Below are 1,135,831 nucleotides of genomic sequence, written 5' to 3' on the forward strand. Positions count from 1 at the left end.
TGGGGAAGCTGCCGGGCTGCAAAGAGCAGCCGGCACGGCCGCTGTTCTCACTGTCTGCCCGCTGTGTTGATGAGATGCACGAGCAGCATCCTGAGCAGTTTCTCCCAGGCTCAGGGACGGTGGTGCAGGACTGCAGGGACGTGATTTACACCGCAGGGAGGGCGGCTAAGTCATTCTTTGGAGTGGGCACAGTCTGTGTGGTCCCCGCTCCCGGTTCTGCTGGAAAAGTACAGTGCGCTGGCCGGGCGCAGGGACCGATATAACCCGGCACAAACCCGCGCATCCCAATGAGGGGGGAGGGGCCCACGGACACTCCGCGCTGCAAATCCTTCTTTATTAAGACATAAATATAAAGCTGAACAGGAAAGGAGCAATGACAGGGTAAACCATGCCAGTACTGATCTGTACGGATGATCTTACGATGCTGGAACATCTGGTTCTGCTGCTGGCTTCCATAAAATCATCTTTAAAAGCTACTCGGGGTTATATCTCCATCAGCTGTTCGGTGCCCACAATGACTTCATTAACATGTTTGGCTGAAAAGAGAGAGGGAGGAAAAGAAGAGCAATTGAGTTTTGCAGCAGAACTTCGGACCTTGCATTTTTCAAATCTCCAACTTTAAAACAAATGAGAAAAGCAGATTCTGGGGAACTCAAACAGATTTGCTGAATCGTCTCTCCAACAGTATCCGACAGCATTTCTCCGACAGTATCCCACACACATGGTGAAAGCCTAAACAACTGACTAAACATCAGGAGATTTCTCTAATGAGAGTTTTCACATGTATGTGTCACTAATAAACAAGAGAGGCCCTGCGGAAGTCACAGCTGCTACTGACAGGTGTACACCTAGGTCAAGGCAAGGAACCATCAACATCTAACATGGAGATTAGACATAAAATTAAAGATCAGTAATCCACCCTGGCCCTAAAGAGCACTGTCTACCCCAAACTGCTTGGATGCTGGGGGGAAAAGGGCTGCTCAGCACCAGGGGGCCATCACTGAGGCAGTGTCAGATCCTCTCAGCAATCTCAACTCAGCCCTGGCAGCTTAAAAACAAGAATTTTTTAGTGTTTTATTTTCTTTTTTCTTTTTTTCCTTTTTTTTTGTTATTTAAACTTGACCCTCTTGTGGAGCAAATTTGTTGGAGGGGCAATTTCTGCAAGGTCTCTCCTTTGCCTGTTCCCAGGAGCTTTGCACAGCCCCAGTGGACACATTAATGTGCCAGTCCCTGCCCCAGTACTGTTAATGCACTGTACTGAAAGAACCTTCCCTTTAAAATGCAAAAGCAGCTTGTCAGGGAAGGACTGCAAATAAAGCCAAAATAATAAAAACACGCAACTGAAAGCCCAGTGCCTAAAAAACTCAAGCATGTGGCCTCAGAGCATGACACAAAGCTGGTGTGCTCAAAGTGGGTGTCCTCAGGGTACTGTGGGGGAGGTGGCGAATCTGAACTGCTCTCCAGGAGCTGGACATCTATTCAGGTAGAGCTCAGGTGATGCGTCCCATGCCCCTAGGCTCTTCATCTCAGCTCCTGCAATTAGGAACAACAATTGTCTCTGGAGCCCGGGATAAGTGTCAAGGCCTGTGAGGGGCTGGGATACACCAGTGGAGGCTCTGGTGCTTCCCACACCTTACACAGCAGTGGGGGTAGATAGCCAAGGATGATTGAAATGATGAGTTGTGTTTTATTTCCCTACCTAAAACTCCTCCCCTCAGGGGAGTGGATCTTGCAAGATTGCTGGAAAACAACAAATATGCCATCTTTGGCTAAAGGAAGAAATTCCTGGCAATTCCCAAAGTGGCTGGGCCAACATGGTGCTTCCCTTGGTTTAAAATTCAAGATGCAACCTTTGTACCATGCGAACCATTGCTCCAGTAAAGGTTTGATCAAACTCTGCTCTATAACCTTCTGCACTGCGGCAAGGTAATTTCTCACTACAACCTCAGCCCCACAACCATGTGGATCATATGCAATCTTCTCACAGCCTGAGAGACACACCACTTTCTTCAGAGACCCTTTGTGAAGGCTAAAATAAGGAGACCAAGGGGCTGCTTCTCACCTGCAGCATCAGATTGAGACATTTAGCTCTTTGCTCCGGGTATTTATTGTAAACTGGTAATTAGTCCTGGAGCTTCACATTAACATCCTGGAGCTCAATCTCCAGCATTTTGAGCAGGATGAGCAGAGGTGGATGCAATGCTCAGGAAAATGAGGGGCTGACTGTACAAGTGCCAGGTGCAAGCATGATGTAGGTAGCACCACACAACTTCTCCAGGATGGCTCTTGCCAATAGCCCCAAGTCCAGCCTTCAGCGCCTCTCTCCTCCCGTCCTGGACCCCACACAGCCTTGCCAAGGCACCTCGAATCCAACCTGCAGCATTTCTTGCTATAACATTCCTCACCCCCAACAACTTTCCCAATATATCTCAACAGGCCCTGTAGCAACTCCTGTGACTCCATTCCTGAACCTCCTCCAAGCAGACTATCTATCATGTTGATTTCTATGATGTGAATAAGACCCTGGCTACCATCCAGTGAGAGTAATTATATTATGCCTCTGCAGATTAAACATGCCTTCATCTAGGCTTATAGAGAGCCATGTCAATTTATGGTTCTATATATAGGTTATCTGTAGCAATACTTTTTAATAAGGAACTTCTTGCTTCATTTCAGACAGCATCCTCCACGGTCCTAAACGTGCAGAGCTGGGATGGGTCCTGTCACATACCTTGCTGCAGAGGTGGTACAGACTGTTTGTATTTTGCACTGACATGCATGCAGCAGCCTTATGGTGTCTTGCATTGATGAGTTCAAAATGCTTTTTGAGAATGGGTGAGTAAGAGCATTTCTGTTTTACAGATGGGGAAACTGAGGCAGCAGTGAGTTTAGGGAGCTTAAGCAGCCGAAGCTGCATGGGAAATTGGAGCCTGCATTCCCTCATCTCTCATTCCTCTGCCTGTTTCATCTCCTCCTTGATCCCTGTGGCCCAGATTCCTCAAAGTGGGCACACATGGTATGTCACTGCTACCTCAGACTCACATGAAATCACCAAACTGATTTCTTCTTGTAAAGGCTTAAAGAAAACACATGAATCTGCCTGCCTAAAATCTGCGAGAAAGTTTTTAAGCGATAAAGGGAATGGTTTTGCTAGAAACAAAGCCCCATGCCGCACCCCAAGGGGATGTGGAAGGCAGATAAGGATTCACCCTGCTTCCCTCTTCCATTCCCAAAGCCCTTCTTGAAGAGTGAAGGGAATTCAGACTCCAGTGTGTGTGCCAGAGAGCTGAGCTGTGGATAGTGTTTCATTATCAGACGTGGCTGCCAGTTGCCAGTGGCTCTGGCTGGTACCAGCAAGCTCAGTTCCCGCAGAAACTCTGCCTGAAACTCTGGGGGAGGAGGGAGAAGTACCTCACATGCTTTGCTGTTCAGCTCCCTTTCTCCTTCCCCAGCTCCCCATTACGGATTTCTTACCAGGCTGCCTTTTATCTGACACTGGCAGGGTTACAGACACATTCAGCCCACAGAGAAAGAAGACAGATTAGAGAAAGGACTTTGAGAAAGCCTTAAGAGTTGGACTCTTCAACCTTAAATCATGTTCAACTAGATCTTCTCAGATTGGGAGCATCTGGTGCTAAGCAAATCCAGAGCTGATCAACACATTCAACCTCCTGATTAGCACTTTGCTTCAACTTGCTGACGCAGCCCAGCCTGAAGTCTGCCTGGGTGCTTGAACCGAGTGTCCACGGAGACTTTACTGAGTGTAAATCAAAAACCTGTCACTCGTTATATATGCATTCCTGCTTGGGAAGACATTTGTTTACACATACTGTACACTAGCCCCTTAAAAACATACGCACAAGGCGAGCTAGAGAGCAGAGCAGCTTTTGGTGCTTGGCTAAAAACAAATTGTAATGCAAATAAACAGAGGGGCGGAAATGACTGCGCAGCCCAGCACAAACCCCAGCAGCAGGCTGGGGGCCGGGGACCCAGCGCTCCCCAGCCTTCCTGGCAGGTTCCTGCCAAGCCACTCACAGAAAGGGGATGCCGGAGCATTCCTTTAAAAGCCATGTGAAAGCATCTCCTTGTTGTTTGCTCAATTAGCCCCAGACAGATTGCTGCTGCTGCTGCTGGTGGCAACGCTGGGTTGTAAAGGAGGAGGGGAAGGAGGGGAAAGGGAGGAAAAAAAAAAGAGAGGAAAAAAAAGGGTTAGGGCCTAGGCCCAGGACCACCACGAAGTTTCAGCCCTCAGGGGCTCCAGAAAACGTTCAGTTTACTCACTCAATTACATACACTGTTTTATAAACCCTTTAAAATAAAATAGAAAACAGTCCCTGGCACAGAATTACTGCTCTATTATACAGCAGTGATGAAAGCCACTGCTGTGTATTTGCTCTCTTTAAAGCAAGAGATAGTTTAACTTAAAAAACTAGGTGGGGGGGAGGGGTGGCTGCAGAAACGCATGCACGAAAACACGCTGTGGGTGGTTCCCACCACATTCACCCAGGACAGAAAGGATCAGAGAGTGGGAGAGAAGAGCAACTTGTCTCTGCAGTGATGGTTGGCTCTGGAAAAGCAGCCAGGTTAGGGGGGGGAGAGGAACTAAAGGGGCTTAAGGGGATGGGAAGCAGCTGAAGCTTGACTTTGGGAGGCTGGAGGGTGTTTTAAATTACATGTACAGATAAAGAAGGGAAGCAGGTGATGGGGGCTGATTTGTTTGTGTTTACAGAGCAGTGGGACTTTCCAGTCAAGGCCTGTTCTCTCCTCAGCCAAGCTTTACTTACATGATCACTGGAGACCAGGGTGACCACACTGTGGCCCCAAAGGCCAGGCGTGTCTCACAATTTCTCCCAAGTGCCAGGTCAGCCCCAATGTGCAGGCATCACATGGGCCCATTGGTCCCCAGCAGCGATGATCCTCATGAGCTGAGTGTTCCAGCTGCTCCCAGGATTCCTTTATGCAGGGAATGAGGGATGTGCAGCTCACCCCGGGGGGTTGGTGGTAGCTTCAGGCAGATCAGTTCTGGCCCACAGCTGGGGCCTCCAGCCCACAGAACAAACAGGCAGCACAGATCTTACTTCTGCCTTACATCCAACAACCACCAGTTCTCAGTGCTGGTGGCCCCACGGTTCAGCTGAGGATTTTTTTCATAGTTCAGCCAGAATGAATCCTTTTGCTCTCAAACCCTTCTGGGGACTAGATGTGTCTTGAGAGTGTGAAGGTAAGAGTGATTTAGCCCAATGAGAGATGACTTTACTGTGGTTTGGAGCAGATACATTGAGGGAGTGAAGGTAGAGGACAGAGCTGTACGGGGAAGTGATCACACAGTGTCTTAGAAGAAAAGTTAGTAAAGGGAAAAGGAGACTTGGAGCTCGGGATGAGCCTAAGATAGCAAGCTCCTTGGGGAGAGGGACATGCTTGAAGTCCTCATACTGGGACAGAGTCCTAGCAAAGTGTGTGAGAAGGGACTGGATTACATCCATCAGTGCTCCCATGGGCTATCACTCCCTCACAGCAAACGCAAGCAGGGATCTCAAAGCAGCAGTCTGACTGTCCACATCTTAACTTCCTGATATGATGGCAGAGGTGCCATATTTGCCTGCAGCACTGGACACAAGTCCTCTTCCTTTCTCAGCATCCATTGGGGTGTTCTTCCTGGCTCTTTCATGTGCCTGAGCTCTACCAGAGCAGAAGTAGTTATTTTCTCTGCGTGCAGCATGTAAAAATATTTCCACAAGGTTATGAACTGCTGCCTTCTGGGTAGACTTCAATATCAGCATGCTGTGAATGTGGCAGCACATTTAACCCGCTCACTCAGGAAGCCTGAACTTCCCTGGCTGGGAATGACAGTATGCACAAGTGTGGCAGTCCCCAGCAGCAGAAGAGAGGACAAAGCATTGCTGGATGGATATTCTAAGGAAGCTTTGCGCCACTGCTCAGGCCAGAACTCATAAACCATTTTTATAAAACTTGGAAAGAAGGCTTATTAGGATTAGTTAGCAATATAGTCACTGCAACAAAAATGTCAACCATTTAAGAGATGCCTGTTTTAACTGCCAACAGTATCTTTGTCATGGGCGTTCAGTAGTTAAACTACTTTAGGGAGAAATCTTACCAATCTCTCAGTTTTGCTATAAATTCACACCATTCCTACATCACCTCCAGCTCATTTTGCACCCCCGTGCACAATATACATGTGTGCACTGTTTAGTCTGTGTCTGTTCTTCATGAGCTTTCCTAACTCCCATCTGCACAGCAGCATGCCTTCTGATCCCAACCCTGTGTCGTGCTAAGTGTTTTCAGTTCCTGAAGGCTGCACCAGGAGGTACTCAGCATCTTGCAAGAGCACATGCTTGCCCTTACTTGAATGCAGTGAGAGCATCAGAAAGTCTCTCAGCTCCTTTCTGTCCCTATCCTGTTAAATCTTGGCTCATGTGAAGCCTCCTCACAAGCAGGGAACCATTCACATGTGAAGGCTTCATAAAATGTACCTGCCTTCAGAGGATGACATTAGAGAAAAATGTGCTCTTTGGCCCTCATTAAAATAAAACAATCTTATTCTGTTTCATTGAGAAGTCCTGGGACTCCAAGCTTGGAACAGGACTTGGAAAATGATTGGAAACGGGAGCCAGTCCTTACTGGATATGTGCCTTTTTCTCTTCTTGTGAGAAACCACACAGTTTTGGCTATGTGATAAGCCTTTGAAAAAAATCTGAAGTTTGCACGTGTTCTCAGGAGGACAGCTAAAAGCTCCAGAGACTGCAGTGAGCACTCTTGACCATGGAAGTGCAGGAGGAAGGCAGGGCTTCCTCCAAGCTGGATGGACCAGTGGAGCACTTGGCACAGAATCAGAATCACACCCCTCCTATGCCCAGTATGAGCCTGCCTGGGCATGAGAGAAAGGGATAGAGTCCAACTGAAAGCAGTTAGGGAATGAATGCTAGATGAAAAAAGGAGCATGGGATTGTTAGGCAAGGGGACTGGAAATAGCAGCTATGGTCAGACCAGAGGAGGTGTCAGGTGGGTGTCTGGGAATAACCAAGTAAGAGAGAAAAACAAAAGTCTCTGTGGGAGAAAGACCAGGAGAAATACCAAAGAGAAGGCTAGGATTGGGGTGAGCCTGGTGCTGGGACAGAGCCATAGTGGAGAGCTGTGAAGCAGAGTCAGGATCAGGTAGGACACACATCTAGCTGGAGCCCCATGTCTGATGCTGGAAAAAAATATCCCTGCCCCAATGCCAACAGAGATGAAAGCAAGGGATAAGGTAGTGAATTTTATACCAATTTTGCTAGTTTTTGTTTGAATGTTTACTGCTTCTGTTCCTGGTGTTGCTTTGAAGAAAGGTTAGGCCACTTTACCTTGAAGAAGGGTTAGGCTGCTTTACCATATATGCTTGCTCCTGGCTAACTGATACCAGATGTACAACGCTCTCCCTGCTGAATCTGGCTGAGAGATTCCTTTGGGAGCTGTACTTAGTGACTCCTGTACTCATCTGACTCCTCAACTGGCCCATCACCAGCACTCCCTCTCTCTAGTCCTACTTCACTGAGCACATGCTGCTTTTGAGCTCCTTTTTAAAACCAGGTTTACCAAAAAGGCTGCAGTGTAATCTTAATAACTGTCTTCAAAACAGTGATTGAATGCTCTGTGCAATGATGTTCTTTCAGAATGCTGTCTGCCATTTCCTATTCCTCTAAGAATTACTGTCTTTTTTTTAGGTAACAACATGTTTCTCAAACTGCTACCTGGTGAGGTAGCTTTCACAAAGCCCATCTGTTAATTCTCTGCTAGCAAATTCCTTTCAGTATCAAAGAGGAAGGAAAGTGGATGCTTCCAAGGCATGGTAATAAAAGCAGTAGGAGAATAGCAGGGCTCTCAGGAGACACGGCTTGCAAATCCAGAAGTTAAATAAAACTCCGTATCTTGACTTCAACAGATACATTTAAAAATACTGTCTCTGGCCAGTGCTGTGACAGGGCAGAAGTCAACGCAGGACTGGGATGACACTGCTGACAGTTACCTGCACTCCTGTGTCTCCAGTTTTCTCTTTAGTTTGAAAGAACCAGGTTGCCTCTGATCCACCCCTGTAACCAGTGGTGGAGTGTTCCCTCTATTTAGGTGTCAAGAGATTTGCCAAGCCCATTATTAAGATGAGGTCTCCCACCATGTCCCCAGGGAGATTATCCCACAGCCTACCAGACCACATCGTTAGGAAAATGCTCCAGATAGCCAACCTAAATTGTGTTTAATTCAATCCCATTACTCCCAGCTGTACCACTTGGACCACCCTAAATATACCCGTATTATTCTGCAGAAGGAGAAGGATGAGAGCTGGTTTAAGTTACGTTTGCCTATCATTTGTGGTAGCTGTTCTCCTGCCATCCTCCTTGCATGGGACTGGAATTCATTTTATGAAAGGAGGTCAGTGCACCACTGGCTCAAAGAGCTCTTGTACCCCAAGCTGCCTGGGCAGTGTGGCCAGGACTCACATGGTAGAGCAGGGAGCATAGAGCCAGTTCTGCAATAAAGTCAGCTGTGGGATCTGCCTGGGGCTGTATAGGATGATTCAGGGATATTTCTACCTTTGATGAATCCTGGCTGATGTTCTGGAATAAGGGACTGCTATATTTTTATTTTTTTAATGTTTCTGGGAAGGTGTATGGAGTTTTGCTGAGGAGGTTTCTACTCCCAGAAACTGGAATGTGTAACTTCCAGACTAGGGTCAGCAGCCAGCAGCTACTGCTTATGTCTGCTGAAGGGTGATCAGCTTGCAAGAAAAGGTGGCTCCTACCCAAGAGAATTAGGTTTTTTCTTTACCCGGCCATGGAAGCTCAAATTTGAAGAAGGAAAAGTTACCAAACAGAAAAACACAGCCAAAGTCTTGATGGAATATGGAAACAGACTCACAGGGCCTCACCAAAAGCTTGGCACAAGATACAGGAAGTCTTGGGCAGGGGAAAGGAAGTCATGACATGATTTCACAGCGAAAAAGAGAAGACCCAGTCTACTATGGGATCAGTCAAGGTCAGAAGAGACATGCTGGGCTGGAAAGACTCCATGGTGCAGGAAGTAAGTCATGAACTTCACAGACAGATCCCAGACCACCAAGGCAAACCTGACCCCCAGCCCAAGGAAATTCTAGAATGGTTAGGAAACTGAGGCAGGAAAATGAATGGATTTACTATTTTTTCTTGCTCAGCATAATGGTGTATTTATAATCTACCTGAATATGTCTCTGCTAATGTCAATCATACATTTCTAAACAGTTTAACTAGAGGGCCCCCAGCCTCTAGTTAACCCAAGAAGTGGGTTTAAACTTTGGGGAGGGGAGCAGTACACTCTCAAGAATAGGCAAATGATCCATGGGTACAGCTCTGTTACTCTCTCTGCAAATACATCTACAGACCCTAAAAAATATTCAGACAAGGATGACAAGGACAATCAAGAACAAAGACCAGTTTTTCTACTACAATCAACCAGACTAGGATTTGCACCCTGGATCATACTTCCAAAGTGGTTATGATCAAGGTCAAAGGGTGATATTTCTGTTTGGTATCATCTACTAAAGAAATCAAATATATTCCTGTTTCCTAAAATATAGGTTAAATCTGTACCCTGTGTCCTCATAGTTCACACTGCAGGCTAACAATCAAACATGACCCAGTTCTTCTCTCCTGGTGTTTCATGCAGATGTGTAGATGCAGCCTTTAGGGACATGGTTTAATGGCAGACTTGGCAGCGTTAGGTTTATAGTCAGACTTGATAATATGAAAAGGACTTTTCCAACCTAAATGATTCTATGACAGCAGGCAATGAACCCCACAAAGGACACTGATTCAGACTGGTGTGTTGTGCAAAGCTATGAACAGACACAGCCACACAGAGACCAAGACCACAGTGAACTCACTGTGTTACCTACAGCATCAGAGACTTGCAACTGCAAGATCAATCAAAAGTTTTATGAGTCCTTTGTACTTTTAGTTTCAATTTAAGGAAAATTTGTCATTGAAGCTGACAACAGGTTGTGCTATACTACATTAAGTTCAAACCCTGCTCTGTATCAAGACACTTAGAATTGGGAATCCACCCACAAAGACAAAGCAAGCAAATAAATCCTGATCTGACTAAATAACTTCACATGAAGCCTGCAAAGGAACTCACTTTTGTCCTCGGTCTACACACTGGAGCAAGGATCTGCCAAACCCCAACCATAAATATTCATTAAAAAGCCTCTGCTTGGGATGCAGTCACTGAAACAGCCATTTCCTGCCCATTATCTCTTAGGGCAGGAAATCAACAGTTCCACTCATGCGGTTACCACCGAGCCCTCACCACGAGCACTCCCACTGGATGGCTGAACTTTGTAGAAATGAGGGCCACGTAGCTGGATCCTTTCTGAAGCCTCAAAATAGTACTTCATGGCAGTAAAGCAGATCTGAACATAGCTGCCCTGGTACTTCATATTGAGCACAGCAGGTCCTAATAAGATGCTCCACCTCAAGTTTTTGCTTGGAGCAAAGTGAATGGGAGCACACTGGCACTGTGGATTAGGAGCATCTCCAGAAAGGATGTTTGTGTGTTCAATAGATTTTACTGCTTTGCCCCTGTCACTGACAAAGATTACTAATCAAAATAATGGCTCCTTCTGCTGAGGACAACCTCAGCTGATCTAATTGTGGTCTCTGGGAAAAGACTGTCTCAGCACCCAGTCTTGTTCTTTATAAGAACAACAGAGCTTTGCTGCCAACTTCAGAGGAGAAAACCACTGAACTTATGCCAAGAAGCTGTACTTTCCATGAAAAAAAATCCTGATATTATAGGACACCCCACTGTAGAGCTGCCACAGTTTACCATCACTTCATGAAGAAATAGGAGTAAAATCTCAGGGAAAAAGTTCTGAAAATGATGACAAATGCACAGTAAATACAGCTTTTGTACTTACCTTTGGTTTCCAGCCTCTGATCACTTCCAATCAAACAGTCCTTGATGTCTGCACCCTTCTCTATCACAGCATTATGACAAATAACACTGCCCTGAAGACAGCACCTACAACATAAACACAAGCAAAGCAAGAAAATAATTTAAATGACAGATACAAAAAAAAGGTATCCACTGGAATATCTAATGACCCTGTAAGTAGGTTCAGTTCAGCTCCTTTCTCAAAAACTCCATTCTTCTCTTGATCCTCATACCCAGTTGCTGGAAAAATTTAAATGCCAGGTGTCAGATTGGCTTTGCAAAAAAGAGTTTTGCAGTTTTACCTCCTGTTAGAACAGCTTTCCTCTACATTTCCTCAACAGAATAAACACTTAACTGAATAAATAAAGACTTGGGACCTGGATCAAGTCTTGTATTTTCCACAGACAGTCTGGGTAACTGCAGGGGTGGCTTCTCTGTTCAGCTCCCCAGCTAAAAACAGGAGCAGCAGCACAGTCTTTCTCTGCAAATTTTGCTGAGCAGTTTTATGCATTCTAACTTGCCAGGCACTAAGAAAAGGTGGAGAGAAGGGGCAGATCAATAGCTCAGCTGGTTGGCTTTGTTCATGTTACATTCAAGCACCCAAACATAATTATTCTGCAGTACTAAACCAATGAAACCCACACTAGACCTACACTACTTGCCTTGGGTATCTTCATGTTCACGTTGCCTTTGACACCACTAGTCTGAAATACTACACAGGATGGAATTTTAACAAAAGCCACCTTATTCCAAAATGTATTTGAATCTGTAATAATCAGCTGTCAAATCTGCCAATCCCACTGTCCAGAGAGGAAAGGAGTTCAGAGTCCAACTGCTGGGTTTCTAACTCCTCTGCTGAGAGTTTCTGAGTTAGTGATTTCTCTGAGCCCCTTCTTCCAGTAAGCTGGAACTTGTCAATCTTAACTAGTGTCTGTGATGTGTCCTGAAATGCTACTCCCTCAGCACGATGCGTCACGTTAAATAGCATTAAATGGAATTTCTTTCAAAGCTACAGAGAAGAAAATAGCTGTGAATCAAATTATTTCTTTACTTATTTTCACATGTGCAAAGGTAGACAGGAGTCATTGAAGGACAGAAAACGCAGCTAAGATGTATTTAAAAATACTGACACTCATCAAAAGCAGCTGATTGGGAAGAGGGTATAAATGAGATCTATAACCCTGGAGAGATGCAGGTAATCTACTCCCCCTAGATAACCCAATACTAATCCTACTGTGAACCACAGCATCTCATATTGCTTCCCAGTATTTCTGTCAATATTAATTACAGTAACTGTGAATATTATCAGTCCGACATCTCTGCCAAAACCAGAAGTTTTTGGCTTCAATGACCTTCTGCACAGTGAGTTGCACAGTTTAATGACCTGCAGCCATTCCCCACCTTGGTTATGGGCACCACCACTACTCCCTGCACTGGTGAAGCATGGCTGTGGTGAACCATCAAGCTGGCTCGTGGACAGAACTGTTAGCCTGGAGTCTGAATTAACAGAGGAGTTTTGGTATCAGGTCAAAGCCCTGAGCCTCAATTCTGTATTGAATGGAGCACTAGTCAGCTGAGGTCCTCAGAAGTGTGAAACATCGATCCTCACTCCAGACCGCTGATCCCAAAATTAATTCATAGTATTTTCCTGCTCACACAACACTATTATCTAGAACAAAGAATTTATCATTAAACATATTACAATTCTGTTGCTTGTGTGAGTCAGAGCAGAAACCATCTGCCCCACAAAACCACCATTAATTCTGCAGGAGTAAAAGCAATAAAACTGGACCTCAGTTGCAGTGGTTCACAGTTACAACCCCCTGTGAACAGACTGTCCCCTCTGAACAATTATTCTTTTAACTCACTTAAACTCCCCCTCTGCTGACCTATAAGGAGGCAATGCGAGCAATTATTCTACAAGCAACCAGCTCAGGTTGCTTTGGCAAGGTTTTTACTAACATGTTAATAAGATAAAAAGCGGCAAAGATACACAGCAGACCCCTGCCTGTCTTTGCTCTCACACTGTCACGATCTGCTTCCTTTCCAATAGCCTCGTGTGCCCGCACTGCAGCTCAGGCCATCGTCCTGCGCAACAGCAGCTGCTGAGAGCAAGAGCAATTTGGCATTTATGCCAGGCTAGGGAAGGGATCACTGGAAGCAGGACTGCCCACTGCTGCCATCCTGACTTAGCTTTCAACAGAACTAGTGAAGGGAATGGGAGAAGTTGCTCATTTCCCACTGAAATGGCTCCTATCCAAAACGTGCACTCCAGCATACCTCCTCCTCCGTTGCTTTGAGCCAGTCAGATGAAAGCTTTCCCCTGCAAACTTTCAGGTTCCCACCATCTATCACCTCTCCTGAGCATGAGAGCAGCTGTGAGTGCACTACACCTCTCAGCTTTATCCCCAGGCAGGAGAATATTCCCCCAAAGAGAGGGGATTTAAGCTGTCGGTCTGGAGCTCAGGCTGGAGAATACTGCATGTGTGTTCAGAGCCTACTTGAGCACTGGCTTTCAACTCCCCGAGAAAGAATAGCATTGTAACCAAGAAACTGCTGATGACATTAACATCAAAGATAATGGGGGTTCTTGCCAAACCATTTTTTGGGAGGGACAGGCCAGGGAACCAAGATGAACTTGTCTGTGCCAGGTGCTTGCAAATCAACCCTTCCCTGGTGCCAGGGTAAAACAAAACCCAAGAACTCCACCACCCCAGGAGTTTCTTAAAACTTATAAACCCAACCAACTGCAGAAGTTTTAAAGCCATACTCAATGCTCAGATTACCCCAATCACACAAACCAGCAGCAAATCCGGCTTTTATTGCTCAAGTGGAACAAAACTTCAAGAGATAAAAACACAATTTGTGGGTGTTCCCTTCACCCGCTGACAGATGTAACACAGCCATTTTGAAACCACTTGTAAATGCCTTTTTTCTTAAAAAAAAAAAAGTTATAAAGCCTGCCAAGAGAAGTATTTTGTGTGTTTATTTAATTTTTACTATTTTTTTCAAGTTGAAGAGTAAGGAATAAACTTTTATTCTCTTACAGGGTAAATATCAGATCTCAGGGCACTGCTGTAGTCTCCTTGGCTAAACTGCCACCACAGTTCCTGCCTTCCATAACAATTAGGTGCTATTAGCCCTCAAAGGTGCTCTGACAGCACCCAGCTTCATCAGCTCTGGTGTGTGTGTGCATATGCACACATTGATGTACTGCTTTATAATGCAAACCATATTTATTTTTTCCCCTGAAAACGTAGTATATTTTTAAACTTTTCAGCACGGTGAAAACGGATATCTCCTGACCTTAAAATCCAAAGAGCATGTTCAAACCCACAAGAGGAACTAATTTGGGGCATTTGATTTACGGCTGAAATTTCAATTTGAATTTGTTTTAAGTGTAATCACAAACTGAAAGTCTGGCAGCTGGGTGTTTTTCAGAAAATAAATAAAAATATTCAGTGTACATCTGCATTCTAGAGAGAGCATTTTACAAGCCTAGTCCTGTAGTGGGAACAGATGTAGCTAAAGCATTAATTTGTTCTACAGGTACAACGTGTAAATGGGAGCATATGAGAGAGTGTGTGCCTACGTCTGTGTCTGTGTGTTTGCTACGTGCCTGCATCTGAGAGACAGAGCCCGACTTTGGGGTGGGTTTTTTTGAAAGTGAGAGAACAAGAGCAAAAGGAGTAGTGGCCAAGGAGGCATGGGGGGATTACAAGGATTTAGGTCTTTAAACTGCAGACCACCTAACAAGATCACTCTGAAATGCCACTAATTTCAGTTAAGGCCACAGACCTCCCTTCCTCTGCCCTCCCTCTCTCCCCCATTGTAAACAACTAATCCCAGCAGAAAACAACAGAGAGCAAAATGTACACACATTCTGCAACATTCCAGGTCCTTCTTTATCTTTTATTTATTTTTCTAAAAGGTCAGCGTATGTATGGAGGGAGGGGGGAGGGGAAGAAAGCCAAAAAAACCTCAAGTCCATCTCTTGTGTGGGCTTGAAGGAAGCGGGGAGAAAGCAAAGTCCAAGAGCACACAATATGGAGCTTTTATAGCACAGCAATTCCTGGACTTGGCTTACTTTCCCCTCCCTCTATTTGTGGCAAAGTCGCATAGCTTTAAACCAAAGGACAGGGTGGTCGATTACATCTGAAAGAAATGTAAAGAATTGGGAAAGAATTCCATCTCCTGTCGAAATTATAAATAAGGAAGTATTAATCCCAGAGACAGGCTGATTTATGCAGCCATGGAACTGCTGACTTTCAGCCTGAGTATCGGTCTATAAATCAAACTCTTAAATCAAGTGTGTCAATCGCTGCAGCACTGTGATACTGAGGCAAAGCAAGGCACCCACCACTGAAAGCAGGAAGATTGCCAGGGGACTGAGGTGCCGTACCCTTCTTAATTTTCTGAAGTGTAAATCTGAGATCAAACATCCTTTGGGGGAACGGGAAATCAAAATACGCAGTGCTCAGCACACCGGGAGCAGGCAGCAGGAGTCCAAGACACAACCCCCTAATTACAGGCTACCCACTGATTATTTAGGACTCTGTGATTAAAGTGATGAACGCTCCTGGGAGAAAGGGGCTTAAGTAACTGAGGTCAAGACCTCAACTGCAGCTCTCGCCCTGGTTGTGCAAGCTTAGGAAGGTATGAATGTCACAGGTTTGCCTTACAGCAAATCTCCTGAAATGCCAATGGAAGTTATCCAGGCCTGGTACTTTAATCCAATTGTGCCAAAACCCCGACATAATCTCTGTTGGGCAGCAAAGCAAATGAGGTGTCTATAATGCAATGCTTAAAACTGTAGACTCACAAGAAAGAAAGCCTGGAGCACAAAGCCTAGGACAGCCTGTTGGTACCGCTCTGCCGTGCCAAGCACTCGGGTCTCGTGCGCCTCCAGATGAGCTATGAGAGACTGACACGGGAGTTAAAAGCAAAGGGTGACATGCCTCAGCAGCTACTTTGCTGACTGAGGGGTAACAGATGTGAATTCCCCTGGGAGCAACATCCCCTTCTGCCCTGACCAAGGAGATAACAGCCACCACAGGCACCTTAACAACTCTAAGACGTGGCAAGGAGTCAGGGAGAGTTCTAAAACCTACCAGCAACCTCTGAAGGAATCCCCTGCCAGCTAGTGAGCTGGTGGCTGGGACTCATGATCACAGGGGTGAGGCACAAAGACCATGGAAAAAGCGGGGAGAGGCAAAACCATTATTAGGGAGCTTGGGAACCTGAAATATTGCCTTTGCCAACATGCTTTACACACCAACATATTTTTACACCAACACACTTTTACACACAAACACAAGAACTCTGGGCACTCTCACGTTATACATTCAAGTAAATACCAAAGCCTACAATAGATGCCAGCAGTACGTGCTATAATTTATAGATATATTTCAAAGCAAGCATTCGTAAGTGAATTTGGCCTTTGATCTCCTGTTTTTCCCCTTGGGGGTAACAAAATCATTCTACCCCTCTAAATTCTTCGCCCGTCTCTGAGGGTGTTTTCACTAAGGAACTTGTTTCATGTCTATTTTCTAGCCAAGCTCATCACTGTGGTATGGCTCCTTTACACTTCTTCCGCACACCCTAAACATTTTGCATTACATATTGCATATACTTGCCAGCACTCGTATTTTCCAGTGAAAGTTCAACTGACCTTAAAGGATTGCCTCAAACATACCTTAATGTGTTTTATTAAGTGAAACTTTGGGTGCGGGGGGAGGTCGCCAGGAAGGTCATGCCTCACCTCCGAAACTTCAGTCACATCCAGCTGATCTTGGAACAAACAAATTGGTGGCCTTTTATGTAGCTGCAAGCTCAGGGCTGCACACTTCAGCAAAAGTATGCTGCAAGGAGTTTACACTGGGAAACCCCACACACAGGAAAAGGGACCACCCTCTGGATTTCTCTTTTGCAGAGTGGGAGGTGTAGGCCAGGTCCTACACGATTTTACAGACACTTCACTGATGGCCAGGAAAAGCAACTTGTGTCTGTGTGAAGGAAACAAAGCAGGAAAATTACATGTTCACTACCACCCCTAGGATTGCCTCACTTTCCCACCAACTCACACAGAATGAACCAAGTAACAGGCACAATAAAAGGACACCTTCTCTGGGATTTTTGCAGCACAGTTCTGGGTTGAGAGCTATGGCTCTTCATAAGACATTATTGGCTAAATCAGTTTCCATATCATGTGAGCTAGGTTGACATGGAAAAGGTTTTTGTAAATGTCACCCTTAGAACTGAACCTGGCTTCTTAGATCCAAGATGAACTTGTTCAACCCTTGTCTCCTCAGGAACTTAAGAGGCACAATGTGACAATTTCTTCATCTTCCACACCCAGGTGGGAGAAGATTTTAAAGAGCATCAGAGACATTCACACCCAGATTTCCACCAAAATCCAACAGCAATCAGCTCTTTGAAAAATCTCCATACTCTTCGATTAGACCCATGTGGTTAGCAGGAGACAGAAGCTTATTTACAGCTCTGAAGTCAGACATAACCCTGTCCCCCTGAAGAAGCAAATCAGCAGAATGAGAGGAGATATTTCAAAATGCCACTTTTCAGGGCTCATCTCTGCTTTAAGTTCAACATTTGATGTACAAGATGTTTGGAAAACTGGGACGAGTTCCCTGCACTATCAGGGAAACATCTGTATCTGAGATTAAAGAACAGGTGATTTATTTAAGACAGATTGATGTACCAGGAAGCTGGCCAGAAGAAAATTTTTTTTGAGGAGCTGTTAGTAATAATGTTTCAGACACTCACAAGATAACAGGTATTATATGAGAAATTTCCTCAATACATTAGATACAGTAGAATCTTCAGTTGAAAGTAATTGAAAACCAGTTCTGCAAGTAGCTCCAGTACTTCCTACTTTGCACTTTCTTCCTCAATTTATCTTCCTGAAAGGAAACTCTGCTGGCCAGAGGTTGTGTCTATTCAGTATCTTACATAGCATGTGCAGTGAATTAAATAGTAGAATGAAAATTGTAATTCCTGACCAAAATGTACACAGTTTAAAACCAAGAGGTGTGACAGAAAGGACAGAACTGCTATATAATCAAGAGAAATAAGACCCCTTTTTACAGGCAGGGATTACAATACATATAGTTTATGAATTATATGTTATAGTTGAATGAATTTAAATTTTATCCATATCCATTATACAGTTTATCTGTATATTTAAGATGAGCATGTGCTTTTTTTGAATGAAGCTCTCACTTTTCATCTATTTTCTGCGATATCTATTCTAAACTTCTCCTTCTTTCTAGGGAAGCAGGGAGCCAATTGGCAGTGTGAGATAAAAGTGTCCAGGAGACAAGAGCCATCCTAAAAAATGGTTCAAGACGCAAAATGCTTGGGAATCTCAGCATAAGTGGACCTTTATTTTCAGCTTTGCAAGTGATGGTGCTGGAAACAACTTCACCTCTTAATTCTTTTTCATGAGGTTATGTACTGTAAAATATGTTGCCTTGGCAATAGGATCATTTCTTTGTACTGCCACTGTCCAAGAGGACAAAGACTACTTATGCACTGAACCCCTACAAAGACTCAATTCCACCCTGGTTTTAATTAGAACTTGCTTCAAACCACTGACTGTTTCTATGTCAGGTGCTGATTTGGCACTATTGAGGAAACAACCAATAAACTTCACAATCAATCTGCAGTTAGTAGTCAATCCAGCTTGCCTTGCTTGTTGTTTTCTTCCTTTGTACGTTTTCTCATACAAAGTAGCAATAAATTGAAGACATGTGGTAAACTAGAGTAGCCTTAACCAGTCACATGTGGTCTCTCTCCAGTCCCTTCACTGAGCAGAATTACAATATCTGTCCATCTACTTTCATACAGGTAGCCAGAACACCTTTAACAAAATCCAGTGCATAACTTACTGTCTTCACATGACTGAAGAAGGACAATGCCAGTTTTGGCTGATAAAACATTTTCGGTGCCAGTTCTTTCTTCACATATCTGGGTACTTTAGCCCTTCATACTAATTATTATTCCAGCCTATTCCTTCTGCCCAGGGAGTCAGAACCCCAAGGTTTACCACATCTTCCTGTGGGACTCTTCTAACTTTCCCTCTGTCCTCAACACTCACATCACCTCCCTGCAGTTTGTAACTGGAAGCCTTTGGTGCCACCTCCCTTGCATTCCAAGTTTCCTGATGCTGCAGCACTTTGCAATTTGCTGGCATTACAGTGCAGTCTGACCCAAAACATATCTGTCTTTTTAACCCCTTCCCTTTCCAAAAGGTGACCTTAGCTGTGTGCCACATGGGGAACTTCAGCAGTTCAGTTCTTTAGGGTAGAATGTTTGTATGTGGTTCCAACAACATGCTGCAAACTTTACAAGCAAAGATATAAGGCTATTGTTCAGTAATTCCTACCCCTGCACAAACTCAGTAACCTCAGTCACACCTGCAGCCCTACTCATACAGTTCCTGAACAAAATGCCCACTGCATCAAGGCTAACTGGCAACTATCTGCTGCAAACTCCTTTCTGGAGGGAACTCTCTCCTCTTCCCATTGCTAATCCTGGTTTGGGATACAGTTTTTCTGGTAAAATTACAGGTGAGACAGGTTTAGCTTCCTTGGTTTCTTTGTGAAGATCTGGTACTTTTTGCTGTGGAGGTGAAATCTAGAAGCAAATCTTGTGCCATTTGCTCTCTCTGATAATCAGAGCAGCCTATTTATGATCTCCATAAAAACATCCTTTGAAGCAGAATGCTTTCCTGTATTTCCACGAAAAAAGAAAAGCAGCAAAATACTTCATTTCAGACTATATCTACCACAGAGTCCTTATGGTACTGACTACCACCATGTCAACAGGACCTTTTCAAAGCGTGGCTTACAGCAGACTCAGTATTTATCCGAGCTTTTCACTCTTGCCTTCTCAACTAACCTCCAAGTAGTCCAAAGACCAGATTTTTTTCCCTACTAAACAGTCCCTTCCCCTGAATCTTTACCAGGGAAACATTAATTTTCCAAAACCAAGGAAAAAGGATATAATGTGCACATAAAATGGCCAAGCTCCTTCCTGTAAGTGTATACACTGGGATCGTTTTACTAACAAACAAGAGATTTCGAAATATTTATCAGGGGATGGAATAAAGGATTCAACATGTTTTTCCTGTTAATATTATTTGTAATGCTCAGAACACTTCAGCACAAGGTCCTGTGTGACCAGAGCAATTAAATGTTCCTGCTGCCAGAAGGTAGCAAACTATGTAAAACAACAAGACTGGTAAAAATAAGGCCAGTGTTTGATAAAAACCAACAAACCAACTGCTAAAACAAAAGCCAGAACAAGAACCTGAAACTAAATTAATCCATCCATACCTAGGTCTCATTTCAAAACACCTAACTGTGCCTAAGTCTACCAAATGAAACAACATTATAGAACCATAGAATAATGTGGGGTGGAAGGGACCTTTAAAGGCTATGTAGTCCACGCTCCCTTAAATGAGCAGGGACATCTTCAGTTAGACCAGGTTGATCAGGACCCCATTCAGCCTGGCCTTGAACATTTCCAGGGATGGGGCAGTCCCAGCTTCTCTGGGCAACTTGTGCCAATGCCTCAAAACCCTTACAGTAAGCAATTTCTTCCTTATATCTAGTGTAACTCTATCTTTTAGTTTAAAGCCATTAGCCCTTCAGGCTGGGCTGAAGTTTGTAACCATCAATCTTACAAGCCCCCTTTAAGTTCTGAGAGGCCACAATGAGGTGTCCCTGCAGCCTTCTCTTCTGACCAACCCCAACTCTTTCAGTCTTCACAGGAGAAGTGCTCCAGCCCTCTGATCAGTATTATGTCTGATCATGTGTATTATGGTCCATAAAGTTGAGAGGTGTGGGAAGAGACACTGACAGTGAAGAATGAGGCAAAAAAAGTGGTTGAGTACTTCAGCCTTCTCCTCATCTGCTCCAGCCTGCCAGCCATGCTTATCAGGAGTTAAACCTACCAGGCATTACTTTTCATTTGTAAATGGCACAATCCCCTGGGCAACCAAGCTCAGCCAGGCCTGTGGGTGTTACATGCTGTCCCTTTGCAAGAGAGCTACAATGAGGGGACTCCTGCACCAAAGATGCAGCAATCCAGGGACCCTCTTGTGCTCTTCTACCCCTGAGGAAAACAGAGCAAAGAGAAGGGACAGTCCTGAGCCACGACAGGGACTAAGGACACACACAGCTACTGCAGGAACATCCACACAGACAAAGCTTTCAAGCAACCTGCGATTTTAGCTTGATTAGTAGATTTTCTGCAACTATGTAACTCAGTGCAGTCATTTGTCACTGAGCTCTAGGGAGCCATCCAGAGGGAAAAAAAGAAGTGTTTTGCCACTGCAGCCTGTCACCTGGGCAGCCAGCATCTCTCAGCACTTGTGCTGTTGTATAAATTACATCCCTCCCAGCTTGGTCAAGTATGTCCATCATTCAGCACATATGTAATCTTTGCTATTTTATTGTCTCATTGATGGAAGAATTAGCTGCACAGTGGGAAACACGTTAAGAAAGGACTACCAATTATTTTGCCCTGTTACTAACTTCTTTAATCCCCTGTAATCTCTTCTAAGGGGGATTCATATCTACTCAAATCACTTCACAGGAGACATATATAATGTAACAGAAGCCCTACACACCAAAGCAAACAAACCCAGCTTCTGGTACTCCAGAGTATCAAACGCACCAGCCATTGCTGGAGGACAGATCATAATTTGCAAACAGTATGCAATGGACTGTCCAAACTAACCCCAGTTACTTGATCCATTCACCTGGGAAAGTTATCATCACCTAGGCCATGACCTCTGTTCCTCCAATAATGAGGCAACCACTGCCTAATAAGAGATACCTGGTTTTGTTCTAAGCACTTTGTGGTGTTCCCACCTACACAGCAAGAACTTAATTATTTCATAAGCTGGTATTAAATACCAGCTGTGAGGCTATTCAGAAAAAAAAAGCTTTTTTTCTGATTTGGAGATATAATTTGTGATCTTGATCCTGCAGCAATTATGGCACAGGATCCTCAATCACATTATAGGACAACTACCAAGAGATAAACATTTTTAATTTTGTTTTTGGTGAGTTTTGTTTGTTTGCTTGTTTTGCTTTTTCGATATTGATATAGTGAACTGAAGCTGCTGATCACTTTTTTAACTGAGATAGGAAAAAAAAAAAAGATTCAACCCAGAGAAGCTAGAGGTCATGGAAGAGGCAAGGGAAATACCAAGGCAGTGCCATGTAGCTCTTGATAAATGAACTTATAATACAGAGCAATTTTTGCATTTGGTTGTCACCAGTATCCCAACTTTAAAAGAAAAAAATTATATGATCTTTTTTTCTTCTGAGTTATTGATACACCTTTGTCCTTTCTATAATGAGTGTCCTACTGCAGTCTTCTCAGCTCTTCCTTCAAGCTGTTGTTACTGCAATGAACACTCCTGAGAATGGCCTTCAGTTACCACTCACATTTGACTTGGGTATTATTATAGTAGACCATTAGTCTGGTTGAGCTGCTCATATCAGCATAAAAATGTATATTCTTTAAATGACACAGTTTTTGTCACTTCTCAATGCAATTTCAGAAGTTTCTAATATACAATACCTTAGTTGGCAAAACTGCCTTACTTGTAGGACATCTGCTGTGCAATATAAAAAATGAATTAGATCTGTCAAGGCACTTTATTATGCTCTTTTTGACCCCTATCAGCTAACACATACTGACTTGCCAATTAAAGATGAAGACATTTTCTGAAGTTGTGATTAGATAAAGCCTGAGCTGTTTTAGAGACACCTGGGAGAAGAGGTGCTTAGAGTTGTCCACTGTGGACACTTTAAAGCAAAACCACATATAATTTATCCACCTGTTGCAAACGGATCCATCAACAGGATGATTAGCATTTTAACAAAAATCCATCAGATTTAACCAAAGTAATGAAAGAGATTCAAAATACATTAAAAATACATAGAAATCCTTCACTGGAAGCAAGGCTTCTTTCAACAAAACTCAGCAGCTAGAGTATTTCTGTTTCTCACTACCTGTGCATGCATGACTTCATGCCCCTCTAATCTTAAGACTTACCATGATGCAACAAGAAATAATTTATCAGCTCAGTATCTGTGCAGATCTACATAATATTAATTACAGTATGCTTTGCAATAAAGATCCAGGGTCTGTAGTCTTAATTCTGGCTGGAGAGGAATAATTACAAATTTGACTCCAGTGCATCAGAGGGCAGTAACGACAGAGCAGCTAAAGGGGGTAAAGCCCCTGGGACTGTGAGGTTTTTCCCTCTTTGGTGGCTATATTGTTTTCACCAAGAGTGACTGGGGATCGCATTGTTTTCTCGAATTCACAAAAATGTCACCCCAAAAGTCAGTTTTTCTCTCTTAAAAATAACCTATCACCATTACGATGCTTGTGGAGTTTTGTGAAATGCTTAACATAACAGCTCTGGGATCGATTTAGGATTTAGAGCACTACTAAATGCCAATGCAGACAAACACAAGATGATTTGGGACTCTTCATAAAAATAGTGCTATTTATACACTTAGCTGCCTCTGCGATTTAATGGTAGAGTTGCTGACCTCATATGCAATACCATACCATTATGATTGTGGCATCAATTCATTAATCAAAATGACAGAGGGTCTCATGATCAAATGAGAGAGGTTCCTCTACTTTTTATGACAGTAGTGCTTGTGATACAGCCATACTGGATCCATCTGTGATTGAACTGGAAACCAGCTATTTTCTATACTCAATGGAATTCTGATTTATGATGTGCTTGAAATTACAGTGGATTTCTATTAAAGACAAACACTTTGTGGTAAGGTACCATACTTACCTGTAATTTAGTTATGTAACAGTAGTATCCTCCATAGACCCCACATCCTTTGGGGTTTTATGTTTTTCAGATATGCAACTTTCAGAGCCAACTTGGCATTTTTTAAGAGTTTGGCCTTTTTCCTGAGGCCCTAAGCAAACCTCAAGCCATGAAGGAGCAGAGAATTTATACAGGTCTGCACAGACTCAATCAGCAGTTTCCTTTCCACTGACATCCACAGGAAGCCAGCATGTATGGAAAGATGGGGGCATGCAGACATCAACAATTACAGACAGGCCACTTTTCCCACATTTGGAAATGTATAGCTCAAGGCTAACTATTTAGTCAGTGTCTTTAGTGCATGAGAAACCTCTACTGGCTGGCAGATTTTCTCTTTGAAAAGTTTATTAATTTATTCTATTACTCAGCATAGGCAATGGTAAAGTAAAGGCTGCAGGATGAGAAAAAAAGGGCCAAAGAAAATGACATTTTAGGTGAAGCTGTGATGTTCAAATGTGAGAAGAATATTTCTAGCTGGCAAGCATACCACTTTAAAATATGCTTTGTACCTCAAATATTTTAGGGATACTCACTGATCCAGCCACTAAAATAACACTTGGAAGAATGACACACAAGCTCATACAGACTCATACACCCACCTAACTTACACATTCTGAAGATGAGAGGGTCTACTGTAAAAAGAAGACATTTATGTTCCAAGATTCTTGTTAGTTCATTTCACTTGTGCACTTCTGGACTGCTTATAGAGACTTATTTATAACTTAGTCTTTGGAAACACACCCCCAGTATCATCTCTTCTGGCTGAGGATTCTTTACAGGACAAAAATTACTGACTCAGGATCTATCTAGGAAAAGAAACTGCAAATTTAGGGAACTAAGGTAAAAAAAGGGAACTAAGGACCTACCCTTCCTCAATTGTAACAGAATTCATGATGATACAGTTTGTTATCTTAACTTTGTCTTTTATGGTACACATGCTGCCGATGATGGAGTGTTTGATGGATGTCTTCTCTCCAATTTGTGTGGATGACCCAATGATACTGTCTGATCCAACCTAGGGAAGAAAAGAACTGAAACTAGCAGAAGTACATGGAGCTCTTTGATATATGTTCTCCATACACCTCTCCCAAAACACGTCTCAAGCACTCATCAATAAAGTTTACTCTGCTCTACCCCGAGGGATCCTTGGCAGAGGAAAGACCTGAAAATTTAGGGCCCACCCCATAGGCAGACAGACAGTCTTCCCAAGGTCTGTTAGCTTGGTAAAACTCCTAAAAAAATCCAGTGGATCTGGCTCTGTAGGCTTCATGCAGAAAGGTAAGCACAGTAGGCACGTTCCTGCTGGTACTCACTGGTTTCACTCAGGTTTGCCCTGTGAGACCTGTTAAAGGGAGCCTTGAAGCTGGCATTCAACCAAAACACGTTAGCAAGAAGCAAAGCTAAAATACTGATCCTTTCTGGGTTTGGTGTCCTTAGGGAGGCAAACTGCTCAGCTACCAGGAACTGTCATTAGGGAACAAGAGGCTGCAGTGTCTGACTTGGGAGTAAGATAGACGTTTTACCAAACATTTTAAAAGAGGGAGACTGAAAGGCTGGAATCCATGGGTGAGCCTACAGAAGATTCTGGGCTGCATCACCTATGTTCCACCATTCCACTCTTCAAAACTTGGCTTCACTTCCAACAATGGACTGAATTTTAGCAAGCAGTTCTTCAAACAAATGATTACACACTACTGAAAGAACAGAGATGGGAAAAAGCAACACTTACCATGCCTCTATCAGTGATCTGTGCAGACCCATGAACCAATGACTCTTCCAGACCCAGATTAAGCAATAATTTGGGAACCTACATGAAAAAAAAACCACATCACAAATTAACATGGTAGTCCTGTACCCACAAGTTACATAAACAACTCAAAGATGGCTTTGGTTTCCATTGCACAAGTGTATTTGCCATACACATTTTAACTTATGGGAAAAGGTAGGTCACTGCATTTCAAATGTCCACCAGCTATGTGTCATTTATCATCTCTCACTTTTGTAAAGGAGACAGGTACACTGCTACCACAGTGCACTACATGTCTCCTTTCAACTCAGCTTCCCTGTCTGTGGAGAAGCAGTGGATCAGCAGCAGCGAGCAGGCTGCCTCCAGCTGAGCACAGTAACATCCTGTATGTTGCCACAATGTCCAGCATATGCCACTCCTAATGCAGCTCAGCCTCTTTTACACTGTCTAGTAAAGCAAGGGAGGGAAGCAAGTAATAACAAATATAAACCAGAAAACTGGCATAAAAAGATAACTGTGTACAGCCCACTCCATAAGACAGTATTTTGAGGCATGGGCAACAAAATTGTATTTCAGATGTTAAAGTAGAAAGAAACTACAGTTGATCAAGTGGCTATTCCAGATGATGGAAAGCTGCACATAAAAGGCTCTCAACAGGGAGAAGGCAGGTGTTAGATAAGCAGACAGAGCAGCAGTGGTAATAAAGAGAGACACAGCCTATGATGTAGCCAAGAATAAATCCATGGAGAGCAATTCTGAACTGGCTCCTGAAAGGAAGAGGAGCTAGCATTGTAGGAGGACGGGATATCACTCCATCATTCCTCCTTTTGTGGGTGAAAGAGCAGCCTGAGGCATTCTGCATCTCCTGGCGTCAGGCTGAAGCCAAGGTCCCACAGCACAGAAGTGATGACAGCAGGGACAGGGATGTCAGGGGAGGTGGGAGCCCTGCAGCAATGCACAGACAGTGCTACACAGTTACTGCCAGGGGTGATGCTCTGTATGATGCCTCTTGGTAGGACAGAGATGGCAGTCAAGGAACACAGGAGACAGGGATGTGTGAGGGCTAAGAGGTCTGTGTCACAGCAAATTGCATGGCTGAATGAGAGGCAGCATGTGCTGGGGTTGGTGTGGAGCTCTGCACATGCTGCTTGGCCAGCCAGGATGTGGGCACTCACTGTCCATCTGGGAGGTCATCTGGAGTCTCAGCACAGTGATGGTGCAACTGAATTTGCCTCAAGGGAGGAAGGAGCACTTACTAAGTCTTCCTTTTTTTTTACCCAAGCACCTATTTTTACAAAACTCTTAGAAAACCTTATCTCCAAGATCTCTATTGCTCTGTTAAATTTGGCTGAATGTTGTCAGCAATTTCCATAGCTGCTATTAAGGAACTGCTACACAGTACAATTGTGTAAAATGATTTCCTTAGAAAGCTGGGATAACAAGAGCTCATGGCTAAGGAGTGAACCTCAAAAAGCAAATCCCACAGATCTGAAGAAGATGGGATCAGAAGAGCTCACATTTCTGAGCTATCATTTCAATTTTCTTGTTGGCCCCAGTAGACATTTTCACATCTGTAGCTCTTTATATCCTGAAGTTGGCCCTTCCCACTAGACTTGGATTTTGTTTATTTTTTAAAAAGCAAGAGTAGATTAGATCCCTCAGTCCAAGGTGCAGGCACTACAGAAAACCACCAGGTTACCAGAACACCACAAACTAGGCAAATCCACCTGGATGATGCTGGCTGGGTGAAGAGATGTCCTGACATGTCACCTGACACAAAGATCCAGGACAGGAACACACACTAAAGCATACCTACAGCAGAGGTTGGAAAGATTCCTGCTATCCAGTATTGATCTACAGGAAGGGGAAAAAAAAGAAGAAAGGCTCTTGACCTCCTCAGTGGAAAGGTGGTGGGGTGAAATAAATAAAGGATTTTACTGGCCAGAGCAAAGGCCTTATTAGAATCAGTCAGTGGTAGTGCAGCCTGAGGGGTAACCCACGAAAGCTACAAGCTCAAGCATTTTGCTCTGAAAAGAAAGGTTACACTGGGGGCAGGAGTCAGAGGGAGTGCCTGGGTCAAGGGAAGGTTTAAGATGTGTTTGGATTTAATTCATCTTACAAAGAAACTATTTCCTGCTATTGAAGATAACTCCCTCCTGAACCCACCTGCCCACACACAGGCTGCAGGCATCCAGAAACCCAGCTGGAAGTGAAATGATGTGAGCAGTGTTTCCTCACCAGAAGGGCAATGGGTTAGGATGCCATTCCTTCCCACAGCTACTGGACTGGACTGCTACTGCTACGTGAGTCTGTCCTTTGGGACCTCAAAGTTATAGGTCCCGACTTTGCAGCAAGGGGATCAGAATCTGGTCTGTGAAGGCCAAGATAAGAGCAAACTAAACACCCAAAATCTTCCTTAGAGACCAACAAAACAGGTATCCCTGCCCCCCGTCATCAAATTAAATGTGCATCTTTTATGAGGATTAGCAAGAGAAACAAAATGTAGTGGCACTGAAAAAAGGAACTACTTTCTCACAACTCCTCATTAAGCTCCATTTTATGTTTTACCTCTACATAGTTTCCTTAGAAATTTTACCATCCTGGAAAAGTTCAAAATTCAAAGAAAATCCTTTCCAACGTTGAAGGCCCCAATGTGACTTCAAAACACTAATTCTTTGTACCACCCAGGAGCAAACATACTTCCTGAACTAACCAAAATGTAGAATATTTAGGTTAAAAAAAACCCAACCAAAAACAAAAAACCAGCACAAAAAATCCCACATGGAGTCTGACTGGCTTAACTCAATAACTTTTTACTGAAGTGGCTGCTGCCAAATGTACACGCACACTTCCCTTAGCAAGTGGTATTCTCCCTTAACCCTTTGGGCACACTTGTTCCTGCTCTTTTTGGGGAAGTTTTCTCTGACAGCAGTGCTGCCTCTCTTCCTCACCTCCCTGAGCACAAAGCAAATCACTTTATTTCTGTGCTCCTCTTACAAACATCAGGGAGAAAGAGCTCCAGTGTGTAAACTCATGCTGCCATTCTGCAATTCTGATTTGCATTAATTAATCCATTAATGTTGTCAAAAAGAAAGCAACTCAGTCTGAGAGTAAATGCAAGGCAGTGACCACCTCCAGAATTCCCAATACAACTTTATCACCTTTTCAGCCCCACTTCCAGAAATCCTGAGTCTTTCCTTACTGCACTCCTTACTGGTCTTTCAAAACTAGAGGAAATTGTCCATTCCTGACAGCAGTGAAATTCATCACTAGCAGAGCAAAGTACAGAGAACTTGTACACTGCATCAGCCATTGTAGTAAAAAGAACTCCAAAACCCTGCCCCACAAAGATATTAAGAGCTTTTTATCATCAGCTTGTTAGGTAGTACAGGATTTCCCTAATTCTCATCTGTCATTTTTTTCTTTTATGAATTCTCAATAGTGTGAAAGTGAAAGCTGCAACAGATGCTGCCTCAGATCAAGAGTTCACCTCTGTGTGTACCTGGAGTATCACAGTAGGAAAACCTGTTCTTAAAAGAATTCTTTTATAATGGAAATCATTAGGCAATTTAAATGAAAGGGTAGTTTGCATCTCTCTTCAAACTGTTAATAATCTTTGTTATTATCACAAACAAACATCTGCTAGGAAGAGTCCAGTCAGAACTGATCTTGCTTTTAGGACATGGAGAACATTGATTAAATGAGCTATCAAAGCTACTTCCATTCTTATTTTTCATACTTTGTGGCTCTTTGGATGTAGGTCTTGCTCCTCCCAAAAAACCAGAAGAGTGTGTATGGTGAGGGTTTTCTCAGCTAAATCAAATCTAGAGTAAATCAGCGACAGAACTGTTTCCTGGCCTCACGACCCTATCCAGCAAGTAGGGTGATGTGCCTGGATAACGTGGCTCTGGTTCAATTCCCACTTACTCCTCAGCTGTATCACAGGGAGTCACTCTGCAGGGTGAAACACCCTGTAAGCTACTGCTGTATTCCCAGGTGGAACCTCTGCATTCTCCTCACCTGTCTGTTGGCTTCAATGTACAGCCCAAGAGTGTTCACTCGGTAGCACAGCCCCTCCTTCATGATATGGACGTAGCAGCGCACTTTTCCTTCGTGGAGAGTTTCATTCATATCTCCTCTGTGATCATTCCAACAAGAGTTATCTGGTGCAGGTTTCAGCAAGCTATTATCTTCCTTTATGAAACTATAAATGTCTGGAGAACACACACATGCATGAAGTTAGACGGGGTTTAATGAAATACTTTCTGAAGAGGAACACCATTAAAATACTGTTGGTGAAGGGAAATCTTCACCTCACCTCATCTCCATGGCTAGATACTCAGCAATCATTAACAGATTTTATCACATGTAGTGAGTAAGTGCTTATTTTTATTCTGCAGGTGTGAATTAAAGAATCAGAAGAGATGCAATGTTTTGCCCAAGGTCACACAAGGAGACAGCAGAAATGCTAAAAATAAATTCCAGAATCTGACTTCCTGTCCAGTTCTCAGTGCAGGGTGGTTAAGGCTTAGGCTGTTGTCCTACCCAATTTTAGGAACTCCCTCCTAAAATGACATTTTCAACAATGAATCTAACTTTTTTCCAGAAAAAAAACCCCAAAACTAGAGCCCCTAGCTGATTTGCTAATTGTTTACACCAAAATAAGGGAGGACAAAAAAATATATATAGTACACAATATTGTTTGAAAAATAAATCTACTAGAATATTTGCTAGGGGAAAAAAGCTTCCTCTGCTGAGGAAAAAAAGCTGAATCTCTAAAATAGTGTTTCAGGCTACTTCTGTACTCTACTCCATAACACAGCTGTAGCATATAGGCTTTAAAACTTCCATAAACCCAAATCTTTGACATTGTACTGACCTAGGGATGCTTGCTCTTTTTTCTTTTGGTCCTCTTCTTTGTTGTCTAGTCCTTGCTGCAATGATGCAGGAGAAGAAAACTGTTTCCTAACCAGATGTGGAATCAGTTCACTCCGGAGAGATGTGATTGTCCTGGAGAAAGAGACACATGAAGTCTGTGAATGCTAAAACTTATGTCTTCATTTTCCTTGTGTAACACCATCAGAAATTTTGCACACTTCATGAGGATGAATCAAAATCGCAAGACATTAAGACAATGTCCACTAGTCACCTGCTTCTTTAATGCATTAAAATATAAAGAAATATTCAAAATGAGGAAAAAGCTTCATTTTCAGAACTATGCCCCCTCTATTTTAACAGACGTGACTATAATTTGTTATTATCCTATAATTCATACTTGTGTGCAGATGGAATGCAGAAAGTACCAACATTGTAATGACAAAAACTGAAGTCACTTTATGTGCCTTAAAAAATGGCATCAATTGACTGAAAAAGAGAGAATAAAGCACCCACAGAGGGAAAACCAAAGCAGCTCCTTTTCTTTGTGATAAAAATATGGAAATGCTCAAGGATATATGAAATATCAGATCGTTAAATTAAAATTTTTATGACGCATGCATTAATGATATTCCTGCTCAAATGACAGATCCAGAACATTTTAAAGATTCATTCCTTTAACAAGAGAAATTAGGACATTTCCGTTTAGATCCCAACACTTTCATCTTCTTTAGATGTTCCAACATAAAATGTGTAAGTGAACAGAAAGCTTCCCAACACGTTTCAGCTGGCAATACACCCATCTTCCCCTTGTACAGATTTCAACTGTTATTGTATCCATTCTGATACTGCAATACCAGGAGGGGTTTTATCCCAAACCACCTATGCTTTAAACAAGGGTCCCAATCACTAGATTATCTCTACTCTTGCATTAATTTATACATTGCAATGACTCAAAAAAAAAACAACCTCTCCCAAAAGACAAATATCAATGTAGAAAGTCTATTGTACAATGGGATTATAACCCTACAAATTTAATTTTGATTATGAGAAGAAAATTTTATTTTTCAATAAAGTATTTGGGGAAAAAACACAAATCAACAGTTTTTACAGTTGGAGTGCAGTCTTAAAATAGCTTTATTGCTGTTGTTTCATTATTTTAACAATCTCCATTTAGTTACTGAATTGTGGATTATTTAAAGTAGTACTTGGGAAAATCATGCGGAAAATGAACTCAAACTTGGCATGTGTAAGAGGAAGTGCTAAACTTCAGAGGAAGGACTGGAGAACTAACACAGTGAGTTTGGCTACAGGAACTCAACAAATAACCCACAAAGAAAGAGGAGTTGTTTAGAATGGAAGACAGCAAAACTAGGAACTAACAGATTAAATTAAGAAAGGCAAGTACTAGAATGAGTACAGTGAAAATTATTTTGGTTGGCAAGATCTCTAGCAAAGGGGGATCTTACACAGTTAAAACTTTAAGACCAGCTCAAAGCCCACCCAGGCCCCTGTTCAGGTCAATGATAGTGAAGCAGACCTAAGGACCAAAACAGTCTTTCCTGTCTCCAGCTTTGAAGGGAAGATTCAGCTGTGATTGCCAGTTCAGCCCTATGAACAAATACAGAGTGTTTCTTTTTCTTGACAAATTTTTTCTTCAGCCCTCAGTGCAGGTTGTGTCACATCTTCTGTCCCGCAGCCCAACACTGAAATTTTGCTTTTATGTTTTATTACAGACAAGAAAAAACTCTAGTCTTTAGTCTCTCCTCCTGCTCGAAAATAAGATTATAATCACCTTCAGATAGCTGTATTTCAGGAACTAACGAAGTGAAACACTTCATTCCTTAATCACCGAATTTCTGCCTGCTAACCACTTACAGGCGCGCTCGGCGCGGCCGCGCCGGCCCTGCGCTCCCACACACGTGGGGCTGTGCAGATGGGCAGTTTACTAGCTCACAATGTTTGCCTGCAGCTGTGCCATTCAGCAATGATTTCCTGCTTGGGTTTTATACTGCATCCAAAACCGACAATCCTCTGTTTCCCTCAGAGGCTGGCTATGGCATTTATAAGATATATTACCTATAAAATACCCAAGTATTTGGCAGTCTTAAATAGTCTGATGCAGAGGACAACACAACACGGTAGGAAATGAAAGCAGTGGAAAGGGGAAAAGACAAAGTTTTTGCAGTTTTGCCTGGTTTTTGATGGTTTAATCTTTCTTGGCCAAACTCCTGAAGCTTTCCTGCAATTCTCTGAAGTGCTAGCCACATTCCTTTGCCAAAGGTGGAGCAAATCTCTGGGTCATCCATAAGATGTGGCTCAGAAACACATCCTTCTTACTGGAAAAGGAAAACCAGGCAGGTTTGCCTCTGCTTGCTGTTGAAGCAATTTATATGCAACATTAAAGGAATTTGCCTTTGGAAAGCAGTAAAAATACACAGTAAGGCCCTCTGTGAGAAAGATTTGGGTATTTTTTGCAACAGATCTTGCAAATTAAGATATACAAAGTGATAGCATGAGACTATTATCTGACTGTAAACAGTGGGAGAAACCAAACATCTAGCTGGAACTAGGAAAGGAACTGAAATCAAAGGAAATGCAGAGGGACTGAAGACCCTTCATCAAAAAGGACAAAAATTAGCAGGAGTTTGGAAGAACCAACTGGCCTGTAACCTAGTGACAGAAGAAGATAAACCATAAAGGTTTCTGGTCTAGTGTATTTAAAATTCTTACAATCAAATCCCAAACTTCACATGCCTATATTAAGAAGACTGTATAAGTAAATAAGACTGTATAAGCTGGAGAAAGCACCTTTTTTGTTCTCTTCAGGTTTTAAAACTTGGAGCCTCCTGGTTTCTAAAGCTCCTTGTTTTTGTTAGCACCAAGAGTGAAAATGAAATATGCACTGAGATCCACAGAAGTAAAAATCTGCTACAACCAGGAGAAAGAAAGTTAAAGGGTGAGTGGAAGGAGAGGAGGGCACACAGAATTTTGGCAGAAATCCAATTCTAAGCCAATGTGGAGTAAGCATGCTCTTGACACCTCAGAGCAAACTCCAGACGGTAGAGAGCATAAACATGAACCTGCCTTTGAGAAACATTTGCCAAAATAAATATGTTTTCATAAAATCCAGCCCAAATGACAGGCCCTTTTTCATGACTTTTCATTCCCTAAATTTTGATTTTTGGAGTTCTATCTGTCTGTTTTCACGTCAACAGAAAGTAGCAGGTTTTCAAGGAAACCACCAAAGATGGAGAGTGCAGATAGATGCTTTTTGTAAATGAAGAGAGGGGGACACACTAATCCCTGAAACACCTTATGTGGCTCCAGTGTCCTGAGAACAAGAGTTGGCAGCAGTTTTGAAAGGGTTGATACTGATCACATTTCAAGCATGCAAAAAGAAATACCATCCCTGGCATGGACTCTGCCATTCATGCAGCAGGTCACAGCTACAGGGGATGTTGGCAAGAGATGGTGCATAAATGGGGGAAACAAGGACAACTGGCCAGCTGAAATTCATAGTGCAAGTGCAGGAAAAAAAGTGGGAATTCAAGTGAAGATGAAATATTTAAATATCAAAAGAACCTCCTGGAAAATTCAATATTACATGTACTTAAGAGTTTAGAGCACACGTCAGTTACTTGCAATCAGATATGTGGATTGCAGACTCAGACTCAGGCAATAAAAACTTAGAATATTCAAGGTTGATTTTATTTAAAACCTAAAACATTAAGGGGCAAAAATGGCTACTTGGTCAGACAACTGTTATTTTACCAAGTACTGTTATTACCAGCAAGACATAATTACACCTTTAGAATCCCTTTATCCCTGGTCCCTGTGCACTCTCTGCACTCCCAGTGTTTCTGGGATTTTTACATCTCAGTAAAGGCACAGATAAGGTTCATGCTAAATTAAAAAGTTTTACTTGTGAAAGAACGTTGGGTGAAAACACCCTAGGTCAATAAGCTTTATATTTAAACACAGCTATGCACAATGTTTCAGAGACTTTTAACCATAAATAAACTTAAAACAGTCTACAACATGGCAGAATTAAGTTTGTATCTATGGATGTTATATTATATTACATTACATTATGACCCACAGAGGGCCAACTTTTACTTGTTGCTGAAATGCAATTGCCTCTGGGATGAAGCTTATTGAAACTTCAGCAAGAAATGAAGAACAATGTAGCCAACTGAAACACAAGAAGAGTTTTGGGGGAAAAAACCTAATACTGTCCCCTTCAAAAAAACCAACAAAAAAAAAGATTTCACAATTATGCTTTAATGGGCTATGATTTGTGCTCTTAGATATATGTATTGCTGGAGATTCATAAGACATGGAAAATAATGGTTCTGACCAATGATGATAAAGAAAGGAATCTTATAAAATATTTTACAAATGTCTATTTGAATCTAAATTTAGGTGACATTGCACAAGTCTAGGTAATAGTAGGTGCTGTTTGGCTTGATCCACAGCAGGAAGAAGAGCATCCACAGCTTCTGCTTCCTGCAGCTCATTCTCACCAGCTTCAGACACCCTGAACACAACTGTCAGTTCCATTTACCGGCTGTCATTCATTTCAATTTTCCATGTTTAATGTTAAACACCATAAAATAGTATTAATGAGTATTAGCATTCTAATATCCTCCCTGTTTTATTAATCTGTGATGAAGCATGAAATCTACTGCTGCTGTCAGCATCCACCTGTGAAATCTGCTGTTACCCTCCATGGGTAGCTGCAGGGGGCTTCCCTTGCTATCACTGTCAGCACAATCAGCTACATCTACAGGTGCAGATAGTGTTTGTGATTCCCCACTACAAACAAGCAGATCATTAGCCCTTTCATACCTATTTGTATCCTTTTTTTTTAAAAAAACAGGCAAATGTTAGCTCTTGTACAGCTATGCAAGCTGCGTTGGGTTCTGATCTTAGCTCCATGGCCTTCAACAGAGGTTCTTCAGATCACATCAAAAGAACATGAGGCTGTATTTCAGACTGGTGCTCATAATTAATGTTAGAAATGTATACATAAATACAACTAAACAAATCCTAAGGCAACTTACAGTTTTGGCCAGAAAGGAGTTGCATGTTTATACAGAACAATGAAGATGTAAGAAAAAGGGAGGGAAGAAAAAAATAAAAGAGAGTGTGTTGGAAGAAAAAGAAAAGTTAATTCTGAACCCTGTAGGTACATAGTTCATGGTTCTCATCGTTTAAAGGATAAAGCCAAATAACATTTAAAAATTCCATGTAAGCTGGGAGCTCTCTTGTTGAATCTCAACGTTATTTTCTCCTGATCCTTTGATGGAGATTAAAAATTTCCATGTGAATACAAAGAAAGAAACAACAGTTACTCTGAGATTTTTTCCCTGAGCATTTAATGCTCCAAACTAGAGCAGCCAGCCACCATTCCCATCTCCTCCCCCCTCCTTCTTGAAAAAAAAAGTCAACTCACTTTGAAGAAAAGACAAAACAGACAAAACAGGGTCAGGGCAAGGGGGATTAGGGAAATGATATTTATATCATGGACCAAATTAAAATGTCAATGCAAGAGGCAGGCAAACAGCCCATGCCACATATATACACCAGGCATGTTTCCTCAAGGAAACAGGAAAGAGATTTGAAAAGAGTTAATGCAGTCCTGAGTTAATAGCACCTGCCTCAGACTCAACACCACTTAAAATACAGTGTTTGGGTCCATTTCCCACAACGTGGTTTTAACAAGCACAATGGAAAAAGGAATTATAGGACTTTTCCCCTTCTTCTCACTGATTCATTACTAAAAATGCTGGAATTTCTGAGACATGCTAAGAATGTGGAGAAAGCAGAGAAAGACTACATACAAAAGGAAAAAAAAATCAAGTGATAAATCTCTAGGGTGTGCCACATCTCTGCAGAAGGCTAATTCTGCCCTTACATCTTGCAATAATCCTTTTGCCTTTGTTTGATGTAACCAAGATCAATTATAATAAAGGAAAACTCCAAAGTAACCAGGCAAGCCAATAAATTACCAGGCAATTAATTGTGCCTAATTCAATAACCTGCAGCACTCGTCACAGCATTAAACATCTGTTATATCTTGCTATGTTCTCTTTCTCCAGTTCTATTCTCAAAATTTGGACCACAAAAAGAGTAAATACATTTCTCACACCCTGCCAGAATTTCATATTAATTGTCAGTGACTCTTATTTTTGAAGTTAAAAGCCTAGGGAGAAGACAAGGAAACTTCGAGAAATGTTCTACTAAAAGGTAATTCCACATGACTGCATTTGTGCTTCATTTGTCTTTCCATACTATTTTCTAACTAAAACCTTCAAGCCTGACAGCAACATACTCCCAAAGCTCACAAGAACGTGCATGACTCATTCAAAAGCCATTACACAGCAAGCCAGTAAAACTGCACAGCTTTGCAGGCTCAGGTTTATGAATGACTTCCCAAAACTGCAGAATCACCACCAAAACCCCACATTCCGGATGATGGAGGGAAAGCAGAAGACACACAAGTGACAGTCACAGACACCATAACACGGAGAGGAACCAGATCAAAGTATGAAAGGGATGGTATGGATGCAAACCACATAAAAGCTGTTCTCAAGTTCCACCAAGTCTGGATGTAGTTAAAGGAGCAGGGATCTAACTTCCACTTCTGCCAAAAAGCCCTTTGGGAAACAAGGCAGCTTTCTGAAAAATTGACCACAGAAATTAAAACTCCTCAATTACATACTCAAATCCTTTGAAAGCGTGTGCACACTCAGCTCAGGTCATCTAAGTAACCTTAACTCTGCCCACTTGCCAAACAGCCAGCAACACCCCACAGCTCCCAACTAACACAGCTTTTGCACAGGAATGCCAGCAAGTTTAGACATTTTTAGAACTTCTCTCTGACCAAAAGTCTCTGAGGCCGTCGGAGGCCACCCAGGGTGTTTGGCAGGTTGTACACACTGCTGAGGAATGGATCTCATTCATTCCCAGACAGCATCCCATTCTTCTAAAACAAGCGCACCTGCAACAAATGTGATTCCTTGCCAGAACTCATCTTTCCCGTTTCTCTCCCACCTCCGCCTTTGCAGCCATCTGTGTCTGAGTTACCAACTTTTTTCTAAGTGCCTTTGAAATTAGGCCCCTTTTCTGAAAAAGAAACAGGCATTCTGACAATTTGCCTAAACAAACACACATATACGATGAATTTGATAAGGCTGACATGTATCCATAGACCGATGAGTTATGTAAACTTTAGGTGCATAATTATGTATTTAGATAAATAGATTGAAACACTTCAGACTTGTATAAAACATGTAAGTGCCAGAAAATACAGACACGGTTGTAGCTTCACATGGGCAACCTCTTCCACCCCACTCCACTGGTATTGCATTACAGGCACTGGAGATGCCCACATGACTTTGCTCTTTCTCCATGCAGCTACTGTGTTTGGTGATCTGCAATCAAACTGACCTATCCTCAGTCTGACTGATTTCTCTCAGCAGTCTGGGAAATAAACTGGAAGCTCTGATGCGTAATTCAATCCTGCTTGCACCTATACAAGTACCATTTCTATGCCCTTCTCCCAGCAATCACTCTACCTTAGCTCCTATCCTCTACACTCATTGCTAATCCTTGCTCCACCCCTCCCTGTAGGACAACTCTTCTGTTCTTTTTACCATGGTGTTTGCAAGATGATCTGTCTGTGATAAGACTAAACTTTTTTTTGTTTTCGCTTTATCCTTTCTTGAAGAATTTTGAAAGCTTTTTGGCCAATAAATCCCATCTCCTCTTTTTTCACAAGACAGCTTTTATGCATAATGTTCTTTCCAGGTGGTATTAATCCACAAAAGTTTGGTATAAAATGCTGTGGGAGCTATAGTTCATCTCTGCATCTTTGATTTAGGGGAAATATCACTCCTCTTTATTCAGCTCTTGGACTTCTTCAAAACCAGTAGCTTAACTAGACAGCATTCAGCACTTCTCATAGACTATTTAAAATGTTATACTCCTTTTTTTTTTTTTTCACTTTAAGTAAAGAAATTCACAGTTGCTCCTCTTTGAGTCAAGATTGTTCTAAGATCACGCTCTAGGCTCCTTATCACATTCAAAATGGAACACAGAGTACCATTACAGATTGAATGATGGTTCACTAACTTCAGGAAGACACTTCTTAGCTACTCTATTCATGTACTGGTAGCATTTACTGTCCCATCTACAGGCAGGAAGTTAGAAGTCGCCCACAACAGTAATTCAATGCAATAATAAAGTCAGCAGCAGTGTTACAGACATATTTATGATTATTCATGTTTAATTTGCCTTGCTAAGGCACAATGAAATTTAACATTGAACTAACACGTAGAATATAAAAAAAAAAAAGATAAGAAAAAGCAAAATACTAGGAAGACAACAATTGTTTTCTCTCTTTACCCAAAATTCAACCTGTCAGTAAAAGGGGAATCAAGATTTCAGAAGGATGTATCAGTGACTGAGGTGTTGTGGAAGAACAGAGATTTAGAAGCAAAACAAAGAGGGGCAGAAAAGAAAACATTATCTTGAAAATAGTACATTCAGATCATCTGAATGAAGAATACAAGGGAATTATGTTTTTCACTGCAAGAGACATACATATGGTATCATAGTATACAGACTGTATCCTCACAGGGAGATGCCCAGCAAGGCAAGATAATAACTTTACCCAAAGTATTAACTTACATGCAAGTAGTGCTGGGTACAGAAATTGTACTGCATTGATAAAGGAATGTTTAGGGTGATTCTGCTCAAGTTGCAATGATTTAAGAAGAAAAAAATCAGTGAGAAAAAAGCATACAAAGATGGGTAAACTAATTACTTCTTGGCTCTGAAATCACATCTCGTGTGAAGACAAAAGTCAGCTTGAGTGAAGGTTACCCAAGGAAACTGAAACTGCATCAAACAGTGAAAAAACAGTTAACCATTTTTAATGTTTATTATCAGATCAGAAGCAGCCCAGCTGAGGCCACCAAGAGGGCCAAGAGCACATGACACGGGAGGAGAAGCTGGGGGGCTGGGTTTGTTCAGCCTGGAGAAGAGAGGGCTGCGGGGGAATCTGATTGTGATTTTCCACTACCACAAGTGAAGTGATACAGAAGACAGAGTCTTCCAAGAGGTGCACAGTGAGAGAGCAAGAGGCAACAGAAGCAAGCTGCAACAAGGGAAATTCCAGTTGGGACATAAAGAAAATAACTTTTCAGTGAGTGGTACAGTCCTGGGACAAGGCCCAGTTTCCATCCTTAGAGATTTTCAAAACTCAACTGCAAAAAAAACCCTGAGCAACACAAGAGTTAGACTTGAGCAGGAGGCTGGACTAGATCCTGCTAGACATTCCTCCCCAATCTAAATATTTCTATGATTCTATAATTGAATTACATCTTTCACGCCCTTCCTATATTTGTTTACAGAATCCAAAGGGTCATAATATGATGCTGTAAGTCACAGTAAGAGAAGAAATTTGACACATTTTAACATTTACCTTAGAAAAAATTTGCATTAGGAGCAGCTTGGGTGCAAGAATACATCTTGGTGCTGTCACCAAGCATGCTTTGGTATGTCAGGCAGGTGGCCACTATAAAGTGTTATGGTCCCACAAAAAGGTTTGCAGTTATTGATGAAGTTGATTAGCTCCAATGGAGCATATCCAAAGATATGTCTACTCCCAGGTAGTCTGCCAACAGGAAAAGGAATTGTATTTCTTACAGAAGGCATTTGCTGAAAATCATAATGTGTTTAAATCTAGTTTGGATCATTAGGGCTTTTCCCCCTGAGGTTTTAGGAGTAAGCTTGATCGGTACCATGGAAAGATGATAGCAGTAATGATACCCTGGAGGATGAGGACATCAACAAATTTTAAATGCTGGCATTTCTAGTAAGGAGCAGGGAAAGCTCCAACAGCTGGATATGTTTGACAAGGAAAGGAAATGGGGAAGATGAATTGCCATTTCACATTGTAATAGATTAAATGCACTAAGGAGGAGCCTGGGTTGGGTTGATTGTGGGTTGTTTTTCCCCCTTTTTCTCTTCCTTGTTTGAAAAGCTACAATCTATTTGCCCTGACTTCACACAGTATACTTCCTGCAGGAGCTATTTGTTTATTTATCCGTTTTAATCACAAGGAAAGTATTCATTATAAAATCTCTCCTTACAGCAAAGAGAAACCTTCCAGCCACACGGCTGACACATGTTAACTTGCAGGTATTCACAGAGCAGGTTCTGTTTTAAGCCATCTTTCAGGCAGCCACACAAAGACCACCAAAGCTGGGTGTTCAGCTCTGCCAGACCTCCCCCAGCCAGCAGCCCTTGCCAGGAAACACAGCACCTTAATATAAACCTGCAGGGGCCTTTGTGTACAGCATAGCACACAGCCATGCAAGCAGGAGCTCCAGAGACAGTCACTCACACCTCCAGCTTCCAAAGATCCCACACTGCCCTGCCCCTTTATCAACGGAGAGGGGTGGCTCTGCTGCAGCTCTTTTCACGGCCACAGATCTCCCAACACAGCACTGAGACAGCAAACCTTCCTCTCCCCCCTTGGTGCTGGCCCAGCAGAGGCTCTCTGGACACAGCAGAGGGGAGCTGAGCAGAGAAATGCGCTCTGGGATTGCAGCTGAAACAGTTTGGAAAGGCAGAGCACTATGACCTCACACAATTTGCTCTTATTTATTTCAGCAGTTAAAAAAAAAATACCAACCCAAACCCCAGTGTTTAACTTTGTAAACAAATCATACTGACTTTGGCTATAAAGTTTACTGCAAATTTGCTCAGTTCAGAAAAGAGTTTCTCTACTGGCAAATTCTGGCAGGCATCTCTCCAGCACTGGAAGAACTGCAGAAAGCTGATTTGTTTTCTTAGCTTCAGCTCAGACTCTCCCGGGGTGCACCCTGAGAGGAGGGCTCCCCAGGGAAAGTGGATTTCCCTGGTGGCAGGCGAGATGTTAGCACTCAGCATTCCCAGGATAAGGCACTGTGAATGGCTAACTCAGACCTTTTGACACGAGCACAGTGCTGCTGTTTGTCATTGCTGCCTTTCCAGTACCACAATCGATCCTTCTGGCCATAGGAAGGGTGGCTTTTTCTACATCTAAAACTTCAGAAGGACTAGATTCTGGACCAAATGGTGACTTGCAAAACACATTACTAAACACAGTAAAATTCCATGGTTTTAGGAGGAAGAGGGGTGGGGGAAAAAGGGGAAAGGACACCATAAAAAAATGTGAAATGTCCTACTATATAAGAGGAATGTGTGCTGTCAACTTTGTTTTACATATGCCTGCACAGCCTTTAGAAATTAAGTCTGATGATCTTATGTCACAAAGTGCATGTGACACTCAGGTGGAGAACAGAGAACCCAGAACATCTGAGCATACACACAGTGGCAACTGCCTCCACCAAATCCAAAATGACCAACCTTCAGAGGTGGTGCAACGAGGGTGCCTGAAGAAAAATTGCCCAGAATTTCCTATTTTAAGTCTCTGTTTTCATCTGTTTGTAAACTTTGCCAAAGTGTAACTGTTTTGGCTGAAATTACCCATGCCAGGTGTTTCCCTCAAGCTGATTATTTTTTGGATAGCGTCACCAAAAATGTCTCAGCTATTTCCAAGAACAAAATTATGGAAAAACCCCTTTGTTTTGATCATGTTAAAAATATTTAATCTGCTGTGCTGAAAAGCTCTTGCACTTCCATGCTTAAGAATTTGGCACAGCACAGGGTTGTCTTTTCGTCTGGGCATTACATTTGTAAACAGGAAAAGTGCCCATACTACATCAGGCTAAGTCTGAAAAAACACTGTTTGCACATGCTTGGAAGAGACCTGTTTGGTTTGGGTTTTTTTACTTCTAAAAGGTAGAAGTACTTCTAGCTTGGGTATGCTCCATTCTCTCTTTTCTGCAAGGCAATTGAAGTATTTGTGCACTGTTCCACGGAGTATGCTCTGGGCCAAGGTTATAAATGCTGAGATGGATATTCTTTGAGGTTTAGAGCATCCCATCTCCTTCTGGTGGCTGACATGAAAGGTGATAAATCTATGCTGGTAACAGCTACTCCATTAGCAAGAGTCACAGCAAGAGTCATGATTAATTCTAGAAGTGTCACATACATAAATACATATACACACACTTAAAGAATATCATGGTACTAGTTTGGGCACTCAAATTAAGAAAAGCTAGCAGCATGTTGCTTATACCTCAATTAAGACCTTGCGTTATTATGATTATTATGCTACAACCCTTAAAAACACACCTACTTTTCCTCTCTCGCCAATCTCAACCTCTTCTTCACCAAATGCAAAGATGGACTATGCCCTGGGGATGGATCACCTTTGTGTAATGAGGCAGAAGAATGCCTCATTTGTTAGAACATGTGTGTTAAATGTACAAGGCAGAGGGCTGCAAGAGGAGAAAAGAACTGCTAAGATGTAAGACAAATGAATGATGCCTGAAGAACTGATTTACTTTTTTTTTTTTTTGTAGTTCCCTTCTGTCAGAGGATTTTATGGATAGTGCTGAATGCAGAACATAAATCTAATTTCTGCAGGTTGCCACTGATTATCATCCTGCAACAGCTATCATCAATGGAAAAGACTTTTTCAACATTACGAGCTCCCTGTATAACATTAATAATTGAAAAATGGCATACTTAAGACAAAGTTGCTTCAAACCTCAACTCTTGTGTACCCTGGTTTCCCACTTTCAGAAAGGGAAAACCACTGCTTCACTAACAGACATGCTGGAAAGAGTTAATGGGCATTATAGAATCAGTGATGAGCACCAAGAGGAGCATATTTACTTTTACCTTTTCAAAACAAAGTATTTGACTTATCTACAGAACATGGTTTAAACAGGGATTAAGGCTGGAGGCCTCCACCTGAACTACAGAAGTTATGTACAACACTGAGCAGTGTCTCCTTCAGTAAACATCTCAGGCAATAAATGAAGCAATGGTCACAGATGGGGAAAAAAACCCCAAACAAGGTACAAAGTCATGTAACTGAGGCTGTACCATAATATGTGGGAAAAAACAAAAGCAAAAAGTTGCAAAGAGAGCCTCAGCTGTGGCACTATTATTGGCAAGTGCTACAATTAACAAAGCTAGTATTTTTAAATGTGGCTTTTTGTATGCTCAACCTGTAACTAAGGTTTGATTAATATATTCCTGATAATCTCTGCACTCATGAAATCCGAGAAAAATTATTTTGGAGACATTATTGATTAGGACCACATACTGCTTTGTTTTAGGCAGCCTTGATCTGGCTTTGGACTTTGTGGTCTACCTCAATGAGGGGTGAAAACAGCAGTCCCCATATGCCTACAGGTTACAGCTGCGAGCATGGTAAAATTCTAACAAATATAACAAATGCTGCCATCTGTACCTGCACAACTGACTTTGGGCACAATGCCATTCATGTGTACATGTGTTATAAATGCTTATTAGCTATGTTCTTAAGCATATTCACAGGATATGTAGAGACGTATCTTCAAGACTTAAATTTCCAAAGCAAGTTTGAATTTTCCATGTTAAAACTTCACAAGGAAAGGGGCTGCTTTACACCTATCTCCCCTCTGCCCTCCTCTCAATTATGTATCATACTTCCCCAGGCCAAAGCTTTAGAAATTTTCAAGAAAAGCAGAACACAAGCTACCCTGCAACCTCCCTTTGATCACATTTCTCCTGGTAGCAGCTTTGCTGGGATTGTTAGCAAGCCAACTGTCAGCACACAGCAAAGAAATACCAGCCCATGTCTGTGAGGCACGCGGGGCTCACACGGCACGGCCCGCGTCCTGCCCTCTGCTACACGTGGAGTTCAGGGGGAAAGGGAATAAGGACTCTCCTCTTCCATCTGCTCCGAATGCAGCAGCGAGGCAGGATTCCAACCTAGCACTCAGGAGAGTGCCAAAAAAGGGACTGGCTACTGTGCTGGCTGCCACTGCAGGGCCCCAGGGGTGTGAGGCCCGCCAGCTGTGGGGTGGAGCCGTGCCCCCAGCCAGCTACAGCCTCTGCTTCTGTCTCGCTGCTGGCTCAGCGCGTGGAACGATCGCTTTAAAACAGCAATATTGTGCAGCTCATCGTGTGCTGCAGGTGTTCACCTTCAGCTGTCCCTCCCTGGGCTGGCAGAGCAGCTCCAGCAGCACACACAGCCTCTGCTTGCCTGTCTTCCCACGCCACAGAGCGTGGCAGCTATGAGATCCATGGGCTGGCTTTGCTCTGAAAGAGGAATTGCTGAGGAGAGGAAAGCTCTCACCTAAATACAAAGAGCTCGTATTTTTAACTGACTTCCCTCCCATGGGCAGGTGTGATACAACTCCACACTCTCCACCAAGACTGACCTCAGCAACTCCAATTTTACTCTTGAAGAAAGAAACCTGGTGAAGAATCAAAGGCCTCTGCTGAAATAAACCCCAGGGCCAGGTACCACCAGCAGAAAATTCAGCCAAACAAGAGCTGCTTCACATTGAGGTCACAGTTCCTGTTCAGACAAGATAAATCCAGCTGGTAGCAGGGTATGGTCTGTGAATCCCACGTGGACAGACCCAGAAGTCACCAGTGATTGGGTATCCACTGCAGGTGCAGGGATGGAGATGTTCATCTGAGGCAGAGCTCCCAATCCCATACTGGCACCTCTGTGCAGAGGCTGCCAGTGCAGCTGATTAAAGAGCACTTTTTAATCAACCTACCCTTGTGAAGCACAAGTATGGAAGGAAGAGAAGGAACAAATTCCAGCTGTAGGAAACAAATTGCTATGGGCAAGAATTTCTTCAGCTGTTGCCCAAGCCAGCATGGAACCATTTGAGCTTGGCAGATTTGGACAGGGTAGGACCCTTGCACACTTGACTTCACTAGGATTCAGTGCTGAACTAGTGGATGAGTGATAGATGGAGATTTAACTGCCAATATGCATTTTTTCCTCCTAGGAGAGGAAAGAAAAAGCAGTTTCATTCCTGAAAAATAAATTCCCCAGGTTTAAATTACATTAGGGGCATGGTATTTTTTATTTTTGTCTGGACATACATATTTGAGGGTGTTCTAATAAACAGAATATTTCCTCTGACTTTTATTCAAAGGCACTACCAAGTTCTGCCTTTTAAAACTCAAGAATTTGATTTGCTATAGTGCAATAAAACTTCAGGCAGGATAATCATAAATTCAGGCCTTTAAAAATAGTTCATAAAAATGTACTAAAGGACTACAAACTGAGTTACAGGCTACCAAACAGTATTTTGACCTCTCCTAACATCCCTCATCATAGAATCTCACTGCTGCCAAGCAAATACTGATTATTTTCCAAACAATCCCACCCAGAAGAGGAAACAAGTGCATAGAAAAATCAACGGATCTGTCTAGTAACACAAAGCAAGCCAGTGATAAAGCTGATGAAAAAACCATTGGTATCATGGAGCTGAATATTCAGCCTTTTTCCAAAGCTGCCACTCAAAAAAGTTGTTCCAAATCCTAAAGCAAGATTTATGTACTTAGATAGAACCAAGGTTTAGCCATTTAATGTTTTTTCCCCCCTGTTTTCATATTAATTGCTTGTGACTTTGTACTTTATCTACAACACATATATTAAACTGAATGCCAATTACTCTTACAGGTACAGCTATAAACAAATTAGATTCACCCAGGCAGAGCTTGCTCTTGCCATTATCTTTGCAGCTAAGCTGGGACTCACTGAAGAAGAAACAGATCCCATAGAGATAACCACATTAGTTTTCACATAATGCTTCAACCTGGAAGTAATCATAATTTTCCTCTACAAAAGCCAGTTGTAGCAACTGAATTTTCTACTGCTGGGCAACATCTTTTCAACTTTTGTATGTCAAAAAAACATTTGAAAAAATGTAAATGCTTCACTGAGCTACAAACAATGAAAAAAGGTGTTCTGCCTGCCATCAAACCCCGCTGTTAAAATATTAACACAATGTAAATATTGTAATATTGAGGAAGTACACTGTGTCAGTACTTCCTGGCACTGTACAAGAGCTTCACTGTTCCCTTCAGTCCCTGCTGTTAGTTTTAAACACGCACAACTTAAACAAGGCATCTGAGCTTCTCCAGTCCTAGTGCAGAATTGCAGAGAGGCAAAATCTTACTGTAGGTTCTTTCTAGACTAAAACCCAAAGTATTAAAATGAATCCTTAAACCCAAACAATTATGTAGATGTCAGTACTTTTGAGGCAAAAAAAAAATCCCCAGAGTCTTTCAAAAGTCTTGGCATATTGCTGCCAAACATGGAAAGATCTTTGGGTATGCACTGTCCTCCCCTTCCTCAGAGAAGAAAAACAAGCTGCAAATGCCCACCAGTGCCAGAAGTCTGAAAGCTGAAGTTATTCCTCATGGCACAAGTCCCATTCCCCAGATTTGCCAGTTAAGCACATTACTTGCAATTGACTCTCTCAATTGACTGAATAAGCTGTATTTGTGCAATAAAGAGAATGAAGCAGCTATCTACCATCAGTAAGCCAGATGTTGCTATCAGGTCTTAAGAAATGCTGTCTAACTGCTGTAATGATCTATTTGTCATGGAAGTGTCACAGAAAAGCAGCACAGCTTCAAAGAGCTCACCAGTTTCCACTGAAATAGCAGAAAAAAAATTGAAATCTGAAGTTACTGCTATTTACACCTAGAGGCCTCTCTGAGTGACATATCTGATAAAGAACATCCGTGTCTCACAGATCTAAAGTCAAATCCAAATGAAATACCAGGGAAAAATAACTGAATATATGAAATGTCTAATATTCCAGAAATGTCTAATCCCAGCAAAACTAGGGGCTAGGATTTCAAGAAACGAGTTCTACATGCTGTATTATGACAAAAGAAAGGTGTAAACACTGCTTCATGCTAGCACAGGAAGCACAAGAATTCCAAACCCTCACCATCTTTCTAAAATACACTAAATATGGTTTATTCCAGGTTTAAAGCATCTGCTGCTCCTGAAACTTTCTCACCTTTCATATGTTTCTGTACACAAGTGGGAACTAAAATAACTTGTACAATGCCTCCATGTACCAAAGTGTTGGATAAGCCTTCTTCTTATGCATGGTAAGAACTGCCCTCGGGGTTAACACAGATTTTCCACTTAATTTTAACTCGCTCACAGACCCTTATTCTGGAAGAGCTCCTTCAAGCATGTATCCAGCTGTATCACCAGATTTGTATATGGTCAAGACTAACATAAATCTCCCACCCTCAATGTTTTTTCACATGTCAGTTTATCTGCTAAGAAAATGTACTATGAACACAACACTTAGCCCCTGTATCTTTTATCTTACTTAAAAGGGTAGAAAAACTCTTGAGAACTCAGTGAGCATTCCGTATTTGTAATGGGCATGAGAGGGCTATAAAAAGTCTAGGAACAGGACATAATTCCAAAACTGAACTACTTACTGTGAGGGGGAGTGTTCATTTGTTTGTTTTTAAAAGACAAACAGGAGGTTTTTTTTGTCTGTTTCATGAAATATTATAGCTAAGATCCTTCTCCGCTTCCATAAATGGATGTTTTTCTTACTCTCAGTGGGTGGTCTCAGAGTTTTGACAGAGGAATATCACAAGCTAAAACATAGGATGCTACAGAGATAGCCCACCTGCAGTGGTGGTGGATGTGAAGGGGCAGAGGGAAGGTGATTGCAAAGACCAAAACAGACTGTGGTGGGGGAAATCAAAGGTCAGAAATGTATTCACAAGCCTAACAATAAGGAAGTCCTGCTAAAATGAGCAGCCAAAAAGAACAGATACGTTAGAAAAAGAAGGGATGCATAAAAGAGACAAAAATGTCAGTGTTCACTTATGCTGGGGTTCTTTTGTTTTTCAAAAAGATCCTAATAAGACACTCAAACACAATGCTTGGTATTCCTTTTACTATAGTTAAAATATTTTGAAAACTGGTTTCTTTTATATTTCTATTTTATGCTAGCTAATTTAATGGGGAAAAAATTCCTGTAAAAGCTCTGGTGTAAACCATATGTCAATGCAAACGCCTGCTACCACCTTGTGCTTTGTTTGGTTTCTTACCTGTTTTCTACCAGAAAGTCTACCACATATTTCTTCAGACAGTAGAGATGGGCATCCATCAGCCCTGTTCTGATGTGCATTCTGGGATGCCTGGAAAAGAATAAAAAAAGGGAAATCATGGAGCTTTTGCATGGCTGTTTACAAGAACTTGACTTTGCAATGAGGTCAGGGGATAGTGACAAGCGGGCAAAGGTCTGTTCCTTTGCATGTATTGTTGCATTGCTGGAACAGAAGAGCTCAGGCTGCCATTATTGGCCTGTGTCTATAAACTTACACCTGCTGGCCCTGGGCTGATTTGCTGCAAAAGAAAACACCTCCTCCAAGGAGTCATTACTCCTGCTACATCTTCTCATGTAAGTGGAAATTGCACATTACTGGGCAGGAAGCCAAAGTAATGGGCCCAGAGTGCTAAAAGTTACAGTGGGTAATGTCAGGGTACAATAATTCAAAACTTCTGGCTAAGTGCCTGCCTTAATATATATGCAAGGCTGGGCATGTTCTGCTAGCAAACACAACAACACTACTGTATTTTCTCCAACACTTCCTGGAGGGGAAGAAGATGGGGTCTGCTCACCTTTCCTACACTACACATTACAAGTGATTGCCACAGCTCAATTACAAAGCATTTGGCTATCCAGCCCAGTAAGGTGGGAAGGATCAGTAAAACTCCCACTCAACATAAGCCAAACAGGGAAGTCTTTGCTTTTGGAGCAGTGTCAGGTTAATATTTCAGAACCTCAGGAATCTCTGGTAGCTTCAAAATTTTAAGAACAAAGTTTAAGTCATAAAGACTCATTGACTGCTTCTATTGCTTCTCTTTATGCTTTCTCTGTTCTTAGATAACAGAAACCCTTTTTGGAACCTGTTTCAAACCATCTAGATACTTTAGGCCAATATTACTTTCCCTTGTACAAATCTGTGGCCTCATTTGAGAGCATTCTGGCTGCCTGAACATTTGCCACTAGTTCTCATAACAGAAAAGCCACAAGAATATTTAGCCTGCAGATTAAAAAAGACAAAACACAATAACAGTCAAGGACTATGCTGAGCTGTTCAAGACATCCATAACTGCACTCATGGTCAAAGGCTATTAAGGTGAGAAATTTCAATCCACACCTGAAATTGTCTCTGTTTTCATTTTGCTTCCTTTGATGTCTGGATTTCATAATTAAGTTTGAATGAACATATTTTATCAGTGTACTCTATCCAACTTGGTTTGCTTATTCCAGAACATGCTAAAGTCAGATGTTTGTGATCATGATCACTTTTATTATGCAGTGAGCTCAGCAGAAGGATCACTCACCAATTGGGGCATGCATATAAACAGTAAACCAATACTACCACACCAAATATTTAGTAACACCAAAGCTACCAAGAACTTCAGGTGTTCTAGTAAGCCATTTTAAAGTGCACTTCACAATTAATGACTTGAACTACCAAAGTATTTAAGTCTTAACATTTCACGACTTATGTGGCATTTCTCAAGCATGCCATTCAAGCTACGCATATTTTTGACTATAACAACATTCTTTAAGTCCCATCTGCAAAAGGAAAGCTCCTATAATAGTAGTACAACACTTTGCAGTGAAGTATGTGGTACTAGAAAATGATATATGCACTTTCAGTAGATTACTTCATTAACAAAACATGAGCTCACCTAGCAATGCTCCAGTACTGATGTTATCAGTGGCCCAGATGTTGCTGTGGAAGGCAGCCCAAATAGCAATGTTCCTTATGCAAAGAGGATAGGGAATCCACTAATTTTAATGAGAACTTGCAGTTGGAAGTCAGCAGATTCCCTCCTGCTCTGCATCCTGAGAATGGTTTCCACATTTTGTGTATGTATGAGAGGGAACAATTTCCTATCTCCTCTGAGAAGGGTTCCTTTGCATTTATGTAATGAATATAATAGTTTACTGGGAAAATTAACAAATTAATGGAACAGGCAGTAAACATGTAAAAATATAGAAACAGATGGAACATAGGAAGGAGAGGCAAAAATGGGAGGAAAAAAAAATCCAATTCCTAACCTGAAGATGACAAACAAGACAAAATTTCTTTAGTGTCGGAATGCCAGTTTTTTCTCTTCCTATTCAAGATCTTTTACACACTCCCCCTTAAATACCAGGCAGAGGAAGGCTGCAGGGGCTAGTCATCAAGCAACACTGTAAAATAGGAATTCCCCAGTAAATGCTGGTTCTGTTGCCAGTGTCTGTGTGGCTCTGACACATGCAGTCTCCCCACCTGCAAACTGGAATAATGCTATTTAGCTACACCACAGGACACTGAGGATTTGTGGGCTGAAGTTTGTATCTGCATGCAAGCATTGTACCAAGTTTTTCTGTAGCTAAGCAACTTTGTTATAAAGTTATACAAAATCAGTGGAAGTGGAAAAATACTAGCATGGTACTATCCCAGCTCCTCCATCACACACACACAAAAAAAAAAACCCCACAAAAAGCAGCCAGACAGAAGATCTACTGAAACATCAGCCTGAGCTAGCTTTCAATGTAGAATATACTAACAATAATGGAACATCATGCTGGACAAGAGGGAGGTCCCACAATGAAATCCTCTAAAATACAGACCACCTAAGTGATTTGCAACAGAATAGTCCCATAGATTAATATTATAATCACAGCTTCAAAGGTCAAACAGGCAAGTTTGGGCACATGCATAAACAAAGCTGTGATTTCTGTAAACCAGGCTCAAGAAGAGAATAGCCACACTAAACCAGACTGATAAGAGCACTCTATCATAACAAGCCACTAAAGATGCTCATTTTCATTGACTAGTCCTTAAACCAGTTTATCTTCAGGTAAAAGCAAAGGAGCCAAATAATCTAACAGATAACGGCAAACCCCATCACCATTTCAAATGAGCATCTGGTTACTAATATGGAGAGCCACAGGCCCGTCTCATGCCTCTGATCTCCCACTCCATCAGCTAATCTTTACAACATATGAAAAATGAGCGCGTCGCAAGAGCAGCTGATACAGAGAGAATCGAATAACAAACAATGCAGGAGCTGACGCACCTAGACTCATTGCTTCGAGGGAGATAATGCAGAAGGCTTTTAATTATATCATCAAAGCCAGAGAGAAGGTACTAGGAGGGGCTGGCTGCAGATGGTTAAGTGTTAATGAATGCCGGGTTGGGTGGTTTATCAAAAGAAAAAGACTGGATATGTATCTGAGAGGGTCACCCTTGAGATGAAAGTTGCAACAGCCATTGTTGGAGCTCTTTAATGAGGGAGGAATGTCAAATGTGTACCCTGTAAGAATCATACCAATTACTAAATGAACTTCAGTTCAATCTAGCAAATGTAATCAAGCACAAGTCATTAAAATACACAGTAAAACTCCCTTTGGTGCTGCCACTATAGTGTCTATTACAGTCTCTGCTCCCATGCAAGGGAGGGGGCTGCTCCCAGTTATAAGCTCTGTGTGTTAACTGACGGCAGATTTTAGTCCTAATGATGAGGCATGGAGGGCTCCCTGGCAGAAAGTCGACAATTAGAAGTCAGGGAAAGATTAAAAGAGCAATTTCAATGTGTAAAATTAGCTTTTATTAGCACATAATTCCACAAAATCCTGACTCAGGATGAGAGTGCATAAAGGTCTGCAAGAGTCCTTAGAAAAGTCTGTGCCTGTAATTCCTGACACGCCATTGTGAAATAATAAGCAGTACTAACAGGATTGATGCATGCTTCATACATGGCATTGCTTTGAAAGTGGAGCCCAGAGCTTTTCTTTCCCTGATAACCCCCCTCACGATTTCCTCCCTCAGGGAAATCAACCACTGATAGAGCAAACTTCCCTTGTTTAAAAGCAAGAAGTTGGACAATTGTTTCAACTGTAAACTAATTAAGAGAGATTACCACCAAGAGCTGGAGGTTCCAACCAGCTCCATACTCCCACTGACAGTGTGATAATGCCAGGCTGGGGTCAAAATCATAAATCTGAAGGGAGCACACACAATGCTTAAAGCCAAAAAGCCTCTCTACTAAGCATGGGATATTGCCACATTAACCTCAGCACCTCACAAATAAACTAGCTGAGAAAGAGAAATCCCATGGCCTCCCTTTCCCTAACTTCATACAGCTGTTGACGGAAAATATGAAGGTCTTTAAATAAGCTCAAGACCTGAGGCTGTCCATACTCTAACACTAATCCAGGCAATGACACAATAAAAATCTAATCATACCTGCTATTAACCTGGCTCCTAAACCTACACCTGAATTACATCAGGTGGGCTCATGGGTATTAGTTAATCTTCCTCCCCATCCTTCCAAAGTAAATAAATAACAGCAAGCTATGTGCAAACTATGCATTCCACACTTGCATCTTTTCTAACTAATGGCATGTAGCTCACATAGTCCATACAGCCAAACACTGTCACATTCTTCCTATCCCCACGCCATGAACTCTGCTCTTGCGTGGAGCAGCGTGCGGTCCACTTCAAACGCAGTGCTGACCCCTGCCTGTCTGCAAGAACGTGGTGCTCTCGTGTTGATACAAAGCCAGTGTACAGATCAACATGAAGGGAAGTCTCACAGCAAAAGCTGCCAGACCACCTTTAATGTCTCAAGCATTCCTGCTTTTAAAGGAAAAAAAAATAATCCCTAAATCGCATTGCTCATTTACGGGACAGCTCTTGGCTGTAAACTCACTAATAATAAAAGACCACTGTTACACTGGCTCTTCAAAAATCCCAGACACCTTATGACCCTAAATTTTTTTTTTTTTTTTTACAGTGCTTTTGGCCAGAAAGATCCCAAAGCACTTATCCCCATGAATGTCCCCACTGTGTGCCGGGCTGCTTTGCCCACCGGTGAAATGCTGCCACCTCTGGGCTGCAGAGCCGCGGTGGCGGGGCCGGCCGGGTGGGCAGAGGGCAGGCAGAGCATGCTACTGCTTGGGTGGGACTGCTTCAGTGCTGGCTGAGGAGCCCCCCGGCAAGGGGACCCCAAGAGCTCAAGACACAGGATACTCTGAGGTGTCTCCTAACACATACCATGAGCCCTGGGTGACCCTGACCTCTGTTTCCCTGCTCAAGGGCATCCCCTCATCCTCTCATCGTTCCCCTCCCTGCAGTTTTGTAACAACCTTATTTAAAAAGGCAGGAGGGCAAGGTTTGCTTTGGTCCATAGAGGATCTGGCAAGGGAGGACAGGACACTGCAGCTCTGGTAACAACTACCCACCATCCATCCTCACAGCTGCTGCTGCTAAAGAGACACTGCACCAGAAATGGGAAGTACTTTCCAAATCAAAATGTTTTATTGATCTGGTGACCTAAGTTGCTTGAAAGCCTTCTGAATAATAAATATTTTTCACTTAAAACCTTCACCACATGCCATTTTTCTTTGTTGTATTATGTTATTAATATACCCATGAGACTATAATACAAACTCTGAACTCACTTTTGACAAAAACATGCTGAAAACTTTTTGGTAAAGGAACTAACCTCCACGGAAAGCCAAAGATTAAATCATTTTCTCTAGTATAAAGAGTATAGGTTAGCAGTCAGAACTTAGGATTAGTATTTGCTCAAGGTCAGTAATGGTTTACAACAAGCCAGTGTGACCTCTCTGTAGAAAGAGTAATTTTCTTGGCAACAATAACGTGTTTTAAAGTTAACATCTCTTTTGACTTTGATGCTGAAAAGCAAGGGTGCCAATGGCTGCACAGCCACCCCATCACGTGAACCTATAAAAAATGTTTTTCTTCATCCTGCTTCAGCTTTCCCATATGAAAAGGAGAACAACAGTAATTCCCCAGCCACCCCATGTCAGAGGAGTGCTCCCTAGGGGCTGCACGGCCACGTCACTGGATGCACGTGCATCCCCCTGAGAGCACACCAGACACAGCTGCCTGTGAAAGCACCTCCCTAAACTTTGTTCCAAGGGTCTTCTCTACCATACTGAGTGTGAACAGCTGTAGGACACAACACAGGGGCCAGGCTGCCCACAACACTACCACCCCTTTTCTCTTTCCCTGTCACTGGAAAAACAGAGTTCATGCAAATATTTTATACTAGACACTTTTATACTAGATACTATTCTGCCAGAATACCCTGATTGCTATGTATAAACTGGGAAAGCAAAAGAGAGAGACCAAAATGATAATAAGCCTGGAGTTTGGTGTGAACAGAAGAGAATACACTGTGAAGGAGGGCGGGGACTGCCAGAGACATTATTAATAGGTTTTACCCTTGAGCTCTGGCAGCTACTTGTTCTATACACAGAGGAAAAGGATTAATCAAGCCTTGCACGTAAAGGTTCTTTCTATGGTCTGCCAAAATATTTAAAGGGCTATATACAAAGTGTAAGCCTTATTATTATACACATTCAATGTAATCATCTTATGCTACAGTTAAGGCCAGGATGACAATAAAGTAGATTATTGTGTGCTATAACCAATTCAATTCCAACACAACGGGACATGGCTTAGTCACTTAGTTCAGATCTGGTGTTTGAGCTTATTTTTCTGTTGCTGGGCTAAACTGTGATTTAAGAGATTTAATCGAGCTTTGGGAAATGCTTTCTTTACTGAAGAAGGAGAAAGAACTAGGAGTCTGCACCTGGCAACCCTAATCATTTCCAATTTTCAGCTCATTTTGCTTCCTGCTTCATGGAAATTCACCTTAGTAAATAATTGTTCCCTAAAATCACCAGGCTGAAAGGATGACAACACTTCAGAGGAACAAGTTTTAAGAAAACAACTGAAGCTGAAGGATTGTATAGAGGCTACTGAAGAACAGCAGCTCCTGCTGATCCTTCCTACATCAGTTCCCTAAGGGCTAAGCAGTAGACATATGATATATTTTTTTAAATCAAATAATTACAGTAAATGCATGGGAAACGGAATACTAGGTCAAAGCTGCAGGTCACTAGCAATATGTAGCTTAAACACAGCAAGGCTGACTCAATTTCTTCATGCCACTGGCCTGGACTCAGAGGCAAATAAGACTGTATTTGCAGCGTGAGCCTTGCATGACAAGGCTCTGAAGACCTTCTACACCTCCCAGGTGAGGTGATCCTTACTTAGAATATACAATCCTCAAAATTTGGAAATTTAAGGAAAGGGCATCCCTTTGTGGTACTAAAATACATAGGCAAAAATAAATTCTTCCTCCCCTAACTTTAAATTGCAAGTAAAAGCATAAGCAGAAAAAAAAACCCTCCGAAGGTGAAATAAGCATAAATGTTTCCCTTGCATTTCACAGGGCCCAGGAGCAGAACAAATTGAAGCTGTCACACATATCCTTGGGGTTCACCATTGTGAGCTGCTATTCAAGTACCTCATGAGAATCACCTACTTTTGCACCACCAGTTTATTAAAATGAAAAATCTCCCTTTAAACCTGTTGCTATGCACAGGCCATAGGCTGATCACTCACTTCCCTTTGCTAGGATCTTTGCCTGACAAGCAAACGGGCTCTTCATGACAGAAGGTGCACCTTTGTGAGTCTTTCTGTAGAACATATTTGTATTCAAGAAAGTTAAATTTCACCAGACCGAAGAACAACCTGACAAGAGTCTGATAGCAGATCATCAGGGTTAGAAGGAAGAAGAGAAGTGGAGAAGAAAGACCACATGTTAGACAAAGCAGCATTTGGATCCCACCAAAACATACAGTCCAGAAAGCAAGAAACATAAGCTTTGAGTCTAAAGACGGGAAAAAATTAAGTGTTATGGTTTTTATTACCAAAATCTACTCAAATCCAGCCCATGCTGGATCCAGACTTTCTGCCTTAAACCTGGCAATGCTAATTTCCTTCATTTACTGTAAGCGAATTATACTTTGCTCCTGCTCCTTGATGGTCTGTAGCTTCTTCAGCTGATGCTTTGGCCTGTGGGGTTTTTGTTGATTTTTGGCAACTACTGCTTCTGCCTCAGTTTTGGTTCACAATAAGCTTTTACTACCATATGTACTCGCATCTCAATTCCACTGGAACCTCGACACTTTAGCACTTGACATGGTAATAACTCTTCATACTGACAAGATCCCAACAACTGCAAGTGTCAAAATATTTAATTAGGTAATGAGAACAGCTTTATCTCAGGCAGAAATTAAAGTGGGCACAGAACTTGGCTCTGGAGCCACTGTGGAGGAAGCCTGGCTGTGACTGCCAGGGGACAGGCTGCTCCACACCTTGGCAGTGCTGAAAAGGTACATAAAAGAAAAATACATGTTGAGGAAATTCTTCTAAGGAATCAGCACTCGGACTTCATGAATCCTGCTTCCCTACAGCAAAACAGAGGGGTTTCCTGACTTGGTTATACTGAAGTCATGACTCAGCCTGTGTATTCAGATACACCCTCAGAGACATGCTAGCTCAGATTTAAGGCTGCATCAATCTTGAGCTGTGAGATTTCCAGACAGGGAGAGCCATCAGAGCTTGGGACATCAACCACTTTAGAGTACAGCCCAGTCCTGCTATAAAATTCCCCAGGTGCTAGGAACGTCACACAAGAAATGCAGATATACTTATGCTCTTTTCTAGTATAATAGAACCTATATGATTTATCAACTAATATTTTGACAGTATAAAACAAGAACTTCATTAAAAGAATGTCTTAAAATTAGCAAGTGTAACATTCTTTTTGGAGAGTGACAGCAGAATTGAAAACCAAAGAAGAACTGAAGTCAGACTGAAACCACTGACAAACATCACTCATCTTTTCAGCCTAAAAGAACTTTATGATTACTTCTTTTAATAGCTAACTGGCATTTTACAAAACACCATTAGAAATACCATGGAATGAGGAATATAAGTATCAGAGGAAAAAAAAAGGAAAAAAGACTAGACACAAAAAAGTATAATCACCATAAGATGACCTTAACATCCACCCGAAGTCCAAATTTGCATTTTTTTAACAAGTAATTACAGTGGTTACAACCACACTGGATTAGTTTCTGGTTAGACCAGATTACTCATGATTTAATATTTTCAGACTTGTTAATAGCTATAACAGAAGTTGCTCCTTCTTATTACTACAAGAAACTGAACCTACAACTAAAACACATTCAGGAAGATGCTAAAAGTTGGAACTCTATAGCATTAAGCCCAGATGAACAAAAACATACTGCACTAAAGACAGAGCTCGATTTCCAAGAATCTCTCTCACCTTTCACCCATTAGTAGCACCTGAATAAAACCTTAAGGTTGAGCTGGAAGAATTTTACTCCTTTGGAACAGTGATCATACAGCAATTAGAATACTGCAGAAGAAAATCCTGGTGAATTCAATGCAACAAGAACGTACTTTGAGCAGGTTTCCTTCCTTCTCTGGAACAGTTATTGCTGACTGAGAAACTTCACATACACTAGAGTGAAGTATCTCACTTCAGCACATGCTAAGGTGGGAGCTGCCTTTATAAATAAGTAGGCAAAAAACCCCCAAACAAACAACAAAAAACCCCCCAAAACACATTCTTGAAAGAAAAGTTGTCAGGACAGCGAATAAAACACTGCTCATCTGTGTATTTTCACAATTCCAATATTGATTTTTGAAAATTTTAGCTGCAGTTATGCAGTCCAGTTTTTGGCCAGAATTACCACATATTTTATTGCTATGACACCCAGCACATTACTTGTCTGGAAATAGAGTGGCTTCAGCAATTAAATAGATAGAAGAAAAGTCATTAATCTAGACTTCAGTGGTCCCTCACAGTGAAAGCAGCAGTAGAGAATCATTTTCAGCACAGATCACAAGCTGGTATTGAAAAGCAAGTGAGAAGACAGCAACTGAATGCTCTGTTGTTTATACCACCTGGGGCAGTGAATTTAAACCTCACAGCCTAGAAGCAATAAACTGGCCATGGCAAGTACCAGAGCTCAGATGTTCCATCATTCACCCTTCGAAGAGCTCTCTGTACAAAAACCAGAGCAGCAACAAATCCAGTCCCTGTCCTTTGCAAGGCTAAACTCACGGTAGGACAATTGCCTCATCTTGAAACATTTAGCCTAAGAGAAAGAAAAAGAATATGGGTAGTGGATGACCTGAAGATTATCATTTACAATTTTACATCAACCTCAGATACTATTAAAACAAAACAACTTCTATTCCCTTCTTGCTTGGAAAAGACTGGGACCATTCTGTCTGTGGTTGTAGACTGTTTCAGTATTATCCAACTGCATAAACGAAACTAGTGTCAAAATTAAGTTTTAAATGGCTTGAGGTTTATAGGAATTAAAGAAGGAAAAATTAAATTTGAAACTCTGCTTGTTTACTAGCACTAATTAAATATGCCAGATTTCTGGGCAAGCTTCCTAGCCTGTGGCTACTACGTTACTGGCTTGTAAAACAGTCAACAAGTGCATGAGTACAAAGCACAAATACAATAACAGATTTCATGTACAGTCCTGCCCTTAGTTTATAAAGAAAAAAATGTATTAGAAACAATCTGTAACTATAAAGACCTGTGCTAACCTTCTAGGCTATGCTAGTAATACAAAAAAGGCCCAAGTCTACAATGGCTGCTTTTGCAGAGACAGTTAAAAAAAAGTAAACACAGAGAGAGGTAAGAAGCAATAAGCACAACAAAAATGAACAGGAAGCCTTTAAAGACCAGTTTACTTCTAAAAATTCCATGCTTCTGGGCTCTGCTCTCAATTTGCTATTAAAAAGAAAAGGGAGTTTTAGCACTGCAACAGAAGAGGTAGGTCTGAATCTTCACACCCCAGAAGCTGCACTCTTCACAAATAGATTTTATTACTAAATTTGACTTCACTAGAAAATAGCTTTATTCTGAAAAGCTGGAATTGCACATTTAATGGGAGCATGGACCATATCTTTAAGTGTATAGTCCTTTACACTCTATACTTTTAAGACAGGTAATATCTTTGTCTTCTACATTTTAAAAGAACCAGCACAATGAATTTATAGTCTGTGAGGAAACTACAACAACCAAGAAAAAACAAACTGAAGCCAATCTCAGAAAAAAAAGGGGACAGAACAAAATGCAGTGGTAGCTGTATCATGCCTAGGTAGGTAGAGAAGGAAGAAGGAGGGACAGTAAGAGCCCATCATCTAAACACTGTTCTTTGCACACCTTTCTTTCAGGAAAAGGTGTCCATTTACTTTCTGTGCCTGAAGCAGCTGTTTTGACAAAAGCAGCAAACAACTCTTAATAAAAAAAACACTTGTGGACAATTTGCTGCCTTGACAGCTTTAACGTGAAAAGCCTTTCACAGCAACTCAAATTAATGTGTGTTCCCAGTGTACAGTAGTCTTGCTCAGCTTTAAGGAAACCAGGAATTATGCTTCAATAAAAATTCAGCCACGCAAATATTCTGCTGTAAAAAGAGGCATAAACATATAACTCTTCACCTTCCAGAATCACATACATGAGGCAAAGGGAAATTATATAAAAATAACTAGGCTTTTGTTTACATCACTGATTTAGAAGAGCAATTCCAGAAACTAAATTGCTTCCACAGAGGTATTGATTTAATTAGTCTGCATAGCATGCTTTATTTGTGTTCAGACCTCTGACGTACATCGATAAAAAAAGAAAAAAAAATACACAGTGGACACACACAAAATAATTGCCTAAACTTTTTCCATGCCAGATACAAGTAGGAATTCTCAAACACACTTTCATGGGCTCTTCCCAACATGCAAATGATCCTTTTTTAATATAAACAATCTATGTGTGTTTTCAATTAAAAACATGACTGGATCGATTGGATCATATATTTTTGCAAACCAGCCAAAAATCAAACACAAACTGAAGCCACGAAGGAATTTCTGGAAGTAGAAACCATACTACAGTTCTACTTCTGGCAGCAAGAAACACCTCTCATTTTCAAACAATGGTAGAACTGACAGCAGTGCCCCAAAGCATGCTGTCATTCAGCAATGAAATAACTACATTAACAAACAGTACTCAGAAGCCTAAAAACCCCTAAGTGGTCAAATGGGCAAATAAGCCCACTATGATCAAGTAACAGCAGAACACTGGCTTCTTGCTTTTTGGTAACTCTTAATCTCAGTTTTGGGTCTTACTATTCAACAGGATGACAACGCGTTCCTCAGAGATGTGAACAATGGATTTTCACAAACAGTGGCAGAGAGGGTGACAATTCTGCTTGAAGTAACAAACAGGACTGCTAAGAATGGGCTCTCATACACTTTTTTTCCCCATTGCATTTTGATCCCCATGAGTACAGATATTGCTTGGCCTTCCTCACTATAGATTTAAAAGCCAAAATATCCCAGAATTTTGGGAATGAACATTCAACTGTGTGTATAAATAAGATATTATTCACTTTTAGAGACCACATCCAAGTTCAAGTCAGTGTCTACCTTGAATGAATACTTCTGAAGCTCAAAAATTTTTCTGCTCTTTATAACCTCATCTAATTTTCCCTATGCATACAGCACCCAGCAAGCAGGGATCAACAATTCTGACACGAGAAGTCAGATCAGCCTTTGCAAAGACACAGTCACAACATCTTTCCCTGGTTTACACTGCAGCTCTCTTTAACTCTCCTGTATGCACAGCACCCAGCTGGTGGTGGCCTCACATCACCTTCCCAAAATCCCTGCTCCTTTCAAGCTTTTGGATGATGAGCAATTTGGTTCAGCTTTCAACTCTTCACCATACAATAACTTTTCAGGCACTGCCCAATGATAAAAACATTCACAGGTCAGTGTATCTAGAACTTAGGAAACAGCCATATGCTAAGATACCATATCCTAAGACTCTGGATATTTCCACTGAGACATGAACTAACACTCATGGCCAATTTTTTTTACTGCCATTGGAAGAGCAGTGAAATCAGCAGTAGATATACAGACATATGGCAGGTAGCAGACTGAAGCCTCCCAGAAGTCTTGACTGCAACTTGTGAGTCACTTCCACTGCAAACACAACATGTTTTCATGTTTGAAAATTAAGAAGGCAAAGCACAGATATCAAAGTAAAACAAACTTAAATTATTGTGCTGCACTTTCCAATGATTTTTCATGCATACTCAGTACTAGCCACCTTTCTCATATTGAGAAGTTCATATCCTTTCATCCACTGCCTCCAAGATGGTGAATCAATCAGCTAGAACTTGAATCACAGAAATGAAGGAGCAGGTAAAGTGACAGATTTGTTTGCAGCAGGCTATTGAACTGCAAGGTTATATCAGCTCTGGAGGCTGGCATTTCTGCTGTTCATGGCATTCTTGATTTACAGGTTCATTATGACTTTGTTTATGCACACAACCTTTATGAAGCCACTATTCAGTAGCGCAGTATCACTTTGTTTTATTACTATAACCTATCATTCAGAAAACATTCACTCTTTCTATTTATGGATAAAACTGACATTAAAAAAAGTGAAGAAGTAGATCACACACAGCTGCCCAAATCAACTGGGAAGATGGGTTACAACAGATTGATTGCAAAAGTATCTGTCATGTTTTTAAAATGTTTAGGAGAAATGAAAGCAGTTAGTATTTGGAGTGATCACATTCTAAAGAAAATTACTTTTCTACTGTGAAAATAAACTATTTGAGGAATTATAAAAGATTATACTCTTGTTTGATACTTGTATTCTATTGGATCCTGGAAGTGCTGACCAAAGCTATACATCCAGGTAGCAAAACCACAGTTGACATCACAGCATTTTAAAGCTGCCATCAGGTGGCCAAACTGGAAGCGGAGAGCAGCAAACAAATGCAAGAACTGAGGAAACATAAACATCACTTTTTCTCCTTTATGCAGAACAATAGGGACCTGACAAAGCCCAGATGACACAAGGGTTTCTGCAGCAGGACTGGTTCCTCCCAGGGAGGACACACAAGCCCTGGGGCCGGCCCTGGCAGCCCTGGCATTTGCAGAACCAGTTCGTACGCATGCCAGGAGTCACACACCTGTACACAAATCCCTGCACACCCAGGAGGAGCAGCTGGTATTTATTAATGCAAAAGAAAATTTTTCGCTGCACGTCAAGTGCCCTTGTACAAATAAAAAGAAAAAAAGGAGAATTAGTACACTGAAAGGAAATTAGAGACAGTGGAGTGGTAAGAACAGCAGTGCATAACAATGAAACACACAACACTCGTCATAAATACAACAGGCATCTGACATGCAAAAATACAAGTGCTGAAACTGAAAATGTGGGTTCAAACATGACCTGTAGCTCAGGCTGGATGCAGTGTTAGATCAGCTGTTTCCTACAGGTCATTTTAACAAGTACTATTCTGACTCAGAGTGTGGGAAAGCCAACAGTTAATACCCTGTACTCAGGGCACACTACTGACATAAATGTTCTCGAGTTATCCCCCTATGAGACAGGAAAGAAATACTGCATTCATTTTAAAAAGCAAAGAAAGTGTGAGACACTGACATTAAATAGATTTCTCAAGGTCACAAAGCCAAGTGGAGAGGTGAGATCTCTTTGTGTATAAATTACAAGGCATCCTTATTGCAAACAGGTGATAACACACACCAATTTGTACGAAGCTTATCCCTCCCAGCATCAGATCTCCCAGAGAACTCTTCCTCTGTAAACACAAAGGTTGCTTATTTTAATGGTTATCTACAACAAAAAGATTAACACTTCTATTTTTTTCTAAAAGAAGAACAGATTAGGAAGAAGTAAGGTCAGACATTTCTGCAAATACTTTAATTCAACAGTTGTCTAGGAAAGTAAAAGTAATTTTTTACTCCCAGGCATAAGGTCACCCCTATCACATATGAAGGCCTGGAATCTACATAATATTCCTAGTATTGTAATATTTTTTTTCAAACAACTAATAAGGACATACAAAAAAAGCTAAAGTCTGTTTTATTCCAGTATGCTTCCTTCATATAGCAATGTAAATCAAAGAACACATACAATCCTGTGTTCTAAAGCCACACTACAATGGGGGTACATCTAAAACAAACACGTGCAAAGGACATATTCCTTAAATCTGAAATACAGACTATTTTCTCAAAGGGTAAGATATAGAAAAACATACCAGCAAGCACCAATTCGTCTCACTGATCTATCCCCTCAATAGCCAGAGGCTACTTTTAAGTGTGCTGACTTAACACAGGAATCTGAATTGTATAAATCAATGTCTCAATTAACATTTTGTTTAGGAAGAGTTACGGAAGAAAAACAGAACGTAATCATTTGCTAGCACAGTGGCTCCAGAGGTCTGGGAGTGTGTGCAAAAAGAATGGAGTTGAATGTGGGAAGGGTCCATTATTCTTTCAATAGCGTCTGGTGCTGCAAAGTATGTACTTGCATACTTTCCTACTGGAAAAGTTTAAGTCTTCAGTAGCTCCTTGCTCTGGGAAAATGGCAGGCACCCAAACGCTAACCCAGGGATCTAGGAACAAGATCTACCTGAAGAACAATATTTTTCAAGTGGCCTTAGAAGTGAAAAATGGCCATAAAGAGAAGTCTCATTTCCCAAGGGATTTTATTCCTTCTGTCTGGCTGCTGTTTGTCAGGTGCCGTTCCTCACACACATCCTCAGCACATTCTAAAGCAAGAATGGAGTGAGGGCCTCTCTAAAAATAATCACACTTGCTGAAAGACCAGCCCTGCATAAATATCTCTAACAGTACAAACAGAAATCAGACTTCTTGCCCAATACTTTAGTTGAAATTTATGGCACCAGTGGCCATGATTTTGTTATTACTATTCTACCTGGCTAAGGCTCAAAGTCACAGAAGTGGGAATTTCAGAGGTATTTTCAGAAATGATGTAGCTCATCTGGGAAAAAAAACTCAACAAAAAAATTACTTAGTTCTACAAATACTGTACCAATGCATCAGTGAACAAAGCTATATATTACACATATATGTATACATATATGAACACATACACCATAGAGATGGGACAGAGAAGTTAAGGACACACACAGCCTCTGAAATTATATTTAATGCTACACCTTGGGAATAATAAAGCAAAGGGGAGGGGGGGGAAATAAAATCAAAGGGAATATTAGAAGACAGTCTCTGGTGTTCTTGCAAATATCACCAGCTGCTGGATGATTTATATGCAAAAAAACCCTAGAAGTTGAGCTTTAACTTAAATTTCCCTGCTTTCTTACTGGTTTGCTTCCAACCCTAGGAGTTTAATTAAAGTCCATCAGCCAAATTTTTCTGAAGGATGTAAGTTGCTCCTTTTTTATATCTTCCTGTACTAACTAACCCAGATTTTTTAAACTTCTGAGTTTTCACCAACCTGATTATGAATACACACTCACATACACACACATTTTTAAGAAGGTTAAAGAATTTCAAGATGATCAACCCAAGAAATACCAACAGCTGCTGCTGGCCAATATGCAGATATGCAGGTACATGCAATTTATACTAAAATGAGTAACGGGGCAAGATACAGCATTCTGCATTGCCAGTTCACATGTCAAGATCTAACAGCCACCTCCTTCTTAACAGAGTACATAATATTTGGTGACTGGGGAAGGAGAGTTCTACAAGAAATCTCCTAGAAAAGTGGATAAGCAGTTTTACTGCTTGTAAAAGGAATCTCTCTCTCATCTTCCCTAGCTTTCTCTAGGGAAATGGTGCAATAAATTTGATGAAGAAAGGAAGGATTTAAAGCCAGAGAAAATTAGGATTTCTCAAAGGAGAAACATGCTGCCCTTAGGAATAGATCTCCGCTATTTACTTGATCTACTGGAAGAACTCCTGGGGAGCATGTCTTAGCAAGAGAAAGGAAAGTTTGCTATGCTCTTCATTTCCTGTGTAATTCCAGAAACTGCCAGCACAATGCTGTTTGGGGAGAACCACACTACAGCTATTCAACAGGGAATTCGGCATTGTATTCCGAATGAATGGAAACTTTCTCAAAGATATATATTTGCTGCAACTAAAGGAGAATGCAAACCCAGTAAGGATGTGAGCCCACATACACCTTCAATCAGCTAATTGCAAATTGTGACTCTTTCCATTATGACTTTCGCAATTCTTCGCAGTGTGAAACATCACAGTAAATCACCCGGGTTAGAGTTCACAGGAGCCACGGACTAAGTGCAATAAATCAGCACTAAAAATATTATGCAACTGCAGTTCAGCTGATACCAAGTGTAGCTAATTTTAATGGAGAGGCTATCACTTTTATGTGCCCTTCCAAGTTAGTGATTTGGGGTCTCGGTGACCGGGATAAAGGAAAGGCTCTCCAAAATCTGGATTTCTCAGAATAAACTGGATGAATGGTTCCCTGCAAAAATCGCAGGGGTATTTCCCTCCTGCCACTGCAAAAACCTTCTGTTAAGTATGACAATTTAAAGGACTGAAAATGCATCAGTAACACAGAACAGTAAGGGAACCACAAACTTTGGCCGGGTTCATGAGCCAGAACCTCATCCCCAAACAGAATCAGACCTTTTAACTGAAGAGGAACAGTCACATGCCTCATTTCACCCTTACTTTGCTTTAAACTAGGCTGTTTCCTCCCCCGCCATATTCCACATTGGCTGATAAATTCCCCAACGGCGGGTGTTAACTAACTCTGCATTCCAGTCTGCTCTGCGTCATGGAGTTCCACATCCCACTGATGAGGAACACATGCTGGACATGTGGTAGGGGAGAGCCTGACAGCGCTCGCACAAGCAGGGATAACTCCTCTGACCTTTGGCTTTTTTCCTCTCTGCACATCCCAACTGCACAGTGAGAACTCTGTGCCCCTCTGTCGCCTACTGGTCACTCCGGGATCACTGGACACAAGCTGAAACCCTAATGTTTCAACAGGCAGCTACACTGAATACACTCTATGGCTGAAAATGTATGTTGAAAGCAAGCAATTGGTTGTTCTGTGTCTCTGCCCAACGCAAACCATCCAGAGGAATTTTTGACCACACAGGATCAACTGGGGCAAGTATGTCACAAAAAGAACTACGGTTATGCCTCCTCATCAAGTCTGTGAAATAAGGTAACTCAAAGCCTTGCTAAAAAGTACACAGTGGCAACTGTATAAAAGCATTAAGATGTCTTTCTAAAATGAACAGACCATTTATCATCTTTTTAGGACCTGAGCCTGGCTTAGAGTAACAATGAGCTTCGACTTCAGTGTTGTCCAGACTGAATGACTCATGCAGAGTACTGCATTTACCAAGTCACATGGACTCGAGGGTGTCCAAGCAATACAGTCATCCCTTCCTCCTTTGAAACCTCTGAAAAGTAAAACCAAATCACAGGCTAAGTGCTGGTCTGAGACCGCAGCAGACAGACAGACAGACAAATGACTAATGGCAATCCATGCAACATACATTTACTGCCGATTAGAAACCGAATGCTGAGCCTCAAGCCCTCTGCTTTTAGCCTTATGTGTACTAGAACACTGGCCAGAATCCTGCAGTAAAATGAAAGCCATTGACAATAAGCCTTTCTATAACTACGTTCAAGAGAAGCTCCTGCTAATATTCCAGATTCTGAGATTCATGACCTCTTTCCTGTACACCTTTCTTTTATAAACAGGACCTGGATTTGCTGTACCTTCCTTTCAACCCCCCACCAATGTATGAATAAAATAACATGGCAGCAGCAAAACAATAAAATCCTATGGAAGCAACAGTATTAAAATCAGTAATAGCACTATGTTCTTTAAAATATAAAGTCAATGTTTCATTAACTGCTTTTATACTATGTTCACGTTTATTGTACAAGTGTAACATATAAAAGCATCAAAGAGTTTTCATTATATTTGGCTACACTGATTTTAGAAATAGTAAATAATTTTTAAAATACTCAATTTCTGAAATTAAAGGCTACACTCATCCCCAAGAAATTTACAGAAAAAGCAGAACAAGTTGAGTGAAGTTTAAATGCATAATAAAAAGGACAAACTTTCTTTGAAAAGGAATGTTTTTAGCTATAGCAGCTACTCTTAGTGAGCTGAGAAACTAAACAGGCATGCAAATCCTACTCAGGACATCCTGAGAACATCTACTCCAAGCGCATGTCTCAAACAACAACAACTCTTATGTCAGTATCTTTTTCTGAAATGTTCAGCAAAACCCTATTTTCTAAAGAAATATGATTGAATCAACATTTTTAAAGTGTGATTATAGTTTGAGAAGTTAGTGTGTAAAAGTCACACCCTTTTATTCAATAGACTTAGTTCCCTGGTTTTGATTCAGTCACATCCACTTACTTTACTGGCTAAAATAACTTTTTACAGCTTTCTAAATTCCTATTAGTACTGTGAAACCAATTCAATTCTGGGAAGGGGAACCAGATTCTTTTCTGGCTTATGCATCTGTAAAAGGATTATTACCTAAATGAACACATACAATTTCTATTTTTTTGATAGAGGAGCCAGAAAGAATGTTACTTATTTTCTGGATGCCAGTCAGAAAATTTTATTTTTATTTGTGAGAAGACCAGACCTGGACTAATTGAAAGAGCAGATTTGGATCAACAGAAAAGACATCACTCTATATAGGTCATATTTAGAGAAAAGAAGTTATATCCAACAACTTTCTATGGTATTTCTCAAAATATCACTTATATGCAAAGGAAGCTTAGTCAGAAAACTTTGCTAATAGTGAAAACTCCTGATTTTTTAAAGAAAAGACCACCACCAAAGCTAGCATGTGTATTCCTTCTAAACGCAGCTGAGACCAGCAAAGAGTTTTTGCCCCCTGGTCTGCCCTGAACTGCTCCTCAGGATTTTCCTATTGAGTTGCATTATTGGATCCCCCCATTCCCTGCCAGTGGCACTGCTTGTGGGGCCATCTCCCAAATGCACAAAGAAAACAAAACCAAGTTATCAAAGTCCTGCTATTTAATCTATCAGAAGTCATGAACCTATTTTTGACAAATGTGGCTTATGGAGCACTCAACTGTATGTCCAGCTGGGCATAAGCTCAGGGTGTTGGTCCTCTTCACCAGCACAGCTGGATCTGGTTCAGGACAGCTGCCCATTATTCAGTTTAGGATGCTTCACAGTGCAGAGCATCTGCCTATACCAGTGTCATTCCCAGCTTTTCTAAAGGAAATAGACTTTAAAAGAGAAAAAGAACCACTACAGGAGCAGCAGAGTATTTCAGAGGTGCCAATTTCCCAAGAATAACAGTTTTAGAAAGCAGAAACATTAAGGAAGATGCAGCATGTTTATATGTTTATATACGGTCCACTTATTTAAAACAAATTATCAGCAGGATAAAAGAAAAAAAAAGATAAAAAGAACGATATCCCAAGGCAACAGAAAGGAAATCAAGTGTATCAAAGCTGCTTCTGAGCTTTCTTTACCTACCCTCTTGGCAATGCTGACTTTTGGAATTATACTACACCATTCATTTTTACTTTCATATGCAAGGAGAAAAGGAAGAAAAAAACTCCCCAATCTTACCCCCTCTTTTTACTAAATTACCTTAAAAACAGATCTACATTGTTACTTCAAGGTTATTAATGTTAGTACTACATATATTTATAGATGAGGTATTCCTTTTTGTCTGAAGCACATGAGGTAATAAGTAGCTGGAATTGTCACGGTGATTTATTAACATATTCTCTAGGAGAAGCCCTGCACCTGCATCTGTGCAGACAGAACACCCACGAAGGCTGAACTCACCCCTACACAGCCCACAAGATCTTAAAAGGAAATGCTCCAAATTTAGACCTGCTCCAACAGGTGTCTTTTACTGTTTCACTTTGCATGACCATAAATATCAGAGGTGGAGCGAGAAGCTCCCTGTCCATTGTATTCGTGCTTTGAAAACAAATACCTCTGCCCCCTCCCAAAGGAGAGGCAGCAGCTATGGAATTCTCATCATTTCCTCACTCCTTCATCCTGTCAAGACCCAAGTCAGAGAGATGTCACTGGCAAAACCAGGCTCCAGGGATGAGCACATAACTTTATTTTTTTCTCTTCAAAGGGCCCTAAGCTGGCTCTGAAACGTCCCCAAACTGTATTTCTTTCATTCTAGTATCTCATCTTGCAGCTATTTGCCAAAGTGAATGACATGCACAGGCTGTTCATGGCTTTTTATAAGCTCTCATTACCCAAACAGGGAACCATTTCCTTGAAAATGCTTTCCCCAGCAGCATTAGTCTCTCTAGGCACCACCAATAAATTTGTCTTTTGGCTCAGCCTGTTGCACTCCAAAACGTGCCTGAATAGATGTATTTGATATTGTTTTCCACTTGTTTACTGAGGGAGGATGCTACCTGTGGGACTTGTCATCAGGGTGATTAACAACACAGGGAAAATAAAAGAAAATTTTACCCACCAAGTTGAAAGCTTTGCCAGACTTGCTCTGGCAAGCCAAGGAGCAAAATCCAGACTCCTTTCTGTGGTGTAACAAGGAGATGCAATCCCAAACCCAAAATGGCTATCCATGACTTACAAAACCACAACACAAATCAAAATAACAAATCTGGAAAAGAAATCCTAACCAAACTGAGAAAGAGAATAACAGGTTACACCATGAGCTTAGAAATTCCACTAAAATGTTTCAATCTGTAACACTTCCACTACAAAACACCGGGTCAAGAGCAAGTAAGTATTTAATACTCAAAGGTACTCAGGAGAAGGTGTTTTCTCCTGTCCCTCCTCACCAGCTGCTCTTTTATGGCAAGAAAGTGAAGAGCATGAAATCCAGTGATAGGAAGAAGGCAAAGGTCAGGAAAAAGGTTTTTCTTCAAGGATTTAAATTAGCCTTCTACAGTTTTGTATGTTTTGTCAACACAACTTCCCTCCTGTGAGGAGGGGAAGCCAAAGGGCCTTTGAACCATTTCTGTATGGGGTCTAGATTTTTACCAGTAACAAGATTCCTAGCTTTAAAGAAAAGCTCATCTTCCTTTTTCCCATTCCTTTCACCACTCCCTCCCTGTCCCTCCTTCCACTCCCCTCCTTAAAAAGAGACAGGAAAAAGAAAATAGACAAAGGATCTGAAGAACAAAACAAGCACTGGAGGAGTTCTAGAGTTCATGTAACGAGACCACTATAGCCCTTCAAAGGGACCATTAAAAGCAAAACAAACAAAAGCAACACCCTCAAGATGTCTATTGTATTTTACAGAGGAACAAATGAGTGTACTGGAAATTCTCCCACCATCTTGCCACAAAGTCTGTTATTTCATCAAAACAAAGTCCAGAGATCATGAAACAGACAACATGGCAGCTGAAAGTCAGTCACATCAAATGATCCATGAAGAAAATGAGATAGGGCTTGCTTTTTTTTTTCTCCTCTCTCTTTAGTATGATGTATTAAAAAAAGACTTCAAAGATTGTTTCAAGCGTCGCTTTTGTTTCTCACATGAGAAAATCAGGGGTTGAGCAGGTCTAGACAACTCAGTGGTTAAAACACCATTAGCTGCCAGCACTTTGTCTTCCTTTGTCTTCCTAGAGCTCCTGGATTTGCCTCAAATGAAATTACCTGATGATTTCCATATATATTTTACTTCCCTCAGAGCTTCCCAAAGATGGCAGCTGCAGGACAGAGAGAGCACACCAACATCCACAGCTGGCAGTTTCAGATGTCAGAGGCTCATCCAGGTGGGTACTGGCCCAATACTTCTGCTTGATGCTTCAAAGCATCATTTTTATTTATTTTTTTATTCTTTTTAACATTTAGCAGATCTCTTTTTGTTCTTCTACACTATCCTAGCATCTTTGGGCTTTACTTGGAGGGTGGCTTCACATTTGCTTTCATAGCTGTGCATGTAAGAACTACAGAGAGACAGATAGATTTTTATCCCATCTGTATATCATCAACACTCCATTTACCAAATCCCAAACAGCAATGCTTAAGATCTGCTGAAGACAATATAACTGAACAGGTGCTACTGAGGGCAAAGTTTAGCCTGCAGGATAAAGCCTGATAAATTTAGCTATAGGAATGAGAATCCTCTGGTTAGATGAACCTGTAAAATCAGGGGTCAACTAAGATCACATATGTTACAGCAATTTCTAAGTCATTATACCACAGCCACCCTCTAGTGCCAGGAGGAAGCCATAAAGACAAGCTTGTCACTAACAGCAGATAAAATATTCCTCCCCTAGCCCAAAACAGATCTATTAGCCTTCATATGCACAAACCCACAGAATGCATCAGTGATGAATTTCCTACTCTATACAAATCAGCTGCTGTGTTATGTACAGAAGGCTTGCCTGCAGCTTGGTCCCTGCCATGCTCAAGATGAGCCCAGGAGAGGGCCAGTGGAAACATGCTGGGACAGACTCCTTCCTTTGTGACAGTTAACAGGGCCCACTCTTGATCACCTTCCTTCTAGGATAATCCTTAAACTCAGGCAGAGGAGGTGTCATCTTTCCATGGGCACGGAGCATCTCCCTCACATCTGGTAGTGGGATGTTCAAGGAAAGATTACACTGAGCTGTGGCCTACAGCACACACCAGAGGCATTTTCACAGCAGAGATTTATCTGAGAGCAGACCCCAGATGTCTGCATCCTTGACTTAAAAGGTCCACATGGATGAATTCCCAGATCTCAAATGGCTGTTCCACAGGTGTCTCATCTCACAGAGGTGAAAGTCTGACTGTCAGCCTGGGACAAACTACAAAGGTTGGCCTCTCAAGGAGCCAACACAGCTTTGCACAGAACACGTCAGACAACGTGTGCCTGAGAAAACTGAAATCACTGTAGTGGAGAGCATAAAGAAGAAGTCATCTTTCCTTCTCCTACTAATGGATATGAATTACACAGTGCAGAAAGCTCAGCTTGTCTGGCATATTTGATAAATTTATCCGAGTCCCCAGTGAAGTTTAATGGTGGATATAGCATGGTTTCTGTAATGAATCTTTTGGGGCCTGGAAAGACAGCTGAGATTTTGTGCCTTAAATGCGTAGGAAGGTTATGAAATCCTGAGAGCCTCGCATGGATACTCCACAAATCCATTTGGGACTCAACCAGTGAGACCAGCATTTCATTTATGGAATAGGACCTATTCATTTATAGGCCTAACACTTCACAGTCTCTGAATCTAAACTCTATCTGACCTATTGCAATATAGGTTTCATTTCAAGAACAGCTACCTTTTCATGCATTCCTCTTCTTTCCCTGGATTTTTCCCTAATAAAGGTATAAAACAAGCCTATCTGTTGGTTCCAATGATGTAACAAATAATAAAATACTGCTCCTTTAATATTGCAAAAGTAGCTTTTCTTCTTCCCTCCTCATCCTACTTTGTCTTTAACCATCTGTCCTACTACACAATTATTTTATCTCATCCCAAGTTCAGTTTCTATTACAAGGACTCATGAGCTTACTTCTGAAGGATGGATCTTTTAATGACAAGTTCTTCATCCAAGTCAGCTTCATTAGCCATGAAGAGCAATCTTTTTCCTGTGTCATCCACTCCAATGAAGTCGCGCTGCTCCACTGAAGTAGAAAATCAAACACAATCATTATATAACCCCATTTTAATGCAGGCTGGAAAGACAAATGGGACCACCAACCACCCCCAAAATATGAAATTAGACTATCCCAGCAAATCCATGAATTTAATAAATATTGTTGATAATTTTCTCAACTTCTTGTCAGTTGGGGTAGCTGATATATATCATGGCATTCAAAACATTGGCCCTGAAAGGCTGAAAGGTTTGTGCATCCTTTTTATGAAGATGCCAACTACAGGTCCCGACATGCAACACTCAATTTTGAGCTGGGCTTTCCTTTTTTTTTAAAAATAAAAACCCCTGCTACCTGAATTAAAACAATAAACTCAAGACAAGCAGTGAGTTCTTCAAATCCAACTGCTTCTTCTTCTTATAATGTCACTCCACATTAGATTTAGGGAGTCTGGAGAGGATTATGATTTCAGTTGAGACATAAGCATTTTGCAACTTATCTATTTTGGACAAATACCAATATGTAAATCACAAACACACAGTAAAGATTCTAAGACTTCTACCATGGATGTTTCTGGGTGGGTCAGCTTGGTTTAAATCTCTTTTTATAAAATTGTCCAGCAAGAGAATACCTAACACTCACATGTATTATTGTGGCAGTCCGTATCTCCTGCAATCAGTGACTGTGCATCAGTAGGACTTTGGCCTACTGAAATGTAAAGCTTTCATTTTTTAACAGTTTTCCACAACATCTGAATACAGTGGTGGCAGCTCATTCTAATTTTCACTCTGTAGCTGAGCTACTGCTCTGGTGGCAGCCATATACTGATCTTTACAGACACAGGCTGTACAAGTAAGTCACAATATAATTTAAACAAAAATATTTTTTCTCACAATAAATACTATTATTTTGGGCCAAAACTGGCAAATATTTGATCTTCTAAGTTCTATGCCTTTAATCACAATGGAGTAACAACATACCCCAGAAGTAGCTAATTCTCTAAGATCTTTTTCAGACAAAGTATTTTTAGCTTTATTTTTCCCAGTTCAGGCCCATCCCTTGTTTTACCTATACCTGTTCTTTCAGAGTTACCACAGTAATAACTACCATTAAAGCAGTCAAATCTATGCAGCTGTTGAAAGTTCTCCTGTGCAATCTCTGATCCAAGTGATCAAGCATACCCTCTTCAGAAAACCCCCAACCCTTCTCAGAAATTCATTACACAGCAAATAGGCCTGAACATCTAACACCATGACAAAATAAGTACAATTATGATAAAGATGACTTGCTGTAAAAACTCAGAGTAAGTCTTGAAAGCAGTGCCTATTTTCATTCTGTGGATGGCAGTGAAGTTTAAGATTAGGGGTGAATGAGCCCTCACCTCTGCCACCTAAATGGGGTCTCCTGACAGGATGGAAATACAACGAGTGACTTTCCTGCATTGAGGCACCAACACTTCCCTAAAAGTTCAGGTCCTGCCTGCCCATCTCCTGGCTTTTCTTACAGGAACATATTACTCTGCTACAGCAAAACTCTATGCAACAAGAAAAAGGGAAAAAAACAACTTGAAGAGAGCAGGACCAAGTACATGACTGAGCACTGAACAGGTTGCTCTTGCTTGTATGGATAAATAAGAAACAAATAGTAAAACCATGAGAGTGCACTGTGGGATTTTTTGCAGCAGATGCCAGGTCAGGTTTCTCCTTGTACACTGGCAATAAACAACATCACTTCAGTAATTTAAAAAAAGACAAAACTTATATAGTAAAATCAATTATCCAGAGGTACTAGAGTGCTGTTTCAAATCCCACTGGCATCACTTAGGAAGGAAAAAACAAATGGAAGAGCAGACACACAACTAGCTTACAAAATCCCTGCAAGAAGTATGAGAAAGTGTTAAAGTGACAGTAACTTAACAAAATCATTTAAAGTATAAAAATGAAATGCAGAATGTGTTTTGCCTCCTCACAATAGATAAATAAGAACTTGACACTGCTATTGAAATATATTAATTATCTTACAAATTAGATCCCCATCAATTTTAAGGGCTTTAATGATATAAAGAAATTATAATATCATAAGAGAACGTTAAGCACTTTAGTGACAAAAAGAAATAAATCTCAGTCATATTTTTTAAAATGCTTTCTAATCAATCATAATTAACTGACTCAAGAAAAAGACACCTCTGTTAAAGACTCAGTATCCCCACCCTTTCAATTAAATGGAGAGGATTTCACAGGATGCAGCCCTTCAAGACCACCAACAGATCTTCTGGCAAACACAGAGAATACCAGTGATGAGATGCTTGCTGCTTTCAAGACAAGAAAAATAAGCAGGAAAGAGTCACCATCCCCATCTTTTCTGCCCTTCTTTATACAAAGAAAGGTTCAGACACTATTTTCCACTCAATCCCTTGCAGGTCATCTTTAAGAACACAGCTCCATTCTGGGTATCTGAATTCCTGACACTCTCTGTTTATTTGGGTTACTACCGCTGACTAGCATTTTCATGTGTTTTTTTTTTATTGCCATTGCTCTTACTGCTCAATTAAAAAAGCCAATGAGATTCTTATTGTCACTATATAATCCCCTAAATATAAAACCCAGTGAATGAGACCCTGTAATTTGCAGCTGAGTCAAACATTGCAGGAAACCATCAGGATGAATTTATAGCACTTAACACACTGCAATTCATGCTAATTTAAGAACTGTTCTTTATATCGCATTTCTTGAATGTTCAATAATAACCCAAAAGCAACAACTTTGTATCAGATTCCATGACATATGCGAAATAAAATCTTGTTGAGACTTCTCAAAAAATGAATTGCTTTGTAGGAACAGTGAAAAAATAAATCTAGTGACTTGTCATGGGATCCATTTTCTAATACAAACACTTGAACAGTAGAGTCCCAGTACATAAAAACCTGTATGTGTCACAATTTAGAGAAGGAGCTAATAGTGCCACCTACTATGAAAAACTGCCTAACATACTCCATGCTAATATCTTGTCTCTGGATGCTTATAAGCTTCACCAAGTTTTAACTGTCTGGGATGAAATTTCCAATGCCAGGTGCCTGGCTTAAGAAGAACATTTGAAAAACTTCAGCAAAAACCATTCAGCTGGTTCTAAGGCAAGTGTTTAGCATAAGTGGAAATGGGTTGGTGTCCCTTCCCTTGAAAAGCTCTAACCAATCTTAGAAAAACTGCAGGTTCACATGCTTGCAGTTCTTCTTTAGCCTTCTTTAACCTTCTATTTTTGCTGCAAATGTTTCTGCGTATTTTATTCTCAAGGATAGATGGTTCCAATTCCTCAGCTCCTAGGACTGATCAAATAGCAGGTGCTACCTAAGGTTTTCTGTACCATTAGGTGGTAAAGGCAAAGCACACAAGTTATGAGGCTTCACAGCCATGCTGCAATGTCTGTTCCAGTGGAAAGGTTTAATTTGTCTTTTTGCAGTCTGTTTTTTACGAGGAAGTAAAAGTCATAAACTCACAGAGGTGAGGGAAAATAAAAAAACATTAAAAAATGAGGATTCTGCAAGACAGGCTGGAAGGGACAGAAAGCAGCTCCTGAAAACTACTGGAAACTGTGACTGGCAGTTAAAAGACACTAGATGGGACAGAAATCAGAAAAGAACAGGTGACTACAGACAGATAAATTAACCAGATGAAGGCAAGAAGTCAGAAACGGGACAGAAGATGGAATTGGCAATTCCATCCATCTTCAGTGAAAAAAAAGAGTAATAGATGACAAAGGAAAACCAGGCTCTTGACAAGGATCCTTGAGGAAGGAAACTATGGAAAGAGAACACAAAACTGGTGGCAGCAAGAAGCCAGCATAGGCAAAGGAAGATGGATGAGCAAAGGTAATGTTGACAGCAACAGGGTAGCTTTAATCAAGTAGGAATGAAAGACAGGAGGGTCTGGTACTCCCTAAACTGCACTTCCCTCCTCCAGAACCTGGAGAAGAACCTAAGATTCCTGTCTTGGCCCTCCCCCGCTTTTAACAAATGACTGAAACAGGTCTGGTAGAGTTCATGCCTTATCAGAGGCAGTTCACAGGAAACATGTCACTACTGCTGTCCATGGCAGCTCAAGTGGTGCTTTGCGTGGGAGATCTTAGCACTGAGCCCCACAGAAGAACACCAGGGGTGACAGAACACTTCTACATAAAGGAATTTTAGTATTTTCAAGTTTGGTCTTTTACAGATCTGAAAAAACACACACAAATTTCAGCAAGTCATGTAGGAAGAGTTATGCTACAAAGTCAAGCACACCAACATAAAAAACAAGCAAAATAAGAATGCATGTAAAATCTGTTGTGTTTATATTTGCAATGAGCCTTCAGATAATCTTGTTTATCCTCACAGACCTCCTCACCCTCACCCTGTGTGCTCAGAGATCACATGCTGGGAAGCTCTATGATGTTTAACCACAGACCCATTAGTTTACAACTCCTGAATGCTCAACTCTCTGCTGCACCAGCGCTCTTGACAATGTTTTATGTGCCATTAGCACTTCACTTAGATTGCCTTTTCAAAAATAGGGGAGTTAGAGCTGTTTGAGAGTCCAAGTACTAAATGCTTTCAGCCCTACTAACCTTACATGTTGCTTCAGAAAAATCTTCATATAAAGTCTAAGAAGTTTTCTTTTAAAAACGTATTTCCTCCACTTTCAGACAACTGTTGGCTTGCATTTCACTCCTCTCTCGAACAGTCTGAAGCTACATTTTCTTACTTGTATTCCAGTAATGCCTCTGAGCTTTAATCAAAGACCAGGTCCCACTAAGCTGCCAACAGCCAAGGCTCAGCATTTTAACAGATATCATTAAAAGAAAATGAGAGGTATGGTGTGGGAACAACTGTGTGGTATTTAGTACTTTTAGCATATAACTAAAATGGGTATAATAGCCCTGCTCTGCCTTACAGCAGTGTTGTGAGAACAGATACATTAAAGATTACAAGGCACTAACTAAGATATTATGGTAAAATGGACAAGATAAGCATCTAATCAACTGCTTGAAATCAGTGGGAGTTTTGCCTAGCAAAAGGCTCCTGGATGTGATTTCAGAAGAGTAATTCACTACATACCATGAGAGGAGAGAATTTCTAGAAGTGCTTGCTACCCACCCAGTGCTGGTCCCTACAGTCAGTGTAAAATTCCCAGCTATAATCTGGCTGATGCTTAGTGCTCTTGAAAAACCTAACGGTTTTAATGTTCATATGTAACAAAAATTCAGAGTTTCATCCAAAACTCACTGAAGTCACCTGGAGCTTTTCCCTTAACTCTTGTGAGCTTTGGATCACAGCCTGCAAGATTACATGAGTCTAATACTTAATTCTGAGCTGGAAAAAACCAAGTCACACCCTCACCAGGGAATCTGAGGAAAAATAGGGTATCTGTGCCTTTTTTATTTCTTTTGCTCTGGGATTGATAACTAAACATATCATACATACCAGTGGTTTCTCTATAATTTTATTAATAATATGTATTCCTTCCTACATACCTGGCTTTTTTTTCCCTTTCTGTCCTGGTACCCCTTCTGTTGGTTCATGAGTTTTCTTCATCAACATGGAGAGAGTAGCATCATGTGTCCGAAAGAGGTCCACAACTTTATATAAATCAACATCTGTGATCAGATCGCAGCTTAACACCAAGACATCAGTCTGTCAAAGAAGGGAAAAAAACAGCAAACCTTTCAGAGATACAAATTACAACACGTGGACTAGCATTTGACCACCCAAAACCAAACACACACTTTAACTTCTTTCTTTTCTTTTTTAATTTGCCACTGCCAAAAATAGCAGTGGTGGCACTGGTTTTTACCAGTGTGCTTTTCTTGAGTCCTGCTGTTACTGTTATTTGGCTAATGCTTATCCAGATCTGAACCATAAAAAATATGTGACCATCTAAATTGTCTTCATCTGCTCCTAAGGACACAGAAGCCATGGCTTTCAAGACCAACAAGAAATACTGCAGTAATTTCAACAGCTACTTTTAGTTATATAATGAGGTAGAAAAGAAATCTTTCTGAAGAAGTCTTTTTTAGCTGACTTTGCAACTGGCTATAAAGTGCTGGAAAAGATATTTAAACTATGTTATTTTATCGGGGGACAAAAAAAATAAAGACTATCTAGGATGTGATTTACTCAGTAATTGCACTGTGATGGTGGGCTCAGTTTAGAAATACATTTCCTAAAACCAACAATACTCCATATTACAAAAAAAAAAAAAAAAGAGGACATTAGGTCCTATTTAACAGAAGGCTTGTACTTAATTTTGATCTCAAAGGATTCCTAAATACCTTATACAGTTTTTAAGAGAACTGCTTCACAAGTCAAAGGAACATTGTCATGTATTGAGCAAGACACAGCAGCTTCATTAACGGTGGACACTATCCATATGATCCACCTAAAAACACTTATTTAGAAAAAAATTTCTGTATTTCACGTGGGTTGTGGGATATGCTGCCTAAAACCTATGAGTTCAGCAATTAACTTAATTTAAACTAATCCTAACATAATATTTGTGCAGCATGGCCGACACAAAAGTAGCAAATTTCCACTTTTTGTTAACGATCAACCTTCTAAAGGTCTCTCCAGAAGACAGTGTTTCTTTTCTGACAATTACCATTTTCACTGTCTCTGCTGCCATTTTCCATCCTAAACCTCCCTGCAGTATGACATGTCTGCCTAATTTTGTCTTTTAAAAATACAATATTTAATGAGAAGGGCATTAGACAATACTTAAGAAAAAACCTGAGTTAATCCATGGAGGATCAATCAGTAATTCTACTCTTACTTTTGAAAACTTGGTTTAAAATAAACTATTTCAGGGTTGACCTCTCATTCCAGAAAGGTTTATTAAAGAAAAGCTTGCTTCTTTATCTAACATGAGGAGATTCCACATTATAATTGAGATTAGCTGAGGTCTGGTATTTACATTATTTGACAGGTTCTTCTATAACTGCTAGGCAGTTTCATGTGTTTACCAATAAGGTGTTGGAATTCATCATGTCACAAACCGTTGGAGCTGCTGATTTGGCATGCTGTGCAAAAGGTCAAGCTCTTCCATTGTCATGTGATTTGTCCCCACTTTACTAAGAAACACCTGGCTGCTTTACAGGAAGGAACAATCTGCAGGTTGAGAATTTTACACATTCAAAACCTTTCTTCCATCACTCTTTTTAACGTATTTTCAAAATGTGTATTTTATATTACAGTTTTGCCCAAGGAAAGTGTTTTAATTAGCACTTCTCTAAAAAAACCCAACATGCACACATTGGAAAAAACCCCAACAACCCAAACCACTAAAGTGAGTTGCCCAGCACTCTGGAGCAGCCCTGCTCCAACATTCCAGGGTGCACAAAGAAAATAAGAAAAAAATTCAGCTTGGTGTGGAAGCAAATCTCCCGCGTCACAACTGTAAACTGTGAAGAAACACATATTAAATATCCTGGAAAACCCTGCAAAATTTTCAGATATTCTGTTTTTACAAGAGCACGAATGAATAACAACGTTTACAGAAAAGACCAAAAGGTATTCAAGACCCATATAAATAGACCTGTACTTTTCAAACTCACTTTATAGAAAGAAGAGATTGCCAGCTTCAAATCTAGATGCATTCGCTCCAGTGGTGGAAATAAGAAATAATCAAATGAGAGAGACTGACACCCCAACAGTCTTATACTAAGAAACTACTATCTGGACTTGTAAAACAAACCTTGTAATTATTTCACATTTTACTAAATGCTTTAATCTGTCACTAATGCAAAAACCCAACAAGCGTTTCATAGTTCTGACCAGGCTCCTGGGTTTTTTCTCCTCCCTATAGGACAAGCTTTTTGCAAAAACTGAATGCAAGACCCCTGAGGAGCATACGGGAACAGAACCACCAAATGTCTGGTTGCCATCTGTTCTACCCATTTACTCTCCCAATATGTAAATAAACGTCAGCGAGCGCAGGGACCAGTGAAACACACAGTTGCTCTGTAAAGCCCACATTTCTGCCTCTCCTCCTGATGAGCAGAGCAGTGGCCTCAGAAGCACGCTGAGAATACACCATGAAAGGCTCTTTTGGGACTTGACAGCTTCCCCTTTGAAACACCACCCCCCTCATAAATAAAGCCCTCACTGTCTAATGGATGCACTTTTTTTTCCAGTGTACAACTCCTGAACGAATAAACTAATGGCTGAATGAAAAAATAAACTATCCTAGAACCTTAGCAGAAGTGTGTGTTTTTCTTTACGTTTTCGAGGTGGGCGTAGAAGAAAGAAAATAAATGGTAGAACTTGTGGGTTTTTCACATATACACACACCAAATAAATGCAGTGCACCTTTCCCAATGAGCCACCGATACAAAGAAGAGAAGTACATACTTACTACATGCACTCACGTGCTAACAAAGGGTATGTGAACATACTTGACTTCATGAATTATGCAAACGCCTAAGTACACACACATCTCTTAATGAAATACATGTAACAATGATTACATCAACCCCAAACTATTATACAGATGATAAGAATCAACACGAACTGATTAAAAAAACCCCAGCAAGCACACACCTCAAGCAGAACGACTGCAAAGGAAAAAAATGCACACACAAATGCACTCTCAACACGTATTACAACCACGGGCAGGGCAAGGCAAGGGTCTTAAATCAAGAAGGACCATCTAATGGATGGAGCATGAAACAAATACTTGGGATATCTGGTATTTTCCTGCTCTTGCAAACTTGACAAGTGCCATTTTGTCTCTACTACTTTTATGACAAAGAGTAGCCCTCATCACAGACCAGGGCTCTACCACAGAAGCTGCTATACAGAGCAGGTGAAAAGGCAATCAAGCATAAGTGAACAGCAAATGATTTTGGGTTGAGGAACACAGGAAAACACTGTATTGCTACTCTCAGGGACAACAGCCCTGCCCTCCTGGTAGCACAGCTCATGTTTTTGTGAGCATCACAAGAGCCACAGAAAAGACAAGGAGAAGTCTCCTTGTAAGTGTTAACTTGGGCCTTAGCAATCCCTTTTAACCTCAGATTTGCAATTCATTCACTCAAATGAAAAACTGAGACTAGGCTACTGACCAGTGGAGAAAAGTGGGATTCTGCAGCGATCACCCCACCTACAATCCAAGTTTCAAGAAGATCCTTCTGCATCCCTACTGACTTCATACAATATTGGAGCTCTGGGCTTTCAGTCCAACCATCCCTGGATACAGAGTATTCACTTAAGTCAAGTAGGAAAACATGGCACTAAGATGCCCACATCTCCACTCTACCTTTCTAGCACTGGCTAACAGCACTTCACCATCAAATGTTATAAACCATTAAATGGTCAGATATGAAGTAAGTTAAATACTTTATCCAGACAAATAAAACAGGGTAACATAAAACATGAAGAGATTTCTGCAAAATAGAGAAAACAGTAAGGAAAAAACACTGAAAACCAGTATGTCAACAACTATATTAAACCCAGCACAATATGGAAAATATACACAAAAACAAGACCAAAAAGCAGATTGTTTCAAGAACTCGGATCAAGACAGCCGATTTAAAAATAGAAAACATGTTTTCAATGGAACTAATTCATACCACAGATCAAAAGATGGATGCAATTATATGGTGTAATATACCAGCATAAATAAAAAGCCTTGGACTTTCTCACACCCCACATACAAAGGCAATGCTAAAAACCCTTTTATATTCAGCAATTATTGCTGGAACCCTTATGATCAAACAGGAGATGTCAAGGATACCACAGATAGCTGGCAGCAAATTATGAATTTTTAGTGGTATTCACTATGCTTTTTATATCAAGTATAGACAAGGGCAGGACCTCACAGCCTAAACTGCTGATGGCCTCAAAAACAGCAGACTAGAAAATGAGAAAACATGTGTTGCAAGGAAACTGTAATATGAACAAAATCAGCCTCAAGAGAAAGAGGAAAACAAATGTCAGATTGCATTATAAACAGAAAAGAAGCAAAACATCCACAAGCAGTAGAACCAGCTTCTAACAGAACTGAAAACAGACAAAACACTGAAGCTAAATGTTAAAAGTTTCCAATTGCAAGTATTACAGCTGAGACTTTGACAGGAAAAGAAAGAAAATCAAGAGATTAGATATACTCAACCTAAGTTAATACATGCACAAACAGAGAACTTTGCATCACTTCCTGTGGTGTCACCAAACAACAGGGGAGAGAGAGAGGAACAAGTTATAATTACTGCTGGAATTAGGACTCAGTTTTATACACAATAGCCTGGAACTTCACCCACATGTTGCATTAACAGTGGGGTTTGTGTGTAATGCTTTTTATTATTCTAAAGAGTGGAAAGGGAAAAAACAGTTTGGCTGTGGGCAAGCATTTTGATTGCTTGTTAGCATTCTCCAGGCAAAGTCAAAGATACCTCCCAGCAATTGCATTACTCACCACTCTTCAGATCAGAAACTTACATCCAAGGCTTTAAATAAACCCTTTTTATCTCAGTCTCCATTAAGAGACCTCCAATTTCCACACCTGTGACCTCTTTGAAGCTCTATGGCTGTTGCTGCAACTGGAGCAGGGAACCTCATTTATTTTTTGATGTCTGTAAGATCTTGTTAGCTACCAACTGAAATGGCTGCCTCTCACTGGGAATTCCCACTCTCCTTTTGTAACGTCCTTGATGGCAAGATTCAGAGGGAAATCATGATTTAGTACTTTGCTAGCAGACATGAAGCATTTACCTACTCTGCTGTCACCCCACAGCAGGAAGTTTGCTGTAGACCAGCACCTTCTCAACTACTCAGAGGACAGAGGGCAGTGGAGGCACAGAATGTCTCTCAATCTGAAATCCAGAAGCAACTTTCCTCACTAAAGGATGGAAGAATTATTTTTTTAAGATCTGTGTAATGTGAAAGAAGTTTTTTAGAGGCTTTAAAAAAAAAAAAAAAAAAAAAAAAAAAGAAAACAGAAAAATCTGATGTGGGAGCCAAGGGAGTCTCTTCTAATTTCCTGGATGGCCCTGAATTCATCAGGTGAGGATATCTTAAGGCAATGTGAATGCCTTCACATACGTAACCTGTCAGCATCACTGTTTATCTTCCCAAGGAAAGCTGCAAGAAAGATGCCAGAAGCTGGGGAGGAGACTTCACCCCAGTCCCATCATATGGCTCATCCTATGTTTTGTATCAGATGGGATCATACAATGAAAACACCATTTTAGGTTATCTTTTCATCTCACAAGCTACCATCCAAAATCAATATTTTTTAATTTACATACATATAAGCTAGGAACAGGAAAGATATTCAAGCCTAGAAGGCATCCTGTCTCCTCCCAGAAGGAAGTCATGTTACCTATGCTCAAACTGACATGTGAGGTGGAGAAGTGTAATTTACAGTTCTCAGCAACCAAACCCAGAACTATAGAGATGAACCAAAGTTCATACACTTATTAAGATACTTTCAAAGCACTAATATTATGACACTTACTGAACTGTAAAACTTCTGGTTTGGAACACAGGCTTTGCAATCCACCTTTTTCTCTGGTTTCAACTAAATCAATCTTGTCCTACTTACACTCCAAAAGCAATTTTCCCAGTTTATTCCTCTACCCACATCACCATTCTTCACTGGTTCTGTTTTCTATCACATGAACCACAAGCTGTTTACTCTCTTTTAAACAGCCTATCCCATCCACTTGTCACGCATTTAACAAATCTACTTCTACCTTTCTTCAATACAGGATGATAGCCCTATTTGTATCTTCTAAAGGTGTGGTTTCAGCCACTGCTGTCTTCTGTCTTTTTTTTTTTTTTTAAAGAAATTTGCTACCCTTCCACTTGCAGAACACTGACAATTGTCATGCTGTCTGTATGCTGGGGCATTTGGACTGACACAGTTGATCCTGTAATGGTAGGCTCTCTCATTTGTCTGAGATCAGGGTCATCTCCTGGGTTTATGTCCCAACCCTGAGTATGCCACAGAGAGTGTTTTTCCCCACCTAAAGGCATCCAGAAGTGTGCACTGTGCCCGCAAAGGCTCAGGAGAACACCCCAGAACCCAGACCCTGCATTTGCCAGTTCATGGAGGGTAAGCCTGGCAAGGTAAATTCTCTCTCTCAATGCAGTGCATGGACAGATCCCTTCTCCACAGGCAGAATTCCAGAAACAAATGGCACTCTCCTCATCACTCCTATTCCTGGAAGGCAGGTTTCCAGGACTACCTGGACGGCAGCACTGCCAGACCTGCTGTGCAGCTGATCTTGGACTCTGCCTCCCATGAACAGAAAGGAGAACGCAGCAGTCGGGCTCCAATCTCAACAGCAGCAGCGCAGCAGGAATTGCTGCCAAAGCCCAGAGCTCAAGCCCAGGCTTAACACTTAATGTAAGCAGAGCCTTAGGCAGTCAGGTGCTGCAGTCATACACACAATAATAATAAAAAGTAGTCCTAATGGAGCTCAACCGGCTCAACTTATTGAAGGGAAAGAAGGTCTTTGCCCACAGCCAGCAATCAGCTCAACTGCAGATCTCTCAGCAGCACAACAAAAAGCAGGAATGACTGGATTCAAGGGCTAGGAACCAGTGATCCACATAGGAATAAAATGTAAAGTGATTTAAGAGGGAGAATAAGTATAATCGGGAATAAAATATCAAAGTATGTAATAGATAATTCATACATTCTAGTAGATGAAGAAAGTCTTGCTATATTTCAGAAACACTTTTGCTATTTGTCGCTAAACATCCCTAACTTTTGGGGCTAACAGGCCCAACAAGTGGGTGCAAACTCCCATAAAGACTAGAGGATCGTAATGGTTCCCTGCAGTCTCAAACTAGACACTAAATAAAAACCAAAACATACAAACATGTGTCCTCGGGAATCATTCTGCCATCCTGCAGCTAGTATCAGCATGATCTTAAATTAAAAAAAAAAATCTTCTCAAGGTCAAAACAAGTCATTACACAACACCCAGTTTCAACACTGCTTCAAAAGAAAACCCAAATTCTGATGTACTTTGCAAAGCAGAGGCTCCTTGAGACAGCTCAGTGGAACTGCTACTGTGCACCAGCCTGCAGAAGAGTGGCAACCACCTGCCTGAAACCCCGTCAGCCTTGTTCAAATGTTGGGGCTCTTCTCTAAACACTTTTCATGCTATGGTAAATAAAAGCACTATTATAAACTGTAGATTCCTAAACTATCTTCCACACAGGATCATTTTCTCCTCTAGCGCCTTTCCAATTTTTCTAATGGTGTTCATTATGCAGCAACTGCTGTTTTAAGAAAAATGTTATGAAAACTTCAAGACCTTCACTGCTTTTTCCAGCACTATTAGTTTACATCCAGAATTTTCACCATCTTTCCAAAGAAGCTCATTGATTTCATACTACAGAAGAATATCTCAATTTGCTTCATGAAAAATCAAAATGCACGTTTGCTTTTCCATTTTCAGCACAGAACCAAGGAAAAATTAGATAACCTGTTTGAGTTTCCCAGTTAACACAGCATGACAAAAATGCAAAATTAAATTCCAGGCATCCTGAAGTTCACTGATCTTCACCATGGCTTTCACTAAATTAAGCAGTGACAGAAAACCAGTGCTGAGAAGAGTGACAGCCTCTGGGACAGCCCATGCTGTTCACAGTACCACATTCCTATTATCAGTGTTACACAACTGCACCAAGCTGCAAAACCAGACACAGGGGAAAACCCTCCCCAGCACAATTAAGGCCGTGCACTGACGTTTGGCATCTCCTTCCTCCCACATTCCCCAAAAACTGGAACTAGGCACTCAGGCTCCAGCACACAGTTAGATCAGCTGTGTCTGATCTGGACAATTCCATTTTCCCTTTCAGGGGCAGAGTATCACCTGCAATTATACCTTTTTTGGACATTTTTCTGGAAGAACATTCCTTCCTTGCTGCCTGCTGCGTGCAGCCTTTTTTACTTTGTTTCTAGGCTGTGGGATTTCTACTTGTGTATTTTCCCCATGTCTGGATCTTAACAGATCTTCCCTCATAGCATGTTTAGGCTTTTCATGGCAATTGTGGGCATTACAGCTGTCGCAGTGTCATCCTTAAAGCACAGTAAGTTATTTACATAGGGCAGCTGTATATACTTTAAATAGGGAAAATGAAAGAGGATTTACCAAAAGGAATACTACTATTTACTCCCCAAAAATGAAAACTAGTAGTGTCTGACAAAACCAGGAAAATATTTTTACCAGGATGCTTTTAAATAAATTACTTCAGCTATATGCCTGTGCAAAGAGCTTGCTGTGTCTGCAAGTAGAATAGGCTGAATTTGTGTAATTCATCAGAAACCACAGAGGGCCTAAATGAAAACACACACTGTAATACAGGAAAAGCAATGACCATTAACTTCTGCATGGGAACAAGAGGTAGTGGTTAACAAAATGAGCACAGGCCTGGAGTTCCCAGGAGCATGAAAAGGATAAGGACATGCAGTGGGAGATGCAACAATGGAAACTGACAGGCATCTCAGGTCTGTCAATGACTCTTCTTGCAAAACACCTAAGGTTTTGCAGCCTGTATAATGGAAGGCATCCTCTTTAGCAGCCCATGGGCAGAATAGCAAATGCCCTTATAATCATTCTTGATCCAACCTTCACAGCTAATTGCCTTATTCAAACTTCTGGTGTTTAAGCCATTATCCATAGTAAACCTGGGCAGCAAAATAATTTAATTTGTTAGAATCTTATAAAGCAGAGTAACATTAGAAAAAATAAAACAAAACAACAAACAAACAAAAACCCTCCAACAACTGCTGAATTCTTTCTTACCCTGCCAGAAAAAATAATGATCAGCTGAAAGTCCTGAACACATTCTTCAAGCACAGAGTCAGGCAGTGGTTATTGTTCCTCCCAGCCACCCAGCCTGAGCACCTGCCCATGTAGCTGCTTTCCACCAAGACAACCAGCTCTGCTCTGGGAATGGGACTTTGGCTTGCAAACTGTAATAAATGTTGGCTAGTGGCTTCAGTGATGGCAGTTTTCAGTAAGAGGCAGAGAGAGAGAAAAAAATACTACATACCCTGTGAGCTGCCATCTGATACATCTGCTTTCCCTACTAACAACATTGTTAAAGGCAGAAACAGAAAAAACACCAAGACAGCATTTTATTTGCATTTTAAACACTTAAGTAAAAAATGCTTGCTGTCAGCTGAGCTGGAAGAAAATGACGAAATTCTTTTTACTACTTCAAAACAGATTAATAGAATATTTAGTTCAGCCTTACTATTATATAGACCTTGTTTCTTACAAATGAATTTAATTTGATTTTTTTATTTCCACTGACAGTACAAAAAACCACATAACTCTGTATTATAGGGACCTAAGTTTTTCTTTCCATGCTCACCAAACTCTGCTCAGTCGTACCAAAAGGATTCGGATTCCATCTTCCAGCCGTTCCAGCAAGCTTACTTACATCATGTGTTTGGAAAGGAGATTTTTCAGCAGAGGAAGCGGAGCGCTTCGCCACGCTGGCCAAGACTCCACGGATCAGTGACCCTCAGCAGCACACAGACCACCACCGTGACATCACACTTTCCACAACACGGATCCCAAAGATGCACATACCAAGAGAATCTGCAGTTTCAATCTTTGTTTATTTGCTCAAAGAATGTTGGTTTTTCTTCTTCTTTTTGGTAGCTTTTTAGGGTTTGTTTTGCTTTGCTTTTTAAGAGCTATATTACTTTGTAATCTTAGTTTTGTAACTGAGAAAACCAGGTGGACCACCTGAGATGAAACATTTCTCTCACAAGCACTCACCAGCGATAGCAGCAGAATACAAGCTGATTAATTCACACCATATTATTCAGGCCTTCCATTAACACAGCTAAGGGCTCATCAAGGGAGGAAAATATGAAATTGTTCCATTGCTGTTACTCTGCTGGAACGCCACATTTTAATCACTGTCTGGAGTATAGTTGAGTGACACAAGGGAGAGAAATGCTTAATAGAAGATGAAAACAATACAGACTCAGTGAAGACAAATGTTTGATCCGGGCACACCCAATCCACCCAAAACACAGATTCATGAGTTAAGCAGTTTTTTCAACCTGCTGCCTGGAGAGCCCCAGCCTGGGAGGGGTGCCAGACAGCAGCTGTGTGGGTCTGGTAAAATTTGGCACAAGAAACAAAATGGTCAAATATTAGAGATGCCTAAATTTCAGAGGAACTCATTGGTAAACTATAGTGACCCCTTGCCATTACTTTTTTTCATCAACAGTAATCTACAATCTGCAAAAAGGGCTTTAACAGCCTGATGAATGGTACATGCAGAAGGTTCCAGAAACACAGTCCTCCAAGGGGTTTCCTGAGTCAAGAGATGCCTCCTGTCATTCCAGCTATTGATTTACTTAGTTTCTTTAAAAGCAAACAAAAATACAACAAGGAAACAGATTCTCATTCTAGGAGGAAATCGGGGGATTCTTATCTTGTTTACTCCTGGAAACTGTCTCACAATCCTATTCTGCTCTGATTAAAACCTTTCTATAATTTTCAGCCTGTTTTCTCCCAGCTCACAGCAAATTTAAACCCCTTTATACTCCCTTCTGAATAGTTTATCTCCTTTTCTAGTGTTTGTCCCACGTTTGATACATTTGAGTTCCACATCTGCTCAGTATTCCTGACAAACAACCTCTTCTCATTGCCTTAAGCAATACAACTAATTTCTCATTTCTACCATAAAGAATACTTTACCTGATACATTCTAGTTTTGCATCAACCTTCCTCCATCAGAGTGGTTGCTTATCATCACACTATTTCAACTAGTACATTCTGAGACACTGCAATTTACTCTTGGGCTTCTAGCTCCTACCACAAATTTCTTGTTATTATTTTCCCAAAATCACAAGTTCTGTGTTACCAGCCAAACTCTATATAGCTCTATGTGCTATAACATGGAAGGTCATGGCATACATTTTGAATGCTGGTCCTGTGAATCAGCCAAAGGAGGTCTACTGAACTGCAAGAGAAGGCCTTTAAGGATGGCAGAAGTCAAATAAATGAAGGTCTATATCTGGACTGCAAAAAATCACACTGGATGTACCAGAAGACTTTACAATATGACTTGAAAATTCATGTCCACTAATACCAGCTACACAAGAAAAGCCTCCCTAAGTGAGCCAGGGGATTTAATGACATAAAATTACAAGGAACATCAAAACAAGTTCACTTTTAAAAAGGCTGCTCCCCATAATAACAACAACAAAAAATAATTACCACTGAAAAACCAGTTGCTGACAAAACCAAACTGCATCACCTGCTACCACAGCCTGCAGCAGACAGCACTCAATCTTTTCTCTTGCTAGAAAGTGTTATCACATATCACCACTGAAATGGTCAAGACTTTTACTGATTTCCCTATTACTCAGTTTCAACTGACCTGAGTGCTCCAGCCAGTGCTGCTTACCAATGAAAACCACAAACAAGGGCTAGTAATAGTTATGGAGGAAAAAGCAATTATATATGATTTTAAAGAGAAGCTCTGTCTCTTACATAGGACCCCTTCCACACTGCTCCAAGCAATTAGCAAGTTTAGGATGCTAAAAAAATAAAAACAAGGTCATGGAAGTTATTAAATTACACCTTAACACCTGCTGTGTCCACCTGCAATATCAGCTTTACTGTTTTACTAAAAATGCCAAACACTGATCACATCTAAAACCCCCTTAATCTTGAAGCAGTACATATGAGGAAATTTGAGTACAAATCCAGAGCAAGATTAATGTTTTCTTATCATCTACGGATGAGGTATTTAGTTGTTCATGCCCAGAGCTAGACTAAGCCTTCCTTACATTCAAATTGTTTGCTCTTTCATCCTAATGGAAGTTTAGTTTTTAGAAGACCTGATCCCTAAGAAAGCAAATTATTTCTTCCCCCACACAGATTCTCCAGGCTGCTAGAAAAGTGTGCAAAGGCAACACGCCTCTCATGTCTATAATGGGTGAGACAGCAACCAGCAACAGCCTGACTGACTGATGAAAGATACTTAAAGAGTAGAATCAGAAAGCGACAGGAAAAAAAATCTGGGTGTGGCAAATGAGATTTCATAAAGGAAAGTTTGATTTCTTTCTTGTACAAAAAGAATTTTTTTATACCTATGCTAACTATTTTTTTTTTCCAAACACTTCCTGATAGGTTAAGAATATTCTTTAGTGCAAACAAGATATTAAGACAAAAGCAGATTGGCTCCATCAAAGCAGTGGACTAGAACACCACTACTTAACACAGTTTTTCAAACACTGATAGTCATGAAGTAAAACAGCCAAAAGCAGTGCCCCTTTTTGTGTCCTGCAAGTCTTGGTGGACCCACCTCACTTCCATGCTGCAGGGAAAGCAGTAACTCAAAAGGTACTGAAGTTTTTACTAAGTAAAACACTTCAGAATTACTCTAGTATAACTGCATATGTGAACAATTGAAAGAAAATTAAAGTCACAAGGCATAATAAATAAACAAACAAACAAAAACAGTGTTCCTGTAATGATTTTACTCAGCTACAGAAGCAGACTGTCATCTTCCAGAATAGATTAAATTTCTCTATACACCATGCCCTTGCTAAAGCCTCTGAAGCAGGGGAGCTTTCTTCACTCTTCAAGACCAGGAAGGTTAATCCAAACCTAAAGACTGACTTACTGCTCTGCCAAGGCTAGAAGGTGAGGTAACAGAGACCTCAAAACACCCCATGGGTGGTAAAGGTGCAGTTCAACAGCAGCAGTGTCACCATCAACTGTGAGTCTACACAGCCTATGTTCTACCACTTCTAATTCTACATATCAACATGAAAATAAGTCTTTGGAGCTCTACTTCCATTTTTGTATTTTGAAAAGCCATTCATTAGCAGTCATTCAAAGGATGAGGAGAAAACCAGGAACTTAAAAGGCCAAAAGAGTAAAACTGACAATGATATTAAAATTCTATCAAAGCACTAAGACTGGGTATTAAAATGATACTTATGAAAGCTGTCATAAGGCACACAGACCACAGCAGGATCCTAAAACAACTGCATTCCAGAAAATGCTGGGATGGTCCATAGGAGGGCAATTAAGGGATCTGATCAACTGTTGTCACAATGTTCTTTAACAAACTGTTTTCATATCCTGTATAAAACAAAAAAGTTAAGAAATAAATAGGTCCTATACCCACAGTTTTGCTTTTTGACAACTTAATTTTAAGTGCTCACTTAGTGTAAAACAAATTTTAAGTGTCTTTTTTTTAAACTTGGTAATATAAATGCAGGCCAAAGTATTCCTTTGTTTTCACTTCATATTAAGTATTTTAAATTTTATTTAAGTGCAAAAATATTGTTATAATTAGAAATATTTTTATAATTAAATGCAAAATTAGTTTTCAGTTACTTATATTCAGACTGACACATTCCAGATTGAGGACCTTTTTATATCATAGTCTAGCACACACTGAATAAACCACAACACTGGAGATTCAGAAACTGAACTACAGCTCTAATGAAGTGTCCTCAACTGTTTTCACTTAAAACAGCTTCAGCTTGTACTTATTGTCTTGTCCTGCTGGCTTTCTGAAGATGGGAAAACAGAGTATGCAATACTACACAGAATATGTAATATCATAAGGTTATCTTATGGATGAAACTGTAAGAGATTTGAGAGAGAAGTCCATTTTCCAGTACTGGTACAAATCTCTTCAATGATCCCAGGTAAATCACTTCACCTCATTATGCCTCAGTTCTCAGCTGGAGAGTTGAGAGGACAAACTGATTAATGGTGTTTGCTATTCAGACATTAGAACTGAATACTCAATAAAACCAAACAAAACAACCCGTTACATAAGCCAGTTAGAGAAGTACTGGTAAAGAACAGGCCAGACTGACACCCAGGCCTAGGAATACACAAAGTGAAACTTACAGGACCAAGTTTTCTGGTGTTCGCTCTTTTCAAGTAGGTGCCTTTAGAAATGCAGTTTAGCATAATATTTTTATTGTATGAAGGATCCAAGAAAAGGATATATTCAGACTTGTAATGAACATAAAAACCCTAATGAAGCTGCTACCTTGTCAATCAGGTGAAGGCTGGGACAGCCAAAAATAACAGGAAGACTTCCAATAGAGAAAGAACCTGCATCTAGAATATCAACTTTTGAAGCAAAATTGTCAAAAACGTTATTATGTGTGCAGAGTGGGCAAACAGCAAACAAAAACTTTAATGAGTTTCCTTTGCTTTCATGAACTTCTGAACAACTTGCAAAAAGTAAGACTGACAGTCAGATGCTTGTTACTGTGAATGAAAAGTCAGTCTTACCTGCCACCAAAACCACCAGCACCATAAAGAGAGAAAACAATAGAAACCAGCTTCCTTAGCCCTTACAGGTTTTGCATGTACGTGCTCTCCTGCTACTTCTGAATCCAATTCTGTAAATCTAATCTTGACATCTAAAGTATCAAGCTTCATTACCCAAGGAACAACACAACAAAAAGGCCCAAAACTGCAGGCACAGCAAGCAGCATTGAGACTCCTTCAGTCAAAGCTAGACAAGGCAGCAAGTCATGAAATGTTCTGCTTTAGAGTGCTTTATGCACATCTCAGAATTTGTGATCAGCAGTTCTGCTACCTTTAGCCATATTTCTTACAGTGCATTTATAGTCTTGGCTCTACTCCCTGTCACTTGCACTGCACACAAGCAAGTTGTCTATACTGTGCCACGTTACCTCGCTTTCACTGAGCATACTCGCTCTTCTGTCTGTGGGCAATTAACTCAATTTGTGACAACTAAGTTTCAGCAACCAGTTTAAACTTCTCATCAGACTTTTGGCATGGGCTGCAAAAAGCCTGCCAGCAAACTATGGCCACAAGAAGCAGTTGTTTTCACCAGGGAAACTCATTCTTCAACGTGATCACTCTCCCGCTGCACCGCAAACACAGCCAACATACAGCAGCTTTTCAGCTGCCTCTACTGTGGAGTTCTCTCACCTATATCACACAGGAGAGGGCATTCCCTGTAAGAGGTGCACCAGTGGTATGCATTTACTAGAGGAATGACTCCAAAATACACAGTGCAGCAATCTGCTCAAGGACTTAGTATAGGCTTCTTTCAAATAAGAGACCACTTTGTCCTCTGTGCCCAGGCAAGCAGACATGGAATAAAAAGGGCAGAAGCAGCTGCTGCCACTCATACAGAGCATCTGACTTAGGAAAACTTGTGTGGTTTTCAGGACTACCTCACATCTTCTCTAAGCCTTTTTTCTGGAAAATAAACAGAAGATCAACACTGCCGCCTGTGAAGACACATTATTTTCTAACTCACAGACACTCTACTTGCTGCCTCCCAGGGCCCCTAAGCAGACCTGCCTGGATTACCAAAAAGAAAGACATCCCGACATATGGGCTTGTCACTGATCAGACAATAAAACTGTAAGGTCAGGGTCCCAATTTGCAGTGCAGACACTTCATTATTCCATGCATGTATTTAAAAAATACTGCCAAACCGAGTTACGACAAAACGTGATTCTCCACATGACAGAAACATTCAGTTCAGTTAAACTGATTTTGTTAAATTTTTATTTTCTTTGTCATGTATTCTCTTCACCCTCTAAATACCAGTGTGTGCATTAATCCCTTGCCAGAACTGTCTCGTGCCATCCACACATCGGTATTTGCCTTGAAGTTTCACCTTGTCTCAAATGAAGTCTTTCTCTTGGGAGTATATAGCCTGTAACACTGCACTTTATTAGCTTCAAAAAGAAACCTCAGGACTTAAGCACTCATTGATGTTCTGTTGCAACATTTATTTAAACAGGCAATTTGGCTAAGATGGCCCAAACAGACAGAGAACAAATCCTATGATTAAGTCTATGACAGCAACAAAAACAAAATTCCGTCCCAGATCACAGCAAGAGCTCTGAGCAGCATTTCTGCCTTACATGGGAGTGTTTTAATTATGCAGCTGGAAATTAAAATTCTATAAACTGCTGGTTTTATTCGAACAGCAGCCCTTTATCACATCTGAGCACTGTTTACTGAAGAGCTTACTGCAAGAGCAAGGGAACAAAAGCAGAGGACAAGCAGAGAACTGAAGCCCAGCACAAGTCACTGACCCAAGAGTGCAGGCAGCCTGTGTCACAGCCAGCAGTGAGCCCAAACTCTGCAGCATCACTGCATTGCCTTAGACAGCAAAGAATGTTTGTGCAGAGCTGCTCCCCCAAGCACCCCGTAGACAGACAACAACTATCACACACTGTATCAAAAATCATAGAAACAAATACAACCTTTTCATTACCTCTCCAGAAAGCTAACACTGACCAAGGAGCAGCCAGAGCCCAGCCTGAACAGGCTCCAGCCTTCCCAATTCCAATCATTCAGAGTCTTTGTGTGAGTTCCCTTGTGAGGTGACCTTTACAAAACTCAGCTCTTTTGAAGATCAGGACATTCAGTTATGCACAGTATCACTACACAGGAACTCCTTACAACACAACAAAAAAATTATAAACAAATAAACTTCCATTTAAATTCAATAAAAGACAGTAATACCTTAATTTTCTGGTGAATATGCCTCAGTGAATCTGCTGTACCCATGTCCATGTTGTCACTGATGCACACAAAATCAAGCTTCATTTTTGTGTCCAGGTTTAGCATCTTCTGGATTTCCTTCCTTGTAATCACAATGACCTCTAGGACAAAGGAGAGTGAGATGAGATGAAGCAGAAAAGAAATCTAAATAATATTTATCACAAATAGGATACACCCACTTTTTTATTTAGAAAGGCTGATGGAACTGTCAAAAGGCTTGAGTAACATGACTGGGTTCTCCACCCAGTCAAGCTCTTTTGGCAACAGTAACTTTTCAAGAAAAGAATTAAACTCTAATGAATGTGAAACAATCTCCCCTGCTTTGCTGGGTGGAGGTTGTTACTGAGAGGGACACATGCATGTGTGGCATCAGTTAGCAAGATAGAACAGACACTTCTTCTATCATTAACCAGCAACCTCAAACCATATGTCCTCAAACAGACCAAGGGGACCCCGTGTTCATGTCACCAACACTTTGGAGCTCTGTCTTTTGCTGCCCTGATCCTGTGTAATCCTCTGTGGACAACACCAACCACACTATTACAATACAATGGTTAAACTATTTCTCAGCATCAGCTTGGCAAGAAAGTGGAGTAATATATGAGCAACAAACTCATTCCATCTACAAAAGAAAAAGGACAAATGCATATTTGAAGGAAATCAACACTGGCATGAAAGCATATTTTCCAAAATGAAGAATATGAGAACAGAAGCTCTGCAAAGAAAAGACTGAAGAAACAAGACAAGAAACCTTTCCCCCCAGTCTTAGGAATGGGAAGGAAAAGTAATAATCAAATTTTCCAGTTAAAATATCCCCTCAAAACACCTCAACACTATAACATTGTATTCCACATGGAATTTTAACAGAGAATACTAAGAAATAATAAATTATAATAATAGCATAGGCAAGATGAAAACACATCAGGAATAAATCTGCATCAATCAAAACTCAACTCATCTTGAACCTATTAAAAGAAAAGAGGAAGGAACTGTAAACATGGGAATTGTGTGGCATTTTGGTGCCAGAGACATTGCTGCTCTTCCACTCCCATACTGGATGCCAGCGTGGATTCAAAAGAGGCTGAAGAACCCAGAGAAAAGGACTGAAAGCACACCTTGAATTGGGCAAAGAATTAACTGATAAAGAGGGAACTGGTGTCAGGTGCAAGCTGTAAGCTCACACAGTTCAGCACAAACCTGGTGAGCTGGGCACAGGCCTCCTAAATATCAGGAGAGATGAAGCATTGCAATTAGGGCAAAAGAGGCAGTGAGTCAGCCATGGAACACCTACTTACTTACATAAGCAGGTATGAGGAACTAATCACCCAGGGTGAGAATTCTTGCCACTGGATCATTTAACACAGGGAGGTACAGCTTGGTCACGGGCCTGAAGCACAGGAGCAGGAAGGTGGCAGTTTGCTTACTGGAGCTGAACACATTTACTGAGTACAACCCTGCACGTCCACATTCCCACTGGAGACAGAGAAGCTGGAGCACTACGTGTGAGAAAGGAGAAAGTCTGACTGCAGCACTATCAGAGTCCCAGCACGGCTCAGGCTGGCAGGGACCACACTGGGTCATCTGATCCCACCTCCCTGCTCAAGCAGCCTCATCTCCAATCACACTGCACAGGATTGTGTGCAGATGGCTCTGGGATATCCCCAGTGAGGGGATCCCACACCCCCTCTGGACAGCCTGCCCCAGTGCTCGGTCACCTGCACAGCAAAGTTCTTCCTTATGTTCAGAGGGAACTTCCTGGGAATCAGTTTCTGCCTGTTTCCTCTTGTACCACTGAACTTCCTGGGAATCAGTTTCTGCCTGTTTCCTCTTGTACCACTGCTTGGCACCACTGAGCAGGGCCTGGTCCATCCTCTGACACCTCCCTTCAGAGACTGACAGACACTGGTGAGGTTCCCTCTCAATTGTCTCTTCTTGAGGCTGAACAGGCCCAGCCCCCTCAGCATTCCCTCATAAGGGAGATGCTCCAGACCCTTCATCATCTCTGTTGCCCTCCACTGGACCTGCTCCAGGAGCTCCATGTCCATCTTGTCCTGAGGAGCCCAGGACTGGCCACAGCTCTCCAGATGTGCCTCACCAGGGCTGTGCAGAGGGGCAGCTACTAGTGCCAGGGGTCAAGAGCATCAAGTGGAAATGGTTATATCTGAATAAAGAGCCCCACAAAGCACAATATTGATTGTACTGAAGATTTTAGCTACCTACATTTCCATTGCAGGATGAAAGTATTGGAAAAAAAATACAGGAGAACAGGCAAAGAAGGCAGACATTCAGAATGCAGATTTCAACAAACAAAAAACCAAATCCAAAGAACAAAAGTTCTTTAGGATTTTCTAATGAAACAGAATAAAGGCAAAGTCTGCTCTTGGTTTTGTTCCTTCCCACTGAAGTAGTAAGAGACTAACATGGATAATCATGAGCTCATCTTTACAGAACATAGAAGCAGACAGGAAGAAAGCCACAGACTCAAAATGAAGTACAGAATAATCACAGAGACAAAACAGAGAAACAGAAAGACAAAAAAAAAACAAACACAAACATAAAAAACCCAGATGCTTGAAAGGTGTTTAGGAAGAAGCTTTGTAAGAAGTTGGGGGGATGCCACAGAAAGATTTGGTCCAGCACTCAAAGGTGAACAAAAGCCTAACCTCAGAGGATACTGAGGAAGCTCCCCAGGTACTAAACAGCCCCTTAGTGTTGGTGTGAAACAAAGCCCAGGTGAGCAGCACTCTGCCCCTGTCCCTGCCCTGCTGGGGAGCAGGGTGCTCAGCTCTGCAGCCACGCTGAGCACTCAGACAGAGGCAGCAGCCTGAGCTGGGCCAGGCTGGAACAACAAACCACCAGCCATCCTGGAGAGCTGGCACTGCCCACGCTGCTGCCCCCCATGACTCAGGAACACGGGAGACTCGGGTTAGTGACCAGGGAACGGCACCAAGGCTGGGCAAGGCCTCGAGTCACAGCATCGCTGCAGTGCTGGAAAAGATCTTGAAGATCATCACGTCCAACCAGCACCACCACCACGCTCACACTAAACCACGTCCTCAAGTGTCACACACTCATGGTTTCTGAACACTGCCAGGGATGGTGACACCACCGCGTCTCTGGGCAAGCTCTTCCAATGCTTTAAAACCCCTTCAGTGAAAAAGACTTTCGTAATACCCAATCTAAACCTCCCCTGGTGCAACCTGAGACCATTTCCTCCCGTGTGAGAACAGACACACAGCTCTCTCCAACCTCCTGTCAGACACCCGCGGCCCTCGGTGGGCAGAGGGGCGCAGGGATGCGGCACGAAGGGATGCGGCACGAAGGGAAGTGGCACGAGGGGATGTGGCACGAAGGGATGTGGCACGAAGGGATGCGGCACGAAGGGATGCGGCACGAAGGGATGTGGCACGAAGGGATGTGGCACGAAGGGATGTGGCACGAAGGGATGTGGCAGGGGCCAGCAGCGCAGCGCAGCTCCAGCACCTGCCCGGCCCACGGGGCACCTGCGGCCCGGCCTCAGAACGGCGGAGAGCGGGCGGGGGACAGCCCCCAGTGCCCGGGGAGCCGCGGGCACCAGGGCCAGCCCGCCCGGACCCCGCCGTGCCTCACCTTCGAAGCCGGCGCGCTCCAGCAGGTTCAGCGGGTACCAGAGCAGGGGCCGGTTTCCCACCGGGAGCAGCGGCTTCGGGATGCTGGAGGTCAGGTCCGTCATGCGGGAGCCGCCCCCGGCCGCCATCACCACGGCCTGGAACTCCATGGCGTGGCGGAGGGACACAGGGCGGCGGGGCCTCGCCGGGCCAGGTGAGACACGGGCGGGTCACGGCTCCGCTCCCCGCGGCCGCTCCGGCACTGACAGCGCAGCAATGGCGGCGCGGCCGCGCTGCGCCTGCGCGCGGGCCGCCGAGAGCGTCGATCGCGGGCGAGCGCCGATAGAATCGATCCGCTTCCCTGGTGGGCTGCGGGCGACCTCCACCCAGCCAGGACGGCGAGAGGAGCGCCGAGCGAAGAGACCCCGCGCTGCCGAGCGCCGAGTCATGGATCCCGGCCCGGCGGCGGGGGGCGCTCGGCGGAACAGCGCCCCCAGGCGGCCGGAACGAGGTAACGGAGGGACACCGGGGCTGGGGGGGACACCGGGGACACCGGGGGCTGTGTGTGTGTGAGGGGTACTGGGGACACCGGGGGCTGTGTGTGTGTGAGGGGTACTGGGGACACCGGGGGCTGTGTGTGTGTGAGGGGTGCTGGGGACACCGGGGCTGGGGGGGACACCGGGGACACCGGGGGCTGTGTGTGTGTGAGGGGTGCTGGGGACACCGGGGGCTGTGTGTGTGTGAGGGGTACCGGGGACACCGGGGGCTGTGTGTGTGTGAGGGGTGCTGGGGACACCGGGGCTGTGTGTGTGTGAGGGGTACTGGGGACACCAGGGGCTGTGTGTGTGTGAGGGGTGCTGGGGACACCGGGGGCTCTGTGTGTGGGGGTACCAGGGCCACTGAGGGCTCTGTGTGAGGGGCACTGGGGACACAGGGCTGTGTGCGGGGACACTGGAGGCTCTGTGTGGGGGGATACTGGGGACACTGGGGGTCTGTACTGGAGACATTGGGGGCTCTGTGAGGGGGATACTGGGGGCTTTGTGTGGGGGGCACTGAGGGCTGTGTGTGAGGGGACACTGGGGGCTCTGTACTGGGGACACCGGGGGTCAGCTGGCAGCTGTGCTCCCCACACCATGTCCAGAGAAGGGACAGGACTCACAGTGCTCACTGTCCCCACACGGCACACTCTCCATCCCACAGGAGCCTGTGTGGCAGCACCCAGCGGCCAGAGCCATGCTGAGCCCTCCAGCTGCAGTCCCCGACCTCGAGAAGCACAGACACAAACAGCACCTGGGGCAGGACAGCAGGCTCTGGCCCTGCAGTTTTATTGAGTCCCGCGTCCCTGAGGCTCCCATGGGCACATGGGGGTGTCACTCATCCCAGGGGTTCTTGTCGGTGTCGATGGACATGCAGTTGTACACGGCGTAGCGCAGCAGCTCCTCGCAGACCTTGGCCCTGGCAGGGGGAACACCAGGTCACAGCCATGATGGCCACAGAAAACCTCAGGCTTCCCTCCCCACACTGCCTGGACATCCCCCAGGGAAGGCCTGGGCAGTCTTGATGGGAACCCCAACACCAGCCCCAGGGAGTGGGGAGCATCCCAATCCCCAGCTCAACTCACGAGGAATAGTTGGGCAAGAAGAAGGTGCAGGAGCACGTGCAGGCCTGTGGCATCAGGTCCAACGCATCCAAGCTTGGGAGAAAGGAGAGTCAGACCCCAGCACAGCAACCTGACATCATGTGGGGACCCCAGCCTGGCACAGGACCCCGGGCAGGATGGACTCACTTCGACCTTTCCGGGTAGACAGTGATCTGAACTGGGAGGCGGCTCCGGCCGGTGACGAACTTGAGGAAACGGCTGAGATCCTCTGAGGGGAAGGACAGAGCTCAGGTCTCAGGGACAGGACTGTCCCAGCAAGATCTGCCTTGCAGAATCACCCCAGGAGCACGGGGCAAAGCTAAGGGATCCTCTCAGATTCCCAGGAAGGGCCAGGTGGGATGACCCCAAGCCGCTTCCCAGGGAAGCACCTGGTGAGCACCCCTGGGGCACAGGGCAGTGGGTACCCCATACCCTAGCCTGTCCTACTGCACATGAAGGGCAAAGGTTTGGGGTCACTCACCACTGGTGAAGTTGTTGAGTGCCTCCAGGAAATACTGGATACGGGTATCATCAGAGGGGAAGTCCTCAAACTTGACTGCAACAAAGAATGTGAAATGGCTGAATTAGAAACTCCCAGCAAAGCAAAGGAAAGGAGGAGACCCTGTGCTCCTCAGTGAGCCCTGGCACCCTGAGTGGGACCAGCACCCTGTGTCATGGTGGGTGGAGAAACAGAGGTCCCAGTTTGCAGAGTGGCCACTCACCTCTGCCCACAGCAGCTAAGGACCAGATGGACCAGAGTGGGGTTTGCTGCTAAACCTGAAGCACCCAGGGACCCTCTAGCTTATCCTCCCCCAGGCTCTCAGGCACCCCGTGACCAGGATGCATGTGCAGGACAAGCAGGACAAGGGGATCCCCTGCCCTTGTGGAGGGCAGGGAGCAGCTCTGGGCTGGCCCTGTGACTCACTGAACTTCTGCAGCTCAGCCACCGTGATCTCCGGGTCCCCGCAGATCCTCTTCTCCATCTGCTGCCAGGTGAGCAGGTCCAGCACGGGCTGGGGCACCACACGGAGCAGCCCGGCACGTATGGCTGCAATCTGTGGGGACATGGATGGGCTCTATGTCACCACAGTGGGTCTGAGCCCCAGGCAGCCACCTAGGGCTCTGGGGACAGCAACCACAGGACCCCAAAAGGGATCACCAGGACACACGGACATTCTGGGCATGGGATACACAAAGAAACACCCAGCTGGAGCTGGCAACCACCAGTCCCACAAGTACCAGGACATCTTGCCACAGGAGCAGGGTCCCCTTGCAGCCCTGTCAGCCCTGGGGGACAGTGTCACCTGCTCCTTGCTCTCCTCCAGCCGAGCCTTTTGCACCAGGCGGATGAACTCCTTGCGGTCCTCGTAGCGCACAGCGGTGCTGCTGCCGTTGGGGATCAGCTCCACCACGCGCTGGTCACTCAGCAATGTTGTGTAGGTCAACTCTCTGCCAAACACGAACTCAAAGCCTTCCTTGTCCACCCTCTCCAGCACCTCCAGCCGCTTCACCTGCAATGCAAATGAGCAGTAGCCACCACAGTGGAGCCAGAGCAGCCACGAGAGAGCACAGCACTGCCCTGCCAGCACCCGGCCCTGCTCACCAGCTCTGAGTCCACAGTGGCAAAGTCCTTGCTCCAGCTGACCTCCTCCCCTGCCAGCTGCTTCCACACCAGTGCTGGCAAAGACAGCATCTGCCAAAAGGAGTGGACACAAGCATTGTCCTCCTGCCTCTTCCTCACCCATGGGTAGCCCCTCTGCCCAAGACAATGTGGCCCCTGACAAGCCCCTTCACTGGCCAGGAAGGCTCTCATGTGCTCACCAGAAACTCCTTGCTCCTCAGGGCTGCTCCCATCAGCTGCCCAATCCACTCATATTTGGGGAAGTCCTTGCAGGAGGGGTTGGGGACATACATGTCCCTGCTGTCACTGCTGCTGTTAGCCTGTGGGAGAGACTCTTAGGACACAGAGATGTGACGAGCCCAGCATGGTCTCTCCTGCAGCCTCCCCCACATTCACCCCTCCACCTGCCTCTCCTGCCCTTTACACCCCTCCAGGAGATCTCCACCACCCAGGTACAAGCACAGCTCCCCCAGCCAATAGCCCTGCAAGCAGGAAGGTAGGGCAAACACCCCTGGCTCTGCTGGCTGAGTCCCCCGGCCTGGACAGGCAGACTGTGGGATGCCAAACCTGATTGGAGGTGCGCACAAAGAACGGCAGGGGCACGGGCACGTCGCTGGAGCTGGGACACAGTTCCTCTGACACATCTGACAGGCTGTCCCGAAAGCCACCACCTGCAGGGGGCACAGAGGATAGTCAGTGCCTGATAGACCAGGGCCAGACACTGAGCCACAGGATCTGGCCAAGCTGCCCCCTCCCTGGGGCAGCAGCAGCACCACTGGTAGGGTATGGGAGATACAGGAACGATCTCATGTTTGCAGAGCAGGGCTGCCTCTCCCAGCGTGGGCACCCACTGAGCTGCACCCCAACACATGAGACACCAGGGGAGAGCTCTCACCATTATCAATGATGCCCTCAGTGATGAAATCGCACTCCCACCACTGGCTGTGGGTCAGGGGCCACCTGTGGGGAAGCAACAGCCCCATGCACATCCCTCCTCCGAGCATACCAGCAGCACCTGGAATCCCCTTGCACCCTGCTCTGGGGAAGCGACACCCCACAAATACGACACTGAAGACCTACCTGTAGTCCAGGGGCTGATTGTTCTTGGAAGATCTGAGGCCTTCATACAGCTGGAGAGTAGTAGAGCAGAAAGGGGATGAGATGGGGGCAAGATGCCTGCTGAAGTGACAGGTACCTGGCACAGGGCATGGTGCTGCCATACCTGGGTGAAGACGGCGTTCCTACAGCTGGGGTCCAGCGCGGGGTTGGCACGGTGCTCCCGGGCCAGGAGCCTGTTGATGTAGAGCTTTGGCAGGGTGTGAGGAGCAGAGCTCTCTGAGGACTGCAGACAGTGGGCAATGAGGGCTTTGCTCTGCTTGGACAGCAGCAGGAATGGCTTCATGCTCTAGCAAGGGACAAGCATGGATGGTTAGAGGTCTGATACTGCCACCACCTGCTGTCTTTTCCTCTCCTCAAGTCAGCCCTGCTGTCACAGGGGATGCTCTTCCATCCCTCAGGCAATGTCAAACATGGCAGCTCTCAGCCCTGAGCCAGTCTGTCCCCACTAGATACGGAGGAAACACTACAGCCCACAGAAAACCTGAACCTGTGAGATGCCACTGCTGGCACCATCCCAGGGAAGTCTGGCACATGCTCACCCTGAGTGCATTGAAGGTGCCAATGCTGTCCTCGGAGAGGGGGATCAGGTAACACAGGACACTTTCCAGGAGCTGGACAAATCTGGAGACAGGAGAGAAGCAGCGTGAGGCTGCAGGAGAGCAGCATTTCACCACAACCCCAGGGCACTGTGCTCCCTGCATGAGTCCTCTCCAGCCCATGGAGGGACATCAGACACCAGGGGAGCACCCACCCAGCACCCTCTGTCCAAGCACTTTATTTCATTTCCCTCAAAAAAATGCTGCAAACAAGGGCAGCCCAGCCTATGCTGCTGCAATGCAGCTGAATCACTGCAGAGGGTCTCTGTGGGGCCACTGCTGACCCCAGCCTGTGGCTACCCTGCAGGTCAAGGCATGATGATTCTGGGACTGAGATCACTGCAGGAATTGTGCCCTACCTCTGAATGAGCACAGCTCGCCGGTACAGCACGTCAACATCCACCCCTTCCAGGAGAGGGTAGCGAACCAGCCGGGCTGGCTGGAACATGTCAGCATTCAGGATCAGGTCCCACTCCCAGAAGGACACGATCTTAATCCCCTGCAGACGGACATTGTACCCTTGGTCTGCCAAGAAAGAACAGCGACGCTGCGTGTGCTGCAGCCAGCGTGGCTTGGATGCTGCAACAAGAGGCAAGGTGCCCCCAGCACCTGCAACATCTCATATGAAGCTCATTCCTCAACCTTCCCGCCAGTGGATCCCAGAAAGCAGCAAGTGTGGTAGGAAGAGCTGCAGGATCAGGACTAGCTGTGGGTTTAGGGCCTGGCTGGGCTGGCAGCCACAGTCTGGGTGCACAGGCTCACCCCGGCACTCCAGGAAGCGGATCTCCAGCACGGGCATGTGGGTTTTCAGGTCACGGAGGATGCAGACATTCTGGTAGCTGTTCCTGCACACAGCACGGAGGGAGATGGAAGAGCCATGAGGCACAGACAGTGGTGAGGTGGCCAGTGAGGCACAGGCCACTCTGGCTCCCCAGCCAAGGATGTGCTTCTACCCATGCAAAAGCCCCCCCACCTCACCAGGGCTGTGGCAGGAGGTGCCCAAGCAGAGAAGAGGCTGTCAGAGGCACAGAGACGTTCTGGAGAAGGTGGAAGCCGCATCCAAAAAGCCAGAAAAGAGCACAAATTCAAAGCAGTACAGAAAGACAAGATGGCTGAGAGCATGTCACTGTTCTTGGGGGGTCCCAGCACATCTCACAAGGGCAGAACCATCTTTCAAGCAGAGTTGGTCATGCAAGGGTGGTGTGTTTTTGAAAGAAACAGGGATTTGTGTAAATGAGCAATTTACTAAGTGTATTTTCAACGCCTTGTCAAGGTCCCATCAAAGTCCTGTGAGCCCATGGGGAAGAAACACTGCAAACATTCAGATGCAGTAAGGAGCTGGCTCCTGCCACTGCAAAGGACATCTCTGCAGTCTCATGGGTGCTTCTTCAGAGACAGATTTCACTGCTCAGCCAGAAAACATCAAACAGGCACATTTTGGAAGGCGAAGGAGATCTTTGCACTCCTGTGTAAGCCCCTGGCTGCCTTGCGAAGGGTGTTCAGGGCTCAGGTGAAGATGGAGAGATGAAGCACCCCAGGACTTCTTGGCTACAGCATGGCAGAGATACTCAGGAAGGTGGCAGCAGTGACACGTGTTCCAGAAGTGAGGAGCAAGAGGCAAGAAGACCACCAAAGTCATCAGGCAGAAGGAAGCATGCTGCAGACCAGCTGCTGCATCATGGGTGAGGAGCAGGAGAGGAGATTAAGGCATTTGACTGGCACATGGAAGCAAGGGACCACCACACTTGTGGGAGAAGATGTAGTCTGCACCCAGGGAGTTCCAACTCTTGGAGAGCCACTGGCACTGGCAAATCACTCAGAACCAGCCCCAGCCCCATCCTTAACATCTGCTCAGGATGCAGAGACAGCTCAGGAGTTTGGCACAAGCTGGGCACACTGCTCCTCACTCATTACTCACTCATTAATTAGGACTGTTCTCAGGTGCTGCAGCCTGCTTGGTGTTCCCCCATACACAGCCACTCGCCTCGGTATATAGGAGCTGGACTCGCCATGCAGCATCAGCCACAGCCTCCTGTGGGTGAGAAGAGCAAGGAACAGCCTCATCCTCCCCTCATGAGCTGCCTGGGCCCAGAGGTGCCCTCAGAGTTGTCCCAAGCCTGGAGCAAAACTGTGTCTTCCTGGAGTGTCTTTAGCAGCAGCTGTCCCCCACCTCAAGCCCCACCCCGGGCTGCAGCTGGGGGAAAGCTGGGTTGAGGAGGAAGACAGTGTTTTGCCCTGCACCCTGCCCTTCCCTGGCACAGCATGCAGGGGACACCCCGAGGTCTCACTTGACAATGGTGCCTTTCTTCATGTTGAGCCGCACCCAGTGCTGCCCCGGGGGCCCGTTGCTCTCCCAGAAGGTGTACGTCAGGTTGTCTGTCAGACGGGCTGCAACACAATCCTCCTGCAACAGTGCAGTGAGCAGAGGGAGGGAGATGAGCATCCTTGGAGATGCCATGGCCTCCTGAGATGTGTTTTGTGGGTCCAGAGGAGGTCAGGAGCAGGCCAGCCCCTTGATTTGCTAGGCTGTGGGTGGCTCCCTGACGTAGCAAACTGGGCATGGCTGTGGACCCCTACTGCCCCAGAGACACAATGGCGTTTTGCCCCCAACACCCAATAGCTTTGCTAGAGCAGCAAAAACCCCCCACCATGCTCTGCCCCTTGCAGGGACAGGTGGTGATGCTCACGTCTTATGCTGATTTTAGGCTGCAGAGGAACCCCACTACGCACCGCCTCTGAGGAGACCTCGATGCTGTTGATGTGTTCCTTGGTGCAGTCCATGCACTGCAGCTTCTCGCTGTGATCGTACATGAAGCGCCCCAGCTCCATGTCGTGCTCATAGGTCCAGCCTGGGGGCACAGACCTGCAGGGAGTCTCTGTGTTAAGAGGATGAGGAGACCAGGCTGCACCCCAAACCTGCCCACCAGCAGTGTTCAGGAGCCCCAGCCCCAGCCGAGACTGGCTGCAGTGTCTCATGGCCACCAAACTGACATGGTGCCAGGCCACTGTCCCTGCAGCAGACAGATGGCATGGCTCTATCTCATCACCAGCACACCAGGTATTAATGGCCACTCCAGCCCAGTGGGAATAGCAGTACACAGTCACTCCAGTGGTCCATGGAGCAAAGGCCATCTTTGCTTGAGCAGTGCCGAGGTACCAGTGTAAAAGGCATCTCATGGCACTCATCCTCCCCTCTCCAGACCCTGAAGCCAGTCTTGGCCCTGCAGGCATGTCCAAGCCCTGGCCAGCAGCCCCTCAAGATGCTACAGTCCTGCTCTAGGAGATGCATTCATACCGAAACTTCTGCACGGCAGCCTCATCCTGCTCTATGAGCCTGGGCATCTCTCCAAGGCGCATGGAGTACGTCAGGTCCACCACTTGTTCCCAGCTGGAGCAGCAGGGGCGGAGGAGTCACACAATGGAAAAGATGTGTCAGTGCTTAGTGTGTCCATTACTGCCTTAGCCTGTAGTCAGCAGTAGTGGGGCACTGGGAGTGATACCCAGGAACAGCTGTGGGAAGGATGAGTGTCCCTGCCCCCGGGTACCGGCTGGGACAGAGAAGGGGAATCCCGCCTTGCACGTGACCTTCCATCATGAAAATAAAATTTGAGCTCTCTGATCATTGCACTACCTCTGTGTCATCGCTCAGCCCAAATTCAAACGACTCAGAATTCCCCTGGTATCATTCTGTGCAGGCGCTGCCACAAGCAAACAGGATTCATCTACGAGGGAGCATCCACCTGCCCGCCGGAGCTCGGCGGGGATGGGCCCTACCTGCGCTGGAGGGAGTGAGTGGGCTGTGCTGGGCGTGCCCAAGGGATTTGGGATAGTTGGGCTGCATGTCCTCTGCAGGGACCGGTCACACGCGTCTCCTCCGCTCAGAGCTCAGTTCCTGCCCGGGGCCATACCTGACAGCAGGTTTGTAATCAACGCCCAGCGTTTGGTGCTGACACTGGATCCTCTGCACGGAGTCCACCGGGACTAATTTATCTCCTCCCTCTCCGAACCTCTGCGCCAGGACCCAGCCCTCCGCCAAGCCACGGGTGCCCGTGTACTCCTCCAGCTGCTCCTGAAGGCACATCCCGTCCTGTCACCGCCGTCGGGACCCGGCATGCCCGGCTGGTTCCCGGCGCCGCACCCGCGTTACCTTGCTGAGCTTGACCCAGAGCCCGGCGCCGTTGCAGTACTCCTCGCCGGTGGCGCGCAGGCAGCCGCCCTTCCGCACCTCGATCGTGGCCCGCGCCGCCCGCTTGCCGCCCCGCGCCGGCCCCGGGCTGTCCCACACGCTGAGCAGGCTGCGGGCGGCGGCGGCCGCGGGGTCCTTGCAGATCTTGTACTGCACCTCCCGCGGCACGTAGCAGAGCGCGGCGGGCAGCGCCCGGGCGCGGCGGAAGCACTCGCTGCACTGCAGCAGGAACCGCAGCCGGCCCAGCACCTGGTGCGGCGCCTCCCCGCCCGCCCTCATCGCGCTCCGGCCACCGGCTCCGCGCCGCTACGCTGCGCCTCGGGCTGTCCGGACCGTTCCCCGACCGTGCCCGCCCTGGAATGCCCGCCGGGCCGGGGCGCCTCCGGCTGGGCCGCCGTGCCCGCCTCCCTCCGGGGCAGCCCCGCCTCGGACAGCGCGCACTTCCCAGCTGCCGCCTCCGCGTCAGGCAGGCGCCGCTCCGCCCGTGCCCCGGGCACGCCCCAGCGCTTCTTCATCGCTCTCGGGCACCGGGCGCTCCGGTCCCCAGCTCCGGGCTCCCTTTGCCAAGATGTGACTCGGGCACGCCCACTTCAGTATCCGGCAGGAGCTGACCCGGGTCACAGGCATCCCCTTTCCCTGGCTTAGGACTGTGCTCTCTCCCGGCCTCCAACATCTCTGTCATTGCCTGCATTCCGACAGGCACAGAGGGAGGGAGTCTGTAGCATCAGGGCACAGGGCTACGCCTCTAGCATAGATAGGGAAAAGAGGTTAGTGGGAATTGTGGTATGGGAGAGCCAGCTTCTGGCTGTTATATCCCTCCCTGGGCAGGCCTGCAGCAGGTGGAGATGCTCCAAGCGGTGCTGGGGAGGAGGACAGGCTTCCCTGCCCAGAACAGCTTTACCCCAGGTGGCAGAGGCATCCTGGCAGCAGGAGTGAGGCCATTACACCCAAAAGCACCCAACCCCAGCTCCCCCACCCTGCCCTGAACATGGGGTGTGCCACCCCATGTCATGTCTGCTTGTTGCATTCCACAGCAAGGCGATGGCAGAGAGCAACTCAGCTCCACCCCACACTACCTTAATTTCTTCAGGTTGGGCACAAAGGGTGGAGTTGAAGGATCATGAAACAAGCAGGCTGGCAGAGCTCAAAGGTCCCCTGGTGCTTGCCTGCTCTCCTGGCAGGTCAGAGTCCAGCTCCATCCCTGCTCCAAAGGCACAGTGCAGAGAGATCCAACAGCTGTTCATCCCTGCAGTGTTACCTATTGAGCAGGCATGACTGTGCCTCACTGCAGCAATGGCCACCTGCCTTGCCATGAACCACGATGCAGAAGAAATTCAGGCTTGGACCTTGCTATTACCTGCAGTAACCATAGCCAGGAAGGTCCTGGGCTCTCCTTCTGCAGCCACAGTCACCCCGTACCACTGGTTTGCAGAGGTGCTGCGAAGGGTTAAGCCAGTTAATACTCTGAGTCACCTCTGTGACGAGACTTTGCGTGCAAGACATGGCAGGGCCAATTTCTGCCTCACCTCCAGCAGCCTCTCACAGCACCAGTCTTCATTGCTGCTTAGAATTACACAATCATTTAGGCTGGAAAAGACTTCTAAGTTCATGGAGTCCAACTGTTGACACAGCACTGCCATGTTTATGACTAAACCATGTCCCCAAGTGTCACATCCACTATTTAACCCAACAGAAGGACACAGGAACCCCAGGCAGACCTGAGAAACCATCAGGAAGGCCAGGAGCAGTTAGTTCATTCAATTTATTCTAGATCCTACACGAGGTAGGGACAGACAGAACTTGTCAAACTACTAAGAGTTTGTCACACTCCGGGGTAGTAGTAGCATAACAAAAACAGCTAGACTACATGTGTGTTATTAGTCACCTGAAACTATTCTATGACAATTCAGCAAGTTGAAGGCAGGAGAGAGCAAGTGGTTACATGGAGCCATGATGACATCACTCCCTGCCCCAGCTCACCTCTACCTACCCTGCAGAGCTGCAGTTCTGGCACATGGAGATGCTCCTCAGCAGCAGAGACAGCAGCACCTTCCTTAGGATGGCACTGGCTTGAAAATCGATCTCCACTGATTTGAGAGTGGTTGTTGGGGCAAGGACACACAGCTGTGGTTCCTGATACTCAGGACACTCTCACCCCAGGCCCATGCAGCAGGACTCCAGGGCAGGGGCACTTGATTTGTGCCTTGTCAGACATGATAGGAGACAGTTCCTACCCACAGCTTTAGAGATCAGAGAAGAAACGTGACCCAGCACTGACCTAACATCTATTTTGGGCCCCTGAGATTGGCCAGAGTAGAGCCAGGCTGACCTTTTCCACAATTCGCTGGGCTGTCACAGCAGACATTCAGCTTGTGATTGGCTTTAAAACACTGCAGATGAGAGGACCACGCAGAGGAGATCCAGGCCAGCTCCCAGCTCCCCCTTCCCAGCTTACCTCCAGCAAACTGAACAGCACAATCAGTGGGTTATCTTGGCATCATTCCACAGCAGCCACGTTTTTCCAGACCCTCTGACCATGCACGTAACCATCTCACTGCTGCAATGGACTCCTCCTCCTACTAGAGGGGCTTTCACAGGTCTCTCCACCCCAGTACACCACCTCAGCAGCAACTGCTGCAATTCTCCAACATGCATATGGTGACAACACAAAACAGACAATGTAAAACAATGGTTTATGTGGTAAAAAGATGTTTCAGTATGCTTGTAGGAATTAAATCCAGACCATCCTGGGTGATTCCCTTTCTGCTAGGACCAGGGTCCTGTTACTACAAGTATCTTTTAAACAGAAATCCCCGTCACCAGCTAGATCCTTTCCCCAGAATTCCAGCTAGCCCTTGGGCAGCACTCAGTGGCAGGAAATAAGAGGTCTCAGATGCTAAAACACCTTGCTGGAAGGAAGAGTAGAGAAATGCAGGAAACGTGGGAAAAACTAGTTGATAACTCCACAGTCATCAAGTGCTTCAGGTTAGGGAGGGCCTAGATCTAAAGCCAGCAGGATGAGACTGAAGGCTGATCACAGTGCCCAGGGCTGTACAAGAAGTCTTGAGCATCTCCAAAGATAGAGGTGCCACAATGCTTCTAGGGAAGGATCCCACCACTTCAGCCAGGTTCTGTTCTCAGTGTCACCTTGCACAGCAGCTCTCCTCATCATGGAAGGCTGGAGCTGTGTACATGGAAAATGAGAGGGAACAGAGCTGTCTAAACACATCTCAGTGAGAAACCTGAAGTGTTCTGGGTATACCTCTGTAATTGCCTCAGTTACTCTCCTCCAGCTGCAGTTGCTTCCAAGGGCAGGGCAGCCAGAGGTGCTTGCTTCCCCACAACTGATCACCCCAAGCAGCCCTAGCTGGCTCCTAACCTGCCCATTCCAACATCAGCTCACCCTACACCAAAGACTAGGGCCATCTTATCCATCCCCTCCTGAACTACTTACCAACCAACACCTGCCCAGCAATAAAGAGAGGAGTCTATTTTATTGCTGCTTCTAATTCTGCTCAGTAAATAATGTGGCCTCCTGCTGATGTCCAGCAGAGGCAAGAGGGCAAGGTTGGAAAAAGCAGTATCAGTTCCATCCCAGTGTCAATCCCTTTTCAGATGGCTTATTTCAAAGCCCAGCTTGCTGCTCCCAGGCTTCATCCTTAACACCCCTGACTGAGGGTGAGCCAGCAGATCAAAGTCCTTTCACCAGCTTACTCATGCCCATTTAAAACAGACACCCTAGGAAGTGACTCAGCCACCAGCACGGAAAAGTATGGCACTGGTTCCACTCCTGTTCCCGTTCACACTGGTGGTTGAAATCAGCCACAAAGCCACACAGATCAATTCTGGGACAACTCTAGGATTTACAGAAGACCTCCTCCAGCAGACAGGACTTCACACCCACCCAGGGAGCATGGAAGGCCCTGCTGCAGGCAAGGGCTGCCATAAATAGCTTCCCTAATTCACCCTGTGCTCTCTCCACTCACCGCGATGCAGATGGCAGCACATGCTCCTTCCTGGTCCTACATCCCTTTTAGTAACAGCTCTCCTCAGCAGATCTAGGAATACATGTTTCAAAAGAAACTCATGAAGGGAGGGACTTTGTTTACAACTGGAAGTGATTTCTGGATGACAGACTCCTTCAACAGAGGAGAAAAAGCCATGAAACATTAAGACAGGATAAATCTCAACTTACAGCATCAGCCCCCCTCCAGTGCAGCCCCAATGACTCACAGTAGTGGATGTCCAACAGGCCACACAGGCTGAAGATGGAGCTGGAGGTATAAATGTAGACTAACATCTAGCAGCACCCAGTGCTAGGCAATGGCCAGCCTTGCCCAGAGTTGGGAAGATCCACAAATACTTCCAAATCGTTGTGAAGGTTTCATTGCCCACTCCTCAGTCAGAACATGTCTCCATCTACTTAAAGAGCTCCAGCTCTTTGTATCTGGTTTCTACACTGCCCTAGGGCAAATGCTTTTCCTATTCACCTGAAACCTCCATGTCCTTTCCCATGGATGAGAGGGGAGGAGCAGAGCCTGGCACTGCCATAACCTCTGCAGTCTGGAAGATGAACTTGGCCCTGACAGCAGATCTCCATGAGAACTAGAATAGATTGAATAGATTAGTTGTAATACTGCCATTCAGGGGTAAACTGAGGCTCAAAGAGCCTGGGAGAACAGCTGCCAGGCCACCAGCATGCTGGATGCAGAACTAAAAGAACAAAAGGGAAGCAGACAGTTCCCACCCACTGTGAGGAAGGAGGTTCCCCAGCAGTCACTGTTGTGTAAGAGGTGCCAGGAATGACAGCAACTCAGATTTTATGTGATGTAAAAGCATGGGAGTCCCTTTGGAATGACACAGTCCTGCTGTGCAGGTCTGTTATGACACCTGGTGGCCAAAGGCACCCCTGCAGCACCTGCCACCAGCCTGCCCCATTCTTCTCAATCCTAGATGAATGATCTCATTTCCACTGACCTCATGTGATGTCAGGAACAAGGTAACAGAGTATGGTCAGGACACACTGAGCATCTTGGCCATCCCCTAGTATCAGCAGCAGTTCACAGTTCTCTGTCCTGTGCTGTAAGCTGCTGTGCAGCTTTATCTCCTTACCCCACTTTTGTATGAGCAAAGTGCAGCCTGGAAGAAGTGAGCATTGTGGAGCTACAAGAAGATGTGGAGAAGAAACTCATTACAAAAGCCTACCAGCTTTTTGATGCATGAGGGCTCAACCAGGGTTCCATCATCACAATCACATTTATAATCCAAGCTAGCTCCCGTCTTGCTGAAGACCCAACCCTTCATGTCAACTGCTGGGAGCCAGGCTTCACACCTATGTATTTATTATATATACACATCCCGTGGGGACAAAGGAATGCTTCCCACTGCATGGTTTTCTTGAACAATTGTCCATGCTGCTTGTTCAGGCTGCAACATCACTCTTCCCACGGACTCATATCGGTGTCAATGGCCACGCAGTTATAGGCAGCATAGCGCAACTTCTCTTCACAAACCTTGGCTCTAGGGATGGCAGGAAGGAAAAAAAAGATAAAGGTAAGGAGGAGTTGCTATTGCTGCATTTGCCAGTTGAGAGGACAAGATGGTTTCTGAAATGGAGGATGTGCCTTCACCAGGGGCTCACAGAGAGAAACTCGGCAGCCACGTAGGACAGGCATGGGATGTAACTCTGGCAAAGTGATGGGGCCCAACGGGTCAGCACCAAGGTTAAGAAGAGAGCCCACACAGTCCTCCAGACACAGGGAAGCACCAAAACTTACGTGGCATAGTTGGGCAAGAAGAGAGTGCTGGAGCAGGTGGATGACTCTGGCAAAGCATCTGTCGTCTCTGAGCTGGGGAGAAGGTGACAAACTGGTTAGAGCCAGCAGGCCAGCAAGGCAGGGAGCCCAGACAACCCACCCCTTTGGCATGGGATCTGTCAGCCTTGCAGTCTACAGAAGAATGCACTAACCCCATCTTGTCTGGATAGATGTAGATCCGTGCTGGAAGGCGACTTCTGCCAGTGACAAATCTGAGAAAGCGGCTGCGATCCTCTGTGAAGGAGAAGCAAAGACATCAGCAAATCCTACAGGGATGTGAGCTGCAGTACAGCTCCTTCTAAGAAGCCCCTACACCAGCGAGCAGTCCCTTCAGCCTAGCTGCCTGCTTTCCCTCCCAGCTCCCAGCCAGCAGGCAGAAGCTGTCATGGCACAAGATATGCACGGACAGAACAAATTACTCACCATTGGTGAAGTTATTGAGTGCTTCCCAGAAGTACTGAACACGGGTATCCTGTGGCTCAAAGTCCTCAAACCGGGCTGTCACAAAGGATACAGAAAAGAGTTTAATAAAGATCTGAGCTCTTCCCTCTTTGGCAGTGGGTGCCTGCAGGGTTTGACCACATAGACCCAAGGTGCAAGAAACACAGACAGTCAGGCCCCTCCCAGGAAGCATAGCCAGATCCACGTCTCAGCTCCACAGAGGCTCAGATACTGGCAGCCTAGGGATGCCCCAGCCTCTACTGTGAGGCCCAGGACAGAGTCAAAGGACACTCCTGTCCCCATCAGCACCCAGCTAAAGGCAAGAAGTACACAGGACCATATTCTCACTGTAAGAAAGGCTAATACTGGCTTCCCACACTTCTCCTTGTGCTAGCTCAGACAGAATACAGTCTTGCTTTCAGGAAGAGAGTTTTCAGCAAAGCCCTTCACTTACTGAGCCTCTTCAGGGCATCCACTGTGACTTCAGGGTCTCCACAGACCTTTTTTTCTAGTTCCTGCCATGTAAGGAGGTCAAGAACAGCTTGGGGTACCACCTTCAGCAGCCCAGCCTGCATAGCCATGATCTGAAAAGGAGACAAGGCAGGTAAGCAGCATGTCTTGCCCATTTCCCTGACTCAAGGTTGATACTAGGTACTCTACTAGATTCAAGCCATGTGACTGCTCAGCACATGCTCCAAGGAACCTGAAGAAAGAGGACAGGATCCCAGAGAGATGCAACCCCATTCACTGACAAAGCCTGTGTCAGAGCTGTGAATAAAACCCCCCATCACCCATACTACTAGAAGCCACTTTGCTTCTCAACAGCTTCCTAGGCTCCAGGACCCCACTGAAAGGGCTGGATACCATTGCCCTAATGAGCACAGGGACACTAACCCCAGTGCATTTTACCAGAAAAAGGCTGGGGGCAGGTCTCTGGGAGCCAGTGACCAGCCACAGGGTGGGACAGTGTCACCTGCTCCTTGCTCTCCTCCAGCCGAGCCTTTTGCACCAGGCGGATGAACTCCTTGCGGTCCTCGTAGCGCACAGCGGTGCTGCTGCCGTTGGGGATCAGCTCCACCATGCGCTGGTCACTCAGCACTGTCGTGTAGGTCAGGTCATTCCCAAATTTGAACTCAAATGTGTCTTTATCCATGACTTCCATCACCTCCAGGAGCTTCACCTGTCCAGGCACCAAGTAAGTGCAGGTTAGAGAGATGGCCAGAGAGTAGTGATGTGCCCAAGTCCTCATCTTCTCCCTTCCCAAACAAGTGACAGTGACACAACATGGGATATGCTGCTCTTAAGCTGTTTAGCAGACCTTGGGCCATTGCATGCTTGAAGCAACAGTCAGCATGGCTGCATCTCTACAAGAGCATTCGGAGCATCCTTATAGCTGAAAGCTGCCCTTTGTTGTGTTTATTTGACAGAGGAGGAAGCAACTACATGAGGACAGGGACACAAATCAGCACCTTGCTGAGCGCCACAAGGAATAGTATAGGCACAGCCTCCCAGTCCCTCTCACCAACACGGAGTCCACAGCAGGGAAGTCTTTGCTCCAGCTGACCTCCTCCCCTGTTAACTGTTTCCAAACAAAGCCAGGAAGAGCCAGGACCTGAAGAAGAAAAGAGATTTTATTGAGTCTGTGTCAAAGATGGAGATATGACTCAACAATGCAAACACAAAGAGGCTTTCCTACTTCTCCCTCTGCAGAGCTCATCGTAGCTGAGTAGAGACCAAACACTTTCTCCCAAGCTCTCAGCATCATCCCCCAAAACTCAGACTGTGAGTTCTCCAAACTGCTTGGCCCCAAATACCACTTTTCCCACTATGTGACCACAGAGCCTTTCCATGCTCCTGTTAGACAGGCTGCAGGAGAGGGCTATCAACTCCCTTTGCAGCAAACCTTCTCAGAGGGATAGGGTTGAAAACTTACCAGAAACTCCTTTCCCCTCAGAGCTGCTCCCATGATCTGCCCAATCCACTCATACTTTGGGAAGTCTTTACAAGATGGGTTGGGGACATACATATCCCTGGCTTCTCCAGTGCCATTACCCTGTTGGAGTGAGAGGCAAAACTCCAAGTCATAATTTCAGCACAGCATGAAACACCACAAACTACTCCTGCCATGCCTCTGGCCACTTCTCACAGCAGGAGTGGGCTAAGCCCCCCCACCCCTCTTGGCAATATTCCCAGTGACAGACTGGTATCCAGGCACCTGTCAGCATATTCTAAAATGAAATGCCACAAAGCAAACTACCCAACCCCTCACAAAGAAAAGCTTAAAGTATGTCTCTGGCATGCAAGGGCACAGGGACAGCGCTGCACTGCCAGGCATGGAAGGGTTTGCCCCAAACATCCCGATGCACAGCACCTGGTTGGATGTGCGCACGAAGAAGGGCAGAGGCACAGGGGTGTCTGCTGAGCTGGGGCACAGCTCCTCTGACATGTCTGCCAGGCTGTCCCGAAAACCACCACCTGCAACCCCAAAAGAAGGGCATTCTTAGTGATGCGATCTCCCCATGTGTGATCCTCAGAATTATGGAGCAAAGATGAGGATTTCTGGTCCAACCTGGCCCTGGGTTGAGCAGAAGGCTCCTGTTAGAGCCTTATGGCACTAGAGAAAGTAAGACAAGAGAAGTAACATCTCTGCCTGGCCTGTGGAGAACACCCAAAAGGATCACTAGCACTGGTAAAGCGCCTGTTAGTGACTAATGGAAGTTTGGTCCCCCTCCCAGCAAACAGCACTGTTTATCTGGAACACAGGCAGAGGTGGCAGGACAAGGCAATCTGCCTTCCCCCTCTCCTCCACAGGAATTAACACTGGAACCAAACAAAAGCACCTACAGCAACAGTCACCTCATCAGCCCCCGACTGCTCCAGAGGAACTCTGGCCTCCTGCAGCCCCTACCTTGGTCGATGATGCCCTCTGCGATAAATTTGCACTCCCACCACTGGTCATAACGCAACGGCCACCTGTGGAGAACCAGGCATCACCTGAGGTGCTGCTCAAAGCCAAGGGGGTGCTGGGACAGGCACAGCAGGGACATCAAGGGACTAGCATGGAACAGTCTGAGTTTAGGACAGGACTTTATCTCCAGAGACAGCTGCATCCTCAGTAGGGAGGTGACACCTTGGGGAACGGACCCTGACCTCATGGCTGAGCTGGCTCCTGTCCTAGCAAACCTTCTCCAGAGTACAGGACAAAGGCTCCCCAAACACCCTGCTGTAACAGGACACAGCTCCCAGCACTGCATGGTGCCTTCCCTTCCTGAGACTGCTTACCTATAATCTAGAGGCTTTTCAAACTTGTCTGAGGGTTTCAAGCCTTCATATACCTGCAAGAAGCAGAGACAATCAAGGCTGGTATTCCCTCTCCAGGGAAACTGGTGCCACATGAAGGCAGGTACATCAAACACATGAAGTCTCACAGCAGTTTGGGATGTTGTGCATGCACAGAGCCCAAGATCTGTTGGTGGTTGGGAGAGAATGTGTACAGGAAGATCAGAATTCTTCGCTGTCTTTTTAGTGCGACAGAATTGTTACACTCTCCACTAACAACATGCAACAGACAGCATCTAGGATAGAGTACAGATTTCAACTCAGAGGTCCCAAATCCCTCCTAGATGTTACTCCTGATGGGACCAACACCACATGTAATTACAGAGACTGTGAGTCACGTGAAGAAGCTTTGAAGGCTTGATCTGTCTCCAGCTCCAAGCTCCCCCTTCCACCCATCCTAATGCAGATAATTTTGATTTTGGGATGCCCCAGTCTCCCCAGAGCAGCAGGGACCCTTGCAGGAGAGACAGTACCTGGGTGAAGACAGCATTCTTGCAGCTGGGGTCCAGGGCAGGGTTGTCCCGGTGCTCCATGGCCAGGCGTCGGTTAATGTAGAGCCTTGGCATGAAGTTGGGCTTGCTGGTCTCCGAGTCCTTCAGACACTGGGTAATGAGAGCTGTGCGCTTCTTGGACAGCAGCAAGAACTGCTTGATGTGCTGCCAACAGGGACCCACAAAACGTGTCACCTACTTTCTGTTGAAGCCATCACACCTGCAGGTTTCTCCCTTTCCCAGGGCCTTCGCACACAGACACATTCTCATTGACAGTATTTGCTTCTCCTCTGCCTCTGAAAGATTCTGCATTCTGGCTTAAGGGAGACAACAAGCTCAGCCCTCAATCCAGCAGCTGTCATCTGATGCTGATACTCCAGTGTTGCTTAGAGTCTCCTTTACCCTCACTCTCACCAGAACACTGGTCTTACTATCCCTTTTAATTGTAATCAAAGCCAGCTCCTCTAAACAAACAAAAATCCCCAAATGCTTTGGGTCCATGTTGACCTGGCACAGGAATTACAGTGCTTTCTGACACCAGGCCTGGAAACACACAGAATAGGGCTATCCTGGTAATGTCCAGCATGTGTATTCTTGGAGAGGATACAAGGAAAACAGACAACTGGAGGGATGAACTCAGCACTATGTAAAGGATGAAAAGCAAAAGCTTATTAAAGCCAGGAAGAATGTTACTGGTAAAAGCCTTGATGTTTGGACAAGCCAGCTCAAAGCTGCTGGCAGGAAGTGCAGGAACAGAGCGTCCTGGGCTGAGATCTTGGAGGGGATGTGGATCCAGCTTGCATGCCCAGTGCTGCTGTGATCCAGACCCTTTGAGGGTGAAATGTTCTGGTTTGAGTCCACTTGTTAGCCCACAGCTACATGCTTCTACATCAGCAGTTTAGCAGGAAAATAAACAATATCACCTTTCACAGTGTTAGTGACTTGAGCTCAGGAAGGTATTTCCCTCCAGCTGCTTTAAAGGCAATAAGCCCTGGCTGCTTCCCTTGCCACAGCACAAGCACCATCGCCCTGCCAGACTGAGGCCCCAACAAGACACAGAACCAACTGCTCACCTTGAGTTTGCTGAATGTGCCAATAGTGTGGTCCCAGGCTGGCACCAAGTGATGCAGGACACTGTCCAGGAGCTTGATGAACCTAAATAACAAAGAACAAGGTATTGCAACAAGGAGTGACGGGGATCTGCACAAATCTATTCCAGACCATACATCCCTGAACACAAGCAGAAAAATAACTGATCCAAACCAAACCCAGCATAGTTTTTTACCTCATGGTTTTTTACCTTTGGTACTAAATTCCCACTCCCTGGGCACTGCAGTGATTTTGCATCCCTTACAAGTGACTCTGCATATACCTGCCCCTGAGACCGCACAGATATGTCGTGCTTGTGACGCACAAGACACTGTAAACTTGAGCTACAGAACTCCTCTGAAAGCACAAGGCAGCCACCCCAGAGAGCCCACTTTGTCCCCAAATGACTGCTATCTTCTCCAGGGTCCAAGACATCTTTCTCAAGAGGAGTGTCATAGTTTTCCAGCTTCCAGCCATGTGCATCAATCCCTGCAGGCAATGGCTCCTGTCTGCTCCCCTCCACACAGCACCTTTGAATGAGCACGGCCCGTCGGTACAGCAGGTCAGGGTCAGTCCCTTCTAGGCGAGGGTATCGCACCAAACTGGGCAACTGGAACATGTCAGCACTGAGGCCCAAGTCCCTCTGTCGGGAGGATTTGATTTTGATGCCTCGGATACGAACATCAATCCCATCATCTGCCAAGAAAGACCATGGATGATATGCTAAGATCACAAGAAAGCAAGCCTTAAATAAAGTGCACGAGGTCTATAAGCAAAACAGTAGGAATGTACCAGCTCCAACAGCTCTGGGGCTGGGCACTGAGAGCTTCAAATACCTCTGTGAAGAAGAAGCAGGGCATTTACAGGAGAAAAATAATTAGATTATTGAAGGCAGAGAAAGATAGGATGAAAGCTGAGAACTTGCAAAACTTCAGATCTCCCAGGAGTTTCCCAAGGTTCTTTTGAATCTCATCTAAAACAGCCCACAGGAAGAAGAAGTACAAATCACAGAACAAACTCTTAATGTACAGTATTTTACAGGTGCATTATGGATGTGGCCCCAACAGTTAGCCCTACCTCTGCACTCCACAATCCGGATCTCAATGACAGGCAGGTGTGTTGTCATGTCCTCAAGGATGCACACATCCCCAATATAGCTCCTGCAAACACAGAAGAGATGAGGATTAAAGGGCTGTTTCCTTGCCCATCCTGCCAAAAACCACTCAGGCACTTGTAAGGGAAGACAGTTTGCATCTTTTGAAATAGCAACCTATGGCAAGAACTCAGTTCTTGCTAACAATTACAGCTGATTACCTGAACCTGCTGAATGCCTGAACCTGGACCTGATGCAGGTGTAGGTACCATGATTCCCACAGGTACCTGATGTGTCCCGCAACTGGATGAGGAGATTCCTGATGACTGTACCATGCTATTGTAGGCAGAGTGAACCCACATCCCAGAGAGCCTGGCTTGTACTACATGACTGCTTAAGGTGCTCAGCAGCTTGGGCCCCTGCAAGAGCCATGACACCCTGTGCACCTCCACCACTCACTCATCAATGCCGACGTCGTTCAGTTTCTTCAGATTGTCCCCCTCGCCCCCATACACAGCGACCCGCTTGGGCATGAAGTTCTCATCAGTGGTATCCACTGTCAGCAGCAGCTTCCTGCAAAGGGAAGCAGGACATTAAGGAGAAGGCAACTGCACCTGAACACCTCTCGCTACTCCCTCTCATCACCTGGTCATGTTGTTACCAAGCTGGGATTCCCAGGTACCTGTGACAATGCTAAAACCACCTCAAGCCCAGAGCCAGCTAAGGGCTGAGGGGCAGGGAGGGCAGGGCAAATTTGGGCCATGACACTCAGGCAGAGAGGGAGTGGCAAAGCTTGCTCCAGTCACTAGCCAGCATGTAGAGCAGAGATAACTCTGTAGAGCAGACAGAAATGACTCACTTGACAATGGTGCCTTTCTTCATGTTGAGCCGCACCCAGTGCTGGCCCTGGGACCCATCGCTCTCCCAGTACGTGTCGGCATGGCTATCAGTCAGGCATGACACATTGAAGTCCTCCTGCAAGGGGGCAAGGGAATGCAAGGAAGATCAGATGAGTGCAGGATTAACTTCTCTTTAGTGGTTACTTTCATCATGACTCTCCATGTCAGAGGGTATCACATTGGCCTGTTCCCTTTGCTGGGCTGTGAGTAGACACTGGCAGTGCAGAGCATACAGGACACTGGGGTTGACCCTCTGAGGTGCTCTGGGGTCACACACACAGCACAGGGTATCAAACCCTCCCTAACATCAGCTTTGCAGCTGATATTAGCACTGGCTTCTCAAACCACTGTCCCTCCAGGGGCTGCAGTATATATACATACATGCTGCATGATACTCCCCAGGTTTTTCTCCCACATCCTCAAACAGAGCCCAGTCCAGAGCAGCACAGCAAGCACTACCCTTGCTCCCCAGCCCCACAGCACAGTGGGGCTGATGTAGCCTTGTCCCTTTAACCCACCGTGTAGGACGAGACATCGATGCTGTCCACGTACTGCTTAACGCTGCCCAGGTTCTCATCCTCCTTCCCAATGTGGTCATACAAGAAGTGCACCAGGTCCTCATCACATTCATAAGTCCATGTGGGGGGCACAAACCTAGCAGGGAAAAGGGATTACTGGGTCTGGAGAGCCAGAGGCAGCCTGGCTAATGGGTCAAAAAAAGGAAGGTCCACATCCTGCTTGCCTTGCTCGGTTTCCTGCTTTTTGCAGGCATATCTAGGACAAGACTGTGGTGTGCAGAGATGCCTGTCTTCCCCTGTCTCCCCCAGGTCTGCAGGAGACAGCTGTCTGGGCAGTCACAAGTGACAGGAGCTTGTCCCCCCACCACAGCAGAAGCCAGGAAACAGTTCATACCTAAGCTTCTCTACTGCAGCCTCATCCTGCTCCATGGCCCTGGGCTTTGCTCCGAGGCGCAGGGAGTATGTCAGATCCACCACCTGCTCCCATCTGAAACGACACAGAGAAGTGGAGTGAGAACATCCCAGGAGGAACAAGAAGTTGGTGATTGAGGAGTAGTTGTGAGGGGAAGATTTGGGTTTAAAGCCCCACTGTGCTCCATCCTCCATCACCTCCAGCATCATCTGTTGCCCTTTCCTTTCCAACCATGTCTACTCCTTCCACACCCCGCTGGGCACGTGACAAGCACAGTGCCCGAGCCAAACCAAATTCACTCCACATCCGGCATCCCTCTTGCCTCACTTCCATGAAACCTGTCCAAGCAGGCCGGGGTTCTCCAGCCCAAGGCAGGAGGGGCTCGGGAATCATCCCGAGCCCGCACAGAGGTGAGCACCTCCGAGCTCCCAGGGACCCAGCGGACACCGCGGCGGCCCCGCACCTGATGACGGGCTTGTAATCCACCCCGAACAGCTGCTGCTGCCGCTGGATCCGCTCCGTGGACTCCACGGGCACCAGCCGGTCCCCGCCGTCGGCATGCTTGCACACCAGCACCCATCCCTCCTCGAGATCGCAGCCGCTCCGGTACTCCTCCAGCTGCTCCTGCGGGGACAGCCGGCGGTCAGGCGAGGCCGGGCCGGGCCCTTCGCGGGCCGCCGCACCCGCGTTACCTTGCTGAGCTTGACCCAGAGCCCGGCGCCGTTGCAGTACTCCTCGCCGGTGGCGCGCAGGCAGCCGCCCTTCCGCACCTCGATCGTGGCCCGCGCCGCCCGCTTGCCGCCCCGCGCCGGCCCCGGGCTGTCCCACACGCTGAGCAGGCTGCGGGCGGCGGCGGCCGCGGCGGCCGCGGGGTCCTTGCAGATCTTGTACTGCACCTCCCGCGGCACGTAGCAGAGCGCGGCGGGCAGCGCCCGGGCGCGGCGGAAGCACTCGCTGCACTGCAGCAGGAACCGCAGCCGGCCCAGCACCTGGTGCGGCGCCTCCCCGCCCGCCCTCATCGCGCTCCGGCCACCGGCTCCGCGCCCCTCCGGTTTACGGCGAACCCCGCCCGCCGACGGGCAAGATGGCGGCGCCCGGCGGGACGGACGTAGAGCAAGATGGCGGCGCCCGTGCCACGTACAGGGGAGCAAGGAGCGGGGCAAGATGGCAGCGTACGGAGGGGCGGGAAGGCGGGCGAGGGGCGGGCCAAGATGGCGGCGGGAGAGAGGCGGGACTACGTCGAGATGGCGGCGCCGACGGGGCGGGACGGGAACGGGGCGGGACGGGGGCGGACCGCGCCGCGTCGGGAGGCGACGGAGAGGCCGGGGAGCGGCGCAGGAGCATGGAGGGTGGCGAGCGGCTCCTGTGAGTATCCGGGACCGGGCAGGCCTGCGTCCCTTCCTAGTGTGGCAGCGGGGCCGTGTTCCGGCGCCTGCACGGGGGGTGCTGGTGTGCCTCTGGGAACGGCGATCTGGCGCTGTGGGAGCGCGGGGGATGGAGCTTTGGCGCTGAGATCCTGTGCCGGGGACACTGGAGGGAGGCACTGGGGTGGCTCTGGGATTACGGTGCGGGCACAAGGGTCCGGTGTGGGTCACTGGAGGGCTCCGGGCGGGGAGCCAGGCAGGGGATCCTGCTCTGGGAGGGATCAGCAGGGCCCCTCGGGTGCTAGTGAAGTCCCTGGGCCCAGATGGAGGTTTTGGGGCTTTGTCCCCGCAGCCCCGCGGGTGCCGGGCTGCGGCAGCCCCCGGCGGGAGGCCGGGCACGCGTGGCCGGGCACGGACCGGGGCCGTGCAGCCTGCCCGCCCCGCGTCCCCAGGCTCCGGCGGCAGCGGCTGGTGGCCCCGATAAGTTAATCTCGCGGGCCCTGCGCAGCGCATCCCCTCTCTGCCGGGGGGCCCGCGGTCCTCAGCAGGGAGAACTCCTGGGCTGCGGTGGGGAGAGTTTATCGCATTTGTCACAGAAGGGCGCAAGCCTCTTCTGCGGTCAGGGAGCGGGGAAGAGCCGCTCACTCTGGCACCGCAGTCGTGGGGGACTGGCGGGGCACCCAGACCCCTCGTGGGTGACACCCCGCACCTGCTGCTTGCTCCGCAGCCCCAAGGGCTTCCCCAAGCTGAAGAACGACACGTTCCTGCGCGCGGCCCGCGGCGAGGAGACGGAGCACACGCCGGTGTGGTGCATGCGGCAGGCGGGGCGCTACCTGCCCGGTGAGCGGTGCGGGCTGCGGGGAGAGCCGGGGGCCTCAGCAAGCACCCGGTAACGTTTGTGGTGCTCCCTTGTAGAGTTTCGGGAGACACGGGCGTCACAGGATTTCTTTGCCACGTGCCGGAGCCCCAAACTGTGCTGTGAGCTGACACTGCAGGTGAGCACCACTCAGGGGCCTGTGTGTCCCCTCTCTCTGCCCGGATGGGGAGAAACCTTGGTTCTGGCCTCAGGAAATTGTGCAGCCCTTGGGGACTCCACTGCCTCCTGTGCTTGACCAGGTCCTCCATGGGTAGGGAGTCACAACCCCTCACTGATGTTGCCTCTTCCTCTGTGCAGCCACTAAGACGATTCCCCCTGGATGCTGCCATCATCTTCTCTGACATCTTGGTGGTGCCCCAGGTAAGAGCCACGGCCAGTGCCACAGGGAGCAGCAGGTGGTAACCGGGCAGAATTCAGAGCTGCTCCATTCCTGCTTCTCCATTCTCCCCTGTCCCCAGGCGCTGGGCATGGAGGTTGTCATGGTCCCTGGCAAAGGACCCACGTTCACAGAGCCCCTGAAGGAGGTGGAGGATCTGCTGAAACTGCGACAGAAGGTGGATGTCACCGCGGAGTTAGGTTACGTCTTCCAGGCCATCACTCTGACACGACACAGCCTGGAGGGCAAGGTGCCCCTCATCGGCTTCTCGGGGGCACCGGTAAGTGCTGTGGCCCCTCTGAATGGGTTTCACTGATGGGCTCCTCTGCTCTCTTGGGGTCAGACCAGCTGTGGGTGCTACATGGGTGTATAACGGGGGGCATTCAGTGCAGGGGCAGCTGTGCCCCAGGCTCTGGGGTGTTCACAGGTCCTACCTTCAGCACTGTGATGGGGACTTTGTGTCTTCTTTCATCTCCATCACTCTCCTCACTTCACTCCTCCCCACAGTGGACGCTCATGTCCTACATGATTGAAGGTGGTGGCTCCACTACAATGGCCAAGGCCAAGAGCTGGCTCTACCGTCACCCCGAGGCAAGCCACCGTCTGCTGCGCCTGCTGGCTGACGTCATCATTGACTACCTGGTGGGGCAGGTGGCTGCTGGAGCGCAGGTGTGTCCTGGGCAGTGGGGACAGGGCCAAGAAGGAAGGCAGGGACTGGGGATAGGGAGCAGAGAGGATCCAGCATCTGGAAGGAGGAGGAGAGACTGAGTTGCTGCTCTCCCAATCCCATGGGAAAGTGGTTGAGTTGTCATCCCTGGAAGTATTTGATAGACAAGCAGATGTGGCACCTGGGGACATGCTTTACTGCTGGATTTAGCAGTGCTGGGTTGTTAGACTCAATAATCTTAAAGGTCTTCCAGCCTAAAGGATTCTGTGTCCCTGGCAGGCGCTCCAGCTGTTTGAGTCCCATGCAGGGCACCTGGGCCCAGAGCTGTTCCAGGACTTTGCCCTGCCTTACATCCGGGACATTGCTCAGGCTGTCAAGAGCAAGCTGAAGGAGGAGGCACTGCCCCTGGTGCCTATGGTGAGTCAGGGCTGCCTGGACTGACTGACATCTGGGCGCTGCTGGAGAGGGGTGCTTCCCCTGGTACCTGCTTCCCTCGGTCCAGCCTCTGGAGAGGGGTGTGAGCCACAGCAGTGGCTGCCCATCTCCTCCCTCCCCAGATCATCTTTGCCAAGGATGCACACTACGCCCTGCGCGACCTGGCCCACGCTGGTTACGAGGTCGTTGGTCTCGACTGGACCATCCGGCCCCAAGAAGCTCGGTAAGAGTCTGGCTCGGGGCTCAGGTGTCTGGGCAGCATCCCAGACCAGGTACTCTGACCTCCTCCTCTGCCCTGAGGCATCCCAGGCCTGGACATGGCTGCTCCAAAGGTGGGGATAGTTGCGCCACCATGCTACAGCTTCTAAAGGCTGCGCTGAGGGGTCCTAGGTGTCCTGTGGTGGGGGCTGCAGGCTCCTGGCTGCCCTCAGTCTCTGTACCACATGCAACAACTCACCTGCTTCCTCCTTGCTGCAGTGCACAGATAGGAAAGGATGTCACCCTGCAAGGGAACCTGGATCCGTGTGCTCTCTATGCGCCCAAGGTGAGCCATGGCTAGTGCCAGCAACTAGGCCTAGCTCTAGCCTCTGTTAAAGGCCTTCTGCCTCAGCTTTGCCACCTGCAGCACTGGCTCATGTCCCAGCATCCCCTCAGGCTAGCTGAGTGGGACTGGTGGGGTGAAATACCCTGAGCTGGATTGGTCTGACACATGGTTTCCTACCCACAGGAGAAGATTGGCGAGCTGGTGAAGAAGATGCTGGAGAGTTTTGGGACCCAACGTTATATTGCCAACCTGGGCCATGGCCTCTACCCTGACATGAACCCTGAACATGTGGGTGCCTTTGTGGAAGCCGTGCATGCTCACTCCCGTCATATCAACAAGCACAGCTGAGCCTGGGGCCTTGGGAACAGGACTCTGGTTTGGGCACAGTCACCCATGTTGTCACAGGGCTCACTCTAGGCTGGGCTGCAGCATTAAACCAGGACCTTCTCTGCAGCAGCCGTGTGGCTCTGGCTGGGGGGATGGGGAACTAACGGCCCTGAAGGAGATGGGAAGTCATGGCAGGCTGCTAGAGGAGCATGTGTGGTGAGGGGGAGCCCCTGAGCCCCATCCTGCAGGTCAGAATGGGGAAACGGGGATGGCAACAATTGTGGAGGATGCCTCTCCCTGCCAGGCTGCAGTGTCCATGCTTGCAAGAGAGGATGTGAGCACAACAGCCATCTCCTGAGGATGGATGCACTCAGCCCTGCCGGGGAAGGTGGGCTGCCTGAGGCTGGCAGGGTCACAGCCTGGGAGCTTGGGGCTCACAGCCCTCCACAGCAGAGACTCAACATCAGCTGTCCCACAGTCCTGCTCAGGCTGAAATGGGCAACGTGTCCTCAACCCAGGGTAGTCTCAAGGGACTGGGAAAGCCAGCAGGACTCACTTGGGAGACAGCTGGCAAAATGGCAGGAGAACCTTTGACACAGCACCACCAGCACCCTGCCACACTGGCTGGGATGGCAACAGAGGCACCATGGCCCTCCTCCTCCAGCTCCCAAAGCCTCTTTAGGACCATCCCCCTGGTCCCAGAGTGTTCCCCCATGCACACCTCCCCATCTCCTCTGATCCTCAGGGCCAAGCTTGCCTGGGGTTCAGCAAACCCTGCAAAAAGCAGCCCAGGAACCCTGAGTTACAACTCCTTGCCACCCCATTCCACACTGCAGCACACTCACTGTGGTCCAAGTTGGCAGCAGGATGGATCAAGACCCGGAGAAACGCTGGTGTAGCTGGCATGGATAGGGCAGTTCTCCAGCGTGGGCAAGGACCTGCTAACATTGTACATGGCAGGGAGCTGCACCCAGAAACAACCAGGGTGCCTTGTCCCTGCCCTGTCCCTCTCTTTGGGACACAGGAACTGGCTACCACAGGGGGCTACGACACTGCTCTGCACCAGTGTGGTGACCCCCCAACTTCAGAGAAAGGCAGAAAGACACAGGCAGTAACGTTCATCCCTTTTATTATTAAACATCAGATGAAGAGGTCGCACACACACATACACGCACGCACGCAAAAAAAAAAAAAAGGGAAGAAAAAAAAGAGAGAAACAGACTGGTTGAAGACTGCTATTTCGGTGGCGACACAGACCGAGTACAATTGGGTTCCTGGCCAGAGCGCGGACACAAGTCACTTGCCAAAAAATTAAACCAGACAGCAGATAACTAACGCGCGTTCCCCAACTACACGTCACCATCCAGACCGGCCCTGGCCCCCCCAGCCCTCCCAACCTGCTGGCAAAGAAATGAACCAAAACTGAAGAGCCACTGGCCCGGGGCTGGAGTGTGCCCCCAGCGCCGGGTGAGCTGGGAAGGGCCGAGCGCTGGCTGCTCCACGGAGCTGGGAACGGTGCAGGAGGTGACGCGGCTGCCCCTCCCTCCCCCGAAGCCGGCAGCCCTGGTGCCCGCCCAGGCACTCGCACCCCGCACCTGCCCTGCGACGGGCTGAGTCCTCCACCGCCAGCATCCGCGTGTGTCCGAGTGAGCATCGCCCCGAGCGCCTTCCTTTGCTGGGCTGCTGCTCCTCCGTCCGTCTGTCCATCCGTCCATCCGTCCCAGGGCTGTGAGTCGAGTAGATGTTCGCCTCCCCCCCACACCCTTCTTGCTGCTGCCGATGCCATGGGAACCTGAGAAATGTTCGCGTGCCTCCTCCTCTTTTTGTCTGTGGTTTTGTGTGGGTTTTTTAAATAATAGTTTTAATAATAATAACAATAATAATAATAATAGCAATAATAAAAATAATCGCCCCAGCCCACAACAATTTCAAGTATCCCCCAAATAAAAGACAGAATTATAAATAATTATAACTTTACAATTTAATAATTGACACATATACTATAGTATTTACAGTATCATAAATGCTTTTTTTTTGTGTTACTTTTAGTAAGCAATCCCTGAGAACAGTTACTTTTACTTGTTTTTATTGAAGTATCTTCACAAATAGAGGAGTTTGCATGTCTCGGGCGGGCGGGAGAAGCGCTCTGCAAAGCCATCGCTTTTGGTGACGCATGAGGTTCTAGTGTCGCAGGTTTCTTTGCTTGCTTTTTTTCCTTTTTTTTTTTTTTTTTTTTTGTTTTGTTTTGTTTCATTAAATTTCCCACATAATTTTAAAGATTTTTCACTTTGCAACCTTCGTATCCCTCCAGCGACCACGTCCTTCAGGAAAGAGGTATTAGATTTCCAGGTTAGCTTTTGGTATTGGCAAGGGAGGGCAGGGGGCTGAGTAAACCATCCTTTTTCCCCGTGGTTGCCTTTTGGTTTGTGCCCAAGGAATCTCTGGATCCTCTCAGTGTGTGAAATGGTTAAATCCAAGAAAGAGTAACACTAAAAGGAAAAAAAAAAAAAAAGAAAGAAAACAAAACAAAAAAAAAAAAGAAACAGAAGACCAGAACAGAGCAGCCTCTGCCGATGGGGGGAAGCTGATCTCCACTTTCCTTCCTTCTTCTCTCCCGAGTCCCCGTGCTGTGGCCAGATCCTGCCAGTGAGCATGGCAGGAGCCGGGGCTCACCCAAACCGTTCTCGCACCAGCAGCATCAGTTTTTTCTTGCCTTTGTAGATTTGTTTTAGATTGTCAATGAATTGGGCAAACTGTATGTGCCCGTCCTGTGCCAGGAGGAAGGTCTCCCTGGCCTTGCTGAGGAACTCGATGAACTCCCCGTAGTGCCGTGGGCTGATGTGGGTGAGCCGGGAGTGGGTGGTGTTGATGTAGGCGCTTATCGTGGCGTCCAGCAGCTGCCGCAGGGGGGCTTTGTCAGTGGACATCAGCTTCCCCGAGTTCCTGCGCCCGGGGATGCCGGCCAGCCCCGGCGCTGTCATGGTGCAGCGGCGAAGGATGTCCGAGAGCACCGTGGCACAGTGCACGCTCTTCACCACCAGTGGGATGATGGCTGCCAGCTCGTTTTTGCCCAGGGAGTGGCTCAAGGCGCAGGCCCAGAGCACATCATTGATGGCTGGGTGCGTGTCCTGGTTGTAGGCCAGGTTGAGATGTGTCATGGCCAAGGAGGCCAGTTTGAAGGCTCGCAGGGGGTAGCCCCGGTGCTCCATGTAGCGGGCGATGGTGAAGAGCTGGGTGTAGGTCATGCCGGTGGAGGCGGCGTCAATGACGATCTGGTAGGCGGTCTCAAAGGCGATGTGGTCCTTCTCGCAGAGGGTCAGGGCAGACAGGGCGCAGTTCTGGGGGTCCTTCATGGCACACTGCAGGGCCAGGGTGCGGGCACAGCTGGCCAGCTCTTCCCGCTGTGGGTAGTCCAGGCTCAGGCGCAGGATGGTGTTGTGGGACATCACTGTGGCCGCCACAATGCTGGTGGCTTCCGTGGGAGTGAACAGTGAGTACCAGCTCTGCAGGATGCTCACCAAGGCCCTCACTCCTGCAAGAAAACATTGGGGTCACAGCGTATCCCTGGAACCTGACTCAGTTCATGGGGCTCCTCTGAGACCCACAGACAGGGCAAAAACAGCCCACAGCAGTGCTGAGCTGCTGCCTTTGTCCCAGGAGGGACAGGACAGAGGGGGACAGGCAGAGGCCAAACCGCACCGCCATGCTGCAGGGCACAGAGACCAGCACTGGCCTGGGCCAGGTACGGGGCACCCATCCAAGTCTTAAACCAGCCACTGCTGCAGTCCCAACCCTGTCAACAGGTGCTCTGAGGTAAATTTGGTTACCCAAGAAGAAATGAGAGACTCAGGATAACTCAGATGTTCAGGCCTAGGCATGACGCAAGGATCTCCATGCCCAGCCCTGCTCCCACAGGATGCAGGCCAGATCCCCCAGCCACATGGAACTCACCCACTTCAGTAGCACACGTCACCAGCCACCTCACCATCTCCCGCCGCCGCCAGTTGAGTGTGGACAGGGTCATGCGCATCACCTGTGAGGCAAACTTGGGGTGACTGGCTGCCCTGCAGGGCTCTAGTGAGGCCACCCAACAGAGCAGTGCTCCCCAAAAATCCCTCTGGTTCAACTGGCTACCAACTACCTGGCACTGCCTCACCTCCACCCAAACCACAGTGAGCACAGTGGCTTCCCAGGGCTGACGTCCCCTGCTCAGGACCCTGCAGGGATCAATTTACTCCATCCACAGGGGACACCCTGCTTGGTGGGAGACCACAACCAGCACAGCTGCCACAGCAAGAGGGGCAAAAGGGCCACCAGCATCCCCAGCATCATCATGTACCTGGAGCCCCAGTTCCAGTGCCACATTGAGCAGTGTCGTGTCAGAGTTGCTGTCGGCTGGCGTAGCAATCTTGAATGCATCCTGAGCCAGCTTGAAGATCAAGGAGGAGGAGTGGATGTTTTTCTGGATGGCCTCCAGCACCGTGCGTAGGCGCAGCATGTCCCCTGGGAGCAAGCAAGAACGGTCAGAGGGCTCAGGCATCCCCCCAGCTTGCCCTGGAGCCCAATCTCTTGCCTGCACCACGTGGTGAACAGTCCCTTCAGCACTGCCAGCCCCTCTGGACACACACAGAGGGACACACAGTGATGCTGGATCAGGCCCTGCAGTCCAACAGTCTAAAATGGAGCACCCTCCCCAGGAAGTGATACAGCAAGCGTCCTCACTCAAGTTCATCCTCTCACAGAGAGGACAAACAAACCTGAGTGATCCCAGACATGTCCTGTCTTTAGCAGACATCTCCAGGCACCTGGATGTTCCACCCTGGCTTCAAGTGTGACAGCTGTACAGCAGCTTCTTCCCAGAAAAGGAGGGGCTTGGGGAGATGCCTAGTACGGAATGGTTGCAGAAACACCAGTCTGCATCCAGGAACAATATTAGGAAGAAGAGGAAAAGCTGTTTGCTGCACACACTCTGTCTTGCCCAGCAAGTTCCCTCTGCAAGCCTGGGCTGGGGTTACCCAGACTTGCTGCATCTTGGTCCTTGATGTCCCAGGTCAGGCACACAGCACTCCCAACTGAGACAGGCTGAGTTATTCCCAAAGAGGGGAGCTTGTGGCACAATAGCCAGTGGTGCTGCAGGTCTCCTGCTACAGGAGGTTGTGGGTGCTAGGATAGATGATGGCACCCGGAGATGGGGCAGGATCTTGGAAGAGGGACACATCAAGGCATATTAATATCATGGTCCTGCACCTAGCTTGGGAAATCCTCCTATCGGTGCCTGTGGGACACAACGTGGGGAGTGGGACCTTTGGGATGTGCACAGACCAGAGGTGCTAACATGCCACATTAGGTTCCAGCTTCATTTCTACTCCTACTCATAGACTGAGCAGATGAACCTCATGCAAAGACAACCGAATCATGCAGAGCAGTGTGAAAAACCCAGTGCTGCACCTGGACACATGGAGACATCTCGGGTGACTCATAGCTAAAGATATCACCTGCCACCCACCACAGCCGCTTGCACTGCCACCAAAATGCAAGCCTCCCTAAAATGGCTCGTGGGGCGTGGGCAAGACAGGCTGCAGGATCACACTGGGACATGCTGCAGCAGGGCAACACCTGAGGAAGGGGACAGTTGGAAAAACAAATGCAATCCAACAGCCCTACATCCCCGGCATAAAAACCTCATCCCATTAGGCAATGGAAGGGAGTAAAATACCTAAAGCATAAGCCAAGTACCAGCTCTTCATCTGAGCACTGCAAATCAGGGAGAACACCATCAGCCCTGGTAAAGCAGCCTAGAGGAAGAGGCTGGAAGGAGAGAAGAGGCTGCCAAGGCAGCAAGGCTGGAGCTTTCTGACAGCTCATTTCCCTTCCCTCTCACTGGGGAAGAAAAACATTCCCTGTCAGGCTGGCAGCATCAGGACATCACAGGGCAGTGGTAACTGCTTGGCTCACTGACCCTCATGGGACACAAGACTCTTGCCACCCTGATGGGGCTGGTTTCTGGTCAGGGGGATGTCTAATGAAAAGCCTGTGCTCGCCTCAATAATAGTGCCTGGGCAGAAACTGAAGAGGCCCAAAAGAACAATGAGGTGTTTCACGAGCCCCTTGCAGCTGGGACCAAAGTGTCCCACCCAGCACTGCAGATTCCATGTCCAACAAAAGCCACTTTTGGTTTGTCACACATGGAGGTCTTTTCCTTCCCACAGCCCATGCAGGATCATTACTACAGGGTGGAAGAGACAAAGCAGAGGTAAAAGGATAAACAGCTTCAAACTAAACCGTGGCATGACCTCACAACATGCCTGGCAGGGACTGCTGGCCTGGCAGCATGGTCCTGCATCACCTGGGACGTACCCAGGACCTGCAGCACCGTGGCTGCACCCCACTGGAAATTCCCATCCTGCCCTGCTGGACCATGAGCCCTTTGGGACAAGAATCCCAGAAACCCCAGATTCTCAAGGCCAGCTCATCATGCTCTGCTCACAGTAGGCTGCTAGTGGGGCACCACTGGGGTCAGTGGGGCACCCAGCCACCCTCTGCCAGTGCCAGCAGAAGCAAGAGCTCCCTCCTCTCTCCAGGAAAAACTCTCCCATGCTTTTGTGCACCATCAGCCCATCAAGCCTGCCCCAGAACTGCCCTGGCACCAACCTTTGGCTGCTGTGAGCATGGTGGAGGCGAGCTCGCACTGCTGTGACTCCAGGTGGCCCAGGGTGAACCAGCGCGGGTACCTGCTGGGGACCACCGAGACCAGGTGGTGAGGGTGGGTCACGTCGCCGGACGGGGCCGTGGTCTCCAGGACAGGCAACCTGAAGGGCAAGCAGGAGGAGGCAACATCAGACCCCAGCCCAGCCCCAGCTTCACCTCCTCTCCCTGAGGAGCTGCCAAGGCGAGGCAGGGCTGCCTGCAGCAATGCCTTTGAACACGTCCTGCTGCTGTGCACGTGCGGGGCTCGCGAGGCTGCGTGCTCAGCACATGGGCACAGGGATCAATCTGACACTGACTTGAAAGGGGGGAGAAAGATCCTGGAGTGATTTATAAACTTGTGAGGAAAAGCACAGACCTCAGAGTAAAAAAAAAGGAAGGAAAAAAAGAAAAATCCCTCCTCCCCTCCTGCTCCTTTCATGTCAAAGCGCCCGGCAGAACTCCTGACTGTATCATCTGGTTCTTCTTAAAACGCCTGGTTATGATCAGAAGCAGCAGCACATTTCCCCAGGGCCTCTGCAGCCAGGTTAGGTTGCCTGTTTTTGTGGGCACATCCCAAAGCCTGGAAAACCTGGGGGAGAAGCCAGCCTAAAGAAGGGGAGCAGGATTCTCAAGTCACCAGCCATAGTGACAAATCCTAAACCCCTGAGTTGGTGCTGGTGTTGTTAACTTGACGGTGAGTTATGCAGGAGAGGAACTGCACCCTGGACACGGAGGGCATCCAAATGTCTCTGCTATCCTCACTTGCAGGCTTGAGGTAACCACAGGGCAGCAGTAAGTCCAACTTTTCCAGCCCTGGACATAGATACCCCAGCAAAGGGAGTCCTAGCTGGGAGCAGGGGTGGGCACTAACAGAGAGCATCCCTGGGGCCCTCAGTCCTGTTCAACAGCCAGAGGTCTCAGGTCTGGCAGGACATGGTGCTTCTGCACACCACAGAGGCCCTTGGCTGCTTATTAGAGCTGGTTGTCCTCCCGAGCAGCTCTTCCCAGAATAGAGGGATTTCAAACTTTCCCCCAGTGCTGGAGAGAGAGGACCCATTTCACTGAGGAAATGCTGCAAAAAAGGCGATGCTCTGGGTCAGGACTTGTAATGGTGGTAAGAGGGAGAGAGCACTGGGATGCTCTGGAGTTGACAGTGCTCCAAGCATTGACTTGTTTAGGAAATTCCAGCTTTTCCACGATGCACCCAGTCCCTGTCAAAACAGTGCAATACACAGGCTGATGTCTGAAGTGTGTCATGGACTGGGGAAAGAGATAGGGCAGCTCTCAGCATCAGCTGTTTCCCCAGTCCCAGAGACAGAGATGAGTTTTCCTCCGTCTCAGAGACAGAGATGAGTTTTAATGGAGAACAGAGTGCAACTGTGCTCTCCACCTGGCTCTGTAACACCCTGGAGCCCGGGGCAAACCATCCACCCATCTGTGCCAGGATAACAGCCCTTGTTGTAGGCAGGGAGGGCTGCAGGGTGCTTGAGGCCTGGCAGACAGAAGGCAGATGACAGCTCTGTGTGTGCCTGGGACCTGCTCTGGCAGAAGATGCCTGTCACAGGGGCAGGCAGGTGGTGGTCCGGCCTGGAGCAAGGGGCTGGGCCAGCAGGCATTTTTGGACCCATGCAAATCCATGTAAATGGAGTTTATAAACCAGGAATCACCCAAATGGAGAGCAGGAAACTCTTTGCACTGCTGCTGTGCCCAGTGGTCCTACACACCGCAAAAGATCCCACGGATGGCAAGCTCCAAGCCTGTCTCCACTCCCATCCCTGCTCTGAAGTGGCAAAGCATCCCAGCTTCCCAACAAGCACAGGAGAGAGGCAAAAAGGGGAGCAGAGACAGAATTAAACATGCACCAACCTCATGGCCCGCAAAGCCAGCTTGTATGCCAGGTCAGCATCGTGGGGCAGCAGGGCAGAGAACAGGTATTTGGCAAAGGTGTGCATGGGGACGCTCTCCCGGTGGATGACTTCTCCCAAGCCGCTGAAGGGACCACCTAGGCAGAAGCAGAGCCCATCAGCCACACTCAGCACAGCAGGATCTCTGGCTGGGGTCTGCACCACCCCAAAGCTCTGAGGATCTGCTGTTCAGCTCCCTGGCATGTTACTCAAGTTGGATCCAGGGATGCTCTTTCCTTTTCTAAAAGAGAATAAGAAACTGAAGCCATGTGCTCAGCACCCTTCTCCATATTGCCTCTGACTTGGTCTTTTTCCTAGGGATGCCAACAAACCCTTGCTTTTCCAGGTGATGGGCAGAGCAGCCATCCTACATGCTCTGCACCCCATCCAGAGAGGAAGAAGCAGAACGTGCATAAATTTTGAAAAGGGCACCTCAGAGACATTACCAACACTCAGCTAGGACACAAAAGTCAGCTAGATGAGCCAAGGCCCCACCTTCTAGCAGCAGGATGCACTGCTTCCTCAGGGTCTGCACCAGCACCGGGTCCAGCTCCAGGTCCTGCAGCCGGGCAATGATCTGCTCCTCATTGCGGCACACCTTGTCCTGGGCATAGAGACCTTCAGGCATCACCCTCTGCTGCCCCATCCCCATCAGGGCCACCTCTAAGGCCAGGGACAGGTAGGACTCGTCACCGTCCTGGCTGCTGGTCACAACGGGCACATGTTGATACACTGGTGGTTTGGAGTCCCCAGCGTCTGCAAGGAGGGAGAGGAGATGCAGTGGGGTGAGAAGAGTCTTCCCAGACAGCAGAATCACTGCAGAGAAAAATCTCTCACTTCAGAAACAAGACCCGCACTTCCCCTCCTGCCTGCTTTTGGTTACCCAGAAATGACAGGTGAAAGCTCCCTGAGGGAGACGTGGGTCTCACCCTCCCTTCCTGCTCTCACCAGGAGATGCAGGAGACCCAAGACATGTGCGACAGGGTGCACAGCTGACACCAGAGCCTTCCCATGGACCTGCTCTGCAAACCCTGAGACTGAGAAAACTCTTATTTCTCTCTACTCACTACCTTCTCTGTCTGCACTGCAGCTCTGCCCTAGTGCTCCTGCCAAGGCAGAGAGGGGGGACTCAAGAGTCCAGGTGTCCAGAGCCCCAGATCTGCACCCACCTCAGCCACAGACACCAGGGAGGGATCCAGGAGAAGCACTTGGTACCTGAAATTTCAAGGCAATTTTCCTCTTCTAATCTACAAGCTTCGGTGAGGGTGAGAAAGAGGCAGCCGATGGGGTTCAGAGGGTGGCCTACCCAGCCCTCCAGGTTGGTGATGGTTGTTGCTCCTCTCTGCAGCAGTTCTGGATAAAACAGAACAGGATAATGGTAAAAGTAAGGAATTTAAAGACAAGCTCTGCACCCAGAGAGGCTTCTGAGACCAGAGGACTTTTCTTATCCCACAACTTGCGTCACAGGAACCTCTAGGGCCAACTCTGACATGGTAGTTCACAAAGGCAAGGAGAAGCCACTCTGCACAGACAACTGAGGGAGCAGGCACAGACACAAAAAAAGGTGTCCCTAAGGCCACATAAGATGCAGCAACTCATTCTCTGTTCCAAGAGGAGCATGAGGGTCCGCAGAGTCCCAAAGATAAGGTCTATAATGCCAGACCTGCAGCTCATGGACTGATTTGCAATGGTAGCCTGAATGTTTTGGAAACACAAGCAGAAATCTCTCCTGAGATGACAAAGACTTCCAGTGAGTCTTAAAATTTCATCTTTTGGTGATCTGGAGCTGGCTGAGCTGGCAAGGACCAGGAGTCACTGACCTTCAGCAGCACTGCAGTAACTGACCCCGGCTCCCTGCCAAGTGCAACTGCAAAAGGAGGAACACTGGGCTTGTCTCCTGCTACATTGACTCAGGAATGCGAGGTGGAAGCAGCACACCCAGCCAGATACTGCTGCTCTGCAGTCAGGCAGCTCCTCTTTAATGCAGGCAGCTCTTGCCTGGGCAACCCTTACAGGCAACCAGACACAGCAACAGTGGGAACAAGAACATCCCTGCTGCAGAGCCTGAAGACAGCACGTGGGCAGCTCTGTCCTTAGTGTGTGGGTATCAACTCAGCTTGGCTCAAGCAACTCAGTCTGTCTTCCTAGGACATAAGCAGTGCCCTGCAGCGCTGCCCATCTCTGCCCCTCTGAATGGGGCAGCACAATTGTGTTACAGAATCACCAGGCTGGAAGAGACCTTCCTCCCACTAGAGACTGAGGCAAAGAAGATATTAAGCAGTTCCACCTTCTACTCAACTGCAGTTACTGAGTTCCCTCCTGCATCCATTAGAGAACACAGGTTGGTATTACCCTTCCTTTCACTGTCAATGTATTTGTAAAAACATTGCTTATTATCCTTTACAAAAGTTGCCAAATTAAGTTTAAACTGAGCTTTGGCATCTCAAATTTTTTTCCTACATGCCCCAGCAATCCCCTTAAAAACTTCCTGAGAGACCTGACCCTCCTTCCAAAGATGATACATCCTCTGTTTATTCCTTCAAAACATCACTGCCCATCCAGGCTGGATGTTTGCCTTGTCGAAGTGAAAAGACTTTTCCAACCGAGATACCCCGGCCAGACATCACAAGACACTTGTCCCGTAGCTCCACTCGTACCTTTCTTCTGGTGCTTGTATATTTCCAGCTGCCTTTGCTGCTGCAGTCGCAGGGTGTTGATTATGGCCACAGTGAGTCGGAGAGCTTCCCTGGGGTAGCCGTGGGAGCGCAGCGCGTCCACCCGGGCACAGGCAGTCGGGACGTGCTCTGCAAGGCAAGGAACAGGGCCACGCCTCAACCACGGCAGCACAGGCACTGACAGCATGGTACTCATGGGGCACCTTCCACTCATGTTCCCCACACTGAACTCCTGCTTCCTGCCTTGAGTTCATCCTGTTCTCCCTGCTCCTGGAAAGGATGCCTACCAGGAATACCAACAGGACTCCTGCCACACTCAACCCACAGCAGCCACGTCAGCACCTAAATCCCCACCTCCACAAAGCTTATCTAATGGAAGCATTTCCAGCACACCATTGCTGCAGTATGACAGCTCCAATGCAGGCTGTTACAACCCTGCCGCTCATTTCTCCTAAAATCTGCACGGTTTATCTTGATTTCTCTCACTGCTCTCAGGGCACAGGGTCAGGCTGGGCATCCAGCACTGTGCTGGGGGGCACTGGCAGACTTGGGGTGATGCTTTGAACTGACTCCTTAACACCTCCATGGAGCGAGCTCTGCAGACATCCTGTCTTCTGCAGTTCTCCTACCTGGTGTTTTATTATTAGGAACAGTTGCACTAAACCCCCTCCCAAGACTCACAGTTGCTTAGGAATTCATCTGCTCCTGCTGCTTATTGCTCACCTGAAATCACAAGCAACTGTGGAGAGGATTATGACTGAGTGAGAAATTAGCAGGAGCAGATGACATGACATGCTGCATAACAAGCAGCAAAAATCCCATTTTCTTGCAAAATGTCCTACCAAGGGGAGAAAAAAACCCAGGCAAACACAGATGATCTGAAGTTATCATAGAGGGATAATTTCTATTCCTGGAAGAGTTCAGAAAGCTCTGGAAATGCAGACAACCACCTCCACAAACGGGGTATCCACATCCCAAAGGTCACCCACAAGGAATACATGAGGAAGAGATTTCAGAACAAACACATCTGTAAAAGAGCTTCTTGTTGCTCCCTCTATTCATTTGCTAAATGGATGAAATATTCATCTTCTCACTGAATTCATCACTGGAAGTTGCTGACAAATCACCTTCCTCTCCCAGCACTGAGTCCCTGAAGAGGTGCCAAGAAAGCAAAAGCGCAAAATCCAAAAATCATGGCAAATACATCAGAAAAATAACATGCACCAACCAGCTGGGGGAAAGGGCTCACCAGAACCCAGATCAGGCTCAGGAGAGGGGAGCTGTGGCCACCACATTCCTTCTAGATGGAGTCCATGGATGCACTAACCTACCACTGCTGCCTGTGGCTGTATGGGAAGGGCACCTCCTGCCTGCAGCTGCCCAGAACTCTTTCCAGAGCAGAAACATCCTCTCCTGCTCCAGGTGAGGTGTACCAACAGCAGAAATATCCTCTCCTGCTCCAGCTAAGGTGTACCAACAGCCTACATATGAGCTCTTCCTATCTCCTGGCATTAACAGCAACTTAGTGCCTGCTACTCCAGGAACTACATCTCTAGACAACTTTAAATATTCTCTTTCCTTGTGGCAGCCCCCAGCTTCTGGAGTGGACAACAGTGCAATGGTGGGCTTTGACCTGTTCTGTGTTCATATATTCAACACTTGGACTGCAGGGGATAAGTAATCCCCCTTCCTGGAGGTGGGTGGGAACTTGTGTCTCCCATTTTGGGGTCTGTCTTAGGGCTGACAGCCACACCAGATTCCCCCCCAGGCCCTTCATGTCACTTGTTCTCATCCCAGACAAGGAACTGTCAAGGGTCCACAGATCTGCCTGGGGTCATCATGACTTCGCAGGAGAGAATTTGTGTGGCTTGAGGTACTTGGGCTAAAAGTCCACAACACAGGAGGCCTCTGGGCTTGCCTGGCCCACTACACCTTAAGCTCCGACTAGGCTTAATTATACTGACTGCCAATTGCCTTTAAGGGAAGACTAACAAGAAAGGGAGAGCAGGAAAGAGACAATCCAGAGGATACAGCTGTGCTTTGCAGTCAATTTTCAAGAGACTTTAAGTGTCCAGACCCCCTGTACTGGAAACAGTGAGAGGTTGCTCTGGGGACAGCAAAACACTGGCAGGATGAAAAGGGACATGATGAGCTTGGTCCAAACTGGCCAAGAGAAGGCCAGACTGTAAATATGTGGAGATTGTTCTAAGGATTGTGGCTGGAGTGTGGGTAGGCATTGAATTCTTCTGCTCCCCCCACTCCTCAGGGCCAGGGCAGCAATTCCAGTCTGGACGCAGGAACTTGCAAGGACCCAGCCTCAGGTGACCCCTCTCCACCAGCAGCCCTACCCACACAGGCCATGGGAGGAGCTGCTGCTTTGGGTGCTCACCCAGCCACAGTGGCTGTCCCTGGGAGTTGAAGAGGAGGCTCTCGCCCTCCCGCTGGTAGGAGGGGGACACGTAGAAGTCGCTGCTGATGATGCGCTGCAGGTGGCTGTCCTGCCAGTGCAGGTCACAGCCCTCGATGGCCCGCGTGAACACCGTTCGTCTGGGCCTGGCCAGTGAGTCTGCAAAGAGAAAAACCATCAGTGCCCTGCTGGGGCAGGGGCAGCCTGCTCCTCCTCCCAGACATGACCTCCCTGGGCACAGCTCTGCCTTTCCATGAGAGCAAAACCTGGCCTCACCCCAGTAACTTCTGGGATGGACATGGCTCTGGCTTTGGATACCTCTGCTGACTCATGTCTCCTCAGACAGCACTGCTAAGTAATTTGCCAGAATAGCTGACTTGGTCAGAGAGGTGAGAAAAGAGGCAGGCACCACCCACCCATTTGCTTTGTGACCACAGTCCACTGTCACACACAAGGCTGATGCCTTGAAACCTGGCAGTGTGCTCCCTCCCCTGTGACACTGAGCATGCAGGCAGCTGCCCCAGGGTCAGGACTGGGCTTCCTCAGCATTCCTGCCCTGCAAACTCCATGAGCTCTCCTCCTCTGCTCCAACACAGTCTCAGCTTCACTGAACTGCAGCTTCTTAGATCAGCAGCACATGAAACCATGAAGGGAATCACACGAGTGTGCCTGATCTGCCTCCCAGTGACTGGGGGAACCCACCACCCCCAGCAACCTCTGTGGGCCGTGTGAGAGGGCTGGAAGGGAGGAGACAGCATCATCTGCAACCCCACTGCTGCCCTGCACCGGACATCTGCTCCTCTTCAGAGCTGCTCTGTAACTTCATGGGCATTTCTGAAACTACCAAATTAGCATTTCACTCCATCCAGACCAATCAAGACAAGTGGTTTGTTATAAGGAAAAAACCTGTCCAGAGCAATCCCACTATCACTCCAGCCACACTGGATCATGAAGGCCAAACACAGCTGGCAGAACGGGAAGCCCCAAAGGGGGTGCAACGCTCCGTGTTAGGTCCTGCAACCCACAAGAGGGGCCGAGTTAAACGCATTCAAGGGTGGAAAACAAAAGGCACTGTTCAAAGCTGATCCAGGGAGGCTGGGTAAACATGCTCCGGAAACGATGGCAACAAGCAATTAGCCGGAATGCTGCAGGCACCCTGAGGTGGAGAGAAATTAAACAGGTGTTTGTATGTTGAGAACCAAGGCTGCTCACTTTACCAGGAAGGATTTCAAGAATCAGCTGTTCTTCAGTAATAAAAGAGGCTGTCAACAATCTGGAGCAGTATTTGCATACGCACAAACATGAACCCCAGGACACCTCCAGGATCCGTGCTGCTTTCAGTGCCCTTCTTGGAGAGGCAGGAGCACAGGGAGAAGAGAAGGGGACATCCCTGGCATATGCTTTGGGAATTCCCTGCAGGTCTAAAAAAATGACCTGTTCACCCCTAGCAACCTTCCCCAAATGCCAGAGCAAACCCTTGGGAGAGCTGGGAACACCAGGGGGGCAGTCCTGGGACTGATGCAGGACAGAGCAAGGCCAGGTTTAAATTAAGCTGCTCCCTGAGGAAGAGCCTAGGGAGGCCGATCCTGGCCATGGCTTGGGGTGGTTGGCAGGGCAGCCACGCTCCCAAACTGCTGCTGCAGGACTAATCCCACCCTGAAGAACGGAGCTTCCCCTGTGGCATGGCTGCTGTCCCCCTCTCCTCCACCCACCCTGGCCACACATAACACACCGAAGAGCAATTCCAGTGCAGCAGACAGAGGCATGTGAAGAGCAATAACTTTCAATTAATGTCTACTTCGGGCAAAAGGAAGGAGAAAGAGTGCTTAAATTTAAAGGGATCAAATGCTTTGTCAGCGGCTGAGAAACTATTTTAGCACTAAGGAACAACCCCTTAACTACATTGCTCTGTCTGCGCTCTGCACTTGAACTGCGTTAACATTCCTGGCTAATGACTTCCCTACCACCTGAATCACAGCCTTTAAGTGAGGCTTAAGGGCAGGGAAACGGGCTCTGCACCATCTCCAGCTCCTCACTCTCACATTACAGCCAGGACTTCTCAGCTCAGCTCTGCTCTGTTGCAAGCAGTACTGTTTTCCTGCATTACCCCATGCCCAAAACTGCACTAAACTCCCCCAAAGTCAAACGGCTTTAAAACAGTCTCTAAACTCAAAACACGGGCAACTTTACCCTGTAGCAAAGAAGCAAACATTTATATATAAAACCAGAGGCTGTGAAGGCAAATATTTTGTATTCCTATGACTCGCAGAAACATAACCAGCAACTGAAGCAGGTTCTCTCAGCTTTGGGGTGAGTTTTGACTAGGACCCAACCCCTGTGGCTGTCAGCTGGATTTCCATCCCTGCCCAGACTCACCTTGGCTGTGACCGGAGCTCTGCGTAAGCGCGTTAGTGATGTTGGGAAGCTCGTTACCATAATTGCCATCTTCCAAGGGACAGACGTCCATCTCACCCCACTTGCGCAGCTGCCGGAGCCAGCAGGATTTCTCTTCCAGCTTGCAGTGTGGGTTCAACACCACACACACCCACAGTGCCCCTAAACAAAGCCAAGAAATCACGGAGGTGCCACCGCCATGCGTGCAGGGCAAAGCTCTCTGGCCGCCCTGCAAGGCTCCATCGAGGTTTGTAAACTCATTTCAGCATAATGCAGAGACCCAGGAGGGGGATTTACACAGCTTCTAAATAAGGAGGAAATTAACTCTATCCCAGCTGAAACCAGGACAAAGTAAAACTCCTTCGTAATGAAGCTAAATTATAATCTCATGAGATGGGGGACAGTGGGGAGGAGGGAAGGGGAGAGCGACTGTGTATGAATTTGTGAGTGCTTCTGTCTGCCAGGACAAATCTAGTGTTTGAACTACACATCAAAGCATGCTTAAAAACACCCTGGCAAGCTGCAGAGTCTGCATCTCCAAAGACTAACCTGATTTTGATCCTACCCACGTTCCAAGCGCTTTAAAACCCGCTCTGAATGCTATTTCATCTGCTATTGTTCTTCAGGCCATTTGCATTCAACTATTTAAAAAGGAGATTTAGTGTATTTTCTTTCTTTTTTTTTAAATTTTTCAATCCCTAGTAGCCCCAAGCCTGCAGAGGAACCAGCAGAGGAACCTGGAGCTTGGCTTGACGTCTTGCAGACAAGAGCCCTCCCTGATGTGAGTCCTCCGGGTCTCACAAGCCAAGCTGCCCACCAGCAGGACACCCACGCTGACACCCTCTGGGTCAACCATGGGACCTCACATGAAGCTGGTGATGCTGTCTGCTATGTGGGAGACAAAACCAGAACCAAAGACATCTGTCATCATTAAGATCCAGCTCATCCTTTCATAAAACAGGGCTGATGCTGGTGCTGCTAACTGAGCCTTGCAAACTATTCCAGGTCACTCACTGCTCCGATAAGGGCTACAGCAACCTGAGTAAGTGTAAACCTGTGAATTTTTCTTCAGCTAACTCTATTTCTACCCAAATTTCCCTGCATGGCTGCCAGGATGTAGCATGTCCCCTCCCTTGTACTTCCCTGCAGGGTGGGATGGCTGTGGGCTGACACAGCTGCAATATGAGGTATCCCCAGGGATCCCCTCAGGCTGAGCAGCTCCTGCTGCTCCTCTCTCTCTATTCATGTCAAATCCTGTCACACACGTGGGACAGTTCAGCTTCCTGCAGAAACACCCTCCCTGCCTCTCTTCCATGGGCACCTTCCTTCTCCCTGCTGTCCCTCACGTCTCCATCACTCCCAGAGCCAAAGTTCCCATCCCAAAGTGACAGCCAGTGGCACAACAACATCACTCAACATGCCTCCACTGCACAACAAGGAGATTCCTCCACAAGCCCCAAGCACCTCCCTCGCTGGCTGTGTTTTGAGCAGCAGCTCCCCACCCCTGCCACTGATCCAAACAGCCCCAAGCGAGGCTGCAGATCCAACAGGAGCCAGAGCAGCTGGTCCCTCTGCCAGACAACATGAGGCAAACCCAGGCTGAGCAGCCATGTCCTGGCCCTGGCTCCACTCTGGTGCCTTTCTGCTCCTCTGCATTACAGCTGGTTTTGGGGTGCATGGCCCCTCACCAATCCTTTCCAGTTGGAACTTGTGGACATGTCTGGTTCAAATCATTAGTAAGGCACGGAGGCTGTGCCTGTCTGGCTCCTTGGAGCCTTGGCAGGACAGACGTCACCGCGTCACAACGCAGATGGTGGCAGCAGCATCACATCCAGGAATGGGCACGGGAAAAGAAATTCCAGGCATGAGCATCAGCAAATGTCCAAAGCAGCCCTTGCCCAGTTCAGCTCAATCTCTGTCCCCAGGAAACCCCACCAACACCTCACTTGTTTCTAACGAAGAGGGGGGATTAAGAATTTTGAGCTGCAACATTAGCAATTAATTAACGTGTAAAAGAGGTACCTCCTTAGGGGCTCATCCTTACCAGAGTAGGTCTATGTCACTCACTGCCAGGCTCCTGCAGGCTCCACAGGGGGATACTCAGACATGGCATCTTTTTAAAAATCAGGTCTCAGCTCCAGAAAATGAGTCTTCCTTAAGGAAGGGGACAGAACTTCCCACCTCCTCAGGTGAACATGAGATAAAACCTGCACTCGACTCTGGGTGTCGGGCATTCCCTTCCATCAGTGCTCCTGCCTGTTGCCATTGCTCTTCTTCGCCCACTTTGGGGTGCAGGTGTCAAAAGCAGCCTTGGGCATTTCCAACTCACGCCTCTGAGGGTGCACAGACCTTGGCTGACAGGCAGTAACAAGGCTTGGTGCTCCAGCTTCACCGCCCCCAGGAATGGGATGCACCCGCTGGATTTTTGGCTCCCACAGCTCTGCTAATATGCGTTCCTTGGAAGCCTCATGACTTTGCTGCCTATTTTTGAGAGCCCTCTGAGGCATCCTTTGCATGCCAAAACATTATGCCCCTGGGCTCTCCTGCAGAAAGACCGATGTGGTGGGGAGGTGGGAACCAGGAGGGAAGTGAGATTTGCATCTGTCTCAGTCATGCTAATTATCTGGGAGATATAACAGAGTGGTTTTCTGAGCCCTGTGGTCAAGTGACATCAGCTGACAGCACAAGTGACTCCTGTCCTGAGCCGAAATGCCACACCAGGTCAGACTCCATGTCTCTTCACATGCTGCAGAAACCTTCATCTGAACTTTCTGATAGCAGGAGGTTAAGTGGGGAACAAAGCGGCAGATCACGATTAAGCTAAGCCTCTAAACAAAAATGCTTTTTGATGACGGGGCTGGGTGCAGGGACAGGGGGGTCAGAGCCTTCCCAGACCAGTGGTCCTGGCTGCAGGCCCCAGAGAAGACAGCGCGCCGATCCCGCGCCCAAGTTTCCCAACCATCAAAGAGATTCTCCCGTTTCCCACAGGGTCGCTCTCCGGCTTAATCTGCTGAAATTCCCCACTGTAAACAAGTGGCCGAGATAAATAAACCCGTCTCCAGGCAGATTAAGGTCAGGCTGCACTTCAGCTGGTTTTTCGTCTATTTTTTGTAATTAGGCTTTAATCGTAAGTACTAATGCGCCAGGGCAAATACTCCCACGCTGCTGAGCTCTCCATCCAGCAGGTCCTTCCTCTGGCTCCCCAGCAGACGGGGCAATAGAGGTTCAGTTGGCAGCACATGCACAAGCAAATGATCCCGTTTTTATTTTCATTTCCTTTTTTTTTTTTATAACTCTGAAATCCTGCAAAATCCTTTACATTTTCCCCAGCATAAATCCACAATCTTCTTTAAGGCTGATCTTCTTCCAATCCCACGCAAGTCTGTGATGCAGTCTTTGCTAAAATCGATGATTAATTATTAAACACGTGCCCAAAATAATTTCCAAAAGGCTCATTTTTTGTTTCTAAGTGGTGGAGGATTGTGGTCTGTGCCAGGGCTTCCCGTGGCAGCTGGCAACAGGCCCCTCATCCCTCCCTTCAGCAGGAATACTGGCAGCTTTGGCATCCACAGCCCACAGGCAGTGGGATGTGGTGCTTCCACTACCCCATCTGCCCTGGCTACTGTTACCCATCCAGGGATGGTTTAGGACACTGCTCTGCATTCCTGATGTTTGTTTCTGATAAACACCCCCAACTCAGAGCAACTCTGGTCCCTCTGGACCTCCACACCTCCTTCAGAGATATGCTCTGCTCCTACAGTAAACACTGCACACGGCCGAATGCAAAAGGCTTCTGTAAAATGAAGGAATAATCCCTGTTCTGAGTACAGTCCATGCCTGTCTGGAGTTGCTTCCTGGAACATCACCGTGTCCTCTACAGGAGCTTCTCTTCAGCATGGAGATGCCCAGACCCTCACGTGTGACACGCCTGTGGCAGGCGAGCTGCTCTGACGTGTGTTGGCTGGCACCACACTTCCCCTGCTGTCGTGTTGATCCAGCACTGGAAGGGCCCTGACATTCCCCAGCCACTTTGCCATCTGCCAATGGGGACGTGCTGCCACCTCCTCCCACTCTGCCGACCAAACCTGCCTGCACCAGCCTGGTTCTTGTATGGTTAAGCCAGGACTGAAACCCAACCACGCTCCCCTCGCCTGTGCAGGAAGGGAGGGAGGGCTCTCAGCTTGGATAGCAGCTTGGAAACCTGGCCAAATAATCTGTAATTTTAAGCAAATTGCTTCCTGCGTCCAGGCCTGCCCACACACCCATTCATGTATCACCAGTGTGCTTGCTTTCTTCCATGTGGAAATTCTGGCTTGGTGGACTTGGCCACCTCTCCAGGATCCTTGCATATCCAATTGTCTAGCTGCAGCATCCCAAAATCCTGGAAATATCTTCTTGGCAAGCAAGTGCAGATGAGCTCTCCAGAGCTGGTGTGGTTATTTCCATCCAGGAAACTTCATACAGAAACAAGACATCCCACCCCTGCCCAGATCTTGTTTGCATAGTTTGGCCAGGGTTCCCAGCCTCATTTCAGTTTGCATTTGTTGGGCACTTGGTAGGTGGGTTTGTGATTTCCAGCTGCAGTTTCAGATGTTCCAGATCCCAAACCATCCTAATCCTTCTTCCAGCTCTACCATATCCCTTTGGTGCCAGCCCATCAGCCCTTGCTCTTGGCAGAGTATCTCCTACCAGCAGGCTGCAGAGGAGCCCAAACTCACTCATCAAACTATGGCTCAAGTCAAACTATTCACCCAAGGTCCCATATATCCAGGAGAGCCCAGAATTGCAGGGTTAACTTCTCCACACAACCCTACTGCCCAAGCTCACGTCATCTAAATGTTTTATTCTAATGATATTACAGTGTCAGCCAGCTGAGCTGGTGTCTAAGGTGCTTAGCTAGAATTACCCAGCACTGCATTTCCCTCACAGCCAGGCTCTGTGCTGCCCATCCTGCCCCCCTCACCCTGGAAACGTGCACAGCAGCAGGCAGAATCTGCCAGATGTGATGGGACTTGAGAACCCGCCTTCCCTCTCTGGATCACGGTTCCCCCAGGAACAGAACTTCCACACCCAGGCTACATCCAGCCCCTGGGGCTCACCAGCCCTGTGTCCTCCCTCGCAAAGGCTTTGGGGCAGCTCACCAAACACCAGCCTGCTGGAAGCACGGGACCAGCAACACACTGCACACCTGTCACCCTTGATCCTTTTGCAGGAGAGGGGCAGGTTTAAGGTTTTGAACTGTGTGGTTTGGGCCTGATCCAGCTGTCTCACATTGATTACCCAGCAGGGGATACAGTAAGGTCCTGGCATGTCTCAGGGTCTCCTTTCCCAAAAAAAGAGCCCCATAGGGCCTCTGTAATGATGCCCATTGGCCCAGCAGCCCAGGTAACTCTGCTCCTCTCTGCAAGGCAGTGACCCTTACCCAGCTCATCCCAGAGCTGCCGGCACTTCTCTGTTATGCCTGTCCCCTGCTGCCTCCAGAGGGAGAGCCGGGGATCAGCCATGAACTGCTCTGTGATCAACGTCAGCATCCTGGCCCCGTTGGAGTCCCTCATGCGCAGCATCTCCCGGACCTGGAAAGGACAAAGAGAAAGTCTTGGGTGAGACAAACCATGGTCCTTCAGAGCTGTTTAAGACATTCATCTGGCTGGCAACTCACAGTATTGTATATATGTATGTATGTATTTACAGTCTGAGGGTCCAGACTGTAAATACATACATACATATATGTGTGTGTGTGTGTGTATAATGTACAGTCACACATTATAACCCTCATGCAATGGGGGGGTTGATGAGGCTGTGATGAGGCTGACTGGAGCCCAGTTGAGTAGCAGTCACAGCAAGGCTGTGAAGGAGACTGAGATTAAGAATATGAAAGCAAAGCCCATCTGCAAAGAAAGAGAAAGGTCCACAGGCTGGGTGAGATTTGTGGGTTACGGTTCCACCTTCCCATGGTCTTGCTAGGCTCTGCAGGGCTGGCTTTTTCCCCACTGCACTGAAGAAGATGGGGGAATGCCCTTCCTTGCACAGGGATCATGGCACCCACCCATGGGAGGAAGGGACCTGCCAGGACAGCAGGTGAGACAATCCAGGCCTGACCCAGAGCCTGGATCACAGCCGCCTGCTCCGCGACAGGGCGAGAAGGCACTGGAGCAGAGATTCCCAGCTGTGATGGGCACCCTGCCAGGGCAGCCAGCGAGTGCCAGCTACGTGACATGCTGAGCAGAGATGGGAGAGAGCAGCCGGCTCCTCACCTTGGCAAACATGGAGTTGAGCTGCTTCCCCGAGCCGTAGTACCCTCCCTGAGATAGGAACAGCTTCACCTGCTCTCGGACCTGCTCCTCGTCCAAGTGCCAGCAGTTCTCGTCGTCGATGCTGGCCCCAGCAGTGGGGTCAGGAGCGCCTGAGAGGATGGGGGGGAGAAGAGAGACAACCATGTTTATGGCAGCAGGGTCAGCAGTCCCACTAGCAAGGAGTGGACCTACCTCTGTTTTATTAGGAACCCACCTTTACTCTGTCAGCTCAGATGACAGAAAACCAACTTGATTCCTCGGCAGTGAGCCCAGCTGGCAGCACTGTGCTGTCCTAACACAGTAGTGGCAACAGCCATCAGGAGGGATGTCCTGACCACAGCGCTAATGCTTGCATGGCCCCTCACCCTCTGCACCCCATGTGAAAAGAGGCTGAGGAAGACCAGGGACCTGCCTTCCTCCACAGCCCCAGGAGTGCAGGCAGCACAGCTGCAGAGCCCGAAGCGCTCTGCGGCTCCAGGGATTGCCCAGCGTGCTCCTGCTCCACATCACCGGTTTGTTAAAGCATCAGTAAAGCTCCAATTCCTGCAAGCCCTTCCCCATGTCTGGAACAGTCTAACAAAGGTACTACTGCACTTGGGCTCCAGAGCCCGGGGTTAAACACCTGGTCCTGCCCCTCACTTGCTTTAGGACAGGGGACCAGTCCCTGGGCATCAGTGTACCTGCCTGAGATAGACCCTCCGAGCAAAGAACAAAGGATCAATAATCCTTCAAAGAACAAACTGTGACCAGAACAGGGCCTTTGGCAGGCACACACATGCATTCACAGGCTGCATTTAATCTTCCAGAGAACAAAAGAAGGAAAGAAAACCCACAATTGAGTTAAACAAGTTGGACCAAATTTCCCTCACCTTGCCTCCTTCGATTCCCATCTTCCCGCCCAAGCACTACCCTATGTCCCAGCCACGGGTTCCAGAGCTCACAGGACAGGCAGTAGCACAACTCCAGTGGGCAGCCAAGAGCACAAAATGGAACAGAAAGCTGGGTTTTCAGCTGTCTGCTTTTGGGTCCTGCTCTACAGAAACTCCTCAGGGAAAACCAGTACCGAGGAGGGACTGGTGCAACTGGAGGATGCTCCACTGCACTTTGGTCTGCTTCTCCTATCTCCCTCCCAAGAGAGGAAGAGGGACAGCACAGAAAGAGCGAGGTGCTGCATGAGGAGCCATGGGATGTTGTAGGTGACACATTCCCAATTAAATCTTCATGATGTCTTTTCCAAAACTGGGATCTGGCTGGGGAGCAGACATCACTTTCCTAGAGACAGCCTGGGATGCTGTGCACACCCCAGCCTTGTGCATTGCTGAACCAGGAGCTCAAATACAATTCATGAAAATTGTGCTCCAGGATGCTGCTCAGCAGGGCAAGTGTCTCTTCCTGGCTTGTAAGCAAGACAACATCAACCTCAGGGGTTCTGCTCCTCCAGCAGACTGAGAACACTCCTGACCTGCTAAGATACAGTTATTTGTATCTAATGTCCTTTACAAAATTACTTTAATTTCTGCTAACAGTCACTGCCTGAGAGAAGTCCCAGCAAGCCCTAGGCACGCTGAAGGGACAGGATGCTGCTGCTCCCTCTGCAGAATAATTTATAGTCGACACAACCACATAATTGGGACGAGAGCTGAAGCAGCAGAAAGGAAATCACAGTTCCTGGATGAGTATGAGGACTTTTGCCACATACACCCTGACCCTGATCCCACAGCCCAGGAGAAGCAGTTAAACCCTGAGCCCACAGCAAGGGGCGAGTCCTCCTCAGTGTTCCACCAGAGTCAGCTCAGTCCTGTCACAAGCCACGAGGGACAATCACAGACAGGGACAGTCCATGCTGGCCCTCTGAGCTTTTCTGTGCCTTCTCCTTCCCTCCCCCAGCCTCATCCTTATCTCGCAGATAAAGAGCAGACAAGCCGGTGATTATCCCCTATCAGGAACCGATGACTAATCTGTCTACCAGGAGCGCTTATCCGGCCCCATCGCTAGGTATCCCAGACGCTTGCACTCTTAATATCCTCCTCGCCACCATCCTGCCCGCCACTCCCAGCTGCAGCCTCGACTGCCTCTACAGGGTCACCTGTGTGTCTACAGGCACCAGGAGGGCATGGTCACCTGGGGTGACCCATCCCACCAAAGCCCAGCTCATCCCTCACCATGGCCACATGTCACCACTGTGACAGATTAAGGAGGAGGAGGTCGCAAAATGCAAGAAGTAGGTTCGTTCTTTGGGGGTTCCCGGGGCTACCCCTGGTGCCTGCTGCTCACACGTAGCGTTAGCAACGGAAAGCCCGAGCAGCAAGGAAGGGAGCGTGCAGCTAAATAAAACCTCCTCCTCCCACGCAACACATTGAGCACTTCGCACGTTGGGGTTCGGGCCACAGCCAAATTAGCAACGCGCCTCCCGCGCCTCCAAATAAAGCCCAAATTTGCTTGTAAATGTATTTTTTTCTCTCCTATAAAAGATTCAGAGAGAGGGCTGTAATAGCAAATTCCCACACGTGCAGCACAACCCAGCAGATAACGGGCTGCCCAATTACGCTGGGGAGCTGGATAAACATTTAAGAGCAAACAACGGGATTTGTGCTGGGTTTAAATATTAATGGCAGGATTTGTCCACTTCCCCTTGCCAACGTTCACACCGTGGGGGCTTCGGCAGCGGCATGCCGTGACGCAGCTGATGAGTGATTCCATGTCTCAGCTCCAAAGGAGCTGGGAACGGCATGTAAAACAGCCCGGCGCCTGCATAACACATTTCTCATATAGCAGCATTCGTGCTCCAAAGAGCCCTGTTTCAGATGTGCTGGATCTTGGTCCTGCCGGATTCAGATTTAAGGAAACACCATTGCACATCTTGAGTGGAAAGAGTGTTTCACCAGCCCGTTTACACTGGCTGTAGAAACAGAGATAAAAATGCAATCCATCACACCCCGAGCTGGGCTCCCCCCTCACCGGGAGCTCAGGGGTTTAACTGTTTGACAGCCAAGTGAGACTTGGCAAATACAACGACCGAGGAAAAAGGACTGGAAAAATCTACAAATTAGAAAAGAGAGTGAAGTCAGGCACGGAAAATTCAACTCCTTGCTCAGAAATTAGCTGCCCAACATGAAGAAAACAAAAGGAGCTCCTGGACTGAGAAGCTGCAGATTTCCAGGGATCAGGAGGCAGTAGGACCTTGTGGGTCATGCCAGAGCATTGTCACATCCCAAACCCAAGCTCCTGAACCCAAGGAGGGGAGATACATCAGCTGAGTAGTGTGGAAAGCACTCCCAGAACATCTGACTTGAAGCAGGATTGGTGATACAAAGAAAAAGGCACGATTATAATTTTCAACCAGTATCTGGAGCTGATAAAGTGATGCTAAAAGCCACCCAGTGATAAGGGAGGCTGCTCCAGCATCTCCTTTATGGCCATTTCACCCGAGTGTGCCCAGCAGCCAGCAGTGGTTTGGGGCCTGGCCGTGCCAGCCCCGGGGTCAGTGGTGCTTGGAGCAGGGCTGGCTGTCGTGGTGGCCATTCACAAGGGCCATCTCATGACTGCACATGGTGGTGTTGCTGAATGCCTCCCGGCTCCTCTCCGGCGTCCAGAGAGAAAACAGATGTGAAGGATCAGCTCAGGGCGGGGGGTGGGGAGGACATGGACAAATAAGCAAACGGCAGAAAACCTTGAAGAGAAAATAACCAGGCACCAGAAAGGAAATGAACTCTAACAAGGGATTAAAAATAGCAGCAAAGCAAGGAATCGAGCTCTGCCAAGACTCCCGGTTCGTTTTCAAGTGGAGGCAAGTCAGAGGGAGCTGCCAGGGCAGCCTGAAGATTCACATACACCTGACAGCACCGGGGCAAGGGAATCCAGACTGGCTCCCAGCAGGGTGGACAGGAGCAATGTGGTCCAGCTGGTACCAGTATCTGGTGCAGCCAACTTTGGAAGCTGCTTGTCAAGAACCACTTGTGCTCTGGAATCCTTTGGCAACCCCAGTCGCTCTGCAAGACAAGGGGAAGAGCTGCCTTTCTCTCCAGCACTCAGGTGTGTTTTTTCCCTTAAATTCACCACAGCTCAGCAAACAGGAACATGAATGCCCTGGAGATGCGACCTTCTCCTCCTCCCCTGCGGGAAGGCAGAATTTCAAACAGATTTACTGGTGCTGCCCTCCAGACGCTGTCTCGAGATGACCTGAAAGTCAAAGAGTGCCCGAGGACTCCTCAAACATCAGCCTTGGCTCGGTGTGACAGGACAGGCAGGGACTTCCTGCACACTGACCTGGCAGCCAACTTGCTGTGCACAAGGAACAAGGTGGGACAGTCTTAGCCCAGGAGTTGAAGGAAAGCTTAAGGTGGTCAAGAATGCATGTAGGACAAAAGGGAATGGATGAGGCAGCAAGCTTCTTATGGATCTTGCATAAGGAGATCTGCTTCTCCCATGCCAAAGCCTGAGGGACCATTCCCTTTCACAGTTTCCCAAAAGTCCTCTCCTCCAAGGAAGCTCCCAAGACCCTGCAGGACCACAGAGGCCCCTTGGTGATTCACATGGCTTGTCCTCAGACAGAGTTGCCCCTGCACCTTCTGACAGCAGAAGTTTTGTGACTTTTCTCACTTCTGGTTGAGAAGAGCATCCCAAGCCCTTTGATGGCACCAGATGAGCACTGCAGATACAGTGTCATCCACTGGCATTTCCGTGGACCAGACAGACCACCCCAGCCACAGCTCCTGGACTGAGGGCAGCAGCACCCTCTGGCACGTCCACATGCTGCTCAAGCTGGGTGAGTTACAGAGCTGCAAACATGGGGTCTGCCAAAATCTACTGCTCCTTACACAAGGAGGGGGAAGAATTCGTCACTGATGCATGAAAGGTACCTCTAAGCCCCAGATCTGGGCCCACAGGCACTGTGCCATCTTTAAGCTCTCAGAAGAGTGGACAGAACAGGGTGCCAAGGTGGCCACCACCAGATGTTCCTCACTCCCTTGGAATCTCAGCTGTTGGATGCAAGCTTTCCAGCTGCAGCTTCTGGCTGCCCCCAGCATTCTACCCACCAGGAGAGACCAAGCAGCCACGAGTCACTTTTGCTGGCACAGTGACATCCTTGCAGCCTTGGTCTGTGCCAGGCAGCCACACTGCTGGCTTTGTCCCCTCGGGGAGGAGCATTGAAACCTACGCTGGTCTCCTCCCTCCAGCTGCCACTCCAGACGCCAAGCGCGGAGGTGCCAGACACGGGAGATGCTCTCGCTGGCACACGCTGCCCTTGGCGGCCCAGGCGCAGGAGCAGAAACGTGACCCACTTCAGCAGGCGGAGGTCAAGTGGGGAGCAGAGCGGCAGGCACACCTAGGCTCTGCTTGGACTGAACCCTCCGGGAGCACGCAAGCGCCTTGGCTGCGCTCCAAGACTCCATCATTACTGGATAGTTTGCATTTCCTTCTAGGAAGACAGCCGGGAAGATCGGCACGCGGTGCACAGCCCGCGGCTACAGACTCCTGCAAGGAACAAAGATCCAGTGCCCGGAGCTGAGCGCGCCAGACAATGGCCAGTAATTTTCTCTGCCATTCAGGCTCTGCAGGAGGAGAAGGAGCATCCATGAAAGCCTTATTTTACAAAACCAGACAGCCCCCTTGCACAAGGGGCATTCCCCAGCCAGCCCGGTGCAAAACCAGCTCCTCAATCCTACACGCTCACCATATAGACAAGGAAAGAGGAATCTTTTGGGTGACCAGAGGCAGGTGAGGAACACCTGATGCTGATATGAAGCTCAATAGACCTATCCTCAAAAGAAGGAGGGGCAGGCAAAAAAGATGGATTTCCAGAAAGAACATTCTTGCTCCAGGGTGTAATAACTTCAGGTGTCCAATGCCCACAGTGGGCGACTGTTTGGGTTGCAGAGACTGGCCTGACAAAAGACACCTTGGCTCCAACCCCAAGGCTGAGGTGTGACCCCAAGGGTCTGAAAGTGCACATAAAGCTCTATGCAGAGCACAGCTTAAATAACTACAAATCCCAGGATCAGTGACCCACTAAAAATACATGATCCACAGCTGGGAAGGGCAAGATGGGGGACAAATTTGGATCCACTTCACCTGGAGAGCCCAGAATTCCTCTCCCACAAACAGAGCCCCATGGCTGCAGCCCTTCCTCACCCTGGGGTCAAGCAGGTCTGCAGTGCAGCTGGTTGCATTGTGGCTGTGCTCCTGGCAGGACAAAACACTGTCTGGGATCAAGAATCGAAGCCCTGGACAGCATCACCATGAATTGAATGTGAGGGGTTTGGAGCCTTCCTTTTCACAGGATGCAACATTTTTGAGTTATAGATCACCTTAAGATCATGTCATCATATGAAGACTGTTCTGTATCCTCCCCCAGAGTGAGATAAGGCTGCTCTTCTGCTTGCAGTGGTGTTACTTGTGACCAGCTGGACAGCCACAGGGGTGTCAGATAGGTGCCACCCTCTGTGGGGTTGACCATGTCTCTGTTGGTTTAAAATCACACACTGGAGTGCGTAAATTTGCACCAAGTTTGAAGGGAGTGAAAATTTTTGCTTTGTGGTTTTTTTTTTTTTTAACCACTTGTAAAAACAAGAAGCAGATACTGAACTGGAGCCAACATCTGTATCTTTGTAAGACTCTCAACCACCAGCCTTTTGCTGACTCTAGAACAATAAATATTCAGAGCCTTAAAAGCTTTATTTCAATCTGCTTAGGAGAAAGCAGCCTCAAACAATGGCCAAGAAGGGATCTTGCCCAGCCTCAGCTTCAGTAGATCAGTTCAGAGAGGGAATGGCCCTCACCAGATCCTTGGCACATCACAGATCCTCATTCTTTTACAATGCCAAAAATTGAAGGCCCCCTGCAAAAGGCAGTTACTTAGAGCACAACCACCCATGTGGCAGATGTGGCCCAGCAGAGGAGACAAAGGCATCTCCCAAGGTAGGAACAGGAACTACCAGATAGAGAGAGAGAGATGAACACATCTGAGATCAGAGCTGCCATCACCGCCATGGTGACAGTGAACCTCTGGCCTTACTTTTCTACATGTGGATTCAACTAGTTCAGATGGTGTTTTAGGCTGCATATGGGGCTTTTCATCTTCAGAACACTTAACAGGCACGTGTTAATCCCTGCAACGCCCTTCCGTGGCAGATAAGTGTTTATTATCTCTGCTCTACAGCTGGTGGGACTGGCACAGCGGGGAGCTGCTCATTGTTGCAGACCCTGGGCAACCTCAGCTCCTGGGCTCCTTGAAAAGACACCGTGGGAGATCCCCAAGAGCCTGGGCCACATCCTGGGCCAGTGGAGCAGGGCTGGGCTGGGCACTGTCCCCCAGATTTCCAGGGGAGGAAGTCAAAAGCATTTTCCAAACAAAATGCCCCAGGACACATCGCCACTGCCTTTGTGCAGTAGGTAAAAACAGTGGTGCTCATTTATTATGGGCAAATTAACACCCACGGAGATCAAAGCTTTATCTCCCACCAGTTCAGCCACATCTGACTTAGTGCAGGGCTTAGGCCAACACCGTGTCCCCACGTGCTGGAGGAGCCACATCCCCACTGCGCCTCCCGCTCCACAGGGTCCCAGCACCATGTCCTTGGCTTCTCCATTCTACTCTGAGCTGTGCCTTGTGCACCACCAGCCCATCAGTTCTGCCTCTTCCTGCCTGTTGAAGCCCATGTTTGACAGACAAACACATAAAGAAGAGGAGAAGGCAGGCTGGGGACACCCCAGCCACGTGGTCCCAACACCCATGCATTAACTTCAGTGTGACACTGCCAGCTCTTTCTGTGCAGCAAAAGACAAATGTAAAATGAAGGACACCACTGTGGGCACCCAAACCACCACCCCAGCCCCAAACACAGAGTCAGGGTCACCCAGTGAGGAGGGAGGAATTACCGTGCACTTGGTTGATCTCAGAGTTGGATGACAGGATCTCATCGGCCAACTTTTGGGCGGTGGGCAGCACCTCGGTGTGGTGTGCTGTGATCAAATACTGAACAAACTTCTGGAGCTGGTCCCTGTTCATCTGGAAAAGGGTCTCTGAGATGGGAAGACGGAGTTTGACCTGGTCTGGCTTGCGGATCCTGTACAGTGAAAGCGCCACGACATGAGCGCAGTAAAAAATGTCCTTGTTCCCACAGCCGCACGTCACTGAGGTGATTTTGCAGCGGTCGAAGCTGATGGCCACCTTGTAGGTCATCTCTGGTTCTGTCGCAGTCGCTGGCTCCGTTACTGTTCCACTGAGGTGGAACCCTGGAGAGGGAAAGAAGAAGAGGGAAAAGGTCAGGTTAGCTTCCCTCTGACCACAGCCACCCATGCCAGCTCCGGCAGGAAGGAAAGGCAAGACTGCTTGTGTGCTTTCTCATACACCAAGGAGTGCAGCACCCAGCACAGCCCATCGCCGTGGCTTACACCCAGCAACACCCAGCCCGTGTATACAAACACACTTCTGCACCAACACACACACACAGCCAGACTCATCGGCGAGTTTATTTAACAGCCAAACCCTCAGGGGAAGAGCGAAGCTGCTCGGTTCCCATTTGTTTAAGTATCTCAGACTGTTTCTCTCCTGGGAGTCATTTCCATCCACGCCTCCTTCTCACTGAATTTGCAACTCACATGAGTGAGGGCTGGTAGAAAAAGACCACGTTTGCTTTTCTTTGATGAGGCAGACAAAAAAATCCACAAACTAAATGCAAAGCAATTCCAACTTTGGTCTCTCAACCAGGTAGAGTGCTCCAGGGCATGGTCACAGCTCTGAGCTCTTCCACACAGTGTAAACAAAGAGCAGGGACAGGAGCTATCCACAGACCAAACCACAGCTGGGGGAAAACCATTCCCTGAGTTCCACAAATCGTTCACACCAATGTTAAGGTGCTCCTGACAGTTCCCACCATGCAGAAAGGGGGTGCAGTGCTTTCAGGCATAAAGTGTGGAAAAAACCCCCAGGAAGTAGCTAACACAGGTGAGGAACATGAAACGGGCTCAGAAAGTCCCTTGGGTTGAAAGAAATGTGGATGTACCAAGCAAGTGAGGGACTAAATCAGTGAGATAAGACTGACTGACGGATGCCTATCAACCTCACTTTGAACGGGAGCCTCAGGGAGTCCTTCTCACCATCCAGCTGCTGAGTGGGTTCAACACCAACATTTTGCACTTGCTCAGCCACCTGGAAAAGGGATATCCTTGTTTCTCACAATCATCTGCCTTGTTCCTCCAAGAGAGTGAGGCTGCACCAGGAGGTTAATTAACATGGCCAGGGCAATCTGGTGTCCCCCTGTCAGAACGTGGTGTGGGACCTGGCACCTCACACTGCCCATCCCAGCCATCCTCCCTGAGGAGGATGCTCACTTTTCTCCGTGCCACCACAACCTATTAAGCCTGTGTATGTACAGGTCCCTGCAGAGCCTGCCATCCCCTCGGAGAAGGCAGCAGACAGCTGAGAGCCCTACAATTAGCGACAGAAAAGGAGAAGGGGTGGGGGGGTGAAGATTAAAATACATTAACTGCATCAAACCCTTGTGCGTTTGCCAGCTCTTACAAAGGCTTTCGGAGACAAATTCTACCAGAGGTTTTTAATAAATGGCATCAAAACCAGCTATTCACTGCCAGTCTCTTTAAAGCCACGCCAAAAACCACATTCAAATCTGATTAAGCGTCAAGGAGGTCTGCTTTTACTTTAGTGCCGGGGCGGGGGAAACGCAGACCTGTTCTGCTGCCATCACCCAAAAGCCACCCCATGTGGCCAGCAGAGCAGGAGGGGAGGCATGGACACCTCCCTTCCCTCCCTGCTCGCCGGGAGCAGGAGCAGTGTGGATCTGGAGGTGCTGGGCTTGGCGCCGCGGGAGCAGCGCGGCCAGGGGCTGACGAGCCTCCCCCTCCACACAAGCCCGTCCCCTGGCAGCCAAACTATATAAATCCAGAGGATAAACTCCAAAGTGTTTATGTTTTACCACTTCTCTGGTTTGCAATGCTTGGCAGGCGGCTCCGACTCACTGCCAGTTTCTCCCCTAGTTTACTTTTTGAACAAGTTAAAGGGACTGGAAACCGCGTTCCTGAGCAAGTATGTACGTATATCCTCATATGTATGCCTGCACACACATATATAAAACACTCTAGGACAAATTACTGGCCATAAACACTGCCTTGAAATGCTTACTTTAACGGGACTGTGGGCCAGACCCCACTTGGGGCTAACTGGTGTAAGGCTGGAGGAACTCATTTAACCAAATTATCTGTTTCAGACAGGTATAAGTCTGAAAATATATCAACTGTGGTCTGAATCAGCCTCTCAAGACAGAGTATTTGCTCAGGTATTTCTCAGGATATTCTCAGGCATCCCAAAAGCTTGCTCTCCCATCTGCTCCAAGAGCTGGTCTTCACAATTCAGATCTGGTCTGCACATCGAACAGGACCATTCATTATGTCAACAACGGCCAAGTTCATCTGGCACTCGAGCCCCAAGTCAAGTGTTGGTTTAGATTTTAGCTGTGGTGACAGCAGGTCTGTAGGATAAACTAGGAACTCTACAAAACATTTATCAGAAGTTGAGTCAGAAATTAAACATGGGGGAGTGGAAGAGAGATGAGCTGGCAGGAACAGAGGCATTATTTGTGAATATTTACATTAATGTGAGGTCAGCCTGCAGCTCCCACATTGCAGCCAAGTCTGCACCCCAGCTCCCATAGCTCCTGAGCACACAAGCTCGGCAGTGATGTGTACCACAGTCCCAGGGAAGAGTGGTGCCTAAAAGGTAGGTTTTGGTGTGGTTAGTTCATCATCCATTGAAGTGCACACTCCTGCTCCACACAGAACACTGCTGCTATCACCAAAAAGCTACAGGTAACCCTGGAAAAGCACAGCTGTCACGGTACCCTCTTCTCTGTTCATCTTGCATCCTAGAAGAAAGGATCCTGGGAGCTGTGATAGCAGCACTTCAGTAGAGAGAAACACAGCCCCGATCACTGACATAGGGTCTGGATAGCACTGAGAGCAAAGACATACTCTCCTCTGTGTCCTCCCTGTACATTCAATTTAAGACATTCCTACAGCCCAGTGCTTATCTAGGACTTCATCTTCTGTTCTTAACATAAGCTAACTTGATGTTTGATTTGCTGCCAGCAAAGTGACAGTGCCAAGGATTGAAAACCATGGAAAAGAAATAATTAAATACCATCTTTGTAACTACAGACTCATTATGCCCCTCCAGAGTCTAGCTTTGTCCCAAGAACATCACCTTTTCCCTGCCCCAGAACACCCTCTCCTACTTCTACCACAGAAGCTTCCCAGTGGATGTCTCTTTGATCAAGGTTGTAAAAGGAGCTGAGTGTTCATAACTGCCCCAGAAAAAGCACAGAAAGGTGCCATGAATGTTCAGAGGCACACAGGGCATGATGAGCTCATCTCTTTGTAATCCCCATCAAATTGGGACGAAACACTAGAGCAAGAACCTTCCTTGTTTTACTGTCACAAGACATTGCACCTGAATTGTTTTCCAGGAGTTTGTGAGTTCTACATTGGTGGGACTTACAAACTTGTCAGCTGGGCAGCACTCTCCTCTTCGGAGCTGATAAACCCTACAAGCTGGGAGGAGGATAGATTCACAAAAAATAAAATAAAAAATCCTGGGCTCTCAAACAGCTACAGAGGATCAAGCCTCTAGCAGGGATCCCAGTGCAGGAGACTTTGATATTAGGACAACAGTACTAACACCTCAACAGAAGCACCTTTAACCAAGATGGTGAATTCTTTGATTTCTAAACCTACTTGACCAAAAGAAGTTGTGCAAACTCTTCCAGTTCTGTGAGAGCAGAAAGCCTTTAAACAGGACATCTTTAACCCAGATATCCTCACGCCAACCATCAGGAGAAACCACTAGCCTGTCCTGCAGCTCCAGCCTACCATGAGGCCAGCTGCAAAGACCCCTTGCTTTGTGTCCTTCAGCAAATCACTGAAGATAAAGCAAATATTGAGGCTGGTGAAATACCTGGATGCCCAGATGGAAATTTATATCCCAAAAGCAAGCAAAATCCAAGTATAGCCCCTTCCCTTCTCATAACTATGGCACCAACACCTGCAAAAGAGAGGAGGACTCCTCCACACCTACCGCACTATCTGGGAGCCCGGGTGCTCAGCTCTGCTCCCTCTGGCAGCTGCTGCTCACAGCCGTCCCTCAGATTTCACACTGCAGCCCAGACTGAAGTCACAGTTGTCATTTGCTAAGTTGTGCCATTCGGAACAAATGAGCTCTTCCTTCCCAGGCGTGGCAGTCGCCTGCCTTTCCCCGAGTGCAGGCACAGTCCTGCAGGGGTGGAAAGCACCACAGAGCTGCAGCCACCTGCAGGACATAACCCTGAGATGCTGCACTGGCACTGCTGTGTGAGAGGATGGTGGCCAGTAACACACAGCTAACGTGGGGAACACTTCTCCGTGGCACTGTGTTCTTCTGTCTGCTCCACAGGCTTTTCTCTGTCTTTGTGATAACCTTGAAGGGGGCAAGGAATGGCTCAGTAGAGGGAAATGTGCAGCACATCTATGCCCTGAGCATGAACCACTGGTGGGATGTAGCTAGACGATGTACATAAAGAACTCACAACCACACCTAGCTGTCAAAACCTCAAATAACCTCCTAGTACCTGAGGCTGATATTTTGGGCAGCCTCTGTTAGGAGCCACGTGATGGAAAGTCCATCCACACAGCTTCCTGAAGGCACCAGCCACATCCCCTTGCATCATAGCCAGAGAGGGGTGGCTGTGGCAGACAGCAGCTTGGCTGCTCACTGCTCCTGTACTCCGTGCTCAGCTTCCACGATTCTCCACCTCCAGCCAGACTAACCCCACTCCAAATCTGTGTTTGGGGAGCTCTGTGAAACCAAACGGGAAAGAATAGACGGATATTTATGGGGCTCAGCAGATGTAGACGAGGTAAACTGAAATTCTCGGTGCGAGTTGTATACACTAGGTTAACGTGACCCAAATATGTTTTTTTTTAAATTTCCAAACCACAGCGGAAAGTTATTTTAAACTAAAGTGATTCCAAGCTCTTTAGTGATTAAACGGACTGCAGCTCCAGCTCCTAGTGGAAAAACCATTTGTTTTTCCAGTGTGTGAAAGCCATAACTAGCAATGAATAATAATTGCCGCACCCGAGTGTTATTTATAAGCCATTCTCAGTCACATTTCCATGCCTCGAAACAGCAGCTTTCTAAACATGAACTTAAAATCGGTCAATATTTGTAATGTAGACAACACCCACGGGAGGAAGGTGTCGGTGTACTCGGACGGTGGGAAGCGGAGGTTAGTAAAATCTCCCGAAGCTTTCCAGCTTCTAGATCAATTCCTGCAGCCGGCTGATGCTGACAATTGCTCAGTCCCTGACCTTGCAGTTGGAAAGGAGATGGGCTCATGAACTCATTTGCACATGACAATGCTCCAGCAAAGTGAATCATCTGCCTCCGATAGTAACGAGAGTACGGCGTGCCCCAGCCCTCCCGGGCTCCATTCAACCAGCACAGGGCTGGCCTTTTGTGCTGCCAGTGCAAGAAAGACTCTGCTGAAGATGTGTGCAATTAAACCCACTTTTCTTGTTGCTCTTTTGATTCAGCGGCTCAATGAGAGGCACCCTAGGCAGGTGTTGTCACACACAGATAAAATGTGCCTTTTCAGAGCACTGGCAGACAGAAAGAAAGAGGGTAAGGCTGAATCAATTGCCATTTCTCCCTTGCAAAATAGGGAATCCGGGCTTCCAGCGAGTCAATGAGCAGAGCTGCTATGAGTTTCCATCCTCCCTCCTCTCCAAAGCTATTCTGTTTTGTGACCGCAGGCAAAGGTGCTGCTGTTGAGACAGACTTTGGCAGGGATGAAGGAGGCAGGCGATGCCTGGCCAGGAGGATGCCGCCCCAGCAGAACACAGCCACACTTCTGCTGCTAAAAGATTTCCCCCTGCAGCCCTCCTCCCCGTCTCTACCATATTCCTTGTCCTTGCCCAGTCATTATCATCCTGGAAAAGCACCTCCACTTTCACAGAGCTAACAAAGACCATTAATATCACCCCAGGAAGGAGCCGTGCCCGCAGCTGAGCTGCCGCAGGAGGAGCCGAAACAAAGGGATATGGATGAGTTGGAGAGTATGCACCATGTCTGCAAGGGTCCCCACACATACCTATGGCCTCAGGCACCAACTACCACAGGTTTGGGAGAAATACTCTTCTATCACCTCTCCAGGTAGGCCAGGGAAGAAGCAAGAGCTGCAGCTGTAAACAGGAGATGGAACAGGGCTGTTTGTGCTGGAGGGAGCCGTAAGCTCCTCTGAGCAGCTGAGTAAGCTGGAGGGACGCTCTCTCTGCCATCTGCTCTGATCCCACAACACCTCCTGCAAATGAAGAGTCAATCCGCTGGTTTCTATCCCTGTTAACCTCTAATCAGCCAAGAGGACCGGCCTCTGCCTTGCTCTTTATCCGAGCCAGCTAATGCGTGAAGCACACCGCGCTTCCCATCTGCTCCAGCATTACTAGAGTTAAAGGACAAAGCTGTTTCCCTGTCCCGAGCATTCACTTACACAGATGCCCTTGTATTAACTCAATTTCTCAGTGATTTCCATTATTACCCTTACGAGATTTCTGGTGTTTGTTTATCTAGGAGCCTGAAATGGAGGTTTTTCCCCTCCCCCTACCCAGCTCAGGGGCTTGGCTGGCCCAAGGCCATGCTCCAGACAACCAGTCCTAATCTGTGATTTTACCCAAAAGCATTACAAAATGTTCTCCATTTTCTCCCCAGCCTGGAGTGCTCTTTGTTGCCCATACAATTCTTAAGAACCAGGTTTTTTGGGTCTTTGTTGCCAGCCCCAAAGGCAAGACCATCCTCCCCAGCATCACCTTGCACAATCTTCCAACACCTGCCCACAGATGGGTTTTTAATCTACCCAGATGTACAACCCTCGCTCTGAAGACATACGGTTTGGGCAAAAAAGAAAAAAATATAACCAGTTTTAAAGCTTGGACAGATTTCCTCTGCTAAGGTATAGCCTTGCAAGCCTAATTCCTCTGCTAGCAGGTCAGATCCAACCAATCTAAATGATGGTTCTGAAGTAACAGAAAGGGCTTTAAGAGAGGATGACTTCACTGCATCTTGATTAACATGTGCTGTCCACGCAATAACTAGTGGCAAAATGCTCTCAAGCCTCTGCTCTTTACTGCTACAGCTTAACTTACAGGCATCTTGAACATAAAGATTTTTCTTACAAAAATCAGAAATGTGATAAAGGTGAAGTTGTGCAGTACATTTTTAAGCAGAAGCAGTGAATGCAGCATCCCTACAGTTAAGGGAGAAAAGGCAACACATTCCTGTGACCATCCCCAAAGCATCCAGCCCTCTCCTCTTCTCCCTGTGCTTTTACAAGTGCCTATATCCTCCTATATCCTATGCCTCCTAAACAAGGAGCAACATGGTTCCTTGTTACAGCTCAGGTGTTTGCTCAACAGATGCAGGGTTATTTTCAAGCATGAAAGAGAATATCCACAGGGAGGAAATTCACTTTTGCCGCAGCTTCCGGGCTCGTGCGTGCCATCAGTTGGAACTGCCACAAAGCAAACCCAGCCCCGTGCTGTCACCACCTCGGCTGCCTCAAGGAAACTGATGGGAGATGCCAAAACTCACACACGAGACTCAGATGGGGTCATCTCCTGACTTCAATGAAGCCACCCAGATTTCCAACAGCTGAGAAGCTGGCTTCTAGCACATAAAAGGGTTCTAATTAGGAACTGCCTCTTATCCCTTCATGCAAGCATCACCGTGATGGGATCACTGAACTTCATCACAGTCAAAAGCAAACGGAGCAGGGCTCTGCCCTTCATCGCCTTTTTAATGTGGCGATTCACAGAGCTCTTAGTGCCACAAAAACATAATCCCAGCCTTAAAGCAAAGCCCTTCCTGTGCCAGAGACCTTAACCCGTTGCTCCTGGCTTAAGGGCTCCTTCCTGAGTGCCCTCTGCCTGTGGAAGAAGTTGATCCAGAGCCATGGACATCCTTTTCTCTCGAGGTATCTGCTTGCCTTGCTGACCTGCTTTTCTCTTTTCCAAGACACAACCTCCCTCCTGAATTGGCCGCTTTTCCAGGACTTAGCCTGAGGCTGGGGAGAAGCTTTGCATTTTGTCTCCAAACATGCAAAGATAAACTGCATTCAATGCATATTTTACCATTTAAAGCTGCCTCAGGAATGGGCCATCTTCAAATCAAAACACAAATTCAATTTACCAGTATCGAAAAACAAAAGCAAAACCAAGCCTGAGAACCTCCTAACTTGTTTTTTTCCCCACATTTTGGGTTTGCATAGGGCAGGACTAGCTTAACAAGGACCAGAATCAAACCAGGGCATCACACAGCAACGGAGGGAAGCAGGACACCACCCTGAAACTCCCTGAGACACCAGACCTTAAAATAGCAGCTCTACAATTTATAGGGAAGTTATTAGTTATGATTTTCCTGGCCCTCAGACGCCTTCCAAGGGAATGAGGCAGCCTAGATTCAATACGAAAATCTGCTCCAAATTCTTCCCCAAAAAGACACTTTTTCCACTAAGAATAGCTCTTTCATTTTTAAGAGAGCATAAAGTCTGACTTTCTAAGTCACTGGCAGTGTTGTTAAATGAGCACTGTATTTACAAAGCATTTCAACAGCATTTCTGGTAATGGTCTCAGTAACAAATTTGTTGAAAAGGTCAATTAACTTCCTTCCGAGAACCTCACTTCTAAGCACAGAAAATGGCTTTGCATTAAAACTGCCTCCCCAAAGTGGAAAAAACTCTAAGGTGACACCATTTTGCCATTTCCGCTCTCAGCTCCCCATTCAGGAGCTGAGCACAGACCCCCGGAGAAGGCACCAGGATGACTTCCCTCTCCTGCTGACTTTTACAGCCCTTATTTAGAATAAACCCACCTTTTTTTTTGCTTTTACATTTATATATATATAATTTCACTAAGGAGACCACAGACACACACTTGATACTGCAGAAATATTATTATACTTAAACAGCTTAGCTCACTTCAGTAACTTCACAAAAACTTAGCCGTTTCCTCCCCTCTCTGGCCCCCAAACCAATAAAGCTTAAATTTTGGAGCTTATTTGGGCTGCTCCATGTAGGGAAATTATCTGCTCATTGCAGAATAAATTATTCAGCAATTGCTATTCCAGATCAGCCTCCTCTGTTGACATTTTATTCCAGAATAATTTTTGGAAACTTTGTGAGTAGATTTCTGAAGAAAGGGACCTCAATTCCAGGACAGGGAGTTATCCAAATACCTGCTGGCACACCAGTGGCTGGTCATCATCCCATGGTGAGAGCCTTGACCAGAGCCATCCCAGAAGAGGAGGTGAGAGATGGTATCAAGTTTGGGAAGACTGACTGCTGTATTTCAACATCCAGCAAAAAGTGAGGTGAAGGAAGGTGCAGACCTTGATTTTATGTGAAATTTTTTTCCCAGCTTTCTTTTAATCTGTGAATTGCAAAGCAAGAGGAACCACCCAGGAAGAGGCTGGAGGACTTTGCATCACAAGGTGTAACATCAGGAGGGTGGCACAGCTTTTATCCATCATGCAAGTAAAGTGTTGAGGGTATTTGAGAAGCACCAACTTTGACAGTGGAGAGCCCTGGCAGAGCATTTACATTGGCAGTTTCCAAGCCCAACTCAGCCTGCTGGTGGATGTTTTCTGCCTCTTCCACATGGACCAGGGTTTTTTTGGGTATCCTCCAGTTCCACCAAACTATGCATCACATCCAACACTACTCAGAGTCAGCTCCATGGAGCCCAGAGGCCGTGCCTGAGCAGCCAAACTCATTGCCATTTCCTGGGCACAACCATTTCCACACCCCCCACAAACGGCTCCCTGGTACAAGCACCACGACACACAATCCTCAATACACTTCAGAGGGCAACAGCAAAGCAATGTGTTCATGCACTATAAGGAAAATCAAAGAGGGATAAGACCAACCCAAGCGAGGCAACCACATAAAAGCCCTCAGTTGCCAGCATGTCCTCTCTGGTGAGACCCCACAGCGAAGTTCTGGGTCATGGCTGATGAGCAGTCAAATTTCCCGATTCTGCAGGACCAAAACCCTCTGCAGAACAGTCAACACGCTTTAAATAACACTTTAAAACCCCTTTTGATCACATCAGTCTTCACATGACCTTTCTGAGAAGTCAGGAAGGCAGCGGGAGGTCTGCAGAGCAGAGACTTCCCCAGCAGTCCTCCTCGCTTGAAAGGAATGTGGTTGGGAGACAGATGCCTGACAAAGATGCTCTGCTCTCCTGCATCAGCAGTTTTCACCATCTTTAGCATGCAGGCATTTCAGGAAAAGCAGATTCCTGTGCAGTGATTTTAAGCCCCTCAGTACTACCCTTTCTCCTTTTGGACTACACACTGTCCCCAGCATCTGCCAGCCACACATCACCAACCTCTGCTTTAGCAAGGAGCAAGCAACTGGAAAGCTGTCCTGGAAGAGCCACCATGCACAGAAAAATATAAGCCCTCCTGTTTTTCAAGTCCAAGATGGCTCCACAGCTTCACAGCCTTCAGAAACACAAAGGGCTACAAAAGCTGATACCCAGGGAAATAGGAGCCATCGCTCTTGCTGGGTCAGGAGCAGTGTACAGGCTGCCTCTGCGAAACTCATGTTTCTCATTAAAAACTTCACAGATTTTTTTTTTTCCCCTGGAAAAACATTGTTATTCAACCCACAGCCTAGACTGCAGGCTCCTCCGTTTGCTTTTGATGCAGTGCAAACATCTAAAATGACACCATGTAATGACAAGATCTGTCATCGGGATGGCTGGGGCTACAGTAGAAAGAAAAACAAAGGAACGATCCTTTCCTTCTCCCCAGAATTCAACTCAATTAAAACAAAAGGAAACCTATATTGTGAAGTTAATGCTAAAATACAAAGGATTGAAGGGAAAAGGGGAAAGTGTGATGTGAAACATTTAGTGGTGGTTTTCTTCCATTACGTGGCATGAGGCCCTTTTGGCAGTGGATGGAGGGTCTCCAGCTCCTCTAAACATAGATCTATTTCAGTAATTAAGTTCTCTTACAAAGAGGGAAAGGGAAAGGGAGAGGGAAAGGGCTGCAATATCTCAGATAACTATCTGTGGGTGAAATTCCACCTCTGCAGCCTCCTGAAGCTCCTGGTTAGCCCCCATCCTCTATGGGACAAGCCAGGCACAGCTCCCTGGTAGCAGACACAGTATGTACCAAAGGGTTATCAGCACATTCATCACAATTTGGAACAGGAAGCAACCAAAGATGCAGTCAGCTCAGCATAATGGGAAAGAAATAAAGTAAAAAAGTAAAACCAGATGAGCAACTAGGAACAGACTCCTCTCTTCCCTTTGAAAAGGGAAGCCAGTAATTTGAGAGAAGGTGGTTTTACCCACAATCTCAGCAAACGGTTTTAGGAGTCGCCCTAATAATCACATAACCTAAGTATTACACAGTACTCCCACTTAAGAGATGGGAAAACATTGTGGGGAAATCTTCCCCTGACCCTTGAAAGCAGGTCCATAGGCACGCCCAGAAAAGGAGGAGCAAGTCTCACACTGTGAGTGACATGTCCTGCCTTGGAGTGGTTTCTCTTCTGGTCAGATGGCAGAGTGCACCTGAGGAGCTGCACCCTGCTATTTTTCCTGCTCCATGCTGAGCAGGAGCAGAGTCCCCCTTCCCCTGTCTGGGAAACCAAGACAGAGGGGTCTGGCAGCAAATGGAGGGCAAGGGAACAGTGGCTGGGAAGTGGTGAACAAGCATGCATCAGCCTGATGCACAGCCAGACTCCACCATCATGTCCACACTCCCACAGAAGGGGTATGCATGACACTAAGGCCAAGGTCACCTCCAAACCAAACAGAGCATCACCTCAGGTGGGTGTCTGAAGGAAGCAGCTGTGGGTTTCTGGCATCTGCAGGGGGCTGGCACCACACACTGCATGATGATGCTCGCCTGAGGAGCAACACTAGGATTGCCCAGTGATGCACAGGGAAGATGTGTCTATCCAGTTGTGCTGGGTTTCAAATTTACCCAGAGCTAAAGGAGATGAGAGCCTCAAAGTTCCCAGCAAGACCAATTTAATTCTCCCTGAGCCCTTGCTCAGAGACCTACTTGCAAAACTTCACACCCATTTCTTGTGTGCACAAGAAATGGTCAACCTTTATGGGCTCTGACACCGATGCACTCACCTCAACAGCAAACAGTCCTACAACAACACACACACCAAATTAAAATTATTCCAACCCTCAGCAGCATCTCTCTCTGAAGAGCAACTGCCATTACTTATTAATTTGCTTCCTCAAGATAAACAAGAAATTTATTAAAGTCTGAAACAGAGCACACAAGGCAGCAGTGGGGCAGGGGGTTGCCACTTGTCTTTAAAAAATAAATACTTTTATGCTAGATTACACTTTCCACTTGCTGCTTCCCCCAGGAACCAGTTTCCACTCTGTACAGGATGGAAACCCCACAGACTTATGTTATGTTTAGGGATCAGTCATTTTTGAGGGGAGAAAGCACCAAATTTTCGGACCTAGCAGGTGAAATGCAAATAAAAATAGACATTTTAAAATAAAAGCTAAATGCATCTGAGTGATGAGTGCATCTGTCTACAGGCTGCTCTCACAGATCATGACCTTGACATCTTGCAGAGGAGGTGCAATCTTTGACAATCAATTCAGTTCCTTGTTTAGAGAAACTGCTCTGTTAAACCTAGAGATGAACTCAGCATGGATGAAGAGACCAACACTTCCCAGGAGAGCTGAAAGCAGTCTCACTCCGTTCAGTCAACAAGCAGGTGATGCTCGTGGGTGGAACTGGAAGAACAAAACTCTTCAGTACAGTTTCCTACGTCATCTACAGTGAGAAGAAATGGCTGGAAGGATGATGAGGAGCAGAGTTCCCTTCATGCTCACAATGTACATTTGCGAAGGCAAAACATCATCTGTGGATTTTCCACCCATGCAACAGCCGCTCCAACAGCCTTGCTTTCAATCATCCCCCTTGTTTCTCCAGTCACAAGGGAAGAATCAAAAATGGCTGTTTCCAACCCAGTACAAGTTATCAACTGCATCACTACACCAGCACAAAGGAAATTATGTTCACAGTATATCCAGCATTTGTGCAGACAGGAGTACATGGGACATAAAAGGGAAAGAAAACTCACAGCAGGTAATGAGAACACCTAAAATACGAATGGTAGTAATGGTTGCCTTCAGTCCTGGGGGTTTGCTAAAAACCAAGTTGATTTTTAAGTGATCAATGCAGAGCAACAGCATTGAGGATGCCCCTGGGGCAGTCACAATCTCGGGACCTCTAGGATGCCATGGAGCCCTTATTCCTCAGCCTTCCCTTTAATGAAGGTGTGAAACCTCACATTAGCTTCCTATCATCTCCAACCACACTACTGTAAGAACCACAGCTTTGAGAGCTCTGTGCCACCAAGAGACATTGCTGGATTCAGGCAATGGGTATGAAGTGTGCTGGGGTGAGACACCCCCAGACCTGCAAGTCTGAGTGAACTAAACTAAAAAGAAATTAAAACCAAATCCCCTGTGACCACTGCAGACTCTGTGAAGTTCAGCCAATCCCAACTGTTGTTCTCTTCCCTCACTGACCCCTGGACCACAGCAGTCACGGGACTGTCCTGGTCACACCTTTGCAATCCTCAAGGCAAATGCCTGGGAAATGCTATTCCAGTTCAACACCCCTGGGAGATGTGATGACTGAAGGGTCAGTGGCTGACATCTCCAAGCTGTCCTGCAGCAAGTAGACAGATGAAACAGGGTGGTGGAGGCTGGTATAAGTGACAAAGCCAGCGTGGGGCAGTCCAGCCTCCTGCTACTCCACCTCTCACTGTTCACCCAGCTCCTGACACCCAGGGTGGGCTACAGCTATCACCAGTATCCAAGGCAGATGCTGGATCCAGCTACCACCACCAAAGATACCAATTAAACACACCTTGAAATTTTTGGCTTCCTGTATCTGTGTCAACTGGATAGTAAAGCTGACACCTTTGCACATTCTCTTTGTCTGGAGCCAACAGATCAATCTGCCTCAAATACAGGAGATCTCTTTTGAACACTCCAAAGCTAATGAAAAAAATCCCTTCTGGTGAAAGGAAAACACTGGATCAGAGAAGTTTTATTAGCCCTTAACCATGTAAAGTTGGAAGCTCGTCCCCTGTTTAATGCTAATACTCCAACTCTGTTAAACATTAACTGTATAAATAATCAAATACTTCACATGACAGAGTCATACTTCCAATATGGGGCAAATAACCCAGAGGGTAATGAAGGGTGTAGTCTTCTGGTCTGAAGGATTTCCAGCACTCTCCAAAAAGCAGAACAAAGACAGTCCCTTCCCCCTCCTCTGCCTTCAAAGCAAAAGCTTTGATTCACTTGGGGAGACCACATCAAGCCAGAGCAGAGGCATGCAAGTGATGTATCTCATCACCCCCTCTGCTCCAGAGACACACGTGAAACCACCAGCCACTGTGTGGTCTCAGCCTTCTCAAACAACCTGCATCCACTCCTAAAACACCCAACTCGCCCTGGTCCTGCTGGCTGGCAAGCACTGAGAAACCTTCTCACCCTTGCTCTGCACCACCTGGGGAGGTGATGTGGCCCCAACCAGCCAGCCCACATCAGTCCCAGACTCAGATCCTTCCACCAAACCCCAAGAGTGATCTCCTGGCAAGCAGGACTTGAAGCAGACAGGAGCTCCAGCTCTCCAAAAGCCTGTGGTCTTCCACCTGGCTCGGAGGGGCCACAGACTCAACCCCACTGAAAATACCCCTGGTCTCCATTGCTCGTAACATGGATCACAGCCACCTGGTATTCTTGAAATTAAGCTCTCACTTTCTTTGGGCTTTGGTTTCCCTGACTGCAAAGCTGGGATAATGTCCCTTCTGGGGTTCACAGAGGTATTTTAAGGAGCAGGATGAAGTTCAGCTCCTCAGGAAATGACCAGTGCATTTGCTGTGGAAGAGAAGCTCTATGAAGGAAAAAAGACTGTTTGAAAGAAGTTAAAAATTAAAAGTTGTATTAAAAGTATATAAAAGTGATGCTGACCACTCCCCTCATCCAAGGCCAAGCTAAGGTAATTTTTTGAAATATGTAATCATCTGATGCCCAGGACTGCCTCCGTTTAGACTGATGCTCTCACTTCACTGCTGACTGAAAAGCTTCAAGTGATGCTTGACAATCAAAGCATCAAGAGCCAAATGGGGACTTGTCTGACCCACAGCCCTGCCTAAAACTGCACTTTCAGTACTTCTGAGCTGACTTTAGAAAGCCAGTATTGGCTTTGGCAGAACCCAGGAGGGCCATTGTGCATTAATTATTGCTCTTGCTCTGCAGACAGACATACAAAAGATAAAGACAACAGTGAGGCTTGTTCAGAACAAGGGATCCAGCACCATCTCAACACAAGTACCTTCTCCTTCAAGTGTCATTCAACCATCCAGATTTTGAAGACAGCCCTTGACTGAAGGCCCTTTACCTTCACTGTAAGGTAAAGCATGGACTCACCAACACCCATCTGATTTTTGTCCACTTTGTTAAGTTTAGGCTCAGCACACCACCTGAGCTGTACAAAAAAATCACCTCTCCCAAGCACAGCCATTACAGCAAAATCTGCATTGCTGAAGGAGTCAGCAGGACTCCTCTCTATCAGTGCAGGGATAAGAAGAGACCCACTTCCACCACTGCACCCCAACCCATACAGCTGAGCAGAGCTGTATGGTCCATCATGACACCTACGTAATATTTCAACCAAAACTGTACTGTTCTGGGCTCCTCCCAGCAAGACCCCGATTTATCTCCTCCTCCTGCTGACAGCTGAGAGTGCAGCTGGCATCTACAAGAACAGAGAAAGGCTCTTGGTTTCTAGAATGTCAGCTGTGGAGGTGGGGAAAACCAGGTGCTGTATTCTTGGGGAAATGCTTTTCCTGGTCAGCCCATCATTTTCTGTTTGCTCCTCTCAGCACCCCCAAGAAGCACACACAGCATGTACAAGAGCATAAGACACCCCTCAGGGGCCCCCAACCTACCAGCACTGACTGGAATAGCTCAGGCTTAAGCCCAACTCTTTGCAGACACAGCCCATCCCACATGCAGAGAGTCTGAGAATGTACAGAGTGAACATGAAGGGGAGAAGGGTCCCAGATCCTTGGAACTTGGTCCCTTCAGGAAGCCACATCGATAAGGGCTTAGCATGACTTTACAACATCTGTAAGCAGGTTTCACCAAGTAACTCAGATGTCATTCAAGTTACTTCTGCAGCACCAAAGGAAGGACCCTCTGTGAGCCTTGGACACGAGCATCTCAGTCCCTCCTGGCTCCCTCACCCACGCTGACACACTTCACAGGCATGCTGCCCACGCCTGGAACAAGCAGTCTGCTCCAGGGCCGATTCCCACTGCATCTCCCATCCTTGTTTAAAATGAGAGCTAGCTGGTTTCCCTGTTGTACATGGTGCAATGCCAGCCACGCTGAACAGGCTTCATGCAAAACACAGCCCACTGCCTTTCCAAGCCAAGGGGGAGACATTCTCCCAGTCTGCAGATAGCAACTTCAGACACTCTTAAAGCCAAGCTCTTGGTCTTGCTTTCCTTCATGAAGCTAAAGCAGAAAAAGCAACGCAGCTCCCTGGCTCCTGCTTTTTCTGCCATCTCCTTCAGCAAGATAGACATACAGACCTCCTCCATCTCTGCAGCAAAATCTTCTAAACACGTCACACCCAACAGGGACTTGGAGATGCCAGGGACATTTCCGAAGGACAGCAGCCATGATGAAAGCCAGAGCTGAGCAGATTTCCTATCAGAAAGGTTAAACCTTGACGATCACTCCCTGAAACACTCATCCCAAAGGGAAAGATAAGTTTTAAGGTGAAACCAAAGAAGAAAATTCAGCCAAACAAGCATGTCCCAGCCTGTGGTGCCACAACTGACATGGCATCCTACAGAGCTGCACAGCCCTCCAGCTGCTGCCTGTCCCATCCTTCTCTATTCCTGCAGTAAAAAAGCACAGAGAACCCAAGAAAAGCAGATAAGGCTCCTTCTGAGGAAAAGCAAACCTGTTCCTCATGAAGCTGATGGAAAAGCCCTGCCAGGATTATGTCTGATGGCCAGAGAGCTCACGCACACTGAGGGCTCTGTAAGCTTTTCTTGCATGTATGCTCTCCCCCAGACACCTACCATCACTCTGCTTGGAGACACTCAGGTCACAGAGCAGCTGGAAGGCACAAGAAGCCCCAAAACAAGGCAGAGTCACCAGCATCACCCTGCGCACCTCTGAGATCTAGGAACCTAGGGGTTGGAGGCACCAAGGCAGCCAGGACGCTGTGGCAGAAGATCATCATGCCAACATCCTCATACACCAGCCACCCACTACTCCAGCACCACCAGCAACAGGTGGTCCAGACCTGGAGGTAAAGCCAAGAACCACAGCAGGAGAAGGGCAGACACAGAGACAGGAGAACCAAGGGCTCTCAGCCTCCCACGCAGCCATGTAGCTGCAGCCAGAAAGCCTTTTGGACTTACGGCTCCTTATGCTGACAGAAAATTCAAGCTGAGTTTTACTCCTGACTTGCAAATCCTGAAGAGGAGGAGGAAAAGGGATAAAAAAAAGCCAGGCCATCTGCTCAAGGGCCCTGCAGCAGAGAAGAAGGCTGCACATGGTGATTCTCCAGGTAGAGCCCTGGTACGACTTTCAGGTTGACTTGGCCATTTGATTTCTTTGGTGCAATTCTGGACCCAGATGTTTCATAACACACGCTATCAAGTGTGTACATGTGAGGAAACTACCTCCAATCTGAATATCCCTGAGAGCACATTGCTCTTATTAAACACTGCAGAGCTGCTCCATGCAGCATTAACAGTACAAGACGTTCTGGTAGACTACAAAAATTGGCCCATAAAAAATAAACACTTCTGTCTTACTAAGGGCATCTGGAAATGACCCAGAGAGCTTGTCTATTTTCATTGGTAGCATTTTTGTACAACAGAAGAAAGAAAGTGGTTGTGAGTTTTGAGCAAATGTTCCTCAAATGCTTACAAGGAATCCCTGAAAACACCAGCAAACACGCCACCCACCCAGCTCCCCACAGGCAGGGCTTGGAAGACCACAATGTGGTCCCATTTCATTCAGGCTTTACCCCACTAACTATCCTTCCTGTTGTCTCTCAGTAAATCACATCCTTGAGGAAAGAAACTTGTCTCGGACACAGGACCCACCCACTGCCACAAGCATCCAACTCCACCGCAGCACACACGTGGCAGGGAAAGATGGGCCAAAGGAATGGGCAGGCTGCCCTTTACTGGGATGCTCCTCTGAGAGCAAACTGTGGTTCTGAAAGAAAAACCCAGTAAGAAATCTGAAGTTAATACATTGCTACCTTTGCACTCCCCAGGGCTACAAACCTCCACCCTGGCAGCTGGACACACACCAGCTCAAATGCAAGAAGCAAGTCAATCCTTGGCATTCAGGGGAGCAAAGCTGAAACCCCCCTTTGTGTGCCAGAGGCCTGTGGTCAATCTTGGAGCTTCAGCACATCAGCAGACAGCAGCATGACTTGCCATGCTGCCATCATAGCACACCAGCAAGTCGGGAAGCAGGAGGTCCAAGAGCCCTGCTAACCTTGCTCTGCTGCAGAAACCAACCAGAAACACTCACACCCCATCAGGGATGGGGTCCAAAAGAGCAGACAGGAACAAACCACAGAGAGATAGCATCTTCCTCAGCAGCCTCTTGTCTGGAGACGTACTGCTGGTGACTGGTTTCTCAGGGCTCTTCAGATTCCTTCTCCAAGCTCAGAGCACTGGAAACAAGAATGGTGGAGTCACCCATTCCAGATCCCACCCAGGAACTGCTCTGATGACTGCCTGGCTCCTTCCTTCACAGCAGAACATTCCAAAAATGAACCAAAACAAACTCTAGAGTCATGACACTTCTCACAAGGCAGACTCCAGGCTCTCCAGCCAGGCCCAACTGCAGACGCCACAGAAGTGTATTTATTTTAAAGACTATTTGAGCTGGAGTTTGTGAGAGAAATTATCCCTTTTTTGAAGAACTTGTGGTTTTTGTAAAAACTGATTTTAGCAACAGTCGCATTTCAGGCTCTCTTTAGAGAAACCATCTGCTGATCTCCCAAACGTGGTGCAAGCATTTCTGCAGCCCTCTGCAAGGACCATGCACAGGAGACGCAGCACCCAGTGAAGGGCTGTGACTCCAGCTGCACAACTGGGAAACACCAGAGACAAACTGACCTGATGTGTCCTTGCACAATGCCATCCCATGCTTCTCCCTGACCCCGGGAAGTCTACCTCCTCTAGACACTGTGCCATTTTCTACCTTTGCCTAGAACACCTCCAGATTCCAATGTCCCCTGCCAGGCCCAGCTGGCTGCCCTGCTGTGATTAGGGACACACTCCCCACTCTGTGCCTGCTCCCCAAAGCAGCTATTAGAGGACAAGACACTCTAGTGACAGGAGTCACGGCTGGGAATGGCCAGCATCCAGCCCTGCCTCCCAGGGGAGCCATGTGGGAAGGAGCTTTGCCCATTGTGAAGGCACTTGGGTAATTAGCAGCTGCTGGAATCAAAAAAGTCTTTCCTGAGACCATGCAAATCCCAACTTTTCTTGGATTTGACCAGTCTGCAGAGGGACAGCAAAAATGTCCCGCAAAATGGGCACCTCTTCCCCATTTCCCTTGTGCTGAGTCTCACAGCAAGCTCTGAGAAATGATCTCTGGACTTCTTCAACAGGGTGAACACAATATTCTTATCCACTCTTACTCTCCAAAATGGCCACTTTATAATTTTTTCCCCCCTCCCTTAAAATCAAACCATTTGAGGTCAACATCCAGCATGAAAATTCAAAGCACGGATGTTTAAAACCCCAAGAAAATTACAAGCAAATCAGAAAACAGGATCTTATCTCACGAACTATGGGACAAAGCTTCATAATAGCTGGTACCACCAACCCCCACCTCCAGCAATCCCCATCCTGAGGCAAACTGCTCCCAGACACCTGCTTGGCAGCACAACAGTGCCCATCTCCACTCCCGCCTCGCCTCTGCCGCCGCAGAAACTGAAGCAGACTGACAGCAGGATAATTCAGGGGAAAATTACATTTTCTGTATAACTTTCATACGTGACTATATTTAGCAGATGGAGAAACAAAGTATATGTATTCAGTAAATATATATTTTTATAGCTGTAAAATTATAAACACATATGTATGTTCCAAGGAGATCTGAAGTCTATTTTAAGACGCTCTTCACATGCGGATCATTAAAGCCTACAATACAGTTCCTTTGCCATATTATAATAAATATGGAAAGTGAATACACACTTCTCAACTCTTGTAGGTCACGAGAGACCTAAAGATGATCTCGTTTCTCTTCTGGTCGCCCTCTTTAGTGCTGCTTCAAAGGGAAATTGGTTTCATATGTGGGTTGACTGTACCTCACAGCATCATTTTGCCTGCAAACCTAATTTAGTGAGCTGCTGAAACACTTACATAGGCAAGCATCGATTCCAGACCTCCGAAACCCATAGGGTCAACACTGGAAACTAATTCCTCGCCTGACAGGCTGCTAGCCTTGCATGAGCAGCAAAACTAGCATCTTGCCACCTCTCACATTCAGGAGGCATTAATCACACTTGCTTCACTCCAGCTATTGGAATTTCTGATCCAGGCTGATTAATTTCCTCCCCATGCCCATTTCAAGCTGCTCACAGGCTCAGGGCTCTGCCTTTGGGGAGGGATGCTGAATTTCTCTTCCTGCTCCCTGCACGGCCAAAGCCAGGAAAGAGGACAACGTTCTCCACCTTATTTCCTCAAGACTTCTGCCCCTGGGGAGTCAACAAGGTTTTAATCAGCACCTGGCACTGTATCTATCAGATATGCTAATAAGGTTCCTTACCTTAACAAACACCCTCAAGAGCAGACTCATCTATCTTAATTGGTAAACGCTTCATTAATAATGCAGCTGAGGAGTCTCAGAGCTAGAAATATAAATAGCAAGTTCTGATGCAAGGGCTTTTTTCTGTTCTCCAAGTACAGATTCAGAAGGAAGGTCTCTGTCGTGCCCTGCTGCAGACACAAGAGCCCTTTGCAGCGTGCACAAAAAGCCTCTTTTCTGTCTCTAAGGGGTCCAAGTTCAGAGCATCCCTTTCCAAAGGAGAAAAGCAGGCATGCTGGAAGGCATTCCTGGGCTGGGAGGCACCCAGAAGGACGGGAACCCATCAGGCACCAACACAGAGGTCAATGTGGACACGCTACCGAGACAGTGGCTCCCAGCCACTGATCGATGACAGGAAAAGCATTAAAACGCCTCTTTGGTTAAGTCACAAATTCCAGTCCCATGATTAACGCTGCTCTTAGCCAGGCAGCAAAGCAAAGGCTCAAGCATCACAACCAGAAGGGACGTCTGAAGAAAAAGATCTTGTGTGTCTGAGACTACACATTCTGCACAGAGATGACCCCAGGCCCACCACGCTAATCTCCACATCTCCATTTTAAGGACTTAGCCAAAACAAGGCAGGAGTCTCTGAAACCCAGCTCTACTCATGAACTCCAGGCATGTTAAAATAGTACACTTGGGTTCTCCTTTTTCTATAAATTCATTCTGCAGACAAAAAGCCAGACAATTAGGGATTTTAAGTATATTCAGTCCAGCCAAAGACTTGCTGATCTTAATCAAGTTTCTCAAAGCAATGGCCATAATTTCTACACAAAACCATTTTTATTGTCCTTTTTTTTAACGCTCTGCTTATCAGTTCCTACAAAGTCTCAATGGCTCAGACTGGGGGTTTAAATTTAAATGTAGAAGAAGAAATTATTGAAGTTTATGGATGCTAGATCTAGTAATTGTTGATAAATATCTTCCTCTGATGACATCTGGAGGATTTAAATAACAATGAAGTGTTAGATCAAATCTCAGATAAACAAGTTTTGGCAAAAATTTAAATATTTCAAGCAAGGAGGTTTCAGACGCTTCTCTGAAAAAGTAGGAAAAAAACCCAACAAAAAAATTTTGTTCCAGATTCTACCATCACATCCACATCTTGATTTTTTCTAAGCAACCCTTCTCTGACACCATCTCTGGTCTCCTTCTGCATTATTTATGGCATCTTTCTACAGCAAATGACTCTTCCAAACAGTAAGAGATTTTTTAAGCACCAGGCTTGGAGAACAAGACTGCTGTGCAAGTCCAACTCAAACTTCCAATGTTACTTTGAGTCCTGTGCTTAAAGCTCCTTTGGAAATGGCTCCTGGGCACATGTTCTCAATTGGAACAAAAAGGCGGGCCAGAGATTGTATTTCCAAAGGATCACAAACAGTCACACCTGGAAACACTATTTTTTTCCCCAAATCCCATTTAGCAAACTGAGCTGGATGCTTGCCAAAGGTATGTAACTATGTTTTGAGCAGCTCAGCAATACTCCTGTGACAGCAGCATCAAGATGGGATTTTGCAATGGGGTCTGCATGGCCACAACATCCACGTATCCCTGCACTGATCCCAGGCAGAGGGGCCTGGCGTTCCCCATCCCACACAGTGCCTCTGGCTAGAAGTGCCTCATCCCAGACAAACCCAGCATTGTGCAGGATGCTCTGCAGCGCCAGCCCGGCAGGACACCAAGGACACTGAAAACTGATTTCTCCAGCCAGCCCGAGCTCCCGCCCCACTGATTAATGGTTCTCCGCCACAGAAGCTAATAGGATCCTCTTTGAAATCCAAATAACCAGCATTAGTGACCTCAGAGCCCTGTCTGCTAACTGGACGTACAGCCTGCTTTTAATTCTCTTTATTTTCCACTGCATCTTCCCTACCAAAGCTTCCTTTCCCACAATGTTCTTTCCCAGCTGCTACACCCCTGCTCTGCTGAGTGCTCCCCACCACCACCCCAGTTATACCCCATGTGTGGCTGCACAGCAGCATCAGCCCAACCCAACACATCCTCCCCCTGATCCCCATGCCTAGGGAAAGGTCCAGGTTAGCTGCTGCAGCCCCACCGCATGTCTGCAGCCAAATGCTCCCCTGGCACAGCAAACAGCTAGTGTACCCCAGGGCTGGTTCTCAGCAGCCAACAATTTAAAGCTAAAATTCACCAGCCTTCCTTGCCATTCCCACACCTAGCTCAGCAAAAGCCTGTCTGTAAGGGACATTTAGGCAACCAGCTCTGACTACAGTAAATCTCCTTCTTTCCTCTCTCTCTCTCTCTTTTTTTTTTTTTTAATCCATAACCACCAGCTTTAAAGCTTTAAATCAATATCCCCTCTTGCGATCTGCATTCAGCAAGGAATTATTCACATTGAGAGCTTTAAAAATTAAGCTAAACCCTGCAGGGCCCAGGCCAAACTTATATCACAGCAAAGCTTTAAACACTGGATCAGGGACACAGCGTGAGCCATGTCCTGGTCTTAGATGCAAACTAAACGCAGAAAACAAAGCCGCCGTCACTGTGTTAAAAGGAAAAACCATAAACGGTCCATGCTGTGGCTTCTCCCAGGGACACAAGGGACAAAGGCCCTCCTTCCATGAAGAGGGGTCAGCCCATTCCAACCAAACACCTCGCAAAGGAAAGAAACTAATTGTCCCTGCAAAGGAAAGAGACTTATTGTCACTGTTTGAAAGAGAAAATGGCAGCTGATCTATCCACCCGTCTGTAATGCTGGCCAGAGGGAGGTCTTTGAGGGATGATGTGAGGACAAAGAGGGCAGTGCCATGTGCTCCCTCCGCAGAAGTACCCACATCCATGGGAACAGGAGGTTCTCAGCACTGCTGCTCACAGCCAGACACAGCTGGCCCCAGGCTGGGCAGAAGTGCCAGATGCCAAGCTGAGAGTCCACAACATTCCTAGAGGTGCCAATTTTAAGGTGCAATTGAAGAAGAGGTGGGAGAAGAAAAACTCACAACCTAAACCAGCTCCTGCTAGTGCCCCAGAAGACCACAAAGGCAGGAGAAGATGGATGAAAGAGCAAATATTCTCAGCCTCACCAGTAAAAGAAGCGCCCATGTTTAATTTGAGGAGGGGTCTGATCTGCTCAATGACAGGACTAGGTATTAGAGGGAAGACACCCTGCACCCCATCTCTCCTCCCACCATGGGGACAAGGGGCTGCAAGCCCTCTGCACGAAGATATCTCAATCCCACCTGATGCTGTGATGGTGCCAGAGGGTTGGGTATAACCAGTCCAGGAAACAGCTGGATTTCCACCACCCCCACAGTGGCATCTAAATGAGCACTGAAATCTTTCCATCTTCCCTGCCTGAGGGATGGCATGAAGAAGTCCATCTGGACTGTGCAGAGAGCATCCTTGATCCCACAGTCACCAGCCTCATCTAAGACCCAACAAGGACTGGCAAGGGTCAAGGGGCTGGACCAAGGCTAAGAAATTGGAACAGAACAAAGCAAATCGGGAGGCTCTCCTGGCCCCAAACATCCTGATGGTCCCACACATTGACCTCTTACAGCTATGAACTGCACAGGGAACTCGAATCTTGAATCCACCCCGGGGCAGAGATTATGCCTCACATTCAGCTCTTGAGATGCCCACACACAGCCACTTCTCCAGCTCTCAGTCATGGGGGTGACTGCCCAGGCCTTAATATTTGTAAAGTCCTTAGGAAATCCTTGGAAGGGAAGAGTAGAGTATTATTATGAAATAATAGCTTTTTATTCTGCTCCATCTGAAAGCTGCAGCTCTTTGTTCGGCCCCACGCTGTCTAAGCCAAGGGTTAAGGCTTGACTGGCTGGGCTGTGAGAAGCCATCCTCCAGGGTGGGGGAGAGGCAGACTTCGGATGGTCTCAAGAACAAGGTGCCTTTCGAACCTATTCGGACTCCAATAAGCAGCTTTAGATGTAACAATAGGGGGCTGAAAACCCAAATGCCCCAAAGCCTGCAGACAATCAGGACTGTTTAAGCATCCACAACTGACATTTCTAACACCACCTGAAATGTGTATTTTCCTTTCTGTTTCAAAGCGTTATTTTCCAATCAGATTATGTGCAGGATAAATACCCTTATGCGGTGACAGCAGGCACTGCACAAGAAAATTGGGGATAATGGTAAATGCAAAGATTTACAGATACTTATCTCAGCATCTGCAAGAAATATTAGCTTTGAACGTGCTGTTCAAACACAACGTCAATCACTAGAACCTAGAAAAGTGCAAACTTGCTTAGCTAAACTTAGCTCTAAAGTAAATTAAATAAATAAAATATAACTAGGCTTTTAGAGCCCATCTCTCGAACGGGAAGCAGCAGCCACATGGGTGAAAAGCCAGGCTGGTCCAAGGTGACAAAGCACAGTAACAGACCAAGAGGCTGAGAATAATGACCCTGAGACACTGCTCTTCTCTGAGGTCAGGGACACCCAACCATGGGGGACACAACAATCAGGGAGGAGACCTGGCCACCACCTGCAGACAGAGCAGGCACAGACACACTGTGGCTGCCGAGGAGCACATCAGTGCCACTCAGCCAGGCTGTAGGAACGGCCCCACAAGCACCCCGAGCTCACTGTAGTCAAAAAACAGCACCCATGTGCTCAAGACATCACACTGCATCCCTGCCTTGGGGACCATGAAGGCTCAGTGTCACCATCCCTTCCATACCCCCCACCCGGGAAGAGGACCCCAAGCTCAGGCTGCTGCCAGTGCTCCCTGACCAGCACCACCCAGGACAACACTCCTACACACAGATTTGCCAACCAGCAGCTGTGAAATGCCCACACAGGTCCTATGCATTCCCACATAAATAATCCATGTAGCAAGGAGATCTCTGCAACACACTTGCCCTGACACTGACCTACGAGGAAAGGATGTGCAATAAGGTCCTGAAACTTTAATGAATCACTGTGAAAAAGAATGTTACAGTCACCAGCTTAAAAATACACCAAAATCACAAGCAGTTTCAATGGAGATGAAAGACGAAGGAGGAAGATGCCTCTTCAACAGCCCAGATCTACTTACCTCTGAAGGTCCAACGCATACTGGTATTTCTGAAGATGTGGCTGGACCTCCCCCGGCTGGCCAGCCATGCTCAGAAAGCACAGGATCCACTCTCGACTCCTCAGCTCCTTCCCCTGCACTTGCTTTCAGCACTGAACATCGTTCACACCCCCAAAGTTAGCCAGACACGCAACTGATCCTCCAGATAAACAGCCCGACATCTCACAGCGCTTCTTGGGCTACAGCCACAGCCCATCAACAGCAGAAGAGGAGCTGTGATCTGAAATCTTATCTGGTCGCTGCAGAAACGCGGCGGAGAAGGTCAGCTTTCCATCATTCAGCAAAGACATTCAGCGCCAGCACACAAACACTAAAAAATATCACTGTTGAGTTAAGACAACTTTGGGGTTTCTGCTTTGCAGCCAAGTATCACTCAGCGGCCATTAAACAGATTTTTTAGCCATCAGTGGAACATTAGAAATTCCATGAATCTGAAGTTTATTAATTCCACAATACAGTTTATACTTTTTTTCACGATTTATACTCCTTGGCTTCACTCTTTCAGCTATAAATAAAACCATTTGCTAAGTTGGCTGATACATCGCAGCCCATGACTGGCACATTTATGCAAGTTGGCTGAAAAACAAGATGGTTCAAGGAATCGCCAGAAACACTAAATCCAGTTATTTCAAATCTATTTTGAAACATCTAATAAATCTGCAGGGATCACTTGAGATACAGAACTGGCTAAACTCGAGTAGCCATGCTTCTGAACAGCATCCCTGACATTTATGGAGTGGCTGATGTGCATTTTACAGCTTTCTCTCTCAAGTCCTTCACAGTCCATCGCATAATAGTCATGTCTTTGGAAAGTCTTCAGAAGGGAAAGAAATGGAAATAGGAGAAAGAAATTGCAAAAGAGATCCAGCAGAACAGACTTACAAGATCCCCCATGCCTTTCCACAAGCTTGAAATAGAAAAGAGACCTACATGCATGGGCTCCCATCTTGGTGGAGTGCACCTGGCAGGGATAGGTTCAGGGGTCTTTGTAGCACAGGGATCCCAAGCCAGAGGCCCATGAGGACAGTGTACATACAGGCTCAGCACAAGGAAAAGGTGGATCTGGTCTACCAAAAAGCTCCAGCAAGAAAGTGAGCCTGCACAGCTACTCCCCAAGTCAAAGGCAGCTGGAGAGCTCAGAGCCTTGTGAGACTGGGCCAGTGGTGACTAAATCTGCAGTTTTTACAGAGAAATTCTGAAATCTGTCCAAGTCTCAGAGCTTCCCTGGTTAGCAAGAGACAAGTGATGAAAGACCTGATCAGAGAAGAAAAAAATAAAGATATCCAACTCAAAATTTTTATCATAGCACTTGTAATCTGTGCCCTCAAAACTACTTGTGAACAGAGACTCTGGCCTCAGGATACATCAACAGATCTTACCCCAGAGCACCAAGGGACTGACAGCAGTTTTGCTCCTCCAGTAAGATGAGCAAGCCAAAGGAGAAGGCACAAAAATAATCTCATAGGAAGAGGGCTGTGTAGGAAAGGGTGGGACTAGGGGTGGGGCCTCAATACTCAATCCGAGCTTTTGCATGCTTATTTCCTGAGCCAAACCAAAACCCCTGGCAAAGCTGCTCAGACAGGTGATGATTAGCACTGCAAAACCAAGGCAGGCTCTCCAGGAACTCAAGGTGTGCAGTGCCCCCAGCCATGAGAGAGCAATCCGAGCCCTGGGGAAACTGCAAAACCTTTTAGGCAAACAGAGATGTGATAAAATAAATTGGAGTACTAATAGATGAGAGCCAAGGTCCAGGGCTTCTCTCCCTGCCTACCCTGCTCCAGGCAGGAGCTGATTTTCTCTCAGCCACCAAAGCCATACTTCTGAGTGTTGGTTTGGGGCACCCCAACCTCCAAAATTTACAGCCTGGGTATGCTCCCCAATAGCTACATGTTGGGTTTTCCTTACCTGAAATAATCCTTATTGCTTGAAAGTCCCTCCTCCCACTTTGTATCTCCCAAACAGCAGCAAGACATAGTTGCCAGCAGCTGTGTTTCATCCGTGGAAATACCAACCATTCTGGAGCGTGTAACACTTGATAAACATGAAATGCAGTGGGATGTTTTTATCCCTGCGCCCTGTCTGGCTGACAGGCCACGAGACTACAGCCCCTAACACACACTGCAGTGTAATTCACCTCCCTGCCACCCCCAGCCCCTTCCAGAGAACGCTGCTGACCAGCACCACTGCAACACCCAAGGCACAAACCTACCCCAGAGGTTTCCCCGCCTCTGCTTCGCTTGCTGGGAGCCAAAAAGCAAATAATTCATCATTGCCTGCCCCTCCCTGGTGCAACTGCTCAGAAATTGCTGAGTCCGACCTTACTTATCGCTGGATGCAGTGCAGTTCTGTTTTCTAATCCCCCACATCTGCATTTTGTACAGCCCTTTTCTAAGGCTCTTCACATTTGCTTCACAGTTTATCGCCCTGCTCAAGCAAGATGACGCATCTTTAAACTTTCCACTCAAAAGAAGCGCTGAGGAATGAAACCATTCAAAACCGAAGAAGCTGCCTCAGAAAATAGTCCTCACAGAAAACGGCCAGCAGGAGTTTTTTTTTGAAGTCATAAACTTAATGAGACAAGGGATTATCTCTTCTGTTGGAAAGACTCCTTGTTCCTGGTATCATAACAAAATAGTGAACCATTTGAGGGCTTTTCTTCTTAGTTTTGCTCAAAAACTAGGACAATAACAACTGAAGTCAGAGGGGGAAAAAAAAGTTTCCCTACGTGCAGACAGAAAAAGGCTTTCCAGCACAGAAGGAAGGAACAGCCCATTCTCTGTGCCAGTTCAAGAAGTCCTTGCAACTTATATGACCCTAAAGCAATATAGATCCTATAGGTCTACCCCAAAGTTCCCTCAGTGATACATCCCAGCAGCCAGAAAAGGCTTACCATGGTCTGTACAAGCTCAAATACACTGCAGAAATTTTAGGTTCCTGTATGCAAATAAGAAGATGGGTCCACTCTGGCAAAATTGTTTGTGCTGAAAAAGCCAAAGAGGAGCCAGGCAACACAAAACACAGAACAAGACCTACACACAGAGGTGCTGCTGCCTGGTAACCCATGGGGTTGACCTTTACATCCCTCCCCGTTAAACAAACCTCAGCTTCACACCCACCCACGGTCTCTGGGGACCCCCACCTCACAGCAGACAGCATTGGCTCACTTTATTTGTGTTTGGGGGTCTGGCACGCAGACATACACCAATCCAAGCAACAGGGACACCATCAACAGACAGGGAATCATTTCATCCCATGTCTTCAAACCACCAGCCCACTCCTCCTCTTTGCCCTCAACACCACAGGGAGCACTGATCCCAACCAGTCCCCTGAGCCCCCAGCGCCTCACAGTTCAGTACAGGGGCTCTCTGTGGGGGTCTGGACTGGGTTTCAAAGACAAAGCATTGCCATAAGAGGAAAACCCTGGATAAAAAACAAATGGGCAGCTCTGCAGCTCTCCATCAGGTCTGCAGGAAGCCAGGGATACCTACGAGCACCCAACAGACACAGTGCCCCAGCAGGGGTGCTAAGCCAGAAACCACACGGCCTGGTGGCCCCAAAGAGCACACGCTGCCTCCCACGGTCAGTCCTTGAAGGGGTATTTGTACACGAGGCCATGCTGAATCAGGGCAGTCAGGGACACTGCTGTGGCTCCAAGGAGAAGCATACACATGGCCTCCCCTCATGATGGAGGTGACTTGACCAGCTCAGTCAAGAGCAGCATCAGGCTGAGCAACAGCCCCAGCACTGGTGGGGCAGTACCTTCCAGGGGAGGGCTTGGGCAGGACAGAAAGAAGAGGGGAAAGCCAAGTTTGACTTGGCCCAGCAGCAGGCTGGGACTGCAGACGATGCCCTGGCCCGACACAACCTGCTGGGAGCAGAACCCAATGCCTTGCTCTACCATGGCTGGGCATACAGAGTTGGTGCTATCAGATCAAAGCCCTGTGGCCTCAGCTGAGCCCTGGGAAAATGTCGGGAATATCTGTCCTCCCTTTGGCTTGGTTTATCATCTGGAGAAGGCAGGACCCTCCACAGTGCAGGCAGATGCTACAGTCACTGCAATTTCAGAAGAACTCCTCGGATGCTCCATGTGTAACCATTTTTCTGCAGTCTGCCCCAGTGATGTTCCCACATCGAGCAAAAACCAGCCCAAACACTCTCCTTAATTAGGTTAAGTTAGCTGTTTTTACAGCTTGTAAGGTTCAAGCTAGACTGATTACCCATGTACCCATTGCATTAGCAGGGCTGGCTGCCTCAGATCTGAGTTCATCTTTCTTAGATCCAAAGAAAGGAAAGGGAAAAAAAAAAAAAAAAGACGAGCTCTAAAAAAGAAAAAAATGCTTTTGGTCTCCCATCAGGTGATTTCTTACTCTCACCTGGGTTTGCCACACAGATGCACAGCACCTGGGCTGATGGAAGAACCTGTTCACACCAGCAGCAGAAAAAGAGCCCAGCACATCTCCTTCCCTGGGCAATCCCCACGCAGCGCTGCAAGTTATTACAGATGGCTACACCAACAATAACCAAACACGACACCCAGTCACCTCGAGATCGCTTGCAGCCCAGCTGTCCTGGAGAAGGGACAACCCATCCAACTGGGCTAAAGCACAATCAAATATTTAAATGAACGTTTCTGCTTGAGGTCAGCTTCGCCCTCCTCCTGCGAGCGGAGAGCGATCTCCTTGCATCGCCGTGACAACCTGAGGATGGGTTACAGCCATGGCCAGGCTGCTGAATGGCAGCGCTGGGTACTTGACATGCCACAATGGGATACGTTTGCCTTTTTTCAGAAATGAGAGGCTGACATTGTGAGGCGGTTAAAGCCAGACATCCAAGCGAGGCCATCACCATACACGGGCTCAAAAGGCTTTGTCTGCCCTTCTAAGAGAAATTTCATAATATGCGAGGGTGAGCAGTCAGCAAAAGGCTTGGATAGCTCGACTTATAATCATCCCCAGCTTCCTCACAACGGCCCTGAATACATCTTTGATTGGTTATGTATGAGAGGAGCTGTCCCCAGCGTGGTGCCAGACATGTGCGACACAGACCTGGGTCGGACTCCTGAGCAGGAAGAATTCTGTTCAGCAGCAGTGCTTAAAGGGTGGGAAATAATAATAACAACAATAGCAATAGTAATAATAATAATATAATCACATTATTAGTATGAATTTGGACTTATTATTGAAAAATGTGGCAATTATTTAATCCCAAATGGTTTCAAGATATTATTGGTTTTATTGTCGTTCCCCCCCTCGGCAGGCAGGGTGAAGAGCCAATTCCCAGGCTATGGCTGCTGTTCCCAAGATGGGCACTTCCACAGAGCCCTCTGTTTCTCAGTCCAAGGGGAAGGGCCACCCATCCCTAACAGTGCCCTGCCAGCCCCAGCATTCCCCCAGGACCCCAATCCCAGCCCCTAAGAGGGGAGGGGCGTGGATCCCGTGCTCATTCATTGCACAAGTGACTTTCCTGTTGTTCCAGACGAACAAAAGCCGAGCGGCGCAGTGGGCCTGAGAAGAGTGCCTTCCCTTTAATAAACGTGATTTCAATCCCAGTGAATATTCATACAATTACCCTAGCTCTAATTTGTATAAAATGACAGCCTGCAAACCAGGGATGATTGAAGAGGACCAAAATCATTTTGTTTGATTACAATCTCTCCTCCCTCCTCCCCCCCCTCCCCACCTTCATTATCTTTTATGTCTATTTAAACTCTGGACACTGCATATTCATCTCAATTCTCCCTCCATCTCTCCTTCTGTTTGTGGGTTGCTGCTGCTTTTATTTTTTCTCCCCCCTCCCATCTCTCTCTCTCTCCTTTCATTGTAATTTTCTTCTTGCTTCTGTTGTGCATTCAGGGATTTGAGGAGGTTTTCAGGGGGAGTGGGGGTGGACTTCATTTCATAAAAAAAAAAATACTGTGTTGTCTGGATAGAAAATTACATTTGCATGCTCGAGGGGCCTGAGGGCTTCTCTGTGGGCTTGGCAGAGATCCTACCTCGGGGAGGGGGAGGGAGGTGGAAGATGCTGATTTGATTTCCTCCTCTTCCCACCCCTTCCCCCTTTCCTTTCCATATTATGTATGTCTGCCTGATTTTTCTTTTCTTTTTCTGCATGTGCAAACCACTTGAAGAACAATGGCACAGATTAGAGGCCTTCCTTAGGGCTGTTTATGAATGCAGTTGTGGAGTTCAGCAAAGCAGAAACATTACATACAGTAATTGGACATTTAATTACTAATGAAGCTAGCAACTGAATTTTTTTTTCCAAGGGTCTGAAGCAATGTGACAGACCCTCCAACTGCAGGTTTAATTATGGCTGGAGATGGGCTTAATACTCCCCATCTTGCACTCTATTACCCTCTCAAAAGCCCTTCTGCCTTTTATTTGTAATTTTTATGCCCCTGCCACATCCACAGGGAGAAACATCCTGATGCTGCATCAGACAGGATGATGCTTCTGCTGCTGCTCTCAATTGCTGTGAAGCCAAAGAAACCAGTCTTGGACAGGCTTTCTACAGAGTCAGCTCTCTTAAGAGCATGGAGGGAAGAGACCTGTTTTGGTGGCCAAGAACATCCAGAACAAATCTCTCCTTGATTATATTTCAGTTTTGGCCCAACCTAATTTTTGACATCTCAGGTTTCGATCCCTCTTTTTAAGAAATCAAATACTCAGGTTGTTTATCCCCACACAGGGATATTAATTTTCCTCCTAGAACTTAAAGCTTAAGTTTTCTTTTCCTTCCTCCCCCTCACCCAGCCACTGCCTCCACCAAACACCATGGGACAACTGGGAATGAAGTCTCTAATGGCAGAGGAACCAGGGCAGGCTCCAAGCAGTGTGAAAGCAAAGGTTTGACCCCAGAAAGTTTTGCTTCTGTAGGGCTATAATCAGGCATCAGTACAACACTGGGCTGGTCTCCAGAGGGAGAGGTGAGCAGGCCATGGGTCAGGGGAGTGGGGAATTAGGTACCTGAGGTCTCAGTCCTACCACGGGCAGCACATCACAGAGGATCTCAAAATGACAAGCCAATGTGCACTGGATCACAGCTTTCACCTCTATCTTGTCTCTGACAGGGAATGACAACCCCCAGAGAGAGCCTCTCCCTTGCTTCTAGCAAGAAGCAGCTTCAGAACTTCCTGAGCTGGAAGCTGCATCTGGACCATCTGGTTTAACACCAGTGAAATGGGGCTGGAATAGGGTTAACAAGCATCTTTGGAGTTCTCTCATCTCATTCTGCCTCACTGAGTTTCATTCATTGCAGCTCTAATTTCCTTCTTCAGGTGAAAGGAGACAAAGTGCCAAGGCAATCCCACCTCCTCGTGCAGAGTGCTAAGCTCCAGGGAACTGAACCTCCAGCTTCTGTTGATCAAAAAACCTTCTAATTGATTACAGATGAATGCTGTACAGCAGAACTGTTGGATTTTAAGAGCAAAGAGAGCACTTTTGTAAAATGTCATATGCATATTGGGATTTTTCTTTCCTGGTTTTAATGACAAAGTGCAAATTTGGGGGTTGGGGGGAGAAAAGACAGGAGAAAGAGTAACAGATGTGAAGAAATGAAAAACGTTCCTGAAGAACAAATCACCCATTTCTTCCTCCAGATCTCCCAGCACATAATACTGAAGACTGTATGCTCTCAAGATTTGTTCACACTAATCCTCACATGTGTTACAGAGTGAATGACCAGCATTCAGTCAGGACCCATGGCTTCCACTGGCCTGCACATTCTTACACCTCCTCTGGTCTCAGGAGGGAATGGTATCTATGAGAATGTTGTGCCAATTGAGCCAAATCCACTACAAAATGGAGCAGTCAGTATCCTGCTCGTACAGGTTATGGTGGAATTCATGCTCTATCACCAAGGGACTAAACCAGCAGACAAGGCTCCTCCAACACCAACTGCAAGAAAATCATCTACACACCCCAAAGGACTGGGATAGCATCATCTCCAGGCAGCCCCAGTGTCTCCAGCGACTATTAGAGACCTTGGAGGACTCTACTGAAAAAGACACACAACTTTTAGACAGTGGACAGCAGGCAGGATCCCTCTCAAACAGCATGTGCCTGGATAATAGATGCAATTTCCCCCCTGGATTTGCCTTCCAAATGTGGGATTCAGCAGTAAGCACATCAAAAGTTCACTGGCACCAGTGAGAGGCCCTGCTGCTCTGCTGCCGACTTGGATCCTTGACAAGTTGCCCCTGGCTGTTTTAGAAGCAGATACCATATTCCTTGGATTAGGAGCAAGAGTCTGCACCAAACCTCTTCCAAAAGTCTTCCCCGTTCCTCAGCTTTGACTGAATTCAGGACTTTTTCTGCTGCATGAACAGTTGGGCAGAAAATCTCTGGTGATACAGAAGCCTGGCCCTCATTCACCTTCCTTGCCTAGGGAAGCAGTCTAGAAGAAGACTATTTCCAAGAGCTATTTCCATGTCCCTTGATGTGCTTTTCAACCTGTTCTCCGCAGAGAGATGTAGCTGAAGGACTCAGTGCTTTAAGAAGTCCTTCCAGGTCCTTTTTCAAATCAGGCTAAATAATAGGGGTCCAGCACAAAGCTTGGCAATATGGGACATGGGAGGATGCCATCCATGGGGTCATGGGAGGACCCCCAGCCCTGGCAGTGCCAAGGGCCAGGCTGGATGGGATTTTGAGCAGCCTGGTCTAGTGGAAGGTGTCCCTGCCCATGGCAGGGAGGTTGGAACAAGATCATCTTTAAGGTCTCTTCCAACACAAACCATTCTATGATTCTGTGATTTAGAAAGGACAAAACAGGTCATACAAACTGACATCTCCAACCAAAACCTGCTACTGAAAACTGGATACAGTCAAGAAGAGAGATCTAGTGACATGAGCTCTGCCCTCACCTCCTGTCAGCTACTTCAGCATGTGGTGGCCACCTCATGTTTCAAAGGAATGCCAAATTTCACCCAGAGGCATCTCCAGGAACACTTCCAGATGACAAGCAGCATCCCCTGCCCTTTGGCAGCTCACAGTTGCCAATTCAGTGCTACAGAAACACTGGTGGCCAGACTCATCTGCTTTGCTGCATGTCAGAATTGCATGACCCATTAATTCATCTCACTGCCTCCACCTTCTCAGAGACCTTGTGGCACCATGAACACCTGCTCAGGGTCACCAGGACCCAAACTTCCAATCACACTCAGCAACTTCTATCCACATCAGCTGTATTTTAAACTGTTTTGAAGCAATAGTGCTGAATGTAAAACACAACCTAAATATAGATGATATGACAGAATGTAGCCTGGGTGTGAGCTGCCTTTGACCAGCACAGCTCCATGCACCCCCCACCATAAGGAATCACACTTTGCCCAAGTGACCTGCAACTGCTGTTGTACATCTGAGAGCCCTTAAATGAGATCTGCTTTACAGAAAAGGATGAACACCCTCCTGCTGAAGTCTGGGCCTCTTCAAGATGTCTCTAGTCAGATATTCAACACTTAATTGCTTTTGAAGACCAAAGAGCCCCTCTTCATTCTCCTCCCATGTGTTTATCTTCTGCAGAAGTCAGCTGCTGAGTTTGCAGGAGAAAGATCAAATAACAACTAAAAGAAGTTTTAAGATGCACACCCACTGCCATTAATCATATTTGTAATATCTTCCTTCCCTCACTGCCTTAAAAATGCTTATTTCCAGACCCTGGCCAGCCTGCTCCCTACAAACACAAGTGTGGCAAAAGCATGCCACCAGGTGTGAGAAAGTATTCCCTTACTCAACATATCCACTGATGCTGGGGCAAAGGTGCCAGCAGGAAACCAGGAGGACACGGAGGGTCAGTTCTGTCCAAAGCAGCTCCAAGGTTGGAAGGGAAAGGAGTGTGAGAGCCTTCTCCAGCCCTTGGCCAGTGGGAAGCATCCGTGGGAGGAAGCTGGCTTCTCTGGCAATGCTGGTGCTCCTTTGGAGACCTGGTCCTGGAGACCTGAGCTCACACAGCAGGAACTAGCTGAGATTTTGGGGCCATTCACATCCAGAGGAAGCTGCATTTAGACAGAGCTTCCCTGCTTTAAGGGACAACAGACCATTCAAACCACTTCAAAAGGGACACATCTGCCCAACACTTGCCTTTTTACCAGCTGTGCCATGGTCCAAAATATCCATCACCTTCCCACACATTGCCATACGCCACACATAGACTGATGTCCCAAACACCCTCCAGATCCTGCCATGAAACTAGCTCACATCAAAACCTGTTCACATCAGAGTCAAGATCAGAGGGGAGCCTGATCTCCTCCAGCTCTCCCACCATGCTCAAAATGTACCAGTACCCACACACTCCCAGGGATTTTTGAGCTTTAACTCATCTTTGCTCCCAGTTCAGGGGGTTCAGGGTGCAGGGCAAGGCTGGGAAGGCAGCCCAAGGCTCACACTCAATGAAGGAGAGTAGAAAAGCAGCAAGACCAGAAACATCAAGCCAGCACCACAGCATTGCTCAACACAATCTGGATGGAGACAGGGGGGCCCTGCCTCTTACTCACCATTGGGATGGGGGTAAACAAAACAGCAGGCCCCCAGGATCCTGGCTCCTCCTGGGGAACGTGGCACTCAGACCCCCATCCCAAACCACCCCTGCTTTGAACCCTGGCAAAACCCTGGTTAAAAACAACCGCCCCTCCCCGAGAGCCCGCTGTCATGCTGGACAAGGACACTGCTCTTGAGCTGGACTCCCTTTCAGCATCTCTAACTTGACACAGCTGTTCACTTCAACTGCTAAAAGCCAGTGTAAGCTGATTTTGCAAAGAGCCCGTCTATGTAAACTGTGCCGTTCCTCCAACATAAATAGTACAATCCTGGCTTATAATTTCAGCAACTTGATGTTTTCTTGGCCAAGAGTGAGCCCAAGCAACTGGAGATGGAAACAACTGCAGAAATTGTGGCCAACCACACAACAGAGACTGAAAAGGTCCCAAAGAGGACCTTGCTCACAGCCATGTGTCTGAACTAACACCCCATCACTGCAGGTCAAATCCACATGACCCACAGGCAGGTGAGTGCTTTGCACTGAGACACCACACCCTGCAATGTGCTCCTATCAGCCATGGGGTATCAAGGGAGATACACAGCAAAGCTGGCAGAGAATCAAACCAAATGCAAAAACCACTTAGGAGTCAAAAATATCCCAAATCAAATCCTGTTCCTTGTAAAAGCAGGTCCTGAATTCTGGATTTTTAGGACAAAATGTTCTTGCTGCTATAACACCTGGGAAACAGAGATAAGGTGTGCATGTTGGTGTGGAGGGTCTACAGCCTCCACTACCACCATCCTAGTTGCTCATCCTTCTGTCTTGGTCCCGAGCAGCCAGGACAGCTTGGTGACAGCCAGTGGTGGTCCTGACTTCACCTGGATGACACTCAAGATGCTGCATGCCCTATTTACAAAGAACCCACATCACACACAGCACAGTCCTGACAGACACAGGGACCTGCATGCCTTCAAAACCACAGCAAGGTTCTGGCCATGCTGTCTCTATGGAATGTCTACAGTGCACACAGTCACACACTGTATGTAAAGCAGTCTTTGCATCCATGTACTGTCCTACTGAAGCGATGCTGCTTCTTTGTTCCCTGGTGCAGAAAGCATCCTTTGAGCTAAGAAGATTTCAAAGCTCTCCACTGCTCACTGCAGTCAGAGATAAATACATTAGGATGCAAGGAATTAATAACTTAAGACAACAATTCTGAGTTTAATAGAAAATGTTCCTCCCACCCCTCTCTCTGAAGAGGAGGATGGCTGTTAAACCTGTGCAAAACTTGCATTAATTCACCAACTGTTTCCATGGCAGAAACGGGTGATGTAGTGAAGTCAGTGACTTCATTTCCTGAGGACACCAGATCTTGCTCTATGCTAAAAATAGAGATTTGTATTTTAGGTTTGTGAAGGGATGCTGATTTTTAAGCTTCCTTGGAAATCTCTGTGAATGCACATACCTGAGCAGGAATCAGTACCCAACATGATCTGATCTGCCACTTGGAGACAGCAAGACCAAAGTAGTTTGTCAGGAAAACCGATTCCTTGCTTCCTTCATTGCCCATCAGAAAAATATGATGCCCACACTGGCTGCTCACGGCTTGATACCAAAAGCAAGGAGATGCTAATGCAGCTCAGAGAGGAGATGGGCCCAAGTCTCAGGAGATTAATCTGCCACACATGGAAAGTACCTGTCAGCATGAAGCTGAGGAGATGACACAGACGTTAAACACAAGCGAGAAATCCACAGCGTTGTTTCCTGGGCAGTCGGCGTGAGACAGTGGAGCCATTTCACACACCTGAGCGATTTTCAGCAGCCTGCTGACACTCACTTCCCTCCCTCCCAACTGCGCAATTTGTTTTCAGAGTTAATTACAAAGAGAGATCAACATCGACCTGCAGAAATCAGGCAGCACCTCAGCTATTTTTGGAACAAAAAGCACAGGACAGAAGGTGATCTCCTTTGATGAGAAGATACCCAAAATAAATCTTTTATGCTTCTCTATAATTTTTTCCCTTTTGTTTTCATTTAACATCTTTAATCGTTTTAAAACAAGACCCACTCTCACGAATTCTCTCCTAATTAAATGTTCTAATTAAAATGCACCACACTCCATAAATTCACTCTCATTTCCAATGCTGGGTTTTAATCTGGAGGGCAAATAACTGATCTCAAAGTTGAAAGGGGAAAAAAAATAAAACCACCCCACATTCAACTGTTTCAACAACGTTTAAAAAAATAAATCTACCCCAAGACCTTGAGGGTAAACAGGAACATTTGCACCCACTTAACGTTGCCAAGATGACTCTGGCAGGCAACATGTCTCTTCCTGAGTCTGTAGATCAGCTGGCATAATGGTAGGGTCTATCCTAACACAAATATTTACTCTGATTTCTATTTATGTAAATACCTAGAAGGCAAGGTGGTATTTACAGATCACTACAATCAATTTAAGCACTGTCCTACTGTCCTGCCTAGCATGTCTCTAGTTTCTGTGCTGAAGATCCTCACAGACCCAGAGAATTCAGGCATCTACTTAAGGAACAAATGCAAGGCACAATCAAGTAAAAGTCGTCTTAAAAGCAAAGGCTCCAACAAGAAGAAAGCCCCTGAAGCCACCAAATGTGAGTTTGCCTGTTGTTGGGATAAGTATCCCACATCCACCCCAAGAGACAGGAAGGATGAGTCTTAGCACTGTGTATTTTCCCCTGGTTATTAAGCAGGACACCTTACACAACCACGTTGGATGCTGGACAGATGCTAAGTGTCAAATGTGCAAACTTAAGATGCAGTCCATTGTGCATAAGCTCTTCTCCTGCTTGAAACAAGAACTCTGCAAAAACCAACTTCCTTTGCTCCCAGCTGGGATACACGCTTCTGTTTAGTTTTCTGGAAAGGAAAAGGATCAAACAGGCCAATTTATGACATGAGCAGATTTCTGCATGCGTGATGACATCCTAACAGTGCAAAATGGCATGGATCCACTCTTCAACCTTCAGCTGGCATTTTTCCCTCTTTGCCAACGTACCTCTATGTATTTTACAGCAGTTTCACATCACACACAGGCAAAGGTTCTCCGCCAAGGGTTTTCCACTCCAGCATTTAATTGGTTTGTCGTCTTTCCCAGTGATTTGGGCCTTGTGAGGACATCAGCTGAGTATTTTAACACTCAATCTACATCTGCAGGAGAAGAGCATACTTTCTCACAGCCCAAAATAGCTTAAAAATTGGTTTTGTTTGGATGGGCTTCAAACAAAAGAATATTTATATGCAACCAAGCATTTTTTCAACCCAAAAGTGTCTTTCTTTCCCCCCACTCCCAGAACATTACGGTCATGTAACATAAACATTACCAAGGGCACTGATGGTGAGGTAGGTATGTGGTGGCAAACAAACAACTTCTGCTTCCTGATACAAGGGTTGCTATGAATCTTGGACCCATTCAACGCTTCACCACAGCTTCACCAGCAGATAAAAATGGGGTTTTAGGGAAAAAGGCCTTACTGTAATCACTGATCTTCACGATGACAGCTACGCTGCAAAAATAAAACACATTCATGAAGCCCTACAGGAAAGATCAATGGTTTTAGGTTTCAGGGAGATTAGACTGTATATTTTTGAAGTTCTGCAATATGAATTTGGTTTAGACAAAAAGTAAAAAAGTGGGGGAGAAGTGTAATCTATAACACTTGTTCATTCCGAGTTTCAAAGCCATTTATTATTTTGGAGACACTACTGCATCACAATTCCCAAGTGACCAAGAATGTGATTTTTACAGCAGCATTAACCATCACAAGCAGAAAGCCAAGCTCCTGGCTTCTTCTCAACTCTCCTGAGGAGAACAGAAACCACCTGGTACTGGTATGCTTGGAAAGGAGGAGCTGGTATCTTCCACTTTGCTGACATTATGGAGTTTGCCACCAGCTTTGTCAAAGCATCCATCATCTGACCCACAGAGGCTCCCCACACACTGTCCTGGAGTATTTGCCATCTTCTGAACTTCTGCATCTTAAAGAACATATTGGTGCAGCACTTGGTTAAAGCACAAAGATTTCAGGGGAAAAAAATTCCTTGCTACATTTCTGAGTGCTGGGTACTTTTCAACCTTGGTGCCACTTCAGGCAGCCCATGTCCTTCCCAGTTTTCACCAGGGCTATTCCCTGCACTGCCCAGCTGGACTGGTCACCATGGGAGGCTAAAGAGACAGGAGCATAATATCTTCAACCCTTTTATGTTTGCAGATCTCTGTGCTTTTTTCCCGTGGAGATGCACTCCCATAGCATGAACATCAACCACCTGAAAAAAGGTCAGCATTGCTTAGCCTGACTGCTTCTGCACATCCTTTAGGGGAACCCTCTAATCTTCAGGCCCTCAGACCACAGCCACTGGGACAGGACAGACAACACAAAGATGGAAAAGGTAGGAAAGGAAGTGGGAGGAGGAAATAGATATTTGAAAAAAGAAACAAACTACAAAAATAAGCAAATAAGAAGCAAATGAAGGAAGGATACTAAATCCCCACCACAAGAGCATCAGCAAAACATGCCTGTGTTCCTCTGATAGCTCCTGCCAATCAACAGCTGACAGGCCAAGCTAAAAGGTACTGCAGGAAGCTGATGTTGGAGACATTTGCAACTTCTTGTCTTCTAATACTCCTGCCAGGTGTAGGTTTTGTCTAAGCTAACATGCCACAGCAGGGATGCATAATTACAGGCCAGTTCTCAAAAATAGCAGGAGACAAGGTTTTCACTTTGCATTTATACAGGCTCCCTTTCTTTGTCCAATGGCACAGAATGGAATTCCAGAGCAAAATTCACCAGCTAAAGATTCTGGGGAATGGACTGTCTCCTCCAACCTGTTCAGTCACCTGATGGGGAAGAAAGCAGCTGGGACATAAACAAGTCCCACCAGCACAAGCATCCCAACCTTGAAGGGCAAAGTCCACCCCCTTCAACTCTTGGGTGGCTGCAATTAATAATACACATCAGAACATCGAGTGAGCATTAAATCAGAAAGAAACACAGGTTCTACAGCACCCCAAGCCACAGTGTCCCCCATGACTTTAAGTGGGGAAGCCTCATAGAGCAGCAGTGTGCAGAGCTTCACTGATCTACCCTTCAGCATGCTGCTTGCAGGAGATTCAGACAGCAGGCAAGGGCTAAACAACTGGCCAGGATCTCCCAATCCCTGAGTTTGCTGAGATGCCAGACAAGCAGGGCCATCCAAACAGATCCTCCTGCAACATGGGTCATGATTGCACGAGGGAAACTCTGCTGGGAACCCAATACCTACAGGCAGAGAGACAAGGACAAATGTTAAGAATCCGTCCCCAAAAAGAATGAGTTTCTCATAGAAATCCAGGAGGAGATCTAAAAGGTGAGAAAGAGAAACCTTAGGAAAGGCAGAGAAGGGCACTTCACTGAAGATAGAGTGTTCCTCTTCTCAAGCCTTCAGTGAGAAGAGCACCTTCCCTCTGCCCACAAGCTAGAGCAGAAAGAAAAGGAGCTGGGATCTGCATCAGCCCCCAACAGCAGCTCAGAGCCAAGCTCCAGGATGCTTCCCCCAGCACAGCAAAGACATCTCACTATGGTCAAAATGGAGAAGAGCTTATCTATTTTAGCTGCTGTGAAATGTCTGCATGGCAAAGCTGTTTAGAGAAGGGATGTCTCAGCTAGCTAGTCTGCTGTTCTGCTGGCAAGGGTGAAACATCAGCTCTGCTTGGCCTCTTACTAGGTTTGCTGCCCAGGCATCATCTAATTGTCACTCCAGTTTACGAGCTGAAGATCTGCATTAAGATAAGACTGGATGACTTTTTGGACCCAGAATGAAGGAAAACTAACTCCATCACCCTGAAGTGCCCTTCTGCCCACTGGCAACAGCACATCTCGAGAAACAGGATAGAGCAGAGAGGATTGTTACGGGTTCAAATAGGCAATTCGACCCCAAATATCAAAAAGCCTGCTCACTTTGAAATAAACACACTTGTTTAAAGTGCCAGATGGACCTCACACGCTGATCTCTTTTCAAAGCAGTAAAGGCTGCTTCAGCATACTGTTTATGTGAGTCTGGGGCCAGCACCAGGGTGGATGGTGCTCCCTTCCCACAGCAAGTGGACTTCCTCCCCTACCTAGAAACATCCCTACCACACTCCAAATCACTCCTGCTGAGGGACCACAAGATGGAGCAGAGATAGGTCTTTGAACCCTTGTGGGTCATACAGACAGAAGAAGTCTTGAAAGATCAACCACCCTGAGCCACCTCCATCAGGACTGATCTTGTCCTGCTCTGGACTAAAGCAACAAAAGCCTCTGTCCTAACTACTCATGGACCCTCCCTCTCCAGTGACATCACCCTAAAGTGCCCATCTTCATTCTCAAAGAGAACACATACAGTCTCCAGCCAGGCCTGGAACACAGCATGAGCCTACCATGGACATCCCCATGCACCTCGCACCCATTCCCATCACGCTGACAACCTGCTCCAAGCTGGCACACACTGAGGGGACTCCCCAAGCAGCCCACAAACCAGCAAGAGGACGTGACCTCCCTCCCCTAAGGAAACACACTGAACTGCTGGACCAAGTAAGGCCACGGTTTAGAGAAATGCCCACTTTCACTGAGTTGGGAAACAGCAAAGCCATTGGGGTTCAAATTTAGAAATCAAGCCAATCAGACTACTGCATATCTGTTCTTGTTCTAATTAGACTTCTTTCCTTTAAAAAAAAAATAAAAAACAAACCTCTGACTGTACAGTGCCCTAGCACCCCCACTCCATCCCAAACTTAGCAGGCATTTTTCTATGTTACAAATTCCAAAGGCAGCTAATTACTCAAGACTCAGCAAACTCAGGTTAAAAAAAGAAGCTGCTCCAACTCCATCAGGGAGGCAGATGGCAACGGCGTGTTTCAGACACTGCAGGCTGCATCAGCACTTTCTCCAGCCGATGGTGTCTGAACAGGGAGGGCTGCAGACTGGAGGCAGCACAGCAGTCCCTCTGCCAGAGGGCCACTAACAGGTGACTCATTGCCGTGAAGAATTCTTCCCTGGCCCGCAACTTGCAGCCTGGAGAGGCACGCCATTGATTTATTAACTTGCAAGAAGTGTTCACCTGCCATGGCTTGACCCTCAAGCAAAAGTCCCAGCCTCATACAGACACAAGCAGTACTTAGTGGGGTACCCAAGGCTGGGCATTTCGCCCTGCCTTTTCCCAGACCTGCTTCTCACCTCATTCGCTGGGATGCAGGAAACGATAGAGCAACTGACATTGGGGGGTGGGGGTGGAAGTGAAAATGTACGATTTGAAAACCTGTGCTGGATACAAGAAGCAGTGAGCCCAGAGCCTGTGCAGCACAGATGACTCTTCAAAGTAATCGCTTATGCCAGCAGGATCCAAGCCAGGTAGGCACAATTTAATTAAAATTACGTCAGCTCACACACAGGAGTCAGAGGTCCCACTGGACATAGAGCCCAGTGGTTCAGATATTAAGCAGAGGTCAAACTTGCTTGGACTCCATCCATTCATACTCCTTTCTTTTCTTTTCTCTTGGTTTCAAGCAGATCTTCAGTTCAGACACCCTTCCTTGTACTCTTCCAATGCCCTGAGCTCTCACCAACACCATAAACCATCAGGCTACATCATGAGCAGCATTTTCTGTTTGCAGCGTCTCCTGTTCCTCTCAATCCTGTCCCACTCTTTCAGGACCTTGAGGCATGTCTCAGCTGAGAAGGAATGGAGAGGGCACAGCAGCAGGGGATACTTTATACCCATTGGGAATGTCAGCAGAGTCTTCCTTGGACCCAGACATAGGAAAAAAAAACTACATATTGAAGGTGGGATGCTGCATTTGCAAGATCACTCAGCCTCTGAGCATGAGCAGACCACAGACAACAGGAAACTGTTTTTTTCAGATGGCCAGTTCAGCATTTGCAGGTTCTCCTGCTGCCTAGACACTATGAAAACCTGTACCATCTGCAAGCTCACTGCTGCCTTAGCTCAGTTACGGACTTGCGGTTGCACAAAAACATCTGTAAGGAGAACACACATCACATTCCCAAAGCATCTACGCAGAGCAACGAAGAGCAGGTGACCAGTTTCAGCTAGAGCATGACCACAAAAGACCAAGTTCTCCAAAAACACTATGGCCCAGATCCATGGAAACAAATGTTCTCCCTGCAGCTCTCCAGGGATGCAAAGAATAGCAACTCAGAGAATTCAGTGGCTAAGGAAGGTCCCACTCACTTCACTAGGATGCAGGACACATCGCTGACACGTTCACACCCCTGTGTGAGGACACCCTGACCGTGGGCTAAGGTACCTTTGTGCTTCACAGTGCAGGCATGGAGGGCAACTTCCAGCTGAGAGGGCGAGGGCACCCATGCCCAGCACACTTGACTGGGTTCTCACTTGGCAGGAACACAGCCTGGGTTCCTTATCTGTAAGTTTCAAAAGAGTCCAAAAGATAAGGAGGGACCAGCTGCCCTGTAAGCACTATTAAACTCTTTTCAAAACATCCGGCTGGAGCTCCCAGACTGATCGATCAATAGCAATCAATTTCTGCTCACCAGCGGGATTTTGCAAGTGCCTGCTGCTCTCTGGAATGGGGCCATTAGCACCTACAGTCTCAAACTAATAGCCAGTAATGAACATTTTACCTATGCTAATAGCTGGGTGAATGATAAACAGTGATTTCTCTAGCACTGTTCATTGGGGTGAGCAAACCTTGTCACAGCAAAGGAGAGAAGATGGAGGAAGAGATGGTGCTAGCACTCTGGGAAATTGGCTATTTAGAGGAACAAAGAAGAAACTGGTACCCAGAGACCAAGAAAAAGAGCCAGGAAAAAGACATTTTTGTTACATATAAGTAAATTACTAACATGGAAGTGTCCAAGACAAAAGGGACTGAACACAGTATAGCAACCAAACCCAAGAAGAAATACATTTACCCTATCATTTAATTTAAAAGCCTGAATATTTCCACTGGCACCAGAGAAGCACAGTTCCTGGGAAGCCATATCCTCACATGTCTGCTAACTTTGAGTGGCAACAGGAGTTTTCCCCAATTGCACCATTTCCCTCCCAGGTGGATGCCCTGATGTGTGGAAGAAGGTCTGGGCTCACACTGATGGTGCTTCTCCTTGCAGACCGACCAGGGCCAGGCTTCTCTCCCCTCGTGAGGCCATGCACCTGGTAAGAGTTAAACTCCAAGGCTGGTTCCAGCTCCTGCTTTGTGGGTTTAATACTCCCCGAGCTGTCGCAAGGGTGTTAAACTCCCACTCTTCCAGTTCAAAGGCAGCTTTGCAGAGCTGAGCAGTCTTAAAATGCGCAGCTTTTCAGAAGTGTGACCTTTTCACAAGGTTTCCAATTCAGTAAAGGTTTGTTTCCTCCCTCTTCAAGCACGTAACTAATGGTAGTCATGAAACACCTCCTCCAACAGCAGCAGGCAGGCGGGCCAGGCTCCCCACCAGCCTTGAAATGTCATGACCAGTTGCCTTTGGCTATTGCAATGGTGCTTCTGCAAAGGCTCAAGGGCACAGAAAGTCACTGCACCATCATCAGGCATCAAGCCCTTGCACACATCTGCACATCACCTGCTGCTGTCCCCACACAGGGAGATGCCCGTGCAGACAGGGAGGGCAGCAGGGATCTGGTCCTGGATCCACCCCATTCCCCTGCACAACGCAGGGTCAGTGCAGCCCCACGCACACAACCACAACCATCCGCAGCAGGAGGGGTCTCTCAGAAAGCTGTTCAAATCCCTAATTGCTCTCCCCAATAAATCCACATCTTCTTCCTGCAGATATCAACCTGAGAGACCCTTCCAGCCCTCCTCAGTGCCAGGTTGAGGTCACATCCACAGGTTTCACTGGCCATCTTCCTTCATTCTTGCTTGCCCTAGGGCTTCTCCAGGCAGAAGAACAGTAAAAGGAGAATTTTTAGGCATTTGCACCAACAAATCCTACAGCACACCAGCGGGGACACCTTCCACTGCATACCAGCCCTCACACTGCCCACTGCCCAGGTCATGGGCTCCTGCTCTTGCCCCTCTCCACCAAGACACTTGCAGTTCCACTGTTTTCCACATGGCAACCCAAGAATAAAAACAGTTGCTGAGCAAATAAAGCAACACTTCATGCTGACAGGATGGACTTCTCCATTCCAAATTCCTACAAACCCGCAAGTCCCCAAAGAGTCTTGGCACAAGGCGGTGCTGCTGGCTCCACCTGCACTGCCATCCCTCTCCTTCAACCCTAAAGAAAGCTAAACCTCTGTACACGCCGTCTGCCCTCTTCTTCCTTCTCTGTTCATGCTGCCTGGAAACCTCTTCCCATTCCTACACAGAGAGGGAGTTCTTGGGGGCAACAGACAGTTTTTCCACATCTGGGAAGTGCCTCCACCTGCTACCTAGCTATGCATGAAGCACAGAACCATTGTACTGCTCTGGCAGACTTCTTTTCATATGTCATTTATTTTCCTTCAAATGAACTCAACATTTGATATTTTGCCCCCTATTTCCTTGTTTACACTACAGGAATGGGGAATGTGCTGTTGTCCCCTCCAAGGGCAGTAATCCAGCTCTCAAAGGTTACCAGTCCCATTGAAGATGGCACTACATAGCCCCACCAAAACCAAATCTTACCCACAGCTTTGTTGCTATGTTACAACCAAGGATCCCCCCCCAGTTTCACCCTTATTCCAGGGTGTCCAAGTCCTCACCACATCAGCAAATAATCAGACATGGGTTTCTTTGGAGAGATTCTGTAGAAATATCCACACAGTCCCTACAGCTCAGGAGGTTTATGTTATCTTAAAATATCTGGGATTAGTAATCTAAAGGCAGGTCACACACTCTGGAGAGGTTAGTGCTGCACAAACTGGCCTCAAAACCAGGCCCAGTGAAGTCCAGTGCCATTAAAGTGCTGAGAGACACCAGCTCTGATGTGCCAGGTATTTCTGACTGGACACACTGCTGGTCCCAAAGTTTACAAACTCCTAAGCCAAGGCATTGCCAAGAATACAGCTGATGTTTGGAAGGAACACACTGTTTTTATGCTGACGTAGTTTCTCCAAATACAAGGCACAACATCACACAGACCAAGTTCAGAGTTTGGGTTATGTGCTTCCCAGAAAAACTTTGGGCCAACCAAGGGGGAACTCCAGCCTTACACCAGACTCCATAAACTTGTCACACAACTCTGAAGCAAGCTGTGGCTAACCTGCATTTTGGCGTTTTCCCCATACAATGCATATTTACCACATGGGTTTGTTTGGATGTGTTTTGCTCACGACTTGCTCTTTGGAGCAACTCCAAATCTGCCTCCCTCTTAAGTTGTGCTGCAGTATAGTCATTCAAACTGATTGCAAACATCAGAAGCGAGGGCTGATTTCTTCATGTGCACTAATTCTAGACTAGGTCACCAAAGTATTTTCATAGTTATGTCAGCACTGTCTAGACAAACCATTAAAAAACAGGATGCAATGATCATCAGAAATGCAATGTCAAGTTTGTGCCCAGAGATACTGTGGGAGCCACAGGGAGAGAAGAAAGGCCAAACCTGTCCCATTCCCATATGTTTGTCAGAGTTGGCTCAGTTGTCATGTTTTTGTTTAAGCAAAACTTTACCAGAGATGCCCAGAAAAACATATATTTAACTGCAATTTAAAAGAAGTAAGCTGACAACAAGCCTGGACAGCAGTAGGATATTCTGAATGACTCCCAGTGCAGTCACAAACCCATCTAAAACTGGCTTCTTTATACTACTGGATGCCCACACCTTGCTACCAGCACCAAACCACATCAGCATCCTCAGGGCACCAGGCAGAGCACCCTGTGCCACGAGTCCCAGCAGGATTTGGCTGTGGGCACTCACCCTCACCAACCTCCACCAGGCTCCCATGGTCACCACCAAACCCACAGCCTCTGCATCCACGGAGAGCTTCCTGCCAACATCGTGCATTGAACGGCTGCTTCCTGTTCCTTGCCACTCCTTGGCAGGGAACTCTTCCAAACTCCAAGAACATGAGCTGTAATCTCAGCAGAAAGGGACGTGCATATAAAAATCACCACTCTGTCAAAACAGAAAAATAATGCAGGAGCTGATCTGTGCACATTAATCCGCTGCAGTCATGAGGAGACAATTTCCCTGGAGAAAGTCATACATTAAAAGAAAAAAGGAGGAAAAAAAGGGAAGAAAAAAAAGATTAATGTGACTTTGAAATATCACAAGCACCGTTTATCTTCCTCCTACCACCACAGGTTTCTTGTCTATTTTTCTCTCTTTTTTTTAATACAAAGAGCCTTAAAATTCCCTGTGAATACAGCCTCTCTGCCTCCGATGTGCAAACATAGGTGCATTACAGTATAGCAAAAGCATAAATATAGTGCCACCTGTTCTCTCAGTATACAATGTTAACATTTTTAATTAATTCAATTTTAAAAAAACACTCTTGCTTTTCAGTGGCATAACCTTCTAATTACACTCAGAGTAGATTCATACTCCTCAGAGCTCCTACTTATGCTTGCAACTCAGTCACACACAAAGTTCAGCCCTTGGTACTTGTGTGTCAGCATGGAAGCTGAATGCAAAACACTGCTCCCCAATATACATTTAGGCACAGATAGAAAGCTCAGGCTGTGTCATGGAAATTATCAAAAATTTAAGAATGCATTCCTTTTCTAGCGTAGGACTAAAGGATTTTTCCAGCTAAAAAAATAAAAATAAATAAGGTTCAATCCATGTAACACAAAGATGACAGACATGCTTAAAACCGAGGTGAATTGCATGAACTCAGCCTTTGGCAATCCTGAAGCAAATGAGCTCACCATACCGTTTAGATTCTCATTTTCCCTTTACACATATCCCATAGATCATAAATACACATTAATAACTGTAACAGTCAAAGTTTACATTCGGCTGTAACATTTAGGATCAATACTCTTCAAATGACCTTTAGTAGTAATGAGCTGCCATAACACTGTCTTGAGGACATTAAATTTTTATTAGAAATACTTTACTACAAAGGTTCAAATCTCTCTATGCACTTGTGCACCCATACAAATATTCTCCTATTATATTTTTCCTTGACAAAAATAAAAAGGTCTTCGAAGGTTTTTGAAAAAATGTGCAGTGTGGAGGCTTTAAATATTTCACATTGTCAGATGTGGGGGGTTTCTTTCTTTGTTGTTTTTTAATCAGAACCCATGAGCCAAGGGTTGGAAAATCAACCACTTTTCAAAGTGATAAATAGGAATTGTTCCCACGTGGCTCAAACAGGACAGCACTGAGCTCCTGATTACCATAAGCCCTCAATTCGATGGGGGTGGAGGAGGTGAGAGAAGCTGGGGCTCCACCCCTGGAGGGGTGACCCAGAGCAGACCTGGGTCTGGCCCTACAGATCAGCCCCAGGGAAGCTATCCAGGGGCTCAGCTCTGCTCCTGCCCCTGGCTCGGGGGGGTCCTGATGGGGACCTGCCATCAGAACAGATCCATCTCATCCAGCTCTGGCCAAATGAAAAGCAAAAAACTGAAAGGTGAGGAAAAGCAGCTAGTCAACATCCAGCCTCTCTATTATTTCCTTTTATAAACAAGTTCAAAGTCAGATCATGTCCACATTTCACTGCCTATTTTAAAAATTACAAATAATTCACAGGTTGGGGGGCTTGTAGCAATTTATTTCTTCACCTGCAGGTCCTGGACTCAAACTAGAGAGAAATCTGATTTTAGCAGAACAATGAAACCGAGCGGATGGAGGTGAAGTCAAACAAAGGAGACACAGGGGAAAAAAAGAAAAATATTTCCCTGCATTGTTATTAGATGTCACCTCTAAGAGTTGCAAATTAAACACATTCAAGGCAGCACCATATACTGCAGTTAATGTCCTTTGAAGAACCTGCCTCGGCTCAGCACATCAGCAGGATGCTACAAAGAGCCCAGACCTGGCAGGGAGGGCAGCACGAGCACATTCCCACATTTCATTGTAAATTCCTCAGGTGTCTTGACTTTTAAAAAATATTTCAATCTTGCCTCTCTTGTTCACACTGATCTTAGTGTCTAAAAAACAATTTTGTGATTTCCATACTGCTTTCTAGACAGCAGCAATCATACTGAAGTGGGGCGCCCCTATAAAACCACCAGAAAAGAGCCGAAAAGCTGACCAATCAATATTTGCACTCCCTAGCCTCTGGATTTTTTGGAAGACACTCTGAAACCACAGTATGTGTGTTTCCATGCCTTTGGAGAGCATCCTTCTTTCCGGGGGAGGTACCAGGAGAGCCAGCAGCAGGCCTGCAGTGCGCACCCTGCCCACAGCACTCTCCTCCCACCTCGGCAGAAGGCAAATCACATCCCCCACCCTGCCAAACCCCTTATCTGGGTCATGGCAGCGGCAGCCCCTCACCACAACCCCCATTTCTCCCTCAGCTCCCGCGGAGGCTCATTAGGGTGGAGAAAGGCTCCGGCGCATCATCTCTGCGGGCTTGCGGAGGGGCTGATCCGCGACGGGTAATTCCCACTGCCTAATGACCGGAGACCGGCCCAGGCAGAGGTAAATGGCAAAGGGAATCTTCTCATTTGTTACCCATCCCCACGTCCCGATAAAAAGAATGATTACACTTTTAAGTTTGAACAATTCCCTGCAGTTGTAGCCATGTCATATCTAGATTGTCTAATTTACATGCATATTCATAATCCCTGTGTATTTAATTAAATTCTTCAATCCCTGGAGTGTCTTTCCTAAACAATAGTAATTTATCTTGCACAGATAAGGGTGCCCTCGATTTATTCCACTCTGTAGCTAACAGCATTTCCTACTGATCAAGGCTAGGAAGCAAACTTAAATAGAAGGAATCTTTAAATATATTTAAATTGCAAGATTAGGCCGCTTCTCTTTCTTTCTCTCTCACCCCAAGTTACCCTTTTAAAGAATAAACACTTTCTCCTGAGCTCCAAGGAAAACCTTTCACCCAACCTCCTGAGAGCAGGTGCATGTTCTAAATACTGTAATGCTGCCCAAAACCCATGAGGCAGAGATCCCACAGGATCTACTGAACATCAGTTCTTCCATCCAAAGTGGTCCATGGGACATCCTCTGGATGAATCTTCCATAGCAGGCTACTGCATTCCACTGCAACCCAAGCAAATAAGCCACACGTCAAAAAGTTGCAACCAGGAGACTGAAGAGCTCTGCTTCTTTCCAGCAAATATCCCTACACTAGGGGCTATTCCCCAATGGATAACCTTGGGCATCTCAGAGAGGGCCAGACACCCCGAGATGAGGCAGCCCTTCAGAGAGCTGCAGCTGCCTCCAGACCGCTAACCCTGTTGAAATATTAGCACTGGGAATTTAACTTGTCCTACAATTAGAGAAGTGCTAAAATATTTAGTGAAGTCAAACCATCTAGAAGATCATAATTAGAAAGGAAAAGAATAGAGACGGGTGCTACTGCATGGTTTTTTACTACACATTCCTCACAACCTGTTAAATCCACAGCTCTTAATAGCTTTGCTTCTCCTCCCAAACCTCAGCCTGCAGATCCAGGATGGCATTGAAGTGGGGTCTAGAAGTGCTGGTCTCTCCAAAAGCCTCTTTAGCCCCACCAGTGCTGCATCACTGCTGCCTCCCAGAGCAGTGCCAGCAGTCCCTGCCAGGGAGGGCCATCCTGACATCCACAGCAGGGATGCTACGCCCCAGGAGACTCAGGGATAATCCCAGTGCTCCAGGAGATGTGGGGCCAGGGCTGCTGTCACAAAACATCTCCTTCTTCATCCACATTGCAGCCGAGGGCCAGGGCAGCCCTTTGGCTGGAGAGACTGCTCACACCAGGGAGGCATCCCTCCGCTCCAGCCCTGCTTCTTAATCTCCTCCCCAAGCATCTGCTGCTGACCACTGCCAGACACAGGGGAACCCGGCCGTTCCATTCCCAACCAAGCCCTCGAAGCCTTTAGAGACGCTGTTACTATTTATGAAAATAGGGTCAGGATCCTGCTGTCACAGCTCCTTCCTGAGCTGCAGCGTCACCCGTGCTGTTGAGGCAGCTCTAGGAAAGCCCTCAGGAATGTGACCACTGGGACTCAATGACAGACAGGCTCCAAGTCCCCGCCACTAGCACAGCTCTGGAGTAAAATCAACCTCCCCCCACCAGGGTGTCCATGTGCACACCTCCCTAGGCAGCCTCGTCCTCCAGTTTAACACACACTGCAGCCACCAGGTCATCCTCTGAGCCACCCCCAGAGCCACCACACCCCTATTTCACTGTGCCACCACATCCAGCCATGGCTGAACAACCGCAGCCCCACACAGCCATGTCTGGCTGACACCACAGACCCCACCTTTCCAGTGAGGGGCTCCTCCCCTCATTGAACAACAGGAGAAACAATGGACGAGGAGGGCAGTGGTCTCCTTCAGCATTGGAACTGGACCTGGCACTGTCCTGAAGGGGAAGGGGCTCAAGCTGCCCTGCCCTGCTCCCAGCAGAGCCCACAGGACAGCGAGGTGCGTTCCCCATCCCCACTGCAGAGCCTGCCCACTAGACATCCTGCCATTGCCAAATCCTCTTCCCCAGGAATTCATAACTGGATTCAGACATTCCCAGCCTGTTACTTATTTCAATACTTTCAGCTCTCTGGAGTAAAGGGACATCCTGTCTTAAACCTGCTGAGCCTCAGGCCAAAACGACATCTGCTTGGAAGGCAGCCCCTCTGGCTGACCCAGCCCTGGAGGGTTGCCTTCCCATCTCAGCAAGATCCCAAACATACCCTTGCACCCACAGTCAGCTCACAGCAGAGCCAGGAGCACAAAAAGTTGCATAGGCAAACCACAGCTCCCATTCCCACTTCAGAAGCATTGCAAGATTTTTAGGCCTTGGAAACATTTTCTTCCTACTCAGGGCATTTTTAGGTTAACGGTTCATCAAACCTCAGTCCGGAAACCTTGGTGTGGCCTACCTCTGTGTGGGTGTGGGAATGGGTTGGGGAAAAAACCCTCCTGGGTATCAGGCCTTCCCACAGTGTTTGCACCACAGGCTCTGGGCTGAGCTGGGAGCCGCCAGAAACAAGCCAAAAACCAGGCAGGCAAGGGAAAACATCACCAGTGCCCTGTACCTCCTTCAGATACGAGGAAGGCATCATCCATCAATCCCCTTTAAGTCATCCTTCCACATCCCTCTTCTCTATAGGGAATTTCAGAAACTGAGCCATGACTAGAAACAACTACCCATTCACCTCTATCCTGTCTAGTTTTCTAGTTTTACTAAGTTTTTATGATTTTTCAGAGCCTAAGTCACGGCAAATTTTTATCACAACACAGACAGAAAGGTAACAGCAAAATTCCATTCTGCACCCTTTCCCAACAAGTACAGCAGCAGTTGTAAAACACCTCCAGTTCCCTTCCACCTCTGAGATACCCCACAGGGAAGGCAGCCCACTGTGAGCCACTGGCAAATAACTTCCAGCTTAAGCAAAGCACATGGGAACCTTTCAAACCACGTCACTGCAATGAATTTTAGAGACAATGCTTGAGGACTGTGACTCAAAGTGGACAGCAATGCAGACAAAGATATTCGCTCTTTCCATATGCCCCCAACAACACGGTCAGGACGAAATCAGCAGCCTCATAAACCACTGAATATACTTCTCAAGCTCAAAAAGCTGGCTGCTACCAAGCCCTCCTGAAGAGGGTTAGCCAAAGAACCTGAATGTGATGCAGTGGGATGGGTCCCTTGAAGGTAAAGCAGACTGAGTCAAGCTCAAGAGAAGGAGATGAAGAGAGCTCTATGAAGGGCAGGCAATGTACATTTCAACGTCATCCAGGGGCTCAGGGAAAGAACAGGGCTAAGCTCCACTCTGCCCCATTTCAGAGCATAGCTTAAAAGTACTCTAAAAACTCCACTGCTCATTCTTGGTCATCCTCACAAGCACTTGCTTTGTGCCTGTTTTTGGTGAGTAATATTTTCCACAGAGGTGGCAAGTGAGCAGAAGCAGCGCACTAGAAGCCACCCAACTTCACCATCATGCTTTCTTATACACTGGCTGCAGTTCTTCTCCACCAAAACTTGCCAGAGCTTTTGAGGTCTGACCTCATCATGAGCCAAAGGGACAGAAGAGCACACTCCACAGTCCCACTCATCACCTTTCCTAGAAGGTATCTGCTTAAAACAGGCACTTCTTCCCTCATCCATTTTCAAGTCTCCAGAAGTCATCTCCTAATGCAACAGGAGGCCAACCAAGGTGAAGCAACATGGCAGAAGCCACAAAAGAGGTGACTGGGGACAACACAGAGACTGGAGCCTTCTGAGTACACTAAAAGCATCTGTCAGTGACGCCAGCTAACCTCAAAGGCAGCCTATGAGAGCCTCAGTTTCTCAGTCCAAGTCTTTAGAGAGCTCAGCTGACCTCAACAACTTCCCAACATGCCATGACAACATTTCCAAGTGGAATTTACAGCCTGATTTTTCTACTTTCAGGCCAGTTGCTTCTTGTTTTAGTAAGTACCTCAAATATGGCAAGTCCACATCTTACAGATCAAATAAGGCAGGCTTAAAAGAGGGGAGGCTCAGTAAAGAAAAGATACTTCCCAACAGGAAAAAAAAAAGAAGTAACTTTTGCCTCAAACATACCAGACACAAGGGACAAATTAAAAAGGGAAACCATAAAATGCTTGCCCAGCTCCTTTTTTTTATCCTTACATCTGCTGCTTTACAGTGAAGTTCCATCTACTGTGTATAATTAGATATATGTTCCATGATTCTATTCTATACAGATTTGAGACTTATCTACATTTTTTTAACCCCAGAGAAGTTTTAATTGGACCAAAAGCTGCAGTTAGAGCACTGCCTCACTCAAAGTTCTAAGAGATGCTGCAATGTCAACAGATCAAAGTTTCAGCCCATGGTCTGCAGACTTGTGCAAGGCAAGAGGAACACAGCTTACTGCTGCCCACCTTAAGCTCCAGGAACATTTAAAGGCTACACAGCATCCCCTGACTACTCTCCAGATCCCATATTCAGGGCCACACTGAACTCAGGGCAAAGCCCAGTAGGTTCCTCAGAACAGCCCCAGCTCATCCTGGTCCAACTGCAAAACACAAACCAGCCTTTTTGTTGTTTGCTAGGAAAAGATGAAGCTTGGTTGGGTTTTCTTCATCAGTTAAAGGGTTATTTCCTTAGAGCTGGGAAACCAGACAGATAGAAGGCCACCAATTCCAGTGTCAAAAATCCAGCAGGCCAAAGAGATACTGGTACTGACCTTAAGAAACTCCAAGAGCAGCAGGTCCAGGAGATGAGCATGACCCAGATACCCAAGAGCAAGACAATGCCACGAGTGGGAGAAAGGGCTAGGGAGACCAGGCAATGGGGATGCTACCAATTTGCAATCACTGCCCCATACTAATTGCTTTGGTATAAAGGAGATCTCAATCTCATGCCCCTCACTTTGTAATTAAGCATATAAAAAGTGCACAAGGATGGAAGGAAACTGTCTCCACTTATAAGGGAAGGACTAAGCACCCCATGCTTTACTGGGGCAGGGAAAAGAGCATTACTACTGCAAAACACCCAAATGCACATCTCCCATTCCACTTATGACCAATGCTGTGGGCACTCCTGGGAGAAGCTGATCTGCCAGCATCTCCACCAACCATGAGGAAAATCAAGGAGATAAGCAATGCTAGACATCCACCAGCCGAGCTAAGAGGATGAAGAAGCATTTCTCTGGAAACAATCGGTTCTCTAATAACAGGGCTGCAGCAGCGGCGTGAAAGGGAGGGAGGAGGAGCAGGCGGGGAGAAAGGGACTAGCTGGATATTTATCCCATCCTCATCTTTGTGTTATCAGTACCCCGGTATCAGCATTGTTCAAAATGGCTGCTTAGATGGTTGCCAGCAGCAACAACAGAATCGGTCCATCTGCTGGCATTCTCCTTAATCTATCTCAAACACTCGTCTTCTTTTTAAATGCACACAGGGGAAAGAAGGGGAAAAAAAAGTCTGCCTTGTACAAAGAAACAGAATCCTCCTATAACAGAGCCTTTTAACTAGATTTTATGCCACCCCTGTTTCCAGGACACACAGACAAAAGTTAATTTTCCGATAAAAGAACCAGTGTAAGGTGCTTTTTTGTTATGAGATCAGAAAGCAAATGGAATTTGAATTGTCTGCAGTGGCATGGATCTGACAAAGATTAATTTAAACAGATATTGTCTCTGAAACCAAAGTCCATTGAGCGGCTTCACAGCCTATCAACCATGCGAAAGCAGCTCCTTAGCAGCACTGCTGACTCCACCACTTTCTTTAAAAATGGCTTAACCTATTTCTTGTAAGATAAAAGGTCATATATAGTTCTATTTTACAAACCCATAATAGCTAAAGCCACACCAAGCGAGGACAATTGGGAGAAAATAATAACGGGGGGGGGGGATTTCCTCCCCCTTCACAGACAGATGCTTGACACTTGCTGGGCATTTTTCAAAGCACACCGGTAGTGAGCGGCTGCAGCACTGCTGAAATGTTTTGACACCCTCAGAATAGAATAAAAACCACGGGGCCTCTGCAGGGCGCCGGTGCAGGATGCAGGAGCCCACCCCAGGGTGGAGATGCTGCAGCAGGACAGCCCATCACCAACAGCACGGGATGCTTCCTCACTGGGGTATAAACCACAAGGCTGCAAGGACAAGAACAGGGGCTCCAGCTCCCTTGGTCACTGGGCCAAACAGGCAGAGCAGGCAGGAGGAAAGACCCTCTGCTCACTCACCCCCCAGCCCCTCTCTGAACACTGGGGTATTATTTCTCCTTTTAATCACAAGAAACAGATCTGTGCATGCCATCAGCGGGCTGTGCGGACGGGGACAGCTGCTCAGACTTCAATGGGACACACACACATACAGAGGGGGGGAAAAGCTGCAGAAATCCAAATCCTGCAATTTCTTCCCTTTTTATTTCCAGTTTATACGGAGCACCGCAGGGAAAACGCTACCAGACAGTTTCAGAGCATTTGATATAGCAACGATCCAGCTTTGGGAAAAGAACGAAGGAGAAGCAAAATAAAAGATGACAGCCAAAAGCACTTTTAATATAGTTTCAGTACTTTCAAGAGAAAGCTTCTGTACACAGAGCAGCCAATGAACTGTTACCAAAATAAACACAACTGGCTTTAAAAAAAAATTAAAAATGTCTTTCTGATGATAAAGAAAATCAAAAGAGATGATAATTAGTGAGTGAGACAGAAAATGCATTTATTTTTCATCCTCCAGACACATTTCTTTTAATTTAGCACCCAAAGCCATTGTAGTTCATTAATGGAAATTTTATTTATCTCAGGAACTATTTGTTGCTTTGCCACTCCGGTGACAGAGCACTCATCTTCATCAAGGCAACCACACAAGGCACAGCACAAAGTATCTCCTGCCACCCCAGCCTTTAAACACCACACAGCACCAGTAACAAGGAATGTCTGTGACTGGTGTCCCAAAGCAGTCACCAACACGCTGGTGGTATCAGTCAAAGAACAGAGGCCAGGGCTACTGGTCAGCATCCAGAAGAGGGGCACAGCCTGCCCTGACCTTGCCAAGGTCCCAGACACCAAGGCTGAGGGTTCCCACGGGGAATCCCCCCGCTCCAGCAGCTGCGGGGACACTGGCACTGTCTCCAGGTGCAAGGACAGCAGCCAGGCAGATACCACGCTGCATCCTGCTGAGCACAGCTCAATAATGATTAGCAGCCCCGGTCAAACGAGCTGGGTGGCGAAGGTGCAGGCAGCTCATTACGGGCATCAGCAACAAGCAGGGCATGGCAAGGGGGACACAGACCCCCCTGACCCATTTTAACCCCCAGCAACAGCAGCAGGACATTTCCAGACAAGCTGGACCAATATATCCGCATGCAACCCTTCCAAGCTGGCATCCCAGCAGATCTGCTTCCTAAGCACATTCATGTCTTTGTTTTTAATGAGAAAAAAAAAAAAGAAAAGAAAAATCCCTGGCAACACGCACCTACAATGCGACAAGTAAAAGCCCAGGGTTTTATTAATTTGTGCATTACTTTAAATGCACCATTTTACAAGGACTAACCCCAATCCTGCACAAAATCCTAAGCCGTAAGCTTGAGACAAAAAAGCAAATGCTCTTAAAACGCAGTGCTAGAAAATCCATTTTGAGAGAAATGTGGTGGTGTTGTGCACAGGTGAATCCTCAGCATTTAATAAAACACACCCACCATACCAACCAAGAGGAATCTATTCATATTTAAACATCAGGATTAAAAGAAAAAAAGCCTTTGAAAAATTGCATTTTATTTCTGGGGCATATTATTTTAAAACCATGAAGATGCTTTCCTACCCCCATAAGCCAAGAAGGGGTTTTGAAGGACCTCTGTCTTTCTGTGTGATGTTATCAGGACCTTTCCCAACTCTTACTGCAGAAGCACAAAAGAACTTGGGGGTCAAGCCCATATATCAAACCCTTGTGAATACAGGTGAAAATGAAATGGGCTCAGCACTTCTCTCCTGAGCGTGGAGGACAGCATCTCCAGGGCCTTGGCAGCTCTGCGGGCAGACAGAGCTCCCCACCGCCATCCCACATCCTGCCTCCAGACGCTAGATTTCTCCTATTGCATTTATTAGCACAGCCAAGGTTTGGTGTCTTTGAGTTTTTGTTTTCATTGGAAAACAGATCAATTTCTATTGATGCTGATGCCAGAGAAAGTGAAAGCTCAGCAGAGGCTGGAACCAGTTACCCAGAGAAGTGACTTTCCTCCCCTCCTCTCACCCCCAGAAGACCAGGACTATGACAATGCCATGACACAATCTGTTCAAGACAGCAAACATACAGTAGGACATACCACAAGTTCATTTTTTTAACACCTTCAAGATATTCCACACCACCACCTACTTGCAAAATAAAGTCACTGGCACCAGCCACAGATGGAGAGATTGATAGAGAAGCAGATTCTGCCATCACCTGTTGAGCAAAGCCAGGAGGCCATCCCAGTACCCACCTGTCCAGGTGTCTTCCACTGCCCCACCAGCAGAAACAAGCCCTGAAAAGCAAAGGATCCTTCCCCATCACCTCACCCAGGATGCTGCACAAGTTTGGCTCCCCAGAGAACGGCCAAAAGAACAAAGTCAAAGCCTCACACCCCTGGGAGAAGCAGCACAACCCCCGCAGCCCCAGAAGAAAATTCACTCACTTCATGCACAAAGTTGCACCATGCAGCAACAAGCCTTGGCCTCACACTGAAAATCCCCAAGCATGGCCACCTTGAGAGGCTGAAGAGATGCTGCTGCTCCCCTATAAAACCATGCCCAGCTCCTCACGCACATGAGCTACCCCAGCCTCAAGAGCAGCAGAGGAAAACAAAGATCACTACTCAACACAAAGCTGTCCATGTCACCTAAATGCAAAACCCGTGCAAAATAAATGCAAGCACAAGGTTGGCCATGCTGGTCATCTGTCCTAACCCCAGAGGGGAGCAGGTCTCCCACTGGGAAAGGGGAGCAGTACATAACCCCAGGAGCACCAAGGACTCCATCTCCCCCATGGACCAGGTCCTCCTCCAGGGCAAGGTTCCAGTACATGCCAAGGAAATACATAAGCCCACAAACTCTTCCATCCTAATACTACCAAGATTTTTTTTTAACTTTTTTTCTTTTCAAAGAAAATTAAAAGCTGACACACCACAAGACAATTCACAGCTGAATGTGACTTTACAGAGCTATCAGATAGAGAAGCTCATTTAAGTTTTCCAAAAGTCCTATCTGAGGTTTGAGGGACTAATCATAAAACATCTAACATCAAAGCGAGCGTCAAATAACAGCAAAGCACATTCCCTCACACAAAGCTTCAAAAACAAAGCAAGCAGGCACATGTGGTTTATGTTATTGCAGTTTTAGCACAGTTAAATATTTCCTAAAATATTCACCCTAGATGTGAGCAAAATTAAAATCTGCTGTGAATGACACGCAACTTGGAAGCTGAAGACTAAGCTTTATAAAGCACAGGTGAGCTGAGAACAAACTCCTACTGCCAGCTCAAGCCAGAAACCAGGACTCATACTCTGAAAAATGTTTCAAACCTATTTAGTCTTAAAGCAAACACTAAATATTTTATTTCTTGTGCTTTATTTTTCAGGTCTCTGGCCTCTAAGTTAGTATCATTTAATTAACCACCTAGTTCAAAAGACATCCCAGCCTCAGAGGATCTGTTTATACTCCTTGAAAAAGACTCAAAAGCCAATAAATAAATCTGCTTAAAATAAAAGGTTAAAATTCCAGCTGTCATCCCAGCTCTCCCTGCACTACCAGCAAGAAACTCTGGTGGTTTTCATCATCTTCTTTTTCAGCTTCTATAATACAGTCTAGAACAGGCTCAAGAAACATCTCACCTATGAGGGAGCAGCAATAAACAGATCGTAAGTTCTAATGCCTAATAATACTTTGTTTTAATTATATATGTTAAGAAAAAGATAATTAGAATCCTAAAGAGCTTAATGTATATTTAAAATGTACAAGAGTTTCCATCATGATAGGGCTAATGAACCTCTGCCAGCTCCTTTTATGTGGTTTAAAGTATTTTAATACATAGGGTAGGATCAAGTAATCTACCCATAAAGAAAAACAAAGTAAAAATTAATTAGCAAATTGGATACATGTTGTACAACAAGCATCCCACACAAAAACTAAAAGGATACAAAAAAATTAAACTCCCTTAGCAGCACTCAGACACAGGACACCAGGATTTAACCTGAAAAAACCTTTCACATCCCATGGTGTTCCTTCCAAACCTGCTCCTGCCGGATACAGCTTTAAACCCAGACCCAGGAGGAGACCAATCTTTACACAAAACAAAAGCAACCACAATTCGCCCTAGAGAGCCCCATCAAAGTGTTTTCCCCAAAATAAACAGCTCTATAAAGCAACACACCACTGGATATAAATTTATACTCTGCTCCATACCACGTCACCAGGGCAGGAAACCAAACGCTTGCCTAAAAGTGAGCATTTTAAGGGGAGAAGAAAAAAAGAAGCTTAAAACCTAAAAATAGTTTGGAAAAAAAAAGCTAGAAGTGGTTTCAACCACATTGGAACTTGTTGGTGTTTTTACCTCCGAAGCTACATTTCAACAGGCATCATTACAAATGTAGACCAACACAAGCTGAAAACTGAAGCGTAATAAAAAGCTTCCAAATCTGAACTCGTCCAATTAAAATGCATTTGCAGATATCATTTACAGGTATCAGGTCTTGCTTAACCTCTGCCCAGTCAGAAGGCTGGTGAAGCAAGGTTAAAAAAACCCCAGCATCTACATGACCAGCATAGATACCAGACTAGGAAACATGGGAAGGTACTCATGACTGACCTGCAAAGCATCAGATAAAATATCCAGAATTAATTGCAGGTTTCAAAGAAACAGGCTCCCTCCAAGTGTTTACAAAGCCAGAGCATTTTAAAGCCCTGCTTCATTGTTATTCTAACAGCAAAAGTAAATTCTGCCTATGTACTTATGGCTGGACCGCATACCTTCCCATCGGGGCACAAAGGCTTATCTGTGGGTAAGGAGCACATACCGTGTAGGTTCCTAAGCGGCTGGTTACAATCCAAAGAACAACACAAAGCTCGATGCTTCCTCTCCTAAGTCATTGTAAAACCAATGAAAAAGCAGAATTCCCCCCTAAAACTACCCAGAACATTTGCCCACCCATCAGCATCCCAGACCACTCGAGGGCAAACCATATTATACCATGCTGGGGAGCACAGGCGAGAAACATGAATTTGTTCTGCCAGATCACAGCTTACTGTCAAAATCCACCAAAGGTCTTTTCTCTCTCAAAAAACCCAAGAGATAATAGTGTAAAAACTTTTGTTCATAAATATTTATGCAAGTGAACTTGTTAAAAATTAACCGCTGTCGTTAAAGGTTTTGTATCCTTTAGGATTCCCGGCATGCAGCGCAGTTGCATGCTTTATATTAAGCCTGGCATTTCTGCATTCCTTTCCTGCATGCTTTTGTCATTTGTCTAAAAATTAAAAGAAAAAAAACCCACACACCACACACACACAAAGACGGGATCTGTACACATAATAATAAAGCAGTTTTTAAGAAGACAAAGATGCCTGTGTTCAACATCCAAGATCTTTCTTTGAGCAGGGGAAAAAAAAAATCAATTTAATGACTCCAGTGAGATCAGGGTTTAAGCCTCGTTTAAGTTTTACTAAGCATGAAGGAATTATTGGTTGATAATGTGGCATATATATTTTTTTCAGACCTGCCAGCTTTATAAGCACGAAGGAGCCAAAGCCTGAAGTATTTTGTGCCCATAAGCACAACCCTCACCCCTCCACATCATCCTCCACTGCCAGAAGGTCATTCCTCCTGGATTTTGTCTGACAATTTTTCAAAAGGATTTTTCCAACCACACAGAGAAGGAATTTCACATCTGTACTGTCCCTATTTTTTTCACAGGTCTGAGTCAGAAACACAACTGTATAAACATCTGATCTTTATTAACAGAAAATCTCAACTGTGCAAACCTCAGGTCATGGCACCGGGAGCCGGTGGTGTCCGTTAAAGGGATCCTTAGAGGGGAACAGTAGTTTTGATTTACTGCTGGAGAGCATCAAGGAAGCCAGGGTTGGAGTTTTTATTTTTTCCCAAGACATAATGGTTCCCAAGTTCCTATCTTAATTGCAAACACACACAGCCACAAAGTGTTTGTGTCTCTGGTGGCTGGAGCTCTTCCACCTCACCTTCCAGAGGCATCCACAGGATGGATGTGGAAAGTTGGCAGAGGACATCTCAGCCTTGCCTCCCGTCTATAAACACACAGCCCTTCACAGCCTTTGTTTGATGTAAATTTTCCTCCTCCAGCTCAGGGCTGCAAGGCTGTGACGTGGCTGCTCCTGGGACAAAAACAGAGGTGTCTGACCCCACGTCACCCACCCACTGCCATGTGAAGAGGAGCCACACTACAGCCAAGACCCAAACCTTCCCCCCGCCAGCTCCAAAGGCAAATTCCCATGGCGAGCATCCCGCACGCCCCTTTGGGGCTGTGGAAACTGGAGATAAATCACCCACCGACTTTGCGGCGAGCGCTTCCAGAACGTGCTGCTTCATCTAAAAAGCTGACGGCTCGGAGGACAATGAGCGCGAGCTCTGGTTTCAAAGCTGGGGACATGGTTTACACTTGTCGGGGGGGACATGAAACACCAGAGCCAGGACCATCCTGTCCCTTCTCTGGCTCGCCCAGAGCAGCAGGGAGTGCAGGGAGACGGGGCAGATGGGATGCTGGATACCAGCACTGGACATCACTTTGGGATGGGACTGCTCTGCTTCGTGTCCTGCGTGCACCTGACCCCAGCGCTCAGCCAGATCCTTCACAGAACTGGATAAAGGCTCATCAAAGCCACGTTCCAAAGACAAATAAATTTAAAAACTGATTTTAAAAGAAAATTCCTTTGTACTGAACCAGTCCTGGGTTTAGGCAACCATCACATCCATCTCCCACTCCCACACCAGCTCACTGCATCCACACCTTGGTGGGCAGGTCATTAAAACATCACCCTCAGCAAGCTATTATCTTCTCTACCCCCTAATTTTAAAGTTCCTGAAGAGCTACTCCTCTCCTTCTAAAAAAATTATTTGGTTTTGAGTTTCACAGTATTTTAAACAGAATAATTAATCATCTTAACACGGCCCTTACAAAATATTAATTCACGCCAAAAAAAAGGGTATAATCATATCCTCAGAGAAAAACCTTTTGTGCTTCAGGAATTTTCACTGCATGTCCTCAGAGGTGGGAGGAGAATTCTTCTGCTGCCTCCTATTCTCACATCTCAAATGGAAAATGTTTTGATAATGCTCTTCTGAATGTAAACTGTACCAAATGGGATTTTTATTATTTTTTTAAGCAGCTTTTTTTTTCCCCAAAAGGAAGAACGGCTCTTTAAATAAACAGAGCTAACTACCCATTCCTTACAACAAAAACCACCCTCCCTTCACTCATTCACGCCATACCCTGGCACAAAATGAATTTACATTTCGCATTTGCAAAACAAATTCTCGCCTAATGTCATTTTAATGGGAACGCGCATTTCAATCCCTTCCAATAACAACGAGGAGCGGCTTATTCTATGTAAAACACCCCAATTTGTTTCTCTTTAAATATATGCGGATTTCAGACGGGGACAGGGGCTAGAAGGACGGGGGAAGAGGAACATTTCCTCTCCGGCAATCCCCCTTCCAACAGCGCACACAAAAGCCACCTGCCCATGGAGAGAAAACACGATGCCATTATTCCCATCGTCATTCCCACGGCCCCTTCGACACCGAACGAGCGTGAGAAGGCCGTGCGCATCCGTCCCCGACACGCGCATCCCGCCAGGTCACCGGTGGCACCCGCGGGTCCACCCAACTTGTCACCCCCACCGCGCCCCCCGTTCCCCCCCGCCGGCCCCGCTGGACGTGCCCGTGCAGGGGCTGCGAAGAGGAAAGCGGGGGCTTTGCCACCCCCAGAGATGTTCCAAGCAGGGAAAGCCCCCGATGGAGAGGACAAAGAAGAACGCTCGGAGCTGTTGGAGAGATGCATTATGCTTACAAGCCCGTCTCGCGGAGGAAAGGACAGGACCCCCGCGGGAGCGCGGGTGGGGGTGCTCAGGCGTGAGAGGGACAGCGGCTGAGGGGTCGGGGAGGGCAGCAGGGCTGCGTGCCCTCCACACAACCCCCCGACGGGCACTTTGCGGGGGAAGGGGGGGGCGAGGAGGGCTGGTCTTTATTTTCCCCCTCGGACTGGACGGACGGCGTTCAAGCGGCGGGCAGCTGCCAGTGACCCCCGGGCAGACGCAGCCCCCGAGGAGGGGGGAGGCCACCCTCGCCCTCCCACCCCCTCAAACCCCAAGCCGGCATCTTCCCGAAGGAGCGCACGGCAGTCCCTGCCCCCGGGGCAGGATTTTCCTGTCAAACCACAACCGCGCCAGACAAAAGGCTTAAGTGCAGGAGGGGATGGGGAGGAGGGGACGGGAACGGACACAGACGAGCCCCCGGGGGCCCCGTCCCGGCACTCACCGACTTGCAGCACGTTGTCCACCGCGCCGGTCTCCAGCAGGCGGATGCCGCGGCGGAAGGGCAGCCCCTCGCCCTGCGGCGCGGCGGGGGCGGCGGGCGGCGGGGGGCCGGCGGCGGGGCTCTCCTCGCCGGCCGGGGCGGGGGCGGCGGCGGCCGAGGGTCCCCCCGCGGCGGCGCTGGCGGGGGAGGCGGCGGCAGCGGCGCGGCCGGGCTGGAAGCTGGAGTACATGCAGATCTGCCGCTCGCTGCGGGGGAAGCTCCAGTAGACGATGCGGCGCTGGACGGGCTCGGGGATGCGCTGGAAGCGGCCCTCCACCCGCTCGAAGGCCCAGCTCCCCGCCACCCGCTTGGCCGCCGCGTCCAGCAGCGACTCGGGCTGCAGCAGGCTGCCGGTCCCGCCGCCCCCGCCGCCGCCCCCCGGCCCCGCCGCCGCCGCCGCCGGCCCCGCGGCCCCCGCCGGCCCCGCCGCCGCCGCGGGGCAGCAGCCGGGCAGCGCCGGAGGGGCCCCGCTGGCCCCCGCGCCCGGCCCCGCCGAGCCGGCCCCCGCCGCTCCGGGACGGGGGTGCACGGCCCCGGTGCCCCCCGCCGGGCAGGCCCGGGAGCACAAGCGCTTGGGGCCCGGGGCGCCGGCGGGCAGCGGCGGGCGGAGCAGCTCCTCTCCCTCTCCTCCCTCCGCCATGGCTGCGACCGACTGAGCCGGGCGAGGGGAGGAGAGACGCCGAGGAGGAGGAGGAGAGGGCGGGGACCGGGGGGGGTGGTCCCGCCGGCCGGGAGCCGGCCCCGCCGGGGCGGGACGCTCCGCAGCCCCCCGCCCGCCCCCGCGCCCGTCGGGGCACCGCCGCCTGTGGCACCTGCCCGGCTGCCGCACGGGTGGTGAGGGCACGGCCACGGGCAGCGCCCGGTGTCCTCCTGGCCGCGTCCCCAGGCGGGAGGGGGACGCGCCAGGGACGCTGTGTCCCCCTGCTCGGGGAGGAAAGACCCGCGGCTGCGGGTCCCCGCGGCGCTGGTGGGTGAGGGGCTGGCGCAGCCATCCGAGCGCCGGGAGCCTGCGCTGAGCCAGCGGGACAAAGGGGCACGGCGGCGCTGGAGCGGCAGCGCTCCCGCGGGGGTGTCGGCGGGACCGGCACCGCTCCTGCTGCGTGCCCGGCGGTGCCCGGTTCAGGAGCCCAGTCTGACCCACACATCAACACCCAGCCTCACCCGTAATTCACCTACGGCTTTACAGCGAGGAGCAGAGCAGACAGCAGTGTCCTGCCCTTCCATGGGCAGCAGGGTTTGCTTTTTGTTTAAAGCCCTCTGGAGAAGATGCTCGTCCCACACATCATAACAGGGTCCTCGGGCACAGGAACTGCCAGGTCCTTTAGTACCCACGGCCTTTGGGGGAGGAGATGAAAAACAGGTACTGCTGGCTTCCAGGAGCTCTCTTGTGCTCTCAGGTGGGATTACATTAAAGGGACATATGAATATATTCAGCACATACTGCCTGAGTTGGCATCCCAAAATCCAGGGAGCTGACTCCTCACCAGCCTCTGCTTTCAGCCAAGGGTGATTGGCAGCACCCCTGGGACCAGCATTGTGTGGGGCTGATGCGGGGAGGGCTGTGGCAACTGAAGTCCACTTCTCTGGGCCTCTACACCCTTACACATTGCTTTGCTGCTGTGTCCAGCAGGACACCATTCCAAGATTTTCCCCAGAAATAGATTCTGGTTTTGTGTCCTGTCTAAATTTAAGTGACAAACCTCTGAGGAAGAGCAGAGCTCACAGGTCTCCGAGTTCAGTTTTCTTGCTATTATTCTCAGTGCTTTGAGAATCCAAGACCAACTCCTTCCTATCTGCAGTTCAGTCACATCTAAACCATTACCGGTTACTCCCTTGTTGCAGAGATCTCCTATTTATTCTTACTGACAGAGCAAGAGTACATTTCCTGGAATAACAGGGCGATGCAATTAGGGAACAGGAAATAATTATGCGCCTTTGCTCTGCCACGAGATACCTCCAAGCCCAAGGTCTCCTCTGCAGGACACGGAGGGAAGGAATCAGGTCTCAGGCAGGTGGTGAGAGCAGGCAGAGCTACTGCAATGAGAGATCTCCATTTTAGAGAGTAAGCCACAAGCTAATCGATAAAGGTCAGGAAGAGGTTTTCCTTGAAGGCTGAGGTGTTCCTTGCTGCTGTTGGTATTGTTCAAAGTAATGAGTGCTAGCAGTGGCAGGGACTGGCCTGGGGCAGCAGCTGCACCCAGATTTGTTTGTACACAGATTTTCCACCGGAATCACATCCCCATTTCTTTAACCCTGAAGGCCATTTTGCTCTCTTTAAGAGTTTGTTGCAATGGAAGCACTTGCCACAGAAGTACGGCATTTTGTCCATCACCTCTGCTCACTGTTGTGATGACAGGTCCTGGGGTGACAAAGAAGGGCTCTGTCCACCTCTGCCCCTCCCTGGCTGCACAGAGGGACCTCACAGAGCCATCCCAAAGCACCCTCCAGGCCCAAGGTGGAGCACACCTTCCTGGCAGAGAAGAGTCCAGCAATCTCTGGATTTTCCAGTGCTGAAAGCTGTGGGCTCTGGTGTCACAGAATTTCTGCTGGCACCTGTGTCTCCCTGCAGCTGCCAGGGCCGCTCAGGCAGAGGGTGAGACTGCATGGGAGCTGGGACACAGCACCCCAGCTTGTCTGGTCCCTCTGTCACCAGTCGCTGCAGAGCTCACCTAGTGACAACCTTGAGTGTCCTTACTTACGTCGTCCCCAGACAGTGCCAATAAAGAGGAGTTTAGACTTCAGACCAAGCAGGGATGTTATTCATTACCAATAAGCTGACTTTTCATTGCATAAAACATATAATCCAGACTCAAATCAAAGCAAGGCTGGTGCAGTGGCTGGCCAGCCTGTCTCTGGGGGGTTAGCATGTTATTTCAAAGAAAAACCAATCTATTTTTCCTCTCTCTCTTCATTCTGAACATTTGTTGCTCCCCATTCCTCCCCATATTTCCCTGTGCCTTGCATCACTGCCTTGAATTTTGCAAAGGGGGGAGCTCTCCTCCTCCCAGGGAACGTGGACAGATCTCTTCTCCCTGGGGAAGGATGCAAAATGTCAGCCTCCAGCCCAGCCCCTGATGCTGCTCATTCAGAGCCTGGAACCAGGTACATCAATAATTCACTGCACGCTTTCCTGAGCCCAGCCATTTGCTAAGCCACTGGCAGCCCTGGTTCCCCTCCTGCTTTCAGGACTGTTTGGTCAGGGTCTGCCTGTGCTGCAACCCACCAACTCCAGCCCTTCTGGCCTCATCACTGGTGTTATCCATCAAGTGCTGATTTCTCCTGCTGGCTCCAGGAAGTATTTTATTTTGAGTCCCTGGCTAGAAAATTGACTGACCAAGGGGCTGGAGCCCCGGGGGCTCTAGACCACAATCAGGCAGCAATGCAATGCAATATCCTCAGAAATTCTTTGGGTGCCAGCTCAATCAGAAGTCCAGCTTTAAGGTGGAGGTGCTGTGGAGTAAGAAAACCGCTTTCATCTTCCTAGAAACTAAATTCAAGGACTATAAAAAGGAGAAAGGACAGGGGTGCTGATGAGATGCCTCTGTGGGTTTCCTGGCAGCTGTGCTTTGTTTTATGGCAATCAAGGTAAATGATGGCTGGTGCCACATCTCAGCCCAAGGGGATGTCACCTCCTTGGCTGCTCCCACCTGCACACCTTTGTGTAGCTGCTCTCCTCTCTCCCCATCATGCCCAAACTCCATCCTCAGCAGAAAGACTGCCTTTCTCTGGGCATCCTCCCCTCTCTTGGATGCCCCCATGCTGCTTTGACATTGCTTTGACTCCCAACAGTCAATGCTATGCCCTCACTAACACAAGTGACACTGTGGAGCCTTTAGAGATGACAGCAGAGCTTTGCAAGGCCCAGGGAGCACCAGAGAAGTCCTGTGGTGACAGATGAAGAAACACAAGGGCAGAAGAAACTTTATGGCCAATTAATGATGGGAAAAGAACAGGATAGTAAAGTGCAGGCAGACACCAAGCTCCTGCTCCAGCCATCCAGCGGATTTGCTGCTCTAAAGCAGCCAAAGACAGGTTTATCAGCAGCCAAACTGCCTGCTACTCTCCATTGTACAGTACTCACTGGAAGTGTGGCTGCTTCTGCCTTTCCTAAGTTGCTGATGCTGTTCAGAGCAGAGGCAGAAGGGAAATGACACAGCGAGTAGCTGCAGCTCCCCTGCCTTAATGCATTGGGGAGCAGAGGAATCTATTGGCCAGGACAGTTATTCCTTAGCACCCCCATTGATCCAATGTCCAGGATGAGACACAGAGCATTGTCTTATGAAATATTTGGCCTTGCAACCAAGAGGAGGGACACCTTGATTTGGTTGCCCATGGAGTTTAGCACCATTTTTAGATTTTCCAGTGCCTAGTAAGGTCTCCAACAAAGCACAGACTGGAGTTGGAGCTTTTTGCTGTCAAACTGTTCAAATCCCCTGTGGATTCTCCACTGATTCATTAGCGCTGAGTTATTGCTGTGCTCCTCTTCCAGCAGGGACTCTAATAAAGTGGCTTTTTGCTAGCCAGCCAGTTATTTTATGAAACTTTCCAGATCTGACAAGCTCAAAGACCTCCTTCAGGTGTGACTGCAATTGTCTGTGTACTCAAAAGAGAAATGCAAGGACTGAAAGTACCATCTCCCCTCTCCAAGCACAGGCTGAATTCCGAGATCAGGTGTGGGATGGCTGTTCTAGCCCTCATGTCAATCCAGGAACAGCTCGAATTGCCTGTGTGTCCCTGTGGTTGCTCAGGCTGAGATGATGCAGACCCAGACACCCCTTGTACCCAGACAGAGATTTCTGGTTGTCAGAAGCTGTTGTTCCCTTTCCCCCACACATGACATTACATCTCTGGCTTGCCAGGGCTGCTTTCCCCCAGCCCCTGTAAGACTGACAATGTGCTGAGCCTCTGTCTTGCCACAGAGATTTCAGCACCCTTCCAGCAAACGCATTTGCTGTGCAGACAGCAATTAAGCACAGAGGAGCTGCTGGGCGAAGACCCTTGGCTTCCAGGAGGAACAGCCACCTCTCCAGCACAGAGCTTAAAAGCACAGACTGCTCCAGAAAGTTACTCAGTCCCACACTGGAGAGATGTCCACCCCAGCCAGGCTGGCTGTCTCAGGGCTGAGCTCAGCAGAAAACAACCCTCCTGAGCCACCACCTCCCTCTTTCAGCCACTGAAGTCCCTACCCCTGAATTAGGGATGCTAAATTAAATGGGGGATAATTTTTTCAGGCTGCAAGAGTATGAATAAATGATGGCAAAGCAAGGGGTAAACAACACTTCTGTTAGCCTTTAGTATGGGGTCTGCCCTGGCTTTGGAACATGAGTGGATCACAGGGTCCAGCTGGATGGGAAATTGAAGTCAGGCATTTTGGCAGCTCTACCAAGCTGTGGTTCTTCAGCTGCAGTGAGGGCCTTCACTGTCACATCTGCCATCATCCCAGGCTGCTCTCAGCAGCGGGATTTGGGAAGCCAGCCTCACAGTCAACCTGTTTCCAGGAGAGCCGTGTGGAGAGACACACGGCAAATCACCCCTCACACAGCAGAAAAGTATTATCCTGCTGTCTGCTTTCCTGGCAGGAGAGCAGGAGGGAGCCTGAGTCTTAGCAAAGCTCCTACAAACACAAGGAGCAGGGCAAGATCCAGTCTCAGCCCTGGGCACCTGCCTGAGAATCCATGCATGAGCTGGCGTGGTGAGATGTCTCTCCCAGAGTGTGGGTTGGGCTTTTTCTGCTCACACTGGGCTCTTTCAACCCCCTGATCTGAGCTGTAAATAACAGAACCAGACTGTGCTGGGCGGACAAAGAGAGGAGGTGATGCCACAGAAAGCTATGCAGGGGTGAGAGCCTTGGTATCCCATGGGGCTGGGGCTCCAGCTCTGCCTCCCCCAAATCACTCTGGACCCACCAGGAGGGAGAGAAAGAGCTGGGATGAGTCTCTTGTAGGTCATCAAATGGCCATGGAGTGGCTTGAATGCCTTTGGAGGAAGGAGAGGTTACAGGAAGAAACAACAGGAGAGGCAAACCTGTTGTATGCAGCTTTGCTCCAAAGTCAGAGAGGCACCTCACCCTCTGTCCCTGGGGACTGCTTTGGGATGACTCTGCTCTCCCTCTGCCAGCAGAGAGAAGATGGGCCGTACCAAGCAACTGGGCCTTGAAAACATAGGGATTGGACTCTGTCCTGCTGGGGGCCTCCTGCCCAGTCTGGTCCCATGGTTGGTGCTGAAGAGGGACATGGGGATGAACATGGGCAAAATCTGACTCACTTCTGCAGCCCCTGCATCACTTCCATCAACCCCCCTGCACTGGGGGCCACGCAGGGACCACGAGTCCCTGCTGCTGGCTCATCCCTGCTGCTGTTTCTCTGCTCTGTCCCATCTCCTTGGGCAACGCTACACCAAAATGAATCTGGGCCTCTTCACCAGGGTCATCAGCAAGCTGGCCAAAGCCACGGATGACCTCTCCAGGTCTCATTCCCCAGCTCCTAACCCACAATGGAGATGGATGGCTGCCACCCCCAGGCAGCAGCAGCCACCCTGACCCCAGAGAAGCCAGAGGGGCCCGGCTGGGCTGGACTTGGGGGACAAAAATGCAGCCGCCTGCATTTATTTTGCCTAACAACAGTGATCCCTCTGTATATTTTCATTCTGTTTTCCTAGGCTCAGCTGCCTCCTCAATGAAATGTTTCCAAAGCAGCCTGGCTTGGCAGCACGCCAGCCCCGGCTGCCAGATGAATGGGCGGAGGAGGAGGGACCCATTCCTCTTCTTGACACAGCATCGCTGCACAAGAGGCCTCTGTTGACATTAGGACTGGCTGTTCCTCCTTTCCCGAGAGGATCTGCCCGGCCCTCGGCAGGAGCAGCACACAGGGCCAAGGCTTCATGTGACATGAAACTGACATCTGTCCTCCTCCAGGGTGGTGGCACAGCCATGGGTACCAGGGTACCATGGTGCACCCTCCTCCAGGGTGGTGGCACAGCCACAGATAACGGGGTACCAAGGACTGCTAGAACCTGAAGTCAGCCCTTGTTTCTGGCCCTTGACCCCCCAGCTGAGCCAGCCCCAACAGGTGAGGATTCCTTGGAGCTCTCTGACTCTACTTACACCATCACTCTCCAAGACACTGGTGATGTAGAGAGCCTGTTTCCTCCCCCAAAACCCCTCTCCACCCCACCCAGAGCAAAACTCTCCCTCAGCATCACAGGAGTACAGACCCTGACAGGACTTGCAAAGCTCCAGGTTTCTGGCATCTTTCAGGGGTGAATCCTGTCATAGGGGCCCCAAGCGTGGCACCCCAAACCCTTCAGGTCTTTGGACAATAATATATGGAATAGGATCAGTTTCCCCTATAGCCTTGCCCCTGCTTGATCATGTAGGACTTCATCCAAACAATGTGACAGCTCTTTCCCACACCTCAATATCTCTACCCAGGGCAAAATGCCCACCCAAGCTTTCAGGGCCAGAAATTTGTCTGCTAGGAGGTAACCAAATGGTAGCTGTTGCAGTGGACTACACACCCAGCACCAGATGGGATCCCTCTCTCTGCCATGGCTAATTGCAGCACTGGTCATCAGTGAGGGAATGCCAATCCATGTACGCCCCACTCATCACCTGTCACCTCCTTGGCAGGGACACCTTTAGGAGCTGTGCAAGGAAAGGATGTGGAATTTAATACAAGTGCTGATAATGCATCAGAAGGCAAAAGAAAGAGATTAAAGTAATCAGCATCCTTCCAATCTGCACCTCTTTCCCTGACTGGCTCCTCTAGCATCTTCTGCTGGTGGCCAGCACCCAGCTGAGGCGAGCCAAGGACCAGAGGCTGGATAAGAGCAGCACCCAGCAGCACGTCACAGGAACACAGTCTGCTCCTACCAGCTGTGGCAGGGAGACTGCTCTGCCTGCATCTGGTGGAAAAGAGGCCAACCATGCATCGATAAGATGAATTAGTTGTCTCAGCAGCACCAGCAAAATGAGCGAGAGGAGCCGAGCCCGTGAGGCCCGGCCTGCTTTGTTTCAATTACAGCAGCTGCCAGAAGAAAAAGATAACCTCAATATTGATGGCAGGAGCAGCAGACAGAGGTGCCCTTGCAGGCTACTGGGAGCAGGTAGAGGAGGAAGGGGGAGGAGAGATGGAGGAGGGGGAGCACAGTCTCAGCCAGCACCCCACGGGAAAGCCTGGCTGGTAAGAAAGACACATCTGATCCCATTGCTCTCATCCCTGTGAGGAACAGCTCCTTTTCACCCTGGTTCTTGTCCCAGTCACTGTGCAGAGCATCCTCCAGCGGAGACAGGGTGCAGAAACCCAGCACTGGGACACAGCACCATGAAAACACTGAGCAGAAAATCATCTCTCTGCTCCCCACGCAGGCTGCAGGGCCTGGAGAGGTGCTGAGTAGGGCTGTGTGGGACGATGGATGTAAAGGGCAGAGACAGGCCTGGGGCACCACAAGCTGCAGGCAGGTGTGACTGCCTGCCAGGGGCACAGCACCCACTGCCTGGGGTGGGGAGCCCCACGATGTGCCTGCAATGGGGACTGGTCTGGGCATTGGGGAGAAATGCCCATGGTGGCTTTGGACTGCATGTGGGAACCAGCAGCAGCCTGGGGCAGGCACCCCAACATCACACCTACAAGCCAGGTATGGAGGTGCCAAGCCAAATATCCTCCAAGCAGCACAGTGTTAATGTCCTGGACTCCCACCCTGGGAGGCAGCTAGAAGATAGGAAGAGATGGGGTGTTCTCTTGAAGAAGACTTCTCTTCAGTCTTCAACCCCTTTACCTCCAACTTCTGCTCGGGGGATGTAAACCATGTCTGACTGCTGCACCTTGGGGTCTGCATCCAGCCCTGTGTCCCTCCCTGTCCCAGGGCACAGACCGGTGCTGAGCAAGACCCCTCCCGGGGCCACCAGAGGCCAAACGGAGCAGTGGTCACTTCACAGAGGTTTTATTCGCACTCCGGACATCCACGCTGCCCTCCCACCTCGCTTACCCGCAGGGCAGACCTCCGGATCCTCACCGTGTCCTCCCCGAGCTGTGCCCATTGCACACAGCCCCTGGGTCTCCAAGAGGGGACAAGGCCACCATCTTGCGGCCACCCAGCCCCACTGCACATACCCGTGTGCGCGGTCTGCGGGGATGGGACAGCCACGGGGTACAGGGCTTGGTACCGTGGGGAGCTGCGACATCCCACCGCTCCTCGTGCCCTCAGTCCCCTGGGACCATGTCCTGCGGGGCACACGCTGTCCTTCCCCTCGCTCCCTGGCCAGGAAACCCAGGCATTCCAGCACACCCAGGAGTGTCTGGATGGGCAGAGGATGCCAGCAGTGCTGCTCCCATCCCAGCTCTGGCCCCTCCAGCCCCGCCCCGCTGCTCTGTGCAGTGTCAGCCAGCAGTGACCAGGGACCTCCTGGTTTGCACAGCGGGCTTCATTGAGCACAGAAAGGCAGGCAGTGGCAGATGAAGGCTCAGAACTGAGCCCTGGGGCTGAAAATGCAGCACTGAGCAGGGTCCGAGGGGAATTTCCATCCCTATCACAGCGTAGGAGGGCAGCCCACAGGGGGTTTGCTGGAGGGAGTTGTTAAACCAGCGCTGCTGGTGACCAGCAGCCCAAAGCAAGTCCTTCCATGCCTCTGTGAAGTGAGTTGGGGTCGTCTGCACACTACCGGGTTCTGCAAGGCTGCCCAGCCTGGTTTAATCCTCATCCCCCTCCTTCTGCTTCTTCCCCTTGTGGTGGAGCTGGCCATGGTCTCCGTGGTGGTGGTGGGCATGGGTAGCAGGTTTGTGGTCCTCAGTTGGGTTTGTGTCTCTCTCGCTGTTGACCTCATGATGGTGGTGAGGATGGAGGGGCTTGTGGTGGTGGATGGGGGTCTCTGACTCCATCCCCTCATGTTCAGGGAGGGAGCTCGGGGTTGCAAGGCCCTCCAGGGTGCTGTTAGCCTGAGGAAAGTAACACAAGGGCTGGCGTGGTATGGGAACACCCACAGAACCCAGCAGAAAGCCTGGGAGCACAGCTTGAACTGGGAAGAAGGCAGAGCAGCATTCATCAATCAGAAAACTGTGGGTCAGAGCAAATGCTCTCCAGCCCTGGCCCAGGGCACAGGGAGGACAAGAGAGGCTGGAGCACACAGGGCACAAGCCTCTACACTTGTGTCCCTTGGCTCAAGCTGCCTGTGGTCCAGAAACAGGAATTAGCATTCAGTATTTCTGGATGTATTTCTCTCCTGGGAAGTGAGTAATCTCCTGCCAAGCGCAGAGCTACAGCCTTTTCTTTGCTCTGAGCTTGCCACCTCTGCATCCACTGCCTGCCCTTTCTTATACGGGAACAGTCCTAGTTAGCATTCCCAGACATGGGATATGACCCCTTTAGTCAATTCCTTTTCAGCAGGAAAGCTCTGACCTATTTAAGTGCCCTTATTCCAGACCTTCCCTCACCTTCCCTCTGAAACACATCTGAGGGCAGCTGCCAACCCAGAGCCCATCCCCAGCATGGCGATAAGATTGGTTTTGCTGATGTGCAGTGCCAAGGACAGCAGGGATCCCAGCTGCAGCGAGCATTCCAGCTCTTACCTCCTGGGTGGTGTTGGGGTAGAGGGAGCAGTTGCCACAGAAGTCCTTGACGTGGCTGGAGCGGATGGCTGCCTCCACATAGGGGAAGTGGAGGAAGCTGAAGGGCAACTGGATGTGGAAAGCCAGGCGGCCACACCTGAGGGGAGAAGTCACGGCCTGGCTCCAGACGGGGTCTGGAATCCCCTCAGCCCAGCCACGAGAGGAGATTGTGGAAGCCCAGCAAACGCTCTGTAACGCCCAGTAAAGCCTCAGGCCAGTCGGGGGACACTCACCGGTCATAAACAAGGAAGTCGTCCTTGTCACCCCCCAGGACCTGCCAGACGTCAGGGTCCTCCTGCTCCGGCTGGAAGACGGGGACGCCGGGCGGGGCATGGCGCCGCAGCTCGGGCAGCATGGCGCGGGACAGCGGCGCCTTCTCGTTGACGATCATGTAGCGGACTTGGGCCAAGCCCTGCCGGGCCAGCCGCTCCCGCAGGCCCCCGAGGCTGCGGCAAGGAGGCGCTGGGAGGGGCGGCCGGGGCAGGGGCTGCCGGGGCAGGGGCTGCCGTCCGCCCCCGAGGTGCGGGGGTGGCTGTGGGGAGGGGGAGCGCGGCTCACCTGTGGGCCTGCCTCAGGCAGAATTGTCAGCTGGCCTTCAGCAGGGCCACCACCGTCACCTGCCCGGCCGCCCCCTCCATGGGGCTGGAGCCATTGATGGTCCAGGCCGGTGCCTCCTGGCAGATCCGGCTGCTGTTGGCCGTCTCCTCGGAGGCCGAGGCCAGCCCCAGCCCCAGCCAGGTGGCCAGGGCCAGCACCAGCAGCCCCATCCTGGACCCCGGCCCTGGCAGATGGGCACGGGGTGTTACTCTCCTCCCAGATCCACTGCAACCCCAAAATACCTCCCTGCACCCAGCTCCAGGACAGGCAAGGGCTCTGGGCAGTATTGGCCTGATGCTGGCACTGGGAGCCAGGACCTCCATCCCAGGGGGCAAGGAAAGGGGGACGAGGTGGGGAATTGGGCTCCTTGCTACTGTCTTTTGTGGGCACCCAGTGCCACAGCATCCTGTTCTCCCCTGGCTGTGAACACCCACTCCACATCTCAAGAGGTGAAGGTGCTCCTCCTCCCACAAGCCTTCTCCATTTCTTTGATCCCTCAAAACAAATCCAGCCATAGAGAGAGGTCTATCCTTGCCCCAGAAGAGAGCAGGGATACAGCCCTCATCATCTCATCTGCCAGTGAGCAGTCACTGGGACAGAGATGGTTTCACCTTCAGGTCACCTTGAGAGTCCTTGGTGCCCCACAAAGTGCTTTGGGGGTACACAGAGCCTTTAAAGCCCTTGAGTCTCCCAACATCTGAAGCCCTGTTCTCCAACAGCCCCCTAACTCTGCCCACCCCAGGATATTCCCATCCCTTTAATACCCAGCACACTCAATGGGCAAGGGGGAGGATATGGGTCTGGAGGGGATTGTGTGGGGAGGGAGCTGCAGGATCTGGTCAGGGTGGATGTGCCCCCACTCCCCAGCCCTCTCCCCGCGAGAACGAGCCCTCGATACCGCGCTTCTCCTCGCTGCCGTCCTCCCTCGCTCCGGGCCCCAGCAGCTTTCAGCAACTTCCAGCTGGCCCTGGTCCCCCTTTTATCTCCTGACCACTCTCCCCGCCCAGGAGGGAGGAGAAGAGCCTGGCTGGAGCGGGGACTGCTCCCTGGCCACCGCCGCCTGCCTCGACAAGGCAGGCTCTGTCCCCGTCGGTGCCATGTGGGCTCGGGCGCTGCTGCCCAGCCCAGCCCAAGCTGTGCCGGAGCAAAGCGGTGCCTGGTGCCGGGCTGACGCCGCAGGGTGACAGGCGGTGCTGCACGGAGAGATGGACACAGCAGCTCCAAACCTCGCAGGCACAGGAGGCCCGGGGACGTGCCAAGGACACTGCTTACACCAAAGGGTTGCACCACCACGGTGGGGTGACCTCCAACAGCGCCATGCCTGCACAGGTGCCACAGGAGCCACCAGTGCCGTCTCAGCAGACAAAAAGATGGTGCCTCCCATACACACCGGGGTGCTGGAGCTCCCTGCCCTGTGGGGTGTCACCTCAAAAGCCAGGCTGTTCTGTTGTGCCCATGGCCGTTCTCAGGCCAAGCTTGGCCCCGCAGCAACTCCCAAGTGTCCAGTTCCATGCCTCCTGTCCGGCCCCACACTGGTGGGGCTGTGGCAGTGTCGGTGCTTCCTTGGGAAATCACAGCGACACTGGAGTCCACCCCCCAACCAAACAAGAGGAGCTCACCACTCTGGCAGCACAAGGACATCTCTGCAAATATTTGAGCAGTTTATTGTACCTGGGATCTGTACAAAAACATGATAAGGCAGGGAAGGGCAAGCAGCCACAGTCACAGCGGGGGCAGAACATGATCCCAGGCACACACAGAATGGGAATTCGTCTGAAAGCAGCAGGGGGAGAGGGGATTGCTGCTGAGCGGCTTGAGGGGCCCAGCAGTGTCTGCAAGGATGTGGGGCCATGGGCTGGGCTGGTGAGCAGCCCCTCATGACCGACACCCGACTTTCCGCAGGGCTGTTCCCCCCAAGTCCCCACCGGGTACCCCAGCACTGAGCAGGGACACGTTTCCCCAGTTCATGTCCTGGGACTCGGGCTGGCAGGGAATGACACGAGCTGTGCCGCAGGGAGCCCAGGCCACGGCCTGCCAGGCGCTTCCCCTGGGCTCCTCCCGAGCCGCGGTGCCCGCGGCTTTCAGCCTGGCCGGCTTTTCGCCCGCAAACCGCGGCACCCGCAGCGGGCAGCGCGTTCTCCGTGTGCCGGCCCGGTCTCTCCCGGGGCGATCCCCCCGCTGCCCCGCCGGGAGCGCTCCCGCGGCCGGCCCGCAGCGCCCGGGCCGTGCCCGGCCCGCCGTGCCTGGTGCATGCCGGGGCGGAGCGAGCTGAACCGCCCCCGCGCCGGCCGCCGTCCCCTTCGCCCGCAGCCTTGACCCCGGTGAGCCGCAGCCCGAGGGCGAGCGGGGTCCGCGGGCACGGGGGTGGCGGGGCGGGCGCGGGGAGCGGGGAGCGGGAGCGGAGCGGGGCTCGGGCCGGTGCCGCGGGAAGCGGGGCCGCAGGCAAGGAGCGCCGGCCCCTGCCCATGTGCTCGCCGGGCTCCACGCGGTCCCTGGCTCTGGGCCGGGGGGAAGGAGCTCGGTGCACGCAGCCCCTTCAAGCGGGCGGGTGAAAGGGAATATTTCAGCAGGTGTGTGGCCCCCAGCCCACTGCACGCCCGTGAGGACTGGCCAGAGAGGCTCCTGCATGCCATGGGGTCTGAGAGGCTCAGTGGGTGCTCTGGAGAGGGGATTCCGATGGGGGTTTGGGCAGATCTTTTTCCCCCTTGAGCATCACAGGTATTTGGATGGGTGGGGAGGAAGGTCACTTTCCCGAAGTGTCCCTCCTCTGTGCCCCTAGGGCAAGGTCATTGTTCCCAGACTGTTGCGGAGAGCATGGTGGCTCCACGCTGTCCTTGTTGGGATGGGGAAGGGCACATGAGCCTGTCATGACTCCACTGCTCCCCTCCACTGGTGGGACACACCTGACAGGCGCTGGGGCAGCACAGGAGCCTTTTAGCTGCAACCAGTGTGTTGCTCCATGTTTACCAGTCCATGTTCCTGGTACAGGACATTCCCACCATAACCCTTGTCCCCATAATCTTGATTACATGTGCAGCACACCTCCTCCACTGGGAATCCCCGCTGACCTCCCTGCAGCACTCCCAAAGGACACATTGCTCCAGAGGGGAGCTGCAGGGCTGCATCCAGGACTTGGGGCTTTCCTGCTCTGGAACCTCAAGCATGGGGCGGGGAAGCAGAGTGGAAGGCTGGCAGGAAGGTTTGGCATCATCCTTGGGCAGCTCTTTGTAGCTGGTCCCGAAGGTGGGTGCCCTTTCACAGTGCAAACTGGCTCCTGAGACCCACTTATTTAAAATCACACATTGGAAAGGTGTGAGTTTGCACACACATGCATCTGTGCTTGCAAACACAGATGGGCTCTGTGCAAGGTGGGGGGAATGGCTTTTCCCCAGGGCCAGCAGCCCCCCTGACCCCCTGCGTCCTCCCCGCAGCCTGCCCAGCCATGGCAGCCTCGCTGAGCCGCCCCTGCTTCATCTCCCTCCACCTGCCCTACAGGCAGGGCTGGGGCCAGCACCTGGCCAACACCTTTCGCTTCCAGCCAGTGGCCGTGCGGGAGACGCCGCGTGTCCGGCAGCTGGCCTTGCGACGGGAATCTGCCATCTTCCTCGTCAACGAGCGCCTGGCGCCTGCCAGCACCTCATCCCGCGACTTCCTCTACGACGTAGATCCCCAGCCCACCCTGGGCACGGCCTCCAACGTCTGCTTCGAGGTGGATGATGTGCCGGGGCTCTGCAAGCGGCTGCAGAGCCAGGGGTGCTCCTTGCTGGTGCCCCCCACGGAGCTGAGTGATGACGCCGGTTCTGTCACCTACGGCGTGGTGAGCTCTGTCGTGGGCAACATCAGCCACACCCTTTTGGACCGATCCTGTTACCGGGGACTCTTCCTGCCTGGCTTCCAGCCCATCCAAGGAGCCCCCTCAGCCACAGGGGATGGGATCAAGATCACTCACTTTGACCACATCACGTACGTCTGCCCCCGGGGCGGGGCCCGGGCGGCTCTGGACTGGTACCAGCGCTGCTTCGGCTTCCACCGCTTCCTGCTGAACCCCCGGGAGCGGCCGGCTGAGGGGTATGTGCTGGGGGGGCAGGGGGTGGGCATGCTGCTCCTCGCACTGCAGGGCGCCCAGGGCACCCCAGCCCACGGCTGCAAACTGGTCTTTGCAGAGTCCCTCTCCCAGAACGGCACCAACCAGGTTGACACGTTCCTGGAGCAGCACGGTGGGGCTGGCATCCAGCATGTTGGCCTCTGCACCACTGACATTGTCGGCACGACCAGGGCTCTGCAGCAGCGGGGGGCACGGTTCTTCACACCCCCCACCACGTATTACAGCCAGGGGGGCAAAGCAGAGGAGATCCGAGGAGCTGGGCAGGACCCCCACAAGCTGGCAGAGCTTGGCATCCTCCTGGACACCACAGTGCCTGGGGACAAGGGCCGGCCAGGCTCTGATGCCACAGAGAGCCCCTCTCGGGAATATTTGATGCAGATCTTCACCCATCCCATCTTCTCTGAGGAGACCTTCTTCCTGGAGCTCATTGACCGTCGGGGAGCGCCCGGCTTCGGGGAAGGCAATATCCGGGCGCTGTGGAAAGCCGTGCAGGTCTACATGGACCAGCAGCACTAGTGCAACGCTGCAGTCCTCCTCCCTCAGCTCCCCATCTTCTCCAGTCCAGCCCCGGGGCAAGGACCGTAGAGATCCCATCCCTGGCATGGCCCAGGTGAGCAGGGACCAAGGGATGGCTCCAGATCAATCCAGAGCCACCTCAGTGTGGGAGCAAGATGCTCAGGGCTGAGTCCAGCAGGGGTGCGAGCATGCCCCAGGATGGGTGGGCTCCCCGGCCCTGGGTTCCCAGTAATTTATCAACCACATGTAAGGAACTTTCTGCCTTAGTTTCAGCTTAATTTATTGAGACTTGAGCCTGGAGCATGGCCAAGAGTGTGCTGGCACAGAAACACCCCCAGACACAGAGAGATGAGGGGCTGCCTGAGGGGAGTGCATAATCCAGAGGCCATGGATTATGGCCACTTACTGGCATTACCACCCACAGCATGACCAGCCCTGCAGGGCGAGTCGTGGCCTCTTCCTCCTCTCAATTAAAGAATTAACTTACAGGCACTGCTTTGGGTATTTAATCCTCCTGTTTAAGATGTGCTGAGTGCCAGGTGAGGATGAAATGGCCATTTCCATCACTCAAAGTGGGCGTATCACTAAAATTGAGATCACTGCACCTCGCACCCCACCAGGACTGTCCCCTGTCCCTGCCAGCCCCCAGCACTGTGCATTTGCAAGGGTGCACCACGCTCAGCATGAAGAGTGCTGAACAGCCCAATAAAAAATTATAAAAGTAGGATGAAACCCTACAAAAAGCCCTGGGGGCAGTTGTTCAGCCCCAGGGAGGAGCAGCCCGTGGGCAGGAGCAGCAAAGCCTTGGGGACTGATATCTGCCCTTGCAGGGGTGTTCTGGTGCTTTATTTGGGGTCAGTTAATGCAGTTAATACTCAGCCAAGGGGCTCTGGGTGCATTAATGAAGAAATCCCTGCTCTCCCCAGCCCAGATCTAAGGGTCTTGTTGGCTGTCTTCACATTCTACCACAGGCTGCCCAACACCCCCAGCTTAGCACAGTGCAACATAGGCAGTCACTTAAAAAACCCCACAAACTTAAGATTTATTTTCAGGTCCAGTAAAAACAAGGGAGGGTACAGCAGCATCCCCAGTCACTGGCTGGGGCATGAGATGCAGGCAGGGGACAGGGCTGCAGGAGCCATGTGGCTCCCACTGCTGCAGAGAAACCCCTGCTGCCCTGAGTCCCCAGTGCCAAAGTATGGGGCTGAGTAGCCCCAGGAGGGCTCCAGCCAAGGAGGGAGGGCAAGTCTGGCTCCAGAATTACATCAGGACCAGTGGCCACATCCAGGCACAACCACAGGGGAGGCAGGGGAAAGGAAGAGTGAGAGACCATTGTAGTGCCATGTCCTGGGCTTGCTACAGCACAGGGACAGCACTGCCAGGCCCCGGGCAGGACTGAGCCCAGCGAGGGGCTCTGGTGTCTCACATGAGGAAGGTCAGTGCCTCACGGGCCCGTCGGGGCCCGGAGAAAGGCGTGGATGGAGAGCTGTGTCCCAGGGCAGGGGCTGCCTGCTCCCTGTGCCTTTGCCCCCCGCTTCCGCTTGGAGCCCTGCAGGAGACACAGCAGGGCTCAACCAGACCCCCCACAGATTCCAGGGATGCCCCTGGGAACTGGGGACATCCAGTCAGGCAAGTTCCCCTGCCACAGGCTAGGGATGCTCCTTGGCCTGATCCCAAGCTCCAGGGCACCTTCAGCACAGCACACCAGAGGCTGTCCCACAGCACTGGGCCCCAGGCACCCTGGAGCACTGCTCACCTTGACAGGGCTGCTCTCCTTCCTGCGCTGCTTCTCGTGAGCTTTCAGCACCTGAAGGAAGAACAAGAGAGCCCAGAGCTGAACAGCAGCTGGGACAGCCCAGAGAAGTTGAGGGGATGCCAGGGGTTTTCCCAAGATAACTGAGGGAAGGGAGGAAAGGTCCAAGGGCCCCCCATACCTTCTTCATGGCTGTGGACACAGCAGAGGCATGGAACTCATCCTCTGTCACCCAGCGGGACGGGGACAAGGCAGGGTCCAGGGTCACATCCCCATCTAGGTGCAGGGAGTAGACCACGTACGTCTGGTGGATGTGGGAGAAGATGTGGATGACCTGTGAGGGGATGGAAAGACACATGAGACAGGCAGCTGGCAGGCACTGAGGGATGCCAAGTGGACTGAGCCTGCCAGGGTCCTGAGCAGTGGCAGAGCTTGGGAGGGCTGACAGTGGGAAAGGGAGACTTTTCTTCTGTGTGCTACATCCCCATGGCTGAGCACAGGGGACTCACTGCATCCCTCCAGCTCCAGGCTCACCTCTCCAATAAACTGCAGGCCTGCTGCTGCCACGGGCTGCCCTATCCAGGCCTGGAGGTGATCAGCCAGCTCCTCCCTCTCCTTCTCCTCCTGCAGATCTTGAGCCAGCGGGAGACTTGGGAACTCCCAGAGTCCAGCCAGGAGACCTGGGAAGGAGGCATGACAGAAATGTGACACAGCAAGGGACACATCCAGGGACACTGAGCCTCATCACAGCCCCAAAGGGCTCCTTTCCCCACCCCAGCAACCAAAGCTGCTCTCCCTGTCCCTCATGAGGTGGGAAGGGGCTGTGTGGTGCCTTCACCCCCCCTGTTCCCAGCCCCATTACCCGAGCTGGGTCTCTGCACAATGAGGTATTCTGGGGCCCTGTGGCAGCCCCTCCGCTGCAGCACACACGTGGCCGTCCGCATCGCCCGCGGCGGCTTCTTCGCTGCTTTCCGGGGAAAGTTGGTCACCCCCAGGCTGCTGTCCCACGGCTCCGTGGCTGGGGGGCACAGGGGACAGTCCCCAACACCTGCAAACACCAGTGTGACAGTTGCTGCAGGGCTCAGACCCGGAGCCACAACAGGGATCTCTCCTCATGCTTACCACAGTCCTCAACATCAGGCACTGGGGGGGCTTTTCCAAGCAGCTTCTGAGAGGCGAAGGGCAGCTCCTTCTCCACCTGCAAGGGCAGACAGAAGTGAGGACAGGCTCATCTGCCAGCCCACTTTGTCCCCAGGCACGGCAAACCCTCGGGGCCACACTTACTCTGCGCCATGCTTGGCAGTGCTGCTTCACCGGGCACTCCCCGCACAGTGGGGATTTGGGCACACACACAGTTGCTCCCAGCTCCATCAAGGCTTGGTTAAAATCCCCTGGGCGACTCCTGTCCACCAGGACATTGGCCATGTCCCTGGAGAAATGGCAGTGAGAGGCACAGGGATTTCTAGGGAGAGCATGCCAGGACCTTTGCCTGCCTCGTGCCTGTCGGGGGGAAGCCCCTAGTTGGGCACAGGCAACACAGTCCTTTCACCACTACTCCCGGCAGCACCAACTTCCCAAGAGTTCCCATACTCCACACCTGCCTCCCTTCACGGGCTCAGCTCCCCACGGCTCCTGGGTGATCCTCCTTTAGCACAGCTCCAGAGACAGAGCACTCCCCTTACCAGAGCCAGTCGATGACAGCCGGGCTGCTGGAGTCGGCACCGACGCATCGCAGGCGGCACAGGACCCGGGTCACATTCCCATCCACAACTCCTGTAGCCTGGCACCAGGAGCTGCCATTACCATGCTGGGATGGGCTCCGGACAAAGAAGGGAGCTGGGATGCTCCCACGATGGAGAGGGACACATACAAAGCCAACCCACAGGTCAAGCTGGGTGGGGGCTGTGATGCATCCCAAAGTGGAGGGAGAGCCAAGCACAACCCTGGGGAGCCCTTGGCTTGTGAGACCCAGCAGCAGGAGCTGTCAGGAGTGGGGCTGGGCAGCCGAGGGGCAGACGTGCCCGCTGTCACCAGCTCTCACCTGCCCGTAGGAGATGGACGCGATGGCTCCCGCCGTGTACCGGCCCACGCCCGGCAGCAGCTTCTGCAGGGCCTCAGCCGTCCTGGGCATCCGGCCAGCCAGCTCAGACACCACCTGGCAGGGAAGGGGCCAAGCTCAGAGAGGCAGCTGGGGTGGGCGTGTGCAAGGAACCCATTCTGCCCGTGGGAAGATGGGATCCCAGCCTCTGCAGCCTCGTGCCAGCAGCACAGCCCCAGCCAGGCAGGGCAGACATGAGCCCAGCAGCCACACAGGGCTTCAGAAATGCCCCTTCCCCCCACTCCAGCACCTTCCTTGCTCCTTCCTGCAGACGCTTCCCTCTGGAGTAGTAGCCAAGGCCAGCCCAGAGCTGGTTCACCTCCTGCTCCCAGAGACACAGCACGGTGTTAATGGAGAGCCACAGGGCAGGGAGAGCACCCGGTGCCAGCGATGCTCACCTCCAGGGATGCCTGTGCCAGAGCCTGCAGCGTCGGCCACTTCTGCAGGACAGGGGGAAAGGGACAAGTCAGGGACAAGCAGAGTTCTGCCACTGGGCATCTGCCACAGGCAGTGAACAAGGTCTCCAAAAGGGGCAGCCTGTGGGCACAGGACTGTGCAAGGAGCAGTCACCTGCATCCAGCGCGTGTAGTAGTCGATCACCGTGGCCACCTGTGTCTGCTGGAGCATGATCTCGGACACCCACACTGCAGGGAGCAGGGCAGGGGTCACAGCAGAGGCACCAACGCCACCCACACCTCGTGCTGTGGCCACCTCAGCACTGGCTACAAACCCTGCACAGCACCCAGCTCATGGGACACCCCCACCTGCCCCACAGGAGCTCCGTGGGCTCTCCACCCCCCAGTGCCCTGCAAGGGGAATCAGCGGCTCTCGTGGCCACCTCAGCAACTTGTTGCAAGGATGGCACACAAAGCCACGCCTGACACAGCCAGTCCCTGCTCCTCACCTGCATATCCCCGTCTGTCGGCGTCTGGCTCCGTCGCTGCCTGGAAGGGGAAGAAGATGAAGCGTGAGAAACAAGGTGACACAGGAGCCCACTGCAGAGGGGACCTGCGTGTAAAATACAACAATGCATGGTGTGTTCTGATCACTGCAATGGAATCTGAAATTTAAAAAAAAAAATTTCGCCCAAGCCCTCAGAAGTTCTGAGTTTGGGTTAATCAAGTGACAGTCAAAGCACCTTCTTGCTGATGAAATCTCACATGGAGAGTCACTTAGACTTAGGAGGTTAAAAATCCCACAGAGAGCTATCCCATACGCGAGCCTGCCTGCATAGGAAGCAACTGGAGGCAGATGTAAATCCCCCAGAGGGGCTGTGCAGATCCCAGCACTCAGACGTTGCTGTAAAGCTGATGCCCACACTTGTCTCCCCTTACCAGAGCCCTCCAGGGAAGGTCCCGCTTGCATCGGTCGTACCAGGCGAGCAGATTCCGGCGCAGGGCCTGCACCTCAGCGGGGTCGCTGAAGAGGTGCCGGGCGGCCGCTGCCGCCGGGGCCCCTGCCGGGAGAGCGGCGCCAGCTCAGCGGGGCACGGCGAAGGGCTGCGGGCTCAACCGCAGCAGAGGCGGGAGCCCGACCGAGCCGCTGCCGGGCGGACGCGCACCGAGTACCGGGCTTTAGGAGGACCCAGAACCGGAGACTGCCCGGGCTGGCGCTCCGTGCCCCGGAGACAGCACCCCACGCTCCCCCAGCCCTCCCGCTGCCGGGCACCTCCGCGGGGCGACGCGCGCTTCCCGCTCGGCCCCTGGGGCGGGGCCGCGCTCCCGGCGCTCCGCCGCCGCGCTCCCGCCGCTCCCGCCCGGCCCCGCGCGGGGCCCATGGCGCCGCTCCCGCCGCCGCTTTCCCGGGAAACCGCGCCCCGCCCCACCCCCGCGCGACAGCCAATCAGAGCTGGCGGACACGCCCACCTCCGCACGCCAGCCAATCGAAGGGAAGCGCGCGGAGCGGGCTCGTACCCGCCCTTCCCCGGAACGCAGCGGCGAGGGGCGGGGCCTACCGGCGCGCTGGAGCCAATCAGCAAGCCGGGAGCAAAAGGGGCCCGCCCCTGCTCCCGCCGGTCCGAGCGGCCGCTCGGGAAGGACCCGAAGGAGCTGTTCCAGCTAAACGCCTGTTGAGTAAATTCCAAATTTCGGTTGAAAACGGATTTTGAGAACGGTAAAAAACCCCACCGGGGCCGGCAGGAGCCGGGCCGGCCGCGAGGGCGGGCGGCGCTGGGCGCGGAGCGGGCACGGCGTGCGGGGCCCGCGGCGGGCAGGCGGCGGGCAGGCGCGGCGGCGGAGGCCCCGTGCGGGCGCGGCCATGGCGGGCCCGGCGCGGGTGCCGGTGGTGGACGTGCAGAGCGACAACCTGGCGGAGCTGTGGCCGTCCATGGTGCTGGCGCTGCGCTCCGCCACCTTCGTGGCCGTGGACACGGTGAGGCGCGGGGGGGCGGTGGCGGGGAGGGGCGCGGCCGGCGCCGGGAGCCGCTGACGGTGTCTGTCGCCCCGCAGGAGCTGAGCGGCCTGGGCGCCCGGAAGTCGCTGCTGAGCCCGTGAGTGCCGGTGGGGCGGGGGGCGGTTCTCGGTACCGGCTGCGCCGTGCCCCGTCCCGGGGCGCGGGCAGCCCGCTGACGGCCCGTTGTGCCGCGGCCAGGTGCATCGAGGAGCGCTACAAGGCCGTCTGCAGCGCCGCCAGGACGCGCTCCGTGCTGTCCCTCGGCGTGGCCTGCTTCAAGCAGCTCCCGGAGAAGGTGCGTGCGCGATCCGCGGGGCGGCCGTTTTGTCCGGGTCGGCCCCGGGAGGCGGGAGGCGCTGGGAGATGGGATCCCCCGGGGAATTGTCACGGCAGCTCCCTGTGACAGGAGTGCCCGGGCTCTTTGCACGCTCTCTGCAGTCCGAGAACACGTACCTGTGCCAGATCTACAACCTGACGCTGCTCTGCACCGAGGATTACGTGGTTGAGCCGCAGTCAGTGCAGTTCCTGGTGCAGCACGGCTTCGACTTCAACAAGCAGTACTCGCAGGGCATCCCCTACCACAAGGGCAACGACAAGGTACAGCCCAGTCCCTCTCAGACACCTCTGCCTGCTCTGCTCAGCGCTCTGGGAGCGTGCTGCCTTCCCCGCTCCTGCCTGCAGCATTATCCCTTTCACCTCCTGCTGCTCTAAACCCGCTCGCTGCAGTTGCTTTCCCAGACGTTTGTGCCTCTGTTCAGAGGGCTCTGCAGGGTGACAGCCAGCCGGGGGCCGAGGCTCACTGCCTGCTCCCTCCTGCTGCAGGGCAACGAGAGCCAGAGCCTGAGCGTCCGCACGCTGTTCCTGGAGCTCATCCGGGCCAGGAAGCCGCTGATCCTGCACAACGGCCTCATCGACCTGGTGTTCCTGTACCAGTGTTTCTACGCTCACCTCCCCGACAGCCTGGGCACCTTCACCGCCGACCTGTCCGAGATGTTCCCGGCGGGAATCTACGACACCAAGTACGCCTCGGAGTTCGAGACGCGCTTCGTGGCCTCCTACCTGGAGTACGCCTACAAGAAGTGGTGAGCAGCACGCTGCTACTCACGGGAGGACAGGCAAAGGGAGGGTCAGTGGGTGTTTTTCCAGGCAAGGGGGCTGTGTCCTTGCACTGTCCCACTGACTGAAGGTGCTTTTCAGGTGACTCTGCCCTGTGCTTTTGCTGTTGGTAGAATGTTTGTTTTTAACAGGCCATACCTGTTTGGTGGGCAGCAGCTGAAAGAGAACTTCAGAACTGCTGCCAGTAGAGGACTGACCACAGTGGCCTGATCTGAGATCTAATTGGGTCACTGCCTGGCTCTGGTCCAGCAGTGCCACAGGGCAGGAAATCACACAGAGAACAAACCAGGGCTGTCCTGCAAGTCTGCTAATTATGACTGTGTTTTGTGAGGGACACTGCAGTTAAAGGGTGGGTGCTCCCTGCACTCCTTGACACTGAGCAGCTCTGTCACATGCCCTGCACACGTGATGCCCATGGCTCACTCTGACTCCCATCACTTCCTTCCAGGCAAGGGTTGTGGTCCTGTTCAGGACACAAGTCTGTGCTTTGCAGTCTGGCCCCACACAATCTAAACAAGCCCCTGGCAGTGATAAAGCTCCTGGGATCTCCATAAAGCTCAAGTCATGCTCTGTTTTGAGGAGAAATGGTATTTTTTGTGACTATTTTATCTCAGGAAATGCCACTTTGACAGGTCTGAAAACATTCAAGATGGCTGTTCTCAAAACATGAGAGTGCTTTGTTTTGACAAGATAAAAATAACTTTCTAAGCTGACGTCTTAAATGTTTTAACCCAAGTTCTCATTAGGTAGAGCCTTCCAAAGGTTTTGGCCTTTTAACCAGCTCTTGGGACAAAACAGAGATCAGATTTTTTTCCATGAAATGAAAACCCTTCCTTTTTGCCTGCATTGCCCAGGTTCAGCCTGCCCGGATGGTGACTGCTGGATGGTCTGCACAGGACCTCATTTTGGGGTGTCATTTCCTTGTCCATTACCATTGTGAAGACAAACATATCTTAATGCCCTTTATAGTTAAAAGAACAAACTGTGCACCCCTTCTCCTGTAACTTCACCAGAGATGCTGCTTTCCCTTCCTCTATGTCAGCATAAGAAAAAAAACCCTTTGAATCAGCATGGAAACAACTACTTACTAAAGCTGCTCTCCTGGGATTGAATTCCTTTCCAGCATCTGGGGCTGGAGCTCAAGAGCAGGAAAGTCATGGAGAGCTGGTGGAGAGCAGTGTGTGCTCCGTGCCCTGGTCCCACCCCACAATAACTGTGCTCCTCTTGTTCCAGCAAGCGGGAGAACTGCAAGCTGAGGGACTCGAGCGGGCAGCACCTCACGGTGGAGTTCTGCAATTACCCTGCCAACGTGTCCCGCTACATCGACTACCGCTGCTGCTCTCTGGAAGAGGACAGCCACAGTGCTGCAGGGGGGAACAAGGTGCCTGTCTGTGAGAAATTTTCGGTAAGGAATGCAAATCCCCACTCCCTTCCTGGCTCCGTGGAAAGGGCCACACGTGGCCCGAGCCAGAAGTTGCAGGAAAGCACCTGGCAACTCCCCCTCACCTGCTTTACAGTACAAGGAACATTTTCAGGCTTCAGGTGGCTTCATGGCAGACAGGGCAGTAATGTGCTCTCCTTCGAGGTCGGGAATCCTACAGGCTTCATTAGGAGGATTCCAGCAGAGTCTGTGGCCCTAAACAGTGGGACAGGATGAGTTACAGTATCCCCAGTATGAGTTACAGTATCCTCCCCAGCTGTCTTGGGGAGGCTGCAAGTTCTGTTAGTTTGGCCTGTCCTACAAAAGAGAAGTACCACCTCCACCCTTCCCTTTATTTTCATTAGGTATAAAAAATTATTACCTGTCTGCAGCTTCTGGCACTGTAGCACAGGGTGGTCCACAGGAGCTCCACAAGGTCCTAGTGCAGCTACAGCAGCAAAGAGCCCATCTGGTCAGATCATAGCTGGCTTCAGGTGCTTCATGGAGAAAAGGAGCGCTTCCACCTGTTGTACATTCTGTCACACAACATAAGTTAGGGAAGTCTCTGGAAGTTTCTCCAACCACGACCTCAGTGTTGCTCAGAGCCTTGTTTCGTGAATTTTTTAATTGTGTAAGGACAGAGATTAAAAAACAACTCCAGGTCCCTGTTCCAGTGCTTGACCACTACATGAAAAATGTTTTCCTGCATTTCTAGTCGTAATTTCCCCTGACTGTTACTGGGTTCCCTCCCCCCTGTGCTCTGACAAGAGTTTAGCTCCATCTTGCCCATAACCTCTGCTGCAGGAACTTGCAAACACCAACTAGATACCGCCTCCCCTTAGCCTTGTTTTTTCCAGGTAGAACAAACCCACCTTCCTTGGTCTCTGCTATGCTCTGTGCTGCACCCAGTACAGTGTGTCAGCACCTTTCCCGTGTGCTGGGGGGCTCTAACTGGACTCTGTTCCTGCTCCAGCCTCACAAGCCCTCAGTGGAATGGAATCATTAGCTCCACTCCACATTATGGTGATTGCTGCTCTAAGCAGTAAGATGGAGGCTGCAGACCCCTCTCTCTTTCTCCCTAGGCCTATGGGTGGTGTCCAAAAGGGGTGAAGTGTCCAGAGTCTCATAACATCGACCTCATCATTGACGAGGACGACAAGCTTTGGGAGAAGAGGAAGAAACGGAAGCACAGATGGAAGCACCGGAAGAACATGAAAGTGCTCGTAGCAGCATTCCAACAGGAGAGCACAGGGGACAGCGTGGAGCAGGCTCAGAACGGGGAGGAGGGACCGCCGCGGAAGCAGAGCTGCTATGAGCCTGCAGCTGCTGCAGAGCTGGCAGAGATTGCACCCAACGGGGAGAGCAGGCCACTGGAGATCTCCATGGACATGGAAACGGAGGTCGGCTCAGACACCAGCACACAATGGGAAGAGAGTCTGGGGAGCACTGAAAGAACTGACCAGGGAGCAGCTGCCCAGAGCCCTTCTGCCAAGGGAAATGCCTCTGACAGTGACCAAGTGGAGAAGTCAAAGGCTGGGTTGGGCTCAGACAGTCACCCAGCCCCCCGTGAGACTGAAGCAGGAAAGGAAAAGGAAAGCCATGGCCCTCCTTCACAGGGGGGCACACACCGAGCCGGCTTTGATGCCTTCATGACTGGCTATATCATGGCTTATGTCTGGATGCTCAAGCAAGGGAAAAATACAGACACCAGTGCAGGGCCCTGGTTGCCAGACTGCCATAATAAACTGTACCTCAGTGGGAAATCGGTGCCACTGCAAATAGTGAAGAGCTTGTTTTCTAAATCTTCCAAAGCTCACAGCGAGAAGATAAAGTTGGCCTGGGACAGTGCATAAAGCTACAGCACTCCTCACTAAACTGTGCTTTTTTTTGTCTCCTCCAAGTTTTGGAGTTCTTTCGTCCATCAAGAACTTGCCAAAAAGGGAGCAGGTTTCATATTCTTATTTGTGTTTTACCATCTGACCGATTAAATTGCTCTCAGTTGGAGTTGCCAGTGTTCCTTAGTGGCATGCTGGAATGTGAAGCCAGGGATGAGGCTGAAGGAGGGGAAATGCACCTTTGGTTAGAGCATGCACAGATGAGACCTTTGCCCCTACAGCAGAGAAGGGAAGGAGAAAACTCCTCGCACAGGGGAATGTGCTGATTCTAGAGCCAGCTAACTGCATGCAGAACCAAGCCATAGCAGGTCTTCAGACTTGTTCCAAGGGGAGAGGCAGTGGGGCTGAAAGCCAGATATGTGATCCTGAGAAACTGCACAGCTTCCTGTGCTGCTGAAGCTAATTAGGGTTAGAACAGAGCAGCCACCATGGCAAGCACCCTGCAGGCTGCTATCAAAAGCCATCTTATCGGGTAGCTCACGAGCTACAGCCTACCCTTCAGAGCACTGTAACACAGAGCAGAAAAAAATATCCTTGAGTCTCATGGATTCAGTAGTGGAACTCTTCAATGAGATGCAGGGGAGAAATAACATTACTGAGGATGAGTTTTCCTTGGGTATAACTCAGCACTGAGTAATAGCAAATACAATCTCAATCCAGATATTAATGGCATTTCTATTTTAAGTAAGCATTCAAGCCAGCTTTTTTAACTTAAAGCAGTTGTCCTCTTAATCACAAGACTCAGGCCTTGATTTCATTTTTATTTTGAAAGCAAGTTGGGAAAGTTTACAAAACCTGACCAAGAAAAAAATTATGAAAATATTTAAGTGGATTCATCTTTGGTTACTTCTTATTGCAGTTCCAATAAAACATACACCATTTCTATAGTTCAAAAAAGTCAGAAGGTCAATCAACATAAAAACAAGACGTGCTTTCTTTACATATTCATAAATATCCACAATATTAGAAAAGTTGTTTTGCAAAGATTTTTCTTCTGGCAGTGTTAACTTACTATTATACACAGGCTACAAACTTCTTCCTAAGCCTTTAATTACAAGTTCAGCTATTTACAGACTGCAAAATATTAAGACGTAAAACTCCTTCATAAATACGAAAATAGATCATCTCGCAAAGATCTTTATACTTAATCAAATATCTGGCTGCCCCTCCTCCCAAAAAAAAAAAGGTTATTTGTTTTGCATAGAAATGTAGTGACATGCAATATAAACAATAGCATTAAGTGCAAACAGGAATTATTCAAGTGTCTTTAGTTGTACTGGCAAAAAATACCAACGTTCTGTTACACATAATACATCAATGCCTCTCCAACGAGTACAAGTCTGCTACAGCCCCTTGGCTGTGCTGCTTTTGAGGGGCAGCAATTCACATGCATTCTCTTGGCTGCATTTTATCAACCTGCAACCACAACAGAAATAGCTTATAACAGACATTTAGTTGAACTCAACATAGATTTAAAGTGAATTAAAAAACATCTTTGATCTCTTCAGGGAGACGTGTAGCAATGTGTAGAAAGTACTTTAAAAGAGCAAGAACTGCTCCTGTAAAGTCAAAATCACGGTAAAATCCAATCACGATAAAACTTTGTCACATCACTCTAAAAGAAGGAGCTTGCTGACCACATGTTCAAATTCATGTTTATCAGTAGCTGTCAGAAAATGGCCCTCTGTAGAAAAGCAGCCTCAGTAGGCACAAAACCTAGGAATTACTAGGTGCAGCCTAGATTCAGCTTTATACAGCCAAAGGGATGAGATGTTGTGACTTCCAGCTGGATCCTTGGAAACACTGGGTTGCAGCAACCACTCTGCAATTTTTAAAATGACCTTTTACTCTGGTTTCACACGTGTGCCTCTTCCCATGCAGACCAATCCAGGAAAGGCCTGAGCTGCCACTCCTTGGCATTTCTGTTTCTGACATCACCTCAGTACCAAGAGCCAGAAATGTTGATAGTTGTGCCCAATGCATGTCAATTGGTTGTGCTTAGAGCGGACATTTAAGGAAATAAAATTTTAGCTCTACTGCTTTGTAAGAGCAGGGGAGGGAAACGTGGTAAAGACAGCAGTGTAAGGGAACAGTGAGGTCACTGCAGTGGCTGCCCCGGGGTACCCCACTGACTGCTCAAGCTCACAGTCAGTGTCAGGGAGGGCAAGAGGCTTCATGATGGGGTGTCAGCACTGACAGCCAGGGCTCGCCCTCGGGGGCCCCAGGGCAGCCAGAGGTGTGCGTGTGCTCTCTGGTCAGGCTGCTGCACAGCTTCCCTCAGCCTGCTCACCCAAAAGTAAACTACTCATTATTGCTTGTTTGTCTGAAGTCACACACCTAGATGCATCTTGTGACAACAGAAGCTGGTGCTCATGGTTTCCCTCCCAGAAGATACGGTTGTAGCAAAGATAAAAATATTTTAAAATTAAAAAAAAAAAAAGGCAAGCAGGCACCAGGCAGGCAACTGTGTTCTGGTGTTTCTCTGTCCTCAAAGTTACACACACAGTGGCAGCCATACAAGCTGCTCTGCACTCTGCAGACACAATAGAGAAGACAGGCTACTCTGCAGATCAGCACCTCCAAGAGGCAGAGAGGTGAGGGCCAAAAGGGTGGTCTTAGTGAGCACAGGCCTTTTCTCTTTCAAGCTGCCAACAGCTGCCTAATCTAGCATGGACTGTATTAAATACCTCAGCAACACTGGGCTTCTCCTTTCATTCACAACAGCCACTGCAAAGAGAACTGCTCAGGTTAACACACACTTCACTAGAGGAAGTCACAGCTGGAACTCATAGAATAGCTACCTCCACCTCAGGGAAGATACACATCCCAGCCAAGAAAACTCCATCCTTTCTTTGAGATGGGAGAAGAGCAGAAATAGTCTGGCTTCCATCAGAGACTAGCTTACAGTATCCAGCCTTACAAGAGAGCAGGAAGAGTGTAACAGGCTACCTGGATGAAAATCTGGACTCCTCTGCATCACCATCTGCTCAGCAGGTGTGCAATGTTTAGCTCACTTAGGAATGATAATATAGGTTACAAAACCCCATAAAATAAAATTTTTTAAATCCCATGATTTTTGGGATGATAGTGGAAAAGGGCAAGATGTTGCACAAATGTCACAGAATGAGCTTTCCCAGACATTTCATCCCAGAGCAGGGATTGCTGATGCTGGTTCCAGCAAGCAGCATTAAAGCTCATGTTGCTGCTGCTTCTTTCACAGGTACTCACTGGTCAAGGGAAGAAAAAAAACAAACCAAACCAAACAAACAAACAAACAAAAAAACAAACAAACAAACAAAAAAAAACCAACCAAAAAAAAACAAAACAAAACCATCCTATTCAGTAACAGGAGAAACCAATAAAGACAGCAGCTTCTTTCTGTAGAGGAAACAAAAATTAAATTTAGGACAAGCTAATTTTCTTCAGTTTGACAATTCAAACTGTGAGTTTGTCCTCTCCAAGAGCACTTGTGGGGCTACAACACTGCTGGCAACTTCCTCTCAGCAGAGATTCCTGTCCTCTGTCAAGCAAGCTAGTGAGGAGCCATCATTACTGCAGTGAAATCAGTGAGATGGGATGTAGTACCAGAAAGGGAGGTGAATGTGACCCTTCTAGCTTAATTATAATAGTCAATTGTGATGTAGCTACTGTATTTAACTATTCTGCAGAAACAGATCATGATGTCCACTCAGCTCTTCAGAGATTAGGGCCCACCCCCTGCCAAAAGCTCAGTACAGCTGGTACTTTCAGGAGCAGCTTCTTCAGAAGCCCAGAAATGGTAATGCCTGGAATATGCTTCTCTGTGCCCTGGGCAAATCTTCCCCCACATTTGGGCTGAGGTACATAAAGAGCTGTACAAGGAAGCGAGCTTCCCTGCACAAATGTATTAAACATCATTACTAAATCCCAAGGGAAAAGGAAACCAGGGAACAGATTCTCCTTGTTAATCACAAAGTACTTGTCATGTGACTCAGCCTGCAGATTGTGACCAGCATGAGGGGTTTTGTTTTTGCTGCTTTTGAAAGAAGAGCTTGTTTAATGCTACAACAGCATTCAAAGCAGCTCTGGGACTAGAGAGCATTCCTATCTGCTCAACATAGCTCGGAAAGACTTCTGTGCCTGTTTCTGAAACAGAGGCTCTGACTCAGGTGCACTGATACAGAATGTTAATGAAAAATATGCAGTGGCTTAGAGCAGATGTTCAGTTAGAGGAAGAGGGAAAAATCTAAGGGTCATTCTTTCTACTCTACATGGAGCTTAAGACCTTAAAATGCCCCATGCTGGAAATCCAGGTCGAACTGTTTAATGGTGCCTGCTCTGGCTGCTGCCTCCAGGAAGGACTGTGGGACCCACATGGCCATTCTGGCTGGAGTAGTTCCCCCTCCTAATTCAAATCAGGAAAGGGAATAAGCACAATTTGAAATAAAGTTTTATAAAATAATCAGTCTCTTCAGACACTGTCTGCAGCTATCTGTCTTCCAGCCAGCTTGTTGAGTCTCTTTCAGATGTGAAGCCCAGCACTGCAGGAAAACTTCGTTTAAGCAGCTGGGAACAACTCAAGGACACATTCAGTTTGAGCCCTCTCTTCATATGTCACAAGTTGACTTTGTGCTGCCACTTGCTGAGATGTTGGAGGAGGTCTGAGACAACAGGGCAGGACTGTCCCCATCCTGCTCCCTGAAGGGCCATGCCTCTCTCTCCAGCTCAGTGGGAGGACTAACACTGAACAGAGGCTTTGTAGACTCTAACACAGTAATTTTCAGTAGGTCATCTTCTACCTCCATCTCTTCAGAAGGGGGACCTCCTGCAAAGACTTGTGGTGAGCCACGTCCCTCAGAGTTCACTGAATTCTCAGCTGGGAGCTTTTTGTAAGATAGTGACCCAGACTGGGCCAGCACTAATGGTTGATCACATGCTGGATCTCCACGTGTGTTCTCAACAGGGCAAAACCCATTTTCCTCCTGGGCCACTGGCCCATCTGAACAGTCCATATCCTCTTCTTGTCCTGGTGCAAGAAGAAACTCTGTTCTGTGAGGCTTGGCATGAAAGGGGGGAATCTCTGACACACCGTATTTAGTGCTACTCAAGAGTTTTTGCCGAACCTCTGCACCTAACTGGGCTGGGTCACACCTGCCCACAGTTGAAGACAGTCCCCCAAAGAGGCCATATTCCTTGTGTGGTAATTCAGGGGAGAGTGGAAGCGATCTGCATCTCCTCCCAGGAAGAAGGGAAAGGTCTTGCCAGTCTGTGCTGTACGCTTGCCGGAACTGGGACTGGCTGGCTTTCAGGCCTCCACCTGCCTCTGGAGAGTGCAAGTCAAACACCAGGGAGATCACAGACTTGCTTGGCATGTCAAAGAATTTGATCTTTCCCCCCTTGAGGTCCTCGCGGGCACTGAAGGGATTCACTTTCCGGCCTAACCCTTTGCTGGGTGTGTAGTAGGGGTCCTGCACGTTGATCTTCCTGGAGGGCTTGCGGGAGAAGATATCGGACTGGCTGCGTGACAGCCAGATATTGCGGCGCGGACGGGGTGACTTGGGTGGGATCTTATCATCCAAGGAACTCAAACGTTTTACTCCTGGTCCTTTGTCAATTGATCCTGAGTACAAAAAGAGAAACACTCTTAGCTTAAAGAAGCTCCATATAGCTGTGCACCTGCTCACTCACAGAGCCTTCACGACCACTGTAAAAAAAAAAAAAGCTGTTTCTGATATTCCAAACTATGCTCCATAAGCACATGTCTGCTCCTTCCTTTTAAGCTGCTGCACAAACAAGTACACCATTCTCTTCTCTTCTCCTCAGTGTATTTAAGGCCCCTGCAAACCTCCTTGCTGCCAGTACACTGCCACAGCAGAGATGGCACGGGGTGGTTGGAGAAGAACAATTTGCATGTTCTAGATTTATCATCCTGGCTTCCAGTAGAGGTTGCCCAGGCGCTGTTGGTGCTACTGACCACAAAAGAGAACCAGTACAAAACAGTTGCCAAAGAAACTGGCACTTTTTCACCCTGATGGGAAATGTCTAAGATTAAAAAAAAAAATCTCTCCTTGTACCATGCAGATTTTAAGTCATTATATCCCAGCCTTCTTTCAGTACATTATCCAGTACAAAACTGGAGATATGTGAGAGTCTGACCCTAATGAATAGGAGTTTAGAAGTTGTACATATGCCTGTGTATTTGCACCCATTGCACACACAGACATTTATAAATAAAAGCTGTATCACTAGATTAGGATGAGAAACTGGTAGATGTTAACTCCCCAGGTGTTTGGAACATGCATCTGTCGTGGGCTCTCAAGGTGCCTCTGAAGAGCCATGTTAGAGAGCAATAACAAATGGGTATAAAGAAGTGATTTCTCCTTTTGACTACCATTTCCAGAATAGCACATGGATTTTCACTTTTCCCCTGAAATACTGCCACAGTTTAGACTACAGTCATTCCATGTAGGAAAGACTATGCAGAACAGCATGTAACACTTCTCAAAGAAGTACTTGTTTTGTACATGTACTCCAAAGGGAGAATGCCAGAAAAAAAAAAACAAACCAAAACCAAACATCAAAAGAAAAATCCCAACCCAAACAAACAAACAAACTTCCTTTTTAACTCACACCTCTTTTAGATGCTTTCCGGGTGTGGGAGAACTACCACATGCACTAACTCTTTGTGGTTTGACATAGAGAAAAATTATTTCAATCTACAACTATATTACAGATCAATAATTATTTCTATATGTTGCATATTTGTATATCCACATAATATAAGAAACTATTTTAAATGTACTCTAAGTTTCTAATGCCAAAAGTGTACTAACATAAAACACCCAAGCCCAGGCTACAAGTGTTTGCTCCCCACACCAGGTGGCACCAGACAGCTTTAGAGAACACCTTTCAAGGCCAACATTCCCAAGCAGACCTGGGACTCATCTTTTCTCGTCTTTCAGAGTATTTCTAGGTACTTTATAATACTCTTGCATCTTCTGTGCTCTTCCTCCTGAAGGAATTTAAGAAGCTTCTAAATATTACAAGTAACATACACCAAAGAAATTATGTATATGTACGAAATATGGCAGCAATAAATCAAAAATTTATGGATTTTCATATACTATCAGCAATTTACAAACCCATTCCCAAATGAACTCTAAATTTCCTCTCAAGATCTTGGGCACAGAATATTATCAGGCACTTTAAGAAACCGTTAGCTGCTTTTTCACCAAAGGACATTCCACAATGCAAAGCATAGAGCATTGCTCCAATAATTTTCAGGGCTTGTGTAAAATCATTCATAAACCATAAATAAAACCATATATAGCCGAATACCAGTTTTCAAAGTATGAAGCTTTTCCTCCTCTTGCTGTGAGCACCCAGCAATGTTTGTAGAAGACACACATTTACCTTTTGGTTTTCTTTCATTGTTGTCAAGGTTCGAGAACTTTCTGTCTCTCTCCGAGTCCTCATTTCTCAGGCGGTTTAACATTCCCTCCAGTGTTTTGACAATATCAGCAAATGAAGGACGCAACTTTGGATCCATCTGTGAATGCACACAAATCAAATAAGTCCACGTGGGTTTGTCCATGCTATTCTGCTTATACAGTGACAGAGAGAGGGACAATCTGAGGAAACTGAGGAAATTCAAAATGGTTTTAAGTATGTTGTCATCGCAAAAAAAAAAAAAAAAAGAAGGGGAACAGCAGTATTCTATTACACCTCTCACATTTAATCATCAATTTGTAAATAGTCTATGAAAAGGAAAAATTTTGAATTGTAAAGGTGGGAAACTCTCAGATTCAGGGCTTGTGAGGGGGGTTGATTGGTTTGCTTAAAACAGCTTGAATAGTTCACGATTTCTTTCTGGACTCTGGTTACCAAACAGAGATTATATACCAATGTTATTTCAAAAGGACTACACAAAACAACATGGCTATGTCAGTCTTCAAAAGGTTGTAGTTATTCCATCATCTCCTCGTGGCTTTAATTAATACACACCTAAATGGCACTGCTGATCTTAAAGCTGAAAATGTTGTATTTTTCCATCTGTTAATGAGCCATACTACTCAGTGTACTGAAGCAAGGGTAGTTATATAATTTGACAAAGCTATAAATTAGGAAAAAGAAAACTCCATCTTTCTCAGGTAAAATATTCCCCCTGCTCATCAATATGTATTAGTCTGTATTTCTCAGTATGCATGTATTTATTCACTCTAGCAGATATAGATCTCTAAACAAAGTCCAACACTGAAATTGTACCACAGGGCAAGCAGCTTCCTTTAAGCAGTAACTTTGAAAGCATTTCATCATTTTGAGCATTGACTACGTATATATATCACAGGCTTCACTACTGTAGGTAGCAACACCTAATTCAGCAGCTGAAAGTTAACTTTATTCCAGTAATATAAACTGTTCTGCTTGACCTGATTTCTGTTTCCAGCCTGCTAAAGGCTTTTTCAGAGTGGACAAGCCAAGACAGATCCCACCTCTACAATGGGAACAGTAGTGCTTTGTACACAACAAACCCCAAAGACCTCCCTGATACTGCCCTGCAGGTTGTTTGAGATGAATGTTTCTGAAGACAACTGGTGTGATCAGGAATGCCAGAACATCTAGCAACAAGGGGAAAAGTGCTAAAAATTCCTATGAACAGTAACAAAAACCAAAGAAACCACACTTGAAGAACTCAACAGCAGCAAGAAAATTGTTCTAAAGCAGCAGCTGGAATTTACTGGCATTGAAAACATTTTTCTGCATTCCCTATTTCACTGAAAGAGTAGGGCAGGGGCAACACTAAAGCACACACTGTACTCTGACAAACTTACTAATTTGGGAATCTTACGGAGCTGTTGCAAGCTACAGGAAGTTAGAGGAAATAAAAAGAGCTCTCTGGCTATTTTAATTTGTGCTAGGTAAGATCTAAGGCAAGAGCAGCAATGGAAAAGTTACTCAGAGAAGTATCTGCCTCTTCCATCCCTGAGCAGTCCAAATTCTGCTCAAATGGAAGAGAAGATTCCTTCTCAAATCAGCAGTTACCAACAGCTTAGCTCATCCTGGCAAGCTTTTTGCATGATCATTTATGATTACATTTATTAAATATTCCCACAAGTAGGTTTATAATTGTTGGATTCTTGCAGGTGCTTATTTACAAACCCCCACACTTTCTAACAGTAAGTTAAATTTTAATCCACTACTCATACATGTCAGTTTTTACTGGTTTTCTTAGGGTGCCTTAGAACACATTTCCTGGCTGTAGGAAATCCCAGGGCTTTGCACATTAGTTCAGCTAGGCTATACAGTTCACACCTTGCTGACCTATTAAATAATAAAAAGGTACATAAACGTCCATGTCTCAGAGAAAATCACCACCCTGATCACCTCTTACTGAGGCACAGATGCTTAGGAAGATATCAGAAAGCCTTATCTGTTACTCTCTTTCCCTTCTAGGTGAGTGGTATGTGAATTCCAGCATGCCCCACACTGAAATCAGCATATTAATGGCCAGATCACAAGACAGTAATTTCCATTTCAATTCAGCAAAGGGACATTTATTATACAGGAAGCTGCATTTAACAATAATGAGCAGGAGAAAACCCTTCTTCTCTGAGCACACCAAATTTTACATGAGAATATAAGGTCACTGCCTCTTCCTTCATGAGAAGCTTTACTCCAAAGTTCTGAGCTGAAAAATTGCTTTGAATCATGCTCCATGTGTTTGGATGCAATACCATTTCTGGAGTCTGCAGGTGGGAGCTGAGCTTTTCCAAAGTCAAATCCTCCTTTAGCGCTCATGTAATCAAAGGGTTCCATAAACAGAGTGAGATGTACCCCTATCCAGGTGAAGCAAGCTCTGCTGTACTAAGGTGAAATAAGAGGAGTTAAATACCTCATCCATATGTAAGTTCCACAAACATCTTAAAAATTAAATTATGCTATGTGGTGCCAAGAGCAGCAGTCACTGCCCCCATTCTCACCTTTATACCACTCTCTCCTTGAACACGGGCTTTTGTACTAATACAAAGTAAAGAGAGACATCAGGTCAAAAATAGCCACCAAAAGCACAAAGAGATGAGACTTCTTAAAAGCACTCACTTGGACACAATGCTGGCATCAGTTCCAGCACAGTCTGGTTGTGAATCCAGGGCCAAGTTTTGTGCAGTAAAATTTTTTTAAGTTGCCTCTACTTAAGTTGAGCAAACTGGACATTCTCAACTTCAGCTGAATGTGGTGGAAGCTCGGGTTCTCTTATTTTATATAAACTGGTTAACATAAATTGGTACCAGTAACACTGTTACAGGATAACCAGCAGAAGAGATCTACTGCCCTGGAGTTTTCACAATAAGGAGCCAGAAAGGTATCTACTATCACAATTTTACTTGAATAATTGCCAGAAATTTTTTTCCATACAGCACATGGCCTATAGCCTTACAGATATTAAGTAATTTCAGTCCAAGTTTGGGTTTTGTGACACAGGCTAAGGATTTGGATGTCAAACCCCTTTTCCAAAAGGCATCATAGAGACACTTTGTAATAGTTTAATGCCTGCTCTTGGTTTGTTTATCCCCTCTGTTCGTAAGAGCAACTCAGTCCTTCCTTCATAGCTCAGTGGGTCTGCACACAACAGCAGCTGGATTTTGTCAGCCCGAGGGTTAGCCAGTGTCAATGGCATCCAACTGGTTATGGTCAGCCTGAGCAGCCTGCAAGAAGCTGTTCAGTGTGCCAGACCTGTTTGTTTGGCATGACAGAACACTGAATTGCAGAAACACAGAACAGACCTTTGAGCAAGGGGAGGGGAAGGATTATAAAAACTGAAGGGGACTTCCTGGGCTGCCAGAAGGTACACTGCTTCTAGAGGTAGGTTCTTCAAATCTCTCCTGTAAATGCTTCAAGCTTTTTCTTCAAAAGCCAGAGGGATTTAGAGTTAGGCCTCTCCCTTTCAAATAAGATACTCACATTACAGCAGTTGAAGGCCAGCTGGAGGAAGTCAGGAGGACAGTCTCCCACCATGTGCTGGAAGGAATCATAATCTAATCCAAAATTCTGTACAAATGACAACAAAGCATAGAGAAATAAATGAGATCTTCTATCTAGCTCAAAGCATTCATATTCTTTTAGGGGATCCCTATGTGAAGTTATCAGCAATAACCATGAACACCTTTCTCAGTAACCACATAACAGAGGAGTTAGAGAAAACTTCATGCACACTCCAAACTGCAGGGTCCCCAGTGGGGATTACTGACACAGGATAGCTGTAAAACAAGGGGCTGACATCAAAGCCCATCCTTTCTCCTGGAGTCAAATGCAATCCATTGCACTGGAAATGCTGCCTGTGTGGATTTGGAAACAATACCATATACTATGATGTTTCACTGTAGTGATTTTCATAGTGCAAATTAACAGCCTACTCCAAAACCAGAGGCTTTGCTCTGATGGAAAAATATCAGTTAAAATGGCTAACTTGTCAGTGGATGGTAGACTGGTAATACAAATTATCAAATTCCTTAAGTGCATATCTATAAAATCTGAAGAGCAGACTAAAAAAAGAATCTTTTATTTATTGCAGTTCAAGACTTAAGCAATTTTCCATTTTCAGAAATGGAGGGGGATAGACAATTTGGAATAACCCCACAAAGGATCAAAAGCTGCCCTGTAGATGGGACAAAGAAAGAAAAAAGTATCTTTAATTAGTCAATTATAGCTCAGATCCACTGTGCTTAGCAGAGTTCACACAAAAATGAGGGTTAACTTATTTTACTGCTGTTAGCACAGCTCCAGCCCCTTTGACAAGGAGGGGGCTGCTTAGTGCACACAGAGTGCCAAAATGTCTCGTTGTGAGCCTGGCAAGAAGTCCACATGAGCTATCACTCCACAAAAGGAAGAGTTTGCATTGCAATGCTCTCGATGCCCTGCCAGTTAGGGCAGAAAGGACTCCCATGAGGGTTGCAGATGCACAGTCTCTGAGAAAGTGTCTTCAATGGAGCTTCCTACAATAACAGCATAAAAAGCAAAAGCTTTTTACAGGCTATTTTTAATGTCACACCTATTCATCCTATCTTTGACAGCAGTGGCAGAAGTTCTAAAGGCTGAGCTGTTATCATGGCAGACTCAGCACCTCCCACCAAGGTTATAAACACAACCACTTACCTCTGTGCGAGGGAGATAGTCTGGGTCTGCCTGTATTCTTGCTATAATCTCACACAGAATTATGCCATAGGAGAACACATCTGCCTGAGAGAGAAAAAAATTAATAGACACATGGTTCAGCTATGAATGCTCAGCATTCTTATCTGCCACTGAGTTTCTCCTTACCCCAAATGGCTATCATGAAACAACTAAACAACACCACAGCCTCAAACACTGAGCAACTGCATTAAAGCTAACATTTTCCATGTGAAGAAACCCATGCTCACAGAAAGCATTCTTGTTGTACAAATAACAATGATAAATTCAAAATTCTTTCAAGAAAAAAAAAGAAAACCCCACCAAACCACTCTTAATTCAGCAATGCAAACATTTAAAAAAATAAAAAATCCTTCCTTGCATGAAGAATAGTGAAGTTCCATCTGATGTCCTACCCATGGGAATAATTAAAAATATGGCTAAAACATGGCATGCCCATATATCACTGTGGTTAGAAAAACAGGTTTAGAATACATGATTCACAGCCTAGTCAGAACAACAATGCTATTTTTAAGAAAAATTATATTTTCCTCTTCTCAGTTCAGTACCTCTGGAGAACTGTCTTCCCAAAGCTTGAGATACCTAGCAGCACTGCATATCAGGTTTAATTTCCATGACATTTAGTAACCACTTATCTGACTACATCTAGAGCTGCACAGTTCCTCAGATTTCCACCCACCTGAATTTTTCAGGTAATAAAATTCAGGAAAACGTGGAATACAAGTCTACAGGGCAGAAGCATGAATCCCTCATCCCTTATCAGGCTTGTTTATATGTCACCTTTCATGCTGATGAGGTACGACATCTGCTTCCTCTTTAGTCCTCCCTATGGTAGGGTCAATGAGGAATGTGGCATCAGAAATTTGGGTACTTAATTATTAATTTAGGTCAATTAAACTCTTTGAAATTGTAATTATTACATTCATTACTGAGGTAGTTACTGCTTTCCTGCAAGTTAAAAGTACCTTCAATTAAACAGAGTATTAATTACCAGATATAGAGAGGTACAGGATGTGGGCTTTATCACATAAAAGCTGCACTGGCAGAGCTGAAGTAATGGAGACAAAATCCTGTGTAAAGAGATTGATTGAAAACACCACTTCTAAAACCCAGTATGACCTGATCCTCCTCTGAAAGAAACATTTCCCAATGACATAAACGGGAAAACTTAGAAATACCTTTGGAGAACATTTTGTCTTCTCAAGGTATCTCACCTTAAGACATGCGGGTTTATTTTTTGTATTTATACACATACAGTATATATTTACACACACAGAATTGTGCAAGTTTACATACAGACCTTTTACTTCTACCCAGATTTCATTAGTGTACAGTCAGGGAAGCAACTTTGCTACATTTCTCAGACTTGGTTAAATTAAATTGTGTTAGGTTAACCAAACATTACTATATTTCAGTATGTGGAGTGTTTCAGAATGGAATTAGCATAACACAGAACAATCATAAAGCCAATTCTGTTTCCATACAAGATTAAACACCATGAATTACAAATATTGCTATTTAATTCTCACTCTCCCTTACTGAGTACAGAAACATCATAAGTGAAAAAACAATAGTTTTAATATGATGGAAATTCTAAATCTTGCATACTGCTACAGAAGAAAAACATTTTGACAACTAATTGCATTTATATCATGTACCTACCTTTTCATTGTAGGGCTCATCTCTGAGAACTTCTGGTGCCATCCAGAAAGGTGAACCCACAACTGGTAACTTCTCACTATATAGATGTGGGATAGGTAGGGATGGGAGGTGGTGGGAGAGAAGGAAGAATTATTAATTAAATGATCAAGCATTGCTATTAACTTTCCCAATCAATTAGTCATATTTTATTTCCAGTTTAAAGTGCACAGCCACTTTAAAAGAATGTTTTATTTTAAGATCACAGCTGTTCAATAGTTTTTATTGCCTAACTCTTGGCAGAATTGTCTCCTTCATCTACACATGAAAATGTTTGTAGACATCAGTTTTGGGCTAGAGGCCAAGTTCTCCATTCATCTAGCAAGACATGCAGGTATCCATCCCTAGATGATGTACATGCAGCTCTGAATGAAGTCACACTTACTATTAAAAAAAAAAATTAAAACAGTATTAAAAAAAATAAAAATCAAGTTGGACCAGACGAATCCTTTAGTATGGAAAAAGGTAATTAGAATAGATCCAATTTGAAAAAAATTGCAGTTTCCATAAAGCTGAATACTGGGGCTTTAAGAAAGGCTCCAGCCTGTCACCCAGCTGATCTTGAGGGAATACCTATTTAAAAAAGAAAAGGCCTCTGAAGGCCTCAAAGTAGCATGGCTTGTTACCAGCAAACTGGAAAGAACAAAGCTGCTTTTGAAAATGGAGGTAAAACTAGATAAAAACAAAATAGTGGCTAATAGTGCTAATGCAGCAATTCTATTATGCTGCTGGCTTTGGTCTCAAGCTACCTTAACTGTAATCTCAGTTTTCAGGGCATCTCAAAGCTGGGTATTAAGGACACCTTAAGGCACTTGCAGTGTCTTCCTGATTTTGTGATGGGTTCATCTGAAAACAGCTGAAGCTTTCAGCACCTCACAGGGTGCTCCACAGCAGCTACAAGACAGACATAGGCTGCACTTATCAGTAGCTTGTAAATTAAGATGTTTGTTTTAAGCTTTTAGATCCAATATTTCACCAATATTAATGCAAACTTTCATATCTCTCAATATATGGTTTTAGGATATGTGCTGTTTAAAAACTGTGCAGAGCCAAGATCAACTTTTATTGTTTTCTTTGCAGTCAGAAGTGCTGGAAAGCTTTTATTTATTTCACACAGGAGCACACGCTGAGAAAATCTGACAGGACATTTCACAGTCAGAATACTCTGCAATACACAAGTCAATATACAGAGAGAACAACGAAATTCTTGTCCTTGATCTCTCTAATGGAGGGATGACAAAAGGACTATTTTCAATTGTGACAATAGCTTGTGACAGTCCCCTGTGTATTCCTCAAATGAGTTAAGATTATAATTTCATCCTAGGGAAAAGAAAATTGTAAGCTAATGTTAGTTAGTAATTTAATAATTAATTTTATTTTACTCTGTTATAATCCTGGATCATAAAAACTAACCCAGAGGTTAAATAAGAATAATGCTGAAATGACAATGAATATTGTTTATGAAAGTGCAAAGAAGCTAAAGTTGCGTGAAATCAACAAATGACATTTATTACAAATAATATATGCCTAATCCAGAATGCTGGACAGTATTTTTTATTATTGTGTCTGGTTTGTGTTTTGGGTTTTTTTAAACCCAAAATTCCCAAGTACCACCTTAAAAGATCTACCAAAAAGCTTGAGCAAATGCTTTAGTGCTTGGAACATTTTTGAAGAATAAATATCACCACTAAATATCAGAATGGTCAGTAATAAAGGCTGGACCATTATGGCTATCCAGCCTGCAGTTCCAGACTGAAGGCTGAGGGTACTTTTTGGAAATTCTGTACCAGTGTGCAATAACAGTCTCAGGGATCTGGCTCACTAGAGCTTCTGACCTGCATTTGTCCTACAACTCTGACTTCATTTAGATTAGCTCACATACCTGTGATCAGGAATTTTCTCTGCTAAACCAAAGTCTCCAACTATTGCTGAGTATCCATTCTCATCGTGTTTGATTAAACAGTTCTGGAAAAAAAACCAACAAAAAACAAAAGCCAAACAGAAGAGTTATTATCTGGGCATGAAACCTCTGTGACATTCCAGATTAAAAATAGATAAAACAAGACTACAAATATAGTTTGGAAGATATTCATCTATGAGAAGCTTTTGTCTGAGAGCAACAACCCTTTTCCCCCACCCTCCCCCTGCACTATCACATGTCTATCAAACTTAAGATGCTGCAAACAGCCTTCCACTTAGCTAATAATCCACTTAAAAACTTGCTGAGAAGGCAGGCAGCCACAGGCAGCACATATCCTGCTAGGTTTTAACAAGAATTAAGATGATTTAGCTCCTTTATGCTCAAATATGCAATACATGCTGTTCACTATGACACCTTACATTTTCTCTTTACAATTTGCCTGTACCTGACGAGAATACAAGATCAGAGCAGACTCTAAATGCCTTTCTATGTTTTGTTGCATTAACTACTGAAAAGGAACTCACTGCTTTGCAGTAAGCTTCCACCAGAAAATATAAGATGTGACCAAGTCATATGTACTTTTAGAGTCTCAGATTTCTTTATTTTACAGTACATCATAAGACATGATTTAAGAGAAAAGTAATAGGGAAATGCTGTCAGTCTTTTCTTTTCAGATGTACCCTCCAGTGTCAGGATGGAGGGCAGCTTAAGGACACATGCAGATAATTGTGCTCTCACAGCATCACATCCCACACAGGGTATTATCGATTTCTTTTTGTTTTTTATTTACAACTCTGAGAAATATCCTTTGACCATTGCAGTAGCACATCTTTTCCCATTTCACCAAATGAATCGATAGCTGATTCGCTGCATTTTGTTCTGTCCTGCAATAGATGGAACAAGACAGAGAATTCCTTCCTTTCCCACGTGTTGTTCTGTATCCTCCTGCTGGCAGTACAATAGCAGTGACAGCAGCAAACCCACTGCTGACTCCTGCCGAGTGGTACCCTGCATTAATTAGCTAAACAGCAGGAAACACTTTCTGCCTTTCTTGTGCCTGGATACACAAAAGCCCCTTGCTGACCCCAGAGCATTAGCTTGTCTGTACAATGCAACAACCAAGAAAAGTGAGTCCCTTGTCTAAAAGATCAAGTTCAGGTCATCACTGTTTACATTATTCAGAGGCGATTGTGGCTTAGGCCATGAAGTGAGTTTTCTTCCTGCCAATTAAAAGGTTAAGCGAGCCACTCCTGCGATCATGTAAAGAAAATGCATGCCAGCCTCCTGAAACACATGCCAGGCTCCTGAGATGCAAAGCTTTATTTGTTTAGCATGACTCAAGTATAATAACTACAGTTAGTTTGGGGATTCATAAACATGTACCAAGTTAAATCAACTGTGCTTGCCCAAAGAGCAGCAAAGCTTCTCAGTTGCGGGCTTTGTTATCTTTTATCAAAGAGTGCATTCATTCAGCTTGCCTCTCTTTAAACATTTGGTCACAGTAAGTGGACTTAAAACTGAGAAGGATAAAACTACTGAAAAATCTTACTCAAATGATTCAGACAAGTGGAATTTCATTGTGTGCCACACAGAAACAAGTCCATGAGGACACCAAAGATTTTGCAGTGTTCAAGAAGGCTGATACTATTTTATAAAAAAAAAAAAAAATCAGGTTACTTTTCTGCCATAGATTTCTCAGTGACTAAAGATGATTCTTAATTCAACATTTTTTTAAAACCTCTATAATTTGTAAGCACTAGTTTTGAAATCTAAGTTTCCTTCTTGCATTATTCCTTTTATTCATTTTGAGAAGCAAGACAGCATTTCTTAATTTTACCTTCTGGGTTTTATGGATCATTGTCATTCTCCAATAACCCCTGATCTCCAAAATTTTGAGGAAACATTTACATCCCAACTAAGAACTATTTGCAACATAACTAAAAATCTGTATACTGATCTTAAGATCCACAATAATTTACAAGCCTGCTTTGTTACCAAAAGGAAGCTTAAATGAAACATCATCCTGACAGCAAATATTCCTTCAGGTTCTTACCAGGATCTAAACTCATCCCGTTAGACAGGGATACATCAATTGAAGCTGAACAATCCTACCCCCACCAAGCCCCAGGCAGTCTCAGCTTTCAGGTGCAGCACTGAACTGTTACACAAGTAGGTTATTCCTAGATAAATCATACATTAAATCAATGCTGCCTGACAGCTCTGAGCCCCTTCCCCGATGAGCAGGATTTGCCTGCAGCAGAGCCAGGCTCCCTTTCAGTGCAAGCATTTGGAGAGACCCAACAGCACAGACACCCCACTGCTGTGGGGTCCACAGGTCCCACAGGAGAGGCCATTCCACCAGGAGAAGGCACCAGGGGAAAGCCTTGGGCAACATTCCTGCTGATAGGAGCTGCTCTGCTGTGGTGGGCTGCACAAACTGTTCTCTCATTAGTGCACACTTGTCTTTTGTTTGCACATGAAGTGCTGAGTGTGAATTTAAATTCATTAGGTTATGCATTCCAATACAAGAGTGACTTTTTTATTCACACTTAAATCAGCCACAGGCAGGTGACATGTACCATACAATAAAATTCCAGCATCACTACAAATGCTCACTGTAGTGAAACTAAACTGATTTAATTCATCTGGAGCAAATTTTTACTTAGCTAAGCACTGACTTCCTGGAACCCAGAAAGAATGAAAGCCCATTCCTAGCAAAATCATTAGTAAACCCTTTCTGCATACACCAGCATGGTCAGATGTCACATCTCCAGCCTGTACTGCTCATTCAGGACAGGACTGCACAGATGGTAAAGCTGCATTCTGTGCTGAGATTCTCCAAGCAGTCAAGGTGAGCCCTCAGCACCACCACACTCCTTTTCTCCATGCTTCCCACTCAAGTAATGCCAAACCCACAGCACAGATAATGGAGTTACCAGATTTATGATGCAATTCATAAATAGGTGACATAACACAGCCCACTGTGGTTCATGTGCATTCAGTGAAAGACGGAAAGAATTCACATTCTACCAACAAGATAAATCAAGATCAAAAAGGGACAAAGCTTTGGTAGAGACTAAAAGGTTAAAAATAGCTTTTGAATTTTATCAAGAGGTGGTATCTTGGTAGGAACAGTACAATAGTACAAACTGCACTGTTTCTTCCAACAGTTTCACCAAAAAAAAATAGTATATTTCAGTGTGGTATGAAGTCCCATCAATGGATTTTAGCTCAGAGATGCAAGAGTTCAAACCCTTCACTAGTGCAAAGAGCCTCTCAACAACTGCCTATGAAATGAAATGCCAAGCAGCTTCACAACACGAGCTTTGAGAAAGCACTTTTGACTTACTATTGCACTATTTGTATAAGCTGCAAGGCAATAAAACTTGGTGACCTTTTCAGGCTTTCTTTGTGGACTTCTATGGACAGGGATGTTCTTCCTTTGGCAGCTCACACAGTCAAAGAGGGCAGTATTTGACTTCAGTTGAGTTTTTGAGGGTTTTTTTCCCTCCCAAAATAGGGACCTCATCAGTCCTTCCTGAGGCAGTCTCTTAATAGAAGCAAGGAGCTCTGCACATGAGTCTGAAAGAGTTAACAGAGCTGTTTATGCAGACAGATGTGAAAGAACATAAAGCCCCCTTTGTGTGTTACAGGAGCTTAACATCTGCTTTGCACAGCATAATCCTACGAAGATGAATGCAATATTCTACTCCCCCTTTTACATAAACAAAAATGAAAATAGACTCCAGAGTTTCAGAGTTAAAAATAAGTCGCTTAGATGAAGAAACATCGTAGTTTTATTTTATGATATTACATACTAGCTAAACTCCTCAGAGATTTTACTGCACTCCAGAAAACACAGAAATGCCAGGGCAGTGTCATTTGCAACCTTCTGATGACTGTAACCAAATTAAAATACTTAAAGGCCAATTGAGACATATCAGCTGTTTAAAAAGTGCTATTCTCTAGGAGAAACCCCACTGAGAATTAAATGTGTAACAGGAAGTTTACAGTACTAGTTACACTTTTCAAACTATTATGCTTAAGGGAGAGGTTCCATTTACTTCCCAAAGTATCAGTAGACTTTTAGTATTGAGACAGTCATTAGAAATAGCCGTCTGTAACAGTTAATTTTTTCAGTGCAAAATATCCAGACAAGAGCTTATTCCAGCACAAAGGGGACCTTGCAACTGCAGCACCAACTTTGAGACTCATCAGACAAAGGTGCTGTTCACAGCCTGGGGTTTATTTTGTTTTAAAGAAGCAAACAGCATAGAAGGTAGGAAGGCAGGGCGTGTCACTTTCAAGGCCAAAAGCAGTGAATTTATGTTACACCAGATAATCCACAGTAATTGCTTACACACATGACTCTGTCCCATAGTAACTGAGGTTGCTCCTCTCTCAGTGAGAGAAGGCTGAGCCATTACACACTGTGAAGTGGAAGCAGATGTTGACAGGAATACACACACATACACAGGTTTATATATGCATGTGCCCAGAGATTATCATTTCTTCATAGATTTTATCATCAATGGAGGTCACAATATTCCCCAAAACTGCTCACAACCTACTATTGATTATAAATTATGTATAATTCTGCAAAGTTAAAAGGCATTTGTTTGGAGGTTTGCCTGTTTGTTTTTAATCAAGAGTTTTGGTAGTGGATTTTTAAAGGGGGTGTAAACTGTCAAAATATCAGTCTATGGTATCATACCGAATTGGGCATGTTCTCAACTTGAAACATGGTGAGACCCCTGTATAAGATGCTTCTGTTGCCATCTCTGCAAAGAGCACACCGGGATAGAGTAGAACAGTATATGCTGTGTGAGGAATTTGAGAGCACGACTAAGGCAGAAAGAGCATAAGCCCAAGCCAGGGACTGGCAGGGACCAAGACCAGGGAAGAAGCCAACAAGGCTGGCTGTCAGAACCCATCTGTGGCTTCATTTCCACGTAAATCACTTCATGAAGAGTCAGAAGTGCAGACACCACATTCCTGGGCCTAAAAAAGTCCAAGTCGCTCTGCCCACACCCCTACTCTGTGCAGGCTGCAAATGGCCAGTCTGACCACTGGTACCTTCTGACAGATTCAAGCCAGGCTGTTGCTCCCAACGAGGGCAGCTCAGCCTGATCAGCTACAGCAGCCCAAGCCCAGAGCCCAGGCACTGAGCTGCTCATGGCATGGGGAAGCAGCAGCTGTCGGGGCAGCACATCCCTTCTAACCAGCACTGCCTCTCTTTTTGACAGAAGGCCATGGGGAAGGGCACCAGTGGGATATGAGGGCTGACATGCCCCTGGGCTGTCACATCGACTATAATGACCTACATCTCCTCTTCTCTACCGTTCTTCCCTCTGGCCTCCTGCAGTATCAATGCTGTTCTGTTCCTCTCCACATGGTGCAATTAGGAAGCGAGATCACCCTGCTATATACTAATGGCTCAACACACTTATTTTCCAATCTTAGATTGGCAGGGGACAGGAACTTTTCTTTCTTTAAATTGTTAGGCATCAAATACATTGACACGTATAATGCTAAGAGCAAGACAACTCTTCTGCTATAACTGACACAGTAAAATTTATGTATCACAGTAAAATTTATGTATCACACCATCCACTCCAGGAATTAGAGGTTTACCAGAAACAGAAAGGCAGAAGTATGGGTCTAAATTAATTAAAATTAGTAAAATTCATATTAAAGGGACTGTTTGCAGTGGGCTATCATCCCAAATGTAACATGTAAAGCATGGAGACATTCCTGCACAGAAAGTCTGTTTCATTCTGTTCACACTTCAGTCAAGGTGAGCAAGTTTCATAGAAAAATACTCCAATCTCCCACCTTGCAAACTCAGTCTGTTCTGACTTTTGCAGATGTCTAAACCCTTGTCTTTGCCTTAATTTGAACAATAAAGCCATCCCATCAATCACTGAAGTTTACTGAAGAATGAAGGACAATACAGAGCAGTATTGAATTTGCCTTTGTTCAATCCCAGTTCTCTCCCAAGGCAAGAGTCCATCACATCTTCCTTCAGCTTGTTCACACACTATTTACTAGTAAGAATGAAGACAGCCCATCCTATCACCAGTACAAACCTGGTAAAAGCCAAGGCATATTCTCAAGCAGTAGCCAAAAGCTGAAGTCTGAGAACTGAAAATTCTGGTGACAGGTTTTACCTGTGGTTATTTTCATTGCTTTGCTTTGGAACAAAGTTACTTTTTAAAAACTTAGCCTGCCAGCAGCGCAAACTTTTGCCCAAAAGGGGAGTAGTTTGCCCAACAGATCTAAAGTTTGTGTCATTAATACCTTAATATGCTAATAAAATACATGAGTTGTTTAAGGTGAGTGTTTAAGGCCAGGTGCTTCATCTACTTCCTTTCCAAACAGAACAAGGAAAGTGCATACATCACATTAAAAAAATTAATTAAACTTAAAAAACCAAAACAACACAAAACCAAACCAAAAATCCCAAAGAAATTGAAAAATACAGACTACAGCTGCCATCAGTTAAATTCTCTATTATTCTTAGAGCTGACAGCTTTCAATGTGACTCACACAGATACTATAACTTTAGTGCTAAGAACCATCCAAATACAGCATAACAGCTAGTGAATTCTTGGGGTTTGATTTGTTGTTCATTTGTTTTTCAATAACCTTAACCACTTCCCGTGGCCTCTGATGAGTTTGCTCTTCCTGGGACATCCTGCACCCCTCCCAGCGGGTGCAGCTTTCCAAACAATTGGCATTCAACAATAGATAACACTGAAGCATTGGCAGGGCAGCCCCAGAGAATGACATACAGTTATGTAAAGCTGGGAACAAAGGCATTCACAGGGAGCCCAGGAACTGGATTTTCATATGACTGACCATCACGGAATGTGTTACAATAAATGCTGCAGGCACTCAGTTCACCTTAGTTACTGTGGTTCCTTGCAGCAACTCTACTCTTAAACGCACTAAAATACATCCTGAACTGAAAAAGAAAAGGAAACACCAAGCTGTCTTTTCAGATATTTTTATGGATCTCTTACCTGCACACTCCAAAGTGACTGAAATGGAGCTTTCTGAGCATATCATGTCAAAGTGACATGACTCCAAGTCTGGGTATTTTTCATAAATTTGATATTCTGCCTTACAGAATTCAGTGCCTTTCACTTGAAAGAACAGCCAAGAAAGTATTTTATGACTTCACCAAAGTACTTCTTTCATCTACCAGCTGAACTTTTTTTTCACCTTGACTAAATGCAGACTCCACATCTGTTTAACACTGCACTAAGGAAGTTTTTAAAAACCCCTAAAACTGTAGTAGCCTCACTGGTAAACACACTCTGTTGTGGTTTTATTTCTAAAAATTGTTTCTAATCCTAAAAAATAATTCCCTTTAGACTAAATTAACATTCTTCTGGATGCTTCTGATTGAAGTGACATGGTGAAGCCTTCTCAAGAAGAGCTTTGAAAGACTTTCATGTTGCAGGCCCCCAGTGAGTTTGAACCAGCTCATTAGCACCAGACAACAGGACAGACAGGACAGCAAAGCCCTCAGCACAGGCTGCAGTGGGTGCTAAGAGCCAGGGTGAATAGTGGGACAATCTGCTCACACAGCACTGCTCCTATGTCAATATTTCTAGCTGAGCTTGAATTATCCAGCTACTTCAGCCAACTAAAGTCATGCAACATGCCACCAAAACAACTAGAAAAAAATAAATCTATGTCCGCTGAAAACTCTGCCACTCATATATTATTCTGGGGAAAAAAAAATCAAAATTTGAAAATTTTAGGCAAACTATATTGATCTTACTGACTTCAAAAATGAAAGAAACATAAACCAGGATTGCACTTAAGGCAGAATTAGTAATGAAAGGTCACTCTTCCTACAGAAGACTTGTGAAATACACAGGGAAACAAAAACAACAAGGAGATTTTGAAGTGCATTTGTAATAATCCCCTCAATTTGGGTTCTTTATACGATTAACCTGTTCCAAATGTTAGATTGTTGTGCTTAATTATCCAGGGATTTAAATACTTCACTGAACCAGAATTCAGAACTAGAAAAACTCTGCAGCTGCTTTATGAGAAATCCTAATCTGAACTCATTTAAGGGATGATCTTCCTTCATGACAACAATTTCTCTAGTTTCCATACAAACTATGAACATGTTTTGAGGAAAGCTTTAATTCTACAAAGAGCATTTCAATTTGTTTCTCAAAATGTCTTAGATCACACCTTATATAATAGCAATTCTCTGTATGGAATGGAAGAAGGGAGAAAACCCAACAATCAGTTTCAGTACCTTCATTAGTAAATTCCCTTAACTTTATAAACGGTACCTTGGATGTAAGGTCTCGGTGGAAAATGCCTTTATAGTGAAGATAACTGATTCCCATAGCAATGTCATAGGCCAGTTTCACCCTCACTGTCCAGGGCAGGTGCTGGTTGCCATCTAGTAGCTGTTCCAGGTTACCACAATTGATGTACTGAAAAGACAAAGAAACATTTGTAATTAATTATTTAACTTAATATTTTGTCAGGAATATAAAATTCATCACTACAACAAGTGACTTGAGTTCAGTTACACATTAAAACCTTTTTTTTTTATATGGGCTTGGCAGGCACAAAGTTTGCAGATCAAGAGAAGCTGAAAATGTCTCCCTGTACCAATGTCCTCATGTTAAAGATGCAACAGCCACCACTGCTTTAACTCTGGTATTTAAATAGACCCTTCAGAAACCCCTACAATATCATATCACCCTCTCATTCCAGCTTGAGGAAAATTAGGGCAAAAACAATGCAGAGCTGACTTTCATATAGAATTAATCAACAAAGGCAAAGCCAAGTATCCAAGTGTAGGTAATGGAGCCTGATCAAGTTCCGAGTTTCCTTGAACTGAGACGGCATCAAAGAAAAATATTACAATGTGCTGCTGTAAGTTCTATTTTTTCACTGCTGCATCTATGAGTTCTAATTAGCAATATGATTCCCCCTGTGTTCAGTGCTACATCAACCCCATCAAATGGTAGCCCTCACAAAAAGGAAAGCACAATAAGGAAAAGATAAATGCTACAAGAGACAGTGAAACAAAGCAGCACCTAAATGATACTAAGTAACATAGCCCAGGTTAAGACAAGGCAACTCCAGGGCTTGAAACATCACTACAGCAGCACAGCTTATGCTTTATGTATAGATCCTTTATACCACATCAGCAGCTACGTGGTGTTTAAGCAGCTTCTTGTTCCACTCCCAGCCCCAGTCCCCCCAGGGACCAGGCAAAGAGAGTAGCTTGCTCCAGAAGGAAAACCTGGCAGCAATGCAGTGACTTCTGTCAAGGAAACCCAAGTGAAGCAGACAGGACAATTTGCTCCCAAGCCTGGCCCACGCACGTATCCCTGTGCCAGACTGCACCAACTTCACTTCTTTGTGCCACACAGGTGTCCAACTCTCTCTCAAACCACTTTCCTGTGTCATTCACTCAGACAAAACGTGGCAACATTCTCATGCTAAAAAGAAAACCCTAAATTGCAGCTCATGTTGTTTCAGAAACTTGGAACCTGCTTGTATTTTGTAGCTCTTTGTGTCTTGGAGCCCGGGACACCAGGCAACATGAGCCACACACCCTGCAGGATGGATGGATGTAGCTGATCTCCCGAGGCTGAGCTACACCAAGGAAAGAACACACACACAAGTTGGAATCTGCTGGTAGGTCTGGGCGTCACAGGTCACCTCCTCAACAGTCTGCAAGAAACAGCTTCTTCCTTACAGCTCAGGTCCACCCACTGCTCATCTCACCAGTGAATTTTGCAAACCCTTTCAGCAGATACACAGGTTCCACATCTGAGGAGGCAAAATCATCGGGGCAGAGGAGGCACAAGGCGATTTTACCTGGCACAGAGCCCACAAAGCAGCTGGGGGCTCCTGTGTGCATCCCTTGGGAGCAGGGCTCATCCCAGCCCATGCACAGCCGCACATTTCACCGGCAGCCCAGGGCATGACCCCCTTCTCTCCAGAACAACCTGCTCCTTGTGCTAGGAGCTCGTGTGCCAGTAGGGCAGAGCAGCTCTGCAACAGGTCACTCCGAGGCTATGCAATCTCCATCCTTGGAGATTTTCAAGACCAACTAGAGCTGTAGCCAACCTGGTTCAGTGTTGGAAACAATGCTGCTTTGAGCTTTTCCAGCTTTGATCTTTCTCGTTTCTTTTATCTGAACCCCTAAGGGAACTAGATGACCTTATAGAGCAAGCAAGGAAAAAAAACCAAAAAACCCCAAAACCCAGGCTCAATAAAATTAGGATTTTTTTTTTCAACATAAGTTGCTATCATGCTTAAGGAAAAAACAGCAACTAAGATTTCTACAGTAACATGTTATATATTCCCAGCCTGCTTGAACCAGTGCAAACAACACTTCTCATCCAGTCATGTTCAAATTGGAACAATACTGATCAACCTGGCACAGAAAGCACCAAAGCACCTGGTTGAATAACTCAATTATAAAATGACACTTAGCAATTATCCCAAACCACTTCACCTTTCTGACAGGCCAGTAACAGACCATCCACATAAAGCACTGCCACACTCGAGTTCATTGGAAAGACAATGCAAGGGGGGAGGGAATCACTGACCCAGCTTCCATTTTCTGTTCTCTGAACTGTGCCATTCCATGACACAAATTGCTCCAGAAATGCTAATAAACAAGCAGCCCCTAGGAGTATTGACACACACAATGAAATGGGACAATAGCTGGCTACTATATCGAGCATGCTCTTGCTTTCCTTTTCAACACAGCAGCCTACTGATTTGATCCATTGTTGCCATATTAGTTAAGTGCATCCAATATATACATTCCTGCAGCACTCTTCCAGTCCAGTCAAACAGGCTTGCTGGGTCATTCACCCATCTTAACTGCAAGGACTAGATTCTAGCATGGGTGGGTGACAGCTGACACACACATTGCACACAGCATCCACAAAAGAGACAGTCAAACCTGTTTCCAGCATATCTCCAAAAACCCACCAGGCCTCCTTGCCACCCAGCAAGTGCACAGCCCTCATTTATCAGAGATGCGAGTTCTGCCTTTGGCTCTAATTTCTATGCCTATGAAGCACATGAGGAAAACCATCAAGTGAACAACTGAACTAAGATTTTCCTAGACATCTTAAGGCTTTAGTTAAGCTCAGGTTTTAGCTGGCCAGCAGGTAATATTTGCATGTAGAATTGTTCCTAAGGCAAGCACTGCACAGTGCTCCCTCAGCGTCATGTAAGTAATCCAATTCTTCCAGTCATTCAGGCTGATAATGCAAACAGCCAGCCCGATGGCCTATTTTTTTCAGAGGACTTCAACAATGCCTTTTCAGGACAGACACAAAACTATGTACATTACTTCCTAATTGACAGTGCAACTGAAAGAGAAAAATACTTGTTCTCCATCTCTTACTGGCACAAATCAGCTCTGTGTGGTAAGAAGGACAGAAAATCCACCTCTCCCAAAGAGAACACTGGATTTTATTCTGTCCCTGACACAGTACTGGTACAGTAAGGCTACAGCACACACATTATCTCAAAACATTATTCTACTACTACAACAACAACAACAACAGCCATCACATAAGTCTACAAGCAATTGGAACAGAGATCTGACTGAGCTATGACAATGAAAGCAAAGGGCACTACGTTTCTTAGAGACATCACAGCTAAATAGAGCAGTGTTCAGACCTTTTCAAGCCCTGTATCATCAGGTTGCAGTGAAACAGCTACCCATTATTCCTCATGCTACTTTTCTGTCATGTAACTAGACACCAAAAGCCAGCTTATCTGGTTGCCAGTCTGACAGCAACAGCTATAGGTTGTTTAGTTTTGCATTTACTACAACTTAACACAGCAAGATGAACACTGGTTTAAAAGACCTTGGCATCTTAGTCCACAAAAACATCCTTTTAAAAATCCAATGTAAGAGCTTATACTTTTGTTGTGAAAACAAAAGTTCAGCTAAACTGCACTTCTGGTACCTCTCCTAAATATGAAGAAAGAGGGCAGTAGCTCCTTTGAAGGACAAGTTACTCAGAAGCTCAGCCAAGCACAGATGATTGCTGGATCAAAGAACCTTGAAGAGGTTTCTGATGTTATCGTTTACTGCTACGAAATGCAGAAGCAGCAGTGTACAACTTATCCCTGTACCACAGTCATGCTACTTTAACCTAAAATCAGCATCATAGGACAGCTGCCGTGTAACACAATTGCAGTCACATTATCAGACTCAAGCACATGAAATGAAGAAATTCAGCACATAACGGTACTTAAGCACAGCCTTACATGCTTCATTTCAAGAGACTAATAATGAACTTCAGCTGTCAGATAATACCCAACTTCAGCTGTCAGATATTACTTCAAAAATCAAAACAGAAGCTTAAACATTAATATGAGAACTAGAAGCTTTTAAAGAAAAGGCACATCAGATTCATACAGTTCAATTCTAACAGTTATTTCTCAAAAACAAAAACTCCAAATACTGCCAAGTCTGAGCGAGGAGACTGATGGGAATTGCAAAGAATTTTCAGTGCTATTTTGAAAACCAATCCTGTTTCAGTGTGTAGGTCTGATATAAATAAGCCAACAGATAGTACACAGGAAAGCCAGAAAAAATATTGGCCTGCTATTTAGATGACTTTAAATGTCACTGGCTGTCATTTGAAAAGCAACAAATAACCACAAGACTCTCCTGTACCGTTGGCCAAATGTTGCCAAAGACAAGGCATTAAGTGGTTAAGAAAAGTAGGTGTGGAGAGTTCATTTAAGGTGACAAACCAAAGGAGGCAAGTAAAGAGTAAGAGCTCCAGGGATCTAGAACACAAGACAAACATTGAGATAGCAACAGATTAATATACTGCTAAAACACATTGAAGAAACAGGTAGAGATGCAGGAGAACAGAGAAACTAGAATTGTGGCAGTAGCGCCTTCTGCATGGAGAAGGAAGAGAGACATCAGAGCAAAACCCAGAATAAGTAGAAATACTCTGGAAAGCAAAATAAAGTATTGCAGACATGATTAACAAAAGCATGCAAGAGTGTCAAAACAGACAGAGCTTGCACACTTGTATCATTTCTAATGCTGGAAGTAAGAAGGTAACTCATGCCTAATAGAAGGAAGTAGAGAGCTTTTCATTAAGCTTTCTGCAGAAGTTTAAAACCAGTTTTAGACCACCTGTCTCAAAGAAGACACAACCACAACGTGGAAGACACGTTCTCCCACATTTAACAGTCATCTGTCACACGCTGCAGTCTCTAAGTGACTGCTCTGAAGGCTTCTGGCTAAGGTACCCTTCTGACACAACTGGCATAATCAGCTACTGGAAGTTTTGTCCTTTCCCCAAACAGTTTTCAATACCTTCAGCTGTGCAGAACTGGAAAAGAAAGACAGGATCACTATGTCCAAAACTACATTATGAGAATACAAGCTGATACAGTGAGATTGACGATGAGATTAAATTGACATTTTTTAAAATCTGAAGTTGGTTCCCAGACCTCCACTTGTTAAAAAACCCACAATTTAAAAATCTACAAAACCATTTGACCCAAGTAACCTTCCATTTCCATTGATTGTTTTAAACAAAATAAATTAATCATTGAAACAGAACAAGTTGGATATTGAATTTGGGGTGGGTGAGTATATTTGTGCTCAGCAGGTCAACTAACGTTGCCACGGAGAAACACACAAATACTGAAAGAGAACACAGGTGAAGCAAACACATTTCAGAACAAAGATCAAACTTTTTAATGAGGGATCACAAGGGCACAAGTGGCTTGGAAAAACCACTTAATTGAAAGAACAGAAGCAAAGCCAAAAGTCTTCATCTGAAGGCTCCTCAGTTCCTGAAAACTGAAGGAAAAGAATCTGTAACCCAAAATCAATTTTTCATCTGCTTTTCTACCAATACAAACAATCTTGTTGTTTAATAAAATATTATGTACTTTTTTAAAATGTGTTAACCGTTACAGGATTAAAATAAATTTAAGTGCCAGTTATTCACAGAGGAAAGGGTCAGCTTTGTCAACTGCCATAGCCTGGTCACTCTTCAGATCTCAGAACCAAAAGCCAAGAAATGCAATAGATCTACCTCTGTTTTCTCTTCTGTGTCAGTCGTGGCATTGATTAATTCATTAGCTCCTCCTTCTGAAAAGGCATGTACAGGCATGGCTTCTTTTATAAGGGCAAACAAGAATTAACATGCACAAACTCAGGAAGGAGCTGTAATGAAAACCATTTGTTGCATTCCAAACATTCAAGCGTTGGCATGGAAAAGAATTCAGCAAGATTTGTCTTCCTCTAATTCTCTAATTCCAACAGCTCTTATGGTCAGTGTGCTGAATTTAGCCCTTTTCTGTCATTCCATTCAATCAAAATGTAACGTTCACTTGGCTGCTTGCTGCTATAAACAAATTCTTGTTGGTAAGTCTTCAGCAGAGGCACATGGCAACAATGCACTGCTGCAACCCACATGGATGAAGGCAGTTTTATGGACGCTCACTCATACTCAGGTCTGAAATACTGCAGGAAATCAGCTTATTTTGTTGGAACCGGAAAACACTCCCAGTATATCTATACAAACTGACCTTGATAACCATTTTTCCTGTAATTATATTAGTAGAAAAAAACCAGAAAGCAAAGAAAGCCTAACAAAAAACCCTGCATTTATAATCTGAAGTCACAACCATTTGGATTCTAAGTGGAGCCCAGTCTCAGTGCAGATAAGAATCTGGAATATGGCATAAATTAGCACACAGGCATAGAAGAGAAAGTACCTTGTTGCTGACACAAGCAAGAGAAACAGCCTCTACAATAACACTTCTGTTAAGAGCAGAAGGCTCTATCCACACTGACAGCATTTCAAACATACCAGACTCAGTTCTGCTGAGAAGCTGCAATTCCTAACAAGGAGCTTCTCATTTAAATAAGGTCTTTCTCACCTTCCCCACATAAATAACAGCAGCAGCAGCCCACAGATTGTATGCCTGCAAGATGGCAGAAAAATAACCCCTTTGCTTCACTTTTCGAAGTCTGTGAAACAGGTACAAGGATCTACTGAGAGCAAAACTTAGAGCACATGAAGGCCTCTCATAGTACAAACTTTAAATTCTGCACAAGGAATACTCTATTTGAGCTGTTTCAGACTACTTTTCCAAACCTCAACACTCCCACGTCCACTCAACACATCCACTTATATTTGAGGGTGCTCAAACACTTTATTGCCAATTATAGAAGGCACCAAGATCCTTTATTAGTACTGGTGTGCAAAAGCAAATATTAAAGGAATTTTCTTGTACAACTCAGTTTCTGAATGTTTTGGATGGCTGATAAGTAAAGCAAAATGAGGAGTGAAACTACAAAACACTTGTTAATTCAAGAGTATGTTTCCTGGGATCCAGACTGCAAAGGGGGGAAATAAGAGAAAGCACTACATACAAACTGAATTTACTGAAAATATGTGAGAAAAAAATTCCAAGGCAAAAAGTGGCCAGCATCACAGTACCTAACTGGACTGCCTCTCTTCATATACAGAAGTAACAGGAAAATCTAGTGCTCAAGACAGTGTTCAGCTCTCCTCCTCTCTCTCTCCCCCATACCATGGCAGCTGAGAAGTTTACATCTCCTCACTCTAGTTAACATAGCCACCAATAAAAGAAATCACAGGTGGAAATTCAAAAATGCTTTTCTTCTTTGCTTGAGGCAATGGCAAATGGTCCAGTTGGCTTACAGTGAGTGTCAAAACAGAGATATTAAAAACCCCTCCCCAAAAACACCCACACAACCCACACACAGAGCACCCACCCACATGTGTGTGCCTCACACATGGGCAGAAGGGGACAAGGAATGACACAATGGAACTTGCTGTTTTCAGTTGAACATTTATCTGCCTCTTATCTTTCTTCTATCCTTGAGACATTCTAAAAAGGAGGAAGAGGTTAGCACCAGCAAGATATTTAGCAAGGCTTCCTCAGAACACAAAATATTTAGATGCACCTATCTCAAATAAAATAATGAATAAAAGTTTCTTGTGGACTATTACAGGCTCTGAAGTGATAAAACAAGTCAATCATCCTCTTGTGAGAGAGGAGGGGGAAATAATTAAAGCCAAGGTGTAGCCTGTGGAGCCAAGATTTAACTTTTAAAAATAGAGGAGAGGAAGGGAGAAAAGCTCAGAAGTTCTCACTGAAATAACTGGTGGCTCATCACTTCTCATCTAGCACCTGCATGCATAATATAGACTGTGCACCTCAAGTTAGACTTTTAGTTTAAAAATCTTGGCTTCTGCCTTTACATGAGGACTTCTTTAGTGTCTCTGATTATAGCTCTTTTTACATCTGAGCTTTCTTTCTGTGAGAACCCACCCTTCTCGCCTAACCACACAGTGCAGATGCATCTAAGCAGCTTCCCCCTGCCTGCAGCACAATGCAGGGCTCACACAGCTTTCACTGCTTCTCTGCTTTTGGTAAAAGCACAGCCTTGGTCTGCAGAGTTGTCTCCGAGTGTTTAATCTACCTGGTCACCACCAGCCCACAGCAGGTTTTTCCTTTAACTGATCTGCCAGCTTCCCTCCTCAGAGAGTGCCTGTCATGCCAGCTTGTGTCCTCCAGAAGAATGGTTTTGTCAGCTTTTTGCTTCCTGTAACTGAGCTTTTTACTGCAACTTTTTGAGAATCAATTCCACCTTTCTTTCCTCAGAATAATTCTCATGACCAGGTAGAGCAACATGAATTTCCTTTCAAAATGAAGGCCCCTGCATTCTGCATGGCCAGGTACAAATTACCCAAACAGATTTCAAAAAATTCTATTAAGAGTTTTTCTGGAAACCCAGGTCTTTGATCACTGCAATCAGACAAGATGGTCAGCTTTCATTAATTTAAAAAAAAAAAGTAAGCAAGCACCAGATGTAGGGGAAAAATATTTGAAATATCACCTAACTTAAATAAAGTCCTTTACATGCTTTCCAAAAACCTCACTTTTGATATTTAAGCACTCAAAACTGCAAAGCTACAAATCAGAGAGACTTAGCTGAACCTCCTGTGGAGACCTGTATCATTTTTGCTGGAGAAAGAACCGAAGGGTCAAGCACACCACATATGCCACAACATGAAGCTGCAAGAGTATGAACTGGAGGTGGAATTTCAGTCTGAACACTAAATTTCCTGCCTCCTGTCATTGAAAGCCAGACCCCCTTGTGTGATTTTAAATGGATTTTTTTTTGTATGTGCAGCACATCAAGCTCTGTTTGGGACTGAAGTCTTCTTTCTTTTTAAAAAATCCACAAAAATATCAGGTTCCCAGGGAAGTCATATAGGAGTAAAGAATATGTACTTTGTCTAAACCTCTGTGAAATAACTTCACTGTGTTAGACACATTGCTTTTTTTGTTACAAAATAATACATGAAGCCTTAAAGTTACAACATAAGACTTACGGTGGGACACTTTCTAAAAACCACGGCCATCCCCCTCCGTTTTCTGCAAACTTTTAAAACTCTACTTACTTTAAACAGTCTAATTTACTTATTACATGTACCATATTCAGATTTGATTTTGCATCCACTGATGTATTCAGATGTCAGGTTAATCCCTATTTTTAATCAGCCTGACTCAGATCTCAGCACAGGGTACACATGGGTACCAGAGCCTGCAACTCTTCAGCTGGTTGAACAAGCTCAGTGCAAGTGTCTACAGAATCATTTCAACAAAAATGAAATCTTTAGCTGATAAAACAGATGAGGGTGTTCAGATTCTTTTGACCTTCACTCAGCTTTCTCAGAGTTGATAACCTATACTGAACCATCACTGAAAACAGAATTTTAACTTTTATTGCTTTCTCATGCACTCTTTAAAAAATATAGTTAGGGTAGACATTGCCCCCCACTAAGCCAGTACAGCTGGTTTGTCCAGCACTCTCCAGTGAATCAGGACATGGCTGCTTCTAGAGGCACCTGTGCTTCTTGACAGCACCAAGGGACCAGCAATGGGCCTCTTCAGTTTTGCAAACTGCTGTGTGTCTTTCATATGGGGATGTCTCAGGTTGAAGAGAGACGTGCTGTACTGCTCTGAAGAGAATAAAACCAGAAGAAAAAGGACACTGCTTTGAAGATGAAAGACTACAATGCCTCGCATAGCACAGGGAAAGGATGAGGTAGAGCTGGCTGTCAAGGCACAAACTACATTTGCTGAGAGCACATTCAGCCACTTTTTATAAATTGAACTGAGAACCTAAGTGAACTGTTCCAGCAAAACTGAAACTGACAGTCCATATGCTGTGAAGAGTGCAAAAATAAGACCAAATATGGCTCAAGTGTTGACAAGTATTTTTAAAATTCTACTATGAACAACCAAGAGATGAAGGGAGGTGTCGGCACCAAACCAAGCTTATAAAAAGAATTATAACTGCATTTCAAAATGATCAAAGATACAGTAGAAATCATTTTGCAAGTGACACAGAAACAACTAAGCCCAAGATCTATATGTAGTACCAAACAAATAACTTGTCAGATACATACACAGTACTTAAGTACACATGTACTTAATAGTCACATTTATAGATATCTCTTTTTTTGTCACAATAATTAAGTAAAAGCTAAAAATTATACTTTGAAAAAAGAAATCCAAAACACATCCCAAAGCTTTTCACTTTAAAGAATCAGAACTTTTATCATTTCAAAAAGATAGTGCTAGAGACTGCTATCATCTATTGCTAGATGGTCTGTCATCTTATAAACACATTCATATTGGAATATAAACAGAAGCTTCCTAATTTTTCAGCTGTAAGAAAAGTCCCTATTGCCTATACCTTTCTCCTTTCAGTAGGTAGCTGCTGCATGCAACAACAAAGGTGATAAAACTTTTGAGTTCTTCCTAACTGAGTCCTGGTGCTCGTGTGCAATGAAGTAGAAAGCACAGGCAATAGGCTTGTCTTACTGTACAAGTTTAGTTGGTTGGGTTTTTTAACCCCAAAAGATAAATCAATATTCAGACGTGCCAGTAAGCAGGCACATGGTAACAGTTTTTTGCATCTTGTATGTTTACCTTATCACTATTTACCATAGTTTTTATTATTTTAATAAAGGATGATAGAATTAACAAGATATTTTAAAGCACCTACTAACTTGCAACAATTTTTCTGTGGCAAGATAAGTAATTTTTCTCAAGAACACAAATGTAACGGGCCATCAAGATGATCAGAAGGATGGAGCACCTCTCCTTTGAGGAAAGGCTGAGAGAATTGCGATTGTCCAGGCTGGAGAAAAAAAGGCTGACCTAATTGCAGCCTTCCAGTACCTGAAGGAAACTACAGGAAAGATGGAGAGAGACCTTTCAAAAGGCTAAGCAGGAATGCTTTTAAACTGAGAACAGGTTTAGATCTAGGATCTTAGGAAGAAATTCTTTGCCATGGGGGTGGTGAGACACTGGCATGGGTTGCTCAGAGAAGCTGTGGATGCCCCATCCCTGGAAGTGTTGGGCACCACACCGGATGGGGCTTTGAGCAACCTGGTTTATTGGAAGCTGTCTGTGTCCATGGCAGGGGAGGTTTGAACAAGATGATCTTTCAAGGTGCCTTTCAAACCAAACCATTCTGTGATTCCATGACCAGGTCTTGGCAACCAGCCCCAGCTGGCCCTAGGTGGCCCTGCTTGAGCAGGGAGGTTGGACCAGGTGACATCCAGAAGTCTCTTTCAACCTCAGCCATTCTGAGAAAAAAAATCAGTATACAGACAGCAACCAGCCCTAAGAGACTTCTCATGATCCATGCATCCTAATTTAGTGCTGGGAAAAACAGTGCCAATGAAATGGGATGATTTCTCACCTTTTACACTACAGACTAACCTAGTCTTCCTAATCCCTGAGCTATTTCCTCACGCTGTTTTAAACCCCACTTTTGCTGCCATGACCTCGCTCTTCCAGGGTCCTACAGTGATTGCTCACAGTCATTAATGGGGAGTGCAACTGCTGCTGCATCAGACACAGTCACCATTACTCTTCTCTAGAGGTCACATCCCTGGGCTCTGAGTGAATGGTTTTCTGTTGACCCTGAGGCAAGTACATGCAAGGTCTCACTCTTAATGACTCCTGTAAGGGAAAAGCTAAACAACCCAAACAACCAAATTAACACAGGAAATAACATGGATATGTGCTGGCTGGACTTCTAGTTTTACAACAAAAGCAGCAAAAAAGGCAAGTAAATAACAGCAACAGATACTTCTAGTTTTATACCACAGAGCTATTCCTGTCATCAGAGCATATACTCCTGGAACTAAATACATCCCGGTCTAAAACTCAAGTCCATTCCAGGAAAGATACAAAGAAACCACAGCTTAGCAGAGGACTCAATACCTCTGACATACTTTCAAACAGGGCTAAACTTACTCTCCTGGCGCTGGGGTTTTATACCTTTGGAGGCCCAGATTGTCTCTGCATGTTATTTTCCAGCACTAGCACAGCACCACTGAAAGGACCCTTCATTCATAAAGTGAAGCTGTAGCTCCAATTAATGCTACAAAAAGTATCTGAACCACAGAAAAAGAGGATAGAGCCAGCAAGCAGAGGTTTATTACAGCATTAATCCACAGGTCATGCTATTCATTGGCTGAGAGATCACAAGGATAAATTTAATCTGCAGAATTTTATGCATACTTTGAGTTCTTATAAAGTTGAAACCAAAGCCCTTCTGCTGTATCCTACAGCCAGGAGGCATTTAAAAATTCTGGCTGTCAGTTGCTGGAAGTCATCAGAAAGATCATTTGTCATCATTGCATGATATTTTTTTTTAAGTTACTCCAAAGTAAATGCCCTCTTTACACTGTTCTGTATTAAGACTCATTCCCCTAAAGAAAAGACATTTAGAATTAACAGATATATTCTATTTTCTGAGCTGTAAACAAATATCCAAGAGAAAGCTTGCACCATTGCTCATGTTGCTCCTCTAGAAAGTAAAACCAGTGACCAGTGCCACAAAACCATAGAATAACTTTACATACTGCCCAAGACCTTCATACATTCAAGGGAGATGCTTCATGTATGCAAATGAGACCAAACTGGAGTAGAATTACGTCCAAAATCCAAGGAGAGATAAAGGACAAAATTACCTTTAGCGTTCTCCCACCCTTCTGCTTTTTTCCTCCTCCTTTTGAGTTTTCTTTTTCCAATACTTCAGTCAGAAGGACTATATAAAGTGTCTAAGAAATATTTCCATAAGCAAGGGCAGGTAATGTACAAGCATTAGTAAGTACAAGATATCAAGGAATGCAAACTGATCTGGGAGCCTCTACTCAGTATGGCTTCATTGAACACATTAGATAGTACCTATCTAACATGAATTCAAGGACTTCCCTATATAAATCTCTGAACTGTTGGGTTTTTTGCTAGAAATTGGACAGGAGTATCCAGGAAATAAGTAATATTTTCTAACAGGATGAAAATGAAGTCCTTTAATTTCTTTTAATTTTCTACTTTGTGCTACCTTAAGCACAACAGTAATTTTCTCTTCAGTCGTTTCCAAGCTCAGACTTCACACCATACTTTGGGGTTTTTTTTTGACAAATACCACCAGAGCCAACTTATCCAGGAACTAAATGTCAGCTGTAAACAGGTAATACCTAAAGCAGGAACAATTCCTTTGCTGCATGAAATATTTGCAGAATGACTGCTAATAGGAACTACAGTTCCAAAGACACCAAGTTCTCCAGAGCTCACAGCCTACTGCCAGCACCAAAGCTGAGCTAAATATTTGTAGTGCTACATGAGCAAAACTAAAGTTACTCAAACAGTATGAATCACACTGGAGGAACAAAAATAAGGATTAGAGAGTCTTACAGGAGATGAGGCAAGGAGGGAGCAGGGAAGGAATGGTATTTCAGGCCTTTTTAAAACTTTCACAAGCGTGCAATTGCCATCTGGAAGGAAATGTATGACTACATACATTTACAACCACTATATACTACTACAATTTTAGCTGTAGCATAGAGCTTCAGAAGAAGAGAACTAAGTGATGTCTGTCTGGTTTTCTCCACTCTAGAGTCAAAGGCCCTCTACAGAAAGATAACCAAGAACTGAGGGGAGGAAAAAAGAAAGAAGAATGAAATACCTTTAATTATTTACTCTGCTTGTGAAAGCTGTATGTCAGAAGAACCTTCCCACTTTAAGAACTTACCTTCTAGCCCTTGTGTAAAAGCGCAACTCAGCACAATTGAAACAATTCTGAATTTTTTAAGCTTTCAATATTTTTTCTTTCTAGTTAATGCTATCTCCAAAAGTAAAAAAGAAAAAATGCTAAAAAAGGAAGGTCTCCAAAAATCTGAAACTCCACTAATTGCATTTATTGTTTACTTAAATTATTGCTGTTGAGAAGGAAAGCAAAGAAGATAAGTTCTCAGTTATCACCAAAGAACTTACTGAAAAAAACCCTCTCTCTTCAAAGGACATTGGCATTTTCATTACAGGGGGTTTAGCACTTTTCCCACTGAAAACATGAAACAGCACCAAAAAACCATGGTGCTTCTGATTCCACTCCAGCTATCTGGTGTGGTGTCACGTGTTCCATGAGTCTGACTCTGCAAGTCACCAGCAAGGATCAAATGTAAAAGACTTCAGGAGAGCATCTCGGGCAGCTCCCAGCTCACACACTGCTGGCTGAAACAATACTGTCCTACCCCTCCATCACCTGCCTAGCACACTGCAACAGCCCTGCTCTCTGCCTGAGAAAGTTCCAGTGCATGTCAGATCCCACGCTGAGCAATCACATTGTGGCAGCAATGCATTTGCACACATTTTTACTATCATTCAGTATGAATTAATAGTCATAAAACTTCTGTTGCAACAATTGACTATTGTCCCTGAAGCACTGCAATTTCAAGGTATCCCAATCAACACACAATAACTTTCCATTCTTATCATCTATACACACAACTGCCAAGGCTTTCATTTCCTTCCAGAAAGAATTATCAAGCTGTACGACTTATTCTGTGCATATATAAATATACATCTAATTATAACAAGATTTTAGCCTGACCCGTCTCTTAGAAATTCAGATAAACCTGTTTAACTGAGTTCAACAAACAATTCAAGATCTGCAAGAAGGTATTAAGTGGTTTTTATATGCTAGACTTTATGCTGTTATCTGTTTCAGTATAATAGCACAGACCTATAAAACCTACAACAAACAAATTTGCTTGTCTTCCATCTAAAATGGATGTTTGCTCACGCAGCCATTCCATGGTAGATGTGTATGGGATAAAATCACACACAATTGCTATTGAGCCATTCCCCACTGGCTCGGGCTGCATGTCCCCTGAGCACACACTGTCTGTCTGCCTCTGAATGCTCTGCAGCATCCCATGCTGACACCAGACACTCTGCTACTCTGCAAGTTTCTCCAGACTTAGGATACTGCTGTGTGCCAGGAAATGGAAGTGAAGAGAGTTGTCAGATTAGGAAAGTGGCTGGAAAACACAGAGAGGCCTGAGGGAAAGGCTGAAATTAGTTTGGAGAGGCATGCGAGTACAGCAGGAAGCACTGCAGATGCCTGTAGCTGAAGAAACAAATCAGCAGCTTCAGATTAGAGCTGAATGCTGAGAAAGGAATACCCAGTTTCTGGGTTTAGAGAAAACAAGCATGGCAAATCTGAGCTCATGAGCTCAACGTCAGGGAGGCAGTCTAATGCCTGCCAGCTCATTTGGGTGATACACCTATTAAAGCATTTACTTTGCTTGCCTTAAATGTTTCTTAACTTAGTGCTTGCAGGGATAGAGGTCCTTGGCAGCCTAAGCTGCTCTGTCAATCTAAGGATATTGAATTACTTCAGAAGAGGCATATACCATAGCTTCTGGCTTGAGAACTTAAAAAAAAAAATATTGGATTATCAAAACTGATAAGACTGTGGATTCAGAACAAGGCCAAAGTCTTAGTGCAGTCTATAATTAAACAATTCCATTCTTATTTTGAAAAAAGAAGAAACCAAAACAAACAGAAACTGCCTCTTGCTCAAGAGTTTTAAAAACAAAAACCACTTGAGAGAGGAAAATTAAATCAACACAAAATGCTGCCAAAAGGGAAAATCCCAAGGCATACATAGGATCAACACCTTCCTCAGGCAAAAACCTGCTCTGCATGATCCACTCCTGTGTTTAGGCCTCCTGTGTCTGTAAATATGCAAGAAAAGAAATCTGTAATGCTTCAAACTCTGCCTTCCAATAACAAAGTGCTGCATATTCCTAATGCAGCCCCTTAACAGGCTTACAAAATCCTCAGTGCTCTTCTAACACCATTTGAGGTTGCCTTGCCTTTTAATAGCACAAGTTGTCTAAATCCAGTCACCAAACATTTGGCAAAAGTTCTCAACTTCTTCTGTTATGGAAACATACACATATATAAAATAAACATGATTTCCCATCATGCTGCCCTCAGACATAAGCTCTAAGTGATGCTGTATCCCTCATACATAGGCACATCATCAACTGTACTCTCAAAACACAAGAAGGGATAATTAAACTCATTACAGAACAGGTCCAGCACAGGCAATTGCCAGAGGATTCTCACTACAGTGACTCAGACCCCTATTGACCAATGGGCCTCTGAATCAACAGTTTCACCTCCAAAGAACTGAAACCTTGGCAGAAGTTCTGAGCACTTGCAGTGCCAGGCTGGTGTCAATTATGCTGAGCACTGGGAGCAAGGAGACCACCTTTGTGGACCACAACCTGAAAAAAGCCACGAGACAGTGGCCAATTTGTTTATCCTCCTGGGCTATATTTGAACTGGTGATTCACCCTGTCTTACTAATAACTCCTTCAGCTCGTCGTTTCAGCCCCCTTCTCCAACCTCCAGAAGCCTTCAGAATTCAACTATTACTCTACACACACTTGAAGATGAAAAATGCTACTACCGCTGCCAGAAAGGCAATTCCACCACTTGGAACATTTACAGTTTTTGACTTTTAAAAGCTCTATAAAATCAAAGAATAGCTATGTTACTGGGCAAAACTGTGTGTGGATTTGCTACAGCATCCATTTCTGTCATGGATTTTCCTATTGAAGGCATTAAATGCTCACCTTTGTCCACAGAAGAAAAGCAGTAATCACTAATTATACTTTTATAATATGTCACTAAGCTTTCTGTTTCTCAAAGTGTTACAGTAAACTTCTTTTCCTTTTTGGTCTCAAGATGCTTTAGGAATCTCTTCTGTTATTCTGAATTATTACTATAAAAAGCTATTCTTTGAAGTCTTTCTTAGATTTATTTGCTTGCCAAGAACTCAAAAATAGCTGAACAAAGCAGCAGCTACAAAGTTAGCTCGCTATGAGGAAGCATCTGTGCTGTTTTCATTTTCTTGGCTTTTTGGGTGGGGAGGGTTATTTAAATGGTAAGCAACTGCTGTGAAGGAAAGGAAAAAAATAACCAAACAAAAAAACCCACATTGAGCAAAATCTTCCAAGTTTTAGTACAATAAAGTATTATGAAGCTCCACCTCTTCTACGATAATGTTTAGTGAGCGGAATGGCCGAAAACCTCCCTGTTTCAATTTACCAGATAGCCAAAAGAAATCAGCAATAATGTTAGCAAAGCCTGCCTGAATAACTTGATCAGCCATCTTAGGAATGTTTCTTCTACTGAGCACAGGGAGGAGGAGAAAAAAAAAAAAAAAAACAGAAAGAATAAATCAAATAAACTGTCCCTCTCATGGCAAAGTGCTCACACTCATGCTGTATCTTGAAATTTCTGGAAGTGTCTTTACCTTTGCTCTACTAGAAATACAGACACTGAACCAGACTGCATCATTGTCACCCCAGAAGGTGAAGAAATTCACTGCCCACATATGTGCATCTTTGCCTCAGAGTGGCTTCTGTAAGTTACAGAAAGTGATGGTGACACATATCCTGCTAATTGGCATACAGCTCCTCAGTCTCCTCATTTTACGGCAGTTTTTGGCAAGCACACCATACCAGGAACCTGCTTAAACTGCTAATTAATAACAGACTTGTCTTTGGGAGGGTGGGAAAGGGTTAATCTTTTAATTGAGCAGTTCCTACAAAACTGAAGTAAATAAGAAACATTAAATTTGCAAACTGAGTTCTCTTTCAGTCTGTACTCAAACTAATTCAACAGGCAAAGCATTTTAGCAATTTTGACTCAAAACAGGCAGCACTACTCTTAACAAGAGAATACTCTCCACTTGTTTTTCTGAGCAGTACAGGGGGATTAAACAAACTACCCAATAAAGCTGGGTGGGAACTCATATGAATGGAAACTTCAGCTTCATATTTGATACCTAGATCTTGGCCAGGGTACATGGGCAATGGAGTAATTCCTTTTTATGGGACCCAGATTAAGCTGTAATATGAAAGTGGCAGGGAGTGAATACAATAACGACCCAGCTGAAACGTTATTGATTCACTTGCGAAATGTACAAATGGAGTAGAAATAAGACTTAAATACAAGGCAATGTCACTGAAACAAATAATATTTATGGGCAGCTCAATGGTAATGCACATCTCTCATTTAGAACGTTATCAGTGAAGTCTTATGTTCTTACTGTGATTTTTTTTTTTCCACCTTAATAAGTGAGGAGAAAAGACATACAAGGGCCATAAGTGGAGTTCTGAGGACTGATTCTGCTGCCTTCCCTTAACACAGCAAATAGTGAGTGGTTAACTCACCAGTCACCACAGAAGAACCTTCACTCAAGGTGAATGGCAATAGCAGAATCTGCCCTGAGAACTGAGTATTTCATATTCAGTATGTATATCATGAAATAGTCTTACCTCAGTAAGAGCGTGCAGCTGTCCTTTATGCACACAGACACCCATAAACCTACAAGAAACAAGAAAAGAAAAGTGGTTTGGGCTTTTTTCCCCCCCTCTTTTTTGTTCTTTAAAAAACTAATATAGGATACATCTAAAAAAGGAGGAAAGATAAAAAATTCAGCCTCACAGACACTGCATACCTCACCACTGATTACTTAAACATCTCAGCACAAAAAATCATGTATCTACACTACAATATAATTTGAATTAGCAGCTCCAAGAGAGCACAGGAGACAGCTCAACCTCAAAATGGAAAGTTACTAATTTGACTATAAGCGAAGGCCAGCATATAATGATTTATGCAGAAAGGAACAGTCTCAAAGTCCTATTTTAAGGAAGTTTAAGCCAAGTAATCCACTGTTGGTCTGCATAAACAGAAAATTACTTCCCTTTGCATTTTGCTGTTTAAGCATAAAGATGTTTCTTCCTATCCCATTCTTAATGACTCAGGAACATGAGGGCACATATGCAGTGTATACTTCCCCTCCCCAACTCCTCTTTCCAACACTTGGATAGAAATTTCAATAGTATCCAGTATACACACATTCCACAAGTGTTACCTACACTGCACAATTTTCAGACTCCTGCTGTTAATAGCAATGATTGCCACCCTTGGTTTCTCTGGAAAGCAACAGAATGTGCCATAAACAACTGAAAGCTCATTTTTACCACCATACAAGCTGAACTGAAAAGTGACAAAATGTAAATTAATGCTACCAGTAAACATTTCCTGTAAGAAAGTTCAGTAAAGCTGAAATTTTAAATTCTTTACAGTCTTCCCTGGATAGTTCAAGTGTTTGTTCTTTATAGATTAACTAATTCTCAGTTTTAGCATTTAGATTTTGGTCTCAGCAAGAAAAAACAAGTTGTCTGTCATTTTCATAGTGTTCATAAATTTCCATTTTGCAAGTAAGACCTAAACATGTATGATCTCATTAAATGTGACAGGAATCTTGTGGACAACAACTCAAAGGAAAAGGACCTTTTATATCCTGAAACACTTCCGAATTTAAACACAAAATGATGCAAGACATGTAGTGCTGGTTCAGCTAAGCTGCTTTTGAAGAAATGAATGATCCTCACTGTTCTGTTGTCTAACAGCTGACTGGCAAATTACAAGCAGCCAAAGAAAAATAATATAGGTAAAGTCCTTTGCATAATCTGAGCTGTGGAAATCTGTTTTTATAACCTAAGAAGCAGCAAGACTTGAATCAGAACTTCTACTGCCTGCTCTTACCTCAAACAATATTCCCTGAATATAGGAGTTTTAATTTGAGAAACACTGAAAATCCAATTCCTCTTGTTTAATGTAGAATCATAGGGCATGATGAGACCCTCAGGAGAAAGGGAAGAAACTTCTTTTAGAAGGAGCACGTACACAAAGCATTGCTCGTTCTGACTTTCACTTCATACAGCAATCAGCATATGAGCAATTTTGTAAAGAAACTGACAAATTAAGCTTCCTAAGATGAGGAAACCCAGACTTCTACAGAGCAGAAATCTATTTCTTAGTGCATTCTGAAAGTCTCCAGAGCTATCAGGCATGGTGTTAATGGCTTTACTCACAAGCAAAAATGGAAAATACACAGTTCCAATATATTAATTTCTCTATAAAACAGCTTTCCAAAGTACTATCTTCTCTATCAATTACACAAAGTTAACCTGCTATGGCAATATTTTCATTCAACAAAAACTGAGATTAAGTCATTTAAAACAATAATGTTTTCATCTGTTTTGGTCAAGGGAAGTCTCAATGGAAACATACTCGTTGCCTTTGTGAACCCATGCTTAAGGCAGCAGAGACATTGAAACAAGTTACCAAGAGTAAGAGTTTAAAAATTCTCACATGCTTAGGATTTCTGCTAAGAATCAAAACTCAAAGCTCCACATCATGATCTCATGGAAAAAAATGTGGACATAAAGATACATTTATAAACCCCACATATTTAGAAACTATTACCCAGGAAAAGAGAAACCAACTACACTGATAAAGACAGAATTAATGAGCTTGCAAGAAACATACTGAAGCCATTTAAACTTTGTGTGAATGAATCTCAGTTTTCAGGCTCTGGAAAATAGATTGATAGAACAGACCTCTAGCAATCCAAGTTCCTGGAAAACTTCTGCTTAGCTGTTTTATCAAGCAATAATAAGGCACTTGGTTAAGCCAAGAACAGCTACAAGACATTGTTGGAAAGGATTTTCACTAAAAGATAATGCACCCAGCTGCTACTGGGAAATACAATTACCAAGCAAGATTTAACATGGTTTCAATTTCTGAGATTGCCTGAGATGAGATTCCAAGCTCTGTGGATAGGAAGCTGACATGCTGCTCCAGCACAGCTGAGATTATTCCTGTTGGCTAGACACACTGTCTCCTGAGCCAAAATGTGCTTGTAGGTGAACTTCAGCAGAATGTCTTGTCAGCCAAAGGTCACACTTCCTATAAGCATTTCTAGCTGGAAGGAGCTCCAATAGGCCAATCATCCACAAAACAGGAGATCATTGGCAGATTTAAGGAAGTTTATTTTCAAGACAGTGTATCTGGCCTTATCAGCAAGCTGAAACACTTCCAAAATCTGGTTGGAAAAGTTCTGCTAGAAGCTGCAAATAGAAAGGATGATACTTGAGTCCACCCCAGTAAATAGAGTGCAGCCCATTTCCACTACCAAATGCTTTCTAACAAATGTCAGCAATCTACACACATGCTGGAAATCTCGTTTTATAAACAGCCAATCTGGAAAACCCATCCTCCTAAACAAAACCAAGAGAAGTCTGGATATTTCTTAGTCCTTTACAGTGGTTATACAAACTATTTTCAGTTCAGTCAGATGGCAAGGGAGAAAATCCTGGACAGACAAGGGGAGACTAAATACTGTAGCCTCAGTCTGAAATCTGCCTTAATTTATCAAGCAAAACTAATATCCAGATCATACAGCCTCTGTGGACATCCAGACACTGAACACATGCTTCCAGTTAAAAGAACTTCACTGGGACACATTCCTGCTCTGTGGATAAACCTGGGGCAGCTACAGTTGAACAAAAGAAATTGATGCCCTCCAAAATCTACTGTTTGTATGAGAAAATTCAGCACTTTGATAACATTAAACAAAAGAAACAAACCAAACACACCAATGCAAAAGCCTCTAGTACAGGCTCAGTAACAGAGACAAAAGGTCAGGAGACACATGATTTTTTCATTGCACTGACTTTGAGAAGGACTAGGGCAAATAAAAACATTAAGTCTGCATTAAGGCCCTCCTTAATGGTTTAGGCACCATGCTAAGATTAAAAATGTATTTTAAGCTTTCTACACTTGCACCTTGTTTCCAGAAGAGGTAAGGTATTTAACCTATAATTTCGGTAACATATTATACACAATACATAGAGCCTCTCTTCTGCTGCCTTGTACAGTCTTCCTAAAATACTCCTTTTTGATAACCACATGACACAAAGAGAATAAAATGCAATTTTCTTTCCTGTTAAAGCACTGTTCAGTACAGGACAAAGGATGTTAAAAGACCAAATTCATCCTTCTGGCTATTGTAACAATGCCCATCACAAGCAATTTTACCAAAAGGAAGGTTTGAAAGGATAAAACTACACACACCAAAAAAAACACCCAACCACCCTGGTGTTGTGTTCCCAGGGTGATAGATTTGTCTCAAAGGGGATGAAATAAAATTCTCCTTGAAAGGAGTTCATGGAATATGCACACAGTGTGCTTATTTGTGTGCTGCACACACAAGAAGATGGATTTAATCAATGAGTCAATCTGCCTGCATGCTCACAGCCAAACACGCAGCAATACCTCCAAGTGCTCCCACGAGAACACTTAAGACATGAGCTAAGACTTTCTGTGTACAGAATGTTTTAAATTAAGTCCCCAAGGTACAGATCAAATAAAGAAATACTTTTTCATGCAAACAATAGTGATATTAAAGACTGAAATTCTACCTCAAAATTGAAGATACACCAATTTAAGAGACAGCACAAGAGATGGAGAATCATTGGTAGCACACCATTTCATTTGTATGAGAAAAACACATCTGTAAGATATTACAAAAAAAAAAAAAGCTATCAGGTCTCTCAGACTGTAGACTGAAGGCTCCTAAGCTCAGGACACAAGATGGAGATTTCTTGAGTCCTTTCCAGACCAATTTTCTTACTTTGATTTGGGTGAAAACTCATGACTACAGCAGCAGCATTCAGGAAAGCAACAAAATGACAGAACACATCTACAAGCCTACACCAGACCTTTCATAACCATGGCACTTGAGCTAACCCTACCCTTGAAGAGCAGTGCACTTTAAACAGGACACAAGCTAATCAAGAAGTGGAGAAATGCTCCAAACCCCTGTTTTCCCTAACTCCAGCAATTACAGTGTTGCCATGTATCAGCTAACCTGTAGGAGAAAAACACAGTGGCTATAGTAAACATCACATGGTACAAACCCCAACCTCGGCTCACTTTTCCACACCTCCTCTCACCATCTGAGGGAAGACGTGATAAAACCAGCACATCCCACAGCCAAGGCAGGAAGAAATGTAGATCAGAGGGAAAAAAGCATTTTAATTCTCCATGTTTAATTTGTATGCAGGAGTGAGATGGAGACAGAAGGTGAGGTTGATGGTAGAAACAAAGAAAACACTCCTTGAACACCATTTGTCTGCTTCTGCCCTGTCCACTCCTAAAATGTCCCCAGCCCGGACTCTGGAGAAAAACCAGTAAACCAAAAAGATAAGCAGGTCTCATACATAGTTTGTTATAAACATAGACAGTGACTGAACAAAAAGTTACTACATTGTAGTTAACACCTACTCTGCCTGTAGAATCTGCTAGCTGAAATAAGAAACAAGAGGAAGGGAGACAAAAAAACTTCCAAATCCCCTATTTTTTACCATCATGCCTGTCTAGCTGCAAGAGCTGGAGTCTTCTAAAATATCCTTAACAGACTGAAAAAGAAGTTCTATTTTTTGCCAAAATAAATCCTCTAATAGAGGGCAGTCTCTCATTTTCTTCATGGAAAATACATTAGCAGCTTACATATACACACATATTTGACCACTGGAATCTTTATGATCCTACCATGGGGACGGTAGACTTACTGGGGACTTGGTAAGTGAAAACTAAAGTCTTCACTTACATTTCTAAGCAAGATGGATCTATATGGCTGGCCAAGAGCAGAATTTGAGTGCAAAAACAATGAAATGAGCGTGGAGATTTAAAGTTAGCCTCTTACTTCATGGCAAATAAAGCCTGTCGCTTTTAAAGCCTAAATACCCAGATCAGTACTTCACCAAGTAAAACTGAAACTCATCAAGAGAAGCTGAAACACTTTGACCCAATTCCATCTCCTCAAGATGTGCAAAAGCATCAGCAAGGTAAAACACAGATGCACCTTTAGGTAATCTCTACTGAGCTCAGGAATGGAAGGAAGTCAGCAACTACTGACAAATTCACACTCCAGAAGAGTGACCAGAGTCTGGATAAAAACCTCAAAAAGCATCTGTAACTCTGAAAAGGAGTTGATATGGACAGCCCAGAAGAAAAAGCAGTTTCAAACAATCAGCAATATTTATTAGTCACATTAGTGCAATCAACAACACAAATACCAAAATCTTCGCAATAACATCTTGAAGCTAACTGTGAGCACATTGGAATGGACAGCTTGTAAAAAGCTGTTATATATTTTACAGCACAGGCAAAGGGATGGGTTTTTTACTTACCCAAAGGATCATGATGATCCTGGGCTACCAAATGCACTATGAGGAAGAAGAAGCTTTCTTTCCATAACAACTATATAAACTACAGAAGAGCTCTCGGACAAAAACATTGATTCAATAACAAATTTGAGGTATTACTCAGCAGGATGTTCAAAAACACAACCACACTCCCAGCTTAAGGAAGGTTTTAGTATACTAAAAAAAATGCCTCATTGCTCAATCTGACATTTGCTTTCTAAAACATTAACTTGCTATCCTACACACATTGAGATGGTTTGAGAGCAGATTTTGGAGGCTGCAAAGCCAGTGTTTATCCAGTTTTATAATTTTACAAGCCATTTGATAGCAGAGCACCTTGCAGCCCTCACCTGGGTCAATTAACCACTGCACAATATGATCTCAACATTTCAGCCTAAGAACCCATTACTATCCATACTGGCAAGCAATAGGAAGGAAAGAAACTTGTTTAGTGGAAGTTAACAGTAGGTAGCCCCAGAGCTCAGAGGAGATGAAGAAGCTCAGAGATGTATTATGTAAAAATCGGAGGACACCTTCAAGGCATGTGGAGGAGATGCAGTGGCTAATCAATAGAGAGGTGAACTTGATGCTAGTGACAAAGCACCTTACTCAGTAATACAGAAGAACTTCAAAGGAAAGAAATTAGGTGAAGAGAATATTTAACAGCAAACTGAGATAGCTCATAGCCCCTGGGAAAGTTATATACTAGAACTTCTTTGAAGAGGATGTTCCCTTTAAATACTAACACAAGATTAAAATTCCAAAAATAATCCCAGAAAATGTTTCAGTGGGAACACGTTGCTGTCGAACATTTTCCTAAAAACCTCTCGGCAATACAACTCAGCTGCTCTTATCTGACAGCACAATGTTGTCAAACAAGCAACACAACTTCTCACCACTTTAAGTGCAAATTAGTATTAATTATTTTTATGTGCTTCTAAAGTGGGAAGCAGCTGTTTCACAAGACTAGCAGAAGAACCAATGATTTACACGTTTATGAAACCTAAATGGAGAGGCTTGAATGTGTGTGCTTATATACAGGTATATACAGACACATAGGCAGGTAACATTTAAGAGGGGCAAAAATCTTCTCCCAGACACAGAGAAATTGAAAACACTGCAGTAAAATTTAAACAAAAACTTAAATGACACATCATTAACACATAAAACCATCAAGCTATCTTCTACACAGAAAAGTAGTAGTTTTTACTGTGTATTATAATTCAGTAAAAAAACCAACTAGAATTAAATACTGTTTTCTTATTTTCATTTCCTGCAGGAATAACTCTGCTCCCTGTAGTAAGGGGATTTACCTAACAGAAAAGAAAAAGACAGTATTTTATCAGAGAGCCCTGCTTTTTTTGAAGAAGCCTCAAATCAAGCAATTCATAAATCAAATTCTTAAAAAACTGTGCCAAGATAGTCCATTTCTATTTAAGTAATTTATTTCTGATGTATTCACTTGTACCTGCTTACTTGAGCACAAAAAGAAAAAGATTTCTCTGTCAATCCTGGATAACAACTGGAAGAACAAATGAAATTCTTCTTCTGCTTCATATATAAATCAATACATTATTCTTTCTTCAGGACCATCTGTGTAGCGCTGCTGAATTCATTAGGCTCTAAAGCCAGAGGGGACCAGTACATCACAAATATGATCTCTTTTACTTCACAAGACACCTAAATTTCAGCAATTACTCAGGACAGAGCACAATAATTTTTGTTCTCAGCAACACCTCTGTAATTCCATTCAAGAGGGGGCAGGGTTATATTTAGGTACAACTGAATGCTTTTGACCTGTCAATATACCCCTTTTATTACTTTCCCTCATCCCATCCCAAATTAAATTCTTGATTTTGAACAGAGCTATAGAGCTAGAATCTTTTAAAATAAGATTTACCAACCACACAAAGTTGATAAAGAAACTGATGAAGCATGCTGAGCTGATGATTCTGACAATGCCAATTTTACTTTGGAAAGTTACTCTTTTCACAAACCTTATTAGAAAAGCAGCTTTATCAGTCCCAGGGTTATATGCTGCTTATCAAATGATTCCGAAAAAAAGAAACTAAGGAAAAATGTGGGGAATAAATATAAAACACAATTCATGATCCTGAAATCTAAATAACCAGATAGATTATATAATTTAAATCTAAAAAAAAAAATAACAACAACAAACAAACAGAAGGAGGAGTTGCTTGGAATGCACTTCACTTTAGAGCAGAGAAAACAGACTAGGAATTGCATTTAGCAATAGATCACTACAATACTTGAATAAATATATTATGATAAAACCAACAAAGTTTACTACAAGTAAGATTTCTTTAAGTTCAAAAGTTTTTGAGGTTTTAAGAAAAAGAATAATAGAAGACAGACATGAAGTAATGGAATGCTCCTAACGGATACTTCAAATGCTTCTGATGTGTGTCCTCGTAAATACTGAAGGAAACACACAGGATAATATTGACACAAATCAGCTGATGAAGACTGAGATAGGATTTCAAGGATCAGAAAAACTGGTTAAAAACTATTTCAGGAATCAGTATTATGTCTGTACTATGTAATAGAATGGTGAAGAAAAGGAAATTAAGTAACAGAGTTCACTGTGTCTCCAAAACTTTTCCAAAAGAGCTGAGATCAGAAATGGATTCCAGGTGTGCAACAGCAGCTTAGGAGAACTGGTCATTTGGTGCACTGTCATCACATCTTGAAGTTTCATAATGTTATGGCTTCAGCCAATTATGTTAATTGCTTGTCACATCACCATAGAAGAGAAACCAAGACTAAAATGGTTTAAGAAATAACATGATACACATTGGAACATTCTGGATTTGTATGCAGTAATCTAATGCAAAGCAAGCACTACCCTTTTCCTTCCAGGAGCATATAAATTAAATTAGTTCAACTCTAGCTTCTTTTCTGCAGTCCTTCTTATCCCACCTCGCAATACTGCAATAAGAAAATCCTAAAAACTAAGAAGCAAACCTAAGAATAGGAAACAGCTATGGCATTTTGCATTGTTTAATTTTAAGACTAGTAACCATAAGTTAGTTGAATAGTGTTAAATTTGCAATAACTGAAATTCACAAAAAGAAGCCAAATTTCACTCTTCATATCACTTTATTGATTCATCAGAAATTTAAAATGGGAGCACTTGTTTTTCTCTGACATAAGTTACTCATGACTGTCAAACTCCAGATACCAAAATTATGTCCACGTTTGGTTTTTTTTTCTCTTAAGTCTTTTCTTCTTCCTCCCATTCATCTATTAAATTAGCCATTGATCCTGATATATTCAGAACAGATAAACCTACAACAAAAAATAACTAAATAAAAATCGGAAAGAGGAGAGCCCTACTAAAGACAGCCTGTGTCTATAGGATTCAGAAAAAAGCCAGTGTACCTTAAGATGTTCGGATGTGAGAGTCTATTCATAAGTTGAACCTCTTTCAGCATGTTTGCTCTGTTGCTGTTCAGTGTGTTCATCTTCAAAGCCATTACCTGGTCTGAAGTTCTGTGCCTTACCTATTGGATAGAAGCAAAAAATGGTAAGGATATGAAATGAAAGAGTGAAGAACCAGGATTTTGTAGTGCAATGTAGAGGTCCTTCATGACAAAAGTGATCCATACACCAATTTCTGCAGTCTTTACCACAGAGATGACTTTCTATAAGCATACTATGCAAACGTGAAATGCCATTTTGTTCTTCTCTTGCAACTCATGATGACAGAAAGCTTGAGAAGTTGAAAAAAACCCAACTATCAGCTTCTTAGTACAAGTGAAGGAAGCCATCTGTTTGTACACAGAGAAAAAGTTTCCCACTCCAAGACCTATGAAACTTATTTTCATTCCACCCATATCCTTTTTTTCCCCCTGCAGTGGTTGCTGTCATAGTTCACAGAACGTGTTATACAAGGACCTGTCGCTTACAGCTACAGGGCAGATTTTGGAGATACTCAGTGTTTACTTCTGAAAACAGACTGTGACCCAGCTTCGACATCCAGGGGACTGAAAGCATTCCTGCCAACCCCTGCTGCAAAGCAGAGAGGTTCCTGCACAGGAGATCACCTCACCCAGGGTGTCAGTAGTGGCTGTACAGTGTCAGCAGGAAAAAGAGAATTTCTCTGGCAATTGCACAACAGCAGCACCTAGTTCAGTGTGACTTTCCCCAGCCAGAAATGCAGGGCTGTGGCCACTGCTAACTTGGTACTCAAACCAGCCCATCTGTCAAGTGCTATGTAGATGTGTGCTACTATTAGAAAGGAGCTGTCACAATAGTGAAAGGCTTGCCAAGCCTTTGAATTTCCTTGCAGTTGGGCATTCCCACACACATACTGCTTGTATTCATGGAAATCATGCTCCCATTTTCTTCCTACATCAGTACCTGCAGCTCATAAATAGAAAACATGTATTTCTCAAAACACTGAATTACCCCCATGGCAAATTCATTCATGTTATGGAGATTAGCTTAGGAAGGTCTGTGTTCCAGGAATTTAAGACTCATCAGCTTTCTAATTTAAAACTGAAATCAACATTTTGATTTAGGTACATACAAACTACCTACATTCTAAACAACAGCAGCCTGTCTGCTTTTATTCCAGAAGACTGTTCATCTTTTCCAGTAAGAGGCCCCTTTAGCTGTGCTATGTTAATTACAGAAAGAAAAACTGAATCCATGATAAGCAGATACAAGAAGGAAATGGGGTATGGGTTTTGAAGGTAAGGCTCACTCCCTGGCAGTTCTGAGGCAGCAAGTGACACCCATTTTCAAGTTCTATTTGCACACCACTATCTGCAAGAAGAAGGGGCATGTTTTAGCTAAACATTCTCACCTAGACACAAGTTCAGCTAAACATTCTCATCTAGACACAAAGCCCATGAATTCAGCACAGGGGTGCACAGGGAGGAAAGGGTGTCATGTTTCAGGTGTGTGTCTGGTTTAACATTTCTAAGTTGCCTTTTCCCGTCCCAGTTTCAGGTATAGGGTAGCACTGGAAACATCCCAGGTGAGTGTGGTAAACAACATTGAGGCACTGAGTAGAAAAATAGCCCTCAGATGCTTTTCCTCCTGCTTCCCCCCCTGCTTATGTACATGAGCTCCTCAAATGCCTCACCTACAGTCACCCAGTAATCCCAGTGCAAGAAGGATCAGGGAAAGGGGGTGGAGAAGGATATAGAAACCAGCACTGAGTAGAAACCAACAGCAAGTTCACAAGCATGGGACTCCTCCTTCCTGTGGTAATATTGGTTTTAAAATAAAACTGGTCAAACTACAGCTTTAATGTATTACAACAAGATAATCTAGAATCATTCTCAACACAACCTGTCTTGCCTGTTTGGCATGCTTATTGGTTTTAAGCAGGATGATTGCATGTTAAGTTGATGAGGTTTATTGTTACTTGCCAGGTTTCTTGTGTCAGTTGTGTTCTTTCATTAATTTTTAATTTTACCCAGCCAATTTGAATGAACAAACTAAGTTGGACAGGTCAATGTCTACCCTGACACTTTTAAAACATATTTTAGTTATACCTTAGTTTTACTAGAAGTAATACCTTAGGTGAGGGGAAAAAGTTTAAAATAGACTTAGCTTTCATAGACTTAGAAAACTTCAAAAATGTAAATTCAAATAAAGAAAAAAGGACTATGCTTTGAACCTATACACTGCAGCAGCTAAATCAACACACTTCCTCTGAGACAAAGGTTAGGAATCTTGGGTGTTGTGGCAGAGTAATTTGGGGTTTTTAGGGAACAGGAAAAAATATGAAGTAAGTTAATTCCTACAGTGAGAGATGCTCTCAACAATTTCCTCAGAAATGAGCTTTCCACCAACACAGAAGCTTCAAAGTCTGTCAAAAGGGAATGAATACAGGTAGAAGGTGATCAGGAACTCAGATGGAATGTGCTCTTAAAGAGTATTTGCCTTCTCATTAACTCTGCCAGCTACCTCTTAATTTCTTGCCCATTTCTATAATTCAATCAGTTTTGTGCCACAATTTCCTGCTCTTTTTCCTCAACTCTGAAGTAAAAGTAGAATTTATGGTAGGACCTTTCTCCTTGTTCAGACTGCTTTTCTTAAGCTAAGGAAACCTAAGAAAATAAGGTGGGTAACTTTTTGGGTCCCTATGTCTTGCATGCTTCCTGGATGTTCAGGTCTGATATGCAACAAGAAGAGGTCAACAACTGCTTCTCAAAGGTCTGACTGTCCACAGCACTAACTGCACATCCAGAAAAAATTGAGCTACTTTTACAAAGACAAAATTTTTCATCCTGTTTCAGGCTATCCTGCAGTCTTTCCCATCTTGACAGACTGAACAAGGTTTGGTGGCAAGGTCAGTAGGCTTTTCTTTTGTTTGTTTTATAAAATCACTTTTCCCATGCTTGGAAATTTCTCGAGTTTCTTACACTAGAAATATATAGTTTCTGTAAATACTAGTTACTAGAAATTCTCTGGTTTCTTATACTTACAATAGAGCAGCAGAGTCTGTCCAATTACCTGGTCTCTAAATAGTATCCAACATTGCACTATGCTTTGTTTCACTCAAAGGAACACAGTAAGGTAACACCAGCCATTTTATTTGAAGTTCTGTATAGTCTTCTGATGTTGGAGGATGTATTCCTGCAAGATCTGACAGAACAGCAAAATTCCTGATCAAACCAAAGGAGAAGGGAAAAAAGGGACTCTTCCTCTCTCGCAGTTATCCTTTAAGCAAGGAGGAAGAAGCAGAACTGGAGGCGAGAGGGCATCTTTCTCAAGAGGACAATGCTCAATATTATGAATAAAATCAACTACCAATTTATAAATTATGGAGCACAATGCTAATCACCTGGAACACACCTAAGATTAACCATGTTCTCTCCTCTGAAGCACAACTGGCAGCATTTCTATGGCAAGAACAAATTGACAACAAGGAAATGACAGGTTCTGTCTTCAAGGTCTCAGCCAAACTGAATTATCAACATGGAAGGAGCTGTCAGCTCTGCCCTCCATCCCTATTTACCCATCAGCCATACCCTAGACAAAATTTGTGTCTATGCTGGCATGGCATGCCAAAAGCCCTGCAAACTAGTTTTAATCCTTCTTCTCCTTTCAGGCCACCTCTGTTCCATAAAAGCATGGAAGTCATGTTTCAACCACCTGACTCCAGAAGGAAAATGAGTAAATATTTTGGCAATACTGCTGGTCCAATTTAACATTTGTTTACAGGGCAGTTTGCCTCAGGCATATGCCTGTACACTCAACATAAACAGGGATTCACTCATGCAATTCAAACCTCTCACCAATGCAACTTGCAGGCTGCTGTGAAGCTTTTAAAGCTGTTGACATTATTATTAATTATGGCCCCTTGCATATCAGACCAAATAACCTTTCAGCAATGTCTGGATCATGGCATCTCTGCTTAGAAACATTCTGACAATCCTACAGCTGCTTTGCACGCGCTTCCAGCTTCTCAGTCTGCTTACCTGTGTGTGTGACTCCATCTCCAAGGTCACAGTAACCAGATATTGCCTCCCTGTTTTATTGCTGACAGGCAGTTAAACTGTCCCTTTGCACTCTGATTCTCCTAGGATCAAAGCACTTTGGACATTGACCTGGCTGTGGTTACCTGTGTGGCTCCGCTCACATCAGACCATGTTCTGATCCTTACCTTTCTTCAGAAGAAAGTGGGAAGTAGAGGAAGTCATGGATACAGGTAAAGAAATAGTGATGCATTTAAAGGAAATCTCATAATAGTGATTCAGCAGGGCTCACATTCCAGAGAAGTAGTCACTATGTAAAGTTCATGAAGATTATCGTGCAAAAATTGGTGGGTTTAATGTTCAGCTTGCTGCTTAGATGTAAAATTATTTATTATTTAAAAAATTAAATATAATTTAGATTATTATTTATCTATTACATCATATACGTCTGTCAGGATTCTCTGAAAATCCAAACATTTATATTACTTCCACTTTCTGCTGGACTGAAGGGGAGGTATTTTTAAGCAACAGCTGAAATCTAGCCTGATTTCATCTTTCACAAGGCCTTTTTGATCTGTATTCACTGTACCTTTCCAGGTGGCCCTGGAATAAACATCTGAAGAACATTTCCTAATACTGATATTGTAAATCTGCCAACACAGCTTTCAGCTGTGCTCCTAGTTTTTCATTGCATTTTCATTATTTTCCAAATCATCATTATATAGCTGGAAGTATTTTGTCATAGTTCTCTTCCAAACTTCATTTAACAGCTTTCCAGTTTTTCCTTACCTTCCCCTCCTTCTGGCATCCAGCCTCACTGCTTAAATACATTTACAGATCTTTACTTATACAGCCTACTCCATGAAATCATGTTGCTGCTCTAGCACACACACACCAATTTTTTGTTCAATCTTTTAAACACCTTGGTCTCCATGTGGCCATTTCACCTTCACCTTTGCTGCCATGTATCCAATCACCATTTTAAAAGCATTCCCTTCTGGTCCAAATATTTCACCTTACATGAGTTTGCTTCTCCATCTTCATTTGATTTACAAGAATTTTCTCTTTGATGACAAGAGATTAAGACATTCCCCTAGCTACCAATCTAGGCCATTTACACTAAATGTTTTACAGTTTAATTTTAATTGAGTTAACAATAAAGCTTGTGGGGCACGTGAGATGATAGAAGTAATCACTGTTAGAGAGAAAAGGGTTCCTCATGAGAGCGCCTACCAAATGACAGGAAAAAAGTCTTTCACAGGGAAGCAGACCAGCAATTTGGCTCTGATACAAAACTTCTCTCAAACACAGACTACTTCCTTGCTGTGACAGCACAAGAAATATTTTTAAAAAGCATAGGGTCAGCTGTATTTTATCAAGTCTCACAGCCAAGCCACCAAGTCATCACACTTACAGGGACATATTCATGCCTCGAGGACGAATGTGTTAGAAGAATGCCTTAACTCTATGGCTGATTGAAAAAAGCTCCCTTCAGCAAAGATAAACCTGTTCTTCAGCTCAGATCACAGTGCTTCTAAGTCTGTAATCTGAAATGTTTTTCTTAACATTAAAAGGTGCCCACTGTCAGATACGCATAGCAGTGATGCCTGTACCAAAGCAAAAATTTCATATCACTAGGAAAATTTGCAATGACAAATAGAAGCTGAAATAAATACACCAGCTCAGATAATAGTAGGCTGCTGTGTTGATGCCAGAGAGTCAGATGGGTTGTGGCTGTTTTCAGAGCAGTAATACAGAATGTCACTATACTACAACTTCTTGTAGCAAGAAGAGAGACATGCCAAATGTAACAAAACTTTGCCAAACAAAACTAGTCAGCATGTGTTACAAGAGCTTTAGCACAGGTTCAGAAGATCTGCAGAAACTAGGCACAAAATAAACCCCAGAACCTTTCAAAAGTCTGGCAGTAATTGTGATTCTACTAATTTCTAATACTAAAATGACTTGAGAGAAATACACAGAAAAAGCTGGAGTCTTTACATTTTCCCTTTAGTACAAAAGATCAGTATTAGTCAAACAAAGGTCCTAATTTGATAACTTTAGTAACTTCTAGCACCACCAATTCAGCAAAGAAATAGGTTCAATTACTAGAGATTATTCCACACCTACGATCAAATTATCCATTTTTTTTTCCAAACTAAAGTGAATTTCTAATCAGTAATACAGCAGTACAATTGATACTTTGTAAATCCACTTGTGTGCCATAAAACCCTAAATTTTTCTTTTGTATTTTGTTTTTCTTCATTGCCTGCTGTAATCTAGAACCAGGGCCCAAAAATAGAGCACCCTTTTATTTTAAACAAACCATTTATTGATAGGAATCTGTGCACATATCTCTGCCTCTGCCATTAACTTGATCTCCATCAAGCCATAAAGGCAAAAAGAGACTACAGTCTTATTTAGAGAGAAAGCACAAATTCATCAGAGGACTATTGTTCCACAGTTTGAGATGAGAAATAAACAGGCACAGCCCAGGGTGGGGAAGTTGACTGATTTTGTAGCCAGTTAGCAGAATGTAACCATATAAACTCTCCTCTGCAATCCAGGACATGGAACATGGACACTGGGAGAGCATTGCTTTACCACAACCTCAGTAAACAGCTCAGCCATGTACTTTATACCTGAGTAATATTATAGTCAGGAAAGAGAAAGAAATAATGAGTTTGAAGTTCATAACTGAGAGCTTATTCCTCATTTTCAATATTAGCTGTCCTCAGCTCACTGAGCAGCCCTGAGCATGTTACTCACTTTCTTTTGTTATCTAACTGGTCTATAAAATTGAGGTGATATTATCTACCTGCCAGAAAACTGGAAGATTGACATCTGCAAATGACTGCTGTAACATCCAAGGATAATATATAATCAGATACTGTATCTGTGTTCCTATTTTCCCATTTAATTTTTAATACTTATGGTTAAATATTTCCCATGTTACTATGGGTTTATCCTGTATAAAAAATAATGATACTTACATAATCTGCACATGTTTTTGAAGAAATCAATACTTTGGACTGAGTTTTCCTGACACAAATTGTATCTTCTAACTTTTATAGTGTATGAACGGTTTAGCACTGAGCACACAGTCCCCCCACTACACCAGTACTCTCCTCATTGGTATTCAAACACATTTGTGGAGTTTCTTTTCAAAACTGTATAGGAGCCTTGACAGAAAGTTCTGTTAGAGGCAGAAATAATTTCCTTAGATTTCCTTTATAAATCTTTCAAATAAAAATGAGTAAGGAAGTCTGTCTCACCTTTCAGAACAGAGCCCACTGACATACAACTATTGCTATTATAATCACAGCACTTAGAACTTGATCATAACCACACATAAAAAGAGAGCAGGGAGCAGGAAGAAGCCACATTTTGCTTACTTGAAGATACTTCAGCTTTTATAAATTGATACAGTTAATAACTTTCAGGTTACAGTCAAAACCAAAAATTCTACGTAATTTCTTGTTATTTAAGCCTTCATTAAACTGCTGTTCTTGAGAGCTAGGTTTTTATACAAGTAGCTAATTAAATATGCCATGCAATTTCTTCTGTCTCCTCATGGCCTGTAAAGGCTAGGAAGCTCAGGAATTGGATTTGCAGGACTTAACTGCAGGCAGCTGATGTGAACATTACAAAGCAGCAGCAGTGAGTCAGTGTGAGACACCGTCAGCTCCGGATTAGTTAACAAAGCAACGCTGTCTCGGTATCGATCCCTCCAGCGGATGTTCCAGGCTCTGCCCTCTCCTCAACCCCAAATGCCACCAGACCATCGCACAGAGGGTGCCCACCTTGCAGAGCTGCTATCTGTGCAAAGGGCCCTGCAGCCCCCCCAGAGCAGCCCCAGGCTGTGCCAGCCTCAGTGAGGCTCAGCAGCTGCGGTGACTCCCAGGCACAGGGAGCACATGGATGGGGGAAGCTGTTCCCAGAGTTTGGATATGGCCTCGGCATCTATGGGGAAGAAGCTTTGGATTGCTTGCATACAGAATACCAACAACTGCAGAAGGAAAGATTAAAAGAAGCCCTGTCCTACAGGCTCCTTTCTCTAATCACTTCCAATGGCTGCTAGGGAGCTATGGAGAAGCATTCCCTATGGATGTGAGACTGTAAGCATCTCTATTTTGTTAGTGCCATCAATAGTAATTTGCAGTTCTCATTTTTACATTTCATAGTAGGCAGTAACACATATGCATTTGTATGCATTAACATCACAGACACTCCCCAGGCACAAGCAGTGAAATACATCACTGAAATGTATTTAACTGTCCCCTGCTGCCAGTCCCAGTAAATAGTCCAGGGAGGTGCCTCAGAGGTGTCTCCCAAAGCTTTTAAGGGATGCACTCTTGTTCTCTAGGCGCAGTCATGTTAATACTGGACATATGCCAGCACAGTTATTTGAAGAACAGTAAATCAGCACCTGTCTCTCAGTATCAGCTATGAATGAGCTTACACAAATGTGCATGTTTGCCAGCTGGCAAAACACAGAAAATCCCAGAGCTGCCAACCCAGCACATCTCCATCCAGAAGAGAAAACTAAACAGGTCTCATTTAACCGTGCTTGAGAAATTATTATGGAAAACAAGACAAAAAAGCACACAAACATTTCAGTGCCAAGGGAATCTTGCCACCTGTTCTGCCCTGGGAAAACTGCACAATGATACCCAGATTGGCATTTTTCCGACAGGAGGAAATCAAAGGCCCAAAGGACTCTGAACTACAGCAGTCACTGTGCTAAACACAAAATCCAAATGGGGGTTATCTCCTATTGCAAGGTACTTGTTACAGTATCAGTGTCTTTCTTACTGTTGACAGAGTTTGTGAGCGTTCTGTTTGTGAGGACAACAAAGACTTACCTCGGACATTTCAGGTATCAGCTCTTCAGCAAGGCTGAGGAGAGGCCAGGTTTTCAAAACAGGTGAAAAATATATTTCAAAAATGGACAATTTTACTTAAACTACTTTTTTTTAGGGTAGTTCTATCATAATTTCTAAATATTTCTTTCTTCAACAGAGAAGCTGTCTGACACCATCAGAGAAAGTGAAACATAGTGTAAGAACTGTTTCACCCTGTTTTAATTTGTGTTACTCAGTAGAGTTCTAGACTTGACAGTAGTGATGCCAAGCAAGACTGTAGGAAGCAGTATTATGGAAGCATAGTTTTGGAAATTTTCTTAAAATATTTCAACACCACTACAAAAGACAAGGCTTCAATTAAACCTGCAGCCTGGTTCTCCTTCAATCCCAGTGTTTCCTCAGCTGATGTTTTAAGATGATTATAACATTCATATCTTAAGACTTCTACCCAGAAAATAAATTAATAAAAAAACAGAACTTGTTTCAGAGAGCAAATATGAGTTAGCACTCCATTCTACACTGTATTTCAAAGCATTTTTAATTCTGCTAAAAGTAAGAGTGATCTACACTTCAGATATATGCAAATGTCATTAAAATTCAGAATTGCTAAGTGGGGAGGAAGTGAGTATTTTGCCCCGATGGTGCAATCCATAAAGACTAACAAAACAGATGAGGTTTTTAATTCCTATATTAATGATCTGTTGGAGCACAGCCTATTTATTACTACTTCTTTCTGTAGCCTATGCCCTATAAAAGCATTTGCTAATTAAGTGACAAGGACTAGGATGACAGCAGTTTGGCACCTCAATAGCAAAAAAAAAACAAAAAACAACAACAACAACAACAACAAAAAAAAAAAAAAAAAAAAAAAAAAAAAAAAAAAAAAAACAAACCAAAAACCAAAACCATTAGCAAGAGGAAGACAACTGCCTGGTTAAGTGGTTACCATACAAATCATCTTAGCAGTTGGAAGAAGGGCTCCAAAGGACTGATACTTCACACATCAGTGTGAGAAAAATCAAACTCACAAGAGTTCCACATTTATCCCTCAGTTCCACAATGTCCCTTCTTCCTACTCCTGACAAGAACCAGATAGAAAGAAACAGATTAGAATCACCTCTCTAATAAAACCCCAGAGTTTGAAGTGAAGTTTCAGAGTTATTCCAGCCTCCTTGGCTAGATTACATAATACAGTGACTGTATTCCCAAACAATCAGTAGCTTGTTTTAACATTGTAACTTCACAGGAGAGACCTTGAGCCTCCAATACCTTACTTCTGTCACCTTGAGCAAGGTGAGTTTCTTTTACTCGTCAAAAGGAAAAGATTTTCAGCTTAAAATTCAATCCTATAAAAAAAATTAGGCCAAAAGGTGTATATGGATGGACAAGAAGAGTTGCTGTCTGTTTTTCTAACTGGCATCATATCACACAGGAAGGGCAGGGACAAGAGCAATGGCTCTACACCTGAGAGAGGAAAGATAGGCCTTGGTCAAATGGGTGTCACTTTTCAGCCACAGAGCACATTCCCCATGCCTAAAAGATCAAATATTATATCTGCAAAACCAAAACATAGGATAATCCGCTAACTGATTCCCTACTCCTTTTCTACCACTATTTTCATAAGCAGATCTTAAAGTATCTCATTTCACCTGATGTGGCTACAGCAGTTTCAAGAGGAAAAAACCCCCACACATCAGTTTAAAAAAAAAAATCCTATTGTCTAAACTATGACTTTCCAAATTTGGTGGTATTATACTGCTGAAAGGTAAAACTTCCTCAACACTTTACCAAACTTATCAAGAACATTAAAAAAAAAAATAACAAAGATGGCCACAAATATCTCTAATAAAGCAACAAGAAGGAGAAAATTTTTGGTTGGTAAGGCACATCCCACAGACTTTTTTAAAATAAGTACAATTCTTATTACAGCTTTTAGCCATTGGACTTTTTCATGCCTTTCTCATTGCACTGAAGAGCACCTTCAAATAACCATTTCCTTATTGTAAGTCTGTTTATGCACTGTAATGACAACTTTTATACAGCAAACACATTAAGACTGAAGTCATCCACTGAATCACTTCTCTGGTTATTAAACCAAGTTTTATTGTTTCTTTGTCCTCATGTGTTAACACCAAGTTAACAACTTGTGCTCTCCAACTTTTCTAAAGTCAAATATCCAACACTGAAAAAGTATTTAAAGCCTTAAACCTGAAAGCTAATACTTAATAGAATAATTAAAATGAAGTATTTTTTAAGCCTATCAAATAGTATCACAAATATCATGGATACTGTGTGATCTGAGCTCTAATGTTTTACAAAGTTTTTGAAAAACACTTACGTGTTCAGACACTTACATTTAGGCCTCTGATCAGGCTGCTAATCCCAGAGGCACATAAGATCCTTTCTCAGTACAAACCTTTCACCAAATGTTCAAAAGAACACATGACAAAGTGAGAGAATTTTGAAACTGAAGCCATAAGGACAAAGAAAAATTTGAGATTTCCAGTGAAATTTTATATTATCAATGCTGCTCTCTGACTACTTTTAACCTGAATACCAGAAAATCTTCATGTTATGCAGAAAGATGGTTTTGTTGGGTTTCAAATTTCTAAATTGACAGTGCTATTATTTTGTTCCTTAAGACAAAGTGACAATCACTGTAGATAGAGAAGGTATGAGGAAAGCATTTATCAATGATGGAAAGCAATTCCTCCAGATGCTTTCTCAATTCCCCAGTAAATTTGTACCATCCCTTCTCCAGGAGCTTGTCCCCTTCCAGCTCAAGCAGGTGAAGGGACATCCTGCAAAGACCAGCAATAATGCACAGACTCACATTAGATTTAAAACACTTTGACAGTTCAAATACTGCAGTGCCTGTTTATCTGATAAAACCTAAGTTAATAAAGATTCCAGTCCAGGAAAATGTTGTCTGCAAACTCTGACACTGTTTCCAACACCTTCTGCAGTGGGATTTTCCTGAGCATGGGCTGAAAACCAAGCAGCAGATCCCTTGCCTTTTTTCCTGTACCTTTTCCATGTCCTTTTTGTAGTCATATTCTCCTTTTAATATGAACTGGCATTCCCTTCCTTGCATGCTCATTTTTATAACTTCTCAAATATCCACTTCCCTCCTTCCACACACTCACAGACATGTTACTCTTCTGACTAAATGCCACAAGAAAATAGAAACCTCTGTCAGTAATGAGTTGCTAGTAGAGTCAATAAGCAAATAGGAAGGACCAGCTGTAGAAACAACTCAAACTGGGAGGTTCAATCTATAAAAGGATAATTTAAAAATAATAAATTATAGCCTAGAAACACCAAAGGAGGCTGTAGAATCTTTTATGATGGAAGTTTAAAGGACAAGCCAAAAGAAGCTGCAAAGAACAGAGCAGAAATACTTATGCCTGGCTTAGCTAAGGACACTGTAGTAATTCTCATAGCATCCCTGCCTAGATTAATTTTCAATTTAGGTTATAAGATTGATTAAGCAAAATGTATCCACATTTTGCAATAGCAATATACGTAGACTTCTGTAAGGCATCTGACTCCATGCCACAACTGACTACAACATGTTACAGCTGGCCAGGCACAGCTGAAGATAGACTTGGACATGACAAAGCAGGGTAAGACAGGGGAGTCTCCCCAGGGAGCTTCCTGAGGAACCAAGCAAGGTCTCCGCTACCTCAATGTTCTGCGTTGCCTTCCTCCTGATGGAAGCTGCCACTCAGAACAATCTGAAACTTTTATGTTTGGACCATTACCATTACCACTAGTGAAGGCCACTTCATATCTTAAATCTATCTGAGCAAAAATGAACATATCCAAGTGAAAACCTTCATTGTAAACAAGGATTGAAGGCTACAGAACAGGAGGTCCACACCAATTAAACATAAGGTACTGATGTGCCATGATAGCAACAAGTGATGTGCATTGTAAGAGTGTGACACAAAGCTGAAGGATGGTTTTTACATGCTATTGTTGAGAAAACTAGGGTATTGTCTGTGAGATCTCCAATTCAGAAATTAATTTTAAAAACAGCACATATACCTGTGCTGTATGCAGTGTCAATATATGCTCTAGACAAAGTTCCAGTTACTGGTAAAATTCAAAGATGTGACAGTGCATGTGGATGACCCAGTAACTCTTCCAAGCTTTAACTGCTGTTTGAGAAGTTCATAATGCCTTTATTTTTAGACATGGAGTTCAACTATGAGACATTAAAGGCAAAGTATAACATGATACAGACATTCATGCCCATCAAGACAGATACGCTTTTTTCCGGTCAAGAGACCTCTCACAACTTTTCAGTCTGAAATCTCATGAGTGAATCCCTCACTCTACTGTTCTGTTCCCACTCTGCACTGTTATTCTAGTTAAGCCACGTCAAACCTAGGTCAGAGGCAACAGAAGAAAGTGACATTAAACATTTCTGCACTTGACTCCTCAAGGCCTGCAAAATTACAGACAAACACAGAGAGAAATGTTAATCTGAATGGCAACGCAGTCATAAAGTACAAAAAAACCCAAAACTTCCCAGTGAGTCACTTTGGGAAAGCCAGATCAGTAATATCTCTTCAACCTCCCACAGCCTAGAACAAGATGTTCCAAAGATCAAGCCCACCACCACGACAATGTGCCCATGACACACAGTATCATAAATGATACACTATCTAGTATTATTTATTATTTGTATATTTAGAGGTGACAGAATTACCAGTCTTATCCTAAGTGCATTAGAAGTACTTGATAAAAGGAATTATATATGTGTTCTTCACAGTACCTGTGAGCACAACTCCAACCTCATTTCTCCTTTCACATTAGACAGTTGGATGCTGCTTATCTCTAAACACCCTGAAGACATTAAATAAATACTAGAAACAGGATCCTAGCCCCAGGTACAAGGTACGTATTTGGACAGGCACACCTTTCCTCATCAGTCAGCACTTTCAAAAGTCAGAGAACATTAATTTGACCACACAAATAAAGACTAACAACTAATTAATGAATTGGGGACCATCACTCCAGGGTATTCAAATAGGAGGCCTCACAGTACAAGCACATACAGCACAAACACCTTGAGGATACTGATCCTTTTGCACCCACCACCCATCTTGTTAAGATATCCAAAAGTATAATGCCCTCTCTTTGTATTTATACCTGGCCTTGTACAGTTCCATATTGGATCAATGATTCCTGTTTTCATGTGTACACAAATAATAAACTACAAAAAAGTCCATTTTTAACACTGGAATGTCACAAGTATTTCCAGTCTCTCTCAAAAGTTCACCTACAGAATGCAGAGACAAAAAGAACACCAGAAGCTCAAATACTTAGTACTGAACCTGAAGGTAAATGAGAACAGAAGATTATCCTGAATTTTAGTCTGACTGCTGTTCCAAAACACACATTTTATAATTAATAGTAACTATTTCCTAATGCAATACTTTATTTCAGTATAATTAATATTTCTCCCCCAATTCCTTACAGCTTCATCAGCTGGTTTTCCCAACTAGCAGTTTAAGGGTTTGGGATCATGGCTGTTCATTTATACAAACAGTCTCTGCCCAGCTTGATCTTAAAAACAAACTTTAGGGTGCAGCACTTGCCATTGAAATTTAGAACAGGCATTAGTCAATCAGCTGCTTCAAACTAGATTGCTGATATTTTGACAAAGTTCAGTTTTTCTAAACTAGTTTCCATAACATCTGGTATTCAGTTGAACATGAATTCAAAGTGTTATAGTGATGGCTAACTAAATCAAAACACTAGTTTAATACTCTGAACAAATAACTGATTTTAATATGTTTGTGAATAAAGGTGCACTAGAAATGTTAAAAGACCATTCACAGCGTATCTGACTATTAACATACACATCTGAGCTGTAACATACTCTTATTCACAAGATAAGAGAAGGCAATCTCTATCCACCACAATAGACTATGTTTTAAAAGAATTTTCTCCAGAAAAGGATAGAAAGAAATCACTGAAAAAAATTGTTAGCTACATAGCAAAACAAAAATCTCAAACCCTTAAAATAGTCCAAGCATTCTTGGCTAAATCACTTGAGTGAACCCAAAGTATGACACAAAACAACAGACAAATACATGACTGAAAAAGCTCTGGAGACGAGGTGGGTTTTGAGACACCTTTGATCATTTAAAGGGAAGGCTTCATTGCTCTTGTAAAATTACTTACACAGTAAGTTTAGACCTATCCTGGATTTTTCTCAACTTCAGTCATTTAGCTGTGAGCCTGCAGATCAGACTGAAATTTAACTGTGTCAAGCCACGAGGCTCTCTTTACTGGAAGCACATCAAGGTTCTCACATGAAATCTGATCATCAGCACAGCAGGATTAATGACAGAGGTGGTCAGGCTGATAAAGCAGCAGAACAGAAACCTGCTTAAATGAGTTTGGAACTGCACCTACGATAAAGTTGTAATGCATCCTCACCCCTTCGTGCCAGAACTGCAGAGCTCTGGTCGAAACTGATGCAAAAGAAAAGAGTTTATCACTCAGTCTGCCCGCAGGGAGACTGGTTGTTTCTGTGAAAACAGACACCAGATACTCAGACTACCACCATCACTCCCACAGGAATGCCACCACCTCCATCCAACACCTTGGGATGTCTACTTTAGCTCACTGCAAAGGAGAATAGCAGGGGAAGGTTTTTAAAGAATTAGAGGATTTTTTATGTACATAAAAATAAACTGGGTATCAGGGATTTCTCTCAAGCAACAAATTATCAAATTAATCACTTACTATGAAGGCTGGAAATTATTTTTTACTTTTAGCTACCTTTTCCCCTCCACCTGAATTCTGAAATTCTCACAAGTAACCGAGGTCTGTTATTTCCTAGTTATTTAGACACGACCCAAGTCTATTGGTACCTTTATATATGGCACAGCAGCTTCACCATAGAAGTTGTAACAATGAATTTCAGTAACATACAGAACTTTAAAACATTTAACATTAGAAAATATCTCCACACAAAACCAGTTGCTACAAACTGCATTACAGAAAGTTTTCCAAACAGGGAAATAAGACAAAAACCAACAAAACAAAAAACACCAAAAAAACCCTTGTTTTCAACTGTTACAAAAGCTGGCTTTATACAGAAATGTCCTACACTGAGTCTCCTACACATCCCAAATAAAGTTCTTCATGTCTAGCCATTTCAAAGAATTAAAAACTCGTGTTAGTGAAAACTAAAATCTCATATATCTAGCTAAACAGAAAAACTTCTGTGCAGTGACTTGCCTTTACACAAGAGGAAATATATACATGGAGATCTCAATGCCTTTGGGTATTAAAGCAATATTAAAAGAATTTCCATTTTCTAATGCAGGTATCTATTTACAGCAATAAAACTGGATAAAAAGTTTTTTGGTTTAACTTCAATAAAAAACCAGATGAATTGTCATGGAATGGACATAATATACTGTAAGATTGTTTCCATTTCAGTGAAATGCCAGAAAACTATGTGGAGGGTAACTCCATACAAAGTCAGGAACTAGAACAAGGAAAGAAACTATTTTTTCAATGCCTGAAAGACAACTCCATGTCCTGCTCCTCTACAATAAACCTTACAAGAACAGTCAGAGCAGCAGAAACACTACCAGCACTAAAAAACTGTATTTGTCAAATTGATTTAAAAAGGTCTTTTCTATGTACCACATTTATAGCAGCAAGCCACTGACAACATCAGATTTTTTCATTAATATTATTTACTTCAAACCAATCTGACTATTGGAGGTGGAAATGTGGCATAAGCAGCAAAGGAAACAGAGAAGAGCAGTTAATTGTATTGTAATTTCATTGCAATAAAATATGTGGTTCCAAAGTCAGCAACCATGTATGGAACTCCTTAACACATGCATCTAAATGTTGTAAGGCAAAGACTACCAAAGTAATGTGTACCATCCCACAAAACCAGCTAAATTAAAGACATTTACACTCACATATGGGAGAATCAACATCCATCAATGTTTAACACTACATGAATGCAAAAAGACATGGCAGAGGTCAAAAAATAAACCAATTATTTTTAGCTTTTTCTCTTTCTCCCAAAAATCTCTGCAACTCCTCAAATAAATTATAAGTGACAAAAAAACAGCTGGAAGAGTGATTGAAGAAATATTTAGAGCCTGAAAGTTCTTCATCAGTCACCCATTTTGAGTGAATAAAGGACTATAATTTGACTTCAGTGGAAAGTACTTTGCCTGACAGTCTTGTACATTCTCATCATCAAACATGAAGCAACCAACATTGAGAGGAAAAAACTGAACACACACCTTGAACACCTCAGAGAAGAAACCAGAGCCAATTTTCTCACATGTGAAATCATCAAGACGAGTAAGTCTGGAAAAGGCACTTATCAGGGCTCTGTATGAAGAGGTACAAACTCTTCCCAGCTGGGATGCAGTCCCTTCTCCAGTGGTACCATCAAAGTCTTCAGCGCGCTCCAAGCGTGGTGGAAATCCTGCTATTGAGTTCCGCTTACTTCGGTCCATTTTGAAACCAAGATTTTATTTCACTAAGGGAGGACTTCTCACATCTTAGGTAATTTGCTGTCTTCTCTACTCTTGTTGGATCCTAAAATACAAAAAATTGAGATTATCATTATTGTGAAGGTATCTAACTAGTCTGATAGGACTGCAATAAAGCTTACACCCATTTAAGAGAGTAAGAAAAGAACGAAGCAAGGTGCCCCCAAGCAGGGGCACAAAAAACAAAGAAATAAAACAAACCACCACACAACACCAACAGTAAAGAGAGCAACCTAATGAACTTTTCCTTTAAATCCATGGAAATATCCTATGCTCTGGCTATTCTGAGACAAATAAGCTTGGAACTCAACATTTAACTGCTAACAACTTTCATTCCCTTCCCCCAACCTTTTCTTTTTTTACTTAAATTCTGGTTGCTACAGCAAGCAAGGGAGCAGGAGGAAACCCACAAAATGTAACATTTTATTCTACTTCAGTTGCAGCTGGTGACCAATCTACTGCTACAGCAAGAAACTACTTCACTTTCAGGAGTGAACAAGGGATCTCTAACTATTAAAAAATGTTTAAAAATTTTCAATCGGCATAAGGAAAGTTATTCACTTGAAGCATCAAAATCTTGGTTTTAAAGCTTCCATTTATGAGTGTTCCAATACCAATTCTTTACCTGGTAGGAACACAAGGTTATACCCACTGAACACCTAGCCCCCAGATTTCTAAAAACACCAATAATTCTGCTACAAAGTAGTCTTATAACAATCTGCCAGACAAATTTTCCTCACAAAGATATTTTTAAAGCTATATTAATTTCAGTTGAACTGAAAACACAGGAAAGAAACTACATTTGCCAAGTAGGAGAAAAGGGGGAAAAAAGGAGGGGGACTAATAATTTTCTCTTTTTAAGAGGATGATGAAGTAATCAGGATGACTCTGGAGCCCATCAAATTCATCTTGGACTGGCAAACTTGACAGGTATTTTAATATTGGTATTTTAAAAATTTAATTATAAAATACAGGGGTTTCTTTTTCTTTAAATCTTAGACTTAAGAGGTTATTCATCTACTCCAAACTTCACTGTTCATTTATAGCAATTTGGTGACACCTACAAAGCCTGAACAAAGTGAACAGTCACAAAGAAGATACCTTTTTTTTTTTTCACGAAGGGTGAATGAAAAACTAGAGGGAGGGAAAGGAAGCAATAAAATAATTTTTAAAAAGGTGGGCAAAATAACCACAGAGCAGGCAATTGCACTCCTATTTACAAAGATGTACAGAACCTGAACAATACAGTACATTTGAAAAGCATCTCAAAAACAGAGGCACAGCAGGTGTCCTCTGAAAACACAGCAGTGCTGCTCTAACATGCTGTGTGTTGCAGGCAGTGTATCTTTTAGAGGTGCTCTGTGCCAACACATCAGGCAAACACACAGTCCTTCCCTGCTTTCAGAAATAAGCTCTGCTGAACTGTCTGGAATTAATTTGAGTTGTCTGCTCCAAAAGAGAAGGGTGTTTGAAATAAACATCTTAACACCTCTCTAAATGGATGTCTGTGGGTATAAGGGACTCCTACCAAGGCATGATGATGAAAATTTCATCTCTATCAAATCCCACATCATGATTTCCCTACACAATTTTGTATGCAGACTCCTACATGCCTAATCTTACTGCCCTTTTCAGATTACTGTGGCCAACTGGCACTCAGGAAATCAGGATCCAGTTTGTGATCTCATATTCTTGACTCAGGAGCCTTGAGGGTCTGCAAAAGGCACAGAAGCACCACAGGAAGATTCAGCCTCAATGGAGGAAAATAGCCCAGAGAACCTCCTCAGCTACAGACAAGATGCCTGAGAGTTTCCAAGGCCCACTTAAATAATTCCTTTTGATCTGAAAAGGACAAGCTATATTTTGGTTACTTTTCACAGAGACACAGAAAGAACTGTCTATGGAAGGAGCACAGACAGAGGAAACCATGGTATTAACAACTAATTTTTTGGATCAGAAGATGCTATCTTTGAAGACTGACCAGAAAACCTACTGTAATTGAAGGAACATTGTTTACAACTTATTTTCATCAGAGTAGCACCCACATGCACCAGACACTTTCCATGGAAGGAAGGAAGCACAAAAAGCTCAGAACCCCAGAATAAATCCAGTGAGAAAACACATCTACACTGCAACCCAGCAAACTAAAGACTACAAACTCTCAGGCAAAGCAAGATTAAAAAACGAAAAAAATAGGAAAGACTGCTGTTGTTTTAACTAGAGGAAGATGGACCAAGTTAGATAAGCAGTATTAAACAGGAGGAAAAGCCTAAATCTCTTAAGTATCCCAACACCATTAACAAAAGATGGACTCAACACAGTTTCTACATCTATTTAACAAAGCAAAAAATCTCCCTCACACATATACACATCCTTTTGATTGAAATCACATGGTGAACTTTGTAAAACTCTGTACAAATTCCACAATGAGAGAAGTGATTCACTGTACTTCACACAAAAGAAAAGTCCAAAAGGTTTTGCCATCTGGATTCCCAAGTAACCCATTCCTTCATTTTTGCCTGCTAGAGTTTACCTTTCCAGACAGCTACACAAAATCCTTGGAAAATATTAGGATACAGCTCCATTATCTTGCCCAGGATTGCCTACACAGAATTAGAGGAAAATTTCAAGCGGGCACAATTCCAAGTGGGCCTCCTGTCATTTTGGCCAATTACACTAATGATCACATTCTCAATGAAATCAACCAAGGTTTAATTGACTGTCAAGTCAGTCTGAGGTACTTTAATTTACTACCTTGTATGGTTAATTAAAGTGCACTGAAGAGAATCCAAGACTATCCTGTAAATCCTGTAACCAACAAAAAGGTTGTTGGGTGGGTTTTTTTTCCCACATTAAGGTTCAGCTTAAAAACTCTTAATCTGTGCTCAACAGACAGTTAAAATACACTACACACCAGAAAACACATTTCCTAATAAATTCTCAGCTTCCAGAACAATTTTTCTAACACTCTTATTCAAGAAAAATGCACCCCACTCTGCCGAGACCAAAGTAATTCTGAAATTTACCTCTCAAAATGCGTATCTGCCCTATTCAGCCATTTCTCACATTTCTAAAAAGCACAATTCAGAACACTTCATGCCCTACTACACTTTAAGTTCTTCGCTTACCAAAACACACCTTGAAGGAAAAAAAAAATCCATATTAATATTATATTAAGATCAGTTTCTTCACTGAATTAGTGCATTGATTGTTTAATCATAGTAATTACTATAAATACAACTATTATCAGCATTAATTGGGTTAATTAGACATTTACCTTTCAAAACCAGTGCTGGAGCCTGCAATTATTTAAAGATGGAAACCCCACAAGACCACATCAAGTTATTCCCTAAACATCAGTGTCAAACCAACAGGTGGCATATATTAGCCAGTAATTAACATTTTATCTTCAGAGATCTAAAAATGGGTAAGGCTCCTCAACTTCAGCAGCATCCCTTTTATGCCTCAGAGTATAAAATAAGATCCTTCCAAAAAACATTTCAATTCATTGCTAAGAGGTTTTCTGTCCCCAGCATCTTTATAAATATGTGCACATTTGCACTCAAATGTCAAACTCACAATTTCCTAAAAGATGGCCCTAATAACAACAACCATTTTTAGACACAGAGACCGTCGCTAGGCATTCAGCCTGCAAAGCAATAAATCTGGCAGAAGCATGTTATTAATTTGAAAAGGTTTTCTGAAGAACAAGATGCCAAAGCTTTGATGAAAGTCATTTGCCAAGAGTTAACTATTTCAACTTGTTGTCTGATGAAGCTTCAACAGCCAGCACTACAAAAACATAAAGGAATTAAAGGAATTATGCTGGCAAGTGTCACTCCACAAAATAATAACTCAAAGGGGAAGAAGACTTCACTGTAGTACTGTGCAAATTTCAGAAGGGCTTCTAAGAAAGCTTAGAAACTTCTAAGAAGAAACTTCTCCAAAGACTGAATTGACTCAGGTCCCTAGCCTGGTGGAAAAAAAAATAAAAACAAGGGAAAATGCTTAAATATGGAACCCAAGAATTAAAACTGAACAGGTAAAGAGAACCAGGCATTCAACAATTTTGTTCTCAGCTGCTGTCACCTACTCCCCTAACAGAGGAAAGTTCCTTGGCTTGTCCATAACTTAGCTTCTTGTCCTGGAGAGGAAAACAATATAAAATATTTACAGATGAGGCAGTTACAAATACCAGAGCTTGGTTTATGTCTGGCCCAGCTCATCCTGAACCTGAAGTCTTTTTGACTACTTCATGGGAAAAGTCTCGAGGTTTAATTTAGTCTTAGTTACAACAGTGCATTTGAACATGTAAATCCCAATATTTTCTATGTTCACTCACATGACATTTTGCTTTAATTTCATCTCCCTTGTACAGGATAATTCCCAGCTCTAGCCAGTACTGTCATAGCATAAGCTTCCTGCAAACTAGGACTGACATTCCTCAGAAGAGACCTGCATTAGCCCTACTGCACCACTCCAGAAACTGGAAGTCTGCTGAACTGCATCATGGTTTTATAATGCAAACAAACCTCCAGGAGAGGCTAAGCTGAAACAAACAGTTCATTTATTTTGTGACTGTAGCCAGCTTTGAAATGAGTAAGAGAGACCAGCTATTACTGCAGAGCTCAGGATTCAGGGCCAAGGTTGTAGCTTTAAAAATATTTTCAGCAGGCATAGGCATAATTTCTAGCACATATTTAGAAGGCAAATATAATTGAGGGAAAATATTAAAAACTCACAAACAAACAGAAAACTACTTGATCCTTACGCCCACAGTGTAATTACCAGCATTTTCTAGGGTCCAATTACAATACAAAACTGAAGCTCCAGGAAGGACCTTGCAACAACCCATTCCTCTCCTAGCCTGGTTTCAGTCACTCCAACCCACAGAGCATCCTTAGAGTTAAATAACCACTCAAGTAGATCATGTACAAGACACAGCTGCTGCCTCAAATGGATAATTTTAATACATTATGTTTGCTTAACAAAACAGAGCCCAGTAGAGACACTGAGAAGCTGCTCATGCCTTCCAGGTATCAGCAGGCTGACATTTGCTGAGCTTTTAACAAAAAGAAAGAGAATCAAAGCCTTCTAATACCAACAGGTACTGTAACATCTCAATCGAGGAATTTCCCCCCCAGCCTCTGCTGGGTTTGCAGTGAGGGCTGACAGCTCTGTTAGCACTGGGGGTTTCACGTGAGACTGGAAGCAACTTCAGCTGTTTCAATGCAGCCAGTGAGACAATGCAGAACAGCAAAGGAGAGAACACAAATGCCTGAAAGAGGGATGCAGACAAAGCAAACAGGCTGAATTTCATACCTGACTGACATCTCTGGGACACAATCTTATATTTGTGCATCCCCACACAAGGCAGTCAATATTTGTCTTTTCCAGCTTCAAGCACCATCTCCACATATATTTAAGCCATTCTGTAGCCTACCCTTACTAAGCACGAGGCTGTTACTGGTTGCACCTCACAGTGAAACACCGAGTACCTTGTTTACTGCAGCAGCAGCTGCACAAACACAATGGCAGCACACTCTTCACTAATTTATGACCTTTGGAAGTGAGAACAGGGCTTCCCAAACCCCTCGTTCTTAGGGTACTGCAGCCACTGATGTCTGCTGGTATTTACAAACCAATCTGAAGCTCCCTGTACAATGGACAGCACAACTCAAAGCATGAGAGCCACGGACCTGGAGTGCACAAGGTCAGCCTTCAAAAGCAAAGTTACCTCAACCCACTCCACTCCTGGCTGCAGAAGCTGTAACATTTCTGCAGTGCAACCAACAGGACAATCACATCAGAAAGTGGTTTAGCCACTCCCAGCCATGTGTTCAACTTAACAAAAAGTGACAGGATCATATGAAAAGAAGCTTACAATCTAAGAAAGAAGACTTGGCAACAGACAACAGATGGAGCCAGTGTGATACAGTTGCTGATCATTAGATGGGCTTACTGATGAACACACAGCTCCAAATGAATATGTTAGGGAGCTAATAAGCAGGAAAAGGGCTCTAAGAAAAAAATATGAACATTGACTTTTTTTTGATCTTGCCTAGTAGCAAAGCTCTAAAGCTCTTATTTTTGTGCCAGTTTGCAAGATGCCACGCTGCAAGAACACAGTAGAGAGCTCTGCCATTGTGCAAATGCATGGTTGTCTGCTACAGGAAAAATACAGAAAGGGAACCTATGATGCAAGTGAACCACAAGCTTCATTCTTTTCTGCAGCAGACACAGAAGCAACAGACCCCTCCTGCAACCCTGCATTTGTTTTGTGAGCCTGTGAAACCATTTGCACAAAGGATTACAATGGTAAAAGCAAATATCTGGAATTAGAGGGTATAACTAAGTTACAGGAGGCCTGTGCCACCAGAGCAGCTCTTGTGAACTAACTCTGTCCTTCCACAGCCACAAAAATATGAAGAGCTGCAGCAGGGCTTGCTCTGTAGGCCTTAATTTGTGCTTGGTCCCAACTGCCAACTGTTCATCCTAATGAAAAGCCACAAAACAAATCACAGCAAAAAACACAGGAGAGCACACACTTGCCACCAGGTAGAGGGAACACACCTTAGCCTTCAGTTTAAACTACTAGTTCTGCATGAAAGTTTTACACAAACCAAAAGGGACAATGGAATTACTCAGCCATGTCTACAGCTGAACACTGCAAGAATCAGAAAATGACATTTTTATTGGCATGCAACAATAATTTCCAAGGATGATGACTAAATGGAAAGGTTTATGACTAGTCCACAGGGCATGTCAGAGTTTCTCATAAAGAAAATCTTATCTTAGGTTGCAAATTCCACTGCCTAATTAAGTCCATGGAACTATAAGTCTGTTGATTTTGCAGACAATAAAATATGCTAGAACTCTGATCTCTATTTAAAAAAAAAAAAAACAATCGAAGCACAAAGGCTTCTCGTAAACTAACCTAAATGTTAGCTGTTGCTTTTTTTAGAGGGGCAAACAAAAACGTTTAAATAAAACTCAACTCAGTACTGTTCCAATTCAATTCATTACTCTTGAAATTGTAGCTTCCAACTATTACAGCACCCCTTACAGGAACACACGAGCGGAAAGTCCCGCAAAAGCAAAAACCCTTTACTTGAAGCAAAAACCCTTCCGACCCTCCAAGGACTACCACATTAAGAGCGACCATGTGCATTTACAGAGCACGGCTCACCTGAAGGCCACAAAGCAGAGATACACGCACACACTCCTGAACACTCGAGCCTGTCATCAACGCGTGATTCACGTATTCTTACAGGGCTGCACTAAAACAGTGAAACCGGAGCCAAGCCCTCACACCTCCAGGCAAGGCGAACATTCCCAAGGCGATCCCGGCGGGCAAAGCCCGGCGCCGGGCGCCGCCGGACCCTTGTCCCGGGGCAGAGCGCGGCTGTCCTCACCTGCCGCGGCCCCTCCGCGCACCTGCTCCCGGCACGCCCCGCTCGCCTGGCCGCAGCCAGACCCCTCCGCCCGCAGGGAGCCCCTTCCCGGCAGCGGCGCCGCTCCCCGCCGCCGGCCCGCCCGGACCTGCCCCGCGCCGCCCCCGCGCCGGCCGTTACCTGAGCGGCGGCGCCTGCAGGGCCCGCGGGCGGCGCGGGCTTTCATGGCCGCATCCCGCAGCCGCGGCCCCTCAGCAGCCCGGCGCGGGTCCGCCCCGCCGCTGCGGCCGGCGCGGGGGCCCCATGTGAGGCGGGAGCCCGGCTGCGGGACCCGGGGCCGCGACCGCCGGCTCCGCCTCCGCCCCCTCCTCCCCACGAGCGCCCGCCCACAGCGCCGGGGCGGGAACCGGCCGGGAGCCGCCCCTCCCCGCCAGCCAATCGGCGTCAGGAGAAGCGTGATGGACAGTGGCTGTCGACCAATGGGAAAAGGAAACCGGGCGGAGGGATTCGCGGGCAGTCCGCGTGAATGCCCCTTTCCAATTGGTCGTGAGCGCTTGAGCGACACTCTGTCTGACCAATCACAGCAGCGACAACAACTCCCGAGAGACGCGCGGGAGGCAGCGGCAGGAAGACGAGGGGGCGTTGCTATGGGCGCCTCGCTCTCATTGGTCAGCTCCTGAGGGCGGGTTATAAATAAGAGAATCAGCCAGTAGGAGCGCGGGGCGGGCAATGATGGGCGGGCGGGACAGCCAATCACCGTGTGTTTTAGCGGCCGTGGCTGAAGCTGTCAGTGGGGAGGGCGCTCGGATGTCCCGAGTCTGGTCCCGGCCCCGCTCCCGCTCCCGCTCCTGATCCTGATCCTGGTCCCGGTCCCGCTCCCGGTCCCGGTCCCGGTCCCGCTCCCGGTCCCGGTCCCGGTCCCCGCCCCATCCTTGAGCCCGCGGTGACCGCAGCTGGGCTCCACGGTGGCGGCCCTGCTGTTACTGCCGCTCCCTCCCCGTGCCCGCTCGGTTTCCCTCAGCGCCCGTCCCTTCCTCTGGTCTCCTCCCGTTCTCCCCATCCGCCTTTCCCCTCTCCCGGTGTCGGTCCCACGGCTCGGCCCCCCGGTCCCGCCTGGAACGTGTTTAATCCAGCTCAGCTATTGCGGGGGCTCGGCTGCCAGGATGAAACAAGCCTGGCGTTTCTCACATGAAAACTGCTATTTTTCAAATTATCGCTTATCCCCTTGCAGGCAGCCTGTAACAGGTATGGAAAAAGACACCTTTCTTCCTGCTGCGACGCGCTGCCAGACCCCAAGTATCCGTTCCAAAGCACGGCAGGACTAAAACCTCTCATTAAACATTTGCGAGGGGGATTTGGTTTTGGTTTACATTGGCGAGAGGCTGATTTTTTCCCTGACCTCATCTTTGGCAGAGGCTCAGCTACTTTTACTGAAAGTCTTCAACAAACAAAGTTCATTTACTATACAGTTATGGATAAAATAACCAAAGCCCAAACAGTTAAAAACCAGAGGAGTTGTAAGTAAAAAGGGTCTTGGGCAAGAATGTGTCACTCAGCTTTGCCATACCATAATAAAAGTAAGTTTTCTCATTATCATTCATCATTAATTTTACATCTAGTCTTTTCAGTGTGGTCGAAAATGTGCTTGAGGGAGTTTGATGTTGGACGCATTAGCACCAGCTCTAAATACTGAACAGAGACTTTTCCTTACAGTTGGATTTAAATCTCTCTATTCTGCAATTCTTGATTAAATTTAGTCTCAGAATTTCAGCCAAGAGTCTACAGTGAAACTTTCTCCATATGTTTAACTTCAAAAACTATTTATTATCATCTTTGCACAGGTAACAGATTAAAAGTGCTTTGTGTGGGGACAAAAAATGTCTTGTTTTCTTAATTTCCTTCACAGGAAATTTTCCCACACTCACAAATGTTAAATATCAACCACCTGCAAACACCTATTGTAACGACAGCTCAAACACAGGGTGCAGCAAAGCTTTGGTAATTAAGCCATGAAAAATTATTATTGTATCCATCATATTTTAAAGAGTGACAAAGCAGATGGAACTACCCAGATCCATGAGTCTCTTTTCTTTATATTCAAGCAGAATTAAGTCTCAGAAAAAGGGGTTTTAGAAAGATTTTTTCTTTAGAACTTTTTTTTTAATTAAATTTCAATGCTTTATATTTTGCTGGGATTTACCTCAGCAAGATTTTGTGAGGTCAGCTCTGGGACATCCCGGGGTCCTTCTCCATGTCAGGGTCCAGCGATCCCTGCGAGTTTGTTCCCCGTTAGAAAACCCCAGTATCTCCCAGTTCCCCGGTATCCCGGTCCCTGCTGGTTGGGTGCTGTTAGCTGGCTTTAAGATGACATCTGGTGGTAGGTTTTGATTACCGCTCTTTTTAGGGACTGAGCCCAGAACTACGCAAAGGAATTATCATCCCCCTGTTTCCCATCAAAAAATGTACCTCCTTTTTGTTTCCCGAGCAAGATCCGTGTAATTCCTGCTTTTGGGCTGCGAATATCCAGGAATGAGCACTAATCCCGCAGTCTGGGGCAAAGTAACATCATGGAAACCTACCAGAGAGGTTCGGGAAAGCTGAACCTCGGCTGGAAACACCCGCATTGTGTCCCATGCGTGAGGTCCTGGTCTGGGAGGGCAATAAACCATCCTAGGAGCCCTCATCTCCACGGCAAGTCCCGCTTTTGAAAGCAGAAAAGGCCGGGCAGTGCAGCAGCACTTTGTGTGGCTGAGTCCCCGTCCCCTCTCGCAGAAGCACCGGGGCAAATCCGCAGCCTTGGAACCTGCAGGAGACAGAGAGTTCTGTAGCCTCCCTCTGCTTCCTAGGGAGAGGAAAATGAACTCCGCATTGTCAGACTCATCAGAGACTCATCCAAGGCAAAGCCTGGCAGATGTCGCAGCGCTCCCGGTGGTGCCGATCTCCTCTCCATCCCAGCCTGTAAATCCTGTGCTCAGGGTGGGTATTCATTCATTCATTCCCTCTCCAGGCTGCTCCACGCGAAGATCGGCCACTCCAACAAGCAGCTCTGTGCCTTTGCAGCTTGCACCTCTCTCCTCCAGAAGGATCACTTTGGCTTTTTTAATGTAACTGCTTTGGCAAAGGAGCAGCGGAGGGCTGGTTTTACACCAAACCACTCTCGGTTGGACATAAAAACAGACAGGAGAAGTTGGGTGAGAGCAGGCAGAAGGGGGAATTCCCTTCCTCCGGGATCTGGAAATGCCCCGGAGGAGAGAAGTTTGGGAGATTTCTCCTTCCCAAGAAGAAAGTTGATGCAGTGAATTCACGTAAATTTGCCCCCACTGCAGCAGAGCAGCTGTTTTCCCCAGCAGAGGTTCCGTGGGCTCCAAAATTAAACAAGTGTCACACGACAGGGATTGTCTCTCTTCCCTCCCAAGGGACCAAGACAGTGGTTTGACCTCACAGTATTGTGATGAGATTGGGCATTTTAGTGATTTAACCCAATAAATACTTTATGTCATGAAACCTGTCAAGAAAAACCATCTTTGGATAGGATTGATCAAATTCTGCTCTGATTTACTCCCGTGGAGATCTGAAATCATGTCACAGGAGCTGCAAGAGAGAGTCCCCACGGGAATTCCAGGAATTTGCTGTTGATTAATGCCAATATAGGTCCTTTTCTAACTCCTGTCCTAGGTGGACATTTAACAGAACACCCATGAAAAAATGATGCCTTTAGGTTTTCAGTCACACACCAAACCCCTAGATTTGGAAAACCATTTTAATGGGTTCCCTGTGGGGAAAATTCTCCTACACATGCCTCCCTCAGCCAGCCTTGCAGGTGGCCTTTGCAGAACAGGGACAAGTTTGCTTGTGGGCAAGAGGGCTTTTCCTGCTGCTCTGAGCAGGGGAAGGCACAGCTGGGGCTGTGCTCTGCCCCTTGCCCCTTGTCTCGTCATGCCCACGCTCCTGGCAGCAGGGAGGGCTCCCTGGGGGCAGCCTGCACGCTGTCCTCTGCACAAGGATGAACCTGCCTGCCCAAGGGGTTATTAACAATTCTGTTAATTGGTGGCCAGTGTGTCCTTGTGCTCAAAGCCGTGCTGCCATGTCAGCCCAAACCCACCAGCACACGTCTCTGCACCTGGCAGCCATGGGAATGTCAGAGCATCTTCCGTGTTCCTCCTCCAGGAGGCTGGGCAGAGCCCAAGCAGGGGGCTGGCACAGCACCAGACACCCTGCCTCAGGAGCTGGAAAGGGGTTGTTCCAGGGCAGATGGGTTTGTCCAAACTGACAGCTCCTGTGCTGGCACTGGTGCTGCAGTCTTGTGCTCCCCTGCCTGCCCACCATGGCCATCTGCTGCCTTGGCTGCAATGCAGAGCCTGCCCACCCTGGCACGGTGCTGTGACATGGCTGTCACCAAGCTCCTGGCAGTGCCCTGGCTGTGTGACCAGCTGGCTCCCCTGCTCTGAGGAGCTCCCAGCCAGGAGGCCGTGCAAACACTGGGACAACGAGCCAGGACTGACCCCGTGTCACTGTGCCTTGCTTCAGCCCTGGGCAGAGCCCTTCCCACCATGCTCCAGGTTTTAGGAGCATTTAGGTTTCCCAGATCCTTGGGATCTGAGGAGCAAAGGGTGAGACCCCAATACTCAGAACAGGCCTGGGACACGGCTTCTCTCAGCAGCATCTGAACTTTTGAGATGTCTGAATACCAGTCCTGTAGGGGAAAACCTTAAACATCTGACAAAGCTGCATTAGCTTTGTATTCACCCACCAAAGTGCAGAAATACAGATTTGCACTATCTTGGACCATGGTGGATGCTAAAAGAGGCCACACAGTCCTGTGAACATCAAGGCCAACAGGCCAATGGCCATCAGTCCCACCTCTCCTGCCTCACGCTGAGGCACAAAAGGGATTCTGCATTGCCTGGTGTGCTGTCCTCACTCCCCAGCTAAGGCAGGCTATCTCTGGGATGAAAGCACAGCTTTTTGTGTCCTCGGGCTGCACAGCAGCCTCTCCTCCTCTGGTTATGCTCCTCACACTTGCACTCACTCCTTATCTCTGCAGATACAAGAGTGAAGAGACTTTTCCCTTTTGTGGTACTGAAATTGGAGACCTCTGCAACCACAGGGCTCTTCAGCTTGCCCCCCCCCCCACCAGCCACCCCAGGCTTGGGCACCTTTAGCTCTGCCCCTGCTTTCTCCAGCCCTTTTTGCAGAACTGTAGGACCTACAAGTATCCAGATGCTACCAGATCCCTGCTCAGCTCTCGGAGAGATCCCACTCCCTGATCAGCCTGCCCCCAGATACATTTAGGTTTCCCAGATTCTTAATTTTCCCTGACTCCCTGAGCCAGTGAAGTCACAGTGTTAATTGTTCCTTGCCCAAAATGAGTGTCCAACTCTTATGCTTTGCTGTCTGATCCACGGTTTTTTGGGATTTTTTTTTCAGTTTTGTTCTTCCTTTCTTCCTTTGCTGGGCTACCAAGCTGTGGAGAGCTCTTGGCACAGAAGATGAGTCAGGACAGATATGCAGAGGGAAGAAGATGATATTCCAGCCTTGAAATCAGGTTCACTGCCTGCGTCATTGTTATTAAAAATAGATGAATGGCAGTGCTCCTCGCATTGGAGGAGAGACACAGGAGATGTAATATCCTGGGCTGCTGAGCAAATGCTCCCTCTGTCTGCCTGCAAGTCCCCCAGTGGCATCTTCTGCTCTTTGATAGATTCTCTTTTCTTGGCTCTGACTTGTGGGATTTAATTTGCCTTTCATAAAAAAACCCAAACTGGTTTAACATTTCAGCTTTGGGAGGGGGAATGACTCACTCAATGATTAGCTCTTCTGCTCCAGTCAGTTGACTTCCAGCTTCCTTGAGAATTGAAAATCCCTACAAGTGCCAAGTTGTCTTCCTTTGAGAGAAGGCCCCCTCCTCGTTCTGTACCAAAGAGCTTCTGGGGGATGAAAGCAGCTGTCTAGGGATGATACCTGGCCCTGTCTACCCCAGGACCATCCTAATCATGCCCCCTCCCCTCAAGGGGACAGGCTGGGATCTGCTGGGCTCTGCAAGGCCAGGCTGAGATGTGCACCAGCTGTGCCCCAGTGCAGAGGGGAGAGAGGCCAAAGCACAAGACATGGGATGATTTACATGAGCCCAGAGCTCTGGTGAACCACCCACCTGCCCAGAGGCATCCCTGTGCTCAGGACTCCAGCCTGCTGGGCTGGTGAGACAGGTGATCACCCTTCAGATTTTGTGGGGCTGCAGGTGATGGTGGCAGCAAGGCCAAAGCTCTGCCCACTCGGGGGCACATCCTGTGTCATACCCTGGGCTGGGGGGCACAGCCCAAGGACTGAGTTTACTTGTATTTCCCAGGGCCAGCACCTCCATCCCTCCTGCCTGTGCCCTCACTTCCCCTCAACTCTTTTGCTGCCACTATTTTCTATTCACTTATTTTCTATGATCCGCTTCTTCCTATTAAATTACTATAACCAACATTATCATCTCTGGTCTGCTCCAGGACTTGGCTGGCAGCCAGGAAAAAAAGCATGGGAGCTGAATAGAGCCACTGCAAGAGGGAGGTGTGACAGTGGCAGAAGTTGATGTTGTGGTTTTTGAGCACAAAACTTTCTTTCAAAAGTCATTCTAAGTCCTCAGCTCTCAGTGCTACCCAGAGCTGTCTGATCCAGACACTGCTGGGGCTTGCAAGGGTGTTTTCAGTCTTACTCAAGAACAAGCCAAGAGCCTACACAGACATGGGGGGCTGCTTGCTGCCTGCTGTCTAAGGGGAATGGTTTTGCTTATTCCATGAAAAAGTAGCTATGTACCAGTGGGACGTTAGAGTTCCCCTTCTTTTTGCTCCCTTCTCCAGGGTGGGACATCGACATCGGTAGTGTCATCTTAAAGACATTAGCACACAGATGCTGTCCCTTTTCTTGCTCTCAATTGCTCCTTCCTTGCAATGGGGAGCCAAAGGTACCTCATTAGTGTGTTAATAATAACCCTGACGAGTGCGGAGATCAGCTAAATAATAGCAGTGACCTGCAGGGGGTCTCATCTGCCCAGATTTATGGTGCTGCTCACCAACCCCTCTGAGGACTGCCAGCCCCCTTCCTCCTTGTCCCCCAGCTGTTGGAAACACCCCGTGCAGTGTCTATGTGCTTAATTAAAGCAGAGGGACCGGTAACCTTGACGACTGCGAGCCACCCTCTGTAAGCCAGCTGAGGTGGATATTGTGGTTTTGGCGTCTCCAGGGAGAGGCCAGAGCAGAGAAGTGAGCCAAGCACACAGGCACTGGATGCACTCATGAGCCGTGGGCACAGCCAGCAGTGCCAGTGTCCCCTGGAGCTCGTGCCCTGCTCAGGGGTGGGTGCCTGGGGACATGCCCTGGTCCCTCGCTGGTGACATGTGGCTCCTGGCCGGGTGATGCACAGTGCAGCACTGAGGGACCCAGCCTGTCTGGAGAAAAGGAGGCTTTGGTCTGTTGGGTAGCCCTGCAAGCTCTGTGGGTAGTAAAAACTCCTATGACCAACTCCATAGATGTAAATATGCTTAAAAGGATTCCCCTTAGAACTGGGACTTTTGTACAAGCACAATTACCTCTGCCAGAAAATGGTACAGCTAGTTTTCCTGGCAGTAAGGAGTGAGCAGCTAGAAACACATTTCCCATGAGGGGCTAAGATTGAATTTTACTTTTTCTTATAAAGCTGGTAAAAGGTATGATGAGTTCTGCATCAGATCAACTCTCTTCTACCTCAGAACTGAGAGCAGGAGCTACCAAGCAGCTCCATATTGAAAAAGGGAGGCAAAACCTCTTGGGTTAATACCCATTTCTGCTTTCCTCCTCTGTCCCCTGCAGGCACAGGGATTTGGGAGAAGGGGACCCATGATCCCATCTCTGCCAAAGCAGCCTGAGAGAGGATCAGCACAGACCCTCATCAGCCATGACATGGGGCCCCCTTCTTCAGAAACACTGCCCAGAAGAGAGCAGTCAGACTTCCCGAAGGATGGCTCAGCCTGGAAGTGCCTGGATGAGGCTGGCCAGCCCTCCAGCGGCTGGAAGGGATGTGAAACCAGGGGATGTCTCAGGGGCTGCAGGATGCCCTGAGGAACCAGCCATGGCACATTGAGCACCCGGCTGAGCCCTGGCCAGGGCAGCTACCCAGGGGTGCTTGGAGCACCTCTGCACCCAGCTGTGCCCACAGACCCAGGCACCCTGAAACTGCCCGGGGGCTCCAGGATGATGTCCCACGTTGGGCTCATCTGCTGTTCCCACCCCTGCATGGAGCAGAAGTGGGGTGTCAGGCTCATCTGGGGCTGCCAAGAGCAGATTAGGAGGTGGTGAGATCCTCGACTAGGCTCACTTGAACCACTGGCTATGGGGTGATGAGGTGGTGCAAACCTGGGCTAAGGATTCCCAGAACAAAGGCGGGACTGGGGGTGTCCTGTCCGAACCACGAGTGCCGGGGACCAACTGGCGATGCCGGGGACAGTGCGAACCGAACCGAGGGTGCCGGGGACCGAACCGGGACTGGGCCGAGAGCGCGCTGTCCCACACGGGGATGTGGGGCACCGGGTGGGCAGCTGCCCCCTCCCCGCTCCTGCGGGGCCGGGCTGCACCACGTGCCGCCCGCCCCGCCCCGGCCGCGGCCCGCCCCGGCGCCGCCCCGGTGCCGCCGGCGGAGCCAGCGCGGATCGGCCCAGCATGGAGGGGACGCGGCGCGCCCTGCTCCGCCTCGCCGCCGCCTGCTGCCTGCTCTGCGCCCTGCCAGGTACCGGGGCGGCCGCCGAGGGGTGCCGGGGCGGGGGGGCTGACCGAGGGGTCCCGCCGGTCTCGCCGCGGCGGGGAGCGCAGCGCCGGGACAGCCGTCGGGGCAGCGCCGGGACCGGGGCTCCTCCGCCCGCTGGTGGGGCTGCGGGAGAAGGGTCTGGAGAGCCCCCACCCAGGGCTCCCCCTCCGCGGAGCAGCTCCCCGGGCTGCCCCCCGAAATCGGGCGAAATGCCCACGGACCCGGGCGCCGTCTCCCCGGCGTTCCCGCAGGTGAGGCGGCCCGAGGATGCTCGGGGGGGTCCCGGGTGCGCCCCGCGCTCCGAGCGGCAGCGCGGCCGCCGGTCCCGGCCTTGCCCATACAAGGCAGCTGCCGGCAGCGCGGCTCCCGCCGGCGGAGCCAGCCGGGCTCGCCTCCCGCCCGGCGGGATCCCGAGGGGATGCGCGGAGGGGGGCGGCGGTCCTGGAGGCGCTCGCCCTCCGGCATCCGGCCCTGCGAGCCTCCCGCCGGCAGCTCGGGGTGCCTCCGAGCCGCCGCTGAGCTTCCCCCCGAGGGAAGCCCGGACAAAGCCCGAACTCTGCCGCCTCCCGCAGCACGACGGGACGGGAGCCCTGTGCCTGCGGGGAGAGGGGCAGGACGGATGGAGCTGCTCGGGCCGGAGCAGGAGCCAGAGCCCGGCCCCAGGCAGACTCCCGGGCCGTGTTTGGGCTCTGCTCTGGGATCAACACGTCCCCACGTGGGCAGACGCGGTGTGCGGCGTGGCGCTGACAGCCCCGTCCGCGACAGCACCGAGCCTTGCCGCGCGGCTGGATCGTGCCCCACTCGGGGGGCTGTCACCTTCGCCGTGACCCTGGTATGACAAAGGCTCTGTGCAGTTCAGGGACTTGCCTGGGGCACAGAAAGCAAAGCGTGTTTCTTCTTCTTTGTGGTTGAGAAAAACCCTTGGCCAGTCCCTGGTCAGATCCCAGCGCCGTGACGGCAGCAATAGAGACCAGTGGGTGACACACAGAAACTCAGTTTATAATAACTAGTTAGGACTCGGAAAACCCTAGAATGGATGCCTGTGGGGCTGAGCCCCAGCAGCGAGAGCAGCACTCAGGATGAGGTTTTGGGTGCCGGATGCGGCTGGGTTTGAGGCTGAGCCCTGGGAGCGGTCCCAAACCAGCGCCCTTTATGTGGGCGAGCTGCGCTCCCCACACGAGAGTGGCTGTGCGGCGATGGGCTGCGGGGAGGTGACCGGCCACTGGCAAAGCAAGGATTCAGGATTTCCACCGCCGAAAGGAGGAGGAGCTCTGAGCTGCCGGGGGCTGTGTTCTGGATCCGTGTCTCACACTCTGGGCACACTGGGAAACCCCAGGGAGCCCCTTGCCCCAGCTGGCTCATAGGAATCTTCTTGCTGCAAAGTCCGAGACTCAAACTGACAGAATGTACCAGAAATTAAGATTGCGCTGAGTTTTTCCTGGGATCTTTGTTGCTTAGTGCCCCATCCAAGATTCTTCACAGTCTCAGGAAATGGTACCTATGCAGCTGACCTGGCCCTTGCCCTCATAACTTTTCAATCCCAACTGTGGTTGAAAGACCAGATGTTTTGTGAAAATAGAAAACAAATGGAAGAGATGCTGCCAATAACAAAATGCCCCTTAGCAAGCATAACCCATAATAAAACACCAGAAAATCTCAGCAGGACAGTGGTGGGAGAAAGGAACAGTTTGCCCAGAGATTAGCCCCAAACTCAGCAGTCCCAGACAAATTTGTCCAAAACTGGGCTTGTCCTAGCTCCGTGAGCTGCTCTCTGCACTGCTCCCAGCACAGATTCCCTTTGCTCCTGCTGTCTGGCAGTGCCTGCTCCCACTCCCCTCTGGGTTTGCAGCAGGGGCTCAGGCTGCTGCTCTCCTGTGCTCTGCCCACCCCGGCCTCTGAATGCAGCCTTTCTTCACAGCCTGCGGAAATCCACTTCCTCCAGCACCATCAGCCTTACAAATAAAACCCCGAGTAATTTTGGTCTGGGCATTTTTCTGCCTCTCCCTCCCGTGCCGAGCTGCCTTGCAAGGACTGAGAGCAGAGCAGGGCTGGGAGCAGCACGAGCACATGGAGCCCTGTCTGTGGGCACCACTGGGGCCATGCACACAGGCAGGCAGTGTGTCTGCCTCAAGGTCCCACTGACGATTTTCCGTGATTTTTTTCCCTTTGTTTGCCCAGGGCAAGGACAAGTGGGTGGACTTGGCCCCACCCTGACAGGCCAGCTCCAGCTCTGCTGCACCCAGACCTGAGCCACAGCTTGGTCCTCTCCTCTGGGTGTTTCCTCCAGCTGTGTGACCCTGCACTCCCAGCCCAACCTTTCATGTCATGCCATCACTCTTTGATGCCATCTCTACACATGATTTTCCCTCAGCCCCAGGGGCAGGGTGGGCCTTTCTCCCTGCTACCCTTTTAAGAAGGCTTGACCTGCTGGGCAGAGGCAAAACACTCACCTCCTCCAGCTCCCTTGGCTCCATCCCTCCAGACAAAGGGGAGCAGGGATGATCTAAAGTACAGAAGCCCCTATCCTTCCTTCCTTTCCACCTAGACCCTCTGGGTGGGCAGACACAGTTCTTGCTGCAGGGTTTTCCATTGGTCTGTGATCATCCCCACAAAGCTCTCTGGGGCAGCTTCCATAGGGCTCAGTGCCACTGAGGTCTGGGGTTACCTCCTGAGCCCTGTAGGGCTGCCCAGGGCAGGGCAGGATGCATCCCCCAAGCCTCAGCCCATGGAACCAGTAGTTACAGTGCTGGAAGGACCTGGGGCTGCTCAGGGCTGGGCAGGCTTCCTGATGTCCAAACTCCCCCAGTTCATGGCACACTGCGCTGGAGAGTAGGCTCCCTGCTGACACGGGGCTGCTATTAAGGCAACTGGCTTATTAATTTCTCCTAATGATGTGAATGCTTCCTCCACTGCAGCTGTGACTCCTGAGGTAAGCAGGGCCCGGCTGTCTGATGCCAGAGCTCCCTGCTGTTGCTGTATTACTGGGGTTACACAACCCCAGAGAAGGGCAGGCTTCCCAGGCCGTGCATGCCATGGGTGTGCCCAGCAGCTTCTGGGTGAAGGAGTCTTCACCACTGCTCAGTCCCCTACTGAGGAACAAAACCAGACAGCTTGGGAATCTCCCAGGCACCTTCCTGCCAAGCAAGGTGCTCCATAGCTGTATGTGGCCCGTGGAAAATAACTGGCTGCTCTGACAGTGGTGGCTGAGCAAGGCAGCCTGCTCTCCCTTTTCCCTGCCACAGATATTTGGGAGAAGCCCCCTCACCTCTAAATGGGGGATCAGTGATAAAGCTTCCTGCAAACCTGTAGGAAAGAAGTTTTTTTGCATTTCTCTCCCCTGGCTGGGTGAGGAGGGTCTCATGTGGCAGGGCCAGGCAAAGGGTGACAGGCAAAGGTGCTGTTCCTGCAGGCAGTGATCAGGCTGGTGCTGCCCCACTACTGTGTGCTCTGGGCTGTGCTGTTTCTGTGCTGTTTCTGGGTTTTCCTAGTACTGAAGTACCTGTGCTTGGCATTTGTGGTGCTTTTTCCAGGGCTGCTCATCCCTGTTCCTGCAGCTCTTGCTTGCCCTGCTCTGCCATGCCACCATTGGCTGGTTGTCCTGGTTGTCCTGGTTCCCAATGCAGTGCCATCTGTTGAGGTGGTAGCACTGCCTCCCCTTTTTGTCTCCCTGTGGCTGGGATCTGCAGATCCCTGAGGAGTCATCTCCCTGCCTGCCTGGGCAGGCTGGCTGCTGGGCTGTCCCTGCCCAGTGCCACACTCATCAGCACCCCGTATCTAATCTGCCCCCGTCTCGTGCTCTGCTCGTGGCCACCTGCCTTCCCAGTCAGGAGAGCTGGTTTCTATTCCTGTCCCTTAGCTCAGCCCTTGCTTTGCAGCGTGCCTGGCCTGGCAGCTCTCCAGGGGCTGAGTGGGTGCTCAGCACCCCCAGTTCAGCACCCCCACTTTTGGTGCCTGCAGAGCAGCTCGCAGAGGCCACGAGGGGTGCAATGAATTAAACTGCTGCCATGAAGAGCTACACGTGGTCCCCAAGCAGCCTACAAGGTTGGATGCCTGCCTACGCCTCCCGCCTGAACTCCTGGAGCAGAGGGAGTCTGTCCAGCCTCTCTCAGCCAGGATGGGGATGGGCACAGTCTGGGCATCAGCCCTGGCAGGGAGAGCACTGGAGCCTGTGGCAAATGCAGCCCTCTGGCACCCTGCCTCCATCGAGGTCCTGCAGGGTATCCAATGGAGCTGAGCTTACAAAGCAGCTGCCCCTTGAACTGGATCCTGTCTCTGAGCTTGCTTCACCACCATGAGGGTGTTTGCTCCACAGCATCCCTGGGTGCATCTGGCACCTTCCTGAAGGGTTCCAGAAATCTCTTCTGCTGCTTATTTGGTTTTTTTATTATTGTTATTCCAGGAAGAGATCAGGCTCAGCAAGTATCTAATCAGGAGCTATTCCAGTGCTGCTTTTAAATGCAATGAAGAGCCTTGGTTTTAAATCTCACTATATGGTTTTATTTGCATTTATACTCAAGCTTTTTTTCCTTGAAGAGATTTGTCTAATTACTGTTGGTTGGTAACCATAAAATGTAATAACTGGCAACAAAAGATAATTTCTACACTTAATGCAGTATTTGCTAAGCAATAAGATATAACTGCTTTGATACATACAGCTTATAGTTTATGCTTTTACTTTTTAAACATTGTATTTTTCCATTTTACTAGGTTGTTTGCGAGTGGAGCTGTTACACTTAAATGGAAATTGAATTCATTTAGTGCACCAAAATAGCATTGTAGGAGAGTTTGGGTGCCTTTTCAATGAATCAGAGCAGTGGTTTGACATGCATTCTGTAGGAAGCTGATTTAAGTGAGGTGCTATCCTCAGACAGTGACAGCCTGTGCAGGAGGATACATCAACACCAGGGAGTCCTGCTCCCATGGGCACTTCCTCTGAAATCCTGGGGGAATCCTTCTCATCTTTGTGCTTAGCTCTCACCTGGGACTCTGTGCACTTTTTCCAGTGGGGGCTGCAGCCTGCAGCCTGCTGCCCTGCTCTCTCCCTCAGTCCCCAGGAGCCAGCCTGCCGTGGGCTTCCTCGCCTTCATCTCATCCTAAAAGGGATTTTTAAAAGTGTTCATGTCTATGGATTGGAGCCAGGTTGGTGTTGGCCTTTGGGGAGCTCAGGCTGCTGTCCTGTCCGATAGGAAGGAGGGTGCAGAGGATGCTGCTGAGAGAGGCAGGAGGGTTGTGGCAGAAGCTTGTTGAGGGGCTTGTCCAGCTGAGGCCCTGCTCTATGTTATTGTTTTGTTCTGCTGTGGCAGAGGATGGAGACCACGGTCCCTACTCTGTGACTACCCTGGCACAGCAGTGACTCTGTGCTGTTTGTGCAAACCTTGCTCAGCCCCTCGCCTGGCCCCAGCCCTGAATCCTGGGCAGGGAACACAAGGCAGGAATGGCCCCGTTTCCTACAGAGCTGGCTTCCTTCACTCCTCTCTGTTTTGGCATTATTTTACCATGTCTGTTCTGGGGTTTGGGTTGATACATGGAGGTCCCTCAGTGTTGTCAGACAATGCTGGAGAGGGGTCGAAGCTGTGGGCTGATGTTCAGAGCCCTCCCTTCCCTCAAGGAGCTGGGAGTGTTTCCCACCCTTGTCCAAGGCAGGGGCTGGTTCTTGGCTGGCTGCATCCCTCCTCCCCTGGGAGCACTCTCTTCCTTTGCCCCTCTTGTTTCCCAGACAGAGGTCACTGCAGTCAGCACAGTCTGATGGGAGCTGCTGCTCCAAATCCACCAGCCCTGCCCTAATGTGGTCTGGGATCTCTGGTTCTCACCAGCACGGGCTGAGCCTGGAGGGTTAGCACAGACACAGGGCAGGAGTGGGGCTGTAGCCAGGGGACCAGCTCTGCTTCAGCAGGCTGAAATATAACCAAAGCAAGCTTACCCTTGGTCCCCTATCAGGGAAGCAGATATTCTTACGGTCAGAGGTCTTGCTTACACATCCTGAGACAGTCGTAGCTGCTCTGTTATGGATTCAAGGGTGAGTGCACCTTTACCAGCTGTCCTGGGATGCTGCAATTATCAGGTCTTGGAGAAGCAGAGAAAAGGTGAAGCATTCACACTAACTCTTTCCATTTGCATCTGAAACAAGGACATATTTCCCTCTTGTCTCCTGAAGCTGGTGAGGGCGATGCCTTAGGCAGTACAACCACGGCTTTCCTGGCATGTGGTACAGGAAGCAGAGCTTCTCCAGGAAAACTCCAGAGGAACGAGTTCTGACCTGCATCTCCATAGGTAACTGATAAACAGCTAAAACCATCAGCACCCAGTGACTGGGGCAGCAACAACTGCGCTGGAGCTGGGGATTTCCCGACCTGTGGGGTACCAAGCTCCACAGGAGCCGGACCCCTGAGGATCCCAGCCCGTGCGGGGTTTGCTGGGTCTGCCCCGGCACAGGCACAGGCAGAGTGCTCTGCTCTCCCCTCTGTACAGTAGGTTGCCCTTTTGGATGGATGATAAAACTGGCAAACAAAGCTGTGGCATTGCAGCAAGGCCCTTTGGTTTTATTTTAAACTGAAACTGAAGTCAAACTCGGGTGCTTGTACATTTTAACACCTACGGCTCACAAGGAACAAGTTGCGCCTCTGGGGGATTTCCCCAGGTGCTTTGCTTGGTCACTGTGTGCTGGCTTTCCTGTGCCCTTACCCCTCAGGAGCTGACAGATGGGTGATGGGAATCTTTTGTCTGCCTGTCCCCGGGTCATCAGGATTTACTCAGTCCTTTGTTTCCTTGGCCATTCTAAGGCTCTTGCCTTCCCACCATCATCTCTTAATGTCTTGAATTTTTAGAATGTTAGTCTGGATTAGGCTCTCCTTTGTTTCCTGAGCTGGGTGTGCTGGGCTGGGCTGAGCTGGATGACTTGCTAATTGAGGTGCCATCAACACTTGCCATAGTCCCTTGTTCTTCACCTGCTAATTTAAAATCTCTTCTGCAATTCTCTACAAACCAGGTTTTTCACACCACAGTGCTGTTACACCAGATCGGCCCATCTAGCCGGGAATAATTTTCTTTCACAGTGATGGACACTAGATAATTTTGTGGGAAGAAGCCAAGTGGCTTTTTGGAGAGAAGAGCTTAGGGAAATGCCAGTTCCACTGCTCTCCATTTGCAGACAGCAGGAAGCTGTGCGTGCAGCGGGGTGGGGGAGCAGCTTGTCCCCACAAGCCCTCCTGTCCCACAGCACCTCGTGGCAGGGATGCCAGTTCCTGGCATGCGGGGAGGTGTCCTGGTGTGTAGGGCCGAGACTCATCTGCCTTCCCTCTGACTTTCCTTTTGTGCATAAAATCACCCATTTCCCCCCCAAAGTTCAGGGTACCTGGGTTCTGCGGATCCATCAGAAATTCAAACTGGGTTCTGCAATGAACTTTACAGCTTGAGGTTGGTAGAGACATTAGGATCCATTTCTCCTAAAGACCCTCACCCATGGAGCTGCTTGTAAAGACATTAGCACCCATCTTGCCTATCACTTTTCTAGTCAGAAACTGGCATGATGGCTGCAGAGCTGCTCAGGCCTTTGTGCAAGACAGCTCTCCACAAATCTTTCCTCTGCATGACACGTGCCACCCCACGAGAGGCTGTCCCAGACACAGGCCAGCTATTCAGAGCAGCACATAGCCAGGCTTGCCACTGGCCAGGCACCTGGCCACCACCTTTCCTGTTTACCCCGTGGTGACAGCACATCTCTGTCTCTGGCTGAGCAGGAGCAGGTACTGGGGTGTTTACTGAGCAAGCATCCGCCAGTGCCCAGCCAGCATCCGGAGCTGCTGGGATCCCACCCCGTGCTCAACAGCAGTGCTGTGTGTTTAGGGCTGGAAATTGTCACTTGAATACCTGTGCCTTTTGGTGCCTGGTCCCAGGAGACCCAGCACTCGGCTCTTTTCCTTCCAGGTGTATTGGTGTATCCTACACCTGAGCTCCATGGCAGAGCAGCTCACTTTATTTGGGAGCATCTTCTGGCCATGCGCGTCTGGATCCAGGGAAGCCAAAGGGAGCATCACTTAGGCCTTTGGTCTTCGTGTTCAAGTTGCCCCAGCTGGGGTTCCCCGTGAGAGCTCTTTCTCTGAATGTGCTGAGCAGGGCTGTGCATCCCTGCGGGAACCCTCCTGGGACTGGGGCCCCGGGCCGGGGAAGCACAGCTCCATCAGGCTGCTCCAGGGCTTTGCATTCTCCAGCTGGTCAGGGTACTGCAAAGGTCTTGAGAGAGCCATGTATTGTGTCTTTTTTTAGGGCCTGTTAAATGCTGTAGCTAGAGAAGAACTCTGATAACTCTATCTGTTCTGAAGAGCTTTTAAAAACTGCTGAAAACAGTATAAGAATGGGCTGCTTTGCTGGTGGATGAGTGTTTCTTGCTGATAGCATCTGCTTTGGATGCTTCTTCACTGTGGAGAGAAGGGGCATGATGATGGATTTGCTTCATCACCTTTATTTTTTTCTGTAATTAGCTCATCAGTCCTCTGTGGCTTGGATAGAAACTTTTAACAGAAATTGTCATAATATTGACTATGAGACATTTTTAAATTGGTGAGTCCATCCTGATGTGGCTACATTTCTCTCTTTTCTTCCTGTTTATACTCTGAAAAACCCTCACAGGATCTGTGTTTATGAACAAGCAGTGTAAGAGCCTTTTGGTTTTCCTCCTCCTGCATGCTGTCACACTGTCTAGCAGCTGTGGATCTGGGGGGATCCTTGCTTGCCACAGGTTCCCTTCAGGGAAGCTGCCCCTTTTTGATGAGCGAGAGGCTGAGTAGCTCCCTATTTCTATGACAACAGTTGTATTTCATGGTGGTGATGTGTTCATAAATATCTCACGAAGGCAGCTCCCAAAGCACACCCCAGCCCTGTTAGCTGTAGTACTCTTGCTACCCATTTCACCTTTCCCTCCAGCAGAATCCCACACTACTGCTAAGGTGACTCACAATATGTGCTTTGCCTTTGCTATCCACAGTCTTTTTAAATATCACTTCTCACTGCTTCATTGGGCCAGAGGAGCTAGAGTCTTCTTCTATATTTTCCTCACTTGTATTTTTTCAGCACCACTTTTGACTCTTTCTCAATGACCCAAAGAAGACTTATCTAAATTTCTTACAGAATCAGTTCTCAGGTGATACTTTTAACAAACCCAAATCCTCTGAAAATGTTTAAAAGTTGCTCAAGGAGACAGGAGGGTAAAGAAAAAGTCCCCTAGAACAGTTCCTGCCTCAAAAACAGAGGACAGAGGAGCTGTTTGAATCCCTTTCCCAAGTGTGAACCTGTGCTGGATTTGAAATTAAGGGGATAGAGAAGTTCCATTTCTGCCCTTCCCCTCTGTTTCTCCTCTCACTGTGGGATCTCTGACAAACCTCTCTGTTCCACAGCAGAGGGTCAGAAGACAGCAGAGGCCTTGGTGTCACCGTCACCTTTTCCTAGCACAGCGCTAACCTCGCTTCAGCCACGGGAAGCCTCTGACTTCAGCCCAGTGCCTACTGCCATTCCTCAGACCAGCCTGGAGAAAAACCTGACTGCTGCAACACCCAGTGCCACGGGGGCCCATCCTGCAGAGGTGGATGATGCCTTCATCCCCACCACCCCCATGGCAAGCTCCAAGCCAGAGAGACTGCAGGCTTCTACCACTGCCAGTCCTGGGGACATCACAGCTACACGTCCTGAGCATGACAACATGAGCTTGTCACTCAACAGCAGCGCTGAAATCCCCTCTCCTACCTTGACTGCCAGCACTCTGGAGGAGAACCAGCCCAGCCATGAAGCCACAGAGCCTTTCAGCACAACTGGAGAAACGGATGATGCCAGCAGTGCAGCCCCCACGCCTCCTCTGAGCACTGTGCCAGGTGAGGTTTTGCCTTTACTGCCTGTGCACAAGGTCCTGCCTCAAGGATGCACAACCTGAAGTGTCTGAGCACTCTTCTGCTAACTGGAGAGAGGGAGAAGAAGGGAATGAGACACTAAGCAGAGCCAGTTCAGTGCAACTTATTTGCAGAGCTGTTAGTTCAGCATCTTCTTTGGAAACATCATTAATTTTGGTATTAATTCTGCTGGCTGCTTTCTGATTGATTGTGTGCAGAGACATCCTTCATAGATCTAATCTGAAACAACATGCCTTAGCAGCACTGCCCAGCTGGGCCTTTCTGGCATCAGGGCTGGGGGCTCAATGGGAGCCTCCCTGGAGAAGCACACCCTCCCTTAACACAAAACATGGAGATGGGCAGGCACAAGTGGCAGCTCATCCATCCCTGGGCAACCACAGGAAACCCTACCCTACCTTCAGATCTCTCTGGGCAGCAAGGGGACTGGCTATAGGGTCTGCAATCCCAATTTTGTCCATCTTGGGGCCTGCCAGGCTGTCACACACCCCTAATGCAAGGCAGATACTGATTGATCACTGATTTACTTGGTGTTCATGCACAAGTGCATTGTTTTCCCTGGCTTGTGTCACATGGTCCTGCTGTTCACAGCCTCAGGGGGTGCTACTACCCAGTGTCTTGCTCTGGGGTGATCCTCAGCTGTGTGTAAAGTTGTTTAAGCTTGTCTGCTTGTCCTTTGTCCACAAGGATAGGCCTTGTGGGCCCAGCTGAGGTTGGCTGACATTGCAGATTGGCACATATGAAAACTGAGAGGACTTTCTAAGCACTGTGGGTTATAGTGTGGCTCAGCTATGGCTGTGCTAAAAGCTCTGCTTGTTTTCCAAACAGTTGACATTAAGCTGGCTATTCCTATTGTCCCAGCAGTCTTTCTTAGAGTCTTGCTTCCATCTTGTCCAGTTCCGCAGAACAGTGTGCTTGCACTGGACCCTTTGAAATAACTGCTTGTTCCTATTTTGCAGCAACAACTAACAGCTCTCACTCAGGGCTTTTTGATGGGCAGACCCCGAGGCCCACAGCAGCAAGGTCTGAAACCAAGCCAGGAACGAGCCCTGTGGGTGCCACAGAGGAGAGCACTGTGGAGCTCAGAACTTCCTCTGCTCCCATCTCCATTGTAAGAAGCACATCCTTTGCTACTGCCTCCAGTGCTGTGACGGTGACACCCCTCGTGACCAGCTCCACGTCTGCCAGCACAGCTGCCATCCCCACCAGCACGCCTGCACTGGCACAGTCACTGGAGCCCAGGCATGAGAAGACTTCTGTGTTGGATGTTGGTGATGATGACAATTCAGGTAAATGCTGTGCTTTTAATGGGCTGCCCAGGGAGGTGGTGGAGTCACTGTCCCTGGAGGTGTTTAAGGAAAGACTGGACGTGGCACTCAATGCCATGGTCTGGTTGACAAGATGGTGTTAGGCCATAGGTTGGACTGATAATCACAGAGGCCTTTTCCAGCCTAAGAGATTCTGTCATTGTTTTGTACCTGTTCTCACAAAGCATGGCAAAGGGCTGGAGCTACCTCAAATTGCCTCTTGGTTGTACTGAGCAGAACCAGTAACGACAAAGCTTTGCTGTTCCAGCCCTTTAAGGCTCTCTCTTGGTCTCCTTGCAGAGCTACCCAATCTGGCTGGTAAGGCGAGGGCTGACCCCCTGGTAATCACTGTGATCTCTGTCTTCATTGTCATGGTGGGCATCCTGGGCCTGGTGGGCTTCCTGCGATACCGCCAGCACAACAACCGCATGGAGTTCCGGCGGCTGCAGGACCTGCCCATGGTGAGTCCTGCCTTCAGCCCAGCCCCCCGTGGGCTGCTCCACTGACTGCTTTGCAGCTCTCCTTCATTAGCAATGCTTTGGGTATTTGCAGCAGCACCAATGCTGATCACACACTCCTGTTCCTCCTTAGGTCCCTCTCCTTCCATCCAAGGTTTGAGTCAAGACAGCAAGTCTCAAGGCTGGGCACTAAAGAAGCTCTCTGCCTTCCCCTCACTGCAGGGGAATGCTGAGAGGTTAGAGAGAGGAAGGAGAGCTCCATCCAGGCTTGTCCTGAAATGACACCTTCCTAACCTCTCCTCCTGTTTTCTGATATATTTGCTTTGTAACTATGACAAAGCAGATTTTATGCTCTGTTCCAGGGAGGTTGTCTGTTTGTCTGTCTGTCTGGTTGTCTGTGTTTGACCCTTTGGGAATATAAAAATATATATGAGGGCTCCAGAGGCTGGTCTAGCTCTGGGGAAGCTGCATATAACTCCCTGAACTTTCCAGAACAGAGGAGTACTGCAGCTAAGCAAGCAAGCTGATGCTGTTTCAAGCTGAGTGGAGTTTTCAACAGCCAGAGTTTTCCACATCCCTGCAGCAGGCAGGCAGTTCCTGCACACACCTCTTCTCTCCAAATGCTGCAGCAGGAGGGAGACTGACAATCCAAAGATCCAGGAACTGCACAGTGACAGCGTTTAGGTGGATGACTGGGCACGTGGCCACACTGTGAGCTGTGGCTGAGGAGGCTGTGCTGCCTGCACAGCAGTCTCCCAGGCTGGGACCATGATACCACCGTGCAGACATCTCATTAAAGCACCCTCTTCTCTGCTTCTAGGATGACATGATGGAGGACACCCCTCTCTCCCTCTACAGCTACTAGGCAACCAGGCTGTCTACTGCCCAGAGGAAAAGGCCTTGAGGACTTGGTCCCAGAGGATCTGCTGAGGAATGAGGGGCTGTGATTTGCACACAACTGAAAGATCCTTTTCAGATGGTTTTTGGTTTTAGACATTTTAAATAGTTCAGTGTTGAAGTTTCTATGCGGCGAATCAGAGCCCAAGTCTGACCCTTTTCTCCAGGCTCTCCTCAAAACACTGCCCTGAAGAGGTGTCTCCTCCTTTTAGTGTGGCAGCCAATTAGCCAAGACAACCTTTGCCATGGTGTTCTGCATGGATCTCTTCTGTTGATCTTGGTGGCTGCTGCCTTCAGAGGTGGTGGGAAGGTGTTTCAGACTAGGGCTCTTAACACTGGTGGTGTCAGCACCATGCCAGCAAAGGAGACTGCTGTTTTCTGAGGAAGCCAAGGATGTGGAAATCAGTTTTCTTGGGCTCCCTCTTGTTCTGTATTTTTAAGGTTGCTTGTTTTGGGGGTTTTCTTGCACTTTTTTTTTGTTCTTGTTTCAGCTTTAGTCCCAGGATTGGCATTACCCATCCTGACACACCTACAGGAGGATAAAAGACTACTCTGCTTCCTTCCTAGTTGCATACCTTTTCTCTTCAACCAGAGAAAAGAGTTTTGTGGCCACTGGAGAAGTGCCCCTGCTACTTGATGTTGCTTTGAAGTTGCTGGGAGGAAATTGAACATAATGTTAGCTTAACCGAGCTTGATAGGACTCACTCTATTGCCAATTAGACACACTAATTTGGTCTCACCAAAATTAGGAAACCGTGTCTCCTACACTTGATGCTTTTGGCATATGTGCAAACTCCTTTCCCAGGCTCAGTAAATGCTTTAATCCATTTCCCTGCCTGGGCTAACACAAGCCTTTCCTCAGGTACCTCCCGTTTTGCTTCTAGCATCTGGTTGCTGGAAGTTGTTGTACAAAGCTGGTGCTTTGCTCTCCCTCCTGTGCTATGCAAGGTCAGAGCTCCTCTACTTTCTGATGTTGGTCTTTTGAGCCAGTTGGTGTCTTGTCACGAGGACAGATCCTGGATGTAGGTGCCTTCCTCCCCTTCCCTTTCTTGGTGTTATGCTGATTAGATTCTGCACTTTTGCTTCAAAATATCACTGCTGTAGACTGCATCCAAGGCTCTTGAGGCCTCTCAAGGAAACCCATAGACCAGAGCCTCTGAGTGTAAATCAGAGGAGCTTTTGGTGCCCTTGCCTCACAAAGACTGGAGTGTGTGTGACATGACAGTCTTCATGTAACTACACCTGCTCCTGTTTTCTGACTCACATTTGACTGCAGGAAAATAGAAACACATGCCTTCTCTAGAGTGTTTGGTTTTTGACTAAGCCAGTTGCTCCCTCAGGATACAGCAAGGGCTAGAGTTCATCTGCCACATTGCTCTACAAGCCTCAGTTTCTCCTCTCCTTTCAGCAGCAACATCACTGAACCCCACAAAGGACAGATACCAGGCCTCACTTGCAAAAGTACCTTTTTTTCCTCTTCCCAGTGCTGTTATTGATTGTCATAGCAGGGAAAGGGGACATTCCCCATCAGCTGAGCTCAAGTTACCTGGAAAGCCCAAAGGTGGAGCAGAAGGGGTCTGGCTCAAATAGATGAACTGGGTAAGGCAGCAGCTCCTCCTGCCTGTGCTGCTGCTTCCAGAGTGGCTGAAAATGGCTGCAGTGCAGCTGGGCTTCAGTTTGGCCTTCCATCTGTGTCTTGATGCCCAGTAAAATTGGGAAGAGGGGTGGTTCTCTCCTATGATTGCATGAGAACTAAAGAGCAATTGTCACAACTCCAAGGCTTTTGTATCAAGCATTGTCTGCACAGAGTGATCTCCCTAGCTACAGACTTGTTTCCCCTGCCGGAGGGCAGGGTGCTGCTGGTTTGCGGCACAAAGTTGGCAAGTTAGTGGTGGAAAATAGAACTCCATCCTGGCTGGAACTGGTGCAGGCTGGCATATCTGGGAAGTGTGTCTGCACACAATCAAAAGGGCAGAGGCTGGTTGTTCTGGTTTCCCATGCATCGCTGTGCAGGGGAAAGGGGTGAGGAAAAACTCGCCCAACACCAAAGTGCAACTTTGTTTGTAAAATATGTTGATAGTGGATTTTTGTTTTCTGCAATAAAGTTACAAATGCCAAAGTGTCTCAGTCCTCATATTTTCGTTGCAGACATCTAACTGAAAAGCTTTTATAGATCACAATGAATCCTGTGATAGATGAACAGCAGCGGTTTGGGGCACAAAGACTCAACAGGGCTGATAGCTAGAAAATGCCAGACAGCCATGAACCACAGCTCTGACAGTTCAGAAGGACACCACCCCCTGCCTGTGTTCCTTCTTGTCAGGGTCATTCCTGGTCTGGGTCGACTGAGATTAATATGTATACAGTTAAATCAGATGAAATGTGTATTAGAGAACCACACTAGACCAAATAATCCAATCTACACCTTTAGACTCTCTTCCTTTGCCTCTGATTGGAGATATTCTCATGTTGTCAGCTGTAACCCCAAACCTTATTTACAGAAATATCCTGAAAGCCAGCCTAATCCAAACCTAAATAGCATCTGTCATGCTTCTTTCATGATGCTATTTAGTACAGCAGACAAAGCAAATTGAAAGGCACTTTTTTTTTAGTTTTATAGATGTTTTGAACTCTTTCCCTTCAGAGCTCAGACCCACAGGGAGGTAAGGGCTCAAAAGCCCAGCTTCTGCTACAGACCTGGTAAGAGTCTCTCCTGAGCTAAGTCTCTCCTAGCTGTTAAAATACTTTGGCAAAATCAGTCAGCTCATGTCATAGATTGCTTGTATTAAAGATTTTCTATTGCAAAAGCAAAATGTGGTGAGTGAAACTTCTTGGTAATTTGGCTTATGCTGTTTTCTAAAGAGTTCCCACAACAAATCTAGAAAAGCAAATCCTTGGAAGATCTAGAGCAAGGGGAGAGCAAACAAAGACTTTGTAGCCTAGCAAAGTGCTTGCTGAGTAATCTGAAGACATGAGGGTGAACTCTAAACCCTGCAGAGATTTCAGTCCTGTCCCAACACACAACCATACAAACCAAAACAAACATGCCACAACTAAGCCAGTCTTCTCAGGTCTAAAGTCAGCATTATTCTGGTGGTTTATATTGGAGTGCTCTCTGCTCTGCCTTTTTACCACCAAACCCACTCAGAGCTGATTCATTCTCTGCACAGCAAACCGAGCAGAGCAGGGCTGTGTTAGCTGGAGAGGCAGCAGCAGGACAGGCTTGTGCAGGCAGCCCCCCCTGGGACACACAAAGCCTTGTGCCTTTGCCCAGCTGAGTTCTGACCTTCCAACCAGGCAATGGATCCTCTGGGGTGGCCAGGTTTGGAGATGGAGCATGGGCCACTTGTGTGGGCTTCACCTTTCCTGTGCAGCAAAGAGAACTGACAGAACCAGAAACCAGCTGTTGCCAGCTTATGCATTTCTCCTTGAACACAGCTGTTGCCTCTGATGGGGTTTAGTTTTAATGCCTCTTAGGCTAAGGCATGATTGTATTACTAATTAGTAAGGGACCAAGAGTCAACCTATTCACTGGGGTTTAAAGTCAGAAAGGAAAGAAATACAGGTAAGAGAAAACCAGAGTTTGAGACCCGTCTGCCTCCTGTGACCTTCCCTCCTCTCTCCAGACACATGTGTTGAAGGGAAGGGGATCTGAGAAGTTGAAAAGTCCTAGAGCTGCTGTGCCATGGCCAGGGCTACCTGTGCTTCGTGCCATTTCTCTGCCCACTCAGCTGTCCTTCAAGTCTCAGTGTCTGTATTTTAGCTTTAGACACTGTATTAAACCATCATGTCACACTGCAAGTCTGTAAATAAGGTTACAGAGGGTGTTCAGGGACAGAAACTGCCACGAGGAGCACTGGAGTGGACAAGGCAGTGTGTGGGTCTTGTAAGACAGATCATCCATAAGGATTTCCCATGGATACCAGTCTGCTGTGCTTGTTACCACTTAAAGGAGAATGAAAAAGACATTCCACTGATCCAGGGAGCAGGAGTACAGAAGCAAGCCAGGGAGGCAGAGCAGTAAATTTTCAGTAATGAAGACTATGAAATTATACAGAACCTGGACAATTTTACTAGCCAGTGTTCTTCTTATACCCAGGGGAGAACAGAAATGCCTACTGTTATTTCCCAGACACCTGTGAAGGAAACAGGAGGCTGCACACCTCTGCATTATTTATATTTAATTTTATATAACTACATCAAATCAGTATAAATGTGGACTTGTCATGGGGGAAGGGAGACAGTGCACCTCCTGAGCCTCTGCCCATGACGTTCATGTGCTTGCTACCTCTGCTTCACTGCATAGCAGAAGTGAGACAGGAATCTTATTTCCAATATTCCTTTCCATCCCCCACTAAGAAAACAGAAATCACGCACTTACTGTCCATAAAACAGCCAAATTGTCAGTCCTACTGATACATACCAAAGTGATAAGCAAAGCTGGAAGACCATGACTGCAAATATAAAAGTCTCCCAGCAGTTTCTCAAAATTGGTTGTGGTTTGGTTTGTTTTAATCTCCCAGAACTTTGTAATGTAACAACGGGCTTCAAAGTTCCCCACCCAAACACATTTGAATGAAGACTCTTCCTCACTCTAGTACTAAAGGGGTCATGTTTCCTCAGACCTGAAAAAAATCAACCTTCATCCAGAGCACAACTTCAAAACAATGTCAGAAGATTAATCACTTAGAAGCTCCAAGAAAAGGACCTTCTAATTGTGCCTGGTGACAGAGAGCTTGTGAAGTAGATCCCCCATTATAGTTAATTCTGCAACATTGGTAAGACTTTATAAGACATCATTAACTACTGCATGAAGGAAGAATAGATAGGTCGATAATCTTGTGCATTTTAAATACAAAGGGATTGATTTATTCATCTGCCTGACAGCCTGCAGTTTTCCTTGTGCTTGTTCCCACTTCCTGTCCAATAAGTGTATTTGATACTCAACGCAGGTCTGCGTCACATGCCCCAGCACTTTAACAATGGTTAGCCTCAGTTCCTCTGTAATATTTTTCCTATTCAATGACCCATCAGCCAAATAACCCCCTGAACCACAAAACCAGCTTGATCTTGATCAGACTGACAGTGGTCACAGCTGCAAGAAAACAAGTACATGTTTGTTCCTACTGTTCAGCTCCCTCTCTGTTTACAGGTAGACCAGATTCCCCACCCTCAGATCAAATAAAGAGCTAAGTTAGTTTCCAGAGGTATCCTCCCAGTCATAAAACAGGTCTCCCTGTGATGAACTGCCCAGAATTAATATATCCCTGCAGCAGAAGCCTTTTGCTTGCTCTCTTTGAACTACAATGGAACATCTGTTGACAATCTCCCGCAGGGTAACTTCTCTCCTCCCCTGTTTTAATCCTCTCTCTCTTTCAGAAGTACACATCAGCTGCCACAGGACGACTCTCAGAAGCATTGGAGTGTTTCCTTTCACTGGTCTTTCTTGGGACTAGTAGGAAGAGGGATGATCAGTCAGCTCTGATCAGTATTTTCTTCAGAATTTACTGTTATGTCCTGAAGCTTTTGATGCTGAGTTACAGGTTCTGCTTGGAACAAGACAAGATTCATGGGTTCTTGAACATTACTTTCAGCCAGATTTAGACACTCATTTGATTCTGACTGAGAAGAGCTTTACTAGGGACAACTGCAAATGAGCAAAGTGTTCCTTTGCACTAGTCCTGGCTATGCCTGCTGATCACACAGACAAATAAACACAGCTAATTGCTAATTGCTTCTATTTCCCTTCTGATAATCTTAGGGGCAGGATGAGAAATTTTGCCCACTTTTTCAAAAGGATCTCAATATTTTTAGGCGGAAGGCAACTGTGGACAAGACTATTAGTGGCTTTCTAGCAGAAAGGGAACCTGTTTTCACAAAGGACTTAGAGATGCACTGGGAAAAGAGCATCCTTTATTTTACAGAGTCTAAGTTGGTGTCATTCATTCACTTCTTCCCTTCTCCTTCAATAGACAGCAATTATAAAATTAAGTTATCTCAGAGGGAAATGGAATAAAAAAATTCAAACCACATAAGGAAATTTCACAGAGCCCTTTTCTGTCACTGTGGCACTCCATTCTCATAAAACAAACCAGCAACCTCCCCCCTATGAGCGTCATGGAATTTTCTGTTCAAATAACAACATTTCTCCACCTGTTTTGTGGCACACAAGAGGAAGCATTTTACCAGCACTTGTCAAGTCAGCTGCTCCATATTGGGTTGTGACAGGGTAAATCTGTGGTCATTCTATATCTGTTCTGTTCTTGCTGTGCATAGTCTCCCTAAAAGGAACAATCCAAGCTCAGCCCTACATCCCAGAGCTTTAGATAGCCAACAGTGTAAGAACAGCCCAACATAACACAAAACTTACTGTATAACTAGGAGAAAAAACCTAAACATTTGAAGGCATTAGTAGAGAAAACACACTAAATTCTCTCAATTTGTTCTGGTCCACCAAGTGTGAGCTCAGAGGACAGAATCATATATCCCATCCCATGGGAGAGGGCTGAAGCAGAGAACGGTAGCTAGGAATTCTCTGACCTTGGAGGAACACCCCCACTGTCGCCAAGCACCACAGCATCTCTCTCTGCAAGCCAGCTGGCAGCTGCCAAAGCTGATTGACAAATCACAAATCAGGCCCTGCACCAGTGCCTGTCCCCTGCAGAGAAAGAGCAGAACACACAGAAAGGGTAGAGGGGGCAGGTCTGAACAAGGGGGCATGAGATGGCAAACACAGCTCAGGTCTCTGGCCGAGTGTGGGACCGGGCAGTCTGTGAATGATTTCTCAAAATGGCTGTTTCCCTTCCTGGAGCTGCCCCCCTTGGATCAGCCCCACACCTCACAGCTTCCACTTGTGGAAAATCCAGGGCACAAACAAGTCAAGAAGAGTTTGCCCACCCAGGGAAGCCAACATCCTTTCCATTTTTAGTTGTTCCCGACACTAAAGAGTGCATCTTTAGTTAACATTAAAGGTCATGCAGCTCCAGCCCAGGCAGGTCATTGCTGAGATCATCACTCCAGCTATTTCTAGCCACTTCTCCAGCACTGCTTTCTGCCAGCTCAAAACACAGCCTGGAGATACATGTACAATCTACACCAAAAGACCAAAGAATTATCCTTCCCTGCTCTCTTACCCCATGTGCCAGGCCTGAGAACAGCAGCAGTCTGTGTCTATCCCCTCCAGCACTGCTGGTTCAGTGTGCAATCACCTCAAACCCTATTAAAAACATCCTCTTTTATCTCCCACTGAAACAGAAATACCAGTGAGCATCCTCACAAACCATGTAAACTCAAATAAAAAGAGGTGCCCATGGTTCCAAGTGTCCTAGGCTAGCAAGCTGCCAGCACAGCTCCTGGGTGCCCCTGCCATAATAAGCCCTGCAGGGTTTCTGATGCTACTGTGTGCAAATACTTGCTGCAATAGTGCAGCAACAGGTACCTAGCTGCTTATTATTAAATTGTTTGAACGTTTGATCAGTAAAGCTCTGTATAAGAGTCCCCACCTGGCATGTGCCTCAGAATAAATGCTTAACCCTTTGATGGGACACGCAGGCTCTTCAGGCATTGCCCTAACAGCAACCTGACATGTTACAACTGCATCTACAAAGCAGTTAATTGTAGCAGGTTTGCTAGTAAAGTCTGAATCAGCAGGATTAGTAAATTGGAAAAACAGCACACAGGGCAGTTTAATATGCCTTACAGCCTCCATTCACAAGAATCTTAAGCATCTTACTAAAGTAGGGCATGAATTTTTTTTATTTTAAAGGAACATTAGCCCTTTGTTCCTGATTTCTTTTAATGCTAAGTATTAATGCAAACACAAGGGGGTTTTATATCCTAAAAGCAAGGCATAGATCCAAAAGGATGAAGAGGCTGAGAGGCAAACCTTGAAGTGAGCAATTTTCACCTTCTCACTGGCTGTGTGTCAGCACCAAAACAGAGATGGAGCCACATTAAAAAATGGTATCTTGGCACTGTCAGAGGAAGTGATAAGCATCATTGGCCCTCACATGCAGCTTTTCATTACCCTGACACTGCATGGGGAGGGAGGATGAAAGAACAGACAGGCACACACATGTTACCTCTGTCCTGGCATAGCAATGCTGCTCTCAGAACTAAGTTTTAAATCTGGCCCAAGTGCTAGGCCACTGCTCCAAACTGCACTGTCTTCCTGCCTTTAGGCACATAACACTCATCCCTCCCAGTAAAACTGGGCCCAGCAGGAGCCTCTCATCTGGATGACCTCTGGAATGCCCTGAGCAGCAGAGCTTTGTCATCCACAGCACAGCAGAAAACCCTTCCAAGTTCTTAAGATCCCAAGGGTGCAGGATCCAGCCACACTTACCTGCAGGCACCTCGATCTCCATGGCACTGGGAAGCTCATTGGAGCTGAAGTGTCTGGCAGGGAACCTCAGCCAAAGATGCAGGGAACCACTCTGCCTCTCTCAGCAAGTTCTTGCTTCTCTCTAAAAGAAATTTAAAAAAAACCCCAGCAGATTAGGCCAAAATTTCAAGGATAGAATTGCTGAGTTTAAGCATCCTCTGCCTACTTTTTGTTACACCTGTTGCATATGGAGAAACTGCTGTTATTCCAATTTTATAGCATTTACTTAGTCTTACATGGGTACAAGCAGTGGCACAAGGCAGCAAACGGGTTCCATGACAGGCAGGAGAACTGGCAAAAATGCTCAGGCATTGGACTTCACCTGTCTGTGGCACCAACAGCTCCAGCCAGCTCCACATCATTCAGGTTTAAACCACAAGGAATCAGCCACCTCATTTCTGCTCTGAGACACAGCCACAATGCCAAACCCTTCCCATGCAGGGGTCAGTTTGTGTTGAAAAGGACAACAGGACACCTGACCTTACCATGAGATCTCTAAACCAGGGGCTGGAAAACCATATCCCAGACTGTTAGTAACGTTGGAGTAAGTGTGAAGTCATTCCTGTGATCTATTCTTTCCCTGCAGCTGCCATGGATGTTTCTTCCTTCCAGAAGGGACTTTTCACTTGATCTTTCAGATCAGAGACTGTGAATCTGATTGAAGGATAACACTGACAGTCCCTGACACTTAGGAGCAGTTTCTGGGGTGAGGATGGGGTGGCACCACTTTGGTGGGGTTTCCAACAGTTGTGCCTCATGCAGCAGAAGGCAGCTCTGCTGAGCAATTCAGTTGTGTTTTCAGAGGTGAATGGGCTGGCAGCAGAACCTCTGCCTCCCCACCTAGCCCTGATCACATTGTTCTCTCAAATGTGCCAGCACAATTTTTTCCTGCAGCAGCACTGTGAAGCACACCACTCCAGGGGAAAAAAAAAACCCAACAAAAAAGCCCAAACAATGACGCAGTTGTTAGAAGCAGCTCGGCTCCCTGATCAGATTTACAGCACACCAACAACTGCAGCGGCAGAAATTTGGGAGGCAACGTGCTGTGAGGCCAGGGCAGGAAAATGCAGAGAGATTGGAACATTTTAAGCTGATGCTGACAGCACAGACAATGTCTCATGAAATCAGAGCTTAACAGGTGGGAGGGTGACATAACACGGGAAGGCGTGAGGCTTTTATGGAAAGAAATAGGGGATCAATATTTAATTACAAAAGAACTGCAATGAAGTTGCATTATTGAAACCATCTCACCAAGCTGATACAATATTTTTTATCAAAGAAAACCAAATAATGAGTCTACATTAACCTCCAGACTCAGTGTTCACCAATACTTCCCCACTAATAAAAATAGACATTTATATGCTTGTGGTCAAGAGCTGGAAAGATCAGAAAAACTGACAAGGATTTAAGATGTCCTTTAACTCCATTTCAGTTACCAAATTGCCCTGACTGTTCAAACAATTTGTGTGAGTGTCTCTCTCTCTCACATTAGGTTCCTACCTAATGCAGAACAATTGTTCCTTGCCAGGGTCAGAAAAAGGTTTCAGGAGCAGTGGATGGAAAGCAGAAGGAAAATCCCTTCTGTTACAATCAGTACAACATTGTGTCTTCCTCATTTACTGTTGTGGAGAACAATGAGAACTAATGATCCTTTTTGTATAAATGCTTCATGATAACACCAAATCACACTGCAAGCCACGTGACAGCAGCACTAGCCCGAGGGAGATGAATGAGACTGTTGTGTTTTTCCTAATAATAGAAAAACCACAAAGCCATACCTGGGACACAGACCTCACAGACATATTGCTGCCCTCCCCCAGGGAAGTGAACCATATTCTCTGGATGCTGTTTTGGTGTAGCACAAAGCTGTCAGGGGGCAGAGAACGCTGGAAGCAGTGACATGAACTCTCAGCCAGACCTGTGACATTCGGACATCTGGCAGCTGTCCGAGGGCAGCTGGGGTTGGACAGAGGGCACAATGAAACCCAGCCAAAAAGATCTAAGGATCTTCAACAAGGAAGCTGAGATGTCACTCATTTCTCTCCAGGGAGCAGGGCAGAGCCCTTGGTAGGGGTGGGGGAGAGCAAGGGCCAAGCCAGCAGAGGTTTGAGGCACAAACAAAGCCAGTTCCCACCAGCTGAGCTCGGGGAGAAAGGAATGTGAGGGATGGGGAAACTGGGAGGAATTAGAGCTCAGGCATCTCAAAGGAGAACCTCTTCTTAAACTCACCAGTTATTTCAGTCACTGCAGTAAAGTGCAAGTAAAATATTGTCCAAACAGCAGCAAGGAGACTGCCCTGACAGAGGGCCTGGGCAGGAGACAGCAACACTCCTGGTGAAACAAGGCAGATGAGGTGGCTCAGGAACAGCTCCAAGGACAGCTGTGCAGGGAACAGCAGGTACCCATCCTCCACGCCCACGTGGAATGAGCAGATGATGCCAGCCCTCAGGATACAAACATCTCAGCACCACAGGCTGCCCTTTAGAGTCACAGAACATCCTGTGCTGGCAGGGACCTGCAGCACCCAGTTTGTGGTGACTGGGAGTGGGGCTGCCATGGAGCCTCATCCCCAGTGGCACAGCTGAGCAGGGCCAGCACTGAAGGTAAAGGGACAGGGAGGGCCCAGGTTGCTGACCAGTCACAAAGGAAACTGAGGCACACACGGGTAAGGCATGTAAGGTGAGGGGAATAGAAGGCTGGACTGAAGGGCAATAAATGGTGAGTGCCTGAAGGGGTGTGGGGTTGTGCTGTATGTGACACTCTGTGTATCGTGGCTGCCTTGACTGTGGCATGTGCTGTGACAGGGACCCTCAAGGATTGTTGAGTCCAGCTCCTGGCTCTGCAAAGGAAAACCCCAAAAATCACCTGAGCATTGTCCAAGTGAGCTCTGGCAGGCCCGGTGCTGTCAGTCCTTCCCTCCATGAGCTGCCTCAGAAGGACTGAACACCCTGCCTGCACTCAGCTGAGATCAGCTCCAGGACAGGCAGACACAGAAGCCAAACCTGCCTCCAGCCTTGCCAGTTCAGGGTTGGAATGGAAGAGCCCACCTCACAGAGCTGGCAAATCTGTGCAGTAAATCCAGAGCCACACAGGGAATGAGCTGAGCTCCGCAGGCAGGCACAGGTGGCAAAGCACAGCAGGATCAGAGATCAGCCCCCAGCACCTCTGAGCTTGCCCACCCAGCGCCTGTGGAAGCATTTCCAGAGCAGGGCTGTCCTGCAGGGCCCTGAGCAGCAGCACCCTCCTGTGACACATTCCTGCCTGGAACCCGGGATTCCTGGGAGCTGTGCTTTGCTCCTGCAGCCTGCTGGGGCTGGGCATCCCCGGTTCCCTGAGGGGTATCCCCTCCCCCTGGTGCGGCCCAGCCTCTGGAGAGTGCTCCACGCTTCCACCCTGGGCTTGTACAAAATGTAGGATTGTGCTCTGTTAGACTGAGCTTTGTGGCTGCTCACCTGAGAGGAGGGGACAGCCACTTCCAAGTGTTTTCCAGAGGCAGCCTCAGATCCAGCACAGCATTAAACCCTTCAGAAAAATCTCAGAACAACCGAGGAAAAGAAGGGAGCTGGACATATAACATGCCAACATAGGCAAAACCCTCCTGTGTCCAGATCAAAGATGCAAAGCCCTTCCTGCTTTATATCCAGCTCTTTCTCTTTGCTGAGCAGGGAGATGGAGCAGCCTTGTGCCAGGCTACACTCAGCCTGTTGTTTCTTCAGCAGGACTTCAGAAACCTCGACAAGAAGTGATCTGTGTAAGAGGCCCTTGCAGCTGTCAGTCTTTGGATCCACTGCCTTTACTTTCACTACTTCATAGCTTATGGATCTGCTCCTGCTGGAGCTCTTTCTCCTGTTTTAGTCAATTCACAGATTGAGATACTCAATTATATGAGCGGATGGGTGGAAACAGATTTTCTATGAGGATTACTTACAATTTAGTCCAAGAAAGAACACAGTTAGTGGTCTGATTTAACTTCACAAGCTGGAAACACAGGGAGATCTGGAAACAACAAACTGTAATTCTAAACATGACTGACAGGATCCATCTGCCCTCCCAGTTCAGAAGGCATGGATATAACAAGGAGGAACTCCTGGGGTTCTAGAAGATATAAGGAAACTGCACAAAGCACTAAGGTTGCGTATCTGAGGTAGTTCTGTCTCCAAGAACTTACACATTTGGTGTTCTGAATGTCATAAAACCCAGGACTACAGGCTGGAGAGCATTGCACAAGTACTATAAAGATTGTGATAAGCAGCTATAAAGATTAGGGTAAGGAGATCCAAATCTGAGGCTCAGTCTCCAGTATGGCAAGTGGTAGGGAACAGAATCTGCAAAGAATCTTTCAGAAGGGGAGGGAGAAAGCATTGCCAGCACAGAGGCCTCACTGTTTCAGCGAGCAACACCTTTCCACAGCACAGGTGGGGCATTCCCACAGTGTGAGGTCAGGAAAAGACGGCTAATCGCTGGCGGTGTGCCAGGCCCGGGCACAAGGCCGGGGGCGGCGCAGGGAGCCGGGCCGGCCTGCGCTGGCTGAGCATGCTGGGACACCGAGTCCCCTCAGGGCGGGCCGGCGCGGAGGGGAGGGCTCCGCGCACTACAACTCCCACAGTCCTTTGCGCGCAGCGCCGTCTCCTAGGAGACGCCGGGATGCGCGCCGGGGGTCCCGCCGCGCCGGAACTACCGCTCCCGTGGTGCCCCGCGCGGCGCCGCCGCCGGCATGGAGCGGCGCGTGGCGGAGCAGCTCCGCGGCGCGTTGGGCCCGCTCGGCCTCGAGGCGCACGCCTTCAAGGTAATGACGTGGCGGTGACGTCACGGGCAGGACGTCACAGCCCGCGGAGCTGGGGGAGCGCGGGGCGGGGAGCGGGCCGGGGCTGCGCGGGGCCCGGGGGGCCGGGGGTCGCTGCCCCGGGGAGCTCGGGCCGCCCCTCGGCCGAGCGGGGCCGGGCACGCCCCGCGGAGCCGCTGCGGGTCGATGCGCGGCGCGGGCCCGGCCGGCCCGCCCGGGAGCGCGGGGCAAGGTGACCGCAGCGGCGGCGGCTGCTCCGCGCTGCGGGGCCCTGGCCCCGGGGCCGGGGAGTTGGGCAATGACACAGCTGTCCCGGCCGACGGCAAAGTCCGCTGGGCAAGCTTAAATTGTAATGTGAGTGAGGGAGCGCCTGTCTGTGCCGGGCACCTCATCCTCTCCTGTGCCCTGTGCCCTGCCCGCGGAGGGCCCTGCAGCCTCGGCCGCTGTGCCCGCTCGGCTGTGAGCGCTCCTCGCCCGCCCGGGGCCATCTGCAGTACATCTGTCTGTCTGCCACAAATCCATCTGCAGTAAACGTGCCCTTCCCTCGGGGAGTGTTCTGTCTGTCACCTGAAATGTTTTTATTTCCTGCTCTGATCTTGTTTGCATAAAAAGTACAAGGCAGTGAGGTGGTGAGAGAAGTGCCTCCAGAATTTGGAGAATTCTGTGCTGCTTGCCTAAAACACGTCAGCAGAATTCAGGGCAGAACCCAGGTGAAAATACTGGAGCTACCAGAGAGGAAACCTTTTAGCCCTCTAGCTCTCTCCAGATTTCATTCTGACACAGCCAGCCCTGGTGCACTGACTGATGCTCACTGGGGAACCAGCAAAGCTTCGATGCACATCTCTCTAATTCCTTGTAACATCTCACTTCAGCACCTTCAGAGCCACAAAACTGATTAAACTTAGAAGTTCATATAAGAATGTAAACTTTATAGTGAATCTAGATTTTGTTCTGTTTCCTGATGGGCAGTCTGGCTGCCACTGCCAGCTGCAGAGTGACTGTCAGAGTAATTTCACTGATTATTTAGAATAACCAGTACGTTTCATTTTCAGACTTACTGTGCCATTACTCAGCATCTCTCTGACTGTTAGACCTGGCCTTGTGGCACCCCAGGAGAGAGGGGGCTGTCATTGTCATAACCTATGAAAAGGCTGATGTTACTGTGCAGGATATCAGGAGTGGGGTGCAGGGGGTTTGGGCCATTTCCTCCTGCACTTGGCAGTTGCAGGTCTGAGCCCTGTCCCACGGTCATGTTTCCTGCTGCCCTGGCTTGATCCCTCATTTCTGGACTGTGTTATAACCTGTCCAGCCCTGGAATCAAATATCCAAATGTGGCCGTATCATAATCCACGTGCTACTGGTAACAAATATTTTTAGGGGGGGCTTAGCACTGCCAAGAGCTTCACATCCTTCATTCCACACAAGTGTTTCCTGCAGAAGAAGTACAACATGCAACTTGTCACACAAAACAGAAGCACCAGTTTCTTTCTGGCCCAAGATAAGAGGAAAAAAAAAAAAACCCAAACCTGTAAAAGCTTTATCTAAACCAAACAATCTGATTTGCATTGGCAAGACTGATTGCTCATACTTCCCTCTAGGTTTCTGAGCAGAGCTGGATAAAGGTTATAAGGAGCTGAATGCTGTGTGTGATTCTTATCTCACAGCTCACAGCACAGCTTTCCCAAACTGTGGATCCTGGTGTGCAGAACACCTTGGTTTGAAAGGAAGGCCCTGGGCAGGTTGCCCATCTGGGCTGCAGATGAAGGGGGCTACAGTTATTTCCACATTTTTACATTCCTGCATGTCCACTAGAGTGGTGTCTGTGTTCTAATGGAGATGTGTGTTTCTTTGCCAAGGTTGGGTGGTACAATGCTGTTCTCCAGCCAGGCTTCCACCTCCCCTACCCAGATGACACGCTGGCCTTCGTGGTCCTCAGCACGCCGTCCATGTTCGACAAGGCCCTGAAGCCTTTTGTGAAGAAAGAACGATTAAAAATAATCAGGGATCCTGTGGATCAGTGTATTTCCCATCATTTATCACGTGTGAAGGAGGTAAGAAGCTGAAATACCCATTCCATGTAGTGCTGTGGCACATAACCAGGTGGGCTGAGCAGCAGACAAAGCCCTGCAGGCTCCTGCCCTGCTCTTTGGAAGGGCAGGAGCCTTTCATTATTCATGAAGGAGGGAGCATCAGCAGGCTTTGGCTGCTTTACTTGCATGTTCTGCCTCTGGATTACATCTCTCAGCTGTGAGGGAGCTCTGCAGGCACAAGCTGAATGCCCACAGCCTCAAACCTGCCAACAGAATTCAGCAGCAGGATGTGGGAGTCTGCAGGCTTCACATGTGCCTGATTTGCTGCTATCCAGCAGTTCTGCAGTGGCAAAGCTTTTTCCATGAGCCTGGGCTGATCTTTTCCAATTTTCCCAGAAATTCCCTGACCAGAGGGTGGATGTCATGTTTGACTACGAGATGCTGCCGAGCCGAAAGCCCAAGTTCCTGGCACAGACAGCTGCCCACGTTGCTGGAGCTGCATATTACTACCAAAGGAAGGATGTGAAACTTGATCCTTGGGGGAAAAAGGTGAGGCAGAAACACAGTCTGGGAAGAACCACTGAACTGCAAGCATTGAACTGTGCAGTGATTGTTTGCTCACTAGTCACTAGTTCATCTTGCAGGAAACTACAAAGTCCATAGCACACATACAGCTTCATAAAGTGTTTCAGGTGGGAATTGGAAACTTCCAAGATTCTTCAGAGTAGTAGGGAGATGTGCATGGAGAGAAATATCTTAATTTGTTAAACCTACTTAGATAGAAGAATAAATGGCAGTGTTAAGGAAAACCTGTTGCTTAGAGCATTACAAACTGGGGGGAGAATGCTCTGTGGTTAATTTCTGTAGTAGATTTTCAGAAAGGAACCTCTCCCCACATTCCAGGGAGGTGTGTGTGGGCACAGGAAAATGGGAGTGAAATGCAGTGCTTTGAGCCACACGTTCAGGAAGGTTTTCCCTTCTGCTCTGTACAGCTCTCCAAGAGAAGGTTGTGAGAGTGAGAAGCATCTGACGGATACTTTGAAGTCTAGCCTTGATTAGACACAAAGTGAGGCAACCTGGATTTTTTTTTCCTTCCAGAGGATCTTTGGCGTTTGTATCCATCCCAAGTATGGCGGCTGGTTTGCTATCCGGGGTCTCCTGCTCTTCCCAGCCATTCAGGTGCCGTTCCTGGAACAGCCCGCCCCTGTTGACTGCGTGAGCACGGAGGAGAAGAGGATTGAGCTGCTGGAGCAGTTCAACTTCCACTGGCAGGACGGCCGCTACAGGGACATCATTGACGTGAAGGAAAGGTACTCGGAGGAGCAAAAAACCTATTTTGCCACTCCTCCAGCCGAGAGATTGCGGCTGCTGGGGCTGTCACAGGAAGCCCAGAGGATCGCGTGTCACTGAGAAACCTTCTCCGTGAGGGCAGAGGGCAGCAGAGGGTAACTCATGAGCCCCGGCTTTTCCCGGTGCCGAGGGGGAGGAGGAGGAAGGTTATGCTGGTACAGACAAATCTGAGCAGCCTCAATGCAGACATTGCAATCACAGCTTCCCAGAGAGAGGGGCACTGCTCCGTGGGCTGGGGGAGCTGGGAGCCATCTGTTCTGTGCTGCTGCTGCTGCTGATCTGGGGTGTGCTTGGGGGAGTCCAGTAAGGTGCCATTAGCCTTTGCTTGGGACTAGTTTAGACATCCTGGCAACTTCAAAATCTATGCTGCTCATTAGAGAAATCACTTTTGTTCTCAAGAATTTTCTTTCTGAATGTTCTGGTTTTATTCTTTGTAGGTGTGAAAACAAAAATTCAGTCATTGTACTACTTAGTTGGATTTTGTCTAAACTTGGGGCAGGTATGTTTTTAGATGTTCCCTAGGGAACACATGTCCAGTCTTTACAGTCTTGCCTAGGTCACATTTAATCATTTATCCATTCATAGAGCTGACTGGAATATTTGGAAAGATGCTGAGTAATGTCCATATGATTGGAGGTTTTACTCACATTAAGATAACTGATTGAAAAAGACAATTCTTGTGGCCTTTTCTAAGATAGACCACATTTGTGTTAAAAGTATTTTTCAGTGCCAGCACACCCCCCCCCCAGTTACTGCCACAGTTTCCTGGTGTGCTTTCTTTGTGGGAAGGATTGCAAACCTGCACACGTGTAAAAGCCATGGCACAAGGCCATGTCACATGCACAGGCATATAAGCACAGAAGAAAGGGAAATATAAATTATATTATGTTACTTATATTGCTGGATTAACATGTTCAGACAGAAGCAACATTTTTTACATGACTTTGTCCTGTTACATTTGTTCAGAGGCTACAATGCACCTGGAAATCAGGAATTAATTTCTCTGAGCAATTTGAGGCTCAGATCTCGTTAAAGTAATATCATGCATTAAAATAATATTTTGTGGGAGTTGTTTTACTAGACTGCAGTGCAATGCTGCAAATGGACAGGCACTTTTTTCCTTTTGATGGTATCAACACAAGATGATGAAGAAATACTCACTTTGCAGAACTGAGCCCTTTCTTTTTATGTTGGAATTCTTCAAAGCTTTGGAGTCTTCACCAGGAAGGTTGCCCTCACCATTGTTCACTGCTTGATACAGTTGCTCATAGTACACTAACTCATTGTAATCCAAATTCAGGATAACAGGTTTGCTTCCCTGTAAACAGAGTAGTGAGCATGTGATCACTGGGTTTGTTCACTGCATTTGCTGTTACAAAAAAATCTTTGTTGCTTTCCACGCTTTGGTCATCTCTGACTAAGGCAGACACCTGACTTAGAATGTGATAGAGGTATTGTGATGTTTAATTTAATGAAAGAATGAAATTTGTTTAAAATCTGTTCTTCTGTTACAGAATTACTTCTGGTTCAAATTTGTTTGATGTTTCAGAACTTTGAAACTGAACTGTAATTTAAGAGGGGCTTGAGGTAATGGCTGATACTAGTAACAAAGACAAAATCCTGATTCTGTTAGAAGGATAAATATAGATTTGAATCAAATCTATCTTTTTATATTACAATTTAAAATATTTTGATTTTTTGGTATTGATTTCTTACAAATATTTAATATTTTGTCTTAATTTATTAAACAGATTACCATGGTCACTGCATTTCAATTTCTGTAATTTATTTCTCTTCAAATGATATTTTGGTTACTAAATATACAAAGTTGTAAGTAAACCTCAGTATTGAGTGTTTTTATTTAAACAATGCAGTTCTTAACTTGTGGAGAACTCAAGATGTTCAAGTGAGAATCAATCATGGGTTTTTTAACATCCTGAAAAGAGTGAGCTGCCTAAGACACACACAGTCCAGTATCTGAAAACTAAGGAAAAAAAATGGTTATCTTAGCAGAAGTTGGTAAACTATTATCACAGGCCCACTGGGATATAAAGAATAAAACCCACATCACATTATGAGTAAGTCCAATAAAGGTTTATCTTTCCCAGGTCATTCAGCAAGAGCATTAACAGCCAGCACCATGACAGTGCACTTCTCCTTACTTCCTCTGTTCTTAACAGGGACAAAAGTTCCAGATGTCCAGTGAGACATAACTGAGGGACTTTCCCTCAGCAGCACTGAAGTAAGGCCTGTAACTACTGGAATTTTTACTGGTTAAAACCTATCAGTGAACACAGTCACAGATCCGTATTCCTTGTGCTTCTGGGAATACAGTTGTGTGAGGCAGAACAGAGTGCAAATATTCAGCAATATCCATTGCTACTACAGTGATTTTGGAGTGACTTGGACTGGGCATTACTTCCTTTCTCTTAGCCAGCTCACTGAGATCCACAGCTGCACAGTGAGACACACAGTGAGTAGATTTCTCCCCTTGCTGGTTGGAGTATAATGGCCTTTGTCTTATAAAACTGAAGTTTGAGAACCTGTTTGACTTACCTCATCTCTTGGGACAAGACCAGACATGGTGAGGAATGGATCAGCCTTGGATCCTGAGGCATTGTGAAGGCATTCTTAGTTTCAGCCCTTGCAAATGTCAAACAAGTAATTGCAAATACTTGGATAGATTTACTAGTTCAAGTATCACATTTTACATTTTTAGACAAGCTTTTCTCTAAATCCTAATTTTTAAACATTTATTAAAGACTCTTTTCCTCAGTATAACCAGTAGGGTGAGTATTCAAGAGCTGAACAGAAAAAATAAAAGAAATTAAAAGCTACTTGAATTTAAATTCAGTTTTAGCAACAAGGCATTCGGTATGTTTCAAGCTAATAAAATAGTTTATGGAGAATTAACAAATTTGTAATAGTTTCATGCATTTACCATTCTTACTCTCCTTATGTTTTCCCTATTTTTACTTCATTAATCTAAAAATAACTGAGATTTTTATAACAATTAAAGATTTGACAGACAATACCACTTAAATACAAAGCACAGTCTAACCTGGTAACCAGCAGCCATTGGGGTTGTTGCTCAGCAAAAAATACCTCAGAAAACACTTGTTGGTGGTTTTTGGTATCAGTTTGAATCAGTTACACCTCAGTGCTACAATAAATAAGCCCTGAAGTTTCTTTGTGGTGTGAAGAAGAGTGTGGCAGACTATTTCTGTTTCCTTCTCCCATAAAAAGAGTGGCTTGTAACAATGCTGTTTTCCTCTGAACTATGGAAAACTAAAGAAGTTTTGCTGTATAAATGAGTGCTGGTGTGTCAGTCAAAAACAGCCAACCTTAAGAGAGCAGGGAACTCTTCTAGTTTGTTGTTTTGATGAGGGTTTTAAAGTCTGGTTTGGGTTGGGGTTTTTACTATGTTTTTGTTTTGGGTTTTTTTTAGGACTAGATTGCCCTCCTCTGGATCAGAAGCATAATTTTACTCATTCAGTATAATATTCATGGTCTTTTATTAATTTGTGACCAAAATTATTGTTGGTGTAGCTTCTATTTGACATGGGTTATATTTCTGAGAATGCACATTGACTTGAATTGAAATGGAATCAAAAACCCCCTGAGTTAAGACTGATGTATTTCAAAAACCAAGGTAGTGGCAGCTACTGGTCAGTGCCAGTGTGGTTATCAGCACTCTTTGTTGAGCCTCATGCAAAAATTGTGTTTCATAAATTAGCTTTGAATACTGACTTCAGCAGCAGCAGCAGTTCAAAACTCTTCCTCTGAGGGAAGTGGTTTTGCTGCTCACTGCAGCAGAGAAACAGCTGCACCTCTGCAAGCTGAACTTTCACAGATTCACCTACCAAAATAGACAAATGTATTCATGGGAGGGTTTTTGCTGTTACACTGGCTTCCTGTGCTATCATATATCCTGTGACAGATCATCCATCACATTTCCTTCAGAAAACAGAACAGGGCACTTCCCTTCTAGGTTTTCAAGGAGGAAACAGAGCACCAAGGAACACAAATGAGCTTTTCTTTCCCCTCTGTGACTGAAAAAGATGTTCACATTCCTTAGGAAATACGGTGGGAAACTTGAAAGAATTGAATATTTTGTCATAAAATGAGCAGTGAGATATTTTAGTGGAATTATTAAAATCTCTCCAGTAATATGCCAAGATCTGCAAAATGTGATTATATATGTATACAAATATTTGAAATGGCCACTGTCATTCATTAATATTACATCAATAATTCTCATGTTACCTTTGTTGATGTTAACTCAGTGAGAAAGAAATTTTACTTTAAGTAACTGCATATGTTTTCCCCCAAACACCTTGAAAAGTTCTGAAAATCAAACATATTTACACTAAGTTGCTTGGGTTTTTTTTCCTCATGTAGAACAAACTATGGGACAGGAAAATTCCTTTCCTTTAAGTGCATTACAGAAGGAATGAAGGGATTTTTCTGTTTCCTAAATTTATGCAGAACCACTGCTTTTTCTGTGAATGTATAAACCCTCTTAATTCCTTTTAAAGGAATTAGTCTTAGGTTTTCATTTCATGTCATAACCTTTTTTCCAGAATTGTTCAGACTAGTCTTCCTGAATCATTCACTGTTGCTTCAGTCTTCCAAAATGTAAAAGACTGCCCTACTGTTGTGGAAAGTGAATTTGATGAAATACATCAGTTTTAGGCAATGATGTTTTATCAAGGGTAGATTGAAGACTTTTTTCCTTTCTAGACAAAAGATACTGGTTTTACTCATCAGTATATACTTCAAAAATCTGTTGCTGTGGAATATGGAACATAAAACTGGACTTTGTCAGAGGACAGTGCAACCTTAATGACTTCCCATATATTTAGTCACATATCTGTGCTCAAACAGTTTCTTGCACAGAAACATTCTAAATTCAGACATGTGTCCCTATAACATGTACAGTGATTCAAGTTTCAGGAGAAAGAGCCAAATTTCATATTGAAGCAAACCTTTCATCACTAGGTGTGGTGAGAATTGCTTCCCACAGGCTCAGCTCTTGTTCAGGAACACTGCAAACAACTCCCAGCCTGTTCTCCTGCAGCCACCCAGGGGTGTGCAGCACAGGGCCAGTGGTAATGCAGAATTTGTTTGACTCTGCATTAAAGGCAAACTCCTTTCTTTCCAAGGATTAAAAATAGAGCTACTATATTAACGAGCAAAAAAATTTCTTTGATTTCTATGTTCAGTGTTCTTTTTGTATGTACCACTAAATTGTATTAAAAAAAGAGAAGACAGTAACAGCTCTTATGCTTTCTGAATTAATTGTCCAAGCATTCCACTACTGTGCACTTCCCTCATTTCGCCCTTTGCAAATTAGAACCAAGACATTTCTGGTTTAAGTCCTCTATCTCTCTAGCAATATACATCAGAATATACATTTGCAGACTGTCATGTAATGTAATACTGAACACCAGACCCACTGAAAATTTCAGACTATTAATAAATAAATCTGAGTATTTTAATATAATCTTTACATAACTGCTATTTTGATGTGTAACTACTAAAAGCTGCTTTCATGACATAACTGCTATTTTGATGTGTAACTACTAAAAGCTGCTTTCATGGAGCTTTTGCAAACAGACTTTCCTAACCAAAGGGCATCATTTTGCAATACCTGTGAGATATAAAATGCTTGCTTTTGTTCTTTGAACTTTATTGATTTGCTGGACAATCCAATAATATATTCAACAAAGGCCCGATAAAAAGGATGGAATACTTGTTAAGAAAATAGTACTTTTAAACATTAGTAACTTTTTTTACTGTTTTTCAAAACTACTGAGTAGCTTAGTTTTAATGTTTAAAGAATTATCACAAAGTGGTAATTCTTTAAACATTGAGGGAATTTCTTTCTTCTAAGCATCTAAATATAAATATGCAGTTGTTAATTTTGAGATAACTAACTTTAGTATTTTGAGATAACTATTTTTGTACAAAATCTAGTAAAGGTTAGGTTCTGTATGTTGAATATTGAACATCACATCCTATATATGCCAAGATGTAATGTATAGAATTTATGTGATGCACAGCTTTGTATTATACTTTCCAAAAAAATCAAGTTGCTCCTACAAAAACACTATTATCTGAAAACTTGATTACAAATATCTGTCACAAACATGAGGGAATAATTTTTTAAAAATTCTAGATATGAGAGAGCACAATGTGTGTGTATTGGGTAGCAGAGGGAGGGTGACAGGGTGGCTGCTGTGAGAAGCTCCTTGAAGCTTCCAAGGGAGCCAATGCCAGCCATCTCTGGGATAACAGAGCTGAGAAGGGGGACAATTGTGCAGCAACCTGGAACTGCAGGGAGGAGAGGGAGAATGTGAGAGGAAGAGCTGTGCAGACACACTGTCAGTGATGGAGGGGGAGGAGGTTCTCCAGAGCAGAGATTCCCCTGCAGCCTCATTATTTCTCATTATCCTACTCTGATTTGATTGGTAATAAATTGAGCCAATTTCCCAAGCGTGTTTTGCCTGAGACAGTAACTGTTGAGTGATCTCTCCCTGTCCTTACCTTGACCCATGAACCTTCCACTATTTTCTCTCCCTGTCCAGCTGAGGAATGGTTACATAAATCCCCAGGAATCACAGCAATCAGCAACAAATTAAGAGATCTAGGATAGAGACACAGTAAAATGTATTTCAGTTTCCCTTCACCTGACTGTTCTAAAGAAATAACTTAATAAAGGTTATATTTATAATCAACACTCAAACTAGGAAAATAGATGTACAGTCACTCACACATTAGAGAAAAAAAAAAAAGCAAATATCACATCTATCCTTTCTGATTTACATCTTCAGGGAAATTCCTCCTAGGCAGCTACCCATCCTGTCAAATTCAAGCACTGCTTGAGTGAGGTTTTTACCTCACTGGGAAATATGGCATCTGTTGATTGTGAAAGTAAAAGCAGTTCATAATTGTAATGAAAATAGAACCTGCATCTTGTTATGTGGAAAAAACCCACTCAATAAATTATTAAAAAATAAAAAACCTAAATAAATTACAGTTATTTGAATATAATAAAAGTTACAGCAGTCTAAGATGCCATGATGCAAAGAGTGGGCTGTAAGCCCCAGAACACTTATTGGAGATCCCAAGCTACATCTGAATCAATACAGACTTTAAACAAAGAAACAAACAAACTCTTCTTGGTTTGAAGAAGTTCTGTTACCCATTTTTTGTGTGTTATTCTCTTGGAAATATAAATAATGTAAACATTAAAATGACAGCATAGCAAACCTTTCTAGGAATGACTCATTTGGCTGAAGAATGGAAAAGAATTGTTTAATTGCATTGATTTCCACTGTCAAGCCTGTGATGCACACAGGTAATACAGCTCCTAATCCACAGGGATTTGGTTTCTTGGCTGTTTGCAGTTTCCACAGCATCATCACTCACCTGTGACTGTGATGTTTAAGCAGGTACAGTCTGCAGCCTCCCAGTGTGGGGGAGCTCAAGCTGGGCAGGACACACAGGAAATTACAGCACGTGAAGGAAACTCCTCACACCAGAGGAGTGGGATGAAGAAATGAGCACAAGGAGTGTTTCTACAGGACACTCCTAAGCCCACATGTGCTGCAGGGCAGCTCTGACCTCTCCTGACAGCAGCCACAGCAGGACACAGCAGCTGCTGGGGTTGGAACCACCCTCAGACCCTCACCTTCCTCCCAGAGCCTGGGATGGGTATGTAAAGATTCCCTTTTTGGAGAGGGATTCTCATCAGAGAAACCCTTCATCCTCTATGTCCAGGGGTAGGTGACCAAGTCACTCCAAAACCATTCTGTACAATTACCTAAAAGGGGGGTTGTAGAGAGCTGTGTTCAGTCTCCTCCCAACTAATGAGCAATGAGACAAGAGGAAATGGCCTCAATTTGCACCAGGCTTGGATTAGATACTAGCAAAAATTTCTTCACTGAGAGGGTGGTTGAGCATTTAAACAAGATGCCCAGGGAAGTGGTACAATTGCTATCCAAGAAGTACTGAAAAAACTATGTAGATGTGGCACCTGGGGACACAGTCCCCTCCAAGTAACTGCTGTAATTAATTTTACATTTCAAGGCTAATATAACAACTAAGGTAAGTTTTACATTAGCTTAGCCCTAACTTTACTCCTTTTCACTTCATAGAAAAGAAAGTTTGGTAACTTCTTACTCAGCCATGCTCATTTATATTCATTTTACTTGGAACCACATAAATGCCCCTGTTACTTATCACTGCCTTCCTGGAAAGCTGGCCTCATTTGTTATCTTGAGACTTTGGATTTTTTAAAAATTAAGCAGAAGTGATCCAGCTAAACATTACTTTCACATATGTTCATGGGGATTAACTACTTTAGTAGATATTGAACAAGGTAAGATATAGAACAAGGCTTCTGCCACATACTTTTTGGAGCTGTACAGAACAAGTTTACTACTCAAGGCCTACAACTTCCACTTTTGAGTGACATAAGTAGCCCTGGGCCTCATCTTTGGTGTTGCTGACTTTAAGCAGGACAGAACTTGTTTACAACCTGAGCTGAAGATGGTTACAAGGTCCGGTAAGAATTTAATCTTCACAGGTACATGAAGATCACAGGGCTCTAACTCCCTTACATTGTTAGGCAAGAGCTCATTACCCAAGTCCCCAGCTTTGAAGTTTAGCCCTATCACAAGCCACACTGAACTATGAAGCTACACAGCAGTCACAGCTTTGGTGTAACTTAAGGCCAGTCATGTGCTCTGAGATTTACATAATCTCTTGAAATACAGAGATTAAAGACAAGGCTGAGCACACCTGAGTACCAGATTTTATAATGCCACCCTTTTGATCCAAATCATATGACTACAAGCTAATGGATAACTGGCATATTATCACCCCCATGACATGTAGTGGGAAAGACTGTGGATGAATGTTGTATATCCAAGGAAGTTTCCTTTCCAGAAAGCCCAGTATTCCACTCCCACAGAGACAGCATTCAAACGCAATGTTGGATCCCCAGGAATGACATGAACAGTCAGTTTTGGCTAACGTAGATGCCAGAATGACTTAAGTTGACATGGTGCATGAGGAGATGCCCCACCTTTATCAGTCACATGCTCCAAGCAATACCAGAGTGCCCAGGTTTAAGCCTGACAGCCTGATCCTCCATCTAGCAGCCAAGTCACGAAGAGTGTGAGGAATACTTTATTACTTCAACATGCAAACCAAGTCTTTTTCTCTCCATTTTAATGGAGCTGTAGTAAAAGGCCCTTAGGACTTAAGATGCCTACAGAAAGCTTTCAGAAGTGCAGCCTGCAGTGCTCCCAGGTCTCTTGATGACTACATACAAGAACAGTAGACAGTGTGCTCTTTTCACAAGTTTAATAGAGTTACAAAAGGATACCACTGCTCTATGTAACACATGGCTAACCACAGACACGGCATTGTCACTAAGGTCAACAGGGCTTGATGTACAGATACTGATCGTTAGGATTTGCTATGAAGGTAACTGTCAACAGGACAAACTTTCCTTCAAGTAAAAAAGTTACTGTTTATAACTATAACATGTTCCCTTGACTCAGATGCAATGACTTAATCAAAGTTCAGTAACTGATACTTGCTCTTTAGGTAAGGCATACTAGTTTCCACTCAGGCTGAATGTTTATTTCTGCTTGGCGAAATACTCTTTACTTTTCTGAACATCAGGCTTGATTGTGTCACTCCCAGGCTTCCAGCCAGCTGGGCACACTGAAATGATAAGAATGTTTAAGTCTTACCAGCTGCTCCTGCAGAACATGTTTTACACAACAGTAAAGCAAAGTAGCAACTCAGAACATGTACAGATCTTTGCAACACACAGACAGTGCATTCAGTGTCACATGATGCTCTGTTTTGCTTGTTTCTATTTGTTTACTGGGCAGTAACACCCAGACCAGGTTTCTGCCCAGGCAACAGTGGGACCTTTACACAAGCACCTCTCCCAGCCCCACTTAAAAGCTTCTGGAAAGCTTGATAGCAAAGGTAACACCACCTCCAGCACGCAGGTCAGAAAGGCTCTAACATCACACTACACTTATCTCCTTGGATCCAGCCAAGTCTGTATTCCCCTTATCTTTAATCCACCCTGGTCCAGCCCTCCAGCTGAATGGGGCAGGAAAGAAAGTGTTCAACTGTCACTGGTTCCCCTACAAGGCTATCAAAAAGCCACCATGACGCAGACGTTGCATGGTCTCAAACTTCCAGCAGCTTCTTGAGCAGCCTTCTTTGAACAGTTTTCCTTCTTTACTGTCATGGAATGCTGGATGCTAGCTCCACTCAGGACTGGCAATTTTAGCCACAGAATGCTCAGCTTCTGAGTGTTGCTACACATCTTACTCTGGTCTGTCCAGATTTAGATGTGACCGCAGTCCTAAAGTTCTAAAGGAAAACCTTTTGCCAGGTTTAGGCTACTCAAAGGCACAGTAAACCCCTAAAGACTTTATTTGCATGACATGTGACCTCTCCATCATCACTTGTTTGGGATGTCTCCTCACATGACATATGTTTATATGCCACAGCCACGAGAGCAGCTCATTTTAATAAAACCTGCCACTGATTTACCACTTCTGAAGCACAGTAAGTATGACCAGCAGCAACACATCATTAGTTAATGACAAATGAAGACTACTAACCCCTGCATAGCAATTTTGAGTTTCTATAACTTGGTTCTAACTTTTTATCTGCAGTGTCTTTTTTTTCTTTCACACCTGCAGAAAAGCTGCAGTATCAAACACCTTATTCCTCCTGAACTATAGAGATAAGAGACTCTCATCCACTTTACCCTCACTTTATATTGACAGAAAGATCAATAGACTTTCAGGAATTTAAGTAGTTTGTCCAACAGGCTGCATATAACACTACCTTAGTGCTGATGGTCTCAACCTACCAAATCTGAGAGCAAAATCAAAACCAAGCTTACTCTTACAGGCTAAGTTACTACATGTTCTTAACTTCTGTGTCTAATTAAAAGAGATAACTTTTATGTGCTGGACAAGACATCCATCACCAAACTGATTTAAGTGAAATCTCAATATGAGCAAGTACTCAAGGGACAAATAATTGGAATAGAATAAAGCATTATGGTGTCCTTCAACAAGCAGATTTACAGGACCAGCTGCATTTCAACAGTCACAATTACCTGCTCTGCACTAAGTACACATGTACTTAGTACCTTTCAGCAACCCTTGACTTAATCTGCCTAGTTAATACTGTTCTTTAGAGAACACAATAAATTGAAAAGCTCTCTTACCTTCTCCATGTTTATCTGTAAACTGGAAGGCCTGGACAAGTCTGAGGGTTTCATCAACAGAGCGGCCAACAGGAAGATCATTGATTGTAATCTGCCTCAAGATCCCCTTCTCATCAATTATGAAGAGACCCCTAAAAACAAACAAACAGAAACCAGCCCTGAAGTTAAGCACAGCTTTTGAAAGGCTGATTAGACTGACATGAGTTTCAAAACCTCAGGTTTACTGTTTGATTATGGCACTGTTTGTAGCATTTACTGTGACCTCTTCCTAGCAACTAACACCTTGGTGCATGCACAGCAACGAAACAGGAGCAGCTGGAAGCCCCACAGGAACTAGGAGGGACAGGAGGCAAGTCAAAGCACTGAGACAGAAGAGAAGTGCTTCTTACTTAACCAAGATAGTAGCAGGGAAAAAAAAAAAAAGAGAAACCCAAGGAAAAATCAAATTCAAGGAGAGACATTCTCACATGAAATAAAACTCACTACACACTGTTCTCAAAAAAAAAAAGAAGCAACAGCTCATCAGTCCTCCAACATCAGGATAAGAGTTAGCAGAAGTTCAGCTCCCTCAGCAACTTTTATGAACAGCAGACTAAGACTTGGGGTTTAATTAATCTGCACTTTGATCACTACACTAAATACCTGTAATCACTTTCATGACTATGTAGGTCTTGCATTACCACTGTTTGCATGAGCCTCCTGCACTGAGCAGCAGGCAGTCAAAGGGAAGCAGAATTTAAGTTAAAAGCACAGGAAGCCTAAGCACACAGGGAAGCAGGGACCATCTGCCCTTGCAGCAGTGCCTGACAACCTGCAGGAGCTCACACCTAGAACAGCCATTAGCTTTAGCTGGCTGCAGGTGTTCAAGTGCACACAAGCTCTGTGTTCATCTCTCATGTCTATGCATTGCAACATAACTTTATCAGCTTGTTCACCTCTGGCACATTACCTGTATGCAATACCTTCATCCTCCTTCAGCACTCCATAGTCTTTGGCAATGGCACGTGTTGTGTCAGAAACCAGGGGGATTTTCATGGTGCCCAAACCTCCCTGTTTCTTAGGAGTGTTGACCCTAAAAGAAGAAAAATTACATGTTAAAAACATGGGCAGTTCAGAATGAGGGCTTAAAGTACAACAGAAGCAGATCCTTTCTGCAATATCATACTCAATCTGCCATGCAATAAAGAAAGAACTGATGCCCAGTATGCTCAGCTCTGTTCAGCAGCACCTGGCACTACCAATACTTACCAGGTGCCTTTGAATATGCTCAGGACTCAGTTCCTGCAAGAACTGAGGCCAGGCAGAACTGCCTGTTGGGTTAAAAGGCTGATTCTTACCAGGCAAGGTGACAGAAGTGAGAGTCAACAGAAGCTCCAATTACTTCACAGTTGATTTTCTTGAATTCATCAGCTCTGTCACTGTAGGCAATGATTTCAGTTGGACAGACAAAAGTGAAGTCCAGGGGGTAGAAGAAGAACACAACATATTTTCCTAGAAAAGCAGTACAAGCAGTTAATCTGTTTCTCAAGACAAAGCAAACAAACTCCACCAAAACACAAGAAAAAACCTAATCAACCTTAAAACCCTACCTGACTGAAGTCCCCAAACCCAGACTGTCAAATTTAACAAGGAATGCTTGTCTCTTGGGTCTACTCCCATAGGCCTGCCCCAGGTACAGCTCTGGGTGTGCTGCACCAGAAGACCCCATGGCTGACCTCTAACAGAGAAATGCCACAGATCTGAAAGGCCATCAGCCAAGGAGACATTTTAACTGAGTAGGTGAGTAGTCTATACCAACTCATCACCCTCATGTAGCCTGCAGCATCATTAGAAATGTATTTCTAAAGCCATCAACATGGGTACTTGATTACTTCTCTTTTTTTAGTGAAGATTTTTTTGGCAAAGCAAACATTGCCAGCAATCCAAAGAAAGGGACTTGGTTGGTTAGATGAAAGAATTTACTTTCCATTGACAAAGATGAGACAGCAGATGTTGCTGTTCCACAGTCTGGAAATGTTTGGTACACGAGTCTCAGTATGATACAGGGCAATGAGCCTGATGCAAGTTTAGAGGAGTTTTAGCTCACTGGTAAAAGTTATCACAGCTGGGACATTCAGTCACCTGCTGACAGCCTTCTAAGCATACTCCAACCACCACTGCACAAATTCTGATCTTCAGTCCACTGCCAAGTGGTCACTAGCATTTCAAAGCCAAACCAGATGCACCTTCAGATACCCTCCAGATATATTATATATATATATATATATATACACCCCAGATAGTCCTTCCTGTGGCCAGACTGTGTGTAATTAGAGAAGCACATGAAATTACCTTTGTAGTCAGAGAGTTTGATGTCTTTGAACTGTCCATCTGGCATTACAGCCGTGGCAGTAAAGTCAGGAGCTGGTTTTCCAATGAAAGCCTTTCCTGAAGACATCTTGATTTAACCTAGACAGGAATTAACACCAATACACTTTAAATGGTAGTACATTTGCACCTGGAAGTAAGGATTTATTTATCTTATCCATCTAGATTAAACACCAAAGACAGTTTATCAGCACTCAGTCTTGCAACAAGGCTTAACTGTTAAATGAGTTTTGTCACCTGGGTAGTTAAGCCACTATAGAGACTGCCAGGTTTTCAAAATGTATGGCTCATGGCCTCCTAAAGATACAGTAATGGTTATCTAACCAGTAACAGCTCAGAGTCTGAGAAACCGCTAGCCTAGAGCTTTACTAGGACTCAGAAAACCATACCATTCCACATGGTGGAAGAGTAGAAAGTCTGGATTTTAGAACTTTCACTAAGAAAGTTCAATTTTACAAGGGAATTTAAGACCTCAAACTTGAGCTTCCTGTTGATTCTGAAAATAACTTGTTAATCCCCAGGGAACATTGCTCTGCATAACTACACTTTACCCTTTTGAACAATTCAACCCTTTTTTATTTCCAACCAGAAAGACTCGTGGCTCACATGGAAACCACGTTTTATGTTAATTACAATTTCACCAAGTCCAGCCAGGTTGTTTCCCCTTTAAGTCTACTGAAAAAGAATAAAAGGGTACACAAGGACAAGAGAATGCTACTTCTGGCTGTCTGCCCCAAGAGCTTGTCATGTGCAATACATCCCCTGCAGTATTTCTGCTCAGTCTGGGAGTGTAGTATAATTCTTTAGACTTCCAGAGCATAATCTTTCAAATAGGCAACTCTACAAACCTAATTTCTGCAGATCACAAAGTATTCTTAAAAGTTATTTCACTTAATTCTGCACACTGCAGCACTGGCTGCCTCAGAGATAAAAACCACCTCAAAGGTTAGCATGAGTCTCATGTTGCTAAGGAAAGCCAAGAGCCAAGGATTGTTCCAAGTTGTGCCTGCAAGGCACCAAGTCCGTTCTAAAAAAGGTTGAGAGCACCTCATTTCTTGGCTCCCTCCCCCTTGCCAGCCACTTTTTTCCTGGAGAACTAGCCCACAAGTCAAATGTTTAGTTTTGAACCCACACCTAGCCTTTTTAGCAACGGTTTTGCTTTTGGAAGTTTCTCTCACACACCCTGACAGTAATGATCCACCTCTCAGTTTTCATTTTGAGAAGTGCCCACACACTCAGCATTTCTAACTGTGCAACAAAGCTCCTTATCCCCACGTTCATCCAAGGCTTTTTAGTCTTTAACTGCAGCAGACTGGGAGAGAATGTGGCAGCCAGGACTGGAGATCATTTGTAGGATGCAGTGAAGCAGCCTGGCAGGAGGACATCAAGAATCCTGTACCCACAAATGCAGCTGTGGTTCTCAAAGTGCAATTTTGCAAGAGGACAGGGGAACAGCAACTGCACAGTATTTATTTGAGATGCCTCCAACTAGCAAGTTTTATCTTATAAGCGAGAGCTGCTTGGCCTGGAGTGCATGACCCCACATTTTTATCACTGAATTACATTATTTTCTGTTATCCAAGCTCAAGGTCATCCTTTTGCTCAGTACTATGCCAGTCCTTCTATATTTGTTCCATCAGCAATCCTCTGGAGTACTTCACTAGGTATTCAAGGTCAGGCTGCTCTTCGATACTTCCTCTTTCTAAACTACAAGTTATTGCCCCTTCCTCTGCTAACATTAAAATCTTTTTAATATTTGCAGGAGACCTCGGTTGCCTCACACCTCAAGAGAGCCATGTGCTTTCCTCAGAGCACCCGCTGTGACCTGCAGACCCTTCTGCCATTCCGTGTGGGGTCAGCGCGTGTTCTGATCGGATTTTAGCCACAGCATTTCCTAACCCGCAGAGGAGCAGACCACAGAATCATTGTTACTTCCTTTCATTCCGGAGCGAAGTACAATGAGCACCTTAAATCAAAGACACTCAAATCCGGCCAGAGGATCTTTGTTGCTCATAGCCGCAGACAGCCCCAATTATCTTCAAACTGCAATTATAATGAGCCAGGCCTGCTCTCTTGAACGGGCGATTTCATACCTTTAGGGTGCCTTGAACAAAAGTGAAAGGCCGTTTCAAAACGCACCATCAGCCTCCCATTTTGCCACCGTCAGGCTGTCACAAAAGTGCGGTCAGGCCACCGCAGCCGCGGTCGGGGTGCGATACCGAACCGCGGGCATCCCGGCACGCCCGGTGCCCGAGGGGCTCCGGGGCCGCCTCCGAGCCTTCCCCGCCCAGGCCGCCGCTACACCGCTCGGGGACAGGGGAACCCGCCCCCTGCATGTCCCCGAGCCAGCGCTCGGGTTTGGGCTTTTTTAAGGCTTAGGAGCGAGATGCCGCCCCTCTTGCCGGGGGAAGGGGCCGCTCGGCTCCCGCAGGCTCTGCGCGCTCCCCCCGCCGGCCCGCCCGCAGCTCCTCCCCGCGCAGCGCTGATAAAGGCCCGAGCGCTGCAAGGACTTATCTGCCCGCTCTCCCCGCCAGAAAAAAGCCCAAAGCAACACCAGGGAAAACTGAACACGGCGGTGCAGGCGGCAGCCGCAGCAGCGCGGTCCCTCGGAGCGGGACGCGGGAAGAAAGGGCTCGCCCTACGCGCCTCGCTCAAGGGCGCATCTGCGCAGAGGGGGAGGGGAAAGAGAACAAAAAACCCACCCAGAACAGTAACAAGAAATCACATAAAAATAAAATGAAATTAAAAAACCCAAAACAAACAAACCCCAAACTACTGCGCAAAGCCCCCGCGGCCCCGCACACTCACTCGGAGCGCAGACCCGGTCCCTAGGAGAGCAGCGGCTCGGCTCGGCTCGGCTCGGCCCGCACTGCCGCAGCCCCGGCGCGCCGCCCCCTTTATAGCGGCGCGGATCTCGCGAGCGGACGCGGCGGGAGGGGAGGGCGGCAGCGCCTGCAAGGGCAGCATGACTTGGCAGATCCGGGGCCGTCGGGGTGCGAGTGAGCGCACATCGTTCCCTGGAGAGAGTCCCGGGAAGTGCCGTGCAAATATCCAATGCCGCGGTTATAAACGATTGATGGGCTTGCTGCAAGGAGCGATGGCATTTTTAGTGCCTTAATTGACCTAGTTATGATTATTTGAAGTCCTCAGAGGGTACGCAGGACTTTGAGAGAGAGTAAGGGATGACTGGCATGTCATTCATGTGAATTAAGTGGTGGCCATTGACAGCCGTAAAAAGAAACCCTTCACGAACAGAGCAATGTGTGTTCGCAGTGTTACAGAGGTGCGGTGTCAAATCTCCATCCTCTCTCTCTGCACTACCCACTGCCCCCTCTCCCTGATACTCCTTCCCAAGGCTTCCACTGATTCTTCTCCATCAATGGGAACACCGATCCCAGTCATGCAAGTCAGCAAAAGAAAGATGAAAACTAAGTTTAAAGTCCAACCGTTGAGCTTCAGTGGTAGGATGGAAACCCTCGGAAGATACGGTTGCTTCAGGGAGTTGCATCATTCAGTAGTGAAGCTGCTCTGAGGGACGTTTAACCTCAGTGATTCTGCCATAAGCACTGTCTTTGAATCCAAGAGTGAAGAAGCAGTGTGGTACTTTTTAAGGGCCAAATTCTGAATTTACATGTGAAAGCTTTATTAAATAATGAATACTAAAAGCCATATCAAGGACAAAAATGCTTGCTTCTGTCAAAAGTGATAAATGTGCTCACTAACTGATTTTTACTCATCTGGTTTGCAGTTTACAGTTGTGTTTCTTATACCTGTTAAAACTTGATTATAAATTGTAATGAGTAGAAAGCCACAAAGGATTAACAAACTTTAAATGTTTATAATGAAGATCACTGTGTAGTGTTGCTGGGGGACCATACCCATGTGGTGGTTCATCCAGAGATTACTCATTTTGGGACCAGATGAAATTAATCCTTAAATAATGAAAGCAAATAACACGCATATATGGACTCAGGAAAAAAAATCTGCACTCACTTTCATGCAAGCAATTTATCTATTTCTATTGCTATAGCATACTTAATCTTTTACAGGAAGAAGTTTGCTGTCTTAACATCAGCATTCTCATGAGAATTGAGGTCTGTATATTGAGACATGTATGTACCTCCCCATCACCTCAGGCCAATCAACCTGTGAACAGATTAACCCCTGAAAGGTCAGGCAGTCCTAATCAAAACCTCCAGAACAATGTAGTCCCACTAAAGTTCCAGCATGATTACCAATGGACAAAGCAGTAATGCCTTTCTCATGGTTTCTGACTCCTTTAATGCTTGTTGTGCTATTTTTTCTTACTTTCAGATGCACAATATGCCCACTATGGTCTGCAGGTTGTTCCAGGTTTGTGCCGTAAGCATTCCTTTCCATTCATATGTCTGTGGCCTCATTACTTTTGATTAATTTCTGAGCTTGTCTTTCCAGATGTCAGTTTCTGGAGGTACTGGAATAATAAATTGTCAGGGCCACTCCTTGTTCAGTGCGCACCTGGGTTCCTGTAGCCTTTCTCAACCTTTAGATGTAGGATGCTGCTTAGATTAAAACAATTATGTTTTCCAGGGAAGAGAGGGCATGTCTACTCCCACAGGTGCTGGAAGGATGGAGCTCTTTCCGCACAGCAGTGTAACTGTGTGTTGTGTTCTGCTAAAATAGCTGCCAGACAGGATCAGCTTGTACCTGATTAGCATGGAGCATCAGAGCCCAGTGCAGGCCTCTGTGCAGCCATCCACTCAGACAGGGACACAATAAGAACTTCTATCAACAAAGAGGAGCTGGCAGGCCCTGCAGTGCCAGAGCAGTGAAACTACCCAAACTGGGAGCCAAACTAGCTTTCACATCCATCATTTTGATCACACTATCTCCCATGTATCTTGGTTGGGAATGGGCCCCTGATGTGAAAAACAAATGCCCTGCTGTGTGCAAAAAGAAAGACAAAAAAACTGGACCTGTTTCAGAACATTACCACACATTTGGGTTTCCATGCATTTGAGAATGGTTTTGTGTAAGAGTATCAAAGACTTCCAGAATAAGATAAACTTAGCTGGAATAGTAATGGATTTGGCAACACTGGGCATGTCCCTGGAGCACACAGCAGAGGTAGTCCCTGCATGCCCTCAAAAACCAGCACGTTGGGACACCCCCACACATTCCCTGTGGAGTTCATCACTGCCTGTGCCAAATCCCACTAAATCCTAAATATACCAAACCTCCTACTTACACATGGTACTACCAGAGGCAGAGTCAGAGTGGAGTCCTGGCCATGTGGGGACAATTTAATTTAATATGTGCAGAAAGTCAGCTGACTAGTCAGCAACTGACAAGTTCCATGGGGCATTTATGCACAAGCAGCTGGTGCACAATCATTTTAATGAAAACAACTGCATGTCATTAAATACACAATGCACATATTAGCTTTCCTTGTTTGAATCAAGTTTTTTACCTATTTCAAGGTCAAAATTACCTCTTCTCTGTGTATGTTTTTTTCAATTAGCAGGCCGTTACTGTATGTTTAGATAACCACTGCCTTTTGATGACAAAATGTTTAGTTTTCCCGACCTTTACTCTGTTCTTCCCCTATTACATTAGTGGAGGCTGAGGTTTGTTAAAGTTTTCATATATGAGATTTACATAATTCAGCTATCTTCTTTTCCTTGAGGATTGTGGATTTTCAAATGGATGTGGTTGCCAAGGTCCTCATAAAAATAAATCAAACTCAGCAGTGATTCCTCCCCCTTTATTCTTTCCTTTCCTGCTTCCTGTTATTTATAATTGTTGTCTTATCCTTGCACTTTTCTTCCACTTTCCTTTATTTTGTCAAAAGAGGCTGTGCAATAGAAAAATCTGGTCACATGCATGCCCAAGAGATTAATTGACCTTTGTGCCTTTAAGCCTCCTGAGCAGTTCAAGTCAGAACAGCAAAGACAGAATCTGCAGCAGATTTATCTTTCTGGAAATAAGTAACAGACTCTTCAAAGCCCCACCAGAGGTATCAATTGCCTTGTGTCTGATCTAATCTTACTCTAAGTTCTGAATGTTTATAAATTGTTTCTAAAGATGGAATCCTGGAGTAAAAGTCAAAACGGATTATCTGGTTTTAGTTGTGTTTAAGATGGGGTGCACAGTTGGTTCTCGGTTACAGGCCAAAGTCTGCTCCAGCGGAAGGCTTTGCCTCAGCAGTAGCGGGGCTGTCCCTGCCCAGCAGGGAAAGCAGCTGAACCAGCTTTAATCCCACTGCAGTCCCGAGCAAACAAGGAAATGCATTCCTGGCCATCTGCACGGAGAGGAGCCCCAGCCTTCTCGGAAAGTGCAACTTCTCTGTAGACCTTAGAGCCCAAAAGCTGAAGCAGAACGAGTGCAATCGGTCTTTCACTTTCCCTGGATTCCTGTTATTTAGGCCTGCAAATAAAACTGGGGATATTTGGTCTTGCTACAAGTAGAAATGGCTTCAAAAGGCCGTGATAAACAGCAGTCGGGGAGATGCAGACGCTTCTTGTTGAATTTATGGGCCGGGGTCATCTTTTGTCACTTCCCCCCGTGTGGTGCAGCCCATGGCATTTATCACTCCGGGATAAATTTATCGGTGGGAGCATGGAGGCTGGGCTGCCTGAGCTTCCCGACGGGAACCGGGCCGGGGGGGCACGGACGATCAGCGGGACAAACCCGATGAGAAACAGGAGTGGGTCGGTGCCGGGGCCGGATCAGTCACGGGGAGCGGGTCGGTGCCGGGGAGCCCCAGCGGGGGCAGAGCCGTGAGGGCGGCTCAGCCCCGCTAAAGCCCCACTGTTGGACTTTCACATTTGAACCCGTGCGGCACCCGCGCTGCCCCAGCCCGCGGCCCGCTCCCGGCGGAAGCGGAAGGGCCGGGCGGCAGCAGCGGGAGCAGCAGCCGGAGCCCAGGCTGAATAGCGGCGGCGGTAGCGGCGGTGAGTGCGGGAACGCTGCGGGGCTGCGGGGACACCTTATCAGCCCTGCACCGCCCCCCGAGCCGGGCGGGCCCGCCCTGCGCCGCCCCGATAAGGGGCAGGGGGGCACACTGGGTCCCTCTGGGTGAGCTAAAATGGGGAGGGTTATTCCTGAAGCTGCTCGGTGACAGCGACTTAAGTATTGCTAATATGTACCTATTTGCATATCTATACATATTAATGGCATGCATAGCTATGGCTCCTTTACTGCCGAAAGACTCTGTTGCTTTAGGTTAAAAATGAGCTGTAGCTGTGGGTTGATGAACCGGGGTAGTTTGCATTACTGTGGTTGTTGATACATCATCCCAGCCTTACGCTGTCCTTGAATTACTCTGAGCTTTAATCCCTTTATGTGAATGTAGCAGTAGGTTGGTGATGCTAAGCCATAACCATATTTTACTTGTCCAGAATTGGTTTGCTTTTATGTTTGTTTTTATCTCTGCCCTTCTAAGAAGAGGCTTTCAGCTTTTTAATGAACTGAATAGCATTGTAAGGATGATTCTCCTAAATCCCCTATTTTAGGGAATAATCTGAGTGGAAAGTATTAATTAACATATTTTTTTCCAGTGTCTGCTATTCTGATATGTTCCATTTTTCCAGATGCTACAGTTCAAATCTCTCTGCAGTGTTAATGTCCAATGCTACATGAAGCAACATGGTTCTTAAAAATGTGCTGATGCTAGTTATCGATTAAACGTGTACCTTGTCTTCTGGGCTGAACTCTTACCTTTAAGATGATTGCATAACATGGTTGTGTAAAGTATACAGTTGGTATCTTATTTGCATTGCAGGCCAAAGTGAATCAAAAAGCCTTACATTTTTAGTTGTGTTGCTTGATGCAAGAAGAGGTCTTTATTTAGGCAACTAAATTCAGGTAAACAGCACCCACCTGCATGTAGCTGGCTACAAAATGGCTGTGCAAGCTCAGAGTAGAAGAAAACACTGTTGGCACCATCACCCTCTCTTCTCTGACCTCCTACCCCAATAAAACAGATGTATGCCTGCAGTTTGGTTAACCAGTGATTGTCTTCAGCACCAATTGCTGGACTTAGCTCAGTGCAAATCCAGGGCTATTAGTTCAGTGTAATGATTGTCTTGCACCAGGAGGTGCTGGCCCATTGCAATCCTGACAAAAAAGGCACTCAGACTCTGAGGTATCATCTCAAATGATGTTTTTTAGGGCTAACCCTTTAAAGAAAGAGCAGAGTGTTGATGATTGTGCATCCCTTCAGGTGCTGGGAGCCCCAGCTTGTGCAGCATTGAGCAGATCTCACACAGCACAGTGTGCAGACCCTGCCTATAGCAGGGGTTACCCTGTTTTGGTCATTTGAACTGCTGGGGATTCTTTTACAAGAAAAGACCTTTATTCATCACTTCTGCTGTCAGACAGAAAGGATGCTTGCAGAAGAACTTCCTGCAGTTTTAGACAAAGGCCAGGACGAATAGGTAGCATAATTGCAGGTACAAAGAGTGAGCTACCTGCAGACTCCTGTTACAGGTTGCTGCTGAGCTTATCCTGCAGCTTGTGCATCCCACAGCACCAGGCTGGGCATGAAGTGCAGCACAAGATGAGCTTGGACCTACTCAGGTTAACTGTTAGAGGGATCCCCAGCTCCTTGGTGTACAATGGCCTTCAGGTCTCACTCCAGCTGCTCTTGTATGTCTCTCTGAGAAACAAGTGTGCTATCTGGTGTCTGCTATTAAATCTGCAAAAGTATGGCTTGAGAAGCTAAGCAAGAAATTGAAAACATAAACTCTGTGTCAACACATCCATCAGCTGGGACCTAATTATGTGAGGAAAATGACAACACTGAGAAGGCAGACCTATTTTGGGATAGTATGGTATGTGGATGCTGAACTCTGAAAACATCCATTCCTCCTACATAGTCAGATGTAACTAACATTGCATTCTTCCACTCTTGGTTATTTTTGTTGCTTTTTGTTTTTAAACAAATAATATTCAAGATTTTGGATGCAACAGAGCATGGGAAGTAACTGAAATCAGCTAGCCAACTTTGGAGCTTATCCTGAATGCAGTTTCCTTTTTAACAGTTTGAGCAGAAACATAGATTGTGAGGATGTTGGGACAAGCTGTAAACCCTTCCTTCGTTGATGAAAAAACTGCCATTGTGAGCAGAAAAGGTTGCAGCTTAAAGAATTGCTGCAAAACTCTTTGTTCTTTTTATTCTTTAGGCAAAAATGCCTGCAACGTGCGACTTCGTTACACTCCACACTGGGCAGAAGATGCCTCTCGTAGGACTGGGAACTTGGAAAAGTGACCGTGGCCAAGTAAGCAAGGAACAATAGGATATTGTGCTCTCAACTAGTGTGTGTGTTTGTGCACTTTTTTTGAAGGTCCCAGATCTGAGGCCTGGATCTTTTCTTTGCTTGAGGTATTCTAGTCTTGAGTTCATTGAAGTTGAATGCATGTATGTGTGTATTTTCCTGACTAGGGCCTAAGGCACAAAGACAGCAGATCCTTCCAGAAAGGAAGATCCCTTCAGCCTTGTTAGCCCTGGCCTTGGGCAGTGGAGCTCTGGGACATAAACCCAGAAGAAGATCAGTGGATGGTGTTTCTATAACATGGTGCTGCACTCTTCCACTGGCAAGTCCTCAGGCTGCCAGTCTGAGCAGACACCCCTCTGGCTTAGGCTGATGACTCGGCAGAAAGCATTATTTTGGGAGGCAGAAGCTCAAGTTGTTCTTGTAATAAGTCCTGTTCCAGCAGCCAGCCAATGGTTAGCAGGAAAACAAAGAACTTGCTTGGGTCAGCCTGCTTTCAGAATAAGAAGACTCATGTATCAGTAGACATTCACTCTGCTTCTGAATGCAGGGAATTGGCAAACATCACACTTGGAAACAATTCTCTTGTTACTACAAACAGCCTGTGGGAATGTTTGTGTGCTCCATGGTGTGCCTGCTATTGTAATGCTTCTCCCCTTTGTCTGTCTTTTAGTATCTCTTTCATTTAGTTAAAAAATACAATTTTTTTGGGGAAGAAATTGTATGTACTTCCTGTGAAAGGTAATGTCCAGTGCTTGGTGGAATTCCTAAATGGCATTCAAAGAATTGTGGAATCACAGAACAGTTTGGGTTGGAAAAGACTTTAAAGGCCATTTAGTTCCAATTCCTTGCTGTGGGCAGGGAGACCCTTCCACTAGACCAGGCTGCTCAGAGGTCAATCCACCCTGGCCTCGAACATTTCCAGGGATGGGGCATCCACAGCTCCTCTGGGTTATGCACATCACTGTGCAGTAAATGGATGTCTCACTGCTACTCCTGGGTGAGCTTTATGATGTTGTTGGGAGTATCTTGGATGAATTGTTCTCATGACTGAGAGGGAAAGTTAAAACTTTTCTCAGGACATGCAATTCTCTCATGCCAGCTAGAGGAAAAGGTGGGAAACAAGCTAAGAAAATTAAATCTATTCAGAGCCATTTTACTGTGGGTTTTCCTGTCCAAACAACTGTCAGGACAGTGGATCTGTTGGGAATAGAAGTTGTACTAATGTGGAAGCTGAGTTGGTGTGAGAGCTCAGTCAACCTCTTAAATGAGGAAAATGGTGAATGTGCAGCTTTGCCACTTAAAACATCAAATGACAGCTGAATTAAGTTTGTTAACATGCACAAACTTAATGGATGAATTTCTGTCCACTCAAAACAGTTAAATATGCTTTGTCTAAAGCAAATATCTGAAACTAAACAAACAAAATGTGAATGTGTTGTTTATTCTGTGAACTAATTGTTCTGAGAAATGTGTGGCCTTAGAAAGGAACCAGGACAGATCCTGTTAGTGCATAATTTAAACCTGATTCAGTCGGATTTTGCCATAATCAGCAGTGCTGCTGGCAGCTGAACCACACACAGGATCCACTTATCTTCTCTGGGTTTCCTTGGAAGTCATTGGGAGTCACTTCTTTGGAATATCTGCTATCTTCAAAGACTTCCTTGTAGAATGTACTGAAGGCAAAATCTAGGAAGTGCAGTGAAAAGGGCCAGAGTTACAGAAGTTGCTGCTATTCCTATGGAATAAATGAGTTTCTGCTTACCACTTTTGAAAATTCAGGGGCATAGCAGCAATTTGGCAGTGTCCAGATGATTTACCCTCAAAAAGACATGATGTAGTTCAGGGATAATAACTGCTATTATGAATTAAAGATTAGGGGCCAAAAACCCAGAGAAGCAGAAGAATTAGCATTGATTAAATTTGGTTTAGCTGTTTCTCAAGTAGAGGCTATTTATCAGCAGCTCTTTTGCTCAAGGGCTACATTAGAAGCAAGTGTGAAATGAATGGCTTTTAAATGATTTCAGGTAAATATTTTGCAGATTGTAATTCTTTCCCTTGCCAGGCTTGAGTAATTTCTTTATTACTGCAGTTACTGTTCCTGACTGTAAACAAGCCTTGACCTTGTAGACAGATCTTAGAAGTCCAGTACAAAGGTGTCATTGCAGTCCCAGTTTCCTAGATATTAGTAGGGGGAAAATAATTGAATCTAATTCCATGTTGAAAGGATTTTATAGGATTGGCACCATATAAAATAATAGGATGTTTTGTGTTTAACATGATCAAATGCTAGAAGAGAAATTTGTTTTGCATGTTTCCATAGGAATATGATGGAGGGCTGTTGAATGGAAGGGAGCACAGTACAGAAGTTTATTAACTGGCATCATGAATCAGTTCAAAGAGAAATCCATTCAGACAGGAGTATCAAGAATATCAGTACAGTGGCTTTTTGATATTGCAGCTGGATTAGCTGTAATCCTTTAATGCTTTGTTCTCTTCTCTCAAGTGAGCCATGCTTTCAACCTGGAGGATTGATCCCCACCTGATGAGCAGCCTAACCTGAGTGGCAGAGGCTGGTTCTGTGGGACAGGGAGACACAGGGCTTGTGTTTCTGTGTGAAACCTTGGAAAAGCTGAGAAGAAGTGCACCTCAGAAAACCAGTCAGACAGGGTGTCTTGTGACAGGATTGCAGCTTCGGGGGAGAATGGTTAGTTCTTGAAGTTTGTTAGGCAATACAGAGAATCCTGGTTACGGGCACAAAAAAAACCCCCACTCTTGTTAAGGAAGGGATTTATATTCAACATTTGAAGGATAAGAAGCAAACCCCTTTATTTTAGAGAACACCACCTTTTAAATTGACATTATTTATCTCATGGTGTGAGTTCTTTTTCAGCCAATTTTAGTGCAATATTTAGAAACTGAGATATAGCAACACTTGGGTTCTGGTCACAGTGCATCTGAACATCACGTGCACTGATTATTTGGTTTTTCCCTACTTCCTCTCAGCCAAAGAACTGCTAAAATGTGTCAGCTTTACAGGAAGCAGGGGTGGCTGGTCAGAGCCTTTCCTTTCCCAGTAGTATTGAGCTCTGAAGAGTGGAAATCACTTCATAATGGCTTGAGGCTGTGCACAAGAGGCTCCTGGGTCACTTGAACCGTGTGTTGCCTGGAAGTATAAAGATGGCTTGTTAGTTGTTTAACCTTGTGAGAGGCAAATTGAAGAATTGGAAATCTGGTAATGAATATTATAATTAATGGGGACTTACAGATTGTTTCTGAATCTGCCACTGATATTGTGTTCATCCATCTTCAAAAGAGGGTGGCAAGGCCAAGTCCCTTACTGGGATGTTTAAATGGGATGTAGTTCCTTGGACTTTGCTATAAAGTGAAGGAGAATGAGGATCCAACTGCAAAAGCTGTGTGTTTTGGGGCCAGTCATTTGGAGAAAGGCATGAAACAGCTGATGAGACAGCAGCAACAGCGATGCAAGGTTTGGGAAGGGTGAGTTGTGATGAAAGGGAGAAGCACCTGCAGTTATGTGGTCAAGAGAGATGTGAGAGGAACTGTGCACTTTGCAAATGTGGGAAAAGCCCTCACAAAGGGCAAGTTGTGAATTTCATCTCTGGGAGGAATGGGATGTGGCATCAGGGCCATCTTTGTGAGTCATCTAAAAGACTGAGCAGAAAGATTTCAAAGCATTGGAATAGACTGCCTGTCACAAGAAGGGCTATGACAAATGTGTGTAGGAGTGGTCTGGATTTACTCTGCCCAGCTTGAGGGTAGACTGGACTGGAAGATGTCTAAAGGTCCATTCAGATGTACTTTTAGTAAGACCTAACTTTTTAGTTCTGTGGGGATGGATTGGTGAGTCACACATGAGCTGTGTGACTCAATTTGTCTAATGCAAAGTAAACTCACTAATTGCTCCTTTCATAGCAGTATTGACAGGCTAAACTGAAGAATATATGGAAAGTTTGAAGGATCCTTTGGCTATTTTTACTTCACAACAGCAAATACCAGCAGGCATATGAATCTTCAACTGCCTCTGTGGTGTTTTTGTTCTCTATCCCCTACCATGAAATGGATATACCTCTCTGAAGTTAATCTCAAAAATACAGAACTTCTTGTTAAAAAAGTACTTTTTTAAAAACGTACATCTGTATTTATTATTTTCCCCTCCAAAAATGCCTTTTTTTTTTTTTTTTTTTTTTTTTTTTTGCATGTTTCCTCTCGATTGTTTGCCTTTTGCGTGGAACAGGAGCTCTCAGTTCACACTGAAATGTTTTAGTAGGCTGGAATAGCTTACCCAAATACAGATTATTTTTGTCAGCTCCAAACCTTATTTAAATTATCAGTCCCAGTTCTTCAGTGCCATAAATTTCTCAAAACATGCTGACAAAAAAATACAGCCTCTTGTTGAACTCTTTGCAGAGACATGTTTGGAGTGCTTTATCTCTGTTTTTCTGTGAGTGGTGCCTACTTTCATTTATGGTAAACTTTGTGCCTGTTTGATTAAAAAGAGTATTAATCTGATACAGAAATAGGGGGTTCCAGACACAGAACATGGCTGGTTTTCTGTCCCTCTCCACAAATCTCATCTTTTTGGAGGATAGATACTGAGTCTTAAATGCCCTTACTATGTCTCAAGTGATTTCAGAATTACTCTGCCCTTGATTTTGTGGTGACCTGAGGAATGTCTTTGTCAGGTGAAACAGGGACTGTTCCTGCTAGAGAAAGGAAGGGTTCACTGCTGTAATAGAAGTGCTTTGTCATCCTGGCTAAGGGAAACTGTGCTACACTCCAGTTTTCCTCTCAAAATGCCAAGGAATGTAGTCAGAATATCCTGTGTCTGCTTTTACTGCACTTCTTGACAAGAAAAACAAATCAAATCCACCAGCAGGAGAGAGATCTCCCATTTGATTCTCCATTGCCTTTTTGTAGCATCTGAAAGCAGGACTGTAAATGCCTTTGCTTGGTATTACTAATTTTGTCAGCTTTAAATTTGAAAATGCTGGTACTTTAAGTTTTTAATTTATATGAAAAGTAACAACATTTTCAAATTTACAGTTACTTTGAGTTGTTGATCAAAGTAGCCCTCTAGCCTTTGTGGACATATTTTTTAATCTCATGACAAGAGGGGTGTGATCTCACTTAACATTTATGGCCCTATTGCATCAAGCCTTATACCCAGAGTAATTTACAGTCTCCCACAGTCTTGAGAGACAAGTTAGTGAGGTGCAGTGTATAGAAATCCCTGTACAGATGGGGTGCATTATTCTTTCTGTAGTACTTCAGAAGGACAGATGTAAGAGAGAATGTGTGCTAACTGTCCACTGGAAGTTTAATGAAATAGATTTTACTAAATGGTCATCAGCCTAATGGGAGATAATGATTACACTGGTAACTGTAGTAATTCTTCATTCTTGCGCAATCATTTATAGAAAGTCTTTTGAAAAAAGTTCCTTAGGAGTCCTCACAAAGATGCCATTCTGTGTTTCCTTGTGGTTTCTAGACTTGCTTCATATCTGAGGCCCACATGTGAAGACCACATTTGGTGCTTGTGCTGCATTAGAGCTTTCAAAAGCAGATACAGGTTTGAAGTAAAGTGCCTTGGTTTCCAAAAACCATTCTGGCTTTTGTGTGACAATGTGAAGCAAGAGTTGTGTTGCTGTTGGCAACACCTTCATTGTCAGCAATGTTGAAAGCAGAATGTAAAGTTGTGAGCATCATCAGGAGTATCAGCATGACTTTTGCTGTTGTGCAATTATGAGACAAGAAAGAAAAGTGTTCCATAAAAGAGCATTGTCTTGGTAATTGTGAGTGGTTGAACCAAACCCAGGCTGTGGTGATTCTAGAGTTAGAAGCCAGGCTCTTTCTTTACTGGGCAAGAGGAAATATATTCCAGGTTTGACTGATGTTGATTTGTCACTTTGGGCAGAAAATGTCTTCCTAAGCCATGACTTATTTGAGAACTGCTTCTTATAGGTTATTTTATATTTAAGAAAAGTGTAACAACTGTGGTGAAAAGTAGGGATTTGTTTACTTGGTGCATTCTTGCATGCTGGCCCTGTGTGCACGATCCATTTTCTTGTTCCTCTTGGAGTATCTGCCAGCAGTTTGTGGCACAGTCCTTAACTGGGAAGAGCAGAGACTCCAGATCCTCGTGTTTGAATCTCATGACCTTATACAGGTCTGTGGTTTTTTGGGGGGTGTTCCTCACCAAGTCAAGTAGCGTTTTTGAACTTTTCCCCAGAGGCACATCCCTTTCCAGTGTGTTTATGGTTGCAGGTGAAGGAGGCAGTGAAGCACGCCCTCAGCGTGGGCTATCGCCACATCGACTGCGCAGCCGCCTACAGCAACGAAGCCGAGATCGGGGAGGCCTTCCAGGAGTGCGTGGGGCCCAGCAAGGTAACGGCACAGGAACTGCTCGCGGTGTGCTGTGCCAGCCCGCACAGCTGTCCCCTGTGAGGTTAACAGCTGTGGCTTTTCCTGCTGCTCTACCCCAGCTGTTGGCTGTTTGTCAGGAGAAGGCATGAAGGAGGCCTTTCTCTGCTCTTAGAACCCTCCTGGCTGGCATGGGGATGAAACATTGTCAGGGATATTTGGATGGAAGCTACAGAAAATGCCTGTGGTGGTGGTGGTTTTTTCCTTTTCCTGCTCCTTTTCCCCTAACAAAGTATCCCAGTTTGGATATTTTGGGGTTCTCAGAATCAGTAGTTATAACGTAAAATATTTGTCATGATTTATATGAAAAGTTATCCTGACCTTCCACTCTAGCATGCAATGGGAATAGCCACAGCAAATTTAGTTTTTTGGTTATTGATAAAATATCAACTGTAGGTTTTTGGTTATAGAAAAAGTATAAGTGAGTAAATGTGGTGAATTTTAATTTTTTTTTTAAACAGTTCACGTGAAAGGCTCATAAACGTGACTCCAGAGTCTGCACCTGAGAGTTTGAGGCCTAAGTATAATGTGATGTGGCAGGCATTCCTATGTATGAGCTGAGGTGGAACCTTAAATTTATTCCCTGAAGGGGCCAAAAGGATAATCTGTACAGCTCACAGCCCATGGAAAGGAAGTTTTCATGTTCTTGCTTTCCTGCTGCGCTTGCCTTGGCTTCAGGGCAATCTCTTTGTCATTTGTTTGAGAGAGGCTGTTTTCAGCTTGCCCCAAGGATTCCTCCCTGCTAGGTGTGGTAACAATGGGAAGCATTTTGTTCAGTTCATATTAGCTAGCTAATTTAGAACTAAAATTTGAATCAAAATTTTTTTTTTAAGAATTTTTAAATATCTTCCTTTTAAACACAACATCCTTGTGTGAAACACAGAAATAATTGAATGGTTGGAAGAGAAAAACTAAGGAATTAATCGTTCCAAATTCTCCAAAACAGATTTGAGTGAAGTTTGTCAGACATGAGACACTGAGAAGCGTGCTTTCTGATGGAATTCTCTGCTTTGTTTTGCCCAGTTTTGATCTCCCTTTTGTATTTTATACTTTCTAGATAACCAGTTCTTAGTGTGTTCCTTCCACAGCCTAGAAGCTCCAATGCAGAGGTTTGGGGAATCTCCTGATTATTTTCCCACGCTTTTTTTACAAGAAGCAATCTTGGTTTATAGCATGTGATGAGTAAAGTAAGTTAGCTGGTTGAGCCTGGAATATGTGAATTGTTAAATGGAAATTTGAAAATTTACATATGAATAAGCTGAGTAATCTTTCTTTTGGCCACATCACACTTAGTAATGGCTTTAACCCTTGAATTGGAAAGTTTGGAAGAGTGAGTATGTGGAAAGGAATTTTGTTATTTTTCAAAACTTCTAATTGCTAAAGTATTTGATATACTTTAAAACTTGCACTGTATGTATTTCTCTGGCTCTTCTCCATACAGTATGTTTTTGAAATGTTTAATTTGTAGGTTCCATATAAAAAAAAATAAAAAAACCCCATAATAAACCACAAAACTTCATTTGTTCTCTTTGTTTTAAAACTAATTGGGGAATTGTTGCAATTCTCTTTCTGAACTTGCTCCAGTATATTATGCTCTCCTTCCTTTCTTGAAGGTTATTAAAAGGGAGGACCTGTTTGTAACATCAAAGCTCTGGAATACCAAGCACCACCCTGAAGATGTAGAGCCAGCACTGAGGAAAACACTTGGAGATATGAAACTGGATTACCTGGACCTGTACCTCATGCACTGGCCTCATGCCTTTGAGTAAGTTCTAGATGCAAAGGGCACAGAATGCAGAAACGCCAGTTTTACATAAGTGGCTCGTTATATCCTGAGGATGTTCTTTCTGAGCTGTGAGTTTCTTCCTGTTTATGCTGCCTGCAAGGTGTTTTTTGGTATTTAAAGTTGAAAACAGTTTAGTGTCTTCATCTAGGCACTGGGGAAGTGTAGCAGTTATTCTTGGTTCTGCCATTGGCCTACCTGGTAACCTTGAAAAAATACCAGCACTGCTTTTGCCTTCGTTGTACTGATCTGTGCAATGGGAATTAAGTGCTTCATAAAGACAACACTTTTCACTTGTGGCTATTAACTGTACTGGAGTGGACAGACACATGCAGTATCATGGTGGTATCTGTATGAGGTGGGAGGGAATTGACTTCTTATGACACAAATTGCAGTAATTCCATGATTTGAGGAAGTAAGAGACAAGAAAGCTTTCCAGCTAAGTGTTAAATGCACTTATCCTACAATCCCATGAGAAGCACAGTTCCATACTCTATTTCCTTGTAGATGTGGAAGTGGTTGTTTCCCCACCCAACTACAATCAACAAAAAGGCAGGAGGAATAAATCTCCTTGCCAAAGGTTTGCATGGAGTCTTCACTCAAGCCCTTTCAGTTTAAGGGGCCTCTGCTCTGCAAATCTGAGAATGGTTTTTCTCCTTCTTGTCATATGAACTGAATTTTACAAATGTTATACACTAATGATAAGATGAAATATGCTCAAAGTATAAATATATTCCTCAGCATAACAGAATGAGGAAGTGTTTTTAACTAGAACTGGTCTGGAGGAAGAGCTGATAAAAATTCCCTCTGTTGTGCAACAGGTTTGCTTTTCATTTGCTTGAAAAAAACCAACCCATCAAACATGGCTTTGATAATAACACATAAGACAAATAATAATGTACGTTTAGATGTTTAGATAGTATTGATATTTAAATTTATATTATCTTGTGACACTGTTGACAAAACTGACTGTCTAATAAAGCAGTTTAATTTCTTTTCTTATTGGGAATGGCATACTCTGCAGTTTTCCATTATTTCTACGTAACTGTTTTAATGCATGGTTATTTATAATGTCTGTTGCATTGGGAGGCTAAGCTAAGGAATGTTATTTACAGAAAAATTAAAACAGACTTCCAGATGAAAATCACAGTGCCTTTAGGTCTTGAAAATTACTCTCACTTGATACAGTACTCTTGACATATGAAGCTGCTCTTCTGACTTGGGAGCTCATAAGGCTTTCAGAGTAATTTTTGGTTCTAGATTTGCCAGTGAGATGAAGAACCATCTCCCCTTTTCCCCAGGTACTGCCATTTCTCACACCATTCACTGCTTAGCTAGAGCACTTTAAGAGTCTCATTGCTGAGCTAGCAGAGTCCTGTGGTGATTATGGAGCAAGGCTCTTCCAGGGGGATTGCTGGTACCTTCCCAGCATGGACTGCACACAGACCAGCCACAGGTTCTCACCCCTGTAGGGGTGTCACGTGCACAGCTGGGTACTTTGTGTCTGTTTGGGGCTTTTTTGTTTTGTTTTTTTTCTTTAATGTGTTGTTGATATGACTAATTGGAAGAAAACACAACCAACCTATAAAGAACATGTATATGTTAAGACTTCTGGGAGAATCTGTGCTTGTATTGAGTAGTGACACAGCTACAGAATCCAGAGGGAGTGGGAAGGCCAGTATTCTTTGAATACAGTTTCTCCTAGATAGCTCTTAAACCCAGATCCCTTTGGTAGCAACTCCAAGCTGCCCTGTGACTTGCTGCTCCATAAATCAGCTGTTTTATGGGGATCAAAGTGTGCAAAGAGCTGCTGCTGTGTGTACAGTGGTTTATCAGTTCTGTGCAGTCACTGCTGTATAGGTGGGTACTTCAAAGTGCTGTGTAACAACTTCATGTAGGAACAACTGTCTTGTGTAACACCTGCTTATAGGCTAAGTCATGTAATGGAATTGAACAGATTCATTCAATTCATTCAGTTTGTACTCTGTCCTTCAGACTATGTAGAAACTTTTAAGGCTACTGTGAGGAAGGTTTCTTTGAGTGAAGAACTAAAATAATTTGGTGCATGTACTTACACTTCACCTTTGATGCTGTAGGCGAGGGGACAATCTCTTCCCAAAGAATCCTGACAACACGATGCGTTATGACTACATCGATTACAAGGAAACCTGGAAGGCCATGGAGAAACTGGTGGAGAAAGGTCTTGTGAAAGCCATTGGGCTGTCAAACTTCAACAGCCGTCAGATCGATGATGTGCTAAGTGTGGCTACTGTGAAGCCAGCTGTGCTCCAGGTAAGGTGGATAAAGGAGACAAATACCTTTCCTGTTTGTCCACAAGAGTGAAGAATTTGCAAAGCAATGTCATGTGTTTAGCACAAGAGGTGCAGCTTCTTATTTGCAGGGAAGAATATAGCCAGCTCTGCAGGAGCAGGCACACAGAGGCTGTCTTCCCAGGCAGATTGGAAAGGAGGCCATATTCTGTGGGCATTTATACTTGCTTAGAACATGTCTGTGGAAGAGTTAATCTCCCATGTGAGGAACAATTTAGTCTGTAAAAAGGAAAGATTGTGAGGGAGTAACTTGAATCCCTACTGCATAGAAGTTCTTTGCTTGTTGGATGATCTGTTTAGTACCAAGGGAAAATCCAGCACCAAGCTGAGGTGATCTGTTCTTTGTTTCCCATAAGCTTAGCCTACCAGACACTTCTTTCTCCTGGTAGTGACTTGAGTTACTAAGGTTAACTTAAACCTTATCCTCATAAGGTTTTCTGGAATCTGGAATGTACTCCTGTGATATGTTTGGTTCTTTTGTGCTTGACTTCCTGTTTGTTTCATTGTATGGTGATATCTGTCCTGCAGCCACTCATTGTGGGTCATTTTAACAGGTGGAATGCCATCCTTACCTAGCTCAGAACGAGCTGATTGCTCACTGCCAGAAGCGAGGACTGGTGGTCACTGCCTACAGTCCCCTTGGCTCTCCGGATCGCATGTGGAAACACCCGGATGAGCCTGTGCTGCTAGAGGAACCTGGCGTCAAAAAAATTGCTGAAAAATACAGCAAGTCACCTGCACAGATCCTCCTCAGGTACAGAATAATTGTGAGAGAGGTGGTGTTTGGGACCCAGCCTTCAGTGAAGCAAAACATACAAGCTAGAAGGAATCCACTTAAAGTGTGTCAGGGAGGGGTTAAAATCACAGGGAGTGTCAAAAGCAAACCCCACTTGGTGCTTGTTTTACAAACTGGTAGAGTTGGTCCTGCCTTAGGGCAGGTAGGCTAGATCAGAAGGGTCCATTCAGGGCCTGGATCCACGTCTGAGATAGTTCACATGGACTGTGGCCATGTCTGGGACAGCACCTTTTCTGCTGGGAAATAGCAATAGGACAATTAAGGCAGCAGTTTATCACATCTGAGTGCTGCCCACTGAATTTGCATCTGGCTGGTTCCCTGAAGCCTCCAGTGCTTGCTGCTGCATTCAGGTGGGCTCCCAGGAAGAGGGGCTGAGGAAAATACTTGCCTCCTTTGCACTGAAGAACTGTTTGCTGTTTTGTTTTTATATAGCCAGGTACTGGATATTAGAAAACAAGGTGACTGAGTGATACCCAGAATGTGATCAGCACCTTGTAAACTAAAATTGGATTTCTATCCTCATTCTTCTTGACTGGTTTTGTATCCATCAGTGTCACTACCACAGTCTTGGGCAGTAGCATGTTACCCAGAGAGCTGAATGTGTTCAAGATTTTGTGCTCAAGCCACTAGACAGGCACTTCAGGGATCTGGGTTTTCATTTAGTTTCTGAGTGGTTGTCAGATTAGAACTTGGTTGAAATGCCTAAGTATGTTTTTCTGACCATTTCTTGGATTTTTGGCATAAAACAGTTGAAACCTGGGTGCTTGTTCCAAGGCATTAACATTTTCCCCTCTCTGATTCAGTTGTTACTGTTTTGCTTGAGCTTGGATATACCAGGTCCTAATACAACACAGGGCTGTGTCACTCCTGTGGAGATTTTTATTTCACAGAAGTGGCATCTCTGCTGCCAGAGATTATTACTCAACCAAAAGAAATACTTATTGTCCCTGGATTGCACGCACAGACAAATCTCTCACCTCCTCTTGCAGATGGCAAGTGCAGCGTAAAGTGGTTGTCATTCCCAAGAGTGTCACTCCTGCTCGCATTCAGCAGAATCTGCAGGTAAGCTGAAATGGAGGAGAGGAGTTTCAGAAATGCCCTTTTCATGTGAGTAATTGCTGTGCTGTCCTACAACTTGCAGAGCAGCAAGCTGAGGCACTTGGTTCATACTTGTTCATCGATGTATGCACACGCTGGGGAGGGAGGGTAAAGATGGTTTTTGAAAACAAAGGATGTGTTTTAAGCAACTCAGTGTGTGTGTGCAATGTGCACATGCACAGTCTTGTTATCAGAAGGTAAAGAATGTACTTTGTAGAGGTCTAAATGAAAAATCTGTACTTAAGTTTTTTTGAGACACAAATTTATTGAAATAGGGAGTCTTTTAACTATGCTCAGTGACTCTTATTTATGAGTAGTAGTTGCTCTATCCTGCAAGTGAGGGCTGGTGACTACCTCTCCAGCAAACTGCCATTCTGGTGATGCTGAAGGAGTAGGTGTGGTTCACTTCTGCTCTGAAGTAGACTTCAGAAATTATTTGAAAACCCTGACTTTAAATAATCTTGAGGGATGTTTCTGAATCACCTCCTTGGATCTTTTTTCATAAAGATTGCCTGGTTACATACTTGTTTTGAAGTAAGGAGTTGTTCATGTAACTGTTACTCCCATTAATCCAAAATCTGTCATGTAGTGTGCTACTAGAAATCTCAACAAATTCCAATAAATTCTGCAGTTGCTTGAGGTTTAGATCTACATGGAAACAGAATATTTATTGAATAGGCAGCACTTACTGTGAGAAACAGTCCCAGTGCTTTCTACCTTAGTGGCAGAGCACTGTGCAGTACCAGTGTAAGCTTAGAGCTGGAAGCTGTGTGAACAGCTCAGACTTTAACCCTTTGCTTTGGTGATTGTTGTGAGTTTCATTGCAATTTCATATTTATTAGTATAAAACAAACTGATGACAACCTATGGTTATTGAGTAAAGCCTCTGGTTTTTGTTCTCAGGTGTTTGACTTCAGCCTCACAGAAGAGGAGATGAGCCACATTGGAAGCCTGAACAAAAACTGGCGTTACATTGTGCCAATGATTACGGTAAATTTCTTGTTTTTCTAATAGTTTTCATTATGTGCATATGGCCACCACTTGGGATTTTTACAGTTTTATTTCTTTAGTTCCCATCAGAACTATTTACTCATAAGAACACTGCATCTTCTTAGGGTATCTAAGATGAAAGAATTTTTCAAAAGCTGGGTACAGAAAAGGCAGCTTGTTGAAAGCTTTTGTCCTCTTGTTTTGGACATTGGCTCTCTCTTGAGTTCTCATTACTGACTCCCATGGGTCTTTAAGTCAGAGTCCCATCTTCAAATCTCACCAAACTCCTGCTGATTTGTTCTTCTCAAGTCCAAGCAGGCTAAACTCCCTGGCATTCCTCTAGAAGTACTCCTTGTGCCAGCTGTCTCTTTGTACCATAAACCTCGAAGATCAGACTCAGGATGCTGCTGCTTCTCCACATCCATGGTGGAAGTCACATCAGGGAATTTGTCCCCTCCCCTCTGCTGCATGTCCCCCTTTTCAGAATCTGTTGTAATGACTTTCTCCAGTGTAAGGAGTTTGGATTAGGCTGTTCTATTTTTCTTCCCAAATCCATTAGCTGCAGCATCTTTTAGCATCAGACCCTTACCTCATGTGCTGGCAGATGCCAGTTTGTTTTTAGAGAAGCCTCTGCCTTGTAAGCATTGAAATCCTCTTGGTCTTTCCTTTATTGCATTAAAGGACCTAAACTTGTTCCTTTTCCCTCATTGCAAAATTTCAAGTCAGTGCCTTATCTCCTGACCTTATAGTGTTTCTCATTTCTTCTTGTCCTGCTTCTGAGGTTACAACAGAAAGCTGTTGCCATTCCCTGGTGCATCACTGGCCAGGATATGGCAACTTTAACAAGTTGCTGTGATGAAACTGAAGTGATTTATCCCTTCTCTGCCATGTACAGATACAGCAAATCTCAGCAAATTTGGGAGCTGTGAGGCATAGCCTGGCCTTTTCAGTGCTTTGCCTGTAAATTATCCTTCAGTAGTGGCTGCTGGCTGTAGGAATTCCTTGGTGAAAGCTTTTCTCCAGGATTTATCAGTGTGGGTTTTTCAAATACTTGAGAGTGTATCAGTGACCAGCCCACGTTAGAGAAGGAGCTGTGGATGTGTGGGAATGATTGTCTCATATCAAGGGTAGATATGTGTTACAGCCTTCACTGTTTGTCATGCTTACATGAGCCTCAAGGCCATCCTTTAAACTGTACGTGTGCATAAATATAAACCCTCACATCCCTGCAGCCAAAATTGTCTCAGTGTTTATGGATCAGGAGCCTGTACACCAAACAAGCAGCTTAGCTGCTGATCTGTGTGAACGGGCTAGTGACAAGCACACCTGCTGCTGACAATGTGTTTCTTTCAAGTGTTTTGCTACTCATGCTGCAAACAAAGTTGTTTTGTTAATGAAACTGCAAAATACATTTCAATGTAGCTGGGCTTGAACGATCCAGGGATAATTCATGTGCTTTTGTTACCTGGGAGACCTGATCAGATCACAGGGGTTCACAAAGGAGAGATGAAATACAGTTCAAAGTGGCAGCCCATCCAGCTTGAGAAAGGTGCATGTGATGCAGCTGGGCTTCAAAGATATTGCCATAGTGTCAGATAACGAGACAGGAAGAAGGCAGATGAGCGGAGTTAAATCACAGCTCTGTAGCTCTAAGATCTCTAATGGAACCTTTTGTCTCCTGCCCATCCCTTCTGGGCTTATTGGAAACAATTTTCATCAACTGTGAATTAAAATTCCTGTCTAACCTTTCATGCCTATCTCCATTATGAATCTTAGTGTCTGGATTTCAAAGAGTGATATGACAGTGACAAGAGAGCTCCTATTGTAATTGATGAGACAGCTCTTCTTGGCCTTATTTCATTGATCTATAGCAAGTTCTTAAAATTGTGCCACTCTTCCTCACTGTGTGTGTTTAAAGTTTGAGGGGAGGATATTACATTGCATGTAGACAATTAAAGTTGCTTTATACTTTTAACTGTTTATTATCTGGATAGAGTTTGGAAGTTACCTTGCACCAATCTGAAATCCAAACTTTTGGAAACATATAATTGGCCAAGGAATATACTCAAGTGAAACGTAAATGACTGTCAAGCCAGGAGAGGAGGAATGTAGTGAGCACATCATGATCTCTTTTTAAAAGTTAGCTACTGTTGACCTGCAGGTGTGTTCACTGCTGATTTTATCCCCCTCTTTTCTCACGTTCCTGAAGTAGACTGGAATCAGTGATGTGAAACATTGCTTCTGGCAGCTGCTGTCTTGGCCTGCTGTGAACAAGAATTCTTGCCTGTCCTGTGTGGACAGATATGCAGGGGGACAGAACTGGAGGGGAGAGTGCAGAATATGAATTCTAGGAACATGAGGAAGCTGTTGGCTTTCAAGAGAACTTGAGGAAACCTGAAGCGACTGTGACACTTCTGTCCTGTTGTAAGGATTGCCATCAGCTCACAGCCTCATTGCAGGTCTGGTTTAATCGGAGCGTTAGTCAAAGGGACACAGTAACATCTTCGTTCTGTGCTCTGCAGTGCCCCCAGGTGACTCCTTTCATTTCAACAGCTCCTTGCAGGAATTCCAGTCGCTTTGAAATGCAGGTTTTATATTCAAAGCTAATGGGACACTTGCTAGTGGATACTTGGTTTGGAAGTCCCTGTGATTTCCTCTGTGCCCATAACATTTTGAGTGATCACTACCATCACGTTTTTATGTATAAAAACCAAGGATTTCTCTAATATAACTTTTATTGAGGCATTAGTTGTTTAACTTAAGTTTTGGCTGGATGGTGCTCGCCTGACACGTGGGGAGGGAGGTGTGTGCTCTGGGCCAGTGCTGCACCCAGACTTGCCCAAAAGTTACAGATGAGCTTTTATCTCAGCCACACAAGTTGGGGTGTTGCAATGGACTTGGTGCCACAGAAATGCAAGCTGTCCATCTGAATGCTTTGAGGTGGGATGTAGGAACTGAGACTTCTGCGTGGCCATGTCTGGTTTGGGGCCAGCCCAAGCCTCTGGTTATCTGTGAATATTGGTTTCAGTGCTCCCATTTCACAGCTGGACAAGTTGGCCTTCTGTGGGAACGTTCCTAAAAGGAGTTCAGTGACACTGTCAGTGGCCCAGTACATGACCCTGAGCAAGCCTCTCAATGTGTTTCATCTTACCCATCTCTAACGTTGGCAGCCCAGCAGTTCTCTAGGATGGAAATGTGGACAAAGGCTCCAACTGCAATAAAGTGTTTGAAGTGTGCATGTTACAGCACTTACTCAGTAACACCTACACGGCACAAGGCTTGTAACTATCCTCACTCTAATTCTTCAGCTCTCTGCAGCTTGAGAGACTCTTGCTCTAGGCCACAGAAGTCTGTCTTTTCTTTCAAGAAAGGCTAAGAGGACCTGGAAGTAGAGGGAAGAGCTCTTGTTTAAGCTGAAAAATGTACTCCGAGACTTTTGGGATACAAAGTTTTAGAAATCTAAATCATGTTTCACTTGAAACTGTGAGTAAGAGTGGATTTTATCTTTCTGACTTGAGTCTGTCTGGTTCATTTCACAGGTGGATGGAAAGCTAGTAGCCAGAGATGCTGGACACCCGCACTACCCCTTCAATGACCCCTATTAACTGCGGGAAAATAAGGTGTTACAGTAATGCTCCAGTAATTGCCTTCACACAAAGTAATTGTTGCCACGATTTTCATACAATGTACTACTTCTAATCGACCTCCTGCCTGGAGATCCCGTAGCTGCTGTTTCAAAGTTGGTGGATTTATTACAATGACTGCAAGCTGGCTGCTGGAGGCATCAGATCTTTTGGAGATTAGATAAAGAGTGAGGAGTCTAAGTCAAGTTCCAGACACATCGTTATCAGACAAGGGCATTACTTTGAGTAATTACTTTGGTTACTGCTGTGAAACGGTTTTGAAATCTTCAGTTGCTACCATGATGAGGGGAAAAAAAGAAGGGTGAAAGTGTGAAAGTTTTTTAAGGCTAAAGAATTGCTCAGCCATCAACTTTGATCTCTTTTATTACCAATTTTTTACGCAGGGAATAAAGTGAAAGGTGCTCCAATTGCACTATGTCCATAAACCATCCATTAAAACCCAAGTAATCAGCCGTGGGACCTAGAGTTGTCAATTTTCTCTTTCTTTTAATTTGCCTGTAGATTTGAGCAGAATAAAGCAGACCCTGGAGCAGGCCTTCAGGGCAATCCCCTGTCTTGCTTGTCACAGTGCTGGGTTTCAGCTCTGACAGCAGCTCTGATCCTATCACAAAAGCCACAAGAACTTTGCAGCAAGTCTTGCAGAAAAACATCCTGCTTTTCCCATGAAGCTGTCCAGTGTTTCTTTACCAAAGATGTCCATTTTGAGTTCTGGAAGGTCACAAAATTAGTTCCTAATTGTACAGTAAGACCAAAGACCTTTCAGAGCTCCCAATGTTTTAATGGTTCATTTTTGGCTACTGCCAAAAAATGTCTTTGGTTGATGCTTAGGAGAGCTGCTCCTGTCTCCTGCTGGTAACTCGGGGTGACTCATTTGCCTTTTGTGCCTGTTTTCCTGCTTGCCATGCCTGTGTTCCCCTGGCAGGGACTGATTTGCTGAGTGCTGATGCACCCTTGGGCTGGAACTCCAGCTCTAAGCACAGTTTTCTTTTGTGTCTCCTAATGAATTGGCTGAGCACAAAGGGCATGAGGTGTTGGTACCTACCTGTGGTGACACTTTCTGTGGCCTTAGAAACATCAACACTTTATTTTGGTCCTCTCTACCTGTTAAATAGGAATAATTTTTTTCCCCACAGTAATTAGAATTGCTATTGGATTGCTATTTTCCTGTAGCAAGCAATTAGAAAAATAGTCTTGTATATCAAGTAGTTCAAAAGTTAAGGAATTAGACGCTTTAATTTGGATACCCTCATTTGCAATAGGCCTTTAGCAGATCTATGAATTCATTTTGAGTGTAAAGCCTTCTCAGGTAATTCCTGCCCTGGGCCTCACAGTGTGCAGCTGAACTGCAAAAAAAAGAGTGACACCAATTTATCACTCCTTGTAAACCGCAGGCAAAATTTCAGGAACTTCTGTTCCTTCGTAAAATGTTTCCTAATTCCTGATGAATTTGCCTCAGTGGAGGAAGCCATTGCACCTCATTTAGGATTCTTTAGTAGACTGGACATTTTCTCCTAAGGAAAATTAAATTCTTGTTGGTTTCTTTAATTATTCCACTCAACATGGTGACTTTGAACACGGTTCTTGTTGCAATTCTGCCAAGGACAGTGGCTTTTCTTGCTTGTTTCACTTGCATGTTTGCTTGTTTAAATAAATTCTGTACTCATTGTATGACTTTGAGACTTTTTCCCTCCCTCTTATCAAGGCCCCAATTAACTTTCTCTAGTTATTTCTCTGAGCGAGAGTACCTAATTGAGCTGGGAGAATTCCCAAGAAAAGCACATTAATGCTGTAGCTCTGTGAACCCCACACTTCCCAGCTCTGTTCCTGCAGGGAGGGACATAGCGGGGCTGAAGCTGGAGAACTTTTACCTTGAAACAGCAGAGCCTGGAGGTCTCGGTGCTGGGCTGTGCTGTGACAGGGCAGCGGCCATGTCAGCCCTGCCTGCTCGTGTGTTCGTGTCGCAGGGGAGAGCCGAGCACCTGCGTTAGCCGGGCAGAAGCCCGGGGTTGTTCAGAGCCCGAGCCGGGCTGCCAGAGCCCCCCGGAGCCCCAGGCTGCGGCTGAGGGCGTCCCGCAGCCGGCATGAGGGAGCGGACTGCACCTCCCGGCATGCCCCGCGGGACCCCGCCTCACTCTCCGGCACTACACTTCCCAGCGCGCCCCGCGCGGCGGCGCCCCCGGCGTCCCGCGGCGGGGCGGGCGCGCGGCCTGCCGGGAGCGGTAGTCCCCCCGCGGCGCGCGCGCGCCGCCAGGCGGGCCGGGGCGTGTCCTCGGGGGTATATAGGCAGCCGGAGGGGCAGGGGGCTGCACTCTGCCGCCGCCGCCCCTCTCTCCAGCAGCTTCTATGCAATCCTCGGCCATCGCCGCTCCCCCCTGCGTTGAGCCCGCGCCGGCCTCCCAGACTAGGTAGGGCCGCGCGGGCTGGCCCCGGTTACGGTGTGTGCGTGTCGGGGACGGGGGGCATCAGGGGAGGGGGGGGGGGGGCGCCTTCGGGCCGCAGGGTACCGGAGGGGATGGGGGGTGAGCGGGGCGGTGGGCCGGATTTCCTTAGGGGAGGGCCGGGGGTGCTGGTCGGGCTGGCGAAGCTGCGCCCCCGCCTCCCCCCCTTCCCTGCTCGCCGGCGGTGGTACCTGCGTCCCCCGTCCCCCCCTCGCCGTCTGTGGTACCTGCCTCCGCCGTCCCCCCCCGCCGGCTGGGGCACGGTGGTACGTGCCGCCGCCCCGCTCCTCCGGCGCCAGCTGGGCCCGCGCGGCTCGCGCGGAGCCACCACGTGACCGCTGCGCGGCCGCCGCCATCTTTGTTGGGGGCAGCCGACGCCGCGGGGCGGGCGGGGTCACGTGACCGGCGGCCCGTGAGGAGCCGCCGCCGGGGTTTGGCGCCAAGGGCGGGGGGCGGGGCCGGCGGAAGGCGGGAAAGGCCCCATTGTCTGCCCGGCACGGCCCCGCACGGCCCCGCACACACCGCACACAGCGCCCCGCGGGATCCGCCCCCGGGCTGCACGGGCACCGCTGACCCGGGCTGCCCGTGCTGCTTTCCCCCCCGCCAAGAGCTCAGTGAAGGGGGTGGCCGGTTCTAAACGTGAATAAAAGACCATTCGGTTTTCCGTTTGCAGGATGGAAGAGGAACTGGCAGCTCCTTCCACATCCACAGACAAGACAGACAGGTGAGATGGGAGTTGGCACTGTCAGTAATCAAATAACACAAAATCCCGGAGCTGCTGTGTCAAAGGCAGAGGTCACCCTTCAGATCGGTTCTTAGACTTGGGGTTTAAAGCCCACGTGTGATGTAGGTGCTGAAAACCTGTGCTCACCAGTGCTTTGCACAAATCCAATGTATCAGGGCATTTTCAGGGACTGATACATACAAAAATGTATCAAGCTGTTCTTAAAGTTTTTCGGTTGTTAATTTGTGCTGGAGTACGCAGCTGGCGTGTGATACATGGTATTCCTCTGTGGGTGGCTCCTCCTGTCTCAGTCGGAGATGTTGGGCTGGACCTTCTGGAAATGAAGCTGTGCAAGATGCACTGAATTGAACTGACACTTGCGTCTGTCATTCTCAGATGCACCATGCTGTGCTGTGAAAAGTTTTAACTTTTCTTCTTCTTGATTTAGCATTGGAGTCTGGAGCACTGGTGCTCCATGGTGTGTTAGTGTGCAATTCCTGAAGTATATTTTTTAGCAGCTTTTGTCACAGCAGAATGTGATACTTGTTGCAGTGATTGGATAAATTTGCCTGTCTTCCCTTGGTTATTGGAACCATCAGTTGTTTCAGATTTACACCCACAAAACCAAACAAGTCCCACCTACTCTGGTAATTCCAACTACTGTAACGTATGCAACTCACTATTCCATAAAGCAGACTAGGTTTTGAAAGCTAAAATTACAGTGAAAACTAACAGAATCCTTTATTTGATTTATTTTCCTTCCTCCAGTATGGATGTGGATGGAGAATCAAAGAAACTCTTGGGTTTGGGACAGAAGCACTTGGTAATGGGAAATATTCCAGCTGCTGTGAATGCATTCCAGGAGGCTGCAAGCTTACTGTGAGTAGTAGAAAGTTCTGTGTGGTTTTGCTGGGCTTGGGCTTCAGCTTGGCTGTTCTGGTGTGGATTATGCAAGAAAGATTGGGATTTTTACCTAGCATGTTTATAATTTATAATGCAGCTGTGGAGGGGACAAGCTGTTTAAATTCACCCAAGAGTTGTACAATGCTGTAGTTGGTGTGCAGTTTGGGTGATAGGCATTGCCAGCAGAGTTCCCTAAGGAGGGAAGGGGGTTTGATAGTTTATTATGCAGCTGTCTTCTCTAGTGACTTGTTCACTAGTCTGGATCAGTCTCTCTGAATGGTACTTTTTGGGTTACAGATTAATTTCCTCAGTTGGGTGTTTGAAAGCCATATGTAACTGGGAGAAGCATTCAGTATTTGTTTAAAGCAATGGGAAGTGAGCCAAGAAAGTGGTGCTTTTGTTAGGCTAGGAATGTTTAATGCTCAAGTTCACATATCCAAATCTAAAGCAGGCACAGGCAAATATTTCTTTATTATTTTTGTAGGGGTAAAAAGTACGGTGAGACAGCGGATGAGTGTGCAGAAGCTTTTTTTTATTATGGAAAATCTCTCCTGGAGTTGGCAAGGTATGGTGGCAGTTTGTCATTTGGTGAAGAGTGTGTCTGGTGTAACAGCATTTCACTCCTTTGTGGACAGGACTGCCGTGGGTGGGATGGGCTGTGGCACTGCAGCTTGTGCAGTTCAAATAATGGTATTAAATATCCGAGGGATAACAAACTCCTGTTCCCTTTAGAATGGAAAATGGTGTGCTGGGAAATGCCTTAGAAGGGGTGCAGGTGGAAGAGGAAGGAGAAAAAGCAGAAGATGACTCTGCACTGCCAGCTGCTGATGGTATGTAAAGCTGCCTGCCCTGCCATGGAGGCTCCAGGCTGTGTTTTCTTGTTGGAATGATCAAGTTTAGTCCACTGGTATCTTGGGTAGCCTGAATCATTCTATTGAAACTCTTGGCAGTCTGAATGGACTCTGTTTCCGTTTGGGGTTTTTTTAAGTCTTGCTTAAAGGTGAGCAAAATCTGTAAAACATCTGCAAGGAGCTGGTCACTGAAAGCATGTGTAAGGGTCACCAGGCGTCTGTGTCCTGAACACTGCATTCAAACTCGCTTTCTTGAGCTTCGCCGCTGATTCCGACTGCTTTGTAACCTTGTAGCAGTACAGTGTGTGCAGTCCCAGAGGTCAGTCTCTGTGCAAAGCCCCAGGAACAGTGGCTGTTTTATGCTGCCTGCAGCTGGAGGGGTTCAGGGATTCCTGTCCCTCCAGACTGTTACAGCTCTGGCACCTCTCGCTATGCTGTGACTAAAATCGCTGCACAACCGCGCACTGCTTGAGCGGCCGCTTGCAATGCTGCAGTCTGGGGAAGGGGAAGGGACTTGGCTCAAGCAGCTGTGTTGGTTGTCTCCTAATTCCTTGTACTTGGAAAATGAAGCTTTTAGGAGTGCCATCCAACTTGGTAACAAACCAACACACAGGAGGGTCTTGAGGGTGGTGTTGTCAGGGCTCGTTAATGTCTTTATCACTAAACTCGAAGAAATGTTTATGCTTCCTCAATCATGTAGAAGAAGCAAGGGAGGAGTTGAGAGAACAGGTTTATAACGCCATGGGGGAAAAGGAAGAGGCCAAAAAGTCCACGGAAGAGTCTACAGTACTCTCTGAGAAGGAAATCAAAGAAGAGGATGTTGAAATGAAAGAGATTAAAGAAGAACCCAAAGAAGAAGCTGTTGACAAGGATGCAAAGAAGCCTGAAGAGGCTGAGGAGAAGACTGAGATTTCTGTGGGAGAAGAAACTTCAGAAGAGCAGAAGAAGCAGGTACCTGTGAATGAGGAGGCAGCTGTGGAAGAGAAGGAGGTAGAAAAAGAGCAGAAGACAGTGCCTGAGGACAAGGTAGAGAAGGGAACTGAGGAGGAGAGAACGACAGAAGAGTCAGACAAGGAGGGAAAGGCATCTGGGGAAGAGGCTGAAGCAGAAGTGGCTGTGGGAGAGAAGGCAGAGACTGGAGAACAGGCAGCAGAAGCAACAGAAAAAGAGCCAGCTGTGGAGAAGGGAGAGGCTGTGGAAGGGCAGGCTGAGGCAGCTGTGGAAGAGAAGGCAGAAGCACAGGCAGCAGCTGCTGTGGAACAGAAAGAAGCTGCAGAAGGGGATGCAGAGGTGGCTGAACAGAAGAAGGCAGAAGAGAAACATGAGCCAGTAGAGACAGTTACAGAAGAGAAACCAGGTGAATCTAAAGAGACAGAGTCCTCAAAGGAACCTGTGCCCACAGAGGGCAAAGAGCCACCTAATGACACGAAAGAAAAGGCTGAAGTTGCTGCTAAGGTAGAGAAAGAGGAAAAGAAAGGTGACCTGATGGAAGAGGGTGAAGGTGCTAAGGTAGAAAAAGAAGAGAAAGATGACCTGATGGAAGAGGGAGAAGGTAACCCTGAGAGGCAAAAAATACTTGTGGGTGGATGACTTGATGGATTTGGCTAACAGTGGGTAAAAAGTGTTCCATTCAGAATTTTCTGTTTGCCTTAGAATAAGGAAAAGGCACAGTAAAGGGCTCTTGAAGGACTTTACATACAAGTAAAGTTTCAAGGAATGGTCTCAGTTTCTCTAGACTAACGCTTAACTAACTGCAAAGCAAGTCTTACTTGAAAGCAAACTGACAGCCCTGTGAAATGTGTAAGTAATGGCTAGGCTGGTGGAGAATACTGAATGGATGTTCACTTGCATGCATCTGGGTGTATTGCACTAACCTTCACATGACTGCAAAGCACAAATTGCCTCTGGTTATAGCTGTGTTTTATTTTACAATGGGGGTGAAAAACCCAGAACAGCTGAACACATAAATTTACTTCCCTTGGAGGAGAGGAACTCTTCAATTGAGTCTTTCTGATGGTCATTGCTAGCAAAAATTTAGCTGGAAAATCTGAACTTGTTTTGCTGAAGGCTTATTGCTGCTCTAGTGCAGTCTTCTGGCTGTCCAGCTTCTGCCCTTCTGCTTCCCTGCTTTATTGTAGCTGTTTCCTGGGCTCTGTTGAGGTAAGACTTGCACCCAGCAAGACTTGCACCCTTTGCTGCAGCAGTACTTTTGGTCTTAGTGGGCCTGTGCCTTCTGTTGCACCAGTTAATTGATGAACTGTAATTGCAACTTCTCTGGCCAGTAACTCATCTTCACAGGCAGTGCCTTACTTCAGGAGTGGCAGATGTTGACACTAAACAGTTCTGGAGCCTGGAAGGATTATTCTGCTAAGCATAGTGAGCACTCAGTGGTGGAGCAGTGGCCTAACAGGGTGTCTGTGCAGAGAGAGGATGACTGAAAATAACCTAAGAGTAGTTACCTGCTCCTCACTCTCAGTGCTGACAGGCTGCTGATGCACACATACTGCTGCTTTTTGCCCCAGGCTGGGAATGTGAGGACCCTCTGGAATATCCTGGCCCGGTGCTGTGTCATCCCAAGCTCCTTCCACTACTTAAATCTTAGCATCCTGACCTCTCTTCTGTTTACCTTTGTACAAGTGTCTTCATGTTCACAGGATTGGCCCTCTCAGTGCTGGGTGTGTGCTGGGAGTTAGACTAGTGAGTTCACAGGCTCTCTAGTCACCCCCCATCAAGCTTCTGCTCTGGAATAGAGAGGCTGTGATACAGGCATTGTGTGACTTCAGCCTGCAGACCAGCCAGTGCTCTGAAGTTATTAGCCATATTCCTTTACTGCACATGTTCCCAAAACATCTTCTGCTGCTAGAACAGATGTATTGCTTCTGCACAGTGTCAAAAGTCAAGTTAGTACTACACAAGAGGAGGTTCATTAACATGGGTAACATGAAGATCATGAACTGAGAAACAGACTAATTCGTGTTCAGCTTGGCAGCTATCTTGCTGAAAATGCTTTCTATAGCATGAAGTTTAGCAGCTGGCCAGTGCCTCTAGGGCTGCTCAAAATCTTGTGGCTTCAGTGAGAGCTGACAACAGATTGGTGAGAACTGAATTCTGTGTAAGTTTCTGTTGTAGATAGTAAGAAGTTGAACTTATGGACTGCTTTAGTCTACAGTGCTGAATGGTTTCAGCAAGATGGCTGCTGATGCTGAGACTTTAATGTATCTGCTCTTCGTACATCACACCTCTAACCTGTCACTGGAAGGGTAAGGGTTGGATATAACACACTCTGCCTGACTCCATGTTGAGCAAGCACAGTAACCAGAAGTGTCCTCATGCATCTACTTGCCTTCTAGAAACAGAAGAATCTGAAGAGGAAGATAAAGAAAATGATAAAGCTGATGATGACAAGGAGAATGAATTGACAGTGGAAGACAAGGTGAGGTTGCTGAGGTCTGACACCAGTGCTCTTGGAAGGATGCCTAAATATTAGGCATATATTTATTAGGATGCCTAAGTATTAGGCCTAAATATGATGTTTATGTCCTTCTAAAAGCTCAGTTGTGTTTCATTTAGTTCTGTGTAGGAAAATACTTCTGAATGTTCCCTAGCAATGGCCAGTGTTAGGCCTAGTCTGCATTGTAGCATCTGGCTCAGCTGTGTCTGTAGGCTTGGGTTTGCTTGGCTGCTCTGACACAAATACTTGTGGTGTGCTGAGCTAATGTGGCCTGGTGCAGGGGCAGGCAGGGAGAGCTCTTTCAGCCTGTCACTGGAGTTACTTGGAACAGTTAATTGTCTGCTTGTCCAGTAAGCTGTGATTAGGATGGGAATTGTTGGAGAAGTGTGGTGCTCCTCAAACCTGAGATGTACATTGATATAGCAGTAAAAACACCTGGAAAAATTTGCAGCTTCACGGAGTGGCACTAAGCATTCAAGGTAACTGTCCCTTTCTCAGACTATTCTAACAAAGCTCAAAGGCTCATTAAAAAAAAGCTGGACTGTGAACTTTATTTGGTTCATCGAAAGACAACCTTAACCAAGATCTTTCCCCAAGATCTTTAATTCTGGAAAAGGAATTAAAGCATATGACAGAACAATGTGAGTTCATGTTCCACTGAAACCTCTTTACTCCAGGCAAAGTCTTGGTTGATGCAATAACCTCTTCTGCATTTTTTTTTCTTTTTTTTTTTCTAGTGATTAAATGTTCACCTCTTGCAGAAATGGATTTCTTGGTAACACTGGTTGGGAATTTAGTGGTGCTGTTTGATGTGGTCTGTGACCAAGTCATTAATCTGTCATGCACTTCTGGTCTTTACAGGAAAGTGAGGAGGATGAAATTGGCAATCTTGAGCTAGCCTGGGACATGCTGGAGTTAGCAAAAGTCATTTACAAGAGGTAAAGACTAAAGTTCTAATTTGGGATATGCCACAGAAAGTGTAAATTGGATGGTGGCATAGCCAGTTAGAGAATGTGGCATGCTCTGATCAGGATTTGAAAACTGTTTTTTTCTTCTGGCTGTAGACAAGAAACAAAAGAAGCTCAGCTCCATGCAGCTCAAGCTCATCTGAAGTTAGGAGAAGTTAGCATTGAATCTGGTAAGTAATGTTAATTATCATGTGCAAAGTGTTTGGTTCTACTTTCTGTCACTGGGTTTTGTACTTTAAAATGAGCAAATGTGAATTAAAGCTGTCAGGATGAGAACAAATTAGATCGTGATAGTTGCAGCCGTGTGAGGAGCTTTGGAAGTGATGGTTGGTGCCTTGAAAATAGGATGGTCTGTGCTTTTGCAGAGCAGGGGAAAAAAGTTTGAGTAAGAAGCAATGTGTTGCCAGCCTTGTGTTCTGCTTTCTGAAGTGACCAAACCTTGCTTATGAACTTGAGACAGTTGCTGAAATTGTCATGGAAAATAGTTGGCTCTCTTAGACCCACCCAAATCCTGGGTTACAGTCAGGAAAGGCTCTTGTGTTACACAGCAGAAAAAAGGAGTGGGAGGCAAACCTCAGGATTGTGCCTTGTAATGACTCACTTGCCTTTCATTTAAAAATGTATTGTAATCTTGTTAAATCCAAATGTACACTTTCTCTGGGGCAGGCACTGGAAATAACCCAACAGGTTTCTGGGCCAGGGCTGCAGAAGAAGGGTTGTGTCTTGTGTCACTGGAGCACAAGCAGGGAGTGCTTGGCAGGAAGGTGGCACTGTCCTTAGCTCCAGATCCGTGTTACAACTGGGACCAGTTACGTTCAGTTCTCTTGCTAGAAAGTAAAGCAGGAGGATTTGGTGCCTGCTTTGACTTGGCTGCTTGTTTTCTGTGCTGAAATTAGACAAAGCACTCATGAGAGGACAAGAGGAGCTAGACAGTCTCTCAGGGGAGGCAGAGTTGTCATCTGATGGTCTGCAATCAGCCCAGCCCCGCTGTGTTCAGTGGTTCTGTTTGCAGACTGTATAATGTGTAACAAAACACTGAGTAACCAAACCAGGGTTTAGGTGGTGCTGCTGTGGATAATTACTGAGGTTTGTAAAGACCTTGGGGCTTTCTCCTGCAGAAAACTACACGCAGGCAATCGAGGAGTTCCAGGCCTGCCTGGCCCTGCAGCAGAAGTACCTGGAGGCTCACGACCGGCTGCTGGCAGAGAGCCACTACCAGCTGGCCCTGGCCTACCACTACAACAGCGACTTCGACGAGGCCGTGCTGCAGTTTGGGAAGTCCATGGAGGTCATAGACAAGAGACTGGGTACGTGGAATTCTGAAGCTGTCCAGTGAGTTTTCACAAGGCAAAGTGGTGAGGTGTGCTCGTGGGCTGCTGTGTGCTGTTGTGTCTGAAAGTGGTGAGACCACACCAGGGGAGAATTTGTAAAACTGTTTGTTAGCAGATAGTTGCCTCTGGATGTTGGTAACTGGACAGTTACTTTGTCTCGAGGTGTTTTGCCCTGATAACTGTTTCATGCCAGCAATACTGACTGAGCGAATAAAGAAGGCAGACACTGGGTCTCCTGAGGACGAGAAGGAGATAGAAGAACTGAAGGGACTGCTTCCTGAAATTAAAGAGAAGATAGAAGATTCAAAGGAGTCACAGAAGAGTGCAAAAGTAGCTGAGCTAGGACTGAAAGCAACTCTGGTGAGTGTGTGTGTGTCCTGTGGTTTCATTTTGAATAAATCAGTAATGGGAGGAGCTCAGACTTGATCAGGGACTGGTGGTTGCTCACAGGTGTTACCAGGCTGTGGTTGTGAGAAGGAAACTGAGGCAGCTGATGTCTAAAGAGAATGTTTACTAACAGCCCTGATACAAATTGTTCCAAACTAAACAGGAATTTTATATGCTTCTGTGACATTTAATGTATCAGGGCTGGAAATGACGGGTCAGGCAAATGTAGGGTGCACATTGCATCTGTCCTTACAGAAGTGCAGAATCCAGTGTTGGGATGTGGAGGACTTGGGCTTTCTGTATCTCACTAAGTTCCACATGCATTGTCTGCCACAGTCTGTTTTTTCTGCTTTTTTAAGGTTGGAACTACATCTGGGTTTGCACAAAGTGAAGACAGTGGTTCTGTGTCCACAGTAAGTTAATCTGAAATGAACGTTGTTAATTCTCATCTACTCTAAGGATTACTGGTTGTGTTTGCTCATGTGTCAATGTGTGTCTTGTAACAGATTCCAGTAAGGAAAGGAGCTGATGGTGCATCTCAGTGTGTAACAGACATCTCTCATCTAGTCAGGAAAAAGGTGAGTCCAGAAATTACTTGTTAAACAAGAAGTTTGTTGAAGTACTGCTGGCTTGCTCTGTGTAATAAGATTTGTCTTAAAAGTATTTTTTCGTAACTTAATTATATAATGGAAAAACACTCCAGAAGTAAAAACAGTAGTGTTTGAAACTCCTTTCCACTGGGAACCATCTGGCCTCCAGGAGACCATTCTTGGTGGTTCAGCACCCTGCCTGAGCCACACTGATGTAAATCTGACCCAGTTGTGTGGCTTCTGCAGGTGTTCCCTGAACAAGATTTTCCTCTGCTGAGGACCCTCAAGAGCAGCAGGGTCACCTGCAGATCCCAAGGAAAAGGCAGGCAACCCTGGGATCACCTGTAGATCCCAAGGAAAAGGCAAGGCTGGGCTGGGTTCCCTTCTTTCCAAAAGGAGATGGGGACTTGGACTTTTAATAAATAGTAATGCCACACTGGTGGTAATGACAAACTGCCTCTTTAGGAGATCAGATATTGAGAATGTGGTTCCTGTGTGTTCTCTAGAAGTGTTTGCTGGTAAAAACTAAGACCTTATAGGTGATACTCTCAGTTTTATGTTGCCTCTGTTTCTTTGATCTGTTAGTTCAGGTGTGCCTGGAGTGATTTGGAGCTGCTTTAGCTGATTGCAAATGTTGTAGATGCCCTAAGTCTACCCTGGAACTGTTACAGGCCCAGTGGTTGCACCTTTCTTGACCAGACTGTAACTACAGATAACAGCTCTGGAGATCCTGGCACCTAAAGTGTCACTGGGTCTAAAGCTCTGGCTAAACCCCAACACTGGGGAGTCTGTCCTGAGCCTGGCAAGCAGAGGTTGGGTAGATGATGTGCAGTGACATCTAATGCTAAATTTCTCAAAATGATTTGAACTTTGATTTGTACTTAGTGGAGATTCTAAACAATTTTTTCTTCAGAGGAAACCAGAGGAGGAGACTCATCAGGGAGACAATGAAGCCAAGAAACCTAAACCAGAACCAGCTGTCAATGGTGGTGGTGGGGACTCTGTCCCCCGTGGAAAAGAGGTTGCAGAAAAAATGGAAGAGGAGGTGGGCAGCTGAGCCAGGAGTCTGGGCTGTGCTTTTTATTTTATTTCCCCCTCCTCTCTGTTCAGGGATGGTTCTGTGCCTGATAGATGTCCTGATTTTATTGCCTGCTGTCCTTCATGAGGTTTCCCAGATGAGATGAAGACTATTCCCAGTGGGCAGGATGCATGTTGTGCTGTGGTGCTGACCTGTGTGGGCTGGACAGGCCCAGCCTTGTCACCTGTGGGGTGGGACAGAGACAGGTTCTGGGTGGTTTTTTGCTGGGCTCAACTCCAGCACAGGTCTTCCCCCACTTTTTCATGTTCCTGGGTTTTATTACTTACCCTTGGGCTGCACTTGTTACTATCAATGCTTTAGGGTAGTGTTGGGCTCTGGAGACTGGCAAAGTTCCCATAGTTAAGACTTCAAATTACAGAACCCTTGGGCTGCTGCATGAGTTGGTGCTGTAGGACTGTGTCTTGACTTTTAAAAACAAACCCTTATCTTCTCTTTTAGACAGAGAAAAGGCCACAAGCAGAATCAGGGGCTGCAGTTGAAAGCACAGTATGATAATGATTCTTTAACCTTGGACACTCCTCTCCTTACAAGGAAAATGGTTTTGTATATAGTGTATTTTTTCACTTTTTGGCAACTTTTGTATGACTTCAATAAAGATTGTAAGCAAATGGTCCCTGTCTTGACTTTCCTCCTGTGACAAGGTTCCAGCCTCTGCTCCTGGCTGTCCCCCAGGGCTGCAGGTCTCAGCCCTGGCCCACTGCTGGGCTCATGCTCCCTTTAGCTTTAGCATTTCCACCCACGTCTGCCTCCTTAGGAGCAGAGGGTCAGAGGGGCCAGGCAGGGCTGGCTGCTGCAGGGATGAGAGCAGTGCCTGAATTTCACTGTCTTGGCCAGGGACCTGACCTTTTTGTCTTCTGCTGGGGCCTTGTCAGAGCTGGGGCTGTGTTTTGTTCATTCCAGGCTGAGCCTGAAGTGGGGTTTGATAGTGCCTCCCTCAGCTTTGAGCAGCCTGAAGATGGTGGGGAAGGCTGGTAATGAAAGAGCTTTGTAACATCCTGGGCTTGGTTGCTGTGTGTTTTTATCTCTGCTCAGCCTCCACTTTGCACCCAGGAGGGGGTGCAGGAGCAGGTGCTGATGGTTGGAGCAGGGGCAGGGCTGTCCCCTGAGCCAGCTTGAGTGCCCAGGTGGGGCTGGGACCTGCCCTGGGTTGTGTTGTCTAAAAAAGGCCAAGAAGTGAAGAGCAATGAACCTTTTATTTAACATGTAACACAGGGCTTCTAACACTTTAGAAAGCTGGCTCTGGTTTTTGCTGGTTCCCAGGGCTGAGCTGTGCATGCCCTGGGTTAGGCTTTCCCTACAGAGGTTGGGTGTGGGGATGTGCCTGAGGGCAGGGAATTTATTGTGCCCCTCCGTGCCCCCTGCCTGTCCCCAAACCACCACTGGGAGCAGGAGTGGTTGAGCCACTCTGGCTGTGGGCTCTGTCCTAAGGTGGAGGCTGAGCTGTGTCACTCAGTTTGCTGCTGGCTTGGGCCTTTGCCTGTCCTTTTCCTGCTGCAATGCCCAGAGCCTCTTTGGTCCCAGCAGTGGTCCTGTACCATTCCACCCATCCCAGCAGTTACTGGAGCCCCCGTTTGCTGGTGGAGGGGGTGGCAGGGCAGTCCAGGGGCCATGGCCTGGTCCTGGCTCACCTTCGGGGAGCTCTGTCTTGTGCTGGGGGCTCCTGAGCAGGAGGAGGGTCCTCCAGGGCCACAAAGGGGGTGAGGGGGAGTCCGGGGGGCACGTGGGCTGTGGGTCTGCCAAGCCCCAGTGCTGGCCCGGGGGGCTCCTGGGAAAGGAAAAAGGTGATGTCAGGGGGAGAGAGTCCTGGCAGGGTGTGAGGTGCCTGGCCATCCCTCACATGTGGCACTGGGTGTGCAGAGCAAATCACAGCCCTGGTCCAGCACTGGTGGGGACTTGCCTCCTGCCCCAGTGGCTCTATCCCCAAGTGCAGCGAAGGGAGCTGTTCCCAAATGTCCCTAAGCTTGTACCTCCACACCCATCATCCCATCTCAGTTGTCAGCCCAATCCCAGCTCCCCTCCCCTCCTTGGAAAGCTGGAAATCGCCCTGGACTGAGGCTCTTACCATGAGAAGTTCTGGCACGGCAAGGGCTGGTGGCAGTGGGGGGGCTATAGGGTGTGGGAAGACAGGGGGTTGCAGCCATGGCCTTGTCTGCTCTGCGTGGCATCGCAGCATTCCCACCTCTGCCTGGAGCCGGGCCAGCTCCTCCGTGTGCCACTGGGCTGCCCGTGAGCCTGGGCAACAGGATTTGGTCACCGTGGGCTTTACAGCAGCCATTCTCCTGGCTCCTCACCAGGCCCATGTTCAGGGGACTGGGACTCTCACTGCAGAGAGCCCACCCCGAGCTGCAGCCAGCATTTCTAGGAGCCATCTCAACCCAGAGCTCTGATGCTGCAACCACAGAGGCAGCTGGAGGCTGTGGGGTGCAGGTGGGGAACCTATTTACCTACCAGCATCCACTCTCCTTTCCCTTCTGACCTTCAGTGCCAGCAGTTCATCCTCCAGACGCCGGTTCTCCAGCTCCACAGCCAGCAGCGCCGCATCCAGACCGTGAGTGCCAGTGCCCGGGGGCTCTGCTGGAACAGCTGGGGTGCCTCAGTGCTGTCTGTGCGGCCATGCTCCCTGAGGGGACAGGCCTGGGCCTGGTGTTGGCGCTTACCCATCCGCCTGGCCCTGCGCAGCCCCGCGGTTCCTTTCTCCAGCACCGTGGCCTCCAGCTGGAGGTGCAGAAGCTGGTCCAGGATGGCCGGGTCGTGTCCCCCGGAGCGCAGGTAGGACACTCGCAGCGCCCTGACGGAGCCCCGGCTCAGCCATGGCCAGGGCTCGGCTGGGCGCTGCGCTCGGAGCCGCCGTGGCCCACAGACCTCACCTGGCCTCGGCCGCCAGCGGCCCTGCGGGCGGCAGGAGGGTGTCGAGGTGGAGGGTGGCCCTGGGGAGGAGGCAGGCAAATGGGGGGTGAGGGAGCCTTGATGGAGGGCACCCCACAGGGCCAGGGCTCTGCTGTGACCCCTCAGCTCACCTGTGCTGTGCTGTTGGGACCTGTCTGGCCTGGTCCTGCAGGCCTTGGCTCGGCTCGGGCTCCCCGTGCTCGGGCTGGGGGCTCGGAGGTGCCCCGGCCCCCAGCGCCGCCAGCCGCCGGCACAGCCCTGCAGGACCGTGAGGGGCGGGGGGCTCAGCGCGGCCCCACAGCCCCACTCTCGGGGGGTCACTGCATCCCACACGCGCCTCCCCATCGCCCCAAAACCGTTTGCAGGGCCTACCCTCTCTCTGCAGCTCCAGCTGCCGGGTCCTGGCCCGGATCTCGGCCACCTGGCGTTCGTGGGCCTCCAGCAGCTCCTGCGGCGGCTGCCGGGGGGGCTCTCCCTGCGGCACACGGGGTTCACGGGAAGGAGGGGCTGGCCCCAGTGCTGGGGAGCCGTAGGGCTGCTGGTGCCCACCCTGGCATTCAGGATTCACCGTACCTCCACTGGCACCCTCCTAGAAGGGGGGTCGGCCGTGCGGAGCAGGGCCCTCTCGTGGGGGGTCAGCACGTCCCCCAGGGGAGCTCCCCGCGCCCGCCCTGGTCCCCGCTGTCCCCGCACAGCTGCTGGGACCCCACGAGGCACAGAGTGATGGCGTGCTTCAGCGTCGTCCGTACTTTGGGACATCCCGACCTCGCAGACACAAAGGGAAGAAAAGGGTGACGCTCCCACCCTCCCCCAATCCCCCCCCAGCCCCCAAAATATCCTTTTCTGGGTTTGGCAAAATAAGCACCAAGGGCTGCCTGTGTGGTGCAGGGATGGGAGGATGGAGGCCTGCCCAGCCCAGACCAAGCTGGAGCCAGGCTGTGATACCCAATTCCCCAGCCCAGCACTTGTCCCCATCCCCATTCTATGCCCGACCCAGCTCCACACTACCGAGATGTCCTGTGGTTTCCTTGCCGTGCTCTGCGCTCCCCCCGCAGGCAGAGGGTCCCCCCCATGGAGGCGGGAGCTGCTGGGTGCCGTGGGCCCGAGGCACAGCTTCTCCATGTGCACCCGCAGCAGCGGCCGGGATCTGAACGCCAAGCGGCAGCGGGGGCAGAGGAAGGTGCCCATGTCCGGCAGGGAGTCACTCGGGGGGGGCCACCCTGACAGGCAGAGGGGAGCCCCCCGCGGGGCTGGCACCCCGGGACCGGCTGGAAGTATGCACAGACCTGCTGGTGGCAGTGGCGGTGGCTGCAGTGTTTGAAGCCACTGTTGCTATGGACGCTGGGCTGGGCAGGGAGGGCCGGCCCCCAGCCCTGGACATTCCCACTGTTTACCACGGGCACTGGAATGGGGAAAAAATGTCGCTGAGCCACCAGAGCAATCCACAGAAAACAAGATGAGGGAGGCCCCGCTGCCCTGTGTCCCTCTGCGGTTACAAAGTGCTCACTGACAGGCACGCTTGCCCTGGGGACTTGCCCTGCCACTTCCAAAATTTCATCGATGTTTAAACCCTGCACAGCCCACAGGAGGGTCGGGGCACAACAAGGAGCTCCTGGCACACACAGGCCAGGCTGCACTGTCCCAGGGCAGGCTCGTTCCACTCCAGAGTGCTCAGCAATCCAATTCCCCCATTCCAAGTGGCTATCAGCATGGATCTGAGGTGAAGGGGTTTTTAAATTTACCCCATTTCTTGAGATCAGTGCACGCAGATCTACATAACTTGGTTTAAATGGATATAGGAAATTAAACTTTAAAAAAACCAAATGGGTAGGCTTCTCCAGACAAAAGCAGTGGTTGAATATTCAGAAGCAACAAGGTGGTTTGTGCAAAGTCATATAGGAGCCCCAGCACTTCCCCGAGCACTATCAGGCAGCCTCAGCCCCTGGACCCTGTTTTCCAGAGTACAGGGATAAAGGAATGCCCACTGCCCCTCTCCTCTGGGGTTCGCGGCAGAGCCAGCAGGAGCTGGAGGCACAGGTAGCAGGGCTGCACCTGATAATGCTGAGTGTGCACCCTTGAATCCAGATGCAAAGATTCAGGACTCAACATTATCACTTTCTTACACCTCTGTCCTCTCAGCCTGGCCAGAAGTAGTTTAAGAACCACAGGCACAACCTTGGGACAAACCCCCTCAGGCCAGCAAGCCCAGCTTTTGTGTGACTCTGTCCAACCCCCCTGCACAACCCCAGAGCACTTTCCAGTCCAAAACATTTGTGCACAAGGTGAACTTACACCAGACACTAAAATAGCTTAGGCCACAACTGAGTTGTTTGTAAAATTCTTTTTAATCTAATAGAAATGTTTTCATGAATTTTTAAAAAAGATTTCAATGAAAACAGCTTTGGATTCAGACATTCCCTTGCCACGTTGTGAACATAAACAGCAGCATTGCACTAGGAACAAGTGACACCGACCGGTCGAGCTTCACCATTTTGTATGAAGCGGAAAAAAAAGCAAACTGCTTTAGTAGAAGATAATTTTGAATTATTTTCTTTAAAAAAAATCCCCAAACATGGACTGTCATCTCAGCATTGTTCTCTCTCTCCCTTCTTAAAGGAAGAGTTCAGCTCCTGCAGTCTGAGCACTACAGCAATGTTTGCCAAGTGGAAAAATAGAGCGGGAGAAGAAACTGTTTATCCCCAGTGCTACTGAACCCCCAAAGTTGCAGGTCCCTTAGAGGAAAGCTCCTCTTACATAAGAAAGACAATTAGAATTGGCAAACTGATGCAAAATATTTATTCCAAGTTAGTTATTTTTGATGCAGTAGTTTTTCCCCCTCATACAGACTCAATGTGATAGTCACTTTTTAAAATCTGTAAATAATGTTATCAAAATAATCTTAATCTTTGAAATCTCACAAAAAATTTATATTTTACAATCCACCCTGAATATCAAGGCTGCAAGAAGAAGAACACAAACAATTCCTATATCCAAATATTTTACAGCTGTACCCAAAAAAAAAAAAAAAAAAGAAAACCACAAACGCCTGGTTAAGTGATGAAGCTCCCCGAGCCGCCAAAAAAAATAAAATAAAATAAAATATTCATGTTATTAGCATTAATTTAACATAATTAGAACTTCAAAAGCCATTTTGTCATCGACAATGATTGTTTTAGCACACCGTTACCGCGCGCTGGGCAATGCGGCGGCACTGTTAGAAGCTTGTTGTTGCAGAGATCAGTCAGCCACTTGTGTCCTGCTCACACGACTGAACTTGTGCACTGCCCCACAAGGGATTTTTGTCAAAATTTGCTAGCTGCACAAACTTCTAGTAAGCATTAGGGCAAAACCAAAAGAAAAAGCTAAAGAAGCCAATTTCTCTCTTCTTTGGGATACAATTATTTCCCTTGTGCATGAAGTATCAACAACAAAAGAAAAAACTGAACAGACTGGAGACAGAATAAACTCTGTTTAGTTTATACAACCCCAAACACGTGTTGAACTATGAACTGAGTTTATTGGGTTGGTTTTATTTATTTAATTTTATTGTGCCCAGTTTCAGGCATCGTCATCTGACGTTTCGCTGCTACTTGTTTCTGTGTCTGAGTCCTCAATCTTTGTCTTAAAAGTGCTTCCCCAGTGGAACAACAGGCTGGAGCCGCGGCCCTGAAGAAATCCATTCTTCCCAAATCCGTTTCTTCTTCGCTGTAGGAATGAAAGTAAGTTTTAAATCGAGCAGAAGTGTGGAGAGTAACTGTCACCAACCCTCTGTGGTGGACATGAATGCCACGTTTAACTGTGTGTGCACACATGGAAAATGCAGAATCATCCATTCCACTACAGTCTCCCTTAAATGCTTGGTCCTTTTGAACACCCTTAAAAACAAGCCCTTGAGAGAGGAGAGGAAGAAGAGCAGTCACAAGTAGCAAGAGCTGTAAACATACCTGCTCTGATTTAATCTGGAACTCTTTGAGCTCATCCTCCGTAAGGGGAAGGTAGTTCTCATCATTTTCAGGATATTCCTGCCATCCCATTTCTTTCAATAACCTGATTGTGGAGAAAATAAAAGGGGCATGGGAACTAAAGCAAGGGAACAATGGCAAAGAAAGGTACACTTTGTCCATGAAAAGCAAGGGTTTTGTAGTAAATCACTCCAAATTCACCAGGGAATCTTCTCTATCATAGACCACTTCAACAGTCCTTTGTGTTTACCCACCATTTTTCAATGTCTTTTACAAATATTTGACCATCAGCAGCTCTGTACAATGGGTACATAACCAGCCTGATGGAAGGCAGGGATTTGAAATTATAACTCAAGGACACTGAGGGAGGACATGAGGCAACCAAGCCAGTATCACAGCTCAGAATCTCCTGAACCTTACTATCTGCTTGCACCAGATGCTCACACTGCTTACTCACTGACGTGAGATACAGCCTGAGATACCAGGTAAATATTATCCTAACTCTCCTCCACTTTTACAGCATGTAAAGGAGCACAGGAGTATTCCATGTGCAAACAAAGAGTGGTGTGTGTCTTCAAATCGTACATTTAGGACACCCTGCTTGCAAATTAACCAGAATTACCCTTGGTTCATGCTGACTCCCACTGTGGACAGATAAATATCTCTAGGCAGCATTATTAACACATGGGGATGTGGCATTAAAGAAGCACTGGAATTTAATTACAGACCTTGGTAAAGCCTTGGCTCATCTGTCATTGGTGTCTTGTTTTACTTTCAATAAGACCCCACCCACTCCAGCACTAGTCACAAGGCCCACACACCTCCTTCCCTGTACAAACACAGCTACTGCTGCTTCCCAAAAATAGAGTTTTCATCAAAATTGTTTCCTTCTCCTCACACCGCCCAAGGATTCACCCTCCTTTATTCCACACACTTTATTCTGCCATTTACTCACCTGTGTTCTGCTTCCAATGAATGGGAGAGGTTTTCCCCCTCCTCCGGCAAAGGGAGAGAAAGGCCATTCTGATGGCAGTTCTCCTCCCAGTTTTCCTTTGGTTCTGGTGTGCTGTTGCTCTCCATCTAAAGAAAAATAAAACCATCAAAGTGTGCTTGCACAGACCGTGCCAACAGCACAGTTCCAAGTTCAAGCTTCTGCCTTTGAAAGTCCAGCCAAGCCTTTCACCTTGAGCCAGTGTTTTTTACAGAAGCTGCAGTAACATGTACCTGGCTGTGACAGGACAACACAGGACGAAGGACATTTGGTGGCCTGTGCTGCTGTGCCAAGGGAGCGAGTGCTGGCATTGCAAAGCCATCACCGGCAGCTCAGAGTGACAGCAAGAAAACTGTGAGAATTAAATGCTCCTAAGGACATACTTTAAATACACATTAAGGCACAGATCTATGCATTTGGGGGTCTGGTCTGAGCCTCTGAGGCTCAAGCCACATTCCTGCACCTTTCACAAGCACAAAATTCTACTTTTCTGTGAAAGCAGTTTGACAGGGAAGTTGGAAAGCAACTTCATGTTAAAATATGATACTGTTCCTCTCCCCTTAGAGAATCCTTGCAAAAAATCTAGATTTCCTTCAACATCTGTGACCTTCCCTTCCACCTCATTTATTACTTCCCACTTGCATTTCACTGTGCTACACATCTCCCTCCATCACTGCACTATTTCCACTGGCACATGTGCCAGACCAGTGGGAGTCATTCCTTTCCTCTTCCAGAGCCTGAATTACATACACTGCTCAGGGCTTTTTCAGCCCCAACTCCTGCAACAGTAATGACTGTATACACAGCAAGGACAGCGATCTTACATCATCCAGCTTGTCACATTCCCTGTTTTCTGTTATCTCCCCATTTCTATCATCCTTCAGTGCCTTCAGGAATTCGCTCTTTTTATCAGTGGTCCGGCGCATCAGCTTCGTCAGGCGTGAGGAGCAGATCTCGATGGGAGGGGTGGTGCTGGAAGGACTCTGCACAGGGAAGGAGAACACAGACATCAAACTGCACTGCTGCAAACCCGAGGCCTCCTCAGTGGCTGTGCTTACACCTTTCCAACACTCATCAGTTCCTTGGGTGGCTCTTAACCCCTCAAAAAATCCCAACCGAATGCCAAATTCTCTTCAAAATACTAATGTGTGTTGCACATTCACTTCTCCCATCTATTACTATCAACTCAATTTCTTTTCTTACCCTAGCAGTCAATTCACATGGCCATGAATATGTTTATTTTGTTCCTTTGTAATGTAACTCTCTCAGGCAAGCTGGTGCCTACAACAGAGAATTAGGGCAAAAGCTTCACGCAGAACTCCTGCCCTACAAAAATTAGCACATTAAGCAAATTAAGACTCAGTTCAAATTTGCATTTTAAGTCATCCTGACAGACTCTACCCTGAAATTAAGCTATGGGGAGGTAATCTCCTTTCAGGGAGTGGTCACATCCTTAACTAACCACAACCGGGTGCAGAACAGGCAGCCACAGCCTTGGAATCCTCCCCTGGAGAGAATGCTGCCAGCTGCTGGCTCTGTACACTCAGCCCAGATGGTTCAGCGTGGAGCCAGACACGGAGAGCCCTGGAGCCTGTGGGAAATCTGCTCAGCTCAATGCAGGAACACAGGGAAACCTCCTGTGCTCTTCCACAAGGTTTAAGCTTGCTTAATCTCGAGTTTGTGAACCAGGCCCACTGGCAGGATCTGGCCATGATCCTGCAATAGGAGCACTGCTAACCAAGGTGAGCTTTCAATTTTATCTGTTCCATGTTTTGACTGGGCACACAAAAGGAATCTAAAAACATGTTATGGGAAAGTTCCCAGTATCTTAACCTCCTGCTGGAGTTCATGTTTGGCTACTCTAAAACAATGAGGAATTTAATCATTATTATGGGTAACTGGCACCAGAATCTTGCATGCAAAACTACTTTTTCTTCATGTACATGCTTTAATTTTTAAAAAAATCAAGATTAAACCAGTAAAATTTCCTCAAGTTTGTAGTGTATTTCTCCCCACACACTTTTTTTAAGCTGCGGGCGAAGATTGCAAATTCAGGCTCTTCAAAATGAATCTCCTGTGCCAAAAATTTTTATCACACTCAGTGCTCTGAGCAAAGATCAATGGAATTAGACCAAAAACAAGGCAGCAACGGCTGCTTATGGCTGTTGAATGTGAAACACTGGTGTGAAATAATGCCTGCAAGGAAGTAAGTGCAGCTTGGAAGGAATTTCTCAGGCAGACCTTCCAGATTTTGTCTAATTCAACAAAGTAAGAAACAAATCAGCAGTTGTAACAGACCTAATGAGTGACTGCAACTATCAGGATAAAAAGCCAACACGAGTGAAATTAAGCTCTCAACGTAACTATTAGTCTGACTGCAGTGACAGAAGGTAACAATGAACAAAGGAGACTAAAATTAGATGTCTTGTGGTAATCTGAAATACTCAACTTGAAGTCTTTGCCAGTGGCTGTTTTAATCTCTAATAAACTATTGAGGTACTAAAAATTTCTACACATCAGGAGAAGACAGTTACAGCTAACGTTTAGTAACAACAGATTTCTGAAAGGGACTGAATTTCACCTCAATTCTGGTTTTATGCATAACTTTCTGTAGAGGGGTTATATTTTACAAAATATTCTTCTTAGCACTAAAATAGTAAACTGGCATCTCTTCTAAAGTAAGCTTAGCCCTTTGACTGAAACATCAAGGCATCTCAGTGTTTTGGTGTTGCTTTTTTTTGGATTTTTATGAACGAGAGCACTATGCAACACCTCAGATTTGTTCTGATGTCTGTGTAACATGGACGGCTACTCTTCCAGAAAAGTAATCCTGAATTCATTTCAAGAACTCAGGCTGTTTTGTAAGTTTGGCTGTCTTAGACTGGCTTGTGGGGACAGGGCCAGTGCTGCTTGGCACCCTTTTAGTTTTCAACACACTGTGGTCTCTTATGAATAAAGGTGCTATTTTTACCACTTCTGAAGGAGGTGCATTAGCCCCCTTTGAGAAACAAAAAGCCAGAGACTATGTGTAGTAGTCCTGGACAGCCAGTACTATCTGCTGGTCACAGACCTGTGTCTTCATAATCTAAATGTCCAACAGATTCAAAGAAAAATGTATTATAAGTGTCAAGTTTAGATGGAAGTAATTTTTAAGCTTTTTATGTTTAGCTCTCAGGTTGGTACCCAACATCTTCACTGACTGGAGTTCAACAGAAGATCTCCTTGGGGGCAGGTAAAGGAAACACTTGCATTACTCTTGTATGCTAAAATGTGAATGCCTCTCTCCTGTCTGCTGAGGTGAAAGCCCATTTAAGTTTACATATTTACACTGTCCATACTGTGCTGTGCATTACACAAAAGGAAAGCTGTCAGCAGCACAAAGAACTTGGTCTAAACAGAGACAAAAGCAAGGTAAGGGAAAGAAACAGAGTGCAAGATCTATCTGTCAAAGTGACAGGTGCCTGTGTATTAACTATTGCCTTTAATGACTTGTACACAGCTCTGGCTAAGGCAGAAAAGTGCAGGTTGCAGCAAAGTAAAGCCTGCAAAACAGAAAATCATAAAGATGACAAGGCCTTATTTTAGAAATAATGCCTATAACAGAACAAGACAAGTGCACAACTAGAAAAATCCCCCAATTCTACAGTTAAAACAAGCTAATTTCAGATGTTGTGAATCATCATTTACAGAATCACAAAATCATTAAGGTTGGAAAATACTTCCAAGATCATCAAGTTGAACCTGCAAAGAGCAGCTGCATTGGCCAGGAACTTATCACAGTCTGTACTATTTCTGTTCTTTTTTTTCTTATGCTCTGTCACAGTTATTGCTGAAATATTAAGAGATTTGTATTTCAAGGTTCTCTCTATACTTCAGACCAAAACTAGGGGCAAGTCAATTTCCATCTCAGCAGATTACCTCCTTCCAATGTCAAAATTAAAAAGAAACCATAGCTGAAATATCATATGTACACATGTTAAACTCCTTCAGCCCCCTCAGCTCCGACTGCTTCTGCTGTTGTTCCAGAGAAAGGAAATTAGGCAGATCACCTTCCTTCCCCTTCCTTTCCTATACTGAAAAACATCATGGGAATCAATTTGCCTACCTATTCACATCAGCTCTTGGTATCTGCACTCCCATAACACCAAGCTGACGCATGTCTTGTTACACAACACCATTTAAAGCATTAGTACTTTTTTTTTTTCCTGGAAGGAAATTCTAATACAGTTGAACAAACACCAATGGCTTTACAACCAGATAAACCCCATTTTTATTTCTTCTAGTGTATCACTGATGCAGCAGAATGTGCTAAGAATGTACAAGTGAGTCATCCCTCAAGGGTGCAAAGGTAGGTCCCACAGGCAGAGAGGCCCTATCATGTTTATGCTCCAGTAGGTGATAGTGCAAAAGCTCCCACCCTGTTCCCAAGCCCAACCCTTACCTCTTTGGGAGAGGTGAGGACTGAGCCACTTGCCAGTACCGCTGGTTTGGTTACAGACACTGGACTGGTAAAGGCAGAGTCGCGGGTGGAGGACAGTGAGCCTGGTTTATGTTCACTTCTGTTGGCTTTCCATGGGCTTGGCTGTATTGAAGAGAACACAAAATACAGGGCAGTAAATGGCAAGGCATGAGAAGGGGTTGCTTGCAAGTATTGAAATAAATAAGCAACATTGTGCTGGCTGTTGTATGGATTTCCTTTTCTTCTTCCCTCTCAACAACAGTCTCAACAGGTTTATTTCAACACCCATCGTTTTTCCCCTGGCATCTTCTGCTTTCCCCAAATCTCACACAATTCTGGTTCATGGGCACCACCCTTCAGTAAAACACCATTAAGAGCTCACAGAGAAAATCCAGCATTGCCCTTCATTAATTGGAATCACCACTGGGTAATGCAATTCACCTTACTGCTACCCACAGATAGAAAATATAAAAAGAAATCCCAATTCAAATGATATTTCTTAGAGGAACACTGCACACCCAATGAAAGGCTTCCAATCACTTGACAAGAAGTTTCCCTGTGTGAAGAAGATCATCATGCAATAGTTTTGTTTAGAGTAAGAATGAAAATTATTTATTTCCTAGGGCCCTGAAAGTGTCCATCATTGCACCAATTTAGCAATGATAACAAGAAAAAGAAGCAAAAGCAGCCAATTTATTACAGTGCAGGATCACTTGCTGTTTTGCCCTGGATACTCTCTGCAGTATCCCTTTGAATATACTGGCCATCTGGCTGAAGAGCAAAGACTTCAAGATAAGTTTTTGTTACTTGGAATGTTGCTCTTGAAGCTCTCTTATCAGTCAGGGACAAACACTGTAAAGAGAGAGTCTCTACAAAAACAATCCTAAGAAAAAGCTTGTACCAAGTAGCACTAGCAAGACACTGTCAGAACATTAAAACATACAGGTTCCTTTAACCCACTGGACTTCTGAAGCCAGCTTCAAGTCACTCATAAAATAATTCATGCACAAATGGGATTCAGCTAAATCTGAGATGTAACAGATCTTGCAATCTGCCAGCAATGAGAACAGAGGCACTATTTCAGTATGTTGTCACTGTCTACTGTGTACTATGAATTTGAAAAAAAAATGCATTGCATGGGGAGGCCATCAGCTTTACTCTTTCCCTCTAACTTAAAAATGAGCATTTCACACAATCAAATAGATTCTATGGCATTCACAACACACATTAAAAACATCCCCTTCAAACCTCAGAAATATCCTGATCTGCACAGTATTTATTGCCTGTACTAAAATTAGGGTGCAGTATGACTCTGACAAGAAGTTTCTCTCCGCAGCTCCAGGGCTGCACTGTTCCATTCCCACTCTCAGCTGCCCAGTGCTGTTCTCCAGGCTTCCACAAAGGGGCAGCTCGCAGCTCAGACAGATCCAAAGACAGACCCCTCTTGCTTTCCCTGCGTGGCTGAGTGTGACCTTCATGGATTGTCTGACTGTGAGCTATTGGCCATCTCCATCAGCCAGAAAGAACACACTGGTCTCACTGCCATCACTTCTCTTCCTTTCTGAACTACTTGGTACAACTTAACAAAACCATTTTTCATTCAGTTTTCCTGTGACAGCTTTCCAATACTGCTGACTTTGTGGAAAGGAATGTTTTGACTCCTCTACTACTTTATGCACTGCAATTCCTGGATAACTTTCTAGAAGTCTTCAGGCTAATGCATCCTACCACAGCTGCTTTAAGGCTGTGACTTTAAGAAGGCATCAATGCACACAGCTTTTCTGGCTAAGGATATGCTGCTAACCCACCTCTGGGTTTTGCTAATGGTCACCATTCATTAACAAAAGCACTGTTGATGACATCAGCTGATAATTCTTCCCCACTGCAATCCCCACCACAGAGGAATATCACACAGTAATCACAGCACCATGTCAGTGTGTAAACACTCAGAAATTAGCAGCTAAATCACTAAGTACATATTTATAGCCTGCTTAATGTGACTGATCTCTTGGGCTACACATTAAAAATTAATACCTTTTCCACTAGCCAAAGAACATTTCCTTTGTTATCAATACTGCAATATTTCACATATAAATCCAGGTGTAATTCAGGCCTACTGGATTCAGTAAAGTAAAAACTTCACTAGAAGGAACTTAGGCAGGTACCACTACATATTGCCATAATCTCTAATTTAAATACACATAAACAATCTGGAATGCAAATGAACTAGATAACATGTAAAGCAAGCTAAAAAAAAAAGCCCTACCACTATATTTTGATGGATGCTGAACCCTCAGATCATAGTCAGTTTTATTCCAACTGTAAGCACTGAATAATGTATTCTTTTTATCTGAAGAATCAAAACCTACATATTCTAATTTCAGAACATGGTTAGCAAAAGCTTTGAGAGCAGCTCTCCTTGACTGAATTAATGAAAAACCTCTGTCCATGGGCTTCAGAAGCAGCTACAACAAATGCAACAGTAATAGCACAGCAAGCTGCAAGGACCAACTTGCTGTGCAATTACTGTTGCACTTGTTGTAGCTGCTCCTAAAGCTGCTACACTAGCTAAGCAGATTTTTATGCCCAAATTCTACATTGTAATGCAAGGGATATATCATGACCAGCAGTAACAACACACATTCCCATAACTTTCAGAAGTGCATTTTCATCTCTCAATCTCTACATTGGTACAGCATTAACTTTCAGCCCTCAGAAATGATCTTTGCATACAACAGCCAGTAACAGACAAGCTGTATGCATTGTGGTTCACTAAAATTCTGTTTACTTTGAAGCCAGAGACAATCTAACAGTCTGTCAGAAACTGTATCTCTGGCCTTCTGTTTAAAAGAACACAAAAAACATCCAGACTAAACCCAGGTCAGGCTGTATCTACACATGTATCAATCAAGCTGTAAAAGCAAAAATAAAAGCCACACGAGCTCCCTTCTCATTTTTGTTTACCTAGTCTAAACAAGAACATACATGGACTGAAAACTGTGTGTGGAATGAAAAACTCCTTATAAACACCCTTTCTAATGGGTCAATTTATCCCATCTCACTAAGAAGTAGATCAGCTGTCAAATTAAGTGTTTAGACAAGATTATTTGATAATAATTGTAACCACTACAATTTTTTTCTGTAGCTGATAGAATTTAACCTTAATTAACGAAAATTTACAAAAGGGAAAGAAGCTCTAAACTTGCCTTCTTACAAAAGAAGCTGTGAGTCTCTTCTTTAATCTTTCAAGTGTGTAAGAATTTTCTACTGCAACCATAGGGAAGATTTTGTTGGAATGTCACAGCCAGCATTAGTAATGAATACATTTAGAACTCAAAGTATTTGGACATCTCTTTAAAGAATAACCCAGCTAACATTTTTTTAAGCTTTTTAAATACTTTCACTATTAATTCTTCAAAATTTCGAATGCATCTATACATGTTAATTCTCCTGAAAAATGGGCAAGACTAAGCCTAGAACTAAGGAAAAAAAATTACTCCCTTTTTTTTTTTTAGCACAACTGTATTTCCTTCAGTAAAAGAACTATAGTACAAACTCCACTGCTTTTCCAGATTGTTTTTAAGGCTCAACTAAATTACACCTGAATTGCAGGATGTTACAACCTAATCTGATTTTAGCCTCTATTGTTCTGGACACATCAAAGTATTGTAACCCAATAAAGATTATTCAAGGTAGTCATGTGAACAGTTCAAGCACATAGCAGCACACATTCCACCTCTCCAGCAGTGCTCGTTTTGTCTTATTAAGATAAGGATTTGTCTCATGCAGGAGGACACACCCATTCAAAGAGACTGCAGTGTAGTCAGAGGTCAGCTCCCCTATGGACAAACCCAAAAGGCATTGTAACAGAGAACAACAACTTCAGTAGCAAATAGACCTCTACTGTAAAAGCTACTGCCCAGAAACTACTGGATTCCAACTCCTGCTACTTGCTGGGGGGTTGACTCCTTTGATCTACAGTTCACTAATTTGGTTGGAACTCCCTGTACCTTGGAAGGAGGAGCTGCAGGTTTAGGAACCAGATTTTTGTAGACACTTGGGACAATGGTGGTGGCTTTGTTGCCGTTTGCCAGGTGAGAAACAGGTGATGTAAATGCAGCTGAGAAGGCGGCGGAAGGATCCTCTTTTGAAACCTTTTTGATGACCAGCATCTTGGTAGGTTGCTTGGCACTAGGGGGGTTTTCTGTAAAAACAGAACAAGAGATTCTGAAATACGAATATTCAGTTTCAGAAAAGCTTCAGTACACTGGTCCAGTTCCTCCCTCTCCATCTTAGACACTGCACATCTGATTCTGATCAGATCAGATCAGCTGCTCTTCTGTTTCAGCTCTGAGAGAAGACACTGGATGTGGATATCTAAACACAGTATTTTTTAATTTAAACACAACAGCTCCCTGGATGCTGAAAGGAAAAGCCTACAGTGACATCAGTTAACAGCCTCCCACCATTCTACAGAAATCAGAACAAGTATGAGCATTTTTTTGAGCAACCATGCATCAGCTTTATTAGTTCACTAACAAAGCAAAAATATTTACCTAACCTATACCTCAAAAGACACACTGCCTTTACAAACAAGCACAGTTAATGTTTCTTAGGCCAAACAAACACACTTTCAGGAGCATAACAATTAAGAAAATACTAATAGTATAAACAGCTAAAACCCCCATAAATGTTGTCATTAGGTTTTGAGCAAAACAGCTACCTGACAAACATGCAAAAAGAATACAACCCAACAGTATTGCAAGAAGTGGTTTTGAGTTTCTTTTGCATTTGTACTATTTACAGTATCTAACCCAACTAATCCAACTAGTTATTAACAAATCGGTGTTTAACTGCCAGAACAGGTACCTTGTTTCACTTTTTTTTTTAAAGGCATAGATTCACAGAGTACATCAGGATCAAAAGCTGTTCTGAGTTTAAAAAAATCAACTGAACTCAAAGTACAGAACTATGACAGCTTTGCTGTATTTCCACTATGAAGATCCCAAGTCAGGAACTAATGTCTAGTTCACTCCAATCTGCTCTGCCCTTCAAGTGATGTCTGTGTGAAACTGTAACTGCAGCACGACAGGAAGCAAACACAGAATAGTGACATTACTGCCACTGGCTGTTTTTTTTGTGACAAGACAAGCACAGTTTCAAATAGACAAAAAGGCCAAGAGATTAGGGAAGACTGTGGGAGGAAAACAGCAAAGGACAGAAAGCAGCAAACTGTCTGCTTCACTTAAATTTTTAAAATATTTTTGAGTGAAAAACCCAGCATTTAAACACTGGTTACAACTTTCTGCTCCATCATCAGCACTGTGTACAGTGACCTTTACCTACCCCATACTCCAGAAGGTGTCCCTAAAGGTTTGTTCTGGTTGTTCTGTCTTCCAGCTTCTGGATTCAAAGATGGCTGTAAAAAGACAGTGTAAATGAATATAATGTTATATCACATATAACAAAAATATAATCAGTATTAACATTTTGTTTCCAGGAACCCAGAGCATGGGTAGATTTCTCCTAACAGCAGCTGAAGTGGAAGGGAGTGCTTTGCCACAAGACATCTGAAAATCAAGTTTGCCTTCTCCCTGGTTTCTGCTGTATTTCCAATGGAACTACCAGAGGGTCCAGGATAACTCCTCTAGTCTTCTACTATAATTAAGTAGATTCTACCAACCACTACATGTATAAAAAAATTAGGTATTTGACCAGCAGCTCAAAAAATAAAATCCACATAATTAGTAAATGAAGAATCCACATCATTAGTAAATGAAGACTCTATCCTTATTTCATAAATATTTTAATACAATAGTTATGCGTGAGCCAATTAAAAAACACCCCAAAGCAATACTACATTCATAATGTAAAGGAATATATTTACTAAAAAAGAAAAAGCCACATTTAAATTTGTATCAAACCTCAGAGTCCACTTTTTAGGACAAGAGTGCATGCAGACTCAGTGCTCTCTGCACACTTACATGAGATTCAGTTTCAGAATTCAACTTGGTGAACAACTACAGACATGTCCAAGCTCAAAGCAGAGTGAAGAAAATCTAAGCACTCAATGACAAGTGTTCTTGATTAACTATTCCTCTTCCCCTGTCCCAAATAACCTCAGTTCAAAATACAGCACTCTTTTTCCTCCTTTTAATGAATTCCTCATATGTCAGTTACTATGGTGACAGCATAACTCTCTAATAGTGAGCATCTGAAATAGTAGGCATTTCTGTTCTATAAGAGTAAGGAAAAAATGTCACACCATAGCATAAATTCCTGCCTCAGTCTCTAGAAAATCCTCTGTTTAAGTGCTTCAATTTTTAGCTACAGGTCAGTTTTATAGTGGGGTGCTCACTCTTACAAGCAGCCTGCTTTGCAGACCTCTCAGGAGAAGTGCTGTCAGCCACGCAGGCCTAACAGCTACACACTGAACCACAGCATGCATCAGCTTCTCCACCATGGCAGAGACAGTACAGGAGTTACTAAACAAAGCTTGCTGCTAGCCAGCGTGTGGTATTATCATCTTAAAAATGAGGGAAGTAATTAGAGAACAAACAGCCATGTAGTTGGGGAAGGCACTCATCAAGGCACTGAAGAGGAGAATGAAGTATGTGGAAGAAAGATTTAGACTAAGATAGACAACAAGAGATTGCACAGTTGCAATCATTGCAATATTTCTAGATTTCAACAGACTTCTGACAGTCAAAAAAACAGGCTTATAGAAAGCCTGAATTGCAATATTCTTGAGAAATCAGCTAGTAGAAATCCACACACAAGTTTTATTCCCACTCTCCAGCTGTTAACCACTCTGTGATGCAGGCTCTTGCTCCAAGCAGCAGCAGCAGAACAAGAGCATGCAATCACTTCCCAGGCCCTTCAGTGAAAAAACCCCAGCAGCCTAAATCAAACTACCTCCTGTGGCAATTTAAGTGTAGGCTCTAGATTTTGGCCGGAAGCAGCTGTGGGTATTCAAGTATTTCACTCTGACTTGTAAATTCCTGAGCAGAAGCCATCAAACTGCCACAACAATTTTAGCTGTGAACAGCCTTCCAGAGACAAATGCTGAATAAGACAGCAAAAACCTCATGATGATGATGATACATACAAGTGTACACAGTATCACCAGAACGTCTCATTACAGGAGGCAGCAAAGGCTTTAGCACTGAAGATGAAGACAGAGGAACTGCATTAGGGGAAGGGACACAGTTACCAGAACCTTACAGAGGATATTCTCATTACACTGGTCAAGACAGCAAGAAATAGATGCAGAAAGAAAAACATATGACCCAAACCCCATAATCCAACAGGTCTTCAAGTCCTGAGGGCTCTGGGTACCAACCAGCATCCTATCAGCACGGGAATAATTTTCTTAAATTTGTTGTGTCTCAAACATGGAATGGAATGCAATTCTAGATCCTCACCACCTATCAATGCTAATGCAAACAAGATCTGAAAAGCCATTTCTTATACCTTCCACTTCTATTGAGAAGCTACACACTTACAAAATCTTCCTCCTCAAACTGCAAATGCTCTTTATCTTCCTTCTTCTCTTCCCTGGATTCGACAGGCAGCTTTTCTTGAAAGGCGGAACTTTTCCGAGAATGGAAGTTGCCATTCCAGTGGCGATGAACTCCAGTTCCTCCTCCTCCACGCTGGCTCACACCATCGTGGCCCCGTGAGGGACCATGCCAGCCAGGCTGACTGCCAGAAAGCCCAACATGAGCTCCTTTAGAAACACCAGAATCTACAGAATCATGGCGGAGAAGGGACGGCTGATGCCAGCAGTCTAAACAAAAGGAGATAAGGATGCAAATTAAAAAATCAACACAGTATGCAGAATACTGGAAATATCAGGTTGTTTTTCTCGTTGTTCAGCCAGTGCTCACTAAGGGATTGCTGAGCTGAACTTATTAAGTACTGTGTGATTATATCAGAAAACAAATCAAGTTACACAATGCACATACAGCTACTATGAAAACCTCTTAAGGCCTGAGCACATAGCAGAGGAGAAGTGAATAGCACAACTTCCTCACAGGATGCTTTGAAAAGGTACAGTTTGGGAAAATGTTTCTATTCTGCTGAATTCCTCATTCTGTAGAATATTTCAAGATGTTTGCTCTCAGGCTGCATTCTGACCCTCCTTACTCACCTCCCGCAGTTCGGAGGGGCCCATTATTGAAAAATCCATCGGAAGAGTTGTGTCTCCTGCGGCTCACGCCAAAGCGGCCCTCTCCCCGTGGAAGATGCTCTCCATGTTTCTCAAAGGTGGCTGCAGGGGACTGCAGAAAGTAAAAAGTCATGTAATGAAGCACGCATTTGGATTCTCCAGGAGCCTGTCAGCCCAGCAGTGCCATTTGGCTAACTGGAAAAACCACCAAGCCCCACATTCCTGTACGAGTTTTCAATACAGCATCCATAACTGCATTGATTAGCTAGCAACATCAACGAGCCCAGATCTGATCAGAACAGCTCACAAATCCACCTGTCTCACACAGAATCACAGAAACCAACACACTGATCTTAGCCATGGCCAGAGCTGTGCAAGGAGCTGATCTGTATTACTGTTACCTTGGTTGACTGTGGTGTTGAGAAGTTAAGCCAGGCAGGAACAAAGTCATGCTGCGCCATTTAGGTCCAGTGTCTCCCTTCAATAAAATGAGGCATCAAACCTCATGGCCAGGCTCTGTAAATGAGAAGAATATTCACTGTCATCTTATTCAAACTGAAATAATAATACCATTTATCTCTCAAGGCTTGGCCCATATAAATAGAATGGGTAAAGTGCTGAAGTTTTTTTTATTATACTTGAGCATTTTTCCTCTCCTGCTGACTCTGTTCCTCTAACTGAAACAGGTAAGAACTTCAACAGTCCAGTTCCTTCCTGTTTACAATTAACACACCCATGAGGTTCATGACAGAATGGGTGTGGAGGGGGAAGAAACAGAACCAATGGCATAGAAAAGCCATACAAAGCAGATGTAAAAATCAAGACATGACAGAATTTGGGGTACAATCGTTCACTGCTATTGTCTCATAGTCTGCAAAGGGGTGATCACTGCATGTTTTATTCCATGCTGCAAATCAAATATGACCAACTGGTGATGTTAAGAGACATTCAAAGCAGATCAGAGACCTGAAAGACAACCATATGCCAGCTCCTGCCCACCATGTTCTTTCCAACATATTATAGCAATTTTTACTGCTAAAAATGATGAACATTTCACTATTGCTCCGTATAACTGAATTCCACTTTTTTTTTGTGGAAGGTTCTCCAATTTACCATCTTGCTTTAATTTTCAACTGTAATTTATCTAGAAAGAAGTCACACTATAAGCAAAGTAGTAAATACATATGATCACTTACCCTGAGTTTGGCCTCGGCAGTCCAATGTCCTCAGTTTGTGTGCTTCAGTGACCTCTGGGTTCCTTCCTTCTCCAGAGCTGTGGAAGGCCAGCCTTGAGGCAATAGTGCGTCTCGAAGCAGAGCACGAGGGGCCGCACTTCGTGCCAACTGCGCCCTTCACCCCCTCAGCTGCTCATTTTACCCTCTCTTTGCACTCTCACTACAAAAAAAAGATACCTAAGAAGGTAATTTATATTTAAAAAAGCCACGCCCACGTTCACCTCATTAAATTTCCTCTGGTCGTGGTAGTACAGAAATCAGCCTTTACATTACAAAAAGGTTTGTCAAGTCTGCATGACAACATTCAGAGCAACATCATGGTTAATACTGAACAGATACACTCAAAGCTGCTGGACAGTTCATGATCCACAGCAGATCAACCTAAACACTCTGGAAAGAAGATGTTACCTAAAAACTTTTGCCCTAAATGCTGAGATCTAAACAAGATGCATCTGCCCAAGTGCTCTTAAAATATAAATTTCATTTTTATCACATACATCTGCTAAAAAAAGGTAAAATATTTAAAAAAAATGAATGCTAGGATATACTCTAGTCTTCACGTAACTTGGCTAATGCTCCACAGAGCGAAGCACTACTTGATATAAAGCTCAGAAGCAGGCACAAATGTTCTCCCTGTTTTTCACCATTTACATGCTGAAACATAGGTCACATGAACAAAAAAAAGCCAGGTCCAAAAATAATCTCTTCTACTCTATTTTTTGTAGACTGGGTGCTGCTTTTAAAGGGACACAATTAATCCACAAGAGCTTCTTGTTCTACAGTGAAGAGTTCACTTCTGGGTCATAGTCCTCTTCCATCAAAGAGGTGAGACAGGAACTGTCGTCACTGTAAAAAACCAAACACAACTCCATCAATACAAGTGGCATAAACACGACAAAGTATGACTAAAGAGAAGAACAGAAAGGGAAATTGAGCAACTACAGTGCGAGTGCCAAAAGCTATTTGATCTCCAATCAAAACAAAACCTGAAATAATCTAATTAAAAATGAGTCCCTGAAAAGGGCATTTTTACTTTTAAATGATCACTTCCCAGATTTAGTCCACAAAAGAGCAACAAAACCAATCAGAATAAAGGGAAGACTGGAGAAACTGCATGCAACTGATGAAAGCAATTCCACACTTCATAGCAATTTTAAAAACTGCTGCTCAAATGATGAGACTTGGGGCTGCAGGTAGCCCTGGCCATTCCAAAAGCCTCACCTCTACATGTCCACATCATTCCTAACCTGCTCCAGCACAGCCAGAGTCCTCTCTCAAGAGGATGATGACAGTAATACAAATGGTATTCCACTAACTTCTCCATGGAAAATACCACCATCAACACCAAAACCTGAGTTACTCTGCTGTGACCTCTTTTTTCTTGAACCATCCCACCTAACCAGAAGCAAATAGATAGTTTAGTGATCCTGAAACAACTGACAAGTTTTATTACTGTTTTGATGCCACCAGCTGTTTCAGAGAGTGCCTTTAGGTGCGCCTTATTATGCTTTTATATTTGATTTATCCAAGTTTGTTTTCTTTGTTTGGATAGGGTCCCATTCTTTGATCAGTTTTGTTTTTCACTGTGTATGTTATGCCACTCTTTAATTTTAAAAAATGTTTTAAAGGTGATTTTGATCAAGGCTCAAAATAAACACACCCTGGGGAACAGTAAAATAATAACCACCTTATATCCTCTGGGTCACCCCTTTAACAAACCCCTTAATTTTTATGTTTTTTTTTTTCCCCCCTTTCTGGAACTAGATGTTACTGTTGTATAGAGGAGTTTGGAAAGATGGAAACACTTCTGCACCTAAGCTCTGAGCCACTGTGACATTTCTGCAGACAAAGTAAGAACAAGCAGCCTCACAATGCATGTAAACCACAAGCCAACATGAGGAAAAACCAGAGTGCTCATGGCCACACACAGAATTGACCTGGGAACTCTCTGAGCACCCCACCCTGTGCTACGATCTATTGAGCGTCACTCACTGCAAACAACTCAAGTTCGAATCTGTAGAAATGTGGCTTTATATTAAAGTGTGCATAATGGACATAGCAGAACATCTGCAGAACAGACTTTCCAACCTGCTGAACTCTGTACAGGTACAGAACTCCTTCAGATGTGACCTTCTAAGTCTACTACCAAACGTTTGAGCAGTAAGTAGAAGATAAAACAGGGACAAAGTCAATGCAGTTGACTATATTTAAACAAGATTCATTACCTTCTGAATAAATATGCTTTTCAGAACAAACCGTATAGCAATTAAGCTACGTCAAGCTATTGATAGAAGTTAAAAAATTTAAGAAGTTGATTCAATGAACCTTGAGAATGGTTCACAGGAATGTGAAAAATGGACCTAAAGAAAGCCCACAGAGAACTGTTCTCTGGATTTAAGGTATCTAAATAAATGAACACCACAGATCTGCAGTTTTGAAGTAAGAACAAGGTCTGAGCACAAAATAAAAATAAATATACCACAGAAGTACAATACCCAGGTTCCATTTACCAAAAAGGTTCCCAGTACCCCTGGAAAAGGCAAGGGAAAAGCATATCAACAGTTTGTGCTGCTGTGAGTCTTCCCTTTAAATTTCACCACAATCAAAGCGAAGGTGAAACATTTTCTAAAACTACAACCACCAATTTAGAGATGATCTTGCAGAGGTTTGGGTCTCCTAAGCTGACATTCTGATATCACTGTTAGTATGAGTGACCAGGGCAGCTCCTTAAGCAGTGCCTAACAGGCAAGCAGACATCCTAGGACATCACCTAGACCCGACTCCAAAATTCAGCAGGGACAAACACAACTCTTCAGTCATTGCCTTCCTGGCATGTTCCAGCACAAAGAGAACAACAGATGCCACACTGAAATGCAATATTTTCTGCTAAAGCAAAAACTTTGTTAGTGAAATGCTGTAAATTACAGTAGCACTGAAACCCTTCGGTCTCCAGGATTAGCCCACGTGCCCCCTTCTCACACACACTCTGAATCCTGTCCAACAGCAGCAACATCTTCAACCTACCTGAGACCACTTCCACAACCTCATAACCTACCACTCTACTGACCACAGCATCACAAAATCCTAACAGGAAAGACAAAGTCTCTCTGTTACCCTCTCTGACAGCAACCAATAAATTAATGAGAAAAAAAGTACAAGACAAGAACAAATAGCATCAGGACGTCCAGGATACTTTCTCAGACTTTTAAGCCAGAGTTTGTATTACAATTTAACACCAGTCAGAGTTTTATGCAAATCCATTCAGTTGCTTTGTTTTCAGACACATTCATACATTTTTGCCTCCCAAATGAGAGTGGGCACAGTTTATTTGTGCTTTATATAGAAGGCAACTTGGAGCTAATAAAAAATGCCAGCCTCAATTCAACTGGGTATTTTCTTGTGCTAGCACAGTGTCCAACCACATTCTATTCAGTTTTTCATGATACTCAGGATTTTACCCAAGATAAACAGACTCATCAAGTCATGCCTCTTCCAAACCAAGAGTATCCATGGATGCCTTCTGAATACCTCTAATCCTCCACATTAGCCTTTACCCTATTCTTTAGTTATGTCGTCACCAAAACAACATCAAATGTTGAAGATTTGGGAGCATGGCCCATTTATACAGTGGCAAAACTGTGCATTCCTAATATCTAATGTACTTGTGTTTTTCCCTATTACTACACAGAACTGAAATGACCTTTGACAACTACTCAGTTCTTCTATTATTGCGTTTACAGTTCAATCGAACTGATCTCTGCTTCCCTATGGAACACATAAGGACAAAGATCATCAGTAGACACTCCCAATTCCAGAAAAAAGCAATCAAAAGTGCTTGTCAATGCAAATCTAATTGATTCTCACTTTCCTTTTAAATGAAGTAAAATGTGAATTATTTCTGGTAATACGAATCAGAAAAAGAGAAAATAATAGTAATATCACTAAATGAAATGTTCTCTAAAGACATACCTCCTTTCAGAACAATGAAATCTGCATTAATGAGCTTTGGTGTAGAAAAAAAAGTTACCTGTCAACTATCCCAAAATATTATTTCACCCATCAAAATGGCAAAGTCTTTGGTAACTAATCTAAGTAGAAAAAGAACTAAACTCTTTATTAGCACCTGGGCTCCACTTATTTTTAGAGGTTCATTAGAACTGTTAACAATTTATATTTTCACTTTTTACATGTAACATTAAAAATGTCTTAACTGCTAATTCACAGCAACCTATTTTCTTAAGTTTTTATTGTTCCAGAAGTGTTTTTCCCTTGTTAAGTGCCTAAGTTTCACAACTAAATGTCATTGTGTCATTTTACATGCAAGTAAAAGTGGTATTTATCACTGAGTCAAACAAAATTGTCAGGTGTTCTTTTATATACCAGATTTTATAGTGTATTTGTCTAAACAAATATTAAAAACTGGCATGAAAACAGAAGGAACATACAAGTACATGGGATTTAAAGAGACACAGAGCACAGTAAGAAACGTGCAGTCAGAGACAAACCCCCATTTTCACCCCCATTCTCCAATATCCTTTCCATGAAGTTCTTGCTGTACCTCAGTTGAATGGACTTGCCTGGTTGTTTTCAGCCTTCTGCTCCCTTTCATTTCTGCTCCTAACACGGACTTAATCAGACTTAATCCCTAAACCAGAGTTTCTAAAGCTTTGAATCTCCAGCTGAGCTGTTCAGGTACACCTGGCAGTGGGAACCCCAGAGGTGCTCAATATAGAAAGACCTACATTGACCAGAACACGAGCCTAGAGAGATGAGCTACATAAAATCAGAGCCACTGAGCTATGAAATTTGTCACTGGAAATAGATCAAGATACTTCAGAAATCCTAGAAACAGAACAGATGAGCCGTAGCAGTGGTGCATTTTTCCTATTACTTCCTCTTCCATCTCCTGCCTTGGCCTAAAGGCTGTGAAAACACAAGGGGAAGCAGTCCCCTGAGCTCCAGGCTGCTGCTGTGCTGCTCCAGCCCCTCTCTGGGAATACCTGGAACTAGGGCTTCCAACCTTCGTCCACATTACAGTGCACATTTCTGAAATGGACACGTTTTACTGGGTGCTTTTTCTGCCTCACGGTACCCTGCCAACATCCCCAGCTCCCTTCAGTGCTGCTGTCTACCAAAAATGCAATTAACTGCAGCCTCTAATTCAGTTTCCTTTCCTGCAACAGTAAATCAAAGATGTAGAGCCTTCAGCAGAAAACCAGCATAAAAGTAAACTTTTACCCTTCATTACACATTTATCAATCCAGTTAACAGCAGCTGTAAAAGGTCATAAGGACAACACCTGCCACAATTTCAGTTCACTGGATTTCTATCTATTACTCTAAATAAAACATGTTTACTTTAAAGAAGTAAAGATTTGTTTTTCTAACCAGCCAAGTCAATGGGGATTTCAGTAATATTCCTAAAGATCAGATGTCAGCTGGGTTGCAAAAGCATTCAGAAGCATTAGTGAACAATTTAATGGATGCAGAAGGCAGAACAGAATTTACTTCTCTCATCAGTTTTCTTTCTGTGAAGCTCTTTTAAAGTGATTTAATCAAGCAGATATGCCCAAATATTCAAAACAGACCACTTTCCACTCAGCTATTTTTTCAGAGTAGTGTCACTGAATAGGTGTATGTTACTTTATGGTAGGGAATTACTACAATGTATTCACTAAAATAGCTCTTGGTAATAACCTCCAATTCACCCAATACATTTACAGAAACAGGGAGCCACATCCTGGGGTCCAACTCTGGAAGAGTCATAAGTATGCTACTGATTTTCTTAAGGCTATCAAAAAGCCTCACATGGAATTTCACTACCCTGAAAAAAACCCCAAACAGAACACAGCTTGGTCTTACATGAACATTTAATTAAGATAATCATATTTGGGCACACAGACTTAAAGAGCATCTAGTTACAGCGCCCCTGCCACAGGCAGAGACACCTTCCACTTGACCAGGTTGCTGACTTCCAGGCATCCACAACTTCTCTGATCTGTGCCAGCAAATTCCATTTATAACGTAATTACAAACTCTGCTTCAACTTTGCATGCATTATTAGGCCTCACTGTAAAAGACAAGTGCAGCATAACCCATTCAGTTGTTGTAACAACTGGCGAGCCACAACTTCGCAAGTTGAGATCATTCATTTCCAGTTTACCTACATAAAGTAGCTACCAAAAAACCTTACTTTCCTTTTGCTTTCACTTCCTGAATACAATTGTCTAGACACACCTTCACCGTGCCTGCACAAGTGAAACCCAGCTCCCTCTGGGGAGGACAAACACAGATGTTCTGGAATGGCACCTACAACTGGTACAGCTCACACACCTGAGCTACAGGAACCAGAACTATATCCCAGATATGGCAGCACCACTCGTTTTTTCTCACTACATCCCAGAGTCAGCCCTCCAAAATGACTGCACAAATATAAAGGACAGCCCTATTAATTAAAAATACTGCAAAAAACCCCATTGTTTAAACGGTATCTGGTTGCTGAAAAAAATCTGGCCTCTAAAAACACGGAGTATCACTCATAACAGGTCTTCTAGAATTAGAGAAATACGAGCCCATTTTAGAACACTAAATGATGGATTAAAATGTTAATCATGTACTAAACTAAAATCTTCCCAGATACAGATATTAAATGTTTTAGTGAAAAGCAGCTATTACTGAGAGATTAACACCTTATTTTTCAAGTTTAAAGCAAATAAACCTATCTTGCAGAGTCATCAAAACTGTTTTGCATTCTAGACAGAACACTGCTATATAAATCTGTATTCCAAGATGAAAACATGCCAGAAGCTTGGCCATACAAAAGTTCTTCCAGAGTAACAGGCTAGGGGTGGGAGAAAATCATACCAGTGGTTACATACCTGACCATTTATACAAACCAGATGACAAACTTAAATGGACTGAAAATGGGTTAAGAAAGGTCCATACATCTGTGTCCTAATCCCCTTTTCTCTACTGACAGTCCTTCAGCTGGTATCTCACACAGCTCTGCTTCACAAACAACCTGTCCCTTCACATACTTACTTTCCACTTCTCCAAGGTCATGCTGACCCAGTCTTACCTCCTTCAAAACTTCTGGACAAACACATACTCCCACAAAACCACATACTGAACAAAGCCTCAGCACTCTGGTCTTGTGAATGCATACTGAGATTTCAAGTGCAGGGAGTAAGGAGATGATTTTTTTTTCCTTTCTGACAGCAATTAAAGATACAAGGGCATACAAGAGTAACAGCCAAGTAACAGAAAAGCAACTTCTAGGACTGTAGAAAAGATTCTTCAAACAACAAAACACCACTGACAGAAATATCACCTTTAGAAATGCTATAGATTGAATACCTGACCTTCAAGCTTCTGTTGATCCAAGTTTCTGCAAGCAAGGTTACCATACAAAGCCAGCAAACTTGTCTTTGGAAGCAGGTTGTACTTAACTCAAAAGCCCAAAGCACATTTTGGAAAAGGCAGCATCTGGGGAACCTGTACAGAAGCCTGTGTAAGACGATAAGTCTCTGGCCCTCAGCCAGCAAGTGTGATACATCAAAAATGAACCCTTCCAAGGGGTTTTCATGAGTTCATTCCTCAAAGCAGCAAGAATACCAAGATAAAGCCATTTAAAACATGTAAAATCTAAAAGGCTCAACTTCTCATAAGCACAAAAGAGGAGAGCACAGACTTTCTAGATATTATGCCTACCACCAGTTACTCCTGGGTGTTTCATGCTGTGCAGCCACTGGCAATGCTGTCATCCCCTTATGCCACTGTCCTGTGCCTGTGAAGATTCCACTTCCCTCCAGTGCCCCTTTAACTGCCTTTAGTACTGTTTATGTTAGAGAACTGTGGCATTTACCTGAAATATTAAAACCTGTTTACTGCTCTACCCTGCTGCAGGGAGTAGCGTTTCAGGGACTGTACACCTCTCTTCAACAAGTGCATCTATTGACACAACTGATACAAACCAAAGAAACATATTTTAAATACTATTAGGCTTTAAATGTGAACAATGCTCTGAACTTTCAAAGAGCTTTAGCATTTTATGAAATAATGTGTTTAAAATCTGGAGAAGGTATTCTATTATTTTAATCAAATCCAAAGGTCTTTTTAGCTCTTTAAGGAACAAAATCAAACATCTATTTTGTACTGCACTTGGATCTACAGACATTTTGCAAGTAAGCCAAAATAGGGCTCTGTTCTGCCCAGAGGCTTGCACAGCACAGCACCTTGTCATGGATGCCTTCAAGGTACCACTCTTGTCCCCAAACCCTCACGAGAGAACGAGTGAAAGGGCAATGAGGAGCCCATCTGTGCAGTCTGGCCAAAGCCTTAAGGAACAAAGTCACTTCTACTGCACAGCAGCACACACCAGGATAACGTCTCCATCATCAGGAAAGAATTGCAAATATGTAATTACTGCCTTGTCCCCACTGTATGCTACATACATCCTGCCTACCTTTCTTCCAGAAACGTGGATGGAGCCTAAGCAGAAGTTAAGTAAGCAGTTCTCCAGCACCTTAAAAATATGAGATGGGTATTTCCCACTAAGGGTATTTTACAAACCAGTATGTTACCAGGGTTATTATTGCTACTATAGCACATTTACATTTCAATATATTCTGTTTGGAGTGGAGAAAAACACACTTCCTTTGGAAAACAGCCTCAAATGCAACCAGACTATTTATCAAATATTTGTGTCAAGGCAAGAGAGACTACAAATCAAGTGGAGGGAAGTACAGATCTGCATTCCAGATGAAGGATAAGCAAGTAGAAGGCATGTCATTTGCAAAGAGGAAGAAGAATTGAAAGTCAACAAAACAGAGGACATCCAGAAATAAGAGACCATTCTCCTAACCTGTACTGGACTAATCCTTCCCCTCAGCACCATTGCCTGGGTCCTACAAGACCAGTACTACAAACTGGGAAGGGAGGTGCATTCCAGTTACAGGTACTTCCCCTAAAGACAGCCTGCCAAGGCTGAGGGACAGCTCACACCTCTGCCCCTCCCTGCATCTGGATTATTTCCAAACCTTTGTACATCAAGACCAGGACAATACGATCAAACTCCACATTTATTTGTCAGTAAGTAGGACATGACAAAGACATGTGCACTCAGCACTTTTCAGCATGTGTACAACACCTGCATTACAGTTTGTGAAGTTTACATTGTCTGCAATGGATTTAATTCACTGGTCTAAGATTTTCAGCACTTTCTCTGATTGAGAAAGTATTAACAAACATCAATGCAGAAAAGTCACTGAACACAGTTAAGTTTAAAACAACTCATATACATAAAAAATAATTTGCAAAAATAATATATATTCCACCAATTTGGTCTTGGCTTAAAAAAAAGGGGGAAAAGTGATCTCTAGTCCTGTGATCTAATGATTTGCTGCAGCTGGAACATATATCCTTCTTTGCATGTTCACAGTGTTTTTCTGGAGTTCTCTCTATGATCTAGTCCATGAAACTGAGTTAAAATAAAGCAAGGAGTTATGGATAAAATGTTGCCCAGCTGGTTTGGGCTTTGTCTTTAGATCTTGAAGAGAATTATTGTGCTGTTCTTCTCCAGGTAATTTATGCAGGGCAAGACTAAAACACTGTCATTCTTCTATCCTAGTACCCTACAATAAGTTAGGGAATACAAGCAAAACATTGGGGGGGACGACAGGAAATCTTCATATATTGCATGGTTAAGGACCTTTTCCAGAGATTTAAAATAATTTAGCTCTACCCTTGTCCATCTGATATCTTTGAAAGTCAAATAAGCAATGCTCCCTGCTTCACCAATTTGTGCAGTGATCTTCAGCCTGCAGAGGTCAAAAAATTAATCCTAAAATGTCTCATGAAGTATCAGAGAAAGAAGTTTGTTATCAGCAGCCTGGAATTCATTATGCAGCTATATGTACCCCCACTGGAGTATTTTTTCCAGAAGCTGTAAATGAAACCAGATTAGCACACCAGCATTCTCCAGCATATCCCTACAATCTGCTTTGGTTATTCCTACGGCTTGAAAGCCTGTCCCTGCATCTGATGCCTCACCTGAATATATTCTGCTACAATTTCAACTCATAACTGCTTGTTTTATTCATGATGGATGTGGAAAACTGACTAAACTCTCCTTGCAGATACCTTTTAGGAAATATTTTATTCAGACCAAAACTTCAGTATTCCCTGACTAAAACGCAACTTTAGCAGGTGTTGTTTTGGGGGAAGTCCCACAGACCACCCTGTATCCCAGCACTGTTTGGCAGCAAAAAAAGGATCTACTGTCATATTCTGGGATCAAATATAGCCATGCTTTTCTAAAAAAAAAAAAAAAAAAAACAACAAACAAACAACACACCCTCAACCAGTCAAATTTTACTGGCAAAGATCAAGTTTCAAGTTCAAAGCATCAAGGATGAAAACTGACGTGACCCACCTACCAAGTGTGACAGCTCACAGGCAGTGACAGGATGTCAGAGCTGCCTCCCAGTTATACCTGCAGGTACCTTTTTTAAGCTGCTTTATGTATCACCTGCTTATGTCTGATGTAACATGATGTATAAAATCACTGAAGAGCTAAACAATCCATTTTCCCCCAGTCCTTAATTACGGTCTCTCTCTTTCAGACTTCTTTATTTTCTTTACAGATCTTGTTACACAGCCATAACTTTCCCAAATATCACATTATCCCAAACTGCACAAGAGAGCTCCTGCTGAAGACCTACCACTCCTCAGCAGAATGGAGAAACTGCTTCATTGCCTTATTTAAAATGCTTCTGTATGTTCCAGTATGACAAATGAATTTTCATGACAGTGATGCTGCTGAGTCATGATAATTTAGGAACCATTACAACCCCCAGGATACTCCCCCACAGAACTGCTTCCCTACCAGCTGCTACTTGTCTGTGTAGGCAATACACCAAAACACAGTAATTTGAACCCATCTACACCAAAATGGCTGAATCCAAAGCTATTGTTTTCAGACCATTTATTGCATTTGTTAGGATCACATTATCTGTGTATTCAGTAAGAACACTACTGCAATACAGGGAAGTGAAACCACCATAAAGTACATGATAGAGGACAGACTCCCTGATGTGAACACTCTTCCCTCGGACATACCCAAGTCTTGCCTTTTTTCTAGATGTTGTGAGGGCAAATGCTCCTCAACTCTTCAGCATTCTGGAACTTTCTCCACCCCCACAGGCTCTCAGCTCCCTAAACACCAGAGGATACATTCCAGAAGGCCCAGTCAACCTGAAGACACTGAAGTTATCATTAACCCATTTCTCTACTTTTAACAGGAGTTCAAAGTAGAAGAAAGGCAGTTTCCCCAAACTAACAGTCAAGAACATAACACATTCAATATTTTCAGGATGAGAGATCCTTGCTGAGTTTTTTTAAGATTAACATCAAAGGTCTTTTCAGATCATCTCACGTGAGTTCTGATTAATCCCTTGATGATGGATGACGCATTGTAACACAATGGCAAAACACTCCTCCTCTCTGCTGAAAGGCTGGAGACCTGTTGTAATCTTAACCATCCACCTTCACCAGCAACTTTGTGAATACCAATAATTTCTGTGCCCAGAATAATACCTCCCTGGCAGACTCAGTCCTTTATTTACAAGTTAATTGTTCATCACAAACTGAAGATGACAAAATTCCAAGAGAGTGTCACTGATTGCCACATACTCTGTGTGTTGCAAATATGCTATGAGGAGGGGGTTACAGAGAATCCAGAACCTAGAAGAGACACCAAAAATAAAACTTAAAATGTCTCATTTCTTCCTGTATTGAAAAAAGGGATTCTTAAAACCAAGGACATTTAGACAACATTATACGCATACTTTCTTATCAAGTGCCACTAACATCACACCACAGAGCTGTGATCCTCCTTCCAGTGTGGAGGATAAAACTATGCAAAACACTGAACTGGAAATGATCACAAGATTCAAGGAGAAAACAAATCAACACTGGCATTTTTGCTAGAATGTCTGTAAGTCCTAGAACTTCAGTTGCTCCTGGCGAACTCCCTAATGTACAAGAGTCCCTGAGGCACAAGGTCACATGCTGTAAAAATATTTCTTTCTGAGCATCATTTATTGCAGAAAACCTCAGTCATGTTTGGCTGCACTGGTTCAAAGCATTTTTGTTAAGCCAGACCTTGGAAGTGCAACTATTTCAGATTAGTCATATTATAGAACTGCATACACCAACACTTTGTTTGCTGTTTAATAATAGAAAGGTCTAAGTAGTATCAAGTGTGAAAATTCTTCTCCTGACTTTCAAAGACCAGCTAGAGAAGGAGTTGCACACTTCAGTCAAGAATTTCCAGTTTGGAGGGCTAGAGCCTGATCACTAATATGTATGATCAATTAAGCCAAAATGCTTCCCTCCCTGCTCACTGTCATGCTCACAGCCCTGTCTAACCCAGAACTTCTAGGTCTGCCCAGTGTTTGCACAAACATGTACAGGGCAGTGGACACTTAGTCACTATCAATCTCTACCTAAATCCACTCCCAAAACCATAGATTTATCTTCTGACCATACAGTAACTCATTAAAGTTTGGCACATTTTCACAGGAACATATAAAGTTACAGTACACAAATGAAACAACATCTTGGCTTTCATGAAGTATTCTGAGCAGGACCACATTTCTGCCAACTTCACTGCTTTTCATCAAACCTGACGAGCAAAGAGAACATGGACTTTAATTCCTCTTGCTGAAACAAAAGCCACACATGATTTAGTTGGCATCCTGGTCACTACGTAAGTGACAGTAAAATGTCTACTTACATTGCTGAATTTGCAGAACCAAAACTAAACCCCTCCTGCCTCTACAAATAAATTAACACAAAAATCCCAGACAAACTTCCTGGTACACACACTACCTCATCATCAAGTGCAAAATCCTGTAAGTATGACCTGTCCCTGGCTAAGCTGGAGCAACAGTCACCCCCTGGTTTCTATGGAGCTGTGAGGAAAAGCTGTGTCCATGCAAGCACAGCCAGCACTCTGCAGGAGAGGTGCTTTAAAGCTTCAGCTCTACTGAACACACTCAGCCCTTTCCCAAATCTCTTCGTACAGACAAACAAACAAAGCACACCCTGGAGTACACTTCACAGCTAAGTCAATTCAGCAGTTACACAACTAACTTCAAACAACTCGTAACACTGGGGGGAGAAAAAGGTAACTTTAACTCCTGAGCCAATAGTTTTTCTTCACTTTGTAAAGGCAAGAACTACATTATCTGACATGCCACACTCCTGAAGAAATTCACAGATCTAACCACAGCATTTTTCTGTATTAAAATAAGGATCCCACAACTCCTGAAATACTATTTCCATTTAATGAAAATGCTAGTGAGTATTATTTTTCCTGTAGTGACTTAATTTCCTAATTTAAAACAGGAATGTCAAGATTCAGTAACACCATGCAGCAGTCACATATGTGACACAAGGTGACCATACCCTGTAAATATTCTCAAAGTGAAGATTTCTTTTCCTAACATTCAGAAAGTATGCATTTCCATTTGATTTGTTGTATTTCACATCTGCATTCTGCTCCTCATATTTCTGAAACACTGCAGAAAAAACAGGATTTGTGGGTTTTTTTAAAATGCCATCTGTTCCCTGCATATTTTCACTTTAGGTCCTCATATGATATCTGCAATGGAAACTTCTGTGTCATATAGGATTAAGGCTATAAACCAGATGAATATAAAATGCAGAGGGCTGCTGCACTTCCCTACAAACAGTTGTAAAAAAACCCCAACGCTATAAGGAAGTATCACCTGAAGCCTTTCTATTCCAAATAAAAAACTTTTAATAAGTTCTTCTTCAAGGGACTTTCCTCCAGAAATTATGTGGAAGAGTGTGAGAGAAAAAGCTGCTTTAAGAATTTGGGAGTTTTATTTGTTCCTACCACTGCTCTACACCTGTTTCCTTCCCGAGTCAGAAACGGGAAGTTTGAGATACGGGTCTCCAAAGGGATAAGCTTTACGGGGAACCTTTCACTGAAACACCAGCCATCTTCATTCATGAACTAGCATTTGCATAAGCTTTTTTCATAACCACCTAACATTTTTATAGAAGCAATGTCAACCCTACAGTAAACTCAGCTTTGATGGCGCTGCAATTATCTCAGCTGTTATCTGCATTCCCCCTCTTCGCTATTTCCACACTTTGCTCAGGCACTCGCAACGCTTCAGAGTATTATCAACATTACTAACACTTGTGTCACTCACAGCTCGGGGGCGGGGAAAGGCAGGCCGACCTACCTGGTCACGTTAATATAAAAAGATCTTTAAGCAACACTCTTAAACCATTCCACCATTACTTATAAGAATTTAAATAGCTACTGCTCTTCTAAAGCTGTTTAAAAACTCGTAACTTGCGCAGACACCTACTGACTGCTCTAAAATCGTTCCAAAACAGCTCGTTACTAAACTGAACTGAATTTAAAGTCTTAAAAGGATACTGGAAGAGCTAGGCACGTTCTGATCAAGTCCAGCCCCAGCCCTCTAAGTCAGACCACACAAGACCTTAGGCCAAGGGGGCATCAAACACACCGGACACACGGAAATAACTCTGACGCCCGGCGGAGCCGCCTCACGCTCGGCCCGGGCGCTGCTTGCCCACGAGCAGGCACCGAGCGGCACCTGACAAGTTTCCCAGCCCGGCTGGCAGCGGGCACAGCGAGCCGAGCCCCGGCTGCCCGCAGCCCACGTGTCACTGCCCGCCGCCGACCGCCCCTTCCCGCCGGGGGCAGCCGGGAAGCGCGGCCCGGGAGGAGCCCAGGGGGAACGGCCCGCTTTCCCTTCCAGCCTACAGCGGGGTCGCCCCTGCCCGGCCCCGGGACTCCCCCGCCGCCCCGGCCCGCCCCCCCCGCCCCGCTCACGGACGGCCCCATGACAGCAGCTCAGCTCCGGCAGTGTCAGCGCTACGAACTTCCCGGCTCAACAGGAAACAATAAGCGCAGAGCCCCGGCCCCGCCGCCCGCCCCGGCCCGGCCCTGCCCGCGGGGACCCCCCGCCGCCCCCCCCGGAGCCGCCGCGGCCGCGGGACCGAGCGCGGGGGGGGTGGCCCGGCCTGGCGGGAGGCCGCTCCCGGGCCGCACCGAGCCCGCGGTGCCGCGGGGGGCGGCGGGGCGGGCCTGGGGGCGGCGGGGGCCGGGTGAGGACGCGGGGGGCGCGGGGGGCGCGGAGGGGGCGGCGCGGGGGCCGCACTCACCGGGCGGGCCCTGGCGCGGCTCCGGCGGCCCCACAACCATAACAAAGCTCTGCCCAAAATGGCCGCCCAGCCCTGCCCGGCCGGGGGCCGGAGGGGGCGGGGCCCGCGCGCGCGCGGGGCGGGGCCGAGCACGCGGAAGGAACACGCCCCCCCCGGCTCCCCCTCCCTGCCCCCGCCCCGGCCCCCGCGCCTCCCGCCCCACCAATCAGAGGCGGCGGCTCGCACCGCCCCCGTCACCGCCTGTCGGAAGCAGCCGCAGACTACGAGTCCCAGAAGAGTACCCGCCATCTCCGCCGTGCAGACAGGCGGGCGGCGCGCCGCAGGGCAGGCTGGGATTTGTAGTCCGCCTCCGAAAGGCTTGCCCGATGCGGTGATGCCGGAAGACAGAAAGCAAGAATGGCCGCACTGCTCCCCAGGAGAGGTTCTGTCCCACTGGCAGGAGAGGACCGTGTCGCTCCTCTGCCAGACCGGCCGCGGCCCTCGGGCTGAGAGTGACCGGCACTGCTGCCCCCGGTATCGGCTCGGTGGGCCTTCCGCGGCCCGGAGGAACACGATGGGCCGTGCCGGTTCCCGCCCGGAGCGGTAGCGCTGAGCACCGGGCACCGCCGGAGCGTTTATGGGAGCACCGGAAGCCGCCACAGCCGGCGGGTCCGGCCCGGTCCCGGAGGGCAGAGCGGCCCCTCCTGCTCCGGACTGTGCGGACATTCTCCGCTCCCCTCGCCCTCCGGCAGGGCGGTTTGGCTGCCGGAGCCGCCTTTCTCTCCCGGCGCAGCAGCACCGGGATCTGCGGAGTCAATTGCCCACGTTCCCCCGGTGAGTGTCGTACCCCGGCAGGGAGCTTACCTGCAGCTTGCATGGGATGGCTTTTCTGCTCCTTCTTCAATTAATGATCGCTTTTCCTGCGCGTGAGGAAGTGCTCCTTTATGAGCTTTGTGTTGCCATCTGTCAGTTGAAGAGGGAATGATCCATGAACGGGAAGCCATCACCTGTTCCCTGATACTCCGTTTTTTAACTAGAAATTGTTCTTGCAACAGTTCACACAACTTTAAAATTTCAGTTCATAAAGCTGCTTGAAACGAAGTATTCTCAAGTGGGCAAGTACTGATTGAATACATATGAAATATCTATCTATCTATCTATATATCATATGCATACATTTTATGTATCATATACATATATATCAATATACATATATTTTAAAATATATACCTGTAAGACTCTGATAAGTGTAGATTGTGACTGAACTTTGAGCATCAGACCAACTCAGTCATTCATCAGTTTCAGACCTTCTTCTGAATTTTTCTGTTTTAGGGCATTGAGAAAACAAATATGTTTCCTCTCATACAACGATGCTGCTTCAACACACCTTTCAAAGTAAGTTACTGAAGGCTTTCTTTGCTGATTTTATTTTAAAGTGAAATAGCAAGAGATAGGACTGCAGCTTTGAAAAAAAAAAAGTGGCTTCCAAGTTGGAGTGCATCACTCAGCTTTTCTGGAGTAGTTCATTGTTTCTTCAGCACTTTTAGGCAAAGCTATTTCTTTTATAAAATCAAGTTTTATTGTCTCAAAGTCTTTTTTTTTTTTCCCCTATCACTTCTTGGTGGAGCAGGGAGGGGACAGTAGCTGATTTCTGGGGTGACCTTATCCTGCTTCTGTATGAAACTATTTTATATTTTACTCTGAGAAGGGCTGATATACCTTCGGTGTGGTGAAGGTGTATCAGTGGGGAGGGGAAGGTGGGCACTGAGTGAGCTTTGCTTGTGCTCTCTGGAGAGCCCAGGTGCCTTCATTAGTTCAGTTAAAACCACTTGGAACTGAAAAGCAAAGGCAGCTGTGGTGTGACCTGGCCTGGAGAGCCGTTGGTGCAACATTCAGGGTGGTTTAGGTGCCTGCAGCTCTGTGAGCCTGCCCTGTGCACTGCTCAGAACAGGCTTTGTGCTTGCAGCTGCAGGAGCTCCGCGGTGCCGGCGTGCTGCTCCGTGGGAGGAGCAGGACTGGCTGCTCTTCCCTGGCCCCGCTGCAGCTCTGGGGAGATGCACATCCTCTGTCACCATCTCTGAGCCTCAAGCCACCAGCAGCTCACACAGCCCAGCTCCGGGCGTTCCACGCCTCTCTGCCCGTCTCCCAGAGGAAAAGCCCTGCAGCCCCTGAGGCACAGTCACGAGGAAGCGCGGGATCTCTGAAGGACTGTCCCAAGCCAGCCCTGTACTTGAGCCTGGGGGGGCTGGTTCCCTTTGTGGCCGTGCCTCTGGCCATGGCTCTGCAGGGCTCCTACAGCCCAGGGCTGGCCCTGGCTCAGGTGGCCTATGGTGCTGCCACTGCCTCCTTCCTGGGGGGAATGAGGTGGGGGTTTGCTCTCCCGGAGAACAGCCCGGCCAAGCCAGACTGGCTGAACCTGGCTAACGGCACAGTCCCTGCTCTGCTGGCCTGCCAAGCCTTGCTTCTCAAAGATGCCACTCAGGGAGCCCTGATGCTCACGGTGGCCTTGGGGATAGCCCTGCATTATGACATTTCCCTGCTTCCTACTTACCCCAGGTGGTTCAAGGTACTGAGGGCATGGGGGACAGTGGTGATGATAGCATCCCTCTTGGCCACTGTGGCACTGAAAGCTGTCTTAGAAGGGGAGCAAAGTGATGACAGAAAAATACAGCAGAACACAAAGTAATAAATCTGTAAGGAAAAGCTATTATCTGCTAATAAGGTATTTGTATGGAGTTCCAGGAGAAATAAAGACTGATTTGTGCTTAGAAGTCTTATGATGGCAGGGATCAAGATGCTTATTCTTGAAGCAAAATTATTATCCAACTGATTTTGAAGCTAGTTCAGGAGGGAAGTATTGTAAATAGCAATTACTTCCAAGGCAAGCACGAGTCTGTCCTTATCTGTAGAACAGAACCACTCCTGAATGAGATGTTGCTACTCTAGGAATTTAGAATGGAGATTCAAAATGACATGGGTGTGAATTAGTCTGTGCTGAACTATGAAAGCATCTGGTTTGACTAATGTGTGATCATGTTCTGAGGTGGGGAAAAAAACAGTAACAAAGTGAAAGCAGTTCTAGTTTGGTGTTTAAATAAGTAACAGAGAATTATGCAGAAGCACATACTACTCAGTTGCTGTGTTGTGGAGGAACAAGACTCCTGTTCACTCCTATTTTCAGAGGAGGTGCTGAAAATCACAGAATGGTTTGGGCCAGAAGAGGCCTTAAAGATTGTCTCATTCCCATCCCCTGCTGTACACAGGGACACCTTCCAGGAGATCAGGTTGCTCAAAGCCCCATCCAGCCTGGACACTTCCAGGGGTGCTGTGTGAGGAAGTCTCAGTGTGGTGTCAGGTAAGAAAGGACAGGTGAGGTTTATTTGCAAGCCAAGGTCAGCACTCACCTGAAATGTGTCATTCAGCTGCTGTGCTGGAGTGGGGAAAAGCTGAAGAGGAAGCTTTGTATGGCTGACAAGGTGCCACAGGAGATGGAAGGTCAAATTCCTGCTCAGGCTTACTGACATTAGAAAGACTATTTGGGCCACCTGTTCCTAGGTTTTGTTTGGATTTAGGGCTGCCTGGCAAAGGAAGCTGTGTGCAGCACAGCCATAAAGATCTGCCATACTCCTAAATTAAAGGACTCTTAACTTATGCTATGACACAAGGGCTGAAGTGCTGGCACTAAGGGATCAGATAATGAGACTGAAAGTAGCTTCTGTGTTCTCCCTCCTAAGAATCCATACAATTGGACAGGCACCAGTGGGCTTGTAGGTGCCCTGCAACCCCTCCATGATGGGGCTGTTGCTGAACCACCACAGTGCTCTCTGTACTTGATTCTTCCTAGCACATCAGTTAGTGGAAGATACAACCTAAGTCACATGGATTTTCTTTTTTTGTGTCAGCTACCTCAAGAAACTATGAAATGGGATGTGGGCATATTTCTTGTAAGCTTTTTATCAAAAGCATTTAAGTACAGTGTAAGATGCAGGGAGAAAGCTGAAAATGACATCCACATGTGGTCTTAGGACCAGATAATCCTCATAGTTCTGTTATAGCACTATTCTTCATTGTTGTTCTACACCAAAGAAAGCACATGTTGTCCCTTAAAATTTGTTACCTGTTTGTTCTGCAAAGAACAGATGTTTAAGGAACCTGCCTGTCCTGGAGATGAAACCAGCTTGTATGATGTTGTTGAAACAGCAGCTCTGTACATCAGCCTCTCTCTTTTGCAATCTGTTAACAGTTTTATGTTAAAAGCAATTAAGGGTATCAATTTTAAGCAATTATGGGTATCAATTGCTCTATTCTGAACTATGAAAGTACCCTATTAAACTGTATTTCAGACCTTTCTGAACATAAAGGAAATAAAATTGAATTTGTGGATGAAAATGGTGTTTCCATTCTTTCTTACTTAGACATGGCATCTTTTAAGATGGGTCCAGAGAAGAGTCCTGTCTTTGTCTTGATTAGGTAAAAGAGGTGCTGAGGATCAGAGACCATAATCAACCAGCTTCAAAGTTTTATTCAGACATGACAGAATCAGTTACAAAGCCTGCAGAAGGTAACTTCAGACAACTGCAGATCCCTCAAACTCCATTAAACCAGGAAGTTTACAGGTAGGGGTCAGAGGTAAACCTGTAGTTCTCAAACTAATAAAAATACAGCTAAGGTAGTGTTTCTCAAACAGTTCCAAGAGGGATCCTGAAATATAAAGAAGAAAGACTAAGAAACATTACCAGTAATTTCATCCCACAGAGGGCTGAGTAGAGCTGGCACGACAGTCAGACTCCCAAAAAGTCTGAGTGATTTTACACTGAGAGGAGAAATACATGTGTATTTTACTGCAGAAGCATGTTACTTCCACCACTCAAACAGTCAAAATTTATAACCAATCTTTCCCTAGTGTTCTACTGGGAAATACGATTCCCAATAAAAAGAAAAAATGACCTATTATATGAAAGTGGCAGTAATACAGCTTACTAAGTTATGAAAGCAACCTGTTCAAGAGCATTCCAGTCAGTTCTGAAAATACATTTTATTATGAAAAACAGTTTAAACAAGCTTATATTTGAAAAAAAAATCAAACCATTAATTCAGACACATAAGAAATGCTTTGAAGTAAAAGCACACACAAGATTATGGAACAATCAGAGAGACTCTCCATCATCTAGTATGTTTTAGCCCAACTCTATGTTAGATTTCAGGACCTCAACTATTAAGGTATCTGCAACACTCACCTTGGAGGATTTCTCATGTAATAATTTGTTAATTTTACACAGGGGATATTGACCTAAACAGCATGAATGCTCCTTTGTCTACACAGTGCCAGGCTTCCTGTTTTGTGACATTCCAGTTGTGGTTTGGTGATCCAGAATAACACTGCCTATCAAAATTCAAGCAGCCTCACTTCAGACTCCATCCAAATCATCCACAGCTGTGCTGAAAATGCAGCCACAGTGTGCAAAAAGCAACTTCAAACACGTTAATTAAATGAATCTAGAAATAACCCCAAACTCTTTGTAGTATTGTTTTACTAAGTGTGTCTGAGCTAAATACAAACTCCGTAAGAGCACCATATCTTTCTTCAATGCTAAATGTAGCTGATTCTATCATAGAAAGCTCCATTGGCTCAAATTTAGAGGAGGCAGGATACAAGATGTAGTGAAGGTGAAGGGGTGTGTCTTGTAGAACAGCAAGTATTCAATGCCAAGTCTCAGCATGTGTCACACAGGGTAAAAACACATTTGACTATGGGGAAAAAAATCTGGGGGCAAGAGCCTTTCCCTGTGTTTTTATATAAGAATAGTCCTAAACAGAACATCCAATCTAATGAATAGCATTTGCATTTAAAATTCACCAGAGCTGACTTACAAAGGAGCTCTACTGGCATCACTGACACCACTGAGAAGAAAAGCCACTGCTGAAGGGGAATGGCATTATTAGAACTGTGAGGACAACCTTCCAGAACAGGAAATTCTCATCAACTCACCATTCAAATTTGTGAAGTGGCCAGAAAGTAAAGATCCAATTCAATATTTAATGCCCACCATGTCCAAGCTTAAATGCATCAAGGTCATAAGTAGAGGCATCAATTTTATCCTGTGTGTTATCTTCTCTTTTTCTGCCAGAAAAAGAACTAATGCCATCCAAATTGCCCACCTGGTCTTACCTACAGGTAACTCCTTGCTGTTGGCAGTAACTCACTTCCAGATTGCAAGTCTGGCTGAAGTGCCACCTCAGTAGCAACCTGATTAATGTCTCTAATGTGTTGGAATTATTTCTTCAGATTTTACAGGGCAAATTCACCATTTATTTCAGTGAGCTTAGTCCAGTGTAAGAGGCATTCCTACTCTTAACAGAATACTTCCTGAGACAGACACTGGATAAGCCAATTTACTTTGAAGGGCTTTTCCTTTTGCTCAGGAAAATCCCTCTGATCTAATTCTCCACTGAAGCTCCTCTGTTGAAAGAGGTTTCTGGCCAATGAAACAGGAAATCTGAGGAGACATAATTTACTCATTCCTTGAATGAGTTTTCTTCTTTGTGTTTTACAGCACAGCTACACCTCCCTCGCAGCGGCTGGTGATCATGTTGGCAATTTCAGTCCAGCTGTCCATGTGAGGGTTATAAACTTCAACAGAGTCAGAGGTTACTGGAGCAGCAAAATCAGGACTGGGAGCTCGGCCTCCTGAGGCATAGAGAAGTCCATTCACAGCCACAACACAAACACCAGCTCTTGGGATCTTCATCGATGCAACTTCAACCCACTTTTCCTAACAAAAAGATGAAGAAATAGCTTTGAGGCAAGCCCTGATTCTGCTAAAGTAACTTTTAAAGCTTAAAGACTGAAACATATACAAAGAACACTGTACACACTTCACAGGCTTATATGTGTTATGTGTACAGTATCCAGAGGATTACCAAGACAGGAATGACAACACTCTCACAAGGGGTCCAAATTGTGGTAATCTCTAAAGAGCAGATCCCATACTGTCTGCACACAACACCCCTCCCTTTCTTCAGTCACTGCAAGATGCAGTCAGTCTCTAAAATAGAGCATGGTACAGTCTGAGGTGGGGGAAACAGGAAAACTAGATTCAATTTCAAAAGCAAAACAGATGGCACATGGGATTATGTTCTGCTTTTAAGAGTAGCTACTCTTCCAAAGAGCATCATAAAAACATGAGCAATAACAGTCTGGAAATTTTTTTTATCTTCTAGTCATGGTGAAACACCACTACATTTTGATGCAGAAGAAGATCCCCAAATTTTGCAATAAAAGGTAACTCTTACCTTTACAATGAGTTTTTCCTCTCTATTCAGATTATTGAGCTTTCTATTGCAGAGAAGGAACCTATTCTCTCTTCTTAACCCTAAGAAGTATTTACCAAACTGCAGTATATCTGTGCATAGTTAAACCATGACAATACTTAGGACAGACCCTGAGATCACCAAAGCTTTGTTTCACTCACGATGCCCAGGCAGTAGTAAAAAGGAAATGGAATTTCCAGCTTTTTCTTTTTAAAGAAAGGAAGCAGGCTGTATAGCATCTTACACAAAGCTGATGCAATCTACATTTATGAAAAGAAGGGAATCTGCCATACCTCTTCGAATGAGTATCTTTCTACAGTAGCAAGTGCATCCTGGGATTCATTCCAGCCTCCCACAGCATAGAGACAGTCGTTGAGAGCAGCCACACCAAGATAGGCTCTTCGTGTGCCCATCGGAGCCAGCTCAGACCAGCGTTTAGAGATGGGGTCGTAGACTTCAACAGAACGCAGCTCTACTCCTTCACTGCTGATACCACCAATGACATAGATCAAACCTGCAGAAACAGAGCTTCTCCTCTTTTAGGCTTCATAATGCAGACAGAAAATTACTGTCACAAGTTTCAGCCTGACATTAAGATGGTTAAAGAATGACAGAAAATCCTCCTTTTGCTCAGTAGCAGCATACATAAGGCTTTTGCATGAGCGGCTTGAGCACTAGAAGCTCTGAGGAAAGCAAAAATTAATTAAGTGAGGGGAAGGTTCATTCAGAGGGTTGCAACTGCTGACCTGGCCAGGATCAAATACTTAGTAAGCACATTTATTGGTCAAGTATTTAGACATGTCTGTCTTAAAATAACCTGTGGCAAGTCTTCAGATTGCCACAAAGAGAAACACGCAAACCCAAATATGGAAGATAAATAAAAGCGGTATCAGAAAGAACAATCAACTGCAAAAAGACTAGCTGCATAACCATACTGGCAGCCATGTAAAAACTTTTCATGAGATAAAAGGCAGGAGACAAGAGAGAACTTTATAGTCTTTGAATTCTGCAGAATTAAAAATAGAGTATTAGAACAACAAACAAGCAAGGCACAATTGTGTGTGATTGACAGCTCAATACAAGACAAAGATAAGAATTCATGACTGAGACATAAAGCTTCAAAATCCCATTTGGAACTATTTAGGGATATAAACTTAAGAATATTCACCTTGCATTTCACAACACCCAAAGCAGTAACGGGGCTTAGCCATGCTTCCCACCACATCCCAACTATTCTCTTCAGGATCAAATCTTTCAATTGTGTTGCCAATCTCTGCTCCAACCCAGCCTCCTGCAAATAACAGCAAACACAGGAAGGAATTTAATGGCACAAAGTTGTGCATTAGCTGTGTTTTTAAACATACAGTGGACTGTTCAGGACAAATTCTGAAATCAGCATGCAGTCAGTCTACAATGGAAATAAATGATAACTAAACAGTAACTAATCCACAGAGATTTAGTATATATATATTAATATTTATGAACACAGATGTTTTTCAAAACTTAAGTTTGCAAATTTGCATCACCAAGATGTAATATTTAAGATCAAATCAATTTACAAATTCTATGAATTAACATCTTTAACTTCACCTAGGAAAAACCCCTCAGCTTACCCAAAGCATAGATGGCACCATAGCACGTGCACACTCCCAGTGCACAGCGGGGATGGTTCATGGAAGCCACGGTTGTCCATTGCTTAGTAACAGGATCATAACATTCAGTACAGTCAAAAATCATTGAGTTGTCCTCACCTGCATAATAAAAGCAAGAAGAGTCAGGGGAAATGCAATCTTTTGCGCTGCAGATATGGAAACATTATTCAACTTCTTCCAGGACAGGCAACACTTGAATACAAGATTTATCTTTTGGCGAAACAGCCAACGTAGCAAAAGCTTCATTTATACATAGTGATGATTATACATGAATCATCACTGGGAACCACTTTCATCAGTAGTTCCCTGAAATATTGCTGAAAACATCACAGAGGTAAACAACCACAGTGCTGCATGTTTTACTCCTCAGCACAACTGACTGGGTTTTCAAGACCAAGGAATGAGCTCCACAGTGACAAAAACAGTCTGCATATGCATTCTTTTGTGATGGGCTGGTAGAGTTACTCATCACATCCTTGTGCAAACAGACATAATGAGCCTTTCCAGGCAGGCAGTGCACAAGTGGTCTGTCCTGTGCTACTGCCTTTTATGCTATGGGCTTCTCCTAGACTGTAAGTGAGAAAACAAATTCCATCAGCCCCCAGAATAGCCAACATCTTTGAGTCTATCTGCAGATATCTATATGGTAACCTGTGAACAGCTACACCACGAGGGGAGAGCAGCTTAGTAAAAACTGCCAGTACAGGATCCCTAACAGGCATTCACAGAGCAGTGACAGTAGAGAATCAAGGAACCCCAATTCCCTTGTTATTACACCTAAAAATTGTATTATCCTCAAAATCACTTAAAAGAATAATAATTTTGAAAGTCTCCATCCATGAGTTCTCTAGCATTCATGTAAGAAAGCAAGCTGATTTCAGCTGTTACCTCCAATGGCATAGACCATTCCTCCCACCACAGCCACCCCCAGCCCGCTCCGGGCCTGGTGGAGAGAGGACACCGTGGTCCAGTAGTGGCTGAAGGTGTCAAATCTCTCCACACAGCTGAGGGCTCTGCTGTCACTCCAGCGTCCTCCCTGCAGCCGGGTGTACCCACCTGCAAAGCAAGTGGAAAGGCCAAGTAAGAGCTTCCTCTTCACCCTCATGCTCCTACATCTAAACCATTAAAATATCACAGTAACAGCCATCAGTCACTCTTAGAAGGAATTGGATTTTTCTAAGTAGCTTCATTTTTCCAGCATACAAGGAAGAATGGTTGCCTTGAGGGTCATGGAAATTGTGCTGAGCTGATGCCTCAACACTAAAAATATTAGAATTCATGTTTTCAGTGAAATACAAGGATTGGCCAACATCCTTTGCTGGCAGCCATGTAAAAACTTTTCATGAGATAAAAAGCAGAAGACAAGAGAGAACTTTATAGTCTTTGAATTCTGCAGAATTAAAAATAGAGTATTACAACAATAAACAAGCGAGGCACAAGCCTGTGTGACTGACAGCTCAGTACAAGCTGGTGCTACTGCCCACAGAGTGAAACAAATATGTTCCCTTCCAATATAAAACTGCAGCTTTGCTGAAAACCTGGAATTTCAAGTATCCCATCATATGAACCAAAGTGTCCTGCACAGAGAAAACTTCAGCCACCAGAACAAAATGTGCAGTGAATTTGTATACACCATTCCAGCAGTGAGCCCTGGGTAAATCCTCTGCTGATTTGCAGCTTTCCACCCAAGGCAAATTATTTTTGAACAGCAAATCTGGGCTTTGAATGCCATGTCACAATGACAAGACATGTGAATGCTGGACTCCTGTGCAATTCTAATCAAAGCTGCTACCATGGTAACTCAGCCATGATGAAATATTTTGGTATCTTTATATATTTTGATTTTTAAAAAATCCTTGAGTATCTCCTTCAGTACTGCATTCTGAGATACTACTTCATTTGTTTTACAAGGTTCAAACAGCCACATTCTAACCTACTGCATAAAGGTACTTCCTGGCTTTCCTCCGGGGACGACCTTTAGAAGCCTGCAGAAAACTGCTGACCTTGTTCTCTTTGGGAGACTTAGAGACTTCACAATATTCTTTCAACAGAGTTTGGAGGGCCACCCGAAGACTGAAATCTGGAATACCTTCAAGAGTAACATAAGCAGAATAAGAATAAAATGAGTAGAATTTAAAAGAAAGCACAATGAAAAGTAGCAAACTGTAAGCAATTCAGTTGTACAAAAATTACTAACTTCTCCAAAAACAGCAGACAAATCAATGTTGCTTACTTTTATAAGGCATTTCCAAAAGCATTTGAAAAATAAGCTGCGTTTATTTTTCTAAAAATAGAGCTTGTTCACTATAAATATTTTCACTCATCATGCTATTAATAAAGAATAGTCCATCAAAGCCCAGTAACTCTGAAAAACACATGTTTTCCTCACATACATGTATCTGATATTCCTTCTTTCACTTACTTTCTATGTATTTTAACAGCCTTTGTGCTGGTAGCAGAGGGAATCGAACAGGCTCCAGTACTTCTACGACATACTTCTTTCTTTTCCCCACATCCTTCAGAATCCATTGCATGGCCGCTGTGAACACCTGGTACTCGTCCTCGATGCTCAGGTCCTCGCTCCGCAGGATCTTGACGAGCTGCTCCTTGGTGAGCGCCAGGAACTCCTCCCCGCTCTGCACCTCCAGGAAGTGCGCGTGGATGTAGCTCTCGGTGAACTCCATCAGGTCGTGACAGGCGATCTGCTCGGAGAACTGGAAGAGGCCGATGCAGTTCAGCGGGTCGATCTGGCCCTTGAGGAACTCGCAGCAGAGCTCCACCACCTCGGTGAGCTGCAGCATGTCCGCGGCGACGATGAGCTCCTGGACGTTGTGCTCCGCGATGCTCACCACCCCTGCGGGCACCAAACCACAGCGGGGCCCCGCTCCAGCCTGCGGCCGCCGGGCACCCTCCCCTCGCCCCCCCGCCAGCCCTCACCTGTGTAGATGAAGTCGAGCAGCGTGTGGAAGGTGTCCGCCTCCACGCCCGCGATCCGCACCACGTCCCGCCCGGACTCCTTCATGCCGCCCGCGAACAGCGCCGCGAAGTACGGGCTGCTGGCCGCCAGCACCAGGCGGTGCACGGAGAACGCCTCCGGGCCCACCTCCAGCCGCACGTCGCAGAAGCTGTGCCCGGCGCGCAGCCGGTTGATCTGGGCCAGGAGGAGGCGGGCGTGCCGCTCGGAAGTGGAGACGGAGCTGGAGGCAGAGCTGCCCTTGCCCACGCCGGCGCTCGCCGCCATCGCTGCTGCGGCACCGGCACCCGCGGCGCCGGCCTCGCGCCGCGCACGCGCCCCGCTCCGCCCGCCCGGGCGCGTGCGCGGGGAGGGGGCGCGCTCGCGCTGAGGCGGCTCCGCCTGGACGGGGCGGGAACCGGGACGGGCGGTGCTGAGGGGGCCGTGAGGGGCCCGTGTGGGCTCTGTGTTTTGTGAATGCTCAGTGGGTGCCGAGGGCTCTGTGTGCCGAGCGCCCTGCCCTCGAGTCGGCACTGGTTCAGGGTGCTGAGGGCTCCGTGTGGGCGCCGTGTGGGCTCCGTGTTTTGTGAGCGCTCAGTGTGTGCCGACGGGTCTGTGTGCCGAGCGCCCTGCCCTCACGGCGGCGCTGGTTCAGGTACCTCTGTTCGCTCCTTTGTCTATGCGCCTGCCTGGGTACCTGGCCTCGTGAGGCCCCACAGGATCACGGAATCATCAAGGTTGGAAGAGACCTTTAAGGTTGTTCATTCCAATGGTCTACCCCTGTAACCCCTAAACTGCTAAACCACATCACCCAGTGCCAGATCCAGATGCCTCTTAAACACCTCCGGGACTGGTGACTCCATCACTTCCCTGGACAACCTATTCCACTGTCTGGCCACCTGAATAGTGAAAATGTTTTTCTCACATCTAATCTGAATCTCACCTGTTTTAGCTTAAGGCCATTTCCTCTGGTCCTTTCACTGCAGGCACAATAAAAGAGACTGACCTCCACCCCACTATAACTATCTTCCAGGGAGTTGTATAGAGCAGTGAGGTCCCCCCTGAGCCTCCTTGAGGCTGAACAACCCCTGCTGCCTCAGCAGCTCCTCATAAGACATGTTTTCTGGCTTTGTTGCCTTCCCTGGGCATGCTCCAGCAACTCAATGTCTGTTTTAAAGTGAGGAGACCCTGTGCATCCCTACAGACACCTTTCATCCCTGCGCTGCAAAGAGCTTGTCTGTGGTTAAAACACGTCCCACACTTAGTCACCGCCTTCACAACCTCTGTCCCTCAGCCCTAGTCATGCTCATGCAAACTGGGTCCCTGTCCACCTCAGTCTGTGCTTGTGAGAAATATGGCTATGTTGGGGAGAAATTGCACCAGCCCAGGAAACCACAGAGATGGGAGGCAGGGACACTGCCTGGGACTGTGGCAGCAGACCAGTGCTGACAGGGGACAAGCATCACACACAGAGGTAACTGCACATGATCACCGGGTCTGGCAGAGCTGACACTGATTCTGAGAGAACAGCATCCCTCCTGAGTTTTCCACAACTGTTCCAGGAATGTGACAGGCAGGCACAGCCCAGCACCCCTTTGTCCATAGTGTGATCCCATGTGTGGGCCCTCCTCTTCATTCCAGCACGGATGTTTCATCAGTGTCCTGTAGCAGCACCATGTGGGTCACTGGGGTCAGCACTGATCCTGAGGCAAAGTGTGCTTCCATCTTAGTCTGTGTAATTCCCTGAGTCATGGCATGCCTGAGCACTGATGGGGGATGAACATCACGTACTGAGTTAAATGCATGCAGTCACGGGTCCAGCAGAGCTGGCACTAATTCTGAGAGAAAAACATGTCCAGCTGTTCCAGGAGCATAACATCCAGCCAGAGCAAAAAGCGATCAGAGAGCCACTTGGACAGCTTCCATATCTATTTACTGTGAGACTGGGAAAGAAAAACATGTCTGCTCACAGTTACAATGGTCATGGCCCCTCAGGCTTTTCTCATGAGTCTGCATTTCATTGTAATAACTTTTAAATGTACTTCTGGAAAGAATCTGAATCATGATACCCTCGGGGGGCTGCTGGTTTCTCTCTTCATCAACATTACATTCTAAATACATTTCAAGTTGGTCTTCAAAAAATACCCATAGAAAACATAGATGTAGGGAGAAGGTTCTGCAAGTACACAGTTGGATGCATGCTGATATAACTCTATACATTTTAAGCTTGGCTAATAAATGCATTGAAGTTTTTCTTTCTTTGACGCATCAGTAAAAGAAACCAGACCCCTCTCGCGCTGACATTTTATTCATCGGAAGTGGCCTGTGAGTAAAAGGCTTAGAATTCTCCTAAATGCCAGTGGCTCGCTGGCTGATGTCAGCTGTTAGACTCTTGGCCAGCACTAGGATTTCACACCATAGTTCCAAATTTATGGACACAAAATAGTGTTGCTGAGAGAGCTCATATTGCCCCAAAGGCCTGTGCTGTGCTGTGTTCATGGTTCTGCCCCCAGCAAAGGGCACTTCTTCAGCAGATGTCTTCTGGGTCACACAGGAGCTGTACAGGGTGGAGCTAATGATCCCATATACTATTGTGAATCTCCCAAAAAATACTGTAGATTTTCAGGAATAAGTCTGAAAGTACCTTTGACAGTGTGAAATTGCATCGTGTAACGAGGAGGCCTTTTGATTAACCAACACCAAGAATAGCAGTCACTATAGTGAAGGAACTAAAAATGTCTTCAATTTTAATATAATAGGCTTAAAAAATATTTGCCAATAAGCCAGCTGAATGCTGACTGTGATGTAGGACAGGTGACAAAAAAAGGCATGCCCTGTGCTCCTCAAATGTCCCACTGCCCACACCTGCTCCAAAGTGCTGCTGCCACCCTGCCTAAACAGTGAGAAGATTCTCACAAAAAACTATCCAGGTTTTCTCTTGATAAACCCCTGTCCCACAGAGGCCCATGGCTGCTCAGATTTCCCTGGCTGAAAGGTTCTCAGGAAAACCTTTCCGGATGCCTGGATGACATTGTGCGGAGCCATGGAGGTGTCTGTGCTGCTTCTCCCGCATCCTGCAGGTGCCGCTCTTACCGCAGGGAGAAGTATTGGAGCGTTAACAAAACCGGGACTGCAGGGTGACGTACTGAACAGCAACAACATCGGGAGGCTGAAAGGTGTTGCCTGTGCAGATCTGAATCTCTCCTCTCTTACAGTATAATTTAAGTTTGTTGTTATTGTGGTGGTGGTTTTTTTTTTTTTGGTTGTTGTTGTTGTTGGTTTTGGTTTTTTGTTGTTGTTGTTGTTGTTGTTGTTGTTGTTGTTGTTGTTGTTGTTGTTGTTGTTGTTGTTGTTGTTTTTCCCCCCCTAAATTTGATAAAGATGGAGAGCTCTGCTCTTAGTCTTAAAAACCAAAACAAAACAAAACAAAACAAAACAAAACAAAACAAGACAAAACAAACAAAAACCACCCCCGCAAAACCTAAAAAGAGTAATAATTGATTGGAGTGTGCAGTTTTGCCTGACTGCTTCTTGTCACAACCTGTCCATTACACCTGCAGTTTTGGGGACAATTTTGACTTAAAACCCCTTACCATACTTGGCTGTTAAATTCCCTGTTGCAGAGGAGACATGAAACTCAGGCATTGACTATTCATAGGTACATCAGATCCCATGGGATCTTTTGTGATATGGAGCCACTTTCCATTGCAACCAGCATGTGCCATAATTTCTCCCCCAATTTACTGGGTATGAAATCTTCACTTTCAGTCATAAACTGCATCTCTGCACTTTGCCCTCTGTGCTAAGGCATCTGCTGTAACCTTTCAATGGTACAGGCAGTTGTCATTTTTGTTAGTAATTATCCACTAGAGTTGCTACTTGTATTGTAATGCACCGGATCTATCAGAGGAGAGGTGTTCTACAGCCTCACCAAAATGCAAAGGAGCCTACTTTGTGTTTTGGTGTGAAGGTCACAAAATCTTCATAGAATACAACCATTTTTGCTCTACTTCCCTAAATTTCACAAGGATTTGAATTCAAACTTCTCCCAGGAAAGCCAAAATTGCAAAAGTGCAGAGCTACTAAGACCTCATGAGGAGTACAAGCATCTGTAGCACAACTTCTAAGCTACATCTCTTACACTTCCAAGACACCTTGTCTCTGTTAAGGTCTAAGTTTTTCCCACATGTCCCATTTACTCTGGATGCCATTGCATGCCCAAAGCACTGATGCAGATCAGCAGTCTGTGCATGCACAGTTGGTGGATGCTGTTGTGCATCTCTCGAAGGGGTAAGACAAGGCAGGCTGCTGGACTTCACACTCTTCAGCCTGGAGGAGAGACGAGGCTCCCTGGCTACTTGTAAGGTGTTTCTTAAAGACAGCATTGGTTTACCCCATTATCACCTCAATGGTGATCATCACAACTGCTTATTGTGTTTGTCTACTCAGCCAAAAGCCTCTAATGAGCTACAGACACTATATTCTAATTAGATACCTGCACAAACCTGTTGTCAGCTTATGCTTTCACGTGATACATAAGCTTCAGTGGATAAAGAAGCTTCCCTTCAGGGTCTGAATGTTTCCTACCTCAGTGAGTTGTGCTTCACACATTTTCCAGACTCAAGCCAGGCACGAGAACACTCTCTCGACACGGTTGGGCCAGGCCCAAGAGCTGTTACCTTAATTCCTGTGAGAGTTAATGAATCTTGATGAATATGTATGTGTGTAGGGTAGAGGTCTGAACTGGAATTGACCCAAACACAGAGAGTAAGAGGAGTCCCCAAAGACAGTTTTTCTGCACAGGCAGTCCCACAATACAGGGCTCGTGTGAAAAGGTTTGAGTTTTCACACTACCAGCAAGGTGATGATGGCTCTGTCCATTTTTCTGCTGAACTGTTAATGGCTTGGGAAAAACGGTACAGCTCGCCTTGCCCCGCTCATCTCTGCCCCTCTCCCATCTTTAGAAGCCTTTGTGAACTTTTTTCTCTGTTTTGAAATTGGTAACTAACTATTTACTATTTTCACTGTAATGTGGCTTGAGGTAAAGGTGGCATTAAGGTAAGAGCCTGGGATCAGATTTGTCAGTCCAGAGAGGTTTAGCACTCTTGAAGTGGGGATTGAGAAACTCTCCCAAGTATTCAGATCCCACCAAAGATGCTGCAGCACAGGCTGTGCTGGCATCCAGTTGAGGGAGGTGTTGCCCTCTCCAGTGACCAGCCATGCCCTGGGGAGTCAGGCAGCAAAATTGGGTAACACATCTGAGCCACAGGAGGCTTCAGAGGGAATGTGACATTCCCAGCGAGTAATGCACAGATATTGGCTTGTGATTTCAGGAGCAGTGGCAGTATTTCACTACTCTGTGCTCCAGGCTTCACCCTCACAATAGCATTGGGTGGAAAAGGGATTGGTGTGTGATAAATAATAAAACAAGGGAAAAAACCCCTTTTCAGTCCTAAAGTATGCCCCAGCAATGAAAGGATTGTGTCACCTGACCTACTTGTGTGGAGAGGTGTGTGTTCTAGGTACACTTACCCAGCAGGAAGTTGGGAGGAATTCCAGTGAAATGGGGAATGTTGTGTAACATGCATGGCTACAGTTGCCCACCACTTAGAAGATTCTTGTGCTTAAACCATAGATCTGGATCAATTCCAGGCAATTTGATTTAAAATAAACATCCTGGATGCAGTGTGTCAGATACTAGCACAATATTGTTTTAGTTTTCCTCATTTCTCCTGTGGGAATAATTATTCCATGAAGGAGGAAAGTGATCTAATGAGAGAATTAACTCAAGAGCTTGAACATTGAATTAGTCACAGCTGTCTGAGAGGGCAACCAAGGCGAGCTCCACAGAGACCTCACTGCAGTTCCAAGGAAGGAGGCCAAAAGAATACTGGAACTTGGATAGCAGTTGGTGTCAAAACAGAGGCAGGAGAGATATGCTTTTAGGAGAGAGACTTTCCTCCCTCATTTCTCTCTGAAGATAAATCTCAGTAGTAGGGAATCACCGCAACTTTATCTTGGAGATGTTGAAAGCTGCCAGATTGTTGAGGTCTGATCCTAACTGTGTCCTCACACTTATTTGAAGCAGATGATTGATTCCATAGCTCGGGTCTTTTTTCACTGTAGTCAGGAGCTGACCTGCAGCTTCACACTGAATTAGATCTGCTCTCTTAGGTGACTGTATCAAAGGTGCAGGGTTTTTTTTTTTGCCAAAAGGAAAAATGAGTTGTGCTTGAGAATTATCAGTCTTCAGGCATGGGGGAATTCACTCTTGCCGTTAGTAAAGTTTGGCAATGTTTCAAATTGTAATCCAAACCCTAATGGTTTTTGGACTCTTTACTTAACTCTTGTCCAAATCTCAGTGTTTCCTTGGATAATAAAGTAGAGCAAACATACAATAGACATGAGCTGTCTGAAGCATGTGGCATTTTTTTAAATAACTCCAAGTTATGCAAACCTTTGGAACAGAAAAAAGGAAGGAAAATAACCAGAAAATGTGCACGAATTTACTAATTTCATTCCTTTTGAATTATATAGTCATTAGATATATACCAAGAGCATGTTTGTTCTCCTAGAAGATATTGCAGTGGCGTTGACAGAGCTCGTGAGCTGATTTCATTGGGAAGATGGATAGAGTTAAACTCTGCCTGATACCCACCACATTCCACAGCCTGTGTGATGCAGTGGGGTCATTCCAGAAGCAGGCCTCAGTGGAATGTGAGATAGTCACCAACTCTGAGTAACTGTTAGTGGGATGCCTGTAGGTCCTGCATCTGCTTGCTTGGTGAGTCAGGACTTCCAGGGCTCTGCATACACTGAAGCCTTAAAAGATCAAACCTTCTTCCACAGTGTAACATTTCAGCTGTAAATGGCATAGGTTGCTGCCATGCATCCCAGCTCCTTGGCTGCTCTGCTGTTGCTTTGCCATGTATTTTCCTGGATAATTTTTTCCAATTGTTTACCTTTCCTCAGCAGAAGCATTTTTCATCTCCCTTTTTAGAATTTCAGCTTTGGAGGCTTGGTCTAGTTCTTTGGATAGAAAGATCATTTTTATTCTAATCTTGTCCTTCAAAGTGCTTGCAAAATCTCTGCTTCATGGTTTAGGAAAACATAAGGGTCGACTGGATCGGAACAGATCCTTAGGGATTTCTAACAGAAAATCTGAGTTTAAAAACAATGTACCCATAGTAATCCTTTAATGTATTTTTAAGCAAGTATTATGGTGATTTCATTTGCACTTTGATTTTCTCCAGTTGCTTATCAGAATATTCTATCAAATATTATCAAAATCTTAAAAAGCCAAATCTCATCTATATTTTTATCTTTGGGCTGCTTGTCTCTCAGTCAGGCAAATTAGCCTGTTTGACATTATTTGTCTTATACAGTGCAATGATTGTTTTTTGTATAATTTCATTATCCTTCAAGGTCCATGGAAATGTATGGTTTAATAATTTGTTTCGGTTTTTGGATGCTCAGGTTTTTTGCACTATTTTATTTCATAAAAACCTGGAGCATCAGACTCAATGATCTTAAAGGTCTTTTCAAACCTGAACAGTTCTGTGATTCTATAATTTTTGCATAATAACTTTTGCATGATAATTTCACATAATAACTTTTTCTGAGGTTTATCTTACAAAGTGCTGCTCTCCTTGCAATGTGAAAAAAACCTCTGCAACAGAACTTGTCTGTGCTAGTCCTAGTTCTGCAATACTAGCAGTGATCAGATAAGTCTCTTTTTTCCTCTCTCCCATTGATACAGTTTGCTTCTCACTACTTGTTTTCCTCTCAGGTATATTTTGAAGATTAATAAATATTTATAAAATGTTTTGAGTGAAACCTGTACATGAAAAATGCAACAGAAGTTGAAAATGTCATAATTATTGATGTTTATTATTTTTTATAAAGGAAGACTCTATGGCAATCAATATCTGTGGAGATTTATGGAGCATAAAAATAGAATGAGGACTCTAAAGGTGCTGCAGGAAGTTGTGGCCTGAGGAGGAAAGCCTTGCAATGGCACAAGGAACAGTGGGCAAGTTTTGTTGATAATATTGCCTATTGAAATATGTGCTAGATGAAGCATTTGTATTACAAAAGTATGATGGAATTCTTTTCAGTCTGCAAGTAATTAAGGATGAGGTTCATGATCATCATCATAAGTCATATTCATAATTTTAAAACAGTAGGATAAGATAACATATACTAAAGAACTCTAAGAGATCTGTCATGAGGGGTCTCATTTGTAAGAAATCCTGGCATGTCATGAAATTTCAGAAGATTCACAGTATCCTGCCAATGTTTAAGGAAAGAACATTAAATAAACAGAGTAATCAGGATGACCCAGCTTAGCTGGTTAACGTGACACCAGGCCCAAATAGCACAGTACAAAAGTTGATTCTTAGCCAGGTTGTAAACAAGTCAATAATTGGCATTAATTTTAATTTTTATCAACACTCTCTTGTTGATAAGTCCAGTTCAATTCATTGATAAGAATTTTAAATCTGTTTCCTCAGATTGGTGTAGGAATTATTTCCCAAAGCATTTGACTACCATTGTGACATTTTAATAAAGGCCTTAGTAAAGTCTAGTGTCACTAAATATGGAGGCATTTCAGTGGTCTGGGCCAGTGTGGCTCCAAGGCAGAACATGTGTTTTTGGGCTGCGATGCATAGAGGCACCTACCTAATCAGGCAGCATTAGCTGGGGATGTCTGCAGCCACCAATAACTTGAATCTTTCTTTTCCCTGGTTACTTTCATGGTGTATTGCTGTGATTGGTTTTTTAGCCATTTGTATTATTTTTCATTTTGCTTTACCTGAGTTATCCTAGTCTTTGTGTAAATGTAAAATATCCACTGATAGCATTTCTGAGTATCACAAAGGTTGTTTAGGGTGTAAATTACTGTGTGTATAAAGCAACTAGACAGAGCAACAGTGGCTTAAGGAGATTGACATATTCATGTGAAGTTTTTGTAACACAAGCGAGTGCAAAGTAAGGAGCTGAGAGCTAAGATTACTGTTCACACCTCTGGGACCAAGGAGCTCTAGAGTGGAAAACTGTCCCATAGGGACAACTGAGAAGTTCTTGACTTTTTGTCCTAGAAGAGAGATGACCTAGAAGACATATGGTAGCTCTGCAAAATTATTTGGGTTACAAAGAGTTAAATGGTTTGCTTAGGGTGTGTCATGAGTCAGTGGGAAAGTTGTGAATAGGAGCAAAATGATCTTTCTTGGTCCTTTATCTTGCTGTAGAACCCAATGTTCTTCAAAAGCATGCAATAACCAGTCTTCTGGGTCATCCTGAAACTAAGCATGGAGGAGTTTGTTGAGAGTGGTTTCAAGAGTGATTTAGTCAGAGCAAAGAGAAAAAAGTGGAATGGGAGGAAAAAGAGCAGAGAAACAGGCAGAAACAATTGTGCTATACTTAACAAAAAGCACGAAGAAAATGTCTGTCCATGGTGATACAGAAAAAGTTGGTGTTAAGGCAGTGAGAGGGGATAATTAATTCTTGAATTTTGAGCATAGCAAAATAAAATGCAGGAAAATTTCTGCTCTGATTCAGGTTCAATAAAAGACAGGAAAGAACAGAGTTAGTGAAATAGGGGGAGAAAAGGACTGTTAGAGCTTCACAGAAGACTAAATTCTTGTTCCTTCTTTCCTAACAGTAGAACTGACAAATTGAGTTAGCACAAAATACAGCTGTGGCAAAGTATCATTCTGAAAACAATTCAGTGCTGGTAGGAATTAGTCCATTGTTAAGTGTACTGAGAAGCTGGTTGGAAGCAGAGCATGACCTAATGGGATCAGCATTACTTTTGCAGCTGTGTGAAACCATTCCAATAAATAAACAGCTCAGTGAAGAAAGTGTGTTAGATTTTTAAGATTCTCCCAGTTACAGAGGATATGCCAAGTCATTGTTTCAATGTGGAACAGATCCTTAAACACTGTAAGGCAACCAGATCCTTTGGAAGCACCAACATGATGCTGATTTTCACAATTTGATAATGTGACCCCCAAATTCAACCCTTCTCCTGACTTCTGTGGTGATGGCATTGCAAAAGGCTGTAGAGAATGGCAAAGACCTGTCCACTCTGCAGTGATGTCAGAGGAAGTATGGATGCATAACTGAAAGCAGGATTTCCTTAATTTTTACCTGAAAAATCCCTCTGGGACTGGTGCAGATTTTTAGTTTGACTATAGCAGTGATGCTGGGAAACAGAATTACTGATGGGAGAGACCTGACTGGAGCTGTCCCTGACACTTTGCTTTCTCAGAGATGATTATGTTTGGAATACTTCAGTGGGAATAATTTCACTATTGTAGGAGACTTTTCTACTGCTTTTGCTTAAGGTAAAAGCCCTGTGCAACAGACTGTGCATGCTGTGTACTGACGATATTTGCATCTAGGGATTTATGTAGCACACTATAAAGCCCTGTTTTTAAGATTCAAAATGAATACATTTTCAGTGGTCAATAGCCAGGCTCCCTGACCTATTTCTGCCTGAGGATTTCTTCTGTATCTGAGCAGACCCAGGCACAGAGTAACTCGTGACAGGAGTGCTGTGTGCCTGTGCTAATGAAGTGTTTGGGTTGAAGATTTGGTGCATTACTGGCAGGCATGACCTTCCAGAGGTCTCTGGTTCTCACTGTTCCACCTTAAGTCAGCAGGGGCTGCCTGTGCCTCTTCTCCTTGAAAGTCAACCCCTAGATGTTTCCTTCAGGCTTGTAGCTGTTCAGTTCAAGTCACAAGACTACACCTGTGCTAGCCTGTCTGGAGCTTTGTGATGCAGATGCAAAAACATCAGAGAAAGATTAATAGAACCAGCCATTGATTTATTATGCTCTGGAAAGGAAGGGATAAAGCAGGCTGGCATGATGCCCCAAGCCCAGCCTCCACCACGATTTCTCTTGTGCTGACATACATTCACTAGTATTTATCTTGTCTGTTCACCTTCCTTTTGCTTTAGTTTCTTGAACTTCAGGAGTTTATTTTGGCAGGCACGCTCCTCACTGCTGCTGCTGCTGCTGCTGGAGCTTTCCTCTGAGCTTTTGGAGGGGAGATACTTGATTGCAATCGAGTCCTTCTTGTTCATTTGCAAGCAGAGGCAGGAGGATTCGCTCACCTTAAATGACTTCCCCCACATACTCTGGCACATGTCAGTCCCATTTGCATACATCTGTGTGTCAAATAAGAAATGCCTCAGTTACATTTAAATAGAATTGAATTAACATCAGTTTGTATCATATTGATAAGCATTTATCACGTTTTAAAAATTGGTACCAGGATATGAAAACATTGTCTGGAGTCATTTACTGTCTTGTGTGTGCTATGCTTCATCTCTTCTGAGATGTCTGAAAATGTTACCCAGTCCCACAACTGGCAAAAGCAATTTGCCTGTTTTGAGAGCAAGTGGTTACACAAAATGCAGGGACCAACAGCTGCCCTTTGTTTCCACCCTGGGGCTGACAGCCCAGCAGCTCTCTGGGGCTGACAGTTAAAGCTGTGTGTGAGAGCCTTTACAACTTGTAGCATGTCAGGACACTCTGACATGCCTTGAAATCTGAGTAGTGCTGAAAGTGCCAGATAGTGCTTTGAATACAGGAATCTTTTTATTTACAGGCCAGGGACAGCCCAGTGGAGTTACAGCTCCGAGGGATCTCATTGTGCCTGCTGCAATGCACTTCATGGCCGGGCAGGACCTCACAGGCAAAGAGAAGAGACATAATTTGGCAACTGCTTGAAGAAAGTAAGTTTTTGTCAAGCTTCCAAGGTGCTTTTTCCAGTGGGGCAATGGCCTTTCTGGCTCAAGAAACTGCAAATTGCAGCTTCTTGTATCCTTATCAAGTGAAGCTGTTCTGTTGTTGCTACTATTGCATTTTGTAAGTCCTGTGTCATAGGACCTGTCAACCACACAACAAAGATACTGTTTGTTTGCTGAGCTCACATTGTGACAACGTTCTGCCTGCCCAGCTTGAGTTTGTCTGAAGAATATCAGCAAGTTCTTCCCTGTGTCCCCTGTGCAAAAAAATATGTTGTCTTTTGCCTTAAAAACCTATCCTTTATGAATAATGAAAAATCCATTTCAAATAGCCCCAAAGACTGTGTAGTCTGTAAAACAGCTTTTCAGCCATTACCATCTCTAGCCAGGGCTTGCACCATGGATGTTGCAGGTGCTGGAGAAGGAGTAAGGAGATTGGATGGGAGCAGGGTCAGAAAAGGAAAGCTCCTCTATCTAATTCTTTCCTTGTGTTCTTGGGGCAGGCAGATCTTAGCTTTTTCCTTCCTACTGTTCCTGTGATTTTAAGTAGCATTAGACATTTTCTTCCAGCTCCTGTGCAGTTCTGAATTTCTATCTGCTTTTAGCTAATCATTCCAGAAAATATTAAAGCCTGTCACATGGGTTTGTTTAGGTCTTTATTCAAGAGACCTGTATACACCTATACTTGTGTCCTACAGGTTCTGTAAAGTGTTTGTACTTTTCTACTTGCTAAATTGATAATTTTATTTTTACCTTCCTCCTAATTCTGCTTAAAGATCACAGGATAATCAGAATGCTGCAGCAAACACATGGAGCACATAGCCTGTTTCCCCAACATGTTCCTAAATTACTGCAAAGGATTCTGACTCTTGAGCTTCTTGGAAAATGTCCTAGCCTGTGCATTAACACTGCTTGGGGAGCACCCAGTTGGGAGAATAATGACAAGGCTAAAACTGGCCATGGTCAGTTGTGCCTCCTGAATATTCAGCATTTTTTCTTTATTCAGCAGTTGTCCCAAATGGGCCTTAGAACCACTTGCATACATCACATATAGGGCTGCTGATTGCTCCTCTGTGTGAAAAAAGGAACTGTCTACAGTTCTCTGACCTGGGGGAACCCTTCCATGAGTTGAGTCCAAACCAAGGCAGTATAGTGTTTGTATATCATGTAATCTTCACATGGGAAATGTGTTTTTAAAATTTCTCTGCAGAATTTTCATCTTTATGATTACTTACCATGCAAGCCTATTTGTGGTGAAAAACATGGGTAGTTTAGGGTGTGGCTCCATGTAGTTAAGGAATAGCTGTGCCTGGCTTCAAGTGATAAGACCTTGGAATTTGCTGCATGTTTTTCCCTGCAGATGGTATATTTTCTTTAAGAAATAAGTGCAAGGGAACTCAAGGTTAAAAACTCCTATCTTTGAAACAGGGACAGCTTGAACAGAGACTTGAGATTATTTATGGAGATTATAATTTTGTTTTTCACTTCATCTGGAACTACTGATGATTTAGCACATCTGGGAAACTAAGCTGTAAGTTTCCACAGCCCATTTGTTTTTGGCCACCTTCCTGAGTTTGCTGATTAGTGTCACTTTTGCAAGGCAAACAGCAATCCAGCACGAACTGGACTGTGCTTTCCACTTATATCAGTTGTTGAACTGACTTCTGGAAGTACATGCACTTGAGTTGAATTCAAAATAATGAATCTGCAAGCCTTACTACCAGTCCCTAAGCACTTCACCTAAATTTTGTTTACTTCTTCAATTTGGGCAGTTTTTCATGGACTCAGTGAAGTTCAACTGTTAAAAATATTCCAATACACTTTTGAACTGCTAAACTTACTTGAGTCACTAGAAAAATCCTACCTGACTCTGGAAAAGTCTGTAGACCAGGTTCCAGGCAACCTTGCTCCTGTAAGTCTTGTCAGTTCTCATTTTATACACTTTTGCTCATAAAATTAGTTATCCCAACCATTAAACATTCTCAGAAAGATGGGATGGAGAAGGACAAGATAAAATAGAGAAAAGGGCAAAGATACCCAATAGGCAAGAAAACCTTAAAAAATCCTCAGTCATTTGGGAATTCATATTCCAATTTAAAAAGACAGAGGTGTGTAGAGCCCCATAGTGTGTAAGGAACCTTATGAAATGCATCTTAGTGTCTCTGTGTAAACAAAGTTCATTTATCTCTTACTTTCTAAACCCACTGGGTTAAAATATCTGTGTTTCTTGGACTTTTTGTTTCACAAGTGGAATGAATAGTGATTAATTAAATTTATATCTACCTACAGTGAGTGCTGTACATAAAAACGAATGTTTGAAAATTTGTATACTTAAAAAGTCTGATGTAGGAATGGCTTGAAACTGCTGAAGTAAAAATAATTCACCGATGGCATTTTACTCCTGTATATTCAGGGAAAAAAAACCCCAGAACTCCTAATGCCATAGTTTCTGCTTCAGCTGATCAGGTTTTCTTACCTTATGGTACGGAATGCATTTGTCCTTACAGTGGTTTTCTCCACTTTCATCCCACTCCCAGTCTGTCAGCCAGTTACGAACACATATGGAATCATCTTTGCAGGCTTCATACCTTCATGGAGATTAGTGTGGAAGATAAAGTTACTTCTCTCACTTTTTCATTGGACTCAGATTCAACTCAAAGAGATGTCCAGGGGCTCTGTTAGTAACGTGGTGTGATTACAGTGCAGCTTAGCAACAGATCTTCAAGCAATGTGCACATTATCTTAGCTTGACATGTTCATAAACTCTGAGCTGCCCAGGAAAACCTAAATTCCCTTGAAAACTAAACAGTTCACTCACTACCTTTTATACTGACAGACTTAACAAAGGGCTCATGTTGTGGGTGTTTTCTGCTTGGACATCTGATGTTTCTGAGTGGAGGAAATGCCGGGAGGGAAAGAGTGAGTTTCATGAATGCTGCTGTTCAATATAATACAGAGCAAAGGTGTGCTAAGGATGAACTGTCACTGAAGGAGATGTGGGGAAAGTTTGTATTTATGAATTAATAGGGGACAAGAAGAATGATGTTTGCCAGGCAGGGGAGTTGTTATGAAGAATGTGCACTAAAATAAGGAAATTCCCCAAAAACCAAAATAATCTAAACTAATAGGCTGTCAGCCTCAAAATGACAAAGAAGTTCAAAAGAGAAGGAAAGATAAGAGTCCTCTAGGGTATAGGTCTAAAATATTAAATTTCAAATTATTTTTAATTTGTAAGTGGTAATGTAGAAAAAAACCTATAAATGGCCTGGAATGAATAGAGTTCTGGCTGGTTGATGTGATGATCAGTCTCATGACTTACCATTATCCTCCATTTCCCTTATTCTACATCATTTCCTCCCTTCCACTTCTCTTTTATGTTGTACTTTTTGGCTCTTCCCTTTCTTAAGGACTACTTTCTGCAAATCAGTTAACATCTACTTAAATTTAGTCTCATTGGCTTGTAGGACTATTCATACCAGTAACTGAGAGTGCCAAAACAATGAGGCACAGCTTCCAGAAAGTTAATGTGTTTAGCATGGTATTTGTAATTAGTGCCTTTGGATAGATTTTCTGTTTGTAATTTTTAATCTTTAGGGTCATGCTTCAAAAACTGTTTTGATATCACAAGGGCTGCAGCCTTACATTTTTAAATGAAATATGGGGGTTGTCATGTGGTCATGAGAACTGGACATTGCAGTAGATTTGCAAACGCAGAAAGGTCAGAAGATGCATATCTGCAGTATCTTCACACTGGTTTTCTGGGCTATTTGGCAGGAGAAAGAGCAATAACAGATGAAAACTGGGGCCTGAAGTAAACAGCTCAGGGTCAGGAGACATGCACTCTCAGTGGGTTCATCCCTGAATCTGCTGTCAGAGGTAGGGCTCTGCTGGAAATAGAGGCTAAAATTTGAGAAATTAATATTCATCGTACGCATCTGGTTTCCTCAGGAATATGAATAAAATGTATTAATTAAAGTGTTTCTATTTTATTCACCATTATTTATTGACTTGTCAAGATGACATGTTTCCTAATCACGATTATTACATGACTGTGGTTTGTTCTATAGGTAGGTGACAAGGCATAATTCCATTGGTAGGAGTTTTTCTTTATCCCAGTGGAAGTAATTATGAAGTCAAGTTTATGAAAAGTCATGATTTGTGAAAATTCTAATTTCTGCAGTCCAGAAACCCATAAGTTGTTTATTCAAACATTAACTAAATGTGAGAAACATGAATACTTAAAAGATCCTCCCTGAACATATTAGTTCCCTATGTATAATGAGCAGGATATTTTTATTTTAAAGACTTTTCCACTGTATTTTTTCTAATTAGCTCTTTATCTTTTATAGGACACAGGGCCCTTTCACAGGTGAAAGAGAAAATGACTTGTACATTGGGCTCTTTCAAAAGCAATAGTTTAAGGACTAGTTAGAACAAGGAATCCTAAAACAATAGGAAGAAAAGGAAGGCCCCAAGCTACTCAGATGGATTTCTTTTAAATTAAGTCACTGCTCATTGAGAATACTCTGCACATTTCTGGCTACAAAGACATACAGTATACAGCAGGCACACTCACAGTATGTAGAGAAAGTAGGTCACATCACCAGCAGTGCTACAGCATGCTAAAGGGCCTCCACTGAATAGAACATGAAAAAATGTTACTTTAAATCACCAGAAAGAGTGGGAATTCTGTCCAGGCTCTTTTCTAGCCTGAGGCCTTAAGCAGGGCGAGGGAATGGGTTTGACACTGGCATTAGGCAGGCACACGGACCAGCATGCAGGGTAATGGGCCATCAGGACATTTTTGATTCAGGCCAGGCATCTGTGACGCCAACAGCAGCAATAGATCATTGCTCAGGACTTGTTTAGAGCAGATCCTCTCTCTGCCAGGAGACTCTGTACTGGAAAAGGGTCAGTTTTCCTGGGCAGCAGCTCTCAATCACCCCACTGTACTTCCCAGCAACAAAAGTTAAAAGTACAGTTTACCTGCAGGCTTTGGAAGTGCCCAGGGAACACTGAGGATTTTGCAATGTAATATTGACCTACATGATCTACAATTGACCTACAACGATCTACACTTTGATATAAATCTCATATACACTAAAGCTGGCTTAAACTAGTTAATAGATGCCAACTAAACTTACAGCACACATTTTCTTTTATCTTTACACTTTCACTTGATATAACAATTTAGTACAGACTTTTCATGCTACTTGTGTTGGGACACATTTGTTTTAGATAATGGTATTCTATCACTTTGCCCATTGGATCCCTTCTAGAGCTCATTGGCAACTCCAGCACTTTAATACCCAAATGCAATATTTGGTAATTGGTTCTGAGCTTAAAGATTCAGAGCACTGAGGAAAATTCAAGGTCTCAGTCTTCATCTTCAAGGAGGTCTATAATCTGATTTCAGTTTAGAAGATTAGAAAAAACTTAGCAAGGAAGACTGTTGACAAATCTGTTCCTGAGGCACATGCAGTTTCCTGACACAGAAATAAAATTCATTGCTAGAGAAACCTCTAGGAAAGCTAAGAAATACATCAGCCTTTCTAACCCACTTCCATTACAAATCCAAGCTATGCTTCTTGTTTCCTCCACTGGCACAAAGCAATGGAGACATATTTGAAGACAAATCCTACCAAAACTCTGCACTGCATACATGATTTTGCCCTTGTAAGGAATGGAAATGGATCCACATGTCAATAATATTCAAGTTGTGTAAACCCTAGGAAAGGAGGGCAGAGAGCACCCCAAGAGAACCCTACTGTGCTCCGTATTTTCTGTACTTTTAAGAAATGCTCTTTTATAACATTTTTAAAAGTATTGTAACGATTTTCCATGATTTTCAGAGTGGCCTAAGGGATCCAGACATTCACAATCCATTACTTTCATGGAAAGCTAGCACTTATAATCCTACAGTGTGAACAGAGCCTGGGGTGTTTGTGCTTCACACACGCAGTTCCTCCAGTGACTGGGCACAACATTCATAAGGTGCTGACTGAGTTTATGTGTCCCACAGTGATGTTTTAAGAACCAACATCTCAAAACAGGGAGGGAAAGGAGAGAGAGAGGGAGGGAGAGATATATGCTGGATAAGTACCAGTGGAAAAATCTCAGTACCCTACATGGATATAATTCTCCTTCCCCAAGACCAAGGACAGATGGGTGCTGGGTTGCCCTACCACATGCCTTGCACTCAAAACATAATGTGATTCTTTGATGCTGTGTTTTGGGAAACAAAATTCAATGCTATTATGCTGCTCATTGCTATTAATAATTTTACCATTAGTTGGCTGCAATTGTCTCTGATATTCAGGCTTTTAGAAGAGATTTTAAAGAGTGTGATGATAGAAGGGATAAGGTCAAGGGTGAAAAATTAAGGAATTAAGCTAATTAGTAACAATAATTTGTTGAAATCCCACATGAATTGATGTCTTTCCTGATTACATAGTGCATTTTATACATACAAAACAAACGTATCATATAATGATCAAGTAGTCAGATTGAAAATGCTAATTGCATAAATTATACTTAACAAACATGGGCTTTTTGAAGGGTGGGCAGGCCCCTGCTTCTGCCAGTGCCTGTCAGTGTGGCAGGGGCTCCTCTGTCACAATGCCACTGCACTGCATCCTGCCCCAGAGCAGGTAAGTGCTGTCTCTGAGTCACTAAACTCATCTTAGTGTCTCCATCCTGCATTCACAGCCTGTGTCATTATTATTTTGGGGGCAGTAGCTTAGCAGAAGGAAAAGCAGCAATGGCGAACAAGAAATTAAAAGCAGAACAAGAGAAAAGGTGGTGCAGCACCACTGAATCACGGGCATATTAAAACTAAACAAAAATACTTTGATTAAAAAGCTGAACCTACCAGTCATCACAGAAGCTTTGACACAATGGAACAGCCTGAATAGCAGCAGTGTCATTGGGATGGATCCAGCGAGCAGCATGTGGAGAACACCGGTAAAAGCACTCGATTTTCTTTGTGAAATCTTCACAGCTGTGGTGGATGAGAAAAGCCACAAATAAGCTTGTTTCTGAGCATCAAGGCTACAGCCTCAGTTTTCTAGGCCTGCTTTGATGTGGACGCATTACTATGGATTAGGAGAAAAACACAGAAAAGCATCCTTTGGCCCTGTTAATGCCTAAGTTTGAAACTCATTCCTCTGGCATTGTGTACAGGCTCTGACCGTGCAATTACCACAGCCAGCTACAGCACAAATGTTTCCATGCATATTTCAGCCCTATTTGTGTAAGCTTTCCGTAAACTTTTGAGGCCTTGAGTTTTCCTGGCAACAGCGATTCCAGGCAATAATAAAATGTAGTTTAAAACTATAGTATAAAACTTCATCTGTGCTGTAGCCTCATGGTTTCACTATTCTTTAGATTTTTCCCACAGCCCAGCTGAATTTACTTAAAATCGCATACTGTGCTGCTCTCCTGGGAGGGGCAGGCAAGAGCTGTTACTTTTTCACATCTGTTTTTGCTTAATTGTTTTGTACTTTCATCCTTTTATTTCTATAACTTGCCATGTTTCACAGCTTTAACATCTAACAGGGTACTAAAAATCTTAATTAAGGAGACATTTTTCATGGTTACAAAACCCACAGGACTACAAGAATTCTTATTCTAAATTTTCAGCCATTTCATTTCTGGACTCCTGTGCTTTTTTTTGGTGAGATTTAGTAAGCTGGTTGATGTGCTCTCTAAACAAAGGAAGAAGCCTGGTCTCTGTTCATTACTGATCACTCACTGGTGGGTGATGGTTGGAGAGTTACAGAGGTGCAGGGTGGTTGTCACCTACTGGTTACCACCTGACTGGTTTGCATTGCTACATCTGGTTCTGTACTGAAAGCAAATTTGAAAAAAACATAACCCTCTCTTGAAAAAATGGCAGAAATTGTGTAGACTTAGGGATTTGTGGGTCTGTGAGAGAGGAGAATAAGAGTCAGAGGTTGCTCAGGTATAGAGAAAAGGTGATGGGAGCTAGGCTGGGTGACAAAATCTCGAGGGTAACCTAATGTCCATCAGCAGCTGGTGGCTGCTCCAGCCCAGCTCAGTGGAAGCAGGACACAGAAAACATCAAAGCTGACTTACGATTTACTGAGCTGCCCACATCTGTTCCAGTAGCTGTCGCTTACTTTAATTACCGGGGAACGAGCCAATTGCTCTGTGAAGTCTGCATAGCAACAGGAAGCTGTTGGGAATAAAACAAAGATCTTGCAAGAACTGTTCCTTTTTAACACTGTATTTGAAGACACAAAATGTAAAATGAATCTGGTTTGAACCATAATATGATAAAATCTCTTAGTAGTAACTAGAAGATGTACTCAAGCTCTAACAGTTTTGGATGTGAAAGTGGCAGTGTAAATGCCAGGTGAGGCAGACTGGCATAAACAGTGCTTTGTCAAGTTGTGCCCAGAGAGTTCCAAGAATTTTACCAATGTTCTGCCAGATGCTACATCCCGAGGGATACTAACTTTGAAAACTACAAAACATTAAAAAAAAAGAGTTGAAGAATTTTAATAAGTACTGTACTTTGCTTACAATAGAATTTTGATGTCAAATTTTCCCATTTGGTATCTGCTACAATTGACTCTTATACTTAATTACAATAAATCAAAATAATCTTTGCTGTAAACATTTTTAAGCAGATGAAACTACAAGAAAGGCAAACTGCATCAGAATTTTGAAAAGAAGATAAATGAAGTCCATGAGAGTTTTACAACTGACTTTGTTAAGACCCAGAATTTTACTCTTAGTTTCCGTGCAGCAAAACGCCAGCGAAGGAGGCTTTTCAAATAGAATGTATACTGCATCTTATATATTTTTGAGAAATTAGGGGAACTGCAAAAACAATAAGTGTGTACAATTCTCTATTTCTTGACCATATTTGGAAAAAATTAAACCACTCTTACATTTAGAGTAGAGAGTGCACTCTTGCATATTTGGCTCAGGACCTGGCTTCAGTTTTTGGGTGTCCCCCTCCAGACATCCATATTTTTGGCAGGTGGATGACGTTATGACAGCAAGGAGGGTGATAGCAAACCTCAGCATTGTTCTTCAGCTCTTTTTCCTGTATAGAGAGAAGTCTTTGTTTACATCCTTTATTTCTAGGAGAACCCATAACATTAATAGGAAGGACTGCATTTAAAAGACTACATATATAAGCAAATAAAATATGCTCAGCAAAGATGCACAAAGAAATCATAAGAGACATTCTCCCTTCCTATTTGTTTATAAGTGAACACTTAGCCTTCTGTTACATTATTTCTAAGGTTTGGTGTCAAGTGATAAAAGTCATCAATAATTCAGACTACGTATGAAAACATATAATTTTCAGTATTTAAGAAAATTATTTAAAATTTCTTCCACTGAGCTGAATTATTTTTAAACCTTCCAAGAGACATTTCTATGTTTCACTAGATTTGAACAAAATATTGATTAGTTCTAAAACCCGAAGTGTTTTTTTGCACACTTGGAAATTATGCATTAAATACAGCTGCAAGTGAGATAGTAGTGTTCACCACCTGAGCTGGATAAATTACATTGAATACTCACCTTTGTTGAAGCTATGCTAATTTATATTTAAGAATCTGATCCATTATTTTCTGCCTCTTTTGTAGAGTTTGGTCAAAAATGCAATACAAAAATGTTTTGTCTTTATGACCAAAATTTCTCTAAACACAGGCTGTACATTAGTCACCTATAAAGATAAATCTACAGCTTGTTACATAAATCAACACATTATTCTTTGTACATAATATTAATTTAACTCTTCATTCTTTAGTTAAATATTCCTGTTAACTTTTTTGTTATAATTTTGTCTGAATAAGCACTGCAGTTCTTCTATGTACCTAGACTTTTCAGATATAAAGAACAATTTATACAGAAGAAGAAAACTATCTCTTTGATTTCTCAGAAATTTCTCACCTCTTTTGCCTTCCTTCTGGGTGATACTTCTCCCTGGAACAGGAACGCAGTAAATTGCTTTTCCCATTTCCCACTTTATATACACACCATCTGGCATCAGTGCTCCAGAATTTGTTTGCCCTGGAAGAGTTCCTTGACCCTTTGGAATGCTAACACAAATTTATCTCAAAAGCAGATGCAATGACCAGCACATAATGCCCTTTTATTGCTTGCAAACGTTGACATGATAAAGAGGAAAGTACAAACATGGGTTAGAATTAGAAAAACAATAGCTCTCCTGTATTTCAAATGCCATTAAACCCTCCTGCCTGATTTTTCCATGATTCCTTGTATTACTAATTATTAAATTGATTTTTACAACAGTTTCATGGAGCTCTCACCACAAATTCAGGCTTCAGTAAATTCAAGATATTAAATGCTTCTTATTTCAGCCTGACTGACTTAATTCTGAGTGGCGGCTTGCCTTGTTGCATAGTAATTTTACTACACTCCCTGGAAGATATTCCATGTCGCCTGATTCCCAGTTCTTTGCTCTCTCTTCGTAGGATCCCTTCAAAACCTCCTGCTGTTCACCCTGGTTGCTCTATACCTGTTTCATATGCACCTTACAACCAGTCTCACAAGGACTACAAGAAATGGTTGATTTTACCACTGATAGTGGCTCCTGATGGGATTTCACTGGGAAACCTGCTTTCTGCAAAGAGCATTTGCATCTAAACGTAAGCCATTGGTGGTGATGATGATAAATTGTTGCACTCATTTTCACAGGTTGTCTTGCTGTACTGTAAAAAGTAGCACCCCTCAGTACCTTGCAATTATTTATATGCATAAAGAAAGCAGCATCTGTTTGTTTTGTGTTTTAAATAGAACACTGATTTGTCAGTCACTCTGAGGCCATTATCTACCAACCTTTTTTGTGAAAATACAAACCTTGGCACAGTAGAAGTGTGGTATGATTCTCAGTGTGCAAAGGCACATGTATGATAATAAAACAATCTCTACAAGCTGTAAGCACTGCTTCCTATTCTAGCTCTAGTAAATGCCTCAAGGTGAAAGTCTTGCTGGCCTAAAAAGAGCCTTTTCCAGATCAGTGGAAACTGAGCAATTTCCATGTTCCAGAATGAATTTAATTAAGGCAAGTTTAGAGAATGAATTTAATTAAGGCAAGTTTAAAAAGGCATAAAGTAACTATAGGAGAAAATGAAGTAAATCTAATGGCTCATTACCCATGCTTTCACCTCATGTGGCTTGATCTGGTGTTGGCTGAAATTCATGGGGCTCCTTGCTGCTTTGCAAAGTAAAGGATTGCTGTGTGCTGCTCGGCACTCAGATCTGTGTAGTCATACAAAATAAAGACCAAGGTGTAGTATGAACATTGACCTTTAACCCTGTGAGGAGTGGACAGGCTGGCCAGCCTGGTGAAAAGCACAGAAATAGTCCATGCTCTGCTCCTTCCTGCTTGGTTTGTGAGAAGTACATGGACACTGGTGAGGTGTCAGCATGCCAGGAGGTTCTTGTAATGCCTCTGCTCACTGAATTGGCATACAAATTATATTAAGCTATAGGAAACTGGGATCGCTTTCAGGCTTTGAGTATGAGCCAAATGGGACCGCTTGCTGGGAGATTAGGCAGAGTTTCTAGCAGCAGGAAGGAAAATTGTCATATGCTTGTGATTTCCCAGACTTGGCTTTGGTTAGCAGTGCATGTAAGCAGGCTCAGGCTAAGGAGCTTTTAGTGATGTTGGCTATACATCATCTCCTGAGAAGTGAATCTTGATTCTTCTATTCTAAAAGTATTCTCTGCCAATTGCTTTATCTGATATCTTGTACTGGGAAATTTGTTAAAGGAATTTTCTTATCTCTTCCCATACTTGAAAGGGTCATTTATCTTCATTTGTTAAAATTTAACTTATTTTCAAGCACTTGGTGATATTCTTGTATTTAAATACTCCTACTGCCATTTCATTTTAACTTTATTATCAGTACCCTGGAACTTCTATTCCTCTCTTCAGAAGCTAGAGTGAAAGCATCAATGATGTTGAGGTATTACCACAGACAACAATTCAGGCACCACAACAATAAACTATTATCATCTGATGATCTAATTGATGGTGGCCAATGGTGTTAGCAAACCCATGCATCTATTCCAAACCCACAAACACTGCTACACTAGGTCTCAAGAGTCATCTACCTGAGCAATTTCCTTCTGGCACAAGCCATTGGCAGAAAATTAGGGACAAAATGTTTAAAAAACATTTTAATTTCCCAGCTTCTGGCAATCAGTTTAGTAACTATGTGAACTGACATCTCGTAACTCAACAGAGTGATTCCTGCTTTGTGAGTCAGATCTCTTTAATGACTGCAGCAAGCTTTCGTGCTTTTATATTCTTGGTAACTACAAACCCGATGTGGTTAAGGGAAAAATTGTTTGTGCTTCCAACCAGTGACAATTGCCAGATCCATTTCCCTTCCTGGCACCCTGAAAGTGTAACAACAGTGTGACTGGAGGGAGACTGAGTTTCAGGAGTGTAAATTAGAGCGTTTGGCCTGTTACAGCTTTATTAGACATGGCAATGTCTGCTAATGAAATTAATCTGTTTGTTCCTCATGTCTCAGCGTGAGTCTGCATGCTCAGAGGTTGGAAGTGTTTTTCTTGTTAACTGTAACAAAAAATGTAATTAGGAGGACAGGTTGTTTTCTAATTTAGTGACACTCCTTTAAATGCAAAACTTCATTTAAAGTTGCAACAAGAACATGTTATTTGATGATCAGTGAAGTACATAACCTGGACTTCCATTACGTCAGACTTTACAACTGAGAGTTTGTCTTCACAGGTCCTGGTTGCAAGTATCATGTGACAAGTCAAGCTGAATGCCAGGGGAGACACTCCAGATGGACTCAGTCTGGCACTTGTGACTCTGGAGAAAAACAGCTGAGGTCAAATCTTAATGCTACTGAATCTGAGGTGTGATTTGTTTCAGTTCACTGATAGGATTTCTCCTATTTTTTTCTTGGTGTAAGGAATACATCACAGAACAAAGTAAGGCTTATTTGTTTTATTTGAGTACACAAATGTTGCTGAGCTAGTTCTCCAACAGGGCACAGGAATGACAAAAGCACCAGTAATTTTATATAATGAAGAGTGTGAGTCAGTGGTGGGTAAAAAAGCAGATATTTTAATGAATGGTAGGTTTAAAAAGGAATCACAAACCAACAAAATTAGAATTGTAAAAATGTCATTTTAAGCCCCACGTTAGGCTTTTCAAAATTAAAGGGGACAAAAACCTACTTATTTCAGCTTATTACTGAGTTGAAAGCACCTCTTGAAAGCATAACAGAATGCTCTTCCTTTGCCCTAGTCTTTCATTTGCCGTTCACATTCTGCTAGTCTGTTACTGTGGGGCTCCTTGAACCACTAACAACTACTGTTAGTTTTTCTACAAAGAAGGGTTTGGGTAGCTCCTGACTGGTGTGAAGGGGACTTTCACAAGTGACAAAGAAAATCTGTGCCCAATTTGACCTATACTCCAGAAATAACCAGCTGCAATCATGCTTTGAATTTAGACCATTAATATTTAACTGAATTTTCTACATCACTTATGTAGAAATCACTTATGAGTGATGAATTTCCTCTTAGGGGAATAGCAATACATTTTAAAAAAAAATTACACTTGTATTATGGGTAATCATTATTTGAATAGAGATAATGCCTAGATGTCCCTGCCTAAAGTTGTGATGTAGTGTTTTAAAGTACTTGGTGCCATTACTGGATTCTGGGTGGGCACATCCCACAGTCCCCTCTGTGCCTTGGTCCTGGACTGCCCCTTTCCCTCCCCTGTCCTGGCACAACTCACATGGGATTGTGCACCCAACCAGATGGGGAAAGTGATATAGCAGAAAGAAATCTAGAGCTCCCCTTGCCTCCAGTGTTTCTGTGTGAATGAGTTTCAGTTTAGAGCAGAGCTGAAGAAGAGTTTTGTTGCTGAAAAGGTTGGTATCACACTGAGAGAGACACGTGAGGGTAGGACTGGCAGTACTTTCAGTCAGAACTGCCAGCCTCTGTGCCCCACTGTGTTGACATTCTGTCCTGGTTTTCTTTAAATTGTTATGTTGAACACCTTGTAATAAAAATTAAGAGCTGACAGGTCTATAGAGAAAACAAATAATGCAAGCACAAGGTAACAGTGAGATCATACTGGTCAACATATTAGAAGGCAGTGGCTGGAAACCACCAGATGAGTCACTGCTGAGCTTTTCCTGTTGGCATCACTGCAGGGATGAATGTTAAGGAGGACACGCTGTCTGTGATGAATGACTCCCATACATGCCATATTAGTCCTAGTTAGCTTGACTCATTGTCCTGTGATGATTCTGTGGTTAGAAAATTGACCACAACACTCATGAAACAGGTGGGTTTTTGCCCAGTACCTTTGTTTACATTGTCATCTCTCTCTGCCCCCCTCAAATGGCTCTGCTCTCTGTTGTATAAACCAAGACTTGTTTTTGCTTCCAAATCCTCCCTCAGTTATCTAAGGCCCTCTTTGACTGTTCTCTTTCAACACAGACACCTTAAGTCTCTCCAAGTATCCCAGTGCCAGCCTTCCCAGCATACCTCTTGGATTTCCAGGGCTGCTGTTTTGTATTTTTCATCTGTTTGGGAGGCGTTTCTGTAAGTAACAGTAGAACCACGTGTAATCCTCCCTTGGCCCTTCTTAAATCTCATCTTTGTTTGGGTGCCAAAGAGAGGGTGACAACAGTTAGGATCTGAATCTACTCCTGCTGGCCTATTTCTCCCCCTTCCTAATGTGCTTCTCTTTTTGGACCTTTCAGAAATACAGACAAATAGAGGTATTTTTGTGTGGATGTATTTGTCCTCTGTTCACACACAGGGGTAGCAGCCCTACTGTAGCAACTGCTGTACAGTCAAGCCCAAACTGACAGAGAACAGCACATTCACTGGCCTCTTCCTCTGTTTAAAGCTCTAATGTGTTTGATGAGTTCTTGTAGCTAAGAAGTGCTGTTAACTTAGCTATTGCACTAGGCTCTCCTGATATTTCACAACCATAATTTTGAACTTCTACTACATATTTTCATATTTTCATATTTTCATATTTTCATATTTTCATATTTTCATATTTTCACATTTTTACATTTTCACATTTTCATATTTTTCATATTCTCATATTTTCATATTTTCATATTTTTATCTTCTACCTCCTTATTGGATGCAAATGTGACACCTAGAACAAGGTTAGAGCAGTGCAAAGCTGTCACTTTGACATACCACATCACTGCAAACAGGGATACATGTCCTTCATGGTATACGAAGAAGGAAAATAACTATTGGAAAGCAAATCATATCCAGTTATGACTGGAATTTTGCTATATCTAGATCTAGTAATTGCCATTCATATGTCTGCTGGTTTACTTCCTTAGTCTGTCCCTAGAACAGACTAATAGAGTAGTTTCCAGTGAAGATGCACTGGAATAATATATGGTATAATATACTTTAATGGAAAAAACCTGCTAGTAAGAAAGTTCTTCCTAATCCTCCTAAGTCAAAGATAATTTGTGCCTTGAAAGATAACTTTTTGCAACTCTTCTGTAAAAACTCCTTATGTAACTATGAGTATTTTTATTAATTACACAGATTATTTTTATTAATTACACAAATTGTTTTTATTAATTACACAAATGTCTAAAATGGACTTTCTCGACCCTGGGATGAGTTCAGCTGGTCAGAGCATGGTGGTGATAACACCAAGGTTTTGGGTTAAATCCCCATGTGGGCCATTCCCTTAAGACTGAACTTGATGATCCTTGTGGGTCCCTTCCAACTCAGAATATTCTGTGATTCTCAAACAGCAGACCTTGCTAGGTCTAGATGATGAGAAATTTTGCCTAGATTGTGTCAAGGTACCAGACTTACTAATTCTCCTGTGTTCTTTTGGAAAATCCTTTGTTTCTCACCATTTCCCTGGAGCTTGGGGGTGCTGATGGGGAGCTGTACTCTGTGGCTACACTCCTGTGCTGTGCAGGCAGCATGCATTGCCAGCCTGGCAGGGCTGGGATAGGGAACTTGAACTTTGCTGAACAAAAGGATGCTTATTTCTATAAAGAGCAATGGGTTAGTCTCAGTCAAAGCTTTGCCCATCACATCTTGCTGGCTCTGTGGGACTTTGTTACCTGTATTTTTTATTTTGCTTATAACTTTTATTCTCTAGTTGTATCGTGCTGATTTTTTTTTTTAAATCTTGAAGAAAGAATGCTGTCACATGCATGGAGTTGAGGAAACTGGCAGGAGTCAGGGTGATGACATGCAGCCTGTTAATTACTTGTCATTACTGACACTCAGTGCAGGTACAGCAGCACATGCCGCAGTCCCGTGCCTTCCTCCTGCCTGACTGCACATTGCCAAACATTAGTATTCCAGTGTAGAGCCCAGCACTTGTCTGTGAATACCATTAGAACTGGGTCACTAACAGAAGGTGCGTGACAGATTCACATGCAGAACAACCAAAGCCATTTCCTCCGTCTCGTACAGAGCACAAACACTGAGAGGGAAGGCTGTGTGTACAGTGTGAGTGGAATGACAAATGACAGGATGCAGTGATAGACTTGTTTGATGGCATTAGTGATGCAGTTCTGCCTTGGAAACAGTGGGAGCAGGTGATCAGCTGGGCTATGTGGGGCACTGGTTTTGCCAAATGGTCAAATTTAATAGGGATTCAAATGATTAAGTATTTCATTTTGAAGAGAAAATTCTCTTGCTCAGCAGAATGACTTCTATTATTTAGCATTTTCTATTCTGTTTGGAATAAAGAGGTTTTAACCTCACAGCTTCAGTCTGCATATCTCTCTTCCAGCTCCAGGAATTATTGCTGTAGCTGTGTGCTAAGCAGTCATAAAAATGTTGCAGAGGAATTTGTCATTCCAGAAAACATGGAGTGAGTTCGAGTAGACTGTGTTCTGCCCTACCAAAGTCCCTTTAAAACAGCTAGAGAAGAATGGAAGGGAACTTTTCCTGACAGCATCATTCCAACTACCTTCTGAATCAGAAGAGCACGCTGAGACCTTTTTTATATGGAAAAAACCAAGGTGGAAGCCAGGGAAAGGAAGTATCTGGAACTGCAGAGAAACTGCATTAGCTGAGTGTCAGCACATGAGCTACACAGACTCTGTGGTGCCCTGCTCTGTGTTAGTCAGTGTAGATAACCTAAGAATCATGCCCTTTATAAGCCTTTATTAATTACTTTTCCTTCTTTTTTTTGATGTAACAGAAGATTTCTGGAGACAAACATCATGCGCATAGATGTAGCACCACACCACGCTCTGCCTCATTCATCTGTACTCCTTTTCCCTGCCAAGCCTCTCATGATTCGTTCACTTTTATTTAAAGCTGGAAAAGAAAAAAAAAAGTTCAGAAAACCAGCTCATATGGAAAAGAAAAATCAGGTCACTCAGACTGGTCTGCAGATTCAGGTCATATCCAGTGACATGTTTAAATGGAAAAAAATACGGGAGAATCAGTAAAATGAGGAGTATTTTTCCTATTCTGTTAATATGAAATTTTACTGTTCTTTTGTTTCAAAAATATTGGAAAGACATTTTGAGTCCAAAATACTAAACAGGGATTAAACAGAGAAGGAAATGAGCCAGAAGCAAACGAAGCGCAATCTCTTCACAAATAAAATGTCCTATTAACTCCCAAATGGCTTTTTGATTTGGAGAAATGAAAGATAGTTTTAATTTTTAAATTAAAATACAGAACCAGAAGGCAATTACTTGCAATTCTGTCTAAAGTGAACAACTGAAGATTTGTTTCTAACATGTTTATTTGTTTAACATGTTAGACAGGTAATGTTATACACATCCTCATTGTGACTTTTCTTCCTGTGTGCATGAATTCCTTTCTGGCACACAGAGCAAACAGGTGTGAGCCAGAGCAAGGTGTCCCACAGGCCATAACCAACAAATAACTAATTGGCATCTATGCTGCAACAGGGCAAAGATCCAGCCAAATTATGATGAGGCACTGTGCCATCCTAATAGACTCACATTAACAAGGACGCCAAGATTCCATAAATTTGCATTATTTACATTTAGTTAGAGCAGGATTCCCAGCTGGGAAGTTCCACATGGTTGTCCATCCTGATCATATACAATTATGATGGAAAAAGACCTCTCTGACTAATCCAGCATCCTGAAATAGTTTTCAGCAAGCTTTTAAACATTAATAATTACTTAAGAATGTTCCCACTCTTCTACCTCAATAAATCGCTGGGAATGGTATTTTTGTTGTCTTTGTACAAAATGAATTAAAAATTTATACAATTAGATTTCCTGGTTGAAGATGTATGAGCCTTTTCAGCTTGGTAAAATGGAAAAATGAGTTATTTTTTCTGCAGGAGCAGCAAGATTCCTGACTATGTAATAGCGAAGAAAAAAACCCAAAACTTTGAAGTTGCTTTTGTGAAAAATGAATGCAGAAACTGCTAACTTAAACCCTCAAGAAATAATGCCAAGAGGGTGTGAACTCTTGAGATGAAACACAAGATGATGATATTCTCTTACTACTCCTTGAGGTAATGAATCTCTGAAGGTTTGTCTTTTCTGCTAAGATGGTGAACTACATCTGAATCCACACCCTGAGAAGTGGAGTGGCACAGCTGGTGAACATTTTCCTGCAGCTCGGAGTTCCTGTGGAGGGATGTGGAACGCCCAGAGGTTCTTCACTCACCCGGGCACTGCAGGCTCGGGCTTGGATCCCACCGTGTGTTGCTGGAGGAAGTCTATGGCATTTTTCCAATGTGACTGTCTAGGTGTAAAACCACCGGGAAGGTCCTGCACCCACCTGAGATTTTCACGGACAATTAAGAATTTATTGACAGGGAAGCTGGATTGTGCTGGACATCGGAGCTGATCTCGGATCACAATCACAGGGACAGGATGACGCACAGAAAGTTCTACCTGAATACGAGGAAGAACTTTTCTCTGTGGGTGACCGCACACTTGTACAGATTGCCCAGAGAGATTGCGGAGCCTCCCTCCCGGGCGATGCTCCAGAGCCATCTGGATGCCATCCTGTGCCTCCTGCTCGGGCAGGGAGTTGGAGCCGGTGAGAACTGTGGTGCCGTCCTGCCTGACTCATTCCGCGATCCACAGAATTGGAAAACTGGAGAATCAAAGAGTCACAGCACGGTTCAAGCTGAAAGGGACCACAGTGGCTCATCTGCTCCAACCTCCCTGCTTGAGCAGGGTCTCCCCAGAGCTCGAGGCACAGGAGGGCACCCAGACGGCTCTGGAACATCACCGCCCGCGAGGGAGACCGGCTCCATGGGACACAAACGCTGCCCTCACGCCCAACGCTCCCGCAAGAGGCACCCTCGTCTCGCACCTCCCAGCCTCCTCCCGTGAGGCAGCCCTGGCACGGACGCGGCGGCTGTCCCGCCCGGCACGGCACGGCACGGCACGGCACGGCACGGCACGGCACGGCACGGCACGGCACGGCACGGCACGGCGCGGCACGGCACGGCCCCGCCCGGGCCGCGCCGCGGAGCCTCCCCCGGGGCTCCCGCACCCGCCCGCCCTCAGCGCCCACGCGCCCCGCTCCTCCTCCCGGCGGCGGGCCCGCTGCTCTCGCGATAGCGGGCGGCGCGCGGGGCGGGAGCGGGGCGGCGCCGCGGCGGCCGCGCTCGCTGACAGGCGGCGGGAGCGGGAGCGCGCGGCATGTCCGCGCCCGCGCGCCCCGCGCGCAGGTGCCCGCGGCCGCCCCGCCGCCCCGGCGCTCCGTGACCGCCGCCCGCCATGCGGCCCCGGCCCTGCCGCCGCCGCCGCTGAGGAGGAGGAGGAGGAGGAGAAGAAGAAGCCGCCGCCGCCGCGATGAGGAAGGGCCGCTCTCGGGGGGACAAAGCGGCGCCGCCGCCGCCGGCGCGGAGGGAGCCCGGGCGGGCGGTGTCCGGCACCGCGGCGGAGCGCAGAGCCGCCCTGCTGGGGGGCGGCGGCAGGAAGGAGCCGGAGGATGCCCGGGCCGCGGGGGCGGCGGAACGGGTAAAGCCGGGGCGCGGGGCGGGGGTCGCCGTTGTTATGGAGACGCGCCCCGCGTGGCGGGGCCGGTCCGCGCCCGCCCCGCGCCGGGACCGCGGCGCTCCGGCCGGGAGAGCATCCCCGTGCGCTCCGCAGGTCGTGCCCCGCGGAGAGCGCAGGGGGGAGCGGTGCCGTGCCCGTGGCCGTGTCGGTGCTGCCGGCGTGGCGCGAGTGAGGGAGGGAGGCAGTGAGGGAGGCAGTGAGGGCTGCGGGAGCCGCGGTGCCGGGATCTGCCCGCGTGCCGCGGAAGGCGGGGGAGGATGCACTGGAGTCGGGTGTGTGCTGTGCGCTGCTGGCTGGTGTTACTAATCGCAGAGCACATCTTTCTAGTAACCCTCTGCAGGTCACTCCCGATCGCCGTGGTAATTATGATGCGTTTTCCAGCGTTTTAGGTCTTAATTCCAGAAGTGGTTTGTTTAGGAAATGTACCGTACCTTTGCAGAGACTTGAAAATGCACAGCCTTGTGACATGTGATAGTGTGTAAGTTCCGTATGCCCACTTTCATGTCTTTCATACCCACAAAAATAGGATCTACTGATTGGTGGTTAGGTTTACAAGGACGAGAGACCAAAGCGATGCTAAATCAAGTTTAGGACCATCAACACATTGGTTTGATAGTCCTAGTTTTACAATAAATAAAAATGGGAGATGACACTTTGCAGTGGAAAAATGTAGGTGACAACTAATGCTATTTTTTTGGTTTATTTGAAGAGAAGGAGAAAGTATCACAAGTATGAAGATTCCTGGGATGCAGTAATTCATTGCTGTGTTTTGCCATGTTTTGGAGCAAAGAGAAAATCTAGGTTCTTTGTCAAAAAGGTGTTTTAAGTTTACGTCATTGTTGCAGATGCACAGGTTTGTGCTGTTTAAAAAATAATTTCTTGGGTTTTTTTCCTAGAAAAGCTGCATTACATTGCCTTCAATTATGGGAGCCTTGGATTTTGGCTTTGACTAGTGGATATCTCTTGAATACAGATTTATCAGACTGGGCTCTTGAAGAGGAGACCTCTATTATTTTATTCTTTAGTGCTTAAGCCAGGTGGTTAAGAAGGGCTGCTGCTTTTGATGTTTATTCTTTCCTGAAACAACTAAGGAATGCTATAGTCTTCATTCCGGAAAAAAAAAATTAAAATCAGAAGAGGTCAACTGGTATCTTTCCAGCTGTCTGTGAAATGGACAAATTTGTAGAGCAATCAAATGCAGCAGCAAGGTGTTTGTTGTACTGTTTTGACACATTGTTTATGATATTGACATGGAAATGGAAGGAAATTATTTCCATTCTTGGTAGTGTGAATGAAACTTACAAGTCGTGCACACAGAACATGCTGTGCCTTGAGCAATGAATTGAACACTTGGGCAGTTTCACTGCAACAACCCCAATGCTGCAAACCAGGGAAGGCTGCAGATTCAGAAGTGTCAGTTTTTGACATGCACCAGGCTTTTTAATGGGAAATAGTGCCAATTTGTGTTTAACTTGGGTGCTCTGACTAGGACCTGAAGTGACTTGTAAGAACAGATCTTTGTGTGTTGGCAGGTATTCAGTGTGATGGAGGAGGAATTTTTCAGCTAAAGTTTAGAGAGCTTCTACTCAGCTGTGTGTGAGATACTCCCCAAACTTCTGAGGAGAAGCTCTCATCCCCTCTCCCCTTTTGTCTTTCATTTAAGGTTTTGTAAGTGTGGTAAACAGCTGCAAATAAATGGGTGTGTTGGACAAATGTGACAGACATTATTGGTATTAAAGACAGCATTTCTGTCTTTAATACCAATAATTCAGCATTTATTTAAATGTTGGCAGTTGGTAGTGTGTGTGTGGTAAAAAAGGCATTCTGAGATGCAAAAGACAGTGAGATACTCCATTTTCACTGGTCCAGCTTGTAGCTTGACAAGTATTTCCTTTGGGGCCCTTCTGATTTAAGTAGCCCTGTTGTTCCCAAGTCTGTAACGTGCCCTCAGCAGTGCCAGTACAAGAGTGTGCACAGCTGCAGCAAACCATTCTGGATTAAATTCACATCGCTTTGTTTGCCATACGTTTGCACAAGTTTGCAACTGAGAGAGAGGCTGAGCTACTCCAGTGTTGAAAAAAGCCCTTATCAAACTGTGACTGCAGCAGTTAATCACTGTGCTGACCTTAAGGCCTGTGAAAATCTGGTCCTTTGCTCTGCTTGTAGTTCCGACGTGCACACAATTAATGTTTGCGCTTTCTGGTGCGTTATGCAAGAATTAAGAATGACTGTACTTGGGCACATTAAAGATCCCTCTCGCCCAGTATCCTGCCTCTGCCAGCTGCCAAGAACAGATGCTTGGAGAAGAGTACAGTGTATATTGAGGAAATGCCTCTCCCAGCCTCCAGTAATTTGTGGCTCATAGGTTTCCTGAACCAGAGGTGATATTTGTTTTTAGAGCCCCCAGTGGGTTTTTTCTTCTATGAATTTGTCCAATTAGTGTTTGAAGCCATGTATGCTTGTAGCATCCACAACATCCTGTGGCTGAGTTGTAGGGCTTAAACACATTTTGTGTGGAAAAAACACTTATTTTTGTTTGCTTTTAAACTTTCTGCCTGCTTGGTTTCATGCCTTGCTTGTTCCTTCTTGTATTGGAAGAAGCAGTGAAAAGGAGAATCCATGTTATTCTGTGTGCCTTATGGGTTGATGACTTTTTCTTTTATTTACCATCCCTTGCTTGTGACTTGTCCAGAGGCATTTCAGGAAGAAGTCACTCTATCCCTTTCATTGTCCTTGCTGTCTTCTTTGCACCTTTTGCAGGTGTGTTTCTGATTGGAGACAGTGATGCAGGAATCCAAGGAACAGGGTTGGGCTACAATAACCAGGACCAGCTACAGTATTTCACCATATGCCACCCAATAAACTTACATGGCATATTCACTCTTTAATCTTCTGCATGCTTTTTCTGGACAGTCTTTAAGCATTGAGTTGGCACTTCTGTGGAACTCTGATAACTCCAGTCACTCTTTTAAGTGGTAATAACTAGTTCAGAACTTGTGATTGTGTACATATTTTTAATACTATGCATCATTTTACATTTACCTGCTATTTTACAGCCCACTTAAACAGTATCATTAAAGTCTTCTTCAGATCTTTGGTCATTGATTTAGCAATCTTCAATAACTTTAAGCATTGTCAGCAAACTCTGTCATGTAAGTGTTAAACTTCTTTGCTAGATTTTGCTTTAAAATATGGAAGGTGTTGATCCCAGAAGAGATCCTTGTGAGACTCCAGTGGTGATCCTTCTCTTTTGGGAAAAAGGCCAATTGCTCCAACTTACTTCCTGTTCATCAGTCATTAATTCATGACTGAATTGTCCTTCTTTTACCCCGTGACATTTTAGTTTTATTGAGTGAGGCCATCTTTGTCAAACACAGCCCACTTGGATTTCTGTAAAGGATTATTTTAATCATTGTGTGATTGCTGACTGCACTGGAGGAGGAAAACGGGAAGTTGAGGTGAAAGTGATTGTTGTTCATGAATGACACTCGCCCTCATCCAGGGGCACATTTCAAGCACTAGGCTGTTTCCATATCATGCTGACATAATTCGTTTTAGTGATATTTATAGTGAAAGATTTCACATGGATCATAGCCAATATTTGTCAGAATTGCTTTGATTAGCATTTTTTTCTTCAGGTAGAAGACAAAGTCCTCATAGAAAGGACTCTTCTGTTTCTAGAAGAGATGGCTGTAGAGGTTTGTGATGGAATTATACAAGACCTGGTTGGTCTGCAGGGGGTAGGTAGCAAACAGCATCTCGCTGTATCCTCTGGTATCAAGTGATGACTCAGGCTTTGCAAGAGGTGGATCTTCATGCTCAAGGTAATACATGTACTTTTTATTTTTTTTCCCCCAAGGGATGTAATAGATGAAAAGGAGACGATTAAGAGTAAGGTAGGCTGGGTCCATCTGAGGAAAACACCTGAAACCAGCTAAAAACTAGGAGAACATTGGAATGGGGCAAATCTGTGGTCCTTGCTTTTACTTGTCTGTATGGAATGTCTTTGTTATTTTTTTCCATGAGGAGTGGGAGCTGATGTGTCCCTAACAAATCTAAATGCTCTCTTCCTCTAAAAGCAGAGGGATGATAAACGGATGTGAGGAAAACTGAAGTATTGTGGCAGGTCTAGTGGGATGGAGGTTGAGAGTCAGAGAGTAAAAATAGAGAATACTGAGCATCACTGAATGACATTTTCTGCTCTAAAGGCATACAGGACCTAGGGAGTGCAACCCAGGGGTGCTTTCTTGGAGATGTGACAAGGAACAGAAACAGACCCCATCACTTCTGACAAGCTTCTCCCTCTTGCTGTGGGTGGCCAGGGAAAGATTTATGAGTAGATTCCATGCCATTGTGGCTTTGTTAGTCAATAAGAGATGAAGGAGAAAACAGTAGCAGAATGTCAACAACCAGTTTAAGGCTCTGGTGAGGACCTGCCAGTTGTAGAGGTAGGATTTTGGGGTAGATGGACCATTTGTTGTGTACAAAGTTTAACTCAGCTGCTGCTCATGAAGATGTGGACTGAAATGTTGTTAAACCTGCAGGCTCTCCTGCCATGTCTGTTTGTTGTATAGGGAATGTTTGGAGGATGCCAGCAGGAAAAGTGCAAACATAGTACAGGGAAAGGCCAAACACCTCCATAGTCCAGTTTAGCTTTGTGCTGGAGAGCCCTTTCTGCAGGGCAGTCAGTGCCATGGGCTGCCTCCAGCTCTAAATTCTGACCTGCCTGGAGAAGGGAGATCCTGTGTGTTCCTCAGACTGTACATTTAGTAATTTCTGCTTGGATAGAAAGTGTTTCCTGACCTTTGAACAAGCTAAGTGACTTACAATAAATTCATTTAACAACTGTCTCTTGGAACTGTAGTGCTACAAACTTTCTGAGAGTAACAAAAATATTCCTTTTTTTTTTTTTCCCCACCTATCTTTGAAACTTTGTAGATCTTTCTGTCCCAAAGCCAAAATGGAACACTGAGGTTATCCAGTGTGCAGTCTGTGGAGCTTTCCTGAAAGATAAATTAAAACATCTCTCTTAGAAACTGATCTTATCTTAGCATTAGATCATGGTGTGTTTGTCACCTCTTCTGAAAGCTCTGCCAATGTTTAATTATTCCTGCCGTTAGAAAACCAAACGACATCTTACTTCAAGGCTTGCTTTGTCTAATGGCCAACTTTCAGCTGTGGAATATGCCTCTGCTAGCACAGGCAGTAAAAATTCTCTACTATCTGATCTCTTTTCCATGTAGAAGTATTTGAAATGTAAAATTGAGCTTTGGTTGGAACAGAAGACACTGAGTTCTTTCGCTTCTCGAGCTCTGTGCTTTTCCCTCTTGATTGTTCTTGGAGTGTTTGCCAAACCCAGGTAATATTCTGGCAGCAGCCTGGAACAGTGTGATTGCAGACAAGCTTCCTCCTTCACTACTTTTGGATACTTGTCTTTTTGCAATTTTGGGGATTGCATTGCCACAGTTGGGTGTGTCATATGAGAGAGGGTTTTGTAACATTATGCATATGTGGATATTTCTCCTCCATCTGTGAGTAAAATCATGCAAATTGGTCCAAGACTACTTATAAACGATAGGTTACAAAGCTTATTACTTCTTTCATGTTGTCATTATATTTTGATTATTTCTTTTTTCTTGGAAGGAATAGCAAAGGATCTTTTCCACTGACTTCTCACCCTGTTCTTTTTTGGAAAGCAGTCAGTGACCAGCAGGGAGAAACTGGCCAAACCCCAGAGTGCTACTCAGATTTATTTTGTCTCCACAACTGCAGAGAAGCTGTTACCATGCTTTCCTTGCTGCGTGGCAAGCCTGGAAACTGAAGAGATCTTTCTTTTTTCCTAATTAGAACTTCTGTACCGCAAATATACTAAGTGTTTTCTTTTCTTTTCCCTCTAGGTGACAGCAGTGCTAGTAAAGGCAGTACCCCTGTTGTGATGAGCTCTGTATGTAGACTGCAGAACAGTTTGGTGTTCTTTGCTTATTTCTACCATGAGTCTTCCCTTTTGATTGACAAGTGAAGAATAAAGTTTTTGGATTTCAGTATGCACTTTGCTTCTCAGTTTTCTCTACAGCTCTGACTCTCAGGTTGCTGATCACAGCTCTGTTGCAGCTCTCCCAGTCGTGGACCCTGTGGGTAACAGCTCACAGCACTCAAAGCTGTTCTTTATAACTTCATATCAAAACCTACAGGCTGGGATGAAACTTAATCTGAAGAAGATGAAAGTTTATTTTCAAAATTCAAGCACATAAACCAAATCAAATGGACTCGCTGTTAGTAATGCAGATTGCATTTGCAATCAAGTGTAGTTTTACTATTCACATTACATATTCTATAAAAGCAAGTATAGCTTAATCATAGCCAAATATGTTCTGTAAACATCATTGCCCCTTTTATTAAAGGAGGGATGGAGTGCTGCTAACTTCTAGAAGATCAGAAACCATCTGTTTATATAAATGCTTATTATCACCTGTTCTGTGAAATTGTTTAAGGTTGTTTTAGGCTAGTTCTGACCTGTGTCTATTTTGTCAAGGGAGCTAAAGAAATTTCTTAAGGAGGACATTGGTAAAGACTCCTGAATTACAAGTTGTGATTGCAACTTGCCATTAAAAACTCAGGTACTGTTTGCAGACCTCAAACTTCCTTTTCTCATCTTCCTTTGTTGCTAACTCTTTTTCTTATGTCAGGAAGAAAGCAAAAAAAAAAAAAAAGGTGCTGTTTTCTAATAAAAAGATGCACAGTTCTAGCCTATATGGTTGGCTGGCATCCATTCTTAATTATCCTCAGACTTTATTTTCTGAAGCTTACTCCCTTTTCTATGGAGAAATAAAGTTACTGAAGATGCTGGGGTGTAGCTGTGGAGCAGAGGAATCCGTTGTTCTCTTGTGAGACGCGTGGTTCTACCTTTATTTTCTTCTTGATCCTTTCTCTGAGGAGGCAGGAAAAGAAACCAGAAAGAACAAACTTGTCAGTGCCCCATAGGTGTGTCTCACTGCCTGCCATAAGCTGATTGTTGTTGATGCCAGAGCTGCTTCTACCTGACTCCTTCATTAGCCGTAGTTTTGTCTTTCTGTGTCCTCATCAAACAGAGATGGCAGCTCCAGGTGAGCTCTTCCTCTGAGTTCACTTGTGTGCTCATACTAATGTTTAAAAATATGGGGTGCTGGAAAAGTGACTGAGGGAAAGAGCCATCTAAAAGCAGGCAAAGGGGAATAGAATCAAGGGATCAGTTCTGTAATGTGCTTATTAGATAATGACAGAATTGAGCCAAAAGAGAAATCCAGATGCAGACAAAAGGAATGTGGAGTCAAGTGACCAATTCTGCAATGGGCTTGTTGGGTAAGAGCAGAGTGGCACCAGAGGGCTGATGGCACTTCTCTGACCTGAGAAAATGGAATCATCACTTCTCTCAAAGCTGAGTATTAATGGACAAATATCTGTTGTGTAAATCAATATCTAGGTAGGCATTGCATCAGCAGCTTAGATGATTCAGCTCGCCCATGTGAGATTTCGATTTCCTGTCACAAGTGAAGAGTAAGAGCAAATACTGTATTAGCCACATTAATTTCATATCTTGCATATTAGAATAGCTAAGCACACAGTGGAAAGATGCAGTACACTGCATTTCTCATCCAAAAGTGAAGGAGCCCAGAGAATTCTTCTGTTAGAAGTGCTAGGGTTTGGTGTGGCACTGCTTTTCTTTAGAATAATTATTAACCTTAAGGGGAAAGCTGCTGCTACTTACTGTTGGTTACAGACCACTTGAGGATAACAGTGGGGTGCTGTCCAAGGCTAGGATTAGGCAGCTGCAAAGCACTCAAAGATTTTGGATATATTCCTGACTGGATGCTTTGTATATCCAAGTGTTATTGTGTTGGAGCAATGGGTATGTGTTACTGACTTTACACCTAACAGTTGACTTCTTGAGCAAGCTCACCTGCCCTCTTGCAGCCCAGTAAATGTTGTCCTGCCTGTCAAGGTAGTTCTTAGAGTCTTTAGAAGGGGCAGTTCTTTATTTTGCTCTGATAGATATTTTTTATTGCCCATGCTGCCTGCCATAAGCCAACATAGCTTTAGTGCTATAAGAAAGGCAGAGGGTTATTGTAGATATGATGATAGGCATTTATTCAAAATGAAAGGTTTTTTAAGTCTTATTTAATTCCTATTCCTTGAAGCTGAGTAGCTGAAGCTAACAAAGCAGTGAAGACCATCAAGCTAGTGAACTGTTTGAGACTAAACCAAAATGCTTTATCCCTCAGCAAGACTTTGTTCTTTAAGAACCACAATAGATAAATGGACAGGTCATAGAGAGTCTCAGTGATTTCATTTCCACATCAAATAATGATGTGCTGCGGTTAGTGTATTTTTGTAGTGATGTAGTACTGTTTGAAGCCTGGTGAAAATGCTGCCCTTTGAAGGAAGAAACATGAATACTCAAAAAACTACCTTTGAAACCAGATTTAGAACTTTTTAATTTGCTCTTCCTCTAAGCTGTGTCTTTTGTGAGTTTTTTATTCAACTTATAGTTAGGTTCCACGAACCCTAAATCTAGTAATCCATCAGAAGTTATTTTCAAATGTTCTGTTATAAATACATGTTACAGTGCAGTGAGGGAAGAGAGTTCAAGACTGATGGCTTAGTCTTGCAATAATTTGGAAGTCTAGCTTATAATTTTTTTGCTATTTGAAATTGGTCTAGTGTTAATGGAGTTTATTATGTACGTGGAAAACAGGATGATGCTGTGTTTCTTTCCAGGAAAAAATACTGTCTTTGCTATTGGAGTTGCATCATAAATATTTTCACTTTTTGTTATACATATAGTAAACATTTCTACCAATAAAACATATTTTAAAACCTTTTAGTTGGTCTGGATTTTATGAATGTAAAAGCAAGACAGCAATTCAAAACATTCCGTGTATGTGTTTAAATTTCCAGAAGCAGATGGCACTGTTGAGGGTGGACTCTGGGGAGTGTAAGAATTTTTGAAATGTAATTTCTGATTTAGTTTCAGTCCACACACGTCTTCATGAGCTGTCTGTATAGGAAGATTTTCTCTGATGATTTTTGTTATAAGGTGTGAAAAGTAATCCACCATAGACATTCTCAGCTGTTTGTAGCCAAAATAAGTTGATTAGTTAATTGATTGATACTTGGCAAATTTTTGTCTTGACATTTACTGAGTCATGCTGTGTTCTGAAACTCTTGTAGGTGTTTGAAATATAAGCTAATTCAGCTAATGCTAAAAATACTTAACAAGAGTTATAATAAGAAACTGATTTTCAGTGCACTTCTGGAATGCACCGTCCATTATCTGCTCATTGTCCAAACACCCAGCAGTCCATTCAGGACAGATTTCCAGTGAAGTTTTTGCTTCTAAGGGGCTCATTCAGCTGGTCCTAACTTCTTGCAGTGGCTGGGAGCTGTCTTGTGGAAGTTGGCTGGATAGACACTGTGTGTGTTTATCACTTGGATATGTTAGCTGCTAGCACAACAGGATTAAAAACCAGTAATAGATCGTGTAGGTCCTGCCATCCCTGTTGAATTTCCCCTATGGGATTTGATGGAAGAGTTCACAGAGCAGATTGTCTTTCAGGATGGAAGAGACAGTACAGAAAGGTTACAGCTGTAAACAAATGCTGGTCTGCAGCATTCAGAAGGCAGTTTTGCTAAAGACTAAATTATGTGTGCAGTTAGACCCAAACTTGAGACACTTTGTTGTACTTTGTTAATCCAAACAAACAAAAACTAAGTGGAAAAGGTACATGCACCAAGGAGTGAGGGGCATTCAGTCTGTGGGATGAAAACTTGAGAAAACATTTCAGCTGCATTTCAGGAAGCTTGAACACTTCTATGCAATGCAGTACATGTCAGATTGATTAATTGATGCTCAAGCCTGTTTTCATTTTGTCCTTTAAAAATACAGCTGTCATGCTTTGAGCTCAATAATAACAATTTAAAAACCTAGTTTTCTAATACATTAGTTTTCTTATATGCCTTTCTGTTGCTGTGTGTGATGGGAACTTGCCTCTGCAGGTTGTTTTCATCCCACTGAGGGTCATACATGTGCAGAAGGACTGGACAAACACCTGAGTTAGACTCTGCAAGTGGTTGGAGCCCAGTTTCATGTTTCCAGGAAGGCTGTCTCCCTTGCATGTGGAGTTCTTCTGGTGGGGCCTCTTGGGATAGGATAAGGGGTAGTAGTTTTAAACTGAAGGAGGGTTGATTTAGATTAGATATGAGAAGAATTTTTTACCAGGAGTGTGGTGATACACTGGAGTAGGTTGCTGAGAGGGGTGGTGGGTGCCCCACGTCTGCAGGGGTTCAAGGGCAGGTTGGAGGGGGCTTAAAACAACCTGGTATAGTGAAAGGTGTCCTTGCCCATGGCAGTGGGGTTGGAACAAGATGATCCTTAAAGATCTCTTCTAACCAAAACCAATACATGATTCTATGATTTGGAGATATCCCAGGTGCTAAGCTAGAGATTTGCTTCTCTTTGCTTTGAAGGCCATACAACTCAGAATGATCAAATTGTGTTTCTCTGCACTCTTAAAACACCATTTGTTATTATGAAACAAGTACACAAATGACAAAACTACCTTTGTCTTCTCCGCAGCTTTCAGAGAATACAACTTCATTAATGCAAGCAAAGTGTTAAAACTCTAGGAAAGCCAAAACTGGACAAGAGTGTGTAATGTCAGTGTGGGGTGCTACTTGGAAAAAATGCACTGATAGTGAAATGATTTCATGTCTAGCAATGTTTCTTTGATGTTTGTTCTGTTAATCTGGTAGTTGTGTGTCCTCTGTTCACTGAGGACTAGCAGCAGCTCTCATGACTGTATCATACTCCAATTTTATTGTAAAGGAGCTTTTATAATGCTCCAGAGCAAGGAAATGTCATCTCAAAAATGGAATGCCTTGTAATTAAAACAGGTTTATTAGTTGCTAAAATCACAGCATTCAATATTTAGTGTATTTACAAGCATTTTATTATCATAAAAATAGCATTTTAATATGGAGACTTAGTAAAGACCTTTAGAAGGAAATGAGGGAATCAAGTCAGAACTGATATCAAGTGTTCTGGACAGCACCAGAAGATCAGAGAACAAATGAATAAATTATAATCACTGTTTTAGAGAAAAGCTTAAAAAGGAGTCTGGTTACTGCAGTGACTGAAGGCATTTAGATATTTAAATATTCAGGCATAGATGAATCCAGTGACATATTGGTAGCAACTAGGTCTTTATTAATTGACTTAAATTGTACCTGTGCAGTATGAAGGTGGCAAAAATATGACCTGAAAGCTAAATTATTCATTAATTTAATTATTTGTATATTCTTTGACATTGACATTAATCTCTGGTTTTGGAACAGAAGAGAATCTGTTTCCAGGGTTGTCTTGCCAGTTTAGCAGAAGTGTCTGCTGACTCCAGTCTTTGTTTGAGCTCAAGGCACGGTGCTGTTCATAAACCCAACACTGGGCATTGTTTCTGTTCTCAGGCAGAAGAGAAGAAATACGTCTTGTCCTTCAAAAAAATTTTGGCTTTTGTTCCTTTGTGATGGAACTGTATTACCCTGCTTGGTGAGGAGAAGCTTTGTGCAGATTATAGAGTCTCCATTGCTTTGTGCAGACATTGATAAGAATTGTGAACTAGCTTATCTTTGCTATTTAATGGGATCTGTTACAAGAAGCTAAGGACTAAGCACTTATTGTGTGTTCAAGGGTTGACTTAGTTTTGTTCAGGTCTAAAGCCACTGGTAATTTTATTTACAGGTTTAGAATAAATTGATAATTTTTTTCCTGTTGTGTGCATGCAGATCTGCTGTTGAATCTCAGGGAAAATTTGTTCTCAGGAAAAACCTCACAAAAGTGCTTCTTATTTTTGGCTCTGAATCGATCTGCTTATCTCATTTGTGGTAGGAAGTGAGAAGGTTGCAGATGTTTTATGGAAACAAAAATATTGATGCCAAAGAATTGGAACGCCACAAAATTTATTTTTCATGCACGTAGAGATCCTCCTCAGTGGTGATAACACCAGATTAAATTGTATGCTGGTCTCTCTTTGTCATGTATATGAACAAATATTGTTTTAACTCTTAGCAGTCCACTGGTTCTTGTTATATTTTATTTTGCCAGTAATCTAATTATGGATGGTTTCACTACTGCTACTATTCAGGCCATATCTGTGATCCATAAAGGAATCCTGGCAAAAAAATTAGTGTTGCTAAAGTGGATTCCTGTTGTGTTTTCTGATTTCATACTTTGCATTTTGCAGTATTTGTTATTGAAGTGAGCTTTAACAGTTATGATCAAGTCTTGAAATTCTGTTACCCATCTGTAAGTAGCCATTCAATGTCTGGGATTTTCTAACCATTGATTTTGAGCTCACCTGAGTGATTCTCCACAGAAGTTCAGTTTATGAGTTATTTTTAAAATTTTCTTTACAAGCAGCTTCATTTGAAATGAGCCTTGGAACAGCAGTTGGGCATGGATTTCTTTCCTCTGTCCTCCTTAGTCTTGTGACAGTTTTTTAAGGGCAGTATCTTATACTGGACCAATAGATAAGTTTATTAGAGATTGTACTTCAAACTTAATGAACCTTAACATTTTTCCTGGGAAACTGCTTTTTGCAAAACAAGATTAGAACTCCGTATTATTAGTAAATAAGTACTTTTATACAGCACACACATTTTAATACACTGTTATTGTTCACTTGTCAAACTTTGTATTTTCAGCTAATATTTTAATTTAAAATATATTTTATTTGTGCCTTAGACATAGAAAAGTCTATATATTTTGGGTCAAGAATCAAATATTAATACAGATAACATCTCTTAGGTTTTCCAACTCAACCTGGAAGTGCCAGTCTGAAATGTATAAAATCAGATGAAACCTTCTTCCTGGTTCTATTGCTATGAAGCAATTGTTTGTTCATGTAAATTGAATGAACGTAAAACTTACCATTAGGTTTTGTTCATCTCTGTTCCTAAAAAACCAGGGAGTTTACATTCCAGATAAAGATTAATTGGATTGTAACATTTTACTGGGCATTAAACAGAGTTTACACAGGTATAGGTAGGTATTTTAGGCTGGTTTGTTCTTTCCCTGTGAACGAGACAGTGAGACAATGTCATGTGCACAAAAATCAATATAGTTGGAGATCTGAAAGCTCCAAAGTGAGCATCAGTGTTGCAGGGAATGAAGGTGCCCTGCAGAATCCTCTGGTAAGTCTCCTTTTTATAGCCAGTAGGAAATCATGGGTTTCTTTGCCTGCACAGAGGAAAGTGCAGCTGTTCCTGCTGCTGGTTCCACGAGCAGTTCTCTTTCTAGCTCAGAGGGGTTAAGTTCAGTGTTTTCTGTGTAATAAATATCTGAATAAATCTCTGAGGAACTGACAAACATGAAAAGTTTGGTTTGCTAATAGTGTGGATTAGGGTCTTCAGCAAATCTAAACATGCACCTCTATTTAACCATGTAAAACCTCATAGACAAGAATAAAGATAAATGAGTGTTTGATAACACACAGGATGCTCAAGAGAACTTGCAGTAATCCTAGGCAGTGATGTTGGGACTCATCACATGCTTGGCACATCTTTTGAGTCTATTGAAAGAAAATCTTCAGAGAGAAGGTGTTTTGATATCTTATAAAATCAAATTTTATTACAAATCCCTTTTTTGGTGGGGGTCATATTTCTTTTAATCCTTACAGCATGTGAGTAAGGATGATGAATGACAGAGTTGTTTTGTTTTATCTGGCCAGGAGTTAATTTCCCTGTTCAGACAACCTTTTAATGTTTGCAATACTCATGCTAGAAGAGCAATGATAAAGGAATGATGTGGCCTTTAATGCTCAGTGTCTTTGTTCAGACTGGTTTTGTTGTGAGTGCAGCTACTGAGCCTGGTGTGGGGTTTGGAGTCCTGATAGATTGATAGTGGTTTCTTTGAGCCTCTGTGAAGTCTGATACAGACTTTAGAGGCTCTGTTTCTTTTTCTTCCCTTGATGGAATTCATTTGGCTTTAGGCATTTACGAGGTGAATTCAAGAATTACTCTTCCCTTTTGGCTGTTGGGGAGATCTTGAAGTAGGGTTGAATACTTTGTTTAAGCCATTTCTGTTTTCATGTAAGGACCAAACATTTGAGCTGATATAATTTAATCATCAATTACCTTGTCTTCTAGACTGTGGTTCCATTAGGAATAAAACAATTCTGCATCTCAATGGGCCTCAGAAAGGGGCTAATAATGTACCCAGTTATAAATATTTACCTTTCCTTTTTAACAAGCTTTTTTGTGTGATCCTGCAGCTGGGACACTTCACAACAAAGTTAACAGCACTAACTTCCCTGATGAAACATTAAATCTTCTAATTCATTTGTTCTACTCAAACATGCCATGTAGTTGTTTCCTGAAAAGTTAACAAGAAAAGAAATCTCATTGAAGAACAAGATAAGGAGGGTGTATCTGATCGTGTGGGCTTCTGATACTGGGTCTTTTAGGGAATGTTCCTTTTTTTTTCTCTTTTGTTTGGTTTTAACTGTGGGATTTTTTTTAACACGAAGTTTTGAGTTTGTAACTTTTCTCTCATCTGTGTTATAACTGCAGATGGGTGTGCAGAGGAAGCTGTAGATATTCAGAATGGTAAATGTGTGCATGATGTGTTGAAAACATCACTGTGGCAAATAACACCCAGCTTTGCAGTCATTTTGAAAACTAATATTGATGCTAAGTTTAGTTTATATGTTTACTGTTGTAGGAATGTTGAAATTTATTGCAAAGTTCATCTAATAATAAAGTTCTTCTTTTATATAATGCAATACATTCTGTAAAAGTTTTCTCTGTTGCTGATGTTGTAAACCAATATATTATAGCCCCTAAGAGGCTATGTTGATCTACTGTAATTTTCCCTGTTTCTGCTGTCTCTGACATTTTTCAGGGTGCTGCTGGCAAGTACATGAGTTAAGTAGATACAGTTAAAAAGAAACTTAGTTGCAAATTCTTATTTAGCCTATAATTTTGGTCACATGTGGGCTCACCCCAGCTTCCTGGTAAACTGCTGGCCCTCTCCTCTCAATGTGTAATGCCCAGACTAGAAAGTTAAGGCAAATTTCAGTGCTAAATACTAAAGCAAAAATACTACAATTCCATTGCACTAATTGCTACTTATATAGATAGATATTTGGTCTGTGATCTCTTGCCCAGGCCTTTAATTTTCAGTGTATTTCTGAGTATATTAGAGCAGGCCTAATGACAGGATCAGATTTATCTTTCATTAAGAATATGCACACAGATTATATAAAGTGATGAGGAAAGGCTGAGAAGAAAAAGAATGCTTCTCAGATATGCACACAGCCCTGACACAATAAGCTTTTATCTTTTAAAGGACAAACATACTGTGTTAAAAAATAGAAAATACAGCTTTCAATGTTGACTATTTTTGGTGCTTTCAAAAAATTCAGAAAGTATTCAGAAAGTAACTTGAGTTACCCTCAAGTTACATTGCTCATTGGTTATATTCCTTACAAGATGGGGGTAATAACAGTGAATTCTTGGCCAGTTTATTGTAGTTAAATTTTCATTCTTCCTTCCAACAATTTGCTAGGATTCACTTCCAGATGACCTAAGGTTTTCTTTATTAGGCTTCATAAAAAAGGTTTCTAATTTTTCTTACTAATGTATTTCCTGTTCATAGAAAACTTTTGTGTAGATTCTGCACCCCCTGGCTAACAGTTTAACATATTTTGACCTGCAGACTTGAATATTTGTCAGTCACAATTGAGTGCTTTGGCTTGTCATAGAGATTGGGAGGCAGTTTGTGTTTGATTTAATTACAGCACAGTTACAAGCAAGGAAGTACTCTTTGCATGATCTGTTACTTCTTAAATATAGGCCATAAAAACAGGGCTTGGGAAGTTTTATTCCAGCACTGGTCTGATGCTGATGTATCAGTCTTGCTGCCTGTGATGCTTCACCTGGCAGTCGAAGCAAAACACAAATCAACACTTGCAGTATTCACTGCCTTCTGGAGATTAAAGACCTGTGCTGCTCTCTTGCAGCACCATTCAATGAACAATGGTTAAACAAAAGAGCTTCTGACAATCCTTGCCGTGGTTTAGTGCTTGTTCTTTTATATCCTGCTTTTAATTGCTTGGAACTCTTCCTGTGCAGTGAGGGCTGAGGAGGATCCTTGTAGCTGTATTCTGAAATTACCAGATCAGGATTTTAACAGGGGATTTAGTGATCAGGCAAATTGAGAAGCGTGTTTGGCTTCTTGTCTTTTGTCTGCATCCCCTGTGACAGTCTGGTTCTCCCATCCAGCTGAGTGGGATAACCCCAATGTGAGATTTCAGGCAAGAGGAACAGACTTATTCCAATATCAGAACTCTTTTAGTGGTTTTTCTGTGCAAGTGTGGTAAGTGACTGAGCTGAGAAATTCAGAGCCTCTTGATAGTCAAGAAAAGCTTTGGCCATTCTTATTGCAAGTTATGTGAGCAAACTTTTGTCTGCCTTGGTAGGGAGTGATAGCAATCATCTTTGCCTAGCAAATCAAGATTATGTGATGCTTTTATCTTCAGCCCTAAGCTTTGCAGGAATCAGCTGGCTGTTTGAACCTGATTTTTAGCTTGTGGCAAAAGCCACAAGCCCAACGTAAATAAAGTTCTTTATCACCTTTGAAAAGAATGAATGGACAGAGGCTCACAGTCCTTTTCACACGCTGTGAGCAAAGTGTTACGTGCTTACTATGCTTTCATCTTTAGGGCTGTAAATTTTTTTCTTTTGAAAAGTGGAAGTGGAACCCTTAAAATTTTGGCAGTTTGTTCTTTGTAATCTACTCTTCAACCATTTGCTCGGATAGATTAATTTACTAATTTGAAAGCGTGTAAGCAAAATTTTGCTCTACCACTGCAAAGAGTTTCTTTATTCATCAATTTGGAATGTTGTGTAAGATTTTTGTGTTCTTTTTATGCATTGCTTTGGGGCAAGGACAGGGAAAGATCTCTTCCTCTAGTTTTTTCCTTCTTTGTTTGAAAATGGTAATGTCATCTACTGCTATTTTCATGCAGTTCATCTGTGATCTGCAATATCAAAGCAGGGTTTTGATTGATGAGTGAAGTAAATTGCAATCTTATGGAAGACAGCTCTATTGTTATCGAGCTAAAACTTTCCCTCTTCATTGTTTTACTGACACAATATGGGCACAGCTCTTAGAAAATGAAATTTTAAATTGGCTGTGTTGCACTTAGCATTTTTAAAAACATAATAGGATGTCTCAGAACAGTGCACTTTAGAAAAACTTTTTAAGTATCTGTTTGAAAAGTGACTTAAACAGTATATAAACCTGCAGAATGTGATTGGAGGCCCTTTCTTCCAGGCGTTTAACACTTATGTAGTCTTCTGAATATTACCCAAGTGTTTAATGTGCTTAACAAAAAGGGTTCATGAAGAGGTTTCCATATGTAATATGTGCCAAATCCATCATGTCTAGAAGACAGCCTGGATTCTTTGGTGAGTGTGGGAAGCTGTTTTTACCTTTCTACCATTCCTTTCTTATCTCTCTGTAGTAGAAGCTTTGGTGGAAAGCTGAACCTGGGGACAGCTGTCACAGGGAATGGCTTTTTGAGAAGTAGCTGATGCCACTGGGCTGACCTCAAAGGTGTGTGTGGGAGGGTGCTGGAGCTGATCAGAGTCTGTGGTAGGTGTGCCCTTCAGCTGGGAGCTTTTGATTTAGATATTATCAGAGCTACAAGACTTGTGTACTGTAACTCAAGAAGACACATTAAGAATTTGTAATTATTTTTGCCAATAAAAGGAGACTGTGCATAAAGGGAAAAGGGGAAGGGTAGGGAAGTGGGCACATTCCTTGCCTGGAAAGCATTGTCTGTATATTGTGGAGAAAGAGACATGTAAAACACAGAAGTTTCTTGTAACATGGCTTAGAGTACTTTTGTTTTTGACTTCAGTGCCTTTCCTTACCTGGAATGTTCTTATTTAGTTGCAGCTCATTGAGAATGATTGGTGAGAAGTGTGTGTGTATGTATGTTTGTGTATGTGTGTGTTGAAGGGGAGGTGAATATGCACCTGCAGGGGAAAAACCAAAACAACAAGCAAAATGAAACCTCTAGAACACCAACAAACACCCCCAAAACTTTGAAGAAAGAAGTTCCAGTTAGAACACTTCACTTTAAGTTAATCTTTGACATTTTAATTTTAACTGCTGCTGTTGTGCATAGAGCCTTTCAACACATAACTAGTTTCAGGGAAGTAGCTGGATACTGAAGGATGCTGGGAATATTTGGAATTGAAGCATAGGGAGTGTGAGAGGGTAGGCTGAATGAAGTTCTTACGTAATTTTTTTTTTGAGGGTGTGTCAATTTCAGACTGTCACAGATGGTTAACATGTGCCAGATTTCAGACGTTATAGGCAAAGGACAGGCCTTATTAAAAGTTTCTGTATGTCTACCTGGAGTAATATACACAAATATAACCATGTTCTGCCATCCTGAATAGAAACAGCACATCTCTGTCCTTGGCCTCTGCAGCTTTCAGAGTTCCCTGTGCTGGGGGACTGCTAATGCTGCAATTTAATATTATTTACCTTACTCCCAAGTACAGAGAGAAAGACAGGTAGATGCCTTTTCAGCCCTTCAAATGACAGAAAAGGAGAAGAGTACAGGCTGCTGCAAACTAAGGACTTCAGTATCTTTGTGGGGAAGGTCAGAGACAAATGAAAATGTGATGCTCTTTGCTCCAAGATGTGCATAAGATTTAAATAGTTTTTCAGCTGGGCAGTTTTCTCTGTCCCTCCCAGGTCACTTGTTTTTGAGCCCCCCTTTCTTGCACCAGCACAACTGTTTGCAGCTGTGTGAAGAGTTCTGGTTTAGACCCTGTGGTGACTGAAAGTCTGACCAGAACCAGAGCAGAAATTGTATCCAGAGCAGCCTGGGAAAGGTGCACCACTGAGGCTGACGTGGAGCAAAGCATTGCTGTCCCTTGAACAATAATAAAGTTACTCAGTATTATGAGGTGCCAAAAGGTTTCATGATTAGAAGGAGATGGGGTCTGAGAAAGGTTGTGAATGAGTGACTCAGAGCTAAAAAAGAATTTTATTTCAAATCCCAAATAATTTTTTTTTCATATAAAACCACTTTATTCATCTTCTTCCCCTCCCCTCCCTTCCCCTTGAGGTTTTTAAAGTGTGTACTCCTGGTCTGGATTTGACAGTTTGAGGCATAGCACTGTAGACTGAATAGATTTGAATTAATGACTTTAGAAATAGATTTTTACTTGAATCTGCAAATTTTAATTAAAAACCATAACTGGTAAACTAGTTTTTGATTTAAACATAATTTAAAACTATGTTCAGTCATCTGGACATGTATCATGCTGGGAAAGTTTTTTTTCTGCCTCAGATGAGATTTTTATGAGGATAAGCATGGTTTGAAGTGCTGTATAGCTAAGGAGAGGCATTTGAAATAAAATGGAGGAGTCCATTAAAACAAGTGGAGTGTTTCACACTGCAGAGAAGGGAGAACTTGAACAGTTCATCTATATGGGCTGTAATGGAAAGTGTCACCTCTTCAAATCCATATCTGATAGCAAAGCTTGTTGTTCTTCTTTGGGTGTAGAATGAGAGTTTGACACCCCCAGAACAATGAAAAACATGAGGAAATCACTCACAAGTGGTTGTGCTTGACACTGCTCTGCCTACGCTATTTTGACTGAAATTTTGCTGTATGCTGTGAAAGGAATTCACATGTGTGGGAGTGTTTCTGACAAATACATGTCTAATTTTGTTTGTAGTAATAACAAAGACATGACACAAAGGCTGATCCTTATCCTAGTTATTATTTAGTTATGCATATGGTCTTCGTAGAGCTATAACTTATAATAGGAGTTTTGGGTTGCAATAGACATTGCAACAGTTTCTTTATGGTATATTACTCATAGGCTGGATGGAATAAAGATTGAAGAAGATTGGAGAAAGTACTTTTGCTTTAGCAAGAAATAGCTTTAATCAAAGCTGAGCTTGTTTTTTCAGTACCATTTGTCCTAAATACTCTTAGAGAAAAGAACTGCTGTAGCATAATTGCGTTTTTCTGACTATTATTAATGGTATTTCTTGCAGCAGTGGTGTTCAAGGACCACAGTTGACAGGGACCTTGTGATGTGCTTTCTGTGCAGCTATGGGGCACAAGGGGGATGTTAAATGTTGGAGTTTTTTTGTTTGTTTGTTTTTGGTTTTTTTTTTGGGCTCTGGTGTGTTTCTTTGTATTTTTTTAAACAGTCTTCTTTATGCTTTGGAGGTTGCATGTTTCAGACAGGCCATACTTGGCTGGCATTAACAAAGTTCTGCATGTTTTTCTTCCCCTCCAGGAGATGATAACAGAGTCCACTCCACTGCGTTGCAGGAAGCTCAGCAATCCTGACATCTTTTCATCTGCTGGGAAAACCAAGCTGCACCGTCAGCTAAGTCAAGATGACTGCAAGCTACGAAGAGGTAGCTTGGCAAGTTCTTTGTCAGGTATGCCATTTTGTAAAGACAGAATGACACGTGGTTAGTATTAAAGATGCAGCATTGTTGGCATAACAGTCATAATAAAAGATACTGGTAAATCACTAGTAAGGTGACCTCTTGTTGGCAGGGCATACAAAATTTTATGTAAGAGAAAGATGAAAAAAGAAAAGCAGTAGAGAAGAGTGAAAAAGCCTGGATTTAGAGTGAAATTTTGTATATTTCCCACAGTGGAAAGTAAAAAACCAAGATTTAATATGCAAAGTTAAAGAATGGAGTTGTGGAATTTTAGGTGACACATTGGTGTATTCTTACCCGTTTTAACATCAGCACTGAATGTAAACTTGCCCACTTTGCCCTTTTGTTCTTTACTTGCCCACTTTGCCCTTTTGTCTCTTTCTTCTTTTACATCATGTTTAAATTACTATTTAGTTTCTTTTTGGCTTCAAAAGCACTGTAGGAAATTGTCATTCAAAGTAAAAAATCTTGCTTACTAACTTGATGTTTTTTTCAGTTCATCTAAAATTTGTTTTTTCTTGTGAACATGATATTCACCCTTGTAATTGTATTTAGTTTGTCAGCTGTGGAATCATTGGAGCGAGCATAGGCAAGTAATTACCCAAAAATGGACCAAGTTCAGTAGTTTTCTTTTTTTTCCAAAAACTTTGTTAGTGGGCTAGGGGATGGTTTCACAACTGTTTAAAACAGATATCAGAGTCTGTGATGCTGGAATAGAGCACAGAGAGCTGCATGATCAGTCTAGAATGAAAGAGCTGATATGCCCGAATGCCACTGTTCTGTAGGGTTGAGTTGCAGCCCATTTCCTCCCTAATTAGGCTGCTTGCCTGTTTGCATGTTAGTGCAAGAACTGGAAGAGTTGAAAATTTTCAGTGGGAGAGAAAGAGGAAGAAGGTGAAACCACCTTTTTTGATTTATATGATTGTGAAAATACATCCAGTCCTAGTCCCTCATCTTTTATCAGAGGAAGATAAATATTTTCATGTTTGAGGTGTTAGGTGTAATAGAATTAAATAAGCATTATATTATGTATATTTTATTTTGGCTCGGCCTTGGCTTAGCGTTTTGTTTGTAGTACTTGGATAGTTTTTGAAAAATGGAAACATTCATAATGTTTTGTGCATGTGTAAATTTGTTCTCCAAGGTAGGTTAATCACTAGAGAACAGAACTTTATGAACCACACAGCTGTTGACTGCCTGCAATGGCCAAAGTTAGTACTGTAACTTCTTGTTTTTTGAGTAGAAGAAAGCAAAGTAAATAGGAGGAAGCAGGAAAACTGGAAGGTCTGTTCTCTTTTAAAAACAATTTTTCTGTTTGGAGAATGTAATTTCAGAACAAGAAATTCTATATTCTCCAGAACCTTTTGATTCATCTTGATTACTTTTCAGCCTACTATACTTGATTCAGGAAGGGGTAAAGAGCCTGAACAACATCAGTCTGACCCAACTGGGTAGAGAAAATGTAGAGGTTTAGATGTATATTTTCAATGTAGGTGTTTGGAATGTGTGTAGAACTTGAAGCATGACAGGGAAAGGCTTTAGCTTCAAGTTCCATCCTTAAAATGATTCCTGCTAATTTTTGCCACAGAATCAAATAAGTTTGAAGAATGCAGATGTCTGATTGGCTGAGATTTGACTCTTGATGGAATTCTGCCCTCCTGCATTCAGGTTTTGTGGAACTAAAAGGAGATATTGATAACTATATCTTATAGAGACTTAAATAAAGTTATTCTTGTCCTCAAGCATGGGTATTTTAGACTGCTAGATAATGATATTATTTGACTTGCTATTACAGGGAAGCTTTGTTAATGCTGTATAGAGATAAATACAGCAATGTACATTTCTGTAGTTTTAGGTCTCTGCTGATGAGTTGTTGTATTTATACATTATCTTGAAAATGATCAAGCCACGAAAATCATGGCCACAGCTGTAAGCAGCTTGAGTGGGACCAAGAAGAGGGTACTAATATGTTGTGTTTCTGTTTGCTTGACAAAGTTGAGCGTGCTCATCTCTCATACACTTTGACTGATTCTGTTGGTGTATGCTTGGCCCATTGCCTGTAACTGTCACAGAAAATTAATCTTAACAAGTTAAAAAAAGAAAAGAAACCACGCCACTTCCACTCCATACCTTTCCCCAGCATCATGGCTGGTCACATTATGTGGCAGTCTTCCAAATATTGCAGCCACTGTTATGGAATGAATGTAATCATTCATATGTAGTTCTAAGGTGCAGCTGAATTTGTAAACACCTTTCTGCCTCTGAGAGAACGTGTCTTTTTCTGCAGCATATTTGTGATTAAAGGTGTAGCCTTCATGCTACTTACTGCAATAAACGTCTCTGTCCCCTGTGATTCCTGAGCATGCAGTAATCCATTGAACGCAAGAATCTTTACTATGCTTGGGAGGGGGTGTGTTATTTAGTCCCATAGTCCTAATTTTAAGGAAAATAGGTATTATCCACTTCCATTTTGCAATGGGGAAATTGCAGTACAAGGCTTGACTGACCAAACTCACAGAGTAAGTCATCTGGAAGCTAATAACTGAACCCAGATTCACAGACTTCTTCACTTATGTGTTTTTAACCACAGAAATATCTTCTCTTTTTTCTTTGTGGATGACATTGTACATAAAAGGAAGCTGTCAAGCTCTGTGCAGTCAAAATATGACCTACTTTGACTTTGGTTCTTTCTCATTGCGGAAATTTACTGCTTGACATTTTTCAAAAACAAGTGTTGCATTGACTAGAAAATATGTATCGAGCAAAAAAATCCATCCATTGTTCAAAGCAAGGCAATATTTAAACATACCCTATGTTATGTTACAGCTGTGTGAAATGCAGTGCTCAGTGTTCCAGTGGTAGGAGAAAGTGGGGATGTCTACATGACCAAGCTATTTTAGAGGAGACAATATTTTACAATTAGGAATCTATTTTCAAAATAATTTTTAAAATTAGACTAGAGAGATTTTGCCTTTCTTTAGGGCAGCAAATATTGTTTCCTTTTTAAGGTGAGTGGAATATGGAAATTTAAAAAGTCATAGCAGTCTGTTTTTACAAGGTTTCTGGATTTCCCCATTATCTCATAATGTAAAGTAGATTTTTTTTGAAATTGTTATCAAACATAATGAATTTACTGGTAAGGTGCTCTTACAAATTTTAACCTACCAAAATCTTGAAGTTGCTTTTTTTATTAATTGCTTTTTCTTCACATGCAGTATTTGTTCTCAGCTTTGTACCTTCAACTTGCAGACTTGTTTAGAAACAAGCTGATGGTATTTTGATTTTATTTTTAAAGGAAAACAGCTACTTCCCTTATCCAATAGTGTCCACAGTGGAGTGGGGCAGACGCTGTGGCAGCCTCCTGGAGACACCTCCAACCTGGTCCGCATGAGAAACCAGTCTCTGGGACAATCTGCTCCTTCCCTTACTGCTGGTTTGGTGAGTGGCTCTGGGCATTTGTGCTATAAAAAGTGATCCTGTGCTTTAGTTTTTACCTTGTTTCCCCTGTTCCTGCTCAGTGAAAGCAGCATTTTGTTCCTGTGGGACTTCTTAGGCTACAGGGTGAACCAGGAAGAGAATATGTTCATCCTGCTTTAGACAGAAAGCAGGAAAAGATGTGTGTTAAAGAATAATTACTTTTTGGGGACATTCCTTCTCAAGGCCACTTCAGCTGCCTGATGCCTGAAAGAAATATCACTGGAAGTCTAGGAGATGTGAGCTTGGCAACTCAACCATTTCAAACAAGCTTAACTGGGAAGCAGCTTTCTGAATATCTACCTCTGCCTGTTTTGCTAGGGGATAGCTAGGGGGATGAATCTGAAAAGGATAACTCTTATGTCCAAGTAACTGAAGAGCTGAAACTGATATATGCTCTTCTTTGTGGTTTTTCTCAAGAGGTTTTGGTAAAAAACCTTTGGGAAAATATTTTTCAGGAATGTTGCATCTGCTAAATTAACATTTTCTGAGAAAAGAGTGTTCTGTATGGGGACACACATTCAGGTGGCTACAGTCAAGTCTGAACTGCACACAAAAAAGAACACATGTTTGTTTGTTTTCCTTATTATCTATAAAAATCTAAAATCAGTGACATGTGAGGAGAAGAAAAATCCAAGGGTAGGAAAAGACAGTTATTTGTGAGCAGGCATATATGCAACAGAAATTGTTGGTAAATAGTAGATTGAAGCCAAAGTTGAAATGTTTTTTTTTGCTGAACATCTACAGACTTATTTATATAACAAGTTTTACTCAAGTGAGGAATTTTGGTGTGTGCTACTTATAATGCTGCAAGTAACTGGGTAAATTTATGCTACACTGTAAGACTGCTTGGAAGCAATGACCCCTTAAGTAAAAGGGTGTACCTTGGATAAAGCCCTGAGAATTTTTTGGGGGTTCCTAGACAGTTTGGCACCACCAGGTTATGAAAGGAAACTTAAATCTTTAAGGTTCAAAAAGCCACACATTTGTGTTACAACTAATTTTGATTTCACAATGAAGTAATTGTAGTCTTGACATTTTCAGACATGTTACTATATTGAAATTCTTCTGATTTGATTTAATTGTGTTGTGTCTTAATTTGGTGCCTGTTCAGTGTTTGCCTTAAATTTATGCTCTCACCAGTACTAAATTCAGTGGTAACAGAAAGGGAGAATGTTCACATGAACTTGGCTAGAAGTATTTATCTGAGGGGGATTAGGAAAAGTATTATGTTAAAACACAGGCCTGTTCTCTAGAGGCTGATAAATGCCTTGAAGCTTCATAGCTTAGGTTAATGAAAATAACTGTGCTTTAAAACAAAGCACTAATTCTCAGATATTTAATTTGGAGTACGAGGCTGTTGCTTAACAGCTGTGTGCAGCTCAGCGAGCTGCAGATGTTTGCATGTTACAATTCTGCATATTACTCATATTATACCCTGTGTTTTCAGTTTGTGCTGTCTATCAAATGTTCTGGTATGAAACACAATGCCAATGAGTTATTTTAAAATAATTTCAAATTCTCTGTTTCCTAAGTAAGGCAGAGAAATTAATCTCTAAATCCAATTTTTCTTCCTCTGCGATAGTGTTTAGGTGTTGAACAATATGGTCACTTTCCTATCTCTGTATATTCTCTGATGGGATGTGTGTTTCATTACAGTTGCAGTTAATTAAGCCTAGACAGTACAAATTTTTATGTGAAGTGGGTTTCAAAAGCAGTGACTAAAGAACATCACAAGATGAACACCTAATTAAATGCAGTGAGTCCTGAGATTTTGGAGCCACTTACATGTTTGCAGCTGTTTTAATATGCTTGTGGTATTGAAATACATTTCACAAATTAGAATAGCAAAAGGTCTCTTGCCAGTATAATTAATCTCCTTTGAAGAACAGCTCTATTAAGAGATGAGTAAGTTCAGTAATGCAGAGTGTGATTTTTAATATGCCAGCCTTGACTGCTAGAGCATTTAATTCTTCTATTATTTGTTATAATACAGTAGTTGGAATGCTAGAGAGAAGTGGAATGTGATTTAGGAAAGCCAGGAAAGCTGTGTGCATTGTTTCTGCTCCCTCTTTCTGGTTCTGCAGGTATCAAAGATCTTCCTTTGCTAGATTGCTTTGTGGCATTCAGTAATATGTTTTTTCACTTTCTAACCACTACTAATCCTACAGATTATTTACTGTGCTTAAATTGCTTTTCCTCTTTAAAATATTTGCAAAGTGAAAAAATAAGTTAACAACAGTAAATCTACGGAAATTAGTTTTCAGTTCCTGAAACAAGCCTGATAGCTAGGCTACTTATCAGCAATGACTCCAGAACTGGGAACACATCAAATTCTAACTTGCTAAACTATATAAACACAATTTATTGTTGGGCAGGATCTTTCAGCTCATACATGTGTGATAATCTGGATTAATGTGCCTGCACAGCAGTTGCCACCAGGTCCTTGACTTGAGAAAGAAGCCAGGGCAGAGTGAACACTGAGTGCTGTCATTGTGGAATGAAAGGTGTTGATCTGATCTGTGTGCCTTCTAAATATATGTGAGGATTTTAGAGGATGACCTCCAGCTCATCATCTACCTTAAGACAAATGGCTCTGATCCTATGAGATTGAATTCTGCTGGGGAGTATCCTATTTAAGACTTTAAATCCCTAAGATAGCCGAGGAAGTAATCAGAGGAAAGCACATAAAGCATCCTCGTGGGCAGCTCAGTGGTCCTGCTGTCAAGACCCAAATACACTAAAAAATTTGGTTGCAGGGAATATGTATGGAGTGCACATTTAAGGAACAGAAGGGTAATTTTATAGAAAATTTCTTTTGACTTAGTTTTGGGGGTTTATCTGAGATCTTACCCTGTCATAAAAAGATTTAGACCTTGGACTGTGGTTTTTTAAGGGAGGTCACAGAATCCCAGAATACACTGAGTTGGAAGGGACCCACAAGGATCATTGAGTCCAACTCCTGGCCCTGTGCAGGACACCCCAGGAGTCACCCCATGTTCTTGGGGGTGTTATCTGAATGCTTCTGGAATTCAGACAGCCTTGGTGCTGCAGCTGATACCCTGTGGAGCCTGTTCCAGTGCTCAGCCTCCTCTGGGTGAAAAACTCCTTCCTGATATCTGACCTAAACCTCTCCTGACCCAGCTTCATCCTCTTTCCTTGAGTCCCGTCACTGGTGATGCAAAAGATCAGTTATGTGGGTGCATTCTCTTATGAAGAAAGGCATAGAGAGCATCAGGGTTTCTAAATTTTAGAAAGGAAAACGACCTTGTGAAGAGATGGTTGTGATTGTTGTAGAGGTAGATTGGGAGTGTCTTTCTTGCAACTGTTAATTTTGACAAAACACAATGTGAATGCAACTGATTGCCAGGAGCAATGCCATAATGTGCTAATATTCCATAGCTGAGCATTTGTTGGTGGGCAAGGGGTGACTTTCCTCTCATTTTCATTAAGGACAGGATGCTTAACTAGAGCACTACACTAATGCTGAATATGCTTCTTTATTTGTGAAGAGAGATTCTCTGTGTGTGTGTGTGTGTGTGTGTCCCATGTCCTGGCCCCTCACAGAGAGCATCTCAAGCACCCTCTCCAGGGTTTTGTGAAAGAAACATCTGATAATGTGCAACCCATTAATTAGGACTACGTCTCTTATGCATATTACGTCTCTAATGCCTGGAAAAGTTTGGGATGTTCCAGGAATAAGAAACCATGCATGTTCCTTCTGCCAACTGTGGCGATGGGAAAACGTTTGAATAAGCCTGTCAGTGGAAACTTAGATATGTTTGTGAAAGAGATTTTGAAATTATTTTTAAAAATACTTACAAACTCTAATTTTCTGAGGTGCTTCCAGTACTGAACTGAAATTTGTGGTACTCCCTGAACTGAAAAACTGGACATAATTTTTGTAAATAAGGTTGAGGGTTTCAGCTGGGTGGTAGCAGTTCTATTTAGTGTAAACTTTCTTCCTTATATTCTGGGATATATTATGGGATGTGGTCAGAGCCATTTCTTCATCTTCAGAGATGAAGGCTGCTGACTAAGCAGTGGGTGCTCTGTTAATCCTCTGATGTCAGACTTGTAAGATTTCCTTGTAGAGTCAGTCTCATCTTCACAGGATAATTTCAAATGCCTTAGGGTTTTACATTTACTTTCAAACAGAGTGGAAGTTGAAACAAAGTGAAATAATTGCATATTCATTGTGATTGAACACAGTGCCAGAGAGTTAATCTTTCCCTCATCTTGTTCTAGAAGAAATGGTTAAAAACCCAAGCCTCTTAGATTTTGAATAATGATCTGGAGGGTGGAAAAGCTCAAATGCAAAGATTTGAAACAACTCTCAACTGAAGAAGTTCCTCTGTGGAACAACACTCGGTGTGACTTATTGTGAACATTCAGTTCCCCAAACTGTGTGGATTAGGCAATGCTGAGTGGAATGGGGAGAAGGGGTCACCCTTGTGGTGTTGGGCCTTGGCTCGGTGTGTGCTGGGAGCCCGGGAACAGACAGGTCTCACACTGTGGTACCTTTGGTCTCCAAGCTGGGGTACGCTTTTTAGATGTAGGAGATAATATTGACTTTTTATTATCTAAATTTTTGCTCCTTTTTTTTTGTTTACATTTCATATTACATATATTAGGAATAAAATAAATTGTACCCAATATATAAAGTTCCCCTAACAGCATATTTCCTATGTGCAGAACGCTGTTTATTAAAAAGAAAATTAAAATTTGTATTGTTCCTGGCTATGAGGAAGAGTGGCAAATTTGCTACAGGTTTGAGTTAGTGAGTGGGATTATTACAAGGTGGGTGATTCCCTTTGAATTCCTGTGGAAGTGTGCAGGGCTCTGTGGAGCTGGGTTGCCATCTGCTGGTGCGCAGGGGCCGGGGACGGGAACTGGGAACTCCACCATCCAATGAATTTTTGTCAAACGTCTTTAGGACCCCGTAATCATCAGTGATTTTACAGCAGGGCTGTTTTCTTTCTGGGATCGTGTCCCACAGCAATCCCTTGTTAATAACTGCCCTTTTTCTTTTAGCTGGAGTATGAATTCGCTTTGTGATGCCGTGCCGTGGTTTGCAGCATCCTTTATATGGTGATAGAGACATGATGGTTGGGACATTTACGAATAAAAAAAATTAAAAAAAAAGAAGAAAATATTATAAAAAGTATTTGTGGCCGATTCTAGAAATAAAATGGGGAATGTTTGGGTGGCGGCTGTGTGAGCTGCGCCTCGGCCTGGCCCGGCGGTGGCGCTGCAGCCCCGGCGTCTGCCGGGCCGCGCTCCCACAGGGAATGTCGGCCTGGCTCTGGGGCAGCCGGGCTGGGCACCGCCGTGTTTCCCGCAGCTGAAGGAGACCTTAATTCTGTGTTGTTTGTCAGCTCAGTACGGGGATTCATAATTCAAGAGGCCCGGCGAAGTGCGGTGGAGCTAGAAGTTCCAGCTTCAAAACCCCTCCTAGTTATAAAGGGAAATTCCATCTCCACAAGTCCTGCTTAGCCCCCAGCGCTTTAATGGGTTTGCTGTTTATTATTTAGTGGTTATTAAACCTCAGGTAGGGCTGTTAAACTCACAGGGATGAGGTCTTGGAAGGAGTGGGGCTGGCAGGCACCAGGTACAACACCTGCTCTCCCACCTCTCTGCTCTTTATGTGTGCTGGCAGTGAGGTGAGGGCATAAAGCTTGGAGCTCCACCTCACAAAATAATTAGATATAATCTCTTTTAATTGAAAAATGCAGCACGAGTTCAGGGACAAATCATTAATGCCAGTCGTGCATAGTGCTACCTCCTGTGGATTGCCTGGATACTTATTACAAAAGCAGGCGTTTGAATCTGATGGGAAAACTTCAATAACATTTGTGTCTTCTAAAACACACAGCTGCTCTTTTCCCAAAATGTTTTGTCAGAGATAATGTTACTTTTAGTTTGCATTTTAGACGGCAACATGTTGACTATTTAAATGTTGCTCAATACAGATAAAAATAGTTTTGTTTAAGAACAATCCTGAAAGTCATGGGTGATGAAGGCTATAAATTATTTCATTTTTTAATTTACTATTAGGGAGTAGAGAACATTCAATACTTGACTGTACAAGTAGGATTTAATATTTTTATGTTGGTAGAAATGGAAAAGACAGCAGGAACTATGGCTGCATGAATGAAGGGATTTTATTACTGTTTGAAGGCATGGAAATTGCATTTTAAATTGGCAGTTTTAATAACCTGAGTTAGGAAGTAAGTGGATTTCCAAATTAAGATCACGTGTGAAGTCCAAGTTTGTGCATACTAATTAGATATTTGCATGGACATATGCTGCAGGGTCTGTTGGTGAATCTTTGGGGACATTATCAATTTTGGAATTTGGGCAGGGCCTGAGAAAGAAGTATGGAGCAAGTTCTAGACATTTGGCAGTGTTTAGAGCTCTTGCAGGGACTTACCTTTGTCACAGCTTTTAAGGTGTCTCTGGTAGGAAACCAAAAATGGATGTGCTGTGACTCTGTGTTTTCATGATACATTCAGGACCCTTGCTTCACACTGGCATCCAAAACTGATAGTCCTGATTGGTTTTTCACTAGGAAACTTCATTCTGAATAATTCATGTGAAGAACAGAAAATTTTTGTGATAAACTCTGTACTAAAGTTATATTTACTATGTAGTGCATATTACTAGAGCACAGTCAGCATCTTGCTCTGAAGAAACTTCAGCATATTACTTAAAACACAGTCAGCATCTTTTTGCTCACTTCAGTTAAGTGAATTCCATTTTGGAGTGGACTCATTGGCTTAAAGGAGGTTTTCATATTTGAAAGAAAATGTGAACACCCTTCTGTGTAACCTGAGGCTTGTCATTGTAGGAAATATGAATTCATAAAACTTGCCTTGTGATAATTGTTAGGCACTAGACTGTCAGTTTGAATGATTGCAGTTCTCATTATCTTCAGATGCTGCATGTTATTTTTTTGTCTGTGAATATGTTGAATTGATTTTTGGCACATGCAGTCACTTCTCTTCCTGACAGCAGCACTATTGTAGGTGTAAAGTGAGAAACTGCTGTAGTGTGCATGGAAAATTAGCTATTTTGCTTGAGGAACTATGGGAACTTAAAACATAAGTGTCTCTGGTAGGAAACCAAGACTGTCAGAACACACTCTGTTGAAGAGTGAGGCTTTGTTCCTTGAGTGTTGTTCTGTGGCTCTCAATTACTGATGTACACAATGAAAGTTCTGGGTTTTAATTTAAAGTAGTTTGCTGTTTTTTTGGCAGATATTTCCATATAAAGGTACTGTGAGATGTCTGCATTTAGTATTTTAATATGGCTGTCTTCTGTGTCTGGTAATACCTCTTGAAATAGTTTCCTAGGATGTGGTAATAGGAGGATGGGTCTTAAAATATGAAGTAGTTTGTTTGCTTAAGTTTCAAGCTGCTTTCTTTCAGAAATGCAAACTGTTTTGAGCCTTAGGACATTTATAAGAATCCCCTGTAGCATTTTGACTAAGCAAAAGCTTTGGACATGCTCTGTAATTAGTAGCATAATCCTCCATGTTTGGCTGCCACTTTTTGTTTGGTCTGTTTTCCTGCACCGTGTCACTTTGGTTTATCCAAGCCATGCAATGTGTCTTTCCAGCAATCCTTTTTCAGTCCCAGAGAGACAGTGATTGTTTATTTTACCACTTTCAGGACAGTGGGAATACAGAGGTTTGTGTGCATCACCTCTGAAGAGCTGCAGCTCACAGTCTTTCCTAGGAGTTAATCTGCAATCCTTATTGCCTTGAGATTACCAGGGTGGGAGAGGTGAAATCTCTTGGCAGAGATAAGGGTAGCCTTGTAAGTGAAACACAAGCCTGGGACTTATGCAACAACGCTGATATCTGAACTTTGATAAGCTCAGGTACAGAGAGGTTCAGCCCCTTGGTCACCTGAAGAGCTGAAAGTAAAGCACGTCTCGCAGACTTTCTGTAAACCTCAGTTTATTAATGTTTAGCAGATGTTTGCAGCTCAAATGGATGGTGCTGTGGAATAATTTATTGCTGCAGTCACTGTATATAGTGTGCAGTATAATTTTCTTATTTCTGATTGTGTTCATATTTAGATTTTCAAGTCAGTTGTTGAAGAGCTGAGGCATGCCATTATCTCTTACCTGCCCTTGCTGGGTTATTATTGCTAACCCGAGCATTTCCACATTAATTGTGAGTTTCAGACTCTTCCCTGGTGGGAACTGCAGAGTCCTTGTGGTGTGAGAACATGAGGTATGAAGTCAGAATAACCAATATATTACCAAGCTTGATTTAGAGTCAGTATCTCTAGTTCTTCCATTTGTCAACAAAAAATAGGACAACATAATGGCCAGGCTTCTTTTTTTCTTTCCCCAAATTGTTGTTTAATATAGGAATAGATGAGAAGAATTCCTCTATTGTGGCATTTTGGATTGATCAGAATTATTTTCACTGAAAGCAGTTGTGGCCAACTAAGCACAAATAGTGTAAAATTTGCTGAGAGGGTGCCTTACTGACTGAGGGGCTTCTGCTTTTGTTGTTTATTGCAGTGACCAAGTTTCCATTAAAAAAAACAAGATTCTGTGTCCATCATGAATATAAAACGCTTGTCATGTTGAGACTATAGTGTGAGTATGCAAAAATATGTCAGTGTGAACTCTCAGCTATTTGGCAAAGGGCAGTGTTTATAGAAGAGGATTGAAAGATGTGCAGGGTTTCAGATCTGTCATAAAAGAATGTGAAATGTAATTAACCTAAAATAACCTTTAAAATATTTTTTGAGCCTGATAAATTAAATGAGCTGTTGAGATAACTTAATGAGAGATTTTAATTTTATACCTTAAATAATATCCTATTAAAATCCTCAAGATTTTGCTTTGTGATGGAATCCACTGAGATTTATATTTTCACAATGACCTCATGATTCAGTAACATTGTTAATATATTTGGTGCATATTTGAGGGTAAGGTCTAGGTTAATGGCAGCATTTATTCTTTGAGTGCTTGAAGCCACAAAGCTCTAATTGAAGATTGGAATGTTCAAACCTCATTATTTTAATGTGGTCATACAGTGTAGTGACACTTAAAGTAGTTATATGATGAACTCCTATGGCAGGGTTCATAATTTGTCCATGAAAACAAATTATTATGTGAAACTTCAAATTAAAATTCTCTGCCTTGGAGTTTAAATAAAACATGAAACTTCAGGTCTAACACGGTTTCTGTATTTGTCTTTGCTCAAATTAGCAACAAGCATTTGCATACCTTTAACACAGAGAATTCTGCTGTGAATTGTTTACACAAAGTTACAGTGCATGCACTGAATCTCTCACACAAAGCTGCCTCGGTAGGTGCAGTGAGATGTTTCTGTTTCAGGCAGTTAAGCCTGCAGAGGTACTTTTGGCAAATCTGCATCTCAAATTTTCTAAATATTGAAGTAATTGAAATAATTTACTGGATGAGCTGTTGTCAAGGAAAATACATGCCGTGCTTATCACAGTGTCAGGAATTCAGGGGCTGGAGACAAAGGTCCGAATGTTCATTCCTGCTTGCATTTCATCAGTGCTGCCAGCCTTGGTTAGGGCAGTTTGCACACTGGGCTGCCTCCACTCTGAGCTAGATCCTTTTAAGACCTTCCTACCTCTTCAGTGTTCCTAAGGTCTCCTTTCCCTCCTGTCCTCTCCCAGAAGTGTTTGTTTTTCTCCATGGCTTTCCCTACCCCCCCCCAAAAAACCTCCCCACAGTAAAATTTGGTTCTTAATACTTGATGATAGCCACAAAATTCTGGCTAATTGTGAATTTGAGCTGCTTTATGCACACACATACTTCTACTGTGACCTCCTTAGTTCCTCTCCACTGTCAGCTCTTTGGGCTATGGGCCAGTCTGGGAACTGTGAGCACTGTAGAGTTGTATCTTGTACTACAGCTTTACAGCTGCTCAAAATTTGCTCTCCCCTTTTCTACTGTGCAGTTAATAGTTCTGATACTACCTTTAATTCTTTAGTATCTCCTTGCTAAATGAAGTGTTCTGAGTCATGGGCTTTTGGTCCGCAAGCTCTTTCACAAATGACAGTATGCAACATAAAAGTTTGTAGGTATTATTAAATCTATCAAGAACTATTTGTTTGGTTTTAGGTGAGGTTCTGATGTTTTGCCTTAAAATTAATCTATCAAATATTTTTTTTTAAAAAAAGGAAAATGTAGAGTGTTATGAATTTCAAATGCATAAATTTCTTATCAAAGTTAATACTTCAATCTTATTAGAATGAAATAGGCTAATGAAAGGGAAGTTTGGCAAGATAAATGATTAGGTGTTTGAAAGACAAGAGGAACAATGTGTAATATGGCAAACATGCAGAACTCTCTGAATGGAGAGGAAAAGAGCTATGTCAGCATTGCCTGATTATATTGATCAGGCGTCAGCATCAATCCTGATTAAACAGGCAGTTGTTTAAAGTGGTACTTTTGACAGTGACATCTTTTATTTTCTATATGATTACTAGCCTGCTGACATGTTTACTTTCTCAATGTAATTTACATACAGTGTTTAGAATGTTGCTGACTGAGAAACAGTTGAATTATACAAGGCAGAGTAAAAAGAAAATCAGACCTCCTTATAGCTGAAATGAACATGTATGAATATCAGGTAATACTTACAAACAAACCAGTTGATTTATGTACCAACTTAATTCTAGGAGAGCACTCTAATAAATTGAATGGCTTGCTTATCTTCTTTTTTTTTATGATAAAGGTGATTTAGAAATCAGTTTATATATACACATATATATACACACACACATACATATGTATATATATATATATGAAATTTAAAAAGAAAATGGCTGCAAATGTTTGTATAAATGACAGTTGCTGAAACCCTTGGGAGACCCTGTTCCATGTGGTTTATTGTCAGACAAATCTGTGGTATCAACTTCCCAGGGAAAGTGTGAAGAATGGATTAAAAACCATTTAAGGGTGCTTGGCCATTAAACTTGGGTCTGCAATGAAGTGATAGATATCTCTTACAATTCTAATTGCTGGATTTCTCTATTTTTCCATAAGCAAAAGGTGAACTGCTCTTTCCCCTGGCTTACTATAAATTGCAATAATTCCAAGGGAAAGGTATGATGGTGCTTAGCTTCGTCAGTGGAGTACATTAATGATGCATGCCCTTCCATCTGCTGTTGGCTTTCTTTTTGTCCCATTATCAACAAGGATTTTATCATCAAGCTTTGCCTCCAGTGAGTGTAATCTCCCTCTGAGAATAGTCATGGACAGTTGTTCGTAATGGTCAGCTCCATTTTTCCTTGCACATCAGGAAACATCCCCAATAGTTTGGGTGTTCAGAAGTAGGTAACCATGGAGCAAGCCATGAAAGGTTGTTTGAGCTCCATTTTGTGTTATGTAAAAAGGATAAAGCTGATTTAACTACATTTCACCTAAGTTACATTATTGAGCTTATGCTTTGTGCTATAAGCCTCTGTTCCGTGTTGAATCCCCCAGTTCAGAGTAGTGGAAATCATATAATAATGCTCACTGCCCATAAGTGTAATTACCACATTACTGTATGTTTTACAGATAATTAGTCCCTTAAAATGCTCAAATTCTGTCATGATTGTGCTGAGGACTGCCTGTCTCATTCCCATGCAGTTCTGTGTCCAATATCCTGTCCTCAGACTGCATGGGAAGGGTTGTGGAGGCTGGGACTGTGGCTGGGTGGTGCTGCATGTTTAAAGACCCTGCTGTCTGCTCCCTTTTGAAACAGGCAAAGCACACACCACCAAGCCTTGAAGCTTGGGTCTAATTAAGATGTATTAATTGTGGGGCCTGTATTACCCTCTGCATGGCAGGGGATGCTGACTGCAGTGTGCTGAAGAGGATTGGACACCCTGGAAGAAAATGTTAGTGGGAGAATTCACTTGCTTCTGTGTAGACTGGGCACATGCAATGCTGAGACATGATGAGAGCAGACTTTACATGTTCAGTGATGGTTTCAAGCTCTAGCAAAGATCCCGTGGGAGGAGGAGCTATTTGTGTCCTTATCACTCCTCAGTTCTGGTTCAAAAGCTAAGTCAAAAAAACCACCCAAAAAGCTGAAATAGAAGTAGAGGTATGCAAAGTTAAAAACAGTAAAAAAACAACCTGCTCTGAGTTTCAAAAAGATGAACCAATTTAGAAAGAGAAGTGTGAAGAACAGGGAACATCAGTGAAGAGACCTGCATCTTTATAGTCTTCACAGAATTGAATTATTTTCCCTACCCTACCTATGAATAAGAATTAAGAATGGTTAAAAGGAAAGCAGGAGGATGAGGAACAGACCAAAGTAGGTTGTTAATTCAGTGAGTAAAAGCAGAAAATGACACAGCTTTAAAATAATTCAAAGATGAAATGTGTGAACTACTATTTGTGCTGTATAGCCAATTGCTTAAAATAGTCAGAGGACTGGAAAATGGCAAATTGAGTACCAGTATTTGAAAAAAGGGATCCATGAGAGATTAATGGAGTTAAAATTGCAGATGTTCCCTTCATGCTGTAGTTGCCTAAATCCTAATTCCTGTGAGTGTAATTTACCATTTGGTTGCATTAACACAGTACGTGCACAGAGCAGGTCATTCAGATCACCCTGACAGTGCTGACCTCACTGTTCATACTCTGTTAAAATACATTTGTCATCAGTGGCTTTATTTTTAGGTTACCCGTTGAAATAATAGAATCACAGAATGGTCTGTGTTGGAAGGGACCTTAAAGACCCTTTTGTTCCAACCCCCTGCCATGGGCAGGGACACCTTCCACTAGACCAGGTTGCTCAAAGCTTCATCCAGCCTGGCCTTGAACACTTCCAGAGATGTGATATCCACAACTTCTCTGAGCAACCTGTGCCAGCACCTCCCCACCCTCACAGTGAATAATTTCTTCCTCATATCTAATGTTATATGCATGGCTGTTCTTTTGACATAGAAAGGTCATATTCTCTAACAATTCTTCTGACAGCTACTTTTAAAAATTCAATTGATTGGCAGGTTCTTAACCCAGAAAGTTTTGCTGTTTCCTAGAGATACATTTTCTTTAGAAATGTAGTTTTCAGTCAAGCTGTAAGCTTGTAACTATTCAGAGCCTGATGTTTACATGTTTACTTGATCAGCAGAGACAGTAATTTAAACAGCCCAACCTCTCCCATCCAAAAGCACCTAAGAACTCTTCTCAGAAGCCACAGTGATTTATTTGTAACCTTTTTTCCCCCGCTATTAAAATCTCAATAACTAATGCTATGATGCTTCTTCTACTTGTTCTTTGGAAAGCCGATACAGGACTGAAATAATTATTTTGCCTTGGACATTGTCCTGGCTGCTCTGAAACCTCCTTGATAATCTGCTTACTTGTTTGGCTGGGCAGGAGCGGACTTTGGCTTTTCCTCTGCTTCCTGTTGCAAAAGCAGCTTTGAAGGCAGTTCTGAGAAGGAAAGGGAGCTGCTAGCGTGGGAAATTCAGGAGCACAGGACAGAGCAAATCAGCTACAATCAACTGATAATGCTGATGTCTGATAACTCAGAGGTATATTTAGAATGCTGCTGCTGTTTTCATGTTTGTCTTTTGTTGTCCATTGCAGCTCACACTTGCATTTAGTTGCTTTCTACTTCAGTGACTTGGGAAGGAAACCTAAGGAGACAGGGGCTTCTTCAGCTTCATTAACTATTCTGGAAAGAGCTTCTCCTTTCCTTGAATTCCACCTTGCCTGTAGAGATTTGTGTTCTGCTATGAGATAATTCTGTCAATATAGGCTTGTTTACTTTACAACTTCAGCAGTTTTGGAAGGCTCCTTTCGATATTGAAACATCCACCCTTTGCACTAACAGCAGCATGGAACTGTGAATTGTAACTGATGATTGTCAGTGTTTCTTTATTCTAGGAAGACCTAATGGTTTGCTAGAATTGAATTCTCTGTTTTCTAATGTAGTTTCCTGTGTTAATTGGTTTCTTGCTGGATCCTGTCAGCCTCACTGTGATACCAGCCTTCTGAGAAGCTCATTCTGTGGATGCATTTAGAAAAAGCTCTCCTCCCTTCATGGAAAGAATTTTCTCTAGGGATGCTGCCAAGTCTCAGAAGACCAAGAAATGATATGGTTTTCTATATAAGTGTAATCAAACTGGCATTCATGATCATTTTGTCTCTTTAGAGCAGGAACAGCTCTGTAGATGAATATATATTTTTGGCATTGGCTTTAACCAAAATTGAAATTAATGGTATAAATGATCCTGACTGCCAGAAACACTGAACAGCAGTAGGGAATCAAAGTTTCTCCAATTGTTCCTTCTTTCCTGGTAACTTCCAAGCTGCTGGCCAATTTCATCCAGGCTTGAAAAGAATAAGAAATGTCAAAAATAACTGTAATTGCAATAGTATAAGAATTGGAAGTGAGTAGGAGACACCCCCTCACATTCTCTCAGTGACAGTCAGTTCATTGTTTATTGTGCTTTGGCAGCACTGGTTGACACTCAAATATGACAGTGCTGGATTAACTGGGGCCGGTGCTGTCTCCAGTTTGTGGAAGCAAAACAGGAGAGCCAGAGTTACCTCTGTCAGGGCTATGGGAGGGAGCAAGAGACAAAAAGCCAAACTCAAGTCTGTAAGCAATTGGGCAACTTTAGTCTTTGTTGCTGAAGAAGCAGCTTGTTTATATTGCAGAATGAAGGAATCTGACATCCTTCTGTTTCCAAGAACATGGATGTTCATGACATAACTCTGGGCAAAGTTGGAAGGGCAGCTTTTGAAATGCTCCCCTGTTGTCAGCTTGGCATGTTGCTTTTGCTGTGGGAGGAGTGGCAGGATGCTACTCCAGCAAACTGAAGCTCTTTCCATGTGGTTGCCTTTGCAGTGTCCTGTGGCTGTCCCAGCCTGGGACTGCACTGCAGGGTCAGCACAGGGAAGTGATGGATGTCTTCCCTGGACTGTAAATCTGACCTTCCAGAAAGGAGGGAAGGGAACCCTCACGTTTTGGTTGTGCGTATTGGAGCTGAGCATACTTGTGGCATCATCTGCAGTTTATTTCTTTGCTTTTCACTACTAACAACATTACAAAAATTAGTATTCTACAAGCTTGAAAGACAGACTATTATCTAATTGGCTTTTGGTTAGGAGGATACTGATTTCTAGGTCAATGTAAAACAAATGAGCATTTAAATTGAAGAGGAGCAGCTGTTCCAAAGCCCCTTTCCACAGTGCCTGGTTTTGTTAAGGATAATTATGTCTAATTTTAAATTATGATAGCTTTGAGTATTGAGCTTTGCCTTGTTACATTCACTATATCATTCTCCTTCATCAGTAAGAATGTTCTATCATGGAGCTAGGTTTCTGATTGGATTTATTTTTCTGGGCCTTTTGAATTATGAAGAGAAATACAGCTTTAAGGATGGAGTTTTCAACACTTTCATGCCAATGTTACCACACTTGGATCTTATTTTTCGAGGTCTCAAAACTGATACAGCGTGTCTGATTCCTGTGGAAAGATACTGCTGGGAAAATACATATTTATGTAAATGTGTAAGATTTTTGTTCATATTTTTAGCTTGACTATGGAAACGTCAGACTCCAGTGCTGAAAAATCCAAGAAAGCTCTTGTCAGCCTTGGAAGGAAACATATGCTAAAGATGTCCTGTGGATTACGTACTGCTTGTTTCAATTAACACATTGATATTCTCTGTCAGTTCTAGAGACAAAAAGCCCAGGTGACAATTCAAATGATGCATGAAAATAACATTTCAATTTTTACTGGTGAGCTCAGATTTTTTTTAAACAAAGAACAAAAGATTTCAACTGTTTTGGTCAATGTTACATCAGCAACTCAGTAGTATGTCTGAATTCTTTAAGGAACATATATTGTAAAGATACTGCTGCTGCAATAGAGCACATTTGTTTTACTGAAACGTTTGCTGCTGGACAGGTATTGTGTCACACGTAAGAATTTTGTGTTTGAATTTTATTTGGAGTAAAGTGTAACTGTATCAAGAAATGCGAAACATATATATTTGACTATTAATTTGAAATCCAAACATTTTTTATCTGCTACTTTTGTGGAAGGAGATACGTTTTCACGTGCCTTTTAAAATAATTATTGTCACATTTTTCCTCTGAGAAATATTCTTTGAGTCTTTTAAGTCAACAGTTTTACTGTCTTCTGTTTCTTCTCTCCTGACTGAATGTAAATGGTTCTATTAAAAAACACCAAAAAAACTTCAAGAGATTTCCAAATTACTATTATGTCTCTACTATTTTTTTAAATGAAAAATATCTTTCAAATGAAAAAAAAAAAAAAGACCAGGAGAACTCATAAAAATGGGAGGTCTGATGCACATCCTGGAGAAAAGGGAGATTTGAAAAGAAAAAATATCATTGTACTGTAAATCTTTGAAATCCTGAATTTATTATTTTTACCTTTCTTTCTGTTTTTGTTCAAGTTTAGTGGATAAATGTCGGAAAGAAAGGATATCTATAAAAAAGCTTTTAACTTGTCCAGCACTTTAAGGAGATGACAAAATTGTGAGAAATCAATAGCAAAGTTTTGTCTGAGACCAGAAACGGAAGAATAAAAACCTGTCAGAATCCATCAGTAAAAAACTGCTGTGAGATGTCTCCCTAGATATTGATGTAAGCTTAGTCAGGTATAAACAAGGAGAGTAGGAGAGAATAAAGCCCTCTAATTTCAAATGTTTGGCTTATCTTCAAGTATTTATTTCAAAGGCAGTGTTTAAGTGTATATCATGTTGGTCTTAAGCCAGCAAAATGGTCCTAACCTTTGGAGTCTTGTTTAAGCACTTTAATGTCAGCGGGAAACCAAGGTAAAATTCATGGTATATTGAAATGAATTGTATATGGATTAAGATGGAAAAATATATTCAGTCCTGTAGATTCTGTTCTGAGCAGAATAATTAAAGAAAAAGCAGTTGAGCTTCATGGCATTTTTCCTAATGGGTTTTTTCTTAATGACAGTGTGAATCATTATTTGTAACTATTTTACCAGTGTAACAGAAGAGGTTCCTTGTCTCATGAAATATCAAGTGTTTGTTTTGAAGAAATGAGTGTCCAAAATTACAAATATCCTACAGATACAAGTGGGAGGAAGATACGGTGAAATGCAGCTCTTTTTGGTCTCACACCTCTGCAATTTGTTGTCCTTAAAACTCTTTAATTGAAAAGTGCCATCTTTCTATAAAAATTGTCTAGCTTGTACTTCAAAGTTAAATGGCTTTATTGATGAAGTAAGAGTTGGAAGCAGAAGTTTGGGAGGAGTTCATAGAAAAGGAAAGTGTGTATATGCAAACCACTGCTGTATGATGAGGCTGCAGGAAGGGCAGTGCTGGTCAGGAGAGTGGATAGTGGAGGAAATCTTTTGTGGGCACTAAAATTTTGGGAGTATTTATCAGTATGTGTTTGCAGGAGATATGAGGTGCATCTGTAATTTTTAGCTTTACAGAGCCAGTTTCTAGGGAAAAAATAGCTTCTGGGCTAACTATTCATAATGTCTTTCCTGTGGGATTCTTGAAACTACAGGCTTTGTTTCCATAAACATTTCAGTAAATGTCAATAGCTTCATTTGGGAAACACACAAGCTGCTATTGAGTCTTTGAGCTTTGGGTTTGTTGCCATTCTAATCGGAGTTATTAATTGCTGAGGTTTAAATCCTAACATCTGAAGCATGAGGATTGTCTTATAATAAAGTAAGAGAAACTTGATTTTGGTAGTCATCGAATGTTTAGTAAACAGAAATTATATTTTCTTCAGGTTTAAATTTGCAGCCTATACTGAGAAAGGCTTTTCTGCCTATCAAAACCAAGTTTCTTTTAAAAATGGCATTGTATTTGAAAGGTAGCAAGAGAGAAGCTGGTTTCCATTCTGTTCTAATGTCAGTTCAGCTCCAGAATATGAATTTGCATAGTGAATCCACCATTTTCTATAAATATTAAATTTAATTGGAGATTCCTTTCCAAAGATGTTAGCTTGAGCCAGGGTTCTGCCTGGAAGCTGGTGTCTCTTCTGCACATACCTGCTCTGTTACAGTATGGAAGCAGTTGTTCTGTAGATGAATGAACTCTTTCCTCCAGCCTTGTCGGCAGCAAATTTACATTTGTATGGAAGATGAGTGGGAGTGCCGCCTTTCATAAGGCATTGCATGTGGGGGATGGGGCAGCCTGGCCCAGGAATCTAAACCTAACAAACCGGGAACAGAAAATGTGCTCTGAAAGCCTGAGTATTGTGTAAACCTTGAGGATTTTCGACATTTTTTCACTGTTTCTTTTTCGGGGACCAAGCCTCGTAAGCGGTGGCTCAGGATGAGTTCCTGCTGCGGTTCATTGCTAATGCACAGCTCTGCTCCAAAGGTCTTACTTTATCAAACTGAATCTTGTAAATAGGCAAGGCATCCAGAAGAAATTCAGACAAGCTGTCAGGCGAGTTTCCTTAGGTTGGCTGCCAAGTTGTGTTTTTTTCCTTTTTTTTTAAAAACAAGTTACCTCATCAACCTTCCTGGTTTCAGTAGTCTGTCAGTGTATCTTGAAGAGACACATTTTTAAATCTTCAGATAAACACAGCTTGATCAAAATAAATAAAAAAGCCCCAAGCACTTAAGTTTCAGTTTGACAGCGAAACATTTGGCTCATTTTTTTGCACAGATAGATGTTACCAAAGACTTAAAAAAATGTCACTAAAGTTGTCAGCTTATAAAATTTTGGAAAGTGATCTTTTTTTCCCACCAGACAATATGTTATGTAAGGAAATGTTATAGCTTTAAAGTTTCCCACAGCTTGATGTCTTGTTGCTTTTAGTTTTGATTAAATAGAGTAAAAACTATAATGAATTAGGAGTTATGAAATTCGTAATTTACATTATGAAAAATGTAAATTTTGAATCTCAGTATTTTAGATAAGGGCATTGGTTCAAAAAAATCCTTGATACAATATGTAATTAAAAACATTGCATCTTGCTGCAGAAAATTGAAAAGCTGTTGGTCTTTTTAGCCTGATTTTTGGATGGGAGCATTCTTTGTGTGGCAAAATGTGAATTGGTGTTCATCACAAGATCATCCTTTTGTGTAGTGCTGACATCCTTCACACTCCGTCTGCAGTGATGGGGCCCTGGTTGTGTGAGAGACTTTCTGGTGTTTTTGTCATTATTATAAAATATTAAAAGTTTCTAAGTGGTCAATATAAGTGGACTCGGACCTCTGGAAGGACCTCCAAATTCTCCGGAGTTATGAATTTAAGGACTGCAGCTATTGGATTTACTTAAGCTATTCTAGACAGCACACACATTTTTGATCCACAGTGTGATGATTTGATTGCCAAGATGACCTTTACTGATTTTGCTTTTATGGTAAATAATGGTAGGTTTCAGTTCTGATGCAATAGCATAAACCACATAAGATGTCAGGATGCAGTGCCAAGAACATAAAAATGCTAGGAAGTCATAGCAAAATTATTTGCCCTATTTTAGTTAATTTTTAGTTTTTTCACGGATGGTGAGTGACACCTGAAATACACTGTAAGTATCAATTACAATTTAAGATAGGTAGTTTATATTCAGCATAGAAAGTACAATATGCAAACTGAACACAGCTCAGCGATGAGCCACGTGATTCTACACAGATATGTCTTTGTGCATATGTAAATGCACTCTGATATAGTAGATACAGACTCCTTTCTTATTTATCCCCCTTTGCAGTTGCTTTGGTGAGTAGAAAATGTGAGTAATGGGATAATAGCTTATTCAGGAATTCTCAATTATGTCTCACTAAAATGTATTGTACACAGGAGCAATTGCACAACTTCTAAGTGGCTTCCTGTGGTCATTGCTTTTCTGACTGTGAAATTGGTCTGTCCTTAGTCATCTTCCACTGATGCTATTTGAAAACCTGTGGGCTGCAGAACATCTGAAAGAACTGTTGTATTGATGATACTGAAGTTAATAGATGGAAAACTCCCATCATTTTCACCTTGCAAATGTTCTAATGTTCGAACCTCTCAGATTTTTTTCTTCTACAAGACAGAGAAGTGGTAGATTTTGGTAGCAGGCAGTGGAATGGGGTCTGGATCAGCATGAATGAGAAGAGATTTCTTCTTATCAAAAGACATAAAATGCTGACCAGAATCCAAGCACAGACCCCTCCTAGAGACCTCTGAGAGGTAGGGTTGGTTGCTGTCTAGTGTATAAAAAGTAAAATTCCAGATCCTATTAATATTTTTCAATGTCTTATCATACATGTGGCCTTTCCCGGGATAATTAAAGAAGATTAAGCTCTTCAAGTCTTTTAACCCTGATGCTTTTCTACCCTGGAAACATTTATTTTGGATCTTTCATTTTATCAAGATTCATTTCAAAATATAGGCTACAGACATGATTTTCCATGGTGATGTCACCAATATTATATCTAGAGACAATACCACTAATTTATGATGTGTAAGTTCTCTTGGTCTGTTCAGAGTTTCCTTGAACTGTCATTGCTACACACTATTTTTAGAATTACTTTTCAGTTTACAGATTCACTGTTACACCTCGTTCCTTTTTGGAGTTTGGGTGCCTTTTAGGATGCAAGACACTCTTCAGCAAGCACTGCCTTTGGACTTTCTACCTAAACAAAGCCACGGAATGGTTCCACTGGCTGAGCTCAGTACCTTATCTCTGATTGCACGTGTCTAAGGCAGAGTCTCTTCCCAGAACACTTACAGCTGTTTGTGACTCTGGGTCAACTTCAGTGTGTTTCCCTCTTTTAAGAGTTCTTGGCAGATTCTTCAATGCATTTGTCCAAACACTTCTGTCCACGCTTGTGATTATTTTTCCCTTCAGCCTTTTACAGCCAGAAATAGCCCAATGTGACTTGTGTAAAGCAGTAGCTCCTTTTTTGTTTCTTTGGAAATTGCTCCTGGCCTCATTTAATTCACCCCAGTACTGGCAAGCTGATAAACTGCCCTTCCCTCCTTACCAGGCTGATCCTTGCAGGAATATACAGTAACTTCATGGCTCTTTCCATTTCTTGATGTCTTCAAATCAACATTCAATTAAGAACTTTCTCAGAGCTTTTTCAGAGTGCTGCAGCTAAACAGGAATTGGTTGGATTATGTCCAGGAGATCCCAATGCTGCACTTCCCTTTCTCTTTCCCGGTTGCTGCAGAGCAAATCAAATTTTCTCCAGATTTCTAAATTTGATGGAGAGAGGAAGAACTGAGTTAGGAGCTTACTGAAGTTGTTGGTTAACCAACTTTGAAGTCCCTCTTTTAGTCAGCCTTCCTAATTTTTTTTAGTGAAGTTGAGTATTTAGGTAGGTACTTTCATTCTTAAAGGATTCAAGTATGACATGACCTCCTTATTTTGATTTTTCTTTTTTCCCACTGATGAACAGGTTTGTTAGACCCTTTCCTAGTGTTGCCTGCATCTGGAAACTGTTTGGGAACTTTCTTCTAGAATTAAATTACATTTTGTATCCTTCAGTTTCTTTAATATCTTTCAGTAATACATCCTTTAATGGAATGTCTTCTACAAATATTTTCTCATCTCTAATTGGAGACTTACCTGTAGACTTTTTAGGGTGTTAAAATCACTGTCTAAGGGTGGTATAATCTTTCGGTGAGATGACGAGTGAATTTAAATTTCTAAAGGTAGTATTTAGTAAAAAAAATCTTCCATGTCAGAGAGTTGCTTTGAAATTCCATTTGTCTTTCGCTTATTTCAGTTTGATCCTAAGTATTTTCTCCCATCTTCTTTCAGCATTGATTTTCTGTGGTAGATTTTTCTGAAGGAAGAAAAAAAGAGAGTGGATGAGTCTTAACAGTTAAACAGGAGGGAAGAAAAGGTGGTTGCCCCATTTGTGATGTTTTTGGTGGTGGTTTTCGATCTGACATTTAAATAAACTGATCCCTTATAACTGAGGAAGGGAAGGGGACAGGGAAGCTGGAGGAAAAGCCATGCCTGTTTCTTTTTTCCAGCAGCCCCAGTTGGCTTCTTTAGCCCAGAAACTGGGTAAGTGTGGCAGGCAGCCAATCTGAAAGCATCCTCCCCAAGAAAGCTTGAAATTTGGAAGAGAACAGATGATTCTCATGGTATTTCAAGACTCATGCCAGCCTCAATCAATTACAAGTCACTTGTGAAGACATATTGAGAATTGGCAGTGTCTGAATATTATGGTAAATAATCCAGGAAGGATTAGATGTATATATGCCAATAAGAACGCTTCCAGTTATGTTATGGAAATAAGTTATGGTTATATACTACTGTTATCTGCCTGAAACATTTTCATTTAGTGGTTGATGTAGGAGGAGAATACAATGGGAATGGTGTTGCATGATTGTTAAGATGCCTTGATTCCTCTCACAGAATGTGTTGTTTAATGCTGGTGACCTTAGAAGAGGTAAGATCAATGATCTGGTTAGTGCATGGTCTAATAGAATATTTCTAAAATCTATTGTAGACTAAAATAGATTGCAAAGTGCATGTGATGTATGTGAGCAAGCATGCCAAAATGTTTTGTTTCTATGAGATTTTCTTAGGTAAAAATAGAATTTGTATGGTACTAATGTCTGATTACTGAAGTTAGTATTTTGTATTTTTTTCTGAGGAAGCTTATTTGATGGCAAAATGCAAGAAATTATATTGAAATCCATCATGAACATTATCACAGTGAAGTCCTGTGATCATTTTACATTCCTGTGTGCTTTTAAAGAGCTTAATCTGTATTTTATGTCGCCGTTCCCCCCGGTGACACATCCTCAAGTTCTCCCGCAGAGTTCCTTGGCTGGCTCGCTGTTCCCCAGCCCCATTTGCAAAAGAAGATGCTGTTCCTTTAAAATGAAGTGGCTCATGGAGTTGTTTTCACTAGCGCAGGTTTTTATATGGTACAGTAGGCTCCATGCAAATGAGCTCTGCCCTCTCCGGAGCGCACAAAGGCGCTGCAGCCCTCGCTCGGCAGATGGATGCGGGGAGGCACGGCAGCCGCAGGATTTATTAGCTGCTCTCAATAAAAGACCACACTCGCTCCGCAGAGGATCAGGGAAAAAAAAAAAAAAAAAAAAAAAAAGCCTGGTGAATGGGATTGAGTTGTGTCTGCTTTCAGCTGACTTTACCGTGATGCGTTCAGCTCATGTGACTCGGTCACTTAGCCTGAAGATCAGCTGAAGATTTCCGTGTAAATCTCTGCTCCTCTGAGCACGGCCAGCCCCGTGTGCCTGGCCGAGGACTCTTTGTGGCTGTCAGAGCTGCGGGGACGGGAGCGCTGCCCCGGGCTGGGCTCCGCTCGCTGCTGCGTTCGCACCCCTGAGGATGTCTGGCTGAAATGCCCTCACAGTCACAGCTCTCCATGAAGTTTGGTCTCTGTACCGCATGAAATCCTTCAGTCTGAAGTTAGGTTCTTTTTAAATACAGTGTTTATGTTCAGAAGTTATAAATAGACTCTCTTCCTAAGCTTTAATCGGGAGATGAAATCTGTTGCTTTAGCTTTCTGCTAAAAAATTGAAGGTCATTGCGGCAATAGGTTGTTCATCGTATTTGCAATACTTTATTTTTTCCTTTTTAATCTAGAAGGGGCATGTGTAGGACAAAGGCTTCTTGACATGCTCAGTAATTTAAATGATACTGGGATGAACATACCTAGAATTTTGGTTTTACTGAAATGGTGCTCGGTATAGCTAGAAGCATTGTTGCTGTTTTATTTTTCGACACGTACTGTATGCTCATGTTTTAAAATGGCATTGGCATTATGGACCTAAAGGGGCAAAGCCCTTTTTGACCTTGCTGGAGTGGTCTGTGTGAAGGTAGCTGGAAAACAGAAACTGCAGGACAGACAGAAAAAGCCTCAGCTGAACTGTGCTTTTTTCCCCCTCCCTGCCTTTTTGCTATGGATGACGATGAGGGAAGGGCTACTTCAGACAGCTCTGTCAGTGATGAATAGAGGAATGAATTCTTAAATGTTCAGAACTTGCAACATGTGTTCCAGACCCTTCAGCACATGAGAGTCGCAAGATCTCAGCAATGAGCTGAAGAATGTGCCGTGCCTGCTGCATGGAGGAGCCCAGCATACCTCAGAGATAGCAGAAACAAAAGAATGTGTGACAGTATCTGAAGAATCTCACACTTGCTTTGTCTTGCAAAGGAGTAAAGGAATTTTTCAGAATTGGGAAAAATAAAATTTCCATGGTTTTCATAGCGAGATTTTTCTGTATTTTCGGTGCCAGTGTATCGTCCTGTGTACCCACAGTATTGCTTTTTTAGTTAGCGTGACTGTGTGTTTTTTAAAGGAAATGTGACCTGGATTTTGTGAGCTTGTTATACACAGTAAATGAAGGCAGCTGTTTTAGCTTACTGATCCCTTATAACAGCTCAAGTAAATTGAAATAAAGCAAAAATGCCTGTGTATGGGATCTGAATTAAATTCCACTCTTTGGCCGTACGTGGAGTTGTGGAATATTATTATTATAATATATTTGTAGACAGTTGTGTGTATGAGGGGAGTGAGACAGCCAACCTTGAAAAGATTTAGGAAAGTCGAGCAGATTTTTTCTAATGTGACCTGCTAAATCTGCCACAAAGAGGCAGGCAAAATTTCATACAGATAGTCAGAGACGGTGGCTGCAGTTCTTCCTGACAGGCAAGTGAAAGACCATGTCCTATTTTTAGCAAGTGGACGGAGGGCGAGTGGGAGGGGGAGAAAAGTTTGAAAATAATGGACTTCTTTAATAGTTAGAGAGCAAAGCTAGTGAGAAGCAAGTGAGCTTTAGTGATCAACAGTGGAAATATGGATGATTCAAGTATTCTTCGAAGAAGAGGGCTGCAGGTAAGTGTAACTTCAGCCTTCTTTTATTTGTTCTTCTGCTTGTAATGTGACAGTCTCATAAAAATGCTGACAGTTGTTTGGTGTAAATCAGGTTGACTGAGAACATAACAGTGATACTAGAATTTGAGTTTTTCTGTTTCCACCTAGTGTATATTTTATAAATTAAAAGCAGGATTTTGTATACAGTAATGAAATAATATTTTAATGCCTTGGATTATATGTAATAGTTTTGTGACTGTTCCTATGGTAAGAAGTGAAGTATAAACTATGAGGCTTACCTTATTTTTGGGACTTCACTTTTACAGATGCATACAAAAATCTGTTACATGATTTGTCAGACTTGCCTTAGAGTAGCCATTTTACTTGAGCATTAATTAAAAATGAAATGTCAAAGCAGATTGAATATTCTCATTTATTTTTGACATATGTTTCTTTATTGCTTCAAATGCACAGTAATCCAAAACCAGAAAGCAATTCAACCATGCAAATAATATTTATATTTTATTTTCAACAATATCATTGTTGGAATAAATACTCTTAATTTGTTTTGAGCTCAAACATCCCGGTGAAGTTTTATCTTGTACTGGTGCTGTGGAAGTTGGACTCAGTTGCACTGGTCTGACAAACAGTGATCTGTGCCAGTGTCAGCGGCGTGACAGCTGAACTGATGCTTATGGAATAAAACTGCTGGAAGTGAGTGAGCTCCAAAATCTTGTGTGAGATGGAGACAGGGAATAGATTTGTGCTTGAGAGCAACATATTCTTCCCCCAAGCCCCCCTTGTCATTGTAATAGGATGGTGGATAGCCTATTACATACTTGCTAGCATAAGTAATTGTTTATAGACCATGAACGTTGCCTATGAAATTAACCATGTCTGTCCCATTGTTTAACTTCCTTTGAGGAAAATAAATTTACTATTTTAGCATATTGCTATTCATGCCTTGCTGATGCTTTAAGGCAATTACAAAGTAATTGTTGCCTTATGTGAATATGTTCTACATCTCACCTTTTTATTTATTTATTTATTGCTTATTAATGTTAGTGAAATAGCTTGAGACAGTGTGCTGCATGTACCATGGTGACAGTGTATTAGGATAGTGCATTTCCTCATCATAAAATTAGCTGTATTTGCTTTCTGTATAACTGATTATATAGGAATAAGTAAGATTATTTGGGGGTGAATTTTTGGGTAAATTGATATTTATTTTCAGTGTATCTAATTAGAGTTTCATAACCAAGAAGATTGTTTCTGTCCAGAGATAATAAAAAATTTTTTCAAGCCATTTATTGCTTTTCTGAACCTAGCATTTCTCAGGGATGTTTTATCTATTTGACATGCCAGGGAGTGGTTATCATAGTAATTCTTCAGGGGAGTATTGGAAAAGGAAGGGAGGTTGAAGGAGCCCAAATGTCCACCAGTGTCAGCAGAAGACACTGCTGGGGATGAGAATGCATTTCCCTGGTTTAACTGTAGCATGGTGAAATTCCATCATTGTGGTGGTCTTGAATAGACAAACAGACATAATTTTGATGTCTAGATGTGGTGTTGTGTCTGTCCACAGTTGGTGTAATCAATATCTACATCAAAAATGCTTCAGGAACTAAAAAAATAGGCTAAAAGGATATCAGGAAATAAGGCAGGTGTCCAAAAGGAAGTTAATACTAGATAATTTCCCCCCCCCCCTGTATATTGGAGTACAATTTTTGGAAGGAATTGTGGCTTGGAAAAGTGGCCATTTTATAGTCAATTTCAACTTCAAAAATCAGAAAAAATTAAAGAGCTATTGGGACATTGCCAAGGCAATATATTTAATTACTTCCCTTGGAGAGTTGGGTGAAGCTAGTTTGAAAGGCCACTGATGAAAAAAATTAGTTTCTTAGTTCAAGCTGGATGTTGATGGCTTTTAAAATGAGCACCACAGCCCAAATTAGGTTCTCTAATCCAACCTCTCCTCTCAAAGCAATGCTAATTCCAAAGTTAGATCAGGCTGCTGAAGGACTTGTCCAGGCTGGTTTTGAGTGTATCTAGGGATAGGAGATTTTGCAGCCTTTTTTGGCACCTGTTCTGGTACTTAATCATGTGCACTGTGAAAATCTTATTTCCTTTATGTTTCACTACAGGGCACTTTCCAAATGCACACATTTGTTTTCCTTGTGCTTCCTTTTACCTCCATCACCTGAAATGCTTGTGATATCAAGCCTGTGATAGCTTTGTCTTCCTGGGGAGCTCTCCCAGCCCTGATCCCTGCAGTAAATAGCTGTGGACTAGAGGGAGCAGATAACCTAAAGGAGCAGCAATGTTCCTACATGCAAAGTCAATATCCTGGCATGTGGCCCTTCTGTGTCACCTTCTTCATTTGTTCAGTTCTGCTTTTGTTGCACCCTGTTTGGTGCTACAAATATGTAGTGGTGAAATGTGTGGAAATTTAAGGTCCAGGAGAGGCAAATGAGACACTAAATGGGACTCAAAATTTGATTTTCCTGTTCTGTTTTTAAAAAAAACTTCTGAAATACACATTAACTAAATAATTAGTATCTACATTTTAAACTGAAGGTTACCTTTGTAAGTTTAGCATGAAGATAGATGCATACATACACATGCAAAGATCTTCAGATGTTACCAGTCTCTTGGATTTGAGTTTTTGGAACTGTGTGCTGCAGGGGAGCCTGCCATGGGAAATACACTAGCAAGACTTACTTTATATTGCTCACAGATTTACCAGGAACATAACTGAACCCACAGGTCAGATATCTGCTGAAGAGCTTCCAACAGTGATGATGTAGGCAGTCACCACTTCTACTGACATCTGAGGAAGAGGTGATAACATGAGAAGATAAATAAAAATTATTTATTCAGATACTGAAATTTTAAACTCATCTTAGAATACCAGAAAGCGCATGCCAGTTTTCTTTTAAAACATACTAGTTAAAGAAAAATAATTTTTTCAGCTTGGCTTCCAAAAGAAGCAAAATTTATGTTCAGGCTTGGTTCCTGTTCCCTCAGTAAATTTCCATCACCTGAAATTAATTAAAAAGACAGTCTAAGTTCTTTAGCTTCTGTGAAAATTGGCAGCTGGCAGGAGGAGTGGGATCTGCATTGGTGTTACCCGTGTGGAGAAGGGAAATGACCTTGCTCTTGTGCAGAGGTTGGTGGCAGAGGTGGTTGGTGCCAGACTGGGCAATGTGCTCTCTCTTCTGCTGAGGAGCAGAATTGGGGAACTCTGACTACAGGTGAATGGTTGCTAGAATTCATTAACTAGATCAGTCATAAGCAACTGGTTTTTACTAAAGTCAGTGGAAAAAAAGGGTGAAGTTTTATTGTGTGAGTCTGTTGTAGTCTGGTGCTGGGATGCTGTGTGTCACAGCATGGGAAAATGGATTGTGGTGAAATCTGTGTGGTACCTCTCATTGTAGGACTGAGGGGTCCTGCTCAGACAGGTGTGAAGCCTTGTGGGGTTTTGGTGGATGTCTTCTGGGCATGTGAGCTTTCCCACTGGTTTGATTTTTCAGATTTGCTGCTTTTGGTCCACTTGATAATGGAGTAGGGAAGGGAACCAAATTTGGGGAGCATGAGCTTCTAGCATTCAATTTGAGGACACTAGAAAATGTACTAAGGCAAAAGTGTGAAACCTTGTCAGAATAAAAAGTCCTTGAAACATGGACAAGGAGAAAAGGTTAAGTGGTTTGCTCAGGCAGAAAAGATGGCATTTAGCTGCTGTCTTCGGGGTATTGTTAAATTGGTTTGATAATTTGCTGTAGTTAATGCTTAAATAAGTGCTTTCAGTTTGTCAGTAAGGACATTGTGAATGCTTGTATAGCTGCACTAGACTATTTATTTTCAGGCTGTGAGAAAAGATAAAAATACCGGTAATTAATATTCTACTACTTCAGGAAGAATGGTTTTGTTAGCAGGGGACTGCATGAAAGAATGGATGTATGTGTGTGAACCTGAGCCCAAGGAAATGCTGGATAGAGGAATTCTTCCCAAAGATAATCAGCAGTACCTGTTTCACACATTTATTGGCTTGTACATGTCAGCTGGACTTGCTGTTGCCATGAATGGTGTTTGCTGCTGGTGGCAGGGCTTGCTGTGTAGGGAGTGGGAGTGTTTCTCCTCCTCACCATCAGCCACTGGGAGTGTTTCACTGGTGTTAACATCGCTGCATTTTGTACTTGCTTGATGCTGGAAATCCCAAATCTTAAAGGGAAACCAGTTCTCCAGCCTAGCAACATAACATAATGCTGCCATGCTGCAAGACTGGTGTTTAATCTGCTTATCTTTAATAGTCTTCACTGCTTACACAGACCCACTTACCTCTTTAATGAGAAGAAATGTCCTGCAGTGAGGCACTGTGTATTTTGCTTCTAGGCTTATGTCATCAGCCTGGAAGTTGAAATTGGTTAGAGCACATTTTATTTTCCTGCTGTCAGTTCTGCTGGTTATGGTTGCCTCTTCAGTTTCTCAAAGACATTGAAAGATGGTATAGAGTGGTGTTTTTTTTTTTTTTTTTTTTTTTAAGGAAACCTAATTAAAACATGCCAAGTGAAAAAATCTAATTTTGAAAAACTATCACTCTTGATTGGGAGTAGGCAGTCCTTTTGTGTTTTCAACAGATAAAAATTATCTTTGCATTCTAAATATTTGTAAATTGTGGATAGTAGTCACATAAATTACAGAAAATATTTTAGGAGTACCAGTATTTAATAACACCTAGAAAAGGATCTCTAAAATTTCAAGAGATATTTAAAGTCAGTTGTAAATATGTGGCAGTATTTCCCATGTGATTTATCAGTTGTTGTTCTTTTAATTTGTATTAAATTGATTTACCCAAGTCATTAGTATTTATCTGACCTGTAGAAGGTATGTGATTTTAGAATTTCTGAGATCAAGACAGGATAGGCTTTTCAGGGTTGGTGATTCTTGAATTTCTAGGAGCTACTATTAAAAACATGAAGTAATTTGTGGACTCCAAAGTGTTTTAGTGTTATTCTCTGAAGGAGCTGATATTAAATCTTAAGATTTTTTTGATGTGCACTCTTAGCACAACAGTGAGAGGCAAGAAGTTGGATTACTTTATTCAGCAGCTACAAGAATAGCAAAGTGTTTTTGCTCACCAGAGCAGTGTGCAAACGCAACTGTTTTTCTTTTAGCATCCAAGGTAGGTCAGGTATTCCCTGTAGTTTGTTTTCAATTGTGTGGATCTATTCTGAATTTTCTAACCTGTGACTATAGTATAGCAGCTCTTTCTCTCTTTCTCCCTTTTTCACAAAATGTTTAAAGTTTACATAATCTTTCAGTAATTGAAGACATGAGGTTGACTTTGGTGGAGGTGTACTTAATGTTTATTAAGTTTTGCTCACTGAATGTTCCTGTTTCCAGTTGTTAAAGATTTATCTTAGTTGTGTGACTTCTGGCCTGGCTATCCATGACATTCAAAAGAATTGCTAAACAAAATAAAAGCCACCTACAATGACAATAAATTCAAGTGGTATTCAAGTGGAAAATGATTTGGTAGACTAAGTTTAATGTAAGCAGGTATGCTTTAGAAATATGAATTTTCACTTTACTCATATCTTGTGAAAACATTGGGTTTGTACTGTAAATAATGCAGCAGAGTTCCTTAAACTTGGCTTATGAGCTTTGAAATCATCATCTCTATTTAAAGATTTGCTATGAATCACACTTTGTAGTTTTGTGATTCAGAGTGTGAAAGTCTATTCCACGTTAGAAAGCTAATTTGAGCTTGAATTCAATTATTGTATACTATAGTAGAAATATATAATACATGACATTTTACATAGATGCTTCTGTATGATTAAACCTCAAAGTTTCTCTTTTCTTGTTTCAAGGATCAAGAATGAGATCCAGTAAAAAGTATTAAGTTGTTTCAGATTTTGATAGTCTTTATTCTAACATTCAGCCTTTCTGTCCATAACTGTTCTCCAGTATCAATTTCACTGATATGTGTGGAGGCAATAAGGGCCATTTTTCCATGCATCCTGACGTGTTGTCTGCTGTGGGGCTTTGGGTGAAGTGCTGCACTGCAGGCATGTCATAATATAGTGAATTAAGGGTTTAACTCTTCCCCTTTCTATGCAGAATGCTTCCTGATAGATGTCATTGCTGCCTTTTGAATGAACTTCTTAATAGATAATGACATTTATGGTTTTGTATTGTTTCTTTTTAGAAATGAGTAGTATATATAGAGATCTTTGAAATCTGGCCTTTGAAGTTATCAGCACATCATCTGTGAATACATTTTCTGGATGGAAAGTGGTTCAGCTTTGTTGTTACCTGGTCAAATCTATAAATGACTCATTTTGCTAATAGCAATGCTCCCTTTAAATCAAACTGTTGAAGCACAACAGATGCTTTTGTAGCCAAAGGTTTCTCTTTTCAAAATGCTCTTGGGTATTAGTGTGATAAAATCATGTTTGGAATGAGGGTGAATATAAATATTACCTATTGTGTGGCACAGCTTAAACAACTGTAACCTGATATAATTACTTTTAAATTGCTTTCCTCAAAAGATGAAAATATTAATTGCCTCTGACATTTATCACTTGTTTTACATCAGCATAGGCTAATAAATGTCACTTGTACTGCCAGCCAAAAAAAAGAAATGATATCAGATGTCACTGGGGTGGGTTGGTGTATTCTGTGAAAAAGGCTCTTTCTGCTCCACTGGTCCATGAGCTGTGGCTCGTTCCTGCTGGGGGTGACTCCAGTGGTCTGAAATGGAGCAAGCCAAGCTTCTCACCATCACTTCCCAGCAAATCTGTGGCCCTGAGAGTGTTTCCGAGTGCTTCCCGTATTACACTTATTTTTTTCCCTTAGGTGTAGGTAGTGATCTCCTTTTAAAAATGTGCCTTATTTTTCATAATTACAGTGAACAATTTGGCTAAGGTGGAAGAATGTGTGCTGGCTGGTAGAGAGATCCCCTGGGGGGGCTAATTGTGAGGTGCCTGTTGGGAGGCAATTAGGTTCTTAAAAAACCTAAACAATGGGGATAAATTTAAAGGCTGAAAGAGGAAAGAGGAATGGATTGTGGTGAGCTACAGGCAAGAAAAGATTGGAGGTGACTTAAACAGGGACATGAGTGATTTTACATTTGAGATTGATTTCAGATTGCAAAGGCTGTGGGCTGACAGTTTATTCTCTCTAATGGTCCCCAGTCATTTACTATTTGTTTTCCTAGCTTTTATCTTTTCTTCTTTCAGATGTGAATGTCAGGCAGCTTCCTGTTCTGAGCTTGTTGACTGTTTTGGTAGGGCCTACCTTAAAACTCTGTGGACCAAATTTAAGCCTGGCAGTTCTGTTGCACGTTGTCTCAAAACATTTATTTATGAAATAGCACCCAAAACTTCTTGTACTGAAATGGGCAAACATTAAAGTTTTATAATTTTATAATCTGGGATAGTTTTGCTGTGTGGTGACTGCCTGCTTGTAAATTTTGAGAGTTTGACAGTGCCAAGCTGATATTTTTCTTCCAAAGTGGCTACCATGAAGAAAGCCCCTCAGGGACATGAGACTACTGGAGACCTTCAGAAAGCAATGTTGTGCTTGATTAAGTTTAGACAGATGATGGAGTGATGTAGTAAAATCATTTTTGTTAAGGCATAATACAACATAGAATCCAGTGTAGTACCATTGGGACTGATAAAAATGAAATACTAAAGAAAAACCATGCCCTTACATACAGCTTTCAGCAGCAGATGCAATAGGTGTAATTTAGTTGTGTGGTGCTGGGAACATAATATTGATTTACCATGAATCAAGAGAAATAGCCTGTACCTTGCCTGGCTGTATGGATTGCAGCAATCTTGGGGAAACCTGTTACCTAAAAATGGTGCTGTAACAGAATCCCTTCTTTTTGATAGCACTGGGGAGGTGATTATAGCCAGGTGAAAAATCCAGTTACATAAATGGGGGGTGAGAGGTCCTTACGTGCTGTTGCTGGGAATTGCCAGTTTTCCATGTACTTACCTCACACTTCTTGAAAAGAATAATTTGTTGAAAGCAATCCCTTGCATAACTTGCATAGAATTGAAGGCAGTGAATTGAGAGGGTTTTGGGGCAGATCTTGCATTGAATTGCTCACACAAATAACTTCAACTTTTTGTGTAGCATTTGTGTACCACAAGATATTTTTCCTCTGTTAAAAAAAATAGCAAGCAAAATAGCATTTGAGGTAAAGTTGCAGTGACTTCAAAGAAGGTCAGACTGGTCACTGTGGCATGTAAGTTCTTTCTGGGAGGCAATAGTTCTCTTGGCCTTTAATAGGAGAATCACTGGATGAAGTGATTGCTGCTTGTGTTTTTTGGCAGACAATATAATGCTACCAAAGGTTTTACTAACCTCACCTTTCAACCAGAAAGAGCTGTATTATCTTATTGTTTGAGAGATTGGTGTATGGCTTTCATTCATTTACCCCTTAATCTTCAGATGACCTAGTTTATCCTGAAGTAAGATGGCTTTAAATGCCCTTGACATAGACTCTGATATTGGAAACAAAGCACTCCTGTATTGGTGTCTTGGGTCTCTTTATGTGCTCAGGACTGATATCAGGTGAAAGTGAATGTTTCAAGAAACAACTATTCATTTTTGGTTTTGGACTTTAAAAAATTCTCTGTTGTAGGCAAATGAAAGCCTTGTCACAAGAGGGCTTTGCCTCCCCTCGTTCTTCCTCATTTATCCTCATGCCACAGTGCAGATCCTTCTGCCAGATCCCAGTTGTTCCACAGGTGAAGTCAGACACAACTGTGCATATTCTATAATGGGACTCAAAAGGAGGTTTTATAGTTGAGTTCCTTCTGTTTTCTGAAAACTTTGGAGTTTAACAACCATCATTTTAATATTCTCTGCTTTTCTTTCAGGAAGTGAGCTTGATTAGAGGGCTGCTAAATTAACGTCAGCAGGGTGCATTGTGCAAATGAAACTGGACCACTTTAGAGCAGAAGGGATGTTTGAAATGGAATGGTTGCCTTTTTTTTCCCCCAGCTGGCAACCTTGGTTTCTCCCCAAATACTCTTGGTGGAGAATTAGTGCTTTTAAACTCCTAGAAGGCAGATTTCAGAAAGCATTAAAATGATTCCTGTTGGTATTTCAAGAGCCCCCTGCTCTCTTGGAAAAGAACCAAAACAAAACCCAAAAAATCAAGCCAGCAAGATAACTTAGCTGTAGAAATGAAAAGAGGCCACCTTTGTACCTGGGCTGGGTTTTTGGGTCTTGGCTGAAGGATCTTATGGGAATGGTTGATTTGGCTTTTGTGAACTTTATAAAAAAAGAAATGAACAAATGCTGTTTGTTTTCAGGAACCAAGGAGAGGCATAAATTTACATTGGTCCTGTGTGGAGAAGGTTGTGGTTAGGATGGGGAAGGATGGGTGAACCAAATATATGTGAAAGCTGCAAGCACTCAGTTTGGGATGCTGAGTTAGTTCTGATAGAACACAAAACAAAGGGAATTCCTCTTCAATATTTGTGTAACAAGCAGGTTTAGGGAGTATATTACGCTACACAAAGGCAGGGGAGAAAAACCTCTGCCACTTTTCATCTTGGATGTGTGCCAATTAAAAAAAAAACAAAACCAAAAATAGAATACAATCCTATTATTAGTGTAACAGATCATGATTGATAGTTGTTATGGCTAGAAATTGGTTTTAAGCACTGTATTTTGGAACAGCTTGAGCAATATCATAGGCTTTTACTTAACATGGCTCTCTTAAAATCTTGTTTCTGCTCTCAGTCTTTCAACCATGCAAAGAGATATATTTGGACAAGGTATCTATTTTTTATCTGTTTGAAATAACATTCACTTTACTGTTCAATAATCAGCCCTCTTTTTTTCCCCTCTGAATCTACCATATCTACCATTTGTTATTTGTGTAGCTCTAAACTGCTCTATAGCAGCAAGAAAACCATAATGAAACAGAAAACAAAAACTAATTATGAAGACAAAAAAAAAATTGTGAATATATTTGAGGTTGTAAAAAACTGTACTTAATTCCTTGAATAAATATTTTTTTCCAAGCTAAGGCCATTTTGAAGATTTATGCTTAGAAAATGTAGACAAAGGAGTCAAAGTAGCTGTAAAGATCATAAAATGCAATAACAGAGCAATAAGGTAGAGATAAACATTCATAGCATTTGAGCAGGATATTAGCTTTTAAAGGTTAAAATTTTAAATAAAATTCAGAGGAAATCTTTCTTAATTAAAAATGAGGTAATGTGAGAAAAAATGAAAGTTGATGTTGTACTCAGAGTTGTGGTCAGTGCTTGACGTCCAAGTGGAGACCAGTGAGGAGGGGTTTCCAGCAGGGAAGGGAGGGAATTCTTCCCCTCTGCTGTGCTCTGGTGAGACCTGCCTGGAGCTCTGGTCCAGCTCTGGAGTCCCCAGCACAGGAGGGACATGGAGCTGTTAGTAAAAGACAAGTGTATTTCAGCCTGCATTTTGGTGGTGGCTGGGTGAGAACTTCATGAAGTTCACAGGAAATTAGGGAGGCAGGAAGATGAAATCCAAATGCCAGGCTGGAGGAATGGTAAGAACCAGAAGGTCCAGAGCCTTTCAGTGCCTTCCCATGTCAATCTTCATGCACAATGTTAATTCTTGGTACAGTGAAATGAGTTCTTGAGTCAGTGGCAGGTGAACTGAGCAATTGAAATCCCAAGTAAAAGAGATACCTGTCAACCTGCTAAGAATTGTTTGCCTTTGTAAATTTAACAGAAATCAAAGTCACAGAAACAAAAATGAAAAAGTAGAAGCGTCAGATTTAACAGTATTAAGATGCTTGGAGGTTATTCACCATTGCTGCTGTGAAATAAACTGGTAGGTTATTGAATTTTTGTGTTTGGAAAAAATTACTTTAGAAATAATACACCAACTTCTAAGGTCAGGCAGGCTAAACCAAATGTTTTAAAAATTGATTTATCAAATAACTGTCAAATTCTTAGGGAAAAACACAGAGTTAAAAAGAATAGAAACCTCATAGGTGGAAATGAACAAAATGCTACATCCAAATAATCAAATAAGTTTTGATGAGAGAAATGCTGAAGGGATTGCTCTGGAAATATGCTTCTTATGTTTTAATTGCCCTGTCAGAGAAGACGATCTCATTAAGTTTTGCTTCCCATATTAAAATCCATGTTTGGGTCTTGTAAGTGATTCCGTACATCATCTATTTGTTTTATCTTTTCCTAAACATCTGAGTTGGTTTCAAATTTGTATTATGGACGAAAGGTTGCAGTAAATGTTGAACCTGATCATATGGATATACTGTCTTTTCTACATTCCTGGAAGCAAATCTTATTTTGCTGCTTTAATATGTTTGAAGTCCAAATTAATCTTACACCTAGATTAGCATTACTGGGAGTGATAATGGATTAAGTACTGATCTTTTCTGCCCCCTGTTTCATCAGCTGCTTTCTTCTGCAGGAGTGGTAATTGCTTTGGAATGGAAATCTTCAAATACTATTTCAGTTGATAAAGATTTGTGCAATATCCATGCAGATATTCTTTTGCATTAAAAAGGATTTTTCTACTATTTATTTTGACACATGTTAAATAGTGTAAGAGATATCAGAATGTGAATCATAATTCCTTAAAGAACTCATGTAATAGCTGTATGAGTCGTCTTGCAGTAATAAAAAATCATAACAGGGAGATCAGCTCATGAAAATCTTAAAGTAAAAATTTGAGTATCAAATAAGAAATAGAACACTTATCCTACAAAATACCTAATGCCACAGGACTGAAAACATACAAAGTAGGACTCTGATAAGGGAACAATGTGCAGTATTAGCTCAATGAGAAAAATACAAACATTAGTATTAACAATAAAAGTGCTAATGTTACTAATGTGAATAAGGTCTTTTTTTTGATGCAGGTAAAAATTCATCTGTACTATTTTCATCTGGAGCTTTCAAAGACAAAGCTGTCAATTTCATGGAGTTTCAAACTGAAACATAACATAATTCCAAATTTGGAGTCCAAATAGAAGCACAAATCAGCTTTTAACTTCAGATGAATTCACCAGGGCAGGCAAGTGTTAAGAAAGTTAATTAAGATAGTGTGAGTAAGGCTTTTAATGGACTTGCAGCTGTGCACGTGGCCACTTACTGCATCTGACTGAGGTGGGGCTTTGTGTCTTTGTGTCTTGTCCTTACCTGGCACCTCCAAGTATTTGACCATGGCCAGTGTGCAGACAGTTTGAGAATTAACTGAGAAATAAGACCATTTATGCTGTTCCTCAAGGATAGTCTTGAAACAATGGGAAAAATTCAATTGCAGTATTTAAGGGCAGCCAGTGTGCACTGAGGTTGCAATTGTAACTCCAGCCTGTAGGGAAGAGATTTAAACTTCACTAACAGCAAAATACTAAATATGATCACTCACTAAAACAATTTAAACTTTCAACAGAGAAAAGACATAATTTTACAAGAAATTGATTTTTGGACACAGGAGGTTGCATTCCGATGCACAATACATAATAACAAGGTAATGGTAAAAGAAAAGCAGGATAACTCCTGTTGTCCCCTAATGCTGGACAAAGTAGAACTTTCTCCAAAGTACATAGAATTATAATTTTAATTTTTGCACATAATACAAGATGCTGATGCATTAGCAACACTGCCATCAATCAGAGTTAGATCTGAAATAATCCTTTCTCAGTTAAGAAAGATTGCATCTTCATCTCCAGAAGCTGTTCAGTAGAGATCTGTCACTCTCCTCCTGTTGCAGGTGGAGATTAATCAAGCAGTGTCTTTCCAAAGTCCATATCCTAAGTATGTGCAGTATGAAATTTAATAACCAAGTCAAAATTCAAGTAAATATTTTCACTGATTAACATAAAGGAGCTAATTCCTTTTTCAGTGGCGGAAACCTCAGTGATTAGAGATGCAAAAACTTGAAGTAACAGCTCATAATAGTTGCTGGTGGAATGGCATTCAAATGACAAAGCCTTTGAACTCTTGGTAGCTCTTCCTTCTGCTGGAAAATATCCTGATCCACAGTGTCTTCAGGAGTTTGATTGCTATTCCTGGAGTGCATCCTCTTGAGAAAAGATGTAGTGATGTAGCTCCATCCATCCCAAACGGCATAAGAAGTGTTTCAGCTGAGACTTCTGTGTATCAGCAGCAGATGGATCCTTCTGTAGTCCTCATTTGCTGGGAATTGGGGCTGAGAGTCTTGTAGCAAATCCCGCAGTAGTGCAGTGGAATAATAGAGCGGAGTAAAAAGCCAAAAAGGTTGATTGTACTAAAGAGGATTCACTGAAGGTGGGCCATAAAACAAGCAAAAAAGTGCTCCCACAGAAAATGGCAATGGCAGCCGTAAAATCAGATAGTAAAGGAATCCTACCATGAAGACAAAAAAGCAAAAAACAATTAAGCCTCCCCAGAGAATCAAACTAAACAGAAAACAAAAAGCAAACAGGCTTAGGACAGGGAGACACAGGCACAGAGCAGCAGCCATGTTGCCACTAAAAAAATCCTGTGCTTAAGCAGATTAGGAAAATTCCTCTTGCCCTAAGCTTTCAGAGCTTCCCTGCTATATATATTGTAGGCTGTTTTTGAATGCCTTCATAAATTGCACATGTAGAAAATGCATTCCAGAAACCTGTGGCTTTCAAGCCTTTTGTTTTCCAAAGAAAGAAGTCAGTTGTAAAAGCAGGTGCTGGAAATGATGCTGTAATCTGTGGTGCATCGGAACAAAATTTGCTCTTGTGGTGTCTTTGAAGTTTGTATATACACAAAAGAAAACGTGTGAGCTTTCCATTTAAGCCAGGAAAATAGCATTTCTTTGTGTCTGTGTATTCATAGAAATTGTGTGTATCTATGAAATAATGTATATATGCTGTCCAATTGTATCTCTTTACGACCACAAAGAATTTAAGTACTTCATTGCTACTGTTTTACAAGCATAGTCTTCTGAAAATCAGAAACTTTTAGTTTCCATTTGTATGGAAATGGAAACACACCTATTTGTATGCATCATTTCTTGTGCCAGCATTGTCCTTTGTTCTCAGTAGCTTTCCTTCTGTGGGAATTCTTCCCTCAATTAATCCATGAGACTGTCCTCACTGCAGCCAAAGACTTCTTTTGCTGGAATGGTGGCTGCCAGCATTTGAATATTCATTTTAGATAAACTGGTGGCACTCCTTGCTGAGCTGTGAAAGGCAGTGCTGTCACACTGCAGGTGTTTGAAGATGCCTCTCTTTCTGATGAAAACCTGTTTGGTGGTGGTTGGAGGCTTTTTTCTAGCTTTAGGCTCAAGTATGTATTCCATAGGAAAATTAATTTCAAGAAAAGCAGCAAGCTGTCTTGCCCAGGAGTCTGGGATTTTTCTTTGTGAACCATGTGCCCAGAACCAGACATGGCATCATAGCTGCTGATGTGCTTCTGATTGAACTAATGCCATTATAATAATTTCCATATTATGTTCCATCCCATTCTTGATGCTGCCTAACAGCCTGTTTGCCTTTATTCCTCATTTAAAGCTGTCCATTTTCTTCACAGTTTGTCCTCTGTCCTTTTTCAAATTAGCTGTGATTTGGCTGTATGTGGGTGTGTGAGGAGTTAGTTGTGTATATCCTGATTCTGGCCTTGTGTTGACCACTTGCCTGATAAATTCCTCACATTTCCAGGATTTACAGGAAATCCACATTTGGTTCTGTATAGTATCTGCTATTGCAGAGTATCCTGGAATTAAGTTAGGAAAACTCAATCTAAATGGAAAACTCAAATCTCAAATTTCTAACATTTTGCAGTAATAAAATAACAGCACACTTTTGAACTTCTGCATTAGTTTTGGGGAGTTTTTTTTAGTTCTGTATGTAAGATTTTTGACCCACCCTACAACATTAGCCAGCTTTCTGCTTGATCATCTGGGATACTGAGAATGCCTAACCTATTCAGAGATGCAGGAGTGAAAGGAAAAGAAATTTCTAACTTGTATGTAGAACAGGGGACAATGAAAAGGTTGGCTGTCTTCAGTGAAGAGAGAATCCTCAAGTCAGCATTTAAGAAGAAGCCCATAAACTCAAAAAAGTGAACCTGCTTTTGGATAGATCTCACCTATTTTTAATTTACTTAATAAAAGTAGAATAGAGTGGAAGGAGAGTAAGTTTAATTACTACTTGAAGGAGCAGCTTAATTAGCATCAGGTTCTAGTACCTAACACATTGTTAAACATAAGGGACAGGTAAAAATCTGGTGTCTGAGTGAAAGATTCTCTATCTTTTGCAGAGAATGTAGATCACATGATGGAGCAGGTCTTCAGTGTGTTTGGGTGTGTGGTTCAGGGATCTCTCAGCACTGAGAGCACAGGATTGCTCTCAAAGTACCTGAACTGGACAAACAGTAGAGAGGCTGAGAGGTGAGACCTGCAGGGACACCACAGGGGCAGCCCCTCTGCTGCTGCTGAGCATGGACCCGACCTTTTGGACAAGATCACCTTCCAGACAGGGTCACTGTGTCCTTCTGTGCTGAGGAGGCTCTGCAGCAGAGCTGATACCCCCAAGGATCAGGGGAAGCTGGCTGTGACAGTGATTCTGTGAATAAATGCAGTTAACTCGGTTTCTGTGTGGGAGGTTCAGGGAGGGATGCTTCCAGGGTAACTTGAGGTTGCCAAGTGGGCCATTGAAATACAAGATTTCTGTGATAGCATTCTCTGTAATACCTGCCAGTTCTGTGTGTGAGAATCTGTAGACAAGAGATTGGCAGCCCACATGTGTGGACAACATAAAGGAGTAAAAAGGAGGAATTAGGTGTGATGGGAGCTGATCACATCTTTGGGACAGGAGGCTTCTGCCCAGGAGCAACACTGCACCCCAGTAAAGACAGAGTCATGCTGTGGGCACTAAACAGGAATGTAGAAGGCTGAGGACAAACCCAAAATAGCATCTTTTTTGGAGTTCAGACGCTCTTCTGTTGTCCTAGTAAGCCCTGGCCCAGACTGAAAACTTCCATTGTTGTGACTTGTTCTAACTTTGCAGCTTCCCTGATCTTATTTAATATTTCCTGATTGTTGCCATTGCCTTGAACTGAGAATTGGTAGCACAGCCCTGGAACTGTATTTTTGGCTCTTACAGGCTGGGTTTCCTGCCCAAAGGGATTCTGTGATGCATTTCTTCTGTAATATTTTTATCCTGGCAAATTTCATCTGCAGAGCATCTTCCCTGCTCCCACAGCTTAATCCATCAATCCTGATGAGTAAACACTGACAGCACTATCCCACAGATTATCCTCCTGTGGGCAGGTGTGTGGGATGCCTGTTACAGAGGGTGCTGTTTGATGCCAAATAGACCTTTGTTTTATTTTTCAGGCTTCTAGGATTCATGTAGAAGCTCTTGTAAGTTCTGCTTTGCTTTATGCAGTATTGCACATGGTAGTTCCCTGGCACTGTAGTCAGGTTCATTTCCCTTTCCTGTATCTTGCTATTATATTGTTGGCTTTTTGAGCCCTTTGTTTGTTCTCTGTCTTTCCCAGGCTCCAGAGAATTATTTCCTTTGATAGGAATACCTGAATCTGTGAAGCAAAAACCTTCTAGGCATGAAGGAAGCCATAGATGGAGATTTTCAGACACTACAATGAACCTAATTTCTTACCTTTTCCATTGAAATGAATGGACATTTGTGCAGTGAGGTTCCAATACTGTTTTGAAAATACTATTTTTTTTGGTCAGTCATTTGCTTTAATAGTTTCTAGGTCTGAACGGTGGAATGCTATTTAAGTACATTGAAATTAGGAAAACTTGAAGTATTAAGATTGAAAATAAGGTTTTGCTCTCCTCAATATGGTAACTTTACAAATAATTCTTTCAAATTTTTATAAGAGTACAGATTCTGCTTCCTAGAACCAGAACACATTTAAATGCTCTCTGTCCATTTGCATTTAATGTTAAATCTGGGTACAGAGGCTATAAATATTCAATTAGAATAAAATGAAAATGAAAAGAATATTTTATTAATCTATAATGTCTATTGATTTTTAAGTGAGTGGGCATAATGTCTATTGATTTTATTTTTTTTAAGGAGCATGTACATAGCAATTTAAGCACTCTGAACATAAATGCTGAGCAGCTTCTTTCAGGTGGGGGAGGGAATGTGACTTGAGTTGCTTTACCTTCATCTGAAAAATAACCCAACACCATGTTAACAAAGCAATAGACTTTCCCAGTGGCTCCCCTAGTAAGACACCAGGCTCACTACAAGTGAGCCATCCTAGGATTTTTCTTAAATAAATACTAACCTGACTTTTAAATTTGTTTCAACGATAAATACTTCAATAAAAGTAAGTAGTGGGCAGAAAAGAAATATTCATTATTTAAGAAGCTACTGTGGAATTAAAACCAGTGAAAATAAAGTGGTACCTGTGACACACCTTTTTTTTTAAATCATGTAACTGAGGAAAGTTCATTTGAGCTGTAAAAACTGTCACTTAGCACATATGTAAATCTGGACTAACCCCAGGGGCTGCACTGGGTTTGTTTTGGGTGTGTGTGTTAGAGAAATCCCCCTATAGCCAGTCATCTGTAATTCCTTGACTAGATGGTGGGTTTGCTTTCTGGTGTTAAAATTCTGAATTCAACAAGTACAAAGTTTGCATTAAAAATAAATATTTCAGTCTCCAAAGTTTCTTTCCTCCTGAGTAAACAGAAATACTTGAAATATAGTGGTGAATTTGGAGCAATGTTTCAGCTCCAAGAATAGGACTGAAATGGGAATCACCATCTTGCCTTTTCTTTGCTGTGCTTTTGACTTTGTGAGAAACTGAAAAGTGAAACGTGTTAAAAGAGCTTTGAGCCTGTTGCAGTCAGACCCAATTGAAACTATTTTATCAGTTTCTAAACTGTTTTATTGAAATGAAAATTATCAATTATCACAGAATTTAAATTTGGAGGAGAATTAATGAAATTCATTCAATTTTTGTGCATTTACTGAATGATTTTGCAGGATCACTTTAATCTTTTACTAATCCTTTGTTCTGGCTGCTGAAGTTGCACTTCTGTTGTGAGAATTTGGGAGCACCAGTGCAGCTTGTGGCAGCACTGCCTGAGAGAAAACATTGTGGAAATAGGGATTAAGGAGTTACACATCTAAGGGAAATAAACCAAGAATTTTCTTGATGAAGAAGATAACTTATCATACCAAGGAACATGGGTAGATGGTTGCTATCAGGAAATGAAACCTTGAGTCATTCTTTGAAAGCTATTTAGGTTAGTTCTTCACAGATGGTCACTAAACTTCCATCTTTTTCCTTATTTCTTTGCAGTCTGGTCCCTCTCAACAATGTAACAAGTTCAGTGAAAAATCTCATAAGGTTGTTTTTTTTTCCCCCCATTAGTTATCAACATAAGAATTGCTTTATTGTCCACAGCAAACATTCTTTGTATAAAAAGTCCTCTAATGCGCATAGCAGCACATCAAAATTGTAACTTGTACTCTGAAAAAAAGCTGTTGAGTTTGGGCAGATTGTTATTGAGGTGGGATAGACAAAAGAAAATGACAGCAAAACTTCAAAAACAGCAGTGGGAAAGCAGCGGTACAGACCTGGTTTTTAGGTAGTGTGAGCACCATTTGTACTTAAATGCTTCGATGTACTGAAGCTTTTTTTTGCCTGTTAGATAGTTTGCAGTTCCATGCTGCTTTTTCTTTCCAGTATGAGTAGCTTTTTTTGTAGCTTTTATGAAATATGTATCAGAGGAGCAGGGACTTTGGTTCTGGTATTCAAGTTCTCCTATAGTACATTACAGACATCGAGTTAAAAACATTATATTAAAGACTTTTTGGCTCCCCAGAAGCTATTCTGAGCTGAATGCTTTAATCATGCATTGAATTCAACCTGAAAGTGTGAACAAGGCCATTGATTAGACTTGTGGTTTTGAGACCTGTCAAGTTGAGGAAAAGCCCCTTCCCAAATCCTCTTTGAAGAAAGAGACTGTTCAGTGACAATTGGTGATGAATTTTCAGGTCTTGCGAAGTCTTTGGAAATTTTTTTCTGTACCCATAAATGCAAACAGGAATATACCTTAAAACCTCACTTTGAAGCCAGCAGCAGAATTTTAAAAAAAACCTTGCAGTTTCTTCTGAAAGGAGTAAAGGATGAAGAGGAATGCACAGCAGAGAAATTACAGTGCAGACAGTCCTGAGTACCTGCAAGGCTTTTCCTGGTGGTGAAGTCAGTGTTTGTTCTAATTTGAAGTATGGTAAAGGACAGAAGACAGAAGTTTTAGATATTGATTAGTATCTTTCGTCTTGATGTTTTCAGGAGAGTCCATATTTATAATTTAAATGCAACAGAAAGAGAATCCTTGCCAGAACATGTCCTTGTAATAGAATCAGCTGTTTCTGTCAGCCCATTACAGAGCACAGTAATCACCCATCAGAGCTAAAAGTCATTAGGCACAGTCTGCACTTTCTCAAATCTGTACTTTGGGAGTGAGTGCCTGTATTTTACCACTGCTTTAATTGGGGATGCATTTTCCTTTACTCTGAAACAGATCTCTTGGCACTGAGTAAACCTGAATTATCCAACTACATTAAATGTTGTAGGGTTGCTCATAAATAAATCTGTAAAAGATGCTTAGATGTATCCCATGCTTTTTCATAGGAGAAATCGGAGTGATCCAAAAACTTCAGTTCTCTTGACGTTTGCAGAATTTATGATGCAACTGAAGGACAGGGCTGGATGTGGTTATTTAAAAATATGCCTGGGGATGTGGTTGGTCCGTTTCTATGGTTCCCAGCTCACCTGTCTTTCATTTTGAAAGCAATAAATGCTGCTTTTGTGAGATATGTTCTGTCTCTTCTGAGCCTGAAGTTTTTCTTACCTACACAAGCAGAAAACTTTCCCCACATTGGGTTTGATCTGTAAATGAATGCTGGGTTTGGCCTAGCACCACTTTGCAGTTTCCTGTTTTATATTCCATCTTAGAGCATTGTCACACTGCTGAACCCTTGAAGTTAATATAAGATTGTAATTTTAAAATTAGAGTTCAGTTGGTGATTATTACAGTTCTGTCTCACTGAAATTGAGAAGACCATTTAATTACTTTTTTCTAATATATTTTTTTCTCTTTATGATTAATTTAAATATGCCTAAGCAGAAAAAACCCCACCAACAAGTTTGAAAGTATGTGTGAAAGATGATAGGAAAGCATGTTCCATTTTAATGTTTGTTTTTTCACTGAAATGATTGTTTTTCAGAACTAATAATAAAATGTTGTGGTACAAAGGCTTTGTGTTATAACTGAAATGAGTCATGCTAGGTGTGTAACCACCTGATATATCCAGGGGGTGAATAAGTCTTCCTATACAGATAATATGTGTAAATGTCAAATATCTCTGGCTTTTGCTTTTGGTGTAAAAAAGTATTTATTTTTGGGGAATGAAGCAACACAGCCCTTTCTTTCATCAGTCTTGTCAAGGGTTTATGCTCCAGCGTGGAACCCAGCAGGCATAAGCAATATCAGAGACTATTCACTTCTGAGGGCAGAAAGAGAAGTTAAAATTCTCTTGTTTGCTTACAGAGGTGTAAATACTGTCTGGCTCTGATTATTCCCAGTTTTCACATGGTGCTCAGCATGTGGATTTCTTCACTAAGTGGATGATGGCCTGTAACTGTTCCTTTGCAGAAAATGCTCAGAGCACCCTGTCTGTCCCTCCTTTTGTGGTTTGTGAGAAGCAGTGATTTGAGAGGGGTAGGCTGAAGTGCCTCATGTAGCTTAGCTAAGCAATGGAAAATTACATCTGCTTGTTCTGTAAATAATGTCCAGCCAGAGCAGATGTAATTAACTACTGAACTTAATGGATGCCACGTGAGGTTACAGATGCTATCAGTCATAAACTAGATGAAGGCAAGGGAGCTTTATTTGCTTGGAAATCCTTTTAGGACTAATTACTAAATATCTTTAAAATTGATTGCTTATGCTTTCAATTTCGGAGAGTGTTTTCCCATATCTGTGTGGAATGGATTTGATGCAGCTTTAAGGAAGGATGGGAGACACCTTTATTGTTGAGGCCTTTTGTGGAACTAAATGGTTTCTCTTCCCTGGAACTTTCTCCCAGAGCTTTACTGTTAGGAAACTTGGTGTTATTTTAAGGCTGCCCAAGCTGTCCAGCTGTCTGGCAACACTGACCTGACACATTTTTCTTTTTGTCTAAATTAATTGAGAAATAGACAATTGTAACGATGAAATTCTGTTGATGTCACAAGTCTTGGCCTAACATTGACAAAGCAATTGGAGACATGGGGAGTGCCTCTCAAAAACAACCACCAAATTTAATTTCTGCCTGTTTGCTTTCAGACACTTTACAACTGGGGAGTCAGTGAGAAACCAGCCTGACAGACTTTGGGCTGGTGGGAGAGTTCTGCTGCTGACATTAACACTGCACTGACCATGTGCCTTTTGTTCCTTCAACTGTGGTATTGAAGAATGTCCAATTTATTTTAATATCATATAATACCAATGTATCTCAATATAATTTTAGGGCTAACCTTTGATTTTTGTTCATGGTCTGTGTTAACAGTTCACTGAATTGATATGAGCTGATGAGCCAGGCCTGGAGTTTCATGAGATGCTCATTGTTTTATATAGATTTTTGTAGGATAAACCAGAAAGGTTCTTGTGGAATCCTTTTGTTAGGCTTGGTTATTCAGTTTTTAGGGGATATTTAAAGAGTTTTAGGAATCAAATTAGTTGTCAGGTAGCCTTCATGACAATTAATTTGTCTAGAAACAACCTTTTAAGGAGTAGATTTCTGTATAATAGAAATATCAACTGACTTAATCATATATTAATATTAGTATGAGCCTACAAGGGAGAGAATAAAACTAGATTTGTTTATTTGTAATGCTCTTGGCATTTTTAGCAGCTGTGACTGTTTCCTTGTGACCATTGCATGCCCAGTCTTGAAGGAATTTTTGGTGCAAGTCAAGACAGAGTAATTTTAAGAGTGGTTTCTAACAATAGCATTACAGCTGCAGTCCTGTACAGCTCTGAGATGAGACTCTTCCCTGCATTTTCTAAAATTTTGCAGAATGTGACCTTTTGACTTAAATTTCTGAAACTGGCGCCGTCTGAAAAAATGAAAGAGAATTTTGAACAGTTGCTGCCATTATTTGGGATGAGTGTTCAGTGCTGGGCAGGCTCTTTCACACATCAGGAATCTGCTTCATGGCCTTGTAAAACTAGAATTAAGTAATGAGAAAGATTAATGATCTGTCTAAGCTCTGTGCTTTATTACTCTCAGTATTCCTTTGCCTTTAGGCTAATTTGTGCAAAAATATATAAGGAAGATTTGGAGAATTTATTAGTGGTGTTATTTCTCAGGTTTTAAAGTAAAACCTTTTATTTGCAGAGGACTACCATGTGTCTTGCTTTTTGTTTTGTTGCTACACACACACACATTTTGGGTTGCTGCTGTTGTTTAATTTGGGGAATAAGTTATCATAATGTTCTTCTGGAGCTGCTGCTGTTGCAATTTATGGATTGTCTGTTAGGAGAGTAAATTCATAGTTTTTCTTCTGCTCTGCTGTTTTGTTTTGTTTTTTTTTTTTTTTTTCCTATGCTTCTGCATCACATCTAGGACTCTGGGTTGCAAAATTCAAGCTGTAATATTTAAATTTGCTTTTTCCTGCTAGTGAAATTGCGCCTTAAAAGCGTTGTCTCTTATGTGCTCTATAACATTTAAAAGTAAGTTTGGCAAGTGTACTTGAAGAGGGCTGCTTCTATGGTTGGTTTTATTTTTTTAGCCTTGAGGAAAATAATGAAGTTAATAGTGAATTAGCTTGCTGATGTCTAAGGATTGAACAGCTGAGTTACTGTACCTCTGTTATTGTGACCAGGGCTCTTAGAGGTTGTCTTATTTTTCAGAAGCCACTCTTTGTTTAATCACAGCTGGAAAGCTTGGGATCAAATATAAAACTAGGAATTGTCTTTACTATGGGAAGAGACTTCTGCTTGACTGAGGGCATGAAATCAGAGTGACCCTGTGCTCCTGGTCCTGAGAAACAGAGATAGGAATGAATCCTGTGGAGGAAATGAGAGCTGGAGGATTGCAAATCACTCATGGCTCTGGCTGGTGAGGGACATGTGGGTGCCACCCTGCCCTGGGCTCTGGGTGCCCACTGAGCTGTGGCAGCTGTGGAAAAGCTGTGGCTTTTCCTGGGGCTGGTCCTTCCATCCCTTGGGAATGTGGTTTTCATTGCCATTTGCCAGCCCAAGCCATGACGTGTGGTTTCAGTCCCGTTTGTTGCCGTGAGCAGTGGCCCGTGGTGTGCACTGTGTAATGTTGTATTTTGGGCTGGAAAATATGATGTAATGTACAAAATATGGAGCAGACACTCCAGCTTACTGAAATACATATAGATATATTATATATACACACATGGGAGTGGGCACTGAAAATATTCTGAGGAAAGTGTGAATTCTTGCCTGTTTTGAGATGTATTCTGGAATCATTTTAGGTCAAGCAGTCAAAATCCATAATCTTATGGAAAGCCCTGAGGTTAAGTGATATGAAGGGTTAGTGGGAAGCTTCTGGTCACATATATTCTTGACAGGTTAATGCACAGGTGTGACCTGGATCCTTAGCTTTGCTTACCAAAGAATAAGTTTCTGTTGCCCATTCAGAAGGGCTGGTGGGGGAGGGAAAATAATTTGCTGTGTTTGAGAATTTTGCTTGAAGTTTAAAGGGCTTTTAGCTTTATTTCCTTCTGCAGTAACTCTAATTTGAAATAAATCCAAAGGCTTTTTATTTTGCTGACTAGTAAGGGATTTCTAAGCTGAAGAGAAAAGAAAGGCTGGAAGATCTAAAAGCATGAAATACATCATTGGCTGATTGGTGACCTGTGGGTCGAAAGACTGATATACACTGAATATTTAGAGAAGTAGGGCTGCCTGTTAGTTAAACAGCTGAGGGGTTTTCCCCCATTTGGTTTTATATGTTAGAATAGTTGCAAATGGTATTTTTATTGTCATGCAATTCTGCTGAGGTAGAAAGTGAATCAAAACAACTACTTTATTTTGCTTTGAACTTGTAGTATGTTTAGGGTAGCACTGGGTGAACAGACATGCTATTGGCTATTCTGGTGTCACACACATTTTTCTGGAGGCTGTGGCCCTTTGCCACCATGAAGGTGAGATATCTTAGGAAAGGGTGGTTCCAGGCAGTTTGGGTAGCACTGGGAATATGGGGGAATGCCCTGGGACTAAGCTATCCATGGCATTTTAGAATTTGTGTGACGGCAGACATAAATTCAGTAGAGTGTGGAGAAAGGTCTGGGAATTAAATCCATGTCCTCTGAATATTTTGGATGGTATTGGCAAGAGGCTGGGTATCCGTTTTCTGTATTTTAAGTATCTCTGTAGCTAAGCAGATGATCTAACAATATGATCCTGAATTTAGCTTCTAAAAAGTCAGTGAATTACAGAAAATATCTGCAGCATATTCCATAGGTTCATCTGACCTTCAGTACAGATACAGTTTCAGTGTTGCTGTTTAAAATTCTTTACTGATGAGTTAGGGAAACAAGTTCAGATGTAATCATTTCTAGACAGAGAAATTGAGAAGTGCTGTTTTTAATAACCATTTACAGTGATATGGTGAAAAGAAGGAAATTATTTTTCCTGACAGATTCTGATAGCGGAAAGAAAAGCTTAGCATGGGGCATTTTTTTTTTTTCTTAATCACCATGAAAAATTCCTTCCTGTTAATCTGATGGATGGATTACAGTTTGTCCTTGCACGGCCAGGTTGTACTTTCCATCAGAATTGGAGATTCCAACCCTCATTATATCATTTCTGTAATGCAAATGGTTATGTATAGAGGGAGATTTAATTAATCCCCTGCTGGTTGGTAGTATACCCTAAAGCAAACATAGTCAGCAAAGGAAAAAAAATTAAAACAAGAGTGCATGGTACCAGGTCACTGACTGTCAGTGGAATTTCATCATCTGTGAAATATTAACTTATTAACTGAAATGTATTTACTCTTATAGCTGTAAAAATATTTGTCTATTGTCCCAACTGGTATGATAGTGAGTACCCTGCAAGGGAGCCAAGGTCAAAAGCAATCTCAGGAATCATGCTGTCTGCTCTGGCAAAAACATGGAACATCCTGTGTGGCGATGGTTCTCATTTTAATTTGCAAGGACTCCATTTAAGCTGCCATCAGTGCAGGCTCCAGCATCCAACTTTGCCTGTGGGTCTGTGCCATATGTGCAGATACATATTCAAGGACAAATTACAAGACTGAGAGAAAGTGACAAATTTGAGTGATGGGTTCCTGTTTTTTCACACTTCTGTAACATAACGGATCTGCTGGAACGGTGTGGGCTGTATTGTAGGTCAGTGAACAAATAGATTTCCAGACTTTATTTCCTCTCCATATTGTGTGCACACACCTATGCAAAAAGCCAGCACTCTTCCTGCTGCCTGAAGCATTCCTGTTTTCAGATGCAGTTTCTGTATACAAAAAACCACAACTGAATAAAATGTTCAGTATCTATGTACTAAACAATCTATTTTGCAAACAGAAAAATTCTCTTTAAAATGACTGGTATTTCTTCTCTTTTAGCCTTCTTGCTGCCTGTAAAATGAGGATTGAGTCTTATTGTGGAAGCTCTTCTGTAGCATGATATGGTGTCCAACTGATTTTATAGCCTCATGATTGAGGTGATGAACTTAAGATAAAAGGAAATATAAGGAACTCTTTTGAAGGCAGATATTTGAATCAGCTTTTTATAAATTCTGCAATGCTGAATTTCTTTCCCAAAGTTCCTTTTTAACTGCTTGTCTGAAAATCTGCTGCTTCTTTTGTCTTGTGGAGATCAAGTTGCATGTTTAAAAATTATGCCTTGAAATGTGGAACTGATACAAAAAATTAACTTTCAGAACAGTCTGTTCTTGTCATTTGGGTACTGCAAGATTTAATACACTCCTTATTTTTTAGGATCTGTGAAAGTTGTTCTTTATTTCCACTTCTGAAAGTTCTTTGTGAATAATGTGCACCAATATTTTAAAATGTTCTTATGCTATTTAGCACTTCATATAAATCAAATATAAATGTAAGCCCCTGTTTTGAGGGTTATATTGTTGACCTAGAGAGCAGGTGGCATGGAGGCTGGCTGGAGTAATAATGGCAATATAAATATAGCTACTGGCAGCACAAGTGCTCAGGGAGGCAGATGTGCTGTCAGAAGGGGCAGTTTGGAATCTTGCAGGTTCCTGTGTTGTTCTCAACAGAAGGGTGGTCTTTAATGAAAAATGTCCTTCAGGATAAACTAGCATATTGAAAGGATTACAGCTGCACCCTTTAAATAGTGTTTCAGACCAAGTGGTCACAGCTCAGCACTCCTTTATTAGTTATCTCACCTCTTAAAATATGATTTATTTTTTCAGGATACATAGATATGTAATGCCAAACTCCTTTGTGGTGTGAGTGAAAATCAGTTAAGTCATACCAGCTACCTCATAATTTACTAACTAAAACGTTTAATCTCTACTATAAATGATACTATATATGATTCTGAGTAGACTTTAACCTTTATAGGGTGCTTGTGGAATGCTGTTGGACTTTTCCCTTACATTTTCAATAATTATTGAATCACTGGTTTTGTAGTGCTACTCCATATGTTTGAAATCACCCTGCCATTGTAAGATACAAACTCTGTGTTGGTCCCACTGCACACATTGAAGTGTTGAGCTGTCTTCATGACCCTGTGTGCATCCCCATCTCTGGGAGGCATTTTCATTGTCCCCTTGATCCCCTGAAGATCTGCAGTGTTCTCCTGGCAGTGGGCATCCTCAAACAGGAAACAGTTCAGCAGTGGTCTGCAGTCTGCTCCCTCCTTTTCATCTCCAGGCATTTTCTCTCTGGGATGTAACTTCACACACAACAACTCCCTGGTGATTTGGGAAAAGCAAATCTCATTACACTGCTCATGGCTGTGCAATGTCCAGCTCTGGTGCTTTTGCCTTGGCCCCACTGCTCATGGCCTGTTTTGGGGGATTGTAGGGGCTGTTACCTGCTCTGGAGAGAGAGAATGGCAGAGCTGGGAGAGTGCATTGTCATTTCTCCAGAGGACAGGAAAGTGCTGCAGAGGCCAGGACGTGGTGGGCTGTGTGGCTGTTAGGGTTTGTGAAGGGGATTTTAAGACTAACATGAACTGAGGCATAGTGGAACAACAGGTATAAAAATTGATTGTTTTGATTGTGCTCTTTGTTGTCAAGACCACAGTGGTATTAAATGTGAACTGCTGCCTATTGATTCCACAGCTGCACCGTGTTTGTCAAGGTGGCGGTGCAGAAGGAAGACAATTCCTGCATGGATGGGATAATATTTCAATTGCATTGAGATGTCATCTGCTAGGATTTTGCTCCTTCCTTATTTGGAAACTCAGTTTCCAAGGGATGTTTTCAGGAACAAAGCCCCAGGCAGTCCTCCTCCTAACCTTGCATGGATTTTATCCTGAATTACCTACATTATAGGAAGTATTAAAGGTCATCTTGTTTGAATAAAGCAAGAGTTCTGTAAGGGAAAGGATTTGTCCATTCTTGTTCCTGGACCATGTTTCTTGTGATGTATGTCTGGTAATTACAAGTCACAATTACCAGAGCTGTGCTGCTGCAAGGGAGTGTTCTCTCTTTAAATGACTTTTCAGCTCTAATGACTGGAGCAAAGCTTGGAAAAGTGAACCCTAGAAGTTCAAAAACTAGAAGGTAGTTAGATTTAAAGGTCACTGTTTTGCTTTTTCATCCAGTACTATGAAATTCCAGAGCTTTATACATACATTCTAAAAATTTCTGGGGCTTACTGTGTTGGAATCAACAGAAATATGTAATTGGAATGGAAAAAGTGCCTTCTGCCAAGAGGTGCCATCTTCTTAAAAAAGCATAAATTAAATACAGCTGCTCATATGATGAAAGAGATGTATATGCATGTCTAAGTAACACACTATCCACAGAAGCAGAATAACATATAATACCTATATCTTACCTGGTTTTTTATTCATTTGCAGTAGCAAAAAGCTGTCCTTGCTACAAAGGTTTCACGGTTGGAAACTAATTCTTTCTAACAAATGAGAGTGGAAGAAATACCTTTTTTTAGAATATAAACCACACAACCTGTTATAGATGCTAATGATTTATTATCTTACGCACTTGAAGTGTTTTGATTAGATCTTGACAAGTTTGTCTGACGACAGGAATTTATTTCTCCATGCTGTAAGCTGTCAGCCTTGAGATAATTCACACATGGAATTTGCTCGGCACTGTTAAACTGTAATGAAATTTCAAATTATGGAGAACTAATACTTGAAAAGAATAATGGCATGTAAGAGTTATTTATTTGTTATTTGTGGCTGTAACTTTTTGGTATCTTTGAAAAACTTCAAGCTGAATCCAATGTGTTACTGATCAGACCAGTGACTGCCTGTCAATAGCATTGTTAGTCATGTCAGTCAGCACAAATACTGTGGCTAAAGATGGAAAAGAGATTACCTTACCAGTGTTATGGATTTGATTTTTTTCCCCCTATTGATCTTTTTTTCAATATTCCATGAAAACAATGATATTTTTTTCTTTTTTTCTTTTTTTTTTTTTCTTTTTCCTGAGCGGGGATGACAAACCCATCCCGTAGATCAGTAATTGGCTGTGCTGGTGCTTGCTGGGCTCAGCCGGAGCGAGGCAGCCGGGGATGAGCACGGCCCGTGCCGGTGTTTTAAGGAGAAAAACCCCAGAATCGGGGGCCGGGGCGGCGGCCGCGGCTGCCACCTGGCGGTGTCCGGCGGGAGCGCAGCGCCCGCAGCCGGGCGGGGCCGGGGATTGCGGAGCCGGGAGGGGACAGAGCCGGGAGGGGACAGAGCCGGGAGGGGACAGAGCCGGGGGACAGTGCTGGGAGGGGACAGAGCCAGGGGACAGTGCTGGGAGGGGACAGAGCCGGGATGGGGACAGTGCTGGGAGGGGACAGAGCCGGGGGACAGTGCTGGGAGGGGACAGAGCCAGGGGACAGTGCTGGGATGGGGACAGTGCTGGGATGGGGACAGTGCTGGGATGGACAGTGCAGGGAGGGGACAGAGCCGGGATGGGCAGTGCCGGGATGGACAGTGCCGGGGTGGGCAGTGCCGAGGGATGTGCCATGTCCAGCAATGCCCCCGCCTGGGGATACCCCCGGGCTATGGACTGCAATAAAAAGCGAAAAATCCACTGTCTGCCTTTGCTTGTGCTGCTGAAATGCGAAATGCTGCTGAGAAGTGGAAATTGTGTTTGGCCTCGAATTTTTGTTTATAATACATAACACAACTAATATGTGTGTCTAAAAAACCCCAAAAACCCAAATCACCCTCCCCCAAATCCACTCCATGGCATTAATTCTTCCTTTTGGTGAGAGTGTGAGATCATACCCAGCAGCTGCAGGCACACCACGTTCCACACTTCTGGAAGTGGTTCGGTCTGATGCTGATGAGGTATGTAGGACAGAATTAATTACTGCCTTATCTGTGCTCAGGCTTGAATTTCAAAGTTATGTTTGCTCTGTTGAATACTTATGATTTTTAACTCCGAAGGCAATGATTGTTTAGGCAAAATGAGCAACTTTCATGCCCCAGACTGTGCATTGTGAATGTGCAGCAGCAGAGCTGTGCAGTTCCACACTGAGCATGCTCTGGGAAATGGCCAGCTCTTTATTCATTCCACATCAGTCATTTATTGATAAATAAATCAGTAATATCTAATAAAAAGTAAAATTAACTCAAGGTTTTCATTTTTTTTTTCCAGAAAGAGCTCAGTCTCCCCAGAAGAGGAAGCTTGTAAGTATAATTATTCTTTATTCATCCCTTGGTTTGTTTTGAACATATATAACTGTTCAGTTGTGAAAGTAATTTAGATGGGCAGATGCTCTGTTTTCTCTGTTAAACATTTTCAAGAATCTGTCATGGGCTTGGGAAGAGCTAGGTTGGATTTCTGCGAGACTGAAGCCTCTGTTCATTTCCTTAAGTGTAGCAGCAAAAGCAGTGGTAGTGTAAGCTTACTTCTAATGACCAGCTTGAGCTGATCCTGATACCAAAGTAGCTGCGTGTTGAGTGCTGCCCCTCCGACGGGGCTGAGGCTGCTCCAGAGGAGTCGCTGATTATTTATGTGACATGGACAACTCTGACCACTGCTCTTCAAACAGTCTGTTGACAGAAGTCTGAGCACACAGCTCCTGGGCCACACAGGTCAGGTGTTTGTGGAGCAGGCAGCCTGGTGGAGGTATCTCCATAAAGTAGTGTATGTCAGGAAAAGTAGGCTTTTAAAACTGTCGTTTAAACAAATAGCAATTTTTTTAAACGCATTATGATGCTTAAAGAATTTCAGTGAACTAACTTGGTGTTTCAATGGTATTATGAGAGCTTAGCTTCTGCTATGCTTACAGATTTATGGTGGAAGAAATTGCATTATTGATTGCATTATATAAAAGAGAAAGCTTTTGTACTGCCTTGCTATTGCATTATGATTTAAAATTGTTTCCCAAAGCTTGTGGACTGCAGACATGAAGCTCACAAAAGCTTATAACCTTTCTTCCTCAGGTTTCTGGTTCTAATGAGAAATGATTTTCAGTCTTTCAGTGTAAGCTATCCCTTTTGTATAAGAAACAGTGTTTGGAAAATGCTATGTAGAGCTTGTGATTCAGGGCTGAACAATACAGAGGATCAAAAGGTCTTTTTTTAAAAGTGGGGCATGACCAGACCTTTTTGTTTAGTTCATATGACAATGATAAACCAGTCAGGGATTTATTTAAAGAACATGAAGCACTGACTGGTTTTGGGTTTTTTTTTTTGTAACCAGTATGCTTCAAAGGCTGGCTTAGCAAGATTTGAGAGATTTCTAAGACAGGTGGTGTTCATCATTTGAAGATTATGAAGGTTCTTTGATCAAATAGTGGAGCAGTGAGTTGCCAGTAAGTTTTTTGTTGAATGTAATTTTTGCACAAAACTTTTGGAATTGAAATTGAGGATGCCAGAGATATTCCAGCTCATTCCAGCATGGAGGTGGGTATGACACAAGACTAGTTATGTATTTTCATTTGAGCTATCTGAGATACAAATGAAGTGCTTCAGATGTGGAATGTTTTAGTTACTGGTAACTAAACCAAATGACTGAATATTTTATTTCTGTATTACTTAACTCGTGCAATTTTCATTACTTCACTTTAGTTTTCCTCCACAAGTGAGTGCCTTTTAAGCTGTCACTGTGTGAAGTAATTTAGCAACCTGTGTCTAGAAGATCCAGGCCATAAATTTTAAGCACAAGGTTGCAGCTATTAGTGAGACTAAAAATCTATGAAGAATTGAAATATCTTGGTTGCCTGTGTTGTCCAGCTGATTATTTGATTGTAGTTTCTGGAATTACAGAGTCTATATTGAGTCAAGTACCAAGTGTAGTCCAGAACCAAATGATGTTTTGTTGTTTCAGAAGTTTTAACTGTTCATTAAATCAGTAGTGCATTGTGGCTGATGTAGACCTGTGTTGATGCTGTACTATGAAATGAAGAGGGTCTTGTGGGGTTTATCTGCATGATTTTGCATATCCCAATGTCAGAGTGATTCCTTGTTTAAAAAAAAAATTCTCTTTGTTTTCAAAATAGAAATTAGAGTAATTTATATCAAGGGAATAATTCTAATATATGTGTGTGATATAAGGTAAAATATACATATACTATGTATAAATTTGTTCAACCATTCTGTCTAAAAGAATGGCATTTCAACTGTAGGCAGTTCTCAATTCTTCTGGAGGATTTTCCTCTGCTGGAATCAACTTAACTGTGAATCTCAAAAGCAAAAAGAAATTCTGAAAATAAAATTTATTCTGAAAAGCTGCTGTTGTGCTGTGGCTGATGAGCAGGGATGGTTATGGGTGTAGCCATGTCCTGATTCATTGACTGTCAGTCACTGACTTTTGTTCACCGACAGAAGCAGAAGCAGGAATGGACAGGAGGATGAAGTACCTGGCTGGGAGCCAGAAACCCTCAAGAGGTGCATCCATTTCCTGCACAAACTCCAGCCTTTGTAGCAGTTCAGTAGCAATTGAAGTACATACAAAAATCAGCCACTCAGCATTTTTTGCTGTGCTAGTCTGGAGGTTGGGGTGCACTTCTGTAAAAAATCTAGTGCTGCTGACTGGTTTGGTGATTGCTTTCTGGATTGTTGAATTAGAAAGGGTTTAGCCTGCAGATCAGCTCTGGTATTTGTCACTGCTGAATGAAAAAGGATGAGCTATTCCTGACAATGCTTCTAACTTTTTCTTTGTGTGACTCTCCGTACTTTATATTTCCTGGGTCGGTTTGAGTAATCTCTGTTTTATTGCAGGAACTGATTATAAGCAGGGACAACAAGAGTAGCTGTGCTTATTTGTGCAAAGGAAAAGGAGTAGAGTTACACGTCTCACTGTTTTTGTCAGGAGAGCATGAGAAATTTTGTTACCTAAAGAAGGACTTGGGTGGGAGCTGAAGAGAATGAATGGTGGGATGGAGCCTGTGAAGTCTGTTGGTGAGTGTTGATGACTGTTTCCATATTAGCAGAAGGAAACACAGGCACACTGTAAAGGATGGCTTTGCACTTGGGTATCTTGCAATCCTAATTTTGAAATAATCAGCGCAGAGTGAGCAGACATGTAAAACAGACGGGGGAATTGTATGCAGGGTGACATTAAGAGAAATGCCTCATAATTTAGATACCATTTTGTTGTTAATGTGCTTAAAGTGTTTGTGTTTCTATGGGGGGTTATGTTTAATGCACTAAAGGAGATGATATTCAGCTGAGTTGTAGGCTGCTAAGAGACTGAATAGTTAGAGAACAGGAATAAGTAGTTATGTTTTGTCTCTGGTGTGGTTCAATAATCAGAGTTCAAAGTTTTCCTTTAATGAATTATGCATATAAATGTATTGGTTATGTTTTTCCCCATGCTTTGTTCACAAAAGAAATAATTACCATTCATGAATATTTTCTTTAGTTTCAAATAGAGAATGTGGAGTGATAGACTCAAACTTTGATCTCCAGCCTATTAGTCGAAGTGGTTTAATTATTTTCAGCCATTATCCTGTTCTGTTCTCTGTAGGGATTGGTTTTTGTATTATTGGCTGTGGCTTTCACATGGTTTTGATGTGCACCTGCACGTGAATGGCAGCAGAGATGTTGCAGGCTTGAAAGGACAAAGGTGGGGACTCTGCAGCAGGAGCATCCCGTGGTGAAGCACCTCTGCGTGTTTGTGTATCTGAGAGCACTCAGCACCCAGAAGATCAGGCTGCAAACTGCATTTCATCCTGGCTGCAGGATGCCCAGCACCAGCCTGGAGCTCACTGTCACTTCTCGCCTCCTTGGCTGAGCAGCAGTCACTAAATCCAGTTGGGGTTGCCCTTGAGCCATCTGGTTTCTTGTTCAGTACCCCAATAGTAATACATTAATTATAAATTCAGTTCTTTATAGCATGAACTTTATTGAGCTGTTCAAGCTTTTTGGTGAAAAATGTGGGTTTATATTTTAAATCCTCGTGGTTTCTAAGGCAGGGTTCATGGTGTGGGTTGCTGTAATTTTTGTGCTAAATGTAAAATCTTCTAAAAAGAAAACACAGCTTTCCCATATTATATCCAAATTTGAAAAGAGTAATTTCCTCAGCAAACTAAATTTGTGAAACCAGTTTCTAACTTCAGCTGTAAGTTTTTTTTGTTAATTATTTCCTGCTATCAACCATCTGTATCAAATATACTTTAAAAGGCTGTATACAAATGGAAAAAGAAAATGGAGGCATAAGAAACGTGAAAAAATAGTTTTAGTCCAGAGTATATCCAGTAAATATACACATTTATATGAACCAAATATTACACATTGTTGTTTTGATGGAGATAGGTGCTGGTAAAGAGTAGTATTTACCTGAAGTTTTTATTTCTATCTCTGAAATATGGTAAGCAACATAAAAGTGTTTGCTGAGGACATGTGCAAGCCTTTTATGGTGGTCCTTATTCCTTCTAATCACTTTTTAAGGCAGCTTATGTCCCCCGTGGGAATTGTTTTCTCTCATTTTCTCCCTCCTTCTCTGAAAAACCATTCTACTTCAAACCTCTGAAGATTCTTAGTTTCTGCTGTCCTAGACATTTCTGAGAGGGTTTCATTAAACAAGTCTTCATCATAATTTGTTAAACTTGCCCCCAGATTCTTGACAGTAAAATAACACACAAACACACCAAGGGATTTCTTTGGGGGGATGTGCTGAACTACTTGTATTCTTTTGAATGTTTAGACCTTGGAAACAATAAGAAGTTTGATGGCAGGAAACAAAATTTCTGGCCTTTAGTGGTTTAAGTCTTCGTGCTGCCATGCTCAGGTGCTGTGGGAATTTCCTCTGTATCTGCAGAGAAATGGAGTATATAATTCAGTTTCTGCTCGTCTTGGCAGGTGAGTGTTTGTGCTGGTGATGGATCGATGCCATTTCCCTGCCAGGAGCAAGTGCCACTGTCCCAGGAGTGGGAAAGCCAAAGTGCAGGAAGTGGATGAAAAATGGTTCTGAAAAGAAGTAGGGAATTTTGCTGCTTTTGCACTCTGTTCTGATTTGGATGTGGAAATAAAGTAAGAAATAATGCCTCCAGTTGATGCATTCTGCTTGTGGTGCTTTATATGATGGGGAGAGAAAGAGGTGCACTCTTCTGAGCACCCCATCCTTCTCTGAGCACATAGAAGCAGCTCACAAGCAGTAGGTCAAAAATAACCTGCTGCTCTTAAGCTGATCCTTGGGGCTGGTTCTGGAGGTGGACGGATGGTTCTGGATGATTCTTATGGGGCTTCACAGCAGTGCTGCTATTCCTGTATTAGACTTTAAAAATTATTTTAAAGCATTGTTTCTTTAACAGAAGTGATTTGGTGAATCAGGAGTATTTAAGTGTTGTGTATAGACTGTAATCTCGGGGACAAAGAATTTATGGATGTTTTCATCAAGGATTTAAAAGTGGAAAAAGTATTTTGCGCAGTTTTTATTGTCAAGTTTCCACTACTTAATCCATGCTCTCATTTAATAAGTACAATAGAATTATTTGCAGCATACCAAATTTGTACTTTTTGTTGCTTGCTGTGCTGTCTGACTCCAGAGGCACAGAGTGGGGAGCAGGAGCTTTGGTTGTGTAAGGAACAGCCACCCCGGCCCTTCCTCCTCATCCTGGAACTCTGTTTTCCTAATTGCTGAGAGATTGGGGTTTTGTAGTGTGGGGCTGCGATCAGAATCATGGGAAGGTCTGAAGATCGGAGTTGTCACCTGGAATTTGACTTGGTCGATGAGTACTTGTGAATGTCAGCCTAAATGCAGCCTTTAGCACTCTAAAACCTATCAAACATATATATATGGAAACTTTTTTTGGGGAAAGTAACATTCTTAAAACTACACATTTTAAAAATGTTGGACATCACTTGGGGGCAGTTTAGTTAATAGCACGGAATTGATTTTGAGCTGACTGAAGCCGCTGTCTGCCAGCAGAAGCGTGAGGGGAACATTTCCTCCTGGTGAAGGTGTTCCCCCTTCCTCCCCTGCGGCTCCCCAGGCAGCCGCTCTCTTCTGGGCGCTGGAATCCATAAAGTCTCTGCCTGGAGCACGGCTCGGGAGTGTCGGGAAGGTGTTTTAAGCTGCAAGTGTCGCGTGCAGTCGAGGGGATTGATTTCTGCCCGGGTTCACGTGTCCCGCGGCCGGGCGCAGCTGCTCCCGCGCCCGCTGAGGGCTCTGCCGGCCTGCGGTGCGGGCGCCGCTCTGCTCCTCCGCCCTGCGGCCGTCAGGCTGCTCCGGGATCCCTGCCGGGCTCTTTCCCCGTGCCCTGCCCCTCCGCCGTCCCTTCGGTGTGCTGGGAGGCTGCTGGCAGCCCCGGGGTTGGTAAATCGGTGGGCTGATGTGTGGCTGGCGGTGTGACAGGTCAGATGGCCGCTCCGTGTCCTGGGCGCCTTCCTTTCCTTCTGCTGCCTTTCGCCGGATGCTGTGAATAACCTCGCAGATGATTTTTTTTTTTTTTAATCTGATTTTTTTTTCCTTATAAATAATCAGGTTTTTGACATGAGCTGTGTGATTAATCTGGACCGTTACTGAACTCCCGAGGTCTCTGTGACACTGGGGGTGTGTGAAGAGCTGGGAATTGCACTGACTGTTCTGTGCTCTGCGTTGGAGTGATAACAGTGGCCTCTCCCTCCCAGCCCTAAGCCTCTTATGCTGGGAAGAGGCGTAGCAGTGTATCAGCACAATGATGAAGCGGAGGAAGCAGAGGCTCGGAGCCCCATCTCTGCGGATCCAGTAAGGACTGTTGTGGAAAAGGAATTGCACTTAATCATTTCAAATTGAAGCTATGAAGAAGAAAAACAGGCCAGAATTTTCTGTGGCCAATAGACATTGCTTTGATTTGTTAGAACTTTCTTTATGTGTCATGCTTATTTAGCTGTACATGAAATTTCATTTTGGAAGCTTTAGCATTTTACTTTTGTGGAGTATTGACCATGAAGTATAGCCAAAAAACCAATGTTTTAATGTTTTTAACTGGGATATATTGTGGTTAAATTTTGTCCCAGGCATTAGTGTAGTCAAACTAAATGTTTGTAACTCTGTCTTTCTAGTTTGATCATTCTTCAGATTTAAAAAGCACTTTTAATAATCTGTCAGAAAGCTGTCACAGTGCTAAAATCTTCAGAAACCTTTGCTACCTTTGCTATGTTCTAGAATTAAGAATGCTTTTGAAAACTTCTAGATTTGAAGCAAGAAGTCTTAGCTACATTGCCACTTTGCCACATGTATTTCTACAAATGGAATTTTAACAATAATTTCCTTTTAAAATGCTTTTCCTTTATAAGTGCTTTGAAATCTACTAATGGAAACTGCTATTTGTGATTGTAATTGTATTTATTATTTTTATTAGGTAAAATTAAGGAAATTGTATATTTAATACGGTGTTCATAAGTAGAGGAGGTGAAAAGAATCTCTTGTGTAGTCAGTGGAGGGAGGAGCAGGGCAAGAGGCAGGCTTAACCTTTTCTGTCTGCAGACTGTAAAGCTCATCAGCTGTTTAAGCAGAGATTGCTGGTGAGGAGGATTTCCAGTATATAAAGGCTGCTTTACTGATAAGTATTTGGATTCACCAGGAAATTTAAAGCTAGGAACATGGACAAACATGCTTGACTTCAGGACCCTAAATGTAAAATATCTGAAGCATGCCTCAGTTTTCCATTTTGCTCACTTTTGTGTTTAAATATGGTAAATAGAAACCTTTTTTCAGCCCTCAGTCAAAAATCAAAGTTATAGGTGTAAGAATACACTGGCACTAATTTGTATTCTAGCACATAAGCACACTGTGTAATACCAATAATTGTAAGTTAACTTTTACTTTGTTTCTAGCCAAGGACATCTCATCGTGTATAGTTCACTAAAGTAGGTGTTAGAACCTCTGCTCTGTGTTTATGTACAAGTCTGTTTGCAGCTTTTTGAAAAGCAGCTACTTTGAGACCTTTTCTGTGCCCTGTGTGAATACAAATGTGCCTTGGCTGCTGAGCCTGCAAATGCAGGATAGTTCACAGAGCTGAGCACAGAGCTGGGCACCAGCACCCTCAGCTGCAATCCTGATGCTACCTTGGATGTGCTGTGGACATGTCACTAAACCTCTTCATGCCTCAGTTTCCCCACTGCTTCCCCACAAAATTAGAATAAAGCCATTTTGCAGTGCTGCTTTCAGGCTTAATTAGTTGTTGCTCTAAAACAACTGCCACTGCTAAATGTTGTTTTATAGTTAATGGTTTGTGTCATTCATATTTTCACAGTTGTGTGTTTTGGTTATTGCCACAGCTGTGGCATGGAACCATGGCTCCCAAATTGTGAAGGCAGTGATAGGAATGGCCCAGGCTTGCTGCTGGTGCCATTATTAATTTGTTCATTTTTCTTAATTAAGCACTTTATATTAGAGACTGACAGTGGTGTGTATTCCAGAAAGCCTGGAAATCACTGCAAGAAAGGATTTGGATAATTCCAGATTGGAGGATTTTTGTAGTGGAAAAATAACATTGAATAAATATTAAATTGACCGAAAAATACATTTTGGTTTGGATGATAATGGAAAGAAATTACTTTTGACCACTTAGTTTATTGCATTTGTTTAGAAGATATAAGTTGTATTTTGAAATTATCTTTTTTCTTTATTGAAACAGAAGATGTGATATTGACCCTGATTTTTTTTTTCTACTGTGGTACCTTGTCAGAATCTCCTCTCCTTTGTTCTCCCACTGCCGAGGAAATGATGTTCATCAGCACATGTTCTCTCCTACATCTGCTCCAGGTCTGCAGCATCTTAAATTCCCATTTAGTGCTGACTGTGCACTTGTCACTTCTCCTCTAGTTTTTTACCTGAACTCACAAGCCCAGAGCAATCCATCTAGTCCGTGCTACAGCCATCCTTTTCAGTGGAGGTAAGGAGAGGTATCAACTAGGAATTCCTAACAGTTTGGTGTTGGCATAACCATCTATGAACTTAACAGCTTTACAGTTCAAGAGAATAACGTCTAACAGAAGGAAACAGCTTCCTACTCACAGCTTACTTCCAGTCATTTAGTGTTCAAGTTGATGTTGCATATTGGGACAAATTTTTTGTAGTTTGCACTTAGGGAAAAAGATAAATTGGATTAAGGAATGGAAATCTGTCTGGTGGTGTGTGCATGCCTGTTCCTGGTGGTACCTTGTGCAGCTTGTACCGTGCCACAGAGGAGCCCTCACAGGCATGTCTGGTGTCAGGAAAACCAATTTAAAAGTAAAGCAGCCTAAAGTGGGGTTCTTAAAAACCCCTGTCTAAGAAGTGGTTCTGTGCTAAATACTGAACCCTCTTCTATTCCCTGGAAATCCACTCTGCTTTCTTACAGAGGCTGGCAGGCTGAAGTCTCCAAGCACAGGGTACACAAAGGATAAGGAGTAGAATCAAGCCTGTTGTTAGCAGGCTTGAGTGAAGGATACAAGAGTTTCTGAAGCAAAAATAGCCCAAACCAGCTCAGTTTATGTTAAAGCACTTAACAGCTCAACTGATAGATTTTCCCATCAGGATTAGCTCTTGCTCCTCGCTGTGCTTGTGTAGGACAAGCATCAGCCACCCCAATGGAAACCTTCAGCTTCTTCACTCAGAGGAAATGTCACCAGCTCTCAGGGGACAGTCCCAGGCAAAGGCTCACACACGCTGGAGATCTTTGCGTGTGCGGTTATGAAACTGGAGCTCAGTGGTACCTACTTAAAACTTGAGCCAACATTGCACCAGAGGGCTGGTTTTGAAGTTCACATGCTGCAGGGTGGATGTGACTGCTCAAATTTCAGTTACTCATCAGGTGGTAATGCAATAGCCCCTGAATCTAGATGTTATTTCAGAGGGAGGTTGGTCTTGCTGGCCAACTCTGGTAGGACTAACCAGAAAATGTGAAGTTGAACTATTTTAGGCTTCTGCTCCTCTAGTGCAGAGTAATGTATATGACATCTGTTGAGTGGAAATCAGGTTGTCAGCAGAGGAAAGTTGCATGTGTCTGTCCTCACTGTGCATGGCCACGGGGAGAGGCTTGCCCAGCATCTGCTGCTTTCCCTGCATGATGGGTGGCACTTGGTGACAATTCTTAATAAGGTGCTCACTTTGGCAGCACTTGGGGGAAGTGAAGGGCAGCAACTACAGAACAGTCTCCTAACATTTCAATGTCATGGCCATCAATCTAATTTTAATGAATTTTTATTATTTAAAGGCTGGTGTTGGGTAATGTTCCTTTAAACAAGGGTGATTAAACTCGATTAAATGCTGTTTAGCCTTTGGGGCTAATTAACGGACTGGTGAGTGGCAATTAAATATCAAAATTAGATTATTGTTAAAGTCAACTGAGAACTGTTCTTTTTGGAGATGAGATGTGATGCTTATTGATTATTTTCAAAAAGCCTTTTTGATACTTACTGCTTTTTCTTCCTCTGAGAAACCTTCAATTTTCAGAGTTCTGACATGGGTCAGTGAATAATTTACTCTCTAAGAACAGTCCATATAAAAGTCTTAATAGCAAGCTTTATTCCACTGTTACTATGGACTCCTTGATAATAGTATTTTTCACATATGGGGACCTTCCAGCCATCTGCTCTTTAAATACTGAATGGTTGATGATTCACAGATACATGGTTCTGTGTGAGAGCTTAGGTCGACTATAATAAGTTTTTATTTTTGTCGTTGTTGCTTTCACCTGTGCAGCTCTTGATCCTGTTTTATCCTGTCTTTCTTTGTTGTAGTTTTGTTTACTTGGTTACGGTGCCAGTGATAGCCATTCCTGCTTGCTTAGAGCAAAGGTTCATCTTGGCAAGTTACCACTGTCATTGATCTGCTCAGCTTAGCACCTCAGGTTAGCCAGGCAGTGATTCATTTCCATGGCTATGCAGGGGACTGCTGGAAAATGTAACAAGAAAAGCTTGTGCCTTCATGTTAAATCTTCCTCACTTTTTACCTTTGGTATATTGCATTTGCAAGAATCTGCACAGATTTCCCCTTCTTCCCTATATTTCATGGTGCCATTGATCATTTTATGTCGACAGATGAACAACTGTTGGTGCGTCTGATGTCAAGACAGATGGCATGGAAGTTCATGGTTTCTGAAAGAATTAATCTAATTAAGATTGAAAATATTTTATACATAACCTTTGAACAAATGAAAATCATGTAAACCTTGCAAAAGAGTAAAAGGAAATGTGGTGTGATTACAATAAAACCAAATTGATAACAGGTGGAATAAGACTGCTATAGTTGATGGAAATGTGGGTTGGAATTAAGGTCATGCATCTTTAGGAAGAAAAGAGAATTATGTTCAGAATTAAACAAGTTCTGATTTTTGTCTTTGGGATCTGGCTTGCACTCTTCTGGGGGTAACAGGAAAGTCAAATTACTGAAGAAGAAAATGAGGCCATGTTTCACAGCTGGTTCTCTTTATGAGCTGGCAAATCTTTGTGCACCCATATTTGTCCTTTAATTTAATCAAGATATGAATTTACAGCATTTTTTGCTCTCAAGTTGCTTAAGAGATGTCATGAATTGATTGTTCCAACTTGGAAGTGATGAACCGTGAGATTAAAGGAGAGTGCAATTACCCCCATTCCAGAAAATGTTACGTTCTGTGTAACACCCTCAGTAAGATATAAGACATTTTCAGTAATTCTAGAAACAGTTTAATTTGTTTGTGGTAAAAAGGATGAAAGTGTCCAGGTGCTGTTTTTCTGGCATCTCTGATTGCTGCAGCTGAGGTGAAGTCTCAGTGGAAATTTGCTTCAATTTCCTAACAAACCAAGGAAAGAGTTGGCTTCAGCTGGATCATTCAAGGGACATTTTCTCGTGCTATTTCAATTTCATGAATTCATGCCAGTTGTGGAACATGTTCTTATAGGGATGTATGGTGGAGGTTATTTTTACAGGAATGTTTTCCCTTGGAAATTCTAGCTTTAATGAAGTCTATTGGAAATAGCTATTAATTTTTTTATAGCTTTTCAGAATAGTTTAATAGAATTTTTTCCTAGCCTCTACAAAATCTGGTCACCATTTGTGGATGTGATGGTGACCAGACCCTTGCTGTCTTATTTAAGTAAAACAAAATGGGAAACCTAATGTTGCTCCAAAATAGTCTTTAAGCACACTACATAATTAGTTGATCAGTGTGTAATTGCAATGTTATGAGTTTTATATAATTAGGATTTTATGGACATCTGTGATATAATTTAAGAATATATTAATTTATTTACATAAAAAGCCTATTCTAGGAAACAAGCCTTTCATCAATAACTGTGGTAACTAGAATATATTATACATAGGCATTCAGGAAATGTCCTGGAGGGCTGCCTGCCTTTATTTAAAGCCTTTTTTGTACAAGCTGTTGCAGTGGATGAGGGCAGAACTATATTTAGAGCTATGGCTTGTTTGGGTGTATGAGTGAGGTTGGGTGGGCAGTGTCCTGGGCAGGTCTGCTCCATTGCAGTAAATCCAGTGGGCTTTCCACATTTGCAGGATGCTGGTCAGAAAACCCTCCCCAATGGGAGGGGATGGGGGCATCCACCTTCTTGGAATGGGTCTCCTGTTAGACTGTGGCTCTTCATCTTGTGTGTTAGCATTGCTGTGTGCCTCAATGAGAGGTTTGTAGCTCCAGTCCTGCTGCTTCAAGGCAGGTGCAGAAATCCCTTCCTTAGCACAAGGATGTATTCTTGGCACACACATCCCCAGATCACCTGAGGTTTGGGTTTTGAAGACTGCATATATTTTACAACATCAGGGCCATAGCTGTAAACAGAAGTTCCTTATTTTTAAGGAAGATCAAAACCATTTCAGAATTCAGACTTGATAAGTTTCTTTGTTCTTATTTTGAAGTACCTCAAAGCTTGTCAAAAGTTGTTGATGGTTTCCTGTCTTTGCCTAAATTTTGCCTAGTGTAAAGTCACTTGATATCATACAGGTTTTATATTTATTTTTTTTAGTTAGAATTCCCTATTTGACAAATGCTGAAGGATTAATGAAGAGGCCTATATTCAGTTTGAATGACATTTGGAAATTGTTCTGGTTTTGCAGTAAGTGTTATCCTCCTGGTTTAGTGCTTGATTTGGTACAGGGTCTGCTTTCTTAAATGTGCTAAATAATTGGTCAGAGTTGACTGCAAGATGGCATAATGTCACTTTTGGAAACATGTAGATCAGCAATTCACGAATAATGAGAAACAGAACAACTTTGTGGATATATCATTATGCATAATGTGAAATGATGAATTTTGAGTAGGTAAGCTTTTGGCAACTGAATTCTAATCTACATCTCACATCGAATGAATGAGTTTCCCAGAATTAATTTCTTTTTTAATGGAAATTTTTCTCCTTATTCCTTTTCCTTTGTACTGGTTATTGTTCTTGGGAGTCATTTTTCCCATCTACGAAACTACATGGGAGGGACACACTGGTGATACCTGAAACGTGACAGGCTCAGATAACTTCTTGTGTGTCTTGGGCTGATGGGAAAATGTTTGTTTAATATGGTTGGCAATATTGAGGTATGGTGGCCTGCATGGTATACTTTTTTCATGTGAAGGCATTATGTAAATGCAAAAATGCAAAAATCCCTGCATCCTGCCTGGAGCTGCAGTAGCAGAAGAGTTAAACCCTGGGGTTTGGAGCCTGAGGTGTGAATTCTTGTCTCCTTCCAGGCTCACATTTTGGCTGCCCTCCATGGGACCAATTGTAAATCATAACCTGGTGGTTTGACCTGGGAAATTGGAGGCTCCCAGAGGGGAGCTTGTACTTGTGACTTTAGGAGAGCTGTACTGTTTGTTGGCCATTTCACCTATAAACCATATAAGGTTATGGTTCATAACTGTTTTTTCTATAAAATCATGTTTGAAGGCTGTGATCTGCTGGTGCACCTGTGTATGAGCTGACTCATGTACTACCCCTGCACTATTCAGAGTTTGGGATGGTTGGGATAAGTCAGCAACTTCTAGGGAGGAACAAAGAGCTCAGAAGTTTCTTAAGAGACTGTAGTAAATATTGAAGCCTTTCTTTTTCTGTCCTTATCCTCAAATAACAGAGAGTTCCTCAAACGACAGTGGTGTGCTCCTTCCACGTAGTCTCTCCTTCAAAGACTTTTTGATCTTGGATACAGATACAGAAACAACCAGAGCACTGAAAGATTCCTGGCAAGGGAATCGTTCTGAGAAAGAAGTAAAATTCTAAACCAGACAGTCTGTGTTTACTATTGTTGATAGACAGTGCCATGCATTTTCCAAGGTTTGTTTTTAATTGGACTATGAGGCAACCAGGGGCTATTTTTAATATTCATTTGGAAAATCAGTGAGTGTGCAAAGAGGACTGTTAATGTCCTGTGCTGAAACATTAATAGTAGAGATGTACTAACAGCGAGTAGCTTGTGTCACCTTCATGGCCTGGAGCTGGGGGGAAACAGAGATTATTTTACACAGCTGTGTGTGTCAGCCCAGGACTGTTCCTGCCCATGAGCAGCAGGTTCCTTTCCAGTGTGTTTCCTTAAAAAATTGCTTTTTGAAGACACGTGTTCACATGTTACAGATTTAATTTAGTTACATAAACCATTTAGTGGATCAACATTAACCTGAAAGCTTAAGGAAGGTTTAGGATGTAGAGAAAGAAGAGAATCTCAGGGTTACTTTTCACCAGTTTTTGGAATGTCATCCCATTTCATCTGTGTCTCGCTATCCTGAGCTATGGTGAACTTTTGTCTCAGATTTTGCTCTTGTTTGAATATTCATAACTGCCATGCCAGAGAGCCTGCAGAGCTGCTTCTGCTGTAAATGGACCCACTCGTGCTCTCTTTTCTGCAGGCTACATCTGTGCTCCCCTTTTCTCAGTATCTCTCTATTCCTGTTTTTGTTCATCTCAAATATGCTTCATTTAGTGCTCTGAGTTCTCTCTTCTCATTTATCTCCTGAAATTTTGCTACTTTGGCTAGTTGTTATTATTCTGTCATTCAATCCCTTGTGTGGTACTTGAGAGCATAATCTTCTAACCTAGTTTACATTACACTGTCATTATGAATTATTAATGTTCTAAAATAAAATCTTCAAACCGTAATCTTTGCTGTGGTGAAAGAGCTCTGTGTGCTTTTGTTTCCTTCCTGTTCTCCCTGTCCTTTCCTTTCTTCAGACCTTTAGGTCTTTAGTGCAGGGATGTTATTGATCCAGCCGTCTGGGAAAGACTTGCTGTGCACTTAGAATTAAATTGTCACATCTCTGGGCTGAGATGGGCATTTATTATATAAACACTAAAAAAGCTGGTTTTGGAAGTAATTATTTTGATTCTCATCAAAGACATGCTGCACAAGTAGAAGTAATAATGTATGTTTGGGTTATAGCTTGCCTGAGAAGGTGAATATTATTTTTTGTACTCTTTATTAAATTTCTGTTTTGTTCCTGAGATTCTCACTTGTATTTGTGAGCAGATGAGAAATTTAAAATAGCAGAACGGGTCAAGTTCTCAGCAAATTTTTAGGGCACAATTTTCCACTGAAGGACAAAAAAGTCCCTACTAGCTTTCTTCCACACTTCATTTAATGCAACTGCTTGCCCATTCTGCTGCCGAGAGACTGGAAGATTCCAGAATCATGAAACGCCCAATTTTCCAAGCGAATCAACGCACAACTATTGACCAGAGGTGTTCCTTTAAAGTCACGAGTGTCTGCATTGCCCTCGCAGGGAACTTGCAATTCGCTTGAGCCAAATGCAGTTGATTGGAGCTGCGTTTGTCTCTGGCATGGAGGAGAGGCCGTGGGGACGTGTCCCGGCCTGTGCCCCACGGCTGAGCGCGCAGCCTCCGCTGGGGCCGCCATGGATCCCACAGCCGGGACCTGTCGCTTCTGCAGCTCCCGCCTTGGTGTCCCCAGCAAGGGCAGCTGCAGGCTGGGCCGCAGGACGCCGCAGTCGCTGCTGTACATCGTGTTTTTGTGAGTTCCGTGGGCTGGGAGCCGTGCCTGCCCTGCAGGGAGGGAGCTCTGCGCAGCGCAGGTGGTGTTGGTTTGCACACCTCGCCTGTGCTCTGCCCGCTGATGTGTTTGTTCAGGAGCCTGGGTGGTGTGCTGAGCACTTTGGCCAGCTGGAAATAGGGTTTGCTTTTCTTACTGGCTGCGTTTTAATAGGTAGCGCAGAAAATGTTTTTGTTAGAAAATATTTTTTAATATTGTATACACTTGTGCTTAAATTTTAATTTTTTTTCTTTTCTTAATCTATAAAATCTGTACAATGCTGCGTCTCCTAATAAAAAACTGAAAGAAAAGAAAGTGAATACAAGATGGATATTCCCATTTATTAACACTTACTCTTTTTCTTTATATCTGAGATGGCTTAAAAGGTCATTGGTGAGGTGGGTTATGAAAGTAATTTATTTTAAAACCAAGCAATTTTGTTATATATTTTTGTTTCTAGCTGTATTATTTAGATTTATTTGTGCCATTTTTAATATTACAGTAGCGTGTAGTAAGATACAACATTGCAAATGGGTAAATTTTGGTTTTAGTATTTCAACATGAATGTTTCCCTGGAGACTGCAGAAATCATTACGAGTTCCATATCTGTCCATATCTGTACTTTATTTCAAAGCTGAGAATTCAGTTTGAGTCAATTTATCTTAATTTATTAAATCTGCTTCTGTGATCTAACACTTATGTCTCCACTTATATATAGGTAGACACTTGAGTTAAAAGTCATATGTAAAATAAATGTCTTCATTCAAGACCTTTTAAATAATGTGTGTATTTTAGGAAACCTGGGTTTTGTATTGAACCACCTTTGTGGGTTTCTCAGAATTAACGTAGAACAGTTGATGGAGTTGTGTAGTTATTTAGAATGGTATAGTTATTTAGAGTTGTAGTTATTTAGAAATCTATGGTCCAGGCTTGTTCTTATGTTGGATCTGTTTGTATGCTATATATTTTTCTGAGGCTCACAACCTGGAGTAGTTTGTTTGTCTGACAGTTGATGATATCACAGTTTTCCCAGACTTTAAGACTAAAAGCTAAGTTTTTGCTGTGAAAATTCATAATATTCCAGAGGAATGGCTAAAATAGGGGCAAATTTATCTTAAAAATGCATGGCCAAATAAGGATGTAATTCTGCCTTTAAAACTAGATAAACTTTTTCTCCTTTTTTTTGTGTGTGTATGTCTACTAGCACCCCTGATGTTTCCCAAGCATGGTTTTGATTTCTCATGTCTCTTTTGTACCATGCTTATTTTGTAAAGTCTATTCTTATCCCATGCTCTAACTTCATTAAGAATTTATGCTTGAAAATGTAAAATTCATCCTCTTCATCTGTTCATTACATTAGCATTCCCCTTGCTCCCAGAATAACTCTTCTTAGCCAAAATCCTACAAAATAAGCTTTTTGTCTCAGAAGAGCCATGGAAAATGCAAGGGCTTTACAATATCCTTAACATTTCAGCTAAGCCTAAGTGTGTTAACCAGGGAAAGAGGAAACAAGCTGCGAGTGGAACGTCCTGCACCGGAGGTTTGGGTTGGAGCAAACAACCTGAATTATACTGAGAAACAAATCAGATGCCAGGGCTTGTTTTGGAGTTCAGGCTTGATTTGGTCTGCAGGGTAATACGCTGTGAAACAGGTGACAGCACTCCCTGCTCATCGTGTGCCCTGAGCCTGGGGCACCATGGTGATCCTTGGCACAGGCTGCTGCCCTGGGATGTGCTGGGGGCCTGTGGTCCTGCATAGCTGAGGGGAACCCTTTTTGCTTTTGTGAGCTGGTAATTGAGAGCTGAGTAACTCAAAGCCCTCTAATTCACTCACTGAAATGCAGCTCAGTTCCGTCTCTTTGTTGTTTGCTTTGTTCATTTTACCTTAATTACTTGCCTGTTGTCTTGGTTTAGTTTTAGCCATCCTTTCTTCTTCAGTCCTCACTCCCTATGAAGACACAAAGTCTGCCAGCCATCTTTGCTGTTGCTCTTACCCTAATTTCTACTTTAGGCTCTGCACTGTAACTTCTCTGTAAAATGGGGGGAATAACACCTGCTTTTTCAAATCTGCTTTGCTGACATAGTTTTGTTGGAATGGTTATGGACCCTGTTTGTCAAGGGCTGTGTGCTACAGCTCTCTGGGATATGTACAAACCCTGTGTTACAGGAATTAGCAATAGCCTGGTGGTGTTATTCAAGTACAGGGAGTCAGAGGTGGAAAAACTGCAAAAAGCTGAAGTGCTGTACTTCATCGTGGAGAGGCTGCTGCAGCCCGGAGTGGCAGGAGAAGAGATTAAGTTGTCTTCCTGTTTGCAAATCCAGTTGCACAGTGAATTCATTAAGACTGTATTACAGACTGTATTAAAAAGGAAGTTTTAAGTGCTTTGGGATAAATAATACATGACAAAGATGAGGAAATGCTATGGTGGCAAGAGGAGGTTCAGTCTGTGTTTTTCCTTTGGATAAATTTTGGCTGGTGAAGAGGAGGAAGATGTTTGGGTTACAGCAGCACTCCGTGATGCTGTGGTTTTTGCAAGTGCTACTGAATGTCCTTAACTAAATTTTGGATAAAGCTTTAGAAGATTTCTGTGTAAACAGGAAGTGACATTTTCAGATCTGATATTCAGTATTGTTGTTTTTCAAATAACATTTCTCAATTTTTATGGCATTTGAATCACATATGGAGGTTATATTTGATTAAATTGGACAACTGACATTTGAATCACACATGAAGAAGGCTGGGCTAGGGAAAGAATGCAAGATCCAGTAACTTATTTAAAGAGGTTAATTGACCTTTCCATGGCATCTGAACCCAATTGTCAAGTCTGTGAGTTTGAAATTCTGTTAAGCTTATGTTATATTGGAGTAGCTGAACATCTTACTAGTGTTACTTGGGAAGGATAGTGTTGCATGGAACATGAACGTACTAATAAGTGATATTTTTGTAAATAAAAATACAGAGAAAGAATATTTCTTATTAAATATTCATAGGATTTGGGGCACAATTAACTTGGTATTTTAGCACTGCTCACTTATCACTTATTTAGTAGTGTCTTCACTTAAAAGATAGTGATGATGGAGCTGTAGTTGGCATCCTCTATATCTGAGTGAGTACAATTTTGTGAGAGTTGTTTTAGGCTGAAATCAGAGCAGTTGCTTGTGCTTAACTGTGCAGTGATATTGTAGTGCATTAGATAGCATTTCAGGCTGTCCTCTAGGATGGCAACCCCTGTTAGTTCAGTAACTGTGCCCAATTAAAGTTACATGAAGAGCTGGCAGCTTCCATGCAGGTGCAGTGCCTGATAGCTGCTTCAGTAAATGTTTCTGATCCTTTGAATCATTAACTAGTGCAGTCACTAGGCTGTTCCCTGCATAGGGAATGCACACAAGAGGGAGGTTTAGTTGTTCTTCAGCCCCAAAACCCTTGGCCCAGCTGTTTGTTGAATCTCATACAGCTGCATCTTTGGGAGCCCTTTTATGCAGAGGTAGCAGTTGAAATCCATGGGAGCCACTGTAGTAAAAGACTATGCCTCTTTAGATCTTGGGTGGTGGCTTGGTGATTTCTGCCCTAAAAAGGAGAAATCTCTGGTTTTATAACTTAGCAAATGATAGAAAAGTGAACCTTGAAGATACGTCCAACCTCATGTTTTCTGTCAGACTGTTGCTCAGAATGGGACTGTTCCTTAGGAGTCTCGCGATTGCAGGCGGCTCGAAGACAGTCTGTTCTTCACTTGCTTAGGTCACTGTTCAAATAATAATGATGCCCCAAATAGCTCAACACACATCTCCCATGTAATTTTTTTTTTAAAGGAACCTTCCTTTTTATTTTTTAAAGCATAAATGAAGAATTTTCTCCTTTCCCTCTATTGCAAGACCAAAGTTTTCTGCTGGAATTTTTACACCTTATATGCTTTTCAGTGTACGGTGACACAGAGTGGGTATCTTCACCTGTGTTAACTTCTGCTTACTTACAGTGGAATAATTTTCTGTGCTCGTTGGGCATACAGTTTAAAGTTTAAAATCAGTCAGTATGCTCTTTATAGAGTTAGAATGTATCTACTTATGTTGTGACTTCTCCAAAGAATTTGGCTTTGCTAGCAAAATGGTTTTAATTTCTAGGTATTTCCAGTGAATAATTTGTGTATTTCAGTCTAATGACTGTTTAAAAAAATTATGTCCCCAAGTATCATGTTTTTATGTGAAGCTTAATATAATATAAGCATGCAAGTGATGGCGTAATTAGCAAGAGCTATGTTTTTCCCAACGGCATTACAACTGGTTTCCATTATAAATTTTCCTTTACCACAGTGTAACTTCTGAAATTCATCTTCATTTGCAAACTACTGCACTATTACATGGTTCATGCTGGTTGAAGTGTTTAAAATTATAATCAGAACTTTGTGGAAACTTTTCTTGATACGTAGTCAACTTAAAATGTAGTCAGTCAGAGGAGTTTTGTTCTTTGGGATATTCTTTTTCAAAATTACCTCATTGATCTGCTTGGTACTGCTTCAGCCTTTTCAGGGGGTTCGGCTCACTTCTAAAATGACAGATTTTATTTAAAAGAAGATGATCTTATACCAAGGAAATTTATTTAATGATAAATGTAGCTGCTATAAAAAAGTCCAGAAAGCAATGGGTTTCATGTGGACTGTTTGCCTAATTGCATTCTCATTTAATGTCAGGCTTAATTAATGTCCTGCATTGGTAATGGTAAAGATGAGAAATAGGGAAAGTCGTTGACACTGACTATTTATAACTGTCCAGTGGATGCAGTGTCATTAGGAGGGCTCTGGAAACTCTGCATTTGGTTGACAGAGAAATACTCCATCATCATAGGAGCTGCTGAAATGTTCTGCAGGTGGTCTTTTCAGAGGACAAGTTGGGCATAAAGAAGGGAAGGTGCATTAGGAAGATTGATGGAGACTAAATATCCTGAAAGGCGAGTGAGAGAATGTTATAAAGAAAGAGGTTTCTTCAGGCTTGGAATAACTCAGGGCCTGGAATTCGTAAAGAAATGTTAATGTTATTATGAGTTAAATAAAATAGAAAACTCATTTTGTAACATATTTCTGTGAGTGTGCTGTTGATATGTTCTCTTATATACAGATATGATATATTTTTGAATTATTGAGAAGTTTCTGGTCCAGATTTTCCAAAATGTTTTGTTGATTGTGCAGAGACAGTAAGGCAGTTGCTTCAAAGGATTTAATTTGTCATTGTTGGTGTGAGAAAACCCTTACGTTTCCTATATTTGTCATTACTAAAGACAATTTTGCAAATGTTGACACTGTCATATTTTAAGACATGACTTACTTTAAAAGCTTTTTGACGGTTTGTGTTCTTCTGTTTTTCTGGCAAAAACACTGCATCTCCAAGTGTGGTGTCTTCCCATTTTTTTTGGGTACTCTGAATTTCTTGGGAATCTCTGGCTCCCAAAATGAGCGCTTTGCAGGTGCTGATTTGCAGGATTAGAGCCTGTGACTTCCATTTGGGACAGGCATTTTGAAAAGCAGGAATATAAAGTGTTAAAAGAAATTTCTGCTGGTTTTGAACCAGTGTTATGTAATTCTCAAAGTGCTTTTTGCAGTTCTTGGGTAAAAGCTCTGCAGAACTGTGTTAAATGGCAAGATGGGTGAATGGATGGGTTTCTGATGATAGCAAACACCCCATCCCCTTCCCTGCTTGGGGTGCCCTGTGCTCCCCAGGAACAGCAGAGGATGGACAGGGTTTAGCTGGATTAACATTGCTGTAGGGCTGTCAGTCACTGATGCCCATGGAGAAATGTTCTCCTAAAATGGCTTCTCCTTTTTGTGTCCTTTCTGCAAGAGATGTGAAAGTGCTGCTGCTGAGTACAGTGATAATGAATGATATGTCTTCAAGTACTGAGTTTTCAATCATTTTTGTAAAAAGCGTGACTAATACAGATTTAGGGGTGTTAGCTGATTGTGATCTTATTTGCTAACTATAAGCAGTCAGGAATTTATTTCTACTGTGATAGGTTTATTTTGTTAGTTAACTGAACACTTTGATTCCACCATTATTGCTCATGAGTTTCAATTCATGTTTTAGCTGACAGAGTAAAATTTTCATACCTTTTCAAAACCAGGGTTTATTGGAATTGGAAGGTCATATAATATCCTGAATATAATTCCAAAAGGCTAGTGTTCAGTTTCTACTTGATTGGTATATGATATTTTGTTGACACAAAAATGAATGTGTTTATTCTTTCTCATCAGTAGTAGACAGTGGCAGAGTTTGGTTCCGTTGTACTTTAAATTAACTTTGTGAAATCAAACCACTATGTGATGTAGATTAACTTTGTAAAAATGTTTAAAAGCACTAGGCAAGACAGTTGTGTTGTGCAGAGTCTAAAAACCCCATTTGCTTGTTTTGAATTCCAGATGGAAGGGAATACTTTGCACAATCAGATACTGCAGTTCTTGATTAATGTATGTATTAAAAATATGGAATTATTGAATGGAAAATGATGAAGACCATCTAATTCTAGCATGAGGTTCTGCGGAAAGCTGAAGTGAATCTATTGGGATTTCTTTCTTCCAGACATTTTTGTGTATTTTTTAGGGCTTGGAAGGCTGTGCCAGCTGTTGATTGTCATCTTTCTCATGTCTGTGATAAAAAGCCACTCAAGAAGGCTGAAATATGAGAACATCATTAGCTTTCCTACTGGCAGAAGTGCTTAAAGAAGCCACAATAAAAAGAAAATAGATTGCAAACTGAAATAAAAAAAAAAAAGAAAATAAAAAAGAAGCACCTCTAGTGAGGTTTTGTTTAGACCCCACAAAAAGCAAAAACATGGCAAGAGGGTTCTACAGGCATGAAGGGATGAAGGGGAATAGTGAACTTGTGGCTGATGTGCGAAGGGTGTGTGTGGGAAACCTCTGATGTGCATCACACGATTCCTGCTTGTGTTTTGTTGTCAAAATTCAGCTGTTTGAGTTGGTTTTGGGCACCAGGTGCTACGTAGGAGTTTGTGTTTACTGTGACTGACGTGGATTTGGTGTGGCTGACTTTAGGGGGAGAATGGATTTCTGTTTTTAAACTGATCATTGGAGGCATTGGAAGCTTTTTTTATTTTTTTAATTAAAAATCCACTTGGGTTACTGAAGATGAAAGATGGGATTTGTTTAAAATTGTAAGATTAATTAAGAATAATAAGCAAAATGCCCCTGATGTGCCTCATGTAGTTAGGAAAAGAAGAGCCACCATGTCAGAATAAAAACACAAAGTAGGCAGCCAGTAGTGCTTTCTGTGCAGACACAGCTTAAACCCCCCTGTGTTATTCAGGATTGCAAACAGTGCCCAGTTATGGCTTCAAAAATACTGAAAATATTTTGTTTGTAATTAGATGAACACAGAGAGATGTATAGAAAACATGTATGCTGTGCATTCAGCAAACTCCAGGTTTAAAGTGTATTAGGAAGAGAATAAATATCTCGTTTTGCACTGCCTCCTAAGGTGGAGGGAGGGAGGCAGGGATGGAGCAGGGAGAAAACAGAGGCAGTGGAAACAGCAGCAATATGTACGCTTGCCTGCCTGTCTCACATTAATGGAACAGCTTGCAAGGTCTACAGGGAATTTGCATTGGCTCTGTCACTGGTATTATTTAGTTCCTTATTTATTGCTAGTGGCTTGATTGTGCTGTATTTTCCCAGCAATGAAAGCTTTTAAAGATCATGTCTGACTCCTTTTGGACAGTGCTGTCCAATTTCTCTCTGCCTGCTACCAGCATGTTGAGACGATCCAAAAGGTAATCTAAGGATTTTGCGAGTTATTCTTATGATGTTTTTCTAAGCTACTTGTTTTAATACTGTTTAATCTTGCTTTTATTCGTGTTTTAACAGATTGAATCATATTCCTAGTACGTTAGATATGATTTCTTAATTTCTGAATGATTTGTAATTGTAGTCATTGTAAAAATCATACTGTGCAGATACCGTTCGTTCTTTTTAAAGGTATTTATTTAAAGGCATTGTTCCTTCTCATACTATGTGAATATGATAAGGGGTTTGTTTCTGCAAAATGATGGATAGATGCTTACTGGAAGGAAGCTGCTTTATTATTTGAAGTAGCAAAACAGTATTATGTTGAAATAGGCAGCACCATGAAAGACTTGCAAATATTTTGACTTACAGCACTTACGGTCTTCACAGAGATATGCATAACCTTAAATTTTAAATAATGCTTAATACATTTAGCTTTTTTTTTTAATTAGAGATATGAATATGTTGGTGTAGCAGTTAATAGGATGAGTGTGTGTATTTTCTCTGCTCTCTGGATTTTGATAAAATCCCATTGAAGTGTGTGAACTAATGAATGGTATCGAATCTGATGCCGTACAGGGTTGTCCCTTCAATACTAGGAAAATATCAACATAATTATCACTCATCAGGTGCTCTGTGGAGCTTAACATTTGTAGCCTGAAAACTTACTGGTAAGACTGGTAGGTAGCTAATCCTGACTAAAGCAGTATATTCAGATTTATGAGTAAACAGTTGCAGCTGGTACCAGAATTTCTCAGCAGCTGGTTTGTTGATACAGTTAATAATCTGTGTCAGACTCAGAATATAAGCTTTGGCTTAGGTTTAGGTTGATTGTTGTTCATCAGCTATCAGAAATTATATGAATATTTTTTAGAGGATTGTAGCTTCTACCAACTAATATTTCAGGGGACTCTTACTTTTTTGTTATTATTCCACATTCGTGATTTAAATTTTATTGAAGCTGTGTTCTGTGCTGCCACTGACTTCTAGAAATCTTAGTGGCAATGAGGAAAGATTTTGTAAATAAATAGGGATCTTAGTTGCCAGGAATTGCATTAGCAATTTTGTTCTTTTCAAGATTGTTGTCTTTAGCCTGTTTTTTAAAGTAAAGGAGCTCCTTGAGATTCAGGTTGTGTGTTGATGTCTCTGCTCCAAGCAGTAACTTTCACACCCATTGAGCAGTTGTAGCAGTGGTTTCATGGAGTGCCAGAAGAGATGAAGATAAAGCTTCATATTTTCTTAAAAATTTCTTGAATTTGGCTGGGGAGAGGAAAGAGAGGCCAATTATTCTCCCATGCCTCCATTTCCACAGGCTAAGGTAGGTTGCACTTGGCTTTCAGGTGCTCTTGGCCACCAGCCTGTGAGATGGGAGCAGCCTGGTGTAACGAGACCTGGCTTACTATGGGAGCCAGGGGAGCTGGGCAGAGCCAGGAGCAAAGGAGCTGCTTTGGGGCACGTGAGGAGGGAGGACACCTGTGCATAAGAAGATAACCTGTGTTAGACCTGCAGATTCTGGATCCTTTCATTACTGGTGCTTGCACAACTTTGGTTTCCTGAAGCTCCTCCATTCCAGAAGGTGTCCAGTGTGCCTAAAGGCAGTATTTTGTGAAAATTCAGCAATGATAGTCTTCCAAAGAGAGTAGACACCCACAGTGTCTCTCACAACAAAAATAAACCATCTTTGTTTTTCAGTATATTGTTAGTGTGCCATTTTGAATTTAAAATTGCACATCGAGGTCAGAAACAATTTGAGAGATACTAACAAGGTTTCAGGTGTGATATTCTGTCAGAAAACTCCTACTCAAAATTTACAATTCCATTTATTGTTAGTAGTCGAAGTACAAAAAGAAAGAAATTGATCTGTAAATCCGCTGAGCATCTTAATGGAAAAGAGATGACTTTTTATTGATTTAATCACATAAACGAGTATTAGGTATTTCAAAATGATCAAACAGCACTATGAGTATTCAGAGCAGAGAGCTGCTGCACGAAGTCATGTGGTGGAAATCCTATTTTGCACAGGATGGAAACTGCAGCCTTCAGCCAGCCTCAGAAATGAAATATTTGAGCATGTGTGACAGTTTGCTGGGAATATCACCTTCTGCCGAGCCGGGCTGGCAGCCTGCCAGCTCTTTGCCTGCCCTCTTGGGGGAGATGGGTGGGCAGGTTGGGCTGCTCTGAGGAGTATTGTGATAAATCACTGTAATAATGTGATTCTTGCCAGGGTATCCATCCTGAAGTCCCGTGTCCACGTATGTAATGACTTTGCTCCTGAGAGTATCTGGGCTGTGAGAGTGGTCACTGCACATGGAGTGCGTCGCAATGCCATGACTTGGGTGTTTCTGTGTGCTAATGTTCTCAGGACTGTGGCATCTGGGCACTAGGAATGGAATACTCTTATCACTAAATAAATAAATAAATATTTTCCAGTTTTAATTGGCCCCCTTTCAAAGCACAATGTTCGCTTTGTGCACTTCCTTTAAAAATTATGATTTCAATTTAAATTTCTCCTGTAACTTTGCAATCTTGGTCATGTTTAGCAGTAGAGAATTTTTTACTGTGACAAATATTTGATACAGTTTTCTTCTGCTCTGTTTGTAGAACTTCTGTACAGTCCTGTTGCATTAGTGATAGTTTGTATGCTCTTAGTTCAGGGCTTCTCTGCCTTGGTTTTTTCTCAGTTTTAATTTGGTTTCACATTGCAAGAAAGGGTTACTTGTGGTATTCTGACTACTGAGCTATGGCACATTTCTCTATAATGGCTTCTGATATGTACTAAAAGTCCTAGAGGGCTCGACTCCCATATGGCTTCTCCTACATTAGGAGGCAAATGGGAAGGACTCCTCTTTCTGCTCGGTGCATTTGTGGAAATGAGCTCTCTCGTGCAGCTGGTGGGATTCTCGCCGCAGCTAATGGCTCTGGAAAAGTGAACCATCTGCTGCTCCGGTCAAAGTGGCTGCCTTGTTTCTTCTCCAAGTATTCCCAGAAGGATAGAGAAAGTCAAGAGCAAACTGTAAATACATAAGTTTCTCATGGGAGGGGTGACATAAACATAAATCACATTTACCTGTCAAACTGGTTCTGTATAAATATTTATGAGTTTAAACTATAGGAGAAATATGAGAACTCCTCAGTTCAAAGGGCATATGGGGCTGGTATTCTGATATCAGCTCTACTGAGGCATTGCCTATTGAAATTGGATTATGGAAAGAGAAAGCATAATTCTGACGTATTTAAATTAAATGTCTCTGCATTTAAGCCCTCTTGTTTCTTTACACTTTGGGTGTATCTTGAATATACTCTTGTGATTTGATATTAACAAATAGAATTGTGCAAGTGTTTGTTGGTCTTGTAAAACTGACTTAGAATGCTGATTTCTAGTGTTTTTTCTCATTTTTTCATTTTAATCCTCTCTGGGTGGAACAGGCTGTGACTGTGGGTTTTAATGATTTCACTTTTGTTTAGTGACTTTCTCTTTGCAAAGTTAAGATGGGAGATTTGTATGTTGGAGCGACTTGAAAGATAATTCTAGAGGATGAAAAAGGTGGATTTCTGTGAGGAAGGACATCTTGGATTTGTATCCACAATTGCCATTGATGCCTTAATTCTCTTTCCTTTTAATGAAAGGGCAATACAGAAATTGGTTAAAATCACAGGAATTAACTGCTTGTAAAGTGTAAAGTAATCTTTAAGTAGTAAAACACCTCTAAGGTCAGTGATTCTTTGGAAATCATTGTATTTCATACAAACAATTCCTTGGTAACTAAGAAAAATGCTGTTCATTATTGAAATAATCACAAACAGTAAGAGAACCCACTTTTCACTGGGCTGTAAATGGGTGAATGGAAATAATCAAGGTGATCAAGAAGACATAAATGGTGCTTTCTGATGCACTGGTGTTTTTCTGGTAACTTTTCAGTTGCCATAACAGGACCCCATTAGACAGTGAGTCCATACATATCCCCCCAAATGTATTCAGTGCCTTTTTTATGCTGATTCATCTAGATTGACATTAAAAGCTGTGTGTGTCAGAAGAATGCCACCTCCTCCATATATACATTGTCACTTTGAAGAAAAACAATTAGTTTGATGCTGGCAGAATACTTACCTTTTTGTGGTAACATAAAGCTAGCATTAAAAATGTGAGTCTATACTGTAATTAACTTTAAAGTGACAGCTGTCTTGCCACACATTTCCTTGCTTAAATGAATAATATAAGAAATATTTCCCTTATGTTGGGAAGGATAGGAAAGACCTGGAAATCTGATGCTTTTGATAATACTTAGCTCAATTTTTTTTGCCTAGCTCAGCATATTAAATGACCATCTGACACTCATAATTGGAGAGGAAATTTCATTCAAATTACTTCTGCTAGGTATTTCAATATGGCCTTAGGACAAAAGCACTTCTTGGGGGAGAAAAGATCTCCACCTTATCTTCTGAGAATCTCTTTATGACAATAGTCTGTTGGATTGCACAGAAATGTAATGGATATTTTGCTCACTAATGGATGAGTTTTGGGGAGCTTCCAATACACTCTCCATTACAGGATATTTGCACTGCTTAAATACAATGAAAGAGGCTGGTCCAGTGAAGGGAGGGGAGGTCCTCTTGAAACCCCCAAACATTTGTAATGATTCAGGCAATCCGCCTGGACTGTTTGTATTTTCTAGTTTATGTGGGATTCTGCGTAAATAATATTTTTATTAATTTTAAATACTGTTGCAGTTTCCCTGCTTGACTGAAATCCAGGGAAAGGGTCTCAGAGGGTTAACACTGAGGTTTTGAGCCTTGAAAGCTTTTTGTTCAGATCGAAACTCTCTTGTATGAACATTTGGCTATTACCCAGGACAAACCAGTTTTTCAAGTCAAAACCTTTGTGGAGGGGAAATGAAGCAACACACAAATTGCAGACAAATTCATGAATTATTTGGATCTTTCACATGAGTGAGCCTGCTGAGTATAAAATAATTTTGCACTGGTGTTTTAAGTGAGCTAAATGAAATACTGGGGTAAGAGACTGGTTTGAGGAGAGGTATGAGGAAAAGGGAGATCCTGAACTTTGCAGAGGACGCTCAGATCAGGTCAGTTCTGCTGTGGAAAGTGAGACAGAGAGTACACACTGGCACGTGATCGGCCTGGAAATGTGCAGTTCTTGTGTTTAATTGAAGTCGACACATTTGGGTGTTGGAATCCTTACAGAGTCTGTGCATCTGCTTATTTTGACTGGTTTTTCTCTCTGACAAGTGCATTTTAAATCTGAGTGCCCACCAGCCTGAAGCTCTGGGATGGACTTGGAGGAGATGTATCTGGATGTGAGAACCCCTGCCCCTGCCATGATGTGACCCTTTGCTGGCCCCCGTTCTTTGGACAGGTGTGGAGTTGTGGTCAGGAGAAAACTAAGAGATGTTCTCTGGTGCACTTGGGATTCCTGTTATTTTACTGCCGGCTGGATGTTGACCTTACAAAGAGCTGTACAACTTAGAGCAATATGTTTTTTATGCAAAGGAGACCTTACTTAAGGAACTGAGAGATACATTGTATGACATGTCACCTTCTATCACCACACACCTACCTGGAGAGAAAGTGCTTAATTTTCAGCTGGGTGCTCAACACTTCATATTAGACACCATTTTAGTTACTATATCCAGCAAATAAATATATTTTCAAACCATTAAGGAAAACACCTTTGAAGTGATTTGATTCTACATTTGTAGCTAATTATCAGGTAATCCCTGAACAGTTTTTCTCAACTTATAGCCCAATTATCTTATTTTTTTCTATTATTTTGAGGACTACAGATTAATACTCATGAGTTCTTTAGAGTAATTTGCCGATAAAATGAAACACACTTCCATAGTGAAATATCACAGGTTATTCCAGGCCTCTTAAAAATTTACTTTTAAAGACTGTTCTGGTAGTTTTTTTTTTCCTTTTTTTTGGTTGAAAGTAGAAGGGTCCAGAGAACTGGAGTTCAAAAGGAAGATGCTTACAAGTCCTGTGCAGGGGAGTCCTCGTGCCAGATATGAAATCCAAACCACCTGATACCAGTCTCTTTTGTCTGTCATTTTAGGCAATGCTATGCAGTAAATTAGATGTGTTTTGAGATTGTTAGCTTAATCAATCACTATCTTTCCACAGAAATGCCTCAACTGTCATGTTTTACATGAGGACAAAGCTTAGTCATGTACTGAAAATCTAAGCAAATGTTATGCTTATATACCAGTATGATGTCTCCCCATATTCATTGCTGCCTGCTGTGTTTACGTAGCACTCAGCACATAATTTAAACTCCTTCAGAATTAGGGGAAGATGTAAACGTCACTTGACGTGTTCTGTTTGAGGCTGAAGGAGTTACTTCTGGTATCATGCAGCACTGGCAGTGAGCATGTGCCAGAGGAGAGACTCACAGTGACGTGAGGCAGAACATCTTCTGCAGGCACACATGAGAACAGTCTTGCCCTGGATCTTTGTTCTCTGAGGAAGCGAGCTTGGATCCTGCGGTGCCATTTGAAATTACTTATTTCCAGTACATTGTGTGTTTTCCTGTCCTGTAATTTTTTTTTTCCAGTCTTGATTACATGGTAAATTAGGATGTTACAATTAGCAGACCTAATTTAAATTAAGCATGATTGCTATGGAATTTGAATACCTGACTTTCTGTCAGTGTTTGCATCTGTCTTCCTCTGTGTCTTCATTTGTGTATGTTCTGCAATTTTCATGGGTCTCCTTTGTTTTCCTGCTGGCCAAGCTGGCTTCTGACAGAAACAGAAGAACAGAACTGGGGCAGCAAGAACACTGGGATTTCACAATACATGGCTCCCAGAAATGAATTTTACAACAATCTCTTACAGAAATAGGCTAATGTTATTAAACAGCCCTATCTTTCTCCACTTTCTCTCAGAGAAAACTTGGGCTGTATTTTCCTGTGCTTGTGAGTTTCTAATGGAGTTTGTTAGACACCATTTGTAAAAATAATGCCCAGATGTTCTTGGTTCCTTTAGTTATGAATAACTGCTTAAAGCATTCAAAAAGCTTTTAGCAGTTTCTTTGCTTGCATTCTGATCCAATTTTACATGAGGTACATTTATTAAATATCTGCTTTTTGAACAGCTGTGTAAAATTATAGCTCTGATTTTACTCGGTTTTAGTTTTTTCATTCTTTTATGATTTCTTTTTGTTATCACTGCTACCATCCATTTATTTTTGATACATTCATATATTTATACATACTGCTTTCTATCATCTTACTGGAATTGATTTTGATTTTACTTTTCAGCCTTCTTAAGTAGAATAGCTCTTAAAACAAATACCCTTTCTTGCCAATGGTGAGCTGCTTCACCCTTTGGATGTGCTGCTGGTACAATCTTTAGCTGTCAGCTTGTGACTTCAAATGTTTGTGTTTTTCTTCTGCTCAGTTTTGTGAATGGTTGTTCCAGCTTCAGTCCTCTAAAATTTCAAACCCCTGTGTGTGTGTATCTATTTGTAGTACACATTTGTATAGTTATTAAATGGGAACAGCCATCCTTGTATGAAAAATTGATGGCTGTTGGATAATGAACATTTGGCTCAGCAAGTAGGCTTTACACAAAAGAATGAGGTTTAACATGTAATCAGGCTTGATTGTTCCAGAAACTTCCCCTTGCTGCAGATCTGAGGGCTGCTCTGTGTGCAGGGCAGGATCTGCACTCAGGACCTCCCCCTCTTCTCCTGCCCTTTGTGGTTTTGTTGCTCCATTAACATGAAATGCCTTCTACAGGTGTATTTTATTATTATTTTAGTAGTCAGCTGATTTGATCTGATATACACTGCAGTATAGCTATCTAATGGGTTTTTGTAAATAATTTTTTCATGTCTTTTTAAGTGTGTTGTGTTATCCAGGACAGTGGTTTATTGACAGACCTGTCTGTGTAAATGAGTAAGGACCACATAAACGGAATGCTTTATTTCAACACTGCAATGTATCTCTGTACATGAATTTACACCAGTTTTAGTGGCTACACTGAGCATTTTCCATGTCCACAGAACTTCAGTTCCTGTCTGCCCCCTTCTTTGACATTTAGAGCCAAATCTTATCTCAGTAGCCTCTTTTCCCTCTCTGCCATTCAGTGGGTGCATTGATTAGAGAGGTCCCAAGCAGCATTTCCTCTTCCAAAGATGAAGGGAACAACCTGAGCCATCTGTATTCTCTCTCTGTATCTGTTTTGAATTAAAGCAACACCTTGGCAAACACAACTCACCTTTGTCTTGCTCTGCTAGGGGACAGCTCTGCTCAGCCCTGGTAGAGTCCAGGCAGGCAGAGCATGGCATTTTCCTGTCTCAGCTTAGTCCTGGACAAATGTCAAAAGTTTTGTAGCCTGCCCACTGAGATTACAGGTTTGTTAAGCCCAGATGTTTTCCTAATACGTCTATTGGACTATTAGCAGTCTACCTTAGTACACTCATGCTTTGCTGTTATTTTTTAGATGTGTTTTTGAGGATTTTTCTCCCATCTTTTTGTGTGTGCAAACATGAGCAACAAACTGGTTTCAATACTTCTGTTTGAAGGCCTTTAGAGGCTGAATGTTTGTGTGTACATGTATATATGTACTTTAATACTTGCACAGAAAAGTGGTTTTACCCTCTTGAGGAAATGAATATTTTTTTCTTGGACTGTCTTTTAGAAGTATCCTGTTCTTGTTTTTTCAAATTTTATTAAATTGATGCTGATACTTTTCTTTTGGTTTTATTAAGAAGCTGCTAAGAGTTGGGAAACATTGCTTTAGGAAGGAGAGGGTCTTGGTGATGAAAATAGAAAGCACATTCTCACCTTCTAAGATTAGAAGAAAAAGTATAAATTTAAATTATCATTGAAAGGTAGGCAGATGGAGACTGATTTTCTGCATCTATGTCATTACCTACTACACTTTGCAACTGGGGATGATTTTGAGAATTGTTTACCTATTCAATGAATATTTTTTTATATATTCAAATTCTGCAAAATTAAGAAAGGCAAAATGGAATCCCAGTAAGATAAAAGAGCACGATTCTCATAGCAGGCAATGGTTAGGGCAGTGCCTGGGTCACAAAGATAGAAGGGATGAGAGTGTTGATGTATCAGTGCTGCAAAGCATGGTAATGTATATGTTGCAGCTTATCTTGGTTTTTGGGTATTTTTTAAAAGGTCAGATATTTTGGTGCCTTTTGCTACAATGTTAAATCCAAAATATCTCTAAAACCTTTCTATCAAAAGGTACGTAGAACTGAAAAATCGAGGGATGGTGGTTTTACAAAAAGCTACCTAAAAATGGTGTGGAATTGGCTGCAGATGGGGACCTGGGGAGTGGGCTTATTGTCTAACAACTTGCTCTCTTTGTTGTCTGCTCTTCTGGCACGTCTGTCCCGATGCAGTGCCGTGTTCTGTTCAGGATTTTCTGTGCTCTGGTATGCTGGAAGCTGCTTGCAAGTTAAATATGCTGGGTGATGCTTAAGGAAGTTGATGTTGCAGAGCTGAGGATGCAGTAAGTGAGGCTCATGTGCAAAATAGCAGAGGCATCAGGGGTGGAAGCACGGCCCAGCACTTGTCTGAAAGCCACAGCAGAGAGATGGTTCCAGCTGGGAGGAAAGCACATCACAAGTATAACATCCTGCCAAGCAAGCACAAACCCTGACACTCTTCAGTTGGTCTCTGTAGCTGGAGAAGATGAGTCTTACCAGCAGAGCAAAACCTTTCCAGTGGAGCTCAGGAAAGCACCTTAAGAACGTGTATTTTTAAAATGTGCAAATAATTTGATTGCAAACATCCCAGTGTTGTTCAGAATGTTGCCACCCTGGTTATTACTCTGCTGTTCGGCCGTGTGAAAATCTGTGTTCTGTGCAGTAGAGGCAACTCCCTGGACAGACTGGAGATTAATTCTAGAATAGTGTATTGTTAGAATAGATTTAAAATTAGATCAGTAATTAATCCTCATGCTGAGGTTTGGAACCTCAGGTAGCTGGTAATGAGCTAATTTGTAACATTTTTTGATTCTTAAACTAAGAAAATGCTCTGAAACAAAATGAAGAGAACTGATTGTGTTGAGTGCTGCAAAGCAACCAAATGAGTTTTCGTATTATTTTATGTAACATTTACATTAAACCTGAAAAACTTTCTTTCCATTTTCAGTTGATTTGCTTTGTTTCCTAGGTGCATCTTTGGGGAAAGTGTCTAGAGCAGGTTTGTTGTATTGTACACCTGTATGTAATTGTACACTCCACGGTTAGAGGATTTGAAGCAATACAAAATCACTTTGTCATTTCATTCTGGAATTTGTTTGCTTGTATTTTTTGGAGGAAAATAAATGTGATAAACCATCTTCCATGAGAATTGCCAAGTAGAGACTAATTTAAAAACAGCTATGCTATGTGAAGCATTTAATAATAGATTTGGAGGAAATGGGAAATGAAAGTATGCAGTAATGCTTAGCTTTCATTCAATCAGCCTTTCACACTTTGTGATGTAACTTCATGGCAGTATAATGTATAACACAACTGAACTAGGAGATAGGAGTGCTTGAGAAGGTTTGTTTCATGTTTTTGCCCATTAAATAATGTCTATATTTATTCTGGGGTTTCTCTTCCATAATCAGAGATTTTTTCTTACTTTTTCTTCTTTTATGCTAAAACAAAGATAGGTTTGGAGTGTGTTCAGGATAAAGTGGATTTGTGTAGTTGAGAACGGCTGTACCAGTCACTGTAATTTGTTGTGACATCTCATTTTGTTTGGCTTTGCAGAGTTGTTCCTATGTTGTTAATAATGCAAAAGGTCTGGACTATGCAGAGCGGTGTAAGCAGGTGTGCATCAGCCTCAAGCATTAGGCAAATTAGACATAAATTTGGTGTTCACTGGCAATTCCAGCCTTTTCTTTTGTAATTTCTTAGCTTGCAGTGATGCTGCTTCTTCAATTTGAGCTCTAAATTAAGTAGGAGGGCTTGTCTAACATATAGCTTGGTTTAGATGAAAGGAAAATGGTCTTTCATGCAATAAGTTAATTCCTAAGTACAAAGATGTTAATTTTCCTTAAAACAAAAGAACCATCTGCACCCATTTTACTCCTTGCTTTGTAAGTCTTGCATTGCTTGACTCTGTGTTCACCTCGGTTAATGGGTTTGGTAGCAGGCTGAAAGGTGTGGTGGCATTGTGGAAAATTATGTCCTTTGTGTGTTTTACCCCCGTGCACTCTCTGGATATCTGTACAGAAGTACAACCCACACTCCACAAGCTGACTGCATCTTTTTCCTCTGTGCTCTTCTTTTTTTGTCCGGTTTATTCTGTCTCATGGGCTTCAAAACATTGGGCAGTGCAAATTTGATTACAGCCTGGCTTGCTGAACAACTTGCATCTGTTACTGTGTTTGTAGTAATCGAATTGTAGAAAACTTCTTGGGGAAGAGGACCCTGCACTTAGGCAGTTGGTTTTCATTGTTGTTTTTATTTAGGTTCCAAAATTAAATGCTATTTGAAGTTCTTCAGAAAGATGGTGGAAACAGGAATACTGTAATCCAGTCTCAAGATCATGGGAGTTAGGGATTGGTTTTATAAAGGAGTGAATGGCAGGTACAGATTGTCCAGAGATGCACTGGATAACGGATCCTTAGTTTAGTCTGGACAAAATGACCAGGAAGGAATCCAAATTCAGGATGTTTCCTTGCTCCTGGGACTTTAATGGCAGGAAATACAAAGCAGTTTTCCTAGGTGACGTTGGGAAGAAGATAGTTCTGTGTCTGTTGTGGTGGAGACTCTGCCTGCAACCTTTAAGAAGTTGCTTGTTGGATTTGTGCTTCCTTCCTTCGTGTCTTAACTGTGTGTAATTGTATTTCTTTACAACAAAAGAAGTGTTTATTGTAGGAATGTGCAACCCCCCAAACCTACACCATGAATAATAACATTTTTTTTCCCCTCAGTTATTCTAGGATGAATAATTCTTAAACTATTCTTGAATGTGGAAAAAAAAAAGAAATCAGTTGAACCAGATGCTTACTTATCTATTTTAGAGAACTAATTATCCCTGTTGTTGGTAGTGCTAAAGCTTACAAAATTGCTTCCATCTTTGAATTACTATAATTAAGACGATAACTTCCACATCTAGTTAACATTGCTGTGCAGCTGCTGCATTCATTGACATGCAGATTTTGGATTTTGTAAATTTTCTGTCATTGTGAATAAAAATTTTAAATACTTATTTTCATTTCCAAAATGTCTGTTTCTCATAAAGAACTCTTTGTAAAGCAAATCAACTGAAACCAAACTTCTGTAATATCAGAGGAGAATCTGGTGAAGTTTGGTTAGGTAATATTACATTTTAGGAAAATATGTAACCACAAATAACTTCAGTAGATATGACTGCTCTGAATTTGGATCCCAATTCATAGGGATTTGAGGTCACTAAATGGAGTGTCAAATCTGGAACAAGTCTGATGTTTGGCTTCTGAAATGCTATTTTGAAAGAAGTTAGTGCAAGAGTTAATCTGGCACTCTGACAACTGGAGGTAGTTTAAGAAATTCTAAAATTAAAAATTTTGGTCGAAGGTTGGGCTTGATGATCTTGTAGGTCTTTTCCAATTTTAGTGATTCTGTGACAAATCACTAATATAAATAAAATGCATTCATGAATAGTAACCAAAATGTGATTTAAGCTGTACTTTTTCCAAGTATTGTATTTCTTCAAGTTGATTTCTGTCCAAGTCAATGAGAAAGCTCATGCAATCAGTGTTATCTTGTTTACTTACGTACTCTAGAAGTTTCAGCTACAAGAAATTCCTCAAGGCCTATAAATTCAGATGGATTTTGAGAAACTTCCTTATCATTATTCATTTATAATAACCAGCATCACTATGAAATTGCATGATAGTGGTGGTTAGTTATTTATATTTACATTGTTTTTTTCTGTGGCCTTCGCTTTCATTACATGGATGCCTCCTGGGCATTAATCAGTTCTGCTCAGTGAGTTGAAGATGTCCCCTGAGTAAACTGCTAAAATAAAGAATCAAATATCGATTTATGCTGAAACTGAGACATTGATTTCTTTTTCAGACTGAGTAGGCACAAGAAACAAGGTGCACTCGTGGTGCTCATTTTAGAGGCTTGCCCTGGGCTTGTCCGTGGGTGAGGAGGAGGAGGCTGGTTGGGGTGCAGATGAAGAGCTGGGGGCTGAGTGCAGGTCACAGGTACAACGACAAATGTGCTCAGAAATAACTCTAGGCAAGGGTGCTGCCTCGGGGGCACATTTCAGTGGGTCCAAAAGCAGTGTCCAGTTACCAGAGCTGTCCGATGTCCCGCGGGGTTCAGTTTCAGGGACGCGCTGGGGACACTTCAGTACACATCACAAATGATATTTTTACTGCAGGCAGAGAAGTTAACTCCAGAAACAGAGTAAAAGCTCTATTTCCATAGTGATCCAAAGGCATTGTTTCAGCAGTTTCAGTGTAAGATATCCATTTTACTATGTGTGTTTAGAATTAAACCAAGGTGCTCCTATGATCTCACAGGTTTCTAGACTCAGGTTTGGCTGTGTGGGTGTTTGACCAGGGAAGGGAGGACAGCACCTCCAGAGCTCTGCATGGGCTGGAGCTCAGCCCTACAGCTCTGGGCCCTACAGAAACTCAGTGCTTTTAAAATTGTGTTTTGCCTAAGCTGGAAGACCTGGAGGGGATTGCTCTCTGAAATGATGAAGTGAGATCTGAGAAAAAAAAAAGGTTAACAAGACCCATAGCAAATTGTGAGAGAAAAGGAGGTTCAGGGCAGGGCTCACCTTGTGTTTAATGAAAACAGCAAAACTTTGGCTTATAAACAAATAATAATGCTTGAAATCTCTCTGGACTTGTTAAAAACTGATTTTATTTCTAGTTAAAAAGTAAGATATAACCAACCTTCTCCCCTTTTACTTTGTCCTATTACTCCTGTTTTCTTATGTAGATTGAATTAATTTTTGAGCAAGAAAACATACTGTATTGTTTAAAGAAGTCACAAATGGTAATAAATAATAATTAATGCAATTTAAAGGATTAACAATATGATCTTCTCATTATCTTTGGCCTGGTTCTCACATTTGAGCCGAGTGCTGTCTGTCTGGCTAAAATGAACCTTCCAGGAAATATTTTTTTCTTCAGTGGAACTGCTTCTGCCAACACTTAAATTTACTGGTTTGAATTTCTTTGGCACTAAGCCCTGCTTAAAGCCAGCTTTGCTTCCTTCATATTTAGCTCTTCTTCAGGAGGTTCTTAAATGCTGTCTTAGTGCCTTGTGGGGGGAGAGGTCATCCCATTGAAGTCTGCTCATTACCTCCTCCCTTCACCCTTTTTTGTTTTAGTGCCTACCAGAACTTCATCACTCTTTTCTACATTTCCTCTACAATTCCTACATCTGCTAAAAGCTCTTTCTCTATATGCAGAGGGCTCTCTTCCACCAGTAGAGAGTGTGATTGTACTTGTATATTTTTCTCAACACAGAACATGAATTTGAGCAGTTGGGTGTTGTGTTTTGAGTCTCTGTGTTTAAGTTTTACCTTATTGCCAACACACATAAGTCATAGCAATGGCTAAACAGACCCAAGTGGTGTTTCTCTAGCAGATGAGAGATCCAGGAAAATTAAAAGTTATCCAATGCTGAGGTGCAAAGAGAACAATGTTTTATTCCCAACTTGGGCTAGGCTTTCACTCCAAGCCATTCCCTCCTCTGGGTACATTTGTGTAAACCTGACCTATTTTAAGGGGTCTCAGCTGTGCTTGCTCTCCATCCCCTTAACCCTTTCTCTTTTGGCTCCTTATATTGGCAAAGACAGCAAAGAAAATGGGTTTAGAAAACTCTGTTCAATTGGGAAAATGCAGGCAAGCAGTTAAAAAGCTCTGAGCTTGGGACAGTTCACTTCCCCTGTTATGCTGTGGTTTAAATATACCAAGTTTCCATAGTCAGCTCCAGACATTGCTGTGGTCAAGTGTGCTTTAGGAACTCTTTAGCAAAGAGATAAAACTGTAGAGAATGGAGCTCTCTTTGCTCACTGTACTAGTGGTTTTCGTTGAGCAAGATCTTAAATTCTTACATTATATTTGATACTAAAATACCCAGGATTTTTTTTATTTCTTACATAGTAATATATATTACACTAGAATACTCAGGAATTTCATGATTCAAGAAAGATTTTGTGCTTATGTAAACAATGATTATCTGGTATTAATGTTGAAATTGAATATTTTGGTTTTTTTCAGCAGTTACTGAAATAGTGTAACTCAAAACATGTTAAAAATATCTGTGAACTGGGATTTTAAGCTTTTTAAAATCGGGCTATTAGTTTTTCCATGAGATGTGCACAATGGCAATCAGTTTTTGGATGGACTGTTGTTGAATAATACATGAATGTAAATGGAGATTGTATGGAATCAGTTGGATAATTCTGAGGAATGCTTTAAGTACACTAAAGAGCCTGAATAGCAGTTAATGGTGCTTCAACTTTATTACTGTTTATTATAGTTGGCAGTTCAGTTGTATTTTTTTCTGCATCAAGTTCTCTAGTTTCCTATAGAACAGCAATAAAATAAGCTTACAAATAATAATAGTCAGATGCACTGTATCCTGTGGCAGCAAAATACTTTTGCATTGAATTGTGGCTCTTGGCAGCCCGAGTGTGTTTATTGTTGGGCAGCTCCAGCAGATCAGTCAGTGCACGAAGGACCTGGCAGATGTCAGCATTTGGGGTCTGCAAGCAAAGAGGCTTTTCCTGTGCCTGGGGAACCCAGTGTGGACACACAGGGCACCCCTGGAGTGGGGCCAGAGAGCTCCTTCCTCAGCCTTTCCTCAGCTTTCCCTGCTCCTGGCTGTTCTCCCACCCCTATCAACACCAGTGGGATCCTAGTGACCTGTTTTGGGAGCTGCTGAAGTAATCAGGAATGTTTCTGCCATGGAGGAAGCAAGCTGGAGATACAGAGAATAGATATGTGTAGCTGTAGTGCTTGGTCAGTTGTAAGATTTTGCTGGCAACTTCATTTCTTCAGTTTGAACAGCAGGAGAAGTGGCAATCACAAAGGGATTTAACTGTCTAACTGCTCTTCTTCACAGATCCCGTGATTTAAAAATGTTTCCCTCACCCACTGTGATTCCTTTTATCATCTTTAGAGCTAAATTTTTGCTACCAGCAGTCACGAGCTGGGAAGCAAATGGAGGAAGACATCCTTCTCTTCATTTGGCTCTGCTTTCTCAACAGGGGAAAAATAAATCTGAACTGTTCCATAAGAAGTGTCACTTTTCTTGCTGGAACGAAGTCATGGCAATGAGTGGAGTTGATGTGGTGGAGGCGTGTCTGAAATTTGCTTTGCAGAGTTTTCCATTGGTATTGCCACATGTGTTCACAAAGATTTTTGGATCCCAGTCTTTAAGTTTGATTAGTAATCCCACTCATCTGCTGGGTTGTGCTAACACTTTGCTCTGTAATTTTAACTCTGCCCTAAGGAATATGCTCTAGTTTCTTATAACCAAGCCAATAATTGAAACGGATTTATTTGCTATGTTGGATATTGGTAAGAGTATCCAGAGCACTCTGGGCTATATTACATTGTTTTTTGCTTTTTGTGCAAGTTGTAAAGCATGAGTAGCACATATTTTGTGAATCAGGAATAAATTACCAGCTATCTCCAGTGGCCTGTGTAACAAATGCTTCCAGAGTGTTGAAACACTTGCTGCTGACAAAGTACCTTTCTTCCCTGTACATTTCCTTCTTTGCAGGATCGTAACTGAGGTCAAGAGTATGAGAGAATCCCACCCTAAATACTGGGAGATTCCTCCTTAGCAGAAAGGGATTCTGCAGGACTCGAGGTGCTGTTGTCCATCGGACCATGCCTAATGGTTGGTTTGTCTTTCTTTCTTTCTTTCAGCTGTCGGACAAGCAACAGGAAGAGTTTGATTGTAACATCCAGCACATCTCCAACTCTTCCACGGCCACATTCTCCTCTTCATGGACACACAGGTAACTCCCTAGGACTGCTCCACTTGGGAAGCATCAGCAGTCACTCATTGCAGTGAGTTTGAACATACTGATACTCAGCATCAAAGTATGCCCTATGGAAATTACTCTGATTGGTTTTTCACCTTCCCTAACTTGTGAGTGGGTCCTTATGGTTTCAAAATAAGTGTTTTATGTTCTGCACTTTCTAGTTTGCTTCCATATCCATCCTCCACTCTTCCTGGGGGATTCAATCCTCTTACATCCTGCAAAAGAGCCTGAGATGAAAAACGAAGCCAAATAAAATTAGATAAATACATTTCAGTAAATCTCTTGTTTTGAGTCTCTGAGCATGGTTAATTTGTGCCAGTGATTTAACTGCAGTTCTCCTGAGGAGGAACATCCTGCCTGTTTCTGCGTGCCTCCAGCAGCTGTGCAGTGTGCCATCTTATGGTCTCTGTCTGCTCCTCACAGCAACATCAGGTGTTTGGGAGTTCTATTTCTTTTTTACACTGCTCCCAGTTTTACCATGGCAGCAGCTGGGAAATGCTCATTTCAGAGCACATGGGCAGGGGCTTGTTAGTCATTGAAGCGAAGTGTGTGGAGATGTTCTTCCAACAGAAAAAGCAGGAATAATTCTTCAGAAAGGGTCACACATGCAGATTCAACAGCTTGCCTGAACAGCATGTTCCCTTGTTTTTGCTGCTGAGGGAGGTAGATGGTGTGTGACGACTTTGGTGTTGCTATTCCAAAGTGCCAGAGAGGATGCCTGGGCTCCAGGTCCGTCCCTGGTGGGCACCAGTCAGCAGCAGGAAACAGCTGGAACGTTTGTGGCACATCACCCTCAGTGCAGCCTCTCTGGAAACACGTCACTGCTGCGTGTGAGACGAGGAATGCTGTTTTCATTATAATCAGGCTGTCTTCCTCCTACATGGCAGTATGTTCTGTAAATGCTTTCTGGAGACTGAAACTGAGGCTGTGCTGAGAAAGAACAGCAAACCGATGGTAGCTCAGCTAGAAGGAGCCATCTGCTTCTGTTTGCAGAGCTTTGCATCCCGAGAGGTGATATCCAGCCTGTTGAAAGGAAAAAGAAGGCTGAAGTTATTGTTCAGGGATGCCCATAAAAGCCTCATTCACTCTTAAGCTTTCATAAAAATCTGCCACATTTTCTTGGGATGCTATAAAACGCTCAGTCACGGAAAGCTAAGAAGATGCTTTAAGTACATTGTTATTCTAAAATGACCCATGATTTTCAAATTAAAATGTTAACAAAATCTTACAGATGGTATATTAAAACCATTTTCTGCTTCAGAATCTGGAAGAAAATACAGGGCCAAAAATGTGTATAGACCATCTCCTTCCACTTCAAACTCCCTTGTTGCTGTTGTGCGTGGTTATGGTAGCAATAATTTTGTAAAATTTAGTTTAAACAAGGCATTTTTCTTGGTAGAGATTCTCCACTTAGTTACATTGTGCTTTTTGCTTTAAATTCATATATGTGTTGGTTTCACTGAATTCTAAATTAGCTTTACAAGCCTTTAAATGAGAAGAAGAAATGCTTGGGAGATTGCAATAAGATATTGACATGATCACTGGTCAGAAAACAAATACAGAAATGTTTATATTAGAAACATGTATATTATATTTTCTTTTGATTTGCTTTTCTCCTTTATTAAAAAAAATAAGTTTCTTCTGGTGGTTTTGATACTGTTTCAGGCTTTACAAGCTTATAATTTATTAGAAGTATGTGAGTGTCTTCTGAAAGGAAGACTAACTACTCAGTAGTGTGCCACCTTACTTTAGCAGTAATTTTCAAATACTTCCTTTTTTTTTCCTGATGTTGCATATGGGATTTAAAATTATTAATTAAAAGGGCATCCTTTGTTACCTGCAAGAGTAGCCAGTAGTACACAGGAAGATAAATTTATTTAATTTGGGTTCTCTACCAGTACTATATTTAGGAGTCTTCCCTGGGAAAAAAATAATTTATTCAAGAGACAAAAGTAGATGAAATTTAGAGTAGAGTCACAAATATTTTCTTAAGAAATATCATATATGAGGAGTGAATTTGAGAACAGGCTGTGATATTTGTTTAGTATTTGAACAGAATCTGTCAGTCTGTTTGTTCAAGCACACGCAGTGATGAGTTACTAAGAAATGCTGGTGCCTCTCTCCGGCCTCTTTTGTCTTGAACTTTTGTCTTCTTAATGCCCATTCTGAGCCCCTGCTACAAATCAAAGGAACAGCAAGCATGCGGAGAAACCAGGGAGGCTTTCTAAAATGTTTCTGTTGAGACACCACACTGAAATAAATTCCTAAAATACTAAAATAAATACACTAAAATACAATACACTAAATACACTAAAATAAATAAATGGCAGTAATGTCAGGAGTTACTCTTTTCTACATGATGTAAAAGTCAGTGGGTGAGGTCTAGGAGAGTTCTTTCTGTCAGGCAAACCTAGCTCCTCATGAGCACTAAGGGACTTACATCTCAAACAGCATCCCAACAAGATGCCAGGCAACTTCGTGTCCTGGAAAACTTAGAAGAAAAGTATTACTTACAGAGCTCTCAACATTTGAGAAAGAAGTACATCCAAATATTTTGAATACTGCCATGAAATCACTTCTGAATCAAGAGCACTTAAGTATGCTAGTTCAGTTTTCAGACTATATAAACCAGAATTTTCTAGAATGAGCTGGTACTTTGGCATAAAGAGCGACAAGCTCATGGGGAAGCCACTCTGCTGATTTTGTCTCCCCAAACTTGTAATGGCCAGTTTTAGGAATGCAAGTTTGAAAATTTTGCCTTTTGAAATGAAGGGGGAAGTAAAGAGGTACACATGTGTATTCCTTTTTTTTTTTTTCTATTTTTTTGAATCCGTTTTTTGAAATCTGAAAATAACAAAGGATGAACCATAAGGTTCATAACTAAATTGCCATCAGATTACGTTTTAAATCAAAAGGCTTAAAATCAAAGAAGTTATATTGTAATTTAGTAGTAAGGAGATAGGTAATTACAGCTGGGAAATTGAAACTCAGGCTATTTTAAAATTTACTTTTCACAGCTGTAAGGTAGCAAGGTTGCTCTGTGACTTCCAGTGGGGCACTTGTCACTGCTGGGACCTTTGCCCTGCTCCCATGTGTAATGGCACATGGAGGGAGCTGCTCACAGGCAGCACTGTGAATTAAATTATTCTGCTATTACACTGCGAGTTCAATTCCACCTTCTGGCAGAAAAATGGCTATTGCTAAAGTGTCTAGCTATTTATTTTTAGAGTGTGCAGAGTGTGTAACATCCCACCCTAGATCCTGCCATGGTTATCAAAGCTGAGGTTCATCAGCACATTGTGCTGTGATCCTTGGCTGGTCTGAGAGCACCATGGCATTCATTGTTTATGAGACTGGTGGTACACAGGGTGCTTTAAATATGGTCATAATTTTGAAATTTGTGTGTGCTGGAAGGCATCTAATTCTGTAGCATGCATATTATCTTTAGCTGCTTGCTTTAATATTCAGCAAATAATTTTAATATCCTGCATAGAAGACCACAAAAACTTAGCTTTTGTGTTTATTTATTAATTTTTATGGCTCTCAGAAGCAGGTTTTATAGCATGGTTCTGATGTGAAGTTTGGGATTCATAACCTATCTGATGAGTGTCATTCATGTTTGTAGGAGATAGCTGAGACTGTCCTTGCCTGTAAGGTCTGGTTTCATATTTTGAAGGTAGTGGATTTACAAATGCTTTGGCTGCATCCTTCTTCCTGTGTCCGGAAGATGTAAAGGCTCCTGCCTGAATTATTGGCATTGGTGTTGCTGGGTTGATTTACCTAATGGGCAATCATTCTGTGTAACAGCCTCCCTTGAGACAGAGGCATTTCTGGTTCAGTAGTAGCCAACTATAACCCTGGAGCAACAGGGGAATCTACCTTTGCTGCAGAATAAATAGGGTTTCGATCAGCCTTGGTGAACGAGGCCATTGCACTCAGGCTTCTCTTATTAAAATACCTTCATCTACAGCAGATGCAGCAGTGCTGGGAAATTTTAGGGAAAGTAGAAATTCCCTGTCTCCCTGTTGTTGTTTTAAAAGCTTCACCCAGACTTGAATTGAGTAGAAAAACTAATTGCTTTTCATTTTAAAACTAGAAGCAAATCACAGGGGACCTAATTAAAATTCCAGTGTCTGAAAGGAAATATGCCATATACATCTGAAAAAGTAGTTGCTTAAAAATTAGTAGTATCTCTGTACCACACACTGCAGGCTCAGAAGAGTTTCAACACCCACATACTTAATTTCAAAATTTAAAAACTGTCATTACCCAATTTGCTCAGTTATTCTGAAATTCCATTTTGATCATAGCCCAGAAAGTTCAAAGATTGATGAAGATGTAAAAAGGCAATGACAGTTCATTGCTTGTTTATAACAACATTGGGCAATGAGGTTTTTGATCAAAACTATCATCTTGACACAGTAGTGTTCATTGCCAGTAAAGCTTGAAAAATGAGGAGGCAAAGACCAAGGTTTCCAGCAAAGCTGGCAGCCTCCCTTGCTTTGTTAGCTCATCTGCATCACCACAGAAAAGCCTCACTCCTGCAGCCTCCTAAAATGCTCCTTCAGCTTTCAGCTGCCAAGTGATTGGTGTCCCTGACCCTAAGGTATGTGCTGCTGCTAGGACGTGAATTGTCATGCATGGCTCCTTCACTTGGACTTCCTCAGTCTCCTTGGAAGCTTGCAGTGCCTCCTAGACTGCCACTGTCAGACCTCTCCATCTTCTTGTGGTTCAAAAGCAGCAAAATGGTTCTGGTTTTTCACTGCGACCATTAGAATTAAAATGAGTACAAGCTTAATAAATGAAACACCAGAAGTTACTTAGCTATAGGTTTCTGATCACTCTCTCCCCTCTGCTCTTGGGATATACTGGGAATGGGTTAAACAGCATCCAGTTTTGGATGAAGACTTGAATTGTGTTGTATACAACTGTGAACTCATTGTTAGTCTTAACTAACAATATGAAGGAAAACCAAGGCAAAGGAAAACAAACCTGTTGCTCAAACTCTTTGTTTTTAATTTAGTTTGCTCTTGATGAAGCAGATTGTGGAGTGGTGTGGAATTCACTTACTTCTCCAGTTCTCTCTTCCCCCCATGACACGTGTTCCATCAGCCTGGGGCTGGGTTAATCTCAACCAGCTGCTATTTTTCCCCTTGCAGACTTGCAGACCAGATGGAGTTTGCTGGCCTGTGCTGCACTGTGACCATCCTCATACCCCAGGAGGTGTCAGCCTGTTCCCCCTCTCCTCCTCCTCCCTCCCTGCCCTGGCACACGTGCCAGGTGTGCACACCTTGCTCACAGAAGTTGTGCAGAGGTGCTGCTGCAGACTTTTGTGACCTTTTGTAGGGCTGAAGTGGGAGGGTACATTGCCTTCAGCTGAGCACTGTGCTTATATTCTGCTCCTGCTCAGTGGAACAGCAAAGGTGTGTGAATAACTTGGATTGAAATTAATGTGACTTAATTTTAAGCTTAATTATAAGCTTCAATAGGTTGCTAGATGGGACTGCAACCTCAGGATCACTCCTGCCCTGAGGGGCAAGCTGGGAAACTTGAGCTTCTGAAACAGAGACAAGTCCTGTTGTCTATGATGGCTCATACCTGAGGTTTGACTTCTCAACATGGCTTTTAAAATAAAACCATTTTATATGGGATCTAAATTTCAAACAATTTCTGATGTACTTTGCAGTGTATTGCTTTTCCAGAATCTATTTTGTTTTCCTGGTCTTATTTTAGTGCTATATTGTTGTCTTTGCACAAAGAAATTGCTGTTGACACATTTACTATGGATAGTTTCTCTTCTGTGCCTGTATTAATGATGGGATAGAGCAAAGCACTTCATGCCCAATAGAATGCACACTCACTGATGTGAAGCTTCTAAATTCACCCATATCTTTGAAATATTTCTGTAGTTCGTTTGTAAATGATCCTGGCTTTCAGAAGGGCTTCCTGCGTGATGATGCTTTTTACTTTGAAATAAAATACATTGCAATAAGCCACTCACCATGATTATACACCACATGACAAAGCCCAGAGGAAAAAAACCACACAAAAAATTAACTGTTTTTTCATCTTACCAGTTTCACTGGTACTTTCATTTTCATGATAAAGTAGCATTTCAGAAAAGTGGTAGTTAGTGTGACTGCTGATAGGTTTTAGCCTAATCATCTTACATATAGATAGTCCTTTTATTATGTGCAGTTTTCATGATATGTACTTTTTTTCAGTGAATTTTCCACTCAGCCTTAGCATACATTGGGAAGAAATGTTTTCTTACTGTTTATTTTTCCTGAAACTGGCATGTGTCACTTCTGACTCAGGTTTTTCATTGACAAGTGTTAGGACAAGCTTGTAGATAGAAATTACTGCAAAATATTAAAAGATTTTATTGTTTATGGGTGGTACATTACTTACCTGAAAGTGGGAAATGAAACATACCCTTTAAATTATTTTAAAAAGAGGAAAAATACTGGTACATCTGTGTCAAAATATTTCTTTAGCAAACTAATACTTAAAACTCAAAGACTCAAAGCTCCATATTTCCAATTATTTGTCACTGTAGCGTGCAGTTCAAAGTCTTTCAGAACACTGAAAACTTACTCCATTTGTTGCAAATGTGAACAAAATGGTTTTGAACTGGTAATGTTTGCTTTCTTAAACAGGTAGCAGCCCCTTGGACAGTCCCAGGAACTTCTCTCCAAATGCACCTGCTCATTTTTCCTTTGTTCCCTCCCGAAGGTAAGGCAAGATCTGTTCTCTTTGGACTGGCAAGCAAATGGTCTGTGCATTTTATTTACAAATGGCCTATGGGTTAGAACATTTTTGATTGTGTTTTACTTTCTTTGATGTCTCAAATTATGTTTTGTTTTACTCCTTATGGCTCACATCTTGGCAGCACCAGAATGTATTAGGTGCTTTTCAGACCTAGAAAAAGATAAAGTAAATGAAGCAGTTAATGCAGCCTGGGGAAGAGGCAATGTTCTCCCAGAAGAATGACACGTAGGGCACGTGATATGACACATAATTTAGTCAAAGTGACATTAAAGCCAGTCATGATTAGGGTAATTGTAACTTAGTTGTAGTCCTAGATGCTGCTCTCACTGAGGTGTATTGAAAATGTACTGGCCTTCTTTGCTGTGTCTGCACAAAGGTATAAAAATTCCTTAAATTAGGTGTGCACAGCTCTGTGTCTTCGTTCCCTGCCTTCTCACTGGTAGTGACTCCTGAGTTTTTTCTGATGTCTTGGGCATTGATGTCAAGAGAACATTACTGCTCAATGAGGAAAATAGCTGATAATTGAAATTGCAAGTCTAAATGAAGCTCTGCAAGAGCAGCACTGAGGGACCCCAGTATGGAGCTGTCATCTGTCCTGCAGCCAGTGCTGGACAGGTGCTGGTCATGTGTGTGTCAAACTGCTGGGGAGAAATCTGATCCCACAGTGTGGATTTAGTGTAAGGAACAGGAATGAAAGAATACAGACAGCTGGGAGAAGCAGAAAAATGGTGATTTGAAAGTTCAATCCCAGCAGGTAGGCAGAAATGGATAATGATACAGAAAGTTAAATTTTGTGAGGAAGAACAGGGAAATTAGAGAGCTCCCAAGCAGTGTTTATGCATAGAAGGTGGGTTATTAAAGTGTGAGGAAGGCATTTTGGATTTGTTAAACTCTGCCTTAGCTGAAAAAACCCACTCTGTGTTAAAATGATCTGAGAATAGGAAATGTGTGATCATCCTGAGAGAAAGTTTCCGAGAGACAGATTTAGCTTGAGGACTAGTTAGAAAAAATGGTAAGTCTCAAAACTTCAGAGAAGAGTAAAGGGCTAGGATTTGATGGAATAAGGTACACTCTTTATCTGAATGGCAGGAAAATCCTGGAGCATTTCTCCATTGAGATGATTAGCTAGAAGACCTGGTGTCCTTGAATTCTGTTTGAAGCAGACTTTGGTCTTCTGGTCTTATGTAAGAAAATGCTTTTTAATAGCACATGAAATGTAAGATATGTATTTTCCTGTTGCCTCAGAGGGAAAATTAGTGCTCTGCCTGCTGCTTAAACAATTTAAATGGACTCATCCACATTTGTTTTTAAAGCCTGATTTGGATGTATTCAATAACCTCTTTGAAATCAACTGAACTTTTACCAGTTTTCACAGTATCTAAAGTATCTCACAGGAGTTCTGGAATCTGGAAAACAGTAGAAAAGTTGCAACAGAAACAGCAGTTATTGTCAAAACTTAATGTAATTTTTCAATATCATGTTTCAACTTGATCCTTCAATATGGCTTTCTAAAACTCAGAAGAGTGCCCTTCCATACTTTTCCACTTTTAAAATCTAATTTTTAAAGAAATAGGTGAATAAAGGTTTAGCCTGTCCTGTTGAGTGCAACGGTTCATTTTATGGTGTTCATGTTCCTCTCTATACTTTTCCTGCCAGGGAAAAGAACACTTAAGCACTGCTTGTTTTAGAAACCTGTTTCTATTTTCTGCTTGCATTACAGCCTGAGTAGCTATGCCAGCAGTAACAACAGATACATACTGGATTACCCCATACTGATATCAGAATAACTTCTATATGATGGAATTAAGGAATTACAAGTGTGGTGCCAGGGAAATGGATATTTCACAGTACCTTATTCATTGGCATTGCGTGGAGCTTAAGAGATCAGGCCCTTGCCTGATTTCCTGCCTTTGCCATCACAGGAATTACTTGTTGCTGATTTTCTGCCTTTTATTAGCAGTGTAATTTCTTCATTTATTATCCTGTTTGGACATAATTTATGAATTCCATTCTTTCTTTATAGTCCTGTAATGAGTTTTTTCTTGAGATGGAATAGGAAACTTGTTTGGAAAGCTTGTGTTACTGTGAAGCCATTACAATTTCCTGCAAGGCTGTCCTTAGTCTGACTTGTGATTAACCATAAATCCCTTGTTAGATACCCTTTCAATGATTGTGTCAGAGCCACAACACTATGGGCAGGAATCCTCATGTTGGAATAAGGAAATGTATGGTTAATTCTGCTCAAACTCACAAAAATTGATGTTGGAGGAATATCAGTAACAGAAGATGAAGGGGTTTTCTTCAGAAATCACGTGCATCATTTACTGCTCCCTCTCTCATAATTATTGTGCAATTTTTTCCACACAGCCATGGACACAGAGCAGACAGGTAACGTGTATCCCATTGCTGCTGTTTGTGTGTGTGTGTGAACTGTGCTTCTGTGCAGCTGAGCACGTGTCCCTAACAAGTCCATGCTGTAACAACCCCATTTAGGCATTCAGCTTCTAGTCTTTGTAATAGAAACAGAAAATCTTGACATTTTGGCTTCAAATGATAAACAGGTAGAGCTCTGGAGAAGATGTCTTGTTTTTCTAACTCCTTGTTTGAAACTGATGTGCTTATTCATGAAATAGCATCTAGCTGCCATAAAAACACCTCCATAATTAACTAATTAAAATATCATTTTAGAGGCAAAATTTGTTGTCTGCATGTCTTTGTTGGGCTAGCAAAGCATCTATAATAAATAAAAAAAAACAAAAGTGTCATTCCAAGTGTCTTATCCTGAAGTAATATTGCTATTTTCTCTCTACAAATATGTTTACTAACAAAACACTCAAGTACTTTGAAATGCTTTGCATAAATGTGGAAGGAATTTGCTTTAAAGGTTTTTTCCCCTTCCTTGATTTGGAAGATTTTCACTCTTGTCCCACTTCTTTCTGCTAGAGTAGAGCTGATAAGTTTGTCCTGACTCCTTAGCACGTTGCTTGCCTGGATTGCATCAGCAGAAAACAGCCTAAGCATGAAGGGGTGTGCTGGAATTTTCTAATTGAGAAAGATATTCTCTTTTAACTTGGTCAAAATGAAAATTCTAAAGTTATTTCAATACACCATTTAGGTAATTCAGTTTAAAAAAAATCAAGCTTTTCTTTTGCAAGAAATTAGTAACTTGTGCAGCAAGCAACAGAGTGTTTTGCTCTGGGACTGAGGATCCAAAGTGAGGTTGAATCATTGACCTAAATATTTCCCCAGAGCCCCTGTATGTTACAAGAAACTCAATGAAGATTATTGAAGTTTGGTGTTCAATCCCTTACCACAGCATGCTACAACTTTGTAATGTGAATAGTTGTCGTTTTTCAGGGTTAAGAAAGGAATTCCATTTCACTTGAAATTACTTTGAGATTGTTCTTTTTCATTTAATTGTCTTGCCAGAGAAGACATCACCTGTGGCTAAATGGGGTTTAGCTGTAACGTAGGCATGCAATAAAAATCTGCATTACAGACTTATTATTTTTTTAATGCATGAAGCATGAGTCTTTTTAAAACTATATTGACATAATATTCTTTCAGTGATGTGGAACAGTGAGTTTATTTCCCTCTCATTCAAGATAGATGGCAAAGAGAGGTGTGTATCAGTGCCTGAAAATAAAAGGAACTAGAGCTGGAAAAACTGTAAACAGTGGTTTTTGTCATGGTGGATATTGAACCTTTACCTGGAGATGGGGCTTCATGGGTATGGATAGTGGGATGAGAAATATTAATGTGAAGATAACAGTTGAGGTTTTTATAATCACTATTTCAGACTTGTACCAAATATCCTATTTTGTAATGCACTTGCATAAATGCACTGTATCTGTGTGTACCAAAACCCCCCGTATCTCTCCAAAGTGAGTTTGAGCTGTTCTAATTCAGCTTCATGATATGACCAGTTACTGATAATCTGCTGCAAGAAAAAACCCAAGCAAATGGAAACTGATGTGAGGAAGAGACTTTTAACATCCATCCCATTGTGCAACAGGACATGGTTGTCCATTTCAAGGACACAAAATGTGGGAAAATAGATCAGAGACAGAAAAAGTGCTGTGAGACTGAGCTGAATGTAGTTCAGTTTCCATCCTCACTGTGACGGGGTTTGGGGGAAGAAGAGGATTTCAGGGAGGGCAGCACTGATTCTTCTCAAAGCTTTTGTGTAGTTCCTCAGTTCCTCAGTTTTGACACTGACAAAACAAGACCTTTCTTCAGTATCTCCACAATGTTTTGGATGTTTTCCTGAGGAACATGTTTATTTGGCTACAACAGGGAAATAATTACTAATGTTATACTGACTGGAGGAGAAAGGACCCTAGGTGAGATTTCTGTGATTTACTTATCTATTTGGAGTGGGCCCCTTGGCTCTGTTCCTATCTGCTGGGTTTAATTTTCCAGCTGTACCAGGCAATGTGCTGGGCAGAATGCCCTCTGAATAGGTAAACAGATTAATCTGCTTTCAGTTGATTCTTGATGTAATGTAACTTTTTTTGTCCTCAGTCTGAATCTTCATTTGGAAGACAATGAGCTGCATAAGTATGATAAGCATGAGTGTCTTTTTCACAGAAGTTTGCAAGGAGCTGTTTGCATTTGTCTGTTTTAGGAACTCCAAGTTTTGTACAAGTACAAAGCATCTACTTAATGCAGGATTCTTGTGCCCCTGTGCTTCAGCTTTTCTGAGATCACCTAGTTTGCTTTTAAAACTTACTCAAATTGCTTTTCCACAAGTGTGACTGTAAATAGGATCCCTGATTTATCTGAATAACTCAAGACATTAATAAAAGCACGAGGTTAGGAGATGCAGAGGAGAAACTTGCTTATTTCTCTCCCTAATTAGCCACACTGTGTTCCTGACCATGATTTCCCTCATGTCTTTTCCCCAGAACGGACGGACGCCGCTGGTCCTTGGCCTCCCTTCCTTCGTCTGGATATGGAACAAACACTCCCAGTTCAACAGTTTCAGTAAGTGACATAGACTTTTCCAAGCAATTCAGTTTGTACAAACACACCCTAACAAATCAGCTTCTGAGTCTCTACTAAAATACTGGATCTTTCTTCATTGTTTTGCTAACATTATTTAATATACTAATTATTTTAAAAATTATTTTAATTATTGGTTCTGCTGCTTTTTTCCTCCATTTCCCAGCTCCTATCATCTTGCACTTTGCCTTCAGCATTGGTAAAATCCCAGTGCAGCACTTGGCTCAAGTGATCCTTTGAGAGGCATAAAGTCTCCAAAGTGGCAGGACTCAGAGATAGTGCACAAATACCTTCCAGCTCTCAGCTTTTTGTAACTGGGGAATGAAATTCTTGTCTGCTTTCAAGTACTTAGTCTGAAAACCTCTGCTACTGGGCTAGCAGAGAGAAAAATTGATAAGCCACATCTGTTATTTGGCTCCAGTAATTTGAACCTCCTAATGAAGCTTTCCAGTTCTTACAGCCATCATTAGAAAGGCTGGCTGCAGCTTGCTTGAGTTCTGTCAACAATTCCACCAAGCTGACAGCCCCACATTAACCCTTGCAACTCTGACATGCTTCCTAAAATGAATCTTACTCTTTAGTTTAAGTCAGCTGGGCATTGTGGTTATCCACATTAGAACCTTGCAGAGACAAACATTAGAACTATAAAGTACAGACTTAATGTAACATGCTTTTGTATGTGTCTTATGGTGTCTTCAACTGTGTGGTAACAAATCACTGCCTCTTTCCATAATACTGGTCATTTGGTTTTGTATTAATTATTTAGAGTATGCTCCTAATAATTGTAATACCTTCATTAATTAGGACTCATTAGTACATGTTATGCAAATCTTACACTGTATCAGTTTTTTCTTTGTGAACTGTTCTAAGTTAATCCATAAACTTTCTAGTGCCTCTCAAACACAAATTTATAAGGTTTTTTGGGAGTGAGTGTTAAATTCAATCTATATAGAAAAAGAAGAAATTGGGGTCAAAAGTTTCCTTTTAGTATAAATTGATATGATGAAAATTTGATTCTGCGATGTTAATCTTATCTCTATAACTTAATTTGTTCAGACACATTCTTGCAAACTCTAGTTCACACAATTTCTACCATTTGTTATCTTCTGAACTTCAAGACACTGGTTTTCTTGTTGAGTTTGGGGTGCTTTTTGTCTCTTTGGAAGGCGGGTGACCTGATTTCAATGTGCACACAGATATGTGGCAGGAGCATAGAAAAATGTACATTAAGGAGATGTCCCTGGTTTCACTGCCACACATTATTATACATTCAAGTTCTTGAGAGCAGCTGTTAAGAAGGTGCTCTGCTTTGGCCTTTATAGTCTTAGGTTAAATCTTTATGGGCATAATCCATGTCTAAGTCCTCTTCAAGCTATGGGAGCATGGAGCATGTGCAGTTATTTCCATATGGATGACATCCAAATAGCTTGGTCATTGGTAGTCACTGTGACAAGTTCCATTTTGCTTGTGAAGATGACACTTTTGGAGTCCAAACTGTAGTTTTTAAAGAATTTGTAGTTTGATCAGACTTAAGGTGGATGCCCATGGAGAGAGAAAAAGTAACACCACCAAAAATCTGTTGGAAGCATCAGTTCTTGCTTTGAAATCGGGACACCAAGGCTACTTTGAGAAAGTTCCCAGATGTCTGGCTTGAGAAAGCTGAGAAGTTTCTAAAGTTCTGTATTTTTTTCTGTACTCAGTCATTATATTTGTCTCTTGTCCTGTTCCCAGAAATAGATAGATAATTTTTATTAATGTTTTCCCATGGAAAAAAACAAACTAAACAATCCAACAAATCTGAGATAGACATGCCACATAGAAAGCATCAGTTCAAACGGTAATTTTTCAAAGTGCAAGTAACAGGGAAGTGTAATGAGAAGCATAAAGTGATAGCTGTAGTTAGACCTGAATTCAGCTTCATTCAGGAAATAGGTTGAAACGTGTAATTCCAAGGCTTTTATTTGTTTCATTGAGTTCTTCATCTCTAGTCCTTTTGCTGGTTCAGTAGTAGAAAGGCATTGAAATGGGCTGTTTAGTAAGCAGTGATGCAATTGTTAGAGCTATTAAACCTGGTATTACATTTCTAAGCCAATCCTATTATCTCAGTATTTCATAGATTAGAATTAATTTGAATTGATCTGAATAACACCTCTAAAGTTGATAAGCAGTGTTATTCCTGCATAGACTTTGAAACTGAAGTAAGAGGCAGTGAAGGGGTTTGTCAGATGGACACGATGAATTAGTGCTGCAGATAGGAATTTAACAGAAGTTTGGGCTTCCATTTCATATGATCAGTCCTCAAGACTGTTTCTTTCTCAAGCAAGATAAAGGAAGCCAGGAGACCTTGCTCTGGTGGATGTGCCAGTGGGAAATAAAATATCCAGAAGGGCCCAGTCCATCCTGTGTCCTGCTGGTTGAGTTTCTGTATGAGAGCAAGAGCTGACCCTCATCTCTGTGATCACCTGCTGTACCAACCTAATGAACAACCCAAGGCATTTACCTAGTCCTAGGTCACTAAGGACCTGTAGATTCTGCTTTATTTTTTAATTCCAAATGAGGGATGACACTTCAATCAAAACCAAACCACATTTACCCTTTTCTTTACAAATCCTGAAGACCAGATGTATCATCAGACCAACACTGAAGAAGCTGGAGAAGACCTTTCAAGTTAGGTGAACATAAAATAATCAATTAGATTATTAATTAGGCCAGTATACAATTATTTTTAAACAGTTAATCTGCTCTTAATTTTCTAGATGCAGAGTTAGTTTACAAGCAACAGTAATATAGATTGATTTTTTTTTTTTTTACTGGAGAAGAGTTGGCTAATTCTGCATCTGTAATTAAGACACCAGGGGGATATTTGTATTAGTCTGCTGCAAACATTGAGTACTGTGGTGTGATTACCTGAAAATCAATACTTCAGAAGTGTTTCACTTTGCTTTCATTCTTTTTCATTGAAAGGTCATATGCCTGCTAGAGAAGCCCTTGGCAGAGAAAGTCCATGGTCTTTATCTTCAGGGCCTTCATTAATTATTCTCTGGAATTCTAAACTTTGTGATTTGATTGCTTTTAGGGAGAGGAAGTGGAGAGAGGATTTTGCTGGGCTGTCCATGGGTTGACTAGCACTACTTCCCCAGTGATTTTGCTGTTGGGAAATATTAAGTTTTTAATGATTTTTCTAGAGTATAAGTTTTGATATTTTTTTTCTAATTCAAGTAACTACGTGCTAAACTAATTTGTTTTGAATCAGACGTGTATTTGCAATACCAGAACTTGGGTATCTGTTAAGGCAGGTTTTTAAGTGTCTTTAGTACTTCCTGCTCCCCTGCAGGATCTGTGTTATTCACCATGAATGGGATTTCAGCTGCCACCTAACTTTTTCTTTGAGGTTTTTTCATAGAGAGGTTCTTCCTACTCCTTATATTGTTTGAGACATAAACAAAGACATCAAGACAATCTTTGAAAATGAAAACAGGATTTGTATAATTCTGTACTTAAGGGAGAAGATAGTCACTGTACTTGGCATAAACAGTTTGAGCAGCAGAACAGATGTGGGCAGAGGGACAAATACCCACACTCTGTCTTGGCTTCAGTGTGGAATAGAGCAGTGAAAACTGATACACCACCTGGGTAAACATCAGTGTGTGCACTCTGGGCTGGAAGAGACTTCCCAACATGGTCCCTCCACATAGACCTGCCTGGAAGAAAACATTGGAAGTGGTGGCTTTCAGTTCCAGGCACACTTGGGAAGTTCATGCACAAAGGCTTTCAAGGGGATTCTTTTCTGTAAATGCCTCTGTGCAGTGCAGTGGGAGTAGATCTGAAGCCAATTAAATTTTTGTCTAAAATAAGATTTTTAGGTTTATAGGTTCTTACATCACCTGATTTTCTGTTGCTTACAGTACTTGGAATAACTACACCATTTGAACAGATGCGTTCTATGTGACTTGTTCATCTCAGGTTTGTTGGTTGATTGGGTTTTTTCCCTCAGGAAATGTCAATCCAAATGATCTAGCTATATGGCAAGAGACAGATATACTTTCTTTCCCATGCTAAATGAGTTAAATCTTTGGTCATATGTGTTATATCATGTATAACTCTCTCCTACCAATACTTCTGATACTAGGATGTGGTACTTCCAGTCTAAGTGAGGATTGTAGCAAAAGGAAAAGTTTTCCTGCTGGAACAGTGTATGTAATTAATTTCATCAGATAATAAGGAGCTGTGGAACCTAGGTCAGGGTGATGTTTTTAATAGGGCCCACTGGTGTTGTTCAGTGCTACTCTGATTATTCAGCACCTTTTCTTTTTCATTTTCCCTTTCATTTTTAAAGAGAATTTTTAATTTGTCCTTACGTAATTTATTTTCTTACTTTTCTAAAATGGAAAGAGGCATTGAAGAATCACACACAAAAATACATTTGTTAGTCGACCTTCAGCTTTTTCCCCTGGAATGTCTAACTTTGATGTTATTAGCATTTCCCACAAATATTTCTGCAAGTATTTCTTTTCATTTCAGGTTTTATGAGGTTCACAAATTAAAACAGTTTCATGTCTGTTATTATCACAGAACATGTGTCATATAAATGCATCAACTTATTTACAGAAGAATAAAATGTTTAACTCACTGATGAAAAACTTTGTTAGTCTTAAAGTCAGATACTTTATTTATTATTGCTTCCCTGGTTAGAGAAGAAGCCTGAAAAGGAGAAATAAAATCCTGAGCATTTACAATAGCAGTTTCCAGTGAGAGCCAATAACCAGCAGAAAATCCCATGTCTACACAGCTCCATAGCATTCTGCATGCCAGTGAAGCTAAGAGAATATGAGGGAAAAGGAAAGAAAGTTGCTCACCACTCCAGGAACCTCCTTGTCCTTTCCTGAGTAGTGCTGGTACTCCTGTGCCTTCCTTTCTGTCTCCTGATAGTAAATTATCTGCATGATCAGATGTGCTGGTTCCAGAATCAGATACAGTGGTTCCCTAGCCTCTCCTAAAGTTTTCCTGATCTCACCAGCTCTGTCATTGACTGTAAGGGTTGGTTAGCCTGATGAGAACAGTAAAAAGAGGCACCTGGTCTGATAAATAGCTTTCTTTTCCGCTGGAGTGCGCAGTGTCTGGCAGAATCCGTTCCTCTTCCATTCATTAGCTGACCCCTATGCATGCGTTTAGTGCATTTCTTTTCTGTATTTTTTTCTGTACTCAGTCATCATGCTCATCTCAGGAGAAGCTGCACCAGCTGCCCTTTCAGCCCACGGCAGATGAACTTCATTTCCTGACAAAGCATTTCAGTACTGAGAGCATCACTGATGAGGAAGGGCGCCATTCTCCAGCCTTGAGGCCTCGGTCTCGCAGTCTCAGGTGAGCTTTGGATTGCTTGTCAAATTTTTAAGATGTTGGACACATTTATTGCATTTCTATATGTGCTTTCAGATCTAAGAGTAGTTATTTGTAGCTGCTTTGTTACATGTGTTTGAAACTTTTAATCAGCATTTAACTAACCTCATCTGACACAAAGTATTTTTTATCACATTGCTGAGCCTTTGGAATGCGAAGTGGTTGGTATACTCTGCTTTTGTATTTTCACAGTAACTGTATGAAAACATGATCAGCAAGTGTCTCAAACGAAATGCATAGCGTGTAGATTTCCTTTAGTGAAGTTTCTTCTCAGAATTTTGCTGCAATATCATAAGGATGTGGTTATAACCACTTCTAATAACTTTTCTGGCAGTGTTTCTGAAGGGGTGTGAAAACCAGAGTAGATAAAGTCAAAACCTGAAATGGAGTTGCACCCCAGCACGATTTTGTAATAGCACTGAAAATGTTTATGTTGCATTAATAGTTGAATAATTTTACTTTTAGTGCAGAGAACTTGTTCAAAGTTAACTGTCCAGGTTATTTCCTTGTGTAGTTGATTTCTCCATACATAATAGCAGAAGCAACTCGAATTTCATCTTTAACAGAATTACAGAATGGCTGAGGTTGGAAAGAATCTCTAGAGGTTTCTAGGAATCTCTAGGGTGCAAAACCCTATTCAAGCAGGCTGCCCAGGATCGTGTCCATATAGCTTTGGAATATCTCCAAGGACAGAGATTCCACAAACTCTCTGGGAAATTTTTCTGCAGATCTCTAACAGTTATATGGAATAAATCCACAAACGTTTTGTGTCATGGCAAAAGCCTCAAGTTTTGCAATGCCTTTACTGCTGGACCAAGTGAATGAAAGTCTAGGGAAAGTCTAGACACACCTTGTGAAAGAAAAGGTTTTTTACAAGCAGGGTTCAAGTACGTGTAGTCTTCATTCACCTGAGGATGTTGGAGGTGGATATCACCTTTAAATTAATGGACAATATTCAAAAAAACTCTGCCAGCTGGAATTGCTGAAACAGTGTGCCCAGCTCAGGACTTGGATGGAATTTGTAAAAGGAGGAAGTGAAACAGGCCAGGATAGTAACAAAACCCATGGTGAATATTGTGTCATGGCAGAGCTGACCTTTCAGGATTATTTGTAATTATTTGTATGTTCTGAACTTCAGTGCAGGCTGCATGGTAATTGCATATGGACCTGCTAAGTGTAGTTACACAGTAATCTACAGGAGCAGGTGAGTACTGTGGGTAGTGGCACACGTAGCCAGAGACCTCCTCAGTGCCATTAGTGACAGACTAATTATAAATTTTGTACTAAGTCCCTTTGAACCATAGTCCTGCCTGAGTCCTCGTGCTGACCCCTGCTGAGTAGAGTAGCTGTAGTGGTACTAATTCTCTAGAGGTGAGGCAGCTCCTGTAGACACACGTGCTGAAGTAATGATTGTCCTCTAACACAGGTGTAATCATGTTGTAGAAGACACTTTTGCTAATGCAGGAATGATAGACATGATCACGTAAAGAGCCCAGTTTTATTTTCTTCCTTGTTGGTATGGGTTATTAGGTTGCAGAGAATCTTGCCTCTTTGAGCCAATTTGAAGCAGACTGATCATGGAGTGGGTTTATAATTTGTGGTGGGATGAGATTAATTCAGTGTGTGATATAACTGATTAATCTTCCTCTTCTCTTGAATACCTTTTCTGGCTCTCTCACTGATTTTTGGTGTGAAAATGTCCAGTCTTATTGGTATTCCAAAGCTTAGAATGAAGTAATTTAATTTTTGCAGCTCACTGTGCCTCATTTGGTTTTCATTTTGCTTATTGCCAGTACTGTGATGCTGTGTGACTCTAAAGCACCCTTGCCACTACCAAGAATTCATGCTGGCCCTTGCACCTACAAGGAAAATGGATAGGTCAATCCAACCAACTGCAGCAGTGGTTGAAGGAGCAAAAACCCTCTTTGACAGAGGGCAGCCTGTGCTTGTGAACAAATGCTGAAACACATGAAGACCAGACATTGTTCACTGCACAAAGCTTGTTTATTTGCCCCTTTAGAGTTACCTCACTTGGTGAGAATATATTTTCACTTACTTAAAAAATAAAAGCTGAGAACAGCTTTTGTTTTTCAACATTGAATTTAATTAAGCAGTAATTTCCTAAAATTTTTTTTTTTTTCATTCAGTGGTCTTGTTTGATCAGCTTTAATGAAAAGCAGATGAACAAAACGCATCAGACATTTCCCTTAATTGGCAGCCATGGCTTTATAATTTAAAAGACGGTGTCATTGTTAATGTGCATTCATTTTCCATCCTATATGACTGCAGCCTTACATCTGTTTTTGAGAGAGGAAGTGGCATTTTGAGATGTCACTGGCAAATGCTGAGATTGTTTTTTTGTTTCTCTAATCCAAGATATTTTTTTTTTAGAAGTGTCAGATGATCCTTTTATGCTCCTAGGTATAGAATATTGCCTAGATGTAACTTCTGGAAAAATACACTTACTTTTTTGGCTAGTACCATTTCCTTGTACCTATCTGCAAATGTTCTATGCATACAGAGCACTCTTAATGATCAAACTGGATGATAAAACTAACAAAGTGTGCAGTCATGGAGGGTGCACTGACAGGTTGGTAGCACCTCTGCTTTGCTTGAGGTGTTCTGCCACTGTGCCTTGGAGATACTCATCTTTTATTTAATCATGCATTATTTGAAATGCCTGAAATTTCTGCCCTGAAGAAGTGGCAGTGGCTCTTTCCCAGCTGCTTTCCTATGCAGGGGGAAGGAGGGAACATGAGAGCAGCCCTGGAATGCAAAGATGTGACATCCTTATAAAGCTGCTTGAAAAATCCAGGAGCATATACTCTCATCTGTCTCAAAAAGATCCAGTACTCACGTGCTCAGCCAAAGAACATATTTCCATGTGACCCACCTGTTTTGGTGCTTGTAATGTGTCTTCAGTAGAAGAAGATATTCTTTATTACCTGCAGAAGTAGTTCCTAAATATCATCTCTCAACTGTTCTCTTTTTTTTTTCTTTTTTTTCCTAATAACCTTCAAATCCTTCCAGCTGTTGACCAACAGGGAGATCCCCAGGCTACATTTGTTCTGTTTAGATCAATCCTGGGCTTCAGCTGAACAAGGTCTTTTCTCCCTGGAGTAAAATACATGAAAAGTTGTGAATACTTGCACTAAACTTGGCATCATTACTCTTTTTAAGTTAAAGAGATACTGCCTTCCATCTTTTCCCAGTTCTCTTTACTTGTCATCTTTAGCAGTTGTTCACATGTGGGAATGTGTGGAGAATGTCAGAGATAAAAGTAGAGTTAACTAATAGCGACTTTTTCAGGAGCTGCCTTTGTGCAGTCACTCAGCCCATCAATCTGCCCATTTTTCTTGATCTCTTTTTGTATTTCAGGATAATGTTGTCTAGGTAAAAAGGGCTGAAGATTGTTGCAGTGAATTTTTATATTGTTGAAGTAGATGAGATCATCCTTCTTCATCTCTTTGCTGGGTAGTGCTTTTTAAATGCAATCCCCCAGCCTGACTTTTAGCACTGTGGATCCCGCCGTTAAGAATACACAGACAAAACAACTGGAAAACACCAAAAAAGACTCCTGATGATAAAATGCCCAAGAAGCAATAGGTGTTGTGAAAACCAGTGGCCCACACAGCCCATTTTTATCTTTCATCCTGCAGGCTGTGGGGCTCTCTCATCTCAGTGCACTTCTGAGGCAGCTTTAACCACTTGAGTAATCGTGCTGGGTTCATCCCTTCACACTGCTCTCAGACAGTGCCATCCACCACAAGCTGTGGAGCAGGGATTCACATCCCCATGGATTTGGAAAAAGATAATAGTTTTGTATTCTACAGCACAATGCATCTGTTCCTTCTGAAAACACATTCTGACTGCATTACAGATAATGTTGGTCTTTTTTTTTTCCCCTCTCAAGACAGTGTGTCCTGTGAACTTTACTTGAAAAGGTTCTTCAAAGTGATCGGTTTTATATTTATTAACTTTCTGGTTCACTCACCTTTTTTGTGGTTTTCTGTTATGAAGAAAACGGTGTATCCTGATTTGTTCTTTGCACTGCTTATTACTCCAACTTTCTGCTTTCATTCTAAAGCAGTCTCAGTCTTTGCTGGCATGCATAGAACCCCTGAAATACTGGAAAACAGAAGGTGCAGCCCCTGCTGCTGGGGGAGTTTTCTGACTTCTAGTATTAATGTAACTTTCATATTTATTTCTTGGAAGAAGAGGAAGGCTCACCTTCAGCAGAAGGCTTATCTTAGTGCCTACTTTATCCAACTTCAGCTCTATAGTTTTCAAATTCCTTATTTTGTGTGTCTGGAAATAACAGAAAATTAAAGCCTATAGTTCTAAGTTTCCCATGAGAGCTGACTTTGGTCATGTCCTGTAAATACAACCTAATTAAACCTTTATATACAGGGTGGAAGCAGAGGGAAACACAGTGCTTTTAGCTTTTTTGCTTTTTCCTAGTAAGTACAGCTATCATAGTGAAGGAAAAATTACCTATTCATAAACATCTCTGTTTTATTTAGTTATCCTTAAACTAAATTTTGTAAGGTTTAAGTTATTGCGTAAATGTTGCTCCTCAAAATAGCTCTCTGTAAGCTATTTTCACTTTGAAGCATCAGATAAGGAGACATGAGTTTTGACAGGTTGAAGGCAACAGAAGTCTTTGTGGGAGACAGATATCCCTGAAAATCCACCTCCACGTTGTCTCATGAAGTGGAGGAAGCGTGAAGGAGGGAGGAAAAGAGAGAGTAGTTTTTCATTCTGCTCTTAAGCTTAAGGGGACAGATATTATTCTTCTAATGTCTGCTCTGCTGAAATGGAAAACTCACTGACAATAATAATTTCTTTGACCTACCTATCTGCACCGAGAAAAGGGAAGGAGCCTGCCTTTTGTCTTAAAATGTTATGCACGTGCACAGCATGTGTCCTCTGCTTTGCAGAAAATAATCTGTTCTTTTGTGAGGCTTGAAATGTTAGACCGGTTTAGTTCTGCCTGTGAAATTTTTGGTGCTGGGTAGATGTGTGAAGCTTTTGCATTTGAAAAGATGTCATGCCAGTAAAACGTATTAAATTCCTTTTATATTATTTCTAAATTTCCTTGTGTTCTCCCTTGGTGGCATTCAGTTATCTCTCCAGTCCTTGTTCCTTTTTCACCTGGCAGTGCTTGACAGGCAGCCTTTGGTTTAGTTAGTCAGGTATCCAGCTAATTCCTTAGTTTCCCAAGCTGAGGATCAACATTAAAAATTATGGTTGTATTATGTTGCAGTCTTGCTATAGTCAGCTAGACAATTTGACCTGGTATATTGAGCAAATTTTATTTTGGATGACAATGTGGCCCTTGATCCCAAGTTTTGTCCAGAGATTTTTGGGTACTCTGTTGTTTTGGTTGGTGGAAAGTGGTAGGAGGAGAGAGACAAAACTGCAAATGCCCAAGGAAGCACTTTCTTGCCAGTTGGTGTGCACAGAAATTGTTTCGTAAACAAAAGCAAACACAGTAAATTCTCCTATCATGGTTCTCCCTAAGGAAATGCTACATCTGCTGGCAGGACAGCTCAAGTAGCCTGATTTCTGCAGAGCCCTTAATTTCCTGTATTCATATGAATAAAGTGCCTTGAAAGCAAAAGGCAAAATCCCTCATGTTTTATTGTAGCCTTAAGACAGCAAATACTCAAGCATGTGCAAATTTTAGTGTTAAAGTGAAGTATGTGTGTGCCTCAGAATTTCTGTGTAAGTATCAAAGGGCTTATATATACTTGTAATTTATACCTCACTTAGATCACACAGAGAAAAATTACATCAGAGAAAAATAAATTCTTCAGTAACTGTGTTCACCAAGTCCTCCATCTCCATATGAAGTACCAGTAAACAAGTATGGTGCTTGTGTCAGCATGTTTGATCTTGAGAGAAAAAAGGATAAGGATAGTAGGCTAGATGTGCAGGGGAATTTGCTTATAACTCTGCAATTTAAATATTTTTACCCGAAAGTTTAATTATGTCATACATTACATGTGAATAGAAATGTAAGTTTCTTTTTAAAGAAAATTCTTCTTGATTAAAAATAGCTATCTACCAAGCTAAGGGAAGTTGATGAAAATGTCTTTTTACTTGCTATTCATAACATCCAAACCAGTTTTCTCCTTCTTCAGCATAAGGACTCAGTGACAGATTTAATCTGAAGTGCATTTTCTCAAGCTAAGGGTTGAGCAGTAATAAAAACAAGACATGATGTAATTCATGGAATTTCAGTACAAGGCATGAAAAGAGTTTGGTACTGCTACATTCTGTAACCCAATGAGTTAAATTTTCTTTGAATTGTTAATATATGTTGCCAAAAGAATGTTTTGTGCTCTAAATAGGTTAGCAGGAAGGTAGTAACTGTAATGCATTCCAAGTTTAAAATGCATTTATTCCATTTAGAGAGATCGATTTCATCCTTCACTTCAGAGTTTGAAATGTTTGAAGGCATTCAAGATAAAATTGTATCTTTTGACATAGAGTATTTTTAGGAGTATTTAGTACTCTTAAAATCATGAAGACAGTGATCACTTAAGATGCCAAATAATTGAAGCCCTTGTTTGTCTTGAACATTGAAACAAGGTAGCTGGAGCAGTGAGTGCTGCAGGCGATCTGTAGCTGGGGATTATCTGCATTACCTCATCCGCCTGTCCTTGGTGGCAGAGTGAGTCAGAGCCCTGCATACCATCAGATGTGATGAAACAAGATGCAACCCTTCTTTAAAAAAACCACCCAAACAGTAACATAAATGCAGCTCATCAAGATTTGCTGTCCTGGTTTTTTTGGTGTGCCTTAAAATTTCTTGCATATGGATCCATGGTGTAATGTGCATCAAGGGAGTGCAGCTTTCATAAAAGTACTCTGTCCCTGTTTCCTGTGGTATTTATTTTATATGTAAGATTTAGCTGAATAACAGTGCTCATGCAGTATCCTTCAGACAAAGGAAAACAAATCATCTCAACTTCCTTACCTCCTATTGCCCTGCTCCCTTCTGGCACTGGAGACTCCAGAGCTCACTGTGATTTCTTTTGAAGTAGGGCTGCTCCTGCTGCCATGGAGGGCAGTCACAGAATGGGGGGAATAGCAAATACATCTGCAATAAATGCACTGGGGTTTTACAGGCTTCTGTGTTAGGGTTTGCATTCACTGGAAATGAAATAGGGGGGTTTCTGCCAGAGCCCATGTGGGGACAGGGATGTCAGCAGTCTCCAGGAGACTGCAGACTGCCACTGCTTGCCAGGATCTTCTCTGAGGTCCAGCATCTGCACAGCAGTGAAGTGAACTCAAAGCTTTGGAAGGGCTACAGTCAATGTGGCAGCATTATGATCAGCACTGGGTTTTGAAAAGTTTTGGTGTGATATGTGTAAATGATAACATGATTTCTTTTCTCCTCCAGCCCTGGTCGCTCTCCAGTTTCTTTTGACAGTGAAATAATAATGATGAATCATGTGTACAAAGAAAGGTTTCCAAAGGTAAAGAACCCCTTTTTGAATAATGCATTCAATGAACTTATGTCCAAGCTCAGAATTAGTTTGTAGTGCTGGTCGGAGAAGGAGTCCAGCTCTTACATCCCATTTCCAAGCAGTGAAGTTTGCTGAGAATTTGAAGCTGGCTCCTTATCTTCATATCTTAATTCTGCAGTAGAAGAAATAGATTTAGTATACGTAGAGATGAAAAGGCTGAATTATCTTTTCTTATGTATTTCATATTTGTTAAATATCTGATGTCTTCTGTTGGCACAGGAAATTCTCACAAGAGTGAGAAGTGCCATGCCTTGGCTTTTTAAAAAGCTGAATAATGAAACCTGTGGAAGCAAGTTAAAAGTTAAAATCTCATTGAAATGAGTGTAGAAGATTGTGTATCCCAGAGCTGTCAATATGGCCATTCCTTCCTGTTCCACCACCAGCAAAAATAGATGTTTCTCTGGAGACAGGATATCAGGGCTTATAGTGATAGAAACGCTGTGTGTTTCTTGCTTGGGGCAATGGTTTTCAGCTTCCACAGTCTTGTCTAAAAGTTCTGAAAACTGCCTCACATCTTACACCCTTACTTTGGAGACCCAGGGAGGAATACAGCCTCAGGACCAAGATATTTTTACGGTCATTTACATTTTCAGAAAGCATGTTTTGATTAATTTTTGTTGTTTGCTCATGTGAACATAACTTTTGCCTCTGATGTGCTATCCTGATTCTCAGGAAATACTACTGTACTTTGGAATATTTTTTAAGCCTTGTGCAATTTGGTATTGCAAATGTTACTGTAGCACTCTATTTGTTTATGCTTTAAGGTCTGCTTTAGTAAAATTCAGGAGTAATTTCTCTTTATTCTGCACTTTCAGGCCACGGCACAGATGGAAGAACGGCTGGCTGAGTTTATTGCCTCAAATGCTCCTGAGAATGTGCTGCAATTAGCAGATGGGGTCCTAAGTTTCATTCATCATCAAGTTATTGAACTGGCCAGAGATTGCCTAGATAAATCACGTGAAGGTCTTATTACTTCTCGATACTTTTATGAGCTGCAGGAAAACTTAGAGAAACTTCTCCAGGATGTAAGTGTCCTCTGGAAAGTAGAATATATTATTTTGATTGAAACATTAACCAATAAGCTGGAGCTTTGATTTTATGATGACAGTGTTTATTCCAGGGGAGGGGCAGCAGGTGGGGGGTGTCAGGAGATCTGAGATATTCCAGTCTCCTGGAACAGGATCTACTGTGGGTAGATTTGAGTAAATCACTTCACCTGTGAACTTTGTTTCTACAGAAATTAAATGTGAATATGAGTAAGTCAAAGGCAGTCTTTACCATTTATGAAAATTGGCTTTATTCAGTTGAACAAAATTATTGAAATATTTTCTCATGAACTTTAGGAGTCTGAATAACATATTAATTACAATAGTGCCTTCAAGGAGTGAAAACACCATAGTTATTAGTGTTGCTGTAGATTTTTCACAAAAGATTTTCTTGAGCTGAACATAATGCAGTTGTGGGTTTTTAGTACTTGGATGTGTTTTGTGGCATTCAAAGCATATGAAAATACACAAGGGGGCGTAATTTTAATACATTCTCAGTATGCTTCAGCTACTCATTAAAAATTGCTCTTTCCCTTCAAAAGGAAAACAATATTAAATTTCAAACATCTCTTAGAATTTGTGCCATAACTGTTGTGAAGAGTCTGTGCTATTGCCAATTGCCGAGTCCAGACCTCTGTTTAGGAATATTTTCCTAATCCTCTGCTTTAATGATACAGCAAGCTGAAAAAACTGATTTTATAAATATTTATAAAATGTATAATATTTATAAATATTGCATTCTCAGATAGCAAATACCACAGAGACACCTGGAAATAGAACATCTAAAATACTTTGTTTTCTGTTATGATTTAAATTTTATTTTTATTTTATCATTATTGATCAGTTTGCCAACCCACTGGCACGAATTGCACTAGATTGTTTCCCTTTGCCACTCTTTTCAGCCATTAGAAAAAGGAAAATGAGTAAAAATACTATATTTATATACATTTTTTGTATTAAAAAGCTTTGTGAAAGCTGCAGAAACTTCTCTTGTATCAGCTAAATTTTTTGGCTGCCCCATTTATGTAAGTGTGGCTGTAATTTTTCTGGTATTTGTTATGCTTGAGAGAAAAATGAGTCATGTTTGGATCTGTGGTGTTCTGCTTGGATGGAGAATATAATTTTGACATACCAAGAGAGGTAGGGAATATCTTTTGAGGGGCTATATGATTGTCTGCCTATAGGATACCAGTAACCACTTGTGGATCCTTCTTCTATCTCCAGAGTCTGGAAGCAGAGTATTTGCACATGTCAGCTGTGAAATAATGGATCAGGGCTGTTTGGGTGATGGTTTGGAAGTTGGAAAGGTTTCATTAGAAGTGACTTTGTATGCTCAGCAAAATCCCTTACGTTTCAGGGGCACAGGGGGACTACACTGTGTTTTACTGCTTCTGGTAGCAGATCCTTGGAGCCTGAAATTCTCCCTCTCCCTGACTTTCCTCCTGTGTGTGGACAGTGATTTCTTACACCATAAGGAACTGAGAGAGCCATAAATTAGGGCTGGCCACTTCCAGTCTGCATTTTCAGTCCTGTCTTCTGGCCTGAAGAGGTTAATCAGGGTCTCAGAGGAGGTGTGGGTCAGACAAATCAGCTTTTTCCTTTTCTCCCCTTTCGCTCGGAACAAATCCTCAAAACACACTTCTTAAATGTCCCTTCCCCCTTGATCCTACAGGCATTTTCCTGCTGCTCTGAAATACTGGGGAAGGTGTCATTGAGCTGTGATTAGAGGAGATGCAATGGTCATCTCTGAGCTTGTTCAGGAATTGACATTTGGGGCTTTCTTTGCCCTCTTCTTCCTTAACGTCTCCTGCTGAGCAGGGGCGAGAGAGGGGTCAGCTCTTCAGTGTGATTGATTTACTCTGGGAAGTAAGGCAGGCTAGAGGTGATTAAAGGAAAGTTTAGAGAGGCAAGGAAGGCAGAACAGGCTGGGAAGGAAGAGAACAAAGACATTAAAAACACGGGAGAAAAGCCAAAGGCTTCATTCCACTTCTTTCTCTCTATTTTTTTTTCCTGTCCTATGTATTTTTCTGTTCCTTAGCTTATCTTTTTGATTTTAATATTTAAGAGCCACTTGTTTCCTCTGGTTGCCTAGTCTGTGCTTTGCCCTTCAGACTGCACTCTGCAAGGAAATAATTGGAACATTTTAGTCAAAATATATAGAAATTGGTGATACTATTTCTTTTGGAGGACTCACCTGAAACACAGGACATTTTGGAGTCAAATTTAAGCTATTCCAAATTTGATGGCAGGATCTTAACCTTTGTTTAGGTTGTAAAGTATTATAAATAATAGGTACATAAAGAGTACCAATTAGAAGGTAATTCAAAGAGCTGTTCAGCTTGGGAGTTGTATGATCTGTGTAGCAGGCTATGGAGTTTTATGGTATATTTTTATAACACACTGAAAGATTGGAAAGATGCTTTATTGGTGAATAATGAGGCCAGCAAGTGGCAGAAATATCCACAGATTTTCTTACAATTTTACTGTGAAAGAATGGATTCTCTCTCTTAAAAATTCCTTTTTATTGTGTAGGTTCCGATACCTGGTAATGAACTAAACTTGCACAGCATTTCAAACTATAAAATGGAAACTTGATTTAATATATTGTATTTTGAGTAAAAATGTAAAACAGACTGTTTGGGTATGCAAATAATGAGCTAATGAGCTGTTTAAACGCACCAAAACAGAAAGCTTTTGGAAGATTTTTAGATCCTGGCTTTTGTAATAACATGCCAACAAATCTCTTTAGCTATAGCAAATGAGATCTTTTCCCTTGTTTGGAGCATGAAATACTGTCTTTTAGCCAGAGAAACTTATCACATCATTGAAATAATCATGAACTAAAAATGAATTTAAGAGATTTTCTTCATTTTGGAAAACATGAACTTGAATGCTACATTTCACATCAAAGTAGAAATACAAAAAAATAAGATAAAGCACTGATCTAAAAAAGAAATGTGACATTCAGTTCTTTACCTGTTACCATGGGTTGGAATCTCAGGTTACTGAGGAACAAAAGGTTATATATAGGCAGTTATTCCTTGGCTGAATCAATAAGATAGAAGTAGCCTAGGTGTAGCCAGTTGGGCAGGGAGGTGAAGGATTACAGGTGTGGATGGAACAAAAGGAGCAGGGGAGGGTATGAGTGTTCTGCAGCAGTGACTGATGCTGCATATTGGCAAATGGATATTCTGGCTGGGGCTGCTTTCTTAGGAGGAGCCCGGGTGTAAATTTATCAGTCCTTGGCTTTGCAGGTCTATTGTTTTGGTTTCCATCAGTATATTAGCTCAATTACAGCGTTGTGACTTGCATATCCCAGTTATTGGTCCTGCTGAAGCCCAGGGGAGGACAGTGATTTTAATTTCATGCCCCAGCAGCCACAGTTAGTGACGGATGGGTCTTTCAGATGAGGGAATCGGTTTGTAAATTACCCATCTCTACCTCCTGAGCACGTGTCACCAGCAGTGTGTGCAGGAATGGCACCAGCCCCTGCCCAAAGCCCTCCTGGGGACGGGAGGGGAGCCCTGAGATGCCACCAGCAGCCCGGAGGCTGGCACATGGTGCTGGGGACGCGCTGCTGAGCTGGCACAGCTGGCACCTGGCTCATGGGAGTGGCAGGTGGTGCTTGGCTGCACAAACCTCCTGCTCCTGGGCTCTGTCCGTGGGACACCGGGGACGAGGAGTCTGTCGGGATGTCCGGGCTGTCCTGGGGGAGCAGGAAAGAGGAGGAGGCAGTTTCCCTGAGGATCGTGGAGGAGCAGCGCTGTGCAGAGATGATGGCTGAGTGGCTGTTACAAGTTGTGTTTGGTTTTTGTGAATGCTTCTTTTCTTTTTCCTTTTGCTTTTCTGTATCACTTGGCAGTCATGGTCTAGCTTTTCATTTTCAAAACAGACACCTGATTAAACTAGCTGCATTTTTAAATTGTTTTGCCTGGATTGTCAGAGATGAGAATAGGAGAAAACAAAAAGGCTTGATTTAAAAGACTAAGTTCTCTTTAACAGTACAAATGGATGCAAAATGATGAATTATATCTATTATATTATACTTTTTGTATAATATAACCTATGTGGGCGGGGGGAGAAAAGGACTTTCCAATTGCATGGCTCAAATTTAAAATAATACAAAGTTGTTGATGTTTTATCTATTCATTTCAGTGCAGCTAACTTCTGGTGATCTGGAATGGCTTTTAAAATATGAAAGCATTAATTTCTTTCTAAAATTCATATAGTAACTTGTAAGTTTGCATAACGCATTAGTGGACACAAAGTGACTATTTATCATTTTCATTGTGATTATTTTCTATTTTATAATTTTAAAAAATATTTTTAAATTACGAAAATAAATCACAGCTTCTTTCAATATTTCTAAAATAATCTTCTGTTTAAGGCTCTATAGCCAGGAAGGACCTCTGATGTTGTTTTTAGATAATGGACCAGCAGGTACATCATTCTCCTCAAGGTTAAATTCCAGCCAATGCTAACCAGTGCCGAAGGACACAGTCAACACTTCTATTGTGACTGGTGTCAAAATGAAAAATAATGAACCTCTTAATATTTTTTGTTTGGCAGCAAAGTATCAGAGATATAGATAAGGTGCTCTAGTTCTGAATTTCTGCTCCCTGTGTTTGTATTGCTCTTTTAGGTGGTCACCAGTGTGATTTGACTTCTCAGACATATAAAGACATATAAATATGTCTTCTTCTTAGGTGATTCTAATGGACAACACTAAATGAACCTTTTAGTTTATTGCACTGTTGTTGATAAAATATCACTCGTATAAGTAACTGGCTCATTGCCAGCAAAAACTCATTTATTAAGTTCTGAACTCTATATCTGTGGCTGTGTTAAAGCACAATTTTTAGATCTTGGGGAAAAATAGCTGTACTTTATTTAGGAGTTTTTGCATTGCCATTTTTTTGTGCGTCTGCAATGAAATGCTATTATATTTCTGCTCCAGAAATCATCATGTAGCCATTGAAGGGTAATTTCTGAGGGTTTTTTTGTGTTGCTCTTTTTTTTTTTAATTATTTTTGTTTTGGTTTGTTTGCTGTTGTAAAAAGACATCCCATCACACAAATACACACATACATCTTGAAACTAAGATTTGAATTTATACTGAAATCTGGTGAAGTAACAGACAGGACTAAATCCTCTGAATTAAGTTTTTATATGCTCTTTTCTTTGCTTATCTGCTTGGTCCTGCATAACGTACAATGTAATGCTGGAGTTATTCAACAGGATTGATAAAACTGAGAAAGGAGAAACTGAGATTGAGTCTTTCTAGATGATGAAGAGAAATTCTAGTTCAAATTCTAGCTGACAATAAAGCTCAGAAATGTGTCTGTTAGTGATTGCCTAGATGTCAGTGTTGTGTGGAAGGTAAAATTGAAAAAATCAATATTCCTCTTCTCATTTTAAAAAATAAACTGAGCCCACATTGTATCTATTATAATTGATAGGTGATATATTGCAAATAGAGCCTTTGAAATATCTCTTGCATGATAATGTGAGTCAGAAGTGATGGAAAAGCCATGTGTACCTTGGCATCCCTGAGCAAGCTGAGCTCAGCCTGCCCTGACTCAGCCGTGCTTTTGCTGCTGGATTGGTTACTGAGCTGGTGATTGCATTCAGCATGTGACAGAGAAATTCAGAGTTCAGTGCTGGGACCCTGACGTGCTGCTGTGCTCCCACAGGCCCACGAGCGATCCGAGAGCTCCGAGGTTGCCTTCGTCACCCAGCTGGTGAAGAAGCTGATGATCATCATCGCGCGGCCAGCGCGGCTGCTCGAGTGCCTGGTGAGTGTGGGCCTGGCAGAGGCTCTGCAGAGTGCTGTGCACTTGAGGAGATAAGGGACACAAAGCCTTCAAAGAGACCTTCACATGCTCATTAAAACACTGATGAAAAATAAATTTATATTGAAAAAGAAAAAGAAGTACTAAGTGGCTTCTGCGTGAATATAGAAGTAGTTCTCCAATGGACTGTCAGCTGCATCAGCAGCTAAGTTATATTTTAGTATAGAGTTTATGGCTGAGAGGCCAGATGTAGCTGTCAACATCATTCCATGCTACTTGATGTCACTGAATGTTCCTCATGTTGTTAATAGTTACTGTAAGGAGCCTGTAAATGTCTGTATGGGGTGTGCCTGGTGTCCAGGGTGCTGTGCTAGGGAAGAGCTGTCACTAAGGAAGGAGTTCCATGACATAAATGGTGTTGGGGCTCTGGGACTCAAACCCTTCCTGTAGACCCAGCAACAGTGAAACCTGGTGTCAGGTTTTCCATCTGTGAACACACAGTGGGATACACTGTGTGAGATCCAAGGAGATTTGGGAGCCTGGGTTTGAAATCCTATTTGGTGCTATTGGAATACAAGCAAAAGCAAGTCTCACTCTTTTCTGACAGGAAATATGTCTATTTTTAAATTTATTTTTAATAATAATGCATTTTTTGAGTTTAACACTAGAAAATGCTGAAAATTGTTTAGGCAATTCCAAAATAGGCCACTGTGTCCCCAAGTTCTGCAACTACAAAATATTTCCTTGGTATGGTGGAGAAGCATCTTGAAAACCTGTGTTCTCACTCATGACATAGCAACAGGGCTAATATAAACCTTCAGTGTATATAGAAATTTGTGTACCCAATTGGAAGGGTTCAATTCAGTGACTGTATCTCAAAAGAATGTTGAAAAATTAATGAGTGTAGGGAAGTCAGCAAAAATTGTGAAGTGTCACAAACCTACAATGGAAACTTAGGTAATGACAGGATGAAATTTCCTGGTGTGTCAGAGCACACTTGTGGTGGTTCGTTCTGGACATAGAAGTGACAGAGATGCTACAGGTGTTTGAGACATCAGAAAAGTTGGCTGGATTAGGGGTCTGTGGCTGGCTGTAAAAGCACAGTTAACATGTTAGTTATGTTGTGGTCAGTGTGTCTGTGGGTGACTTTTATCCCTGGAGTCACTGGAAGATGAATTACTTTTGTGGAGCTTTCTTTGACAAAGTAGACAAGAGTGGTCCAGTCTTTGATACCAGTTTTTGGAAACACCTGCAAAAGTTCTGAGAACCAGTGGACTTTGGAGGGTTCCTTATTCCTCCTCCACAGCTGTCAGATGGATCACTTTGCTGGGAAGGCCACCCTATGGAAGTTGGCTGCACAGCCAGCAGGACAGATACCTTCACTTACTGATTCAAGAAATCTCCACCAGACTGCACTGAAAATCCCAGGCACAGCTCGATTCAAACTGGGAATTCCTTGGTTTTCAAACCATGTTTGTGATTTAGATGAGTTTTTGTGACTCCCACTTATCTTCCATAACTTCTTCAAAATTTATTTTGGAAGTGAAGACAATGGAGAAAGGAGATGAATTTAAACTCACTGTGTTTGTATTTGCTGCATTCACCATTGTCATTTTTGCTTGTGTACACTCATCATCTAGGAAAACTTGGAACCTCAGAAAGCCTTGTGAGGCCGTGTCTGTACCTGTAGAATTCCAAACTCAAGGCAGCTCTTAGTTGCAAATCAGGAGGTCTCCAGGTTCTTCTATGTCTTCTCCACCTGATGTTCTGCAAAGTGAGTGGGAGCAGGTGGCAACAGCAAAGTCATTGAGATTTGAGTAATGAATTGCAAAGTATGTAGTGACAACCTTGACAATCAAGTGGCCAGACTCCAAAGTATAGAAATAATATCTGGATCTGTGGGTTAGTGTTACCTGTTCTTTTGAACCTGCATTGCCTTTGTAGCAATTTTTTTCCCAAATATTTATTTTAATCTGTTGACATGAAGAACTAAATACTTATGTTCCTTTTGTCCCATAAAACAAGAAATATACTAATGGATGGTCAACCATTTAAATAGCTTTTGAGAGAACTAATTTTCATTTTTATCTTTAGCATATCTTTTTTTGTAATTCAATCTTTGGCTTCGGTATATGTGAATTTATAAAAAGTTTTTCTATTATTTAGTATTAAGGTTAACTAAGGTTAACTTTAGTAACACAGCTCATTCTTCTTTCTTCCTTGTAAATGAAGTGTCCATATAGACAGTGCTTGTGATGATTGTGATTGTTTTAATGCAGTCAAAAATATTTAAGTATTCCAAAGTTCAGTTATTTGGCTTCTGTCTTTGCATTACCTGTTGGACTACGAAATGTTTATTGGCAGACAATCTCTGAGGCTTCAAGAAAATGATAGTGTGCTTGTGCATCTCTAAAACCTTCTTTGGGAAAAAGTATCTAATTTTTTTGTTTTGTTTTGTTTGTTTTTCCATAGCACCCACCTCCCCTTAGTAGGGTTCATTCTCCTGTATTCAAATGATTAAACCTACCATAAAGAAGTCAGAACTGGAATTTATATAATTCCTTAGTGTTTTGTATGTTTGGGGTTTTGTCACCAAGTTGGTTTTTTCCCTCTCTCCTTTACTCACCAATGAATGACCTGCAGTTGTCAGGACCTCAAGAAGTCCTTCCTCAGCTCCAGCATCCCTCTCACTGCACTGGTGACCATTCTCTCTCTGTTCTCTCTGGTCTGGCTTCTGCTCTCTGCCACTACTGAGAGTGTTGATTAAACCTTTACCAGAGGAGGTGGGAAGGACCTTGTTTCTCACATTGTTGCTGTCTTTGGTGACAGCATCTAACCAAGCAGCATTGCTTGGAGCAGTTATGGAAAAGTGCATCTGTTCTCTGTTCAGGTTTCTTCACATCATTGTAAGCTCTAATTTCCTTTTCTTGTTTGCAGTTCTGTGCTCTTTTTCTCTTACGTTGCTGACCACACAGCAGTTCTTTACTGATGCCCTCACTGTTGTCTGTGCATGCTCAGCTGTTTGCTGAAACTCTTCCCCTTTCACCCTCCCATTTCACTGGAGAATTTTTGAAGAGTTGGCGAAGCTGCTCATTGCTGGTGAATGATGAGGTTTGTAGTGGGGAGAGCTAAAGTGAACTGGTGAACTTGTTCCTAAGCAGAGTGCTCCTGCTGCCCAAAGCTTGTCTTTTGTTTTCTACTATATCTCTTAGTCCAGTGCAAGAGATCACACCTTCTATAACCTTTTCTGGCCTAAGAGAGCACATGCACCATGACTGAGCTGCTGAAGTGATCCTGTACTGTAGACTACAAGAAATAGGGCCAGCAGTATTTCTTATGAAGAAAGTGGTTTTATTAAGAATTTTATGAGCAATTGCTGAGGTTAGGACAGTGGCAGGATTGCGTGGGTGTATGGCTGGGTCAGAAGTGATAACTGACAGCAGGAAAGGCTTATCTTGGGTTAACTCACCTGTCAGATGGAGGTGGCAGAAGGTGGTGCCTCAGCTCTCATCACAGACCTTTCCCTGGCACGTCTCAATGTGACAAAACTGGGGTTGTGTCCACACTTGACACTTAAGAGGACATTTTGAAAGTTTGGGTTTGGTTTGTAGAAAGTCTCTACAGTCCTTGTTCTGTTTTGATTTCCAGATCTAAACCCATGAACACCCCGTGGGATGTAATTATCTGTTGGTTTTGCAGAGCAGAGTGGGAAGCATTGCCTTGCTTGTTGTGACTCGAAATGTTCTGCATCGCTGCTGAGCCCAGAATTACCTTTGGATGTTTCTGAGGATTCCCCTCTAAGGGGGAGAAACCTTTCATAATTGTAAAGCTGTATCATTTACCTCTCTCTGTGTCTCTCACTGCTTTGCTGTAGGAGTTTGATCCTGAAGAGTTCTACCATTTGTTGGAAGCTGCAGAAGGCCATGCCAAGGAAGGACAAGGAATTAAATGTGACATTCCTCGTTACATTATCAGCCAGCTGGGACTCACCAGGGATCCCCTGGAGGGTGAGGACTCTAGTTATGTACTTTCCAAACTGTTGAAAAGATAGTCAGATCTCCTGGTCACTACATAGGTGAAGGATGCTTTTATTTTATTGATTGAATTTCTAGGCCATTTTTCCTTATTTTCCTGTTTGCTGTCAAATCCTAGACTGTCCTTTTCAGCCCTGTGTCTCAAAGGAATGTTGCTGGGGTAAGGATGGCACATCAGTAGTGACAGTTCTTTACTTATGATGTTAATAATGTCTTCCTGTATCATAGCTGAAACAATGTTAGAAAATGGCTGTAGGATTTAACTGTTTTTATGTGCTATTGGACAGTAAAAATAAATTTACCTGTTATTTTTCTGATCTTTCTGGCCTGCTAGTGGCCTGGTTGGAAAGTATCCTGTCATCCCACTTGATTGTCTCTTGTGGAAAAGTGTGTTTTTTGTGGGTTTCCATGAGATTACCATGATGAGTATGAATTTTTAGCTGGAGGTGAGATTGAAGTTTTACATCTTGTGTAGCAGCCAAACTGAAGAGAGCAGTGTGAGGACAGAAACAGCTTTTCTGTAAGGTGCCAGAATTGCATATGGTAAATTTAATATAGACATACATTGGCCCAGAAGATCGTAACTTTAGAATTAGTGAGTTAATATCTCTGCCTGGCACTTTGCTGGCTGAAATGACAAGTTTTCTGAGCATGCACAGCTTGTTCAGCAACAATAGAAAGTGTGACAGAGACTGGAGGTTACTGCAGAATATTTCAGTGATTGAATATACTTCTTGTTACCTCAGGAGAGCATAATTTTAACATAAATTAGTAGTCTGGCTGGGACTAGTTTAACTTCTCTGGTGTTTACTGGAATGACATTGACAGGTTGACTTCAAGTGAAGAGCTCTTCGGGAAAATTTCTACCAAAGATTGCTAAATGCAATTTAATAGCATTTGTTGAAATCTGACATTAAAGGGAAATTTCCTTTGATCCCTGTCATGGGAGAGAACCTTTCCATTGCTAATTCCCTTACTAAAGTCAAATTTTCTTTGGAAATGTGGGGAGATGTCAAGGTGCCTTATTTCCTTTCTGTAAGGAGGGCACCCAGAAATGTCAGTGATGTCTGTTCAGAGACTCGAAGCTAAGGGAGGATTTGGGTTTGCAGAGTTTACAGCATCTCCTGCCACAGCTGAGTAGCCCAAACTAAGTGACTTTCCCCCAGTTTGCTGCTGCTCAGCGTTTTGCAGAATCAGCCACGTCACGTGGAGGACAGCTGCTTGAAATGTGATCCTTTTTCTTCTTAGAGCACAGAGATGCCACCAGGCTATGTGCAGACATATATGTGTGTAATAGGTTTTAATATTAACTAGACAACACTTTCCCCAAACATGCATTTATTGCTTTTACTTATTATAGAAACTATCTAGAGTAAGTCAGGCTGAAATTAGAACAATTAATTATATTCATCTTTATATATAATACTGCCTGCAGAGTACAAGATGTTAAAGGTTATCACTGTATAATTAGGGTGACTTTTTACAGAAGGAGAAAATGTCCTTCATCATCTACAAGCATCTTTTAAAATCCTGTTTTTCTTGCATAAACAAAGAGAATAGTGTTTGATTGAGATTATTAGGAGTAATCTTTCCTCTTTCTTTTCAGAAATGGCCCAGTTGAATAGCTATGACAGCCCAGACACTCCCGAGACAGATGATTCAGTCGAGGTAAAGCAGTAATACACTCACTCTGTCTAGCACTTTTTTTTCTCTCAAAAGAAGTAGTCTACAGTAAAGAATTAATTATAAGGCAGAGTAATTGTAATTTAAAAAAAAAAGTGCAGACATTTAAAAGCTCATATTAAAACTAGAGTACATGCTCATAAAAATGTGAAAATCTTTATACGGTGGTGGTAAAATGCTTAAAAGATGCAAATAGGCATTATTACCAAGTTTTGTGGATTTTTTTTAATTTTTGGAGTTAAAAATGAAAATTATCTGGAGGAATTCTTTATATCTACATTTGTAAAATGTGATGGGTATTGAAAAGAGTTGACTTTAGTAAAACCACTGGAAAAATTTAATTATGTAGCTGGCTAGGTTTCAAAGATGCTCATTTTATTGTTTTTTAAAAAATATAATATTAATGAAAGGCCTGAATCTTACAGTCCACTGACTTTTTGTGCTAATAATTTGTGGAGGGAATCTGCGAACACCCTATGGATACAGACAATTGTCCTAAAGCTGAGGACTCCAGAAATTCAGAAATTGATTGAATTTGAGTTAATGGGTTCTTAAAGAAGAAAAGGACAAAAAAAAAAAAAAACCACAAAAAAAAACAACAAAAAACACATATAGAATTAAGTCATTCCTGCCCCTGATTTTCATTTTCTTGTTGTCTTTCCCCAGAGCCGTGGGGCCTCCGTCCAGTCAAAGAAAACTCCATCTGAAGAAGAGTTTGAAACCATTAAACTGATCAGTAATGGTGCTTATGGGTAAGACTTTTAGACTTTCAATTAGAAGAAAATGCTATTATTGTCCTACCCAGCAAAGGGCTACAGCAAGGTCTGGCAAATGTCTGGGTTTTGTTGGGTCCAAAGCATAAAGTAATTTCACTTGGGTCTTACAGACGTTCCACAGTTATTGTATCTTCTGCATTCTTCTGGGAGATGCCATTTTTTCATTTATTCAGTTTATATATGTAACATATGTGGCTGTTTGTGAGCCCTTGAAATGCTAAAAGAAGTGCTAGAGTTACACTGGGGTAAATCTACTGTGAGGACTAATACACGAGAAAGGCTATTAGATTTTATTATCCATTGAAGAATCAAGTATGAATTCAGTCAGTTACAATTTTAACCACACACACCAACCTATCCAGAATTTTAAAAGGCAGTTCCTGACTCTTTGCAGTTCATAAATCCTTACCAGTGAGGTCATTAGGCTGTTACTGAAAAGCAGTGATACTCAGTAGGTCATAACAACAAAACTTGAGCATGTGCTTGAACGTTTTGTGGAAATGGGTGCTTAGTTCACAACAAATCACTTTTTAAAAATTATATGTGGAAAAAGTGTAAGCATGGGTTTTTAGTGAGTGAAGACACAATGGAGCATGTTGAAGAGTCATTATGAGACAAAAAGATTTTAAATCTCTTCAGTCATACTTCTGCACAAGCCCCATGTAACTTTGTAAAAAGGGGAGAGAAAAGTGGTGGTTTTGCTGTTAGTCACATGTCTTTATCCTGGGTTTATTTTATAGCCAGTGGCTGGTGAGACACAATACCACGTTAAATGTAATGTACTCCAGAGAAAAGGAAACAAGTACTGATTCAATAAGGCAGGCAGACTGGATGACAATTTTATTTGCAAACTGTATTATTAATGTGAAGGAATCTAATGATCTGCAAATGATAGAAGTGTAAGAGATACTTTACTGAAGGAAATCCCTGGTCACAGCACTACGTCAAATTAATTTTATGGAGCTTGGAAAGAACTCCTGCTGATTCCATAGATCTTGGACAATTTTTTAAGCAAAGTGGTCACTGTAGTGTTGAAAATTACATGCTGCTCTGCAGTGGTGCATATGGAGATTTGTGACATTGGTGTTTGAGGTATCTCCTTGTTTGTCACATCAGCAAAAATGCTGCTTTGTTCAGGAAGGCGGAGTAGCTTTGGGAAGGAAGCATCATGGGGCTCCTTCTTTTCTAGGGAAGCTTGCCACTGAAACAGGATTTTCTGGAGTCATGGATAAGTCTGTCAGGATTCATTCAAAAGAGTAACATCACTGTTTAAAAAACCCCAACAAAACCACAAAGAACTGCAAACCTAAACCCACAACAAAGCAGTTTGTACCAAAATGGACTTTTTCCTCTCTCTTTGGTGGTTTTGCAGAGCGGTGTATTTGGTGCGGCACAAGACCACCCGCCAGCGTTTTGCCATGAAGAAGATCAACAAGCAGAACCTGATCCTGAGGAACCAGATCCAGCAGGCCTTTGTGGAGAGAGATATTCTGACATTTGCTGAGAACCCCTTCGTGGTCAGCATGTTCTGCTCCTTTGAGACCAAGCGGCACCTGTGCATGGTTATGGAGTATGTGGAAGGTATGGTTGCTGGTATCCACTCCTCCAAAGGGGTCTGTGAATCCCTGGGACTGATACAATACGTTTGCAGTGAGCTGAGCCTCACTGCTGAGGTTAGAAGTCAGCATGAACTTCCCAGTCTTCACTGGAAAGGAAACCCTCCCTCCCTCCTGTGGGATGGTATGGCTGGATCCATAGCACATTTGCTTGACATTCCACTTAGAAAATGATTTAAGAAACATAAGTCTTTGTTCTTTAGCCGCCTTTTAAAAAATAAAGTGTCATTTTATGCTGGGGTTGGTTTTTTTCATTGTTTGGTTTGCTTATACTTTGAAATATAATTTGATTTTATTTTATCAGTATATCTTATTATAAGCAATATCCACTGGTGGATAGGATTAATTTCTTATGCCTGGCTTGCTTGACTGAATGTTTGAGAAATAAGATTATACTTATTGTATCAGTGCTCTTTCAGATAAATTAGTGGAATGAAATCAGATGTATTGACAATAGGAAATTTTAATATTAATTCCTCTTTGCAAGTAGAAATGAAGGTCGACTGAAATGTGTGGCCAGTGTTCCCAAGGAAGCTTCAATCACGAGCCCATAGACTTATTTTCTTCAAGGCTTCCTGCAGTTTGCAAATGGTATCTGTACAATTCCTGTCCAAGCCTGCCCAACATATATGGATCTCAATTTTCCTAGATTTTAGTATTTGTTTTAAGTTCAAGACAGAGTACAGAGAGATCTTCAGAATTCTTCCTAACAGGGTTGTAAGAGACAGCCTTTAGAAAACATAGTCTGATCTTGTACTGCAGACCCATAGCTGTTGTTTCTTGCTGATATTTGCCATTTCAACATGCCATATGTGCAAATGTTTTGTTTCTAGGAGGTGATTGTGCTACGCTGCTCAAGAACATTGGTGCCCTACCCGTTGATATGGCGAGGATGTATTTTGCTGAGACTGTTCTGGCACTGGAGTACCTACACAATTATGGGATTGTTCACCGTGACCTAAAACCTGATAAGTAAGTCTTTGGGCCCTCAGAGGCAACAGACCCAGGCCTTCAGGGGCTTTCTCTGTAGGTAACAGGACATGGGGGCTGGAGACACCATTGATCAACAGCATCTGACATGGAGGAGGTTTTATGGAATCTCTTGCTACTGATGTAGAAACAGATGGGCACTGGGAAAGCGTGGGAAGAATGTCTTCAGGTATATTATCCCAAAGATGTTGCTACACTGATGGTGTTTTGGCAGAAGGTAGTCCCACTCCTGGTTGCCTTGTCTGCTCTGTGATATTTGGCTGCACAGGAGGTTTTTTCCAGGTGTTTAATGGGGATGTATCACTGAGATTGTCCTTCACATTATCTTGTGTTCTTTTTGTTTGAAATTGCTTTTGGGAAACAATTAAATGAATGTTGTATTATTTTACTTCTCTCTCTTTTAGTCTTCTGATAACTTCAATGGGTCATATTAAACTAACAGATTTTGGACTGTCCAAAATTGGGTTAATGAGTCTTACAACTAATCTTTATGAGGGCCACATCGAGAAGGATACGAGGGAATTCCTGGACAAGCAGGTAAGCTGAAAAAAGTTGTTTGTTGATGTGGGATCAGATGCAGGATTCTGTCATGGGGTAGAATCAAAGTTAATAGCACTCCTTCTCTGCCTTGATGCTGTGCTGTGCACTGTAAATTGGGAGGAAAAGGTACAAGTCCATTCTCATGTTTGTACATAAATTGACATAGGTTGTTATTTCAGTTTCTTGTTTTGGAGTCATGCACTTCAGCTCTTAGTTTAGGATCCTGAAAGGGTGGCCCAGGCAGCAGTGCAGGTGTAAACAGAAATTGGTTTAGGGATATAACATGGATTTTGCTGAAGGTTGTTCCACGATCTCCCCCTTCTGGTGCTTAGAAAGTTCATGGCAAGTTTCTATATGCTTCTTGTAATTTTGTCTAACAGCTTAAACATTGATTTTTATCCCCATGATATTTACTAAGGGTCATTTTTCTCCTTAGCCTTCATTTTGCTAGGCTTAACCAGCTAAGTTCTTGTAGCTAACAAGATGGATTTTCCTTTGATGAATGAATAGCTTTTGCATGTAACTCGTTCTGTTTGAGTTGATATTTTCTGGACATGGTTGTTCTGGATGCAGGCTCACCAATGCCTTGTATAATGGGATTGAAAAATGCTTATCTCTTCTGAAAATACCTAGGATCACAGCTGAATTTTGCAGCTGAATTTTTATTTGTGCCAAGTGTTGATTCATAATTATCCTGTGGTGTTGTCTTCCTGTTGTCTTCTGAGTAAGGATGCTTTTTCTAACAGAACTCTCCTAGGTCATTAGATCATATTCTTGTACTTTACAGTGGTACATTTTTTACAACTATTTTGTTATTGTTGTTGCTGCTTCTAAGCCCCAGGCAATTTAGATCTTCCAAGGTAATTTCCTTAGCCATTGTCCATGCCAGCTGTACCTCCCAGGATTAAGGCTGAAGTGTGTAATCATGCTGGGCTGCTAATTCTGCATCTGTGAAACTAAATTCTGTTAGCACAGAGATGTGAGAGGCTTGTCAAAACTCAGTTCCTGATGGCTGTAGCTGTGCCAGCAGACATCCATCAAGCTGTCAGACCTAAACACGCAGAATATGCATTTTTCCCATATGCTTTCCTGTGCATGCACCAAAGAACTACTTAGCTGGCATGTCCACACTAGGAACATTTAATTTCATGTGATGTTATTTCTGTGCAGGTAATGTCTTCTTCAAATATAGACTCTTGCTCCATGGCAGTAGTTCACAGCATGAAGTGGTTAGTGGCAAAACATTAATAACTTCCTTGTAAAGCTCTGAAGGGGGGGGGAAAGAAAAGAAAAGAAAAGAAAAGAAAAGAAAAGAAAAGAAAAGAAAAGAAAAGAAAAGAAAAGAAAAGAAAAGAAAAGAAAAGAAAAGAAAAGAAAAGAAAAGAAAAGAAAAGAAAAGAAAAGAAAAGAAAAGGAAAGGAAGAAAGAAAGGAAGAAAGGAAGAAAGAAAGAAAGAAAGAAAGAAAGAAAGAAAGAAAGAAAGAGACAAAATAAGCTTTGACATGCATTTGGCAATTTGTAAATTTATTGCTTTCTTGCATGTTTCTCTTGAGGTGTGTGGGACTCCAGAGTACATTGCACCAGAAGTGATCCTGCGCCAGGGCTATGGGAAGCCTGTGGATTGGTGGGCCATGGGCGTCATCCTCTACGAGTTCCTGGTCGGCTGCGTTCCTTTCTTTGGGGACACACCTGAAGAGCTGTTTGGACAAGTGATCAGTGGTAAGTTTCGGCTCACAGCACATTTCAAAATGTGCTGTGAAAATATTGAGGGCCCACAGTTTAGTCAGGAAGGACTAGGTATAAAATAATGGGGTTTAATTTTAGTGTTTCTAAATTTCTGTGTCAAAGCAGCTTCCATCTGATTTCAGCTATGGAAACTTGTGTTGTTTAACATCTTCCTAAATAGTTCTCTTATGGTGTGGGAGTCATACAAATCCTTGTGGGATTGATGAAAAATATTTGGGGATTTTTCTGTTCTGTCTTTTAACTTAAGTGATGGAGAATTTGAAAGGAGTAGCCACCAGCTGGTCTAATTCAGGCTGATTTTGGTTATTGTTTTTGTAGGTCCAAATGCTAGTCAGTTAGTAATTTTATATAAGTGAAATGAAAGGAAATTCTGAGCACAATGCATTGAAGTTGTTGTACTCAATACCTTCACATTTTGTGGCTTTTTAAACCTTTCTCATGCTTGGAGTTGGACAGACAATTGCTTTGTGTTCACTCAGTGAATATTCCACTGAAATAATTTTCTATTGGGAATGCTTTCTGAAGCAGTAAATTTTTAACACACTTGGCAGATGTCCTTTGTAAGAAGCAAATTTCATCAAAGCACTAAATATGATGCATGAAATTGTTACCTGTGAATTGTTCTCTCTGTTCCAAGTATAACGACTCTGGAATGTGCAGGCAGGAGATACAGCCACAGTATTGTCACTGCCTTTGTTTATGGATTGTCATGGAAGTCCCATTTCATACTTTATTAATGGAGTCCTTAAAGCTTTTTTTTTTGTCTCCACAAGCACTGCTTGGATTGACAGCAGCTTTAGCTGATGCTGAATTTTATGCATTTTGAAAAATGTCAATGCTTGAATTATATTAAGCTGCTGAATTCAAGGTATTTACGCTTCTGGGGCAGTTCTCAACACTGCACTTTGAGGTGTAGGAGTATGAATGGTTATTCAAATTAGTTGGGAAGCTGGTAGGAAATGTCAAGTCTCTTTTTGTCCCCAGATGAAATTGCCTGGCCAGAAGGAGATGATGCACTGCCCCCAGATGCCCAGGACCTCATTTCTAAGCTTCTTCGCCAAAATCCTCTGGAAAGAATGGGAACAGGTAAGAGCCTTGTGCACAGGAAAGCACTGCCCAGAAGCAGGGGATGAAGCTACCTGGCCAGTGATGCACACCCATTCGTGTTGAGGAATGCTCATCTAGAGCTGGGGAGCAGTTTGTACTGGATTCAGTGTGGAGGAGCTCTGGGAATTGGTGTCACATGTCCGTGAGCCAGGCAGATATTGCTGTCCTGTCTGGGAAACAGGAAAGGGGCACTGTCAGCTTGGCAACATCACTTCTCTGATTTCTGCTGCTCCATTATAGGCTTGAGGCTTGTGTCTCCATTTGAACAGTGTCTAATCAGATTTCTTTGAAGTTCTCTTTGAGTAGAAGCTTAATCCTTGTCATGGATGTGAATTCCTGGCTGTAATAAAGTAAATGAAAATGCTCCCATTCCTAGAGGCCTGTAGTGTAGAATTCTCCTAACATATAGCAAAGTCTGATAATCTTTTTGGCAAAGTCAGATATGTCTGTCAGTCTTTCTGCATTATAATGTCAGATTGGAAGTTTTGCAAGCCAACACTTCTCATTTCCTCATGGTAAATAATCGTAAATGATCTCTAGCTACACTTGTTTTAAACTAATTTGTGCAATGCTGTGGCTCCACATGACAGCTCATCTTTCATTGATTTGACTAGTTTAATTTAATTTGGGATTTTCAGTTCAAAGCTACACTTTAAAAAAAAGCTTAGAGATAAATATATAACAATTCCAAAAGGTATGTGTATTCAGCAGACTTAGCCCACGTGCACACAAGGGTGATGAATAGATCATGAATTAATAATGATATCAGATGGTTTTCACATGTTCTTCTCTACTTAAAATCCATGTACTTGAAAGATGTTGCTGTCATGGAAAAGATGTAGAGCTTCTAGCCTTATAAAAGGAGTTGATGGACTGATTTTTTTTGATTTCTTATATACCTGTAGTGCTGAGACTGCTGTTTCACTTGGCATGTTGTAGTGCCACTGGCACTCAGCAAACCTTTTATCTCTTTTCCTCTGCTCTTTTCTTTTCTAAAAGGATGGTAGCATCTGCAATGAATATTAATTTCATCTGAAAAAAAATGCATAAATGGGTAGACAGATAGTCTTTACTTTTTCCTTCTGGGTACCCAAGCTTCTGAGCTTAATAATAATAGATACTAATTCAGGTAGATAGGTGAGCCCTGTCTTGTTCTAGACACATGAATGAGTTTATTCACAACAGTGGAGTTGTGAGTTGTCATTCACATTTTAAGTGCCTCTCAGAGTCTGCTCTCTTTATTCAGTTTTGAACAAGATGGTGTTTAGAGTTTGAAAATTTTAAATTAAGGTTCTTAATCTTGCAATTCGCTGTGGAATGCAACAGCAGATGCTGTCTTCCAGCCTCTGTGTTGTTGCTAAGCAGGAAGAGGAGGTGGGAAGGAGGAAATCTTGTTCAGGTTCTATCCTGCATGGCCACTTTGGTTAAAGGGTAAATTTCTCAAAATTCCTGGAAAATGTGTGTCTTAAAAATACTTGAGTACATTCTCTTAGGCTCTTGATATTTTTAGGGTTTGTTTTTCATATTATGCAAATGCTGAAAGAAATACTCTGCAATAAAAGGTGCTTATTTCAGGTAGTGCCTTTGAAGTGAAGCAGCATCGGTTCTTTAAAGATCTGGACTGGAATGGATTACTCCGGCAGAAAGCTGAATTCATCCCACAGCTGGAATCTGAGGATGACACAAGCTATTTTGACAGTAAGACTCGAGATTTGGCCTAAACAGCATCATATTTCTTGTGCATATTTCATTTTTGAAATTGTTAGAGATAAGTTGTTTTAGAAATTGAATAAAACACTTGATGGGAATTGCTTTAAAAAATTTCTGTGGAATGCCAAGGAAGGTTTCTTTGAAGGCAAATTAATTTTAAATGAAAAAATGTTGCTGCTGGAGTCAATTGGCCTTTCACTGGTTCCTGTGGTCCTGCCAGCCATGGGCCTGCAGTGAGAGGTGCTGCCATTGTCATGCTGGGTTCATTAAACTTCTTCCAAAGCATTTGGTAAATCCAAATTCCTTGAGTTTTTGAGCAACATGATCTTTCCCTAGTGACTGTTTTCAGCCAATAAATGTTTTTAAAAAAACCCAAAACAAATCCTAGACCTTGAAGACAAGTATGTGGGGAAAATTCTTAAGAGATTTGAAGTAATTTGAATTATTTTTGCTGCAAATGTATCGCTTTATTTTGGTATTACTAGCTCTAATGAGATATGAAGTGTCTGTCTGGTGTATATAAATGTCTGGGAACTGCCATAGTATCAGTGCTGTGTCAGATTCCTGGTATTTCAAGATAAGCACCAGACAGAGTCAGTGCTCTTGGGAGAGAAGGGAGGAGCATCACAGGAGGGATGGAGAGATCTCTGTTCCCAGAACCTCTGCTCCCTAACTTTTCTCATTTGTCTTGGGAAGCTGAGCAGGTGGAAGGGGCTTGGTCAGGGTGAGATCTTTCCCCCTCTCCAGCTGCAGAATGGGATACTGGCTGTTTCAGTTCCCTGAGATATGGAAATTTTTGCTCTGCATCAATGGAATCTCTCCCATCTTGACCTGGTTGAATCTGTGTGAAGCACATTTTTGCTCTGCTCCTGTGCTTTGCTGAGAGTGAAAGGAGAGAGAGAGGAGCTGCCTCCAGCCCCTTGGCTCTCACACTGCACAAGCAGTGATTCCATTTAGATAGTGCTCTTCCAGTTTGGGGAAGGGGCTTTTAGGGTGGGGCTTGTTTGGAGAGGTTGGATTGGCAAAGAAAGATGGATTGAGAAATCTCCGCATGGTTGCTGCAGAGAACAGCTGGAGTCGAGCTGTGCAGAGGGGGCAGAGGTGGGGTTTCTACATGTATTTGGGTTGTACTGGTACAACATACACGGAGAAACTGCTGTGGTGGGCTGTCCTCACCACTAACTGCACCTACAGGATGGGGCAGCTTTGGTCACTGAGCTGGGTCAGCAACTGGCAGAGGCCCAGTGCAGCATCCATGAGCAGATCCTGCTGGATAAAAGCAAAACCACTGGGTCTGTCAAGTCAGAGCTATGGGAAAGTCCCCACTGCCCTGGCACACTCGGTGTCAGGGTGACCTTCATGTGAGTCCTTTATAAAGGCTAGAATTCTCACATCAGGAAATATCTCACTTAGACACTGATAGAAGTTGGTGTTGCTGTTATAAACCATAATGCAGAAAATGCATTTATAAAAGTAGCTTTCTGGCTGATTGGCTGATATGGTGCAGCAAATTTGGCTCAGTGTAGTTATCGGCTTTCTGTAGCCAAACTTCTTAGTGCCTGCCCCACAAAATCCAGTGTGGCTGGCTTAGAAATCCAATGCTGCAAATCTCAAAGCACAAAATCTCTTTGGAAGAAGTTTTTGCATTAAAAATAGCTTTGCATATTGGCTGCTTGCCCATTTTCTTTCACAAAATCTAATCCTTTTCCTAGTTGCAAGAGGAAAAAGAGATTTTCTTTTGGGGTAAATATTTTTATTTTTTTTAAGTAGGCTTGTGTGTATCTATGTATGCAGGACAGACTGTATAATCAAAAATCTGTTTATTGGAAAGTTGGACAGTGAATTGTTTCATGTTTCCTTCCACATGATTGTTTGCTGTAGGAAAGAAATATCCCTACCATGAAGGGTCTGCAGGATTAGACACCTTTTGAGTATCAGCTGCTTCCAGAATGGAATACAGCTGACAGGATAAGATAAATTCAGTGCCAAGGAGATATTCTTCATTGGCAATTGCATGGGATGAGCAAAAACTGGCTGGGTATGTTTCAGTATTAAGGGAAATACCCTGCATGGTGTATAAACATTCCAAGTTCTTTAAGCAGACCAGTAGCAATGCTTGAGCTGTGAGTTGCCAGCACTCCCCACACTGATGCAAGTGCCATGTCCTGTTCCCAGCCCGTTCAGAACGGTACCAGCACCTGGATTCAGAAGAAGAGGAGGACACTAATGATGATGATCACGTGGAAATTCGGCAGTTTTCCTCGTGCTCGCCCAGGTTCAGCAAGGTGGGGACATTCTAACTCGATGAAAGAAAACAATCTAGAGAGGAACAAGGTTTCTCTGCTTTGTATGGGAGAGATTTTAATCATGTGGCTGCTCTGTGGGATCTCATGGTGTGTAGTGTTCACTGAGGAAAGAAAACTGCATGACTTGTTTATTCTGTGGTAGTTTGTGGCCTGTTGGAAGGTGAGTACCAGAATAATTGGAGAATGACATTTTATATTTCTTAATGTTTCACCAATATGCAGGGCATTGTATAGTTCTGTTGTGCATCTGATACAGTCTGATGTTTTTACCAATGACCTGGATGCTGGCATAGGGAGTATCCAAAACTTACTTGCTTTGAGCAGTGTCAGTCTGAAAGGACCTTCCATGGGTGACAAGATGGTTTTGGGAAGAAAATCTATTCTGGCATTTGGAATAATGGTTTCAAATCAAAGGGGTAAGAACATCAGTGAAGTTTACATCACTCGTTGTCTCAAATACAGCCTGAGGAGCAAAAAGCAAGGTGACAATTTCAAAGAGAAGGGTCTCAGCACATAGTCCTTCATGAGTTAGATGTGCCAAATTATGGAAGCAATAATTTTCCATACTTGGCTTACCAGTAGGAAGGCCATAGCTGGGGTATTCTGGTCTGTACTGGGCAATGTTCTTGAAAATGAACAGGGATCATTAAAAGGGAGTTCAGAGGAAAGCAGCAAGAATGACCTGAGTTCTACAAAACATAAAACCTCTGGTGTTTTCAAATGCATAGGTAGAAGGAAAGGACTACATTGATCTTCCTGATAAAATATAGTATGTTTGGGAGGGGCAGAAGGGAGAAGAAATGTTGTTTTGAGGCAGCCACTTCATTAATTGTATTTCCCCCTTAGTGAGATGGGAGAAGGAATTTTACTTAGGAGGTCTGAAAGGTATTTTGGTTTTTTCATAGCAGTTCCTCCAGTTTTCCACTGCTGAAGTCAGTTTTTAAGGACCAGTTTGTTCTTTGTCCTCAACCAGGCTACAGTGGTTTAAATAACAGTTACTCTTAATTTAATGGAGTTGCTCCTGATTTGCATCACTAAAAGTATGTTCAAAATTGAACCTGAGGATTAGTTGGTGTTTTAAAAAAGTTCTCATGAGTATGTAAGAGTTTCTTTTCTCTGCCTTTTCTCACCATAAGTATTACTCATTTGTTAGACTGAAGCTTTTCTTTAGGGTTCAATGTTTTTGCCACAAAGAGAGAAAGTTCACTTTCAATGAATTTATTTTAAGACCTGGAAAATTATACAGCATTTGTAATGTGGGAGGCATAAAAGGCTCATTATATTTTGAAATTCTTGTCTGACAATTCAGCCATATGATTTATTAATAGTTATCTTGTTGATGCTCTGAATTTTTAATAACATTATTTTCATTAATCTCTTCTTATGTAAATTAGGTCCACAGTCAAGTGTAGTTTTAAAAGGATGGATTTTTTTGCTTAATCATTTAATTATTTAAAGACGGCTGTAAAACCAAGAAAGGCACTTTCATTAAGCTGTCAGCATTATAGTAGATTCCTTGAGGAGGGCAGGACTTTTTTGTTCTGAAATAAGCTTGGGGCAATGCTGATAGACTGATAATGAAATGGGGTCATGAGCATGATGCCTATCACTGAAGTGAATTTGTGCAGTAAGATTTCAAGATCAGATCCAGATGCCAGTCCTCAAGAGTTGTGCAGCTGTCTTTAGCAGTAGCTCCTCTTGGATTTGAGAATATTTAAAACCAAAAATCAAAGTAATTTCATGAAGTTTGTCAGTATTTCTGTTGTGTTTTCAAAGGAGAGGCATTGGGTGCTGTTGTAGAAAAGAATTTTAGTGTTTCTGAGGCTGGGCCTTTTTCCTTTCCTCCCTGGCACACCTTGAGTGTGTCACACCTGCCCTGTGTTACTTGGTCAAAGAACATTCCCAAGTTCAGGCTTTCAGGGGGGAATTTCAAGAGGGGATTTTTCCCCTTGCTCAGAAAAGGCCCCTGGGTTGGTTTTCCCTGCTCAGAAGGGTCTTTTGGTGCACGCAGGTGTACAGCAGCATGGAACGACTTTCCATCCACGAGGAGAGGAAGACTCCACCACCAACCAAGCGGAGCCTGAGCGAGGAGAAGGACGATCGGCTGGACAGCCTGGGGGGCTTGAAGAGCCGCGACCGCAGCTGGGTCATTGGGTCTCCTGAAATGTGAGTTCTGTGCAGCTGAGTCTTCTGTTCTCCCACAGCAGCTAAAAAAGACCCCCCCAAAACTTTCTATGACCAGTGTTTAGTGAGGAGAGCTTCTTATGTTGTATTTCTACAAGAAGGGTTGAATAGCTAAAAGTGAATGTGTAGAGCCTATAAAGTCCTTAAGTGTATCTAGTTAAGTACTAACATCTTCTAAATCTCTAGCAAATACTTTTAATGAATGTAAAGGTATTCTAACCTTAAGGGCAAATTTTGTATGTTACGTCAGACATGTGCCCACATCAGTTTTTTTCTTAAATTAATGCAAATTCTGGTGTCGCCAGACTTTGACCTTTTGTTACAAAGTAGAGAAATCATTAGGAAAGTTCAAAGTTTCAAAAGTTCAGAATATGCCCGAAAAATCTTGTGCTCTAATAAAAAATGTCAGTAAAATATATGAATACCCACAATTTGGATACCTGCCATGTTTCTGGCATTACTGAAAACTTACTGTATAAAAGGGATGTCTCTCATTTTGTGCAACCCCTGTAAAACCTTTACAATAATATTTGGCATTAGAGCATAAAATGTGGCTCTGACCTAGTCTGTATGACTCCCTTAAAAATGTTTTACGGATTGCACTCATAGCTGAGGCGCACTTCATTTTGCATTAGGCCTTCCTGGCTTCTAATTTAGAGCAACTTCGAAAGAGAAATTCAGCTAGTTCCAAAAGGAACATGGAGCATGATTTCATTTTGCAACTGTGATTTTTTAAAAAATAATATTTAATACCATGTTCATTGTACTGTATTTTCCTTGGGTTTATCCCTTGCTTTCCTAGAAGCCTAACAGTTGGAAATCTAAATTCAGGCAATGCCCCAAGCCTTTGTTGTTTTAACTCCCAGTGTTGTAGCTTGGCCACCAAACTTCACCTTACATTGGTTTCAGACGCGTTGAGTTGTGTCTGTGCCCCGTTTTCACCCTTCCAAGTCAATCATGGCCCAACTCACCTGGGCCATGTCTGGTTGTGCCCGCAGCCTGCGCAAGCGCCTGTCCATGTCCGAGTCCTCGCACACGGAGAGCGACTCCAGCCCGCCGCTGACGGTGCGGCGCCGCTGCTCGGGCCTCCTGGACATGCCGCGCTTCGCCATCTCCGCCGAGGACGAGGGGGCCGCCCTCAAACGGCCCCAGTCCGAGGGGATGCTCCTGTCCACGGTGCAGGCCCGGGAGGGGCTGCCCCTGCCCATCCCAGAGCAGCCTGTGGAGCACGAGCTGCAGCTGGAAGGGGATGCTGGAGCCACCACGCCCTCCACGGCCGCCGGCAGCGCCTCAGCGCTGACAGGTACGTGCTTGGGGTGGGTGTCCTGCTCCCCAAGGAGGCCGTGTTACCTGGCAGAGATGAACTCTGTAAAACTGGCTCTGGGTGTCAGGGGATGTGAGTGCCTCACGCTGAGTAGATCTTGCTAAAAAACTACTTTCAGTGTAGTTTTGTGGATGTGCTTGCCTTTGAAATAATGCCAGTGGTTTCATCTCCTCAAAATTGCATCTTAGATTTCAGTCCTGTCGCTTCGAATTGATTTAGGTCTTCTCATGCTTGAGATTCATATGATCTATGCCTACTTACAACCACTGGGTGCCTACCTGAGACAGAATTAATTTACGCATTAGTCAGAACAGATCACTGCTGAGTTGGAGCTGGAGAATGTGGGTGTCAGCCATACCAACAGATCCCTGCTTCCTGGGGTTTTGCTTATCCCAAGAGTTTGGAGAGACTTGAAATGTGCTGGGGAAGTGGGGCTTGTGTCAGGGACATGCTACTTATTTTAACAGCCAAATATGCCGAAATTCATCCAGTTGTAGTCTCAGAAAAGTGCAGCCTAAATTTAGTAGAGTGGCTCTTAGAAGTCAGTGCTTGATTTCTCAGCAACTTTGACTGTCCTGGGGTTTTTCCCCAGCTCTGGGCTGAGCTGAACCTTTCTATGGTGGTGCCCTGGGCTGCTGCAGTGCAGGACTGAGCTCTGGGTGCTGGAGTGTTCCCAGCTCCTGCCCCTTTCAGGGCATTGGGAAGCCAAGGGGGTGAAGCTGCCTGTTCTGAGAACAGAGGAGGCCAGAGCTGGGAACTGCTGCAAAGTAGTAAGGAGGTGGAAAAAAAGGAAGTTTGGAACAATGGAAGAAAGGAGGGAAGTTGAAATGAAGGTTGGCAAAAGAAAATTTGAGAAAGAAGGCATAATTAGGGGAAGGACTAGATTGTAGGGTTGAATAAGAAGGACTACTGGGTAAGAAAATAAGGAACGAGTTGCTGGGACAAACTGGGAGGGACAAACTGTCCTGCTGGGACAAAGCAGGCAAAGCAATTGTGATGCATTGAGAATGGAGAAGAAGGGGGTACTGAGGAAGCAGTCAGAATGGCAGCAAGAATGGACAAGGTGGGGGGCACTGGGCACATGTGATGGGGGACTGATAGCAGAAGGTGGAAATGCCCTAGAAGAAATTTGCCTCCAGAGTAAAGCCAAAGATTCCTACATCTTATTACTCCTCTTCTGCAATCCAGTCTGTGAAATTCCTTCAAAATTTGAAATTCCCATTCCCCTTCATTGCCCATGGTCCCTGAAGAGGCCTGGTGCTGCCATCATGTAAAGAAGAGGTACAAGGGTAAAGGAAGGAAGCTTAAAGAAAGGAAGCTGCCTCATAACTTGTTTGGCATAGGTGCTGTAAATGAAACCTTGGGCTCTCAATTTCATGCTAAGAGCCTAGAAACATGCTGTTAAAAATGGCAAGAACTCTTCCATTGCTAATTTGAGTATCTGCAATGTGAGATTGGCAAAAATGAAGTTCTCCTGGGCAGCCTGCTCCCCTGAGCTCAATACATTAGAGCAGTCTTTGATCTGGTGCATGGAATCCAGGGATACCAGTGCTTCAGTGTCCCCAGGTCAGAGGCTTGAAAGGAGTTTAATTCCTGTCACTGTCTCAGATTGCTCCTCTAATTTATATGGCACCTTTTCCCATGCAGCCTCCAAATCCGGGTTCCTCATTGTCTGGGAGCCTGATTTGGAACTCTGTGCCTCTTAAATGTTGAACAAGCATCTGGTGCTGAGGTCTCTGGGAATAGTGTTTCGAATTTTTATTTTCATGATACTTCCTGCTTCACTTAGTATGCACAGCAGTGCTGCCCACTTAAATAACGATGATCAATGTTTTGTTCTGTCCTCATTGTTCAAAATGTGGCCCTTAGGCTTTATTTATTGCATGCTGCTTAAAATTTGCTTTTGAAGACAGAATGATTAATTTCCCTTGTGGAGTTGCTGTGATGCTCACCACTTTCATTTCTAAGCACCTTGTAAATTCTAATTACTGTATTTTCACAGTGCCCATCACATGGGGGACTGAGGCACTGGCCTTGAGAACAGGACCCCCAATCCCCAGCATCTGCTGTTGTTACATGCCCAGTCTGATCTTCAAGATTACTTTGCATTTTATATATAATTGTAGCAGGTTAAGTAATTCAAGACTAAATTGCAGTGGTGCACAGAAGGAGGCAAATTAAGGTTGTCTTTGCAATCCACATTTTTACTTTCCCTGACTTGAGTACCTTAGTATTCTCTTAAAGTGGATTTTTTATGTGCAACTCCAGTAGAACCTGGATCTTCTATTACAGGCAGTTTTAACTTAAAGATTGACAGTTCTTGCTGGTTGTAAAAATGCAGCACTTTGTGTAAACTCGTTTTCATCTGTGAACGATCCCATTGAAATGGTGTGCAGAAGTGCACCACAGCTTTAGGATTCATGAACTGCCACTGAGCAATGTGATTTCATTAGCGAGCTTTTCCACAGAATAGAAGCTGCTAATTTTCTGTGTTCGGAATAACACCATTTCTGTAAATAAAAATTCAAGCCCTGGGGTTTCTTCTTAGGAAAATTTACTCTTGGACTTCATGTAAACATGACTTTGATTTAATGTATTTTGCCTGTAGGGGAATAGACTGTTAGGAATTCCCTGTGGTTCTAATCTGTTTTAATTTAAACTGTAGCTGGGAGCACTGCAGATTTCTCTGATCCACGAGCTCGCAGTAATAGCAATGAAGGCCCAGACTTTACCACTCCAAAAGCCATCAGCGATTTGGCAGTGCGGCGGGCACGACACAGGTTGCTCTCTGGGGAATCAGGGGAGAAACGCACCTCGAGACCTGTCAATAAAGTGATTAAATCAGCATCCGCTACTGCCTTGTCTCTCCTGATTCCCTCAGGTAAGAAATGCCTTGAGTGAGGCATTGTCAGAATCTGCAAGCACTAAACAAAAGGTCTGCAGACAGATCCTCCCCCTTCGCTCTCCTGGAATAATGCCTTGGCTGGCAGGAGGAGAGAGCTAACTTTTACAATGGGTTTAATATTTCCTGCTCGCAGGTTGATGAGCACTGCTGTGCCACAGACAGCAGCGCTGTGCGTGTGGTCTGACTGCAGCTTCTGCCAGTGGCAGCTGGGCCCTGCTCTTCCCCTGGTTTTGTTTAAATTGACTCCTAGCTGGTCTCTAGACAATGGTGCAGCAAGGAGGTATAGAGCCACAAAATTATTTTAACCCACAAGGTGCTGTTTTTTGGGGTCTCATGTTAACTGCAGTGCTGTTTGGGAATGAAATGTGTCCGGTGCATTTATGCACCGGGAAGTTTCAGAAACTCCAGATAACTTGGTTGAGATTGAGTGCTCAAGAACTGAACAGTGTAAGGAACTCACTAAGTCGATGCTGAACTGCTCACCTTCTTGGCCCAGCTCTGTCTGCAAGCAAAACCAGACCTTTACAATTCCCAATGGCAGGTGATAACTCCTAGAGAGCAGCTCAGCCATTCTGAGCTGTGACAGACTGGTTCAGCAGGAGTTTCTCCCCACAGGAATTTTGTCCCTTTCCAGAGGATAAGACCATGCTGTATTTCCAGGGCTGTGCCTATTCCTGCCTAGATGGGAGCAGGGAATGCAGCTGGGCCATGAGCAATGCCCACCTGTTCCTCCCAGCAGTGAGCTGGAGGCAGGAATGCACCTGCTCTTGGCAGCCTCGTGGTGATGCACATCACATTTCTTGTGCTTTGGGCATCGGTTGCTTTTTGAGCTACCAACTCCCCCATGAAAACCTCTAAAATGTGTATTTAATCACCCAGCAAAGGTTTCTCCAGGGCTGCTCTCATCTGCCAGGTAAATATGTGCTGGGCGATTCAGCAGGTGTTTCTTAATGGATTAGAGATTACCTTCTGCAGCTGCATTTAGTGTTCCTGCTCTTTGGGTTTATTTTACTGATGTTGACCAGCTTCACTTTAAAATGAGAGTTCTGTATTTGCTTTGTACTTTAAAAAGTGGATGTTGTTCCACCAGCAAGCAGAGTCAGGTAGTTTATCTGACAGCCCAGCCCATGGCTTTTCACTTGGGAAACTCACTCAAAAATAATGTGTGATGTTGCTTTTCAGTAGCAAAGTCCCTGCAGTAGATAATATTTTAGATATTTTTGCCCCTGTGAATTTAAAACACTAGCAAAACTGCCTAGACATAGTGGTAGTCTGATCACCTACTCATTCCTTTTGTGTTAATACTAACTGATTTGGATTTTTGTCAGCACCAGTGTGTAACTTGCACCAAGATCTAGAGACATCTGATCTTCTGGAGGAGGATAATACCTGATAACCTGGAAATGGGGTGTTGCAGGATTGTGCCTAGAGCAAATGCTCATGATGGGTTGTAAATCCTGGAAAGAGAAGTAGAGAACACCGTGACCCAACCATAATTCTGTACGAGCAGTGCACTAAATGTACACCTCCAAATGTGCCTTTTTGGACACTGCTGTTTGTACTACAAAGCATGAATTAGTTGAAGCTGCAGACAGACCCAGCTCTGGTGAAGGCCACCAGCTTTAAGACCATTAGAAGATACGGTTTCATAGCTGTTCTCTAACAAGAATTTTTCTCTCTTTCGGAGGCCTGTTTTCCTAATTTTTGCCCACCTTTATGTCATCACTGTAGATCACCACACGTGTTCTCCATTGGCCAGTCCAATGTCACCTCATTCTCTCTCCTCCAACCCATCTTCGAGGGACTCCTCACCCAGCCGCGACTTTTCTCCTGCTATCGCAAACCTGAAACCACCAATCATCATCCATCGGGCTGGAAAGAAATACGGTTTCACTCTGCGCGCCATTCGCGTCTATATGGGTGACAGTGATATCTACACTGTGCATCACATGGTCTGGGTAGGTCTCTGCTTTTCTGCAAACAGGACCCTCGGGGCCACAAACGCATCTAGCCAGGGGTGTCGGGTTTAGCTCTAGAGATTGTGTTTTGCCACCTTGTTTTTTCTCTCCTTTATCACACCCAAAGTTGTCTTTTTGGTGGGGGGAACCCTAGATAAATAAATATAAATAAATAAATAAATAGCAGCACTTTGGGTTTTCCAATAGTTTTCAAGCCCATCACAGAACCACAGCAAACTTTCTTTCCTTCTTTTCTCCCTGGTTACATGAATCCACCTTCTTTCACCTGCAGCATATCCTTCAAAGCATGTTTCTGTGTACATACCCTCTTTCTCTTTATTGGGGTTGTTGCATGAGGGCCCATTATAGCTAATTTATTCAGGCTTGTGTTAGTGATTATAACCTGCTTCTGATCAGTTCAGTCTGCTGGGGTTTTCCAAGCAGTCGCTTGGAATTGATTACAAGCCTTAAAGCATCACTGCTGCTATGCTGATTGCCATGGGATTTAGTTCTTGGCTTAGTTGTGAGCTGTGCTAAAAGGTCTGGTTTCCATGTCTGTATCGCTTCCCTCCCACTGCTGCTGGTACTTGATCTCTGTGTTCCTTTTGTGTCAGTGTAGATGACTTCTAGGAATGATCCATTCCCTGAAGCAGTGTTGTTAGGATTGTGTAGGTAGGGAGAATGCAGTCAGGGTAAAGGTGGTTAATTCTTTCCCTTGCACTTCTATATTCATTAGATAATATGGACTTCACACCCTTTGGTCCTTATTTAACACTCATTCTGAGAGAAATAATCTGAAACTGAATTTTTGCCTTGCCCCTCCCTTGCTTTTCTTGAACAATGCTGAGTTTACCAAAATGCTCATTTGGAATCTTTCCTGGCTAGAGAGAGAGATGTGCATTCTCCTGCACATCTGGCTCCTCATGGTGAAGGAGGAGGCTTACATTCCTGACCAGGGACAGGAGAAAGGCAGTGTGTTCACAGGGGAAAAGTCTGGTGTTGGATAGGTTAATAAAGGATGGAAAGTAGAAAAAGAAACTCTGTTTGGGATGAGGTGCAATATAGGCACCTTAAACACATGGCAGAGTCTTCCTTAAAGTCTGTTGGCCACCTTAGGTTCCAGCATGTACATGGAAGGATGCTGGATTTGGGATGGCAAAGAAATTGAAAGAGACTGAATGTTTGTCTGGAAATCAAGAGCATCTGGGTAACATTCCTGAGTGTTGTAAAATTTTTGGAAGTTCTTTTGCTTTGGGAAGAGCTGGTCTCTCGATCAGCTTAACCATTCCTGTCTGCCTTGGGTTGGGATAAGGCAGGCAGGATGCTGGGGGGGAGTGGAAGAGCGCAGGGTTTTGTGCTTGGCCGTGCCAGGGGTGATTTCTTTCCCCCTCCTCAGAATCAGCTGGTGCTGGCTGTGGCAGGAGGTGACACAGATGGGCTTTGAGTCCCATCTGGGCCAGTGGCCTTGCCCATTCCCCTTCTCAAAGCAGTCACCCTTGTTGTTGGCAGCACGTGGAGGAAGGGGGTCCGGCCAACGAAGCAGGTCTGCGGGAAGGGGACCTGATCACCCACGTCAACGGGGAGCCGGTGCACGGGCTGGTGCACACCGAGGTGGTGGAGCTCATTCTGAAGGTAGGGGCTCAGCACTGCTGCATTTTGGAAAACATGAGCAGCTTGTTTAAAATGTATGTAATTGGCATTGTCTGAAACTCAAGTGTGCACACAGCACCTGGTGGTATTTAAGAGCAGCTTGGTGTTGAAATTATCCAGTTAAATGACTTGTGTTTGATACCTCTCTGAGCAGAATCCATTTACAGAAAAAAACCCCCCAAAGTTCTGGACTGTTCCAAGAGACAGACGTCTTTGGGATTGCAAATAGAGGAGCAGTCAGGATTATTTTTTTTAACATAAGTGAGACAAGCCATGCTCTGTGTTGCAGATTCATCATGATAGATGCCTGATATGCTCACATCTGCCATCAGTCAGAGCATTGGGAATAGGATTGGTGACAGAATATCACTTTGTTCAAGTTTCCAAGTATTACAAGTATTAAATTGAGTCATTTGGGATCTCAATGGGAGAGGTCAGATGCTGTGTTCTGCCTGCTCTGGGAAGCTTTACCTACCAGCTGGGGTCTGAGCTAATCATTTGTGAAAGCCTGACTAACGAGGGCTCTCTCTCGGCAATTCCTTAATAAATGATAGGTGGAAAAGCTGAGGGGAAAAATGGAGTTTGACAAAGGATTACAAAATGGCAGGCAGCAATAAACTAGCAGCCTACCTGCTTTGCCTGCAGATCTGCTTCAAATAACCATGTTTTAAGCAATGTCTCTTTGTCTTGTGTCTGACAGAGTGGAAATAAAGTGTCCATCTCCACCACACCATTTGAGAACACATCCATCAAAGTTGGTCCAGCTCGAAAAGCCAGCTACAAATCCAAGATGGCTCGTAGGAACAAGAAGAGCAAAACAAAGGATGGTCAGGAAAGGTTTGTTTTGATGTTTCTCTGTTAAAATTAAAGGGTAACCAAGATAATGTAAGAGATCCTTAGAGAGATCTTGTCAAATCCATTTGCAGATAATATATATTAGCAGGTATGTCCTTTAGTCCTTTCTTTCTTCCTTTTTTTTCTCTTTTACTGTGACACAAAATTGACTGAAATATGCTAGTAAAGGTAAATAAATCATTTGGGCTTGTAAACACCTTTTGAATGCTCTTCCCCAGTAAGAAGAAGAGTTCTCTGTTGAGGAAGATCACTAAACAAGCATCGCTGCTTCACACCAGCCGGAGTTTATCATCCCTGAACCGGTCTCTGTCATCTGGAGAAAGTGTGCCTGGCTCTCCAACTCACAACCTGTCTCCTCGGTCACCAACCCAGAGCTACAGATCCACTCCAGAGTCTGTACACTCAGGTAAAACAAAGAGACATGAAACAAAATAAAGCTAAGCCAAAAAATCCAGTCAAAACACGAAAGGAAAATATTGGAGGAGACTTTTGCTGATTGATTAATTTTGGAACTAAAATACACAGCAGCAGGTAGTAGGTATCTGTGAAGAAAATGACAGCGGTGATGTTGATTACTTTAAGGATGGATGTGTTCTTGTTCATTGATTCATTTCAAAATGGAAATCCATACATCCTTTTAAGAATGCACTTGCTGTACTACAGCATCCTTCCACTTTGATGAAAATGTGTGTTGTAAGTTGAAATCTTTTCATAGCAGTTTGACACATTTTCTGTGTTCAGAGAAAAGAAATCAAAACAGTGTGGCAAAGTCATATTTGAAAATTGAATCAGCTGCTGGAATAAAGAGATTTGCATCCAGAGAATAGCAATGAAACACGTGGCTTGTCTGATCAAAGGGGGTTTTTTCCAGAAAAGTGTTCTCATAGCTGAGTGTTTCTTACTGTGGTCTGGTTTTGGGTGCTAATGATGTGAATTTCCATCAGAAGCCTGGCAATGTTGCCTTCAATATCACTGCTGTGCTTTGGAGTAACGTGGCATTGTGTCTTGACTTATTTTCAATAACTTGTTTTAATGGCCAAATATGTATTAATCTTCTTGGTATTTTTTTCTTTGTTCTTTTTTTTTTCTTTTAAGTTGGCGGCAATTCTTCTCAGAGCAGCTCCCCCAGTTCCAGTGTTCCCAATTCTCCAGCCAGCTCTGGACACATCCGACCCAGCTCCCTGCATGGCCTAGCACCAAAGCTCCAGAGGCAGTACAGATCTCCGAGGCGTAAATCTGCAGGAAACATCCCTCTGTCCCCCCTGGCTCACACTCCATCACCAACCCCACAGTCCACGTCACCACAGCGCTCCCCATCTCCTTTGCCAGGACACTCAATTGGCAGCTCCAGTATTATCCAGTCTTTCCCAGTAAAACTACACTCCTCTCCACCACTGGTGAGACAAATTTCTCGCCCCAAAAGTGCCGAGCCCCCTCGGTCTCCTTTGCTGAAGAGAGTGCAGTCAGCTGAGAAACTGGCTGCCTCTCTGTCCTCCTCTGAGAAGAAGCTGGGCTCCTCACGGAAGCATAGCTTGGATATCTCCCACTCTGAGTTCAAGAAGGAGATGTTGCAGCGGGATCCCAGCCTCCAGAGCCTCCAGGAATCTGCCAACGAAACGACGGGCGGCAAGCTCGGGCTGGCGGAGAAAGGGATGCTGCAGAAGCCGGGCTCGCGGAAGCTGGGCGCCATCCGGCAGGACAGGGTGGAGAGGAGGGAGTCCCTGCAAAAGCAGGAGGCCATCAGGGAAGTAGATTCTTCTGAAGATGAAACAGATGATGGTTCGGAAGATAGTCAGGATGGGAGAAGGCTGGACAAGCCCCATGGCAGTGGAGACCAAGGCTCAGATTCTTTTAATGAGGATAATAAGTTTTCATCTAAATTGGAAAGCAAGGATAGTATTGAAGATGATGCCTTTCTACCTGAAGATCCAAAAGGTACAGAAGATTTGCAGAAGGGAAATACTCAACAAGCAAAGCCTGTCTCAGAGCCACTGCAAATTAGTGTGCACCCCTCCCCACCAGAGCTCCCCTCAAGAACTTCTCCAGAAAAACTAGGTAGTTCAGAAAAGCCATTCCTAAAATCAGAAACAACTGCAAAGGAGCATAAGTTGCCAGAAAACAAAACTTTGGAGTGTTTTGGTCCAAAAGACAGGTCTTCTGAAGCAATCAAAGATCTTGGGAGAACTCCAGGTACTCAAAAACCAGTAGATCTCACAGAACATATGCAGTGCCCATCTATCAAACTCCTGGAACTTGAAGAAGGTGATTCTTCTGGGGCCTCCTGTGGTAAACTTGACTTGAAAGAGCCTGTGCTAACAGAAAGCAGTCAGAAACAACAGGATTCCCAACCTCTGCTGGCCCTTTCCTCATGGTGCCCAGCAAGCACGAGCACTCCTGTCGCGGTGAGCCCCCCGGACCGTGGCGAGAAGGGTCATGAGGAGACACCTCAGCCTGTGGAACAGCACAGCTCCTCATTTCTGTCTCCTGGGAGCGCCAGTGAAACATCCCAAAGAAGTCCAAGCCCTGACAAGCAGCAGCCCAGCTCATCCCAGGCAGAGGGTGCTTTAACCTCCAGCAAAACCAGCCCAGCAGGAGCCGTGTCCTCCCCGCTCCTCATCCCCGGTGCCATCGAGTGCGCGCTCTCCGTGTCCCAGTTGGTGCCCCTGGCCCAGAGCGTGCTGGGCCCTTTGAAGCTCAGTATGTCTGGGTCTGGAGAGGTGGAAACGAGAAAGGATTTGGGTGCTTCCTCTAAAGAGGAGAGAGATTTGAAACAAAAAAGGCAGGAAATTTCACAAGTAGGAGAATGTCAAGAGAAAGGCAAACCCTCTAGCACAGATGGTCTGACCACGAGGAGTGGGTCCTGTGCAGAGTCCTTACAGCCAGCAAAGCCCTGGGAGGCAGTGTGTCCCGTGGGGACCAAAAAGGAGGCAACATGTCCTGTGGTGGTGAAAAAGGAGGCACTTTTTTGCAGTGCTAAAGCATCTGAAGCATTGGCAGGGAGCTGCAAAATCACTCAGTCAAAAGAGCTGTCTCATGCTCTTGGACAAGCAGCTCTGAGAGCGTCTCCTCTGCCAGATGGCAGCACGAGGCCCTGTAAAGAAGGGACTCTGGCACAAGCAAAAAGCAAAGAGGTTGGAAATCAGTTAAAAATACAAGACTTTCCCCTGTCACATGATGATGCTGTAAAGAAAACATAGCAGCATCGCTGGTACTCATGGACTGGAGTGTTCTACATTCAAAATAGAGACTGCATGTTTGAATTTTGTAATATACACTAATATAAAATAGAACTTGTGTACATCTATTTTTGGGAGGGTTTTTTTCATACTGTTTTTTGTGTTTTTTCATCCTTGCTATTCTATTTTTGTACACAGTAGTGCTTGCTGTTTGAGGTCTCTTTAGAACAGGGTATCTTTAAAGCAGGGCTTAAGAAACACTTTAGTTTAATTTTTTTTCCCTTCCATACCTTTTATTTTACCTGAGTTTAGGGCCTCATGTGCTCTTCCCTCTAATTCTGCATTTATCTGAGAAGTCAAAAATTCTGTGTGCAAAAAAGGCAGCTTGTTTTTAAATTTCTGCTTTTCAGCATTCTCTTTGAAATTCCATTGAAATTCACAAATGTCAAGTTTTTGCTCCAGTTTTACAATCTGATGTCCCTTGACAAAAATAAGAACCTACCTTCTTGTCTCCAAATTGTTCTGAAATTACAGACCGTCTTTGGTGCAAGTAAAACCTCTTTGTCACCGTGTGTCTTCGCAGTCCTGTGTCCTTAAAGGGTGTGGAGACAAAGGACTTGGCTGGAGAGACTGGACAGAGAGAGAATCCCTGTCTTCTCTTTAAAACAAGTCAGAGTATTTTTCAATTGAATTATCAGAAAGAGAAATCTCCAATCCATAAGCTGGCTTTTTTGGGGATTGTTTTTACTTATCTGTATGGGACACATGGCAAATTTTCCCTCTGTTTTTAAAATTTTAGTGATGTTTTATCTTCCTTTCTCTGGCTTCAATTCATAACTTGCCCTGCCTCAGAGTAAGTGACCCCAGGAAAGGGGTGCCTGTAGGTTGGTTTTAAAGTAGAAAAATTTGTAGTTGCATATTCTCCAGTGTGTCTGGCAAAGTTATCTCAATGAAAAAAAGACCTTTGGAGACTTTTCCTTCTCTTGGTGAGTCTAAATAGGTAGGGATTCTAAGGTGTCCCTTAACATTTCTGAATTTGGGCTTGGGAAACTTGCAGAGTTTTCTGAATCTGCCCATTTTAAAAACAAACCTATGAAGAGTTCAGACTCCTCGAGTTCTGTGGTCAAGCTGCAAGCAGACTTCAAAACACATGAGATATTTTCAGATTTCAGCTTTAATAGCTAGATCATTTCCACTGCTGAGGTCACTTTGCATTAAAAGCTTACTCTTTGCTCCTAGGTTTAGACATCGCTTTGCTCTGAGTGTGACCGACTCTGGGTGACAGTGCTCCTTGCTGAGGATTAGACCAATAATAATGCACCAATAAATGTGTCGAGTGGTGATTCCTGTAGCACTGTAAGCCATTTCTTCATCCAGTTAAAGATTCCTCTCAATGAACACTCCCATCATTTGTCCCAGACTGTGCTCAGCTTGTATCCTTGTCTTGTCTGAGTGGATCTCCCCATGGATCACCCTCGAGGGATGGTTCCCTGCTCACTGGCTTACTCTGTTAGAAGCAGAATGACTGTGCAACAGTATTCCAGGCTAAAACCCAACTCTGTTGGTCTGATTTCCTTACACTGCTGCTTCCTTCACTGTCTTGGCTTTCTCTGAATTTGAAGTTCTGATTCGCTTCCCCTGAATGCAAATATGTTTATTATATAGGAATATATTTTCTCTCTTTCAATCTGATTTCGGTACAACCCACAACTCAAAAAAAATCTCTGGAATCTCACCCTGTTTCTTTCTGTGTAGCAGTTGATTCTCCCCATTATGTACTTGATTTTGGCTGCTTGGATTTCATTTCTGGACCAAGTTTTGGTTTGGTTTGAGGTTTTTTTTTAACATGTTTAAATGAGTGTTTACTCCGTGTGTCAGTGTGAACATGTATGGTGTTGCTACTACACTAACCAAAGCCTCAGTGCTCCCAGGTAACACCTTAACAAACCTGGTTGTGGTGGTACTGAGAGCAGAGCCTGCTGTGCTGCCTCTCTGCTCTTTTCCCTGGAATTCATAGGCTGCTCGTGTGCACTTGGTTTGCAATTACAAACCACAGTATTTCCACTGCCTTGTCAGGGTCCTGGGTGTCTCCAGCCTCTCCAAGTGCTCTTGGTGGTAAGCATCATTCAGTGTTGATTTAGAGCAGTAGCAAGTAAGGAACAGACTTGGCAGGATCTGGTACTTGCCTGGCTGGTTTTCTCCCTGATGGGTTGATTTGTTAAAAAACTGTTGAGAAACAGCGCAGGATATTATGGCATGGACAGGAATAGTGAAAAGTGGATTTGGCATCCTGAGTCTGTGGTAATTACAAAGACAAGCCTCCTTGACAAGCTGCTCTCCTGAGAGCACCTGACCTTGGCGAGATGGAAGTGTCTGTGTAAATTAAGGAGTTGTGTGAGGACGTGGCCCGACCTGGCTGTTCCCTGGGTGGCAGGTCCCCCTTTTCCTTCTGTGTTTAAAAAACCTGAGGAGAAGACCGAGCACTGCTCGTAGGAGGAGAGCACGGGGTGTGAGCCAGGCTGGGTAACCTGGCTCATCCCCCACGGGCACGGGTGGGACCCTGTGACGGTACCAGCTGTAAGCTGCTGCCTTTGCAGCCACTGCTTCCCATGCTGAATTGCAGAATTATCCTTTCCTAGGCATAAAAGGAGGAGTGAAAACCATTGCTATGTCACAGGTTTTGCTGCTTTTGCCTGTGTTGGCCAAAGAAAAGGTGAGGTATGTGTTTTGTTGCCTCTTTTGTAGCTGCGGTACAGAGAGTGGTCAGTGCAATTAAAAATCCCTGGGTTTTGGAAGCCAAAGCCAAACAGCGTTGCCAGGAGAGCATTCTAGTGAAGCCCTGCATCCCCTGCTCTTGGTCAGTCCTGCAGTTTCCCTCAGTGTGCCAGGTGCCCCATCATCCCTGTTCTGCCTGCTGTCAAATTTACGTGGCGCACTTTAGCAAAAGGTTTGGTCAAAAACACTTTATTGAATTTTGATAATAAGCCAGGTAGATACACCAAGACTTATTCCTTGCTCTGCTATAAATTCCTTAAATACCTTCTCAAAAAAAAATCTTGCAACATGAGCTGGGAAGGAACGGGAAGCTGGAAGAGCTGTGTCTGAGGGGCACGAGTGTGTTCCCAGTGCCGACCCGCGGTGCCCAGGGCGGCCCCAGCCCGCACAGCCCTGGTCTCCGTGGGGAATCCCGAGTCAGGCAGGCCCGAGGTGGAAGTCACGAGCGTGAGGTGTGTGTTTGGTGAATGAGCCGTGCATGTCACCATCCAGATGTGCTGCTTCCCTGCTTTGTTTCCCTCTTCCCTTCTGTCAGCTTGGCTGTGTCTCCTGCTCCTCAGCGTGTTGGGATGGCAGCACTCAGCTGGTTCAGCCTCTCCTCTCTGCTCCTGCATCCAGCTGCTGCATCCCTGCGCCGTGCCTCAGTGTGTTATTTCCCCCTTTGTCTCTTACTGTTGCAAACTAAGAGAAATGGATGATATTTATTGTAAATATTAGACTTTAGCGTTGTACTGGCCACTCCTGGGTCTGAATGTTGGAGGCCTTTGGCTGCTGCTGTACTGAAGAGCGCTTGTGGGGGAAGGGGTAAGAGTGACCTGTGGGTTTGTTTGCCACACTTGCATTAAGGTGTGATTTGGAGTATTTTTTTGTTTTGTTTTGTTTTTCTTCCGAAGAGGGGAGGATAAAGTCTTTCTCTGGTTTTCTCTTACTGGATGTGAAGGATAATTCTGTACTTCTAGTAGAAGATTTGACAGAAGTGTGTGTTTACGTTGTGTTCGATTACCATATCCAGGTGGCTGTGAGAGCACCTCCTGCGCTGGGCTCTGCCAAGCCGTGTCACTCAGCACTTAGCTAGATAAGAGAAAGTGTGGAATTTCTGTGTTTTTAGAAACTTGAACAATTGCCACATAATAGCGGTGCAATAATTTTTATTCATGTTGTACCTGCATGTCGATGTTCAAATCCTCCTCCAAAATAAATAATTTTTTTTTTTACATAAATCCAAACTCGTGTTTGTCTCTTGGTTGGTCTCCCCTCAGTTTCTCATGGTGCTGAGGGTGGCTGTGCTCCCAACCTGCCTGCTCAACCAGCTGCTTGATGGGGCAGAAAATGGCCTGTGGAGTGTCTGGGTACAGGAGTAACTCTGCCAGGCTGTTTGGGATTTTCTGCTCCACAGGCCAGGTGTGTGGCTAAGCCAAAGCTTTCCACTCTGAAACTGAAGCCCAGAATTTACCATCCTCCACTGTCTGTAAGTTTATAGTGTTTTGTGTCACTGTTAATGCAGGGCCCTGATGGTAGAAGCATGGAAGGGGTAAAAGGGGTAAAAAGCTGTCAGATGTGAAACTTGGCTGAGCAGGATGAGGGTGTGACTGCCCACAACTGCACACCGTGTCTGATGGGTTCAGGAATTAGATGCACAATAAAATCCAAAGGGCAGGGGCTTGGCATGGGCTTGGATCAGCCATGGGGCAGAAGCCAGCAGGTGCCCCTTTTTCACCCACTCATTTAGGCAGCCTTGATGCTGCACCACCCAAAACCTTTCCAGCAACAGATCTGTGCTTTTAACATGTGCAGGTGTGTGCCCTCCACATGGAGAAGCCTTCAAAGGCTATTCCTGTCCTTGGAAACAGAGCTGGGGAGACGTTCACGTCTGGTGGGATTGGGCTAATCCTCATTCGCTGCTGCCAAGGATGCTCAAAATATCCCGTGTCTCCGTGCTCCGGAGAAGCTGCGGAGCGGGGATCGGCTCCGCCCGCGGGGATTTGCGCTGCCGGCGCCCGGGACAGGGCGATGCTCCCGGCACGGGGCGGCCCGGGGACAGCGGTGTCCCCCCGGAATGAGCCCCTGTCCCTCCTGGCAAAGGCTCCCTGCTCCGGCTGCCCCACAGCCCGAACCCAGAGCATCATCTCCAGCAGCACAGCCTGAGGTGGGGGCATCGCCCTGGAGCAGCGCAGCTGTGGTGCAAGAGCTTCTCAAATCGCATTTTCATGGAAACAGAGATATTTTTCTCCTTTTTAAGGCTCCCTAGATGGAATTTAATTAGGGTTATTTTAGAGATATTTTTCTCCTTTTTCAAGGCTCACTGGCTGGAGTTTAATTAGGGTTATTTTAACGTCCGCAGCCCTCCTGTAGAAGTTTCCCCAGCCAGGAATAAGTAATTCTCAGTCCACAACAGTTTATTCTTCCAGAGGATTAAGCCACAACAACTAAGGGCCATTTTTTCCTCCCAAATGATGGCATGGAAGTGGCAGCCCAGCACACTTTGGTGCTCGCTTGCCAGTGCTGAGATTTGACTCCTTCCCCAGGATCAGAGGGTCGGGGTGAGTCTCTGGGGAAAGCAGAGACTGCAGAGACTGCAGCTGACCTGGAATCTTGAAGGTGGGAACTGGGGGAAAGCCAGAGCATCCTGCACAGGTGCACTGTTGGTCAGAGCACGGGGCTGATGGGTTTGATCCCTGTATGGGCCACTCACTTAACAACTGGAGTCCTGGTCCATGTGGACCCTTTCCAACTCAGAATATTCTGTGATTTCATAGACAGTCTGCCCAGAATGGAAGCCACAGCTGGAATTGCTGTTGGATGCACTGGGGACTCGAGAGGAGCCTGGGGTCCCTCAGGTGTTGCACCCCACACTGCTGCCTGTTCCCGTGTGGATCCAGGGCACTGAGTGCAGGTGTCCGTGGCTCCACAGGGTTTAACTCTTCCTGTCTGCCTGTGCTCTGTGCAGCCTCATTCCCTGTGGCCACGGAGGCACCCAGGGCTGGCCTGCAGCCACCCCCTCTCCAGCCTCCCTCATGTGCCAGTGGGCTTTATATTTTAAACGCTGATTAGGGCTGACCTCATATTTCAGAGCTTACTTCATAGTCACTAATGAGGGATTAGGAATGTTAAGCTAATTAGCAATCAGCAAACGAGGGCTCAGTCAGTCTTCTCAGCCTGCCACGCTGTCAATGAACGAGTTATTTGATGATTATGGTAAACCTGCTCAAACGGGCTGCCTAATTCTGATGGGCAGCAGGGAGCCAGGGCGAGCTGCAGCCCAGGTGATGGGAGCTCACAGCCTCACACAGCCCTGGCCACTCCCCACGGACTGGAGGGTGCAGGACACCTGCTCCTGGAGTCAAAGGATTTCAATAAATAAAGAAATCGGGGTGCTTTTTTTTTTCCTTTCATCTCAGATTTGTTGAGTTATGGTCCAAACTTCCCAGCCTGACTGTTTTAGGAGAGGCTTTATCTGATGGGTCACCTAAGAAGAAATTTGGCCACCCCTGGATGCTGTTCAGCTCCAAAAATACCCTCAACTCAAACCTTCCCTGCTGGGAAGCTCCTCCCAGGCCAGCCAGAGCAGCCTGGCTCTCGGCTGGGTTTCAACTCCCTGGATCATTTATTATCCCATTATTTTGATTTTCTCCCACACCCCACCCTCCACTCCATGAGGGAAGCAGGGCAGCCAGGAGGTGTGGTGGGGTAGGGGGTGGGAGGGCAGCAGAGACCTGATAAATATTTCACTCTGGAAAGGGGGAAAAAAAACCCCAAACCCCCAAATACAAAACCCCAGAGCACTTGTGGGGGTGAAGCAAAGGGGGAAATGAATGGAACTGTCCTGGCCCAGGAGGGATGCAGGGATGCTGGGCACTGTCCTTCCTGCTGTTTCTCTGCTCTTTTCAGGGTACTTAAGGCCCAAGGGAGCTCCACACCTGCTGATGGCCCGTGTGGATGGGGTGCTCAGCCTTGTGCCAAGGACTCACTCCAGCTGTGCTGAGGGGCAGGACTGGAGAGAAAGAAGGTATGGGCACCAGTGGGATTGCTGCCAGGCCAGTGCCACCGCAGAGGGATGGGACTCTGAGAGTGAGGGAGCTGCCTCTGCCCTGGGCACAGCTGTGCTTTGTGCTGGGTGATTCCAAAAAGGACAATTTCCAGCTCCTGGATGTGGGGGTGTGGGAGGTAGCAAAGGCTGGATGGATCTGGGGCAAGGACTGAGCAGGGATGCTCCTATTGCTCCCCGAAATCCATTTTCCTGCCTTTCTGGGGGAAAAAAATAAAGCTTTCTCTTCCTTTGCAGCCAGTTTGGGCAGAGATTTCTTCCCCCCAGGGGCTGAGTGTTGGCCAGGACCTGCGGCTGTGACCTCCTTGCTGGATCCATCCTGCCTGGCGTCCGTGCCCTTCCCCATGTGCCACCCCCGCCTGGCAGACTGGGAGCTAAAAATAAGTGCAATGCAGGGGATAACCGGGTGCCTAAATATATCCCTTCTTTAATTAGCACCAGGCGACTGCCTGGCAGTCACGTCCGTCTGCCCGAGCGCTAATCCCGCGTCACGGGGCTCCCCCGCGGAGCATCCCGGGCACGGAGCATCCCGGCCGGATCACGGCCGCTGACCCTCGGGCAGGCCGGGGATGGCCCTGCGGGGGAGGGTGACACCACTCAGGGCTTAAAGCAGAGTGGCGAGGGTCAGGGGCCAGGCGGGGACACGGTCCTGCCGGTGCTGAGCTGTGCGGGAAGGGATCGGGGAGCGGCAGGAATGGTGATGCCCGGGGCTGGGAATCCCTCTGGCTGAGGGATGCTCTCCCATGGCGCTGCCTGGGGAGCTGCTCTGTGCGGGGCTGGGGCTGAACTCGGTGGGGTCAGGCTGGGAGAGCTGCCTCCTCCCCCGGATCTCACCGGGAGCATCCCTGGTGCTCACCCGAGGCAGTGGGGTCAGGCGGGATTCAACCCATCGCAGCTTCATTCAGATCCGAGGTTCTTCAGGGCCTTGGAAGTGGGAATTGCAAGATACTAAACCACAGCTGCTGGTTTAGTACCTTCTTCCATTTCCAATACAGACACACCAGTAACTCTTCCTGGTTTGCCCCCTGGCAAGGGCACTGGATGCCATCAGGAAGGGATGAGCTAAACCTGTGGCCCCTGTGGCTGCAAACCCTTCCCTGGTCAGCAGCCCTTCTGCTTTCCTAAAAAGCTGGATTTCCCCCAAAACCGGCTTCTGGGAGGCTCTGTGAGCAGCACAGTGGGGCAGCATCCTGAAGGCTCTTCCTTTGGGTTCCCTCAGAGCCATGACCAAGCCATCCCTGCTGCTGGCAGCGAGGACGTGTGGTCTCAGTGCTCTGTGAGTAACTCTGGGCTTTGCTCTGGGCACCCCCATTAACCCTGCAGGAGAAGGTCTCAGAAAGGTGCTGCCCTCCCAGGTCACTGGCAGCAGAAGGTGACATTCCCCAATAAATGATCCCTATGCTCATCCTCTCACCCCCTGACAGCCATGGCTGCTTTGCTGGAGATAAAAAGGAGAAGATTAAAATGTAAAATGAGATTTTAAAGGTTTCCAGCCCCAGGTCGCTGGTGTGACACCTCAGGCCACTTTCCTGCTTGATTGCTCACCAGTGATCTTAAAAGTAACTGGCTCCTGTTGCCCCCCTCCCACCCTCACCTGAAGCTGAGTGGGTGCTGGAGGCAGCTCGTTAATCCTGGAGCTGGCATTAATGAGGGTGCTCCTGAGTGCTGCAGGTGCTGTGGCTCTGCCCAGGGGGCTGCTCAGGGGTGCACATTCCCAGGGCAGGGGGGATGCTCCTGTGGGACACGAGCATGTTCAGAGCATGGGGAGGGAAGCAGGGCCCCTTGTGCCCCTTCCTGTCCCCCATTCCCTGCATTTCCATGTTGCTTTAGCCAACTTTCCTGGTTGCTTTAGCCATGAAGGACTTTGGGCAAGGAGCAGCATTCGCCTCCCTGCCTCTTTCCCAAACCTTCAGCTGGATGCAGCAATGTCCAGCAGGAACCTGTGGGGCTGTGGCTGCTGTTCCCTCTCTGGGGAGCCAGATTTTTCCCCAGGAAATCTCCAGCTGTGGGAGCCAGGCCAGTGCTGCCCATGCAGCCAGTGCCATGAGAGCTTCTGGTTCATGTGGAACTCCTGACCCAGCACCCAGGAAAACCCCTCCTGCTCGTGGGACATTCCAGCCCTGCTGCTCTGTCCCTGTGCTGGAGGAGCAGGTGCTGGCACCAGGACAGGAATCAGATCAGCTGATTTGGAGACCAAATTTGAATTTTGGGGGGTCTGTGGGGTTTGGCAGCTTGAGCTGCTGTGAGATTGCATTTGGAGTTGGGCTGGAATTCCTTTTCCTTCCAGCCTGCTGGGTCCTTCCTGCATGGGGGAAGGACATGCACATGTGTGTGCAGGCACATCCCAAATTCAGGGCAATCCACCCCATCCTTCTCCAGTTCCTGCTCTCAGGGGAGTGGGGCTGGAGCTCCCCCAGCACTGCTGCAGACTCTGAGGCTGCTGTGGCCAGGTGCTGGTGAAGCTCCAGGAGCAGCTCATCCTGACAGGGGTGCAGATAACACAAGGAAGGGACACCAGGGACATTCTGGGCAGGTGCTGCACCCATGGGAACAGAGGGATCCTTTGGGGCATGATCCTTTGCTCCTTTGGGGTCTGTTTGCAGGATGGGGCATTTGCTGCTCAAAGAGAGGGGGATGAACCCCAGAGAGTGCTGAGCCTCATGGGGAGGGCTGAGGGGATGTTTCTGAGGATCTGGGAATGCACTGGCAGAGCCAGGAAATGCACCTGGAGGCGTGCAGCATGGCCCAGCACATTGGGCTGGCAAGGGACAGCCTCCATGGCACCTCCACACTCTGGAGACACCAACCCAAACCTTGGCACAGGAGAAAAGCACCATTCCCCAGCACGGGGGTGGTCTGGGGCTGTGGGGGGCTGCTCCCCTTCCCAACCTCTGCTGCTCCAGCGGGTTCTCCAGCTGGATTCCAGTGCTGGGGAGTGGGGAGCCCGCAGGTGCTCCCCTGGAAAGCCAGGAGCTGCCAGCAGCAGGCAGGAGCAGGGCTTGGCTGGTGTCCCTGTGCACAGACAGTGATGGATTCCAGATGGCCCACGGGTGCACAGGGCTGCAACAGGGTCTGCTCCAAAGGCAACATCCGCCACAAGGCGGGAGCTGGGACCAGGAGGAGAAGGGTGAGCAGCAAGAGGAGAAGGAGGAAGAGGAGGGGGATGGTTTTATTCCTTTGGCTGCCACAGTGACCTCTCAGGGCTGACTCAATTTCTCCATCCCATCTGTCTCCTCCCAGCCCTGCATGGAAGGCTGGCAGCAGCAAAGGCATGTTCCCAACTGCCTAAAAATATTTGGGATGTGGGCAGTGGGCAGGGGAGGCTGGGGCTGCCCTGCCAGGGGTGTCAGGTGTGCCCCACACTGTGTGAGTGAACAGGCTCATGGGGAGCCATTCCCTGTGCTGCAGGAGGGCAGAGCCCTGGGCTGGGCACGGCTTCAGCTGGGGAAGGGGGCTGTGCATCCCCTCCCTCTGCATTTGGGGTGGGGGAGCAGGCTTTAGACAGGTGACAGGAGAACTGGTTGGAAGGCAGCACATTTGGGGGCTGCTCAGGGGGAAGATGCTTGTCCCTGTCACCTGAGGAGTCTGAAAGGCCACCTGAGAATGCCAGCCAGCGAGTCCCCTGGAGGGGATGTGGTTTGGGAGGAATGTACACGGCTGTGGAGTTTCCCACCCTGAGTGAGGCTTGCATTTATCAGACATGTTCAGAAAACAACGTCTGAACTGAAAATGATGGTGATGAACACTTGTGCCTCCAGTGAATCCTGGAGGAGGGATTTTTCTCCCTCAGGAGACAGGTGAAAGGGCTGTGCAGCGTGGGCATCTTGCTCCCAGCAGAAGGTTTCTCTTCCCAGAGGGGCAAGAAAATTCTTTTAGAAATCGTAGACACACACAAAAATATGCCACGAAGTAGGAAGGAAAAAAATTAAAGAACAACACAAAGAAGGAAAGGAAAAACGCCAACAACCTGCCCTGTGCCCAGGATCAAAGCTGGGAGCCGTTTGGGAGCCCTGGGACAGGAACATTCCCTGGCTCCTCTGGCCAAGCTGCTGCTGTGAAAGGCTGCTTTGTTCCTGAGGCCTCAGCCCTGCTTCTCCCGCTGCGGACTCTGCTCCTGCTGGTGACTGGGCAGGTGAGATGGGGCAGGTGAGGATTGGGCAGGTGAGGATTGGGCAGGTGAGATGGGGCAGGTGAGATGGGGCAGGTGAGGATTGGGCAGGTGAGGATGGGGCAGGTGCTGGGAGCAGGGGCACGCCGGCTGTGCTGCAGTGGCAGTGCTTTGATGGGGGCAGAGGAGCAGGAGGAGCAGCCCCCACCCGACACTGAGGGCAGGTATAAAATACCCAGAGCTATTTATTCCATGAGTGATGTGAATCCAAGTGCCCTTGCACTCCTCTTCTACCCTGAATCCTGCATTCTCCTCAGGTCTTCACAAACTTTAAGCCAAATTAACACTTGCTATTTATCCTTTTATTTTTGTAGGGGTTTGGTGGTGGTTTTTGGTTTTTTTTTTTAATAACCTGTGTTTGTTGTCCTGGCTTGGTGATGAACTGCACCATTACATGACACTGGAATTTCCCTTCCACAGCTCCTTCTAGGTTATGGGGCCTCACCACCTCTGTCTGCAGTGCTGGGACACTCAGGTTTGCCAAAATTCCCCTTGCCAGAAGCAAGGAGAAGCGAGGTCCCACATCCTCTAGGTCTCCAGGTCCTACATCCCCAAATGCCACATCTCAGGTGCGGGAGGGACTCTGGGGCTGACTCAGCCCCTTTGGCTGTGAGGTGTCTCCCAGCAGGGCAGCCTCAGCCCTGCCCAGTGCCGGAGGTGGTCACGGTGCCTGGTTTCCGCGGGTCCAACGCGGGGCAGGAAGGGCGGCTCTGGCCGGAGCCCAGCCCGGAAAGCTCGGCCAGGCCCTTGCTCAGTGTGGTGGGGAAAGCTGCCCGGAACAGACCAGCCCTGTGCAAAAATGGGAACTTGTGCTGCCGATGAAAAGTGCTTTCTTTGGGTAGGATGTTTGTGTTTCCCTTGGCAGGGCGGCCGCGGGAGCGTGCACAGCACCTGCCCAGGGCGGCTGGCTCTGCTCTCAGTGCACCCATCCTGCCCTTGCCTTGGAAGTGCCAGCAAAGGGAAAGTTTGGGAAATGCTCCAGCCACAGATCTGCCTGAAGCAGGCTTATGACTACTGAGTGTCTCTCCTGGGCACAGACCTGGGGCAGCAGCTGGGAAAGCCGGGATCTTGCCCAGAAGCTCATGCAGGAGCACAGGGCAAGGATTTTGGGATGGAGGGGCACACCCTGGGCCCTGCCCTCCTGGCATCCTCATCTGCCTGAAGATGCTCCACCGTGGGACATGCCTTTGCTTGCCCCCGAGGCCTTGTGACAGCTCGTGCTCCTTTTCCTGCTCCTTATCCCTCTTCTGGGAACCAGACCCTGAGTTGCCCTAGTTTGCATCAGGGCTGGGAGGCTGAGCCAGCTGGACGTGAGGAGCTGCCTCCTCCTGCTCAAGGGAGAGGTCAAGGCTCTGTCCCTCATCTGGGGGAGATGGATTGGGTCTGGTGGGGCCAGGGAAGGGAAGGGCTCTGGGCAGGTGGCTGAGCACAGGAGAGCTGGAGCCCGGGGGAACCCGCACTGGGTTTTGCTCTGAAATGCACCAGTGACTGGGCAGAGGTGGCCAAGGTGCTGCCCAGGAGCCACCACCACCACCAAGGATGGGTTTGGAGGCAGGAGAGTGGGCAGCAACCCGGGCTGGTGCTCTGCAGCCTCTTTCTTTTCCTCTACCTTCTGCCCAGAGAGCACAGACACATCATGCAGAGGGTGCTGTGGCATTTTGTCCCCTACCCATCACTTCTCTTCAAAGTCAATTAGATCTTGGCGAGAAAGATTTGCCATCACTAAGAACAGATTTGATGAAAATAAGAGTCAAGATAAAACAGTGGAGAAAATCGTAGCCAGAGAAGTGGATTATGTTGGTCAGAGTGAAGCCTCTGTCCTTCCAACCCTTCTGGGCTCACGGGTAACATGGATATAGAAAGGCTAATGCTGGTGTGGGACAGTGCCAGCTCAACAAAAATCAGTGTGGGATGTTTCCCCACCCTTGAAAGTCTTTTCCAGAGTCAAATTTTGTATATTACCATTTTGTTCCAATTTGGATGAAACCTGACAAGCAAGACGATGAGATTTCCCATGAAATGGGGATTCTGGGTCTCTGGCCAACCCTAATCCAGCAGCTCATTTGAAAGCTGCTGACTGCTGCTCCAAGCTTGGACTTGATCCTCCAAGGAGGAAAATGCTGCATCTCATGTCTCATGGGGAGGAACTGTGGGATTCAGGCAGTTCCCTCTATCTTGGGTACCTTTGCATTCACCCCAACCCCAAACCCAGTGGGTCTGGGTGAGAAGCAGCTGCCCCAACTGCATTTCCAGGCTCAGGTGCTTCATTCCTGGCAGAGGCACCTGATGGATCCCCCATTCCAGCTGTGCATGTTGCAGTGGGATGGAGGGGACAATCCACATCCCTCATGGATTTTGGGCTGCTCAAGGTGCTGTGCAGCACACTCACCACCCTGCCCTTTACTGATGACTCTGGTACTCGGAGCTATGGCTGTGGTTGTGTTGCTCCTGCTGCCCAGCAACACAGTGTCTGTTAAACTAAACTATTAGACTAAAATAAGTCTGTTTTGAGAGATGAAACCAAGGAGGAAAAGTGGAGCAGCTTGGTTGCTGCAACAAGCCCCAGGTTTCAAACCAAACCCTGATCCCTTACATCAAGGCATTATAGCTAGGGGAGGATGGGCTTTTGGAGGTGTTTGGGATTTTCCTGACAGATTTTTTTCCCCATGGGCAAGATCCTCACATGAATCTCCCAGTACAGTGGGTTCCTTCACGGGGGGGAAGAGAAATCCCATGAAAGCAGCCTGGGGACTTCTGTCCATGCATCCTGCAGCCCTATGGTGCCACACCTGGGGGTGCCAAGCCTCTGCCTGCCCCCAGGAAGGGTCCTGTGTGTGAGTGGGGAGAAACCCAGGGGACTTGCAGGAAGCTCTGTGGAACTGCTGAGGATGGAAAAATCCCCGGGATCTGCCCTTTCTCTGAGGAGACATCTGAGCTGGGAGGTGTTTTTCTTTCCATCCAGTCAGCACGGCCGCTTGGAAATTTCCTACGCCGGCTCTGGCTGTGATGTTTTCATAACACAACGAGCAGCCTGGCAAAGCCCTGGAAAACTATTTGCCAATTAGTGACTTACATCTTTCCTGCAATTCTGCCTCATTAGCCCTTATTAAAAAGAAATAAATTAAATAATAATAAAAAAGAGCCAGGCCCCTGGAGCACCTTGCAGAGTCCTCTCAGTTCCTTGCTGTTTCCCCACTGCTCTCCTCTTGCCTGGGGGTGCCAATGCAGTGAACACTGGCCCACAGAGCCCATGGCTCATCCCTTGGGTACCACGTGGCTGGTGCTGGTCCAGGTGATGTTTCCAAGGGGCTGCATCCCTCCAGTGCTGTGGGCAGGACAGCAGGGAGCACCCCGAGGTGCTGCAGCATGGGGTGAGCTCCTTGTTAGGTATAAAGACAGATGCCTGAGTGAGCCCATCAAGGCACCATTTGGGTGTTCCCAGCTCCTCTGCACCATGATCAGGACTTCGGTGCCCAGTTGGGTGCTCCCTGCCTGCTGCTGGAGGGGCCTCTGGTGCGGGTGATGGAGGGAATGCTGACTCAGCAGCTGAAAAGGCTTGCATGGCCCTGTGAAAAATGCTGATGCAGCAATTAAAAAAAAATGGTTGACTCAGGAGGTTGGAAAAATGTTGCTCGTTAGTCTGCAAAAAGGTCGACTTGTGGGGCTGCAAAAACACCTAGCCACACACAGGCACAGCCACTGCCCTTAAATTTCTGAGGATGCTAGGCTGGCATCGCATCTGACTGCCAAGTTTAAGGGGCACTACATCCCCCCAGGTCTGCCCTCCTGCCATCACCTGTGTTTGTAATGAAAGAGCATCAGCAACACCACCCCCAAACTCACTGATTTTTCAGTGGTTCCAATGCCTGGTGCTCATGAAGGAATTGGGAAAGCAAAAAGTGATTTCCCAAACACCTGCAAAATCTAGGTGAGTGGGTGCAGCTGAGCCATGCCTTTCCTACACCTGCTCAAGTGGTGCATCCCCTCCTCTCCTCCCAGCAGCAACAGTGGCATCACCAGAGGTGGTTTTCCCTGCTGGCAGAGGAAGCAGTGAGCCATGCAGGAACACTGCTGATGGCTCTGCTCCCTTGGAAGATGTTGTGAAGGAGCGAGGGAAGGCTCCATTAAGGAGCGCGCGTGTGCTACGTGTGTTCCTCCCTCCTCCCAGACCCAGGAGGGGCTTTCTCTCCAGCCTAGAGGAAATCAGACCTCTGCAAGTCTTTTTTTTTTTTTTTAAAGCTTCTGTTAAAGATGATGCCCATGGCCTCGGCTGGGAGACAGACACAGCTACACCAAGGCAGCCCAACCACGCTGCAGTTCGGAATTTATTAGAAACAGCTGTCAGTACATCCTTCTAAAACATTACATGTCAATGTGCTTTATTGCAATTTTTTTTTTTATTGCATTTTTTTTTTGATCTAGAGCAAGTAGGCCCAGGATGCTTAGTGTCTGGGATTTAAAAGCCCAACCATCTAGTAAAAGAAAGTACAGCAAAATTGTAACACACCCGGTGACAAGTACAGTGTTGCATTACTGAGCTAGAAACTACAGGATGACTTGTCAGAAAACACTAACATACACTTGGTTTCCTTATGAAGCAGTTTGTTTCTTTTCTTTAAAAGTTAAACTACATGAATTCCTTTTTTATTTCTTTTCTTCCCCCCACCCCCCTCCCCGACTACACCATAAACGACAGAAGAACAGATTTTACACAAATAACAAACAAGAGTACCAAAGTTACATGCTGGAATTCATCTGGAAAACAAAATAATTCAATAGCTTCTGGAGAAGCAGGTTCTTAACAGATGCAGTTTCCCTTAAAGAAAAAAGAAGTCAAAGAAAAGCAGAAACATTGATGCAAAGGTTGTACAAAGGAGTGTGCTGTTATTTCAGCCCTCGACACAAGATCAAACACCCACTCATGCTTTACATTGAACCACACCTTGTACAAAGAGTCCACTCACAAAGGGACACGCACCAACACCACCCATTGCACATCAGCTCTGGACAGGGGGCACTGAGGGGCCACTGGAACGTGCAAACAATCACTGCATCTCACAGCAGAGCAAGAGGGGCTTCTTTTGCTAAGCCTTTGCTTGGGACACGGTTGAATGCTTTGTCCCAGAGGAAATAACACCCCAAATCAACTCTGTTTACAAATATAGTAGCAACCCCCCCGAGGAAATCCAGAGTTCAGCGTTTCAGAAGCACATATGCAAGATGAATACAATAAACTCCTTTTCGTTTGACAAAAAACCAACCCAATTCTGCCTAAACACGTGGCAGAATGTGCTAACAGTGAGTTTTGTTTTATTTTTAAGGGGCAGTGCCACTTACAGCTAATGCATATAAATGTGTACGTGAATATATTTTACATATATCTATATACATACAGTACATATACACACACACGCACGCGCACACACACACACGGATGATGCAGACCATTACAATCCCATGGTGCAATAAACAGCCAGATATACAAAATTAACAGGTTTTCATCAAACAGATCTTTGCTGGATGTAGAAGTCACTCACGAAAACAAAACAGATTCAAACCCCGACCCAGCTGACTGAAGGTGAGCCCTCCCTGCAGCCAACAGAGCCCTGGGGGCTGGCCCCAGCATCCTTCAAACCCTGCTGGGGGTGACATCACCCTTAGAGACCTTTTCTTTTGTCTTTGGATGCAGTAACTTTCTCCAAACGATCCCGAGCCTCTTGCTACAAGCACTTGGAGAGTGCATGGGAGCGGCGCTGCTGGACATGGGGGAATGTCCCTCCCCTCATTTGCCAATGCCAATCTCACAGAAGCAATCCCAAGGGAAGGTGGTGGAGGGGGCATCAAATTAAAGCTGCTTTCTCTAATACAGGTTGATCAACGAAGTGGGTTTTTTCCTACCAAAAAGGGCCTGTCTCACTTTTTTTTTCCTTTCCTCTGAAGCTCATATTACATTTTTTAAAAGCAAACTTTAGAACAAATGGCGAGTCTAGTCATAAAATAAGGTGAGTATATGCCAATAGCAATTTAAAAATGCAAATTCTGCATTAATTGTATGGAGCCAGCCCCAAAGACCAGCACTTCAAGCGCTGTCATCATCTAAACAGTTAACAAGCTAAAGCTCCCAATCTGCCCCTTTGAACAAACAGGAAGGAACTGAAAAGATTTCAAGAGAGATTTTTTTTCCCCCCCATTCGGTGGAAAGTATTTCTGCCCACAGAATGCAAGATTCACAAAAATGTTGGCCAAACTTCACGTAACCCCGTCCAAAGCTGCTGCTCACGCAGGGCTGAACTGGCCCAGCCTCCCGGGGAACAGGCCAGCACTTCTTTGGGCTGGTCCTTCCCTTCTCCCAGTGCCAAGGGAAACAAGGGGATCAGCAGTGCAAGTTCCCTTCCCATACAGAAAGGGCAGCAGCTCCTCAAGGACTTGTACCAATTCCCTGAACCTCTCCTGCATGTGCATTCAAGGAGAGTACGACTGGTTATTCCAAAGGGAAGGGTCAGCTCTGGCATCCCCTCTTATTTCATGGTTCCAGGCAGAGGTTTCTGGTTCATGGTCTGTCTCCTGCTTCATCAAACTACAACCAGAGGGATGCTTTAGGGTGCTGATCCTTCCTCTCCACTAAAGCTATTTGCTTTGAATGCTGAATTTGAGCAAGCTTGACCCCCTCCCCTCACAGCATTTCTGTTCTTCGGGAATGTTATTTTGATTTTGCTATTGCAAAAGCAGAGATTGCAAATCAACCATAAGGAAACTACACATAAGGAAACTTGATTTTAAACATGATCTAAACAAAACAACCCCAAACCCATCATAGTGCTTTGTAAAACTGCATTTTGAACCTGTCTGTCTCTTACCCCTCCTGATCCACAAGCAGTACCTGTTTCATGTCTGCACAATGCAGCAAGCATACAAGACTCACTAACATTTCAGATTTTTATTCCCTGTTAGTGTAACAAAAAATAAAAAAATAAACACACATTCAAAAACAGAAGCGAGATTGTTCAAGTACCAAATAAGGGGCTTTTCCAAACTTAAAGTGTGACACTCCTATAGCAATTCTGCTGTTTTAAACAGCCACAGCGCTCAGTTACAGACATGGTGCCACCTAAGCCTGCAGAGAGCCCAGGATTTGGGGCAACCAAGACCCTCATCCTTCTCCTGTCCTCCCCAAAACAGCACTAAGTGTCAACACTCATTTCCACAGTCCCATCACAGTTGCCTGGCTTTGCAGGGGAAAAACTTTGATTTTACCCTGCTGTGACTAGAATTCAGCTGTGATTAAATACAAGTTTTTTTTTTCCTGGGAATGGCTTTTGGTTGTGGAAGTCTTGCCTACACTATTGTCAGCGAGAAAAGAATCAGGCCCATCACATTAAATGGAAAACTTCTCGAACATCTGCCACCTCAAGAGAGATGAGTGTGGAAAGAGCATTTTATTTTTGGCATAAGAAAAAGGGCTATACTGGGTATAACTCTAGATTGCTACTACCAATCGTGCAAAGCAGCAACTCACTTTACTGCTGATAAGAATGAAATAAAAACCCAAAGACAACCCCCAAAACTAGAGCACTCCAGTATCAGAAGGTGGACAATTGCACATTGCTGCTTCACACACTAGTGAAGCATCTGTTGGGATATCCTTCTTGATTCTAGGTTGGTTCTTCCCATGCTCAGATTACTTGTAATCAACAAACAAATTAGTGGGAAAAGATTTGTAACTTACTAACTTCAGAAACATGGCACTCGTGGCTGATACAATGGGGCCAATGGCAACTGTGGAAGCAGACCTGATTTCCATCCATACCAATACAAAATACTGAAACACCCCTAATTCCCTGCAAATATACTTCAAAACAGATTAGAAGAAACTGTGCATATTCGAGTTTCAACATCCCCTCCCCCCTCCCCCATTTAACACTGTGCAAAAGTTATTTATTCAACTCTACACATATATTTAATACAACATGGGTCAGTGAGATCAATGTTCCTTTAACTGCAGCCTGGTACCAGATGGCTGCTACGACAGTGAGGCTACTTCCCCCTTTCCTCCTGATGTTCTGACTCTTAAAATTAAAACCTTCTCACATCTTACTGTTTTAAAAGAACTTGAGTTTCTTTGTTTCGCCTCTTTGTTCACATTTCCTGTATTTGTTTCAGGCTTAACAGCTGCTTTTCATCCTGGGGTGTAATCCTGCACCTCACAGGCCCATTTCTGATTTCTCAGTCATGCAAGTGTAGAGCAGCTCCTGGAAGCTGTGGGTTCTCTCACAGGTCTAATGCTACTGAGCAAACAGAATTAGGCTGAGCACAATGAGAGGTGCAGGACCAAGCCCTTGCCCCATAGATCACACCAGCTACACGTGTCAGTTGGTTTTATAACAATTTTCATTTTCTCTGTGAGTGCAAAATAGCACAGAAAGAATCTGTGCAATAGCACGTGCGAGTCAATGGGGAACTGTGGCAGCAGCTGGGACTTCAGGTGCCTAAACCACACACAGGGAGAGACAGTGGCAAAACAGCCTCAGGAGACTGCTCAGAATAATGGAGCCAGTACAAGGAATGCAGGCTTGCTCTGCCCATAGCCCTGCTCTGAAAGTTTGGGCAAAACAGAACTTCAAACAACACTTCAGGATGGCTTATTGGCTCTGGCTCCATCATTCACAGCAAATACATCACCTGTGATCAGTAAAAGAGCTCGGGGAGCAAAGGGCCAAGAGTCCCAACTCACTCACACCACGATAAAACCAAGCTACCTTCACAGATGCTAATGGAATTACACTGTATTTACCTTGGCAGAGCCAGGGCTGGAGCCTGGAGCAGACCTCACAGGATCAATCAGATTCCACTACAGGGAGACTTCAGACAGCCCTGCTCTGCTATCCTGCTGCTGTCAGGACTGCGAGGGTGTGCCAGGATTTATGAGCCTGGAAGTAGATCTGTACCTGTTTAAAACAAATCTGAGCCCTACCTGAAATTGGGGCAGACCTGAAATTGGGGCAAATATAAAACACTCTGGCCAGGTTACCTCTGTTACAAAAGCAGGGATCAGAAATACAGGTCTCATCAGCTTCAAATGTTAACACTGTCAGTAAGAGAGTGCAGAGAGATCACAAGGGCAGGGAAAAATCAGACACTCCTCTCACACAGGTTTTTCTACAGGCATGAGGCACCTGGCTATCACTTGCGCCTTTGAACTGATTTCTTTCATTGAGCACTTGGTCTCAGCCCAGCATCAAGGGAATGCTAGATGCCTGAAAGGTGTGAGAATGGCAGCTGTACAGCTCCCAGATTAGCTCCCAGAATCAGCCAAGAAAAAATTCCATGTCCACAGACCACTGAGGAAACCATTCAAGATTTCCACTAACAGCAAAGGCTATGTCTCATTTTTCCTTTTTTTCCTGGGGAAGTAGAAGGGACACACAAACAGATGTGGTTCATTTTGACATAGCAGCTTATGTGAATTTTATTCTTCTCTCTCACAGTTTTGAGTTTTGGTTAAGCTTTGTAGAGTATAATTTAAATGAGAAAAGTGGCATCTACAGAATTCCTTGCCTGAAGATTGCACTCTGGCCAATTAGGAAGTATCTGGGATGCGTCAGGGTCATTAGTGCAAAATAAAAAATGTCATGGCATGCCAGGCAACCAGACTACCCTTCCTGCAATGGCTGTCAGTGCTCCAGCCTTGTCACTTCCCTACTTGCGAATTCAAGACATTCAGTGAAATAATACTTCTAGTGTAAACAATATACATCAACAAGCCTGGCACTACTGCCCAGGCATTACAGAAAAAAGCCATTTGAACAGGAAATCAGCCCCAGGGTCAGAAACGGGTCTCCAGCATTCTCAGACCTGCATGACTGTCTGCTTCCTGTCCTGCACAATGGGTGCATTGCAAGGGAAACGCTTCCAGTAATGGGAACAAAAGTAACTTTCAAGGTTGCACGCTGAACAATTACTTTGCCAGTTGTGCTTTGATGCCAAGTGGTTCAGTTTGCCAAACTTAGCTCTTTTTCATTTTAGAAGCTTAAGGAATGGAAATAAGCCGCTTTGTACACTTTCCAGGGAGGGGATTTATTTGATGATTGCTGTAGTTGATGAAGCCCAGGACTACCCACTCCAGTATTTGACAGCAGCCCTTGCCAGAGGATGGTACCAGACATCCAGTAACTGAGGAGTATGGCTCTCATCCCTTCCTGTGTTTTGCATCATGTTTAAAATAACTACAAGGGAATTTAGATTATTCCAGAGTAAAATCTTGCTTGGCTGCAGTGGTGTGAGAGTTCAGAACCCAGCTCACAAAGAACAAATCAGAGGAGATCTAGGATTACATGCTCACTTTTTACAACTGGGAGTAACTGTACCCCACCAAAGAATTGGGTACAATAAGCCATCCAGGAGCATTTGATTACACCGACCTCTTCTGTACCAAAATCAAGTGTTACAAGAGTCTGTCACTGTTCAGCAAGAGACCTGCAGCAGGTCAGTGCAAGCTTCGTTCTGGTTTACATTCTGAAGCACAGTATCATTAAAACTCTGGGAACAGAATCCCAAGCTGAGGAACAGGAGGGAGAGGGGGTGAAGAAAGAGGAGAGCGAGCAATTACATCAGATCAGACAAATTTAGTGTTTTGAAGCCAGACAATGTTTAGCTTTTTCTTTTATTTGTTTCAAGTTTTGGTGCAGAAAGTATGTGCGGATGCTAATGCAACCTCCCCTGTAAGTGCTCGGTCTAGCAACGAACAAAGTTTTGGCATGTTCAGTTTGGTTCTGTTTCCTTTAAGTGAAGACCTGTAGTGCCATTGAAACCAAAACTTTGTTACTGTTGGCAAAAAAATAAAGCAACTTTCCTTTTACAAGCATTTTTCCATTTAAATAAAAACCTGAAGCTTTCCCATAATTCCTTTGGTCTTCTCTCACCAAATTCCATGCTACCTCAAGACAAGCCCTCTTTTGGAAGTCCGGCTGAATCGCAGTGAAGCTGCTAAAATTAGCAGAGAAGAATTGCTGTGGCAGAGTTTCCCCCTAGTTTGTTGGGAGTTTAAGACTGAAAGACATTACCAGTGCCTCGGGTAGAGGCTTCAAATTGTGTCTACTAGAACAAGAGAAAACAAAATCCAGTCAGAAGTTCCACTGAAGGTGCCTGGCAAAAAATCATCTCCATAAAATGATGCTCTGCTTCCAGTATTTTCATATGCGTTGTGTTGAGTTTATTCCCCTCATAAGGAAACAAAAGTATCGGTGTAAAAGCACAGCTGAGCTTTTAAGGTAGCACCAGGACACCTACACCCAAGTTGACGTCTTGTTGCTGCTAGGCCTCTTTTTGATTCACATTCACAGAATCACTTCTTGTGCAAAACAAGCAGTCTAAGGAGAAAGAATGCCCTCCGAGTTCTAATAAAAATTGTAGAAAAGAATCCAAGATAAGCCAACGCTTTCCTCCTCCCCAAAATTTACCTGCAGAGAGAGGGGGGCATCTGTGCGTAGACAGGATAGGCAAGCCTGACATTTAGGGAATCATTGTGTTGGACAAGGGATGTCTGCTGGTAATGAAGAACCAAATCCTTAAGTGTGCTGTACAGGTTGTACGGTTCTGCAAACCCATAACCTCTTGGAGTGCTGTAGATCACACAGTGTTTCACCTCTCCATCAGCTCTGTAAGGAAAGGAAAGAGAAGAGTTTAACGTAAAAGGACAAACCCAAAGTGACAGTCTATTAACAATTAACTAATGCAGCATCTCTGCCAGTCACTGGATTACATAATGGAAGACCCAGAAGATGCAAGTGGAGGAGATTAATATAGTCTGTGAAGAAACAGGGCTTCAGGGCATGTGATTAAACACTCTTGCATAATAATCCACATAAGAGGGCTCTTCCTTCCCAGCAGTACAATTCCCTACTGCATTGTTCTCCAAATGGTCCTTGGGAAAAAAGTCAATAACTGAACCAGGAAGATAAACACCCAAAGTCAGCAATGACTTTGTGCTCAACTCACCTAGAAACCTTTCCACTTAGCAAAGAAACCAAAACCTACAAATTATCAGGACCTACAAAGTATTCCATGAAACACAGTGCTAACCTTCCATGTGCATTTTTTAATGTTAAGCATGGGACAGGTTCAAGCTGATTCATTATCTGAAGCCATAGCGACCAAGTCTCTAACTTGGCAGAGCAGCTACCGGAGCACAGCAATTCTAAAGCAGCTAGAAAAATTTATCTGCCAGAAAGATCAGGTATTATGTAATCCTTGTACTGGAGCCTGTTACAATCCCAGTCACATGTAGGAACAGGTTACTTTGTGCCACCCCTTTGCAAGCCTGTAGCATGATCCCAACCAAACAAAAGCCTCTGATGAATCCAACACTTGAGTGACTGCAATGAACAGAACATGGAACACAGCAGATACCACAGTCTTCAGTTACCTTGAGGTGCTAAACCTTCATATATTCATTTCTCAGGCTTGTGCTCAGAAGCAATTAACCTCATATGAAATAAATCAGTAAAAGCCATTTTGGACTGCAGGACAGGCTTGAAGGATTTTTAGATAATGGAGTTGGAGCATTTCTGACCTTCATTACACCAGCATAAAATGAAGTGAAATACAAGAAATCAATGCAAGGCTGTGTGAATGTCATCAAAGCTACTGCTCACAAATAATCCTCTGAAGCACCACCATTACCTTATATATACAAGAAAAAGATCTAGAGTTGGGCATGTCTGAAAATGAGAATGGAGATGCCACACCTTTACAGCCCTGCTTTACTTTTTCCCGTATGTCCCTTAGCAGGGAAGAATATGGGAGAATTAGGCCCTAACTTAGCCCCTTACTACAGAGCTTCAAGTTGGGATACTTCAGAATTTTGTACTAACTACTGTGGGAACTGCAGAGGCTGCAGGACTACAGCTATTGCACATTCAAAGCACATTTTTGTTACAAAGCTTTTACCATGCCGGTCTTCCTGCAAACATGCAACACATTCCAATGGGTAGGCCTAAGCTAGGCCTGCCTTTTGTTCTCCAAAATAAAGAGCTTTGGTAGAGATTTATGAATTGAGTAGTTAGAACAAAAAGGAAAACACACTTACACCACAGAACAAGCATAACATCCTTTCTTGCTACTCTCGCGAATTAAAAATGCTCCGTCAGGTTTCCCACAGAGCAAGTCTTCCGCTTGGACACGGTTGAGATCCCCAACAAACCAAGTCTTCTCATCATGATGTGGCAGGTTTTCATCTTCTTCGTTCACAAAGTATGTGCTGAGAGGATACATTTGTTAACGAGTGATCAGTAAAGAGTTAATAAGCAGAGTTATTTCCATAGAAATCATACAAAGAAATACCAGAATTGCCCAAACTGGGAGGTCGGGCTCCTAACGAACATATATTAAAGGCTTCCACTTATATCTCAGTTTTAATCCTACATGTTTCAGCAGAATTGCTGCCTCACATGACATCACATGACACCAGTCCTTTATTGAGAAACTGGTGGCTTTTGTTACCAACCCCACAAGAGAAAACACTTACTAATGGAACACTTCTCAATAAAATCATATGTATAGTGACACTTACTCATCAATATTTTCATTTTTGATCCCCAGCCAGTCATTTATTCGCTTCTGTCTCACCCCCTTGTGATTGAGCCATCTGCCAGAAGAAGAGAACATTACTACATCAGAGCACATGTATGGGTTTTCTTAGCGAACAAGCTGAAGCTCACACACAGGAGAAACAGTCTGTGTCCAGCCCAGGGACATTAGGAACTGCACAACGGTGGTGAAATCAAGTGTGGGTATAAGCAACATAGCAGAAAAAAAGTACTACCATCTGTTGTATTAGCAACCACAGGTTTTGTTTATAACTAATTTTTCTGTAATTCTTTATTTACAAGAGTTGCAAATTGTGCACCTAGTCATGGCTGGCTCTTTAAATAATGAAATTGTGGAGAGACCAACCAGCTCTCAGACATCCCCTGCCAGACTGTAGCACCTTAACATCAACAGAACTTTGGTTATGAAAAGAAAATTAAACTCTCATTATCCTGATGGAAACAGCCATTAATCAGATTCATCAGAGACACTATTCTGAGGTATGGGTCAGGCTTACTTACACAAGATACTGATCTCTGATTTTGCGGAGCTGAATTAGGTCAGGCTTGATGCTGTTCATTTTCTTATCAGTCTCCCTGTTGTCCAGAGCTTGTTTCTTCAAGTCTTGTTCCAGGCGCATTTTACTGTCATGGATCTCACCCAGGCGTGATTTTAATTTTTCGTAGTTCATCATTATCCTTCAAATGAGTATGAGAAAAGAGGTCAAACCAGCACTGAAGGACTGAACCTATTGGTAACACTTACAGAAGAGTATCACAGAACCACCACAACAGCAACTCCTCCCTTTGACCACCTCATCCTTACATGAAAATTACTGTATGAGTGACAGGAGAGACCTCTTGCCAGAGGGCCTGCAACCTTCATTTTACCTTAATATATTTCCTTATGGCAGAGATGAAGGAAAAAATTCTCTGTAGGAAGGTAAGCTAGAACAGATTCCTCCCTCACTGTCAGATTCAGTTTTTGTTGTATCAATTATGCAAGCCCAACACAGGCATCAGCAATAGCAAGATTTCAAATGCAAACTTCAATTACTATCAAGAGCTACAAGGAAGTAATGCTGCCTGTCTCTTCATTCAAGATGAGTTTGCAGGTTTTGCGTGACTCAGGAAAATTGCATCTTTTGCTTCTTAATTGTCTTTACTCAGAATGAAGCACCCCAAGTGCAAAATAAGATTGTTACAGGTAACTGTTTCTGGTCCAAAAACCTCCTTAATATGGTTCATAAAGCATTATGTCAAGTGAGGCATTGTACCTGGCCTTTCTTCAAAGGCCTAGATCCAGCTTTTTCTGCTAATACCCTCTTGGAAGGGCAGTTTCAAACAAAGCACTCACTGAATTTGTTAGATGACAGCCACTAAACAGTGACCTTCTCTGAAAGTGACTAAAACTGACTACGGACAATGAGATTTACCAGACTGATGTACATTTCACAGTTTGCAAATACAGAGTTCTCTGAATTATATTCTGAGCAAATCCAAATAGAAATGGGATAAGCAAATTAAATCATTATTTCCTGTTCTTTCCTGGTCCTCATCACAGTATCTTGGTTTACTGAAGTTAAGAGATGATAATCCAGAGATTTCCCAGCTCTGCAATTCCTTGAGAGAAGAGAGGTTTACTGAAGGCTGAAATACCTTGAGGGAAGGTCTCAGAAAACAATGAGCTTACAAAGTGGTTTATATGATGCTGTAATGGCAGGGTCAGAGTGGACAGCACTGTTTCCAGGTAAGCAAACATAACCTGAGAGCTCACCGCTCAATTTCTTTGTCGTTGCCCTCCCTGCGGAATCGCTCGATGTATTCTTTGCTGTATCGCTCTTGTGAGTGGCACTGCTCCTCAAATATCTTAATTGTTTCATTAAATGCTTCGATTGCAGTTCTCTTCATCTGAATTTCCTGTGTGAGGAAAGAGGCCTTCATCATTTGTTCATAATACAGATGACAATGCAAGACTCAATTACTCGATTACTGATTACTCAAATACTGAAGACTCGGTTCCCTAAACTGACTGAGAAGATGACATTTCTTCCCCCCACTAAGTTAAAATAGGATTAATCTGCTTTAAAATCAGTCAAATGTCTGAGTAGGGTCAGGAAAGAACTGGGCAGACTTTACTCCCTGTAAGTCTACCCTCCTCCCCTACACGATGCTCTCTATTAGGCTGCAAACCCCTCAAACATTTTAGTCATATTTTCCATCTTAGTTTGCAGGAAGACTGCCAGCAAACCTCCTCCCCATATATGAACTATCTTATTTTACAAGAAGCAGTCCAAATACTGTATTCACACTTCCTTAATGTATAATATCTGGTAACTGACTTGCACATGATTTCACAAAAAACCTGGACAAACCCTCTACAACTCTCACTGCAGCATGTGGCAGCTGGAAATACTCAGCAGCCAAGGAAAAAGCCTGCAGTGCAAAGCTTGTAAGTGTTGGCCTTCTCCACAGCTTTTACTTTAAACTAAAAAGTTCAGCTCCTCTTTGCTCCACACCATACCTCTAGGACTATCAACAACAGCAATATTCACTGTTTCCATCAAATACGAAACTTCCTTGCTGTATTCCACAATTTACTAAGATTTTTTTCCCTTATATTGCCTTTATTAGCCTTAACAGGATAAAAAAAACCTTTGCTTTTTAAACAACAATAAACACATTCTACAAAAAGCCAAAGCAGTACCAACCTGGGATGTTCTGGTATATTCTTCATACAATTTGTCATACTCTTTGCTCTTTTCCTGATACTGAGCATGGTATTCTTGAAGCTTTTTACCTACTGCATCTATATTATCTTCTTTCACCAACTGATCCTGTACATACAAAGAACTATTAAGTCTTCAAGCAAAGCAGCTTTTCCTTAAGAGTATTCATTTGTCCACTTATGCATATTTGCATTTTACAGATATTAGCATCATGTTTTATAATCCAGTTTCTAGAGAGCACTGTGTCTAAAACTGCCTTCCTTTGTGCAACATGTTCCACAGTTTACAGACACAAGGAACTAGAACTATGGGACACCAAGAGCCATGCCAAAATCCTAAACTTCCAAAAACACACCACACCTTACTTTCAAGATTGCTATCCCCAGTTCAAGAAAGAAGGAAGCAAATTGCTTAGAATCTTCAGTTAAAGATCAGAGCTTTGGGGTTTTTTTTTCCCCTTTTCTAAAAAGCTCTACAGTTCTTTTTCCTTAATGCAAAAATGTGTTTTGAGCTACTGAATAAAAGTTTAAAAAATGTTCTTGAAAAATTTAGATGGCTATGCACAGAGTGAGCAGCTGCACACCTCATATGGTACCACTGGCCACAACAGCTCTCAGTGGGTTCACAATGGTCCAAGGAGAAATGAAAAAGTTTCTCAAAGGTTCAACTCTGCTGCCTGTCAGGGTTTAAATTCTCTGTTGGGCTTAGATGGAGACTGGAAACCTGATAAAGTAGCAGCTTAGATGGTTAGACAATTTGGAAGATGCAAGTGAGGCCAAATATGAAAATTTTGGGAAAAAAAAAAATTCCTGTTTTCAAAAAAAACAACCAACCAAAACAAAACACACACAAAAAAACCTCACCACCAACAAAAAAAAAATTATTCACATCTGCAATTTTTTTCTTGTCTGCACAAGAAGCCATTGGGGTCTGATGAAGCTCTTACCTGCTGGTACCTGGACACGGGATACATCAACTTCACATCGAGCTTGGGGTTGTACTGAGCAAGGGACTCATTGCGGTAGTGGTTAATGAGTTCCACAACGGAATTAAATGTCAGTGGGTCAGAAAAGCCGTATTTTCCATCCCGATGGTAGATCTTTATCAGCTTGTTGTTGCCACCCTTCCTGTAAAGTACAGTCATTCAGAGGTTTTACAGTGTCCCTCCCATCCCGCAGCAGCACTAAGGCTGATGACACCAGTGAAATTCCTGGGCGAGTGGCTCCCACACTGCACACCTTCACAGTGATTCTTTACACAGCAGTAAGTATTAAGTAGTTTAAGAGTCAATACACACAGAATTATCATCAGATTATTTGAACAGGAACAAAGCCCAAAGTAAATCTCTTCCAATGTGTTCATTCTGGAGCCAGCTTATGGTACTTAAGTCCCAGTTTTGCCAGAAGTTTTGCAAGGGAAAAGGAGAATGCTGAAGGCTGAATAAAGGAGCTGTAAGAAAACCCAAACCCATAACTTCCTGCAATTCAGGGTCACTAACAGTATACAACAGAATACAGATTTAGACAACTATTAATGAATATTTTTGAGTTATGGGTGCTAACACAGGATACATGAATTTACAAAATCCTTAGAGGATAACAAGATGGCTGGAAATGTAGTCATCCAGATTTATACATTCTAGTGGTTTCCCCAAATACAGTGCTTATTTTTTGCTTTTTTTTGCCAACAACAGACTGTTTAGACACTGTCCTGTCCTTCCCCTGCAGTTACAATTTTGCCTCCTAAAGACAAAAATTCAGTAGAATTCAGTAAAATAACCAAATCATGCCAAACCTTAGCACACAGCCTGTGAACTTGGAGGCAGAAATTAAACCATAATTTTAACTACACCCTTGGGATCAAACCTACCACTAAGGCAATGGAATTTCAAGGCAGGATCAAGTACCTGCTGTATCACAGTAACTCCCAAGGGTGTGCAACAAAGGCTGTGGCTTACTGTGCCTCACCTGCCTGTCCCTAACAATCAACCTTGGGAGCCTGTCAGAGGCAAGTGGCTGGGCAGGCTGGGCAAGGCACCAGAGGCAGTCACATGAGGTTTCTGCCTAACTGCAGAAGACAGGGCTGGGGCAGCTCTGGGAATCCTGCCATGTGCAGACATGAAGCAAAGAACATGGTTCCATATCAATATTCCCTACACTTTGGATCAGAAAGCACAAGATACTCTTTTTACCAAGACATTGTGTTCAGTTCTCCAGAGCTGCACGCTGATTAGGTGTTCAACACTCTCCCATTAATCAAAGGCCTGGTTTACAAACACCTTTTACCTTAGCAGTTCTGAAACCATGAAGCACTCCTGAGCAGCTTCTCCCTGAGTCCCAGCTCATCTACACAGAGATCCTCAGGGTAGTGCTTAGTGAGGGACAGGACTCAATGCACAGAGCAGAACTGACTGTCACACCTGGCTCTTTATCTGCTTGTTCTGTGATGTGCAGAACTGGGAACACCTCTCAGCTTGAGCCACACGAGCTTTACACAGCCAGGGCTGTCACTGGAATGGCAACAGCTCCTCAGGGTTTTGCTGAGGGGACCACAAGTGCTCAGTGCTCACCGCAGTGTCAGAGTGTAGTCTCCCTGCATCTTGGTCGACGCGTCGCGCACCAGGAATGTTCCATCTGGCATGTCTCGTAATTTGTCATTGACTTCTTCCCTGGAGAATGGAAAGAGAGGGAAAATTAGAAGTGCTAAGGACATGACCACCTTTGCCACAGGTGAAACATCGGACCCAGCAACACCAATGTCTGCAGAGTTCAATCTTCTGTCATGCTCAGGCTCTCCAGTTTTTTAGGCCACCCAAAGCAAGTCTCAACTCGCGCAGCTGTACTAAAGAAAAGTAGCTGCAGTCAACTGCCACTTAGGAAGGAGTCTCTGTTTAAACAACAGTAGCAGCTGTGACTCAGTTCACAACCTTTCTCTTTAATCTGCTCAGGTTTTAAAGTCCACACTGGAACAGGTGCCCTTTGAGAAGCCAGTCCTGACCTCTTAAGACACGGTCTCTAGAATCACAGCTCAAAGGTGCCTAGAGTTTAGCACAGTTTTAGTCTCAAGAGGCTCATTATTGGCTTAACTCTGATCTTATTTACAGCCCTTTTAAACCACTACAACCTTGCTAGCTTCAGTGCAACTTTTCCTTATTTACAACTGAGGCAGAAGGATACTCAGTCCAGAGCTTTAAGCTAAACCAAGAAATCTTTTAGTGAAAGTGAACACCTGTAGGCATTAAGAAAATTATTTCAACTGAAGAGATATGCAACTTGCTTATGAGCATTTCACCCAGATTATGTATCTCACTTTATGACAGCTCCCTCAAAGGTTTTGGAAGCCCTAAGCACTTTTTAATATAATCATTTGGAAACTGAAGTTTCTCAGGTAGCCTCAACATTTTTTAGGTGCTGTAGGAAGCCTAGCTGAATCTTACAAAGAAAAATCAACAGCAGTTGTTTTTTTGTTCAAATACTAAGGAACAAAAGTATTCAAAAGAATAACAAAAGAATGGCCTTAGCTTTGATTTAGCTACTTGAAAACTATTTTGTTAGTAAAACTGACTCCTACTGAGTATCACATGCTCATATCCATTTATTCCTCTCGGACCATTTTACAGATTGGACCCAGTTAACTCTTTTTTGAGTGGACAGATAATGACCTACAGGTTTGTGCCTGCAAGTTGCACCCTGGAGCTCATGACAGAATTTTCAGCACTAGTTCTTGACTGAAGAACATTGCTCCTGCCCTGCTAGCCTGATGCAGCCTGTACCTGCTGGCTGCCAAACCAGGGTCATAAACAATTCCATCTTTACATAAGCGTGTATCAAGTTTAAATCTAATAAAGCCACTCCAATGTGATTTGCAGTGCATTAGCTCCTGCCATCATGGGCACTGGTAATTGAGGGACAAATCCACAGTCAATAAACTGATACCAATATTGAGCAGTTTTAAACAAACTGTGCCTAGTGAGTTTTGTGATCAGGTTTTGCCACTCTGCTTCAGCTTAAAATTAACAGAAAAATATCTCTGCCAAGGCCCTTCAAAAGCAAGATCTATGAGGGTTTGCTTTATAAAAAGATAAGGGTGGTACAATAAAGATATGAAAACTTTTATTTCCCTTCTCAGAACGTCAGCGAGCTCATGTGGCAAACACACTCTTCATGCCTCTATCTGCTAAAGTGCTTCAAAGTATTATGTGCACAAGTTTGAGCAATTCCTGATCACACTCCCAGCACATTCCCTGTCCTCTTACAGCTCCAAATTCCAGACTCTTCAGAAGTGCCTTAAGAGGGTAAGAGATGACTGAACATTTCAGTTCTTTTATGCAATTAAGTATATAAAAAAAGGTTTTTCATTTTCTGAACCTAGCCCAAGCAATGTATTTTCTCAAGTGCATAAAAAAGGGTTTTCTTAAGAGGCAAAACTTAATTTGTTTGCTATGTGTCTCTATCATCTGCTCAGTACAGCTGGATGATGGTTAGCATTTGCAAGAGCTATTTTTCATATCACTATGTAATAGAGATTAATATAGCTGAAACTTTAAACAAACGTTAAAGAAATAAAAAATAAGAATGCAACTCCTTTTATCCTGAAATAGTAATTTTATACTGAAATTTTCCTGAAGTGCAGGCATTCCAGGATTGCATGCTTACAACACTTCATTAAATATCAGATTCAGAGGAATTTATCTTCTTTTTGAAGACTGTATATGTGGGCAAATTTAGAAACTCAAAAATTACTGTCACCAAGACTGGCAATATCTGCACCAGAAGAGCAACAACTTAAATATCCTGAATCCAGCTGAATGCTTTCACTTAGGTGCTTTGTCAAGCATGGTCCTAAAGCATCCCTTCCAGTAAAATGCTGCCTGAAATAGGCATGCTCTTTTTGTCTTCAATTCTAGCAGGCTTATCCTACTTTTAACAATATATATTAATACATTTTAATTAATATGTTCTAGCAATACTGCTTACCTTGAGATGTCCCCCCAGTACCACTCTGCTTCCTGCAGAGAGAAACTGGAATTGTCCTTTATTCCATTTGTATTGACTGGAGTCATTGGTTTGGGGGGCTTTGGAGGAAGAGCTGAAAAAGAACAACAGATTAACAGAAGGTAAACAGGAGAAAATAATCACTAAACTGTTAATGAAACACTACAGAAAAAAACCCAAAAAACCAAGAGAAAGTGTGCATCTTGAACTCAGCTTTCAAGCTCGCTAAAACCAAATGGAACTTGTAATCTTAAAGGAAGTCTGAAGTCAACTGTTCCACTGTGATCTGAGATTTTTTAGTATCAAACGCTTGAGGGAGGGGAAAAGCAAGGAGTATGAGGAAATGTGAGTTTTTGTTAAAAGAAGACTGGTGCAGGCACAACTACAAGGGCAGGTGCCGCCTAAAGCTCCAAACAAATGACAAAGGTGTATTGTGTTTGAAAGCCACAGCCTGGAGAGCACTGGGCACCACTATGGAAAAACTCCAGTTGCTCAGGCATCAGCAGCCCTGAGACCAGCCCACAAGAGCAAAGAGGTGAACTCTTCAGAAGGAAAAACACTGCTAGAGAGCAGCGGTGGCTGGGCAGGGCTGTATCTGTCACACACCCAAGGTTCATGTTTTACATTGGGTTTGTCATTTAGGCTTCTCTTTGGAACAAAGAATGTGACTCTTTGAGTACTACAGGACATGAGGTGACAAGGGAAGGGGACAGGGGATGATAGAATGCCTGCACTGCTTTGCTGAAGTGCAAGCTGAAGTGTTTACCACAGAAAGGGGGATGCTCAGATGCCCAACAGACAGGCAGAACTGCACACCTGCAGAGCTGGTGCAGCCAGCTCAGAATTCCCCTATCCTGAATTCATGGCAAGCAGGGTTTACTTCCATTCTCAAAATAGCTTACACAATGTAAGGGCATGCAAGATACCAAAGCTGTTTCTGTTTGGCCAGTTTTTACTCAAACAACTTTATCATGAGCCTGACTGTAAACCCTGAATCAGTTAATTCAGCAGCCACAGGCACATTCATGTACTGGGAGAGACTGGTCTGTGAGCAGAAATGTATTATACATTTTCTTTGGGAAAGGTGTCCTGAACATTCTCCCCTGTTTTGCAAAGACCAGATTCTTCATCAGGAATATTGCCAGCAAAAAAGAGCATTTTTCAGACATTTCATGAGAGTGCTTTACAGAGGGACAGGTCACATTCGCATTCAGAGTAAGAAAGCAGCTACACACATTGATTTGCTAGCACGTTTCTCAGTCAGACCCTGAACATCTGCTCCCAGCCCTGTGCCCTCACCATCAGATTACACAAGCACCAGCAAGCAGGCCTGACAGAGTGACAACAGCCATCTTTCAGATGCACAATCCCCAGGTACACACAGAAACACAAACAAAGGCAGCAGAAAGAAGATTTTGATCTCCAGCTTCAGCACGGAATGGCTTAGCACTGAGAGGTGTGCTACTTGGCACCATCCAGCTGCTCACCTCTGAGCCACACCTCCCACATTAAAGAAGAGAAAACAGGCTTCCAACTGCAGTTCCAAATACCATTTCATGCTGAATCTCCAACACAGTAACTTCACTGTTCTCTGACAAACCAGTAGATGCTTTAATTGAGCCAATCTAAACTAAATCTGAACCTTGACCCAGACGTTTGCACCCTGGGGTTGCTGACCAAACACCTGATTCAGATAGCAGCATTCATTCTGTGGGCCTGAGCATTAAACCCTAGCATACAGGTTCTTTTTATGGGGTGAGCTGGGAACTTTCAGGTGTGCACACATCTAGTGAGGCAACAACAGGTCTTGTTGTAAAAGGAAGGTGAAAACCTTCAGATTCAGTGAAGTAGCTTCCCGGTTAGGAAGCTTCAGTTATTCCTAGCTTAACTACTACAGTTGTTTGTGTAGTGCACAAGTATTTGCACAAAGCACCGTTGAGAGTAAGACATGGCTCCAACAGCCCCATCCAGGGTCAGAGGAACACATATCCAGGCTAAGCTGTGGAATCAATTGCATTCACTGTGCTGTTCCATCTCTCCCATTCAAAGTTCCTGAATTAAGAAATGTCATCAGGTCCTCCCTGCTCCCAACATCACATCTGGGACAGGACAGCTACAGCAGCTCTGAGTCTCATCAGTGTCACAGTAAATCTGAGTTCAGAAAACCTGTAGATTTACTTCAGAATCTTTTGTAGGCTCTGAGTCATCAAAAAGCACATTAGGTTTTACATTAAAAAACACACAAGAGTGCAGAGAGTTCTTAGAAAGCTGCACCAGCACCTGCAATTATTTCAAAGGGACCTTCAAATTAAGGCCTGGACATATCAACAACTTCAATATATTTTACAGTGTAAAAAGCCTGTTTTACACTGGTAGTGGGGCTTTCCAGAAGGGGCTTTCAAGTGCTCTCTAGAATACTTGAATACTTCTCTAGCCCTCCTTGTAAGATTAGGTCTTGCTCCTTTATACACTGGGGGATTATTTGGCAGCTTTGTTAGGGTTCACTCCAAAGCACTGGGTGCAGAAAAGCAAAGACCAGAAAGGTAAGGAATGGCAGTTGGGACTCAGAGCACTAGACATTACACCAAGTGTCCCTACTACAGGTGGGAGTTTCTCCTTTCCCTTAATAGGCAGATATCAGTTCTCACTATCGGGACGTTGCCTACAGAACTTCATTCTTCATGAGAAAACTGGAAGGAAATTCTTTCAGGGAAAAGAATAAGGCTTGGACCAGTTCCTGTAAAACCTGACTCATGGAAGCCAGTCCTTTACACAATAGACTTTTGAAAAACGCTTTTTAATAGCTTGCACATTTTAAAAATACAAAACTATTTGCAAGGGTGGATCCTGTTTCCAGAGAGCTATGTATCTAATTCTTTACTTTCAATGCTTTGAGCTCTTTGAGTCATAATAGATTTCCCCCTGTACGGGATACAGAACCAGGCCCTTGCTCTTGCTTTACCCATAGGCCAACATGCCCATCCATTTCAGTGTTTCTTGGCTACCCTCTCAGCCTATAGACTTTAGTCTGTACAAATGGAGAACACCCACAATAATTTAAAAGCCTCACAGCCCAACCCCGTGATGACAAAGGGGAATATTTTGTAGTGGCATGGCAAGTCTACTGCAACAGAGCAGCATCCACCACACTGCTGCTCTCATAATGCTGGCCCAAGAGGTTGCTAGGAGAGGCATCCTAAAGAAGTTTTTGCTTAGTACCTAGATGGTACTAACAACCCTGCTCGGAGAAATCCTGTGTTGTTTCTACAGAAAGCCTCAAAGAGTCCACAGATTTTGATTTTAAATTCAAAAGAATTCAGTTTTTTATACCTTACTCAATGAATATTAGAGATCTAAAATCCTCAAGTAAGATAAGACTGGCTTGAAGTCAACAGAAATGCTTTCAAGAGCAGCCGTGTTTCTTTCCATGTCACTGAGTTCAATTCTGATCTAGCCACAGGCACAATTTTACTTTATCTGAAAACCAGCTCTGATTAAAGTGAGTGATCCTGATGGTTTCTTCCCTACTTTTTCCTGGGAGAGAAACACTGATCACAAGTCATTAACAGCACAACAGATCTATCTGTTCTAATAAAGAACTTTCTCTTTGCACCAGATACAAAGCATTCTTCCCCTAGCATGTCTCTAGGACAGCTTTAGAGTACAGATCTTTCCAAACTCCAAAAGGTGACAGCTCAGTTGTACCCTTCACTCCCACATGAGAACATTCCAAAGATCAGGTTCAGCCCTCAGTGACTGCCTGGCAATGAGAGCAGACTGGCTCTCCCTCATGCATTCACGGGCATATCTGGTTTTAATTTCTTTAGCAACTCTTGTTCCCTCTTTCTAGCTTTCCGAGGCAGACTAGCTTGAGCTAAACCCCAATCCTAACTTAGTGTCACATAGAAGGGGGAAATAAAAATGAGCTGGTGATGGAGCAGAGGGATGGCAGCCAATGCGTGCCAGGCGTGGGATCGGATGTTGCTGACGTCAGGTCCTGGAGGCTGCTGTGCCATTTCCAGCAGGTACCTTCAGTGAGCTGCTCCCACACTGCAGGGCCCTGGAGGGACAAGCCCATGGACTGGCCTCTGCCAAAGGTAGTTTTGGGATGCTTTCTTGACTGTGCAGAATTGTTTTTTGTAAAGGGAACTCGTGACTTTAACTGAGCTGACTCTGAAATTCAAAGCTCCTCCAACACCCAGGCAGGCAGGGAAGCTGGCAAGTGTCTGAAGTCCAACGCCGCTGTATTTCTTTTAAAGTCTCTCGTAAAAAATTGTGGGCTATATTGGTCCTGAATTTAACTGCAGTGGAGTAGGTCATGACTTCAATGAGATACACACATTCCCCAGTCAGGTTTTGAATAAAAAATTTTACAAGTTTACATGATCTAAGAGCCACCGAGCCCTGTGTGTGAGGGTTTTCAATGGCACTGATTCAGGAGGAAAACAGGAAGAATGCCTCGGTTATCCAAGTGCTATATCCCGTGCAGTATCCAGTCAAACAGGCTATTTCTTCTCTGGCTGCAGTATTTGTGCACAAAATCAACCTGCCAGTTAATTAAACTCTAATTTTCACTTTTAAGGCAGATGCCACTTAGTCTAAGAATGGCTCCACAACTCATTTTTTGCAGTATTTTCCAAGAGCTTCAAGCCAGATACTTAAAAGCATAGCAGGTTCAAATGCAGCATTACATCTACCTTACTGTTACAAATAATCTGATACTGTTACAAGTACTCTGATAAAGTCAATTTTGAGTCCCTCAGCACTTCCGTGGGCTTGTTTACTAGCCTTCTTTCTGATGCTCTCAATCTACTCTCTCTCTACATTGTGACAAGCAGAAAACAGATCAGAGGATTTCCAAGACAGTTACTCAGCTTCAAAAAGGCTGATGTACAGTAGATACCCTGCAAAGTGTAATATAAAGCTCTACAAAGTGTCATTGCTATGGAAACATGCAAGTAATCTGTGGTTAGGCCAGCTAACATTTTAATGACATAGTCCTCAAGGAGAGAAGACTTTTCCCTTTGGAGATATAGATGAAGACTTGGAATGAAAATGTAGGCTAGCTTTGTTGAAGAGAAAAATTCACCCCAATCTTTAACTGTTCTCTGCTGTCTTACTCAATTTCTCAAACACTCTTCTCAATTTCTCTAACACATTTCAGGCAAAGCCTCAAAATCTTTCCCTCCCTCAGGAGTCCCGTACTTGTCCCTGCTGCATGAGAACCCCTCAAAGACATCTGTGAAAAAAGCACAGGCTTGTGCAGAGGTTTTCCAGCTGACAAAGAGGAGGGTCGTGCCCACCTGCTGACAGCAGCTCATTCCCCAGCACGGCAGGTAAATGATCTTGGCAGCTCCGTGTCTCAGCTCTGCTGCCAGACCCCTTCTGCAGAGCCTTGAGCACCGACGCCTTCGGAGCTGCCCTTCCTCAAAGGGCAGCTAATGTGCACAGAGCACTGCTCTGGGAATGGGGAAGGAAGCTCCTTGATGGAATTATTGCTGGCCACAGAACCTCAGGCATGCTCACATTTTCACCCTCCTCCCCCAAAACAGGCCAGATGCCAAGGAGTAAGACATATTCAAAGAATTGAAGTCTTTCAATATCTCATTACAGAAAACAGCAGACAAGTTGGCAGAAGGCCAGGCAGGCTTCCAATGAAAACACTCCCATTATAGCTTTGCTTATGTTTCTATGAACTTTCATAAAAAACAACACCTTTAAGAAATATTTCAGTTTCTATTAATTGGCTTTTTTGATAAAGATCTGTTTTGTTTGAAAACTCCCCAGCTATCCAGCCCTCTCCCACACCTCCCAATCACCGCTTCACCTCCTGCAACCTGACAGGCTTCTGCTGCACTCTGCTCCTCATGAGCATCCACAGCTACTGCTCAGGTTAAAATATTATCTGCTCTGGGGCACCTGCAGAACAGGGGACAACAACAGTGTGTGAAGCAGCTGGATCAAATTCAGCATTTCTTTGGGTATTTCAAAAGCATCTCTCACTACTTTGCAAGCCCTGTTACTTCATGGGCTCAGACATAAGAAATGGAAGATGTTCACAGTCAGATAAATGACATGGGGATCTTTGACTTCTGTACCAAAACACAGCTCCTCCCCTTCATTCCAGCCTTTGCATGAAGGTGCAGAGCCAAAAAAACTCAGCTTCCCAATTATTTTCACTGCCCAAAGAAAAACTGTTTTCCTTCCAGCCCAGAGCCCAGTGTGACTGCTGCAAAGCTACAGCAATGTCAGAGGTTCCATGATCAACAGGGTTGAGGTGACTGTCCCAAAATTAACATGAGGAGGATAAAAAGGATAAGTCCTCTTTCACCTACCAGGCATAATTAGGACATTCTTAATGAACTGGAGAGGTTTTAGAACTTTTGCCATGTTTCATCACTCAAAGATTATCACTACCCAGAGTCATATGCCTGGCTCACACAAGGAAGGAATAATTTTATCATGTAAACAGCAGGCCCAGGCTTTTGCCAGCTGTGGATGAAAGTCCATGACAGACATTTTATTGCCATGAAAATTTCACATATTCAACAAGAATATTGTACTTTACAGTATCAAATGTCGGCTCTAGAAGACTATACAGCAAAAGTAAATGTAAACTGCAAGGAGGAAGGAGTTTCCCTTTTTGCTTTCTAAGTAAAGCAGCTCCTCATCTGCCTTCACAGAAGAAACACCACAGCATGTTTTCTACTCCTCCACAGGCAGACTCTTCAGAACACTATTAAAAGTACTCTTTGCTCAATATGCAGGAATAGATTTTTTGACAAGAGCAAGGAAAACACAAAATTCAGAATAAGCAAAGAACTACAATGATTGAGAATGAAGAACTGGCTTTTCATTGTAGAAGAGAGGGAATGAAGTCAGGACCAAGCAGTGACAGCTATGTCTAGGAGACATACCAAAGCCAAAAGAAAAATATCTTTAAAATAATAACTAATTTTAAATAATAAATAATTTAAATGGAAACAGCTCAGGGCTGTTTCCCCCAGGTATTTCAAAGACTAATCATCCATCCAGATGTCAGGTACAAACCTCACAAGGGATCCAGTTCACAGAAATAACTGGTGCTACTGAGAAGTTTGCTGCACAAGAGGCTATTTAAAAATAATAATACAGCTGCAAATGCATATGATTCTTGCTGCTCTAAGCAGCATTTTATTTCAGCTTACCACTAGCTCCAGTCTTTCAGAGCAGTATGTAAAATTGTTCCTCATACAGTATGTGCCCTTGTGCTATGTCAAACCATTTTCTAGTTACCAAAGCACAAATATTTCAACACCACCTAAATTGCAAAGAGTGAGCCATCTAAATCAAGATCAAAAGGTGCATTTCTAAATCAAGACTCCAGAAGAAATTTGAAGGTAAAAAAGTATTCAGAGGGAATGTGTTGTACACTTTGTCATGAGTCATCTTCTTTAAGAACCTTGATCTTGAAGGAAGCTCCACTGAGGCAGAAGTCCCCGTCCATGGGATCCCACGCAGTGCCTGCAGCACAAGGGGAGGTTCAGAGCAGACATGGAAGAGTCAAGCCTCAACTGCTCATGCTCAGATTTAATCTCCTTACTCAATACATGGTGCTCTTCAAAGTATTTTAATGAAATCCATTTCAGAGCAGCAGCTTGACTTCTCTCACTGCCCCAAAACTTATCAGTGAGACTGCACCCTTCAAAACTGAAAGGATCTTAAACACTCTTCTCATTGATTCAAGCTGCCTGGTATCCTTCAAGGGGCACTCTTGGAGACAGGAGATGAATCAGGGCAACGAAGCCAAAACCACCAAAGACTTCTAATTGGACACTTGGGAGCAGTTCCTTGAGGACCAACGATGCAGATTCTGACAATGTCCCCAGGACAACTACACAGGGCAGAGCAGCAGTACTGGAACACAGTACAGAAATACAGCCTGGGAAATTCAATTGCAATGTACAAATTCACATTGTAACAGACAACAGGACTTACAGCCTCAAGTTCAATATTGTCAATGAACTTCTCATCCATTTTATCTCTAAGACACTTTCCTAGGACAGGTGTTGAGTGCAAGCCCTACTGCTCGCACTCAAAAAGCCCCACAGGTCAACAGTGAGACAAGTTCACCCCACTACAGCAAATTTTCTGGAACTCCATTGCAGCAGCTGTGCTTTCAGGGGTCTTGTTTGGGTTTTTAAAGGGGAGGCATGCAAGGAAGGAAAGAATTCCTCCAAAAGAAAACATGATTCTGTGCAGCATCAGATTTTAGGGACTCTGGAAACAAAAATAGGATGAGGCTACAGAAGGTAAAAACCTAAAAAAATGGCTCCAGTATTCTTCTTTCAAGGGTTAGAGGAAGAAACTAACAGAGAGTAAGCAGTAGTTAATAAAAGGAAAGGATCATGTTTGTAAGGAGAAAACTGGCCTGAAGTACAAGAGTCACAAAGTGACACTGAACCAAAAGTCAAGTTATTCTGTAGCAAAGGAACAAACAATATTAAGGAGTAGATTGGTATTTTTACAATTCTTCCAAACCCACCAACTTCTGTGTAGAGAAATGTGATGGTTTTGAAGCCATTTCTAGGTAACTATTTGTCATCTTCGGGAATATCTGCTTTTAGAAGTAACATTCCTATGAACTACCACTAAAATCACAAAAACTGGTGGAGTCTGGGTGAATGCTGGAAGCAGTCACAGGCTGAAGCAGCTGAAGTATTTCATCTCCTTTGTCAAAGTGCTCTGGGTGGAAGGCATCCATCTTGAGTGTGCTGCTGCACTCAAAGTCAGTGAAGATCCTGGATCCTGTTCAGGCACAGGAAAGCTTCAGAGCTCATTGTGCTGCAGCATCAGGATTCACCAGGCAGCTGGTTGGTGTTCAGCAGGGCAGCTGGAGTCCTTTTTGGAAAGGGCTACAAGAGGCATCACCTGCACTTTGCCTTTTTTTTGCACTGTATGAATCCCTGTAAAGACCTCTGTATATAGGCAGTTTTCTTCAGAACTAGAAAAACTTAAGATACTGGAATATATTCGCTGGAACACGGCAGAATCTTTGTTGAGTGGAGGACACAGCAAACATGAAGGACAGTGAAAATATCTTCTGAAGAAGTTACATCCCCTCACACTGTTTGGGGACACAGCACCAGCTCATTGCTGTAGTTTACATTATGTGGAGAAGCAAATTCTTGCTTACTTAGCTATTGTGCAGACTTTAACCTGTCAGAAGAAATGAGATAAAAAGCAGAAGAAAAAAAGACAATCTGACTCATTTCCATAGGGGCACTTAGTACATGAGCAGAGATTGTTCCTTAAGCATTACTCAGCAACCTACTTTACAAAAATGAGTTTTCCAAAAAATCCAGCTGGAACACACCTATTGCTTTAATGGGACTGAAGTTTTACAGCAAACTGTTTCAACACAGTTAACAGTCTTTCTGACAATAATAAAGCCTAAGCTTTAAAACACACAGGGCATGCTGATAAAAGTATTCTTTATTCTTCTCTAGCTCTCTGCCCAAAAAGTGACTCACTAAACAACCAACATGAGGTGATGTAAGGCACCCAACTGCGTTCAGTCCTGGGTGCAGATGTGTATGACCAGCTATGCCTCTGTTTTCCCAAGCTGTAGAGCAAAGATAAGCACAAACAGCTTCAGTCTGGAATAAGATAACCATGCAGGCAATGGCAAAGACAGAAGACAGCTCTGCTGCTTGGGAAAGCAACAGCCCCACAGAAGACTCCAGGAAGAGTCTTCTCCCTTTAAACAAGTGAGACAGAAGGAACACCGTGATTAACTCCTGTCAGTACAGGAATCACGCAATACACACATCTGCTTGGAACAACAATTGCAGAAATAACATTTGCTGCAAAAACACACGTTGAAGAGCTTAGTTTCTTCTCAGAATGTTCCCTCGTGTTTTAGTTTGCATAAACCTATAGCTTTAAGAACACAGAGCTGAAAAACTCCTTTTAGCAAGTTCTGCCTCCCCAGCTATTTCTACATAAACTGAAAACCTAGTAATAAACACAAATGTCAGCCTTTTAAGTCAGGCTCTCTCATCTCAAGCAAAACAGCATTTCACCTTCTATTAATGATGCTATTTTTTGTGGTCATGTATTTAATTGAAAGCTGATGAGTGATATTCTTTAACAGTTAGAGCCATCAAAAAGAAAATGCAATGCAAGGAACTCAAAAGCAAGCCTAAAAATGCAATCAGAAATAAAAGAATAGTTACAGAAGTCATTAAATAAAAAGGCCAGTAGAGAACTCTAGATGAAACAAGAACAGAATAGAAGCATTTCACACCACTCATAGAAGCTGAGACTCCAATCCAAACAATTTTACCAGATATGCAGAATACAGTGACTGAGTCTTATTTACTCCCTGCTCTACCCCAAATCAGCCTGCACAAACTTCCCTTCTGTAACAGGGAAACTCTTAATCCCAAACACCTACTTTTTTTGAAATACATTTGCAAAAAAAAAAGACAGTTGAAGCTACAGTGCTGTTGTTTTGAATACTTTTTTTTAAGATGTGCAAGAACAGAACTTTTCTTTGATAAGCTTCTGGAGTCAGATAAGCTGAAGGACAACACTGACAATGCTATTCAAATTTGCATCTGTTCTCCCACTGGAAAACTAGTCAGGCATAGACAGGAAGTGTTCACCTACATCTGGCTACTGTGTACCACAAACCCAATTTGAGAAGCCACATTCAGTTTCCACTGTAACACTGATAATGATACAGCACACCTGGTATCCCAGTAAACACTACCCTTGAGCTCAGAACCCTGTGTTTTCCAAATTACAATTACAGTATCGCTCCCCTAAAATAAGGGTTGTCAAATTATATATGAGAATAGAAACTATAATGAATAAATACAGTCTTTCCCATAAATACTTGGAATATTTATCTTACTCATACACTGGCAGTGCTGCCTAAACTAAATAGCCCACAAATTATTGCTTCCCCTGCTTAAATATTGGAAGATTTTGTAGCAACAGCATTGTTACAGCATATGAGGCAAGGCAAAGTACTGTTCTTGAAAAAGACAGCTGAATGTTACAAATGTAGTTAGTCATATTTCAGGGTTCAAACAGGTAGCTTCCATATAGCTTTAGGTCAAAGAGTATTGTACTGTCTGCTCATAGACAGAGCCCATTCTGCATTAGGAAGCCTGCCTTAAACTTGTGGTTTTCTTCATAACCCACACAAAGGAAACTAACCTCTAATTTGTAGTTGAGCCAAATATCTTTGCTGACATCTGTATCAGAAATCCCAGCAGACCACTCTTACTGATTTTCATCCAACTGTGACAAAATGTATTCAGTGATTACACATTTTATCACCAACACAACTGATAATGCATCCCAGATCTACAGAGGAAAAGACATTACTTAGCCCTTCTAAGTAGAAGTGAGGCAATGTATAGGTAGCTGTGCTTTAGATACTCTGGTAACTTTTGCATTCAATTTGAAATCCTCTGTTCTAAAACTTCTGGCAGTAACAACTTTTTGCAGACCTGAACCATGTTGTCAAATAAGCTAAATTCAACCCAGAACCCATTCCCTTGTCTTTTCACATCGCAAGACCCACCGCAACAACAAACATACGAGTGAACCCCTGACAGTTTCCTAATGCCAGACCAGCACATGATGCTGCTACAGCCACAGTACTCTAACTTTATCAGCAGAAAGTTGAGAAGCTGTTATGTTAGCTATATGCAAGCAATGGCCCCATTTGTGTCTTTAGATACTGAAAGTTTCTGGTTGTAATATTATGTGCCATAAAGAGATCCTCCCTTACGCCAGTGATGCGTGTATAGATGCAAAATAAAATGTAAGCAGGAGGAAAAAGCATGAGGTAACAGGAGTCACCCTTCTGGCTGGCACACTGTGGCTCCTGTGTTAGTTGTACTGCTCTAAATTATGCTTTGTGAGGCTGGCAGAGCTGCACCCCTAGGTCCACCACTCTGTTTGGGAAAACTGTCCCACTCCTATGTTTAGGATGGATTAAAGCCTAGCAGAAACCTTGCAGTTCCTTGTTACCTGACTGCCTCTGCTCAAGTTGAGAAAAACTCAAGTGAGAGAAAAGCGTTATTACTTTTATTTCTGAACTTTAGAGGAAATCTTGTAGCAGAGAGGCTCCAGGACCGCTCTGAACATCCATTTACACCTACAGCCCCAACAGCAAACACAAGCACACTGATAAGCTGGTGCAGGTGCACTGAGGCCTGACAGAAGCTCCGGCCGCCTGCCATCACCAGATTTTATTTCTGCATTATTATTGGGCAAGGCTAAGGTGGGTATTAAGACGGCCTGCCAAGATAAATTAAAGGTCTACCGGCCCTTAACGAGAAACAGTATCCCCACCCTCGGCTCGGAGGTTATGGGTGACACCGCACATTATGTTCACCTTGCTTTTGTCTTCTGCCTCAAGTTTAGACGCAGTAAAATGTAATCAGGGGCAGCCATGCGTGAGCCCAGACACTGGGCTCCCGGGATCCGCGGCACAAAACCCAACCGGGGGTGTCTCGGCTCAAGTTGTGGGAACAAAGGAGCGCTCCGGCTGCCGAGGCAGCGGGGCCGCACACGGGTGCTCTGGGGGTGCACACTGCTGATCTCGGGGGGCTGCCGAGGCAGCGGGGCCGCACACGGGTGCTCTGGGGGTGCACACTGCTGATCTCGGGGGGCTGCCGAGACAGCGGGGCTGCACACGAGTGCTCTGGGGGTGTACGCCGCTGCTGTGAGGGCTGCACACCGCGGCTATGAGGGGGCTGCCGAGGCAGCGGAGCTGCACACAGGTGCTCTGAGGGCTGCACACCGCGGCTCTGAGGGGGCTGCCGAGGCAGCGGGGCTGCTCGCCGCTGCTCTCGGGGTGCACACAGGTGCTCTGAGGGCTGCACACCGCGGCTCTGAGGGCCGCACGCCGCCGCTCCCGGGGCACCCCTCAGCCTCCCAGGAGCTCCGGCCACCGCGCCGGGAACGCTGCACCGAAAACCTTCACAAATTTTTGTTGGAAGCGGGCCAAATGGAGCTGTGGTTGTTACCGGGAGCAAAAGGCAGTGACTTTATCCCAAGGCACGCTGAGTGTTTAAGCCTTCCAAATGAATTCCTCCACACTCCCCTCAGGGATGACCTATCATGCCAGGCCAGAAAATGCCTGCCCACCCTGGCTCTGGACAGGGAGAAAGCAGAACCCACTCTGCCACACTCTCCCTCCCTCCCTGCAATTTAAAAGTTACAGTTTCACGAAATCAGGACATACACATGGGGATTATCCCATGCATCATTTCCAGCTCTGCCTCGTCTAGTTTAAAAATATGAAAGATAAAGTTACTGAACACTTCAGGGATCAGCCAGTAACACGAAGTCCTTTTGCTAACTGGTGTTTGGACTGTGCAGATCCTTGATCCCTGACAAGAGGGCTCCAGTGATGGAAGCATTGGCATTATGAATGATAGAAGAGCTGCTTCTTAATGTAAACTTTGAAAGGCTTGGTAAGAATTTTGCATGGACAAATTCTTGCAGAAACACTGGAAAGTTGTTTCCTAAGCAGTTCATTTTGTCCAGCCCCTTTTAGCAGCCTCCTTGTACTAAGCCATTCAAGGGGCTTTATTTATTTTTTTTTCATAAAAGCTCCACACTAATTGCTTTAAGTCACCTACAATGGGACTTGGGTTTTTGTTCATTTGATACAAACACACACAAGTACTTACCTTGTGAATAGTTAAAAATCAAAAGCATTTACAAGACAGATATCCTTTAAAATTCACAGAAGCAAGTGATTTGATTGAACTTTAGGCTTTCAGGAGTAACATCTAAAAATAGGCAGTGTCAGCTATGCAAGAATTTAATGAGTAGTGGCCAGTGCTGTGTGTTTGAGAGATCTGTCCAATTTTCAAAGCGTCAGAATTACCAAAAGAAGCAAGTACAGGTCCTTGAGATCCAAAGATCTCAGGATGATCACCTCCTCCTGTTTTAATTAAAGTACCACATACCTCCAGAGAGAAAAATACAGCTCACTGTGCTGAAACAAAGAGAATAAACCACACTTGCAGTACATGCCACGATTCAGGCACAGGTTGAAAAGCACATTCTGAAAGTACGTGCCCCATAAAAGACAGCACTTGGAATTACTTATTTGCTATCAATTTCTCTGCAGGCTAAGACTTTTGGTGCATGTTTTACTGTACCTTCTGGCTGTACAGATCAGAGACCTGAGAAGATAAAGGCCCTTCAAACACCTTACTGCTCCAGCCTGTTTGACTCTTACAGGTATAGATACAGTTTCACCAGTACCCATTTATGCTTACTTTAATTCATTTGCCAAAGAAAGACTCAACCTCTCCTCCTCACAAGCCTTCCCTCCCTCTTCAGACACAAAAGAAACTTTCTGCCCCATCTAAAAACTTCAGGCAAGCAAGGGATAATACATTTTCCCATTTTCAGCACTAGCACTCCATGGAGGGGGGAGGGAAGAAAAAGTGAATCAAATCCTTTTGAAGAAGGTTATTAAGCGTTATCAAAGTAACTGTGCCTCCAGGGATGGATTCCAGCCTGTTCCCAAGTATTATCCCCCCATCACCAAAACCCAGCGACAACACACACCTCATCTGTCACTGCTGGAAGAGAGCTGGGGAGAAAAGGGTCTTGGAGGCTGTAAAAGCGATTAAACTGGAACTGAATGGAGGTGGGTAAATCACCACCATCAAAGTGTTACAGGCGCATAAAGGCACACAGGTGAAGAGGATAATAAAAGCGCTCCTCTAGGAGCGAACACAGCCGAAATATACACTTTTCAATAAAGGTTTTCAAAAAAGGAGACACGGGAGAGGGGCTGCGAGCAGCTCCCCTCCTCCTGCCTCCTTCCATCTCCCAAAAGGCACCACAAATTGCTCTTCTCCTCCCACCTCCCCCACAAAAAAAACCCCGGTATTAAAATACTTTTGCCCAGGAGACAGCGAGCTCAAGTCCCTGGGAAGTTTACACAAAGTTTAACTACAGATATTAATTTTCACAGCCCCCCCCCCCTTTTATTTTCAAAGGGAAAAGTCTGCAGGAGGAGGAGGGAGGGCAGGGATGGACGGCAGTCCCCGACCCGCTGCCAGGGGTGCGGGGCCAGCTCGCAGGCTTCGGCTCCCTACCTGGAGGGTCCATCTCAATGTAAAATATCAGCTCAGTGGAATAGGGCATCATCACTTCCCTCCAGTCCGTGTCATCGCGGTCCATATCCCACAACGTGTTGTACATCGCGACAGCCAAGTCCCGGCAGGGTTAGAAATAAGAGGTTGGATAGCTCGGCTTTTAATCGAGAGGTGGGGAACAAAAAGAAAAAAAAAAAGGGAGGATAAAAAAAAAAGAAGGAGAAAAAAAAGCCGAGAAGGATTCACCTCGATGTAAAATAACACTTATAGGAAAAAAAAAAAGAAAAAAGGAAAAAAATTTAAATCGTAAAATTGAACTTAAAAAAAACGCCTCCACGCAAGTCACCTCAGCAGCTGCCCTACAGGAACTAAAGGTAGGTAGCAATATATATAATAATATATAGAGAGAGTGCTTTTTTTTGTTTAAAAAGACACCTTTCCACAGAAAAGCCACTTTCCCGAATTCTTTCTAAAAATCGCCGTTTTCGGGGTGTTTTCAAAACACAAGCCAAACAAGCCCCCCGCAGGAAAGCCGGGGGATGGTGGGAAGCAGCGGATAAAAAGGGGCGATTTCAGTCTCTGGATGAATTCTTTCCGCCGGCGGAGGACGAGAAAGGAGGCAGCGGCGGCGGGCAACAATACGGGCGGGCGCGGAGCCCGAGCGGGGCGGGCGGCGCTGTGCCCGCGGTGCGGTGCGCGCCGGCGGGGCTGGGAGCGCGGGGCTCAGCGGCGGGCGGGCGGCCCGCGGCGGGGCCCGCCGTGCCCTGCTGGCGGCGCGGGGCGGCGGGCGGCGGCGGCGGGCGGCGGGGCCGGGCTCGGGGCGGCCGCGCTCGGTGACATTTTAAGCGGCTCTGAGGGGCCCGGCCGCCGCCACCCGCCTCTTGCCGGGGAGCGGGCCACGCCCCCCCGGCGCCAGGGGGCGGGGCTTCGCGCCGGCTCTTTAACCCCTTGGAGGTGAACGGGGGTGTGTGTGTGCGGGCGCTTCCACGAGGCCGAGAGAGGGGTGGAAAAACAAAAAGACATAAAGGGGAAACGTTCCTCTTCGCGCCGGCGAGGCAGACCCACATAAAAAGCTTAGTATAGAACAAAAGTCTGCTTCCCTCCTTTTCTAGCTTTTTTCCGGCTCGCTTTCGCCACTTTTCTCGACGCTTTTTTGCAGTGCCCCCCCGTGCTGAGGCGCGCAGTGGCGGTGGTAGGTCCCCGCGCTGGCCGGCCGCCAAGGGGCCGCCGCCGCGGAGCACGCGCGGGGGGCGGGGGGAGCGGAGCGCAGTTGCCAGAGCTGCTGCCTTTGTCTGAGGGAGCAGCGAGCGCCGGGATTGGCAGAGGGCTGCCGGCGGCTCAGCCAATCAGCGCGCGGTGGGGCCGGCCGGCTCGATGGCGATTGGCCGCGAGCGCCGGTTACCAAGCGGGACAAAGGAAGGCGAGCGCTGAGGCGAGAGCGGGGTCCGGGGGGCGCGGGGTGACCCGGCCCCGCATCCCGGCCCCGCATCCCGGCCCCGCATCCCGGCCCCGCATCCCGGCCCCGCAGCTGCCCGACACCGCCGGCCCCAGCGCTTGCCCTGGGGCAACTCCTCCTGCCCACACCGCCCGTGGAGCTGCCGCCGCACCGAGCCGGTGCGCCGCGGCGCCGGGGCTACCTGCCACCCTCCAGCCCGGGCCGGCCGCCGTGTGGGGATGGGGCTTGTGGGAGAGCCGGGCACGGGGGAGCCTGTGCAGGGAGCGCCGCTGGCCGCATTCCCGGCGGGAGCCTGTCCTGGCTGAGCCCTCAGCCGCTGCACCGGCCACAAACAGTGGCTCTCCCTGCTCTGCAGGGCCCTGGCAGCTCCCTGCTGTGTGAGCCACGTAATGTACGGAATAACCTGCCCATCTCAGAGGGCACCGTAACCAGCGAGTGTGACCCGCGAGAAAAACCCGACGCGCTTTCTAGTGACATAACCAGCGGGAAAAAAAAAAACAAAAACAAAAACAAAAAAACCCAAATAACCTCAAACCAAAAAAAACACAGGAAAAGGCACCAAAATGGATGTCTGTCTGTCACCAGGTTTGGGATAAGTCTGAGCTGCAAACAGCCCCGAAATGGAACCTCAGCCTGCCTGGCAGCCGCGTCCCGAAGGGCAGCCGCAGCCCGCAGGCACCGGCGGGAGGCAGAAGTGCAGCCAGCTCCACACTCAGCCTCGGTTTTGGCGCGGCGAAGCATCCTTACAGAAAGGCGGCTGCTGCTGAGAAATTAAGGAAGAGTCCTTTCCCGAGACTCCCAACCAGTGTCACAGGCACAAGGGTGGACAACACCTTGATCTGCTGTGGAAATCTCAGGGAATGTTGGAAAACCCAGCACTGAAGTTGTCTGCTTTATTTGCACTTCAAAGCGCAGAAGAGCAAGTGACGAATAATTTGTCCTGCTCTGGCATTAGGCAGCAGCTCCTGCAAACACCCTCTTGGCTTGGCTAAACCTCAGGGTGACTGCGACACTGAGTAACTGAAAGGCTGTACCCGATGGAAGAGTGTGAGGGAAGATCTGAAGTTTGCTGATGTATCACAACTTCCACAGCAAGCAATTTAGAGCAGCCTGCTCCAGGAACAGAGCTCCTTGAGGGATGGACGGCTGCAGAAGAGCACAGGGCTTTGATTCAAGTCACTCACTGTACATAAATTAATTTTATAAGCCTATCCACAAACTCTGATTAATCCACGATAACCAGATATGATTCCTTTTCCTAATTTTTAAATTAAATTATTGAGCCAATACCATGTATCAGCTCCAGCTTCTTCAAAGGGAAATGCCCTCCTTGGAAGCACAGCTGGCTCCCCCAGTGAAATTTAACTTGGTGCTTTCTGCCCAAGCCATCTGCTGCCAAGGGTTGGGCATGGGTGGAGGTGCAGAAGTGGATGCTGCTCTGCAGGACCTGCAGAGCTAAAAACTGGGGCTGTGGTCCCTATGGCAGCCCCCAAACTTAGATTAGCAGCTGTGGCAGAGAGGGGGAAGGAGGCAGACTCGGGTTCAAATTCATTTTCCCCCTTCCTGCACCTCATTATAAGTTCCACCCACATAAGACCTAATTACTTGGCTTTTATGCTGGCAAAGTGGATTTCATCCTTGCTGTTTCCCATGGTGGTTGCCTTCATTTTCATGGCGGCACTGATGGTTACAGCTTATTGATGTTTTCACTTTAGTGATTTAAAGCAGAATACATTTTGTTATTAGCACTGGTTTCTCTCATTGCTGCTTTAATCAAAGATGCAATTTAAGGCAGAGGATTGTGTGTAATGGTAAACAGTAGGATAATGCCTTGAGAGAACAGAATATTAATGTGTTTTTATTTCTCAAAACTGTGCTTATAATTTACCCAAGATTGCTTGGCTCCCAGAACACACATAGGGGGTGCTCCCTTTTTTACCACACTGCCTGCCTCGCACCAGGGATGAGCATGGTGTGCATGTGTGTGCCCAGGGGGGAGAGGGAGGCACAGCTGCTGCCTCACCCCCTCTGCCTGTGCCTCTCCCACAGGCACACGGTCTGAGCATCGGAGAGCAGAGACAAAACCGGGAGCACGCCGAGGGCTTGGGGATGCTCAAGGTCTGGGAGTGCTCCCACTGCCCAAACCTGGCCATGCAAACCCAATACGTCACCCCAAGATGGGGAAAGCTACATTCAAACACTGAAACAAAATAATGGTGATTTGGCAGTGCCTGAGCACGGGTCAAAGTGCTGGAGGAGGGGACCTGGTGCCCCATGCTGTGGCTGAAAGACAAGAAGTGAGCCCAGTGCCTGCTGCCTTCCCAGCATCCCGACATCCCGTGTCGAGGCTGTGCATTTGCTCACTTTCCTTTCCTTGAATCTGACCATTTGCATTTCAAGGCAAGATTAAATATTGAAGTTTTGAGCGCTTCCATGTGCTTCAGGAGGAGCTGAACAGACCTGCACTGGAGCAGACTGAACACAGAAAAGCCATTTGTGCCAAACTGCTTGGTTTCTCTTTGCCGAGCCATGATAATGTGATATCCGACAGCTGAATGTAGGCCACAACAGGCTTTTATAGTTGGAGGGCTGGAAGAGGGAGGGGGGCTGGATCCACAGTGCTTCCAGCCAAATGCTTGAAAATGATGAGAGGATTTTGGGGCAGGCTGGAGACTCCTGGCCACTCCTGAGATCCAGGTATTAGCTGCACTGTTAGCACAAGCTCAGGGCCTGCTGGAGTGGAACGTGGAGAAGGTAGAGCTGCGTTCACATCAGCAAGGACAACTCCCTGGACATCAGTAGATGCTACATGAAATTACTGGCCTTTTGCTGCACAGACACTGGGAGTTTTAGAGAATGTGCTGTGACTGGTGGCCAGCTTCCCACGGGGGAAGCCACACCTTGCAAGGAACAGCACTGGAACAACCAGTCACAGCAGTTTGGTTTAGTTAACGGATTCTTCCTGCCCGTTTCTCAGCTCCTGGTGATGAGGAGCAGAGGGAAGGTGCGAGGGTTTGTGTGCCTTGGCTCAGATGCTGCTGCTGGGGTCTCACTGTGGCTCAGTACACTGCAAACCAACCCCAGGGCCTGCTGGCAGGAGAAGAGGTGTTGGGAATGGCAGAGGTTCATCCTGCCTTCCTGAACCACGGGGACAGTGCAAGCACCATCTTCCCCTTCAGCTGTACAGTCTGAACCCCAAAAGTACCACAGAGACCACAAAGCTCTTGCTGCAGGTTAAGGGTATTAATCCCTGCAGGGGTGAAGCAGCAGCAGTTTGCTTCCCCGCATCCTCCAGAGCCTTAATGTGAAATGCAATGGGTGTTTTTAACAAGGACTGTGCTTCCTCTCTCTGCTTTATAGTCATTTTATGTCCTAACAGGCTGCAAAACAGTTGCCTCACTCCACCCCAGATGCAGCCACATTTCTGTGGTGAGGAAAAACTCTGGCAAGTGTGCTGAAGTCGGGTGCTTTGGTTTGAAAATTATACATTGTATTAAAAACCTGTATTAAAGAATAATATGCGGTCTGCAAAAAACATTCAAATGAAACACTTCAGTGTTAGGAAGTGTCTTATTTACAGCAGTGAGAGCAGCTTGCGCCCTTTTCCCTCCCCTGTCCACTGCGTAAGGAAAGAGTTTGAAGCAGGGGCTCGTGTCCATAAAGGTTGGAACACAAGGCATGCACACAGAGCTGAGCTTGCGAGGAATCATACATTAGGCATTTCCTAACTTAAAAGCACTTGGCTTTGCATTGTAAACAACATTCTTTTAACATAGGAAATAACGTTTTTAAAAAAATAAAGAAAAAGATCTTTTAAATAAATGTCTACAATGTAGGTTGCTGCAGCTGGACCTAAGGTATTCCTCAGCAAGGCTTGGACTGGCCTTTCCTCCCTGCTCCAGAGGCTTCTGCCCAAAAAATTTCAGGAGTAACGGTCTGGGATGGAAGCAGAAAGCTGCTCTCCTGCAGGGGGAGAGGAGTGTGTGTGGCTTTTGCAGCTGGACAGTGGATGCCAACCCCGTGCTCTGCCCACGGGTGTCTGGGGGGGACACATCTGCACCTGGAGAGTGCCCGGGGATGGATGAGGGGTGGGCACGGGGCGGGGGGTGAGGGAAAGGGCACGCCGCGCTGGGCTGTGCTGAATTGCTGCTTTGGCAGACAGCAGCGGGCCAGCTCTTTAGAAAGTTCACGTTCAGTTATTGTTTTGACAGGCTGCCAAAGTTTTCCTGAGGAATGCAGGCAGCAGAAGGGAAATGGTGATTTTCAAACTTTTTTTTTTATAACTCAGCCAAACCAGAATGGAATTTCATGGGAAAAGTGAAAGGTACATCTCTAGCCTCGGGGCATCGTTGTTGCCAAGTTTCAGGGTCTGGCTGCAAACAATGGAGGTGTCGGAGCATCTCCAAAGCGGTGCACCCTTGCACGCACTCACATGTGCTCACGCACACTCACACACACGCTGGAAGCATCTTCTCTAATGGTGACTGCTCCCAGAAAACTGACATTAACCCGCAGCTCTTCAAAAAGAGTGTGCGTGGTGTAAAAGCAGGCGACAAAGCAGCTGATGAAGGGTTTTCGGTGCTCTCCCCACCCCACTCCTGGTGTGCAGCCAGCCATGGGGACACCGCTCCTCTCCACACGCTCTTCCCTAGGTCAGTCCCGGAGGCACGGGGTGTTTTTGCAGGTCTCCCTACCCCTAGGAAGGCAGGAGGTTGTAAGCTCCCCTCCTCCTCCTCTTCCTCCTCCACAGAGGCAGGAGAGCAGCCGGTGAGCCGGGCTCTAGCGCTGCAGCACCCCGGGGTCTGCGGGGCTGTGGAACCGGGCTGGGGAACTGCCAGTTACCTTATATTTTCCAGTACACTAATTTCTCTTGTCATCATGCCAGTGACAAACAGAGAGAGTTAAACAGAGCAATCCATTAAAGAAGCAGCCTGACAGACCGATTGTTAAGGGTTTCAGCGATCCCCATTTACACTGGCTTGAAAAAAATTTTGCCTCGAGCAGCTCCAATTACAGAATTATCGGACCACACTCTGGTCCCTTTGTGCACTTCGCATCTCTGTCATCGTTCCAGGCCTCTCTCTATTTTGTTGCTTGGAAATGGTGAGCAAAATGGAAGGAGACTTGTAACAAATTCAGAGAAATTAGAGGGGGGATAAAAGAGAGAGAGAAAAGCTCCTTCCCGGATTCTAATGTCCTAAACCATGACACTTTTAAAATGTAACACTGTATAGGAATTTAAAATATTTTTCACTTCCTCTATTCATTGCCTTAATGCACTGGAACTACTTGCTTAGATTTCCACCCCCCTTCCTCCCCCAAGGAATGTACAATAACCACTCTGTAAATTCCTCAGGTCTGATTTTAAGAGGTACTGTAGAACTTCATTCATGGAGGAAAGAAATAATCCCAATACCTTCCTGCAGTAACTCTCTTTAATAAACATGGCAGTGTATTTTGTGATCCCAGCCAGTGATGCAAGCAGCAGGAAGAGGAAATCAACATCACCTCTAGGAAAAGCGAGGTCTCAGCCCTGCTCTGCTGACATCCCACTTGGTGACCTTCAGGCTGCATTGCCAGCATGGGTTTGAAGGTGGCACCATTCCCGGTAAGAGGAATTCTGAAAAGCCCAGAGGATTTTCACTTCCGCAAAGCAAAGCTTGAACTCTGTAGATTTGTTATTATTGTGAAAAAAACCCCAGCACAATCGTTTCCCTACCCTAGGATGCGAAGCTGAAGGTTTCCTAACCTTTGGCTGAGTGAAGCATGGCCCACATGATGCAGCAGCTACGTGACGTGGACATTATGCCCCCAACCCAGCGTGCCATCACCGATTTATCTTCCAGCAAAGACTTCCATTCCTGGCCTCCCAAACAATTTTACCATCCCTTTGCCAGTATTATTCTGGTAGCAGTACTCTCATAAGTCCACAACATGTAAGAACTTCCCCCTTTTCCTGGCAGTGGAGATCATCTGGTTTCAGAGGGAGGGAAAGTGAACACAGCCACCCCTGGGCAATGCTGGAGGAGGCTGAGATCAACCTTCAGTCCTAATGCACCAGGGAATGCTGGCTTCCCTCTGGCCCAAAACTGAAGGAAGTTTCTCATGGCTCAGTCCCCAGTCCTGCCATGCAAGTCCTTTGCCCCCATCCCTTTCCCTGGGATTTGATGGAACTGACCTATCCATTTCTCTATGTCCAGGGAACCTCACTGCAGCACATCCACACTTGGAACCCTGCAGAGCTGCAGGAACAGAGACTTCCCACACCAGATTTTGGGTGGAGATGGAAGGCAGGAGAAAAACTCCCATAACAAACCAGGGAGCTCTCAGGGGCATTGAAAAGTCCTCTCATTTCTTATTAATCACTTAGGCCAAGAACTCAAGTGCCGGCAGTGTGTTGGCCGGGGTTGTTTTCCTTGCAGTTATCCACATGCAATTCATGCCTTGGAAAATGACCCATTTACCATCATGCATTGTTGCTTAGCTACACGCGCTTTCCCTCTAAGTTTTCCCAAATGGAAACATGGCTCTATTTGCTTTGGAGATCATTTTCCCTGGCTTTCTCTGCTTTACAGTAAATAAGCATAAGAAGAAGAACCTCTGAATGCTGAGTGGAGAAATAAAACAAACAGCGTGGTGTAGGGTGAGCATTTAAAATCCAGCATGTGAATGCAATGCCTTCCTTTTCCAGACAAGGTGATGGGCAAGGAGGGTTTGAGCAAAGGCAACTTGCAGGTCAGGTTCATTAAGACCTTTTTTTGTCTGTCATTTGCATAAAGGTTCTTTCCCTGCTGAGGATTTCCAAAACCATTTGGTTAAATAATTCTGGGTTCCCAAGAGAAGAGTATTATTTCCCTGGAGGACAGGTGGGACTTAGGGGCACTGAGAGCTCACTCTGTGTCTCTGCTGCCATGCCTGCCTTGTGAAATCCCAGGTATCCTCTGAAAAACACCTCCTTTATGCCTGCAAACCAGGACACTACTTTGAGCCACTAGCCAAGACTTTATCCATCAAACCCCAACATTTCTCACCTTCACTAAGTCCTAACTACACTCTCATAGTGCTTGGTGGGCACAGGCTGGCTGATCTGCCACTGCAGCATGAAGTTCAGATTCCCAGCACTCCAGGTAAATCTTTGGGCCATTTGCTGAATCCTGAGCCCATCAATGCCTATGCTGCACAGATGTTCTCAAAACATGCAACAAATCCACAGATTTTGGAAAGCAAAAGCCTGTGGACAGAGGGACTGCGTGGCACATGTTCGGCCATGTCCCTGGGATCACTGGTCTTGCTTAACATGTGCCTTAAGGCTGAGTTGTACTTTTGTCCAGGATTTCCAGATGTCCAGCAGTTCATCTGTTCCTCAAGGATAAGACAAAACTTGCAGCATCTTCAGATTTTACTAAGGACAAAGCTTTTGGGTAAAAAGGCAGCCAAGTGTCTCTCACAACACAGAGGTTAGCAGAGAACTCAGTGGAAAACCTTTTGTTTCCTGGTGCCATGAATGTGCTGGACATGAGCTCTTTGTGCAGAGCAGACACAGCCGTCAGCTGCCAGAGCTCCCAGGAGCAGGACGCTCTGAAGGGTGAGCTCTGCCCTGCCTTCTGCTGACAAAGCATAAAATCCATATTGTCTCTGAACAGAAAAAGGGGGGAAACAAAGTAAATCATGTGATGCTGGTTACCAGGCCAAAACACTGAACTGAGGTTTAATACAACAGTTTCCAGCATGCCAGAAAGTGAAGAGGGATATTGTGCCTATGCAAATCCCAGCCGGTGGGCTGACACATCCCAAACACTGCGCTCTGTGAGAGCTGCCTGCACCTGAAGAAGCACCTTTACTCTCCTGTCGCTGGGAAGCTCTTATCTTGCTTTGACCAAGTGTACACAATAGAGCTTTGTTTTGGGTGACACCTCCCAGATGAACGGCCTCTTAGAAGTGCTTTGAGGAATTAAATGAGTAAAAACAGTAGGAGAGGGAGGGGAAGGGGAGAAAAACTCTGCTGCTGCACTACAGAAGTCAAAGTCAGTGGATACTTAACCCACTAAATAAGGAGCTGGGTTCTATGTCAGACTGAAAGAAGCAAATGTGTGACCCGGCTCCCTGCCACCAGAGACACCTCATGACAATGTCTCAGTCCCAAAGTAGGAATCCACTTCACTGTCCCCTGTGTCCCTGCAGCAAGGGTGGGGATGCTGTTGCTTGCAGATGCTGCCCAGTTCTGTGGTGCTCCCCACACACCAAGCTCAGGCACCTCATCTTCATGGTACAGCCTCCTGGCCCCACCTCTCTGCAGTGGGTGTGTTTCAGCACAGGCATTTTGGGGAGCCCAGCAGGTGATGGTATCAGACAGTGCATCCTCTCCTTCCCTTTTCCATTGCATTTCTGCAGCTGAGGCCAAATCCTGCTTCTTGCAATCCTGTCTGGTCTCTTTGGTTGATGGGAGATGCCAGGTCTTTCTTGCCCTGGGTAAAGGGTCACTTTGGCTCGGTGCAGGTTGGGCACCTGCCTTAGGTCCTGGAGCTGAATCGGGCCAAGGGCGGTTGTCACGAATGGAAATCCCCCTGGTTTTATTGTCTTTGAAGCCTGAAAACACCTGCCTGTTGCTCAGGGAAACAAGGCAGGCAGGATAAGGGTCTGGCAGCACCTCCCCTTTGTTCTGTGTCCTTCCTGGGCACCCTTTGGAGCCCAACCCTGCCAGCACCCTGTGCCCCCCACAGTTGGTTAGGAGTTGGCCGTGTGAAAATCAAACATCAAAGGGCTCTTCCAGCAAGGGCTATTTCCACATCAAATGCCTACCTCCAGTCCTGAGCCATTGGGGAGAGAACTCTTCATAAAAAGAGAGGGAAGATTAATATTATTTTTCAAAAGTATAATGGGAGGTTTCCACTCCCCAAGCACTTCAGAGTTGGTTTTTGCACAAAGCTAGAATAATTTCAACCCCAAAGGAAAAAGAAAAATATATAAGAGGAGATTAAAAATGCCTGAAAAAATAGTTGGTCTGAATAGAAATGTTCAGGTCACTGTCACTTTAGCGGCTGGAAGAGGCTGCTGCTGGGAGAGCCTGACTTTCCACAGGAATGCATGTCCTCCATCCTCACTCTCAGAGCAGCAGGCTTGCTCTGGATGCCTGCTTGAGCATGGGAAGCAGGCAGCGCCAAGGACAGGCTGTCGAAACTGCAAACTGGTGAGAAGAGGAAGGCGAGGACAAGGGGTAGAGAAGATGCTGGAAGCAGTCTGTTGGGCAAGTGGAACAGGAAAAGCCCGCTGTGAAGTGCAGCCCTCCCTGAGACTCTCCGAGAGAAAGGCGGCACGAATCCGGCCGAGCGACGGGCTGGCAGCGTGCCTGGAGCGTGGCATAGCTCTGCCTTGGAAAGGCACCTGCAGCCTCAGCATCTTCCTCTCACAAACATGCCACAGCATCACGGGGGAACCACAGTCCTGCAGCCTGACAGCCAGTTTCTGCTCTGTGAGCATGAGCCATTGGGCCAGACGGGTGTATGAACAATTATTTGATCATTTCCACTGCAGGAACCGACTTGACAAATACCTCCGATTCACAAGCTTGCAGTCTGCTTCTGAAAAACCAGACCAAGAGCAAGCTTCCACCCTGGAAAATCCCTTGCCTGTGTCTGCTGTGCATCCTTTCCCATGCTGGGAAAGGTTGGGCCAAATGCAGAAGGCACCACGGAGCTGACAAAGCTGCTCTGGGGCAGTGTCCCCAGGCTGGTGGGTCAGGGGTGGCAGGAGGCAGACCTCTGGGATGTGGTCTGTCCTTGGGTGACTTAGTGCCTTGCTTGTTTTCTGCTTCTTGGTCATTCATAGAGTGAAATTTTGTTAGTGTGTACCTCACCTTCCTCTGGACTTGGGGCACAGATGTGAAGAAAAGTGTAGGACAGTCCTTGCAGCCCCAAGCCTCACAGTCTCGGGTGACATACACCCCTCAGTGATTTTCACTTAAAAACAGGATAGGAAGAAAATACCTGTGGATAAGGAAATGCAACATATGCTGCTGAGGGCTCAGGGAAACTCTGTTGGTTAAGCCAAATCTTGCCTTTTCCCAATGCTTGAAGTTACCCATCTGTGAAGAGGGCTGGAGCAGGCATCTTCACCCAATAAATCCCACTTAAGCCCTAAAGAAAATGCTTCAGTGGTGCTTCATGTTCATCTGCTGGCCGCCACAGGGACAAAGGCTTCACACTGTCCCAAGCAAGCAGAAAAATCCCCCAGTCTCTCTGCTGGAGATTGGAACTGATGGCCAGAGGGCAGAGATGGAAGAAAGCAGCAGAAGAGAGTGGTTGGGCAGCAGTTTGTGGGACTGTGCTGGCATCACTCTGTGCCCCAGTATCCTTCCTCAGCAGCTCTGCTGTGCACCTGGAGCCAAAGCAGGGGGGTGATGGCAGATGCTTCTCCCCTCCCCCAGACACTGGAAGGTGGGGAGCCCTGGACAGTGGCTCCCTGCTGATGCCGGGGTGTAACACACAGCGGGGCAGTGCTGGGAAAGCCAAGGGGAGCGCCGGGAACAGGAGACGCCTGCGGCAGACGCCGGTGCCGGTAGGACACGGCCGGTTCGCTGCCCGCGGGACTGCCCAAAACAACTCGCTCAGATTTACTGTAAGCGGCAGCCGGGCCGTCCATAGCTTGTGGTGAACATACCAGCCCAGCTTGCAGAAAGGGCTGCGGAAGCCAAGCTGGCCCCTTGCCCAGCAGGCTGGAGGAGGGGAGCGGGGGGGCTCTGCAGCCCTGCCCCGGCACAGCACCCTCAGCCCCGCAGGCTCTGCCTGCTGCAGGCCCCACAGCTCATTTGGGAATGCACGAGGTGGATTTTCTCTTGCCAGGTGCTTTCTGCACCAGCGTAAGGAGGGGGTGATGCTGTGGATGGAGCCCCCCGTATGATTCCACTGCCGTGGCACTGGGGCAGCTGGAGGAATGCAGGGAATTCCTGTGCAGAAGCCCCCTATAAGCGGCACTGCAAAGGGACTCAGAGGCCGGGCTGGGTGCTGCTGGCTGGCAGCCAGCTCGTCCCAAGGGCACCTGGGGCCATGGCCGAGCCGGGAAACCCCCTGGCTGCGCCCAGCTTCCGGCCTTTGTGAGGGCGCCGGTGGCGGGGCGGTGGCACTGGGATGGCTGCCACCATGTCATCCTGGCCCGGGCGGCCATGGCGGCTCGCGCGTCCCTGCAGCCCGAGAGGTGCTGCCGGATGGCGGGACACCATGCAGGGTCTGCCTGAGGGGACTCGCCGTCCCTCCCACGCAGCTGTGCTGGGAGGGAAATTTCCGATACTGCCGGCTTCCCAGAAGTCAGGGGAGGTTTCGTCCCCGGCTCTGCTGTCTCGGCTCACGCGTCTTTCCCAGCTCAGGCTGTGACCCTGGCATGCGAGGCTGAGTGCCAGCGGTGTGGGGCGAGACCGAGGGTGGGGAGCCCGTCGGGCCAGGCTGTGTGGAGCCAGCCACAGAGCTCCAGCCCTTCTCCTGGCCGCTCTCCCAGTCTGACCATCTTTGCTGGTGGGTCCCCTGCAGCGCCATGTGCTGCCCAATGCCAGCCAGCTCAGTGACATCAGCGCGTGCCACGTCCCTGTCCCCTTGCCCCAAAGCCTCACACCAAAATCCCCTACAAAGGCACCACGGCCCCGGCAGTGTTGGGGTCACTGTGCTGGGGGTGCTGTAGGGGTGTGCTGCAGGCCAAGGACCAGGAGTTTTGTCTCTCCCCTTCCTGGCATGGATGCAAAGCATCCTAAGAGGGAATTCCCATCAAGGGAGGGTCGGCAGAGATCTCTGTGACATGAGCCACAGGGCTGGTGCCATAGGTGTCCCAGGCTCCGAGGATCAATGGGCCTGGCCCTGTGCAGGCAGTGGAGAATATGGCTGTTCCAGGGTGGGATGGGGGGGTCAGGGGACACTGGCCATGTCTCAGGTGACAGTAGGCGTTGGGAGCATGACCATATCCTACAGCAGCCATCTCAACCTTCCCCAGCCACCCAGTACTGGCTACAGATACTTTCTGTTCTTACAAGAAATCCAGCTAAAAACAAGGGACTGCTCCCACCAGGTGACTCCTCCAGAGCTTTTTCCTCTGCTCTGTGTTTAAGCTGCAGTGATTTTTGCTCAAGAATGTCCAAATCTTTGCTCTGCACAGGCTCTGATTTTGAGCTCCCAAGGACTAAAGGGCTCCTGGCACCATTCCATCCCCTGCCTGTCCTGACTCCAGGGCCTGTTGCCAGAAAAAAACTGAGCCTGGGACTTAAATGTCCGGCCCAAACCTGGTGTGCCTGAGAAGGAGGAGCGCTGACCCTGACCCGCGCGGCCCTCCAGCACCAGCTCGGGCTTAACTCTCTCCTCTGCAGGAAGATTTGAAGCCTTCCAGTTAAATCCGGGAAGGAGTTAGCAAGTCTTTGTGGCAGGCGGATTAGAGGCAGAGGTAAATGCTCCTGCTAAGTGTAATCTGGCTGGTTAAAAGCTCAGCTCAGCCTCTATCCCAGCATTGTCCTTGCTTCTTATAAATACAACAGACAATTCTGCAAACACACACTTTTCCTATTGCCACGCAAGGGAGTGGTGAGAACCTGCTGTTCTACCCTTCTCCCCAGGATATCATTAGGATTTATTACCAACCCCCAGTGCCCTCCTTTCTCTGGGATGGGTTGGACACTGGCAGCCTCTGATCCTGCGGGTGCAGCAGGAGGGGGATTACAGCTCGTGGGGCCACAGGTCAGGGCAGGTAAAGGCAGCAGAAGCTCCTGATGCTGGGGAAATGGGACTGGGGGCAGAGCCAAAGCACTCCTTCTCCCCACAAGCCAGGGGTTCCTCCAGTCCCATGGCCTGGGGAGCCCTCAGGATGGGATGGGGCAGGAGTTGCGAGGGGATAGGGACTGGGAGGCTCGGAGTTCTGCTCACTGTGGGGTATATAGCAACTCAGAGCCGAAATGAAAATAACTGCGTAAAAATAGTTTACACTTACTTGCTTCTCTCTGAAAACTTCTGGAGCTGGTGGCCCTAAGGGGGCACAAGAGGGTGGCAGAAGCCACTGGCCATGTGGCAGGAGCATCTGTATCCCTACTGTCCCCTGCAGGTGACAGGACTCCCTGGGCAATACTAACCAGGACCCTGTGTGCCAACCCCAGGAGTTTGGGGGTGCCCTGGAGAGAGCCCCTTGCTCCCACAAATGGAGGGTGCACAGATGACCTCTTCCAGGGGATTATGGCTGAAGTGGGGGACTTTCATGGGAAGTATGAGCAGGCAGGGATCAGGGTCTTACCAGGATTAAGGTATTTTCCATGCATTTAAACTAGTTGTCACGAACCCAGAGCTGACCCAGAGCACGGCACCTGGGGGACAGGGGAAAAGAGGGGGGAGAAGCTCAAGCCCACCCCAAAACCCACCCAGGGCTTGCAGAGAGCAGGGGGAAGTTGGTCACAGAAGCTTGGAAGCCCCCAAAGCCCCAGAGATGATCTCTGGTCCCCAGTTTGCAGAGGTGAACAGGTGCTGCACAACCCCAGTGAGGTGCCTGCTGATGGAGGAGAGCTTGGGGGGCTCGGGGGGCACAGCAGCAAGTCCCAGGGAGAGAGCAGAGCCCTGTGCCCTCTCTGGGGCCAGGACAGAGGGGTCCATTGTGGGAGACGTGAGAGCTGGGTGGCTCCAGGAGCTTGGTAACCTTAATCCTCCCTTGGATTAATGCTTAGGGGAGCTGGGGACAGTGTTTAAACCTGCCAGAGTGAGCCCTCGTGTTGAGCACAGCCCTGTAGTGGGGTCGGAGGGGGACAGAGGGCACAGGGTGAGGACAAGAAGAGGTGCAGGCAGTCCTGTGGCCTGGTCTGACATGCAGCCTCACATTTTGTGGGCATGTTCCTGGGCTCCTGGGAGCAAAGGGATGGGCAGTGTGAGGACCAGCCCTGTGACAGGGTCACTTCTGGCTGTGCTGCTTGGCTCTGAGAGGCTGCTGCTGGTCTGGCTCTGCAGGGCCACTGCAGGCTGAACCCCTTGAGCCTGGCCAAGGTGGAAACCATCTGCCCTTGGAAGGGTACTCTTCTGGGGGAATATCTGCCTGTAATGAACTCTCTGGGATGAAATTCCTCTCTCAGGATAAATTGGCTTTCCTGGGGCTGAGCTTTCAGCCTGGTACAGAGGAGCAGAGTGAGGATGCCAGGGATGCTCAGACAGACCATGTTCCTGCCCACACAGACCCCACACTGAGCCCAGAGCCCAGCAGAGGACCCCTAGCTTGTGGCATTAGGAGCCACCCTCCTCTGCAGCCACTGGCTCTGCTGGGGGGCTTACAAGGCCATGCAGAGGCAGAGCAGTCCCAGCTCCAGCTCCTCCCCTGAAGCACCTGGTCCCAGCCTACCACACCAGGTCACTGTGCCCAGCCCCAGCTGAGCAGGAAATGCCACATGGATATCCTTGAGGAGGTTCCCACCCCTACCAGTGTGGGTCCAGCTTTCTACCAGGCACCTGGCTTCAGCATGAAGGTGTCCCTGGACCCCAAGCACCAGTTACACCTCTTTCACCATTCCAAAGGCTTGGCCCTGTCCTGTGCCTAGTCCAGACCATGTCCTGTGCTGCCCAAACCTTCTGCCAGTCCCAGGGAGCTGCCACCTCGGTGTCACCTTGGGTGTGTCCCTGGCAGAAAGGGACTGGCCTTGCAGGGGCTGCAGGTGCTGTGTGCCTGTCCCCTGGGGCAGCGAGGCAGAATGGGATGTACTGTCCTAAGTGGCATCTTAACTAGATCTGATCCAGTCTTGCAAAGCCACAGCGCCTTCAATTCCCTTAGCGCTCCAAATCTGCTACTGTGCATCTAAGCGGATTATTTTAAATACCCCATGATGGACTGCTCCTTTGTAATATAAACCAGCCTCATGTGTCCCATTCCCCTCCTATTTGCTGTTATTTAGCTGCAGCTGTGACAGCTAGAAGTCTCCCCAGCTCCCCCTGCTCCCTAGGAAACATCCCTTGTGCCAGCCCCTTCCCCAAATCCTCTCTCCCTGTGCTGCTGGATCCTGGGGATGCTCCCCTCCACACAGCCTTTAAGCTCTCGGGATGAGTGATGGCTGTGGGATGTGCTGCCCCAGAGCTGCTTCATCTCTAGCCAGAGCTGAGCCCTGCACCAGCATCACCCCCACATGCACGTCAAGGCCAGGCCATGCCTCAGCTGCTTTCTCCCAGAGAGGGGCCGTGCAGGAGCCCTTTTGGGTAGGTTTTGCCAGTTTTCAGGGTTTTGCTCAAACTGACTGGCTCTGACACCTCAGTCCTGCCATGAAGTCAGCCAAGAGAGAATATCCGGCCTCCCATTCCCACTGGAGGGGGGTTTGGGGAGCACAGGGGCTGTCCTGGAGCCCACCCAGCCCCACTCTCAGCAACGGCAAAGAAGCTGCCACTTTTCCAAGCACTTCCCTTTGGGGCTTGTCTGATTAATGAGGGCTTGTTATTTCCAAACTGTTTGAAATCGTGTTTATTTTATCTGCCGCTGGATTCCTCTGACTCAGGGCTCATCGTTAACTGCCAAAGATGAGTGACAGATCCTGCTAATTACAGCTAATGATGGCCTTAAAGGATCTCTGCACACACACATGTGTTTGTGTGCACACATGCCAAGGGCCATTTATAATTTAAAGTGGGGAGAGTCGTTAGCATAAACCATGCCCCGATTAATTGCAGAGAGTGGCCTCTCCAGGGAGGATGCTCACCATGAGGTTGTGGTTTCAAGCACTGGATGCTGAGGACAGCACAGGCTGCCTGGGCAGTGGCAGCAGGGCCCTGAGCTGTGTCAGCCTCAGAGACACCAAATCAAATCCACCACACAGCAAGTGTTTGGCACAGAGCAGTTGGGAGGGACCAGAGGACACCAACATGTGGCATGGACATGAGTGGCTCGGGCCAGTGCAGGGCCAATGGGAGCTGGTGTCCAGACTCTGGAAGAGCTCTGTGGGTGTTTCCAGCTGTGAGGAAGAACATGCCCAAGAGACCCAGTTCTGCCAGCTTCTCTAGGAACAGGCAATTGGAGGAATGGGAGACATTTTTTATGGCTTTACTGAGGATAAAGCTGCAGGAGCACCAACCCCTTACTAGACATTAGAAACTCACCCAGGCGGATGAGGTTAGCAGTGCCCACTGCCCTGGATGTGCTCTTCCCTCTTCAGTCCCTGAGTAATCCAGCCCTGATGTGGGGACGTTGCTTTTATGTTTTTCCCCAGGAGGAAAAGAGAGAAGATGGAGGCAATGAGGCTTTCTCCGCCCCTGGGCTGGAAAATGCAGAATGAGAAGCAGTGGCTGCAGGATCTCATGGCCACCTGCCAAGAGGATGGGCAGAGTGGGCACATGCCATGGACAGCCTGACTGGGGGCTTCCACAACCTTCCACAACCTTCCACAACTCTCCACAGTGAGGTCTGTTCCAAGCCCTTCCCTAAATCAGCTCTCTGTTTGCCTGGGCTGTTCACCCCTGGGAAGAGGGCACACAGAGACAGACCCATGTGTTCCCTGATTCCATCTCCCCATCCTTCCCCTCCCTGGGGGTCCTAGTGGTGCCATTGCCCCTCTCCCTGTTCTGCCATCTCATGGAAGAGGTATCCAGAAGGAAACCAAAAGCTGTTCCAGATGGCAGAAAGGCTCAACAGAGCAGAACAACTGTTCCCCAGTCCTTATATTTCTGCAAACCAAATCCACCTTTCTTGGAAAAATGTAATTCAAGCTCCTCAGTGTTCCTTGGAGCTGGTGAGCAGCAGGAGCAAAGTGCCAGCATTGGCTCCCTGGGGAGGGGAAGTGCCATCCTGCAGAGTGCTTCTATATTGGTCTCTGCCATGAGCTGGTCTAAATTGGAAGTGATGGCAGCAGGAAGCGCCAGGATGCCGAGATGGACTCTGAGACCTGCACAAAGTGATTTCAGGGGCTGGTTGTGCTTGGCCTGGGGGATGCCTGCCAGCACAGGGCACTGCAGTTCTAATCCCACTAAAAGCTAGTTGGAAACAACTTGGACAAAGGCTTTTGTCTTTCTTGCTGAAAAGACCAGATTCCCATCAAGACTGATGGCTTGTGAATTTGTCTAGGATCTCTTGAATTGTTCTGGTCCCCAAAACACTCAGGCTTCTCTTTCTGAAACACCCCTAATGTTCAATTTAAGGCTCTTGCAGAAGCAGCTGTCAGAAGCTGTGGAGCAGAGCTCCCTTCAGACATGTGCAGCCACTCAGTGCTTGTGACTGTTCCTGAAACTGCCCAGGGAGCCTGTTTGGTCAGGGCCAGCTCTTGCTTGTGCTTTTTGCATTAGCAAACTCCTGTCACTGTCCTCCAATCCCTGTTCACACAGGGGTACTGGGGGCTTGTCCTCTCTGGATGCCATTCTCCCCCCTGGCGTAGTTTCCTCTGCCGTGGTTCCCCACTGGCATTTTCCAAAGCCTTCTCCAGGCCACCTTCCTTACAGCTTTAAACCCAGGGCAGGAGGTTACAGGAAAGATGCTTTGGAGGAGCCACAAGCTGGGACACAAGAAGGACTGCTGTGGAAGCAGAGCAGTGCCAACCATGCTGGGCACCCACTTCACCACACTCAGCACCATTTTGCCACTGACGCAGAGCTCTGGTGGCATTGGTGACCTTGGGGACATCAGTCTACAGAATCCATGTTTATGGTACATGGAGCTGTATAGCCTATGGGAAATGGATAGCTTTGAGGTCCCAGGGCAACTTTGGGGTGTGCAGAGCTGAGCAGTCACTCCCAAGCCCAGGTGATGTTTTTCCCTCTATGCTGTAGCCAAGGAGGGTCAGAGCCGTGAGAGGCGTGGGGCACATGGCAGGACAGGCCACCATGAGGCACCATGCTACAAACTGCTTGCTCAGCAGCATGCTGAACCCTGCCCAAATAGCTCCTGTGATCACCATCACCCAGTGAGAGAGCCCAATTGCAAGGAAAACAGGGAAGCAGCTGAAAAAATAAAGTGTTGCCATGGCACTGTGCACACCAGGTAGGAAATTTGGGATGGTGCCGAAGCACAGCCTCGGATGTTCCTCCTGCCCCAGGGTATGAAGAACCAACACAGAATGGAGAAAGAAGTGCCAGGAGCCAGAGGGAAGACACCCTCCTGATGGCACCAGGGATGGGCAGTCAGGGCTTATGGGTCCTCCAGGTACTTGGGAAGAGCCAGGGATGCTGCAGCCACATCTGTGTGGTGTGAGGTGAAATGATCTAGCCCTTGCTCCCTGTCTCCTGAGCATGACACAGTGCCAGGCTGCTCAGTGAGGTGCCAGCCTCTGTGGGCACCCCAGTCCCTTCACCACCTGCAACCCTCCCCAAATGCCAGAAGTATCAAAAAGATGGAGAAATCTGCTTAACCAAAGAACAGCCACAAGTTCCCAGAGACAGTCCCATGGAGCAGTAACTTTTTTGAGTTGAAGGATTAACAGATATGAACTGAGCAGACACAGCTTTGCTGGGAGAACTGGGAGGCGATGCAGCCTCGAAATCGGGATCAGAGGCAACGCCGGCCTCACAACCCTGCACATACTACTGCCAGCCTGAGACTGCCAAACTCCTGCACCTCTGCCCCGTGCCTCTGGTTATCTCCAGCATCAGCTGGCCTGGGGCAGGACAGGTCACAGCCCAGCTCCGTGCCCCTGGCCCGGCGGCCGTGGGCAGGGTGTGGGTGGAAGCAGCAGTCCTGCCCTCTCTGCCAGCCTCTGGGATTAGCTGTGCGCATCGAGCAGCTCTAGCAGTGCCTGGGTAAGAACAGATAGACACAGATAAGGCAACCTGAATCCTGGGGAAGGCGAGCCAGCTTCATTAATCCCCGTGCATCCAGGCACTGATGAAGATGCTATCATCCCTTTTCTCTCCCCAGCAACTTGTGTGTGGATGTCAGTCCTGCCTCACAAAACCCAGCACTTGCATGGGTAGCCCCTCTCTCCCAGAGCTGCTAAGTGGCTCCCATGGGTACACTGCTAGTACAGGGGGACAGCTGGTGCAGGGATGCACAACCCACACAGGGACAGAGCTGGTGTAGGTGTCCACAGCCAGTGTGGGACACCACAGCTGGGACAGAGAGCTATGGATGGGGCAGGGATGTGCAGTCAGGGTGGAGACCGCCAGCAGTATGAGGAACACAGCTGGGATGGGGACCCAGCTGGCATGGGGACACATGCAGGGGGACTCTGTAGAGCCCGGGGACATAGTGATGCTGCAGGACAAAGGATGACCTGCAGTATCACCCACCCCTGTGATGGCTCGGGATCATTCCCACATCCCTCCCCAGGCTCCAGCTCTCCAGCTGCAGTGGGCAGGAGGGCTCAGCACTGTGCAGGCACATGGAGGGAGGTGAGCCCTGCCAAGTCCCTGCTGTGTCCCCATGGTTGTCACGCTGCAGGCTGCACGGTGTCGGGTGCAGCACGGCACTCCCCATCCCGTTAGCGCTGGCATGAAAGTGCCGCCGCTGCGGCAGCTGGGCCTGGCCATGATCTCCACTTCCAGGTAAACAGATGAAACAAGCGGCTCAAATTCCCTCCCCGCCCCGGCGTTCCCAGCCACACAGACCCACCATTCAGCCCCGCCACCCTGAACAAACCTCCAGTGTTTGGGAGAGGGCTCCTGCTCCCGGCGGAGCACCGTGGGGGGGACACGCTGCGGCCGGGCAGTTGACACCTGGCCAGGCTGGAGCGCGGCCAGTGGGCACAGAAAGACGTGCTGTGTTTTTGGCCGGATCCTGCCGGGCTGGGGCAGGGGCAGAAAGGACCCCTTGTGTGCATGGGACCCAGGGATGCCCTCATGGCTTGAGCTGCAAACAGGGTCCCATTAGGCGGTGGCGGTGGGCACCAGTGACTCCTTGGAGTGGGAGCCCAAAGGGGTGAGGGAGTCAGAGGTAGGAATGCCCTGCTGCCATCCAAAACATTTGCAAAAAGTCACAAAAGCAGTGGGGACAATTCACCACATGCAGGTGGTGGCAGAGGCAGGTGGTGGCAGAGGCAGGAGCAGGAGGCAGCTTTCCCTGTGCACCACCTTGCCATTTACAAGGATGAAAAAAGAGTGCCAGCTCCTGTCCCTTGGACTCTTCTCCTCCAACCTCCCAACCCTCTCTCCAAGTTTTCCTTGGCTGGGGGTCCATCCTGCAGCACATCTTGGGATGCTCTGGCCATGACAGGGCTCAGAGGGATGCCCATCCCTCCAGGGAGCCTGACACCAAGCTGAGCACATCCCTGCCTCACCCATGACTGTTACTGTGGGGCCAGGCTGAAATGGAGAGGGGAAGGCAGGAGGCAGAGCCTTGATGCTCCAGCATCCCAGCTGTTCCTTCTGCTGCCTCCATCATCCAAAAGCAGCCATCAGTGCTGTTCCTGGGGACATTGTCCCCTCCTCCATGCCTGGCACCTTCCTCCCTTGCTGTCCCTGAGAAGGTGGTTTTCCTCCCCAAGGAGTGCAGGGAAAGCATTTTCCACCGCGGCAGATGAAAATGGATTCCAATCCAATTTTACCCTAGTACCACTTCAGTGATTTTGATGGAGCTGCTCTGGATGGGTGCTAGTTGGAGCCAGAGGACAGCTGTCGTGGCTCCATAGACCAGGGGTTTCTTATCTGTGTCACCTTTGATTACTGTAATTGAAATCCTGCTCTGATCTGAGCCATGCCCGAACGTTTGTGCTGCCTGTACGGCTCTCGGCTCGAACAGCAAAATAATAGATTTTAAAGCCAGGCAAGGCCTGTAAGAGCATTTCTGCCTGACCTCCCGGATGGCAGCCGACAGCCACCACTTACCCCAGTGCCGCGCTCTGCTGCTGGCACAGCCCTGTCATCCCCCTGTGACTCATTTTCCCTCCTAGAAGCACAAATTCTGCCTTTCTCCAGAGCTGCTCATGTGTCTGTGTTGGGTAGCCTGCCTCCTCCCACCCTTTGGAACAGAGCCAGGTGCTCTTGAGGGAGGCAGGGTCCAGGGGTGCTGGTGGGATCACAGTGGGATCAGCTTCCCTACTCTAGCATGAAATTCCCCATGGTAAGCATTGCCCTTTTCTGGCATCTCCTGGCCAAAAGGGCAGCAGGGGGACCTGCTGCCAGGCAGGAAGCAGGGGATGGAAATGCCACTGCACAGACAAAGATGCTCCCGGCTTTGGTGCCAAGCTGGACAGTCAGCTGTGGCTGGTGGCGTGGCCAGCACTTTGTCACCCTCCTGATCTTCTTTTGTGAAGCTGCCCACGGTGTTTAGGCAGAGCCGCTGCGGCAGAAAGGGTGACGCCAGCCCAGCCAGCGTCCGAGGGCAGGAGCCGGGAGGACACGCGCACTGGCACACACATTCCCGCAGTCTGGCTTGGCCAGCAGCCGGCACAGGGAGCGAGCCAGCCCTCACCATTGTGGGACAGCAAAGCTGGTGGCTCCCTCTGGGTTGGCGAGGTTTTGCTCAGCCAGCCTGGCCTGTGGGAGCTGCCCTCTGGGACAGGCAGAGGTGTCCCAGATTCAAAGCTCCATCCCAAGAGGATGGAATGCAAATCCGGAGGGCCAAACCCTGCCGGTGCCAGACAATCACCCTGAAGCCCCAGGTTTTTCACGCTGGCAGCTTTTATCACGACCATACAGCTGAGAGCTGGTCAGCTCTCTGTGTGCTGACACAGCAACCTGGGCTGGCACCAATCTGACACAGCCATCCCAAAACTTCATATGCTGGCCAAAGGGAAAGCAGGCTGGCCAGACAGCAGGGCACTCCAGCACCCCACCACCGGCACACAGTCTCCCCCTGGATCCTGGCTGGCAGAGCAGCAGCATTTCCTCTCACGCTGGCGGGTCATGGGCCGGCAGAACACACAATGCTTGGGGTTATCCAGGCCTTATCAGCTCTGGCCACACAGTGCAGGCAGGAAAAGGGTTTCAATCCCAGCCGAGCCCTGTTTCCGTCAGGAGCCATTCCCTCTGTCATGGGGGAGGGCTGGAAAGTGCCGTGCTTTTGCCATGGGGACCAGTGAAGCTGGGCTGTGGGGAGAGCAGGACCACAGGGCTCTCATGCTGTGCCCCAAAAGCATTGCCAGGCTCTCTCCTTTGTGCTGGGAAAGCTGCCTGTCTCTGAGCAATGCAGCTGTTCCTGCCCCAGCTTTACACACCAGAGCTGGTGAGTCCCAGGAAAAGGGCTGCCATTAGGGCATGCAGCAGAGGTGTGGGCTGCCTGAGACATCCTTTGCTGGGGGTCACTGCTCCCCATCCCAGGGATGCATTCCAGAGCTCTGACATGCCAGGAAAATACCTGCTCAGAGCTGTACAGGCAACCTGAGAAATTCCACAGCAAAGGTCACCAATGCCAGCCACAGGGGGGAAACTGAGGCATGAGGAGATAACATCCTACCCAGGGCTGCTCCAGCCTCTTAAAGCTGACTGGAGGAAGAGGACTGTGGCACAGGACCTCTCTTAGTACCTCAGCCCAAACCCAGGAGCAGGGATCAGGGAGGGCCTGGCCCCTGCTCCTCCAAACCCTGCAGCAGCACACATGGCTGGAAAGGGGAGGTGGAAAGGGGAGGCACTGGCAGAGGCTGGGCTTGCTGTGATCCCCTCCTGTTCCATGATTAATTGAACACGGGCTAAAATTAGCCGTGGAGGCAGCACCCCTGGGGTCTCCCAGCAGCATCCCACTGCCCGCCGGCTGCCTGCAAGTGGGTCAGGCAGCAGCTCCCTCCCAGCTGGGCACCCTGGGTGCTTGGGGCACCCCCATGCTCTGCTGCAGGTGGGAGCATTGCTGCTGGCTCCATGGCACAGCTCTGCACCTCTCACCTCCCCACTGCCACCCTTCCCAGAGGCTTTTCCCTCTCTGGATTCACCGGGCAGGGCTGCGTTATGAGAGCAGCTGGGAAGGCACAAGGCTGCCTTTTGGGATGGCAGGAGTGTGGATCCCCGTCATGTTCCTCCCCATGCCTTCAGGGATCTGTTATTTTTAGCCACTTTCCCTACCTCATGTTGCTAGCTCGGCTCTGGCTCTTTTTCCTCCCCTTCCCCAGCGTTAATTTGTTTTCTCTGTATTATTTGCAGATTTGGGGAGGCAGAATGAGGTGTTTTGGCACAGGGGACCACTCAGCCATGGCTTCTTCATGCTGCTCTCCACCCAGGGTTTTGGTTAGGTTTTCTCCTGGCTATTTTTAACCCACACCAGCAGCTCCGAGGGGATGAAACACCAAGGGGTAATGCAAATTTGAGGTTCCCTGTGGCTGATGTAGCAGGCCAGTTATGCTCATGGTTGTGCAGGGATGCTCCTGGGGAGGCAGGGCAGCACCTGGACACAGCCCCCAGCTGCACCCTCTGTGCTGGATTACATCCAATGCCTCCTGCTCCCTCCTGACCCCCTGCACATCTGAGTCTGCAACCTCCCCCGTGCCACATCAGCTGGGGAGAGTGGGGAGGCTGGGCTTTTCCCTTGGATCCAGAAGAAAGCAAACAGGGAAAAAGTTAATTAAAAACTTCAAAGCCAGATCCTTTTAATTTGGCTTAACACGGCAGTCCTGCTCAGCATTGATGCTGTCCCAGAGGTGCCTGCTGGGGCCTGGGCTGGGAAGTGCCCAGAGTGTCACATCACAGGATGTTCACAGGATTGTCACCCACCACTGCCACCACTGCAGCACTGCTGAGCACTGGGGATGGGGTGCCACAGAGCTAAGCTCAGGGCTGGGCCCCTGGGCACCAGCCTTCCCAGGGACTGGATTCTGAAGCCACTGGAAGGGTGATTCCATAGGGAGGCTGTTCCTGAGTTTCCCCATGGCACAAAGGCTGCCAAACCTGCTTGTTGGGAAGATGTTTTCAAGGCACCTGGGGTGGTGCTGATCCCCATATCCTGGCATGATAGCACTGCCCCAAGAGAAGCAGGGCAGGGCTGGGGGTCCTGGGGTGTCTGCCTCAGCAGGGTCCAGCAAAACAGTGGCCCCTGTCCTAGGGTGAGGAGGGGACCCTGGCACCACGGGTCCTGATCCCTCCAGCCACTGCTCTGTAGGAGGTAGGGAACATCTTCCTTGCCCAGTTCTCACTCCTTTCTCCAAAGGAGCCAAAAGTCCTCTCGTTTTTTCCAGAAAGCTACGTCACAGACAGCGATGCTCCTGCCCAAGCACTCTGCCACCTTGCTCTGCCTCCTGCCCCCGCTTTTGGGTTTTTTTGGTGGTGGGTTGAGGGTTTTTTTTTCAGAACTTTTGGCTGCATGGTGAGTAAAGGCATCCTGCAGTCTGAGGGCTAACGGCTTGTTGGAGAGATAATAAAGCAAAGGGGAGTAAATTAAAGTGACTATAAATAGCACCAGGAGAGGAAAAGGAGATGAAGTCATCTTCCTTCAGCTGAGCTGGTATTTGCATCACTCCTTCCCTTTGCCTTCCCCTGCCCCCTCACCCTGCTCGGGAAACAGTCATTCCCAGACACTGGGATCCTGCTGTGAGCTCTGTATGCCCCCCTGGGCCCCTGTGGGGCTGAGGAATGTCCCCCTGGAGTGTCTGCCCAGTGCTGGGGACTCACTGGAGAGCACGGTGAGGTGGCCTGAATGCAGTCACTTGCCCCCAGGCTCCATGGCAGCTTCCCTACGGATCTGTGGCATTGCCCTATGCAAACCAGAGCCTCCAGCATGATCCCAAAGCTGCATCCTAGGAATAGCTTTCTGGAGCCATCACAAACCCATTTTCTCCTTTGCAGCTCATAAAACGGGCAGCTAAAGAGACCTCAGGGGCAGTGCCTGGAGGAAGGGACACTGCAAACCCAACAACAGCAAGTTCACCCAGAGAAGCCCCTCCAGGAGCCAAATTCCACAATTTACATTTTTATTCTTTAAGATTTTGACATCCAAGACTCAAAAACTCCCCTATCAGTCCCAGGACGCACAGGAGAGGAAGGATCCTGGCCCTGCAGGAGCCTCCCTGGAATCAGCAGAGAGCTTCAGATCTCTCCCCAAACCTCTCCCTGCCAAGGAGGCCACTGTCCCTGCAGCCCCAAGCCCCCCAGCTGCCCCCTCACATGAGGTATATTTACATGAGTCAGAATGAGGTCACACCACGGTTTCCTTATGTCAGCTACCGACTCCTATTCCTGTGCTATGCGCACACACCCGCCGTGTTATTGCAGGGTATTTATAGCTATTTTACATGTATAATTATAAAACCACAACTCCACACACACAGAAATAATCCCGGTGCCGGGATGCAGGGGAGTGGGGCCAGGCTGATGGGAGCAGGAGCAGGACCTGGACCGCACTGCTAATAATAATTCTTTGCACTTTATATATAGCCCCTTTCATCCACAGCTCTCAAAATCGCTTTGCAGGCATTTAATTAAGCTTCCCAACATCCTAATGTGATGACAGCCAAGTAATAATATCCTCACTTTTAGGTACAAAGAGAGGGGAGGTGGCAGGACTTGCCTGAAGTCCCACAGCGAGTCCAGGTGTCCTGTGTCCTGCCCCACACTCGTGGGATCACCACAGGGGAGATTTTGACTCAGACAGGGGATGAGGACCTCAAGATCCTGCCCAACCCCTCTCCTCAGTTTGGGGTGGTGACAATGGATGACATTACAAAGTCTGGGGACAGCAGCAGTGACCCCAGGGACTGCTGGGCTGCAGCTGCCCATCAGCTGGATCAGCAGGTGGAAGAGACAGATGCATCCTGACAAACTCATGGGTGTGAGCTTGGGGGAGAGCAATAAATGAGATGACAGGTCTGAAAGGGCTGATTTATGAGGAATATTAAGAGCTGTAATCCTGCCTGGCCCGGCCATCCCCCAGGGAGGCAGGGTGGTGACAAGGACCCAGAGACATCACAAACCAACAGGATTCACTGGGGCCAGAGCCAACATATCTCCAAGCAGGGGGGCTGGAAGCAATTGTGCCTCTCAGGCATCCAGACAGCTCAGTGTGGGGGAATAGATGGGTCTCAGTGACAGCTTGGAGGTGGGATCCAAGGCTGGGTCTCTGTGGTCCTCTGGGTTTGAGGTTTGTGCTTCCCTGAGCACCCTCTCTCCCTCCCATGTACATCCCTACTTGGATGGACAGCTTCCTCCCATCCTTGGAGTGCTGCAGAGGGCACAGGGAGCGTGTGCTTCAGTTTTGGACACTGATGGGATCACAAGCTGCCACCCAGCAAAAGGGACACATCAAGAGAATGTGGCCAGCAGAGCAAAAGAGCGAGGAGGTGCTGGAGAGAAACACTGGTGCTGGCAATGAAAGGGACAGGACTGCAGCCCCGAGGGTGAGGCTTGTTAACATCTGCAGAAAAAGCCACTCTCCTCACTGCTGTCCATGCATGGAGAGGTGGGGGGCAAGTGCCTGTCCTCATCCCCACCCTGGGGATGCTCTGTGGGGAAGCAGCAGTGGATGCAGCGTGATTCTGCACACGTGGGGACTAAATGCGAGTCAAAAATCATAAACCCTGATTGGATCCTGTAGCAAGTACCATCCTGCCATTTTATGGTCATGCTGCTATTTCTTTCCTCCCAGATTATATCCAGATCCCTGCTCTCCAAAACAAGCTGCACACAAGCCCCCCACCAAGAGCCCCCAGCTCATACCAAGCCCCCAAGGTTGGGGAACAGAATCTGTTTGCATCACAAACCCAGGGACCAGAGAGCAATGACAGAGACATGAAGCCAGAAAAGAGCAGCAAACCTTCTGAGGGGCTGCAAAGAAATGCCCCCAAATCACTGTCTGTGAGGAGAAAGGAGAGAGGGAAGTGGGGCAGGAAGCCAGCATGGCCTGGGCACTGCCACAGGGACAGAAGCACCTTCTCATCACTGCACCAGCCACTGAAAACATGACTTGCTGCTGTCACTGCTCTGAATGCCACACCCACTGTCCCCCACCGCCACCAGCCAGACGTCTCTTACCAGGAGCTGCTGGCAGCTCTGCCACCTCACTGGCCATGATGAAGGACTCGAGGATCCTTGCACGGAGCTCAGGGCCTGCCTCGGTGCTGAGAGGAGAAGGAGAGGTGTGTGAGGACACCAGCAGTTCCACTGCCCTGGAGACCCCCAGCTCCCTGGAACAGCAGCCAGCTACCCCAATGGGTCTGCTGTGGGACTGAGGCAATCTGGCAGTCCCAGTCTCGTGTGTGCATCGTGCCTGCTCACTTTGGGAATGGGCGTGATGTCTGAGCACCACAGCTGGAGTGACAGCTTCCAGATCTGGCCTCCCCCTTCAGAGTGCCCTGTGCCTGGGGCACTGGTGGGCTGGCATACAGCAAAACCAGCTTGGCTGGGAGCAGCCTGTCCATGGGCACCCTCCTGTCACCCTCCCTGTCCCGTGCATGGCAGGGGACCTCACCTGGCTGCCACAGGGCGCAGCAGCAGCTCCCCGAAGAGCTCCCCGAGGAGCCGCGGCGAGGGCCGGCTGCGGTGGCTGCCCTGGCAGAGGTGACAGAAGTGGCGGGCGAGCTGGCGCAGGAGCAGTGCCTGTGGCTGTGGTAGGGCTGGGGGGGCCAGCAGGGCTCTGGCTCGCTGGCCACACTCCTCCAGGCTTGGGGTCTCTGTAGCAGAGGGGACACAGGAAAAAAAAAGGTCAGTTTGGGAGGTCAGGGGCATCCCCATGCCCCTCATGGAAGACCAGCACCTACCAGCACACAGGACATGTGGTAGTTCTCTACTCCTAGAGACCCAAAAAAAACTGACCTCAACCTCTCCCACCACTATTTCTTTACAGGCCATCCCTTCCCAGACAGGCCATGGAACTTGTGGATATGCCAGGATCTGCAGAGATGATTTCTTCAGGGTCTTGGCCACTTTCTGAGGTTTGCCTGCCTCACACCAAGTTGTCAGGTGCCTTTAGAACATTCCCCCTGTCAGCACATCCAGGGAGGGAGCTCAGAGGGCTGAACTGCCCACCTGGTAGGGGCTGCACCTCAAAATCCCTCACTGCTGCTCAAAGGGAGAACATTCCATGGTGCACAGCAAAGCCATAGTAAAGGCAGAGGTGGGAAAATGGGCACCAGCTTGAAGATCTCCTGATTTTAGAGGCTTCGGTCTCCCCTGCAGAAACAGTGAGCTGGGAGGGAAAAGGGTTTTTAGGAAGAAAAAGTAATGTGCACTTGGGCTGCAGGTGGGGCTGCAGTGAGGCTCCTGCAGCCCCCTGGATCACTGTCTCACTCCCCATGAAACACAGCACAGGGAGAGCTGACTGAGGTGCAGCTGCTTCCAGTGATACTGGAATTGCCCATATGGATAAAATCAGGCACTTAATGGCATTGCACATCACAGAGGTGCTGCCAAAACCACTGTCACGGGTGCCCTGAGCAGCCCACAGCCCACAAATTCCCACCATGTCCCCGGTGCCCTCTGGCAGCTTTGGCTGGGGCTCCCTGGTCTTGTGAGCTGTGAGCTCAGCGCCCTGGGAGTGCGATGCTGCCCCAGGCACAGGAAACAGCCGCTCTCCAGCCATCCTCCATTCCTGCCTTGTCCCAGCCCTTTTATCTGCTGGGGACAGAGACGTCCCCAGGGCTGGGCTGCTCTCAGCCGTCTCCAAAGCCCGGCTGGCCGGGGGCTGACTCAGCTCCCCGCGGCTCTTTGCACCAGGACTGGGGCTTGGCCAATGCCCAGCCAGCTCCCGACATCCATCCTTGGAGCCAGGGTGCACCAGAGCCGGAGGGGCAGGGGTCTGGGATCCCCTCCAAAGAGGGTCTGCCACCCAGCCGTGTTGGCAATGGGGTGTTGGTGAGCCCTTGTATCCAAGAAACTGCTCCTGAGGGATGTTTAGCTTTGCTCCAAGGCCTCCCCTGCTGCAATTCCTGCTTTTTTTGCACCTTTTTGCACCTAGAGGATCCTGCAGGAGAAGGCTCACAGCCAAAGGGGAATTTGAGGATGTTTTTCCCTTCCTTTTGAAGGTGGTCATCTTGCTGCTTTCCCAGCTCTCAGCCTCAAGCAGGGCAGAGGAGCCTTGCAGGGCAGGCTGCCAAAACCCAGCACCATCTCCTCAAAGACTTATATTTTAATTTTTTTTTTTAAGCCCCAGAGAAATCCTCTTCCCATTGGTTTCTCCACCGTTCTGCCCCCTCCTCCTCCTGCTCCTGTTGTGCCAGGAGCAGAGCCCGCTGCAGCACAGGCTGCAGGGAAAGGCGCTTCCCTTTGAAGTTGCTTAACGAGGCAACCCAGCTAATTGCTTCCTAATTGCGTTTTTATCCTTGGAAGGGAGGCAGCCTTTGATTTCTCCTCTGACGGGTGAGGGGAAGGCAGCTTCTCTGTGCCACCAGCCCCAGGGGTATTTCTTCTGGCTCTGTGTCTCAGCACAGGGCAGGGAGGATGGTGTGTGAGTTATCCCTCACCTTCTCTGTGTCCCTTCTGCCTCACTGGAGGCCACAAAGAGCCCGTGGCCTTTTCCCATCAGGACATGGTAGGAAAAGGCCACACTGGTGAGGGCACAGGTGATCTTTTAGTGCCTCTTAAGGCAGCCAAGAATATGATCTGCCCAAGCACTAATCTGGCTTAGGAGGGGGAGGTGATGCTCAGGGATGGAGGGTACTGCAGCAACTGGCAGTGAGATGAAACCTGCTGTGGAAGGGGAAGAAATCCTGGTTTCACGAGCAGCAAGAGGTTCAGGTCCTGTCAAACACAGTGGGCAAGGGTTTCCTGTGTGCCTGGTGATGCCCACGGGCCCTCAGGCTGGGAGGGGTTGAGTGGCTCTGTGAGGACTCACTTGAGATGGGTTTTGGTCTGGCCTCACTGTTGGGATGAGCCATGGGCTCTGCTGACCTGGCTATGAGCCCTGCTCTGTTTATTTGAAAAGAAATCAAACAAAACCAAAACCTTGATGGTCTCATACATTTGCACAGAGCCTCAAAATCTTGCAGGGATCTAAAGCCACTTCCTAATGGCACTAAGCTGAAAAAGCTGGGAATTTTTTGTGCCTATATAAAGCCAGGAGTTAATGAGATTACAGGAAAAATTCCCAGGCAGCAGAGCCAAAATATTATAATAACGCTTTCTTCTGGGGCCAGCATCACCCAGCCTTGGCAGCTGCCTGTCCTGGCAGGCAGCACCTCCTCCTCCAGGCACTGCAGAGGGAGAAGACCACGCTGTGGTGGGGGCAAAGCAGGCCCCTGGATCTCCCTTCTTTCCCAGAGGATCTCCCAAATGCTGCCGTGCTGCTCCAGCACAGGAGATGTTCCCAATGGCCCTTAGAATCTGCCCTTAGTGCAGCACTGGGCAGGGGGTGGGGTCAGAGCCACCCTGGAGATGCTGGGAAGCCTTTCTAGGGGCTTCCCAAAGTTTCTCCAGCCCCACAGAGGTCCCAGGTGTGGGGGGAGCCCATGTGTGCTTACCTTGAGCCATGTGGACTAAGTCACTGTAGAGAGCTGGAGGGATGAGGGGTGTGGGGAGCTCCTGGAGGTACCACTTCAGGGCATCTGCCAGTGTCTGGGCCTCGTACAGGTCCATGTCCACAGCTGAGGCATCTGGAGGGACAGACAGAGGGAACTCTGAGCCCATGGTTCTTCCCTCTGGCACAGAGCTCAGAGCTCTTCACCCCTGTGGGCCTTCCTGCAGACATGGGGGCTGATTTCTGTGCCCATGCCCCCATCTCCCCAGTGGGGCAGTGCATGACTTCACTGCCACCACTCCCCCAGAAAATATTCTTGTCCCAATTTCCACTGACCCTGAGTTCCACGTGCCCAAGGAGAGCACGAGGCAGCATCTCTGCTCTGAGTAAACTGCACATCCAGTACATGGGATAGGGAGTCTCACCATTCCACTGGGGTCCCACTGCAGGATGGGACCCATGGGAAGAGCTGAGCAACTGCCCCAGGAACCTTCCAGTTTCCAGGGCCAGGTGCCATGTGCCAACCCCAGTCCAGCAGAAACTGCTTGGAGAATGCATCCATGGAATGGGGTTATGGTTCCCAGGCAATTCAAGTTGCTAAAGGCCCATGTGACCCCCAGTAATCCCAAAATGCTGTGAATGTGCCCCAGTTGGCATCACTTCTCCCAGCCCTGAAAGGTGGCTGCCCTGGGGAGGTGGTGAAGGATGCTGCAGGAATGGGGGAAAGCACACAGGAGGCCACACGGCCTGGGCTCAGGGGCTCAGGGGTCCTGGGCTCAGGAGAGAGGCAGTGCTGGGAGCAGAAATGTCCCATGGCCTGTCAGGAGTCAGAGGGTGGCATGTGTCTGTCTGAGCCCCATGGCCAGGCCAGCACAGGGACATTGCTTCACCATGGTCCAGGGGGAAGAAGCCTTTCAGCATCCTTTGGTATTGCCTCATGTGTTTGTCTTGGAGGTCTCCCATCCTGGCTGGGCTGGGTGGTGGCTGTCTGGAGGGTGATGGTGCCTTTTGCAAAGATCTGAAGGTTTCAAAATCTGGCTTTGGTTCAAACTGGACCCAAATGTAATGTTTTGAAATTCTTCTTCTTGGAGAATTTGGAGGGTGAGGGGTACGGGAGGTTGGGAATAATTTAAAAAATGAACATATTTGAGATGGTTTGTAATGGTTAATTAAAAAAAAAGAAAATAAAATCTGTAATTTTCCTAAAGATGCTGTGTCAGGCCCAAAATGGCCTGAAATGACAGAGAAGAATGTGGGCTTGCCCTGCTCTGAGCCCACTTCCACTCTGCTCACTGGTCTTTACCCCGATGCAGCTTCACTGAAATTGGAGCCATTTTGGGAGATGCTCCATCTCCCAGCCCAGCATCTTCCAGCAGAAAATGTTGTGAGTCTCCAACCACTCCAGCTGTGCTTCCTTCTGGGGCAATAAACCCAGAAAAGGGGAGAAACCCTCTTTCCTAGGACAAGGCTTTAGAGGCACACATCCAGCAGGGCTGGGATGGGGAACAGCTGGGAAGAGCTGGTTTTGAGCACCTTGACCTTGATCTCCTCTCGTTGGAGTGTCCCTGCTGTGCAGCAGGCAGCCTGGGAGCCTGCCTGCCTGCGTGGGAACACCAAGCTGCAGTGGGTCCCTTATGGCCAGTGCCTTCCATTTGGCTCCCAGACGGAGAGAAAACAGATTGGCCAATGCCTGAAGGGAAGCCTTTAACCCAGCCATTGGAGACGCTACCTCATTGTCAGGAGCAAGCACCCGGCAGCCCGGGGCAGCCTGGGGACAGCCGGGACAGATGCCACCACGCTGGGGTAGGCAGCCATCCAGCGTGGCCAAATGTGACCCAGGGCAAATGGGGTGCTGCCCTTCTGGCACCCCATGAAGTCACAGCATCATCCCATGGACTGCTCTGCCCTTGGCATCCTCGAGGTGGGCAGGGCTGTGCCAGCTGCACCCTGACCCCATTCTGGTCCGTGTTCATGCTCCCATCTCCCAGCCACACTTCTGGACCTTCCTGGCTGGCCAGAAGGGTTGTTTCTGCCAGGAATTGTGGGGGCATGACAGTCAGTTCCCCGTTTTTGGTAGCACTTGCCCTGGAGCTGTGAGCTGGCAGGTTGTCTCGAGCTGGGCAGGTGGAGGAGAGTGGGGTCAGGGATCCCACAAGATGCTCCAACACCTGTTTTTGGCTGAATAGTCACAGCGCATGGCTAAAACCCAGGGATGCTGCTGGGGGGTCCCAGGGTCTCATTGCACTGCAGAGAGCTTTTCCCATCACTGGAATGCACCGAGCAAACCCCAAAGCTCTTCCCACCCGCCACCAGGGTTTCTGCAGGGGCCTGTCACTCGCCTTAAGGATGCTGGCACGGATTGAGGAGAGCAGCCACAAGCTGTTCCTGCGCAGGGAAGGGGCCGCTGCCGGGCGCTGGCCCCAGGCGATCAGCCCCGGGCTCCACCGTGGCCTAATTAGCTTGTTTGCCTCGTTAGGCATGAGCCTGGGGGGGTGTTCAAAGGGAAGGCTCAGCCGGTTTCAAAGCGAGATTCAAAAACATCTTTACACCCAGAGAGAGGCGTGATGGGGAGACCGGGGGGATTCACACCGTGCTGACAGAGACTGATTGCTGCCGGCACCATTCTCCGTGGCACTGACTAGAAGTAGCCATTAGCCTGTTGTCCCCATCCTCCTGGAAATGCAGTGGCATCCTCCTGCCCCGGGAGCAGTTCTCCGCCTGCCCCAGAAGCTGCCCTGGTGAGCTGGGCTCCCCATCAGGCTGAGAGCACAACGGGGGATGCTCCGAGCAGTTCCCCAGCACCAGCTGTGCCCCGGCAGCTCGGGGAGGCGCAGCTGGGGAAGGGTTAACCCCGGAGCCTTCCCAGACAATTACCACCGGCCTGACCCCACGGATGCTGCTCTCTTCTTATCTGAGGGAAATGATAACCAGCTATAAGAAGTTAATGAAGCTGCAGGATGAGTCAATGCTCTCCTGCTGCTCTCCAGATGTTCCCATCCTTTCCCCTAGGGAATGATGGAGGAATGACGGAGGGATTCCATCTGCCTGCCATAAATAGAAGGAAAGCACCCCAAAACCCCAACCTCGACCTCATACCAACCCCCTCCAACAGAGAACCTGCTTGCTGACCTCCAGGCAGAGCAAGCATCTGGGGACCAGCAGCAAGCATGCCTTGCCCATGGAGGGGTGAAAAGCAGGAATAAATGTTGGACTGGGAACAGGGAATGTGACATGACCACTGGCCCAGAGGGAAGGACTACCAGCCTCCTCCCAATGGCATTCCAGACCTTCAGACCCCACATCCCAGCGGAGGCAGAAAGGTGCTGGAGCTTTGGGCTGAGTCAGGCTGGGCAGGAAACTCCAGGACCTCTCCCGCAGCTGCAGCCGGCCGGGGAGGCGTGAGTAAGCCCCGAGTTTCGGTAAACGAGGAGGATGTTTGGCCTCGAGGGCTTGTGGGGGAGGTGGGGGCTGTTTTGAAGGAGAGGCTTGAGCGGTCCCGGTCACCAGCTGTCCCCTGCACGTGGCCACAGGTGACGCTGCTCCCACAGCCCTGAGCAGCTCGTGGGTGACAGGGTGCAGACCCTGCCCAGCAACCAGGGCCCCTCTCCCAGCAAGGAGTGCTGGAGTGCTCCCAGGCTGAGCTGGACCTTGGCCACTGAGCGTGCTGCAGTGAGATGCTCTCAGGTGCATGGTCCCTGTGACAGAGGGGCACCCAATCTACTCTGGGGCTGACTGAAATACCGACCTGGGAGTTTCCCTACCCCTTCCAGACCTTTTAGTTTTAGTTGTCACTGGGTGCTAGAAAGATGTCTGTGCTGTCCAGTTGTGTGGGCTGTACGTTCCCATCCACACAGATGCTGAGCAGGCACTTGAGCTCCCGGGCATCTCACAGTGAGGGTCTACTGGGAAACCGCACCAAATCAGGGAATATTTCCCAGCTTTGACTCAGCATCACTGTAACGTCTCCCAGCCAGCCTGCTGTACCTTGTGCTGGGCACTTGGCAGCTGCCAGGACACCCCCTGCCCATGCACAGGAGCTCCTGCCAGCTCCAAACACTCTCCCAGCTGGGCTTCACCCCGCCGTATCCTTGGCTTGCACTCAGCCAGGGAAGGGGCACTGGGATCCCCTTTGAGACTGCCTTCCCCCACCTCACCTTCCCTAAGGCAATCCCCTTCCTCAGTTTTCCCGGCAGCTATGGGAGGGGATGGCAAAAACTCACCCCCAGTTCTCCCTGATGGGTCTGGCAGGGATGTCTCTGCTGCTGCCGTTTATTTACCCTTCTTTCATCACCACCAAATATAAGAGATGAGCTCATGCCTCTCGCCAGGCTCTGACGACACGGGGTTTATTTCCACTGCAGGTATAAATAAAAAGCAGTGCCGCAGGCACCGGGGCGCCTCACGCTCGGGAGGAAAGTCATCCTGGTGGAATGAGCCTGGCCAGGGGAAACCAGAGCCCTTGGGGGCCGCCGATCCCCTGTGGCATCCCAGGGATGAGGATGGGGATGCGCTCCGTCCCTGTGCATCCACACCGTGGTGATGGGGGGAGCGGCGTGAGGCCCCCCCAAGCCGCTGCTCACTCCCCGACCCTTTCTGCCTAGCAGCAGCTCCTGGCAGCCCCAGCGAAGCCCCGGGACCCTCGGTGTCTCGCTAATCCCCACCGAGACCTGACCTAGTTGCCGGCACGTGAGCGTGTCTCCAGGCAGACTGCTCGGCGCGGGCCGCGCACACGCAGGGACGGCGGCGGCACGCCCGGAGACACCGGCTCCAATCCGCCCGCTCCGCCGCCGCCTCGCCCCGGCAGCCGAGCCGCAGCCGCTCCCGCCTGGCCCTGACAACAGCGGAGCCTCTTCCCATTGCTGCGCTTGTATCTGGGGAAGGGTCGCAGTGTTTACGTCGGCGGCTGGACTGCAGAGCGCCGAGCAGAGCGGGGGTTTTCCAAAGAGAGGGGGAGGTTTCAGAGCTTCGCAGCCATCCCGGAACGGTTCAGTCCCGCCTGAGCCATAGGGAGCACCCAGGGACCCCTGTGTGCAGTGTCCCCCTCCAGGGAGGAGGGATAAGGATGCAGACCTTCCCTGCTCAGCGGTGGCAAAGCACTGCCCGGACATTACACACAGGACTTTGCAGCCATTCCCAAGCCGAACCTCCCCCAGCTCGGGTCCCTCAGGTCTGAAGGGCTCCAGCACCCACCAGCCCACCCACAGCTCTGCTGCTACCACCCAAAGAATGTCCCAAGTTTCCAGCAGCAGCAGTGAGAAGGCTGCCTGCCACGACCCAGGCAGAGAGGAGCATGGACAGAACTCTGAGCAAGACCGGGGGGGGGGAGAAGACATCAGGTCCGGGCACTGAAGGGGCTCATACACCTCATGTCCCCAGGCACTGTGGACTTAGCAGGTGATTTGTCCCTTCCCCGTGCCCCAAACAGCCCCTGAGCTGCATACAGGGGACAGCAGGAGTGCTCCTGGAAACTCTTGGGGTCAGTGTGTGGCCCCACACCACAGAAATAACCCAGGGCGTGAAGCAGCTCCCATCCAGGCACTGCAGGGAGTGTTGGGGGCAGCAGGTGAAACTCTGTTTTATTCCTGTTTTTCAGCCCAGGCTCTTTCCCTGACACTGCAGCAGGGCTCCTGGCTGGCTGATCACCTCCCAGCCTTTGGTGAGCTCCCCCCAGCCCCCTGTGAGGCTGCAGCTTTTCTTTAAGTCCCTTTTTGGTTCCACCATGTGACTGATTCTCATGTTCAGTGACGCTGCATGCTCCCCTCGCCTCTCTTAATTGTTCTTGCACCATCCATCATGGAAATACCAATTTTGGTGCACAGGATCTAGACAGCAATCAGATGCCACCCACCTCCAGAATGTCACCAGTGCCAGGATGGGGACAGGCTCAGCTCAGACTCGAGCCATGAGGAGCCACTCTGTCCAATGCTGCCATGAAGATGGGAAATCTTCATCCCAAACCTGGCTGGTGATCAGCTCAGGGACTGCCCACAGGTAAGATCCCCCATGGTAAGGGCTGTAAAAGGGCCAGGGATGGGGAAAGGGTTCAATCAGCACAACTCAGATCGGTGCCTGCTCTGCCAGCCCTGAGAACACAGTGCCCATGGGCTCCTAGGGACAGCCAGGAGCTGACTTGCACAGCTCCTTGTCTCCCAAGGTCCTCCTCTTTCTTCCCACTGAAAATTCAGATGCTTTTTCAGTGCAGAAAACAAGCTGAGTTCTCCAACACATTGAGATATGTGGGTTAGAAAACCAACATCTGAACTTTTCCAGCCCTTGCTCCTCTTTCCTTGCACTCTCCAGCAGTTTTCCTGCCACACTGCCAAACACCAGTGGGATTCGGGTATTCACAGGGAAGCTGAAACCCCCAGTGTGTATGTGGTTTGGTTCCAGGGGCCACCAACCCTGGCTCTGATTTCTCCCCATTCCCCAGGATGAAGCTTGTCCTTTGCAGGCAGGCTGGAGGGGCAAACCACAAGCACGGGATTAGGGGAAATGTGACTCTGTCTTCTCCCACACAGGGCAAGCAAACTCCAATATTCCGGCAGGGCTGCTCTACTCCACTGAATGCAATGAGAGGGCTTGTGTGGGACACAAAGCAGAGATGCTCTCCTGCCCTCCCCAGCCTGGTCTGGGCTCCAGCAGGGTCCTGGGGAAGCACCACTGGGTCTGTGCTCTGCAGGAGGTTGCAATAGGAGCAGGCTGCCAAGCTTGGCCTCTGCTGGGATGCTTGACTCGGGCAGGAACGTCATTCCCATCCTGTTGCAGAGCATCCTTCTGGCATGGCTGAGCATCAGCCCCTTTAGCTGAGAGCTAATAAGTGTGAGACTTGTCCTTCCCCCTCCAGCTCTGGGGAGCTCTGACTTTGCCCAGCTCAGTGTTGCTGAGCACAAGGGGCAGCCCCCTGCGGTGCCCAATTAAAGATTTCACTCCCAGAGGAGGCGTGGGATTGGGCGTATCAAGCCTCCCAGGGCTGCTGGTGATTTTTAAGAGCTTTCAAATGTTTTGAAAACCACAATGGCATTTCTCTGACCAGTGCTGGGTCCTGCTGTGGGAGACGGACAGACCCGAACAGGCACACCAAGTGCCCAAAGCTCTAGCCAAGCCAGTGGGGTTTGCCCTGGGCTGGGAGGATCTCCTAAGGCTGAGCAGGATTTTGGCAGTAACTGCAGTGGTGCTGCTCTGCGGGGAGCCCTGGACCTGCCTGGGATGCTGCACCAGCTGCATGGGAAGAATGGAGGACCCATAACTACTGTGTGCTTGGAAAACAAAACATCCTTCTTGTGCTGGTATTGCTGCCCATGCCCAGCCCAGGCACCAGTGCCAGGGCAGTCCAGGGGATTGCTCTCAGATGCCTGCACCTCCTCCAGATCTCAGCCAGTAAACCTGGCCCGGGGTACAGGATGATCACCCGCTGCTCCGGGCTTGCTTAGCCCACAGCTGAGGAGAAGAGTGGGGCGGTGGGGTGCCCCCAGCCCCCATCACCTCCGCGGGGAGCGCAGCCCTCTTCGGGCAGTGGGGAAGGAGCATCCCTGGGCGCTCTCCTCTCCTGCATCCCTCCTTCCCCGCCCGGCGGGACTCGGCTCCCGGTGCGCGGGAAGCGATGAGGTCATGGTGCTTAATATAGCGATTTCATCACAGCCCTTCTCCCCAGCAACACGGCCCGGCTCCCGCCGCCCCCCGGCCGGCAGCGCCCGGCTGCGGTGGGCTGCGGGGCCAGCCCGGGGCTCTGTGGGGCCGCCCGTGCCTGGTGTCACAGTGCCGCCCTCTGGGCACGGCGGCCGGAGGATGGGGATGCTCGATGCACCCCCTAGCCCCCCAAAAACCCAGATTGGAGCGGCACGCTGCATCCATCGCGTCCCTCCCGCCCCGCGCCGTGTGCCATCCTATCCCAGCCGTGCGTTTAGAAGCGGCTGTGGGGAAATGGTTTTCTCCTTCCCCTCGCCCTGCTCATGCCCCCAAGTCCTGCGAACAGCTTTCTATTCTTGTAAATAATCAACGTTACCTTTCCTCTTTTTCCCTATCCACAAGACGCTTTCTCCCTGCCCTGCTTCTCAGATACAAACCTTAGAGATTTAAAAAAACAAGTATTTTTCTCCCACCCCCCCCAAAAAAAGAGATTCTCCTAAAGCGCCCCTATCCTGCACCTGCATCACTTTTAGCTGCATCATGCGGGGAGAAGAGGGGTTCCTCATGCAGGCAGAGCCTCACAGAGCTGGGACTGGGGCTGTGGTGGTGTCGGTGCCGTAACCCCTCCCTGGCAGGGCAGCATCGCCTCCCCAGCCCCTTTCCCTCCGGGAGCGCGGGCGGGACGCGGCGCTGGGACTCACCGGCCAGGAGGGCCTGCTTCAGCTCAGCATCCCCCAGCACGCCGGGGCCGGACCTGTAGAGCACCTCGCTGTCGAGCCCTGGGACACAGCCGGGAGAGAGGGGTTAGTGCTGAGCCCCTCTCCTCCTTCCCGACACGGGGCAGGCAGGAGGGGCCGGGAACACCGGCTCCCCGCCCTGCCCGGGGCGCTGCGGAGCCTGCGGAGAGGTTTGGCTCCGGCGATGCTCTCGGGGCGGGCAGAGCTGTGCCTGTGTGTGCACCCTGCGGCTGGGGCCGTGGGGTCTCCGTACCTTGTTTTTCCAGCGCCTCGATGAGCCTGGCCACGGTCTGCAGCGCCTGCTCGGGGAGGGCGGGGTGCTCGCTGAGCTCTGCCTGCCCGGGGAGTCCTGCGGTGGAAAGAAGGGGACAAGGGGTTTGGAAATTCCTGCCTGCAGGAATTCCGCTTTCCTCAGCTGCCCCAGGACAGGATCAAGCTGCTGCTTTGGCACAGCCACAACCAACACTTTGGCTCATGCATGTCTAATTTTGGAGCGCTTCTCCCTTTATTTTATCCTCTTTTTGAAATAAGAGTCACCGTTGGGGGCTCAGCTGCTTGCTGAGATGCAAAGACCTGCTCAGGCATGTCCCTCCAAGCCAAAAGCCCTTCCCCACCTCTCTTCCCACGGCACTGAGACTGCCCCTCTCATCACCCACAGCCCACAGTGACACGAGGCAGGTGCTGGGGACCCAGACCCATGGACACCACTCTGGTGGGCACAGCAGGGTTGAGCACAGGCCAAGAGAGGACCCAGCCTGCCTTTGGCTGCTGCAGACCTCCCTCAGCCCCTAAAAACCCTTCAGCCAAACAGGGGTCAGCACAAACCCCCATGTGCTGCTCACTCCTGGGTTTTAGACCAAGGACACCTCGCTGCAGACCATGGCAGAGAGGAGCAAACGCCCTGGCAGGCAGGAGAGCAGCTCTCCTTACCCCAGGGCACGTTGTATCCATCCATCCTTCTTTATCACCCCAGCTGATAAACCCCTCCTGTGTGGGTTAAACCCAATGGAGACCTTGGCAGGGCCGTGCTGGGATTTCTCCCTGCTCTCTGTTTAGTGGCCTTGAGAACCCAGAAAAGGGGCAGGGGCTGCCAGGGGCTGCCACTGGCTGCAGCACACCAGGGCTGTGTGTGACTGCTGCAGCACGGACAGCGTGTGGAGAGGCCACAATAAATATAAGAGGGACTTTGGGCAGGGCCAAGCTGCCTTCAATCTTTTGTAAAAAACACGACCTGGCTGCAACAGGTAGATCCAGGCTCTGATCCTCACCGTGGTGGTGCCCTGGTGCTCCCTGGAGAACAGATAATGATGCAAACCTGCCACTCGTGGGTGGGTGGGCAGCTCCCAGGCATGGCCACGACCCCCAAGCACAGCAAGGGGGTCCCCTCTGCCACCCAGTGAGGGTGTGTTGGTGCCTTGGGTGGGAACAGGGAAGATTTCAGGGTTAAAAGCAAAGTGCATCATTGGAAGGTCATGCAAAAATGTCCCCACTGCATGAGTGGTTTCGTAATTAAGGAAACTGGGCTTTTCCTCCAAATCAATGGCTTGGGGAAAGGTGGTGACTGCAAAATATAACTTTCTCCTGACTGGGAATGGCAGGAATGGCCCCAAGCTGTGCCACCCTGGACCCCAGCATCCTGATGCCCCACTGCACCCCAGCCCCAGGGGAAGTGGAGGTGATGACTTGTGGCAGTGCTGCTGCCCAGGACAAGTCAGGGGCAAAACAGGCAGCAAGATCTTGGAAGTCCCCTGGGATTCAGATCTGCTGCAGAGCCATTTTTGGGATGTTATTTAATTAAGAGAAGGACCATTCCTCCTGCAGAGCCAGCCCTGGCTCGAAGGCATGGCTGGGACAGGCAGTGTCTGTCATTCTCCTTGGCCTGAGCCAGCTCAGGGTCCCTGTGTGGCACCAGGGCTCGGTGGGAACTGAGGGCACTCAGGGGTGGGGGGAATGGGGTATGCTGCTGCCGCAGAAATACAAATTTGGGTGCTTTTTTGCCAGAAAAATGTCCCTCAAACATCCATCTGGAACTGGAATCAGTATGGGAAGAATTAACAAAAACAAAAACCCACCAAACCAAAAAAACACAAACCAGAAAATCCCAAACCAAAACAAAAGTACCTTCTTTTCCAAGAGGACATTGGAGATTTTTACTTGAAGGGGAAGCCTGTAAGCTGGAAGATTTGGTCTTAAACTGACACAAAATGGCACACACTGCTCCTGTGCTGCAGAAATTTGTGGTTGTGGGACAAAACGTCCCCTGGTGAGGTGCCTGCACACGCTGGCATCGCCCCAGGAAAGGCACCCCAGAGAGGGGCACCCATGGCACAGCACTGGGAAGGCAGCACCCAGTGTCCCCCAGGACAGCAGGGCTGGACACCTGGCCACGGGCAGAGCATGTCTTGCAGATGGCAGCGCCCTTCCCACCTACCCCAAAACCCGGCTTTAGGGCTTTTTTCCCTACTAAAAACTATGGATTTTACACTTAAAAAATTTTGTTATCCTTTCCCCTGAGTGCACGCAGGGCTGGGGTGCCTACACTGAGACCTTCCTGGTGGCCAGGCTCTCCGGCCAGGAGGCACTGCCTGCTGCGGACATTCCTCGGTTTGCAGGGAATCTCCACATCCCCAGCACCTGTGGGCAGGGGTCCCGGGGCACATCTCCCTCAGAGAGGAGCCCGTGGCAGCAAAGGCAGGTACAAGAAGGTGGCTTCACTTTCTCTGGTGAGCAGGGCTGGAGAGCCCTGGGGTCTGCTCCTGTCTGCCCCGAAATCTCCACACAGCACTGAGTTTTCCAGGGCTCTGCCTGCTGAACACTCAGAGGGCTCACCACTGAGCTGGGCTGGGCAGGGGGCTCAAACCCCTCGTCTGGCAGGGCAAACACCCCCAAAAAGTGGCCTCCACCCTCCTGCAAATCCAGCACGTAGCTGCACACGGAGCGTCACCAGTGCTGCCGGGACTGCGGCTGCCTTGGCGCACTGGTCGGGGAGGAGCACCTGCATTTTGGGGAGGGGAGGCGTGGGGGGGCCCAGCACCCTTCCCGTGTGCTTGTGGGGCTGCACGTCAGCAGCTGCATGGCAACCCCACACGTGCACATGGATGGTGCCGTGCTCAGCCCAGGAGCCAGGTGGTCCCCACCTCAAATCACGGTGACAAGGGGGTCCTGAACTGTATTTTGAAGGGAGACAGACTCCGCATCAGTGAGAGCCCCTCTAAACCCAGACCCAGCACAGGGGCTGCTCCCCTGGTTGCCACACTGGTCCCAAACTGGGCCAGGAGGGTGTCTGGGGTGCCAGACCAGCAGCTGGGCAGGTTTTCCTGCCAGGGCTGAAGGCGATGCCGCTCTCCCAGCCCCAGGCCAGCACTGACAGCCATTTCTGCTCCATACATCCCGAGCAGGGGGGCACCATGGCTTTGACTGGGGTCACTGGGATGTGCCTGGCTGGAAGGGGGGCATTCTTACTTTGCTTTTATTTTTTTCTAGCTCGTGTACACTGTGGAACTGCTGTGAAATCCCTCCTGGCCCCAACGCACTTGGCCAGGGTGAGTGGTGAGGGCAGGGCCGGCTGCAGGAACTCGGCAGATCCAGGCAGAGAAATGGCCGCAGGCCCCTGGGCCAGGAAGGGTCCTGCCAAGTGTCCCTCCAGTGCTCTGCTGCAGCCCCCAGGGACAGAGGAGCCCCCCAGGGACTGAGCACACCGCTTGCCAGGGTTGTCCCCTGTCCCAGCTTGCACCAAGTGACAGTGAGGCTGGGAGCTGGCCGAGGGCCAGCACTCGCCCGGGCACTGAGAGCAGCCTGAATCAGGTGCCGCAGTGGTGGGGAGAGGAGCAATTGGGGAAAAGGTCCCTGGAGACCGCCATGGGCTTTCTGCTTCTCTCTGAGGGGCCAAAGGAGCCTTGCATCTTCTCCTGTGCTCTCATGGATCCCCTTGGACACTCCATGCCAGCACGGCAGCCAGCCTGGGATGCTGGTGAGGAGCAATCCCTGCGGCATCTTTGGCTGTGGGGTAGCGACACTCTGGCCATTCCCTGCCCCTCCTGAGCCTGCCCCCATACACCCGGGCAGATAAACTCCCAGGACAACTTCTTTTTGTGGGCCTGGATCCCCATCCCCAGCGTGGTTTCCCACCAATCCACCTCAGCCGCAAGCATCCACCCCGGCTCCACACCACCCTCACATCCTGCGGGGGACACCTCCCGCCTCTCTGCTCCCCTCACACTCACCCCAGGGCGTGGGGGTCCCAGCGGGCGGCAGGGGCAAGGGCCGCGGCCGGGCCTTGCTGGCGGTGGCGCCGATGCGGGTGGGACCCAGGTACTCCACGTAGGTGCCGGGGAAGTCTCCGCGCTCCTTGGTGCGCTCGTTGACGCCGTGCAGCCACCCCTGGGGGTTGCGCTCGTCCCCGTCCTTGTAGTTGGGGCTGCTGAGCAGCCCGGCCCTGCTGACCGTCAGCACATCCCCGGGGCACAGCGCCAGGTCCTCCTCCCGGTCCTTCTGGTACTCGTAGAGAGCCCGGTACTGCAGCCCGTCCGAGGAGGCCATGGCGGGGCCTGGCGCTGTCACACCGGGCCTGGCGTTGTCACACCGGGCCTGGCGCGGTCACACCGGGCCTGGCCAGCTGGGCATGGGGCCCGGGGAGGCCGCACGGGGCAGCTGTGAGGGCTGGGGCTCTGTGGGGCTGGGAGCGCTCCCTTCCCCGCACACACACGACGAAGAGCTCGGTGTTGGAAAATCTGCGAGATGGAGAGTGGCTGCCGACCCTCCAACCCCAAAATTGCTGAGGAGCCGCACCAGCTCGTTGGCTCGGGTGCGGGTAAGGAGCTGTTTCTTCAAGGGGCAAACGGAGGGGAGCGAATGAGGCTGATGGGGGTAGAGGGGACAGTCGTGGGTCCTCGTCAGCCTGGCTTCATCCGCACCGTGCTGGGGACATCCCCCGTCTGCCGGAGAGAAAGGCAGCGTTAGTGACCGAGCCTCTGCCTTGACCTCGGCGTCGAGCCCGTCCCCCGTGCCACCATCCCGGCCCCGGGGAGAGCCCGGCGGCTCGCTCGGCTCCTGCTCCCCAGGCTGCTCCCGCCAGCGGGGCTCGGCCACTGCACGCTAGGAAAGTACCGGCAAGAGTCTGGAAAGTAGGGCAAGAGATCACGCCACGGGTTTTTAAAATAGACATATGTGCTGAGAAACCTCCTGCCGCACGCAGCTCCCCTCCGGCAGCTCCAGCCTGGCACTGCTGCACGGAGCTTGGCAAATGAAGATGTAGGTTTTTCATATGGGTATGGTTTTGGTTTTTGGGTTTTTCCCCCCTTTTTTTTTTTTTAATTTTTTGGTGCATTTTTTTTATCTTCCTCCAAGAGTGACATCATCCCTAGGGGGAACGACTGTGCTGCTGCCGACCCGCTGTCCCCCGGCTCCCAGCAGGACCCCGCGGAAGAGGGATGGAGGGATGATGAGCAGCAGCCGTCTGTCTGTCCAGCCATCCACCCGCCTCCCAGAGCCCTCCCGCCGCCCCTCCAGCCTTACCGGGCGCGGTGGCTCCACCGGCGGGAGCAGAGAACGGGAGCGGAGCGGAGCCGGCTCCCGGCCCCGCCGAGCCGCGCTCCGGCGGTGATGTCAGCGTCCCTCCTCCTCCTCCTCCTCCTCCTCCTGCTCGGTAGCCGGGTGGCCCCCCCGCCGCAGCGCGTCGGGGGGCGGGGGGCACCCGGCTACCGAGCAGGAGGAGGGAGAATTGTAGGAGTAGGTGGATGACTTCATTCCCAGATGCAGCATCTCTGCTCCCAAATTGCATCCTCTGTAGGATGGAGATCTCCCATCTGTGGGTCTCCATCCAACCTCTGGGGTGCTAAAGGACAGGAGAGGACCAGCACCCCATGGACACCCCCCTTATGCCAGCCAGATCTCCCACACAGAATCCCATCCCTTAACTAGGCTGAAAAACACGCACAGGACAGGCAGGAGACGTCATGGAGAATCCCAGCTCAGGGATGCTCTGGTTCCTCACTCTCCTCCTGAGCTTGGACAAGCTACCCCAGTGTTTGTCTGTCTGTGAGGCACAGAGAGGTGGATGTGATGCTCCCAAAGGTTTGCTTTGGTTGTTGGCTTTGTTGTTGTTTGTTTTATTCCCCCCTAAATCCTTGCTTCTCATGCTGACTTCTCTGAAATGGTCGTGGCTCCTTGTCTTTGCTGCAGGTTGGACATCCTAAAAATAGATGGTACCTAAAACACAGGCTCTGGGAAATGCACGCTGGCTGAATCCAAGCCACTGCAGGCAGCAGTGCAGGGGTGGCATGAAGTCCAAGGAGGAACACCAGGTTCTGGGAAAACTGAGGAAACAGACACAGAGGCCAGCAGAGCAGTGCAGGAGATGTACGACCCTTCACATCCATAATTTCAGCAATGCCCCCCTCCTTTCCCTGTAGTGCACGGCCTGGTGGTGCAGGGCAGCAGCATCCTGGGGAATTCCTCCTCAGCTGCACTTCCTTGGGCAGCACACAGCCCCCATTGCCCCAGTTCCCAGCTGGATCCAGCCCAGCTGCTGGTCCTTGGGGTGTAAAAGGGATTTTTCTCTCTCTCGTTCCAGTGCTGCTGTCACTGCTGGTGGGACAGGGTCAGAGGGGCTGTGAACAGCCATGTGCTGCCCTCCACACAGTCCTGCTTCCCCAGTTGTATTCCCTGTGCCCCACCAGGGGTGCAGAGCTTTTGCTGAGTGTCTGAAGCCCTGCCTGGTCTCCCCAGCGTGTCCCACAGGGCTGTGAACTCAGCCAGGCTGAGCACAGTGCCAGTGCTCTGGGGCTGCCTGGGGAAAGGCAAGGAGGTGTTTCACCCATCCCGTGATGGTGATACAGGCAGTCAATGCAATCCTGCAGCTCAGGGGCAGGGGAACAGCCTGGCATGACACCCCTCATCTCCCCTTCCCAGGATGCTGAGTGGGATCCCTCCTGCCCAGCACAGGTATCTCAGTTTCAAGGGAGGCTCCTGCCTTCCCTAGCAGACATCTGTCTTTTCAAACCAACACCATATATTTCCCTCCTGATGCACCCTTGAGGTCCCCAAACACAAAGGCACCGTTTCCTGCTGGAGCCAAGTTCCACTGCCCCCTTCCCTGCAATGGTTGGGTGGGCCTGAGCGTCACCCCAGCTCTCACTGGCTGGCTGCTGTCCCAAGAACCCCAGAGCACCCCTGACACCCCATTCCAGCTGCACTGCACCAGGATCATGCCCAAAACTCTGTGCCCTGGGCTGCCCCTCACCCTGTGTGGGTTAATTTAAACCCCCCCACCACTCCAGCCCAGGGTTTGGCACATCCCCCAGGGTGGGCAGCAAGCACCCTGTGGAGGCTGCAGGAGGTGCTCCAGGCCTTCACTGCTATTGATTGAGCCAGAGGAGCTGCTTGTCAGGCCCTGATTAATCCACCCTCGCTGGATTAATGAGCAGCACTCATGGCAATGAGAGCTTTGCCGTGGCTTGCCTGGCCTTGGCTGTTCTGTGAGGGAGCAGGAGGAGCTGTCCTTGCTCCCTGTACCCCACAGCTCCTTCAGGCTGTCTGGGCAGCCCAGGATGGCTCTGTGGGGAGGAGAGCAATGTCTCCTCGCTGGGGTCCCCATGTCCTTCTGCAGCTTCTCTCCTGCCCTGACTGGAGGGATAACCCTTGGTGGGAGAATCTCCAGGGAATGCTCAGCATCCACCTTGCCTGCCTGTCTTGGCCTTTTGCAAAGTGACAGGGGTCCCTCTGCTCCCCTCTTTGCTTTTGGGGGCCACCATGCTCGTGTCCAGGGAAGTTGGCCACACGGCTGTGAGTAAATAGAGCAGAAATAGAGCTGTTAACATGCCCGGCTGGAGAAAGTGAGGCTGCAGAGTGGGCTGAGCCCTTCCCAGCCGGAAAAAACATAGAGAAAGGGGTTTTTATTTCCTTTGACATTTCAGAGTTGGCTTTTTTGGTATCACCATTGTTTCCTCAATTCGGAATGGGCCTTACTTTGCTTTCTCTTTAGGAGCAGGAAGACTCCCTGTCTCCTGGTTTTCTTTTGGAGTGCCCAGCACTGAGCTCTGGTTTTTGTGGATTCTGGTTTAGGGAGAGCCTCTTCAAACAACCTCCCAGTGTGGCATCCATGGACAACCTCTCGCCGCTTGCTCCCATCCCCACCAAACTGCCTGCTGGGCTGGGGCCACCCCAGCCTGGGGAGGGACAGGAAACCCAAGGAACACGGGGAAAGGCTGGAGGTGCTGCTGGGGCTGTCTCCTGTGCCTCTCTGCAGGGCTGAACCTTCACAGCAAGGCAGGAGCTGCTGGAGGGGGTGCTGGCAGGGGACACAGGGCCCCTCAATGCCACCTCTGCGGGCAGCGGGCACAGCGCACCCCAGGGGCAGAGCTGGGCGAGTCCCACACCCGACCTGGGCAGAAAGCTCCAGCAGCCTCCCAGCCCTGGCCATCGTGGCCGGCGAGCCGGCAGAGCCGGGCGCTGGCCCGCAGCAGCCCCGGAGCTGTCCTGGTTCCACCCCTCCATCCCCGGAACAGCCCGGCTCGGCTCCACGGCAGCCCTCGGTAGGTGATGCAGGAGGGATCTGCCGGCCTGGACACGCGTGAGGAACAAGGAGATGGGATCTGAGGGGCACGGCAGGCTCGGGGCGACACGCACGGTGGGAATCCCAGCCCGGTACAAAGGAGGGACCCGCGTTGGTCATCGAGCCCCTCTTGGCTGCGTTATTAGCACACAGCGAGTAGCATCGGCTGCCTGAGGCACAGGGACAGATCCTCCCCCGAGGGACACACACAGGGCGAGGCACTGCTGGCAGTGCCCCTTATCACCCCTGGATTCACACCCGGGCCACACATGGCAGAGGGCACAGCACCAGATGGGGCAGCTCCCGCTCTTGGCACTCAAGCCGTGGTTTTGCACATAGCCGCAGAAATGAGGAGGGCTCCCCCGGAAGCGGGAGCTGCAGCCACAGGGAAATCGGTGTGGTCCCACTGCCTGGTCCCTCCCAGGGTGGGGGAACTGGGATTTCCCCAGCTCTCCGGCCAAAATGCTTTGACTCCTTTCAAAGCTGAGAACTGAAATATTTCAAGACATCAAAAACTTTTGGCTGATGCAGATATTTATTTCTCTGCATCAGGAGGTGGGAAGTGATGAATTCAGCAGAAATCTGCACCATTCAGTAACTTCCATCTGCAAACCCAAAGTCAGGCTCATCGCTGGCACATTGCCGTGTGTCCATCCATCCTGACTGCCCAGGTGTCTGGGTGCTGGACAGACAGCCGGGTAGATGCTGCCAGCCCAAAACAGACACGTGAAAGCCCTTTGCAAGGGACTCACCTGGCTGGGGATCTCCCAAAATCCTGCCAGTCACAGACTTGGCTGATCTCCATGGCTGCCGATGCCTGGGCCTTCTTACCCAGGGCTTTACCAGGAGGGAAACTGAGGCCACTTCCCTGCTCTCAGTGTCCCAGGGACAGGCTGCTTGGAGGAGCTTTGCTGCCCCTGCCCTGGTGAGAGGCATTCCCATGCTCCAGGGAAGGGGATGCTGAGGATCCATCTGGCCTGTGGGAGAGGATGGGGACAATGGGGAGATGGCGTGGCCTCACTGGGCAGCAGGGACATGGGAATGTCACTGGACTCGTCCTTCTGTGGTCAGGTCAGGCCTTCCCAGAGAACCAGAAAATCCAGCCCTGGCTCCCTAATGGGGCTCAGGTGGGGGATGCTGGGGAGCAGCTGAACCCCAGGCTGCAGCACCAGGAGCTGGAGGAGGCGAGGGGAACAGTCCATGGCTTTTCCTCATTATTCCCCTGTGGCTGGCAATGACTGGGAAAGAGAGCAAGTATTCACATATTTGCCAAAAATTATTTTTGGGGTGGGGGATTGTGTGCAGCAAACATGGCCAGGCTGGGATGGAGCAACTTTTGGGAGAGGGGCAATATGAGAGGGGGTTTAGGAGCATCTGTCCCCCTTGGGAGAGGAATGGAGGCTTGGCCCCGACTCTGAGCAGCTTCCTGGCAGCTGCTGCAGGAAAGGGCTGAGGCTACAGCAGTGAGGGGGCGAGGGCTATAGCCCCCATCTGCAGCACGGGTTGTGCTCATACCCAGGGTGCCTGGGAGGGTTGGAGGCTTCCCCCAAATACCACAGTGATTTGGCTGGAGCCAATGGGGCTGACTTCATCCTGCTGAAATGTATCATTACAGCCAGGCAGGGAATGTGCTGTGGGGTTTTGGGGGAGCTGGGTGTGGGGTGGAGTGTGCTGAGCACACAGAGCCTGGTTTCCTGCAGGATGAGGTCTCCCCTGCCCTCTGCATCGCTCTGTGGTTTGATGACAAGTTCAAGGGACACGCTGTGGGTACTGGTGAGGGGACCAGCACAAGCTCCTGCCCCAAAGGAGCCCTTGGACAAGCAAGGACCACTGCCAGGGTCAGGCCTGGGGAGGCAGCATCCCGCTCTGTGCTGTGTGGCTCTTGCAGTCCTCTGTGGGAAACCAGCCCCGTTTCAAAGCGTCTTTCCAAAGAAAATCACTTTTGGCAGCCCTTAGGCAATGGCAGGTCTCCACTGACTGCTCCAGTGCTGGCATCTGTCATGGCTGTCACTGTCCTCTCTCGCCTCACCCTGTTGTGTCCCCGCCAGCAATAATCCACCTCCCTGGGCAGCAGTCGGGATGGCCTGCGCAGCTTTGGTTCTCCTTTGGAAACCGGCTCGTGCGGCCGTTCCCCAGCGCCCTCCTTTGCCAGCTTCTCTTTTGACCCAGGATATTGGAAATTTGGGGTTTGGAGAGACCCCTGCCCGAGTGCTGCCGAGAAGGGGGAGCAGCAGGTCACCCACAGAATCAGCTGCGAAGACGGGGCGCCCCAGCCGTGGCTGGCAGAGGGAGGCCGTGACCCGGGGGCTGTGAGTGCTGGGAGAAGCCCAAGCTCGGTGCCCAGCATGCGGGGAGGGCGGCGCGGTGGGACCCGCACTCCGGCACGGGCTGACACTCCGCCGGGGCTGGGAGCGCTGCCCCAGTGTCCCCAGGCAGGGGGACGCCGCGGGGACACGGGCAGGGAGCGGCCCAGGGCGGCTGCCAGCAGCAGAGGGCAGCAGGGCTCCGGGCACCGGGGGCGGCCCCGGCGGGGCCGGGCGGGGCGGGGGGCTCCGGCGGCGGGGGCGGCCCCGGGCTGCTCCCGGTTAAAAGGCGGCACCTGCGGGGAGGTGGAGGCACAGCGGGCTGGAGCAGGACGGGACTGGACGCTGGGATCTGCTCTCCCTTCAGGTGAGTTGGCTCTGTCCCTCCCCGCCACTTGGGGACCCCCTGGTTTTCCCTGGAGGGCTCTCGGGACGGCAGCAGCTGTGCTGGGTGGGGGCTCCCCGGTAACCTCTCTACTCTCGCCAGGTGCAAAGATGGGGTGCTTCACCTTTATCAAGGTCATGATGATCCTCTTCAACCTGGCCATCTTCGTAAGTGCGCCCCGGGGGCTGGGGTCTGCGGGAGGGGGTCCCGCGGAGCCGGGTATGGAGTGGGTCTGGGTCTGGCCGCGCTCTCCTGCCCCTCCGGACTCCTCTCTGTGGGCGATGGGGTGGAGGTGGGTGTAGGTGGGACTTGCAAAACCCCGAGGGCTGTGCCGTGCTCCGGGGACAGTGGCTGTTGCATCAGCTGCCCCTGTCCCTCGCTGTGCTGAAGCTTGGGAAGGTGCTGATGCCCCAGAACAGTGGGTTTGCTGCGTCCCTCCCTGCCTGGGGGTTCTGCCTCTGTAGGAGAGCAGCCCCCGTGTGTGACTGTGGCTTTGGGGTTCCTGGGTGTCGGGAATTCAGAGCACACGCAGGCTCTGCTCCCACCCGGGGCAAAGGGAGTAGAGCTGGCCGGAGCTGCCCTGGCTCTGCAGGAGCCACCTGGAAGGGAAGTGGTGGGATACAGCCTTGGGAAGGAGGGGGTGCAGAGCCTCCCGGCTCCCTCTGCTGAAACAGTCCCTCTGTAAAGCTCCTGCCAGGATTTGAGTGTGGTGGGGAAGGTCGAGTGGGCAGAGGGGAGGGCTGGCACAGACTGCAGGCAGCCCAGAGTTGAACTTGCCCAGGAGTACATGACTGTCTGGGGTCAGGGGCTGCTCAGCTCCTCCTCTGGGTGGGCAGGCAGCTGTCCTGTGTGAAGGAGCTTGTCAGTGTGATGGTGGCCAGTGCCTGAACTGGCTACATGGGGTCGTGGGGAGGCTGGTGGCACTGCTGGCACTGAACCCCTTGGGCTGGGGAGGGGGGCAGCTGTGACACTGCCCAGGGGATGTGCTGGGCTGTGTTTCAGGGTACTGACCCATCTGGAAGTGCCCTGAGCTGCCTTCAGTGCCACAAAGTGTTGCTTTGGTGTGGTGAAAAACTGCTGAGGGGAGAAACACCTGTGCCAGGGCCTTGCCCAGATACCAAATCTCGTGCCTCCCTCAAAGCTGACATTGCCTTTCTCCTCCCAGCTCAGTGGTGGGACCCTCCTGGGAGTTGGCATCTGGGTCAAAGTGGACGGAGAGTCATTCCTGAAAATATTTGGGACGCTCTCCACTAGCATCCTGCAGGTTGTGAATGTGGCCTATCTCCTCATCGTCATTGGTGCCATCCTGCTGGTGATCGGCTTCCTCGGGTGCTACGGTGCCCAGAAGGAGAGCAAATGTCTCCTGATGATGGTATGGACCTGACTGACCTCCTTATCAAGCCTCTTTTGAGCTGGGTCTGTGGTGGGGGAGACCTGATGGGCAGATTTCTCTGTGGAGGTGATATCTGTGGATGTTTCTGTGTGGTGGCAGTCTGGGTGGCCCTTGGAAAGGCAGTGCTGGACTCGGTCTGCCCCAGAAAGGGTGAGAGGAGGCAGGAGGGCGTGCTGAGTTGAGGTCTCTCTCTTGGAGCGTGTCCAGAGAGCTCAGCCCTGTGCAGCTGGAGGACTCCAGGGTTGTGCTGCTCCTGGCCAGGAGCAGAGCTGAAGGCAGGAGGGCTGGAGCCCTGGGGAAGCAGATGAGTTCCAGGGGCTCCTGGGGATTCTGGCTGTCAATTTGACCTCCCTCCCCTTGCTGTGTCCTAGTTCTTCTCAGTGGTGCTGATCATCTTCATTGCTGAAGTTGCTGCTGCCGTGGTGGCTCTGGTCTTCACAGGTCTTGTGAGTGCAATACCCAAGTCTTGGGTTGGGCTGGTGTGGGACATGTCCTACCCCTTGGGAAAACAGGAGCCGTGGCTGGCAGTGCTGCCCATGGGTGTGGCTGCTGTGCAGTGGTCAGTGCTGCAGGAGGATGTTGGTCACTGCTGGCACCAGCTACGTGGGCAGGCTGGAGCAGCTGAGGGTGGTGGGAACAGGGGTTCCTGATACATCATACCCCTCATATTTTTAGGACAAGTTTTGCCTGCTTCTTTCTGTCAAGCCCCTCAGTCCCAAACCAGCTTAGGCTTGACACCTCCCCACCTCTGAGGGTAGGAGCCGCTGGGGGAGGAAGTCCCTGTTGCCTCATGCTGAGCAAACTCACCCCATTATTAGGCACCTGAGAAACCACCTGGGGAGAAAGGCGACTGCCTCATTAGGCACTGGAGAAGTCAACTGCAGGGCAAACTCATTCCTGGCTCCCTCACTCAACTCTGCTTATCAGATGACTCACTGGGCATAAATGACCTTGTGCCATTAAGCACTGGTTAGTGGGGAAGAGGAAAACTCTCTGTGGGTCAAACGGACATGGTGTGGCTTCTGGCCATGCTGGGTCTTTTTGGTCTCCTTTCCATAGGCTGAGACCAGTATGGGGGTGCTGAGCTCTGTGGTGCTCCCCAGGACCTTCTCTGATGGTGTTTTTCTGCCCTTTCTTCCAGGCAGAGACATTACTGACAGGTCTGGTGACCCCACTGCTGAAGGAGAAGTATGGGGTGAATGACACATTCACAGAGATCTGGAATATCACCATGACAAAGGTGTGCTGAGCCCTGTGGACCCCTCCTGTGGGTCGGGATCCTCCCAACATGGGCTTAGGTGGAGCATGTCTGGGTGGGACAGTGAGATGGAAGTGGGGACACATCCCAATCCTGGATGTGCTGAGCTGTCACCACCTCCTCAGTTTCCCAGCTTCCTGGGAACTACCTGCTTGGGACCTAGTGGGGTGAGAGCTGCACGTGATGGTGTGTGGGGCAAAACCCTGGTCCCCAGGTGACTGCTGAGCAGCCCACTGAAGCAGGGTTGAGCTGGGTGACCCCCCCCATGAGCCAGTGGGGTTGAGATGGTACAGAGCCCGGGGGGAGACCTGAAGGATGCCCTTCCCATCCCTTCCTCTCTCTCCCTCTTAGGTTCGCTGCTGTGGCCTGAATAACTACACAGACTTCGACAACTCCTACTTTTATGAGACACACCACGGCTACCCCAGGCAGTGCTGTGACATGGAGAAGTCCTGCAACAGCACAGTGGCTGAAGAGATGGCTGTCCAGGTACAGGGGTGCTGCTGGCAGAGCCTGACTTGAGCTGTGCCTGGGCATGGGAGGGAGACCTCTCCTGTGGCTCCAGCCCCTGCTCTGCACATGGTGGTCCCACGGGCTTTAAGTTCTGGGGGGAGGCTGTGGTGGCCTTGGCTTGTCCCTGGTAGAAACAAGTAAAGCTGTTATGTTGCTCTGGTCCTAAAAGGAATAGGTGGCATGCCTGGTGCTGGGCATGAACCCAGGCACCACTCTGCCTTTTTGGGTGATTTTTCCTGCTTCTTCCCTTCCTTTCCTTGATCCACACCCAATATGTGGTCTGAGAAGTGGCTGAGTTGCCCCTGAAGCCTCAGACCTTCTCCATAGCTGTGTGCTTGGGGTTGGAGAAGCAGCATCTCCCTTCCTGGGGGATGCTGTGCCCTGGCACCATCCTCACCCGTGTGCTTGCCTCGTGCAGGGCTGTTTCAAACAGATCTTGGAAGAAATCAGGACCAACGCAGGAGTGGCGGGCGGCGTGGCAGCCGGCATCGCTGCCCTGGAGGTGAGTGCCTGAGCACTGCTGTGCTGCCCTCTCCTTGTGCCTGGGGCTGGGGCTGGACCAGCCTGGGGGGCCCGGGGGCTGCTGCAGCTCCACGGACCACCTGCAGCTCCAGGCTACTGAGCCTCCTTCCCTGGGAACATCCAGCCCTCCCCCTGGTGCACTGGGGATGGTGGGCTGTGACCCAAAACCCTGCTGGGAAGGGGAGGGAGATTTAAGGGGCTGATTTTGCACCTTGCCACCCCCAGATTGCATCCATGGCAGTTTCCATGTACCTGTACTGTCGGCTGGATGAGAAGTGACCCCCCGGGGCAGGAGGATGACCTGCCACCCCCCCATGCTGGGGTGCACCTGTGGCGTGCCATGCTCTCAGGGGGACCCCATCCCTCCCTGGGTCTGATGCTGTCCTGTGCACTGTGATTTGTAGCTGTATTTTGATCTACTGAGCTGGGATCTGTAGAGTTTGTGTATATTTTTGTACTGATATGGCATACAGAGCCTGTACATAGAGATTTGGGGTGTTTTTTGATTGGGGGGGATGTTGGGAGAAGCTGCTTGGTCTGTTTGGCTGATGCCAGCAGGAGATAAAGCAGCACAGGGGCTGTTCAGGGCTGCTGATCTGGCAGTGGCACAGTGATGCCTTGAGAAGCCCCTGCAGGTGGGTGCAATACTGCTCTCACACTGTCCCCACCATGTCCCCCTGCATCCCTTTGAGGGGGTAACTACACCCTCACTGGGGATGTATCTACTCCTGCACCCATCTTCTGCCAGCCCTGGCCTTGTTGCCATGTGCTCCCCTGAAACAGGGGTGGCTGGGTGCTGGCTGGTCTCTGCCCCTGGCATGGAGACACCCCTGGCTGCCCTGCACCCCATGCCATTTTGTGCCTGAGCCCCTCTCCATGCTGTAAAGAAATGCAAATAAATTTTTCATCTTGGATACAAATTATTTTCTAGAGTTGATCTTGGTGCTGCCTTTAATAAATATCTGTTGGGGGGCGGGAGGGTGCAGGGGTGGGGGCTTCCTTGCCTCCCTCCCCTCTTCCTTTCCATGTCCTTGCAGGCAGCACAGCCCTGCCCCAGCCTCCCTGCCCTCCTTGCCTGTGGCTCCTCACCTCTTCAGGTGCTCGGAAACAGGCCAGCCCTGTGTTTGCACAACAGACAGGGTGCAGGGAGGACACCACCCTTACAGCCCCTGCCCTCTGCAAGAGCCACTGCTTGCTCACAACACCCAGCCAGGGACTGAGCAGCAGCTTGGCTTGAAAGGCAAGGCTGGCTGGGGGGTTCCTGTGTCCCCATCAGCTGCAGGAGCCTGGAGTGGGGTGGTGGAGAGGGATGGATCCTGCCACCCCCACCTCTGAACATCTCCACCCCAGCACTGTCCCACACTGCCTGTGTCTGATGCACCTGCCTTCCCTCTGTGTGGGGCTGTGGGAGCTATGGGTGGGCTTGGGGGGTTTCCAGACACCTCTACTACTACTCCCTCTCTGCTCTTGAGGATACACTCTGCCTCAGTTTCTCCACTGCAAAAGCACAGTGGGGGTGGTGCTCTCAAGGGCTCCCTCACCCTGTTCTGGCCGTGGTAGTGGGGCAGAGCACGGGGGCTGTGGGGCAGGGGCGGTGAAGGGCACGGGTGGTGGCAGGAGGCCAGTGTGCACACAGCCTCCCCAGCACTGCCTTGCTCTGTGCCTGCTGTGGCACCCCCTTATCAGCCCCTGCCTGGTACCAGGCTGCACCGAGGCACTGCTGTGGTCTGGCAGCGCCCTGGTGCCATCCAGAACCTGTCCCACGGGCAGGAGCAGGCAGGGAACAGTGAGACAGGCACAGGCACCCACTCCCCACGCTGGGTTACTTAGCCCTGAGGACATGGTGTTTGGCCCTGCCCCATGGCAAAGTGTGGGGGAAGCTGCCATAAAAGAGCCTCGTCTTTCCCGGACAGGTGAATAAATAGGTCCCAGTTCCACCATAAACTGGCATCACCTCATGGGTGGCGTCAGGGCTTTTATGCCCTATTATCCCTCTCAAGGATGCAGGAGCTGCCAGGAATCCCTTCCTGGAGGTGTTATGGTGCCCAGGAACCAGTTGGCACAGAGCTGGGCACAGCTGGCCGTGTCCTCTTCTGCCCCCTGTTTTTGGGATGCCTTGCAGAGCTGGCTCCTGGCACACACCCTCTCACCAACACCCCTGTGGGGTGGAGCAGGCTCAGGGGTGAAACTGCTGGCTTCCACCTTTGCAGCTCCTCCTAGCCATGGGGTTTCCATGGGTCAGAACAGGCTGTTTGTGTGGCACTGAGTTTTGTAAATAACCCTGCAACCACTGGCTTGGTCCCTCCCCTGCACCTGCTGGGAAAACTTGCAGGACCAGTTTCTCCTCGCGGATGTGATTCCTCCCAATTGCCCTCAACAGCTCTTGGCAGCCAAAATCAGAGCAGTGGGGGGTAAACTGGACTGGCACAGCCTCCCTGTGCCCCTGCCCTCCACTTCCACCACCCAAGCACTGCCACAGCCTTTGGGCTCTCCAGGGAGATCCCATTCCAGCTGCTCCCCCACAAGCCCCGTGGCACATCCCAGCCCACCACCCCCTCCCACCAGGCACCTCTGCACTTTATATCCCTTTGAACTGCCCAGTTCTCACAGACTGGCACTCTGGGGCAATCAGAAACTGAGCACAAGGCCGAGATGTCCCTGAGGGCTTGTGGTGACGAACAGAAACTTCCTTATTGCCCCCGGAAGGTGGCAGGAGATGGCTCGAGAATCTGGCACATCGTGTGCCAAACTGGGGGTTCTTCTTTTCCACCTGGGATACAGGGTGAGGGAAGGCAGGAGGGCAAAGTCTCCCTGCAGGGACGTTGGGCAAGCAGCCAGCGCTATGGTGGGAGCCACACAGAGACCAAAATTCCTGGAGATTTGCAGGGCGCACTCTCCAGCGGCATGACTTGCCCCAGGGCACAGCAGGAGAAACCCTGTGTGGTGCAGGCGCCTGTGCTGGCAGGGAGTGGGCAGTGATCGGTAATTTAGGAAAGGAGCCGCCCCCTCCTTCCTGGGAATTAGCATCGATGGGAACAGGTACATGAAAAGGAGGAGGAGCTGCACCTCTTTGGGTAATAAAGAGGGTAATAAGAAACAAAAGCAAACTCATCCAGCTTTAGTTGCCCAAGGAGTGCCCGCTGTAAAAGCTGGGACAGGATGTTCCCAGACTTGGGAGAAGAGGATATCCTTGAAGGGCTGCTCCAGGGGAAGAAGTGAGGCAATGCACACTTTCCGTGGCACAGACTGCCTGCTTGACTCCCCTTCTCCTCCTCCTCAGAGATCAACGATCCTGAGTGCCAGCCTAACCCCAACAGTGCTTTCTAGGCAGCTCCCTGCCCTAATTATTTTGTGGGGATATCAGAGGAGGGAATGCAAGGGCTATTCAAAAGGCAGCAGGCAGGAGCTGACATTGAACTGCGTGTTAATCATTAATGCTGCACGGGGCAGGGACGGCACAATAACCGTCACAGCAATCCTGGATACCCAGTTGAAGATTAATTTGCCACCTACCTTAAATGTGGGCACAGGAGGTGGCAGCCCTGTGTTTCCAGGCACAGCAGGGAACAGGGACAGGAATGGGCTGGGTGCAGGGAAAGGAAAACTTGTTCCCAGCTTTGTTTCCCTCAAAGCTGGGAGCAAGGGGAGAAGCCAAGCAGAGCCCCTTCCTGGGAGTAGTTTGGGCACCTTGGCACTGACGACTTTTTAAGTCATAAATGCTTTTGGCATTTATGACTTTTTATGAGGCAGAGGGTGCTGAAAATTTAGGATAGTTCCCTGGGCTGGGATGCAAGTGTTTGGGCACAGCACCACTGACTCCCTCCCACGCAGGAAAGGAGATGGGGCCAGCACAGAGCATCCTTCTAGTGATGAGATCTCTCCGTTCAAGAGGACTGGTGTGTTATCCCAGAGGACTCTGGCTGGAAGGCTCTTCCCTCCATCTGTGGGGCACAGAGGAACCCATGTGCCATGGGAAGGGTCAGCCTAGACCTTGTCTCCCGCATACCAGCCTGTCATCAGAGCACAGGGACTTCCTGCTTCCTGGGCACAGAGATCTCCAACAGAAAACTATGATGCATAAAAATAAATACCACCGGAAACTATGCAAAATTCCCCACCCCCCACAAGCTCTGGAAAGGTCAGGTTTCATGCCAACGCTATTTTGCTTTTGTTTAATTATCAGCCAGCTCCTGGGAGGTGGAGCAGCCCGGACAGGTTCTCCTTTGTAGGGCTGCACAAAGCCAGGGAGGCCGGGCTGGGGGGGCGGCAGGGGCTGGGTGAGAACTGCAGCTCGGGCAGCACGTGCTGCAGCTGCTGCCACATGGGGCTGAGCTGTGGCACCCACTGGGCCGGACCTCAGGGTGGGCAGGCGAGGGGACAGTTGCCTGGCCAGCTCCTGGGACAGCCAGGAATGCTCCAGCACCAGCAGGATGCGCCAGGAAGTGAGGGAGACCCCCCAAAAAGGGCAGGAGGATGAGCAACCCAGCTCATCTAACAGGCACCTCGGGGACTTGGGTAATGAACCCTGGCATCACCAGCACCTGAGACCATGAGCTGAGGCTCTCCATCAGCCTCCACAGCTCTCCCCTTCAAGTGATTAACCTGCTTCTCTGTTTCAGGAGGGGAGGCTCCTATAAATGCAGCAGTTTGCACATACTGGCTCCCTGAGGTGGCCAGCACAGAGAGGGTGTCAGAGCTGAGCACAGAGGGTGTCAGAGCTGAGCCCACACCGCTCTGCAGGGCTCTGCCCCGGGCACTTGGACACACCAGGTGGATCCTCCTATCGCCCAGAGTGCCCTGGCACAGGCTTGGTGCCGCGGGGTTTGGCAGGAGGCAGATGTGGAGGCTGCCAGGAGGTGAGAGCCCCTCACCAAGGGTCTGTGACTATGTAAAAAACTTCTGCTAAGGGGTTGCCCTGCCAGAAAGCTGTGCTTCATCCTGGGGAGGGGCTGCCAGCCCAGCCTGGATGCAGGGATCAGGCAGGGGAGCAGGAGGCAGCAGGTCCATGCTGGTGGCTGACACTCTCACTACCACTTCATTTCAGTCCTGTGGTCTCTGCCCCAGAAATGGGTGCATCCCCAGTCCTCCCAGGGTTCCCTGCCCCTTAGGGGCAGACATTTGGAGAGGTCAAGAGAGTGACAAGGCTGTAGTTTTCAGGACACAGCAGCTGGAGGTGCCAAGAGGAAGATGGGGACAAGTCACCAGGCAGTTCGTCAGAGTTTCCATCAGTTGCTGAACTGAAGATAAAAGTGATAAAGCTTGAGGAGGAAACGGCTCGTAAACCTGTGCCAGCCCTGCTGGCACTGCGTGGCACCACACAGAGGACCTCTGCTGGCACAGGCCTGGGGCCACCCTTAGCTCCTGTGCAGCCCTGGACAGAGCAAGGCTGAGGACAGGGGTCTGGCCTTTCCAGAGCCAGGGACCCCAGCCCTGTACCCTGCACAGGGCCAGCCATGAAACACACGAGGCTCAACAGCTTTGCAATGTTTACTCTTGAAAAAATAATTCCATTCAGAAAGCGTCAAACCCTGGTGATGCCACACACCCAGCCCTGCCACGGCTGCCACTCCAGAGCCTTGCTAGGGGACAGGGAGGGACAGAGAACAGCACCCTGTGTGCCTGGCATGGTGTGTGGAGAAGGGGGAGCCTGAAGCCCACCAGCTGAGTCCTGCTGTCACTGAGAGCAGGGAGCCACAGAGCCCTGTTTGGCAGGGGAGGAGAGGGGAACTCCTGTTTAGCCATCCCCTATCCCCAGGACCACCTTCCCCAGCCCCAGGAGGAGCTGGGAAGAAGCCAAGCCTGAACCCTACCCAGAAAGGGCAAGAGGGGAAGAGAAGTTTCAAGGGGAAGAGAAACTGAGCCTTGGGAACAGAGGTGCCAAGGAAGGGCAATGGAGAGCCAGTTGGAAGTTCTTCCAAAGCAGGGCATGGGGAGCAAGCTACTTTTCCTCAGAAGGAAGTCGAGTCCCTTTTCCATCCTCATAAAAGACCTGCCTTGCCCTGAGGGGGTGGCTGGGGAGGGCAGGGCTGAGCCCCAGAGCAGTACTGCAGCCTCACAGGTGCCACTCTGCATGCTCTTGTTCCCTCCTGCATCCATCCCACCCCGTCCTTGCTGCTGGGGCAGGCATGCAAGGGACTGAGGGTCAGAGTGCCCGCAGCCATGCTAGAGCTGTGCTGCATCCACACTGGGATCATCCTGGCCAAGAAGAGTTCCCTGGTTCACAAGTTTTCATTCCTGTTCTGGGCAAGGGAGAAAAGCAGGGGACAGAGGGTGGAGCCAGGGGGACAAGAGACAAACCTCCCCTGACTGCACCCGTGCAGGCTGGGGGCTGCCAGCTCTCCGTGCTGCTTCCTGTTATCCACCCCTTCCCAGGAGCAATAAATAAATAAGTTAGTGTAGTGTAGACCCCAATGCTCAGTTCACAGTGAGAAAATGAAGGGGAAGAGCCCCCTGTTACCTCAGGAAAAGGGCTGAGCAGCAACTCCTTCTCCCAAAGGCAAGCCAGAGCATTCATCCATGCCCAAGGTCAGGGGATGGGCAGAGAATGATCTCCTGCTGCACGGATGAGAGGAGGAGCTGCACTGAGCAAGGGGACCAGGACTGCCCCCCGGGGTGCAGGGACATCAGTACCAACTGGCTGGGGATGGGAGGGGGCCCTGGGATCCTTCCTAAGGCACAGAACTCCCTCCCTCTGCATGAGGGGTGTACCACAGTGGGAGGGCCAGGCTGCCATCCCAGACCACCTCATATCTTCCCTGCCAGCAACTTACCACAGTAAGGGTGGGAATTCAGGAGAAGCTCCCTCTGCCTTCAGCAAAAGCAGGGGATGCCAGGGCAGGGAGGATGGAGAGGCAGGGTACAGTACCACAGGCAAGGACCATAGTGCAGCATCTCTGGCTCCAGATGACCCTGGCCCACCCAGCCCCTGCAGCCAGGGGATGATGCCTGCTGGCTGCTCCCTTCTCTGCAAGGCACTTTCACCCCATCTCCCACGAGCCAGAGCAGGGCTGCTCCCCACAGAGGAGGTGGGTGAGGACAGTCTGAGCCAGAGCACACAGCCTGGTCCACTTCCACCTGCAATCACCTCCAGCTTCCAGAACTGGCTGCCTTCGTGCTGGGTGTCCCTCCATGTCCACAGCAAGTCCAGCTCCTCTCCAGCATTCCCTTTTCTGTGAGCTGGGCTGCACCAGTGCCTGCAGCCCATGCAGCAAAGCCAGTGTGCAGGAGGATGTCCAACCCAGCACAGTCTTCAAGGTGCATCCACTGTGCAGGTAGCAGGAGAGATGCTGGAATATCCCCTCTTCAGCACTGTGTTCACCATGGGGCACAAAGCCAGCAGGCAAGAGTTAATAAATAACACCCAGCTGGCAGGCTGCAGCACTTGCACCATGCTGCCTTCTCAGGACTTCAGGGCCAAAAAGGAGAGCAGAGGTGTTTTTTGAGGCCCCCTCTAGGCTCCAACTGAGCATCTCCTTCCTCCAGCCTTGCCCAGCCAAGGGGCAAAAGGAGCAGCGTTAGTAGAGTGTCTGTGTTAAAAAAAACAAGTTCCTGGGACTGGGGTGGCATATCTACAGGGAATGACCCTGTCCTGTGCAAGGGAAAGGGAGACCACAACAGGGGGCTGGAGGGAGCCCAACATCTGCTTCTGCAGCCCAACACAGGAGCCTGTATCCAGTCACCAGCCTCCGAGAGCTGCTGCCAACTGTGTCTGTGCACTGTGGGGTCTCTGTGCTCCCCGGTCCCCTCTGCTTCCAGCTGCCAGCCTCACGTCTGCTCTGCTGCTGGCACTGCCACCGCCCCCTCCTCCTTGGCAGGGGGCTCCATGTAGATTGGTGTCACTGACGAGGGCTTCTTGGACCTGCAGGGGAGGGGGCTGGATGGGAGCAGGCATAGCTGGTGGGTCCCCTCAGGACCCCAATTTCCAACAGCACTGCCTGGCATGATCTACTTCCCGCTGGGACATTCCTCCAACCCTGGAAATGTATCCCGTTCCCCCTCCCACCACACTGATTAAGGAGTGAAGGCGGTGTCCTCCAAGGATTGGGCTGGGGCAGAAGTGCATGATGGTGTGTGCCAGGCAGGGCACAGTGCCATGAGGATGGGGCATTACTGAGCCCCTGGTGTCCCTGATACTCACGAGTAGGGGGAGGCAGGGACCCCCACCACAAGGAAGTGGTTTTTCTTGCGGAAGAGCCGCCACAGCCCCTTGTGGTTCCCACGGACGTCCAGGTCCCAGATGTGGAGGCACTAGGATGGTGAGGAGAGAGAAAAAGGCATCAGAGCCTTGGGATGGACACCAGGGCCAAGTGTCCCTGGACATGGGAAGAACCACAACCCCTCCCCTCACTGAGACACAGCAGAGAGGGCTGTACCCCAAGACCGTGATGGCAAAGGGCTGTAACCCTCCAGCCACACCAAGAGCTTCAACATCACCCAGGGACAGCAAGAAGCCATTTGGTCAGCTGTGTCAATGCCATGGGAATAGCCAAGAACAACAGCCAGGTGTTTCCTAGTGATGCAGAGACCAGTGCAGGGCTGAGGACAGGCCATGACAGGGCCCTCACCTTGGCAAGTTGAGTCCAGGTGGTGAAATCTGCTTCCTGCTCCATCCTGATGAACATGACATAGACCCTGCCCTCAGTGTCGGGCACGAAGGAGTCCTCACAGGGGTTCTTGCTGTGGTCCAAGACCTCAGCCTCACTGTGGAAACGGAACAAGCAGTGAGAGGGGACCCCACCTTCCCCCTATTCCCACTTCAGACATGCAAGACATGGCTGGGGCCACCAGGGCCACCTCCACCCTTCCTTCTGCTCTGTTGGTTCACCCAGTGTGTCTTGTGGTGTCTCCACCTTCCAGCAGGCACTCACCCCAGCAGCCGATGAATTTCAGTCTCATAGTTATCCTTCCTCAAACTGTAGGAGGAGAGAACACAAAGATCAGGGCAGAGTCAAACAGTTTGATCCAAATTTAAGACTGCCCCAATGCAACACTAAAGGCAGCTGGAACCAATAAATGGAGAGCACCACACATTCTTGAGATGTGGCAGCAAAATCACGACCCTTGAACACCACTTGGAGCACAGGGTAGCCAAACCCAACCTTGCAAAATCACTGCCAGGACTCCCCAGCAGAGGCCAGTGTGCTGATGCAGGAGGTTATGGCCACTCCAGATGGGAGATGACTCCAGCACAAGGAGACAAGGATCAGACCAAGCAACTCTATCATCAAGGTCTCATTGTGACCAGCACTCACCTCTCCACATTTTTAAGCTGGACATTTGGAACTGTGTTGAACTTGTGCTTCTTGAAATAGGCTTCCTGGGAGAAAGAGAGAGGGCAGGGAAGGAAAACCAGGTTTGACCATGGTCAGCAAGACCTGGAGATGACCTCAAGCATCGCCACTACTTGTGGAGGTGTCTGAGTCAGAGCTCAGCAGCAGGACAGGGCCTGGGGGCTGCAGGAGGTCACTCACGTGGAAGTAGCCGTTCATGTTGAGCCCCACGATGCCGAAGTGGTAGGAGCGCGAGATGTCCGGGATGATGCACTCCCGGCCCTTCCGCTGCTCCGGCATCCGCATCCACATGTCCCAGTCCCAGAGCTGGGGAGGGGAAACTGCTACTCACACTCAGCTCTGGGGACAGGCTTTGGTAGTGTGGCCATGCAGCGACCTTGCTGGGTGCCCACACCATGTCCAGCCCCTTTGGCCCCAGTGCTGGGGTGGTTATGTGCCTCCTCAAGTCACTGCCTGCCCCAAATCCATTCTGCTTGGGCATCCTTCCCAGAATAAGCACAGGGATAGCCCCTCCAGGAGCTGTACACCCAGGGCCTGATGGTGGGCAGAGGTGGGGGTGTAGAAGAAAGGGACATTCCAAGGTGCTCACCTTCTCAGGGGTTGGCCACTTTGGCTCCAGCTCGTCCTTGTACAGGCTCTTCCGGAGCACCCATCCCAGGCCTGGCATGGTTTCCACACGGTACAGGAGTGATGGGTCCTCAGCTGTGTGCTCATAGCCCTGCAACGTTATGGGGAGTGTTCAGCACCCTGAATGCACCCATATCCCACCAAAAAGAGGGAGGCATCGTGCTCCATTGAGTTTCTCATTATGTAAAGAGGGGAACAGCCACGGGGAAGCACATGGCAGGGACAGGAAGGTGATTTTCAGGGGCAATTCTGAAGAGTTCAGGGCTGGGGAGACAGACCCCCTTAGGATGACAGTAGGGACACACACCCTGCTTTAAAGATGGAACCTGGACCCCAGTCTGACATGGAAACAACACAAGGCAGAAGTGACCCTGCTCCACCATCCTTCCCTGACCCACCTGGTCATTCCAAGCAGAGATGCAGTACAGGCTCTCGTCCTCCTCCAGAAGGTGTATTGACTGGCTCAGAAAGCTGAGGAAAGAGTTGACCCTAGTCAAACACCCTTCTACCATGCACACCAAGGCAAACCCACCACAAAGAGATGAGCCACGCCCAACTGCTGGAACTGCTTATCCCAATTTTTGGCCTAGACAGCTGATGCTGGTGGGACACCAAGGGAGGAGCACCCAAACAAGCTAAGCTGCATCTCACCATGGGGAAAGGACAGCATTGTCTACTGCCCATCAGCCTCTTCTCCTTAAGAAGAAACAGGAGCCTCACTGGAGGCTCATCAGCCCCTGTCCTCTGGTACGGGGCAGCTCCAACCATGTGAATGGATCAGCATCCCCAAAAAGCCAAACAGGAAGAGATCCCCAACCCTGAAATCACCCTGCACTGATTGCCAGGACAGTGGCCTCAGACTCAGAAGGCAGAATGCAGTTAGGGCTTTTGCCTGGGGTCTGCTTCAACCTCAGGCAAGTGAGCTACAGCTGACAGGGATCTGGCCTTTCCTGAGCATCCAGAGACCTTCCAGGAACCCCCAGCTTTACCTGAAGAAGTCAACAGAAATGTCAAGATCTTCCTCCAGAACCACAGCAAATTTAGCATCCTGTAGGGCAAGGAGAAGATCAGAAGGATGGAGATGAACAGGACAGTGCAGAGACACAAGCAGTGTGCTGTGTCTGTGTGGTTCCCTGCCCTGGAGGACTGATCCCAGCTCCTGTGGGACAGGGATCACAAATGCCAGGGGAAGGCTGTGCTGTAGCAGGCTCACTCACCGGGAACAGGTTGAAGGTTGCAGTCAGACTGGCTTTGTAGTGCTACAAGAAAAGACAACCATTGCCTGTGTTAGCATCAACCTGGCACAGATCTGGGGTTAAGCCTGCCTCTCTCAAATGCTATTCCAGGTCCCTGGAAATAACTGTCCCAGGATTTGAAAGCTCTCTGACCTGGGAAACTCTGGCGTTTTTAATGCTGATGGGAGTGTGCTGTATTCCTGACAGGCCAAACAGCTCCACGACATCCATTGGCTCCTGCAATGGAAAAGTACAAAGCTCATCAAATGTGTGGGTCATTCTCCCCTCCCCTCCCAGTGTCACTCCCCAGGACAACAGGAACATCCCCTGCATGTGGCTGTCTTCTTGGAGATTACTGAGGCTCAATACAGACCCTGCAGCACAGAACTTGCCAAACCCTTGTGGCCCTTCAGCCCTCCAGCATCACCATGATTTTGTTAGCCCTTTTTGCAGACACAAAGTTGTATCCACGAATATCTGGGAGGTCCCAATTCCAGCCCCCCACAAATAGTGCAGAAAGCAAACAGGTACAGCCAGGACCACTAATAGCTGCCTAATGGCAAGACCACAACCAACTCAACTTTCTCTCACAGTTGCCATGAGAAGGATCTTTCTGACCAAGGACAGGGGTTAGAAGTAATCCAGATTTGGGCTGAGGTATCTCTGCCCCAAGAAGGAGCTGCCAAGGCCTTTTCCATCCCCTTACTGTGCATCCCACCTCCTGGCCACAAAAGAGAGAAGGAGCTCCCATTGTACCAACCCTTCCCCCTTTCCCAGGTATCCACCATGGCAGCATCCAGGCTGCCCCCTCGTAGCTAAGGGATGCTGCTCCAGTTGCCATGGCAATGGATGCTGCTATCTTTAACTGCTCTGATGTGGTGCAGCAAGAGCCTGCATAAACAAGCCAGCTCCCCCAGCCCCACAATGTGGCAGTGGTGGGAGAGACCTGCAAGGGAACAACTGTCTCCATCCCAAGACAACCAGGCAGCACCTCAGTGTATGCTGCAGAGATGAGGCCTAGCAAGCTCCTGAGATCTATTAAGATCCCACATGCCTGCCCCAGAGTACATTCCACTGCCAGAGAAACATGGCTTTCAGTGGGACTCTCCAGGGCTACACAGGGTTGAGTGAGAGGACGACCTTTGCCTATAAAGGGCTAGTTCTCCTCCACCTGGCCCCAGCTTTCATGAACCCCAAGCTTTGAGCCTTGGCAAAACACTGTTTTGTGTCTCTTCACCTCTTACTGAGAATGGAGCTGGACAGGCATGGCTGGACTGGTTTGCTCCTCTCCATGTGAAGCAGCTGGACAGGCGGTGTTACACCCAGAGCAGCTCAAGGGGCTGGCAGTGCTCATCAAGTGAGAAAAGGGGATGGGGAGAGCCCAGCATGACCACCACGTGCCATTCCTACACACCAACCCCCTCCTGACATGGGGATGTCAGTCCTGGGCTTTGGGAAAGGCCAAGGCAGCTTTATCCACACCCATGGCTTGGCTGACTTTGTGTAGGAGCAGGTGAGGAGCGGCGTGACACACAGCAGGAGGAAGGTGACAAGGCTCTCAACTTGCCACCCTCCAAGGGCTGGGCCAGCACTGGGCTGGGGGAGCACAGAGCTGGCCACAGGGATCTCTGACAATGCTCTCACCTCATAGTAGCCATCGATGAAGACTGTGATCATCTGTGGGTTGACACCCTGAGCCGACAGCAAGGAACGCAGCATCCTGCGGAGAGACAGAGACCTGAGCACAGCACAGCCCGGGGGCACGGGCCCTTCAGCACAGGGTGTGGGTCCCTTGGGATGGGCAAAGTGTGCACCATGAGGGAGCAGGACCTGCCTATGCCTTCCCTTCCCTCCTTGGTGCTCACACAACCCAGGAGGAGGGTGGATCCTGCCAGCAGGAGAAGGGGATGGGCCGGGGCCATGCCTGGTCTTGTGGCACGGAGCAGAGGAGCTGTGCCCTCTGGGAGTCCTTACCTGTACAGGTAGTTGGGGCGGTTCCCTGCAATGACAGCTACAGGCACATCAAAGACTTTATTGTCCTTGAGCTGGAAGAGAACAATGTCTATGAATGGGGGTGGGAGAGGCCATGCAAACCAAAATGATTATACGTTCTACGTCACTAAGATACAAGGGGTGGGGACCCACTGTTAAGACAGTAGAGCTGCACGGTCCTATCTCTTGGCTCAGGGCCACACCAACCAACCAGGATACCCTTAGCACGACTGAAAACCCTACCAGCTTCCCTTTTTCACCTCACCTCTTACCCAGCTCACATCCACTCAGAGACCTGCGTCTGAACCCTTCAGCACTGTGCCAAGGACAGCCCAAAAGTCACAACAGCTGTTCTGTCTGTAGATATTCAGGCTCTGCTGCTTACACTGATATCCCTAGAATAGGGTAACTATTCCTGGCAAATCAGAGCAAAGGAATTTCCCTGCCCCAGCATGACCTGCCCCTGGGTATTCACCCCACCTTTGCTGGGGCTAAGGGCTTGCCCAGGGGGAGCTTGCATCACTCAGCTAGTGCTTAAGGACAGTGCTCTGCATCAGCTGCAAAACACACCTGGTGCAGCCCAGCCCTCCCTCCTGGAGCCTTCCTGACCATGTGGCCTGCACTCACGGGATCAGGGTTGAACTCGATGGGTGTGGGGTCCTTGCAGCTGCAGACACTGCCATAACCTTCCACCTTGCTGCAGAACCTCTTGCGGCGCCGGTTCAGCTCCGTGTCGGGCCAGTGGCACTCAGCATCTGGAGGCACCAAGGAGAACAACAGGCCTGTCACCCTCACACACTCACCTCGGGTGCTCCAGGCTGGGAAACCACACACAGGGCTCTCCCTGGGCTCAGCCAGCAAGCCAGTCCTTGGCAGTGAACAAGCAACACTTTGGATGCCAGACACAACCCCAGGAGCCATCCAGAGGCCAGCCCCATCTCTGGCCTCTCAGAGCAGCAGGTTGTTCAAGGCCAGCAGTCAGAAACAGACCAGACCAGGTCTGGTTTGGAGAGGTGACAACTGGCCACGTTCCCTCTTCTCCATTCTCACCTTTCTCAACAACCATGCCTGGAATTGCCATGGAAGTAGGAAGAAAGGGAGCTGAGCCCATTTTAAAAGTTACCATTATCATCTCAAAAAGCTTTAAATGACTTTGACTTAAAATCAGGCAGCAGGGAGATGTCTCCCAGAGACACCCCTGTAGTTCTTACCTTCCACAGATGTCAAGTGAACTTCTGTCTTCAGCAGAACAGGGTCACCCCACGTTGAGAGTGCAGGTGACTTGGCATGCTTCTCCCCATACACTTCACCTGGAGCAGGAACACAGGGTCAGGACTGCCTGGAAGGGCCCAGCCTCATTTGTCAAGGGGCTGTCAGCCTGAGGGACAGCTTGTCACCTTTTCCTATTCGCCTCTGGCAAACTGCTGAAGGAATATGCTCTGCCTCCATACCCTCCTCACCCCCAGGAATGGAGCTGCCACTCTCTGGGACTTGTTCCCTGCTCAAAGAGCCTGTTGGGGATGGGCTGGGTTTCTCTTCACCTGGCTTCTCCCAAAGAAAGAAGCCACAAAGCCTCTCCCAGCCTGTGCAAGACTCACCCCCCTTCTTCCCCACAAAGGTCCACATGTCTCTCCAGCTCAGGAAAGGTGCAACTTGGCTCCCCAGGCTTTTCAGGACATTCTTGGCTGTCTCCTTGAGGTGAAAGGAGCCTTCATCCTGGAACAAAACACAACCCTGTAGCTGAGGTCTGCCTCCTGACAGGGAAATCTCCCATCCATACCAAAGGGGTACAGGGCCCACTCCTACCCTTGAACCAGTTGAGCCAGAAACCTTCAGGGTCTCTGTGCCACTAAAGCTGTTGGTGGCTTCATAATGGCCCACAGGCAGGTCAGAAGAATCATGAACTCCTGTTTTCTTGAAACCAAATTGTTCTCAAGAAGGGCCATGTGTTAAGCAACACTTCACACAGCTAAACACGAAAACCTTGAAGCAGCACAGTGCTGCTTGCACAGCAGCCCAGACCTACCACAGTCCACAGGGCCCTGTAAAGCCTGGAACTGGGAGACAGAAGGATCCCACCACATTCTTATATTTCCTCACATCCATTCTCCACCTAACCCCTTGCCTATTGCTGTGGACTCTGATAAATCTGTGTTTTGCTCTCCTGCTTTGCTGGGCACAGCAGTACCTACAGCAAGAATGGAGAGCAAGAGGACAAGGGAGGTGATCCAGACAGGGAGTCACAGCTCCATGGGGATGTGACATTTAGTCCTGGGAATGCTTGATGACATTTAGGAGACTACTGCCCAGATGAGCTTCAGGACATCCTGACTCAAGATGACTTTTTATTTTTTATATTAGGGTCACTCCTACCTTAATGGTGAATATTAGGATCCGGCCCCGGGCAACCATGTTGAGGAAAAGTACCATGGCTTCATCTTCGTGGGGGGAATAGGTGTCAAAGACCCTCTTGGCCATCACATGTCCCTGTTGGTATTCATACGTCAGATGGATCTTAAATACTACATGGTATGGACACACAGAACTATGGAAATCTGCCCTGGAAGCCTCACTGCCTGAGCACCACAGGGAGTGGCTTTTCCGGTATGCCAGGGAGTTATTCCCCAGTTAGTCCCCAGGCAAGCTCAGCCCTCAGGCCTTCCTGCACAGAGGTCCATGGGAAGCATCACCCAGCCTCACAGCTCCTCCCCTGCCCGCTCCCCAAGGACAGCAGCAGCACAAGGAAACCCTGCAGGGACTCTCTGGGTGACCGTGCCATGCTCTGCAAACTGCAGACAAAAAGCGTTCAGGGCCTTCCCTCCTGACTGCCCCTGGCCTCAGCAGCCAACAGTTCAAGAGCAAGGACAGACTGCCCAGTTTGGAAAGGCACGGGGCTGTTTTACCGTGGCCTGATTTAAGACGATGACATGGATCCCTCTTCCCTGCTCCCGAGCCTCATCTTCCAGGACCTGCAAGTGGATAAATTATGAGAATCATATGCCAAGACCTCTTCTTATTCCCTGTCCATTCTGTGCAGCAGAGCCCCCAGACAAGAGGCAAATCTCTTTGGCTTTGCTGACTGCAGTGACGGGTGCCAGAGCCGAAGTCCTGGAAGCAGAACTTCTTGCCAGTCACTGAAGTGCTCTCACCACTGCTGTTTGTGGCTTCACCCATTGAGCTCTGCCACCTCTGCTCACAGGACAGCCAGCACCTGTCACTCACCGTGGTCCCATCCACAGCCACATAGACCTTCGACCGGCTGGAGTACACCTCGACATCCAGGACCTTCTTGTTGTTGACAGGGTGCCTGGGGACCTCCACATTCAGCATCTCGTCATCTACAGCAGAGAAATTCCCAGTTTCAACCAGTACAGGCACCTCTAGCTTGTCCCTGCTCTGTGCTAACCCATCCAGAAGGGTGTGCCCAGCAGGCGCCCCAGCCCAAGGAGTCATGGGTTGGAATTTACAGGGATGGTGGGTAAGGGGAAATACCAAATGACAACAGCTCTGACCCCACAGAAACCTCTGCAACCAAATGTGCTAAAGCCTTCAGTAGACAGACCAGGAAGGGAGCAGCATTTTCTATTAATTTTTGTTAAACCCACATGCACAGACCTGTTTTTTGTGATGTAGCTGGTCACAAGTTAGCCCTGACTTGAAGAAACCCTTAGCTTCCTTGCTTTCAAAGCACAACAGGATACTGCCCCTCACCATAGTCCTGTGCAGACTCCTCTTCCTCCTCATAAGCAGCTCTCCTGGTGTCCAAGATCAGCTTGATGTTCACAATTACAGTCACAAGCAGGAAGAGGACAGCACCTGTCTGCAATGCAAGATGTTAGAAATTTGCAAGTAACAACCCCAAAACCAGCCTTGGCATGGGCTGCAGGGCGTCCCAAGGAGATCCTGTATGGGATCACAAGCATCTGACATTTCCCCTGATTTTTTTCTGAGGAAAGTAAAGATAAAGAAATACATTTCATGATGAAATGCATTCATCAGCTGGGGAGCACTGACTCCTTGATATGTGAGAATTAACCCACTTCCAATGTATCCCTGCTTCCAGATCTGTGAGCAGACTCCTGCTAAATTATTGCATCAAGGTTGAGGGTCCCTCCAGGCAAAGAGTTTGGTAGTTCAGAGTTACAGCTCCCAGGGTAACCTTAACTTCTGCCTCTGCTGCAGCATCACTACTCTCATCCATCCCTCTGGAACCAGAGGATGCACTCAGGGTGTTCAAAGGCAAGGAGATCCTGTGCAGCTGAATCAAACAAAGGGAAGAAGCCGAGGTCTGATTTCAGGAAACTGCACTGTACCACAGAGACCAGAGACCAGCCTGCAGCCTTACTGTCTGCAGCAAACTTCAATTGCAACCCTTGTGGATGCTGACACAGGGCTTGGGAAGGTCCAGGGGCTCTGGAACAGACCCTTGATTCTCTGAGGTCATTAATGGGGCTGGGATCACACACCGGCCTTGGTGAGAGGCACTAAAAGGATTTCTGCCCTGTCTGTCCAGCTACTGCCTCAAAGCTCCCTGTTGCTGCTACCCCTGCCAAGCAGGTCCAAGGAGCAACTGAGGAAAATGGAAAACCAGCAATAAGACAACACGATGGTATAAATGTCACTATGGCATTTTGGCTTGTTAATTTGCTGTTGACTCAGGAGTATGAGCACCTTTTGGGATCTGTGCACAGAAAGCTTTTAATTAAGCACGAACAGAGCTGTGAGCTCATGGAGAGGCAGCGAGGCCACCTCACCAACCTGCCCAGACCTTCTGCCCTCATCAGATGAGGGAATAGCCCCGGTGACCAGAGCAAATAAGGCAATAAGGAATAAGGATTAAGCAAAACCAGCAGCCAGATCTAGCAGAGCTGGCTTGGTCAAAGCTAACTAATGAATACTTGGCTGCAGCTCTGGTCTACCTATTTTAAGCCAAATGTTCATCTTTGTTTTAAGCAGTGCCACAAAGTACAGAGATGTGTGCAGGCTCTAGCCCGTTGTCCCAGCATGGTGAGCAATGCCTGCTTGAATGACCAGACCCATTCCCAAGCCTTCAACGCCCTATCAGACACAGAACTGGGCACTCCTCTTGCCCAGGGAGCCCTCATGAGCCTTTGTCCTCCCCTGCTCCCTCCCACAGCAACCAACTGCCAGATCTCATGAGCTCCTCTCAGGAAAGGCTCTTTTTCTGTGTTTTGCTGCCATGGGACCAAACCTTGCTGTCCTTACAGCCCCAGACACCCCCAGGATGTCATCTCCACCAAGGATTAGCTGTTTTACAGCACAAGCAACCAAGCCTGAGCCTTTCCCAGACACCAGCTGCCTCTGCATGAGATCCTGTTACCAAGCCCTATTTTCTCTGTCCACCTGTTGTGCCTTATACCAGGCTTGGTTTGCAAATCAAACAGCTAAAGCCTGAGCCCTGCAGCAATCAGCATGGGTCCAGAGCCAGGTTTCTAGCTGAAAGCTTCCCAAGGCCACCTGGATAATTGTATCTCCTCCCACAGCCAGGTCTCAACAGGTCTGCTGGCAGCTGAAAGGAGCTGCTACACGCGGCAGACCCTTCCACACACGGGCACTTGGAGGCAGCTTCCTGGGGAACAAGTTATGCTTCCTCAGCACGTCAGGTCACCCAGACTGCCAGCAGACGCACTTCCACCCATGCAGCTGCCCCATAAACTTGTAAATCCTGTAGATTATCCTCCCTAATCTGCTGCAGGGCCGCGGGTGACTCACCTGGCAGAGCTTCCGCAGCGCGCGCTGGTTCATCAGCTTGTACTTCCAGGCCAGGTACCAGCTCCGCTTCTTGTGGGGCTTCACAGGCGGGTTGGGCTTCCACTCCTCCATGGTCCCGGGGGCAGCCGTGTGGGGCGGGGGTCAGGATGCGTGCTGCTCTGCTCTCGTGTCCATCGGGGCTCCCTGCTGGGATGGGTGCAGGGTGAGGGAGCTGACTTCAAACTCTCTCCCCAGCAAAGGCAGAGCCTGGCACAGGCAGTTGCCGTGGACTGCACTGATGTGCTAGGAGCACAAGCCCTTTGGAGCCTCCCTGCCTGCCAGAACTCCTGCTGGGAGCAGTGCAGGAGGCCAGGCTTTGCTGCAGGGTGAGGGGAAGCCCCTGAACTCATCGGCCAGTGCCTGCCTCTGCTCCAGGCCAAACCCTCAGCGGGGCTGCTGCAGTGCCAGGGGCTCACTCCCACGCCCTGGGCAAGAAAAGCAGCCCAAAGTCACAAGCAGCCAACAGATCCATCAGTTGTTATGGAACGGGCCCCACTGGCCATGTGTGCCAGCGGCGTCCCTGGTGGAGAGACAGCCTCCCCACCAAGAGCCGGGCACGGGAGCAGCACCGGCCCGGCGCCCTGCTGGAGCTTCCAGCACGCCCGGGCAGCGGGGCTGCGCCGGCGGGAGGCCGGGCCCGGAGCAAACCGCTGGGCCTGGGCGGGACGGGAGCCCGGCAGGGCCAGGGACCCGGCTGGAGCACAGCGCCCGGCAAGGCCAGCCGGGGCGGGGGAGCAGCGCCCAGGGGCCCGCAGGCTCTCAGGGGGCGCAGGCGGCGAAGGGCACCCAGGCGCTGCGGGCCAGCCGGGTGTCTGAGGGCGGCGGGGAGAGGGGACCCAGGCGCTTCGGGACCGCGGGGAGGCCGGGGAGGGCCGGAAGGCGTGTGCCGGCCGCGCTACTCACGGGGGGGCCGGGCCGGGCCGGGCCGGGCTGGGCTGGGCCGGGCTGGGCTGGGCCGGGCTGGGCTGGGCAGGGCCGGGCAGGGCCGGGCAGGGCCGGTCCCGGCTCGGCGGTGCCGCCGCCGCCCCGAGCTCCCTCCGCGCCGCTTCCGGCGCCGCAGCGACACCGCGGGGGCGCGGCCGGCGCTGGCCCCGCCCCCGGCCCCGCCCCGCGCCGCTCCGCGCGCCCCGGCGGGCCTCGCTGGTGCGCGGGCAGGTGGCGGCGGGGGCGGGGCCGGGGGCGGGGCCGGCGCCGGGGGCGGGGCCGGGCGCGGGCCGCGGTGACAGCGCGGCCGCCGCCGCCCCACCCGCATGGAGGGCGGCGGGGAGGCGCTGCCCGCCGACCTGCGGGACCTGGCGGGCAAGGTGGGACGGCGCCCGCCCGCCGTGCTGCTGCGGGGGCTGCGCGCCGACACCGCCCCCGCGCCGCCCGCGCCGCCCGCGACGCCCGCGCCGGCCCGCGGTGCCCACCCGCCGCTCGCCGAACGCCTCCGGACGCTGCGCCTCGAGCTGGTGAGTGCCGCGGCACCGGGAGCGCTGCCGGCCGCCCCCCCGGTAACTGACCGTCCCGAGCCGCGGGCACCGCAGCCACCTCGGGCGGCCGCTTGCCGCCCCCGGTGACAGTCCCCAATAGTGCCCGCAATTTGGGGAGCCCCCCTGCTCCTCCGTGTGCCCAGCTCCTGGCCCTTCCCCGGCCGCTCTCTGCCCCCGGCCCACGCAGCATCCACCCCCGGGGTCCCCCTCGGCCGCCTCCGTCCTGCCCCCCTCGCGGCCCCGGACGCCGGCTCCGTCGGGGATCGCGGTGTCCGGGATGAGAATTTCGGGCTGGCACCTTCGCCAAGGGCACGGTGGTGGATGTTGTCCCTCCCGGGTGTGACCCCCAGGGTGGCAAGGCACGGGCATCGCTGGGAGCTTTCCCGGGCCGGTTCCTGCGGGGGCTCTCGGCTGTGCTGCAGCCCGTTCCGGGGCCGTGCCCGTGGCACATTCCTCGCCTCCCTCCTTCGGGGAGCGAGCAGGGACCGGCGGTGCCTGCGCCGCCGGGAAACGTGGCGAGGTTGGGCAATGGGTTCAAGTGCAGCGGGGGGAAGGGACTCTCCCACGCACGAACATGCCGAGCGGGTGGGAATGAGCGTTGTTTCCACAGGGAAACAGGCTAAATACGCCCGCATCTCCCTGCGTGCCCCCGGGGGGCTGGAGCACCACCCAGCCCGAGCCCTCCGCTGTGGCTGATTCAATTTTCCCGTCGGTGCAGGAGCTTTCATCCTCCCTCTGCTTTCATCCTCCCTCCGCAGCGCTTCCAGGCTGCACCCTGACCGGAGGAGAAAGGTCTCTGGGGCAGCCGTGTTTGCCCTGCCCGGGTGCAAGCAGCCTCAGCCTGTGGCCAGCAGGGCCTGCCCGGGCCGGGCATTATTCACCTTGCCTCAAAAAGGCATTTCCTTGCCCTGCCCTGGCTCTTCTTGCTGGCCACTGAGGAAGTGGGGACACTGCACACCCAGGTCAGCAGATTGGGTCTGGAACCCAGGTGCCAAAACCCAGCACGGGGCTCTCCTCCTCGCCCCATCCCCATGAACAGGGACCAGAATTCCCCCCCACCCCAGAGCAGCAGGAATCCAGCAAACCCGATGCTCAGAGGATAAGCTGGCCTGGGAGTGGGCGGTGGGAGGAGAATTTAGCAAATTCCCACTCTCGCCTCCTGATCTGAGGAGGAAGATTTATCCCTAGGGCTAGGTATCTTGAAAGGAGAAGGCGCCTGAGGTTTCTTGTGTGCTGGGGAGGGGAGCAGGGCTGTATCTGCCATGGAGAGCGTGAGGAGGAGTGTGACAGTCCCCTGTACAGCCCTCCTTGGGGCGAGGTCGTGCAGTGAACTTCAGTGCATCTGGAGGAGCACAGAGAGCAGCCTGTGCTGGGTCTCCTCCCACAGTAACCATGTCTTGCTGGAGATGGGGTTTCTTGGAGTGCAGTGGGGAGGTCAGGCTGCTGTGAACTAGCAGCAGATTGATGGCTAACTCCTTCCAGCAAGCAGTATGGAAAGAAGGGAGTGTTATCCCACCCTTGGCTTTTGGGTTGGCTCCCCGGGCATCTCTGACAGCTGCAGTTCTGCACGAGGCAGAGAAAAATGGGGAACCCCCCACCAGGGGTTTCCAGCTCTCCTCCTCCTCCGTCGTCTCCCTGCCAAGGCCAGATGCTTTAGCAGTGCGTGCAGAAAAGTCCATTGTAGGCAGTTTTTTAAATAACTTGCCTAGAAAGGAAATTTCTGTACTTGGAAGCTGGCTGCTGCCCCAATCCGGGCACATCCCTGCTATTTTTTATTTAAATCCAGCTTGAGGAGCATGAGGAGGGGGTGGGAGGGCTGGTGTTGGGTCTTTACAAATCTTTGACCCTTTTTTTTCCTGTCGAATGGAGCGAGAGGTGTCACGTGCTGAAATCCTGGCTGGAGTTTTCCCAGGCTCCTTCCTCGGATGCTTCTAAGGCTGCTCTGGCTGTGGGACTGGAGACAGGGGTCTCAGGAGACTGTGGGGTCACCCGTGGGAGGGCAAGTGACTCCCGGGGTACCGGATGCTGAGGATCAGGCGCTGTGCTTAAACATGATCCCTGGGGAGCGCATGGATTTCTGTCACTGCTTGCTGATGCTGGGCACAGGACGTGCTTGTGAAGGAGTCCATGGGCATCTGCAGGCTGCCTGTTTGCCCTGCAGTGGGTTTTCTCCCATTCCCCCCATCCTTATTTCCTTTCCTGGCAAAATATTTGCGTCCTGTGCAGGGGAAATCCAGTGGCTTTTGGCGGCCAGTATCATACAGACAGGAATGTCTTGGCACACAGGGCTTTCCATTAGGAAAACAGATGTTTCTGCAGCAACTGAGGTTTGCAAAGAGCTTCCCCAGTCTCGGAGGGGCAGGAGTCGGTGAGGCAAATGGTGTGATCAGCAGTGCCTGTCCTCCTTGTCCTCCCGTTTTGGGAGTGATTTGGGTCTCCAGATCCTGCCGTGTGACATTGTCACCAGGCTTGGTTCAGACACTAGAAGGTGAGAAGTAAAGGCATGAAGGGACCAGTCTGGGGAAGTGCTGGTGGTCCAGCCAGCCAGTTGCACTGAGCAATGCCTGATCCTCTTGCCCTGCCAGCATCCTCCTAGGTCTTGGAAGATGCTCTGGGATCAGATCTGCATCCAACACCTCCAGTTCCTTGCTTACTCCTTGTTCCCATAGAAGATAGCAACACAAGTGCCCTGGATTTATTTCCCTGAGGGGGTTGGTGGCTGGTGGGATCTATAAGTTGTTGGTCACCAATGGCCGTGTCCCCAGCTCTTGGACAGGGCCCCCTGGGGTGGCTCCCTGCAGGATGTTCTCCCATATCATGCTTTTCACCAAGCAGCTTAGGAGACCTGTGGCCACCAGAGTTCCACCTCTGTTGGGCTGGGACATGAGTCCCCTGTGTCACCTCGAGTCCCCTGTGCTGTGTCTCCCCCCCAGGCCTACCTGCGAGCGGTGGACGTGAAGATCCTGCAGCAGCTGGTGGTGGTGAACGAGGGCATCGAGGCGGTCAAGTGGCTGCTGGAGGAGCGGAGCACGCTGACCAGCCGCTGCAGCAGCCTGGCCAGCAGCCAGTACAGCCTGGTGGAGAGCCAGGAGGCCTCGCGGAGGGGCAGCTGGGACAGCCTGCAGGACCCCAACGACAGGCTGGACAGCATCTCCGTGGGCAGCTACCTGGACACCTTGGCTGATGACATGGATGAGTACTCCCACAACGCCGCCGAAAGCGCCGCTGCAGCCACATCGGGCAGAGCCCCGGCCAGGGCAGAGCAGGACTGGGTCAGGATCGACCTCGAGAGGGGTCTTGCAAAGCAAGAGAAGGACACAGAGGAGCACGAGTGGCCCCACGTGGACCTCTCCCCACCTGGGTTGCCCCAGGATCAGCGGTTTGCTAAGGAGCCCCAGGTGGCCAATGGGTATTTGGGCCAGCAGTCCCCCTCTCTGGAACCAGACAGAGACACCAAATCACCACCAGGGGCCAGGGAGAGGCTGGGGAAGGGAAATCCAGATGGGAAGGCTTGGAAAGCTGAGGCTGACCTTGAGAACTGCAAACTCAACAGCAAACTGCACCTGGAGTACGATGCCCACTGGCGCTGGCTCCAGTCACAGGATGATGTGACATTCCTATAGCCCGTGGCTTTGCCTTCCCAGCCCAGCTCTCCCAGCTGCCCACTCTGCTTCACTTCTCTGTGCTTGGGAGAGTTGGGGTGGCTGGAGGGGGGGGCCAGGCTGGCTTGGTGGGTTGCACTGTTCCTTTGATGGCCCAAACAGCATTTGGTGATGCAGCCATAAGGGACTGGGTGCCTGCCCTGCAGCACATTTCTGGGAGAGGAGGGGTGAAGTGGGTCCTGGTAGATTAATCCTTTGCTCTAGGGTGTTGCTTGCAGGTGGCTGGATGCCCCTCTGTTGTCCTTGGTGGTGGTGATGGGGAAACCTGGGACAGTGGTGTTCCTGGGATCTCTCCCTCTAATCTTCAGCTTTGTTTGTGCAAAAACTGGGGACCCTTCCCCCAAAATGACTACCCTGTGAGGACAGGAGACACTGCCATGCAGCCACAGCTTGGTGGCACCAGCATGCTCAGTGTGGGGCAGGACCATCAGCAGGGCATCCCTGCTGGATCTGCTCATTTCCATCATTGTCTTCAAGGCCATCCAGGGCAGAGCAGAGCTGGGGTTTGGCCCCAGCACGTGGTGGATGCAAAAACACCTTCCCTGCAGGTGAAGCCCTGCCTGGTTTGGATGCCTCTGTGAAGCCATCCTGATGTGGGGCTGGGGAGCCTCTGTCCGTGCTCTGCAGAGGAAGGATGATGGTGCAGGCTTCCCCATGTGATGACATGAGAGCAACAAAGCACTGGGTGGGAAATGGAAATCCAATTCTCCCAGTTTATTCCTGGACTGTCTTCCACCTTGGGAGCAGTCCTGCAGGATGCCTGGGATGGGGACACGGGCGGCCTGGCAGAGCCTGCAGGGCTCAGACTCAGAGAGGCTCCTGCTCTCCCCTGATGATGGGGAAGGCTGGGTTTCTCTGTCTGTGGGATGAATGGTGCCAGGTCTCTGCCTTCTACCAGCAACCAGAAACATGAGGCTGCTCTGTCGGGGTGGATTTGCAGTGACTGCCCTGGAGACATCTCTGTCTTTATCCTTGGCTTCTGCCTGTGCCTTTTGCTGTCCCCACCACCCCTCCCAGCACGCCCCTCGCTGGCTTGTAGAGCATGGCTGGCAGCTGGAGCTGTGTGAGAGCTTGGGCAGGACCTTCTGCCTTCACCAGATGATGCAGGAAAGGACCTGAGCATCCTGATTCAAGGAGCCAAGCTCTTCCACATTTGTGGATAAGCCTGGAGTGTCCTGACTTCAGAACCCATGGGTACATCTGTCCCCAGCCAATGCTGTGACAGCTTTGCTCTCACCATCGTGCTGTTGTTCCCTTCCCTGCGTGGGTCACAGCTTGGATCTGTCTGTGCTGGGATGACAGGAGTGAGGACATTGTCTGGGAATGTCAGTGGGAAGCTGAGAGAGAGGGAGGTGACTGGCTGGGACTTTGCAGATGAGAGCTGTGAGCTGGCTGTGGTTAGGAAGGTGGTTGGGTGCACAACAGGTTCAGCTTGGTGTCTCTGAAGCAGCACCTTCAGTGGAAATTACCCTCTGTTCTGAGAGCCCTGAGGACCCTCCCTTCCCCTGCAGATCATCAGAACCTCCCTGGATGGATGTGGAGAGCAGGACAATACCAAAAATTCTCAGAGATGGTACCTGCTGAGGACTTGGGTGAATCCCAGCAAACTGGGAATGAGTTCCCTTATGCAACAAGCATCCATCTGCCTGCCCTGGAGCAGCTGTGCTTGCCTTGCCATTGCCTGTGAGTAGCTTGTGGCTCCCTGCTGACACTGAGCCACCGTGTCCCCAAGGCTGGCTGTCCCCTGCTTCCTGCTAACCCTGCATGCAATGAACCAGCTGAGGGTCCCTGGGGGAGACAGGGTAAGTCCTTTGGCGCTGTTAAAATAATTCTCAACAAAAAATAGCTGGCTTAATAAATGTTTGTGTTTCTCCCAGGCCACGCTGTCGGTGCTTTGCTGAGCTCACTGGTGTTTCTAGGCAAAGGGGAGAGGCTGTGGGGTGGAATGCCCTGGAGCCTCTGGCAGCCCTGCAGAAGGGCAGGTTTAGCCCCAGCCCTGAAACAGTCACAGTCCAAGTGTCTGGGCATTTGTCCCTTCTCACATCAGTGATGAAAGTCACTTTTCCTGAAGCAGCTGGGTACCAGGGCACATCTGCTGGGAGCAAGGGTGACTCGGCTGGACTGTGTGTCAAACAGCACCTTCACCCTTCCGGCCCCATATTTCCAAGGAAGATAATTTTAGGTGTTTGCCAGCTCTGTTAGCTGTGCTGGAGTCTTTGCCTCCTGTGTTCTGCAGTGGCAGCTTTGGCTCCCATGGCTTCCTCCACCCAGGAGGTGCAGCGTGGATCTGGGTGTAGAGCAGAGACTTCTCCAGCCCAGCCGGGGTGGGAGCAGCACAGCTCTGATATCAGGCTGTTGGGATTTGCTCCTGGGTGGATCCCTGTAAAGCCACTAGAGCCAGTGCTCGTGCAAACATCAGCTTTTCCAAAGCAAATGCAATCAGCTTACACAGCCCTGCCATCCCAGCCTCAGCATCCCTTCCACTCACAGCCTCGACACCACGAGTGTCTGCAAATGGGGACTTGGCTGGAGCCAGCAGGACTTAGCAGGGTTTCCCCACTTTCTGCTGGGCTGAGGTAAAAAACACAATCATGAACAATACCTTAGACATAAAATGCCCAGCCTACTCCTCTTACAAACCTAGACCTCAGCAGTTGGATAACCCTGTATTGCTGCAGAAGAACTTCTGCTGGGGCTTCCCTGGCCACAGACTCTTCAGCCTGGCTTACATCAGCCCAAGGTGCCCATAGTCACAAAATCTGTGTATCCCCCAAATCCCAGCCCTGGGAGCTGGAGGGGTGGATGGGACCTCGTGGTTGTCTCCCTGCTCTGTCTCTGGGCTGCCTGGATGGAGGATCCCAGGCATGTGCAGAGCCAATGTCCCAAACCTCCCCTGGGAAACACCCAGGGACTGCATCTGGCTGAAAGGTGGGTGCAGCAATGGGGTGCAGAGCGCCTATGGAGCCCACAGCACGGATCCACAGCCTTCCTCCTGGTCTGCCTGGCCCTGGCCCTGCCTGCTGCTGCCCTTGAGCTGCTCTTGGGCTGTGCAGTGCTGGTATCAGGTAAGAAAACAAGCAGATAAAGCAGGCGGGATCCCAGCCGTGCCAGAAAACACCCACCTCTGTTACAATAAAAACACTAGCCAGCCAATTTTTTTTCCAGATATACACAGAGATTAGAGTGCCTTAACGAGGCAGTAAAACACTTCAATAGCTCTCCTTGCTTGTTATTAAAATGTCCCCTGGGCTTTCCCTTGCCTGTGTGCGGCTCAGCTCCGAAAGGGCCTGTCCCCAGAGCAATGCAGCCATTTAAGCAATTTCTGTTAGTTCCTGTGGGGAGGAAGCATGAAAATATCCTTTTCTCAGGGGAAAAAGAGCATGGTCCCCGTGGTCGGAAGGGAGGTGGCTGAACTCTGTGGCCTTTTGTCTGGTGGCCCTGCGGCCCCACACCACCCCCTGGGCTCGCTGGCATGGGGAGCATCACTGTGGGGTGACCCTGGGAGTGGGTGCAAGCACAGCCTGTGGGGCTGGATCACAGTGCCCCCACCCTCCTCTTACTTGGAGATTGATGTGGTTATCTGTAACCCTTTCTGGGGAGCAGTGCTGTGAGCAGAGCTCTGGTTTTGTGCTGCCTGACCTGCTGCAGGCAGTGTGGGGCAGGAGAGGCCAACAAATGGGACAGGAAAGGCTAAATGCAGCCCCCAACCCCTGCTCTCAGCCCACCCTGTTTTGGCAGTGGAGTGTACTGAAGGTCTCCAGGCCAAGGCTGAAGTGTTGGTGCTGGCTGCAGCAAAGTGGTGATCCCCAGATTCCCAGGAAGAGCTCCATGATGCCAAAGCTGCCTCCAGTTTAGGACAATTTAATTCAGTCCACTCCTTTGGGGCATGGTACCCAGGCTGGTCCCATCAGCCAGCTCTCCTCCAGCCAGCACCCCTCACCCAACCTGCTCCCCACAGTGCTGGGTTAAATCAGTGTAGGATTCTTGTTTCCTGGCTTCCAGCTTTTCCTTCCCACTGCCCCAGGTTCACAGGTCTCCAAAGAACCTCCTCCAGGTTTTGTGCAAAGAGCAGAACGAGAGACATCCCCCTCCCTGTGCCGGTCTTCTGCTGAACCTCTACAACACGCTGGAGGAGCCACCCTGGACAGGGGATGCTCTGCCCAGGGAAGCTCAGACACCAGGTGGGGTCTCCTGGTGACCTCCTGCCTCCTCTCCACCTTTGGGAGCCTCCTGAAATTCCTGGTGTCCGCAGCTCAGTGAGTGGGAGGCTGCTGAACAGGGGTACAAAGGCAGAGCGTGACCCAGGAACGAGCTGAGCCTTTGGGAAATGCCTCCCCAGGCTGTTTGCTCCCTGCCAGGGGCTGGCAGCAGGCCAGGCCTTTGCTTTGGAGAATAATCCGCTGGCTGTAGAACTTCCCAGCACTCCTTGGGAGTGAAAAACAAGTGTGACTGCTCAGGGCCCCGTGGGTGTGTGGGCACGGCTGGGTGACAAGGACAGGCTCAGGAGTTCATTCCCTGCCTGTTCCAGCCCAGCTGGGGACACAGCTGTCCCCTTCCTCCTCGCTGGGTGCTGGGCACCCCCCTGGCCCATCTGCATCCCTGATATGCCACCTTCTTCCCGCTTCCATCACTCACTGCTGGCTGAGAATCCCCCTACACTTCCCATCCAGGACTTGGATCTGGGGACATCCTGCTCAGTGCCACCCCAGGGGTGACAACCAAAACATGTGTGTCCCCAGGAGATGAGTGTGCCCCTGCCACCAGCTCTGCCTCAGTCCCCAGCAGGGAGCAGCAGAAAAATCTGAATTGCTCTGCTGAGAAATTAATCTTCTTTCCCTGTCTTAGCTCAGCCTGACCTAGAAGAACCACGCCCCCCCGGGTTGTTTTGTTTTTCCCTCTGTGGGGTGTTTAAAGGGAAAATTACAGCAAATGACCTGCAAAGGAGCTGTGGGAGACAGCCCTGCAGCAGGACAAAGCGGTTTTAGACAGGATTTGCCAGGCTGCCCTCTCCTGAGACCCTCTGAGCTGGGGTGGGTGGGCAGAGAAAATTTCATCTGCCCAAGCATGGGCAGTGAAACAGAAACAGTAAAAGGTCAAGAGCTGTGTTGGGTTCCTCCTGGCAGGGTGCAGAGTCAGGGGGACTTTTGGCTGGAGAGAAGCAAAAGCAGAGCTGCTGGAGAGAGAAATGGCAATGGGAACAAAGCAGCTGCAGTGCTCGTGCCCTCCCTTGGTGGCTGTGGTCCTGGGGTGGTGACAGGGGCTGGGGCTGGGTGCAAGGACAGCACTGACCACCAGGACAGCGACAGGAGGTGAAATATGCCTCTGCCAGACCCTGCTCCTGCCCCACACCAAACCTTCCACTGCCCCACCTCACATCCCTTTTCCTCGGTCCCTTCATGCCCAGGGATGAACCTGGATGGCTCAAATGCCATCTGTGGCTTCACAGGCACAGTCTGGGAGAGGGAAACCAGGCACCCCAACAGCAAAATGATCCTGACAAAATGCTGAGGCTCACATCCTGGGGGTTGCATCCAGGGAAAGGCTTCATCTACCTTTAAAGCTCCTCAGCTGCCTTGTGAAGGACTCTGCCCCTGGGCTGAAGGGCCAGGGTTAGGGTTAACCCTGCTCCCTCCCTGCCTCAGTTTCCCTTTTGTAAAGCTGGGGAAATAGAAAGGAAAGAAACCTCCAATCTCCTCTTGTGCCTGAGGACTTTCTTGTGGCTCTGCTGTGGGGTTGCTTCCTGTTCCACAGGTCTTGGAGGAGAGCAAGGAGGCCAGGCACTTGTTCTGGTGTTCATCCATGTGTTTCTGTGTCTGCCTGTCCCTCCTTGCAGCACCTGTGGCTGTCCCACACCTTCTGAAAAGGGTCTTGAGTCCAGAACCACCCCCAGCTGGGGTCTGTGTGCTGGGAGAGGGGCAGTGCTGGGAGCCAAAGGGTTTTGAGGCAGCTTTTGGGCAGCAGCCCCGTTTTGGAGGCTCAGCCCTGTGTCTCAGGGCAGGAGGTGCAGGCAGTGTGAGCAGCGGGGATTATGGCTGCTATAAAAAGCAGCAGCATCTCTCCTCTCTGCTCCCTAAGGCGCTTAGGGGAGGAAGGAGGGAATTAAAGATCAACCTCCTGCACTAAAGTGATGCAGTCAGAATAGCCTGGCACACTCATGAGAACCCCTCCTCCTCAGCATCCCCAAAAATCCTCCCCTGGGTAAAGAAGCCCCTCCATGCTCTTCTTGGTCCCTGCTGCTGGATCACCAGAAACTTGTCCCCTGCTCAGAGGTTGTGAGGGGCAAGGAGAGGGCTGAGGAGGGCAGCCTGCAGAGGGGATCCTGGTGGGCGAGAGGAGCACACGAGGATGCTGTACCATTTGCACACCCCAAACAAAACCGTGGAGCACTCCCCCACCCTCACAGCCTCACTCATCTGCCTGCTCCTGTCGTGTCTCCCTGCTTCGAAGGTGCCTCGAGGATACTGGTGACCTTCTCCAAAATGCAGTCAGCTGCATGGGTGCCTGGCTGGACAGAAAACCACTGAGGTTTTGGAGGGACAGGGGTTGTTGCAGCCAAAAGCCATGGGCTCTGTGGGCTTGGGACTCTCTGGCAGGCTCACAGTCAGCCTCAGAGCCCAGCACTAGTGCGGGGTCTGGTGACACGTTTGGGGACAAAGCAGGGGGGAGGCAGGTGCCAGATGATGGCAGCGACGCAGGGATGGGGGGATGAGAAGGAAGGAGGTGTGGGAGCAGCTGTCCTCTGTGGTATTCCCCTTTCGTGGCAGTTCCAGTGGGGTCGGTTCCAAAGGCAGCCCGGGGTCCTGCCGAGCCCTGTGCCAGCCCTGGCTCCTGGCATTGCCCAGGTGTGTCCCCGCAGCTCGGGGACGTGGTCGGTGTTTCCCCTCACCGTGGACGCTGCCGCAGCATCACTCAGTGCTGGGTGAGACCCAGAGGTGGACACAGCAGCAGGATCCCCCCGGCAGCGCTGCAAACGAGGGATTTCCGAGAGGGAGGGGGCTCAGGGCTCCCGGCCAGCCCTCCCCGGCCGGCTGCCGTGGCCACAGGAGGGAGCTGGGCTCCTTCCTTCGGCTCCCGCAAGAGCGCACGGGCTCGGGAGGGGACAGCCACTGCCAGCGAGTCACTGCTCGCTGCAGGAGCATCTCCTGGGGTCAGCCCGGGTCATGCGGGACCCCGAACGTCTCAGGAAGGGAGCGAGAGCCCGGCTGGGGTGGAGGTGGCTGCTTCCACGCTCAGGGAAGCCTCCACCTTGTTCCCCGCCGCTGAGGGGTGGTGGGGCTGCAGTGCAGAGCAGGCACGAGGCTGATGCTGCGGCCGTGGGGGGACCGCTTGTGCCCGGGGGTGGCGTGTCCCCACGGTGAGCAGTGCCACCGTGAGACAGTGTGTCACTGCCCTCCCTCCCAGAGGCACCTGGGTGACCCCAGTGTCCGCCCTGCTGGTGCTGAGAGAGCAGGGGAGCAAGAAAACCAGTCCCTCCCTGTAGAACCCGCTGTCCCCAGGAATGCGGACCTTCCCGGTTTCCCCAGCCCGCAGCCAGCTCTGGTGCTGCAGAGGTTATTGCCAGGGGTTGGCAGTCACTGGGGGGGATCATGCCCCAGCATCCCAATCGTGCTGTCCAGCTCTCCATCCCTGCCCAGCTCTCCATCCCTGCCCAGCTCTCCATCCCTGTCCAGCTCTCCATCCCTGTCCAGCTCTCCATCCCTGCCCAGCTCTCCATCCCTGTCCAGCTCTCCATCCCTGCCCAGCTCTCCATCCCTGCCCAGCTCCCCTCACAACCCCAGCAGCACAGGGGAAGCCTGGCAGGTGCCAGAGCAGCCACGCTACAAACCCAGGATTTAAAAAAAAACAGAGAAAGTTACGGTGGCAGAACACAGAACGCTGTCAGATCGGAAATGGTTAATTACAATTACGGGGGGAGGTCTGAGGTACCGTCCTCCATCCTTTTTGCTTGCTGAAAAGCCGTGGGACTGCTGGTAATGGCTCTCATTAAAGCCCTTGGAGCAGGAGTTTGAAACCACATCCATTTTGCTTAACCGCTTTCAGAAGGGGAAAACGCTGTTCTGGCCCCTGCTGTTTGTGGTGTGCTGGGTACTGCGGGCTGGGAAAAGGCAGGACTTGTCTCCCTGAATGCAGAGGCACAAGTCTGGACCACGGCCTTTTCTCAGGACTGGCTCTGTGGCACACCAGCATAACCTTTTTTTTAACTTCAGAAATTATGCGGAGAGTAAAGGGATCTTCATGAAGGAGAGGCACAAGGAATGAGCTTGGTTCCAGTGCCTCCACTCTGCTACAGAGACAAATTATGGATCCTGGTTTAAAACCCATATTGAGGTTTTTAAAAGCTGATCATAAAACAGCATTGAAGCCATCAGGATGCTCCTTTCCCCACATGGTTTGGTAGCTTCCCCCACACATTTGCTGTTGCTGGCTTCCCCACAGCCCCTTCAACAGCGAGGAGCAGGGATCTGCCTGGAGTTACAAATGGGAAAGAATGTCTTTGGGCACAGAGAAGGGCAGTTTTGGTTGGTGGTGCTCTGGCTGGGAAGAGGAAGTGTCCAGGGAGAAGAGGGAGGTGTCCCTGCTCCATCAATGCACGTGGGGCTGACCCCAGTACAGAGCCAGCACCCCTTGGAGTGGCAGGAATTCTGGGATGAGTCTGAAGGATGCAGACATACAAGGGCTATTTTCCCCCATGAAGAGTTTGGATTTCATGCAGATGAATCCCTGTCCTCCTCTCCAGCAACATTCCTCAGAAAAAGGGATTGAACCTGGTCCCAACAGGGCTGCTCCCTGTCAGGGGGCTCTGGGCTCAAGCAGAGATGTGGTGGAGGGAATGTGATGGCCCTGGCTTGGCTACAGGCCTAGAGGAATAAAGCTCCCTGGGAAGTTTGGGCTGTCACCCTGCTGCCCCAGAGCCACAGGACACGCTGCTGAAAAGGGCTGCGAGCTGGAGCTGCAAAGCTAAAGGCAGGAGTGATGGCCCAGGCAGATCACCAGTGTACTGGGGGATTTGGCCCCTGCTGACCTTTCTGTGCCTTTCTGCAGCTCCCAGCTCCCTGCTGTGTCCTGGCCCTGTCCCCAGAAATGCAGACAACCACATTTCTCTGCAGCCTCCTTGTCTCCTTTGCCCTTTTCCCCACCCCATTCCCATGCCCCTGGACAGCCACACGCCAAAGGACTGCCCGGCCTCTCTGCAGCTCATTTCTCTTGCAAGCTTTGTCTGGTGGGTGTATTTTGCATTTGCTTTTTCTTTTTTGCTATTCACAGGGAACAAAGAGGGGGTCACAAACCCAAGGGCAGACGTCAGGACAGGGCTGACAAGCCTGGGAGAGAGGGTGATGCCACCCACCCCCGCAAGGTCCTTCCAGGCTGGTAAAACCAGGGGGAGAAGGGCTTTGCTCCACGGCGCCGGCTCTGCCCATCCCTTGCTCTCCCTGCCCGGCCCTGCGAGGCGGCTGCTGCACTGTGTCACTGCTCCATCCTTCTGCTCCATGCCTCCTCTCCATCCCGCTGCTCCATCCCGCCCGGCCCGGCCTGGCGCCGGTCACGTCTGCTGGGGCAGGTGGCAGCTCTCGCCGATGGCGATGACCACGTCCTGGGGCTGCCGCTCCCGGTGCCGCGGCGCCTCGGGCATCTCGCTCATCTCGTTGACGCTGTTGCTGATGCAGTTGATGTCGCTCTTGTTGCTGTTGTCATCCGGGCTGGGGCCAAAGATCCACTCTGGAGGAGGGAAAAGCACAAAACCGGCCCCGGGTTACATCCAGCTCTTTGCCCAGAGCGCAAGGCTCTGAAATTGCTTGAAAATTGCTGCCTCCAGCTACACCCTACCCTCAGTGCTTCCCCCTCCAGGAGTGTCCCTTGCCCATCCCTGTCCCTTCATCTCCTCCACTCCCCTGGTGCTGGCATCTCTGCTCTTCCCAGCTCTGGGCTGGTTTTTAGGCTGCTGGTTTCTGGAAGCCCTCCCAGCTTAGGCAGATGAAATCACCCTGTTAATCCCAAAAATGAGAGTGAAGTGCCTCCAAAGTGAAGTGTGCATCTGGGGTCTCCAGCAATCTATTTCCTAAAGTGGGATTTTGCTGTCAGACAGAGTAAGCCATTAAATAACTATGTATCATCCAAATGGGGCTGGAGATGTGGCTGGGACATGGCTTTTCTGCCTTGAGAGCACATTACAGCCATGCCAGGGCCTCAAACCCTCCAAGGCAGTTTTGGGGCTCTGCTTCTTGCTGGTCACCAGAGCCCCAGGACCTGGCTCTGAGCTGATCCAGCCACTGCCACAACCCTGGGGGGGACTGCCCCTCCAAAACACAGTGTCACCGCTGGATGACAGCGTGACGGGAACATCCCCTGCAGCACAAGGGAGGGCAGCTCAGTGAAAGCAGGTGGTGCTGCTTCCCAAACTGCTGTCTTTTCAAAAACATGGCTGTTTGGGCAGGGAGAGGCCCACTGAGATGGGAAGGTGCCAGCAATGAGGATACCAAAGCTGGGGAAGCCCAGGCGAGGGGAGAGTTGCCCCAAGACCTTGTGGCTGTGGGCAGTGGAGCACCAGCACTCCTCTGCTTTAGCTCTGCCACCAGAAATAAAGCAGAGTTGGCTACCAGGAGGCAGACAAAAGGACCAGCCTGGTTTTGTTGTTCCTGGGGAACTCTGTTTACTTGCTACTGGATCTCACAGAATACAATTTCTCTCCTTTGTGCTGTGGGGTACTTTCTGTCCCCACAGGACATTCCAATTATGGCTCTTCAGTAGAGGACACAGGTTTCCTGATGGAGCAGGGACACAGAAATGCCATCCCAGTGAGATGATGTCTTTCTCATGGGCTGTGGAAAAAAGTTTTGCAGCAAAACTAAGACTGAATAATGGCAAATGCCAGGGTGGGATGCCAGGCATGAAGTGAATGGAAGAACTCATTTCTCAGCTCACCAGTGGTGGCCAGACATTTCTTCAGGTGTGAGCAGAGAGACGGGAACAACCTGTAGTCTCTCTGTGCTCAGTGTGTGCACTATAAGTCAAATTTTGGGCTTCTTTTGAGACACCCAAAGCTTCTCTCTTTTTTTTTTCTTTTTCTTTTTCTTTTTCTTTTTAATAAAAGCCAAAAGATTTGTTGTTTTTGCAATGCAATATTTGAATTTTTTAGCCACAGCTAAAAAATCCATTTAGCCACAGCATCCCCAAGAGAGCAGAACATGACTTTCAGGATGATGCTTATGCTCTGGAGCCAGGGTAGGTGACCACCCTGCCAGGGGAACAGGACAGGGAGTGGAGGGGGTTGTGCCCCACTGCCAGCATGGGCTGCCTGGAGGAGGGGGCTGTGTCCCACCCTGGTGGGGCAGAGCTCCCACCACACTGGGCACAGGCAACATGTCCAGAGAATGACTGTTTTTCCTTGGTTTTCCTGTTTTCTTCACCTTCATCGCTGTGCTAGCAGGGTTTGCTGGTTGTCCAACAGGAAAGACAGGAGAAAAACCACTACAGTTCCCTCAGCCACTGCAGTTCTGGCAAGAGGGATTGGGAAACTCAGCAAAGAAGTGGTCCAAAGGTTTTGGGGAACCCTGCATCTGCCCCGAGTCCCAACCAGGACATTTAGCTTTCACTTGTATAACCCACCTGAGGCTGGAAGGAAAATCAGCCAAGACCAGAAGGCTCATTTAGGGCTTTTTTCCTTTATAGCTTTGATTTTGCTTGGCTTTACTGGGTGTAGACTAAAGGCCAAACACTCCACCACCTTCTTTGTGGTCTGGTCCATCCCAGACAGATCCTCTTGTCCCCAAGACCTCGCAGGCTCCTGCAGCCCCCACACAGCTGCCTGCATGAGGAGAATCCGAAGGCAGTAACAAGATTGCCTCCTACAAATACTATTAAAGTTCTCAGCTCTCCTTCCTTGACGTCAGCCGCAAAACTCCAGTGGGAGCAGCAGGAAGGAAGGGGAATAATCCGTAGAAAAAGGGGTGATGGGTCCTTAAATATCCCGGGAGCCACTGGGTAAGGATTGCTGTGTGCAAGGAGAAGCAAAGAGCGTTGCATGCCTGTGAGTAGGGGTAAGTGGCATCTGGTGGCCAGATGATGAACCCCTGGTGACATCTGTGGGCACAAGAAGAAGCAAGAGCTGGATGAGGCACTGTGGTAAAGGCAGAGAAATGCAGGGGATGGGTGTGTTGGGAGAGCACCAAGGACACCAGCAAAAGCCATTTGCAGGGAGAAGTGTCACACTGCATTGTCACCAAAGGGGATGTGGCTGGCCAGGGTGCCTGGGGAAGGTGGCTGGTGCCACAGTCCAGCTCCTGGGTGAGAGCAGGCTGGATTGTGCGTGCTAATCCGAACCACTGCTTCCCTGGGAATTATTTCTGGAGCCTGCTGGATCTAATTACCCAGTAATCTGCAGGAAGATGTAATTAGGCTGTCATTAGAGGGTATTTACTGCGATGCCTTTATGATTTGACTGTGTAAGTAAGGAGTGAAGTAATTACACAATTACATGTTATTTGTGGCCATTTATGGCCTGTAACTTCAGCGTGTTGCCATGTGTGGAAGAGGGGAGCGAGGCCCCGTGGAGCTGGCAGAGGATCTCCTGCCAGCAGGACCCTGGAGAAACAACCATAAAAATGTCAGCACCCTATGTCCCCTGCCAGGCACAGCCAGCTCTGTCCCAGCCAGGCTCCATCCCCCCAGCTTCTCCCTCTGGCTCCTGTCAGTTTGAGGGTGAGGAACCAAGGTCTCTGGGGTCACTCATGGCATGTCTGGGGAGGGATGAGGGAGAAGAGAGAGGAGACCTGCACATCTTTGGCGTCAGTGGGATTAAACCTCGCTCTGATGCGGAAGGAACTTTGCAGGGGATGGGAGGCACAACCTCACGTCATGTGCCAAGGCTGGCTGGAAACCTTGGACAATGAACCCTGCACAGGGGTGTAGTCAGGTAAGGGGGTGGCCAAGGGCTGGGAGCCAAGGGGTGGTGGCCAGCCAAAGGGAGCTGCAGCCCTCAGCACTATGGCAGGTATTTCTCTCTCCATCCCTTACAGCTGGCAGGGGGATGCGTGAGCCACAAAAAAACCAGACACAAAAAAACAAAATCCTTTTCTGGGTCTAAGTCCACATCTGGGTTCACACAACCTCCAGCCAGAAGGTGATCAAAGTTAGGCTGAACCTAATGACACCTAATGGATCTGGGACAGCTACAGGCAGAGCTGGGATGAGAAGGGATCACACAGTGTGCTCCTGGGGCAGCAGCACATCCACACCCAGACAGTCACACTTTGGAGACAAGAAAAGGCATTGCCTGTCCCTACCCAGCCACTGGAAGGAGCTTGTAACACATGCTGCAAAATCCAGGGCATGTTCACGGGTGTGTATGTGAATGTCTTGGATAAAAGAGAGGAACAAAGTGACTTTCTCAGCCAGGCTGGGGAGCAGCATCCAACCCAGAGACACCTCTTCCTGCTGGTCAGGTGCTGCTGAGGCTCCGTGTGCCTGCTGGGGTCTGCAGGGCCAGTGGAGAGGTGGGAAGTGCTGAGGTGGGGTGAGATCGATACGGAGCAATTGATCCAGAGCAGCTGGAGAGAGGAGATAGAGCAGACTGGGCAAATCAGGAGCTGTGGAATTGCAACTCTGTTATTATTATTATTCCCAAGTAGCAGAGTGATGTGGCACAAAAGGCACCTCTCTGGCTCTGTCCCAGTCTTTGACAGCATCCCTGGAAGCTGTACCCCTGGGATATGCTGGATTTTTGGGGACAGAAAACACTGGGGCTGCCCAGATGTCACAGTGTGCCCTTCTCATGCCAGCAGTATGAGGGCTGGCCCTTGCTCAGAAACCCCTGACAGGGCAGGCAGCAGGGAGCAGCCTCCTGTTGTCTGTGTGCAGAGGGGCACAGGGTTGCTGTGTGCCCAGTGTCACCCCAAGGGGGTGGCCGGGTCCCCTGCATTCATTGGTGGCAGGGTAGGATGCCTATGAGGCATTTCAGCTGCTGAAAAAGAGACATCCCAGGCAGAAGAGCAGAAGGGGGTGGGAGAAAGGGCTGAAATTTAAATGCAGCCTGGTGAGTGAGACATTCACAGTCCCTGTAGAGATGGAAACAGGAAAGGAAGGGGCAACATGTTCGATGAACAATCAAACTCGTGCTCTAGTTTTGCTTTAAATGGAGCTGGGTGTGAAAGCAGCTGCTAAAAAAGCTCTTTTCCCATCAGCAGGAGGAGAAGCACCTCTTTCTTTGAAACATGTCCTGACCCAGCAATCACATTGTGCTCTGCAGCAAGGCAGGGCCAGCTCTGGCCGCAGCGTTCCCGATGGACATGAGTTCAAGGGTATCCCTCGTGTCTTTGACATGATGCAGCAGTCACAGCTGGATGTTGCAGCTGTCTCATTTTCTGGACAGACTCTACTTATTCATTACCAAAATCAACAAATAACTCCCAGGTTTGTTCTGATGGAAAATCTGTGTCTGCCCCTGGCAACAGTAATTTGTTAGAAACCCCACTTTCCTCTTCAGATTCACTTCTTTCTAAATGAATTTGATGTTAGGGTTTGTTCTTCCTTCCCTGCTTCTCAGAAATTTCTCAGCTTTTCTGTGCTGGCTGAGTCAAAATTGTCCTGCACCCCAAACAGCATGAGCACTCTGCTTTGCTGATGGACAGGTAAGGACACTGCTCCTCTGCAGAGCTGCCACCAGCATGAAGCATCTGGTGGGAGAAGGGGTGACATGGAAAAGGCAGTTATTAATTACGATATTCTCTTAAAAACAGCTTCTCTGCATGCACCAGAGCAACCCTGGACCAAGCCTGCATTTGATCCCAGTGCCACCCATCAGGCAGCATTGCAGCTCCAGAGAATGGGTCTCTGAGAGGTGGTGACTCAGGTGTGGTAGGTGGGAGGCAGTGGTCCTGGGGGTGGATATTTGCTATCCACACCTTCCAGAGGCAGAGTGAAGGTGACCAGAGTGTGAGGAGCCCTGCTTGGTCTCAGCTCACGGGAGACCAGTGCGTGCAGGGCAGCAGACAAACACAGCCCTCGCCCCCAGGACCTGCCACAGCCCATCCCTGGACCACACGATGGCAGGAATGGGAAAGCTGCTGTGGGATGGTGCATCCCTGAGGCCTTGGTCGATGCCTGGCAGTGTGTGCTGGAAGCCATCCCTCTCCTCCAGCTCTGACTCCAAAGGTTTGCCCTCAAATGCAGCTCTCCTGGAGTGGGCCCTTTTTGCAGACCACTGTGGCTCATTGTCTGGCCAACAGCCCCAGCCTGTGAGGGGGACTGTGAATTATCCTACAGCAGCCACTGCTTCCCTCAACAACACCTCGGGAGCTCCTGATGCACCCCCATGCACCAGAAGGGAAACAGGCAGGGATCACTGTGAGAGGTGGTTAGAACCGAGATGGAAAAGCAGAAGGGAACCTGACATGGCTTCTTCCCACAACTTTGGGAGGCAAAGGAATTATCCTCAAACAGAGCTGGAAAAGAAGAGGTGTAAGTCCTCTCTGATGGACCTAAGATGCTGTCTGCAATCCCTGCGGTGGGCTGAATTATCCTCAGATCCCTGAGGTTCTGTGTGGAGCAATTAAAAGTGGATTCCCTGTCTCTGCAGGATCACCCAGCAGCTATTTTCAGCAAAGCTACATTCATGCACAGTTTCTTTGTTCAAGGAGACCGTTTCCTAAAGAAGCCTGAAATGTGGAGGTTGCAGATAAGGCTGGAAAACAAAAATATGGCTGGTGGGTCAAAAGGGCAAAGAAAAGAAAGACCCTGCCCCAAGGATGGCGTCGGGTTCTGAGCAGTCCCAAAGCCATCACCCAGCACAGTCCTGCCAGTGCCAATGACCCTCCCCTGCCTTGCCCCAGCTGGGCATCTGCCTTGGGCCCATTCCCGAGGGAAAAGTTTCCTCCAAGGTCTCCTCTGGAGATCGGCAGCCCGGAGGAGACCTTGGCTGACCCTTGGTAGCCAGGGTCTCCCTGCACGGCACTGCTCCCACGCAGACCAGCAGACCCTTCCTTCCCGCGTGGTTCCCGTGCAGGAGCGAGATGCTTTCCCCTTTCCCGGCGACCGCACGCGTGCAGTCTCCATGGCAACAGCTTTGTTTCCAGTCAAACTTTTTATTTTTTCCCCCTTTTCCTCCTTTTTTTTTTTTTTTAAATTTTAAATCAGAGCGATATTCAGCGAGCTGCTGGGGACGGAGGAGGGAGGGCGGGCTGATCCCGGGATTGCAGTAATTAGGCGCCTCGTACGTCGGTGACAGCCTTGTCATTTGCCAAGCCAGCTCCTCGCCGCAGCGCCGGCTCTGGCAGCTCTCCAGCGCTTCGGAGTTAAGCAGCTTTCCAAACGCTTCGACCCAATTTGCCTTGCCTGCTGGTGGGGTCTGAGCTGTGCTCACGCAGGAGCCTTCCTCCCACCCTCCTCGGAGGGCTCGTGTCCAACCCCAAGCAGAGACATCTGGCGAGTTTTGGGAAAGCCAAACGTGAGACTTGGTCAGCTCAGAGCCAGCAGGAGGGCTGGAGAGAAATGAAGGTGTTTGGGGCTCTCCTTGGCCAGGTCTCTCCAGGAAAAACTGAAGAGGGGTTCTTTCAGAGCCCTCTTATCCACATCCAGGTGCTCTGCCCTCCTACTCTCCAACAATGCATCTTTCCTCCTTCTCCCATGCAGCCTCCCATTTTCCACTCCTCCCCAGCCTGCCGGGCATCACAGCAGCGTTCATGTCCCCCTGGGGATGCCTGGGCAAGCTCTAATTGATTTTTTTAAGAAGCATCTGCAAAGAGAGGTGTCAGTGTCTCAAATACCCGTTTAGATTTCGCAGGGAAAAACCTTGGCAGCATCCTGAGAACCCCTTCACCACCAGAAACTGAGCCCAGCACCTGCCTCTCATTGCTCCTGTGAGAGCAGGGGCCTGCCTGATGCTTTGACTCCCCAAGCCGTGTCCGACAAGCTCTTACTGAGGAGTCGTCATCATCCCTGATACCTCCAAGTGACTGTTTAAAGCAGCGATTAACTATTCCCACTTTAATCTCCCTGAAACAGGCTCCAGCCCTTTGGCATCTTATTTCCATCTCTCCCCGTATATTTTCTGAACATGATTAGTGCAGAAACGCTGATAGCAGAGGCTGGAGCTGCTGCCGAGTATATAAATCCAGGCATTGTGTTAAGGCAGCTAATAGAGCAGATTCTTATTTACTGTCCCTTGGTCTCTCTGTCCAGTCCCTAGAGTAATTTTATGCAAACTCATTCAAATTAAACCCCTTCTCTTTAAAGGCTGTTCCTTGGCAGTGTTAACAAACACAGTCTCGTCCGCTCTCCTCCGAGGACTGGCTCATTTTAAGTGTAAAAACTGTGGGAAGATGGGCCTGGAGTGCTAACTAGGATGAGCTGGAGGCAGCCTTCAGCACTGAGGGGTGCTGCTGGAGTTTGGGAAATGCCTTCTCCTCTCTGCCTGGAGGGGGAAGAAGCTCATACGGATTTCTGACCCCAACTTGGACAGATATTACCTCACCCTGGGACAGGGAGGATGCTTTGCCCTCAGCAAGGGGTGTTAAAGTGGGAAAAGGCTTCTTCCAAAGTGGCAGGAAGCGGGCAGACCCCAGTGCTGTCCCTGTGCTTGTCCAGCCCACGGGATGGCCGTGGTGCTGTGAAAGGCTGTGGCAGTGCCTTTGCAAAGGCTTTGCAAGAGAAGGGACGCCCTGCTGACCTCGTCCCACGCAGAGGCTCAAGTTAAAGGTCACCAGGGAACACTGGAGCTGAGCTGGGAGCAGCACACCTGGGGCCCACCTGGGCAGCTGCAGCCCTCTCTGTGCCTGCAGGGACAGGGCGTTCCTGTGGATTTGGCCCTGCTTCGCAGTACTTTGAGCACCCACATCTGTGCTCTCCTGCATCAGGGACCACAGCAATGGGGACAGGGTGTCTGCTCTGCAGGGGCACGGGGACTGGACTGGCCCTGCCTCGGGGCAGTTTCTAACCTGGCCTGACCTGGTCCTTTCAGCTTCTTGGGGCAGAAGTGGGTATATTTTTAAGTGCTGTCCCCACTGCCTACCTTTGTGGGGAAGGCAGCACTAAATCAGACGTGATGTTACAGCCCCAGCAAGCTGCTGATTAAGTGTTAAATTTAACACTTTAAGAAATATATCCTTTTCCTTCCATCTGGAGTGAAGAAAAACTCCTCAGCAGCAGCTCCCTGCTGTTTTCTAGGCTCAGCCTCATGTGAGATCCCAAGTACTGTTCCCTGCAGGAGGTCTGACCTTTCTTGTCCCAAATAACCCCCCTCTAAATCCCCGTGTCCTGGATCTGCTGGCCCTTGCCTGGTCATGACCCTCTGCCCAAAGGCCTTGGCTTGCCCTCCCCTGAGCAAGGCAGGGGTGCTGCCCACCCACAGGCACTGCTTGGAGTTTTGGCTGCTGTGTGTCTCCTGTGTCCCAGGAGCAGGGAGATAAAGCGGAATCATGAATGAACACGTGGATTTTGTTCCAGATGAGTGTGATCTCCCTCCCCCTGCAGAGATGGAGCCTGCAGGGCTTCAACCCTGATTGAGGGTCAGGCTCAGAGCAGGGCTGTGCAAAGGGATTTCAGCCTCATTTCCCTGTGCAAGGCATTGCTCCCAGAGCTTTTGGGGATTTGGGGCACATCTGCAGGAGCCAGGAGCTTAAATCCCTCTGGGGATCCCTTCTGGATCCCTATTCAAGCTGGAAAACTGCAACCAGCATGCTGAAGCAAGGTCCTGACCCTCAAAAAGACACGATGGCTGTCAGGGTGTAGGGGCCAAAAGTACCAAGGATTCAGATGGGAATTGGGCACATTTTCACTCCCCAGCACGAACAGCCTTACAAATGATGGGGCAAAGAGCAAGAGTATCATTGAAGGCTTGTCATAAGCAGCCAAGCACCTCTGCCTGACAGCAGCCAGCACTGTTAGGGCTCTCAGCCCTGATGGTGAGGGACAGCATTCATCAGCAACAGGATGAAAAGTGGAGGAAAGCAAATCTCAAAAAAAAAAAAAAAAACAGTTCCCTCTTTGGGCTGTCATTGCATGGATTTGTTGCAGGGGCTGTGATGGCTGCTCTAAAGCAACCAGACTGCTGAGCTGGGTTTCCTAGGAGTTTGTAGACTCCCTGGTGTCTAATAAGGGGTTAAGCTCGTATGGCAGATTTTCTTTCACTATGCACTAGTGGGTTGTTATTCTGTGCTCATGTATCTGTTGCCATGAAACTTTTCATGTTGGAGACCTCTAATCCAAGCTCAGTTGAAACTGGCCAAGAGATTTTACAGTCATTTGGCAACCCAGACTCACGCACACACATTTATGCACACAGGCACAAGATCTGCTCCTTGAGGAAGGGGGCTAAACCCAAGGATTTTCTCTGGGAGGATGGTCAACACAGAACTCAGTTTGGAGAACCCAGCACATTAAACAAACCAACACTCTTGCAAATGCAAAAGGGTCAAAGCTTGGTCTAAAACCCACCCAAATCAAAGGCGACACGCAAGGCAGCACGTCCAGGCTTGGCACCAGGCTCCTTTTGGCCACAAGCACACAACGCATGAAGCCCACACTCACCTACAAAGTCGTAAATGAGGTCCTTGATGAGATGCCCGACGATGGCATACGCCACTGCCACCACCACCAGGGCTGCCATGAGGAGGTAGAGGACAGCCTTGGGCAGAGGAATGGCGTCTCGAGGAGGGGGCTTGTACTCCTTGTAGAGCTGGTCATTGTCCGAGTATGAGTACTGGAACAAGTGGTCCAGGCCAGCTGTGAAGTTGCTGGAGTTCATGGACTGGCTATTGGACAGGTAGCTGTCCTGTTCGGGGTCCTGGAGGACACTCACCACCGAGCTGGTGGTGGCTTCCACTTGCTGTACCAAGTTCAGAGTCTTGTTAACGCTGGGGAGGATTTGGGAAAGGAAAGTGCTCCAATCTTTGATGGCACTGATGTTGCAAATAATCATAATTGCAATGAGGAAAGAGGTCTCCAAGCTCAAGAGACTTAAAAGGGAGAGAAAGAGGTGAGAATTGCTGTGCTTACACCAAACCATGTACTGCAAAGCGGGCAGAGAAGGTCGGGATGGGGTACGTTTCTCATTTGCAAATTCTTACATGATCCCGTAGGGATGCATCTGTGGTACCTCGTCTCACTCCTGGAAATGCCTCCAGAAAACCCCTACGGGCATGAAGTTCCTTAGTAAAAAGTAGGTGCTGGAATGATTTTGACCGATATCATTTTTGTTCCTCAGCCGCCTGTCCCTTATGCTACTCACCGATGAAAACCAGAGAGACAGGACCCGGTAGATATTTTCAGTCATCTGGAAAAGAAAGATAAATTGCCCTTCTCCAGCTTTTTTTTCTTTTTCAGAGGCGATGGTCCTTGGAGAGACAGAAATCCCCGCGTGGCTCTGCCCCAGGCTCGGGGTGCGCGGTGCGCTCCTGGCTCTCCCGTTAGCGCTGCCCAGAGCGTTCGCAGAATGTTCAGAATGCTCAGACCCCACAAAGTTCAGCTGCCCCGGCGTGCGACCGGGCCGGCGGCGCGCAGCTCCCGGCCATTCCGGCTTGGCTTTCTGCAACTTCTTCTACCGGCATCTCCCGATCGATTCCTTTAAAGACAGAACCAAGTCAGAGACAGCGAGCATGCCGGCAGAGAGCTCAGCACCCGGTCCCCAGCCCAGTCCAGGAGCGGTCGGTGTCGGGTTTTACCTTAAAGACTTTTCCAAGCGCACAGATCCTCCCGCCTGATGCTCCAGCCTGTTTCATTGCGGGCTGGGTCCCCGCGGAGCTCCCGCACGCAGCCGCCGATCCGCTGCCGCTGCCCGGTGCGTGTGACACTCCTCCCCGCTCTCTGCCCTCCTGCCCCTTCACCTGCCGGCTCTTCCCAGCCTCCCGGCCCCGGCAGCGAGGGGGATTAGCTGCCGGGAGGTTGGCTCCGAAACTCCTGAGCGTGCTGGGAAGCAGGCGATGCGTGCCGGCAGCGTAGGCTCAGCCTCCGCCGCTGCTCCCCGGGGAGTTAATCCCTTCGATGACAAAAGATGAGCTTTGATCCGTCTGCTGGATGTTCGCGGGGAGGTGCAGGGGAAGGCGGGGAGCAGCCCGGGTCCAGCCGCCCGCGGGCGCTGAGCTCAGCCTTTGTCTGGGAGCGGAGCCGCCGGCAGGCAGGAATCACATCGCGGGCGCTGCCGGGAGCGGGGAGGACATCATCGATCCCACCGCCAGCATCCCGCAGCAGTGATGCTCCCACAGCCCCGCTCCCGCCCCGGCAGCCTCCGCCCTGCAAAGTTTGGGCATCGGAGGGATGACTGCTTTGCAGAAAGCACGGAGGGTTTGAGGCTGAGCTGCCTCGCCGTCTCCCCTCCCCGCTAAGCTGTCTGTGCCAACTGGTAAGAGGCAGCCTCCGTGGTCACCTTGATAATGGTCTTAAACTGGTTCATGTTCCCTACAGATACAGCTCATCTGCCTTACTAGTGGCATCTCTGGGATCACTGAGTTTCTGGCTTGGTTTAAAAGCAGTGGGACATATATAAAGAGGAGGAATAGGAAATCTTAAAGAGCGGGAAATTGCCTTTCTATATTTGCAGGTGAAAATAAATCACAGCCCCCCCCCCCTTTTTTTTTTTGGTGCTGCTTCCCCATGTAAGAAACAGCTGTCACGGGGGCAAGAAAATCACCACAATAAGCCTGAAAGCAGCCAAATGGAGCTTCTGAGAAATAATAGCAAAAGATTAACTTTGTGTGTGTGTGCCACCAGCCAGCAGCAATCCTGGGGGTTGGAAGAGTGTAGAATAAAATGGCAACATCTCCCGTACAATAAAATAATATCACCAGGGTTTGGGTTGGCGATGGACAGATTGTACCAGCCCAGGAGCAAAGAAAATGTGGAGGAAAAAGCTCTTCTGTCCTCCCTGGAATGTACATGGCCCATGTCACAGTCACTTCTGGTGCCCAGGACCATTGAACAACATCCTAAAATTTCTTCTCACAAGTGACAGATCTGTGACTGAAGGTTACAGAGGAATATCTGGGCAGCTGCATGGATACATATCCTGCAATGGGATGGGTCCTGATGTCCCCCTGCCCCAGCATCTGGATGTCCAGATCTGGAGCTGCTACTCTGCCTCCAGAGCATGAAGCTGCAGAGATGCTTTGAGGGCCAAGGCAGGAGTCAGGAGCTAAGGGCAAATGGCTCCTCTGTCAGATTCTCAGTCCTCCCACACCAGATTTTATCCTTCCAAAATGGAAAATGTGACAATATTATTTTTTTTTATAGGAACTTTTCAATGTGAAGTGAGTTTTGGGCTCTGTGCAGGGGTGGCACAGTGCAGTCTGACTTTGCTCTGCTCAGAGGAACATCCTTTGCCAGGGGTTCTTAGGAGGAAAGAACAACTCCCAGGAAGTTCTTTGGTCACTGAGGACCAAAGCTGCTCCAAATCTCTCCTTTCACCACAGCTGTTTGGTGTTAGCAGTTGCCATGGCACCAGAGCATCAACCAGAGGGAACAGGAGAGCATCTGGTCCAGCTGACCCACCCTGTGCCTGGCTTCAGCTGCGACTGTCCCAGGCAGGCTCCCACTGTGCTGTACCCCTTTGTCCCAGGAGGGGATGGAGCTGAGTGATTGGAGGCAAAGAGTTTGCAAAGGTATGGGGGGATTAATCAGAGCTGAGGGGCAGCTCTCTGTGTGCCTGGGGACAGCTGGTGACAACAGCCCAGTGGGACACAGGGCAAACCCCCCCAGTTTCCTAGCCCTCCATTGAGTTTTTTGTGGGAAGGGGCTGGAAAAGCACTTGGGGAAGCTCTGAGTTCTGCTGCAGACACTGCTCCATTAAAGGGGCTTAGGGCAATACCAAAAAAAAACCACTCCCCACCATTTGTATTTCTCTGCAGCGGAAATAAAGTTGGCTCCTTTCATTTTCATTAACACCCTTATCAATTCAAAATGACTAAATAGATGCTTAACTGTTCATTATACACTCTCTGCATCTCCAGTCTGAAAGGGAGCCTTTATTTCCACAGTTATGGTTTTCAGCCCATTACAGAGGGAGAGAGCATGGAGAGATACACAAGTGTGGATTTTAATAACCTTATATTTCAATCTCTCTATTATTAAAAAAAATGTTTGCATTTACTGTGATGGGGGGAAGATTAAAAGGATTGCCATGGATTCCACTTAGGGAACATTACTAATGATTTCAATAAATCACTTTAAATAAAAATCACAATCTCCACAATTCCACCCAAATGCCATTTGGCAAAGGGGTTGATTATGGAAACAAAATGAATTTCGGAATTAGCTGCTTGTCCTAATGCAATTGGACAAATTAAATTTAGGGATACACACATATCCAATGACACACATATCTCATGCAGAAGAGCGGCGTTTTGGCCCCTGGGAAAAAGAACAAATAATGTTTTAGTGGGTTAAGACAGATCTTGTCCCTCATGATGGATGTCAAGTGTTTGTTACAGCCATTTTCTTAGTATTTTTATTTTATGGCTTACCCTCTGTGAAGCTACAGTCAAAGCACTGGTGTTTTATTTCCACCAAGGCAGGATCCAGCTGACTACTGGGACAGGACTCTGATAATGGTTGTGTCCATGCAGAGCTGAAAAACCACCATGACACATCACTAGCAATGCCCAGAGCAGACAGTCTGGACTCCTGTCTGTGACTGGGACCAGATCCCAGGATCTCTACAGAAGGTGAAGCCCAAGTTCTTCACCAGATCTGGAGATCTGTGGATGTGGCAACACCTGTCGGGTGCAAACAGAGCTGTAGGGGTGGAGAGCAGAGCTGGAGTTTATTGCTGTGCACTGTGCCGTGGCTTGGGAAGGCTTTGTGTCTCTCCCTGATCAGAGCTGTGCAGAAGCTGGCTGAAAATGTAGTCAGGAGGTGCAGCTCCAGCAGCAGTACCTCCATCTGTACTTCTGAGTGAGACATTTGTCTCCCCAAGGGTCATTTTTACAGCCTGAAGGGGTTTTTGTGTCTCTTTTCTGTGTTGGCTGCTGACTCCAAACCCTGATCCTCACCAGAGGAAGCCTCTGCACCTGGCCAGAAGAACAGGCACAACAATTTACACCCTCATATGGCACAAGGTGAAACACTCACCACAGGATTCCTTCAAACCACTCACATTTTAGCTATGCAGGGGGACACTCCTATCCAGATGCTGGCTCGTGGGGGCTGCACAGCTCCTGCTCCAGCCCCTGCAGCCCTTCCCTGGAGGAGGCAAGCTGACCTTCATTCATCCCTGGATGCTCTTCCCTGCCTCCCTGCCTGGCTGTGCTCGGCTGCTGCGCTACACCCCGGAGCTGTGACTTCATTTCCAAGCAAATTCCAGACCTGCACCAAAGTTTTGACAGCAACCTTCCAGCATGACAAGAAGTTGTGAAATTTAGGCTTATCCTGTATTCCCATTCCTAGCATTCATCCTGCCCAGCGATTTCTGCTTGAACAAAACAAACAAACAAGGAGCAGCAGCAATTTTTAGCAGATGAATCAGAGCGAGCTATCTTTATCTATCTATATATAAAATCACCTTTTTAAAAACTTCTTTTCTGATGCTGTATTATTCATGTATCCAAAGCTGAAGAAGTCCAGATTATAATGATAATAGACATAATAAATATGCCCTATTAAATGCAGTGCTTAGGAAGACTGTTCCCTGTCTGCTGTCTCTGGTAAGCAAAGCAGGGTTTTAACTCTGCGTGTGGCACCATCTCATGGACAGCTTGGCTTATTCAAAGGACTTGAGAGGCTAAAAGCAAGCACAAAATTATCTAGCATGAAAAGCTTGCTTCATGAAAGAAAAGGGAACATCTCCCAAATAAACAAACCCAGGGCAACAGGAGTAGTTGCAGTGGAGGTGAGGTGGGAAGAATGAATTACATGTTTTGTTTGCATCTCTAGAAAGTGCTGCTTGGCCAGAAAATAGGTAAAAATAGCTGAAAAGCATTTGTAGGGGTTATCTCTGGGTAAGTCTGACAAAAGCAGAACAGGAAGGCCTCATCCCAACAGGTGGGAAAGTACTGTTTTTCCACGTTTCTTTCCACTCACAGCTTTGCTGTCCTGAAATCCAGTGAGAAGGTGAGCCAGGCTATGTGCACCTGACATCTCCCAAAACCCCTCAAAGGGATCTGGAGGGAGAAGCTGGCAGTCTCTACATTTTCTATCTTCTCTGCCATCTAAGCTGGATATGTAGACCAAAAAAAAAAATCCCTCAGCTGCTGTTTCTTTCATGAAAAATGGAGAAAAAACTTAATGGATGCAAACCTGTTGGAGTTTTCAGAGAGCTTGAAAGGGCAGGACTGAGGTGCCTGTCCACCTGCTGATATCTGGGCTTCAGGAGGAAACTTTAAGTGTCAACAAAGGTAGAGGAAAGGATGAAAGGAAGGAATTGAGCAAGGCAAACAGGAAAACTTACCTCCTTGCCTGAAATATCGCCCTCATTGCAGGCAGAGGTACAGGAGCAGAGACCTCCCCAGATGCCAGTCCTCATTCCCTACAGACACCCCAGGAGGGGCTCTGCTGCCTGCCCCTCACCCAGCCCTTGCTCCAGTACTGTCTCCTCCCAGAGCAGGACCTGCTTCTAACGAGTGACATGTAAAGTTAGGCTGGTTTTTCAGGTGTGGAGAGAGAGCTGGGAAGGGTTGAGAAGCGCTGCTGGGTTGCCAGGCAGGTTACAAATGCACTCTGTGACTCCTGATTAATCTGCCACCTCACACGAGAGGTGATGCAGTGCTCTCTTCTGCATTGCAGATTGTGCTCCCGCCGTGCCCTTTCCCCACCACCCTTCAGAACCCTCACCTGCTATTTCCCAGGCACTCATTCAGTGTCTCACAGTGCATTCATTGCGTGCCTGAGCCCTGTGTTGCTGCCTGCCCAGGTTGTAGCTGTGTCTGCAGACTGATCCCAGCCTCACAGGTAGGAAAACAGCCCCTGAGGCCACGTCCTGGCCACCCCTGCCACAACATTAAAGGAACTGATGGACTGGAACATGTGCCTGTGTCCTGAATGGGAGTGGTAACACTCCTTTTCCTGTGCTCCAAAGCCACATGTGCAGGTGCTGGATCCCAGATGGGAACATCCAGCCACTGTGGGTGCTGGAACAGAGGAGAGAAGTGGGCACAGCCCTCCTGGATGGAAGGGTGACAATGCCTGAGAGCATCCCTGTTCCCCATTCAGGTCTGGCAAGGTCAGCCAGCTCCTGGTGAACTGTAGGAGCCCTGGACTGAGTGACAGGAGCATGAAACAGCTCCAGTCTGGACTGAGCTCTGCTGCATCCCAGCAGGGGCATTGCCTGGAGCATCCCGTGGTGCTCCAGCTCTAGCAGCAAGCTCCTCTTGTCAGCAGCAGGCAGCTGTGATTGGCAGTGGCAGCAAAATGCTTGATTACTTTGGGATAGGATAAACTCAGGAGCAGAACCAGGAAAAGAAAAAAATGTTTTCAATAAGTATGGAAACCGCTTTTAACCCATGCACAACCAGAGGTGGGATTGCATCCCTTCCATCTTTTTATTTTGTGATGGAAGTGCTCCATGTTGGTGTTTTTGGGTTGTTTTTTTTTTTTACCAATCTGCCTGCCTACTGTTACCAAAGAGTAATTTAGCCAGGGAAATGTTCACTTGAAGTCTGAGTTGAATCCCCAGGAAAAGTCTGAAATTAAGAGTGAAGGTGACATTCCTAATGAGCAGGGCAGGATTTTTTTAGCATAGGCTGTTAACTACATGGAGACAGAATCCTTTGACTCCTGCACTTTACCGCTATGAAGGAATTAATTGTCTACGAATGCTACATGAAATTATTCACAGCTTGCCAAAGCTCTTGGTTTTTAAAATGTTGGTTGCATGGTGTGTTGTTCTGGCTTAACCTGCTGTTCCCCAGATGAAGGAGGTCTCCCATCAGTGAGAACTTTACAGTTGGTTCCTGTCCTTCAGTGTTGAGCTATGGCTCTTCCTGGTGAATCCAACTTGGGTCTTCTTCACTGCAATGGGAATCCACATCTTATCTGTCCCATCAAGCACACGGCACTTCATATTTCCTTCTTCCCTGGAGCACTCTTTGATGCTTTTGACAAACAGAACGATCTGTAGATAAGTCTAAAAATTACTTTACATGCTTTATTTCTTTCATCAGAGAGAAAAGCAAAAAGCTAAGCCACATCCACTAAGTCCATGCACATCCAGACAATTCAGGAAGAGCGGGTGAGTGATGGAACAACAGTTCATGGTGATGCTGAGCTTCCATGATTACACCAGACCTTTTCTCCAGAACTGAACTCTGCTGAAGGTGACCTTGGCATCTGGGCAGTGAGAGAGCCCAAATGATGAGGTTTCTGTCTCAAAACCAGTTCTGTCTGTGGAGTTGTGCCCCAAGGAAAGGAAGCCTGACCCTTGCAGACAGACATCCTATACTTCCCATCCTAAGCTATGCCTGCTTTCAGTTACCCTGTGCAACTACTGCTTGCTAAGCCAAGGAAGCAGAACTCTCCCCTTTCAATGTCTGAATGCACTCTGCTCCTCTGCACATCTCCTCCTATTCCCTGACCTGCCTTCCCTGCCCCGAGGCATCCTACACATCTTCTGTCCTCAGATTTGTTTTGCTGTTGTGTTTTGTCTGTGCCAGCCTCTGGGCCCTTCATCCACCACTTGCATGATTTATAACCCTGCCAGCACCTCCAGGGCTCCCAGTCACCACACGGGTTAGTGGCTGCTACCAGAAGACTTTGCACTTTTAGGCTTTCTTTAACAAGTGTCCAACATGCACCTGAAATGTAAGTGCTTTGTTTGATTATTCTTTGGTTCAGCTCAGTCCAAGGTCAAAGCAAAGAACAATACAAAGAAGCAATAGTAAAACACACAAAAGCCCTCTGCAAACTTCTCTGCAGGGCTCCAAAGCACAAGTGTATTTTTATTCTCCCTGTGGCTTTCAGAGGGAGGCTGGGAACAATGTCCCTGTGTCATAGATGGGGAAGCTGAGGTGCATGGCAGCTGAGCACCAGAGTCCAAACTCATTCAAAACATGGATTAAATTCTCCTTGGTTTCAGTTAACTTCAGTTCCCAGAAATTTAGGTGAGATGCCCAGTTTGTTCACGATAAGCAAGCTTTCCTAAGCAAAACTAAGGCTGTTTCTTTAATGCAGAAAAGTAGCAGTACTGGGAGGGAAGGAAGCATGGCAGTGGAAATGAGCTGCTGAGCCTGTGCGAGGAGGGAGAGGCAAATAGAGAGATCTCATATCTGAGACCCCAGCATTAATTCATATGTTGATGAATGCCATAAATTAGATTGCAATCAGTCTGCATTCTCCAGGGACCTATTCCATGTAACGAGGCAGACCCAAGTCTGTTCCAAATCCAGAGAACTTCTGGAGACTCCGAGCGCGGTTCCTTCCTTCCCCACCCTCAATAAATAAATTACGTTGAAAAAGAGGAAGGTATTAGCTGTGAATGGATTTTAATTGACACAATGGTAAATTCATTTCATAATCTTTAATTAGCAGAGATGCTTGCCGGAAATGCAATTTACAGGAAACTTGTTCCTTTGCTTGGAAATCACTGGAATGTCTTGGTGATGGTAGTGAAAGGGGCTGTGGTCTCTGTAAATAATGCAGGAAGGCCCAGGATTAAGGAGTTTGTCTCTGAAGCAGGCAGAGCAGGCAGATTCTGATCCTGGTTCCAGTCAAACCTCAGTTCAGCTTCCAGCTGCAGCTGAGAATCAAGCAGGAAAAAATGATTAATGTCAGATGATGGCTGGGCTTGATGGTCCGAGTCTGTGGTTATCCAGCCTTCACTCACACAGCCCCTCTCCAGCTCCTGACCTTATCCTGAACCTCTCTGCTTCCTGCAAGCTCTGTCCCCTGTCCTTTTGTTTTTCTCAGTTTCCTGAGATCCTATGGATCCCCTCCTCCCGCTGTCTTCCAAGAACCCTGACCCACACAGGTCCCAGAGTCCATCTCCTGGCACAGCTGACTTGGTGAAGGGGACTGGGAAATTTTCCAGAGCAGCCAAAAGAGTAGGCAACTGTTGAAACTAACTCTTCTTCCTCCAACATGTTCTCTGCTGCAGGAAGCTTTCTCACCTCAGGACACATTCAAAGCTCATCACTTTGGGAACAGGACAGGTCATGAGGGGACCCAAGAAAATTCCAAGAGCAAATTATGAGTGGTTGAATGGGAGACATCCAGAGGTCCCTTGCAGCCAATGTGCCTCTGCTCCTCTGAAACCAAATTACCCTGTCTGGAGCTCCCAGTGAAAGAAAAGGCTATGAGTCATGAGTGGTGATTAAGGACAGCTTTAGGTGCAGAGACTCAGAATAAAATCACAGTGCTTGCTTCTCTGCTTGTCTTCTCTCTGTTCATGCTCCACTTCTTGCCTGCTTATGCTGGGATGAAAGCAAGCTTCCTTTTATCTCAATTCCTAGCAGAGCTAGAGTTGTCCCAGCAAAGGGAATGTGAGTCGGTTCTACTCCTGATGTCTGTTGACATGTTGCTATAAAAAACCCCAATTATTAGGAGAGGAGAAAGAGAAAGAAAAGATATTCTGCTTTTCCATGCTGAAAACTTCATGGGGTGTAATTGAGAGATCAAAACTACCTTGGCAAATAATTGGTGCCAGCTGGGAAGAATTAGCTTGATGTGTGAATCCCATGTTGGGTTTGTTAAGCCAGTCATGAGAAACCAAGTCCTTCCCTGGTAATCTGAACACACTTTGCAAGGAAGCCATGGGGAAAGCATGCCCTCTGCCTTTTAATCAAGCATGGTCTGTATAGGTGTGTGTAACACATCCCCTGTGCCTCAGTTTCTCCTTAATGGCACTAAATTTCTGGTGTAGAGTTCCTGGGGGGTATGGGTGTGGTTGGTGGGGGGTAGACCTTGGTATCCCATATCTGCACCCATGGCCAGCAGCCTCTGCCCACCGGGGTGTGGGCACAGAGAGTTATCACAAAGCTGGGGAGTCCATAAGGGACTGTGCTCATGGGTCCCTGTCTGCAGGGAGATCTTCACTTGCGTGGTCTTGGAGCATCCCTTGGAGACCCAAGGATGGGCTGCTACAGGAATAGACAGGTCCAGCCTCCCTCAGTCCCATAAATAAAGGGAGAGAAGCAAAGCTGAAAAGAGATGGCTTTCTGGACGCAGCAGGGAGCTCCAGTTTTCTTTCCCCTTCATTAAATACTGTGTTTTCCTCTAATGAAGGGGCCATCCAGAGCAATAATGAAACTCTTCTCACATCTCAGTGCCTCAAATGCCACTTCCTCTTCCCGCGCTGAGAAGAACCCAGGCTTCAGCAGCTCTGAGGGTGGGCTCCTTGCAGCTGCCTCACTGTTCCTCTAGCAAAATAAAAGCAAAATTAGTTCCCCTCCAAGAACTGCAAAGCACCCGTGCAGGGGGTTGTTTCATTCATCCCTTCTCCTCCCACATCAATAATGCTTTAATCTCCTTCCTGCTGGGCTCTGCCGCGTGCTGCCTGGATGGAGAAGGGCAGCGTGGTGCTCCTGCAGGGCTCTAGGGCTGCCTGTTCCACACACAGGCTGCTCTGCCACCATCCATGTTACCCAGCAGGGAGTCACCACTGGGACACACACACCTGACTGCTCTGTGCTTCACCTAAGGTCTTGGTTTGGGGTGAGTTTCTACAGGGCATACCATCCCCAGGTAAGGGGAAATCTTACATTTCCTGGGTTACCTGGGACTCCTGGTGACATCTGAGCAGACCAGCTCGCCACAGCATCAACAAATGTCTCCTCTTCATGTTAGGGGTGATTATGTCCCCTCAAAGCTATGAGCATCCTCACTCCTGCTGGAGCTTCAGCAGCTACTGCCTGCCTCCTGAGAGCATCTGGGTGCTGCAGAAAATATGAACAAAAGCAATGTGATGAGCCAGAGGGTGCTTCAGGAAGAATATGTGCCAGGTATCTCATCAACTCCAGGCATCCCATCAGCTCCAGGCGTTTGCCCCTCAGATATTCTTCATTTTGCTCAGGATGGGGCAGCCCCTCTGCTGTGAGGATGGGCAGGGATGGCAGCAGATCCAGGAGTGACTGTGCAGACACAGCTGATGGCCTGTGAGTGTCTCCTCATCTATCATCAACACGAAGTTCAATTACAGCCTATTGGGGTTTTCTCGATTTGCCAGTTAATTAATAAAATCTGCATCGCAGATGAGTTCTATTTACATAAGAGCTGAAGGAGGCAAGTCTTCATCTTAATAGCAGTGAATATTCAGATGTGAGATTAACTCATTGCTCTCTGCTTCAAATTGTTATTTACTTGGTTGTGTTTTAAAGATTAATCTGGATTTCCACTTTCTTATTGTGAAAGAGGCAGTAATGGGGATGTTTGTTTTCTTGAGCCCTGGTTGTTTTATTGAAACAACTTCCAATAAGCTTCAAAATTGGTTCTGTGTGAAGGGAGGACCCCCTGGCTAGAACAAGAAATGCCTAAAGGGACAATGACAGAGACCTCTCATATCATGGACAGTAGGGAGCTGTGAGAGAAGGATTGCTGCTCTTTCCTCTTAACTAGGTGTTTCTGAAAGCAGGCAAGCAGTAGATTTGATACAGATAAAAGCAAGTCCCTTTTGCACTTCCATGGATTGTGATTGACAATGCATTGGTGGATGTTAAACCCCATAAGCTGAGTATGGCTTTGAACTGATGAAGACCCTTGAATCACAGACCACCAAAGATGGGAAGAGTGGGCCAAGACCACTTTGTATGTGCCCTGATTCCCTGGATTTCTTCACATCTGCTGCAGCCACTGAACAAGCTGGGTGGGCCAGCCATTGGGCTAAGCCATAAAGCCATTTCTACAGCAATTTGGCTGATAATTTGAAGAAAAGGCAATATGGGGCCCTTTGCTTCTACAGTTGCTGGGAATCAAGCAGATATGTCTGAGGAGAACAGTATGTAGGAACATCCTGAGTGGTGATGGGTTTTTATCTGCCTTCACAGTTGTCATGAGCAACATTTTAAGGTGACAATGCCACTAGCCAGCCCACTACACAGCCCAGGAGAGAGCTTCCCTTTGGATATAACCCACATCTGACCTTTGTCTGCTACTGCCTCAGCATCGTCCTTGTCTGATGAGCTGCTTGAAGGACTGAAGAATTAAGAGGTTGTGGCAGTGCCAAAAGAAATTAGGGAATGTGATTGGGAAGGAAACCTGGGAAATGAACCTTGCTTTTTAATCAACGTACCAAGCAAAGCAGGGCTAATCAGCATTAATCAAGTAGAGCGCTGTTGTTAGATGGAGGCCCTGCTTTAGAATAGGGGGCTCTCCTAATGACCCAGAAAAAGCAGGAGAGCCTTTCCAGCTAGAATTCCCTTGCCCAGGACAGTGATTGATCTGCTGATCATGTATTGATCTGCTTTCCCAAGTGCACAGCAGCTCGGGCTCTGCATCATTTCTTCTTTTTGCAACAGAAGTGCCTTGTGGCCTCCCCTGGAAGTGACTCACATGGCAGCAACCACCAGTCAGGCAATAAAACAGCATCCAGTGGGAGCGAGGCATTTTTTGTTTTCATTATTCAGACAGCATGTGGGTGTGTGGCTCTGCCCCAGCAGCAGCTGTCATCTCCTAGGCAGTACCCGCACTCTGCTAGAGCAGGAATTCCCTTGGAGAGCAGCCACCATCCCACAGAGATGCCCAGGTGGTGTGGGAGAGGCTGAACACAGCCATGCTGAAACCATTTCCCTCAGAGCTGCTTTCCACGTAGCTCCTCCTGAGCCCAAGTTGGACACCTGCAGCCTGAGCTGCAGCTGAACAGCGGGGACAGACAGGAACCTCCTGCTCACCCCAGGGAGCAGAGACTGCCCCAGGAGGGCCATGGTGCCCATATCTACACCAGGCCGGGGAGAGCCAGGGCACTGGCCACAGTGCTCTGCCCTCTTCCATCACTAGCACGCTCCCAGTTAACACCCTCTGGCCAGTGACTTGGCCCAGCCATGGGGACAGGCAGGCCAGGACACCTTCCCGTGTGACAATATGGATGAAGTCACCTGGCTCTGAGGAGAGCTTTTGGCTTGCCCCTCGGATGTGGGCCGTACCATGGCCACTGCCAGCGACCAGAACCAGGCCTGTTTTATTTGGGTAGCTGCAGATCCAGGGGCTGTTGTGCTGGATACTCTCCTCCTGCATAGTGGCAGCCATTGCCAGGTGAAACAGTGGAGAAACTGAGGCACAAACCCGTTAAAGGACATGCTGGGAGTCAGCGGCAAGAGTAGGATCCCAGGCTTTTGAGGATGTGTCACATCCCTCTCCACACCTCACAGGAACCTCCAAGAGTGGATTTCACCTTCTGAGGTCATATTCCATGCTGCCTTTCAGTGATTGATGGGGGTGCTATCTCTTCCACTTCCACAATTAATTGTTTACAAATGATTTTTTACTGCCGGTGCTGTTGGGCCTGGGCGTGTGGGTGATAACCTGGAGGCTGAGTGCAGTGGGCAGGCTGAGACATGCTCTGCTTTCCAGATGAGGCAGCTGTAATTTTGGGAGCACTTTTTTCATTCCATTAGGAAAATCTTCCCCCTGCCTCGCTGTCCCTGATGTTTGAAGTGCCAGGCATGAAAGCAAAGGCAAGTCAATCAGATGAGCAGAGGCCTACTGGAGATAATTGCTAGGCTCTCTCCCAGACAGCTGAGTCAGCTGGGAGAGGAACATCACAGAAGTGATGTTACCAGTTCCTCTGTGATCTCCTCTTCTTCCCCAGCAGAAATGGTCTGAAAAACAGCTTCTGAAAAAGCCAAGGGGGAAAACAAAGTTGGTCTCAAGGGAGTTGGGCAGATGGGCCCATCATCTGGCAGAGAGGAAAGGGAGGGCTGTCTGGGCAGTGTGAGCAACCATGGGTGTGCTCAGGAGGCTTTTGAAAGGAATTGATGGGGAAGTCAGACTTGGGTTTTTGCAGTGGAACACAGCAGGAGAATGAGCAGCAATGGTCGTCCTGTGGAACAAGAGAGGTTCAGACTGGTCATGTACACATCCTCCTTAGGTTATGTGCACATCCTCCTTATACAACACAAACTTTTCACATGAGGGCAGTCAAGGAGTGGGACAGGTGCCCCACTGTGAAGGCTGTGCACCCTCGGCCTTTGGAAGACTGTAAGCCCCAAGCAGACAAAGCCCTGAACAACCTGATCTCACCTCAGAGCTGACTTTGCTTTGTGCAGGAAGCTGGATCTAAAGACCTCCTAAGCTGCCTTTCCACTTGAAATATCCTATGACCTTAGGAACACAACCTTGTCAGTGCCTGAGGGGACAGAAAAAGAGCAGGTTCAGAGACTGAGGCTGTACACCCTCAAAGAAAGCCCTTCCAGAGATATGGGAAGGAAAATACAGAGATGCCTTGACATGGAAAAGGGCTTTTACTCTTCACTGGAGATTTCTAGGAACAGACTAGATGAATGTGGGTCAGGCCCATGTGGGCAAACAATGTGACCTTGTGTGCCTTCATGTGTGAGCCTTGGTCTCTGAGGTGACATTCCTGCTCTCCTGACACCCAGCACTGAGCTGCACCTTCCCGAGGTTGAGTGCTGCTCCTCTGCCTTTCACCTTCAGCATTCTTGGGATTTTGGGGATGTCATGCCTTTCTCAAACTCCCCTGCCCCCTCTCCAGGTCTGCTGCCACCATCACAGGTCCTTACCTTTCACAATCAGCATTGTCGGTGCTTTCTAGCAACATTCCCAATACTTTGTAGGAATCTCCATATTCTTTCTTGACATTATCCTAGAATTTTCCTGATTTTTTTCAGGAATTTCCACATTGCTTTCTAGGAATGTCCCAGCACATTTTCCAGAAATGCCCCATTGATTTCTAGCAATTTTGAAGCAATTTCAAAAACAATTTCTTTTTTTCTTTCTAGGAATTTTTGCCTTTTTTTTTCTTTTTTTTCTTCTTCTTCTGGATGTTTTGCAGTGTTTTTTGGGAACACATCATAAGTTTTCTCTGAATTTTCCAGAGTTTCTATAAGTTTTCTCTGAATTTTCTTTCTAGGAAGCTCCATATTGCCTTCTGGAAAGTTCTCAGGTTGTTTTCCAGGAATTTTCTCCTAGTCTTCTAGGATTGTCCCCAGGTGCTTTCCAGGAATTTTATATTTGACTTTAGAAATTTCCCTGATGTTTTCTAGACATGTTACCATAGGAGCTACTTTCCAGAAATTTCTTCTCTGTTTCCTAGAAATGTCCCAGGATGTTTTCCAATAATTTTTCTTTTCCTGAAACTTCTCCTTTGATTTCTTTTGAATTTTATCATGATGCTTTCAAGGAATTTTTTGGGGTTCTTTCCAAGGAATATCTCCATATTTTTCTAGAAATTCTCATATTACTTTACAGGATTTCTTACATTTCTTCCCAGAAATTTCCACATTGCTTGCTAGAAATCTCCCCTTTTCCTTTTTATGTCAGTGTTGTCTCAAGCCATTTCTTGTTTGGCTTTCTAGAGATGTCCTCAAGTGCTTATCAAGAACTTTGCAAATACTTTCCCAGTTTCTTCTAGGATTATTTGTAGAAAAAAAAAATCTGTTTTCTAGGAAATTATTTTCTTTCTAGAAATTTTGTCACTTCATAGGATTTTGCCTGTATACTTTCTAGGAATTCTAAAAATCCCTTTTTGTTGTTTTACTAGATCCCTTCCTCCTTCATGCATCTTTTTGAGGCTATTTTCCCAATGTTGGCGTGGGGACTGCCAGAGGTGGTTCCACAGAGCCAACTTTGCTTTTTTTCCCTCTTCAAACTCTTGTGTGGAAGTGAGCTTTTGTACAACACACTGGGAACTATTTCCTGGCTGTGTTCTTGTCGTCACTGCCTTTGTGGAGCCCTCAGAGGTGCACGTTTCTTTCTGCCACTGTTGTCTTCTCCTTCTGAGCCTCTCTCCTGTTCCTCAGTGAACACAGATTGTCGCCCTGATTTTTTAAGATTTTCTAAGCCTTCTGATGTTTGCATCCTTGTACCAAACTTTCTCACACACTTTCTGTAAACAACTTATTGTTTTGCATTCTTTTATGGAGGAGGAGAAACTTGATGGACTGTTAGTTTGTCCAGTGTCCTTGGACAGGTGGCACTTTCACCCTCCAATCCACTGTCACCTTTGGAAATCTATAAATGTTGGAGTCAGAAAATAAACTTGCCCCTTTTCCTGCCTTGAGAGCAACAGCGTGTCTGTGTCGTGTTGTCTTGTGTCCTATAGTGACACAGATCTGCTGCTTGCTCAGGAATCTGACAGTGCCTGAAGCCACTGGCAGTAACTCAGGTGACAAAGCACCATCTGTAAACGTGGCTCTTGGGGTTCCAAGCTGGTGCTGTGAAGAGCAACACCATCCACTGCTCTGCCTTAGCAACAGAACCAGTGCTGAGAGGGTCTCTCTGTTTGCACAGAAAGCAGAGGTGGTTATTTATCACTTCAGTCGTGCCCAAGCTGCCCAGGTGGAGTGGTCATAAAACGTGCTGGATCAGCAGTGTGCATGATGAGGGAACCACCAGTTCCTGTGCAGTAGGGTCCCATTAATCTCCTGCAGAGTTAATGTAGCTTCCATGTAATGCCTGAGGATGAAAGATGGGCTGCAGATTTCGAGTCATTAGTGAAATCCTGGTGTTACAAAAGGCAATAGATGATGCCAGTGAGGAATACAGAACTCATCCTATAGTTTCAATCCTTTGATGTCATGGTGATTTAGTGAGTTATGGTTGTTACGACCTTGGTTTCCAACCAGCTTTGGGCCTTACCTTTCTCTCTCCTTGTCTCTGCTTGTGTCTAAAAGGTGGCAGATCTATTGAAGTGGAAACTTCTTTTTTTGGTAAAAAAAGAACAGCTTTGACAAATGTATTGGTTTAAAAAAGAACCTTCAAATTCTTGAAAAGTCTCCCTTTGACAACCAAGACTTTTTAGTTTTCTAATTTGAAATGCCCTTGTTCTGCATTTAAGCTGATTATTAACAGCATGTTCAGAAGCTACTGAAACAAAACATTTTAATTGACCCAAACCAGGTGGCTTTATTTCTGTTTAATTTCACAGGTGCTTGGGATTTTGATCTTCAGCTGGAACAGGAGAGGAAAAAAGAAATCCCCCGGAGCTTTGTGAAGTAAACCCCTTTCCTAGCACTAGGATATGGAAGAAAGCCTCGTGTCTTTGCATCTTTGCCTGTTGCTGGGCTCAGTAAAGCTCTTCTCTTCCAGCTAAGTAAGAAAGCAGCTCTCAGCTGGCTGTTGTCTCGCAAGCAAAGACACTCAGAGGTGACCTGAATGAAGCCACGCACACATCTCTTTATCTCTTTCAGCTTCTCTGCTGGCAGGTGACATCTCCCAGAGTAGCAGGCAGGTATGCGGGAAGAAACCGTGCTATCCCCTGAAGGGTTCCTTACCTGGATTTCCAAGGTTGCTGTTGCTGTTTCCTCCATGGGAAAAAGAGACTTCTCCTGCAGGTGCCTGCCCAGCTGCCTGGCAGGCTCACACATGAGGCAGTGCAGAGTCCCCATGCAGCAGGACCAGCTGACCTTTGTCGTGCCCAGCCAAGTGTGTGCAGCGCAGCGCTGGGGCCAGCGTGGCAGATGTAAACATGCAGCTCATTGAATGCTGAGCCCTCCCTGATGAGGGAGAGCACTCAGGCATGCTAAGGAGCAGATATTTGTTTGCCACAGCCCACCCTGAGCTTTCCAGTTAGGCAGGGAGGTGGTGGTGAAGGGGTCTTCCCTAGCAGCAGTTGGATGAGCTCTGTGCTGTCCCACACTCTCTGCCATGGGTGGTACAAGGTGCAGCTCTTTCCAGGCAGGGAAGCTGCCCAACACTCTGGAGGGAAACCCCACCAGCCCCAGCATGTGAACAGACACCTCACTGAGGAAAGTCAGGCCTGCAGGGCAGTGTTTGGTGCAGATGTGCTCTGCTGGAGTGTCAGGAGAGCTGGGTAACTGCAGCAGGGAGGTTTCTGGCTCCTTGAGCGCCTGATCTTGGCAGTGCACTGGGATATCCACTGGGGAATATCAGGTGGGACCATTCCTTGAGCTGGTGGCACTCCTGGAGGAGATTCAACTAGGACTTTGACTTGATATTGGACACAATGGGTGGTATAGCAGGTCTGTCAACATGCCAGCTTTCTGCTAAGGTCATCCAGAATCTATTTAGCATAATTTGGCATTTCATAACTCTTAAAATTCTTTCCTATGGTTCTCTAAATGGCATGTAGAAACAAAGACTTTGGAAGGAGGAAATAATAATAATAATAATAAAAAGGGCAAGTTAACAACCTTTTAACAAAAATTATGCACGGGGCTGCATGGCAGAGGGAGATATTAATCCCCCAACTGCTTCACTTAATATGGAAATAAAGGGCAATTGATCAGAGCCAGTCACCCCCACAGCGCTGGGCAAGGAAAGGCCAGGCAGACAGTGTGGGGGAAGACACAACAGAAAGAGGCAGCTCTAAATGTTTCATTTTAATGTTCTCCCCCTGTAGCCCTTTCTGCCTTTTATGTAGTGCCTCTTCTCTTCCACGTCTGCTCAGGGAACTGGCACTGGCCTGGGGATGTGCAGCTGGCTGGGGAGGGGCTGTGGGCAGCATGTGAGCTTGCAGCTTGTGGGGCAGGAGCTCACAGCCACAAACCTGGCACAGGACCCCTGTCCATTAAAAACTAGTGGTCCTCATGAATCTGCTCTCCACCTGAGACCAAACTGCCCTGACCCCAGAGGACTTTCTTCTGGAAGCAGAGCTTTGTATTTCATCGGTTGCTTTCAGACAATTTCTTTCAAATTTTTGGGATCTCTCTATGAGATGACAACTCAAGGTCATGCTTTCAAACCCTCATGGCTCCAGAGAGAAGCTTCCAAGCCAAATGATTGACTCCAGCAATGCCCAGCTGGAGTCTATCAGCATCCTCTTGAGTGCCCCATGCTTGGGGCAGCTTTGTAGCCCAGCCAAGGGCAGAGGTGACAGTGCTTAGCAGAAGCTGGACATCAGCTTAAGTAATGGGATTATCTGGGGATGAAGAGGGACAGGGAAGATGAATGGGAAGATCAGAGCAGGAATGAAGGGGGAGAGGAAGGGCTGTGTGCTGTCTCAGGGGAACCTGTCCCCAGGACTGGTTGCACCTTGGGGCAGTGAACCAGTCCTGCTGTCACACAGCTCCCCAGTGCTGCTGTGGGTCCATCTCTGGGACTCCCTCCCTGAGCAGGGAGCTGCTGGCAGGCAAGCACTTTGTAAGAGGGCCAGAGAAATATGTTCTGCTCTAAGTCTGTCTCTAGAGGCTGTGAGATACAGCCAAGGTGTTAGAAGGACACAGTCCCATGGTCCCTTTCCTCTCTGCCACTGACAGTCCCTGTGACCTCTGGAAACTCACTTTCCATTTTCTGAGCCTTGATTTCCCCAGCCTGAAAAACAGTGCTGATTATTCCCCTTTCCTCTGATTTCCTGGCTGATTTCTACCAGTTTTCCAGAAGGTAAATTTGACAGAGGAAATAAAGACTTGTTCTGACTGCATAGCAGCAGCAGCATAAAGTTTATCAAACTCAGGAGGCCAGGAGGAGGATGACAGGCAGACAGCTGAGGAGAAGCAGGTCAGAGTATCAAACTGTGAATGACCTTGATTTGTTTTGGTTTTTTTGCCTTCCCTGTTCCTTAATCCTGACTATTAGTTCTTCTCTCTGAGGCACAGATGATTATTTCCAAAACCCCCAATCATCTGGAAAGGAGCAAAATATTTTCACCAAACATGGAAATGCTCATGAGAAGAGCATGAAACATGTGAACAGCACAGAAACCAGTGGAACCAACTTGTCAGGTTCAAGCAAGCTGAGAGTATTGGAGAGTGATGTGACACAGAGTGAGTTCAGGGGACTTGCTGCTGTGCTTCATGCCTGGATGCCCAGCTCACATCCAATTTCAAAACCTCCCACTGCTGCTGCTAGCATTGCTCCTGCAGCTTGTGTGGAGACCAGTGCATCAGCTCTGGGGTGAGGAAATCTGTGTCAGGAGTGATGTTAAGTGATGGGTTTTATTAAGGTGATGAATGGGGGTGGGCTTGTTTCCATTTTGCCTTGGTTGACAGCAGGCAGATGGTGAGTGAAAAGCAACTGGTTGTTGACTTTGATCACTATGGAAATGTTCAACTCAGTTATTCAAGAAGCTTCAGTTGTAGTGCCAATGTCACCCTTCATTTACAAACAATGCAAACTTTTGCAGCCATTTGGGTCATGAGAATGAGCAGAATTCAGTGACACCTGACCCAAGAGGAGCCCAGTGTGATCAGTAATATGAGCAAAAGAGCTATTTTTTCCACTTGAAAATAGATCACATTTGATCTGAACTCTGGTGGCACACCACAGTGTCTCTGTGGAAAGGGCTTTCAAATCAGAAGCTCACTTTCATGTAATTTTTACTATATTTTTGCAGAAGTGGCAGCTTGGGCAGAGCAGAAATCCATGCTGACTCCACCCAGAGAGCAGCTCCTGTAGCCAGAGCAAATTCCCTTTGAACTGCTCACAAGACTGTATCTGCAGGGAGAACAAACACTCCAGCTGCAGACATGAGGGAAAGTACAAAATTACTCAAGGCCCAGTTGAAGGTGTTCTGTACACGTTTAGTGGGAAAGCTGACAGGAGTGATTCCAGGAGCTGGGCTGTGACAAACTAAGCTCACCTGGCAGAGGAGCCACGGTGGGCAGGGATTAAACAGCTTCAAGGGGGCTTGCAGGGCTCTCACCTGCTTCATGCTCATGGTGAAGGACAGAGGTTATCTCCCAGCAGTTCCGGGGAGGTTTGGTCTCAGGAAAACAAATGGGTTGGTGTTGGTAAGCAAGAAAATCAACCCCTGGATCTAACATTCATGCCATGCAAAATATCCTCTTTCTTTTTTTCCTGAAAGAGGGTGAGGTGGGTGTTGATCTCCCTTTCCAAGTAATAAGTGATAGAATGAGAGGAAATGCCTCAAGTTGTGCCAGGTACTCCCAGTAAATGGGAGTCCAAGGAAGTGGGAGCTTCAGCTAGTGAAAGGTGTAGGCTGACTCTCCAACTACCAAATAAAAGTATGGATGGAAATTGAATGCAAAAGGGGATGATAATTTGAATCCAATCAGCCTGTGGACAGTGTTATAAGTAATCTTTTCATCCCACTGGTTTTCTGAGGGATGGTGATGAAGATGGTGCCCTACCCCAGCAAAGACATCCAGGACTGTAGAGGGGCTCGTATGAAGCATAATCAGTATTTGTCTCCCACTGAAACCTTGTTTGGAGGGGTGATTAAGCAAAGACCTGGAGGGAGACATGACTTTTGCATGGCTCCTCACGGCCATTTTGAAGATGATGATGCACTCACCAGCCACAGGGATGGCTCCACACTGCTTCTGATCTAGGGATCTTCTGCTCAGGTGTAAACTCAGCCTGTGCCAGGGAGCAGAGATGTCTCCAGCTGGGATGGCAGACACCACCAGAGACTAACACTGCACAAATCAGGTCCTAAAGCCAAAAACTGCATTGCCTTAATCAGAGCAACACAGTGCATGTCCAAAGCTGTTGGAAATGAAGCTGTTTATTATTAATCTTATATAAGGGAGGGGACAGTGGTGTTTCCTGGAAGAGGGACACCGAGTCAATGACTGTGCAGGGAGAAGAGCCCAGTCTGACCACGAGGCACAGAAAAACCACAGAACCTCAGGGGAGGAACAAGGGGTGCAAAAGGCCAGCAGGGCAGCTGCTCCGAGCCAGTCTGTGCACAAAGCCATAATGCTGCTTAGTGGTGCCATCCCAAAATAGCCTGCTTGTCCGGCGAGAAACCTCTCCAAATCGGCCGCCGTGTTTATTTCAGGAGACACTAATTTCCTTCAGCCCGGCTTCCCTGGCTTCAGTGACCAAATAATCACCTGTCAAGTGGCTTACACGGTGACAGACTGGAGGAGGGAGCACAGAGCAACGAGGAATCATCGCTCCAGGTGATTTTTAATATCCAAGAGGCAGTGGCAGACAGGAAGGTGATGGAAAAGTGTGGACAGTGGCAACACATCTGTCAGGAGCTGCCTGTCCTGCAGGCAGACAGATGGGCTTTTCAGCATGTTTTACCAGAGAGTAACCTGCAATATGGCATGAAAGGGGAGAGAAGAACCAAAGGGTGAAGACCTGTCCAAGGGGGACAGGGCGCCACAGTGCCCCTACAGTCAATGGGGGCTCAAAGAGGCTGTTTGATTTCTTATGAAAAGAGTGGCAGGAACTGGGCTGGATGGAGCCCAAATAATGATAAATTTTAGCTAGGTTTGTGTAAGGAGGGTGAGGATGTTTGGGCAGTGCTTCTGGGCTGGGGTACAGAGCCTCCCTGCCCTCTTTGGTGACAGGGGTAGCAGGAGGGGATTTTCATAGTGTGAAGGTCTGCTCATTAATATCTCGTTTTCTTGCTATTGGGACCTTTTTTACATAGCCAGCAAGAGGACTGGGATTAACTCACTCCCACACAGGCTCAGTAATACCTTCCTTACCTTCAGGTGCTGCTTTGGCAGCTTTGCTCCAGTCTGCAGGTCTGGGTGGCTTTGAGGATCTTGCACGCCAAGCTCTAGCTCTGAACTGTCCTTGCAGTGCAATGTAAGGTGCTGTTCCCAGGGTCTGCCCCTCCTTCCCTAATCCACAGTCTCAGCTGTGAGGTGTAAGGCAAGAGGGCTGTGAAGGCAAAGTTCCCTGGACAGCCCCAGTCAGATGCTGTGTTTGCTGCTTGTACCATGCTCAGCAGACAAGCAGTGTGTTTTGTCTCTACAGGCTGTCCAAGACAGGGCCCACTAGGAGTATCTGAACTGTGGCTTTTAATGCAGCTGGGAGAAAGTGTTGTCCTGAATCCCCAAATCCAGTGTTTTGTTTCAAACAGGGGCAAAGCCACAGTGGAAGTCTAGTTACTCATTGCCATGGTATCCCCCAGGCTGAATTTGCCTGGCAAATATCAGAATGACCAGTTCTATGGACATATTCTTCCAGAAACATATCCCTTTTTTTTTTTTTTTAAATGAACACCTCAATTTTTGCCATGACTTTTGGGAGACTGCAGTTATAATTTCTTTCTTTTTCCCTTTTCAACCATCCAGGGAAATATGTTCACATTTCAGGGCTGAATGTACCTTGGAAACAGATTTTCTATTTCATTACCCTACTCAGCACCTCTGAGAAGGTATGATAAGAAGTGAATTCTTCCCTCGCTCTTATTTCTGGCAGGCAATAAGATATATATAAAAAAATCTGGAAACACCCCTTGCTATTTTAGATTTAATTTTACTTGTCTCTCTGAGCCTGAGTTGTCACTTTGCCTTAACTGGGTTGTCAATGGACCTGAGATCAGCACCTGCTCTGCTCCTCCTGCTCAGGTGCTGGGGCTCTCTCCACCTCTGCTCCCACTCGCTTTCCCTCAGGAGCATCTGAGCTCTTGGTGCTTTCTGCCACCCAGTCTGCTTTTGTTTCCAGCTGAATTGTGATCAGAAAATGCACAAATATAGATGTTAGCGTGACTGTTTACTGAAGGGATTAAGTGTCCTTCCACCTTCTGTTTTTCTGGTTACTTCTATCCCATTACCTGATATAGCTCTAGTTAAGTCCTTCTTGCCAGTTAAATGGGTGCTGTCCTGCCCCTCACCTGAGAGCAGGACCTGGACCTTGACCTCCAAAGCTGGTTATTCTTCCTTGGGAGCTGAAAGAACAAGTATGTTTCTATCTTCCTCCTGATACAAGCCTGAATTGTCTTTTTCCTCAAATAAAACTTCTCAAACTGTGTGAAACTCTCCCCTGTGTGAAAAGCAAACTGAGCTGGTCTCAGCCAAGAGATTCTCCAGGTGGACTGGTGTCAATATAACAGAGCTTCTTCCATCTGTGTCCTGTTGGTGCCATTAGCATTGAAAAATATTCTTAATTACAATAGGCTCACGCTCCCATGGCTTGCAGATGGATGATCCTAGGGAAGGCCATAGACACCTCACTTTTCCCAAGGGCCTTGACATTGATTTCTCCTCTGGGAAAGTTGTTTTTCCCAAATGCAGGACTTAGGAAATTGGAATGCCTTGTTCCCTGAACATTTGGGGGTTGGATGTGTCCTCCTGGCTCAGAAAGGAATTTTTCCTGAGTTTTGATCTTGTGCCAAACAGCTCCAGTGCTGCTCTGAATGCACGGGTGTGTAAATCAGAGAGATGGGGCAGGAATAAAGGAGTTGAAGGATGAATGGAGGGGTGGATGCAGCAGTAGAAAGATGAGTGTGGTGTAGACGTACCAAAGCCTTTCAATGTGTTTCAATGTGTGTGTCCCTTGCTCCACTTAAGAGTCTGTTGGCTGGAACTCTGAGGCTCCAGAAATAAAGGGGAAGAGCTCCTGCCTGACTCCAGCAGGATTTGTTCAGCTACCATCACTGTATCTCTCTGTGTACATCCCAATCATGCTGCCTGTAACAGGATCTGGCCAAGGGGAGGGAGTTCTGACCCCGAGCAGAGCACACATTCCTCCCCAAAGCACCTGCCTTTCTCTCAGGTCTATTTCTGTCCTCCAGTGTCCTTTCATCCCCACTTCCAGGGGATGCTCTGACTCTGTTTTCTGCTCTTTTTTTTTTTTTTTTTTGGTGTTAAATAAGCATTTTACTTTAAAGTGAGAAGACAGGGGTGAGCAGAAAGGTTAAACCAGTGACTCTGGCACCTAGTGAGAAGCCCATTCCCACTCACACTGGGGAGTGTATTATTTTGACAGCTGTTCCAGGTTGCTTCATGTCCTCATTCCCTTTGGGGAGCTGGCAATATTATTAGATTTGCATCTGGTTTGCAGATGATTTTGCATGTCTTCCCTCTGGTGCCTGTCTCAGAAGGTTCTTCACAGCCCCCAGCTCGCAGCGTGAAGGAGGGACCATGCACTGTGTGGTGCCACCTGACAGTCAGGGGGCTCAGGGTCACCAGCTCCAGGCCCTTCCTGCTGTTTGGGGTGGCTGATACACCAAAAGAGAGGGATGATCCTAAGCACCAGTCCCATGCTGGAGCTTAGCTCTAGGCAGTGGATCCAAAAGCTTTTGAGGAGACCTAGACGTCTCCTGTGTTTGAGTTCAGACCCCACTGCCAGCAGGTTTTTGATTTGGGGGAGGGGAAATAGGACTTTTGGCAAGGTTTAGGTGACCCTGCTGTTGGGGAAGGCAAATTCTGGGAAACAATTCTGGGGAGAGGCAAATGACAAATGATAGCATACACGAAGTGCCACGGTGTTCATCCTGGGGGTGGCTGGTGGCATGCTGGCTTCTGCGCATCGTGGGGCCAAATTCATTCTGAAAGCATCTCCTTGGAGCTGACATCAGAGATGCTCGTGAGGCAGGGACTGCTGACACTACATCTGAGCCCTGGAAGTGGGATTGTTATGAATATAAAAAGTTATCATAACAGGATGACCTCCCAGCCCGACTGGGGACAGATCCTCAAGGCATGGCTGTTAGGGTGAGGAAATGTCACCTCCATCTGTGCCCATGCCAAGGCTCCAGCCAGCCAGGGTGTGCTTCTCGGCTCTGCAGCCTTTGGGGTGTGCCTTGTAGGTGCAGAAAGTTTCTCTTCCTCATCACAGAGCTGGAGCTTTCCTCCCTAGGGCTCTCAGCTGTTCAGGCCACTCAGGCCAGTGTGGAAATCACAATCTGTGCTCTCCTGTTCCCAGCTGACCACTTCAGAGGCTGGTGCAGCTGTGCAGCTGCAGCTTTTCCAATGCAAACTCTCCCCCAGTGTCTCTTATTTGCACCCAGTGGAGTTTATTGCTCACAGGCTCTCAGCTCTGAGACTCTGCCCTGATTTTCCTCTCCACAACGCCCACTGGGTGCTTTCTGGTCCCTCCCCAGCTCACTCCGTAATCAGATCAGCTCCCTGCAGGGATCCATGGAGGGACACTCATTCTCAGTGTCTCACTGATTGGGTTTGTTTCAACACAGGCTGATTGTGAAGAGGTGTTCTCAGGGCGGTGTGGTAGCTCAGCCTTTGGAAAAGGAAACGCCCTGCTACTTCAGCAGTTAATGATGGCCCTTTGCTGATGAGCCCTGGCTGAGCTTTGCACGGAGGTTTTTCTTTGGAAGGTTTTTATTCCAGGTGGTGTGAGTCGGTGTTTTGTTGTTGTGGGGTTTTTTTGGTTGGGGTTTTTTTTGGTGTTTTTGTTTTGTGTGTGTGTGTGTGTGTGTGTGTGTGTGTATGTAATATGAATTTTTCTATTCCCTTTCCTGTCTGAGTCTGGAGGAGGAAAGGAGGAAACAAGAAAAATATTTGACCTGCAGCCAAATATCTTAGCTTGACTTCCATGGTCAGATTCTTCCTTTTGGAAGATGTGAGCCTGGGGTTGACTTACTGTTTTCTTGGTTTGTACCTTGCATTTTGAAATGGCTCTCACCGGGATCAAAGTTGGGTCCCTTTTTAATGATTCTGTGGCAGGTTTATTCAGAGGTTTCAATTAGCCATCTGCATCTTGCCTCTGGTCCTCTCCATTTCCTGTGCCAGTCATACTCCCATCTGCCACGCAGGAGCACCACGCAGTGATGACAGCAGTGGTGAGGCATGAGCTCAAGTTCCAGCTGGGTAGAAGTTTTCTGGCAGGGTGGTTGAGCTCCAGATCCCACCGAAAGGCTGGAAAATGTCTCTTACTGTTCCCTGTGTCAGGCACATTCTTCGTGCATTGGAAACTTTTTGGTCTTATAGAGAGCTGTAGAAACTCAGTTTCCTGCTTTTCCCAAGAGGAGGATGTGTTCATTAAAGCAGACTCTGCTCCCTGCTCAGTCTCCAGACAATTGCATTCCCCTCATGGGCTTTCCTGTTTAAACCAATAGTCCGGGCCCTCTCCCAGTGAGCTCAGTCTCCTTTCTGCTGTTTCTATAGCAACGTCTTATCCTAAAGGAGCCTGAAATCCCTTTGTAAACACAGCTTGAGGATATGCCCACAAACCTGCAGGAGGGACGATGGCAGGTGCCCCAGAGCCCAGAGGGAGGAAGAGGAAGTCAAGAGTCATCTTGTGCCACTCTGCTTTTACAGGCAGATTGCAAAGATTTGTTTTTGCCAGCCCAGCTGGTGCTTTAATCACTCTGCTGCTGCTCTGCACTCAGAGGAAAAGGGTCAGGAGGAGGCCTGTGGTGCCTGTAAGTGGCTGTGGCTCTGGGCTACCAGAGGACCTTCATGGCTCACAGCCCTTGGTCTCCTCCTGGCAGCCCTGCACGTAAGGAAGCCTTGATCCAGCATCCCTGGACAGCACAGAAGAGATTCCCGTGAATTTCATAGGGATAGCCCACCTGGGATATGAGCAGAGCCCAGCCTGCTTTGCCTGGGAGATTGTGAATCCAAGCACAATGTGCCATTGGAATGGCAACAGGGTTAGCAAACTCAAATGTGGTCCTATATTTGTGATGGGCCATAAATCCTTGTTGCTCCCCTGGATAAATCCAGCATGGATCACAATTCCTTTGAAAGCAACTATGCTAGTGCTCCCAAGCTCCCAGTGATCCTGAATCTGGCTGAACACTGCCTGACCAGTGTGTGCTGAATGCACTTGCTCATAGTTACTGTTTTAGTTTGTCTGGGATGGCCCAAAAAGGCACCAAGGCTGTGGCAGTATGAGCAGCAGATCAGACAGGTCTGCCCTCAGGGATACAGAGCTTCATCTTGCCTTTTGATCAGTTTGGGATCTTTGGGTTCCTAAATGACCCTATGGACTTTATCTACTCAAGGATGTTTTTCTACCCTTGCCTGTGGATTTTTGTCCTGAAATTTTCTAGAGGAAATCTCATGGCATAGAGCACATTGTCCTATCTCCTGCCTGAGATAGATAAAGGGGTGGCATAAATTCCTCATGAGTGCTCTGAAAGAAAGTTTCCTGGTCTCCCATCACCACTAAGACTGGTAAGCAGTGGAAGGACACCCAAAATGTGTTTCCAGAATGGGTTTCATGAGGCAGTACAGGGCAAAGCATTTTCCCCAGCATGTAGGCATTCCAAGCCATCTGGAAGCTGAAATCAGTGCTTGATGAGGAAAATGTCAGGAAAGCACATCTATGGGGGTGTCAAATTCTGCAGTCCCCAGGCAGGCATGGTTGACCACACATGTGGGTAAGCAGATGGGATCCTTTCAGAGCCACCCCTGAAGAGGCACCCAGCCACAACCTCTTCTCAACAACTTTGCCCTCAAAGTCCTCAAACACTGATTGTGCTTGACTTTTTATGTGCCAATGGCACATCCTTCTGAGGAGGTGCTTCTGCCTGTGCCCAGCTCTGTCACACCACCAGTTGTGTGAATGATTCTGAGGATGTGGAAGTCGTGGTTTAGCACTTAATCAATTCCATTAAAAGGAGCAGAGGAGTTGCGTAGCAGAGGAACACGGAATATCTGTGGTGTCAAAACACAAAACAATTGGCATGAAATTATGCTGATTATTCATGTATTAATTGGAAAAAAGACAAGCTCTGGAGGAGGCTCCGATTGCTAATTCCCCTCCTGAGACAGGCACAGAAAGGTCTCCTGGAGCAAAATCCTCCCCCTGGGAAGCCCTCCCCTCAGCCTAAGAGGAGGAACATTAATAATACAAACCCAGAGAACTTGTCCTGGGGTTAGTGTGACTGTTTAGACAGGGTGAGGTGGCAGTGTCTTATCACATGCTTTTTTTCCACTTCCCTTCCCAGGGATAAGTCTGTGTGGAAACAAGAAGCTGCCTTGTTGACACTTGGGCATCAGCCCAGACACTGTCACCATCTGTTCAGCCCTGGAATGAGGTTGGGAATCTTTGCTGATGGAGAATGAGAGCTGATGGTTAGACATAATCCAAGAGCTGTCACCTCTGCAGGTGAAAAGATCGTCCTCATGCTAGACTGAAGCATCAGCCCCTGCCAGGCAGCCCTCGCTGCAGGGAGCCTTGTTTGTTCCTAAGATCTCTGCCAGCTGTGAGGTGCTGGAAGGGGAGCAAGGTGGAGAAGATGCGGTTGTTGCTGGGAGACAGGGAAAATGACAAAGGTAAAAGTCACTTCCCTGGTTTGTTGGTTTTGTTGTGTTTTTTCCCCCCCTCGTAGATTTGTGACTCTCTGTACCTGTGAAGAACAGACTCTGAAAGCCAAAACACAGGAGAGAGGGTGGTGTGAAAAGCCTGACCTTACAGATGCAGAGTGTGATTGTTTCGGTGACTTCATTTATTTTGCTGCTTTACTCCAAGGGTGTGCTGCTGTGCAGCTTAAATAAACCCTGGCCAGAAGTTCAGCTCGGTTTTAAGCCCTTGGTGTAGACTGACCTTTAGTTCCCACTCCTTCTTCTTTACAGTTGCTTATTGTCCAAACAGCCTGGTGCTGAGACTTGCTTCACCCCAGAGGTGATTTAGGCCCTTGGGGTCTCTCACTATAAGGAAGTTTGATCACCCTTGAATAATGTTGTTTGTGCACAACACACAGCAATTTGGTGTGGGTCAGGGATTAAACTGCTGGGCAGGGGGAGGGTGGTCCTTCCTGCCACCACTGAGGGGACAGGAGAACTTCAGTCATGGCAGCAACAACTGAGATTTTACTAGAAGAAGGGCAGTTATGGAGGTCTCAATCTGCCTTACTCAGACATCAGGACAACCTTGCTTTCAACAAGCAGCATGTAAAGCAGCGAGAGCAATGCCCCTCTTCCTACTAAAACAGATTATTTGTCTCAGTAATGAAGAAAATATGAGCAAAACCAAACTGCTCCAGACCTGCTGTTTAGCCTGTGCACACGTGTGGCTAAACAGAGCGAGCAGCCTGGTCACAGCTGTGTGGGAGTGGGCTCAAGTGACAGACCACAACATGTGAGCTGCAGGTAATGGATGGAGAGCTCTCCCTGCTCCTCAGGGAGCGTGAGGAGTGAGCACTCTTGGCTGGATTGTGCCCCTGGCTTGGACTGACTTCAGCTTTCCATGGGAAACCCTCCCTGTCCTTGCCAGCCTGGCTGCTTGCCTGGGTGTGTGCCTGGGTGATGGATGGTGGCTTGGATGTCACCCAGGCAACGAAACCTTGCTGTTGTGCTCCTGGACATGTGACATTGCCTGTGGCTGTGTGTGGGGACTCAAATTCCCTGCTCTTCCCTGAAAGACACAGGCAGCTCTGACCTCTCTGGAGGAGTATGGAGGGGTGAAATGGGAAGCCTTGGAGAGCCGGTGCCCAAACAGGTGACGGGGAAGCATGGTGTTAGCAGTGGGGCTGTTGTGTGTTGCAGGAATGACCATGAGGAGGATGGCCAATTGCTCAGACCAGGTCTGGGTCCCTTGAGAGGAGCAGTGCAGCCACCGAGCTTGGGTTGGGGTGTCCAGTTATCCCTGCTCAGCCAGCCCAACCTGGAGGTCCTGAAAACCCCTTGGGAGTCTCTCTGGGATATGGGATGTGTCAGTGCTTATATCAAACCAGGCTTTGGGAACTGCCTGCTGGCATTGCTGTGACAGGACAAATGGGGACAAAGAGCTCAGGCCCTGCCTCCCCTGGGTCCTGTATCTTGGTGCTGCCTCCATCCTGCACCAGGAACCAACAAGGGCTTTAAACAGCCCACAGCCTCTCTTTCTCTGTTTCTCTGGGGTTTAAAAGGTATGAGGTGGGGATTGCATGCTTTCTCAGGGTGCTCTCGGTATGTGGTAAGGGGCTGTCCTGCTGTCCTGCAGCCCTGCCTGTCCCTCTGTCTGTCCCAGTGGCACGTGCACAGACCGAGGCTTCTGGCAGGCTCCACCTTCCGAGCCCTGTGGGCTGAAATGAGCTGACCCATTCAGGACCTGCGAGGGTGGGCTGGCACACTGATGGGTACACGTGGTACCCATGTTGCCTTTCTGCAGAAAACCAGGTTAATAACAGTAATAAAGCCTTCAGCTTTGTTGCTCTGGTGAGGTACCAGCGTGCTGTCATGCTCTGATGGTAAAACACTTCAATCTAAGTGAGCAGAAGGTGATGGCCCTGTGGAGAGACATATGTTCCTGCTCTATTATTTTTATTGCTCTTAACAGCAGTGTTTTTAAAAGCCCTCCATTTCCTCATCACACCTTTAAGTGCCAAAAGCCGGTCTCCATGGAGGGGAAGGCAGGAGGAGCAACCTGGAGGAGGCAGGCACAGGCACAGCCTCTCAGGCAGTGCCTGTTTAAGCTCTGTGACTGTGGGCAGAGAGGGATGTGCTGTGGAGATCTCAGTGTTCCCAAGAAACCACTTGCTTTGTGCTTCACCCTGCCTGGCTGCTCTCAGCAGAGTGTGCTGTGGGAGCCCTGCCATGCTCGGTACCCCATCTGTGTCCAAGCTGCCTGAAGAGCACGCAGCTCTCAGCAGGCCAGCAATGGCCCATCTGGGCTGATTCACAGGCAGGAGCAGCACCTGGGCTGGTTTCTTTGCTGTGCTCCCCAGAGCCATCACTGACACCTCTCTCTTGGAGCACCAAGATCTTGGCAGCCAGCTTCAGCTCAGCTGACAAGATAGATCAGGAGAGGCTGAGGGTGCATCCATCCCCTGCTGCCCCAGCTCCTAATCCAAGCAGGAATGGAGCATGCAGCCCCCAGCAGTCTGATGGAGTAGGATGCCTCTAAAACTGTATCTTTTGCTGAGAGTTGACATATTTCCCCATCGGGGGTGACCTAATGATTTAGCTGAGCCAGGGGATGGGGTCCCTCACTGTAGTGTCACCCCAACACTCACTGATATACTGAATGTGGCCCATGGGCTGTCACCTTGGTGGGGTGGAAATCTGCTCTGTGCTCAGAAATCCTCAGAAGCTGCTAAATCAGAGATACTTGGAGAGATCAGAAGGAATCTGTAATGCCAGTGCTGAGACTTTTGGCATGCCAACGTCCACTTCTAAGAATTAGGAAAAAAAAAATGTCCCCCTGAGACGGCAGTGGGGAGTGCACCTGGCCCTGGGCTGGTGATGAATTGCAAATCACTGGTGTTTTGTAACAGGGCAGCTTCTTGCTCTTCTCTCCACCCTCAGGAAGAGATATCTCTGCTGCAGATCAAAACAAAATAGATTGAAGTAACAGTTCAGATGAAGGAACCTGTCCACCCAGGGAACCCTGCAAATTGCTCTGCCATCTCCCTGAGAGAACAGAGGGATACACATGTATTTTCTCTCCATTTCCAAAGAAAATGAGACGCAGTGAGGTTTGGAGGCAGAGAGATGGAGTTCAGAAGAGACCTGCCTGTGTGGGTGGAAGCACTGACAACCAGGAAACCTCCAGACTAATGGAAAATGCTACCTGATGGATTCATTAATGACAAGGAATCTGGGGTTTCAATGCCTGACAATCAAATGTGGGAGTGTGTATGGATGGAGGCTGCTGAGCAGAGTCTTGATCCAGCAGCTCCTGTGTGCAGGTGAAAGCAGGATCTGCCAGGGAGTCTAAAGATAAGCCATGCCTAAATGATAGTTTGAGCTGAACTGACTCTTATAAATGGGGGAAATGGTCCAGCCTTTCCCAATAAATTCAGGATACTTCCTTTCACATTCATTAGCAGAGGGGTCCCTGCCCATCCCATGCCCACCCTTATTTGCAGCACTGCCCCAGTGCCTGGGCCAAGCTGTCTGAGCCCAAAATGCAGCATGATCTATGTGACCTTTCCAGCCTTCTTTCATGGCTCACAGCCAGAGCATTTCATTCTTTTTTTTTTTTCCTGCAGGCCAATGCAAAAATGACTGTCCTTTGCTCTGCAAAATGCTTGGAGCACCAGCAGGAAGAAAGAAACCAGTTTTGTCTGAATGGAGCGAGGAGGAAAGGGAGAAATGAAAGGACATGTCCCTGGCACTCTGTGAGCTGGGCTGGTTTCTGTGATCAAAGGTGACATTAGAGCAGTGCTGGGAGAGGAGCTGCTTTAAATAAGTGGGTTTCATCTTAATTGCATCTTTCTAAAGCCAGTGTAGCTGTTGTGCAATGAAACCTTTCTGAGCCAGAGCCTGATTGAGAGGATGGAACAAAAAAAGAAAGAGAAGGGGAAGAGCACGGCTGTGTCCCCAGCATTTGGTGAGGAGGGCTGGAGGAGGCTGAGATTTGGTAGAGCACAGTGGTGTGTGTTTCTCTGGCACTCTGCTGTGCTGGGGTCTTGGTTTTGAGATCTCCTTGGGGGCAGCTGTCAGAATGGCAAACCCAAAATCTTTAGAATGGCAAACCCAAAAGAGCAGTAGCTTCTTCAGGAAGTCTCCAAGGACTGCAGGTAGCCCAGGGGGTTTCTGTCCCATGTCACAGTTGTGAAGAAGGTGGGATAAGATCAATAGTGACCCTTCTGCCTGCCCAGGGCCTGACTCTTGGAGCTCCCACATCCACAGGAACATGGAAAGGAGTTTGAACCAGCCTCTGCTGGCTCCAGCACTGAGGTTCCCTGCTACCTCCATCTGAGGGGTCAGATCTCCCAGTGTCTAAAATTCCCTGCGTGAGAGTCAGAGGCACAGCTCTGTGGTGATCAATCCACAGCCTGAGAGAGGCTCACACCTGCTGGGATGAGATTTGCTTGCCAGATCCCAGCTGTGTCCTGGAGAGCCCTTCCCCATCTGTGAGCAAAACCAAGTGTGGACAACAGCAAAGCTGAGGATCTTTGACATCCCGGGATGATGGAGTTGGCCATACACCATGGGACTGGTGCTTTATCAGCTGAAGCCAAGCAACCCTAATGAGCAGCTGATTAGTATAATCACAGCTTCACCTGTTCATCAGGAATGGAGCATTTCCTAATCAGCTACAGGAGAGGCCCCAAGAGGGGTCCAAGGTCAAGGAATTGGAAAAATATCTAATATCTCAGCAGGCAGAAAGGGGGACACTGGTCTTTACAGGAGGTGGATACAGCTCCATTTCCTTTTTTTTTTTTCTTTTTTTTTTTTGGTTTAGGTACCCTTTAGGTTTGGTAGCAGCCTGAGAGCATTTGGTCAGAGAGCACTTCTATTTCTCTGTAATAGATTGGTTGGAGGTCACATCCAGAGGATGTTGGTCAATGGCTCTGGACATCAGTGACAAATGGTGTCCTTCAGGGGTTGGTGTTATTTAATATCTTCATTAGTGACACAGATGGAGGGATTGAGTGCACCCTCAGGAAGTTTGCAGGTGACACTAGGCTGAGTGGTGTGGGTGACACACCTGAAGGATGGGATGCCATCCATGGGGACCATGGGAACCTCAGGAGGTTTAACAAGACCACGTGCAGCGTGGTGCATGTGGGTAGGGATAATAAATGGTATAAATCCAGGCTGGGGAGGAAGAGATTGAGAGCAGCCCTGCTGAGGAGGGCTTGGGGGATATTGATGGATGAGAATCTCTGCCATGAGGGAAGGCTGAGAGAATTGGGATTGTTCAGGCTGGAGAAGAGAAGGCTTCAGAGTAACCTAATTGCAGCCTTCCAGTACCTGAGGGCAGCCAACAAGGAAGGCGGAGAGGGACTATTTACAAGGGTCTGGAGTGACAGAAGAAGGGGGAAGGGCTTCAAACTGACAGAGAGTAGGTTTAAATTAGATATTAAGAAGTTCTTTACTGTGAGGGTGGTGAGGCACTGGAATAGGTTGCCCAGAGAATTTGTGGATTCTCCATCCCTGGCAGTGCTCAAGGCTGCACTAGATGGGGCTCTGAGCAACCTGAGCAAGTGGGAGGTGTTTTTGTCCATGGGAGTTTGAACTGGATGATTTTTAAGGTGCCTTCCCACCCAAACCATTCAATGATTCTATGATTTTTGCTCAAGATGTGTCTGTAGTCAGAAATGGGAAATGCTTTGCTTGCTGCAGGAATGAAACCATCCCAGGGAGCAGCATCACATTTCATATTGCTGAGAAGTGCTCAGGAATTGTCCTTAGGGTTCAAGGCTCAGCACAGACTGTGCAGTCTCTCTGTGCCTCTGTTCCCTCACTGGATTTGACTGCTCCTAGAAGTTGCCCAGAAAGTGCCCCTTCAGCTGAAACCACCAGACCTTCCACCCCTTGTAGCTGGTGCACTGGGGGGAACCCTAAACTGCGATGCCCCTAAACTCTGCTCTGGGTCTTTTGTGCCAAAGCTCAGCTGGATGGGAAGGGCTGAGCCTTCTTCCCTCAGAGAAGCTTCCAATGCCTTCACTCACACACAGGCATCTGCTTTGCCCTCTGTTTTTACCTGCCTTTGGCTTTCAAGCCCACTTCCCTGTGCTCTCCTGCTCGTGAGCCTCACGCTGTGCCTGCTGCCAGCCTGGCTGTGCCACCGCGGGAGGACAGGGACGGTTGCATAAGCCACTCTCTGTCCTCCAGCATCGGCATTCATGCTGCACAGCCCCTATTATTGGGCTTGCAAATGACACTAATTTCCCTTCCCAAGCCCTCCCTATAATTTAGCAGCAATGTCCTGTACTCAGATATTATTAGCTGTGCCTTACGTGAACAGTTGCCCTCTTTCTGTTGGTGGGGGGAGATAATGAATTTGATAGGGAGGGCAGACCCACACCAAGAGCCTTTGTCTTTATTTTTTAATTGACCTGGCTGGCTGGGTTGGGATGGCATTACACAGGCTCTGCTGCAGCCAGCCTCATTGCTCCTCAGCTGTCAGCATCAGCTCAGAGGGGATCCCCAGACCTCTGCACTACAGGAGCAGGATGTATCACCAAGCAGGCAGTGAAGGCAGTGGACTTTCTAAGCTTTCTAAGCTCCAGGTAGCTGTGATCTATTTCAAGTTCTTTCACTCCTTGAGAGGCTCAAAGCCACCCAGCTCTTTTGTTATACCCCCTTCCTTTAAGATTTCATTGTGCTGGGCTGAATACAAGGTGACCTTGACCTTAGGCACACCACACATACACCTGAGCGTGTTTTGTTAAGAGCAGAGAGAAGAAGGAATTGTGAAAAGATGAGCTGCAGATACACTGACCTGCCCCAAGCCAGGGCCATCCATGCTGTGAGGAGCTCAGCCCACGCTGTGCTGCCTTCCTGGCCTTTCCTGCCCATGCTTCCTCTCCAGCCAGCACACCCTTTCCAGTCCAGGATGCTATACAGGGAATTTCTGGTGACTCCACAACCATATAATAATTCATAGCTTGCCCTCCTGCTCCTCCAGCATAGATCAGACATATGTGAACAGAAAAAATGCAGTCACTGTCCCCACTATCAAGTGACACTTTGTCCTTGCCCCAGCAAGAAATAAGGTGACTGTGAGAGGTTTCTACTCCAGCAGAGTGGTCACTAGGAAGCTTCTCTAGTTCTCATCAAGGAAAATAACTCCAACCAGCAGGCAGGAGGAAGAGGATTGTCTCCAGCAGGCACAGGATGCACAAGTGAGGGGTCTATATCCCAGGCTGCTGTAGCTCTTTCATCTGCTTCTGAGCATGCCTGGAGACCATATAACCTGAATATCCTGAGCAGAAAGGGACCCACAAGGATTACTGAGGTCCAGCTGCTGGCCCTGCAATGGTTTTGCACTTCATGCCGTTCCTGTGTTTTGAGGCTCTCCTGCCTTAGTTCACTGGCTATGGGGAAACTCTGCTGCTGGGTGTGGACAAAGGCAAGACTCAAGCTCTGGGGAGCCAGGGAAGGAGCAGCCCAGGAGCAGATCAGGGAAGGAGAACAGCCAGGACAGACAGGGAAGCCATGAGGTGCTGGGTAGGATTTCTTGGTTGGAGAATGCTGTTGGAAACTCAGCTCTGTTTCCCCAGACACTGGAAAGAGTTTTCCTTCCTCCCATGCAGTCACCAGGAGTCTTATACTGGTGATAGATGAGGAATTGACACTCTAGCTTTGTTAATTTTCTGTGCATGCTTGTACTCAGCAGTGCCAGGAGTTTGCGAAAAGGATTTGCATGTGGCTAAGTAAACATATTAGAGATTCAGTCTACAGAGGAAGACTTAGAAGATCATCTTCTGTTGACCCCTCTCCTCCTGATTACCAGCCCTCCCTCGAGCAGATGCTCAGCCCTGCAGCAGGGATCACAGATGCTGGCTTCTTCTCAGCTCAGTTTCTGCAAGAATATAATATTCCTGCTGATAATTAAAGATAAAATCCAAGGCTTTGCTACAGGCTATCTCTGCTGGTGACCCAAGAACTTAATCTGAAGCTTAGCAAAGGTTTTGCTAATTTTAAACCTGGAAGGGCTATTGGGCTGGGCTCAGTAACGGAGGGAGGGAGAAAGCCCAGACAAACTGAGTCGGATCAGCTTGTGCTGTCATTTCTTCTGGCTTTGATTCAGTTCTCCTGGGAAGACACCCAGCTGGGCCCTGCTTCTTCTCCATGTCACCTGAGGTTGCTCCACCAGCTGGCTTCAAAGCTTCAATGCTGGCAGAAATCTCTTTGAAATATTCTGTGTTCACCTGAGAATATAAAAAATAAAAGGAAGAGGACGAAGAAAGTAGGGGGAAGAAAAGCTCTGTGGGCTTTTGGAAATGTGTGATGGATATGCCCCCTGCCAGGTGTGTGCTGGATCAGCTGTGTAAATCCTGGGGGCTTTGAGAAGATCCACCCACCTGTTCTTGAAAGGATTCAGGTTGGGAAGAGAGCAGAGTGGGTGGAGAGATCAGCACCAGAGCCCTTCCAGGACCTGCCAGTCCTTGAGGTTTATTGTGGCAGTCACTGACAGGAAGGGACAGGGGGTACAGGGGGTCAGGCAGGGACCAGGACTGCAGGGAGGAGACAGGGATGCCAGGAGCTGCTGTTGGGAGTTTCAGGGCAATATCACAGCTGTTGATCTCTAGTGTCTGCCTGAAAGGATGTGATGGTGATGACAGCTTCTCTTTCCTGGCCAAGATCCTTCTGGGGGTGGATTAGCAGTGGTCTCACTGCCTCTCTTAAGAAACCTCCCAAACAAAGGAGTGAGTGAATGGAGGGGGTGAGCTCATGCTGGTGTTTATCCTCACTCCCATCAGGGACACTGCAATTGTGTGGTCTTCCTAGGAGATAATGATGTGATCTTTATCAGTGCTGAAATCAGCTGGGTCTGTCCTTCCTGGAGGAGGAAAACTGGGCAAACCCTCCCGTCTCTCCTGCTGGCCAGCAAAAGCAATTTACACATCGAGTAAAACATCTCGGTGTCTGGAGAAGCATCTCTGCTCCTGATACCTCCCTCGTGCTGCCAATGGCTGTCCACCTCCCTTGGCAGCAGGGTTTTATTTTTCCCTGTTAACCTGTATTTTCCCACCAGCACTGTGATACTGATGCCTCTTATCTCCAGGGGGAAAAGCCTTCTCTAAAAGTTTTGGAATTAGGCTTTGGTCAGGTGATCTCCCAGGATGTTTTTCCCCTCTTGCTTTCTTCGGTGTAGTGATACAAAGATCCTTCTCCTGTTTCCCAAATGACCAGTAATCAACCCTTAAAAGCAATAATCTGAAGACATGAAATTTTTCAGCAGCTATAAATAGGTTTTAACATAGCTTCAACTATTTACACCGGTTTGGCATTTTTTGTCTGGAGTGGGCAAAAAAAAAGTTTAAGCAACCCAAAAAAAGCAACAACAACTATCCCAAAACACAAAAAAAACCCCAAAACAAAACAAAAAATCCCCACAAAAACCCAACCAACCAACCAAAACCCCAAAACAAATGAACAAACAAACAAAAAACCAAAAAACCCCATAAAACGCTAAGATTGCAAATACCACATTTTCCTTCAGTTGGAGAAGGATAACTCCTCTCAAGGCCACCAGCCCCTTTCTCTGCCAAGACTCACAGCTACACATGAATCTTGCAGGTTATTTTCTGATCCTCTGGTCCTAACATCTAAGTAAACATATGGGAAATGAACAGGAGAGGCCAGCAGCACCAGACCATAGGGAAGATGTGTAAGGAAAGGAACTGTTGTACTGGTTCCCAATCCCTGACATCCCATGAGCCTGCCAGGATTTCCTGCAGTCTGGAGCAGATCATGCCCAGGAATATCGCTAATGAAAGTTAGCTTTTTATTGCTTTTAGATGTGTGGAAATTTGGGAGTTGCTGCACATTCCCTGTGGGGTGTCTGGGCTTCTGGAGATTACAGGAGCTGTTGGGAGAAGATCCTGAAAGGGTGGGATTCCTTCTGAAGCTTGGTCATGAGCTTGGAACTGGATCTCAGACCCTCTCCATGGTCCTGGAGAGTTGCACAGGTTTGCAAAGCACGCTTGTGACCTCTCCTGTTGCTGCAAGGAGTTATTAGGAAAGGACAAAAATGAGCAGGGAATGTCTCTGAGCCACTGCACAAATCCATGAATGAGAATCTTGAAGATTGGGTTTCCTCCTCACACCCAAAGCCCTCAACTCCAAAGGCATGGCAGGACTGGGAGAGGCAGCAAGGATGGCCACCGGTGTGTGAGGTGTCTGTGCAAAGGACAAAGAAGCACGACTGTTTAGGCTTGGAGCAGAAACATGTTTTAACCTTTTCTCTTTCCCAATGCTCCTATTATGAAAGCAAACGTGCCTTGATTGAGCAAAACAGAGAGAAAATGGAAAATGCATAGCACAGGGCTGATGATAGGACAGCAATGCTGTCTCTCTTGCTCTGTCCCTTGGGGCTGATTTCCCCAACCTTGCCATGCACCGAGCTCCTCCAGAGAGGCAGGAGGTGCTCCCTGCAGCAGTCAGACAGGGAGATCTCGATGGCACGTACACAGCCTCAGAGAGATCTCTGAGTTTGTTCCACCTGGGAGGTGGTGCCTGCCTCCTGAGCCTGCAGCTGGAATGTTTCAGGCAATGGAGGCCAATTACCTGACACGTCGAGCAATTTGGGAGTGATTTCACGCTCCCTGGGCGTACCAAAGCTGTGCCCGGAGAACCCGTGCTCTTGGAGCAGGCATGCTAAACATCAAACAGGACTTGAAGTTTCCAGCGTTTAATTTCCCATTTAGCCAAGGCAATTAAAAGCATCACCATGTAAAGTGGAGGATTTTCTCCTGCATTTTTATTTGCCTGTGTCCTTAAAGAGAGCAGCTCATCCATCGTCCTGCATCAGGAATAGGCCCGTCTGCTTGCCCCTGTCAAGGACATCTGAATCTCTGCTCCATAGTTCCACAGCCCTGGAAGCCTAGACTCTAAGAGGATGCCCTAATCCACATGAAGAACCACAGTGCAGGCACATCTCCATATGAGATGGCTCTTCTGCTGGCATAGCCAGAAAGGCAGCAAGGGAGAGAGGATGAAAATTAATTTTGAGAACAGGGCCACTGATTGGGGTGAGAAGGTGGAGCAAGATTCTTCTTGGAGATCCCAAGTGAAAGGAAGAGAACAATAGATGTAATTTGTGGCCAGTGAAATTCCAGTTAGATATTAGGAGAGAAATTCACCCTTGGGATGGTCAGACACTTGGGACAGGAGTCCAGGAAGGTGGTGAGTCTTAGTCCTTAAAGATATTCAAGCCTTCACTGGACAAAGCTGTCCCTAGCCAGTACAAGAAGGTGCTGGCTGGCCACCTTTAAGCTTTGCTGTCTGGGTTATAGGTCTGAAGGCATCAATTTCTCGCTAAAATAAGGGATTAGCACTGATGACTGCAAAACTGGTGAGAGGCATCTGGATGGGATAGTGAAGGTGCCCCTGGAAGCACCGCAGGAATAAGCCAGCCCTCCGGCAGTGGGAGGTGTGCTCCGAGGCAGCTCATCCTGCGGCTGCCCATTCCCTGGCTGTTCCACTGGGCACACCCAGGTAATTCCTCTCAGGGCTGGCACTTGGAGGGCTTTGAAGTGCATTTCCTTCCATTCAGTTATCTCCGGGAGCTCTGGAGGGTGGTGGCAGAGGTGGCTGCATCAGTTCATTTGTTCTCCGGGACGGGTTTTTAACCAAGTAATTAAGGGTTGTTTTCAGTTGTACCTGAGAATCAACCAGTGAGGCAGAGATAAGGTAATGGCATCGCAGCAGGTCCTCCACTGTTATTTCTGGCTATGAATTAGTCACAGCCACTGAGGCACTGCGAGTAAGTGCATTGATCATTTGCTACAACAATAAGAATTTGAACCAGTTATGCTCTTTTCCTTTCTAGAAATACTTTGGAAACTGCTGACTTAATGAGCACGAGTCCAGGCTCTTCCCAGAACACTAATAGCATCCATTAAGAAAGAAAAAAAATCCAACCCTTTATTTTGTGGCTGCTGAAAAGCCTGTTGCTGTTAACTGCCCATGTCTGGGTTCTGCCCAGGGAGGCTGAACTCTCCAATTCACAGGAGGATCCAAGCTGTTCCCTCAGAGAGACTGGGAAAGATTAAAAGCAGCTGAAAGCAAACCATGCTGGCTTGATGAATGGCATTTGGATGCTGTCATGTTGTGGCTGCTGGCATTGTCTTCCCTGAGAGCTGTAGCATGAGCCTCCTCAAAACCAGTGCTTGGGGCAAAACCTTGAGGAGCCACGGGGCGAGATGAGGATCCCACCTTGCCTTTTCACTCGAGAGCTTTGCAGTGATGAGATGAAATCCCAAATTCAGAAAGGTAGTCAGATGGTCCCAAAAGACTCAGAGAAAAAAAAACATGAGCAAGGTGCATTATTATGTTTTGAAGCCATGAATGTGCTTTTTGAACCTTTGAATTTCACTGCCTTGGGTGAGGAAAGTGGGTGAACTCAAGACTGGTCATTCCAGAGAAGGACAAGCCTGTACTTTGGGGGCTTTAATAGAAAATATTGTTTATTCAATCAGCCTGCCCCTGTCCACAGGGATGGTCTCCCTGGCACAAGTGATGCTGTGAATGTGCATGAGGGCAGGGTTTGTCACTCCTGCTTCCCAGAAAAGCAGCACTGATGGTGCTGAGCAAACATCCCAACAGGAATGAGTCCAGCGTGTGCTCAGCACCTCGCACCATCCCTGCCACGCTCTTGGGAAGGGGGGCACAGCTGTAAGTGACAACAGGGACTGTCTGGCTGGACCAGAATTGTCTCCAGATGGCTGCTGTCACATGTTTATATCCTCACGTGGCTTCCAAGCAATAGGAATGATTAAACACAACTGGAAAAGCCACATTTAACAGTGGCCCCCTCACCCCTAAGTAAGTACTTGAGAAAAAAAGTTCATGCTGTTAAGGGATGTTTTGGGCAAGTTTTTTCCCATGTGGAGGAAGGGTGATCTACTCAAAACAAGGAAGAGATTCAGAAAATCAAAGTTAAGTTCTGTGCAGACTCTCTAGCCCTTACTGGAATTACCAAATTCCAGATTTTAAGGCTCTGGCCTTTATTATGGACTTGGTAAAGCAGGGCTAACAATCTGTGGTTTGTGTGTTTACACTGCAAACACTTCCACATCAAGATTACCTCCTAGCTTGTCCAGCTGGGAATTGTTGGTCTGATTTTCAGATGGAAACTGGGCACATGATGTTTTGTATCAAACAGTGAGAATTCCCATACATCCCTAATGACTCAAATAGGCATGATTATTCACTCAGGTTTCCCACCCAAACAAACAGAGGAAACAGCTGTCACAACTAAAATACCTTTCAAGAGCTCAAAAAAACGTTCCAAGCATGGGCTGGATTGGAAAGCTGAACACTGACTTTTGTTACACTACCAAACTACTTAACCCTCAGCATGGGTCAAATAATATATTTATTTTAAATATTCTAATTTTTTTGACAGTTAAACTTTATTTGAACTTTTAATTTACAAATTAAATTAAGTTGAAAAGATTAATTTTTTGAAGTTGATATATGAAACTGTTTTTTTTTATTTCTATAGCCATATAAAGAAAGAATGTGGAATGAATCAGAGTGCTTTTTTGGTTTGTTTTTTGGTGCATTTTTTTGTTTTGTTTATGGTTTTAGGTTTTTTGGTGGTTGGGTTCTTTTGTTTGCTTGTTTCAGACAAAATAGCTGCCTTTAGCAGAGCTTAGCAAACATTTGGGAGGGTGACCCATCTTTGGCCCATTTTTCCCACCTGTAGATGGACCCTCACTACAACAGCTCATGGAGTTAAGGAGAAAGAAGATGGGTCCAGTCACAGCAGGATTCACTGACAGGAAATGATCTCCTACACTTCACCACAACTTTAACTGTATGTTGAATAATCTGCCCTATTTACCACACAGTGGAACCCAGGAAATTCCTTTACGCTCAAGTGGCAAATATTTAAATACTGTTTTCACCAGCAAACAGCCCCTGGGCCAGAAAGGACTTGCTTGGTTTATTTATTTGTTAATAGTTTTCTTTTATTGAACACAGCTGTTCTGAGAAAAAAAAAAAGGAGAAAACACAGCAACACTAAAGAGGGAGCTGCCCAGACATCCCAGGAGAATCCAGATGTAGAAACCTTCTCTTATCACCAAACAGGAAGGATTCAGATGAGAAACACAGAAATTAGTGCTTAGAAGTTCTTCTGCTTGAGCTGAATGTCTGTTCTCCAGAGATGCACAAAGATGTTTGAGATAGAAACAGGTCAAATTAAAATTAAAAATTAAGAATTTTCCTGGCCAATCCCAAGATAAGGCAAATCATAAATAATAGCACTTTCTTGCATAGTATTTGTACATAAAAAATGGTGGGAGAGAAGCCTCAACAATCTTGAACAGCACATAGAAATGGCAATTAGTAAATATATCGTGCCACTCACATAAAAAGAAGGGTACCAGTGAGAATCAGAGGATTTGAAACGACAAAAAAAAAAAAAGTTTCCCCACATTATTTAGTGATGAATGTTACTGCTCCGGGCAAAGATGTAATAGGTCCAAAACCAGCCTGAAGTTTTCATGGGAAAATCACCAGGGCCTGTTAATAGCCATGTGTCAATGTCCACTTCAGGAGTCCATCAGTCATAAACTCCTTGAAAGAAGAAAGGAATTCCAAGGAAAAATCACTCCAAACTTGAGAGTTTTTTTAATTTTAAAAAACTTCCTGCTAGAATTCCCTACCAGTGCCAGATACAGGTGCAGTATCATATGGACTTCTGGTAATCTCTTTTTGGTGTATGTTTTTCATTGGCAATGTCTTAATTCCTACCCATGACAGCTTTTCCTTCCACTAGACTGGAATTTCTCACCAGCATGTGGCTGGTCCAATGCCAGGAAGAACAGGCTCAGCCCACCAAGCCTTTGGAAGCCCAGGCCCCCAGGATTCAGTTTGACTTGGAAACCATGAACACTAAGCTGAGTTCTTCCTGATCACCAAACCAGGTTGTGCCCAAAGCCTGTGTTCAAATATTTTTCAGTCCTGACAAGACCAGGAACTTGGATTTTCTTGCAATTAAGAGACAAAGAAGTGCCAGAGCACAGCACCCATGTACCCACAGGCTTTTAAATGTCCCCTTGGAACCAACCTGGCTCCTCTCTGGCTTGGCTACATTATCCAGCTCCCACTTGAAGGACCCAGGGATACTGAGGCCATTCTCCTTGAGTTTGCTCTTCCCCTTTATCTCCCCTCTGCTAAAGATATGCTCCCCGTGTCTTATTTGCATTTGTCTGCCTTCATCTCTCAGCCACTGGCTCTTGTTCCGGCTTTCTCTGATAGATTAAAAAGCTCTTTAGAAACTGGTGTTTTCTTTTGCTGACGGCACTTAGACACTGTAATCAAATCACCTCTTGACCTCCTTTCTGATAAGCTAAATAGACTCTTTCAAGGTCTTGTTGAAATTTTTTTCTGTTGCTCTCAGATTATTTGCAGTCTCTCTCCTGCAGCACTCAGTCTGTATGCAGCTCTCCCGGCCTCCTCCTAGGATGGGGAGGTGGAATAGGCTTTTTTAAAGAAATGGGAAACGTTGTGGCATAGCTGAGGCTTTGGCTTGGGGTCGGACTCTTCTACAAGGGCATCCACCTGCCCACAGCCTACCTGATATCCATGGCATGCTCCTCCTTTATCCACGCATGCCCAAATTCCCCTTTCATAAAATGACTTCTCCTATTTAGGGTACAAATGGTCTGATCCCATGTCAGCCCCAATTCCCAGGCAGGAATCCTTCCCTTCACCTGGAGCACTCAACACCCACTGAACAGACCTGCCAAAGTGCTTCTTGTGGACTTGGGACAGAGCTGTGCCCCAACACATCCGGTGTTTGCTGCTCCCTTCTCCAGCTGTCCCCTTCCCAGAGCACATCTTCCTCTCTTCTCCTGCACCCTTCACTGCTTCACTCCCTTTAGGGCCTGCAGCCCTCCTCAGGGCACAGCAGCAGCATCCTCACCCCGCACATGTCCCTTGCAGAGGTGGCTCCCTCCCTCAGTGCCCTTCCTTTGCCGCAGGATGACCAAGCATCTTCTCTGCAGTATTAGGAGAACTGCAGGATATGGAAGGTCCTGCTTTTTCCAGCCAGATGTTGTCAGCCTGTAGTTATTAGAGATCCTCCAGTGCTCCCACAGCCTCTGCATTTTTTCATTGATGAAGCAACAAGCTCCAGATTTGAAGCCCTTCCTAAGTGTGTCAGACTTGGAATGACTCCACCAGCTTTTCCCACTGCTCAGAGGCATTCAGAAGATATTTAATTAAACCCACATAAGATTGCTGTTAGCAAGCTTTCTCCAATTAGCAAGGTGGAGAGGACTACATGTCATGGGGAGAAATGAGCAGACATGAAATGGTTTTGTTGCCTATGCCTTCCTCAGTGTCAGATTAATTGGCACTTTTCTTCCAATTTGAGGCAGAGCTCTGGGTGCACACGGGTCACAGCATCACAGAGCAATCCCATCCCATTTTGTAGTTTCCTCTCTCTCTCAGCATGATTGAAAATTTCCTTAGGCACTTGAATCATGTTGTGCCAGAGGAAAAAAAAAAGAAGGAAAATTAGAGGCGCTCAGACTGGTCCTAGGCAGGGTTCTTTCAGGACTGCCACTCTCCTCTTCCTCACCCATCTGTGTGCAAGTGTGTTGGATTTTTGTGCTGTTTGAACATATGCCCCAAAGCACAACTGGTTGAAATCAACCTCAAATGGACTTGCAGTCACCCAGGCCCTCTCTGAAACAAGTTGAATTAGTCAGAGGGTGATCCAGCCTGACTGAGAATCTGCCTCCCTATTTGTCACTATGAACTTGCAGGGATCAGCTGCAAGGAGAGTGGCTCCTTCAAAAGCAGTAACAAGAGACTTCCTCAGCAGAGATGCTCTCCCTGTGACCCCAAGGATCTGCTGGCTCTCAGGACGTGTGTGTGACACTCATTTGTGTCCTTCCCACAGCGTGGTGCTGTGTCCCAGTTTGGGCTGAGTTTGTATCCTTGGAACTCCTTACAGGGCTGTCCTAAGGGTGTTGAGAATCAGCTCCACTTTTCCTCCCACAGTCACAGTCCCAACACCACAACAAATTCTCTTCTATCAAATCAGGGCACCAGGCTTTGTTTATTATTTGGAAATTGCAAACCAGACCTACCTCAATGTGCAAGCCTGTGATGGGGACATGCTGCTATGACAACAACATGAGACTGAATCATCCAGACAGACGAGACACACATAATTGTGTGATCACCTGTTCCCACTTGTTCAAAGGAAATTTTATTAGTGCTGCTGAAGGTGCATTAGTGAAGAAAGCATAAAACATCCACACTCCAGTTTGGGCTCAGCTAATCAATGCAAGCATGGCCTGAGCCTGGTGCCTCACTGCTTCTGCCACTCAGCATTTCACAGGATCCAGAACAGAATTTACAGAAACCTGTGTCTACATGTGAGGGATCAAGAAAATCTCAGTTTCTACTAATATGAAACATTTATCCCTTTTGTGTTTTTTTGAGAACATTGGAGTTTTGACTGCAGGATATTTGTGGCCAGTGAAGGGACAGTCTGGATCCAGGATGATGGTTAGAGAATGGGCATGACTAATGGAAAACATGACTCTTTTTAACATTATAAATCCCAAACCAACAATAATTAAGAATGGTTAGGTGGGAGAGGAAAGATGGTCTGCTGGACTGCAGGCAAACAGGAATATGCAGGGTCATCATTCACTCAGCCATACATATAAATCTGAATGTGTTAGTGCTGTGCAGGTGCATCAAACACATCCATTTCCAGATGCTGAGAGCACAATTCCACTTGTTTCCTTGCTCCCTTGTTCCTCCTAACATGAGGGTGCCAAAATTACAATTCCAATCATAGGGCTGGCTTTGTGTGTCCTTTTTTTAGCCATATAACTTCTGGGCGGCACAAAAAATGGCTTAATGTCAGTTCAAGAATACCCTAAATGGGAGTGTCTGGTGCTTCTTTTACTAATCTGTCTTTTCCAGATCTGTTGGTGGTTTTGCTTCCTTAAGTCTTTCATACCTTAATCTTCACCCAGAAGACTCCAGCAGGTATAAAGAGCTGGTCAAGTGTGAAAAAAAAAAAGCCCATTGTGTTTATGAATCACACTCTCTTTGAAGCAGTGGTCAAAAAAATTCATAAGGAACTTTTTTCCCCCAAGCTTTTTGTCAAGATTTCAACACACAATGACAAAAAAAGCAATTTTGATAGGGTATTTACAGCATTTGAAGATTTTCTACCAGGAGAATCAATGGCATTTTTACATGACTTAGGGAATTTTCCGGCAGTGCTCCATTCTGATAGTGCCCAAATAAATATCAGTCAAATTTCCCCAGGAGCTGACAGGGGGCATTGTTGGCAGCAGCAATAAGACCTGAGATGTGGATATTTCCTCTGTAGATAATGCACATGCATGAGTGTCTCACTGAGAACATTTCCATCTGCTCCATGGTGAGAGGAAAATGTGGGTATTCCATAAGAACCATGCTGAGACCACTCAATCAACCACTAATAAAACCAGCCTGGAGTAATGTGAAAACAAGAGGCTCAGATGCACAGACATGAACCATTGCTGGATGAGCCTGTGCTACAAACCAGGGCCACCCCAGTGACAGAGCACATTGTGAAGAGCAGCATCTCTCCCACCTGCCCCTGGATGGGGCACCAAGGCTTAGCCAGGTGTGAGGAGGCACTTAATCAGAGTTAGCTTCAAAAGGCATTAAGGAAAGAAAAAAAGTCCCAGAAAGGAGAATAATGAGGCATAACAACAGATCTGCAGACAAAAGCAAGACCTCTGTCTTGAACAGAGAATGAAATGCTGTCTGAACGGCCAATCCAGGGGGTGGTCATCAGCAGCACAAGGTCTAGCTCGAGTCCAGCAGGTACTGGACCCAATCCTGTTCAACATCCTTTATTAACCATGGGGATGATGGGGTAAGAGTGCCAGTCCGCTTATCCCCAGTAAGTTTGCTGATCATACAAGACAGGAGGAGTGGCTGATACACCCAAGGGTCCTGCTGCCATCCAGAGGGACCTTGACCTGCTGGAGAAATGGGCTGACAGGAACCTTATGAAGTTCAGAAGAATAAAAATTCCTGCACCTGAGGAACTGCCCCAGGCACCACCAGTACAGTCTGGTGGTTCAGCACTGGTACAGGTTGCCCAGAGTAGAGTCTCCATCCTTGGAGATATTCAAAAGTTGACTGGACATGGTGCTGGGCAAACAGCTCTAGGTGGCCCTGCTTGAGCCATGCAGACCAGCTGGCCTTCAGGCCCTGTCAGCCTCAACCATTCTGTAACTGCCATTCTGAGGAGGTTTTAAAGGGCAGGTTGAACAAATATATGGTCAGACTGTTTTGGGAGGATGGACTAACGTTGTGAAGGCTCCCTCACTCCTGCCTGGGTTCTGGTTGGGGTTGAGAGGATCTTCACACCAGGTCTACACCAGCTGGCAGTGTCTCTGACTGCCACCAGCCCACATCTAGCAGCTGCATTTGCTCAGTGACACTGTTAATAGGAATCTTCAAGAACAGATGGTGCTAGAAAGTTTTCACTCTAGAATGGGGGAAATCTTGACTGCTTTCTTAATATTTTAACTGAAAGCTGTGTAGCAAAAAAAAAAAAGCCATTCCACACTCTTTCTGATTTTGGGTTTTCTTCTGCAACTCCATCTCCTGTCAGAAGATCATAATGTTGCTGCACAGCTACAGAAGAAGAGAGGCACCTGTGGGCATGGCTGTCACCTCTTTGCGTGGTCTTGGTGCTACAGGTTTGAGTTAGAGAGACAAATTTTCAAGAAAAAGACATGAAGCAATCCTATGACCTTTCACTGCTTAGAAATCTGGGGATGCCTTTTGATGGCATTAGCCTTTAAGCTCAGTTTTCTTCCACAGCTTGGCAGATGGGTTTCATGATTAAGGTCTGAATAAGCTGTAGAGAATGGAGGTCCCTCAGATCTCTGCCTTGAACCCTTCTCCTGTCAAACAAAATGCAGGAGATGGACACCGTGTGAAGTGTGGGGGTGGCTGTCATTCTGCTACGTCATGTCATCAGTCATCTCCGCTCCCCACCAGCCTGACTTGGGGAAGATGGGATCCTGAACAGAGCCAGGGGAACACACACACATACAGCAGAGAACAGAAATAACATAACCTGGCAGAAAGCAGGCAGGCTGTCACACCTCCACGGGGAAAACTGATGCAGCCTCTTGCTTCTGTTTCAAAATCAATTTCAAGCTGGTTCCACAAAAGAAATGGCATAAAGGGCATTAGATCTGGCAAGAGAGGCTGCTGCTCCCAGGATGATGTATGGGAGATGAGTACAATTACCTGCATGCCTAAAGCTGGTACACAGCCTTTTAGGTTCAGCAGACTCTGGCTGTCCTTTCCCATCAGCAGGAAGATCAAAACAAAGTCTCCAAAGCCTCTTATGGGGCTGGGCTTGTCTCTGCTCCTGCTGTGCTGGAGAACAGAACAAGGAGCAGCAGTGGCAGCTACTCAGCAAGGACCATCTGTAATGCTGCACCAAAGATGATCTGGTGCACAGTGATGCAGGGGAACCTCTTGTGCACCAGCAATGCAGTGCCATGGCTGCTCTGCCACTCTTCCCTATGCCTGCCATCTCCCCTCTCCCAAACTCACCATCCCCTTCCCTTCTGCACCTAATGAGAGAAGCAACGCAGAAACCACAAGACTAATTCCTACACACACCCTCTTGCAGGTGCCACCTTTCCTTTGAAGGCTCACCTGGAGTTGGCATGGACAGTGGGAACATCATGAGCTTGTGAGGAAAGAGATGCTGAGGTCCTGGCACCATCATCCACTCAGCCAGTGTTTAGTGGGCTCCCCAGAGAATGGGGGCACCTGCTCAGGAGTTGTGTGATCCTCACACAGTTGGATGTGCAGCAGATAGAACATGATAAAACAGCTGAACACCTTTGGCCCCTGGACTTAATTTCTGTGGAAGAAGGAGACGTAGGCAAGCAATGGTTGCTGCATTTCCCCCATGAGCAGCAAGGGCCTTGCACTGGCTTCTTCTCTCTGCTTTTGTTTGGAGGCCAAATGCAATAGGAAATACCAGAAGGTAGATGTTGTCTTCAACTGGTGGCTCTGGTTTTTCTCAGACTGACAAAAGCTTGGAGATCTACAGCCCGTTTAGAGAGACAGGGCCAATGGTGTCTCATGTTATTTGGTGAAATTAATGAAGTCTAATCTTTTTTTTTTCTTCTTGAAAATTGAAATGCCTTGGGAAAACAGTATCCTCTGTCTCGTGGCTACAGGCAGCTCTCCTGAATAAGCTATTGTCAGGCCTCAGAGATGTGAGTCACAGCATCTTTAATCTCTGGGCGGGAGCATTCTCCATGGCTTTCATGCTTTGGAATAAATCTTCAGAGATGTTCCCAAATTAAGCACGATTCCTTTCTAATCTCCTTGCACTTCTTCCTCTCCCCATTTTATCAGCCAGGCTCAAACACATTTCACATGGCCTACTTCGAAGCAAACTGATTAATGTGATCGCTTCAGGTTTTAGGAAGGATCAGTGCTTACAGCACAGGAAAGGGCTCCTACTGCTGCTGGCAGCCCCAGCTCCACAGTGCCTTGGGTGGCTCAGAGGGATCTGCCTGTGAGCAGAGCTGGCAGCAAAGGCTGAATCACAGACTACACGGGCACCTTCCCAAGTCCAGCAGGACTCAGTGTCCAGGCAATTCCCTGAGCCCTCAAGGATCAGAAGCAGCATCATGCTGTATCATGTGGCTGGTGCCTCTTGGGCTTGGGGGAGGAGGAGGGAGGAGCTGCTGGCCTGCAGAAGGGATGTGCTGTGCTGCCCAGTGGCACCACGTCCCTTCCCGGGGTACCACAGCCTCCGCCTGCTCCTTCAGCCAGGGTCAGCTGAGCAGAGGGTTGCAGCTCCTGCTGCTCTGCTGCAGCTGGCACACATCTGGTGTAGAACAGAGGGTTTGGGTCTGCATCACTGCCATGTGTGATTCAGGCCTGGCTGTGGGGTGTGAAAAGCTTGAGTTGGGAAGCAGTTGTCTGAATGTCAGTCAGGGATAGAAAGTGATGTTGGAACAGGGAGGTGAAATGCTTTGGAAAAACACTAACTGTGGATCCATATGCGTGTATTGATGTTGCTCACAGAGAGAAAACTGCTCCTCTTGGCTTTTGTGAATCAATTTTTCTGATAAAAGATGCAATCTCTCTCTGCCAACCTGCCTGTGTTCAGCTCATGCAGGTCATTCTCTGTTGTCTAACAGAGGGGCTGCTCGCCTGCAGTGTCCTTGGACAGCCCCCAAGAGCTCACAGCCTACACAGAAAAAGCTGTGCAGTGATCAGCTGTGTTTTACAGACAAGGAGCTAGAGATGGAAGAACTAGGAAGGAAGGAATCTCCCTCTGCAACTGCAGTTTTGAAGCAACAGTGTCCTGAATGCAGGGTTACATTTGCCTGGGGCTGGGAGTCTCAGAAGCATAAGCGCCCTTTGATTTGCCACCAGGCTGTAGAATGGGACAGGCTACAGTTTCTGAAGGTGAATGAAATAATAACTAAAATGCTGAAGTAAAAAAAAAACAGTATGTTTTTATGGGTAACACCAAATGGGACACTGCCCATGGAAAGGTGAACCTCATGGAGTGCCACAGAACTCACAGAGCAGAGTAAATATTGATGGTAGAGGGGATAGGAGAAGCACAAATTTAAAAAAAAAAAAAAGTGTTTTGAAGGAGTGGGCCTCCTGACATTGCTTGTTTCCTACAGAGTCTCTGCCTCAAGCAGAGCAGGGTGATGAGGAGCCCTAGAGCTCCTGCCTTTGCAGGCTGGCCCAAATGTCTACAGTCTTGTGCATTTCTTTTTCCTTGATTGACAAGAGTGAAGGACCCTCGTGCTTTAGTGAGTGTATAATGGCTGCCTTGATGTCATTTATTGAAGCTTTGGAATAGCTGTGCTTTCTAATTACTTCTTCCCACCTGCCTGAAGAGCACCTTTTGCTTTCAGATTAACTTCTTGCTGTCTCTTTGAACTTGTGCCTCTGTACTCCAAGCACCCTGGGTTTTGTGAGATCAAGGCAGGCTTGGTTAAGGTAAAAGGCAAGTAGTGATCAAGGTGGTTTTTATTTCCTTTCCTGCACAGAGACGTGCCAGGTTTGCTGATTAGACTGTGTGTGGCACAATCAGAGCCCTTGTGCCTTCAAAGAGACCCTCCAAGAAGAACAAGTTAGTGAGTGGCCTTTGAAGGGGAAAAGCCTTCTTCCTAATCTTCAGGGGGCATCAGCAGTGTCCAGCATGAGCATCCACAGGCACTGCACATCTATCCTGGATGTGTGCAGTAGCTTCTTTGCTCCTGCAAGCAGAGAGGTTTGGGGGCTGTGTGATAGGTGCCTCCTAGGTGAGTGATGTTTTGCAATTCAAGCTGCAAGGGCTGATTTGCAGCAGACAGTTAAATGTCCTGGATAGAAATGCCAATGTCCAGATCCAGGCCACTACATAGTGGCATAGTGGTTTGACTGAATTTAAATTGGAAAAAAATCACATTGTTCTTACTGAATATGGATTCAGTGAAGCTTTTAAAATGCCAAATCACGAGTCTAGTCGTGGCATGGAGGGAAGTTCTAAGGTTTTCCTGTCCACATAAGACACTTAGGCACAAATCATAATCTGGAATTTGCAGCACCCTTACTGTCTGAGGCAGTGGGGCAGGAGCTGTCCTTGGGCTTTGTGCAGCATTGAGCACACCAGGCAAGCTGAAAAATGACATCCTCTCTTCTAAGACTTTTTTCCTGCCCATCTGTTTCAATCAGAGCATTAAGTTGCTGGTGGTCTCCTCAGAGATGGTGGTTTCTTATGGAAAACTAGAAATTAAATCAAGAGGGAGGCCTAGGGGTCCAAAGCATAAAGCCAGGTGAAGGGTGTACTGCCTGCTCTTAAAAACTGCAGCAGTGGAAGGCCATCCCTGTCCAGACAAGGTTTTCCATAATTTCTGACCCATACATATCTTCTTAAGCTGCCACTGGAGCCTACCACATTCTTTTCTTACTTCCCATCACAGAGAAGATGCCCTACTTTGACAGAGCTTCTTATAAATTTGCAGACTGATCTGATTTCCTCCTTTTCTGAGTTTAAAACAGTCACATCTTTTCAGTTTCCCTCTGCACTTCCTATTTTCAAGGGTTTTGATAATGCTGGTCACTTCTGACTCCTAACACACTGAGACTGGGTACCCAAAACTGGGCATGAAATTGCAGTGCTGAGGGAAAGGATGCTGTGTGGCATCTGATGGTTTCTGCCTGATGATACAGTCCAGGATGCAGCAGAGCTCTTTAACAGCTGCACATGTGGTGGTTCCAGCAGCTGAGGACTAAAGAAGCCCTGGGTACAACCTCCATCCGTGCTAGAAATTATTGCTGCTTGCACACAGGAATAGCTCAGAGCAAACTGCAAAGCCCTGCTGTAAAGCAGGACAAGTTACTTGGGAGACACGTGGCCTGGCCTGAGCACAGCCTATTTCCCATGGAGTTATTCCTGAAAGCTGAGTTCTGCTTGGAGTCTGTGGTGTCCTGTAAATGAGATGTTTCATGCTCCGGTGTGGCTGTCAAGAGGCATTTTGCACCAGCAGAGTTTCTCTCTCCTCTCCCCAGCTGCCTGTTTACTCCAGACCTGTCAGAATGGCATGTCTGGTTCCCCTGTGAAAAATTTGGTGCAAGCAGCCAAAGGATTTAAAAGTTATTAGGAAAAAGAAAAAAAAATTAAAAAGAGAACAGCAGAATAATTCTGCTTCCTTCAAAAATAAAGCTTAAAAAAGATGAAAGGTATTTGCCTTCACTCTCTATAGGCTCTAACTCAGCAGCCAGCTGGAGAGAATTTGGGAAAGCAATTCCAGGAGCTTGGAGCTCTTACTGTCAGTAAAACCTGCCACTGGGACAGCAGAGCCATCTCACTGCAATCCGCTTTCCTCTGCTTCCTGGCAGGTTCAGCTTTTCAGCTTTTTTATAGTGTTTTCTTCGAGCTGAAAGTCCCCCAGTAGCTTGATCCACTTCCTGTACAAGATGACAAGTGATTGCCCACAACTGGCAAGTCAATTCCTGGCCTGGCACTCCAGGCTGTGGCATTGAGGTTCTTCCTTTTTAGTTTTGTTTGTTTATTTGTTTGTTTTGTTGGTTTTTTTAAATTTTCTTTTTTCCTTTTTTTTTTTCTCTGCGAGACTCAAGCATTCTCATAAGGAGGAGAAAACAAAGTGTCAGAATCTTGAGGTCTGTGTTATGGTGGGGCTCGGTGTGTCCAGCACGGCTGCCTTGGATGAAGCACCCACACTCAATTATTTATGTCCCTGATGTGCACAGAGCCTGAAGGTTTCAAAAAGTTTTGGCCCACATCTCTTCCTTTCAGGGCTACTTCCCCCATGACTGTAGATGCCACTGCACATCCCAGATCTCTTTCCATGACAATCCCAGGGCACTGAGAGGCATTAGGACATTTTTCATTGGCACATTGAACCAGAAGGCTGAAAACTTGAGTGAGTGTGAGTGGGACAAGGGGTAGGGGTGCCCATCCTCAGAGATCTTCAAAGCTTGACCAGAAAATGCCCAGAGCAAACTGATTTAATCTTTGAAGCTGGCCCTTGGAAACTGGAACATGAAGTTGGAGCAGAGACTGCCAGAGGTCCTTCCTTACCTAAATGAGTCCGTGGTTGCAGGCATGGTTTGAGGTAAAACTCATCCTTCTGGTCCTGAGGTCTCCATCTCCAGTGGAGGGAAAGTCACCTTCCTGATTCTGCATTACCCATCCAGCTGAAATCATAAAGTGGAAAGTCAAAAATAAAATACCCAATCCCTCTTTTCAAGGCTGGAAAGATTGTTGTGCTTGTCAGACATTTCAATTTTTTTGACATTTTCACTGATTTTTTTTTCCTGAAAATGTTATTGCTTTTTAGCTTGACTGAAAGCCCTCCTTTCAGAGAGAACTTCTCAACAGCCATCTTGATAACGCTTTTTGTTGTTTTTCTAAAAACTCCAAATGATTAAAAGCCCTCATTACAAATGCTGAAAAACCCTCACAGTCTGCCTGTTTTGAACCCAGCAAAATGAGAACAACAGATAGTTCTGTATTTTTCACAGAATAGTTCTTCCTCTGTATTTTTTTAAGTCTTTCCATTCAGGCTGTGAGCTTTTCAGGGCAAAAATTGCCTCTTTAACAATGTCATTTTCCAGCTCCACTTCACCAAGGTTTTCAATTTGGATGGGAGCTCTAAGTCAGATAATCATTCAAGACCACAATGTCTCTGGTTCAAAGCAGTGCTGACTATTTCAGCTTGCAACTCTAAACTAAGACTTTCAGTTTATTAAAGCCCTAAGTTTGATGGTGGGTTTTTTTCGTTTGTTTGGCTGATTTTTTTTTTCCCAGTAGCCTTGTTCGCTGGTGCCCTGTTTGTTTTGCAAGCTATTATAAAAAAGCAATTGTTTTTTTCAGGGAGATGCTGTCAGTTCTTTGCTTTTCAGGAATTGCAGCTATCAGAAATGACTGTCTTAGTGCCTAAGAAATCTATCATGCCTGCCCCTTCCCTTAACACTTACAAACATGTATCATGTTGATGAATTTAGATGGTCATTTAAAGGCAAATTGCTTGTCCTACTTTTTGCTTCTTATTGATTGTCATATAATTAACTGATTCATTTCGTTAATATAATCCAGAGTGCCTGTAACCCAGTTAATCAGCAGAGCCTGATCGGAAGGCTTGGCTTTAATTAGACTGCTCTAATTGCCCCAGTGAAATGACGTTTCCTCTGTCCTGAGCCATTACTTATAGAAGCCATATTTTTTTTATTTTTATATTGACATTTAATCAGGGGCAGAGAGAATAATATTTTGCCTCCTGCCAGAGGGAAGGCTCTCTAACCAAAGGGGTTAGGGACAGCAGTCCCACATGGTGACACATCCCTCGTTACCTGGTGAGGGCCCAGCAGGATCAGGGGCTGTCCATGGCCCATAAGGCTGAGATCTGCCCTCAGATTTGCTCTGCAGCTCTCTGAGTGCTCTCTAAGTGTCTGAGCTTGGCAAGGAAAATTGTAACTGATTGTAAATTTCTTGCAAAAATGGACCTTCAGCAGGCCTAAACCAATTTGCAAAATCAAGCTGAATTTGGGAAGTAATTTCAGCCTTCCATCCTGCCCATAAGAATGGAGGGATGTGTTTATGGAAGTGCCAATCTAGCTTGATTCTGATGTTTCCTAAATCCAGGCTTTTTCATATTCACAGGTTGTGTTGTTGGCTTGCATGTGCTTATAAAGGTGAGCGAAATAAGACTGGCTAATTAGCTTGTAAACAAAATAGAACATTTTGCTGTGCATCAAATGAAGTATTTTGGGTTGCTGAGTCAGACTTATGTATGTTTAAAAACATTCTGGCAAAAAAAAATTAAATTAGGCACAAAGATGGTGCAGGGGAAAATACCCTGTGGGGATTGCCTTGCTCTTGAATGAAGGGCTGGCTCCTGAAAGCAGTCCTGGCTAGTGGGGAAATGCCTGAGGCACTCAAGCTGCTGATGGTTTTTCTCAGAGTGAGGGGATATCACTCAGTGGGTGAGCCTCTGTTTACAGGTACTTTTCAGCCAGTGCCACGAGCCTGAAGAGGAATCAGCTGATTAATGTGAAATTAGTGCCAGGGACTGTGATTAATGGTGGATGCAGGAACAGTGGAGGAGGAATCCCAGGGCTTTGCATCTCAAGGAAGTTGTTGCACTACCTGGAGGCCATCCCTCTTCCTGCTATCCCACTGATCCCACATTCTCCTCCTGTCTCTGTGCCCCTGGTCCCTTCTCCATCTCATGACTCTCATGCCACGGCCTGTGGCTCAGCATGATCTGCAGGTCTCTGCCCTCGATTTCCAGCACAGGGACAAGGAGGTATTTGGAGAGGGATGCAGCAAACCCATGAGGAAGAAAATGAGCTTGCAGCATTTCTGGGGCTCAGAGGTCACTAGAGATATTTTTTCCCAGCTCCTTTTGCCTTTGCTGCTTTAAGGAAATAGGATTTTGCATGTCTTCTTTCCTGCCTGCCTTTTTTGTAAATAAACAAAATTAGCGAAGATTTTTTTTTTTTCTAACCATAATAAGGATTAGGTACCACAGGAGCTAAAGGGACAGGAGTCAAATGAACCACAAGAAACAGTAAAGTTTGAAGGTGAAGGGCCCCCAGAGTGACTGGGACAGGGTCACCCAGCTGTGCCACCCCGCCGAGGACACAGAGCCGTGCCCTGGCTGTGCCCAGGCTGCAGTGGGTGATGGAGAGGGTGAGAGGTGGGATGAAGGTCAGTCCTTCCCTGCCAGGCACAGCTGTAGGAGCTGGAGGCTGTGCCAGCTCAGCATCCAGACAGGGCTGGGGGTGGGACGTGGATCAGCCGCTGACTCACATCGCTCTGGGCTCCTCGTGACTGGGCTCTTTCCGTGGTAACATGCCAACGTGCCAGGAGCAGCAGAGTGCTGGCAGCTCTGCTGCTGATCTCCTGTCTCCTTCCAGCCTGTGACCTGCCTGCGTGTGCAATGGCACCTGGCCTCCAGAAAGGAAAAGGAATTTTCTTCCTGAAGTTAATGTTTTCAAAGCACTCAGTGTTTTCCCTCGCAGTAAGTGGCTCTGTTGGAAGGGCAGATGAGCTGTCTCTGGTGGTGAGGAGATGGGATCACAGCTCCAGCTGGCAGTAACTTTGTATGATCATTGTCAGTTTCCCTCTCGTGGTTTGCAAAGGAATTAACTGGAAGGATATTTATTACTTTCTCAAGTGAATATGGTCAAGCCATGCTGGTGCATCCTGCAGTCCTGGTCCCTTCAGAGCTTCACCTGAGAAGATCCAGGTGGCACTGCTGAATTTTGTTAAAGCTGTAGCTCTGCCCTTATAGCCATAATTACAGATTTTCATCTCTCCTTTCCATTGCAGAATGGCTGGAGCTGTTAGACAAGGTCTGAGGTGTCCTTCCATGAGGAGATATTTTCTTGTATTATCTCTCCCTCATGCTGTTTTTTGCCTGCTACAAAGGTCATGAGTTCTCTCTACTGCGAAGAGCTGGGTTAGAAGCCCCAGTTCTTCCAAAACATTTCTTGAAAGTTTCTGTGGGGAACTGGGGAAGGCCTGCATTCTACGGAAAAAGAAGGAGCCTCAAAAAGAAAAGGAAAAAAAGGGGGGAGGATTTAAAAGAAGGGAGATCCCACGATTCAGGGAGGTCAGTGGAGCACCACAGCATCCACAGGGTCTGAGTGCAACAGTGGTCCCAGGGAAATGAGGTGGTGGTGGTTGGCACCCAGGGAGTGCCATGAGGTCATACCTTGTGGTGACTGGAAGACTCCAGTCTGTTTGATGTGGACAAACAATATAAACAATAAATATTTTTGGACTGCTTTTTTGCCTAATTCTAGAGTCCCCAAGGAAGATATTTGGCATCCTCCCCTCTCCTTGCTTGTACTGGAGGGACTCAGTATCCTGCAGAGACAGCAAGGGAAATGACAGGATTATTCCCCATGGTGATTATCCTGTGATCTCTCAGGGCTGTATAAATAGGAGCTGATTACAGTAGAAAAGGAGTAAATTGTGTAATTAGAGAGGGGGAAGAGGGGAGGACTTAACCTCTGCCTGAAGGTGCTGGTTTGGAGAGGAGAGTGGAAAAGAGAATGCGGAGCAGTGGCTGTTCTGGGACCACAGCCCTGGAAAGGGTGACCTGGTCCCTGGCTACTCCTTGTGCAAGCCCTTCACTCTTCCCTTCTGGAGAAAGAACAAAATATTTCTTTCTGCTGAAACTCTTGACCAGTTTCTTGTGAAGAAAGTCCCTCTTGCACGTCCACCTTGCCCCAGGGCTGCAGTGTGGTTGCCTTACAAGGGGACTGGCTGCACTCAGACATTGGCATCACCCCAAATTTCCCTCCAGGACTTGTCGTGAATGGTTAGAAGAGAAAAGCCATTGCAGAATGGAACCCACAGCAGTTCTGTGTTGGGTGTAAGATGACTAAGATCTTTCCTGCTGCTCTACATGGAGCAGGAATTTTGCCTCCCCTTCCCTTCATTATTGACCCAGCCCAGCCTGGGCCATGAAGTGTGTCTGTTCCCATTGCAGGGAAAAAAGCACACAGCAGAACTGCTCTCAGAGCCATGGAGAGGGAGGCTATTATTGTGAATATTATTCATGCCAGGAAAAATAGCCAATTACCTTCCTATAGAACCACTCTCTGCCCAGTGAGCCAGTAATTGCAATATCTGACATTCATCATGGAACTCTGAAAGAGCTTTGGGAATAAAATACTGGCAAGTGGATAGACTTGAAAAAGACAGGGGAAAAAAGTAAAGTTAAGGCACTAGATATTCAGGGAATCTATGCCCACTTACACCTCAAGTCCTACAGATGCAAGAATTTGGCTTTCTCTTATATCCACTTTATTTTATGTTTTAAAGGTACATAATTGTATTAGTGTAGATGTTTAATAAACTGAATAGTGAAATAGGATGTAACTGAGGTGGGGACACTGCCAAAGGTGCTTTCTTGATGTTTAAGAAGGTCAGCTGGGCAGCTGTGAAACCAGTAAGTTCTTGCATTTATTTCCCAGGTTTACCAGTGAAACAACCAACAAAAGGGAAATCCATCTTTCCTTTTCTTCTTTTCCTCCTTGGAGGAGGAAGAAAAGACAAAATCCTATCAAGAGCTGCAGGGTGTTGAATACGTTTGCTCTGCTGGACTGCACTAAAGGCCACATTTCACTCCCTGCCTGTCCCCAAGGTGATCCATGGACAGTGTCTGGAGATTTGTCAGCTTTCCCAAGATCCATTCATGCTGTCAGCTGCTGAAGCCTCCAGGAACCCACAGGCTCTGGGGGATGTGCTCCAAAGCCTGTGAGCAGCACCTTTTCCCCACAAGCCGTGTGGGAATCTCACCCTGAGGATGGTGCCTTTCCTAACCGGCAATGGGAGGGTTAACTGCACGTGTCAGAGGAGTTGTTTGGGGTTTTCCCTGTGTAGCCAGAAGGAAAATTTAGCTGTGTGCACCCTGTAAAAGTCTGTCCTTTAAATTGCTTGCTGAGCACCAGCCCTCATTTATCATGTCAGCTGTGATCCCTGCAGCAGCAGCAGCCTGGTCCTTCCTGAGGACCCTTCTCTTGGAAGGAAACCAAATCTGTGCTGAAATTGCTGCTGCCCTGAGTTTGCTTTTTTGCACTGAACCCTCACATATCCCCTTTAGGGTGCTCCAAAGGGATTTTCTCTTTGTTCCATGGGTGCAGAAAACGATGCTGGCCCACAATCAGAGGTTTTGGGTCAGCCATCATGTCATACACAGTATGGGTAATATCAAACCTGTCAGAACAGAGAAACTCGCAAAATAACCTTAAATTGTGCCGAATGGAGGCAAAATGGTTGAGGGACAGCTTCCCCCTCTGCACTGCTCGTTCCCGGGTGCCAAGGGTGACCTACTGCCCTCCGCAGCAGCCAGGGCTGTAATTCCCGTGCTGCAGCCACGGCCCCGCTGTCCTCTTCACACTTGTGAGGAGATGGCTCCCGGCCCTCCCTGCCAGCACCCGAGCTGCTGGGGAGCCAAAGAGATGGCTCAGTGGCTTGTTCCCTTGTGCTGATTTCCCCTACAGTCCCACACCCCGACTCTCCTGTGGCGCAGCTTCTGTGGGCCAGCACTGCTCCTGAGGGGAACAGCGCTGCTCCTGAGGGGAACCGCATCTTTCCTTGGACAGAAAAATAATTCGCCTTTTTTTTTTGTGTTCTTTTTCTCTCCCAGTCTCCCTTTGAACACCGCTGCTTGGCACAGAAATTCACGATAAATCTCAAGTCCTCTTATTGATATATATATATATATAATCAATTTCTTTGTCTCCGCGGAGCTCCGAGCGGGTCGATGCGGCTCTGGTGCCGCTCGGCGCTGGCTTGGCCACGCCTGTGGGCGCGGGGCGGAGCCGGCCCCGGCGGTTTTCCCGCCAGCGGCGCGCGCGGGCCGTTGTGGCGTCCGCGCGCTCCCGTGAGGCGATGGTGGGTGCGGGGGGGGGGGGGACGGGACCGGACCGGGGGTCCGTGTCCGTGTCCGTGTCCGTGTCCGTGTCCGTGTCCGTGTCCGTGTCCGTGTCCGTGTCCGTGTCCGGAACCTCCCGGCCCCTCACTGTGTGTGCTGTGCCTCTATTCCAGAGGAGGAGCCTGGCCCCCAGCCAGCTGGCCAAGAGGAAGGCGGGCGATGAAGATGAGGAAGAGGAGGAGGAGGACTGGCAGCCCCCGGCGGTGAGCGAGGGCTCCCGGGACGTGTCCCCCGTGTGTTCCCGGCCCCGTGGGCAGGGGGATGCGGGGCCGTGCTGCGTGCGGGTCCCTCCCCGGTGCCGGAGCCGCCCCGTCCTGCGCGCATCGCGGCCCCGGTTTGTGCTGCTGTAAAACTTCGTGTCTCGGTTGGAGGAGGAACTTCTCTGTGTGCAGATGGTGCTTCGTGGTTATGGGAAAAGTCATCTCCGTCAGAGCTTCGAGTGCTGTGTGAAAGGAAGGGTAACTAGGAATAGGCTGTTCAAGACAGAATGTTACATATTTTTGTAACAGGATGGGGAGGATCGGTTTCACCGATTACGTGTAAGCTCAGTACATGCCTCGTTTAGGCCTTTATAATGACACGAGTCGCAGCCCTAATCCTAATTTACAGTAATGTTCTATGGCATACAGGTTAAAGAGCCTCATGCAATCTTTTCTGTGTCACATCCATTTTTCTGTGCTAGCAGGTGGTCGAAAACGTGCCTCACGCTGAAGAGGACTGTGTTAAATCAGGAAACAGATCAATAACTTACTTATTTTCATGCTTTTCTAAGTATTTGAAGTGTCTGTGCAAGGCCTTCCACCTGCATAACACCAGGTGCCATGGAGCCTCTGGGGACTTTGATGTAGTCTGTTCCATGCTACTGACCCTTCCTTTTTTTAATTCTGCTTTTGAGTGGCGGGATAGGGGACAAATCTTAGCGTGCACAAGCCCGCCCTTTTACAGGGTAGAAGGTGGTAGTTATTTTCTTAAGTAGGAGAATGCTTTAAGCTTCATGTAAATTAAACTTCAAGGCTCAGTGACCTTGCTGTGTGAGTCCTGTGGCAGCGGGGGCGAGTGATGGCTGTGTGTGCTCAGAGCTGCTCGGCTGCCTGGGCAGTGGTCTGTGTGCTTTGGTGCTTCCTGAGCGTGGCTGCAGAGCATTTCTGCCCTGCCCAGCTACCCCTGAACTGCTTGGTGCTGGTTGTGTTTTCCAGGGCCGGAAGAGGCAGAAGGCAGCTGCTGAGACACAGAGTGGAGAGTGCTACCGGTCGCCTTTCCGCAAGCCCTTGGCTCCGCTGACCAACAGACCCCAGTGCCTGGACAGCAGTCAGCACGTGAGTGGGGCTGCTGCTGCTGCACACACAGCTCACTCAGCAAGGAGCTCCCAGTGCCTCCGTGGCCCCTTTTAAACTGAGGCATTACTACAGACACAAAGTCTTTTGGAGAGGCTTTTTGCCAGCTCCAGCCCTTTAATGTTGAAGGAGCTGTGCTGGGGGAGCTTGCTGTAGTGGGAATCCTGAATGAGGGAGTTCTGTGAGGCCCAGGTGAAGGACAGTACCCAGAGGTGTGAGTTGCTTTCCAACCAGGTGGGTCAAATGCTGACTGCCTGCCCAGTTCTCTGGGCTTCCACTGCTGGAGACCAGATGCTGGAGTGGCTGGGTGCTTGCTGATCCAGCATGGATGTCCCTGCAGTGGTAACCCAGCTCCTTTACAGGAAATGAGTTGCCCGACTAAATTACCAGGGCAGGGGGGAAGCAATAAGTTTTAAAGAAGTGAAAAAAGCCAGTGGATTTAGGAAGATGGGAGCTATGAAAAATCAATTTCATGTATTAGAAAACCCAAAGGAAAATAGTTTTGAAAAGCAGAAGTGGTGGAGGAAATTGTGCTGAATTGTTACTTTCTTTCTTTTGGATAGTCTTGAAAGTAGTTGGAGTTGAAGCTTGAGTAGATTAAATGGAGGGACTCTGGGTACTTGGCAAAACTGAGTTCTCAAAAAATGTCCTGGACTTGCTTTCTTGAGCAATCTCTGATTTCAGACTTCTGAAATGTGTTTTCTTTCTGAATTCCTAGGAGGCTTTTATCCGCAGTATTTTGTCCAAACCCTTCAAAGTCCCCATTCCAAATTATAAAGGTAAGATGAGGAGGTTTAAGGATTGTCTGTGTTGGCTGACTCGGGTAAAACAGATGATGCTTAGGCCTGTCAAATATATCTGTGGGGATTATTGTTATTTTTTGCACTGATGCATACGTTCCAGAAATCCTGACTTAATTTTGAAAGAAAAATACTGGCATATTAGCAAAGTCTTCATATTTCTTACTAGTGTTTAGTTTGGATAATCCTACATTTCAGAATTGGATTTTATAGTCTTACTGCTATGTATTTGATGTAGTGCCAGGAGATTTTACACTGTATCACAAATACAAAAGCAAAATGAATTCCAAGCCACGAAGGTTTATCATTTAAATAATGATGCTAACAGACAGAAGGCTGTGGTGAAAAAGATTGTATGTGCCAGTTTTATTTCTCCTTGGCTTGGAGTGTTGAGCCTCAAGGTGATCTTCAAAACGAGATCATTTTGAAGTTCAAAGCCTCAGCTGGTTTGAATCAGTGAAACATAAGCTCTCAGAAACAAATGGGCCTGTTCATGTCCCCTGCTTCCCCTTCACCCTCCAGCTGAAAAACTCAAATGCAGATCAACCAATTTCACTCAAACTTTAGTTATAAAAATGTCTGTAAGCAGCCACTGAATGTGGAATGACAAGCCCCAGAAGAGTTCAGCAAAGCTCTCTTCTGGAGAAGCCGGTTTGTCAGGAGGCTCAAACAGAACTGTAACTGGGAAAGTGCTTTCTGTGACTGCTACCTTGCTCTCTTAGTTGGGAAAAGGGGCTGTTTCTTATGCTCTTTCTTTTTTGTTATTTGTGCATTGCTGCCTCAGCTTGTGGTACACTCCTGTTTTGCAAGGAGCTTTAGTAAACAGTGGACAAATAGACTGATTGAATCTTTTTCAAGCAAAATCAATCCTGGGAGCACAGTTGCCCATGTTTTGATGGGAAAATGGATTTTTGTGTATGTTCTTGTGTTTATCTCCATTACAAAACTGTGACATCAAAATACAGTACTAGGAAAAGGGACTCATGCTTGGTTTCTGCTTTTCACAGAAATTGGCTCCAAGGCCAAACATCTACTATTGCTCAGCAGAGAGAAAATAATACCCCAGAGCAGGTAGTGAAAATATGATGTTGGCTGTGGTGCTGTAGAATTTCATCATTATTAAGGATAGTTCCTGACCTTGCATTAAAGATACAGCTCTGGCTAAGCCTGGGTTAGGTGACCCCAAAAGAGAATTTCACCCAGCATATTCTATATGTAGGAGTGTATTTGTTGGGCTGTTGAGATGCACATTGTGGAGCCCTCCTTGGCTTTCAAAACCTAGAACAACCACCTTGGGTAAGCAGTGCCATTGCTCCCTCTTTGCCTCTGTTCTGTTTTTTCCTGCTGCAGAGCTTCCCACTGTGTGCTGCCAGAGCGCTGCCAAACAGCAGCCCTGCTTGGGTTTGCTGTGTGCACCAGCTGTGCGTGCACCTCCACTCCAGCACCCAATTAATTCACTGTTCCTAAGTGTAATCAGACTCTGCTGCCAGGCTCTGCTTGCTTCCAGGAAGATGTTGTTGTTTGAGCTGTGCCTTTGTTCGATTTCAGGGCCCCTGGGCTTGCGCTCACTGGGAGTGAAACGGGCAGGACTGAGGGCTCCTCTCCATGACCCATTTGAGGAAGGAGCTCTGGTTCTGTATGAGCCCCCGGTGCTGAGTGCCCATGACCAGCTGAAAATAGACAAGTGAGTCATCACCTGGCCTGAATGCTGCAGCCCCGACCTTTTTTCTGGGTGTCGGTTTATGTGCTTTTCTCCCAAATGTGTTTGAGCTGGGGTCTGATCATCAAGGGGATTTCGATTCCAAGTGTTCTGCCTGGATTGGTTCAGGTATAGTTACAGTCAAAGAAGGAATATACCCATACTGGATTGTTTGTGTTCTTTGACTGTTCCATCTCTCATGCATCAAAAATTTAAATCTGATGCAGGGAATGAGCATACATGCATGGAGAAGTTGCTTAGGAAATCTCACAGTCATTAGTCAGGAAACATCAGCATCTAAGGACAAGCAAAGAGAGATGGCTGTCAAATGTTAGGCTGCCTACTGGTTTTTATTCTGATGTAGTTTCTTTTGTGCTATTGTTATAATTTAAAAAGGCTGTCAACTGGATCTTCATGGACAGAGTGGGGGGGTTTCTCTCTACAGAAATTTAGTTACAATATTGTTATAGAAACAAGAAAAAACAATACTGACTTTTAACTGTATCTCCGAACCACATTCTGCCCTTGTTTTAGCCACAGCCCACATACATGGCTTCACTGATGTTTCAGACTGTGGGCAGGTCTCTAACTTTATTCTCAAAGCTGAATTAATCAATTTTTCACTTTTTTGTTTGAAGTTGCTTCCTCTCTGCCACTGGAGAGTTCTCAGCATAGCAGTGAGATTTAACAAAACCTAAACGTGCCAGATTCCTCAGTCACACTCTCTTCTTGCTTGACTGCCTCCTGCAGGGACAAGGTGCCTGTCCATGTTGTGGTGGATCCTGTCCTCAGCCGTGTTTTACGACCCCATCAGAGAGAAGTAAGTTTTCCATAGGGACCTGAGGGTGTGGCTGGAGGATTTGCTCCATTTCAAAAAGCCACATTTCCTCTGCTGGAGTTGTTATAGCTCTGCATAGGCCTCACAGACTGATAGTCTAACAGGCTGAAGTCTGTTGCAAACACCAAGTGAAGCATTTGCTTTAAGCATCCTCTGAGAGGCCTGAATGCTGACAATACTTCCTGTCTCTTTTCAAGCAAAGAGTCAGGGCTGAAAGTCCTGCTTTTACTTACCTTGAAGTCTGGAGATGTGGCTCTGCTGGGTGGAATTCAGTGTGGAAGGTGATGAGATATAGTTGCAATAAACTATATTGCAGCCCAGTTTTGAGTCAGGCAGGGCAAGCTGTGCACCACTGTTTTACTGCTCAGCAGATTTGGTTGGATCTGCAGTCCCTGAGCCAGGAAACACTGAGGTTCCAATTTCTGGTCACACAATTCCTAACAAAGTGTAGAGTAGGTTCCTGCATCAGTGTGCTTTGTTTGGAGGCTGCCTTTGGTAGGTGTGAGCTGTGCCTGACCTATGCAGACTTGAAATTTGATGGTGGAGAATGCCAAAAACATTTTACATTGTAAATATGTCCAACATTGTAACATGGCAGCAGTGGCTACAACTCTCCAAATATCTGATACAGGCTTCTGGAGAGCTCGAAGTTCATCCCAGATGCAGTATATTATCATTTGAGCCTGGAGGGAGCACAGATGGAAGCTGTGATTACTGATCTTGCAGGCTAAGCAGGTAAAGCTAGATGTGTCCCTGCATGGGAGATCTTCAGATGGCTACGAGAGCATAGTAGGCTTCTCATGGCTTGTAGTTTTATCTCAGATCTGGTAATGAACCTGTGACCTGTTTTATGCTCATCTCTGTCTACATAGCTGGAGGCACTCTGCTTTTGGGTAAGCTGCTGCCTGCAGGTGCTTTTGTCAAGTAATCAAACCTCAGCACACTGGTTTTTTGGCAGGTAAATGTTGATGAAAAAGCAGTTTCTGTTCTAGGCTGACTAATAAGTCTCTGCCTGTTAGAATTCTTAAGCTGTATTCAGCTGATGCTCCTATGTAGCTGTACAGCTCTGCTCCAGCTTTGTTGTGACTTTTGCCCAGGTGCTGGTTCTGCAGCAAAATGCAGTCTTCTAGTCAGTAATGTAGTTCAAAATTGTTCAACTGCCTTAAATAAATTCCATTAGCCTCTTACTAAAAGTCTAAGAAAGAAAGAAAAGGATTTGAAAGTGCAGGTCAAGGTGCTCCATCTTCAAGTCCTAAGTAGTGGAGTAGAGAGGATGAATCCTTGCAGGTGTTTAGCCTGTACATTCCCAGCACAATGCCCTGGTTTTCTTTGACTCTCATCATCACATGGCACTGGAACATTTTGGAGTTAGTCTCTTCCCCCCTCCCCCCCTCCCCTTTATCTCTGTCAGTGATGTGTCAAGGCCTAATGCAGGGCTGAGCTCTTCTCCCACCATGTGACATAGGTTAAAACCTCAGCCCTGTGTCTTCTGTAAAGCTAAAGCTGCTTTGGTCCTTGAGCCCCCAGGTGAGTCACTGCTTCTAGGCAGAAGTGATGATGGTATTCTGGGAATTATTCAGGCAGCAGAAACAACTCTACTTGCTCTGATTCTTTAAAATGACCTGATTTGGTGGTGTTAAGATAATAAACCTCTTGGAAATTATTGATGCATGTTAGTTCATGGCCAGGCCCTGTCTAATGCAGCCAAGGGTAGAAATTTCTGGGAATTCATGTTCGGAAGCTAGTTAGAATTGTACAAGAAAAATGTAGCAAGATTTTGTGCATGTTGTGAGATACATGCTGGCACCAGTAGTGCTGTTTCACTCCAGATGTGGCAGCAGTTTAGCTGTGCCTCAGGTGGTTTCCCTCTGTCTCATTAGAGCACTGCATGTCCCCAGGGATGTGTGTGCTACACGGATCTGCTGTTTGTTGTGCTACCAGCCCTGTGCATTGTGGTAATGAAGTTGTCACTCTGCCGATGTCCCCATCCTGCTCTGAGAGAACGATTTTTTGGCAGGGGGTGAAGTTCCTCTGGGACTGTGTGACGAGCCGGCGGATCCCTGGGAGCCATGGCTGCATCATGGCAGATGAAATGGGGCTGGGCAAAACTCTCCAGTGCATCACACTCATGTGGACGCTTCTCCGGCAAAGCCCGGACTGCAAGCCCGAAATTGAGAAAGCCGTGGTGGTGTCTCCCTCCAGCCTGGTGAGAAACTGGTACAATGAAGTAGAGAAATGGCTGGGGGGAAGGATCCAGCCACTGGCCATTGATGGAGGCTCCAAAGAAGAGATTGATCGTAAACTAGGTACAGAAATGTTTGCAGTGTGGGCGTTTGGCTGGTTGGGGTCAAAGTCTTGCATTGGAAGAAGGCTGCAGCAGCTCCTGTGAACATCTCTGAGCAGTCACTGGATCTCTGCAGACTGATGGCTGACTCTTCACTAACATGTTTAGATCTAACCCTTGCATGTTTGGTAATAGTTGAATAGTTTGGCCATAATCCAAATCTAAATCTAGTCAGGTGTTAGGGTAGTCCCAATGCTTGAGGAAAGGAGGCAGAAGGGACATGGAAATGAGAATGGGTATATGTGGGTGGAAGGGTTTTCATAAATTTTTAAGGCAAATGTTTTGCCCATTTGACCAGTTTTCTATTAGTTTTCCTAATCCTTTCTATTTATTTATTTATTTTTCTTTCTTCTTTTTTCCCCTTCCCATGTGCAGCGGGCTTTATGAGCCAGCGTGGCCTGCGAGTGCCTTCCCCCATCCTGATAATCTCCTACGAGACTTTCCGACTGCACGCCGAGGTGCTGCAGAAGGGCAGCGTTGGGCTGGTCATATGTGATGAGGTACGGGGGCACCTTTAAGGGGAATCCATTCCTGGTGTTTTCTCAACATCTGGGTGAAACTGGATCTGCTTTCTTAAAGGAGAGTGGACAATGGGATACAAAACTTAGCTATGGACAAACACCCATTCTGGTGTTTCAGAGGCTCTAAGATCAGCCATATTGTGTGAGCCTGAATGGGAGAGGTGTCTTCATGAGCTAAGATATGAAGAAAATCCAGCTGGTGGGAACTGCATCCACTTGTAGGTCCCTGATGGGTCCCTACTAGGGCCCTCTCCATGTGAAATATGTACCAAAAGGGAGGTCCATGGAGGTCCATGCCTGCCTCTGTTGGTAGTGCCCTGGCTTACTGGTTTTCTTGCATTGGTGTGTGTCAAGCTCTGCTGTCACGTGGCCAAAGTTGAGTTGTTTTTTCATTTGTCATTCCCTATTTGTGGTTATAGGTAGTGAGAGCCAGAGATGCTTTGAAAGACAAAATAAAACAAGTGTCCTCTGCCTCCTTGAACCAATCAGGCTGGGACCTGCCAGGGGTTGAGGTATCCTCTTCTGCTGGGTAGAAGGAATTTATTAAATAGGGGTGCCACCCAGTGGTTTGGCTTTGTATTTGCCAGAGCAGTGCCAAGAGGGGCTTAAATAGAGTGAGTGTCCTCAGGAGAGTAGCTCTCATAAACCTTTTATCTATGAGTCCATGACTGCCCACACCTCTCAGTGCCCCTGGAATGAGGCTAGCACCTCGAGAATCTGGGAACCCATGTCCTTGGCCTTGTGGCTTCTATAGATTTCCAAAAAATACTCAGCTCTGCTGCAGTCTGGCACTCATGAAAAGTGTCTTATCACTTGTGCTTTTTCTTACCAAGCACTCAGATGCTAATAAATTTGTTTTTCCCAGGCATGAGAAATGGGGCCTGTGTTCAGATTACCACTGTAAGAGGTGAAGAACCTCTTTTTATTAGTGTGCAAAGGTCTGGCAGTCCTCTGTATAGGTGGTCTGAGTGGTTTGTGGTCTTGACCTTGAGTGAAACAATTTTACTGGTCCAGAGTTCAGTGCTTGTGTTGGTAGCTGAAAACATTCCCATCTTAGAGCAGGAAACAGTTCTTAGAGTTATAAGTTATATTGTGTGATGGTTGTTGTTTTCATGGTAGACTTTCTTGCCTGGGTGGAGCTCAGATATTCCTGGTGTGGGAAGCTTGTAATGTCTTGTTTCTTCACATAATGGCTACAGGTTTTTCACTAGATCCTTGTCCTTGAGACAAGTTTGTTGCAACACTTACTCCACTACGAGGCATGGGAAGAGTGGTGAGATGCCTTTTATCAGTGCTGATATGGCTCTCCAAGCTGCTTCCTTACAGGGCCACTGGATTTATCAGCCTTATTCCTTTTCTCTGTTTTTTTACAGGGCCATAGACTGAAGAACTCTGAAAACCAAACTTATCAGGCTCTCAACAGCTTAAACACACCTCGACGAGTCCTTATCTCGGGCACCCCTATTCAGAATGACCTGCTGGAGTATTTCAGCCTGGTGCACTTTGTCAATTCAGGCATCCTGGGTAAGACATGAACGTGTGGGAGATGGCAGGGAGGGCAAGCTGCTGGCCAGGCTTCCCTTGATTCCAGCAAAAGCAACAGTTGAGATGTTGGTGAAAAATCTTGTCAGGGGTTTGTAACTAGATGATCTCTTAAGGTCTTCTCCACCTCAAACCATTCTGTGATTCCATGAGACTTAATCCCTTCCAGTTTGTATCCAGAAAGCCTCGGTCAGGGTGCCCTGTTCTAGGGGCTGTGTATTAATTGAGCTCTGTTTAAACAAGATTCTAAAGCAAACTACACCAGTCTAACAGGTATTTTGGAAGGGGAATCTATTAAGGTAAAATGAATATGTGACACTGAGTGCTGCTGTAAATTATTTCTTTTTTCATCTCTCATGATTGTCTCAGTTTGTTTGGCATCCAGTCCAAGAGGCTTCTCATTAATTCTAGTGCATGCCCAACTCTAGTTAAACACAATTCATCAGATTCTTAGTCTTGCAAGCAGAATTTGCGCTGTGTCTTTTTCTGTTCAGCTGTTTTTCCCCCAGGAGTTCTCAGAAAGGATGGATTGAGGTGGTAGATGTTCTACATCTGCTTTTTCTGTGTGCTTCAATTTTGAGTAGTAATTACAGGGAGCTGATGGGATTTTCACCTGCCCCCCTTGACCTGTACTTTGGGCAAGATTACTCTTCCTGTGCTCGCAGTTCGTTCTTTCTGAGATGAGGTTAATGGTGTAACTACTGCAGCAAAGCTTGCATGCACTCAGTAGGCATTTTTCTCTCTTTCAGCCTGTGGCCAGTAATAAGCAACTGATTACAGATAATTTTGGAGTAGGCACAGATAATGCCTGTGCTGTTGTTTGCAAGGACAAAATCTGAGAATAAAAGTATAACGGGAATGTGAGCAAAAGCAGTATGTGTGTGACTGTTTAAGTAAAATTCTGTGACCTTTGGCTTTGCCCTGTTGTTGGAGTACAAAATCATTATCTGTTAAATTGATTTGTCTGCCTTGCGTGAGTCTTTCTTGGCTAGAAAAAGAAAAATCCAATCTTATGGGTGGGATGAGGGTTTGTTTTATCTGCTGGGCCCGGTGTTTGGGGTGTGGTGGGATGATGATCAGAGGTTCTTTGGTAGTAGCTGTCACCTTTTCACTTCTGTTTTATACAGGAACTGCACAGGAATTTAAAAGACATTTTGAAATGCCTATCTTGAAAGGAAGAGATGCAGATGCGAGTGAAGCTGAGCGACACAAGGGAGAAGAGAGGCTTAAAGAGCTGATCAGTATTGTGAACAGGTGAACTTCATCCCTCTTCTCTTTACAGAGCATTTGCTAAGCCCTTTGCATAAGCCCTGCTATATTTCCAAATTACAGTTGTAGCTGTAATGAATTCTCTTGCCTGTTACATGTATTCAGCAAGTGATTGTGCAAGTATTTATTGCCTGAGAAATCTAGGCAATAAATAGGATGGAGCTTTAGTCTGATAAATGGAGCTGACATGGCACAGTCAGCTGCAGTCACCCCCAAGCAGCACTCTCAGGTACTGAATTATTATTTGACTCCTATGTTTCTGTTTTCTCCTGGGATCTGAATAATCAGACAGCATCCTTTTATTTATGTTATCTATAAATGTGAGCTGGATCAGACTGGAGATCCATCTGGCCCAGATGTTGAGGAGCAGAAGGAGTATAAGGAATGTCACTCCATTCTGCTGTTGATTGCCCAACACACAGAATAGCCTAGCTCACACTTCCACAGTTTTGTTGGCTCTGTAGGGCTGATAGGACAGACTACAGGTGTCAGAGATGGGACTTCTGATCCCCAAGAAGCACCTCTGTGATATGAAGTGCTGTCTTATCTTTGGTTGATTTATGGTACTTTTTTAAACCTGTTTTCTTTTCATGAATACAACCAGTTTATCCATATCTACTGGCAGTTGCTTGGCTCTCTTTAAGAACTTTCTAGAAAAGACTTTTGAGTTCTCAGCATTGCTGATGTCTTCAGGTTTTTTTTCTGATTGTTTGTGGGTTTTGTTTGGTGGTTTTTGGTTGCTTGGTTTGTTTTGGTTTTTTAATATGATCTTTTGTAGCTATCACAAATACAATCCTGCAGTTCACAGTAATGGTAAATTAAATTTCACACTAAGGAGAGTCACTCCATAGAGACAGTCCTGACCTTGACTCACATCAGCTTGCAGAAGCCTGAGAAAAAAGAAAGGTTGGGAGGAGAAAAGCTTATTCCTTCTTGAGGTGCATTTATTTCTTTTTATAGTTGATGAAAAATGGATATAAAAATGTGTTCAGGAATGCCTGTGCCTGGCTCTGTTGAGGTCTTTGTCCATGATACACAAATAGGGAAGACAAAGCACAAAAGCAGTAACAGATGAGTCTGTTGAATTTGGTAGGAATTGCAAACGGGACAGTGATGCAAAGACATATGGAATCCTAGAGGTAAGGCTGGAAGGGCCCTGGAGAAGGCATCTGATCAGTCTTGCTGTCCTAAGGTAGAAGGTGTTAGGCCTAAAGACCTAAACCATCTCTTAAGCCCCACTCAGCACTGAAGCCTTTGCAGTTTTCCTAGGACACCTTTTCCAGGGCACCGCCGTCTTTGCAGTTAGAAAAGGCTCTTTATGTCTAACATAAATCTTCCTTACTGCAGTTTAAGCCTATTACTTTTCATCCTGCTGCTTATGGGTTCGGAGACCAGATTATTCTTTTATTTACCAGCCTTTGACTGATTTGGGGGTTGTCATATATCCCTGCTGTCTTTCTTCTATAGGTTTTGTAACATACTTTTGATGCTTCCTGGCAGAACTGGGTTTCTGCACCTCTTACTCTGGTTGCTCAGCTCAGCACTTTTTCTAGTCCGTTCCACCTTTTCTGAAGTGTGGCAAAACTGCTCCATGGGGCATTTCCAGAGGCCAAAGGATATGTCCTTTGCTGGAATCTTGGGCCAGGCCTGAGCCCATCTTGGGTGTGAGGATGGCTACTGAGGACTAAATGAGGAGTTGCCTGCCTGTACTTTGGCTTATGCCCACAGTTTGTGGTGGTTGATCCCTGTAGTTGTTTGCTGTCCATGCTGCTGGTCTGTTGTAGCTCAAATTGCAAATGCTGTTGGTGGTCTGAGGAAGAGCAGAGTTTCTCTTGTGGCTGAGCTCTCTCTGTTTAGGTGGCATCATGTCTGATCCCTCCAAATCTCATGAACCACATTGGAAGCCTTGCAAAGACCATGGGTTATATGGGGCTCTGTACACAATGTGGATTGTGGGTGTCTGGCCCCTGCCATGTGTTGGACTGTCACAGAGCTTTGGAGAGAATATCAGTGGGTCTGTAGACCACATGAGGAATCATAGTGATAAAACAGAGTTTTATCAGTAAAAGTGATCCAAGAGTCATCCAAGCATCTGATCTTAGTTTCTCTCCCTGCAGGTGTTTAATTCGGAGAACTTCAGACATCCTGTCCAAATACCTGCCAGTGAAGATTGAACAGGTGGTCTGCTGCAGGTACCAAAAGCATCTGCTGTGTTTGGGAAATAGGGAAGCAACAGGAAGGACTGAAAAATTGCAATAAGCCCTTCAGTTTTTGTGGTGACTGTTTCCCTCTGGGAATGATGTTGTAGCCATTGGCAGTATGTTGCTTTTCCTCCTGTGTCATGACCCACAACTGGTGGTTCTGCCAGCCAGCTGGTGAGCTCTGGGCTGTGCAGTCTCTGCAAGCTTCTCCTCCAGCTCTGGAGGATAGCAATACTCTTAACAGCAGCCTTGGGGCAGTTCTAGGCTCTCTGTGCTGTAACTAGAAAAACTGAGCTCAAAAGAGCACTGTATAGATGGAGCAGGGCTTTTGTTGGACTGCAGGCTGGGACTGCAGAGCTCTTGTTGTGTTTTCAGACTGACACCTCTGCAGACTGAGCTGTACAAGAACTTCCTGAAGCAAGCCAAGCCAGTGGAGGAGCTGAAGGAGGGCAAAATCAGTGTTTCATCTCTCTCTTCTATCACATCCTTGAAGAAGCTCTGTAATCGTGAGTTGTTCACATGGGTTTGGGTTTTGAACTGTTGGTGGAGTTTTTTTGGGTCTCCCTTGTTCACTCTAAACAGTCTCTGAGCTCTGTTTATTCTTCAGATCCTGCTCTTATCTATGATAAGTGTGTAGAAGAGGAAGAAGGATTTATGGGAGCCCTGGGCTTGTTCCCTTCTGGCTACAGCACCAAATCTGTGGAGCCCCAGCTTTCAGGTATGGTGGACCTCAGCAGTAGAGATGAGCTGCCTAACACAGGCAACCATGAGACTGTATTTAGCATCTTACCAAGTGCCCCTTTAGGGTCTGGAATTTGGGAATTCTGCTCTAGCTTTTTCTTTCTTTCCTTTTTATCCAGGAAAGATGCTGGTTTTGGATTACATCCTTGCTGTTACCAAAAGCACCAGTAACGACAAGGTGGTTTTAGTGTCTAACTACACTCAGACACTGGATCTATTTGAAAAGCTCTGCCGGAGCAGGAGGTTTGTCTTTGGGTTTTACTGCTTTAATCCTCCTAGACTGTACTTGTTGCCTATGCTGTAAAAGAACTGGCTATCCTACACTTTCTCTCAGCAGGAACTTGTGATCTGTCTTTTAGCTCAGGTGTTCCTGAATTGGAACCAATGTAGCTTGTGCTTTGTCTCCTGGGGTCACAGCAGAAAATCTGTGGCCCTCTGCTAGCATTTCTAAAGCCCATTCTGTTGTTACAAGGCTGATGGTGGCAGATTTTTCTGTTTCAAGTAGGATGCTCTGAAGATGGCAGCAGTCTGGTTGTAGTAAATGCTGTGTGTTCCAGGTATCTGTACGTGCGGCTGGACGGCACCATGTCCATTAAAAAGAGAGCGAAGATCGTGGAGCGCTTCAACAGCCCCTCGGTGAGTAGAACCTGCCAGACGTGAGCAGCCCTCCTGCCAGCTCTGAGTGCTGGGAGTAAAAGCATGGCTGCTGCTGCAGTCTGATCCAAGCCTGCCTTTTTGCAGAGCCCTGAGTTCATCTTCATGTTAAGCAGCAAAGCAGGTGGCTGTGGTCTGAACCTGATCGGGGCCAACAGGCTGGTGATGTTCGACCCCGACTGGAACCCGGCCAACGACGAGCAGGCCATGGCTCGCGTGTGGCGCGACGGCCAGAAGAAGATGTGCTACATCTACCGACTGCTCTCGGTGAGGAAAGCTGCTCTCCCCTCCTCAGCACAGAGCTCTGGGTGCCAGCCCAGGCTGCAGCTGCCGTGACTGGGGCCAGAAGGGAAAGAACTCCTCTGTGTTGGTGACCAGAATTGATTGGAACTTAATTGCTTCCTACCCTTAGATGTGTTGCCATGGAAAACCATGAAGGTTCTAGCTGGAGGGTCATTACTGCAGCCCTTGGTTTCTAGCAGTGGCTGGCTTCTGAGAAATAGAAACAACTGTGGCTTTGCAGATAAGATGTTCCTTTGAAGTAATTTAGGCATCTGACTTCTTTAATTTCATGGAGTGTCTGATGCAGAAGTTGCTGGTTTTCAGTCAGGCTGCAGTCTGTTTTAGTTGGGTGTACGTGCACTTTAGAAACAGCAAATACATTCCTGGAATTACCAGCAGCATTTGGGATGGAGCTGCCACTGAGTAGATGGGGTAGCTGCTCTGTAGAGGAAAACCGTGAAGGAGACTGCTCTCTTCAGGCTACTCTAACACTTTGTCCAGCAGTGCCACTAGTGATTGCTGCTTTGAAGTGTCTCCTCTGTCCTTGTTCACCTCTCATTAGTTCAGACTATAGGGTTTTTTGTTTTGGTTTGGGGGGGAAAGTTGTTGGGTGTTTTTTTCTGTGTGTGGTTTTTTGTTTTGTTTGGGGATTTTTTTGTGTAAGCTTAGGTTCCTTGGTCAATTATTATTTTTACTTTGAGAAAACAGACATTCTTTACCCATCTTTTTTTTTAATGGAGTTCTTCTCTGACCTTGCTGCACTTGGAAGCAGGGAGCTCCTTTGCTTTTAGAAATAGGAAATCAGTCTGCAAATCATGACTAATTAGCCCCCTCCTCGGTGTTACATTTGTTTGCAAAACAGACATTTTGCTCTTAGATTTTTGCCTTAAAAATACAGCATGCTGGGCTTTCTGCACATCTGTTCTAGAAGCAGATCTCTCCCTCCAGGCAGGATGTGATTGATCTGTGTGTGGGTGAACCAGAAAATAGTGCTGATGCTCGTGTCACCCAGGGCTAGACCTCATTGCTGCTTCTTGGGGAGATTGTAGTTGGGATTTTTTTTGTCAGGGAGCAGCTGTAGCTGCTCAGCTCCTTTCCCTTCATGTCAGCACATCCTGGTGCAGTGTGTGAGCTTCAGCCATGAATGGCAGTTCCCCCTCTTCCTCATCTTTATCTCCACTGGATCCACTCCTGCAGCCACAGGGAAAGAGAAGCAGAGTCGGGTTAGATCTGCAACAAAACACATGTGGTTGGAGTGCAGCTACTAAAACTTGCCTGTCACCTGTACTGATGAGGCACTGAGTGTCCTGACAGCTTAGTGCCATTTGATCTGTGACATTTTCCCCATGCAGAGCTCCTTTAACACCAGTGTTCCAACTGTGCTTCATCTCTGGCTTGCCTGCAGACAGGGACCATAGAGGAGAAGATATTCCAGCGCCAGACCCACAAGAAAGCCCTGAGCAGCTGTGTGGTGGATGAAGAGCAGGATGTAGAAAGGCATTTCTCCCTTGGCGAGCTGAAGGAGCTCTTCACATTGAATGAGACCACCACCAGTGACACCCATGACAAGTGAGTATTCTGAATGACTCATGGCTGGCATAGCAAAAGTTTGGTTGTGTAATTCAGGGGTCTCCCAGGCAGCAGGAGGAAGTCCAGAGAGCGAGCTTCAAGTGTTTCTGCTTCTGAAGCTGCTAACCACCTAGTCATGAGCACTTCCTTGCTGTTCTCCCTTTTTGTTATTTAGAAAAGCTGTGCTGGCTGGACAAGTAAGCAAACTACCTTGTAGCTGCCTATTTTGGAGACAAATACTGCAGCTAATGAAAAGAGAAAAACTGATCAGAGCTGTTCAGATTGGTGGAGCCTAACTTGGCCCTTCCTTACTCCTCTCTTCCGGGTGAACAAATGCTGAACTGCTTCCCTTAGGGCTTCTCCATTGACTAAGAATTCATGAAGCCAGTGTTTAGTTCTGTTCTGGCAACTAAAAGAATGCTCTTCTTCATTGTCTGCCCTTCTCTCCCAGCCCAGAGACCTGTGGTATTATAGCCACCAGAAAGAGGACAGGGAGTGCAGGGAAAATGCTTCACTCTGTAAATTAAGACTCTTAATTCAGGCAAGAAGTGAAGAGGATTAGTTTTAAGCTGTGTCAAGGCTTAGCTCAGTGTAGGTATCCATTCTGCATGGTAACAGCCCTTGCTGACCTGGCTGCTGCTGCTGCTCTTTGTCTCCTTAAGTGACAGCTTAGTGGGGCATCTCCAAAACAGCCTGAGCACAACCTGGTGGCTGTGGTGGGTGCCAGGATGGAGTTTTGGAGCGTGGTGTGCTCTTTGAATTTAGGAGTCCTGATGCAATACTAACAAGGTGTTAGCAGCAGTCACTTGAGATCTGCCTTAAGCAACATCCCACACCTTTCAAGAGAAACTCCTCCTGAACTTCCTCTGGGTCTTGCTGGACCATTCCCAAATGGTTAAACATGAAGAGGGACTGCCATTGGCAACAGAACCCCCAGGTTTTCAAAATGTGAGTCACTCCTTACCTGTCACAAACACCAGAAGGTAGTTATCTGTTTAAATGAAACCACCAGTAATTCAGAAACTGAAAATCCAGGGGAATTAATCCAGCTGTTACTGGGCTGCAGTTCTGATCAGCCCATGGGCAGACGCAGCAGAGGAGCCTTGCACTGACCTTGACTGGCCTTGGCAGGATCAAGTGTCGGCGCTGTGTGAACGGGCACCAGGTGCGGCCCCCTCCCGACGGCTCCGACTGCACCTCGGACCTGTCCCAGTGGCAGCACTGCGCCGACAAGCGCGGCCTGCAGGACTCCGTGCTGAAGGCGGCGTGGGACGCTGCTGTCACCTTCGCTTTCCATCATCACTCCCACGAGGAGCAGCGAGGGATTCCCTGACAGGTTACTGTCCCCTGTGGGGGCAAGGGCAGGCTCAGAGGCAGCCTGCCCCACTGTGATCCCTTTCAAGGAAAGGGGCGGCGGGCAGCTGTGTGTGCTGGACTGTTGTGTGGCTGTGGGATGGCAGAACAGCGTGGCTCTGGAGCGGCTGCAAGGCCCTTGGCAGTGTTCAGTCTGCTGCAGCAAGGAGTCTGTGGCTTTTTCTTTGCTGTTGTATTGTGTGCCTGACAAACAGCCCCTTGGGAACTGGGAGTAATGGGACCTTGCATGCTTGATCAGATTTAGCACTGGTGCTCCTGCCTTTGGTATTTGTGCCTTCTACTCAGCCAGATTTTTGTCTTCAGGTTTAAGTTGAGCCAGGAGTTTTATAGCACTTGATGTGCAGTCGGGTTTTTTCTTTGACAGCTCTGGCTTACAGTTGCTGATCAAAACTTGCAGGATCCATTTTTGCTGTGAAATGTGAACCTTGCTGATTACTTGGGAACAAGAGGATTTTGTACAGGGGAAAAAAAAAATTTAGCTCATATGTTGAACATCTGGCCTGGAAGATCATGCAAGCAGTAGGAAATCAGGCTCTATTCCAGTAACTCCATTTCTAAAACCACTTGCTTTGTTATGGGCAGGATCCCCTGATCTAGCAGTGTTTTAATGAGATCACATTACATGACAGTAATAAAATTCACTTTGGTACATTATGGGTCTTAATTATAATTTTATTATAAAAATGTTACAAAATAACAAACTATTCAAAACCTCTGTAAAATGACTACAGACAATGGAAAAGGGCAGTGTGATTGCAAATAAACAGCAAGCTACTTGGTACATAAAGAATTTTTTGGTGTAAAGTACAATTTTCCAAATGGAAAAAGGTCAAGCCTGGGGGCTTCGTTAGCTTGTTTTCTACTCCCTTTAGTGGAGGGAGGAGTTCTTACTTCATAGACCACAGAATGAAGTTGGAAGGGATGTCAGGTGATACTGTCCAATACCTCTCCTCAAAAACAGAATCGCCTAGACCTGATGGCTTTGAGTCTCTCCCACACTGGAGATGGTTCTTGGTGAGACATCAGCTGAAACAACATGAAATTTGCCACAACACCTAGTGATGTAAACAACTGTTTTTGTTCAGAAGCTCATTTGGTGTATGTCCCATTTATAACATTCAGAAAGGTGGCAGAGTTAGATCACCTGGAAATACATGGTCTGGTGTGTCATGGCAGTGTCCCACCCTGTCTTCAGATGAACAGCAGAGTGAAAAGAACAACTCCATACTGCTTGCACTGGGGAACAAGTCCCCACCTGTGCTGTGCAATGAGAAGGTGATGGGTTTCCTCCTGCTCCTGTGCCCTCACATGACACTGATGTAGTCAGCAAAGGCCTGGGAGGAGTCCCACGTGTCGTTGACCACGCTGCACAGGGCTCTGAGGCGCCGCAGCGCCTCCTGCGCTGTCGCTGCATCCTGGTCCAGCCAGTTCTGGAAGAGGCGGAGGTGTGTGAATGGAAGCTGTCCCCCTCTCTGCTGGATGTGGCCTTCCAGCTTCTTTGTGAACTCCAGGAGCCCATCGGGTTTGATGCAATTTGAGCTTTCCAGAGAAAGAAGAAAAAGAAAAAAATAAACATGAAGAGTCTAGGCTATAATTCAAGCAATTTAAATTACTGTTCCTGCTAGTGACTGCCAGTGCAGGTACCTGAGGATGTTTCAAGGCCAAGTGCACCTTTTTTCAGCAGTACAAAATCTAAGCCTTTCTCATGAAAACCAAAACTGAGTATGAAGGGCTGGAAACCTTTTTAAACCAAGGTGGTAATAACTACCAAGTTAAACTCATTATCCAGACCTCTTGCTACTGACTTAAGTAGACCTAGCTGTGCCTTAAAATGTTACAGCTGTCAACTCTGGACCAAGGGACCTGGCCCAACCTACAGGTCCCAGTGCAAGACTCAGCAGTAAGTGAACATTTATCTCTTCCTGCTGAGAACATCTGAAGGGCATGTGTCAGATCCTGTTATTTCTAGGAGATTAAAAGGTCAATTCCCATGTAGAGATGTGTAAATAAATATCAAGTTGCATGCTGGATTTAAACCTTGTTAGGGGCACAGTAACAATCGGGCTCCAAGCCTGCTGAAGGAGTGTGGCCATGGTTGAATAAATTGTCAGGCCTATGTACTCTGAGCAGCCTGAGCCACGAGGATGTAAAGAAGTGGGGGCAGAATCAAGCAAGGCAGGTGTTAGTTTTGCAGAAATGCCACCCCCATGTGCTTCATGAAGGTTGCTGCCTATCTGTAAGGCCATTCAGGGTCAAGAAGAGGGCAGCAGTTCTGACTGAAGACCAATGCTGAGGAAAGGAAAGCAGAGGCATTCTCAGGATGTGCCAGGAACAGTGACAGCATTCCCTTGCTATGAAGGGAACAGGCAGTGGGAACAGAGCTGTTCACATTGATGCCCAAGAATGCACATAGGGATGTTAGTCCCAATCTTCAGCTCAGGGAGGGCTGGCAGGAGGCTCCCAGGGGAGCAGCAAACCAAAGCTGCTTTAAAGATGGAGCTTGATTCCTTCTAAAGGTGAAATGTCTCCAAGATCCTGGAGGTCCCTGAGGGTGTATGTGCCCATTGCAGCATTCTCTGAGCTTTTCTTGGGCACACATTCCCTCAAGGAACAAAGCCATGCTTAGGTTTTCCTGCTGTCAGAGCCCAGTTCAGCTCTCCCTCCCAAAACAAGGAATTCCATGTTTAGAGCAGCAGAATACCTGACATCCAGCTGGCAGAGAGAAGAGGAGGAATCTTCAGAGAAAATATCTGCAAGGGCAACTAGCCTGTCATTCCCTGAAAGGGAGAAATGCACTGTTAGATGAAAATCAGAAATGGTCTTAAAATTTAAATTGCTATAGGGCTGGGATAAGAGTGCAGAAAATGAGTCTGTAAGCATGTGAGTGCAACACAAAGAGCCCACCCCTGGACCCTCAGTGTGTCCCCCTCTGTGATATCAACTGAGTTCATCCTCCTGAGCACAATGTTCAAGGCAATGAAAACATTTGCTGCTAGGGTAGTTTGTGTCCCTAGAGAAATCATGGTTTTGTTTGTGAAGTCCAGATGCAGCAGTTATTTGTTTTAGAAGTTATGTGTATTCAGGTTATCCCAAGCCTTCCTGTTTTACTTTGTTAAAATAACAGAAAGCAATATTCTGGATTTATCTGCAATTAATTTCTAAAACATTTCTACTTGGCCTGTGATTCAAAAAGCCTATCGCTTCCAGAAATTCCTCTTCACTTCTTTGACACAAATCCTCCTTTACTTGTTCTCATCTCTCCAGTGGCTGCCAACAGCTTTGAGACACAAACTGCCCAAACTTGGGCAAAATCTGTGCCTCTGAATCAGAGGCAGTGCATCTGATACTGGATCTGTTCCTGTTAAAGTCTGAGACAGACCAGTGTTCAGTCAAATCTGGAGATCTGCTGGAACTTGCATTTGCTGCAGAGAAAAGCAGCCATAATTCCTGCACAGTACCTTGGTACACTGCTGAATGCAACTGAAATCCTGCCTTTTAAAATGGATCCAGTGCTCCTTACTTTGTGAACTCAATCCCACTGTGCCTGCCTAGGGTAAGTTCAGCACTGCAGTCAGCAGCTCGTGGTGCTGACTGCAGCCCCCGAGTTCCCTCCAGAGAGCTGCTCCAGGGCCCCTCAGCCACGCACAGCATACGCACCAAGGCGGTTCCCAGGCAGCTTGAGGCTCTTGAGTGATGAATTTCTTTTCACTGCATTGATTATTTCTGACAAAAACTCAGCAGGAGAGCTTTCAAACAGCCGGCAGAAGGAAAAGGTGATTTCTATGAAGAAATGGATTTACAGTATGTATGAGTACTCCCTGCACTTCAGTATTCCATAACTGCATTCTGCAGACAGCTCCAGCCCCTAAACCACATGCAAGAACAAAGCTCCCCCAGCAGTGGATTGCATGTAACAGCACTTCTGCTGTGTCAGGAGGAGAGCAGAGATCACACCCAGGCAAGTGGCTCTGCCAGCTCACCCATTTAAAGGCTGATGTGCTCTGCAGGTTTTATAGCTGAGACTGCAGATACTTCCCTGCAGGATTTGCCAGCAGCTCCTCTGCTCCACTGGCACAAAGACAAGCATGTTCCCACTCTGACAACACCTGCAGATCTGCTCTAAATGTCTGTGACATTTGGCTAAATCTTACACATCCAAAGATCCCCTCTTAAATGCCAGCCAGCCAAAAGCAGCCACCTGCAGCACCTTTCCAAGCAACAGCATCCAGGAGCTGGCTGTACCTTGTAGGCCAGGATCCTGAAGCAGAAGCAGAACTTCTTTCTGGTGCTCAGCCAGGTTCACATCATGAAAGCTCAGTTTCTTCAGATTTGGAGTATACTCTAAAAGCAAAACAAGTTCTCAGATAAAGCACTGCACATCCTTGGGATAAAAAGACCCTGACCCAGCTACCAGCTAACACCCAGAAACTGACTTAGACTGTGGGTAGTTTGTGCTGGATTGTGGATAATTAAAAAGGAACCATTGTGCTGTGCAGGATCATCCACATAACACAGCATGTGGGACTGCTGACACCCATTTCCTTTTCTGAGGAGACTTCAAGGATGTCCACACTGCAGAGATGGACCCACCTAAGCTGGCTTCATGCTAGAGGATGGAAGGCCACAGCACAGAAGCTACAGTGTGTGTGCCCCAGTGATGCTGCCTATCAGTTAGCAGAGTACCTTTGAGCACCTGCAAAAGGAGCCCGAGCTCCTGGGGGCAGGGCAGTGTGGCACTGTCAAGGGACAGCTGCTGGAGGGACTTGGACGCCTTGAGCACCGGCAGCAGGAACGCAGTGTGCAGAGGTTCCCTGGGGAATCGGATCTCCAGCACCTCCAGGCAGCTTTCTAAGGGAAGAAAAACAATGAAGAAGTTTGATCTGGAGTCTTTAGTGTAGCTACAGCAAGCAGGAAGCCTGTACGCCCAACACCACCATCCTTTAGGTTGGTAGAAACTGCCTATGCACCATGCCCTGCCCTGAGGAGCTCTGGCAGCTCAGACCTGGGGTACATAATTACTTACAGCTCTCTCCAGGATTCCTGCCAGACCACAGGGCCACCAATTTCTACTGTGCTCACCAATGCCTGAGAAAAGGTCACCCTTTAAGGCACAAGCCAGTCAGTGTCTTCCCAGATCTTTCCTGACCCCACTCCAAACTCACTCAGGCTTTGCTCACTGCTTTTCTGGCAATTCAAGGGCTAATAAGGGTGATAGGAGACCTCTGAGCTGAGCACCCACTACTGTAGCTCCTAGGCTGTAATCCAAAGGCTTGGGCAGTGCTTTGCCATCTCCTGTGGTACTGTGATGATGAAAGGATGCTTTCCCTCAGCTTAAGGGTGTGTCTGATCTTACACACAGTCAATGGAATAGACAAAGTGGAAGCTCCCAGTCAATTTACAGATCTGGTGGGAGAGGATCCCCATGGACAGTCACAGATAGCAGGTTGTGACTGGCCCTGCACAAAGCTGATATTGCAGCATGCTGGAATACAGCAATAAAACATTTTCTCCAAGATTCCGGCTCCACAGAACACCTTAGACTGGAAAGGACAAACTGCAACAACTAAATCAGAAAGGTAAAGCTATGATTGCCTAAAAACAAACCACCACGACAGTGTTGAGTGAAGCCTGTGCCAAGCCTTTACAGCTCTACCTGCCTGCCAAGTCCTGGCCATCACTCAGAATGATGATTCCTACCTGGGATTTCTGCCTCGCTGCAGCGTGGACTGGCCTCTGGCCTGCTGCCCTCCAGCTGGTTTTTGAGGTCGAAGCTGACGGAGAGCGTGTGGAGCTGGGGAAGGGCGCCCAGGATGCAGCAGACCAGCTCCATGCAAGGCATGTGGGAGAACACGTCGCTCACGCGGAGCACGCGGAAGCGGCACTCTGGGTGGCGGGACAGGGCCCGGAGCCCAGAGAGGATGCAGGAGATGTTGGCATTCAGGCCTGGAACGGCATTTGTACAGAAAAGTGTCAGCTGTGTGTGCAGGCACTGACACGCAGAGCTGGAGCTGCAGCAATGGCAGCCCGAGTCAAAGGCTGAACTCACAGACCATTTTATCCATGCATCTTTAAGCTACGCTCTGTGCAGGGGAGATGCACATCTGGCTCATCCCTTTGCCCTCTCTGAAGGGTGTTTAAGCACAAAGCCAGGGGCTGCTCTGGGACAGAGGGATCCCATTCCCTTAAGTCCTCACACTCCTTAAACATCGCACCTAACGCCTTGCTCAAAATGGGCCACCAATACTCCTACAATGCCCCCTCCTGTGAAAACTAACGCAGGGTAAACCTGAGCAGTAAGCCAGACCATTAGAGCAGGGCTAGAAGGAAGTGTCCCATTCACATCACTGACCATTGTAGGACAGAACCAGGTTTTCTAAAGACACCCAGGAGCTCAGCAGGTTACTCAGAGTCCGACACGTCTCCCCAGTCAAAGGAATGGAGAACAATTCCAGCGTGGAGACACTTCGGAAGCGGTGAGCAGCTTTCAGAGAAAGGGTTCCAGCAGCTCCTCCCCTTTTCTTACAGCCAGCATGGCCAGTGCACGGAGATCCTGTGGAGGAACTAGTCCAGTTCTCAGTGTTCTCTCCCTCTGTGGTCCTGTTTTTTTCCAGTAACCCTGAATTATCCTCTCTAGCAACAGTAAAAACAAAATCATAGAGGTCTTCTGGGTCAGCATGGTGTCCCCTGCTCCGTCTGAGGCAGCGACGTTTCCTCCCCACTGCAGGTTTCTGCCATCTGCGTGTCTTTCGAGGAATGGGGTGACAGGACAGCTGCTCTGAGCTGGAACAAGGGGAAGAATCCCCCTGAATGCTGGTGTGGCCACAGGGCATCTCCCTGCTTGTCTCTTCACATGCTGGGTTTCGTAGGGGAGGACTTCTGGGGCCAGAGAGGACAGAGGCCATGCAAGCATCAGCCTCTTTTGGGGATCTCTTCTGGTTCTCAGCACCGCTCCCCTCCGGCTCAGCATTACAGCCCCTCTCTGCTCCTCCCTGTGCTGACTCCTGGCTTTGGGCTTTGTCCTCCTCTCTGCAAAGGCCACACGGGCTGCCATGATAGGCAAAGGCATTTCCTGAGCGCCAAAACCCAGCGCTCATGGTCAGGATGAGAACGAGAAGAACCGTGTCGGGAACAGGCCAGGAGCACATGGACACCTGGCTGACAGAGCCGTGGTGGATCAGCCGGTGAAGGAGCAAAACCAGCGAGCGCCTGACGGACTGGTCGCAGGAGAGGAGGTGCTGGAACTTCAGGACCCGCAGGGAGCCAGCCAGGTTTTCCAGCACCTTGTGGTTGTGCTCAGCAGTGAGCTCCACGGCCCCCTGGAGCATGTTGCAGAGGGTGAGCTGGGAAACGTGCGGGGAGCTGTGCAGCAGCGGCGAAAAGTGACGGTCGTGGAGGCGCCAGTCAGAGGACACGTCCAAGACACCGTGGAGGACATTGGAGAAGAATGTTTCAAGGAACTTCTTCCTCCAGCATGTTATGCTCTGCAATTGAACAACAGGGCGTAGGAACAAAAAGTCAGCATCCATTTTTCTTGTTCTTTTTAAGTTAAATTATTGCTGTCTAACCTGGTGTCCAAAAAAACCCCTCCTGCTAGCTCCACTGAGACCACTTCTCTAGTTCTCAGCATCCTTCCTCAGTGCACTCCTTGAAAACCTGAGTGAATCCTATTGCTCTCTTCATCCTCCTGGCCTAATTTAAACACTCACTCGTTTGGAGCTGGACCATTTTTTTTGCCTATTAAAAACCACGTCACCAGCAATTTTCTTCCAGCATCTATTTACTGGCTGTCATTAAGTTGTTTGTTAATGATTCTTCTACAATGATGAAAAAATGAAGCTGCTTCAGTTTTTCTACATAAAACCATTCTCCAAACTCAGTGTCTTCTCTGTTTTTCTCATGCTTTCTAAAACATCAGCACATTATTTGCCAGTGTAGGTGTAAACATGATAGAAGATACTGTTTTTATCCTGTTTCAGTGAGAATCTCTGAAGAGAAAGATTTGCTCTTTTGGCAAACTCCGTGTTGGGAGATGAAGGGTGTGGCTGTGCACTATGCTTCCCTTATAAATCCCATTTCCCAAATGTTTGTATCACCAGGGTCACACCTTGGTCCGGAGCTCTATGAACGCTTATAAACACGTGCCAGGAATTGACTGGAGGCAGCCAGAACGAAAACCTCAAGGAAAACAGCAGAAACAGAGCTCCTGTGTCGAGCCCCTTCTCCCACCAGAGCGTTTCCTCACCTCCGAGTTGGGCGGCCTGGTTTTCATCACATCGTCCCACAGCTTGCGCCAGATGGGCTGTGTCGAGAGGCCTGGGGGGAAGAATCATCAACCGGGCGCTTGCACCCCTCTCCCCGTGTCTGCTCCGGAGCTCGAGGGGATGCCGGGGCCCGCCCGGGTGTGGGGTACAGCCGGTGTCCCTGGGACCCCCGTGGGCCGGGGTTCCCCTCCCCGGCCGAGGGTCGCAGTGCCGCGGGCCGGAGCGGGGCCATGCCGCCCGTCTCTCGCCCCAGCAGTTTCAGGGCCCGTCCCTCCCGCCCGCGGGTGTCCCCGCGGGTTCGTCCCCGCCGCTGTCACCTGCTCTGCGCGCGGCGTCCTCGGCCCGCTCGAGGTGGAAGATGGTGAGGAGCGGCAGGAGCCCCCGCAGGAGGTGCCCGGGCAGCGCTGCGGAGAGCCAGAAGGAGAAGGCGGCAGGGTGCGGGCGGGCCCGGGCCCCGCGCCCCGCCGCCCCGCGCCGCCCGCGCCTTACCCCAGACGTCGCGCTCCAGGGCGGCCATGCTGCGGCTCACGGCGGCCGCGCTCAGCGCGAACAGGCTGCGCGGCCGCTCGGCCGCCATCACCGCCTCGGGCCCCGGCCGCCCGCCCCGCGCCGCCATCTTGGGAAGCGGCTACAGCGCGCGGCCATGTTGGGGAGGTCGGGCCGAGCAGCGGGGCGGACAGAGCGGCGGCAGCAGCCCGACCGCGCCGCATCCGAGGCCGAGACACAAAGGAAAGAGAGAGAGGAAAGGCGGGAGCGCAGCTATGGCCGTATTGGCGCCGCCACACTCGCGGCCGCTGCCGGCTGCCATGTTTGGAAGGGCCGCGCCCGGACCGAAGCACCGCCCTGCGGAGGGAGCGCTTCCGCTTCGGGCGCGGGCAGGGGCGCTTCCGGCGGGTGACCCTGGCGAGTCCTTCTGCGCGGCGGAGCCATGGGGCAGCGCGGCGAGCCCGAGGTGAGCGCGGCGCGGCGCGGGGCCCGCGCGGCCAGCCCGCAGCGCCGGGCGGGCCCTGACGCTCTGCTCTCTTGTCTTTCCGCAGGAGGAAGAGGAAGAGCTCGTGGTAAGACGGGGAGGCGCGGCGGGGACCCGCAGCTGCCGGCGGCGGCTGCCCGGGGCCGTCAGCGCACAGGCCCGGGGGGCTCGGGCGGGGCCGCGCCGTGCCCGCGGTCCTGAGCGCCCCGGGGGGGCCGGGCCGCGGTCTGCGTGCGGGGCTCTGTGGAAGGGGCTCGGGGGCAGCGGCGTGCGGGGCTGTGCCTGTGCTGACCGCAGCGCCGTGCCCGCAGGACCCGCTGACCACGCTGCGGGAGCAGTGCGAGCAGATGGAGAAGTGCGTGAAGGCGCGGGAGCGGCTGGAGCAGTGTAACGAGCGGGTGTCCTCCCGCTCCCAGACTGAGGAGCAGTGCACCGAGGAGCTCTTCGACTTCCTGCACGCCAGGGACCACTGTGTAAGTGCGGCTCTGAGCAGCGCTGCCTTCAGTCCCTCTTTCTTGTTTAGATTCCTCCTTGTTACAACAGATCTAGCTGGGATTCGGTACGTGCTAAACAATCAAATAACTCAAACCCAGTGTTTGTGCCCTGCAAATGGCACTTAGCTATTTCTGTATTGTACTTGCCATTTTAAAGTTAAACCTTTTGAACCTGAGCTGAAGCTTTGTAAGGCATCTCAATAGCTTTATTGAATGACTTTTTGCAGAACAAAAGCCAGGGCTGTGGAGCTGTGTGCATTGTTGGCCCAGAAAACCAATAGGCAGCACCTTGCTGATTTCTGTCCCTAAACCATGAGTTATTGAGGGCTCTCTTTCTTTCCAGGTTGCTCACAAGCTTTTCAGTAAGCTGAAGTGAAGGGGGGCATGGTTATCCCATCTGCTTCCAGCCAGTGCCAGCGGTTCCTGGGTCACAGTTCTGCTTCCTGCAGTCCATCCTCTGTGCTGAGCATGAACGAAACGGCTTCCTGGCAGCCTGCCACTGCCTCTGTGCTCCTGGAAGATGTGCAGCTGTGCAAAAAAACAAACCAACGTGTTGATGTTCTGTAATTTTCAATATTAAATGTTGAGAGTTCCTGTGGAAGTGCTCTGTGTTTATTTGCTGGTTCTCGTGCTTTTTGTGCTGGGTTAAGGTGAAATCAGTGTGTGTCAGAGCTCAGTTAAGGGCAGGAGAGTTTTCCTCACTTGTGATAATGTCGTTTTTGTGCTGCTATGGTGGACATCTGCTGATGCCCAGTGCCCTGGGGAAGAATTTGTTGGAGCCACAAAGGTTATTCCTAAGCCCCTCAAGGCCAGCGTTGTTCACACAGTATGTTCTGGCCAAGTTAGACTGAAGGGAGTGACCCTTTCCTAGGAGAGAAGTGTGTCCCCACCCTCAGGGTAAGGCTGTCAGTTGTCCTTCACTGTCTCATGCTTCTGCCAGTGGCTGGAAGAGCCTCCTGGCAGCAGCCAGCGCTGCCTTCTATCCCAGAAACCAACCGTGTGGCTCTGGAGCTGCATGGGGGTGGTTCACCTGCTCAAGCCCCGGTCACCTGAGGGGAGCTAAAGCTTTTCTGGGTGAGTTACCAGGGTTCTGCTCACCCTGGGACTGTCCTGCCCGTGCTCTGCCTGCTCCTTTCGCCAGAGAGAATGCCTGATAGGAGGAAAACTAGGGTATCACTGCTATTTAAAGTGAAATGAAAGTCACCGCCTTATAAATCACAGTTCTTTATCCATGTAGTGGTTCATGGTCCTTTTGCTGACGGATTTCAGACTTTTATTAGGTTAAGTGTATAATGTAAGTTCCAGTAGGTTTTGGTGTGGGGTTTTTTTGGTGGTTTTTTTTTTTTTTTTTTTGGTTGGTTGGTGGTTTTTTGTTTTTTCCCTGCGGCACAGGGCAGGGCCCAGCCGTGCCTGTGCAAAGCGCGTTTGTCGCCGGACCCTTCTCAGCAGCTGGTGCCCAAACCCAGCTCAGTGATGACCGCACGTTTAGGTTGGAGGGGACCTTAAGAGACCATAGAGTACGGCCCCGTTCCCGATCCCCGCAGCCGCGCCCCGGGCGCTCCCGGTCCCGCCCCGGAAGGCGAGCGGCGATGGCGGCGCTGGGCGGGCGCGGGCGGGCGGCGGCAGCGCTGCTGTGCCGGGCACCGGGAACGGGAGCGGCACCGCGCCGGCACCGGCACAAGGAGAAATGGGTGAGCTGGGCCGGGGCGGGACCGGAGCACCGCAGCCCGCGGCGCTGCTGGCACCCCGCGCTTGTCCCCGCTAACCCCATTGCTCCCCGGTGCAAATCCCCTTCTCGTCCCCCCATTCCCCCTTCTCGTCCCCCCATTCCCCTTATCGTCCCCCCGTTTCACCGCTCGCTGCACCCTCCTGCCCCCGCTCTGTGTGCAGCCCTGCCCACCCCGGGCCCCCGGCCACATTTTGGGAGTTCACAGAATCCTGGAATCACTGAATGTGCTGAGTTGGAAGGGATGCATCAGGATGCAGCTCCTGGCTGTGCACAGGACACTCCTGACAGTCCCGCCCTGTGCCTGAGAGCATTGTCCAAATGTTTCTTGAACAGCCTTGGTGCTGGGACCCCTTCCCTGGGGAGCCTCCTTCAGTGCCCAAGCAGCCCGTGGGTGAAGAGCCCTTTCCTGTCTCACAGCAGAAGCCCCCGTGTCACAGCTTCATGCCATTCCCTCTGGTCCTGTCACACTCACACTCCGGAAAGGCCTCATGGACTTCTGGCAGCACAGTCCCAGTGCTGGATTGAAAGAACATGAAAGCTGAGTGGACAAGCTGGGTTTGGGGGTGTTTTGTCTTTGAACACTTCTGTTGTTTTTCCCCACCAGGCCGCCACAGCCCCGCGCATCCCGTCCACGCGGCTGGCGCTGCACCACTTCGACACGAGCTACGGCCTGCACCTGGGCGCCCTGTGGCCCTCGGTCCGTGCTGGCCTGCTCTGCGAGCAGAAATACGGGGCCCTCCTCAACAACTTCGCTGCTGCTGGCCACGTTCCCGAAGAGCTGGAGCTGCTCAACGCCACCGATTTCATTTCTGAGGCCACCCAGAAGGTGCAGCAATGGCAGCGGGGCGCAGCTGTGGGGGAAGCGGCCCCACGGTGCCAGGAGGGCTCTGGTGAGGGCAGGACTGCGATGCAGGCAGAAATGGTGACACAGGCAGAGACGTCCCCACCACTTAGTGCCTCCATCAGCTCCAAAATCAAGTGTTACACCTTCCCCAGGGGTGACATCACGCGCTTTCGCCCTGCACGGTGAGACATCCCTGACAGACCCCCCTGGTCTTTTCCAGCCTCAGGGGTTGCTTCCATGTGTCCCCATCCTCACTTCCAACTGCTCCTTTATTTTCTTTTCCCCTCCAACATTTGCTTTTTTTATGCACACTGATGATTTCCAGGCCGGATGCTCTGGGGCTCCTCGACTATTACCTCATGGATGCAGCATCTCTCCTGCCTGTGCTGGCACTCAATGTGCAGCCAGATGACTTTGTCCTCGACCTCTGTGCAGCTCCGGGTGGGAAGACTCTGGCTCTGCTGCAGACTGGGTTTTGTGGTGAGTGGGGATGGGTGTTCCCTTGTTCCCATGTGTAAAACAGGGCTGCAGCAGTGTACTGCACCCGTTCATGCCTGACCATTAATGATTTCTGTGTGGAAGAGCTGGGGATCAGGTGTGTTTCTGCAGAAGTGACATTCCCAGTGTGCCTGTTCTGTCCTGTCAGGGCATCTGGCAGCCAACGACGTCTCCGTTTCCCGGACAAAGAGGCTGTACCAGATTCTCCATAGCTATGTCCCCAAAGAAGTCAGGGATACTGTGAGTGTCACGTCCTACGATGGAAGGGACTGGGACCAGGTGAAAGGAGGCACTTTCCATAAGGTATGTGTTGGGAACCAGTGAAGATAAACCCATCAAGTTCACTTCCCTCTTTTTGAGGCAGACAGCAGTTTATCTTTCCATATAACTGTAGTTTTCTGTAATCATAAATGAAGAGAGAGAAGACCAAGCCACACAAGGAGTAATATTTCCTCCTGCTATCCCTTCCTGCAGGATCTGGTGCATATGTGCATCTGGAGTTGTACCTTTACTTGCCTGTGTAACACTGTTTAGAAATCCTGTTCTTGTCCATCACCTGGAAGGGGTTAAATGTGAAGATTGGATAATTCTGGCTTCTCAGCCATGTCCAGCCACAGGGGCTGGGTCTGGTGTTCCAGGGGCTGGGTTGGGTACTCTGGGAGGCTGCAGCAGCAACGCCCATGTGTGCTGCAGGAGCATTGCCAGGGACACACACAGAGCAGGGACATTAAATGAGGACACGAGCAGGATGTTTTCCTCCGTTTTTGCATGTTCCAAAAATGCCAGAGCAGCCAGATGATTACAGTTCAGTGTGGTGACCACCTGTGTTTGGGCACTGAGAGCTGTTGGCAGGGGTGGAGGAGGTGGGTGTGGGGCTGGCTGCAGGAGGGGACTCGCTGAGCTTGACCTGTGCAGGGGGCTGAGGTGGGACCTCTGCTGCTGCAGGTGCTGGTGGATGTGCCCTGCACGACAGACAGACACTCTGCCATGGAGGAGGACAACAATATCTTCCACAAGAGGCGAACCAAAGAGCGACAGATGCTGCCCATGCTGCAGCTGCAGCTGCTGATGTGAGTGAGCTCAGTTGTGTTGTGTTCCCTGAAACCTCTCCTTACTCTGTCCCCAGCTGGGAAGTGTGGAAACCATGCGTAGTTTTCTGGCAGTAGCTGGAACACATGAAGTCACAGTAAGTGTAAGAAAGTGCAAATGTTGTTGGTCAGATCACTTGTCCTTCTGTCCCCAGCAGTAGCTGTAGGATTTAGGGAGAAGGGTCTAAGGAACAGGATGGGTACAGTTGTTCTGAGTGGTGATCTCCTGGGTCCTGGCAGTCAGCCCTGGAGGATTCCTGCGTGCCCACCTATCCCAGCACACGGGAGGACGTGTGGTGCTGGGAAGGGCCACAGCTTGTCACTGTGTGCTGTGGCAATAAGCAAGCAGCTTAGACAACCCCATGGCAGCACTTGAACTGCAAGAATCTCTTCCCCTGTATGTATATCCCGTTCCTTTGGATGTGACTGCAGGATTACACCTTCCAGCTGCTCTCCACTGGCATTCTCCCACGTTAAATCCTTTATCAATATAAGCACTGTTTGACTCTTTGCCCTGGCCCAAAACTCTCCTCGTGTTGCAGTGACACTGCCGAGCCTGTGGAGTTCAGTGGGGGTTGTCTGTCACTTCCTACCAGTTCCCTGTTGGCTTCCCAGTTTCGGTGGGTGGGGAAGCCCCTCAGTGTCCCTCCCTCAGGGTCCTGCTGGTGACCATGTGCTGCTCCCCTTGCTGCAGGGCCGGGATCCTGGCGGCGAGGCCGGGAGGAGCTGTGGTGTACTCCACGTGCTCCCTGTCCCCGCTGCAGAACGAGTGCGTGGTGGAGAGGGCTCTGGACGTGGCAGAAGCCCAGTTCAACATCAGCCTCCACGTGGAGGGCTTGAGCCACTTCCGGACGCTCTTCCAGGACACGTTCTCCTTCTTCTCGGACTGCCGGCTCGGGGAGCTCGTCCTGCCTCACCTCACAGCCAACTTTGGGCCTATGTATTTCTGCAAGTTACGCCGCATCTAGAAGGGGCAGCAGAATCTGTCTGCTGTCAGGAAATAGTCCAGTATTTAAGGGAAAGCAGAACTGCTTTATATTTATTTTTCTTTCTAAAATGTCCCCAAAGGAAGCTTGATTTTTTTACTGCACACAGGGGGAATAAATGAGAAAGACCTGCTGTTTTGTTTCCTGACTACTTATCTGTTTGAGACTGAGGTGTTTAATCTAGGAGAGAGGGAGAGGTTTTATCAGAGGGAGCAATTTATCCATCTGTGTGGGATGGGATAAATGGCCCTGCTCTCTTCCTCCTGTCTGACTGCTTTGATCCTGCATGAGCAGGTTTGGGTTAACAAACACCATCTGGGGATCTCAGTCTTTCTGCCCCAGATCTCACCATCTGCATAAATGAGTTGCATCTGTCTGTGCTTATCTCCTGCCTTCAGAGAGAGCAGCCTGAGGTCCTGAAACCAGAGGCTCCTAAGAGTGCCCCTCCTGTGGGGTTGGAAATGTGCTTGGGATGCTGGAGAAGTGGTGCTGTGGAGAGGCCAGTGACTCTTGCTATCCCTCACAGCTAGCAAGGCTGTGGATAAGTGTGAGTATTCCCATGCTAGATGCCATTTAATGTCCAGTGAGCAGGTGTTTGTATGATTTTGAGTAGTAACTTTGTTTGTAGAATCATCACCGTCAGTGAAGGATTACTGGAATTTATCATGGGAGTTGCTTAATAGTTCCATTTTTATTTTTGTGAGCAAATTACAGTGGTGGGAGGTGATGGACACGGCTGTATTCCTCCTGGGGCAGCCCATAGTTCCATCCATGTGAAGTTACTCCACTGCCAGCAAGAAAATACTATTGACCTTCTGTAATCCTTTCCTCTCAGCACCACCCTGTTTCTGCAAGAGGCAGCACTGCTGGGAATTGGGGTGAACCCACATCCATCCATCCTTGCTGGAAGTGCAGTTCCTAGATTTACCACTGTTTGAACCTATCCTAAGCCAGTCCTGCAGGGCATCTGGGTTCCTTAGAGGATTCGTTTTTATTGGCAAGGAGAGGGGTCAGGAGGTGGCGTTTCCTTCCTGCTCCCCTCCTCGGTGCAGTCTCTGCACTGCTGCTGGCAGTCGTGCAGCGCCGTCCCTTCTCCCTGGGGGCCGTGGTGACTATGCCACTCTCTTGTCGCGGCTCAGGGTCTCCACCTCCTTCATGAAGCGCAGGCACAGCTCCTCCTGCCACGGCAGGGCCACGCACTGCACGGCCACGGGCAGCCCCAGGGCTCCTGACACCGCCTGCAGTGGGGGCACGAGCAGGGAGGGCTCACCCGGGGCTCCCACCTCCAGCACATTTTGGGAGCTTGGTTTAGGCCTGTGGCTCATCCCACAGGGTGGGGAGGTGGGAGTTCGAGCCCTGTTAGTGTGCTGGGCAGAGGGAAGGCTCTTGGTCTTTGATGGAAATGATTGCCAAATCTTGGGTAATGTGTTTGAGACACCTTCCCCCCACACACCCCAGCCAGCTCTGCCTTGAGCTGTCTTGTAGGCAGATCCCTTTTCCTTCAGCATCCTCATTCCTGATCCATGCTCCACTGACAGCCTGGGCCTGGTTGAAGGCAACGTGGAGCAGGAGGAAAGTGCAGTGCAGTGCTGTGGGCTGTGGCTGTTGCAAGGACCTGCTCCCAGAAGCTTTGCTGCAGGGCTCCTTGCTGCTTCAGCCTGCCCAGCCTATGGGAAATCCTTTAGTGCCCCCAAAACTTAGTGACTTACCTGCTGGGGGCTTGGGAGAACAAGGGGTGTGTGCAGGGTGGGTTTGGGGATTAGCAAGGGGTGTATAAAGAAGATATGAATTTTTTTGCACCGTGCCCATACTGATGGAGATATTTAGGAGCCCCTGGTATCATTGAAACTGTTAGCTGAACACACTTCAGCAGTCTCTGCTCCCCCACGTGCCCTACCTGTTTCAGTGTCCGGTCCCAGGGGTCATCACAGCATCCTTTGTAAAGCTTTAGCTCTTCCTCATCAGCCTCTGTCACGGTGCTGACCGGGACAACCCCGGCGGGGAAGTTCAACACGTTGTACAGCATCGTGGAGGAGATGGCACCTGAGAGAAGCAGGACAGGATGCAGGCTGTCACAGCCTCCTGTCTTCAAACTTACACATTCCACATTCACTGAAGCCCCTGAGAGCTGTGTCTGTCTCCATCTGCTCAGAGAGCTGTGTGTAGTTACTTTTCCTTCCCAATTCCCATGAAATGCTTGGGGGGGCAGTGAAGCTCCATGGTAGTGGAGCCACCCTCCAGTCTCGGCCACTGTGTTTCTCTGCCCTCCTGGGAAGGCCCCAGACTCACTCACCGAGGAGTTTCCTGGGGTATCCCGTGGTGAAGGCAGGCCCCAGGACAGGGCACAGCACCACGTCCAGCTGGAGTTCCTTCCACTGGCTGATGAACTGGGAGCGGTACACCTGGGAGAGAGGGGTGTGTCGTGGAGCCATGCCTGGAGCTATGGCCATGCCTGGAGCCATGGCCATTCCTGGAGCCTCCCAGCCTCTCCAGGCATAGCTGAGGAGGCAGCAGCAGGCAGAGGTGCTCAAGGGATGAGGCAGAGTGTTTGCCTGCACTGCATGTGGCCAGCAATTTGGAAGGTCCCACTCTGGCCATCCTCACTCCCAGGACAGCCTTCACTGTGCCTGGGCATGAGCACTGCAGGCTACCAGTGAAATTCTGTCTGGCTCGAAAGCCCATCCACCCCATTCCTATCATTCTTTGTGCCTTTCCCTCCATCCTGTCTCCTCCCCAGCAGCCCCTCCCCTGCACAATCGCTTTCCAAACCCATGACTTCTCTGACCTGGTGCTTGCCACAAAGCCTCAACTTGCAGCATGATGCCAAAGAGGAAAGTCCTCAAAACAAACCTGTATTTCATGCTGATGATTCCACATCTCCTTCACTGACCTGCAAGTGGAAATCATAGCAACATCTTTAAGCTGTAAGAAAAGGAGGAGTTTCTTAAATAGTCCTCTGGGTTGATAAGCCCTGGTGATTTTTGCAATTGCTTGAAACAATACAGCTTTCACAATCTTCCTAAAGTTTCCTTTGGCATCTGGCCAAGCAATTAAGCAGCAAATGTCTGGAAGTGCTAGAGAGAAGGTTTTCCTGATGGGCCTGGATTTAATACTCATCTCTTCCACAGGCTTCCTGTAATGACCTTATCCATTCAAATGCCCCATTCCTGTCAGGATATCACTAGAGGCAGTGAAGCCATGTCCAGGAATGAGGGACAGCAGATCACAGCCTGGTGTGAATCAGTTCCCCCCAGCCAAGGACACCTAGAGGAGAAGGTATCACCCATTTCCATAGACATCCCTGGGGACAGTTCCATCTTACCTCATTCCAGCCATGGCGCTCAGGTAGTCAGCCAGGCGGGGAAACTGGAAAGGCACGAGGTTCCTTAGGGACAGGGCATGGGGCTGCAGTAACTTGTGTCACCCCAGGAAGCCCCTGTTCCTGTCCTGAGGGACAGGGACTCACCAGAGGTTTAAGAAGCAGAGCCAGCAGCTTCTTCACCAGCCTTGGCATCTTGCAGGAATTCACCTGTGGTTTCAAGCCTGGATCTATAATATTTCCTGTGCTGAGAGATGACAAGGGGATGGGGTCATGCCAGAGAAGCTGTTTGCCCTTTCTCAGAGAGCTGAGTGTTGCCTGTTTGGGCTGGGAGAGCTGGGCTCCTTGTGCCTGTGCCATGCTCACGGCATGGGGATGGAGGTGTTGGCAGCACTGCTGCCAGAGGGCTCCTACTTACAACACATCCAACCAGGTACGGCCTCCATCAGCAAAAAACGTCTTCAGAAACAGTTCAGTCATGACATAGGGGATCCGGGGAGGAGAGAAGAGCACCAGCTGCACCAAAACACAAGATTATGTGGCAACCTGAAGATGTGAATGGTTTCCAAGACCCAAATGTGGATAATCCTCAGAGGCAAAGAAGCACCTCCCTGGGTTTCACTTTCCAAGAGAAGCCCTGGTTCAACCATTTTCCATCCAATAATCTCCCCATGAGGTTATTCCTGCTGGTTGCCCCTGAGATGCACTGCTTCCTTAGGCAGAGGGGTCTCTACCTGGTGTTATGTGGCTGGAATAACATAATCCCATACCTCAGCCAGGTCATTTTTCCCACAGATGTGCTTGGGAGCTGTGTCTGGTTTCTGAAGGGTGATTTCCTCAGCGAGGAGCGAGGCTGGGGACACGCTGGGGAGGAGAGCAGGGGGTGGTGGTGCTCACCTGGTGCCCAGCTGCCTGCAGAGCACGCCTGGTTTCCTGCACTGCCCTCCTCATGCAGGGGGGCAGCGGGAAGTATCCGTCGGTGTCGTAGTACCCGACCCGCAGGGGAGTGGAGCTGGAGTACACCTGGAGCAGGGAGACACCAGGTATCATTCCTGTTCCTGATGGGATTGCTGTGAAAATCCTTCAGACGTGCACCATTGACCAGGTCTGGACTAAGACTGGATGCAGCCACACGACATCAAGGAAGCGAGGGGGGTTCTCTCTGAACCTTGTGATGCCGTGGGAGGCTCTCCCTTGCTCCTTGTGTTTCCCTATTAAATTCTTAGATGTGAACTGTTGGCCAGTCTGGGACTAGGATTGGACTCAGCTGTACCTAGGCTCTGTCAGGAGTTTGGAAAGCAAGGGGGTCCTTTCTGAACATTGTGACTCAATGGGAGGGTCTTCCCTGCCCTTTGCACTCTTGTCCTTTGCATCCAATTTCCAGGCAAATCATCCCAAAGTGACACTGAGCTGATGTTCCTTTGTGTTCTCCATCTTCACAATAAGTAACCCTGTCATTGACCTTTGTCACCCTTTTGCAAATTTGTATTGAAACCTGCTTTTTGCAATGCCTTTGGCAGTGATTCTTTAGGTGCCCAAATCCCTCATTCGTGACACCCGCCCTGCTGGGGAAGGTCTGCTCCCACACTGACCCCCGCTGCAGAAGGGGCCAAGAGCTCCAAATGCTAAGGAGTGACTAATATTCTGGTTTGCTGCCTATAGTTACCCTTTCCTAAAGTCTACCCCTGCCTTTTTCTCCAGGCCCTCCTTCAGGAGGAGCACAGCCACTCTAGACAAGTGGATTCAACCACTGCTAAAAAGTGTGGAGCTGGAAAAACCTCCTGAAGCTGGTCTGCTGCTGCAGCAGTTTCTGCTTCTGTCTCATCTTTCCCTAAACAGCTCCAGCCATTTGCCATTTGCTCCAGCCATTTGTCATCTTCTTCCCTGCTCTTTCCTGGATCTTCTCAATTCAATTAGCTGCATTCCAGCTAAGACAGGATAACTACTGATTTGCCTATTTTTTCCAAATGACAGTTATGAATTGTGCCCTCAAAGAGAGCTATTTTACTGAAAACCAGTACTGTAAAGATAAGTGGACCCTTCAGGAGGGCGTGTGGCACCCAGGAAGGAGCCAGGGCTTGCTGAGTGAGGGCCTTACCTCCTCGTTGAAGGGGATGGGGGGCACGCTGGGGTCCAGCTGGAACATCTCCTGGCAGAGCAGAGCTCTCATGCACAGGGCCAGGCTGTCCACGTCCCTCGCCATGGGCCCCAGGGCACAAGGGACTGCATGGGACAAGAGCAAACACCCACAGTGAGCAGATGGATGTGCCAAAGACCAGCCCACCCCTCTGCACAGCCACGTCGGGGTGGGCAGGCAGTGAGGGAAGTTTCAGATGGACTCCAGACAGCCCTTGGTTGTCTCAGGTTTTCTTCTGGCCTGCAGGAGAACACCAGGCTCTTCACAGGATATAGGGAAAAGGAATTTGAAATTCATGTACCTGCCAGGATGCCATTGACAGGGCCAGTCACTCCAGATAGGCTATGGGAAAAAAAGAAGTAATTTCAGTAATAGGGAAATATTCACAACGTGTTTGAAAAGCATGTTGGGTCTCCAACTCAGGACCAGAAACAAAAGGAAGTTATTTCAAAAATTTGAATGGAGTAGTTCAAACCAGGAAATTTTGGCCAAAAGAAATAAACCTAAACCCCAACAGATCTTAGTTTTGGTTTAACTAAAACTGCTCCATTTTGGCATTATTTAACCCCTTTAACTCCCTTTTACTTTAAACTCCAGGCTAGATTTACAATAAAAATACACCCATTTCCCACGAAATCTAACCATGACATCTCCTGGGGGAGGTTTGGAGCAAAGCAAGCCGCCCTTTAAGAGCCCCCCTCTCTCCTCCCTCCAAGCACTCACCCAGTCCTTCCCCCTGCAGCCAGGCCTGCCCAGGAGCAGGGCTGGCAGGGCAGCCCCAGCACCCACCTGAGCCTCTCAGCCGTGGGTTTGAGGCCGCAGAGCCCGCAGAAGCTGGAGGGCAGGCGGATGCTGCCGCCCATGTCGGAGCCGATGCCCAGGATGGAGCCTCCCCCTGCGATCAGAGCTCCCTCCCCTCCCGAGGAGCCCCCGGGGCTCCTCTGGGGGTTGAGAGGGTTCAATGTCTGCCCAAAGATGGGGTTGCTGCATTCGTAGCTGGGGAGAAGAAAGCCAGGAGAGAGGCTGTGAGGAGCAGCCAAATGCCTTGGGTTTGTGTGTTTTTCTTTGCAGAGAGGCTGTGTGGCATAGCCAACCCCATCCCTGCATCCTGTAAATCCCTCAGGACACAGCTCATTCCCACGAGCCTCTGCTCTCCCTCCATGCACTTGATTTGTCTTAACTCATGGTAGGCTTTTCCCCCTCTTTATCTTTTATCTGACAGCTTTTTCAGTTGAGATTGTTGCCAAGTAAGGCAGAGGGACTCTCCAGGACACCTCTCAGGAGCCAGGGAGGAGCGTGTCCAGGGACCTACAGGCTGGGATTTTCCTTCAGAAGCACAACCAGATTTTTAGTGATGTATGTCACCTGAAGAGGGATTGTGGCACGTTGGTCATTGCAAATGGGATGGCCCCTTGTCTCTTCAGGACCTTGACCAGGACACTGTCCTCCTCCATCAGAGTGCCCAGGCACTGCACGAGCCCACAGGTTGCCAAGTGCCCCTGCAGAGAGGAGGAGTGACAAGGGACAGTCAGTGCAGTTCCCTTGCTCTTTTGGAAGGATCCTCTGGCACTCCTTCAGGGGTTGTGTGTTTGGTACCAACCCACTCCCTTGAGAGCCCTTCCCTCTCCTTCCCTCCTTGGCAGAGGGCTGCCAAGCACTCCCTGGGTTGAAGCTTCTCCTGGAGCTCTCCTTGCTCTTTTCCTCGCTCCCTTTCTCCCCTGACCCAAATGCAGCTCCATACTCCATAGGTGCACTAGCTCAGGATCAAACCCAGCATCCTGCTGTCCAAGTGAATCCACCAGTGGATGTTCGGGGAAGGAATAATCCCAGGTAAACAAAATGTGTGAGCAATTTTCAGTTAGCCTTTGGTATTTGGGGCTCAACTTTAGTGCAGCCTGTACCGTGTCACGTATCAGAGGAGAAATCATTTGTGCCTATAACTATTCATCCCTGGCTTTTCTCTGCTGATGGAGGTTTGTGCTGCTTTTGGCTGGGCTAGAGTTTATTTTCTTCACAGTAGCTACTGCAGGGCTGTGTTTTGGATTTTGTGCTGTAAACAGTGTTGATAACCCAGGGATGTTATTGTTATCACTGAGCAGGGCTTGCACAGAGCTCACACTGCCTCACCAGGGAGCAGGCTGGGGGGGCACAGCTGGGAGGGGACAGTCAGGACAGCTGACCCCAAGTGACCAGAGGGGCATTCCATGCCACATGGAGTCATGCTCAGCATATAAAGCTGGGGGAAGAGGAACGAAGGGGAGATGTTGGGGGGTGATGGTAACTGGAAAACTTGGGGTTTCCCAGTTACCATCACACATGATGGAGCCCTGCTCTCCTGGGGGTGGCTGAACACCTGCCTGCCCATGGGATGTGGTGAGCGAGTTACTTGTTTTGCCTTCCTTGTGTGCAGAGTTTATATAATGAACTGTCCTTATCTCAACCCACAAGTTTTCTCACTTTTACCCTTTCTATTCTGTCTCCCACATCCCACCGGGTGTTGGGGGAGTGAGTGAGTGAGTGAGTGAGTGAGTGAGTGAGTGAGTGAGTGAGTGAGTGAGTGAGTGCCCACTGGGTTGCAGCTGCCTCAGACACAGCCAGGTTTCCTGTGGTGCAAGCAGAGAGGGATTGGGCCCCTTTCCCTTTCTCCATCTCCCACCATTCCCCACCCAGCCCAGCCCCCTCTGGGACATCCACAAACACAAAGGGAAGAACCTTGTGGCCGATGTGATCCTTGATGCTGACGGGGATGCCGTAGAGCAGCCCTTTCTCCTCGCGTGCTTCTATTTCCTGGAGCTGCTCCTCACACTCTGGGATAAAGTGTCGCAGGCAGTTTGTCTGCTGGGTCACTTCCAGGGCCTTTGTTGGGCATGTGGAGGAGCAGGTGGTGGATAAGAACAGCATCATTGCACAGCTGCATCCAGCAGCTACCTTGATTTACAAAATGCAGCCTGAATAAACCCCTCCCCAGAGCATCCCAGCTCAAGCCATCTCAAAGGACTGCCCAGTGATGGATCTGACCAGGAGACAGAGCATGTTTTTCTCTCAATATCTCCTGTATTAAAGGCTGGTCATAATCCAGCTCCAACGAGCCTTTTCAGCCACCAGCACACATGCCATGGCATGGAGAATGTAAAAGATTTGGTTTGTCCATCTCACTGTGGATGGACACTCACCTTCTCTAAGTAGGTGTAGAGGACAGTCCTGGGGGACAGGGACCCTTCCTGGAGTCTTCCAGTGAGTTCCAGCAGGGACAAGGACAGAATGCCATCTGTCTGGACACTGGGGACCTGCAGGGGGAAGGTGAGGGGGATCCAGGGCAGCAGCTCCAGGTATGTAGCAATGTGGAAAATGGATGGTGTTTGCTGCTACCTCCCAAAAGCATCTTCTGAGAAAGCCGCTCGGGCAGGCAGAGTCAGTGACTCAATCCACACTCACACCACAGATAACTCAGCAAAGAAGGACAGAAAGGGTCTGTGGAGGAGTCCTTACAGAGAAGAAGAGTTCTACAATAAACCTCCTCAGCGAGGTTTGTTGTAGAGCCACGCTGAAGGAGTCCAGGGACAGAAGACAAGAAACCAGTGCAATGTCCTGGGTTAAGTATGGGGTCAGGGGCCAGTGGTCTGCGGGCACAGGGGCAGTACCAGGGCACAGCAAAGGGCAGTGACTATGGGAAAAGCCCCTTTTGCTCAGCCCAAGCACTGAGGCATACTCTAAACCTGTGGGAATTTCTTCCAGGACATTGCCCTAGAAGTTCCCCTGAAAGGCTCAAAGGCCTCCCCACAGTTACCCTTTGGCTCAGGGGATAAGGCTGCTAAGTTTTGTCAACATAATCACCAGAGCTTGCTGGAAAGGCAGATCCTGCATGTGGGGGTTCAGACCTTGAGCTGCCAAGTGTTTTATCCTGAGTTTGGGTATCGCAAACCTGATGCAAGCACAGGAACCCAGGTGTTGAAGGGCTTTGTCCATCCACTGAGGCAGAGGACAAGGCAATGCCTTCCTCCTGGCATGGTGGGAGTTAGCCACTGACCAAGACATAACCTCAGCTGAACAAACACTGCCTGGGGCAGAATGTACCAAAGTCCTTGCACACAAGTCTCAGGCTGTCCTTTCATCCCTCAGAACAGATACAGGCAGTGCAGGACAGCCCAGGCTGAGAACAAACATTTAACAGCTCCAGCCCATCAAGCTGCAAGGAAGCCAGCAGGGACTCACAGGTGGTCTACTCAGGTAAAGAAGACTGGCAGTTCTCAGTGCCACCAGGTTTTTAGAGGTTTTATATCATATATTTATATTTATATAGATCTATATTTAAGAAAAAAGGTTGTAGATGTGTGTATCACTTGTAGCTGGTGTGCTTTATCTCCAGGTGTGTTACCTGTATAAACATGGTTTACCCACTGTGTATTCAGAGGTGAATGGAGCAGAAAGGAAAGGTGGTTAGAAATGATGTGCAGTAGAAATCAGGGCTGTGCTGGGTGGATGCCTGGCTCATTCACCCCCATGTCACACCCTGGTTGCTCCCAGGGGACACTGAATGCCCTGTGTTTCACTAGTGTAAGGTTAGACCAGGCTCCTTCTGGGCAGCCTGATGGGAGGTGCCACTGCCTGAGAATGCTCTTTTTGGAGACACCCCTGGAGCTGTCCAGAAGCCAAGTTTTAGAGCCAAAGGTAGAGGGGTGTGAACAGATGTGCAAACTTAAACAGAGAAAAAGCTTTCTTGCTTCTGCCCATTATTGGAAGAGACATTTCCAGCTCATTAAAGCACAGGGGTTTGGATCAATGCAGATCCAGTGCATAATCACCTGTGTTGTTCAAAAACCTCTCTCAGTGAGTAATTCACATTCCCCAAGATGCAGGCTCCCACCACACCTCATCCAGCTCGAGGAGGGCAGTGATCTCCCTTTCTCCCAAAGCAGCCTTCCCTCTTGTTGAGGGCTGCTGGCACATCTTATAAAAGTTATGTGGCCATCAGCTGGAAGGAGGAGCTGAAGGACAGCATCAGCAGACACCCCAGTGGGACTCAGACCCCCAGGGAGGATGGTTTACCTGCTCCCTGAACTGCTGGACAGCCTTTGCCATTTTCTTCATGCCCTCATCCCGGGTCCTCCGAGCCTCTTCCATTTTCTTCTGGATCATCTTTTTGCCCAGCCATTTCCAGACCCCCAGGGCTGCCACGGAGCCGCCGAGCAGGGCGAGGGCAGCAGAAGTGTCCACCTTCCCCTCTGGCAGGAGCATTCCCAGCTGCTGCTGCTGGATCATCACTCCTGCTCTGCGAGGACGCAGTGAGAAGGAAAAGCAAGGCAGGGGCAGGAGACCTTCCCTGGCTCCCCAGGCCCATCCCTCCCCCCAGCATCACTGTCCTGGGTCAGCAAACAGTTCAGAGAGTTCAGTCTAAAGCTGGCCCCTGCAAAGCCACTGGAGGTGGAGTGTGCAGTGAGAATGATTAACCACAAAAAGGAGAAGGTAGAGTTTGCCAATGGACCTTGTGTTCATTGGGGTATTGGGTTTGTAGGGGCTTTCTGGACTGTGGGAAGTTCTCTGCTGGGGAGGACTGTAGGATCGGCTGAACAAATGCAGCAAGGAAATTGCTGCTCTTCCTATTTCCTGTGTGGTCTGAGAGGACAATGGGAGAAGAGGAAAAACAGCTTGAAATAACAAGGCTTCCCTGCACAGGGCTGGGGAGTGTTATGCTGAGGGAATGCATAGCTGTGGGGTACCCTGGGCTCACCAAGCCCCTTCTGCTGCTGCCACGGTGACCAGAGGATGCTTTGGCACTGCTGTGGTGTCCTCATGCACCAGAAGGAGAGGCTGATCCACCCTGTGACAAAGCAAGTTGCTATTGCCTTAGGAGTGGAAAATCTCAGAGGCTTGGAGGCCAGGAGCAAACTATTTCCACCAGACATTGGAAAGGCTGATGTGTGACGTCTTTCCAGCACAGATGCCTCTCACTGCAAGCACCAAGAACAACACACTGAGCTGAAGGCCACAGTGAAACCCAGCCAACATCAGCCATGGTCTGTCTGCAGTCTCCTCTGTTCCTTTTGGATGGTGGATCCTCCCTATGGGTCCCCTCCGTGGGAAAAGTGTTTGGGCAGCCATGGATTGTGCATTACAAAGCTTTGCAGGCTTCCAGCAGAGTGTGGAACTGGATATGGAATGGAGGCTGAAGAGGCCTCTCCCTTCAGGGCTAAGTGGTCCTCCAGTGCTCAGTTTTCCATTGTCATGTCTGTTCTTTGCAGCTGTAAGAGCTGACCGCTGCTTTCTGTCACAACTTGTGCCAGCTGGGAATGTTCTTATCTTAGTTCTTAACTAGAGAAATGTATGGACTCTGAACAAATCTGGCTTTGGTGTCCTCAAGGAAACATTCTGGAGCTGGCAGCAGTGTGGTAACAAATTGAGCTGGCCTTTTCCTGTGTCCATTCCAGTGGCACCCTTCCTTGGGGGGTGCCCCCTCAGCTCTGGCACTGCTGGTGTGAGAAGAGCTGCAGCTTGGGAAGATGCCTGCAGCTCATCCTGCTCCTGCTCCATGGTGCTGGCTGCAGCAGGAGCTTCCAGAAGGTGCAGAGTGATGCACGTGAGCAGAGCCAGCATGCAGCAGTGCCCAGCCCTCTCCCAGTCCTCATCCAGCCTCCAGGAATCCATGCCAGAGGTGGCTTCTTTGCCTGTGTGACAGCACCACAACCTCTGTGATGGGCTGGGCAGATGTGGGAGGGTTTTTTCCCTGTGCTGGGAAGTGTCAGGGCATCACCCTCCCACATCCTCCCACATCTGCCGTGCTCTGGGATCTGTGCCCTGGTCCTGCCCTTCGGACACTTGGTAAATGTTTAACACAGACAGACACAGCTGTGTCTGGACTGACTTGGCATTTCAAGGGCACATTTTTCAGCAGGCACAGCTGCATTTCCAGAATGCTGGATGGTGGATGCTGCTGGGGAAAACCCTTCTCCTATCAATGTGCCAGCATCTCCACATCCTTCATGAATCTGAGGTGTGGCTCCTCTTCCCACCACAAGGCCACAAATCCAAGGGAACCTAAAGGAGGGAAGTAGAGGGATATCCCAAGTGGAATATCAAGTCCACAGCAGAGGAGACAGACCAGCCTGACTTGCAGGCCAGTATTCACTTCTCCATGTTGATTTTGTCACCTGAATTGATCCAAGACCAGGTCAAACCCACTGGTGGAGTTCAGATGAAAGCCAGGACCCTTTTCACAAGGAGAGTCAGCCTCTAACAGCTGGTCTGGGATTTCACTGTGGCATCCACAACATGCCCTTCACTTTGACCATCCCAGAAAAAGGCAGTTAAAACAAATCAGAGAGTCCCCTCCTGTCCTCAGCATGGCCTGCACCATCTTTGCTTGCAAGAGCAAAACTGCACTGATTCACTCGCAGCAGGTTCAGCTCTCAAGCAGGCTGGTTCTTTTCCGAAATTCTTATAACTGAACTGGTTTTTCCCTAAATTGGTAAGAAACATTTTTGTCCGCTTTGACCCCATTCTGATTGAAATGAAAAAGAATAAATCCTGACAGCTGTGTCTTGTGTTCATGTATTTGTAACCAAGAACTCTGATGCTCTTTTTAAAACTATTTACAAAATGAGGCATGTTAACTATGCTGCTCTGAAAGAATTTTGAAGACATTTTACGAAATACTGAAATCATAGTGAAATGGGCTGGACCCCTCTGGGGAACTTGTTCAAGTTGGCTCAGAGGGCTGAATAAATGTTTTCTGGGTATTCTCCAGTTTCTGACTCATTTCAGCCTGGAATACCCATTGGAAGCATAACACTTTCCTCAGTTCCAATCCAACTCCACCAGCACTCACAGAACATAACAGCTGCTAAGAAACTTCCCCCTACCTAAGCTGCAATGTTCCAAACACCAAGGACATCAGTTGAGAGGTCTGTCCCTAACAACCCTTCTTCACGTTGCTCAGCCAGGACCCTGTTGGCTTTTCCTAAATAAACTGATAGGATGGGAAGAGAGAACTCCCACAGCAACCCTCAGACCTCTGACAGCAGGGGCTGCTTTCTCTCCTGACCATCCCTACATTTTTATGGGTAATGCACTATTTTCCTTCAGATTTTTCACAGCCAAGTTGTATGAATCCTGCTCAGAACTTGTCCAGCAAGGCAGAGATGTGATCAGAAAGGGTGCTGCAGAGAGCTGTTAGTTCTTCACCAGAAGTCCAGCAGCATTCCTATTTCTTCCATCATGTCTGTTGTCTTGCACAGGTCTGTCCCCACTGAGTGACAGCTGTGACTTCAGTGCCCTGATGGGAGGGACTGGGATGTTCCCAGCTGCTCCATGACTGGGCACAGATCTTCCAGCAGGAAGCTGGGCTTTCACTGGTCTCCCATGGGCAAGCAGGGAATGTAGGAAGCTGGAGAACAGTAACAGGAAAGAAAACAATAAAGAGCAAGCACATTGAGACCCTGGTTGGAGGGGTGAGGATGTGTGCAGTAAGCAGCTGTTTCAGAGTGAAAGATTTACAAACCCTAATTCTTGCTTTTTTTGTGTGTGTGTTTCAAGGGTGAGCCCTGTTATGTTCAGCTGTTTTGTTTCACCTGCTTTTTGAACATTTGCTTTAAGCTTCTTCAACTACCACCTTCCTTGAACTTCTTTGAAGTGAATATCTGTGATCCTGGGAATGTTTGTCTCCATAATTTTCTCTGCCACTGCCTGCTATATAGAGAGCTCTGTGTATTTTGGATCCTGTAAGGGAACAACTGACCCCTTCTAACCACTCATGTTCTGTTGGTGTAAGTCCTTCTAGGGCGTTTTATTTGCTCCTGGTGTTGTGATTATGCAACAATGTGAACTGCAAACTAAAGAAAAAGTCCTGCAAAATAAATTAAAACCAAATAAATACCTGGATTTCCTGATGCCTCAATCTCTCAACCTTGCTTGGCTATTTATCTGGCCACAGAATGAAATGTGCATTAAGGAGGGCAGATTTAAATTATTAAAATCAGGAGGGAGGAGGAAAAAGGATCAAAGACCACAACTGGGATATTGTGCTGAAGATGAAAGAAACTAGGCAAAACAAAGCCCTTTTGGCCCAAGCAGCATTTGTACATAATTCTCTGGGACAGACCAAAGCCTGGACTTTGGTCAGTGCACTCTGCAAACACACAGTGCAGGGCTGCAAGGGCTGCACAGCCTGAGCCAGCAGCCCTTGGTGAAGAACTGCAGACAGCAGCACTGTGCTGGTGGGTGTGGAAGGGGCTGACACTCTTTTTCCAGCTTGGAGGAGGCCAGGAGGAAGAACTCTGCTGAAAACTTGAAGTTATGCCCTGCTAAAGGCCTTTCTCTGCTAGTGTTTCAGCATCTGAACTCACCAGACTGCTCTCAGCATCACCCTCCCCACTTTCCCCCACACTGATGCAGCAATGGCAACTGATGTCATGAACAACCTGGCTGGAGAATGGCCCTCAGTTTTCCCCAGGAAGGTGCTTTGCTGTCTGCCCAGCTGAGGCATTTACCTGATCTGTAAATCACTGAACAGGTCCCTAAATCAGGGGTCTGTTCAGGGGTCTGTTTAACATGTCTGTTTAACATGTCTGTGCCATGTCTGTGCCATGGAGCTTCTCCCAGGCAGAGCATCTCCTCGGGGCGGGGTGTGCCATGGAGCTTCCCCTGGTTTGGCACGGGTCAGAGGGTGGTGACTCAGGCTGCGTGACTGTCACACTCCCTGTGTGACTCAGACTTGCTGCTGGCCACGGGAGGCAGCTGGATGACTGCAGCATCCCTGGGAGGCAGATGAGTACCAAGGGCAGTGTCACCCCTTCTCTGTCCCGGCAGGCTTGGGAAAGGAGTCACCCTAATGATCACTGCTCATGATAGTGCCTTATTTCAACACACACTTGCTTATTCAAAGCATCTCCTTCATCACTCCTCCTCTGTCCTCCAGCCTCTTCTTCCACCTTGAGAGTGAAGGATGGGTCAAGAACCAGCACACGATTGTCACAGTGTGGCTGGAAGCACCAAACAGTGGAATGGCATAAGTGTAGCCACAGAAATGCTTGCTCAGTTTTCCCTGAAGAGTTTGTGGGTAATAAATCCCCATCTTTTCCCATTGCTTAACTGGAAGGAATAATGAGAAACAGGAGTGATGACAGATCAGTTAGTATTTCTCTCAGCTTATGGTTAAACAGAGAACAGTAAACTTTGCAGGACTCCCTGCACAGCTGAACTGCTGGATGGTGTGGAGATCTAGACAGTAAATGAGCTCAGGAAGGGGACAAGCTCAGGAAGGGGACAAGCTCTCTTGGCAGCTGTTTAAACCCACGGGCTGACTGCAAGCCTTTGCCAAAAAGTCTCTTGGCCAAACAATGGCACAGCCAGAGGGGGAATCCTGCACTTACCCGGTTATCCTCTCCCACAAACATCTGCTCCTGCCCACTGCTGGAAGTACAATATTGCAATAAACAGCTCCTTGGTCTCACACCATACAAGAAATGATATTAAACTGTTGCTATTGGATCCCTTTGGTCCAGCATTAACTCCTTTATTTTGTTTTTTTGACTCAGTTTAACTCTAACAACAGAGGACAATTTAGACAGAGACGGATTTCTGCTGACTATTTTAAAACAGAATTTAGTGCCACTTTATTAAAACATTAGCTCAGAGTTTTGAACTCACTATCTACTTTGCTTCATATCGGGCAGAAGGTGGCCGGAGTGAAGAGCAGGGAATGAAAAGCCATCCCGCTGGAGGCTGGCTCCCAGAAATCACACATTTCTCTCCGTGCCACGGGCAAGAGCCTCCACCTCCTTCATGAAGCGCAGACACAGCTCCTCCTGCCACGGCAGGGCCACGCACTGCACGGCCACGGGCAGCCCCAGGGCTCCTGACACCGCCTGCAAAGTTCAGCACAGTGCTGAGTCAGGCACCAGGGCAGGCACGGGACAGTGCAGGAAGGGAGGGCAGAGGAAGACGAGCGAGGGCACAGCTGCCAGGCTGGCAAACACCAGGGTGCTGAACCAGCGCTGCAAACCGCGCTGCTAAACAAGTTCCCTCTCCCTCTAGGAGGTGTAGACAAGCCTTGGGACCATGTCCCAGAGGTGCCACTCTGCTGGTTCTAAGTCTTGAGCTCTTCTCCTGCTGACCTCTTTCAACCTCTTGTCCCAGGGGTCTCCGTAGTGCCCTCGGTAGTGCTGCAGCTCTTCTTCATCAGCCCTCGTGACCGTGCTGACCGGCACCACCCCGGCAGGGAAGTCCAACACGTTGTACAGATTGGTGTAGGAGGTTGCAGCTGCAACACAGAGCATGCAAAATGGCAAAATTTAATGTGCTGGGCCAGCAATGACCTTCAGATGGTAAGCTGAGTTGCAGGAATTGCAGGCTGGAGTTGCTGGTCCAGAGGAGGCCCTGAAAACATGGTGCCCGAAAGGGACTTTTGATGGAGAGGTTTGAGTGACAGAGAGCAGAGTGACCTGTGCATTCACCTGTCACTCGTGTGGAGATTAGATGTGCTCTGTGAGGGACCAATTCAGAGTCCACATCTATTCCTGGGGAAAAATCCCAGCTACCTTTCCAAGATATTCCGGATGTCCAGTTATGTAACACCACCGTGGGGATTTTGGATCCCAAAAGGTGGACCCTGACTTGCTGGAAGCTATAAAAAAAAGGCCTTTTTCTGCAAGTCACAAGCCATGAGCCTTCCTGCTGTTGGCAGAGTCTTGGGAAATGTGAGACAGCTGCATCCGAAAGAGCCTGGTCCTGTACCAAAACCTACCACAGCTGTCCTCACTGCCACTCTTTTTCTGCAGCAGAAAAACAGGGAACACTCACCCAGGAACAACCAGGACAGAGGGACCCCTTAGTGCTGCCCCGTTATTATCCACACATCTTCAGCTCAGATGAGGTGGGGGTGTGAGAAGACCCAGCCAGAGGCCTCTCCTTTGCTTTCTCCCAGAGGGAAGAGCCAGCACCGGGCATGGTTTGGGGAATGTCCATGGGACTCAAGTGTCCTGCTGCAGCTCTGCCCACAAGCACAGCCCTGGGTGTGTGCAGAGGCTCCTCAGGGCACATTACCAAAGAGCTTCCCAGCGTAGCCGTGGTTGAAGGCTGGCCCCAGCACGGGACAGAGGATCACATCCAGCCCCAGTTGCCTCCATTTGCTGATGAACTCAGTGCGGTAGTCCTGGAAGGAAAGGCACAGAAGATGTCAGATGTGTCTGTTGGACAGCAGCTGCAGATCAATGCTGACACAGGAAAAGGAGGGAGAAAGCCTTCCTGGATACAACAAAAAAATTATTTAAGATAAAATCTGAACTGTGCTTTGAAAGGGTCAAGGGAGTTTGTTCTTCCATTTTTAGGTTTCCTGTCAGAATACCATGTGCTGCCCAGACCTAGATATTAATGCTAGGTGTGTGTTTCAGAACTGATTTATCTGAGTATTAACCCAATTCTTTCCATGAACAGCTTTGTTTTAGAATCATATTGAATGGAGATCAACAGCAGTTTTTTTGGATGACTAAAAAGTCACATTTCCTAAAAGCTTTGGTTATTCTGGTAAAAAGTATTAAAAACCACAAAGCCAAAATACTTCCACAAAACCTTCTTTCATTCTGCATTAGGATACAGGTAAGGAAAGGAAGCAGCAAGAGACATTTGGGCAAGCCCCAGGACATCCCCCACAACAGAGGAGGCACAGCTTCAGGATTGGACTGCAGCTCCAAGAGAGACCCAGATTTGTAGTCTGGTTTAGCACAGCTTTGCTGAACACCAGGCAATGAATGAATCCATCCTCAAAGAGATGCCCCACTTTGCCTTAGCAAACAGACACAGGTAGAATCACAGTTTTTTCTGCAGCATTTTCTGGCTACAGGGACACCTCTGTGCCATGGCCCAGCCCCTGTCCTGCACAGCCCTTTCACAGAAGTTTTCTGTACAAGAGTCTTCCAGTTCTCTCACAAAAGGCCTGGCCTTGGGGCTATTTTCTAGTCTGACCTAATTTCCACCTGCAGTCTGAGATCCTTCCTGCTGAAAGTTCAACAAAGGAGATGTGTTTCCAGGAAATACAGTCACTGCAGTTAACCTGATTTTATTTTTTTTTTTTCGGGAGAAAAGCTGGTCACTAGCCAAAAGTTTTGAATCAGCTCTTGTTTGCAGTAGATGAAAACATGTGAATATGGTTTCACTGAACTGTAACAATTAAAAATATTTCTGAAGCCATCAAATTTTTAAAGTGTTTTCTTTTCGGCTTTTTTTTGTTTTGTTGTTTGTTTGTTTGTTTTTGTGGTGTCTCTTTTTTGTATGTGTTTTGTTGGTTCATCTGTCTTGGGTTTTTTATGTTTATTTTTTGGGTTTGGTTTTCTGTTTTCACAAATGGGAGAGGAATCTATTTTCACCTTAAAAAAAACCCCATGCCCATTTCATTTCAAACACTCCCACCAGTAACCAGGCAGCTTTTTAGGAGTTTTTGCTCTGCCCTATAATTTGTCAGACCACAGTGCACACGCATGGAGTGAGTGGCACTGATGGAGGCTGGTGGTGCAGGCTGGGGGGATGCTTCTCCTCGGGGAGGATTGTGAGAGTGTCCCAGGGAACACAGATCCTGCCTTGTGGGAGGACACCAAAACAGCCTCCTCAGCGTTGCAAAACACCAGCTGAAAGAGGATACTCTCTATAAATAGACGGAGACGGCGGAAAATACCAGAGAGGAGAGGTGCTATTTAAACCCAAGGACAAAAATAAAATAAGGATAAAGTGGAAGGGAGTACAGAGCAAAGGAAACATGGTGGTTTCCAACCATCGGAGCAGAGACAAGAGGAGGCTCAATAAAATTAAATTGAAGCATAAAACTCAGCTGGTTTAAAAGAGGAACCTGGTCAGCTTGTGGCAGCACTGGATGCAGTTGTCCAGGAAAAAACTTCCTGTCTGAGGTTCCTGATCTCAAATGAGTTCACAAGGAAGTCACAGGGTTCATATACAAGATTTTTGACTTCTAATGTCTCTGCTTGATAGTTCAAGCATGGCCTTAGGTCAGAACAGTAACACCTAATACTTGAAATTAAGAATTTACAACAAGAGACAGAAAAGACAAAGTAAAGCCTCATTTTTAGTGGCTGTTTCTATGCTGGTTTTGCTTAGACAGTGCAGGGCAAAGTATGGTGGATAATTTCCAACCCCAAGTCCATCACAGAGTGCAAAGCAATTCCTCAGAAACTTTAGAGACCTCTCACTATAGTAAGAAAAATAAAGTTAAAGTCACATTACCACCACTGCTGCATGCTGATCCCAGAGATTTTTGGCAGATCTGGAAAGGTGGCAGAATTAATGAGATTTGTGACTGTGGCAACAGAAAACAATTAATAAATGCACAGACAGCCCATTTTTTGGGTAACTGCATGATCCTTCTGGGAACAAGCAACGGTACCACCCAGCTGATCGCCTGGAGCACACATGCTTACAGGTACCTCAAAAGAGCTTTTGTTAAAGCACACCAGAAGATCTGGATAAAAATCAGTCTTCCAAATTAATTTACTATCAGCTTGGCGTGCCTGTGCCTCTTTTGGAGGTGCAGCTACCTCACACCACACGTGCAGGCAGAGACCTCTGCACTGACTTGGCACGTGATGCTCTGGGTACCACCCAGATGGGGAAACCAGCCCTTATCTGCCTGTGCTGATCTCCAGGGAGTCACCCTGGCCCTGTCACTCTGAGGATCCTTAAGCTCTTAAGACACCCTCTGGCTGAGGAGCCCAGGATCAGCCAGCGCTGAGCCCAGGAGGTGCAGAGGCAGCACACACCCGCCTGGCTCAGCTGTGACACACAGGGCTTTGCACAGCCAGCTGGCCTCCATCCACCTGCATCAGCAGGAGGGCACAGCCAAGCACATCCCCCTTCTCCAGAGCTGCCCCAGAGTGTCTTACCCCACTCCACAGAGAGCGCCCAGATCCCGAGCAATTCGTGGGTACTTTCGGAGGAAAGAGAAAAACTTGGGATTAGTCAACAGCAATGCAGCTGGAATAGCTGGCTACCCGTGACTGCATTTTGGGCATCTGTCTTCTCCTAGCAGAGGTGGCTCTGAAGGACAGGCCAGTTCCAGTGAAGAGGGTTGACTCCCACAATAATTTACACATTTAATCACTACAACTCATACAAATAAGGCTCTAGACCACACTAGTAGTCCTGGAAATCATCTTCTGGATGTGGGAATGCTGTTTAGATTCTCGCTAGTGATATTCATTCTCCTGGAGCTCATTGCTGGAAGGGTTGTGTGCTCATAGGTTTCCTGAGAAAGGATCATATTTCGACCTCCCCACACAAAACTCCCACAAAAGGCTGTCAAACTCACTCGATAAGTTCATCTTGGGTTTAAAAATGAAATGAATTTCATTACGACGCCAATCAGGCAATTAACATGAAGCAGCCAAGAATTCCTGGGTGGTACAATTTACCTCCCTGCAAGAGGAAGCCTCCCCACCTTGCAGATCTCCTATAACACAGGTGAGACACATCCACACACTTACTATGGGTTTCAAAATGATAGCCAAGATCCTTTTCACCAGAGCGGGAAGCCTGTAAGTATTGTACTGGGATTTCAGGTTGGGATCCACGATGTCTCCTTTGCTGGAATTGCAGACAGTGAAAAAATCAGGACGAGTCACCTGTAGACAGAGCAATAGGAACAACAGCACTGCTCCCACGGCAGGGTTTGTCTTGGAGGTGAGTTGCTAGAAGAAAAAATCTGCTCATTTCAACAGAAAACACTGAGAAATAAATGCTGAGGTATAAATGTTTGTAGCAAAAGTGAGAGATAAATCAGTACTTCACTGCCTGTGTCATCAGGGCCATAAAGATTGTGGGGGTCTTTGCAGTGGTGGGGCCAGGCACAGCCCTGGGCATGCTGAGGTGAGAGAGTGGCTGGGTGGGCACCCACCCTCTTAGCTGTGTGTGAGCTGCCTGCTGCTCGTGCTGGAGTCACCCTGCCAGAACCTGCTCCTCTGCTGCTCACTGTTCACTTTGTACACACAGTACAAACGCTCTGGGTGCAGCCACTGGCTGCAGGTGCCACAGCCCACGCAGCAATGGGGTTTTACTCACAAGCAGTCCACCAGGTGGGCAGCCCCATCTGAGAAAATCCCTCTGGTGAACAGCTCATCCACCATGTAGTCAATCTTCGGCGGGGCAAAGAGAACAAGCTGCAAGAAAACCATCCCTGTCCAAGAGGCAGCAAAGGTGAAGGACTCAGAGAGCCCTCTGTGAGCCTCCTGCCTCACCAGTGGTCACCACAGGTCAGTGGGAAGTGGTGGGAAACCTACACCTTCCTTTGCTGCTCGAGGACAGCAAGGCCTCATTTCCAGCTGCCTGCTGTCCTCTCCCATTAGCCCTGCACAAGGCATTGATACATACTGGGACCTGGCACGGGCTCCACTCCTCCACATTCTTAGAGAAGAATTCTTAGAAACTCCAAACCACCAATTTCAAATTTTTAAAAAAATCATTTTTGCATCATTGGATCAGCTACCATATAGAAATTTCCACTGGCAGAACCACAGAAAAATGTAGGCTAAAATAAATCCCTGGAGGGTCAACTGCTCCAGCCTCCTTCCCACTTACCCACTAAGAAATCTACAAGCTGTGTTTAACAGCTGAGGGATCACTGAAACTGTTTTGAGTTTGATATTTATGGGAACACCAAGCACGATGAAAACAACAGTGCTTGGGGTGACATGGAGGTATCTGAACATAATTATCACATCTGCTAGGCCAGAGATACAAGCAAGATCACTCCAGCTTAGAAAACAAGCTGTTGCATTTGCCTTTCTCTTTTACGGGGAGCAAACGCGGAGACGGAAAGTGATTTATCCAGACTTTGTTAGGAGCAGGGTGACAACTCCAGGCAACCGCAGGCATGGAAACCCACCGTGTGGCCTGCATCCTGGAGGAGCTTCCTCGTGTGCCGCACAGCCCGTTTCATGCCGGGCGAGGGCTGGAAGTAACCATCTCCCTCGTAGTACCCAATGCGAAGGGGCTTCGAGCTGGTGTAAACCTGTGAGAAGGAGAGCCACGACTGCATCCAGGAGAGGAGCAAGGCTGGGCTGCTCCCAGGGCTCAGGGAGGCACCAGCAGAGCTCTCCTGGGCTGGGGGGATGAGGGGAGGAGCAGGGCTGGTGAAAAGCAGTGCTGTCAGAACACGGGTCTGCAGCAGCGGTTCTTGCTGTGTTCTTTTCCACACCATCTCCTGCCGGCCAACCCTGCTGTGTGGCTGCTTCTTGGGACACCCTGCTGGGTGCCCTCTGTCCACAAAGATGTGTGTTTCCCTGGGTTCTTTGCTATCTTGGACATGAAACCAGATAGGAATTTCCGGAGGTTGTTTGTTTTTGGCAGGTGGAGTTGCCTCTGAGCCTTACCTGCTCATCGAAGGGCATGGGGGGCACGCTGGGGTCCAGCTGGAACATCTCCTGGCAGAGCAGAGCCCTCATGCACAGGGCCAGGCTGTCCACGTCCCTCGCCATGGGCCCCAGCACCCCTGTCACTGCGAGCACAAAGGGCTGTCACCATGGCCAGGTGGGCTGGTGCTGGCACAGAGCTGCTGGTGGGGCTCCAGCATGGGGGAGTTTCAGGTCAGGGAGAGAAGTGGGGAATGAGGGTAATGGGCAAGGAGCTCCAGCAGGAATGATCTGTCAGTCTCAGAGCAGAGGCAGCCTGATGAGCCTGGAGACCTCCTGGGCCAGGCTTCTGCAGTCCTGAGGGGAGAGGGCTGCAGCCTTCCACCAACGCTGCCTGCCTGCAGCTGGAGCTGTCAGAGTCTCCTGGCAGCATCTCCAGTGAGGCATCCCAGGCCTTTGGCATGCACATCTCACACCTCTCCTGCTACGCATTGCACTGCCTGATTCTGTTCCATCATTGCAGTGATTTCATCCTGCTGAGGTTCAGCCAACACCAGCCACCACAAGGACCAGAGCAAATGGTGCAAAGTAACACCAGGTTGTTTTAACAGGTCACTGCTTTGGCTGGCTGTGAGGCACAGAGCAGAGCAAGCACCCTTGCTGGCATTTCAGTAGTTGGAGATGTAAGAGGCAAAGGTTTGATGTAGGAACATGTCATCATGGACTTACCTGACTGCATTCCTATGAGAGCACCAACAACTCCCTGTTTGCTGGGAACATAATGGGAGAAGCAGATTAGCAGCAGGCTGTAGGGCAGGTCCCCCTGCTGAGTTGCAAACTTCCCATTTGCCCTCAATCAAATCTAGGAAGACAAAAGTTCCTGCAAAGACTTGACACTTCCTAGTCTATGAAAAAGACTAACACAGTCTGGAAGGTGCTAGGGACAGTATTTATTAATCTCTTTTCCCTGCTGCAACTAACTCCTTATCTATGGGCAAACCATCTCTGATAAACAGGAAACTCTTATAAGCAGAGCAAGGGCTGGCAAACATCTGAAAAGGAGTTCATCCTGTAGTATTTGCTTTCAGCTTCTTGGCCAGAGCTATTAAAAACTGAATAAGTCTTTGTTGTGATACAGATTGAAGTCATCTTGTGTTATTAACAGAGCAAGTTCAATGCTAACTTAACCCTGGAGGAAACCACGGGCACTACCACAGTTTGGTGCACTGTGGGGGACACCTTGCAGCCTCCACCGTGTGTGGAAGAAGGGGACAGGAGCTGGGATGTACCTGATCCTGTTGCCCGTGGGTTTGAGGCCGCAGAGCCCGCAGAAGCTGGAGGGCAGGCGGATGCTGCCGGCCACATCCGAGCCGATGCCCAGGATGGAGCCTCCCCCTGCAATCAGAGCTCCCTCCCCTCCCGAGGAGCCCCCGGGGCTCTTCTGGGGGTTGAGAGGGTTCAATGTCTGCCCAAAGATGAGGTTGCTGCAGTCGTAGCTGGGGAGAGGAAGGTACTCAGGTGAGTGAGGTACTTCTGCCTCTGCAAACCATAAATGCAGGGCACAGAGCACCATGCGGGGATGGGTGTGGAATTAAGGTAGAATTGGCATTTGTTGAGACAGCTGAATTTAAGAAGAAAGAGGCAGCAAATACAAGAGAAATAATTTTAGATCGAAGTAAGGAGGTGATTAATGTTCGCAATTAGCTTGGATAGCAAGAGGCACGTGTCACAGTGTTTCCATGAAGGCAAACATGGCATTACTTTATCATGGTCTGTGGGATGTTGGTTTTCACAAAGGGGATTCCCCCCTGGTGCTTTAGAACCTGGACAATGACGCTGTCTTCTTCCTTCACTTGGCCCAGAAATTTCACCATCCCTCCAGAGGAGACGTGGCCCTTGGGGATGGGAAACAAAGCTCTTGAGGTGCAGGAGAGATGCTCTTTGGAGCTGTGACAAAACCAGACCTAATTCATGATGCCTCTTGAATGCTTCTTGGTGGCAAAGCTCCCACCTAACTTTTCTCAGAGGCAGAACAGGATCTGACTATCCCAGGGAAAACCAGATCAGAACAGACTACAAGTTTCTGCAGAAACCAAAATTTTAATCATGAGAAAGGCAGGTTTGCTGGTCCCACAATATTGGATCCAGAACATCTTTGTCTGAGGGAATTCTTAGCCAGTCCTGATGGGGATGGGACATCCTGGCCTGTTCCCAGAACCACAGTAAGAGGCAGAGGAACTGGGGATGTACCTTGCAGTTAATGTGGTCCTTGATGCTGATGGGAATGCCATAGAGCAGCCCCTTCTCCTTTTGCTTCTTCAGTTTCTGGAGCTGATCCTCACATCCATGAATGAAGTCTGTCACGCAGTTCACCTCCCGATTCACCTCCAAAGCCTCTCCAGGACAGAGAAGAACATCAAGACAGATGAATGGATGGAAGGAGACATTACGTATTGAGTTTTAAGCTGAATTTTCAACCTTCTCAAAGCTTTGGCATTATTGAGATTTTACCTATAAATTTAATGTATTTCTTTCTATTTTTCTGCCCTGGATTCTGTCCTGCTTATTTGCCTCTAAGCCACCCTTCAGACATAACAGTACCAAAAATTGTAATCCCCAGCATTGCTGGCAGTCTCAGCAAATGAGCTGATTTTTAATTTGAAAGTCCCACTGTAGGGAGAGCCCTGCAGCATCTCTGCCATGCTGAAGGTGTCACCCACCTTGTCCATGTAGGAGTAGAGGACACTTTCTGGGGACAAGGACCCCTCCTTCAGCTTCTCTGCCAGCTCCACAATGGTCAGTGAGAGGATTTGTGAGGTCTGGGTGCCCGGGTTCTGCAAAGGGTGGAGAATTGGGTACAGAAGGAAGAAAAGCACAGAAAAGGTTGGTTAAGGCTGCAAATACCCAATTCTAACATCTGCCCAGCAATCACCTTGAGTGGAAAATTCTAGGATATATGCCCTGTAGACATGCAGACCTCACACAGAGCACTGTGTGTGCTGGAGTGGGGAATTTACAGATGGGGAATTTGCTGAGTCTGAATTCATAAAACTGGAACCAAAACAGGCAGAAAGCTGCACCTTGACTGGAGAGTTGCATGAACCTGTGAGAGTGGTTAGACCTGTCTCTGTTTACCCTCTTAAAGGCCTTCACTCCCCTTCTAGCTCTAACTCACTGAATAGCAGTTCAACCAGCTAAAGTTTTACAAAATTTATCATTAACAAGGGGGAAAAAAAGCGTGTGGGCTGTTTGCAACCTCCCTTCCAAGAAAAAAAATAGCAGGAGATATTTCTTCTGGGTTTAAGACAATTCCAAAAGCCTGACCTCCTAAAATCCAGGTGCTTCTTTACCTGGGCATGGCCAGGAGGAAATGGCTTTTGGTCACTGATGTGCAGATGTTGGAAGGATGTAGAACCTCTTGTACTTTGAGGATGATGGGGCAGACAGATCCCTAGGGAGGGCAGAGGAAAGAGGATGGGAGAGGAAAGGCTTGGCAGTAGGGATGGATGAGGAGAATGGGCATGGGAGGTCTGGGGTGGTTTGACAAGGTCCCAAGCTCCAATTCTTCTTTCATCCTCAGGATTTCCTCAATGGGTCTGTATTGATACATACTTAATTTACACTGGCTTTTTTGGGAGGGCTTTTTGAGGCAATGAAGGGTGATGACCCTCACAAAACCTTGAGCTGGTGATGCTCCACAACATGTCCATGCCCCAGCCACAATTCACAGAGGGATTGATCAGAGTTCCCCCATTTCTTTGGTTATCCAAATTATAATCCCTTCCTTGCACATACCCCAGATTTACCTCTTGTTTAAGCCTGCTAGCTGCCTTCTCCATTCTCTCCAGGGCCAGATGCCGAGACCTCCTTGCCTCATCCATCTTCTGCTGGACCTGCCTCCTTCCCAGCCATTTCAGAAGCAGCACAGCTGCAGCTGAGCTGCAGAGCAGAGCCGAGAGGGCACGGAGGTCTCCCCAGGACGGATCCAGGACCTGCCACAGTCGCTCTTGGGTCATGACTTCTGTCTCTCCAGGCCAGCTGCAGACACCTGGCTCTCCCACCTGCTCCTCTTGGAGGGGTGATGAATGCAGACTGTGCTCACCTACTGTGCAGCACCAGCTCTGTTAAAGCAGAGCTGCTTTAACAAAGTCCAGGAATGGACTTTGCAGAGCGTGGACTTTGAAAGGGTCTGGCTGCTGGAGCAGCACTGTGGGTTAGGCTGCAAAGAGTGTGCTCAGCTTACTCAGCCTGGGGATGTCCCCAAGGCAGGGCTGTCCCCAAGGCTGTGTCTCCCCAGCCAGTGGCTGTGGCTGTACCTGGCTACACACAGAGCTGAATGCCAGCAAAGCCCAGCTCTGGGCTGGCCCTGCCATACCCACGAGTAATTAATGAACACTTAAGCACATTAAAAAGAAGTGCTCAGCCATCACCCCTGTCCCTCAGGCAGCATCACCTGCAGCCCTCTGAGCCTGGGAAAACACAATTCTGCTTGTCCTGGGGAACCTCATGTAGGGAGTCCAAGTGTCCCTGTGGAGAGATGGGAGCTCAGGAGGTCCAAGAGAATGAAGGTGCAACAGTGACTCTGGAAATGCAGTGTGGAAGGGGCTCTCTGAAAGTGCCTTCAAGGAGTGACTGCTCTGTATCATTTTCAAGAAAAGACCCTTTGAAAAGCATTTTGGCAACCTGAATCAGAGCGTGAGCACTTTTGGAAATCCCCTCCGAGGGATCCAGAGTCTGCTCTCCTGTTTCTAACCAATCCTCCAGCCAGCAGAATGCAAAGGAGCTGGACCATGTAGTCTTACCAGCTGCCCCTTGCCATGGATGCTCCCCTGCCCAGGACTGTTCTGTGGCTTAGTGCCAAAAGGAGAGGCTGAAAAAAATTCATCTCCTCTCAGTTCTCAAGCACCTGCAAGCCCCCAGGGAAGGGGCAGGGGATGCCTCTGAGAGCTCATTGCCAAGAGACAAGGCAGAGATGCTGGCTCTGCTCCAGTCAGCAGGGTAGCACAGCTTGTAAGGGGAGAGCATCCAGAGTAACCACTGCTCTCTGTGGAGGGGTCTCATTTGGGAACTGAAGCCAGTGGTCGTGCTGCTGTATCGTGTTACCTTCTTGCCTGTTACAGGCATGTCCTGTGGGATTACTCCTGTGTCAGCACGGAGGAAGCTTGAGGAAGACATGAGACCTTGCAGAGAAACTGCTGACAGGAAGACTGAGGAGGATCCTCCCTGTTTGGACAGGGCGGGCAGCAAAATGAGCCAAACAGCTCAGTGGGGATGTCACCAACCTCTCCCCATTGACTGGTCTTCACTGCCCCATCCCAGCCTTCAGTGCTTCACTGCTGCCACTCACACCATCCTCTTGCTGCCCAGGCTGGGCTGGGAGCAGCCTGCAGCTGGCCCTTGTGGCAGCCCCAAGTCCCCAGAGCCACCCAGCAGCTCCGGCCCCGCCTGGTGCACTGTCCCATGGCCATGGGCATGGCTTGCTGGAGGCTCAGGGCTTCCAGTGAGGAATAATTACAGGTTCAGATTCATGGTTTGGACTCCTGCACCCTGCCCATCTCCATGCCAGGGAGAGAGTGGTAAACTAACAATGATGTGGAGCTTGGCTGTGGGAGCAGGGGTGCAGGTGGCACTGCCTTTCCTGGGACAAGTCCTCCAGGCTTGAATTTTAAAATAAACTTATAACCTCATCCAGCATTTCCCATGTGGGAAGAAAGCACCTGTAACCCCACCCAGGCTCTTCTGGGCTTGGCTCTACATAGCATGGGATGCCTGGAGCTCCCTCCCTCCTAACCCTGCTGATAAAGAATGGGGACCCTTGGGGGCTGCTTTCTCCTTGGCTCTGATAAACACTATCCCAAGCCCTTGAAAACACTCCATGCTTTTGCATGGTTTAAACTATGATAATACATTAAAAACCCAAACATTAATCCTGCCAGAACTTTTTTTACAATCTGCTTTTGGCATTCCTGTATTGAGAAAACACTTTTGCATTGTGTTATTCCTTTTGGAACACCCTTGGAAACCTGCAGGGAGCAGCCAGTGCTGCCAACCCCAGCGACAGGGGCTGCCAGGGCCTGGAAAATCCTGCTGGAAAACCTGGCATGGGCCCAATGGGAGGAGAAGATGTGCAGGGCAGGCTGTCTGCTGTCCATCTGACCTTGGCACACTGCTCAATACAGGCTTCAAACTGAAAGGGGGTGGATTTAGGTAAGATATAAGAAATTCTTTCCTTGGGGGTGGTGAGGCCCTGGCACAGGTTGGCCAGAGAAGCTGTGGATGCCTCATTCCTGGCAGTGTTGAAGACCTGGCTGGGTGGGATTCTGAGCAACCTGGTCTACTGGAAGGTGTCCCTGCCCGTGGAAGGGGACTGGAAGGAGATATCTCTAAAGGCCCTTCCAACACAAACTGTTCTGCAATTCCATGATTTCTCCTTCATGCTGTGCAGAGTGCCAGCAGCCCTGTGGGAAGTGGGCCAGCTCCATCCCTGCTTGCCAGAGTCTGAATGGAGGCTCAGCTTTCCCTTCTGACTGCTGGTCTGTGCTAGGGAAAACACCAGATTTCATCCTCAGGGGAGCTGAGAACAGAGGGGAAAATCCCTGTTCCTACAGCAGTCCCAGTAGCAGTCTGAGCATCTCAGACAGAACCAGTTCCCGCGCCCCAGTTTCCCCATTTGTAAGAGACAGCTCACGTTCTTGTATTTCCCTGGGGTGATTAAAATCCACCCCAACCCCACACACAAACACAGACTTGAAATAACAGACATAACTCAGATAATAAAAAGCACTATGTTAGGACAATGATTGGAAGAGCTCCACTCATCAGAGCTCGCCTTGCTTTCCCCTTGCTCCCAAATCCAGCAGCCAGCCCAGCCACCGCTGCATCCTCACTGAGGGGAACCAGAGTCCTCTGGGTCACACCAAAGGATGGCCCACGCTGCTGTTAGCTGGATGCTGCTCTGGCTGAGCACCCGGGGCTCAGAAGAAACTGTTCTTCTTCAGGCTGAGGGTCTCCACCTCCTTCATGAAGCGCAGGCACAGCTCCTCCTGCCACGGCAGGGCCACGCACTGCACGGCCACGGGCATCCCCACACTGCCATGGAAAGCCTGGGCACACAGAGAGGGAGAGGCTTGGGGCTGTCCAGAGCAAGGCATGGGGGAGCTCGTGCCCCTGGAGAACCTGGCACCGCTCACCTTCGCCAGGGTCCGGTCCCACCAGTCCTGGTAGTATCCCTTGTAGCCCTTCAGCTGCTCCTCGTCCTCGTCCGTCACCAGCGTGACAGGGACAACGCCAGCGGGGAAGTCCAAGGCGTTGTAGAGCATGGTGTAGCTGACTGCCACTGGGGGAGAGGGGGAGTTTCCAGTGCCAGCCTGCACAGGGAGAGCCTTCACCCCTCTGTATGCAGGATCCCAGCTAATGGGGCACTCCTTCTGGGAGCTCGGGGGCTGAGGGATGGGGATCGGCCCTTCGGCTCCCACTGCCCCGGGGGTTGTTCCAGGTGCACCCCGTGGGCTGGGCAGCAGCTGTCCCAAGAGCTGAGCTCTTCCTGCTGCTGGCCAGCACCCTGGGGATGTGAGGGAGGCAGGAAGGCTGGCCAGCACCACAGCAAAGGTCCCTGTGGGTGCCCTACCTGAGAGCTTCGGGGGGTAGCCGATGCCGAGAGCCGGGCCCAGCATGGGGCACAGCATGACATCCAGATTCAGCTTCTTCCACTGGGCAGTGAACTGGTGGCAAAAGTCCTGAGGAGGAAATGTGCTGGTGGTCAGTGGGGCAGGTGTACTGTCCCACAGCTGCTGGCTGAGGCTGTCCCTGGGCATCCAGCTGGGCTCTTGGCTCTTCTCTGGAGCAGCAAACAGGCTACATCAGGCCTGATCCTGCTAAAATCCAGCAATGCTTGGCTGCCTGGACAATATTCCTCCCAGCTAACAAAGCACCCTCTTCCTGATAAACTGGAGGTGGGCAAAGACTGAGTGCACAGGCACGCGGTGACCTGGGACATGAGCTTTTGTTTTCTGGAAAACCAGAAGGGAAATAAAGGCATGTCTGATGATGTACATTTTTACATGCAGGTGTCAAAAATTCAGGTGTGATTTGGCATCATGAACTTGCCTACATGCTGTCCTAATCTTTAAATGTGCTGAGAACTTGCACATGCAGGTGAGGTCTGTTGAGGAGTGACGTGTTCCCATCTTACATCACCAGAGACCTGATCATCTCCTAACCTTGGTGAGTGCTGAATCTGCCTCCTCCCAAAGAGAAGTCAAACACAAACTATTTAACCCCAAACTTTAATACTTTACCTCGATTTCATGATGAAGGCTCCAGACTTCATCCACTGTGCTGTAAAAGGAAACAAATCCAATGAAAGGCATTCTTCCCTGTGCACACCTTCTTTCTGCCTTATGGCATCCCCTCCTCTTGGCATGATGGATGCATTAACCAGTGCTGAAGCCAACACTGTATTTCATTCCCACAGGCTTCATCCTCTTCCTAAGCAAAGGCTATGACCCTGCTCTCATTCCCACCCTCATTTTCCAAACAGTTTTCCAAACCCAGCAGGGCTATGGTGTTGACACAAATTGCTCTGTTTGCTCCCACCCTTGCATTTTCTGCCTTGCGTTCTCTCAGACACACACAGCTGCAGCAGTATCAATAATGTAGCAAACACTGCTGCAAAACAAATCTTCACAGATTTGCTCAGGCTCAGATTTACTCACTTTTCTTTCATACTTCTTATGATACTTGAAAATCGAGGCACCTGAGCAGGAGAAAATGAAAAAAAAATAAAAATCCCAGCTCTCTCCTCTGAGACAGCTCAGTCACAAACAGAAGCGGTTTCCTCAGTGTTTTCTCAGGCCAGATTTTCCCCAAAGTGGGGAGAAAAGGAACAGAAATAGCATCACTCCAGTTTGGAGATGTGTCTGGCCACAGCCAGGTAATAATGCCCAGAGACTTCTCTATGAGAAAGCCTTACTGCAATGGGAGACAAGTTATTCACATACAGCTTAACTCTGTCTACACTAGAAAGAAATGGGCCTCACGAAAGGTTTGGAAATCCAGGAGAGGAGAGTTTTCAGCCAGTGTGGTGCCTTTGCCAGCCAGAAGAACAGCCTCGTGCCGCCTTTCTCTATCTCTCCTTTGCTGAAAGGGAGAGGGGGGGTTTAGCTGAGCAGTGGTAGAAAGCAATCACAGCAGATCAGCTTTTCCCAGGCCAACCCCTCTGAACAGCCTATCTAAGTGACAAAAGGAGGTTTGCTCCATTCTGTTGGGCAGCACTTGATTCTCACATCATTTACAGGATATCAGCTCCCAGCCCCCTTCCAAGGCTGGTAACAATCCCAAAGAGATCCAAGGTACAGCTGAATCACTACCTACATCCACATCCAGATCTGCTACCTGTATCCCGAGTCCAGCCAGACCCTATGGAGCATTTCTATAGCCAGGCACCAATCCCACCAAACCACTCCAGGCCACACTTACAATTTCCTGACAAAGGAGCTGCCTCCATCTGCGAACATTCCCCTGACACAGTAGTTAAACATCACGTAGTCCACATTTGTGAGTTCAAAGGGCACCAGCTGGAGGGACAATGGAGGAGGGTATCAGTGGCACAGGCACTGTTTGGGAGAAGCCACTGAGGGCTTGAAGCGGGCTGTGCTGAGCTGAGGATTTCCTGACAAGCCCACAGGAAAACCTCCATCCTTCCCTGAAAACAACATTTTCCCTTTGAACAATAACTGCTGAGTCAAGGGACACGGGCTGGGCTTGTCCCCCTCTCCAAGCAGCCCCTACCGTGTGGCCAGCCTCCTCCAGGAGCTGCTTGGTCTCGCGGACGGCGCGTCGCATGGCCGGGCTGGGCATGGTGAAGAAATCGGTTTCATAGTAGCCTATGCGGAGGGGTTTTGTGCTGGAATACACCTGCAGGCAGAGGGAGGTGCTGGCTGGAAGGGTGCCAGGGGAGCCAGCAGCACACCCACGCCACAGGGTGAGCCTGGAAAGCAGCACTTGGCTCTGCCCAGGTGCCCACCCGTGGGTCAGGTGTTTTCGGGCTGCAGCTCTCCCCAGAGGTCTCTGGCCCTTTGGAGGCTCTGTACCTCTTCATTGAAGGGGAGAGGTGGCACTGTGCTGTCCAGGCTGAACATGTCCTCGCTCAGGAGCGCCCGCAGGCACAGCGCCAGGCTCTCCACGTCTTTTGCCAGTGGTCCCACTGCTGCAGCCACTGGAAGAGACCAGAAGAGAGCATTCATGGCTGAGGGTCTTCCAAGGGCATGTTCTGCAGAACCAGGACCTCTTGGCATTGTTTTGTCTCAATCTAGTGTTGGCAACAGTTTCTCTTTAAGAACTGGGCAGAGGATGCCCACAAGTGTCTTCCCACCCCCAGGTCCCTCATTATGGACTGAGTTGCTATCCATTAATATCTACCCTGACGTCTCCATTTCATGACTTAAAATAAACAAAAAGCTTTGTCAATCATGACAGGAGGACAACATCAGACACTCCCTTTGGCTGCTAATCCCACCCTCACGAAGCAGTGACAGACAAGGCCACACCCTGTGGGTAACAGGTTGTATTGTGGTTTATGCTACACAAACAGCTCCTCTCAGCTCATGTTAAAAAAAAAAATCCATGAAAGGGAACCTGCTTCTCTCTAAAAGTGATGGAGAAAGTCCCCCATAACCAGAGGGTCTTTCCCACCCCTGCCCTGCTGCTGGGGGACAGACATCAACTCCTACCTGCCTTCTGCCCAACGACTCCAGCCATTACTCCTCTTTTGCTGTAAAGAAAAGAGACACACAAAATACAGCAGCTGAGTAGTTTTCATTGAAGGGAAGCAATTTAAGCAGATGCAAGTATTAATTAAAATTGCAGATGTGAAGGTTGGCTGAAGGAAGGGCCAAGAGAAAGCTCAAAAGACAAAGTCTAGGCCTGAGTGATTTAGGCCATGTCAGCCAGGAAGAACCATCCCCTCAGCAGGCAGATGAAGAGGCTTCCCCACTTCCATTCTGGGGGAACCAATGCTTCCCTCCATATAGATATTGCCCAGGCAGGAGGGATAAATGAGTTCTTCCCAAGTTTCCCTTGCCCACAGGAGCAGGAGCATCCCAGCAGAGTGGTTGGTAGAGTGGGTGTCACCCAGAGACGTCGCTGCATTTCTCACAGTACCTGATTCTCTTCCCTGTGGGTTTGATTGCACAGATCCCACAGAAGGCAGCAGGAAAACGCAGGCTCCCTCCTACATCTGTCCCAATGCCCAAGATGGACCCACCACCTCCCACAAGTGCTCCTTCTCCACCAGAGGAGCCTCCGGGGGTTCTGGTGTACATCAGAGGGTTGCGGGTCTGACCAAAGATTAAGTTCTTGCAGTCATAGCTGAAGAGAGAGAGAGACAGATTGCAAATGAGGAATTCAGGTATCTGCTGCTGTGGAGTCCAGTCACCACTAAAAGACCTTGAAAAGACAATCAGATAATTCACTAGTTGTTACACTGACATAATTTACTGAGGTTGTGAAGACCATGAGCCTTTTCCTGGTGGTCCCAGGACATGAATCACTGACAGATTATTTCACTGACATTAAACCTACCCCAGAGAGAACCTCTGGCAGCACAAATACAGCAACCCTCCTGGAAAGTCTTCCTGTTCAGGTAGTGCAGTGCCACAGGTCACCCAAAGCTGAGCCCCTGCTTGAGCACAGGCCAAATGCCAACTGCAGAGATATTTGACACTGGATTTCCCCAGAAAGTGGCGCAAAGTCTGATAATCACTGGGGCAACCTCTTTGTGTGGCTTTTTTGAACTGTGGCCAGCCATTACCACATCACCTTAAGGAAGGCATTTCACAGGGCTTGGGCAATGGTGGCCCACAGAGGAGCTTTGCCAGAGCTCACTTGGCAGGACACAGGGACAATAGAAGAATGGCTGTATAGCAGAGCACACCTGAGCACACCACATATCAATGACACCAAGAGTGGTCTTGCCAGATAGAGCAGGAGGTTTGGGGGCATAATAATTTAAAGCCATTAGCTTAACTAGCTTCCCCTTCCATGAATATGTGTTTGCATTTTAGAGTTAATAGGGTCATCTCTGAGAAGTTAATTTTAAGAAAGATAAAAACAGTTTCTCTCCTCTCCTCCTCCTCTTCTGCTTCTTGATTTCATGTGGAACTAGAGATAATTTTTATCCTCAGTGTAAATGTGTTTACTTTTTAAAGTGAAATTTATAGACACAAAGAATGGAGACCAGGTGTTGTTATATAAAAAGAAGTGGGAAATGAGAACGAGACCAGATAGAAACCCTCCCTTGAGAGGAGGAAGAGAGCACTGCTGCTGTGCTGAGGGAATGGAGCACCCACCTACCTGATGAGGGACTGGGGAACATTGGTTTTGACAAATGGAATTGCCCCCTGTCTCTTGAGCACCTGCACCACCACGCTGTCCTCTGCTGCGGGTTTATTGAGGTTTTTTATGAACCCCAGTGTGGAGTCATGACCCTGGGAACAGAGGACAATGAGGTTTCCAGTTGGAGGACTGCAATTCTCCCTGTCCCCATACTTTTATCTACACATTTGAGTGCATATATGCACCTCCAGCAACTCACCCACCACACACACGTTTAAAGGGGTGCTGATGGCAAACCTGACCACACTTCTCTGTTGACTCACGTGGGAGACAGGCAGCAAAGCCCCTCCCCTGTCCAGGCAGCCCATTCCACATCAGCTATGACAAAGTCAAGCCAGGTGCTGAGGTCAAAGCTCCCCCCTCCCCAACCTTCAACCCAGAGGAATTTTGGGATACATGCGGAATTGTGCTGGAGGTACCTGGCAGTCGATGGAGTCTTTGATGCTGACAGGCACCCCATAGAGCAGACCTTGCTTCTCCATCAGCTTGGCTTTGCGGAGCTGGGTCTCGCTTTCCTGCAGAAACTCCGTGATGCAGTTGGTTTCTGTGGCAATTTGGAGGGCCTTGGGGAAAGGAGGACAAGCCCACAGGTGAGTCACAGCCCAAGGTGCTGCACAAAGAGCTCTATTCTGCAAAGGACACCTGCCTTTTTCTCTTCCCCATCTGCACAGCTGGTGTCAGGGCAGCCCTTGCTGCTACTCTTCAAGCCAAACTCCAAGATGGACACAGCGGGGCCATAGTACCAGTCTGTGTGTGCTAAAGGGAGGCACTCAGCTCAGATGAATACCACAGACTGTTCTCCTGTTTGAGCTTCTGGGATGGCATAAATGATAGTCCCTAAGAGGGAGCCCAGGAAGTGATCAGAACATTAGGGCAAAAGTAGAGAATGGACATGAAAACTGACTTTTGAGGTTCATTTGGAGATGGAGGGGAGACAACAGCAGCACTCTGCCACTTCCCTACAGGTATACCTGCCCTAGGGAAGGTGTGGGCTCTCCCGGGAAGGCATGGCTCTGCAGATGCTGCTTGCTGCTCATTTTTCCTCCAAACCAAGCTGAGAGCTATGTCAGGCAGATGCTCAGCTCTCTAACCACTCACAGAAATCCACAGAAGGGCCCAGCACTACCCAGTGAGCAGTGACAGCTCAGCAGCATTTGAGCCAGGTTTGAGCCTTGTGTTGCGCTCCTCCCAAAAGAAGCCAGCCCCACCGTGGGTGAGACGCTGCCCTGCTGCCCTTGCTCCTCACCTTGCCCACGTAGGCATAGAAGACATGGTCCAGAGGCAGGGAGCCATCTCGGAGCTTCCTGGAGAGCTCTGGCAGAGGCAGAGAGAGGACGGAGACCACGTTCACAGAAGGATGCTACGGGAAAGGTGGAACAGGCAATGTCACACTTCTACTTCAGCTGATGGGTTCCTCCTCTCTCCTTGGTGTAACTCACCCCAAAAATATCTGCCGTTTAGTCACTGAAGGTGGTATCTGCCTCAAGACCACATCCTGCTCTACCTGGCACCCGTGAGCACGGTGTGAAACCCCCAGGGCCAATATTAGCCCCGGCTTTCTCAGCCTTTCTTCCTGTTCAGACCAGTCACACCAAGCACCTACTAATTAAAATAAAGCCATTCACACAACCTTGTTCAGACAGGTCATGGCCAGGCCTGGGGGCTTAGTGCAATGCTCTTGCTGAATTATAGTGGGAGTTGGCGTCATGGTTATACAAATGGTTCCATCAAGGAATGAAACCAGAACCAGAGCCAGTTCTTCTCCTGGCACTGTAAGATATTTGCACATAGAATTGCAAAACCAGGGATCCCCTGGACTGGTAATTTTTGGGTCAGCAGAGGTTTTTCGCCATCTACCAAACATCATGAAAAATGTAGTAAACCTCACGCTTCCGAGCTGGACTCTGAACCTGAGCGAGTTTGCTCCAGCCCGAGGCCGGGAGCGCGGGCACCATCGCATCCCTGCAGCTGCGGCTGCACTTTGGCCTCTCTGCTGATAACACATCGCCTGTCGCCTCTTCCTGCTGCCTCCTCAGCCAGCCTGAGCCTCCCGCCACGGCCACGGCGAGCTTTCACACAGGGATTTTCCCCTCCTCGCCGCCCGTGACAGCAATCGGGATAACGCGCTATCCCCCGCTCCCCATCCCCGCCACAGCGGCGATCGCCGCGATGCTGAGGGCTACACACCCACACCGACTTAGAAAGCGAAAATAATAACAACACTTAATCCCCGTGGGTCCATATAAGGAGCCGGGAGAGCACCTGACAGCCGGGCGGGCGCGGAGCGGGGGCCCAGGCGCGCAGCCCCCCGGGGGATGCGGCAGGGGCTCACCTGCTCCCGAAAGCGCCGCGCCGCCGCCTCCATCCGCACCAGGCTGAGCTCCTGCCGCTCCTGCGCCTCCGCCACCTTCCTCCAGAGCGCCCGGCGCCGCCGCCATCGCAGCAGCAGCAGCAGCAGCGCCGAGCCGCCCAGCAGGGCGGGCAGCGGCACCCGCATGGCGCGGCACCGCCACCGGCACCGACACCGGCACCGGCACCGCAGCGGCACCGGCGGCAGCGCAGCCCAGCGCCGCAGCCGCTCCGCCCCGCCCGGCCGGCCAAGGGCACCCGCCCGTGCCGAGAGCGAGCCAAAACCCGGGCGGGATTCCGGGCTGGACAGGGATTAGAGCGGCTGGCTGCGGGCGGGGAGGGGGAGGCTGGGCAGCGGGAAGAGCTGCGGGATGACAGCTCGCTCCTCCCTGTGCTGGGCGGCCTCTGTCTGATAAGGTTTGTGGGGTTTTCCGTTCGCCCAGGGAGGTTTTGGTCTCGCCGTAATTTTTCAGCCCCTCTGGGAACAGTGTTGGCTTGGCAGCTCGAGGGGAGTCCCAAAGGCACCCGGCTCTCCTGCGTTGCTGGAGCCAAGTGGCTGTGTGGGAAAAAGAAGCAGTGAATGTCGCGGGCTGTGCCCGGCGGAGTTCGCCTGTCACTGGCAGGGCACGGGTGTGCCCGCGCTGTGCAAAGCGCCGCGGCTTCGAGCAGCGCTGGCTGGCATCCCTGCGGCCTTGCACTCCGTGTGGAGGGAAACTCCAAAAGAATTTCTTCATCACCAGCCCCACAAGGGGTCTGTCCTTAAAAAAAAAAAAAAAAAACAGCCCTCCACGACTTCCAAAAATATTTCAGAAAATATTTTAAGCTGTCCAGTTTAGATACTGCCCGTAGGATTGTGAAAAGCTGTTGGGAAGAATCTTTTTCACTTCCCAGCAGGATGAAATGTTCCCAAGCCACCCCTGGGCAGATGCTGAGCCAGAAAATGTGATGGAGCTAGATGCACCCAGACTCGATTTTCCTGGCATTATTGCTCAGGCCACTGGCTTTATTTCTTTGTCTTCAGGATCTCGGGGCTCCTCTGGAAGCACCTGAACAACTCGTGCCTGAGCCTGGCACCCTTGGAGAGAGCTGCTGTGCTGTGCATCTACAGTGTCCTGGGGTGTGCTGCACATACTCCGTGTCCTGGGGCTCTTTGCTGAAGGGTTTTGAAGCCTCAAAAATGCTCAGTCCTCATGAACTCCACGTCTTCTTGCTCTGAGAATATGCAGCTGCCTGTTTTCTGCGTCAAGGAAATCACATGCAAGAACAGCAGTTTTCCCAGCAGTTTTTTTTCCTTTAACTTCTTTTTTTTCTTTCCTTCTCCCTGCCCTTTTTGAGATTATGTGGCTCAGAGAGTTATACAGGATTGCAAACTCCCAAGGGCACTGAAGTTGGCTCACAAGAAATGGGTTGGCAGGAGTGCCCTTCCCATGAATCAGGAGGATGTAATCAGTTCAAGGCTGGCAGAGCACGTGATGATCCCTATCTCCCCTTTCCTTCTTTCTCACTCTGGAGGCTCCAATCTCCTGCACTGATCTCACCCCATGACAGCACAATGTCAAAACAGGGCTGCTCCCTGGCAGGTTGTAAAACCATGTGCACTGAGGTCTCTCACAAGATGAGAACAAGAAAAGTGGGGGACTTTGGAGAATTAGAAATTAAAACTAGTTCTTGTGGAAGACAAAATTACTTCTCCAGCCTTCTTCCCCTTAATTTAAGTCCTGCTTAAAATCTCTCATGCAGGAACAATTTTCAACTTCTGCAGTTGAGTTTGTGAAAGGGAAGAAAACAAATTAGGAGAGTTATGCCTGGAGAAGCTGCGCCTCCAGGAGCTGCTGCTGGAGACTCTCCTCCCCTTTCCTGGAGAAGTGTGTGGGGGTGAATAAGTGGGGTTGAAACATCAGTCAGGGCAGTGGTAAGGCTTGGGTCTCTGCTGGGGCCAGCCAGGTCCAGGAGGGTGACTCAGGGCATGGGGAATCCCAAAACACAGCAGGTGCAGCTGTGCCCCAGCTGCCAGCAGAGATGTGGAGGGCAGAGGGGCAGAGGACGGGGAGCTCTGGCGTGTGCAGGTGGTGGCTGGTGATGCCCTGCCCAGGACAATGTGCCTGGGACTGGCTGAGTGAGGTAAAATGCGTCTGGTCTTGTTCCCCATGGCCTGGGGTGGTGGCCAGCTGCTGGCCCTGTGGGCCAAGGGATGTCCCTTTGGGACACTGGTGTCTCCTTGCCAGATGAGCACTGTTCTGCTGTTATATCCATAGGTCTGCCCATATGCTACTGCAAATGGGACTTGAATCTTGGCTTGAATCTCCTGCTCCTCCTCCTGTGCCTGGCAGGGCTGGAGCCTGTGGCTAAGGGAGGCTGAAAGGATCTGCTGGATCTGTGAAGGCTTCTTTCCCCACTGCACACTTACCTCCCTGTGTCCACAGAGCTGTGACTGGGTGGGTGCCACCACACCCCCGAGGTGCTGGAACCCTGCAGTTACCAAAGGAGGAGCACGAAGCTGTCATCATCTTCTGTCTGTGACAAAACACACACTGTCAGCCAGACTGGCTGGGGCTGAAGGACCAGCTAGTTCCTGTTCACCTGACACCAGAGCATGGTAAACACACCGTGGTGTTTTCCCTTAGCACTGCCTCCTGGCATCCTGGAATGCTGTGGCTCCTTTAGCCAGGGTTTATGTGGGAGTGACTAATAGCTGTGTGCTCACAAATTTTTCTTGTGTGAAGCAATCTGTTTCTGGCACTCCCAGCATCCTGGAGCAGGGAGATCCATGGTTTATCTGTGTGTTGTAGGGAAGCAGCATCTCCTGTTGGCCTCCCACAGCTGATTTCATTTACTTTTCTTATTTCCAAGGAGGAAATAAGAAATTGTTTGCCATTCACCCAGGAATTTTACACTTCTGTTCTTCCATTTCACCCTGATGCTTTTAGACTGTTTCCCAGAAATTAACAACCTACTCCTGCCTCCAATTGCCAGTCACCTGCTTCCTGGGATCTGGCTCTCTGGAAGACGATCCAAGCTACAATTACAACAGCCAGCTTCTTGCTTCATTTCTCCTCTCCTTGTTGGTTCCTGACTCTCCAGTGGAGTTAGTCAACATGATCTGCAAGAAGGTGAAGCAGCTTCACTCAGAGCTGGAGTTTAACCCCTGCAAGGTTGTTCAGCAGCTTGGGCAAGAGGCAGTGCCACGTGGGAGCAATTTCTTTTGTCCATGCCAGAAAACTGCGTGTTTCAACCAAGTTGTTCACTCAGTGAGGTTTTTATTGTACACTTTGTAGTCACAAAGGTGTTTGTCCTCCTCGCTGCGTGCTCCCCAGAGCTCTGTCAGTGTGAGGGCCTGTTGCTCCCAAATCTTCTTCAAGCTGGAGTGTGTGAGTTACCACAATCAGTTTGAACACATGGTTTGTTGCCAGCCTTGTGGACCCTGTTCTGAAGCAGATTAGGAAGTGCTCATGTATTTTCTCCACCAGCAGAGTGGAGGAGGAGCTGCCCTGGGAGAGGACCATGACTTGCACATGCAACCTTAATTTGCACAAACTCTCTACATAGGAGCTGTTGCATGGTGGCTTAAAACAAAAGCTGAAGAGATCATAACAGAGGGATCCCTAGAGTGGGAAGGGACCCCTTGAGAGATCCCTGATATTGCTGAAGGCACCCTAAGCAACAGTCTCTGAAAAGCTCCTTTGTATATAAATGAGGGAGTAGGGACTTGTAACAGTGTCTGTGTTACAGGGATCTGAGTTCAAACAGCTTTGTATTAAAAAAAAAAATTAAAAAATGGAAAAAAATTTAAGTGAGTAAACTTACTTCTGTAGTTGTTTTACTCCTGTAGTTGTTTTACACAGCTCAATGAAGATAATTTTATTGGCAATCATGAGTGATTACAGTATTATCTGCCATCAAAAAAGTTATTTTTTGAACGCTAAAGGAATTAATGATACATAAAACTGTGCTTAGATTGAGTGCATTCATCAGCAGAAATGCCTCGTGCTGGCACTGCTGCACTGTAATTACTCCGTCTGCTCAGAGGAGGAGAGCAGAAGATGGGGGAGTTGTGTGTACTGCCACATATTTACGTACACTTACACACTGAGCAGCTCGGGCAGCGGGGAGCAGAGCCAGGGCAGCAAAGCTGGTGAGCAGGGAGACAAGTTTTACACATCCTTTTTCTGTATTGTGAATTACAGAGCGAAGAGTGGGGGTAATCTCTATTTAAAACTTTATAGGGTGAAGCCTGTATGGAGAAGATGACTAAATGCTCCTCAGAATATCAAGGAATGAATCCAGTGTTAGAAGGATGCTGCTTAATGATGTGATCAATTGATAAAACCAGTCCTGGAGTCACAGGCAGTCATTGCCCAGCCCTGGGAGACTGATGGGGATGGTGGGAAGGGCAGAGGTGTTGTCCCCAAGGGACATGTGCCGATGCCATGTGCTTGGGGACAGCCCATTGTGCTGCCCTTTCGTGGGGAGCATGGGCATGTCTCAGCAGGGGTGGGGTGAAGAAATGCAGAAGAAATGCTCCCCAGCTTGCTCCCCACTCTGTGGCCCTTCAAGGGAGACATGACACTGGGGGGAATGTTTACAGGCTGGGGCATTGCAGGAAAAGCTGTTGCAGGGACTTTGGGCAGTGCCTGCAGAGCAGCAGGATGCTTTCCATGATACAAAGGCTTTGGAAGGGCTTTTAAAAGAAGTGTGATAGCTCCAGCCCCTCTACAGAGCCCATGGGCCCCCTGCAGTGATGGACCCATGCTCTGCTCAAGCAGGGAATGTAAAACCTCCCTCTCCTTGTACACAGCTGCCTTCCGAGCTCAACCTTGACCTAAATGAATAAAGGGCAAAGAGCGTTTGGAGGAACACCAGGTGAGCATTCCTTGCAGCTCTGAGGAGAAATCGCTGCTGGATGCATTTGGCCTTTCGGGTGCAGCCACCAGAGAGCAGGATTGAGCTGCTGGCCTGGCAGGAATCCTGCACACAGAGTCTTCTGCGCCCTAAACCCTGTGGTACATGCTCTGAACTTGGAGTACTGTACGAAGCAGAAAGTCCTTTTCGGGCTGTTTGGGTGATGAGGCAGCCCGAGCTTTTGTGGGGAGCAGCACTTTGATTTCAGGTGGTTTTAAGTGCTTTTATGAAGTGCTGGAAGTTCTGCTGTTGATCCATTGGGACCACATTGTTTTTGCTAAGGAGAGCATCCCAGCAGAACCTGGTCCTGCAAACTGTCAGCTTTGCTGCTGCCAGGATTTGTTGCTGTGGCCAGGAGTGTGCCACAAGTCTGGCAGGCTGCCTGCCCTTTAGAGGAGAGCCACGGAATCATTTGGGTTGGAAGAGACCTCTGGTGTCACTTAACCCAGCACTGCCAAGTACACCACTAAACCACATCCCCAAGTGCCACATCTGCACATCTCTTAGGGGCCTTCAGTTTTTGTGACACAGCCACTTCCCTGGGCAGCCTGTTCCAGTGCTTGACATTGGAACGAATTGAATGAGCAGGAGCATCTCTGAATGCACATTGCAGAGAAGGGGAAACACTTGATATTCTTTGTGTTTGAAGCCCCATGGCCCAGGTTTTGAGGCTAACAGGGGCTGCCCCATGTATAAACCTGGCTGTCTTCCCCAGAAGTGATGTTATGTGTGGAGTCTGGATTCAAATGGGGTCCTGAGTCATAGCAGGGTCCTGAGCCCTGAGTGACTGAATCCAAACCCCCTTGGCCACTGGCATTGTGGGTTTGCTTTCCTGGCAAAAAAAGTATACACACACTGAGGTTTGCTTTTTTTGTTTTTCCTTTTCCTCTTCCTTTTTCCTCTTCCTTTTTTTCTTCCTCTGTTTTTTTTTTTAATTTCCCTCTTCCTCTTAATTTTCCTCTTAATTTTCCTTTTCCATTTCTCCTTTCTTCTTTCTGTCCCTCTTCCTCTTCTGTTTCCTTTTCCGTTTCCATTCCATTTTTCCTTTTCCTTTCCCTTTCCCTTTCCCTCTCCCTCTTTCTCTCTTTCTCTCCTTTTCGAGATCCCTACTTTCTGAACAGGCCAGGAGAGGGAGACAGACAGCCAGTTACAGCACAGCCCAGATTTCCTGCTCTCCCTCTTTGCCCTGGGATGGAAGCTAGCACACTTTAGATACACACACAGATTTTCCCAGGGAGAAGGTTTCATCTCAGCCCCCCAGCTGATCTGAAATTTACATTTACACAAGCAAGACAGGCACAGGGAAGGAGGGGAAACTGAGGCAAGGGGAAAGATCATGCCTGGAGGGATGTGGTTGGTGGCATCTTCGTGCTGACCTCCTGAGCCTTATTGCAGGCTGGGATTGCTCTGTGTTGATCAAACATCCCTGTGGTCTGAGGTGGGTCCTCAGGTGGTCTGTGCAGGTCCATTGAGCATCACCACAGATGTCACCTCTGCAGGGACACTCAGTGCACAACAGGAGTGCACCCCCTGCCCCGTCCCTGCCAGTCTCTGCAGGGTCTTACAACCAGCAGCTGGTCCCTGGCTCAGCCCCTGATGGAGCAGTGCTGGGAAGCCCTGCCCATACCAAGCTGATTTTGGTGAGTTCACCCCATCACCGTGGATGCTCGAGGGGCAGAAATGTGCAGGGCAGTGCTGCACATTGGTGACTCCTGCCCTGGCATCTTCCCAGAGCCATTGGAAAGCCACAAAGCATCGTGGGCACAGCAAACACCTCAATGGGTTGATCAGCCCCTCCCATGGCCTGCATCTCCCCCTCTCATCCTTCCTGGGCCAGCACCACCAAAGGACTGGTGAGATCACCCCTGCACTGAAAATAAATAAATAAATAAATAAATAAATAAATAACCAAATAAAAATGCTGACGTGGAGAAGTCAATCAGCTTTGTGTGGCCTTGTAATATCTCATTTTATCCGCGCCACGCTTTATTAAATTCTCATAAACCTGTCAATGAGGACAGATACCATTTCAGTTTACCCCATTAGTTCTACACAATGACATCGGGGGAGAGAAAGACGGGGAGGTGGTGGGGAGCCACTCGGCGTGGAGAAAAGAGGAATGAATTTAAAGAAAGGAAAAAAAGAGAGAAAATCAGAGCCAAAACTCGCCTTCGTGACAATAATGTAATAACATCAGCGCTCAGGGAAAGTAATTGAATTAAGTGGCTTTTGTTAATGGTTTTAAGATTTAGAAATGTAAATAATAGGTAGGACTCTTTAGTGGGACTCTAGTTTAGGTAACTGCATCCCTGAGAATAAGAAATGCTTTGCTGTTAAATGTGATGTCAGATACTTTTGTTACTCCCCCGGTTTCATGCCTGCAAAGCATATTTTGCAGTTTTAAAGCCGGGTGTGTTTATCATCTTTCCTTTCTAACTTCAGACGGAGCTTAATTCAGGAGTATTTGCATGAACCCTTCTTAGCCAGTCCCTATCAGTTATTTGCACCGCCAGGAATAAAGTATTATTTCTCCCGAGCTGCTTTGGAGAACTTCCTGACTGCAGGGTGACTCTGCTCGGAAGCCTCCTGTCTATTTACATGTTCATTAAAGGCAGCAGCAGCGCTGCTCTCTGCGGCAGGGCCGGACTCAGCCCCTGGAGTAAAGTGCTGGCAGAGGGACAGCAAGTTACACCGGGCTCACGCCAGTGGGGATGGAGAATCCAGCCGACAGGTAGGATGAGCCGGGAGATTTAGAAATGACTTTCATGGGAACTCGTTCTGCTTAAAATATTATTGGATTTTCATTTAGGAACCTATCAAAGTGCAAGAATAAAGTCTGAGCTGCCTAACCCACATAGGTCTAAACAAACAGTCCTCCCTTCTGCTCTGGGATCTGTCGGCTCGCGGATTGGAAGAGGTCCTTCGGTAAGGCATGGGCTGAGTCTCAGGGAAACCTACTGTGCCAGGCAGAATAGGGGGCTTTGCATTTATTCAGGCTGAAAATCTTCCCCTTTGCAGGATGAAGGCTCTTCCTGGTCTGTGCCAGAGGGATGCTCCATCCCCACTTGTCCCCTTAACTCTGCTCGCAGCTGCGTGGGCAGAAAAAGGACAGGGTGGAAAAAGTTCTCCCATGGCTTTTGCTCCAGTCCCACAGCAAGTGGGCAGCTCTTCAGTGTGCCAGATCACTCTGGCATGTCCTTTGGGGGCCTCCCTTCCAGCTCCACCTGTGATCTGCACTGATCTCTGCTAGTGGTGGCTCTACAAACAAGTGGAGAAGGGAAAGCCCTTCCCAGAGAAGGGAAACTTCCCCAGAGTTTCCCTTCTCTACCTCCCTGCCTAGAAATGGAACATTTTGTGGCTCTACTTTGCAAGTTGAGCAATGCAGCAAGATAACAGCTGGAAGGACACTTACACAACCCTACAGACAGGGAAGGAGTTTTTTCTTGGAGTGCCATTAAATAGTTTCCCATGGCAGGACCCAGGCAATGCTATTTTCTGCAGATAAAAAGCAGGTTATTTTTCATTAGCTGCAAAAGGCTGGTGGTGGTGGCAAACTTGCCACCAGGTCTGTAGCTCGACACAACATGAGTAGATAGGAACAATATCATAAAAATAACTGAAATCCACTGAGAGCTCTGTTGAACTGCCTTTTTAAGTGCATCAGGTGAAGCAAAAAGGAGTGGGACAACCCCGATTCAGGAAGAGATGCTGCTGGATTGGGAAGTGCATACACATTGAACAGGAGACATGAGCATGCCAGAGCCACCCCAGTCTGCTGGAGCTCCATGTGGAGGGGAGCCTGGCCCTGGCTGCAGCATTTTGTCCAAGCAAGTCTGAATTGAAGTTTTTCTGGTGGGACTGTCCTGGTACTGTCTTCACTGACAAGGACTGTGCCGAGCCAGGAGCCCTTTAGAAGCAGACAAGGAAAGAACAGCTCTTCAAGACAAAAAAATCAGCCTCCAGATGATTTACATGGAGCATGAGGGGCACCAGAAGGGCAGCCAGCCCAGAAAATGAGATTATAAACTATCATCCCCTGTTACACGCTGGGACGTGGCTACAGGGTGGCCCTCTGGCATCATTCGGGGAGGCAGCCGTGGTCTGGGGTTGAAAGCAGAAGGCTTTTGTCTTGTCAGACTGGAAAAGCCCACATCCTGAGGAGTGTCTGAGAATGTATGCAGTGCTGCCTTCCCCCTGCAGCCTTCTCCTGACCTGTGTGCAGTGCCTGACACCTTCAGAGGCCACAAGAACACCCTAACTGCTCACTGCCATGTCCTGCTGTCCCCATGGCATGGTCTGCAGAGGTGTGTGAAGAGGCAGTCTGGTGGGCTGAGATGGTGGAGGAGAAGAAGCCCTTCCTCCAGGTGCCAAGTCCTACAGAGAGCAGTACTTGAGATGGAACCACTCCTGCACTCCAGCTTGCTGCCATGGGGCAGGTGGTACCTGCAGGACATCACCTGAAGTAGTTTAAACGTTGACTTTTTTGGGGAAAGGAGAGGTGAAAGGAACATGGAAAGGGGATACAAGGGCCCTAATGTGGATGCACCAAGCTCCTTACACTGATTTAGGGTTCAAGCCGGGTCAGCGTTGCATCTAAAACACAAAAATGCAAAATATTCCATTTGCTGATGCAAGTGTGAGACCTGCTGGTAGAGGCTTGGGTTTAATGTTCTTCACCTCTGTGATGTGAACCCACAGGAAGGGAAAAGCAGCACGAAAAGGAGTCCTCAGAAGAGGCAGAGCCTGGTGTTTTATCAGAGCTGGCATGGATGTGGTTAATAAGATAATCTGCGGACCCTCCAACACAAAGAGAAAGTGAGTTTTCTGATCCATAAAGGATCAGTCTGCAGGAAGCCCCATCAGACTCCTCAGCGTGAAATTACACCACAGCAGGGGGGTACAGTCCTGCTACTGTACAACATTAGAGAGATGAATTAGGACTTGACATTCATGTGCTTAATATGCCTATTGCTGGCATTATCCCACAAGGACCAGTCACCGGCAAGGACTTACGGTCACCGGGTCTAGGAAGGTATTTAGGGTTGCTCATTTGCTCGCTTCCAGAGCCAGGCTATCAGGCTTCCCCATCTAATCTCTCCTCATCACGGGCAGGGGGGAGCACAGCCCAGCTCTGCTATCTCACAGCAGTCTGGTCTGGGGAATAACCACCAGGTGCTCCCTTGTTTCTTGAATAAATCACAGCGATCCTCTGGACTGGTGAGTGTGGAACGAGGGGAAAAAAACACATGAAAACATGACTTGGTCCTCAAGAAGCTGAGAAAAGGGGAAAGAGCCAACCCCAAAAGTATGTGTCTTGCATAGCTGCTGCTAACAAAAATAAATATTTACTGGAAAGGGAAGTCTCAGCAGGTCTGTATTAGGAATTATTCAAACTGGGTTTGCCCCTCCAGTGTTAAACTGGTGGGAGGTGTGCCTTGAACAAACATGGGCACTCTGAGCTACTTTACCAAATGGGCTCTGTCAAGAAGCCAGAGTATTTCCAAGCCCCAGGTCTGGGCTGTGTGAAAATTCCTGACTGTTTGAACTCCGAGCCAGGACAGAGTGCTTTTGGTTTGTTTTTTATCCATGAAATATTTTGTTGAGAACAAAATTTTTGGGGAAGGGGGAGAATCTACTCCAAATTCTGGAAGAAATAAAAAGAAAAATGTTGGCTACAAAGCTAAATAGTTTTTGAACTGATCATTTTCCAAGAAAAAATCCAAATATTTTTTTTCAGAGAGTAGCTGTCCTGCAGGAAATTCCTGATTTCATGGACGTGCCGCACTTCTGGCAAGTGCACTTGTGATCAAACTGATTGAAAAGCCATTTAATTGGAACAGTTTTCAGAATGCAGAATGAGCTAAAACTTGGCAAAGCTAATGGGGGGAAGCATGGACAGACCCAGGAGAAATAAATGAGAAGCAGAATCCTCCCAGAAGCTGATTTTGCAATGGCCTGGCATGGAGAAAGGGCGAGAGCCTCCAGCATGAACGTATCCTTGTGGCTGTGATCACATTGTGTGGCATGTGGGCACTTTGCAGCTCACAAATCCTGCTCTCCAGCTCTCCTCTTCAACTGTGTTCCCTGGGAAAGGGGATCAGGAATGTGGTGGGATCCTGGCACTCATCTGGCCATGGAAGGGAACTCAGTCTGAACATGCAGGATCAGTCCTGGTCCTGGCCATACAGAAACATCTCTTGTTCTGGACACAGAGAATGCCCAAATGTGTAACCCATTTCTACAGCCCTTTGAATATGGGCACATTCCTGCTTGCCCGGCTCAAGGAGGGATAAAGCAGAGAGGTCACGAGACAAATTCAAGGAAATTAAGTGAATTGGGACTCTAAAACACAAAACTGCTTTACTAATATGGGGGCAGCATCACCACGCCCCTTGACTTGGTTCTTCTTCTCTCTGTTAAAACTGTGGTAGCCCATGGGGGTGGACATGAGGATTTCCATGGGCTCTTTTTCCCTTAAGCACAGATTTTGTGGGAATATCAAATCTAAATCAGAGCTGACATTGTCACAAATGAAATCAAATAACAATGTGTATACCCATATATCTTTACCCTTTTCCATGTGATGGAATTTCTGGATCTGGGCTCCTACGCCCTGACACCAAGCCAGGCATGGATATGATTCTTGGACTTGTAGAGCAGACTCTGGAGAATACCATGGAGTTGCCATGGAGTTCCAGGCCAAGGTGGATGGATTACCCATCCCTATGGACACGATGAGCTTGCCCCTGTTGTTTCCCCTGCCTAGTGGCACCATCTCAGTGAGTGATGTGTTGCCACCACTCCATCTCCCTAATCTTCTACAAACTAGTCCTCAAGTCCCAATAATCACTTCTGGGATGCCTTGTGTTCAAGGAGCCTCGAACACTGAAAACCGCACAACGCTTTGGTTGTTCTGTTGTCCACACAAGCCGAACACAAAGTATTCCCAAACCCATTCTGTTGATTTAAAATAAATCCCAAGAAAAACATCCCTAAGTAAACCAATGTGTGGAGGCTAATGGAGCACTTCCCACCTGAACGATAAATTGCCATTCTTCAAGAGAGTGACAATTTTTTTTAGCATGTTTGGCTTTTGTTTCCTGTGAAATCAGAAGTCTCCCACTGAGGGTTGGGTTTCATGTCTGGGTCACAGTTTCTACTGAAAGGAATTTTCATTATGGTCTTGGAAACACTTAAGCCTCCCTGTGCAACTGATCTATCTGAGCTTTTCATATCCATCAGGACCATGGATGCCATCAGCAATCAGGGGTGAAATCTCAAGCAACCCGAGAAGGAGGTATGAGCCTTAGGATGAGACAGGATCTCATAGTGAGATTAACATGGGCTGAGAGGGTAATTAACCACAGTAATTATTTGCTGAAGGTGAGGTGGGGGGTACCTCCTTGTTGGCAGACTTTAGACTGCGGGACGGATTCCCTGTTTCAAGGGGGAGTCAATTCACTGACGTCCTTTGGTTTGTGATGTGCAGTGACAGACTAGATTATGAGGCTGAAACAGAGGTTTGGGGACCACTCTAGCAATGGCTGAGTCCTCAGGCCACACAAAGTGTGAGAAGTAAATAACTATTCCCAACGTATCAAATGACATGGGGGAGAGACACAGCATCCCAGGGAGATGGAGACCTAGGAAATGCTGACAGGGCAGAAAGCCCTGGATGTGTTCTGATCAACAAAATTAAAAGATTGTATTCCTATGCCTGGATCCTGCCCTGTTTTTTGAGAACATAGCAAAAGGACTAGTTCCTGCCCTTAACAGACGTTTATGTAGTTACAGCACCCATGTATCTGAAACTCCCTTTGCATTCTCTTTCCAGGTTACACAACATCAACAATCTTAATTTTTCTTTACGGATGCTGTTTTCCAGTTATTCTCAGTATTTTTCTCTGGACTCTCTCCAGCTAATACATATCTTTCTTGAACTCGTTCTCAAAACCAGACATGTTTTTCCATCTCAAGTTTGACCAGAGATGAGCAGAAAGAAGATGCATTCCCATATCCTATGGCCTCTCTGAGGGTTGTCCATGGCTGTAAGAGTACTTCATGGGTGTTGTATGGCTTTACTCAAGAAATTACACCAAAAATCTGTGACAGGGGTTGTGCAGGCTGGAAATGGAACACTCTTTTGTGACTTTTTCTTTCTTGTTGAATGTGATGGAAATGAGGAATGTGTCTCCTCCCACCCACCCCCGCCCCCAACTTTCTCTGCAAAGGTGAGATGCCAAAACCACAGAATGGGTTATAAGAAAGTAAAATAACTATTGTAAGGTGGATATCTTCATCACTGTTCTATAGTTAAAGGTTTTCTGCATCAAATAAAACAGGTTTTGACATAGAATTGCAAGAGAAAAGAGCTGAAAGGATTCCACCATTGCTCCTGCCCTGTTAACTGGAGATGATTCATCACAGTCCAGGTAGGCCCTTGAAAGCTGGGGTAAATCTGACAAGCTGTGAATCTGCAGCATCAATAAATGCACAAGGATATTCAGCCTCCTTTGACAAACAGGAAAACCAGAACCAAGAATGTGAAGCTTTTTCTCCAAACCACATGTAATGGGGCAGCAGAGACAGCAGTAGCAAGCCAGGCATCTCTGCCCTGCTCAAGGTCAAGGCTGTCCTGTTTCCTAAGAGAAAGTTAATCCTTTAACTTGGGTGGTGGGAGATCTACTTTTAGGTCTTCTATTCTTTTATAAATTTTTATAGATCATCAGATTTTTACCTCCTGGAAGCTGCTATACAGTGTCAGAGCGCTCCTCTTGAGACAGTTTTTTTTTTTTTTTTTTTTTTTTTTTTTTTTTTTTTTTTTTTTCCCCAGAATAAAATCTCTTTTTCAACATTTGGGAACTGAGGAGCACGTCTGGGTGGGGATAGGGCACCTGTGAGCAATTCAAACCCACCTCCTGCCCGGAGCCAGGCTGTTGCCAACACCAGGTCAAGGCTGTGTTTACCCAAGTTTCAGAGCTGCTAGAAAGTGCTGGTGGAGTTTGTGTGAACATATCTGTGAACTAGGGCCAGCAGGAAGGAAAGACCCCAGGGGAGTTTGTAAGGGGATGCTTTTGCAGTGCTGGGAATAAGTGAGCCATCTCAATTTCCTGCACTCTCTTTAACAACCTGATTTTTTTGTGCCCTGCTGTAAGCCAGATCCTCGTGAATCACAGTGTTTACAGCAGTAATTTGGCTTAGGAGGGGTCTTTGGAGGACGTCTGGTCCAGGTGTCACCTTGGTCAGGGGAGGCAGCATGTGAAGCTGGGGGTGGCAGGAGCTCATCCTTCTTCACCAGCTGCACAGTGGGCAGAGAGCAGAGCCCTGATTTCTGGAGGACTGAAGTGAGACAGGATGGAAAGACTGACACTGTAAAAATCCCACCTTTTCCTCCGTCCTGGAGGTTACACATCAGAGGAGACCCACAGTTCTGTGACAAATGTGAATGGCTTCCCATGGGCTCACAGGGAAACTCCTTCCAAGCTGGCGTTGGCAACCTGCTGGAAGCTCTTCAGGGAAGATCTTGGGACTGTCTCTGAGTGCTGGAGGTTCCTGCACCTGATAGGAATTACCGGGAGCTCCCAAATGATGTTCACTCAGTTCCTGCAGCAGATTTCTCATGTGCTGCTGGGCAAATCCATTGGCTCTCCCCATTTCTGCTTCCTGCCAGGAACATGTCCCCTCCTCCTCCCACCTCCATCACCTCCATTTAGGTGATGTCCCTCTCTGGGGAAGGGGTGTTGATTTACACACAGTGTACAGAGCTCTGCATGAGGGGGAAAAAGGGCAAAAAGAGCCTTAAAGAGGATAAACCCCTTCTAGAATCCTAAAAATGGCACTCTGCTGAGCAGGTTTTGGGGGCTGCTCTGCAGAGAGGAATGCAACCAGGGCGAGGGGAAAGCCTGCCCTCTCCACCTGCCCCCCTTTCCCCCACTGTGTGAACCTACTGTAGATTTCTTGAATTTCCCTTTGATGTTTATCTCCCCGCAGTCATTCTCTTCGGGGGATTTGCCGGAGCGGCGGTGGGAAGAATACAGCCTGGAATAGGGCGGCCGAGGGGCGAGAGAATGTTGGAAACAGGATTAAGATCATATTCTACAAGCGCCTGTCAGCCGCTGAATGGGGCTAAAGTTTCTTATCGGGCCGGGGTGCCAGAATGCCTTTGGATTCCTCTCCCCTCTTCCCCTCCCCTCCTCGCAGGGCTTTCAGCCTGCTGGGGAAAGCACAATCGTGGCCCTGAATGGGGAGGTGGGCTCTGGGGAGCATCACCCCATAGTGCAGGAGCTGCCAGGGCATTGGGGCATTGCTGGGTCTCATGGGCAGCCAGCACGGCAGCCTGGGAAAAATTAAAAAAAAAAAATTAAAAAGAAAAAAATAAAATTAATACATTTTTAAAAAAGCAATAGTGATGCTGAATTAATGCTGAAATGGCTGGAGCAATTTTAGCTGCAAATCTCTATATTAAGAGGAGAATATTCCCTTTTGAAAGTTCCAAGCTCAGTTTCTTGATTTCTTTCTCGCCATTTTTTTCTCCCTCTGGCATGGGATTTCATGGCTTTCACTGGGCATTTCAGTTCATTTTAGTTTTTTGTTGTTTTTTTTTTTCTTCTTCTTCTTTTTCTCCTTCTTTTCTTAAGGTGGAATTGGAGTCCTGGTGAGAACTTAATTGGAAATATTTGGGGTTTGCCTCTGAACATTCCAGGTGATAGGGAACAGAAGTTCCAGAAAAGCAGAACAATTTTGAAGCAAGGAGGGGAGGGCAGAGGGAAACCAGAAAGCTCATTTTGAAAACTCAAAGCGTGTTTTGAAAACCAAGAGGCAAAAATAGTTGCGAAAGAGAAAAAAAAATTGGAAAGTTTTGAAGCTACTTTCATATAAAACAAAAACACAAACACACAGAGGTTTCCTGGGGAATGGAATCAGTATCAAATTCCTCTGTGTGCTCATTTCAGAAAGCTGAGGACATGCAGGCTTTTGGTGTTTCCACCTGGAAGATGCTTTTGTCTTTTTACAGTTTAGAACCTTGTGATAGAGAAGATTTTGAAGGGACCAGTGTCCTCACTTTTCCCAGCCTGAAACATGATGGATGGACCTGTGTGAGCCCTCTCAGATCTGTACATTTCAGTAGAAAAGAAGCATTTCTGGTAAAATATTCAGATCCATTTAGGAAAATCTGGATTTCGTTTGACTCTGTGGGTGTGGAATGTTTTTCACTTGTTCTGCACAAAGCAAACAGAAACTTTGCCATTGCTTCTGGTTTGTGTTGGAAAAGGAAGTCCTGCAGGTAATGTCATTTCTGGGCTGCTCAAAGTAGCTGGGGAAAGGAACAACTTCTGTCTTTTTCACTTTCTGGATCATGACCACCTGCAGCTATTCTATAATGAGGATTTGTGTTTTTCTAGAGCCCTTGCTTGATTGAAAGCATCAGGCAGACTTTGCCAAGAGACCTGCTGATGAGAAAGAGCTTTGCAGAAGGTGTAGAAATCCAGCAAGAGGAACTCACTGCCCAGAATTTGCACTGTTTGGGGAGTGAGGGGGTGAAAGCCAAAGGGGTTAAAAGCCAGCTCCTGGAGACCTGTGAATATGAAAACACCTCTGCTTTTAAATGAGTTTTTCCCTCGTGGTTTACATAAATTTGACAGCTGACTACAGAAATCAAGTTGTCCTTTATGTACATGACAAAATCTCATCAATTATTTTAGAAACTCGAGAGTAACTTTATGCTTGTGGCTGGCAATACCATGAAACTTGAGAGAAACAGAGACTGAGTGATATTACCAGAAGCAAAGAGCTTCAGGAAAGTTAAATAGTCCACACAAAATGACGTAAAATAAATTAAGACTTTTTAAATTCCTCTGTTTTTCATAGTCTTTAACAAATAATGCTTTCAAGTCAAATTACAAGGCAACATTCTGTAGTTCTTATTGATTTCAATTGTAACTTTGCCTAAATAAAATACGCCCGCTTTATTTTTGACTCTTTAAATCCATCATTTCTTGCTATTATTCCAAGACTTTGTCAGCTCACTCATTGCTGGAATCAGCTCTTGTTGTGTGAGGGCAATCTACTTTCACACCCTAAGAGCTCCTACCCCGAGGACCTGACAAACTGCTGCATTTTTGGATTTAAAACTTACATTTCCAGAGCCCCTTGTTCCTCTGAAGTAGCAGAATATGAACAGCCACTGCTCATCCATGGAGAATTGAAGGAGGTAGGGTTTATGGGAGGAGAAGGGATCATCACAAGGGCTCTTTGGGCAAAGGGTTCTCTGAGGTCCATGTCCACAGGGGTCACTCACATCTTCCACCTCCCATTCTGCTCCTGGCCCAGTGTTTTTTATGTAACTCCAGGGTTTATACAGATCATGCCAGTTAAAGGCAATGTTATGACTTTCACAGCTGAGGATATCAGAGAAAACCAAAGAAAACTCAAGAAATTGCAGTAACTCCTTGAAGTGAGCCAGGCTACAGGATTGCTCCTTCCCCAGCAAACTGCTGCCCAGAAATGTCTCCAAGAGCCTCCCTCCTGTCTGCACTTGCCTGTGATTGTACCACCTTCTCCTGAACATCCACTCCTGAGAGCAAGTGGGACATGTCAGGGTCAGCCTTCTGAGGAATTTTCCAACTTTCAGAAACTTTCTCCAACTTTTGGTAGTCAGCTGGATGCAAAGCAGGGCTGGACTTGGCAATGCTTGGTCCAAGTGATCTCAGAGGCCTTTTCCAACTTAAATGATTCTGTGATTCTGGATCTGGCTCCTTAATGCTCATAATCTCAGTTTTACAGCAATGCCTCCCCCTTGTGCAGAGGCAGGTCTGTGTCCAGTCCCCCCGTGACTCAAGCAGGTAAAGCAACATCAATAAACTCACAGAACACCTCATAACATATTTGGTCCTTTTAGTCACCTTTATTTTACTTTTTCTTTTCTTTCTTTTTTTTTTTTTTTAATCAGGCTTGAGACATCATAAAACAAGAAGTGGCACTTTTGGAAGAGGAGAAACCTTTTCAAATTACCATGGGAGATGGACTGCTATCCCAAATCCATAAAGGACAAGAAGATGGGTGTGAAATTTCCTTTTACCCCATACATTTTTGATGCAACCTTCTTCCTTGTTTTACCAGCATGCTGCAAAGTGCTCTCCCCCCATCCCTCAGTCACCACGAGACTCATCCAAACAGAAACCCAAATATTGAGTTTTTTTCCCCAGAATGCTGGGCCGTGGCCACCTAGAGCCATTCTGAGCTGGGTGGTGGCAATCAGCAGACACAAACAGCTGGGTGACATTCAGGGGGACAGCTGGGAGCCTGTGAGGGGGACAGCAGGCTCTAAACACATGCTTAAACACGGTGCTTTTTGCCCAATAATCAGTAACATGGAGAGGGCGACATTAAACAAAATAATAAATCGTGTGCTGGCCCTCAAATTGGATCCCCCTTTTTTTTTTATTTGATTTTGCTAGGATTTATTCCCTTTGACAAACCATGCTGTTTAGAATACAATAGTGGCATAATCACAGCCTGGGGCCCTCATTCTTCAAGATAATGGGATACTTATTCATCTAAGGCAGGTACAAGTCTGTCCTTGGCTTTCATTTTACAAGATTACTTGTATTTCTGTCTCATTTGCAGTAGGTGATATCTGTCAGAAAGCAATTTTCACCCAATTTGGGGTTCTTAATATTTTCTCTTTAAGCTCCTTTGTTGTTGATTTTTCCTCCCCCCACCCCTTGACACGCATTTTGCAAGCAACCCATGGACAAGCTACCTTTTATCTCCCCCCCTTTTAAACAAACAAACAAATAAATAAATAAAGAGCATCCCTGGCCCTGTTTACACAGCTCAATAATTTATTAGTTAAGCGTGACAGCACAGGAATTTTTCAATGTGCGAGGCAATGCCCTGGCTGGTGTGTGTTCCACTTCACCCTCAAGAAAAAGAGAGCAGCCCTCACTTTTGTTTGGCCTGACAGTCTGAAAGTTCAGGGGTAGGAGCCCCTCATGCCCCCAGAAATGTGCCAAAAAAGCAGGGTTTCAAAGGCCAACTGGAAGGCCTAGGCTGAGGTCCTGATTCAGGCTTTGAGGATTTAACCTCAGCATTTTTTTCAGGTAAAGATTAATGAAAAGCAAGTTGTTAGGTTTGGGGGTTTGGGGTTTTTTGGCGGGGAGAGATTTTTGCAGGTATTGTTGGGAAATTAAAACAAAAAAAATGTTGGTCCACTAGCAAGGCTCTACTTCATGCTAAAAAGTAGTATGTGGTGAATTTTTTAAAAGTTAAAAACGAAGTGAAATGGGGAAAAGTATGTGATAATGTGTTTGGACCCAAAAAACATTTAGATAAAATTCTAACTATTTGGGATTTGAGCCCTTCCAGATTCCCTGTGTGAAGGGTTCCTCTCCTTTCCTTGCTTTCCTGTTTTCCTTGCTTGCCCTCCCTGCTCTTTTTGAATACCCCAGGTCAATTTGTCCTTAAATTTTATTTGCAAAGTGCAATTGTTCTTGCTGAAAGCTGCAGGAACATGGGCAGAGGTGAAGCCCCCTGGCACCCCTGGCTCCCGAGCTGAGCCCTGGTGCAGACACCACACATTCCTGCAGGTGACAGCCCTGCAAACGTCCTGGGAGGTGCAGGGACTTAAAAACCCAGGTGGAAGCAAAGCAAACAAATAAAATTTGGGAAATGGAGCTGAAATCAAAAGCACATCTCTCGTCTCTCTTTGCTTAAGCTGTTTAGAGGGGCTCTGTGTGCAGAGGAATTACTTTGAGGTAACTCAGACACCTTTCTTTTCTCCATGGGTGTCTCTGAAGGCAAAACTAATTCACTTCTGCTCCACCAGGTCTGCCCTCTATTGTTCCCCACTAATGTAATTTTTTTTTTTTGTCTTTAGAAACATTCCTGCCTGTGTAATCATCTCCAGCACAGAGAGCAAGGAGAGGAAATTAAGATGTTATTGAGGATTTGAGAGATATCTCATGTTTCAGAGTGGATCAGAGGCCTTGCTGTTTGATTTTTTTTTTCCTTTCTCCTTTAAGGTGCCTGTTTTGGGGAGATGAGGCAAATATGTTGTATGGTTTGCTGGGCTGAAGTAGGGCTGACCTTCAGGAAGCTGTGATGCTTCTCTCTTCTCCTGACATAGCAATAGATATGTCCTTAATTCCACATGTGGGTTCCTCTCAGCAGGTCATCTCTTGGGGGAAGAGTTTCACCTCTGGTGGTCTCCACAGGCCAGTCCCAAGAAGTTTTTACTAAACAGCTCCCAGTTCTCCTTGGGGAAGAGAGGAGTGGACTACGTGAAATATCAGACAAGATTTTTTTTTTTTTGGATGACATGAAGCAAAACTTTAGCTGACAATTTCTGAGTATTTTTTTGTCTTCAACAAGGCCGAGCTGGAGGGAGCTGAGCTGCTTCCACCAGGGGAGTGATTTGTCTTGTTATAGGAGAGTTCATTTTTTAACTAAAGAATGAGACTGTACACATGAAAATCCATCAGCAAAGGTTTTTCCAGGGTAACACAGTGTATTTCAGTTTTCCTGATGTTTCCCAGGGCAGCTGTGAGGACCTGCATGGAGATTTTAAGGTGGCTTTGAAACTGCTTTGTGTTTCTCTGCTCCTTCTCGTGGTGTCATTGGAGAGATGGTCTCCTGTCCCCAGCAGCCACCCTGGCCATGGCCACCAAACCACTGAGATGACACTTGGCTTAACTCACAGACCCTTTGTGATGCTCATGACCTACTCATTGGCTCCATAAGAAAAAAATAATTGGAAAATTAGCATAAGTATTGCGTGTCAGACTAAACTGCTTGCAGCTGCTCCTCAAAATAAGGGGTGGTGTAAAGTTTACTGCACAAAAATGATAGATAAAAAGTCAGCCTGGGAATCACAGGTGCCTCAGCTGGGCTTCCTGATGGTGGTGTGTTCTGCTGAAATAACCTCACCCTCCTGTGCATCAGTTTGCCCATGTGTTTCCTTGTGGACAGGTTGTAATCCCACACTGATATTTCACCTTACTAATGCAGAGAGAACGTGCTGGAAAGAAAGCCAAGCTGAAGGAAATCTGTGCCTTGCTTTTTGCACCTGTGTGTGAGTGAACTAACTTTGCTTTAGGGCTACTGCATTCCCTGCTCAGCACTTGCTGGGATGGTGATTTGGAAAACCATGGAAAAGAGTGGATGCTGCTGGAAGCTCAAAGGTCTGTAAACATGATCTCTGCTCTGGTGGCTCCAGGAAAAGCACAGCTGAGAAATGGACTTGGCTTGTCCCAGCACTGCCCTGCTCCCAGCAGGAAAACAACCTGGAGTGCAGGTTTGTGAAAGAGGAGCAGGATTAGGGCTGCAAGGGGGCAACAGGGTCTCCCTGCTCCTAGTCCTGCCATGTGGATGTGAGTCTGGGACTAACTGGACTTGGCTGAGCCACCTGGGTGGGTCTTTGGTAAATCAGGGCTTGGAGAAAACTGTTTCCCTGACATCTGTTGATTTTTGTGGAAGTCAGAGAGTTAAACACCTTCTGGGCTCTGTGTCTGATCTGGTGAGCCTGGTGCAGGCGAGATGCAATCCTACCATTTCTGCAGCTGGGCACTCTCCTTGCTCCACGAGAATGGAAATATTCTCCTTCATCAGCTGCAAAAGGCAAAGAGCAGGCTGCAGTCTGACGGTGGAGAGGCTGGGATTCATCATCCCCATCATCCCCATCATCCCCATCATCCCCATCATCCCCCATCCTCACCTGGGGCTGGCAGACACCAGAAGGTCAGTGCTGAATAATTTGCCAGGGCTGAGCTAAAAGCAGCTTTTATCCAAAAAGGGGCTGCAAAGCGTGGAGACACCAGGTAAAACGTAAGCAAGAGCCCCAAGTGATACACAGACAAAAGCTGCAGGGATTTAAGCCACTTAGGCTTTATTAATGGCTGGGTTTCTCTGAGGTGTGCCTTGCAGCAGGTTCAAATAAAACACCAGCGCAGTCCCTGCTGGACTTGCAGCTCCTGAAAACAGAGGCAGCCCCAGTGTATAACAGGATCTTCACTGCTGTTCTGGGGCTTGAATAACATTATGGTGACTTTGCATAGATTTTTGCCCTTAATGCAAATAGGGAAATGATTTTCTAATCAGGTGAGATTAGGCTGAAACATGATAGCTAGAGTTTGGTTAGTTAATGAAATACAAAGAAGTAGCCTGTACCTTTGTAAACTGTTCTTAAAAATAATGCAATGTTAAAAAAAATTGGTTTCTTTGGCTAGCAGTCATGTGAGAGAGCCTTGATGCAAATCTCTGTAATGAGTGCATTCCGATGAGCATTTGAAAAATATATATGTATTTATTTGCATTGATATGTTTATATGGCTTTACATATCAACTTAGTCAGGAAAAATTGAATAAAATGTCTCAGGTCTGGGAAATGAGAAGAGATTATGAAAAGCAGATTTAATATAGCACCGTTTTTTGATGTTTGTGGCACATTTCATCATATTGCCAGAGACACCCAATTACACAGCTTGCAGAGTAATCAGCAAATGGGGAATCCGAAGGAGAATATTAACTCTGGTCTTTTTTTTTCTCCTTCTTCCTCCTCCTTCTTTAGCAAATATTATGTTATGCCTTATGGAAATGGATCAAAATGCCACATGTGCAGTTAATACTGAGCTCTGGAGCTCTTTCAAATCTTATTTTTCCCCTCACATTGTATTTTTCTGGAACAAACCTCCTGATAACTTTAGGACATGGTCTTCAAGGCCAAAGCACCACCTTAAACTTCCTGCAAGTTTGGCTTTCAGTTTTAGCTGGTGGCTGACTTCACCTCATCAACCTTGCGTGAGGGAAAAATTGAGTTATTAATTGAAGATAACCACGTGCAAGGACCTGATCATAGTTCATCCATTTATTTCCCTCTTTGTGAAGGCAGGAATTTACTGAGCAATTCAGGGTCCTTGATGGTCACAGACACTCCTTACCCACATGGTTTTTAATATTCAAAGCAGAATGGTAACTGCAGTGGAAAAGGAGATCTAATGATTAATATTTCCTTTACTGTGGATTAAAAAAAACCAGCAATGGCTGCAGTGTAGGACAGTTGTGGCTGGCTGATATTTTGGGTGCATGTGATCAAACAGTCTTCAAAGGCACTGATGGAACTGGGTCAAAACTATTAGCACTAAAATTTTTGCAGGCGGGGGTGTTCCCAGTCTCTGCCCACATTCCCACTGTTCTGGTTCTCTGCCTGGCTTAAGAAAAAGCCACTTTTCTTGAGAATGTCTAAAATGTTATTAATCACTGTTACAAATGCACTTCCATTTTCTTCCAGATTACTTTTCCCCTTCTATGTGTTTCCCTTTGCATTAATTCTACAGCTGAGAAAAGAAACTGGGAAATCACATTAATGGGGGATGACATTCTGAAATGGAATAATCTGATTTTTTTAAAAAGACCTTTCTATCAGAAGACTTCAGAAAAATATTGATAAACTCAGAAAAATATTTTTTTCCATCTGCTTTACCAGACATCAAATTTGGCCTATACCCAAGGTGAAAAACCCATGAAATCTCTACCAACTTCTTGCCCAAGAAGTAGTTTCATCTTTTAGGTTCAAACCGACCCTGAAGGAACAGGAATTGGAGGAACAAGTTTGCAGAAGCTTTTCTGCCATCTCCTGGAGCACAGCCCCCCATGGCTATGTGTAGAAAAGGGGACAGGTCCTCCACCAAAGGAACAGAAACCTCCTCAAAATCACACAGAAACCCCAGTCGTTTGAGAGTGGTCACATTTGTTGTGCACCACTGGCTTTAGGGATGTGCTGTCTGCTCAGGTCTTTCCCATCTTCCCCTCACCAGGCAGGAATTTCCCCTGGGCTGTGCAGGAAGGTGACAAGAGGTGCTGCAGCCACTGCAGTGGTGTCGTGTGGCCAAGGGGGATTTTCACCCCAGCTGGAGATGTCCCCCCCAACAGCAAGAAGCTGTTTCAGAACCTTTTTGTGCAGCTTTTTCTGTGTGGTTCCAGCCTCAGGTTGATGAATGATTCACAAAATGCATTTTTCTTGTTTTTTTTTCCTTTTTATTAGCGGAGTATGAAAACAGGCAATAATCTTACAGAAAGCAGGACTGGCACAATTGGTACATAGCATCATGCTGCAGCTTTTCAGAAATTAATATAAACTCTTTTTTTGTTTCTTCTTCTTCTTCTTTTACCTACCAGAATAAATAAATATGATACACATTTGAGATCCTCAATAGTGAATTCTAAAGCACAAGGTCTTACACTACAGCTCAATTTTACAGCAATCTGTACAGTGTATTACTTTGATTTCCTTTTTGCAATTTAAAAGCCTTTGTTCCTTTGCAAGATGGGTCTGACATACAAACATGGATACACTTTGGAGCTAACTGTACACCTTGGGTCAGAACCTGGGAAAAAAAGAACAAATTGCCTCCCTCCTGGCATGAGAAAATAAACAAAAAAGTTATTTTCCATCGCTCAGACACATCTAAGATTCTGCTTTATGGGATGGCCCCACTTAATTGACAGAGCAGTTAGAAAAGGCTTTGGCCACTCATAGGGCACCAGCTGCAGCATTTAATTGCTGTGGGTTTAATGTGTGTCTTACAGAGGTTTTGAAGAGAACTTCCAGCCTGGAACCTGGACTATTAAAAATATAATTGTATTTTTTGTTAGTATACAGAAAATTGCGTATTTTTTACAAATCAGTGTGGGGGTTAAGCGTTGTTCCCAGCTGTGCTCCAGTGAAACTGCTGCAACAATTCCACTCTGGCAAGTGATGAGGGTCTTAATTTGTGCACCTCAGCTTTTGCACCTCTTCCCCAGGAGCCTGGGGAGCCAGGGACGATGTGGATGCTGCTGCCTGAGCAGCTGGGAAGCAAAGAGCATCCACAAAGTCTGTGGGAAGCAGGGAAGGGAAGCTCCATCCCTGCTGGGCTGGTGTGTACACGGTGGGAGAGCGCAGCCGCATGCCAGATCAGGGGATTTTTTTGTTTGTTTGATCTTGCATTGCTGACATTTTTGGGGGTTTTTCTTTTTGTTGTTTAGTGCACCAACCTCTTCTTATCCTTCCACTACAGATTTGGGCTGAGAGCAGACCTAAGCAGAGAAATAGCTTTTTTTTCACTCAAAAGAAAAAAAAAATTAGATGTATTGTGCTGCTCTAGAACAGATCATAAAAAAACAGCAAGGGGCACATGGAGGGCTAAGAAGGGAGGAAAAGAAAAATCAACACAGCTTGTAAAAACCAGCAGGAAAGTTCTGTAATTGACTTTTTTCAAGCTTAATTGAATTATGTTTCATAGCTACTGTAATTAAACTAATAGAATATGGTGGATTTTAATTTGCATTCCTTTTCTAGAGAGGTTTATTTAATCCTTTATGTATTAACTCCTCAGAAATGTCCTGATGCTGCTCAAAATTGTCACGTCAGTGGTAGTACCACACATGGAACACAGGGACAGAAATAATTACAGTTCCCACGTCTCTGTCCACCCACTTTGGTTTTTCTTCAGCAAAAATGAGCATCTCTCTGGCTGGCTGCAGTGGCAAAACATACCTAGAGCTCATTGAAATTCTTCACATGGTGAAACATCTAAATGAGAAAGGAGATGTGGAGGGATCTGCTCACTGATGGTTATTTTCACATTTGGCAGCTTTTTTTGTGTTTCCTACACAGCAAATGATGATTTTTCTTGGAGGAAATAGAGGAAAGAAAAATATCTCCCTTTATTCCCAAATTCAACATCAAGGACATTTCCCCTTCTTAGCCAAAAAAATTAAAAAGATGAAAAAAAAAGGAAAAAAAAGATGTTTCCTTTCAGCCTCCCAGCATCACTACTGGATGCTTTCTCATTTAGTATTTCTCCTGCACTGTTTTAATATATTTTTTTTAATTGACACTTGTTAGACTTGTCTTGCAGTGTAGAAGACATTTAACTGCAAACTTTTGCCCTCAATATTGTGAGTGATTTTCTCCAGGGACTTGGTCCTGCAAGAACCATGTATAAAACCTTTATAAATTCGCTAAGGAGGGTTTGGAGCTGCAGCCGTTCACCAAGGAGAGGCAAAGCAAACAAAGCCATAGGAAGGGCAAAAGATTGGCAGAGGAAATGCCCAGATCTATGACCTGTTCCCAAAGGAACTAGGGAGATTTCTTCCAGATTTCCCACCACTGTTTTTAAAGGATTTGGCAAATTCATTTCCTGGCCTATGTGCCACGCCATGCATTTGTCTGGCATTCCTTTCATACATTAAAAATCAACTTTATCGTCTGCCCCACAGAACACAAAATGTTGTTTCCCTTTTTCCATTTCACCTCCCCGTGGGTGGAGCAGTCCCTGCCCTGGCACCAGGCTGGCACAGCATCCAGAGGGCATGGATAACTCTTTCTCCCCTGTACCAGTTCAGTTGTAGGGTCTCTGTGTTACACTCCAAGCATTTTATGCCTGTGATGGAAGAAGCCACGTTACAGCCAACTAAAACGTTTGTTAAGAAGTGTCAGATCTCTGTCTGGAAGTGAAGAGGGGAACCTCAATCTGTTTTGATTCTGAAACTCATCAGTGACTTCATTTTCCTAAATAGCTGGGGCTGGTGGAAGGAAAGGGGACAAGCAGAGCTCACATCCCAAATCAGGACATTTGCAGGCGTTCTTCCCACCTGGAGAAACATCCAGTTTTGCTAAGTTCAAACAGGAATTATGCAGAATCAGTCCTTTCAGCCTTCCCAATACATACACAGGATTGTATTGCAAGCGGAGTTTCTCCCTGTGTTTTTTTCATAATTTTGCAGGTGGAGTTTCTCTCTATGTTTTTGCATAATTTTCTTTTGGTCAGAAAAAGCCCAAGAGCTCAGAGACCTTACAACAATATGCAGGAAAGATTCAGTTTTGACAGATAATTAATTACTATAATTTTGCAAGCTATGAGACTAGATTCTTGAATTTTTGCATTTCCAAATCAATTTTGCTTTTCATGTCAGCTCACTCCCCTCATGGATGTTTAAGGTTGACTGTAAGAAGGCAAACCCCAAACTTTACATAAAATACTTCAGGGGCTCATCTGCATTTAAGGAAATATCCTAATTTTTTTTTCCGTTTATTTTAAAATTTTAGATATTTTCACCCTGATTCAGAAGGGGAGAAATAATCTCCAGGTGGGAATGATTCACATGCCCTGGTACAGGACCAACTGCCCCTCAGTCAGCTGCTGCTCCTCACAGAGGCAGATGAGGAGGGTGCTGAACAAACACCCCAGGGAACTGATGGAGATATGATTGTCTCCTCTCCCAGTTTGCTTCCTGAGCCGTGCTGGCCTCACCCCAGTGTTGGTTTTCAGTGGGGTGAGAGATGCTCCACTGGGAAGTTCCTGGTAGCAGCTCCAAGGCTCTGTGAGGAAGGAGATGAGCAGAACACAGGGATGAAGGGGTCAGGCTCCAGGGTCAGCTGAGATGTGTGAAGGCTGTGAATGTTAAAATGAATTCCTGCACCGAGGCACGGGGAAGAGTTTCCCTCCTTGGCTCAGTGGGAAGGTCTTGTCTCCCTCCAGAGGATCATGGCAAATCTAGTGCTGGATCAAGCTTATCCCCTGTGCTCTCTGTCCTCGCCTTGCAGGAGCAGGCCATAAACCCAGGTGTTCTGACCTTCCTGTGGCAGATGCTGTGGTACCATCCTGAGCCATGTGGGCTGTGTGTGCCCTGGTGTGAGCTGGTGCCTCCCTTTCCAGCCCCAAGGGCAGAGAAGAGATGCCTGTGTTACCTGGGGTGCTGCAAGAGTGACTGCAGCCCTCTGCTCTCTGCCTGAAACACCCACTGACATGAGCTGCAGTTTCATGGACATCTCTTATTAATTAAAAAAGAGCTCAACTGCAGATCTGATCTCCCACCCAATTACCTCACTTGTTCACTGGCACCAAAGAACGACATCAGAAGGGGTGCTCATTAAATTTGTGTTTGCCCTGCTCTGGTAAAGCAACTCCACAGCCCAGAATGGTGCAGAGGTCAGCAGAGCACAGAAAAAAATATAGATGAATAAAGCCTTTTTTAGGAAGGAGGAAGAAAATTAAAGCTTTGTTTGGGTGTCCCTGGTTTGGGTGACAGACAGCAAAAAAATGAAAGCTGGGACTTTCTTTTTGGACAGAGTAAATGTGCTTTGGTGGTTTTAATTTACTGAGACTCCTTTGAAAGTGGCAGCCAAAAATCTGCTTCCTACAAATACATTTTGGTTTTGGCAAAGTGGAGAATTCTGCCGGTCACAGCGGCTGATTTGACACAGTCAGGAAAACTAAAGCATGAGAGAAAAGCCCCAAACTGAAGTGTTTGGCACAACAGAAATATTTATGGAAGACACTCCATTTTCCTTGGAAGCTGGTGCAGTTGATGAGCTGCCCCCTCCAGAGGTCTGCTCCTGCTACAGCTTTATGAGAGATTAGCCATTATTTCCCATCAAACAGTTCTTACATCTCCATTTGTGGGAGTTAGATGCTTTTTCAAGGAGTAATAATGCAGCTGAACACACTCTTTCCCTCCACGTTTAAACAGGTAATTTGACCCCCAGTGTGAAGCAAGGTGGGAGTGAGGGGGGCCACACTTGGGTGGCTATGGGTCTACACTTCAGGTTAAATAAATTCTGATTATTTGCAGAGGGACAGCACAGATCTGCCCAGGGTGTTGGTGACACACCCAGTTGACACTCTTGGGACACAAACATACCACCTGCCCCAGAGTCACGCTGGATTTTTTGATCCTAGGCAGTATTAGAGATGAGGTCTGAGTATCATCCCTCCTTAATGCTCAGAGGAATAGCAGTGAGTCCAAAATGTTTATTTGGATTTGGGTAGGCATAATTTTTTTTCTAAAGTGATTTAAATTGGCAGAAACATTCCTTCTCAACAAGGAAAACCACGCAAGGGTGAATGATGGGTCATTCCAATGAAATGAGACTGAAACTGTTCAGTGCAATAATTCTGAAGCTGGTGAATTTTGGTTACTTGCAAACCCTGCATTTTTGGCAAGTTCATCTATCCCCCCTCAGTTCCCAAAAGAATATCAAGCCCCTGCTTACACCTGCTTTGCCTCCAGCAGTTCAGCATTTTTCACTTGTTACATTTTCACTTGATAACCACTTTTTGGACTGAGGGCTTGAGAACAGAATTTGGTGATCAGAGATTTTTTCCAAGACACAGCTTGCATCAATCAAGTTTTTTGTCAAAGAACCATAAAATTCATGGTGTGTTAACACACCAAGAGTCCATATGAAATTTTTATTACTATCTATTGTCAAAGTAAGACCAAAATGTTCTCCAAAAAGAAATACCTGTAATTTGTAAATAAAATTTACACTTCACTGCAGATTAAAGAGGAAACAATATAGATCAAAAATAATCTGAAAATTTGGCCTTCATTTTCTCCCAGCCAGCAGCATTTGGCCAGTATTTTGTCCTCTTTGAGCAAGTGCTATTAAAAAGAAAAGAAAAATGCTTGCCTTATAGGAAGTGCTTAAACAGGAAATTCACCTTCAGATCATTTCCCGGTTGTTAAAAAATTAGCTTTAGCAGAGAAGGGAGAAGTGGAGTGGTGAAGTGCACGATCATGTCTCTTCCTCATGAACACCTCTATGATGCTGACCCAAGAAGAGCAACTAGCTACCAGCAGAGGTCAAGATGATGGCTGGTTTGTAACTCTGATACTAGCTACTAAAATTGAAAAGCAAAGGGGAATAAAAGCAAAAGAGGTCACAGTTCTGTAACACTGACAGTAACACACAGATGATGGGTGCTGTCAACATTATAAACTATATACAAGACAAGAAGCAGGACTCTTTCTTCCCCCAAAGAACATAACAACAACAACAAAATAAAAGGTGAATAAAACACAGTTGGCACCTTATCGAGGGGGTGAGGAGAAGGGGCTCCTCCTGAACGTTACAGGCTGGACTCGTGGCAGTCCAGAGGACAGTTCATCTGTCTAAACACACATCCTCTCCCCCTTCCTCATTAAATACTCAGTGAAGACCAGGCCAGCAGCAGTGTCTGACGCAACCGTGGCGCTAGCAGGACGTTAACAAACGCAGAGTTTTCCCTGCAAGGGAGCACCTCGCTCCAGGGGCAGGTGTGGATCCGCGGGCAGTGCCAGCCTCTGGGGCAGCTCTCGGGGCAGTCAGTTGGGGAGGGTGTCCAGCCCCAGGGACGCCGCGTGCTGCTTCGCCCGCAGCCTCAGGTTCTCAATGCTCGTGGTTTTACTGTTCAGGCTCGGCAGGGAGCTGGAGGCCTGCAGGATGGGGGAGGACCAGACCTGCTGAGCGTGGGACAGCGACTGGTAATAGGACTGACAGTGCAGGGAGCTCAGCGGGGCCATGTTGACGTTCATGCCCAGGTAGGGCATGGCAGACGGTGTCCCCATTTCAAAGGAGGAGTAATGGACCAAGTTGTTGGTGGCTGCCATGTGCTGGCGGAACTGCTCCTGCAGGCGGAAGAGGCTCAGGGGCGAGGAGGAGTAGGAGTGAGTCTGAGCCAGGCCACTGCTGGACGAAGGCGTCACAGTCGCGCTGATAGGGGACTCTGCAGCAGGAGACAGAGGGGATGGGGGTTATTCCTACAGGCTGGATAAGCAGGTGCTTATTCACACCCCAGAAAGCTTTGGGCAGCAGCATGGGCTTGTCTCTTGTACCAGAGGGCTAATGAGAGAGCGTGTGACAGCTCACGAGGGCTAAATGTGTGTCCTTCCCACACCTCAGAGTGTAGAAATGGGCTGAGCTCTGCTGCTGTTGCTGGGCACTGCTCTCCCCAAGATCTAACTGCAGCAGAAGGTCTCTGCTCTTTCAGTGCTCCAGCTGCAGTGGACATCCTGCCCTCTGTGGGGCCTGTTCCATGCTGAGAACAAGCCTGGGCAGCCTATCCCTGAGCACCCACTCCACAGGGAATATGGGACGATGCCCAACCACCAGCATCCCCCTTGGAAAGGGGTCCTGACCACCAGCCTGCCAGGTCCTGACACCAGCCCCCACCGAGGCGCTGCCCCTCACCTGCTTTTGGGCTTGCTCTCTTGCAGTTCAAAGTCTTGCTGTCCACGCCAGGGCTCTTGTCCACTTTGGCCTCATCCAAGGTGCTCTTGAACTCCTCCTCTCTGTCGGTCTGGTCCTCGGGCGCCGACTCGCTGGCAGACTGCTCCGACAGGGTCAGGTTGAGGTCGGTGCCCACCTCGCTGGGGAGGCTCTGGACCTTCTCAGTGTCCGAGGTGGGAGCCTGGGTCTCCAGAACAGGGGGCTCCATCTTGCCCTCGCTGTGGCTCCCCTCACAGTCCTTCTGCTTCTGCAGCTGCTCTTTCTGCAGGCTGCGCTGCTTCTTCCGGAATTTGGCTCTCCGGTTCTTGAACCAGACCTTCCGTGCCACAAACAGCAGGGGAGAAAAACCAGTGAGAGTCCTGCTTAGGGCAAATTCAGCATCACTCAGCTTCAGGGGAACCCCAAGTGATGAGGTGATGTAAGCCCACTATGCCAAAGGCCATTCCACTTTGCTGGACCTTAGAACTCGACTGTTTTTACTGAATCTACAAATAACATTTCAAAGTCTAAAAAATACCCAGCCTCTATATTGATTCTTTAACAGGCTCCACTGCTGGTGGTTTTCTTCGGTTTTTTAGTTTTTTTCCCCTAAATTGGTTAGGCAGCTCATCCAAAAAGAATGTCTTGCAGCTGTAACATCTGAAGACATTACACTGTGTGTGTGTAATTACACACACATTACAGTGTGTTAAGTTTCTAAAACCATTTGGTTATAAGTGTATCAAAACTATGATGGCAACACTCAAAGTATATCATTACAGGCATAGGCTGTTGTCTGGGAACTGCATATAGGAAAGGGGAGAGAATCCATTTATTTTTTTAAGTTAAATCAGTAGACATAAATTAGAAGAAATAGATTAGAAAATCTTGTTTGTTGTTTGCTTGGTTAGATAAGGGGACAAAGCATTTTTATATCAAAATGCCTTGATACTTATATAAAAGAACTAATGTTTTTCCACAACTTTTTGTCTTCACAGTTAAAAATATTTGTCTTTTAAAAGACAAGAACTGCTTCACCAGCAGGTTATGAACTAGCACATTTCACTAATTGAAACGAAAAAGCAAACAAAAACAAAAAGCAAACCCAAACCTTGGCCTGAGATGTTACAAATATTGACACTGGTGGAAAAGAGCAGCTGGAATTACTTGGGTCTCTACTTTTTTAGAAAGCCAGAAAAGCCTCGCAAATAAATAAATAAATAGACTTCTGTTGCTGTTTCTAAAATTTCCCCAAAGAAATGTGAAAGAACAAATGAAAACCAGTGTACACTTCAGACAATCCTAAATTTAAAAAATGTGCGCGTGGATTAGAAGTTTCTTAAGCAGATGTGTGACTTTGGATAATTTTATCGTCCCTGCCCCTGCCTTTGACAACTTTACTGCCCCAAAATCTTTGCTTCCACTGCAAGAATCCTGGAAGGTCAAGGGAGCTGTCAGCCCTCTGGGAACCCGGCTGTGCTCTTTGAAACATCCCCCCTGGCAAACCCCCAAAATATCAGTACCTGGACTCTGGCTTCGGGCAGGTTTGTGCACATGGCCAGCCGCTCTCTCATCACCACATCTGGGTAGTGAGTCTTCTGGAAGGTCTTCTCCAGGGCCTCCAGCTGCTGGGCGGTGAAGGCCGTGCGGCTCCGCCTTTGTTTGCGGTGCTGGGATCCATAACGTGCCTCCAAAATGATGTCTTGAAATGTACAGCCGTTGGAAGACAAGGAAAGTGGCCAATTTAATTATTGGAATTTGTACGCTGACAGTCGAATAAAGCACTTGCTAACATCAGACAAAACTACGGAATGTTTTTTCCATTCCTTTAGAGCTAGTAAAACACATACATATGGATTTTACTGGTGAACTGAGGTGTCCAAAGAGATAAAATCATTGCAGAGGGGTTAAAACTAGATGACCTTTGAGATCGCTTCCAGCCCAAACCATTCTGTGATTCTAAAAGCCTGTTCTGGAGAGAGAACCTCTTCCTGTGACAGCTGTGAAAACTGTTGAGACTCCAGTGCTGAATTTGGCTGAAATAACTCAATCTGCTCCAGTGTCAGTGGGGCAGGACATGCAGATTCCCAGACCTACCATGGCATAAGCACCTTCCATTAAAAAACACAACTAGAAATAATGTGGGGACATTCACTCTTGTACTTCTTTAATGTCTTGTGCATAGCCCACTGCAGTCTTCAAGGCATGATATTGGAGAGCTGTTCTGGGCTGCAGTTCAGAGAGCGTTTAATCTCATGTGCTTTTGTGCATTTTGCTCCAAAGCACATCCTTCACTGAGCACGGACACTCTCCAGCATCTGGGGTGGAAACACCAGCCAAGGCCACGTCCAGCCCCACTGGTTGCAAGCCCAGAGCTCATGTGCTGAGCTGTTCCCTGCAGAGCACCTACTCACAAGGTCTGACTTTGCAGACCAAGCTTGGAAAATTGAGGGCAGAGAAGAAAATCAGACTGGGGAAAATCTGAGGCCAACAGTAAAGGGCTTATTATTTTACCAGAGGGGTTATTATTGCACAACAGTTAGTGGGAGTAGAAAGATCTTAAATCAATGAAAATAAGTTACTTGAAAATGAAAAAAACCCACCCTTTATTATGCAAGTTGGGACATGCTGTGCTACAGCCCTGGAATGAAACAGTCTGGCAAGAGGTTTGCTCTCATAGAGGAAATGCAGAAAGAGCAGTGTCTGGTATCATTTTTAATTCGGTTAAGAATGTGACTTCCAGTAGAAGGGAGGAATGAGCACACGAGAAAACAACAGAACAGGGAGAAAAGCTGGCACTATCACCACACGGAGCCCGATGAAGGCTCTGGCTGCTGTTTGTTTGCGCTTTTGTCACGAGCGTCGTGACACGAATCCAAACAATAAACAAAAACCTGCTGTCAGGCCACCCCCAGCACCACACAGCCCGGCCTCAGACCCACTGGCTAACGAGCGTAGCAAATCAGCTTTGCACTGCTCAAACATTCCTCTTCCAAAACTTCCAGCTGTTCCATTCTAGGTCAGCACTCGAAGCGCCCTCCTGGGGCATTGCCAAAGCTGCGTGGTTTTGGCAACCTGGCAGAGATGTGATCAGGCTAAAGGTCTTCAGCAATATAGCGCTGGTTGCATACAAGAGAACTTTGTGTTTGAGGAATCAGAGCTCCTTGGGGAGTTCAAATGCTGGTGATAAAGCTGCCCCTGTGGAGACAGAGGGACCATCCTTGTGCATCCAGGCACAGCTCACAGTGCAGCAGGTGAGGAAGAGGAACGTTCCAGCACAAGAAATGAAATTGAAGCTGCCCCAAAACATTTAAAAAAGCTAACATTTGTGTTTCAAGTACACGAAAACAGGAGAAAGGGCACTGGTTAAACACCCTACCTAAACACCCTACCTGCAGGCTGGAATATTCCCAAATTTCTAGAGTAGAGGTTAGACCTACCAGCTCCCCAGAGGCGGCAGCTCTTGCATTAAGTTTGGCCACTCCAGCGAGAGGCAACCAGCAATTATTTTAATGTTTTAACTATGTTTTCAGGCTTTGTGCAAGAAGGAGAATATAAATTGCAGGTGAGGCTTTGCAGTTACCACCAGAAACCTCTGTTTTCTGACTTAAGGTCATTTGCTTTTGTGCTGCTTTATTCTGACTGTCCCTGGAAGGCAAATGAGATCTATAACCTGCACTGAAAGATATTCAGAAGTAACAGAATGTGAGGCAACTGCAAAGGAAACAGCTCGTAGGTATATAATGCCTACACTGCCAATGATAAGCAGACAAGGGGACGGTGGCATTTAATTTGGAAAGTCTTCCAGGTGGGTTATTAATTTTAAAGATAAGAGGTCAGGATACCAATTGAATCTTCCGGTCAAGAATATGAGAATAGTTTTTTTAATTGTTTTTTTTTTCTTCCTCTGCTTTAGCCTAGTTAGGGCCAAAGACATTTAGTCCTCCATGCTCTAATCTAAAAGACAGAGATCACAAACATCTTTCAAGAGATCCTTGCAGTTAGAAAAGGGGCACCTTGAGATGCAGGGTCTGCAAGGTACATTGCAGAGTTCAGGGCCATCTGCTCCTATCTGACAGCCTGACACTGAAAGGGGCAGGGAACAAGGGGATGGATGACCAGGACAAGGACAGTGCTCCCCCATCACTCTGCAGCCCATCAGCAGAGCCAGGACCAGAGTCCTGGTCTCTTTGATTCCACTTTGGTTGTTTACTTATGAGGACAGTGACTCCTGCTCTGCCCTGTGCCACCCCAAAGATCCCACAGGCCACTCAGAACCACACTAAGAAGGTCACAAATAGCAGCTGGATAAGGGAACATTGCTAGCATGAAGATCTGACAGCCAGCTGTGGCTCAGTGATCCAAAGAGTCCAGGACTTTATCATCATGCCTTTGTGGACTCCCCACCTGGGAGGACCTTCCTGGAACTTCTGCATCCTTATTTTGGCTTGAGCCATTATTTATCATATTTAGCCCACCAAAGCTGTCTGGACAGGTAATTTTTCCCACCTACTCTAGACTGGAAGGAATCCCTCTACAATTTTTTTTTTTTAACTTTAATATCAGACAACTAGAAAGCTATCTTAGAACAGATACACATTTTTAGGCAGTCAGGAAAGATAATTCCATTCTGGGGAAGTTTCTAGAATAACAAGTATGGTAACTTTTTACTTTAGCTGCCACATCCTGGTTGTCAGGTCTGCTTTACATCACTGCATCCAAGTCCAGACCAAAACAGTGATGTTGCAGCTGTTGCTCACTTACACTGCAGGAGCCTTTGATGATCTCAGCCAGATCTGGATGTTTCATGGCAGGCTGAAATTTAGGGCAGATATATGTGCCCTACCACACCAAATATCCTCAGGTCTCCATCCATTGTTTTTGAACAATTACTTCTACCAACTCATAAAATACTGTCTGGGCTTTGCACTTCCTATTAATGAGAGCATCAGTGCAGCGCTGTTACAACCATGGCTGAACACAGAAAACCAGCTCAGATGCTCTGGACCAGCAGCTCCTGTCCTCAACAGTGCTGCATAAATGACACTGCCTGGGTAAAGTCACATGTGACTTTATTTGAGCTAAAAAGCTGTTTTATGGAAGGCAGCAGAATCTCCAGGAAAGTGCCACCCAACACAAGGTCTAGGATCCCCAGAAATAAATAGGTCAAGGTGAAACCCAAATAAGATTCAAATGAAGGTCATCTCCCAGAGAGAAAAAGGGGTTTTTAGGAAAGAAGTGGGAAATAGTTGCTTGAAGAGACAACATGGAGAAACAATATATGGCCTGGGATGGCAGGAGGTGGCTGTCAGGGAATGCAAGACCTGGGGGAATCCAATTTACTTTGTGATCACGTTCACTCTGCCCTTATTTGCTAACAAGAAAGGGAAATTCTTTGCTGTTTTTTGTTCACTCGTTAAAAGACATTCCAGTGTCTTTTTAATTCTCTCTTTTCAACCCCATATAGTGGAGCCACGTCCCATCTGAGGATCCTTCCCAGCTGCCAGAGGCCAGTCTAAAGCAAGGTGCCTGCACATACTGGAGGGCAGGTGTCACCTGAGAGCTTGGCCACAGGGACAGCACTGAGGAGCACACCTTGGCTCTCTCACACTCCAGAAGAGTTTCACTCAATGCAAGCAACAAGGATATTTTTTTTTTGTGCCGGATTTTTTGGTTTCTTTGTGCGCGCGGGTTTTTTCGTTGCTGTTTTTTGGGGCGGGGTTTTTAGCGCCAGGCAAGGGCACTTGCCATGAGTTGTCCTTACCAGCCAGTCTCTCTGCCAGGGTGAGGGCGTGCACGGAGGGCCGGTAGTCGGGGGCGTGCTGGGCCTGCTGAGCTGCCTGCTGGTGGAGGTTGTACATGGCGCTCAGCGAGTTCATGGCGTGCAGCGAGTAGCCGTTCACTCCATAGTGCTGCATGGTGACATCAACCTGCAAAACAGCACCCAGAGGAGACAGGGGCTTAGGGACCTGCTGTTCCAGCAGCCCGGGGTCTCAGCAGAGCTTTGGAAGTGCTGAGCTCAGAAATGAAGTGATGCATGCAAGGCTCGTGTTTGACATCACGACACCAACAGGTTCTGGGACAGGAATGGAAATATCTTCTGTACACCTGAAGCACCATCAACACAAGGCCAGCTTCCAAACTTAAAGCCCAGAATCTGACTGTATCTCGATCATGCTGATCAAAATACGGGAAATTAAATTTTTGCATACCACAATACAGTTTATCATAGCACAGTGACTTTTAATGCATTGTCCTAGCTCTATCCCAGGGCTAGCTGGGATTTTGTCCCTATCGCTGCCTACAGTGGACTATTTGTAATCCCAGTGCTGGAATATCAAATAATGTTCCTCATCTGAACTCACTCATTTATAATTTGTTTCCATTCATTATTCATTTTTCTAACAGGTCTTCTTAAGAAAACACAAATGATATGGGGAGGGGAGTGGGAAAAGAGCATGTGTTGTAAAAGAAAATAAATCTGCACCATAATAGCACCAAAAATGTTATGGCTAAAGAGGGAATAAGGTTTGCAATAAATACCGACATTTCATAACTCAATAGCAAGGAAATTATTTCAGAAAACTAATGGCTTTTTTTTCTAGTGTACGCTCTGCGTGAAACTTCAAGCTCTTTTTCCTTACAGACCATCTGTAAAACTGAGCTAATATTGATCTCAAAAGCCAAGCAATGCTTCATTCATCCCTGTAAATGACTGAGGGCCTCCAGGATGTCGTTTCTGCAGTTTGTAAGACATCAGAAAGGAAGTTGTGAAACATTAGCTACAAAATAAATTTTTTAAACCACCGTTTACATCAGCAAGTCACCATCTGGAAAGTCAGTGCAATGAACAAATGCTCAGGGAAAGAGGGTCAGCCGGACTAACTTAAGGAAAGCAGACATCTTTTCAGGCAGCCTCTTAGAAAACAATTTAAACACTGGAGGGAGGTGATGATTTCAGGAGAAATGCCCATGGTTTTAGGAGGAATGTGATGCATTGAACGGTGAAAATTTGGAAGAACAATTATCTGCTGTGTTTTCTGTACTGTGAAAATTCGTTTGTATTTGCCCGTAAATTATTTATACCATGGAGGGACAGAGTCATGGTGAAGAGGCAGAGATGGAAATAAGTTGGTGCCACTGCCCCTCCTGCTCCGAACTCCTGTTCTTTCCACCTTGATATAACAAGTACAAACACGAAGTGACCTTGTGCAACAGCCAGAGACCAAGTGGGAGTTCCTTAAAAAGCAGCTGAATTTAGTACAACAGGGTCTGGGGCATCGCATGGCTTCACCCTCACAAGCATCTCTGCACTGTGGTGCCCAGGAGCAGGGCAGGGAAACATGCAGCTGAGTTTGGTCAAACACTCTGCCAGCCCAAGGATGACCCTCATGAATGTGAGTTCTGGTTCTGGGATTGCCTTCTCAGAGAGGCTGCAGAAATTATAAACCCATAATTTTGGGATTTAGCACTCTGCTTCATTCCTGTTTCCCCAAGACCCTCGTTTTATTTCATGCATCATTTCAGCACTCAGTGCCAGTGGAGGGTGACAGGTCCGGGTGTGGTGACACCACAAAGACCTGACACACACCCCAATGTGCTTTGTGTCTGCCTGTTCACTCACTCTGGACTGGCTGCCCACTCTTCTACGATAAAATGTGAAAATGGACATTTTCCAAAGCTACAAGGATGCCACACCTGTGTTCTAATGGAGCTTAGGAAAGATTTAAGCAATGACAAAATTGTTTGCTGGTTCTCTGATCAAGGTGATGGACTTCACACAACAAAAGATTTTTGGCATTCTTATCTATTTTCCTCACAATGAAGTTCACAGCGAAATTACAGCTGTGATGTTGCTTTCATGGACTGCAAAGTTTTGCTGCTGTTGGCACGTGTTACGGGACCCGTCCCAGGGACATGTACCACTGACATGGCCACAGAGGACATCTCCCACCACCTGGGAAAGTCTGACCTGTGCCGCAGCCTCACCCCATCCTCGGTGTGGCTCATTTCCCAGGAGCATCATACCACCCAGTACAGTTGTTCACTGCCTCGCTGTCACAGACAAGGGCAGGACTGGCTTTTCTGGCCAACACGGGCAGCAAAACAGAGATTTGCAACTTCATTCTGCCTCCTCTCCTCTCACCACCTCACTTGTGAACCAGGTGGCTGGTTGCACCAGCTTTGGCCAGCGGGGTAGAGGTCTCAAAGCTTATTAAGTTCCTGCGTGTTTCGTGAAAACCATTTGAGGACACAGAACCTATTAACTGCCCTGGGCTGCTGCCAGACCTCTGTCCTTAATAGAGGCTGGAGAATCCACACCGGGGCTCAGCCTTGCCAGGAGATACGTGGGAGGCCAAGTGTCTTTGACTCCCAACTCACAGAAATGCCTGTTTTTCTTTTCTAATCCCCCTTGCATGTCATCGGCTGTGTAGCAAGCTGGCACATTAAAGGAAAAACGAAGAGGGAGAGGAGGGGAATTTTTCCCATACCATACAGTATTCCAAGGACACTGCCAGTGGTGTTGTGTCTGGAGCCTGGTGTTTCCACTGAAACCCTTGCACCAGGAATATTTTTGTGGGTTAGATTGTTAAAAGATGATTTTATGTGTGCATTTTTGGGTGGCCTAGAAGAAAGCGCATTTTAAAGAAAAAAGAAAATAAAAAAGAGAAGGACCTCAGAGGGGTGGACTCAGGATGGGAATCAATGCCCCTCACAGCTTTGGTGATAACTGCCTGTTACGCTGCCATGCAGACAACAGGCAGAACTCCCTACTCACTTGTGCAGCAAATGTATCATCCCAGATTCTGTATAAAAAATGACGGAATTTACTGAGCGAGACGGTTCAGCCGGGTAAGCAAAGTTAACTGAGACCACAAATAGCTCCTGTTTAACTGTCAGCTCCGAGCTCACTCCAACCCCAATAAATTAAATATTTAAAAGACATCATGCAGCAATTTTTTTTAATGGAGAAAGCCATTCATCAAGCCACTGCTGTGTTTCACAAGCTGTCGAATAGTGCTTACACTGGTTAAAATAATCTTTATATTTCATTAAGCAACCAAATAAGCTGATCCCTTCCCACTGGCTGTATAGATGGTTTTAATTTTCAAAATCTGCAAATGCATCTTTTATGTCTCTGCGTGGCTGGAGGGCCTCAGGAACAGCCACAGCCAGGAGCAGGGTGAGAGCAAAGTTTGAACTCCTGCTTTCTTGAAGGGTATGGGCTTGAGCAGCTGTGGATAAGCTGGGAGGGTTACAGGGTCCATCCTGAAAGAAAGGGGATTCCTCATCCTGATTTTGTGCATCAGACACTATTGAAGGGTAAGGAGCAGCCAAGAAAGGAGATGGAAGCTGAGGAAAGGTGCAGGAAAACAATAGGTGAGAGAAAAATGCCCCTGGTGGGAGCCTGTGGGCTGGAGCTGCAGCGTTTGCCCAGCACAGGGGGTGTGGGCAGTGCCTGGGCTGGCACCCCTGGGCCGGTGGTCTCTCCCTGCACAGCCCCTCGGGGCAGCAGCAGAGACTCCCCCAGCACCACAGTCCAGCCCTGTCCCAGCTCCCCACCTTGCTCAGCACTGGTGTGAGATCTCCTCACACGCCCTGCACCAGACCCTGCTGGGCTCCCTCTCCTCCTGCCTTCACACTCCTGGCATTGCCACCCCAGCGTCAAAATCCCTCCTGTGGCTCACACCTCTCACTTATGTTTTCACTATGGAAGCCTCATGGATTCTGTGCCTACTTTTCTTCCCAAGCCTGCAGGCTTCTCAGGCCTCAGGAGCCGTGTCCTGCCAGGACCCAGCCTCACAGACAGCACATGGGCTCTCCCCTAGCTGTAACTGCTGCTGCACGTGAGAAATCCAGCTTTCTACATTTCTGCATTGCTTTGAGGCCAGGCAAAGCAGGGTTTTGCCCATCCCAGACCAATCCAGGGACCCCAGCACTCTGTATTCAGCTGCTGCTGCTCAATCTGATCCAAAACAACCTGCACATTTACCAGCCAGAACCAGGAGCCCTGTTATCCCAGGGCAGAGCTGCACTGCTCCACCCAGCGTGGCTCCCATCCCTCCCTTCCCAGCACTGCCCCTGAAAGCCTCAGGTTCCCCTGAAGCCACACAGCACAAGAGTGGTGCCATCTATGGTGCCCCAGGTAAGAGCGTGGCATGCAGGGGAGATCTGACCCTGGGGTTTAATATTCTCAGCTTTGTACAAGGCTTTAAGTTCCCCTGTTTAGCTGGCAACTAATTTTGTATAATTCTGCATGTAATTCTGTCCTGAGAGAAGATGTGAAGAGAGACCCACGCATTTCCTCACCAGCTGAAAACCCCTGTTCCTAGTGGCTTGTGTGTATGTGGAATTCAGAGAGATCTGAGAAAAATTTAGATAATGAGGTATAAAAGTTTTCTGAAAAGTACCTGGCAAGAAAAAAAATCCATATTTCCCCTTCTATCAGGAAAAAAACAAACCACCAAACCAAAATCACAAACAAGACATTTGCCTTTCTCAAGCAAATTCTGTTGGGTGAAATGAAGCTGGATGTAGGACCTGCAGCTTTGCAGGGGCTTTGGACAATTATCTCTTTTCCCTCGAAACAGTGGGTCATCCCAAATTCAAAGAAATACTGAGACTAAATTCACTGAACTACATGAGACACTCAGGTGCCCTCATAAAGAACAGGGTAATAAAACCTGTGAGTTAGAAATACTGAATGATTTCTAGAGGTTTCAAGAAGAGGATGCCAGTCTGCTTTTGACTGGTGGGCACAATGGGGTGCTTCTTTATCACTTCATGAAAGCTGTCCCCAAAATGGGAGGGTTGGTGATGGGAAATAAGCCATACCAAAAAAAAAAAAAAAAAAAAAAAAAAAAAAAAAAAAAAAAAAGTCAAATCTGGACTTTGGGAAGTCACTTTCAGAAGGGAATTCCAACACTTTATTTCATTGCTTGTGGAGAGATTCACCACAGATAAATTTAAGGTTTGGAAGAGTGTGGCACAGCCTCAGGTTGGTGCCCTGACAGAAGGCACAGCTTGAGCACAAGAAAAAGATCATAAAAAAAAAATTCAAGCATGAAACAGAAGTCTGGTGCACTTGATTGGTGTTCAGGGTCCTGCAGGTGACAGAAAAAAATAGGAGTAGCTCTGTCAGGTAAAAGGAAAGTTGTGGTCCTCAGCTTAAACACCTGTACAGGTGCTACAAATCACTGCTGGTGTTTATGCAAAGCACAGGAACATACTACTCATTACTGACAGGGAAAAACAGCAAATGGTTTGTGCTGCAACATCCTTTCCCCCTTATTACCAGTGGCAAAAAACATCATTGAAAATAGACTCACAGCAGAATATTCCCCCTCGCCTCCCCCGGAGCTGTTCTGCGTTATGATTTCATGCTTTAATTCCTTATTCAGAAACACTTCAAATCAGAAAGATAAATAACAAATCTTGGACTCTGTGTAACTCACATTCTAGGAAAACAGGCTCACTCTATAGACAGACATTTGGTTTGTATGTATTTGGTACTAAATGAATTACATACCTGGGGGTTTGAATAAATGATCTTAGCAAAAGGTTTTATTCAATCTTTTTTTCCTTAATATACCCCTAAATCTTTTAGATATATAAAGGCCCAAAATAATGTAGGATAATAATCAACATGTTATAAATCAGTTTTGTTCCTCATGTGAGATTACCGAATATCTAAGGAAACAATTTCACCTTTGTAGTGGATGAAAGATCGATAATTTGCAATACTGTAACACATCAGTTTCTCATTCAAGTGTCAAAGTCTGAGAGCAGCATGCACTATAAAAACAGGCTTCCAAAAGACTTTCCTTGTAACTGAAATAAGGAACTGAGAACAGCTCCCACAAAAACCCGTGCAGGACTCTGCATTTCTAATCTTCCTGAAGTACTTTTACCCCTGTGAATATTCCTGGATTTAAATAAAGTTAATTTCTAAGTGCAGAGAGAGATCACAATTAAGCAAGATCTAGTTAAACCTAAGTGACAATACACCGAAAGCCAAACCTGACCAATTACACCAATTTCTGCAGCTCACACTCAGCTATTCCTAGTGACTTTGGTATGAATAAAGAGATATTTTTTTCTTAAAACCAGGAGGGTTTCTAGCAGCTGAAATCTGGAAATACTTCCAGTTTAGGGACAGTGTCACCAGTTTTGGGTAGACCTTGTCAAAGAAGCGACTCTGAGGCTGTGCTGATGATGAGCACAGCAACTCTGTTTGTAATGCTCATCTATTTGCCGTCGAAACATAACAGGATGCAAGAGGGCTTGTAATTTTTGTAAAACAAACCTCAGAGCATCCTGCTGAGACAAGAAAGTTTTGTTGCAGGACCCTAGAAATTTTCAATACCAGGTTGTAAGCAGCTGAGGTAAAAGGCCCTGGCTGACAGGGGTAACTCACATCATTTGCTGCGATTTTTATTTAAGGCTTTTGTGAAATCATCGCTTTTCACCCAAAAGATAACGGAATCGAGTGACTGATTAGACACATCCTGGCAAAAGACTTACCAATGCCTCTGTTTGCAGAGGCATTCTTCAGAGGGCAGGCTTTCTAGGTACAAAATAAAGAAAATTAAATAAAGACATCCCTAAAGGCTCTGCTTTTGAGTTGAGGATAAGTTTGAGAGCTTGGAGCCCAGCAGCTTGCAGTGCCGAGCCAGGAGTGGCATCTCCAAACATCACTGTGGTGCAAAATCCCTTGCTTGCTGTAATTTACACGAGACAACCAGTGCTGACAGATCAAACCAGGACAAACCTCCCTTCTCCCCTTCAGAGCAGCACTCAAACCTCAGTGGAAGCTTTTGGAAATTACACTGAAGTGGAGCATTTTCCTGGAAAAAGAAAAGCTCTTGATATGAAGATCACTTTGACTCTTGTTTCTCATCTCATTCTGCTTCCAGATCAGCTAGCAACAACAACAAAAACTCATGCATTTAAGATTTCTTCTGATTAAAAGCAGAATGGAAACTGAACCCTGCAGCCCAGCTCTGCCAGGCTGCTGCTGCAGGCTGCACATCCGTGGATCTGAAATGCGGTCGCATCCCGCTGCAGCAGGCTCAGCGTTCCTGTGCTGCCCACCTGCTCTGCCCTCCCCAGACCTTACAGCATCTCTGCCTCTGGACTGCCCTGAATTCAGAACTTGGAGTAACCCTAAAGCACCCTGCAATCTAACTACTGAATTCATGAACTGCTTAAAGGGTTTATCTTTGGTGTTTTATGAAAAAAGAAACCAAAACAACAAAGTACCTGCTCAGTCCTTCGCCTCGCCTCTGTGAAAAAGGCTTTCTTGAGAAGCATCATTTTGTTTTCTCTAACACTGGCAAAGGGAATTTTCCAAACCAAACTCTGCCCTTTCCCAGGGCTGCTGGAAGCATGAGGATGGCTCCCTGCTGGCTCTCTGCCCCCAAAACAGCTTTTCCCTGCAGCATACTTGATTGCAGATTGCTCCCATGAGCAAACTGACTGTCTTGGAAGGCGGCCTCTTGGGACTTCTGGTTCAGGAATCTCCCATCCCTGAAAGATGGAGCAATATCCTGGAGGATTTTACCTATGACAGCCTCATTAAGAAGACAAGGATCTACAGTTCTGTGCTAAAATATGTTTTTAAGCCTGTGACCCTTCCTGTGTCTATCCTGAGCACCACAACCACGACGCTGATCTGACAATCTAACCCTGAGCCCTAACAAGGGAGATCAAACCCTGCAAGAAATGCACAGATAAGCTTTGTAAAGATTTTCTGAGGCCGTGTAAGACATTCCCAGTTCCTCTCCTGCTGCTCCCAGGTGCTGCAAGCCCGGCAGCCAGGCCGGCAGGAGGGAATGCAGCTTGCCCTGGGTGATGCCTCAGCCTAGATCCCGGGCTCCACGGGCAGGCACTGGGATGAGGCACGCAGGGAGGCTGATTTCTCCCCCCACCACCACTACTCATCAAATAGGAAGTAAAAAGTTGAAGCTGTAAGTTCTGGGTGTTAGGCTGATGGAGTTTGGTACCCACACAAAGAGGGGATCAGTGTCTCTGTGAAATGCAAAGGTTTCTGCCACACCACTGGAGTTTAACCCTGCTGGCACAAAAGGACTTTCCTAGGTGCTGTTTTAGCTAATCAGATGGAGGGTTGTGAGGTTATGATGCCAAATGCAATTCTGCTCGAAGGTGATTTTGAGAGATAGAAAGAGCAAGCAAACCTTGAAAGCAATAGAAGCTGAGAGCCAAACTCGGGATGTTTCTGCAAGTTCAGCTGGACCCTGCCTCTGTAGATGATTCTTGCAGCACTCCAAATAACAGTCACAAAACACAGGATGGCAACTGCTCCTGCTCAGACTTAAATCAGCTATAAGGCAAAATGACAGACAATCCTACCTTTGTCTAAAATAAAAAAAAACAAACCCAAACCTGAAAGGCAGCTCCACAAGCCATGCAATTGTTGGGGGCTTCTAATACCTTAAAAGAATAAACCAGAAGTTTTAAGTTTTTCTTCTCTGCAAGTGGCAACACAAATATTCATCCTACCACTAAAAAAAGATGCTTGAGCTCAGTGGCTTTTACAAGGAGGGGCTGGGATGAGGGAAAGACTTGTGCCACCTTAAAACAGGGCCACAAAGCAGAGCTAGTGGCAGCAGTGCCAGGGGCTGGGAGCACCACGGGTGCATGTAAGGCTTCCTTTCCCGTAAGCCTTTGGATCCCTACACTGAATTCAGCTCGGCTGCCAAGGTAAGCAATGTATTTTGGCCACCAGCAGGTGATCTGTGCTCTAAAGAGCTGTGTGCTGTAAAGCAGGCAGAGCTGCTAAATGTCTGCTGGGTTTTGGGGGGAGACTGAAGTCCCTCAGCAGAGGCACGTTCACCCACTCCAGGCTAACACACACCAGGAGCTCCCAGAGCTGCTCCCTGCTCGCTCTGCCCGGAGCTCAGCACGGCTGGAAACACCAGGTTTGCACAGCTCCCTTGGCAAGAACATTTCCTCCCTGGCCAGACCCATCAGCTCATCTCCCCCAGTGCAATTGTGACTCTTTCTTTGGAAGATCCTAGTGGAGCTCCCAAGCATCACGTTCACACTTTCAATTTTACAGTTTTGCTGTTCCTTACAGCACCATTTCTCAAATCAGTATTTGCTCTGGCCATGCAGAGGCTGCTGTTGGTCCTAAAAGAGTGGTGCCAGCTACCCACAACTCCTGGTGTAAATATCTATTTCCCTCCCTTCGGAGAACTGCTGGTCCATCCTGCTCCCAGCCCTCCCTCAGAGACTCTCCTTCCTATGAGCTGTAACTCCACCAGAACTGCTTCAGGAAACAGAAGAAATCTGATCCAAAACCTAACGAATTTAAAAGAAAAAAAAAATCAATTTCAATAACTCTTAGAGTGAAATAAACTGACAGGGAAAGACCCAGGGTTTGGCTAACCCCAGTGCACCATTAATTAATTCATGACTATTTGGCTACATTTCCAAATTCTCCACCAGCACATTTTGATGGAAATTCCCCCAAAGTAGATTAGTTTATTAGTAGTTGTATAGGATTGGAAAATTTGGGATTTATCTAACCCGTGTTGTTCAGCATTTTTCCTATTCCTACGTTTTTCCAAATGAAGCAAGGTAGCCACAAACACTCTGTTCAGACACAAGCTCTGGAAACCAGCACTCAACCTTTTGAAAGGCTTTAAGCCCAGCTGACATTCGTCGGTGCCTCAGTAGAAGCATTTTCAGCTTGACAAGCTGAAATTTTGAGTTGCCCCTGAAAAACCACTGGAATCTTAGAAAATGTGGACTGCTCCTAGCTGAACACTTTACCCATAGTGTAACCAGTAAAACCAGTAGGGAGCCATATCAGAAGACCTGGCCCAGAACCTTCTCTGCAGCAGCTTTGTTTCGACAGGGCTGGTTGTGAAAATGACAGAGGAAAAAGAAACTGCTGCAGCTTCTTTTCATCCGATTTCCCTCTTCCTCAGCAAAATATTCTTTTAAAGGATAAAGACACTGGGAACCAAAGCCGCTGCAGTCACTCCCTCTGCAACTATATTGTGCAAAACTTGCCTGGCAAGCCTGCCCTTCTGTGATTTGTGGGAAGCTCCTCTGACTCTGTTCCTTTGGTGCAGGCAGCGACACTGGCACTAAGGAAAAGCAACATCTGCACCAGCCCCGTGAAGCAGAACTGTGCCTTCTGATTTGGCAGTAAGATCACTTCTTATGTGTGATCTCCTCCTATTTAGACATTAAGATCTCTTTAAATTAGCAGGAAAAGCTGGAAAACTGATCAAAAACATCTTTCTGTGTACTGGCGGTACAATTTTGGGTGTATATTTGCATTGACTATGTTGGCATAATTTAATACAACCTCTCATCAGTCACGGGGTAACTCAGGGTTGTAGTCACTCTTACCCTTTCAGGAATTTTGTGCCTATTGCAGTTCTTGTTTAGAATGGAAAAACTGAACCTAGAAACACAATCCCAAAGCCAAAGGGCTCTAGGTCCAAGTCTCTCTGGCTGGGGCAAACAAGGAAGTGGGATTGACTTGCACCAATTTACTCATGGGTGAAAAGTGAACACGGAAGGGATAAGCTAAACAGTCAGCAAGCCAGTTCTGAGATGTGGTCAGGAGAAACACAGAGCAGTGAGAAACTGCACATTTACTCTCTGCCTGCCACTGCACGGGGGATGTGGGCCAGGGAGGGTGGAAAACCTCTCATCCTCAGGGTGAGTCCCATCCTAGGACAGGCAGGGCAGAGGAAAAGCCTGATCTGCACTGGGGCACCCCGTGGGGCTCAGCCTTTGCCCTTCATCGAGAACACGACCCACGCTCTGCAGGTGGATGAGGTACCCAGCAGGGTCAGCTGCCCACGGCTTGGAAACTCAGGGAGGAGAAGGAAAAAAACATCAGATATTGCTTGAAAAGCTGGGGAAGGTGGGTGCTGAAGGTTACCCCCGCAGCCATCCTCGCTGAGCCCCGGGCAGGCTGGGAAGTGGCCAGCGGCTCCCCCAGCCCCAGGAGGGTCTCACCCGACCCAGCTAAGAGCAGATTTCCCTTCTCTTTCGCTTTGTGTTCCGCGCAGAGGTGAGGGAGGGAGAGGGTAAATAAACCCCAAACCCTCCAGCCCTGCCTTTGGGGAAGCGGGAGGCTACTTCAGACAAAACTGTTATCCATTAACATCCAATTATCACTTGGTCCAAGCCATTAATTATAAATCAGCCTCCTAATTGGGATAATTAGCTCTCTGCTACTTAATGTAGTATGACTGATGCGTTTGGAAAGAAGGTAATCAGTCCATTTGTTTAGCGTTAGGCGAACAAATCCAACTCTCATGGTTTAATTCCAGCGGCAGCCTTCCCCCCTCGGCCCACCATCAGCATTCAGGGCTCATCGCAGCTCCGTTAATTGTTTGGGAATCACGGCAGGGATGGGCACACGCATCTCCGCGGGGCTTTCGGGACAGCAGCCCCCAGCCCGAGGATGCGACTCGCCCCTCCCTCGAGGGGAATTGCTGGGATTTCGGGGAGGGGGTTAATTAGAGGGGACGGCTTTGAAGCTGAGCGCGACCCCACAGTTGGGATCGTTCCGGAGAAGCGGGGGGCTCCGCTCCTCTCATCCCCCCGTCACCTCGGCCGGGCCTCGCCTCCAGAAACCATTTCAGGGAGAGCGGAAAAACTTTCCTCTTTATTTCCCCCCCCCCCACTCTCCTTTTCCCCACTTCCCCTGGATGTCTCATTAATGCCGGCTGCTCGGCGAGCCGCCGATAGCTGCGGGACATGATTAGATATTTATTACTGTCATTTACATGGAAAACTTGAGCTAACCAAGTGGAACTGGAGGGGGCCGCCGGAGGGGACGGGATGAGGCGGAGCGGGGACATTTCTTTTTCCCCGGCGGAGGCGGAATGCGGGACACGGGCTGGAGCAGAGGCTGCGGGGACAACCCCGCAAAGCGCCCGGGCAGGGACAGGGGTGTTGGGCCGAGCCCTCCCCGGGTCTGCGGCTGCGGTGCCACCGCGCTCCGGCCGCCTTTCGTTTCCAAAGGCAGCGGGAAGCGCTCGGTGCGGGAATCCCACCGGGAAACGGGGCATGTTGCCCCCTCCCTCCTTTCAGCTGACGGCCTTGCCGAGGCGACCCTCGGGGACACCAAGGACCTGTCCCCAGATGCGCTGACCCCTTTTTCCCCCGAGGCGCCGGAGGTCGCCGCCTGGAAATAAATGGAAAGCGCAGCCGGGAAAAGCCACGGACCTCGGGACAGGACGGCTCCGTGTGGGGCTCTTCTTGTCCCTTCTCTCCCCAAATAAAGGGACAGGCACGGCAAGGGTCGCAGTCAAACCCCATCTCCATCGGAGGAGAAGTTTCCCGAGCGCCTTGCTTGGGGCTGGAGCAGCCCGTGTGTCCGGTCCCCGCAAGGCTCCCGGGAGGTCACCCTCGCCCTCTCCTTGGCCCCTGCAAGGGGAACGGGTCCCGGGTGCCCCGGGCAGCCAGCACCGAGTGGGGACACGGACTTTTTTCCGCTCAAGTGCTGGCCGCGGCGGAGCACAACCCACCCCCCTTCCCTATCTGTTATCCCATGGCCCGAGGGGCGACTCTGGCGGAGATGTATGAGATCTCTTGCGGTAAAAATATGCATGCGGATCCCCATTTGGTTAGCCCTATAATGGAGGTGTAAATAGGTTTCGACTGCGAAGCCCTTAATTTATCAAGGAGGGCTGACAGCGCAGGTCCGGGATTTATACACCCCTTAAAGAGGGAGAGCGTGCAGGGGGGCCGCCAAGACCGGCCTGCCAGCTCCTTACAGGGGCTCCCCGTCCGTTTTGCCGTCTAACCTCGCAGCGGGGTGATGTGGGGGTGTGATTTGTCCTAGAGAGGCTTCCTAGCGCTGCCGGCATCTTGCCCTCCCTTGCCGTCCCTTCCGCGCTCAACTTCCAGCCGCACCAGAAAGAAAAACCAGTGCCGGAGCCACCCCGAGCGGGGCCACCGTCCGGCTCGGGGCTGTGTGTGCCCTCGGTAGCTCTCCCCAGGCTGCCCAGCTTACTGAAACATCACCGTGTAAACAGGGGAAAGTTGCGCTCTGCTCCCGGGAGCCCGGCTCACGCAGGGATGCGCGTCCCCCCCATCCCCCGAGCCGGGTTACAACCCCGGCATCCCCGCCAGCTGCCTGAACCCGCACCGGGGCGGGCTGGCACTTGGAGTCCATAGGAACGAGGCCCCGAACTGGTAGTGGGGGGTTGCATTATTTTTTTTTTCGCTGTAGTTTGGATTTTTTTTAAAGCGCGGTACACTTCAAATAAGCAAGGAAAAAAAAAAGAAAAAAAAAAGAAACAAAGAGGGACAGGAGGACAGATTTGCGCTGGAGCCCGGGCTGGGAGACCGCGCATCCCTGCCAGCGGTCCCTCCCCGGCCGCACATTCCCCCACGGACAGACTCCCAAAGCAATCCCCAAAGTCCTCTTCCCTCCCCGCCGGCATCCCCAGCCCGCTCTGCCCGGGGGGTTCTTACCTGGGGCGGCGGGGCAGCCTCTGGGCCCGCCGCGGGAGCGGGGACACGCGTGGGAGCGCGGCGCGGCCCGCCCTACTCCATCCGCCCGCGCTGCCTGCGCGCTGCCTGCGCGCCCGGCGGAGCTGCCATCTACCGGGAGTCAGCATTGGAGAAGGATTTTTAAAAGGAGCTTCATAGCGACCCGGGAGCTACCCAGCAAGATTTTCAATGGTCCTCCACCCTGTCAATCAAAACGGGGCTGCTGGTACACCCCCCACCCCCCCCTCCAACACTTCTTACTAGTCATTTACTCCAAGCCGAGGTGTAAACGCCTAATTAAATCCCTGGAAGCGGACGGGATGCCGGTGGAGGGAGGAGGGCTGGAGGCAGGGCCGGGGGGGCGATGGGGTCCGTCAGGCGCGGGGAAGGGAAGCCGAGCCTCTCCCCGCGCCCCCCGCTCAGCACCGCGCTGGATCACACCCTGAAGTTTCCCCTTCCCCCGACGGCCCCTGGGTGATGCTGGCGGGGAATAGTCTCCCAACTTTAATTACAGGGCAGCCGCGGCCCCCCAGCCTCCTCCTGGCCGCCTCGCTGTCCCAGCTGTGTCTGCTGCACCCCCTCTTTAAAATGGGGAGTGGGGGAACGGCCGCGGTCTCAACACGGAGAAATAAAACAGGAGCGGTGGAAGGAGCTCAGAGGAGCGTGGGGCGATGGATTCGCCGCCCGCCCCGTCGGGAAAGCTCCGCTGGGACAGCCGGGAGCGGGCCGGGGGAGCCGGGGAAGGCAGGGGAGGGACAGCGGGCAAAGGGGGACCCTGCCGAGCTTCGACGGGCAGGGAACGAGCGCTTAACGCATCTCCCCGCTCATGATATTGGTTCTTTTTTTTATACTTTCCCCCGAAATACTTTTTTTCCCTTTCCTCCGGCATGTAAAAAGTGGAAAACCAACTTTTCCCTTCCTTGTATTTCCTTCTCTTTCCCTTTTTGCTCTCCCTGCGGGATTTTCGCAGGTACCTTCGTCCAGCGGCCGGGCTGGTTATCTGGCAGAGCTCACTAACTGGAGCGCTGGTTGTGTTTGCTTTTCAGCTTTGCCATGCCTCCGCAGCAGAAAGAGCAGTTTAAAGCCTTTAGAGAGATTGCTAATAGATGCCAGTTCCTTGCCTTTAGATTCTCTCCCAGCCCAGGAGGATTTAGGATGGGATTGGGAGACGAGACGCCATTTCAGGCTCCAAAACACCCTGTTTTAAAATGACTGCGGGTAAGAGGATTAAAACAATAATACCCTTCTCTTCTTGAAGGTTTTTTTTTTCCCTCTCTCCCTCCTATAGAAAAGATTTCTTCTCCCAGAGCAAAACCGTTTAGACAGGAATTAAGGGAACAAGAAAGAATAAGAGGGGGGGAGAGGACCTTTTAATTTGAGCTTGATATTTTGTACAAATTCTGACCAAAAGAAAAAAAAAAAAAAAGAAAAAAAAAAGAGAGAAGGGATCGGTTTGGCTCGGGACACCAGAAGGCTCCAAGTGCCACTTTCTTGTATTTATTTTTTTTATTGTATATATTTATTCTTTTTTTAACCAGAGGTTGTGGGGTACCAAATGATCGTCTCGGGAAAGAGAGGGAGGGGGTGAACCTATGGAAATCTATTCCAATCTCTTCGTGCCCTCGCTCCGCCGATGTCCCGCTCACCCCAGGAGCGAGGAGAGCCCCTCGCCCCGTGATTCCCCCGCACCCTCGAAACCAACCCCCCGCTTTTGGCCGCGAAACCGATGGGGCGAAACTCGGCGCTCTGATCGCCGCGATCCCTTTTCGAGGACGTTTCTGGGGGACCCGACCCCCGGCCGGCCTGGGCAGCACCCCGCACGAACAAGGCGGAGTTGTTGCCCTTCTTGCTTGTTTTGAGGTGCCCCTGCAGGGGACACCACCAGCGCCGCCGCCCCCCGAGTTTGCCAGCTTCCCTTCTGCGCTAACCACAACGACTCGGAGCGGGGCACGGCGGGGAGCGGCTGGCGACGCTTCCCAAAATTCAGCGGCCCCCCCTGGAAGCCCCTCCTCGCCCCTCAAAACCCGGCTGGGAGCAGCCCCGCCGACCTGTAGCTGGGCACAAACACCAGCCCGGGGGACAAACACCTGCCCCAAAGCCGCAAACTTGGCGGGGCTGCTGCGCTCGGAGCAGCGGGGAAGGGGCTCCCGCGGGCCGGGGGCTCTGCCCGTCCGGGCTGGGGCAGCGCCCCTTCGCAGTTGTTCCTGAACTGTCCCTTGCAGCCAGGCACGGATTCCCATCCCCTGCCACCGCGATGTCACCATTGTCTCGACTCTCTGCTCGCTGAGAGCACGGGAGATTTTGTAATGACTTCGACGAAAAAGCCTGTTTTAATTCCTCCCTTCCCCTCGAAGAAATAATAAGAGTTTCCCTCTGTCTTCGGGATATCTTCCCGAGCTCTCCAGCGACGGGATTCCTGCCGTTCAACCAGCCACCATAAATAAATAATTGCGTTTAATTCGGCTCTTATTCGCAGAAACGAGTAAACAGCGCGCTTCGCGCAGCTCGGAAAAGTGACCCCAGTTTGTCAGCGGAACGGATTTGTCACATCTCCCCCCCGGCCCGAGGTATCGATGGGGCAAAGCATCAGGGAATCGGCACCACTCGTGTCCAGATTACCGGGGTTTCTCCCCAAAACGCGGGGAAGCGAGGGGGGGGTGCGGAACGCGCAGGAGGAGCGAAGGCAGCCCCGGGGGGACCCCCCAGGAGCCCCCCGCTCCCCCAGGAGCCTCCCCACCCACCCCGGGGCTCCCCAAACTTGTGTCGGGTCCGACACAAAACCTCGGCTCGGCTGGGCGAGAAATTATTCTTTTCACCCCTGCCAAAATAATAATAATAATAATAATAATAATAATAATAATAATAATAATAATAATAATAATAAACGGAGGAGACAAGGGTAGATATCGGGCAAATTTTTCTCTGTGAGTTTTGCCTCACGGAACAAAATGAAATATGGAAATAAATAAATCTGCCACCCAGACTTGATCCTGCACTTCGAGACGGGGTGGGAGGAATTTATTAGTTCGCCATGTAGTAAGGATATTTTAAGTTTCCCTGATATTAACAGTAATATTTTTGGCAAACTGTCTGGGACTTTACATGTACAAAAAATCCCCTTCAAAGAAAATTTTTTCTGTCTTTCCTAAGTAAACCGTGAATTTCAGGTTTCCATGTAGGCTGTAAGCCCCCTCACCTGCATGACGGGAAGGACAGCTGCTACTCTTAATTTGAAAAACTGCTTATTTTGTGGGGGGAAAAAAAACCCCAAACAAAAACCTAACCAAATAACAGAATAAACAGTGGAACGATCAGGTAATAATATTGGAAGAAAATTGTGGTTTTCTCATTTTATTTAGAAATACATATAATTTCCGTATCTCGGGTATTGAGCATACACCACTCCATCCCCATCCCCATCCCTGCAGAGTAATGTGTTTGCATTTGCACAGAAATCGTGGTTCTTTCCTCCAGAACAACTGAAATCAAAGCCAAGCTGGTTATGTTTTAAACAGCTAATGCATTAACTCCCTCCCTCTCTCTGTGGGTTTTTTGTTGCTGTTTGTTTGTTTGGTCGTTTGGCTTTTTTTTTTTCTTTTTTCTTTTTTCCTTTTTTTTTTTTTTTTTTTTTGTGTGAATTTTATAACACCTCTTGCCAGGACAGTAAACTGTGTTAAAGTGAAAAAATTAATTTTAGGCTGAATAATGAGAAATAAAGCTCCATCTTTGGAAGAAACCTCAGAACACTGACAAGCCTGCTTACCCCTGGATCTGTGGCAAATACAGTGCAAGACATTTCTACTTGCCTCAAATTATAATGGCAACAAGGTCTTAAAACAGCTGCTTAACTAAATCAAGGCCACTTTGCTGCTTGGTTTTGGATTGTTTTGGGGTCCCCCCCCATCTCTCTCTCTTTTTTCTTTTTTAGTTTTTTTGGGGTTTTTTTTGGGTTTTTTTTTTTTGGGGGGGGGTTGTTTGGGGTTTTTTTTTTTTTTTTTTTTTTTTTTTTTTGTTTTTTTTTGTATGGGGCATCTTTTGGGGGTTTGAAATGTTCCAGACATTGTCCAGTACTTTGTCCCCGACGCCAACCACATTCGTGTGAGACCGAAAGGGGATTAACTTGTGAACTTTTAAAAATCAGAACTTAAATGAGAGGCAAATCTAGGCCACAGCTCATTGTGGGAACCGTTTCTTAAGCAATTAAAGCGAGAAGAAATTCCTCGCAGCCTTTTTCCTTAAAGCAGCTTTCTGAAGGATTTAAGGAGGACTAGTGTCCGGTCCATCAAGAAAGATTTAAACTGCACAGTGATATAGAAAATCTCCACTTGCTCTTATTTAAAGGGGCACTATCACCATTTCCATAAGACCCTTGACATTGTTTCTTTAATCTTGTTTATAAACTTAAACAGATTTAAAAAGTTTTTTTTCTCTTCTCTGCCTCCTTTTTTTTTCATGAATTCATTGAAAATATATTTGATGCAGTATTTGAAAAGAGACCAAAATAGGCTCTCAGTTGGCTCACAGTTAAGGATTTTCTGTTACTAAAAAGTCTCAAGCCACAGCTTGCTACATTTCTCCTTTTGCTCTTGGAGGTTTGGAGGAAAGTGAGATTAGTGGGAAGAGGAATTTATTTTTTTTTCCTCTGGGGTCAAGTATGCAATAAAAGTTTCTTTCTCCCCAAATTAAGAGGACACAAAGCACCTTTCCCCCTCAAAATCGACTCAAACCTTCATGAAATATTTGTGGTTTAGCACGTTTTCTTTTGGCTGAGGGTAGAATTATATTCTAAGCAGCCTCCTGTAATGTCAGGTTTCTTTCTTTTATTCCCTCCTTTCTCTTTCTTTGCCCCACTAGTGCTCCCTCCTTAAGTCCTGGCTGTTGGGGCTGGTTCCTACCCATATTTAGAGGTCAGCCAGTATTTCTTACAGTTTTTCCAATTTGAGCTACTTGACAAGGTTTTCTGCACTGCATTCGAAAAAATACCTGCTAACCTCATTCCAGAAAAACCAATTGTTCCCCCTTAAGTCTTAAAAAGAAGAAGAGGGGAAAAAAAAAAGAGAGTGAACACCTTGGAGTCACCAAAGCTTTTGGTGCTTATAGCTAATTAATAGCCCTAATGATATTTTTCCAAGTCCATGAATACATTATGTTTGCAATCCAAAAAGCGTTAGCCCCATTCAAGGGTACTTCAACATCTGCTCATTTAAGGGCAATTAATCATTTTGATATATGGTTTAAAATTGACTGCTTCCAAGGGACTTTTTTTTTTGACAAGAATAACAAAGCAATTTGCCAGGAGCCATCTTCTGGACATGTTATTAGCAGAGCCTTCATCTTAAAGAGGGTTTAAAAAAAATCCTCAGATTTAGGTACCTGCTTTAAAGGGAACCCAACACCTTCTCTCTCCTGCTTGCTTTCTACACTTCCTCCAATTCTTCATCCAGCTTTTCATTCCTCTGTCAAGAGTTAGAGAACACTTCCATCTAGACCTAAAGTTTAAACCCTGACTGCAGAGGCATGTGAGTTTATAATTTTGCCCCTCAAGGAAAATGTGAGCTGAATATTACAAAATATATACGTCTCCTCCTCCCATTTCCTCTTTCTCTTAATTGTGATAATAACTAGTTTTATGTTTTTGAGTAAAAAATGCTTCATATTCCCCCACTGGTCTCAACCTTCTCTCAAAGGCAGCCAAAGATTTTTCTTTCCTTGCTATTAACTGCAGTTCGTAACTGTAATAAGCCATTCCTTAGTTTAGCCTATTTTTCAAAAAATACCTGTAAGGAATCAAATCTACCAAGAGCATTAGGTGAAAACAGCCAAAAAGATCAATTTTTTCAGCCTGTGGTTCCTGGTAAAAGTGTTAGCTGAGAGAATGTAAAGGGGAAGTCTCTCCCGTGCAGGGAATTTAAAGTATAGTTATGACAGGCAGATCTACTTATTTATTTATTCAGTGAATCCCAGCTGTGTTCAGAGGCTCCTGCCAAACAGGGGGCCCTTTCCAGCCCGGGAGCTGCAGATGAAGGAGGGCATCCAGGGCAAAAGAGATAAGCAGGAAAGGTGATGAGAAAAGGCAAATAAATAGAGGAGAGATGTGCCCAGCAGAGGCAGAGTCCGGAGGAAAGGCCTCCCTCAGCTGAGTCCCTGCCCTCCTGGGAGAAATGGATTTCAGGGTCCACCTTCCCTGGGGGACACTGCACTTCTGCTCTGCTCTGTCACAAAGGCACAGGTGTCTCTTCTCCTGTCTTTTCACAGGCTGCCTGGAAAGAACCGGCAAAATCGAAATTTTGTGTCAGAAGGGCTCCTGTTTAATTTAAAATGTTACTAATTTATTTTCTGTCTCGATACATCAAAAATTGCCTTTTTGTTAATACCTGGGTAGGATTCAGAGCCCTTTATCTGTGGCTTTATTCTGGTCTGGGGCCATCCAGTGCCCAGGCTACTCTTAATGCTCATGCAGTTTTTATTCATCAGTCTACAGCCAATGAAATGCCATTATTTGCCAAAAAAGTTTATGTAAATGAGTGGAGGTGATTTAAAAAACATCCCACTTCTAGAAGATTTGGGTTTTTATCAGGAATTTGAAGACACCCTCCAAGTAACTAAGTAGCCTGGGAAAAAAATCCAACCAGGGGAGAAATGTGGGTGGTTCTGAGTTGAGCCTGCTGCTGTGGTGGGTTGCAGCTGTAGTTTGGGTGTGAAACATCCCCTGTTCTTTGAGGATGGAGTGGTGGGGGCAGGTGACATCACCCAGGCCATGTGGGGGACACAGCAGGGGTGGGAGGTTGGTCCATGGCCAAAAAGACCTGGTAGCTCCTTGGCTTTAGATCTCCTGAGAAAAATGTTCTTCCTCCCCAGTGAGGCTGCAGAAATGACGATTTAAAGTCATTGTAGACCCTTCACCTTTGTATTTTGCTTATTTTTTTTTTTTTACAGTTTTTTCTGTATTTTACAGACAAAAGGCAGGGAAACATCTGAAAACAAGGCACCTTTCAGTCAGGCCCACAGATCAGGAGGGCTGGAGCACAGGCTGAAGGTTCAGCCCATCTGCTGCTGCTGGAGGAGGAGCTGGGGAAGCCTGCCCAGCCCCTTTGTAAAGGATAGGCAACATAGTGGGGTTTAGTTGTTTGTTTTTTGTTTTTTTTTTTTTTTTTTGGGTGTCTGTCCTATGGATTGATTTAGGGGGAAATAATCTCTTGGGATTTTACAATGGTCATACTGCGACGTGGTCCAAACACATCCACCCAGGCAGCTCCACAGTCATCCTGTGCCTGGAATTTTAATATTCTCCACACTCATGGGATGCAGGCTGGGGTGCTGCCTCTCCTCTGGCAGATGTTTCCTGGCCAGAAAAGCCTTTTCTTGCCTGTTTGAGAGGTGAAGAACTGTCCACATGGCCACTGCTTTGTTATTCAAACCCTGATGGGACTCATGGAAAGAAATGTGAATGTGGAGGAAGGCTGTGATAGGGATGTTACAGCTCCTGGAGGGCTGGAAATGTTATCCAAGCAGAAAACAAACTTCAGGAAGTTGCTTATACTTATACTTGAGTATAAGCACGGGCTTGGCATGGAGAGACTGCATTTTCTAGCTTGAGACCCTTCCCACATGAGAAGCAAAGGTGGTTAAATAGCAAGGCAGTTTCTGCTTGGGTTGCCTTTGGAGCACCCCATAATTTTGTCAACAGCTGGGGGTATTTTTTATTTGTTTTGTTCTTTTGTTTTTGTTTTAGGAGCACAAGGTAAATCCATAAGAGGACCTGCATCCTCTGGGAACAAATGATGCACCTGCCTGTGTGGGCACGAGGCATGTAACGAGTTTGGGGCAATGAAGGAGTTTCTGACCCTGACTTTCCTGAACCCTTAAGCTGCTGTATCAGCCTTCTGTTCCTTTAGCTGAGGCCCAGCTCTGCACTGTGGGGTGCTTTGAATCCAGCATCACTGTCTGCTGTGGTTTATCCCCCAGAGAGCTGCTTCTCCTTGTCCTCAGGAAAGACATTACTCTTACAGCTTGGTTGCTCTAAGTGTGCACTCAGGCTCGATTTGTACTGAGAGCTGGGTTATCCCAGCTTTCCATCCCTGAGAACAGAGGAGGACTTTGCCATTGGCACCAGGGATTTGTCCCTCACCAGCAGATCAGACCCAGAGTTGGATCTCCCTGACCATCTTTTCAGAAAGAAGCCCAAATGTTGATCTCCTGGACAGCAGTGCAGGCTCTGCCAGTCCTGGCAGTGAGGCTGGATGCAGTTCAGTGCTGTTTTGCTGGTGTAAACCCCAAGTAATTTATTCAAAAGCGATGATATTTATCTAGATTTACATCATTTAGCACTAAGTTCAGTCCTTTGGTAACGGATGCTCAAATGCATGACTGCATTTATTTTGTACCTACCTCTGAGCAAAATGACAGATACGTTTCCTGGGGGATAAAATCCATCTCCCAGGCTCACAGCCAGGCTGGCTGTGCTTTCTGCAGCAGAAATTTCAAGGACATGAGAGGACTGGGGAAAGGGAACTTTTCCTCCCAGACCAGGAGCATGGCCCAGTGCCCACCTCCAGCAGCACTTGTGCACCAGTGGCTCCAGCCTTGTGTGGGGCTGTTGGAGCAGCTGAAGGAAGGGTTTCAACCCAGTTTCCCTGCACTGGTGCCAGTTTTGGGGGTGTGTTGGCTGCAGGCACCAGCCAAGGCTGTGCCATCTCCTGTGCCACCCCACCTCAGTGGGTTTCTCTGAGGGGGTGACAGAGGAGGGGAAAGGAAAACGAGCCCTGCTCAGTTTTGTGTAACACATGACATGAAATATGTTAGGTAAACACCTTATTAGAAATGATTTGTCATCCCTCTGCCTCTCTCAGCTGCATGTAACTCTATCTCCAGACTATTATAGTATCAAATATATTTTACAAGAGTTTTACCTACAGGTGACTTGCTCTTTATTACTGGATGTAGGCAAAATCAATATTTTAGTAACTAGAAGATCATTTATTTTGCTTTTTGAAACATTTTTCAACAGTGGGAGAGCAGCTAAAGCCTACGAAGCTATGATTAAGAGCCCCAAACTCTACCTTCCTTTCCTTCTATGCCTCCTAACCCATTTATTGACTTAAATAGGTAATTTCCAAACCCAGAACATCATCCTGAACAGCCGCTGTTGGTGCACAGGGTTTTTTGGTGTTTCTTTTTTTTTTTTTTTTTTTCCACTTGCAGACAGATAATTCTTTAAACTTGAATAATTTCAAGAGGGAATCAACTTAATATAAATATACCTGTCACTGGTTGAAATAGAAGCAGATTCTGGCCTTTCAATAAGGCCACTTCTGCAGTCCCACACTGGGGAAAAATCAAAAATTGCTCAGAACTGATAATGCATTCCTCCAGCTCCACAGCCCTGATGGAGTTCAGTCAGGCCAAATACCCTGGCTGCTTTTATGTGTTTATTTTACCTTCTGATTTGTTTTGAAGGTCATATGATGCAAAGATGATGGAGAGGAAGTGCTTGTTGTTTAGGGAGGTTTGTCCCCGAGTCACAGTGCTCTGCTGCTGGCAAGTGCCCCACAAGGAAAGGAAAATGCTGCAGGGCTGGTGCACAGGAGAGAGAGGCTTTTGCCTCTTCTCCCCAGCCACAAAGGCTTTGTTATCCTTCAGGTTTGTGGCTCCTCTTGCAGCTGATAGAGCACTTAATCAATAAAGAAATAATCTCAGGCTGAAATGTCCATGTGCTCCGATGCCTGGGACTTGGAGGGAACAAGTGACATTGCTCTGTCTGTGGAGGTGAGGGCTGCTTGGATAAAAACTCAGACTTTAGATGCCCAAGAAACAGCTGAACATCTGTACTCTACATCAGCCTGGGCTTTTATTCACCCTCCTGTGAGCCAAGGAGAAGGCATTCCCCCCGTGTAGAGGTGGGGAGGAGCAGCCAGACACCAGCAAGAATTATGAAAAAAACCCTTCCTCCAGAGAACCATCTCCCCATGCACCTTTCCGCCATTCTGGGATGCACTTCCCACCCATCCCACCACCTCTGGCCCCTCTGCAAACTGCTGGGCCAGTGAGACCCTGTCCTGGGGTCATTTTGGTTCACTTTGGTGTCAGCCAGCCCACCCAGGGTCCTGCTCCCAGCCCATTCTCCCTTCCAACAGCAGGAGCAGGACTTTCCTTATGGCAAAGCAAAGGGAAAAGCAAAACAGAAGAGATTTTTGCTCATTATCCTTTTGGTTTTAACAAAACTTCTCAACCAACCATTTGGTATCAAATGAGCAAAGGTGTTTGCTTAGAAAAGTACATATTCACACACTGGTGTGCTCACATTCAGACACATGGACAAGTGTATAACCTACAGTTTTTGGACTATAACATTTATCATCTGGAATGTCCTTTGATAAAGTCAAAAACCTTCTGAGTCACTTAATTTTCCAGAAAAATATTATACAATAGTGTACTTGTGACAAGAGGGATTTTTAGGTTTTCTTTTTAATGGATATTATCTCTTCAGTAAAATGTGATTTCCTGTTTTGGAGGGAAGAACTTGATTCCCTTACTCATTTAAGCAAGAATACTCCTTTTTTTTCATTCTGGCACAGCTGCACAGGGTCACACACACTGGGTTTTGGAGGATGAAGGATCCTTTAGACCCTGCAGCCCAATATGGTGTTACATCTGTAGGCTCACAGCTTTGCTACGAGTGCCTTGGGTATCAAGGTATGACCCCATGTCCTCCAAAATAAAGAAAGAATGGGGACATATATAAATCTCCACAAGATGGAATGAGTTGTCATTCAGGAGTTTTGCTGGATTTGAGTTGGGGTTTACTTTTTCTTGCTCCTTGTTCCTGCTTTTGAAATGATCTTGTCATGCAGGAAGGGTTGGCAAGTGCAATGCCCCTTTGTATTTTGATTTGGGTAGGGGTAAATCTCCCATATGTCCATAACCTTAAGGTTTTGGAGGTTCTCTGTCTCCTGCCAAAAACCCCCATGGTCTGTCTTCTAATGCTTGGAAACCCTGTTGCAGAGAAAATGAAGTGCCATCATCACTTGTGCTCTGTCTTGATTTATTTCTGTTTTACTTCCAGATTTTTAGCAAGGATATCATCACATGAGGCTTTTCCAGTTTGTTCTGCTTCCTACCAGAGTCATGGCAGAGCACCTGGGTCTGGCTGATGGGGACATCTCACCAGCACACCCTAAGATTTAAGCATCTCCCAAAGGTGTGGAGGCTGAGGATCACCATTCCTTGCACAGCTGGCTGGTGTTTGAATAAACGAGATTCCCTCGTTCCCAGTGCTGGGCTCCAGCGTGTCTGGAGCAATGCTGTGCCTTCTTTTCACCAGGTTTGCTGATGATGGTGCAAGTTTCACCCAGGACAAATGCAAGTTTCACTCAGGAGAAATGCTGCCCAAGCCCCAGTGAGGCCTTGCCTTCCCCTCACTCTTCTCTTGCCAGCCCCAGCTGAATTTTGGCCATTTTGGGGCAGGAGCCTGGCAGGCTCGGGCAGCCTCACCCCCTCTGCCCCACTGTTCCCACTGCAGCTCTGGCCATCTCGCATTCACAACGTGTCCAGCAAAGTTTGTGTCAGGGGGTTTAAACTTTAGATTTGTGTGACCAAGGAATTCCCAGTTCTGTTGCATGTGTTCCCCTGTCTCTCCCTCTCCCCCCGTCTTTCTCTTGGCTGTGAAACAGCACAAGGAGACTCTTTGTATGCTCCTAATCCTGAAGCAACACAGCTTTAGCAACATCCAGGGATAAAAGCACCATCAAACCACAACTTTATGGGGGCAAATCTCCTCTAATCCCTCGCTTTAGCTAAACAAAGCTTCTTGCCCTAATCCGCTATCGCTTTAAAAAAAAAAAGCTCAGATTTTGTTTTTAGTAAGAAGATGATCCAAAGGACTAATTTTAAGAGAGACTAACCAACTCTGACAGCTTTTAAAATAGACGACAAGAAAATAGATGCAAACTTTCCTCTCAATTCAAGGGTTTTCAGGCTATGCAATAAGAAAAATATCCAGGGTTTAACTGCTTTCCTTTAAGCTCACTTTTATTGTATTAAATGCTCTGACCAACTCAGATTCAAATCACCAGGCCCAAATGCCATTTGATCTTTAAAGAGAGAGTTAAAAAGTGTGCATATTATTCCCAGGAAGGCAGTCCAAGGAAAATCAATTATCATAAACAAGGATTATATTACACACACGGTCAATATGGAAAAACAAACATGATGCTGATAATGGGCCGAGGAAGTGGCTCACATCTGAGGCCACTTTGACTGCATTAAAGATAGTTCTTTATTAATTTCAGGATGGTTGTGTGTAAGTATGGTAATGAGAAGAAGTCAAGCTCTTAAACAGTCAGGCCAAGCTTTCACTCCAAACATGAAACAAGTGTTGAATTTTCCTTCCTTTTTATTTTTTTTTCCTTGTGGGATGTAGAAGTGTTACAGTTTGACTTGGGGGCTCAGTGTGTGTGTGCAGCTTAGCACAGCTTGGCTTCAGACGTGGGAAAATGCTGGGCTTGGAGGAATCAGGAGTTACCAGTGTGGTTCCCCAGGGACCCTGCTGGTTTGAGCCCCTGCAGTGAGCAGGTGCCTGTCTCTGCCATCATGTTCCCTGGGTGCTGCAGGAAGCCACTAAACCCATTGCTTTCTTCCCCTGGCTTACATCTCAGCACTTACTGTGAGGAATTTTCATTATCCATCAGCATCTAGTCTGACATTCAGCAATCTGCCTGCAGGATGAGGAGGACGAAGAGTGGGGTCGTTGCAGCATCATGGTTTCATCCTCACTCATGCTTTGCTCCCAGGGAGCGAGTAAAATGTGTACCCAGGTTTTTCCAGCATGTTTGATACAGCCTGACCACCTCGCTGATGTGAGGAGGGGGATGTTAGCAGGTCTCAGTTCCCTCAGCACGCCTGGGTGGGAAGGGATGGAACCCCATCCATCTACTGCCACGCTTGTGGCCTTGCCTAAAACCTTTCCTCATCACAGATCCTTCCTGCAAGCTGGCTGGGGAGCAGCACAAAACCCCAAAAATGCATTTCTGTCCCCAGGGGAATTCCAGCACTTTGAAATGAGTGTTGGTGCAAAGACCACTGGGAAGTCAAAATGATCTGTGGATAATTTTGGCGTTCTGACATCACAGGATGTGAGCAAACACCGAACACAGCACGAACATGGCATTCAAAAAAACTGAAGCTGTAGGAATATTTTGACATAGCATGAACGTAGAAGCTAAACAAAGTGAGGAAACTCCCCACCGTGTGGAAACTTGCTGAAATGAAGCAGTTTTGATGCTCAGTGTGCGGAGAAATTCTGGGCAGATTCCTTGGATGTTCTCCCATTATGAGAGGCTGCCGAGCATGACGTCTTTCTGCCACGTGTTGTGTGATTGCAGTCAGATGGGGAACGGTTCTGCCTGACTCCTTGGGAACGTTCCCCATAAATCCAGCTCGTGGGAGAGCCCCAAGCCCCTTCTTGCTGCAGATCAGCCCAGCCTGCACCAGTGGCCGTGGATCCCACCTTTGAGGGGAGCCACTGATGTTCTCCCAGCTGTTCCCTGGTCCCTGTGCTGGCACTGCATCCGCTGGCTGCACTTGACTCCCCGTGCAGCTCTGACAGGAACGTGTTTCCCGAGGCCCTTGGCTGCCCAGGAGCTTTGTCCTCGGCCAGAGAGACGTGCATAATCTTTGGCTAAGCTCCCCCAGGACCCCCAGCCTCTCCCACACTGAAAGGGCCCTTTTGAAGTCCATCCAGCAGTGCGGGGTGTGTTTGCCCTCGGACGGCACATGAAACCAGTAAACACCATTTCTGGGCAGAAATCTCCAAAGTCCATATCCTTTCAGCCTTAAAGTTTCCCTTTCTCATTGACCTGTGCCCAGAAGTGACTCCTGATTTGAATAGCAAATAGTAGCTGCCTTTCCCTCCACAGCTAAGCTGTTTTCTTTTCTCCCTCCCCAACCAAGGTGGGAGCTTTTCACTTCCCTCTTTAGAGCGGCTGAGGGGAAGGGAAGCAGCAGAGTTGGTGGGTGCTGAGTGGAGCCCCCATCCTGCTCATGCAAAGAGTTTTGTTGGACCTGTTTTCCCCTCTGGAAGGCTAAGGCAGCAGAAGTGTAATCACAACCCTGCAGAAGTGTTGTGGCACATAGCTGGGATCTTTGGAAGCAGTCTTTGGTTTGGCCAGCGTGGATCTGGACTGCTCAGCAACAGACTGATTTCATAGCACCCTCTGTACCTGCTGATTTGCTGTGTATTCAGCACCAGACATGGAATAGGGAAGCCCCAGGGGAGGAGAAGGATGATCAGCAGGAAACTTTAACAATTTGAACCTCAGGACACAGCCAGAGTAAAAATACACCCCCCACCCCTGCCCCAGCCCCATGCTGCAGAACAGGAATGAGCCAGTGGGTTGGGTCTTGTACCCATAGTCAGGCCCAGGAGATCAAATGTTAGGTGGGACAAAGCTTTTGAAAGGCTTTTTTTATTTAATTTGATTTTTTCCCCCAGTAAGCTTCTCCTCCCTGCTGGCCTTTGGAAAAACTGTGATTTTCACAGGCCCTGGAGGATGCAGCCCTGAGGCTGGAGACTCTGCCTTTCCCAGAACAGCCACGGGATGCTGGCAGGTAAAGGAAGTTCTAAAGAGCTCCACTGAGAGTTGTGGAGGCAGTGGGATGTTTTCTGTCCCTCTGATGGGGCAGCCTGGGAGAGTTTCCACAGGTCACTGGCACTTTGCCTTTTCAGTGTTCTTCCACTGGAGCAGGACAATGGGGAAAGCGCCTTCATTTGCTTTTGTGCTAATGAAGTCAAACAAGCATCAGGGAATTTGCACTGATCTGTATTAGGGGTTTGATCTGTATTAAAAAAAAAAAAAAAGTGTTCTTTGGTTAAAGCTTATCCCAAAAAGCATCTGGTAGGCTGAGGGCACCTCCTTTGTTTTCAAAAGTTGGGTAGTGACTGGGAGTGAGGAACATTTCTTCCCTAGATTTAGATTTGAATCTATATTTTTCCTTTGTTCAAAGGGGAAGTGATGGGATGTGGGAATACCCAGTTTGATCTCAATGCTGTAATCAATCTGTTCACTGAAAAGAAAGTTGCAAAAGCCTGCAGCCTGGTGAGCAACCCCATTTGTTCTCCATCCCTAAATCTCCAGGTCCAGGAGTCATGTGATTGTGCTAGACTCTTCACTTTGACTTTTAATCAAGCTGCAGGAAGGGACCTATGTATCATTTCAAAAGCCTGAAAACCAGAAAGGAAATGTGTGACATTATGCTTTATTTTTCTTTTTTATCTCTTGACTTTAAAGTCCAAGCTATGGACAAGGGCACAGAATAACCTGGTGGGAATATTTTGAGGCTTAATGCAATTATTCAGCATGACATTTTGTAAGATTGTAAAATCCTCTTTGTTTTCTAGATGAACCCACCTGAAATCTGTGGAGTTCACTGTACTCATGCTACTGTGATATCACTTTTACTTTTCACCCTAAAAAATTGACTGGGAGCTGACTTTCAGCTCCAAGTTTTGAATCTGAAGCCTGGAGCATCCAGCTCTCTCCTTCAGCCTTTTCTACTTTCTATTGCTTTTCTTAACATTGGATGAGCACAGCTCATAAAACCCCCTGCAAACAGCAAGCAAGCAGCAAACCCAAACATGTCCCCATTACAGCAAATGCTGGAAGAAATAAATTTAGCTGAAAAATCCCTGTCTTGGTTTTTTGTTATATTTCTTTCTCTTGGATAAGGCAAAAGAAGGGGGAAAAATTAAAATCCCTTGGTTGCAAAAATGCCTTCAGTCAAGTTCTCTCTCTTACTGACAGCTCAGTTCCAGCTACAGAAGTCTTAATGATATTTTGGCCATAATGCCGAGAGAAGCAAGAAAGCCCCTTCAGACACCGGGAGCTTTCACCCGAGTGGAGCAGTAAGAAGACAGCTGAAATGTGTCTTTGAAACCAGGCAGGCAAAACTAGTTTGTTGTGGTGTCCCTCCTCCTGCCCACATCCAGCTGCCCAGGCTGGCACGGCGGGTGCTGGTGGCACGAGCGCCAGGCCTCGGGGCTGTCCCCACACTGTGGTCAGGCATGGAGGGCTGCGTGCCACCAAATGCTCCTCTGAATGAGGTATCTCCTTCCTCTGGCCTGGAGGTGCTTGTGGGACACACAACAGTGGGTGTTGCATTTGGCCTTTTAAATTGTGTGGGTTGTGCAGGTGTGACTGCAGATCTCACCCTGGTCACCCCAGCAACGTGTGCTTCCAAAGGCTCCCGTGGAAGGAAAGCTGCTGGGCTTCCCCTGGCCAGAAACTGGTCACCAGCGCCTGTCTCAGTGAGCTGTAGCGCCCCGGGGCTTTGAGCAGTGATTTTGTTAAGCTGAGGTTGAGCTAAGGGAGAGGTGACTGCTCTCCTCAAGTGTGGGTCCTCCAGGGCCTCCAGCTCCCCTCCGCAGGAATGTGCCCCTTGTTGACGGAGTGGCAAAAATATCTTTGGTCTCCCTAAAAAGGAAAGAAGCCCAGAAGTTTCTCTCATTGATAGGTGAAAAGCCACCTCATAGGACCTTGGCAACTTCACCTCAGACTTAAGGGTAGCTCATTGGACAGGAGCCAAAAAGTCCCGCCTAGACAGTTTAGTAGAAAAAGAAGAGAACAAAGAAACTAATTGCTTTTCTGAGGTGTTTTACCAGGAGCAAGATCTCTTTCACCTGGTTCATTTTTTTCTGTTTGTTGTTTTGCCTTTTATTAAACCTTTTTGTTTCCAACACTGCAACAGAAGCCATCCTGTTTATTTTTATTCCTCCAAAGGTAGCTGAGCTATCTTGGGTGTGTTATAGTCCTCTGAGAGCTTATTAGACCTGGCTTGAGGAGGCTAATTATAACACCCCTCTGGTCAAGGTGGACTTTGGCTGGGTATTAGAAAAAGGTTCTTCACCCGGAGGGTGGCTGGGCACTGGAACAGAGAAATGGTCACAGCATCAGCCTAACAGAGGTCAAGAAGGGTTTGGCCAATGCTCTTGGCCACATGGTGTGACTCTTGAGGATGGTCCTGTGCAGGGCCAGGAGCTGGTCTCCATCCTTGAGGGTCTTTTCTCACCCAGCTTATTCTGTGACTCTGTGATCTCCTGCCCCAGAGCTTGGCCAACCCTACTGAGCCCTCAGGGGTTGTGTGTGTCAAAAGAGACTCATACCCCTGATTTTGGACCTATACTCTTTTCTTCTGCTGCTGACACCCAATCTGCAGGTTATTTCTCATGGTGACCCTGTCCTTGCAGCAACCCCAAGGTAATGTGGTATTGTGTTCTGTGGGGACAAAGGGCTTGGCTGTGCAGGCTGTGCTCCCTCCTGTACCTCTCTACCTTATGGCTCTCAGAGATGTCCCCTCCTCTGTCTCTCCCTTCCTTTTGTCCTTCCCAGGACTGAAGGCAGCACCTAACCATCTGGTAAAGGTGTTTAGAAGTGACACCTTGGTGCTCCCTGATGCCAGCCCTGATGCTGCTGGGCTCTGTCTCACCCCCCCTGGGTTTGGCAGTGGACTGGGGTGCTCACTCAGGAGCACAACCACATAGGAGAAGCCCCAGGCTGAAGAGGAGAGTGTTGTACTTGCGAGGCTTTGAGTGCTCACTGAAAGTAATTTTCAAAAATGATCTTTTTCCCCTTAATCAAAGTCTTTATCCATATGTTATAGTTGCCCTTAGTTGCCCTTCCTGCCCTTGCGCTGGAACCATTTGCAGATCTCTCTTGGCTATTGGATGATCCTAAGTAATAAGCACTAATATTTGAGCTTCAAAATCACTTGAAAAGTTGCAGTCTGGTAAAGCCATCTGGTTGAAATCTGTCAGTATTTATTATCCACTGGAAGTTTCCCTTTGGACAGCCCTGATGCTGCCTTTCATTATCATGAAAAGCTGATCATATTAAACTAATTACAGGGAATAGCTGATGACAAGTTGCTCTTTAATCTCCTATCTTTTTTTGGATTAGAATTAAGGTCATTCTCCAAAACCTTGCTTTTTGGAAACTCCCTGGCAGCAGTTGTTAGCTGGGTTAAAATATTTACAAATCCGTATATCTTCTGTTGCTCCCGTTAGGAATGAATAAGCAGGGATTTGTTAGTGGGGCTGAAGTTCACCATTGTTTTAGAAGATTTAAGTATTGTTCCCATGTGCTGCTTACACCACGTGGGGTGGATAAGAGAGGCTTTCACACATTCAAGCTTGCCAAGTCAATCTTTCTTAGGCAATGTTAGGTTGTCTTTAAATCAACATAATTTGTTTCCCATCCCTAGACTTGGACATACCAAAGTAATGCCAGTCTGGTCTGTAAATCCTTCTCCACTGTGAAGAGAGAGCAGCCTCTGTGCAGGATGGTCCCTGCCTGAGTCCTTACAGACACCTGAAGGCAGATGGGGCAGCTTGTGGGACCTCCTGAACAGGAGGTTTGTGCTCTTGCAGGAATTGCAAAATGGATTGGAAGGAGCCACTGAGAGACCTGTGGATGGCTTAGGCTCTGCCTCCCTGGTCTGCTTGCTGGTGGGTTGTGTGCGGGATGATGTAACTGCTGCCTGCCTTACCTTCCTTGGGGTTAAAGTCAATCCCTTGTGGGGAGGCAGGAGGGAAATCTAGACATTTAGAATCCATTTTCTTTGGATAACGCTGTTTTTAGGTTGTAAATTGTCTATGTCCAAAGTTTGGAGGCTGTAGGTCTGTCCCTCTCTATGGCCTTCAGCAGTGTAATGTTACCGCATCTGCTCACAGTCTGCTGTGGGACCTGCACAGCAGCTCCTCTGCCATGGCACTTCAGCTTCCCACCTGCCTTCCCCCTCCCATGTGGATTTACAGGAGAGCAAGGTTTTGGTTCTTGATGTTTATACAGCCTGGCGAGGACACAGCTTTCCAATTACCTCCATAGTTCACAAATTGCTTTCCTGTAATATGAGGTAATTTATAGCTTGAGCTCACTGCCAGGTCCCTGGGATGTAACTTGGTATGACTGCCTCCATCCATGCAAACAGGAGCAACTGGAGTCCTTCCCTTAGGGCTTACTCAAATACACTATATTTAATAAGAGTTAATCCCTTTAACACAGTTGCTGGCCTTGCCTTTTAAAATTGGATTAAGACTGATGCACTATAGAGAGTTTTTAATGCCAATGAACCCAACCTGTTCTAGAAAATGGAAGTTGTAAACATGGTGTGGATTCTAAGATCTGTCTAACCTTAGGAATTTGCCTTGGGAAAGGCTGCACAAAGGCCTTTTTCACACCTTTAACTCTGCAGGACCTGAAGGCAAATCTGTGGATAGATGAGCAAGGCTATGAGGAGTTCAGCTCATTCTCTGCTGCTCTCTCACAGGCACAATTAAATGGCAGAGAAAACACTTCCAGTGCAACTGTCCTGAAGAGGAAAAGCACCAGGATTAGGAAACCAGAGAAGCCAAGCCCTAGAAGTGACCTTAAAACTGAGTAAACCTGATGCAGATCTGAATTACTGCTGGATCAGAAAAGTGAAAAAATACAGTGTGTGTGTTATTGACAAAGTGTGTGACAGTGTGTGACATCTGTGGGCTAAAAAAGAGCTGTAGAAGAAATAGTTCTCATTCTTCTAGAAATGCCTTTGAGAAAAAAATGCCGAGATACACACTTCTGAGTTAATTTTCTGAAAAGTTTATATATCCTTTTATCCCATATTTGGGGACAAAGTGTTTTTACCTATAAATTTTACCTGTAAGTTATGGATTCATATTTGAGCTTGAAGGCAGAAATAAGGGCTTAGCCCTTACTTTTCACTAGGGCTGGTTGCTTCAACTCTCATTTACTCCTCTCCACAACACAGAAGCTTTTAATTTTATCTCTTTTTCAGAGCAATGAGGAAAAAGAGCCACACGTGGATTTGTGTCTGTGCTGGATCTCAGGTACAAATGGAGCAGGAGGGAAGCTGTCCCATGGACTGCACCACGCCATCAGGACTCATTCATGGGGCATGGCACTGAGCAAGGCTGGCAGAGACAGCCAGGACTTGATTTAATTTATTTCCTCCATACCTTTCATGCTTTTAAAAATATCTTTCACTTTCTGAAGCAGTAAGGGGGAAAAGGGGAAAGAAGTGTTTGCTTAGCCTCCTCTGTTTGCCCCATCATTTGCAGTGTGGAGCCATAAAATTAAACCCAGGATATCTTTAGCCTGTTAATAGGCAATGGCAATCTCAGATCCCTTTCCCTAAATGGAAGGGGCAGTTCACTCACACAAGCAACTGCCAGACTGCAGTGGTATTTGGATGGGAGGAAAAAAAAAAAGGAATAAACAGACCTGGGAAACTCCAGTTTGACATAAAAAACAACATGATGGATAGTCCACAGTGACCACTGGCTCTAGTGGCTGGAGGACAAGGAAAAAAAAAAAAGGCAAGCAAAAAAAGAAAAAAAAAAAGCCAGGACAAGCAATCTGCAACCAGCCTAGGAAGATTACTGCCATAAAAGCAATGCTGGAAGGGGCTAGTTATCAAGTGGAAAACAAGAAAGTACAACTCGCTCCCCAGCCACCAGATTTAGGGGACTCTGGTTGGAAGGTTCATACTCTGGTGGGCCATTAGAGCAGAAACAGAAATGGATGCAGTAATCCAGAACATATTGAGTCTCTAGGTTGCCATGAAATATAATGCAGGGAGAAATGAATTATTTTCCAAGGGAAGCTGTAGAAAGCACATATATAGACTTTTTTTTTATTGGGACTGTGTTATCAACAGTCTCTCTTAATAGTCGAAAACAGCTTCTTATGTTTTTTATAGAGTTTTAAAGATCCCTCTGGACGTGTCTGGAGGGGCTGGATGGGGGGACCTTCAGGAGGAGGGAGCAGGGGAAGAGCAGAAAGGAAGGAAGGGCTGTAAGAGTGAGCAGAGTGCTGACTTCCTTGTGCTGTCTCAGCATTTGGGTGTGGTGCTGCATTTTGCTAATTTTGCTCATTCCTTGCCCAGAAACAATGTCACACATCGGTGCTGTTCCTGGGTGTTTTCCTTTGCAAGAAGGTGAACAAACACATCTCCAAAAATTAGATAGAAGTTAAAAAAAAGTGACTTAATGGTGTTTTCATCCACCCTGGAGCACCCGCAGGTGATGGTAGAAAGGCAGCTGGAGGAGCCCATGGAGAACTAAGCTCCTCCTGGTTTTGTTGGTTCAGGATCATCTTGTTCTCCTAAGCCCACATTTAAAGAACGAAAGAATTTTGTGAAATCCCTCTCATGACATTGATGAGACTTTTAATGTTTGGGAGTGAAAATATTAAGGCAGATCTAAGAGGTTTTGATGTTTTTTTCCCATGCACAAAGAGCAGTTTTATACTTTAACACCTGTATCCACTTGTAATACTAACTTCTGGTGAAAAAGCTGCTGCTGGTGCCATGAAGCTGTCACAAAATGAATCTTGAGATTATGAAAATAATTGTGTAGTAAGGTCTCTTTTGCCTGTCACTTGACTTTGAGGCTCTGTCTTGTGTGCACATCAAGTTTGCAAAAAAGAGGGAAGGGAAGGGGAAGGGGAAGGGACAAGAAATGGCTAGATTCCAAGCAAGCTGAATTGTCTGTTTCACAGGAGCTGAGGTTTGAAGAGATCAGAGCCAAGGACTCAAATCATGAGGGCTCATAGCAGAGATTTTTAGTCGCAGCGGAGTCCTTAAAAGAAAAAAACCTCTGAGTTCCCATGACGGACAGAGCACACAAAAGCATGAAAATCACTTTGCTTTGCAATAGCCTGCCTGTGTCTGGAATTGGGAAGCTGCCTCCAGAAGCAGCCTCTGAAATGTAAAGACTGCTGCATGCAGGAACCAATCCATCAGCCAGGAGTGCAGGGATATTGTCCTCAAAACATAAAGTTGGACTACTTGGAGTAAGAGATAAAAAATTTAAAAAAAAAAAGAATGATCAGTCTAAAACTCAGAAATTTCTTGAAAAAATGAATTATCTTGGATAGAAAACTTGATTGATGCTCTCTGTCTGACCACTTAACACCCCTGTGCTTTTTTCTTCCTGTAACTGCACAAAGCTGTTCAGCAGAAGAGCTCATAGCTGCAGTTTTTACTATTTGAATATTTTTTTAAACTGCCTGTCTTGTTAGATTCCTTAAAGTTCAGCTGAAGGTCTACACAATAGATATCCAAGAATATGGCAGGACAGTGGATTGAGTCTCATTCCACCACTCCCTGGGGAGATGCTGGTGGCAGGATGGACTAATATATACAAAGTGAATTCTGCACCAAGTACAGACCAAAATAATTTCAGAAACCCAGGCAGTGATCTGGCACACTGTGCAGTCTAAATTTCCCTTTTTTTTGAAGAGCCAGAGAGGTGCTTATCTCAGCTGAGCGTTCACCTCTCGGGTTGCACCCCTGCCAAAACAGAGATTCCTGCCCCAAGAGCCAGCCCACAGCCCTGTGGGTGGATGGGGGCCCTGGCAAATTCCCACTGGGAAGCTGTGGGATGTGGATGCTGCAGTGAGGTGGCTAAACCCCTTGAGAGGAGGGGGCTCCTCCAGCTGCTGGACAGAGATCCCCGCGTGGCACGTGCTGGAATTTCTTTCTTGCCGTGCCAGTTTCTGGGTCTTGTGGGAGCATTTGGGCTGGCGGTGGGGGCAGATTGGCACAGATTTATATGCCAGCCTTGTCTCCAGCTCTGACTCTGCTGTTCCGCCTGGGCTTCCTTCATTTAGAGCCTTTTGTTACCAAATGTAATGGATATTGCCCTAGGAGCCGTTTTCAATTGCTCGTGACGACGCAAGAAACAATTAGGCAAAGCATATTTTTGTTTATATCCTCACTGCCTCCTTTCCTAGGAGAGATTTAGAGATCCCTGGCTGGTTGGGTTATTGAAATGTTGCTCAGTCTGAATCTCACAGCCTGGGTTGGGGTTGTGGCTCCCCCCAGGCTGCATAGGGGTGGGAGGAGTAAGGTATGGGGAGAAACAGGAACTGAAAACAACAAAATGAGTGGAAAACCAGAGAATTTAATTTTTCGTTTTCTTCAAAAAGGTTTCCAAAGATGCCCTAAGGGTGGTTTGTAGGCTGTTATTGTTCTACTGAGGAAAACCTGTGTGGGGCACTTCAAACTGTGCCGTGCTTGGACCTGGGACTGAAATTCATATTTCCGTGCTTGTGGCTGGTCTGCCAGAGCTCCTTGGCACATCATCCAGGCAAGGGTGGAAAAAGAGGTGGTGTTGGAGGAAGGGATGGCAGTGCTGCAGAATGGTGATGCTCAGGGAGCCTCATGGCTTGGGCTGTCCATCCCAAGCTGGGCTGCAAGCTGAACGCAGTGGGATGTGCCTGGACATGGGATCCTGGTCCTGTGTGTGTTGAGGAGATACAGAAAGGGAGTGAGGGACAGCAGGAATCCTTCTGCTTCTCTCGCTCCCCTGAGGGATTGTGATGGTGGGTGTGAGCTGCCTTGGGTGTTGTGGGCTGGAAAAGTGTGCTCTCAGCTCAGGAACCCACCTGGAAATGTTGTGTGGCAGGTCCTGAACCCAGTGGGAACAAAGCCAAGGGAGAGCCAAGGGAAAGGGGATGCTGAATGGGGGGAGGAAGGGGAGAAAATCCCACCCACTGCTTAGGGAGAGAGGGGACACAAGGTGACAGAGCCCTGAGCAGCATCATGAGCAGTGGGATGTGGGTCCATGTGTGAGTGTAAGGACAGGCTCTATGTGCAGATGTCCGAGAACGTGATCCCAGAAGTTGTTGGGGCCTTCCACAGAGGGGACAAGAAGCAGGGATTGCTGTCACACGGGCTGCGGGGACACCAGGCTTGAACTGACCAGGCTGATCCCTCCACCCTTCTGACTGATCTCTGCTGGGTGTCACTGATGTCCCATCCCCTTCAAAGCAGCCCAGACTAAATGATTTGCTGGAGTCATCCTTGGGGAAGAGGGCTCTCCATCCATCGGACATGCTGCTGCGTTTGGACCCTGCCAATAAACAAAAACCCAGCCAAGAGCAGTGAAAATGCCCCTGCTCCGTGCAGGCAGAGGCAGTGCAGCCCCCTGCCCCCATTAGGGAGGCCAGCCCCTTCATCAGCTTAATGAGCCCGGCGATCTGCATGCAAACAAGGGCGGCGTTCATCACAAAGGCAGAAAGGGCTCGGAGATGCTCGCAACACATGGCTTGTCCTTGGGAAATTGTAGCCCGAGGATAACACAGCTTTCGGACCTTCATCTGGCACAGGGAATAAACTGGAAGCTGCCTTCCCCAGTCATTTCAAATAAATCTCAGTTACTGATACAAAAGGCTCTCAGGGGGTCATTGATAAACCTCAGTGTGAAACCCAAACAGCACAGCTACCTCCTGGTGAGGAAGGAGCAGGTTTAGAATGGGTTAATTAGAAAGATAATGAGCTAACAAGGCTTCATTTCTGTTCAGTGGCTCAATGAGGAATTCATTAGAAAGGCTTAATCTAACTGAACAATCCCAGGGTTTAGAGAGATTGCCCATTGATTGCCAGCCCAAACTGTTTATTTACAGGTTTTTGCTGGCTGAAAGGTCTCATTCCTTTATTTCCAAGGCCATTCGGATGTGCCATAAGGATGCTGTGCACCCGGCAAAAAGCAGCAGCAATAAAAACCTGGCAGGAAAGCCAGATGGGAAGGAGAAAGGGATCAATGATCCCAGTAACACCAACCATGTAATTTTGGTGTGTTCCCCCAGGTAAAGACGAGGGCAGGGGAGTTTATATATAGGGTTTGGGTGCCACTGAAAAGAAAGGAGAATTGAAACATTGAGAGAGGAAAAAATGGAGCACGAACATCAGGTAAGTGGGGAGAGGGGCTGGAGCTGATCCCTCCAGGCTTTTCTATTTCTCACTTCATATCATAAAATGGATGTCATTTTGCAAGTCTTTTTCAGGGGCTTTCAAACACCCTGGGGAGCCTTCTCATCTTGGGAGTGTGAGGTGCCTCCACAGGGTCAGGGAGAAGCCAGGAATGTGCCACTGGACGAAATCTCCTAATTAAATCTCTGCAGACAAATCCCCTGTCCCCCAGCCCTCTAGCAGCTACGTTCTCTCCCCTCCTCTATGGGAGGAGGTGGGAATTTGCACTGCAGGGGCAGAGGGATGGGCACTTTCCTACCCCAGGACACGAGTCTCCAGCACATCAGGCACCAGTGAGGTTCTCTGCAGCCCCTCCTGGTGCCCTGTCCAGTTTGTGAAAACACACTTCTCATGTTTGCACAAACTGAATTGATGCTGGGCTGGGCTGCACAGACATCCCAGGAGGGCTCTCTGGCTGAGATCAGCTTCTGATGGTGCCTCTCTCCTGAGAACTGGCAGGTTGGTACAATTTCAAGCCAAAACTCCTTTCAATGCACTGTTTTGGCAATGTTTTGGAGATTTTTCCTTCACTGTTATGTTGTTGGGGTTTGGTTTTTTTTTTTTTTTTTTTTTTTTTTTTTTTTTTTGTGTTTTTTTGTTTGTTTTTTTTTTGGTTTTTTTTGGTTTTTTTTTTTTGTTTGTTTGTTTGTTTGTTTGTTTTTTACATCAAGCAAAGCTGTGTGTTCTTCTGCTGGAGACTAAACCAATGTGCTTCATGTCCAGGAATCTTGGACCAGAACTTCATGAGTTTCTTCACGACCTCACACACCCTTTCAGTGGTGGTTTTCAGCAGCATGTGACAGGACTGTATTTAGTAGGGAAATGAGTGTCCTGGACATGGGTATAGCCCCTTTGACAAGACCATCTGCCACTGTCAGAGAAATGGCAGGATGATGAGCCTAGACCTGAGCAAAGTTGAGAGTTGGACTCAGCTCTCAAAGATCCCTTGCTCATCTTCCAGTGCTGTAAAAGTGAAAAAACCCCTAGAGTGTCTCTAAATAAATGGAAGACTGGTGCTGGCCTGCCTGCAGTGTTTTCAAGCTCTGTGTGGTGGGTGAACATGACCTGTGATCAGCACCATTATTGTTTGTGCCACTGAACGAGGCCAGTGGTAATTTCTAGGTGGAGTATGTTAGAGTCACATTATATTTGCTGAGCTTTTAAAAATCTTGCTAGATTAATAGCCTTGTAAAAAAATAAATCTATTTTAGTGCCACATTAACCACAGGCCACAGTGTATTAACTGACAAAACCCAAATTGTTCTTTAATATTCCTAAAGCTGGTGTTAAGCACAATAAGAACAATTTTCGCTTTCAATAAGAATCTGACCCTGGCTTTGCCCTCTGCCCTGACCTGGGTCTTTCTCTACAACCATGAGGGACCATGTGGAGTCATTCTGTTCTCCCTTGAAATGATGATAATTAAAAAGCATTTGCTTTCAGATCTTTCTTCCATCTGATTATCTCTTCCCCTTTGGTCTCTGCTCCCTTCTGGATGTGCAACTGGATTTTCTGTATTTTTTGGTGTGTTACTGGCAAATTCCTCTGTTCTTCTGGTGAATCACAGCACACAGCAGTCCAGCTTTTATTTACTGCTGGACTGGGCTTCCTGAGGTTTATTTATGGCAGGGGGAAGCAGCACAGCCCACTGTACAGTGTGTTATTCTGTTGATGTGCTTGCTAGCTCAGGGCAAGTTAATGGCTGTCTCTCACCACAGTTTGTTTGCCCATGCTGTGAAGTTTGAACACCAATACCTGTCTGGAAACCACTGGCTGAGGTTTTAACTGGGTGACTTTAACTGTAATTACAATGAAGGAGGTGTAAAAAGTAGGAAAAAATAAAGAATAAGAAGCAGAGGGTTTTTTCCCTCCTTGCAATGTGTTATTAAAAGAAAGAGCTTCATTTATCTTTGGTGCTGATATCTGGACATTTTTGAGGTTAGCCTCAATGACAGTCAATGTCCAACTCCTGCTTCAGGGTTTAAACTGATCTCCAGGTGTTAGGATATTTCTGTGTTCTCATGGTCTGTCTGCCACCAGAGTTACAGTGCATCCTGCTAAAGTCACTGGTGCTGGTTCCTGGTTGGCATGGGAGAGGTGAGCCAGAACGTGGTAACTCCTGGCTACCCAAAATTGCAAGCACGGGGGGAATATTTGGAGGAAATAATTAGTTTCCTAATTACATCAGTTACATCACTTTAACAAAATCTGTCCCTCAGCACCATGACTGCTTGGGAAGCAGTCACCTTCCTCCCTGTCTGCCCTGCTGTCTTTTCCTGTCCTGTCAGTGCTGGGGTACTGCTGTTATCTCAGTGACCAAAACAATGAAGCTTAAAAATGCCCTTCTCCTTTGCATTTTTTTTTAGAACAGATTTAATCCTGGATCAATTGGCTGATCAGCGTGGAGGGGATGGAGGGGCAGAAACTTCTTAAGCCAACCCTAAGGAGTGGCTGGGCCTCCCATATTTAGAGCAACTGAGGAAATCAGGGCATCTTCTGGATGAAGAAATTTTCTCTGCCATTTGGAATTAGAGCAGCTGTTACACATCTTGGACAATCATCCCTTGGAAATGCTAAAAGGAAGAAAAAGGACTTGCAGCACCCAACTTGTTTTCTGAAGTGACTGACAAATTTGCATGCTTCAAAAATAAGTACAGAAAGAAGAGATTGCCTATACAAATAGACAAAAATAAAAAGGGGAAAATAAGTAACTTCATTTACTGATTTATTCAGAGCAGAGCAGACAAACACCACTATTGTCAGTTTGGACAGCTTCTGTAAGGGAAAGAAAACACTCTGATTTCAGCATTTCTGACAGTCTACTTCTTTAAAATCCTTTAAAGTCCTGAGCCTGGAGCTCCCCTAAGAGCAAGCTGATGTAATTCACTTCCTGCAGTGACTGTGGCCAGGGTCTGTTTTATGGGTTTGGCTGCTGCAATATAAAATCAGTGTGGGTAGATTTGTATTTTCTTCAGCCAGAGGACTCGATAATGCTGCGCTGGTACAACACTGCAGAATATTTACTGGCTCAGACAAGAGCAGAGGAAGAATTATTGAAGGCAGAATTGATGTTCCTAACTTGAAGTTTTTCCTTGCTCTTGGTTTTAGGTACCTGCTCCCCAAGAGAAGTAGTTGGGGGGTGGGAAGAGCAAAGTGCATTGTCTCTGTGTTTCCCATGCATTGTTCCCTATGAAAGCATCTCCCTGCAACCTTTACCTTCTGTTCAGACGGCCCCAGCCTGTGAGGGGAGAATGGCAGATTTGTGCTTTCTAAGCTCCAGATGGGGCTCCTTTCTTCTTCCTCTGTAAGTTAATGGTGTCTTGCTGAGACCAACTGGGCATGTAAAGATTTGGGCAAAACTCACAGCAGTGGTCCCATAACCTCAAGGCTTTGCAGTCGCATCCCAACGTGACGGCCGGTCCCCAGCGGAGCTCGGCTGTGGCTCTGATGTGTGCCAAAGGAGATGGGGAAGGTTGTGTTGATTACATCTGTTTGCCAATGGTTAAATAAATTAAAAGCCCATTGCAGACCACCAGCAGGCCCTGCTTTCTGCCCAAGGTCCTCTTTAGATGCTGGTGTTGCTCTCTGTGCGTCAGTGTCGCCAGGGTGGCTCTGGTTTGGTCAGGATGAATCTTCACAAGTGAAAATAGGTGAGATATGAGCTTCCTCCTTTCAGCAACACCAAGAGCCTGAGCCAGATCCTCCCATCAGAGCATGGACACACCATGAAGTCACTGCCTGTGCACTATAGGGCAGCTGGACCAGCTCCCTCCTTGCCCATATCCTATGCTAAAGACAAAATAGGAAGACACATTTGTGGTATCTCATCTGAGACCTTGGCAAACCCTGGAAGAGGACAAAAATCCTCACGCAGAAGGATTTTTCACTGTTGGCACAGCCTGGGAAGGGTCTGGCCCTGATCATGGTCCCTGCATGCTGGGATTTGTGTGAAGTCACTGTAAGGGACAGTCACTGTCCTGAAGAACACGTGGTCTTGATAAATGGGAGCAGAAATGAGCCAACAACAGAAGTGGCTGCAGTGGTGGGAGGGTGGGGAAAAGCTTGGAAGAGGATGTGATTTCCACCCATGAGTCTGATCCAATACTGTCACTCCAGCTGGCAGCATCCTGTGGGAAGGAGGCCTGGAGGGTAAGGAAGACTAAGTGGCCAGCTAGGGCTCCTCTAATTTCTTTGATTCTCTGAGCTAAGCCGTCAGATCCCTATTTCAGGATTTTTTTATAATTCATTTCTAAGCAGCCAGATTACCAGCCATATGGACAAAGGATATTGGAGAAAGATTATTAAGATTATTAAAACAGATTATTTTTGCCATAGAGTAGAAGTTGTGATCAATGGGAAAGGCTTGAGCCAGGCAACTAAGACAAGAGCTTTCATACTTCACTTGCGCAGCCGAATCTCAGATCTGCTGTGGTTTCTTGAGCAGAGGTGTGTAATCTGTTCTACCCTATGACATCATACCCAGCATATAAAGCTGGGGGAAGGAGGAAGGGGATGAAGTTTGGAGAGGTGCTGCTGTCTTTGCCTTTTCTGGAGGGTTACGTGTGATGGAACCCAGCTTTCCTGGAGATGGCTGTCCTTGGGAAGCGGTGAAGGAATTCCTTGGTTTGCCTTGCTTTGCTCACACATGTGGCTTTCACATCACCTATTAAACTGTCTTTATCTCAACGCGTGAGTTTTCTGACTTTTACCCTCCCAGTTCTCCCTCCCATCCTACCTGGAGTGAGCTGGTGGTGGCGTGGGGCTGAGTTGCCTGCTGGGGTTAAGCCATGGCAGAAGGCTCAGCCACAAGTACTGCAGAGAGACCTGCAGAGCTGCCAGGCACAGACATTGTTATTTTTGGTATAAGTGTTCTTGTTTCAAGTTTTTTCAGGTGTGAAGTTTCCCTGTTCGACAGCCCATCAATCACATAGGGGACACCATTAATAAATCTGTCCATGATTCTCCCTTGAGCTTGAAGAAAGAAAAACTCCCAACTGTTAACAATTATTATAGAAAATTAACTCCATGGATTTAAACAAAGTCTCATTGCAGGCTATTTTTGCATCATAAGGATGGGGGGGGGCGTAGGTGGGGGGGTGAAAATCACCCTAAGATCTGCAATGATATGAATTTAAATTTCTTAGAGAAACCAGACATCTGACAAAAGTTTAATCCTGAAAGCAGAGGCAACTTCAATGGCTTCTCATAATGACAACAGCATTTTCCTTTCTCTCCTGCTGTCTGCCATAAGGAGTTTTGCCTTGGTTTTTATTTTCACATTGTTTATTTTCCCCTGTAGAATGAGGCTGGTCATGGTTGTGGCAGGGTTTGAATACCTCCAAGGATGGAGACCCCACCTCTGGTGTCCTGTCTGAGTGCTGCACCACCTGCATGGTATGTAATTGTTTCCTGCTCTCCAACATGAACCTCCCAAGCCACAGTTTGTGGATACTTCTCCATTATATGTTGTTTGGCACTGATGAGAAATGTTCTGTCCTGTTGTCTTTCTAAACACTCCCAGCTAGCTGTAAGAAGCATTAGACCCCTGCTCAGAATGACAGAAACCAGTAAACTCTTACAGTGCCTTCCACCTCATCTTCTGTGAGTAGGAGACCCACCCTGTGAAACCATCCCAGCTGCCCAGGGGCACTTTGACAGGGTCATCTACAGAGCTGCTCCATGGTGTAAATGGGGGTGATTTGCCCTGATATTTTCTAGCACAAGTGATGCCTGCTCGTGTTTCGGTTTGTGTATGTGACACATTTTCCCTGTCACACTCAGAAACACGTCAGTCCTTACAGAGTACATATTACTTGCAGGTTCAGGCTTGCAAACACAGGCATGGGTTTAACCCTAGGTATGGCAGTAGAAAGGATATTTGTACTGTTCAATAGTACATCTCACCGTGCTATAAATGTGGACACTACTCTTTAATACTTTCCCCTGCACCATCCATTCAGCAGCAAAAGACTGAGCAGAGGAGCACGATGCAGCCTGAGCTCTTCCCCATCACCAGTGATAACAAATGGATTCCAGCAGCAAAGCACACCGTGGCTTTATCATTCTTTTGACAGGTAATTTTCTCCCCGGTGAATATATCTGAGACTCCCTGGAAACACTTCCCAGTGGCTGGAATGAAGTTGTTTCACTCCTGGCAGCAAGGAATGAGCCTGGCAGCGGCACTGGCTTGTTGCTCTGTGTGTCTCTCTGAGCCCCATGCTCCTGAAAGCCTGGTGAGACTCTTTATTATCCCCTGATTATGTCAGGTGTCCTCACTTGCCTGGTATGACCATCAGGCATGTTATTTCTCACAGTGTTTTTCCACTGACCTGTTGTGGGCCCTTCTCTGAGGCATTTTGCACACCACCAGGAGATAACGTTCTGTCCCAAGGGTTTGCAGCAGAAAGGCTTATCCAGCTCTAAACTCAGTTAAGTGCTGCCCGTCACTTACTAGAAAAACCAAAATTCAGATGCAAGAAGGACCGTGGTGTGCTACTGAATGCAAAAAAGCAGATACAGCCTCCACTGCAGGGAAAATTGACACCACAGATTGAAATGAGCTGGTTGGAATGTACTGCAAAGAGAAAATCCAGCCAAGGAAATAGGGGAGTGGGCCTAGAGAGAAACTGGGGAAAGAAGTAGAGGGTACAGCAGAAAATCTTGGACTATACAGTAAAAACAAGGAAAATAACCTGTCCAACTCTCACAGGAATATGAATACAAATAGGCTACCATCACAGGCTCTCTGGAAGCTTTCAAGTCTCCCCAAAAGGACTAAAAATCCCAGCATCCCAAGCCAGGGTAGAGAAGTGGTCCTGCAGGGGCAGCTGCAGAGCCCTTCAGCCTCTGTGTCAGTATTATACCAAAGCAAGGGCTTGAGCTCCATCCCTGGGTTTGCCTGCTCAGGAGGAGCCCAGACAACAAACAACATGGTTTAACCTGGTGATATTTCCCAGAGGAACTGTGTTTTGCTTAGCTTAGTTTTTCTCTCTCTCTTCCTGCCTTCTCACTCCCTCCAGCTCTTTTCATTTTCAGCCAGACCAGTTCCTTAAACTGACACAACTTCTCAAGGAGGCACAAGGAGGGCAACAGGAACACACAGTATGGGAAGGAGCAGAGCACAGCAGTCCTGTTAAAAGGAGGCTTCAGCTGGGGCAGAACCCTCTCCTGAACTGGTGAATGGTCACAGAAAAGACAAAATTGTTTGTTGGACATTGTTAATTTAAAGTCTTCCCCCTGGGATTTCAGTAAACCTCTTTTGGATTCAGGGTCTGGTATACTGGAAAATCATTATTCCCAGCGGAGCTGAAATGCTGGAACTGTGCAGAGCTGAGCAGGTGCTAGTGAAGCCTGATTCTGCCACTTCCAGCTCAGGGCCCCAGGAAAACCCAGCCCTCTGGTTGTCATCTCACTTGCCCCTCTGTATCTCTCTTCAGTCAGTCCAACTGGGTCTGACAGTGCAGGAAAAAGCTTTCCTCCCTCCAGGCCTTCGTGGGTCAGTGCCCGAGTCTCAGACCTGCTAGTAATGAGCCTTATAAAGAAATAGTGAGCTGGAAAGAGAGGAAGAAATGGAGGAGAAGTTCCTCCAGACATCTGGGGGGGAAATGCCCTTTTTTGTTTGATTTTGTTTGTTTTGGTTTTGGTTTTTTTCCATAGCTGTGATCAAGACTTGCAAAGGTTGCTTTTTTGGGGGAGTTGTTTTGCCACCTCATAGCCTACTCCACTGGTTTCCTTGCTGCCCTTTGGAAGATTTAATTTCTATTAAAAACCAGGAGTCTTGAGCAATGGAATGATCTGAATTTCACCACCTGAGCAAAGATACTAAACTGGCTCGTTAGATGCAGACTGCTCCCTGGAAGAGTTGAAGAATGGCAAACACATTTTTGGCACCATGGTTCACGTCCTGGAAAAACAGAGAGAAAAAGTCATGCTGGGGACACCTTGTCAAGTTATTGCTCCTCAGGGCTGCAGGGAGCACGAGGTGCAGAAAGCATCCTGTGGTTGCTACGGGTCCCTCCTGCTTTGCAACAGCCTTGTGTGGGTGCTGGTGGTCACAAGCAAGGCTGGGGGAATATTTCTTCCAGCAGGGAATATTTATTTTTAGACATAAATCACCTCTTTTGGCTCTGGGTTGGCAGTGTGGCCCAGAAATCTGCACCTGGTCCCTGCTGGACCCCTTGTCCCATGCGAGTTCTTGACTCACAGTCACTGAGCCAGGCAGCAACCCCATTTTGGGTTTGGTTCTAGTGGGATCCAAACCCCACCACTGCCTTGCTTTTTCGTGTGTAAAAACTGTGCCTGACTCCTTTGCTGGGCAGACTGCAAAGGGAGGAAGGCTGGGCTGTGTCTCCCTGACCAGCTGTCCTGGCTGTGCCAAGCTTTGGTAGCAGGGGGGCCACAGGGGTGGCTTCAGTCAGAAGCTGCCAGAAGCTTCCTCCATGTCCAGCAGAGCCAATCCCTGGTGGATCCAGAAGATGGACATGCTGCTGGCCAAGGCTGGGCCAATTAGAAGTGGTGGCAACGCCTCTGTGATGACAGATTTGAGAAGAAAGAAAAAAAGTTATTGTGCAGTTGTAACTGCGGCCAGAGAAGAGCGGAGCGAGAATGTGTGAGATGAACAACTCTGCAGAGACCAAGGTCAGTGGAGAAAGAGGGGGAGGAGGTGCTCCAGGCACCAGAGCTGGGATTGCTCTGCAGCCCACAGTGAAGACCATGGTGAAGCAGCTGTGCCTCTGCAGCCTGTGGAGGAGACCCACACAGGAGCAAGTGGATGCCTGAGAGGAGGCTGTGAGCCTGTGGGAGACCCATGGAGGGAGAAGCCCACCTTGGAGCAGCCTGTCCTTGATGGAAGAATGGCCCACGCTGCAGCAGTTTGAGGGGGATGGACTCATGTTGGAGAAGTTTATGGAGAACTTGTTTGTGAGATGGTGTCATGCTGGAAAAGTTCATGGAGGACTGTCTCCTGTTGGAGGGACCTGATGGTGCAGCAGGGGAACGACTCCTCTCCCTGAACAGCAGGAGAAACCACAGGTGATGAAGTGACCATCACCCCCTCTCTGTGTCCCTCTGTGCCTCTGGGGTAGGAGGTGGAGCTGGGAAAGAGGGACCAGTGGAGAAGAAGGTGCTTCCAAGGTTTTCTTTTACTTCTCATGATCTGATTTTGTTAGTAGTAAATTCAGCTGATATCTCTAATTCAAGCCTGTTTTGCCCATGAGGATATTTCCTGAATGATCTCTACTGGTCTTTATCTGAACTCATGAACCCTCTGTTATATTTTCTCTGTTGTATTTTCTCTCTCCTGTCCAGCTGCAGAGGGCAGTGAGAGAGGGGCTTGAGTGGGTGTCTGACATCTGGGCAGTGTCAGCTCACTATACCAGCACAGGGCCAGCTGCCAGGGTTTGCTACCTTGGTGATGGGGGAATGCTGAATGGGGGGAATGGTGCCCAAGGGAGCAGCTGAGGGAAAGGCAATCTGTTCCTCTTTGCAACTCCCAGCTGAGCTGGGCAAGTTGTGCTGGTGGGCTGGTCTGGAGGAGCCCAGGGAGGGGGCAGGTTGGGCTGCAGCACCAATTCCCTGCTCAGTGCACCCCTCTGCCAGGCCTCCCCGTGCCCCTGCTCCCCAGGACACAGCCCCAGCCTTGCGAGCCTGGCAGCTCTGCTCAATTTGAGCAGACCTATTTAAAATTCAGCTGGGAGATGGGCTCCGGCTTGTTACAATGCCATTGCTGGAAATAGAGTCATCACTGGAGACTATTCCTTTTTACAACTTTAGGTATATAGATTTCCTCTCAATTCAATTTATTTTTATATAGTGTCTTTAATACACTGTCTCTCCAAACGCTTTAGCAGATAGAATTGAAATAATGAGATAACGCTTTGCAGCCGCTCTCAGACAGGCAGCGGGGGAAGCAATAGATGGAGATGGAGCAAAGAGTGCAAGGTGGAGGCTGCATCACTTGGAAGCAGCAGTAATATGAGCAAACATTCACACAGACTATTTATGGTGAGCACAAGGGCTGATGGATACGAAGAAAAGCAAGTAGGCAGGTGTGATCGAAAAAGGAGGAATTAAGGAGTAATTTCCATTGAAGAAAGATGGCTCTAAAAGGGAATGAATTCAAGGGAGGGATGTTCTCAGCCAAATGGATCAAAGGCAGTGAAAGCAATCCTTGATTCTCTCCGTTCATCAGGAATGGAAGCCTTGTTTGCTCCTCCATCACGGCAATATAAACCAGAGATGGGCACGGTGTACTGCGGCTCTGCTCCACACAAGTGCTGAAATTGCTGCCTTGCCCTATTGACTTGCCTGGAAATGGCCAAGTGTGCAAAGATGCAAATGCACCCTGCTGGAAATTTCTCTCTGAGCCTGTTTTCAACAGATAATGTTGATATGAGAAGCGCAAAAGGTTTTAGAGGAGAAGAACCAGCCAGAAGGGGAAACTGTTTCTGTCTTATTAACACAGGAGTGACAGGACAGACTGTGACAGGACAGGTGCTAGTTAAAAATAAACTGAAGCACAAAACTCTTTGGTAAAAAATGTAAACAAAATTGAAAAGGAAACTTAATTTCATCCACCTTATGTCATTTTTACTCAGCAGGGAAGAGCAGCATGAGAAATTGCAGCACTTTTTGTTTTCATTACACTTTGGACTGGCAGGGAAAATGAAATCATCGGTTTTCCTGTAAAAGGGACACTTCTGTCACCTCAGCCACGGTGAGTGACGGGAAAAAACTTGAAAATCTTTCTTGGACTGGGATTTCTGGGCCTAACCAGTGATGACTAAACCCAAGGGTAGTTTCACTGGGACTTAAGGGATAAATCTTGAGTGACAGGGAAAGCTGTGAGCAGCCAGAGGCTGCTACTCAGAGATGAGGCAAGAAGATGGAGCAACGTCATGACACTGTGGTACCAAATGGGTTCAAATCTCACCTGGAAAGGAGCAGGGAGCTGGGAGGTTGATGAACACAGCTGGTTTGCACAGAGACAATATCCCCATGCTGCTGTAGATATAGGCCTGGGAAACTGAATTATTGATGGTGCAACCCAGGGTGACTCCGCTGTTGAATTTTTTGGGGAGCCCCTAAAAAATGACATGTTGGTTAGGACCCCTTCCCAACACCCCCTACACTTCACAGGACCCAGCTGTCTTTCCTCAGCTCCCACCAGGATGGATGGATGGATGGATGGTGGATGGATGGATGGATGGATGGATGGATGGATGGATGGATGGATGGTGGATGGATGGATGGATGGATGGATGGATGGATGGATGGATGGACGGATGGATGATGGATGGAAGGATGGAGGGATGGAAGCTGCTCACCTGGCCCTGCCTCTGCCCTGTCTGGAGGAGGCTGCCCAACCCCTGAGCTGCTCAGACAGAGGAGAGAGTGAAATACTGACTGTGAGAAGACAGGTTACCCAGGGCACTGCCTCTTGAAGCTCTGGTGCTGCACCATCCTTGTGGGAGTGAGGAGTGCCAGCAGGTTGGCACAGCAGGGAGCAAACCATTACAGCTCAGTGGGATTATAACTGGAGCTTGCCTGACAGTGTCAGGGGAAGACTGTGGGGAGATAGCAGGGACTGTTCCTCTTCCCAGGGCCTAAGAGCTTAGGAAGGTTCCTCATTTGTCAGCTACTTCTCCTTTTCCAGAACTGCCATGAAAACTCAGTGAACATCTCAGATTTGCTCTGAACACACCAATGTTTTAGGTAATGTGAAGGTGAAGTGGACATTTCCTGCACAAGAATCCCAACCTGGATCCCCATTTCTCAGTGATCTTCAAAACTTGAAATAGTTTTATCCTTGCAGGGGATGGCTGGCAGCTCTGAAAGCAGAGCTGAGCCAAGCTGGGAGCATTGGGATGTAAGGTTCTGATTTGAAAATAAAGGAAAAAGTACAGATATGTGAATTTTGATTATGTTTCATTTAATGAGTTTTGAAAAGATTTGGAGCTGAATTAAAAGTAACAAAAAGCCATGGAGATGAATGACCCTTATATTAAATTCAATTGGCTTTTGTGCAATTTGTTGCATAGAGAAGCCTCGTTAATACATTTTGCAGGTGGTTGGGTCATTTGTCATCAGAATCGCACTTTATGGAAAGCCACTTTCCTCCCTCTTCAGTTATTTTGCTTTGAAATGAGTTTCCCTGGGTCCTGTCTGCTGCCAGGAGCTGAATTGGCTTCAGAGGAGCCACAGGGTTTCATGGAAAAGAAGAATCTGTTATTTTCTAGATATTTATAAGTTATCATTATATAACAGAGTCTACAGTTAATATCCCAAGTATATTTAGCTATAGCCCTCATCTGTTAGAAAAAGCCCTGCCCTGCATTATTGTTAATAATATTTATTGCTTCCTTTTGTTTTTCTTAAGAGCTGAGGCAGCTTCCCTCTCCAGAGGGAAGAAAGGCTGGGGAAAAAAAACCCCAACAAATACAAAAAGCTTATTTCGTTTGCATTTTCCTAATTTGCTTTTCTCTGGCTCAGACATGTGTTGCCTATAAGCTATTAAAACTCCTTCTCTAGGGTTATTCTCCCCCCTCCATCCCCCATCTGATATTCACAACTTCATTCTGCCTGGATCAATGACTGCAAATTTGCTTTATGACAACTTGAACAAACCCATGATGGATCAGAAAGGACCTCAAAGTAGGCTGAAGCCTACTCAAGTCAAGAGCACCAGACACGTTTGTTAAAGACCTCATTGGCCTCTGATCCTTGGGTTGCTGCCGTATTGATTTTCGGGGTCCAGGCTCAATTGTGCTGGAAGTCGAGTCATATGGAGTCGCGTGCTCGTGGGGGAGACAGGAGCTTTATAATGGGAACGGATCGATGGGGAATGATTTAGCACAGAGGGAGCTGCAGGCTTGGCAGCAAAGTTAAGCAATAATCGAGTTCTGGGCTCAGAGCCGTCTCAGGCTGGCGTGCTGCCTGTCTCAGGCTCTCTGCAGGGCTCAGGGGCTGTGCGTGGAGGGCTGGCACCGGCCCTGCTCTGTCTGTGTGAGGAGTCACGGCGCTGGTGCTGCTAAATTTTTGCTTCCCCAACACTCTCTATGTTTAAAATAAACCCGATTGGTTCCTCAGATGCTGTGCACCAGGACCTGGTAGTGTTAGTGTGCTGCAGCTCTGGGCTAAACCCATAAGTGACTCTATAGAGGCAGAGGCTGAACATGGAGAGAAGAGCACTTGAATAAGGAACACATTTTGTGCAGCCCTGTAAACGTGGGTCTTTAACTTTTAAACTGTGACTTTCTTGTAAACAGGAAGATTTCCCATTCTCTAACCCCTGCTCCATGAGTATGGATGAGGAATAAGAGACACTTGGGCAGGGACTGGCTTTCTTCTGTGTGCCAACATGCAGCATTCTGGGGCCCAGGTCTATATTTGAGATATCCCCAAGTGATATAACACAAAAATCCAAGGAAAGGAAACAGGTCCAACTTGCATTTCCCTCTCTGTTGCTGCATGCCTCAGTTTACCTCTGTGATTAATAAGTACAGACCTGCTTTGAGATGCAGGTGGCACCTCTCTAGTGCTTCCGTATGTGACACACAGAGGATTTTCTAAAGCAAAGCAGGTTTATGCCTAATGTGACTGTGAGCAAATTACCTCAAGGAGCCTTTCTTTTATTTCTGAGCCCTCAGGTCATCAGCAGTGTGGTTCTGCCTGGTCTATGGTGGCATATCTGACCTCATTTAAGCCCTAAAGGTTTCATGGCATGGGGAGCTATCAGAGATGGAACTCGAGGGTTAAAATCCAGTCATCATCCCAGCAAAGTTCTTCCTCTTCTGACTCATTTTCAGGGGTGTTGAGATGCCCCAGTTCCAGCCACGAGCCTGGATTTTCCCACACAGGGGTTCTGGCACAGCACAAAACTCATGGGTGGAGGGGGAGACGAAATGTGCAATAGGAGCAGAAAAGAGGCTTTTCCTGCTCAGCTCAAGTGCAGGTAATTTCCTTCTTCTGTGAGAAAACTGGGCCTTGATCTAATAATTAAAACTATATTCCCTAATAGCAGTCCCTCTGCAGCCTGTGCTGCTGCCTGCAGGCACTGGGATGGACTGGGGGGAGAGACTGAGGCTTTTCCAAAGGGATGGTGTGTGCACAATGCTTTCCTGCAGCATGTGGGCTGTTAGGTGAGCTGGACAGAAGCAGATGAGTACTGATATTTTGGTCTTTCTCCCCTTCCCTCCCCATTCCTGCTCACCACCACCCCTGTCATCCATGTCGTGCAGTCTGTTGTTAACCCTGTAAAAGGGTCCAGGGTGGCTGAGGGTTCTCCATCCTTGGAGACACTCAAAACTCAGCTGGACAGGGCTCTGAGCAACCTGATATAATGCTGAAGTTGGATCTCACCTCAGAGTGGTCCCTGTTTGCAGCAGGAGGCTGAGCTGGAGGCTGGACAAGTCCATCTAAATTATTGTTATCCTATCAAGCTGTACATGAAGCTTGATTTGGTTGTTTCAGGCCCTTCTGCTCCAACTGGAAAGACTGGTTCAGGGTATTTCTGTTTGTGAAAAGGTTCCTCTTGCCCAGTCTGCAGATATTCATGATCACTTCCCAGCTACTCAGTGTCCCTGTCTCAACCACAGCTACCCCTCATGTGTATTGGCAGAAACAGGGTGAATCTCCCTAATTTGACAGAGAAGAGTTGCAACACAAGGTGGCTCAAAGCCCAAGGAGCTCTAAACAAAGACAACTTGCCTAGATCTGTTTCGACCTCGTGTTCAATTTTCAGATGGTTAATTCTAAGTGTGCCCACACTTCCCCCAGTTTATGCTGCAGACAAATGTATTTCCCTGGTGCATAATTCCTGACAGTATTTCTCCGAGGGCTCTGCCTTTCCTGGGTAAACAACTTGCTCCATGCCACTGATGCTAAGTGACTGCTGGTAATGAATGCAGCCTGTGAGAGCAGGCTCAGGGATCTGGATAAGTGCAATTAGCAAATCTTTGCTTGGCAACTCACAATATTTTGGGGGGAAAAAAAGAGAGAGAGGTGTCTTAGCGCAGTGACAGCTAGGTGCAGCTTGTGCTCTGAAATCTTTGCTCAGAGGTGGGAAGAGGCAGCCAGGTTTCATGAGGACGGGCAGATTAGGAAGTGTGGGGATTAGCAGGGAGTAATTACAGTGCCTCCACTGTATATTAAGTGTGTGAAACAATATACAGGCACTCAGCACACGGCAGGCATTATGGCTGGGTGTCATAGTTGACGTTTTTAATATCCATTATTCAAAAATTGATTCCATGCCTGACTATCAAGCTGCATCCAGCTATAATATGGGTGTAGCACCACACAACAGCACTGTCATCTGCTAAGAGCTTTACAAACATTAGCTAATTCTGCCTACCCCCTCCATCAGCGACAGGTAAGGGCTGCTCGCTCTGACTGTCTGAATCCCCAGGGAGGGCTGGGATTAGGTGAAGGTGTTCTGGGAAGCTGCTGGAGATGATGAGGCCAAAGCAGCCATGGGTGTACGGGGGAAGAGCAGCACAGAGAGTGGCCACAACTTGGAATAAGCCCCAAATTCCTCCAACCCAAAGAAAAACACCTCCAGTACTCAGAGATGCTGAGTACTGATTTAAGGAATCCCATGTTTTGTACTCTTTTTTTTTTTAAGTGTTTTTAGGGAAGTTTTTCATTTTGGCATTTTGCAAGAATCTCTAGAAAGAAAGGTTTTCATCTGGAAATCTTTTATTGCCTATCTTTGTTTCCTTTTTTCACTTTGGCCCTCAGGAAAAGAAGAAGCATGAGCAGAAAAGGTAGGGAAACCAATAAGCAAATAATGGTGGGGAGACACCCAAACAAGAGAAAAAATATTTTTCTTGTTTTAGTGGAATAAATGCACATTGTAAAAAGGACATTTTTTTTTTTTGCTATTGAAATTATCTGATATAAAAATTTTTAAAAGCACTTTTTCTCTACTGAAAACACCTATGACTCAGAAGATGAAGTGATTAGTGGTTCCTAAGTGAAGGCAGCAGTGTTATCTTAGAGAGCCTGGCTGATTTTTGGTGGGTCCACACCTCCTTGATGGCTGTTGACAAACCAGATTTCATCTTCCTCTTCCACCCCGACTTGACTCCAGGAATTTCCATTCCCAAACCTCTTTAGGCAAATCCTCTCTGAAGATTACCTACATTATCAGCTTCTCCCTGGAGACAGCTTCCTCTCCTTTGCTATCAATTAACAACAGCTCTCACCAACCCCTCGGTTTAATTGCACCATCTCTAAGAGCAGCCCTGATGTTGACGTGCCTTTTTCTCCTATTTTAGTTTCTCCCACTGAATGATTTTGTTGCTTCTGGCTGCAAACACCAGCACTGGACTCCTGGGGGATTAATGGACTCCTGCCCTCCCCTTTGGCTCTGGGAGCCTCCTCCCAACAGGGGTGCCAGCACCTCCCCTGAGGGCTCCGAGTCTCCATGGTTTGTGTCCCAAACTCAAGCAATCTCAGGAAACCAAAGTGGGTGGTTGTGTGGAAAAGCTGTTTTCCAGTCGTGCACTCCTTTCTGCTGGGGATGTATCTGCAGGTTGTGTGAAAAGTGTAAGTCTGTGTGAAGGGTGGGCTCTGGCTTACCCCAGCAGTCTGCACTGAGGCTGTAAATGTGAAATGCAGAGCCAGTCAAAGATCAGGTGGGATTTTAATTGCAACAGCAACAAAAGAAAATGCAGTGCAGACTCTCCATAACCTGTTTGTACCAAAACCAGGGTCAAACTGCCCCTTGTGTGCTCCTGTTCCCTTCCTAGGTTGCCTCTCTCTCCTTTTGGAGCTGCTTGTGCCACAGGAAGGTTTGGGAGTGAATTTTTCTCAAAAACTTGGGTACCTCAGCCTTTCAAGACACATTTTTTTCCCTGAAAGGATGGTTTTCCAATGGGAAAAACCAACTGACTTTGGTGAAAACTCTCTGTATCTGCCTGGTTCGAGCAGAGTGAGGACTGAGTGCCCTGCTCTTGTGGATATCTCAGGCTTGATGTCTCTTTCCAGCTGGTGGCTGCCCCATGTGGGTGTGAAGCTGGAAGGTGAGGACAGGGCCCCCCACACCCACCAGTGCACCCCAACTCCTGCTCCAGTGCATACACCTCCAGTACTGCAAAGAAACACAGACCTGCCCTTGGGTCCAGCCTCATTTGAAGGTTAAAAATAACACAAAGGTGCTTAGAAAAGTTAAAAAAAAAAAAAAGAAGAAATTAAACCACCCCCACACTTGAAAGAAACCTACCCCTTTAAGAAAGGATTGAACGTAATCTATTTCCAGCGTACGAGAGATCGGCTAAGGATTGCTGGGACATTTTCACTGACACAAATCTACATAATCGTTTTAAACTTCTCACCATTTCTTCCGATTATTCTCTTTCTGTCACTTTAGGAAGCTCTAAAACTGATTTTCTCTCCGTAATCTTCCAGTATTGCTTAGCACCCAAATCTCTAATATTTTAAGAAGATTATTTCATTTATAATTGATTGAGTGTATTTGCCAGTTTGCTACTTCAAAGATGTTGTGCTTTAAGGGGTTCAGGTAGAGCATTACTAAGTTTCCACCCCTTACCCCCCAATCCAAAAAAAGAGGCAGAAAAATTTTGCATCCTGCCTGACACTTGATGCTTTTTTTTTTTTGCCTTTTTTTTTTCTTTTAAAAAATATTATTGGTATTATTTACATTGTCAGCATGCTGAATAGCTAAAAAAAGGAATCTCCAGAGATGAAAGGCAAATTGAGCTGTCTCCAGCTGCAGGCTCGGGCCATTGCAGGGAGCAGTTTGATGAGCAGTGATTGCAGGCACTCCAGCACCACATCTCCCTGGGCACCAGCCTTCCCTCCCAGGGCCTGGCTGCCCACCTCACTGCTCTCACTGCCAAAGGGACTGGAGAACTGCCAGCAGTGAAAATATATTTTATTTTTATTTTTTGCCTTTTCAGTGGACAGGGTGCTTTCCAGCCCTATCTGCTCCCTGGGGTTGTTTTCTGCATGGAGACAGAATGCACAACATGGTGGTGAAGAAAGCGTCAGGAGAAATGGGTGTGGGCAAAGGGAATTCCTGAAACACGCTGCTGTGGGAATTGTCTTCATCCAGGACTGGGCCATGGTAGCTGCTGGTGAATGGCCTCCATCACTCAGTGCTGGATGTTGCCTTGTGGAGGGCTGAGAAAGGGGTTGAGAGAGGGGAGAGGGGTGCAGTAGGCAATATTTACTGAGGGCAAAGGCAGTAGGACACCTACAAGCAGAGCTGTGGAAGGATAGAGCCCATTTAATGCACTGCCACTCCCCACCACATAACCAAGAAACCTCAGAAATAAGGGGGAAATTTCCCCATCCTCAGCCCTGCTCTGCTCTTCATTCTCTATCACCTGTGAACTGGTGAGGAGACACACAGCACAATGCTCAAAGGAAAGCTCTGAGCCCTCTTTTAGGGCTGGCAGAGACTTAGTGATGCTCTGTCACAGTCATTTCTGAACGGAGCAGCTATCAACTAACAAGAATGAATTTCAAGGCTGATCACCTGCAAGCCAGGGATAATGGGAGGTCTGCACAATCAAACACGTCTCCTGTTATAGTAAAACAAGCAACACTTGAAAAAGACATGGAAACAGGCTTCTTTAAATCCAATTCAGGGATTTGGAATCCCCACTAAACGCTTAATTAATTTTTGATTAGCTGAGAACCCATTAAACAGACTGATTCTTCTAGCTTTATAAGTAACGGCAGCATGCTGCTTTAATTAAATTAATACTAAGAGATGTTCATTTTCAAATCCTTATGTTGGTTATTTGAGAAGAAATCATTTCATTCCCTTCCCTAAGAGGTTTACCATATTCTTTTATCCCAATGCAGTATCTCTTCCCATTCTGTTTGTGATGCCCTTGGCTCGCCTGGAGGCAGGATCTGTCATGCCCGAGGGACATGGGGGTATCCCAGAAGTTTAGGACCAGAAACCTCATATTCCTATAGGGGTCCACCATATGGGTATGAGCAGTCTGAGTGTTTGGGGTCTCAGAGCCACTCTTCCCATGGAACTACCACTGGCTATTTCCTATGGCAGGTACTGGACATGAATCCTGATTCTTCTTCCACAACACAGCAAGCAGCTTTGGATTATCACCTCCTCTTTTGAGGGTCAGAGCCTGTCCAGGTCTCTGATGTGACTACACCATGTATCAGAAGAACATGCTGTGGCTTGTTCACTCCTGGTTTTCAAACCCTATGGATTTCTCTTTTTCCCAGTAGAAGTCAGAACTGCTGTCCATCCTTGGCTTCTGCCCCAATGACCAATATTTTCCTGTGTGTGCTGGATTCTCTGGTGATGGGAGGGATGCAGTCAGGCTTTGGGCCTCTCCTTGGTGATGGAGATGGGAAATGAACACAGGTAGCACTGGGTGTGATTAGGGAAGGAATATGGACTCACCCTAAGAGCAACTCTTTGTACAGGAGGATTCAAAACATCCCCACTGCCTTTTCTTCCTCCCCCAGCAAGATCTGCAATTAAATTTGCAGCCTTGTCCCATTGCCATAATGGGTGAAAAACTCCTCCTTGCTCATTTCAGGGCCAGCATGTTAAAAATTGCAGCTTGGGGCTCTCCTTGCTTCAGTCCTGGGTCCTGCCCAAACTTCTGAGCCATCCACCGGTCTGAGACCAGTGTGAGCCTCTGAGGCCCTTGGCTGTGCTGAGCAGGGTCCATGAGCACCCAGGGAATTTCCATATCTATTTATTTATGCAGATGCACTGTGCCAGCTCAGAGACCTGCCAGCCACACGAATCCCGTATGACGACATCGCTTCAATGACGCTACTGAACAGCTTTACATCAATTATGATCCCATAAGTGGGAATCCTTTCCTGATGTCTGAGGGTTGGGATTATTTTTTTCCTTTTTAAGCTTCTTCCATTTGTCAGAAGAAGAAGAACTTTTGCAAAAGTGGCTCACAAGAGCCCACTGCTTGGATGAACCACTTGGGAATAACACCAGGCTTGGTACCATGTGAGTTTCCTTACACCATCTCCATGATGTTCTGGCTTGATGTCCATCCCTCACTCCATTTGCTCTGGGCATGTCTGGATTAAGCAGAAAACTTGTTTCACTCCTTGCTCTGTTTGTCCCAACAAATGAAGGGTGAAACTGAGCTTTCAGGCCACCAGTGACCCCTTCACTGCTGCAGAGCTTGGATGTCACCTAGATCCCAGCTGCAGAAACCTGCTGGGGTGGTCCCTGAGGATTTCATCAGCTAGTGCTGCCATTACATGGGATCTGGAGAAGGGGGCTTGGAGAGCAGCCCGGCCCCTCATACCTTCACCCTCCTGCTAAGCTCCCCTTGCCTCCCCTCTCCCACTGCCCAGTCCTTGTTAGGAGCTGTCGGAGGCAGCTGGCTGCTCGTGCATTAAATTAGCAGATGTTGCTGCTACACAACATTAAGCACAACAATACTGTTAATGTGCCCTCCGGAGCCCTCTGCCTCCTCCTCACAGGGCCTCACAGACACAGCCTCTCCGGAGGCAGATTAATTTCAACTCTCTGGATCATAATAAATTAATTTTTATTAGAAAAGGCAGCGGGGGTGTGGGGGGGTTCAGGACTGATCTCTTGAGCTGAAGAGATTTAAGCCAGCTGTCGGCCGTCTCCTGGCATTTGGGTTAGGAAGTAAATACAGAAGGAGGGGATTTTTACAAAACACCCATCAGCTCTCCTTGCTGGGAGGAGTGTGAGAGAAGCTTGGAGGTAAGGAGGAAAACCTGTGTTGTGGGGTTAATGCTGTACAGTGTCCAGGGCTAAAAAAACTGGAAGGGGGATTTTTTCCTTCTTACTCATGGAGAACACTTCCATCATATTATGCTGACAACAACCTTCCCTAGATGAGAGGCTGTGAGGTCCCACAGCAAGTCCCTACACCTCCACAAGCCCTCCTTTGCTAAGCAGCTTCTTTCCCGAGATGCTCATTGGAACAGGATTTACCAGCTTTGCACTGTCACCACTTCCAGGGGAACGTGGCACAGTCCTGCCAGTGCCTGGAGCATCCCCACCCCATCCCCAGCACCTGCTCCGTGCCCAGCCCAGCTTCCCAGCCACAGCCAGGCAGCAGATGGCTGGAAGCTGACTCTGTAGTACCACAGAGTTTCTGAGCAGAGGAGATTTTGACGGTTCAGCCTCGTTGCCTTGGATGCTGAAGGCTTACAGCTCCTTTTGGCTTAAGTCTGGGCTGTCTGTACTCAGCACTTATGAAAATCAGCCCTGGGTCTTTGCTCAGATTAACAATCAGTGTGAGCACAGCGGCTGTGGGAAGCCCAGATCTTCATTTATCAGTGGGGAGTGCATTGCCCATTGTGGATTTGGAGGATGTGGGAGGTGGGCTCTGGCTGGCCACCCCTAGCTTCACTACCGAGCTGAAAACTTGGACCTGGTAGCTTTATTACCACCCAAAATAACTGCTGAGGAATCTGGACTCTGGCAGGGCGGTGGGCAGGAATGTGTTATCTGTTAGTGCTGTGTTAAATGACTGACATTTCCACTGGTCATTTCAAAGGCCAATAAATGCAGCCAATCTCTATGCAAGGGCTGATCCCTCTCAGCATCCTGGCTCCAGCTGTGGCCAGCAGTGAACACTGATGAAGGAATGTCACACCACAAACTCACAGTGATCCTCCACCAGAACAGCCTCCCAAGCCCCAGATGTGTGGCTGAGGGACTTTCCAATGTAAACAAAATTAATTTATTTTTGTGATTAATTTCTCCATTTGCCTTTGATCATTCACAACATCCAGTGGTGAGAAGCTCTATAAACATGCTTTGTGTGAAAAAATTATTTTTCCTTTTCCAGCTGGTCTGCAAGTTTTAACTGCTGCCTTCCAGTCCTTCTAGAAGGAGAAATGGTGAACAGCTATTTCCTATTTGCCTTTTTCAGTCCATTTTATCTTTAGCACTTCCTCATCGATAATTTCTTTTCCAAAGATAAGAAAACCCTGTCACTGAAACTCTTTCTACAGACACTGTTCTGTGCTCTGTTGGTAGCTGGCCCAAATACTAATAAACCTCCTGGTTGTTCAACTGGTCTCTGCTACTTTGATGAAAAATTCTGTATTTTTGGCTGTGTTACTGTGGTATTATCCTGCAGTGTGAGAGCAATAAAAAAATCTGTCCTACTCACCTGTAATTTTGTTCCCCATCATGACATGATCCAGGTTCATAACAGCTCGTGGTTATGGAGAAGGGTTCATTTTTTTAACCTGTAGCCATTTGATTTCTTGGTTCCCAGCCCATACACGGTGGAGAACTGCAGAGAGGCCAAGAGGGGGAAGCAGCTTTCACTGCAGAAATGATGAAAGCACAGCTCTAAAGCCAGAGCTTGGGAGCTGCTCAGGCTGGAGCATGGATTTCCAGCTGAGGTGCTCCTGGACCAGGACACAGCAGTCCTTGGGCACAGACCTGTCCCTGCACCTGCTGAAGCCTTTTGGGGCTGCTGGGTGCATCATCTGTGCCCTCAGCCCCTGAGCATCGCCTTCACTGCCTTACAGACACCGCAGCACCTGGGGCTGTCACCCCACATACTTCTCCTGAACTTCCCTTTGATGCCAGGTCTTGGGGAAAGCAAACCCGAGCGGGCAAGTGCAGGGGACGGAGAGGAAAGTGGTGCTTGTGATAACACGAGATCAGGTTTCACCGAGTCCTTTTTCAAACGCCAGTTGAAAACCCCTCCCGCCACTTGACAAGTTTCCAAAATCCTCTTTATTTCCCGGATCTACCCATGGCCCTTGAGTAGGGAGAGGAGGCTGTGAAATGAAAGACCTGTTTGCTCTGTGAAAGAGCTTGACAATGTGTTGAGAGAAAGTGATACTGCCTTCAGAGCATTCAGAAAGGCCTCCATTTATCTCTCTCTCTTTTTTTTTCACCCGTTCTTCTTCTAAGGAATCTCTGGTTGTAATCCCTCTCTGGGATTTTTCACAGTAGTCTGATAATGTTAATATTTATCCTGGCTCAGAGATGAACTGACAGCATTGTGTTCTCTCCTCTCGCATTTTATCTCTGTATATCTATCAGGTGTTCTGTATGGCTTTAACTTCATCAACACCCAGCTTGGTGCAGTGACAGGGAAAATCACCCTCCATCACCCTGCACCTCTCTCGCCTCCAGTGGTTTGTTTACTCTGTTTGTTTTCATTATCTTATTAAAAGTCTAAAGATTTTAAATAAGTCTAGGAGCAGTTATAAGTGGTCATCATGTTTGGGGGTTCTGAGGGTAATTCTCAGATTAGTCCTTGCCCTGTATTTAAAAGCTGATTGCAGACTTTTGGCAGAAGAGTTGTGGGGACATAGAGGCAGATTTTTTTCCCCAGGATTTCAGTCCTGGAAGAAAAGGACCCATGAAGAGGTGGAGTTTTCTTCTAGTGATGGTCAGTGTCCTGGAGCCTGACCATACAGGTCAGTGAAGGGTTTGTGTTGCCCTTGGAAGGGGTGCTTGTGGAATAGCAACAGCCAGACACAATTTGTCATGGAAAACAAACCAGAATTTCTCTCTCTGGGGGTATAGCACAAGCAAGTGGAAAAGGGCAACAGTGAAATTTCTTTGTATGGAATTAACACCTGCCAACACTGGTTGAACATCTGTATTTATCTTAAAAACCTCCTGCCTGGGAGTCAGATGAATACAAGGAGATCCTGGTTTGCATTTGTGTAAAAATGAGTTTATCTATCTTGTGTGTGCCAAGAAACAAGTAAGAAGGCACCTAAACTAGCTTAAAAACTCTGTAATGGCTAAAGTAATCCTGCACTTGCTATGAAAAACCTGACTGAAAAAAATGAGAATGTTTGCAGCTGGCTGCAGTTCCCCAGTGACCTCCACAGTACAAACAACCCATCCTTATACAGGCATGAGGATGATGTGGGAGTGGGGAATGTCCCTGAAGCCACCCACAAGAGGATAGATACCCAAAAGTAACTGATTTCACCTCAAACTTTATTGATGCAGTGAATAACCTCAGTGGAGACCATAGGTAAGGGTTTGCTGGTAATAAAAATTTGGAGATATTTTCTCTAATTTATTGCTGTAGGATTAGATGGAGCAATGTGTGAAATTGCACTGAACAGGTGGAGCACCAGTGTGTGGAGAATGGTTTTACGTGCAAACACACCATCTTTCTAAGACCAAAGTTTTTGCTTCATCAGTTGTACTCAATCCAGAGCTGAGCTCATTTGAGTCTTCCAAACCTCCTCTTATATTATAAGACTGACCTCATGTCCAACTGAGACTGACCTCCTCCAAAGTGCTATTTCTCCTCTAAGGAAGCTACAGATGACATAATTCCATTTTAGTTTTATTCATCTCTCATCTTCAGTGAAAAAGGAGAAAGAGTTTGAAGAACATGGAATTGTTATGAAGGTTTTCCTACAGACAACACCAGAGGTAATTAAGACTGATGAGAGTTTTATTCCAAAAGCTGAACTCTTTCATCAACAAATCCTAGGATTTTTCCTTTCATACAATCAGTTTTGAATATCTCTTTACTCCGATTAAAAAACCCAATCTGTTGATCACCAGATCTCTACAGGATAGGAATGAAGTTCAGCAGCATCTGCATTCATAAAAAAAGGGAATGTGAAACTGCTTTGTAGTTGCAGTGAGGTCAGATGCAGCAGCAGCAATAAAGGTGGTGTGGTGTGATCACTAAGTGTTTATCATGGGAGCATCCAAATTCCCAGTGGGGACTACTCCAAAGTCCCCCATTTGGGCAAGCTTTTAAAACTATGCTTGTCACAATAGTGTAAAAGTAAAAAACCCTCAGATCAACCAATGATTTTTTATTATGTGAGGAGTTCACACTAAACACTGGCTTGTCACTGGATGACAGTCATGTTAATAGAGACTGCTTATTTTCACACTCTCAAGCATGGATTCAACCTGACATGCTTTTTTACACCAAATTTCTGGCTGTAAATACCCCAGAGGCCATTGAGTTGAGTTTTCTCACAGTCTGGGCTGAGGTAGATTCTGGTCAAACTGAGCAAGAAGGTTTTGATGTGGCTGCTCATTTCTCAGCAGCACAAACTGACAGAGTCCCTGAGCAGAACACCTGGAGGTGTGAATGCCCAGGGTGGTCCTGAGAAGCCTTTCTCTCTCTTCTGAACCAGGAGCACTGGATCAGGCCTTTCCAAACCGAGGCAGAAGAGAATCTGCCAGCAGTATCAAAGGGAACAAATATTTAAGGAAGGCTGAAAATATCAATAGCTCAAAGACGAGAGCTTCTCTTTTGTGATCTATTCTGAAAGCAGCAACCTCCCAGGAAAATTCAAACCCTTACAATCAACAGTGCACTGCAGACTCACAAATGAGTGTTACTTCACATGTCAGCACACCCATCTGAGTGCTCTTTACCTCCCCTTGAAATCACTGGGTCGTGTAGAAGAGAATCACTCTCGGCACAAATTCCACCAGGCTGCAGCACGGTTGAGCCAGGAAATCTCTGCTACCAAATGGTACCACAGCTGCACCACGCTAGGAAGGGCTAATCCTGCACTGCTCCAAAGGAAAGAAAAACACATATGTTAATGTCACAGCATTAAATTCATGCGCTCATTAATTATAATTAATTAATTCTTACGTTGTGCCCCAGACATGGCCACTTCACTGCCTTTGGAGCTCCTCCCATCACCTGACCTGGCTCCTCTGAGTCTCCTCAGTTAAACCAATGGAGCTTTTCCCAGTTCTTCCACTGGCTCTGCAAAATATATGCAGATTTATACAGGCACACACTAAATACTCTGGGGGGAAGGAGTAAAATAGACATTAATCAGATATTAAAGGACTTGTGAGACAGGGAGAAATATACATTTGGGCATAGTTTGGGGTTGGTTTTGCAAGTTATGTATACATATATACAATTACTGTGTGTATGTATGTATTACTGTTCTGTTTTAAACAACTGGATTGGATAGAATAAGAAGAGAGGAGGAAGAGGCAGGAGTTAAATACCTAATAACACTAATGTTAGAGAACTGTGGCTAATTTGCAAATGGATACCACATGGAAACACGCTTCTTCTAATCTGTGTTGCTTTAAAAAGGAAAAAAAAAAGAGGAGGAGGAGGCTGGGGTTAGTAAGCTATCTGACAGTCTGAGCAGCTCATCTGCTTGCAGGGATTGGGCTGGGAGCAGATATTCCCAAGTGCCTTGAGTATCAAGTACATTGGATGTGGCTTTTGAGCAGAGGGGCAAGGTGCTGCCTTCTCTTCCCTGGGGTGGCTCCCACTGGAGGCAGGTGCCTCCCGATGGAGCAAGGAGGGAGGGTTTGGTGGCACTGAGAGGGACAGGGACAGCTCTGCACTGTGTTTACACCAGAGCCTGGCCTTTCCCCTGCCTGTGTTCCTTGTAATTTCTGGAAATCAGAAATAAGCTGATGTGATTAGAGAAGAACAGATCTGGCTTAGTGCTCTTCAAGCTTAAAAAGGTGTTAAAGACTTGACAAATTACAAATACAGAACTAATAGGGATCCTAAATAAGTACGGTTACCTAATTCCTTTACACCGAGAGACAAAAATGAAGGGTGGCATTACTGTGATTGATGGACAGATAGCAGCCTGGCCAGGGAGGGATAGCTGAGAGCTGAGGCACATCAAAAAACATTTTACACCCAGCCCAGTCTTGATCTGGATAAGTAGGGACGAGATTTTGCTGGCTCTTAGCTTTGTTGATGGTTTGATACTGGTGACCCAGTGGAAACAGAGTTTTTGTGGCTTTGCTTCTCCTCGGGGAGGGGCCAGGCTTGGTTTTCTTTAGGTTACACTTTTTCTTTGTCCTTTTTATTTTCTTTTCCTTTTTTTCAATGCAATCTCAAAGTCATCTTGCATTAATTAGCCGTCATCTTAACGACACTGTTGCATGTTAGACGAAGAGATCTCTGAATTCAAATAAGACTTGACCCTAAGAGGGACCAGCTCCCTGGCTTTTTCTTCTCATCTCCTTAAATCTAAAAATTGCTAAGTGATCTCTGAGGCTCAGGCTTTCCTCGGAGATTAGTGTAAGAAAAGCCCCAACATCTGCAAAAGTGACTGCTTTTGACAACCGTACAGATATCTTAAAGAGCAGGAATTTCCCTAATAAAACCCCTTAAAATAAGTCTTCTTAAGATTTCTTAATGCCACAGTGATCAGTTTGCATGTTTCAGAAATTCAGAATTTTTTATCTGCTTTGGAAAGTTATGAAAAAAAAATGAAGCAGGTTTATTTAAAGGGGAGAAGTATTTGAGATGCAGGAGAGACGGGGTAGAAAAGCTTAGGAACTGGTGATAAAACCATAAATTGTATAGCTCAGGGAATTTGTGGACTGACTAAAAATGACAAAGCAAAGCAGCCCAAGTTGGTCATCAGAATAATAACAAAGAGGACTTTTACCAAGGGAAAAAAAAAAAAAGGAAAAAAAAGCACGTGGACCCTGTGGCATTCCATAGGCAATTTAAATAGCTTAATTCGGCATTGTTGTGATAGCCATATGCCTGATAGCCTCTGGGCCAGATCCTCTGCTGGTGTAAAGCCGAGGCTTTTCCACCTATTCAGCAAAGCATCCCTGCTAAAGGCCGCGTTTGGGCCTCTGCTGAAATGTAAGAGAGTGATTCCAGCAAAGACAGTGGGAGTTCAGCACCCGAGGAAGCTGCTCTGGCACATGGACACGTGTGTCAGTGTGTCCTGCAGCTGGGCCATGAGCCCCTCGCCCAAATTTGCCACGCATTTCTGAGCTCTTGGGAGCTGGCACAAAAGGCCGGGCTGGCAGTGAGATCCCAAAGCACAGGGAGATGTTGTGGATGTCTCTGTGGGCTCCTGGGCCTTCATCCTGTCCTCATTCCCCTCCTGGAGCAAAGAGGATGGGAGTAGGGGGCTGTCAGGGCTGTGTGTGCACAGTGGGATGGGCTGCTGATGCCTCCAGGGGTAAAATTCATCCCTGTGTTACCCCTGATCTGCAGATCTGCAGCTGGGCTGAGCATGGCAGAGGAGCCCTCAAGCAGGGCCGTCAGCACCTGTGTGCAGGGCCTGCAGCCTGTGGGGACAGCATCCACACCAGCAGCCTTGGGGATGGATCCCTGAACTCAGTTTCAGTGGAGAAGTCCCACTGAGGGAAGGATTACTAGAAAATTTGGAGGAGATTTTTTCGTCATGTCTTTTTTTTTTTTTTTTTCCATTTTGTGGGTCTGCAGTGGGGACAGAAATTTAGTTGTCTGAATTTCTGATGCCTTCGTGCTTGCCTGCCCACTTACTTCGTCCCCATAAAAATGAGTCAGTTTCAGCACTGGATATTCCCATTTAACTTTTTGTTTACTTCCATTTTGATTTCACGTTCTAGAAAGATCTGAAGGAATCCAGGCAAGGCATAAGCAATCACCCTGGTGATTTCTGTAGCAGCAAGTGGGAAGGATAAAATAGAATTTCATCAGGGATAGACTATACAGGGATGCATAATTTGCACAGGGAGGATGCTGATGATCTGTGTCTGCTGGTCCACAAGCGCATGACTGACAGGGTGGAGGAACTACTGGGGTACAGCACAGATTTTTGTGCAAGATGGATGGATGTAGGTGCAGGATATTTGTTGAGGATACATCCCATTCACCCCATGTGCTGTGGGATAGGGCAACTTAAGGCAGCAGGAACCAACACATGAAACCCCACACACGTATTTTTTCCTCCTCCTTTCCCTTTATGGGACACTTTCCAGCTCTACCTCAGAGCAGAGGGACATACTGGAATTACAGAATAACCCACTGAAACCAAGAAATCTGGTGCATGCCCAGCCCTAGCAAAGGTGGAGCAGGAAACAGATCAGGGATTAGAGCCAGGAAGGGACATAGGTTCACAATTACCATGTTAAGCCCTTCAGTCCAGCTGTAAAGCCTCCCAGCCACCACCCAGCTCCTGCTTGACCCTGGGTGCCCCTTAAATCTTTCTGGTGTGCTGGTTTGCAATGCTAAAATTCCCAGGTGCTGAGAGATGGGTTGCTCCTGGGAGCACCCCTGTCATGGCTTGGCTCAGAGCAGCTCAGTGCCCCTTATCTGGTCCTTGAGGTGCTCCTCAGCCTTCCTCACCCATGAAGTGCAGCTGAGAGAACTCCCAAGGACCCAAACGGAGCACAAACAGTGATGGTGGTGGTAGGGATCACACAGGGTGGTAGAAAACCTCGTGGCTGCCATTTTTATCCTCTTTATTTGTGTGTCTTTGCTCTGGTCCAGCAATTGGCAAACAGTTTTAAGAAGTGCTGTAGGTTAGAATAGAGGAGATTTCATTTGGAAGGGACCTACAATGACCATTTAGTCCAACTGTCTGACCACTTCAGGGATGACTAAAATTTAAAACAAATCCCAGAGTTAAGGTTATCCTAGAGCTGAATATATGAGTGCCTGCAGGTGGAAAATATTGGGTCAAATCCCCTCAGACAGGGGTGTAAATAAATACCTTGAGGGAGTGTAACGTGATGTTGTGGGATCAGCCATAGGATTCTGAAATATTTACTTGAAAGCTTATTATTTTTTCTTACAAAATGTGAGGCTTTGGGTTTTTTTGTTTGTGTGACTGTTATGGGTTGGTTGTTTTTTTGGTTTTTTTTTTTTTTACTTGGTTTGGTTTGTTGTTTTTTTAAGAAGGAAAGAGGACATTTTGTTAATGGAAGCATCTCAGATTGCAAACCTCAGAGGGGAAAACCAGATCGGGCAAATTCACCTCTCAACCTCTCTGTGTCTCAGTTTCTTCACCTGTGAAATGGGCACCAGATTGCTTAGACTGCCTCTTCCAATGTGCCCCTACACTGTAGGCTCCAGGGTGACATGGAAGCTGCAAATTAAGGCTCAGATGTCTCATCCCTATGCAGCAGTATCAGAAATACTGCTCTGAGTGAGAAAAATTGTGCCACCATAAGGAGAGTTTTATTTAGGACACTGCAGATCCGGATTTGCTGCCAGCAGCCTAAAACTAACAAGAACTTGGAGTGGGAAAAAAAAAATCCTTTCTGGTTTTATATCTCAATCAAGAAGAACTGTCCTTTTTAATTCAAACGCCGGGGTCTAGAGTTGTTTTCCCTGCAGATGCCGCCTTGCATTGGGAATATCAGGAGCTGCCAATTGCAATAACAGTTTCTAATTCCAAATTAATTCAGTGTAAATGAACTGTCAAGAGAAGATTGATTTGTTTTGGTAATTGCCCTGATGCAGGCTGCTGGGTGACAGCAGGAAAGAGCAAAGAAGGGAGCTTTGGCAGGTCTGGCTGAGCCTAAGGGTGGATTGAGGAGACGGAGACCTAGCTGCAAACATCATCTGTCAGGACCACTGCTGAGCCTGATGCTTTTTTCCAGCCTTCAACTATGTCTTCAGGAATGAAGCCAGCACTGCAAAACGCTCCTTGAGTTGAAGACATTGGTGTGTTAGGCAATGAGGAAAGGGGGGATAAAAAGAGACCCCTCCCTTGAAGGTCAGCTCTGCTGTGCTGCTGGGTCACCAGCCCTCACCTCCCCTGTGGTGGACAAGTGACAGTCTCACTGTGCCTGGCTGGGAAGGGATGAAAACAAGGGACACAGGGCTGGGAGAAGGCCTGATAGGGTGTGACGTGCCTCGTGGGACATTTCATGCTGCCTGAGAAGAAATGTGGATCCCTGAGCAGCTCCACGGGGATGTGTCTGATGTGCTGAGCCCTTCTCAAGGACTGACCTGCCACCACAGGGCGTGGACTGATCCATCCACAGACCTGCAGCAAGCCCATGCTGATGCTGGAGGACCCACTCTGACAAGTTATTTTAGCAGGAAATTCAATGTTAGACTCCCAGCAGTCAGGGAAAAGGCTGAACAACCCAGCATATCACCATCTGTAACCCAAAAGCAGACTCTGGAGGGTAGGCCTGTGGCAATAGCTAGTCCAGCAAATGTGTTCATGCCTCAAGAGGAGCAGTGAGCATGTGATTTTTAATCCATATTACAGATAAATATATGAACTTGTTAAAAACGACTCCATAAATACAATATACAGTCTATTACTGCAGTCTGTAAAACAGCAAGGCAAGAAAACTCCCAGAGCAAATGACACAGTAAACTCCTAAATGTTAATGAAGTTGCTTGCTAAAGAACTGCCAAGCAAACTAGCTTTTGCTTGGTGTATTTTTGGGGTTTGTTTTTGTGCATGTGCTTAAATTCCCTGATCAATACAGGTGCTGTGTGACTGAATTGCTAATGGAGTCTGTAGATTAGTTTATCAATAGCATTTAAATACTTTTCACACTTGCAGTAGATTTTGAATTATTTATTTGTTTCTGGTCAATTGCTTATGATCTCATTAGCATTTGTCTGTGAAGTGATACTAGACATGCTGGAATACTTTAAAGATTTCATGGCTCTGCAACTTTGAGAGAAGGAGGTGTCAGGGCTTAAACTCACAAAATCCTACCACAGTCCTTTTTAAGGCTGGGGCTCTGCTTGCAGGAGAGGAACACTCAAAATCTGCTTTTTGGGGAAAGGATGGAGGCAAGCTTGTAAGTACACTGCTGCCCTGAAAAGTTCAGCCTTCAGAGTGATTCCTGAAAATGTGACAAAATAATATTGCCATGTTCATTCTGAATTTTGGGCATAGAACATTCCAGGGATGTGTCTGGGATTCCACAGAAACCCTACAAGACAAGCTAGAACATGAACTGAAGCCTCTTGAGTCCTTTCCTCTAGTCTTCATAACAAATCCATTCATTTTCCTAATTACAAGAGTCACAAATATGCTAAACAATCTCATTTCATGTGTTGTGTTATTCTGATTTGATGGAGGAAGGGTTGCATTGTCCTGACAGACTTTACATTTGTCTTTTTGTCTTTTGATGTGTCACATGTAGACTCCACACAACGCTCATATCAAGATGAATGTATCTCAAAAGAGGAGGGGTTGTGCCTTAAAAACATTGGAAATATAGGATTTACAAGTGTTATCAATGTACTTTAAGAAGGAGAGAGCAGATTAAATGTAAAGCCAGGCTAGAAACCAATAGGAAGAGACAGCAGAAATGTCAATTGAAGAGGTGGAAGGAGGAGAATGTTTAACCCTCAGTGATAGCCTGGAATGTCCCAGTACAAATTCACAAACAAGATGAAAGCTGTGGAGCAAAACCAGGACTTTGTACCTTGGGTTGAAAGAGGAGCACATTACCCAGGAAGTCTGAAGCAAGACTGGAAAGAAAAAAATCTCCTTCTGGGAATTAGCAGTGCCCAGGGAGTGTCACACTGCAGTGGAATGTGCTGGCAGCTTTGCCACCCCCAGCTTTGCTCTGTGGCTGCTCCTCTGCTCTGTGCAGGAGCAGATGGATTGATCTTTTCCCAGATCTCACCCCTGGCATCCCTGGCTTTGAGACCATTGACTGCAGCCAGGCCATGTTATGAAGCAGAGGCCCCAAAACCTCTGAGATCTTCCTCATCTCTTACAGAGGCATCCACAAGACTTTTTCTACTGGATTTGCTGCCAGTCCTCCCACTTTGAGGTCAAGTCACGTACTAATGACACATCCCACCATGCCGAGATATTGCTAATTTTAGAGCTATTGGCAGCACAGTAGAGAGACTTTGCCAAATTTTCAGCTGCAGAGCCTCTTCTGAAGTGGCCTGTACAATTCACCTTAACCAGCTGCTAAGAAAAAAGGAAACAATGCCCAGACCTGTGTTTTCTGTCAGCATTCTGAGCACCTCTGAACACTGCAAGCATGATGAAGAGCCCTGTTTTGGTGTCAGATACTTCTTTTTAGACAAAATGGGATTGTCTATCTATTCCTAAGTATAACCATAGCTAGGACTTGGCCAAGACCACAAATTGGTTTCAAATGTCATTCCTACTTCTGTAGTCACCATCATATGCAATCTGTTTCTTTTTCCCTTCAATGTCTGCTTGATTTTTTCCTTGGTTAAGGCAAAGTGGGCAGGTATGAAAGGGTTTCTATGCTCTTTGGCAGTTCTGGTGAAATAACCAGGACTGTAAGTTAAATTCAGTGGAAATGTGGTGGACATAATTTCTGGAGAGAGAGAAGAGGGAGCCAGAGTTCATTGTCTTCTGCTGAATGTGGCTCCCCTGTAGATTCACTGTCCCTCCTCCCTTGTAATACTTTTGTAAATACTTTTATGGCAGGAAGAGACAGGACAACCTCATGAGTCTCCTGAACCAGCCACCTTGTGAGCAAGTGAAGCTTGTTCAGAATGACCCATTTTGTCCCTGTAGGGTGCCCCCACTTTCCCTGAGGAATGCCCTAAGAATTTGCAAACGTGAACTGCCACGTGTGCTGTCCACCTGGGGCAGAGAAATCCAGGTGCAATCTGGGGGCAGCCAGGGACATCTCACCAAAAGGAGGACAGGGAGTCCCACTGAACCCCCTGGGGAAGGTCTGGTGGAGCAGTCACAAGGGATTTGAATGCTGTGTGACAAATACAGTGTTGTTTTTGGCAGATACACATATTTTTTTCCCACCCAACAGGCTCTGGGACCATGCAGGACACTGAGTCAACTGGATCACAGATGAAACACTTTTTCCTTTCTTTCCTTTTTGTCTTCTTTTCTTTCCACTCTCTTTCTCTTTCTTTTTCAGTTCAGCCTAAATAATGATCTAGGACAGCACTGTCTCTTTAAAGGTGGCCTTTTTAACTGCAACCTAATCTTCTTCTATCCACTTGGACCTTGGATTTAAAAAATTTCACCAATCCGGATTTCCAAATCCTTGCAGATTCTGAGGGGGCTTGTTTATGGAAGTATCCTTTAGAAAACGGCTTAGACTTTAAGATGAGGAAACGCAGGGAGCTAATGTGAAGATTTAGGACTTTCTAGGAAGCTTGCAGTGCCTAAGCCCTGCTTGCTTGAGCAGTCTGAAGGTCCTTTTGCAGACTAAGAGGGATTAATACCCCTTTAACCAGCAGGGCTATGCACACATTCATAAATATACCATCTCCCTCTAATCGCTTCGCTCCCTAATCCACAATGATTTCTTAGGAATTATCATTTTATCTCAGCTAAATAAGCACATTCCTTGTGCTTCCCTGTAGAACAAAATAAAATATTTCAGAAGATTTTCTTTTCAGCTGTGGTGCCATGAAAACCAAGCTTTTATTTAAGACCTTTGGTAAATAAAGGAAACTTTGTTTATTTGCCTCTCCAGAGAAGGGCACCGGTCACATCCGCCCGGCATCTGCCTGCTGATCCACCCACTCCAGGGCCAGGGACTACCCTGCAGTCAGGATCAGGCTTATTTGTTTGCCCAACACCTTGTGAAGTGACAACACTTCTCTGTAGGCACAAGACCCAGGTGGAAGAGGTTTTGGCAAATTACAGCTAATGCCAACGTGGCGATTGTTGGAAGAGATCATTTTTGAGAATCCCATACAGTTTTTCATGTTTATTTTGTAGATCTTTCTCTACCTCCTTTGCTTTTCAGGTTTAGTGGTGTTTTTATGTGGTTTATTTTTTTGCATTTTACTTGCCCAAGCTCAGCTGCCTTACACAGGGCTATCAGTTTTGATTTTGGGGAACATCATCCTTTTTATTTTTGGGGTTTTTTTCCCCCAACATACCACTCTGTGGGCTCTCATGCAGCAATATCCTGCTGGCTGTAAGTACAGCTGGTAGCATGGGGTTGATCTTGGGGCAGGGGGGAACTACAAGCAATAAGGAATCTGACTTCTAATGGCATTTTAAAAAGAAAAGAAAATAGTTCTTTTATTGCTAAGAATATTGCACAGAAGTGAGTATTTCTTTGGTAAATCACTCCCCACTTAGGGTTTGGTTTCTAAAATCACTTTCAAATCCAGAAATGAGTTCAGGCAAATTCCAGCTGAAGTGAAACACTCAGCTCTGGGAGAGGCTTTGAGTTTAATATTAAAAAAAGCCTCTGAATTTCCTCTATTTCTAATTCTTACTCAGCTAAACTCTGGCCTTCTATCACAAAAAATGCACATAACCTTGAGAATCAGTACAGCTGTGCTGCATGGGGAGCTCCAGCACCTATAGGTTTCAATGCTCACAGTTTAAAAAAAAATGTAATAAAATATTTATTCTGGAAAAAATTATTTTTAAAATAGAATTAATAGGGACAATGCGAAAAAATTGTTGTAAAAAATCAAAACTATTTTGGAGCAGCTCTGTTTTTTTAACATAAGCATTTCAAAAATAATTTGGGATATGAATTGAGAAATACATCTCTTCCCTTAGTAGATATAATAATGATAAATGAAGAATTAGAGTTATCTCCAAGTATTTCCAGAGTTCAGAGGTATTTGAATCTGTGTTTTCTTTTATGTCTCTCTCTACTGAGACCACTCAATTTAGTAAGAAGTGAAATAGTGTGATAAATCTGCTGCAGCCTTTTACTACTTACAGTCCCTATGGGCTTTATATTTTTTCTTGTCCCTTCCCCATTTCTCTGTGATCAGAAGAGAAATACAGAAGCCATGACATGAAAATGTAGATGGCCTACAATGAAATCTTTGTCTTAGAAGGCGTGTTTGCAGTGAGCACCCCATGCTGCTGTCCGTGCTCCCACAGTGTGAGAGGACTGACCCTGAGCAAGAAGATGTGGAAGAATCCCATTCCCCCTCTTTGCCAGGAGAACCTGCAGTTTTTGCTGTGCCTGCAGCTGGGCCCAGTGCAGATCTGGCTTATGACCACCCTTGCCTGAACGTGGGGACCTGGATGTTTCCAGTGTTATTTCCTAACGCCTTCTCGCAACAACAAAATCATCCACCATGTTCCAAAGGGGCTCAGTTAAACCTGAGACTGATCTGATTTGAGGGGGATTTCTACCTGGGCTGAGGTCCAGGCTTCACATCTCTCCATACAATGCTCTGCCCTAATGCTCATTGAAAGCCTGAAAGTGGCTGGGAGGATTAGCTAATGGGTAATTTAAATGGGCCATTTCATAAGAGATGTGTATGATAAGCAAGCTTGAAGCCTTGCTTAAACCCTGTAGCTTTGTCTTGTCTCTGCGTGTCTCTTTCTGCCCTTGCCATATGTCTCTTTGCTACTTTTTCTGTTCTCATCTTCCACCCCATCAATTGCAGAGCTCTCTTTCTTTGTATTCTCAGGCAGACTCAGCTAAAGCCCATTTTTGTCAATGGGAGTCATAGACTAGGCCTTCAAACTCCATCTGACAACGAATCTCCCCACATGGAAACAGAGAAAAAAGATAACTCTAGGGAAAAGAGCTTTATATGTGCCTGGACATACATACACAGATTTATTTTTTCATTTCTTATCTTAGTGTTTCTCTTTTAGACTGAAAGATCTAAAGTGTAGGAAATTTGTGATAGCAAGCCTAGGAAAGTATATATAAAGGCTACTAATGACAAGCATATTTACTGCATCCCCTGGACTTAATAATCCTCATTAGAGCTGGAAAAACAAACATATTAAGCCTTAAACTGTAAGAATGTCTTCTAATGGAATTTGAGGAATTAAAACGTGGAACCAAGGTTTATCAGCCTGTTGCTAGGAGAGCCACCGTCTGTGTTTGCTTAGGGAATCATCATCAATAATCCCTTAATCTAATAGCAAAATATAGGAAGCTGCTGCACTGGAATGACCCTATTGGATGCCAGCAGTAAGCAACAGAGGAGAGCGACAGGGTTACCCAATGGCAGCTGTGGGGTTGTGGCTGTATCCAGGAGAAGGCCATGTGTGCAGGCACCTTGGAAGCGCATGAGGAGACTTTCTGTCACCCAGTGGACCTCAGCAGAACATGCTGTGGGATTTCCCCAGGAACAAAAGGATCTAAACAGATGTACAGTATCAGACCAAACACCTCCTGGAAACAGTACTGACCCTATTTCTGAAACTGCCCAAAAAGCAGGGTTCGTGGAAGAATGGGGAACATTTTTCCAGAATCCTCTTTGTCACTTTGTTGTTTAGACCTGGAGAGCCAGCAGTGGTGCCTTGGAATGGAACATCTCTTTTTTCTTCATAAATTTGTTCAGTTGCATTTTGAAGTAAAATAAAATCTCAACATCCACACCATCACTTATTGCAGAGTTCCTTAATGTATTTAGAGGATCTAACTGTGTTTAGTTTGGATCCCTGTTTGTTAGTGTCATTAGATTATGTCTACTTCTTGTACTGGAAGAGACAGTGAACAAACATCCTTTATTTGCTGTCTCTGAGCTTCCTGCCACTTTGTAGATATAAGTGCAATTTCAGATACTTTGCCAGGAACATATGAGCACAAGGAATACAGAGAATTCCCTGAATCCTACACAATTTTGTTTCCATCTCTTTGAAAGGCTTAAATACTGAGCTTGCAATCAAGACACCTAAGTTTAAAATGGTGTAAAAATGGTGCAATAATTGAATTCACATTTGAAATTGTGTAAACCTTGATGAATTTTGATGAGTGAGTAACACACAGTGGTGTTTGTGGGCATGTCAAAGGAAAGGTGGCAGAGTGCAGTAGTGAATTTTCACTTAACCCATTGGACAGTTGGCAGTCTTTTTTGAGCAAATACAACACAGCAAAAAACAGCTTCCAAAAGTGTCTGCTCCAGTCCACAAATGTTTCTGATAACCTCTTTTTGCTGATAAAGTCCTCTGAAGAACTGTTCTGGCAGCAAAGCTGGAGACTTCAGTTTCTCTTCATGAGACAGTCCAGAAAGGTGAAGGCTCTATTTGAAGGTGAGCATACTGGCCTGCGTCCAATCTCTCATCAATCACTGTCTAACTCCTGCACCACCCATCCAGTGCCTAGGATGAGCATTGTGATTTACTGCTTAATTCAGAACTTGATCCAAAGTCAATTGAAGTCAGGAGGTTGACACCAAGAAGTTCAGCCCCTAAGGCTGTTTAGGCAGGGCTCACTGAAGGAGGGACTTACTGACATGAACCTTGTGTTGCCCTTTTTCCACTATTTTTTATTTTGATCTATGTCTCTATGTTTCTCTCTCTCATCCCACCTCCTGGATTTCTGATGTCCACAGTGACTCCAAAGTCTGCAAAGCAGTCAATGTCAAAGTTTTGTTGTCCCATGAGAGGGGGGACAGTCTGGCAGGAAATGTCCACAGCAAGAGGTGAGGTGGACAGGGGATATTCTCCTTCTGCTGAAGCTGACTTGAGCTGAATCTGGCACGTGGAAGATCCAAGGTTTCACCTTGTGTAGTGCACCATGGACATCTACATTTCCTGCCAAATGGGGGAGCTCATTGCAGCTGCTGTCTTTAATATCCATCCTTCTCCCCAGTGGGAGGAGCTGAAGATCACATCACCCAATCTCAGGCAACTACACCCTTCCCCAGCTGCTGGGATAATTCAAGGTCCATTTTTCCATCTTGTCCCTGAGGCCAGACCCTCCAAGCCTCTGGGCTATGAATAAGCCCCCAGCACTTCAGGGCCCCAGGCAGTACCAGGAGGTTATCCTGAGTGGGAGAGACAAAGCAACAAAACCTGGGAGATTTTGATGATGTCCTTGGAAAAAGCCAAGCTTTTTTCAAAGAACAGCCAGGATAAGTAAAAAGAAAGGTCTTTTTACCATAAAGGGTTTGATGTTCTTCTCAATGCCTTCAGCAACATCCTCAGTTTCAGGGGAGCCACACATTTTGGTCCTGCCAAAGGGTAGCCAGCAGCCTTGCTTCTTCTGGGATGGAGATCTGGATAGGGCTTTGGGAATCTGTCTGGACCTACTAGTGCTGGGAACCCCTATTACACCATGAACTCTGAAGCCTGTTTAGGAGGTGAGATCACTGCTGTGCCACTCACCTGTGTGGGGTCTGGCATGTTGAACACAGTCCCAGCCTCTCCTGCAAGGACTTCCAAAGTCCTTTTGCTCTACCAGGCTACCTGTTTTCCAGAAATTTGCAGAAACTTCCTAGCTGTCTAGGAAAAGCACCTCTTGGAGACCTCAGTGGTTGACATTGCCAAAGGATTCAGAAGAGATTTTTGGGGAGGGAAAGTGGGGAACGAGCTGAGACCACAGATGGATACACACACATACACACGCACACACATATTGGCTGATTGCACTGATCTCTTTTTCAGGAAATCATGGGAAGTTGTGGCTACAGCAACACAAGAGCTTCCATGGGCATCCCTCGGAGCCCACTGCAGTGGGAAGAACTGCCCCATCTGCTTGCAGATGAGCGAAAACAAACATGGATAATCTCAACGTTCATCCAGCTTTGCTCTCCCCTCAGTTAATCCCCCACCAACAGCGCTGCCCACGGGACCACAAGGCTCCAGCCAGCCCTGGACACTGCCAGCCCACTGGGGAAGCAGCAGCCAATCCACAGCTGGCTCTCCTCCTGCCCAAAAGCGACCTCCCATGCAAATTTCTAGGAGAGGGACCCCATCCCATTGGCCCCTGGCAAGCACAGGCTAGTTGGTCCATGCCTGGTTCCACACAGTCTAGCAGGAGACAGGAGAGGCAGGGTAGGGATGAGCCCTGGTAGCCTCTCTTGTGGCCATATGGCTACATGAATCTTGTCTAACAGTGATTTTCCTTAAATGCAATCCTTTAAGGTGTTAAATCTTGCTTTAACTTATTTGGCTGATCCAACTTAGATCAGATTATGTTTGTATTTATTGGGATTTATGGATGTATGATTGCCTCTGAGCCCATATGGACAGCTAATTTGTCAATTAGAGCAATGCTGATCATTGCAGAAGCATGGCAGAGGCTGTTAAGCACCATTATCGGTTTCAACCTGGTCTGACCTTGAGACACACATTTATTTTGTCTGACAACCTTTTATTCTCACTGCCGGATTACAGATGTGTAAATTGGGCTAAAACCTTGAATATTCATCTTAGGTATGTCAAAAAAAAATCTGAAATTGTTGGAGATGAAGAATATGACAGGGAGAGCTGTTGAGCTGCATGCAGATAATGGGACCTGCTTAGATCTTCCATTGTATTGTATTTGTGGCCGTGGTAGAGCTGGGGACCAGGATGGCAGGAAAGTGCCCTGGGAGTCTAATTAAAAACAATGGCCATTTTTCAGGCAGAAAGAGAGCTCTGATTGCTAATTAAAGGCCATTATTCCTGTTTTGTAGTGGCTATAGCAAGGGCAATTTCCCCCTAAATCAGAGGTGAAGGGTGTAGGCTGGTGATTTCAGTACCTGACAGTAACAGTCAGTATCTCCATGTGATATCTACATCATCCAGGCAGAAAGGTTGGGACAGTCCTGTCATTGGATCATGTTCAGCTTTTCACCCATGGGAACCCCTGAGTCCTTTTCCACAGGGCTGCTCTCAATGACATCTTCTCCCATTTCTGGGATTGCCCTGCCTCAGGTGCAGCCCCTGACACTTGGACTTGTTGAACTTGATTCATTTCCCCTGGGCCCACTTCTTAAGTCCCTCTGGGTGCCATCCCATCCTTCAGGAGTGTCAGCACACCCACTCATCTGGGTGTCACCTGCCAACTTGCTAGGGTGCACTCGATGTCACTGTGTCTGTGTCATATTAAAGTGCCAGTCCCACAACACAGCTCTGAGAGACATCACTGGTCACCAGCCTCCACCTGGACATGGAGCCATTGTCCTTCCTGGTGTCTCAGAAGGGGCTCAGGGTCTCAGGGCTGTGTTGGAAGGCTGCATGAGAGGCAAAAAATTTCCTGGTGCGAGGCCAGCCCTCCTTCTCCTGTCCTGTCTCAGATGTACCGTGGTGAGCTGAGCTCCTTGGAAATGTGAATGGCAGATGTGTGTGGGCCCAAGGTTAAATGGGTACTTGGGGTTTTGACTCATCTGTTTAGAAACCAGGTATTTTCCAGGACTGTGGGATAGGGTATCTGTAGGTGATAGTGCCTGATAGAGGAGGAATGAATCACCATCTGCAGCTGCTGCTGTCCCCATGGATTGAGAAGGAACTTTGACTACTGCCTCAAATGAAATGCCTACATTTTAAACAGCTACCATCAAGTGAGATGAATGCTACTGTGGGCGTGGGATGCAAATGTGGGCCTGGAGAGGGGAGCTAAGTGCTTCTTAACCAGCTTCCTTGCCTTCCTCTCAGGCTCCCATGGCCACATTAGTCAGATACTTCATAAATCATGTGTCTGAAAGAGCAATTGTTCCACACACGTCTCAGTGATTCTGTGCTCGTCACCTTGACCCTGGTGTTTTACAGAGAACAAAAATCATACCCACACCTGTTAAAGGACAAGGCTAGGGACTAAGGAATAGGATTGTTTTAGCAATATGTCCTCAGCCTTACTGGTTGTAAAGGACTTCATCCTGCAGATGATTAAGAGGACTGAATTTGTCAATTTGCCATCAATACTGAATTATTTCTTTTGCAATCATCAAGTCTGGAATCTAAATCAAGAGGGATGTTTTTTGTTGGGTTTTTTTTTTTTCCTCTAAGAAAGTATAGATTTGGAGGAACATTAGAGTAGGAAATCATATCTGTTTGTCAAACTGCTTAATAAATTGATAAAAAGGGAAGACAGGAACATTTCACTTCAGTGATTCACAACTGGCCACTGTTCCCAATGAAACTCTTTTGTTTCTTGCTACCAAAGAAAGAAAAATCTCTTTGATGCTGCTTTGCCTGGGGAGATGGGTTGGTTGGAGTCCCATAGCAACTTGGGTGAGAAAATATCCCACAGTGGAAAAACTCTACTCTAAAACTAAAAAGCATAAAAATATTAACTCTTCAGAGTGAAGAGTGTAGTTGCTTGTTTACCAAATGGGACGTGTAAACCCATTACGTAAAATGTCTTTCATCGCCCATATGCTTTCTAAACTAATCAGCTTTGAATCCTGCTAAATCCCAGATTGAGATAACAAATGAAGGGCTCAGCTCGCTGGGAGAAAGGCTGCCTCTTTCTGCTGGGTATTAAAAAGAGTTAAAGGTCACATATTCCCCATGTGGATCACCCAAAAAAGAGATCATGCCGATAACACCTATGGCTTTTCCGTGCTAAGTAAAGTATTACTGAAAGTGAAATTCATGTCAAACACAACTAAAGGGCAAAGTTTCAGATTAAAACTCACGTGATGGCTTTGTACAGGATGGAACATCATATCCTGAAAGAAGATTTTGCCTTCCCAGTCGTGCTGTGGTGGTGTTTACAAGGCAGGGATGAAGAAGCTCTTGGCTGATACATCAAACAACAGGGCTTTGGCTCTGACCTGCCTTCCCCTGGGCTGCCTTTGGGGTGGCCATTCTGCTGATTGTCACCTGGTACAGGCCACTGCTTCTTGCCATGAGATGTGGATCCATCAGGAGGACTGTTGTCATTTGGAAAGGAGATGTGGGATTAGCTCACAGCAGGCCTAGTGTGCAGGCAGTGCACGTTTGGTGTGAAATTTCTAGAAATGTCAGATAACCTTTCTCACAGCCATTTCTCTCCCAAAATCTCTCTTCTCAATCTCCCCTTACTTGCCTTTTTCTCTTTTTCAAACTTGAAATACTTCCTCCCAGTTTTAAACTTTTTATTCTTGCAGTAAAAACTTTGCTTCTTTGTCAGCTGTCAATTGCTTAAAAAAATGCAAGTGTAAGCACAAAATTTTCAGTAACTGCAAAAATTTTTGATTGATCAACAGTTTTCCCAGAGGGTGGATCTATGCTTTTCCATCAGACTGTCAAATTTATACTGACAAGGGTTCTGTATGGTCTTCCCATGAACATTTTTATCTATCTGTACCTGAATCAACAGATTCCTCGCCAGGAATTAAAGAAAATGACCAGTCCAGCTAAGTTGCTATCATGTATTTGCTGTCCTATTGTACACTGTTTATCAAATCATTTAAAGCCTCAGTGTTTTTTAAGCTCTGAGCACAGGATATCTCCTAAGGCAGCATCATCCCTGAGGTACCAGATGCCAAGCCCTGTCTTGTTGTAGTCCCTCCAGATCACCTCAGCAAGGGCACTTCTTCTGTGCTAAATTTGGGCTTCTCCACCCCAGAACGATGAACTAAACCCATCCCTGGTCCCACACTGTGTTTGCAGTGGATGGAGATAGGACTGGGATCCATCTCCCAGGTTTGCTGGAAATGTTGATGTACCCTTGCTATTTTCTGGTCATTGGAAAACCGTTGGTGTTCCTGTTCTTTTAACTTTGGTACTCTAATGGTTGAAATTTTAGGAAAACCTTCTACACAGATCTCTTCTTGAATGCTGAAGAAGATATCATCACCCACACTCATCATTCTGCTATTGCATTAAAGTGTTCCAGCTAGATTAAGCTCATCTGTTTGAGTTAACAAAGAGAAGGTTAAATGGTGACTTGATTTTAATCTATAAATACTTTCCCAGGAAGCAAAGTTCTGGTAGCAGACAGCTTTTTAATCCAGCAGACAAAAGCTGAACAAAGCCCAATGGTTAGAAGATAAAGCAGATGAATTTAGAGCAGAAATGAGGGACAGATTTTTGGGAGGGAGGAGGATTATCCATGAATGAACCTTTCCAAGGGTATTGGGTTCTCTGCTTTTCCCTTCTTGCTGGCACTGACTTTCTGTTTGCCCAGAATCCTGGAAAAACAGGTTTGTAACAGGACTTTGTGGAAGGGTGAAACAATTTTTGGTTTCTTTCCACATCAGACCTCTGTTTGCATGAGCTCATCTTTCCACTGGTGCTTCCTTCCCTGCAGATCATCATGCACAAAATTAGACTCAGAGAGGCTGGGCACAAAAAACAAGCTGCCAAATTCAGATTATGGTTATTCCTAAACTTTGCATCGCTTTTGATTGTAGGTTTTCAAATATGTTTATCACAGTGGAACTGATTCTGAAAATGAATATGAAAAAAAATGGTAGATTTTTGAGTCAGCAATAAACATAATCTCTAAAAGAACATCAAAAATCCAAGGAAAAACATGTTTGTATTTTAAACCAATACTAAAAATAAGATTTTTTTTTTGGTCTTCTAGGGAAGCTTCACACTGGATGAAGAAGAGGGGAAATGAAAAGAAATTTTTTGACATTTAACTTATTTCACTTATTTGCAATAATGTGCAATAAATTGAAAAATAAAAGACAGAAAGAAAGCCAGCCCAACAAGCTTTGTAACTAGTTTTACACTTCAGAATACAACCAAACTCAGAGTATTTAGAAGCTGGTGTTAAGGCATTTTTATTGGTGATGCTGTCAGCCTTTCTCTGTTGGGAAGGTCTGTTTTTAACTTTCCTAAATCATCTGGTAAACAAGGTGAGGTGATGAAGACAATAAATTTAAAAACAAGCAAAGATTTAGTTAGGACACCTAATTAGGATTTCTAATCAGGAGTCATCAAGACCTCTAATTAGCAGGGTTGTTCAGACTCATTGCTTTCTCTTTAATGGCCATAGGACATCCAAATGGTTTTAAATTATGTACCATGGGCTCCTAATCAGTTTATTGAACATCATAAATTGTTAAAAGGAGTTAATAGCTTGTGTTCCTTGGTAGAAAGTGCTAATACTCGAGGCAGAGAACTCATCAAATGAAGCTCGTTAGAGAGGGGAGGAGGGAGATTGTGTCTCAGTGTCTCATTTTGTTTTAGTAATTAGCTTTTACTGGATTATCCGATCCAAATCTTTATTCAGTTTACTCTGTCAAATCTAGTTTGCATTTTAAATGGAAAATTGACACGTGGAACAATTTGTCTCCTGCCTGGGTTAACGGGTCCAGCTGGCAGGAGGCTCCTGCTGGGAGGGGTTATCACCAAAGCCATGCGGGGGGGACCAGCCAGGGGTTTCCCCAGCACCTGATGTCCTCTGGCCTCCACCCTCAGCTCCTGCCCCAGCAGCTGGAGAGCAGCCGTGTGTGAAATTGCCACGGTGCAGCCCCAGCTTGCCCTGAGAGCAGCGAGGGAGCCGGGCACAGGGAGCACACCAGCGTGGAGCTGACACCAGGTCAGCTGGCTCTGGGCAGGTTTTGTGGCTCTGGCCAGTGCAGGCTGCTTTAACAGAAGTTGTAAGAAAGCTCCCAGTGGACAATTGCAAAAAATTCTCCCTTTCAGGGAGTGTATTTCCTAAATTAACCTCTGGTCCCTGGTGTGTGGGTATTGACGTCCACCCTACGTGCTGTGACAAAATGCATTAAAATGCCAAGATCCTTAATGTTTTACTGGCTGACATTGTGGCTTTTCTGAATGTGGGTTTGCCTGACAAAAAATTGAGAATTTGGTGCAAAACATTAACTTCTAAAAACTGTCATCATAAAGATGCTGCTGTGAGCCCAGCTCAGCTGATTCAGCACCAAAGTATGGTTCTTCCCTATGCTGGGAATCTTCAGATGTCAAAGCAAAGCCTCCACTGCCACCCCATTTCATCCCATAGTAGTGGTCCCAGCTAATAAGTGGTTGGTTAAAATCTGGAGGGATAACCACGGCATATTTCTGTTTTCAGGAGCCCATTCCCAGGACTCCGACCGTTTATGCCTGCCTCTTTTAGCTTTGCATGACACCTTTATGACATTTGAGAGAGCAGGGATTGACTTGCCATGGCTGAGTACATATGAGGGGGATGGTGATGCTGGAATGACCAGGGTGTGATGGTTTTGGAGATTCCAGGGCTGCAGTGCAAATTAATGGATTTGCCTGCCCTGATTATTGTTATTTGCTCATATGGAGCACGTCTGCAGCTGGAGGAATGAGGTGCTCTGACTCCAGTGGAGCAAAGCTCCCAGGCCTGACCTGAGTGGGGATCCTCTTAGTGCCCTTCATGGAGCAGCAGCCCCCTGGGGAGTTGGTGTCCCAGCCTCAGTGAGGACTGACATACCCAAAATCACCTGGGGAAACCTCTGGCAGAGGTTTGTGTCTTATAATGCCACCTTCTGCCACTGTGCTCCCCACTTCAGGAGGGCAGCTCGCCTGCATTCTGCAGGAGACATCCCTGGCTCAGACACTGCCTCCCCTGCTGGCTCTGAGGGGCCACCTGGGAAGGAGATTGCAGCAAATACCCTGTCTCCTGCAAGCCGCTCTGAACCCGTGGAACAAGACAAAAGAGATTCATCCCCCTCTTCCCGTTTGAGAAGAGGGGTTGGGAAAGGGAGTCTTTCCATGCTAATGTCACACAATTACTTCTTAACTGCCAAAACAAATGGCAGAAATGGGGAAAGTGACACCAAATCAAAAATGTCACAGGTGATCGATTCATGTCATCTACCGTCGCCGCAGCCAAGGCTGGCGAGAGAGACACAGTGATAACACAACACTAATATTATATTACAGCCTTCACAGCACTGAATGCCAAGTGATGAATATGTGTCACTTTATGTGTCGCTCACTCTCCGGGCCTGGGCGGGCGAGCATGGAAAATGGAGTGTTCAGGATTAATGATATCGAAAATGATAGAGAGGAGATTGAAAATGCCTTCCTTCCTCAACCATGCAGATTGAAATGTACCTCAGAGCTATCTCTTGCTGCCCTCCTCCTCCACCCACTTTTTAAAGGTCTTTTGTGCAGCATTTTGAAGATGAAAGGAAAAAAGAAAAAATAAGGGGGAAAAAAAGAAGAGAAGAGTCGGAAAGAAAAGACATGAAAAAAGACAAGAGATTAAAAGACAAGCATCAAAAAGACAAGAGGAGAAGAGAGAAGAGAGAAGAGAAGAGAAGAGAAGAGAAGAGAAGAGAAGAGAAGAGAAGAGAAGAGAAGAGAAGAGAAGAGAAGAGAAGAGAAGAGAAGAGAAGAGAAGAGAAGAGAAAAGAGAAGAGACTTTTTATAAAGTGTGCTCTACTTGGAAATTTCTTCCTCTGTTCCTCGTGGTTTGATTTATGAGTAAGATTTCCCATATTCAGGTATTCTCTCACATACAGACACAGCCTGGAACACGTCCATGACTTTAGCCCAGGACCATCAGTTAAAAACTTGATATAGCCAGAAGGCTGTGGCTGGATCGAGGTCTGTGCATGATGTATTATAATTAGCAAGTAATCTTACTGAGCATTCTCAATGAAATCCAGAGCATTCTAATGTTCATAATTTCTGTTTTGCAGCCTTCAGAAATTTCAGGTGAAAATCAGAGTCCCAGAGTGCTGGTAATTTTCTCCATCTAACAAGAAGAACTGATAACTGAGAAGATGGGTGCAGCATTCAGGACAAAGTGACCTGTCCAATGTCACAGGCAGGGCTGAGCTGATGCATGGCTCCTCCTTTAACATCCACACACTATTTATGCAAAAATACTGCTGGATGACCCATTCCCAGGGGCCCAAAGACTGCAGACACGTTGCTGAGGCTGGAGAAGGTTACACATGTGCATTTATGTAGCTGCAGGGTTAGACCCTGGCAGCCCAGGGAGGGATGCTTCCATTTCCATGCAGACATTCCCTTGTCCTGTCTCTGGCTGATGCTGGTTCTGTGAGCTGCAAGGCTCTGTTGTAGCACCTGAATTATTGAGTGAGGTTTTTGCAAGACTTGTCCAGGACCGGGTGAGATGGGAGGCCTGGAGGGAGCTTATCCAGGGATAATTCACCCTCTGTGGCTGAGGGTGGGTGCTTGTGGCCATCCTGGTTTTGAGGAGAAAGGTTACCTCCCCCTGGCTGTGCCCACACCACTCCTGGAGCTTCGTTTTGGGTTTATCTTGGATTTTGGCAAGGATGCCTCAAACTTTTGATATAGATGGCAAAGGAAGGAAAGAGAATTTTTAATACCTTTTTTCCTATTTTACCTTTTTTTTTTACCTCCAGGCTACTTTAATTGGGTCACCATCCCAGGTGGAGTGAGGGTTATTCCTTCTTTCTAGCCACAGTGGAAACCATCTCCTGCCTTGCTGTGCCCTCACCTGATATTCCAGATGCTGCTCTTCCCGGGGAGCTTGGAGCTTTCTGTCTTTGAGGCACGGTTAATGGGGACAGAGTTTTGTTAAGCAATCAATGCTGCATAATGGAACAGCCTTTTTTTCCTTGCTTTCTCTCTTCTTAACCCATTGCAAGTCCTGGAGAAAGTGTTTCCCACAGAAAAGAGAACTGAATCAAATAACAGAAAGTTGAAAGGGGATGCAAAATTTGTTTGAGTATCATGTTAAAAAAATGCTTCCTACCACTGACTGCCAAACACCTGCCTGAATTTATCATTAACCTCTCCTGCAGAATGAGCACTAATGGAGAATGATCTTAAGCACTCACAGCCATCAGTTTCACACAGCAATAGACTGAGATGGGAGGAAGAAACCCAGAATCAACTGAGAGTACCTAATTAATTGGATTATAATTACATTTGGAAAGCTAAAAGGTAATAGATCTGTTTGAATTATGATCATCACAGGCTCTTCAGGGACTGAGTGTGCAGTGTGAATCACTTGTATGTGATCACCAGAGACATGAAGAATTAAATGAGTGCAAATATTTTAAATAAGAGCACATGTTCACTAGTGGGAATTTTGGCTGCCAGGCTTGGCTGGCATGAACATGTTTGCATTGAGATGGCAGTCTCAATGCTTTTGAAGTCTTATTTTTTTTCAAGGATACCTGAGCCAAAAATATTACCTTTGGTGTGGTTCACCTCTGGAAGAAGGATAAAGCCTAAAGACAAATGAGGGCCTGGAAATTAAATTTACATGTGGCTGCTGCTTTCCTAAATTGCAGCGCAAAGGGGCCACACACCATCATTGGACACATACTTTTGTCTGTCTTTCCTCACTCTTTTATCTTTTTCCTTTCCCCATAAGCACACAGTGCTGACTCCCCCAGCCTTGAATGTGAATTTCTGCATATTCCTTCTGATAATATAATAATAATCCTTCTGATAATGAAAGAAAAAAAAGAGAAAATTTAAAAAAAAGGAAAAAAAAAAAGAAAGCAGAACAGAAAGAAAAGAGGCATTTCAGAGATACAGAACATTAACAAAAGCCTGTAGATTTCCAGCACAGAGTAACAGGGTGGTGGAAGTATTCGATCAGAGCCATAAATCTAATGAGATTGTAATGATATGCAAATTAACAGCACCATGAGCCAAATGGGTAAAGTTTCTTTATGGAGCATATTAAGAGGCGTTTTGCCTAAGTGGAATGGTTGGGTGAACAATAAATGGTGAGCCACAATCTGCAAGTATTGGCTGACAACAGCAATAAGATAAATAAAAACAGATGAAGACAAGTATTATTCTTCCATTTAAAAGGACAGATGCTGCAAATGAAACCGTACTGCCCTCCTGCAGTGGGAAACTGCAGCCTCCATGAAATACCAGGGATTTTTCACTGCTCTTGTTCAAATTAATACTCACAGGAAACTTCTTGAAAACACAGTTTTGATCCAGCATTTATATATTCAGGGATGGACAAGAAAATGTGAAACCTCAGGCCAAATTGTTTTCTAGTGTAAATTAGGCAGCCCCCATTAGCTCTACCAGTTTATGCTGGCTTTGGATCTGGATCCCAAACTGTACCTGCCAGCATCTGACTCTTGATAAATATTGAGTGGTCTCACTATGACATTTTAATTATAACATTATGGATTTCAGGAGGAGGGGGAGCAAAAGAAGAGAAAGCATTTATTTTTGGTTTTAAGCATAAAGGAAGAAAAAAAAGTAGAAGAAGGAAATAACATCTCTGCAGGTCGAATAGGGATTTAGTGGAGATCAGCTAAATCTCAGTTCTTACCATTTTCAAGGGCTCCATCCAACCTTATTTTAACTTTGCCATGGGCAGCCACTTTGTAATTTTCACGTGGGATGCCTTGAGATCTTTCAGTGGTGTCACTGGCCACACTAATGACTTCTGTGCCAAAAATGGTGCTGGTGAAGCCATGTCTGTGGATGGCAGAGGGACTCGCTCCTTTGGTGTTACCTCGTGCCCTGGTGAGGCTGGAGCACTCATGGGGAGTAGGCCTACTTAGTCACTGGAATAAAAAAATGGTGTTTCAGGAGGGATTAGGAATGGAGAACATGGAATGAAGGAGGAAAAGGAGGAAGTATGACCCTCTAGCCTTGTGGGGACACCAGATAGTTCTTTGGTGTTCCCTGAACATTCCAGCAATGTCACATGCAAAGATATTTGTGAGAAGGAGGAGCATGAAGTCGTAGCCAAGGCTGTGCTAACAGGAAAGTCTCAAAAGAAGTTTCCACTTTCCTAGCCGTGGAGCAGGGTCATGGCTTTGAGAGTGGCCAAAGCAGCACCAACCACCAGCATGGAGCTGGCTCACATAAAGAGTCTCTGAGGTGGTGCAGTGGCTGGCAGGGTCAGCAGCTCTGCATTGTCCTCAGGCAAGCCTCTCTGCCCACTTGAGGGTGGCACTGCCTGCTGGCTCACTTTTCCTCCTTGTCAAGTGGATGGATGCTCACCTCCAGGCTGATTTCTGGGTTTGTTTGTGACTATGCCAAGGTCAAATTCAAAGATCTTAGAGACATGAGATTAAAGTGATACAGGCCTAGTGTATGAAACTATGAAAACCCTGAGGATAACAAATGCAGCCTAACATAACTTTCCTTTTCCAAACTTTCCTTCCATCTGCCTATCTAAATGTTTCACCAAAGCCTACAGCACCTGGATCATCTCTCAGTGCAAGATCTTAGCATTTACCTGTGATTCAGACTGTCCTGTTGATGCCTTAGGATTTAGCTTTTATATTTTTCAGATCCTGTACTGCTTTAGTGTGTAACTCCAAAACTCCATGGCCTGTCAGCTACTGTTCTCCTCCTTTATTCAGATAAAACAATTCCTCTCTAGGCCTGGGACTCGAGCACACCCCACTGTCTCAGGCCCTGAAAAGTATAAACACAAGTGAGTTGGGTGGGGAGCAAACTGGGGGTAAATGACTTCATTACCTGAAGCTGTAATTGGAGGATTAACCCTGACATGTAAATGGACCAAACATATCTGTCTGAAAAACTCATGACCGTTGTCCATCTCAGGTGTAGCCTGTTGGAACTTCTGACTGCCCAAGGTGTGCCTGTTGAGGTCTTTAATAAATGCCCACTTTTATTCTCTTAATCTTGTCTAGCCTCTGTTCCAGGTAGCCACTCCAAGGCATCACTGAAAGAAAGTTAACAAGATCCAAGCAAGACAACAAGGCCGAAGTGTTTGAGAAATGTTGTTCAACAGATTGCACATCGATCTAGGAGTTAAGCAACATGGTTTCTGCTTCTCAGTGCAATTTCTTTATAAAGCCCTTTTAGACCTATGGAAGGAAAATAAGATTCATAGAAGCTAAAACCAGAAGTGTTATAGCAGTGTATATGTGGGTGCATGGCATTTCCCCTTCAGAGCTTACTAATAAAAATAGCCACCTCCATCTGTGGTCAAGTTTAATATCTGGCAAAATCCATTCTGTTCACCTCTATTTCACCATCTGGACTGCCCTGTCAATTATTAGCATTGTGCTCAATGGAGCTGCCACACAGCTCATTTTTGTGGTTACTAGCTTACTAAATAAATGTGTCACACTAAACATCATGACTTCTAAGGGAGTTTGAAAACAAACGGACAAGCAAATTGGTGCAAAACTACATTAAAGCTACCACCCTCCTCTCACACAGACTGCAAAGCTCCCTGTTCTGTGAGTGACAGAAAGGTTGGAGCCTCTTCCTGTTCAAATGTTGGGGTCCTCCCTACCTTGAATTTAGTCCCCATGTCTCTGAGGGTAGCTTTAAATCCTCTGTGTGCTGGCCCAGCACAGAGCTGTGTGTTGCTAACAGGTTTTTTTGGAGGTGTGAGTGGCTTTGCCTGCAGGATGCTGCATCCTGGCTGCCGAAGAGGATGCTGAGCAGAGCAGCTGAGAGCTGAGCTCACTTTGACTTTCTCTCAGCAGCACTGCAGCCTTTGGCTCTACCAGAGGTCTCTGCACAGTGCAGTGGTGGTTGCACCATCAAAATGGCCAGGGGCATTGAAGAGGGGAGGTGAAGGAAGGACCAACACTGTGCTCAAACAGTAGAGGCAGGGCCAAGAGACAAGTGGAAGAAGAGTCACTGCTCTGGGCCTTCTGAAATATTTCACTTCCAGGGTAGGGCCAGTGGTGAAGATGGGGCTGATGGGTTTGCTGTTGATTTTTTGGTGGTTTTTTGCCAGATGAATGAATCAATCTTGTGGCAGGGATATCCAGCCTGTCCATGAAGTGTGTGGCCAGCTTGGTCTAGTCCAGTATTTACATCCATTGTATTTATTTGTACCATGTCTGCCAGGCTCCTTGTGCTGCATGCAATAGAGTCACCAAGGAGTAAAGGGGTCAGAGCAGGAGCTCAGGATGCTCAAGACTTTGCTGAAGAGGAGTTTATTAATTAACATCTCCTATATGGCCAGCTTCAAAGACTAGATGGAAGCAGTTACACCAGAAGAGACGCATGGGCTGTTGCACAAAACAAATATTCTGTATGCTGCCTGAGGTGCTTTGCCTGTGTTTGGTCAGTGGTACCTGGGGAGAAGATGAAGTCTGGCCCCGTTCTCCTGCTCCCTTTCTGGGATGATGGGAATGAGGTCAGTCCACATGCCCTACATGTGGAAACCTTGCTCATGAAGATTAGCTCCAGAGCTGTCAAGGAGGACTGTTTTGGACTGGTCCTGCAGGCAGAGACAGAGGAGCAGATTTAGTATATATTAGTCCTGCTTATTCCCTGTTCCAGCCTTGTTTTGAGGCTGTTTAATCCTTCACACACAACTGTGCTTAGAAAATTCAAACAAATCACAGAAATACCAAATGAGACTGGCTTGCAGAATAAGGGTAGCCTGTTTGTGTGCTGATTTGATATTACTGAAGAAAATAACACCTTAGCAGGCAGATAAAATTTGTAGAATAAAAGGTGTTACTGCCACCTGCAAGGCTTACCTCCTCTTTCCACCTTCTTCACCAACATTCCACATGAATGCAGCAGGGGCAGCTTCATCTCTCAAAAGCCAAAGATCCTCTCCACAGTTAAATCCTCACATAACCTGAGCCCTTCTACAGCACCTGAGGTGGAGATCCCCCCGTACAGATTTACCTCTCCATGCTGAGCCAGCATGAAGCCAATTCAGCGCTAAATGCAATGTTTCCTCCACATGTTCTTGCAGATAGAGCAATATTATCCTGTATTAGGGAAGTGCCTGACTATGTCACTTGCAACATGCCAAAAGCCATAAGACTATATTGGTTTTCAGACCCCTGCTGTGTTGGCTTGGGCATTTTCTGTTCTCTTCTATCAGAGCACTCTGTTTTCGGCAGAGATGTCAGGATGCCAATGAGCCAATGAAAGGAATCTCCTTGGCATTTATCCTGTAGTATTTCTAGGCTCTTAATCTTGGGATGGGAAATCTAGTGCTGGAAGATGGAAGTTAAAAGGATGGCTGATTTTCTTTATTCTCTTCCTAAGAATATGTATGTGATGTTTGTGTGGGCAGTGGCACTGAGTGCGACTTAGGTCTTGCACGATCAGTCAAAATGTCAGTGTGATGGGATCTCAGCTTGGATAGTTCTTGTACTTACTTTCAGCAGTGTGTAAAATGTGGGATGAATAGGGAAAAATAAAATCTGAATAAAACTTGCTTCAGAAAGTCTTCAGTAAACAAGTTTTGCTCTTGTGTAAGTTTGCTGAGCTGGTGGGTACCAGGAAGAAGAGACAGAGACAGAGCCAAAGGCAAATTGATGGCCAGACCACTACCTTGGCACTAGCAGGAAAGTCAGACTTCCTCAGCAAGTTACTTATCCACAGGAAATATTCTGAATATGCCAGATATGGCCTTTGTTTGTGCTGAAATAACTCCAGGGTAGTGTCCTGACATCAGTGGACTGACTCCATCTTCAAAGTGACATAAGTGGCATCTCAGTCCTGCCCAGGAACCAGTTGCCTCAGGGTGAAGTTAGGAACTGCCACACTGGGAATTGTTGCATGAAGGTGTGGAGCACCACCTGAGCTGGGTGCTGCACCCCGTGAGAGCCCTCACACAGGGTGTGGCTGTGCAGGGTGCAGAGCTGAGCTTACTGCTCTGGTCAAGGGCAGCAAAGGAGAGCTCCAGACTAGCATGTGGACTCTAACACCTTGAATAATCCCTCCAGACACCACCCCCAAAGTCTCAAAGGAGTTGTGTGGATTATATTGTGGAGACAGCAATCTTCCTTCTTCCAACAAGACAGGCAGAGACCATTCAGTGTAAGTTCCAGTCCAGAAGCTTGACATTCACAACAAACACCCACTTACAATGTTCCCAGCAGGTTTTCCACCTCTCTGGTTCCTACCATTCATGTCCAGTTAATCGGTCCCACAGGTAATGCTTTCTTTAAACCCACCCTATTTTACAGGTCTGAGTTTTTCTCCTCAAGTTGTAACACGTAACTCTTCCTTCCAGAGCTGACTTTGCCAGTCCAGCCCACAGGACACACCAAATACAAGCAGCAGTTGTCATCTGCTCCCCATGGCACCCTCATCTCCCACCTTTACCTCTAGGATCACCCAATTCCTCCAGACATTTCAACCACCAGTTCCCAGTGCTGTGACTTCTGCTCTGGGCCATGATTGTTGTTATGAGAACATGGCCCAAGGGAAAAAAAAGAAGGAGCCTTATCTATTAGAGCTTTTCTTCCTTTGCAACCATGGTACTGCTTTTTTTCTTTTTAAATTTCATTTTGTATTTCTGTTGACCTATACTCAAACAACTACAGCTGGATCAAAAAACCAATGTGAAACTCATTCTGTTCCAGTGGGAGGATCAGTTCCCAGAAACCATGGAATTTTTTTGTACAGCTATCCACCTTGTCCCCTTCTTGCTAAATTTTCCCAACACACTGGATTTTGTCGTTTCCACAGTGTGAAAGGTTTTTTTCCGTTTTATTGTTCTTGCTGGATTTGGAGGTTAGGTACAAATGTTAGGTGATGTTCTGATGTAAATGCTGCCTCCCACCTGAGATGAGGCTTCAAAAAATGTTTAACGTGCTCTGCCAGCAACCCTGAGACACACAGCTGTCCTTCGTTCTATTTATTTCTCCCAAATTCCACCATTTTTTGTCATTCACAAACAAAAATGTACATCCCAAATCATCATTCAGCTCCTGAACGCTGGAAGCTTTAGGTGAGATGCTGGGACAGAGAGTGAAATGCCTTGTCTCCCTTAGGTGCCCTCAAGGGAGGGGATGGGATGGGGAAGAACCATCCCAAAGGGTGACATGCAAATAGAGGTGTAAAAAAAAAAAAAAAAAAAGGAAGACAGAAAGGGAAGAATATAAAGAAGAAAATAAGTCTTCTTGGTGGAACACAAATGGAGTTCTAGCTAGGTATCATTTGCTGGGGAAATTGCATTTCTATTTGGGAATAAATGAATGTAAAACTTGTTTGAGACCCAGGTAATAATAGAACAGGGGAGGAAATTGAAATTTATGACTTTGCAAATGACTCCTGTAGCAAAGAGAGACGCACATCAGAGATGTCTTTTTATCCGTCCCCCCTCCTCCTCCTTTCCTCCCGCCTTGTTTTCTCTTCTTCCCACAGATGAGGAGGACAGGTCTGCAATAAAACAGGTCTAAGCTGTGCCGGCCCGGAGATGCGGAGGGGAGGCGGAGGGGAGCGGGGGCGAGGGGACATTAGCGCTGCCGTGGCGTTGTCACTGCCTATGTAAATGGCCGCGCTGCATAGTCAACAAGACACACTTGGCTGCCTGCAAGTGGGAAGTACTTAAATCTTGGCACTGATAGATGAAATATTTTTAAGGGAGCTAATCAGTGAAAATGGGGTTTCATCAGGCACTGACATGTCTCGCTTGCTTCAGCGAGTCCGGGAGAGAAAAATGATCGTGTGGCGCGGGCCGGAGCCAGCTGGGGATGGGGAGCGAGGGGAAGGGGGGAGAGGCGGCGGCTGGGGATGCTGCAGGGGCACCAGCCGCGGGGACCGGGCCCGGGGCCGCTCCGCCCCGGTGTCCCCCGGTGCCCGCAGCCCCGCCCGGCCCCGCTCCGCCCGGCCGTGATGGATGGCCTGGCACGGAACGGGCTCGGTGCAAATCCCCAATCTGCAGCCTGCTGGGCTCAGTTGGATCAGCAGCAGGCTAGCTGGTATTTCTGGATAAACACTAATAAATCTTCCTTTTCTTCGTGGCAAGTGGCGCTTCCTCTGGCTCCGCAGCCCCCCGTCTTTCCTGCTCTCACGCTGGTGCGAGGGGAGAGGGAGGAGAGGTGGATTCAGGGTGCCGGGAGCTGGATGGGGATGGCAGCCAAGCCTTGAGACCTGGCTGGGGAAAACCTCCGAGCTAGGGGCGTGCAAAGCCCCCCAGCAGCCCTGCCACCCGCAGTTCTCAGTGGGGCTCAGTTTCACCTCTCTGAAGCTGTGATGGTCATGCACTTCCCAAAGCCTGGGAGAGCTGTGGATGCAAAGGGGTTCCAGGGTTGTGGGTTTGGCCCTTAGCCTCTAGGGAGGGAGGGGGGACGTGGTACAGGGGGTTGTGTTCAGCATTTTCAGCTCAGAGCTTCACAGTGCCACTGTCTTTGGTTGCATGAGTGTGCCAGGGCTAGCTGAGGGCCACCAGGGCCATATTTGGGACAACAGGGAAATGAAATAGTCTGGGAAAAGTGGCTCTGACCTGGCTCTGACTCCTGAGCTGGACCCTGACGTACACAACTCCATGGAGCTTCCCACAACGATCGTGAAGAACCCACCAGGACAAGGCAGACTTTTTGCCTACATCAGCCAAAATCTTGCAGTGGAAGCTGTCCCTGTAGCCAACCTACCTGTAAATGACCTCAAAATCGCCTGCAAACCAAAATACCATCAGTAAGAGAGGCAGCTCCCACTCTGTACTAGTGAGGGACATACCAGGATTTGTTCTCATCTGAAAGGAGAGCTCCATGCGTGTGAAAATTATCACTGAATGAAACTGTCTCGACAGACTGGCAGAGGGAAGAAATACATAAATTAAAAGATGGGGGGAAAAAAAAAAGAAAGAAAGCCTGGTGCTTACATCATTTAGTTATAAAGGTTCAAAGAAGGATTCCCTCAGTAATCAGGAAATGAAAATGTCCTTCAATTACGGAGCATTTTAAGACATGATTATTTCATGTGCATGCTATTAAGAAAATGACAGTGGAAAATTCATCATGAAATAAATTAATACTTAAACATTTTTGAAAGGTTCCCTGGTGTATTCTTATCCTCCTCCCCTTCTGACACAATAATGTGTTGTTTCTAAAGAAAATTTTATTGGACTAGAGATGATAAAATACACAATGAAAAATACATTTGGAAAGCAAATTCATAACTACTTTTTTTTAAAGGAGGCAGCTTAGCTGAAAATACACTAAAAAACACAAGGACAATTTATTATTCTCTGCTAGCGGAAAAGAGACTTTTTTTCCCCCTTCATAAACTCAGCCATGCTGGTGTTTGAATAATTGCCTCCCAAATTCATGCAAACCAACAATTTTGGCTATATTTGGGGTTGGCTTTTTTCTTTTTTTTTTTTAATTCTTCCTGTCTCCACCCTGCCAATGCAGCACGTTGCTACGTGTCACATTACAGCATGAATTTATTGCCACCATGGCAGAAGCTGATGCTTGCTGGAAAATGCAGATAGCCCTAAGAAGTATTTGATTTGCTCTGATGCCAAGAGAATTGGTGCTGGGGAGAGATACAACAATGTGGCATCAGACACCTGAGCTCTCAAAATGTGTCTGTTCCAGAGCCTGCTGAGGCCAAGATTTTTTTTTTTTTTTTTTTTTTTTTTTTTTTTTTTTTTTTTTTTTTTTAGTTTTTGGCATGGATTTCAGTGGAGTTTTGCTTAGGAGGTGCCTTGTGGGAGCCACGTGGTACTGCACATTTTTATCCCTTGGCTGAGAGGTCCAAGCCAGCAAGCTACGATGAAACAAGGCTGAGTTGAGGTTCAGGAGCTTTAAGGTGAGGTGGGAACCTCATGAAGGCTCTGTAGACGAGCCATGAATAAACTGAAGTCACAACCTGAAAGGAGAGGATGGGGTTTATGCAGGAGGCTTGACTGTGCAACCTGCCCTTGCTGGGCTTCAGCACAAATGGGCTGGTGGTGCAGCCAGCAGGGCAAGCTGAGGTTTGCTCCTGTAATGGGAACATCTCTTCTGGGAGACCCTGTCAAAGCTAAAGGCAAGGTCAGGCAAACCTTGCAGCTCCTTGGAACATGGGAAAATTTTTTGAGGACTCCCAGGAAACAGGAACACCACAGGAGAGTCGTACACAACCAGGGCAGGATTTTGTAGGACAACATGCAAGGTTTTACCTTGAATTTTATCCTAGTTGGTAGTTAGCTGAAAAAAACCCAAAAGAATACAAATCCAGCAGTGAAATGGATATTGTTGCCCAGGTGTGCTCCTGCTTAGAGCAAGCAGGGGAAGTGTGCTTCTTGCTTTACACAGATAAGTGCAGCTCTTGGGCTTGATGGGAGCTGGACTCGATGGTCCTTACGGGTGCCTTCCAACTCAAGATATTCAATGATTCTGTGATTACAAGCCTGTTCTACCACTGTGCTTTTTGACCCATTTTATATCATTGTGGAATATCTATTTTGCTGTTCTGTGGCTCATATTTTGAGGAGGGACCATAATTCATGAGGGGTGCCTGGCTAGATAACTCACAAGTGGGATATACATGTCTGTCTCTTACTGAACCACATTTTGCTGCTAACATGTATTATATTTGTACCATGCCAGAGGGGGTGTCTGCAGGTCTAAAAATGTTGGTTATAACAGCTACTCATGCTATTAGTATAGTTGTAGATATCATATGATTTATTGATGTGTTTTTATTTCCCACTGGTATGGTATAAATATATTTATTTCACAAAAGTGGCCAATAAATTTCCCTTATGAATCCTGTTATCTGCACCATTAACCATTGATCATTTTTATGAGGTCACAACTTAAGGTGTACATGAATTTACACCTTAATTTGTGACCCTTTCCAAAATAATACATAGCCACTTGTGAACTATTCACCTCACAAGAGACTCTGCTCATTTTTGCTGCTTCCTACTGCCCTCAATATTTGTTTCTCATCAGACAGTGTCCCAGCATCATGTGCCATTGAACTGTTTCATCCTCTCAACACATACACAGAGAGATGCATAAACTATTAATGACATGAAACTTTCCTGTACCCAGTTCATTCCTTATGGAACTCTGGAATTTAACAAAAAAATAAGATGACAAAGTGACACTAAATAACCCAAAGACACGCTCTGTCTTCCTGCTATAAAGACCAAGATTTCCTAACAGCATCCAAAGAACAATAGGAATACCAGAAATTGAGATAGTCCCATGTAATTCTCTCTATTTTCTCATTTTTTGTTCTGCTGTAGGTGATGTTTAGGATGTTGGGCAGCATGACCAAGTCTCTCGTTGTGTCCTTCACAGTTTACTCTTTGATTAGTAAAAAGCTGAAACTGGGAGTGTTGAATCTTTATTTGTTATCAGACTCCCATGTACTCATGTGTTAGGATTGTGAGGATTGCTCTTCAAAGCCCTGGACTGGAGACAACATTCCCCTGTTCTGTTGGTGACTTCACCACTGGCCTTCCCTTCCTCCAGCTCTTCACAAAGAGCTCTTCATGGACCTTGGCTATCTCCAGGTGTTTGACTTGCACATCACCTATTGAGCTCTGATCTGGCACTGGCCTTGGCTGTGCTCTCCTCCCCCTGGGAGTGCCTCATTTGGGTCAGTTTCAAGCATTTGGGACATTTTCAAGCTATGGCCCATTGTATTCCCCATCCATTCTCTTCAGAGCTGAGCTGAGCTCTCAGTGAGCTCCTTTCTCAGTTATAGGCAATGACTCGTTCTTCAGAGATCAGACAAATCTCTTCCTTCCTTTCATTTAACCCCTTCTCCTCCCTGGAGTTTCCCAGCCATCCCCTTTCCTTGATGCGTGTCCATTTCGTCTCCAGTCAATTCCTCCTCATCTCCTTCACATCTGCTGGGCAAGTTCTCACACAGGTTGGCAAGTCCATCCCTACTACCAGAATTTGCCTGGAAAGAATATCCCCAATAAGCTCCAAGCATGTCCCAGGGGTTGTACATGGCAGTCCTGTACATAGTTTGTGGGTAGGTGGCTGTGCCATGTACATGTACAAGTCCCAGCTGTGATGCCAAGTGATCAGGAGTCCCGGAACCCTTTGAAATCACAGATGGGGGAGAACCTGAAAACCTTTGATGCCAAATGTGTGCTGCAGCAGGTTAGTCCTAGGTTTTAAACAACAGGCACAGCACGAGGCAGAGCCATCCTTCCCCACGCCCCCTCCATAGCTCTCTTCTCACCCAGAGTTTGGCTGCACAGACTTTTTATTTGCACACAGTTGTCCTTAAAAATAATAAGTGACTATTTGCCTGTTCAAAGCCAGAAACAAGTTGACCAATTGCTGCTGTGTTTTACTTCAGGGTATCCATCTAAAGGCAGGGAGAGAGAATCAGGCTATAATGGTTTGCCTGGCTCGAAAACTCCATTTTGGGCCGCGGAGAGTCATATTTCAGAGAGTATTGATCACAGTGCAGTTTGTGTTTCCTCACGTCCATGATCCTGTTTGCAGCCCTGTAAAATAATAACAGTACTCATGTCAGTAAGGTAATTACCATTGATCTAACACACTGTGACAAATTTTTCAGTCATGCCACTTGATTCATACTTAAAGTTATGGCACTGCTGACTGCTCCTTAAATAATTGAAGGATGCCCTTTGTAAATCAGCACACTCTTGCCAAAAAGTGGCAGTTTCTTCTTTGTTCCAGGCCTTGTTTCTTGGCTTCATCAGGGATTTCAAAATTAAACAGACAGCTTTCCACAGCCCACATAGTTCAGACTTGGAGCAAATATCATCTGAGCTGGCAAATCACTTATGACACCTTTGTTCAATAAAAGCAGGGAAAAAATAAGAAGAAAAAGGTTAGGCTACAGGGAAGATCAGAGTCTCTGTGGTGGCAGGGAGGATTGCTAGCAGGTGGTAACAACAAGAGAGATAAAGCCAAATTTGGTTAATTCAAAACACCCATGAAAGTACTCGTCATCCTCCTGTGCTTGGGATTACTGGAGGATGAAGAAGAGCAGTGAGGACCGTGCTGGTCTTCTGCTCCTGGATCCACTGACTGAGCTTGCCAGCTTCTCTTCTGAGGAATTGTTTTGGGATCTGCACCTCCACTACACCAACCCCCAGCACGCTGAGGGGAAGCACCACAGCTTCTTGGCCTGGGCTGTCCGGGCTGGTGCCCCCAAAAAATAATTGAGTCTTTGACCTGCCTATAACACAGCCATTAAATAAGACTCTTGAGCTGCCTTTGGCAGATGGCAGCACTAGTAGGCATGTAATCAAGAAGAGTATAATTCTGAGTGCTTGGGTCCATTGGTAGCTAACCATAAACCAGTTTTCCCCTAGTGAAGTGTGGACACTCTCCAAAGTGAGTTTGGGTCAGTTCACCACAGTTTTCATCAAATCATCCTGCTTGGTTGTCAAGGAAGCCTTGGAATTTGTTTAAATTGGACATCAAACACCATGAAGGACACATTTCTCATTGATGCATAGATATTTATTTTGGCTCTAGAGTACCTTCTGGAATACTCACTCTCATTTTCCATAAAATATGAAGGCCATATAGGGAGATGACCTTGTTGCTTTCCAAAGGTATTTCTCAGGAGTGCAAACCATAACAGACAGAGGTGCCTGTGGAGCAGTCAATAAAACCCCCACCTCTGTTGTCCCAGCAGACTGTCCCCAGTGACCAGGCCCTTCCTTCTCAGCTCTCCTGTTTGGAGACCTCCCTTTGCAGTGCGTGGAGGACTTTGCTGCTGACCAGGGGTTTGCAGCTCACTTTCAAAAGCAAACAAGGAAAGACTGATCCATAAGTCTGTCATCACCAGCAGCTGCACCCTCTGCTCCCCTTGGTGAGGAAGATCTTGGCTGTGAGGATGGTGAGACCCTGGCACGGGTTGCCCACTGAGTTGTGGCTGCCCCATCCCTGGAAGTGTCCAAGGCCAGGTTGGATGGGGCCCTGAGCAGCCTGGGCTGGTGGAAGGTGTCCCTGCCCATCCTGGAGGGGTTGGAATGAGGAGATGTTTAATGTCCCTTCCAACACAGACCATTCTGTGATTCCATGAGGTTTGGTGGCTCTCACAGGAGTCCTGTGCTTGGGGAGCATGCAGACCTGCAGCAGCCACCGTGGCTTTGCAGCCTTTGGAGGACAAACTGAGTGAACTGTCCTTCAGCAGAGCCTCAAGCCTGCCCCTTTGGCATTGTTGGGACACACAAAGCAGTGGCTCTGCCTTTGATCCACTCTGCTACCTGTGAAGTGTCCTCTTTTGTGGGCATTCTTGTACCTGCTTGAGATGAGGCCAGAACAAACAGAAAAGCACCTTAAAGGAGCTTACTAAGTAAGTCTGGGATTGAGCAAACAGCATGTTCGAGGGGTCACATTTAATTCCTTCCTTCCTTTTGTATTCAGATTAGAGGCCAAGGTAGATTTGTGGAAGCCAGGACTCCTCAGCTAATGCTGCTTTTGCACTTAACCTGCAATTTACCTGTCAGTAACAAATACATAAAAGACCGGCTAAGCTCTTCAAACTTCCAAACAATTTACCACACCATCAGATGGGCTCTTTAGCATCCAAGAGCACAACAGCCTGTTCACATCTAAGGAAAACATCTGCTGCCTGAAAGAACCTCCTCAAAAATGCATCTGGTGAAATGAATGTGCATATTTAAAGGAACATCATGTTTTAAGTCAATCAAACCCCTCAAAAATAATAATAAAAAGCCTTCCAAAGAGACTACTTGCCAGTGATATATTGGCTTGGTTAAGAAGGGCTGTGTTTTCAGAGCCTCCTAAATTCCTCAACTCAAGTGCTGAGTGGAGGTTTATTAAGTGACCTGTCTGGATGTATATCTGCCTTGTCCCTGGTGGGGGTCCTATGTTAAATTCCATCATTAAAACCTATTACCGAGCTATCAAAACCCGCTGTAATTCCATCTAATGACCTCATTTCCCTAAGCATAACTCAGCTCAAGGTTTGCTGATGTGGAGTCAGCTCTTGGTGGGCTGCAGCCCCTGAGCAGAGCAGGGGGCGGGCGGGGAGAGAGGGAGAAATCAATGTCTGCGGAGATGACAAGGCGCACGGCCAGGGACTGGGGACCAAGAAACTATCCAATATCCCATTTCCTATCCAGTCTATTAGCAGCTGAAGTCAGCCAGGGCTCCGGGTTTGATTGAAGGCTTAGCTGAGACCAGATAGAGGAGGAGAAGCCCAGGCAACATGGCCACCAGGCGAGGCTCCTTTCCAGCCAGCCGAAATCGCTCCTAAAAGTCGCCGTGTATAAAAATGGATTACTGCATTCAAAGTTCAAAATGTTCTTTTTATTTCATTTTAATTTTTTTTTTTCTCGGGGTGGACACAAGGAAAAAAGGAAAGGGGAAAAAAAAAAGCCTTTCCTTTCTCCCCCCCCCCCTCAATCCCCCTTCCACACACACCTCTACTTGCCATGAAATCATTTCGTAAATACAAAAAAGGCCCCTCAGGCTATTGGTGCCCAGACACTCATTTTTAGAGTGGATAATTGACTCCTTTCAGTTGATAATTCATAGCTTGCATATGCCAGCTAATACATCAGTGCCCAGAGACTCAGCGAGAGCCCCAAGCACAAATGGGAGAGAGGGGAAGGAAAAGGAAAAAAAAAAAAGAAATAAAAAAAAAGAAATATTTCAGATGATAGATGAGTGCATTATGGCTTTATGAATGAATTATGTCCTGCAAATACCTTGAGCAGGAGAGACTGTCGGCCTGTATCTATACTAATCTGGGAGGAATTATGACGATTTTCACATTAAAAAGGGAAAAGGGAAAGAATTAATTGAGCAATTGGGCCATTAAAAATGTATGTCAGCATGTTCTGTATGTCCATTTTCCAATTTATCATACACTAGGAAGCTTCCTCCCAGGGTGACTGCCATTTTTCTTCTCTTTCTTGTGTTTGATCTTTTTTTTTTATTTATTGTGGGTTCCTGTCATACAAAACCAGCTCAGGATCTTTTTGACAAGACAAAATCTGGGAATTTTTTGCAATGAGAAGTTTTCTTTGTGCTTGTGCTCCCTGTCAAAAAATAAGGGTGAGGAAACCCTAATGAATTTCTTCTTTGCATCCCACAGCTCTTACAGTCAGTGTTCATTACTTAACCACAAGAAATTATCTCACCCTGTAGATTTTTATTCCTTTTCCATCTGAGGAAGTTTTAGATGAAGTTAGCGTATAGGTGGGTGGACAAAGGAGAGGTTTTATTTAAAAAGTAGTTTGCTAAGCTTGGCTCATTTAGAAGCACTAAGGGTGAGTGCCAGCACATGCAAACACCTGCTCTGCACACATGATGAAATGCCACACACCACTGCTTGAAAAATTCACTGACACCAACGATGCCCAGCCCCGGCACTGAGCTGTGGGTTGTATCCATTGTTGGCCAAAAATGCCTTTTGGATGGTTGTAATGTTTGTATTCCACATAAGCCCACTGTAGAAAGTGTTAATTATTTTCTGAGGTCTGAGAAATTATTAAGTAAATTAAAAGAGTTTGCCAGTGGGGAAATGTTTTTAGAATAACAGCAATGTTAGGAATTTTTTCCAACTCTATAATTAGTAGGATTGTTTAAATAGCTGAAATAAGAGCAAATATTTGTTTTTCTGCTCTCATGTACATAATATATTCCATTATATTGGCAAAAAATTTTAGTACCCCTAAAAAACAAACTGTAGAGCCTACCAAAGAAATATCAGTAATTCAATCAATGCAAAAAAAAAAATCCCATTTCAGACCTGCCAGCAAATTTCAAGCAGCCTGACCAACACATATTGTTTAACCTGTGTCTTCAGTTTTCTAATCCAGGAATTATGCTTCACCTGAACTTCCTTTAATACAATTAGTGTGGCGTATTTGCTGAAACATAATGCCTTTACAGAATAATGTTTTATGCTGCAAAGCATATCTAATCTCTTCACGCAAGCCACTCTATGGCAAATCATTTTATAATATGCAGAAAATTTTTGATATTGTTTATGTTCTCATGTTTATGAGGTCTTTAATTGATTGTAAGCTGCTCTTTAAGTACTTAAAGATGTTTTTCTAATCCTATTAATTATTCTTGTCTTTTTTTTTCCCTACACTTGTTAAATATTTGCTGATGAGGTAGCTGAAACATGAGAGTGCTGGAGGAGAATTTCAGCAAATTATTGTGTTTGTATTCAGGACCTTTATGTGGGATATGCAGGGTTGTTTTATTTGAAATGCAGCAAGCCCCTAAATTCCCCTGGATCTTGGTGTACCTGGGACTGGGAAATTTGCTGTGGGTTTGATTTAGTTATTCTCTGCTCTGGTACACAATGAAGAGGTAAGCACATCTCAGTGCAAATGTCACCCTCCTGGATATCAGCTCTTTTTCAGCAGCTACTCTGCTGTACAGAAGCTTTTGGGAGGTCTTAACAACCCCTGTGAGAAGGCTGATGTGTATAAAAGGGATGTGAAGCAGATTTCTGCCACTGCAAATCTTTCTCCTCTTTGAAAGATACCTGTGTTCCCCAAGACTCTGCAGTTTTATATTGGGGGAAAAGCAGAGACTCCCACTGAGCAGCACCCAGGAGCACCTCCAGCTCGTGCTGCTGCCTGACAAAGTGCCCTGTGCTCCCAGGCAGATCCCAGCCCTGTTATTCCCCTCTTCCCACTCAGGTAGGAGCACTCTTCTCCAGCTAGGCTGGTCCTGGAGAGCTTGCATCCCTGTGGACAGTTCTGTCTTCAGCAAAACAACCCCTTTTCTGCCAAAAACAGCCACAAAGCATTTTGTCAGTAAACCAGAAATAAAATAGGAGAGATCAAAAGCCACCTGCCTCTGACCTTGGCTATGGCAGCAGCCTCACCACCATGGCCAAATGTGGGATTTGGGATCCTCCATGGGTGCAGCCTGGAGGGGAGCACCTGAGGAACTGAGGGAGGGGCAGGACACCTCTCTTTGCTCTGGATTTCCACCAGCAGCCTTCACTCCAGCTTGAGGGGCTGAACTACTCCACAGAGGTGAGGCTGAGTCACAGGCAGGGGAGGGACAAAGGTGTAGGGAACACAAAGGGACCTGGTGGGTTTGTGCCAGGCCATGCACGGGTGCAAATCCTGCTAGGGTCCTCCTGGGACAATGGGGTACGAAATGAGGTCAGCAATGAGCCACAGCCACATCCTCTTCACACACTGACTGGCTCTTCCTGTCCTGACCACTCCTGGCCTGCAGCACAGGAAAGGTTTCACTGTGGATTTTGCCCAGGAGGGGGAAAGTACCCAATAATACTCAATTCTTCGTTCTGGAGATCTTAACTTCCTAAAACCTGAATATCAGAAATGAACCAGACAGTGGGACATCTCCACGTAGTGTCACTGAAGAGCCTGCTGCAGCACAGCATTTTTGGGCAGTGCCTCCATCCCCCAGCCAAAGATGAGGGAGTGCTGCCCTCCCCACACAGCCTGAGCTGGGGATGGCTCCTTGGGCTGGCTCTGCAGAGAGAATTCACCCAGCAGGCCCTTCCACACCATGAACAAAGCTCATCCAAAAAGCAGCACATCACTCTTGCTGATTGCACACGCCTTCTTCTGGAACCACACATCTCAGCAAAGGATTAATGACAGCTGGAATCCCATCAGGAAAGAAACACAAGTTCCCCAGCTTACTTAATATCAGGTTTCTTGCACCTGGCTGGCTGAAGTAGGACGTAACCTGCAGAATATAAAATGTCCTGTTCTTGCCTTTGCCACTGACACGCACAGAGAGGAGCAGACATTTTTAACCCAGCCTCCTCAGACCTGCTGAGGCATGCACAGACCTGAGGGTTGTGCACAACCTCTGCAGCAAGGCTGCTGCTCTGTTCTTCCTGTGACTTAGCCACTCATCTTTCAGATGGAGATGCAGAAATGCGGGTTTTTTTTCTTGGTGGATCCCACAAAAAGGCATCAGTGAATGTTCTGCTGGACAAACCATGGGCACAAAGGTCTTGGGTGGCTGAAGCATTGAAGACACCAATGATAGGAAAGGTGTGAGTATGCAAGGCCTATGGCTTTTCAGCATTTTTCCTCTTCTGCTGGAATCCAAGGAAAGCTGTCCAAACCAGGATATTCCTTATCCATGAAGAAACTATTCCCATGTTTTTTTTTTCTTATGGCCTCTCAGTGGGATTTGGGTGCCTCTAACCTCAAAGCTGTCTCAGATCAGACATTGTTGAAAATGTTCCCCAAATACAGCCTGAGTGAGAAACAAGTGAGAAGCCTTCAAAGTCAAAGAGACTTTTCTCTGTCTTGCTGTGTTGTAGAGTCCTGGAGGACTTTACCTGGGAAAAATTTACCTTCAGAGGACCTAAGTTTAGTATCAGATGATTTTATGCCTTTTGCTTGATGTATTTATCATTTTATAGTTAAACCAGGCAAGAGAAAGGCTAAATGCATGTAGATAAAAAAGTCAATGTACTACAAGGATAGTAGTATTTTTCTCTCCTTTTTTTTTTCCTCTGAGATGAAGGAGCTTAGTAACAGACTAAAAAGTATAGTTGCCTTTTAATTTAAAACTAGATTATTTGCTTTTAAAAAAGTCCTCAAATATCACATTTTAAGGAGTATCTATAAGTAGTTTCAACTCTTGTATCCCAAAAGTATGGAACAGAGTCTGTTGACCTACGTTATAGGAAACACACGAAGATCACTGAACTTCCTGTGAAAAAAGAGTGGAAATTAAGTAAAAGCTGGGATATCTGGAGAAGCCCTTGCAACTGGAAGTTTCTTGCTGAAGTCAACAGAACACCCTGACTCAAGTGAATCTCTGTCCTGCTGTTTCAATACCTGAGATGACTCTGCACACTCATGATCCTGCTCAGCAGGATTTAAGAATCAATTAGACGTAATTTGCCCACTTTTTGTCAAACTTCTAACACCAGCAGTGCCTCCTACTGCATTTCCACAGGGGGACAGAGCAGAGCCTCAGTGGCCATGTGGGGCTGAGGTGCTCAGCAGACTCCTGCATCCAGCCAAGAAAATGGGTCGGGGATGTGGCACCTCTCTGAAGCCAAGCCAACACAAACCCACCAGAAAGGCCCCCACACCCAATGCCATTTCTCCACCCAGCTTTATATCAGGTCTTTTCTGCAATGAGATGTGGGGGTTTTTTGTTTGTTTGGGGTTTTTTTCTTCTTTTTTTATTTTCCTTTTTTTTTTTTTTCTGAGACAAGGGTTCGTTGTTATTAGTGATAATGAAATCAGCCATGCCCTTTTGTCCACCTGCTTCCCCCCAAATCTCTGTTTGGTTACCTGCTGCTTCAGGGATCCCACACTCAACCTGTGCTGATAACTCTGGGATGGCACCTTTCTTATTGAACAAGGTGGCAAAAGCAGCTTCCAGTGTCAGGAATTTCTTCCAGACGTTCAGCATCTGTATTTAAATTAAGAGGCTTAAAGCTCTCCTGAACTTTTCCAGGTTTTTAATTTTAGTTTCACTTCAGGAGTGAAGTTTTAAGCCCGGGATGTCATATCCGGAGTGCCATCTACTGCGTCTTCCAGGGACTGCCACGGATCCTGAGCCTGGAGCGGCTCACCTGGAATTCTGGAGAGAGGATTTGTGGGCAGGTAATGATGGGAGAGACTCAGCTGCCTGCTCAGGAACACTAAGAATAGTGTGAACGAAGGTTTTTTTTCCCAGAGAATGTGAGGCAATGTGGGGTAAGCCCAGCGGGCAGCTCAGCACCACACAGCCACTTGCTCACTACGTCCCAGTGGGATAGGAGAGAGGGAATTGGGAGGGTAAAAGTGAGGAAAATCGTGGGCTGAGATAAAGACAGTTTAACAGCAAAAGCTGTGTGTGCAGGCAAAGCAAAATGAGGAATTCATGTTTCTTCCCATGGGCAGGGAGGTGCTGAGACATCCCCAGGAGAGCTGGGCTCCATCATGTGCAAAAGTGGCTTGGGAAGACAAAAAAAGGTTTGTATTACTTGCCCCTTGAGGTTAATGTGAATATGCAAAAATAAAAAGAAAAAAAAGCATTTCAATGGACTAAAAGACAAAATAACAGATTAACTTGCCCTTTAAGCTCAAGGCGTTTAATGATGACCTGGCACACAAGAAAGTTTTTAGATCAAAACCCCAGTGCTGGTGAAGTGAGATCATGGCCAGAGGAGAAGGCCAGGGCTCCTCCAGCCCTGCCACATCCATCACTCCTGGCCACAGCTTTCCTGTGCTCGAGAGGTGGCCAGAGCACCAGAGAGCCTCTGTCAGGTGGGACACCTCAGAGGGACCCTTTGGGGCTCAGCTTGTCACCTGCTGACCTCAAGCTTGCCTTTTGGGCCGGGTATTTTGGTAGCCAAATCTCCTTGAGGCCTTGCCTAGTGGGGCAAGGATCCTCTGATCTTAGAGGGCAGCACAACCACACCCCAAGCAACATGCTGAAAATGGACATGGCTGGGATTTACCCAAAATGAAAAGATGGGCAGGTGTGGCACCCCAGCTGTGGGTGAGCTCAGCTCGCCTGGGTGCAGGGCACCCACGCCTCAGAGCCGGCAGATCCCGGCTGCAGGTGAGAAGAGAGGAATTGCTCATAGCAGCGCAGCGAGCTCCATCTGCTGCCAAATCCCTGCCAGCACCAGGCAGAGCCGCCTTCCTCTACCCACATCCTCTCCAAAGCAAAATCCTGCCCTCTGGGAGCATCCCCTAAGCTTAATTCCTACACCTGACCATCCCAGCTGGGAGCCCACTACCAGCAACGTGCCCTGTCCCAGCCCCTGCTGCCCCAGCACCATCCCTGGGGACCTGGGGGTCCAGGGCTCAGCCTGGCCTGGAAAATGCTCCCCAGGTTTCAAGCTGGTTGGGGGTCACAGCATATTGGGGTCACAGCATCGTGGGGTCACAGCATATTGGGGTCACACAGCATAGTGGGGTCACACAGCATATTGGGGTCACAGCATGTCTGCCCACCTTCAGCCAAGTGAAATATTTACCCCGTCTTCTCATTGTTGCTGTCAGCCATAATTAGGGTGAATTGGGTAAATTGCCTGTCTTTTGAGTGATTTCTTGCAGGCGGGTCACGTGGGGTCTGTGTAGCTATGTGGGTCCCTGGCTTTGGCTGAAGGATTGCTATAATCCCTATAAATTCATTAGCATTTATCAGCTCCCTGTTTGTGGCTGCACTGCTCTGTCTCCGCCTTCCTTGCCCTTCTCCTTCCAGGGAGCAAAAATTTAGCGCTGCATTAAAGCTGGAGAGCTCCCGGGCGATGAGCTGGGGAGGGAGGATAATTCTATTACTTGTCAGGGTGGTTGAGGGGGAAGTTGTGTGCAATAACCACAGCTCAGAACACAGGCTCCAGAAGTCCAAGCTTGTGAGATGGCATGGGGAGAAAAAATGGGAATAATAAAGAGCAGAGGGATGCTGTGGTGCCCAGGGATGGGGTTTCCTCAGTGGATGTATATGGCAGACACAGAGCAGGGGGCTGCCTTCACTGAAGGGTTGAACTCAATTATCCTGTTGAGTCCCTTCCAACTCAGAGTAATCTGTGATTCTGGGATATTATTAATGGATCCAGCAGGAAATTAATATTTTTGGAGAAGAAAGTGAGATCAGATGAGACTTTTCAGCCAGGCCAGGTTTCTGGTATTGATAGGAGAAGGGGTCAGCTATGGCAGTGGAGGCAGAACCTCTTTCATGGCAGTGGGGTGGATTCAGACCAGCTGGAAGGGACTGTCAGGCCATGGGCCAGCTCCTCTGAGCTCAGGTTAGGCTGGATTAGTGTGTGTGTGTCTCAGCTACTCTGTCAGCAGCCACTCACATTTTGCTGCAAAGCTAGAAAGACAACTGTTCCATCTGCTTATCCTGGCTGATGCTGGGGACCAGAACCCATTGCCACTGCCCTTTGCTTTTAGCTGTGCTCTCAACAGCAGCAAACACCATTTGTGGCCAGTAACTTTACCAGGAGACAAAAGACTCCACAGAGCTCTGGCCATCACTGGATCCTGAGCCCAAACTGGCTGCTGCAATATCTGTGCTTCCCCCAGTACTGTGCTGTGCCAGAAATGCACACCCCGACCCAGCAGAGAGGGCTCGATAGGGGAATCTGAACTGAACAGTCCTGCTCTTCTTTTGTCAGTTGTGCTTCCTGCTAGTGACACCTGCCAGCCCCATCTGGTAGCACAGGCAGTGGGAGATGCCCGGTTTCCCTGGGCTCTGAGGAGGATTTATGTTTCCTACAGCTCTCTGTGCCCAGGATGCAGCACCGGCTCTTAGCCAGGGTTGTATCTTTGTCTGAGGGTCCCTGTTCATCCCCAGGGTCTTTTCCACCTCACAACTGCAGCAAAGCTCTCTGGCTGCTCTGCTTGGGGGGTGTCTTCTTGTTCTTTACAGCTTTTTGTCAAGTGTGGGGAAGGATTCTGGGGATGAGGATGGGATGTAGTAAATAAATGACCTCCAGGGTTGTTCTGTGAGCCTGGAAAGTCCCTGGCATCCCCAGATGTGCATTGCTGTGGGCTAAATTGCCTCCAGAAAAATTATTCCAGCGGTGTTTGGCTCTCACCTTGATGCATGAGGTTTTTGAAGGCATCAAATGCTCGGGCATCACCCATCACTCACCAGAGGTGAGTGATATTTGCTGAGCTTTGGACTCCCCTGGCTGGTGCCAGCTCCCCAGTGTGCTGTGCCCAGCTGCTGGAGCCACCCTGCAAGTCACAGCCTCCCAGTGCTCTGTCCCAGGACATTTCTGACCTGGCCCATGCAAAATTTGAGAACTGAAGTGCCAGTTCAGGATCCCTTGTGGTGTTTGCAAATCATCAGGTCAGAGGCTTTGATCTATAATCTCTGCCATGCTCAGGGAGGTCAGTGTAGCAGCAGGATGAGATCTGGGCATCTACCTCCAGCAATTGCTGCTGAAAGGCTGAGGGGATTTATTTCCTTTATTTCCCAAGGACTCCTCCTGCAGCCTTGGGTATAAATTTCCTTCAGTTTATTCATTAAAGGCTCTGCTCCTGCACTCCGTTTAGGCTGTCAGTGGTTGCCTTGGACATTTAGGTCAATCACAGATATTATTTCTGTCTGTGGAGCTGGCAGCTCTCATTCTGGGCCCTCAGCTTTGTGCCTTGCCTATAAATAAAGCACCATTCATCCTCAGGGCAGTGGGAAGAGGCAGGGACGAGCTGGAAGTGCTGTGTTCCTGGGGAGGGGGGCTCATTTCTAGTTGCTCGACCCCACAAAGAATTACCAAGGCCCTTTTAAGCATCCCTATTGCTTTAAGAGGAAGCCTGGTGAGAATGAGAGGTGAAAAAACAGGCATTAGAGTTGTGCTGTAAGGCAATTTGTATTTGCAGCTCGTCATTCACAGGCTGAACAAAAGTCTGCGTGGTGGAGACTGGGAACAACTGGTGAGTGAGGGCAGGCAAAGGCAGAGCCTGAGGGATGCAGAAACAGCTGTTTTTGCAGGCTTATCACACAGCTGCGGTTCCTGGAGGGAATGAGCCCCCAGAAGCAGGAACCTCAGCAACCCAAAGGCTTCAGGACCGTGGGTCAGGTCGGTCCACATTCTTATTGCTGACAAATGCCAGTTCCCAGACCCAATCTGACAATAGGCTACTGAGTCCTTTCCTCTGCAGGGGAGTATATTGACACTAAAGAGCCAAACCAAACTACTTTTAAATCCAAGTCCTAAAAAGGGATGTCTTCTGGTGGATGCCAGGTTGCTGAACTCAGAGGGTTTTGCATAACAACTACAATAAATAGTTGTTAATTTGGGTGGTCGTCATTCTGCAGCCATTTCTGCTCTAATGGGCTATGGATTCAGATCTATACATTGGTAAGTTGAAGAAAATGCACATAGAAGGGGCCCATTTTTTTCCTAATTACTCTGGTTACAAAAAATTTTCAAGCATTGTCTAGGAAAGGGAAATGAGAAAACTAATTGCAAGACTGCTAAACAACACATCAGGCAGGTGTCCTTTACTGTAAATTATTCCTGCCCCAAAGCAGCAGTGATTATAAACTCTAGATCTTTGTTTAATCTCTTACTTCCTTAAGAGTGCATACATATTGTTTTGTCATTTATTGGAGTCATTTTGCAAAGTGGATCCTGGGTGTTTTCACAAAGGGTTTACCTTGCACATGATTGACTGAGAAGATTCCCTTCCAGATGCTCACATATCTCCCTGCTGCATGTATTAGAGCTGAGCACATTTTATTTCCTTGCAAGGGAAATGAGTTCTGAAAAATGAGGATGAGATGAACATCACATTATTTGAGGGCTGAGACAAGGGCAGAGGCCAGAGAGAAGAAATTTCTCTGGGTTTGCCTGGGTCTGTCTCTTCTCAGTATTTTTTTTACACTCCCACTCTGTAATATTTGTTTTGTACATTCAAATAATATCCCAGGCACCTGGTGATTATTGTATTACTGCACTGCAATGATTAAAACAACTGACAATCCTCTGCCTTTAGCTTTCCAACCACAACAGTGAAGTATGGGCCAGGTTTTGGCAGGAGGATCCTGAGAAGCTGCTGAGGGGGAGGACTGTGAAGCATCTGCTGTGCCTGAAGCCAGGAGGAGCAGTCCTGCTGCTACCCTGCATCCCCTGCACCCTGAGCTTTGCCCTTGGCCCACTGCATGGTCTGGGCTGCCACGCTGCTCAGCATGGATTGATTCCCCCATCCTGCTCAGAAAGGCATGGATTTCCCTGTCAGCTGCAGTTCCTACCCACCAATGATAAATCCACCAGTGAGAGCTTCAGCTCTTTCTGTCTGGTTTTTGTGTCCCCCCTAATGAGTGCATATTTAACCATTACAGCTGATAAAAGGCAGGGACATGTTGCAGCCATCCTCAAAATCATCTTTTGTCCAGATGGCCCACAAAGTACATTGTAAACCTCATTAACAGATTGCACCAATTAATTAACTGATATGGGAATCACTTTGCTCACCACCCAAGGCAGCTGCCTCCAGGAGGGAGCACAGCCAGGGGAGGACTCACAAAACTCATCCCCAGCTTAAGGCCAGGGAAGGGATCAGGGTCAGCAACACCAGACTTTGCCGCTGCTCTCCCCAAGTTTTAAATATTTTTAAAATTTATTATTTCAAAATCTGATTTTGGGGGGAAATGACAGCTATTTCCCTGAAGGATTTACCCATGTCTGTCCCAAACTGGGAACCATGTGGCTTGAAGTGGAACTGCCTTTCAAACCTTGCCAAGAGGAAGCAGTTCCCTCAAGGCTTTAAATGTATCTTTAGCTGTGTGAAGTTGCATCTTTTTTTTTTTATTTTTTTTTACTCCAAAGTAAGCAGATTATAAAACTTTTTTTTTTCTCAGTCTAAAGCTCAGTACCTATTGATAATTCTGTAATGAATTTGCACTCTAGGCTATTCATTGCCTTGCAGATGTTTAACCATAGGATTCCAGTGCAGAAGGAGATCGATAGATGGTGAGATTAAATTATCCCACTGTTTCAAAAACCAAATAATCACTGCTTGAGCTTGTTTGGTTTGGGCCCAAGACAAAAGTCAATTCCTTCCCTGTGGACATTTCTATAAAATACAGTTGACATAAGAAATGATGAGACTCTGGAAAACTAGATTGAGCCATAAATATTCATCTCTGCAGTGGATCCGAGAACAATAACTTAACTTTCTTTAATGCCCAGCTCTCAGGGTGCTTAACAAACTCTCTATTCTTGGCAATCCTCAGATGTTTAACAATTCAGAGCCCCTAATCCATAACTTGGGAGGGAAGAATTAAGATTTGGTTAGAATAAATCCCTGGCTGATGGAGTTAGAGGAGCTTCACTGTGGCATTTGCAATCAGCTGAAAAGAACAGAAAAGGATGGAGAAGAGTGTCCCTGCCTGTAGGTATCTGTAGCTACTCCAGATAAGCTCTCCTACCATTTTTTTAATGCTTTTAAGTTAATACTTCCTAGGACAAGCATCCTCTACAAACATTTGCATGCCTTTGCCAGTAATTTCCACTTCCTCTCCCTCACCTGAGCCCTTTGTGGCCCTTTTCAGCCCAAGGAACCAGGCAGCCCTCTCCTGCTGCTTGAGCATCTGTACTCAGGGACAGGAGGAACCTTTCCTGGCCAGCTGCAGGCACAGGAAGCTGTGGTATCCATTTATCCTCTGAAAGTTCCTGGTTTGCCCATCAGAGTCCTCGCCACCTACCTCCTTCCTGGCTGGAATCACAGAATCACAGAATAATGAGGTTGGAAGAGACCTCTAAGGTCAGCGAGTCCAACCTATGTCCTAGCACCTCAACTCAGAATCTAGACTATAGCACCAAGTGCCATGTCCAGCCTTTCTTTAAACACATCCAGAGATGGTGATCCCACCACCTCTCTGGGAAGAGCATTCCAGTCCTTTATTATTCAATGGGAGCTTTGCCCTGTGAGTGAGTGCTGGGAGCAGCCCAGCAGCTGGGGAGCAGCACTGCCAGTGTCAGGGTGTTTGTGTGCCTGGTTTTCCACCCGGGCAGGGCAAATGTCACTCGGGAGATCTGCTGGTCAGGGGAGGGTCCTGCAGCACATCCCCAGCACAGCTGGGACTCTCATCCCTCCTTCCCCTGGAGATCCTGCTTCTCCTTCCTGCTCTTCTGCCTCATCCTGCCCCTCCCAGGGATAAAGTGACACATTGCAGGGGGGTCTCTCTGCTGAGCTCTCCCTTGGTTTTCCCAGTGCCTTTTTCCTTCGTTTCTTGCTAGCAAAGAGCTCTGTTGTTGTTATAGCAACCTCAGTGCGGTTAAGTCTCTGGAGGCAAGGTTTATAGGGAGAGACAATATATTTTATTAGACTGCCTGATAAAGCTAAAAGAGGAATATAAAAGAGAAAGGAAAAAAAAAGAAAAAGAGGGGAAGAGCTGCTCCCTGGTTCACAAGCTCATTGCAGGTCCCCAGAGCTGTGGGCAGAGGGAACAAAGCAGGTACAGAGGAGAAGGAGGTGACACTTGGGGACTTGTAGGCATCAGAGAAGGGACAGACCTGGCACAACCTTGGCCAGGCTGACAGGACAGCAGCCCAATAGCCCAGCAGTTCCAAGGATGCTAAATCTGGTTTTATCTCGTGGGAAGCAAGGACTCAGTGGGAAAAGAGACTTGTAATCAATGTTGTCTCTTCCTGCCAAATGCCAGCACTGTGCTGGTTTGCCTTCACTGCCCCAGTGCCTTCACAGCATCCCTCAGGCACTGGTAACTCCACTTGCTGCTGCAAGAACCACTGCATCTAGTGCCAAAATGACTCCAGTCCCCCTGATGCTCCGTGCATCTTATTTTAACCTCTGGTGAAGCTGCTCAGAGCAGACCTTGGCAGCACCCAGCCTAAATGGTCCTCTTGGGTACCCTCCCCACCTGATGTATCAAAGGCAGCAGAAAACACCTGTGGTCCAATCCCCAGCCCAAATTCCAGCCCCTTGGCTGTGCCTGCTGGCTCTCAGCTCTTCTTCCAGTGCCTCTCCAGCAGCATCGAGTCTCTCCTGGCTCAGATCCCACCTGATCTGCTCTGCTCCTCAGGATCTGATCTCTGGCATCCATCAAAACCAAGCCACTGCTTTAGGGTGCCTCATCCCTCAAGCAGACAGCTCCTGATATTGGTGCCTCCTCATCAATCAGTCTGGAGGAAACCACTTTCCATAAGCTGGTGCTCACCTGAATGGGATCTATTTCATGTGCTGGCTGCTGGGGAGTCAGTCATTCAGACTGTCAGTTTTCAGTTAAATTCATGGCTTGATGATAATTTTATGTAAACACTGAACTCAGGGCAAAAAGCTTTGCAGGCAGTGATGTAAGAGCTCTTGTCTTGCTGCCTGGTGTTTCCAAACTTCAGTATTGCTCAGTGGGTAAGTCACCTTTCATTTTGCATATTCTGTTCTGTTTAATGAGGCCCTTGTAACCTCCTGAGCAGAAAAGAAGATCAGGCAATAACTCATAGCCTGTCTGCTGGAGCAAACACAAGCACTTAAAAGAAATGTAAATTAATTCAGCATTAAACAGGTGGCTCTGGGGAAGGATGGGTTTGCAAGTGGCCCAACAGAATGATGTAGGATGGAGTCAGCTCCCCAGGGGCAAAACCAAAAAGAGAAGCAAGATCTGTGATCTGCGGTGGCTGGTTACTTTTTTTTTGTTGTTTTTGTAAGAAGGGGAAATTACACAACTTTAGCTAAGGTAGTGCAAGGCTTCCTGTATTTTAGTAGCTGCAGGAAATTCTGGTTTGACAGTTTTGGTGACCACAGATGCTCAGGGATGACACCATCATTTGAGGTGATGCTGGGTGTTTCTGGGTGCAATTTGGCCCTAAAAGTTTGGCCTAAGATGGTAGGGATTGGCCTCTGGCAAAAGGGCAGAATCCAGACTGAGACCAGCACAGAATTGTGCAGACAAAAGCACACAGAAAATGGGGGAAGCAGCAGCTTCACTGGTCCCTTCATGAGCACCACTGGAAGAACATAAACAAACAAACAAACAAAAAAAAAAAAAAACCACAACAGAGAGAATTCATGCACCAAAGAGACCTTTCCAACACCTCTTGTGTGCCCACTGCAGGCTTGGCTGATGAGGAGAAAACCCTCCCAGCTCACAAACTGTCCCCCAGGTAAGTCCTCAGGGTCAGGAGGGGCAGGAATGGGGACCTGCTGGAGTAAATCCAGAGGCCATGAATGCTCAGAGGGCTGGAGCCCCTCTGTTAGGAAGAGACTGAGAGCTGGGGTGGTCCAGGGAAGGCTCTGGGGAGACCTCATTGCAGTCTTCCAGTGTTTGAAAAGAGCTTACAGGACAGAGCAAGAGAGGCCTTTAACATGGGCAGATAGTGTGGGAAAAGGGTGCTTGGTACTGGTTGCACTGGCACTGGTTGCCAGAGAAGTTGTGGCTGCCCCGTCCCTGAAAATGCTCAAGACCAGGTTGGATTGGGCTTTGAGCAGCCTGGTGTAGTGGAAAGTGTCCCTGCCCATAGGAGGGAGTCAAATCTGGATGATCCTTGAAATTTCTTGTCACCATAAACCCATTTGAAGGATGGAAGAGACAACCAGGCTTGTCTACAGGACATGCAAGAGTTACAGGCTCAGCCTTTGGCAGACACTGAAGTGCTTTTTGAGGACTTTCACCTTAGTCACAGAAAGGGACTGACATGGAAGGATGATGACACTGTATCCTAGATGGAGGGGTTGCATTCTTCCAGCATTGCATTTCCTTGTCCTGAGTGCTGCAGCACACAGGCTGCATGGTGCTATCCTGTGCTGCTGCTGCTGCCTAATTGGATCAAACTGGCTCTGATTGCATTTAGGGAGCTGATAAATGGCATATCTGAAAGCCACTGGCGCGTTACAGCCAAAGTGTCTCTTGCTGTAGGGAGTTAATTAGAGCCAAGGCTATAAAGCTCTTTTGGCTGCTGTGGAACTCGGCTTTTGGGGGCAGCTGGAGGCATCATCTGAATGGAAACAATCTGAGGAGCCCACACAGGCTTGCTTTCATTTAGAAGCAGAGTTATCACAGCAGTCCCAATAACCCGTGAAGCTGAAATGTGAAGCCTTGCTCAGAGCTTGTCTCAAGCTCATCACCAAAGCAGGTTTCATTAGAATATGTTGACTCCCTGACTCTTATACGTTTGGTGAGAGTCCTTGGTTTCCACTGCATTTTTTCTGTAAGGGTATCATTGGTCTGGGATGCTGGACACAAGGGGGAAAGGCAAGGTTAGACGATTATGAAGAAACTGTGAGAGTCAAGTGAACTTGAGGTATTTTGGTTGTTCACTCATATGAAAAACAAAAAAGCATTTCAACCCTTCAATCCATCTTTTTGGTGAATCCCCTTCCCCCAAGGCAGAGGCAGCATCAGAGATTTGTGAATGGGAGCTGGGATCACCATGAACCCACCTCAAACACAAAGTCACAGGCTGAGCTGCTGCACTGCAGGGGCAGACAGACACCAGTCCTGGACTGTGAGGGGCAAGAAGGCTCTGAGGTCCTCCCTGGGTGTGAGGATGTGCAAGAGCCCTGTGGTAGGATGCACAGCATCCCCAAGGCCCTGGAGAAGGCTGTCAGCCCTGGCCACGGGCTGTCTGCCACAGCTCTGCTCCCATGGGAGACAGGAGCAAGTCACCTCAGCCCTGTGGCCGTGGGGATGGACTCAGCCCCTCAGGAGGCTGCCTGTGGCTTGGTACAGATAAGTTCCTATCCCATCTCCATCACCCTGCTTCACACATCATGAAAGAAGACAGATCACTGCTGTTCTCTCTCTAGACAGCTCATCACCTCCTCTGAGTGACTCTTCACTTTTATTCACACAGATCCAGGCTCATGAAATGCAAACCAAGTGCCTTGGGTCGTCCCCTGCCCAGACCCATGACACGTCTGCAGGGTCTGTAATTGCTGTTCCAGGCAGCTGCTGCTCATCTCAGCAGATATCACCTTCCTACCTTCAGAAATGTGTTTTATCACTCCTGCTCTCCAAACTGAAACAAAACCTTTTCCCCAGAACCTGGAAATATAACAGAATAAAAAATTCTTACACAGAAGTTTTTATTCTGTTATATTGGACTGATGAGGACTGGCACTGGCACTGTTGGTGTGAACCTTTGCTCTGCCATTTTCCTGCAGGTACTGAGCCTTGGGCAGATGGCTGGGAGAGAGCTGAGGTACTTCTGTCCCCCCAGCTACACCTCTGCCTGGAGGGGTGGCCGTGTGCCTGCAGCAGAAAGCACATCTAGGAAAAGGGGAACTCTGCTGGGTGAGTCACAAGATGCACCAACTCTAAGCAGTGTTTTCTCCTCTGCCACCAAATCCTTATGTGACCTTAGTCACAGCACTTCATCTCCTGGCACATCCAGTTCCCCACCTCCAAAACATCCCTTTTGCCTGTTTATTTCCACTCAGACTCCCAAGTTTTGTTGGAACAGCTTCTTGCCAAGCTTTGCACCTACAGATGCCAACACCTCTGGGTCCCTGCATCAGTCTGAGCACTTATGAGTAAAACCCAGAGTACCTCTCTTTCAAATGCCCTTAAAAATATGAGGATCAAGATGTATGCCCTTACTCCTGTTTATTCCCTCCACCTGCTGCTACCTTTTTCCCTGTGGGGAATAATGAGGCAAAATATTTCATACAGAATGGGCTCTCTCCTCTTCTCTCCTCAGCACTTAGCACCTGCTCATTAATGAATGTACACCCTGCACATCGACTGGGGCTGGTGCTGAATTGAACTTTGAATGCCTTTTCAGTGCCATAGCCTAGTTAATAATTACTTCTATGACTCACTCAACTCCATGCTGCTGGAGCACCATTAGGAGAATTGACAGCAAAATAACAGAAACATTAAACCTAATGATTTTGCGAGTGTTAAAGTGTTCCCAGTGTCACCAAAGAAGAGCCTTTCCCTTTGGCAGTTGTCCCTCGCAGGGGGGTGTTTTCTTCCCATCCCTGGCATCACAGAGGAACGTCAGCTGGCTAATCCTTTGAGTTTTGGCAGCAGGAGTGTGGGGTGCCCACGTGTGCCATGTGTGCACAGGCAGAGATCAGCCCCATTTCAGAATAGAATCATGGAATCTCTTGGGCTGGAAGGGACATTAAACATCACCCAGTTCCAGCCCTGCTGCCATGGGCAGGGATGCCACCCACAAGACTGGATTGCTCAGGGTTCCATCCAGCCTGGCTTCGAGCACTTCAGGGATGGGGCATCCACAGCTTTCCTGAGCAACCTGTTCCTGTTCCTCATCACCTTCTGAGTAAGGAATTGCTCCTTAATATCTAAATCTCTCATCTTTTAGTTTTAAAAGAACTTTTCAAACCACTTCCACCCTGTTTCATCAGTGTCTGCCTGTGTGAAAAGTTGCTCTGACAGCTTTGCTCCCATCAGCAAACTCTGACAAGTTCAGTTTAACAGTGGTCTGGCATCTCCCCACTGCCCCTACATCCTGGAATGCCCCTCGCCAACCACACCCTGCCAGAAGCCCCCAGGCTCACTGTTGGCTTGCCTAAATCCTGGGGGAAAAGACACTGCTGGGTTTTCCCCCGTGTGTCAGAGGGACAGAGGGTTACCCACAGCCCTGCTGATGAGTGGGTGGTAACAAATAATGGTGGTTACCACCATTCTCACAAAGCTTTCTGAATGTGGCAACAAACCTGAGAGGTTTAATAAGAGACTTTGGTTCAAAAGGAGTTTCCCCCACTGTTATTCCTCAAAGCAAAACTGTTTCTGTGAAGTAGACATTTCCTTTTCTTTCAACAGGAAAATTCAATTTCTCTTCCCTTTTTGTTAGCCAGTTCCTCCTCTTTCCTTTCATTGCCACAAATTCCCTAATCTTGTTATTTTTGTGTGTTGGAAAAGTGTAATCATCGGAGCCATGAAATCGAAGACAACAGCAGCACTTCCAGGGAGGTGACTTAAGTCAGAGGAATTAATTCTCCCAGCAGACAGCTCTTATTTAGAACAAATGTGATTTTCAGAACTGAAGCTATGTATTTAATGAGGCTCTATGAAAACATATGTAGCCCAGAGCTGCTGGGAAACTCAGTCCTGTGCCAGAGAAATGCATCAAGTCAGGAAAACAACATCCAACAGGATCATTCAGTCAGTCCATCCCTCAGTTCCCTGCAGAGAAAACCCGTCTCTGTGTTTCTGACCCTCAGAGGTTGCTGCCCTGAACAATGCATTTATTGGGTGTCTGAATCTGGCCCACCCAAAAGGTGCATTTTGAGGTTTAATCAGGAAGAGAGATGGTTTTCCCTCCCTCTCCTCCAAAGGAAGCCAGCCCACACGAGCAGGTGGATCTCCACACAGCACAGGATTAAGGCATGGAAGTCCTTGCCCTGGGATGTTACAGATGTTGAGAGTTGTGGCTTTATTCTCACCCTGGGAAAAGCTGAGCTTCTCCTTTTCAGCTCTGTGCCTCGATTTCCTTTCTTGCCTGCTGTCATTCTCTTTACCCAGAGCAGGAACTGCCCTACTGGCACCCACACAGCAAAACACCAGGGGCACGGAGGGGGCTGCTGGACATCTGCATGGTGCCAGACCACATTCAGACAGCTTTCCAGAGATTTATGGCTCTGAAAATCCATTTATCCAGCAAGGACACAGCAAAAGTTTTGGGGCAGGTTGGTGTTTTCAGACAAAGGATGAGAAAGCAAAGCCATTTGTAGACCACCACGTGGGATGAAGCTGGAGAGGAAGCCTCAGGGAGCTTTCTGTGCTCTGCTGCCTGGGCTTACCTCTGGAGCAAACAGCTCTGCCACTCCCAGGTGCAGCTGTAGCTGCCAGATAAAGGTTATTTTTCTCCAGTGAACTCCATGGCCCTGTGAAAGGCTCCCAGAAAACAAATCTGGCTACTGATTTGCACAAGCAGCCTTGGGGTGCAGGCAGCAGTGAGGTGCCCACCCCTGAGTGAGCTGCAGAAGCCAGACCCCCTGGGTTTGCAGCAGCACATCCTTCCCATATATAAAATCTGCCTTCAAATGGAGACTGCAGGGACCTGGAGACAGCAAACGGGATAAAGCAGCAGCTGCTTGCCATGGGGGAAGGAGGATCAGCTCCTAATGATAACATCATGTTTGCCTGGCTCAGCTGGAGATAAAAAGATGAGCTATAGATCATACTGATTTCTCATGCCGAGGTAACAACAGAGAGGGATTTGTCTCCAAAAGAAGCATCTTTTTCTGCCTTTTGCCAGCAAAAGAAATAATTTTTCTGTCTGACTTTATAACTTCATCAAATATCCATCTGGCACCAGGCCAGAGCACTATGTATGAAGTTGTATTCACTGTCACAGCAGATGGATGTGATAAACTCCAGTGAAGGTTTCAGCAGGAGAAGCCTACTGTGATGTCTTGGGGAGGGTACACAGATCTTCAGAGGCATGACTCATTCGAAGCACTGTCACAGAGAAATCTGGCTTTTTGGATTTGATTGAAATCAGGGGGTCTGATAAGGAGCTGTAGTCCCAAAGCTGCCTTTGAAGTTTGGTCCTTATGTGGAGACAGAGTTCAGCAAGATCTTTTTTTAGGGGTGCCTGGAGGATTGAGTAATAGAGCAGCACTCAAGTGTTTGGATCGGAAATTTCATCTGGAACCTGGGAAGTTTATTTCCTGGCAAAAGCACCATGAGAACCAGTGTATTCTCAGGACAGGCCAATTTCAAGAAATCAAAATTTCCAGATGCCTTTGGGCTCCCTGGAAAAACTCCTGGGGACTCTGTGTGCGTGCATGCCTTGAAAAACATCATCTGTCCTCGCAGGCCTGACACTGTCTGTGCTCTGAGACCCAAAGCCAGGTCAGTGTGTGCAGGGACAGGCTGAGGGTGATGATGGTGATGAGTAACAGGTCTGCTGGTGGAAACAGTGAAATCTCCTCTGCCCAGGCTTTTTAAAGAGGTGGAACAGAGCTGTGGGAAGGAGCCTGTGTGGAGCCATCCTTGCTGACCAGCCCTGATGCCCAGCTGCCTTCTGCAGCCTGGGGGGGGTCACCTCCCCATGTCACCTCCTTGCTGCAGCTCTCTGGGGCAGCACTGGGGGCAGCTGGGACAGCAGAAACCCCTACACTGGCCACCACTGCATGGGGTCAATCGCCAAGACCTTCAAATTCATTTTAAAATTAAAGAAGTCAGGCTCCTGGCTTCCTTAGGAAGTGTGTGAGGGCAAACTGAGTGAGACAGCAGCAGGGAGCTGCTCCATGACCTTGGTGCATTCAGAGGGCTGTGCTGCTGGAGAGGATGGACATCTGCTGTGGCTTCACATCACTCTGGGGACATGTGGCAGGGCCACCCCAAACGAGGGGTTCAGTCTGGGATCCAGGAGTTTTAAACAAGTACTCAAACCTTTCCTAGAGCGTGTAGTAGTGGGGCTGCTGGCAGTGGCTGAGGGTCTCTCCCATGGCTGCTGAAAGCTCATCTGAGCTGACAACATCTGACAGTTGGAGAAAAACAGCCTTTCAACCTTTAAATTGAGCACATTTGCCATGGACTCAATGGAGACTAATGACATAAAAGCTCCTTTTTTTTTTTTTTAACAGAGGGACTCTGCAAATGGAAATTTCACATGTTCATGGATGTTTTTGCTCTTTCAGGGACTTTTCCCCTCTTCCTTTCCTTATGCAAGGAAAGTGCCCAGTTTCTTGCACAAAACAGACCTGAAAGGTTTATACTTTGCTGTGGACTTGGGAGTCCTGCAAAAGAATGGCTGTTCAGCTCCTGAGCCAAAATCCAAGGAATAAAGCAGAGAGAATAAGGGCTCCTGGGCAAAGATGAGCATTTCACAGGAGGGAAGAGGGAAGGAATCAGCCAGCTCAGGCCATTGAAAGAAAAGCTCTAGGAGATCTGTAGCAAACCTAAAATGTTTCAGGGATTAAAATTTCCCGGAGGTTAAAAGGTATCTTGGTTAAAAGCCATTGTTGGTACAAGGATAAAAGGAAATAAACCAGCCACAAATAAATTTGGGCTGGAAATTAGAAAAAGCTAATTACATTTCATGGGATGTTTCTGGTTTATTCTTCCAGATGGAAAGAGAAGCTCAGGTTAGTGCAGAGCAGCTACTGTGGCAGGAATGCTACAGGCTGCAAGTCCAGGAGGAGAGCAGTGGATGCTCAGCAAACTCTCCTCCATGCTTTTCTCTCTGGCCCCACTTTTAAAAAGGAAAAACCTTTCCAGGGAGTTTTTCCTAATGGCCAAAAAAAATCCTTTCTGCAGGGGAAAGGTTTTCATTTTACACACATTGTCAGTGGAGCCTTCTTAGCCAGCTGATTTCTCAGGTCTTTAACCAGCCAGGCTGCCTGGAGTGGAGAGATTTCCTCTCATCTCAAATCACTTGGCTGCACATGGGAGAGAAGCCCTTTGAGGAGGTGAATTTGCAAGGCTCTCAAATCCTCTTTATTCTCGCTGTGCCATCCCTCCTTGACTCATCTCCAAGAGTCCATGTTGGGCTAAACCCAGAACAGGCCCAGAGAGGTGACAGCACCAATCCTAGACACACAGGCACACACAGATACAGCTCCCTCCCCTGCACCATAAATTAAATATCATCTCTACCCAGGGCTGGGGAGGATCAGCTGAAATAATCCAGTCCAGTCGTCTCTGATTCAGAGACACTGAATCAGAGCAGCCCACAGTCCTCACCCACCCCAGCCCTGCTGCTCCTGTGTCCCTGAGATGCCAGAGGGCCACAGTTCACATCTGGCCTGTTCAGGTACCCAGCTGGGGGTTAAACACACACCTGCAGCCAAAAAAGGCTGAATTTGGTTATTCCTGTGTTAGTCAAACTGATGGTGGGAGTCTGCAGTGGGACTAGGGTTTAGGCAACAGGACTCCAGGGAAAAGTGGCATTCCAGAAGCAATGTGAATTCTTAGGGACACTTTTTCCTTGCAGCTGCTTGCACTCTCTGGGAAAACAAGCAGGAGAGTGAGGAGCATGAGGCAAAATGAACACAGACAGGATTGGGGAACACGCAGTCTGGGGATAAAGGCTGTTAGAATGAAAAGGCAGGCAGGCCAAATGCTTTCTGAGTGCAATTATTTTAATGTGTCTCTCTTTTCCAGATTCCACATTGCACGCACAGAAATAGCAATTTTTAAAAAAAGACTCACACCAGAAATGCTGACTTGGAGAACTAGGAACTCTCCTTATCTCCCACTACACAAGGAGGCACGAGATTCACAACAACATCAGGCACAGCTGACCGCAGGGGTGAGCAGACAGACAGACATGGAAGTTACAAAAGACAGAAGAAGGCAAGAGCAGGAAGGCAGCTGATGTTCTCATGGCCACCGTGCTGGGCAGGGGGGTCACAGCCTGGTGGGCACACCCACCACACCAGGGCATCAGCATCTCACTGCTCCTGCCCCTGTGCCTGCCAGACACCATCTCTGCTGCTTGTCCTCTCTTGGTCAGGCTTTGTGTTATCCACCTCTGGTAGCATTTCACAGGGCAGCTGTGATAGGAGTGACTCCAGGATGCTCTCCAGTCCTGGCTTTCAAGACTTCAGTGATCAAAGAAAGGAATTGTGTGGTTATCACTTGATTTTACTAATTTTTTGGCTCTGAGTGCTCAAAGAAAAGTCTTGCATTAACCACATTCACATGGGAAATGTCTGTAAAAGACTTCCAAGCTGTTGTATGCTAGTGAGGCCAGCAAGCTGGGAATTAAACCTACATCAGCAAGCTGTTCTGCTTAATTGCTACAGCACTCATGGGCAGGCAGAAATTGAGGGAGCCTTTTTCTCAGCACAGCAGTTCCTGCATTCCAGTGGGCAGGCAGTGCTGGGGGCAGAGCTCCCCAGGAAAATGAGCACTGAGGGAAATCACACAGGGATCAGGCTGTGCAGACCCATCCAGCTTGGAGCAATCCAGATTCAGGTGTGCCCATGCCAACCCTGCTCCTTGGCAATGCTCATCCTTCAAGCAGCTTTCCACGGGGCTGGGAGCAGGTGTTTGCCCTCTCCCAGCACAAATCAGTGACTTGCCAGGACTTGGAGGCTGTACCAAGCACTTGAACCTGCATCTACTCAGCCCTACACAAACACCCTTCTCCCAAAGGGTGTTCTCCCCTTCTCTGCCTCTTCTCCTAATCAGTACAGACCTGCCCTGCTAAAATCAAGATGTAATTCCTTGGTGGAGAAGAAGCTGTTGGAAGCAGCAAACTGCTGCAGGACTCAAGGACTCATGTTACGACTCTTTGGTTAACCTTTTGTCAAGGAATTACTTCAACCTCATCCTACCTGGGCTCATGCAGGGACCATCAGCTGCCCAGGGGCTCCCCAGAGCAGCCAGGGCCCTCCTGCATGGCCTGTACAGCACCATGGCTCTTCTCTCCAGCTCCCACATGGCCACACGTGGTCCCTGGCACAGCACCCATGTGGCTCCCACAGCCTGGCCACACACAGGGGCCTGGTGGCCAAGGGGAGCCTTGGCCATGCCACAAGCCCTCTCTCTCCTCCAGCACTTCACTTTTAGCCCTCTCATCTCTCTCTACATGGATTTCTGATGGCTAAAGCCTCAGGGCTGTGCTGTCCTCAGCCAAGCAAGCAGCTGCTGCTGGGCTGAACGGGAAGGGTTTCCTCCCTCTGGCTACAGGAGATGTAAAGTACTGTAAGAGAGAGATGACTGGAGGGAACATGACATGGATAACACATCTCAGAAAACCCGAGTGGTGGTGAGGGCATGGGCTGTTTGCTGACCCTTCTGACCAGGGAAACTTGAGCCACCAAAGGGAGGTAGTAGGATGCAGGATGAAAAGAAGCCAAAGTGTGCAACTCTCTGCTGCAGGATCACACGTGATGAGAATTGACAGACAGTCAAGGCGCAAATGGATTATTTCATGGGGGAGAAATCCATTCAGGGCTGCTACATACAGGCACCACTTCCAGCTCAGGAAGCTCCTAAGCAATAGCACATTGGAAGCTGGGACAGCACTTCTGGCAAGCAGCATCCTGGCTTTCCCCTGTCTTTATGTTCCTCTCCAGACCTTGCTCTCAGCCTTGTCAGAAACTGGAGTCTGGGCTAGCAGGGCCATTGTAGTGATGCGGTATGGTCCAGATGATTTCCTTGTCTCTCAAAGTCCCAAAACCTCATTTCAAATATAGAGTTACCATAAACAGAGGATCTGTGCAGCCATTCCTACTCAAGATCCACTCTCTTGCTGCTGCCTCCCCACACACAAGTCCTGCCTAGCAGTGCTGTCCTTCCCCACACTGATCCCACACGTGAACAGGAGTCAGAGCAGAGCCCACCAGCACAGCACCGTGTTCCCAGCCAGAGTCCCCCAGAGAAGAACACAAATCCTTTGCAGCATTATTCCATCAGATTAGGGTCTTTCTGAGGCAGAGGGGGCATCTTTGCTTGGAACAGCTCTTGATAAATTCTCTTCTGCAAGCCCATGAGCACACTGAGCAGCCCATTTCCTGCAGCAAGGATCCACTCCTGGATCTCACAGTCACTTCAGGGAAGGAGGAACAGTCACCATCTTCCAGCACAGCTATTCTCAAGTCCATACAGTTATCTACCCCCCTGCCCTGAGGCGTGTCCCCAGCCAGCCTTCCACAAAAAAATGGGAAGAATGTTGCCTAGTACTCAATACATAATCACAGCCTAAAAATTAAATTTGCAGGCTCCTGTTAGTCTCTGGTTACCCCAGGAGCTTATCCACAAGGATCCAGCCTGACTGATCTTCCAAGAAATACACTGTGAGGAGTAGCACAGCTGCAGCTCAAACTCATTAACATGAGAGGAAAATACCAGTGCTGATTGTGATCCTTGTGGTTCCTTCTCTTAGAATGGGCAGTAAAATCACCCAAATGAGGGCAAGATGGGCCAAGAATTTTCAACAGAGGAGAGATGGTTTCACACTGCTTTTTCAGTAGCAAAGACATAGCTTTGTCCCTAGTGCCAAAAATTCTGGCACAAAAAAAGCTGAAATCTTCTTGTGACTGAGTGGCAGCAAGCTGTAATTTACTGCATTCCTGCTTCTTTTATGTCCAAGAATTGCTTCACTTCTGAGAAGCAAGAGCTGTCATTTGTCAGTCCCATGTAGCCTCTCCTTCCAACTGTCACATTTCCACATTATATGAGACATATTAATTCATTCCCTTCTTCCTATCTGCTCCCCAAAAATGGCATCGTATTTCCAGGAACCAAGATCATCTTTTCACAGCAGCATCATTATCAGTTTTCTTTTAAAAACTGTATAATGGGCATGTTTCAGCAAAAATCTGGATTATTTTTCTTTCTGCTCTTGCATCCATCTCTCTTAAAGTGGTTCAGAGAGACCTGACTGTCTGCTGGCTTTGCACAAGCACCTTCCCCACACCTCTGACTGATGGTACATCTCCAGCCCGCCCATTGCAGCGTCTGGCTGGCTGCTGACAAAAGCTCTGCCCGGGTTTAGGATGTGGCCAGGTCCCTGGGCAGGTTGAGCTGTATGGCCTCTCCCCCTGTGGTGTATTTGGCCACTGGCCCGTTGCCCTCCATGGTGAAGAGTTTGCAAGCCTTGGCGTTCTCGTGAACCGGCGTGGACTTTTTGGAGGAGACGGGGGAATTCGTGGGGCTCAGCTGGACAGCAGTGGTGTCCTGCACCGTGTGCTCGCTGGTTTCAATTTCAAAGGCTGTGTTGCCAGGTTTGATGAGGCCAATGTTAGAGCCTGGTTTGGATTTGCGGGCCCCATGGGCTGGGGGCCTGCGGCTGCAGATGCAGCAGGCACCGAAGAACGTGAAGGCCACCACCAGCAAGATGGGTCCAATGATGATGGGAGGGTTGTTCACAGGGAGGAAGGTCCCGAAGGCAAATGCTCCCACCAAGGTGATGTTGATCCCTGCTAGCATGATGCAGAGTCCACAGGCACAGCAGAGAGCAGGGGAGGGGAGGCCCTGGGGCCGCGTCTTCTTCTGAGTGGGTTTTTGGGACAAAGAGGCGCTGCTCTTTTCACTGAACATGCTGAGAAGAGTCTTGGAGGTCACCTCAGTCCTCACAGGGTGAATGCTGTGTTGAGAAGGCTGTTTCCAGTCTCCTGTTGCCTTGGAACCCTGGAGAGGAATGAAGAAGCAGCTGTTAGGGCAGTGAACCAAAGCCCCTTTCCCGCACCACTCCTGGGGACCAGCATCTTCTCCTGGTTTGCTGGTGCCAGCAACTAAGCACAAACCCAAACCTGCTTTCAAAGCTCAACTCTCCCTGACTGTGGTGGTCACATGTGGCTGCTCTCAGGCTGGAGCACTGAGCCCAGAGTGCTCCATGTCCTTTTCTCTCCATGTGGATGATGCCCAGGTGAATCCGAGCGTGCCATGGCCAGAGGCTGTGCCATAGCTGGTCTCACAGGATTTGTCACCACCCACACAACACCTGCCCAAAATAACAGAATCAGTACTGCCCTGAACATCCCTCACTCCAGTACCAGGGTGATGTATTTTTGAATGGGTAATGGTCCATAATTGTGGCAGAAAGGGGGACACTTTGCTCCATGTCTCAGTTCTCCATTAGTTGGAATGGGTCATCCAGGTTGCCTTTCCAGCCAGTGGGGAATGAAAGGTTCCAGAAGATGACCCAGAACATCCCCAAAAATGTCTATTCTGGGAGGCTGAGCTGACTACAGAGGCAACCCTGGAGATCCCTTGAGCAGGTAACACTTGGATGCTCAGTGATACAAAAGCCATCCACTGACACGGAATGACACCCTGTCACTCACACAAGTCTGTAATAAAATGGAGCAAATGTGGGTGTTTTGTCAGCTAGACCATGCTTTCTACCATGCATCTCACCATCTTTGGTGTGATCACAGGAGACCCCACAGAAGGGGACTGGGAATCTTGCTTGCCTCAGCAGCCATAAACCCAAACTTGTACAAGGCTTGAGCACGAGCAGTATCAGCTCCAGGATGGAGGCTCATGGAAACTGAGATGCTGAAGCTGAAAAAGAGCTTGTGTGGGGATCTGTCTAGGACCCAAGGCAGTAACACAGCCCTGACTGACAGTAGCAGCTTCTCCATGGAGGAGATTATTGGATGTGGTGAGAGCTGCATTTGTGTTTGCTGTACTTGCTGGGAAGTCAAATTGCCAGAAGCCAATTTGTCAGCAGTTTGCTGGTGATGTCTTTGATTTTACAGGCAGGAGAGCATTTCTCTTCCCAGCCAGATTGCAAACAATAGCAGTCTGCTCTTCCTTCCTCTCCTGCCTAGCTCCCTAGCTTCTTCCCTCCTCTCCTGTCAAATCCCTTTCAAAAGTGTTGTCAGCAAAAAACTGATACCACTCAGTTTCTATGGCAAGAGCCAAGAATCTCTGTTGTGCTATCAACACTCTGTAGCCACTGAATAAACAAAAAACAAAACAAACAAAAGCAAAACAAAACAACCCCCCAAAACCAAAACAAAAACACAAAACCAAACAATGACACCAAACAAACAAAAAAACAAGAAGTAATAAGCCATGACCCATCACACTGACACACACCAGCAGGATCAGCCGGGCATTTTCAACATGTTTCCTAGGTTATAAAATTTTCTGGCACCTCCAGCTGAGGCAAAGCTCTCTGCTTCTCTGCCAGGTGTCATATCTCATTTCCTTGGCTTGGGCTTTTGTTTAGACCTGAATGCGTGCAGCAGTCAACTTTCAGCAGAGTTCCTACTCAGTGAGGCAGCTGGAGCTGACAGGGACAGGTGCATCACAGGATTAAATCCTTCCTCATCTGGGGATGCCTGACTGGGGAGAAGTCTCTCAGCAGGCAAAGATTTTTCAGGATACTGAGAGAGTGTGAGAGAGAGAGGGCATTTTCTCCATCAGCCAGGCTAACACATATCCATGTTTGCCTAGCAGTGTCCTTTTGTTCTGCCTGGGAACCCTGGCATGCTGATGGGAGCTGGAGCCCTGGTTCTGCCTCCTTCACCAGCCCTGGAGCAGCAGCAAGATAGCTTCTGGTTAAAGACACATTTTTGCACTGTTTGCAGACCAGCTCCTGCAGATGCCAGCCCAAACCTTTAGCACACAGAGGCTGCAGACACCCCAGTGTGGCTCTTCCCCTTGGTTTGCCCCACATTCTCCCACTACAAAATACCCACCAGGGAACCTCGGGGCTGCTCGTGATTAAAAACCATCACAGAGTCACTCCATCAGCTTTCTTCCTCCTGCCTTCTCACACTCCCCTGCTTCCAGTCTGAAGGAATTCTCCCTCCTGGAAGAGCCAGGCAGCTGGGCTCCAGCAGGACACTAAACACTCCAGCTGCTTCTGCAAGGCATCACCAGAGATCTGGCTGCCCCTGAGATTTTCAAGAGGAACTTCAACCTGTTGCCCATCCCATCTGTCAGTGGGCACCTGTAGCCACTCCAAAGAGACCCTGTGGTTTCTGGCTGCTTTTGAGGCTGCAGAGATCTCACCCAGCATGGTTCCTCAGAGCTCATTTTGTCTCCCTGGCAATTTTTGTTCATCATTACAGATCCCCGAGCACAGGGGCTCAAGTTTGTCACACCCTCTCTGCAGCTGCACCAGTTTCTGGCAAAACTTCTTTCCCCTTGTCTTTGCTTGCAGCACCTACATGGGGTAATGGACCTTTCCCAGCAGAAAATAATGGATTCACTGGAGATTCCTGCCTGGAACTTCTCCCATCAGGCTGGGGCAGATCTTGGAAGTCAAGAATGATTGCAGGGCCAGAACGTGATCTGCACACACACCACAGGGTAGCTAACAGCACGTAGAAATGTTTGGACTGGGAACATGTAGAAAGTAGATCAGTGGTTGCTTTTGTCTTGGTCTCCATATGAAACATCAGGGATTGCACACAAGGAATTCCTGTTAGGCCACCAGATGACATGGGGCTGAGAAAGCCAACGGAGCAGCGGAGGATAAAGCAAAAAAGAAACCAAAGCCACAGAATGCCTTATGCTATCCTCCACCTAACAAGGCCCCATGACAACATAAAATCCGTGTTTATTCTGATTGTCATGTACAACAGAAGCATCTTTGCTCTTCTGTCATCTCCTAAAGCACAGGCAGATGCTTCTCCATCCTCTTCTTAGGCACAAGGATGGGCTGATGTGGATCAGCTCCCACTGCTGACCTGCCTGAGGATATCTGGCAGCTTTTACCTTTCACTACAGTGAAATCAATGGCTTAAAAAATTACCAACTTTTCAGCCAAATTACTCTGATTAAAATTACCAACTTCTGCTCCATCAGAAGTGGAAAAAGTTATCTTTGGGCTCTTTGTTTGAAACAGGTTTTTTCTTATCAGTTAGAGTGTAGGTTTCTTCTCCAAACAATATTTCATCTTGAAATGCACTACTGCAAGCACTGCTGTGCAAAAATAAAAGCTGCACACTCAAGCTGGCATGATGGAAATCCAGAGGCTATAATGATTCCTTCCAGGGGAACAGCCACCCCTCCCTGTACTCTCAGGGGGACAAACACAGACTTTCACCCATATGTCTGAGAGTTCCTAGAGCTTGAAGGTCATACTGACATATTCAGCCAGCATTTTAGGAGCGTTGTTTAAAGCCACAGCAGCAGCACCAGCAGCATGTACAGCTAAGCACGCTTCCCTCTTAGTTGTAGTGGAGAGAAATTGAGCTGTCATCCTTCCACACCGTCTCAGTGCAGCAGCACAATGAAAATATTTGACAAACCAAGGATGAGTCCTCTTTCCAGAGGTGTGATGGCACAGAAAAATAATGACAGTGATCAGCAAACTGAAATTGCAGTCAGACAGCTACAACCACCCCACACACAGGCAGGCTCACAAACACACAGGCACGCAACATTTATCTGCCAGGAGAAGCACAAGACTTTTTTTTTCCTGGGCAAACTGCTGGGAAACTCTCTGGCAGGGCCAGAGAGAGCCTCGGTGCCTGGAAGGGGAGGATACTTACCCGGGCTGGAGCGTGGAGCCAGGGAAGGCGATGGAGAGAGCGGCTGCCCTGGGTCTCAGCTTCACCCTTCAGTCGGGGATGGCAAAGCCATGGCCAGTCCCAGCAGAACCGGGGCTGGAAGCCCAGCTGTGCGCTGCGGGCAGAAGGATCTCACATCCCTCCTCCCCTCTTGTCGCCGAGCTCGGGAAACTTTGCTGGGTGTCAGGCGGGCAGTCCTTGGCACAGCTCAGCGGGCTCCGCCGCTTTCCCCCCACTTTCTTCCTTCCCCTCGGAGGACGATGTTGCTCTGCTTAGGCAGACGGGCGCTCATCCGCAGCATCCCTGCCCCGCCGCATCCTCTCCTGCCTCCTCCTCCTCCTCCCGCAGCCCCTGCCCGGCAGGCTCAGCCCACCGCCCACCGCTGTCCGGCACCGCTCATCCTCGCCCCGCTGCTTCTCCTTCTTCCTTTTCTACTTCAAGGCTGCAGCTCCCGCCCCCTTCAGCTGACAGAGGTGCCCGGAGCAGAACAGCCCCCTTTTTCCCCCAGGGAGAGGAAAAAGCCGGGAGCGCACCTCGGCCGCGGGTCAGCCCCGGGGCGGGGGACAGAGGGACACACGGACAAACGCCAAGGAGCGGCGGGCGGGCTCGGCGCTGCTGCAGCGAGCCACGGACCTCTCAAAGGTTTGGAAAGCACGTAACGAGTAATAACCATAAAAAATACAGCCGGTGTTCGGTGCCTTTGGATGGCGGGGGGATGCCGCAGGGATGCGTGCGGGGAGTCCGTGCGGGGCGGTGAGAGGAGCCGAGACAAGACCGCCAGAGGTGCAAGGTCCCGAGTGTGGGTGCTATAAATAAATAAATAAACAGATAAATAAATAAATAAATAAATAAAAAGTCCCCAGATGCAAAACTAATGTTTCAAACGAGCAATCAGACCCACGGTGCACTTGGAGGCAATCAGACCTGTGGTGCACTTAGAGGTAGCTGGTCTAAAACCACGCCTCGTGCTACATCCTGTTTTAAACCCAGCCAGATCTTAACTCCCATATTAAGGGGCTAAACTCTGTTTGCAGAGCTGGTGAGCACAGGGGACATGGCAAACTGTGAGCTGTGCACTGGATGGAGTAGAGATAATTCTCCCAGAGCCTGAGACGTGCTGACACTCAGCTGTCCTCGTCTGCTCTCCATGCTCCCACTGCTGTAACCAGCCTGGCTGCTGCCAGGGACAGCTGAGCACAGGCTCTTCTCCAATTTATTGCTGAAGAATCCTCTATGAAGCAGGCTGGAGCTCACTGAACATCAATCATGCCCCCTCTCTTTCAGATTGTTGCTTTCATGAGAGAGAGAGAGAGGAGAAAGGTAACTGAGGCAGTGAAAAACAAAGGTCAAAGAGAGAAATCACTGAGGAGGAATGAACACTTCTCTCTGTTCTCCAGGCACCACTTCAGCCCGAGGATTCTTAATACAGCAGCATCCTCTACTGCACCATATTGCATTTCACTTTACAGGTCATCCTGGAAATTCAGGAAAAACCAAACTTCATAGAAAGGAGTTCAGTCTCTGCTGAGGAAGACAACTCTGTTTTCTCCTGAGCTTGAGCAATGCCAACAGCACACAGCATGGCTTGAGCAACAGGGCAGGAGGATATCAGAAAACCAGCACTGATCAGATGTGTTGACTGCCTGGGCTTATAGACAGAAATGATTGGGAAATCTCATTTCAGATCTTTCCAGAAATGCAGTGTCTCCTCTAGGGATTCCCTGGACCTGTAACATGAAGTTCAAAATGGCTTAGTGTACTCAACCCTACCAGAAAAATTATGAGAGAGTGTACAGTGGAAGATTTTGTGGAGAAAATCTCCCCCTGGCACCCCGAGAGAGACAGTTCCACATGTGGCAGAGCTGGTGCTCAGGGTTTGCTGCCTGGTGCTGGGTAGGGAACCCGAGCGGCTGAACTCATCCCTGGTGTGACACCCCAGAGTCCAGCAGGAACACTCCAATAAAGCATGTTTCTGTAGGAACTGAGGCTGTCAGAGGGGAAGACACTGTCCGGGTCATTGATTTGAGCCCACTGCTCTCACATTGTGCAGTAGCATTCAGAAAGCTCAGGCTCCAAAGGGGCCAATTAATACTGAACGACCTGTCAGTTGTGCCCTAATTGCACAAAGCAGTGATGAAGAAGGCTGCTCCTGCTTCCCTTTGGCTGTTGCATGACTCTCCATTGCACTTTCTTCTTAATGGTCCATAAGCCCCCAAAAAAGGCTTTACTGAAATGTTACATTTTTCGGGCTCCACCGAAGCAGTAATTCTGTGTTTTGCATATGTGGCCCTGACAACTGGCAGACTGCATTCATGTGATTAAAACAACTGCTAATTCAAGAACTAAAATTAAAGGCTAGATTTCCCACCGGTATAAATCAGAGCAGATTCATTTCCTTGCAGAGCTTTGATAGCTCATGAGCATTCATGATTTGCCAAGGGGTTTCTGCCAGACTGATGATTTCTATCTTCCAACTTGCCAGGGACTGGGAAGCCCTGCCTTTTTTAGAGGAAATATCCCAACCCTGTGCTGACTAGAAATAATATTTCCTCTGGGAGAAACTGTTTGTTCCCAGCTTCTGCTGAATTCAGAGATTAACTGAAGTCAGAAATTTCTGAATGTGAGGAAGCATTGCCTGCTTGTATTTTGCCACTGTCAGTTCCAGACTGGTTTCAGCCCTAAGAAATCTGTCTCAGGCACTCTTGCACCCACCAGGGCTGGGCTTTAGTGCCACCACATCCTGCCCTGAAGCAGGTCAGCATGGTGAGTGCCACAACATGAAGCCCTTAGACTTCACACTGCTTATGAGAGGCTTTTCTCCATGTGAGAATGCCTGAAAAAAAGGTGAGAAGGGTGAGAATGTTCCACAGAAGTTTGGAAGGATTTTGGTTGGGACTGATCCTTGAGGGAAGCAGCATTCATGAGAACAGCAGCAGGCCAGCAGCCTGACCCCTCAGCACAGCAGGAGCAAAGTGCAGAGCCCATTCTGCTGCCTGCTGAACCGTGCCCATCGCAGAGAGAGCACCGGGGAGTTTGTGTCCCTTAATTAGATCATTAGACAAAGGTCACTGCAGAAACCTCCCCCTGCAGATTTCCATGAGGTCTCCAGATCTGGCACCTGTCTGTGAGTTTACAGTTTAATTGCCTCTTAAGGGAAGGAAATGCCAGGCTGAACCTGCTGTTGCTCCAAACCAACTCTAAATGCCACCATGTCTGTGTGAAAGTTTGCACTGCATCAGGATCCTCAATGGCTCATGGTTCTGTGCTGCCTCTGAAGTTTAGAAGAGGCAAAGGCCAATTTCTGCAATGTTTATCTGCTTATAGCATCAAAAAGGAGGTAAAAAATTTAGTATTTGTCATTCCTAGAGGCAGCTGTGAAATTGCTATGCAGAAGATTAAAATCCATGAAGGACACACCTCCTTGTACGTTGTGTAATTAAAATCACAGGACTCTACTGTGGACAACACCAGTATTAATGTGCTCAGACCTAGAACACAGACACAGCTGGACCTGTCACACACAACAGAGCAGCTGCAGCTCCAGGCACACGATGTTATCACTGGGGAGGACCTGGGGAGGAGAGCTTGCTCTAGGTTTGTCACCGGCCTCCTAATCTGTGATACTGGCAGCTGTTGAGGCAGAATAATAAGTGCCACCAGCCTGACATTCAGCATCACTAAAGCTTTGCCTCAACCCTCTGATCTGCTGGCCTACCAGAACATTTCTGAGGTTTATTATGTTGTTTGGTTTTTTTTTAATAATCTGGAGATAGTTTTTCCCCATCACACAAACAAACAAACAAATGAACTAAACAGGCTTCCAGAATTTCAGACAAGTTTCTCCTTCCTATGACATCTTCTCACAACTCTGAAAGGTTAGTGGACAGGAAACATCTGTGCAAGTGGCTGCCCTGTTACACAAACAGCTCAGTAGCTTTTTATAAAGCTTTCTCAAACAGGAGGAAACCAGTGGGTCAGTTATCAGCCAGGGGCAAATGTTTTTAATTACCTTGCAGGGAGGATTTGGTCTATTCTGTTTAGTTCTCAAAGGTTCCCACTGACAGTCTAATTAGCAAGCAGCATCACTGGAAGAGGAGGCCTGAAGTTACGTGGTTTTATTCACTCAGGAGGCAAACACCCAGTTCATCCTCCTCTGTCACGTCATGGCTCTCTCTGCCAGCCAGGTCACACCAAGGTGCAGCTGATCTGGAAGAGACAAAACCACACACTGTGCCCACCAGTAGCTGTACTTCCTCATTTCAAATGCTCTTCATCAGGCACTTCAGTGTTACATATTCTTCTTCTTGAAAAGAAGGGTTGGTAGAGATTTTAGTTGAAGGACTGTTTGTTCCTCATAAACTGAAATCAGAGTGTTCTTCACATCTTAGAGATTATACATGGCATGTTACATATTACATATTATAACAGTTTTCCTTATTTTCCCTTCTTCTCCAGGAAGAATACACAAATGCATCTGAGCTGTGTTTGGGTACCACCACAAGAACCACTGATGCACATGGGAACAGAGCCAGGCCCCAAACATGAGGCATCACAGGAGCAAGGAATCCTTCCAAGAGGATCTATGCTCTGCTATTGGGAGTATGCCTCAGGTGACTCTGAAGACATTCCTGAGGATGGGATACAGGTGGCATCACAAACCAACACTGGAATTTTGATATTGAAGAAAAACAAAGACAATGGAATCTGAGAGAAAGCAATAACCATTCTTAGGGCTGAGCCCTACACACAGGGAAAGGCCAGCCAGCTGTGCCACAGGAGTCCATCATCCACTTGGGAACCAATTCCACCCAGGGGTCCATTATCCTGCCCACAGAGCTTTCCTGTCCATCCAAGCACTCCAGCACCCCTTTGAGCAAGGCACTGCTGCCCAGCTGAGCCATGCACAACATCAGAGCCTGACTGCAAAGGTGTTCTCAGGTTTCTCAGATGAAAATATGTTCACTTCTCTCTTCCCTGGGGGGAAAAGCAGCCACATGGTGATTTAGGCCAACAGAATTGATTTCCCAGTGGAAGCAGGGTTAGATACTATGAGTAAAATGAGGGATCATAGCTTTCCACACTCAACCTGGACATGGACATGGAGACCAAACCCCCTTTGGAACAGATCTGCTGCTGCTTTGTGAGCCAACAAAAAGAAGCTGAATTGGTGCCTGTTATATCCACCTGATGGTCAACTTGTTGCATGCCAGACCACAAGAGATACTAATTACCAGCAGCACAAATCACATTACTCTCGCCAGTTTGGGTTCCTGGAAAATCTTGCTTTGAGGGATGTCAGACTCAACATCATGAACAGATGGTGTTTCTGTCTGAGGAGGAGACATGTCCTTGATCAGTCTGTCACTGCTTAGGGCGCTGACATTTTTGTTTCTCATCCAACAGTCTTCACCCAAGGGCTGAGGCTTTACAAGGCAGCCCAGAGTCTACAAGGATGATTAGGACCTGGAAATACAGGCAGAAAAGCAATGTCAGGGTGACAGAGTCCACGTCCCTTCAAAATACCTAACAGCTTGGGCACAGGTGTCATCTCTTATAAGTTTTTGTGGCTTGCAAATACTCTTGGGGGCCCCCATGGCTTGATTTTTCAGTATAACAGTAGAACACTTCCCAAGGTGAATCCTTAACTCTTTAGCACAGCAAAATAGGCAAGAATTAAGTGAAAATTAAAGATCACAATTAGAAGTCCTTATGTGAAGGTCTGAAAAGCTTTTCAGTGAGTATCTTATTTCCTCAGCTATGGGATGCATTAAGAACCAGGTGGCTTGGATCCTTCTGGGGGTTATCCAGATCCCACAGAACTTCATGGAAGTGGTTGCAGTGACTTCAGCAGGCTGTGAACAAGGTCTGTAGGATGCTGTCCTGTGAGTATTTACCCTCTGGTGGAGAGCAGCTGTCTGCCACCTCAATATGGGATATCAAGTTATACCCTGACAAAGCACAGGTCATTAATCACATCCTTCAGTGAAGTGGTTATAAGGTCATCACGTCAGACCCTGCCTAGCACCATGGTGCCTGCACAAGTTTTATTTTACACAGAGCCCAGGGAAGCATCTGTTTAGAGCACTTGACTCCAGCTCATTAGCTCTGCCACAAAGCCTCTCTCCTAACACACTTAATCTTTCTGCCTCTCAGTTCCTACATCGCCCTCCAAGCATCATCATGGACACAGTGAGCAGCTTCTCCTCTCCCTGCCATACCTGCTGTCAGGAGGGATTCGGGCCTCACACACCACAGACCACAAGTCCTGCTCTTGTCTCTGGCAGACACGGAGAAGCACAGCCCCCCAAGTCCCCATGATCACCCAGAGGTCCATAGGGAGCCACTGCTTCCCACGGGTTTGAGATGTGCTGCGTGTGGTAGGTGTGCAGCTAATGCCTTCTAGAGCAGCATCCAGAGAAGGAAAAGAAATCCCATAATAGTTATTGCTATGAAAATTATAGCAGCTCATCCATGATCAACTGAGCAGGCTTTGGCATCAGATCCTCAGCAGAAAGCAGCACTGTGATCTGATAACTCTGGCAGAGTTTTATCTACAGCAGCTGGAGACAGAGGTGAGGTACCCCAAGTCAAACAGGTTCTGGCTCCTGGAAGGAGCAGTCACCTCTTCTTTCAAACTACAGGCACACAGCAGAGGTTCCTGTTCCACCACACCACTTACAGAGTGATGGGTCCATGAACCAGTGAGTCAGGAAATGTACCTCTCTCCTGTGACAGCATTTCAGAGACACGTCAGGAGGGGTGGTGTTGGTGGGGTTGTCAGAGGCATCTGGATGAGCACCACCAGCCTGGAACTCTGCCAGCAGGTCCAAGGAAGTGCTGCTCACCTGCTACAGCTGGGTGAGTAACTGATGGGGCAGGACAGGAGCCAGGCAGAGACACCTTTCTGGAGACACTGTTTAGTGCTATTTCATTTTGTAAGTCACTGGAATTGCACTGTTTTCCTCTCCCATCCCACACACAGACAGTGCAGGCAGGGAAAAGCTGCCTTGAGCACCAGTGAGACCCTGCTAATTCCTCACCCAGCAGACTGATCCAAACCAGGTGAGAATTAAACACAGAGTGCTCAGCTATCCTCACCTCCAGGATAACGTGAAGTTCTGATTAAATCTGATATACACTTTAGCAAGATGTGTAGAGCTGAGAAATCATAAAATGCTGCTGAAAGCAGATGTTGGTTCACCAGGAGCACTTTGCCAGCAGCACAGTTGTAGTCACAGCCACTCTGCCCTTCCCTCATCACCTTGCAGTCTGCTTTTAGCAACACTAACATTGCAGCCCTTCCACAGAGCTCAGGGACCAAACGTGTGTCTGTGTGCCAAGTGGACACATGGATGTGAGGGATTTCTGTCTCACAGAGCACAGGGGAATGGTGATACCCATACATGGCATAGGAGGAGACTGAGGTGCAGAGGCTTCCCAGAGTTTGTGCATCATCCAGAGACAAAGAACAACTGCAGAGATACTGTGAGCATCCCACCCCATCCCACTGCCAAGAGGACTGGCAGCCACCAGCTGAGCACTCTCTGAGGTCTGCAGAAGATAAAGGGTTTCACACTTTTTCACACTAAATAATTTGTAAAAAGAGAGCAAGGACACTTAACCTGTCTGTGTGAGGAGACACTGTTTATCTATTCCTTGGGCAGTAAATGGTGCCTAGAATTATTCACCACCATTTTAAGCAAACTGGGAAAAAACTAGTCCATTAATCCAATATCTTGAAGATCAAACTGTGCAATAAAAAAAAACCAAAACAAAACAAAAAAAACCCAGCAGCTCAGGCTGAGGGTAAGCAACTGGGGCTGGGAGAGAAAGCCTGGTTTGACTGAGGGAGGTGCTAAAGCAAACTGCTGGGGAAAGATCTGCAGGACCTGATGAAGCCAGAGTGGAACTGCAATCACTTCTCATGCCCAGCAAGTGGGAGATTGCCCTAAAAATACTGCAACGTGTTTGGACACAGAATGAAGTCACCAGCCATTTCCTGAAAAGCCTGAGATGCTGCAAATATGACTGAGGAAGAGAAAGAAAAATGAATAAACCCAGCTGATGGAAAGACACTGGAAGACTGTATAGAAAGAGTGAAAGTCTCCTCTGAACACAAGGTTCCCCTTCATCTTTCACATGTGCTCTTTAATGGATCATTCACTGCTCTAAAAGAGGACAAGGGGTATGGCAGCATTCCTCTGGCTTTGTGGCACGATGAGGACAGAACATTCCCTGCCTCCTCAGAGACAGGGATGGGGATCTGAGCTTCTGCTTACTGTTCATTTGCAGCTCTGACCTGCAGCCCCCGCCCAGCCAGCACAGAGTTTTTCTCCACCAAAGAAACCCCCTTCTTAATGGCTGCTGTTGGTTTCCATGCAGACTTGCTTCTCTCATCCCTTCTCAGGACCTGACCCTGCACACTCCCATCCCTTTCCAATTAGGGGCTGAGCTGTGTTAGCTGCACCATGCACCACTTTCACTGTGCTGGGAGCACATGCAGAGGCAGCTCTGGAGATTCAGCTAACGAGGGACGCCTCATTAGGTACCTCAGGGAGAGCTTTCAGCTGATGTTCTTCCCTTTGCACCCAAGACAGAGGCCTGGAGCATTCTCAGGGAGTGCTGGAAGGAGCCTGCTCATGACTGCTGCCTCATTAAGTGCAGTAGCTCAGTGACTTGCCACATCTTTACAAAAGTATGTAAATTATTAAGCATTTCTCCTATTGCTCCTTTCTGCTCCCTTAGCAAGTTTTCTACCCGAGCCATCACCTTGCTGTCCTCTTTCCTCCAATGGAAACTTTGGGGGGACTTTTTGTGTGTGTCCCCAGCCTTCCCCCTCTGCTCCCCCAGCTCCCAGGCTGCCCATAAGAGTAGTCAGAACTGCTTTGGCAGGGAAGAAGCTCCTCAGATGGTCTCCAGCATCTTCTCCAAGGCCTCCAACCTCCTGGCAAGCTTCACCTTACCAAGGGCCCCCCATTTTCTCTGTCTCCAGGCTTTTATCACCATATCACTCATGAGGATATCAGGGCACCCCCAGGCATGGAAGCATCACTGGCTCACCTGGGTGTTTGTCAGATTTAACCCCATTTTATAAAATTAGAGACAAATGCTCCCCCATCCCTAACTCACCTGGGAGGAATCCTCTGCTGGCTCCCCTGCGTGTCCAAACAGGTTCAGTTTGGTGCTGGGTGGATTGAAAGTGCACTGGCACTTCCCTGTGAGATTTTCTGCTCGCTGCTGGGGCTTGTACAACACCTACTCATCTCAGTGGGAAATGGTGTGTGCTCCATAGAAAGAGCAGAAAGTCAAAGTACTGAGTACGTGCATTTTTCAAATACTTCTTTATATGCAACTGCATCTTATTCCTGATTCAATTGCATGGTGATCCCAGGTTCTGGAGAGGCAGATTAAATCAATGATTAATTTAAAGTAATTTATACCTTTTATAACCATTCAAGCCTATTTTCCAGGCCTGAGACCTGCAAGCCAAGCTGGATCAATGCCTGGAAATCTATGAGCATTATTTCAGGTGTAACTATTTATTCCCCATAACACAGCAACATCCTTGATGCTAAGGAAACAGTTCAGCCCTTGGCTCAGCCAGAGTGCTGCTTTCTGGCATTTTGGGTCCAGTTCAGTTCACTTGTTTGTCCCCTCCAGGGATCATCCAGCAGGGCACCCTGGGGGTGCACAAGTGCAGCACACACAGAGATGCTTTTCTCATCAATCTCACCACTGTGCTTCCTCCAAATCTGCTCCTGCACAGCCTCAGCCCACTCTGGACAGAGAGCCAAGACCCAGGGCCCCAGTGACCCCAGTCCCAGCAGGCAGACTCCCCAGGGGCTCTGGAGCAGCCCAGGCATCAACAGGCACTTGCAGACTTGAGCCCTCCCTGTGTTCATCATGCAACAGAGTTTTGGTTGTTTTTCCTGGTCAGGAGATTTTACTCAGCTCCTGTTGATTACCACACCACCCACAGCACAGAACAGGGATTCCTGCACCAGCCAGGCACTGAGAAAATGTTGTTGTGACTTTGGGAATGAGGGGATGTGCCCTTTTCTTCCTGCCTCTGCCCTGAGTCCCACAGGACACCTTCGGAATGACTCAATCTCTCTGCACCTCGCTCACCCCTTCTGCCACACGTGGCTCGTGTTTTGAGCCTCTCAATCTCATCTGTCCAGCCTCAAACTCTGCTGCTCTGCATCCTGCTCCAAGTCTGCAGCGATCTGAATGACCAGAGGGACAGAAGCAGCTGCAGAGGGACTGAACTGACAATGAGCTGGTTTTATAGACAACATAAAAGCTGATTCTGATACCCTGTAGTGGCAGAAGTGTCTGTGTGGGGAGGGAGGAGCAGAAGGATTGACTGCAGGAAATTATTTTTTTTTCTTTAATTAATGCAACACAATTTCCCAGATAGTGTATGATTGACTTCTTGTACCACGAGTGGAGGGTTTGTTAGAAAGCATTAATAAAACTTGCAGTATAATCCAGGAGAATTCATAGGAAACATTACCTGGGAATTTATGGGTTTGCTGCAAAGTTTTACATTCTCAGTACTGAGGCTCATTTCCAGAAGAGAGACTCTTGTGTGGGCTGGAAGCTCTCTCTGCTCTCCAGGCTGGAGGAGAAAAATAGGGGGGGGAGAGAAAAGCCCCTTTTGGGGGCAGGAATCTCTGTGGGATGTAGCATTATGCCAGAGCATTTGGATTGATTGCTGCTCCCTCCAAGGCAGACAGAATTGCCCCACACATTGATGCAGGTTTTGATGTGGCTTTTTCATCTGCCAGAGCAGAAGTCAAATGAGTATTTTATTTGATCCCTCCCAGCTGTACCCCCACTGCTTGTGAGAGCAGGAGGCAGGACAAGGAAGGGCAAGAGCAGGGCACCCTCAGCACAGAGCAGAGATGAACAGAGAGAGAGAAACAAAAGCAAAGCAGGGAGACACACAAACACTCATGAACAGCACCATGTGAGCCTCAGTTCTGAGGGAAACCCGGCCAAAAAAATAATTAAGACTTATTGGTACCCTTGCCAGCTGGACCCAGCCACAGGCATGTGCCTTGCCCAGGCATTTCAGAGCTCTCATTTCAGACCAGCCACAGGTCTGTGGCCAGCAGTGAGCAGCCAGGTGTGGTGGGGCTGGAACAAGGGAGAGGTGATGCTCTGAGCCTCCACTCACTGTGCACAGCTCCCTCCAGCCCCAGCAGGCACCCAGAGATCCCTCTGCAGCAAAGTGAAAGGAGAAAGCCAGTGTAAAAGATGGAGAAAAATAGCAGGAATCAGCCAAGAATTGAATACCCTGAGAAAGTGCCAACAACCAACCCCTTCTGCTTGTTATCATTCCTTTTCCATTTGCTTTTAATTTGCTCAAGCTGTAATTTGTTAAGCAGACTGCCCAGTATCATCTCAGAGCTGGCTGCTGCGCAGGTGCTGCTTCTAGCCTGGAGCAGAGAGAAGCCCATCACCAGCCAGGCTGGGGCACAGGCAGGAAAGCTGCTGAATTCACTGAGGAAACACTGAGCATAAGCTGTGTCCTGCCTCCTGCTGCTAGCAGCAGCACCACAAAGCACAGCCAGGCCAGCACACAGAGCCAGCACAAAACAGGACAGGAGCAATGCAGGCACACAGAGCACACTTGGAACCCAGAAAGCCCAAGCCACACCAGAAAATCCCAGTTTTTTCAAGGCAGGAAGCTCTCTGCTCTATATTTGCAGCACAGTGCTGGATACCAGGGCTCCTTGGGTGGAGATGTGAGGAGCAGAACCAGGCAAAGCTGATGAGAAACCTTGCAAACCCCTGTTGCACCAAGAAAACCATGCAAAACCTCTTGGATTTCATGGATCTCAGCTTATTTTGGTTTTTGGTTTGTTTTGTTTTTTTTTTAGAGACTGGATGCCTGCTTTCCTCCTAGACTGCCCAAGGACTGGCACCAGGTCCCACAGCCTGCTGAAACATGGATTAAACGGGGTAGGAATTTCTCTGCAGCTCTCCAGCAGAGACCTTGGAGCCTGGAGATGGCTGCAGAGATCCCACAGAAGCATCAACCCCTAAAAGGCTTCAGGAGCTACTCAGTGTAAAACCCACAGACATCCCAAGCAGATGCCAGGCCTGAGAGCATCAAGCTCACACAAAAACATGACTCCAAACTGAAGTCTTCTGCCCTGAAGAAAAATTGGCTTTTTAAGCTTGCTTTAGACTCTCAAGGAGAGCTGCAATCCCCCAGCATAAATAACAAGATTTGGCTGCCTAGATGCTTTGGGATGGGAGGAAATCAGCATGGCTGAGACAAGGACAGCCATTGGTTTGTTTGGAAAAGGAATCCACGATAAGGCATCAGCTCTGACACCTGCTGAGCTTTATTTTCCCTGGGCACACAGTGCATGTTACAGGTCAGACACCCAGGGCCTGGAGGTGATTTATTG

At 46.2% G+C, this 1,135,831-nt stretch overlaps 35 protein-coding genes and 13 long non-coding RNA genes across 93 annotated transcripts; 22 read left to right on the forward strand and 26 right to left on the reverse strand.

Moving 5' to 3' along the window:
* Positions 1–313: 313 nt before the first annotated feature.
* Positions 314–99,221, reverse strand: EIF2B3 (eukaryotic translation initiation factor 2B subunit gamma). Its single transcript, XM_064428702.1, has 11 exons — positions 98,936–99,221; positions 95,288–95,427; positions 78,284–78,443; positions 72,697–72,808; positions 48,501–48,590; positions 30,484–30,614; positions 29,625–29,818; positions 25,587–25,664; positions 24,724–24,872; positions 10,943–11,046; positions 314–536 (listed from the first exon to the last, which is right to left on the reverse strand). Exons 1-11 carry the CDS (start codon positions 99,081–99,083, stop codon positions 484–486), a joined length of 1,359 nt encoding a protein of 452 aa, XP_064284772.1. The 5' UTR covers positions 99,084–99,221; the 3' UTR covers positions 314–483.
* Positions 99,222–100,204: 983 nt separating this feature from the next.
* LOC135305230 (E3 ubiquitin-protein ligase HECTD3-like) lies at positions 100,205–108,643 on the reverse strand. The gene is made up of 21 exons (XM_064428701.1): positions 108,036–108,643; positions 107,797–107,957; positions 107,184–107,276; positions 106,619–106,751; positions 106,177–106,292; positions 105,807–105,920; positions 104,651–104,733; positions 104,248–104,413; positions 103,832–103,913; positions 103,396–103,578; positions 103,254–103,303; positions 103,069–103,133; positions 102,741–102,844; positions 102,374–102,493; positions 102,156–102,245; positions 101,857–102,063; positions 101,478–101,607; positions 101,034–101,108; positions 100,700–100,781; positions 100,535–100,606; positions 100,205–100,368 (listed from the first exon to the last, which is right to left on the reverse strand). Exons 1-21 carry the CDS (start codon positions 108,351–108,353, stop codon positions 100,284–100,286), a joined length of 2,529 nt encoding a protein of 842 aa, XP_064284771.1. The 5' UTR covers positions 108,354–108,643; the 3' UTR covers positions 100,205–100,283.
* Positions 108,644–113,399: 4,756 nt separating this feature from the next.
* LOC135305229 (E3 ubiquitin-protein ligase HECTD3-like) lies at positions 113,400–123,313 on the reverse strand. The gene is made up of 21 exons (XM_064428700.1): positions 122,865–123,313; positions 122,636–122,796; positions 122,155–122,247; positions 121,761–121,896; positions 121,203–121,318; positions 120,803–120,916; positions 120,328–120,410; positions 119,781–119,946; positions 119,235–119,316; positions 118,144–118,326; positions 117,614–117,666; positions 117,240–117,304; positions 116,703–116,806; positions 116,265–116,384; positions 115,854–115,943; positions 115,305–115,511; positions 114,786–114,915; positions 114,314–114,388; positions 114,043–114,124; positions 113,852–113,923; positions 113,400–113,594 (listed from the first exon to the last, which is right to left on the reverse strand). Exons 1-21 carry the CDS (start codon positions 123,189–123,191, stop codon positions 113,510–113,512), a joined length of 2,544 nt encoding a protein of 847 aa, XP_064284770.1. The 5' UTR covers positions 123,192–123,313; the 3' UTR covers positions 113,400–113,509.
* A 141-nt stretch (positions 123,314–123,454) lies between these two features.
* Positions 123,455–126,888, forward strand: UROD (uroporphyrinogen decarboxylase). Its single transcript, XM_064428706.1, has 10 exons — positions 123,455–123,537; positions 124,264–124,376; positions 124,452–124,531; positions 124,711–124,773; positions 124,872–125,069; positions 125,297–125,458; positions 125,736–125,873; positions 126,014–126,114; positions 126,369–126,435; positions 126,619–126,888. Exons 1-10 carry the CDS (start codon positions 123,515–123,517, stop codon positions 126,781–126,783), a joined length of 1,110 nt encoding a protein of 369 aa, XP_064284776.1. The 5' UTR covers positions 123,455–123,514; the 3' UTR covers positions 126,784–126,888.
* Positions 126,889–127,874: 986 nt separating this feature from the next.
* Positions 127,875–223,369, reverse strand: ZSWIM5 (zinc finger SWIM-type containing 5). 2 transcript variants are annotated; one of them, XM_064428703.1, is made up of 14 exons: positions 222,676–223,369; positions 157,001–157,357; positions 149,084–149,232; positions 148,252–148,402; positions 142,812–142,991; positions 140,418–140,594; positions 138,011–138,157; positions 136,569–136,706; positions 135,849–136,109; positions 135,316–135,451; positions 133,414–133,571; positions 131,102–131,265; positions 130,714–130,795; positions 127,875–130,294 (listed from the first exon to the last, which is right to left on the reverse strand). In XM_064428703.1, the coding sequence occupies exons 1-14, from the start codon at positions 223,352–223,354 to the stop codon at positions 129,432–129,434; spliced, it is 3,642 nt and encodes a 1,213-aa protein (XP_064284773.1). In that variant the 5' UTR covers positions 223,355–223,369; the 3' UTR covers positions 127,875–129,431. The 2 variants fall into 2 exon arrangements, with proteins under 2 accessions (XP_064284773.1, XP_064284774.1); XM_064428704.1 differs by lacking the exon at positions 222,676–223,369 and adding an exon at positions 183,117–183,150.
* LOC135305232 (uncharacterized) lies at positions 197,324–200,044 on the reverse strand. Its single transcript, XR_010366473.1, has 2 exons — positions 199,762–200,044; positions 197,324–197,642 (listed from the first exon to the last, which is right to left on the reverse strand). It is a non-coding gene; the product is annotated as an uncharacterized LOC135305232 (long non-coding RNA).
* On the forward strand, positions 200,085–203,107 carry LOC135305233 (uncharacterized). The gene is made up of 3 exons (XR_010366474.1): positions 200,085–200,215; positions 201,333–201,463; positions 201,542–203,107. It is a non-coding gene; the product is annotated as an uncharacterized LOC135305233 (long non-coding RNA).
* Positions 223,370–231,638: 8,269 nt separating the features above from the next.
* Positions 231,639–234,961, reverse strand: LOC135305236 (selenoprotein Pb-like). The gene is made up of 5 exons (XM_064428707.1): positions 234,811–234,961; positions 233,874–234,096; positions 233,549–233,761; positions 233,277–233,412; positions 231,639–232,646 (listed from the first exon to the last, which is right to left on the reverse strand). The coding sequence occupies exons 2-5, from the start codon at positions 234,080–234,082 to the stop codon at positions 232,401–232,403; spliced, it is 804 nt and encodes a 267-aa protein (XP_064284777.1). The 5' UTR covers positions 234,083–234,096; positions 234,811–234,961; the 3' UTR covers positions 231,639–232,400.
* Positions 234,962–236,113: 1,152 nt separating this feature from the next.
* HPDL (4-hydroxyphenylpyruvate dioxygenase like) lies at positions 236,114–238,639 on the forward strand. Its single transcript, XM_064428712.1, has 2 exons — positions 236,114–236,233; positions 237,344–238,639. The coding sequence occupies exon 2, from the start codon at positions 237,355–237,357 to the stop codon at positions 238,531–238,533; it is 1,179 nt and encodes a 392-aa protein (XP_064284782.1). The 5' UTR covers positions 236,114–236,233; positions 237,344–237,354; the 3' UTR covers positions 238,534–238,639.
* Positions 238,640–239,550: 911 nt separating this feature from the next.
* On the reverse strand, positions 239,551–244,421 carry MUTYH (mutY DNA glycosylase). 4 transcript variants are annotated; one of them, XM_064428710.1, is made up of 15 exons: positions 244,053–244,413; positions 243,719–243,840; positions 243,289–243,328; positions 242,955–243,028; positions 242,783–242,824; positions 242,635–242,706; positions 242,328–242,441; positions 241,969–242,066; positions 241,571–241,715; positions 241,409–241,484; positions 241,149–241,334; positions 240,821–240,966; positions 240,468–240,620; positions 240,290–240,340; positions 239,551–240,082 (listed from the first exon to the last, which is right to left on the reverse strand). In XM_064428710.1, exons 1-15 carry the CDS (start codon positions 244,159–244,161, stop codon positions 239,978–239,980), a joined length of 1,533 nt encoding a protein of 510 aa, XP_064284780.1. In that variant the 5' UTR covers positions 244,162–244,413; the 3' UTR covers positions 239,551–239,977. The 4 variants fall into 4 exon arrangements, with proteins under 4 accessions (XP_064284780.1, XP_064284779.1, XP_064284778.1 ...); XM_064428709.1 differs by having other exon boundaries at positions 239,551–240,340; positions 241,412–241,484; positions 244,053–244,421; XM_064428708.1 differs by having other exon boundaries at positions 239,551–240,340; positions 244,053–244,417.
* A 184-nt stretch (positions 244,422–244,605) lies between these two features.
* Positions 244,606–250,093, forward strand: TOE1 (target of EGR1, exonuclease). Its single transcript, XM_064428721.1, has 7 exons — positions 244,606–244,754; positions 244,832–244,872; positions 244,974–245,070; positions 245,214–245,372; positions 245,598–245,857; positions 247,125–247,296; positions 248,394–250,093. The coding sequence occupies exons 1-7, from the start codon at positions 244,641–244,643 to the stop codon at positions 249,162–249,164; spliced, it is 1,614 nt and encodes a 537-aa protein (XP_064284791.1). The 5' UTR covers positions 244,606–244,640; the 3' UTR covers positions 249,165–250,093.
* Positions 250,094–253,622: 3,529 nt separating this feature from the next.
* On the reverse strand, positions 253,623–360,024 carry TESK2 (testis associated actin remodelling kinase 2). Of its 7 annotated transcripts, none has more exons than XM_064428719.1 (12): positions 359,912–360,024; positions 355,473–355,593; positions 318,165–318,465; positions 300,948–301,069; positions 291,759–291,807; positions 273,312–273,458; positions 264,952–265,034; positions 263,034–263,109; positions 261,336–261,419; positions 260,145–260,231; positions 256,599–256,734; positions 253,623–254,805 (listed from the first exon to the last, which is right to left on the reverse strand). In XM_064428719.1, the coding sequence occupies exons 3-12, from the start codon at positions 318,381–318,383 to the stop codon at positions 253,793–253,795; spliced, it is 2,016 nt and encodes a 671-aa protein (XP_064284789.1). In that variant the 5' UTR covers positions 318,384–318,465; positions 355,473–355,593; positions 359,912–360,024; the 3' UTR covers positions 253,623–253,792. The 7 variants fall into 7 exon arrangements, with proteins under 7 accessions (XP_064284789.1, XP_064284783.1, XP_064284788.1 ...); XM_064428713.1 differs by lacking the exon at positions 359,912–360,024 and adding an exon at positions 357,741–357,759; XM_064428718.1 differs by lacking the exons at positions 355,473–355,593; positions 359,912–360,024 and adding an exon at positions 325,994–326,156.
* On the forward strand, positions 326,836–328,523 carry LOC135305242 (uncharacterized). The gene is made up of 2 exons (XR_010366476.1): positions 326,836–327,058; positions 328,299–328,523. It is a non-coding gene; the product is annotated as an uncharacterized LOC135305242 (long non-coding RNA).
* LOC135305241 (mucin-2-like) lies at positions 334,451–349,247 on the forward strand. 2 transcript variants are annotated; one of them, XM_064428723.1, is made up of 5 exons: positions 334,451–334,555; positions 343,963–344,433; positions 345,426–345,755; positions 346,074–346,234; positions 346,365–349,247. In XM_064428723.1, exons 1-5 carry the CDS (start codon positions 334,489–334,491, stop codon positions 346,389–346,391), a joined length of 1,056 nt encoding a protein of 351 aa, XP_064284793.1. In that variant the 5' UTR covers positions 334,451–334,488; the 3' UTR covers positions 346,392–349,247. The 2 variants fall into 2 exon arrangements, with proteins under 2 accessions (XP_064284793.1, XP_064284792.1); XM_064428722.1 differs by having other exon boundaries at positions 347,052–349,247.
* A 160-nt stretch (positions 360,025–360,184) lies between the features above and the next one.
* MMACHC (metabolism of cobalamin associated C) lies at positions 360,185–365,513 on the forward strand. Of its 2 annotated transcripts, none has more exons than XM_064428740.1 (4): positions 360,185–360,297; positions 362,151–362,345; positions 362,721–362,873; positions 363,423–365,513. In XM_064428740.1, exons 1-4 carry the CDS (start codon positions 360,226–360,228, stop codon positions 363,732–363,734), a joined length of 732 nt encoding a protein of 243 aa, XP_064284810.1. In that variant the 5' UTR covers positions 360,185–360,225; the 3' UTR covers positions 363,735–365,513. The 2 variants fall into 2 exon arrangements, with proteins under 2 accessions (XP_064284810.1, XP_064284811.1); XM_064428741.1 differs by lacking the exon at positions 360,185–360,297 and adding an exon at positions 360,644–361,004.
* A 7,519-nt stretch (positions 365,514–373,032) lies between these two features.
* On the reverse strand, positions 373,033–380,283 carry PRDX1 (peroxiredoxin 1). The gene is made up of 6 exons (XM_064428742.1): positions 380,131–380,283; positions 377,287–377,403; positions 376,293–376,446; positions 375,905–376,027; positions 374,956–375,086; positions 373,033–373,415 (listed from the first exon to the last, which is right to left on the reverse strand). Exons 2-6 carry the CDS (start codon positions 377,390–377,392, stop codon positions 373,330–373,332), a joined length of 600 nt encoding a protein of 199 aa, XP_064284812.1. The 5' UTR covers positions 377,393–377,403; positions 380,131–380,283; the 3' UTR covers positions 373,033–373,329.
* Positions 380,284–384,142: 3,859 nt separating this feature from the next.
* AKR1A1 (aldo-keto reductase family 1 member A1) lies at positions 384,143–405,329 on the forward strand. 2 transcript variants are annotated; one of them, XM_064428737.1, is made up of 9 exons: positions 384,143–384,254; positions 386,487–386,582; positions 392,865–392,984; positions 394,634–394,785; positions 396,900–397,095; positions 397,688–397,887; positions 398,919–398,991; positions 399,931–400,017; positions 403,557–405,329. In XM_064428737.1, the coding sequence occupies exons 2-9, from the start codon at positions 386,493–386,495 to the stop codon at positions 403,620–403,622; spliced, it is 984 nt and encodes a 327-aa protein (XP_064284807.1). In that variant the 5' UTR covers positions 384,143–384,254; positions 386,487–386,492; the 3' UTR covers positions 403,623–405,329. The 2 variants fall into 2 exon arrangements, with proteins under 2 accessions (XP_064284807.1, XP_064284808.1); XM_064428738.1 differs by lacking the exons at positions 384,143–384,254; positions 386,487–386,582; positions 392,865–392,984 and adding an exon at positions 394,184–394,207.
* On the reverse strand, positions 385,509–403,558 carry LOC135305252 (uncharacterized). The gene is made up of 2 exons (XR_010366479.1): positions 398,907–403,558; positions 385,509–388,265 (listed from the first exon to the last, which is right to left on the reverse strand). It is a non-coding gene; the product is annotated as an uncharacterized LOC135305252 (long non-coding RNA).
* Positions 405,330–405,913: 584 nt separating the features above from the next.
* NASP (nuclear autoantigenic sperm protein) lies at positions 405,914–417,014 on the forward strand. Its single transcript, XM_064428725.1, has 15 exons — positions 405,914–406,066; positions 406,773–406,823; positions 407,592–407,702; positions 408,211–408,291; positions 408,459–408,556; positions 409,278–410,129; positions 411,928–412,010; positions 412,890–412,966; positions 413,093–413,166; positions 414,115–414,303; positions 414,521–414,687; positions 415,074–415,127; positions 415,221–415,292; positions 416,218–416,349; positions 416,842–417,014. The coding sequence occupies exons 1-15, from the start codon at positions 406,005–406,007 to the stop codon at positions 416,893–416,895; spliced, it is 2,157 nt and encodes a 718-aa protein (XP_064284795.1). The 5' UTR covers positions 405,914–406,004; the 3' UTR covers positions 416,896–417,014.
* Positions 417,015–417,577: 563 nt separating this feature from the next.
* CCDC17 (coiled-coil domain containing 17) lies at positions 417,578–420,620 on the reverse strand. Of its 7 annotated transcripts, none has more exons than XM_064428729.1 (9): positions 420,298–420,615; positions 419,863–420,054; positions 419,662–419,764; positions 419,421–419,547; positions 419,271–419,330; positions 419,061–419,191; positions 418,852–418,986; positions 418,466–418,635; positions 417,578–418,168 (listed from the first exon to the last, which is right to left on the reverse strand). In XM_064428729.1, the coding sequence occupies exons 1-9, from the start codon at positions 420,475–420,477 to the stop codon at positions 418,028–418,030; spliced, it is 1,239 nt and encodes a 412-aa protein (XP_064284799.1). In that variant the 5' UTR covers positions 420,478–420,615; the 3' UTR covers positions 417,578–418,027. The 7 variants fall into 7 exon arrangements, with proteins under 7 accessions (XP_064284799.1, XP_064284800.1, XP_064284801.1 ...); XM_064428730.1 differs by having other exon boundaries at positions 418,852–418,977; positions 420,298–420,614; XM_064428731.1 differs by having other exon boundaries at positions 418,852–418,974; positions 420,298–420,612.
* A 1,442-nt stretch (positions 420,621–422,062) lies between these two features.
* Positions 422,063–453,492, reverse strand: GPBP1L1 (GC-rich promoter binding protein 1 like 1). Of its 2 annotated transcripts, none has more exons than XM_064428727.1 (12): positions 453,337–453,492; positions 438,068–438,952; positions 437,273–437,387; positions 436,854–436,983; positions 436,207–436,490; positions 434,048–434,120; positions 432,712–432,905; positions 428,684–428,824; positions 425,067–425,225; positions 424,207–424,331; positions 423,234–423,336; positions 422,063–422,994 (listed from the first exon to the last, which is right to left on the reverse strand). In XM_064428727.1, the coding sequence occupies exons 3-12, from the start codon at positions 437,330–437,332 to the stop codon at positions 422,848–422,850; spliced, it is 1,416 nt and encodes a 471-aa protein (XP_064284797.1). In that variant the 5' UTR covers positions 437,333–437,387; positions 438,068–438,952; positions 453,337–453,492; the 3' UTR covers positions 422,063–422,847. The 2 variants fall into 2 exon arrangements, with proteins under 2 accessions (XP_064284797.1, XP_064284798.1); XM_064428728.1 differs by lacking the exon at positions 453,337–453,492 and adding an exon at positions 444,984–445,119.
* A 211-nt stretch (positions 453,493–453,703) lies between these two features.
* On the forward strand, positions 453,704–459,435 carry TMEM69 (transmembrane protein 69). Of its 3 annotated transcripts, none has more exons than XR_010366478.1 (4): positions 453,704–454,149; positions 454,648–454,710; positions 455,282–456,670; positions 457,731–459,435. XR_010366478.1 is itself a non-coding variant. In XM_064428739.1 (3 exons), the coding sequence occupies exons 2-3, from the start codon at positions 454,666–454,668 to the stop codon at positions 455,999–456,001; spliced, it is 765 nt and encodes a 254-aa protein (XP_064284809.1). In that variant the 5' UTR covers positions 453,704–454,149; positions 454,648–454,665; the 3' UTR covers positions 456,002–457,704. The 3 variants fall into 3 exon arrangements, 1 of the variants encoding a protein (XP_064284809.1); XR_010366477.1 differs by having other exon boundaries at positions 457,786–459,435; XM_064428739.1 differs by lacking the exon at positions 457,731–459,435 and having other exon boundaries at positions 455,282–457,704.
* IPP (intracisternal A particle-promoted polypeptide) lies at positions 458,332–465,589 on the reverse strand. The gene is made up of 8 exons (XM_064428726.1): positions 465,216–465,589; positions 464,701–465,132; positions 464,212–464,367; positions 463,167–463,334; positions 462,240–462,377; positions 461,795–461,917; positions 460,920–461,140; positions 458,332–460,088 (listed from the first exon to the last, which is right to left on the reverse strand). Exons 1-8 carry the CDS (start codon positions 465,517–465,519, stop codon positions 459,864–459,866), a joined length of 1,767 nt encoding a protein of 588 aa, XP_064284796.1. The 5' UTR covers positions 465,520–465,589; the 3' UTR covers positions 458,332–459,863.
* A 5,868-nt stretch (positions 465,590–471,457) lies between these two features.
* LOC135305255 (uncharacterized) lies at positions 471,458–495,260 on the forward strand. Of its 2 annotated transcripts, XR_010366484.1 has the most exons (4): positions 471,458–472,015; positions 473,137–476,977; positions 487,468–487,641; positions 489,756–495,260. It is a non-coding gene; the product is annotated as an uncharacterized LOC135305255 (long non-coding RNA). The 2 variants fall into 2 exon arrangements; XR_010366483.1 differs by lacking the exon at positions 487,468–487,641.
* On the reverse strand, positions 476,043–487,075 carry LOC135305253 (riboflavin-binding protein-like). Its single transcript, XM_064428743.1, has 6 exons — positions 486,923–487,075; positions 485,908–486,065; positions 485,087–485,186; positions 483,861–483,989; positions 479,466–479,577; positions 476,043–476,407 (listed from the first exon to the last, which is right to left on the reverse strand). Exons 2-6 carry the CDS (start codon positions 486,044–486,046, stop codon positions 476,165–476,167), a joined length of 723 nt encoding a protein of 240 aa, XP_064284813.1. The 5' UTR covers positions 486,047–486,065; positions 486,923–487,075; the 3' UTR covers positions 476,043–476,164.
* LOC135305254 (uncharacterized) lies at positions 494,145–496,268 on the reverse strand. 2 transcript variants are annotated; one of them, XR_010366481.1, is made up of 2 exons: positions 495,662–496,268; positions 494,145–494,320 (listed from the first exon to the last, which is right to left on the reverse strand). It is a non-coding gene; the product is annotated as an uncharacterized LOC135305254 (long non-coding RNA). The 2 variants fall into 2 exon arrangements; XR_010366482.1 differs by having other exon boundaries at positions 495,496–496,268.
* Positions 496,269–496,616: 348 nt separating this feature from the next.
* Positions 496,617–682,190, forward strand: MAST2 (microtubule associated serine/threonine kinase 2). Of its 10 annotated transcripts, XM_064428754.1 has the most exons (31): positions 496,617–496,971; positions 517,378–517,525; positions 520,830–520,972; positions 575,583–575,614; positions 584,047–584,253; positions 615,963–616,054; positions 622,741–622,816; positions 625,220–625,240; positions 627,760–627,838; positions 633,063–633,217; positions 640,665–640,740; positions 641,607–641,816; positions 647,531–647,632; positions 651,504–651,636; positions 653,270–653,331; positions 654,013–654,098; positions 655,495–655,703; positions 656,572–656,710; positions 657,133–657,265; positions 658,822–658,987; positions 659,999–660,100; positions 661,697–661,819; positions 664,007–664,116; positions 666,149–666,303; positions 667,320–667,624; positions 670,311–670,526; positions 672,282–672,508; positions 674,018–674,140; positions 674,859–674,995; positions 675,232–675,419; positions 676,109–682,190. In XM_064428754.1, the coding sequence occupies exons 1-31, from the start codon at positions 496,804–496,806 to the stop codon at positions 678,208–678,210; spliced, it is 6,225 nt and encodes a 2,074-aa protein (XP_064284824.1). In that variant the 5' UTR covers positions 496,617–496,803; the 3' UTR covers positions 678,211–682,190. The 10 variants fall into 10 exon arrangements, with proteins under 10 accessions (XP_064284824.1, XP_064284814.1, XP_064284816.1 ...); XM_064428744.1 differs by lacking the exon at positions 584,047–584,253 and having other exon boundaries at positions 496,618–496,971; XM_064428746.1 differs by lacking the exon at positions 584,047–584,253 and having other exon boundaries at positions 496,618–496,971; positions 633,081–633,217.
* Positions 497,277–503,058, forward strand: LOC135305260 (uncharacterized). Its single transcript, XR_010366488.1, has 2 exons — positions 497,277–497,488; positions 502,908–503,058. It is a non-coding gene; the product is annotated as an uncharacterized LOC135305260 (long non-coding RNA).
* On the forward strand, positions 575,638–580,414 carry LOC135305258 (uncharacterized). Its single transcript, XR_010366487.1, has 3 exons — positions 575,638–578,332; positions 578,901–578,999; positions 580,235–580,414. It is a non-coding gene; the product is annotated as an uncharacterized LOC135305258 (long non-coding RNA).
* An 11,294-nt stretch (positions 682,191–693,484) lies between the features above and the next one.
* On the reverse strand, positions 693,485–771,287 carry PIK3R3 (phosphoinositide-3-kinase regulatory subunit 3). 3 transcript variants are annotated; one of them, XM_064428755.1, is made up of 16 exons: positions 771,149–771,287; positions 769,858–770,568; positions 765,888–765,983; positions 765,599–765,676; positions 757,276–757,407; positions 754,290–754,491; positions 753,854–753,939; positions 710,466–710,577; positions 708,059–708,157; positions 706,436–706,616; positions 705,472–705,597; positions 704,538–704,680; positions 703,283–703,459; positions 702,745–702,819; positions 702,262–702,432; positions 693,485–700,831 (listed from the first exon to the last, which is right to left on the reverse strand). In XM_064428755.1, exons 2-16 carry the CDS (start codon positions 770,171–770,173, stop codon positions 700,630–700,632), a joined length of 2,196 nt encoding a protein of 731 aa, XP_064284825.1. In that variant the 5' UTR covers positions 770,174–770,568; positions 771,149–771,287; the 3' UTR covers positions 693,485–700,629. The 3 variants fall into 3 exon arrangements, with proteins under 3 accessions (XP_064284825.1, XP_064284826.1, XP_064284827.1); XM_064428756.1 differs by lacking the exons at positions 753,854–753,939; positions 754,290–754,491; positions 757,276–757,407; ... (2 more) ...; positions 769,858–770,568; positions 771,149–771,287 and adding an exon at positions 725,612–726,298; XM_064428757.1 differs by lacking the exons at positions 753,854–753,939; positions 754,290–754,491; positions 757,276–757,407; ... (2 more) ...; positions 769,858–770,568; positions 771,149–771,287 and adding an exon at positions 713,535–713,557.
* LOC135305262 (uncharacterized) lies at positions 714,503–716,388 on the forward strand. The gene is made up of 3 exons (XR_010366490.1): positions 714,503–714,580; positions 715,678–715,819; positions 716,036–716,388. It is a non-coding gene; the product is annotated as an uncharacterized LOC135305262 (long non-coding RNA).
* A 5,475-nt stretch (positions 771,288–776,762) lies between the features above and the next one.
* Positions 776,763–780,980, forward strand: TSPAN1 (tetraspanin 1). The gene is made up of 8 exons (XM_064428758.1): positions 776,763–776,855; positions 776,976–777,040; positions 778,039–778,245; positions 778,638–778,712; positions 779,408–779,506; positions 779,876–780,013; positions 780,456–780,539; positions 780,785–780,980. Exons 2-8 carry the CDS (start codon positions 776,984–776,986, stop codon positions 780,836–780,838), a joined length of 714 nt encoding a protein of 237 aa, XP_064284828.1. The 5' UTR covers positions 776,763–776,855; positions 776,976–776,983; the 3' UTR covers positions 780,839–780,980.
* A 5,050-nt stretch (positions 780,981–786,030) lies between these two features.
* On the reverse strand, positions 786,031–800,466 carry POMGNT1 (protein O-linked mannose N-acetylglucosaminyltransferase 1 (beta 1,2-)). 2 transcript variants are annotated; one of them, XM_064428759.1, is made up of 22 exons: positions 800,379–800,466; positions 799,437–799,619; positions 797,415–797,523; positions 796,926–797,041; positions 796,607–796,672; positions 796,077–796,190; positions 795,302–795,419; positions 794,915–795,013; positions 794,331–794,458; positions 793,686–793,756; positions 793,356–793,431; positions 791,865–791,948; positions 791,694–791,735; positions 791,466–791,524; positions 790,875–790,947; positions 790,439–790,567; positions 790,030–790,155; positions 789,811–789,875; positions 789,427–789,471; positions 789,124–789,259; positions 788,697–788,806; positions 786,031–788,417 (listed from the first exon to the last, which is right to left on the reverse strand). In XM_064428759.1, the coding sequence occupies exons 2-22, from the start codon at positions 799,545–799,547 to the stop codon at positions 788,324–788,326; spliced, it is 1,971 nt and encodes a 656-aa protein (XP_064284829.1). In that variant the 5' UTR covers positions 799,548–799,619; positions 800,379–800,466; the 3' UTR covers positions 786,031–788,323. The 2 variants fall into 2 exon arrangements, with proteins under 2 accessions (XP_064284829.1, XP_064284830.1); XM_064428760.1 differs by lacking the exon at positions 800,379–800,466 and having other exon boundaries at positions 799,437–799,622.
* A 198-nt stretch (positions 800,467–800,664) lies between these two features.
* Positions 800,665–806,486, forward strand: LURAP1 (leucine rich adaptor protein 1). Its single transcript, XM_064428761.1, has 2 exons — positions 800,665–800,926; positions 803,881–806,486. Exons 1-2 carry the CDS (start codon positions 800,726–800,728, stop codon positions 804,568–804,570), a joined length of 891 nt encoding a protein of 296 aa, XP_064284831.1. The 5' UTR covers positions 800,665–800,725; the 3' UTR covers positions 804,571–806,486.
* A 6,429-nt stretch (positions 806,487–812,915) lies between these two features.
* Positions 812,916–826,165, reverse strand: LOC135305269 (uncharacterized). 2 transcript variants are annotated; one of them, XM_064428766.1, is made up of 3 exons: positions 825,261–826,165; positions 824,128–825,160; positions 812,916–814,326 (listed from the first exon to the last, which is right to left on the reverse strand). In XM_064428766.1, the coding sequence occupies exons 2-3, from the start codon at positions 824,603–824,605 to the stop codon at positions 814,151–814,153; spliced, it is 654 nt and encodes a 217-aa protein (XP_064284836.1). In that variant the 5' UTR covers positions 824,606–825,160; positions 825,261–826,165; the 3' UTR covers positions 812,916–814,150. The 2 variants fall into 2 exon arrangements, with proteins under 2 accessions (XP_064284836.1, XP_064284837.1); XM_064428767.1 differs by having other exon boundaries at positions 824,128–826,165.
* A 6,854-nt stretch (positions 826,166–833,019) lies between these two features.
* On the reverse strand, positions 833,020–838,631 carry LOC135305272 (uncharacterized). 3 transcript variants are annotated; one of them, XR_010366494.1, is made up of 3 exons: positions 837,546–838,626; positions 835,232–835,391; positions 833,020–834,875 (listed from the first exon to the last, which is right to left on the reverse strand). It is a non-coding gene; the product is annotated as an uncharacterized LOC135305272 (long non-coding RNA). The 3 variants fall into 3 exon arrangements; XR_010366495.1 differs by having other exon boundaries at positions 837,842–838,622; XR_010366493.1 differs by having other exon boundaries at positions 835,232–838,631.
* Positions 838,632–840,852: 2,221 nt separating this feature from the next.
* On the forward strand, positions 840,853–853,525 carry LOC135305273 (uncharacterized). 3 transcript variants are annotated; one of them, XR_010366498.1, is made up of 4 exons: positions 840,853–840,966; positions 841,556–841,720; positions 841,818–841,858; positions 853,151–853,525. It is a non-coding gene; the product is annotated as an uncharacterized LOC135305273 (long non-coding RNA). The 3 variants fall into 3 exon arrangements; XR_010366496.1 differs by lacking the exon at positions 853,151–853,525 and adding an exon at positions 846,332–847,481; XR_010366497.1 differs by lacking the exon at positions 853,151–853,525 and adding an exon at positions 844,165–845,207.
* Positions 853,526–854,595: 1,070 nt separating this feature from the next.
* Positions 854,596–903,360, forward strand: RAD54L (RAD54 like). 3 transcript variants are annotated; one of them, XM_064428763.1, is made up of 18 exons: positions 854,596–854,643; positions 885,652–885,741; positions 886,735–886,854; positions 887,591–887,651; positions 889,221–889,356; positions 890,122–890,191; positions 892,227–892,515; positions 892,929–893,053; positions 894,448–894,598; positions 895,744–895,870; positions 898,003–898,077; positions 898,462–898,592; positions 898,694–898,804; positions 898,947–899,070; positions 899,385–899,463; positions 899,569–899,748; positions 901,169–901,332; positions 902,464–903,360. In XM_064428763.1, exons 1-18 carry the CDS (start codon positions 854,611–854,613, stop codon positions 902,663–902,665), a joined length of 2,268 nt encoding a protein of 755 aa, XP_064284833.1. In that variant the 5' UTR covers positions 854,596–854,610; the 3' UTR covers positions 902,666–903,360. The 3 variants fall into 3 exon arrangements, with proteins under 3 accessions (XP_064284833.1, XP_064284834.1, XP_064284835.1); XM_064428764.1 differs by lacking the exon at positions 854,596–854,643 and adding an exon at positions 885,406–885,498; XM_064428765.1 differs by lacking the exons at positions 854,596–854,643; positions 885,652–885,741 and adding an exon at positions 885,978–885,996.
* LOC135305274 (uncharacterized) lies at positions 865,051–866,991 on the forward strand. The gene is made up of 2 exons (XR_010366500.1): positions 865,051–865,220; positions 865,360–866,991. It is a non-coding gene; the product is annotated as an uncharacterized LOC135305274 (long non-coding RNA).
* LRRC41 (leucine rich repeat containing 41) lies at positions 903,359–911,731 on the reverse strand. 2 transcript variants are annotated; one of them, XM_064428762.1, is made up of 10 exons: positions 911,457–911,731; positions 911,285–911,371; positions 910,949–911,019; positions 909,056–910,187; positions 908,404–908,649; positions 907,390–907,554; positions 906,949–907,047; positions 906,364–906,486; positions 905,408–905,483; positions 903,359–904,245 (listed from the first exon to the last, which is right to left on the reverse strand). In XM_064428762.1, exons 1-10 carry the CDS (start codon positions 911,581–911,583, stop codon positions 904,011–904,013), a joined length of 2,361 nt encoding a protein of 786 aa, XP_064284832.1. In that variant the 5' UTR covers positions 911,584–911,731; the 3' UTR covers positions 903,359–904,010. The 2 variants fall into 2 exon arrangements, 1 of the variants encoding a protein (XP_064284832.1); XR_010366491.1 differs by lacking the exons at positions 903,359–904,245; positions 905,408–905,483; positions 906,364–906,486 and having other exon boundaries at positions 907,140–907,554.
* Positions 911,732–911,781: 50 nt separating this feature from the next.
* LOC135305270 (cytochrome b-c1 complex subunit 6, mitochondrial) lies at positions 911,782–913,032 on the forward strand. The gene is made up of 4 exons (XM_064428768.1): positions 911,782–911,919; positions 912,005–912,025; positions 912,249–912,410; positions 912,775–913,032. Exons 1-4 carry the CDS (start codon positions 911,896–911,898, stop codon positions 912,805–912,807), a joined length of 240 nt encoding a protein of 79 aa, XP_064284838.1. The 5' UTR covers positions 911,782–911,895; the 3' UTR covers positions 912,808–913,032.
* A 978-nt stretch (positions 913,033–914,010) lies between these two features.
* NSUN4 (NOP2/Sun RNA methyltransferase 4) lies at positions 914,011–917,709 on the forward strand. The gene is made up of 6 exons (XM_064428769.1): positions 914,011–914,122; positions 914,765–915,186; positions 915,330–915,484; positions 915,651–915,805; positions 916,448–916,572; positions 917,285–917,709. Exons 1-6 carry the CDS (start codon positions 914,021–914,023, stop codon positions 917,556–917,558), a joined length of 1,233 nt encoding a protein of 410 aa, XP_064284839.1. The 5' UTR covers positions 914,011–914,020; the 3' UTR covers positions 917,559–917,709.
* A 16-nt stretch (positions 917,710–917,725) lies between these two features.
* On the reverse strand, positions 917,726–928,367 carry LOC135305276 (vitamin D3 hydroxylase-associated protein-like). Its single transcript, XM_064428770.1, has 15 exons — positions 928,079–928,367; positions 926,206–926,319; positions 925,745–925,888; positions 924,398–924,531; positions 923,822–924,028; positions 923,334–923,374; positions 922,994–923,118; positions 921,793–921,918; positions 921,314–921,411; positions 921,043–921,142; positions 920,899–920,942; positions 920,427–920,466; positions 919,870–919,978; positions 919,474–919,619; positions 917,726–918,814 (listed from the first exon to the last, which is right to left on the reverse strand). Exons 1-15 carry the CDS (start codon positions 928,289–928,291, stop codon positions 918,689–918,691), a joined length of 1,767 nt encoding a protein of 588 aa, XP_064284840.1. The 5' UTR covers positions 928,292–928,367; the 3' UTR covers positions 917,726–918,688.
* A 5,074-nt stretch (positions 928,368–933,441) lies between these two features.
* Positions 933,442–947,011, reverse strand: LOC135305279 (vitamin D3 hydroxylase-associated protein-like). Its single transcript, XM_064428772.1, has 15 exons — positions 944,181–947,011; positions 943,095–943,208; positions 942,625–942,768; positions 942,136–942,269; positions 941,664–941,870; positions 941,104–941,144; positions 940,396–940,520; positions 939,909–940,034; positions 939,086–939,183; positions 938,512–938,611; positions 937,912–937,955; positions 937,256–937,295; positions 935,069–935,177; positions 934,141–934,286; positions 933,442–933,891 (listed from the first exon to the last, which is right to left on the reverse strand). The coding sequence occupies exons 1-15, from the start codon at positions 944,388–944,390 to the stop codon at positions 933,763–933,765; spliced, it is 1,767 nt and encodes a 588-aa protein (XP_064284842.1). The 5' UTR covers positions 944,391–947,011; the 3' UTR covers positions 933,442–933,762.
* A 129-nt stretch (positions 947,012–947,140) lies between these two features.
* On the reverse strand, positions 947,141–955,442 carry LOC135305277 (fatty-acid amide hydrolase 1-like). Its single transcript, XM_064428771.1, has 15 exons — positions 955,100–955,442; positions 954,014–954,127; positions 953,187–953,330; positions 952,726–952,859; positions 951,535–951,741; positions 951,105–951,145; positions 950,466–950,590; positions 950,164–950,289; positions 949,852–949,949; positions 949,413–949,512; positions 949,089–949,129; positions 948,672–948,711; positions 948,002–948,110; positions 947,565–947,710; positions 947,141–947,477 (listed from the first exon to the last, which is right to left on the reverse strand). Exons 1-15 carry the CDS (start codon positions 955,262–955,264, stop codon positions 947,349–947,351), a joined length of 1,719 nt encoding a protein of 572 aa, XP_064284841.1. The 5' UTR covers positions 955,265–955,442; the 3' UTR covers positions 947,141–947,348.
* A 28,043-nt stretch (positions 955,443–983,485) lies between these two features.
* On the reverse strand, positions 983,486–1,005,648 carry DMBX1 (diencephalon/mesencephalon homeobox 1). Its single transcript, XM_064426372.1, is given in 6 exon segments — positions 983,486–985,544; positions 986,009–986,363; positions 987,550–987,728; positions 991,791–991,956; positions 1,005,503–1,005,558; positions 1,005,561–1,005,648. Coding segments are annotated over 6 exon segments (1,245 nt in total). The 3' UTR covers positions 983,486–985,143.
* A 48,769-nt stretch (positions 1,005,649–1,054,417) lies between these two features.
* Positions 1,054,418–1,058,341, reverse strand: LOC135304153 (uncharacterized). 2 transcript variants are annotated; one of them, XR_010365599.1, is made up of 4 exons: positions 1,058,250–1,058,341; positions 1,055,908–1,056,024; positions 1,055,682–1,055,822; positions 1,054,418–1,054,881 (listed from the first exon to the last, which is right to left on the reverse strand). It is a non-coding gene; the product is annotated as an uncharacterized LOC135304153 (long non-coding RNA). The 2 variants fall into 2 exon arrangements; XR_010365598.1 differs by having other exon boundaries at positions 1,054,418–1,055,822.
* Positions 1,058,342–1,115,530: 57,189 nt separating this feature from the next.
* On the reverse strand, positions 1,115,531–1,123,522 carry TMEM275 (transmembrane protein 275). The gene is made up of 2 exons (XM_064428773.1): positions 1,123,389–1,123,522; positions 1,115,531–1,119,564 (listed from the first exon to the last, which is right to left on the reverse strand). Exon 2 carries the CDS (start codon positions 1,119,472–1,119,474, stop codon positions 1,118,926–1,118,928), a length of 549 nt encoding a protein of 182 aa, XP_064284843.1. The 5' UTR covers positions 1,119,475–1,119,564; positions 1,123,389–1,123,522; the 3' UTR covers positions 1,115,531–1,118,925.
* Between the last annotated feature and the right edge of the window lie 12,309 nt (positions 1,123,523–1,135,831).

The sequence above is a fragment of the Passer domesticus genome, chromosome 7 (genome assembly GCF_036417665.1).
Source record: "Passer domesticus isolate bPasDom1 chromosome 7, bPasDom1.hap1, whole genome shotgun sequence".
Classification (NCBI taxonomy): Eukaryota; Metazoa; Chordata; class Aves; order Passeriformes; family Passeridae; genus Passer; species Passer domesticus.

Coding starts and splice junctions, on each gene's coding strand:
- EIF2B3 (XM_064428702.1), bottom strand. CDS start 99,083: ATGGAGTTCCAGGCCGTGGTGATGGCGGCCGGGGGCGGCTCCCGCATG. Junction 48,591..72,696: donor AAAAGATCCATCCTTCAGAA/GTAAGCTCATGA, acceptor ATTCTTTTCCAG/GCATCCCAGAATGCACATCA. Junction 25,665..29,624: donor ACATTGAAGCCAACAGACAG/GTGAGGAGAATG, acceptor TTTTTCATGTAG/GTTCCCAAATTATTGCTTAA.
- LOC135305230 (XM_064428701.1), bottom strand. CDS start 108,353: ATGAGGGCGGGCGGGGAGGCGCCGCACCAGGTGCTGGGCCGGCTGCGG. Junction 102,845..103,068: donor TGAGGGCATCATTGATAATG/GTGAGAGCTCTC, acceptor TGCCCCCTGCAG/GTGGTGGCTTTCGGGACAGC. Junction 102,246..102,373: donor TGAGGAGCAAGGAGTTTCTG/GTGAGCACATGA, acceptor TCCTTTTGGCAG/ATGCTGTCTTTGCCAGCACT.
- LOC135305229 (XM_064428700.1), bottom strand. CDS start 123,191: ATGAGGGCGGGCGGGGAGGCGCCGCACCAGGTGCTGGGCCGGCTGCGG. Junction 116,807..117,239: donor AGAGGGCATCATCGACCAAG/GTAGGGGCTGCA, acceptor TTGGGGTTGCAG/GTGGTGGTTTTCGGGACAGC. Junction 114,916..115,304: donor TGGAGGAGAGCAAGGAGCAG/GTGACACTGTCC, acceptor TCTCCTTTTCAG/ATCATGGCTATGCAGGCTGG.
- UROD (XM_064428706.1), top strand. CDS start 123,515: ATGGAGGGTGGCGAGCGGCTCCT. Junction 124,532..124,710: donor GCTGTGAGCTGACACTGCAG/GTGAGCACCACT, acceptor TCCTCTGTGCAG/CCACTAAGACGATTCCCCCT. Junction 125,070..125,296: donor TCGGCTTCTCGGGGGCACCG/GTAAGTGCTGTG, acceptor TCCTCCCCACAG/TGGACGCTCATGTCCTACAT.
- ZSWIM5 (XM_064428703.1), bottom strand. CDS start 223,354: ATGGCGGAGGGAGGAGAGGGAGAGGAGCTGCTCCGCCCGCCGCTGCCC. Junction 149,233..157,000: donor TGAGATCAACCAAGTGCACG/GTAATTCCTCCC, acceptor CCATCCTCTCAG/GCGCTCCTGACCCCACTGCT. Junction 136,110..136,568: donor AAATTGCCTTGAAATTTCAG/GTACCAAGTGCT, acceptor CCCTCCTTGCAG/ACGCTGGGGACTCCAAACCA.
- HPDL (XM_064428712.1), top strand. CDS start 237,355: ATGGCAGCCTCGCTGAGCCGCCCCTGCTTCATCTCCCTCCACCTGCCC.
- MUTYH (XM_064428708.1), bottom strand. CDS start 244,161: ATGGGCCCCGCGCGGGGCCGGGCGGGAGCGGCGGGAGCGCGGCGGCGG. Junction 242,825..242,954: donor ACTACACGCGCTGGATGCAG/GTGACTGCTCCT, acceptor CCTGTCCTGCAG/AAGTGGCCGACGCTGCAGGC. Junction 240,341..240,467: donor TGTCCACAGCCATGAAGAAG/GTATGGGGGGCC, acceptor TTCTTCCTTCAG/GTGCTGAAAGCTCACGAGAA.
- TOE1 (XM_064428721.1), top strand. CDS start 244,641: ATGGCGGGCCCGGCGCGGGTGCCGGTGGTGGACGTGCAGAGCGACAAC. Junction 244,873..244,973: donor CGGAAGTCGCTGCTGAGCCC/GTGAGTGCCGGT, acceptor TGCCGCGGCCAG/GTGCATCGAGGAGCGCTACA. Junction 245,373..245,597: donor ACCACAAGGGCAACGACAAG/GTACAGCCCAGT, acceptor CTCCTGCTGCAG/GGCAACGAGAGCCAGAGCCT.
- TESK2 (XM_064428719.1), bottom strand. CDS start 318,383: ATGGACCGAAGTAAGCGGAACTCAATAGCAGGATTTCCACCACGCTTG. Junction 273,459..291,758: donor AGCTGCACGCTCTTACTGAG/GTAAGACTATTT, acceptor TTGTCTTTTCAG/TACATCAATTGTGGTAACCT. Junction 265,035..273,311: donor ACCGAGACCTTACATCCAAG/GTACCGTTTATA, acceptor TTTTTTTTCCAG/AACTGTTTAATCAAACACGA.
- LOC135305241 (XM_064428722.1), top strand. CDS start 334,489: ATGGAGGGGACGCGGCGCGCCCTGCTCCGCCTCGCCGCCGCCTGCTGC. Junction 334,556..343,962: donor CCTGCTCTGCGCCCTGCCAG/GTACCGGGGCGG, acceptor TCTGTTCCACAG/CAGAGGGTCAGAAGACAGCA. Junction 344,434..345,425: donor TCCTCTGAGCACTGTGCCAG/GTGAGGTTTTGC, acceptor CCTATTTTGCAG/CAACAACTAACAGCTCTCAC.
- MMACHC (XM_064428740.1), top strand. CDS start 360,226: ATGGAGCGGCGCGTGGCGGAGCAGCTCCGCGGCGCGTTGGGCCCGCTC. Junction 360,298..362,150: donor TCGAGGCGCACGCCTTCAAG/GTAATGACGTGG, acceptor TTCTTTGCCAAG/GTTGGGTGGTACAATGCTGT. Junction 362,874..363,422: donor TTGATCCTTGGGGGAAAAAG/GTGAGGCAGAAA, acceptor TTTTCCTTCCAG/AGGATCTTTGGCGTTTGTAT.
- PRDX1 (XM_064428742.1), bottom strand. CDS start 377,392: ATGTCTTCAGGAAAGGCTTTCATTGGAAAACCAGCTCCTGACTTTACT. Junction 376,447..377,286: donor CAAACTCTCTGACTACAAAG/GTAATTTCATGT, acceptor CTGCTTTTCTAG/GAAAATATGTTGTGTTCTTC. Junction 375,087..375,904: donor GATGAAGGTATTGCATACAG/GTAATGTGCCAG, acceptor GTTTGTTTTTAG/GGGTCTCTTCATAATTGATG.
- AKR1A1 (XM_064428737.1), top strand. CDS start 386,493: ATGCCTGCAACGTGCGACTTCGTTACACTCCACACTGGGCAGAAGATG. Junction 392,985..394,633: donor AGTGCGTGGGGCCCAGCAAG/GTAACGGCACAG, acceptor CCTTTCTTGAAG/GTTATTAAAAGGGAGGACCT. Junction 397,888..398,918: donor CCTGCACAGATCCTCCTCAG/GTACAGAATAAT, acceptor CTCCTCTTGCAG/ATGGCAAGTGCAGCGTAAAG.
- NASP (XM_064428725.1), top strand. CDS start 406,005: ATGCAATCCTCGGCCATCGCCGCTCCCCCCTGCGTTGAGCCCGCGCCG. Junction 408,557..409,277: donor TGCACTGCCAGCTGCTGATG/GTATGTAAAGCT, acceptor TCAATCATGTAG/AAGAAGCAAGGGAGGAGTTG. Junction 414,688..415,073: donor TAGGACTGAAAGCAACTCTG/GTGAGTGTGTGT, acceptor TGCTTTTTTAAG/GTTGGAACTACATCTGGGTT.
- CCDC17 (XM_064428729.1), bottom strand. CDS start 420,477: ATGGGCACCTTCCTCTGCCCCCGCTGCCGCTTGGCGTTCAGATCCCGG. Junction 419,765..419,862: donor CTAGGAGGGTGCCAGTGGAG/GTACGGTGAATC, acceptor CGTGTGCCGCAG/GGAGAGCCCCCCCGGCAGCC. Junction 418,987..419,060: donor GCGCAGGGCCAGGCGGATGG/GTAAGCGCCAAC, acceptor GAGGCACCCCAG/CTGTTCCAGCAGAGCCCCCG.
- GPBP1L1 (XM_064428727.1), bottom strand. CDS start 437,332: ATGGCGCAGCATGACTTTGTTCCTGCCTGGCTTAACTTCTCAACACCA. Junction 436,491..436,853: donor GCCCCTCCGAACTGCGGGAG/GTGAGTAAGGAG, acceptor CCTTTTGTTTAG/ACTGCTGGCATCAGCCGTCC. Junction 428,825..432,711: donor CTGCAGCTCCTCCTTCCAAG/GTACAGGGAGTT, acceptor TCTTCAATACAG/CCAAGCCCATGGAAAGCCAA.
- TMEM69 (XM_064428739.1), top strand. CDS start 454,666: ATGTTTCCTCTCATACAACGATGCTGCTTCAACACACCTTTCAAA. Junction 454,711..455,281: donor GCTTCAACACACCTTTCAAA/GTAAGTTACTGA, acceptor TTGTGCTTGCAG/CTGCAGGAGCTCCGCGGTGC.
- IPP (XM_064428726.1), bottom strand. CDS start 465,519: ATGGCGGCGAGCGCCGGCGTGGGCAAGGGCAGCTCTGCCTCCAGCTCC. Junction 461,918..462,239: donor TGGTGCCATCTATGCTTTGG/GTAAGCTGAGGG, acceptor TGTTATTTGCAG/GAGGCTGGGTTGGAGCAGAG. Junction 460,089..460,919: donor AAAGATACTCATTCGAAGAG/GTATGGCAGATT, acceptor TCTTTTTGTTAG/GAAAAGTGGGTTGAAGTTGC.
- LOC135305253 (XM_064428743.1), bottom strand. CDS start 486,046: ATGCTGAGGTTTGCTATCACCCTCCTTGCTGTCATAACGTCATCCACC. Junction 483,990..485,086: donor TGTGGGCAGCTCAGTAAATC/GTAAGTCAGCTT, acceptor CATCCACCACAG/CTGTGAAGATTTCACAAAGA. Junction 479,578..483,860: donor CAAAGCTTCTGTGATGACTG/GTAGGTTCAGCT, acceptor ATCTCCATGAAG/GTATGAAGCCTGCAAAGATG.
- MAST2 (XM_064428754.1), top strand. CDS start 496,804: ATGAGGAAGGGCCGCTCTCGGGGGGACAAAGCGGCGCCGCCGCCGCCG. Junction 616,055..622,740: donor TCCTCTTCATGGACACACAG/GTAACTCCCTAG, acceptor TTTCTTAAACAG/GTAGCAGCCCCTTGGACAGT. Junction 657,266..658,821: donor GGGAATTCCTGGACAAGCAG/GTAAGCTGAAAA, acceptor GTTTCTCTTGAG/GTGTGTGGGACTCCAGAGTA.
- PIK3R3 (XM_064428755.1), bottom strand. CDS start 770,173: ATGGCCTCCTCGGACGGGCTGCAGTACCGGGCTCTCTACGAGTACCAG. Junction 754,492..757,275: donor CTTAGTCCACATGGCTCAAG/GTAAGCACACAT, acceptor CCTCTGCTACAG/AGACCCCAAGCCTGGAGGAG. Junction 702,433..702,744: donor AAAAATGAAAATATTGATGA/GTAAGTGTCACT, acceptor GTATCCTCTCAG/CACATACTTTGTGAACGAAG.
- TSPAN1 (XM_064428758.1), top strand. CDS start 776,984: ATGGGGTGCTTCACCTTTATCAAGGTCATGATGATCCTCTTCAACCTG. Junction 777,041..778,038: donor TCTTCAACCTGGCCATCTTC/GTAAGTGCGCCC, acceptor TTCTCCTCCCAG/CTCAGTGGTGGGACCCTCCT. Junction 780,014..780,455: donor CTGAAGAGATGGCTGTCCAG/GTACAGGGGTGC, acceptor TGCCTCGTGCAG/GGCTGTTTCAAACAGATCTT.
- POMGNT1 (XM_064428759.1), bottom strand. CDS start 799,547: ATGGAGGAGTGGAAGCCCAACCCGCCTGTGAAGCCCCACAAGAAGCGG. Junction 795,420..796,076: donor TCCTAATATTCACCATTAAG/GTAGGAGTGACC, acceptor GTTTTGTTCCAG/GATGAAGGCTCCTTTCACCT. Junction 790,568..790,874: donor TCTCTGCTTGGAATGACCAG/GTGGGTCAGGGA, acceptor ATAACGTTGCAG/GGCTATGAGCACACAGCTGA.
- LURAP1 (XM_064428761.1), top strand. CDS start 800,726: ATGGAGGGCGGCGGGGAGGCGCTGCCCGCCGACCTGCGGGACCTGGCG. Junction 800,927..803,880: donor GGACGCTGCGCCTCGAGCTG/GTGAGTGCCGCG, acceptor TCTCCCCCCCAG/GCCTACCTGCGAGCGGTGGA.
- LOC135305269 (XM_064428766.1), bottom strand. CDS start 824,605: ATGGTTTGGTGTAAGCACAGCAATTCTCACCTCTTTCTCTCCCTTTTA. Junction 814,327..824,127: donor CCTCATTTACGACTTTGTAG/GTGAGTGTGGGC, acceptor TCCCTCCTCCAG/AGTGGATCTTTGGCCCCAGC.
- RAD54L (XM_064428763.1), top strand. CDS start 854,611: ATGGGAAGCCTTGGAGAGCCGGTGCCCAAACAG. Junction 885,742..886,734: donor AGGACTGGCAGCCCCCGGCG/GTGAGCGAGGGC, acceptor TGTGTTTTCCAG/GGCCGGAAGAGGCAGAAGGC. Junction 890,192..892,226: donor TACGACCCCATCAGAGAGAA/GTAAGTTTTCCA, acceptor ATTTTTTGGCAG/GGGGTGAAGTTCCTCTGGGA.
- LRRC41 (XM_064428762.1), bottom strand. CDS start 911,583: ATGGCGGCGCGGGGCGGGCGGCCGGGGCCCGAGGCGGTGATGGCGGCC. Junction 911,020..911,284: donor GGACGCCGCGCGCAGAGCAG/GTGACAGCGGCG, acceptor TCTTCCCCCCAG/GCCTCTCGACACAGCCCATC. Junction 907,048..907,389: donor CCTTTTGCAGGTGCTCAAAG/GTACTCTGCTAA, acceptor TTTTGCTTTTAG/AGTATACTCCAAATCTGAAG.
- LOC135305270 (XM_064428768.1), top strand. CDS start 911,896: ATGGGGCAGCGCGGCGAGCCCGAG. Junction 912,026..912,248: donor AGGAAGAGGAAGAGCTCGTG/GTAAGACGGGGA, acceptor CCGTGCCCGCAG/GACCCGCTGACCACGCTGCG. Junction 912,411..912,774: donor TGCACGCCAGGGACCACTGT/GTAAGTGCGGCT, acceptor CTTTCTTTCCAG/GTTGCTCACAAGCTTTTCAG.
- NSUN4 (XM_064428769.1), top strand. CDS start 914,021: ATGGCGGCGCTGGGCGGGCGCGGGCGGGCGGCGGCAGCGCTGCTGTGC. Junction 915,485..915,650: donor GCTGCAGACTGGGTTTTGTG/GTGAGTGGGGAT, acceptor CTGTCCTGTCAG/GGCATCTGGCAGCCAACGAC. Junction 915,806..916,447: donor AAGGAGGCACTTTCCATAAG/GTATGTGTTGGG, acceptor CTGCTGCTGCAG/GTGCTGGTGGATGTGCCCTG.
- LOC135305276 (XM_064428770.1), bottom strand. CDS start 928,291: ATGATCCAGCAGCAGCAGCTGGGAATGCTCCTGCCAGAGGGGAAGGTG. Junction 925,889..926,205: donor TCTACACCTACTTAGAGAAG/GTGAGTGTCCAT, acceptor TGCCCAACAAAG/GCCCTGGAAGTGACCCAGCA. Junction 920,467..920,898: donor AGCGCCATGGCTGGAATGAG/GTAAGATGGAAC, acceptor TTCCACTTGCAG/GTCAGTGAAGGAGATGTGGA.
- LOC135305279 (XM_064428772.1), bottom strand. CDS start 944,390: ATGACCCAAGAGCGACTGTGGCAGGTCCTGGATCCGTCCTGGGGAGAC. Junction 937,956..938,511: donor CTATCATTTTGAAACCCATA/GTAAGTGTGTGG, acceptor TTCCTCCGAAAG/TACCCACGAATTGCTCGGGA. Junction 935,178..937,255: donor ATCAGCATGCAGCAGTGGTG/GTAATGTGACTT, acceptor CTTTCCTTCCAG/GACTACCGCACTGAGTTCAT.
- LOC135305277 (XM_064428771.1), bottom strand. CDS start 955,264: ATGCGGGTGCCGCTGCCCGCCCTGCTGGGCGGCTCGGCGCTGCTGCTG. Junction 953,331..954,013: donor TCTATGCCTACGTGGGCAAG/GTGAGGAGCAAG, acceptor CCTTTCCCCAAG/GCCCTCCAAATTGCCACAGA. Junction 951,742..952,725: donor GTTCCCCAGTCCCTCATCAG/GTAGGTGGGTGC, acceptor CTCTCTCTTCAG/CTATGACTGCAAGAACTTAA.
- TMEM275 (XM_064428773.1), bottom strand. CDS start 1,119,474: ATGTTCAGTGAAAAGAGCAGCGCCTCTTTGTCCCAAAAACCCACTCAG.